Source organism: Chiloscyllium punctatum, chromosome 7 (genome assembly GCF_047496795.1).
Source record: "Chiloscyllium punctatum isolate Juve2018m chromosome 7, sChiPun1.3, whole genome shotgun sequence".
NCBI classification, from domain to species: domain Eukaryota; kingdom Metazoa; phylum Chordata; class Chondrichthyes; order Orectolobiformes; family Hemiscylliidae; genus Chiloscyllium; species Chiloscyllium punctatum.
Genome location: NC_092745.1, coordinates 88087226 through 89240658, shown reverse-complemented (window position 1 = coordinate 89240658; position 1153433 = coordinate 88087226). Strand labels below are relative to the sequence as shown.

The window sequence follows — 1153433 nt, the reverse complement described above, 5'->3', positions numbered from 1 at the left end:
TTACTTATTATGATTTAAAAGCAGTCCAGTGATAAGACACCGACCAACTTTAAATACATAAATGAATCTGACATAATTTTCCAGTGCTACGCATAATTTACATCATATCCAGGCAAAACTCATTACCTTTCTCTATGCTACACAGACACTATTTCCTCTATCTATCCATCTACATCTCAGTTTGGAGTCCCTCTGTTTCGAGTTTAACATTTATTTGATCAGTAATAGAAAATAAATAACTAACCCACTTCATAATTCTGTGCCCCTATGATGCTAATCAGAATCATCTTAAAGCTATTGTAACGTGTAAAAATAAATCTTCTGATATCTCCCCAATCTGGGAACAATTCTAGTCAACGGTGCAAGTGTTTTTCAATAGTAAGTAAATGTTAATGTTACATCAAAGCGAAAGTTCCAAAATGCTACAGCTGCAATAACTAAAAAGTAACTAAATTTTAAAATGTGATTTCTCGACACTTCATCTTAGAATTTGCAGATGCTTTGTGTGATGGCTGTGATTGCGTCGGAGTGAAAAGTTACCATCTGTAGATCACCTATTTGGGTCTCTTATCTCCTAGGAGACAGCACCTTGTTAGGGAAGTAGAAAAATAGCTTTGAGATTAAAACACACGCATTCCAATGATAGGTGCACATTTGTTCTGTAGCAGGATACATGATTCAGACCCAAACAGAAGAAAAGCCCTGAATTTCCTTTTTACTGATGATGACACCTACTATGTATTTCCAGCATTTTTTTTTGTTTTGTTTGAGATTTTGTAGGATTTTAATTTGAATTACACTTGAAATGTACCAGGGTTAGGGTTATTCTCCTAATCTTACAACTTTTACCTCTGTATTTCCTGAAGGGCTAAATTAACCTGAATGCGGCGCTCATCTTATGTTAGTGCATGTTGAAAACGTAGCTTATTCCTTGATGTGAACCAGACCTCCTCATGGTTGCCGAAAGACTGGAGGTTGGCTAACATTGTGCCAGTATTTAAGAAAGGTGGTAAGAAAAAGCCAGGAAGCTATATAGACCGGTGAACCGGTAGTAGGAAAGTTTTTGGAGGGAATCCTGAGGGACAGGATTTACATGTATTTGGAAAGGCAAGTATTGATTAGGGATAGTCAACATGGTTTTGTGGATGGGAGATTGTGTCTCATGAACTTGATTAAGTTTTTTGAAGAAGTAATGAAGAGGATTAATGAGGGCAGAGCAGTGGATGTGATCTCTATGGACTTCAGTAAGGTGTTTGACAAGATTCCTCATGGTAGATGAGTTAGCAAGGTTAGATCACATGGAATACAGGGATAACTTGTTGTTTGGATACAGAACTGGCTTGAAGGTAGAAGACAGAGGGTGGTGGTGGAGGATTACTTTTCAGACTGGAAGCTGGTGACTAGAGGTGTGCCTCCAAGGATGGGTGCTGGGTCCACTGCCTTTTGTCTTTTACATAAATGATTTAGATGTGAGTATGGGAGGTATGGTTAGTAAATTTGCAGATTACACCAAAATTAGAAGTGGAGTGGACAGTGAAGAAGGTTATCTCAGAGTACAATGGGACTTTGTTCAGATGGGCAAGTGGGCCAAGTTTAATTTAGATAAATGTGAGGTGCTGCATTTGGTAGGGCAATTCAAGGCAGGATTTATATACTTAATGGCAAGGTTCTGGGATGCATTGCCAAGCAAAGTAACCTAAGGGTGCAGGTTCATAGTTCCTTGAAAGCAGAGTCGCAGGTAAATAGGGTAGTGAAGAAGGCATTAGGTATGCTTGCTTTTATTGGTCAGTGAATTGAGTATAGGAATTGGAGGTTATGTTGTGACTATACAGGATTTTGGTTAGGCCACTTTTGGAATACTGTGTTCAATTCTGGACTTCCTGCTATAGGAAGGATGTTATGAAACCTGAAAGATTTCAGAAAAGACTTACAAGGATGTTGCCAGGTTTAGAAGGTTTGAGCTATAGGGAGAGGCTTAATAGGCTGGGGCTGTTTTACCTAGAGTATCAGAAGCTAAGAGTTGACCTTATAGATGTTTATAAAATCATGAAGGGCATGGATGGGGACTAGCCAAGGTCTTTTTCCCAGTGAAGGGGAGCCCAAAACTAGAGAGCATAGATTTAAAGTGAGAGGGAAAAGATTTTAAAGGGATGTAACGGTCACCTTTTTCATGCAGATGGTAGTCAATGTATAGAATGAGCTGCCAAAGGAGGTGGAGGAGGCTGGTACAATTACAGCATTTAAAAGGCATCTGGATGGGTGTATGAATTGGAAGGGTTTAGAGGGATATGGGCCAAATGCTGGCAAATGGAACTTGATTTATTTAGAATATCTGGTTAGCAAGGACAATTAGATCAAAGGGTCTGTTTCTGTGGCGTACATCTCTATTACCCGAAGCACATGCTGCCTTGATCAAAAAGTAGGGAAAGGTGAAAGACACCAATGGTCAGCAGGAGGGTAATAAATTTCTTAATCTGAACATCGGACAAAAAAACTTGAGAAAACCCAGTAACCCAAGAGATGAAAGCTGGAGCACAGCAGAAATTATTAGTTTATTCTACTAACCAAGGTCATACCACGTATGACCAATAAGCGACATGGCAGTGTGATATAACAAGCACCAAATCAGAACAACATCACAACTACAAACATCAAATAAATTTATTGCACAAAGAACATTTATCTAAGGCTCAACACAAAAGCAAAGCATCTGTGACTAGCATTCTATAAATGTGTAGCAGTCTCCAGCAATTATCAATAATTCTAGACAAATACGCAAACTTCTGATACATTTCAGAGACTTGCAATTTTTTTGATTTGTGCAATGGTTTCTTGCAAGTGGAATTGCAGGTAGATAGGATAGTGAAGAAGGCATTTGGTATGCTTGCCTTTATTGATCCTTGTTTTGATATAGGATTTGGGAGGTCATGCTGCAGCTGTACAGGACTTTGGTTCAGCCACCTTTGGAGTTTTGTATGCAATTCTGGTCTCCCTCCCATAGGAAGGATACTATGAAACTACAAATGGTTCAGAAAAGATTTGGGATGTTGCCAGGACTTGGAGGGTTTGAGCTATAGGGAGAGGCTGAATAGGCTGAGGCTACTTTACCTGGAGTGTCAGAGGCTGAGGGGTGACCTTATAGCGGTTTACAAAAGTAGGTAGAGGTACAATCCGATAAAACCCAATTCCTAGGTTTTAAAATGGGTAATATCTCTCTGTGCACCTATTAGTAAGAATCTGGAACTTGCTCCCATAGGAATGAAATCCATTTCAAAACAAAATTGGACGAGGACATGAAAGAAAGTATACAGAAAGATAGGCTGAAAGATTGAAGTGAATTTGAACACCAGCAGGAGCCAAGTGGGCTCAATGTCTTGTTCCTGTGCTGTTATGTCCTTTGTGACTCTAATATTCAAAACTACACAAATATGAATTTATCTGAAATGTATTTTAGATGTTTTTAGAATCATTATTGTTGGGAGAAGTCACAATTGAAGGAAATCTCCAATCTTGTTGCTAAAATTGTCTCGTGGCAAACAAACTATAATTTCATATGCACTTCCAAGAAGATGTGAATATTTGGTGCAGATGCAGACACCAGGTGAATGTAAGGCGCCCAAAGAACTGATCGTGCAGAATGATGAACTATAAACTGAAGGTTTGTTAATTTTTGTAGAATGATAATATTGACACAAGATAGCATGCTTGATCAGGCATTGTATATTGACTAGCATTAAATTTTGCAGACTATAATCCAGTACTCCCACAACTGCAAGAGGAAAAACAAGCAAGCTTTGAGGAAAAAAAATCCATCACAAACGTACTGAAAATTTTGCAAATCTGACAAAAGGTATGAAATACAAGGATAACAACAATCCTGGAGCAACAAGCTCCAATGATGACCATTAATTTCACTTTAAAATTTATTTTAAAAGAAAATGATACACTTTCCTAGCCACCCCTTTTAAAATTTACTTGGTTTCTATCACAGAAGATTGAATTTTAATGTGCAGGAATTCTGTGGGCTGGGAGCAAGTAAAATCTGAAATTGACAGCACAGCAGGAAGCTGACTCCAATGTGCTGACTGCCACATTTAACTGCAGTACTTTAGGCTGCATGAAAGCAAGCCCTTTGGGAGAGCCAGGGTTGTCGATTTCAACATGATAATGGATAAATTAACGATGTTAACCTAGCTTTTACAATTTAAATGTGCGCCACGTACTTGCTGGCTCCCTGAAACTTGTCAGTAAAAGCAAAGCAAAAACATAGTGGTAGTTTTGGAGGAATGAAGATCTGACAGGTAAATATGCCACTAAATACTGACACCTAACTGCTGCTTTCTTGCTTGTTTATTTGAAAACTTTTTACTGGATTAGTAGTGCTGGAAGAGCACAGCAGTTCAGGCAGCATCCAACAAGCAGCAAAATCGACGTTTCGGGCAAAAGCCCTTCATCAGGAATAAAGGCAGTGAGCCTGAAGCATGGAGAGATAAGCTAGAGGAGGGTGGGGGTGGGGAGAGAGTTGAAAACTTTTATTGAGAGGGCACTTTCAACAACATTGGAGATCAGCATTGACACAGCTTGTGTTGAGCTACTCTGGACCTTTACAGCTCTGCAGGAGTCGAGTAATTAGCAGAAATTCTTAATTTGTAATTCCTGCCACACAGAATTTACAGCAGCCTTTTTTTGTGGGGGGTCTATAGATTTTGATATTGCTTAACTGTTTTTTGTTTTACATTTTCAGAGTATTTGCAGCTCTGGATTAGAAATTGATGCTGTAGTGTCCAAAAGGGCTGTTCTGTTTTGACAGGTGTCTTCATGGTATCAGGAGACATTGGTGGACAGATGGCTTTCCTCCTCAAAGAATCATCCAATCAGTGTTTTCTCTTCAAAAGCAATGTGAGGACTATGAGTGAAGATACCATGGTGACAGCCTGGATAATAGCATTGATGTGAACAGTGGTTTTTGTGATACTAGTTATCACCAGGAATGAATTATTATGCAACATTGGCCAAGTGAGCAAAATGAAGAGTATGGAAAACAATGCTGTTTTTGTAAACTGCAATCTCTGATGGGGTGTGGAAGTTTTGATTCATTGATTACACCACAGAGCAATGTCATCCTGGTGCTCTGTAGAACAATGCAATGAATCCCATATTCCCACTGTATTCCAATATCACTGCATGTTTATTTCCTGAAGTACCCTCAGAAATTTCCTTTTTCCTTCTTCAACACCCCACATGCTGCAAGTTCCAGATCATTAGCACTTACTGACTTAAAGTCATCACATTCTGACTGCACCTCTTACACAAACCTTAAATTTGTTTCCCTTAGTACTTATACCATCTGCTAAAGGTCAGTGAGCTACAAGCCAAAACAGCAATGTAGGAATATGATAACAATATTGAGACTTGTGAAATAAGAAAGTCATCAGTAAGCTTTGCTTGGTCAGGAAGGAGAGATCACATCTGGAGTGAGACACAGTGAGTATATATTTCAGGGAATTCAGAGGCAGTGTGGGAATTAGGTGCAGAGGGATGCTTTTTGCTTGCTTTTTTTGGCTCATAGTTTGTAAGGCTTTTTTTAACAGGATACATTGAACCCCAGGATCGGGGGCCCAGCACAAAAAATGGAACATAATAGTTAAACTGTAAGTTCATTCATTGGTGATAGCTACTGACTTGATTATTTATTAGATTGAAGGCTTTTGGATTGAAGGTAAATAGGGGAAATATTTATAGGCTAAAAGTTAAAAGACCAGCAGATGTTTTTTAAAAAATCAAATAATATCTGAATAATTAAAATAAAGAAATACCAGGCCAGGTAAATGCATGGCGTGGAAAGTAATGGACCCCATTATGGTTCACGATGACTAGGTTTATAACAAGTATTGGTTGCTTGAGAAACTCCAGCTGAGAGTTGATGAGTTTGACCCTGAGCTTTGAACACAATGACACATCAAGGAAGGGGAAGAGTTTCAGCAGGTAGTTGTATCCCTTAGATTAACTACTTTGAATTTGGTCAGCGGTTAGGAACAGGAAGGTGTGACTATGAGTGAGGGTTCAGAGATAATGCTGAAGGAAATTCAGCCCTTTAGCTTGTCTGACAGGTTTGAGATTCTTGCTCCCTGTGTGGATGAGAATGGGGACTGTAGGGAAGATAAGCAAACTGATAGCACCATGGTACAGGTAGCCATTCATGAGGGGAGAGAAATGGAGCTATAGTTAGGTGAATAGATACTGTTCCCTGTGGCCAGGATTGAGAGGGCTGAAGTCTGTTGGGTTCAGGATATCTCAGAACTGAGGAAGGGTCACAAGAACCAAAACATTAACACTGATTTCTCTCCACAGATGCTGCCAGACCTGCTGACCTTTTCCATCCTTCTTTTTGTTTATGACTCAGGTGGAGTCCATGCCATCAGAACAGCTCCTTTCTTCCCCAGTATTGGTGCCAATGGTGCATGAATTCAAACCCATTTTTCTTACACCTTCTTCAGAACTGAGGAAGGGTTGTTTGACCCGAAGCATTAACTCTGATTTCTCTCCACAGATGCTGCCAGACCTGAGTTTTTCATAAATTTCTGTTTTTGTTTCTTATTTACAGCATCCACAGTTCTTTGGTTTTCACTTGAATCATGTTGGGACCAGAGTCCTGGTGACTTGCATAATTAGGGCTGTGGATAAGGCTTTCAACTGAATAGTGGGGAAAGCGGTTTCACATACATGGAAAATTATGGAAAAGGTTGAAGGGGAGGATGGTTCAGCAGAACTGAAGGTGCATGTATTTTAGTGCACTTAAATACATGCACTACATGAAACCAGGTTAATGAGCTTGCCATGCAGATTAAAATTGGCAGGTACGATGTTTTGGGTATCACAGATGTGACTACAAACTGATCAGGGCTAGGAACGAAATATCCAAGGAAAAATGTCCTATTGAAAGGATGGGTAGCTGGGCAGAGGGGCAAGGGTTGCCTTGTTAGTAAGAAGTTAAGTTAAATCGACAGCAAGAAATGACATAGAGTCAGAATGAGTAGAATCTGTATGGGTTGAGTTGAGGAATTGCGAAGGAAAAATGATGGGAGTTGTTCACAGGCCATCAAGCAGTAATCAGGATGTGATGGAAAAGGGATGTGATGGAAAAGGCATATATAGGAAAGGCATTATTACAACAATCATGAGGAACTTCAATATGCAGGTGAACTGGGAAAACCAGATTGGTAATGGATCTCAAAGAAAGGAATTCATGGACTCACTACAAGATTGTTTATTTGGAGCAGTTTGTGTTACAGCCCACTAAGGAACAGGTAGTTCTGGATTTAGTGATGTGTAATGAGGCAGATTTAATCATGGAGCTTAAGGTGAATGAACCCCTAGGGTAGGTGATCATAATATGATAGAATTCACCCTGCAGATTGAGAGGGAGAAACTTGAATCAGATGTAACAGTATTACAATCGAGTAAAGGTAGCTACAAAGACCTGAGGGAGGAGTTGTCTAGAGTTGATTGGACGGGAAGCCTAGCAGGGAAGACAGTGAAGGAGCAGCAATGGCAGAGAGATTGGAACCTACAGGCCGGTTGCCTGACCTTGGTCATTCCTAATATTTAAGAGTCCATTATTCAGGATGTGTTTGCAGAGGACTTGGACCGCTTGGTAAAATAGATCTGGATCAGATGGCTTTAACAAGGAGAGGTTATGCCTGACAAATGTGTTAGAATCCTTTGAGGAGGTAACAAGTAAGTTAGACAAAGGAGAACCAGTGGACACGATCTTTTGGGATTTCTAGAAGGCCTTTGACAAGGTGCCACAAAAGTGGCAGCTAAGTAAGACAAGAGCCCATGTTGTTAGGGGCATGGTGCTGGCATTGATGGAGGATTGGCTGACTGGCAGAAGGCAGAAAATGGGGTTAAAGGGATCTTTGCCAGGATGGCTGTCAGTGACTACTGGCCTTCAGCAAGGCTCTGGATTACAACTATTCATGTTATATATTAATAACCTAGAGGAAGTAACTGAGGGCATTGTTGATAAGTTTGCAGAGGACACAAAAATATAGCATTAAGTTAATGTTGAGGGAGCGGACAAGCTGAGAGGGGGCAAAGAAGTGGCAGATGGAACACAATGTGGAAAAATGTGAGACTATGCAGCTTGGTAGGCAGAATAGAAGTGTAGACTACTTTCGAAATTGGAAAAGGCTTCGGGGATCTGAAGCACAGGGGTCTTCAGAGTCCTAGTTTCGGATTTCCTAAGGTTAACATACAGGCTCAGTTGGCAGTTAGAAGGAAAATACAATGTTTACATTCATTTCAAGAGAGCTGAAATACAAGAGCAGAAATGTACTACTGAGGTTGTATAAGGCTCTGGTCAAACCACATTTGGAATATTATGAGCAGATTTGGGCCCATATCTAAGGAACGATTTACTGGCATTGGGGAGGTTCTAAAGGAAGTTTACAAGAATGATCCTGGGATGAAAGGCTTGTTATATGAGGAGCAGTTAAGGACTCTGGAGTTTAGAAGGATGAGGTGGGTTCTTATTGAAACTTTGAGAATACTGAGCTCTGGATAGAGTGGATGTGGAGATGATGTTTCCACCAGTTGAAAAGACTAGGATCTGATGGCACAGCCTCAGGAGTGGAGAGATGACCCTTTAAAACTGAAGATGAGGAATTTCTTCAGCTAGACTGTGATTAATCTATGGAATTAATTTCCACAGAAGCCAAGTCATTGAGGGCATTTAAGACAGATATAGATAGGTTCTTGATTGGTAAGAAGATCAAGGATTACGAGGTGAAAACTGGAGAATGGGATTGAGAAATGTATCAGCCATGATTGAATGGTGGAACAGACTCTATGGGCTGAATGGCCTAAATTTGCTCCTGTTTCTTATGATTTTATGGTCTTGTGTCTCATTGTCAGCTTCAATTTAAACAAAAAAGATGGAAAGCAATGCATTGTGTAAATGTTTGTTTACAGACTGGAAATTTGTTTCCTAATGGTCAATTTTAGGACCACTGGTTATTTTTGGATAAATATAAATGTCTTGGGTATTGGAATACAGAGTAAAAATCAATATTTGCAAATGACTTGCAAGTGTGGCAAATGATGAGAATGCCACCAATCAATTGTAACCGGATATAGTTAGCTGAGTGGCAGATGGATTTTTAAATTCACTCGTGTGATGTGGGAATCATTGGCTGGCCAGCATTTATTGCCCATCCCTAACTGCCCTTAAGAAGATGCTGGTGAGCTACCTTCTTGAACCATTGCAGTCCATTAATACAGAGAAATGAGATGTAGTGCTTTTTGGCAGAAGAGATTGGAAAGGCACAGTTCTAAAGGCAGTCTGTGTGAAAAAATTGTTGAAGGTGACAGAATATATTGGAAACGTGGTTACCAATGCATATGGTAATCATTGACTCCTTAAATAAAATTATTGATTACAAAAAGCTATTGCTGAGAACAAAATGTGAACTATCCATGTTCGTGTAGGTAGTCACCTGTTTGAAATATATCAAAAAAAAATTGGCAATGCAAATTAAATGAATGTGATATTTATTTCAAGATATCTTTAACCATAATCAAAATATCTGGATAGCTGATGCAAAGAGATCATTGCACTTATTTTGACTTACTTTGGCTATAGCACCAGCATAAGGATCAGAGAGTAATGAAGTGCAGCACTGTTACTTGATGAGTTAATAAATATTCTGACTTACAGCTTGAAATCACCTTTGTAACTCCTTGTTTTGTCAGAGGACCGGTTTCTGTTTGTTGCTCCCCATGTGCAGTATAGTCTGTGTGGGCACGTCTTAAATTCCTGTAAATTTTATTGGTAACAGGGCCTCTATTACCTGTTGATGAGAAAAATGTGCATTCCTGAAGTGAAAATTGAAGCCAACTGACTTCTAATGTCAATACAGTAATTACTAAGAAACAAGGGGAAAAGTGGGATCATCTTATATGCTAGGTCAACTTACATGTCATGGCCTTTGGTTTATGCAGTAATCTAGTAACCTCATAACTGCTTAGTTCTGGTTAATTTTTTTTCTTGATCTGACTGCTGACATAGAAATAGTCATCCAATAGTTCAGAACTTGAGTATTGCTGAAAAAGGCACATTTGGCCAAAGCTTTAATCTTGCACTCACTGGGGCATCTGCAAGAATAGCAATGAAAAAGGGTACCAACATTTACTCGAGTACAAAATTTATTTGCATACAGTATGCTAACATGAATCGGTACCATGTGTTGGTTTGTGAATGTCATTTTGAATAACTTACTTTGCTGTGTAGCCTCCCAGATGGCAGTTGTTTTGAGAGAATGAGTGTTTTTGTTGGCCTGGTCTTTGGCAGAGCTGCTCTGTGACTAGCCTTTGGAAATACTTTGGAGAATGTTGCAAACTGAATGCTCTGCCATTTTTTTTCATTTTTTTGGATAGGCACAACCCTTTGCAAGGTCTCATCTCCCAACAACCTAAATTAGATCAGCAATTTGACATTTAGGAGAGGCATGAGTGCAAATGACAGCTGCATCTGAGTTGCTCCATTTATGGTGGAGTGCTATATTACATTATACCATCTGGCTACCGTCTGTTGACAGGTTTTTAAAGCTTTAAGCTTAATAATCACTTTTAGTAACATTATTTGATGCCTAGAAACTCAAACTGTTTTGAATTTAGGCAAAAGGATTATTGTTAATAAATGTTTAGAAAATACTAATACTATATGCTTGCTTGCAGGTTTGTTCCAACCCACAACATATACTATAAAGGGTCATATTCAGGCTTTTTGTTCATTAGCATCACCCACTGTGGAAAATTAAGGGAACAAAACCAATGCAAAAATGACAAATTTCCTCAGTTTTGCAGTACAGAACTTCATTATTGCTGAAAAACAGATACATTTTGTTGAAGTTTTAGGTCTTACACTCACCAGGACAATTTCAAGAAGTGTCATGATTTGGAAATGCTGGTGTTGGACTGGGGTGTACAAAGTTAAAAATCACACAACACCAGGTTATAATCCAACAGGTTTAATTGGAAGCACAATCAATAATCAACAGACTGGAGTGTTCCCTCCCAGTTGGGGAACACTTCAGTGGTCCAGGACATTCGACCTCTGACCTTCGGGCGACCATCCTCCAAGGCGGACTTCGGGACAGGCAGCAGCGGAAAGTGGCTGAGCAGAGGCTGATAGCTAAGTTCGGTACCCATAGGGAGGGCCTCAACCGGGACCTTGGGTTCATTCACATTACAGGTGACCGTCATTGCACTATACACTCACATACACACACAGACATGCACACAGACACTCTCACACACCCTTACAGATACGCACACTCACACATGCATCGTCTCAGAGACTTAGACCACTCTACACTCATGCACACACATATACACTCTCTCTCACAGACACTCACAACTCCCCACCCCAGACATGCGCACACACTCCTACACTCTTACATGCACCCCCTCACAGACTTAAGACACTCTACACTCACTACACACACATATACACTCCCTCTCACACTCAATCCCCAACCCAGACAGACAGACAAAGGCCCACATGCACACTTATATTTTGTGGGGTGAATTTGTACTTGCAGAGTTACATTGTCTTTGCTCAAAAACTGCATGAATTCATGTAAAACTCTGTTATCTCACTTTTTAGTTTAGAATCTATCTAAACAACATGGCATAGACAGAGAACACAGGGGGCTAACACCTTCAACATATTAGGTAAAAACAATGACTGCAGATGCTGAAAACCAAATACTGGATTAGTGGTGCTGGAAGAGCACAGCAGTTCAGGCAGCATCCAACGAGCAGCAAAATCAACGTTTCGGGCAAAAGCCTGATGAAGGGCTTTGGCCCGAAACGTTGATTTTGCTGCTCGTTGGATGCTGCCTGAACTGCTGTGCTCTTCCAGCACCACTAATCCACCTTCAACATATTGTCTAGCTAACACACATTGTTACAGCTGAGATGAGAATGCAACTTCTTAAAAAAAGGTTTTGTGATTTACACATGAAAGAAGTGAAACTATCATGGTATTTGAACAGATGAAAGACTCAACAGACAATCAAGGTATTTTTCAATGTATAATTTCAGTTACATCACATTGTAAATTTTTGCTATAAATTCTGTGCCTTAGATTTGTGTCCTCCACAACCACCTGATGAAGGAGCTTCGCTCCAAAAGCTAGTGTGCTTCCAATTAAACCTGTTGGACTATAACCTGGTGTTGTGTGATTTTTTAACAAGAAGTGTCAATATACATGGAAGACAACATTGGCAAGAGGTGACAGTTAGGTTGAAGCATTATCAAAGAGAACTCATCAGTTCATGATGGTTAACTGCCAAGGTTTGTTTAAATATTAAACCAGGCAGTTTGACTCTGGTCCAGAAATTGCCCTGAGAAATTAATCATGAATAGCTGTTACCCATTTTGATGAGTTGAGACAGACACTTTGTGTGAGCAGTTTCTTACTAACTGCAAAGAACAGAGCCGAGTGTTTTAATATGTACCTTCCACTACTCACAAGTGCACCATAATGCTCGACCATCTGACTACCTGAATTGATTGTCAGCATAATGCTCCATACGTTCAGGCTCATTTAGCAAAGGTTGCCCAATCATAGAATCATAATGTTGAACCCTGTGATATGAGTTTTCCAGGAGAAAGTGAGGACTGCAGATGCTGGAGATCAGAGTTGAGAGTTGATGGTGGAAAAATGGAGCAGGAGAATCAATGTTTTGGGCACAAGCCCTTCATCAAGAATGATTCCTGATGAAGGGCTTATGCCCAAAACGTCGAGCTTCCTGCTCCTCAGATGCTGCCTGACCTGCTATGCTTTTCTAGCAGAACACTCTCTTGACAAACAAGTTTTCCAAGTTTGGCCACAATGGAAGGTGGTTGTGGTTGTAGGAAGTCAGTCATCTCAGTTCCATTGTGCGTCTGCAGGAGATCCTCAGCTACTTCATCAATGACCTTCATTCCATTATAAGGTCAGAAGTGGGGATGTCTGCTGCTGAATGTTTCAATGTTCAGCACAATTTGCATCTCCTCAGACACTGAAGCAATCCATGTACAAATGCAGCAAGACCTACATAAAAATATCCAGGTTTGTACAAGTAAGTGACAAATGGCATTTGTGCCACACAAATTGCAGTTAATGACCATCTGCACCAACAGAGAATCTAACCATTGCTCCCTGATGTTCAATAGCATTTCCATCCAAGGAGGAGGGCAGCAGATATATGGGAACACCACTACATGCAAATTCCCCTCCAAGGCACTCACCATCTATTGCTATTCTTTCAGTGTCATTAGATTAAAAGCCTGGAATTCCCTCCCTAACAGAATTGTGGATTTACCTACACCAAATAGATTATATAGTTCAAAAAGGCAGCTCGCCACCACCACCTCAAGGGCAACTAATGATGGGCAAAAAATGCTGCCCTAGCCAATGATACTATATCTCAAGAATGAATAAAAATAGGGCCCAAATCATTACTGGACTGTACAAGCTTGATAAGGTAAAAACAATAACTGCAGATGCTGAAAACCAAATACTGGATTAGTGGTGCTGGAAGAGCACAGCAGTTCAGGCAGCATCCAACGAGCAGCGAAATCAACGTTTAGGGCTTTTGCCCGAAACGTTGATTTCGCTGCTCGTTGGATGCTGCCTGAACTGCTGTGCTCTTCCAGCACCACTAATCCTGTACAAGCTTGATGCTGAAATTCAGTGCAGTAAAGCCATCCTATGTCGATCCTGAGGACTGCAGATGCTGGACAGTCAGAGTTGTGTGGTGCTGGAAAAACACAGCAGGTCATGCAGTATCTGAGGAGCAGAATAATCTATGTTATGGGCATAATCCCTTCATCCAGAACGTGCTTATGCCCGAAATGTCTACTCTCCTGCTCCTCAGATGCTGCCTGACCTGCTGTGCTTTTCCAGCACCACACGTTTTGACTGCACAAGATTGATGCTGAAATTCGGTGCAATAAAGCCATTCTATGTTGATCTTGATCAGATGATTTTTTTTGCTGCATATCATGCAAATTTATATCAGACACAAGGCTATCACTTTTGACAGTGAAAAGTGCCCAGGGTGCCTCCTTGGAGGACAGGGTATCTATGCAGGAGCAACATGAAAAATGTTCAATACTAACAGGATGCTGTTAAACTAAAAATCCTGCCTACCACACAAATGGGTAACATAGTGTATGAATTTTATTGTTGTGAGATGCTAGACATTTGGGCTGTAAATATGTTTCTCCCATTTGCTGTAACCAAAAGGAATCACCAGTGTTGGCATTCCCTAACATTTACTGCCAACCTTTGTGCCAGCCCAATCTTTGAACTCTTGCTGGGAATCCAGTGAAATGTTGGCAGTTCAGACTAGTCCATCATTGGCAATGTAGTGGCACAGCAGCTGCAAACCGGTGTTGCTTATGTGATTGATACTTCCTTGCACATCCAACTGCACACTCCCACACCTATGGCTATTTAAGTAACAGGCCAAACAACTTACTAGTCCTTAACCACTCCCCACATAACAGACCTCTCTAAGTCATTGCTATGCATTTTTGAATGACCACCATAGCCCAGCATCTCATCAGGGCTGAATGTGGGGCCATCATGTACAGGAAAGCTTTTAATGCTTCAAAAGATTAACTTTTATTTTCAAGCTGTAAAAGTGAACAGGAATCAAACAGAAGCTACTCCTGTCTCTTGGAACACGAATGAACTGCTTGCATTACATGTTGAGTGCCAACACTTTCACAGTCAATAATTGATCACTGCACTCAGCTCTTATCTATTAAAACGTTCTGTCTGACTTGCATCAGTCAGTGTAGCTGGGCTGTGTAATGCAGAAGTCAATATTCTTCCTGCTTGATGTCCTAATCTTCTTCTGAAGGCTGCTGTTACTGTCCCATTTCCTCAGTAGCCATCACATCCCACTTTGCCTGCTTCAATTATGCAGAAAACAGCAAGTTACAAATATGTGGCACACCCTGTCCAGAAAGACTGTATGGCCCCCTAACCGGTCAAAGCATCTGAAGTTCATCTTCAGCAGGCCTTTGTCTACAACACCATGGTCCAGGTTGAAGAATGGGCTGCATTTTTTATGTGCTAAACCTTAGTTGGGGATTCTGTAATGGAGTCATCAGCCATGGTTGTAGAGGGTAGCTCTTGGTCTCCCAGCAACCATCTTTCTAAGGCATTGGACCCTCAGATATAGCAGGAATACAAGAGTTCTCAACATGAAATACATGCAGTTCTTTTCAATTCCAAGAGGCAAAAGTGGCTTCTGTTTGACTCCTGTTCACTTTTGCCACTTGTAAATGGCAAGTCCCAGGATACTGTGTGTTCGCCTCTGAGAAGTGGAACTAGTGATCACAGATTTCTTGCAGATTGATGGAATAGAATCCTTTCTGATTGATGAACACAGCTGCACTATAAAATGTCTCCCTCAGTGAGACTTAAGTGTAACTGGTTGCACTTCAACAAGGATGGCCATTTGTTGACTCATCTTTGTACTTTGACTTCGCACCTTGTTCTGATTAATCTACCACAAGTCATGTGTCAGATAGTAGCAGAGTTTAAATGCTGTGTGAGCACTGAACCTTTCACCTCCCAGCTCCACACCACCCAACACACCATTTGGAGGCAAGAAGCAATATTCTCCTCCTGTCCTTGGCTGCTGTTTTCTCCTTAACACCGCTAAAACAACCATTACTGTTGTGTGAACTTGCTGTGTTCAAATGGGCAGACTCACCTCAGTGCATTCAACAGTCATCAATTACTTAGTTTCAGAAAGTACTTAATTGGATTGAAATTTTTTTGAACATCCCAACTGGCAAAAAAATGGATTAATACACTTCTAGCTAAAAACACGTAAAACTTGCAGTTCTGCCTCTATCAACTTAACTTCTTTCACAATTTCAGTGTGTTGAAACATTGACATTAGCCATAAGTAAGTCAAGTTGCTGATTTGTGACACTATGGTATGAAAAATCATTTGGTTGTTGTAACCTACCTTGACCAGAGCCATTCTGTCTTCTGTGTTATGAATTTTAAACAGTATGCTTTTCAGAAATTAAAGATACATAGTTAATAAATTTGATTTGTTAACCGTTTCCTATATGACACTAGAGACACATAACTTACATCAGCTGGAGTGCTATATTTTTATTAGTAGTGAATTGCATGTTATAACTACAACAGATATGATTTTGTTCAGTTGGTGCACTGCAGTTAATATTCAATCAGTTCCTGTACTCCAGGTTAATAGTTTATTAAAAATGCAATAAACATATGTATTATTGCTACTATTTAGGACTTTGAATTTTTAAAAGTAGGGACAGATAGATTTATTTTCAAGTTCTGTGAATGTATTGTTTTTAAAGAAGTTAAAATGTCATTTGGTACAGTGACCTAATTACACTAATTCTAAGAAAGCATTTGATTCAATTAAATATCTAGCAAGATACCTGTGGTGTTAAATTGATGATGTGATAATACTGCTGAGTTTATAATAAACAAAGTGAACAGATGAGAAGTCATTAGGTTTGTTTAACTTCAGTTCAGAAGAATCAGGAGTTCAGTTCAGAAGTTTCCTAACAGCCAAAAAATTAAGTTGAAGTTTGGGGGTACAGGTTTCACTTTAGCAGAAGAGCTTATGAATTCTCCAAACTGTGGGAGTTTGTACAGAAGGTCAACTTGTCAAAAATGAGTTTCAGATCAGCAGAACTGAGAAGAGGTTTGTGCTATTGAAACTGGAAAGCAATCATCAAACTGTCTCAGCAGTCAAAGGAGGAGTCAAGTAAGAAAGAAATTAAAGGGTTGAGATGTAAGGGTTATTTCTCTGGCATTGAGTATCTAAAATTGATAACACTAGGAAACAGTTTGAAACTTTGTTTTGTTGCTTATGTGAACAGCTTTCTAAATTGTCATATGTTTACATCTTTGTTTTCCCTTAGTGTAATAAAATTGTGTTCTTTCATTAAGTAATATTTGCAATCTTGTGTAACTAACAACTAAGGCAGCATCCGAGGAGCAGGAGAATCGACGTTTCGGTCGTAAGCCCTGAAGCAGGGTTTATGCCCGAAACGTCGATTCTCCTGCTCCTCGGATGCTGCCTAGCCTGCTGCGCTTTTCCAGCACCACACTTTTGAACTCTGGTCTCCAGCATCTGCAGTCCTCACTTCCTCCTAACTAACAACTAAGTTAACCAACTGCAATAAATAAACAAATCTTTCAAGCCAGTTTTCACTCGAGGTTTGACTTCCCTAATGTTACCAACAACTGGAATCATAACAATAATGTATTTGTTTTGAAGTGGATATCTAAACGTAAATCCAACAGTGTTTGATTATTTGCTAGAATGAAGGAGCTTTAATAACCATTGATAGCTATTGAAATGAGCTCCTCTATGGAGGCAGAAGGTTAAGGTAAAGATTATAATGCATTTTAAATTTCCTACTATCAGGAAATTTGTTCCTTGCGCTTTTCAAGGTGCTAAACTTGAGTGAATTTATTTGTTTATAATGAACTGTCATTGCTGTATTACACTCAGTAATATGGCTGTGTATCAAAAACTATAACTCTGTTAATATAGTTCAATACTGATCCTGGCTCACATGTTTAGTTTCTATTATCTCAAGAGACAAAGTTTATCAACGAAACTCAATCATGGCAAACTGTTTCAAAGATTTCTTCATGCCATTACACTGGATTTTAAATGGTGAAGATGCGCATTTCACAATAAACTGCTCCGTCCACCATTCAAATATATTATCAAATACACAGCTATATTAGTTCAGTATTTCTATAATCCTATGAATTGCTCAATTTTAACCACAACTGTGATTTATAGGTGCATTTCCAATTACATGTTAGTAGCTATAACATAAGCACACATGAACCACCAAACTGTGAAAGCATGTTTTTCATTGCATAGTTTTGTTATAGCCGTGTGTCTGGTTTCTTATCTGAAGTTATTGAATTGAATTGAATTGAATTTATTGTCATGTGTACTGAGGCACAGTGAAAAGCTTTGTCTTGTAAGCAATACAGGCAGATCACAGAATTAAGTAGCATAGATAAGTAAATAATAGGTAAACAGCAGCAAAAACAAAAACATGGGTACAGGCAAATGTTAAGAGTTTGCGAGTCCATTCAGTATTCTAACAACACTGAATGGACTCGCAAACTCTTAACATTCGCCTGTACCTGTGTTTTTGTTTTTGCCGCTGTTCATAATTTTCCCTTCTATCAAGTCCCACATTCACATTTCATATCAAATCAGTGTTTCGTGGGTAACACCTGAAACATATGGATAAGATTTGGAATGGAAAACCTTTACTCCCTTTGTACTATTTCAATTCACGTTGCTATGCCCTAAAGGCAATAGGGAAGGTTTTAATTCTTCAAGCTGTGGTCACTGCTAATGTTGATGGTCTACTTTAGAACATAATGGCGAATGTGCTAGCAACACTAATACTAGTTCTTTCTCAATCTCAAACTACACAAAATGTTCATTCTCTCAGGAGGTTGTTCTCTTTCATTTATCCTGTAACATCAGCCTTAGAGAGATGTTACTGTGCTAGCGGAAGCCTCAAAGTCACCAGTATCATTTTGTGTATTTTCTTTGGATACTAGCTAGGAAATTGAGTCCTTTGCTGACAGAGCAGTATCTTTGAGAGTGGAATGAAATGCTAGAAATTTGAAATGAAAAGAGAATGTTCTGGAAATATTCAGCAGAGCTGGCAGCGTGTGTGGAGGAAGAAACAGAAGCAAAGTGTTAAGTCTGTTTCTGTCTCTGCAGATGCTGTCCGACTTGCCGAGTACTTCCAGCATTTTCTGTTTTTATCTACAGGACTTAAAATGGCTGAAGACAAGAAGGTCTGAAAATTTTTGTGACAAAACATCTTTTAATGTCTTTTTATGATCTGTAGTGAATGCAAATGTTTCTAAGCCATTTCAGATGGGTGGAATCAGTAGAGTTCATGTGGGTAGAGACCTTATTTTCCCTTAGTTTACTTTATAATACTGACCAGACCATGATCCAACATACTTGTGCCAAATTGCCAGATGCCTGATGGTGGGAAGACAGGGTCTAAGGGGAGGTGGAGTGTGAAGGGGGTAAAAGCAGCAAGCAGAGAATGCTGGCTCTCAACAGACGCTCCCTTCCTCATACCTGGTCCTTTGACCAAGATGGAGCAACTTTGGGGGATTCTGCTGGGAGTATGCAAACAACCAGGGGAGTAGAGACAACCCTGGTAATTATAGGCCAGTGAGCCATACTTCAGTTGTGGGTAAAGTATTGGAAAAGGTTATAAGAAATAGGATTTATGATAATCTCAAAAGGAATAAGTTGATTAGGGATAGTCAACACTGTTTTGTGAAGGGTAAGTTGTGCCTCTCAAACCTTAATGAGTTCTTTGAGAAGGTGACCAAACAGGTGGATGAGGGTAAAGCAGTTGATGTGTTGTATATGGATTTCAGCAAGGCGTTTGAAAAAGGTTCCCCATGGTAGGTTACTGTGCAAAATATGGAGGCATGGGATTGAGAGCAATTTAGCAGTTTAGATCAGAAATTAGCTAGCTGATAGAAAACAGAGGATGGTGGTTGATGGGAAATGTTCATCTTGGAGTTCAGTTACTAGTAGAGTACTGCAAGGATTTGTTTTGGGTCCACTGCTTTGTCATTTTTATAAATGACCTGGATGAGGGTATAGAAGGATGGGTCAATAAATTTGCAGATGACACTAAGTTTGGTAGAGTTGTGGATAGTGCTGAAGGATGTTAGGTTGTAGAGGGACATAGATAAGCTGCAGAGCTGGGCTGAGAGGTGAAAATGGAGTTTAATGCAGAAAAGTGTGAGGTGATTCACTTTGGAAGGAGCAACAGGAATGCAGAGTACTGAGCTAATGGTAAGATTCTTGGTAGTGTAGGTGAGCAGAGAGATCTCTGTGTCTATGCACATAGATCTCCCAGAGTTGCCACCCAGTTTGATAGGGCTGTTAAGAAGGCATACGGTGTGTTAGCTTTTATTAGTAGAGGGACCAAGTTTTGGAACCATGAGGCCATGCTGCAGCTGTACAAATCTCCGGTGCAGCCGCAGTTGGAGTATTGCGTACAGGCCTGGTCACTGCATTATAGGAAGGATGTGGAAGCTTTGGAAAGAGTTTAGAGGACATTTACTAGGATGTTGCCTGGCATTGAGGGAAGGTCTTATGAGGAAAGATTAAGGGACTTGAGGCTGTTTTTGTTAGACACAAGAAAGTTGAGAGGTGACTTAATTGAGACATATAAGATAATCAGAGAGTTAGATTGGGTGGACAGTGAGAGCCTTTTTCCTTGGATGGTGACGGCTAGCATGAGGCAGCATAGCTTCAGATTGAGGGGTGATAGATATAGGACAGATGGCAGAGGCAGTTTCTTTACTCAGAGTAGTAAAGGTGTGGAATGCACTGCCTGCAACAGTTGTAGACTCGCCAACTTTACAGGCATTTAAATGGTCATTGGATAGGCATATGGATGAGAATGGAATAGCATAGGTTAAATGGGCTACAAATTGGTTTCACAGGGTGATCCAAATGGCTTGTACTGCGCTGAAATGTTCAATGTTCTATGTAACCCCACGTGTTTACGTTTTGTGGTTCCCTTATGGTGAGAACTCACTTGTTGCCTGTTACAGGGTTGATACCAGTGGTGATGGAGTGAAGTCACTAAGTGGACATTAATCAAACACTTAAGGATTTCAATTGGTAGCAAGGTAAGAAGACCATTCATGTGCCTTCCCTCATGAACTCAATCTGATTGAACAGGAATTGTCTCTATCTGCCACTCTCCCACCTGATTAAATATTTCCCAGCTATTAAACTTTCCACAGGAAGGGGCATTAGATTTTGCCCATTATGTGAATTTTGTTCTATCCTTGGATTCCAATTGTTTAAATTGATTCATATTTATTTTGTATTTTGGTATTTTCTGATAACATTGGTAAGATATGGGGAGTAACTTGACATCAGTAAAATGGGAAACATCAATGGAAGCTTTTTTGGATCTAAATCCCCAATCATGTCCACAGTGGGAACTCCAGCTTCCAATCTGACACTGAATTTATTTTGTAGCTCAATTTAGATGACAGATGTTCCAAAGTGTTTCAAATAAACCTGTTGGACTGTAACCTAGAGCATGGAAACTGATCCTTCAGTCCAACCAATCCATGCTGATTAAATTCCCAAACTAACCTGACTGTCTGCTCTTGGCAGATATCCCTCCAAACATTTCTTATTATGTGATTGATTGATTTATTGTTATGTGTATTGAAGTACAGTGAAAATCTTTGTTTATGAGCAGTACAGGCAGATCAAAGTAAGCAAAGATATACAGATCAATAAGACTTAGACACAGGTATGCAGGTTACATTACACAAGGCGTGCACTAGGTGAGATCAATGTTAGCAAGATCAGCATTATTTGAGCCTACAGAGTCCATTCATCAATCTAATGGTGGTCTAATAAAGTACCTTATTCATGTATTTATCCAAATACCTTTTAAACATTGTAACTGCATCTGCATCCACCATTTTCTCTGTAAGTTCATTTCACACACAAAAGACTCTCTGTGTTAAAAAAACTGCCCCTCATAACTTTTTAGAACCTTTCTCCTCTCACTTTGAAAATATGCCCCCTTTCTTGAAATCTTTCACCCAAGGGAAAAGACACCTACCATTCACCTTATCTATACCAGTCATAATTTTATAAACATCTCTAAGTTCACCCTTCAACCTCATACACTTCAGTGAAAAAAAAGTCCTAGCCTATCTAGCCTCTTCTTATAACTCAAACCCTCCAACCCCGGCAACATCCTGGTAAGTCTCTACTGAATGCTCTCCAGCTTAATAATATACCCCCTATAATAGGGTGACTAGAACTGGACACAATGCTCCAGAAGAGGCCTCAATGTCTTATATAACCTCAACATATTTCCCCAACGCATACAAATCCTATCTGTCAAATCATCTCCAACAACTTACCCAAGAGGTTCAAAAGGTCAGCTGACCAATACTTTCTTGAAGGCAACTAAGGAGGGTCAATAAATACTGGCCTAGCCAGCGATGTATTCATATCCTGTAAATGAATTGAAACGCAAGTTGCCAAATTCAAAAAGCTCTGAAATTCCTTTTATAAATCTCTGTCTCTACTTCACTTTCGTCCTTCAAGGCATACCTTAAAAACATAAGCTTTTGGTCATCTGAGCTATTATCTCCTATGGCTCTGCATCACACTTTGTTTTATAAAGCTCCTGTGAAATATCTTGGGCTGTTTTATTGCATTAAAGTACTTTTAAATACAATGCAAACTGTTGTTAAGTACACACAGACGAAATCACTGTAACTAATTGCACTAAGCCATAATTTCCAAAGTAATTTGAACAATATTCCAAAATTCACATTGAATGCTCTATGTACTTGACAATGTAGTCGTATATCCTAATTTTCAATAATACAGCCATTATGATGTCATGGTCCGGTATAATATCAAATCATATAATTAAAACCATGTTACGACACAGGATAAACACTCCTGCTTAATTTAAAGCAACAACACTGGCAAGATTTATCCCGTGCAGTAATCTGTGAAAATTCGAGAGGCCAAGAACTAGTTACAGTAAGATTAACAACTTTATTTCTTAAAGTATAACAGAGAATAACTAACTAACAACTATTTACAACTCCTTCCTCGAGCCTATCTTTTACCTTCCCCTTCCATAATACTAGTCCGATAAAACTCCCAATTAAGATTTACATAACAAAACTTCTTATTTCAAAATGAGGCAGTTTTCAGTTTTCTCTGTATTCCTGTCTTCTTTTCTTCTTCTTGGGGATTCTGATTCATACGTTATTGATTGACAAAGGTACCTTTAAGAGAGCTATTTTCCGGGCATTCTTTTTACATGCTGGTAGTTTGGAAGTTGTCCTCTCAACTGTACAATCTTTCACAGTCTTATACCCCAAAGCATCGGATTGTGTCATTGGTTTTTAGGATTGTCATTTTACTAAATTCAAACTGGATTTGAGTTTGATGCTTTTCAGGGTATAATTTAAACTGATTGGCCTAATTCGAATGTGTTTTGTCATTTCCAGGCAATCAGCTACTGAGCTACCCCAGTAGCTGCAGCACATGTTACATTGTATCTTATTGATAACACTTGGTGATGTCACTGTTAGCTTTTAACTCTCTTAAAGGTACAGTACACCCACATCTTTGTTACAATTGTTAAGAATGCTTTAAACTAAATAGTTAGAGCAAAGGATCATGTGAGGGAAGACCTGGTAAATTAAAAAAGACAAGGCAATAGAACAGAATAGCAATACTCTCGCAATAATTAAAATGTGACAAGAAGAGACAGAGTGCACAAGCTCAAGTATGCACAAGCAGATAAGGTTGGAGTGTGGTCGAATGCTGACCAATTGGAATTTAAGACATTGCATCTGAATGAATGCATGTGTCATATTTTGTGAAAGCATTCTCGCTGTGATGCCGTGAGTGTTTTCTTGCCCTATCTTACCACACTCCTAAAGCATCACTCACATGGGATAGGAGCACTGGTCTTTCAAAAGCAACAAGATCAGTGTCAAAAACTGGTGTATTACACATCCAGAGCATTGTCAAATACATAGACATGCTATACAGTTATGTATAAAATCTCTCGGTCATATGGGTATGTAAGAGATCTGGAAGTTTACATAGAGATGGGCCATAAATCATGACCTCCCTTTTCAATGATAAAGATCTGGCAAAGATGACTCCATGAATACAAATCTGCCATGTGAGGTTTGCTTATGAGACCACATATGTGCAAGGGAGGCTGAAAATGGCAGTAGATGTCCTCTCCAAAGCAATTGTGGACTGCCTTATAATGTTTTATAAGAAATTTGTTGGTCAACTTGAATTGCAAACTCAGGCCACAAGGATACAGTGGCCAGTAACCCAAAGCAGATTATTAAATCTGACAGGAACAAAAACAATGACATGTGTCAGCATTTGGGTATTGGAGACTGTCCAGACCAAAAGCCCACTGGATTGGCTATAAAAGCCTATTTTAAGCTCGAACAGCATTTCATCATTATTGATGGACTTGTTAATATTTAATGACAAAACGGTCATTCCAGCTCCCTCAGATATCATGTCCTTGATAAATTACACCAGAACATTTGGGCATTATTGAGCACAGAACCAGGGTTCAGGCATAAGTGTAGACCAGGGATTGCAAAACAGAGTGAATACCAATAACTGACTGTGCAACCTGTGCTATTGGCAGGCTTGAAAGTAAAGAGCCATTGATCTGCACAATTTTCCCTACCATGCCATGGAAGCGAGTGGGAACCAATTTATTAATGTTGGATGAATGGTCGTACCCGATTGCTATTGACTTTTTGGATTGAAGTAAAAAAAAAGTTACAAATGATCACAAATGCAGTTGTCAAGGTTTTACATGAAATGTCTTCTATACATGGGAACCCTGATGTAGTTATATCTGATAATTGACCACAATTTTCATAGAGTCAGAGTCAAACAGCAAGGAAACAAGCCTTCTGGCCAAACTTGTCCATGCCAACCAGGTTTCCGAAACTGAACTAGTCCCATTTGCCTGCATTTGGCCCATATTCCTCGAAACATTTCCTATCCATGTATCTGTTTTTTGTCTTTTGAATGTTGTAATTGTATTCTCCTCGACTACTTCCTCTGGCAGCTTGTTCCATAAACACACTATTCTCTGTGCGAAAAAGTTGCCCCTCAGATCCCTTTTAAATCTTTTCCCTCTTACCTTAAATCTATGCCCTCTAATCTTGGACTCCCCTATCCTGAGGAAAAGACCTTAGCTATTCACCTTATCTATGCCCGTCATGATTTTTTAACCAATATGAGGACACCCCTAAGCTTCCTATACTCCAGGGAAAAAAGTCCCAAGTTATTCAGTCTCTCCCTATAACTCCAACCCTTCAGACCTGGTAACATCCTTGTAAATCTTTTTTGCACCCTTTCCAATTTATTACCATTCGTCCCATATCAGAGTAACCAGACTCTAAATATGGCCGAGTCTTTCAGTCAGTTTACGGTCACTTCTGATTTCAATGTGTAACCAGCTCACCAAGGTATCCACGGTCAAATAGGTAAGTTGTGCATGAGGTACAGATGGCCAAAATGCCTTTTGAAAATAAAATGACATTTATAAAGTTCTGTTAAATTACTGGTCCATTCCACTCTTATGCTACTTATTGTCATTAGAACAACTGATGGGGAGAAAACTGAAAACTTAACTCCAATTCATTCCAAAGAGGCCGATTCCACAGTTGAGTCCAAAGGACTTTAAAAATGCTCTAACAATGAGGTGACTTATCAACAGCAGCAGGCTACTCACTATAGGTGTTACCATACGTGTGGATTCAAGAGCAATGGATGTGCATAAGTGACTTTGACAGAAATGGTATTGAGGTCCAAGGATTGTCAGACCAGCAACAAACATATGTTGTTCATATATGGAATAACCACAGGAAGTTTGTCTCACTGCACAACCATCTTCCATTAATGCTTCATTGGGGCTAACCATTGAGAAACATCATAATGGTAATCGCTCACAAACCAGTCCAGCTAAAGATCACCATCTTAAAGCCAAGGATCTGCAGATTTTTTTAAAGTCCAAAACAAATGGATTCTGGAAGAAATGTCAAATCACCAGTTTGCTTAAATTTCTGAAGCTAGAGACTTGAGGGAGAAGGAGTATTTGCAATTGTAATATTATTACTTGTACCATTTCATAATGGGTTAACTAAGGGGCAAAAGCTTGGGGTGGATTATATAAGCTAATGGGTATGCAAGAGTTAATTTCTGAAGCTCTGTCCACTCTGATACATAACATAAGCACCGGGTGGAGCATAGGCAGAAAACAGCTGGGCACAGTCCCCTGATGGATACACATGACTTAACTACTTCTTGTCCATTATATTTAATATGCCTAGATGTTAATATAACCTGAACATAGTTACTCATATTAATAAACTGAATCCTGTTATCTATAAAATTCCTTTTTTGCTGCAACTTATTTATGGTCCATCCTCCACCACAGAACATCCCTTTAGACCAACACAGGATGGAGGATTAGTGGCACAAATCTACACAAATCACTAATGATTGGTACACAGGCATCAATATCATATTATAACATGGTAACAATGCTGGCCTTCATATCAGTGTTATAATAGGATCCTAACTTGATGTCAATTTCAGGGGGGCCTTCACTTCCTCTTGGCATACAAACCTATTTACCCCTCCCTGTAAAAGTTCCCCTTATGGTATTTGTGTCATATCAAACATCAGTTTCCATTGGTGCTTCCAAATCTAGTACTTTTAATGTCAATTCTGGAATGTTTGTAAATGAAAACAATGTTTCTGAAGGGAGTTTAAACACCATAGACAAATTTACTTGACGTTGATAGATAATGACGGTAAAATATCTTCATTGTTGCTTTGGCTAAATATTACCTGAGGCCTGAACAACTTTTTTCTGAACTCCTCTCATTTTCTTCAGTTCAGATGGGTGGTCATGGGTTATGCATTGGCCTGAGTTATGTCTGTCTCTTTGTGGGGTACATGGAACATTCCTGTTCTGGCCCACACTCACAAATCTTCCTCTGGTATATTGATGATATCATTGGTGCGGCTTCCCTCTCTCATCCAGGCTTGGAATATTTTATCGATTTGGGTTCCAATTTCCACCCCGCTCCTACTTTCATCTAGTCCACCTCTGACTCCTCCCTTCCCTTCCTTGACATCTCTGTTTCCATTTGTGGGGATAGGCTGGCCACAAGTATCCACTATAAACCCACCAACTCCCAGTTACCTTGACCATACATCCTCACATTCTGCTTCCTGTAAAGACTCTATTCCATTCTCCCAGTTCCCCTCTCTCAATTGCACTTGTTCCGATGATGCCAACATTGTCAAAGGAGCCCCTGAAATGTCCACCTTTTTCCTTACTTACCATCCCACCAGCATCCACATTCAGAAAATCATTAACCATCATATCTGCCACCGCCAGTGAGATGCCACCATCAGACACATATTCCCCACTCCTTCCTTGTTAGTCTTTCACACAGGCTGTTCCCTCTGAGACACCCTGGTCCACTCTTCCTTCACTCAAAACAAGCCCCCTCCATAAGTCCCATGGCACTTTCCCCTGCAACTGCAGAAAGAGTAATGCCTGTTCATTTATTTCCTCTGTCCTCAGTATCCAATGGCCCAAACAGTGCTTTACCTGCATTTCACACAATCTCGTCTACTGCATTCACAGCTCACAATGTGGTGTCCTCTAAATTGGAGAACACCTATGTTCTGTCCACAAAAAAAGACCTTGAGCTTCCAGTTTCCTGCTACTTCAACACACCACTCTGTTCCCTGGATAACATTTCTGTCTCAGGCTTTCTTCAGTGCTCCAGTGAAGCTCAAAGCAAGCTGGAAGAACATCTTATTTTCCGCTTGGGGACCCTGCAGCCCTTTGAACTCAAATCAAGTTCAACAACTTTACGGCTTGAGCTCTCCCATGTCATTACTCCAACCCCCACACGCCAGGCCCTGTCATCACATAGTCTGCTATTACACATAATTACCAAGGATTCCCCCTTAATAGCTCTCCAGCCTCCTTGCTGGATCATTATCCACTTCTTTGTCTGTCCAACTGTTCTTATCTCTCTTGGGGTTCTATCCCAACCTATTATTCACTCTTTACCCTCTTCCCCCCACCCTATCTTCTGCATATAAACTGACATTTTCCTAGCTACCATCAGTTCTGAGTAAGGGTCTCTTGACCCAAAACGTTAACTCTGATTTCTCTCCACAGATGCTGCCAGACCTGCTGAGCCTTTCAAGCGATTTGCTTTTGTTTGTTATTAACTGAAGCAAGGTCTTCAACTATGTTTTAGAAAGGTTATTGATCCTAACCTTAATGAGATATTCCAAAAATTGTTGTCATTTCCATTTCCATTTCAGTTTTAGATACTCTGGTGCAAACAATCTGGCACTTAGATCTCAGTATCATCTAGATAGATCACAAAATATTTATTGTCCAATTGACATCAGATTTAACCCATGCTTCCTTGCTTAGATGTGGATCATATTCACTGCTAGTTCTACCTCTCGATTCAGACTAAAAGTACTCTTACTGTCCTATCCTGTAATTAACAAATAATTTGCATTAAAAGGGCCTGCTTTAATGCATATTAGTTCTGACCTGATGGGACAAACTTGATTCAAAAGGCTCATTTACTTCTGCTGGGAAGATTCCTTCATTATAGAATTTCTATTATAAACTATAATTGATGCTATGTATCCTGACTTTCAAAAGGAATTTGTTGAAGGCCCACATAGATTTGTCAGCAGAAATCAATTCCATGGGGTGTAAAGGAGTAAATGCAGCTGGAATATTGCATTCAATTCTAGGTACCATATAATAGAAAAGAACTTGAATAGGCTGTAGAGGACATTTATCAGGAGACCAGTGATAAGAACTTTAGTTATACAGTCATAGTGTCATAGTGATGTACAGTATGGAAACAGACCCTTTGGTCCATGCCAACCAGATATCCCAACCCAATCTAGACCCACCTCCCAGCACCTGGCCCATATCCTTCCAAACCCTTCCTATTCATATACCCATCCAAATGCCTTTTAAATGTTGCAATTGTACCAGCCTCCACCATTTACTCTGGCAGCTCATTCCATACATGTATCACCCTCTGTGTGAAAAAGTTTGCCTCGTAGGTCTCTTTTATATCTTTCTCCTCTCACCCTAAACCTATGCCCTCTAGTTCTGGACTCCCTGACCCCAGGGAAAAGACTTTGCCTATTTATCCTATCCATGCCCCTCATAATTTTGTAAACCTCTATAAGGTCACCCCTCAGCCTCCGATGCTCCAGGGAAAACAGCCCCAGCCTGTTCAGCCTCTCCCTATAGCTCAAATCCTCCAACCCTGGCAACATCCTTGTAAATCTTTTCTGAACCCTTTCAAGTTTCACAACATCTTTCCGATAGGAAGGAGATGAGAATTGCACTCAACAGTGGCCTAACCAATGACCTGTACAACTGCAACATGACCTCCTGACTCCTGCACTCAATACTCTGGCCAATAAAGGGAAGCATACCAAACAACTTCTTCACTATCCATGGGCAACCTTTTCACGCAGAGGGTGGTACGTGTATGTAATGAGCTGCCAGAGGATGTGGTACAGGCTGGTACAATTGCAACATTTAAGAGGCATTTGGATGGGTACATGAATAGGAAGGGTTTGGAGGGATATGGGCCGGGTGCTGGCAGGTGGGACTAGATTGGGTTGGGATATCTGGTCGGCATGGACAGGTTGGACCGAAGGATCTGTTTCCACCTCTATGACTCTATCCTATCTACCTGCGACTCCACTTTCAAGGAGCTATGAACCTGCACCCCAAGGTGTCTTTGTTCAACAACACTCCCTAGGACCTTACCATTACGTGTATAAGTCCTGCTAAGATTTCCTTTCCCAAAATGCAGCACCTTGCATTTATCTGAATTAAACTCCATCTGCCACTTCTTAGCCCATTGGCCCATCTGGTCAAGATCCTGTCATAATCTGAGGTAACCCTCTTCACTGTCCACTATACCTCCAATTTTGGTGCCATCTACAAACTTATTAACTGTACCTCTTATGCTTGCATCCAAATCACTTATGTAAATGACAAAAAGTAGAGGACCCAGCACCGATCCTTGTGGCACTCCACTGGTCACAAGCCTCCAGTCTGAAAAAACAACCCTCCTCCACCACCCTCTATCTTCTACCTTTCAGCCAGTTCTGTATCCAAATTGCTAGTTCTCCCTGTATTCCATGAGATTTAACCTTGCTAATCAGTCTCCCATGGGGAATTTTGTCGAACGCCTTACTGAAGTCCATATAGATCACATCTACTGTTCTGCCCTCATTGATCCTCTTTGTTACTTCTTCAAAAAACTCAACCAAGTTTGTGAGATATGATTTCCCATGCACAGAGCAATGTTGACTATCCCTAATCCGTCCTTGCCTTTCCAAATACATGTACATCCTGTCCCTCAGGATTCTCTCCAACAACTTACCCACCACTGACATCAGGCTCACTGGTCTATAGTTCCTTGGCTTGTCCTTGCCGCCCTTCTTAAACAGTGGCACCATGTTTGCCAACCTCCAGTCTTCCGGCACCTCACCTGTGACTGTCGATGATACAAATATCTCAGCAAGAGGGCCAACAATCACTTCTCTAGCTTCCCATAGAATTCTCTGGTACACCTGATCAGGTCCTGGGGATTCATCCACCTTTACCCATTTCAAGACATCCAGCGCTTCCTCCTCTGTAATCTGGACATTTTGCAAGATGTCACCATCTATTTCCCTACATTCTATATCTTCCATGTCCTTTTCCACAGTAAATACTGATGCAAAATACTCATTTAGTATCTCCCCAATTTTCTGTGGCTCCACACAAAGGCTGCCTTGCTGATCTTTGAGGGGCCCTATTCCCTCCCTAGTTACCCTTTTGTCCTTAATGTATTTGTAAAAACCCTTTGGATTCTCCTTGATTCTATTTGCCAAAGCTACCTCAAGTCCCCGTTTTGCCCTCCTGATATCCCTCTTAAGTATACTCCTACTGCCTTTATACTTTTCTAAGTTATGCTGAGACTAGAGCAACTGGGATTGTTCTCTGAAGAAGAGGAGACAGGGGGATGCCCTTGAGCCAGTTATATTGATCATCCTTTTAACAGAATGAAAAATAATTAAATGACGTCCAAATCATCTCATTCATCCTGGAGGCAGATTTCAATGGGGTTGCCTCTATCCTTTCAAGGTCAATGATGCATTGCTCTGTCATGCTATGTTGGACCATCCTCCTCCTGGTCAATGTCCTGACCCTGAGGATGAAGATTATTGTCATTCCCATATTTTGTTTGCATCCAGGATATCCCACTTTCGCTAGCATGCCTCAAAGACTCAGGACACCCTTTTTGGGCTACACAACAAAGTTCCACCAGAGCGGTCCAGATATGAAAACCTCATCTTAAGGAAACTATAGTATAACATAGACCACGTTGAAGCTTGAACAGTGTCGTCTCTTTGATCTGCATCATTCTGACAGTTTTGTAAAGGTGCCGGAAGACATGTTTGGAGCAGGTACCTCTTGAATGCCAACAGCCAATCCTGCAAAGCCCGAGGACCTTGATGACTGTAGCGAAGGTCCTATAATTTAATGTGAACAACAATGAGATTATATAGAATGTACCAGAAATGTGTGAAGACCTGGCTTGCTAATTCTATAATATGTAAGTCATAGGGGCTCTCAGGATATGTGGCCAGACTTCCACAATTTGGTATCGATGGTCACAATAATTTGTCACAATGTGAACTGGGGTGAAAAAGGTCACATGACACTAGGCTACAGTCCAATAGGTTTATTTGAAATCACAAGCTTTTGGAGTACTGTCCCTTCATCGGACGAAGTCTTCACCTGATGAAGGGGCAGCACTCCGAAAGCTTGTGATTTCAAATAAACCTGGTGTCTTGTGACTTTTGACATATGAATTGAACACTGTTGGAATGGAGGCTTTAAAAATTGTTGATGAACTCTGCAGATTGCCAGTATGACTCTCAAAGCAGCGTGTGTGTGGTTGAGGTTTGAGATGAAGAATCCCATTGTTGAGTTGCTTGACTCTCACAGTCAAGGAGGAATGATATGAAATATGTTCTGGAGATGGGATTTAGACAGTCAATGCACAGCAGACTCACAGGGAATGTCCATGTCATACAGTCATAGAAATGTAAAGCACGGAAACAGGCCATTTGGTCCAACTTGTCCATGCCAACCAGATATCCCAACCCAATCTAGTCCCATCTGCCAGCACCCGGCCCATATTCCTTCAAACCCGTCCTATTCATATACCCATCCAAATGCCTTTTAAATGTTGTAATTGTACTAGCCTCCACCACTTCCTCGGGCAGCTCATTCCAAACACAAATCACCCTCTATGAGAAAGGTTGCCCCTTGGGGCGGCACGGTGGCACAGTGGTTAGCACTGCTGCCTCACAGCGCCAGAGACTCGGGTTCAATTCCCACCTCCGGCGACTCTCTGTGTGGAGTTTGCACGTTCTCCCCGTGTCTGCGTGGATTTCCTCCGGGTGCTGCGGTTTCCTCCCACAGTCCAAAAATGTCCAGGTTAGGTGAATTGGCCAAGTTAAATTGCCTGTAGTGTTAGGTGTAGGGGAATGGGTCTGAGTGGGTCGCGCTTCAGCGGGTCGGTGTGGACTTGTTGGGCCGAAGGGTCTGTTTCCACACTGTAAGTAATCTAATCTAAAGTGTAGGTCTCTTTTATATCTTTCCCCTCTCACCCTAAACCTATGCCCTCTAGTTCTGGTCTGCCCCCACCCCAGGGAAAAGACTTTGTCTATTTATCCTATCCATACCCCTCATGATTTTATAAACCTCTGACACTCAAGGAAAACATTCCTAGCATATTCAACCTTTCCCAATAGCTCAAATCCTCCAACCCTGGCAACATGCTTGTAAGTCTTTTCTGAACCCTTTCAAGTTTCACAATATCAACTCCCAACTCCTGTACTCAATGCTCTGACCAATAAAGGAAAGCATACCAAACAACTTCTTCACTATCCTATCTACCTACGACTCCACTTTCAAGGAGCTATGAATCTGCACTCCAAGGTGTCTTTGTACAGCAACACTCCCTAGGACCTTAACATTAAGTGTATAAGTCCTGCTAAGATTTGATTTCCAAAAATGCAGCACCTCACATTTATCTAAATTAAACTCCATCTGCCACGTCTCAGCCCATTGGCCCATCTGGTCCAGATCCTGTTGTAATCTGAGGTAACCCTCTTCGCTGTCCACTACACCTCCAATTTTGGTGTCATCTGCAAACTTACTAACTGTACCTCTTATGCTCACATCCAAATCATTTATGTAAATGACAAAAAGTAGAGGACCCAGCTACAGTGAAACAAGTGCATTTTGGATCCTTATTGTAATTTTAAGCATACACGGATGGGATCTGAACTATGCACTATCTACCCATGTGTTCTTATATTCCAATCAGAAAACCACCAGAAATGAGGCCCCAAAATTAGAGCAATTTCTTTATTGCTGTAAGTACCAGCAATCCTATGTGTCATTCTGCCAACTAAAATTTTAATTTGACTTCACTCCCAACATATCTGCAATATGGAAGGGAGGGGAATGAGGCAAAGTAGTAATTAACACTATATTATATGCTAAAATCTTCTTAGAAAAGAGTTTACAGAAGTCCATTAAATTATCAGTAGTATGTCAATAAGGTTCAGTTAAGGCATGATTATCCACACATCTAGCGCTGAAACAATGTGAGAACACAAAAAAAGGCACCTAGATCATAATGTTTTTGACACTTCAGTTTATTGTTTGACATTAAAATTACAAATAATTCAACACAACAGTTTTATGAAAAAACATTTACAGCTGGTTTCAGAAATAATCTAAATTAGCTATGCTAACATTAAGTCATTCATAATTATTGAAGTGTATATTTTACTGTCTGGTCCTAGAAATATCCCAATGAAACAAACACATTGTAGAGAAAATTTTACATGCCTTCCCCACTAATGCTCAGTAAATGCAGCAAACTCTCCCAGCAATTCAGCTCATTCACAGCAGATGGTAATATAGTATAATCCCTGAACATTGCATGAGGGTTCTAGTCTAGCATTTTTAGTGATAAGTTATATGATGCATTCTTACACACTTGCTCACTATTAGTCCACCTTCACTGTCAAATTATTCCTTTACATGCAGTTAGTGGGTTTAGCATGAAAACTGCACAAAATAAGCACATTAACCATAACAACAATACTATTAAGACAACGTTATTGAAAAGGTTAACAAGACAAAAGCAATAGCAAATTTAACTATCAACTATATTATGCATAGCGAGTAACTTTTCTAGTACCCAAGGAAGAGCATGACCTTTTTACTCTTACAAAGCACAACATACTAAAGTTATCAGTGCACTGGACTAAGGAGAGCCCTCCCTCAGCCATTTTGTTCCCGTAGCTCAATTTTCCTCTCTGCATAATGGAAAATAAAAGCAACCTGCCCATCCCTAATATGAAGAAAAAATATTCACAACCAACATGACAATATATTAAACAATATTTGTTATTTCTGCACAAGCAAATACTTAGATACTTAAGTCTCACTTAGTATCACCTGGAACCATTTTGCCATCGAAACAAAACAACCAAGTTCTTACAATTTATAAATAAAAACAAATCAATTTTTATATACATGACACAAACTTAAGAAACATTGTTCAATAGATAAAATAAACAAATAACTAACTAGCTAAATTTAATTTGGCAAATGCATCAGATTGGCAATAAAATAAATAAATGATTGGATGAAACAATACCAATAGTGTCCTGTTTGTTAAAATGGAATATCAAGGACTAAAATGGAATCAAAGTTGGCAACAAATTCAACACAAACAAGTAACAACAGTTCAGATAAACAAGTGATGTGTATGTTCATATTTAGAGTTTAAAGATATGCAATTTCATTAGCACCTACCTACTACTTCGACTAAGGAAGTTTTGACATTTATTTCAGGAAAACTTTTTAATTTTAATGATATGCCCGGCTGTTACTGATGACTTAAAAAAAACTTTCTAGCAACTAATCTCCTTGCTTTTGGGTTCTGACTGTGGGGAACTGTGTGCCTGGGGAGATCGCTCCCTATTATTACTTTATGAAAGATATGATCATCTGTTTTTTCCCATCGTTCAAAAAAGCAACCTACATTCCAATTTAAAACATATATCTTGATCCTAAAAAGTACCAGTACAGTATGAACGTGACAAAGTTGTCCTTTATCCCCCATATTTGCCAGTCAAAATATTTTTTTCAAATCCAGATCCTGTAAAAATTCTCCTTTTTTATTATAAAAATAGATCTTTTGAAACCCATTTTCAGCAAAGAGACCATCTCTTTGGCAACATTGTTTAAGTTAAGTCATGTCATCAGGTCCCCCTATTCCCCTTCCCAACCAGGAAATACTTCATGTTTACATGATTCAAAGGAAAGGGAATAACTAAAACATCTGCAGAAGTGCTTCAGCAGATCTGTTTATTGAACAGGGTGGTTGGGGGGTGGGGGAGTGGAGGTCGGGGTGGTGGCTGTTTATTAAATCAATTCAACTGTGTTCTTTTTGAGAAGGTTTTCTTCAAAAATGTCAAATGTATTTTCATCTTTTAAACGTGAATGGGTGACTTAAAAAGGTCCACCTTCAAAGAAGGTAGAAAAAGTAGCAGGCTGGGTAAAAACTCCTGCACATTTTATCTATGTATATTTTGAACAACAACAGCTATGAAAGAACATTCAATGCATCAAAGTCTTCTAGCATTATAAAATCATTTCCTGCTCGGTTGCAGGATATCCTATGTTAATACTTAGGCAACACTGGCTTATGAAGTCCATTTTTAGTATAAGCCTTTTAAGTTCCATTTGTTTGTAAATGTAACATTATATCTGCACTTCAGGATTTGTGGGTTTTGTTGGTCTTGAATGATACTTGTAGAACTCTATCACCCAAGCGGTATCCATTTAGGCTTGCAATTGCCATGGCGGCTTCATCATAGTTTGTCATAGTGACAAACCCAAAACCCTTGCATTTGTTTGTGCTAAAATCGCGAATGACCTTGACATTGTTTACGGCTCCAAATGGTCCAAAGAGCTGCCAGAGAACACTTTCATCTGAGTCAGGGGAAAGGTTGTAGACGAAGATACACCAGCCTGTTCCAGTGTGTCCAGGAATATTCATTCCAACAAGGCTGGTCATGCCATCAATTGTGATTGGGGAGAATCTGTTAAACAAAGAAAGCTGACACTTTGGATATTTGTGAGATTAATGAAGATGACATTTTGGATATACCTCTAATATGAGATCAGATTAGTCTTTAACAAATTAAGGTCAACATTGAACATAATAATTATTTCAATTCTTTATTTTTGTATTGTATATTGTATTGTATTATATATTGTATTAAGCTGTTCATTATGGTATATGTGTGTATTCTCATATTGATCTAAACAGTTCATAATTTCATTTACATACTTTTCAATTTGAAATATTTTTCAAGAAAGTCTTTGAAAAGCAGCAGTCATTCTGAGAAAAGTTATGTTACTTTGTTGAGGCTTCAAATTTCAGCTTTTCCATGCACAGATATTTAACCTTGAGGTTTGCATGTAATAAAAACAATTTAAACCAAATTTCAAATAAACAATAGCTGATTATATTTGTTCTAACACCCTTTCCCATGACCTAATTATTTTTAAAAATAGGTCTTAAAAAGAAAATCAAGCTGCATTTGAAGTTCTAATGAATTACAAAATAACCTGACCTTAATAATAAAGCAGAAAACACTGGGAAAAGAAAACATAACAGTACAAATTCCAAACATTATGATAAAGGTGCACACAGTTTCTTTATTCAACTGAAAAGTTTATGAAAAGTTCTCTAATATTCCCAATAAGTAATGTATAAGAGATGTATTGAAGGTGTACAGATGGTAGTTTGCTGCATGTTTACTTCTCATTGATTATAATACATGGGAATTATTGCAGTCATCTTTTTCTTTAAACTCAATCAGTACCAGTAGCCAATGTACTTGCTCTCCAGCATTTTTGAACCATATCATTTGCAGCTGTTGCACCTGAATCAAGTAAATGGAACAACCTGCAAATTAAAGAAGTGTGTAAACAAAAGAGATATGGGTTTCTTTTTTACAGAACCAAAAGAACTGAAGTTCGAAAAAAAAGTCTGACATGCTGGTAAAAGAAATGAAAGAAAGTTAGTCAAAACAAATTAATAATCTGTGCCAACATGGACATCTGGCATTCTATGGAGTTTTAATTACCTCTTTACGCCATAGGCCATATTAAGCAAATTGTCCAGCCTGAAAAGAGAAGGAGGTCCTTGGGTTAATGTTTCACAGATGGCAACTCATTCAGTGGAACTCCTGCTAAATGGTCCATTTTGAGCAAGAGAGCTGGAACTTCCAAGGGATATAATCTAGTAACGAACACTCCCCCAGTGAAGACTTTCATCTTGATCTGGCATTTTTACTTTTATAGACGGCATAAATGCCGTGAGTATTAGATACATTTGATTAATAAACAATAAAACATCTTTTTTCCATTGAATGTAGATCTGTATTTAATTGATCCATGGCTTGCATAAAAAAAGCATGTACAAAAAGAACTGATTTAATCCTGTCTGCCAGGTGACACCATTAGGTGGACAATTCAGTTGTGGCAATGGGATTACCATTCCATTTCCTTCAGCTGACATTTTAAAGGCACAGCTGATGGTTGAGGTGCTTGCCTGACGTGGACAATCTTTTTATGAATAAATGTAAATATCTTGAGATCTTGTGATGAAATTAGGGTCCCAATGCTTTTAAAATGTTAAATTATGGAAGTTTCATTAAAATTACCACTAAAACTTGAAGTATAGATATTTCAGAGTAATAAAGCAGAATTTGGAGGAGCATTTAGCTCCAGCTAACTGAATCAGATGACCTGTGTGCCATTGCTTTGTTTCCAGCTTACAGATTGCATCTCATTTTCACTTTGCTTTATGTACCTCAGAAATTCTATCCCCTTTTCATGGATGCTCTTATTACAGTTTTGTGTAAATAAACAGTTGGAAGAGGAGCTCAGCTGCCCCAACCTCTGCATCCAGCAGACAGTAGTTACTGTGCTACTGCTTGCAGGAGGCCATTTTTCAGGGCAAAGGATACAGACAACAGTTTAATGCATTTATCTGGAGCAGTTTATCAGAAAACTGTACTTTATACGCAGGCCCCTGGGAGCTTGGATTAGGGGCCTGCCGGAAGCGGTGAGTCACTGATTTGATTCTTTAAATACTTACCAGGACCACGGGAGTCCTCCATTTCTGTTCTTCAGCGGCAGCAGCAACTCGAAGGGCGGGAGCTTGGACCAGGGGCCTGACAGGAGCGGTGAGTCACTGATTTGAGCTTTTACATTTGAAATCAGAGAACAGAGGTTTCTGGGAAAGGAGGGACTTCTTTTTATTTCCGTCCAGCTATACAAGTCAGTGTTTTCTAACCCAAGACCTTACCTTTGTTGGGCCTCCCACTCAACCACCTCCTCTAACCTTTAAGACCAGGGATATATCAGGTAAGTGTCTCTTCTTTTTTACTGTGATAAGGGGACTAGCAGGGATGGCAGTGCAAGGAGAGCAATGGTCCTCCTGCATGATGTTTGAGGTGAGGGATGCCATTAGTATCCCATCCAAGTACATCTGCAGGAAGTGCACCCAACTCTTGCTCCTCCAAGACCATGTTAGGGAACTGGAATGGAAGCTGAAAGAACTTCGGATCATTCGGGAGGCAGAGGCTGTGATAGATAAGAGTTACAGGGAAGTAGTTACTCCTAGGCATGAAGAAAGCTGGGTGACTGTTCGAAGGGGGAATAAACAGTCAGTGGAGGGATCCCCTGTGGTCGTTCCCCTGAAAAACATGTATACCATTTTGGATACTGTTGAGGGGGACGACTTACCAGGGGCAAGCAGTGGGGCCCAGGCCTCTGGCACACAGCCTGCCCCTGTTGCACAGAAGGGAAGGAGGGAAAGGAAGACAGTGTTAGTCATTGGGGACTCAATAGTTAGAGGATCAGATAAAGGGTTTGTTGGGAATGAACGAGACTCGCGGTTGGTGTGTTGCCTCCCAGGTGCCAGGGTCCGTTATGTCTTGGATCGTATCTTTGGGGTCCTGAAGGGAGAGAGTGACCAGCCTCAAGTTGTTGTCCATGTAGGTACTAATGACATAGGTAGAAAGAGGGATAAGGATGTAAGGCAGGATTTCAGGGAGCTAGTGTGGAAGCTGAGAGCTAGAACAAACAGAGTTGTTATCTCTGGTTTGTTACCCGTGCCACATGATAACGAGGCAAGGAATAGGGAGAGATATCAGCTGAACACGTGGCTGCTAGGATGGTGCAGGAGGGAGGGTTTCAGGTTTTTGGATAATTGGGGCTCATTCTGGGTAAGGTGGGACTTGTACAAACAGGACGGTCTTCACTTGAACCACCCCTGGGTGGGAAATTTGCTGGTGCTATTCGGGTGGGTTTAAACTAGCTCAGCAGGGGAATGGGAACCAGAGGTGTAGTTGCAGTGCACAGGAGGATGAGAGTAGGAAGGACAGGGACAGGATTTCAGGGTCACAGGAATGTGCTGGCAGACAGCAAGCTGGTTTGAAGTGTGTCTACTTCAACGCCAGAAGTATCCGAAATAAGGTAGGTGAGCTTGCAGCATGGATAGGTACCTGGGACTTTGATGTTGTGGCCATTTCTGAGACATGGATAGAGCAGGGTGAGGAATGGATGTTGCAGGTTCCAGTGTTTAGATCTTTCATTAAGAACAGGCAAGGTGGCAAAAGAGGGGGAGGTGTGGCCTTGTTAGTCAAGGATATGTATAACGGTGGCTGAAAGAACTTTTGACAAGGACTCGTCTACTGAGGTAGTATGAGTAGAGATTAGAAACAGGTGAGGAGAGGTCACACTGCTTGGAGATTTTATAGGCCTCCGCAGAGTTCCAGCGAGGTGGAAAAGCGGATTGGTAAAATTAGTCTGGGTAGGAGTGAAAGGAACAGGGCGGTCATTATGGGGAATTTTAACTTCCCCAACATTGACTGGAAATGCTATAACTCTGGTACGTTGGTTGGATCAGTTTTTGTCCAATGTGTACAGGAGAGTTTCCTGACACAGCATGTTGAAGGTGGGACAAGATGGGAAGCCACACTGGATCTGGTGCTTGGTAATGAACCAGGCCAGGCGTTTGATTTAGTTGTAGGTGAACATTTTGGACAGAGTGACTATAATTCAGTTATGTTTAGTTTAGCGGTGGAAAGGGATAGGTACATGCCACAGGTCAAGAGTTATCAATGGGGCAAGGGCAATTATAATGCGATTAGGCAAGAATTAGGATGCATAGAATGGGGTAGCAAAGTGCAGGGGATGCAGACAATGGAAATGTGGAGCTGGTTCAAAGAACACATATTGTGTGTCCTTGATAGGTATATCCCTGTCAGGCAGGGAGGAAGTGATAAGGTAAGGGAACTGTGGTTTATTACAGAAGTTGAATCTCTTGTTAAACAGAAGAAGGAGGCTTAAGTGTTGATGAGGCGATGGAGAGTTACAGATCAGCTATGAAGCATTTAAAGAGAGAGTTAAGAAGAGCAAAAAGAGGACATGAGCAGTCTTTAGCAAATAGAATAAAGGAGAACCCAAAAGCTTTCTATCGGTATGTGAGGAATAAAAGGATGACTAGGGTAGGAATAGGGCCAGTACACAGATCCCTGAAAGGTGCCACCCTGGTTGAAGGTGCTGTTAAGAAGGCATACAGTGTGTTAGGTTTCGTTGGTAGAGGGATTGAGTTACGGAACCACAATATCATGCTGCAACTATACAAAACGCTAGTGCGGCCACACTTGGAATATTGTGTATGGTTCTGGTCGGCATATTTTGGGAAGAATGTGGAAGCATTGGAAAAAGTGCAGATTTACCAGGATGTTGCCTGGTCTCGAGGGAAGGTCTTATGAGGAAAGGCTGAGAGATTTGGGTCTGTTCTCATTGGAAAGAAGAAGGCTAAGAGGGGATTTGATAGAGACATACAAGATGATCAGAGGATTAGATAGGGTAGACAGTGAAGGTCTTTTTCCTAGGATGATGATGTCAGCTTGTATGAGGGGGCATAACTACAAATTGAGGGGTGATAGATTTAAGACAGATGTCAGAGGCAGGTTCTTTACTCAGAGAGTGGTATGGGCATGGAATGCTCTACCTGCCAATGTAGTTAACTCAACCACATTAGGGAGATTTAAACAAAACTTGGATAAGCAGGGCAGTTAGTCTTACTTTGGTGGTAGGCAAAGTAATGGAAAGGGTACTGAGTGATAAGATTTATGAGTATCTTGAAAGACACTGCTTGATTAGGGACAGCCAGCACGGCTTTGTGAAGGGTAGGTCTTGCCTTACAAGTCTTATTGAATTCTTTGAGGAGGTGACCAAGCATGTGGATGAGGGTAGAACAGTGGATGTAGTATACATGGATTTTAGTAAGGCATTTGATAAGGTTCCCCATGGTAGGCTTATGCGGAAAGTCAGGAGGCATGGGATTGAGGGAAATTTGGCCAGTTGGATAGAAAACTGGCTAACTGGTTGAAGTCAGAGAGTGGTGGTAGATGGTAAATATTCAGCCTGGAGCCCAGTTACAAGTGGAGTTCCGCAGGGATCAGTTCTGGGTTCCTCTGCTGTTTGTAACTTTTATTAATAACTTGGAAGAGGGAGTCGGAGGGTGGGTCAGTAAATTTGCAGATGATACGAAGATTGGTGGAGTTGTGGATAGTGAGGAGGGCTGTTGTCGGCTGCAAAGGGACTTAGATATGATGCAGAGCTGGGCTGAGGAGTGGCAGATGGAGTTCAACCCTGTCAAGTGTGAGGTTGTCCATTTTGGAAGGACAAATAAGAATGCGGAATACAGGGTTAACGGTAGGGTTCTTAGTAAGGTGGAGGAGCAGAGGGATCTTGAGGTCTATGTTCATAGATCTTTGAAAGTTGCCACTCAGGTGGATAGAGCTTGTAAGAAGGTCTATGGTGTATTAGCGTTCATTAGCAGAGGGATTGAATTCAAGAGTCGTGAAGTGATGTTGCAGCTGAACAGGACTTTGGTTAGGCCACATTTGGAGTACTGTGTGCAGTTCTGGTCGCCTCACTTTAGGAAAGATGTGGAAGCTTTGGAGAGGGTGCAGAGAAGATTTACCAGGATGTTGCCTGGAATGGAGTATAGGTCGTACGAGGATAGGTTGAGAGTGCTAGGTCTTTTCTCATTGGAACGGAGAAGGATGAGGGGTGACTTGATAGAGGTTTATAAGATGATCAGAGGAATAGATAGAGTAGACAGTCAGAAACTTTTTCCCCGGGTACAACAGAGTGTCACAAGGGGACTAAAATAGACTGGAAGCAGAGGCTAACCGGGAAGACACTAGAGCAAAAATGGCAGGAGTTTGTAGGTATAATTGAGGACACTGTACAGAGGTTCATTCCCAAGAAAAGAAAGATTAACCGGGGAGGGATTAGACAACCTTGGCTGACAAAGGAAGTCAGGAAATGTATTAAAGAAAAAGAGAGATCCTATAAAGTGGCTAAGAACAGTGGGAAATCAGAAGATTGGGAAGGATACAAAAGCAAACAGAGGATAACAAAGAGTGTAATAAGAAATGAGAGGATCAAATATGAAGGTAGGCTAGCCAGTAATATTAGAAATAATAGTAAAAGTTTCTTTCAGTACATAAGAAACAAACGACAGGCAAAAGTAGACATTGGGCCACTTCAAACTGATGCAGGGAGCCTAGTGATGGGAGATAAGGAAATAGTAGGAGAACTTAACAAGTACTTTGCGTCAGTTTTCACAGTGGAAGACAGGAGTAATATCCCAAAAATTAAAGGGTGTCACGGGGCTGAGTTGAGTATGGTTGCCATTACGAAAGAGATAGTGCTAGAAAAGTTAAAAAGTCTTAAAATTGATAAATCTCCTGGCCCTGATGGGATACACCCTAGAGTTCTGAGAGAGGTTGCTGAGGAAATAGCAGAGGCATTGGTTGAGATCTTTCAAGAGTCACTGGAGTCAGGAAAGGTCCCGGACGATTGGAAGATGGCTGTAGTAACCCCCTTGTTCAAGAAAGGATCAAGGCAAAAGATGGAAAATTATAGGCCAATCAGCTTAACCTCGGTTGTTGGTAAAATTCTAGAATCCATCATTAAGGATGAAGTTTCTAAATTCTTGGAAGAGCAGAGTCTGATTAGAACAAGTCAACATGGATTTAGTAAAGGGAGGTCATGCCTGACAAACCTGTTGGAATTTTTTGAAGAGGTAACAAGTAGGTTAGACCAGGGGAACCCAGTGGATGTGGTCTATCTGGACTTTCAAAAGGCCTTTGATAAGGTGCCACACGGGAGACTGCTGAGCAAGGTGAGGGCCCATGGTGTTCGAGGTGAGCTGCTGGGATGGATTGAGGATTGGCTATCTAACAGAAGGCAGAGAGTTGGGATAAAAGGTTCTTTTTCAGAATGGCAGCCGGTGACGAGCGGTGTCCCGCAGGGTTCGGTGCTGGGGCCACAGCTGTTCGCATTATATATTAATGATTTGGATGAGGGAACCGGGGGCATTCTAGCGAAGTTTGCCGATGATACAAAGTTAGGTAGACAGGCAGGTAGTACTGAGGAAGTGGGGAGGCTATAGAAGGATCTAGACAGGTTGGGAGAGTGGTCCAGGAAATGGCTGATGGAATTTAACGTGAGCAAGTGCGAGGTCTTGCACTTTGGCAAAAAGAATATAGGAATGGACTACTTTCTAAATGGTGAGAAACTTAATAAAGCCAAAGCACAAAGGGATCTGGGAGTGCTAGTCGAGGATTCTCTAAAGGTAAACATGCAGGTTGAGTCTGTGATTAAGAAAGCGAATGCAATGTTGTCTCTTATCTCAAGAGGGTTGGAATATAAAAGCAGAGATGTACTACTAAGACTTTATAAAGCTCTGGTTAGGCCCCATTTGGAGTACTGTGTCCAGTTTTGGTCCCCACACCTCAGGAAGGACATACTGGCACTGGAACGTGTCCAGCGGAGATTCACACGGATGATCCCTGGAATGACAGGTCTAGCATATGAGGAACGGCTGAGGATACTGGGGTTGTATTCGTTGGAGTTTAGAAGATTAAGGGGAGATCTAATAGAGACGTACAAAATAATACATGGCTTTGAAAAGGTGGATGCTAGAAAATTGTTTCTGTTAGGCGAGGAGACTAGGACCCGTGGACACAGCCTTAGAATTAGAGGGGGTCATTTCAGAACGGAAATGCGGAGACATTTCTTCAGCCAGAGAGTGGTGGGCCTGTGGAATTCATTGCCACGGAGTGCAGTGGAAGCCGGGACGCTAAATGTCTTCAAGGCCGAGATTGATAGGTTCTTGTTGTCTAGAGGAATTAAGGGCTACGGGGAGAACGCTGGCAAGTGGAGCTGAAATGCGCATCAGCCATGATTGAATGGCGGAGTGGACTCGATGGGCCGAATGGCTTTACTTCCACTCCTATGTCTTATGGTCTTATGGTCTTATGGACATAAATTTAAGGTGAAGGGTGGAAGGTATAGGAGAGATGTCAGGGGTAGGTTCTTTACCCAGAGAGTGGTGGGGGCATGGAATGCGCTGCCTGTGGGAGTGGCAGAGTCAGAATCATTGGCAACCTTTAAGCGGCAATTGGATGGGTACATGGATAGGTGCTTAAGCTAGGACAAATGTTCGGCACAACATCGTGGGCCGAAGGGCCTGTTCTGTGCTGTATTGTTCTATGTTCTATATTCTAAGCACATGGATGATGATGGGATAGTGTGGGGGGACAAGCTGAGAATAATTCACAGATCAGCGCAACATCGAGGGCCGAAGGGCCTGTTCTGCACTGTGCTGTTCTATGTTCTAAACTGTTTGGTGGACCAAGATGATGCTTTGCCAACACTGTTCAAAGTAATTGTGGCCATTAACTTATTTGTCATTAGTTCTTTCTGATTGTGAAGGGGATATCTAACAATCTTCAACATCCAATAAGCTCATTGAGAAAGTCACTAATGCCTCAATAGATAACACAAGTCACCTCAAAGATTTTCAGCAGTTTCTTTTGTCTTTCCTTTTCCCAGTGCATTATTGACCACAAACATTTGCAATCATTGCACCATTCAGCATCATAAGATTATATATTTCTCAAAGAAAAACCAGATGGTATAACATTTTTATCTTTTCTTACTCAACTGTCCTAATATTTCAGCCTTGTACCAATGCAACATCATCGTTGCAGAAGGAAATGGGACACACACTATAAATAAAAGGTGGCACGGTGGCTCAGTGGTTAGCACTGCTGCCTCACAGCACTGCTGCCTCACAGCACCAGGGTCCCAGGTTCAAATCCAGCCTTGGGTGACTGTCTGTGTGGAGTTTGCACATTCTCCCTGTGTCTGCGTGGGTTTACTCTGGGTGCTCCGGTTTCCTCCCACAGTCCAAAGATGTGCAGGTCAGGCGAATTGGCCATGCTAAATTGTCCATAGTGTTAGGTGCATCAGTCAGAGGAAAATGGGTCTGGGTGAGTTACTCTTTGGAGGGTCGGTGTGGGCTTGTTGGGCCGAAGGGCCTGTTTCCGCATTGTAGGGAATCTAATCTAATAAAAAAATGACAACCTTATAAAGACTAAGCAACAAGCATTTCAAAGTTTGGGGGGGGGGGGAGGTGGAGAAGAAGGGCACCAGAATGATTGCTGAGCACACAACAATGCTACTGAAACAGAGATTTAAGGGACTAAACAGGTCTGAGCTCACCAATATGTCCCACAAGAAGTTTCCCAAATCACAGTGGTATACTGTATCCTGTTTGACTACGCAATTGCATTTGGGGGATGGACAGCAACAGCAGCATTCCTCTTTGGATAGAGGATTAGGGTGAAAGCAATGAATCTTCAGAAGAAGGGAACACCATGTGGCAAGAGACTTGAAGGATCAGTGTTTGGGCCATTATCTTGATAAAATTCTCAACAGATCAATTATTTTTAACTTACTTATTGTGCTGTAAATAGAATAAATAAGAAACAGCTGTTGGATATGAACTGTATTTCATGAGGTACTCAGCATAGCTCATTGCTGAATTTGTGGCTCTTGGGGATTGTCAGATCAATCACTTGTGTACGTAAAACATAAGCTAAGATCTTCAACAACAACTGAATGCATGTTTACATTCCCTTTAACACAGTTACACATGGCAAGGTGTTCTATGAAGTGGTAAAATAAGACAAAAATCAATGCTAAGCCACAGAAGAAATTATTAGGAGGAGAGTTATAATGTTGGCCAAAGGGATGAGTTTAATGAAAGGCTTTTATTTAAGGAGGAGAGGGATAGTCCTGAAAGACTTCAAGACTGTGGACCCAAGAGCTTGTTAACATGGATGCAATTGGAAATTCCTGAGAAATACCAGGACTTGTATCCAAAGGGTGACACAGTTCTGCAAGGTGATGCGAGCAAGTCTATATTCTTACTGAGGGATACTGGGGCCAGTCAAACTCCATTGCTGAGAAAAATCTTCCTCATCAGCTAGTGACAAGATGCTGTAAAAGGATTTGAAGGTGGATATCCGCTCATCTTATTTTTCCAGGTGCACCTGGAGAATGTTCTTGTATCAGGAATCGTACCTAGTTTGCACAGGATTGACCTACTTCTCAGCAATGACCTGTGGGATACAAGGTAATAGAAAGTCTCTGAGAATCCAGTTGAGGTCAGGAAGATTAAACAACTGTAAGCAAATGTGCCAGATATTTCTCTGACTGTATGGTCTCGTGGGGCAAAATTCTATGAGGCTCTGAACAAAGTGGGCTATGGCAAGACTTGTGGTAAAATCATATAATAAATCTGGTGAGGCCTACCTCCGCATTGCAAATACCTCACTCCATCGTTTATGCTTTTTGACAAGCATGGCAATTTTCTTGTTAGGCAATGGTGAGTTGCCAATTTACAGGGGATTATTGGTTGTTAAACACCTCAATAATATTCAACTTTCTAACTCACCAAACTTGTCAAACAAACTATATGTCAAGAAAACAAGGTGCGGAAAGCAGAGATGGTACCTGAGAAATTCAGCTCATTGCTTGCTCTGGAGGATCTCCGTGCTGCGATTAACTGAAGTCCAACACAGGGCACAATCCATGGGTACCAGCCAGAGGCATACATTGTCCATGAATATTGGCAACATGCATTCACCAAATACTCACAAACATTATGGCACCTCACCAATACACTGGCAAGGTACTTTAGAAGCACAGATGTGTATTAGAAGTTTGCTACGAGGACGCTTTCCACAGATATGCATCTTTGTGAAGGATTGGTCCGGATTGCATTGCATAGCTGGTCACTTGCTTTCTTAGTACTCACTCACTTAGTGCCTACTTGCAGAGCACATCAACCATGCTTTGCTTTGCCTTGCCATACCAGTTAGCACAGTCAAGCAATCAGGCAGATTGTCTTGTTGGTCAGCAGTTCTCAGTCAAAGATGTATATATTCCTGTATGTCAATCTCACACATGCACCATGTGCCAGCAGGTTTAGTGGCAAACACACTGCATACACAGCAAGCAAACAGTCATGACTCAAAGGTTGTAGGCAGTGGCTCTCACTGAAGTTCATTAAGGCACCTGTCAGTCAAAAGGTCCTGGCACAGTAAGTTAAGGGCAACTTCCCATACCAGTCCAAGAATTGGCCACACACTGCTCGGTGTGATCTTGGTCAGGGATCTGTACCTCTATGATCCGGGGAGTACGTCACAATCAGTCCAAAAATAAGGGGTGGAGGGTGGGGTTAAGGGTGGCTGAATGCTGCAAGTTATTTTTTGGAATTGGAGTTGCATGCTGGGAGGATAGTGGTCGACAACTGTGAAAGTGGCTGCAATATTTGCAAGGAATGTATGCAGAAAAACATAGATGATAAGGAGGTTTAATACAGAGGTAAGTTGACCCACCTTGACTTCAGCTTTGAAGGATCAGACATGGAGTTTTCTCAGTGGGAACTTCTGAGGGAGCTGTGAGGGTCCTCTTCTATGGGTGCCTTATGACATCATCTGTTTCCTTGGAAGGATGGTGCATATGGTGTGACCTGGCTGTCCACGGCAATCACCAACTTATTCATGGAGGCTTCCAGACAGTTGCATGATTTGCTGTACTGCTGCAACTTGTGGCCAATGAGCACCACTGCATTCCACATACCTATCTGCTGTTTCTGCTCCACTATGAAGTGGAGCAAATCCCTGATTGCTGACATGACTGGGTTCTCTCCTGCCTGGGGCAGAGCAGGTCCCTGGTCTCTGGAAATCATCTGAGTGCCTGTGGCCTGAGTCAGTGGCCAGTTGTAGAACTGTTGTAGTGAGGTGTTCACCAAACTATACTCACACATGTCCTAAACCCTAACCTTCCTATTGAAATGTCAGTATCTGGCAGAGTGGAGGAGGGGTACTGGAGGTAGCCTTGCTGATGCTTCCTTTGAGGCCTTGATACACCTGTCCTCAGAGGTCAAGCATCTTGGAGATTTTCACCATGGAAGGGATGGACATGCTGGCTGTACTCGCAAGACATAAGAGACAGAAGGCATCACAGCTAATGTTTAGAAATGGTGAGCAATGGATGACAGCAGAGTTAATGTGACAGTTGCAGCAAAAGGAAGACTGGTATTTACTCAGCTGATTGAACATGGATCTTGGCATCCCAACAGAAGTAATCCCAGTTTTCTTCTGTGAAGGCCAGGACTGTTTCTTCATAGGGGCTGAGGAGCCTAATTCCCCGCACTCCTACACCTGTATGGATTCTCTCTACCAAGTTATGTGCTACCTTCTGCTGTTTGAGAGAAATTGAAGTATTGAGTGAGATGAATGTGGGTCACATAGTTGTTAGTGCTGATGCAGGTAGGCAAAAGGCAGTGAATTGTTCCAAGGTTGTGAGAAGGCAGCACAAAGGCAATGCAGAGTTAGTAGTGTGGGAGGTTGTGAGGGGTGAGTGCAAGTGAGAGAAGATGTTGCAATCAATAATATAAGTACCAAAGCATGATCCTTGGTGAGAGGTGGGTGCAATGGCAGAGATACAGTGAATGTTAGGTGGCAGAAAGAAGAGTTTGGCACTTAACCTGGCATAGCAGAGATGGTCATTGATCTTCATATGACACTGCTGGCTGTATCTCTAGACTCTGGATACAGCATTGACTGGGTGGAGATCTCAGACAAGGTTGCCAGGGTCTTGTGTGGTCTCTTCTGTTGGTCCTCCAGGAAGACAACAACCTTCCTTTGCATCAGGCCCTGGGGGTCCCTGTCAGAGAATCATTGTGCCACCTTCCCTTTCTTAACCAAGTTCAGAATCAGTCTGCAACTGAGCAGGGCAGCTTTGAAATGCTGGCACTACAACAAATATACTGAGTGATGAATTGTTCTGGGAATGATACATGCTAAGCTGGGGTCTTAATTGGATGTGAGGGATGTCATAGAGATGGTGTACATGGTTAACGAAGCAAGCTTGGCAGAATACTGGAAGAAATATTGCAAGGCCTCAAAGTAGAAAGCCCTTGAAGAACTCAATGCAACTCAGACTTAGCCAAAAGAAGCATAAGACTTTGCCCTGGTCCAAGGCTCAGCCAGTGAACGCTGAGATAAGTACTGCAAGCACAAGACCTTTTGTTTTTGTAATCTAAAATCTTTTTCGGGACTGTTGAACACTCCAAGAAGGGAATAAATAGAATCTTTAAGTTAGCAGCCTCATAAGCTGACCACTGTTAAAAATACTAGCTCAGACTGCTCAGATTGAAGCTGAGGCAGAAGCAGTCATTGAATGCTACTGCATTAAAAATGAGGTGCTGATGAGGAACTGGAGACACCTCTGTAAACAAGGCGTGAACAGTGATCCCCCAGGTTATGGTGCTGCTGAGGAACTGTTGGAAAATATTACAGCTCGTGGATGAAATGCGATGACTGAATCCGGATCAGCTGTCATGCTCACATAGTTGGTCTGAATAGGTTTTAGATTCTAGTATTGGTTCCAAATTTCTCCCTTTCAAACTGTAAAATTTAACCATATTGTAGCTATTGCTACCAAGGTGGGCTTTTACTCTGAGGTCATTACTTAATCCTGTCATATTACACATTAGGAAATCTAATCTAACCTGCACAATTACATAATATGCTGCTCTCAGAAACAATTTTGAAAGCATTCTATAACCTGCTGGTCTAGATTACTACTGTCAATCTGACTTTCCAGTTCATATGGAGATTGAAGTCACCTATCATTATTTCTACCCCTTTATCAAAAGCACCAAATATTTCTTCTCTTATTTGTCCCATAATGTTATTACTATTAAGGACCTGTAGACTATTTCCACGAGTGACTTATTTTCTTACTATTCGTCACCTTCCCTACATTCTGTTTTCCTAAACCAAGGTCATCCATAACTATTCCACAAATTCCATCCATGATTAACAGCGCTACTCCTCCACCTTTCCCAGGTCCTTATTCTTCTTGAATGTCATATCCCCATCAATATGCCTGACTAAATCGTCTTCATTCTGCAGTTAGATTATTCTGTGATCAAATCATATTTGTTTATTTCAGTATCTGCTTTCAACTTGTTTATTTTATTATTTATTTAGAATACAGAGCCTTTAGTTTTGTCTGTTTGTTATCTTAGCAACATCTAGTTCTGAATGTTTGTTTATCTCGTAGGTTTCTTTTTCTCAATGTTCTTTCCTCTGACCCCCATTTCCTGTATTACTATTTTCCTGTTACACTTTATCTCTATCCTTTGAAATGCCACATATTTTCACATTTGATCTCTTGTTGATTGGTTTAAAATCCTCTTTATTTCCCTAGTTATGCAGTTCACCAAAATATTGGTTCTAGCACATTACAGGTGTAGGGGCCCTCAGTATTGGCCCATGAATCGGAACCCACTTCTCCCACAACATTCACTGAGCCACATATTCTTCTCTCTAATTTTATGTATCCTAAGCCAATTTGCGCATGGCTCAGAGAATAATCCAAACTTTATAACCTTTAAGGCTCTGCCTTTTAATTTAGAGCTATGCAGATCCACTTTCCTAGTTCTATCAATGTCACTGGTACCTACATGGACCATGACCACTGGATCCTGTCTCTTATCCTGCAAGATCCTTTCCAGCTCTGAGCAGATATCCCAAAACCTGACACCAGACAGGCAACACAACTGTCTGGACTCATACTCTTTGCTGTAGGGAACAACATAATTCCCCTCAGTATATTGTACTCTACTAGTACATTCCCTGGAGTTCCCTTTACTGAGGCAACTACTGCACCACAATGCTGTGGTCAGTTTGCTCATCTATCCCATAGCACCTGCTCTCTTCTAAAGAGGCTGAGAGAACCTCAAACCTACTGGCCAACTGCAGAGGATGGCACACCTGCATTCTGGGTCCTCTTATTTGCCTCACTCACAGTCAGACCGTAGTGTCCTTGACCAGTGACTAAATCAGAAGACCCTATCCTAAGTGATGTGACAGCCTTCTGATATAAGGAAGCCAGGTATGTTTCCTTCTCTCCCTTACATCAGTGTCTGTAGCTCAGCCTCCAGCTTGTAAACTCTCGAGCTGAAGCAGCTTAAACTTCAAACTCGTATTGCACATGTGTTTGCTCTGGATTACAATTATTTCTAGGGGCTCCTGTATACTACAGCCTTGATACATCATCTTAGTGGGCGGCACGGTGGCACAGTGGTTAGCACTGCTGCCTCACAGCGCCAGAGACCCGGGTTCAATTCCCGCCTCAAGCGACTGACTGTGTGGAGTTTGCACGTTCTCCCCGTGTCTGCGTGGGTTTTCTCCGGGTGCTCCGGTTTCCTCCCACAGTCCAAAAATGTGCAGGTCAGGTAAATTGGCCAAGCTAAATTGCCTGTAGTGTTAGGTAAGGAGTAAATGTAGGTGTATGGGTGGGTTGTGCTTTGGCGGGGCGGTGTGGACTTGTTGGGCCGAAGGGCCTGTTTCCACACTGTAAGTAATCTAATCTAATCTGCTAACATGATGAAATATAATTCATGACTCATTTATTTATGTTGCTTTATATATATATTTGTTAACTTTACCGCCAATTTATATACCATGTTAAAATTTAAGAATAGAAAAGATCTTAACAACTAACCAGAGACTCACCAAAGAGTGTAGAACAAAAACCAATTCCAGTCAGCTCCAATGAATCTAGATTTGTACCTCGTAAATGGTGGGCAGGTTTTGAGGAATTGGGAGATGTGTCACTCACTCCAGAATTCCAAGCTTTTGGCCTCCTCTTGTTGCCATAGTATTTATATGGCCGGTCCAGTTCAGTCTCTGGTCAGTGGCAATCTCCAGGATGTTGATAGTGGGAGAATTCATAGACACACAGAAAATAGGTGCAGGAGTTGGCCATTTGAACCTGCACCACTTTTCAATACGATCACGGCTGATCATCCAATTTCAATATTCCACTTCCGCTTTCTCTCCATACCTCTTGATCCTTTTAGCTGTAAGATCCATGTCCAGCTCCCTCTTGAGTATATCTAACAAACTGGCCCCAATAGCTTTCAGTGGGAGTGAGTTCCACAGGTTCATAACTTTATGAGTGAAGGAATTCTTCTTCATCTCAGTCCTGAATGACTTACCCTTTATTCTTAGAATGTGACCCCTAGTTTTGGATTTCCCTAACATCAGGAACTTTCTTCCTGCATCAAATCTGTCCAGTCCAATCAGGATTTTATATGTTTCTATGAGATTCCCCCCTCATTCTTCTAAATTCCAATGAATACAAGCCCAGTTGATCCAGTATTTCTTCATATGTCAGTCCTTCCATTCTGGGAATCAGTCTGGTGAACCTTCGCTGGACTTCCTTAATAGCAAGATTGTCCTTCCTCAGACTAGAAGACCAGATCTGCACACAATATTCAAGATGTGGCTTCACCAAGGCCCTGCATAACTGCAGCAAAACATCCCTACTCTTATACTTAAATCCTCTCACTACGAAGGCCAGCATGCCATTTGCTTTCCTCACTACCTGCTGCACTTGCATGTCAACCTTCAGCGACTGTTCCACCATGACACTCAGGTCTCATTGCACCTCACCTTTTCCTAAACTGCCCCCATTGAGATAAAAAGCTGCCTTCCTATTTTTGCCACCAAAGTGGATAACTTCACATTTATCCACATTATATTGCATACGTCAAGCATTTGCCCACTCAGTCAACTTGTCCAAATCACCCTGCAGCCTCTTACCATCCTCCTCACAGGACACACTGCCACCCAGCTTAGTGACAACTGTAAATTTGGAGATATTGTGTTCAAGTCCTTCCTCCAAATCATTAATGATTTATGTGAACAGCTGGGGTCCTGGCACCGAACCCTGCGGTATCCTACTTATCACTGCTTGCCACTCTGAAAAGGACCTGTTTATTCCAATTCTCTGCTCTTCCTGTCTGCCAACAAGTTTTCTATTTAGCAATGGTAATCCTACTGAATACCAAAGTGAGTTGGATATGGACAAGTTTGGATATTGTCCAGGTCTTGCAGTATATGGGCAGGCACTGCTTCAGTATTAGAAGAGTTGCAAATGGTGCTTAACACTGTGCAATTTTCAGTGAACAATCCCACTTTGTACTTTATGATGGAAGTAAAGTCATCGATCAGGAGGTAAAATGGTTGGGTCTAAGACGCTATCATGAGGCACTCCTGCAGTGATGTCCTGGGACTGAGGTGAATGACCGCAAACAAGTACAACCATCTTCCTTTGTACCAGCTCTGATTCCACCAAATAGACCATTTTTCCTCCACTTCTTTTGACTCCAGTTTTGCTAGGTCTCTTTGATACCACATTAGATGAAATGTAGCCTTGATGTCAAGGGCTCAATTCACTTCTGAAGTTCAGCTCTTTTGTCCATCTTTGGACTAAAGCTGTAATGAGGTGAGGTGCTGAGTGGCCCTGGTAGAACCCAAACTCAGCATCAATGAACAAGTGCCACTTGACAGCATAATCACTGCTACTTCCATCATTTTGATAATACTGAATGTAGGCTGACCCAGTGGTATTTGGCCAGGTTAGATGCCAGTATTGCAGCTGCACTGGAAAGCTGGGTTAGGCCTACAGATAATTCTGAAGTTTCACAAGTCTTCAGCACTGTTGCCAGAATCTTGCCAGTGCCCATAACCTTTGCAGTATCTGATCGCCACCTGCTGTTTCTTGATGTCACATGGAGTGAATCAAAGTGGTTAAACACTGGCATCTGTGATGCTGGGGACCTAACTTATCCAACTGATTGCTAATTTTAATTTGAGTTACTGTTTCTAAAACTTATCCCAAAACATAGGTTAAACTTGCCAGTAGGTTAAACTTGCCAGCAGGCACAGTGCTGATCTTGCATCCTTGTTCACAAGATGGTGTAAGATCCGCAATTCTCTAGGCCTCTAACAGTACCCAAGTCTTGGGGAGATTCAAAGATTATGATCTGTATCTCCACAATTTCTACCCTTCTATCCTTATTCAGGTATACATTGATCCGGTCCTGATACTTTTAAATGCAGCCAATCTACCTAATACACTTTTGTTATCAAGTTTTGGCCCATCAATGTATCAATTACCTCCTCTTCCATTACAATTTGGAAAGCATCTTCCTCCTTGGTAAAAATTGATGCAAAGCATGGATTACTTCTATCTCTGTCTTCATGTCCAATTCCCTTCTTTTGATCCTGAATCAGCATCCGTTTTCCTTTTATGTTCGGATTTCCTTTTATGGTAGCTCTCAGACTCTTTTCCTATTTTGCCTTCGCTTCTCATGTTTCCTTTTTACTTTTAGCACTTCCCTCTAAGGTTCCCATATTCAGTCCAGTTCTCATTTTTATTATCTATTTCCCCACTATAATATGCATACTTTCTTGTGACATCTTACTTTGTTTCGTTTGCTATCCAGAGAGCTCTACTGTTCAGCCTTCTGGGAATGTACCTCGACCATGCCCTAATTCCTTATAGTCTAAGTCTTATGCTGGGTTGTCTTCTAAATGTCTCCAATAAAGTAATAGCAGATGACTCCATTTTTGGATTTCTGTTTGAGTGAGTCTTTAATGTTACGTGGTCCAAGTTGACCTGCAATTCATGGACATCAGTACAGAGTGAGATGTTAAAATATGTGGTGCCACCCCCATTCATGCTGTTGTCTTTATAAGAATTGTTTGTACTGAATATAATTGACCAGGAAAAGGAAAACTTATTTTTACTGTCAGTAAAACTTACTGTCAGTAACCAGCTTTTGGCTTTTGAAGTCTTAGCTCCTCTGCCTTTATTATTGTAAAACCCAAAATATATCCTCTTTAATGGCATCCCATTGTTCCATTACAGTCATCCGCAATTCTTTAATCCAGGTCAAATTTGTTCCCAACCCACTAACGTTCCGTCCCCCATTTAATTATTTTTACTTTGGACTGCTCCTTGTCCTTTTTTAAAAGCAACCTAAACCTTGTGATTCTGTAATCACTGTCCTTAAACGTTCCCTTACGAACACATGATTTATTTGCTCCATCTGATTTCTCAGACCAGAGCAATAGCTCCTTTTCAGGTTGGAAACATTGGATCTACAAAATTTTCCTGAACATGGATCAGAATTCCTCGCTGCACTTTACACTATAACTTCCCTTACTCTCTTAGGATAATTAAACTGCCTAATTATAACTACCTGATAATTCTTGTGCCCTTGTAATTTTTCTATGAACTTTTTTCTCTGCATCTTTCCCAATAGTTGGAAGTTAAGAGAACAGATACAATAGTGCAATGGAAACTGCAGTTGATGTGGTTTACATGGACTTCAGTAAGGCCTTTGACAAAGTCCCACATGGAAATAGCAGCCCATAGGATCGAAGGCAGGTTGGCAAACTGATTGAAAATTGGCTTACATACAGAAGGCAAAGTGTGATGGTGAAATGTTGTTTTTGTAATTGGAAGCCAGTGACCATCAGTGTAACATAGGATTTGGTGATGGGACTGTTGCTGTTTGTTGTTTACATTATTTCCTATCTATAAAATCATAGAGACATATACATTAGAAACAGGTCCTTTGGACTACCATGTCTCTGCCAACTAGCAAACACCAAACTACACAAATCCCATTAACCTGTTCTTGGTTAATGTTGGATGTGAATGGTTAATTAGAAGGTTTAATTAGTAAGTTTGCAGATAACACAAAAATTGGTGATATTGGTGACACTGAGCAGATGACCTCGGGCTACCAACTAATATTGATCAGCTGGTAAAGTGGGCAGAGCCATGGTAAGTGCAAGATGATGCATAATCCTGCTTAGTGCAAGATGATGCATTTTCGGATGTCCAATAAGGGAAGGATACACAAAATGAATGAAAGGTCTCTAGCAAGTATTGAGGAACAAAGGAACATTGGTGTACAATTACATAGTTCCTTGGAGGTGTCAGCATGGGTAGACATAGTGGTGAAGAAGGCATATGGAATGTTTATCCTCATTTGCTGGGCTGTAGAATATAGGAGCAAGGAAGTCTTGTTACAACTTTATAAAACATTGGTTAGGTCATAAATGGAATATTGTGTGCAGTTATGCTTGCCACACTATTGGAAGGATGTGATCACACTGTAGAGGGTACAGGCAAGATTCACCAGTATTTTGCCTGGGATGAAAAGTCTCCCTTATGAGGAGAGACTGGATAGGCTGGGTTTATTTTCCTTGGAGCAGAGGAGGCTGAGGAGGATTCTGAAGTACTTAAAATTATGAGTGGTATAGACAGACTGGATTGTGAGAATCTCTTCATCAAGGCAGATGTATCTAAGACCTGAGGGCATATGTTTAAAGGTGAGGAATATGTGGTTTAGAGGTGATTATGAGAAGAATTTTTTCACCCAGAGGATGGTAGATATATAGAACATATACTGCCTGAGAGAGTGGTGGAAGCAGATATTCTCGCAACATTTTAAAAGCATCTGGATAAGTACTTAAAATGCCAGGATATAGTATGATATAACCAAGTACAGGTTAATGGGATTTGTGTAGTTTGGTGTTTGCTAGTTGGCAGAGATATGGTAGTCCAAAGGGCCTGTTTCTAATGTATATGACTCTATGATTTTATAAATAGGAAGTCAACAGTCTTTGTCACGTAGAGAATATGGAGTCTGAAGCTCAGTTTATGGTTGAACAAGAATCCTAGTCTAGTTCAGTCTGAGATAATTGAACATGAATGTAATTCTTGATAGGGAAATTGATTTTGTAGTACGTCCAAAAATCAATGGTTTCAATTTTGCTACTAATTGGGAGAAATTATATCCATGACTGGAAATCAGGTAAATGGCTTGAAAACCCTGAGGCAGGGAAACTGTACAGAGAACTACTGTCAGGATATATGTCAAACCTGACCCTATGTCTACAGATGATAAACATAATATTTCCAGATCTGCCGGGATTGTTTTAAAGGTCAGGCTGGGAAGAATTTTGGTCAATTATGTGTTGGGGCTTAATAGTCAGATATGTTCCCACATCTTGATGCTTCTTCCAGAGCTCGCCAGCACTGGCTGATTCAGAGCCAGCAGCGAAGGGTAGACATTCTGATAATTGAATGCATATTGTGAAAGGCTTGGGCACCCTGATGGGAACTCTGAAGTAGCAAATGGGTCCTCCCACAAAGGAATAAGCCCAGCAAGTGCCCAGAGGTGGCTTGCTTGCGACTGACCTAGGGGATACAGGTGGCTTTCTATTTTAACCCCACTGGAGCTGCAGTCTTCAGTAGGCATTATCTGTAGCCATTAGTTATCCTGTAGCTGGGTTTCCTGCATAGATATGACCTTCAATCTATGATCAAAATTTATTTAAATGACATTTAAATTTTTTAGAGAGTGCTTCAAGGTGGAGTTGCCTTAGTGTACCTCTGGCAACCCACACCTCTTACAATGGCTTCAGTCAGACCAGGGTTGGAACACAGAAATGGTCCCAGCCCCATACTTCTATTCTAAACGAAGATTCAGCCCAGTGATGTCTCAGAGGAGGGGCTGAAGGACAGATCCTGCCAGGATTTCATAGGGGAAGCCACTGCTGAAGATTATCTGGTTGTATCAGGTAACTACACGTGAAAACAAAAAAAGCAATATCGCAGTGTTGGACTAAAAGAGACAAGGCATTGGACGTTGTACCAAAGGTTATAAAAAGCTTGAGGATGACAAGGAGGGTCACCATAACAGATGATATCATTTGTGAATTGAGCTGGAGCCATGTTAGTGCTCTGCCAGGTGTGTAAACCTAATTAGTCAGTTTCAAACCTGGAGTTGCAGGAGAAACGTGCACACATTTAGGAGGTGATTAGAACTTTGCAACAAAGAGAGATGAACTGATAAATTAGAAAGGTACAGAGTTTAGGGTTTTTTTGAGGAAGGGTGATAATCCATATTTTGAAAGGATGGGGGTCATTGACTGAGGAGAAGGAACCATTCATAATGCTAGTTGGCATGGGGGTTAAAAATGTTGAATGTTTACAGATTTGCAGAAAAGTGGGCTTGGGAAATAACAGGCAACTCTAATGGATAAAGTAAACTGACGGTGGGCAAGAAGTGCTCAGGAGAGATACTGGAGAGAAGCTGAATTGAGGGTAAAGGCATAGAAAGAAAGGAATCAGCCTATTGTAAATGCAAAGCAGTCCAAAGACTTCCTGCTAGAAGGGGAAGGGAGAGAGAGAAATTAAAGATTAAAAATTAAAGGATAGTGCAGAAACATAGCCAGGACCTATTTTCATCCTCCAGGAATATGTTAGACTAGTGTGTGGTTTTGGCAGTTCATATGAGGACTGACGTAGTCGAGCAGATAGGTGATGGATAGTCCAAAAAAATTGGACTTCAGGGATCAGCTGTGGGATCTATACTGAGGCATTGACAAGGATGGAAGCACGTACACATTTTGCTCTGAATGTGGACGTGGAGGTTAAAAAATTAATGAGCAGATGAGTGGCTAGATTGAAGTATTGGGGCAATGGAAGTCCAAAGACTGGGCAACTGAGATGTTTGATTTGATTTATTATTGTCACATGTACCTAGGTACTGCGAAAAGTTTTGTTTTGCATGCAGTACGGGCAGATCATACCATACGAAGATCATAGGGTGATAGAACAGAGCGAGGAATACAAAGTTACAGCTACAAAGAAGTTGCACAAAAAACAAGATCAATATTAGATTTGAAATTTGAGAGGTCCATTCAGAAGTCTAAAAACAGCGGGGAAGAAGCTGTTCTTAAATCTGTTGGTACATATGTTTTAGCTTTTGTATTTTCTGCCTGACAGAAGAGGTTGGAAGAGATTATAGCTGGGGTGGGACTGCTCTTTGATGATATTAGCTGCCTTGCGTGATGGACTGGGCTATCTTCACAACTTTATAGTTTCTTACAGTCCTACGCAGAGCAGTTGCTGTACCAAACCATGGTGCATCCAGATTGAATACTTTCAATAGTGCATCTGCAAAGTTTGTTGACAGCCTTTGAAATTGGGTTGAATGAAGATAAGCTGACATAGGTGATGAAAATAAAGGTAACAGTTACAATTGGCTTTTTCTGTAATAGAGGCAACGGGAGTACTAAACGAAAACTTCACTTCAGTATTTACTGTGGAGAAAGACATGGAAACTAGGGAACGCAGGGAAATAAATATTGATGTCTTGAAATCAGTCCACATTACAGAAGAGAAGGTGTTGGAGCTGTTAAAAAGCATAAAGGTGGTTAAATTGCCTGGACCTGATCAAATGTATCACAGGATTTTGTGGGAAACTAGGGAAGAAGTCGCGGGGCCCCTTGCAGAGATACTTGTATCATCTACAGCCATGGGCGATATGCCCGAAGACTGGAGGGTGACTAATGCTGTGCCTTTATTTAAGAAAGGCTGCAAAGGAAAAGCTAGGAAACCATAGACATCAGCAGTGGATAAGCTGTTGGAAGGGATTCTGTGAGACATGACGTACATGCATTTGGAAAGGCAAGGACTGATTCGGGATAGTCAGCATGGTTTTGTGCATGGAAAATCACGTTTCACAAACTTGGTTGAGTTGTTTGAGGATGCGACCAAGAAGATATGAGGACAGAGAGGTTGACATTGTCTACATGACTTTAATAATAATTTTTGACGGCTTTTGCATGGTAGACTGGCCAGTAAGGTTAGATCACATGGGATTCAGGGTGAACTTGCCAATTGGATACAAAATTGGCTTGACGGCAAGAGACAGAGGGTGGTGGTGTATGGTTTTTTTGGACTGGAGGTCTGTTCTGCAGGGATCAGAGCTGGGTCCATTGTAATTTGTCATTTTTCTAAATAATTTGAATGAGAATACAGCAAGCGTGGTCAGTAATTTGTGGGATGAGACCAAAATTGGTGGTATACTAGACAATGAGGAAGGTTATCTAAGATTACAAAAGCATCTTGATCAATTGGGCCAATGGGCTGAGGAATGGCAGATAGAGTTTAATTTAGATCATTGCGAGGTGTTGCATTTTGATAAGCCAGATAAGGGCAGGACTTGCACAGTTAATGGTAGGGTCCTGGGAAGAGATTGAAAGCTTCAGGAACATAGCTCATTGAAAGTTGCATCACAGTAGACAGGATGGTAAAGAAGGTGTTTGGCATGCTTGCCTTCATTGCTCAGGCCATTGAGTATAGGAGGTGGGACATCATATTGCGGTTGTACAGGACGTTGGTCAGGCCACTTTCGAAATACTGCATACAATTCTGGTTGCTGTGCTACAGGAGGGACATTATTAATTTGGGGAGGGTGAAGAAAAGATTTAAACGTTGGTTGCCAGGACTGGAGGGTTTGAGTTTTAAGGAGAGGCTGGATAGGCTGGGACTTTTTTCATTGGACATAGGAGGTTAAAGGGTGTCTTGATAGATTTTATAAAATCATGAATAGCATAGATAAGGTGAATATCAAAGGTTGTTTCCCTAGTGCAGGGGGGCTCAAAACTAGAGGCATAATTTTAATGTGAAAGGACAAAGATTTAAAAGACTCCTGAGAGTCAACATTTTTAAAGAGGATGATGCATATGTGGAATGAATTGCCAGAAGAAGTGGTAGATGCAGGTACGGTTACATTTAAAAGACATTTGGATAGGTTCATGAATAGGAAAGATATGGAGGGATTTGGACCAAATGCAAGCAAGTGGGATTAGCTTAATTCAGGAAACTTGGTTGGCATAGATGAGTTGGACTGAAGGGTCTGTTTCCATTCTACATGACTCTATAACTCTTTTTAGTCTAATGCAGTCTTTGGTGATCCAGGCCACATTCCCTGGTCTGAATCTCCATGGCCTTTGCAGTTGGAATCATGAAGTAATGAGTCCCTGTAAGAATCAGGAGGGAGGAACATCCAGTGCAGGTTCTGTTGTACTGGGCTGCTGGACCCACAAGTGAGCACTGCTATAACTGAAATGCTAGATCTTGGCCAATGGAAGCTTGAAGTCTGTGTATATAACTTTAGGAGAGAAGCTTGATTCCAAGAAAATATCACACTTACTTGACCCAAAAACCAGTATAACTGAAAATCTGATCATGACTTAATTGCAATACTGAATCCTTGCCTTAAAATATTAAGACAGTAAGCCCAATCAGTGAGTTAGGTCTCCAAATTTGATGGGTTGGGTCATGAACACGTCCTGTTTTATATTCTTAGAACAGGTATGTCCCAGAGGACTTCCTCTTGAGAACCGAAAACAAAAAGTGTTGCTGTATGGAAAATCTGCAAGTTTCACACTGACATTTTAGCTGTTGCTACAGCAAAGCATGTAGTCCAATGGTCAAAATATATATCTTAATTAAACTTCTTTGAGAATTATGAAATAGGATGTAATAAATTATAAAACTTTACTTAAATGGATGCTATTTTGCTGGTAAGAAGTTCAAATTTAAATCATAAACATTTCAGTTTTTTATTTTACACAAAATAAATTTTATTTGGAAGTAATGACCAAAATTAATATAAATATCATTAATATAATTAAGACGTTAGTTTTATCCTAAAATAAATCTGTATAAAATAGAAGCCAACTAAAATGTATGTTTGTTATTACCTGAACCTCTGAGCCTGATGATGCAGGGGCCCAGGATAACGTCTGCTTGGTGATTGATACAACTGTGAGAGTAGTGCTTGGCTTGTTTTCTGGCTGGGATTATTGGCAAATTTCACAGTTATTGGTTCTGTAGCACCGGAAGGTTTCTGCCCATTCAGTCCCTTGATTGCTTCCTCTGCTTCTATTCGTTTATCAAAACGGATGAACCCAACTCCTCTAGAAACACCTGAAAGACATTTGAGATGAACAGTTTTTTTTGCATATTTATCATACTGCCACAAATGTGTGTCATTTGTAATTTGTTGTCGATGCAAAAAAGAAGAACCGTTTCAGTTAGGGTTCTTCAGATCAAAAATCATAAAGTAGCAGCAACAATTGCTCTCTAAATCATCAGAGCTTAGTAGATACCACATCTGCCTCTAAATGACCATTTACCTGAGGGCCTCACCCTCAGGTAACATTAAAAGGTGCAGTACAGTTAAAATACAGTCTCATTATTAAAATATGGATTTTTGAGGTCAGTTGGACTCTGGTAGGATATGAGAGCTGCAGACATTAAATTGGAAAACAAAAAGAAAATATTGCAGGGATACTGGATATCTGAAATAAAAACAGAATTTATTGGAGAAACCCAGTAGTCTGGTAGCTAATGTCTTAAACTGAGTTAATTATGTTAATGATATTTATATCATCAGAGCTTAGTAGAGAGAGAAACAGAGTTAACATTTTGATTTTAATATGACTCTTCTTTTAGACTCATTGTGACTGGGCAATGCAAATAGGCCTGTGTTAAGGGGTGGTGATGGCATAGTAGTATTATTGCCAGACTATTAATCCAGAAACCCAGGTAATGTTCTGTGGACCTGGGTTAAATTCCTGCCATGGTGGAATTTGAAATTGACAGAGGTCTAATGATGACCACGAAACAACTGTCAGGAAAAAAATCCCCACTTAGTTCACTACTATCCTTTAGGGAAGGAAACGGCAATCATTACACATGACTCCAGACCCACCGCAATGTGGTTGACTCTCAACTGTCCTCTGGGCAATTAGGGATGAGCAACAAATGCTGGCCTAGCCAGCGGTGCCCACATCCCATGAGTTTAAAAAGAACACTTGTAGTGGTGCTGGTGACTGAATGATCCCCTTCAAATCTTTGACAAATTGTACATCATACCTCTTCATCACTGAGTTTATGTCTTCTTCATTAGCTCAACATTCAAAAGACTCATTTATCTCAAACGGCCATGGGTGAAAATTTCCATAGTACAAGCTCAGGAAGTGACTTACGCTGTTTTACCTAGTTGAGATGAACATGAAAGTTGACTTTTTGCATTCTTGTGCTGGTAGGTTTGGAGACAGGCAACCAATTGCAGGAGGAATTATGTGTCCCAGCTGGCATTTTTCCTGCTGTGTGTGGGGGCCTTCAACTCAAGAGTTAAAGGGTTCATGCATCAATGCCAGAGCAGTGTGCAAAAAAAGAGTCTGAACAACTTTGGCCGTGATATATTTTCATCAAATATCCATCTTTATGAGAATGGCTCATTACAACCCACTCAGCTGTGCCTGTCTCTCACAGATTGCCAATGTTCCAGATCTCATCTCTGATCAGTTACAGTAGCCAATTTTCTGTCTTTAATAGGATAGCAAGCACAAAGGCATCCAACTGGCAAGTTGCCACCCAGACAACTGACTTGCCACTGCCAGCATGTGGCATCATAAGGCATTTGAAGGGGTGGGCACTTACTCCTCCATGAGAAATACGGAGAAAGTGATACAACTGGAGCTATCTGTTTCTAGGAGTACCTTTGAGCAGGCCGTCTAGTTTCTGAAGATGCGATTCAGGGTCAGGATTAGTCAGATGAAACACTGCAATACACACCTGCAAGGGTCTCCTTCATTGTGGTGGTCTGCTGAGCATTTCACAACGTGGCCCTCCAGAGATGTGTGAATATTGAGGGTGAGGCCCTGGAGGGATACAACTCATCAATGGAAGTGAAGCAGCAGGTAATAGAAGTGAAGAATGAAGAGGAGGAGGAGATGCAGAACATCAAAGCTGCTCCAACTATTCAGGGAGATGACCAGGTTTGGCGCAGGGTTCAAAGATTTCATCAATATCAAGTTTCAACTGAACACTTCTAACCCAAGGTGAATGGGATTGTACAGAACCCAGTTTGATCTGTCAGTGCTAAAACGTCTATTGAAGATGCAGCTTGCAAAACTAAAAACTTACTGCCACAGGATGCACATCTGATCAGAGGTTTTACTGTCACATGGATGAACCATCGATTTCTTTCACAACTTTATACATCTTTGTTTGTCTCACTATTTAGAAAAGGAGGCTCACATATCTAGCTTATGGTGCAATTACAGGAAGAAGACACATCAGTATCCCCTCAATGCGCTCTGTGATGTAATGCCTGCATACTCAGACACTTCTACACAATGCTACCCCCTGAGCTCAGATGAAGTAGAGAAAAGTTGGTCATGGCTGGCCTGCCGGCAGCTGTGATTGTAATATGGTTGTCTGTGTTGTGAAGGTGTCATTGAGCGCATCTCCTGAGGCTGTTACATCTGAATCACTGTAGGGACAGACTCTTTCTTCAAATTCTGCTTCACACAAGCTCCCTCCATCAGTGGGGGTAAGGAGGTTGATGATGACAATGAGAGCAGGCTTCCTCATTCTTCTCTGTGACATCGTCAGCTCTTGTCTGGGGATTTGGATAACTGGAGGGAACACCAGCTGGAATGAAAAACATAAAGTGCTGCAAAAACTCAGCAGATCTGGCAGTATCTGTAGAGAGAGAAATTAGTGTTTTGAGTCAACTTCAGTCACTGGATATTAACTCTGTTTCTCTTTTTACAGATGCTGCCAGATCTGCTGAGTTTCTTGAGCATTTTCTGTTTTTGTTTCAGATTTCCAGCACCTGCAGTTCTATACCAGATGTATTGCAACTGATATCCCCTTCAGACATCCCCAAGCCATTAGCGACACTGACTGGTCCAGCTTCAAAGTTTGGCATGCATTCTTGGCCATCAATGCACAGTTGGGAAGGCAATGGCCTGGTGGTATTATTGCTGGACTATTAATCCAGAAACTTAGCTAATGTCCTGGAGATCTGGGTTTGAATCCTGCCACAACAGATGGTGGAGACTGAATTCAGTAAAATGAATCTGGAATTAAGAATCTACCGATGACCATGAAATCATTGTCGATTGCTGGAGAAAAAAACCCATCTGGTTCATTAATGTCCTTCACAGAAGGAAATCTGCCCTCCTCACCTGATCTGGCCTCTATGTTACTCCAGACCCACAGAAATGTCATTGACTCTCAACTGACCTCTGAAGTAGCCTAGCAAGTTGTACCAATCATGACGAAGTCTCAAAGAAACGAAACTGGGCAGATCACCTGGTATCGGTCTTGGCACTGGAATGGACAGAAACAGCGCTATTGACCCTGAAAAATCCTCCTTACTAACATCTGGGACCTTGTGCCAAAATTGAGAGAGCTGTCTCACAGACTAGTCAAGAAAGAGCCTGACATAGTCATACTCACGGAATCATACATGACAGACAATGTCCCAGACACTACTAACACCATTTTTGGATACATCCTATCCTACCTGCGGGACAGATCCAGTTGAGGTGGTGGCACAGTAGTATATAGTCGGAGTTGCTGTGGGATTCCTCAACATTGACTCCAGACCCCATGAAGTTTCATGGCTTCAGGTTAAACACGGGCCAGGAAAGCTCCTGCTGATTACCATACACCCTCCTCCCTCAGCTGATGAATTGGCACTCTTCCATGTGGAACAACACTTAGAGGAAGCACTGAGGTTGGCAAAGGCAGAAAATTGTACTCTGGGTGGGAGATTTCAATGTCCACCACCAAGAGTGGCTTGGCAACAGTACTCTGATCGAGCTGGTCGGGTCCTAAATGTCATAGACGCTAGACTGGGTCTGTGGCAGATGGTGAGGGAACAACAAGAGGGAAAAACATTCTTGACCTCAATCTTACCAGTATGCCAGCTGCAGATGCACCTGTCCATGATAATATTGTAAGAGCGACCACCAAGAAGCCCTTGTGGAGACGAAGTCCTGCCTTCACATTGAGAATAATCTACATCGTGATGTGTGGCACTACCACCGTGCCCAACGGGACAGATTTCAAACAGATTTAGCAACTCAAGACTGGGCATCCATGAGGTGTTATGGGGCCATCAACAGCAGAACTGTACTCCAACATAATCTGTAATCTCATGAACTGGCATATCCCCCACTTAACCATTACCATCAAGCCAGAGGATCAACCCTAGTTGAATGGAGAATGCAGGAGGGCAAGCCAGGAACAGCACCAGGCATACCTGACAATGAGGTGTCAATATGGTGAAGCTACCAAACGGGACCACTTTTATGTCAAATAGCATAAGCAGCAAGTGATAGACAGAGCTAAGCAATCTCATGACCAACAGATCACAACTAAACCATGCAGTCCTGCCACATCCAATCGTGATTGGTGGTGGATGATTGAACATTTTGGAAGAGGAGGGGGCACAGTGGCTTAGTGGTTAGCACTGCTGCCTCACAGCACCAGGGTCCCAGGTTCAATTCCAGCCTCGGGTGACTGTCTGTGAGGAGTTTGCACATTCTCTCCATGTCTGCGTGGGTTTCCTCCGGGTGCTCTGGTTTCCTCCCACAGTCCAAAGATGTGCAGGTCAGGTAAATTGGCAATGCCAAATTGCCCATAGTGTTAGGTGCATTAGTCAGAGTGAAATGGGTCTGGGTGGGTTGTCCTTCAGAGGATCGGTGTGGACTGATTCGGCCAAAGGGCCTGTTTCCACACTGTAGGGAATCTAATCTAATCATTCAAATATCTCCATTCTCAATAACGCAAGAATCCAGCACATCAGTGCAAAAGGCAAGGCTGTAGCTTTCAGCCAGAAGTGCCAAGTGGATGATCCATTTCAGCCTACTCCAGTGGTCCCCAGATACCAGTCTTCAGCCAATTCAATTCACTCCACATGACATCAAGAAGTGGTTGGATACACTGGATACTGCAAAGGCTACGGGCCTTGACAATATTCTGGCAACAGTACTGAAGACTTGCCACTCCCCTAGCCACGCAGTACAGTTTCAACACTGGTATCTACCTGACAACGTGGAAAATTGCCCAAGTATGCCCTGTACATAAAAAGTAGGACAAATCCAACCCGTCAAATTATTGCCCCATCCATCAACTCTCAATCATCAGCAAAATGTTGGAACATTGTCATCAGCAGTGCTATCAAGCAACACCTGCTCAGCAATAATTTGCTCAGTGATACCCAGTTTGGGTTCTGCCGGGGCCACTCAGCTCCTGACCTCATTACAGCATTGGTTCAAACATGGACAGAGGTGAGGTGAGAGTGACAACCCTTGACATCAAGGCTGCATTCAATCAAGTGTGGCATTAAGGAGCCCAAGCAAAACTGGAATCAATAAGTATTGGGGGCGAACTCTCCGGCGTTTAGACACATAGAAAGATGGTCATGGTTGTAGGAGGTCAGTCATCTCATCTCCAGGACATCTCTTCAAGAGTTCCTCAGGGTAGTGTCCGAGTCCAAACCATCTTCAACTGTTTCATTAATGACTTTGTCTCCATCAGAAGGTCAGAAGTGGAGATGTTTGACGATGATTGCACAGTGTTCAACATCGTTTGTGACTCCTCAGATACTGAAACAGTCCATGTTTAATGCAACAAGATCTGGACAGTATCAAGGCTGGGGTTTACAAGTGTTAGTGACATTTGCATCACATAAATGCCAGGCTGTGACCATCATTAATAAGAGACAATCTAACCACCACCCCTTGACATTCAATGGTATTACCATCACCAAATCCTCCACAATCAATATCCTGGTGATTATCATTGACCAGAAACTCAACTGGATTTACCACATAAATACAGTGGCTACAAGACAAGGTCAGAGGCTCGGAATACTGCAGTGGGTAGCACATCCCTGACTCCCCAGAGCCTGAGAAAACCATCTATAAGGCCCAAGTCAGGAGTGTGGTAGAATACTCTCCACTTGCTTGGATGAGTGCAGCCCCAACAACACTCAAGAAGCTTGACACTGTCCTGGAAAAAGCAGTCTGCTGGATTGGTATCACTTCCACAAGCATCCATCCCTTCACTACCGATGCTCAACAGCAGTGGTGTGTATTATCTATGAGACGTTCTGCAGAAATTCACCAAAGATTCTGAGACTGCACCTTCCAAACCTACAAACATTTCCATCTAAATGGACAAGGGTATCAGATAAACGGGAACACTACTACCTTCAAGTACCCCTCCAAACCATTCACTGTCCTGACTTGGAAATATATTGCTGTTCCTTCACTGTCACTTGGTCAAAATTCCAGAATTCCCTCCCTAATGATATTGTGGGTCAACCCACAGCAGGTAAACTGCAGCGGGTCAAGAAGGCAGCTCACCACCACCTTCTCAAGGGCAACTAGGGATAGGCAATAACTGCTGGTTAGTCAGTGATGCCCATATTCCACAAATGAATTTTTTAAAAAGTGCATGGATTCCAAGAACTGCGTCATGGCCTTCTGTGATCTTGAGCACTCTGTCACTGGAAGAGCTCATGTGCTCAAAACTTGAGCCATGGTGGCACAAATGAAGTGAATAAACTCCTTAATTTTTTTGTTCATGACCCCACACTTCCCAAGGGAATTCTGACGTATGCCAGCACATCTGCTGCTGCTGTTGATCTAGATACAGCCTTCTTTCCAATGGACCGTGCATTGGTGCCCAATTTGAACAAGGATGTGGCTGTCCTCCATCATCCAAGTGTCCCTCTTATAACTGCAACTGCCTCTGACACATCCTGTTGTGCATTTGCAATATGGTCCTCACCCACTGCCTGCACATAATGACCAACAAAGGTGATTGTATCTGCACTGAAGGATCATGTAATTGTAGTGATATGACAGTGCTTCTTTTGTGCTTGACTGCTATGGCTCTTAACCTAGTGGTGGTTAGGGCAATATTTGTTATTAATACCTAATTAGTTAATTATGAATCACTATTGTATCTGTGGGAGACATGTTGTGACCATGAAAGTTAAACTTAGTGAGCAGAAGCCTCTGCAGTACTTAAGCTTCTCATTGCAACTCATTGCTTGGTATGCCGTCCACCATGAATGTCCATGGTGCCGAGGTCATTGCTGACCTCTTATGGCCTGAATTTCACCGGGGTGCAATCAGGTTAAGATTGGGATCCAACAGTATTTGACCTTCTTCCAGGCATAATGGGCCTGTTTCTTCAAGGACAAAAAGAGAAAAGGCACAGCTGGTCCATTTGGACACTATCAGCTGTTCTTTTTCATTAGAAGCTGAATATGACTCAATGTCAATTCAAAACTACCAAGGTTCTGAGCCAAGGTTCTGAGAAGTAAGCAAATAAGATATTTTTATAAAGGTGTGGGTGTAGTATACCTTTAAGAGAGTAAAAGCTAGCAGTGATAGCACCAAGTGTTCTCAATAAGACACAATGCAACATGTGCTCCAGCTACTGGGGTAGTTGGCTGCCTGGAAATGCCAAAACAGATTCAAATTAGGCCAATCAGTTTAAATGATACCATGAAAAATACTAAATTACAACCAAGTTTGAATTGAGTATATCGACAATTTTAAAAGGCAATGACATAATCTGATGCTTTGGGGTATAAGACCAGGAAAATTGAACAGCTGGGAGGAGAACTGTCACCAGGCCAACAGCTGTAGACTGCTAGTCAGAACTCTGAGAGGTACCTGTCTAGAGAAGGAGTTTGCACAGAGAAAAGCCTCAACACTGACCTGGGTAGCCAATCTATGGACAAAGATAAAGAGAAGATTCGACCACTGGTTGGTTTTAAAATTTGAGTTTTTCTGTAAACCTTAATTGGGAGTTTAATCGGACTAGTATTATAGAAGGGAAAGTCAAAGATAGGTTAGAGGAAGGAGTTGTAAATAGTTGTGAGTTGATTATTCTCTGATATACTTTAAGAAATAAAGTTGTTAATTTTTACTTTAAATAGTCCTTGGCCACTTTAATTTTTACAGATTACTGCATGGGATAAATCTTTTCTGTGTTGCTGGCTTTTAATTAAGCAGGAGGGTTTACCCTGTGTCATAACAGTTTCGGGGCTTGGGTCCATGATTTGAACTGGTTTAGATAGATTTGAATAGATCTGGGGGTATGAAATTTCCCAGCAGATTTAAACACTTGCAGGTTAGTGTCCTAGATCTTTAAATAAAATATAGGGGAGGCAATTTCTTTATGTTCAGTGACTTGTGGTTGATTAAATTAAAAGTGAGAGAAATGGCTCTTAAAATTGCTAAAGAGGTTCTGGAATTTTGGCTCTTAAAATTGCTAAAGAGGTTCTGGAATTTAAAGATGTTTCTCAAATTTGCCAAGAAAGTTTAGAAGAAAAGAAAAAGGCCATACTTCTAGTTTTAACAAATATGTTAGATTTGAGTATAACCAAGGACAAAAGTAAAGATGAAATTGTAAGGGAGTTAGTCAAATACTTAGGTGTGTCAGTGAAACAGACAGGTGCAGTAGAGGTAGAAAAACTTAAATTACAATTAAGGAAAATTGAGTTAGAAAATGAGCAAAGGGAGAGAGAGGAAAAAGAGAGAGAGAAAAGGTTCTTAGTTGAGCAAAGAGAGAGAGAGAAAAGGGAGAAAGAAAGTTCTTAGCAGAGCAAAAAGAGAGAATTTGAACTTGAGAAGTTGCGACTTAGTCAGCAAAGTCAAATAAACAGATGGAGATTAAAAGGGAAAATAGTGATATATACAAATATGCCAAGATTCTGCTAGATTTTGATGAGAAAGATGTTGAAGCCTTATTAATTTCATTTGAAAAATTGGCTAGGCAGATGGAGTGGTCTGAGGATTTATGGGTAATGCTAGTTCAGACTAAACTAATGAGGTATTTGCCGCACTGTCCGATGAGGTGTCAATGGATTATGAAGAGGTTAAACAGGCTATTTTAAGTGCTTATGAATTGGTACCAGAAGCATATAGACAGCAGTTTAGAAACACAAAGAAGGAACCAGGTCAGACTAATGTTGAGTTGGAAAGAATTAAACATAGTCATTCTAATCGATGGATACGTGCTTTGAAAATAGATAAGAATTTTGAGGCTCTAAGACAGATTATTTTGCTGGAGGAGTTTAAAAACTCACTTCCAGAGATGGTAAGAATTCACGTGGAGGAACAGAAAGTTCAGGAAGTGACAAGAGTAGCAGAATTAGCAGATTGGTGCATAAGACAAGCTTCCGGCCAGAACTTCATCCTGTGAAGATAGAAAAGCTGGGAGAAGGAGAGATCCTACTCTACGAAACCAAGAGTAGAGAGTACTGGTAAGAATTTACCACATGTTAAAGAAGCACAAGAGGGTGGACAGGAGGTGAAAGGCCTCAGGTGTCTTCACTGTATGGAGCTGGCCACAGAAAATTACAGTGTTGGTAGTTTCAGAAGGACACAAGGAAAAGGTGTTTTCACTGCCACGGGTCCTTAAAGAAAGGCGCCGTGGGAAAAGATGTGGCAAAAGAAGCTAAGTGAGTGGCATTAGTGAAGGTAGTAAAGGTAACCCCAAGAACAGCTGAGGAGCTGCAGGGGAGCGCACAGCCTAGGCAAGGGGCTGGGTATGGAGTTAGTACCTGATCTCTACAAAGAATTCGCCTTTGTGGGTAATGTTTATTCAGAAAGAACAGGGTAGAAGGACAAGAGGTTATAATTTTGAGGGATACAGGATCTAACCAGTTGCTGATAGTAAGGGATGAGCAAATGTGCCCTCTTTCTGATCTGTTACCCAAGAGTGTGATAATATGTGGGATAGATGGGCAGAAATTTAGCGTTCCCTTCTGTAACATCAGGTTGGAGTGCCAACTTAAGACTGGGGAAGCTACAGTGGGAATGATTGACAGAGTGTCAGTTCCAGGAATTCAGGTTGTTGTTGGGAATAATTTGGCAGGATCCAAGGTGGAAATGACACCCCATGTTGTGGAGAAGCCCAAGGAAGACCAAGAAACTGAGGAGTTAAAACAGAAATATTCTGGTCTTTTCCCAGACTGTGTGGTAACCAGATCCCACTATCTTAAGTCACAGCACGAAGCAAAAAGTAAAGAGAAAGATGAAGAAACTGAGGTTCAATTAGCGGATAACCTGTTTGACATAGTGGTGCAGGAAAAACCTGAACAGGCAGAGTCAGACAGAAGTGTTTCATCCTGAAAGGCTCAGAGACTTGCAAGAGCAAGATAAGACAATAAAAGAGATATATGAGGATGCGTACTCTGAAAAGGAGGCAGAGAATATTCTGGTGGGTTATAAAATCCTAACGCAGAAATGGAGATCACGGCAGGTTAGTGCAGGGGAGAAATGGCCAAGGTGCAGCAGATTGTGTTGCTGGTAGCATACAGACAGGTAGCACATGAGCTACCTGTAGGAGGTCACCTAGAGGTACGAAAGACTCAGGCTAAGGTACAAAAACATTTTTATTTGCCTGAAATGCACAAGGATGTGGTTAACTTTTGCCATATGTGTCATGCATGCCAAATAATAGGTAAGCCACAGGCGGTAATAAAACCAGCACCTTTGTAGCCAATTCCTGCATTAGAAGAACCTTTCATGTGGGTTATAATTGATTGTGTAGGTCCCCTACCGAGAACTAAACGTGGGAACCAGTGCTTGTTAACCATAATGGATGTGTCTACCAAATTTCTGGAGGTAATTCCATTATGGAGCATCACGGCAAAAAAGGTGGTAGAGGAGTTAGGAGCTTTCTTCATGCAGTATGGCTACCCAGAGAGATTCAGTTGGATCAAGGGTCAAATTTAACTGCTAGTCTGTTTAAGGAGGTTATGGATAGCTTAGGTATACAGTACTTTAAATCCAGTGCATATCATCCTGAATCCCAGAGACCTTTAGAAATGTGGCATCAGACCTTGAATTGGAGAAGCCGGTGTTGGACTGGGGTGTACAAAGTTAAAAATCACACAATACCAGGTTAGAGTCCAATAGGTTTATTTGGAAGCACTAGCTTTTGGAGTGCTGCTGCTTCATCAGGTGGTTGAGGAGAATAAGACGCAAAATTTATAGCAAAAGTTTACAGTGTGATGTAATTGAAATTATATATTGAAAAAGATCTGGATTGTTTGTAAGTCTCTCATCTTTTAGAATGACCATTTGGTTTCAGTTCTTTCATATGTAAATCGCAAAACTTTTTTTAAAAGTTACATTCTCAAGTGAACTTTAACAATTGGTGCCATGTCAGTCCAAATAATGTATTGAAGGTGTGAGGCTATCTGTGCCCACAATGGTCAGACTGATTCTAATCCAAAAAACAGATTTACAGAATCTTACATGGATTCATGCAGTTTTTGAGCAAAGTAAAATGTAATTCTGCAAGTACAAATTCACCCCACAAACTTATATGTGCATGTGTGTGTGTGTGTGTGTGTGTGTGTGTGTGTGTGGTGGGAGGGGGTGGTTATAAGTGTGGGTGAAAGGGTGTGTATGGAGTGTATGTGTGAGTGTACAGTCACACATACTGCAAGTGTGTGTGTGTGTGTGTAGGAGTGTCAGTGTGTGTGTCCGTGTGTCCGTGTCCGTGTGTGTGTGTGTGTGTGTGTGTGACATGAACCCAAGGTCCCGGTTGAGGACAAAGTACAGCCTCAGTACTCAACACCAACAACTGCCAATCTCCGAGCACCATTCTATGACTTATCTGCTTTATCCTCAATCACAATGTCTTCACCTTTGAGAACCAGTTCTTCATCAAGACACATGGAACAGCTATGGGGACCAAATTTGCACCCCAATGTGCCAACATTATCGTACACAAGTTCGAACAAGACTTCTTCTCTTTACAGGATCTCTAACCAACACTATACATCAGGTATATTGACGACAATTTCGTCCTCTGGACCAATGGCAAAAAATCACTGAAACAACTTCGCAGTGATATCAATGAGTTTCATCCCACCATCAAACTCACCTTGGACTACTCTCTATTATCTGTCTCATTCTTGGACACATGCATCTCCATTAAGGATGGGCACCTCAGTACCTCACTCAACCACAAACCCACAGATAACCTCATGATGCTACACTTCTCTAGCTTCCACCCGAAACATATTAAAACGGCCATCTCCTTTGGACAAGCCCTACGCATACACAGGATCTGTTCAGATGAGGAGGAACGTGATGGGCACTTGGAAGTACTCAGGGATGCCCTCATAAGAATGGGGTACGATGCTGAACTCATCGACCGCCAGTCCCGACGTGCCACAGCGAGAAACCATTATGACCTCCTCAGGAGACAGACACGAGCTGCAACCAACAGGGTACCCTTTGTTGTCCAGTACTTCACAGGAGCCAAAAAAACTATGCCATGTTCTTTGCAGCCTGCAAAACATTGTCAATGAGAATGAGCACCTTACCAAGACCTTCCCCACACCTCCACTTCTCACCTTTAAACAGCCACCAAACCTCAAAGAGATCATTGTTCGTAGCAAATTGCCTGGGTTTCAGGACAATACCACGCAATGTTGTCATGGTAGGCCCTGCAAGACGTGTCAGAATGTCGACACGGGTACTGTCATTACACATGGGGATACCTCCCACCATGTACGTGTCAGGTACTCATGCGACTTAGCCAATGTTGTCTATCTCATATGCTGCAGGCAAGGATGCCCTGAGGCAAGGTACATTGGTGAGACCAAACAGAGGCTACAGCAACAGATGAACGGACATAGCAAAACAATCAAAAGACAGGAGCATTCCCATCAGTCGGACAGCACTTCAGCAGTCAGGAACAATCGACCTTGGACCTTCGGGTGACTGTCCTTCAAGGTGGACTTCGGTACTGACAACAACAAAACGTGTCCAGGCAGAAGTTGATAGCAAAGTTCGGTACCCATGGGGGATGGCCTCAACTGGGACCTTGGGTTCATGTCACACTACAGGTGACCCCATTGTACTATACACACACACAGACACACACACACTTACGCAGACCTTCTCTCATACGCGCACACAACCTCTCACAGACTTAAAGCCCTTTACACTCACACTCACACACACACCCTCTCACAGACCCTCATAACCACTCCCCCCAACACATATGTACACCTACACATATAAGTTTGTGGGGTGAATTTGAACTTGCAGAATTAGATTTTACTTTGCTTAAAAACTGGATGAATCCATGTAAGATTCTGTAAATCGTTTTTGAGATTAGAATCAGTCTGACCATTGTGGCACAGACAGCCTCACATAGGGAGGCTCACACCTTCAATACATTATTTGGGCCAACATGACACTAATTGTTAAAGTTCACTTGAGAAGGTAACTTTTAAAGAAAGTTTTGTGATTTACATATGAAATAACTGAAACCAACATGGTCATTCTAAAAAATGAGAGATTTAACAAACAATCCAGGTCTTTTGCTATAAATTCTGAGTCTTACAACATTATTCTCCACAACCACCTGATGAAGGAGCAGCATTCCAAAATCTAGTGCTTCCGAAAAATCTGTTGGACTATAACCTGGTGTTGTGTGATTTTTAACTCAGTCCTTGAAGACCATTTGAGAGCATACTGTAAGGATTACCAGAGTGATTGGGATAAAGGTATCCCATTTGTATTGTTTGCCATTAGAGATGCCCCAAACAAATCTACTCAGTTCACTTCCTTTGAGTTAATATTTGGTCATGAAGTGAGAGGTCCTTTGAAATTAATTAAATAAAAATTGACAGGACCAAAGTCGGAGATCTCACACTTAGATCATGTATTGGAGGTGAAGGAGAGATTAAATAGAGTAGGTGAGTTAGCTAAACAGCACCTAAAGAGGGCACAGTATAGAATGAAATAGGTGGCAGATAAAAGCTCTGAGACTCATGTTTTCCTGAGGGATGACATCTTAGTACTGTTACTAGTGATAAGACATTCCTTCAAAGCCAGGTTTAGTGGTCCCTATCAAATTGAAAAGAAGTTGAGTCAGGTGAACTATTTAGTAAAGATGCCAGATAGAAAAAAGGCATTGAGTATGTCAAGTGAACATGTTGAAACCATATTATATTAGAGAGAAAGAACTGGAGAAACAGGTGTTAGTTAGTGCTCTGCAGAGTGAAGAATCAAATCCAGGAATCAAATTTGGATTTTAGGGTGCCTCAAATTAGATTTTCAAAATGAAGAAATCCTTGAGGAGTGGGATAGGTTAGTAAGCTATCTGTCTCAGGAACATAGAACGCAGTTTAAAGATTTGTTACTGCAATACAAGGACATATGTAAGAATCAGATGGGGAGGACTAATGCTATTGTACATGGAACACAGGAAATACTGCTCTGATAAAACAACATCATGATCAGCTTAATCCTTTCAAAGCCAGACAGGTCCAGAAGGAGGTGGAGGCCATGCTTGATGAGGACATCATCGAACCAAGCTAGAGCGAGTGGAGTTCACCAATTGTCTTAGTTCCCAAACTGGATGGGACTCAACGATTCTGCGTGGATCATCAGAAGATCAACACCATTACAAAATCAGACTCATATCCAATTCCTAGATTGGAGGACTATATTGACAAAGTTGGACAAGAGAGTTACATCACCAAGTTGGACTTAATGCGTGGTTACTGGCAGGTGCCTTTATCAGAGTCAGCAAAAGAAATTTCCGCGTTTGTAACCCCAAATGAGCTGTATCAGTTTAAAGTGATGCCCTTTGGAATGAAGAACGCACCTGCCACATTCCAAAGACTGATGAACAGAGTTATGGCTGGGTTAACAAACTGTGCAGTCTATTTGGACAATGTAGTGATCTTTAGTAACTCCTGAAAAGATCGCATGGTACAGTTGGCAAAGCTCTTTGAATGACTACAAGAAGCAAAACTAGTGATAAACTTAAATAAAACGGAATTTGCGAAAGCAGAGGTGATGTTCTTGGACCATAACATTGGTAATGGAAGGTTGAATCCACGGAACGCAAAGACGAAAGCCATTGAGGAATTTCCATGACCAACCTTGAAGGAAGAGGTGCTTCAATTCTAAGGACTCAACGAATTCTATCGGAAGTTTGTTCCAAACTTCAACAATGTAGTGGCGCTGTTAACTGATTTGCTGAAGAACAACACAAAGTTTCGGTAGAATGAACCTTGCCAGGAGGCATTTGACAATTTGAAATCAATATTAACCACCAAACCAGTTTTAGCAACACCAAATTATTCAAAAACCTTTTGAAGTTGCCATCGATGTTAGTGACATTGGCGTTGGAGCTGTACTCCTACAGGAAGATGAGGATGGGATTGAACTGCCAGTTGGTTACGTTTCAAAGAAGATCAACATACACCAAAGGAAATATTCCACGATCGAAAAAGAACTATTGAGTTTGGTACTGACCTTACAACATTTTAATGTGTATCTAACAAACAATGTATTGGAGACAGTTGTGTACAGTGACCACAATCCACTTACATTCTTAGAACACTTTAAAGACAAGAATATGAGACTATTTCATTGAAGTCTTATGTTACAAACTTTTAATTTACAAATCACACATGTTGCGGGTCGGAAGAATGTAATTACAATTGTGTTATCACGGATTTAATGGATGGAGTTTAGATGAGATTTGTCTTTATTTAATTTTTTTATATATATGCCATTAAAAACACACATACAGGCATATTGGAAGAAAGTAATAGCTGTATGTTAGGGCAATGTGTTTAAAAAGTAGAGAAAAAAATGAAGCTATCTTTTCATTATGATGGTTCATTTTTTGTTATGAAGGTGTGGGTGTACTATACTTTTGAGTGAGTAAATGTTAGCAGTGACAGCATCAAGTGTTCTCAATAAGACACATGTTACATGTGCTCCAGTTACTGCGGTAGCTCGTTGCCTGGAAATGACAAAACAGATTCAAATTAGGCTAATCAGTTTAAATGATACCCCGAAAAATACCAAATTTCAATCAAGTTTGAATTTAGTATATTGACGATCTTAAAAGCTGATGCTTTGGGGTATAAGACTGGGGAAAATTAAACAGCTGGGAGGAGAACTGCCCCCAAACCAACAAATGTAGACTGTTAGTCAGAATTCTCTGAGAGGTACCTGTCTAGAGAAGGAGTTTGCATGGAGAAAAACCTGAATGCTGACCTTGGGAGCAAATCTACTGGCGAAGATAAAGAGAAGATTCGACCACTGGCTGGTTTTTAAATTTGAATTTTTCTGCTACTCTTAAATGGGAGTTTTATCAGACTAGTATTATTGAAGGAAAGATAAAAGATAGATTAAAGGAAGGAACTGTAAATGGTTGTTAGTTAATTGTTCTCTATTATATTTTATGAAATAAAGTTGTTCATTTTTATTTCAAATAGTTCTTGTCCACATGAAGTTTTACAGATTGCTGTATGGGATAAACTTTTTCTGTGTTGCTGATTTTAAATTAAGCAGGATGGTTTACCCCGTGTTGTAACAATATGGCAACTCCTCTTTTGTTCAAAAGAAGCATGCAACCTGATGCTCCTCTCCAGGGTAAGGTGTCAGAGGAAAAATACTTAAGGGCCCATTGGCTCACCTTGCTAAAGCTTATTAGATCATTTATTTTCCGACACTGGGTTTAATTTTTTTTCGAATCTCATTTCTGCTTCTGCATTATTGGTTGGGTGGCCTTTCATTCTCCAGGAAGAGGATCTCCCTCCCCTTCCACTGTATGGCCTGCAGGAGGACCCCAGGGTCCCAAGAACCCAAGAGCTAACCCTGGGTTTTAGGCCTCTGGTTCTCATGATATATTCTTGCACTCAAATCTTCTACATGACTCCAGATAGAAGTAACAACAGTGAAACCCAGATTAGACTGAGGCCCCTGTCTATAGTCCCACTTGCATTCCATTCTTCAGACCAATAATTGACTGCCACCCCACCTCTCTGTCAATTGTTAGGGAGGTCCAATGAAACTTGGGTTTGATACTTGCATCTGCCAGGTGTATTTTTAGTGCGGTGGCATGTAATATAGGTCAGGTGTCTAGTTTATAACCTTCCTACTCATACTCTGCTCATCTCATAGAGGTTGGATGTGCACCATTCCCCAGACCATAAAACAGGTGTTGTGAGTATGGGTGTGTTAAATGGTAGACATAAGGAGTGTACTTTCTCCTCAGGGCAATGTGCATTTTGCTCATTGAGGAATGACCTGTTTGCCTTCCCTAACTCTGTCCCAAGGTGTGTTTGGGACCTGGAAATGACCTCAACTTATGTTTCTTCAGAATGAAAATCCTGCCTATGGGTGAGGAAATATTTCCTCACACCGCCTCTAAACTGCTTGCTCTTTACCTTAAATCTATGCTCCCAGACATTCATCTGTCCAACAAAGAGAAAAGTTCCTTCATGTCTACCATGTCTATGCCCCTCATAACTTTGTACACCTCAATCATGTTCCTCATACCCCCTCCTCAGTCTCCTCTGCCCCAAGAAAAACAATCACAGTCCATCCAAACTCTCTTCATAACTAAAACTCACCAGCCCAGATAAATCTCCTCTGCACTCCTCTGATACAATACATCCCTCCTATAATGTGGGTTCCAGAACTGCACAGAATACTCTTGCTGTGGCCTAACTGTTGTTTTATACAGTTCCAACATAACCTGCTGCTCTTAAACTCCATGCATTGTCGAATAGAGTTAAGAATCCTATATGTCTTAACCATTTTATCTATCTGCCCTAATACTTTAAAGGACCAGTGGACAAGCACACCAAGATTCCTCTGATCTTTGGTGCTTCCCAGGGTCCTACTGTTCATCATGTATTCCCTTGCCTTGTCTGTCTGCTTGAGTGCAACACTTTACATAGATTGAATTCCATTTGTCACTGATCAGCCCATCTGAGGAGCACGTCTATCTGCTCCTATAATCTACCCACCTCACTTTTACCACACCACTAACTTTTCATTTACTTCGTCTAGCCCTGGACGTTTATCTACTTTTAAGCCTGCCAAACTACTTGGAGCCTCCTTTCTGTGTATGCTAATTTCTTTAATTATATCACAGTTCTGCTCCCTGATTTTATATCCACATTGTTCTTGTCACTAGTGAAAGCTGATACAAAGTATCCATTTTGGATAATCCATATCTTAACATATTCATCCATCGTTTAATTGTTTATGATTTCTCTTGTCTGTATCATTTTAAACACTTTGTGTAGCAAATCTAGAATTTAAATCTGATTATACCCTAGATGCTATAATGTACTAACAAAAAATTACTCAATAGATCCTTCACCACTTTCTTATTATGAATATCTCTCCTTTCCAATCTCTCCACTCAACTGAGATGTGGTGGCCTCCAAAGTCATGTTTGTCTAATAAGAGAGCAGCCCTATGGTTTGTTAAGGTTATTGTTATGAAGATGTGGATGTACCTTTAAGAGAGTTAAAAGCAGCAGTACTACCGAACACAGCACCAAGTGTTCTCAATAAGGCAACAATATATGTAACACTGGATTAAACAACTCGAGTAGTTCGTTACCTGGAGACAAAAACAAAATTGAATTTGGCCAATCAGTTTAAATTATACCCCAATACAAAAACACCAATTTCCAATCAAGTTTGAGTTGAGGAGATTGACAATTATAAAAGCCAATGACACAATCCCATGCTCTAGGGTATAAGACAGGGGGAAATTGAACAGTTGAAAGGAGAACTGACAAGCCCAGAATGTAAACAGACTGCCTGAAAAATAATTCTCTTAAAAAGGTATTTTTTGATTAGTAACCTGTGACGCAGAAATTCCTAACAAGGAGAAAGGAAGACACAGGAAGATCCAAAAACAAGAACATACAGCTGTCTCATTTTGAGATAAGAAGTGCTGTTTTGTAAATCTTAATTGGGAGTTTTATTGGACTAGTATTATAGAAGGGAAGGTAAAAGATAGGTTAGAGGAAGAAATTGTAAATAGCGGTTAGTTTATTCTCAGTTATACTTTAAAAAATAAAATTGTTAATTTTTACCTTAAATACTTCTTGGTCACTCAATTTTTACAGATTACTGCATGAGATAAATCTTTTCAGTGTAGCTGGTTTTAAACTAAGCAGGAGAGTTTACCCAGTGTCAGAACACTATAACAACTTAAATTTTTACATTATTATTGTTTTTTGCGATCTATCATTCTGAATGTAATGCTCCTTTGGGTATGAACCCTGAGTTTTGGAATTGCAAAGTTTATATCCCATTTCATTCTAAGTTCAATGGTTTTGATAAGTATCAACACATATAACTGTACTGCTGTTCATATCTTAAATCGCATCAAGTCTCACTCACTGATCACAGGTACTTGCTGACCTGCACTGGCTCCTGGCTTGGCAAAATCTCAACTATAAGATTCTCCTTGTTTGTTTTAGAAACCCCTCACTCTGTGTAACCTCCCTAGGCCTAGAATCCTTCAAAGTCTCTACACTTCTCCAATTCGAATCTCTTTTGTATTACAGATTTTCACAAGCATTGTTTCATTACTTTGCATGCAATAGGTCAATTTATCTATTGTGAATATGTTAGAGTCTTATGCAAACAGTTTAAATTTGTAATGATACAGTTTATGTTCTCACATGATGTTATTGTGTGACTAAGTGTGAAAAAATCTATTCTCATATTGCATTTGCTATACTTGTACATCACTTTAAATTTGTACTCTCTTGTTCATGCCCACATCACTCTAAGAAGGTTGGTTATCCTGTCACCAAGTCAACTTTTATTTACATGTGCATGGTACATAACACTGACCCAGCTAGCACAGAGCCAGCTCCTAAAGTGAGCAGAATGCCTGAAAACTACTGTTTATAGCTGTCAGCCAGGGCTTCTGATTGGACCAGATTAACAGCCCCAATCGGGAAACTCACATTCTAGGAGATCCATTTGGCTGACATCATTCCAATCACTACATTGCACCCCCCCCCCCCCACCCCTCCCCCGTCCAAGTCCTGGGATGTAGCTCTGTTCGTTTTCCTATAGCTTCTCCTGGGGCATTTTTGCACCAGATCTGGATCCTCTGGCTCTGCCTTGTATATGGACGGTGTGTGCTGCTCTATGACCTGCCTTGTGCACCCACAGTGTCTAGGCCGAAATTCATCATCTTTTTAAGGTGGCAACTCAATTGAAGCTGCAACATTTGCTGTGTCCTCAGAGGTTTCTTCAATGCTAACTCATGGGTTCTGACCGCCAGAGTGAATTTTGTTAAAGACTGGTTCCGCAATCACTGATACAGCCGCATCTGTAACAGTCTCCATTAGGACTGTGTGACCATTTAACCAGATGTTTATTTTGATTGGCTCTCACTTGGATGTTGCTAGGCAATTTAACTGTTCCAAACCAGCTGTATGAGGACTTTCCAGGGTTTGTGCTCTCCTGGATACTGGACTATGGGTTCACTTACTCAATTCAAGCCTCTTTTGCTGTTGTGAGTCTGCATACTGGCAGCAACTACAATGGCTTCCCAGCCCAAATCCTCAAGAAAATTTTAACTGTTTGGCTGAGGCTTGGCTTTGTTTTGAGGTTTTGTTGTGGGCTAACCTAGGGTCTCTCTGTGCAGGATATGTCCTGAATGAAGCAATTCAACCACTTTCACTTAAGTTGTGTTCCCCAAGCCCATGATAGGAGTGTCCACTTGCCACATTTTCTAATGACAAATCCATTTGTAATGTCTATTTGAAGTCCAGTTGGGCTTCGACCAGTAGGTGCATTTGCATGGTTACATCATTAATCTCACATACTAAGCGGTCTCTCAACACCTTACTTAGGGTTAAACCAAAATCAGAGGCCTCTGCCAGTCAAAATTCTGATACGGATTTGTCTGGTTGTCAAACTGTCAAGTAAAACCAGTAGCATCTCAGACTTAGAAGAGATTGGGATTGTAATATTCCTTAGCTAAATCCATCAACTCTTGAAAGGTTTTAGCATTTGGTGCCTCTGAGGAAAGTTAGGCTTCTAATAACTGAAAAAGCTGCGCGTCCACATACTGTCAGGAGAATTGCTTGTTTCTTTTTGTCTGCCCCAATGTCATTTGCCTGGAAAATTAATGCATTCTTTCCGCATACTGAGCCCATTTTTCGATGGCAGAATCAAACAAGTCAAGTTTTCCAATTAGCAGCATGCTGCCAGAAATGCTTACTCCAATTTAAAGACGACTGTTATAAGTGCATTTCTGTAGTGACATATTTTTCTCTTATCTCCATCGAAATAACTCCATGAAGGCAAGTATCCCATCATCAAGGCACCCCTAATTTACGTATACATAGTACATGACACTGACCCAACAATCATAGAGCCAGCTCCTAGAGTGAGCAGAACTAAAAATGCTCCTGTTTATATCTGTCAGCTAGGGTTCCCTGATTAGGGCTATCGATGTGGTCCAATCAGATAACTTACGTTCAATGAGAATCACCTTGTTGACATTACTACACTTCCACCAAAATACATAACCTCTCAGCTTTCTAAATTGAACTAAATCTGCCAACTATCTGTCAACTCTACCAACCGTTTGGACTTCCACACTGTTCTTCTCATAGTTTATAATGCTGCCAAGTTTCATATCAGCCTCAAACTTTGAAATTGTCCCCTGTGTCCCAAGATCTAGATCACTGATATGCATCAGGAAAAGCAAGGAACCCAATGTAACTTCTGGGGAAGTTAAATTCAAACATTACTTCAGCCCAAAAAGATATCAATTGACCATTACTCTCTTGTTTTTATTAATCCATTAATTTTGTATTCAACTTGCTACTCGCCCCTTTACTCCATGAGCTATAATTTTGCTCACAGGTCTGTGGTGTGGCACTGTACTAAACGACTTTTCAAAGTCCACGCACACCACATCAACCATATCTCTTCTAAAAACGTCAAGTTTGTTAAACACAATTTCCTGTTTAGAAATCTGTGTTGGGCCAACATAATCAGACCATCTTTTTCCATGTTACCACTATTTCTATCACAAATAATTATTTCTATAAGTCTCCCCATTACTGAAGCTATACTGACTGACTTGTAATAGCTCATTCTTGCAAACTTTTGTGAACAAGCTTTTAATCTCCACAGTTCGCAAATCCTATGTTGTCTCCCGAGACTAAGGAAGATTGAAAGATTATGGCCAGTGACCCTGCAATTTCCATTCTCACCTTTTACCATATCTTAGGATGCATCTCATCTGGTCCCGGTGTTTTTTTAAACTTTAAGTATTGAAAGTTCATCTAATACTTCTTCCCTATTAATTTTGAACCTTTCAGTGACAAAGTGTTCTCCTCTGTCACCATGGCCTAGGTAGATTGACCTCCTTGGTAAAAACTGATGAAAAGTATTCACTTAATACCTCTGCCATGCTCCATGACTCCATGTATAAATTCACTATTAGGGTCCTAATTATTCCAAATCCTCATTTTACCAACTTTTAACTATTTATGTATCCTAACCCTGTAGAAAACTTTGGGATTCCTCTTTATGCTGGCCATTTGTCTTTGCTCATACCCCCTCTTCACTTCTCTCTTATGCTTTCGTATTGTACTATCAATCTCGATTGTATCTTTACCTGTCATAAGCATACTTTGTTCTCTCTATCTCAATTTCTATTCTTTATTTCATCTGAGGAACTCTTAATTTATTTGCCCTACCTTTCTGTTTTGACTAGGGCCAAACCATTTCTTTTTAAATCTCTAGTAATCACTGGCTAAGGTCTGATTGTATCTGTTTCAATGTCCTTCATAAGTTTATTTTTACTAAGGTTTTAAAACTATCAAATGGTTTGTAAGCATAACACCATAAACATGCAACCACAGAAGCTATAAAGGTAGTCTCTTTTTATTTTTGTGCTTTTTAAAATTGTAGACTTTAATGAGAAAGAACAGTTTTGGAACCAGGATTTTACAAGGATTGCTGCATGTTTTGAAAAGCTAGTAACCTGACATTTATGGCAAGCATAATTTAAACACCTGCTTGAACAAGCAGTAACTGAAGTTTTGATTGCAGACAACTAGAACTGAGGGATTCTGTATTCAGATGAAGCTTTGGTTGGGAATAAGAAGTTGATTGGTTTATGGACCAATAACCAATTATCTATGAAAAAGTCTTTTTCCCGGCCAGCAACAATGTAATTGATTCTCAGGTAATTAAAATTGGTTTGGGAAAAAGATACAGAGAGAAGTAATAAAATCTCCACCAGCTCAAAAGCTGTTTCTCTGCTTTCTGTGGCCTAAACCCACTTTAAAACTGAACAAAACCAGTGTATCTTTCCTTAAGTAGTTGTTGTAAGCAACTTTTAATTGATAAGACTCTGTCCCTCTTGCAAACCAGTGAAAGCATTCAGAAAAGGAAAAGCCAAAAAAAATCTTCTGATCAGCAAGAATTAACTCAATGGATTTTGCAAACAAAGACTAGTGCATTGCGTTTCCAGTTTTCTCTCTGTCTACATGTTTTTTTTTCCTAAGTTTATCTTGTCTGTGCATATGTGTAAGGAAGGCTTTAGCATTTTAGCATTTTACATAGAATGTTATATGCTGCTGGTTTATAACTGGTTACTAGTAGCTGGGGTCTAATAATTTGAAACAAATAGTAATTCTTGTTAAGTACAGAAAACTGATCCATGCTTTCTATCAATGTGGGTCTGAAAGTCAGGTAAATTGGGGAATTTTGTGTGCTTATTTTAAAAACTTTTACGTTTGTGACAATTCTGGGAATAGCAGGGCTCAATTTCCAGTATACCAGTGCGTTGTGACAAAACTTATAATGCTCCAGAAGATTAGCTGATCCAATTTAGTTCAAACCAATAATAAACATCACAGAAAGCAGGGCATTAAACATCTCTACTGGTGGTGGAGAGGCCCATAAGCATTGTTGACGTGTCTTTATGTATTTTACCATCCTGTAAATAGTAATACTGAGGTCAGTCTATCTTTTGATTATATGGATAGAAAGACATAATGGCATTATAGCTGTGAATAAAAGTGAGATGAAAATTGGAGATGACCGGAAAGCTAATCATTCTACGACTAAGTGTAGTGACAGTAACATGTGGTTTTCTGCAGCCTTCCCTTTGATGCCTAGGTTGTCAGGGAGTATTATTTCTTTCAATAAGTTTCCAACTACATACTCTGCATCTAGAATTCACATTCCTGGCACCGAGACAAAAGTTCTAAATAGAATGAATTGCATTACTAGTGCTATAAATTCTTCACAATGTGTATTATCAGTAAAGTGAATAACTGTTCATTATCCTCACTATCCCACACAACATATTCTGTGAATGAACTATCTAAAAATGACATATTGCAATTCTTACTTTTTAAAAAATATCCTATTTTTATCACATTAGGTTTTGTCAGATATCACAACTTTATGTAATTTATTACACTGCAGTTCTTCTGAACCCATTGAAACTTACACAAAAAAAATAAGAATCAGGAACAGGAGCAGATAATTCAGTCCCTTAAGCCTGCTCCGTTATTTGATATGATCACAGCTCATCCCAGCCTCAAATCCACTTTCCTGCCCACTGTCCATAACACTTCAACCCTTTAGTAGTTGATCATTTGTCTGTCTCTTCCTTAAATTTACTCAATGCTCCAGCAACCACTACCACAAGAGGAAGAAGAAGGCTTATGTTAGGATGAGATCTGATAGCTCACTTAGGGCGCTTGAGTTTACAAGTTAGCCAGGGAAGAACTAAAGAGACAGCCAGGAGGGGACGTGAGCAGTCATTGGAGGATAGGATCAAGGAAAACCCTCAGGATTTCTACAGGGATATCAGGAATAAAAGAATGACTAAAGTAAGATTAGGGCCAATCAAGGATAGTAGTGGGAAGTTGTGCGTGGAGTCAGAGGAGATAGGAGAAGCGCTAAATGAATACTTTTCGCCAGTATTCACACTGGAAAAAGACAATATTGTCGAGGAGAATACTGAGATACAGGCTACTAGACTAGATGGGATTGACGTTCACAAGGAGGAGGTGTTAGCAATTCTGGAAAGTGTAAAAGTAGATAATTCCCTGGGCTTTATGGGATTTATCCTAGGTTTCTCTGGGAAGCCAGGGAAGAGATTGCGAGCCTTTGGCTTTGATCTTTATTGTTGTCATTGTCTACAGGAATAGTACCAGAAGACTGGAGTTTAGTAAATATTGTTCCCTTGTTCAAGAAGGGGAGTAGAGATAACCCTCGTAACTATAGACCAGTGAGCTTTACTTCAGTTGTGGGTAAAGTGTTGGAAAGGGTTATAAGAGATAGGATTTATAATATTCTGGAAAGGAATAAATTGATTAGGATAGTCCACATGGTTTTATGAAGGGAAGGTCGTGCCTGAGAAATCTTACTGAGTTCTTTGAGAAGGTGACCCAACAGGTGGAAGAGCGTAAAGTGGTTGATGTGGTGTATATGGATTTCAGTAAGGCATTTGATAAGGTTCCCCACAGTAAAAGATTGCACAAAATACAGAGGTATAGGATTGAGAGTGATTTAGCGATTTGGATCAGAAATTGGCGAGCTGAAAGAAGGTGGTGGTTAATGGGAAATATTCATCCTGGAGTTCAGTTACTAGTGGTGTACTGCAAGGATCTGTTTTGGGTCCAATGCTGTTTGTCACTTTTATAAATGAGGGCATAGAAGGATGGGTTAGTAAATTTGCGGATGACACTAAGGTCAGTAGAGTTGTGGATAGTGAAAAAGGATGTTGTAGGTTACAGAAGAACAAAGATAAGCTGCAGAGCTGGGCTGAGAGGTGGCAAATGGAGTTTAATGTGGAAAAGTGGATATTCCCGGAAATACATCCAGGGAAGTTATTTGGGTGGAACTGAGAAATAAGAAAGGGATGATAACCTTATTGGGATTGTATTTTAGACCCCCTAATAGTCAGAGGAAAATTGAGAAACAAACTTGTAAGGAGATCTCAGTTATCTGTAGGAATAATAGGGTGGTTATGGTAGGGGATTTTAAATTTCCAAACATAGACTGGGACTGCCACAGTGTTAAAGGTTTAGATGGAGAGGAATTTGTTAAGTGTGTACAAGACAATTTTCTGATTCAGTATGTTATGTACCTACTGGAAAAGGTGCAAAGCTTGACCTACTCTTGGGAAATAAGGCAGGACAGGTGATTGAGGTGTCAGTAGGGGAGCACTTTGGGGCCAGCGACCATAATTCTATTAGATTTAAAATAATGATGGAAAAGGATAGACCAGATCTAAAAGTTGAAGTTCTAAATTGGAGAAAGGTCGATTTTGATGGTATTAGGCAAGAAGTTTCAAAAGCTGATTGGGGACAGATGTTCGCAGAAAAAGGGATGGCTAGAAAATGGGAAGTCTTCAGAAATGAGATTACGAGAATCCAGAGAAAATATATTCCTGTTAGGGTGACAGGAAAGGCTGGTAGGTATAGGGAATGCTGGATGACTAAAAAAATTGAGGGTTTGGTTAAAAAGAAGGAAGCATATGTAAGTTATGGACAGGATAGATTGAGTGAATCCTTAGAAGAGTAAAAAGGAAGTAGGAGTATACTTCAGAGGGAAATCAGGAGGGCAAAAATGGGACCTGAGATAGTGTTGGCAAATAGAGTTAAGGAGAATCCAAAGAGATTTTACAAATATATTAAGGACAAAAGGGTAACTAGGGAGAGAATAGGGCCCGTCAAAGATCAGCAAGGTGGCCTTTGTGTGGAGCTGCAGAAAAAGGGGGAGATACTAAATGAGTATCTTGCATCAGTATTTACTGTGGAAAAGGATATGGAAGATATAGACCGTAGGGAAACAGATGGGACATCTTGCAAAATGTCCATGTTACAGAGGAGGAAGTGCTGGATGTCTTGAAATGGGTAAAGGTGGATAAATCCCCAGGACCTGATCAGGCGTACCCTAGAACTCTGTGGGAAACTAGAGAAGTGATTGCTGGGATATTTGTATCATCGATAGTCAGGGGTGAGGTGCCGGAAGACTGGAGCTTGGCAAACGTGGTGCCACTGTTTAAGAAGAGTGGTAAGGACAAGCCAGGGAACTATAGACCAGTGAGCCTGACGTCGCTAGTGGGCAAGTTATAGAGTCATAGAGATGTACAGCATGGAAACAGACCTTTCGGTCCAACCCGTCCATGCCGACCAGATAGCCAACCTAATCTAGTCCCACCTGCCAGCACCTGGCCCATATCCCTCCAAACCCTTCCTATTCATATACCCATCCAAATGCCTCTTAAATGTTGCAATTGTACCAGCCTCCACCACATCCTCTGGCAGCTTATTCCATACACGTACCACCCTGAGTGAAAAGGTTGCCCCTTAGGTCTCTTTTATATCTTTCCCCTCTCACCCTAAACCTATGCCCTCTTGTTCTGGACTCCCCCACCCCAGGGAAAAGACTTTGTCTATTTATCCTATTCATGCCCCTCATAATTTTGTAAACCTCTACAAGGTCACCCCTCAGCCTCCGACACTTCAGGGAAAACAGCCCCAGCCTGTTCAACCTCTCCCTCTAGCTCAGATCCTCCAACCCTGGCAACATCCTTGTAAATCTTTTCTGAACCTTTTCAAGTTTCACAACATCTTTCCGATAGGAAGGAGACCAGAATTACATGCAATATTCCAACAGTGGCCTAACCAATGTCCTGTACAGCCGCAACATGACCTCCCAACTCCTGTACTCAATACTCTGACCAATAAAAGAAAGCATACCAAATGTCTTTAAGGGCATTTAAATGGTCATTTGATAGGCATATGGATGAGTTTGGAATAGAGTAGGTTAGATGGGCTTCAGATTGGTTTCACATTTCAGTGCAACATCGAGGGCCAAAGGGCTTGTACTGCGCTGTAATGTTCTAGTTCTACTGAGGTTGTGAATTCCACCCTTTTAAGTAATTTCTACTCATGAGATAAAGTCTGCTACCCTTTATCCAAAACTATGACCTCTTGTTCTAAATTGCCTCATGAGGAAACATTCTTTCTACATTTACTTTGTCAAGCCCTTTAGCATCTTATATACATCAATTAAATCTCCTCTCATTCTTCTAAACTCCAGAGTATAGGCCTAAACTGCTCAATCTCTCTGGAATCAATCACACAAACCTTGCAAACTGCCTTCAATGCAAGTACATTCCTCCTCAAATACGGAATCAAAATTGTACACAATGCCCCAGATTCAGTCTCACTAATGCCTTATTCAGTCTCCTACTTTTATGCTCTATTCCTTTAGCAATAAATGCCAAAATTCCACTTGCCTTCCCTGTTACCTGCTATATTTCCTTACTAGTTTTCTGAGATTTATGCACAAGGACACCTGAATCCCACTGCACCAAAGCACTCTAAGGCTTCTCTTCATTTAGATAATAAGTTGCCTTTCTGTACTTCTGACCAAAATGGTCACACTTATCCCCATTAAACTTTTTCATTATCAAAGTTTGCCTCATTGACCTAACCCATCCATATCCATCTGTAAATTTCTTATATTTTAGTTGCGATTACTTTGTCACCTATTTTGTGTCTTCCGCAAATTTGGCGATAGTATTTTCTGTCCCTACATCCAAGTTATTAATATAGATTTAAATTATTAGGGCCAAGGAGCAAACCTGCTGGCACCCCACTACTTGTACTGTGCCAACCAGTAAAGACCCATTTATCCTGAGTCTCTGATTTCTGTTGTTTTGCCAATCCTCTATTCAAGCTAATAAATTACCCCTATCCCATGTGATCTTACTTAGTGTATTAGCCTGTTCTGAGGCACCTCATTAAATGCCTTCTGGAAGTCCAGATATACTAAATATACAGGATTCCCATTATCTAAATTTCAAAATTCTATTTTACTTAATGAGAACATAAATGTGATTTGCAAACGATATGGTCCAGAAATTCCTTACATTTCATTCTTAGGTAGATTTAATTGTGCTCAACTGATGATCCATAAATTGGAGCCAGGGCAGGTACTAACTTACCTTCTTTCTTTTTGTGTAGTCAATGATCATTTAATATTCTGTACGCAATCCAAGCATGGTAAGTTAAAGAGTCAATTTTTGCACAAATTTTGTGGGAAGTTTTGAATTGCTGCACAGAATACAAACCACACTGGCTAATGCTACTTACAGTCTCTCAATGCATTTCTCTCAGATCAGGTGAGGCAGGTTGTGGATGTTATTGTAATACCTTGATGCAATGTAATCTCATCTTTAGGTCCTGTCCAAAAATATTTTTTAAAAGAGTCCATTGCTAAATTTCCTAGAAGAATTGATTGCAATTACTTTTGGAAAACTACTGCAGGATTTTGAGCCCCATCAAGGGACAAGAAAGTTAAAATAATCACACTGGCTATCTCAGAAGGGGAAACTGGTGAAACTTGTAAATTATGTATACTGACCTGACTTACTTTGTATACATCAGATTAGTGCTCCAAACATTTTATTTAAAGTTTTTTTCCCGGTTCTATACTTTGTTTTGATGAATCCTTGGATTAGTTTTGGCTCCAGGCACAAGTTTTGGAGGCAGGTTGAAAATTGTGTGTGTGTTCATTCAGAACCAAAAATAGGCTGATTGGGATTTTCCAATTGGTCTCCAGGTTCCCACAAGCAAGGCTGAGCGGATTTTAACGGTATGTAGTAGTGGCCTTCCAGGTGGCATTCCTATCATTCGTGAGATGAAGAGACTATTCCTGACTTTCTGAGTGCAGGAGCAGACTGTCTTGTAGTGAGAGTTCTCATACCTACCCCTATGTAGTGGCCTGATTGCAGTGTCATTTCTGAAAATTTGATAGAAAATGTTGAATACCAAGAGTTTCATTTCAACGTACCAATTCCCTTTCTTATCCTCAAGTAAGCCCGAATGGCCCTTCAGCTTTAAAAATTCATCCACTCTCATTATTTAGACAAGTCAGGTAAGGGGACTCACTGTGAGTCACTATTTTCCCAAAGGGCAAATTTGGGATTTAGAAACAGTGACCTGCTTCCCTTTGCCCTTAATCGTGTCCATTGCAAGGTACAATGAACCTAATATTTCTGGGAAGTAAGTGATAGGTCAAATCTCTAATGGTGAATTTTCCTTATTTACATTTTGACTCAACATGCTTTCCTGTGTGTATTGTGTGCCCAGTTTAACCATCTGCAAGTTTTGTTTTGTCGATGACAAGGGGGAAGAGATCTGCACATCCAGGTGTTGCATAAAACTCTCCCCCGTCCTTTCAGTTGATGTTTAAGTCACAAATAGAATCACATGAATCTTTAAGAAATAGCCACATTCAACTTATACCTGTGACAACAAATTATATTTACATTGTGCGCTTGACATAAAGAAATGTTCCAAGGCGCTTCACAAGAGCATTTCAAAACAAGGTGTGCTATTGAATGATCTTAGGAAATACTAGATTTGACAAGCAAAAGCTTGTTCAAAGAAGGAGGCTTTAAGGCATTTCAAAGGAGTTAAGTGGGGTGGAAAGGCAGAGAGGTATAGGGAGGATATACCAAAGCTTCAGATTTAGGCTACTCAAAGGGTTGCCAAGGGAAAGTGATTAAAGTTGTAAAGTGGCACCTAAAATCAGAGCTCCACAAAAGACCAGAGTTTGAGCAGCATATTTCTCAGAGAATTGCAGGGCTTTAAGTAATGAAAAAGACAGGGAAGGGTGAGGCTACTGTAGGACTTGAAAGCAAAGATGAAAATTTTAAAATCATTGGGTTGAAAATCAAAGTAGGTCTGTGAATGAAGTGGTGCTAGGGGTACCAAACTTGGTGCAAGTTAAGACACAGACAACAGCTTTAAATGACATTAGGTTTGCAGGGTGGAGAAAGTGGGAGATTATGATCATAGAAACAAAGAGTATGGGCGGCACGGTGGCACAGTGGTTAGCACTGCTGCCTCGCAGCGCCGGAGACCCGGGTTCAATTCCCGCCTCAGGCGACCGACTGTGTGGAGTTTGCACGTTCTCCCCGTGTCTGCGTGGGTTTCCTCCGGGTGCTCCGGTTTCCTCCCACAGTCCAGGTCAGGTGAATTGGCCACGCTAAATTGCCCGTAGTGTTAGGTAAGGGGTAGATGTAGATGTAGATGTAGATGTAGATGTAGATGTAGGGGTATGGGTGGGTTACGCTTCGGCGGGGCGGTGTGGACTTGTTGGGCCGGAGGGCCTGTTTCCACACTGTAAGTAATCTAATCTGAAAAAAAGTATGCCATTCAACCCATTAAGCCTGCGCCGACATTCAACAAGATCATGACTAATCTGTGGCTTTAACTCCATGTACCTGCCTTTGGCCCATATACCTTTATATCTTTGCTTAACAAATAAATATCTATTTCAGATTTAGATTAGATTCCCTACAGTGTGGAAATAGGCCCTTCGGCCCGACCAGTCCACACCGACCCTCCGAAGAGTAACCCACCCAGACCCATTTCCCTCTGACTAATGCACCTAACACTATGGGCAATTTAGCAATTTGGCCAATCCACCTGACCTGCACATCTTTGGACTGTGGGAGGAAACTGAAGCAACCCACGCAGACACGGGGAGAATGTGCAAACTCCACACAGACTGGAATCCAAGGCTGGAATCGAACCTGGGACCCTGGTGCTGTGAGGCAGCAGTGCTAACCACTGAGCCACCGTGTTGCCCCATTGCTCCACTGCTATTTGTTGAAGATAGTTTCAAATTTCTACCACTCTTGATGCATAGAAGTACTTCATAACATCTTTCCTGAATGGTCTGGTCCTAATTTCCAGATATACCCCTTAGTTTTATAATTCCCAACCAGTGGAAATAGTTTATTTTCACCTACCCTGGTCTTTTCCTGTTAATTTCTTGAAAACTGTTAATGAGATCACCCCTTAACCTTCCAAATTCCTGAGAAAACAGGTCCAATCAATTTTTATAATCGCTCTTCATAACTTAACCTATGAAGTCCAGGTATCATACAGCATAGGAACAAGCCCTTCACCCTGCCATGTCTGTGTTGACCATATGTTATTCTAAACTAATGCCATCTGCCTGCACATGGTCTGTAGTATTCCTCTATTCTCTGCCCACTCATGTGTCTGTCCAAATACCTCATAAGTGTTGTTAGCTTCGATCATGTCCCCTGGCAATGCCTTCTAGGCAAGAACCACCCTCCACATTAAAAAAAACTCCTTCACATATTGCCTTCAAACCTTCGCTGTCTCACCTTAAACCTATGCCCCCTAGTATTTTACATTTCCACCCTGGGAAAGAGACTCCGACTATCAATTCTATCCTTGTCTCTCATAATTTTATCCAATTCTATCAGGTCGCCTCTCAGCCTCCAATGTTCTGGTAAAACCAATCCAGGTTCGACCAACCACCCCTTATAGCTAATACACCTCAAACCAAGCGACATCCTAGTAAATCTTTTCTTCACCCTCTCCAAAGCCACCACATCCTTCCTATAGTGTGGCAACCAGAACAGTGCACAGTACTCCAAATGTGGCCTGACCAAATTCATATACTGTTACAACATAAGTGGCCAACTTTTATATTCAGTGCCCTGAATGAAGGCAAACATAACCTTTGTCTTCTTTAACACCTTATCCACTTGTGTTGCACACTTTCAGTGAGCTATGGACTTGGACCCCAAGATTCCTCTGTATCCCAATGCTCCCCAGCGTCTTGCCATTTAGAGAATACTTTCCTTTTGCCTTTGACTCCATCAAAATACATCTCCTTATACTTGTAAATTGTACCATTGTTATGAATTCACCAGGCCAGGAACACATTGGAATAGTCAAGTCTAGAGGCAATGGAGGCATGAGTAAGAATTTCAGATGAAAATTGACAGATAATCTTTGTGATGGCATGAATACAAGGTCAAGAATGATATCAATAGTGTGAACAGACTGACTTATACTTTAGGCTGATGCTGGGAAGATAGATGGAATCAATAATTAGGAATGGTTTGGAGTGAGAATTGAGAATAATTCCTTGACTGTTCCCACTATTTAATTGGAAGAAATTTCTGCTTATCCAGGAGTGGATGCTGGACAAGCAGTCTGACAATTCAGCCACTGTGGTTGTAGAGAGAGAGGTGGTGGTGAGATAGAGCAGGTTTTACCACAAATTAACACTGTTCTTTTGGTTGGTGTTACGGACAGACAGAAAGTGAATAAGAAATAGGAAGGGACCAAGGATATAGCCTTCTGGAACAAAAGAGGTAATAATCTAGGAGTAGGACGAAAAGGCATCACAAGTAATTCTCTGACTATGATTAGATAGATAAAAATGGAACCAGGTGAGAGTAGTCCCATGCAGAAGACAACAGTAAATTAGTGTTGGAGGACGGTCGGGTAGTCGAGTGTATCAAAAGTTACAGACAGGTGGTGGAGGAGGAGGAGGAGGAGGGCAATTCCACCTTTGTTATTGTTGAATAGTTCTTTGTACCAAAATAAATAATGCTGACATCGTGTTCTTGTATGACTAGTCCTGAACTTAAGATAAAAGTTTACATTTTCAGTGCTTACTGACTGAACCTTAATAGAAATTAGAGTTGGTAGTGCTGCACAGAGATACTCAAGCTCACAACCACTATGACCTTGCATTGCATTGAAGCATACTGCACCCAGGTATGGTTGGGCAAGATATGTTAACTAGTTGTAAATAAGAGAAACTGTCTCTCCTTTGTTTCCCATTTATTGATTGCTGAATACAGGTATCTAATGGCCAACTGCAAATGTGCCAAGAAATCAGGATGCAAACTGTGCACAGAGCTGAGAAAGGTATTGATTTAAACATACAGTTTGCATTCAGCCCTTGACAATATCGTGCACGTATATCAATCAGCTTATAGTGCTTTGCGTGATCTGATAAAATGCAGCTCTCAGAACAGAATGAATCTGAAAAAACTTGCAAAACCTAATGAGTGAAAATCCATGACAGTTCATGCTGCCATTTACAAAAGAAAGCACAATAAAATCAAAGATTTCAATTCAAAACATTTATTGGAGATAGTCCTGTTCCTTGAAAGAATGAATATTGTCACAACATTGTACGTGGTCACCAGGAATAGTGGGTCCATATGTCCAGAAAATTATGGAAAAAGTTAAAGGAGGGGAGGGTTCAGCAAAGGTTATTAATTTTTGAGAACAACTAATAGGACAGAAAGTATGGAAAGGGTCTGGAATATAACTTCAGGCAAAACAGAAACGGGGATAATTATGAAGAGGGGACAGTCAATGTAGGATTGACAGTGTTGTACTTAAATTTTGCAGGACATGAAACAAGGTAAATGAGCTTATGGAACAAATTTAAATTAGCCAGTATGATATTGTGAGTATCACAAAGAGGTGCCTGCAAGGGAATCAGGGCTAGCTGCTAAATATCCGAGGACACACATCCTATCGAAAGGATAGGCAGATGGGCAGAAAGGGCAAGGTTGCCTTGTTAGTAAGAAATGAAATTAAATCTATATACAGTCAGAAGGCATAGAATCTATGTGGGCAAAGTTGAAGAACCACAGATGAGAAAAGTGTGTGATGGGACTGGTACAGACCTCTTCACAGTAGTTAGGATGTGGGGAAGAAAATAAATCAGCAGATAGAAACGACATGTAAAAAAGGCACTATTATAACAATCATCTGGGACTTCAATATGCAGGTGGACTGGGAAAAACAGGTTGCCAATGGACCTCAAGAAAAGGAATTTGTGGAATCTCTACAAGATGGTTTATTGGACCAACTTGTGGCAGAGCCCACTAGAGAACAGGCAACTATGTATTGTGTAATGAGGCAGACTTGATTAGGGAACTTAAGGTGAACGATCCCAAGGGGTAGTGACCATAATATGATAGAATTCACTTCATAGTTTGAGAGGGAGAAGATGGGATCAGATGTAATGATATTACAATTGGCTAAAGGTAACTGTAAAGACATGAGGGAGGAGCTGGCCAGAGTTGATTGAAAGTGCAGCCTATCAGGGAAGTCAGTAGCTCAGCAATGGCAGTAGTTTCTGGAGGCAAACCAGAAATCCTAAGGAAGAAGGAAGATATTAAGGGGAGTATAATGCAACCATGGCTGACAAGGGAAATCAGGGACAACATAAAAGCAAAAGAAAAAGCATATAGCGTGGTGAAGATGAGTGGGAAGCCAGAAGATTGGGAAGCCTTTAAACACCAGCGGAGGTTAACTGATAAAGCATTAAGATGAAATATGAGAGTAAGTTAGCAAGTAATATGAAAGAAGACTGCAAAACTGTTTTTTATACATCTGAAATGCAAGAGAGAGGCAAGAGTAGACCTTGGACCACTGGAAAATGAGGTTGGAGAAGTAGTGATGGGGAATAAATAAATGGTGGAGGAACTGAATAGATACTTTGCATCAGTTTTCCCATTGGAAGACACCAGCAGCACACCAGAATTTCAAGACAGTCATGGGGCAGAGGTGAGGACATTGGCCAACACTTAAGAGAAAGTGCTGAGGAAGCTGAAAGGTTTCAAGGTGGATAAATCACCTATGTGAGATGGACAACATCTGAGAGTTCTGAAAGAGATGGCTGAGGAGAGCACAGAGGCATTGGTGGTGATCTTTCAGTAATCACTGGAGTCAGGGAGGGTCCCAGGAGATTGGAAAATGGCTAATGTAATACCCTCTGTTTAAGAAGTGGGGGGAGGCAGAAGACAGAAAACTATAGGTCAGTTAGCCTGACTTTGGTTGTTGGTAATATATTAAGAATCCATTATTGAGGATAAGGTTGTGGAGCACTTGGAAGTGCATGGTGAAATAGGGCCGAGTCAGCATGACTTCATTAAGTGGAGGTCATGCCTGACAAATCTGTTAGAATTCTTTGAGAAGGAAACAAGCAAGTTAGACAGAGAGCCAGTGTACATGATCCATTTGGAAGCCTTTGGCAAAGTGCCTAATTGGAAGCTCCTAAATAAGATAAGAACCAATGGTGTTAGGGTTCAAATACTGGCATGAATAGAGGATTGGCTGACTGGCATAAGGTAGAAAGTAGGGTTAAAGGGGTTTTTGTGAGGATGCCAGTTGGTCACTAGTAGAGTTCCACAGGGGCCAATGTTAGGACCACAACTACTCATTTTATATATTAACAATCTGTATGAAGGAACTGAGGGTATCGTTGCTAAGTTTTCAGATGACACAAAGATAGGTGGAGGGAAAGGTAGTTTTGAGGAAGTGGGGAGGCTGCAGAAGGACTTGGACAGGCAAGGAGAGTGGACAAAAAAGTGGTAGATGGAAGACAATGTGGGAAAGTATTATACACTTTGGTGGGAAGAATAGAAGTAAAGATTATTTTCCAAGTGGGAATCTGAAGCACAAAGAGATTTGGTAGTCCTAGTTCAGGATTCTCTACAGGTTAACATGCAGACTCATTTGGCAGTTAGGAAGGTAAATGCAATGTTAGCTTTCATTTCAAGAGACTAGAATACAAGAGCAGAAGTGTATTGCTGAGGCTGTATAATGATCTGGTTAGACCAAACTGAAATTTTTGGCCTCGGCAAAGATGAGTTGGAGTGTTGGGTCTGTTTCATACTGTATGACTTCATGTCTCTTTGAAGTATGTGCTAGTTTTGGAGGGGTCCAGAGGAGATGTACAAGAGGAGATCTTAGAGAAGGAGGGCTTTTCACATGAGGAGCAGTTGAGGACTCCAGCTCTGTGTTTGATGGAGTTTAGAAAGATGACAGGGCTGATTGAAACTTACAGAATACTGAGAGGCCTGGATACAATGGACATGGAGAAAATGTTTCCATTAGGAGGGGAGACTAGGATTCGAGGGCACAGCCTCAGAGTGAAGGGACAACTCTTTAGAACAGGAATAAGGAGGAATTTCTTCAGCTGGAGGGTGGTGATTCTGAGAAACTCATTGCTGTCGAAGGCTGTGGAGGCTAAGTATATTTTAGACAGAACTAGATAAGTTTCTGATTGGTAAGGGGATCAAGGGTTATGAGGAGAAGGTGGGAAAATTTGGTTGAGAAACATGTTAGCCATGATCAAATGACAGAGCAGACCTGATGGGCCGAATCTCCTAATTATGCTCTTTATATCTTATGATCTCATGGAAAAAGTAGCAGCATCAATGACACCTACCAGTGACTTGGTCAACTAAAATTCTGGAAGTGATGATTCGGCCATATTGTGAAAACATCTGCTCCAATTCTTTCTGAGTCATAGATTTAGGAAGGCCACTAACATACAAATTAGCATCACGAATTGATGCAGAGCTTGGACGAGCATAAGAAACCTAGAGAAATGATAAAAGCAAGAAATTCTGCTAAATAAGCTTTTATAAAATAAGGAAGTATTGAATAGTAGCTTTGGAACAATTTGTACAATTCCTCTCTTGCTAAAATATCTTCTGCCTATCCATTTATGATGAAAAAGGATAAATTTATGCTAAAGATATTTTCAACACAATCCACTTACTTGCCTTGTGTAATTGTATAGACAAGAAAAAAATTGCGAACTTAATTTTTACATTGTGAAACATAATCTACTTTTAAAGCTTATTGAGGTTATCGCATTAAGCTTATTCATACAGACACAAATTATAATAAAGGTAATAAACTGAGAATATGTGCTACAAAGAGTTAGAGCTTCTGGTAAATAAAAATCATTGAGAAAATCTAAAGCTCTAATTTTAACCAGGAATGAGAATGGAAAGATGGCAAATCCAACAACCCTCAGGTGTGTTGCAGAAGCAACAAGGGCAATTGTACTCATCCCTTCCACATGTAGGAGAAAAAAAATGCAAAAGACTTTTATTAGTAGCTTTGTTAGGCTGATCTTTAGTGATATGGGCTCAGCAAATTCTGCTCTGTAGCAAAGTATTTTCAGGGGTCATCAAACAGGAGTAAAGCCTCTTATGTATATATAGAAAATAATTTGCCATAGTCCTAGAGGACCAAAAGGCTCTCTCATTAGTCAGAGACAACCAGTGATGAGTTTAACCCGAGGGTCACTGCACCTCAAGAGAGAGGTGGGGTTGAGAAGGCAAGTCTTCGTGGTAACCTCAGCTGATGCGGGAAATTGACCTATACTGTTGGCATCACTCTGCATCAATAGACCAGCCATCCTACCAACAGAGCTAACTGCTTACTGGCCTGCCTTATTTACATATATGTGTTATGTATAAATTGGCACCAGCATTCAAAACAGTATCAGGTATAATTTAGTGTGTCCCAAAATTGCACATTTATGCCTGTGTATGGACCTAACAAGGAATAGTTTCTAAAGTTACCTATAAGATCATGAGGGGCATGGATAGGGTAAATAGACAAAGTCTTTTACCTGGGTTGGGAGAGTCTTGAATTAGAGGGCATTGGTTTAGCATGAGAAGGGAAAGATTTAAAAGGGACCTAAGGGGCAACTTTTTCAGGCAAAGGGTGGTGCATGTATGGAATGAGCTGCCAGAGGAAGCGGTGGAGGCTGGTATAATTATAACATTTAAAAGGCATCTGGATGGGTACATGAAATGGAAAGGTTTAGGGAGATATGGGCCAAGTGCTGGCAAATAGGACTAGATTAATTTAGGATGTCTGGTTGTCATGGATGAATTGGATTGAAGGGTCTTTTCCATGCTGTACATTTCTATGACTATAATAACTTTAACTGGCAATACATTACAGAAATTCAGGACACGAAATTCAACTTTCTAGTATGAAATTAAGAAGTAAAAACTCAGGTGAAGATTATATTAAGGAAAATCACTAATCATGTCACCTAGGAGAAAGTGAGGACTGCAGATTCTGGAGATCAGAGTAGAGAGTGTGGTGCTGGAAAAGCACAGCAGGTCAGGAGCAGGAGAATTGACGCTTAAGGCATAAGCCCTTCATCAGGAATGAGGCTTGTGGACCGGGGGGGCTGAGAGATGGATGGGAGGGGAAGTAGCTAAGAATGCAATAGGTAGATGAAGGTGGGGGAGAAGCTGATAGGTCAGAGAGGAGGGTGGAGTGGATAGATGAGAAAGACAATGGACAGGTCAAGAGGGCGGTGCCGAGTTGGAGGCTTGGGACTGGGATAGGTGGGGGCAGGGATAATGAGGAAACTGGTGAAATCCACATTAATCCTATGTGGTTGCAGGCAGAAGATGAGTTCTTCTTCCAGGCATCGGGTGGTTAGGGTTAAGCGATGGAGGAGGCCCAGAATCTGCATGTCCTTGGTGGAGTTGGAGGGGGCGTTGAAGTGTTCAGCCACGGGTTGGTTGGTGAGGGTGTCCCAGAGATGATCCGCAAGTTGGCATCCTGTCTCCCAATGTAGAGGAGACCACATCGGGTGCAATGGATACAGTAGATGATCTTTGTGGAGGTACAAGTTAACTTGCGGATCGTTTCAGAGAACATCTCTGGGGCACCCACACCAACCAACCCCACTGCCCTGTGGCTGAACACTTCAACTCCTGCTCCCATTCCACCAAGGACATGCAAGTCCCTGGTCCTCCTCCATCGCCAAACCCTTACCACCCGATGCCCAGAGGAAGAACGCCTCTTCGTCCACCTTGGGACCCTGCACCCACACGGGATTAATGTGGACTTCACCAGTTACCTCATTTCCCCCCCTCCCCTACATTTACCCCTTCACCTAACACTACAGGTAATTTAGCCTGGCCAATTCACCTAACCTGCACATTTTTGAAATGTGGGAGGAAACGGAGAACCCGGAGGAAACCCACGCAGACAGGGGAGAATGTGCAAACTCCACACAGAGAGTCGCCTGAGGTGGGAATTGAACCCAGGTCTCTGGCGCTGTGAGGCAGCAGTACTAACCACTGTGCCACCCGTAAATCCCAATCCCAAGCCTCCAACTCGGCACCACCCTCTCAACCTGTTCATCGTCTTTCCCGTTTATCCGCTCCACCCTCCTCTCCGACCTATCACCTTTTCCCCCATCTTCATCTACCTATCGCATTCTCAGCTACCTTCCCCCCCCCCAGCCACACCCCCCTCCCATTTATGTATCAATTCCCTTCCCCCCCTCCCCGGTTCACAAGTCTCATTAATGATGAAGGGCTTATGCCTGAAATGTCGATTCTCCTGCTCCTCGGATGTTGCCTGACTTGCTGTGCTTTTCCAGCACCACACTCTCAACACCAATCATGTCACCTCAAACTTAAATGCAAATAGCGAAACAGGATGAAAAAGTAAACAAAAATTTTAATATTTGACTATATTAAATTCAAAATTTTTTTTTTCTGTTTACCCTCTGAAGGTTGGATGTCTCAAATGTGTTGATGGAGGTATCAGAAAGTTTATTTTGAGATGAAAGGTTGTAGTCAACTGTTCAGAGTGTGAACTGCCTGCCGGATGGGTAATTTTGACAGTATTAAGGTTAAAAAAAAGTAATATTGATTCAGCTGCTTGTTTTACATTTTTTCAAATTTTCACTCACACTGAAAGTGTAATAGGCAGTTCAATTAATATCAGCCATTTTACAAAATAACTTAAGTCCAAATGGCATGATGGCTCAGCGGTTAGCATTACTATCTCACAGTGCTAGGGACCCGGGTTCAATTCCACCCTTGGGTCTGTGTGGAGTTTGCATGTTCTCCCCTTATCTGCGTGGCTTCCTGCCGGGTGCTCTGGTTTCCTCTCACAATTCAAAGATGTGCAAGTTAGGTGGATTAGCCTTGATAAATTCCCCATAGTGTTAATGGATGTGTAGGTTAGGTGTATTAGCCATAGGAAATGCAGGGATATAGGGCAGGGGGATTGGTCTGGTTGGGATGCTCTTCAGAGGGTTGGTGTGGACATGTTGGGCGTTATGGCCTGTTTCCGTATTGTGGGAATTCTACGATATGTGATTTAACAATTGCACAAGGCATATATTTTATTTCATGAAAAGACTTTAATATGTATCTTAAAAAACAATGCTCAAAAGCAAATAGGATGCACATACCTTTATGGTCTTGGTCTGAAGTCTAAGCCCATTTAAAGTATTAATTGCTTTCTCTGCATCCTTTGGATCAACATAGTTCACAAAACCGTATCCCAAACTTTGCCCTGTTTAAGAGGAATTATAGATAGCCAAATATTAGTTTCTGAAAAGTAGTGTCTCACTACAATGCAACTCACAATGAACAACTGATGCTCCCTGAAAAGAGTAATGTAATTTTCAGGTTCTTTTCAAAGAAAATGAAGCCTTTCCTCCTCCCACTCTCCATTCCACTTCCTCCTAATTCATGTAATCAAATCATGTCTAACCCTATATTGTCAGATAATATTAATAGAGAATACAAATGTCTAAGCTTTGTTTGGTAACAGAATATTTCAGTAAATCAAATGAAACTGAATGTGATTTTCTGAAATTTTTCAATGCAACTCAAAATTAATTAATATTAAAATTAAAATATTATCAATCTTTTAAAATTTCAAAACATTAAGCATACCTACATTTAAATTTCATATTTATTTATTCTGTATAATTTTAAAAAAGTGCTTGCATAAATGACAACTTCACTAGAGGAAAGTGGAATAGAATAGGTCCAAATCTTAGTCCCTTAGTAGGAATGGAACGATACAAAATTAAAATTGTTGTGTTGCACTATTTGTTCTGCTCCGACTCAAATCTTGATCATCACATTTCCTAAGGCTTTCTGCTGGCTGTTTAATTACTACATGCAAATGAGGTTCCTTTGATGTACGTAGGACAACTGATTGCTGCATGTGCATTCCCCAATTACTGTATACCAGATGGTGAAGCATAAAAGGCCAAAAGATAATTAAGTACAGAACCACTTTTACGAACATTGAAATAAGAACAAGAGTGGGCCATACGGCCCTTGAGCCTTCTTGGTTTCTTACTAAGATCATAGCTTGAGTTCTACATAATTTTTTCATCCTATTCTTATGTCCTTTCATGAACAAAAAATTATTATTCTCAGTCACGAAACACTTATCAATCAAGTATCCATATCCCCTTGGGGCAGAAAATTAATGACACCCCGAGTAAAGAAATTTCTCATTTCAGTCCTAAATGGCTAACATGAAACTAAATCCTGAGACTAATAGCTGTAGTCTAAACTTCCCAGCCCACAAAAAACTCATCGGTAACATGGTAATATATAAAAGGAAAAACAACTTTATTAAATCTGCTGGTATATCTCACATCAAACTAATACATGAAATCTAACTTATATTTGTGAAGACTGCAAGTTAGACTTCACCTCAAATACTGTGTACGGTTTTGGTTCCCTTGTAGTCTGAGAAGGTTCACTCAGTTGATCCTGGGCATTGAGAGATTTTCTTATGAGGACAGGTTGAGTAGATTGGGCTTTTACTCTTTGTAGTTCAGAAGGTTGAGAGGAGATTTTATTGAAACAAATAAGATTTTTAGGGGGCTTGACAGGGTAGATGCTAAGAGATTGTTTCCCTCTGTTGGAGACTTAAGGACCAAATGGCATTGTACCACAGTAAGGTTCACCAATTTAAGGCAGAGATGAAGAGGAATTTCTTCCCTCAGAAGACAGTGAATCTGTGGAATTCTTTAATGCAGAGGGGCCTGGAAGCTGGGTCATTAATGTATATTCAATACTGAAATAGGCAGATTTTAAAACAGTCAAGGAATCAAGGATTATGAGCAAAGGCAAGGAAGTGGAGTTGAGGATTATCAGGTCAACTTTGATCTCATGGTTGAGCAGACTCGATGAGTCAATAGCCTACTCTACTCCTATGTCCAATGATACAATATTAATTCATTTTAACCTTTAGTTTTATTAGGATTACACATGGTAAATTTCTTGCCTTTATTTACTTTACAAAATTAATGTAATTTACAAAATTACCTTATTTGGTTAAAATATTTTTATCTGTGACATATTATTCCCTTTTTGCAATTTTTTTCCATGCAATCTAGTGCTGAACTGCAATACCTTTTTATTCGATGTTAATAAAGTGATAGAATGTTCCAGCTCAAAAGGAGGCCCTTAGGCTCAATCTGTCAATGTTGCCTGGTTCTTTCTAAAAGCTCCTCATTTAACTCCTTTTTCATGCCATTTCCTCAGAGCTCTGCAAATTATTCCTGATCAACTATATATACAGTTCCCATGTGATAATTTAAATTTTGTCTGCTACCAATATGTTTTGAGACAGTGCATTCTACATCTTACCAAAATTTCTATTATCTCCCCATACCCTCCTTCTCCACTTAAAGGGAAAAAAAAAGTGTAAAAACATATGAGTGAATTCATTAATTGTCACATCAAACTCATGCTGTAGAAAAATCTTATTTAACAATACTATGTCTACTAGATATTTCTATTACGGTTCTGATTGTGTGAACAACTTGTGACAGTCTTTCATGGCGTGATGGTTTCAGAGGGTAAAAACACTAATATAATTGCATGAATTAACAATATAAACATTTTATGTTACATTAATCAGTTTTCTCATCATGTTACTTTAAATACAACACCATCTATTTATCAAATGTTTTGGATATCTGTGAAATAGAAGCCGAAATTGAAAGGAGTTTTGAAAATTCGATAGTTTTCTTTTAAATTGTTGCCTATCATTTAATACATGAAGTTCTAGGTTTGTGTGACTTGAAAAATAAATCTGATATAATGTGTAACTGAAATAACATATATATAAATTTCAAATGTAATTATTAGGCTTGTTCCAATACATTTTTAAGTAGTGCTTCATCTACATTATGTTAAGGTCTTTCACTGTTTAACAGAAGGTTGATGAGTCACAGTTTGAGCACTATAAAGAAGTGTTCAAACGAGAAAAAAATAGCAAAGGTTGACACACACTGTTGTGCTGTTGGGTTTATTAATGGAATGCTGTTTATTGAAGTTAGTTGTATGGATTTTTAACAAACCAATTTTCGCTATTTGTGTAATAGATTATATTCCTCTTATTTGAGGAAAGATATAGTGGCATTGCAGGCAGTTCAGAGATTAATCCCAGAGATGAGGGGTTTGTCAGATAAAGAAAGATCAAACAGTTTAGGCCTATACACTCTGGAATTTAGAAGGATAAGGGGGAATGGGGTGGCACAGTGGCCCAGTGGCCCAGTGGTTAGCACTGCTGCCTCACAGCACCAGGGTCTCAGGTTCAATTCCAGCCTCGGGTGACTGTCTGTGTGCTCTAGTTTCCTCCCACAGTCCAAAAATATGCATGCTAAATTGCCCACAGTGTTAGGTGCATTAGTCAGAGGGAAATGGGTCTGGGTGAGTTCCCTCTTTGAAGGGTTGGTGTGGACTTGTTGGGTCGAAGGGCCTGTTTCCACACTGTAGGGAATCTAATCTAAAAAAAATCAAATTGAGGTATTCAAGATAATAAAAGGTGTGGATAAAATAGACGTGGATTGGATGCTTCCTCTTGTGAGGCATTCTAGGATGAGAAGTCATAATCTTAGGATAAAGGATAGCAAATTTAAAACAGAATTGAGAAGAAACTATTTCTCCAAAGGGTTGTGAATCTGTGGAATTCACTACCCCAAAGTGTGGATGGATGGACAGTGAGTAAATTTAAGGAGTTAGATATATTTTTAATTGGTAATGGGTTGAAGAGATAAGGCAGGAAAATGGGGTTGAGGAGGCAATCAGGCATGATCAAATGGCAGAGCAGACTTCATGGGCCAAATTCCTAATCCTGCTCCTATATCTTATGAACTTCTGAAGAAACACACAGCTTGTTATTATGCACATATATTTATTATGTGGGAACTCATTTTGAAAACTCAAAAGCAATCATTGTTACTCTCAGACTGTAAATAGTTTTGATCTTTAAAATACATTTTTTCCATACCTACCAGTATTTTTTATATCAGCTGTAGTCAGTACCATTGAAATGCATGGAGACAGGAAACAGGAAGTAAAACAGGGCAAATTTACAGGTTCTTATATAAACTATCTCTAAACTTTAAAAAAATTAAAGTATCATTTTATGTTGACCTTTTAGACTGGAATTGGCAGTGTTCAGTCACTATTCTATATTTTAAAAAAAAGAGATATTAAACTTTAAATAGCAGCCATAAAAATACAGATACAAAAGTCGAATTTTATTTCTTTCAAATCAAAGAACTCCAACTCTATGATATTATGCTGAGTATCATTTATTCAGCAGCCAATTTACAAAGTAAGCCAATGCCACAGAACCCATACCTGGGGAACTTGTAAAAAAAAGTCAAAATGAAAATGCCACTATTTTGATGAGTGGATATTTATAAATAAAGGATATGCCATTGAATATTCAAAATTAAGATAAATTAATATTAAAATGCATTATTCCATGGTGGAATTTAGGTTTATAATAATTTCAATAATAGTTTTTTTAAAAATTCAATACAAGCACACATATCTAGATTTCACAACCTAATTTCAAAATAATTGCAAGAGTTTTACAAATAGCTTCACTTCTCTTCAGTCGCCTAAGTCAAACTTTCTTCAAAATCAACTTGTTATCTGCAGGAAGAATTTGAGATTGAGATGGCTGATGCACATTCACTTTCTGATTTCTATTGTAATCGCTTAGGATCCAAGATTTAGTTTGGGAAATCAACAGACTGAGAATTTAAAAAAACAAGTCTTGTAATATACTGATACTAACACTGCTACATTATTCGCCTTTCCAGAATTGTCTTGCAACAATTTAGCTATTTTCAAAATCATTTTATCCTGATTCTAACCTATAAATTAACTGATTTATTTAGTTCAATTTTAAAATTTGCCGTTGCTGGATTCAGGACTTTGGATCAGTACCAAAAGGTGTAACCAATCAGAGTTGCAAATGATTGCTTTACTATTTCTAAATAGTTTTTTTTAACCTTCGATGTCATAATTAAATGTAGCATTCCTTTCTAAGAATGATACAAATGCATGTTATACCCCATCAGAAACTCAATGAGCTTTGATTACCTCAAGAATTTCCTATAGATGTATGCCTTATGTTAAGACATTCCAACTATCATTAGGATTGAGAATTTCATTCATTGAGTGCAAAAATAGTCCACATGTGGGAAAGGACTGTTTCCTTAATTCAAAGGACAAAAAGAATACAGTGCAGTTCTTCAGTACCCAGACATTTTGATCATTTACCTAATGCATGTACTTGCATGTGAAATTAGAAATTTATGCCCATGTTGAATGAGTTAAAAAAATATATATGTGGCAAGAGTTGTTTCAGATTATTGATGTTTCCTTTTACATTTGGCTAATTCTTCAGAAAACAGTCAGGATTTTCCCAAGGTGTTTAGGGCCCCATTGTTGGGATTAGTTGGAGGTCTTAAGACTGCACTTGCTGGAAGCAAGTACAGTGGATGTAATTTCCTGGAGGTGGACTAATTAGCTGCCTCCAGAATTGCTCATCTATTAAGGAAAATAGGCTTCCAGTCTAATTAAAGGGTTGGTGGTTTAGAACCTTGGCAAATTAAAGAATGTGGATGCACATCAACATCAAGGTGGATAAAAATAATTATTTTAGAGGGTTGGTGGATCAAAGGAAAACTAGGAGATGTAGTGTTTGAGTGGTAATGTTATGAGACTAGTAATCCACAACTCCAGGCTAATGTTCTGGGGACATAGGTTTAAATACCACCATGGAGGATGTTGAAATCTGAATTCAATATGAAAAAATACTGGAATCGTAAGATAGCCTAATGGCAAGCATATAACCACCAATATGGGAAGTTGTCCGAGTTGAGACCTAAGTTATGGAAAATGGCTGACTTCCTCCATTGTGCAGCTTGCCAATCTACATTCCTGCCTTCCCTGGGAAACATCCTTGGCAATAGTATGCCATCATGATGGTGCTTTTCCCTTAGTTTATCGGTATCCTTGTCAGCCTTCAAAGGTTTGGCAATATTGTGCGCAGTGAAGCAATCCACACTCACATGCAGTAAGACCTGGGTAGATAAATGGCAAGTAACATTCACTCCACATCAGTACTAAATAATGACCATCATGGGGCGGCACGGTGGCTCAGTGGTTAGCACTGCTGCCTCACAGTGCCAGGATCCTAGGCTCAATTCCCACCTCGGGCAACTGTCTGTGTGGAATTTGCACATTCTCCCTGTGTCTGCGTGGGTTTTCTCCCACAGTCCAAAGGTGTGCAGCTTAGGTGAATTGGCTATGCTAAATTGCCCATAGAGTGAGGTACATTAGTTGGGGCAAATTTAGGGGAATGGGTCTGGGTGGGTTGCTCTTCGGAGGGTCAGTGTGGACTTGATGGGCCGAAGGGCCTGTTTCCACATTGTAAGGAATCTAATCTAAATTCCAAATTAACTACATGTGGGCATGACCAGAATCTCAACAGCAACAGTCACATTATTGTTTGGCAACAGGAACAGATCAGAGATTAGGTATCCTGCAGTGAATAGTCCGGCATGGGTTACTAAAGCTTCCAGTAACAAGGTATAAGTCAGTATGATAAAATGTTCACCCTTGCCGGTGGGCAGTTGCAACCACATTGCAGAGGCTCAAGAACATCAAAGACACAGCAGTCTCCTTGATTTTACATTTATCCATCAATGTAAACAGCAATTCCCTACACCAAAGAACTCAAGATGAGAACTTTACACACTGTTCTTGTGATCTGAAATGCATTTTTTTAAAAGGGATATGGAAGCAGATTCAACAAAAATTTGCAATAGGAACTTGAAAAGGGAAAAATTGCAAGGCTGTAGAGTGATTGAGAAACAGAACTAATTGGTATACTCTTTCAAAGTCTCAGTACTAGCACAATGGGCTTAAGGGTATGCAATGACTGCAGTGTTAACTAGCTGCAAAATACATTGCATTAACTAAGGCTTCTTTAGCAGCACCCTCCAAACCTTTTACCTTATGTAGGTGAAATTACAGAAGTATGAATTTGTTATGTACAAGCACTGTCTTCAAGCAAGTGCATGCAGTATTTCAGGAGAATAAGTGTACACAATAGAAAACACACTGGCTTTAACCATACAATTCTATATAATTAAGTACGCAGTCCAATGAAACAGAAAACCTAGATCACTTAATAGCACAAAAGCCATGATTTCAAATATATTATAACTGAGTAGGATGCAAAATCTGCATAATGCTTTATGTAACAGAACATTGTCAAGATTTGGAAGATTATTAAATAATGGTAAGATGAATAGTTTAGATGTAATGAGCTAGGGATTCTTTCTCAACCTTTATCCCTGATGAGTGTAACCAATAATTAATGATAGCAAATCTTAATGGCCTGGATATTCTGAAGATGACAATCACAACTGGATTAGTAATTTGCACCTGTATTTTTATATTAGTACGAAGTTTCACATTTCCAGCTGGAACTTCCAATCTGGTTTATGTTGGTGATGATTATTATAAGGCAGGTGTGAGACATGAAATGTTGTTGGCCACTTATCAGCACAATCCTGGGTGTTGTCTCAGTTTTCCTGTATATGTGCGTGAAGTAGTTTAGTATCAGTCAAGATAAGAGTAGTAGTTAACATTTCCTCTTCAGAACTTATGATGCTCATTGTTGGTAAAGCTGAAGATGGTTGGGCCTTGGACACTATCATGCTAAGGAATTTGTGCAATAATGTCCTTTAATTGAGGTAAGCAACCTTCAACAATCACAACAATATTTCTTTGTGCTGGGTAGGGCTCCAATCAGTGCAGCATCTTGCCAAGACTCCTTTATGCCACATTGGCAAATACTACTTTGACATCAAGGCCAGTTACTCTCTGGAATTCAGCAATTCTGTTCGTGTTTGGCCAAGGCTGTGATGATGTTCAGAGCTGGGTGATTATGAAAGAATTCAAGACACTAAGATGTCGGAGCAGAAGTATGCCATCAGCCCACAATTTGCTCCACCACTTGTTGTGATTATAGTTGATCTGATAATCCTCAACTTCACCTTCTTACATTTGTCCATAACCCTTGATTCCGTACTTGCTAAAAGCCTAATCTATCTCAACCTTGAATATACTTAATAACCCAGTCTATAGAGTACTCTGTATTAAAGATTTGGATTCACTACCTCTGAAAAAAGAAATTCCTCCTCATCTATTTAAATCCCCACTTCCTCGAATGAGTGCAGCTTCAACAACACTCAAGAAGCCAGACACCATCCAGGATAAAGCAGCTTGCTTGACTGGCATTATATCCACAAACATTGAGTCACTCTACCATTGACACTCAGTAGCAGTGTGTACTATCTACAAAATGCAATGAAATAATTCACCAAACATCCTTAGACAACCATCTTCTAAACATCTAGAAGGACAAGGGAAATAGGTACATGGGAATACCACCATCTACAAGTTCTCTTCCCAGCCACTCACCATCCCTATTTAGGAATATACCTTTGTTCCCCTTCATTGTCACTGGGTCAAAATCCTGGAATTCCTTCCTTAATGGCATGGTAGGTCTACCTACAGCACATGTACTGCAGCCGTTCAAAGCAACAACTCACCACCACCTTCTTAAAGGCAACTAAGAATGGCCAATAAATGCTGGCCAACAAGTAATGCCCACAACTCACAAATGATAAACATAACAGTTGGCCCCTTAATCTGTGATTATGCCCTCTAGTCCAAGACTCTTCTACAAAGGGAAACAACCTTTCCGCATCTACCTTGTCAAGCCCCCTAAGAATCTTAGATGTTTCATTAGGTCATCTCTTACTTTCCCAAACTCCAATGAACACAGGTCCAACCTACTTAAACTTCCCTCATAAGATAATTGTTCCAGACCTGGGATCAATCTAGTTAACCTTTTTAGGACTGCCTCCAATGCCAGTATATCATTCCTTGGATAAGGCCTGCAAGTGTTTCACAGTAATCCAGGTTTAGTCTAACTCGTACTAGACTTCCCTATTATCATACTTGTTCTGGACCAGACCAAACTGCCCTCAAAATATATTAAGAAGATAGCCTAGACTCAAAACGTTTTCCTATTTTAAAGGCAAGCATCAGATGTTGCAATCCAGATGCAATTCCATTAGTCAAATACCAAATTTGAAGCAAAACACACTTTATTCATAAACCATAGTTAAAATACAAGAAAAGAAAGAAGAAATTGGAATAACTTCTCTACTGGAAAACTTAACAGAATAATAGGTTATTTTATTACTAAACAGTAACTATTCCAATATCATAACATCCTATAAGCACACCCTTGGCAAAAGACAAGTTCAGAAAAATAGATTGTCTCACAGGCAATTCTCCACTCCAGGAGGAAAAACATCAAGAGAAAACTCAGAGAGGGAGTAGCAGGAAGAGATGCACTGCAAGCTTCCACCTAGCTTCAAGATTGAGCAACAGCTACAACTGAAAACCTAAAACTAAAAACCCTGGTTCTGTGGGAGCTCACCCTACCCATTCAGATTGCTTCTATTGTTCCAACTTAAAAAACAAACAAGGCCTCAGAAGCTGTTTACCTCTGTCTTAAAACCACTCTTGAAAAAGGTTTAGTTAAATTACACGTCTTAAAGCCATAGTATTGTCACATACTTCACTTTATTTGAAATAAAGGCCAACATTCCATTTGCCTTCCTTATTACCTGAAGTTGTATTGTTACCTTTTAGTGATATATGCAGGAACATCCAAATCCCTCTGTATTGTAGTTTTCTGCAGTCTTTCTCCATTTAAATAATATTCAGTTTTTTCTATTCTTTCTGCCAAAGTTTCCACACTGTATTCCAGCTGCTAAATCTTTGTCTACACTCATAATCTGTCTATATTTCTTTATGTCACCCTCACTACATGCCTTGCACCTATTTTTGTGCCATTCTCAAACTTGGCTATAGTACTTTCTTAGAAGTTTACCAGTGCATCTACTACATCTGTAATTACTTCTTTTAACATCCATGATGCATCTCATCAGGTGCAGGGTACTGTCAGTCTTCAGTTCCATTAGTTTCCCAAGTACATTTACTGAACATTGGTGAGCATGGTATTGTTGAGTAAGATAGCACTTCCCATCACTTTACTGATGATTGGAAAAAGATTGATGGGGTGGAAAATGGCCTGCTTTTTGTTGTCAGAACACAAATTCATTATATTCCACATTGTCAAGGTGACAACAGTGTTATACTAGAAGAGGTTAGAAAGGTATGTTGCCAGTACTGGAGCACAATCTTCAAATATGACAGCTGGATTGAGGTCAGGGCCCTTCATTTTCAATATATTCATTGCCTTCAACCATTCCTTGCTATCACATGGAGTGAAGCGAATTGGCTGAAGACTGCTATCTGGGATGAGGACCTCAGGAGGAGACCTAGATGAACTCATATTTTGCACTTCTGACTGAAGATGGTTGCAAACAATTTTAGTCTTGATTTTTATTACCGATTTGTTAGCTGAAGGAGTCCAGTAGCAGGCAAAGTTTACACACATTTGATAGGGATACAGTTCTAAGGAGATGAAGCCCCAACAGTGATACAGAGGATTAGCTCTCAATATATGAGTACATTAACCAGGACCAAGAGTGGGCCACTTGGTCCTTCAATCTTGCTCTGCCATTCAAGAAGGTTATGGCTGATTGGATTTTAATCTCAACTCTACAATCCTGCATGCCCTTAATAATCTTTCACCCCCTTGGTAATCAAGAATCTGTCTACTTCTGCTTAAAAATATTAAAGGATTCTGTATCTACTGCCTTTTGAGGAAGGGAATTCATAAGATTAACAAGCCTTTGTGAGAAAAGTATTTTCTTCATCTGTCATCATTAGTAACCTTTTATTTTTAAACTATGAGCCACTGCCAGAGGAAGTGGTGGAGACTGGTACAATTGCAGCATTTAAAAGGCATTTGGATGGGTATATGAATAGGAAGGGTTGGAGGGATATGGGTCGGGTGCTGGCAGGTGGGACTAGGTTGGGTTGGGATATCTGGTCGGCATGGACGGATTGGACCGAAGGGTCTGTTTCCATGCTGGACATCTCTATGACTCTAGTTCTAGATTTTCCTAGAAGAAGGAACATCATTTCCACATCCAATTGATCAATGTCCCTCAGGATCTTATGCTTCAATTGTCACTTCTGACTCATTTAAAATTCAGATGTTAGAGGTTTAGCCTCTCCAGCCTTTCCTCATAAGGCAATCTGCTCATTCCAGGTATTAGTCAACTAAACCTCTTCAGAAGTGCTTCCAGTACATTAACAAACTTCAAGTATGCTGACCAGTACTATGCACAGTACTCTGAAATTAGTCTCACCAGTGCCCTGTGTAACAGAAGCATAGTGTCCATCTTCTTGCATTGACTTCATCTCACAATATAACATAACATTTCATTAGCTTTCCTGATTACTTGCTGTACCTGCGTACGAACTGTCCATGATTTACATTCCAGGATACCCTAATCTTTCTGCATTTCAGAGCTCTCCAACCTCTCGACATTTAAATAATGAGCTTCCTTTTAATTCTTTTCACAAAAAAGTATAACTTAGCGAAGATAAGCGGGAAAACGGAGGACTGGGAAGCTTTTAAAGAACAACAGAGGATTAGTAAGAAGGAAATACGCAGAGAAAAAATGAGGTACGAAGGTAAACTGGCCAAGAATATAAAGGAAGATAGTAAAAGCTTTTTTAGGTATGTCCAAGGCAAAAAAATGGTTAGGACAAAAATTGGGCCCTTGAAGACAGAAGCAGGGGAATATATTACTGGGAACGAAGAAATGGCAGAGGAATTAAATGGGTACTTCAGATCTGTGTTCACTGGGGAAGACACAAGCAATCTCCCTGAGGTAACAGTGGCTGAAGGACCTGAACTTAAGGGAATTTCTATTTGCCAGGATTTGGTGTTGGAGAGACTGTTAGGTCTGAAGGTTGATAAGTCTCCGGGACCTGATGGCCTGCATCCCAGGGTACTGAAGGAGGTGGCTCGGGAAATCGTGGATGCGCTGGTGATTATTTTCCAGAGTTCAATAGAATCAGGGTCGGTTCCTGAGGATTGGAGGGCGGCTAATGTTGTGCCACTTTTTAAAAAGGGTGGGCGGGAGAAAGCAGGAAATTATAGACCAGTTAGTCTGACCTCAGTGGTGGGAAAGATGCTGGAGTCTATTATAAAGGATGAAATTACGGCACATCTGGATAATAGTAACAGGATAGGACAGAGTCAGCATGGATTTATGAAGGGGAAATCATGCTTGACTAATCTTCTTGAATTTTTTGAGGATGTAACTCGGAAGATGTACGAGGGAGATCCAGTGGATGTAGTGTACCTGGACTTTCAGAAAGCTTTTGATAAAGTCCCACACAAGAGGTTAGTGAGTAAAATTAGGGCGCATGGGTTTGGGGGCAAAGTACTAGATTGGATAGAGAATTGGTTGGCTAATAGGAAACAAAGGGTAGTGATTAACGGCTCCATTTCGAAATGGCAGGCAGTGACCAGTGGGGTACCGCAGGGATCCGTGCTGGGACCGCAGCTTTTTACAATATATGTAAATGATATAGAAGATGGTATCAGCAATAACATTAGCAAATTTGCTGATGATACAAAGCTAGGTGGTAGGGTCAAATGTGATGAGGATGTTAGGGGATTACAGGGTGACCAGGACAAGTTAGGTGAGTGGGCAGATGCATGGCAGGTGCAGTTTAATGTGGATAAATGTCTGGTTATCCACTTTGGTGGCAAGAACAGGAAGGCAGATTACTACCTCAATGGTATCAAATTAGGTAAAGGGGCTGTTCAGAGAGATCTGGGTGTTCTTGTCCACCAGTCAATGAAGGCTAGCATGCAGGTACAGCAGGTCGTGAAGAAGGCTAATAGCATGCTGGCCTTCATAACAAGAGGGATTGAGTATAGAAGCAAAGAGGTGCTTCTGCAGCTGTACAGGGCCCTGGTGAGACCACACCTGGAGTACTGTGTACAGTTCTGGTCTCCAAATTTGAGGAAAGACATTCTGGCTATTGAGGGAGTGCAGCGTAGGTTCACGAGGTCAATTCCTGGAATGGCAGGATTGCCTTACACGGAAAGACTGAAGCGACTGGGCTTGTATACCCTTGAGTTTAGAAGACTGAGAGGGGATCTGATTGAAACGTATAGGATTATGAAAGGACTGGACACTCTGGCAGGAGGGAACATATTTCCGTTGATGGGGGAGTGCCGAACCAGAGGACACAACTTAAAAATACGGGGTAGACCATTTAGGACAGAGATGAGGAGAAACTACTTCACCCAGAGAGTGGTGGCTGTGTGGAATGCTCTGCCCCAGAGGGCAGTGGAGGCCCAGTCTCTGGATTCTTTTAAGAAAGAATTGGATAGAGCTCTTAAAGATAGTGGAATCAAGGGGTATGGAGATAAGGCTGGAACAGGATACTGATTAGGAATGATCAGCCATGATCATATTGAATGGCGGTGCAGGCTCGAAGGGCAGAATGGCCTACTCCTGCATCTATTGTCTATTGTCTATTGGACAATTTTATATTTTCCCATATTGTATTCCATTTGCCAGATTTTCATCTACTCACTTAATCTATATCCCTTTGTAGGCTTCCATGTCCTCTTCAAGGCTCACTTTCTTCCCTATCTTTGTGCTACCAACAAATTTAGTATCCAAACGTTTGGTCCCTTCAACCAAGTCGCTTGTTTAAATTTTGGAAAAGTTGAGGTCCCAGCACCATACGATTGTTACGTGAGATAAAGGAGGATGTGAATAAGTGGTTGTGCAACACTATTATTTAAGGAGTCAATTATTGCATAAAGAGAGATGATATCTTGCAAGGGTCCTCAAACTGTGGGTTGAACTTAAGAATGTTAAGGGAGCAACTTTACTAGGAGCTTTATAGGCCCCCAAAAGAGTCAGGAAATAAAGGAGTAAGAATGTAGACAGTTCACAGTGGTGTGTAAGGGTAATAATCTGGTCATTATATTAGGGGATTTCAACTTTCCCAACATATATTGGGATTGTCATTGTATTAAGAGTTTAGAAAGGGTGGAAATGTATTTCTTGAAATGCATTCATGGCAGTTTTTTTTACATCAATACGTAGAAGGTCCAACAAGAGTCAGTGCAGTGATGGATCTGGTTCTGGAGAAAGAAGCCAGACAAATGTTCGATGTGGCAGTGGGGAAACAATTAAGCAATAATGACAACAAAACTATATGATTCAAATTTATTCTGGACAAGGGAAAAGATGCCTTTGGATAGGGGGAAGGTGGAGTTTATTAAAATAAAGCAGGATCTGGCCACAGCAGACTGGGAATTTTTCCTTGGCCCTTGGGGGCCAATCAAAAAGGAGCAAGCGAGAGTACAGACCCAACGTGTACCCTTTAGAGGGAAATGTAGAACCTTGGATATATCGGACAATTGAAGATTGGATAAAGAAGAGTAGGGCTTTTAGCAAGACCAAAGGGAGCAATTCAGCTGTAGCCCAAGAACAATACAGGAAGTGCTGGAGGGAACTAAAGAAAGCGAATTAGAAGAGCAAAAAAAGGGCATGACAAAGGATTTGCAAACATGATTAGGGAGAATCTGAAGATATTTTATAAATACACTAAAGGGAAGAGATTAAATAGGGAAAGAGTAGAACCCATTAGGGACCAAGGTGGCACCTGTGTGTGAAGCTGCAACATATTGGAAAGATGTTGAATAAATACTTCTCTTTGGCTTTCACTCTGAAAATGGAGAACACAGGTATGGAATTCAGGAAAATGGACTGTGAGGACCTTTCATAGTTTGACATAGGAAATGAGGAGGTATTGGAAGCTCTGTCAGGCAGAAAAAGAGAGAGTTTCTACACAGCTCCCTGTTGAACTTCTCACCAGCTCAAGATTGATCTAAAACTGCTCAGCTCTAAAACATGACCACTTTGTCCTGAAGTCTTATCTGTTTACATGTAAACAAAAGGCCTCTCAAAATCCTTTTCATCTCTGTACCAAACCAGACTGATCAGAGCCCGGCCCGGTTTATTGACCCTCTGAAAAAAAATCAAGGACAGTGTCTCCTTGAGCCAAGGAACAGCTTTTAGAAAGAAAGGGACTAGCTTTGTGACACCTGCCAGCCTGAAAAATATCCATTTACTAGTTTATGTCTGAGCACTAGTACCTTTGGCCTTTCTAGCAGCAAGAGGAAGGACAATATTTGTGGACAGTGACTCTGAGAAATTATGATGAATGTGAGTATTAGTTGCCTAAAGGTGACTAATGAAAGAAGGGTGACAATTTGAGTAAAGAAGTAAAAATGAATGGAGGTGCAACATTGCTTTGAGGGCTGTACAGGGAATACTGAAGAAGTTAAAATATGGAACTTGGCATTGTGCTAACCATCTTTTCTGTCCTCTGATGTTCTTGATCCCTTTGGGGCACTGTCTCCAGATTGGAGAGACCACACTCCTGCAAGTGAACTCCTGAGCTCTTCCATGCATGCCTGCTTGGTATGAGAAGCTGTTCTCTTTCTCCTGTCTTTGGCAGAGATCATTTCAATGCAGTCATCTAGTAGGATCTCCAGGTAAGAATGAAAGACATTTAGCAGAGATGGGGAACAGCCTTATCAAACCTCTTGCTATTTCTCTCGTTGCTGTAGCTTCAGGAATCCACGTCCAGTTGAATCTTTCTGATCTACTCTGGATCCCCTTGATAAGGGATTTTTTTTTCACAGATGCAATGCATTCTCCCACCTACCATTCTGGCTAAAAAAACTTGGAAGCAGATGTAAATGCCAAAGCTTAGTCAAAGACCTCCTCCAGCAAGAATTGGATTTCCAAACTGTTATATGTCCAACTATTTTACCAGTTACTGAACCACAATTTTCCATTTTGGAGTTAAAGTATGGTGGTCAGTGAATTAAAGGTTGCCATTACCATCATTGCCTGTTGCAAATTATCATGCAATTATGTGTTTCACACCTCATCCTCTATTTATTGAGATGTTGTGCATGAAACTCAGTGAGTCATATGGGGCAAACAAGCTGGAAGCTCTTGCTACTGGCACATTTTATAAGATTATAGATTGACATCATATTTAAAATGTCAGCTGGAGGCCACTTCATTCGCTGCAAGCCAGGAACTTCTACTCAGCTTGTGCTGGTTGCCCAATCCCACTGAAGGTGCAACCCAAGGAGCATAAGCTCACCCTGCATTTTAGTGATGCCATCTGCCAGGTCTTGCTGAATGGAGTGAGGCAGAGAAGGGAGGTCTTCTTCCCTGAAGATGGTATCAGGAGGGTCATCCATTAAACTTATCCAACCTAGAGCAAGGTAGTTGTGAAGGTTAGTGCCAATGTACTGGGTCAGGTGTAGCACTGTAAGAACACAAATGGCATGTTTTGTTCTGCCAGGGTAAATGGCACCATCTTCTCTCATCTAGTTCACATTCATGGGGCAACACTCTGTCCAATTCTTCCTTTGCACCGGCATCTCACAAAAGGTCATAGCCTGCAAACTTCAGGATCACATGCCTAGTGTGTACTGAAGGGCTTACATCCATCTGATACTCCCAAACAACTAACTCTTCCTACGTGCTGTGCTTCCTACTAAAGATGGCTCACTGCCTGGTTATGCATGCTCAAAGTGCTCTTGCAATATTGTCACCACACTGAATCTGTTTCTTTATCTCACTGATGGATGAGCCCTTCCACGATTGTGTGAATAGGGTTAAGACAGGTGGAGAGATACTGGCTTTAAGATTTTCACCCCAATGAAGAGCGGGCAATAAAGCTGCCAGCAAAGATTGGAAGCATTCCTATGGTGACAGTGGGGCATGAATGGCCCAGGAAGGCAGTAAACAACACTGGCCTTTGCTCTTTGGGTACAGGCACTAAGGCAAATACAATGGTCTGCATAAATGTTTGTGCATCTTCATCTAATCTTCTCTCATCTATTGGCATTAGTGGCATGCAACACACAGCACAGCATAAAAGACTGCAGCCTAAATCCATTAGCACCACCTCGGATGATGAAATCGGTGAATCTTTAGAGGATGTACCAGCATAAAGCATTCACTTGTATCCTCCACCAGCACTGAGGATGATTTGATGAGATTTAAGAATACAATCAGGTGACAGTGGTGCTCAGCCAATGAAGAAAAGCCTGAAGCTGCTGACACTCACAGCACTGCTGGAATCCAGGCATTTGCTGAGCCTCTTCGTAGAAATAGTGTCTCTATACTCAAGTCATAACTGACAAGTCAATCTGCAAAGAGACACAGGGAAATATTAGACAGGTGTACCAGAGGCTCTCAGCAGGCTGAAGCAACAAATAGAGTCCTCACTGGAGTAATGCTACGAAACTCAAGCAACTGGCTGTCTCCTTGGAAACGATGATTGTCACCTTGAAGATCCAGATTCAGAAGAATGTTCCATTCTGTTTAATATGTGCTTGAACTTGCTTTCCATCACTCTGGCCATGGGTACTCAGCATAAAGTGCAAAGCTGAGAGGGTTGATGCACCTCAACCTCACTCCGGGTACCCCTTCTTGTCAAGGCAGGGTGACGTCAGCAGGCACCCACATGGATGAGCAACCAACATATACCCTATTAGATTCTTTCCTACATACTTCAGAGTTGTCTTGCCTCTCCAATTCTCCTCTGGCAGTGACCCCATTGCATTCAGTACTTCAAGTTGTTGAACACACCCAGCAGATCAGTGCTCTGTATGCCTAAATATGCTAGATTCTTCAGAGTCACAATGGCATATCATCCTTCAACCACAGCTGCTGATGTCAGACTACACTTAGATTTAGTGGGAGACAGGAAAGGTCACATTAGTAGTCTAGGTGTTTAACCAATGCATACGTTACACAATCTTGCAAGTATATACTCATTGCACTTGCACTGTTGTGGTCTGACTGTACCAACAGGAGCTGAGAAAGTTAAAGATTTGGAATATTTTGCATGATCTAAAGATTGTGGTGTGTTCATCAACACATCTTGGTACCTCTCTCATACTTAGTGAAATTGGTGACGAGAGATTGCCTCATCCATTAGGGAATCTCATACTGGTGATGCCAGTGATAGTGCTTCAGATTACTCTCAAGGACTCCGATGTTGATGACAAGGTTTAGGGGAGAAACCAAGATCTAGGATGTCCAATGGCTACACCTGGCACATGTTCCTTATAGAAGTGATGGTGGAATCTGTCATACATTTATAGGCTCCAGGCGGGTAAGGTCACATATTTGTGATTTTCAAAGCCATACTAGAAAGTCCAACTGTGAAGGTTGCAATGGTCACATGTAGCTCAAAACTTCATTGACGTATGGTAACTGAAGCATTGTCAGTGAGGATGTTCAGGAATTGCATGGATACAGTGAAATAACATTACAATTGCAGCATCACACGAATAGTGAGGATGTAAGACACATAAGATGTTTCAGAACGCAGGAGAATTTGGCAGCATCCACCAAGCAGTGGATTGTCTAAAGTGACTCATAAACCTTTGACACAAAGATCATTTTAGTACAACCATCCAGGAGGTGCTCAAAGTATCAAGGCTGCTTCAGTGGTAATGTTGATCCAGGACAAGGTTTGCACATGCACTTTAGCCTTTACAAAGCAGTCGGCTCTGAACCAGAGTTACAATCAAAAGCTCCTTATTTTATTTCCTTTATAAAGAAAATGAAAATGCACATCAAATCATGAGGAATGTTAAATATAGCAAGCCTAAGACTCTCAGAAAACATTCTGCCTAGTACAGAGCAGGGCAGATCAATGTAAATGTCTTTTTTATTTTAACTTATTTTTAATTGTGGACTGAGCAATTTTAAAACCAAGGAATGCTGAAGGATTACTTAAGTTTTTAAAAGTATGTAACCTGACTCCCATTGGAAGGACCATTTACACAGTTGCTGTTCTTGCAGTAGGTAATGTGTACTTTGCAGATGAGCTAGAGAAGAGGTGTTTTTTAAAAAAAAACTTTTGTGATGACTCGGAACATTGATTTACAGTGTGCTACCCCAGTGACGTGCTTAACATCAAGGTGAATCACCGAACCCAACACCAGTTTACAGCACAAATGAAGATAATAAACATTTACTGCATTTTGCAAGAGGCAGAAGAGGCAAGGAACTCACCTAGACTGGAGGCCGAAGTTCAAGTGACCAGGTACATATTTGTTATATGCGATCAAATATCTGAAGCATTGAGTTTCTTGATTGGGCAGATGTTGATTGGGAAGGTGAAGTTAATTCCAGCAAGTTGTGCAATTAATCATTGCAAATCTATGTACATACAATAGTAAGAGGGATGACTCTCCTTTTACAGAGGGGGTACTTAATTGCTAAAGTTTATCTTGATGACACAAATCTGCTTTTGAACTTGCACCCAATTAAGTCACAGCACTCTGTTATTTCTGCTTATACTGGGAGCAGAAAATATCAAAACAGATTCAAAAGTTTCGAAAGCTATTTTAAAAAAGAAATGAGCATTGGTTTCATGGAAAGTGATTCTTGGTGAATATAGATTAGATCAGATTATATATAGATTAGATTACTTACAGTGTGGAAATAGGCCCTTTGGCCCAACAAGTCCACATTGACCCGCAGAAGCAGCGCAACCCACCCAGACCCATTCCCCTACATTTACCCCTTCACCTAACACTATGGGCAATTTAGCATGGCCAATTCACCTAACGTGCACATTTTTGGACTGTGGAAGGAAACTGGAGCAATGTAAAGTAAGTAGATGGCAAATGAATATACCAGATATTTTGCATCTGTCTTAACTTTGAGGGTACAAGTAACCTCCAATAAATAACTGTAAGTCAGAAAATGGAAGGGAGAGAGAACTCAAGAAAATTAAAATAATTGGGAAACTGGTTGTGCAAATTGTTGGAGATGCAAGCTGTCAAGTCCCTGAGTCCCAAAGGACTTCAGGCAATGGTCTTCTAACAAATAGCCAATAAGACAGTTGATGCAATGATTTTAATTTTCTAAGACTCCCTAATCAGAATTAACATGGTTTTGTAAAATAGAAATCAGATTTAACCAAGTTATTGATAAAATAATGTTGCGGATAAATGGAAATCAGTGGAGGTATTTGTACTCGGATTTCCTAAAGGCCACCTGATAAGGTGCCTGTGGAAAATAAAAATTCATGGTGTAGTGGATAGCATATTGGCATTAAGAGAAAATAGGCTTGATAACATGAGACAGAAAGTAAGCATAAATGGGTCATTTTCTGGTTAGAAAGATATAGCAAAAAGTGTGCCATGTGGATTTTACAATGCATATAAATTACTTGGAAAGAGAGACTGGAGGTATAACTGCTAAGTTTGCTGATGACACAAAGATAGGTAGGAAAGTAATGTGAGAGCGCATAAGGAATCTACAAAGGGATATAGAAAGGTCAAGTGAGTCATAGAGGTCTATAGCACAGAAAAAGGCCCTTGAACCCATCAAGTTTGCGCAGGTCAAAAACAACCACCTAATTATTCTAATCCAACGTTCCAGCACTTGGCTTATAGCTTTGTGTGCTTTGGCATCACAAATATATGATGTCCATACAGATTTTCACCAGCCTTTGAGGTGAAAAGATGTTTCCTCACATCCCCTCTAAACCTTCTGAACCTTACCTTAAATTTATGTTGTCAGGTCATTGATCCCATCACCAAAGGGAAAAGTTTCTTCTTCTCCACTCTGTCTGTGCCTCTCACAATTTCAGACATTTCATTCATACATTCTCACCTCATTCTCCTCTGCTTCAAGAAAACAACCCCACTTTATCCAATTTCCCTTCATAACTAAAACTTTCCAGCCTAGACGACACGCTTGTAAATCTCCACTGCACCCTTTAAAGTGCAATCATGTCCCTCCTATAATGTGGATTCCAGAATTGCACACAATAATCTTGTTGAGATCCAACCAACCTTTTATACAGTTTCAGCATAACCTCCCTTCTCTTAAACTCTATGTCTTGGTTACTAAAGATGAGTCTCTTCGGGTGAGTGAGCAAAGACATGACAAATAGAGCAAAACGTGGAAGATTTAAATCATCCATATTAGCAGAACAAATAAACAAGATGCATATTATCTAAATAGAACATGCCCTTTGGCCACGACATGCCGAGGTTTAATCCTAATGTAAAATATAATAACTTAAGTACCCCTCAACTCACTGCTATCCATGTGCATGTCCAGCAGTCGCTTAAATGTCCCCAATGACTCTGCTTCCACCACCACAATTGGCAACACATTCCATGCATTCTCTACGTAAAGAACCTACCTCTGATGTCTCCTTTATACCTTCCTCCTAATATCTCCAATTATGACTCCTCGTACCAGTCAATCCTGCCCTGGGGAAAAGTCTCTGGCTATTGACTCTATCTATTCCACTCATTATCCTGTATATCTCGATCAGGTCTCCTCTCTTCTCCTTCTCTCCAGAGAGAAAAGTCCGAGCTTATTCAACCTTTCTTCATAAGGCAAACCCTCCAGTCCAGGCAGCATCCTGGTAAACCTTCTTTGTACCCTCTCCAAAGCCTCTGTATCTTTCCTATACTAGGGCAACCAGAACTGGACACAATATTCCAAGTGTGGTCTCACCAGGGAGTTGTACAGCTGTAGCAAAATCTCGCAGCTCTTAAACTCGATCCCCCTGTTAATGAAAGCCAAACACCATATGCTTTCTTAACAACCTTATCCATTTGGGTGGCAACTTTGAGGGATCTATGTACTTGAACACCAAGATCCCTCTGTTCCTCCACACTGCCAAGAATCCTATCTTTAATCCTATATTCAGCATTCAAGTTCGACATTCCAAAATGCATTTATCCAGGTTGAATTCCATCTGTCATTTCTCAGCCCAGCTCTGCATCCTGTCCATGTCATGCTGCAGCCTGCAATAGCCCTCTATACTATCAATGACACCTCCAACCTTTGTGTCATCTGGAAATTTACTAACCCACCTCTCAACCTCTTCATTCAAGTCATTTATAAAAACTACAAAGAGCAGAGGCCCAAGAACAGAGCCCTGCGGGACCCCACTCAACACTGACCTCCAGGCAGAATACTTTCCATCTACAACCACTCTTTGCCTTCTGTCAGCCAGCTAATTCTGAATCCAGATAGCCAAATCTCCCTGTATCCCATATTTCCTTACTTTATGAATGAGCCTACCAGGGGAATCTTATCAAATTCCTTGCTGAAGTCAATATACACAACATCCACTACTCAACCTTCGTCGACCTGTCTTGACACCTCCTCAAAGAACTCAATAAGATTTGTGAGGCATGATCTGCCCCTCACAAAGCCACGCTGACTGCCTTTAATCACACTATGCTTTGCCAAATAATCATAAATCCTATCCCTCCGAATTCTTTCCAAAACTTTGCTGACCACAGATGTAAGACTGACTGGTCTATAATTGCCAGGGATTTCCCTATTACCCTTCCTGAAAAGAGGAACATTTGGCTCCTTCCAATCCTCTGGTACGACTCCTATGGAGAGTGAGGAAGCAAATATCCTCGCCAGCAGCTTAGCAACCTCCTTTCTCGCTTCCTGGAGCAGCTTAGGATAAGTCTGGTCTGGCCCTGGGGACTTATCAATCTTAATGTTTTCCAAACTTTCCAGCACATCAACATCATCAATCTTGATCTGGTCAAGACTGTATCCCAGCTCCTCAAAGTTTTCATTCACAACAAGGTCCCGTTCCTTGGTGAAAACCAAAGCAAAAAACTCATTTAGGGCTTCACCTATCTGCTTAGACTCTATGCACAAGTTGTCTCCTCTATCCCTGATCGGCCCTACATTTTCCCTGAGCATTCTCTTATTCCTCACGTATGAATAAAATGCCTTTGGGTTCTCCCTAATCCTTCTTGCCAAACCTTTTTCATGCCTCCTCCTGGCTCTCGTCAGTCCATTTCTGAGTTCCTTTCTAGCAAGCCTGCAATCTTCTAAAAGCTGTGCGATATCCTTGCTTCCTCTACCTTACGTAAGCTGCCTTCTTCTTTTTGACGAGAAGCTTCTCTGTTCTCATCATCCAAGGTTCCTTAATCGTACCCCTTCTTACCTGTCTCAGAGGAACAAATTCGTGCATCACTCGCAACAACTGCTCCTTAAATAGTCTCCACATATCTGCTGTGCCCTTTCTGTGGATCAATTGCTCCCAGTCTGTACTTCCCAACTCCTGTCTGATAGCATCATAATTTCCTTTTCCCCAATTAAATATCTTCCCTCAGTAATTGCTCCTTTCACTCTTCAAGGCTATATTAAATGTGAGGCAGTTGTGATCACTGTTACCAAAGTGCTCTCCCACCGCGCGATCTGACACCTGTCCTGGCTTGTTGCCGAGCACCAAATCCAAAATGGCCTCTCCCCTTGTCGGTCTGTCTACATACTGAGTAAGGAAACCCTCCTGAACACACCTGACAAAAACTGCTCCATCCAAACCATCTGCACTTAGGAAGTTCCAGTCATTATTGGGAAAGTTGAATGGTGAGAGATTGGAGTGTTCTCAGATGTAGAGGGATCTGGGTGCCTTCATGTAATTGGAAACAACTAACAGGTTTTCTAATTTCTTGCTGTACCTACATAACAGGATGTTTTCATTTATTATGAAGAGAACTGAATAAAAAAATGTAGCAAGGATTATGCTTCAGTTATACAGGGCATTGGTAAGGCTACATCTGGAATACTGTGTACAGTATTGGACTCCTTATTTAAGGAAGGTGTAAATGCACTGGAAAAGTTCAGAGAAGATTTACTTGACTAACAAATGCATTTGACTTACAAAGGAAGGTTGGACAGGCTAGGTTTGTATCTGTTGGCATGAAGAGTAGGAAACAAGAAAGAGATGATATTATTTGAAACATAAGATTCTGAGGAGTGTTCACAGCATTCTTGTGGAAAGGATATTTCCGCTTATAAGAGAACTTAGAACAAGGGATCGCCCATTAAGAAAAAGAAGGGAGTTTTTTTTCTCACAGAGTCCTCATACAACAAGTCTTTCACGCCCGTGATTATTCTAGTAAACGTCTTCTGGACCCCCTCCAATGCTAGCATATCAACTGAGATTAGCTATTTATTTCAGATGTATCTTATTAATTGCATCAGTCTTTATGGTGGAAGATACTTTGAACATCCCATTAATACTAAAGAATACATGGAACCAATTAAAAGCCATCACCATCATTAAAGAAGCAGCATTACACAAGTTAAGGGGGCTAAAGGAGATCAGTCCACAGGCCCTGCTGGCTTGCATCCAGGAATCCTAAGAGAGATAGCTGATTGATTGATTGATTTGATTTATTGTCATTAGTACCGAAGTACAGTTAAAAGCTTTGTTTGCGAGCTATACAAGCAGATCATAGTAATCAAGGGGAGGTGATGGCCTAGTGGTATTATCGCTGAACTATTAATCCAGAAACCCAGGTATTGTTCTGGGAACCCTGGTTTGGATCCTGCCATGGCAGATGGTGAAATTTGAATTCAACATTAAAAAATTCTGAAATTAAGGGTCAAATGATAACCATGAATCCATTGTTGATTGTTGGAAAAACTCATCTGGTGCACTAATGTCCGTCAGGCAAGGAAACTGCCATGCTTACCTGGTCTAGCCTCCATGTAACTCCAGACCCACAACCATGTGGTTAATCAAGTGGTTCCCTGATTGGGACGATTAATCTGGTCCAGTCAGGGAGCTCTGGCTGACAGATAAAGTAGTGTCAGACATTCTGTTCACTTTGAGAGATGGATTAGTGTAAGGGCCAACCATATGTAAATAAAAGGTGACTTGATGATCAGAGACTGGCCTCTGTGGAGTTATTTCAGTGGTGACGAGAGAAAAGCACTCTCCTGAAGAAATTATCAGTTGTCTTTGAGTTGAGGTAAGCATTTCTGGTGTCATGCTGTTATTTGGGAAGCTTGATTAATTCCATCCTGCCATCTAAGACTGGGTCCAGGATGTGGAAAGAATGTGTGTTTCCCACCCCCCACCCTCCCAGGAAAATTACAGTGGGGCAGATAGAGTCATAGTCATAGAGCTGTACTGCAAGGAAACAGACCCTACAGTCCAATTTGTCCATGCCGACCAGATATCACAACCTAATCTAGTCCCACTTGCCTGCACCTGGCCCATATCCCTCCAAACTCCTTCTATTCATATACCCATCTAGATGCCTTTTAAATGTTGTAATTGTACTAGCCTCCACCAATTCGTCTGGCAGTTCATTCCATACATGCACCACTCTGTGTAAAAATGTTGCCCGTTAGGTCTCTTATATCTTTCCCATCTCACCCTAAACCTATGCCCTCTAGATCTGGACTCCCTCACTCCAAGAAAAGACCTTGTGTATTTACCCAATCCATGCTCTTCATGACTTTATAAACCTCTATAAGGTCACTCCTCAGCCTCTGACGCACCAGGGAAAACAGCCCTAGCCTATTCAACCTCTCCCTACAGCTCAAATCCTCCTGAAAAGCAATGAGTAGTTCTTCTGGCAGCTTGTGCACCTGCACCTTTTTCCAGTTATTAGGAGCCTAGCTTTTCCTGAGGCACCAGATACTAAATCCTTTCAAAAGATGACAGATTTAGTTAAGGAATATTACAACCCCAAGCCTCCTCAAATTTTGAGATGCTCTCAATTTTACTTGACAGTTCGAAAACCAGGGAAATTTGTGTTGGATGTTAAGATGACTGGCAGAAGCATGTGATTTCGGTTTAACCCTTAATGAGACGCTGAGGGACTCTTTGGTATGTGGGATTAATGATTTAACCATGCAAAGGTGCCTAGTAGCTGAAGCCCAACTGGATTTCAAACAAGCATTACAACTGCCTTTAAGATTGGAAAATGCTGAAAGTGGAGCATATGAGTTGCAGGGTATTCCAATGGAAGTGCACACTCTCACAAGTCTGAATGAGTTTGAGGAACGAAAGTTTAGATCAGAGTGGTGCTGGAAAAGCACAGCAGGTCAGGCAGCATCCGAGGAGCAGGAAAATTGACCTTTCGGGCAAAAGCCCTACATCAGGAATCAGACCTTTTGCCTGAAACGTCAATTTTCCTGCTCCTCAGATGCTGCCTAATCTGCTGTGCTTTTCCAGCACCACTCTGATCTAAACTCTGGTTTCCAGCATCTACAGTCCTCACTTTAGCCTGCCTGAGTTTAAGGAACACCATCTGAGTGCAGGCAATTGTATAGCCTAACTCAGGAAATATCCTGACCAGAGGGTCTCTAGGTGACCCCACAGCAAAACCCCAAAGCAAAGACCAGCTTTGTCAAAACAGTTAAAATTTTCTTCAGGATCTGCACCAGCAAGCCATTGTAGTTGCTGCCAGTATGTGGACTTGAGACAGCAAAGGAATCCTACTAGACCTAAATTCAGTAACATAAGTCATAGGTTGGTATCCAGGAGAGTGTACACCCTAGAAAGTCCACCTACATGTGCTTTGGAACAGCTAAATTGCTTAGCAAAATCCATTGGTTTCATAGCCAATTCATAGCTTTCTAGAAGTGAAGAAGCAGGGATCATCCTCTAAGCTGTTGGCACACTATGATCCAAGTGAGATCTGGTATTGACATGTGATGCCTCCCCGTATGCTATCGGGGTAATATTAGCTCATAAGGTGGCCCAATGGAGATGAACATCCAATAGCATATGCATCCAGGAGTTTGGCTAATGCAGGGGGTAAATATGCCTGGATGTAGAAGGAAGCTTTGGCAGTCATATTTGGAGTCAGGACTTTCTACCACTACATTTATGGACGTAAATTTGTAATAAAAACAGATCACAAGCCCCTGCTAGGTCTACTTAAAAAGGAAAAGGCAGTGCCGTCCATAGCTTCAGGCTGAATTCAGCAGTAGGCTCTAATACTAAATGTGTCTAATTATAAGTTAGAAAACCATCTGGGAAACCAAATAGCAAATACAAATGCATTGAGCTGCCTCCCATTAGCAGATACACTATCAGTGGTACCGCCACTGGAAGAGTCCGTAACGGTTTTAAATTTTCTGGACACACTTCCAGGCACAGCTGACAATATCAGACTCAAGATGCAGAAAGATTTGGTCCTGGCAAAATTCAAATAGCTGATGGTGATAAGGGAAACCAAAGGGGCATCAAAATCAAGAATGAAACCTTCTTCAGACCCAGAGAGATCAGATCACAGTAGAGGATGGCATATTATTATGGGCAGCAAGAGTGATTATCTCCAGCAAAGGTCACTAACAGATACTGGCTGCACTCCATCAAGATCATCTGGGGTTTCCAAAATGAAGATGTTGGCGAGAATTTTTGTCTTACAGCCAGGATTGGATGCAGAAAAAGCTGTGTTGGTGGGACAGTGCCAACAAGGACAAAATTTACTGCCAGCAGCTCCCCACATTTGTGGGAATGGCCGGGTAAACCCTGGACTTGGTTACCCGTTGACATCACAGGTCCTTTCATGGGCTCAATATTCTTAGTCATTGTGGACACCCATTCAAGGTGGCTGGACATCCATGGAGTTCATTCATCAAACATGGGGATGACAAGAGAAAACTGCACATCTTTTGTAATAATGGACACCCAGAATTGTTTGTCACAGATAATGGACCATTGTTTACCAGCAGGGAATTTAAGTATTTCCTAAATGGAATGGTATTTGACATATGGACCATATGCTCCATATCATCCATCATCCAATTTTCTGGCAGAAAGGGAGTCCAAACTTTGAAGGCAGGTTTAAAAGAACAGCCTATAACTTCACTAGATACCAAACGGTTCCAGCTCCTATTTGATTTTGGACCACTACTTATGCAACTATAGTGATATTTCCACTAGAGTTGCTAATGGGGTGGAAACTCTGCATCAGGTTAAATCTGATCTTCTAGGACTTGGGGGGGGTGTGAAAGGCGAAATGGACTGCCAGTGCCGGTCACAAGACTCTGCTGAGCGAGATCAACAGTTTACTTTCGGGGGCAAAGTTTGGTGTAGGAACCAAAGGAATGGCCCTGCATGGATAAGAGGCACTGTCGACGTGAGGTGAAGTCCAGTGACATATAAAGTTTGAATAGGTGCAACAATCCTGAACAAATACATGGACCAAATGAAAGCTGCAAACTTGCAAATGGTGTGGGAGCAAAATGTGCCTGGGTCTCGACAGCCTTTCCAACTGTTCCAAATTTTGTGGATTCTCCCTCTCCATCAAGCGTTGACGGACCTCAGACTCTGAGAGGGACACAGCAGATGTTGTCACCTTCACGCATTTGCCAACTGAAGAGAATACATTTCTTCTGAGATGCTCCGAGCGCAAGAGGTGAGCTACTGGTGTGTTACACACTGCCTGCATCAGAGGCAGAATTGAACGAACCTAACCTAGTGCTAAAACTCCAAAGGAGCAGCTACAGAAAAAAGAAGAACCAGCCTATGTCCTCTGACTTAGAGGGGGAGGGATGTAATGATTGTAATAAGGTCAGCCAGATGGACCTCATAGAATATGAGTTCCCTGATTGGGGCTGTTAATCTGGTTCGGTCAGGGAGCCCTAGCTGACAGATAAGAACTGGAGTGTCAGACATCATCTCTATTCTGAGAGTTGGCTCTGAGGGAGCTGGATCAGTGTCAAGGACTCTCCATCTATAAATAAACTGTGACTTGGTGACGGGATACAAGCCTCTGGAGTAACAGTCAGTTCTGACATAACACGATAGTCCTGTTCTCCTGCAATTTTGTGTTCTAAGAAAATTGAGCAATAGCCACTCCATTTAAACTAATGGGGCCAGAATCACGTTATAGCCAATATAGGTAAAGAAAGTTCGCATTCTACAAATAATGGTCTAAATTCTTCAACTGCATTAAAGCCAATTCACATGGAAAAAACACACGTTATAGCAGAATCAACTGTATTTCAATCTTTTGCTGAAAAAATTTGGGATTATTAAGAAAGTAACAGCAGCATATTTAAAATCATAGTTTAACTGAGCAGAGTCAGCAATGCACTATGAAAGGAAAATTGTGTCTAATCTATTAGTTTTTCAAGGAAGTTTCAACTGGAGTGGACAGAGAGAAACCTGCAGATGTTGTATTTGGACGTCCAGAGGCATTTGACAAGGTACTTCACAAAAGGTTAAGTCAATATATAACAGCCACTGTATTGAAAGTAGTCTACTGGCATGAATAGAAAATTGGTTAATGGGTGAGTGGGGATAAGAGATTCTTTATCAGGTTGGCGACCTTTGATCAAGGGAGTTCCACAGGAATTGGTGCTGGGACCACAACTGTTTACAATATATATTTATGACTTAGAAGAAGAAAGTGAATATACTGTCGCCAAGTTTGCAAACAAAACAAAAATATCTGAAAAGGCAGTTTGTGGGAAGGATACAAACAGTATATTGAAAGGTTCAGTAAGTGGACAAAATGTTGGTATGTGGGAAATGTGGAATTATTTATTTTGGAAGGGAGAACCAAAGAATAGTTTTATTTAAATGTAGAAAGACAGCAGACAGTTGTAACACATAGGGACTTTGGGGTACTTCTACATGAAGTACAGAAAACTAGAGAACAGCTGCAGCAGATAACCAGAGAGGCTAATAGAATGTTCGCCCTTATTTCAAGGAGGTTGGAGTATAGAGTAGGGAAGTCTTAATGCAACTCTAGTAGGCGCTGATGAGACCACATCTGGACTACTGTGAGTAGGTTTGAATCCTTTATTTAAGGAAAGATATAATTTCATTGGAGGCAGCTCACGGCAGGTTAATTTGGATGATCCCTGGTATGGAGGAATTCTCTTTTGAGCAAAGGCTAAACATGTCGAGATTCCACTCACTGGTGTTTAGAAGAATGAAAAGCGGTTGCTTTGAAACATAGAAGATTCTTAAAAAAGCTTGACAAGGTAAATGCTGGGTGGATATGACCCCTCATAGGAGAGTCTAAGTTCAGAGGGCATAGTCTCAGAATAAAGGGATGCTAATTTAAGGCTAAGATGTGGAGGAATTTCTTCTTTTAGGAGTTGGGAGTCCTTGCCACAGAGCTGTGGTGGTAAAGTTCTTGTATACATTTAAGACTGAAATAGATAGACTTTTGATCAGTAGGGAAATCAAGGGATATGGGGAAAATGCAGGTAAGTGGATGTGAGAATGTCCAATCAGCCATGATCTTATTGAATTGTGGAGGTGGCTCAAGGGACATAATTGGCTAGTTCTTATGGCCTAACTGAATTTAAGTTCCACAAGCGCACTCTAATGGGATGTAAATCAAGCATCGAATCCAGATGTCAGGATTACTAGCCTTATAACATATTCTGCAATATAACTATAGTCATGAGTGTGCAGTTATTATATATAAATTGTAAGGAAAGCTAGTCTGGCTTTAAAATAGACATAAGGCATCTCAAAAAATGGCTTCGAGAGGTCATATGTCTCCCCTTGTGACTTCTGCTGGTATTGGAACCAACTGTAGTAGTCTGAAGAAGAACCATGACAGACCTTTTGAAATTTAATGAACAATTTTAAAAGTAAACAGAAAATCATTGACAATGGTGTCAATGGTTTCCCTGCAGATGGGAATAGCTTTCTCTAACTCACCAAAAGCTGACAGAAAGAAATCCATTCAAACGAATAGCTGAGACAGTTAAAAAGTTAATTACCTCAATTAAAGGAAAATGGATGGGTCTGCGCTCCAGACCTGGGGTAACCTAATAATTAACATGGAAACATGATTCAATAGTTTGGGATAGCTGCCATTTTTAAGTTTTAAATTGTGTAAAAGTCTGGCTATAAGGAACCAGTCTGTACAGAGATCTCAGGAGAATCATCTGAACACCAACAGGGAGACAGAGGGAGGTATTAAACCATGTTACCAAGAGCTACGACCCACAGTATTGTAAATGTGAATCATTTTTTAATGAAATAGTTATGTAATAAACTGACCACTTATCTTGTTTAAAGCTTCAACCTGTGAGCTGGTTCTTTTAAAATTGAAAGGCTTGAAAGCAAAAACTCATACAAATTCTTAGATCATAAACCATTCCAAGGACATGCCCGATGTGTGGTCATAGCTAAATCATGTCATTGTTTCTGTTTAATAAATAAAGTAAGTAAATCACTCACCCTGATTGTATCCAGCATGATGAGCAGGTTGCAGGTGTAACTATAGATTTCTTGACTTTCAACCCATTAAGCTTTTCCTTAACTGCAACCTTTCACTTTTTGCTTCCTGCTTTCAGATATGGAGGGCTGAATCTTACATTTTTTTGGTTGTTCAAGTTGCATCAGAATTTTTTGCCATGAGGCTAAGAGATTCTGCCGCCTCTTATCAAACTATTAATTACTCAGCCCATCCCTTTATCATCTCTTAAGTCTAGTTGGCACCCAAACTTATCATGCGCTGTACTCAGAACAACTTTCACTCTGTGGATACTTGCCCAAAGACCAGAACTGCTTGCAGCCACAATATCTTTAATCTAGTACAGTGTACCTGGAAAAGCTCTACCATTCCAAAAACAAAAACAAAAACAAAACAAATTGCTGGAAAAATTCAGTATGTCTGGCAACATCTGGGGAGAGAAATGAGAGTTAATGTTTTGGGTCCAGTGACCCTTCTTCAGAACAAAAGAGTCACTGGACCCAAAACATTATCTCTGATTTCTCTCCATAGATGTTGCTGGACCAGCTGAGGTTTTCCAGCATTGTACGCTTTTGATTTCATTTCTGATTTCCAGCATCTGTAGTTCTTCTGGTTTTTTGACTAGAATTCTAAAGCTGCCCTGCGCATTGATGGTCAGAATTGGAATATATGAGCAAGTGAGGACAGCAGATCTGCAGAATCAGAGTCAAAAGGTGTGGTGCTAGAAAAGCACAGCAGGTCAGGCAGTATCCGAAGAGCAAGAGAGTTGACATTTCAAGCATAAGCTCTTCATTCTTGATGAAGAGCTTATGTTTGAAATGTCAATTGTCCTGCTCCTCGGATGCTGCCTGACCCACAGAATTGGAATTTGGCAGAGAGGGAAGATGGCTCTGCATTTCTCTATCAGAGACCTGGAGGCCCAAGATGACAGAATGGTGCAAAGAAGAACAGTCTTCTTCCCAGAGGACTGGTAGAAGAGGTTGCATCACCAGACCCTGCCAGCCTGATCTGAGATCACCACCAAGTACAGTGCCTTCTCCAGGGTGTGGAGGAATGGCTAGAAATGCAGAAAGAAGGTTAATGACATTCTCTGCTATGTTAGGGTAAGCAGACAGGCAGGAGGCTGGAAGAACACAGCAAGCCAGGCAGCATCAGGAGTTGCAGAAGTCGACGTTTCGAGTATAACCCTTCTTCCTCAGACTTCTCTCTGCACCCACCCCCCACCAAGGCTCATGCCCACCATACTTACTGTCGCTAGCAACACCTTCCCTCACCTGCTTTCACCTTATGTCTCCCACAGCACTAACTCTGCACGCCCTCCGCACTGTCTCCTCAGTCCTTCAGAATACCTCACCTCCTATCCCCGATATGCATCAGGAGAAATAGCTGTGCTTTCATCTTACTCATTTCCCTCCTTTTCCTTATTAGAGAAGACAGCCCATAGCATGGTGAAGAGAGCCTGTGTGAGTTTTTATTTGGGGTTGGGGGAAGATGGCAGTGGTTGCCTAACATCCTTGTCCTCAACTCCACCAGGAGAGAATCATACTCCGCACAGGAGAACGCCTAGAATGTAGTAGCAACTGCAGGCATAGAAAGTGTGGGCTCATTATCTGTTGAGGACCTCATCATGACAGCTCTGCAGCTGGCTGAGGAAATGGCCTAGACAGCTACCACACAGAGGACTGCTGCGGACTGCCACCTACTCAGCCCCAGATTGGAAGTGACCTTTGGAAATGGCAATTAGGGATTGAACCCTAATACATACGGAGAAGCAGCAGTGGCAAACAGACATATGGGGTGCAATGATCCTCATTGCTCAGAAACAACAGAATTGCAGCAAGTCATGCATCCATCTGTTTGTCTTGATGGAGAAGTTGGTGGCTGCCAAGGTGACTCATATCCAGCACCCTCATGAGTTGACAGACAGACATGCACACACCTGCACTCCAATTGCTCCAGCCAATGGTTCCTAGGACTGAAGACATGGTGACAGTGGACAGGGAACTTTGAACTCAGATCAAGTGTTGTGTCCTACAAAGTGCTTGCCCCTGTGTGTAAAATGTTCCTGGGGCAGCCTCTAAATGTAAGTGGTTGGTGTGCCCTGCAATGCAAGTCTGTGCTTCCAGAGCACACAGTGAACAGAAGAAGTGCAAAATGTTTGTGATAGGTTGGCAGGTAACAGATGTATGGACAGATTAGTGGAGATGGAATTCGTTCGGCTGGTCACCAAGGGTCTAACAGAAAAAAATTGACAAGGTAATTTGGCGAGTTTAGTAAAATGGGAATCTGAATATTAAATGAGTTGAGTTGTGACATCAGCAAGGTATTTAACAATCAAATTGACCATTGATTGACATCTCAGTGATACCTAGCGAGAATCTTGCCATGTTACTTTTGTGAAATGCATAAAAGCGAGGGCGGGATGAATTTGAAGTCATGATGAGTTTTGCCATACTTTTCACCCAATTCTGCAAGACATCTTCCCCCAGGTCATGTCATTCAGACCCCTATTACATTCTGCTCTGAAAAACCGCTGTCTGCTTGGTCATCGCACAATCAGGAGTTCAAATTACAGCACAGTAATTGTTAAGAAAGCCCGATCATTTGATCTGGTACTCAGAACCACCAGTTCAGATTCTGTTCCAGCATGTACTTTAGGGGCTATAACAAAGTTAGAATCTTTGCAGTTGGTGAGTCACCAGAAATGAGCAGGCTGCAGTTGTCAGGGGTTAAAGCATACTGGTATGCAGATTCAGCAGAAGAGGAGGTCACATACAGATTCAATTATAGGGATTCAGATGAAGTCATCCATGAGTTAGCCTGCAGAGACGATGAGGATGCATCCAGAGACATTGGCTGCAAGGTCTAGTCTGTCAACTAGCCTCCTGATTCTGTCAAGGAGCATCGAGGTATCAGATTCCAACTTGGCATTAAGTATTGTACAGGATCTGTCTTCTCCACGGCCTGTGGCCACCTTTATACTGTGTTGCAGACTTAGAGGCATTACAACTGCAGCCTTTGTGTACATAGATCACAAAATTCCCCACTTTCCCTGTGATGCTGGGAAAATCCAGGAACATACCACAAAACCTCCAAAAACATTTCCTTGTACTTCCAAATACTGTAGCAGAAATTATTCTACCTTTTCTTACCTGCATGCATCGAGCCCTTTAGGTGATGCTAATGCTGGGCCCCTCTTTCAGTTGAACACAAGTTTTTGAGAGTGACAAGCGAGCACATTAAATAGACCTGTGTGGTCCAACATTGTAAATAGTGACTCAGTGATACAGCTGATGTCACATTAGTACCAGTTGGTGGTTTCTGCCACAAGCAGAGTGAATTCATATTCATTTATGAATGTCCTCTCTAGTATGGGACACCACATAGGTCAAGGCAGAAGGAATGAGGCACTGTATGCCCTACTTCAATAGTGTCACCTCTAGCTGTGTTTTTGATCCAAATTTGTCTGCAGAAAGTTTTAGAATTTTGGAAAAAAATACTATAGCACATAAAAGTACAGAATCAAAAAAATGTGCTGAGAATGAGGAAGAGCTGCTGAAAAGTCTAATGTTTCCTGGTTGTCCTGTCAGGATGAAGAAAGAAATGATAAACAATTGGCAAGAGGACTGTACATGAAAGGGTGATCTTACTTAATTTCCTTTGGAGATCAGGAACATTTACACAGAATGATTATTCAGCAGATTAAATGCATAATGAAGAGGAATAAAAATGATTTATGGCTTGATGGGACAATAATTATATTCCTTGTTGGATCTGGCTGCATCACATCCAAAACTTCTTCCTCAAAATATGCAAAACTCCTAAAATCTAATGCCAGAACTAATTGGGGCAAACTCCACCTTTTGCGAAAATTAGCGTAGTGAATCAGTCATCTGGTTATATTTAGCATGTGACTTTGTGGAAAGGAACATGAGAAAAGCACATGGTGGGCAATTGATCAATACTGCTGCTTCTTTGTTGGCATTGAGAATGAAAATGATATTATGTTTGAAATTTTATCATTGCAGTAGTCACAGTACATATTGAGATTACAGTACCTGTGTCTGTAATTTTGACATGGGTTTTCTTGTGGGTAACCTATGGTATCTTCTGATATGTAAATAGCTGAAAATGGCTAGTAATACCATTAATTTAACTCCTACCATACACAGCTGGAGACTGGAAGTCCCTAAGGAAATACAAGGCTTTCTAATTTAAATGTTAAAACAGGAATAATATTAAAGCTTCATAATCTCACCATACAAGACTTCAAAAGTTTAACAAATTGAACATTTTGCTTGGATCTGCCTGAACAGAATTGCTATATGCTTACAGTTTATTTCCTACTTCAGGCCCAAACTAACCTGTTATTTTATCTCGAACAAGTTTGCATGATTCTATTTCACCGATGCTCCCAAACAAACTTCTGAATTCTTCTTGTGTCATGTTTTGGGGAAGATAGTTGACTATGAGGTTAGTTTTACTGTCATCTGTAGGAGCACCTGTCTGCATAGGTGATGGACAGTTTCTATTGTTGCTTGATGGGCCATTCGGAGTGTTTGATGAAGGGCCATTTGACACCTGAGGTTCCATGGTGCTGATTATCTAAGAAAATGCAAAGTCAGCATTAGAATTCCATGCATGGTTACAAGACAATAAACACATTTCCAAAGTCCAACACAGAAAATCCAACTTTACTTCATCCCATTTAAAAATCACAAAGATACTGCAACAGAAACAGAAAAAATGCAGCAGGTCTGACAGCAGGGGTGGACAGAAAGCAGAGTCAACGTTTAGGGTCCAGTGACCTTTCTTCAGAACTGATGGTAGGTGGGAAAATAAATGTTTTTTTTATACAGAAGATGGGTAAGGAATGGAGGGACAGTAAATAATAGGTGGAGATAGACTCCAAAGAGGGAGAAAAACAGTTGGACAGACAAAGAAGTGGTTAAAGATCAGTCTGAGGGAATAAATGGCTGCTAATGGGAACTATTAATCACTGTTAATGGGTAGTGTGTGGTAGCAGTCCAAGTGATGAAAAGGCCTGGTGTGCGGGAGTGGGGGAAAGCATGGATAAAAGTGCTCAAGCCCTAACATTGTTGAATAGGATATTGAGTCCGGAAGACTGAAGGTCCCCAAGTAGAAAATGAGGTGCTATCCTTTCAGCTTGCACTGAGATTTGCTGGAGCACTGTAGCAAGCCTGAGACAGAGATGTTGGTCAGAGAACATGGTAGTGTGTTGAAGTGGCAAGCAACTGGAAGGGTCTTTTTTTGTGTTTTGTGAATCAAACAGTCACCCAGTCTGAGCTTTGTTTCCCCAATTTAAAGAAAACCACACTGAGCAGCAAATACAGTAGACTAGATTGAGTGAAGTGCCGGTAAAATGCTGCTTCACCTGGAAGGTGTGTTTGGGGCCTTGGATAGTGGGAAGGGAGGAAGTAAATAGGCAGATGTTACACATTCTGCAATTGTAGGGGAACGTGCCATGAGTCTGTTGGGAATGAAGGAGGAATGGCTCAGGGTATCCAAGAGGGAACGTTCCCTGTTGAAGGCTGACAGGGGAGGGGAATATGTATCAGATGGTGGCATTTTGCTGCAAGTGCTGGAAATGGTGGCTAATGATCTTCTGGACGTGGATGCTTGGAGGAAAAGGATCGAGGGCCAAAGTGCAGGATTTCGGTCTGACCTGGCTGAAGGCCCTGTCAACTATGGTGCTGGAAAATTCTTGGTTGAGGAAGAAGGTGGACATTTTAGAGGCCCCTTGTCATAGTTGGCATCATCATAACAGATGCAACGGAGACACAGGAACTGGGAGAGTGGAATAGAGTCTTTACAAGAAGCAAGAGGTGAGGGTGTGTAGCCAAGGTAACTACGGGTTTTGTCGTGGATACTAGCGGCCAGCCTATCCCTAGAAATAGAAACAGAGAAGTCAAGGAAGGGAAGGGAGGAGTCGGAGATGGACAAAGTAAAGGTGAGAGCAGAGTGGAAATTGAAAGCGAAATAAATAAACGTTTCCAATTCTGGGTGAGAGAGGGAAGCAGCACTGATGATGTCATCGATACACCAGAGAAAGAGTTGTGGGAGTGGACCAGAGCAGGACTGGAACAAGGAATGTTCCACATACCCCACAATTAGATATGCAAAACTGGGGCCAAAGTGGGTACACATGACCACCCCTTCGATATGAAGAAAGTGAGAGGAGTTCAAAGGGAAGTTGTTCAGGGTGAGGATGAGCTTGAGCAGGAAGAGGAGAATGTGTTGATGACAAAAGTACTAACTTGAGTAATACATCTGAGAACATTACATATAGAAATTAAATGAAAGTAAACAGCACTTGAATCAGTAAATTATACATTATGTTAGATTAAAATCTATAATTTAAGATAAACATGGTGTCTCTGTGAAATGCTTTGGTAAATCAAAGACCAGCAAGAATGTATTAAATGTAAGTTATGTTGGACACATTTAAGAATTTGTTTTTGAGATAGGGAATAAGCAGATAAAGCAAATGTGTTATATATAGACTCTGATTTCAACAGACTTCATTATTAAAACGTTTTTTTGCCGCAACATAGAAAGAAAGTTAGTCAATGGTCCAGAATCGAATGATTACAGTAAATAGGTATTGCTCAGATCAGAGATGTACAGTATAATCAAAGCCTCAGTTGATTACTCTCAGCACCTGGATTAGTGGTGCTGGAAGAGCACAGCAGTTCAGGCAGCATCCAAGGAGTAGCGAAATTGACTTTTCGGGCAAAAGCCCTTCATCAGGCTTTTGCCCGAAACGTCAATTTCGCTGCTCCTTGAATGCTGCCTGAACTGCTGTGCTCTTCCAGCATCACTAATCCAGAATCTGGTTTCCAGCATCTGCAGTCATTGTTTTCACTCTCAGCACCTATTGAATGTACATGTTGGCATAAAGAGCAGAATTTTAAAATTTATTGCTGGTACAAAAATAAAGAATTACACATATAGTGAGGAGGATTGTAAAAGATTTAAGGAAGAGATAAGTTAATTAAATGAATAGGTGGAGGGACAATTTAATATGGATAAGTGATGATCATACATTTTGTGGAAAAAGGAGTAAATTCTTAATTCAAAGACATTGAAAATGAAGAGAGAAGGATCATTATACAATATATTTAGGAAATGTTCTTGTTGTTTTTCTTACTGGCTGCAATAATTTTAGTGGAAATTCTAGACACATACGAAAAACGATTTCTGTTGATCATGTGTTGAAATTATGATAACTATTTTGGAACTTCTGAATCAGTTCCCAGTAATAATTCCTGAGAAGAGTGAGAATGCAGAAAGATGAAGTATTATAAAGTCAACAGCATTGTTGGTTTTACAAATAAAGATAAAATTTTGCAGCCAAAAATTGCTACATTGCAGAAAAAATTGGTTAAGTCAAAGTTGGAGTACTGTATGCAGTTTTTAATGTCCCATTAGGAAAGTAAATCAGGAGAATAAAAAGACTGTAACTGAATCTTACTATTTTTGCCTAATTGCAAGTTGCATTGGGTTTTGGAAGATTTATTGCTGTATAGCATCCCAAGCTTTTTCATTGTACCTTATCAACTTGCCGCATTAACTACCTATTCTGCCCTACAAAATCCAATTCTTATCCCATCCGTTCCTAGAACAACTTGTTACTGCCAAGATATCCTTGAACTGCTGACACCTTCTACAAAAGCCATGTGTTCTCAGAAAAGCACTGTCAGTCTTGAGCTGCCCTATACAGTTCCTGACATTTGTCCCATGCATGATAACCAAAAGAAATTTGGTGTCCTATTTTGTGGGTGGGAACCTGAAGATCCTGCTGGATGAGGTAGCATTCAGACAAGATGTCCACCAGGATCAGTAGAAGAGGCAATACACCAGACCATGCCAGCCTGGCCCAAGGCTTCCAGCTAAGTCAGTATAGTTTCAGCCATCTGGAGAAATGCACAGCAATGTAGAAAAACTGAATAAAAGCAATTCTGGAAATCTGAAACAAGTACAGAGAATGATGGAGAAACTCAATAGGACTGTCAGCATCTGTGGAATGAGAAACAGAGTTAAAATTTTGAATCTGGTATGACTCTTCTTCGGAAGAGTTCTATACTCTGCTGGCATAGTTACCACCATTTTCTCTCTGTTACTTTATGCTCACCCTTTTTCTGCTACTGTATGGACCTCCCAAAAAGGCACATTTTCTACCACTCTCAGTACTGTCTGAAAAATCTTCCTTCACTTGCTGTCACCGACCCTAACTGCCAACATGAACCCTGCATGCCATCTGTGCTGCTTACTCATTTGCTTTGGACATCATCACCTACACCACATTCAGTGCCCTCAATATCTGTCTCTCTCTTTCAATCCAGGATGAAAAAAGCCACAATAGGGCAGAAAGAGTTAAGGTGGGCTGCCTGACAATATGCCTCCTCATCACTTATTTGGAGAGCATTCTGTCTTTAACTGTGCCAAACTGCTGCCTGACTGTATTCATTACCTTGGACTGGTAATATTGGCTGCCCTTGATTTGCTCTGCTGGGAACTCCTGACTGAAGATTATCCCCTTTGACTTGACTGAAGACACAGTAAGCTTCCCTGGTTTTTGTGTCTGCATTAAATGGCATGGTAATATTGCAGAACTGTGAGCTTGGTATCTCTGGCTGAGAGGACAAATTGCACAAAGGCAAGGCAAGGCAAGGCAATAGAGGGCTTAAAGTGAGTGAGTGTATTGATAGCAAGCAAAGAGGCTGAAGATTTAGCCTGCTTCAATCTGAGGTGAGTTCATGTCCCTGTGCACAAAGTGTCTTTTCAGCTGCATTACAATGATGCTTGACAATGTAGCCTAAGGCATAGTTTTGAAATGCAAGTGTCCTGTAAGTGGATTAGAATGTGCCATGTGTGTTCTTATAGACTGGCACATCAGATGATAATGTCAATAGACATCAGTGCATGTGGATGGTGCCCACAGAGCATGTCTTCAGATGTCAGTACTTGGTGTCCAACACAGAGGTCCTGTGCAAGTAGTGAGATGAAATTGCTTGATACCATCTCTGACTTATCTGTCAAGAATTTTTGAATTTGAGCTTGTTCGGCATACTTGGTAAAATAGGAAAATGAATATTAATGAGGTGAGTTGTGCCATTAATAAGATGTTCCACAAGCTACAATTAATTGGCAACTTGTCACATAGGGGAGAAACTCACTTTTCCACTTAGCAAATGCACAAAAGACGCAATGAGTTGCTCCCAACATTGAAACAGGCTTAGTTGGAATTCTCACACGATGCCATGAATTTCACCATAGCCCATGTTGGTCAGGTCCTCATAAGATTCTGCCCTAGATTCACTTAGATAGATATAGGATTCACCAGACAAATGTATCAGATGGGAAACTACAGCTATGAGAAGAGACTTGAGGAATAGGTTGAAGATGAAGTCAATAGTTTAAAAGCAAATTATATTAAAGTCTTGATCAGTTTATCAAGGACAGTGTATCTCCTCTAGTTAGGAAGCTACTGACTAATGACTTTCAGGAAATGAACCCACTTAATCCCATATTACGTGGGCCACATGTGTATCGGGTTCTAGAATAGAGGTTGAATCTAGGTGTTTTAAAACTATGCCCCCTAGTCTAGTTCCTAAGGTAAGAGGAAAAAGCTTTAAAAGGGACAGCTTTTTCAAGAAGGCAACGTAGAGGGTGCTGCGTACTTGGAAAGAGTTGGACGAGGAGGTCATGGAGGCGGGTACAATTACATTTAAAAAGGCATCTGGATGGGGACATGAATAGGAGACGTTTGAGGGATTTGGGCCAAATGGGATGAGAGGAGTTTGGGATATCTGGTCAACACAGACGAATTGGGCCAAAGATTCTGTTTCTGTGCTCAATAACTCAATTGAGGGTTGGGAATTAAATACTGACAAGTGAGCAGCGCTGGCAAGGCAAAAGCATACATATATTGATCCTTAGTCAGCAATTATAAAACAGTCTCTTGGAAAGTTAGGAGAGAGTCAGGAAAAATTTCATCACTCAGAGAATCATCACTCAGAGGGTTGTTAGAACAACGACTGTTTTGCCACAGAGAGTAGTTAAGGTTTGGCTGTGTTGCATCTTTTGTCAAAGGATTTTAAAAAAATTTAAACTAAGTAAGCAATAAAATTATGAAAAGAAGGCAATAAAGTTAAGATCTAACTTGTTCTAGCAAGGAGTAAATATGGACATGGTAGACTGAATGTGCCTTATTATGAGCTGTAGACCTTCACAGTTCCATATAAGATTGTCAGTTTTTCTGATAGATCACTGGGAATAAACATAACTTTAGGAAATGGTGTATAACGGGTGGTACGGGTAATACAGAGTCATACAGCACGAAAACAGATCCTTTGGTCCAACTTGTCCGTGCCGACTAGACATCATAATCTGTTCTAGTCCCATTTGCTAACATTTGGCCCATATCCCTCTTAAACCTTCCTATTCATATACCTATTCAGATGTCTTTTCAATGTTGTAATTGCATCTACCTCCATCACTTCTGCTGACCACATAGCTTTACTATGGATGGGTAATCTAGAATTCAACTTGCCTCCTTTGAGTATCCTGCTCTGAAATCTTTTATAGTATTACCATCTTGTAAACTTCTAGGAATGAAAAACTGATTTGCACTCCTGGCTAATGTTGCACCTTGGCTCTTTATTAGAGATTGGAGTTTTAGATTATTACATGGTGGTACATGAATGTACTAATATAACAAAGACGTATTACCAAATAAACAAGTAAAATAAACAAGTAAAACCTCGTGTCCCATTAAGGTCAAAATAAAAAGTCACTTTAAACCTCAGTGTTGTTAATTAATCTCAGCTCATATGAAATATTTTCATTATAGTTTTCTACATATTATTTTGCTTGTTGTGTTTTCGTTAGCTCTACAAAGTAAATGAAATTTTGCAACATGTGTACATTGATCATCATGGGCAAATCTTTTAAGTTCAGTGCAGTCTTCCATTTAGTTCATAACTAATATTTTACATTTGGACAAGCAGATTACAAATGTCATACAACACGTTATAGCAGTAATCCAAACTTGCCGAATTTGTCAAAAAACCCTGCAGTTTCCTTTTTAGGCTACATGCTAAAATCTCATCCAAAATTACGATGCTCATTTAGACTCACTTTTGAATATCTGTTCTCGCAAATCACAAATCAATTCAACATTTTCACCATGAAACAAGGACCAAGATGCAATTGACATTGTGCAGCTGCAGACTGTGTCATCAGAATCACATATTGCAAAACTATCACAATTTAGTTGATCACAACCTCTGCAATGTTTTTTAATCTGATCATTGATGAAGCAGGTATGGTTCACTGAACTGCCAGAGTCTACAGCTTTCTCCTCATTTTGTCTGCATTTTATGAAAGAAATAATTTTCAATTATCAAAAAGTGTGTACTTTGAGGGTGTACAACTGAAAATAGGATTTTCCTGAGTGTTCCATATACTCTATATACATTTCCTCCCTACCTTTTGAAAAATATATTCCAAGCTGTTACAATAATAAACCAGCACATTAATGTTGTTTTATGCAATCTGCTGTTATCTCCCGTTTTCAAATGGTTCATCCATTCACGTAACATATACTATTGTACACAGCAGTCACAACAAAGATTTCTTGAAAACAAACTAAAAAAATCACACTAGATCTTTGATAGCTTTAATTATTATTTGTAGTATGTCATATTTTGAGTTTCTGAAAACTTGTATAAAATTTAAATACTCAAATTAGTTTAATTAGGCACCGTTAATGCATGATGAAACAACAATTTTTCTTTTTAAAAGAAAATTTCTATTTAAATGTGTAATGACAAAAAACATAATTACATTATATTGCACAGACAATGAGAGTTTTGCAGAGGATAAAAGATGGGGGCGGGGGGGAAGAGAAAATTAATTAACAAATCAGTTGCTATGGATGATTTGGTTAAAAATACAGTGGTTAAAATTGCTCCTTTTCCAGCAGAGGTACAGATTAGATGAGAAAGAAATGTCACAGTATGCATTTTATGAAGAATATCTTAGATTTGATTAAACTATAAATATAAAAATAGAATCAACAATTCAGAAAACAATTTGCAGAATAGTGTGGCATTTCAATACTGTTGTGCAGAACTTTGAGAAATATACTTTCTACCACACCAGTTAGTTCAAAAGGGATGTTATTTGGTGCACAAAAATCATCTTTTGTCAATAAGAAGAAATGTCAGATATTTAATGTAGTCAAAAACCATATTTGCAATGTCAGAAATCTGTATTTCTAATTTACTTTTTTCTCTAGAGTTACTTGCATGGTGTGATTTGTCACAGTAATTGTCACAGCAAAAATTGCATCAGTTGGTTCAAGTTCCATCAGGGGAAACGGAAATGAAGTAAATGAAACCAAACATCTTTGGATTATGCACAGGTATAGTTAAATAAAATTCAAACACGATTACAATTTATTATTCCAAAAATAATCAGAATTCACGATGGTATTGTAATACTTAATAATTAGTCTCCATTGTTTGTTCCAAAATTATCACATCAATTTGCAAAATTTGTCTTTACGTTACTGCATAAAGCAACTGATTTAAAGAAAAGCAATAATTTGTACAAAAATTCAGTTGAATTTACTTGTTCTGCTTGGTTAATAAATGGTAACACTCAGCAAAACCTAGAACTGCAAAAAGAAGGCTGGTCTGTGTTGATGAGAAAGGGGCTGCAATTGTTTATTTGTTATTGAATGTCTTGCAGATTGCACCACAGAGATTATAAAATGATTATTAGATTACTATTTTTTCCTACAAGTGACAATAAACAAGTACATTGGAAATAAATTATCCCTTTTTATATCATTTTAATATTAATTACAGTTTCTTTCAGCGACAAAATCCATTTCCTCTAATTTGCTTTCACAACAGTATTAATACTGTCATACAATTGCAAATATCCTAGTTATATTTTGACAAAATCACATTAAATTTGCCAGCAAATGTATAAATCTGGAAAATTTCCTTCGCTAATGCTGATTAAGTTTAAGTTATCAATGTAATAAAATTAACTAATGGTAAAACATTAAACTAAAACATAACATACTTTGAACAGTATCTTTAAAACAAGATCATCATTAAATTTTTTATGAATACTAAAGTCGGTAATTTAAAAAAATAATATTAATACCAATTCCAAGCATTTAAAAATTATTTTAAAACATCTTCAAGCTTTAAATATTTCACCTGATTTAGGGCTTATTTATTTAGGATGATTTAACTAGAAATGATTGAGCCTCAAATCATTTTTAAACTAAAGTTGCCTTCACTATGAAATGGACAGTATTCAGAGTTTAAGAGCATTTTATACAAATAAATATTCATTATGTTATTATAGGACCATACAGATAATCTTCATATATGTGTCAAAGCAGGAACAAAGACATGAACAAAATAAATTTGTACTTGTCCATTTTGGGGTGGTGTCCTGCACAAATAAAATCTGCTGTTTATTATGATTTCTAATCAGTAGGCCTTCTAAAATTCAGAGTCTGGTAATAACACTATAATGTACAACCCATCTTCCTTTAGAACATTGAGATAATTTTAAAAACATACATATATACTAATTTAACAAGTATTAATAAAAGCAACACATTTGACAAGCAATAAAGAGTTAGCACTTTCATCCTGTTTTAGCAGTAGTTGAATATCTTTGTTTTCTCCAATTCCTCACATCGAACACATCATATTTTTAGTCTCAATTGAACAATTCATGAATTCCTCTTTACTAAAGTACTACAATGTTAAAAATTGGGCGAAGCAATAATCATCATCAGATTCAAATAACAGGGTAGCCTCATGAAAAAATTTTAGTAATCTCTGTAAGAAACACCAGCAGTGCAGTACTCACAATTTACTCTTACGGGTTTTGTTTGACAAATTTTCTCTTTACTTATTGACTAACAATATCGTCCCCTTTGACAGGTTCAGCAACATAGAAAGAAAATCCAATGAAATGCCATTCACATTTAAAGCACAGATGTCTAATAATAGCTTCAAATGAGCTAGCCTCTAGTCTGGAATATAATTAACACCTTTTGAAACAATTAAAGTTGTGACTCTCACAGAATGGAAGAGACAATCACAGTGCCTGTTCTACCGTTTGCTTCATGGTATTCCCATATGACTGCCACCTGCTCTCTGTTCAGCTTCCTTTAGCTTGTTTCCCTGGCAACCTTTCACAGGCTTTTCTTTCTAGCTATCACTTTCATTTCAGCTGTTCAGTCTAATCTTATTTATATTGCACCCATCAAAACAAGTAGCTGATGAAAAAGCTCACAGATCATAGTGAATGGAGGGGAAAAAAAGAATAATTCTATTCTACTGAACTCTCCCTAAATGCTCATGAACACTACAGGCTTGATGAATATGTATCTTAAATAAAATATGCTTAAAAACCAAAAGGGATTCCTTTACTCACAAAGATCAAATGTTTTCAAATACTGTATTAAAACCAAAAAACATGTTACTGGTGCTGAGGCAAATATCATATCTTTTAAACACCTACCAGTTTTAGACCACCCCATTCCATTTTTGATTAGCAAAAAAAATTGTAGTCTTCAGTGAATCAAAACCGAAAGGGTGTTATGTAAAAAGCAGGCATGCCTCCTCTACAACACTGATGTTTCGAGTTACAAGAAATCAACATATACCACATAGTACAGCATACAAGCCTCCTCCTCTCTGATGAGGTCACAATTGCAAACTCTTTGAAATACAATATGTGTTTGTACGGGTACTTACACAAATCACATCCTTTAAGTCATTGTAAATGCTGAACACTATTTTGGAGTCTTCACCGAAGCTTGAGTATAGGTTTTAATTTTGTTTGTTTCTTCACAGATAGACTTTCATTATTACACTAATAAAAACATTAAAATGAATCATTTTGGTACACTTCCCAAGTAGATTAAAATATACCAAGTCCTAGTACATACCATAACCATTCTTATTGCACAGGATTAGATCTTATCGTACTTGAAATCTCCAGGAGAAGACCTATAATATTTCAGTTCCTCTGTTAAAGATCCAAAAGCACAGTGCAAGTGTTTGTGCAAAACAAAAGAAGAAAGCCGTACTGAATCTATGTAACAGGAAGCAACAAATCAGCTCACAGAATTGGTTGGCTGCTTCACCCTTTTACACCCATTTATGGGACCATCTGTCACTACCGCTTGTGTCTGATTGGCTAGAAAAATAAAAGGCTGTCATGACATCAACTGCTATTGAAATTAGCTTTTACCAGATTGACGATGTTAATGATGCGGTGACCTCTATGCACAACATAGAAGAGCTTTTGAACTGCACAATGCCCCTAGTAATTAGGCCGAAATTAAGAAACCAACACACATACACACACAAATTTTCCCTGAATATTGTGTACTCTGGATTTGCAATCTTCAACATGAAATGTAGAGAAGACAAGATGTCATTTCTCAGTCATGCTTCAATGTTTGCATCACATAACCATTGTCAAGCAAACTCGGCTTTAAAATTTAAGTGTTTCACCTACCTTATCTATTCTGACAGTTGCTTTCTCAAAACGTGCATAATTAATGCAAAGCCTTGGGGCTCAGTGTGCACTTTGTGTATAAAGAGAATTATGTAAAGATACTGAATTTAGTTCAATGTTCACCTTCAATGTTTTTCCCCTTAAACTATTACTTTGAATTCTTTATTCTACCAAACTGAAAAATGTTTGTTATGCTATTCAAAATGGTCCCAACAACGATGGTTGAGCTTCAATTTAACTTGAAATAAATTTCTGTAACATCTCTAAATCTATTATGTCAGCTTGCATTGTCCATTAACCACACATGCAAAACAGCATGTTAATTGAACAGTTAACAAATCTCAATAAAAGCCTACAAAAAATGTTAGCGTTAACATAAGTACAGCTATTGCTTATAAGAAAACAAATAAATTTGCGGTACCAAAATTATGGAACATATATTTAACAATTCTTAATAGTTGAACGGACGCTACTTAAAGGTACGTTGGAAAAAATTTCTGGGTAGAAATCAATATTTGGCATATCTTCAAGACAGCAAAATTATATATTTTCAACCTATTAAAGTAAGGAATCAAATCTGTAACAATGCTTTGATATTGAGAGAGATTGGCTCTACAAAAAAACACCAGCATGCTCGAATTCAAGAAATCAACAGTTCCAGTTTACAAGCCAAGTGTTTTGCAACAATACAGGGATGTAAAGAACAATTTTAGTTTGTGTTGAGCGCATTTCTTTCAGTATTCTCCTGGTAATTTACAACAGTTAATGGAACATAGATTTTCCATTATAAGCTTTTCTCTACCTTCACGAGCAATCACTTACATGATCTGCCAGACTACAACTCCACATATAAAGTTGTCCATTTTCTACAAAAAGAGATCAGTTATTTGAAAACTATACACAGAGACCCCTCACTTCCATTATCTGTTATCAATGTTATCTTTTAGCTGTTCTTGCAACACAAAATTTGTCCTAACATTTGCATCAGTTGCCATTGATCTCATAAAAACCACACCAGCTAATTCAGCATTAATAATCACCTATTCCATAGCAGTTTGAAGATTTAAACATAATTTTCAGGCAATAGTCCACAATATATGACAAACATTCTGAATCTATTGGACAAAAATGTAACATAATAATTAAGTACCACATCATCAGCAGAATTCTTAAATATAGTATCGGAACACAATTACAAGTTAATTGGAAGGAATGATGTACAAAACTGTTTGCCCATAAAATAAAATACCTTACCTCATTATGCAATAAAGCAGCATTTAGTGTTCTGCCAATTTCAAACATTTTACTGACAGTTCAAATTTACACAATCAAAAGACTTCTGACATTTGGCCAAATGTATTTGCAAAAAGGGGCTTGTTTTCCATAGATTTTACCATGCAACAAATTGGTCAATTTTGCCTTGTCTTAGCCAGTACTAGCCCAAAAAACAGCAATGCAAATTTTCTTCTATCAAATTCATATTAAGACTGTGTTAGACGTATTGCTGAGGCAGCTTATGTTACTCCAACATGGCTGTTGAGCAAGTGTTCCTCCAGTTACAGTTCTCTGCGTTACCACAAGGTGAGCAGTGTGTACAAACTTAAATTTGTTTCTTTTCTCTAAATCTTTTAACCAAACTCCTTCCAAATAAATATACCTTGATTCAAACTACAGAAAAAAAGCATATTTGCACCTACATTAATTAAAAATTTGTAAATCTCTCTAATCATTGGCATACCTTAAACTAGTTCCAGATACTTGAGAAATAAAGGTATCAAGAAATGTAGATACTGATTGAAGGCTCTGTGATAATTCCATGGAAAACACACGACCAAAATTATAATAACAGTTAACACTAAAAACAAAAAGCCTGCAGTTCTAGTTCAAATTTATTTTTCACAATGAGGAAATAATGTCTACAAGAGTAGGCCTGAAAAGACATCACTGTCACAGTTATTTTTGTTTTTTTGCACACACAGTAGGTATTTCAAATAAAGTCTGTATTGCTTAGGATATTGTTTTGGTTTGTATAGAGGGAGACAATGTACAAGGTGCAATCATGGAAGAAAAACGTCATTGAATTGGAATCTGCCTGGCTTGAGATCAAAATATCAAATATTTGTCATAGTCTTATTACAGAGAATAGAACTTAATTCAGTGACTAGAAATGACTAAAATACCTTTTAAAAAGAATTAATCCAAAATGAGGTTAAAATAAAAAGCTGTTATCTGGAACACCGACATTTGAGGCTCACAAATTCATTCAGTAACAGTTTCAATTTGTTTTTGCGAAATTAATAGAATAAATTGATTATTTTGTAGCATAAACTGCAATTCTGCTTGCATTCCAAATTGCTGTACAAAATTTATGTTCTGTCTGTCCTATAGAGACTGAGCATCTGAGGGTAATAAATCCTTGGAATAGGACCCTAATTCGAATCTACAGCACACATTACGATTTTAGCATTTCTCCCTGAGAAATGTACAATTCTAAACAATTTAAGCTTTGGTTAAACAATATCTAACAAAAAAGACAATTCTTTTATTTGTGCACTATCTATTTTCAACTGAATTGGGAAAGTAAAAGTACAGTACATGATAGAATTAATACAGAGAATAGATGATGATTGTGAGAGTAAAAAGAAAATCTGTAATTTTTTTTAGATTTAACAAACATTAGAATTCAGAGATTTTTATTTTTAAATAAAGTATTTTGTTTTTGAGGAAATTGGAATCAGAAATAAAATCTTGTTATAAGCATTTACCTAATATGGTGCTGCCCTGAGGCACATTTATTCAATCAATACTGACCTATTGATGCACCACCATCTGTTGTACCACTGAAGAGTGCTTAGCACAGTATAGCAAACAGCAGTGGTAGTGTCACTTTCAGTCTATTAGAGAGCCAACAGAGCTTTCGAATGCTAGAGTGTATTATGAGATCCTTCTAAAATGGTCTTCATATTAGTTGAGAAGGTCAGTACTTATCTTGAGTTCCCATTGGATGTTGGGCCTTCTTATTGTCTTGTTGCAGCTGAAATGACAAACTTGATCGAAACAATATGTTCAGTATTAAGTTTCAGGATTTTAACCTAGCTACAATAAAGGAATGGTGAAATATGTCCAAATCAAGTGGTGTACCACTTAGAGGTGATGGTGTCTCATGCATTTGCTGTCCTTGTTCTTCAAAGTGGTGGAGTTTGCAGAATTGAAGGAGTTGCTGAAGAAGCCTACATATAGTATATACTACAAAGCCAGGATATCAATGATAGATATTTAATATGGGTATCGGAGATGAGCTGGCAGGATGGATACAGAACTGGCTTAGTCATAGGAGACAGAGGGTAGTGGTGGAAGGATGCTTTTTAGAATGGAGGGTTATGACTAGTGTTGTTCCAAAGGGATCAGTGCAGGGACCTCTGCTGTTCGTGATGCACATCGATAATTTGGAGGAAAATGTAGCTGGTCTAATTAATAAATTTGGAGAACATACCAAGTTCGGATGGAGTTGTGGATAGTGAGGAGGAATGTCAGAGGATACAGCAGGATATGGATTAGTTGGAGGCATGGGCAGAAAAATGACAGATGGAGTTTCATCCGGACAAATGTGAGGTGATGTATTTTGGAAGGTCAAGTACAGGTGGAAATTATACATTGAATGGCTTAAGAACCCTTAAGAGTATTGATATGCAGGGGGATCTGGATGTACAGGTACACAGATCATTGAAGGTAGCAGTTTAGGTAGATTTGGTCGTAAAAAAGGCTTATGGAATTCTTACCTTCATTGGAAGGGTATTGAGTTTAAAGATAGTCAAATTATGCTCTAGATTAGATTAGATTACAGTGTGGAAACAGGCCTTTCGGCCCAACAAGTCCACACCGACCCGCCGAAGCGCAACCCACCCATACCCCTACATTTACCTCTTACCTAACACTACGGGCAATTTAGCATGGCCAATTCACCTGACCTGCACATCTTTGGACTGTGGGAGGAAACCGGAGCACCCGGAGGAAACCCACGCAATAGCTTTATAGAACTTTAGTAAGGCCACGTATTGCATACAGTTCTGGTCATCACACGATCAGAAGGATTTGGATGCTTTGGACAGGGTACAGAAAAGATTTACCAGGATGTTGCCTGGTATGAAAAAAAGTTGGTTAGGCTGGATTTGTTTTCACTGGAATGCAGGAGGTTGAGGGGTGACCTAATAGAAGTTTATAAGGTGGATAGAGCGGAAAGTATGTGGTTTCTTCTCAGGGTGGAGGGGTCAATTACTAGTGGACATAGGTTCGAGGTGCAAAGAGGGAAGTTTAAAAGAGGTATGTGAATCATATTTTTCACACAAACAGTGGTGAGTGCCTGGAACTCATTGCCAGCGGAGGTGGTGGAAGCAGAGACAATAGTAGTATTCAAGAAGCACCAGGACGAATACATGAATAATAAGGGAATAGAGGGATAGGGATCATGTAAGTGAAGACGATTTTAGAATGGAAGGGCAAAATGTGTCGGCGCAGGCTTGGAGGGCCTAAAGGCCTGTTCCTGTGCTGTAATGTCCTTTGATGCGGTGCCAATCAAGCAGCTATCTTAGTACCATTTAGGACAAAACAAGGTTTTGTTAGAGCTGCACCCAACCAGGCAAGGAATGAGTATTCTGTCATTCTCCTGACTTCTCTCTTTTGCAGGTGACAGAAAAGCTTTGGAGAGTCAGGAAGTGAGGGACTCACCACAGAAGACTGAAGATTCTAGGAATCACAGCAGTTCCAATAATCTCAGCATCTGTCTCACTGGCCTGGTTCAGCTCCTAATTAATGTTGATGCTGAGGCAATGCCATTGAACATTAAGGGGAATAGTTATGTTCTCTCATGTTCTCTCAATTGTACAGATGCTTGGAATTTGAATAAAACCAGGAGAGCTAAAAGAAAAGTTTTAGAAGGACTAGCAGTATCTGTGGAGGAAGAAACGTTTTTTGCTAAATGACTCATCTTTACAATTGAAGGGAGGTAGAAAGACTGCGTTTGCTGACATCAAGGAGCATGCACAATGTGCTAAAAGGAGATGCCTGCATCTACATTCTATGCATGCGCAGTTTCATTTGAAATCAGGACTCAGGTGATATTATGACCCAGGAGACAAGTTGAGAAGGGGGAAAGGAGAACAAAAGGGGAGATTAAGGATAGGGTAATGGGTGGCAGAGATTAAACAACAAAAGATGTCATGGAATGAAAGACAAAGGAAGTAGTTGTTGTAAAGAAATAAAGCTTTGGGCGAAAAGGTATTAATGGCAAAAATATAGAATATATTAGTTTGGAAGCTAAAACATGAAAACAACATGGAAGGCTGTAAAGTGTATAACTGAAAGGTGACATGTTGTTCCTCAAGTTTGTGCTGAGCTCCTCTAGAACAGTGAAGCAGACAAATGACAGATATATGAGCAGTAAAGCAAAGTGGTCAATTAAAATGGCAAGCAACCTGAATAACAGGTCATGATTGTGGACTCATCAGGGGTGTTTAGCAAAATGGTTGTCTATTCTGTGTTCGGTCTCTCCAATATAGAGGAGACCACATTGTCAACATTGAATACAGTAAACAAAGGAATACAAGTAAATCAGTGCTTCATCTGGAAGGAGTGTTTTGGATCTTGGACAAGAAGAGGAAAAGGCACTGTGTTAAACTCCCTGTGACTGCATGGGAAGATGGCATGGAAAGATGAAGAAAGATTGGGGCTGATAGAGAGTGGACCATGGTGTCGGGGAAGGAATTGTCCCTTTGGAGTGTTTACAGGGGAGGAGAAGATAAGTCTAGTGGTGTCATTGAGCTGCAGGTGGCAGAAATGGCAGAATTTGAATGTGGATTTTGGCGAGTACAAAGTGAAGATATGGCAAGTTGTCTTCTGCTTCAGTAATCTCAGCAGCACAGACTAACAGTCATATTCCTACAACTACTTTTTAAAATTAACAATGTGTTAAGGTCGAGATAGTTTGTTTTTGTGATGTTGATTGAGGAGTAAATATCAACCAGGACAGAGAGATATTTCAATATTCAGTATGGTTTTATATGCTCAAGGCCTCAAGTGGGACTTGAACCCAGATCCTTGTAGTTCAGAGACCAGAGTGTTATTGAGTCACAGGTGACACTTTTTGTTGTCCAGGATTTGCTGCAAATAGGCATGGATTTCTTCATTATCTGAGGAACAATGCATGGATCTGAACACATCATCTGACAGCTCCATTTTTGAACATATGAGGCAAGGTAATTGAATAAGCAGCTGAAGACAGTCAAGCATAGGCTGCTGAGGGATTTCTACAATGATGTCTTGGTATTGAGATGTTGGGTTTCCAATGACTTCAAATAACAACTTTGGACTATGGGAAGAAACTGGAGTTACCTGGCCGAATTCCATGCAGACAGGGGGAGAATGTACAAATACCACACTATCGCCCAAGGCTGGAATTGAACTTCATAACATCTGCAACAGTATTAGAAAGTCTAACTGACCTGTAATTATTTATTTAAATGTATCAAGTAGGTAGTCAATTTCTGTGTCTACATGCCTAGTGTATTTCTGCTCCAAGATGGTGGTTGAGCAGGATGCTCCAGCCGTAACTCTTCCACATGGCCTGTTCTACCTCTTCTTTCTTCTCTTTTTTTCTCCTTTTCTTAGCGGTTTTTCTCCTTCTTCTCTCCTGGCCTCCAATGACCCTCGGCTTCCGGCAACACCTTCTGGCTTCTGACGATGATTCTTGGTCTATGGTGACTCCCAGCCTGGCACAGTGGCCTTACTTGGCAACCTGCTCATGTGCCAACCTACCAGTCTGGCATTGCGGCCTCCTGGGATGACCTACCGACCTGGGCATCCCCATGTGGCCTTCCAGCATGGGTTCCTCCTGGCCTAGTGAGGTGTCTTTGGACACTGTGGTTCTGAACTTTATTTCTGAAATGTTGGACATTTTATTTCTTTTTTTTTATAAGATCTTGTAACTGAAGAAGGTATACCTAGGTACCTTTGTACCTAAGATGGTGCTGTATGTGGTGACATATAAAGTTTTAACTATACTCATTGAGTATATGTGACAATAAAGGGTCATTCTAATTCTATTATGTGGGTGAACTCATGTTGGATGGGAAGATGGTGGGCTAGCCACCTGACCTATTTTCCTCCATGTACTCTGAAAAAACACACCCATTGGGGTTATGTAAGATACAAACTGAAGTATATTTTATAAAAATCTGATTTTGAATTGGAAACAGTTCGAACAAAGATACAGGAAAATGCAAGCAAGTCTGGTTATTGATTTGGCAAATCAGAGAAATGCAGTATGGGAACATCAAGGTACAACTGGTGGTAGAATACAGAAAGCAGGAACAGGACTAGATGTATCAATCTGTTATTGACTGCCATTTGAATTGTACTTAGAGCAAATAATAAAAGAAACATAATTAAATTAATAAAACATAATGAGCTGAATTTTTCCAAAAATTGGCTGTATTTTCGCGAGTTTCATAGAGGGTTTTCCTTTGAACTCTTGCAAGTTTTCTGATGAAATTCTCTGTGGCTCAGCTTATTAAGTATGCAAACCACTTCCATTGCACTCATGCTATCTTGCACTCAGCAGCAACAAAATGCACACCTGTGCTGGAAACTTCTAGATTTTGTGTCACAGGCGCTGCTTTTAAACTGTGCCTGTGTACTGTGTAGAACACTGTCAACCTGGTCTGAAACAGGCATCTGGGTTAGCATGGTGTCCATGGTCTAGAGGAACACACAGCAATGTCACAAGAAGATCAATGATCTTTGGTAAGGGTCAATTCCACCAATGTCCTTTCCTCTGTTAGCTTGCACACAGTCTAACGCTGCCAATCCACCGACCTCTCACCAAGACTCATGGTCTACCATTCTCAATATTTAAAATAACATTTTCTCTAAATGATTCTCACCTAACTACTAACTCTCCTGACCTCTGCACCTTCTACTCATTTACTCACGATAGCTCACCATCTTTCTTACATAGAACATAGAAGAATACAGCGCAGAACAGGCCCTTCGGCCCTCGATGTTGCGCCGATCAAAGCCCACCTAACCTACACTAACCCACTATCCTCCATATACCTATCCAATGCCCGCTTAAATACCCATAAAGAGGGAGAGTCCACTACTGCTACTGGCAGGGCATTCCATGAACTTACGACTCGCTGAGTGAAGAACCTACCCCTAACATCAGTCCTATATCTACCCCCCCTTAATTTAAAGCTATGCCCCCTTGTAATAGCTGACTCCATACGTGGAAAAAGGTTCTCACTGTCAACCCTATCTAACCCCCTAATCATCTTGTACACCTCTATCAAGTCACCCCTAAACCTTCTTTTCTCCAATGAAAACAACCCCAAGTGCATCAGCCTTTCCTCATAGGATCTTCCTACCATACCAGGCAACATCCTGGTAAACTTCCTCTGCACCCGTTCCAGTGCCTCCACATCCTTCCTATAGTATGGCGACCAAAACTGCACACAATATTCCAGATGCGGCCGCACCAGAGTCTTATACAACTGCAGCATGACCTCAGGACTCCGGAACTCAATTCCTCTACCAATAAAAGCCAGTACGCCATATGCCTTCTTGATTGATGAATGACTAGCCTCCTTACTGACCATTGTCCCCCTTTATTGTTCATCATTGTGAAACATGCCAAGCTGCTTGGTTATCTGTCTGCACTAAAAGGTAAGTCAAAGCAAGACTGTAAGCATCCAAATATGTGCAAAGTGTGAGTGCTAAGAAATCAAGCTAACAGCCCTGTGATGCACTCTATTCTGACATATGAGATGGATACCTATACCTCCGTGTAAAGCTGCATTTCAATGTAAGAGGTATTGGTGAGTTCTAAAGTTCAGTATTAAAGAGCTGAACTGTATCAAAATTGTGCGTTTTGATGTGCCTCTGGCAAAGCTGGTGCTTTGCAGATGCCGGTGTGCAGTCAGTTGCCAGTGATGGAGTGTACCCTGAGATGCTGGGAAATGCTGGTCAAAGATAAATATATCAAGAAGACAACAGAAAATTGCAACTGGTAGCTACCTGCTCAGGCTTTCATGTTGGTTATTCTTGCCATCTAGTTTTTCTTTTCCCTTGGGAAAATAGCAAACTGTACATAAATGAGGTAAGATTAGGTAATAATGAGATGTTATTGCAAGCAAGATTCTCATGTTGCAGTTTAAACCTTGGGTAGAAAATGTGATTTTTATTTCCTCAATGCTAAGCAGCTCATTTTTTCCTTCTCGCCACATTTTACCAACTGTCTTGCCATTGCCCACATTGCTGTGACGATTCCATGAAGTGTCACTGTATGGATAAAATATGAACTATCAATTTAATATCTGTGACCTTCGTGGACTAAGTTAATTTTAAAAAAAGAAAAAGCATTTCTTTAAAATGGCAATAGGCATTAGCTAACCTTGCAGGTTTCATGCAAGTTTCAAACATGGAATAAACAAAATTGTCTGAACTGAAATTAACATATTTATCAAAAGACATTGAGCTAAGGTAGACACAAAGAAACTATCATATTTGTATTTTGATGTACATCTGCATGATAAGTTTCAAATATGAAAGACATGAAAAATATGGCCAACAATTTATCAAACATAGAAACAAGACAGTTAGAAATTGGAATACACTGTCCAACTATATTTCAGGGAACTACTTTTGGTGGAGTAGAAAAGGTTACTTTGTTAATGGAACAAATTGAAAAACGTGCTTTCTCAGCCTCTCAAGAAAGAAACAGCTCAGTGACAAATCTGAATAAAAACAGACATCAGGATACTGATAACTTAAAAGGACAAATTGAAAATTTGCTTCCACTGAGGATACAAGAAATCAGCTTAACAACCATGGTCTTAGAACAATACTATTTTCTGAAGGACATCTGAAGTGAACTTTATTTCCTTCATTTTCCTTTGGTACTGAACATGATCTCTTTTTAAATTTGTATCTGTGTATGTCATAATGTATGTTTGACATTATGGCTTCATTACTTTTCATGGGGTTAGAGGATAATAAAATTGCTCTGTCTTTAAATGAAAGAAAACATCATTATTGGTTCCTTCAGGTGAACTGATTATCTCTCAACAACGAAATGTAGTTAAAGCCTCGAACCAGAAAGATCACAAAGAAATGGAAAAGAGAGCAACTGATTCACCAATAGCCACCTGGTTGTTTCAAAATGTATGCCGAAGTATGAGGTGTATGGATTAAGCAGAAAGAGGTAAACTCAGCCAGAATAGTAAAAGTTGCACTAAATGTTCTCACAATAAATCAATTGAGTCAGTACGAGTGACAATTACTGCTTCAAGAAAGGTAGCAATCCTTTCTTAGCTGAATTCAGTGTAAGGAATAACCTTGTTATCTTCCTAGCCCCTGATGAATTTCCCGTGATAGCTGTATAAATGTACATCTTGTTTATATTAATCAGTTGCAATGTGTAATAAAATCTTTCTTAGGTTGCTCTGACTTCTAAGTCTCAGGCCATTAGTCATGGAGTATGAATCACTCTGATAACATAAATTTGGAAAAAGAAATTCAATAACTTTACTGCCCTTCATTTTATTTTACTTACTGAGCAAACACGAGGGTATGAGCTTAAAAAATCTAATCTTTGACCATTATAATTAACTACAAACTATTTATAAGTGTAGGCCCACCCATGTCTCCATTTCCTCCCATATCTTCATTTCTGCTGGTACCTGTATTAGCTATTTTACATCTCGAGTGCTTTGAATCCTGACAGCTCAAAAATAGCTACCACGGATGCTCAAACAAGTGATACCTTTTCTTCTTTAGGCATTGTACATTATTAGTTGTTAAGTAAAAAGGGCTAAAATAAGACATTTGTTAAAGCTATTTTCGTTAATAGGCAAGTTGGAGGGCTAAAACCCTCGCAGTCCCAGAATATGGACACAAGGATCATGATACACAATAAACCTGCATCCTATTCAAAGTAATGCAGGTGGCACACCCCCAGTGGAGGTCCTGAGTTTAAGTGGGTGAAGGATCTTACAGCTTGCCTATAACTCTGGAGTGCATTCTGGAGGGAACAGACTCCAGAAGCTGATGAAATGTCTGATCGACAGGAGAGGTGTCGTAATATTGCAGAGAATAGGCTGTCAGACTTTCTGATGCAGCAGTTAAAATCTTGGTGGACGAGGTGGGTAGTTGGGAGATATATTCTGCCTTCAAAGGGTGCCAGGAGGTTTTTCACATAAGCTGGAAGGGAATGAATGCAGTTGGTTTTGGAAGTCAGTGTAAACAGTGTCTTCCCAAAGTCTTGGATGTAGCAGTTAAAGACGTTTATGACCTCATGAGTGGTCAACCTCAGCAAATTCATCTTCTAATACCATATCTTTTAAATGGACCATTCAACTCACCCTCCCTATTCACTTAACAATAATTTCAGTCAAGCACCACATGCTCATAGCTTCATCTCAGCACTTTGCACTATGGAAAGATTTATACCTACAGTTTTGAGATTCCACATACTACTCATTCATAACCAGAAAATCACCCAAATCTATTCCATATAATTCACTGTTGCAGAACAAAGTAGCAAAGAGTTGCAGGGAAAAACACCGAGCCACCAAGGTTTGGATAACCTGTTCTGATGGAGATAGTGGTCACCATAATTGGTGTGGCTGTCACTGAGATTGTTGAAGATTATGAATGTCCTTATCTAATCCACTTTGACAAATGACAAAGATTGTTCTGTCAAAATGGCCAAGTTTTGGAGGATATAGCAGATCACCAAGAATCAGGAAACCTGCTCCTGACCTCTGTGAGCTTCTCCAGAGTGATAGTGCAAATGTTCTCTTTAAAGGGCCAGTGTTACTTTGTGGAGAACAAACAGGCTGCACATAAACACCTTTCCCCTTAAGATGTGCACATGCATGACAATTTTAAAGGAAACACAGAATGCCAGAAGCAAAGTTCATACAAAAAATAATAAAAGGCCACTGGTTTAGACAGCCTAATGGTTGCTTAAGCATTCCAATGATGTGCATTAATGATTTTTAATCATGGACACGTGACTTCATTGTACACATTCCCGACTTGTGTGGATAGGTTGCAGAGTCGAGTTTAAATCTACAGTAAAGCGTAGATGTTTGCCCTTCTGATGTCTCAGATAATGAGGAAGCAATGGACTGGTGAAGCTTGTTGACATTCATCAGCAATGATGGGCCAAGTATGATTACATATCAACTGCACATTTACTGAGAGTAACATTTGTGATAGTACCTTAGCATTGAGATTTCTGCACTGTAGGGATTCAATAATTCTATGTGGCACATAATATGTATTAAAAATTGCATTGTGCGTTTTGTCCACCATACACACATGTCCTAGCAGAGGAAGGATCACAGGAAGAGAAAACAAAAGATCTATATTTAATAATTTGTCAGTTCTAATGATCAATGTTTTGGATGAATATATAAATGCTTCTGCCCCAAGAGTCTGATAGTGTAAACAACACATGCAGTTATGTCAACCTGCAAGGTAGTGAATCTGCTATCAAGAGAAACCATATATACTTTCTGAATACAGAGGTACAACTAACTTCCCTCGCTGGCATAAACAATGTCTATCACTCAATGGTGAACTTGAAGACTTTAGATATATGATCTGGGTCAGCTTTGAGGCAAATAAATTCAGGGCCCCAATCACTTTCACAATGACTGCATGTGCTGTTTTTGTTCTGTTCAGAGGCTACAGGTTTGAATGTAAGGAACAGAGTTCTCTGAGCACCTCTTTTGCAGAGTGCAGGTAATACAAAAGGCTGGTAGACAGCAGGTGCTTAAGGCCTTCTGGTGAGACCCCATCTCTCCCTCTTCCCTTCATCTGCACGCAACTTGTCCTCTTGCTGATCTGCTCCATCTTCCTCTCATATTGCAGCCCAAGGGAAATTGCAGCTGTAGCAGAGTATCAAGTTGTGCTCAAATTCTTGCAGTTGCATCAAACTTTTTTCCTCATGCAGTTTCTTCTCTGTAGACATCAATGTAAATCAATTCCTCAATATACTTCCATAAATTCAAGCACAGCCAGTAGAAACTGATTAGCAACTTACCTGCACACGGTCGATGTTTCCTTTAAATAATTTTGGTTTGCAGTTCTTTCCACTTTGCAGAACACATAGGCAGTTGCTGGGTTGCAAACAGGTTCATAGTCTGTTCACAAGTCAATTTGGAACACAATGCAAGACAATAAAGAAGTAGCCATTATTAAGTACAGGATATGTTTTGTTTATTGAATCTCTACATGTATGGAGTCATGTTCGTAAGTATGAATGTAAGTCAGACGTTAGCAAATTGGGGACTCCCTATATTCAGCTTTGTGAAGTTGAAAGAGTCCAAATGCAGGGTCCTAATCCGAAAAGTTGACTCTCCTGCTCCTCCGATGCTGCCTGACCTGCTGCGTCTTTCCAGCTCCATTTTTAAAAAATCGACTCTGGCTTCCAGCATCTGTAGGCCTTACTATCTCCAAGAGACGGTATTAGTTAGTAAGGTAAAAAATGGAATCAGATTAATATGCTGACTGATGTTTTGATTTGGTAAAAACAATGACTGCAGATGCTGGAAACCAGATTCTGGATTAGTGGTGCTGGAAGAGCACAGCAGTTCAGGCAGCATCCAAGGAGCTTCGAAATCGAAGTTTCGGGCAAAAGCCCTTCATATGTTTTGATTTGCCTATTCTGCATTCTTCCAACTCATACCTCTAAACCCGCACTACACCCTCACCAAGACTTCAGACCTTTGTCCATGTGGTGAAGACATCCTTTTGATGCTAAAGCAGCACCTGCACTACTGAAACTAAAGGAATTAGGATACCCAATTTTGCAACCAAATAAAGATTTGGATGAGGTTTAATTTTTATATTTTTATTCATTGTTTCTGTAGCTTTAATTAAAAATAGGATTCTCGTTAAGGCTGAGGCCATGATTTTTGTCATTGATTCAGGTGTGCAGAGTCAGAAGAAATCCCAGCTGGCACAAACCCTACCTTCAGATTTTGGATTTTTCGTTCAGGTTGGTTGTCTATATTGACACTTGGGCTGGGCAACCTTGGAACCTAAGCTGAAGAATCTTCCTGGTCTTTTAGGTAGGTTAAGCAGTTGGAACTAGGAGACAGTGAGGACTACAGATGCTGGAGTTGTTGTGGTTCTGTTCACCGAGCTGGGAATTTGTCTTGCAAACGTTTCGTCCCCTGTCTAGGATGTCACCTAGACAGGGGACGAAATGTTTGCAAGACAAATTCCCAGCTCGGCGAACAGAACCACAACAACAAGCACCTGAGCTACAAATCTTCTCCCAAACTTTGAAGATGCTAGAGAGTCAGACTTGATAGAATTTGGTGCTGGAAAAAGTGCAGGTCAGGCAGCATCTGAGGAACTGGAAAATCTATGTTTCGGGCAGGACTCTTCATCAGGACCTGACCTGCCATGCTTTTTCCAGCGCCATACTCTATCTACGCAGGCAGTTGGAGCTGTCCATCAAAGACAACCCACTTTGAAAATTATAATTTGGGAAATCAGCCATGCAACATGAAGTTGACAATGATTTTATGTCAACAGGTATTCTGAAATAGCAAACAATTTTTTTGTTAACTCCACATATTTTTGACAAGTTCTTAACAGCTTTATCAGCCCAAATGAGTTTATACACTCTTTACGTAAAAGTGTGCCTTTCTACAATCCTAAAATGTGCCTCACCTCCACAAAATGGTGTATTGGCTCCACAAAAGGGTCGAGAGTGTGGTGCTGGAAAAGCAGGTCAGCAGCATCCGAGGAGCAGGAGAACTGATGTTTTGGGCAAAAGCCTTTATCAGGATGCTGTGCTTTTCCAGCACCACACTCTCGACTCTAATCTCCAGCATCTGCAGTCCTCACTTCCACAAAAGAATGTCTTACCTCCACCAAAACATAACTTTCCACAAACAAAGGTATGTGGGACCAGACCCAATGATCCTAACTCTCTAAGGATGGAGGGAATATGAAATATTCCTCTAGCCCTCATCTTTCACAACTCCTCTCACCCCCAACAATTCCTGTACCTACTGATACCAATCAATACCTAAGAGAATTAATACTCTCTTTGCTCCCCCATGGTCCCTCATTCCTCTATGCCAACTCCTATCCATCTTTCTCCCTTCACCAACTCTGCCAAATCATTGAATATCCAATATACCCATGCATATAGTTCTGTTCGTTGACCACACTCTATTGATAAAAGCACTCTCCTTTTGAAACTTATTGATACTTCTTCACAGATCAACCTGCTTTGACACTTCTCGATTCTTCTTGACAGATGCTGACACTTGTTGATATTCTTGACAGTTGAGCCATGTTGACACCTCTTGACACTTGAACACATCTTGCAGGTCACAATAAGTTGGACAGTTCCATGGGGGATATGAACAATCTCCTTCACAGTTATGTTCCCCAATAGGCACATGACACTGCACCCCAAATAATCCCTGACTCACCCTCAAAAGAATACCTAATGTCATCTGACAAATGAATCCCTGACCAAACCCCTTCCCTTCTAGGCTGTCCTGGGACCATTCACATAGACGACCTCAACCCTCTAATAGCCTGCCTGAGCTATCCAAAAGAAATGTAGTGAGAAAAAAAAGTTAACTTGTCTAACCCCTGACTCTGGGTTCCAGATAGTATGTTCTTCAAAGATTCTCTGTTGTGGTGAAATTCAAGGTCTGAATATTTTAAAGAGGCACCAAATGTCATGTGATAATTGACAACAGAAGAGACAATAACCACTGTATGGGCATCTCTACCTAGCATCATGGAATGGTTTTTATTGGAGTCATATTTAAAAGAACTCCATCTACTTTCAGACTTGGTGTACCATCCAGCAAATCTACTGTGGAATAATCTTCTCCATATGATAGCTACAAGAAAAATGAATGATTTAGGATATGCTCAATTACCATACTTTTGTAGATCTTAGTAATTCATTCAAAACTGTCAGCAGTCGGCAAGATTTCTGCAAAAATGTTTATGCACCAAAGCTTCTCAGTCAGTCTACTTCTTGTATGCAAACATGCACTGCACAATTTGATGGCTCCACTTCCTACAGTTTCAGAAAGAAGAATGGGGTAAACGAGGGTATGGCTTAGCCCCAACTCTGTTTGGTATCTTCTCCATTCTCCTGATCTTTGCCTTTCCCATTGAAATGGAAGGAGTCTACTTATACCCAATTTGAACAAAGAATTAATGGTTTTATGAATTTACTCCACATATGAACTGATTTGAAAAATTGTTAATGGTGAGAAGGGAATGGTAGAGATACAATTGAAAACAATGAATGCCCATTTATTACAACAAATGTAAAATTATCAGATTGAAGTACCATTACTCAAAAATGCAGTTAGTGCCGGCCCATTTGTTTTACATATTCTGAGTTTGCACTTTCTATAACAGTATAAATGCTGTCCCCTCCACATTTCATCCAGCTCTGATAAAGAGTCATCTAGACTCGAAACATTAGCTTGCTCTCTCTCATGGATGTTGTCTGAGCTGCTGTGATCTTCAGCATTTATTGTTTTCAGCTGAATTTTCAGCTGAGTTTACAATCCATTGAGTGGATTGTTCAGGTCAGAATAAATATCTAAAAATCAAAAATAAGAAGTAGAATCATCTTTGTTAATCCAACATGGTTTGCCTCAACTGACAACAAGTAACAATGATATAAGCAACATTTTAAAAATATGCAATACCAACTAGTATTACTTCCATCCATACAATCTGTGAAAAGATGAATAAAGCAGCAACTGTTTCATGTCAAAAACAAATTAAAATTAAACATGGTTCCCAATACTATGGCCCTGAATTTCTTTGGAAACTGTAATGCCTTTGTTCGGATGATGTTGCCTTGGAAATATTACATGTTAACCAGGAGTTAGGCATTAACTTACCCAAGGAAATTAAGCTTTCAGCTTTATTCAACTGAATCAGCTGAATAGTGGATGCTGATTTGATATCCTATTCCATCCTTCAAGCCATAGTCTTATAAATTTTGGTCCACGCTGGAAACCAAAGCCATGTGGGGGCAATGGAAGAACATTAGCAGCACTCCAGATCTTACAATAGCCACTAAGAGAAAATTAGGGAGTACTTGGAGCTCTTTTATTCATGTCCACTGATGGTTTTAGATGGTTAGTCTCCTTGAGATTCAAGAATACTAGGATATTTGGAGGTCACTGATGCTGCCTCTGAACAACTATGGAGGTTCCCAACAGCTGTGAAACAATTTTGTGATAAAAGAGATTAAGGATAGCTGTTACTTTTATAGTTACTGGGAAGGGATTATCAGCCAGTCCAGACAGTGACAGGTTCTCATCCAGCACCTGGCATACTTATGACAAGTGTACAAGAAGAACTGCATGGTTAACCTATGCAATGGGTCCTTTCACTTTCAGATCAGTGAGAAAAGTAAGTGAAAGCACACGATCTTAGTAAAGGGAGAAAGTGAGGACTGCAGATACTGGAGATCAGTGTCGAAGAGTGGAAAAGCACAGTCAGTCAGGCAGATTCTGAGGGGCAGGAGAGTCGATATTTCAGGCATAAACCTTTCAACAGGAAAGAGGGCTTATGCCTGAAATCTGGACTCTCCTGCTCCTCAGATGCTGCCTGGCCAGCTGTGCTTTTCCAGCACCACAGTCTTCGAAACTTAGTAAAGGGACCCTTTATCCTTGACATCCCTCTCCATGAGGATCCAGGGTATGCAATCAGAGATAAAAACTGAAATTGTTACAGAAACTCAGCAAGTCTGGTAGCATCTGAAAGGACTCCATTCCATTCTTCCTATTTCTCCATCTCCACAATACCTGTCCTGATGATGCCATCTTTCACAGGGTGCTTCTTTCATATCTTTCTTTTTCGTCAACTGAGAATTTCCCTACTGTGATTGGCAGGGTCATCAACCGTGTCTGACCCATTTCCCATATTTCTGCCTTTACCCCTTCCATTCCATTCAAGAACAATGACGGGGTTCCCCTTGTCCTCACTTTCTTTCCCACTAGCCTCCGCATTCTGTTTCCATACTGTACATCTCTATGATTCCTCTGCCACATCCTAAACTTCGCCATCACCACTCACTTCTTCCCTCCCATGTCAGCATTCAACAGGGACTGTACCCTCTGTGGCACCCTAGTCTACTCCTCTGTCATGCCGAACATCTCTTCAACTCACCATGGACCATACCCATGCAGTTGCAGAAGGTCTAACACTTGCCACTTTGCCAACTTCATGCCCGTGAACAGACTTTTAAGAGTCTAGTAACCTATGTTTTTCCTCTTTATAAGGCATGCAAATAGTATGGGCTGCAGCACCCTCCCTCATAGGTTAGGTTACTTACTCCTTCCCCTGTTACAATATGGGTAAATCCCCCTACTTAATGTAAACCAGCAACACAGATTTATCCCGTGCAGTAATCTGTGAAAATTCGAGAGGCCAAGAACTATTTAAAATAAAAATTAACAACTTTAATTCTTAAAGTATAACAGAGAGTAATTAACTAACAACTATTTATAACTCCTTTCTCTAACCTATCCTTTACTTTCCCTTCTATAATACTAGTCCGATAAAACCCCCAAGTAAGATTTACCGAAAATTCAAATTTCAACACCAAGCAGCTGTCGAGTTTCCCTTTGTGTCTTCTTCTGTAGATTTTCTTCTTCGAGTCAGAGAGTCATGAGATATACAGCATGGAAACAGACCTTTCGGTCCAACTTGATTAGATTAGATTCCCTACCGTGTGTAAACAGGCCCTTTGGCCCAACAAGTCCATACCGACCCTCCGAAGAGTAACCCACCCAGACCCATTTTCCGCTGACTAATGCACCTAACACTATGGGCAATTTAGCATGGCCAATCCACCAGACCTGCACACCTTTGGACTGTGGGAGGAAACCGGGACACTCGGCGGAAACCAACGCAGACACAGGGAGAATGTGTAAACTCCACACAGACAGTCACCTGAGGCTGGAATCAAACCTGGGTCCCCGGTGCTGTGAGGCTGCAGTGCTAACCACTGAGCCACCGTGCCACCCACTTGTCCATGTCGACCAGATATCCCACCCCAATCTAGTCCCACCTGCCAGCACTTGGCCCATTTCCATCCAACCCTTTCTATTCATACACCCATCCAGCTCCTTTTAAAATTTGCAATTATACTAGCCTCCACCACTTCCTCTGGAAGCCCATTCCACACACACACCACCCTCTGTGTGAAAGTGCTGCCCCTTAAGTATTTTTTATATCTTTCCCCTCTTACCTGAAAACTATGCCCAAGTTCTGGACTCTCCCACCCCAGGGAAAAGACTTTGTCTATTTACCCTATCCATGTTCCGCATGGTTTTATAAACCACCCTAAGGTCACCGCTCAGCCTCCGACGCTCCAGGGAAAAGAACCCCAGTCTACTCAACCTCTCCCTATGGCTCAAATCCTCCAACCCTGGCAACATCCTTGTAAATCTTTTCTGAATCCAGTTTCACAACATCTTTCCAATAGAAAGGAGACCAGGATTGCATGCAATATTCCAAAAGTGGCCTAACCAATGCCCTGTACAACCACAACATGACCTTCCAATTCCTGTTCTCAATACTTTGACCAATAAAGGAAAGCATACCAAACGGTTTCTTCACTATCCTATCTACCTGCAACTCTACTTTCAAGGAGCTATGAATCTGCACTCCAAGGTTTCTTTGTTCAGCAACACTCCCCAGGACCTTACCATTAAGTGTATAAGTCCTGCTAAGATTTGCCCACCACTAACGTCAGGCTCACTGGTCTACAGTTCCCTGGCTTGTCCTTATCACCTTTCCTAAATAGAGGCACCATGTTAGCCGACCTCCAATCTTCTGGCATCTCACTTGTTGTTGCAGATTAACAAATAGTGCATTGCTTCAGAATTTGAGGAGTTGCAAATGGTAGTGAACTTGAGTAATTGTCAACAAACATTCATAGCTTTGGCTTTAAAATGAAAGGAAGGTAATAGATAATGCATATGAGGATGGTTGGGCCTAGGACTCCACCTTGACGATTGAGATGGTTGACCTCCAGTAACAACAACTATGTTCTTTTGTGCTGGGAAAGACTCTAACCAGCAGACAGGTTTCATTGTTATTGCTTTTAGTTTTGTTAAGCTCCTTGATGTCACACTTGGTCAAACACTGTCATGATTCTATGGCTGTCCATCTCATCTCCCTTCTGGAGTTTAGCTCTTCTGTCCATTTTGGACCAAGTTTTTAATGAGCTCAGGAGCTAAATGGCCTTAGCAGGACCCAAACTGAGGAAGTTATTCCTGCATATGAACCACTTAATGGCACCTTTGATGACCCCTTCCATTACTTTGTTGATGATCAAGAGGAAGCTGATGGGGCAGTAATTGGCTGGATTGAATTGATTCTACTTTTGTACATGTATTGGAACAACTTAGCTGGGGTGCAGCCAGATATGGAGTGTGTGTCTTCTATAGTATTGCTGGGATCTTGTCACAGTCCATTGCCTTTCCTGTACTCAGTATCTTCAATCATTTCATCATATATTATGTTGAGTGAAGCAAATTTGATGAAGACTGAAATTCATAATACTGTGGATCTCAGGAGGAAGCAGAGATAATAACCCATTCAGCTCTTCTGGCTGAAGATGGATGCAAATCCTTCAACCTTGTCTTTTGCACTGATGTGTTGGATTCCCACATCTTTGAGGATGGGAATATTTTTGGAGCTTCCACCTCCTGTCAATTGTTTAATCGTCCACCATTCCTCGTGACTGGATGTGGCAGAACAGTGGACCTTTTATCCGAGCCATTGATTGTGGGATCTTAGACCAATGTGTCACTTGCTGCTTATGATATTTAGCATGCAGGCAGTATTGGGTTGACACTTCATTTTTGAATTTAATTCAATTGAATTTACTGTCACATCTACTGAGACACAGTGAAAAGCTTTGTCTTGCCAGCAGTACAGGCAGATCACATAGTTAAGTAGCGTAGATAGTAAATAATAGGTGATCAGTGGCAAAAAAAAAGGTACTGGTGAATGTTAAGAGTTTGTAAATCCATTCAGTATTCTAACAACAGTAGAGTAGAAACTGTTACAAAAACGGCTGGTTTGTGTGTTCAGGCTTCTGTACCTTCTCCCCGATGGTAGAAGTTGTTGAAAAACATTGCCAGGGTGGGATGGATCTTTAAGAATGCTGGCGGCCTTTCCTTGACAGCGGGCCTGGTTGATGGATTTTATAGATGAGAGGTTGGCCTTTGTGATTGTCTGGTCCGAGTTCACCACTCTCTGTAACCATCTCCGATCTTGAATGGTACAGTTACCATACCAGTTAGTGATACGTCCAGACAGAATGCTCTCGATGACCTATAAAAATTGGCAATGGCATTCACCGTCATGCCAAATTTCCTCAGCTGCCAGAGGAAGAAGAGAGGTTGTTAGTTCTTTGTAATCAGTGTGTCCACAGGAAGAGTCCAAGAAAGCTTGTTGTGGATAACCACTCCCAGGAGCTTGACACTCTCCACTTGTTCCACCTCTGTGCTATTAATGTGAAGGGGAAATGAGTGACATCTTTTTGAAAGTCAGTAACGAGTTTCTTGGTTTTGCTGGCATGGAGAGCTCGATTGTTCTCAGTACACCATTTTTCCAGATCTTCCACCTCCCATCTGTAGTTTGTTTCATCGCCATCTGAGATTCAAATGACTATGTTGGTGTCATCAGCGAACGGAAGATGAAAGACCATAAGAAAGAGGAGTGGAAGTACAGTCATTTGGCCCATTGAGTCCACTCTGCCATTCAACGCCACTTATCCACACTCTCCCTGCATCCTTTAATCCCTTGCAAGATTAAGAATTTATCAATCTCTGCCTTGAAGACATTTAACATCCCGGCCTCCACTGTGCTCCGTGGCAGTGAATTCCACAGGCCCACCACTCTCTGGCTGAAGAAACGTCTCATTTCCATTCTAAATTGACCCCCTCTAATTCTAACACTGTGCCCATGAATCCCAGTATCCCTGCCGGATGAAAAGAATTTCCCAGGGTTCACCCTTTCTAAGCCATGCCTTATCTTATAAATTTCTATTAGATCTCCCCTCAACCTTCTGAACTCTAACGAATACAATCCCAGGATCCTCAGCCAGGACCCTCATTGTATGTTAGGCCTACCATTCCAGGGATCAATGTAAATGGAACTTGTAAATGGCATTAGTCTGGTATTTGGCGACACAATCATGGGTATACAATGAGTAGGGGGCTGAGTACGAATCCCTAGTGGGCTCCAGTGTTGAGTGTTAATGATGATGAAATATTGTCCCCAATCTTCACTGATTGTGGCCTGTGGGTCAGGAAACTGAGGATCCAGTTGCAGAGAATGGGGCTTAGTCTGAGATCACTAAGTTTAGTAATCAGTCTCGAGGGGATAATAGTGTTGAAGGTTGAACTGTCATCAATGAGGGGGATTCTTATGTAGCTGTTCTTGGTGTCAAAATATTCTAGGGACAAGTGAAGGGCAAGTGATATGGCATCTGATGTGGATCTGTTGGTCCGATAGGCAAATTGGAGTGGGTCAAGAATTAGGGCCACTGGGCAGTAGTCATTGAGACATGCTGCATGAGCCTTCTTAGGCACAGGGATGATGTTGGCCCTCTTGAAACAGGCAGGGACAGTGGCCTGCTGCAGGGAGAGGTTGAAGATGTCCGAGACCTCTGCCAGTTGATCTGCACATGCTCTGAGTGCACGGCCTGGTACTCCATCTGGTCCCATCGCTTTCCTTGGATTCACACGAAGGAAAACTGATCTGACCTCTGATGCAGTCACTGTTGGGATAGGTTCATCAGGATTTGTCAGAATAAGTGTTACCTCTCCACCAAAATTCTGCTCAAAGCAGGCGTAGAAGGCTTTGAGATGATCTGGGAGGGCTATGTCATTGTCTGCTATCTTGCACTGCCTCGTTTTAGAACCTGTGATGTCATTCAGTCCTTGTCATAGTCGCCAGGTGTCTGTTTGGGTCTCTAGATCGGTATTGATCCTTGGCTGTCTTAATGACTCTACAAAGGGCATACTTGGATTCCTTAGATTTGAGTGGATCTCCGAATCGAAAGGCCTCACGTCTGGTTTTTAGAATGTCCTGATTCATCCAGGGTTTCCTGTTGGGGAACACCCGGATTGACTTCCACAGTATGCAGTCCTCCATACACTTGCTGATAAAGTCTGTGACGGTGGTGGTGTACTTGTCCAAGGTACCTGCGGACTGTTTGAACATGGCCCAATCAGCTGATTCCAGATAGCACCGGAGTTGATTCCCTGCCTCCTCCGACCAGCATTGGACCTGTATCCAATGACCTTTTGCCTGTAAGCCGGGAGAAGAAGCACGGCTTTGTGGTTGGAGTTCCCAAATGAGGGTGGGGGACGGAGCGGTAGGCATCCTTCACAGTGGTATAGTAATGGTCTAAAAATGTTCGGGCCCTTGGTGGGGCAGGTAATTTTCTGGTGATACTTGAGCAACACCTTCCTTAGATTGACTTGATTGAAGTTGTTAGTCACAATAAAGAGGGTCTCGGAGTGTTCCATCTCCAGGGTGTTAATGGTGGAGTACAGCACATCAAGAGCTTCCTCAACCTTTGCTTGTGGCGATATGTACACAGCAGTTAGTACAGCAGCGGTAAACTCCCGTGGTAGATAGAAGGGGCGGCATTTGATGGTGAGGAGCTCAAGGTTTGGTGAGCAATGGCTGCCAGAGTTGCACTGTCCATGCACCACAAGTTGTTGATTAAAAAGCAAACTCCTCCTCCTTTTGTCCTTTCCGAGGATGCTGTATGGTCCATATGATGGATAGAAAAACCATCAGCCTGAAATGTGCAGTCGGGAACGGATGGGTTGAGCCATGTTTCTGAGAAGTAGAGTGTGCAGCAGTCCTGCAGTTTGCGCTGAGGGCTGAGCCGTGATTTGAGTTCGTCCATCTTGTTCTCCAGAGACTGTACATTTGCCAGGAGTAAGTTAAGAAGGGGGGTGGCTTGAAACCGTGTAGTCTCAGTCTTACTAGCAGGTTGGCATGCTTACCCCGCTTCCTCACAGGTTTCTTACATCTGAGTGGTCCGGTGCTCTGGTGAAGTGGATTCTGACTGCTTCCAGTTAGGTGATCCTTCCTAGGACCCTGTGAAGCAGGTAGGTTGCAGTTTGGTGTATTTTTGCAGAGGACCTGCTTAGGACCCAGTGTAGCAGGTAATTTACTGTGGGTTTTTTTTACTGGATTGAATGTGCATAGGACCCAGTGGAGAAGGTAAGTTTCTCCTTGTGTTCCGATTTGTCCAGTAAGTTCCTGCTTTCAGTTGCCGCCAATTTGCTGTTCCAGCTTCAGCCACATTTTATGCAGAGGTGCTTGGGATGGTCTCCAGGTAAGTACCTCCAGGTGGATTTCATGTCAGGCAGGCGTCTTATGGGGCCGGGAGCATTTGTGTTGGTTCTCCTTCCTGGGGCAGGTCCCTCCATTTTCCGACAGGCCCCAAATCTAGGGCTCGCATGAGCTGCCTCCAGCTGGCCTGTTCTTCTTCTGGAGTGGTTGGATGGGCCGTGGGCACCATGTAGTTTGCTTCTCCTTTGGTCCTCCTGGCATGCCCTCCTGTAATCTTGACTGAACCAGAGTTGATGCTGATGAATGATGGCAAACTTTGAGCTTCGCCAATTTCTCTACATAAGTGAAATCTCTTATGCCTGGAAAACCATTTCTGTACCTCCTCCAAAACCTTGACATCCTTTCTAAAGTTGAGATGTAACCAACTGATTCACTACTGATGGAAATCAACTTCTACAGAGTTATATTGCATGTTCAGTTCAGAAATAGGCCATTTGTATTAAGTGTCCCAAGCTGGTGTCTATGCTCCTCATGATTCTCCACTCAACTGACTTCATTTACATAAAATGTGCTCCATTCAGAATTCTAATGTTATGCCTCATTGGCACATTATAATTCACTCCACAATTTGAGTGACTCTTGTTGAAAAACGAACTGTGGGAATTCTTTGAATACTGCCAAATAGAGGCAGATGAGGGTCTCAGTTTAATGACTTGTCCAAAAGTGCAGTATTCCTGCAAAATTGTATGAAAGTGTCAGTTCATATTACTGCCCAGATTTTGTGAGGGTTTCTGACAGAAAATTCATAGAATCCCTACAACGCAGAAAGAGGCTATTCGACTCATTTGAGTCTACGCTGATCCTCTGAAGAGCATCCCACTAAGACTAGCCCTCTTTCCTATCCCTGTAACCCCGCATTTACCATAGCTAATCTACCTAATCTGCACATACAGGGTAATTTAGTATGGTCAATCCACCTGACCTGCACGTCCTTAGATTGTGGGAGGAAACCCATGCAGACGCAGGGGGAATGTGCAAACTCCATACAGGCAATCATGCAAGCCTGGAATCGAATCAGGTCCCTGGTGCTGTGAAACAGCATGTCGAACCACTGAGCCATCATACCAGTCAAACTGTTAGCATTGTCTATAATTACCCTCTAAAACTGATCACAACTTCCTGATGTTAAGCATATGTAAGCATGTAGACACCTGATTTGTAAGACCTCTGAAACACTATGCCCACACCTACTCCACCACCCCCACCCCTAAACATTCCCAGTCTAACCCGCAGAACCAATAATCAAAGTTTTCAATGGTAATTTGAATATTCCTGTGCGCCTCCCCCCGCCCATCTTCTTGGAAACCACATCAATAGTTACAATTTGTTCAGTCAGATGCAATTGAACCTTTATTAGGAAAGTGATCAATAGTGTTATGAAGATGTGGGTATACTGTACTTTTAAGAGAGTTAAACACTAGCAGAACTACCAGACACAGCACCAAGTGTTCTGAACAAGATATAATATAACATTTACTTAAACAACTCGATTAGCTGTTTGCCTGGAGACGACAAAACAATTTCGAATTAGGCCAATCGTTTAAATTATACCCCGAAAAATACCAAACTCCAATCAAGTTTGAATTTAGTATACTGACAATCTTAGAAGCCAATGACACAATCTGAGGCTTTGGGGATATAAGACCAAGGAAAACTGAACAGTTGGGAGGAGAAGTGCCAGCATGTACAGACTGCCCAAGAAAACCGCCCTCTTAAAGGTACCTTTATTGATCAGTAACCTTAGAAATCCCTAAGAAGAAGAAAAAAAGACAGAGGAAGATATAACAAGAAAATTCGACATCTGGCTGGTTTTGAAAATTCAAATTTTTGGTAAATCTTAATCAGGGATTTTATTGGACTAGTATTATAGAAGGGAAGGTAAAAGACAGGTTAGAGGAAGGAGTTGTAAAGAGTTGTTAGTTAATTATTCTCTGTTATACTTTAAGGAATAATTTTTACTTTAAATAGTTTTTGGCCTCTCGAATTTTCACAGAATACTGCACGGGATAAATCTTTTTTGTGTTGCTGGTTTAAATTAAGCAGGAGGGTTTACCCCGTGTCGTAACAATTTGGGGGCTCATCTGGGACTTGAACTGGTTTGGACAGATTTAAATAGATTTGGGGGTACAAAAAAATCCTAGCAGATTTAAACACTTGCAGGTTAGTGTCCTAGATCTTTAAATAAAATATAGGTGAGACAATTTGTTTACTTTTGGTGATGTGTGGTTGATTAAATTAAAAAAGTGAGAGAAATGGCTCTTAAAATTGCTAAAGAGGTTTTAGGTTTTGAAGATGATTCTCAAATTTGCCAAGAAAGTTTAGAAGGAAAGCAAGAGGCCATACTTTTAGAAATAGCAAAGAAGTTAGATTTGGGTTTAACCAAGGACAAAAATAAAGCTGAAATTGTAAGGGAGTTACTCAAATAGTTAGGTGTGTCAGAGAAACAGATAAGTGCAGTCGAGTTAGAAAAATTTAAATTACAATTGAGGAAAATAAATTTAGAAGATAAACAGAGAGAGGAAAAACAGAGAGATAGAAGGTTCTTAGCTGAGCAAAGAGAGAGAGAAGAAAGGGAGAGAGAAAGAGAGAGGAAAAAGAGAGAGAAGGTTCTTAGTTGAGCAAAAAGAGAGAAAATTTGAACTTGAGAAGTTGCAACTTAGTCAGCAAAGCCAAGTTAACAGGATGGAGATTAAAAGACAAAGTAGTGATATATACAAATATGTCAAAACTCTGCCACATTTTGTTGAGAAAGATGTTGAAGTCTTCTTTATTTCATTTGAAAATTGGTTCGGCAGATGGAGTGTTCCGAGGATTTATGGGAATGCTAGTTCAGACTAAATTGGTAGGCAGACCCAATGAGGTATTTGCCGCGCTGTCAGATGAGGTGTCAATGGATTATGAAGAGGTGAGACAGGCTATTTTAAGTGCTTATGAATTGGTACCAGAAGCATTTGGATAGGAGTTCAGAAACACAAAGAAGGAACCAGGTCAGACTTATATTGAGTTTGAAAGAATTAAACATAGTCATTTTGATAAATGGGTGCTTGCTTTAAAAATAGATAAGACCTTTGAGGCTTTGAGAGATTATTCTGCTGGAGGAGTTTAAAAACTCACTTCCAGAGATGGGTAAGAATTCACATGGAGGGACAGAAAGTTAAGTAAGTGAGAAGGACGGCAGAATGATGAGTACATTGGCACATAAGACAAGTTTCTGACCAGAATTTCATCCTGTGAGAGATAGAAGTTGGGACAAGGGGAGATCCTACACTACGAAACCAAGAGTAGAGAGCACTGATAAGAATTTACCAAAGGTTAAAGAAGCCCAAGAGGGTGGACAGGAGGTGAAAGGCCTCAGGAGTCTTCATTGTAATGGAGTGGGACACAGAAAATTACAGTGCTGGTGGTTTCAGAAGGACTGGGAAAAGATGTTTTCACTGCCAGAAGGTGGGACATGTAAAGGCACAGTGCTGGTGGTTAAAGAAAGGCACTGATGGAAAAGATGTGGTAAAATAAGCTAAGTGAGTGGCATTAGTGAAGGTAGTAAAGGAAACCCCAAGAACAGCCGAGGAACTGCAGGGGAGTGCACAGCCTAGCAGGGGCTGGGTATGGAGTTAGTACCTGATCTCTACAAAAACATTTGCCTCTGTGGGTAAAGTTTACTCAGAAAGAATGAGGGAGAAGGACAAGAAGTTATAATTTTGAGAGATAAGGGATCTAACCAATCGCTGATAGTAAGGGATGAGTGAATAAGTACAAAAGTAAAGCTGAAATTGTAAGGGAGTTACTCAAATACTTAGGTGTGTCAGAGAAACAGATAAGTGCAGTCGAGTTAGAAAAACTTAAATTACAATTGAGGAAAATAAATTTAGAAGATAAACAGAGAGAGAGGAAAAACAGAGAGATAGAGTGTGATAATTTGTGGGATAGATGGACAGAAATTTAGCGTTCCCCTAAGTAAGATCAGGTTGGAGTGCTAACTCAAGACTGGGGAAGTTACAGTGGGAGTGATTGACAGAGTGTCAGTTCCAGGAATTCAGTTTGTTCTTGGGAATGATTTGGCAGGATCCAAGGTGGGAATGACACCCCTTGTGGAGAAGCCCAAGGAAGACCAAGAAATTGAGAAGTTAAAACAGAAATACTCTGGTCTTTTCCCAGACTGTGTGGTAACCAGATCCCACTATTATAACTCACAGCACGAAGCAAAAAGTAAAGAGAAAGATTAAGGAGCTTCAGTTAGTGGACACCCTGTTTGATGTAATGGTGTAGGAAAAACCGGATCAGGCAGAGAGTCAGACAGAAGTGTTTAGTCCTGAAAAGCCAAGAGACCTGCAACAGCAAGACAAGACGACAAAAGATATATCTGTGGATGCTTACTTCGAAAACGAGGTAGAGAATATTCATGAGGGTTATTACCTGAAAGATAGAATCCTAAGGTGGAACTGGAAACCACGTGTAGAGGAGAAATGGGCTGAAGTGCACCAGATTGTCTTGCCATTTCACAGGTCATTGATTGATAAGGTACATTTAAGAGAGCTGTGAGTGTGTAAATGCTGGTGGCTTGGCAGTTTTCCCCCAACTGTTCAAGTTTTTTCCCGGTCTTATACCCCAAAAGCATCGGATTGGGCCATTGGGTTTTAATATTGTCAATATACTAAATTCAAACTTTATTAGAGTTTGGTCATTTCTTTTGGGTATAATTTAAACTGGCCGAATTTGAATTTGTTTTGTCATCTCCAGGCAACGCAGCTAATCTAGCTGTTTGACCGAATGTTACATTGTTACCTGATTCAGAACACTTGGTGCTGCATCAGGTAGTGCTGCTAGCTTTTAACTCTCTTAAAGGTACAGTACCCCTTACACCTTCATAACATCCCACTCCAAGTATGGTCACAGCCATTTTCGTCCCGGTTTACATTTCAATTTCCAGAATTGTACAATGAGCACTCCTCTTCCAGTGATCTCCAGTCTTAGCTTGACCATGCCAGTGAACTCCCAAATATCTCCATCCCCTTCCTATAGACAATTTAAAATTTGCCTGCGCCCGCCTACTGTTCCCATCCAGACCTTGGCAAAAGAGGTGAATATGCCTGGTATGGTTATTCATTGCACACCCTTTTGAAACCAGGATTCTGACGACTGTGGATCAGCCACTCTCCCACATAACACCCTTCCCAGGCATGTTTTACAGTATTGATCCCATTGAAATCCTGCTGCCCCTTTCACAAGTGCACTGTGCCCTTGTCCAGAGACTGCAGTCACCAGTCCCGAAGACTAAAGAACAAAACTCAATGTAATGACTGTGGCCACTCTTGCATCCGATGCCCCCAATCCCCATCCCACTTAGTTTCAATGGACAGACCAGATGATATGATTGTGTCTTCCCCCTCAACTGACATGATCAGACAGTGCATCAAGATACATCAAGACCCTGACTGATAGATATCTCTGAGGAGAGAGTGAGGACTGCAGATGCTGGAGATCGGAGCTGAAAATGTGTTGCTGGAAAAGCGCAGCTCCTAGACCTTTCCACTTCTATCTCGGGCGACCTAATCAACACCGACATTTACTATAAACCAATCGACTCCCACAGCTACCTAGACTACACCTCCTCCCACCCTGCCCCCTGTAAAAATGCCATCCCATATTCCCGATTCCTTCGTCTCCGCCGCATCTGCTCCCAGGACCAGTTCCAAAACCATACAACCCAGATGGCCTCCTTCTTCAAGGATCGCAATTTCCCCCCAGACGTGGTCGACGATGCCCTCCACCGCATCTCTTCCACTTCCCGCTCCTCCGCCCTTGAGCCCCGCCCCTCCAACCGCCACCAGTACAGAACCCCACTGGTCCTCACCTACCACCCCACCAACCTCCATGTACAGCGTATCATCCTCCGTCATTTCCGCCACCTCCAAACGGACCCCACCACCAGGGATATATTTCCCTTCCCTCCCCTATCAGCATTCTGAAAAGACCACTCCCTCCGTGACTCCCTCGTCAGGTCCACACCCCCCACCAACCCAACCTCCACTCCCGGCACCTTCCCATGCAACCGCAAGAAATGCAAAACTTGCGCCCACACCTCCTCCCTTACTTCCCTCCAAGGCCCCAAGGGATACTTCCATATCCACCACAAATTCACCTGCACCTCCACACACATCATCTATTGCATCCGCTGCACCCGATGTGGCCTCCTCTATATTGGGGAGACAGGCCGCCTATTTACAAAACGTTTCAGAGAACATCTCTGGGACACCCGGACCAACCAACCCAACCATCCCATAGCTCACCACTTCAACTCCCTCTCCCACTCCACCAAGGACATGCAGGTCCTCGGACTCCTCCATCGCCAGACCATAGCAACATGATGGTTGGAGGAAGAGTGCCTCATCTTCCACCTAGGAACCTCCAATCACAAGGGATGAACTCAGATTTCTCCAGTTTCCTCATTTCCCCTCCCCCCACCTTGTCTCAGTCCCAACCCTCGAATTCAGCACCACCTTCTTAACATGCAATCTTCTTCCTGACCTCTCCGCCCCCCACCCCCACTCCGGCCTATCACCCTCACCTTAACCTCCTTCCACCTATTGCATTTCCAACGCCCCTCCCCCAAGTCCCTCCTCCCTACCTTTTATCTTAGCCTGCTGGACACACTTTCCTCATTCTTGAAGAAGGGCTTATGCCCGAAACATCGATTCTCCTGTTCCTTGGATGCTGCCTGACCTGCTGCGCTTTTCCAGCAACACATTTTCAGCTCTGATAGATATCTCTCTCCAACTGCATTAACCTTACCCTCTGGATTTGCCACTATGGAGCCAATGGACTGAGCAAAGTCCACTCCCTGGACTGCACAGACACAGACTCCCTGTTGAGGGCCCCTAGGGCAACTCCTTCCTGACTGTAAACCATTGTGCTGCCACCTGCTGGGTCTGACCTGTGGGTGGGATGGAACACATCTAGAGATAGTCAGGGTGTTTTTTGCGAATGTGCGACTAAGATAATGACTCTGTGAGTGTGATTATGTCAGGATTGACTAGTCTGTGAGACAGCTCTGCCAAGTTTTGCATGAGCCTCCAGATGTTACAAGGGAGGATTGTGCAGGATCAACTTTGTCATTGCTACAAATATAGAAACAAGGAACAACAATACATAGAATACAGAACATTACAGCACAGTTGCGCCGACTTGTCATACCAATCTGAAGCCCATCTAACCTACACTGTGCCATGTATGTCCATATGCTTGTCCAATGACGACTTAAATGTACTTAAAGTTGGCGAATCTACTACCGTTGCAGGCAAAGCATTCCATACCCTTACTACTCTCTGAGTAAAGAAACTACCTCTGACATCTGTCCTATATCTATCACCAATCAATTTAAAGCTATGCCCCCTCATGCTCGCCATCACCATACTTGGAAAAAGGCTCTCCCTGTCCACCCTAACTAACCCTCTGATTATTTTATATGTCTCTATTAAGTCACCTCTCAACCTTCTCTCTAACGAAAACAGCGTCAAGTCATAGAGTCATAGAGATGTACAGCATGGAAACAGACCCTTCGGTCCAACCCGTCCATGCCGACCAGAAATCCCAACTCAATCTAGTCCCACCTGCCAGCACCCGGCCCATATCTCTAAGGATTGCAGGATGAACATTTCCCATCAACCACCACCCTCTGTCTTCTTTCAGCAAGCCAATTACTGATCCAAACTGCTATATCTCCCATAATCCCATTCTTCTGTATTTTGTACAATAGCCTACTGTGGGGAACCTTATCGAATGCCTTGCTGAAATCCATATACACCACATCAACCGGTTTACTCTCATCTACCTGTTTGGTCACCTTCTCAAAGAACTCAATAAGGTTTGTGAGGCACGACCTACCCTTCACAAAACTGTGCTGACTATCCCTAATCAAATTATTATGTTCTAGATTATTATAAATCCTATCTCTTATAACCTTTTCCAACACTTTACCAACAACTGAAGTAAGGCTCACTGGTCTATAATTACCAGGATTGTCTCTACTCCCTTTCTTGAACAGGGGAACCACATTTGCTATCTTCCAGTCTTCTGGCACTATTTCTGCAGACAATGATGATTTAAAGATCAATGCCAAAGGCTCGACAATCTCCTCCCTGGCTTCCCAGAGGATCCTAGGATAAATCCCATCCGGTCCAGGGGACTTATCCATTTTCACACTCTGCAGGATTTCTAATACCTCCTCCTTGTGAATCTCAATCACACCTAGTCTAGTAGCCTGTATCTCAGTAATCTCCTCGACAACACTGTTGTACCTGTCAGGCAGGGAGGAAGCTGTAGAGCACGGGAGCCGTGGTTACGAAGGAAGTAGAATCTCTGGTCAAGAGGAAGAAGAAGGCTTATGTTAGGATGAGATGTGAAGGCTCAGTTAGGGCGCTTGAGGGTTACAAGGTAGCCAGGAAAGACCTAAAGAGAGAGCTCAGAAGAGCCAGGAGGAGACATGAGAAGTTGTTGGCTCTTATTCCTATTCCTGAAAAAGGCAAATGATAATCTTTCACACATTTTAATTTTCACCAGTTTGTCGCCAAATCTCAAGTTTTGGTTGTTTATTTACCTCACGAAGGGGATAAGATCAAATAATAAAAATATGCAAAATAGGAACAGGAATAGGTCTGTTGACCCACACAGTTTGCTCTTCCACTCTACATGAGCAGAGCTGATCCTCCATTCAGTGCCATACTCCCACACTTCTTGATGCTTTTTGTATCTTGAAATTTCTTTCTTTCTTAAAGGTGTTCATTGACATGGCCTCCATAGCCTCCTGTCATAAAGATTTCGACAGGTTCACTGCATTCAGTGAAGAAATTTCTCCCTATCTTGGTATGACATGGCCTACCACATACCCTGAGAATGTGATTCCATGGTCTGATACTGCAACTGGGGAAAGTCATCCCTGCATAAAATCTATTCAATGTCAGAATTCTATACATTTCAATTAAATCCCCTCTGATTCTTCCGAATTCCAGTGAATACAGGTCTAGTTGACTCAATCTCTCCTCAATTGATAAAACTACACTGCAACACTCTCTGGCAAGTATATCCTTTCCAAGGTAAATACACCGCCCTGCATAGCTGCAGTGAGACATCCATGCTTTTGTACTCAAACCCTCTTGTCATGAAGGTCCACATACCATTTGCCCTGACTGCTTACTTCACCTGTACACTTGCTTTCAGTGACTAGTATACAAGGCCACCCAGGTCACTTTGTATATCAATGTCTCCCAATCTAACATTTAAATGACAGTCCACCATTCTGCTTTCCTTAACAAAGTGGATAACATAATGTATTATACTGCATCTGCCATGCATACTCACTAAAATTGTCTTGAATGCTCACAATCCCACTTAGATTTGTATTGTCACCAGTGTCCAAGCACTGATTTTTGGAGGCCCCCATTTGTCATCACCTTCATTTCATTTATTCCTTTTCCTTGTCTGCTAACATTTTCACAGTTAATGCTAGTATATTACCCCTATTTCCATGTGCTTTGATTTCACACAATAACCTCTTATATGGAACTTTATCAAACGCTTTCTGAAAATCTGAATACATTACACCCATTGGTTCTCCTTTATCTATTCTATTTCCATCCTGAAAAAAAAACTTTTAGGTTTGTCAATGTGTTTTCTCTTTCATAAATTCATGTTGATTTTGGTTCTGTCATCACATCCTTTATCAGTCTCCAGCATTTTCCTGGTTACTGACATAAGGCTAACTGGTCTGTAATTCTATTTTCTCCCTCCTGCTTTTTTAAAAATGGTGAGTTACATTTGCTATTGTCCAATCAGCTGGGGCCATTCCAGAATTTTGGAAGATGACGACCAATGCATTCATTATCTTTATGTCCACCTCCTTTAGTACCCTGGGATGCAGATTATTGATTTATCAGCACCTTTAAAAAAAATGAATACAGCCCGGGGCCTGAATGGCTCAGCCAGGATCAAAAATGGGCAACCTTTAAGCAGTCAGGTCTGATGGGACTTCTAGAACAGGTCAAGCACAAAGTATCTGCACAAGATAAAGACAAGCAAGGACAAGTCTGGACTTGCCCTGGAAAATAAGGCTGGTTTATAGTTTGGAGCATCGTGAGCACATTTATTGGTGCCCCGGTTCCTGTCATGACCATGTACTAGAGGAGTTGTGCCTTTAAGACATCGGAGGATGGCTGCCAAGGGTAGCTCTAGTGTCTCCTGTACATGACATTAGTGATCCTAATTGGATGCCATGACCTTGCCCTAGAAGATCGATTGGCTGAGTGACTCAGAATCATACAGTACAAAAGAGGCCCTTCAGCCTGTCACGTCTGTACCACCAAAGCTACACTAAATCTACACTAGCCCCACTTTCCAGTAGAGGGCACATAGCCTTGAATATTATGCCATTTCAAGTGCTCATTCAAGTATTGTTTGAAAGGTTGTGAAGTAACCCTCCTCAATTAAGCTCCCAGGCGGTGTATTCTAGGTGCCCTGCACCCTCTAGATGAAAACAAAATTCTCAAATTCCTCCTAAACCTTTTGCATTTTACCTTAAAAATGGTGCCTCCATTGTTATTGATTCTTCAACTCTGCTGTAGTTGCAATTGTGAGCATTTTGCAAGCACTGGTTGTACTTGCAAATCCTCACAAAGTTCTTTGTCTCAAACTGTAAACAAAAAAATCACAGGGCCTAGGTCCTTCGCCTTCAAAGTGAACTAGTAAGAGGTGGAAACATGAGGGAAATTCAAAATGACTTGTGTTCCTGGGAGATAATTTTACTTGAAACTATCGCTGTTAATAAGCTAAATAAATCCAATCTATGATGTCGAACCTAGGTCTCAAATGTTTTTGGTTTAATTGCTCCTTTTCAAATGGATAGGTACCATCAACCCCAATCTAAAGCATGGAGATTTGAGGATAATGTAGCAAGGGCCAGGGAAATCCTGGAAGGATGCAGCAGGGAGGGATAAGAAGGGACACTTGTCAGCCATTCCTTCAGTGAAGACTTGTTCCGGTCCAGTAGCAGAAATTAGACCACCTGGAGAGACAGAGAGGATCACCGTGTGTAAGACTAACCTTCACCAAGTTCATCAGAACTTGCAGAGCTGTCTGGGCAATTTTAACTGCACAGGTAGTATCTGGTCCTCGTCTGGTTGCCAGTAATAATTTAGATAAGGATTGCAACAGACTTAATGTTGTGATTGGTAGAGTAATAATGTAGGAATCAGAAGCTTTAATTTGAAAGAACAGGGTTTTATAAATATTAAGCCTTATAGCCTCTTGTGTCTTTAGTGCATTTTGTGAATAAAATTGAATTACAAATTGACGCTGATCCTTTAGTTAGTCTCACAAGTATAATACCAATTTACATAGAAACTGGTCAAAATGCCCAAAACACAGACAACACTAATCTCCCTCAATTCCTCCTGCTCATCAGACTCCTTGCTTCTTGTGCACTTCTGGCAAGTTATTTAGGTTTTCTTCTGGAAAGATTTAACTGAAGTATTTGGTTAATTGCTCTGCCAGTTCCTTGTTCTCAGTTATCTACTCTTCCCCCTTCAGTGTTAAGGGGCCTACAGTTGTCTTGACTAATCTTTTTCTTGTTACATACATACAAAAGCTCCTACAGTCCACTTTTATACTTCTTGCAATTTTATTCTCATACTGTATTTTTCTCATCAATTTTTCAGCTCTCCTTAGTTGAATTCTAAATTGCTCCCAATCCCCATGTTTGCAACTTTGCTTTTCCTAGCAACATTATACGACTTCTCTTTAATTCTAACACAATCCTTAATTTCTTATGTTAATGATGACTGGGCCACTTTCCCAGTTATATTTTTTCATCAAAGGAATGTATAAACTCCTGCAATGTAAGCATTCATTTCTTAAACATTTGCCATTGTCTATTCAATGTCATGCCTTTCAGTGAAGCTAGACAATCTATTGCAGCCAACTCACCCATTGTACCTTCTTAAGTTTCCTTTGTTTAGATTTAGAACCCTAGTTTTGGTTTGGTCTACTCCATTTTCAACTGCAGTGAAAGACTGCTATCATGCTGTGGTCACTGTTTCCAAAAAGATTTGCACAAGACTATTAATTAACTTTTGATATTGCACAAAATAAAATCTAGAAAAGTTCACTTGCTCAATAGGTTGGTCTAAAAAAATCTTGCACACACTCTGGGAAAGTCTGTACTTTCATGTTACTGTGTGGAAAGCTTTTTAAAAGAAATATTCATTATGTAAAAATAAATTCTATAATAACCCTGGGTGCAAATGTGTTTGAAACAATTTCATAAACAAAGTTGTGTGATAATAGGAACTAGCAGAATTCAATACAACATTCATTCTGAAAAGTATTTATTTTCCAAATTATCTTGCTCATTCGAACATTCAAGATATTTAACAAACATAAAATTAAGGCCTTCGTGCCATCTCAAAAGCTGTAGATTTGACTTGTAAATTACTTTAGATTGTAATCTATTAAAAATTGAAACTAAATACTGCAAACGACTTGTTTACAGGTGTACTCCAATGAGTAGTTGAGTTAAATAGAGCAAAAGGTCAATTTCAAAGTGTTTGCTTACAAAGTCTCAATCACTTCTTTAATACTAAATACTGATCCATCTTTCCACAAATATACCAATTTTTGCACCCGCCCCCGAAGCCCACCGTTTCAAATGATCTAGATATCCATAGCGCTTTGATTTTGGATCTTTGAGGCTTAAACAACTTTGCTTCAAATTTGGAATTGGCACAGATAATCTCAAAAGCCAGATCCATCTTGTTTTAACATGAAATTTGAAACGATCAACATCTAAAGATACGTAGCTGTAAAATACCTGAGTTTTTAAACGCATCCTCCCCTATCCTGGTATACATGCATGCGAAACTACTCAAGCGTTAACGATTGTAACAAAAACCCGCCACGAGACCCCCATCTCAGCTGTCAATCACTCAAGCGGCAATGCCATTTGCAACAGTGTCGCAGTGGGAAATGCACGAAACTTCCCCAGGACCACTCACTTTTGTTTCTACTTTATGATCCTTACATACAGCTACGTGAAAAAAAAGTTACAGTTGAAATATACCATCATTTTTTTTCCCCCCTTCAGAGTACTGATTCTCAATAACCAGTGTTTAAAAGTCGCAGGAGCTGCTGCCGACTTGACAAAGCATTGAGGCGAGCTCGCACCTGAACAAGTCGCTGAGATCGAGAGCGACCGTAATTAGGGGTACAGGCACGAGAAGGAGTCGCAGGTGTTTTTATTTAACGGCCACCTATTCTATGTGCTTTGGGGCACGCGGCCACCAAATCGTCTCTTCCCCCACACCCACCTCACTGTCTGTCAGTAACCACGGTAACCAATGCAGCGTCGGGGCTGGATAAATCTAGGAATTCTGGGATTAAAATGGCGGACAAGAGAAATGATTCTGGTGTGTAATGTTGCTTGTTTCGATTTGGTAATTGTGGGCGCTGTAATGTTTTGTATTAGTAAAATGATCTGTAATAGCTTTTCGTAGCCCTTTTGGAAAAGAGTTTGGCAATCAGTCCGTTGTTAAATCGTTTAACTCAGAGTGCGACGGGTACTCTGTGCTGCAATGCTTTAATTCTTGCTCTGTTGCCCAGTTTCAGTATATAAATTGGCTTAATTTGTGATAAATTCAGAATATCTCCAAATGTTACGCCAGAATGTTAATATTATTTAATAAAATGAATAGCACTACATAAAGAGAAATTATATTTATTTAAAAATTATCCGCTTTTGTTCTGACGTTGAAAAATGCACGTTTCGCAATTTAATCCCTTATTTACCGATATTTCAATATACATATATAACATACATACACAGCCTTGATTAATTGCCCCCATTGTATTCTAACTATAATGAAATTAGTCTGGGACTAAGTTCAGTTTCAGAACAGATGATTATAACAGTTAAAAAAATAATTGTTCAAATACTACGGTAAACCTGTTTGTAACAGCACTGAAATAATCAAACTATTTTAAAAATACAAGGTCATTGAGTCGTTCAGCTGTGTATCAATAAGCTGTTGATTTTTAACATCGTAAGTGGCGTTGTGTTTTACATTGTTAAAATAAACTTCAGCTGGAGAACTGACTTTGGAACAGTCGTGTCTCAGCATCAATGCAGTGGAACAGATAGTTTGCTCCATTTTGTGTGTACAAGAATGCTCATGTTAAAAACGTTTGGATCTCCCAATTTATTTTACTTAGATTATAATGTAGAGTCCAATACTTTGATTACCTATTTAAACTGAATAATTAACAAATAACTAAGTAATTTGGTAGTGTTCTTTAAAGTTTGAATTTCTTAATGACAAAGCTAGGTTCTGATTATGTATGTGGCTCCTTATTTGAATAATAGCATTTCATTTATCATTCACATTTGATTCTCTGTATAGCTTAGAGTCAAATCGCTGGAGAAGTCAGAGTAGTTAATATGGAAACTTCTGAAATTGTAATGAAGTACAGGTATGTGGAGAATGTTAGCTGCCCTACCTGGTTGAATGTGACTCCTGAGCCTGCAACACAACTATTTAGCACTCTCATGTGGATAGTGCTGGGATGACTAGTGTTGGAAGTGGAAACACGTACAGCTTCAGTCAAATGGATTCTCCTGATAATGCAGCAGAGTTGAAGGAGCTTCATTTGATATGGACATTTGACACTAAGATTAAATGGTCTTCAGTTCCAACACTATTTGATCAATGTAACATTTTACTAAACATTGCAATTAAAAATAAACACAGCTTTATAAATTCTTGGATAAGGAAAATGAGTATTAATAGATTGAAATTTAAAAAGTCAATGTTGAATACAATTATACTGGATTAAAAAGTTGTTTTTTCCCTACTGTGGCTAGTGCCTCATACTGCCAGGAGATCTGTAGTATGGTGTGCCATGGTCCTCTTGTGCCATTATTGCACATCTGATATAGATTGCATTCAAGTACATTGTGATACCTGTAATCCCATTACATATAGGTCAACCCCTCTTTCCATTGCCTCCAATTTGATCTATAGAAAAGATCTTTGTAGCCTTTCCATTTATTTGGATGTCACTTTTCATAATTTTTTCTTTGCTTTGCAATTTCAAATACATGTTTATCCCATGTTGGAATTTTTATCATAAATCTTAGCATTCGCATTTCTAATTTTTTCCATTGATCTTTACTTATGGTCCACATTTCTGAAGCATATAGGAAAGTAAGATCTTATGAAGTTTTACTTTTGTTACGATCTTGATTTTTCTTGTTAACATATCCTTCATTTTCACAAGACTACTTGTGGCTTTCTGTATTCTCCTTCCAAATTTGGCATCATAGTTGCCGTCTTCTGTTTTCATTTAACCTAAATAGACATATATTTTGAAATACATGAACTTATTAGCGATAGGCAGCATGATTTTGTTTGCGAGGTGTTCTGTCTCCCAAACTTGATTCAGGTTTTTTGAGAAAGTGACAAAGGTGATTGAGGGCAGGGTGGTGGACATATTCCCTATCTTTGACAAGATCTCATGGCAGGCTGATATAGAAGGTACAGTCACATGGGATCCACCAGTGAGCTTGTGAGATGGATGCAGAACTGGCTTGGTCAGAGTGTAGTGGTGGAAGGGATTTTTTTCCAACTGGAAATTGTGACTAGTGGTGTTCCACAAGCATCCGTACTGGGAGCCCTGTTATTTGTAATATACATATAACTGGGGGACTTTAACTTTCCAAATATTGACTGGAAATACTATAGTTGGAGTACTTTAGATTGGTCAGTTTTTGTCCAATGTGTGCAGGAGAGTTTCCTGACTCAGTATGTAGACAGGCCAACAAGGAGCGAGGCCACATTGGATTTGGTACTGGGTAATGAACCAGCCAGGTGTTAGATTTGGAGGTAGGTGAGCACTTTGGTGATAGTGACCACAATTTGGTTATGTTTATTTAGCGATGGAAGGGGATAGGTATATACCGCAGGGCAAGAGTTATAACTGGGGGAAAGGCAGTTACGATGCGATTAGGCAAAATTTAGGGCGGGGAAGGAAACTGTAGGGAACGGACACAATTGAAATGTGGAACTTATTCAAGAAATATCTACTGCGTGTCCTTGATAAGTCTGTACCTGTCAGGCAGGGATGAAGTGGTCGAGTGAGGGAGCCATGGTTTACAAAGGAAGTTGAATCTTACGTCAAGCAGAAGAAGAAGGCTTATATTAGGATGACGTGTGAAGGCTTAGTCAGGGTGCTTGAGAGTTACAAGTTAGCCAGGAAAGACCTAACGAGAAAACGAAGAAGAGCCAGGAGGCATGACAAGTCGTTGGCAGATGGGATCAAAGAAAACCCTAAGGCTTTCCATAGGTATATCAGGAATAGAGGGCTAGACTAAGATTAGGTCCAATCAAGGACAGTGGTGGGAAGTTGTGCGTGGAGTTTGAGGTGATTGGAGAAGTGCTAAATGAATATTTTTCATCGCTATTCACACTGGAAAAAGACAATGTTGCCGAGGTGAATACTGAAAGACAGATGGGATTGAGGTTTATAAGGAGAAGAAGTTAGCAATTCTGGAAAGTGTGAAAATAGATAAGTCCCCTTGGCCAGTTGGGATTTATCCTAGGATTCTCTGAGAAGTCAGGGAGGAGATTGCAGAGACCTTTGCTTTGATCTTTATGTTGTCAATGTCTACAGGAATAGTACCAGAAAACTGGAGATTAGCAAATGTTCAAGAACGGGAGTAGAGACAACCCTGATAACTATAGATCAATGAACCTTACTTCAGTTGTGGGTAAATGTTGGAAAAGGTTATAAGTGATAGGATTTATAATCGCCTGGAAAAGAATAAATTGATTTGGGATAATCAATATATAATTTTGTGAAAGGTAGGTCATACCTCACAAGCCTTTATTGAGTTCTTTGAGAAGGTGACCAAACCGGTGGATGAGGGTAAAGCAGTTGATGTGGTGTATATGGATTTCAGTAAGGCATTTAATAAGGCTCCCCATGATAGGCTATTGCACAAAATAGGGAGGCATGGGATTGACAGTGATTTAACAGTTTGGATCAGAAATTAGCTAGCTGAAAGAAGACAGAGGGTGGTGGTGGAAAGGAAATGTTCATCCTGGAGTTCAGTTATCAGTGGTGGACCACAAGGATCTGTTTTGGGGCCACTGCAGTTTGTCATTTTCATAAATGACTTAGGTGAGGGCATAGAAGAATGGGTTAGTAAATATGTGGATGACACTAAAGTCAGTGGAGTTGTGGACTGTGCCGAAGGATGCTGCAGGTTACAGAGGGACATAGATAAGCTGCAGAGCTAGGCTGAGAGGTAGCAAATTGAGTTTAATGCAGAAAAGTGTGAGGTGATTCACTTTGGAAGGAGCAACAGGAATAAAGAGGACTGGGCTAATGGTAAAATTCTTGGCAGTGTAGATGAGCAGAGAGACCTCTATGTCCATGAAAATAGATCCCTGAAAGTTGCCACCTAGGTTGATGGGGTTGTTAAGAAGGCATATGGTGTGTTAGCTTTTATTGGTGGAGGGATTGAGTTTCGGAGCTATGAGGTCATGTGGCAGTTGTACAAAACTCTGATGTGGTTGCACTTGGAGTATTGCGTGCAGTTCTGGTCACCACATTATAGGAAGGATGTAGAAGCTCTGAAAGGGTGTTGTGAGACAATACAAGCATGATATGGATAGGCTGGAGACTTGGGAGAAGTAATGTTAGATAGAATTTATTCTGTACAAATGTGAGGTGATGCATTTTGGAAGATCTAATGCAAGAGGCGAATATATATTAAGTAGCAGAACCCTCTGAAACATTACATACAAAGAGATTTAGGCGTGCAGTTCTGCAGTTTCCTGAAAATGACAACAGAAGTGGATAATGTGATCAAAATGGCTTATAGCATGCTTGCCGTTGTCAGTCAGGGTGAAGAATATGAAAATTGGCAAGCCATGTTATAGCTATGTAGAACTTTACTTAGACCACATTTGGAACATACAGTTCTGGTTGCCACACAATTAGAAGGATATGGAGACAGTAGAGAGAAGGTTTACTAGGGTATTGGATAAGCCTGGTTTGTTTTCATTTGAGCATTGAAGCCTGAGGTGCGACCCGATAGAAGTTTATAAAATTGAGTGGCATGGATGAAACAAGTTGTCGGAATCTTTTTTTTTCTCAGGGTAAAAATTTCAATTCCTAAAGGACATTGGTTTAAGGTGAAAGGGGGTAAAGTTTAAAGGAAATGTGAGAGGTAAGTTTTTTGACAGAGTGGTGACTGCATGGAATGCACTGATAGAGGTGGTGATGCAATAGCAATGTTTAAGAGGTATCTTAACAGATAAATGAATAAGCAGGGAATAGAGGGATTTAGACTACGTAGAGGCAAAAAGTTTTTCTTTAGAAAGGCATCATGTCAGCACAGGCTTGGTGGGCTGAAGGGCTGGTTTCTGCGCTGTACTATTCTTAGTTCATTGTATCTATTTGTTCCAGTATAAAACCACTCACTTCAATATTCACACTCGTTTCTTCTAATTGCTTGTATCATTGCATATAACTTTTTGCTGTTTATGCTCTGAACTTCTAGATCTTACTTAAATGACAAAGGTCCTGGAATAGTGGTGCTGGAAAAGCACAGCAGTTCGGGCAGCTTCCGAGGAGCAGGAAAATAGACGTTTCGGGCAAAAGTCCTTCATCAGGAATACAGGCAGAGTGCCTGAAGGGTGGAGAGATAAATGAGGATGGTGGGGGTGGGGAGAAAGTAGCATAGAGTACAATAGGTGAGTGGAGGTGGGGATGAAGGTGATAAGTCAGAGGGGAGGGTGGGGGAAGGTAGCAAAGAGTATAATGGGTGGATGGGGGTGGGATGAAGGTGATAGTTCAGAGAGGAGGGTGGAGTGGATAGGTGGAAAAGAAGATAGGCAGGTAGGACAAGTCCTCATGGGGACAGTGCTGAGCTGGAAGTTTGGAACTGGGGTGAGGTGGGGGAAGGGGAAATGCGGAAAGTGTTGAAATCCACATTGATGCCCTGGGGTTGAAGTGTTCCAAGGCGGAAGATGAGGCGTTCTTCCTCCAGGCATCGGGTGGTGAGGGAGTGGCGGTGAAGGAGGCCAGGACATCCATGTCCAAATCTGGGACACCCGCACCAATCAACCACACTGTCCTGTGGCCCAACATTTCAACTCCCCCTCCCACTCTGCTGAGGACATGGAGGTCCTGGGCCTCCTTCACCGCTGCTCTCACAACCCGACGCCTGGAGGAAGAACGCCTCATCTTCCGCCTCGGAACACTTCAACCCCAGGGCATCAATGTGGACTTCAACAGTTTCCTCATTTCCCCTTCCTCTACCTCACCCCAGTTCCAAACTTCCAGCTCAGCATTGTCCCCATGAGGACTTGTCCTACCCACCTATCTTCTTTACCCTCCTCTCTGACCTATCACCTTCATCCCACCCCCATCCACCCATTGTACTCTTTGCTACCTTCCCCCACCCCCACCCTCCTCTCATTTATCTCTCCACCCTTCAGGCACTCTGCCTGTATTCCTGATGAAGATCTTTTGCCCGAAACGTTGATTTTCCTGCTCTTCGGATGCTGCCTGAACTGCTGTGCTTTTCCAGCACCACTAATCCAGAATCTCGTTTCCAGTGTCAGCAGTCATTGTTTTTACCTTAAATGACAAAGGGTCGCACCTGATCCTGCAAGTGGAACTGTATCCTCAGCATTTTGAAAATTGCATCTTGCCTCCAATCTTTGTCCCTGTAAATGCATTCAGTTTTCTCAATATTTGTTGTGTACTGATTAAATACTTTTGCCAACAATATACAGCTACGTCTTAGAGTCATAGAGGCCTACACTATGGAAAAAAAGGCCCTTTGGCTAATTGAGTCTTCAGTCGTCAAAAATAACCTTTTAACTATTCTAATCTCATTTTCCAGCATGTTTTGACATCACAAGCGCACACCTGAATACTACTTCAATATTATGAGGGTTTCTGACTCAGCCATCCTTGTCGGCAGTGAATTCTGGATTCCTACCATTCTCTGGGTGAAAAACAATTTCCTCACAGCCCCTGTAAACTACTTGCCCTTAACTTTAAACCTGTGCCCTTCACGAAGGGAAAAAATGTATTCCTGTGTACCCTGTCAATGTCTCTCATTTTATTCATCTGAATCATGTTTCCTTTCAGTCTCCTGTGCTCCAAGGAAAGCAGTCACAGAGTATCTGAACTCTCTTCTTAAATGAACTTATTCAGCTCAGGCAACAGTCCGGTATATATCCTGTGCACAGTCTCCTTGCATTATATCTGCTTCTATATGTGCAGTTCTGGAATCCAAATAATACTCCAGCTGTGGCTGAACCAATATCTTATTTTATGCAATTTCAAAATCATCTCCTTCCTCTATGCCTCAACAAATAAAGGCAACTTTCCATGTGTCATCTTAACCACTTTACCTCCCTGTCCTGATACCTATATAGGACTGGTGCACATGCACACAATGGTCCCTCTAATTCTCAGTGTTTGCCAAGGTCCTACCATGTATTACCTTATCCTAATCCTCTTTCCGCTTGAAACTTATCTTCTTGTCTGATACTCACTAATTGGTCCCAATATAGGTTCCAGTAACATGTTTCTTAATTTCTGGTGATAAACATGATGGAAAACTTTGTAAAGTTTGTGAAGCAGATATGTAAGTTCTTTTCACCTCTTTTATTAACCAAAGGCTATTCTTGTGTTAAATATTGCCTCATTTATTTCTGCTCCGGGTATAAATCCAGATTGAATGACACCAACAAAAGCAGAAGTTGCTGGAAAAGCTCAGCCGGTCTGGCAGCATCTGTGAAGAGAAATCAAAAATAATCGATCCTTCTTCAGAACTTTGATTTCTCTTTACAGATCCTGCCAGACCTGCTGAGCTTTTCCAGCAACTTCTGTTTTTGTTTCTGATTTACAGCATCCGCTGTTCTTGCGATTTTTATTTTGCATGACACCAAGTTAGAACATTAGAACAGTGCAGGCCCTTTGACCCTTGATGTTGCACTGACCTGTGGAACCAATTTGAAGCCCATCTATTCTGCACTATTCCGTTTTCATCCATATGTTTATCCAATGACCATTTGAATGCCCTTAAAGTTGGCAAGTCTACTACTGTTGCAGGCAGTGCGTTCCATGCCCCTACTACTCTCTCTCAGTATGGAAACTACCTCTGACAACTGTCCTATATCTATCACCCCTAAAATTAAAGCTATATCCTCTTGTGCTAGCCATTACCATCTGAGGAAAAAGGCTCTCACTGTCCACCCTATCTAAATTTCTGATTATCTTATATGTCTCAATTAAGTCACCTCTCAATCTTCTTCTCTCGAATGAAAACAGCCTCAGGTCCCTCAACCTTCCCTCTCTGTCAGGCAGCATCCCAGTACATCGCCTTTCCAAAGCTTTTACATTCTTCCCATAATGTGGTGACCAAAACTGTATGCAATCCCAAGTGCGACCACGCCAGAGTTTTGTACAGCTGCAACGTGACCTCATGGCTCCGAAACTCAGTCGCTCTACCAATAAAAGCAAACACACCGTGTGCCTTCTTAACAACCCTATCAACCTGGGTGGCAACTTTCAGGGATCTATTTTCATGGACACCGAGCTCTCTCTGCTCATCTACACTATCAAGAATCTTACTGTCAGCCCAGTACTCTTTCTTCCTGTTGTTTATTCCAAAGTGAATCACCTCACACTTTTCTGCATTAAACTTCATTTGCCCAGCTCTGCATCTTATTGGTGTCTGTCTGAAACCTGCAATATCCTTCAGCACAGTCCACAACTTCACTGACCTTAGTGTCATCTGCAAATGTACTGACCCATCCATCTGTGCCCTCCTCTAGTTCATTTATAAAAATGACAAACCGCAGTGGCCCCAAAACAGATCCTTGCAGTACTCCACGAATAACTGATGAACATTTCCCATCAACCACAACCCTCTGTCTTCTTTCAGTTAGCTAATTTCTGATCCAAACTGTTAAATCATCCTCAATTCCATGCCTTTGTATTTTGCGTAGTAGCCGACCATGGGGAACCTTATCAAATGCCTTACTGAAATCCATATACACCTCATCAACAGCTTTACCCTCATCTACCCGTTTGGTCATTATCTCAAAGAACTCAATAAGGTTTGTGAGGTATGACCTACCCTTCACAAAACTGTGTTGACTGTCCCTAATCAACCTATTCTCTCTGGATAATTATAAATCCTATCTCTTATAACCTTTTTTAACACTTTACCCACAACCTAAGTAAGGTTCACTGGTCTATAATTATCAGGGTTGTCTCTACTCCCGTTCTTGAATAAGGGGACAACATTTGCTATCCTACGGTCTTTAGACATTCTTTCTGTAGACAATGATGACAGAAAGATCAAAGCCAAAGGCTCTTCAATCTCTTCCCTCGCTTCCCAGAGAATCCTAGGATAAATCCCATCCAGCCCAGGGGTCTTATCTGTTTTCACACTTTCCAGAATTGCTCATACCTCCTACTTGTGAACCCAATCCTGCATAGTTTAGTAGCCTGTATCTCCGTCTTTTCTCCGACAACATTATCTTTTTCCAGTTTGAATACTACCGAAAAATATTCATTTCTGTAACTCAGACTCCATGCACAACTTCCCACTACTATCCTTGATTGGCCCTAATATTTCTCTCGTCATTCTTTTATTCTTGATATACTTATAGAAAACTTCGCAGTTTTCCTTGATCCTACTTGCCAACAACTTCCAGTGTCACCTCCTGGCTCTTCTTAGCTCTCTCTTTAGGTCTTTCCTGGCTAACTTGTAATTCTCAAGTGCCCTAACTGAGCCTTCACATATCATCCTAACATAAGCCTTCTTCCTCTTGACAAGAGATCCAACTTATTTAGTAAACCACAGCTCCCATTCTCAACCCCTTCCTCCCTGTCTGACAGGTACATACCTATCAAGGATATGCAGTAGATGTTTCATGAATAAGCTCCACATCTCAATTTTGCCTATCCCTGCAGTTTTCTTCCCCATCCTCTGCACCCTAAATCTTGTCTAATTGCATCATAATTGCCTTTTCCCCCAGCAATAACTCTTGCCCTGCGTTATATACCTATCCCTTTCCATCGCTAAAATAAGCATAACTAAATTATGGTCACTACCTCCAAAATGCTCACCTACCTCCAAATCTAACACCTGGTCAGGTTCATTACCCAGTACCAAATCCAATGTCCCTTGTTGGCTTGTGTACATATTGTGTCAGAAAACCATCCTGCACACATTTGACAAAAACTAACCTATGTAAAGTACTTGAACTATAGTATTTCCAGCCAATATTTGGAAAGTTAAAGTCCCCCACAACAACTACCCTGTTACTTTCACTTCTATCCAGAATTATCTTCGCTATCCCTTCCTCTACATCTCTGGAACTAATTGGAGGCTTTTAGAAAGCTCCCAACAGGGTGCCCTCTCCTTTCCTGTTTCTAACCTCAGCCTCTACTACCTCAGTAGATGAGTCCTCAAACGTCCTTTCTGCTACTGTAACATTGTCCTTAACTAACAATGCCACACCTCTCCCTATTTTACCACCTTCTCTGTTCTTACTGAAACATCTAAATCCTGGAACCTGCAAGAACCATTCCTGTCCCTGCTTTATCCATGTCCCCTAAATGGCCATGACATCGAAGTCCCAGGTACCAACCCAAGCTGCAAGTTCACCCACCTTATTCCGGATGCTTCTGGTGTTGAAGTAGATGCGCTTCAAAATACCTTCATGCTTGCCGGTGAACTCTTGTGACCTTGAAACCATATTTCTTACCTCACTACTCTCAACCTCTTGGACACTGGAACTACAAATTAGGTTCCTATCCCCCAGCTAAATTAGTTTAAAACTTCCAGAATAACCGTGTTCTGTTTCATATGTGTTATTAGTATTTTCTGTTATGATTTTGGTTCCTCCAAACGTTCAAGGTACATTAAATCTTTATTTGTTGATTATGATGCGTGTTGTTTGCATGGCATTTAGAGTACATGAACTCAAAGAGAAAATCTCCTGTTTATAGTTTTGCTGGAAGCTGCTTGTATGATGATAGGGCAGATAGACATGGCATTGGCTGGCAAGCAGTTGATGGGCCACCAGCAGTTGAGAAAAATTAACCAGGTAAGTGATATTGTCATTTCATAATCCTTTCTTAACTGTTTTAGCAGATTAAAAGTAATTCTAGCCTCTACAGTCTAGAATGCTTGGGACCAGGTCTTTTCTGGATTTTGGAATGTTAAACCAGAAAACATGGTAGACGTAAGTATATACCTGAAACACAAAGCAATGAAATGCACCAAGAATAGTGAGATGTCTTGAAAAGAGTTCGTATTACAGAAGAGGAGGTGCAGAAGGTCTTAAAATGCATTAAGGTCTACAAATGCCTGGGACCTGCTAAGTATTTCCCAGAACTTTGTGGGATGCGAGGGAGGAGATTTCTGGACCCCTTGCTGAGATATTTGTATCATTGGTTGTCACAGTTGATGTGCCAGCAGGTTGTCTAATGTGGTGCCATTATTTAAGAGACTGTGAGGAAAAGCCCGGGAACTATAGACGACTTAGCTGTGCATCAATGGTGGCTAAGTTGTTGGAAGGGATTCTGAAGGACAGATTTACATGCATTTGAAACTTCCTCCAGCATCATCCTCCGCACTTCCGCCACCATCATCTTCCGCACATCCTCATATCATCCTCTGCCACTTCTGCCATCATACATCACATAATCCTCCACTACTTATGTCACCTGCAAATGGACCCCATCATCAGAGATATATTTCCCTCTCCACCCCTGTCAGCATTCAGGAGAGACCATTCCCTCCGCGACTCCCTCGTCAGGTCCATGCCCCCCCCTCCACCTGCCCACACCTCACTCCGGGCACCCTCGCCTGCTACTGCAGGAAGTGCAAAACCTGCACGCGCACCACTCCCTTCACCTCCGTCCAAGGCCCTTAAGGATCCTTCCACATCTGTCAGAAATTTACTTGGAGCTCCACCAATGTCATCTATTGTATCCATTGCACCCGATGAGATCTCCTCTATGTCGGGGAGACAGGACGCCTACTTGTGGATCATTTCAGAGAACATCTCTAGGCCACCCGCACCAACCAACCCCACCGCCCCATGGTTGAACACTTCAACTCCCCTTCTACTCCATCAGGGACATGTAAGTCATGGGACTCCTCCATCGCCAAACCTTTACCACCCGATGCCTGGAGGAAGAACGCCTCCTATTCCGCCTTGGGACACTGCAACCACAGAGATCAATGTGGATTTCAACAGTCTCCTCATTTCCGCTCCCCCCACATTGTCCCAGTCCCAAGCCTCACCCACCACTGCCCTTCTGACCTGTCCATCACCTTTCCTATCTATCTGCTCCACCTTCCTCCCTGGACTATCACCTTCTCCCTCAACTCGTCCACCTATTGCATTCTCAGCTACCTTACCCCCAACCTCATCCCCCTCTCATTTATCTCTCAGACCTCCAGTCTATAAGCCTCATTCCTGATGAAGGGCTTATGCCCGAAACATCAATTTTCCTGTTCCTCGGATGCTGTCTGACCTGCTGTGCTTTTCCAGCATGACACTCTTGACTCTGATCTCCAGTATCTGCAGTCCTCACTTTCTCCACAGATTAGGGATAGCCAGCATGGCTTTGTGTGTGGGAAATCATGTCTCACAAACTTGACTTGACTTGAGTTTTTCGAAGAAGTGACAAAGGAGATTATTGTAGGCAAAGCTGTATGTTTGGACTTCAACAAAGCATTCATCAAGGTTCTGTATAGTAGACTGATTAGTAAGTTTAGATCCCGTGGATCCGGGGGAGCTAGGCAATTGGATACCAAATGGACTTGAAGGTAGGAAACAGAGGGTGGAAGTGGATGTTGTTTTTTTTTGGACTGGAGGCCTGTGACCAGTGATGTGCCAGAAGGATCAGAGCTGGTCCACTGGTCCAATGTGAATAAAGGATATATGGTTATTAAGTTTGCAGATGACTCCAAAGTAGGTACTGTAGTGGACAGTGAAGAAGATTATCTTAGAATACGGTGGAACTTTGATCAGCTGGGCCAGTAGGCCAAGAAAAGACAGATGGAATTTAATTTGGGTAAATGTGAAGTGCTGTGTTTTGACAAGGCAAGCAGGGCATGACCTATACTGTTAATGTTAGGGTCCTTGGGAGGTTTGTTGAGACCTAAGGGTACATGTGCACAGTTTTTTGAAAGTGGAGTTGCAGGTAGATAGGGTGGCGAAGAAGGCATTTGGCAGGCTTGCGTTGAGTACAGGAATTGGGATGTCATGTTCTGGCTCTACAGGACATTGGTGCGGCCACTTATGGAGTACTGCATACACTTCTGATGGCCTTTCTATCGGTAGGAGAGGGTGGAGAAAACATTTACAAGTGTATTGTCCGGTCTGGAGATATTGAGTTATAGGCAAAGGCTGAATAAACTGGAGCTTTTTTCTCTGGATTATTGGAGACTGAGAGGTCACCTTCTAGAGGTTTATAAAATCATGAGTGCCATGGATAGGGTGAATAGCCAAGGTCTTTTTTGAAGGTGAGGGTGTCTAAAACTAGAGGGCATAGCTTTTAAGGTGAGAGAAGAAAGATTTTAAAAAGAACCTGAGTGGTAACATTTCCATGCAGAGGATGGTGCATGTATAGAACAAACTGCCAGAGAAGGTAGTGGAGGAAGATACAATTATAACATTTAAAAGGCATTTAGATGGGTATATGAATAGGAAGGGTTGACAAGGATATGGGCTAAATGATGGCAGATGTGACTAGGTCAGATTGGGATATCGCTTGGCGCGAATGAGTTGGACCAAAGAGTCTGTTCTGTGCTGTACAGTTCTAATTGTTTTGCTTCTCCAAGTATTGTGTCTTCTGTGTTTCTACTCCTAAAATATTGTAATAAAATGATGCTGATGCCAACAGACCATGCAAATTGGCTAAGGCTTAAATTACTGGCAATGCTAGTAAGAGTAATTGGTACTTTGGATGATAGCAGTTTTACCAAAGTTACTTCGAGGTAGTGGAGTCACAATCTGTTACTGGGCTTTCTGGAGTTATACATTTGAAAGAATCTGGATGTCCTGTGCCTGTGGTATTTGCCAGTCTATCTGCCCAGATGGTACTGAGTTTGTACCCTCATGATCACCTTAGTTGGCTTTTGCATTGTTGATAATTGAACATTCTGTAAGGCCTATTGCGAAACAATTTGTGCAGTTTGATTAGATGTGGAATTGTCTGAATGATTAACTAATTAATTGGAATTGACAGCTGTTGTCCTCCTCTTGAGAGCCTTCTCTTGAGAGTTTTGCAAGCCATTGTTCTGAGTGTATTTGTATTTCCTACTTTAGAGACAAGCACAACATAGGTGGACTCCTACTTAATGTTTTCTGGGCTGGATATTTTGGTGAAGACAGACTGAGCAAAATCTGAAGAATTAACCAGGGGTATGCTACAGAAGACTGCTGAGAAGGTGATGGTATTGCAACTAGATGTGAAAACATTAGCAAAGGAGAACATGGAAATTGGGGTGCCTTGTTCAAAGAGATGCTGCATATAGGTAGCCAAGTGACTTGACTCCTATTTGACACTCAACATTATGTATGCTGGAAAATTGAATGGATCCTTCTCTGCTGCTGATCACCTGGCTGTTTATGAGAATGATTGAAGTCATGTCACCCCTTATATTGATAGGCAATGTGGCAACCCTCTGAGTCTGAGTGCTGAAAGTATGAACTTATTGTAGCTGCAACAGGATGGAGAGAGTAGATCTGATCTGAATTGGAGATAGCAAGACTTATTTGCTTGGGTCTACTCAACACATTTCTGACCAATTGGTGTTTCTGAGCAATAGATTTCAGGACTGAAGAAGTTGGAATGGAGAACCAACAACAAGACTCTAAACAGTACACTGCTGAGTACACATGCCCTTGAGTGTCATAATATTATGTATATGTTAGAATGTCATAGTTGTTTAAAGTTAAAAATCACACAACTCTAGGTTATAGTCCAACAGGTTTATTTGGAAGCACACTAGCTTTCGGAGCGTCGCTCCTTCATCAGGTGGTAGTGGAGGGCTCAATCTAAACATCGTGGCATAGACAGAGAACACAGGGGGCGAACACCTTCAACATATTGTCTAGCTATTACCATTGTTAACAGCTAACCTGAAAATGCAACTTTGTAAGAAAAAGGTTTTGTGATTTATACATGAAAGAAGTGAAACTGTCATGGTATTCTAACCGATGAAAGGCTTAACATACAATCAATTTTTCAATGTATAATTTCAGTTACATCACACTGTAAATTTTTGCTATAAATTCTGTGTGTTAGGATTGAGCCCTCCACTGCCACCTGATGAAGGAGCGACGCTCTGAAAGCTAGTGTGCTTCCAATTAAACCTGTTGGACTATAACCTGATACGGTGTGATTTTTAACTTTGTACACCCCAGTCCAACACCGGCATCTCCAAATCATGGTTGTTTAACATCTCTAAATGCATCTGAAAAATCTTAACAAAAACAGCAGGTACAAAAATATGGCAAAAAAGTTTGTTTTTGGAAAACTTCTTGTTGATTAGTAATTAACATCGTGATATGATGTTGCCAATCATGTTATTCATTGTTCATTACTATGGCATGCATTTACATAACATACTGGTAGATATTTTTCCAGGAAATCAAAAGCCAAGAATTATGGGTAGAATCTTATAGGGATCAGAGTGAAATGGGCCATGGCTATGTCTGGCAGAATTGGGCTCCAAGTGGGACAAGGCCCAACTTGATGTCGGGTGCAACTTGCGCTATGATTTATGCTTTTCATAATGGCATGGTGAGATTCATGCTAGGCAGTGGTGAGGTGTTAGTTTGAGAGGGATTAATGCTCATTAAACATCTTGTTAATGGTACAGCTTGCCTCATTGATAATCATCCTACCATCCTACCATCCTACCAAACTCAATGAATAAATTAGATGTCGGGAATCCTTGCCAAGAAAACCAGAATGAACACCTATTTGATTCAGCTCACTGCTTGCTCTGAACAACCTCAGTGTTGGAATTCGGGAGCAGCATCTCACAGAATGCTCCACTGTACAAGTCCCACACACCCCATGTTCACAGATAGTGGTATCTGATGTGTGCCAGCCTTGAAGAACCGTTATGATACATCTCCAGTCCACTATTAGAATTCTTCTGCATTTGAGTGCTCACTTTGATCTGCAACAGCTGTGTAATGCTGTTGCAAGGACTTCCAGCTTGTGGGCTGTATCAGGATGCGTTTCTGGGCTGTTTTTCTTTATGACTTCGTGTTCACTCACTTTTGACCGTTGCCTTTGCACTACCATGTTCAGCAGGGCTTCCAGAAATCTATAGGAAAGAGGGGTGCTGACTCCTTTATCTGCTGTGCCTGGGTCAAATTTTAACAACTGTGCAGGGTAGCTTCAGGCCCACAATGCTTGTACTGATGCGCAATGAGCTTTCACGGCCACAAAGAAGCTGGTCAATTCGGGATTTCTCTTGAGTGGTGAGTTGATCCGGAAATGGTATGTGGCAGGATGAAGTGGACATATGGCTTGACAGAAACCACAGGTACAGATAGGCAGTTAATTAGGAGAATTTGGTAAGAAAAGTTGAAATGTGTCACTAGACCTAGTGGTGTCAAGCCGTCCAAAGCATTTGACACAACTTGGACTTAACTGGTAATTTTGCAGTAGATTTGACCTATAATTCTTCTGTGATTATTCTTTCAAATATTTTCATTTATCACTGTTTATTTCCACATAACTTGCAAAAAAACTAGGAATGAAAATTAAATGTTGACTTCACAGTTCAGCCACCTGTTTTTGCAGTAGCTCAACCCAAGGTGTGATTCAAAACTATAGTGCATATTTTAGTTTATGATGATGATAAACTTTTTCTGCCTCATTCATTAGCGTTCTATGAAGTCAATTAACATAGATGTACAAGCTTTCCAGCACATCTTCCTTCTTAACATAGATGTACAATGCACATGATTTCTGTTTAATGTCTTTTTTTTCAAGGTCAGAAGTCTCAGGACACCGGGTTATAGTCCAATATGTTTGTTTTAAATCACAAGCTTTCAGAGTGCTGCCCGTTTGTTATGTGAAGTAGAGGGAAGCACTCAGGCACAGAATTTATAATTAGAAAGATCAAAACATCATACAAATGGTATAAGTGGAGTGTTGACAGGCCAAATAATAGGTCTCTGCAGGCGATCAAGAGTGTCAGACAGTAAGTGAAGTATCCACAACTGAATAGCAGGTGAAGGAATGACCTATAATCCGATTAATAAGGCAGAGAGATAATAACAAAACATTAAAAATAAGGTGGTGCTGGAGACAAAACAAATGACTGGAATTATATGATAGGTATAAGGGTCCCTGGAGCAGAGAAACAATGCCATGTTCTTCGCAGTCTTCAACATGTCATCGATGACGGCGAACATCTCGCCAGGGATATCTTGACACCTACAGTTCTCCCTTTTAAACAACCGCTGAACCTTAAACGGTCTATTTCTTGCAGCAAAGTACCCAGCCTTTAGGACAACAGCGACCACAACACCACACAACCCTGCCACAGCAACCTCTGCAAGACGTGCCAGATAATCAACATGGATGCTATCATCACACTTTGACAACACCAAACACCATGTACATGGCAATTACTCATTTGACTCGGCCGATGTTGTCTATCTCATATGCTACAGGCATGGATGCCCTGAGGCATAGTATATAAGATCAGGCAGACACTACGGCAACAGATGAATAGACACCATGCATCATATCTATCGTGCACCACTTCAGTGGTCAAGGATATTCAGCCTCCAATCTTCAGGTAGGTGTCCTCCAAGGCCGACTTCAAGATACACAACAATGCAGAATTGTCAAACATAAACTTACAGCTAAGTTCTGTACCCATAAAGATGGCCTCAACCATGATCTTGGGTTCATATTGCGCTCCATTTGATCCCACCATGCTGTTCTGTATCTGTAAAATCTTCCTCACTGTCCTGTTTTGACACCATCACCTTGATAACTTGTAATGATCGCTCTGCCTTAATTAGTTTGCACAGTTTTGGATTACTTGTTACTTTGGTTAGACCCTCAGCATGCGACTCTTGTACCTATCATATTATTCCAGTCATTTGGTTTGTCTCCAGTACCACCTTTATTTTTAATGTTTTGTAGTTATCACTCTGCCTTAACTAATTGGATTATAAGTCATCCCTTCAGCTGTTGACAGTTTACTCACAATGTCTGACACTCTTGATCACCTGCAGGTGATCAATTATTCAGCCTGTTGACACTCCACTTACACCATTTATTGGATATTTTGATCTCTCTGATTACAAATTCTGTGCCTGAGTGCTTCTCTTCACTTTACCTGATGAAGGGGCAGTGCTCCAAGAGCTTGTGATTTCAAATAAACTTGTTGGACTATAACCTGGTGTCATGGGACTTCTGACCTTTTCCACCCCAGTCCAACACCAGAACCTCTACATTATAAGTTTTTCAGACTTTTTAACAGAAATTTAGAATGCTTGGGTTTCTGTCATGACCAACATTTTTGCTCTGAGAGTCTGTGCATGGTAATCAGTATACTGATACCATTTGCAGCATTGTCTTGCAGCTCCAGAAGCCATTGCCTCCCCACATGAATCTCTGAGGTCTGTGCAGAAGAAAAATAATACTAAGTGGCAACGCTGGCCACAATCCACTAGGAAAGTACACTGATACTTCAGCTCTGCCTCTCCCCTGGATTGTCACAGAAGTTAAAGATACAATTTAAATTATTGAAAGTTCACAATTTAACTAACTGGTAAACTCAAGTTAACAGAATACACTGGCCAGTTTCTGTATGTAAAGATTATTTATTGTAAGTTGGTTCTAACCACAGGCAAACTAAATATTGATTAACTTAACTCTACTAATGTAAACACAAACCACTACACACATGCAGGCAGTCACAGACAAACATATATATATATATAAAATTATGAGTGGAGAAAAAAAATTAGTGAAGCACATTGAATAGCAACAATCCACAGGATTCATTACTATCGTCCTTTCTTCCATATCTTTTTGAGCTTCAGTCTTTGCATTTCCAAGTCCTTCCAGATATTTACTGAGGATGCAGGGCCATTGGTACTCTAATTGTTTAGTATCAGTTAGAGGTAACCATTCATAGCGAATGATGGGAGAGAATAGCTAGCAATGTTCAGTTCTTTTACTTACCTATAAGGAAGAAGAGATGCTGTCTGTGTGTGGTCTCTATGCCTTTTACCCCTATATTGGTCACACATAAGCTGTCCACCTGTCTAGGAGCCGATCAGGGTTGTCATTGCTGATAACATCTAGCCCCTGAACACACACCCATGATGTTGTTAAGTCTCAAACATCTTTTCCCTCTGCTTGAACAAAGCATGGCACAAATACAACTTTCAATAAGTTTCAGTAACTAAATTGGATTTAAAAGTTCAATGTGTTCTTCCATATTCCTTGCTTAAAATGCAAAAAGGACTGTTTTAATGTTTACAATTCAAAATAAAGAAAACTAAAATAATGTGGTCTTTACAGGATATTCTTGGTGTCACTCTGCAAAAATGATATTGTTAATATCATTAAACTAAACCTGTTGTATCTATTTTTCCGGAGAAAATGAGGACTGCAGATGCTGGAGATCAGCTTCAAAAAGTGTGGCGTTGGAAAAACACAGCAGGTCAGGCAGCATCTGAGGAACAGGAGAATCGACAATTTGGGCATAAGCCCTTCATCAAGAATGTGGGTGGGATGGGGGTGGGGAAAAGGCGGCTGAGAGATAAATAGGAGGGAGGGATGGGAGTGAGGTAGCCAGGAAGATGATAGGTAGATGCACGTGCAGGGTGATGATGATAGGTTGGAGGGGGGGGGGGTGCAGTAGATAGGTGGGAAGGAAGATGAACAGGTAGAACAGTTTAAGAGGGCAGTGCCAAGTGGGAGGGTTGGATCTGGAATGAGGTGGGGGTAGGGGAGATGAGGAAACTGGTGAAGTTGTTGTTGATGCTGTGTGGTTGGAGAGTCCCAAAGCAGAAGTTGAGGCGTTCTTTCTCCAGTTGTCAGGTGGCTTGGATTTGGCGGTGGAGGAGACCCAGGACTTGCATGCCCTTAATGAAGTGGAGGGTTAGTTGAAATGGTCAGTCACAGGACGGTGGAGTTGTTTGGTGCGTGTGTCCTAGAGATCTTCCCTGAAATGTTCTGTGAGTTGGTGTCCTGTCTCCCCAGTATAGAGTGAACGTTGCTGAAATGTATCGACCTTGGACTCCGTTCAGTTTTGTTATTTTTTCTGTTCATGTAAGATTTTGATCATTGATCATCCAGATTTTCATTTCATGGAGAGTAGAAATATCAATGGAGAGAACTTGCTAATATTGCTGTGTAATATGGCAAGATTTTGATATTCTCTTTTTATGAATGCTGTGATAGCAATCATTTGATGTAATCTCGAAGTACATACTATTTATGTATATTTATGAATATTTTTGGTGGAGAGTAGAGCTTAGTTCAAATCTTTTGAATGGAGATCATTGACCATGTTTGGAATTCAAGTGCCTGTTAGCATGTGATGATGTTACCTCCCTTTGAGGCTCAAAGGGTGAAATAGCCTACTCCTGTTCCCAAATCCTAAAGTTTCAGCCTTCATTTACAGGCTGAGATTTATAAGTCATATGAATTGCCCTGGAACTGCACATCTTTCCAATAACTGATATCCAATGTAAGTGGTGGTTAGTTACTCAAATTTTGAACTGGGATAATCATATTTAAATTAGGATTCATTGGAATTACAATATTAATACCAACAATCTAACAACAAACTTCCAATGGATTTCTCATGGAAAAAATATTGTAAAACAGAATCAACAATGGAAAATTTCAGCACATCTCACTCTGAACTTGAGGGTACATCCTTTGTGCTTCCATGCTATTTATTTTCTTCTGTTTTTTTTTGTGGTGTATCTGAGCTTACTTGCCAATATGTTTCAAAATTATGGGATGGCATTCACAAAGATTGAGCTTGATTTATGTGATACTTTGACTAAGAAGAAGACTTTTACTGAAACAGTCTTATTCTGAGGCTTAATCTCCATGGTGACAAGAAAGTGTATGATGTGAAACATCTTATTTTATTTGCAACTGTAGGAAATAGCAGTAGTAACCTGGTGTAAACAAAGAAGTGAAAAACTTTTATTGTTCCATTCCTTGCATTAATAGAGTGAAGCAATAAATTTCACCTGTAAATTTGAAATATGAAAACTTACAGTATATTTAGTGCGCAATGTTTTGAAAAATAATCTAGTTATGGATAATGCGAATGAAATTATACCATTGTGTTCCTAATGTCTGTTTCACCATTCTGTTAAATCATTATTAGTCTAATTTTCATTTACCTGTTTTTGATCTCGATATCGCTGTCTTGATTTGAACAAATTTCTGCTAATTTACTTTGATCCATCCTCCATAACGTTTTGGTGGAGATATTTCAGATATCCTCTACCTATGTGGAAAGTGCTTCTTGATTTTGCTCCTAAATGTTTTTAAGGTTGTGCCCTCTGTTACAGATTCATAGGGCACCTGAGGAAATAGCTTTACTGTAGTTACCATTTTCAAAATTGTTTTAAACCATTAATCAAGAAAGGATCTCTCAACCTTCTAAACTCAAGAGAAGGCAAGCTTCATTTCTGGAACGACATCAATGGTTTAACATCATGATGAATCAGCACTGCACCTTTTTTGAGGCTATGTTAGCTTTCCTGAGCGACAGTGTAACACTGAATACTTCTGAAAAAGGCTGACCTAGACTCTATACAATTAAGATTCAACTGTTTCCTAATTAAACTCCAGCCATCATAGATAATGGTCAATATTCATCAGTCATTCACCTACTTTTTCAACATGAGGATTAGTTTATACTTATTAAGTAATTATTTATATTAGCATCAATTTGTTCCTCTACTGTTCCAGATAAGGAGCATTAAGGAAACTTTGATTTGGACCATCTGATTGACATTCTGTGTCCATTTCTCTTGCAAAGCTCAAAGAAAACAAGGTAGGGGGCCTTTGGTCTTCTACGGCCATTGGTAGCAGCTTCAATTCATTAAAGGATCAGGAATCGACTCTACAAGATTCTTAAAGGAGAGGGTGAGCAGCCAGAAGTCGTGGTACACATTGGTGCCAATGATATAGCTAGGAAAAGGGATGAGGACTTGAAAAGAGAATATAGGGAGTTTTTTGGTTGGAAGCTAATAGGCAGGATAAGCAGAGTAGTAATCTCAGGATTGCTACCGGTGCCACGGGCTAGTGAGGCTAGAAACAGAGAGTGAGTGCAGATGAACACGTGGCTGCTGGGCTGGTATAGGAGGGAGGGCTTCGGGTATGCGGATCATTGGGATACCTTCTGGGGAAGGTGGGACCTATCCAAGAAGGACAGGTTGCACCTGAATTGGAGGTTCCAATATCTTGGGTGGAAGGTTTGCTAGTGCTCTTCAGGAGGATTTAAACTAGTTTGGCGGATGGGGGGACATGGAGCTACGGATCAGAGGATAGAGTAGCTAGCGTACACCAGATACAGCATGCAGAGAGCCTGTGAAGAGGGATAGACAGTTGATAGGGCAAATTTGTAGTCAGTGTCATGGTTTGAAGTGTGTCTATTTTTAACGCAAGAAGTGTCAGGAATAAGGGCGATGAACTTAGAGAATGGATCAGTAATTGGAACTATGATGTGTGACCATTACGGAAACTTGGATATCATAGGGGTAGGAATGGTTGTAGGATGTTCCAGGGTTTAGATGGTTCAAAAGGAATAGGTGGGCAGGTAAAAGAGATGGGGGAATGGCATTGCTAATCGTTGATAGTATCATAGCTACAGAAAGGGAGGTCGTCGAGTAAGGTTATGTCTACACAGTCAGTATGGGTCAAAGTCAGAAACAGGAAGGGAGCAGTCACTTTTATGGGAGTTCTCTACAGATGGCCCAATAGCAACAGAGACACGGAGGAGCAGATTGGAAGGCAGATTTTGGAAAGGTGCAGAAGTAACAGGGTTGTTATTATGGGTGATATTAACTTCTCTAATATTTATCGAAACCTTACTTCAATTAGTTTGGACGGAGCAGTTTTTGTCAAGTGTATCCAGGAAGGATTCTTGATTCAACATGTAGATAGGCCGATTAGAGGGGAGGCCAAACTGGATTTGGTGCTTGGCAACGAACCAGGCCAGGTGTTAGGTCTCTCCGTGGGAGAACATTTCAGTGATGTGATCACAACTCCCTGACCTTTTAATATAGCCATGGAGAGAGATAGGAGCAGACGGTATGAGAAAGTATTTAATTGGGGGAGGGGGAATTACAATGCCATTAGGCAGGAACTGGGGCATCTAATTGGGAACAAATTTTCTCAGGAAAATGCACAACAGAAATGTGGAAGTTGTTTATGGAGCACTTGCTGATAGTGCTGGATAGGTTTGTCCCACTGAGGCAGGGAAGGGATGGAAGGGTGAAGGAACCTTGGGTGACAAGGGATGTGGAACTTCTAGTCAAGAGAAAGAAAGAAGCTTACTTAAGGCTGAGGAGGTAAGGATCAGGCATGGCTCTAGAGGGTTACAAAGAGGCCAGGAAGGAACTGAAGAATGGACTTAGGAGAGCTAGAAGGAGGCATGAAAAAGCTTTAGCGGGTAGATTTAAGGAAAACACTAAGGCATTCTACACTTATGTGAGGAGCAAGAGGATGGCCAGAGCGAGGGTAGGGCCAATCAAGGAGAGTGCAGGAAAGTTGTTCCTGGAGTCTCAGGAGGTAGGGAATACTGTGCTTCAGTATTCACTAGTGAGAAGGACTTTGTTTGTGAGAATGACGTGAAGCAGGCTGATATGCTCAAACATGTTGATGTTAAGAAGGAAGATGTGCTGGAAAGCTTGAAAAACATAAGGGTAGATATGTCCTCTGGGCAAGACGGGATATACCCAAGGTTACTACAGGAAGTGAGGTGAGAGATTGCCAAAGGCACAGCAATGATCTTTGTGCCCTCCATGTCCATTGGATTAGTGCCAGATGATTGGAGGGTTGCAAATGCTACTCCCCAGTTCAAGAAAGGGAATAGGGATAATCCTGGGAATTACAGACCAGTCAGTCTTACGTTTGTGGTGGGCAAATTATTGGAAAGAATTCTGAGAGACAGGATTTATGCTTTCTTGGAAAACCATAGTTTGATTAGATATTGTCAGCATGGCTTTGTGAGGGACAGGTCATGCCTCACAAGCCTTATTGAATTCTTGGTCGATGTGACAAAACATTGATGAAGGTAGAGCTTTACATGGATTTTAGTAAAGCTTTTGATAAGGTTCCCAATAGTAGGTTCATTCAGATACAGGGAAATCTGGCTGTCTGGATACAGAATTGTCTGGCCCATAGAAGACAGAGGGTGGTAATAGATGGACAGTATTCAGCCTGGAGCTTGGTAACCTGTGGTGTTCTGCAGGGATCTGTTCTAGGACCTCTGCTGTTTGTGATTTGTTTCAATGATTTGGATGAAGAAGGGTGGGTTAGTAAGTTTGCTGATGGCACGAAGGTTGGTGGATTGTGTGGAGGGCTGTTGTAGTTTGCAACGGGACACTGACAGAATGCAGAACTGAGCTGATAAGTGGCGTATGGAGTTCAACATGGAAAAATGTGAAGTGATTCATTTTGGAAAGTTGAATTTAAATGCAGAATACAGGGTTAAAGGCAGGATTCTTGGCAGTGTGGAGGAACAGAGGCATCTGTGGACTATGTCCATAAATTCCTCAAAGTTGCCACCCAAGTTGACAGGGTTTTTAAGAAAGTATATGGTGTATTGGCTTTCATTAGCAGGGGGATTGAGTTTAAGAGCCATTTAAGATAATGCCTCAGCTCTATAGAGCCCTGGTTAGTTCACACTTGGAATTTTGTGTTCAGTTCAGGTTGCCTCTTAATGGGAAGGATTTGGAAGCTTTAGAGAGGGTGCAGAGGAGATTTACCAGGATTCTGCCTGGACTGGAGGGCATGTCTTATGGAGAAGGGTTGAGATAGCTTGGGCTTTTCTAATTGGAGTGAAGAAGGGTGAGAGGGGACTTGATACAAGTGTTCCAGATGATGAGGGGCATAGATAGAGTGAATGGTCAGAGATGTTTTCCACTGGGGGTATAATTTTAAGGTGATTGGAGGAAGGTTTAGGGGAGATGTCAGAGGTTGGTTATTTATACACACACAGTGGTGGAGGTGTGAAATGCACTGCCAGCGGTGGTGGTAGAGTCGATACTTTAGGGATATTTAAGTGACTCTTGAACAGGCACTTGGAAGATAGTAAATTGAAGGGCATGTAGGTTAATTTGTTCTTACAGCAGGACAAAAGGTTGCCACAACATTGAGGGACGAAGGGCCTGTACTGTTCAATATTCATAAAACATACGTGTTTCAGTAATGACAGGTCCAGAGCAGCACTGTTGCTCTTTAGTTATTCTGATATGTCAGTGAGCAGCATGGTGCACACCCCTCCCACGTTCATCAGCAAAATGCGTTTTTTGGAGGGTAAATACTCCAATGACTATCCTGATGTTTGGGAGTAACACACGATTTGTTAGCGTTTGAGGTCATTGATCTCTTCCATAGATTCAGGGTCTTCCCATGATTTATCTTCCATTCACAATGACAGTGATTTCTATCCATATCTATCGTGGTACTCCTCACATACTCCAGAAATAAAGCCTGCTTTCATTCCATTTCTTTACTGCTCCCAGTTCAATATCCAAAAAAAAACTGACTACCAAGACCTAGTTTCCACTTCAGCTGTGTTGGCACATCATGGAAATGGAAAATGCAGCTTAGAGTTTGCTGAGTCTTCAATATCCACTTTGTTTAGGCAACCACAGTCTTGCTCCTTTAGCCACTAATTGGCTGCCAAACCCATTTCTACAGCAGTAATGAGTGGCCCCTAATGTTTCATTAGTCACATGGGTGTTTTCCTAATATTGGAAAATACAGAATAAACTTTCTTCACAATGGTGCCTTTTTACTGTGTACATACACACACACACAGCCATGGGTGATTTTAGGGAAAATATAAGCACTACTGCTGAGACTCCTTTGGGTAAAAAAAAGTTTAAAAAGAAAAGTGTCCCCTATGGAACTGAAGACTCATTTCTATTTCCCTGGGAGCGACTTCAAGACCCATCAACTCTCCTAATTTCTGTTTCTGGCCTCTACTATAAGAATCCAGAATTCTGTCTTTGAAAGATTCTCAAAGATTTTGCACAATTAGTGTTGAACTAATAGTTGTGCGATTACCTGTTTTCACCCTCCTTTCCCTTCTTAAATTGAATTAGGTTGACAATATTGCATTCCAAAGACAGAAATTTCCAGAATCAGGAATTATGTAAAATTGCTTGCAAAGATCATAATATAGTATTCAGCATTAGCTGTGATTGGACATTACTTGCTAAGAATCCCAATTGTGCTAAGCATTGCATTAGAAACCAATTTAATATAATCAGACGGGCTCATTTATGTGTGTCAGAAAGCATATAGTCATACAGCATGAAAACAGACCCTTAAGTCCAGCCAGTCCATGCTGAACTTAATACCAAACTAAATAGTCCCACCTGCTTGTTCTTGGCCCATATGCCTCCAAACCTTTCCGAGTCATGTTCTTATCTGAGTGTCTTTTAAATGTTATAACTCTGCCCGCATTCACCACTTCCTCAGAAAGTTCACCATCTCTTCATTTGCAGGATCCTGTCCCTTGCAATGGAAAGAGCATATCCATTTTTTCCACCTGATTCAATAGCACAAAGGCTTGGTGAAACAGCTATTCTCCAAATATGTTCCTCTGCCAATATTTTGACCACTAAGAGTTGACTTTCTTAGTTTGAACTTAAACAAAAGCTTGGCATCAACTGTTCTCTGGTGCATTCTTCAATGCTTTTGCCAATCAGAATCCACTTACCAACCAGTAAGCACCTTTTGAAATTTTGTATTCTTGCATCTGTCCTGAGTGGAAGCTGAGAAGCTTTAACAGCATGACTTTTTTTTCAGCATCAGAAAAGGATTACAGAAACATGTTTTGAATTTTAACTGAATTGATTTGACCTTTACAGGTAGTGAAAATGGAGGTGAAGATACGGTAGTTGGGAATGTCAGTAAGTTTCTCGTTATTCCCACTGGTTACACTGGACATCCTAAGAAGGGACATTTAATATTTGATGCCTGCTTTGAAAGTGGTAAGTCCAAAATTCTGGGAAGTAATTTTTATTCAAATCAAAAAAAATAGTTTGTACCACTTTTATAATCAGTTTTTGGGTCAGACAGTTGTGTTTAATAGGTTTTTGTGATAGTGTGGAAAATTAACTAAGTCTCATGTTAGACTAATTGAAAAACATATGAATTTAAATCAAAGCATGATTTTAAAAATATCTTGCTTTAAAGAAAGCCTGAAGCTAGTTCTAATGTTAAAGTTCACAAGAAAATCTTGTTTTGGTAGTAACTTGTGTGAAGCTCATATGACTCAGCATTGCATTTAAAGGCTATCTTCAGGTATCCAGATTGTTGAATATATTTGAAGGTTTCTGTAGTGGAAGAATCACGTTGTGGAAGTTATTGTCAAAAGTCTGTGTACATTTTTATTATACATTGTATTGCATTCTTTTCTCAGTGTATAGTATTGAATATCAGTTTAGGATTTGTTTGAACTTGACGTCTCTAAAGTGCTGTTGCTTTTAACATACACTAGAATTGATTTAGCCTACCGTGCCAAGGTCAATAAAGGGAAACCTCAGCCAATCTGGTCTTAATTTTATAATGTTTGACTAGTTCACTAATGGAAAAGAAAGCAGCAATAGACTTGTCAGCCAGTTCTTCTCAATTGACTTCTTATGACTCATCAGGCAAGTAACCTAAAAGATGGGTTGTACTGGCAAAAGAAGGTACTTTATGTTTGGTAGCTTGGTAAATTCTAAATGACTGTTTTTAAAACTCAATCCTGAGTCTTTATTTTTGCAAACTTGCGACAATATGTTTAGCCTATTTTGTGCATGGACTGAGGATTCCTTATTGGTCTATAGTATTTAATGAATTGAAGAGATATTTCAGCATAGTTTTGAAGTGATGTTGTGTCCATTGATTTTTCTGGGCTTCCTGGAAGCCAAGCAAAAATGCAATAGTAATTGAGAAGGCAGTTTAGAAATGGAAATACTGTTGTATTTGCAGTGCAAAATGCTCAGTATTCACAGTGGCTTTCTTATCGAATTGACTAAAAGGTTTGTTCATAGTACTTTTGGCTTAAAGCTTGCTATCTATATTTTGAAGGTTTTCTGAATCGTATTAGGATGTCTGACAAATGATCTGCCTTAGATTCAACCTTGGCTGAGGTGCAAGATGAACAGCAGCAGTAGCAGTCTCTTCTTTTCTTTGAAAAAAGACTGCAATTGGTCATCAGAGAGAGGACTAGCAGTAGCCCACTATTGAGAGTCCTGTAGTTGAATAGTAGGGGTGGGACAGCAGCAAAGGGACACAGCTTGCAGCAGGCATTACCTATGTGTATAGCAGAGGGCAGATTTTTTTTTTCTGAGCATTCGCTGTGATTTCATCAAAGTCTACTTTTTGATTTTTGTAGGCTACTGTTTAATATTTCGAGGCTCATTCTTATTTTCATTGTCTTTTTTTTGTTAAATGGTCCATGTCAATGACCTTTTTCTAATTGTGTTGAGTCTTTTAAGGGTTTTCTTCTATAAACAGATAGCAAATTACCAATGGTTATATGTATATTTTAAAATTTGGAATTTATAAATAAGATGTTTTGGTTGGCTTGTTATAAATAAAACTGCATACTCTTATTTCCAAAATGTAAATTCTAACTACTTGCTACAAAACATTTTATTGTTCAGGATTAAGGTCATCTGATTTTAAGTTGCAGCCCGAGGGTATATGGGAGGATGAAATTTGTTGTTGATGTAAAATAGAGTAGATGGAAAGCTATATGCAGTAATATTATAACCAGGTTCTACATTTTAAATACAGAATCTTCAAGCTCGCACATGCTACCAGCCCCAAGACTCCCATAACTACCTGGACTACATCTCCTCCTACCCAGTATCCGGCAAGAACTCCATCCCATTCTCCCAGTTCCTCTGCCTCTGCCGCATCTGCTTGGATGAGGAGACATTCCACTCCCAAGTATCCCAAATGTCCCCCTATTTTGAATACATGCTTTGGTTCCCTCTGTCATCCAGACAGTCCTCCACTGCACCTCCTCCATTCCTTGTCCACTGATCTAACCCCCCCCCCCCACTTTAAATGCAGTAAGGATAGGGATGCCTTGTCCTCACTTACCAACCCACCAGTTTCTGCATCCAATGTATCATCCTTAAACACTACTGCCAACTCCAATTAGACCCCACCACCAAGAACATCTTCCCCTCCCCACCACTCTCTGCCATCCGCAAAGACCATTTCCTTTGCCAAACCTTGGTTCATGCCACTCTCCCAACCAACCCTCTGAACCCCCAGGTATCTTTCCCTGCAACCGCAAAAGATGCAAAACCTGCCAGCAGCCACCCCCTTCACATCCATCCATGGCCCCAAACAGTACTTTCAGATGAGACAGAGGTTCATCTGCCTCTCCTCCAACCAACTGTATTTGGTGATCCTGATGTGGTCTTCTCTACGTTGGGGATACCAAATGTAAACTCAGGGCATGTTTCGCTGAGCATCTCAGCCAGGCACACATGGGCTAACCTGACCTCCCAGTCACCGCTCATTGTAATTCCCCTTCCCACTCCCTTTCCAACATGACCATCCTTGGTTTCCTTCATTGCCACAGCGATTCATACCGCAAATTGGAGGAACACCTCATCTTCCGTCTGCACAGTGTACAGCCTGGAGGACTCAACATTAAGTTCTCCAATTTCAAACAATGTCCCTTCCCATCCCCTGACTCCCTTCCTAGCCCCCTCCCTCCCTTCCATTCCTCTGATTGACCCTGCCCCCACCCCCCTCCAATTGCAGCTCCGCTTACACCCACCTCCAGGCCTAAAGAATGGTTATACCTGAAACATTGACTTCTCCATCTCCTAATGCTGCCTGGCTTGCTGTGTTCTTCCAGCCTCCTGCTTGTCTACCTTGGGTTCCAGCATCTGCAGTTTTTTTTGGCTCTATGCTACTAATGCCCAGCTGTCCTGCAAGTAACCAATTGACTTGTGCACATCCCCACTGGTCTCTAGAAATCTAAGTCTTTACATTCATTGTCAAGTAAAGTACACGTTTGCGATCCTGAAAGGGAAAGTGTCGCAAACTAATAATACGTTCCTATAACACAATGGAAACGTCACATTTTTCTCTCCATCTTTCTCCAGAATGTAATTTTACTTGCAAACACAGCTCTTCTCATCCATTAACTTACTGTTATTAATACCTTGGCTTTGGTGGAACTCTGAATTGAGTCACCTTCCCCCAACTGAAGGGTATGTTTGGGTATATTTCACCACTTGTTCTGCAAGACTATTGTAGAGGAGGTTTAGCTGTTGTTACCAAAGTAATAACTAATTACCAAAGTTAGTAGGTTTGTGACTGGCACCAAGATAGGTGGTGTAGTTGACAGTGAAAAAGATTATCTCAGAGTACAATGGGACCTTGATCAGATTGGCCAAAAGGCTGAGGAGTAGCAGGTGGAGTTTAATTTAGATAAATGTGAGGTGCTGTGTTTTTGTAAGGCAAACCAGGGCAGGACTTACACAGTTAATGGTAGGGCCCTGGAGAGTGTTGCTGAACAAAGAGACAGGTGCATAGTTTCTTGAAAGGTGGAGTTGCAGATAGGTGGTGAAGAAGGCATTTGGCATGCTTGTCTTCATTGGTCAGAGCATTGAGTATAGCAGTTGGAATGAAATGTTGCAGCTGTATAGGACATTGGTGAGGTCACTTTTAGAATACTGCACATAATTCTGGTCACACCTCTATGGGAAGGATGTTGTTAAACTTGAGAGGGTGCAGAAAAGATTTACAAGAAGTTTGCTGGGTTTGGAGGGTTTGTATTATATGGAGAGGCTGAATAGGCTGGGGACTTTTTTCCCTGGAATGTCAGAGACTGAGGGGCGATCTTCTAGCTGTTTATAAAATCATGAGGGGTATTGATAGGGTGAATAGCCAAGATCTTTTTCCTAGGGTGTGCGGAGTCTAAAACAACAGGACATAGGTTTAAGGTGAGAGGAAAAGATTTTGGAAAGGACCTGAGGGGTAATTTTTAAATGCATTGGCTGATGTGTGTATGGAAAGAGCTACCAGAGGAAATGGTGGAAATGAGTACAATTACAACATTTAAAAGGCATCTGGGAGAGTATATGAACAACAAGGGTTTTGAGGGATATGGACTAAATGCTAACAAATGGGGTTAGATTAGACTGAGATGTCTGGTTTGTGCAGACGAGTTGGACCGAAAGGTCTGTTTCTGTGGTTTGCATCTTTTTGAAAGGATTCTGGGTAATCCAAGATGGAGTGCAGGAAAAATTTCTGGCTCTAACAGCTGCTCCTTTTTTTTGAGGTATTCTATTTGTTGGAGGTGATTTGCTCGAATTCCAGGAGCAGCAATTACTGTTTTATATGCTGTTGCATTGTTTTGGAACCTTGGAGAAAAAAATAGTCAAAACAACAGCACTTTTAAAAGGGAGAAGAACAGACACTGGAAGCACATGGTGAGGGCAGAGAGAGAGAGAGAGAAAGAAACCCACGTTGCTAACTGAGAGAGTTAGCGGTTACTGCCGTTGCTGTTGAATTCATGTATCGCTGGACATCAGAACGCATCTGGGAAAATTTTTTTAAAAACTTCACAACGGATCTTGGAGGAACCTGTCTGGGAACGGTCACAGCACAGAAGCAGATAAGTGGATTTTAAGCACAGCCTTAAAATAAGTCTTAAAATAAGTCTGCAGTAGTGAATAGAGTGGGTTCTTTCTTGATTATATATTTTATTGAACTATGTCTCTTGCTTAATCTTAATATATAAGCCATAAGTATTAATTTATGCAGTGTTTTGTAGAGGAATAAGACAGTGCTATTTTCTGGGTCTGTAGATTGAAAGAAGCAAAAATGGCCCTTAGTAGAGTGATCTGCTCTTCTTGTCGGATGTGGGAGTTTAGGGAGAGTTTATGGGTTACGGGGGATTATATCTGCAATAAATGCTGTTGGTTGCGAATCATTAGGAAAGGCAGTTAGAGGCTATGAGGAATTTACAAGAGCGAGGGGATGTGATGGATGGCAGTTATAGGAAGGTGGAAAAGTTGCAGATACAGTCACATAGATGTGTTAACTCCAGAAAAGGTAAGAGACTTAGGCAGGTAGTGCAGGAGTCTTCTGTGGCTATCCCCATTTCAAACAAGTATGCTGTTTTGGAAGATGTAGGGGGTGATGGGTTCTCAGGGGAATGTAGCAAAAACAGCCAAGTTTCTGGTATTGAGACAAACGATTGATTGTGTTAGGGGACTCTCTAGACCGAGGTACAGACAGACGTTTCTGTGGTCAGCAGTGAAAAATCAGAATGGTGTGTTGCTTCCCTGGTGTCAGGATCAAAGATGTCTCAGACAGAGTGCAGAATGTTCTCAAGGGGGAGAGGGGTCAGCAGGAGGTCATTGTTCACATTAGAACCAATGACATAGGAAGGGAAAAGGTTGAGATTCTGAAGGGAGATGGGTTCTCAGGGGAATGGGTTCTCAGGAGAGAGTTAGGCAGAAGTTAAAAAAGGAGGGTCTTGGAGAGAAGTATTATCTGGATTACTCCAGGTGCTATGAGCTAGTGAGGGCAGGAATAGGAGGATAGAGTAGATGAATGCATTGCTGAGGGGCTGGTGTACAGGAGAAGGATTCACATTTTTGGACCATTGGAAGCTATTTTGGGGTAGAAGTGACCTATCCAAGAAAGACGGATCACACCTAATTGGGAGGGGACTAATGTACTGTCAGGGAAAGTTGCTAGAGCTGCTCAGGAAATTGTAGTAAACTAGTAAGTTGATGGGGGGTTGGGGATGTGGGGTGGGGGGGGGGGGGGAAGGGGGGTGGACCAGGGAGATAGTGAGGAAAGATTTCAATCTGGTACAATTGAGAACAAAGGCAAGTCAGTCAGGGCAGGCAGGGACAAAGCAGAGAACAAGGTAGGACTGATAAACTACATTTATTTCAATGCAAGAGGTCTAACAGGGAAGCCAGATGAACTCAGGGCATGGTGTTTTTGATAAGGGGTAGCATTACAGCTGTACTGAGGGAGGATATTCCCGGACATACATCCAGGGAAGTTACTTGGGTAGAACTGAGAAATAAGAAAGGGATGATCACTTTATTGGGATTGTATTATAGACCCCCTAATAGTCAGACGGAAATTGAGAAACAAATTTGTAAGGAGATCTCCGTTATCTGTAAAAATAATGGGGTGGTTATGGTCGGGGATTTTAACTTGCCAAACGTAGACTGGGATTGCCATAGTGTTAAGGGTTTAGATGGAAAGGAATTTAAGTGTGCACAAGAAAATTTTCTGATTCACTATATGGATGGACCTACTAGAGAAGGTGCAAAACCTGACCTACTCTTGGGAAATAAGGCAGGGCAGGTGACTGAGGTGTCAGTGGGGGAGCACTTTGGCCATAATTCTATTAGTTTTAAAATAGTGATGGAAAAGGATAGATCTAAAATTTGAAGTTCTAAATTGGGGGAAGGCCAATTTTGACGGTATTAGGCAAGAACTTTCAAAAGCTGATTGGGGGCAGATGTTCGCAGGTAAAGGGATGGCTGTAAAATGGGAAGTCTTCAGAAATAAGGTAATGAGAGTCCAGAGAAAGTATATTCCTGTTAGGGTGAAAGGAGAGGCTGGTAGGCATAGGGAATGCTGAATGACCAAGAAAATTGAGGGTTTGGTTCAGAAAAAGAAGGAAGCATATGTCAAGTGAATCCTTAGAGTATAAAGGCAGTAGGAGTATATTTAAGAGAGAAATCAGGAGGGGACATGATATAGTTTTGGCAAATAGAGTTAAGGAGAATGAAAAGGATTTTTACTAATGCATTAAGGACAAAAGGGTAACTAGGCAGAGAATAGGGCCCCTCAAAGATCAGCAAGGAGGCCTTTGTGTGGCACCGCAGAAAATGGGAGGGATACTAAACAAGTATTTTGCGTCAGTATTTAATGTGGAAAAGGATATGGAAGATATAGAATGTAGGGAAATAGATGGTGACATCTTGAAAAATGTCCACACTACAGAGGAGTAAGTGCTGGATGTCTTGAAACGCATAAAGGTAGATAAAATCCCAGGACCTGATCAGGTGTACCTTAGGACTCTGTGGATAGCCAACATGGCTTTGTGGTTGGGAAATCATTTCTCACAAACTTGATTGAGTTTTTTGAAGAAGTAACAAAGAGGATTGATGAGGGTAGAGCAGTAGATGTTGTCTGTATGGACTTCAGTAAGGTGTTCGACAAGGTTCCCCATAGGACAGTGATGAGCAAGTTTAGATCCCATGGAATACAGGGAGAACTAGCCATTTGGATACAGAACTGGCTGAAAGGTAGAAGACAGAGGGTGGTGGTGGAGGATTGTTTTTCAGACTGGAGGTTTGTGACCACTGGAGTGCCACAAGGAACAGTGCTGGGTCCTCTACTTTTTGTCATTTACATAAATGATTTGGATGCGAGCATAAGAGGTACAGTTAGTAAGTTTGCAGATGACACCAAAATTGGAGGTGTAGTGGACAGCGAAGAGGGTTACTTCAGATTACAACAGGATCTGGACCAGATGGGCCAATGGGCTGAGAAGTGGCAGATGGAGTTTAATTCAGATAAATGTGAGGTGCTGCATTTTGGGAAAGCAAATCTTAGCAGGACTTATACACTTAATGGTAAGGTCCTAGGGAGTGTTGCTGAACAAAGAGACCTTGGAGTGCAGGTTCATAGTTCCTTGAAAGTGGAGTCGCAGGTAGATAGGATAGTGAAGAAGACGTTTGGTATGCTCTCTCCTATTGGTCAGAGTATTGAGTACAGGAGTTGGGAGGTCATGTTGCAACTGTACAGAACATTGGTTAGGACCACTGCTGGAATATTGCGTGCAGTTCTGGTCTCTTTCTTATCGGAAAGCTGTTGTGAAACTTGAAAGGGTTCAGAAAAGATTTACAAGGATGTTGCTAGCGTTGGAGGGTTTGAGCTGTGGGGAGAGGCTGAATAGGCTAGAGCTGTTTTTCGTGGAGTGTCGGAGGCTGAGGGGTGACCTTTATAGAGCTTTACAAAATCATACGGGGCATGGATAGGGTAAATAGACAAAGTCTTTTCCCTGGAGTGGGGGAATCCAGAACTAGAGGGCATAGGTTTAGGGTGAGAGGGGAAAGATATAAAAGAGACCTAAGGGGCAACTTTTTCACACAGAGGGTGGTACGGGTATGAAATGAGCTGCCAGAAGAAGTGGTGGAGGCTAGTACAATTGTAACATTTAAGAAGCATCTGGATGGGTATATGAATAGGAAGGGTTTGGAGGGATATGGGCCAGGTGCTGGCAGGTGGGACTAGATTGGCTTGGGATATCTGGTCGGCATGGACAGGTTGGACCGAAGGGTCTGTTTCCATGCTGAACATCTCTCTGACTGTATGACTATAAATCACACCTTTTAGCCTGTTCACTCAATACTCTGACACCTCCCTTTCCCTTGAGCATTTGCACAGTTTAATCCCTCTCACCTCTCATTTAAAATCCTTATCCCCACTGCCTAACCATTCACATAATATTTTTCTTTTCTCGATGGCTCCACTGCTTTTCCCCCTCTCCAATTTCTGAAATAAGTAACTTTTCATTCTCCACAACTTCATTCTCAATTTCAATTCATCATGCTTCTTCCCCTCTGGGTTCACCACCATATATCTCTTTTCTTGTCATTTCCAAAACTACGTGCATGATCATTTTCTTGACTTTGCTTTCTCATGTGGCCTCACTACTCCCATACTATCAATCACATATGTTGCCAAACACAATCATTTTTTTGCACCACTATCCATGCACACGTTCTTTCCCTGTCCCTTCTCTACTTCATTCTGTGTCTGCCTGATCAATTTTAATCCCAAATCACTTACAACTATACTTTAAAAGTTCCAACAATCTCAACTCTGTTCACAGCAACATTTCTGTAGCTACTAATTTCATTAACCTTGCTCTCACTTCCACCTTTCATGCCATAGTCCTTATGTAATTCTCCCACCCTGACCATTCCCCTGGGTTCTTGTTCCTGCTGCAGTCAAGTCCAAGAGGCCTGGGTTGGTTCAGTCAATCTTTGCAATGTCTGGCTGGACCTCAAAGCACTATCTGATATAACAAAAATATTTTAAAAACTCAGCAGATCTTGCAGCATCAGTGGGGAAGGGAACAAAATTAATGCTTCAAAACATCTTTGCTGGTCCCCATATTAAAGCTCATATTTTTAATGTATTTTCTCAGGTACTATTCTTCCTTCAAGTCTGCTGCAATTGTTCGTCGCAAGAAGCCAATCCTTGACCCCCTCCCCAGTGTAATTGCAAAATGTTGCTTCGTATCAAGCCTTCTTTCTCTGTCCAAAATCTTTTAAACATGTTGTCATCCAAACCATATCAATCTTTACTAGAACTTCATATTTGAATCACTTCAATCAGGCTTCAATATCCAAACAGATCCTATGTAACTGTGACAAAAGTAAATTTTCTCTCCTTGCCCTTCTTGACCTGTCTGCAGCCTTAGACATTGTTAATGCTGGATGGATTTCACTCATCTGGTTTCATTCTTATCTATCAAGTTATAGTCAGAGTATTAGCTACAGTGAATTGGGTAGAATCTTAGCAGGTTCTGAATGAGAGTTACAGCATAATAGGTTTGGTGAGATACATCTTGATATCAATATTGTCTCATCACATCTTGTTTGCTCTTCTTAAGAGGTGTGGTGAGATTCTTAATTGATGATCATTGCATGTTAAACACATTGTTAACTGTCAAATTCCTGAAGAAGGGTTATACCCGAAACACTGACTTCTCCAACTTATGATGCTGCCTGGCTTGCTGTGTTCTTCCAGCCTCCTGTTTGTCTACTTTGACTATTTAAATTAGACATCAGGAAACTTGACATGGAAGCCTAGTGCTTGCTTCATATTGGACACTGGGCACCAACATCTTGGCCATGTTTCATTGGTACTGGTCACACTCGCCACATATTCACAAACATTGTTATCCCACATGTGGAAGCCTCTATGAGCCTTCATGGTATATGTCAAATCCACTTCCAGAATGCTTCTATACTTCAGTGATGCATCTTGGACTGCACTAGCAACTGTAATATGACAGCAAGGACACTTGGCGCTCAGGGATCCATACCCAACTCATGGGATGAGGCCACCTCTCCAGGCTCTTTGCTTGCTGTCTTAGGGCTCACTCATTCTGAGCTACCTGGATGTTCATGCATCCCTGCCTTGTATTGCCTTTTTACACTTTGCTCCCTTTAACCAGAGACACCAGGCTCATATTACTACTGTCTTGTTGTATCATTTAGCACAGACAAAAAATCAGGAAGCTTGCTGCAGTTGGCAGCAGGCCTCAGTCCAGTCAAGGGCCGTAGGTTTTGCTCAGGGGATCCTGGCACAGTAAGTAAAGAGAAGCCTCTGAAACCAGTCCGGGCTCTACTTGAGGTGGACACAGTTAGGATCCTCCACAAATAGAGGCGAGAGCCGAATGACTGGCAGGATACCAACTGTCCTGACTCTTTTTGCTCTATTATGTGCTGATTTGCTTCTAGAATGAGAGAGAGGCTGGTGAAAGTGGGTGGCACATTTATTACTGTTAGTATAGATGGATAGGTTCCCCAAGTGAGTGAGTAGGCCATGCAGAGGGTGTACAACATGAGTAGTGTCACGGTTTGCTTGAGTGACGGTGAATCGGGAAAATGTTGCAGTTGGCTGGAGTGGTGGAGCATGAGCTTTGGTGGGAGGTGGGTACAATAGCAGAGATGGAATGGGTGTGAGGTATCACAGAAGATCTTGGCTGTTGTATTGGCAGAATGGAGAAGGATATGCTTCCACATGGTTGTTTTATCCTAGGTAGAAACCTCTGAGTATTCAGGCATGGTCTGGTGTCATGGCCTCTACTGCTCATCCTTTGAGAAGAAGTCCTTATTGTGAGCCACCCCATCTGCTCTCGGACCATGCCTGCAAAGTGAGACACTGATTTTACCTGTCAGCCATGTCCTAGGCCAATGTCCAGAACTGTGTAGGGCATCTCTGGACCAAACGTGCTTATCTGGATGCATGGCAACCTTTTAATATGGTGCCAGAGGTAGGAATGTCTTAAGTTCCGATGATTGGTGAGTTGCTGCAGGACTAGATAAAGGTTTAAAAAAAAGGGCAAAAATTATTCTCATCCTGAGAGCACAAATGCTAATTAATGTGCAAATTTGGTAAGCAATTACAAGACATTTGGAAAGTGGGAGTCTTTTAAAAGGAGTATAATGAGAATTCAGGGTCAGCGTGATCCTCTAAAGGGTGAAGGGCAAGAGTAGAAGTCCAGGGAACCCATATTATCAAAGGATATTGAGAGTTTAATAAAGAAAAAGAAGGGAGTATATAAGTTTTTTAAGTTAGTTCGCTGAGCTGGAAGGTTTATTTTCAGATGTTTCATCATCATGACTGTCGGCAGCATGGTGACTCAAGTGGTTAGTACTGCTGCCTCAGTGCCAGAGACTCTGGTTCGATTCCAGCCTTGGGCGACTGTCTGTGTGGAATTTGCACATTCTCCCCCTGTCTGCATGGGTTTCCTCCAGATGCTCCGGTTTCCTTCCACAGTCCAAATTTGTGCATGTTAGGTGAATTGGCCCTGCCAAATTGCCCATAATATTCAGGGATGTGTAGGTTAAATGCATTAGTCAGGGGCAAATATAGGGTAGGGGAATGGGTTTGGGTGAGTTACTTTTCGCAGGGTCAGTGTGGACATGTTGAACCAAAGGGCCTGTTTCCACACTGCAGATTCTGTGATCTATGACTAGGTAACATCATCAGTGAGAGTCCCCAGTGAAGTGCTGGTGGTATGTCCTGCCTATCTATTTATAGGTCTTAGTTTCTTAAGGTGGGTGATGACATCATGGTAATGAAATATCTAACAGCAAATCTTCCAGCTCAGTGAGCTAACTTACATGATTATCATCAACCTGAGCTATAAATCTCAAAAATTACTAAAGGGAGCATATGTCCGGTACATCGTATTAAAAACGGAAGGCCTTTCAAAAATATAGAAAGTGTAGGAGGTTGCTAAAAAAGGAAATTAGGAGGAAAAGGAGGGGTCATTAAAGATCTTTGGCAGATGAGATCAAGGAAAACCCCAAGGCTTTTTATAAGGATTTTACGAGTAAGAAGAGTACGAGGGAAAGAGGGGACATATTGGAGACCAAAAGGCAATCTGTGCGTGGAACCAGTCAACATGGGTGATTTCTTAAAGGAATACTTCTCATCTGTGTTCACAGAGGAGAAAGATATTGTAGCTGGGGATATCATTTGGGATGGTGAGATTCTAGAACACGTTAAGATAAATAAGGTGGATGTATTAGATATTTTAGTGGGCATGCAGGTGCATAAATCCCCAGGAGAAAGTGAGGACTGCAGATGCTGGAGATCAGAGCTGAAAAATGTGTTGCTGGAAAAGCGCAGCAGGTCACGCAGCATCCAAGGAGCAGGAGAATCAACGTTTCGGGCATAAGCCCTTCTTCAGGCCGGAATGTCGATTCTCCTGCTCCTTGGATGCTGCCTGACCTGCTGCGCTTTTCCAGCAACACATTTTTCAGCATAAATCCCCAGGGCCTGATGAGATATATCCCAGGCTACTAAGGAGGCAAGGGAGGAGATTGCTAGGGCTCTGGTGGATATATTTAATACTAGTTGACCACAGGTGATATGCCAGATGACTGGAGGACAGCTATTGTGGTTCCTTTGTTCAAGAAGAGCAGCAGGGATAGCCCAGGTAATTTAAGGCTAGTTAGTGTAAGATCCTTGAATTGCATTTTTTTTGAAAAGATTACTAATTGTATTGATAAGAGTAGTGCTGTCGATGTGGTTTACATGGTCTTCAGTAAGGTCTCTGACTGGTCGGCTGGTTCAAAAGTTAAGAGCTCATGGGATCCAAGGCAAGTTAGCAAACTGGATCCAAAATTGGCTTACAAATAAGATGGAAAGGGGGATGGGGGAGGATTATTTTAGTAATTGGAAGCCTGAGACTCGTGGTGTATCACAGGGTTCAGAACCCGGACCCTTGCTGTTTGTTATTTGTATCAGCGACATCGATATGAATGCAGAAAGTGCAATTAGTAAGTTTGCAGATGACACAAAAATTGGTGATGTTGTTGATAGTGAGGAGGATGGTCTCAAGATGCAGTCTGATACCGATAAGCTAATAAATTGAGCACAGCAATGGCAGGTGGAGTTTAATCCTGATAAGTGCAAGCTAATTGATATACACAATAAATGGTCGGTCCCTAGTGATTACTGAGGAACAGAGGGACCTTGAAGTACGGGTCCATACATCTCTGAAGCTGTCAACACGCGTGGAATGAGCTGCCTGACAGGGTGGTGAAGACAAGTACTCACACAACACTTAAGGAGCATCTGAGTGAGTTTTTAAAATGCCAGGAATAGTACGCTACAGACTAAGTGCAGGTAAATAGGATTAGTGTTGTTGGAAGTTTGTTGGTCGGTATAAACATGGTGTGCCGAAGGGCCTGCTTCTGTGTTGTATGACTCTATGACAACCTGCTTAGTCTAACAGTGTGAATCAATCCCCCAAAACACAACACAATTTGCACTTTGCCAACAAACCGTTCTATTCAGCTTTTTATCTCTACTGCATGGATTGCAATTCTTTTAACCCTGCCATGTCTGCTGAATTGCTGTTCACCAGTGACTTATGTATTTTGGAGCCTTGAAAACCCGTTGAAGACTGCTGCACTTAAACCTGTGCAGGAACAGGCTCAACTGTTAGGACATGAAGCATCATTTCAGATAGTGCCCAGAAGAGTTATAGCAACAACAGGTAGGAATTGCGGTCACAGGTGATCCAATTTGATTTATTTGATTTAATTGATTTATTGTCACGTGTACCTAAGTACAGTGAAAAGTTTGTTTACGAGCAGTATAGGCAGACCACAGTAAGCAAGGACATATAGAACATAGGATGGAAAAAACACTAGACAGAGGCATACAAGTTGCATCACACAGGGTGTGCCCTAAGGCAAGATCAGCATTATTTGAAGTTAAAGAGTCAAATCATCAGTCTAATAATGGCAGGGAAGTAGCTGTTCTTGAACCTGCTCGTGTGTGTTTGTGTGTGTGAGAGTGATCAAGCTTCTGTATCTTCTCCCTGATGGAAAAGGTTGGGATGCGATGGGTCTTTGATGAAGTTTTCATGGCAACAGGCCGTATAAATGAAGTCCATGGATGGAAACTTGGCTTCCTTGAAGGCCTTGGCTGTTCCCACAATCTTATGTTATTTCTTATGGTCTGGGCAGAGTAGTTAGCACACCAGGCCTTTAAGTACCCAGACAGTATGCTTTCAGTGATGCATCTGTAAAAGTTGGTGAGGAAACTTATAGACATGTCAAATTTCATGAGCCACTGAAAAAGAAGAGTCGTTGTTATGCCTTCTTGACCGGCACATCCATGTGGGAGGGCCAGGACAGAATGTCTGTTATTATTACACCTAGGAACTTGATGCTCTCTACTCTCTCCACCTCAGCTCTGTTGATGTAGGTGGGGATGTGTTTCTCCTCCCTTCTTTCTGAAGTCAGCGATCAATTCTTTACTTTTATCGATGTTGAAAGAGCATGAAGTTGATCCTCTGGAGATATAGTCAATTCTGTATGTATTGTCTCCTGTCTCCTGCACCTGGATGAGTACCTCTGCTTGCCTCTGCTCCAAAGTGCCATCTGTACTGCTGTGCAGCTGTTTCTCTCCATTTCTTAGTTCTGAGTTGGTGGTCTACATCTTCTGATACAGCCACAATCCAAAACCTCCTGAGATGCAGAAATAACCTCACACCTTATGATAGGAGAAAGTGAGACTGCAGATGCTGGAGATCAGAGTCAAGAGTGTAGTGCTGGAAAAACACAGCAAGTCAGGGAGCATCTGAGGAGCAGAGAATTGACGTTTTGGGCATAAGCCCTTCATTAGGAACCATGGTACCATAAGGTTTACAGTTTTCACCCTGTCAACAGCAATAAACTGACATACCTCCATAAGTTTCACTCTTGGTTGGGCCAATCTCAAAATGAAATATTTTTGAGGCACTTTTGTATTTTTTATGATGTAGAGCTGCAAGCCTACATCACAGATCAATCTGATGGAATACTTAGTGAGTGCCCAAAGACATATGTGATATGACAATGTGCTGAGAATATGAACATAAAAAGTAGCAATAGAAGTAATCTGCATAGCTCCTGCAGCCTGTTGTATCATTGATTATGATTATAGATAATCTTTGGCCTCCACTCCAAATTTTATCATCTGCTTACAATTTTCTGTGACCTGAGAGACCACAAATCTGTCTATTTTGGCCTTGTATATTTATATCTGCCTATTCGGAGATATCACTACATACCTCTGGACCAGGTGAGACATGAACTTGTGTCAACGAGGTAAAAACAATAACTGCAGATGCTGGAAACCAAATTCTGGATTAGTGGTTCTACTATGCAATAGTTCTAAAAGCAGTGGGTACTGTAAATCTGTAGGTAAAAACAATGACTGCAGATGCTGGAAACCAGGTTCTGGATTAGTGGTGCTGGAAGAGCACAGCAGTTCAGGCAGCATCCAAGTAGCTTCGAAATTGACGTTTCGGGCAAAAGCCCTTCAAGCTTATCTCTCCACGCTTCAGGCTCTCTGCCTTTATTCCTGATGAAGGGCTTTTGCCCGAAACGTTGATTTCGCTGCTCTTTGGATGCTGCCTGACCTGCTGTGCTCTTCCAGCACCACTAATCCAGAATGAACTTGTGTCATCCAGCCCAAAGATAGGAAGACTATCACTGTGCAACAAGATTCATTCTGCCCTTTAATATATTCAGCCATGAAGCATTAATAATCCCAGGGAAGGCAATTACAAAGATTCACAACCCTTTGAATTAATAAATTCTCCTCACTGCAATTCTAAATTTTCTTTATGCTTTCATGATATGTGGGTGTGCCTGGTATCATAAAATCCCTACAGCGTGGAAACAAGCCCTTCAAGTCCACACCAAACCTCCAAAGAGTATCCCACCCAAACCCATTCCCTATTACTCTACATTTACCCCTAGCCTACATATCCCGGGACACTATGGGAAATTTAGTATGGCCAGTTCACCTGACCTGCACATCTTTGACTGTGGAAGGAAACCGGAGCACCCAGAGGAAACCTGTGCAGACACTGGGCGAATGTGCAAACTCCACACAGACGATCACCTGAGGCTGGAATCGAACCCAGGTCCCTGGCGCTGTGAGGCCATGGTGTTAACCACTGAGCCACCATGCTGCCTGTGGTACGGCCAACATTTGTTTCCCATGTGTCACTCCACCATTTCAGAGTGCCGTTAAAAGTCAGTCACATTGTTGTGGGTATGGAGTCACATGTAGGCTGGACCAGGTAAGAATGACAGATTTATTTTCCCTAAGGGGCATTAGTGAACCCAGATTTTGATTTTATGACAACTGTTTCATAGTTACCACCAGACTAGCTTTTTAATTGCAAATTTATTGATTTTAATTAATTTTCATCAGTTAGTTATTCCACACGTGAATCACCCTCTGTGTAAAGAATTTGACCCTCATGTCTTTTTTAAATATCTCTCCTCTAACCTTAAAAATATGCCCTCTAGTCTTGAAATCTCCAATCCTAGGGAAAAGATACCTATCATTAATCCTATCCATACCCCTCACGATCTTAAAAACTTCTATATGGTCACCTCTCAACCTCCTACGCTTCAGCGAAAAAAAAGTCCCACTTTATGACTCAAACCTTCCATACCCAGCAACTTGGTAAATCTCTTCTGAACCCTGCCTAGCTTAATAATATCCTTGCTATAACAGAGTGACCAGAATTGGACAATACTGTAGAAATGGTCTCACTAATATCCTGTACAACCTCATCATGACTTCCCAGCTCTTATACTCAATTGTCTATACCCTTTTGAATTTCTATACTGTCCTTCTCACTTCGCAATGTTTTCAAGTTTTGTATTATCCACTAGCATTGAAGTTGTCAACTGCACTTCAAGATCTCAATCATTCCTATTAATAAGGAAAAGCAAGGGTCCCAATATCAACTCTGGGGAAGTGCACTATGCACCTTGCTCCAGCCTAACATATATCTAGTAGCATTGCTGTGTTTTCTGATACTCAGCCAATTTTGTGTCCACATTGATACTGGCCTTTAAATCCATGGGCTATAACTTTTCTCGTAACTCTTTTATGTGTCACTATATTCAATGCCTTTTGTATGTCCATGTACATTGCAGCAGCAATATTACTCGAATCCATGCAATTTCCTCTTTACAATCTACAAAAATGTATATCTTCCCTTTTCAAATGGTAGAAGGTGTTAAACAAGTTACAAGGTGGAATTCTACCTGGTTTTGAATGACATGGACTGTGGCAAGATGAGTGCTAGAATCAGGGGAGTTAGCCATCTCGAGGATGACATCATCTCGCTGCAACTTCCCTGCTTTTCCCATTCTCGTCAGGGAGCAGCCAGTTTCCAAGTGATGCTCTTCATTGTTAGTAAAATGATTTCTTCACAATCCAACTTTCCATGGGTTGCGACCTTACCAAACTCATCATTCAAACTAGCCATTTGGAAAACTCAATGTTGAGAGCAGAGTGGGATTTTGCTGAGTTCACCTTGCTACTTCCTCAGATCTCCATATTGGACAGTAGGCACCAGCATCTCAGGCATGCTCTAGGATTACCAGCTACATGTACCCCATATCCATGGACACTGACATCCAACAAGTGCCAGTCTCTAAAAAGCCTCATGGCCCACATCTCCAATCCATCTGCCAAACCTGTGACCTCTATTATCTATAGAAACAAGTGCAGCAGTTGTAAACTGCTGTTCCATCACTTTCACAATGTCAGAATCCTGGTGCTCCATTCCTAACAGCATTTCCCTACACTTCTAGGATTCCCACAATTCAAGAAAGTAGCTCAGCACCACCACCTTCTCAAAGGCAGTTCGGAATGGGCAATAAGTGCTGGCCTATCCAGCCATGTCCAAAGCCCATGCATAACTTAAAAAAAGATTTACTCATTAAAGCTCTTATCAATTATGCAGGAATAGCCCTGTTATGAGAACTGAAGGAATATATCAGGCTGAATTGTCCTTGCTGCTGAATCATAGCTTCATTTATAAGGAAAATAACTTTTTTGCTTAGGACCAGAATGTATGGATATGAATCTTGCTTATTAAGTAAGTAGGATTGTTTCTGTGCAGTTTTCTCAGAGAATGTTTTGACTACTGCATGACAAGTTTTTGTTATGGTTTCTGAATTGACTGGTGTTTAGAATTTGATTTATGACTTTGGTGCCTGAGTTGTTGATCAGTCTTTGCTCCTCTTGAGAAAGAGAGAGTCTAATTATAGAAGTGTCACTGTAGGTTGTAGCCTTGCATTTTATACGTTTGTTGAGAGAACAAAAAGGCGCCTTAACCGAAAATGACTTAAACAAGGCTTTTTTACATGCCCATAATATACCTCCACCACCAATGATAGATCTTGCTGAAAATGAATAATTCTGATCTTCTAAACACATTTCTTGATAAGGTCTGCAATTTTTCATCACTTATACTCTGACAGATATGTCACAAGCTATTGAAAATGATGACATTTTCTATCTTTAGCCATCTCATTTTGAAGGTTTATCCATCTTTTTTTTTTCTCCTGAAGAAAAGCATGGGTTCTTTTGTTATTTCTTACAATGCCAAATCATTTACAAATATGCTGCTATCTTATATATATTCTATATATGTTGTTCAAGACTAGTTTCACAGAACTGGACCAGAAAAGTATTAGAATATTCTTGTTGCACCAGGGTATGATATGTAGTTCTGTGTCAATTTGCATATATATTGACATTGTAGCAAACCTATTTTTATAATTGTAAAACTAAAATATTGCAGATGCTGAAAATTTGAAATGAAAACTGGAACTGTTGGAAATATTTAGCAGTTCAGGTAATATCTATGGAGAGAAAAAACAGGTAATATTTTAGATTGATAAAACTTCAAATCAAAATTTTGATGCATTGTCATAGAATCCCTACAGTATGGAAACAGGCCTTTCAGCCCATTGAGTCCATACCAACTCTCTAAAGAGCATCCCATCAGACCCACCAACCCTTTCTTTGTAACCCTGCATTTCCATAACTGGCCGGCACATCCCTGCACACTATGGGCAATTTAGCATGGCCAGTCCTGTTTACCTATACATCTTTGGACTGTGGGAGGAAACTGGACTACCCAGGGGAAACCCACACAGACTGGAAGAATGTGGAAACTCCACACAGATAGTCACTCGAGTGGAATCGAATCCGGGTCTCTAGTGCAGTGAGGCAGCAGTGCTAACCACTTAGCCACCTTGCCACTTTGACCGAAATATTGGCAAAAACATTCCAATCATTCCAGTCAATAATTTATGCCTCTGATCAGAATTAATACATACCCACTTATCTTTAGATGTCTTCTGTGCTGGCGATTCCACGACAAGGGCCTCTAGTTATAAATCTGTCCAGGAATCTACGAATCTAGCAGTGAAGAGAATCTGCATTGGAACCTGCGCCAACTTTTGCAATATTGTGGCGTGTTCTCTGATTTATTTGTCCAGTAGTATAGCCAGCCAATTTGATGGCTGCTGCAAACTGTTCCAGTATGGGAACATCCCCGAAACACAGCACATCCCTTGACAAAAAGGCAAATTCAGACACCGATTCTCTCTCAGTTCTTCAATCCAGGAGGGACCAGGCATCGTGAGAAAATTCAGGGAAGGATGTAGTGAGGAGATATTCACTGAAACTTCCAACTCTTCTGAGATCCCAAAGGCTTCTGATTAAAACAAAAGTGTGGCAGAGTTGCTCAGCATTTAGCACTATTGCCTCTCAGCACTAGGGACCTAGGTTTGATTCTGGCCTTGGGCGACTGTATGTGTGGAGTTTGCACATTCTCCCCATGTCTGTGTGGGTTTCCTCCAGATTCTCCGGTTTCCTCCCACAGTCTAAAGATGTGCAGGTTTGGTGAATTAGCCATGATAAATTGTCCAAAACTTTTTTAAAAATGTAATAGTTGGTTAAATGGGTAAGGTGCCAGATAGCAGGTCAGGCAGCATCAAAGAAACAGGAGAGTCGGCGTTTCGGGCATAAGCCCTTCTTCAGAGCCAGGAAGGGCTTATGCCCTGAAGAAGGGTTTATGCCCGAAACTTCGACTCTCCTGTTCCTTTGATGCTGCCTGACCTGCTGCGCTTTTCCAGCAACACATTTTTAAGCTCTGATCTCCAGCATCTGCAGTCCTCACTTTCTCCAAGGTGCCAGATAGGTAAGGTGTCAGGCTGCCTCATTGAGTTATGTTGGGTCTTGGCTTGGTTGCCAGGTCTGGGAGTGTTAGGCTGTTGGCAGAAGCTGTTTGATTCATGGGGTCAGACTGTGGAAAGGGCATTGGGGTTAACCATTAGTGGAGAGCAGAGGACATCCTGGAGTGGTCATGCTCGTAGCTGAAGTATCAGGTCTGAGTTTTGCCAGTGCTGTTGGATCTGTGGAGGGGTGTAAGTTCATTGGAGAAGAAGTGTTGGGTCCAGGGAGCGTTGGGGGAGGATGGACACTGTTGGAATCAGGGGTATCTGGTGCAGCAGGTTCAAGGTGGGGTGTGATCTGGTCAGGGTGTCGTCATAAGTTCAGGGAGATATAGTTTGGGGCTTCCTTGGTGTGATCTGGGTCATTTTAATAGTTATTCACAGGTTGGACTAGATTTTTAATTCTTGAATGTTTCCTGGATAACTGTTAAGCAAAAGTGAGTTGGAATCTTCTGAATTGTTTGACTTCTTTTGGGGGATTCTGGATATAGGAGAATTGTGATCAGAAAATTCAGTTGCTTAGGGAATTCCCACAGCATCAACAATGTCTGTGATTCTGGCTGGTTTTGATGTGCATATCTCTCTCTGTTCTAATGGCTCTCTGGCCATTGAAATATCTCTGTTGCTTATCACAGAGGCTGCCTAACCTGTTGAGAATTTCCAGTATTTTTTTGTGTTTTATTATAATATAACCTTGCTAAAAAGTAAGAACGTGACCTTGTAAATAATGTTTTATGGGATAGTGAATTTGTAAAATGATGGCTGAGTATGTGGTTTTAATTGAAATGTCTGTATTCTATTATTTGACAGGTTCCAATTATTTTCTCTAAATTGTGTTAATTAATTTACCAGCTAATAAAAAAAAATCTAGGAGCTCTGTAGTCACTATAGGGTTAGCTATTTGCCAGTAATGAACAAACAAGCTGAATAATCATGGATGTTTCAGTACATTAGTATTTTCCTTTTCTTTCCCCTTTTATAGATCAACAAATTAATTTAGAAAGCCACTGTGCAAAGAACAGGATATTGTGCAAAAGATCTTTTTTTTTTCCTTTTCTCACAAAATAGTGTCAACTGATTATTTAGTAGTATCATTTCTCTTTGGCCGGTAATTGTAAACGAGCATGTCTGTGGGCTTACAAGTTGGCTTTCTGATAAAGGTTTTTTTTAAAAAGAGTTTTGACCTATTATTTTGCTTTAAGTTTTCCAGTACTTCTTGAAATATTTATTTTATTATTGAAAATATCTTCAAATAAATCCTTACTTTTGAAGCATTTTAAAATTGTTGTCAATTAAAATGGACAGTTGTCCTAAAATGCTTTCATGTGAAATTAGTACCTCAATAATGGCAAATCATCTCTTTTTCCTAAGAACATTATCACATACAATGTCATTGTTTTTCATGAATTAATATAGTGCACAGCATTCACAAGATCATAACAAATAATTTTACCTCTCTGTAAAATGCATATGGAATTGGGAACAATCAAGATTGAGTGGGAAAGGTGGCTGGAATATTATACTGCTATGGGCAACAGGAGACAAGGCAAGTGAGTACACATTGTTATGTGGGAGGCAAAATGTCAACTTTCCAGCGGCATGATGGTAGTATGGAACTAATGTTTGGTGGGTTGAGGGCAAATGGAGCTACTCAATGGACAAGTAACAAGAACCTACTTTTAATATATTAGCATATCATACGAGTTCATTTTAACAACATTTTGCTAATTTAAGTGGCACCTTTGCAGTAAATCAGAAAATGACAAATATGTACCTTCAGAGTCAAGATTGGTTAGCTAAAGTGCAGCTAAAGTAGTCTTCTTGGTGGATTTGGATGAAATAAGAAGTACTTCTGTTTTATAGGAGCCTTATAGAAACACGAGAGTAGATACTGATACACTGGGGTTTAGTGGTGGGCAAGGATAATGAAATGATGAGGCTGTTAAAAAAAAGGACAAGGATGATTTACAAGATGCATGGTAATTGTTTTAAAGCTTCAGGGTCCATAAGGACATAGCTGCATACAAAGACATCTCTGGACTACTGTTCAAGAATGGAAATGTCCATAGTGGGGTGGGTACAGACATATGTGTAGCTGATGCACAATACAGAGTTTACAATTGGTCACGAGAGACCATTTCCTGATTTCATTTCTGGCCTTTGCCTGAATTACCAGACGAGAACTTGCAGAGAGATGTAGCTAATTCATGGAGTCATATGTCGTCCGCTGTGAGACAACACTGAATAGCACATGATGGCAATTATTATTGGGGGAACGTCGAGTAGATGGTAGTTCATCTGATTTGGCAGCTGGGTATGAGTACTGTTCGAAAGATTCTTCAGAAAATGAGCTCTTAAGGCATCTACTACACACTAATGCTGATGCTGTTAGATTGCAAGAAATTAAATGGACTTGGACATTCAAACCTGTGTGTTTCATGGTGGGTTTGTCAGCTTTCCATCTGGTTCTGTCATTTGGGGAAGGGAAAGTGAAAGCGTAAGGGAGTATGGACTTTAATGGAAAGATAAGCAGCAGGATAGCATATGTGCAGGCGGATTTAAACTTGAGGCAGACTGGGAATACAGCAAAATGGAAGAATAACTTAGGACATCTTATGACTTCCAATATCTCTAATGATAAGAAAGTTAGCATTAAGGCACTTTACGAATGCTACGAGCATTCAGGTAACCAAGCAGATGAACTAATGGCACAGATCATCGTGAATGCTTATGATGTGGTAGGCATCACAGAGACGTGGTTACAGGGGGGTCAAGACTGGCACTTAAACATCTAAGGATTTTCAATTTATCAAAAAGACAGGGAGGTGGGCAGAGGGGGCGGGGTTGCATTGTTAGTTAAGAACAAAATTAAATCTATGGCACTAAATGACATAGCATCAGATGATGTGGAGTCTGTGTGAGTGGAATTGAGAAACCACAAAGGCAAAAAAACCATAATGGGAGTTATGTGCAGACCTCCTAACAATGGTCAGGACCAGGGGCGCAAATAGAGAAGGCATGTCAGAAAGGCAAGGTCACGGTGATCATGGGAGACTTCAATATGCAGGTGGACTGGGTAAATAATGTTGCCAGTGGATCCAAAGAAAGGGAATTCATGGAATGCTTACAGGATGGTTTTTTGGAACAGCTTGTCATGGAGCCCACAAGGGAGCATGCTATTCTGGAACTAGTGCTATGTAATGAACCAGACTTTATAAAAAAATCTTAGAGTAAGGGAACACTTAGGAAGCAGCGATCATAATATGGTAGAGTTCAGTCTGGAGTTTGAAAGAGAGAAGGCAAAATCAGATGTTATGGTGTTACAGTTAAATAAAGGTAATTATGAGGGCATGAACGAGGAACTGACAAAAATAGACTGGAAGCAGAGCCTAGCGGGGAAGACAGTAGAGCAAAAATGGCAGGAGTTTGTGGGTATAATTGAGGACACTGTACAGAGGTTCATCCCCAAGAAAAGAAAGATGATCCGGGAAGGAATTAGACAGCCATGGCTGACAAAGGAATTCAGGAAAGGTATTAAAGAAAAAGAGAGATCCTATAAAGTGGCCAAGAGCACTGAGAAATCGGAAGATTGGGAAGGCTACAAAAACAAACAGAGGATAACAAAGAGAGTAATAAGGAAGGAGAGGATCAAATATGAAGGTAGGCTAGCCAGTAATATTAGAAATGATAGTAAAAGTTTCTTTCAATACATAAGAAACAAACGACAGGCAAAAGTAGACATTGGCTTCCAGCATCAGTTTGAAGTGGCCCAATGATGGGAGATAAGGAAATAGCAGAACTTAATAAGTACCTTGCGTCAGTCTTCACAGTGGAAGACATGAGTAATATCCCAACAATTAAAGGGAGTCAGGGGCTGTGTTGAGTATGGTTGCCATACTGGGCGGCACGGTGGCACAGTGGTTAGCACTGCTGCCTCACAGCGCCTGAGACCCGGGTTCAATTCCCGCCACACAGTCAGTCGCCTGAGGAGTTTGCACATTCTCCCCGTGTCTGCGTGGGTTTCCTCCGGGTGCTCCGGTTTCCTCCCACAGTCCAAAGATGTGCAGGCCAGGTGAATTGGCTATGCTAAATTGCCCATAGTGTTAGGTAAGGTGTAGATATCGATGTAGGGGTATGGGTGGGTTACGCTTCGGCGGGGCGGTGTGGACTTGTTGGGCCGAAGGGCCTGTTTCCACACTGAAAGTAATCTAAAAGCTAAAAGGTCTTAAAATTGATAAATCTCCTGGCCCCGATGGCCTACATCCTAGAGTTCTAAGGGAGGTGGCTGAGGAAATAGCGGAGGCGTTGGTTGAGATCGTTCAAAAGTCACTGGAGTCAGTGAAAGTCCTGGATGATTGGAAGATCGCTGTTGTAACCCCCTTGTTCAAGAAAGGATCAAGACAAAAGATGGAAAATTATAGGCCAATTAGCTTAACCTCGGTTGTTGGTAAAATTCTAGAATCCATCATTAAGGATGAGGTTTCTAAATTCTTGGAAGAGCAGGGTCGGATTAGAACAAGTCAACGTGGATTTAGTAAGGGGAGGTCGTGCCGGACAAACCTGTTGGAATTCTTTGAAGAGGTTACAAGTAGGTTAGACCAGGGAAACCCAGTGGATGTGGTCTATCTAGACTTTCAAAAGGCCTTTGATAAGGTGCCACACGGGAGGCTGCTGAGCAAGGTGAGGGCCCATGGTGTTCGAGGTGAGCTACTGGTATGGATTGAGAATTGGCTGTCTAACAGAAGGCAAAGAGTTGGGATAAAAGGTTCTTTTTCAGAATGGCAGCCGGTGACGAGCGGTGTCCCGCAGGGTTCAGTGTTGGGGCCGCAGCTGTTCACGTTCTATATTAATGATCTGGATGAAGGGACTGGGGGCATTCTAGCAAAGTTTGCCGATGATACAAAGTTAGGTGGGCAGGCAGGTAGTACTGAGGAAGTGGGGAGGCTGCAGAAGGATCTAGACAGTTTGGGAGAGTGGTCCAGGAAATGGCTGATGGAATTCAATGTGAGCAAATGCGAGGTCTTGCACTTTGGAAAAAAGAATACAAGCATGGACTACTTTCTAAACGGTGAGAAAATTCGTAAAGCCAAAGTACAGAGGGACCTGGGAGTGTTAGTCGAGGATTCTTGAAAGGTAAACATGCAGGTTGAGTCCGTGATTAAGAAAGCGAATGTAATGTTGTCATTTATCTCCAGAGGGTTGGAATATAAAAGCAGAGATGTACTACTAAGACTTTATAAAGCTCTGGTTAGGCCCCATTTGGAGTACTGTGTCCAGTTTTGGTCCCCACACCTCAGGAAGGACATACTGGCACTGGAGCGTGTCCAGCGGGGATTCCCACGGATGATCCCTGGAATGGTAGGTCTAACATATGAGGAATGGCTGAGGATCCTGGGATTGTATTCATTGGAGTTCAGAAGATTAAGGGGAGATCTAATAGAAACTTACAGGGTAATACATGACTTGGAAAGGGTGGATGCTAGGAAATTGTTTCTGTTAGGCGAGGAGACTAGGACTCGTGGACACAGCCTTAGAATTAGAGGGGGTAAATTCGGAACAGAAATGCGGAGACGTTTCTTCAGCCAGAGAGTGGTGGGCCTGTGGAATTCATTGCTGCAGAGTACAGTGGAGGCCGGGATGCAAAATGTCTTCAAGGCAGAGATTGATAAATTCTTGATGTCACAAGGAATTAAGGGCTACGGGGAGAATGCGGGTAAGTGGAGTCGAAATGCCCATCAGCCATGATTGAATGGCTGAGTGGATTCGATGGGCCGAATGGCCTTACTTCCACTCCTATGTCTTATGGTCTTATTTGATCAGCACTTCTTCCATGAATATCTAATTGGCAGGTCATCAGCCGAATCATGTAATCACCCATCCTATCTATAAATGGAGGTTTGTGTATCTCATATCCTATCATCTCATCCCATCCCACTTAACATCAGGACAATATTCAGGCTAGCACGCGTCCATAGTTTTGGTCTTTAGGCCTCAGAGTGCACAATATTATGGCACTCAGGTTGTTTATGCATGTTGGGGGAAGTTTGGATCAATTGAACTTTTCAGGACTGAAAATGTCAAATTTTGCTGTTGTTAATCTGGATTCCAGAATACCATTTAATGTTTTGGAGATTACTTGAATTGTTTGAATCCAATGAGATAGACATATTTGTTTAAAATTTAATTATGGGGAGCAGGCAGTAAAGTGGAATTGAGGTTGAGGTGATTTCTGCCATGGTTGTATTAAGTGGCTGAGTGGGCTCGAGGGGCTGGATTGCTTACTCTGACTCCTAGGTTTTATGTTTTTAACTCTGCTCATTATTCTGTGAAAATATACATCTATATATTTTAATTCCTTTTCTGAAAATACACATCCAGATGGTATGTGTGACACGTTGGCTGATGTTACATATCTGTGTCTGTATTTAGCTGTTCTTTAGTCATAATTTCTAATAATGTGTTGATATGAACCCTGTACAATTTTGAGAATTCAGTTCTGGGGTATATCCAATGTGGAATGCTGGTATTTAGGGAGCAACATACACTTGTTATTCCATTTCATTCATAAATTAACAGCATGGTGAACTTATTCTACCTTTCCTACTTCCAAGGTACTTAGTTAAAGACCTTTTGGAAGTTGATCTGTAGGTGCTCATGTGTAGTGCTTGGTATTCTCTCATAAGTAACCTTTGTGGGCCCACTGAATAAGTAAGTCTCATTCTAGGGTTGTTTAAGCTCCCAGTTCTAAGTGGTCTAATGACTAGTTACTGTTTTGAATTGTCTTCTGCAGAACAATTACAAAATTTCTGCTTTTCTTTTGTCTTTGACCTGATTTAGTCTTCTTACTCAGAGATTTTAATATTGTTTTAAGCTTTGCTGCCTCCATATCTAGGTGTCACTTCCTGCGGTTCAAAATGATAAGATGGCATAGACAACATCAGAAACTGATGTCTGTTTCGTTAATTTGCTTTTAGACCGTCAACCTTCAGTAGTTCTGCGCAAAGAGACTCACTTTCCCTGCTTCTAAACTTTCTGGGTTTGGATAAACGGTGTGTATCCCACTGAGGAGTGAGTGCACATTACATAACATGCAAACTGATATTTTACGATTATAGATTTCTCAATGACTTGATTCAAAGTTTCTTTAACGCGGTGATAGATTCTGTATATGGCTGGCAGTCAATAATAAACTCCCTGGTAGGATCAGTTTTTTTAAAAGATGCATTTCAGGTTTTGTTTTTATTAGTTCATTTGATATGAGTGTTGCTGATTAGGCCAGCATTTGTTATTTGTAATTATTTGCCCTTGAGAAGTTGGTGATAAGGAACTTTCTTGAGCCATTGGAGTCCATAGGGTACAGATACATGTACAGTGTTGTTTGGAAGGAAGTTCCACTTTTGACCTAGCTACAGTGAAGTGATTGAAATATTTCCTGTCAAGATGGTATATGGCTTTGAGGGGAACTTGCAAGTGGTGATTCTCCCAGGCATCTTTTGCTTCTGTTCTTCTGGATAGTAGAGGTCGCTTGGTTTGGTAGGTGTGTCAAAGAAGGCTTTGCAAGTTGCTTTAGTGCATCTCACAGATGCTACACACTATTGCCACTGTATGCCAATGGTGGAAAGAGTGAACTTTTACACTGAGGCACTGAAGTCTGATTTGATATCTGAAAATCTTGGTGAACTTAATAAAACTGTTAGATCCACCACCTATTACTAATTATCTTTCTTTTAATCAATTATGAATTATGAGCTAGAAATGACTGGAAGAGAACAGACCAATCAGTAAAGCCATGCCTGGAGGCTAATTGCAGACTGAATTTTGATTGGAAAGGTTCTAAAAGACACAGCGAACCCTGGGAAGAGCAGGGTTGAGTACTTGTGAGTACTTGTGAGTTGGTCTGGCAAGTCTGGGGGTGACCCTGCGTTCAAGCAGGTGGCTGTTGTTGAAAGGTAAGTGAGGCTTTGGATGAGTTGATCAGTCTTTCAAGATGGAACCAGAATTAAAAGTTTTATTCTAAACTGTATTCTCTGAGAGATGGTTCGGGAATGCGGCAGAGGCAGCAAGAACATTTGAAAAGCTCCCTGCCTAATCTGATAAACAGCTTTCAGAAGCCCAAAGAATAGAAAATTGAGTTAGAAGTAGTGCTGACTTTGCCTGGGTGAACTCATCAACATTTCTGGAAAAAAGCCAGGTAGTCTGCATTTATCCCTATGAAGGACATTTAAGTAATCTAGCCAGTTTCGTTATTTTCTATTCTTTTAATTTGTCCCCTATGTTATGAAGTTGAAAGCGCGTACTGTACCTTTTGAGAGAGTGAAAATCAAAAAGCTGGCAAGCACCTGTCATGTGACTGACTGCAGGCACAAACTATATTGGACAATTTGAAGATGTAACCTTTGAGCTGTAACTTAGATACTGAGTTGTTTTCTCAACAATTCAGTTTTAGCCAATCAATTTAAACTATGTCACAAGAAACTAAAACCCAATTGAATTTGAAGTTTTCTATATTGATAGCATCAAACCAATGAGACAATCCAATGTTTTGGGGTATAAAAGCAGACATTTTCTACAGTTAGCCAGAGAAAGAGCACCATCTTCCATTTAAATGACTGCCTGCAACTCTTCTCTCTGAAAGGTACCTTTTTCATATGAAGCATCTTTATAGCAGAGGACCGAGGATGACGCAGGCGAAGTTGGGTAGAGTAATTGTAGATTAGGAGGCACAAAGTCCAAATTCGGTGTTCGTAAAATTGTAGAATGCTTGGGAAGAAAGCGTTGTGTGGTCCCTTCAAACAATGCTTTTTCAGTGTTTAGAGATTTGAAATGGATTTGAAAAGGTTGAAAATTTGCAAGTACTCAGAGAGCCCGAACGGAAACATTTCTATTGAAAGACTGTACAGTTAGCAGGCTAAGCAGCAATTTCTACCAAGACAACAGACTTTGCAATTTTGCTAATCAATTTGAACCAGTCACTTAGATACCAAAAAACCTATTAAGTTTAAATCTGATGATTTTGACAACATTGGACCAATCCTATTGTAAGAAATATTGATATGTCCTCACGGGTTTAAAATAAAGGGACAGTTGGGCAAAGACCCCAGATCTCGCTGTCATCCACCAGAGCTAACGGCCCTCAGCTCTTGAGAGAGTCACTGGCTCTCACAGCCTCATCTATGTCTTGGAGAAAGCATCATCTAAACAATAACTGTACCAATGATGGAGAAGGCAATCCTGTCATAAGAAATGAAAGCGAAGGCATTCCTGACAGAAGACTTGATGGAGAAGGCATAGAACATTCCAGAAGAAACGTAATTTTGGCTGTAATTTTGAGAGACTAAACTCAGTTTTTTTAACATGAGTGAGACGTGCATTTATTGGAACAGCATACCATTAGAATCTTGCTTTATTCAGGAATAGTTAGTAGATAGAAGGGATTTATTTAGTTTGTTAGTAGTTTAGTTAATTTGTTCACTGTTAGAGTTAGATAAATAAAGTGTTACTTGTTGATTTTAAAGTGACTGTCAGGGACTTATTTTATTTAACCACGAGAAGTTGCTGAAACACAGATAACCCCACTTTTTACACTCCTTTTACAAATTATAGGGCGAGGTGATCCTGTTTGGGTGTTTTGGTTTTAGTTCCCACAGGTGGAGTCAACCTTTTGTTTTATAACAAAATACAGAGATAGGAGGGCTGGAAGGCTGATTTGGTTTAGCTGTCAGTCTCTGTGTCGTAATAGAGATCATAGCCAAAATTCATCTTGTAGATCTGCAACGTTTGCTGCCATCAAAAAATTGGCAGACTGAAACTGTTAAATACAAAATTGATTCTGTTTCCTAATTGTGAATTAATTGTGCTGGCTCATTTACCAGCACTTTACAACACAGAAGTGTAAGCCTATTGCTAAGTACATTTGGCTTGTTTTACTAGTAAGCCAGCATCAGAATTACATCCTGTGGGTAAAAGTTACCATAACTAGTTCCATAATCTCACTTTTTTCTTGATTATGGATCAGCTTTAACACAGCTTGTTAGATTTATTGACTAGGCTAGTGGGATATAGAACATAGAACATAGAACAATACAGCACAGAACAGGCCCTTTGGCCCACGATGTTGTGCCGAACTTCTATCCTAGATTAAGCACCCATCCATGTACCTATACAAATGCCGCTTAAAGGTCGCCAATGAATCTGACTCTACCACTCCCACGGGCAGCGCATTCCATGCCCCCACCACTCTCTGGGTAAAGAACCCACCCCTGACATCTCCCCTATACCTTCCACCCTTCACCTTAAATTTATGTCCCCTTGTAACACTCTGTTGTACCCGGGGAAAAAGTTTCTGACTGTCTACTCTATCTATTCCTCTGATCATCTTATAAACCTCTATCAAGTCACCCCTCATCCTTCGCCGTATGTAATTTTGAATCCTGTGTCACCACCTTTTACAATCAAACTAATGAGAAAAGTATTTTTGCAAGCATGTGAACTAACAGAAGTTTTAAAATTGCAAATGTTTTGGACACAAAAACTAAATATTCTTATGGGAAATATCAGTTTTGTCTATATACTCAAACCAAATCAAATCCTTAAGCGCTTTTATGGTAGACATTTTGGTTCAAAGCTGTTCTACTTCTCCAACATCATTCATTCCTTTCACATGCAACATTTCACCATATTTGGAGAGAAAGTTACTTCTGATGACTAATTCCAGGAAATGATCAACTGGGGCTGAATTTTTAAATATTGTCATTTGGGCGCTTAAGTAGGGACACCGCTTTCCCCAACCTGTTATAAGGACAATGGCATAGGGCAAGGCCATGAGCTTAGAGTTCCAGTGCTACGAGTTACCCAACTCCATCTCTGAAAAGGATGCAGTATAACACTGTTGAGAAGAATTTCCACATGGCCCTTTCAGTTTTCACTTGACACCTTAAGTCTGGATCTATTCAAGGAAAAATTGTTATATTTACTTTTCATTTCTTGATCTATCCAAATATAATTAATTGAAAGGGCTGGAATTTAAATTTGCAAAACAGTAAGAACAGGGGTCATGAGGATAAGGCCATGGAGAGAGTGGTCTGGAATGTAAAGACTAAAATCCACTCTAGAAATCTAGAAGTGAATGCAGCACTTTGATCAGTGACTTTTTTCTTTAACTATTCACATTATGTAAATATTGCTGGCCAGTCCAGCAATTTATTGTCAATTTCTAATTGCCTTTGTGAAAGTGGTGTGAACCGCCTTTATTGAAATTGTTGGGAATCCATAGAATTCCTTAAAATTCATGGAGGTAGATACAAACACAATGCCATTAGGGAAGGAAGGAAAATTAGATAACTGAGAGGAAATTAGATTACTTTAGTGTGGAAACAGGTCCTTTGGCCCAACAAGTGCACACCGACCCTCCGAAGAGCAACCCACCCAGACACATTTACCCCTCCACCTAACACTGCGGGCAATTTAGCATGGCCAATTCACCTAACCTGCAACATTTTTGGACTGTGGGAGGAAACCGGAGCACCCAGAGGAAACCCACGCAGACACTGGGAGAATGTGCAAACTCCACACAGACAGTTGCCTGAGGCGGGAATTGAACCCAGGTCTCTGGCGCTGTGAGGCAGCAGTGCTAACCATTGTGCCACCATGCTGCCCCCACTGTGCCACCGTGCCACCCCATGCAAATGTTTTGCATTAACCATTGTATTCGTAAATTATTTCTGTAGTTCTTGACTATTCAGGATAATTGAGATGATGATGACTTGCATGATGCAATTTCAATGACATTATTTAAAAGTACACCATAAGTAGACAAACCAACGCAATTGTACCATAAGCACACTAAAATAGGATCAAGAGTAGACTTTATAGCCTGTTGTGCTTCTATTCACCATGATCATGGCAGATCATAAGCCTTAATTCTACTTATCAATTCACTCCCCATATCTTAATTTCTTGAGAGGCCAAACATCTGTCTATCTCAGTCTTAAATACATTCAATAATGGTATAGTCTCAACTTCTTTGGGTAGAGAATTCCAAAGATTCACAAACCTTTTGAGAGAAGGAATTTCTCCTCATTTCCTAAATAATCAGCCTCTTATTATCCGACCCTGAACCTGTGTTCTCAATTCCCTATTCAGGAAACCTTTCAGTGTTTACCCTATCAAGTCACTTCAGATTCTTACTTTCAATCAGATTTGTGCTCATTCTTTTAAATTCCAGAGAGTGTAGGTCCAACCTATCATCACTGAAGAACCTTCTCATTCAGGAACCCATCTGGTAAACATTTACTGTATTGTTTCCAATATAAGTATATGATTGTTAAACAATGGAGTACTGCATGCTAGAAATTGAAGCAAACACAAACTCAGCACATCTGGCAGCATATGGGGAGAGAGAAACAGAGTTAGTGTTTTGAGTGCAGTATGAGTCTTCAAACTTTTTCTGGCAGACCATGTATTTGTGTGGTAAGATTTTTGGTTCCTTTTACAAATGTATCCAACTCCCTCTAAACATCAACATTACTGTAGTACCATAGGAAAGGATTAAATCAGAAATACCAAAAATAAGTGAAAGAATGTGAAAGTAATATGAGCCAAATTAGGATAAGGGAAGGAGAATAGCAGAAGAGAAGCATATTTTGTATTGACTGACTAGAAATGGTAGTGGAGTTCAAATTCCATGTTTTGCATGGCCTGTAGTATGTGGGAAATCTTAGCTGCAGCTGGCAGTTTAAATGACTGCATCTGCAGAAAATGGTACCAGTTTGATTTAGTTTGAGTGTTGGCTTTCGGAGATTGAGCACTGACTGGATGCACTGCATGTGTTCACGAGAATGATAGTTACATTTTTGGGTATGGTCACCCTGCAGCTTCTAGAAGAACAGTCAAGCAGAAAATAAGACTGGAGGTAAACAATTAGTTGGAATATCCCGATGTGCATTTCACTTGAACTGTTTGTAAATGGTGAAAGCAATGGTTCCTGTGGTGAGTGTAGCCAAAGCCTAGTTGCACAAGCAGGGACCAGAAAGAGAGGGAGAATGATACTGATAGGAGACTCCATGGGGGAGGGGAGAGGGGGGTGGTATAAGTGGGCGACCACAGACATAACTGCAGGATGGTGTTGCCTCCCCAGGCTAAGCTAAAGGAAGTCTTTGAATAGAAACCCAAACATATAAATAGAAAGCAGGAATTATCAGCAGTGCTTCACCTGAGGCCCACTGAAGATGTTACCTAGTAGAGTGACGAAACGTCTGGAAATGAACCTTTCAGCTCGCGAGCAAACCTACATCCATATACGCTGTTCCTTCATATTTATTGGGGTTCCCTCCCTAGCAGCATAGTGTGTCTACTTATATCACATGGAATACAGTGGTCCAAGAAGGTAGCTCACCACAATCTTCTCAAGGACAACCAGGGAAAGACAATAAATGCTGGTCAGCCAGCAATAGCCACGTCCCATGAGACAATTGAAAAAAAAAATCAGTGAGGGGACCTGTGAAATACATGAACAAATTAGCATTAAGAGGGAGAAGGTATTACTGATTTTTGTAGGCCTGGAAGGGAATAAATACTCAGGCCACGATGCGATGCATCCTAGGCTGCTGTAGCAGACAAGGCTGGAGCTTGCTTGGGATCTGACATTAATTTTGAAATCCTCTGGCTGTGGGAGAGGTGCCAGAGGGCTGGAGGACCACTAATGTGGTGCCATTATTCAAGAAGGATGGTAGGTATGAGCCAGGAATCTACAGGTCAATGAGCCTAACATCCATGTAGGGAAACTATTGGAAGGAATTCTGAGGACGGAATTGATCCAGCACAGTCAACATGGCTTTGTCAAGGGCAGATCATGCCGAACAAATTTGATTTAATTTTTTGGGGAGATGACTCGGTGTGTAGGTGAGCGTAGTGCAGTTCATGTCGTTTATGTAGACTTCAGTAAGTCTTTTGACAGGGTCTTACATGGCAGATTGGTTCAGCGTTTAAGGGCCATAGTATCCAGGGTAATTTGGAGGCAAAATTAGTTTTGTGTCTTGATGCAGAGTGTGCTGTTTGAAGGGTATATCCTATGACTGAAAGACTGTATCCAGTACATGTCACAGGGTTTGATATTAGGTCCCTGACTGCTTGTAGCATACGTTAATATTTTAGACATAAATGTGGTGGTCAGTAAACTTCCAGATGATATAAAAATTGCTGGTGTTGTAAATAATGAGAAAGAAATCTTTAGGCTACAGATGGGTTGAATAGTGGCAAATGGAATTTAATCCTGAGTTGATGCATTTTGAGAAGACTATCAAGGCAATATAGTACATGTTGAAAGGTAACACTCTAAGAAGTACAGAGGAACAGAAGGACCTTGCAATAAATAGTAATTTTTGTTAAGTGCAGTCACTTGGTCCATGCTTTCTGTCAACCTGGACATGATATGGTAAATTGGGGAATTTTTGTCTTTTTTTAAAAAATCTTTTAACTTTTGTGACAGCTCCAGGAATAGAAGAGCTTGACTTCCAGCACACTACCCCAGTGAGGCATGAAAATATTGCTTTGCAGCATCTGTATACTCTCCTCACAGCTTATGTTTTCAGTAAAATTTGAATCATCAGCAAACTTAGGTACATTACTCAGTCTCTTTGTCGAAGTCATTTACATAGATTTTTGAATGGGTGTGATGTCAGCGTAGATTCTTTAAGCAATTTATCAATTACAACTTGCCAGCTTGAAACTGCCCTATTAATCCCCATCTTTTCTTGTTGTCTATTGACCAATCTTCTATTTATGACACCATGTACACTTATTAATTAAGCTTTTGTGTAGGACCTCATCAAATACCTTTTTGGAGTCCAAATATAATGCATCTACTGGTTCCCCTATATCTACCTTGCTAGTTACATCCCAAAAAACTGATATGCCCTATGGCGAATAATAGTACCCATGACCCTGTGATTACAACTCTTGCACTGTACAGAATGTGCTCGCCAGGAAGGCCAATTTTGCAGATAACAAACATAGATGGTAAGGCCAGTGGTGAGAATAGCCTAAAGAGTCTGTACAGGGATGTAGAAAGGTTAAGTGAATGGGTAACAACTTGGCAGATGGAATATAATGTGCTAAAATGTGAGATTATGCACTTGGAGGAAGAATAGAGAAGCTGGATATTATTTAAATAGGGAAAACTACAGAACTGAGAATTTAGGGATCCTCATCCATGAATCATAGAAAGTTAGCATCCAAGCTCAGGGAGTGATAGAAAGCCAAAGGAATATTGACTTTTATTTAAAAGGGAATGCAATTCCACAATGGTAATAGCTTTCAATGTCAAAAGGAGATGGTTAGATCATCCCTGGTGTGAGTGATATTAGTGTGACACAAAAGCTGGGGCTAATTGTCAGCTCAAGCCTGAATGTTGTCCATGTATTACTGCAGATAGACACTGACTGAGGAGTTGAGAATGAAACTGAACATGTGCAATCATCAGTGAATGTCTCCAGTTCTGACCTTACGTTGGAGGGAAAGTCACTCAAGCAGCTGAAGATGGCTATGTTGAGGACATTACCCTGAAGAAAAGATTTACAAGGATGTTGCCAGGGTTGGAGAGTTTGAGCTAAAGAGGCTGGGGCCGTTTTCCCTGGAGCGACGGAGGCTGAGTGGTGACCTTATAGAGGTTTATAAAATCATGAGGTGCATGGATAGGGTAAATAGACAAGATCTTTTCCCTAGGTTGGAGGAGTCCGGAACTAAAGGTTTAAGATGAGTGGTTTCTTTTAAATCTTTTCCGTAAGGGCAATATTTTCATGCAGAGGGTGGTGTGTGTATCGATGAGCTGCCAGAGGAGGTGATAGAGGCTGGTACAATTACAACATTTTAAAAGGCTTCTGGATGGGTATATGAATAGGAGGGGTTTAAAGGGACATGGGCCACATGCTGGCAAATAGATTAATTTAGGATATCTGGTCGCCATGGATGAGTTGTACTAAAGAATCGGTTTCTGTGCTGTATATCACTCTGACTCTGAGTATAAAGTCGGGAGGTTTTGCTAAACTTGTATGAGGTGCTAGTCAGACCACAGCTGTAATACTATGAACAGCTTTCAGCCCTTACAAAAGGAAAGATATACTGGATTTGGAGACAGTCCAGACAAGGTTCATTAGATTGATACAAAGTATGGAGGGACTATCGTATGAAGAGAGGTTGAGTAAATTGGGGCTTTACTTATTGGAATTTAGAAGAATGCATGGCACCTTTATTGAAACATACAAGATTATTAGGGGATTTAACAGGATGAGATTTTTCCACTTTGTAGGAGATTCTAAGATCAGAGGACATAAATTCGGAATAAATGATTGTATAGTTAAGTTCGAGATGAGGTGGAGTTCCTTCTTTCAAAGGGCAATCGATCTATGTAATTCTTTTCACATCAGAGAGAGGCGGGAGCTGGGCGGAAGTGAAGACAGAACGCAAAGCCGGCTGGGAAGGTAAATGATTGTTATTTGAGTGGGTGTGTTCTAGATCCCAGGTCCTACAAAGTAGGGCCTCCCTCCCTTCCTCCTCCTCTAACCTAAATTAAAAGTCCACAGACTTGCCCCAAAAAGAGGGTCCAAGGAAGTTCCTGTGGATTGAAGAGTGAGGCTTTAGCTCAGGAGTCTTTTACAAGGAAGTTGAGTGAAGGGATTACGCTACAGTTGAAGAGGGTGAAGACATGACTGCCAAGCTGGTTCAGTGTGCTACGTGCTTGATGTGGGAGGTCAACGACTCTGGTGTGTCTGGCTCATATAAGTGTGGAAAGTGTGTGCACATTCAGCTACTGACAGAACATATTGCAGCACTGATGAAAGAACTCAAGGACCTTAGGCTCATCCGAGAGAATGAGATCTTTCTGGACAAGACCTTCAGCGAGGTTATTACACCAATCGTACCAGAAGAGAGCAGACGATGAGGAAGGCAGAGAGGAGACAGGTACAAGAGACCCCGGGGGAAGTACCTGTCAGGAACAAGTTGAATCTTTTGGAAACAGTAGAGACAGATAACACTGCCAGTCTGCGAGGCAGCCAGGTCTATCAATCAAAAGTTGGTGCAGAGGCAGAGCGGAAGAGTCGGACATCGCACAGAGCCGTGGTAATAGGGGACTCCATAGTGAGAGGAACTGACCGGGGTTTTTGTGGCAGCAGATGGGATTTAAGGATGGTGTGTTGCCTTCCTGGTGCCAGGGTTAAAGACATCATAGACAGAGTGCAGGAAATCCTCAAGGACGAAGGTGAAGAGCCAGAGGTGGTGGTACATGTTGGCACAAATGATGTCAGGAAGAAGAGGAGGAACATACTACAGTGGGATTTCAGAGAACTAGGAAGAAGGCTGAAAAGCAGGATGTCCAAGGTGGTTATCTCCGGTGTGCTTCCAGTTCCACAGGCTGGTGAGACCAGAAACAGGGAGATAATGGACTTGATTGTGTGGCTGGGGAACTGGTGCAGGAAGCAAGGATTTAAATTCTTAGATCACTGGGGTATGTTTTGTGGTAAGCACAAATTCTGCAAGAGAGACGGTTTGCACCTTAATAGGTTAGGGACCAGCATTCTGGCAGGCAGGTTTGCTACTGCAACACAGCTACGTTTAAACTAAGTAGTGGGGGGGAGGGGACAAACTGGATGTTTAAGAAGGAAATTGAAGGGAAAATTAGAACAAGGGAAGTCAAGAAAGACAACTGTATCAATGAGGCAGAAAACTTGGAAAGGGATCATGCTGTAAGGTTGAGTGAAATAGGAGTTGATGGGAAGGGTGAGGGCAGTAACAAATTAAAAATACTATACATGAATGCACGAAGCATTAGAAATAAGATAGATGAACTTGAAGATCTTTTGGAAATTGGCAGATACGATATTGTGGGGATAACTGAGACGTGGCTTCAAGTGAACAGGGCCTGGGAAATGAATATTCAAGGCCACACTTGCTATCGTAAGGACAGACTGATGGGCAGAGGGGGTGGGGTTGCCTTGTTGGTAAGGGAGGATATTCAGTCCCTTGTGCGGGGGGGGGGGCCTAGAATCATGGGATGTGTAGTCAGTGTGGGATAGAGCTGAGAAATAGTAAGGGTAAAAAGACCCTCTTGGGGAGTTATCTACAAGCCCCCAAACAGTAGTCTGGATGTCGGATGTAAGTTAAATAAGGGGCTGAAATTGGCCTGTCGCAAAGATGTTACGACAGTTGTTATAGGGGATTTCAACATGCAGGTAGACTGGGAGAATCAGGATGGTATTGGACCTCAACAAAGAGACTTTTTGGAGTGCCTCCGAGATGGATTCTTAGAACAGCTGGTGCTGGAGCTGACCAGGGAGAAAGCAATTCCGGATCTGGTATTGCGCACGAACCAGAATTGGTCAGGGACCTCGAAGTGAAGGAGCCATTTGGAAGTAGTGACCATAATACAATAAGCTTCAATCTGCAATTTGAGAGGGAGAGGGTACAATCGGAAGTGACAATATTTCTGTTGAATAAAGGGAACTATGGAGCTATGAGGAAGGAGCTGGCCAAAGTTCAATGGTGTAGTACCTTAGCAGGGATGACAGTGGAGGAACAATGGCAGATATTTCTGTGTATAATGCAGAAGTTGCAGGATCCGTTCATTCCAAAAAGGAAGAAAGATCCTAGGAGGAGGCATGGGATGCCGTGGCTGAGGAGGGAAGTTAAGAAACATATAAAGTAAAAGAGAAAAAGTATAACATAGCAAAGATAAGTGGGAAAACAGAGGACTGGGAAGCTTTTAAAGAACAACAGAGGATTTCTAAGAAGGAAATACGCAGAGGAAAAATGAGGTACGAAGGTAAACTGGCCAATAATATAAAGGAGGATAGTAAAAGCTTTTTTAGGTATATGAAAGGCAAAGAAATGGTTAAGACTAAAATTGGGCCCTTGAAGACAGAAACAGGGGAATATATTACGGGGAACAAAGAAATGGCAGAAGAATTGAAGTGGTACTTCAGATCTGTGTTCACTGGGGAAGACACAAGCAATCTCCCTGAGGTAACAGTGGCTGAAGGATCTGAACTGAAGGGAATTTATATTTGCAAGGAATTGGTGTTGGAGAGACTATTAGGTCTGAAGGTTGATAAGTCCCTGGGGCCTGATGGTCTACATCCCAGGGTACTGAAGGAGGTGTCTTGAGAAATCGTGGATGTGTTGGTGATTATTTTCCAGAGTTCGATAGATTCGGGATCCGTTCCTGCGGATTGGAGGGTGGCTAATGTACCACTTTTTAAGAAAGGTGGGAGAGAGAAAACAGGTAATTATAGACCAGTTAGTCTGACCTCTGTGGTGGGAAAGATGCTGGAGTCTATTATAAAGGATGAAATTATGACACTTCTGGATAGTAGTAACAGGATAGGTCAGAGTCAGCATGGATTTATGAAGGGGAAATCATGCTTGACTAATCTTCTGGAATTTTTTGAGGATGTAACTCTGATGGACAAGGGAGATCCAGTGGATGTAGTATACCTGGACTTTCAGAAAGCTTTTGATAAAGTCCTACATAGGAGGTTAGTGAACAAAATTAGGTCGCATGGTATTGGGGCAAAGTACTAACTTGGATTGAAAGTTGGTTGGCTGATAGGAAACAAAGAGTAGTGATAAACGGCTCCATTTCGGAATGGCAGGCAGTGACTAGTGGGGTACCGCAGGGATCAGTATTGGGACTGCAGCTTTTTACAATATATATTAATGATATAGAAGATGGTATTAGCAATACCATTAGCAAATTTGCTGATGATACTAAGCTGAGTGGCAGGGTGAAATTTGATGAGGATGTTAGGAGATTACAGGGTGACCTGGACAAGTTAGGTGAGTGGTCAGATGCATGACAGATGCAGTTTAATGTTGGTAAATGTATGGTTATCCACTTTGGTGGCAAGAACAGGAATGCAGATTACTACCTAAATGGAATTAATTTATGTAAAGGGGCAGTACAGAGAGATCTGGGTGTTCTTGTACACCAGTCAATGTAGGTAAGCATGCAGGTACAGCAGGTAGTGAAGAAGGCTAATAGCATGCTGGCCTTCATCACAAGAGGGATTGAGTATAGAAACAAAGAGGTTCTTCTGCAACTGTACAAGGCCCTGATGAGACCACACCTGGAGTACTGTGTGCAGTTCTGGTCTCCAAATATGAGGAAAGACATTCTGGCTATTGAGGGAGTGCAGCGTAGGTTCACGAGGTCAATTCCTGGAATGGTGGGATTACCTTACACTGAAAGAGTGGAGCGACTGGGCTTGTTTACCCTTGAGCTTAGAAGACTGAGAGGGGATCTGATTGAGACATATAAGATTATTAAAGGATTGGACACTCTGGAGGCAGGAAACATGTTTCCGCTGATGGGTGAGTGCCGAACCAGAGGACACAGCTTAAAAATATGGGGTAGACCATTTAGGACAGAGATGAGGAGAAACTTCTTCACCCAGAGAGTGGTGGTTGTGTGGAATGCACTGCCCCAGAGGGCAGTGGAGGCCCAGTCTCTGGATTCATTTAAGAAAGAGTTGGATAGAGTTCTCGAGGATTGTGGAATCAAGGGTTATGGAGATAAGGCAGGAACAGAATACTGATTGATCATGGCTGATCATTCTTAATCATATTGAATGGTGGTGCAGGCTCGAAGGGCAGAATGGCCTACTCCTGCACCTATTGTCTTTGCTGCAGGGGCCATTGAGCTGGGGTATTAAGCATATTCAAGGCTAATATGATAGATGTTTAACTAGTAGGGGATTCAAGGGTTTATAGGCAAGTGACCAGAAAGTGGAGTTGAGGGTTATCAAAGCCATGAACTCATTGATTGGCAGAGCAGACTCGATGGCTACTGCTCCTCTGTCTTCAGATCTTACAAATTTGTAACATAATATCCTTTCTTGTATTACTTTGAATTGACCCAAATTGACTTTGTATGATTATAACCACAATTTTCTAAATCTTCAAGCTTTTCCTGATGGCTGACAGATGTCAGACTAATTGACTTGTAGTTTCATTTACTGGACTTACTTTTATTTTTCAAAACTTTCAAACTTTCCATTTGGACTGTTTAGACTCGAGAGAAGTTTGAAAACCTAGAACCAGCACACTCAAAGTTGGAGCTGGGAAAGAGAGAGAGAGAAAGGTGTCATCACAGCAGATAGAAGGTCAAAAGCTGCGTCATTTTCATTCTTCTGCACTATGTTCCTGAAAATGTTGCTGGGACCGAAGAGGCCTTGAAAGGAATTACTGCGCTGGAGATATCTAAGAAATAAATAAGCTGGAGATTCTAAGAAGACATGGTTGGAGATACTATCAGAACTGCGTTCCTGATTGAACTACTTACTACATTCAATGTCCTAACCAGAACAGAAAAGCTGAGAGCAAGGGCACAATCACCTACATTCCGGCATGTATCACCCCAAAACCACTCACTCTGCTGTTACAAGCCAACTCTAGTATAATACATCTCACTTCAACTTGCAATTACACCCATCACTCTCTGTCCATACAATTTCTGACATCCTATGTATCTTATCCTCTTTCTCTTGCACTTCGTAAGTGAGCAGGAATGGCCATTAGGGTCAGAGACAGTTGGGGGAGGGCATAGGCTTCTCCAAGCTCTGGATTAGATACAGATCGCTCTGTTGTAACACATATTTTGTCAACACAACTTTGCTTTAACGCGATTGATGAACTGGGGACACTGTTCCTACAATGCGAACTTTTAAAATGCGTATATACTTTAATGCGATTACAGTGCCAACACTTTAAGCACTGTTTCTAAAGCATGATTTTTCTATAATATAGGGCTGCACAAGAATGCAACATCATGTCATAGAACTGACTGTATTTTATCACTGCAACCACTGACAAACTGGATGCTTGTTTAGCAACAGCAGAGAATTTGCAAGTTCTGGCTGTTATTTCAGCCACCCTGCACATTTGCAGAGAGCCCTCTCAAGCGTGAGTGACACTGGACCTTTGTGGTGATTCTTTCATCCCTGATAAAATGTCCAGATTTATGGGTCATAGATTAATCAAACAAGTGCAGGCTGACCTTCAGCAATATGGCCTTGGCATGTCATTGTCCAATCAATTTGCAGCAAATCGTCCCCAGCACAGTAATAACAGGTGTAAAGACCACAGCTTTTTATTTTTCTTTATTTTGGATTCTGGATCAAAATGGTGAAAGGACTGTTTTAAATCAAGGACACGGGAAGAAGTTGCTACTCTTTTAAAAACAAGCTATTAGAAATCCTACCAGAATTTGTTTTCTAGCTCCTTTCAGTTCTGATGAAGAATCTTATTGGACTTGTAACATTAATTTTGTTTCTCTCTCTACAAATGCTGACAGATCTGCTGAGTTCTTCCAGCATTTTCTGTTTTTATCTCTGGAACTCATTGTGAATTTTGTCTACACCATTGCTTTGTTCAAGCAGTAGGAGAAAATACCCAATACCACTGTGGGTATGTTCAGAACAAGCTTTGTTCAGAGGCACATTGTTTGGTGGATAGCATCCACCATGTCTAAATGGTAAAATTGTAACCAGCAATCCAAATACTGTTTTATTAATAACTTTTTATAATGTCAGAATAGTGACCTATTAATAAAACAAATCACCTTCTTTGCTTTTGGTTCTCTGCATTGGTTGTGAATCTTCAGTGATTTATGCATAATAACAAAATAAACACTTCTCAAATAGCTCAAATTGTCTAACCTTGGCCACAGGAAGTAGCCTTTCTGGACAGCAGATGCTGGATGTTTAGTAACATATAGATATATAAAATATCTTATATTGGATGAAAAGTGTTAAAAAGGAATAAGTGTTCCAACGGGGATCCATAATATCAAAGACTGAATATTGACCTGGCCAAAGGCAAACCTATACACTGAGAAGAAACATATTTGTATATGTTGACATTTTTGTAGCTGCCTCCCATAATCTCTGATATCTAATGATGGTAAACTTACTGTTTCGCATCATAAGATTAGTCTGCTTTTTGACGTGTTTTTGCTCCAGTATATTGAGACGTCTAGATTAAATGTTCCATCCTTATCTAAGGGTAAAAAGAGACAGTGTATTCACAGATTTCAACAGCATTTCTTATAAATAAAATTCCAGGCCATATGCAAGGTTTCATCTAATCACGGTAATGCTCCAATTACTCCTCTTCGTTTTTGTAGGAATACTTTAACTTCATGCATTGCTTGTAAATGCTAGGTACAATAGAATCTCAGCAGTTAGGAGATGTGGGAATCAATTTGAATCCTAACATGTGGTGTGCAACATGTTTGAGATTTTAAAAAGACAAAAAAAAACTGCGTATGCTAGAAATCAGAAACAAAAACAGAAATGGCTGGAAAACTTCAGGTCTGGCAGCATCCGTAGAGAGAAATCCAAGTTAACATTTCAGATCCAGTGACCCTTTTTCAGAACAGACTGTGTTTGAAGGGTCACTGGATCTGCAACGTTAACTGTGATTTCTTTCCACAGATGCTGCCGGACTTGCTGACTTTTTTCAGCAATTTCTGTTTTGTTTATGTTTGACATTTTACAATTTTATTTTTCTCCTGTCCATTGCTCTCATATGTTGGCTGTTGAATAGTAATTCGTGTAAATATTGCGAACTCTCATTGGAATTTGTACCATAAGGATCCTAACCTGTCTTTGCACTTGTTATTTGTTTTATTGTTCACCCTGTTGACATCTGATCGAGTAGGGACACATTCTATCGTTTTCAGGTGTAAAACATGATCAACTGTTCATGTGTCATTACTGATTTGCTTCCATCTCTAAATTGCAAAACTCTCCCTCTTTTCATTAAGCTGTAGGAGACTTAAGACTGATATTTGAGTACATTTCAGTGCACTTTGTACAAATGAGCACGAAAAGTTCCATTTATAGTGTACTCTTTTTGTATATATGATACAAAACAGTTGTAGTCACCATTTTGATGAAAACACACGTGCAGTGATTGTAGTACTGGAGCAGCAATACATATAACATGAGTTTAAATCACACCTTTTAATTTGACAGTTTGAAATCTTTTTAAAAAGAATTGGAAATAATAAAAGCTGTCATCAATATAGATGAACAAGGACCCATTAACGTGTGATGAAAACGACTTGTTTACAGTTTAGCGTGGAAACTTATCTTGCTGACTCAGGTTGACCTGTGGTAACACCAATCTTCCAACAGTGTTATTATTTCTTAACTGCCATCCGAAGTTCCCTGACAGGACATTCTGTTGACTTAAATGGCCAAAAATAATAATTATGAAGAGTCTCTGTGCAACTTGGCATGATCAGCAAAACAACTAGCAAAGCGTGCATGTAAGATTTGTTTTTGAAAACTTTTCAATATACTTGATGTGCTTGAGCCATTTGAAGTGAAGATGGCTTTCATTACTGCATTTATGCTCTTCTAATTGGAGAGCATTTCAGGAATATACTCAGTTGAGGCAGATCATATTTTGTAGAACCTATTTTTCTTACTGGGTTGGGAATGTTTTTCAGCTAAAAAAGATTTTTTTAACTCTGAAAAGTTGTTAATTTTTTCAGTTTTGATTGTTATGAGGAAATTTTTTTTTGTCAAGTACTCATCACAACACATAAATGGTAAAATACTTTCATTTTAAGTAATCTTTTTATATTAGGATTATTATATTCTAATTTCTGTGCTGCTATATTTGTTTCCACTACCTCTCTCAAGGAACTATCCACAACTTACTGTTTCTTATCCACATGCTGTCCCTTAATGACATAGTGATGAAAATAGTTTCAGTTTCCAAATGTAACATGAAACATCACATCAGGATCTGATGGAATCGCCCAATTGATCGTAAGCAGAATATTATTAGATTTTGACTGTGAAAGGAGAAAGCACCTTTTAGAGTGGAATTGAACTGCACACATATTCTTTGTGTGGTCGAGGGTAAATTTTTAAGTATTAAAATAAATGCTGATGGCACTCAACTCTACCACCAATTCTCATGACCTTTTCACTGTCAAAAGTGTCAGACTGCTTATCTGACAATAAGGTCTGGTGGTGTAGAAATGACTTTCAACTAAATATTGAGAAAACTGAGCCATTGCTTTTGCAACCCACGATAAACTTCATTATCCTGAAAATCAACTGAAATAGAATCAGACTTTTCAAAAGCATCTGTCATATTTTCCCATGAAATGAACTTCTGATCATTTTTCTGCACTTTCATTATGATCACCTTTTCCCACTTCTGTAATGTTGCATGATTCTGCCCCTGCTTCAGCATATTCGCTGTTGAAATCTTCATCCGTGTCTTTGTTATCATTAGACTTTGATTACTCCTGGTTGGCCACCCAGGTTCCGTCCTCCATAAACTTAAGATCAGCTAAAACTCCGTTATCCTAATGTACACCGAGTCCTTCCACCCATCATCACCTCAATCGTAAAGTTCTTCTTGTTTCTACAAACTTTTATGAATTCATCCCTGTTTATTTATGTAATCTCCTTGAGCACCAGAATCTTCCAAGACACAGGAACTTTGTTAAGGTTGGTCTTTTGAGAGATCTCTTATTTTAATAGGTCCACACTTGGAGAACATGCCTTCAGCCGTCAAGGCCCAAATTCTAACATTCACTCCTGAAACTTCTCCAGCTCAGTATATCTTTTTCCTGCATAATGACATTCCCATGTGACTGCTTGAAGTTGGTGTACTGGTTCATATTCAAGAACTCCCCGGCCAACCTAAATGAGTATGTCACTATCGTCACAGACTTCATCAGTAAGTGTGTAGAGGACCACGTGCCAAAGAAGCTAATCCAAGTGTTCTCCAACCTGAAACTATGGATGAACTGGGAGGTCCACTTTGTATTGAAGTCCAGGTCTGATGCGTTCAAGTTGGCTGACCCTGATCCATACAGGAAATCTGGGTACGATTTTTGCAAAGCCATCAGGACACCCAGAGACCATACCAGATTAAACTACAGTCCCGGGCTAACCTTGCCAACTGTGGCAAGGCTGTGAAGTTGAATAGAATCACTGATGACCTCCCTTTGAGCTCAATGTATTCTGTGCTCATTTTGAACAGGAGGTCAGTGATATAATGTCACCTGTCCCAACTGCTTCAGATGCACCCATACCCACAGTCTCAGCCACAGACTTCAGATCGGTCTTCTTGAGAGTGAACCCACAGAAGGTGACTGACCTGGATGGAGTACCTGGCTGTGCACTCAGTTTCTGCACAGATCAGCTGGCGGGAGTATTCACAGACATCTTTAATTTCTCCTTACTCTGAGTTCCACGCCTGCTTCAAGAAGATCACTATCATCCCCAGTGCCAAAGAAAAATCAGGCAACATGCCTTAATGTCTATTGCCCGGTTGCTCTGAAATCAGTTATTATAAAGCACTTAGAGGTTAGTGATGACACACATCAATTCCAGCCTCCCAGATTGCCTTGATCCTCTACAATTCTCCTACCATCACAATAGGTCCATGGCAGACACCATCTCCCTGGTCCTACGTTAATCCCTGGAACATATAGATAACAAGGCTGCCTACGTCAGAGTCCTATTTATGGACTTTAACTTCGCCTTTGACACCATAATTCCAATTAAACGCATCTCTAAACTCTGACACCTCGGACCCTGCTCCCCACTCTGCAGTTGGATCCTCGACTTCCTGACCACAGACTGCAATCAGTAGGATAGGTGACAACACCACTCCACAATAATCCTCAAAACTACTCCTTATACACTCTCGGCTGTGTGGTCAAATTCAGCTCTAACTCCATTTACGCATTTGCTAATGATACCATTGTGGGTCGAATCTCAATCGATGATGAAATAGATTACAGGAAAGAGATAAAGAGCTTTCCCTCAATGTCAGTAAAGCAAAGGAGTTGGTCATCAACTTCAGGAAGCGGAATGGAGGACACGTCTCTGTCTGTATCGATGGTGCTGAGGTGGAGATAGCTGAGACCTTCAGGTTCGGTAAATATCAACAAAAATGTGTCCTGGTGCATCCATGACATGCTACAGTCAAGAAAGTACACCAACTCCTCTACTTTTTCAAAGCTAAGGAAATTTGGCATGTCCACTATGAGTCTTAGGAATTTTTACAGATACATCATAAAAAGTATCCCAACCGGATGCACCACAACTCGGTATAGCAACTGCTGTGCCCAAGATCGCAAGAAATTAACCAACCTTCCTTCCAGTGACTCCATCATGGTGGCTCAGTGGTTAGCACTGCTGCTTCACAGCAACATGGACCGGCTTTGATTCCAGCCTCTGAACAACTGTTGGTGTAGAGTTTGCACATTCTCGTTGTGTCTGCGTGGGTTTCCTCTGGGTGCTCTGGTTTCCTCCCACAGTCCAAAGATATGCAGGTTAGGTTTATCATGACCAAAGTGCTCAGGGATATAGAATATAGAACATAGATCAATACGTTGCAGAACAGGCCCTTTTGCCCTTGATATTGCGCCGACCTGTGAACTAATCTAAGCTTGTCACCCTACGCTATCCCATCATTATCCATGTGCTTATCCAAGGATTGTTTAAATCTCTCTAATGTGGCTGAGTTAACTACATTGGCAGGCAGGGCATTCCACGCCCTTACCACCCTGAGTAAAGAATCTGCCTCTGGCATCTGTCTTAAATCCATCGCCCTTCAATTTATAGTTATGATCCCTCGTACAAGCTGACCTCATCATCCTAGGAAAAAGACTTTCACTGTCTACCTTGTCTAATCCTCTGATCATCTTGTATGTCTCTTATCAAATCCTCTCTTAGCCGCCTTCTTTCTAATGAGAACAGACCAAGTCTCTCAGCCTTTCCTCATAAGACCTTCCCTCCAGACCAGGCAACATCCTGGTAAATCTCCTCTGCACCTTTTTCCAAAGCTTCCACATCCTTCCTGTAATGGGGCGGTCAGAACTGTACACAATATTCCAATTGCAGCCGCACTAGTGTTTTGTATAGTTGCAGCATGACATCACTGCTCTGGAACTCAATCCCTCTACCAATAAAATCTAACACACTGTATGCCTTCTTAACAGCACTATCAACCTGGGTGGCAACTTTCAGGGATCTAGGTACATGGACTTCAAGATCCCTCTGCACATCCACACTACCAAGAATCTTTCTGTTGACCCAGTATTCTGCCTTCCTGTTATTCTTCCCATAGCGAATCACCTCACATTTATCTGCATTGACCTTCATTTGCCACCTCTCAGCCCAATTCTGCAGTTTATCCAAGTCCCCCTGCAACCTGTTACATCCTTCCACACTGTCCACTACTCCATCGACTTTAGCGTCATCTGCAAACTTACTAACCATCCACCTATGCCTGCATCTAAGTCATTCTCACATAAATAACAAACAGTGGTGGTCCCAAAACAGATCCTTGTGGCACACCACTAGTAACAGGACTCCAGGCTAAATATTTTCCATCAACCACCACTCACTGCCTTCTTACAGAAAGCCAGTTTCTAATCCAAACTGCTAAATTACCCTCAATCCCATGCCTCTGCATTTCTCCAACAGCCTACCATGTGGAATGTTATCAAAGGCTTTATTGAAGTCCATGTACACCATGTCAACTGCCGTATCCTCATCCACATGCTTGGTCACCTTCTCAAAAAAGTCAATGAGGTTTGTGAGACACGGCCTACCCTTGATGAAATCATGTTGACTATCTGAAATTAAATTGTTGCTTGCTAGATGATTATAAATCCAATCTCTTATAATCCTTTCCAAAACCTTCCCTACAACAGATGTAAGGCTGACTGGTCTATAATTACCTGGGTCATCTCTACTGCCCTTTTTGAACAAGGGCACAACATTTGAAATCCTCCAGTCCTCTAGTACTAAACCTGTAGACAATGACGAATCAAAGATCAAAGCCAAAAGCTCCGCCATCTCCTCCCTAGTTTCCCAGAGTATCCTCGGATAAATCCCATCCTGTCTTCTTTCACTCCTTCTGGAATTGATAACACCTCTTCCTTACTAACCTCGATCCTTTCTAGTCTAATATCTCGTATCTCCTTCTTCTCCTCTACAATATTCTCTTTTTCCTGAGTGAAAACTGATGAGAAGTATTCGTTTAGCACCTCTCTGATCTCCACAGGGTCCACACACAGCTTCCCACTTCTGTCTTTGACTGGCCCTATTCCTACCCTAGTCATCCTTTTATTCCTTACATACCTGTAGAAAGCTTTCTCCTCCTTTATCCTACCTGCTAAAGGCTGTTCATGTTGTCTCTTTGCTCTTCTTTTTTTTTGTAAATATATTTATTAGCAAAATTTTTTCACTTTACAAACATATAAAATTTATTGAACTGTACAATCAATAACAAATATCAGTATAATAAAAAGAAATAACCCACAAATTACAATACAACTACTGTCTGCTAACTACTTACCTACCCTATAATACAAAACAAACTCTAACACTGTGCAAAAAAGCAGCACCAATAAATAAGTAAATAACTAATAGATCAAAAAAAAGAAAAACACAATACAGAACAGCTATGTTCAGCGCAGAGCTCCCAAACAAAGGATTGGGAGCATTGTATATATGCCTGTCTTAATTCAGGAGACCCCCTCCAGGGCCCAGGGCTTGACAAATGCCCGAGTTAAGATAACTGACAAATCTATATCCAAATAACTCAAGTAGGGCTGCCATGTCTTATAAAAATGGTCTGCTGTGTGGTGCACCATGTTTGTAAAAAAACAAAGTCCAAGGGAATGTGCTCTATAATCCCAGCAAGCCTGGCGGGTTGTCTGACACCAAGTTCATCAGAATATTCTTCCGTGCAGAGTATACAAGAATATTAAATAATTTCTTCCCATGCCTGTCTAAAGATAGTAAATTTAGTAGACCTAAGAGGAGAGATATCGGGCCTACTTTGACTTCAATCCTCCCTATCTTTCCCGCCACAGCGCTCCAATAAACACGGAGCCTGTGGCATGTCCAGAAGCAATGTGTAAGAGTACCTACACTTATTTTACATTTGGGGCACACTGAAGATGTCCCTTTTTTAAACTTCGTCAGATGGTTTGGTGCCAGATGAGCCCTGTGCAGGACTTTTAACTGGTTAGTGCATGTCCTGTTTCAGATTGAGATCTTTCGAGCATTCTCCCATATGTTCTCCCATCATTCAGAAGAGATCACCACTCCTAGCTCTTGCTCCCAGATCTCTCATAACTGGCTAATATCCTGCCACCCAGCAGGCAATAGAGGGTGCGAACTGAAAGAGTGCTTGTGGAATGTAGCAACAGCCTCTCTGTATTGGGCTTATAGGGCTTAGTGAGAAGCGTAGTCGTCTTCTGGATGAAATCCCTAACCTGAAAAAAACAGAAAAGATCTCTGCTGGGCAACCGTATTTGCGGCTCAGTTGCTCAAAAGACATCATAACCTCCCCCTAAAACAAGTCTCCCAAACTAGAAACTCCTCTCGCTGCCCATAGTTTGAACCCTGAGTCCATCATCCCTGGTCAGAACCCTGGCATGCCAACTATAGGCGTAAGTGGTGAAGTCTTGGATAAGCAACCCTCACTCTGATGCATCGCCCTCCATGCCTTGACTGTACTGACAATGGGGTTTCGGCAGTGGTCCATAACTGTCCTCATCTTATCCATGAACAACGGGTTAATAAGAGGGCACTTTGCCTGGGACGCCTCAATATCCAGCCATATTGAGTTTGGATTGTTGCCTACCCAATCACAGACAAAGGACAGCAGGGAACTCAATTGATACCTCCTGATGTCTGGGAAATCAACTCCTCCCCCTCCTTGAGGCAACTGCAATTTAGTAAGTTTGATGAGTGACCGTCCACGATGCCAGACAAAGGAACCAAACTATCCCATAAGCTTCCATAGCGTTGACCTGGGAAACATTATAGGGAGCATATGCATGGGATAAAGCAAATGAGGAAGAACATTCATCTTAATGAGAGATATTCGGCCCAGCCCTGAAATTGGAAGAGCCTCCCATCTCTGAAGATCTCGCCTAATATTGGTGAGCAAGTGAGCAAAGTTGGTCCGAAATAACAGATCAAACTCAGAGGTAATAAAAATGCCTAGGTATTGGAACCCTGCCCGTGACCACTTAAAAGGGAACATAGGGCCACCTTCAACTTCTGGCATATCCTTAAGGTTCCCCAAAGGCATAGCCTCCGATTTTGCAAAGTTAATCTTATATCCTGAAATAGCTCCAAATGTATCATTGTATCAAATGGGGTACGGAGGTCATCAGGTTCGATTAAAAACAGAAGAACATCATCAGCATACAGTGTAATCTTGTGTGCCCTCAATCCCACTTCCAGAGTTGTTATGTAGACGCTCTGACGAGTGGTCTCTGTCAGCGGCTGTATCACCAACGTAAACAACAACGGTGAGAAAGGACAGCCTTGCCGACTACCCCTACCAATCCTAAAAATCCCAGACTTCACCCCATTGGTGATGACCGCAGCCAAAGGGTGGCGATATAAAACCTCCACCCACCTAGCAAAGATCCCACCCAACACAAACTGTTCTAAGACATAAAAAAGATATGGCCATTCTACATAGTCAAATGCTTTCTCTGCATCTAAGGAAATCACCAACCCCTGAATCGATTATTGCTGACAAACTTGGACCATATTCAGCAACTTTCTAATATTAGAGGACCTATGGCTCCTTATAAAGCCTGTCTGGCCCTCTTTAACAATGTGGGGCAACACCTTTTCCAATCTCAGTGCCAGGATCTTGGACAGAATCTTGAAATCTGAATTTAATAGAGAGATGGGCCTGTATGAGGCACAATCCTCAGAAAACTTCCTATTCTTAAGAATTAAGGAAATATTAGCTTCTCTCAAAGATGGTGGTAGGCTTTCATGCATATAGGAGTGATTGTACATCTCCAACATCGGCCCTGACAGAATCCCTATAAACTCCTTATAAAACTCATCCAGGAGACCATCAAGGCCAGGCGCTTTCCCACTCTGAAGTTGCCTAACTGCCTCCTGTGTTTCCTGAACTGTCAAGGGGGCATTAAGGAGAGAGGCCTGTTCTAAGGTTACCCCTGAGAGGTCCAGGTTCTTAAAGGTCTCCATTTTAGCCCTCCTGACCTCGCAACCTTCAGACCGATACAATTCAGAGTAAAAGCTCCGAAAAGCCTCAATAATGTTTTTAGATTCATATGTAAGGACCCCAGCACTGCCCCTGATTGTAGTACTGGATTGAGGAGTACGCTTTTTCCTAGTCAGGTGTGCTAAATACTTCCCTGGCCTGTCCCCATATTCGGACAGTCTTTGTCTAGCAAAAGCAAGTTCTTTCTTTGCGTTTTGTGTCAGTAAATTCAATGCAGCCTGGAGGGCCGTGATCCGCTGTAGCTTAGTCACCGAAGACCGCGCAGAATGTGCTGTCTCGGCGGCTTTCAAGTAGACGCTGCTGTTCCTCCTCCTGTTGTTTCCAGCTAGCCGAATAGAAAATAGCTAATCTCCTAGCAAAGGCCTTAGCAGTCTCCCATAGCATAGACTGACTACTAGCTGTGCCTGAGTTGATAGTCAAGAATTCCTGAAACTCCTTCAAAAAGTATTCCACAAATTTGGAATCCTTAAGGAGAAAAGGGTCCAAACGCCAGTGCCACAAACCTAGCCCTTCATTCTTGGCCTTAACCTCCAAATATACCGCCGTGTGATCGGAGATAGCTATATTCCCAATTTTACAACTCACAATCGCATCCAGAAGAGCCGAGGGAGCCAGAAAGAGGTCAATTCTCGAGTGACGTTTATGTGGGTTTGAAGAAAAGGTGAAGTCCCTGCCAGTAAGGTGAAGACATCGCCAATTATCCACCAGCCCCAACTCCTCACGTAAGTCAACCACCTGCTTGGCCTGTGAAGAAATAGTTGGGGGTCCACAAGACAATTAAAATCCACCCCCCCAAATAATGTGCCATGTTCGAAAAGCACTCAACTTAGAGAAAGTACGAATCAAAAATTTGAGGGGATGCGCCAGAGGACAGTAGATATTTAGACAGTAGAATGCTATATTCCTCCCCACGTATCAGGGCTTTAAGTATCACAAACCTGCCCATCTTTTACCTGCTCTAATAATGTGAACGGAAGATTTTTCTGGATAAGTACCGCCACTCCCCTACTTTTAGTAGTAAAAGATGAAAAGAATACCCGGTCATAACCCCCTTGTAGTAATCTAAGGTGTTCCCCATCATCAAGATGGATTTCCTGCAACAAAGCGATATCAACCAGAGACTTTGATAGCCAGAGACTTTTTCCCAGGGCAGAAATTGTTAACATGAGGGGTGATAGTTTTAAGCTGTTTGGTGGAAATGTAGAGGGGTTGTCAGAGGCGGGTTCTTTACACAGAGAGTTGTGAGAGCGTGGAATGCATTGGCAGCAGCAGTTGTGGAAGCGAGGTCACTGGGGATATTTGAGAGACTGCTGGACATGCATATGGTCACAGAAATTTGAGGGTTCATACATTAGGTTTACTTCACATGAGGATCAATGGTCGGCACAACATTGTGGGCTGAAGGGCCTGTTCTGTGCTGTACTGTTCTATGTTCTATGTTCAACCCTTTCCCTCTTAAGGCTAGAAAGCACTTTGTTCCTTTTTAACAGGCGAATGGTTTCCCTTAATATTCCAAGTGCACCATTTAATAAGACACTTCGCCATATCCCCTTTCAGAGACCCTTGAACCCCTCGGGGGAGAACCCTGCTTACAAAGCGCCGAGCACAAGTAAATAAAGATTTATAGAGTCGAAGAACTATATCTACAAAAACTACTCTCTCATAACTGTAAACAATTATTATTACCAAAAAACTATAAAGAAAACCAACTATAAAACCTTGAATGGAAGACTCTTCCCCCTGCCCATAGGGGGCAGTCACCCTACCCATCCTCTCCTTCATAGCTCCTTCAAACCCGGACTGTGCCCCAGCCTTAGACCAGAAAAAAAACAAGGAGATAATCCTTAAATCAACGGAAAAAAGACAAAGTCATGATGAGCACTCCACCCATCCCAGGCTTCATGTCACCCCTACTTGTGACTAAAAGAGAAACAGAACAAACAAAAAACAAAAGGGGAGAGACAACAAAGAACATCCACAAAATTTCCCATCAGAAAATCCAGTTATTTAAAAAAAAGGAACAACTTATTACAAGGATTTTCCCCCCTTTGCAAAATAAGAAATTATAAGGGAGAAAGAAAGGAATACAAAAAAGGGAAAGAAGGAAAAGAAAGCAAACATTAACCATATTCTTCAGGCCAATCCATCTATTTTAAAATGCCTACAAAGTTTTCAGCTTTATCCGATGAGTCAAATGTATAAACTGAGTCCTCGTGGCTGCGGGGTATCTCCATGGAGTACTGGATGCCCAGGTTCCTTGGCCTCTTTTTAACTTCATCGAAGGACTTCCTCTTTTGAATTAAAGCTGCAGAGAATCCTGGAAAAGCATGATTTTTGACCCCTTGTACAGCAGTGCCTGTGGATCTTTTCCCAGGGATCTGGAAGCTTCTGTGATTTTTTACTTGTCTTTATATGAGTGAAAGTACACTAGGACTGGGCAGGGGCACTGTACTGGCACTGTAACTCGATAAGCCCTTTCAATCTGCAGCCTGCTGGATTCGATGTGAAGGCCCTAAAACTTCGGCAGCCAGCTTTCAAAGAAGCTGACTGGCTGCTCACCTTCCTCACCTTCAGGGAGCCCGATAATTTGGAGATTTATCCTCCGACTTCGACTTTGATTTTCAAGGTCGTCAATATGGTTTTGCAAGGCCCGCACCTGTCGGTCCAGCACCTGGATCCGACTGGATGAGGACTCCATCGCAGCTTCTGAGGCCTTAGTTCAACCCTCCATCTCCTCCAGGGCCTCCTCCTGAGGCCCTAGATCTCCTGCTCATGCTTTTGCAGCATGGATGCGATAGGTTGGACCTGGGCATGAATCTCCCCACTGTTCTCCTCAATTGCAGCCCCAACTTTCAAGGTAAATGAGTCTGTCAGGTTCCCGGGGGGTTCAGGAAAGGCCGCTGCTGCAGTCTCTGGTGTGGTGGGTGCTGCAGGGGAGTGTCTTCCCTGTTGCTGTTGGCTTGCTCCTTTTCCCTTTGGCATCCTTCCCACTCCCAAATATTAACAAATATGTGTTCTGTAAGGTTTTAAACTAATAATTCCACCACATAAGTTGGCCAGGGATGGCAAAAAACACCAGTAAGCCTTGGCTGTTAGGCAAAGCTGTCCACAGCAGTCCTACAGAATCGTCGCCATCTTGCGGAGTCCCTCTTTGCTCTTCTTAGCTCTCTCTTTAAATCCTTCCTAGCTAATCTGTAACACTCCATCGCTTCATCTGAGCCATCTTGTCTCACTGTCACATATACCTTCTACTTGCGCTTAACAAGAGGGGTTCCCATACCTTATCGCTTCCTCCCTGCCTGACAGGGTCATACGTATCAAGGACACACAATATGTGTTCCTTAAACCAGCTCCACATTTCCAATGTCCCCATCCCCTGCGTTTTGCTACCCCGTTCTGTGCATCCTTAGTCTTGCTTAATCGCATTATAATTGCCTTTGCCCCATAGGTACATTGCCACAAGTCAAAAGTTATCAATTCCTTTCCATTGCTAAACTAAATGTAACTGAATTATGGTCACTATCTTCAAAGAGCTCACCTGCAACTAAATTAAACCCTGGCCTGGTTCATTGCCAAGCATCAAATCCAGTGTGGCCTCCCTTCTTGTCAGCCCTTCGACATACTGTATCAGGAAACCCTCCTGCGCATATTGGACAAAAACTGATCCATCCGACGTACTAGAGTTATAGCATTTCCAGTCAATGTTGAGGAAGTTAAAGCTCCCCATAATGACTACCCTGTACCTTTCGCTTCTACCCAGAATCATTTTGCCAATTCTATCCTCCACCTCCCTGGAACTCTGCGGAGGCCTATTTAAAAAAAACTCCCAGCAGTGTGACCTCTCCTGTCCTGTTTCTAACCTCAGCCCATACTACCTCAGTAGACGAGTCCTCGTCAAAAGTTCTTTCAGCCACCATTAAATATCCTTGACCAACAAGGCCACACCGCCCCTCTTTTACCACCTTGCCTGATCTTAATGAAAGGTCTAAACCCTGGAACCTGCAACATGCATTCCTGACCCTGCTCCTGACCATGTCTCTGAAATGGCCACAACATCGAAGTCACTGGTACCTATCCATGCTGCAAGCTCACCTTCCTTATTTCGGATACTTCTGGCATTGAAGTAGACACACTTCAATCCAGTTTGCTGTCTGCCAGCATATTCCTGTGACTGTGAAATCCTGTCCATGCCCTCCCTATTCTCAGCCTCTTGCACACTGGAACTACACTTCTGGTTCCCATTCCCCTGCTGAGCTAGTTTAAACCCACCCGAATAGCACCAGCAAATTTCCCACCCAGGATATTAGTACCCCTCTGGTTCAAGTGAAGACCGTCCTGTTTGTAGATACCCTACCTTCCCCAGAATGAGCCCCAATTATCTAAGTACCTGAAACTCTCCCTCCTGCACCATCCCTTCAGCCACGTGTTCAGCTGATATCGCTTCCTATTCCTTGCCTCGCTATCACGTGGCACGGGTAACAAACCAGAGATAACAACTCTGTCCGTAGGTCAGGGTGGGTTATTCTTCGGAGGGCAGTGTGAACTTGTTGGGATTGTTTGATTCTAAACTTCCTGCTGACTTGTGAAAACAGTCAAAATAATCAACGACCCTGTTATGCTCTCTTCCACCCTCCTCCGTAGAGCAGAAGCTACAAAAGTTTGAAAACAAGTCCAACAGATTCAAGAACCGCTTCTACCCTGATTTTATCAGAATGATCAACAAATCTCTCCTATTACAGTTGATCTTTCTCTGCCTCTTCTCTATAACTGTAATACTCTTCTTCATTCTGCTTGATGACCCTGATATACTTACGTAAGGTATCATTCATCTAGATAGCACACAGAACAATACTGTGTCTGGTACATGTCACAAATCAAAATCACTCTAAAACTTACCTTCTTAACCAAGGTGACCAATGTGATGAAATGAAATGACCACATTTGAAATTGATGCAGCAGCTAAGTGTGGAATCAAGGAACCTTAGTAAAATAGAAGTCAATAGAAATTGAGGGAAACTGTTACACTGGCTGGAATACTAAATGCCAGGGAAGGTGGTTTACCTCACTGCAGGAGGTCTTCGTAATAATGTCCTAGGTCCAACCATGTTCAGTTACTACATTAAAAGCCTTCCATCCACCATAAGGTCAAAATTGGGAATGCTGTCTGATGATTAAATAGTGCTTTAGCCATGGTTGCCAACCATCTAGATTGGCCTGAAACCTGTATGAATTAAATCTCCACAACCACTGCTATATGCATTTCTCAAGGAAAGCTATAGGGACATTGAAAAAGATTATGCATTTCTTTTATCATTTAATTTAGATCTTCCTTTATGCAAGATATTAAAATGTTGAAAAATGGACAAAACAAAGCTGTTGGGCTGATGATTAAACAACATTCAATTGGATAATGAGTCCTTTGGAAAGATAGCATACTACAAGAATGGATCGATTAGCTGACTGCTGGAGCCCGGGGCAAGTCATATGATGAAACCTTCAAAAATACATTTAATATAAATTGGCGATCCTTGTTACAACCACAGGGCAAGAGTTATAGCTGGGGAAAGGCAGCTATGATATGATTACCCAAGATTTAGGATGCGTAGGATGTGGAAGGAAACTATAGGGGATGGGCACAATTGAAATGTGGAGCTTGTTCAAGGAACAGCTACTGCTTGTCCTTGATAAGTATATTCCAGGCAGGGAGGAAGTGGTCGAGTGAAGTAACCGTGGTTTACTATAGAAGTTGAATTTCTTGTCAAGAGGAAGAAGGAGGCTTACGTAAAGATGAGACATAAAGGTCAGTTTGGGTGCTTGAGAATTACAAGTTAACCAGGAAGGACCTGAAGAGACAGCTAAGAAAAGCCAGGAGGGGACATGAGAAGTCATTGAGAGGTAGGATCAAGGAAAACCCTCAAGCTTTCTGTAGGTATGTCAGAAATAGACAATGACTAGAGTAAGATTAGGGCCAATTAAGGACAGTAGTGGGAAGTAGTGTGTGGAGTCAGAGGAGATAGCAGCAATGCTAAATGAAAATTTTTCGTCTGTCTTTTTCCAGTATGAATACTATGTTGGTGAGGAGAATACTGAGATACAGGCTATTAGACTAGACTGGATTGAGGCTCATAATAAGGAGATGTTAGCAATTCTGAAGTGTGAAAATAGATAGGTCCCCTGGGCCAGATAGGATTTATCCTAAGATTCTCAGGGAAGGTAGGGAGGAGGATGCAGAGCCTTTTGGCTTTGATCTTTTATGTTGTCATTGTCTACAGGAATAGTGCCAGCACACTGGAGGATAGCAAATATTGTCCCCTTGTTCAAGATTGGAAGTAGAGATAACCTGAGTAATTCTAGACCAGTGAGCCTTACTTAGGTTGTGGCTAAAGTGTTGGAAAAGGTTATAAGAGAAAAGTTTTATGATCCTCCAGAAAGGAATAAGTTGATCAAGGATAGTCAACATGGTTTTGTGAAGGGTCGGTAGTGCCTCACAAACCTTATTGAGTTTTTTGAGAAGGTGACCAAACAGGTGGATGAGAGTAAAGCAATTGATGTGATGTATATGGATTTAAGTAAGGCTTTTGATGAGGTTCCCCATGGTAGGCTATTGCACAAAATACGGAGGCATGGGATTGAGGGTGGTTTAGCAGTTTGGATCAGAAATTAGCTAGCTGAAAGAAGATGGAGGGTGATGGTTCATGGGAAATGTTCATCTTGGAGTAAAGTTATTAGTGGCGGACTGCAGATCTGTTTTGGGTCCACTGCTGTTTTGTCATTTTTACAAATGACCTAAATGAGGACATGAAAGTATAGATCAGTAAATTTGCAGATGACGCTAAGGTCAGTGGATTTGTGGACAGTGTGGAAAAGTGTTGCAGGTTACAGAGGGACATAGATAAGTTGCAGAGTTGGGCTGAGAGGTGGAAAATGGAGTTTAATGCGGAAAGGTGTGAGGTGATTCACTTTGGAAGGAGCAACAGGAGTACTGGGCGAATGATAAGACTCTTGGTAGTGTGGATGAGCAGAGAGATTTCTGTGTCCATGGACATAGATCCCTGAAAGTTGCCACCCAGGTTGATGGGGTTGTTAAGAAGTTTTATGGTGTGTTAGCTTTTATTGGTAGAGGGATTGAGTTTTGGAGCCATGAGGACATGTTGCAGTTGTACAAAACTCTGGTGTGACTGCATTTGGAGTGTTGTGTACAGTTCTGGTCACTGCATTATAGGAAGGATGTGGAAGCATTGGAAAGGGGATTGTAGAGGAGATTTACCAGGATGTTGCCTGGTATGGAGGGAAGGTTTTACGAGGAAAGGCTGAGGTGCTTGAGGCTGTTTTCGTTAGAGAGAAGGTTGAGAGGTGACTTAATGGAGACATACAAGATGATCAGAGGATTAAGTAAGGTAGACAGTACGAGCCTTTTTCCTCAGCTGGTGATGGCTAGCATGAGGGGACATAGCTTTAAATTGAGGGGTGTCAATTGAGGACAGATGTCAGAGGTAGGTTCTTTGATCAGAGAGTAGTAAGGGCATGGAATGCCCTGCCTGCAACAGTAGTAGACCTGAAGGGCTTTTGCCCGAAACATCGATTTTCCTGCTCCTCAGACGCTGCCTGACCTGCTGTGCTTATCCAGCACCACTCTAATCTTGACTGCTGACTTTAAGGGCATTTAAATGGTCATTGGATAAACATGGATGATAATGTGGCTTAGATAGGCTTCAAATTGGTATCATAGGACAATGCGACATCGAAGGTCAAAGGGCCTGTACTGTGCTGTAATGTTCTCTAACTCCTCATAATGAGGCTGTCCATACTTGCATGCAGCATTATCTGGATAGCATTCAGACTTGGACTGATAATTGACAAATGCTACACAAGTGCTCGGCAATGACAGTTTCCAACAGGAAGGAACCTGAGCATCTCCCCTTGATGTATACCAGCATTCCCATACCTAAAGTCCCCACCATCAACATCTTAGGAGTTACCAGAAACTTAACTGGACAAGCCATATTAATATTATGGTTACTACAGCAGATCAGAGGTTGGCATTCTGCGTTTAAAAAAAAAAATTATTGACTCCTCAAATCCTGTCCACTTATCTACCGAAATAGCCATTTCATAGTACAGACTTGAGAATTGCAGAAAACGTACCTATGTCAAAGCTTTTCATTGCACCCATTAGGACAAGTTGCAACAAATATCTATGTAACATGCAAAGCAGTATTTTATACCTTGTACGGAAAGAGTGCTGACTGGCAAGTCAACTCTGATCCGTAGAGGCATGCCTTGATGAATGCACCAGTTAGATGATGACTAGCAGTTAACTGACAAGCCTTGTTTTTGCCTTTTTATGTTGGTATTTTTTGAGAATTGTCGAATGAGTGCAAGATAAAAGACACAATTTGTCAAAGTATTTTATCAGCATAACTCAGTTATCTACAAAATAACTGAGTAATGCTGAGGGGTGGCATGGTGGCTCAGTGGTTGGCACTGCTGCCTCACAGCGCCAAGGACCCGGGTTCGATTCCAGCCTTGGGTGACTGTCTGTGTGGAGTTTGCACGTTCTCCCCATCTCTGCATGGGTTTCCTCTGGATGCTCCGGTTTCCTCCTACAATCCAAAGATGTGCAGGTTAGGTGATTGGCCATGTTAAATTGTCCAAGGTGTTAGGTGCATTCGTCAGGGGTAAATGTAGGGGAATGGGTCTGGGTGGGTTATTCTTCGGGGGGTTGGTGTGGACTTGTTGGGCCGACGGGCCTGTTTCCATACTGTAGGGAATCTAATCTAATCTAATCTAACACTCAGCAGTTTGATTCACTTGCTGGTATTAATGGAAACTCATGTGATTTAGCCTTATCCAGAACAAATGAATTCACTTGATCAGTACTCAATCCTCCACTTTAAACATTCATCCCCTCCACCACTGACATACAGTGGTAGCAGTATGCGCTATCTACAAGATACACTGCATTAACTCAACAATACTCATTTGACAGGACAAATCCTTGACCTCCACCACCTGTAAGATCGAGGGTAGCAGACACATTCAAGAACACCACCAACCTGTTAGTTCCCTTCCACATCATATGCTGTCCTGACTTGCAACAAATCGCTGGTCTTACAACTAGAGTTGAATGAAATTCAGGAACTCCATCTCAACAGCATTGTTGGTGCACCTACACCAGATGGACTACAAAAAGGTGATTTAAACCACCTTCCAGCATGCAATAAATACTGATCTTGTCAGCTGTCCCATATTTATGAATGAATTGAAGAAAAACATTCAGGCAATTGCCCTAATATTTCAGTTTTGTGGCTGAATGTCAGAGTTACATTGTGCCTATTTGATGTGCTTGAGGGTGCATTACAATGTTAAGTGCGTTACAAATAAATTTTTGTTATATTAACAAAGTCAGAACAATAAGTGTTCTTTTTTTACAGGAAACCTAGGTCGTGTTGACTACATCTCAGAATTTGAATATGATCTGTTTATCAGACCAGATACATGCAATCCTCGTTTTAGAGTCTGGTTTGACTTTACTGTGGAAAATATGAAGGAATATCAGGTAAGTATGTAATTGTTAAATCCTCATTCAGTATTACTGTTCTGTTCTTGGTTCAAAACATTCAATCAATGCTACAGTAAATCTGTTTTAGAAGATAAGCAGCAGTTGAAATTATTAAGATTTTCAGAATGTTTTTCTTGAGTTTTTCAGAGGTGAATAATCTGTACAGTTGATTTGAGTTTTAGTGTACTGTTATGTTGCTCACTATTATTGAACAGTGACAGATCTGATCTCTCTCACAGTTCCCAGAAGTTAAAATAATTGCGCTTTTAGACACAAACTGCTTCTGATGTATTTCACAAATCACATCGTGTGGGCTGATATATTGTTGCATGATGCCTGACTATGATGCATTATTAAGTGGTGTGGCATTCTAGATATGCATGATCATAGAAACACAGTTCATAACTTTATAATAGAACAATCTAACAAAAGTTTTGTCTAAAGAGTTGTAATGTCCATTTATGCTAATTCTTTTTGTGTTTGGTTGAGTTCACACTGTAGCATTGAGACAGTAATAATAATGAAAATTAATAGCTCATGATTTGTTGGAGAATCTTCTACTTTTTTAAAATATTGTGCTCTAATCAAATCTGCATGAGTCAAACCACTAATGATAAGAGGGCACATCTGCGTGGTGCCAACAGCTAAGGCTACATCAATCCCTGACTTGGTGCTTGACTGTATTTTGCAGGCAGCTGTTTGTCCACCTATTGAAAAATTAACTCAATTTCCACCACCACCCCCCCCAATACATTAAGTGGTCACATACCTTTAGCTGCATTGTACAAAACCAGCCTACCTGTCCCGAGCTCATGTGAAAAGGGAGCCAGCAACATGACCAGGTAGTTGTTTGAAAATGTTGCAAATGATTCTCATTCAACATGGAGTTTTTTTTTGTTGTTATGTAACTTATTTTTCTAATCTCACTGTTCAGGAGTATTATTACACATCTTTGGAGCAGGTGGGACTTGAACCCGGACCTTTAGGTCCAAGGATAGGGACGCTACCATTGTGCCACAAGAGGGCCCCATTAAGAATGGATAAGAGCATGATCCACAATTATGAGCAGCTGATAGCAATTGGAATGTGCCTTTAAGTTCCTCATTTGTATAAAAAAATGAAAATGAATATTCACATTTGGTGAATTTATATAAAAATAATTTCCCACCACTGTGATTAAGTTATCACCTTCTCCAACCCAACTTGATTTAGCTTCCTCGCTTATCGTCCCTGTCTTTTTCACTACTTGTTTTTATTGTTACGCCCTGGTACTCACTGCTTGTAATTTGTTGTTTGTTAATTAGTTAATTGGGTGATTTGGTAGTGGGTCTTTCAGAATAAAAATAGTTTCTCTATGAGCTGTGTACATGTCATTATTCTGCTTGCCTCTCTTCCACAGTTACATTTATACCCAGGTGTCCTCAGTGATGGTGCAAGCAATGTTCACTAGCACCCTTGAAGACTTGAGAGCTGGAAACTGTGGGGGCGGGAGTGCATTCTCTCTGCCTCCAATACCATCTTGATTTATTTGCATCTCCTGTATACCCCACCTCTTTCTTATTTCTTATTTTTGTGACTTGCTCTTTGTTTAATTAGTAGACTAGGTGATTTGGTGGTAGCCTTTCAAAATAAAATTAGTTTCTGAGTGATTTTGTAACCCAGTGGTGTGTCCCTAGCTCTGGGCCAGAAGGAATGATTCATGTCCCATCCCACCATGTCTGAACTGGTGATTAAAAGAAAAAAAATTCCCAGGAAAGGAGGACGTGGTCTTTAGAAGAATAGAATATTCTACATTTTGTACTTGGTTGTAGAATATTAATAAAGAATTGAGGCAGACAAACTGGCTCCTCTTCCTACTTTACAGGATGGATATTTACTAGTTTAACACAGTGGCGGAGGACTTGGAGTCATAGAGATGTACAGCATGGAAACAGACTCTTCGGTCCAACCCGTCCATGTTGACCAGATATCCAAACCCAATCTAGTCCCAACTGCCAGCACCCGAACCATATCCCACCAAACCCTTCCTATTCATATACCCATCCAAATGCTTCTTAAATGTTACAATTGTACCAGCCTCCACCACTTCCTCTGGCAGCTCATTCCATACACGTACCACCCTCTGTGTGAAAAGGTTCCCCGAGAGGTCTCTTTTATATCTTTCCCCTCTCACCCTAAACCTATGCCCTCTAGTTCTGGAGTCCCCAACCCCAGGGAAAAGACTGTCTATTTACCCTATCTATGCCCCTCATAATTTTGTAAACCTCTGTAAGGTCACCCCTCAGCTCCCGACGCTCCAGCGAAAACAGCCCCAGCCTGTTCAGCCTCTCCCTATAGCTCAAATCCTCCAACCCTGGCAACATCCTTGTAAATCTTTTCTGAACCCTTTCAAGTTTCATAACATCTTTCTGATAGGAAGGAGACCAGAATTGCATGCAATATTCAAACAGTCGCCTAACCAATGTCCTGTACCGCAGCAACATGACCTCCCAACTCCTGTACTCAATACTCTGACCAATAAAGGAAAGTATACCAAACGTCTTCTTCACTATCCTATCTACCTGTGACTCCACTTTCAAGGAGCTATGTACCTGCACGCCAAGGTCTCTTTGTTCAGCAACACTCCCTAGGACCTTACCATTAAGTGTATAAGTCCTGCTAAGATTTGCTTTGCCAAAATGCAGCACCTCACATTTATCCGAATTAAACTCCATCTGCCACTTCTCAGCCCATTGGTCCATCTGGTCCAGATCCTGTTGTAATCTGAGGTAACCCTCTTCTCTGTCCACTACACCTCCAATTTTGGTGTCATCTGCACACGTACTAACTGTACCTCTTATGCTCGCATCCAAATGATTTATGTAAATGACAAAAAGTAGAGGACCCAGCACCGATCCTTGTGGCACTCCACTGGTCACAGGCCTCCAGTCTGAAAAACAACCCTCCACCACCACCCTCTGTCTTCTACCTTTGAGCCAGTTCTGTATCCAAATGGCTAGTTCTCCCTGTATTCCGTGAGATATAACCTTGCTAATCGGTCTCCCATGGGGAACCTTGTCGAACGCCTTACTGAAGTTCATATAGATCACATCTACCACTCTGCCCTCATCAATCCTCTTTGCTACCTCATCAAAAAACTCAGTCAAGTTTGTGAGAGCTTATTTTCCACACACAAAATCATGTTGACTTTCCCTAATCAGTCCTTGCCTTTCCAAATACATGTACATCCTGTCCCTCAGGATTCCCCCCCAACTACCGAGGTCAGGCTCACTGGTCTGTAGTTCCCTGGCTTGTCCTTACCACTCTTCTTAAACAGTGACACCACGTTAGCCAACCTCCAGTCTTCTGGTACCTCATCTGTGACTATCGATGATACAAATATCTCAGCAAGAGGCCCTGTAATCACTTCTCTAGCTTCCCACAGAGTTCTAGGGTACACCTGATCAGGTCCTGGGGATTTATCCACTTTTGTGTGTGTCAAGACGGCCAGCACTTCCTCCTCTGTAATATGGACATTTTGCAAGATGTCGCCATCTATTTCCCTACAGTCTATTTCTTCCATATCCTTTTCCACAGTAAATATGGATGCAAAATGCTCATTTAGTATCTCCCCCATTTTCTGCAGCTCCACACAAAGGCCGCCTTGCTGATCTTTGCGGGGCCCTATTCTTTCCCTAGTTGCCCTTTTGTCCTTAATGTATTTATAAAAACTCTTTGGATTCTCCTTAATTCTATTTGCCAAAGCTATCTCATGTCCCCATTTTGCCCTCCTGATTTCCCTCTTAAGTATACTCTTACTTCCTTTATACTAATCAAAGGATTCACTTGACCTATTCTGTCTATACCTTACATATGCTTCCTTCTTTTTCTTAACCAAACCCTTAATTTTTTTAGTCATCCAGCATTCCCTATACCTACCAGCCTTTCCTTTCACCCCAACAGGAATATATTTTCTCTGAATTCTCGTTATCTCATTTCTGAAGGCTTCCCATTTTCCAGCCGTCCCTTTTACCTGTGAACATCTGCCCCCAATCAGCTTTTGAAAGTTTTTGCCTAATACCAGAATTGGCCTTTCTCCAATTTAGAACTTCATCTTTTAGATCTGGGTCTATCCTTTTCCATCACTGTTTTAAATCTAATAGAATTATGGTCGCTGGCCCCAAAGTGCTCCCCCACTGACACTTCAGTCACGTGCCCTGCCTTATTTCCCAAGAGTAGGTCAAGTTTTGCACCTTCTCTAGTAGGTACATCCACATACTGAATCAGAAAATTGTCTTGTACACACTTAACAACTTCCTCTCCATCTAACCTGTTAACACGATGGCAGTCGCAGTCTATGTTTGGAAAGTTAAAATCCCCTACCATAACCACACTATTATTCTTTCAGATAGCTGAGATCTCCTTCCAAGTTTGTTTCTCAATTTCTCTCTGACTATTCGGCAGTCTTTAATACAATCGCATTAAGGTGATCATCCCTTTCTTATTTCTCAGTCCACCCAAATAACTTCCCTGGATGTATTTCCGGAAATATCCTCCCTCAGCACAGCTGTAATGCTATCTCTTACCAAAAATGCCACCCCCCTCCTCTCTTGCCTCCCTTTCTATCCTTCCTGTAGCATTTGTATCCTGGAACATAAAGCTGCCAGTCCTGCTCATCCCTGAGCCATGTTTCTGTAATTGCTATGATATGCCAGTCCCATCTTCCTAACCATGCCCTGAGTTCATCTGCCTTCCTTGTGATTCCCCTTGCATTGAAATAAATGCAGTTTAATTTATTAGTCTTACCTTGTCCCTGACTGTTTGACTCGCTTCTATTCTCAACTGCACCAGTTTTGGATTGATCTCTTTCCTCACTATCTCCCTGGGTCCCAACACCCCCACCTTACTAGTTTAAATCCTCCCAAGCAGCTCTACCAAACCTCACTGCCAATATATTAATCCCCTTCTTGTACAGGTCACTTCTACGCCAAAAGAGATTCCAATAATCCAAAAACATGAACCCTTACCCCATACACCAGCTCCTCAGCCATGCATTCATCTGCTCTGTTCTCCTATTCCTGCTCGTAGAACCCGATAGCAGGAATAGGAGTAATCCAGATATTGCTACTCTCGAGGGCCTCCTTTTTAAATTTCTGCCTAATTCTCTGTAATCTCCCTTCAGAATCTCAACCTTTTCCCTTCCTATGTCGTTGGTTCCATTGTGGACATTGACCTTTTGCTGGCCCCTTTCCCCTGTGAGAACATTCTGCACCCTCTCTGAGATATCCTTGATCCTGGCACCAGGGAAGCAACACATCATTCTGCTTTTTCATTGCTGGCCACAGAAACGTCTGTCTGTACCTCGGACTAGAGAATCCCCTACACAATTGATTTCTTGGAACCCGACGTACCCCACGTTGCGTTAGCGCCAGTCTCCCTACCAGAAACTTGGCTGTTCGTGCTACATTCCCCTGAGAATCCACCCCGCCTACATTTTCCAAAACCGCATACCTGTTTGAAATGGGTATATCCACAAAAGACTCCTGCATTTGCTGCCTACCTCTCTTACCTTTCCTGGAGTTTAACCCATCTATGTGATTGTGTCTGAGACTTTCCCCCCTTCCTATAACTGCCACCTATCACCTACTGTTGCCGATGCAAATTCCTCGTTGCTTCTAACTGTCTCTCCAACCGATCCATTTTGGTCTGATAAGAATTGCAGCTTGCAGCATTTATGGCAGGTATAATCCGCAGTAACCCTTAAACTCTCTTTAAACTCCCACATCTGACAAGAAGTACATATCACCGTAAAGGCCATTTTTGCTCCTCCACAATCTACAGACCCAGAAAATAACACTGTCTTATTCCTCTACAAACACTGCCCCAGGTTAAATTAATAGTTATAGCTTACATTTTAAGTTTAATCAAGAGTCATATCTCCAAAAACATATAATCAAGAAAGAACCTACTCTACCCACTACTGGAGATTCTCTGTAGGCCACACTTAAAACAACGATTCATTTGTCTGATTCTGTGCTGTGAACTTCGCCCAACAGATAATATCCCCAGATGCACTCCGATGTCCAGCATGAATTCAAAATCAAAGGCAGTAACTGTGCAGGTTCTCTCTCGCGCTCTCACTCTCTTGCAAATGACCTCACCATGTGCTTCCTTTGTCTGTTCTTCTCCCTTTTAAAACTGGTGTTGTTTTGACTTTTTTTTTCCTGAAGTTCCAAAACAATGCAACAGCATATGAACAGTAATTGCTGCTCCTGCAATTCGAGGAAATCACCTCCAGCACTTAAAATACCTCAAAAAGGAGCAGCTGTTACAGCCAGAAATTTTCCCCATCCTCCAGCTTGGATTATTACCATGTACCGTTGTAAGTTTTCTGCTGGCCGAAATTTTTAATTATTTGATATCAATGGACCTAAAAGTATTGGACGAAGTTTGAGGTACTTTTCTGTGACATCTTGTAGGTATAGCAATTAGATACCATTTTACCTTGTCCCTACAGTGATAAATAGCAAGGATTAATAGACCATAGTAGACCAGCTCATGGAAAAATTGAATAGGCATGAGACTTGGAATTCCAACAAAACTTCTAATCAACAAAAGAGAATTCGTGAATGATGAATTTTGGAATATGTGAAAATTTGTGTATTATAGTTCTGGAAAACTGCTACAGTCAGCCCCTTCAGCAATGATATATGTGAGAGAAATCATGCAATATTTGATGAGAGATTGACTAAGGCGCTGACTGATCAATCAAACTGCAAGCTGTAAAAAGCTCTGAAATGTATAGCACTACAAATTATTTGCAGTGTTTAGGGGAAATAATTTGTATCAGAATTACCGTCTGTATTTTGTGATGATCCTCGAAGTAAGTCTTAGTTGCTCAATTTTTTTTTTGCCCACTTTAATGTATTACATACAAGCAGCAAAGGTTTTATCAAGGCTGATGTTTTGGCAAGAATTCGGAGACTGTCATGAAAGAGTTGGCTTTTATTTCTGGCAAAAGTGAAGACCGCAGATGTTGGAAATCAAAGTCAAGAGTGTAGTGCTGGCAAAGCACAGCAGATCAGGTAGCATCCAAGTAGGAGGAGATTTGATGTTTTGGGCAAGGGCTTTTGCCCAAAACATAGATTATCCTGCTCCTTGGATGCTGCCTGACCTGCTGTACTTTCCCAGCACCACATTCTCTTGACTTTTATTTCTGGTGATCTAGTTGATTACATTTGTAAGGGGTATAAGAAGTAGAAAGGGCAGGGAAAGTGATAGGAAACTGTGAAAACAGTGGCCATTCAACATAGAAATCATGTTGTAAAAGCCCATGGTTGTTAAGGATGAATTACAATTGCAGTGTGCAGTACAAGACAATGAACAAAAACAGAATTTGCTGGAGAAACTCAGCAGGTCTGGCAGCTTCTGTAGAGAGAATGAGGCATGAGGAGCAGTGCACATGCATGTAATTTTGTGATTCAGAGCTAGACAGGATAAGAGTTTCTGATGAAGGGCTTTTGCCCAAAATGTTGATTTTCCTGCTCCTTGGATGCCATCTGATCTTGCTGTACTTTTCCAGCACCACACTCTTCACTCTAATCTTCAGCATCTGCAGTCCTCACTTGTGCCTAGGATATGTTAATTCAAGAGCATGATGCCAGCAGATATACTGAGTATGATAAACAAGAAAAGACTATCTTTATCCAGAGACAAGCCACTGTATGGGAATGCAAATAAGAAAGCATAGCTTAGGTTCCAGAAATGACTCGTGTGTTAAGATTCCCAGCTAAGGAAAAAGTCATGTAATGTGAAAAGGACCTCTGACTGATTGAGCAGGAAATCTAACAATGGTAATCCAGAAACACCTTAATGGGTGAGTAAAGTTTGCATGCTGATGAGATGATACAACACAATGGGATTTAGAGTATAGAACCTTCTTGATGCAGTAATAAAAGCAGAAGGCTCCACAACCAATAGTTTTTGTGGCTGTTGCCAGATTAGGAGATTATATTATGTGGTAAAACCAAATTAATTAAAAAGTTGCAGAGATTTGGGGTATGTTCAGATGTTCTGGATAGGAGTCACTTAACATTAGCATATGATGGATCAGAAAAGGTTCAAACAGATACTCGTCGTAAGGCCAAAGCTTGATAATGGCCATGGATTTTGAGAAGTGCTTAAAAGATCAAGATCAAGATCAGAGTAGACCCACAGGATAGGAAAGGTAATATACAATTTGTTTTTAATCGAGATTTTAGTCACCTTTTCATGGAAGTGTAAATCAAAAGATATGAAAACAGAATGCCAGCAGGGTGACCAGCTTCAGAAAGAAGTGTTTCTTCAACCTCCAATGGAAGCATCAGCCATAAGGGGAAGACTTTGGAAATTGAATATGTGTTGATGGTTTGAACAGTACTTCCAGGATTTGGTTCATATTTCTCAATGAAGGCAATTTGTTAAAGTTAAGCAGTGTCCAACTGAAAGCAGACCCTGTCATTTTCTATTGGTAGCATGTTGGAAAACATTTGATGCATTCTCATGATGTATGTGGATAATTATTATGGGGTGGCATTTATGAGTTTGGAATAACTGTTATTGATAGGATTAGAACAGTATTTAACATTGGGAGTCAGGCTTGTGGACCCTTCAAATATATTGGAATGGAGGTAAAGCAATCTAAGTTGAATATTACTTTATGTCAACAATCCTATTTGGAAAATATTAAGCTAGTTAATTGTGCTGGGTCCAAGCAAAAAAGGTGCAACTGCCTCCAAAGGTGAAATGCAACAACTATGGAGTCTCACGGGACAGTTGAATTGACTGAAAACACAAACGAGACCAAATGCAAGTCTTCACATATTCTAACTTAACTTTTCAATTTTTCATTGAGGGTGATCAAAATATTAAAAATAATTTAAAATTAAAGTTAAAATTGGACTGAAGGGTCTGGTTCCATGCTGTATGGCTCTATCATTCTTTCAGTGTGCACTGTAATTTCAATCCAATTATTGCTCATTTCCAGTTGCTCTTGGATTCAACTGAGTAGCTTGTTCGGCAATCTTTCAGGGTAGTTCAGAATCCAACTCAATTTTGTGAATTTGAAGTCATATCTAGGTCAAACAAGGTAAAGGCTTGTTTCCTTCCCTCGAGGTCATTAGTGAATCAGATGGGTCTTTTCAAGAATTGGTTCATGATTTCATTAAACTTTTGAATTCAGGTTTTTTTAATTGAATTCAACTTTCATCACTGCTGAGGTGGGATTCAAACCTTGGTCGACCAAACTTTACCTGGCCTCAAGATTACTAATCCAGTGACAATGCCACAAAGCCATTAACACCCCTTTTTTATATAAATAAGGAATGCTTCTAGTGAAAAAGGATGCTTTATGTAGTAGATCTTGGGATTACAATACTTATTTCCTTTGTCTTTAAATACGAGCTTTTCTTTGAGAAAGGAAATCTGATAATGATGAGCTCTTTAAGTTAGTTATGGCGTGATTAAGGTATAATAAAGAGTAGTAAATGTAAGTTGGAGCTCAAATTTAGGAACCAGTTTTCCTTCACTATTTTAATTTAGTCCCTGTCTTGGCTTCCACCTTTCTTTTGTTTTTATTACATTGCCCCAGGTTATTGGTTTATTTAAAAGAAAGTTTTCCTCAGAGTGGAGGAGCTCATTTACAGAAGATTAAAAAGGCCTACATTTTGCATTAGGTTGTTTTCTATGAATAGAGAGATATGGCAAACAGACATCCTCCTGCTTCCTGCTTTTGTCAGTTTGTCATTTTGCATGATGAGTATTCACCAGATTAACGCATGAAAGCTGGAACTTTATAAGACTCTACGACTCCATAACTGAGAATGGAGTAAGGAAAAATAAGGTTTCTGCTGAGTCAGTTATGCTAAAGGACCTGATTTACCAGTAACATGTCCAGGAGTATTATTGAGGGTTTCAAATTAACATGGTAGTTTCACACCATTAAGACTACCATAAGCAGAGTTGAGGACATTCTGCATTAATGCACTTTTTTGGTGACAACCGTGCACATGGAACTCGGGTTAAAGAAGAATGGCTGTCAGATGAGAATCAGTGGCTAAACCCTTGAAGAAAATCAGCTTGAATTCTTCTCATGGAATTGTTACCTGAGGAAGTATTTGGAAGGACTTTATGGCTGATATCAGTGCTATATTTGTATGGTGAGCTTTTCAGTGCATCTGTAAAATCTGTCTTTTTTACGTGCTTTTTCATCTGTGACTTAGTTTATTTCACTACAATTTGGCTATTCATGTTTAATTTGTGTCGATTTTGAATTATTTGTTGAAGTAAAAGTTAAAAAATTGAATGTTGTCCATTGTTTTTCTCAAGATCATTCAATAAATTTTGTTCATTTAATTATTGATCATTGTGGGGATCATGTAGCTGCCATGGCTGAATGGGGGGGCACGTGGCTCAGTGGTTAGCACTGCTGCCTCACAGCACCGAGGACCTGGGTTTGATTCCCCTGTGGGGTGACTCTATGTATGGAGTTTGTGCATTCTCCCTGTGTCTGCATGGGTTTCCTCTGGGTGCTCTGGTTTCCTCCCACAGTACAAAGATGTGCAGGTCAGGGGAATTCGCCATCCTAAATTGCCCATAGTGTTAGGTGCATTAGTCAGAGATAAATGGGTCTGGGTGTGTTACTTTTTGGAGGGTCGATGTGGACTTGTTGGGCAGAAGGGCCTGTTTGTACACTGTAGGGAATCTAATCGAATCAATGTGACAAAATGGCTGCTTGGGTTTATTTTAGTTGACCCAAGATGGTTGAAGAGCATTGTAGCTCAAATCATGGCTGTCACAGGCAGTTAACAAAATGCCTCTGAGAATCACAACCGAGTAAAATGGGGCTAGAATGCTGACAGTCAGACTCTTCTTTTCAGAGTAGCTTACCTGGAAACTGTCTGGGTTGAAATTTCCTATTTGACCCACCTTAGATGAGGCTTTTTAAATAGTTGTAATTACATGTTAGATTAGACATATATATTCATACAACGAAAGTCGTTTTAGTGTATTACACCTAGGGAAATTTAATTAGATTTCTACAGACAGTCAGCCTTGAGTGCAGAGACTTGTTTCGATAATCACCTTTGGAAAACTTTGTAAGAGGCCTTGGTGCCAGCTAGTTCAAAGTTTGTTACTTAGTATGGATTAGAAGAAATGTCTGATCCCACAATAATCAAGACTTTTTAGTTAATTGTCATTACATATTAAAAAGACCTATCATGTATGTCGAAATTATAAATGCAATTGACAAATTAACGTTAAGGGATTCAACTAAATTTCCTTTAAATAAATGGCTGCAGGCAGTAGAGAGAAGCTTTCACTCCATCAGCAGGGAGATTAGATCAACAAAAATGATAATCTGATCAAAGAGTACCAACAGACAAACAAAGCAAGGGGGGCAGAAACAATTGTAAACCACGGTCATTATGATCTCAAGAAAATAAACGATTGCTTCAAAGCCTAATGAAAGCTGTAAAGAATAAGAGGAAATTATAAGAGAAGGGTGTGAAAGAGGTCATGTCTTGTAGAACCTTTGAGAATCCAAATAAGCTTATTTTAATGACTTGATAAAGCTGTAAAAATGATTGAATTTCATTCCTATCAATAGAATTTGAATAGTTGCTATCTTTACTAAAGAGAATTAGTATAAAGGTATTTAAAGTAATGCCAAAAATTTCATCCGAGAATCAAACTTCTATTTTAAACCACCTTACAGTATGCAAATAGAAGAACACGTAAATGGCAGCTGCGCAACAGAGAGGTTGTGTTTGACCTTTCAAAGTCGAGTAAGAAGGAAGCTGCTCCTGAAATTATCAGCTTTGTCATAGAATTGTAGTATTAGGATCACTATATATAACTTTATTAGCAACTCTATATTTGAGCTGATAATACAAACTTTATAACAATTAGTAGAAATTGACATCCTTCTTAATCTTCTGTTATGGTTAGCAAGGAATATAAATTGCAAAACAGAATTTGAAAAGTTAATAGTAATAAGCAGATGTACAATGCAGCTGTCAAATGTCTGGGAATAGCCAGTATTGGAATGTGATCAATAAGATGTATTGTAAGAGTCCAAGGATAAGTGACATGGGGTCTGGTAAACATCATGAGATGATGGGAGGACCTAGGGTTGACCATCATTGATTGTGTGTTTGCAGGATTGGATGTGTAGGACAGAGGAGATGTGGCAAGCATGTATATCAATGTTGCATGTAACCACTATAATGCGGTATGCATAAATATCCTGTACTTTATTGGGAAAGGAGGCTTCCTAGAGACCTCTCCCATGCTGCATTGGCAAGGAGCTTCAAATAAAAACCAGTTTGTGCTGCTGAACACTGGAGTCAAGACTCCTTTTCAAAATCCCCCTCCAACAGGATCTGTGCCTGGGCCTCAGCACTTTGCAGTTATATAAATGATTTTGTTTGGAGTAAAGCCTTGATAGCTAAACTTACAGATGACACAAAATTAGGTATAAAGAGGACATAGGCAGGTTGCAGATGGATGCAAAGAGGCTGAGCACGTGAACAAAAATCTGGTAGGCTGAGAATGTGAATTGTTCACTTTCACAGGAAGAATAAAAAAGCAGAGTGGTACTTCAATGGAGAATGATTGCAGAATTCCAAGGTCTGGAGGGATCTAGGTGATTTCATGCATGAGTCACAAAACATTAGTATACAGGTATAATAAGTAAATAAGGAGGCTAATGAAATGCTGTTCGTTACTATAAGAAGAATTGAACATAAAAGTAAGGAGGTTTACCTTTTGCTACTACTACACAACACATCTGTGAGATCACGTGTCAAATAGTGTGTGCAGTTATGTTCTCATTGAAGGAAGAATGTTTACTTTTGTGTGAGTCCAGAAATAGGGGCAAGTTGTAAAAAAAATTGCAATCATCCTTTGAGGACAGTGGTGAGGAAAGTTTTTAATCTTTTTAGAAAATTGTGTAACTTTAGAATTCTGTGTTCAGAATGTGGTGGAGATGGGGTCATTGACCACCTTTAAGGTGGAGGTGGATAGATTCTTGCAAGGCAAGGGAATCAAGGATTATTTGAGGTAGGTGGGAGTGTAGAATTCAAAGCACAAGCCAATCAGTCATGATCTTACTGAGTAGTGGAACAAACTCACAAGGCCGAATGATGTATGACTCCTAATTCATATGTTTGAATGTTTCATTACTCAGGATGTTTCTTATGAAACATATATGTATTGGTGTAATTTACGTGGTTGGAGTCTTGTGTGGCCTTTAAAGGGCTGCTTTTGACTTTGAAGATTAAAGCAAGAAAGACTGTAAAGCAGCAGCAGCTATGGAAAAGAAAAGAAGTAGCTGAACAGTAGAAAACATCCAATGAGCACGTGAGCTTGTCGAGGATCAAACCAAAACTAAATGATCAGCCCATTCTTCTCAATTTCCAGTCATAGATCCTGAGCTAGCTAACTATTGCTCTGAGCTTTCTTGTACCCTTTCTCCATACAAACAAGCTGTGTATTTGAAATTACACTGAGTAGTCTCCGGCAATTTGATCAGTTTGACACTTGACAGATGTCACACGTGTCATGTTTTCCATTGCCAGTTTAATCAATTACTCAATAATGAGGGGCACAGTGGCTTAGTGGTTAGCACTGCTGCCTCGCAGTGCTAGGGACCCGGGTTCGATTCTAGCCTTGGGCGACCGTCTGTGTGGAGTTTGCATGTTCTCCCCGTGTCTGTGTGGGTTTCCTCCTGGTGATCTGGTTTTAGAACGTAAATAGTTTATAAATGTATTCACTCAAATTGGTAATTAAACACATCAGTATTTATTTAAGAGGGAGAAAACGGATATGTTTTGAACTAAGGGGCAACTATTTGACAACAGATTGGGACTTTACTCATTGAAATTTAGAAGAATGAGAGGTGATATCATTGAAACGAATCAGATTCTTTAAGGCCTTGACAGGGTAAATGCTGAGAGGATATTTCTCCTCATGGGAGAGTCTAGGACCAGAGGGCATAGTCTTGAGAATTAAGGGCAGCTAATTTAAGACTGAAATGAGAAGGAATTTCATTTCTCAGAGAACTGCGAATCTTTGAAGCTTTTTGCCACAAAGAGTTGCGGGTGCAGAGTTCTTGTGTATATTTAAGGCTGAGATTAAAGGTTCTTGATCTGTAGGATAATTGAGTTATGGTGAAAGGGCAAGAACGCGGATGTGGCAAATGTTGTCTGCTCCGGTTTCCTCCCACAGTCCAAAAATGTGCAGGTTAGGTGATTGGCCATGCTAAATTGCCCGTAGTGTTAGGTGAAGGGATAAATGTAGGGGAATGGGTTGCTCTTCGGAGGGTCGGTTGGGCCGAAGGGCCTGTTTCCACACTAAGTAATCTAATCTAATCTAATCTAATCTAATCTAAATTAGATTTAAAAGACATATAGAATACTTGTCTTTATTAGCCGAGGCATAGAGTTAAAGAGCAGGGAGATCATGCTAAAACTATATAAAATGTTGGTTAGGCCATAGCTAGAGTGTGTATAGTTCTGGAATCCACGTTGTGGAAGGGATTGTACGAGGAAGGTGCAGAGGAGATTTACCAGGATGCAGTCTGGGCTGGAGAATTTTAGTTATGAAGATAAGTTGGATAGACCTGGGATTGTTTTCTTGGAGCAGAGGAAATTCAGGGTAGATATGATTGGGATATATAAAATTATAAGAGCATAGAGAGGATAGACAGGAAGGAATGTTTTTCCTTGGTGGAGAGATCAATGACAAGGGGAATAGATTTAGGGAAAGGCCCAAGCCATTTAGAGAGGATGTGAGGAAACATGTTTTCACACAGAAGGTGGTGGGAATCGAGAACTCACTATCTGTAAAGTTGGTAAAGGAAGAATCCTCATACATTTAACATACAATTAGATGTGCGTTTGTGATGCCGAGGCATAGAAGGTTATGAACCAAATGCTGGAAAATGAGATTAGAATAATTAGTTGCTTGTTTGAGACCTGCACAGACTTGGTGTGCTGAAGGGCCTTTTTCTGTGCTGTGGACTTCTCTGACTCTATGACCATCTCCAAGATTCAACTCATTCTCCCACGACATTCAATGATATTACCATTGCTGAATTTTTTGTAATCAACATCTGGAGGCCCATCATCAACCAGAAATTCAACTAAACCAATTTTCTATACATATAGGCACACACCAGGAGTATGATGGAATGCTTTGTACTTGACTGAAGGAGTGCATTCCTAGCAACTCAAGAAACTTGACACCTTTTTGGACAAAGCACTCTGTGATTGATACCCTATGCATGGCCTACAACATTCACTCTTTCCAACACTGACTCTCAATATCGCAGTGTATGTCATCTCTAAGATGCACGGCAGAAAATGCTGCATGGTTCTTTCTATAGAGCCTCCCTGTAGTGCAGCCTGTGCCATCTACAAGGTCAAGGAAAGCAAATATATGTTAAATAGCAGTGATGCATTTATCAATTGATCCATCAGTTCTTGCAGATATACTTCATATGCTGAGAACATCATTTTGTTAGCACAGTATGTAAGGTGATAACTATAAGACCATAAGACATAGGAGTGGAAGTAAGGCCATTCGGCCCATCGAGTCCACTCCGCCATTCAATCATGGCTGCTGGGCACTTCAACTCCACTTACCCACATTCTCCCCATAGCCCTTAATTCCCCGAGACATCAAGAATCTATCAATCTCTGCCTTGAAGACATTTAGCATCTCGGCCTCCACTGCACTCTGCGGCAATGAATTCCACAGGCCCACCACTCTCTGGCTAAAGAAATGTCTCCGCATTTCTGTTCTGAATTAACCCCCTCTAATTCTAAGGCTGTGTCCACGGGTCCTAGTCTCCTCACCTAACGGAAACAATTTCCTAGCATCCACCCTTTCCAAGCCATGTATTATCTTGTACGTCTCTATTAAGTCTCCCCTTAATCTTCTAAACTCCAATGAATACAATCCCAGGATCCTCAGCAGTTCCTCATATGTTAGACCTACCATTCCAGGGATCATCCTTGTGAATCTCAGCTGGACACGTTCCAGTGCCAGTATGTCCTTCCTGAGGTGTGGGGACTAAAACTGGACACAGTACTCCAAATGGGGCCTAACCAGAGCTTTATAAAGTCTCAGTAGCACAATGGTGCTTTTATATTCCAACCCTCTTGAGATAAGTGACAACATTGCATTCTCTTTCTTAATCACAGACTCAACCTGCATGTTGACCTTTAGAGAATCCTCGACTAGCACTCCCAGATCCCTTTGTACTTTGGCTTTACGAATTTTCTCACCATTTAGAAAGTAGTCTGTGCTTTTATTCTTTTTTCCAAAGTGCAAGACCTCGCATTTGTTCACGTTGAATTCCATCAGCCATTTCCTGGACCACTCTCCCAAACTGTCTAGATCCTTCTGCAGCCTCCCCACTTCCTCAGTATTACCTGCCTGTCCACCTAACTTCGTATCCTCTGCAAACTTTGCTAGAATGCCCCCAGTCCATTCATCCGGATCATTAATATATAATGCGAACAGCTGTGGCCCCAACACTGAACCCTGCGGGACACCGCTCGTCACCGGCTGCCATTCTGAAAAAGAACCTTTTATCCCAACTCTCTGCCTTCTGTCAGACAGCCAATCCTCAATCCATCCCAGTAGCTCACCTCGAACACCATGGGCACTCACCTTGCTCAGCAACCTCCCGTGTGGCACCTTATCAAAGGCCTTTGGAAGTCTAGATAGACCACATCCACTGGGTTACCCTGGTCTAACCTACTTGTCACCTCTTCAAAGAATACCAACAAGTTTGTCAGGTATGACCTCCCCTTAGTAAATCCATGTTGACTTGTTCTAATCAGACTCTGCTCTTCCAAGAATTTAGAAACCTCATCCTTAATGATGGATTCTAGAATTTTACCAACGACCGAGGTTAGGCTAATTGGCCTATAATTTTCCATCTTTTGTCTTGATCCTTTCTTGAACAATGGGGTTACAGCCGCGATCTTCCAATCATCCGGGACTTTCCGTGACTCCAGTGACTCTTGAAAGATCTCAACCAATGCCTCCGCTATTTCCTCAGCCACCTCTCTCAGAACTCTAGGATGTATCCTATCGGGGCCAGGAGATTTATCAATTTTAAGACTTTTTAGCTTTTCTAGCACTATCTCTTTTGTAATGACAACCATACTCAACTCAGCCTCCTGACTCCCTTTAATTGTTGGGATATTACTCCTGTCTTCCACTGTGAAAACTGACGCAAAGTACTTGTTAAGTTCTCCTGCTATTTCCTGATCTCCCATCACTAGGCTTCCAGCATCAGTTTGAAGTGACCCAATGTCTACTTTTGTCTGTTGTTTGTTTCTTATGTATTGAAAGAAACTTTTACTATCGTTTCTAATATTACTGGCTAGCCTACCTTCATATTTGATCCTCTCCTTTCTTATTACTCTCTTTGTTATCCTCTGTTTGTTTTTGTAGCCTTCCCAATCTTCTGGTTTCCCACTGCTCTTGGCCACTTTATAGGATCTCTCTTTTTCTTTAATACATTTCCTGACTTCCTTTGTCAGCCATTGCTGTCTAATCCCTCCCTGGATAATCTTTCTTTTCTTGGGGATGAACCTCTGTACAGTGTCCTCAATTATAACCACAAACTCCTGCCATTTTTGCTCTACTGTCTTCCCCGCTAGGCGCTGCTTCCAGTCTATTTTTGTCAGTTCCTCGTTCATGCTCTCATAATTACCTTTATTTAACTGTAACACCATTACATCCGATTTTTCCTTCTCTCTTTCAAACTCCTGACTGAACTCTACCATATTATGATTGCTGCTTCCTAAGGGTTCCCTTACTCTAAGATCTTTTATAAAGTCTGGTTCATCGCAAAGCACTAGGTCCAGAATAGCCTGCTCCCTTGTGGGCTCCATGACAAGCTGTTCCAAAAAGCCATCCTGTAAGCATTCCATGAATTCCCTTTCTTTGGATCCACTGGCAACATTATTTACCCAGTCCACCTGCATATTGAAGTCTCCCATGATCACCGTGACCTTGCCTTTCTGACATGCCTTCTCTATTTCCCGGTACATGTTGCATCCCTGGTCCTGACCACTGTTAGGAGGTCTGTACACAACTCCAATTATGGTTTTTTTTGCCTTTGTGGTTCCTCAATTCTACCCACACAGACTCCACATCATCTGATGCTATGTCATTCAGTGTCATGCAGTAACTAATTCAGTGCAGACATTTCATTTCTTTATCCAAAAATTAATACTAATAAGGCAGAAGCATATTCGTTATGGTGTTTCACCATAGTCCATAGAATATAAAATTCAAATTCCATCGTGTCAATTTTATAATTTTAATCCTATTTTAAATAAACTAAAAATTAGAAAACTGATGCAAACAAATGTGACCATGACATTCAGCTGGTTCACTCATGTCTGGAAGGGAACCTGCCCTTCATTGAAAGGGAAAATTGTTCATCCTTTGATCCCTCAAAGATGAAGCGAGACTTGGGTTTCCTTGTCTAAGCAATTTGATTCCGTACTTGGTAGTTTAAATATTGTTTTTTCTTGTGCACCTTTCAGTATTCCCCAAACCTTGATAATTCAATTTTTATTTTCCCAAATCTTTTTTTCAGCGTTCATTTTCTTTCCTGGTCTCAATTTTTAAAAGGTAATTTTAACACACTTTATCCCCTATGAATCTCTTTTAAAAGCCTATTTCACACTGGATAATATTCAGTCTTTTTTAAACAAAATTCCTTTTTCTCCCTATCTTGATTTAATTTTTAAAATTAAATTTCCTTGTTTCAAGTTATCAAGTCAAATTCCTGTTAGCCATTCTCTGCACTCAACATTCCTTCAATTCTGTTAAATATGAATCACTTCATTATTTCCTTCATCCTGGATATGAACAGTACCATTTTCTCCCCTTTCTCTGTTACAGTTGAGTATCAGCTTAAGACCGTAGACCATGGATCATAAGACAATTAGGAGTGGAATTAGGCCATTCGGTCCACTGAGTCTACTTGATTCATTCATTGCTGACTTGTTGCTCACCTCCATTCTCCTTCTTCTCCCATAACCCTTGATTCTGTTACAAATCAAAAACCTATCTATTTCTGACTTAAATACACTCAGTGACTTGGCCTCCGCAGCCTGCTGCAGTAAATGCTCTATGGTTCTGGAGAAACACATTTGGAATATTATGAGTAGTTTTCGGCCCCATATCTAAAGAAGAATGTGCTGGCTTTGGAGGAAGTCGAGAGGAGGTGTACAAGCATGCTGTCAGGGATGAAGGGCTTATCATATGAGGAGCACTTGAGAACTGTAGTTGGAATTTAGAAGGCTGAAGGGGAATCACTTTGAAACTTACATAATAATGAGAAAGCTGGATTGAAAGGATGTGGAGAAGATGTTTCTATTAGTAGGAGAGACTAGGACCCTAGGGAAAAAACTCAGAGCAAAGGGATGACAGGGATGAGGAGAAATTCTTCAACTTGAGGGTGGTGAATTTGTGGAACTCTTTACTGCATCAAGAGGGCTAGAATGCAAGAGCAGCGGTGTACTACTGAACTCTTGAAATGAATGCTAACATTGCATTTGCCTTCCTAACTGCGAACTGAAGCTGCATATTAACCTTAAGAGAATCCTGAACTGGAACTCCTAAGTCCCTTTTGATCTTCAGATTTCTAAAGATTTTCCCCATTTAGAAAATAGTCTGTGCCTCTCTTCTTCCTACTAAGTGTATAACCTCACGTTTTCTCACATTGTGTTCCTCACACCAATTCTTTGCCCACTCTCCTAGCCTGTCAAAGTCCTTCTGCAGCTGTCCTACTTCCACAACACTAACTGTCCTTCCCCGTCCCGTTGTGTCATCTGCAAACCTAGCAACAATGCCCTCAGTTCCTTCATCAGATTATTAATGTATGACTTGACTAGTCATTTGCTGTCATCTTGAAAAAGACCCGTTTATTCCCCCCCGGCTTTCTGCCAATCAGCTAATCCCCTATCCGTGCCAGTATCTTACCTCTGACACCATTAGCTATTATTTTGTAGCCTCCTGTGTGGCACCTTGTCAAAGGCAGAGTTTGATGGAATGGATTTGGAAAGGGGTTTAGCAGCAAACATGGTTGAGGAACAATAGAGAAATTTAAGAAGATAGTTTATGACTTACAGCAAAGATATTTTCCAGTGAGAAAGAAGGATTCTAGAAAGGGAATAAGTCTATCATGATTTACCAGGAAAGATAAGCATTATATCGAAATAAAAAAAATCATACAATTTGGCAAAGACTGGTAGTAATCAGAGGTTTGGGATAGTTTTAAAAACCAACAAGGTACAAACAAAAAAAAACCAAAGAAAGCAAACTTTGAGGGTGAATTTCGAAGACAGTTGACAAGTGCTTCTTTAAATATATAAACAGGAGCAAAGAGACTAACATTACATAGGATCCTGAGGGAATGAGGCTGGGGAAGTAATAATGGCAAACCAGGTTGAAGACACTGTCATTCCAAAATTACTAATTGATCAAAGAAAGAAAGGAGAGGAAATAAATGCAATAACAATCAGTAAATTAAAAGGTGCTAGGGAAAGTAATGAGTCTAAAAGCTAAAAGATACCCTGGACTTGATGTGAAGTAGCATTAGGTGATAAATAGATAATGGCTGGACTAGTTGTAATCTTCCAAGAATCCTTAGATTCTGAAAAAGTGCCGGAGAATTAGAAAACTGCGTATATGACACCATTATTTAAATTGGGAAGGAGACAAAAACAGGAAACTATTAAGATAACCCATTTATCTTAATATCTGTTTTGGAAAAATGTTAACATATTATAAAGGATATAGCAAAGAATTTACAAGTACATGTAATTGTCAAGGAATTTCAGCATATCCTCATTAAGGGAAAATCATGCCTGTCAAATTTATTAGAATTCTTTTGAAGAGATGCTAATCAGGTTAGATAAAAGGGAAAAAAGTACACCTATTTTGATTGCCAAAGGTGTTTGATACCATATCACACATTGGGCCACTAACAACCCATGATGTTAGAGTACTATGTCAGTATGATAGAGAATTAGCTAACCAGTAGAAGACAGAGAATTTGAATATCAATATGGAAACCTGTAACTCATGGAGTACCACAGGGCTTATTGCTGGGGTTGCAATTATTCACTATATATTAATGTCCTGGATGAGAGAAGTGTATGTACAATCACCAAGTTTGCAGACAACACAAAACTAGGTGGGATAGCAAGTAGTGAGGATAACACAAATAGTCTAGGGAGGGACATAGACAACTTAACTGAGTAGTCAAAAACTTGGAAGATAAAATGTAATTAGAAGCACGTGAGATTTTGTATGAGAGAGTGTGTGTATGTGAGTGTAAAGGGGTATACGTCTGAGAGGCTGTGTGTGTGCATGTATGTGAGAGAGGGTCTGCATGATTGTATGGGTCTGTAGGAGTGTGTGTGTGTGTGTGTGTGTGTGTGTGTGTGTGTGGGTGGTCACCTGTAGTGTGACATGAACCCAAGGTCCCGGTTGATGGAATGGCCATCCCCATGGGTACCGAACTTGAGCATTCAGGTAGGCTCAGAGTGAGTGTCTGCTTTGACAATGAGCAGAAAGCTGGAGGTACAGTCTCATCCAGTGCATGAGCTGGGTGCATATCCTTGATTGCACCGTGTCCTTGCAGCTACCATTATAATGGTAGTTCGTGGTGCAAACTGAGGTGCAGAAGTTGACATGTCATGAGGGTTCTTAGAGGCTGGCATATAGCAAATGGCAATGTCTGTGGGTGTGGGGTGCAAGTGGCCGGTGCCTGTGGAGCATACCATGAGATATTGATGTCCCATATTCAAAATGGAGGCTATTTGGGGAGCTGAATTTGCTAGTACCAGCTATGATTTCCATATTGTGTGTTCTAGACTTCTCTCTTGTTGGTACATTTGGTAAGATGGGAGCCTGAATATTAATGAGATGAGTTGGGCTGTCAATAAGGTGCTTAAAAAGCAAGAGTCCACCTTAATTATCAACTTGCCACGCTCTCATGAGAAACATTGTGTTGCTTGTTAAAAGAACAAAAGATGAAGGGAGTTGCTTCAGACATCTACTGCAAGGCAACCTCAGACTCATCCAAACATTAGAACCTCATTTACTGCAGGCCTATTGTTTGCCCTAGTGGAGAAATGGGCTGCTTTGAATTATTAGCCACAGAGCAAAGGGTAGTTCCTGTTTCTCAGCAGCCATCTTTGTAAGGCTTCCAGCCCTAGAAATAAAGTCATAGAGATGGGCGGCATGGTGGCTTAGTGGTTAGCACTGCTGCCTCTACAGCGCTAGGGACCTGGGTTCAATTCCCACTTCAGGCCACTGTCTGTGTGGCGTTTGCACATTCTCCCTGTGTCTGTGTGGGTTTCCTCAGAGTCCTCCGGTTTCTTCCCACAGTCTAAAAGATGTGCAGATCAGGTGAATTGGCCATGCTAAATTGCCCATAGTGTTAGGTTCGTTAGTCAGGGGAATGGGTCTGAGTGGGTTACTCTTCAGAGGGTCGGTGTGGACTGGTTGGACCAAATGGCCTGTTTCCACACTTGTAGGGATGCTAATTCTAAAATAAACCCTTCGGTCCATGTCGACCAGATATCTTAAACCTAATGTACTTGGCCCATTTCCCTCTCAACCCTTCCTATTTATATACTCATCCAGAAGACTTTTAAATGCTGTAATTGTACCAGCCTCTGCTACTTCTTCTGTATGCTCATTCCATTCATGCACCACCCTCTGTGTGAAAAAAATGCCCCTTAGGTGCCTTTTATATCTTTTTTCCCCCCTCCTTCACCCGAAACCTATGCCCTCTCATTCTGGTCTCCCCTACTCCAGGGAAAAGACCTTGTCTATTCACCCTATCCATGCCCCTCATGATGTTATAAACTTCTATAAGGTCACCCCTCAGCCTCTGACTCTTCAGGGAAAACAGCTCTAGCCTATTCAGCTTCTCCCTATAGCTTAAATTCTCCAATCCTGGCAATAATCCTTGTAAATCTGTTCTGAATCCTTTTATGTTTCACAACATCCTTCTGATGGAAGAAGACCAGAATTGTACGCAATAAAGCAGGGATTTGAGAGATCCCAGACCTTTCATCACTGCTTCAGGATTTTCTTCTGCAATGTGGTATGAGTGATCAGAAGGGACGTATATTGGCCAAATGGAGCACTTTTCGATTGGTGAAGTCAACCCTTTTATAATATGATGTTCTCAATGTGAGGTGTGTGCAATCTATGGTGCCTGCATCTGGGCAAAGGCAGCTTTGTTAGTAAAGCCTACTGTCTGGGGTTGCAGTACTGACCTCATTCTGGGGAAATGAGATAAAGCAGTGTTTCTTGCACAAAGTTTAATTGATAACGGCCTTGAAACATTTATTGGTTGAGGATTGAGAAATTACAAGCAAATCGCCAGTGGATGCTTCGAAGCAGCTAGTTGCATAAGACTTTAGCCCTGCTACCACCTTGATAACCACTGGAAAAGAATGGCTGCTCATCCCTTCAGTTCAGAAGCTCTGGTCTAGCAGATGACACAGTTCTGTACAATGTCTGGTCTATCCTCGTTCAATGATGGACATGCCCCTGTTCACCTGGATGAAAGGACATCAATGATAATAGACTCTGTGCCTCATGTACTTTTTTTGAAAGAAAATCATTTACATTTAAAATAATCTTCCCCTGCTAAAAATGGAGGCGTTATCATTGAATATATTCAAGGCTGAGTTAGATAGATCTTTGGCGATCAAGGAACTTAAGGGTTATCAGGGACAGGCACGAAAGTGGACTTTAGGCTACAATCTGTTCATTAAGTTCAAGAGGCTGAATGAAGACTCCTCCTATTCCTTATATTCTTATTTTTATGGAAGTCTCACCCAATCAATATATGCTAGGTGTGCACTGATCTCTCATATTTACACATCTTTCTGTGCATTTTGCACCACCAAAGGGGGAATAACTAATCTGAACATTCATCCAAAGGACTCACTGATTTTTAGATTAACTGCATTTTATGCTGTTGATGGTGTCTTAAAGTCACTGAATTGTGGCAAAACTAAAAGCAATGAATAAGCGTATCACTTGGATATTTGATTTCTGTGTGTCATTTAAAGTATTATTTGTGTTTAATTGGTTTGTTCTCCTGTCATTTGCCTTAATGATTTTTATATTAAAAATTCTATGGTGAAAAAGCAAGCAGTCCAGTGCCCCCAAGTAAGCATACACTGTAAATGTATTGTTTGATTAATAATTTAGAACGTTGTGTGAGAGTATTTCCCAAATAATGATACATTGAGTAATGGATGCCAAAATTTGAAGAGCCTCTAGATGCACATGATTAGTAGAACAAAAATATTTTCATTTATAGAAAACTTAAAAGAAATTATGTGTGTTTGCTTCCACACTCCATGCCACACAGATGGAATGTCTGTCCTGGGATTTTAATGTGGGAGAATAATTGCATTGTATTTACAATGCTTTTGGCTTTCGTTTCCTTCCCAGATGGACTGTCTTTAAAGTAGATCCAAATCAGTGGAAGTCTGCTTATTTTCATTTTCTACAGTTGCATAGAATAAAATCACTAGTTTAAAGCAGTTATGTCTTTTTTTTTGTCTTGTTGATTTTGTTTTGGCTTTGTACCCTGTGTCTTTTGCATAAAGCCAATAACTCTCAGAAAAACAAATTTTAACTACAGATTCTGACATATTTCATGTGTGAGAAAATAAGTTATTTAATTGGTTGGTTACTTCAAGTATTGGATGTATGGTTACAGAATTTTGAAAGTGTTTGATACAATGCAGTAAATATGTTCAGTCCTGTAAGATCAATATTTCCCTTCCTTTATTGTCTTCCCTTCCTTTAATCTCCTTATGGAAAGCATAATTTGTTGGAAATATAATATATTTGGGCTAATACTTTTAGCTACAAAGAAAATCTTATTTTATATTCCACAATTTGTAATTCATAAAAATAGTTTTTTAGTTTTTAAATGAGTTTAACATTCATTTCTATATGAAATGTGTTATGTTATGGAATGGGAGGAGAATGGGACGAGAAAGTGAGGACTGCACATGCTGGAGATCAGAGCTGAAAATGTGTTGCTCCACCAAGGACATGCTGGTCCTTGGACTCCTCCATCGCCAGACCATAGCAACACGACGGTTAGAGGAAGAGCGCCTCACCTTCCGCCTAGGAACCCTCCAACCACAAGGGATGAACTCAGATTTCTCCAGTTTCCTCATTTCCCCTCCCCCCACCTTGTCTCAGTCAAATCCCTCGAACTCAGCACCGCCTTCTTAACCTGCAATCTTCTTCCTGACCTCTCCGCCCCCACCCCCACTCTGGCCTATCACCCTCACCTTGACCTCCTTCCACCTATCGCATTTCCAATGCCCCTCCCCCAAGTCAATCCTCCCTACCTTTTATCTTAGCATGCTGGACACACTTTCCTCATTCCTGAAGAAGGGCTTATGCCCGAAACGTCGATTCTCCTGTTCCTTGGATGCTGCCTGACCTGCTGCGCTTTTCCAGCAACACATTTTCAGCTATGTTATGGAATGCCTCAGTTTATTTCCAAGAATAAGACTTGTTTCTTTAAGCTTCTGTAATCTATAATGTTGATTTTAGAGAGTTCATGATTACAGTTATCTATTATAGGCAGTCAATGTTTTATCACAATTTTCTGATAGTTTACAGAGTAGCTGAAGTTTGGATGCAGTCTATTAGTTAATTAGAAAAGAAAGGAAATATTCAACTTGTGACAGGAGAATGCTTTACCGATCGCAGAATCATTCTGTAGAATGGGGGAGTAGAGGCAGTGCACTCCCATATTCTAGTTGTCCTATTGTGTTTTGTGGAGGTCTCTGATAGTCTTTATTGGCTTCTGGTAGTCTTGGTATCAACAATTTTTGTTCTCCCGTGGACTGATGTGTGGTGATCTCCTGGTCTTCCCCAGGGAGATGATGTGACTTGTCTCCCTGGATCTTCCTGCACTTCACCCTTTTTCTGTGCCTATTAATAAACCTTAACTTTGACATAGCATTGATAGACAGCTCCAATCATGTGTTTAATCACTCATGACAGCTACTCATTAGATGACCATTGTCCCCTTGGTGTTTGTCGAAGATCATCTTGAGCAGCTCTGTGATGCGGGACTCCGTGCTCTTCGGTCTGTTACCCGGGACGCACACCGAAACGATCATCAACTCAGTGGAAACAGTTCTTTGGTCTGCCTGAAACCTGTTGGTCTTCCAACTGAAGGAGTTGACCCCGACTGAGTGTTGCAGACTGGCACATTCCAAGGTCCAGGACTACGTGTTGTGGGACGCACTGAAGCTCGGGCCAGCTGCCGCCAAGGGGTGGTGGGGAAAGACCACTGTGTAAAGTCTGCCTGCTGAAGTAGAACTGGGGGGCTTACTCAGTAATTGGGTTCCGCTGACGTCTCAGCTAAACACCTGGAATGGTTTACATGGAGACTTGTATATACAAATCATTCAGTCTGATCTCTGTATGTAAAGACACGCAATGTATACCTATGAATGGCATCACCAACTGTACAGATATCAAAATATTTTTATGAATAAAGTATTTTTTGAAATAAAAAAGTTTCCTATACTAAAAGGATTTCTACAGAGTTGTCATTCACTATGCAAACACATTTTTCACAAAATACTAACAACATGCTTGGCAAACCTTCAGTCAAATACTTTGTTGTTGATTATCTTCATCAATATAACATTGTAAATGAGGGGTCATTAAGTTTGGTGTTCTTTCTTTAATTGAGTAGCCAATTTTCTCTCCTAGTTTGTCTGTATCATCCAGGCATTGTTCCTTTCAGCATAGATGTTCCTTTTAAAAATCCTGAAACTGTCCCATGTCTGCAACCCTTCAGTATTATATTCAATATTTCCATTTGCCAATCATTCAGGGCACACTTGATGCCTTAATTTATGCTTCTTAAAATCTTTTCCACGGATTTCATTTTCAATCTAAATATCTTCCAACTTTTAAATGCTCTTTTGCACAATTTACAGCAGAATCTAGAGGCGGAATTTTCCCAGCCTCTGAGCAATGAGGGAAATTACAAGAAAGTTGGAAAAATATGGTAAGAATGAGAAAATGCGATTTACGATGTCAACAATACAAAGTCAATTTTGTATTTGAGGTTTTAATGGCTAGATGCAAACCTTACTAGTGAGTGGTAAGGGACTAATTGCGTGCATTGACATCTCATTATTACCTAATCTCACCTCATTTATATGCAGGTTAATATTTTCCCAGGTGTGAAACTGTACATCGCCATTTGCCAACTTCAGAGTCAGAGTGGAAACCTGGTAACTGCAGCTGGCTGGTCCAGGCATCCATCTTTGGTAAAAACAATGACTGCAGATGCTGAAAACCAAATATTGGATTAGTGGTGCTGGAAGAGCACAGCAGTTCAGGCAGCATCCAACGAGCAGCGAAATCAACGTTTCGGGCAAAAGCCCTCCATCTTTGTCAGCTTTCTCAAACACGTCTTTGTGCAGTGATCACATGAACACTTGTAATACAACTCAGCACTTTAACACTATACTTTGTAGCTCACTGACATGTTATATTGCCAGCCTTTTGCCAGGCCAGCACACAGGGACAGGCAGCCATCATATGCATCAGAATTGAGTGCTTCATTATCTTAGCACTCACACACTTTGAAACTATTTGATGCTCACAGTTTATGGCAAACACATTGCATGTGCTTCAATCAAATAGCTATGTCTGAAAGTCCGAGTGGAGTAGTCAAAGGTGATAGGAACAGTCAGGATGCAGATTCATCCCCAGTTAGAAAAGGTGAGATAAAAAGAAACACTGACACACACATGCACACAGAGAGAGAGAAATGAGAAAAAAAGCTCCTTTACAAATGAAAATTACTTGGGGCACAATTCAAAGCACTAATCTATAGGATTGAGGAGTTGTTCCTTTTGCTTCTGCTCACCATTCTTTTTCTTCAGATTCTTTGCAGGAGGCTCAGGCTAGTTAGTACATTAATTATAAAATCTCTTAGTTAGTGGTCAAGGGCAACAGCTTACACAAACTGGTGGGTGAAAATAATTGGCTTTCTTCATAGAATTCAGTTATTTTACTGCAGAGGAGTAAACACACAGGACCTGCTCTATCAGAAGTCCCGAAGGTTCTTACCCTCTATCATAACTGTTCACTTATCCACAAGTCAATCAGAGAGCACCGATCAGCCTGATGACTGCTCATAGTTGCACAAAGCAATTAGAACTGTGTTGCTAGATGTATCTCACTCTGCACACATACACACCTTGCTTGCAAAGGGACAGTGGAAATACAATTCAGAATGAGCTCCAGTTGCTTGTTTTTCAAAGTATTGCAGTTCCTTCAACAGTTTTTAATCTTCAACACTCCTTTTTCCCATTTTAGTCTACAATGACACAAGAAAAAATAAAAGGAAATCGTCTTTACAGTTGCATCTTCCCCATTTTTAGATAAGCCTGGTAATGTTCCTAACCTGCTCTCCGACATTGTTCATTAGGTCACACTTAAACATTTATGAAGCCAGAATATTTTGATGGCCCCAACATGTGCTAGGGTTCAGCTGCAGTATTCTCCAGTTTGAATTCAGTTCTGATTTGGAACACACTTTTGACCAGATGTTGGAGGAGTGCACTGTCCTCTACTCCATAAAATAAAACATAAAATATAAATATTTCTGTTAGATAACAAAATAACCAATTAAATATATCATCTAAATTAGCTTTCAAACAACAAAATTCTTCAACTAGATTTGTTATCAAAACAAAATCTTTTTCAGTAAAGATAAAATAAATGGTTAACATACAGTCAGTAATATAAAAACATAAATGCTGGTCCCTCTAAATATCCCTAAGCACATATGCAAACAAAAACACACAGAAAAGGAGTTTATAAAGAAGACTTCTCTGCAGAAATTGACCTTCTTATGGGAAAAAAAGCAAAAGGATTAAGTATTGAATGTGTCAAAATCTGCTGCTCTGATAGTTTTGAATATGTGATGAATGTAGAGTTATTGTGATGCCTTCCAGACACTGCTTGCTCAGGATATTCTTTCCCTCAATCTTCCAAAAGAGCAAACAGATTTCACTGTCAACTCAACAAGAGGGTTTTACTTTCAAAAAAGAACAATCAGCTGTACGGCTTATTCTTAGCAAGATTTCTTCTAGTCTAGTTTGTTCTTAGCAGATTTCCCTCCAACTGATAAAACAAGCGCATCTCTAACCAATTACTGTTCAAATCAGTGCCAGCAGTGTTTTATCACAAAGTAAGCAGTTATCACCAGTCCTAAGAGTTATGGGAAACCTTGTTTTAAAAAAACTATAAATGAGCCTTTTAAAGAAACAATAAAACTTGACTTCAGTCTTCAAAGCAACATTAACATAATGAAGATGCAACTTCATTCTCATGACAGTCACTTGCAGGTAATGAAGTTTGGATGAAACTTTAAAGTTTGGATGATCACTTGTCTTAAATTCTTTTACTTTCCATCAGTAAATATGTGGCATGAACTAAAGGGTTCCTGAACTTGGTAAACCTTCATCTTCATTCTGTAAAATTGGAAAGTAATATATTTAAAATAAATACTGACCTCGTATCTGATGGTAATTTAATGGACTTTTCACGTTGCATGACCTAGACAAAAGCCAAATACTGCAGATACTGGGGAAATGAAAATTAGGCTTCAGAATACCCATTATTTGAGCACCCAGTGTATCATTTTCATTTCTAAAATTTTGAAAATGGTTTGGATCCACAATGCTGCAGTGAGCCAGACTAGATGTTATCTTGAAATGAGCTGTGTAGCCAGAGTGGGTGCCAGAGATACGCGTATTTTGGCATCAATCAGCACTGCCAGAGCTGCCTATCAGATCACAATGCTCTACCAAACCCTCTCTCTTAAATATGCATCTTTCAATATGTGCGGCAAAAGAAAGGAATCCCACTAATGCTATTTAAAGGGATCATCAGCTATTCTCAGTTTATTGCAGCTTGATTAGGAACATAAGAAATAGGAATAGGCCACTTGGACACTGAAACCTCTTTGGCCAATGGGGAGTTGGAAGGAATTGGGTTGGGGGCATAAAAAACTAAAAGTTAGCTATTGGGTCAATAAATGGTGTCTGCTGACCACATGGCTCATTACTTAAGTGCATAGACCATATACACATGGGCAGTGTACATACAATGGAAGCTCTACTATCACACAAAACTTGGTGAGACAGACACTTAGCATGCTTAAGCAGTGCTTCTGCTACTTCGACTGCCCTTAAGAAACCTTGCAATACTCAGCAGAATGACTGTCAAAATTCATTGTTGTCTTTTTAATTCTGAGGAAACTGCCTTTGCCATGATTGACATGGTGACCAGATGGGGAAGGACAGCAAGAGGGACACGAGGAACATTGCCCTTTCTATCTGAGGTGACCATGATCAACTTGCACAATAAAGTGCCTATAAATGCAAGCTTAATTTCTCATTTACCAACAGTCCAACATCTTATGTTCCCTTTGTTACTATCATAGTGCCCTTTAGACCTTTATGCTATTATAAAACCACTCAAAATAAAGATTCATATCAAATTTATAAGAACTATCTAATACTGCGTACAAAAATCAAATAATCACCCTTGTGGTTTCTCTTCATGACAGTCTTTACACCTCTGCCTGTCTCATTGCTCCTATGTAGTGTTACCCCAGTGGTTGTGGTGTGGCTATTAGAGATTGAATGAGCTTGAGCAGCTCCTATGCCAGAAGCCTAGTTTCAGACTGGTGACAGCATTCTGGACTGGCTGCCTGGCAAGCAGCAAAAGGGGAACTGATGGAGTGGCAAAGGAAGGAAAACGAATGACCTCATCCTAAGAGTGATCAAGAGGCTCCTCCTCCCTGGAATTACTGTCATTCTCACAGAATGCGTCTCAGTATTCCTTGTTATTGTTTGAAGAGTGGATTGTTGGACATTTGGAACACCTGCAAGCTGTTTGGTGTCTGCAGTCATTACAGCAGCCTGTGCTTGCATGGTTGGCTGGATTGCATGATGTGTTCCCCATGACCACACACCAATTAGCATTGACAAAGTAAATTTGCTTTTTACAAAGGGAGAGTTTACATGCATGCGCATAAAGCAATGTACAGTCAGTGGCACCCTGCACCTTGGGACAGGCAGCAGTTGTAGCAAGTCCATATAGTCACTTCCCCTGCTTACCTCTGACAAAAAGGAATCAAATGAAGCTAGTTGTCTTTGAATAATGTGCCTCACTGACCTCTCTTACACAATAGTCAATGGCAAACTGCAAGCTGTTATCATATCTTCAGACTGGAAGAATACAGAAGAATACATTTATTGCCACCATCACCTTCACAACCGTGGCAATGTGACGCACATGCTTCTCTGAGATTAAATTTATGGCTGCAGCACTTGCAAGTTCTCAATAAATTTTCCCTCTTGACAGAGACAAGAAAGCACCCTTTCTTGACGTAGTTGCTTGCTGAGAATCTTCTGCCCATGCTCTTCTTTCCCATTTTCTCTCATAGCATTTTGTTCTGTTTCACTTATCTCTATGGATTGTCTCAGTCATGCTCAATTTCAAGGTAAAGATTGAATAGTATATTCATAAGTTGGAGAAACTAATTTAATGCAGAAATCTTGAAGTTAGCAATAAAAATGTAAGCACCCATTAAATTACCCCAGTTGACTTTTGAAATATATTCTTATCTAATAGAAATGCAAAGCACCAAAAATGTGGGAAGGAAGATTTATTTACCTCTTGATGGACATGATATCATTGAAGAAGCTGCAGGAATTTTGCAAATTATAGCTCATGCCACCGTCTGCCCCAGAGAATTTTTGTGGTTTGGCCAGCAGCACTCTGAGAATGGATTCTTCCTTCAAAGAGTTGTAATACAAACTAGAAAAAATAAAAACTAACCTTAAGTAGTTTATACAAGACAAAAAAACCCTGGAAAGCAGAAATGGAAACAGAAATTGCTGGAAAAATGCATCTGTGGAGAGAAAACATAGTTAATATTTTAAACTCAGCAGGTTTGGCAACATCTGTGAATATTCAGAATTGTTCTTAAGAAGGGTCACTAGACTGAAACTTCAACTCTGCTTTCTGTCTACTGATGAGGTTTTCCATTAATTTTTGTTTTGTCAATAATTTATGATGCTTTTAAAGTAGTACTGTTCATGCTCCTTAACACATGTTTAGCTGTGAGCTTAAGTTGGTGTATTGAGCTGCAAAATACCAATGCTGTCAGATCTGTATCTCCACCAATTGACATCAAGGTTGCCTGATCTACGTGATTTGATGTGGAGTTTGGTTGCATGAATACCAACATGAGTACCAACATTGTTCATGTCATAAGTGTGCATATGCTGTGGATATCATTTTATAATACTGAGGATGTTCTGTCTGTCTAGCAATAAAGTCTATTGAATGCTTTTTTTATGGCCTTACTAACTTGTAGTGCAACTTATAGTGATTGGTGCATTTGTACTCTGAGATCCCCTTGTTCCTCTACCTAACTAAGCCTAGACTTGCACCATTGAAGTAATCAGTGACTTCCCTATTTTTCCAGTCAAAGTGTACCACAGTGTCTCACTTGATCCATCTTGAATTTCATTTGCCAATTTGCTTATTTCCTAAATTTCTTAATGTCCTCCTGTAATTTTTTGTCATCCTCCATTATTTTGACAATCCCTCTCAATATTGTATATTCTGCAAATTTAAAAATACTGGCCCAGGTATTCTAAAAGTTAGATGGTTATTTGAGCAGCACAAATTGAAGTTATGCATCAAGACCAGGCAGAATCCCAACAAAACTGAGTCTGAGAATTGCTTGGGAAATTGAATTATTTTGCTCGTAAATTCATCTGCATCTGAAACACCCAGAGAAAGTCAGAGAACTCGGAGAGTCCTGAATTACATGGTTAAATAGTTACTCAGCAAAAGTTAGAAGATTGATGACTTGCCCTAGTCCTGGGAAACTATTAAACTGGCCCCCAGCATATCACTGATCTCACTCAATTATGCCACCATTTATCCTAGAAACCTGATCTGATTCATTGCCGATTGTGAAAAACTTCTCTGGTGTTTGGATTATGTTGTGGAGCCATCTCAGCAAAAGTCTTGCCCCTTTTTCCTGTTCCTTTACATCCTACTTGCCTTCACAGAGTTAGGAAATTCAGCATATAGACTTGGTTTTTTTCACCAGATGTAATCTTGAATATTGAATATGCCCTTTTAAGTATTGGTGTCCTTATGCAAAAGTGGGTGGTATAATAGAGTGACATTACACATAATGTTTTCCTTCATTGTCACTGTGCTGAATGCAAGTAATTAACATACCACTGGCATTGGATGTTACAAAGCTGACTGAGTAATATTTTAAAATGTGAGTGCCCTTTCCAGGGAGTGGTTTTAATTCCAGGATGATCAATGTTTGCCTCCTGATGGCAAAACTTAAATTTCAGCTTCATGATTTCCCTGTCCTTTTGTACTGATATTTAAGGCACCGTAATAACCAATTTGTTTTCAATCTCACCTCCTTAAAGAACGTTTCAGAGTGCAGACAGGGCTACTTCATGCAAAAAATGGTAATGATGCTAAGTCTGAGAAATTTGTCAATGCCAACTCCAGGTCAATTAGGCAAGCAGAAAAGCTGGCTCATGGTAGTTCTTGCAGCAAAGTGCTTTAGGGGAAAATCAGTTTGCGTCTAGTTTGGTTTTTTGTATGTAGAAATTAGCTTAAGGTTTTGCCAATATTAGAAAAATAGTTCTTTATGTTTTATTTTCTTTTTTTTCCTCTTTTTCTTGTGAAGAACAACAAATGTGTAAATATTTATTTATATTCCACCATCAGGAAGACAGGAAACATCAGAGTGGCCAGTGACAAGCAGTGCCCTTCTCAATAAATGACAATGCTACATGATCAAAAAAGTGAAGGGGAGGGCAGGGATTAAATCAAACACCCCATTCCCTGCGGTTCCCACCTCTCCATAAACAGCTCAGATGTATTGGTGGACACAGCGTACTCTTTCTCCAGGGACACCCAGGCTAGGAACAAAGGAAGACGGGCAGGCAATCGGCCCTAATGATCCCCTTTATGGTCCGCTGCCTGGACCTGTTTATGGCCAGTTTGGCCAGGCCCGGAGCAGACTTACAAGGGTCTTCTGACCTACCCTCCCCATCTACACTGGGTGCCCAAAGATCAGGAGCATGGGACTGAAGTGCAACCAAAAACAGAGGAGAAGGTTTTTGAGAAAATCAAAAAGGGAGTGCAAGTGCCCACACCCAATATATACATTGTCCACGGACTCCACAGTATCACAGAACAAGCAGTTGGGCTGGGAGTCAGTGAACTACCGCAATCTGCGGTTTCAGGGGGCTGCCGTGTGCAGCACCCTCCACCCAGATCCCCAAGAGAAAGGGAGGACTCTCGCATAGAGTGCCCTCCACTGGAGATAGTGTCCGGGCAATAGATGAGGGAGAAGAGGTGGATAGTGTGCAGCAGCAGTCGATATAGGGCCCGCCGTTTTATGTCCCGAAAAGGGGCAAAACTAAAACTCTGGAGGCAGCTCAGGTTGTGGGGCACAGGCTTCTGCAGCAAGTGTGGGACTTTGGGACCAATGTGAAGTTCTGTCCGGGCAGGGGTAGGCGCAGACGGGATTCTACCGCACACCTAAGCATCTTCCAACTGGTGCACTATGTTGGGTCTGAGCACTGCAGTTTTAAGACGTCGAATGGCAGTGGCCACAAACTGGACATCTACTGCTGCCCTGCTTGCTATATCCTGTGGCAGCGTCCAGCCCAGGCCCCTGCCACCCAGCATGTCCTCAACCCTGGTCACCCTCACTGCCATGGCCCTTTCCTCTGACAACCACTTGAACCCGCGAATACGGAGGTGCAGATTCCTGAGCAACGGCTCCCTGATGACAGCTGCTACTCCTGCTGGAGGGTAGTCGCAATGCAATTCAACCATGTTCCAGACAGTGATCAGGTCCTGGAAAAGACAGGCAGCGTCCTGAGAGCAACCTCCAAACCATCATGGTTGATGAACAGGAGCTGCATGTTGTAGTTGAGGTTACACACCTGGCGGAAAAAAAAACATCTCAGGGCACACCACCTAGTAGGATGCTCAATGTAAAGGTATCGCTGCAAGGTCTGAAAGCAGAAAGTCCCCACCTGGGTGCGGACTCACACCAACGACTGACCGCCGTACTCAATAGGGAGACTCAGGGCCTGTGCTGCAAATAGTTCTTTATATGCTGTGCATAGTATGGTTATTGTAGTAATTGGAACTGGGTGGACCTCGTAGACTATGAGGTTCCTGATTGAGGTTGTTAACTTGGGTCAATAAGGAAAGCCTTGGCTGAGCAATATAACAAGACTAGAATATCCTCAGTGGAGGACTGACTCCAAGCTGGCTGGCCACAGCCAGTACACTGTGTACTAGTAAATAAAGAGTGACTTGGTTGATGGGAACCAGCTTCTGTGCAGTTATTTCAGTTATAAACATGTTTGCATGTTCTTTCCTCACCTTTCATTTGAAAACCAAATAATGGAAACCAAAGCAGTAATGATTTGCCTATTAGTAATTTTTCAGTTACTTTTTTGAATGATGCAACCCTGATTTCAATACTGAAGGGATATCTTTTTTAATAGGGGAAATAGTGATATAGTAGTAATGTAATTGAGTTAGCAATCTAGAAACTCAAGCTAATGTCCTGGAGACATTGGCTCAATCATTAGGGATAGTCTGAAAGGGACAAAACTGGATGGATCATCTGGTAACAGCTTAAATACCTGAAGTAACAATGGCATCATAAGCTCTATTGAGTCTGCAAAAAACTCCTTAAGAGCTGTCCCATAGACTGGGCTATTGTCAGGCTGAAAGTGCCTAATGGGTTCTTTAAGGTATGATCAAAATGAATACAAGAAGACATGTTCGCTTTGATGCAAAGTACATTTATTAGCTTACGCTAATTTAGATAAATAAAACTAATGAGAGAATCTATTAACTCAAACGTCTTTAGACATATTCATCAAGCTATTCTCGCTGCTCTGCCCATTGGGGACTCCTGGCTGATGGCTGGCACATGGAGCTCTCTCTCAGATTCCGTGGCACTGGTCCCATGAACCAGTCCGATGTTGAAGGTCCATGGCTGCGAACTCACAATCCCAGTACAATGGGAAAAATCCCTGTCGCACGAAGCTCAACCCAATGGTGAAAGTTCCACAAGTGGGATATTAATACTATTCTGGTTACATGCTACATCACCATTTCAGAATAATTTCAGTACTTTTCCAACCCTCAAAAATAAATGGAATAGTCTGGGTGGCCTCAAGCATACCACATAAAAAGTAGTTCCCACAGATAATCAAGATTATATAGTTACCGCCCAACCAAAACAGGTAAATGTAAGGGCAGAGAAGATGGGTAATATGGGGTGATGGGTAGGTGGTATATCGGGGATATTCAGGGTCTGAAAGAAATAAGGGTATGGAGTAGTTGGAGAATAAGGCTAATGTGGTGTTTTTTTCCTATGGGATACGCAGGAGCTATGGAGTACAGTTGTGCCTGAGGGGGTGTGCATAGGGTATCTATGGACTAAGTGTGGCAAGAAGGGTTGAGTGCAGATATAAGGGAATGAAGGTATGAAGAGGATGGGTGGTGGAGGGAATGTTGAGGATTTTGAACTTCAGATTCATTGACCAAACTGGAATAGTGTCCGAGTGAATACAGCTAGGCCTTCTAACCTGCCTCCCTCAATATCTGGCCACCCCTTTTTCATATTGATTCTGCTTCTAAGGGTTGTAGTTCAGATTTCAGCATGTGCCAACCACTACCTCGCCATGAAGATTTCCAGTGTTTGCAATACTTGTTTTCATGCAACCACGAAGATCAAAGGATCTGTTTGAGTTATAAGAACATGCTGGATAGGCTGAGGTTTTTTTATTGGAGTGTAGGAGGTTATAGAAGTTTATAAAATCTTGATCGGTACAGTTAGGGTTAATGGTAATTGTCTTTTCCCTAGGATAAGGGATGTCAAGATGAGGGATCACATTTTTGAGGTGAGAGGAGAGTGCTTTAAAAAAGACATGAGGGGCAAATTTTTACACAGGGTGCTTTGAATGTGGAATGTACATCTTGAAGAAGTGATGGACATGGGTACAATTACAGCATTTAAAAGACAATTGGATAAGTACATAAATAGGAAAGATTTGGAGGGCGATATGGGCCAGGAGCTGGCAGGTACGACCAGTTTAGTTTGGGATTGTGTTCGGCATGGACTGGTTAGACCATGCTGTCTGACTCTATGACTCCATCACAATATTGGGAAATGGCTAGACTCCTTATTTCCACTTGAAGGTGGAAATCTGATCACTGGAAATCTGGGGTGGCATGGCGGCTCAGTGGTTAGCACTGCTGTCTCATAGCGCTAGGGACCTGGGTTCAATTTCGCCCTTGGCTGACCGTCTCTGTGTAGTTTGCTCCTGTTCCTCCAGATTCTCTGGTTTTCTCCAACAGTCCAAAGATGTTAGGTGAAGTGACTATGATAAAGTGCATGGACGAGTTGGACCGAGGGGTCTGATTCTGTGCTGTACATCTCTATGACCCTATAACTCTAAGTAACAAAGAGGATTGATGAGGGCAGGGCATTCGATGTATCTATATGGACTTCAGTAAGACGTTCGACAAGGGTCCTCATGGGAGACTGGTTAGCAAGGTTAGATCTTATGCAATACAGGGAGAACTAGTCTCGAAGGCTTGAAGGTAGAAGACAGAGAGTGGTGGTGGAGGGTTGTTTTTCAGACTGGAGGCCTGTGACCAGTGGAGTGCCACAAGGATCGGTGCTTGGTCCACTACTTTTGTCATTTATATAAATGATTTGGATATGAACATAAGAGGTATAGTTAGCAAGTTTGAAGATGACACCAAAATTGGAGGTGTAGTAGACAGCGAGGAAGGTTACCTCAGATTACAACAGGATCTTGATCAGGTGGGCCAATGGGCTGAGAAGTGGCAGATGGAGTTTAATTTAGATAAATGTGAGGTGCTGCATTTTGGCAAAGCAAATCTTAGCAGGACTTATATACTTAATGTTAAGGTCTTGGGGAGTGTTGCTGAACAAAGAGATCTTGGAATGCAGGTTCATAGTTCCTTGAAAGTAGAGTTGCAGGTAGATAGGATAATGAAGAAAGCATTTGGTATGCTTTCCTCTATTGGTCAGAGCATCAGGTTTCAGAGTTGGGAGGTCATGTAGGGGCTGTACAGAACATTGGTTAGGCCACTTTTGGAATATTGCATGCAATTCTAGTCTCCTTCCTATCAGAAGGATGTTGGGAAACTTGAAAGGGTTCAGAAAAGATTTACAAGGATGTTGCCAGGGTTGGAGGGTTTGTACTATATGGAGAGACTGAATAGGCTGAGGTTGTTTTCCCTGGAGTGTTGGAGGCTGAGGGGTGACCTTATAGAGGTTTATAAAATCATGAGGGGCATGGATAGGATAAACAGACAAGGTCTTTTCTCTAGTGTGGGGGAGTCCACAACTAGAGGGCATTGGTTTAGTGTGAGAGAGGAAAGATATAAAAGAGACTTAAGGGACAACGTTTTCACACAGAGGGTGGTGTGTGTATGGAATGAGCTGCCAGAGGAAGTGGTGGAGGCTGGTACAATTATAGCATTTAAAAGGCATCTGGATGAGTATATGAATAGGAAGGGTTTGGAGGGATATGGGCCAAGTGCTGACAAATGGGACTAGATTGGGTTAGGATGTCTGGTCGGCATGAACGAGTTGGGTCTGTTTCCATGCTGTATATCTCTATGGCTTTGTGTCAGATGGGTTTTTTTGACAATCCACCAATGTATTCATGTGAATTTGCTCATCATTAGACTCGTAACTTCAGAATATTTTTAATTGAATTCAAATCCCATCATCTGCCATGTCAAAATTCGAACCCAGGTCCGCAGAACATTATCTCAGTCTCTGGATTAACAGTCCAGCATTAATATCACTTGGCCATCACCTCTCCCAGTGTTACTGCAATCATGACATGACTAAATTCTATCAGGAAGAGGTTCATCTCAAAGAGCACAAATTGTTTATTTGAGGAAATGTTTGATGTATTTTCTGTGCACTGTCATTTTAAAATTCCTTTCAATGTTCCTTCATTTATTTATTACCCATGTGGATACTGGTATTTTACTCACTGGCTGAACCAGAGTATGAAGGACAGGATGCAATATATAAGCATGCACAAGCAAATAAGGTCAGAGTTGGAAAAATATTAAGAAGATGAAATTAAGGGCTCTTTTTCTGACAGCAGCAGCACTCATAATTGATGACATATATAGAAATAAATGGACATGGTCTTCATATAATTGCAGAAGCATGGTCGCATTGTAACCAAAACTACAAACTACAATATTCAGGAGTATTCTTCATTTTGAAAGCTATGATGTGGAGATGCTGGTGTTGATCTGGGGTGGACACGACACCAGGTTATAGTCCAACAGGTGTATTTGAAATCACAAGCTTTCGGATTGCTGCTCCTTTGTCAGGTGAAGTGGGGCCACTTCATTTTGGAAGGATAGACAAAACGGAAAATAAATTGGAGTAGCTGTATTAATTAAAAAATAAGATCTTCAGAATAGTGAGAAATGATCTTATCTCAGAAGATAAAAATGTAGTATCGGCTTGGTTGGAGGTAAGAAATGGCAAGTAGGAATCGCTGGTAGCAGTATCCCATAGGACAAGACTGTACAACTAAGAAATAATGGGAACTGGTAAGAAGGCACTGCAGTTCACCCCCACCTTCTCAAGGACAATAAAGGATGTGACAGTAAATGCTGGCCCAACGAGTGATGCCCGTGTTCTGTGAATGAAAATTCAAACATATTGGTGGTTTCATAACTTTTAGATTGATCCAAGACCAACTCTGAAGCAAGCACACATATCACCTGACCTTAGGATAATTGAGGCAATCAAAAAGCTGGTACAGTCATTCCTTGTATCCATGAACTCGAACTCACAAATTATAAATTCACCGATTCATGCCAAAAATAAGGAACCAATCATTCAAAATCCACCATCAAAACTCACATATTTGTGACCACTTTTACTTGCAGCAACCTCACTCTTGCTCTCCGACCTGTTCTGGTATGCAGCTCTTCCCCTCAACCCTAGATGAGTAAGGGCATAGGTGCTCGGAAGGATGAAGAGGTTGAAGACACCTGCCAGATGGAGGTAGAGGAGGTGGATCATCAGGGGAGAATGGCTGGGAGGGAGGCATGTCTGCAACGTCCTTCCCCTCCCACACTCAGTAACCACCCATATACTCCCCTACAATGCCTGGCCCTGGTACACAGAACTTCTCACCTTTATTAGTAAGTCACAATACACAAGAATTGTTTTTAATATTTTTTCTATTCATATTAACTTTTATTTCAGATGTTTTAGTATTTATTATTTTAACCCAAAAATAATAGGTGAAAAGTCATAAACTCAGTGTCTGTGAACCTAATCCCATTTTTACCAAAAGTTATTAAGCTCCAGACTCGGAAATTCATTATGTGTGGGTATTTTCAGGAATGGAACCTTTGCAGATACGGAGGAATGACTGTACTCAGAACCCATGCCTTAGAGTCCATTTGGGATTAACCCATCTCACCTTAATAAAAGTTGTAGTATAAACTTGATTTGCTAATAATGTAATAATGGTATTTGACTTGAATCTTTCTGTGAATACATGATTTCTCACTCTGAGACAATGGAATGTTTCGTAATATGCAGCTTATCTTAAAGTGAATAAATTGTTATTCATGAACTTTATTGCCAAGGACAGTGCTATTGATAAGACTCCTGGAGGTACCTCTCTCATTTATTTCCCCCACAGTTTGTTGTTATGTTACTTTTAAAATACGGCAGTTCATTAATTCAGACATAAATAAACATACAGACTTTATTCATTGCTATTAATGATTTATTCTTCACTTAGTACAGGTGAGGTTCTTCTTCTAATCAACGATATGCAGCTGGCTGTTACTCATAATTGGGCGGCACGGTGGCACAGTGGTTAGCACTGCTGCCTCACAGCGCCAGAGACCCGGGTTCAATTCCCGCCTCGGGTGACTGACTGTGTGGAGTTTGCACATTCTCCCCGTGTCTGCGTGGGTTTCCTCCGGGTGCTCCGGTTTCCTCCCACAGTCCAAAGATGTGCAGATTAGGTGAATTGGCCATGTAAATTGCCCGTAGTGTTAGGTGAGGGGTACATGTATGGGTGGGTTGCGCTTCGGCGGGGTGGTGTGGACTTGTTGGGTCGAAAGGCCTGTTTCCACACTGTAAGTAATCTATAATTTAGTATGTCGGTGTTCTGGGATTGTTAAGTGTGACTGTATATATAAAGTTAAAAGAGTAAAATAAATATGATGCTCTTCAGAGGGATGGCGCAGACTCGATGGGCTGAATGGTCTGCTTCTAAACTGTAGGGATTCTATGATTCTATATGTATACAATGGAGCACAGCTGTGCCTGACTAACTCAACATTGGGACACAGACGGACCTCACACCTTAATGCATTGTCTGAGCTGAGATGGCACCAATTGTTAGAAAAGCTAGACCTTTCTTGAGAATGTAATTTAAAAGAAGTTCTGGGATTTACATATTAAAGAACAGAAGCCAACACATCCCATTCTAAAAGATGAAAGACTTGATCAAAAATTGTTTAACGTACCATTACATCTCCACGACACTGTACTCATTTGGGTATAAATTCTGTGTCTTATGATCTTATTCTCCACAACCATCTGAGGAAGAAGCAGCACTTCAAAAGCTAGTGTTTCCAAATAAACCCGCTGGACTGTAACCTGATGTTGTGTGATTTTTAACTTTGTCCATTTCAGTCCAAAACTGGCACCTCCAATTCAAGTTTTGCATGCACCACCTAAGTAAAATACTTGCAGTTTTCAAAGCTCCAACTCTTCTATACTGATTCTATTAAATAACAATGCCTAATTTTCTGAACTGCTATTTGTTTTCACAACCAGGAAATTTCAGCATTTTAATTAATCTTCCTGGTTGTTAGCCTGACAAGGCAATATGACCATAACCTTTGTAGTGTATGAACTTTAGTGTGCTTCAATCGAATTGATACATTTTCTACTGTTTAATTTTAATTTCTGAAACTGAAAATGACATACTAAAACACGAACTGTAAACTAAATATTCACAACAGTATTAGACCCGGATCCTTCTGCTACTGCACTCATTTTAGAATTGTGCTCTTTATTTTAACATTGCTCCACACACGAAGGTCGAGATCATTATCATATATAGTCATAGAGTTGTAAAGCACAAAAACAACTTGTCCATGTCAATCAGATATCCTAACTTAATCAATTCCCATTTGCCAGCATTTGGCTCTTATCCCTCTAATCCCATCCTATTTATGAAAAGGCATCCAGATGCCTTTTAAATGTTGTAATTGTACCAACATCCACCACTTTCTTTGGCAGCTCTTTCAATACACACACTACCCTCTATGAGAAAAGAATTGCATGTTAGGTCCCGTTTATATGTTTTCCCTGCCATCTTAAACCTATGCCCTCCACTTTTGGATTTCCCTGCCCTGGGAAAAAGATCTTATCTATTTACCCTATCCATGCCCCTCATGATTTTATAAACCTCTATAAGGTCACCCCTCAGCTTTCCACGCTCCATGGAAAATAGTCACAGCCTATTCAGCCTCTCTAAAGCTCAAAACCTCCAACCTTACCAACATTGTTGTAAATCTTTTCTGAACATTTTCAAGTTTAACAACATTGCCTATAGCATGGAGACCAGAATTGAATGTAGTCTTCCGAAAGTGGCCTAACTAATGTAGTGTAAAGCTGCAACATGACATTCCAACTCCTATATTCAATGTACTGACCAATAAAAGCAAATGTACAAAATACCATGTCGACCTGTGTCATCTGCAAACTTACCAACCATTCCTCCTATATTTACATCCAAATCATTCATACAAATGATAAAAAGCTGTGGACCCTGCACTGATCCTTGTGGCACTCTGCTGATCACAGGCTTCCAGTCCGAAAAACAACATTCCAACCCACCTACCTTCAAGACACTTTTGTATTCAAATTGCTGGCTCTCCCTGGATTCCATGGCATCTAACTTTGTAAACCAGTCTACCATGTGGAACCTTTTTGAGTGCCTTGTTTTGCTTTCCTCAGGAAGAGTAAGTTTCCTAACTCTGACCCCCTGGGAAATTTCACAATAAACTTTCCCCTAGTCAAAAATCATTAATAACCATGGCTCTCTGTTTCTTGTCATTCAACCAACTTCATTTCCATGCCATTTCTGTCCATTTTATTTTATGAGTTATAACTTTGCTCACACGTCTGCTCACTTTTGGGAAGTCAGTGTGCACTACACCAATAGTATTACCTTCATCAACCCTCTCTGTTAGTTTGTCAAACAACTGTGGCAGTGTTGTTCAATGCAATTTATCCTTAATTTGTTTCTTTATTAACCTGCATTTTCCCAAGGTAACAATTAACTTTGTCATTTCTAGAAGCTTCCCCATCACAGTTTACACTGCATGGCCTGCAGTTGCTGAGTTTATCTTTACAGATTTTTATTCAACAAGGGTGTAAAATTTACAATTCTCAAATTTGCTGGCAACATCCCTGAGTTTAAGGAAGACATATTTGCCGGTGCACCTACAATTTCCTCTCACATTCCTCTTCTTTGATGCAGCTCATTCAGTCCTGCTACATTATCAGTTTTAATTAATGGACACCCAATCCAATGCATTCTCCTTAGTAATTTTAAACCTTCCAAGTGTCTGAATTACCTCTCTCTAGCACTGCAACATTCTCCTTCATCCATGCTGTCAGTCTCACTACACTCTTTCGTTCCTAACTTTCCTGAATACCTTGTATTCAGGGACATTTTATACTAAGTCCTATCCAACTTTGAGCCAGTTCTTCAGTAAAGGCAAAATATCATATTTTTAGCTGGCAATGTGCATGGGAGTGTCAGCCATGTGCAGTTGGGTAGCATAGCTTGGTAACTGTTATGCCATTACATCGTATTTGTCCCACCCTGTGCATTCACATATTCGCAGAGTAACCCCAATTTAGTGTTTCTTTGGGCTTCTCATCCATACTCTGAACCCATCTGATACCATCCTATTTCCTAGTTAATGAAATATGTCTCTCCCAGTATTCTGTGCACCTTGGTATTCTTCACTGATATAATCTGTTGATTCTCAACATCCTGCCAAATTAGTTTAAATCCTCCCCAATAACACTAGCAGGTCACCCTGCAAAGAAATCAATTTCAGCTTATTAATATGCAAATTGTCTGACCTACTCTGGCTCCATTTAGCTCGAGTTGGCCCCAATTTCTCAGGAAGGTAAAGTCTTCCCTTCTGCAGCATCTTTCCAGCCATGTATTTATCTGCTTTATCCTCTTATGTCTATACCCACTGGCAGTAGATTCAGGAGTGCATCAATGTATATCCTCACTTAAAGATGTGGCTTTTCCAGAAAATGAAGACTTTAAGTAAAACCTCGGGCTGAATTTTATTATTTTTTTGAGTATGTATCAGTTTCATCGAGTTTCACAGCATTTCTCTGCATGAGGCATATTGAGATCTCTTGGTATAACTTACCAAACCAGCTCATTAATTGCCTACTCCACCCCCATGGCACTCCTCTTGCTTGATTCTGGGCCCATCTTATCAATTGGTATTCTCAGATCAACCCATCACTCAGGAGATGTCCACCAAAAAAAAACCCTGCTGCCTGTGCCACTGTTAAAAGGCTGCTGTGCACCCAGACAAACATTGACAATCCAGCGTTACCCTCACTGGTAATGTAATGGCATAACAGTTACCAAGCTATGCTACCCAACTGCACATGGCTGACACTCCCATGCACATACATCCCATTCTTCCAGCCTGGATAAAGTTTTACCACCGTGCAACACCGTTTACCTGTCCATAGCTACATCTCACCTAAATACCCTCTTTTAAGTTATCACTACTGTTTCTTTAATGCTTTCTGTACATTCGCATCTTAGTGTTGTCCGGTAGGGGAATTCACATTCTGACCAGTAATCAGATAATTCTAAAGACAACCATTTATTTACAGCCAGCAAAAGCAAATACAAATAAAGCAAAATAATGCTGCAGCTGGCCCCACAATGCAAATCAATTGCCAACTGTGATGACCAATGACTATTTTACATTCCATGATTGTCTGCTACACCCTGCTCTTATTCACTGGAACTTGGTGTCAGTCAGGTCCTGTCTGGCTTATAGTGCCTGATGCAGCTAAACTCTGTCATGGACAAGGAGAGCATCCTCTTTCCTTGAGAAAACTGGTCGAGTTTCTCAGCATCCAGCCCATCACTTCATTGCCTGCTCCAATTATGTTTAGCATAACTCACAAGGATAATATGGCACAGTTTGTCCAATCTAACTGTCACTTTCACAGCCTCCTATTGAGGATGAGACAGGATAGCTTCCCTTTATTGCAGCCCTCAAGCTCCACTCTAGCGTCTATTACTGTATCACAGCATATAGTACATGTGTTGACATTGTGCCTTGTTCATCCCGAGGAAATGAAGTTGGGGTCAAAGAGCTTTGATACTCCTGTAGATCCAGTATATCTTGAGGGGTCCTGCAGCTGCACCCTTTGCCTGATCTAGGTGATCCTTGACTTCCATAGGCCTTGGTCCTCCTGCATCTGCCTTCCTCTTCTTCGCAAGGTAGCCAGAGCAAGCAATAACCCTGTAGTAGTTGGGCACATAACTATTGCTGGAACTAATCTCTATTGGAAAAATAAAGAGTCAAGCAGGTTCTTAGCGTTCAGAACAGTCAGTAGTAGCATGTCCTGCAGGTGTGAGCTGCACATATTCCTCCATTCAGCAGGACATGCTGCACTTAGATGAGGGCTATGTCTCCATCTTCATTCAGCTACAGCGTTAGCAACTTGGTGCACCAACTTGGTGAAGGTGCTAACGGATGAAACCAACATATTGCATGAAAACATTAATCCCGGCTGTACTCTGACTTGTTTCCCATTCCCTAACCCACATCAACCATGAAACTGATCATTGCATTCAGCAGAGTCCATTGCAAACCTTATATGACAAGTGATCATCTAGATCACCTTCAGCACTTGCAAGTTTCACATGTTATGGCTGTTTTTGGCCAGCATTCACCTTTTTTTTACGTCATTTCTACTAACCTCTGTATAATTAAGGTGCCAGTGTTCAATTTGCATGGTCTGGACCTTAGCATGGTGCAAATCACCTTTGATCATCAGCATTTTAACTCTTTACATATTTACTTTCCATGCATTGCAAATGAATGATGAAATGATTGCAAATTAAATGTAGTTGCAGTTTGTAAGTGCATGCTTCATCTATTTATTGAGCCCTGATACTGTGTGCTGACTGTGCCCATGACTGATGGTACCAGCATCCCCAACCAACAGCAGTATCGCTTTGACTGGACTGAAGACTAGCCACACTCACTTGCTGGCATGGCTATTTGGAATAGATGGGCAGTGTGTTTGCCGTGAAGGCAGCTAGCATATGTCGATAATAAAACAAAGAACTTTGGATGCTGGAGATATGAAATAAAGAAAAACAGAAACTGCTGGAGAAACACAGCAGGTCTGGCAGCATCTATGGAGAGAAAGCAGAATTAACGTTTTGAGTCTAGTGATCCTTCTTCATATTGTAAATGTTAGATTGACGTCTTGGTATACAGGACAGCAACACGTCTTTCCTCTCCACTAGACAGGTCCCTATTAGTACAAGTATGTCAAGCAGCCTTCCAGTGTGTCTGTGTAAAAGCGCATGTCAATAGATGTTATATTTTGGCTGAGGAGCCAGGCTTGCTGGGCATAGCAAAGCAAGGCAGGTCTTAGCATGAATGCATACATGCAGGTAGGAGCTGAGTGAGTGATCATTATAAAGACAAGTGAGCAGGGCTGAGGTGCAACCTGGTTCATTGCCTGTGTGTGCCTGTCTCTGCCCACAAAGTGTCCTTGTAGCAGCCTTTAAATGCTAGTAGATGATGTCCCATACTTTGCAGGTCTATACTTCCTAAGTATTGTGCAAATGGATCAGAAGGGTACTATGCGGACACTGAGGGGCTGAAAAATATTGGGTGCTAATGTTCATAGACATGTAGTGCATGTTGCTGATGCCCATGGATCGTGCCCTGATATGCTGTTATGTGGTGAGCAACGCGAAGGTTCCTCACAGCAAGTGGCAAACTGAAGTTGTGAAGTGCATGTTCTGACTTCCATGTTATTTTTGATGTTACTTTTGATGTTATAGATCCTGCTGGACTTCTCATGCGATCTTGCCACATTTCTTGCCATAGTCCATGTCACTCAGGCCCGCAGGATTCTGCTCTCGGAAGTGATGTTAAAATTGTAGTTAAGTTCTATAAGGCCTTCCTTATCAGCAAAAAGGCCAGTGTTAAAACATTATGCTTTCTAAGATGAAATGTTTACATTTCTAAATTTCTACATTGATAAAAGAAATAACTTCAAAAAAAAGTGCAATAATATGCACAAAGAAAATGTTGATTGCCACTGACAATAGCTCCTTCTCACTGGTTCCTATACCTCCTGCTCCCCAAGCCACCTGGTTGGTGCAGAACCTGCCAGTTTATTGAAACCGAAAGAACTGCAGGTGCTATAAATCAGACACAAAAACAGAAATTACTGGAAAACCTCAAGCAGGTGTCGCAGCATCTGTGGAGAGAAATCAAAATTAATGGTTCGGGTTCAGTGGCCCTTCCTCAGAACTCTGATCTCTCTCCACAGATTCTGCCAGACCTGCTGAGGTTTTGCAGCAATTTCTGATTTTGTTTCTGTCAGTTTTTTGATACTTGAGTTGTGGCATCAAGTTCTGTACTGACCAACTTTCTTGCTGCTGCCCTCTCCTGGAATTAACTTTCCATTCAAGTTTATAATTTAGTCTGATGCTGGAGCTCTGATTTTGTGAAAGTACAAATCTTGATGATACAGAAGTGCTTCAGGGCTTCGAACATAGAACATAGAACAATACAGCGCAGAACAGGCCCTTCGGCCTACGATGTTGCGCTGAACTGTGAATTATTCTCAGCTCGTCCCCCTACACTATCCCAAAATTATCCATGTGCTTATCTAAGGATTGTTTAAATCTCCCTAATGTGGCAGAGTTGACTACATTAGCAGGTAGGGCATTCCACGCCCTTACCACTCTCTGAGTAAAGAACTTTCCTCTGACATCTGTCTTAAATCTATCACCATTCAATTTGTAGTTATGCCCTCTCGTACAAGCTGACATCATCATCCTAGGAAAAAATATTTCACCGTCTACCCTGTCTAATCCTCTGATCATCTTGTATGTCTCTATCAAATCTCCCCTTAGCCTTCTTCTTTCCAATGAGAACAGACCCAAGTCCCTCAGCCTTTCCTCCTAAGACCTTCCCTCCAGACCAGGCAACATCCTGGTACATTTCCTCTGCACCTTTTCCAATGACAATAGACAATAGGTGCAGGAGTAGGCCATTCTGCCCTTCGAGCCTGCACCACCATTCAATATGGTCATGGCTTATCATTCCTAATCAGTATCCTCTTCCTGCCTTATCTCCATAACCCTTGATTCCATTATCTTTGAGAGCTCTATCCAACTCTTTCTTAAACGAATCCAGAGACTGGGCCTCCACTGCCCTCTGGGGCAGAGCATTCCACACAGCCACCACTCTCTGGGTGAAGAAGTTTCTCCTCATCTCTGTCTTAAATGGTCTACCTCGTATTTTTAAGCTGTGTCCTCTGGTTCGGCACTCACTCATCAGCGGAAACATGTTTCCTGCTGCCAGAGTGTCCAATCCTTTCATAATCTTATATGTCTCAATCAGATCCCCTCTCAGTCTTATGCTTCAACATCCTTCCTGTAATGGGCGACCAGAACTGTACACAGTATTCCAAGTGTGGCCGCACAGCATTTTGTATAGTTGCAGAATGATATTATGTTTCAGGAACTCAATCTCTCTACCAATGAAACCTAACACACTGTATGTCTTCTTCACAGCACTATCCACCTGGGTGGCAACTTTCAGGGATCTATAGACATGGATACCAAGATCCCTCTGCACATCCACACTACCAAGAATCTTTCCATTGACCCAGTACCCTGCCTTCCTGTTATTCTTCCCAAAGTGCATCACCTCACATTTAGCTGCATTGAACTCCATTTGCCACCTCTCAGCCCAATTCTGCAGTTTATCCAAGTCCCCCTGCAATCTGTAACATTCTTCCAAAGCTTTTAGAATACATTTTGTTTTAAATGCTTCAAGTAGCCCCTTTTCTTTCATAAATCTGTGCTGTGCTTGGGGACTTGAGAGACATGCATCAAGGCAGGAGCATTTTTGAAAGGTATTAAAAGAAAATATATCATTTTTAAACACTTCTCAACCATTAGAATTCACATTTCCATCTGAACATACCAATTATGAACTGAAGTAGACCATTTGCACTCTTGAGCCTGCTCTGCTATTTAAAAAGGTCGTTATTGATCTAATTGTAAGCAGAAATCCACATTCCCACCTAGCTCCAGTAACCTTTCACTCCTTGCTTACCAAGATGTAAACACCTCTGTCTTAAAAGTATTCAAAAACCCTGCTTCCACCCCTTTTGAGGTAGAGATTTCTAAAAACATATTTATTACAGTTCCACATTAGTATGATGCAAACAAGGGAAAAGTAGGTCTGTGTGAAATGGTTTACAGGCATTACTAATGTTAAGTAATAAACTTTATCGTTAGTTTAATGATTTGATTCATTGGTTATGGCAGGAAATCATCAGATTCCGCTGAGGAATGTCAAGGCAGCCATCAACATGATTCTGCAAAAGTCAGAGATTAAAGAAATACAAAATGCCTTTTGAGAAATATTTGGTTTCTTTCCAACCTGTTCTAACTGATCAGCCATTTCTCCATGTCTTTAAATCAAATGTGGAAGCCTGCTTGCATGAACACCGTATGCGGTTATGTAGGACCTGTAGTTTTCTGTAGTTCAGAAGCAGACTTGCAGATTCAATCACTATGTGGTTAATTTGAATACATTTAACACTGGGTTTTGATACCACTAACAGTGTTAAGATCATATTTATTGCAATTTAATCAAACTCAGAAGTAATATTTTAGTCCATAATGTACATCCAGCTGATGTGTTTATTTCCTAGTTGTCAGGGTGAAATATTAATGGTGGATTCCTAGCAATTGTGACGTTGCCTCTTTTGCATGTCCAAGGTCATTTTGTTTAAATCCAAGTCATTTATTTCTTCAGATTTAGTATTTTCAGGGAGGTGCATGCAAAGGCTCTGTTGCTTAAAAAAACTTTCCTAAAGCGATAAATAAAAGTCTTGGTTTCTAATTACTTGGCCAAATGTGCTGGGAAATTACTGATTGTGAAACATTTTTACCTTGTATATTTGTATCCAGCCAAGGACTGTAAAGCGCCTATGTTGAAAATTCCATTTTCATGCCTCAGTTCTTGTGCAAATAGTCTAACTTGATGTGAGGGAGTTAAAAACGCCAATCTGTTTGTTTTTGTCTTGACATTGACCAAATTTTGTTTTTGTATTCTAAATTCTTTAAGCATTAAAAATCATGACATAAAGTACAATGTTGATAAAAAGATGATTTGACACATCTTTTAAATATAAAAGCCTAATTTGTTCAGATATTGCAAATAAATACATTATGAATTGAGACAAAAATGGTCAAATAATTAATAACTAGCAATGAATGTATAAACATTAAAAAAATTAACGATAGAAAAGAAAATGTATGCACTGATTTTCTATTATCCTAATATTATTTATTAAAATATGGCATCGGCAGAGAGCATACTGACAGCATAATATAAAGATATTAATGGGTTAACTCACTTCATAATTAGAAAGGTTTTTTTGTATAGTTTTGGTTTTCAATTTTTTGGGAGTAGAAGACATAACAGTGGATTCTGTTATTGAAATGTTTGACTAAGGTTAAACTAAGAGAGCGAAACATTGAATGCAAAAACAAAAGACAGACTACCTTAATGTTGAGATACTCAAAGTGATTACCAAACAAATAAAAATAGATGGAACGAAACCTGAAATTGAGATGTCTTAGTTAAAGTTCTGTTAGAAACGAAAAGATTTGAATTGGAAGAAAAAAAGAAAAGAAGAATAGAAAGGGAAGCAAAAGATAAACAAAGAGCAATGGGAAGGGAAAAGAAAAAGAAGTAAAGAATTATGAAAAGGAACAAATTTAAAAAGATTTAAAATGGAAAGAGTGGAGAAAACAAAGGAAAGGGAAATAGAATTTAAAAGGCATAAGTTCTAAAGAGATGAGGGCATCAGACAACATGACTTGGCCAGAGAGAAAAAAAGAAAGAAGTTTAGTAGCTCAGAGGATGATTCTGATTCATGTGAGAAGTTTGATTTAATTAAAAATCTACGATTCATGCTTAAATTTACTAATGATGGAGTCAAAAGGTATTTGAAAAGGTAGCTGGCCAGGCAAAATAGCCAAAAGATATTTGGACATTAATGTTACAGAGTGTTTTAACTGGTACAGCAATGGAAGTTTGAATAACAAACTTGAAACTGTTAAAAAAGTGAAACTGAATATTTATAAGCTTATCTCTGAAGCTAGTCAGTTAAAATTTAGGATTACAAGAAAGAAACCTAATTAGACGATTGTAGAATTTGCAAGCAAGAAAGAAATGCTACAGAGTTAGTGGTTTCAATCACTGAAGTTAGACAAAACTTTTTGAGAACATGAGGAAAATCTAGATTATGGAAGAATTCCAAAATATCATTCCTGTGAACCGTAAAACTTATCTAGATAAGCTTCAACTATCAAAGATGTGAGAAGCAGAAGTTCTGATAGATACCTATGATATTTTGCACCAATTGTAATAAGTTGGGAGGTTATGATATGGGAATGCCAATGTATAAACATATCAAATAGAAGCATGAGTAGGGATTGTCCTCTCGAACCTACTTCAACACTCAGTAAGATCATGGCTGATCTGTTGGTTTTGAATTCCTTAATCCCATCAAACCCGATAACCTCTTAAAAACTTGACCTATCATTTTAAAACAATGGCCCTTAGATCTAGATTTTTGCAGAAGTTGAGGCATTCTTTCCATATCTACTTTGCCAATATCATGTAGAAGCTTCAGTCAAATCATCCCTCACTCCTCTGAAATCCACTGGAAACAAGCTCAGTTTGTCCAACCTCTCCTCATAAGACATCCCATTCATTCTCGGTATCGATTTAGTTAATCTCCTCTGAACTGCCTTAAATGCTCATATATATACTTAACTAAGGGACAAAAACTGTGCATTGTTCAAGATGTGGTCTCACCAATACCTTGTGTAACTGAAGCATGACATCCTTTTGTGTCCAATTCCACTCATAATAAAGAATAGCATCCCATTAGTCCTTTTGATTTTTTTTTTGTGATTCATGCATTAGAAATCCTTTTGCAAATCAGATTTCAATTATAATCCTCTGTTTAAGTAATTATTTGCTGGTTCTTTCTTGCTGCAAAGTGAACAACTTCATATTTTCCTACATCAAGTGCCATCTGCCTGATTTTTGTCCACTCTCTCAACCTAATTATATCCTTGCAACCTTCTTATGTCTTCTTCACAAAATACTTACTTCCAGAAATTTAGCTACCATGCCTTCACTTCCCTCAGCTAAGTTATTGATGAAAAAGTTGAGGCCCCAGCACAGATCTCTGCAGCATTCTACTTGTTGAATACAGCAAATCAGGAAATACTCATTTATGCCCTGTTTTCTCCAAGCTAGCCAATTTTCTATCCATGCCACTATATTACCTTCTGTACCATAAACCTTTACTTTCACTAATAACCTTTGTGCCACCTTAACAAGTGAATGGTGGAAATCAAATTACAGTATGACATAATTGTATATTAATGGAGAGATGACGGTCTAGTGGTATTATCGCTGGACTGTTTATCCCAAGACCCAGGTGATTCTGTTCTGGTTTGACTTCCGCCATGGTAGATGGTGAAATTTGAATTCAATAAAAATCTGAAATTAGGAGTCTAATGATGAACATGGATCCATTATCACTTGTCAGAAAAACCTGTTTGATTCACTAATGTCCTTTAGAAGAGGAAGCTGCCATCCTTACCTGATTTGCCTACTTGTGACTCCAGACCCACAGCAGTGTGGTTGAATCTTAACTATCCTTTAGGTAATTAGGTAATAAATGCTGGTCTAGCTGATGGCACCCTCTTCCTGGAATGAATTAAAAAAAGTCTACCACCTCCACTTTATCCACAGCATGTTACTGCTTCAAAGAAGTCTAATAAGTTGATTAAATATGATTTTCCTTAACTAAACCATGCTGATTCTTCCTGCTTGTCCTGAGGCTTTCTAGGTGTGCAGGTAGAACCACTTGAACGCGCAAACCTTCCCTACAACTAAATCAAGCTTTTGTTTCCTATTTTCTGCCTCCCTCCTTCTTGAATTGGGATGTTATGTTTGCAGCTTACCAGTTTAGTGGAATCTCTTCTGGATCTGAGAAACTTTGGAAGATTAGCGTCAAAGCTTCTTCTACACCATTAGCCATCTCTTTTAAGTCCTTAGGATAGAATACATCTGGAGTAGAGAATTGATAATCTGCAGCTCCATTTGTTAACATATTAATGGTGGTTGTAATTTTGTAATTTTACCAGGTTCCTCTCTGTCTTCCATGTTCTGATTTACAGCAATTACTGAAGTTTTCTTGATGCTGTAAAGACCACATCTTTTCAGTTTATTTCTTTATTTGCAGTTATGGAAAGAATGGGAAAAGAAATGTTTTAAAACCAGGGATTACTGGAGGATAACTGTGTTTTTGAAAGCAGCTAACCTGACATTCAGTGTAAACACACTTTACACAGTTGCTGGTTCCAGCAGTCGTAGAATAGTAGAATCCCTACAGTGAATGTTGGGGCCCTTTGGCCCATCGAGTCTGCATTAACCCTCTGAACAGCATCCCACCCAGACTCACCTTAGCCCTGAAACACAGTTCTGAGGAAGGGTCACTCGACCCAAAATGTTAAGTCTGATTTCTCTCCACAGATACTGCCAGACCTGAGCTTTTCCAGCAATTGCTGTTTGTGTTTCCGATTTTCAGCATCCACCGTTCTTTCAGATGTTAACACATTTACCATGCCTAATCCACCGAGCCTACACATCTCTGGACACTACAGGGCAATTTAGCATGGCCATTCCACCTAACCTGCACATCTTTGAATTGTGGGAGGAAACCATAGTACCCGGAGGAAACCCATGCAGCCACTTGGAGAACATTGAAATTCCACATTGACAATCACCCAAGAGTGCAATCAAACTTTAGTTCTAAAAGAACTGGAGTGGAAGGCTTGTATGAAAGTGGGGCTTTGCTTGGCAAAAAATAACTGATTTATTTGTGGAGTAGTGACCAATTATCAATGACAAAGGTCTTCTGTCTGCCAGCTCAGGAGCTCTACCTGTCCTCAGTAGTGAAAGTCACTTTAACCCTGAGAAAATCCATTTGTCTTACCTTCAGTAGTAGTTGTAAGCTGTGGCATTTAATTAATAGGGTAAAGCTGTTTTATAAGTGTGAACTAGTCACCCTGTGTCTCCTGCAACTTAGTGAAGGCATCTGGAGAAGAAAGACTGAGAAGTTCTGATCAGCATAAGAGCCATCTCAGCATATCCTGTTAACAGACAGTCCCTGAATTGCCCTCCCAGTTTCCCTTCATCTGTAATGCCCATGTTTGCTTTATTCTGTCTGTATCTCTGTTAATTTTGTCCATGATTTCCTTATTATCTACCAGAAACTGTCCATTGTCATTCTCTGGAAGACGAACACTCACTTATTCTTTTCCTATTTGGATACCCATAGATACTCTTGCTATCTGTTTTCACATTACCAGATAGCTTCCTCTCATACTTGAATTTCTTTCTCTAACAGTCTTTAAACCACCTATTCATCATTGTAATTTCATGTATCCTAAGCCAGTTTGCATGCAACTCAAGTAATGAGACAGCAATTATAACCTCTGAGGTTCTGCTGTTTAATTTAGTCCCTAGCTCGTCATACTCTCCGAGGTGAATCTCTTTCCTTAATTATACCTAAATCGTTGGTAACACAACAACTGGACCTTCTGTCTCCTACTGCAAGTGCCTTCCTAGTCCTGTGTAGATGTCCTCAGTTCTATTACTGGGCAAGCAACATGGCAAGCTGAACTCTTGTTTCTTGCTATCCAGGATGGTATCAGTCCCACTCACTATTATTGCCTTACATTCTTTGTTGTTCCCTTCCAACTTGAATGGCTTCCTGTACCACAGTACCATCATCAATTTGCTTGGTCATACAATAACCCTGATCTCATTTGAACAAGCTGAGGAGTCTCAAACCTATTGGACAATTACAGTTGCTGATTTCTTGCACTAGTGCTGTCTGGGTCCCTGATCTGCATCACTCACAAAAACACCCTTCTGTCCTTCACCATGGACAAAATCAGAAGACCACCTTTGCGGTAATATAAGTGTCTCCTGATACAAAGAATCCAGATAATTTTCCCTCCCTAATGCATTGTAATCAGCTCATAATCTTTGAATCAAAGCTACTCAAACATCTAACATGTACTGTTAACATGTTTGCTATGGGAAACCAAACTTTAAAAAGCCAGGCCAATGAATGGAAAGAATCAGGAAAATTTTCTTTGACCACTTAGGTGAGTACTCCTATCTTGATTCATGTTTTGCAGTTCCTACCTCATGTATGAAATTTCTATCCCAGCCAGAAACAGCTCTAGTTCCTGCTTGAGGGAAATCGTGTGTTCCATAACTCTTCTATTCTTTGGGAAGGTCTTCCTAACATTTAATCTTGTTCTGCCATTGTGTAACTTAGAAGTCTGACTGCTGATCCTCCTCGTGATTTTTAGTTAAAACAATGAGCAAGATTGTACCAGTCCTGTCTTGGTGGGAATGGAATAGTTTGGGAGGGGGTAGGGCATTATGGCAGAACTGTGTTGTGGGTGCATGTCAGGCTGGCTCCCCAAGTTCATTCTACAGCTGACCAAATTACCAGATGTGAGCAAAGGGATGTATCAGTCGCAGGTACATTGACAGTGGGCAAATACTTAAGGCTGTCAACAGCTGATAGTCATATATTTTTCTAACTTTTGGTTTATTTACAAATACTGAAAGGATTTACGAAGGCATTTTCAAGGCTAAATCTAAGTGGCAGTTGAGCTGTGAAGGTAACGAGCACCTACACTGTAAAACTGTGCAAGCTGTGTTATGAAGAATCAGTGCTGCTAAGTTTATGTTGTTTGTTTCTCTTCCTTCTGCATGCGTTGGTCCTCAATCTTCAGTGTCCAAAAGTAGAAAATCAGAAAGGAAGAGACAGGGTGGAAAGCAAGAATGGTCGCATCAGGATGAATTCAGAGATAAGAAAGGATTAAGGCAGGAAATACCAACATATTCAAAATTCTTCGGCATTCAGGTTGCCACTGACCCAATAATGCATAAAATCAAATCCTGTAAAGGGCTCAGGAGATATGAGTGTCTTTGTCTCCAAGTGCATCTGCTCTGTTCCCTTGTAATTTATGCAAAATTGTCCTGCAACAGTGAGGAAGGAACATGAGTGAGTGATACAATATGTTTGGGTGATGTGCTTACCATAGTTGAATAGCTTGATGCATGTGAAAGCATTGGGAGTTGGGCTTTTCTTCAAAGCTGTGAGAGTGAGATGGAATATAGCCATGAGCCCTGAATGCCAGAAACTGCTAATACCTGTGTGATCGATGCATTAAGCAGAATAGAATATAGGTTATATGGTGGGTAGGAGATGTCATGTGAAGTTAGTCTAGTGGTGACCATGAAACCATTGTCAGTTTCCATAAAAACTCATGCTATACACTAATGTCATTCAAGGAAGGAATCTACCATCCTCACTTGGTCTGGCTTACATCTGATTCTAGATCTTCATCAATGCAGTTGACTCTTAAATGCCCTCTGAAATTATCTTGGAAGGCACCCAGTTGAATCTAAGCACTACAAAGTTTGAAAAAAGGAATGAAACTTGATGGAATACCTGACGTCAATCAAGGAAATGACAATGGCATATACAGCCCTTTTGACCCTGAAGGGTTTTTATTTGTATCATCTGAGGGCTTGTGCCAAACTTGGAAGAACTATGCTGCAGATTAATTCAGCAACAGGTCCCAGACAGCATCATCAGCATCTCTGTGTATACAGTTCTGAGGAAGGCTAACCAGCTCCGAAATGTTAACTTTGATTTTTCTTCATAGATGCTGCCAGACCTGTTGAGCTTTTCTTGTTTCTGTGCATACTGTGTCTCACTGAGAGGACATAACCACCAAAAGTAGAGGCACAATGGTATACAATTGAAAAGAAGCTGCCTTAAGTGTCCTCAACATTGACTTCAATGCCCACAAAGTCTCATAGCACCCGGTCAAACATAGGAAATAAAGTTCCTCCTTCTTACCACCAACTGCTCGCCCTCAGTTGATGCATCATTTGTCCTCCTCCTGCGCATCATTTGGAGGATGCACTGAAAATAGAAAGGACATAGAATTTAGTTTGGGTGAGTGGACTTCAATTTCCATCACCAAGAATGGCTTGGCAGCCCTACTGGCCATAATTGCTAGACCAGCCTACAGTAGATGGTGATGGTATCACCTATTTCCTCTTGTTAACAAGAGAGAAAAAATGTACTTTATCCCTTTTTTTATCATCTATGTGCAGCAGATGTATCTGTCTGTGGCTGTATCAGCAGTCAAGCCCACTGTACATTCCTTGTGGAGATGAAGTTTCAGCTGTGCTGAATGGGATGGATTTTGGAGCAAACTCAAAACTGGACATTCATGAGATGATGGGGCCAGCATCTCCTGTATTGTATTCAATCACAATCTATAACTTTATGGCCCCCAGCATATCCCCCACCCCATTCTTACAATCATTAAAGTGATCAACTTTCTTTCAATAAAGAATGTAGGAAAGCATGCTAGGAGCAGTACTAGGCTTACCGAAAGTGAGGTTTCATCTTGGTGAAGCCACAGCAATGAACTACTTTTGCCAAGCAAGTAAGCTAAGTCATCTCATAAAAACTGAATCAGATCTGAGCTTAGTGCTGCCACATGTAGTCGCAAATGATGATGAATAATTAAACAACTCACTGGAGGAGGAGAATCCACAAATATCCCCATTTTCATTGATGGGGGTATCCAGCACATCAGTGCAGAAAGCAGGCTGACTCATTTGCATGCATCTTCACAGAGAAATGAGGAGTGGATGATCCATCCTGGTGTCCTCCTGAAGTTCCCAGCATTATAGGTGCCAGTGTTCAGCCAATTTATTCCACATGATATCAACAAACAGGTGAAGGCACTGGATACTGCAAAGACAAATGACATTGATAACATTCCGACAATAGCACTGAAGGTGTGTGCTGTAGAACTAGCCATGCCACGAGATAAGTTTTTCCAGCAGAGTTACAATGTAAGCATCTACCAGTAATTTGGAAAATTGCACAGATATGTCTTATCTTCAAAAGCAGGACATATCTAACCCAAACAACTATCACCTCATCAGTCTACATACAGTTATCAACAAAGTTATTGAATGTGTAATCATAATGTGATCTCATAACAGTCTTAGTTCAAATATGAATAAAAGAGCTGACTTGAGAGGAAGTGAGCGCGATTGCATTTGGAAACAAAGAAATAATGACTGAGTGTGGCATCAAACACCCCTGGCAGAGATTGAGTCACTAAAAAGAAAGCTCTCTGCTGATTGAAGTCATACCAAGCACAAAATAAAATGTTTGCACATTGTTGAAGGTCAGTCTTCTCAGTCACAAGATATGACTTGAGGATAATATCCTGGGCCCAACTATCTTCTTGATCAATGGTCTTTCATGAGATCATAAGTATAGATGTTTGCTGATATTCGTACAATGTTTCACACCATTTGTGATTCCTGAGATATTGGTGCAATCTGTGTCCAAATGCAGCAAGACCTGTATAACAATCAAGCTTGGCTGAGATGAGGTGAGTAATATTTTGACCACACAAGTGTTAAGCAATGAACAGTTTGAATAAGAGAAAATGCAATCATTGCCTCTTGACATTCAATTACTTTAGCATAGCTAAATACCTCCATTATCAACACCATGCATGTTGCTATTGACCAGAAACAACCATATAAAAACTGTGGCTACAAGAGGAGGTCAGACGTGAAGAATTCTGCAGCAGCTATTCACCTCCTGACTTTACAATGCACAAATCAGGAGTGTTATGAAATATCCCCCATTGACCGGATGAGTACAGCTCCAACAAGAGTCATAGAGTCATAGAGATGTACAGCATGGAAACAGACCCTTTGGTCCAACCCGTCCATGCCAACCAGATATCCCAACCCAATCTCGTCCCACCTGCCAGCACCCAGCCCATATCCCTTCAAACCCTTCCTATTCATATACCCATCCAAATGCCTCTTAAATGTTGCAATTGTACCAACCTCCACCACTTCCTCTGGCAGCTCATTCCATACACATACCACCTCTGTGTGAAAAAGTTGCCCTGTAAGTCTCTTTTCTATCTTTCCCCTCTCACCCTAAACCTATGCCCTCTAGTTCTGGACACCCCGACCCCAGGAAAAAGACTTTGCCGATTTATCCTATCCATGCCCCTCATAATTTTGTAAACCTCTATAAGGTCACCCCCTCAGCCTCCGATGCTCCAGGGAAAACACCCCCAGCCGTTCAGCCTTTCCCTATAGCTCAAATCCTCCAACCCTGGCAACATCCTTGTAAATCTTTTCTGAACCCTTTCAAGTTTCACAACATCTTTCCGATAGGAAGGAAACCAGAATTGCACGCAATATTCCAACAGTGGCCTAACCAATGCTCTGTACAGCCGCAACATGACCTCCCAACTCCTGTACTCAATACTCTGACCAATAAAGGAAAGCATATCAAATGCCTTCTTCACTATCCTATCTACCTGCGACTCCACTTTCAAGGAGCTATGAACCTGCACTCCAAGGTCTCTTTGTTCAGCAACACTCCCTAGGACCTGACCATTAAGTGTATAAGTCCTGCTAAGATTTGCTTTGCCAAAATGCAGCACCTCACATTTATCTGAATTAAACTCCATCTGCCACTTCTCAGCCCATTGGTCCATCTAGTCCAGATCCTGTTGTAATCTGAGGTAACCCTCTTCGCTGTCCACTACACCTCCAATCTACTCGGAGGAGCAGTAAAATATTCCTGATGAAGGGCTTTTGCCCGAAACGTCGATTTTACTGCTCCTTGGATGCTGCCTGAACTGCTGTGCTCTTCCAGCACCACTAATCCAGAATCTGGTTTCCAGCATCTGCAGTCATTGTTTTTACTCAGTCCTAAATCTGCCCACCCTCCTTATTTTGAGGCAATGCCCCCTAGTTCTAGTTTCACCTGACAGTAGAAACAACCTCCCTGCTTCTATCTTATTTATATTCACTATAATTTTATATCTTTCTATAAGACCCCCCTCATTTTTCTGTATTCCAATGACTGTAGTCCCAGTCTATTCATTTTCTCCTCATAAGCCAATCCTCTCATCTCTGAAATCAACCCAATGAACCGCCTCTGCAACTCATCTGGCGCCAGTACATTCTTTTTCAAGTAAGGGGACCAGAGAATGAGAAAAGTTGCATTTCCTATCTTTGATCCCTTATGTGAGATCATTAAACCTGTTGTGACACTACTGCAAGGCCCTTAAATCAAACTCCTTGCATTAGCTTTCTAATCATCAGCTCGTATTCTCTTTGATCCTCATCCTCCACAGAAACCTTAGCTCTCTCCTCCTACCCACCTCTACTTTGATCTCCAGCATGTAAACTAAGAGACTTCTCTCTTTTCTGATGCTTTATTTGTGCAACTCCAACTTGCAACTGCAAACAACTTGTGGCATCTTCCTTCCATTGAGTGCAGCTCTCCTTTCAGAGGGAAAGGCAACCTTTAAGAGAAGCAGGCTGACTGTACCTTGCTTTCAGCTTAAGCTGCTTGACCAGAGGTGAATGTTCACACAATTGGCATCGAGGGCCCTGCTTGAAACAACAGTACAATTGGGTAAATGAAGCAGCACCTGCTGCCTGCTTGAATTGGGGAGTGGGGATCATAGCACACTATAAATCCAGCCCATTTTTATGTCTTCTAATTGATTGTTTCAACTTGGCTGAACTGTACTCATTTGATCTCTCATGAACTCTATGATAAGCTGAAGAATATGGTGAGAATCGCAACCAGCACACCAGGTTAACAACTGCCACCCTGCACTCAAAAATTAACCAATATTTAAGCCTATCTATAAATTGGCTATGATCCATGGTTCCTCACATTGTTATCCAAATGAGGTAGCACCATTTCCTTTCTCCATACATTTAATAACATCATTGCAGGCAAATATAGCTATCATTTGGGGTGGCACGGTGGCTCAGTAGTTAGCACTGCTGCCTCACAGCATCAAGGACCAAGTTTGATTCCAGCCTCAGGCGACTGTCTGTGTGGAGTTTGCACATTCTCCCCATGTCTGTGCGGGTTTCCTCTGGGTGCTCTGGTTTCCTCTCACAGTCCAAAGATGTGCAGGTCAGGGGAATTCACCATGCTAAATTGCCCATAGTGTTAGGTGTATTCGTCAGAGGGAAATGGGTCTCTCGATTACTCTTCGAAGGGTCAATGTGTACTTTTTGGGCCAAAAGGGCCTGTTTTCATACTGTAAGGAATCTAATCTAATTTGCTGCCCTTGAAAATTTAGAAATAATTTCTTTTCAGAGTTATAATGAGTTTGCGCAACAATATGAAGGGGATGAATTCAGTCTTTTAACAAGTTTTTGTGGTCTAGAAATTTCCCTTCACTCACACTTGCCTTGCTATAATATTCAAAGACATTCCATTCTTATTGGTATGGAAAAAGTCCCTCCACCATTGAGGAAAGCAATGAGTGGAGTGGAAAAAAATGCAGATTTAACAACTGTCTATGCCGTAGCATACACATATTTCATTTGTTTAATGACTGGCAACATTGTAAACATGTGCTCGCTTTGCGGTTATTTGTGCATTGTAAATATTTACACAAGTGTTTAGTTTTACTACTCCCTTCCCCATGCACTTTTGTTGCCTTATCTCCAAACACATTTATTTCCAAATTAGCTTCTTGTTGGGAATGTAGGGTCAATGCTGTTCTGCAAAAACTGAATATGCTGAACATTAAGCTGTAATTTTCCCAAGATTTTTAAAATCTCTGCTTCCATTATTTTTCAGTACATAATACTTTGCACTTCGATTTCTACTGATAAAATTATTCTCATATGCATATATTAACAAAGTTCTTCTCTGCGTCCTTCACTGTCTCGTCAGAATCAATTGCTGAGCAACCAAAATGGTCCTTATTACGTATTTGTAAGAGCATTCCATTAATGGCAATGTGTCAGATATGCTTCATATGGATATGGCATGAAAGCAGATTTGAGCGTGTGTTGCTGGCAAAGCACAGCAGGTCGGGCAGCATCCGTGGAGCAGGAAAATCGATGTTTTGGGCTGGAGCCCTTCATCAGGAATAGATAGCAGATATGCCAATTGTGACAAGATGTACATGGTACCATGGCTTGCAGTTTTGTGCTGGTGCGTCCTTTGTTCTTCTTTTATACAAATCATTTGAACAGAGAAACAAAATTTGATGATTTTACCAAAGTACATGGCAAACTGAGGATGAATGCATTATAACCTAGATAATTTGGGGGACTATATATATATATATATATATATATATATTGACAAGGTTATTGAGAATTGCAAATGTAAATGATACATTTTGGGAAATTAAAAATCAAAATATACAGTAAAAAGTAAAATATTCAATTGAGTCAAATGGGCAGAGGAAACTGTGGATGGTGATAGACACAAAGTTTGAAAACAAAATTGCAGATGGATGAGATATAAAAAGAGAAATGATTTAGCATTATCAGATGAATGATGGATGACTTGTCCTGAGCCAGTTATTGTCCATCACATGTAAAATAATTGTGTGGCCGCCTTGATTTTATGGACAGGTTCCCGAACAGTGTTTTATTTGGGGAGTGGGATCACGGCACACTGTATCTCCAGCCCATTGTTATGTTTTCTAATTGATTGTTTCAATTTGATCTGATTGTACTCATTTGATTTCTCATGGACTACATGATAAGCTGAAGAATATGGGGAGAATTACAACTTTTCAGTATCTTTATTAAATCCAAACTATAGCTTGGAAGCTGTTTTTAAAATGTTAATAGCAATAAAATAGTAATGAATTATATGATCTGAAATTATCTACTAATAATTTGCAAGTTGTAAAATTTGCACTTCCAACACCTTAAATCACATATTTGATCAAACTTGAAAATGTATTTATTATGTTGTAAGTTTGCTCAATGAGCTGGTAGATTTGCTCTCAGTCATTTCATCGCCATGATAGGTAACATCATCAGTGAGCCTCCGATGAAGCGCTGGTGTTCTGTCCCGCTTGCTGATTATGTATTTATTGTTCTATTAGGTATAACTTAGAAAGCAAATGGTTCCCAAATAGATTTAATATAGCGTACCATCTGAGAAATGTTAACTTTGATTTCTCTTCACAGATGCTGCCAGACCTGCTGAGCTTTTCCAGCAGCTTCTATTTTTATTTCTTTTGGTTTTTAACGTACAATCTAATGTCCATATCTTATTTACACTAACTTACCAAATAGAAGTGCATGTTTTGGCAATTGGTTGCACTAATTATTTTCTATCAATGATAACACTTTGATTTAAAATCAGTCTTTAAGTTGAAAAGGAAAAAAATATTGAGTTGTAAGGGATAACATCAAAAATTATACTTAGTAGATTTTATTTGCATTTAGAAATTTTTGCCAACTAATTTAGAAAATAAATTGAATAAATTTAAAACTAGGCGTAATGAGTAACAAGGATTAGCTATAATTTCACATTTGTTCATTATAAATTATATATTCCTATAATGCAAATAAACAGAAAAATATATTTGCATATTTTGGATAAGAAACACTTGATGAGACTTGGAGGATGTATTTATTTTGGGATTATAAATAGCATAGTAAGTATGTCTATTAGATCCATTTACAAATGTAATTTAGACTATTTCCACAATAGCATAACATCTATAATTTATTAGTTGTTAATGCCCATCACAAAGATCAACCAGTGTGACTTTGTTATGTTTATTAAGTTTAATTTTGGTTCACTTAGGGCAAAAGTTTAAAGAAAGCATTGTCATTTTATTTCTTTTATTGAGGAGTCCAGTTTATTTTTCTGCCTCCAGTTGTGTTACATAATATTGTGCAGAAACCCCCAGTATTAAAACATATGGGTAGAATCCTAGTGCTAAGCCTGCAAGGAGTGAACAAAACTACTAGCAGACCTGGGAACATTGTTCAGCTGGTATTTCTAATTCACATGGGCTGAAGAATGGCAGATGCAGTTTAATTTAGATAAGTGTCAGGTACTGCATTTTGGAAAGGCAAATCAGGGTGGGACTTATACACTTAGCGGTAAGGTCCTGGGGAGTATTGCTTAACAAAGAGATGTTGGACTGCAGGTTCATAGTTCCTTGAAAGTTTGGTTTGCTTTCCTTTGTTGATCAGAGCATTGAGTATAGGAGTTGGGAAGTCATGTTGTGGCTATACAGGACATTGGTAAGGCCACTTTTGGAATATTGTGTGCACTTCTGGTCTTCGTCCTATCGGGACTGAAGTTCTGAAACTTGAAAAGGTTCAGATAGGATTTTCAAGCATGTTGCCAGGGTTGGAGGGTTTGAGCTATTGGGAGAGGTTGGATAGGCTGCGGCTGTTTTCCCTGGAGTGTTGGAGGCTGAAGGATGAGCTTATTGAGGTTTATAAAGTCATAAGGGGCATGGATAGGGTAATAGACAAGCTCTTTTCCCTGAATTGGGCAAGTCCAGAACTAGAGTGCATATGTTTAGGGTGAGAAGGGAAAGATTTAAAAGGGACCTGAGGGGCAACTTTTTCACACCGAGGGTGGATGTGTGTATGGAATAAGCTGCCAAAGGAAGTGGTGGAGACTGGTACAGTTACAACGTTTAAAAGGTATCTGGATGGGTATATGAATAGGAAGGATTTAGAGGGATATGGGCTAAGTGCTGGCAAATGGGTCTAGAATTATTTAAGCTATCTAGTCAACATGGATGAGTTGGACTAATGGGTCTGTTTCCATGCTGTACATCACTATGATGCTATGCTTCTGAAACAATCAACCCAAAACCAACAGACTCTAGCCCTGAGAAGGCTTTTACACCTTGACTACACAGCTCAGGCAGTGCGGAGCCTAGAGAGATGATGTGAAAGGCTTTGTCACTCAACATCAATTAAAGACCATCACACTCTACCTAACAATCAGAGTTAACATCAAAGAGAACATCAAGCTAACAATGAGACAACAGATTTGGCTCCCACAGTCAGTATAACTGTTAGCCCCAATCTCACCTGGGGAGCTTCCTAACCAAGATCTGTGAGAAGCTGGATCAGGAGGCTGAACAGGGAAGCCAAATTAAGAGCATCATTGGAACAAAGGACGTCCGAGAGGGGCAAACCAATAAAGAGGTCCACAACAGAACAGGCTTAACCAACTTCTAAACAAAGAGCTTATGAACACGGGCCTTTCCAAACTGAGAACACCGATGGCAAGAACCTCAACAACCGACCATGGCCATCAGAATTAATGACCAACAACTTGAAGCAATAACTGACTCAACTGATACCACAAGTTCTCAGACACAACCTGCAGTGAAAACCGGGCTCGCCAACCAGCAATAAATAAAGAAATGACAAAACTAGAAACAGCTGGAAGAGCTCAGCAGGTCTAACAGCATCTGTGGAGAGAAGTCAGTTAATGTTTTGCGTCAAGTGACTTTTGGTTTTTAAATAGTAAAAAAAAGTAGATACTTACTCGATAGATCCAATTTGCACCTACCACATCGGCAGACACAACACAAACTGAAAGGGTTGCGCAGTTCGAAGTCCTCAATCACGCTCTGGGTACAGCAAGCCAGAACAGCCAGGTGAATTTCAAAACCGTGTTCTAAGTGGTGAGCACAAACCCTGATGCAGCTCCTTTATCAAGATTATGTTGTCCTCATTTATTTTTCAAGAGGGGCTGTAAAGGGAGAGGTTGTGATATGTCTGGAAATATCTACTTGCAAAGGCTTTTAATTTTTGTTAGAAAACACTTGTATAATGAAAGGGGAGTGGCCAGTTCTCCCAGTTCTGGCTTTTTTTCTGGTTTGGTTTCAGCAATCAATCTGTTTAAAGCTGCTAGTGAAAGAAAGCTGCGGGGGGGGGGAGAAAGTTCTCTGATTCAACAAAAGTTTTCTGGCTGACTCTCTCTCTCTCTCTCTCTCTCCTGTAAGAACCTGTGTTTGAATTTGACAAGGGGGTGTTATGGGATGTTGCAGGAAATCGGAACAGCTCCTTATTAAGTTGCGTTTTTGTGTTCGGTAGGATTTTTAAATAGTTATGTTATTCTAAATTTGGTTTTCTTTCGATCGTGTGTAAATAAATTCTGTTTTGTTTAAAACCGATTGGTTTGCCTAGCTGTGTCACTCCTGGAATATTCACCTTACATCTGCTTAAACAGCAAAAAAGTATGTACGCTAGTTCGCTGAGCTTGAAGGTTTGTTTTCAGATGTTTCATCACCATACTAGGTAACATCGTTAGTGAGAGTCTCTGGTGGTATGTCCCACCTCTCTACTTATAGATCTTGGTTTCTTAAGGTGGGTGATATTATTTCTGGTTCGTTTTGTCAAGGGAAAGTAGGTAGGATCTGAACTGATGTGTTTATTGATGGAGCTCTGGTTTGAATGCCATGCCTCTAAGAATCCTCGTGCGTGTCTTTGTTTTGCCGGTCCTAAGATGTGCGTGTTGTCCCAATCAAAGTGGTGTCCTTCTTTGTCTATATGTATAGAAACTAGTGATAGTGGGTTGTGTCTTTTGGTGGCTAGTTGGTGTTCATGTATCCTGGTGGCAAGTTTCCAAGGACAGATGAAACGTCCAAAAACAAACCTTCAAGCTCAGCGATTTTTTACATTCTTAACATCAACGTGAGCTACAAATCTTCTCAAAAATCACTAACAGCTAGAAAAGTTAAGTTCTGGGCAACCTTCTTAAAATGTTCTGAGGGGTCTGGCCTGGTCCATAACAGATATCAGTGCATTTTGGACGCTACTGGTAAGAATTCTGATTAATAGTGGCTTCAAACTATTAAATATTAACATGCCCCCACTATTTAAGAAAGGTGGTAAGGAAAAGCCAGGGACTATAGACCATTGAGCCTGACATTGATGGTGGGCAAGTTGTTGGAGGGAATCCTGCAGGACAGGATTTACGTGTATTTGGAAAGGCAAGGGCTGATTTGAGATAGTCACCATGGCTTTGAGCATGGGAAATCATGTCTCACAAACTTGATTGAGTTTTTTGAAGAAGTAACAAAGAGGATTGATGAGGTCGGAGCAGTGGATGTGATTTATATGGACTTCAGTCAGGCATTCGACAAGGTTCTCCACGGGAGACTGGTTAGCAAGGTTAGATCTCATGGAATACAGGGACAACTAGCAGTTTGGATAAGAATTGGCTCAAAGGTGGAAGACAAAGGGTGGTGCTGGAGGTTGCTTTTCAGACTGGAGGCCTGTGACCAGTGGTGTGCCACAATGATAGGTGCTGGGTCTGCTGCTTTTTGTCATTTTCATAAGTGATTTGGATATGAATATAGGAGGTATATTTAGTAAATTTGTGGGCGGCATGGTGGCACAGTGGTTAGCACTGCTGCCTCACAGCGCCGGAGACCCGGGTTCAATTCCTGCCTCAGGCAAATGACTGTGTGGAGTTTGCATGTTCTCCATGTGTCTGCGTGGGTTTCCTCCAGGTGCTCCGGTTTCCTCTCACAGTCCAAAGATGTGCAAGTCAGGTGAATTGGCCATGCTAAATTGCCCATAGTGTTAGGTAAGGGGTAAATGTAGGGGTATGGGTGGGTTGCACTTTGGCAGGTCGGTGTGGACTTGTTGGACTGAAGGGCCTGTTTCCACACTGTAATGTAATCTAATCTAATGACACCAAACTTGGAGGTGTAGTGGACAGTGAAGAAGGTTACCTCAGAGCACAACAAGATCTTGATCAGATGTGCCAATGGGCTGAAGAGTGGCAGATAGAGTTTAATTTAGATAAATGTCAGGTGCTACATTTTGAAAGAGCAAATCAGAACAGGACTTATATACTTAATGGTCAGGGAGTGTTGCTGAACAAAGAGACCTTGGAGTGTAGAATCATAGTTCTTTAAAAGTAGATTGCAGGTAGATAGTATATTGAAGAAGGCGTTTCGTATGCTTTCCTTTGTTGGTCAGAGCATTGAGTATAGGAGTTGGGTGGTCATATTGTGGCTGTACAGGATCTTGGTTAGGTCACTTTTGGGATATTGCATGTGTTCTGATCTCCTTCCTAGCGGAAGGATGTTGTGAAACTTGCAAGGGTTCAGAAAAGATTTACAAGCATGTTGCCAGGGTTGGAGGGTTTGAGCTATAGGGGGAGGCTGAATAGGCTAGGGCTGTTTTCCCTGGAGCGCCAGAAGCTGAGGGTGAGCTTGTAGAGGTTTATAAAGTCATGAAGGGCATGGGCAGGATAAATAGAAGTCCGGAACTAGAGGGCATAAGTTTAGGGTGAGAGGGGAAAGATATAAAAGGGACCTAAGGGGCAACTTTTTCACACAGATGGTAGTGCATGTATGGAATGAGCTGCTAGAGGAAGTGGTGGACACTGGTACAATTACAACATTGACTCAGATTGTAACTTTGCTCGCTGAGCTGGTAGATTTGTTCTCAGATGTTTCGTCACCATGGTTGGTAACATCATCAGTGAGCCTCCGATGAAGCGCTGGTGTTCCGTCCCGCTTGCTACTTATGTGTTTTGGTCTATTGTGGAGGGTGATATCACTTCCAGTTCTTTTTTTTCTGAGAGTTTGGTAAATATGGTGCAAATCAATGTGTTTGTTAATGGAGTTCTGGTTTGAATGTCAGGCCTCTTGGAATTCCCACACATGCCTTTGTTTAGCCTCTCCCAGAATGAATGTATTACCCTAGGTGAACTGGTGTCCCTCTTCATCTGTGCGTATGGATACTAGTGATAGTCATGTCTTTTGCTGGCTAGTTGGTGCTCATGCATCCTGGTAGCTACTTTCCTGCTGGTTTGTCCAATGTAATGTTTGTTGCAGTCCTTGCAGAGTATTTTGTACAGCACATTTGTTCTGCTGTTTGTTGGTATGGCGTCCTTTCAATTCATCTGGAGCTGTTTCAGTGATGTAGTAGTTTTATGGGCTAACATGATGCCTAGGGGTTGGAGTAGTCTGGTTGTCAACTCCAAGATGTCTTTAATGTATGGCAGGGTGGCTAGAGACTCTGGGTAAGTTGTGTCTTCTTGTTTAGGTCTGTTGTGTAGGGATTAGCAGACTGCGCTTATTGGGTTACCGATATCTCTATGACAATGACTCAGTGGTGTATTTTCTGTGTAATACTAAATAGTTGTGACTCCAGTAGTGATAATCTAATTAATAGTGTATTTTAAGTTCTACTGTTTCCTGTACATTAATTGTGTTAATTTTCCACTTATTATTGAATTACATATTTCTTGTATTGTTATTATCTTTTTGTACATAAATAAATACAGATTCTTTCGTACTTAAACACCTGTCCACTATTCTTTATTACATCCTGAGTAATGAGTTCAGTGTTCAGAGCCAAGGTAAGGAGTGATTCAAACTGTTTGAAGGTCAGAAAGGTAATTAATTGGAAACCAAATCCCTACAGTTAATTGGTGATAACTGAGCAAAAACATTCTTGAACACATATGATGGAGGTACATTTTTCTGACCTGATGGAAATAGGCAAAGTATACCTGTAAAACTGATGAGGAAATGAAAATCCAGCTTTCCTTCCTTTACCCTGGCTTAATTGGTAACACTTATTTGGCATTAGGAGATACTGTAATGGGTTCAAGTTCAACTCTAGATTTGGGTGTATAAGAGGTGAATTTTAATACAGGTACACAATCCTTTATCCGAAAGCCTTGGGGCCAGTTGTTCTCAGGAATTTGGAATTTTTCAGGTTTCGGAATAAATGACATTTTCACAGCAAAATAAAACAAAACCTAACAGCAGATGCATGTGTGAATAGTACGAGCGCTGATACACAATTGACGCCTGCCAACACTGGGCCACGTCTCCACGTCACATCTGAGTGATGTGGTTCGAGTGGGTGTGGAGTTGGGCCACTTGTTCGCATGCCAAAGTGATGCTCTGCACTCCACGAAAACATTTCGGAGCTTTTTGGATTTCAGAATTTCAGATGAAGGATTGTGTACCTCTAGTAAGCTTGATCATTCATTAAACCATTGATGGAAACCTCAGAAGTATAACATTTACACACTTCTGGATAAGAAATTCAAATCAAATTTCAAAGATTTGAGTACAAAAGCCACTTCAGGGCATTACTGAGGGGGTGTTTCCCTGTCAAAGGTACCATTTTCAGTTGTAAAACTAAACAAAGTTCTTTTCTGGTTTTTCAGGTGCACTGTTGAAAGCAGAGAGAGTAAATTCTCTTTAAATACTGACCAATACGTCCTTCAACCAATGGATTATTGGTTTTATTTCTGTGCTATTAGTTGGGTTTTGCTGTCGGCAAATTAATTGCTGTATTACCCCACATTACCACAGTTACTACACCTCGTAAATTAATTAATTGATTGCAAAGTACTTTGGGATACCCCCATGTTATGGGATACACAATATAAATGAAATTATCTTCTTTCTTTATTCCACCTATTTTTCAAATTGACCTATTCAGAGACATCATTATACACCTCTGGAGCAGGTAGAACTTGAACCTGGGCCTTCTGATCTTTGGATAGGGATACTACATCTGTACCACAAAATGGTCCATCTTTCTTTTATACTCTCAATTTTGTTGAATGTTTGAACTCATCAACTAATATTTACTGCTGTATACTTTTTTATGACCTTGGTGCTGAAAAAATGCAGTAAGAAATACTGATTACTCAAATTAAGGAAATATGCTATCAGTTATTGGTTTACTCAATAAGTTGATTGCATTCTTCCCATATATTGGACAGTAATTTCACAACCAAAAGACAGTTGTTTAGAATAATTTGATGAATACTGTTAAATAAGCAAGTAACTTAGAATATGTAACAGTACAGCACAGGAATGGGCCCTTTGGCCCACAATGTTGTGCTGAACGTTATGCCAATCTGCTTGCCCTTGTGACATATCCCTCCATTACTTGCATGTTTATGTGCTTATCTAAAAGTCTCTTAACTGACTCTATCGTATCTGTTTCCACCACTATCCCTAGCAGCACATTCCACACTCCTACCACACTTTGTAAAAAACTTGCCCCTCACATCTCCTTTGAACTTTTCCCCCTCTCATCTTAAGTGCATGTCCCCTAGTTTTAGGCATTTCAACTCTGGGGAAAAAGATTCTGACCGTCAGCCCTATCTAAGGATCTCATAATTTTATAGACTTCCATCAAATCTCACCTTGGCCTCCACTGCTCCAAAGGAAACAACCCAAGTTTTTTTAGACTGACCTTATAGTTCATACCTTCTAAACCAAACAGCATCTTGGTAAACCTCTCCAAAGCCTCCACATCCTTCCTGTTATGTGGTGACCAGAATTGAATGCAGTATTCTAAGTGTGGCCTACCAAAGTCCTATAAAGCTGCACCATGACATCCTAACTCTTGTATTGAATTCTCCGACCAATAAAGGTAACCATGTCATATGTCTTCTTCACCACTCCATCTACTTGTGTGGCCGCTTTCAGTGAGCTATGGAGTTCAACCTCAAGATTCCTGTGTATATCAACGCTGTCCTGCCATTAAATGCTTACTTTTCCTTAGCATTTGATCTCCCAAAGTGCAGCACCTCATAGTTACACAGATTAAATTACATATGCCATTTCTCTGCCCATAGCTGCAACAGATCTATATCCTGCTGTATTCTTTGACAACCTTCTACGCTGTCCACAACTCCATTGATCTTTGTATTGTCTGTAAACTTACTCATCTACCCATCTACATTTTCATCCAAGTAATTTATGTATATCACAAACAGCAGAGGTCCCAGTTCAAATCCCTGTGGAACACTTCTAGTCAAGATCTCTAGCCTGAAAAACAGCCTTCCGCCACCATCCTCTGCCTTCTATGGGCAAACTAATTCTGAATCCACACAGCCAAATCACCATGGATCCCATGCATCTTAACCTTCTGGATGAGCTTACCATGAGGGACCTTGTTGAAAGTCTGACTAAAATCCATGTAGGCAATATCTTCTGCTTTGCCCTCATCGATTACCTCCATCATCTCCTTGAAAAATTGAATCAAGTTAGGAAATGATGGTGGCTGGTACAATTACAACGTATAAAAGGTATCGGGAAGGTTATATAAATAGGAAGGGTTTAGGGGAATATGGGCCAAGTGCTGTCAACTGGGACTAGATTAGGTTAGGATATCTGATCGGCATGGACAAGTTGGACTGAAGGGTCTATTTCCATGCTGTACATCTCTATGACTCTTAAGAATTGAATTGAATTGAATTGAATTTATTGTCACGTGTACCGAGGCACAGTGAAAAGCTTTGTCTTGCTGGCAATACAGGCAGATCACAGAGTTAAGTAGTATAGATAAGTAAATGATAGGAAACAGCGGCAAAAAAAAAACACAGATGCAGGCAAATTTTAAGAGTTTGTGAGTCCATTCAGTATTCTAACAACAGTAGGGTAGAAACTGTTACAAAACCAGCTGGTGCGTGTGTTTAGGCTTCTGTACCTTCTCCCCGATGGTAGAGGTTGTAGAAAAACATTGCCAGGATGGGATGGATCTTTGAAAATGCTGGCGGCCTTTCCTTGACAGCGAGCCTGGTCGATGGATTCTGTAGATGGGAGGTTGGCCTTTGTGATTGTCTGGCCCGAGTTCACCGCTCTTTGTAACCATCTCCGACCTTGAATGGGACAGTTGCCATACCAAGTAGTGATACATTCAGACAGAATGCTCTTGATGGCACACCTATAAACGTTCGCAAGGATATTCACCATCATGCCAAATTTCCTCAGCTGCCTTTGTACCCAGTGCATCCACATGAAGAGTCCAAGAAAGCTTGTTGTGGATGACCACTCCCAGGAGCTTGACACTCTCCACTCTCCACTCGTTTTACCTCTGTGTTGTTAATGTGTAGGGGGGCGCATGAGTAACATGCCGCTGAAAGTCAATAATGTGTTCCTTGGTTTTGTTGGCATTGAGGGCTAGGTTATTTTCAGTGCACCATTTTTCCAGGTCATCCACCTCCCATCTGTAGTTTGTTTTGTCACCATCTGAGATTCGACGGACTGGTGGCGTCATCAGCGAACTTGTAAATGGCATTAGTATGGTATTTGATGACGCAATCATGGGTATACAGTGAGTACAGTAGGGGGCTGAGTATGCACCCCTGGGGGGGTTCCGGTGTTGAGTGTTAGTGAGGGTGAAATATTGTCCCCAATCTTCACTGATTGTGGCCTGTGGGTCAAGAAACTGAGGATCCGGTTACAGAGAGTGGGGCTTATTCCGAGATCACTAAGTTTGGTAATCAGTCTCGAGGGGATAATAGTGTTGAAGGCTGAACTATAGTCACAAAGTAGCTTCTTTCGTAGCTGTTCTTGGTGTCAAGATGTTCTAGGGAGGAGTGAAGGGCAAGTGATATGGTATCTGACGTGGATCTGTTGGTCTGATAGGCAAATTGAAATGGGTCAAGAGTAGTGGGGAGGCTGGAGTTGATTAATGCCATGACCAGCCTTTCAAAGCACTTCATGACCAAATGAAGTTCGGACCACTGGACCATTGGGCATTAGTCATTGAGACATGCTTGAACCTTGTTAGGCACAGGGATGATGTTGGCCCTCTTGAAACAGGCAGGGACTGTGTCCTGCTGCAGGGAGAGGTTGAAGATATCTGAGAACACCACTGCCAGTTGATCTGCACATCTGTGCATGGCCTGGTACTCTGTCTGGTCCCGTTGCTTTCCTAGGCTTCACACGAAGGAAAACTGATCTGACCTCTGATGCAGTGACTGTTGGGATAGGTTCGTCAGAACTTGTCTGAATAGGTGTTACCTGTCCACCGAAATTCTGCTCAAAATGAGCATTGAAGGCATTGAGACGATTTGGGAGGGATGTGTCATTGTCTGCTATCTTGCACTGTCTCTTTTTAGAACCTGTGATGTCATTCAGTCTTTGCCATAGTTGCCAGGTGTCTGTCTGGGTCTCTAGTTTGGATTGGCATTGATCCTTGGCTGTCTTAATGGATCTGCGAAGGTCATACCTGGATTCCTTATATTTGAGTGGGTCTCCTGATCTGAAGGCATGACGCCTAGTTTTTAGCAGGATCTGTATGTCCTGATTCATCCAGAGTTTCCTGTTGGAGAACACCCGGATTGACTTAGTTGCACATAGTTGACTTAGTTAGTAAGACATAACCTGCCCTATGAAAAGCCATGCTAACTGTCCCTAATTAGGCCATTCTTTTCCAATGTACATTCATCCCCTATCGCTAAGAATTCTTTCCAACCACCAATGTAAGACTCACTGGTCTATAACTTCCTGGATTATTCCTATTTTCCTTCTTAAATAAGGGAATAACATTAGCTCCTCGCCAATCCCCCAGGACCTCTCCTGTGGCTAATGAGGATACAAAGATCTTGGCCAAGGCCACAGCAGTCTCCTGTGTCATCTCTCTTATAAACCTATGGTAGATACCATTGGGCCTGGGGACTTATCCACCTAAATGCTCTTCAAGAGAGCCAACACCACTTCTTTCTTGATCTCAAAATGCCGTAGCATATTAGCATGCTCCACACAAATCTCACAGTCCTCCATGTCCTTCTTCTCAGTGAGTACTGATCATTTAGGATTTCACCCATATCCTCTGCTTCCAATCACAAGTTCCCTCCTTTATCCTTGAATGATCCTACCTTCTCCCCAGTTATCCATTTGTTTTTACTATATGTATAGAATGCCTTGGGATTGTCTTTAACCCTACTTGTCAAGGTAATTTCATGGCCCCTTCTTGCTCTTCTAATTCCCTGCATGAGTTCTTTTCTGCTTTCTTTCTATTCGTTATGGGCCATGTCCAATTTTAGCTTCCTAAACTTAAATATGCTTCTTTTTACCTTTTGACTACATTTGTAACCTCTTTCATTATCAAAGGGTCCCTTACTTTGCCATCCTTGCTCTTCTTCCTTACTGGAACATGCTGGTCCTGAACTGTCATCAGCAGGTCTTTATACAACTCCCACATGTCAAACGTGGACTTGCCTGATAACAGCTCCTCCCAACTAACACTCCCTATCTCCTGCCTAATACTGACATAATTTGCCCTCCCCCAATTTAGTACCTTGCCACTAGGTTATGACTTATCCTTATTCATTGCCGTCTTAAAACTTAAGGAGTTATGATCACTGTTTCCAAAATGTTCTCCCTTTGAAAGGTCAATTACCTGGCCGGGCCCATTAGCCAGTACAAGGTCCAGTATGGCGCCTCCTCTAGTTGGACTATCCACATACTTTTTCAAGAAACCTTCTTGGATGCACTTAACAAATTCTGCCCCATCTCAACCCCTTGCTCTAAGGGAGGCCAGTCAATATTGGGAAAATTAAAGTCAACCACTCTAACAACTCTATTTTTATTACATCTTTCCATAATCTGCCTACATATTTGTTCCTCAGTCTTGGTGCTTGTTGAAGGGCCTATAGTGTAATCCTATTAGAGTGATTGCACCCATCTTACCTTTGAGGTCTGCCCATATTGCCTCAGTGGATGAAGTTAATGATAGTTTGGGACAAGATTTCACTTTGTAATTATGTTAGAGGGAAATGTTGCTCAAAGGATGTTACTACATCTGTGGCACTGAGTAACCTCCCGCTGCTTTGCCTCTCCAGTGGAAAGTTTGCGCCTTATTGCTGCATACAAATAAGGTGCATTCCCATTGACTCCGCAAATTCCATTTGGGTCAGACTGGGGGATACTGATGGATCATTGTGGCTATTATATATGCTTTGTGTTAGGAAAAGGTATTTTAACTTCATTTGCCAGTTTCTCCTGTTTTCACTTTATAAATAAATATTACATGGGAAAGCAAACATATTTGCACTTTACCTTTAAAACGAGAGGTTACAGAAATGAAATTTTTAAATTGAAAGAGGTGTCAGCAGTAGTTATCAGATTTCTTTAAATCTTCTGAAAGCTGTGAAGAAAAATACAGCAAGTAAGCAAAAGCTTGGCTGTGAAATGCCACATTGCTCAGTGCATTTCGCTTTTCTGATGAAGTCCCAGTTGCCTTATAATATCCCATAAGATGGAAGAATAAAATGAACAGAATGCAGAGATCACTACCCTGTGAATTATAATCATCCTTTTCTCATTGTTTGAAGATAACTTGAAAGAGTTGATAGCCTATTAATGTAAAATAAACTGAAGGTGCAATACTGCTTTTATTCAGGTGTAAATGCTGTCAGAAGCTTTCTATCAACTAGAAGGTATAGCAATGGAACACCTTCCCAGTAGCTATGGTAACAAAAGCTCAGCTCAACCTCAGGCTCTTCAGTACATTTCTGCTCTTTTTATTTTGTGACAAACAGTTTAATGTTGTTTTCAAACAACATTTTGATGAAATGAAATTGTTTTGATTCGTCAGAATTTTGGGATAGAGAAAAAGGGCTTGGATGTTTAAAAAAAAGCACTGTCAGTTTAAGCAATTTAATTAACTTACAATTACTTAAGTTTCCATTGTTGAATTTGGTTTAAATTATCAATGAAATAAAATCAGTACTTCAGTGAATTATTGTCCTACATTCCCAAACAGTTATTGGAACTGGTTTTTATCTGCTGTGTAAGTCAGATCAAAACGCTTAACAACTGTTACCAATCCCTCCAGAACATCAAATATGAATTGTACTCAAATGTTAGAGGTCAATTTAAATTCTGAAAAGACTTGGAAAGCTTCAAAAGGTATCTGAACCTTGAGCAGGTTTGATGGAGCAAAAGATAAAGAAGTGATACAATGAAAGAAAGAAAACTAAGGATAATTTTTATCTCCTTCATGTGAATGATATTCTTGCTGACTGCATTGTCTGTCCCTTAATGAATCTGTTTGATTTTCATCCAGTTCATTTCATAGGTGCAGTCTTAAGTCTATAGGCAAGAATTTAAGCAATTGAGCCCTGTTTGATGAGTGCTCGAAGAGGTGATACGTTTAAGTGTTACTACATCGCACATATCTTTGAATGTCTACATTGCACCACATACTGATTTGACGCTACAGCTGATTGGTACTCTCATTGATTGCGCTGTCTGTTTAAGATGCGAGCATTTGGCTGTCATCCAGCTGACAACACAGCTTTGGACAGCTTTTTGCTGACCCAATCATTCCCTGTGGTTATTAGAGAATGTGCACGGAACACCTTTCATTCAGTCTGGCCTGTCTGCTATTTGCTTAAATCTACTTTTTCTCCAAATGTGCTACAGAGAAGCCTATTGATGCCAGTGATGGTGTTGAGAGAAAAAGTATGAACATTTTGCTGATATAGTTTACTGGTCTCTGCAACAAAGTATCAAATGATTCTTCTTACCAGTTCTTAAAACTTCCTGGGAGTTTTAATCAACATTGTACGTAGAAATCATATATATGCACAGACTGGAGGCCTGTGACCAGTGGAGTGCCACAAGGATCGGTGCTGGGCCCTCTACTTTTTGTCATTTACATAAATTATTTGGATGCGAGCATAAGAGGTACAGTTAGTAAGTTTGCAGATGACACCAAAATTGGAGGTGTAGTGGACAGAGAAGAGGGTTACCTCAGATTACACCAGGATCTGGACCAGATGGGCCAATGGGCTGAGAAGTGGCAGATGGAGTTTAATTCAGATAAATGCGAGCTGCTGCATTTTGGGAAAGCAAATCTTAGCAGCACTTATACACTTAATGGTAAGGTCCTAAGGAGTGTTGCTGAACAAAGAGACCTTGGAGTGCAGGTTCATAGCTCCTTGAAAGTGGAGTTGCAGGTAGATAGGATAGTGAAGAAGGCGTTTGGTATGCTTTCCTTTATTGGTCAGAGTATTGAGTACAGGAGTTGGGAGGTCATGTTGCGGCTGTGCAGGACATTGGTTAGGCCACTGTTGGAATACTACGTGCAATTCTGGTCTCCTTCCTATCGGAAAGATGTTGTGAAACTTGAAAGGGTTCAGAAAAGATCTACAGGGATGTTGCCAGGGTTGGAGGATCTGTGCTACAGAGAGAGGCTGAATAGGCTGGGGGTGTTTTCCCTGGAGCATCGGGAGCTGAGGGGTGACCTTATAGAGGTTTACAAAATTATGAGGGGCATAGATAGGATAAATAGACAAAGTCATTTCCCTGGGGTCAGGGTGTCCAGAACTAGAGGGCATAAGTTTAGGGTGAGAGGGGAAAGATATAAAAGAGACCTAAGGGGCAAGTTTTCACACAGAGGGTGGTACGTGTATGGAATGAGCTGCCAGAGGAAGTGGTGGAGGCTGGTACAATTGCAACATTTAAGAGGCATTTGGATGGGTATATGAATAGGAAGGGTTTGAAGGGATATGGACCGGGTGCTGGCAGGTGGGACTAGATTGGGTTGGGATATCTGGTCGGCATGGACGGGTTGGACCGAAGGGTCTGTTTCCATGCTCTACATCTCTATGATTCTATTACTCTGTAAGTTCTATAAGTCAGAGGGAGTGGTGCAGAATATTTTAAAGGCATTTTACATGATGATACCACACAAGAGAGAGGGGTGTAGTTCCAGCCACCATTGAAATGCAGCATCACAGGATTATGGAGAAGACATGCTATCTTTCTTGCTGAAAGAGGAAATCTCTGAGCAATAGACCATATCCACCCAAGTCCTTCAAAGAACACATCTTCTACCTGTAGAATATGCAAGATACTTCAAAAAGTGAACGTCATTGGAATTCAGCATGCTGTTGAAAAATAATGCACTACAGTGGACTTTGTATGATCTGTCTTCAAATGCATTTAAGTTAACTAGATTTTACCAGACAAATTCTGGAGGAGTCATTGCACTATTGTGGTTCTCATTCATGTAAGTTTAATACCTACATTTTTTGAATATTAAATGAACAGATTTTGATCAGAAGCTTTTTAAATTGGTTAGTGCCCTAATTCTACGCTAAATTAGTTCTTCCTTCCTTTATGTAGGAATAAAAATACAACTGGTTAGTTCACTTCCAATAGAAATTGTTAAATGTATCGACTATCACAAACTTGTCTTAAATAGTGTACATTTGATATTAATGTGCAAACTCATCTTTATGATCAAAGGTCACTAAGAGGGAAAAGTGTAAACTGTAAGATTTGTGTTTTGGTGATGAACTGTTTGTGTCACAAATGTTTACTTCTGCCAATGCTTCTGTTCCCTTTTTTGGTTTGTTCAGTATTACATTCTGCACAATTCCTTTTGCTGTTGTATGGGGTATCCTGTAATGACACGCTTTGCATTAAAAGTAATATATCAATTGTATTGCAAACATTTCTCAACAGACATTTGGCAAATCCTAGGGAATCTAGAAACCATTTGATTTTGTGTTAATGGTTTTATTAACATGGCAATATATAATTTCTGTTCACTACTTCTGGAAAGTGTCAAATTAGTAATTGTCTAGGCAACAATGACATAAGGCTTACAGGAGTTTTCATTTTCTATGACTATTTGTTTGCAGATTTCCTGAAATTCACTTTTGTGAACATAAATATTCAATCCAGAAATACTCCTTTAGACCAATAGTGTATTAAAAATTGTTATTGGCCTTTATCCCCTAAAATGCAACTCTTGAGAATGAATTACCAATCACATGCTGACAATGTCACTCTTTTTGTACCACTGTATAAACCAGTTATTTTGCATGCTGTAGTTCCTAGGCTTGATACCAGTTTAGGAATTTGGCAAAACTTGAATTGGGTTTTTCTTTATTGAAAAGAAATCTGAATTCTCAGGTAAATTAAGTAAGTTTTTATTGCCTTTTATTTTGTAACTTTTGAGCAATGTCTATTTGTATTTTGAAATCCTTTAATTTTGTGTTGTAATTACGATCTTAGTGAATTGTTTCCAATGTTTAAATTTCCTCCATCCTTGCACTGTCAGTGAGCATAGGATTGCCTTTCAGGTCTTTTACGAAATGACATTCTGTAATTTTGAGGCTGGTTGCAAGCAAATTCTCCAGTAACAATATTTATGCTTTGTGTCCAGAAATCTCCAGACTATAATTTGTGTGGAAATAGTGACATTGGGGAAATATTGCATAATGCACAGTTTGATCAGCTGTAAAACTTTCTGCAATTTGCTAGTTAATAACTGAGTGTTCTGAATAATTAAACATTTTTATGGTAGCTTTAAAGTTGATTTTGGAAATGGAAATTCATATTCCAAATTATGAATCCAATTGGTTTTGAATGCACATTTGAAATGATTACCTGTTTTTGGATGAGACTATGTACCAAATGTTAATTGACAAACTAGAATAACAGGAAGAAGTGATCATATCACTATTTTATAAACTCACTTACAATGGTACTTAATGCATGGATTACACAATACCTGTACTTTCCTCACAGCATGCAATTTTAATTGTTGTTGGCACACTAAAAGGAAACATCATGCATGTAATGATTGCAAAGCTCCTTTTTTTTGAATAGTAAGTTCCCAACACTTGTTTATGTCACCTGAGTGCATTGACCATAAATAGAAAGCCCCTTTCTCTGGTTCTGGCAAACTAGATACAATTTAAATTGAGCTGCTTGCTCTCTCAACTCTATGCTATACCTATGTATGTCTTGTGAAAGAATTGTGACCTGTGATTCTAATATAGGACTATAACTCTGACTTCAGTGAAGTGTTTCAACCTTGCAATGTGTGCTGTCATCTTTAACCTCAAACTGCATGCTTGTATTGGTGACTAAGAATGCAATCCTATGACTACCTCATTCTGGTGCCATAAAAAAACTTACCAAGTGAATTTCAGGTAGTCATGCACTTGTGGTTCTTGAATTTTTTTATGTGAAATGTAATATATGCAATAAAAACAATTTTATTAAAAAAAAAAAGGGGTCTATGTACATAGATCTTTGAAGGTTGCCACTCAGGTGGATAGAGTTTGTAAGAAGGCCTATGGAGTATTATCGTTCATTAGCAGAGGGATTGAATTCAAGAGTCGTGAGGTGATGTTGCAGCTGTACAGGACTTTGGTTAGGCCACATTTGGAGTACTGTGTGCAGTTCTGGTCGCCTCACTTTAGGAAAGATGTGGAAGCTTTGGAGAGGGTGCAGAGAAGATTTACCAGGATGTTGCCTGGAATGGAGAGTAGGTCGTACGAGGATAGGTTGAGAGTTCTCGGCCTTTTCTCGTTGGAACGGCGAAGGATGAGGGGTGACTTGATAGAGGTTTATAAGATGATCAGAGGAATAGATAGAGTAGACAGTCAGAAACTTTTTCCCCGGGTACAACAGAGTGTTACAAGGGGACATAAATTTAAGGTGAAGGGTGGATGGTATAGGGGAGATGTCAGGGGTGGGTTCTTCACCCAGAGAGTGGTGGGGGCATGGAATGCGCTGCCCGTGGGAGTGGTAGAGTCAGATTCATTGGCGACCTTTAAGCGGCATTTGGATAGGTACATGGATGGGTGCTTAATCTAGGATAGAAGTTCGGCACAACATCGTGGGCCGAAGGGCCTGTTCTGTGCTGTATTGTTCTATGTTCTATGTTCTATGTTCTAACGGTAGTCTGATAGCTTGCTCAAAGACATCTGGGGACAGATGTAACTGCAGAGTAGAGGCAGGCAATTAATTTAAATGATTCCCTTGACTGTCCACTGCCAAATCTGTTAACAACCCTTTTGGCTAGGTCCAGGAGTAGCCCAGTGAAGGAACCTCTAATCTGCCCTGCCCCATACTGCTCAGTTGTCAAAGATGAAGGATGAAACTGTTTGATAGGGCACAAGTGGTTCTTATGTTAATACCTACAATTCAACACATCAATTAACAGAATCCCTGCTCTTTATGTACAAATAAGATTTGAAAACAAATTAAATCAAAGCCTCCATATTCTGTGCAATGCATTAGATTGCAAAATACCCTTGCTGGGATCCAATTCCAATGAGCAGTTCTCTCTTCTCCCAGTACTGATGCAATTCCTTTTATTTTCTTCAAAAATAATGAAAGAAATTGAGCATTAGAGCACACAAACAAGAAATGTAAAACAGTGTACAAGCAACTACAACTACATTGAATGGAAGCAAGGAGCTAAAGTGAACATTGGCCTACAGAGTGTGGGGAATTAACAATACGAACCAAAGAAATGACAGAGATTTGAAATGTACTTTGTATTTATATTCACAGTAGAAAACATAAAAATCAAGGATAGCAGAAAATCAAGAGACAAAAGAGTGGGAAGAACTTAAAAGAATCAGTATCACGAGAGAAAAATTGTTGGAACTAAAAGCTGGTAAATCTGAATCTAATGTCTGCATTCTACGTTCTTTAAAGAAGTGGCTGCAGAGATAGTAGATACATTGGTTACAATCTTCCAAAATCCCCCAGATTCTGGAAAAGTTGTGGCAGATTTGAAATCTGCATGTTTAGCACTTCTATTCCAGAAAGGAAGCAGTAGGAAAATAGGGCAGTTAGTCTAACATCAGTAAAGGGCAAAATTCTAGAATGCATTTTTAAAGAGTTCGTAGCTGGATATTTGAAAAATCAAAGTACAATCTGACAGAACCAATATGAGTTTACAAAATGGAAATAATGTTTGACAAATACTTTCAGCTTCTTGAGTATGGAATAAGCAGAGTGGATAAAGGAGAACCAGTAGATTTTATGTATTTGGTTTTCCAAAAGTCATTTGAATAGGCACTACATAAGAGGTTCCTGGACAAGATAACAGTTACTGATTTGGGGTGATACATTAGTATAGATACAGCACTGGCTAGCTTATAGGAAACAGAGAGTTTGGAAAAACAAGTCATTTGCAGAATGGTAACCTATCAGTAAGGTAAAAACAATGACTGCAGATGCTGAAAATCAAATACTGGATTAGTGGTGCTGGAAGAGCACAGCAGTTCAGGCAGCAAATCAGTAGTGGAGTGCCATTGGAATCATTGTTGGAGTATCAACAATTAACCATCGAACTTAATGCTATGGATTAAGGGACCAACTATATTGTTACCATATCAGCATCACATTTGCTGATGCTACAAAGATAGATAGGAAAGGATGCTGTGGGGATACGAAGAGCCTGAAACAGGATCTGGATAGGTTCAGTGATTAGATAAAAATTTAGTAGATGGAGCATAATATTAGAAAATGTATAGTTGTCCAATTTGACAGGAAAAGTAGAAATGCAGTTTATTATTTGAATGGAAAGAGATTAGATGCTGCATTATGGAAGGATCCAGATGTCCTTGTTAAAAAAATGTCAGAATGCAGGTCTGGAAATTAATTAGGAAGTGGAATAGAATGCTGCCCTTCATTGCAAGCAGGATAGAAGATAAAAGTCAGGAAGTCATGCTACAACTGTATGGGACATCAATGAGATCACACACCTATAGTACTGTGTGCCATTTGTTCACCTTATTTATCAGTAATTGTACTGGAATCCAATTCAGAGAGGTTGTATAAGGCTGATTCCTGCGATGACGAATTGCCCTATGAGGAATGTTTGAAAAGGTAGGGTCTGTGTCAACTGGAGCTGAGAAAAATGAGGTGACCTTATGAAAGATGAGATTCTGAAGGATTTGGGCGGGTGGATGCTGAGAAGATGCTTCTCTTGAGGGGGAATTTCGAAATAGGCGACAGTTTAAAACCAAATGATCTCTCATTAAAATCAGAGACATGAAGGAATTTATTCTGTCAGAGGGTTATTGGTGTTTGGAATTTTCTTCTCCAGCGAGCAGTGAAGATTGGATCATTTAATATATACAAAATTGAATTGACATATTTTTGATTGACAAAACAGAATTCAAACTTATGGCAGTGAGGCAGGAAAGTGAATTAATTAAGGTTGCAATTGGATGAGCCATGATCTTATTGAATAGCAGAGCAGGCTAGAGGAGCACCAGTGTCCTGGGCAGAAGATTTACGAGACACTTTGAGATGGTTTAAACTAGTTTGGTAGGGGGATGGGCATCAGAGCTACAGATTAGAGGAGATAGTAGTTGTTGAACAGGCAGAAATAGAATGCAGAGAGTCTCTCAGGAAGAATACACAGTCTATAGGGCAAGGATGGGTTGAAATGTATCTGCTTCAATGCAAGGAGTGTCAGGAATAGGAGTGATGAACTCAGAGCATGGATCAGTACTTGGAACTATGATGTTGTGGCCATAAGGGAGATATTGTTTTGACAGGGGCAGGAATGGTTGCTGGATGTTCCAGAGTTTAGATCTTTTAAAAAGAACAGGGAGGGGCATAAAAGAGGAGGGAGAGTAGCATTGTTAATTAGAGAGTGCATCACAGCTGCAGAAACGGAGGTTGTTGAGGAGGATTTGTCTATTTCGTTATGGGCGGAAGTCAGTGACAGTAAAGGATCAGTCACTATTTTCTATAGAACCCCCAATAGCAGCAGAGGGATGGAAGAACACATTGGACAGCAGATCTTGAAAAGGTGTAGATGTAACAGAGTTATTGTTATGGGTGACTTCAACTTCCCCAATATTGATTGGAACCCCCTTAGTGCAGGTGGTCTGGTTGGAGCTGATTTTGTCAGATGTGTCCAGGAAGGATTCCTGTCTCAATATATAGATAGGCCGACTAGGGGCAGGCTATATAGGATTTGGTGCTTGGCAACGAACCAGGTCATGTGTCAGAACTCTTGGTGGGAGAGCATTTTAGTGACAGTGACCACAACTGCCTCACCTTTACTAGAGCCATGGAGAGGGAGAGGAACAGGCAGTAAGGGAAGGTATTTAATTGGAGGGGTGGAAATTATACTACTATTAGACAGAAGCTGTGGAGTATAAATTGCAGACAATTGTTCTACAGGAAATGCGTAGCAGAAATGTGGACGCTTTTTAAGGAGCACCTGTTGAGTGTTGGGTAACTGTCCCACTGAGACATGCAAGGAATGGTAAGGTGAAAGAACCTTGGATGACAAGAGAAGAGGAGCTTCCCATCAAGAGGAAGAATGAAACTTACTTAAGGTTGTGGAAGCAAGGATCTGGCACAGCTTTAGAGGATTACAGGGTAGCTAGGAAAGAACTCCAAAATGGACTGAGGAGAGCTAGGAGGGGACACGACAAAACCTTGGCGGGAAGGACTAGGGAAAACCTAAATGCATTCTACACTTATGTGAGGAATAGGAGAATGATTAGAGAGAGGATAGGGCAAATCAGGGAGAGTGGAGGGAACTTGCGCCTAGAGCCTGAAGAGGTAGGGGAGGTCCTAAATGGTTTTTTTTGCTTCAGTTTTTACTGGAGAAAAGGGACCTTGTTGATAGTGAGAACACCGTGGACCAGGTTAATAGGCTTGAACAGATTGATATTAAGAAAGTGGATATGCTGGGAATTCTGGGAAGCATCAAGGTAGATAAGTTCGCTGGGCCGGACCAAATATATCCAGGGTTACTATGGAAGCGAAGGATGAGATTGCTGTGCCTCTGGCAATGATCTTTGCATCCTCACTCTCCATGGGAGTCGTACTGGGTGATCGGAGGGAGGCGAATGTTGTTCCTTAGTTCATGAAAAGGAATCGGGAAACCTCTGGGAATTACAGATGAGTCAGTCTTACATCGTGGTAAGCAAGGTACATAGAACAATACAGCACAGAACAGACCCTTCGGCCCATGATGTTGTGCCGAACATTTGTCCTAGCTTAAGCACCTATCCATGTACCGATCCAATTGCTGCTTAAAGGTCACCAATGATTCTGCCTCTGCCACTCTCACAGGCAGCGCATTCCATGCCCTCACCACTCTCTGGGTAAAGGACCTACCCCTGACATCCCCCCATACCTTCCGCCCTTCACCTTAAATTTATGTCCCCTTGTAACACTCTGTTGTACCCGGGGAAAAAGTCTCTGACTGTCTACTCTATCTATTCCTCTGATCATCTTATAAACCTCTATCAAGTCACCCCTCATCCTTCGCCATTCCAATGAGAAAAGGCCTAGCACTCTCAACCTATCCTCGTACGACCTATTCTCCATTCCAGGCAACATCCTGGTAAGTCTTCTCTGCATCTTCTCCAAAGCTTCCACATCTTTCCTAAAGTGAGGCAACCAGAACTGCACACAGTACTCCAAATGTGGCCTTACCAAGGTCCTGTACAGCTGCAACATCACCTCATGACTCTTGAATTCAATCCCTCTGCTAATGAACGCTAATACACCATAGGCCTCCTTACAAGCTCTATCCACCTGAGTGGCAACTTTCAAAGAGCTATGAACATAGACCCCAAGATCCCTGTGCTCCTCCACCTTACTAAGAACCCTCCCGTTAACCCTGTATTCCGCATTCTTATTTGGCCTTCCAAAATGGACAACCTCACACTTGACAGGGTTGAACTCCATCTGCCAGTCCTCAGCCCAGCTCTGCATCATATCTAAGTCCCTTTGCAGCCGACAACAGCCCTCCTCACTATCCACAACTCCACCAATCTTTGTATCGTCTACAAATTTACTGACCCACCCTTCGACTCCCCCTTCCAAGTCATTAATAAAAATTACAAACAGCAGAGGACCCAGAACTGATCCCTGTGGAACTCCACTTGTAACTGGGCTCCAGGCTGAATATTTACCATCTACCACCACTCTCTGACTTCGACCGGTTAGCCAGTTCTCTATCCAACTGGCCAAATTTCCCACTATCCCATGCCTCCTGACTTTCCGCATAAGCCTACCATGGGGAACCTTATCAAATGCCTTACTAAAATCCATGTACACTACATCCACTGCTCTACCCTCATCCACATGCTTGGTCACCTCCTCAAAGAGTTCAATAAGACTTGTAAGGCAAGACCTACCTCTCACAAATCCATGCTGGCTGTCCCTAATCAAGCAGTGTATTTCCAGATACTCATAAATCCTATCCCTCAGTACCCTTTCCATTACTTTGCCTACCACTGAAGTAAGACTGACTGGCCTGTAATTCCCAGGGTTATCCCTATTCCCTTTTTTGAACAGGGGCACAACATTTGTCACTCTCCAGTCCCCTGTTACCACCCCCGTTGAGAGTGAAGACGAAAAGATCATTGCCAATGGCTCTGCAATTTCCTCTCTTGCTTCCCAGGATATATCCCGTCAGGCCCGGGGGACTTGCCTATCCTCAAGTTTTTCAAAATGCTGAACACATCTTCCTTCCTAACAAATATCTCCTCTAGCTTACCAGCCTGTTTCATACTCTCCTCTTCAACAATACGGTCCCTCTCATTTGTAAATACTGAAGAAAAGTACTCATTCAAGACCTCTCCTATCTCTTTCTACTCAATACACAGTCTCCCACCACTGTCCTTGATTGGACCTACCCTCGTTCTCGTCATTCTCATACTGGAAAGGATTCTGAGAGAGAGGATTTATAACAATTTGGAAAAACATAGTTTGATTAAAGATAGTCAGCATGGCTTTGTGAGGGGCAGATCATTCCTCACAAGCCTGATTGAGTTCTTTGAAGATGTAACGAGACAAGTTGATGAAGGTTGAGCAGTGGATGTGGTGTATGTAGATTTCAGTAAGGCATTTCTTAAGGTTCCCCACGGTAGGTTCATTCAGAAAGTTAGGAGGTATGGGAAACAGGGAAATTTGGTGGTCTGGATACAGAATTGGCAGGCTGAAAGAAGACAGCGAGTGGTAGTGGATTGAAAGTATTCCGCCTGGAGGTCGGTGACCAGTGGTGTCCCATAGGCGTCTGTTCTTGGGCCTCTGCTCTTTGTAATTTTTATAAATGACTTGGATGAAGAAGTGGAAGGGTGGGTTAGTAAGTTTGCCAATGACACAAAGGTCGGTGATGTGGTAGGTAGTATTGATGGCTGTTGCAGGCTACAACAGGACATTGACAGGATGCAGAGCTGGGTTAAGAAGTGGCAGATGGAGTTCAATGGATAAATGCGAAGTGATTCATTTTGGAAGGTCAAATTTGTATGCCGGCTACAGGGTTAAAGACAGCATTCTTGGCGGGGTGGAGGAACAGCGGGATCTTGGAGTCCAGGTCCATAGATCCCTCAAAGTTGCCACCCATGTTGATAGGATTGTCGAGAAGGCATATTGTTTTGGCTTTCATTTAACAGGGGGACTGAATTTAAGAGCAGTGAAGTTTTGCTGCAGCTCTGCGAAACCCTGGTTCGACCACACTTGGAATATTGTGCCCAGTTTTGTTCGCCTCATTATAGGAAGGATGTAGATGCTTTAGAGAGGATGCAGAAGAGATTTACCAGGATGCTGCCTGGATTGGAGGGCTTGTCTTATGAAGAGAGGTTGGGTGAACTAGGGCTTTTTACACTGGAGAGAAGGAGGAAAAGAGGTGACTTCATAGAGATGTACAAGTAATGAGAGGCATAGATAGAGTAGATAGCCAGAGATGTTTCCCCAGGGCAGAAATTGCTGTCATGAAGGGTCATAATTTTAAGGTACTTGGAGGAAGGTATAAGGGAGATGTCAGAGGTAGGTTCATTACGCAGAGAGTGGTGGGTGTGTGGAATGCACTGCCAGTGGTGGTAGGAGAGTCAGAGACATCAAGGATATTTAAGCGACTGCTAAACAAGCACATGGATGACAGTAAATTGAGGGGTGCGTAGGTTTGGTTGATCTTAGATTAAGATAAATGCTTAGCACAACATGGTGGGCCGAAAGGCCTGTACTGTGCTGTACTGTTCTATGTTCGATGTTCTATTTCTTATATTTTTATTTGCATAGCTTCCCAAGCTTAGGGACATAATATCTTATTTCCCAATCCCCAAAGAAATATTTAAAATCCAACTGCAAGAAGATTAGTATGTATAGTATCACTAAAAACCAAAATATTGTTAGCTGACTCTGGTTTCATGCTTCTAAGGTTATCTAACAAAGGGAATGTGTGTGTGCCTTTCTGTAGATTTATATTTTTATGTTCTTGATTTCATATTTTTCATTGCTGCTCTTCACTCCGATAGATCAAAATTTAGAGCTAGACTTGCCTGCATTCAAAGAGTTCAGCTGACCAATGAAGCTTCACAATTGCAGTATATTCTTTAGTTACGACATCATCCTTCTGTGAAGATCTTGTATAATTAACCAGATGGGAATAACTCTATATCGTATTGTTTTCTAAAGCTGATCCAAACCTACTAGTGTTAATATGTAAACCAATGAATGCAAGTAATAATCTTACATTTGTATCTTGCAATTATATAGTTTCTTTCTTTGTGGTTGTTCCATTACCAGTTTGTTTGTTTTGACATGATTATAAAATGTTAAGAGAATTAATGCTTTAATTATTGATACAATTCATCTCTTGTCTGCCCAACTCACTTCTGTGAGATTGTACCATGTGCAGTGTTTATTTCAAAGGCTGTTTTCTTATTGTGTCAGACTCAGCAACATGTCGAAGACTTGTCAGACTTTCCAATAGCTCAGCAGGTCTGTACATGTGCATGCTGGGTGAATAGATATGGAGGATTCATGTGGGACGTGGAGTAATGAAGGGGATATAATTAGGCACGAAAGAGTCATAGGTAATGTGAGTGAATAGGAGAGATGCGAGAGGGCATGGAAGATATGGGGGGTTCATGATATTGGAGATACAAGAGGTAATTGACAATAGCTTAATGTTCATTGTCAAAAGATTCCTGACTCCGAAGCAGCTTTCTCCCACAAGATGACGTACCTGGTGGGGTTCCCACAGATTTTCAAATCCTTCCTGTTGTGACAAGAGGTTGTCACCACCCTTGTACTCAAATCTTGATATGAAAAAGCCTAACATTTCATTTGCCCACCTAATAGCTTGCTAAGCCTGCATATTAGACTTCAGTGACTTATTGACAAGGACACCTAGGTTGCTTTCTATGTGTTCAGTTTTCATCCTCTTATAACTTGAGAAATACAATGCACATATGTCCTCCTACTGAAATGATATCTCTCATTTTTCCACATTACATATCATCTGCCATGTTCTTCACACTCACGAAGCTGCCCAAATGCTCCAGAAGCCACTTTACAGAAGCCACTTTACATCTTCCTCACAATATATATTCCTGCCTAGCTTTGTATTATTCACATACTTTGCATGTTCTTGTTGGATTGCATTACTGTCCTATTTCCACCTCATGTTTTCATAATTTCCCAAATTCAGTTTAAACATCCTTACTTCAGATTCATTTTTAAACATTCTGTGAAATTCTAAAATATTGAGGTTACTCATCCCTAAAAGGCCTTTTTACAAAAACATTATGAATTAGCCCTTTTCCATTCCATGATACAGAATCTATAAATATCCTGTCCTGTAGGCAATATACTGCTCAGAAAACTAATCCGAACACACTCCAGTAGGTCCTCATTCACTGTTTTAGTGCTCATTTATATTCTATGTGCAGATTGATCACCCATGATTACTATGTTGACCATACTTCAAGCTTCTTTCATTGCCTGATGAATACATGCCTCACGCTACCAATTGTTTGTGAAGTCTCTCATCTTTTAGAATGGACATGTTGGTTTCAGTTCTTTCATTATGTAAATCCAGAACTTTCTTAAAGTTACATTGTCAAGTGAACTTTAACAATACGTGACATGTTGGCCCAGTTAATGCATTGAAGGTGCCCTGTGTGAGGCTGCCTGTGCACCAAAGTTCAGACTGATTCTAATCTAAAAGAGGGATTTACAGAATCTTACACTGATTCATGCAGTTTTTGAGCAAAATAAAATATAAGTCTGCAAGTACAAATTCATCCCACAAACTTATATGTGCTTGTGTGCATCCTAGGAGGTATGGGCGTCTGTGAGAGAGTGTGTATGTGTGTGAGTGTGAGTGTAAGGGGATAAAAGTCCGTGAGAGGGTGCATGTGAGAGTGTGGGGGTAGGTGGTAAGTGTCTCTGGGTCTCCCATGATTCTGATTTATATTTTTTGATCAGCAGACTAGCTTAATATTTAATTAAACAGAATAGTCTGTTCTTACTTTGTGACAGTATACTGTAAAATTAGTTAAAATTTGTCACTTAATTTATATCAATATTGAAGAACCAAAATTCCAACTCTAATTTTATTAAACACACTCAAAAACATAGACTGTGCTTTTAGTACTTTTTCCAAACAGTATTTTAATTTCTTACTCTTATCTCATTTTAAGTCATATTTTCTGTTTCCATCAGATATCCCACTGCTTTATCTTCTTTTTGTTCATACATATTACAAGTTTAATTAAGATCCGGGAGCTATTAAATACTATCTCATTTCCGACAATTAAGTGCTACAACTGAAAGTTGTAGTTCAATTATACATAGTACCTCTAAGTCATAAATCCATTGTGGCTTTTGTTTATAATTATTTTCCAAAATTGCTAGGCTTGAAGCCATATTTCAACACAAATCATATTTTAAAAATATTAAATTAAATGACACTCTTTCTAATAAAGTTATGTTAAAAGAAGCATTTTTACCACTTCATTGCATTGTCTCAATGCCTACTGCGCAGTTTCACTGATCAACTTTTGTTGATTATGTAAGTCAGTTTAGCAGAATTGTGGTGTTAAAGGCCAGTACAGTAACTGAATAAAATCATATTTTTTCTAATTTTAATTTATAATGGCTGTCTGACACTCAAAGTCATCACATTGCAAAATCATGATAAAGTAAATTTTCAAATTTTGTTTCATTATTTCTCGAGATAGTTCCAGAATAATGTTACGTGTTACCTTAACAGTAATTTCTTATAAACATAGCAAAGTTAATGTTCAGAAAATATTATAATCAAAATAAATAATTCTAATGCACATATTGCAGGGCTGCTGTGATGTTTGAAATTGATCATCTTCATTTGGGAGAGCACTGTCTCACATGGAGCTGAAGTTAGCTTTCACTTTAAAGCACAGTTTGATAGAAGCAGGTATTTTTCTCTGTTTGTGAACCCCTAAAATATAAGAACTACGAGGAGTGGGCAATTCAGCCCCTTGTGCCTGCAATGCCATTTAATATGATCAAGGCTGATTGCATATCAGCCTCAACTCCACTCAACTCCAAAAGGTCTGTTTCCATGTTGTACATCTCTATGACTCTATGGTTGGCTTCAACAAGTTGGACCAAAGGGTCATTTCCGTTCTGTACACTTCTATGACTCTAAGATAGAGTTAATTAATTTTATCTTATTTTATCCAACAAATATTCTGGTTGGACATTGCAGGGAAATTGAGTGAACACAATGCCATTGAAGATCAAACAGAGATGGTTCGATTCTCTCTCATTGGAGATGGTCATTGTTTGGCACCTATGAAGAGAGGTTGAACAAACTGGGTCTATATTCTCTAGACCTTTAAAGAGTGACGAGTAATTTTATTGACACATGCAAAATACTTAAAATGTTGTTGTGGTTCTGTTTGCCGAGCTGGGAATTTGTGCTGCAGACGTTTCATCCCCTGTCTAGGTGACATCCTCAGTGTTTGGGAGCCTCCTGTGAAGCGCTTCTATGATGTTTCCTCCGGCATCTATAGTGATTCACTATAGATGCCGGAGGAAACATCACAGAAGTGCTTCACAGGAGGCTCCCAAGCACTGAGGATGTCACCTAGACAGGGGACAAAACGTCTGCAACACAAATTCCCAGCTCAGCGAACAGAACCACAACAACTCCCAACCAACAGCAATATAGTTGATTCAAATGAGCTTTGGGCAACTAGGGATGGGCATTAAATACTGCCTAACCAGTGACACCCTCATCCCATGAATTAACTTTTAAAAATTGCCCGTAGTGTCCAGGGATATGGAGGCTAGGTGGGTTAGCCATTGGAAATGCAGGGTTACAGAGATGGGGTGGGTCAGGGTGGGATGCTGTCCAGAGTGTTGGTGTGTACTTGATGGGCTGAATGGCCTGCTTCCCCACTGTAGGGATTCTCTGACTGTATGATCTTATACTCCTCAATTAGATCTCCTCTCATTCTTCTAAACTCGAGTGAGTACAGGCCTAAACTGCTCAAACTCTGCTCATAAGACAAGCCTTGCATCAGTGGAATTAATCAAGTGAACATTCTCAGATCTGCTTCCAATGCAATTTTGTCCTTTCTCAAGTTAGGGAATCAAAACTGCATACAGTACTCTAGATATAGTCTCACCAATGCATTGGACAGTTGCAACAATATTTTCCTACTTGTGTACTCTGTTCCTTTCACAGTAAATGCCAAAATTCCATTTTCCTTCAAATACTTGCCGTATTTGCACACTAGTTTTCTGCAATTCATGCATGAGGACGCTCAGATCCCTCTGCACTGAGATACTTTTAAGTTTATCTCCATTTAGATAATAAGTTGCCTTTTTATTCTCCAACTAAAATGGAAAACCTCACTTTTAGCAATACAGAAATCACTGTCCCTTTATTGGACTATCAGATCAGAATCATTTTGCATGATAATTATCTCCAAATCAACTCCACTGCTTTGTAAATCAAATACCTGATAGACTTTGATAACCAACCCACCAATGTCGACATGAAGGAACGGATTGAGGCAAACATGATGATTTGTTTTATTACATCTCATTCCTGAAATCTGAATTTTGCAGAAATGATTCTTATTTCCCCTTTTTCATCAATTACCACCAGCAAGCATTAGCGAATAAGTTATGGACTGTTGAATTCCTCTGCTAACTTACTAAGGTGTACTCAGTGGCTTTCTAGCTGGAACTAATTTTCTTTTGTCTTTTTTTTGGTATTTTCTGCAGACTTGAGATGTGTTGCATCATCTTAATTTTTAATTGGGAAAACCACAGATTCAGTTTCAATTTTAATGCATTCAAAGCACTGATCCTATGTGCTAAGTCTCTGTTGTATTTCTGCAGTTCAGCTTCTTCGGTTTTGACATTATATCCATACAGAACCTGAAGTTAAGCAAAAACACACTGACGGCTCAATATACAGTTCATCCCTTGATTTCAGAAAATGATGATCTCAAGCACCAGATTTTTAAATCTTTGCAGGCCCTTGTCTTAACTTAAACACCTCACACCAGCATGGAAAATTAGTTCACTGTGGATAGCATCAAGTTCATCGAGTAAGGATTTAAACAAGTGGTGCTTGAATCATATTTACAATTTGAACAACAACTTTTATTATATTAGAAAGTCCATAATTTTACTCACTAATGCCTGCTGGTGTAATTTACTGTGGTAATTGATAAAAAGAGGGGAAATCATTTCAGCAAAGTGTAACAAAACCTGCATTTTCGGCAAGCATAAGTGGTGCACCATCAGTTATAATGGAATCTCGCTCCTTGATTGGAATGTTTTCCCAAGCATCCACTGTTTGAATTTTGTTGCAGCTATCCTTACCCATTGTTCTTTCTTTAAGGAAGAAAAAGGTGGGGAATTTCTGCTTTAGTTGTTATGTCCTTAAAGCTGTAGACAAAAAAGCAGTCAGCTGGGCTGTGTTGGTCATGTTGATGGATTCATTGCACTGCAGTAAGGAACATCACTAACCTTTAGGTGCTGTTTTGTTGCTAAAAGATATCTTCAGAGAAAGATTATATCCTTGTTTTGTTACTGGAAAAACCAGTTGACATGCGCAAGATTGATATTATTATTTCTTCTTTGTTCTTATTGTCTTTGAATAAAGAGTCAACAGTCGCAGTTATTGTTTCTTCCATTTATTCACCATTTGTGAATGATTTTTTATGCTTTGCCTGATGCAAAATGACGCTTCAGTGTAAGTTTACCTTTTGCTGCTCGATTAGAATAAAATGGCTATTGAGCCTTCAGCTTATCAGCTTCATTTGTCTGAAGCATGCTGTTCATAGGAAAACTGTTTGCAAATTCACATCATTGTGTGGTGTAATTCTAAATTCTGCTTTTCACTTATTGTTATACTTTGGCAACATATAAGGCAAATGCTCTTATCTTTTACAGTTGTGAACAGAAATTCATTTTCCCATTCCATGTGTGAGTTGTACATTTTTGGTTTATTTTTCGATGGTTCAAGTTCATCACTTATCATTATTCCTTCACCTGTAGTTCATGATGTCACTCTGCTGTTGTTCACACTGCAGGTACACCTGTTGTTATGGACCAGACTAAACCCCTTGTAAACACATCAAGGAGATAGCCTAGGCCCTAACCTTTTAGTATTTTACAGGCAAGTGATGGGCATTGTGCTTTGGATGCAATTCGATTGGTCAAACTATGAAGCTTGAAGCAAAACGCACTTCTTTGATACATTATAGTTAAAATACAACAAAAGAAAGGCTATTGGAATAACGCTATTGGAAAACTTAACAAAATAATAGATTTTTTAACGACTAAACAGCAACTGTTCCAATACAGTATCATCCCATAAGCATATGCTTCGCAAAGGCAAAGTTCGTAAAATTGATTGTCTCATATACAAGTCTAGCAGCAGGAAGAGAACTCAAACTCTTAGTTGTAGAAAAAGAAAGAAGGATTTATCAGCTTTCACAAGCCCAACAGCTACTGAAAACTAAAAACTAAAATCCTTTTATGTGGGAGCTTGACTCTACATATTCAGGCTGTTTTTGTTGTTCCAACTTGAAAAAAAACCTAAAGCCTCAAATTATTTTATTGGCTTGAAGCAGACCACTTCACACCTCTGTCTCAACCCCAATTTATAAAAAAAAAGGACAAACTGCTCCTTTTATAGCAATAGTTTCATCACATGTGGGTTTGCACGTCTGGAACATCTGGCATGTTGCTGGCTGTTTTCAAGTATGCGAAAGTGAGGACTACAGATGCTGGAGATTAGAGTCGATAGTGTGGTGCTGGAAAAGCACAGCAGGTCAGGCAGCGTCAAAGAAGCAGGAAATTTGACGTTTCGGGCAAAAGCCCTTCATCAGGAATTCCTGAAACGTTGCTTTTCTTGCTCCTCGGATGCTTTAATGTATGGAGGACTGGGGTCACTTTGGCTGTGATTTGTTTCTGGGACCCTTGGTCAGCTTGAGCTGCTCGGATATTCAAGTATTCTGCATAATTTTTCTTGGTCTTGTAAGGATTGGTTAGATAAGCAGCTGAAGAATTGAAAACCATGAGTCTATAGAGAATGGGCAGAGGCCATGAGTTGCTTTTGTTGAGAGCCCTCATGGACAAATGGGTTGAATAGTCACCTATGTTTTTAATACTGTAACATCTCAAACATCAGTTCTGACTATATTTCTCATCCAATTGTTTGCATTGTCACTCTAATACTTTCTTTACCCTGCAATGATAGTCCATATGGACCAAACTGAAGCATGATGCAACAAGCGGGTAAAGTTTATTCGGAATAAGCACTTTTCTCTAGCTGTGCAGCTTCCAGAAGTGCACATGATGAAGGAATGAGGGTAGGTGGTCAGATCAGTTGTCAGAGATTTGCTTGGCGAGGGTACACAGGTAGGCAGTGAGATCTATTGCCTAAAATGTGCATAGTGAGGAAACAGGCTGGCAGTGAGATCAAGGTAAAAACAATGACAGCAGATGCTGAAAACCAAATACTGGATTAGTGGTGGTGGAAGAGCACAGCAGTTCAGGCAGCATCCAACGAGCAGCGAAATCGACGTTTCAGACAAATGCCCTTCATCATGAATAAAGGCAGTGAGCCTGAAGTGTGGAGAATAAGCTAGAGGAGGGTGGGGGTGGGGAGAGAGTAGCATAGAGTACAATGGGTGAGTGGGGGAGGAGATGAAGGTGATAGGTCAAGGAGGAGAGGGTGGAGTGGATAGGTGGAAAAGAAGATAGGCAGGTCGGACAAGTCCGGACAAGTCAAGGCGACAGTGCTGAGCTGGAAGTTTGAAACTGGGATGAGGTGGGGGAAGGGGAAATGAGGAAGCTGTTGAAGTCCACATTGATGCCCTGGGGTTGAAGTGTTCCGAGGCGGAAGATGAGGTGTTCTTCCTCCAGGCGTCTGGTGGTGAGGGAGCGGCGGTGAAGGAGGCCCAGGACCTCCATGACCTCGGCAGAGTGGGAGGGGGAGTTGAAATGTTGGGCCACGGGGCGGTTTGGTTGATTGGTGCGTGTGTCTCGGAGATGTTCCCTAAAGCGCTCTGCTAGGAGGCGCCCAGTCTCCCCAATGTAGAGGAGACCACATCGGGAGCAACGGATACAATAAATGATATTAGTGGATGTGCAGGTAAAACTTTGATGGATGTGGAAGGCTCCTTTAGGGCCTTGGATAGAGGTGAGGGAGGAGGTGTGGGCACAGGTTTTACAGTTCCTGCGGTGGCAGGGGAAAGTGCCAGAATGGGAGGGTGGGTCGTAGGGGGGTGTGGACTTGACCAGGTAGTCACGGAGGGAACGGTCTTTGCAGAAGGCGGAAAGGGGTGGGGAGGGAAATATATCCCTTGTGGTGGGGTCTTTTTGGAGGTGGCGGAAATGTCGGTGGATGATTTGGTTTATGCAAAGGTTTATAGGGTGGAAGGTGAGCACCAGGGGCGTTCTGTCCTTGTTACGGTTGGAGGGGTGGGGTCTGAGGGCGGAGGTGCGGGATGTGGACGAGATGCGTTGGAGGGCATCTTTAACCACATGGGAAGGGAAATTGCGGTCTCTAAAGAAGGAGGCCATCTGGTGTGTTCTGTGGTGGAACTGGTCCTCCTGGGAGCAGATACGGCGGAGGCGGAGAAATTGGGAATACGGGATGGCATTTTTGCAAGAGATAGGGTGGGAAGAGGTGTAATCCAGGTAGCTATGGGAGTCGGTGGGTTTGTAAAAAATGTCAGTATCAAGTCGGTCGTCACTAATGGAGATGGAGAGGTCCAGGAAGGGGAGGGAGGTGTCAGAGATGGTCCAGGTAAATTTAAGGTCAGGGTGGAATGTGTTGGTGAAGTTGATGAATTGCTCAACCTCCTCGCTGGAGCACGAGGTGGCGCCAATGCAGTCACCAATGTAGCGGAGGAAGAGGTGGGGAGTGGTGCCGGTGTAATTACGGAAGATCAACTGTTCTACATAGCCAACAAAGAGACCAGCATAGCTGGGGCCCATAAGTGTGCCCATGGCTACGCCTTTGGTCTGGAGGAAGTGGGAGCTTTCAAAGGAGAAATTATTAAGGGTGAGGACGAGTTCAGCCAAACGAATGAGAGTGTCAGTGGAAGGGTACTGTTGGGGACGTCTGGAGAGGAAAAATGGAGGGCTTGGAGGCCCTGGTCATGGCGGATGGAGGTGTAGAGGGATTGGGTATCCATGGTGAAGATGAGGCGCTGGGGGCCGGGGAAACGGAAGTCTTGGAGGAGGTGGAGGGCGTGGGTGGTGTCTCGAACGTATGTGGGGAGTTCCTGGACTAGGGGGGATAGGACAGTGTCAAGGTAGGTAGAGATGAGTTCAGTGGGGCAGGAGCATGCTGAGACAATGGGTTGGCCAGGGTGGTCAGGCTTGTGGATCTTGGGAAGGAGGTAGAACCGGGCAGTGCGGGGTTCCCGCACAATGAGGTTGGAAGCTGTGGGTGGGAGATCTCCTGAGGTAATGAGGTTCTGTATGGTCTGGGAGATGATGGTTTGGTGATGGGGGGTGGGGTCATGGTCGAGGGAGCAGTAGGAAGAGGTGTCCTCGAGTTGGCTTTTAGCTTCAGCGGTGTAGAGGTCAGTGCGCCAGACTACCACTGCGCCCCCTTTATCCACTGGCTTAATGGTGAGGTTGGGATTAGAGCAGAGGGATTGGAGGGCTGCGCGTTGTGAGGGTGAGAGGTTGGAGTGGGGGAGGGGGGTCGACAGGTTGAGGCAGTGAGATCGACTAGCAAGGTTAGATCTCACGGAATACAGGGAGAACTAGCCATTTGGATACAGAACTGGCTCAAAGGTAGAAGACAGAGGGTGGTGGTGGAAGGTTATTTTTCAGACTGGAGGCCTGTGACCAGTGGAGTGCCACAAGGATCGGTGCTGAGTCTTCTACTTTTTGTCATTTACATAAATGATTTGGATGTGAGCATAAGAGGTACAGTTAGTAAGTTTGCAGATGACACCAAATTTGGAGGTGTAGTGGACAGCGAAGAGGGTTACCTCAGGTTACAACAGGATCTTGACCAGATAGGCCAATGGGCTGAGAAGTGGCAGATGGAGTTTAATTCGGATAAATGCGATGTGGTGCACTTTGGGAAAGCAAATCTTAGCAGGACTTATACACTTAATGGTAAGGTCCGAGGGAGTGTTGCTGAACAAAGAGGCCTTGGAGTGCAGGTTCATAGCTCCTTGAAAGTGGAGTTGCAGGTAGATAGGATAGTGAAGAAGGCGTTTGGTATGCTTTCTTTTATTGGTCAGAGTATTGAGTACAGGAGTTGGGAGGTCATGTTGTGGCTGTACAGGACATTGGTTAGGCCACTGTTGGAATATTGCGTGCAATTCTGGTCTCCTTCCTATTGGAAAGATGTTGTGAAACTTGAAAGGGTTCAGAAAAGATTTAGAAGGCTGTTGCCAGGGTTGGAGGATTTGAGCTATAGGGAGAGGCTGAATAGGCTGGGGCTGTTTTCCCTGGAGCGTCGGAAGTTGAGGGGTGACCTTATAGAGGTTTACAAAACTATGGGGGGCATGGATAGGATAAATAGATAAAGTCTTTTTCCTGGGGTTGGGGAGTCCAGGTTTAGGGTGAGAGGGGAAAGATATAAAAGAGACCTAAGGGGCAACTTTTTCACGCAGAGTATGGTGTATGGAATGAGCTGCCAGAGGAAGTGATGGAGGCTGGTACAATTGCAACATTTAAAAGGCATCTGGATGGGTATATGAATAGGAAGGGTTTGGGGGTATATGGGCCAGGTGCTGGCAGGTGGGACTAGATTGCTTTGGGATATCTGGTCGGTATGGACGGGTTGGACCAAAGGGTCTGTTTTCATGCTGTCCATCTCTGTGACTCTATGACTGTCAGAGACTGTGCCCACAATCTCTTTTGGAGCCAATGGCTCCAGTCCCATTACTCCACAGCTCACAACATCAAATAAAAATATTTTTCAGTTACTGAGATAACCTGATATAGAAATGGTATTTACTTGGCTTTAAATGAAAGATCTATCAACTAGATCTCATTATAACCAGAATTATTGGTTTATTATCAAAGCAGTACTCAATGAAAATTCAATAGTTGATTAACATACAGTTGATCTTATCGCATTATTAATGCTTATCCGTCCAAATATCCCCCGTTTCCTCATTATCTCTCTCTCACAAACACACACACAACTTTCAAAAAAAAACAATTGCCAATAGGTTATTCTTGCAAGCAAAAGAGTAAAGTTTTTGACATCTGTCATTCTGATATCCTAGCATGTGTGGTCAGGTCACTAATTGACAATGTTGTCTCTGGAGTCTTTGCAGACAGAACTTACTCAGAAAATATAACAGAGATGCTCCTTCAATCACTACTTCAGAAGAACACATAGGTTTCAACCTGAATTCAACCTAAGAGGGATGTTTTTCACAAAAGTGGGAAAAATTGGCTTGCCAGTCCTTCCTCACTGACCATTCAGCCCTCAACTGAAGTCCATATAAAATATAAAAACAAACTTTCCAAGCCAGTTACTATTCAAACAGCCACAGCAAAATATAACAAAGTAGGCTGATGTCCTAGTCATGTGATTTCTTAAAAAATGTTCCAGTGTCCATAATGACCTATCAATAACCTCATTTAATGAACTCACTCCAGGTGTTTTCACAATACTTGGAATTAATCCACTTTGCCATGTATCTTCAAAACTTAAGTCACCCAGAAAATATTAAATATGAAGCATGTCCATAATTCCTGCACTTCTTGAAAATTGAAATATTTTAAAATTTATTTCATTACAAGATGTGAACAAAGGAAAATATACAAAAAAATTCAGATAATTTTTGCATATTCATTCTCATTTGCTCTTTACCTATAGCATATATAATTATCTCTAATATCTTCTTTGTACTTAGACAATTCAAAGTTGCATTCTTGACAAAGCATTGCCAATTACATTATACTCTGCAACAAGGACAATTTTTAAGATATAAAACAGAAATAGAAAACTCCATTAAAATTGTCTGGCATTTTGGTTTTTGAATTTTTTGTCAAAGGCTAGAGGGTTATGAAATGATTTACCAATACAGGTAGTAGCAATTCCATTCATTGCCTTTGCCCCTGTAGAGTAACTCTTTAGGTATCAATGTAGCTTTTCAGAAAAGTGACCTCCAGGCTCCTCTGTCCTTGGCCTATCTGCTTGTAGCAAAAGTGTACCCACACCCTCATCATAAACATAGATTGTTACCTTGAGGGACTTTGTGCAATTTGGTGCAGTCAACTCTGCTTAATTGATCAAAATAGCTTTCAACTTCTCAAAAGATGCCTGACACTTGCCTGACCACATTGTCGTGACTTCCTTTTGGAGAAAATCCATCAGTGGATCAACTGTGGTCGTGAAATTTGATTTGAAGTACAACATTAGGGTAAAATATATACTGGCTACCATTTGGTTCATCAGTATTTGAAAAGTTGGTGGGGCATTTATAACCCAATACCCATCACTCAGCATTCAAAAACCTCAGGTGTGGCAAAGACTGATATTTCTTTGAGGTGTTGTGGGTGTTTAAGGAGCATGTCAGTACTCCATTAACAAATCTATTTTGGTAAGAAAACTGACACTGCCACTCTATCAATACTGTCTTCTACATGTGGGATTAGGTCGGAATCTGCCTTTGTTGTAGCATTGATTTTTCTGCAATCCATGAAGAATTTGTTTTAAGCATCAGGTTTAGGCACGAACACAATGAGGGAATTCCAGCTGATTTGACAGTGTTTGATTTAGGTACTTTTCCAATAATATTTTTGCTTTATATCTTCAGCTCTGATGAAAAGTCATCTAGACTCAATGTTAGCTTGCTCTCTCAGCTCTGATGAAGAATCATGTAGACTGGAAACATTAGCTGTCTCTCTGTCCATGGATGCTGTCTGACCTGCTAAGATCTGCAGCATCTGGGCGGCACAGTGTGGCAGTGGTTGGGCGGCATGATGGTTCTGCTGTCTCACAGCGCCAAGGACCCAGGTTCGATTCCAACCTTGAGCGACTATCTGTGTGGAGCTTGCACGTTCTCCCCATGTCTACATGGGTTTCTTCCAGGTGCTCCAGTTTCCCCCACAATCCAAACCTATGCAGGTTAGGTGAATTGGTCATACTAAATTGCCCATACTGTTCAGGGATGTGTAGGTTAGGTATATTAGTCAGGGGTAAATACAGAGTAATGGGTTTGGGTGGGACACTCTTTGTAAGGCCTGTGTGGACTTGTTGGGCTGAAGGGCCTGTTTCCACACTGTAGGGATTCTAAGATTTGTTATTTTCAGTACAGATTCCAGCATCCACGGTAATTTGCTCCTATATTTCTGCTTTTACCTGAGTTGGACCTAAGTAATAAAAATGCTATTTCATGGTACTTTCCTAAAACTCCTGTGTGTGGGTGGTATACTGAAGATTTTAACTGCGTTACTTTATATATAGACTGTTATAAATACTTGAAAAATTTTTTAAATGATATAGGAACCATAATTTTTTTAAATTTACTTGTGGGAAATGGATGTTGCTGGCCGGCCACCATTCATTGCCTATCCCTATTTGCCCTTGAGAAGGTGGTGGTGAGCTGCCTTCGTGAACCATTGTTGTCCGTATGCTGTAGATTGACCCACAATGCCCTTAGAAAAGGAATTCCAGGGTTTTGACCCAGCAACATTGAAGGAACGGTGATATATTTCCAAGTCAGGATGATGTGTGGCTTGAAGGGGAATTTGAAAGTGGTGGTTTTCCAATCTATGTGTTGCCTTTTCCTTCCAGATGGAAATTGTCTCATGGGTTTGGAAGGTGCTGTCTAGGTATAGAATCTTGGAGTCATAGAATCCTATAGTACAGACACAGGCCCTTTGGCCCAAATTGGTCCATGCCGACAAAATGTCTATCCACACTAACCCCATTTCCCTGCACTTGGCTCATAACCTTCTAAACCCTTTCTATCCATGTATTTGTCTAAATGCCTTTTAAATGTTCTTAATATATCCACTTCAACTATTTCCAGTGACAGGTCATTCCATTTGCATAACACTCTCTGTGTAAAAAGTTGCCACCCAGGTTCCCTTTTATTCTTTCCCCTCTAAACTTAAACTGATGCCCTCTAGTCTGCGATTCCCTAACCATGGGGAAAAAAAAACGAGTGCACTCACCCTATCCATACCTCTCATGATCTTATACACTGATATAAGACTCTTCCCCCACCACCTTCAGTCTCCTACGCTCTAAAGAAATATGTCATGGCTTGTCCAACCTCTCCCTATGACTCAGACCGTTGAGCCCTGGCAAATTCCTTGTAAATTTCTCCTGCACTCTTTCTAGTTTAATAACATCCTTCCTATAGCAAGATGACCAAAACTGAATGCAGTACTCCAATTGCAGCCTCACCTATGTCCTATATAACTGCAACATAACTTGCCAACTTCTAGACTCAGTACCCTAAAAGATGAAAGCCAGTGTGCCAAAAGCCTTCTTCACTGCCCTGTCTATGCTATTTAACTATGTGATTTGCCTGTATTGCTCACAAGACAAAGCTTTTCACTGTGCCTCGGTACATGTGACAGTAAATTCAATTCAATTTAATACTTACGATTCCATTTTCAATGAGCCGTGCACCTGAACCCCAAGGTCCCACTACACTCCTTAAGGCCCTACCATTCACCATGAAACTCCTACCTTGATTTGACTTTCGAAAATGCAAGACCTCACAATTATCTATATTAAACTTCATTTGCCATTTCTTGACCCACTTCCCCAGCTGATCAAGGTCCTGCTGTAATTTCTGATAACTTTCCACAATACTGCCTATTTTAGTGTTATCTGTAAATTTACTAATCATGCCTTGTACTGGATGTACTTGTATGTTGTCATTCCAAACCATTGATATAGATAACAAACAGCAATGGGCCCAGCACCAACCCCTGAAGCACTCGACTAGTCACAGACCTCCAGTCCGACAAGCATCCTTCCACTATTACTCTTTGCTTCCTACTATCAAGCCAATTGTTTATTCAATTTGCCAGCTCCCCCTGCATTCAATGCGATCTAATCTTCCAGAGCAGCCTACCATGTAGAACCTTATCAAAGGCCTTACTGAAGTGCATGTAGATTGCATCTATTGCCCTGCCCTTGTCAATCTTCCTGGTCACTTTATCAAAGAATTCTAACAAATTTGTGAAGCATGAACTCTCACACACAAAGCCACACTGACTATTCCGAGACAAACCCTCTCTTTCCAAATACATGTACATCTTATCTCTCAGAATTATCTCGAGTACCTTATTGACATGGATGTTAGGCTTTAGAGAATTTTTGCAGTGCATTTTGTAGATAGTACACGCTGCTGCTGCTGAGCGTCAGTGGTGGCGGGAGTGGATGCTTATGGATACCAGTCTCATGTGTTGCTTTATCCTGAGTGGTGTCAAGTTTCTTGACTGTTGTTAGTGCTCTATGCATCCATGCAAGTGAGGCATAATCTATCACACTCCTGATATGTTCCCTGTAGATGAAGGGCAGGCTTTGGTGAGTCCAAAGGCAAGTTACTCACCACAGCACTCCTAGCCTCTGACTTGCTCTTGCAGCTACTGTGGTGAATCCATTTGAATTTCTGGTCAGTGGTAACCCTAAAGATGTTGATAGAGGGGGATTCCGCAACAGTAACACCATTGAATATCAAGAGGTGGTGGTTAGGTGGTCTCTTATTGAAGATGGTCATTGACTGGCATTTGTGTGGTGTGAATGTTTCTTGCCATTTATCAGCACAATTCTGGATTAGTGGTGCTGGAAGAGCACAGCAGTTCAGGCAGCATCCAACGAGCAGCGAAATCGACATTTCATCAGGAATAAAGACAGTGAGCCTGAAGCGTGGAGAGATAAGCTAGAGGAGGGTGGGGATGGGGAGAGAGTAGCATAGAGTACAATGGGTGAGTGGGGGAGGAGATGAAGGTGATAGGTCAGGGAGGGGAGGGTGGAGTGGATAGGTGGAAAAGGAGCTAAGCAGGTCGGACAAGTCCGGACAAGCCGTTGCTCCTGATGTGGTCTCCTCTACATTGGGGAGACTGGGTGCCTCCTAGCAGAGCGCTTTAGGGAACATCTCCGAGACACCCACGTCAATCAACCAAACCGCCCTGTGGCCCAACATTTCAACTCCCCCTCCTACTCTGCCGAGGACATGGAGGTCCTGGGCCTCCTTCACCGCCGCTCCCTCACCACCAGATGTCTGGAGGAAGAACACCTCATCTTCCGCCTCTGAACACTTCAACCCCAGGGCATCAATGTGGACTTCAACAGCTTCCTCATTTCCCCTTCCCCCACCTTATCCTAGTTTCAAACTTCCAGTTCAGCACTGTCCCCTTGACTTGTCCGACCTGCCTAGCTCCTTTTCCACCTATCCACTCCACCCTCCCCTCCTTGACCTATCACCTTCATCTCCTCCCCCACTCACCCATTGTACTCTATGCTACTCTCTCCCCACCCCCACCCTCCTCTTGCTTATCTCTCCACGCTTCAGGCCTTTATTCCTGATGAAGGGCTTTTGCCCGACACGTCAATTTCGCTGCTCGTTGGATGCTGCCTGAACTGCTGTGCTCTTCCAGTACCACTAATCCAGAATTTGGTTTCCAGCATCTGCAGTTATTGTTTTTACCTCAGTTATCAGCACAAGCCTGGATATTGTCTAGATTTTGTTGCATTTGAAGTTGGACTGCTTCAGTACCTGAGGAGTTGCAAATGGTGGTGAACATTATGCAATCATTAGTGAATATCCCCACTTCTGACCTTGTGATGAGTCTAGCAGCTATGTCTTTTTGGCCCTGATCAGCTCAATCAATGGTACTGCTCCCAAGTCACTCTTGGTGAAGGATATTGAAATCGCCCTCTCAGCCTGTTTTGTGCACTTGCCACTCTCAGTCCCTCCTCCAAATTTCGTTCAACATGGAGGAGTACTGATGCATCAGCTGAGGAGGACAGTGTGTGGTAATCTGCAGGAGGCTTCTTTGTCTATGTTTAACTTGAAGCCATGAAACATCATGATGTTCAGAGCCAATGTTGATAACCTCCATGGCAACTCCTCCAGACTGTATACCACTGTGCTGCCACCTTTACATGGTCTGTCCACTGGTAAGGCAGGACATGTCCAGGGATGGTGATAGTAGTGTCTAGGACATTGCCTGTAAGGTATGATTCTGTGAATCTGACTTTGTCAGGCCACAGCAGACTTGAAAACCATCGTAAATTGTGTTCAATGAAGAACCGGGTTACCCTCTCTCCCATTATTGAATTGAATTCAATTAGCTTATTCAAATGAGTACAGTGAAAAGTTTACAAGTTGCCACTTACAGCGCCATCTTAGGAGGTGAAACTAGCTATCTTAGTATGTTACTCAGTGAACATTTAAGTATTTTTCTCCACTAAGGATGTTGCCATCAGACCAAAGAGCCTTTCTGCCTACACTAATGAATAATGTTGTTTATGTATGTCCGTGCCAGTATGATACCTGGTATATTGGCCATACATTCCACTGTCTGTCGACTCATATGAAGCAACATGATCCTTTGATCAACTGCCGTAGTAGCATTTGCAAATCATGCTAAACCAGTCCATGCTTGCAAACCACAGAACACAAGTTCCCAATATTAGATGTGATTCTGCTATTGTACAGCCTTGACTGTTAAGATTTACAGTGGAAATCAATTAAAAATTATCTGTTGTGGTTGCAGAATATTGCGCATACTGGAAGCTGCATTGATGAACAAGCAGAGTTAAGTGGGCAAATGTTGATACAGTGAATCAGGAAATGGAAGACATTCTGTGATTTACAACAGTTTTATTGTTGAATGTTTGCCTTCCTTAATCAGGGGACTCAGAATGTTAACAGAGAATTGAAGCATCTTTTTGAACCAAGGTTGCTATCAGCATCTTTGCATTCTCGACGAAGCCAGGGGTGGGTTCAGAAGAAACTTCCAATACGAGTCAAGCAACTAGTTTATAACTAACCCTCAAACTATGTAGAATATCAATCAGAAGAGTCTTATCCAATGCCTTATGTGAACAGGGACTCTGGCTTCCAACTCTTAACGGTTTGTTAGCCAGAATTCCTCACCTGAGTTATGGTAGATTCCAGATAGATTGGATGAGTGGTGCTTCAGGCAAATACTGTGAACCCCTCTGGCAGGGAGTCTACCTGCCACTGATTGACTAGGTTGCTAGAATATTTTGTCCAGTTGATTCTGGCAGAGAACATTTCCTGGTACTGGTACTTCCTGTACAGATTAGGCAATTTGGTGAACATGGATATGCCATTGGCGTAAGCCAATGATTCTCAAACCCAGCCCACACAGAGCCTTTCCTGTTGATCTCCTCTCCAAAAAGTCACAGGATAGGGTCCATGCAAAGGGAATACAATTAGCCAGACAAGGTAGGACCATTCGCATTCCTCTCCCGGAGCGAGCGAGCACCATCAGGAACCCTTTAATCTTAATTAGACATTCTGCAGTGGACTACATAAATTCAATCTCACTGATAAACTATATCCTGAACCCGAGTACTTGCAGAATCCCAAGTAGATAATTACAGTCCACTTTCAGAGAATGCCTCCTCCTGACTGATTGACAGATGGTGATTGACAGACTTGTCCTCTGGGAAAAATGGATCAGGTCCCAGATCAAATGAATGTTTTCATGGATTCTCCAGCCCATAATCAAGTAGATCTGGTTGGGATTGATTATGTGATCTAGAATGAGCCAACATGAGATGATTGGAACTGAAAATTCCGTTTTTTTTAAGAAAAATAGAAACTGCCTATTCCAGATATCGTAACAAGAAGCAAAAACTAAAGAATAACTAAGAGATGTACTTCAAAGTAGTGTGAGGGGGACAAATAATGCACCTTAGTTTGAAAAGCTTCAGTGCATGCTCCCTCTCTGAGGACACCTGGACACAGATGTAACCATGGAAGAGAAACATCCAATCAGGAATTATAACCTCCTCCATGGCATGCTGCATGTGCCTGTTGATAACTACTGTAGCCAACTCTGGGAGCAGACCAATGCTTCCCTGCTGGGTGGTCAAACATCAGGAGCATGGGCTGAACCACAACAAGAAAAGCCAGTTAGTTTTTTAAAAATCATAAAACGGGGGTGCAACTGCCCACAAACTCTGGAAACATGGACCACAGATTTCATAATACCTGCAAAAAAATACAACAGCCTGGGAAAAGGCAAGTTTTTAAAAAAATATAGATCCTCCACCAAATTAACCAAAACACCCAACTAAGAAGTCACCAACACCACCCACCAGGGGCAATGTAACAATAACAGTATTTGTGGGGACAAACAATGGAGGGGACTCATGAAAACATGTTATTGGGGATATGGAGGAGAGGCAGGCAGTTGGGAATTATGACCCCCCTCCACAGCCTAAAGTTTGGACCTGCTAATGCCTACTTTAGCCAAGCCCAGAAGAACATCCTTGTGGAGTACTTCTGACCTGCCTGCACCCCCTCTGTGCTGGGTGCCAAAAGATCAGGACTGTGGGACTGAAATGCAACCAAAAGAATAATAATCAAACAGGGGTTGCACAACCTCACAACTTTTGTAAATGTATACAGACTCCACAGCACCACAGAATAAACAAGACAGTTTGTGAGAAAATATAGCATTTTAAAAATAAAATAAACCCACCACTGAATTGACAAAGATATCCAATAACAAATTACAAACTCTGCTCACGAAAGATAATTTAACAACAATGAAAACAAAAAGGACATGGGGGTGTGTGGAAGGGATGACGAAGGACCAAGGACACTAAATCAATGTGGTGTTTGTTGGGGAAATAATGTTCCCCACCCCGTCAGTGCTCACACATTTCTGAAAACTTCAAGGCTGCTAGTGGACATCATGTATTCCCTCTCAAGGTACACTCAGGCATTTAAGTAGCTGTAGAAGAGAAGCAGACAATCAGGGATTACCCCTCCCCACTGTCTTGACCTGTTGATGGCTGCTTTTTCCAGGCCCAGAAGCAGATGCACAAAGAGGACCTCTGAGCTACCCGCTCACTCCTCTGCACCCGATGCCCAAAGATGAGGAGCGTGGAGCCAATGTGCAACCAAAAAAAATGTTTTTAAGAAAATGAACCGGAGTGCAACTACCCACAACTTATTTAATGTGGTTCATAGACACCACAGAATAAACCTGTGGCCTTGAATAAAAACAGCTTCCTTTTTATATTTTCCATTTATCCAAAGGGATTGTATAAATGCATTGAAGACAAAAGGATAATGAGGGAGGGAAGAAGACCCCTCAAAGAGCAGCAAGGCAGCCTATGTGTGGAACCGCAGGGCTTGGGGAAGATTTTAAATGAGTATTTTGCATCAGTGTTTACTGTGGAGAAGGACGTGGAAGATATAGAATGTGGGGAAATAGATGGTGGTATCCTGAAAATTGTCTGCATTACAGAGGAGGAGGTGCTGGATGTCTTGAAACACATAAAAGTGGAAAAAAACTTTTCCTAACTGGCACCTTTTTTAAGCAAATTCTGATGCGTGCATGGAATGAGCTGCCAGAGGAAGTGGTGGAGGCTAGTACAATTATAACATTTAAAAGGCGTGTGGATGGGTACGTGAATAGGAAGGGTTGAGAGGGATATGGGCCATGTGCTAACAAATAAAACTAGCTTTATTTAGGATATCTAGTCTGCATGGATGAGTTGAACCAAAGGTACATCTATGAGGAAAAAAGAACAGAGGGGCTATTGGGTGATTTTGTCGTGGGTTTAGGAAAAAAAAAGTTCTTGTTTGTGGTACCATTGGAGTTGGAATACATTATCTCACCCTCCAACACTGTTTTCATGTAATTCCTCCCTTGATTCCTCCCATTTTTAATGTTTTATTATTGCTACCCTGTCCCACTGAGCAGTGTTTACTGTAATTAATGATTGGAAGGTTTGTTAACTGGGCAGTGGAGAGGATAAAGCTCCACCGTTTTGCATATGCACCACCCTTTACATGGAAAGATTAGTTCTTAGGTGCCTTGTAAATCTTTCCCTTCTCACCTTACATCTATGCCCTCTAACTTTGGTCTCCCCTGCCCTGAAGAAAAGACACGGAATATTCACCCGATCCATGCCCCTCATAATTTTATAAATATCTATAGGGTCACCCCTCAGCCTCTGACAGTCCAGGGAAGATGGCTGCAGCCTATTAAGCCTCTCCTTATAGTTCAAAGCCTCCAACACTGGCAACATCTTTGTTAATCTTTTCTGAATCCTTTCAAGTTTCACAACATCTTTCATCCAGCAGGGAGACCAAACCAAATCACCAATCAAACAAATCTCAGGCACATCCCCAGAATCGAGGGATGGAATAAAAGGAGAAAGAGAGGACTGCAGATGCTGGACATTCTTGATGAAGAGTTTATGCTCGAAGTATCAACTCTTGCTCCTTGGATGCTGCTTAATGGAATAACAGTGTGGGTTTAATCCCTGCTCTGCTGTTCCTGGAGGTTGATGTTATGGTTCAATACGAGAAGTGAGGACTGCAGATGCTTGAGAGTCAGAGTCGAAAAGAGTGGCACTGCAAAAGCACATAAGGTCATGCAGCATCCAAGGAGCAGGAGAGTCGATGTTTCAGGCATACGCCTGATGAAGGGATTATGCCCAAAATGTCGACTATTCTGTTATTTGGATGTTATTTGGAGCAACAATAACAAAAATAAAGGGAAGGGGGAGAACCTCCATATGCTTTTGTATATACCTCCCATTTGAATAATTTAAGAATTAACAAGCACGATCCAAAAGGGGCAGACTTCCCCAGCTGTTGATCTTTTTTATCAACCTAGTCAGGTATTTGGTAACACACGTCTAAGCAGGTGGAATTTGATTCAGGTCTTCTGGTCAAAAACCTCAGCTGTTCTTTCCTTTTTTATTTTTATTAATACCTGAAAGTATTATCACACAGAGTTGAGTTGCTTTTTCCTCACTATGAAATCATCCATGGTAGTTTTCATCTGTTAACTACAACTAATAAATCACCCATGTTTAAACAGATTAATTAACAGGCAAAGCCCGTTAAGGACATTGCAATCACCCCAAATAAGAGAGAAGTGGGAAAAAGGAAAGGATCTCCCAGCTGTTCTTATTCTCCCATTTTGATATCTAGAAGTGCTTTTACACACAGATGCAACCCTAGCTATTAAGCACAAACTCCAATGAGTATCCACTGTTGTTGATTAACTCTGAAGCTATCCTGGTTTATCTTCAGTAAAAAAAATTCAAACAACAGGTTCTTGTGGCACATGGAAGTGTCCCTGTTCCTCGGCCAGGACACTTGGGTTTAAGTGTCACATGCTTTGAGGTGTATCACAACATGCCTGAACAAGTTGATTAAAAAAACTTCCTGATTTACCTTTAAGGGACTTGCATTTGTAATATTGTCAAACAGTAAGTTATAGTACACTGCAGATTTGCCTGGGGAAAAAAGTTATGGATAATGCTAATCCCTGCTGCATTTCTCACAGCAATACTCTGAATCTGCCTATTTGATCTGATATTCTTTAGCTAAGTCACATTGACAGTTAACTGGCCCTACTGTATATCCTTGCAAGCCATGGTCCAATCAATCAACATCCTCTTCCTGTGCTATCTGATTTCAGGTAGTTGTGATGGGTGCAAAATAAGAAGCTTTAACCTTATATATCTGTTTAGGAATGTTTAATTTTAGTGTTGCCTACAATTGTTGACTTTACCTATTTCCTAATAGCAGACGGTGCTCAATTTAAGACTTTACATACTATCTTTTCCCTGAGAAAACGTTTTATTTGTGATATACTTTGGTTTTTCTGCAATTCACTTAAATCATCGAGTCTAGTGCTGGATCCTTCTGCCAAGTGGAACAATTTTTCAACAGATATTCTGTTCAGAACTCTCATTATTTTCAACATCTTTACCAAAACTCCTTTCAACCTTAAGGTCAGAAACCACATGACACCAGGCTATAGTCCAACAGGTTTATCTGAAATTTCAAACATTTCGAGCACTGCCCCTTCATCAGGTAAAGTGAAGAGAGGCACTCAAGCACAGAATTTGTAATCAGAGAGAACACCTGTCCAAGATCATCGCTACATCTTCACTTCTTGCCTTTAAACAACTGCCAAACCTTAAACAGACTATCGTTCACAACAGACTATCCAGCCTTCAGGACCATATCGATCACAACATCATACAACCCTGTCACAGCAATCTCTGCCAGATATGCCAGATCTTTGACATGGATACTACCATCACACGAAGGAGCACCATCCACCATGTACATGGCAGATACTCATGTGACTCGGCCAATGTTGTCTTCCTCATCTGCTGCAGGCATGGTATATTGGCAAGACCATGCAGACACTACAACAGCGGATGAATAGACACCATGCAAGAATCACCAGACAGGAATGTTCCCTCTCAGTTGGGGCACACTTCAGCGGTCAAGGCTATTCAGTCTCCGATCTTCAGGTAAGTGGCCTCCGAGGTGGCCTTCGAGATAACAACACAGAATTGCCAAACAGAAACAGATAGCCAAGTTCCATATCCATGAAAATGGCCTCAACCGTGATCTTGGGTTCATGTCATGCTACATGTGACCTCACCATACTGTTCTGTATCTGTAAAACTTTCCTATTGTCCTGTTTTGATACCATCTCCTTGACAACCCATTATGATCTTTCTACCTTAATTATTTTGTATAGTTTTAGATAACTTGTTACTTTGGGGTTCTTTCTGGGGAAGGTGGGACCTCTATAAACAGGATGGTCTACACCTGAACCTGAGGGGCACCAGTATCCTTGGGGGGAGGTTTGCTAGTGCTCTTTGGGAGGGTTTAAACTAACTCTGCAGGGGCATGGGAACCTGGACTGTAGCTTTAGGGTACAGGACCTTGAGTGTAGGGAGGTTAGGAACATGGCATCGATCTCGCAGGAGGGTGCCTGTAAACAGGAAGGTGGCTTGAAGTGTGTATACTTCAATGCCAGAAGTATAAGAAATAAGGTAGGTGAGCTTGCAGCATGGGTTGGTACCTGGGACTTCGATGTTGTGGCCATTACAGAGACGTGGGTAGAACAGGGACAGGAATGGCTGTTGCAGGTTCCAGGGTTTAAATGTTTTAGTAGGGTCAGAGATGGGGGTAAAAGAGGGGGAGGTGTGGCATTGCTTGTCAAGGATAGTATTACAGCAGTAGAAAGGGTGATGGAGGAAGACTTGCCATCTGAGGTAGTGTGGGCGGAGGTTAGAAATAGGAAAGGTGAGGTCACCCTGTTAGGAGTTTTCTACAGGCCTCCTAATAGTCCGAGAGAATTAGAGGAAAGTATTGCGAGGATGATTCAGGAGAAGAGTGAAAGTAGCAGGGTGGTTGTTGTGGGGGGGGGACTTTAACTTCCCAGATATTGACTGGGAAAGCTATAGCTCGAGTTCGTTAGATGGGTCGGTGTTTGTCCAATGTGTGCAGGAGGGTTTCCTGACACAATATGTAGACAGGCCAACAAGAGGTGAGGCTATACTGGATTTGGTTCTAGGTAATGAACCAGGCCAGGTGTTAGACTTGGAGGTAGGTGAGCACTTCGGGGGCAGTGACCACAACTCGGTGACTTTTACTCTAGTGATGGAGAGGGATAAGTGTGCACTGCAGGGCAAGAGTTATAGCTGGGGGCAGGGAAATTATGATGCGGTGAGGCATGACTTAGGATGCATGGATTGGAAAAATAGGCTTCAAGAGAAGAACACAAATGATATGTGGAGATTGTTCAAGGAACAGCTAATGGGTGTCCTTGATAAGTATGTACCAGTCAGGCAGGGAGTAAAGGGTCTTGTGAGGGAGCCGTGGTTTAATAAGGAATTGGAATCTCTTGTGAAAGGGAAGAGGGCGGCCTATGTAAAGATGAGGCGTGAAGGTTCAGTTGGGGCGATTGAGAGTTATAAGGTAGCCAGGAAGGATCTAAAGAGAGAGCTAAGAGCAGCGAGAAGGGGACATGAAACGTCCTTAGTTGGTAGGATTAAGGAAAACCCAAAGGCTTTCTATAGGTATGTCAGGAATAAAAGGATGACTAGGGTAGGTATCGGTCCAGTCAAGGATAGTAGTGGGAAGTTGTGTGTGGAGGCGGAGGAGATTGGTGAGACACTAAATCAATACTTTTCGTCAGTCTTCACTCAGGAACAGGACACTGTTGCTGATGTGAATATTGAGTCACAAGTGATTAGAATGGATGGCCTTGAGGTACATAGGGAAGAGGTCTGGGGAATACTGGAAAGGATGAAAATAGATAAGTCCCCTGGGCCTGATGGCATTTATCCTAGGATCCTCTGGGAAGCTAGGGAGGAGATAGCGGAGCCATTGGCCTTGATTTTTATGTTGTCGCTGTCTACGGGAATAGTGCCAGAAGACTGGAGGATAGCAAATGTGGTCCCCTTGTTCAAGAAGGGGAGCAGGGATAGCCCGATTAACTATAGGCCAGTGAGTATCACTTCTGTTGTGGGCAAAGTCTTAGAGAGAATTGTAAGGGATAGGATTTATGAACATCTGGATAGGAATAATGTGATCAAGGATAGTCAGCATGGTTTTGTGAAGGGCAGGTTGTGCCTCACAAACCTTATTCAATTCTTTGAGAAGGTGACCAAGGAAGTGGACGAGGGTAAAGCAGTAGATGTGGTGTATATGGATTTTAGCAAGGCGTTCGATAAGGTAGCCCATGGCAGGTTAATGCAAAAACTACGGAGGTATGGCATTGAGGGTGCATTAGAGGTTTGGATTAGGAATTGGCTGGCTGGAAGAAGACAGAGGGTAGTAGTTGATGGTATAGGTTCATCTTGGAGCGCAGTTACTAGCGGTGTTCCACAAGGATCTGTTTTGGGACCATTGCTGTTTGTCATTTGTATAAATGACCTGGAGGAGGGGCTTGAAGGCTGGGTGAGCAAGTTTGCGGATGACACGAAAGTCGGTGGAGTTGTGGACAGCGAAGAAGGATTTGGCAGGTTACAGCGCGATATAGATAAGTTGCAGAGCTGGGCAGTAAGGTGGCAAATGGAATTCAATGTAGCTAAGTGTGAAGTCATTCACTTTGGTAGGAGTAACAAGAAGATGGATTACTGGGCTAATGGTAGACTACTTGGTAGTGTGGATGATCAGAGGGATCTTGGTGTCCATGTACACAGATCTTTGAAAGTTGCCACCCAGGTAAATAGTGCTGTGAAGAAAGCATATGGTGTATTGGGCTTTATTGGTAGAGGAATTGAGTTCCGGAGTCCTGAGGTCATGTTGCAGTTGTATAAGACTCTGGTGCGTCCTCATCTGGAGTATTGTGTGCAGTTTTGGTTGCCATACTATAGAAAGGATGTGGAGGCATTGGAACGAGTGCAGAGAAGGTTTACCAGGATGTTGCCTGGCATGGTAGGAAGATCGTATGAGAAAAGGCTGAGGCACTTGGGACTTTTCTCATTGGAGAAAAGAGGGTTTAGGGGAGATTTGATAGAGGTGTACAAGATGATTAGGGGTTTAGATAGGATTGACAGTGAGAACCTTTTTCCGCGTATGGAGTCAGCTGTTACTAGGGGACACAGCTTTAAATTAAGGGGTGGTAGATATAGGACAGATGTTAGGGGTAGATTTTTTACTCAACGGGTTGTGAGTTCATGGAATGCCCTGCCAGTAGCAGTGGTGGACTCTCCCTCTTTATGGTCATTTAAGCGGGCATTGGACAAGCATATGGAGGTTATTGGGCTAGAGTAGGTTAGGTAGGCTTCGGTCGGCGCAACATCGAGGGCCGAAGGGCCTGTACTGCGCTGTATTTTTCTATGTTCTATGTTCTATGTTTAGATAGACCCTCAGCAAGCAACTCTTATACCTCTCATATTATTCCAGTTATTTGGTTTGTCTCCAGCACACATTATTTTTAATATTTTGTCATTATCTCTCTGCCTTAATTAATTGGATTATAGGTCATTCCTTCACTTGCTATTCAGCTGTTAACACTTCGCTCACACTGTCTGACACTCTTGATCACCTGCAGAGATTTATTATTCAGCCTGTCAACACTCCACTCACACCATTTGTATGGTCTTTTAATCTGTCTGATTGTAAATTCTGTGCCTGAGTGCCTATCACTCCACCTGATAAGTGACAGAGCTCCAAAAACTTGTGATTTCAAATAAATCTGTTGGACTACAACCTGGTGCTGTGTGACTTCTGACTTTGTTCATCCCAGTTCATCAGTGGTGCTGCCATGTCATGGCCTTTTAACCTTGACATCTTTAAGAAGAACAACCAACATCTCCAGTTTATCTGGATGTAGGTTTGCTTGCTGAGCTGGAAGGTTCGTTTTCAGACGTTTCGTCACCAGACTAGGTAACGTCTTCAGTGAGCCTCAGGACAAAGCAGTGCTGGTGTTTTCTGCTTTCTGTTTATATGTTTTGGTTTCCTTGGGTTGGTGATGTCATTTCCTGCGGTGATGTCCTTTCCTATGGTGATGTCATTTCCTGTTCTTTTTCTCAGGGGGTAGTAAATGGGGTCCAAGTCAATGTGTATGTTGATAGAGTTCCAGCTGAAATGCCATGCTTCTAGGAATTCTTGTGCGTGTCACTCTTTGGCTCGTCCGAGGATGGATGTGTTGTCCCAGTCGAAGCGGTGTCCTTCCTTATCCATAGGTAAGGATACTAGTGAGAGAGGGCCATGTCGTTTTGTGGCTAATTGATATTCATGTATCCATGTGGCTAGTTTTCTGCCTGTTTGTCCAATGTAGTGCTTGTTACAGTTATAGAGTCATAGGGATGTACAGCACAACAATTGCAACATTTAAAAGGCATTTGGATGGATATATGAATAGGAAAGGTTTGGAGGGATATAGGCCGGGTGCTGGCAGGTGGGACTAGATTGGGTTGGGATATCTGGTCAGCATGGATGGGTTCTTGCACGGTATTTTGTAAATAACATTAGTTTTGCTTGTTGTCTGCATAGGGTCTTTCAAGTTCATTAGCTACTGTTTTAGTGTGTTGGTAGGTTTGTGGTTACCATGATGCCAAGGGATCTGAGTAGTCCTGCAGTCCTTTCTGAAATGTCTTAGATGTAGGGGAGAGTGGCTAGGGTTTCTGGACGCAATTTGTCTGCTTGTTTGGGTTTGTTGCTGAGAAATCAGCGAACTGTGTTCATTGGGTACCCATTCTTTTTGAATACACTGTATAGGTGATTTTCCTCTGCTCTGCATAGTTCTTCTGTGTCATCCACATAATGGACCCGAAGTTTGGGTTGGATGGTTGGCAGAGCTGTTCGTTCGAGTCTCTGCATTACTGTCTCTGCTAAGAACCCTGATATCAGAGATCCCATGGGTGTCCTGTTGGTTTGTCTGTAGGATTTGTTGCTGAAGGTGAAGTGAGTGGTAACGCATAGGTCCACTAGTTTGCCGATATGGTCCTTGCTGATGAAGTTGGTGGTGCTTGGTGTATGTGCCTTTAGGTCTTCTAATAGTGTAGTCAGTGTTTTTTTGGCTATGTTGATGATTGATATGAACACCGCTTTTACATCAAAGGAGACCATTATTTCATCCTCTTCTCTGTTAGTGTCTTTAATGGTCTTCAGGAATTCTTGGGTGGAGAGAATGGAGTGGTGTGAGTCTTCTACTAAGTGTTTCAGTCCTTGGTGTAGCTCCTTGGCCAATCTGTAAGTTGGTGTTCCAGGTAGCGAGACTGTGGGTCTGAGGGGGGCTTCTAGTTTGTGAATTGTGCATAGTCCGAAGAAGCATGGTGTGTTGGATCTGTCTGGTTTCATTTTTTGGAATTCGGTCTTATTTGTTTCTCCAGATTTCTTAAGTTTTTTTGAGTAGGGCTGTGATTCGGTTCTCTATTTGTGGGGTTGGGTCTACTGCCACTTGTTGGTAAGTGTTGGTATCTGCAAGTAGTGCGTTTGCTTTTTCAATGTAGTCTCTTTGATTTAAATGACTGTCAAACATCCTTTGTCTGCAGGTAGGATAACAATGTTTTTAGCTTTTTTTAGTGTTTTCCTTTCTTGTGTATTGAGTGTGTTTCCTTTCTTTTTCCTGCTTAATGTTGGTGCAACCACCTGTCTGATAGTTTGCTGGGTTTCTTCAGTGAGTTGGTTGTTTTTCAGTGTTGTTTCTAATGCTGCTAAGAAATCGTTCTTATCCGCATCCTGGAAGCTATAATTTAATCCTCTTACTAAGACGGCTTTTTCATTGTCTGTTAAGGGTCGGTCAGATAAGTTTTTTATCCACACTTCTGTGTTGTCAGTGTTGTTATTTTGTGTGAGTTTGTCTAGTTTTTTCTGCAGGTCTAGTGTTTTCATTTTCCATGTTTGTTGTGTCTAATATCTATGGCTTGTTGTACCGTATCTGTCTATTCATGGTCTGTTGCATGAGTGGGTAAAGATTTTTGGTGCAAAGTTTCCTGGTGGTATTTACGGAGTCTGTTGTGGGCATCATTAATCATTTCTCTAAGCATTCTGCAGGCCATTTTGCTTTGTTATTCTTTTGGCTAGTGGGGTGTTAGGGGGAGGCTTGTATTTAAGATGTTTAGGTAATACCTGTTTTCTTAGGCATTCGTGCAGGATGTACAGCAGTTCGCGGGTGGCGCTCTGTCAGATGGTATTCATTTCCAATTTTCAGACCAGTTTTAGCGTATTGCGGCCCGAGGTGTTAGCAAGCTTTGAGAAGACTTGCAGCTCAGGTTGAGGTTCTGGATGTAGGTTTGCTCGCTGAGCTGAAAGATTCATTTTCAGATGTTTCATCACCACATTAGGTTATATATTCAGTGAGCCTCCGGACGAAGATGGTCTTTTGAAGACCATCAAAGACACTAAGAAAGAAGAGGATGAAATAATGGTGTCCTTTGATGTAACAGCAGTGTTCACATCAATCAACATCAACCTAACGAAGGAAACACTGGCTACACTACAAGAAGACCCAAAGACACACACACCAAACACCAGCTTCATCAGCAAGGACAGTATCATCAAGCTAATGGAATCTATGCCTTACCACCCACTTCACCATCAACAACAAAACCTACAGACAAACCAACAGAACACCCATGAGATCTCCGCTGTCAGGATTCTTAGCAGAGACAGTAATGCAGAGACTCGAACAAATAACTCTGCCAACCATCCAACCCAAACTCTGGGTCCACTATGTGGATGACACCTTTGTCATCATTAAACAAAACAAATTAGAGGAAACCTTTAAGACCATCAATAATACCCTTACTGGCATAAAGTTCACTAAAGAGGAGGAAAACAACAACAAACTGCCATTCCTAGATGTCACAGTAGAGCGAACAGCAAATGGGGAACTTCAAACAGGAAAACAACACATATGGACCACATATTGAACTACAAAAGCAATCATCCTAACACCCACAAACGAAGCTACATCAGAATATTATTTCAATGAGCAAACACACACTGCAGCACAGAGGAACTACGCAGAGCAGAGGAAGATCACCTATACAGTGTATTCAAAAAGTATGCGTACCCAATGAACACAGTCCTCCGATTTCTCAGCAACAAACCCAAACAAGCAGACAAAATGCATCCAGAAACCCTAGCCACTCTCCACTCCATCAAAGACATCTCAGAAATGACTGCCAGACTACTCAGACCCCTTGGCATCATGGTAGCCCACAAACCCACCAACACACTAAAAGAGGAGCTAATGAACTTGAAAGACCCTATACAGACAACAAGCAAAACTAATGTCATTTACAAAATGCTGTGCAAGAACTGTAACAAACACTACATTGGACAAACAGGCAGAAAACTAGCCACATGAATACATGAACATAAATTGGCCACAAAACGACATAACCCTCTCTCACTAGTACCCTTACATACAGATAAGGAAGGACACCACTTCAACTGGGACAACACATCCATCCTAGGACAAGCCAGAGGCACGCACAAGAATTCCTGGAAGCATGGCATTTCAACTGGAACTCTATCAACAAACACATTGACTTGTACCCCATCTACTACCCCTGAGAAAAAGAACAGGAAATGGCATCGCCATAGGAAAGGATGTCACCATAGGAAATGACATCACCAACTCAAGGAAACCCAAACATATAAATAGAAAGCAGGAAACACGAGCAATGCTTCGTCGGCTCACTAAAGATGTTACCTAGTATGGTAACGAAACATCTGAAAATGAACCTTCCAGCTCAGCAACTAAACCTACATCCAGAACCTCAACCAGTTACAAATCTTCTCAAAACTTGCTATCTCCAGTTTATCTCTGATCCCTAGAACCAGTCTTTAATATTTTTTCTGCACCCTTGAAAATGCCTTCATATTCTCATTAAATGTGATGTTCGGAGTTGTACACCAGATTTGAATATTCTGTGGCACAGATTGGGGATATATTGAGACTCTTTGATCCAGTTGAAACCGTTCAGTGACAGTATCATACTGCTGGTGGAATTAAGCAGACTTGTACCTCTCAGTGGAAGGAAATTGCAGCCTTGAGATTGCTGACCAATCTGGTTGGCCATCATGTTTTTCAAGACAAGCACCATTTAATTTAGCAGTGGGCACCACAAGAACTGCAAGTAATCCCCAGGAAAAAGACAACATGGATCTGGAAAAATGTTCGTCAGGGATGTTGGGCATGGGGATGTTGTGGGGTAGGGCTGAAGCTACCAACATAAATTTTCTAAGCATACCTCTTCCCCCTCCTTCCGCCCCAGTACTGAAAGCATACCCACAGGGGCCCTATAGATCAATCCATAATGAGCGTTCATCGATCTCCTCACTTTTGTAATGTAAGCCTCAAGTCCTAAAGCCCAGGATCCAATATATCTTGTTTAGCAAGTTCTGAGTCAACTCTGCCAAATTTAATGATATGTACATAATGCACTGCACTCCAGATCATTTTCCTACTGTACCTGTTTAGAATTGCATGTTGTCACTAACAAGAAGAAGAGGCAAATTAAATTATTTTTATTGACCCCCATCCTGTCTATTGCATTTCCAATTTTTATTCGTTATCTTCTTTTCCATTTAAATAACAGGTGGTGATGCGTTTTGCCCAGCTCCTGTTAATTGGAGTCACAGAATCATTGAGATGTACAGCATGGAAACCGTCCAACTCAAACATGCTGACCAGATATTGTAACCTGATCTAGTCCCAGTTGCCAGCACTTGGCTCATATCCCTCTAAACCCTTCCAATTTATATAGCCATCCCAATGCATTCTAAATGTTGCAGTTGTATCAGCCTCCACAACTTCCTCTGGCAGCTCATTCCACATATGCACCACCCTCTGTGTGAAAAAGATAAATCTTTCCCCTACACCATAAACCTATGCCCTCAAGTCCTAGACTCCTGCACCCCAGGGGAAACACCTTGTCTATTTGCCCTATCCATGCCCCTCATGATCTCATAAATCTCCATAAGGTCACCCCTCAGCCTCGACACTCCAGGGAAAAAAGCCCCAGGCTATTCAGCCTCTCCCTGCAGCTCAAACCATCCAACCCTGGCAACATCCTTGTAGATTTTTTTCTGAACCCTTTCAAATTTCACATTATCCTTCCGATAGGAGGGAGACCAGAATTGCAAACAGTATTCCAAAAGTGGCCTAACTAATATCCTGTGGCACTGCAACTTCACCTCCCAACTCCTATACTCAGTGCTCTGACCAATAAAGGAAAGCGTCCCAAATTCCTTCATTATCCTTTCTCCCAACGACTCCACTTTCAAGGAACTATAAACATATACTCCAAGGTCTCTTTGGTCAGCAACACTCCTAGGACCTTACCATTAAGTGTATAAGTCCTGTTCTGATTTGCCTTCCCAAAATGCATTACCTCACATTTATCTAAATTAAACTCCATCAGCCACTCTTCGGCCCATTTTATCAAGATCCCATTGTACTCTGAGGTACTCTTCTTTGCTGTCCACTACACCTCCAATTGGTGTTATCTGCAAACTTACAAACTTTATATAAATGACAAAAAGCAGTGGACCCAGCACCGATTCTTGTGGCACTCCACTAGTCACATGCCTCCAGTTTGAAAAGCAATCCTCCACCACCACCCTCTGTCTTCTACCTTTGAGCCAGTTCTGTATCCAACTTCACTGTATTCTATGAGATCTAACCTTGCTAACCAGTATACCATGGGGAACCTTGTCGAATGCCTTGCTGAAGTCCATATAGATCATGTCCATCACTCCGCCCTCGTCAATCCTCTTCATTACTTCTTCAAAAAATTCAATCAAGTTCATGAGACATGATTTCCCAAGCACAAAGTCATGTTGACTATCCCTAATCAGTCCTTGCCTTTCTGAATAACATATAAATCCTGCCCCTCAGGAATCCCTCCAACAATTTTCCCACCACCGATGTCAGGCTCACCAGTCTATAGCTGCTGGCTTTTCGTTACCACCTTTCTTAAATAGTGGTACCATGGTAGCCAACCTCCAGTCTTCCGCACCTCACCTGTGACTATTGATGGTCCAAATGTCTTAGCAAGGGGCCCAGCAATCACTTCCCTAGATTCCCACAGAGTTTTAGAGTACTCCTGATCAGATCCTGGTTTTCTTTTCACCTTTGTACATTTTAAGATGCCCAGCACCACCTCCTCTGCAATATAGACGTTTTTTAGGATGTCACCATCTATTTCCTCACATTCTTTATCTTCCAAGTCTTTCTCCATAGTAAACACTGATGCAAAATATTCATTTAGTATCTCCCTCATCTCTCCAATTCCACACATAGGCTGCCTTGCTGATCTTTGAGGGGCCCTATTTTCTTGGAGAATGTGAAGAATGCAGATGCTGGAGATCAGAGTCAAAAAGTGTGGTGCTGGAAAAGCACAGCCGCTCAGGCAGCATCTGAGGAACAGGAGAGTCGACCACTGGGTGACACGGTAGCTCAGTAGGGCGGCACGGTGTTTCAGTGGTTTGCACTACTGCCTCACAGTGCCAGGGACCCGGGTTCGATTCCTTCCTCAGGCAACTGTCTGTGTGGAGTTTGCACATTCTCCCTGTGTCTGCGTGGGTTTCCTCCGGATGCTCCGGTTTCCTCACACAATCCAAAGACATGCAGGTCAGGTGAATTGGCAATGCTAAAATTGCCCATAGTGTTAAGTGCATTAGTCAGGGGTAAATATGGGGTAGGAGGATGGATCTGGGTGGGTTACTCATCGGAGGGTCAGTGTGGACTTGTTGGGCCAAAGGGCCTGTTTCCTTACTGTAGGGAATCATTTCTAATCTAATCATAATTTTTTTTATTCTTCATGCCAATATAGATATTTTAAAATTTTTCTACATTATAATCCATTTGTAACTTAAATTCCTTCCCTTCATTTAAATTCTCAGCAGTTTAGCATCAATCACTGTGGCACACCACGTGTCACATCTTGTCAACCTGGAAAGATCTACTTACACCTGCTTACTGCTTCCTGTTAGCCAGCCAATCTGCAATCCATGCCAATATGCTACCTGCTACATTATTGGTTTTTATTTTCCAGTATTACCTTTGATGTGGTACCTTATAAAATGTCTTCTGGAAATCAAAGTACATACATTGTCTGGTTCTATTTCATCCACCAAGACTCTTGTGCTCCTGCCAGCTGGGTCCTTGCCTGCCTCCCTCGCAGTCATAATCTCCACTCCCTGAAGACTGACCAAATCTGACGATCCCACCCCAAGAGATCTGACTGTCTCTGGTTCAAAAGTTAGCTTTCCCCTTCACTGATGCAACGCCATGTCTGTAGTCCAGCCTCCGACCCATAAAATCTGCCCCAAGCCTACTCAAACTTCAAATGTGTGTCACAAATGTGTTTGCTCTGGACCAAACTAATATCCAGGAACTCTTGCATGCTGCAACTGTGAAACATCTTGCTATCCTTGATGTTTTTTTTAAGAAACTACTGATTATTGTATTCAACTTTATATTTAATTATGTTTTTTTTATACATTTTATTAGCGTTACCACCATCTGATATGCAATTTTAAATGTTAGGAATAGAATAAACCTTAATCATTAATCAAATACTTACTAATTAACCACTCCTTTTCCTGTATAAGAGTAAGTATCAATTTCTGGAGATTGGAAAAGTTTAGACAAAGGCAATGGCATCAAAATGTCCTTTTCCCTTTCTCCACTTAATTTCCTGAGTCAGTTAACTCTAACAGTCTGATAGATGTGGCACATAAGTGCTGAGTCACACTAATTTGGTTAATTTATATGCTCCTAACATAAAATATCAACCTGATACAGTTAATTCATGTTTAATTTGATTCTTAATTAAGTCACTCTCCTTGAAAGGCAAAAAAAAAGTGCTTAAGGTTGGCCACTACATAATTTAAACCATAGTTTTGAGTTTAGTGCCAATTACAAACTAGATTAAATTTGCACAAAATAAAAATTTAGACATTCTTACCCAAAAACAGCACATACTAATATTATAGATATGTATCTACTCCCTATATTCACATCCCCATCAGATTGCACTGTGTAATTTCAACAATAGTTTTCAGTTTAATGCCAATTACAAACTAAATTAAATTTGTACTAAATAAAAATTTAGACATTCTCACCCAAAAGCAGCTCACACAAATTTTATAAATATCTACGCCTATTATTCACATCACCATAAACTTGGCATTTGGGTTCAATACTGGCAAATGCAAGTGGATTCTTCCTTTCCTGCTGTATTCCTGATGCCCCAGGACAATATTATTAGATAGTAGAAATGTGTGCCACTATATAACAGACTTGGGGAATTCAGAATTTTCAGATATATGAGGGACAGCAGGGATAAGGGAAAGTTAGGGCCAATACAGTAAAGTACTATAAGTAATCCAGGTAAGAATAAAGTTAATGTAAGGGAAGTATAGTTAAGATGTGCCAGTGCAACTGATTCAACTTGAAAACATGGCCTGTGAAGTGTAGAAATCATGGAGCCTACAAGTGTCATAAATGACCTTGTGTGCAGAAAGTGATGCCAGTTCAGAAACTTGAAATCCGAATTTCAGAGCACAGGCATCTGAAAGAGTCTCTATAGTGCATCCATGAGGTTGAGAGTTATTTGATAACACATTCTGAGAGATGGTCACACTGCAGCTCATGGGTCTGGAGGCAGAAAAGGAATTGAGAAATCACCAGACAGGCCAAGAGAACCTGCAAAGTAGTGCAGGAGTCTTCTGGGGTACCATCAAAAATCAATTTTCCATTTTGGAAGTTAATGGTGCCATGATCAAGGACATCACAGAGCAGCTGCAGAACTCTCTTCTGAGAGAGTGTGAACAGACCGAGATCATGGCCTACGTTGATACTAACCTACTTCAGCAGGAAGGAAGGTATGGTCCTGCAATCAGAATTTAGATAGAAAATTAGCAAGCAGGACCTTTGGATTACTGCCAGCCTCATATGCAAATGAGTCCAGAAATAGTAGGATTAGGCAGATGAATGTGGGGCCCTGAAAGATGGTGCACAGGGAGGTCTTTAAATTTCTGTGACATTGGAAATTGCTGTAGGGAAGATAGGACTTGTACAAGCCAGATGGATTGCCCCTGATCAAAACTGGGATCGAGTTCCTTATGAGTTGTTTTGCTAATGCTATTGGAAGGACTTTAAACTACTTAGCTAGATATAACCAGGTAGAGAATAGTAAGTTAAACTGTGAAATCAGAGTAAGAGAGAAAACAATGAAATTGAAGTCAGTGAATGCACAGAATATAGTAAACTATACTGGGGAGTTAAAGGCACACACTGCCGTGTAGAAATATGATATTTTAGTGATAACTGAGACCAGGCTTAAGGAAGGGCAGAGCTGAATGTTAAATATTCCTGGATAAAAGGTGTTACAAAGATAGAAAAGGAAGGAAAGGAGGGGTAGCAGTATTAATTCTGCTGCTATATCTTATCATCTTATGGTTTCAGGTTATCCCACCTTTCTCCATTCTTGCCACGTTTTAAATCAGTTCTTGCCAATTGACCTTTCTTATTCTGGTTTGACTATTGTCTTTGTTCTCTATTATCGCACATCTTTGTGTATAATGAACACTATGCAGGACAGCATTTTAGTGTTGGAGAGAGGCTTTCCCAGAGGGCGCTGGAATGGAATTTATTTGGCTAGAGCTGTCCAAGAAAAAGAGTAAAATTAGTCTATTCAGTGTAGTCTGTAGGTCACCAATGATTGAAGATGCACAGGAAGAGATCTGCGGGAAAATTACAGACAGATAGTACCATCATACAATGCTTTAATCACCTAAATATAGACTATGGTAGTGCCAGGGAAAATAAGACAAATGTTCCTTGATTGTGTTCAGGAGAATTTCCTACAACAGTATGTGCCCGATTCAACAAGAAAGGTTGCACAGTTGGACCTGATTCTTGGAACTGAGATGGGTGAAGTAGCTCAAGTGCCAGTGGGAGAGTATTGAGGGCATAGTGTTCATTATACACAAAGGTGTATCATAATAGAGGACAAAGACAATAGTCAAACCAGAATAAGAAAGGTCAATTGGCAGAGAACTGATTTAAAATGTGGCAAGAATGGAGATGGGTGGGATAAACTGAAACCATAAGATGATAAGATATAGCAGCAGAATTAAGACATTTGCCACCCCCTGCCCCAACTTGAGCATGGCTGATATGTTTCTCAACCCCATTCTCCTGTAAGCTTTGATCCCCTTACTAATAAAGAATCTGTCTTAAATACACTCAATAACTTGGCCTCCATAGCCTGTGGAATTTGCCTGCACAGAAAGTCAAGGCCAAAACATTGTCTGATTTCAAGAAGAAGTTGGACATTGCAGTTGGGGTTAAAGGGATCAAAGGACATAAGGAAAAGGTGAGAACAGGTTCTTGAGATTAATGATCAGCCATGATCATAATGAATAGTGTGCAGACTCGAAAGGCTGAATGACCTACTTCAGCTCTTATTTTCTCTTTCTTTGTGTTTGAAATACAATTCAAAACCAAGAGGAATATGGGGAGGGGAGAAAGCATATTAGAGAAGCAATGAGGAATTATGAGTAAAGACTGCAATCAACTTAAAGGGGAATGCCAAATTTTTCTGTAGGCATAAATATAGTAAAATAATAGTGATAAGAAGATTAGCTTTTCAAAAAGCAGATTAACAAATGGAAACAGTGAGCATGGCTGAGGTAGTAAACACTTTTCATCTGTCTTTAACAAGGAGGTAGATAATACACAGACTATGGCTTATACTGCAGTTGATGCTGTGGCATAGCCAGTAGCCTTGATTGTTCTGTGTTTGCTGACACAAATTTACCAATTTCACACCAGGGCTAGTTAACTGGCCATATGTTCTCTTTATTTGAAGATATATCGCAGAATTGTACAGCAGGCAGATTCAGCAACTATTGTAACAGGGGCAAAAACAGTTACATTCCATCACATTACATGCCTCAAGTTCAACTGTGCAATGTCTACAAGTCATATGGAACAAAACAAAAACCAGTTATAGGCCTTTTGGCCCTTCGAGCCTGTTCTGCTATTAAATATGGCAATAATTGATCCTCTAACTCAATGCCATACTGAAATTCATTCCCCATCTCCTTTTATGCCTTTAGTCTGTAGAAATCTGTTTCTTTTGTAAATATATTCAGTGACTTGCCCTCTATCACCTTATATGGTAGAGAATTCCACACGGTTATCATCCTCCGTGAGGGAAGAAATTTCTCCTCGTCTCAGTCCTGAATGGTCTGCTCTGTATCCTGAGACTGTGATCCCTTGCTCTGGACTCCCAAACCATAGACAGCATCATCCCTCATCAATTCTTTTCAGCCCAGTCAAACTTTTATAAGTTTCAATGAGATTCCCCTCTTATCTCTACTCCAGTAAATACAGACATGGTAAATCCAATCACTCCCCAAAAGACATTTCTGTCATCCAGGGATCAGCCTGATGAACTTTCACTGAACTCCCTCTATGGCTAGTATATCTTAGGTAAAGAGACCAAAACTGCATACAGTACTCCTGGTATGGTCTTAGCCAGGTCCTGCAAAGCTTCAGCAAAACTCCATTCTCTTGTTCTCAAATCCCCTTCCAGTTAAAGTCAACACACCATTTGCTTTCCTAACTGTTTGCTTTCTTTCAGGGACTTGAATACAAAGACATTTTTATGCCCCCTCGTACATGTTGCACTCTGGGTCAGTGGTTAGCACTGCTGCCTCACAGCACCAGGGACCTGGGTTTGATTTGATTCCATTCCATTCCATTCCATTCTCCCTGTGGGTTTTTTTCTGGGTGCTCCGGTTTCCTCCCACAATTCAAAGATGTGCAGGTCAGGTGAATTGGCCATGCTAAATTGCCCATAGTGTTAGGTGCATTAGTCAGGGGTAAAGTATACAGGGTAAGGGAATGGGTCAGTATGGACTTGTTGGGCCAAAGGGCCTGTTTCCATACTGTAAGGAATCTAATCTACATCAATCTAACACTGTTTAAGTAATACTCTATTATTCTCACCATTGTCAGCAAATTTGGAAATATTACATTTGATTCCCTCAAAATGTCTTTGATATATGTTATGAGTAACTAGCAGCCAAGCATAGATTCCTGAGATGGCCTGCTAGTCTTTGCCTTCCAGCCTGAAAAACATCCATTTATTCCCACACCGTTTCCTGTTTGCTAACCAATTTTCAATTTATGCCTGCAATTACCACCACCTTCATTGATTTTCCATCATCCATTTTAATCTGAACACTGCTACTTTTTAAAATCTTGGCTGTGAGGTCATACAATATTGAAGAGAAAAGTAATTTGCAATGCAATTTCCAGTTGTTGAACTTTCTGTAGAAGGCATGTTGAAAAGGGAATATTTTTAACAAGGTATGTTTTTACACAGACAATAAATGTATCTTAAGAAAATATTTTAGATTATAATTGTTTGGATTTTAATCAACTTATTTTTATTTAATTATTTGCAGAGAGTAATTTTTAATATTGTCAACTTCAGCAAAACGAAGAGCCTCTACAGAGATGGAATGACACCAGTTGTGAAATCTACAAGCAGACCAAAATGGTAAAACAACTGAAAGCTTGATATAAACTTTTGTGGAATGAAAAGCTGGTGGATTTCCTTTTGTTACTGGATAAATTTAAACATGAATCTGCAATTGCTACAGCAAAAGTATATTTTAATTAAAAACATCAAAAATGTAGAGCTGTGGTATTGCTACAAAATGATTGGGAGTAGAAACTGGTTTGTATTACACCCAAATTTGCAGTATAAAATTAGTACAAGCATAATATTCAGCAGTGTGATGTCCTGCACAGAACTTGCATTGACGTTGGCCAACTGCTGAATTTGTAAGTACTTTTAAATTAATCTTTTTGGATATATTATGACACACCTCTGGATACAGGGGTGGAACTTGAACCCAGATCTATTAGCCCAGGTGTGAACATTACCACTCCACCACAAGAACCCTCAAATAGACTTTGATGCACGACTCTGAGATTGCAAATCTCATGCACTGAGCGAAGAAAACATTGAGATTAAGTACTGGTCTTCTTCTCGAAAGAGTCTTGCTTCTGCAGCAATCAAGAAAAGGGAGAGCCTCTCAAATGTTCCTGTGGAACCATGAACAAGTATAGTTCCCTGACTGCAATTACTGTGCTTTGTTGACTCCAATTCTTACCCATCACTGATTCTAGTTATTACACATTCCTAATTCCACTTGACAGCGACTCTTGTGGTGCACTAGTAATGTCTCTAACTCTGAGCTAGGACACCCTGGTGTGAGTCTAACCTGTTCAGAGGCCTGTAATAACATCTCCGAACAGGATGATTAGAAAATATCTAAAAGCATAAAGTAGATGATGAAATTTAAATTAAAAAGAAGGAAGTGCAACAGTAACACTGCAGGTCTGCCAGCAAATGTGGAGAGAGAAACAAAGTTATACCTAACTTATTGTGCAGTGGTAGTGTCCCTACGTTTGAGCCAGGAGCCAAGACCCATCTGCTTCAGAGGTGTGTAATAATATCTCTAAACAGGCTGATTAGAAACTAACAACCTCAATTGACTTCCTTGCTCTATCACTGTCCTCCCATCAGAATACATTGGAGTGCCATAGCAAATGAGGCAACTGACTTATTTTTTTTCCCCTAAAATCATCCCTCCTGATTTTGTGACAAGCCTCAACTGTCTGACTTCACACAGACAGTTGCCCAAGGGTGGAATCGTACCCAGGTACTGGCACTGTGAGGCTGCAGTGTTAATCACCTTGCCAACCGTGCTGCCCTTATCCGAAACAACCAACAGGTACATATACATAACATCCCCTTTTCAAAACTGTTGTTTCCAAAACCAGGCACTACTTTGAAAACCAGGAATTTATGCTATTCTGCTGCTATATTCAAAAATGATGGGCTAGTACTATGCAGCTTGTAGCCTGCCCAGATTATTGCCCTCAGTCCCAAACTGTTTCTCACTTTGCTACTGCTGACTTCCATGGACAGGGAGTGAGGGTGGTTGCTATCCATGGAGCTTGCCCTGAGAAGTTGGGGAATGCTGCCAACCATGGAAGCCCAGAGGAGTTGCTTGTGGGCTACAGCCACCAGGTAACTGCTCTGACTTTCAAGTCAGGAATTGTACATCTAGTTTCTCGCCAGTACCAGGGGAATAGCACCCTACATTAAAAATGAGGTGAGGTTAAGTAATAATACGATGCATTCAAATAGACTTCTCATTACTCACCAGCATGTTTGTCACCTAGCTGTTCAACCCTTAAGACATTAAGGGTTGACTAGTAACAGGTTATATCGATATGATAGATATTGTTACAGAGACATTGAGGCAGACCAGATGTTAAGTCTTACTTCTCTGAGATCCTAGGCTGTTCGACCCTCAAGTCCATATGTCAACCATCATAGTGAGTGGCATAGTGTTTATGCCACTCCTCAGTTTTAACACTTTCAGACCTATATTAAAAATCTCCACATTTTTTTCTTTCTTAATATTATCAATATTATACACATATTATTACACAATATAATTGCACTTGCTGTTAGCCATCTCCCTGAATCTTGGACTTTAGAAATTCACGTAATCTGCATGTTTTACTATTCTTTCAGAATGTATTTTCTTCAGCCTTCGAAGGCTTGTAATTTACTGGGTTAAAGATGGTTGACTGATTCTCTTCCTGACATCTAAGCACTATTGGGCTCTTGCATAGTGAAATTCCTCATTGGGTTTGACCCAATCAAGCAGTGGTGGTGGTTAACCCCGCATGTGATAAGGTTCCTATAGTTTCTTGATACAGCAATACCAATGACATATGATCTCAGCTGGTCTGTAACTCCTTGGATGACTGTATCTTATTAGTTCAGATCCCTGTTCCATATCTGTCCTAAATGGGACAACCATCTTGCATACTGATGCCTATTGTAATATATGCCAAAAAAACTGCGGATGCTGTAAATCAGAAACAAAAGCAGAAATTGCTGGAAAAGCTCAGCAGGTCTGGCAGCATCTGTGGAGAGAAATCAGAGTTAATGTTTTGGGTCGAGTGACTGTTCCTCAGAACTGAGCAATTTTTGTTTTTGTTATTGTAGCATGTAGCCTGTTGAACATTATGAAAATGCTCCTGATTAGATATGGCTTGATGGTTCTGTACAGGTAATTGAGAAGTCAACTTCTTTGGTGGGATGGGGAGCTTAAACTTCAGCTTCCTGCTCACCAGCAACTTTGATAGTGTTAGACCACTAACACTATAATTAGCAGTGATGTATAAAAGTTGGTATTCTTCAAGAGTAACTTAACTGCTCTGACCCCTATTCCTTGACTTCCCCATTCAGTGGGTATCTTGACAAACTAGAATTGTTCAAATCCAGAACTAGCTGCAAATTTTGACTCATCCAAAAGTGAAAGTTGTGAAGGCTTTCACAACTTTCACATCATATTTCAATTCTCCCTGGCTACAGATGTGGTGCAGAGGAATTGGCGAACTGCCAATTTTTTGCCACTGTTTAAAAAGGGAAGAAGGGATAATCTAAATAATCATAAGAATCTGAGTAATTAGAAGTCAGTTTACTTAATGCATTAATATTGACTAATCTTCAAGTAATTGTTTCTAGTCCACTTTTGCTGAATTGCTTCTCATCCCGATAAAATTAGCCTTTTCCAAATTTAGAACATTTACTCATTTTTATTGTTTTCCTTTTGTACAACTATGTTAAATCTAACTGAATTATGATCGCTACCACAGAAGGTCTTTCCATCCACTTGCCCAGCTTCACTCCCTAAAACTAAATCTGAAAATGGAACCCCTCCGCCTTCTATTTGACACATTTTACCAAAAAAGTGCTCCTGAATATAATTTAGGAATTATGTGGCCTCTGTAAATTTTGCACTACGCATATCTCAGTTGATTTTAGGATAATTGAAATACATCACAGCTATTGTCTTATTATTTTGTCTGGAATTTGACTACATATTTGATCTTCTAGCTTGCTCTGACAACTTGGAGGTGTTTCATATACTCACCACGATGTGATTCCTCCTTTCCTGATCCTTAGTTCAAACCATGTAGCTTGATTTGATCCCTCTGGCATAACACCCCTTTTCACAGCTGTGATTGTTTCCTTAATTGCAATTGCCATCCACTTGTTTTATTAATCCCCCTTTCTATCTCATCTGAAAACCTCATAAGCATAGGTGTTAGGAAATCATTCTACCCCTCTCTAAGCCACTTTGATTAAATCCAAATTTCTTTCAATGTCTGCCTGACAGTCATGGATCTTTATGTCTTTAATTTATATTTTTTCTCCATTACTTTGGAGAAAAATCAATCATATTAAATATGTTCATTTAAGTTATAACATATAGAAAATTTAGGGCACAGAAACAAGTAATTCAGCTCACTTGGCATATACTGCATATGCTTGTGTTTATGCACAATTTGTGTTTTTCAGTGAGTCTTTCTATCCCATCTATACTTTCCCAGCTTCCCTTTAATTATTTCTATGCTATTATACCTATATGATAACAAATTTAACATTCTAATTGCTGTATAGTGAAAGAGGTTTATTCTAAATTCCTCTTCAGATTTACTGGTGACTGTAATTTTCTTCTCTTTATTTGCTCACTAGATGTGGGCAATGATGGCTGGGCTAGCATTTATTGCCTTGCCCTAATTGTCCTTGAGACCATGATGATAAGCTACTTTCTTGAATCACTGCAGTCCATGTAGTGTAAGTACACCCACAGTGCTGCTAGGAAGAGAATGGGAAGGTTGTGACCTTGCAACAATGAAGGAATTGCAATGACGTTCAAAGCTGGGATGATGTGAGCTTGGAGGGAGGTTCAGGTTCTAGTGTACCCATGAATCCACTGATCTTGTTCTTCAAGGTGGCTGAGGTTGCAGTTTTGGAAGGTACTGTCAAAGGAGCCATGTTGACTTGCTGCATGGCATCTTACAGCTGGTACACACTGTCGCCACTGTGAGACATTGGTGGAGAGAATGAATTTCGAAGGTAGGTGGCCATTCAAACGGAATGCTTTGTCCTGGATGGTATCAAGCCTGTTGAGTGTTGTTGGACATGCACTCATCTATTTGTAAAGTGATAAAGGCTGAAACCCTCATAACATTTAAGGAGTCTGATTGCAGTGTCAAGCCATACAAGGCTATGGGCCAAGAGCTAAAAAAGTGAATTTATAATAGTTAGGTGGTTGTTTTTCACCAGCACGGATACAATTTGCTGAAGGACCTTTTTTGTGCTGTAGATCTCTATGACTCTGTGACTGAGTAGAAAATCTTCCATTACACTCCTGACTTATCCCTAATAGATGGTGGAAAGGCTTTGGGACATTACCACGTTAATTATAAAGATGGTGCCATTTAGTTTCTGGTCAATTGTAACCCCAGGATGTCAATATTTCAAGATTCAGTCATCTGTCTGTAGGTATCTTGTATTTATTAACAGTAGTTTCAGATTTGATCATAAATTGATTCTTCTTTATATTTACCATATCAGACTGCCTTATAATTTTAAGTACTTATATTAAGTCACCCTTTTCTAAAGAAGTTAAAAATCACACAACACCAGGTTATAGTCCAACAGGTTTAGTTGGAAACACACTCTGAAGCGTTGCTCCGAAAGCTAGTGTGCTTCCAATTAAACCTGTTGGACTATAACCTGGTGTTGTGTGATTTTTAACTTTGTACAACAACGGCATCTCCAAATCATGTTTTCTAAAGAAAAGAGTCTTAAGTCTGTATAGAATATTTATTCCAATATGATTCTTACAAAAGCTACTCTCTGTTTTATTTGTAGTTTCTTCTGAACCACTGATACCTTGTACTTTTGTTGCATAGTGGAGTGAATACAAAATATTCATCTAACAAGTTTCTTATTTCCTTATTATCCATTACATTTATTTCTGCATCTGCCTTTCATGGACTCATATCCTCCTTTATCACTTTCCTGTTCATATTCTGAACAATTATATCCTCCACTTATTCATAACTGATGACTTGAACAATATGAGAAAGGATTTTTGAGAGCAGATTTTTGAGGAATTGCCAATTATGATGGGTGAGTCACTGTGCCTTGTGAAGGGGCAATAGTTTAGAAGCAATCTAATCTTGCAATAAAGGCAATAAATCAACTTAAAGTAACAAGAAATCCACAGAAGAAATGTTGAGCAGATTGGGCACATACTCACTGAAGGTAAAAAGAATGTGACGTGATCTTATTGAAACATGTAAGACCCTGTGGGGGTTTGAAAGGTGGATGCTAAAAAAACTTTCTTCTGGGTGGAGTATATAATTAGGGGACATGGCTTGAAAAATAAGGGTCTGCCATTTAACATTGAGGTAGAGAGATACTTATTTCTCAAAAGGGTCATTATTCTGTGGAATTATATTCCCTGGAGAAATGTGGAAACTGGTCAATTAAATGTATTCGAAGCTGAGTTAGATAAACTTGATCCATAAGGGGTTTGAGGGTTATGAGTGCAAACAGATAAGCTAGGTTGTAGCCATAATCAGATAAATCATGATCTTATCAAATGGTGGAACAGACTCAGGGAGCTGAATACCTCATTCCTGCTCTTCATTCTTCTGTGTTCTTTGATTTAATCTAATTCAGTATTACAAAAATAAACAAAGAACTGTGGATGCTGGAAATCTAAACAAAACCCAGCAGGTTTGACTCAGCATCTGTGAATACAATATATATGTACTATATATAAACTGAAGACAGCAGTTGTGAGGTGTTAAAGGAGTAAGTGATAGGTGGAAACAGAGTGCAGAGGGAAATAAAGATCGACAAAGACATGGATCATAGTGAGCCAGGGAGAAAGAAAAGTGCTAATGGGGGCCATAAGAAGGTGAAAATGGGTAGGCTATGCTGAAAGCAACCCATGTGATGACAGGACCTGGCATGTGCAGGTAGTTAAAGGACATGGAAGAAAGTGTTCATATCTTTAAATTATTGAACTCGATATTGAGTTCTAAGGGCTGCAGAGTCCCAACGCAGAAAATGAGGTGCTGTTCTTCCAGCTTGCGTTGAGTCTTGCAGGTGCGTGCAGCAGATCCGAGACAGAGATATTAGCCAGGAAACATTATGGTTTGTTGATGTGGCAGGCAAATGGAAGCTTCGTGCAATTTTGTGGACAGAACGTAGGTGTTTGGCGACGTGGTCACTTGACTACATTGGGGAAGCAAAACACAGACTTGGCACCTGCTTTGTGGAATACCTACATTCTCTCCACAAATATGAGAGGCTTTAACCCTATCACTTATTCCATTATCCCCTCCCATCAGCATAAATACTACCTTTTCCTATCAATACTAGTTCTGAATAAGGTTTGTTGGATCCAAATGTTTTTTAAAAAAATTAGATTAGATTCCCTACAATGTGGAAACAGGCCTTTTGGCCCAACAAGTCTACACTGACCCTCCGAAGAGTAACCCACCCATACTTATTTCCCTCTGACTAATGCACCTAACACTATGGACAATCTAGCATGGCCAATTCACCTGACTTGCACATCTTTGGACATCCAGACAGATGTGAGGTGATGCATTTAGGCAAGACTAATTCTAGAGCGAATTATACAATGGACGGAAGAGCCTTGGGAAAAGTTGATGGGCAGAGAGATCTGGGAGTGCAGGTCCATTGTACCCTGAAGGTTGCTGCACAGGTGGATAGAGTGGTCAAGAAGGCATATAGTATGCTTGCCTTCATTGGGCGGGGTATTGCGTATAAGAGCTGGCAAGTCATGTTAAAATTGTACAAGACATTGGTTTGGCCGCAATTAGAACACTGTGTACAGTTCTAGTCGCCACATTACCAAAAGGATATGGACGCTTTGGAGAGGTTGCAGAGAAGGTTTAGGAGGATGTTGCCTGGTATGGAAGGTGCTAGCTATGAGGAAAGGTTGAGTAGGTTAGGTTTATTTTCATTAGAAAAAAGGAGATTGAGGGTGGACCTGACTGAGGTTTACAAAATTATGAAGGGTATAGACAGGGTGGATAGAGATAAGCTTTTTCCCAGGGTGAAGGATTCAATAACAAGAGGTCACACTTTCAAGGTGAGAGGTGGACAGTTTAAGGGGGATACACGCGGCAAGTACTTCACACAGAGGGTGGTGGGCGTTTGGAATGCGTTGCCAGCAGAGGTGGTAGAGGCAGGCACGGTAAATTCATTTAAGATGCATCTGGATAAATGCATGAGTAGGTGGGAAGCAGAGGGATACAGATGTTTAGGAATTGACCGACAGGTTTAGACATTACATTTGGATCGGCTCATGCTTGGAGGGCCGAAGGGCCTGTTCCTGGGCTGTAAATTTTCTTTGTTCTTCTGTGGGAGGAAACCAGAGTACCAGAAGGAAACCCATGCAGATACGGGGAGAATGTGCAAACTCCACACAGACAGTCACCCAAGGCTGGAATTGAACCTGGGACCCTAGTGCTGTGCGGCAGCAGTGCTAACCACTGAGCCACTATGCCGCCCCAATTCTATTAATTTTGTTAATTCCATAGATGCTCCCAAACCTGTTGAGTTTCTCTAGCAATTTCTGATTTTGGTTCAATTTATTTCAATTCTGGCACCAGTTTAGAGGTGAGACTGTAGCTGTCATTCCTTGGTGAGTTACTTATACGAGGGTGTAAAACTTAGGACAGCAGGATTGAATACTAACAAGAAAGGTTCTATACTAACTGCACTTGTAAATAGTATGTAAATAGAATCCCTAAAGTGTGGAAATGGGCCATTTGGCCCAACAAGTCCACACTGACCCTCCAAAGAGTATCCTGTACCTACCCTATTACTCGACATTTTACCCCTGACTAGTGCACCTACACATTGCTGGACACAATGGACAATTTAGCATGGCCAATCCACCTAGCCTGCACATCTTTGTACTGTGGGAGGAAACTGGAACCCCCAGAGGAAAGCCACGCAGACACGGGAGTATGTGCAAACTTCTGGGTACTTATTTCAATGAGCTGATCTTGCAAAATCTGTACTGTTTAATCTGTGTATGCAATGTGTTCAGACTTAATAGTGACATATTCAGATGATGATCCCTGTTCTCTAACACCTAATTGGTTGAAATTGTAAGAAAATATTCTCGTAATTTGAATGACATCTTTACCTGGTATTCCTTACCAGTAAAAACACTTACACGGGTGGAATTTGTGTGAATGGTTCAACAATCATGAGTTCTTCAACACAGATGTTCATTTAGTACTGCACATAAAATTCAAACATTTTTCCCCTGCTAGTAGTAATTGGACAACCATAATTTTCCCTCACATGCTTTTCTCAAATAAATATTTTTGCTGTCCAGGTTTTCACATTTTAGGACTTAATTCTTTAAGGTTGTGAGTTCCTGCCCCATTCAGGGATTTATTAATTTGATCTAAATTGTTACTTCAGGACAATACTGAAGGATGATGTTATTCTGATAATATACAAACATCATCTTTTTCAAGTTGGATGTAAAACAGGTTGTAGATAGTTATTTTTTTATTGGATTAGATTAGATTAGATTATTTACAGTGTGGAAACAGGCCCTTCGGCCCAACAAGTCCACACCGCCCCGCCAAAGCGCAACCCACCCATACCCCTACCTTTACCCCTTACCTAACACTACGGGCAATTTAGCATGGCCAATTCACCTGACCTGCACATCTTTGGACTGTGGGAGGAAACCGGAGCACCCGGAGGAAACCCACGCAGACACGGGGAGAACGTGCAAACTCCACACAGTTAGTCACCTGAGGCGGGAATTGAACCCGGATCTCTGGCGCTGTGAGGCAGCAGTGCTAACCACTGTGCCACCGTGCCGCCCATGTATAGGAACACTGAATTCAAAAATCGGGGTAATGATAACTGCACAAAACATTGAGAGTCAGACAGCATGAAAACAGACCATTTTGTTCAGATTAGATTACTGACAGTGTGGAAACAGGCCCTTTGGGCCAACAAATCCACACCGACCCTCTGAAGAGTAACCCACCCAGCCCCATTCCCCAACCGTATATTTACCCCTGACAAATGCACCTAACACGATGGGCAATTTAGCATTGCCAATTCACCCGACCTGCACATCTTTGGATTGTGGGAGGAAACCCACACAGACACAGCAAGATTACGCAAACTCCACACAGACTGTCACCTGAGGTGGGAATTCCCTGGTGCTGTGAAGCAGCAGTGCTAGCCACTGAGCCACCATACCGTCTAACTCAGCTGTGATAACCAAGTTTCTCAAACTAAACTAGTCTTGCGTTTGGCCCATATCCTTCCAAACCTTTCCTATTCATGTACCTATCCAAATGTCGTTTAAATGTTGTAACTGTATTTGCATCTATTACTTTCTCTGTCAGCTCATTATACATACAAATCACCCTCTGTGAAAAGGTTGCCCCTTTTAAATCTTCCTCCTCTCACCTTAAAAATGCCCTCCAGTTTTGAACTCTCCTACTCATGGAAAAGTCCTTTGCTATTCATAGAATCCCTACATTGTAGAAACAGGCCATTTGGCCCATCGAGTCCACGCCAACCCTCTGAAGAACATCCCACCTACACCCACCCCGCAACCTTTAGCCCTGCACTCCCCGTGGCTAACCCAGCTAGTCTGCACATCCTGGATACTCTGGGTAATTTAACAGGCCAATCTTTGGAACATCTTTGGACTGTGGGAGAGGAAACCAGAGCATCCGGAGAAATTCCACATAGACATGGTGGAAAATGTGCACATTTCACACAGACAGTTGCCTCAGGTTGCAATCAAACCTAGGTCCCTGGCACTGTGAAGCAGAAGTGCTAACCACTGAGCCATCACCTTGTCTATACCTCTTATGATTTTATAGATGTCTATAGGGTCACCCATGAACCTCATCCAGTGAAAAAAGTCCCAGTCTATCCAGCCTCTCTTTATAAATCAAACCCTCCAGTGTCCTAGACCCAACCATCTTCAGCTCTTTCGTCAATGATCTTCCCTTCATCATACAATCAGAGGTGAGGGCTTCTCTGATGGGTGCACACGGATCAGCACCATTTACAAATTCTGAGATATTGAAGCAATCCATGTCCAAATGCAGCAAGACCTGGTCAATATCCAAGTTTGGGCTGACAAGTATCATATCCCACCTGTTTTCTTGAAATGGAACAATATCCAGGGGTCAGCAATATTTCAAGGAGGCTTCCTCAAAATGGCAGTGATGTTTTCCCCTAATACCTACAATGAGTCCCAAATTATGTCCCCAAACCTCCATAAGCAATCTCACTGGATCAGTGTTTACCTTTCACTAAGTTTTTTTTGTCTTGGTGCATGGATCCTGGCACATTCCTAATGGCAACAGGGAGAGGGAAAGATTAAGATCCAGGTTGAGCCAATTACATATGGCTTCAACGAATAAAAGGTGCTTCTTTAGCATATTCAGAAACTAAATTGAATTTATCCCAAGATAGTTCTGCAGCAGGATCCCAGTATATACTACTGGAATCAGAAATTGCTTGCCCCACAAATGTATAATTGAGTTTTACAATTTGCTTTGATTACTTTGGAATTAGGTCATCTTCCTTCTAAGGAAACTTTCTGAGCAATATTTAAAGAAACTGCTGATCATTGAGAATCATTAAGTAAACAAGATCTTCAAAGATAACTTTGTAAATCAAGCATTATGTTCCTTTTAAAAGGTGTATTCTTTGTGCAACTATGTAATGTGAGGCTTTTTCTGTCATAGACTGATTTGTTTTCTTATTTCTGGAAGGCACATTGCTGCAGTTATGTTATTTGGAAAAGTCTTCTTGTCTACTAAAGTTTTTGTAACTTACAATTTGGTCAACCTTTAAGCTTTAGTCAATTTGCAATAGAAATAATTGTTATTACAAAGGATGTTTTTATGATATTTGGCTTGAATTCACTAACCTAGCAATCTTAACTATTTGCTGGTTTCATCACACCTAAAGATCATTGTTGTATGAGAGGCTCACTGTGCACATGCACAAAAACTTGTTTACTAATGTTCTATCTTACAAAAGTCTTGAAGTGTGCCATCTTTTTCCAGCTATAGAGATCTAATTTGTAACACATAGCCCTGTTCAGCCTGATTATATTTTTGCCAGCAATTCAAAATAACAAAGTAAATGTGTTAATTCAGCAAGTTTTAAAGAGGTTTTCCTAGTAGTATGACTCTCAGCTTCTCAAAGAGTGCTGGAAAATTTGAAAAGCTTCAGCAGTTGTTTATTTAGTTCAAAATACCGCAAACTATTGCTTAATTTCACAACATTTCATTATCTCACTTTCAGTTGCAGAGTTTAGATATTTCTACTTATTCATCTGACATATTTATTTTGTAAGATTAGTATCATGAATCATTTTATGTTCTCCCTCAGTGGAATCCATCAATTTGAATTCAAGGTAGTTAATTCTACATTTTATCTAAATGGCATTTTAGTACCTTAGAATTCAAGGGCATAGAACCAGTTCTCTCTCACATCTACTAATCAGTTTAAGGAAAGTCAGCATATATTTGAATTGATAACACCATCGTAGTTCAGTACTAATTAGTGCAGTATCAGTCCTAAACTTTGCTTAATTCGTTGAAGTTTCCACGAGAAATAAGCATCCTATTGCTCCAGATTTGACAGGGGTACATAACAAACTGTAGTTGCACTCAGTCACTAGAATGTTCATCCTTGTGTAGAAAATTCACTCCGTGATCCTTAGGCAAATATTTTATATTTGGAAGCATCCAGGAATAGACCATTTAACTTTCACAAGCAGCAATTGACTTCCAATTTTTTTTGCCAGAACCATGAAGAAACATGGAAGTTTTAAATATAAATGTGTTTGCTTCCTTGGACAAACACATTTCTATGTTTTTTTTCTGTTCCTCCTGATCCCTTCAATTGTCATCAACCTGAATAGCAAATCATTGGTTGGACAAATTATTCTGTATTGGACACATGTGATATATGTAGATCTGGGATGTTTTTCTACTGGTTGAGAAATTTTCTTACTGCATGACAGAAAGGACCTATTTTCCTTGTCATCAGTTTAAATTCTATACAACAACCCAGAAAACATTTATTTTAAGAAATTGCTTCATACAGTAAGTCCTGTCATCCACAGTATTAAGATCCTTTAATTTTTAACTTTTTCTAGTTTCTCTCCTTGGCTAATCTTGTCTGTAGGACTCTTGCTGTTTTGATGCTATGTCCACTAAACACTAACCACCCAACCTTTCTTACTTGTCCCCATGCCTGCTGATATTGTAAGTAGAAAGTATTTCCTTTCAGATCTGCCATTATCACCTTCTGAAGAGACCCAACTTTGGCTTCTTCATTGCTGACTACCAAACTATCGTTGACCTTTCTTTCTTGTACATGAATGTCCATGAACATTTTCTAGCAGTTCTATGTTTAAACCTCTCAATCAGCTCTCTGTGCCTGTCATTGTACTAAAGTGTCCCTAATTAAAGTTACAAATTACTGATTGCTGCTACAATGGTACACTATTCCTCTTTACCTTTATTGACTTATCTGGCGTCTTTGTCAAGATCAACAATATATGCAGCCCCAGATTCCATTCGCAAGTCAATTTGTACTCAAGTCAGAACACAATACAGGACAATATAATGCTGCCATTCTTAAGTACAGATAAGGTTTGTATGTTGGATGTTTAAAATTATGCTCCTCTATGGGGTTGCATTATAAGTGCAAGATTTTGTAAATCATTGGTAAATCCAAGACCCTGTGTGCCATATTTCTTCAAAACTTTTTATTGCTTGTATACATGAATGGGATTGCCTTCACCTGGTTCTAGGCAAAAGTGTGGACTGTAGTTGCTGGAAACCAGAGTTTAGATCAGAGTGGTGCTGGAAAAGCACAGCAGGTCAGACAGCATCCGAGGAGCAGGAAAATAGACGTTTCGGGCAAAAGCCCTTCACCTGGTTCTACTCTTACCTATCTAGTCATAAATGGAGAAACTTCTGTAATGGCTCATCTTCCCATTGCTGATCCAAAAATCTAAACCGTACACCTGTGTCATCCCCTCTTCGATCGTTCCCCTCCACGTCCCAACGACGTGCTGATTGTTGGTAACATGAAGTAAAGACAAAGAGCAGATTCCAGGTGTACAGCACCAACTTCTCTCTCAATCAAATCTCACTATGCCAACACCTCCACTCTCTCTGAGTTGACAGTCTGTTTGTCTGACATAGAGTCGTGAATTAACTGTTACTTCCTTCAGTCAAACATTAAGAAGACCGGAACCATTGTCATTAGTGTCAACACAAATTCTGTTAGACAGTTCTTCTATGCTTCAGAAAAATCTGAAATAGATTTTTTTGCAAGTAAAACAAAGAACTGCAGATGCTGAAGATCCAAAACAAAAACAGATTCTTATCTGCATACTCCCTCTCCACCCCCAACCCCTGTCATCAGCATGAATACCATTTTTTCGAAACCACGATCAGTTTTAAAGAGGGGTCACTGGAATCAAAATGTTAACTCTGTTTTCTCTCCAAAGATGCTGCAAGACTTACTGAATTCCTCCTATTGCTGTTTTAATTTCAGTTTATTTGCACCTCTGTGTGCTAATTAACTTTGAAATTTATCTTCTACTAAAACTTCCTCCTTATTGGTCTTCCATCTTTGACTTACATTAACTGACCTGCTTCAACGCTCTGCAATTCAAACTTAATGTAGTAAAAATTCTATTGACCTATCAATCATGTACTCACTAATTACATTTCAGTCTACAAATATTTTGATTTTAAAATTTTTATCCAAGTGTTCAAATCCTTTAACAGTCTCCATGACTTAGGGGTTTTCTCCAGACCTTCAAGGCACCAGATATCCTGTGCTGGCATTGCCAGCCAAGTCTTCAGTCACCTGAATCTGAATGTCTGAAAGTCTTTCCATAAACTACATCACTTCTCCACTTCTACTTCTATAAATATTCATTATAATATATCCCTTTTAACCCAGCTTGTAGTTACCAATTCTATCAACTCGGTTTTGAGACCGGAGTCAGTTTTGTCCATTGTCTTGGAAAGTGTTACTATACTAATGCCAGATTAATGTAAGTTGTTGTAATTGGATTTTTGAAAAAAACGTAGGCTGTCAAGATTTATCAAAGAAATGGGAAGCGTTTTTCTTTGTCGTTATAAGCACCCAGTTTCATATTACTTCACCTTTATTGTAAATGTTGAATTGAAGCTCAGTTTTGTTTAAATTTATGTTGCCACTATTTTGGCCTTTCACAGACATTTGTACTCTGCATTATTTAGCTGTGTCAAATTTTCCAAAAACTATCCAGAAATTAAACCTTAAGTTACAAATTCAGATCTTAAATTTATTTCACAAAATTTACAAATACTCTAACTGAAATAAGCATGTGATTTTAAATACATTCCTCAAGAGATTGTCTCCCTGCTAGATATTGGTTTCAACATTCAGAATCAGTGAGTCATGGATTTGTAAAGCACAGAAACATTACCTTCAGTCCAACCACTCCATGCCAACAATAATCCCAAACTAAACTAGTCTCATCTGTTATGCTTGCCTTATACCCCTTCAAACATTTCTTACTCATGTACTTATCTAAATGTCTTCTAAACATTATAACTGTACCTGCATCTACCACTTACTTCTGAAGTTCATTCTACACGTGAAGCACTCACGTATCAAATATATGACCGTCATGTCTTTTTGAAATCTTTCTCTTCTCACTTTAAAAATATGCCCCCCGAGTCTTGAAATCCTTCATTCTAGGCAAAAGACATCTGCCATTCACCTTATCTATAACCCTCATAACCCTCAACGCCAATACTTAAAGGTCTGAGCAAAGAAGGCAAGCATGCTAAATGCCTTCTTAACCACTCTATCTAAATGTGATGCAAACTTCAAAGAATTATGCACCTGAACCCTTAGGTCTCTCTAAATAAAAGTTGAAAGAAGTGCAGATGCTGTAAATTAGGAACAAAAACAGAAGCTGCTGGAAAAGTTCAGCAAGTCTGCCAGCGCCTATGAAGAGAAATCAGAGTTAACGTTTCTGATGCCGTTGCTCAAAATTCTAGGTATTTCTGTTCTACAACATACACAAGGTCCTACTTTTAATTGTATAGACTCTGCATTTGTTTCTTGCACCAAAATGCAATACCTCGCATTTATCCAAATTAAACTCCATCTGCCACGCTTCAGCCCACTTTAAACACCACCAGACTCATATTCCCCTCATCTCTCTTGTCCTCCTTCCACTGGGACCTTTCCTCTGGACACTCTGGTCCACTCTTCCTTCACTCCCAACACCCCATGGACCCATTGTACCTTCCCCTGCAATCGCTGAAGGTGTAGTACCTCCTCACCTCACTAACCAGGGACCCAAAGATACCTTCCAGGTGAAGTGGCAGTTTACCTGCACTTTTCACAATCTAGTCTACTGCATTTGCTGCTCACAATGTAGTCTCTTCTACAATGGGGAAATGAATTGTAGACTGGGTGACTGCTTCGTAGAACATCTATGTTCTGACTGCAAAAAAGACCCTGACCTTCGAGGTGCCTGCCACTTTAACACACCACCATGTTTCCTGGCCAACATCTCTGTCTCAAGCTTGTTGCAGTGCTCCAGCTAAGCTCAGTGCAAGCTGGAAGAGTAATACTTCATTTTCCACTTGGGGACCCTGCAGCCCTCTGGACTCCGTATTGAGATCACTAATTTTAGGGCCTGAACTCCCCTATGTCTGAGCTCCCTACCGCACACACCAGGCTTTGTTATCACATAATTTGCCATTACACACTACCTATTATTAGCTACGAACCGTCTCCATTAACAGCCATTCATCCTCCCAGCCAGATCATTATCGACTGCTTTCTCTGCCCAACTGTTCTTCTCTGTCCTTGGGTTCTATCCTTATTTATCATTTACTCCTTATACACACACCCCACCTTCCCGCCCCACCCCGACACCATGCACCCCCCATCTTTTGCATATAACCGACATTTTCCTAGCTACCATCAATTCTGAGGGTCACTGGACCTGAAACATTAACTCTGATTTCTCTTCATAAATACTGCCAGATCTGCAGTGCTGTTCCAGCAATGTTTGTTTTTGTTTCTGATTTATAGCGCTCATGGTTCTTTCAGTTTTTAAAAAGTTATTATGTCTTTCTTGAATATATTAAGTGACTTGGCCTCCATAGCCTTCTATATTAGAGAATTCACAGGTCACGACTGTTTGAGTCTCAGTTCTAAATGGCATACCCGATATACTGAGACTCTGACACCTAGTTTGAGACTCATCAACCAAGGAAAACATCCTCCCTGCATCGAGAAACTCATCAGGTCTGGCAGCATCTTTGCAGAGAGAAACACAGTTCATGTTTCTGAAGAAGACTCACATCAGTCTCTTTCCCCACAAATTCTGCCAGACCTGCTGAACATTTCCAGCATCCTCCGTTTTTGTTTCAGATTTTCAGAATCTGAAGTATCAAAATTTTACTCCCTGCATTTAGTCTGTTCATCTCTGTTCAAATTTTATGTGTTTCAATCAGAATCTCTCTCATCCTTCTAAACTCTGGTGAATACAGGCCCAGTTGAGCCAGTCTCTCCTCATAGGACAAACCTGCCATCCGTGTATCAGCCTAGTGAGACTCCACTGCACTCCCTCCAGGGCAAGTATGTCATTTATTAGGTCAGGAGATCAAGACTGTATCTAACACTTCAGCTGTGGTCTTACCAAAGCCCTGTATAACTACAGTAAGGCATGGATGTAGGTTTGCTTGCTGAGCTGGAAGGTTCATTTCCAGACGTTTTGTCACCCTACTAGGTAAATCTTCAGTGGACCTCAGGCGAAGCAATGTACATGATTCTTGCTTTCTATTTATATGTTTGGATTTCTTTGGGTAGGTGATGTTGTTTCCTGTGGTGATGTCATTTCCTGTTCTTTTTTAGCAGGGGGTGGTAGATGGGGTCTAACTCGATGTGTTTGCTGAATGCCATGCTTTTAGGAATTCTCGTGCATGTCACTGCTTGGCTGGTCCTAAAACAGATATGTTTTCCCAGTCGAAGTGGTGTTCTTCCTTATCTGTATGTAAGGATCCTAGTGAGAGAGGGTCATGTCATTTTGCGGTTAGTTGGTGTTCATGTATCCATGTGGCTAGTTTTCTGCCTGTTTGTCCAATGTAGTGTTTGTTACAGTTCTTGCATGATATTTTTTAAATGACATTAGTTTTGCTTGTTGTCTGTATAGGGTCTTTCAAGTTCTAGTGTGTTGGTGGGTTTGTGGGATACCGTGATGCCAAGGGGTCTGAGTAGTCTGGCAGTCATTTCTGAGATGTCTTTGATGAAGGGGAGAGTGGTTTCTGGATGCGTTTCGTCTGCTTATTTGGGTTTGTTGCTGAGAAATCAACGGACTGTGTTCTTTGGGTACTCATTCTTTTTGAATACACAGTATAGATGATTTTCCTCTGCTCTGCATAGTTCCTCTGTGCTGCAGTGTGTGTTTGCTCATTGAAATAATGTTCTGATGCAGCTTCATTTGTGGATGTTAGGATGATTGCTTCTGTAGTTCAATATTTGGTCCATATGTGTTGTTTTCCTGTAGACGCTGGTTTGAAGTTGCCCATTGGCTGTTCACTCTACTGTGACATCTAGGAATGGCAGTTTGTTACTTTCCTCCACTTTAGTGAATTTTATGCCAGTAAGGGTATTATTGATGGTCTTGAAGGTTTCCTCTAATTTGTTTTGTTTAGTGATGACAAAGGTGTCATCCATGTGGCAGACCCAAAGCTTGGGTTGGATGGTTGGCAGAGCTGTTTGTTCAAGTCTCTGCATTACTGCCTCTGCTAAGAACCCTGATATCAGAGACCCATGGGTGTTCCATTAGTTTGTCTGTAGGTTTTGTTGCTGAAGGTGAAGTGTGTGGTAAGGCATAGATTCAGTAGCTTGACGATACTGTCCTTGCTGATGAAGTTAGTGGTGTTAGGTGTATGTATCTTTGGGTCTTCTAATAGGGTAGTCAGTGTTTCCTTGGCCAGGTTAATGTTGATTGATGTAAACAGTGCTGTTACATTAATGGAGACCATTATTTCATCCTCTTCTATCTTAGTGCCTGATGGTCTTCAGGAATTCTTGGGTGGAGTGGATGGAATGGCGTGAGTATTCTACTAACTGTTTTAGTGTAGCTCCTTGGCCAATCTGTAAGTGGGTGTTCCAGGTAGTGAGACTGTGGGTCTGAGGGGGGCTCCTGGTTTGTGAATTTTGGGTAATCCTTAGAAGCATAGTGTGTTGGATCCGTCTGGTTTCAATTTTTTGGAAGTCGGTCTTATTTGTTCCTCCAGATTTCTGAAGTTATTTGAGTAAGGCTGTCACAGTAGAGCAAACAGCCAATGGGCAACTTCAAACCAGCGTCTACAGGAAAACAACGCATACGGACCAAATATTGAACTACAGAAGCAATTATCGCAATATCCACAAACGAAGCTGCATCAGAACATTACTTCAATGAGCCAACACACACTGCAGCACAGAAGAACTATGCAGCGCAGAGGAAAATCACCTATACAGCGTATTCAAAAAGAATGCATACCAAATGAACACAGTTCGCTGATTTCTCAGCAACAAACCCAAATAAGCAGACGAAACACGTCCAGAAACCCCAGCCACTCTCCCCTACATCAAAGACATTTCAGAAATGACTGCCAGACTATTCAGACCCCTTGGCATCATGGTAGCCCCCAAATCCACCATCATGTTCAAACAGCAGCTAATGAACTTGAAAGACTCTATATCGACAACCAACAAAACTAATTTCATTTACAAAATATCATGCAAGAACTGTAACAAACACTACATTGGACAAACAGGCAGAAAACTAGCCACATGGATACATGAACATCAATTAGCCACAAAACAACATGACCTTCTCTCACTCGTATCTTTAACATACAGATAAGGAAGGACACCACATTGATTGGGACAACACATCCATCTTAGGACAAGATAAGCAGAGACACGCACGAGAATTCCTAGAAGCATGGCATTCCAACCAGAACTCTATCAACAAACATATCGAGTTAGATCCCATCCACCACCCCGTGCGAAAAAGAACACGAAATGACACCACCATAGGAAATGACAGCACAACAGGAAATAACATCATCACTGGGAATAACATCGCCAACCCAAAGAAACCCAAACATATAAATAGAAAGCCGGAATCATGTACACTGCTTCGACAGAGGCCCACTGAAGGTGTTACCTCATCGAGTGATAAAATGTCTGGAAATGATCCTCCCAGCTGAATGAGCAAACCTAACTCCAGAACCTCATCCTGAGCTACAAACTTTCTCAAAACTCACTAATAGTAAAGCATTCCAACTTCTGAACTCAGATTATCATGCTATGAAGCCAACACAGCAATTGCCTTCTGAACTTCTTGCTGTATCTGCCTGTCCACCTTCATTGACTGATGTACACCAAATCATGATGTACACCTAGATTTCCATCTACATCCCCATTTCCTATCACGTTACTATTTAAATAATATTCTACAATTCTGTTTTTCACTCTGAAGTGTATGATTTATTTAGCCACACTGTATTGCATATGCCATGTCTTTGCCCACTTAATGTGTCAAAAGCGTCTTGAAGCATGCTTATGGGCTGCTCACAATTCTGCTCAGTTTTCTGTTGTCAGCAAACATGGAATTTTGGTTTCCTCATCCAAGCCATTTATATACATGGTGACTAGCTGGGGCTTAAACATTGATCCTTGAGGGTCATATTACTCACTGCCTGTCACTTGGAAAAGTATCTATTTATTGACACTCTTTGTTTCCTGTCTGTCCACCAACTTTCAATTATGCCAAAATATTGTCTGTCCAATGTGCCTTAATTTTGCCCAAAAACCTTTTATGTAGGACCTTATCAAAAGCATTCTGAAAGTCCAAATATTCCAATAAACCCAAAGGACTTGTGATTCCTGATTTCTTCCAGTATTTTCACCAATCACTTGTTAAGTTTTGTGCCAGTTATTCAGTGTCCTTACAGCAGGTATCCCTGAACTGTCTGTTAATATAACTTATTTCAAAGCTCCGTGAAAGAATACCTTCACACTATGAAACAATAATCACTGTACTGGACGGTTCCAAAAATCCAACAGTCAGCATACCTTCCTCCTACGAAAGTTTTATTATTTTGTCATTATTCAATTGTTTATGGAGAATGCCAAATTACCAATATAACCAATTTGCATAGGACTGTTTTCATTTTTTTGAGTGAAGTGTTGTCCACACTGTTTCATTCCCAGCCTCTTCCAGGCTGTGAAATTATAATTATGATGTTGAAAAAGTTTTGCCTTTTGTAAATGGTGTGAACAGCCTATCAACTAAGGACTAACGACAATATCGTGTGGTGTGGAATGTAATTTACTATTAAAAAGAACACTGCCAAGGTGGTTAATCCATCTTTTTGTATTGCCAGTTTAGGAAAAATGGTGAGAGGTTCTTCACTATAGCATCAGTTATTAAAACTTTCTGACTCTCTTTTCTCTTGATGAAACTTATTGTTTGTGCGTTGGAAGTTGTATATTGTCAAAGTGCAGTTCTTGTAAATGGTGATGTCTAATGATCTACAAAAGTACTTACAGACTAGGAAACCAGTAATGCACTTGATATTTATAATGGCATTTGCTGATTAATTAAAAGAACATTGCTGCATTGTTCATGACCTGTATTGAAATAGTAATACAGTTTAGACTTGAAATTGTATAAATTACCTGCTGAAAGTCAACAAATATGTGCTTTGGAATACTGCATACAATTATGGTCGCACTGCTAATGGGAAGGATGTTATGACAAATAAAGTCAACCATACAGCTGTAATGCACAAAGTTTATCGTGGAATTTTTTTTTAAGTTCAGCCTACTCTTTATGCATTTTATAATGAACCATTGTGATACAAAGACCTTAATGACGATCTCCCTCCATGACGGGCAGGAGAGGTTCGCTCAGGTAAATGATAGTTTAAGATGGCAGCTTGATTTTCATCATGACAGACAGCATCTCTACCTTGGTGAAAATACTGGAAGAAATCAGGAATCACAAATCCCATCCCTGATATCTGTGACTTCTTAATTTATTGGGGATGAAGCAGAGGCAGTTGTCGGATGTAGCTGATGGTTTAAGTGATCAGCTGTGACCACTGAAATAAGATTTGGAGTCTCTCAGAGAGCAGAGATTAGACCAGGTAACAGCAGATCTGATCTCAATGCATTTCTTTTAACCAGCTGTGGTATCCCTTGGAAGAGCAGAGGCACCCTCAAAGCACTAGTCCTAGGATACCTTGAGTTTAGAGGTCAAGATATCCATGGCAGGGGAGTGAGTGCCCTTGTCTCATATCCTTTGGGAGTAAGAGTTAGGAATCCTTTGTGGGATTGTTGGTGTCAAGTGCCCTTTGGAATTGTTAACTATGGAAATGATTGTGAATAAATTGTGCATAACCCCTTAGAACTATTCATTTTGTAAGAGCCGTCAAGAGTGTTTGTAAATGTCAAAATGGGTATTGATGAATGAGGGTGCTTTTCTTAACTGAATATAATCTACAATGTACATATAAGTAATAGAACTTTAGGGCTAAAGCTTAAGGTTTTTGTTGGCTAAGTGCAAATTGCTTGGGTTGTTTGGAGTGATTCTCACCACATGGCCCAATGAGATTTCTCATTGGATATTACCAAATGTGGCTCGTTGATTCTACTCCGCCTTTTATGCGTCCATCATGGCCTATTCTATCGCCAATCCACCTAGCCTGTCTGTGCCTACACAATATGGGCAATTTAGCATGGCCAATCCACCTGCACATCTTTGGACTGTGGGAGGAAACTGGAGTTCCTGGAGGAAACCCATGCAGACATGGGGAGAATGTGCAAGCTCCACGCAGACAGTTGTCCAAAGCTGGAATCGAATCCAGATGCCTGGTGCTGTGAGGCAGCCGGGCTAATCACTGTGCCTTCCCATAACATCCTTCCCATTAGCAATGTGACCATTCAGTACTCCAAATGTGGCTTTATCAATGTCTTGTACAGCTGCAACATGACATCCCAACTCCTGTATTCAATGCTCTGACAGATGAAGGCAAGCATGCCAAACACCTTCTTCACCACTTTGTCAATCCGTGATGCCACTTTCAAGAACTATGTACCTGCACTCCTAGATCTCTCTATTCGCCAACATTCCCCAAGGACCTACCATTAATTGAGTAAGTCATGCCTTCAGATTCCTGAAGAAGGGCTTATGCCCGAAATGTCGATTCCCCTGCTCCTTGGATACTGCCTGACCTGCTGTGCCTTTCCAGCAACACGTTTTTCAGCTCTGATCTCCAGCATCTGCAGTCCTCACTTTCTCTTAAGTCATGCCTTCGTTTGTCTTAAAAAAATGCAACAGCTCTGATTTATCTAAGTTAAGCACTATCTGCCATTCCCTGGCCCAACAAGATCCTGTTGTACTCTTAGATAACCTTATTCACTGTCCATTATACCATTAATTTTGGTGTCATCTGCAAACTTACTAACCATGCCTCCAATATTCTAATCCAAATTGCTTATTTAAATGATGAACAACTGTGGACCCTTGCAGCACACTGCTGGTCACAGGCCTCCAGTTTGAACAAGAAGCCTCTACCACCACACTCTGTCTCCTTCCGTCATGCCAATATTATATCCAATAGGCTAGCCGACCCTGGGTCCCATATGATCTAACCTTACTGACCAGTCTATTATGTGGAACCTTGTCAAAGGCCTTGTTAAATTTAGCTCAGGAGGCAATGCCACCAAACCCTGACAGCCTGGTCCAAGGCCACCACACAGGTCATTGCCATCTCGATGGTAAGGAGGAACAACCAGTCATATCACAAGGAGGTCAATGACCTTCTCTGCTCCTCCAGGCTAAGTGCTACCTCACATTCACTCTATCTCTGTTACTGACTCCATTCTCACTATTAACCTGCAAGATCTTCCTTCACCTGTTTCTATCTTTTCTATGTTTCACTCCCTTGTAAACATCTTTCCACAACCTGCAGCAGCACTAACAGCCTTGTTACCCAATCCAACCTCATTCCCTTTCTCTCATTACAGAGAAGTCAATGCACAGTAGCAAAAAAAGAGCTCAGATGAGTGAATGGGTGCCACAAGGAAGAAATTGTAGCCCTTGCAGACATTCTTGTCCTCTGAGTGACTAAATGTCACTCTTCATTCCATTGTAACTCTCATAGTAACCATGTTTTCAGTCTTGTTCATTGCTCCTCTAAATGCTGGTTACAACACCTTATATCTCTTTTGTCTTGCAAGTATAGTTAGCATGTCCAACATGACTATGATGAAATGGCCAGTTGCTTAACATTTGAGGACGAGACTACCTAGGCCTTAGAGGAAGCATCAACAAGGTTGCCTCCTGCACCTCACCAGCTGAGATACTGATACCTCAAAGGGAACATTTGCCTTAGAAGGTTTGAGAGCAAACTTTGATGAGTACCTCACTGTGACAGCATTGCAGCTGGCCAGGGAAGAAACACCTCAGGCTACTGGCACTCAAAGGCACTCCAGCTGACCGTTCTTCATAAGGAGACAGGGCAGCATCAGGAGGTACCCAACCAGAGAGGTTCCCTCAGAAGTCACGTCTCAGGACACTCCAGGGGTGGCTGGTCTAACCACTTCTGTGCTGCCTGTCCCCCTCCAATCTTTGGAAGCTAAAGCCAAGGACGGTCAACTTGCCTCTGAGAAGAGGCTGTTTCCCCTTGTAAGAGAGTCTAGGACCAGAGGACATATTCCCAAGTAAAGACAAAGTAAGGATCATCCATTTGAGACAGAAATGAGGCAGTATTTCTTTTCTTGGCGGGTTGTGAATCCGTGGAATTCTTTATGGCAGAGTGCTAAACAAAGAACAAAGAAAATTACAGCACAAGAACAGGTGCTTCGGCCCTCCAAGCCTGCGCAGATCCAGATCCTCTATCTAAACCTGTTGCCTATTTTCTAAGGGTCTATGTTTCTGCACATTTATATATCTGTGTGGATACATCTTAAATGATGCTATTGCGCCAGCCTCTACCACCTCAGCTGTCAATACATTCCAGGCACCCATCACCCTCTGTGTAAAGACCTTTCCTCACATATCTCCCCTAAACTTTCCCCCTCTCACTTTGTACTCATGACCCCTAGTAATTGAGATTCCCACTCTGGGAAGAAACTTCTTGCTATCCAGCCTGTCTATACCTTTCATGATTTTGTAGACCTCAATCAGGTCCCTCCTTAACCTCCGTCTTTCGAATGAAAATAATCCTAATCTACTCAATCTGCCTTCATAGCTAGCACTCTCCATAATAGGCAACATCCTGGTGAACCTCCTCTGCACCCTCTCCAAAGCATCCACATCCTTTTGGTAATATGGTGACCAGAACTGTACACAATATTCCAAATGTGGGAGAAACAAAGCCTTACACAACTGTAACATGACCTGCCAACTCTTGTATTTAGTACCCTGTCCATTGAAGGAAAGCATGCCTCATGCCTTCTTGACCACTCTATTGACCTGCATTGCCACCTCAGGGAACAATAGACCTGAACACCCAGATCTCTGTGCCTTCATTTTCCCCAGGGCTTTTCCATTTACTGTATAGTGCTGCAGAGGCTGGGTCATTAAGTATATTCCAAGCTGAGAAAAGTAGATTTTTAACCATTGAAGGGATCAGGGATTACGGGGAAAAGGCAAGATAGTGGAGTTGAAAATTATCAGATCAACTGTGATCTCATTGAATGGTGGAGCAGTTTCCAGGGTTTGAAAGGCCTACTTTTGATCCTATGTCTTATGGTAAGCAGCAATTGTCACCCATGTAATTTCTAGGAAATCTTGTTGAAAAAAATCTTCAATGTTCACAATGAACTTTCAACTCTCTCTTTTAAAGGTAAAACTCCAATTATTTTGACAAAAGTTAAAATTAATCCAGTTTTCCATAATGCTTCAAACTTAAATCCTCTAAGAACATTTCCCACAGCAAATTAGTGCAACTAAGGAAATTGGGTGTAAACTGGGGAGTTCAATGAGGGGTGAAGGAGGTGTTTGTTTCTTTTTGCATCCTCTCACTATGTCAGAATAGGTTGAAGCTGTTTACTCAGTTTGTGTGAAGTAGTTAAGCTATATTCTATTAAGTTTTAACATAGCATCCAAATTGGTAATAAAGTTAATAAAAGTTAAAAAGCATCATATTTATAATACTATTAAATAGTTAACTAAAACTAATTAAGGATGGCAGGGCAGGTGATGTGTGAAATCTGTAGCATTAGGGAGATCCTGGATACCATTCTGTTCCAGGTCAAACACATCTTCAGTAAGTATTTAAATTTGAACGGCTTTATCTCAGAGTATATGCACTGTAGCCTGAACTATAGACTGCAACCCATTATAGAAAGGGATGGTTCCTGGATTCTGTGTGTTAGGAGTCAGTCACAGCACTAAGGAGAGGGTCTTTTGTGTTTGTCATGAGTGAGGCAACGAAGTGGACCCAGAAGGCAGGAGTGCAGTAGTGTAAGCCACTGCAATTGTCCAAATATTTTGATGTACTCTCAGCTTGTTTGGATAAGAGAGCAGGAGTGATGAATGATAGTCCATGGCTCAGGAAGCAATTCAAATCCCCATGGGTAGCAACAGGAATATAAATGGTAGTAGGAGTTAATGGTAGTGCGCAGGATTAATACAATCCTGTGCAGAAAAGAGCAAGATTCTAGTGATTGTATTTCCTGTCCCATGCCAGGATTAAGGGCATCTATTCATTATTAGAAATGAACTTGCAGCAGAACAGGTTGGATCTAAGTATCGTGGTTCGCGTAGATATCAACGACATAGTTAGTTCTTTGAAAGAGGTTTTGTATAGAGAGAATGAGGAGTGAGGCACTGAATTGGAAAATAGAACCTCAAAGGTTATAATCTCTAGATTATTAAATGAGCCATATGCAAATGAGAATAGGATACATAAAATTAGAGAGCTAAATATGCGGCTTAAAGACTGGTATAGGAGAAGTGGGTTTTGAATCTCCAACATTAGCATTAGGTGATACAGTTGAGTCAATCTAAACCTGAATTGTGGCATGACCAGTGTTCTTGTGAACTGCATAACTAGAAAAGTAAAGAGAGTTTCAAACTAAATTGTGGAAGCAAGAAATCAAATGTGGCAAGATGTATACCAAAGAGTTGAAATATGATAGAAAAATAAAAATATAGGAAATTTAAATCAAAGAATAACAGAAAGGGACAGAGCAAAATAAATTTAGCAGTACATTGTCAATCAAGACTAGATATTACAACGACAACTGAAGGACGAAACTAAAGTCTCTGAATCTGTGTAGCATTCATAACAAAGTAAACAAATTAAGACTCTTGCTGAGATATTTGTATCATCAATAGTCAAAGGTAAGGTGCCGGAAGACTGGAGGTTGGCTGGTGCCCACTGTTTAAGAAGGGTGGTAAAGACAAGCCAGGGAACTATAGACCAGTGAGCCTGAAGTCGCTGGTGGGCACATTGTTGGAGGAATCCTGAGAGACAGGATGTACATGTATTTGGAAAGGCAAGGCCTGATTAGGGATAGTCAACATAGTTTTGTGCATGGGGAATCATGTCTCACAAACATGATAGAGTTTTTTGAGGAAGTAACAAAGAGGATTGATGAGGCAGAGCGGTAGATGTGATCTAAATGGACTTCAGTAAGGCGTTCGACAAGGTTCCCCATGGGAGACTGATTAGCAAGGTTACATCTCATGGAATACAAGGAGAACTAGCCATTTGGATACAGAACTGGCTCAAAGGTAGAAGACAGAGGGTGGTGATGGAGGGTTGTTTTTCAGACTCGAGGCCTGTGACCAGTGGAGTGCCACAAGGATTGGTGCTGGGTCCTCTACTTTTTGTCATTTACATAAATGATTTGGATGTGAGCATAAGAGGTACAATTCGTAAGTTTGCAGATGACACCAAAATTGGAGGTGTAGTGGACAGCGAAGAGGGTGACCTCAGATTACAACAGGATCTTGACCAGATGCGCCAATGGGCTGAGAAGTGGCAGATGGAGTTTAATTCAGATAAATCGAGGTGCTGCATTTTGGGAAAGCAAATCTTAGCAGGACTTATTCACTTAATGGTAAGGTCCTAGGGAGTGTTGCTGAACAAAGAGACCTTGGAGTGCAGGTTCATAGCTCCTTGAAAGTGGAGTTGCAGGTAGATAGGATAGTGAAGAAGGCGTTTGGCATGCTTTCCTTTATTGGTCAGAGTATTGAGTACAGGAGTTGGGAGGTCATGTTGCGGCTGTGCAGGACATTGGATAGGCCACTGTTGGAATATTGCGTGCAATCCTGGTTTCCTTCCTATTGGAAAGATGTTGTGAAACTTGAAAGGGTTCAGAAAAGATTTACAAGGATGTTGCCAGGGTTGGAGGATTTGAGCTATAGGGAGAGGCTGAACAGGCTGGGGCTGTTTTCCCTGGAGCGTCGGAGGCTGAGGGGGTGACCTTATAGAGGTTTACAAAATTATGAGGGGCATAGATAGTGTAAATAGACAAAGTCTTTTTCCTGGGGTGGGGGAGTCCTGAACTAGAGGGCAAAGGTTTAGGGTGAGAGGGGAAAGATATAAAAGAGACCTAAGGGTCAACGTTTTCACGCAGAGGGTGGAACGTATATGGAATGAGCTGCCAGAGGATGTGGTGGAGGTTGGTACAACTGCAACATTTAAGAGGCATTTGAATGGGTATATGAATAGGAAGGGTTTGGAGGGATATGGGCTGGATGCTGGCAAGTGGGACCACATTGAGTTGGGATATCTGGTCGGCATGGACGGGTTGGACCGAAGGGTCTGTTTCCATGCTGTAGTTCTCTATGACTCTATAAGAGCACATTTCAGGAAGTGAATAACCCATGCATCTGCGTGGGTTTCCTCTGGGTGCTCCGGTTTCCTCCCACAATCCAAAAATGTGCAGGTCAGGTGAATTGGCCATGCTGAATTGCCCATAGTGTTAGGTGCATTAGTCAGAGGGAAATGGGTATGGGTGGGTTACTCTTCGGGGGGGTTGGTGTGGACTTGTTGGGCTGAAGGGCCTGTTTCCACACTGTAGTGAATATAATCTAATAAAATATGAATGTTAAAACTATGACAGAGGCATATTTGCAGAATGGCAAGAATTGGGAGCTGAATATTGAGTGATATCTGCCATTCAAGAAAAATAGGAGTCCAGGTGAAGGTGAAGGGATTACTCTGATAATCAAGGATGGCATTGATGCCATGGCTGGAGATGAACTTAGTAATGTAGATCATAATGTTGTATCATTTTAGGTGATGATGTGAAATATTAGTGAAAATAAATCAGTGAAAGTTGTCTACAAGGCCTTCAATACAATATGGGAAAATATATACAAGAAGAAATACTGTGTACTTGTGACTTTAATCTACGTATGAACAGGAAAACTCAGATTTGCAATCGTAGCCTGGATGAGGAATTTGTAGAAAGCCTTTGAGACAGTTTTTTCTTCAGAGCAACCTGTTCTGGAACCAGGCAAAGAGCAGGTTAGATTAGATTAGCCCTGATATTGTCAAATTTGACGAGTTGAATTAATAGCCTCAAAGTAAAAGCCTCTCAGGCAGAAGAAATTAAAATACAATTTAATTTTACATCAAGCTTGAACAGGAGAGGTTTGGATCTAAACTAATCTTTTCAACTTACATAAGGGAACCTTGTGTGCATGAAAGCTGAGCTCATTGAAGTGAGCTGCTAGGCTAGGAATAAATCAATAGAGACACAATGACAGACATTTAATTGGATATTTAAAAATAGTCAGAATAGATACCTTCCTATTATCAAGAAAGAGATCCACTGTCCATAGTTAATGAAAGAACTTGGGTAAAGTATCAAATTTAAGGAAAAAATATAATTGTAAAGGTGAGTGGCAAATCAGATCATGATTGATCAGAATATAAAGTATAGAATAGAGTGCTTAACAAATTGGTCACGAAGATGAAAGTAAATAAGAGTAGAAGCTAGCTCGAAATATACAACAGATAGCAAGAGTTTCTATGGGTGCTTAAAAAGAAAAGAGTAAATAAAATGAGATATGTTCTTTTGGATTGAGAATGGAGGGTTAATAGTTTTTGTTTTATTATTCATTCGTGGAATGTGGGCATCACTGACTGGCCAGCATTTATTGCTGGTTCCTAGTTGTGCTTGAGAATTCAAACTCAATTGGGTTTTAGGATCCTGGGCATAATTTAAATTAATTAGTTAAATGTGAGTGGTTGTCAAAACAGTAACCAAAACAGCTACCTTCTTGAACTGCAGTAGTCCAACTGCTATGGGTTGACCCACAATGGCATTAGGAAGAGAATTTCAGGGTTTTGACCCAGCAACAGTGAGGGAATCATGTATCAGCTACCTTTATCCTTCTAGCTGGAAGTGATCATGTGTTTGGAGGGTGCTGTCTGAGGATCTTTAGTGTATTTTTGCAGTGCATCTGATAGATTGTATACACTGTGTTACTGAGCGTCAGTGATGGAGGGAGTGTATGTTTGTTGATGTGGTACCAGTTAAGTGAGCTATTGACAGTAGATAATACATAAATGGCAGTTGAAATGAACAAATATTTTGCTTCTCTCTCTTCATTATAGAGAATATTTTTTAAAATCCTCTTATAATTTTATATACTTATGTCAAGTTTTCCCTCAGCTTCCAATGCTCTCATGAAAACAACACAAATTTGTTCAACTTCTCCTCAACTCCTCAGCTTCCAATGCTCTCATGAAAACAACACAAGTTTGTTCAACTTCTCCTTATTGCAACTGCACTCCAATCCAAGCAGCATCCTGGTAAGCTTCTTATGCAACCTCTCCAAAGCCTCCACATCTCTTCAAAAAGGTGACAACCAGAACTGCACACAGTATTTTGTCTGACCAAATTCTTATGCAATTGCAACCTGACCTGCCAACTTTTATAATAAATGCCCAGATTGATGGTGGCAAGCATGCCATATGCTGTCCTTACCACCTTGTGTTTCCAATTTCAGTGAGCTATGGACTTGGACCCAAAGATCCCTCTGTGTGTCAATGCTCACACAGAGTATTTACAGTACACTTTCCTTAACCTCCCAAAATGCATCATCTCACACTTGTCCAGATTAAACTGCATTTCACATTTCTCCACCCAATTTTCCAATTGATCAATATCCCATTGCATCTTTTGATATCCTACCTCACTCCCCAATTCCACCAATGTTTGTGTCATCTGCAAATTTACCAATCAGACCACTGAAATCATATAAATGTAGGTCTATATATGGTTGTGATGCAGAGGTCGAAACCCTCTGGTACTTAAAACCAAACACGCAGGAAAGCTTGCCTTGCCATATAACCTGCTAAAAGTGTGAGTAGGGTAAAGAGAACTCCTAATTTCCACTATTTAAAGAAAAATAACAATTTATTATCTGAACTCCAACAGTGAACACTAAACAAAAAAAACTATTAATAAATCTGAGCCCCCTTTTCTTAACTAATTACTATCTGTTAGCTGACCACAATTTTATTAATATGCTGTTCCAATAACACAATTAATAATCATCACATTATCTCAAGTCCACATAGTCTCTTTTGCTGGTTTCCTTCTGGTCTTACGATTCTACTGCCTTCTCCCTGGGAGATCTTCTTTCTTTTTACTGCAGGTACTTTTACAGGAAAAGGTACCTTTTGATAGATAGTGCCTTATGAAATTTCTTTGAGAACAAGATATTTATTTCATTGGATGGCCTTTGCACTCTTGCTCTATGGCAGTTGTTCTCACTAATTTTCAAAATGCCTGCATTTTTATACCCCCAGCATCCTTCCCTATCATTGGTCTGATGTTGTCAATATAATAAATTCAAACTCAATTGGGTTTTAGGATCCTGGGCATAATTTAAATTAATTGGTTAAATTTGAGTGGTTGTCAAAACAGTAACCAAAACTCAGGTATCTATTTAACAGATGATTGTTTTATGTATCCACTTTGGAACAGCTGTTCTCTTAGCTGTTCTTTTTTGGCAGCTGTGGCTGTATTTTAAATTTAAAATTCAGAAACACTTTCTATCTTAAAGTGAACATAGACTCCTTCAACTTGGTAATATGACTTGATAACGCCTTGTGAAAGGCCTTGCTAAAGTCCACTGCCTCAAAAAACTCAATCAAGTTTGTGAGACAAGACCTCCCCTGCCTAAGGCCATTCTGACTATTCCTAATAAGCCCATTCTTCTCCAATAATTCCCCTTCCACTGATAAAACTGGCCTATAATTTCCTGGATTATACCTGTTGCCCTTGCATTAAAATAAATACACTTCAGACTACAGGTCCTGCATTGTTCATTAAACTAGCATTGCATGTTCTTAGTCTTCTCCATAGTTATCCAAGGTTTCCTACGCTTACAAGTGGCATAGACTCAGAGCATCCTGCAGAGATACTTAAAGTAAAATGACCAAGCACTGGTGCAGTTTTGTTTGCCAGTACTGTGTCTTCTCTTTTTAAGACTAAATAATGATTTGGATGAGAATGTTGAGGGCCTGGTTAGTAGGTTTATGGACAAATTGGTGATACAATTTAGACAATGCAGAAGGTTTTCAAAGATTACAAATGGATCTTGATCAAATGAGTCAATGGGTTGAAAAATGGCAAATGATTTTGGTTTGGATAAATGTGTGGTATTGCATTTTGGTACAACAAACAGGGTCAGGACCTCTACAATTAATGGTCAGGCCTTGGGTAGTGTTGTAGAACAGAAGAACCTATGGATTCAGGTACATAATTCTTTGAAGTTTGTGTCACATATAATCAGGGTGGTTAAAAAGGTGTTTAGCACACTTGCCTTCATTGCTCAGTCCTTTGAGTGTGGGAGTTGGGAAGTCGTGTTATGGCACGGTGGCTCAGTGGTTAGCACTGCTGCCTCACAGCGCCAGGGACCTGGCTTCAATTCCAGCCTCGGGCAACTGTCTTAGTGGAGTTTGCACATTCTCCCCAATTCTGTGTTGGTTTCTTCCGGGTGCTTCGGTTTCCTCCCACAGTCCAACGATGTGCAGGTCAGGTGAATTGGCCATGCTAAATTGCTATAGTGTTAGGTACATTAGACAGAGGGAAATGGGTCTGGGTGGGTTACTACCTGGAAGATCAATGTGGACTTCTTGGGTCAAATTACCTGTTTCCACACTGTAGGGAATCTAATCTAATGTACATTTTTGATGTTCTTTGCGGGAGGCCTCCTCTGGAGTGCTGTAATAAGTTCTGGTCAACCAGTTTAGGAAAGATATATTTAGCTAGAGAAGGTTCAGAACAGTTTTACTCAGATGTTGCTGGGGATGGAAGGTTTGAGCTATAAAGAAAGGCTGGGGCTTCTTTCACTGAAGTGTAAGAGGTTGAGAGATGACATTGTAGACTAGATTATATACAGTGTGGAAACAGGCCCTTCGGCCCAACAAGTCCACACCGACCCGCCGAAGCGCAACCCACCCAGACCCATTCCTACATTTACCCCTTCACCTAACACTACGGGCAATTTAGCATGGCCAATTCACCTAAACTGCACATTTTTGGACTGTGGGAGGAAACCAGAGCACCCGGAGGAAACCCACGCAGACACGGGGAGAAGTGCAAACTTCACACAGTCAGTCGCCTGAGGCGGGAATTGAACCCAGGTCTCTGGCGCTGTGAGGCAGCAGTGCTAACCACATTGCCCCACCGTGCCGCCCACATGACATGTATAGATACATGTATAGGGTTAATGGTAGGTGTCTTTTCCCTAAGATGGGGGATTTCAAGACTAGGGGACATATTTTTTAGGTGAGAGGAGAAAGACATGAGAGTCAAACTTTTTACACAAAGGAATGTTCGCGTGTGGAATGAACTTCCTGAGGAAGTGGTGGATGCAGACACAGTTACAGTGCTTGAAAGGCACTTTGATAAGTACATGAATAAGAACAGTTTGGAGTGATACGGGTCATGAACAGGCAGGTAGGACTCGTTTAGTTTGGGATTATGATTGGCATGCACTAAAGATTCTATTTCCATGCTGCATGACCTATGACTACAGGTTTCAGTTTGCGTAGCCACTTAGTTTGGCTTTACCGAAATAAGGGATTAACTTGAGAAGATTTCACTGAAAGGTTTCACATTCTTTAAAGCTAGTTAAGGACCTGCACCTTCACAAGTGCTTTTCTGTCTCTATGAAACAGCTCAAACCTTGACATACATGCTAGGAGGAGAAATGGCTAAGCCAGCCAATCCTCCCCAATCAATCTTCTTGAAGGAATGCTGAAAAACCAGGCAGCTGATTACTGCAGGTACTGATGTACTTATTGTAGAAGAAAGATTAACTGATACTGTAGCAAAAATGTTGCGTTTACCAAAGAGAAGAAGGATTTTGAACGATAACAACATGATACCATATTTAATCATTCACTGAAATGGAACTAAGAAAGAATAGGAAATTAGGAATTATCCAATAGAAACCCACTACCTCTTCAGCTTTCTTGGTTTAATTAGGGAAAAGAAAAAAAAATACAATGTGCCAAAGATTAGTGGTAAGCCAGAAAATTGGAAAAGTTTTAAAAATCAACAAAAGACTAAAAAACACAGAAGAGTAAACTTTGGGATAAAGTAGTAATTAATATCAAAATGAAAAATGCAAGCTTTCTTAAGTATCTAAGAAGAAAGACCAAAATGAACATAGACCCCTTCGAGAATGAGTCCAGGGAAATAATAAAGTGGTACCAAAAAATGGGAAAGGAATTGAATGAATACTTTGCAATGATCTTCATGGTAGATTACACTAATAGCAGTCTAACAATATTAAATAATCAAGGGGTTAAAAAGAGGGGATGAGAACAAGAGGAAATAAATGCAATAATGATCACTAGAGAAACTAATGGGGCTAAAGATAGGATTACCCCAGTGTTTGGTTTAGCTCTGTTGAATGGACAGCTGGCCTGCAACTCAGAATGATGCCAACAGCATGCATTCAATTCACGCACCAGCTGAGGCTACCATGAAGGATTCTCTTTCTCAAGCTCTCCTCTCACTTGATGTGCAGTGACCCACAGGATAAACCTCTATCAGTCATCAGTCTCTGACCAGAGAACAGCTGTATGATCTGTTAAGACGTAGGAAGTAGCTACAGAAATAGTGGATCCACTGGTTGCAATTTTCCAAGAATCCTTATAATCTGGAAAAGTAGAAAGGATTGGAAAACCGTCAATGTAACACCCTTGTTCAAAAAGAGAAGAAGACAGCAAATGTCTACCGTTGGGTAAGTGCTAGATTCTATAATAAAAGAAGTAACAGCAGAACATTTGAACTACGTACTTGTTAGTAATATATGACTCTATAAGCAAAAAGCTTATGAAAGCTTTCTGGAACATTCTGAAAGTTACACAGTTTGCTCACCCTTCTGAAGATTAGTCTCACTAAAATATGCAGGTGTAGTTGATGAATATACGAAGATAATAGAAGCAATTAGTTAATCTGTGAAATCTGCAAAAAAATTACATCACATCCTATTGTAAGCCTTACCTTAACAATAAGTCTTCCATTTCCAAAGAAAACCCTCGGGGTTAATGCTGGGTCAGCTATATTGCATTTTCATACAAACTCAGCCTGCTGCATCAGGACCTGAGTGTGTTTATCCAGTATAAATGACTTCTTTTAACCTGAGTACTTTCTTGAATAAGAATAAATGAAAACAAACCTTAAATGATTTACATGATTATTGCTTATGAAGCTAACTAAAACTCCTTACCTCATTATAATTCCAGTTAGAACTTTGTGTGAATTTACAGGTACACTCATGTTTTATCCAAGTTGTCCCCTAACAGTTATTATGATAAATTTTGAAGAAGTAGATAGGATCAGACTTTGGATACCAGTAAAATTACTGACTAATAGTAGAGGAAAAATTGTCAATTACAAACAATAACTTAATTGAAGTGTATAGTGTTATGAGAGACAATAGGGGTAAAGTGTTTAATTTAGCAAAGAGCTGAAAAACTAGGGAATCTTGGTTTAAAGTAGTGGTAAATGGCTTAAAGGGGACACACGGACATGTTTTTATTTTTACACAGCAAGGTTGGGACTTGGAATTCACTGCCGGAGATGATTGTACAAGCAGAAACTCTCACCATTTTTAAAAACATGTATGTTTACATGAGGACCTGCAGGGCTGAAAAACTAATCATAGAATGTGCACTTAGGCTCTTTGCTGACTGGCACAGACTGACTGGCCTGCTTCTGTGTTGAAAGTTTTCTACATCTTTGATGACAAATTCAAGGATCATGGAAACCATAGCTAAAAGTCCTTTCATAGCTAAAAGACTTTGTAAAAGGAATGTTGCAATGATCAATAAAATGCTGCATAAAATTTTGGAAAATCAACAGGAATGAAATTTAACAACTGTCCTGCTATGGTCAATTCGTACAAATATTTCATGCCAGATAGTTGGTGTATAATTAATACCTGTCAATTAGTCTGTGGGTGAAGGGGTGAAGTTCCAAGTACACTGTGTGATAGAACTCCTACTTGAGAATGTACTATGTTTAGTCCTCTTTTTTGCACATTTAAATGCTTTACATGCAGGAAGACAGAAAATTCAGAGAGCATTGAGGCACCACACAAGACCATATTAGATTAGATTACTTACAGCCCAACAAGACCACACTGACCCGCTGAAGCACAACCCACCCATACCCCTACATTTACCTAACACTAGGGGCAATTTAGCATGGCCAATTCACCTGGCCTGCAGGAGGAAATCCACGCAGACACAGGGAGAATGTGCAAACTCCACACAGAGAGTCACCTGAGTCGGGAATTGAACTCAGGTCTCTGGCGCTGTGAGGCAGCAGTGCTAACCACTGTGCCACCGTGCCGCCCATATGAGACAGGTTTCAGAAAAGACAGTCATAAGTAATAAAAGGCATTGGCAAGGTCAAGTTGTGAAAGACAGTACTTGCCAGACATAGCAGTCAAAATTGTTGCAGTTTATTCCTCATGATTACTTAGAATTCATCACAGTATCTTAGGTTATGAACAACTGATTAAAGCAAACAAAGCAGTTTGTATTTCAAATGCTGACTTGTTTTGTGAATATGGTCTTGAGACATCAAATATGGGAGATCAATGTGGTAATGTGAGTAACCATAATGCACGTTACAGAGCTACAGCATTTACAGTCCAGTTGCCTAGACTGAATACTTGGGGCTTATTCTCAGGAATTATATTCTAAGGGGTCTAATGAATGGAGCAATGTGATTATTGTGCAGCGTTCAGAAAGGTTATTGACAAATTTAAACATCGATTGAATGTTCAGGATAAAGGTAAAAAAAAATAGCTCTATGGACTGGCAAAATAGGTAACAAGTAAGAAAGTACAGTGTAGTTCATGAAAGCAAGTTTGTGTTTCTTGTGCCAAGGAAAATCACAAACTGGAGAAGGAACCTCTAATAGTTCGAGAGAGAGAGTATTCGTGTCACCAGACATAAACATGATAGTAGCTTGCATACATTAACTACAAAATGAAATAAAGGCCATAGATCAGTCTCTGAATAAAACTAGGAAAAAAAGAACTCAAGATCATGGCATTTTGGTGGCTAACAATAAAGTTGAGGCTAAATTAATAAGAAAGGCACGTTTGTGGTTTCAGTATGAAATCTGACTCGAATAACTTTAAAGCAACTTCCTATTTAGAGAATGTTACTGCCATCAGAGTTAGTCATGCTGCATTATACAGAAAGAAGATCCTGTATCAAAAGAAGGATAGTAATTGGGAAGTTTGCTTGGTCAGTTGAAGTGGTTGTACATCCACACTAGATCAGATGCTAATTTTGATGTCTCAGTTCAGTATTACAACCAAACTACTTAAGTATAGACTATTTTCAGAGAAAATAAAACATTAAGGAAAAGCATCCCAATAAATGTGCACAGAAACTCCCATTCGTAGAAGACCAAAAAGCATAAAACTTGTCATTTTTAGTGATTCTTCTCGTGTTACTTTTTCTGATAAATACTTTGATGACAGATTTATGATAGGTGAAAATAGAAAATGTTGTGTTTCAGCTTGGAAAGCTAACAAAGCATAGTTAAACGTACTCTCCTTGCAGAAAAACTGACTCATGCAGATAGTTGATACAGGGTTCAGTTTGTCATATGTTTTAAACAAAAATGTACTTAAGGCAGGATAACCACTAAATGTTATCTAAGTGATCATTCACTCTCCAGAAAATGTCAGTGAAAAGAGGTTACAAATTGGCCTTGGTAACTTGCAACAAATACTGGTAAGGAAGAAAATCTCTCAAATTTAATAAGTGTTGCAAATCATGAATTGTAATATTGTTTTACATGGGGAAAAAAATGTGCAAAGATTTTCTTGGGTGTCCTACATGAGGATGCAGTATTGTATTTTGTAGACAATGTGGGGGTCTTTGGTTAAATTTATTTTGAACTAATGATTGTAAATCTGAGGAATAATGCATAAAACACATTTACTTTTTTGGGTAGAGTGTTGGAATAGTGCCATATTACCTTCAACATCATAATCCCCTCCAGATTAATCTCAAAGCTCCATGACCTTGATCTCAACTTTGCCCTTTGCACTGGATCCTCAGCTTCCTTCACTCAGTGAAGGTAGACAACGGCACCTCCTCTACAATAATCCTCAACACTGTAGCCCCCCGAAGGGTGTGTTCCACAGCCCCCTACTGTACTCCCTGTACACCCACAACTGTGTAGCCAAATACCGAATGAACACCAATTACAAGTTTGCTGATGACACCACCATGGTAGGACAGATATCAAACAACACCGAATCAGAATGCACAAAGGAGGTAGAGGGCTTGGTATCGTGATGTAATGATAACAACCTCTCTCCCAATGTCGGCAAAACAGAAGAACTGATCATTAACTTCAGAAAGAAAGGAGGAGAACCCCATCTATATCAATGGAGTTGAGCTGGAGAGGGTCGAGAGCGTCAAGTTCCGAGAAGTGATGATAACCAACAACCTGTCCTGAACTTCCCACATAGATGCGATGGTTAAAAAGGCACAACAATGCTTCTTCTTCCTCAGGCACCTTAGGAAATTTGGCATGTCCATAAAGACCCTCACCAACTTTTACAGATGCACCATTGAAAACATACTATGTGGCTGCATAACAGCCTGATAAGGAAACTGATCTGCCCAGGATCATTAGAAGCCATAGAAGGTTGCATGCACAGCCCAGACCATCATGGAAGCCAATCTCCCATCCATGGACTCCGTTTGCATTTCTCGTTACTGTGGAAAGGCTGCCAACAAAGCCCCTTCCCACCCTGGTAATGCTCTCTGACAAACTCTTCATTAGACAGAAGATACAGAAGCTTGAAAGCATGCACCAAAACATTCCAAAATAGCTTCTTTCCTGCCACTATTAGACTGATGAATAGATTCTCTAACTTCAAATAATATTGATCTTGCTTTACGCACCTCCTGTGCAGTTGGAACCTGTGTACCTCACTCTGTCTAAGCACCCTATGATCTGTACGCAATTGTTTGCAATGATCTGCCTGTAATGCTTGCAAAATAAAGCTTTTCACTGTACTTACGTACATGTGACTGCAATAAATCAAATCAAATCAAATCAAAGAAGACCTGTGGCTCACTGCCTCACTTAATATAACACTGCAAGTTGTAAAGCCGTTGCATCACTGAATTTCTTTTCCTGTTGTCTTTCCAGGCTGGGAAAGGGGAAATCAATAGTATCAGTCTGTCAGCAGCATATTCTTGCATTATAAAGGTGACTGATGTTTCATCTGTGAAAACAAACACTTTTGTTTCTTTTCCCATGACATCCCATGAATGGGTCTGGGTGGGTTACTCTTCGAGGGTTGGTGTGAACATGTTGGGCCAAATTACCTTTTTCCACAATGTAGGGATTCTGTGATCCTATGATCTGGAATGACCAGAAAAGTGCTATGGAGCTTATATAGATTATAGGCATTTTGGGACTAGTAAGGCTTCAATAACAGCACTCACACAATCCTGCAGGAACCTTCAGATGATTCAATGCCTTCATGAATTGAAAAGTCTTCCACTCCATTAACGCTTAACTGGATTGCAATCGACAGCAAACCATCTCACAGGTCTCTGCCTGTTTTCTTGGAAGATGTCAAACTTTTATGTTATAACAATTCTGTATTGACTCCTTCTTTGCCTCTAACCACAAGTTGCTGAAGATACTAGTTATCAAATCTTACTGTGGTTTTCAGCCTTATTGTTTTATTTGACCTAACAATGATGTCACTAACACTGTCTTTTCCAGATCTATAACATCACCCACTTGGAGATCGTAAGGTCTGCAGATAATGGAAGTCAGATTTGATAAAAGGTGGAGCTGGAAAGGCACAGCAGGTCAGGCAGCACTGGAAGAGCAGGAATGTTGACAATTCGGGTTGGGACTCTTCAACAGGACTAACAATTCCTGATGAAGGATCCCAACCCGAAACATCAACTTTCTTGCTCCTCCGATGCTGCCTGACCTGCTGTGCCTTTCCAGCTCCACTTTCTATATTAGCTCAATTCATCTGCTGCTGGAATCCTCATTTATGTCTTTGTTACCTCTGAACTTGACAATTTCCACAGAATCCTGGTGATTCAAATAAATTCTATGCTCCATAAACTTACGTTCATAAACAAATGTGCTACTGGTATCCTTAATTTGTATTACATCCCATTCCCCTTTCACCCCTGTATTTGCATGGGATTGCAGACATCCCTCCATGCCTTGACCCTCCCTATCTCTGTCATCCTTTCCAACCCCACAATCCTTTGATACCTGCGTCATCAAATTCTGGGTCTTCAGCATCTCAGATCTGTACAACTGCAGCATTGGTGCCCATGCTTGTGTTGCTTTTAAAACAAAAGTCTGGAATTACCGCCTAGCATTGTTACACCTCTGTAACTGGCCACAAGACAGTCCTAAAATCTAGCTTTTGGTCATTAAACCCCATATCTCTTTTATGTGGATCAGTGTTATATTTTGTTTTAAAATGCTCTAGTGGAATGCCATCGAACACGTTATTGTGAAGTTGCTGATTTGACTGGCACCCTGTTGACCATCATATACTTTCAAGCCCTCCACCATTGGCACATGATGCCAGTAAGCTGTAACAACTCACTGAAGTTACTTCATTTAACAGCATCTTCTAAACTCATGACCTTTACCACCTAGGATAGAGGCAAGAGATGCTTGGGAATACCACTATCTGCAAGACCTCCTTTAAGCCACAACAAAACATGTTTTGTAACTAAATGGCCACTCCTTCATTGTCTGTGTGACAGAATCCTTGAACTTCCTAACAGTACTGAGGATATACTCATTTCTGATAGACTGCAGAAATTTAAGAAGGCAGCTCACCACCACCATCTCAAGAGGCATCAGGGATGGACAAGCAATGTCCACTTTGCTAATGACACTCACATCCCATGATGAAAGAAAAAAAACAACTCTATAGGCTTTGACCATATTTTTCTTTAGCAAAATATTTTATTGAGGTTTTTACAGGGTTTCTGTTCATGAGGTTTAATGAGACCTTTTGCCATTATCTTATCAATCTCCCCTCATTAACTACCAGCTTTGTTCATATGGTGCCCTCTTGCCTGATACTAGCCCCACCTTACAATGCACCATTCCCAGAAGAGTTTGACATATTGGATATCTGCCAACAGTCCAGCATCACTGGTAGCCATGCCATCTTTAAAAAGGTGCTATCCATACATTCAAGCTTTAGTAATCTGATGCTGCTCCACACTGGCAATGGTCAAAAATCAAATGACACCACGTTATAGTCCAACAGGTTTATTTGAACTTGCAAGCTTTTGGAGCTCTGCTCCTTCCTCAGTTGTGATATGATAGGGAGGTGTAAGACACAGTATTTATAAGCAAAACGTTAACACCTAGAAAACTAGCTGCTCTTGTTGAATTCTTTAATCAGTTAGGAGGTAGACTGCTGATTAAAATGCAAAATCCAGATTCCTTTCAAGTCTTTATCCCTAGATAGTTAGAGTTTTTATCAATGTACAAGGAATGATATCTCAGGTTAGACAAATGTACTTTAGGTGTGAGGTCCCACTTTGAATCTATATTTTAAACTGAGATCCGGTTTTATGTTTTTGTGTTTGTCCATGTGTGGGAGTATATATTGTGGTATGGTACAGCAGCCCACAAAGCCAAACTGTCCATTCCATATAGCCAGCATGGCCGACTGTCCCTCATGGACATAACCTCATGCTCTCACACTAGTCACTGTTCAGTCACTAGGTCACATAGCTACATGTCCTTAGCTACATCCTGTGTAAACACCCTCTGTAGGTCACTGTTATTCTGTCCCCACTGTCTAACGTAAATCTGTGCCATGTCATTGTCCAGTAGGGCAAAATCACATTTAGGCAAACAATTGAAAAATTCCAAAAATGAGCTTTTGTTTGCAGCCACCAAAAGTGAACACAAATAAAATGAATAGAGTCTGCAGCTTGACCCATAATGCAAACCAAATGTCGGCATGATGACCAACAACTATTTTACATTCCATTACTTTTTCTGTACCTGGGTCTCACCTGTTGGAGCTGTGTATTAGTCAGATTCTGTCTGGCTTCTAGCGCCTGACACAGCTGAAGTCTGTAATGTATAGGGACAGCTTTCTCCTCTCTAGTGTCTTCATCCTGTTCCTCAGAAGACTGTTCCCATTTCTCCAGTTCCCCGACGTCTATAACATCGCCTTCTCCAATCCTACAGAGCACATCATTCTAGGGTGATTCGCACATTCTGTGAAGACTATACTAACAGTCCCCCAAGGCTGGTGCAAACAATGGAACTGCAACTGCAGCAGCCTTATACTTTGCTCCTCCGTGACCCTGGTCAAAGCATGGTCAGCATTATATTTGCACTCCACATTAATGTGGGGGCTGTGAGCCATGGTCACAGTGGGTGGCATTGACCCTCAGTATCCAGCCTTGTATGGCACCTGGACCATCATATACACATGGTACACGAGGGTACTCCCATAATGTGCATAAAACTTCAGGAAGTTGAAATGGCGATCATAGGTCGTCTGGTATTAATCAAATGGAACACCTTTATGCAGTCATATAATAATGGTCCTCTCAGTGTCCCATGTATATGGTCTATGGCAACCATCTTTGAGGAAGCCAGCCATGTTTCCAAATCCTCAAGCCCAGATTACAGCTTTGAACTCACCTTTGGGAAATGAAATGGTACCATTGCTTATGCTGTTCCACAGAGAGAAAATCTGTAGTGTGCTGGCTAATGCTTATATACTATCCTAAAAAACTTATTAAGGAAATTTATTGATTACACCTACATCCTCTGATGATCTCATTGAAACATACAAGACTCTAACAGGGCTTGATAGGGTTGACGCCTGTTGTTTGGGGAATCTAAAACACAAGGCGACAGTCTCAGGCTAGGGGATCAATCATTTAAGAGATGAGGTGAAATTCCTTCAATCAAATCTTTGTGAATCTTTGGAATTGTCTGCTTCAGAGAGATATGAATGCTATTTCATTGAATACATTTAAGGGTGGGATTAGAAGATTTTTTTGGTCTGTCAGGGAATAAAGGGATCTGAGGACTGGATGGAATGGTGGAATTGAAATCCAGGACAAGACACAATCATATTGAATGGCAAAGCCAGCTCGGAAGGGCAGACTGCTCTCTCATGCTCCTATTTCTTGTGTTATTGTAGATTACAGAGCTTATTTGTTAGAACTCTTACATTCATCCAAGCGCAGCTCCAGTGCTTTTTAGCTTTTTTAAAAACTTTATTAACATTTTCACTTTGCATTTATCCAACTATTAGAATAATATGCAATACTATTGTTAGGAGAAAGTGAGGACTGCAGATGCTGGAGATCAGAGCTGAAAATGTGTTGCTGGAAAAGCGCAGCAGGTCAGGCAGCATCCAAGGAGCAGGAGAATCGACGTTTCGGGCATGAGCCCTTCTTCAGGAATGAGGAGAGTGTGCCAAGCAGGCTATGATAAAAGGTAGGGAGGAGGGACTTGGGGGGAGGGGCGTTGGAAATGCGATAGGTGGAAGGAGGTTAAGGTGAGGGTGATAGGCCGGAGTGGTGGTGGGGGCGGAGAGGTCAGGAAGAAGATTGCAGGTTAGGAAGGTGGTGCTGAGTTCGAGGGTTGGGATTGAGTCAAGGTGGGGGGAGGGGAAATGACGAAACTGGAGAAATCTGAGTTCATCCCTTGTGGTTAGAGGGTTGTTAAGCTTTCTTTCGTATTTTTGCTGTTATGCTCCAACTGTTATGAGCTTTCAAACCTCTGCATCTAATTTACATTCTCCCCAACCATTCTATAATGCCTGCTAATACCTATTTAGATGTAATTAATCCTAATATGGATAAATTCTGCAGTATTTCACTAGTTGGGCATTTAATGAGATTCTACCAGTTATCTTATAGTAGTGAACCATAATGTCACATGGCTTAAAGCTTATGGTTGATGAATATATAAACAAAACATTATTACATTGGACTCATAAAACATATTAATATGCCTTTGAAAATGCAAGAATGTAAAGCTGTCTAATTTGATGATTTATTATTTCACATGTATCATGTTACTTTATAAATTCAATTCAAGTCAGTGGTTAAGCCAGACCTACATGGTCTGTCAGTTTCGTAGCTTCATATCAAGTTGGAGAAACTAGTCTTAGACAGTGCTCTATTCTAGTTGAATATAATGCAATGCTATTAGGATTCAACATGATTGATATTTCAATGTATTATACCTCCTTAAATATTTCACACAAAAGTTTAGGTTTCAGTTAAATGTGTGTTTGCTTAGGAAGTTGACTTTTGTAAATAACATGACTAAAGAAATTTGCATTCTGGATTAGTGGTGCTGGAAGAGCACAGCAGTTCAGGCAGCATCTGAGGAGCAGTAAAATCGACATTTTGGGCAAAAGCCCTTCATCAGGAATAAAGGCAGAGAGCCTGAAGCGTGGAGAGATAAGCTTATCTCTCCATGCTTCAGGCTCTCTGTCTTTATTCCTGATGAAGGGCTTTTGCCCGAAACGTCGATTTTACGGCTCCTCGGATGCTACCTGAACTGCTGTGCTCTTCCAGCACCACTAATCCAGAATCTGGTTTCCAGCATCTGCAGTCATTGTTTTTATCTTAAGAAATTTGCAACCTAAATGGTAGCCCAATTGGAACAATTTATACTATGAATAATTTCTTTAAGAAAGTATTATTTTGATCTTTTTACATTAAAATGTTTTTGGTTTGCTAAATAATACAATGGTATCTTGATATGGGTAATATAATAAACATGAAAGTTAATTACATAGTTAAGATGATATTAAGTAAAGACCTTTGACAAACATTGATATGCCCTTTAATTCCTTTGCAGCTTGTTCATCTAAACGTTTTTACGTTATTAAAGTTGCTGGAGCAGAGATGTAAAAAAGTATCTTATGCTGTTATAGTTGAACTGTTTTGACATTTAGAAATGTCGATATGTGATTAGAAGTGTTGTAGTCAACTATTCTAATCCATCAAGCTAACCATACTGGAGTGGAAATGAATAGTAGTATTTACAGCATTGTGAATGGAAACAATGAAATTTAGAATTGAACTTGGTGCATGGCATGAATAGTGAAGTTCAAGTACTCAGCTGTGCAACTGAAATATCAGTCCTATTGCCTTACCAATGCCATCTGATGTTTTTTTGAATGGTTAATTTAGAAGAGCACTGGACATGACTGCAGTTGAGTTTGGACCTGTAGAGATAAGTAAGATAAAATAGGACAAAAAAATTACATTGCCACATACAGTCAGTGTTTGGAATTCTTTGGTTTTCTTTGCTTTAAAGCAGAAGTTATCCCTTTGGAAGGGTGGGGAATTCCAGCTATATGTTCTAAGACCTAATACATTTTGGATTGAAGTTTTCCATAGGGTGGCAATCCTGCTAGCAGATGCATTCAGGCTGGGAACTGAGAAAATTGAGCGTATGTTCAAGAGCACAATCTTCCAAGAAATGGCCAATTAAGAAACAGCCTCCAGAAATTCAGTCCAATTCAGAAAGAAGGGTGGGCACCAGTTATGGGAGGGTAAATCACAGCAGCAGAAAGGAAACACAACCAATAGCCCCACTAAGAATGACATGGTGAATGGAGAAAAGTGGGCACATCAAGATGGAGGCATATTACTAATTCTCAAATAAAGCATTAAATTGTAATGCCCAGAATGATGAGATAGATCTGTTTGCAAGGATTCACTTATAAATTGAAAATGCAGTGAAGAAGGCAAATTTGATGGTGGTTATGTTGAATATCTGAATCATCTGCAGTTTTTAAAGGACTGGGAGAGAAAACAGGAAAGCAGCTTCTGAAGCAGCACCAGAGAGAGCAGGGATTCAGCTTCATAAAGAGAAGGGACTTGCATGAGAATGTCAGCAGTGATGGCAGATGCAAGCAGTCGAGGCTAAATGTGACATTGTAGGAAAACAGAGAGGTGATTGGAGGGTCATTTCCATGCCTCCTTTGGTAGGCTAATTAAGTCAGGACACATTATTGCAGCTGGAGAGTTTGGAAAGTCACCTTTAAAATATTTCAGAGGTTAAAGTATTTGATAAACTGATAAAACTAAAGGCAGAAAAGTTCCAAGAACTTGATGGCCCGCATTCAAGTGTTTAGAAGGAAGTGGAGGCATTAGTCCAAAACTTTAACAACTAGAACTGAAAACTGCTGAGTTTTTCCAGTATTTGTTTTTGTTACTCATGTCCAGCAGCCACAGTTCTTTGGTTTTACTTTTGTTGTTCTCTCTTTCTGGGCTCCATCTCCACCTATCTTTATTCCTCGCCCCTCCCCCCCCCCCACCCCATCTTCACCATATACCTTCGCTACATTTAGTTCTGAAGAAGGGTCACTGGATCTGAAATATTAACTCTACTCTCTCTCCACAGATGCTACCAGACCTGCTGAGTTTTCCTAGCAGTTTCTGATTTTGTATGTGTATTATAGACTGATTAGCCTGACATTGGTTGTGAGGAAAATGCTGGAGTTATAAAAGAGTTAAGAGTAGACCATTTTGAAAGCATTGACAGAAATGGTCAGAGTCAGCATGGATTTATAAAAAGGAAATGATTCTTCACAAATCTACTGGCAGCTATTTGAGAATATAATTAAAGATATTGGGGAACTAGTGATTATAGATTATTTGGACTTTCAGCAGGATTTTGATAAGGTCTTGCTTAAGAGATTAGCATGTAAAACTGAAAGTTGAGTGGTGCTGGTAAAGCACAGCAGGTCAGGCAGCATCCAAGGAGCAGGGGAATCAACTTTTCGGGCATAAGCTGATGAAGGGCTTATGCCCGAAATGTCGATTCTCCTGCTCCTCGAATGCCGCCTGACCTGCTGTGCTTTTCCAGCACCACATTCTCAACTCTGATCTCCAGCATCCGCAGTCCTAACTTTCTCCATGTAAAATTAAAAACCATGATGTGGAGATGCCGGTGTTGGACTGAGGTGGAAGTCACACAACACCAGGTTGTCAGACAAGTCCAAACTCAGCACCCACAGATCAATTGAAGACTTTGCAGGGCAGAAGTAGGTACTGCAGATGCTGGAGATTAGAATCAAGATTAGAGTGGTGCTGGAAAGGCACAGCAGGTCAGGCAGCATCCTGATGAAGGGATCTTGCTCGAAACATAGATTTTCCTGCTCCTCAGATGCTGCCTGACCTGCTGTGCTTTTCCAGCACCCCTCCATTCGAAAACTTCACCTAATGAAGGAGCAGCACTATGAAAGCTTATGATTTCAAATAAACTTGTTTGACTATAACCTGTTGTCGTGTGACTTCTGACCTTGTAAAATTAAAACACACAGGATTGGGGTAGTCTACTGACAAGGATAGAAAATGGGTTGGCAGACAAGTAGCAAAGGATAGGAAGAACCGGATCTTTTTTTCTGAGAGTCAGGCAGTGACTGATGAGGTATCGCAGGGATCGATGCTTGGATCCCAGTAATTCACAGAAAGGATATTCCCAATGACAGGGGAGTCGAGAATGAGAGGTCACAGTTTAAAGACTCAGGGTAGGCCATTTAGGACTGAGATGAGAAAAAATTTCTTCCCTTGGAAAGTAGTGAGCCTGTGGAATTCTCTATAACAGAAGGTGTTCAGGCCAATACGCTGAATGGCTGTCATGAAGGAGTTAAATATAGTTCTTGGAGCTAGAGGGATCGAGGTGTAGACAGAGAAAGTGGGAACAGGGTACTGAGTTGGATAATCAGCCATGATCATACTGAATGGTGGAGCAGCCTCAAAGGCCTGAATGGCCTATGCTTATGTTTTTATTACATTGTGGTGGGATCAATATATTGGCTATAACGATACAAAAGAGACCAAAGGGGCAACCTTTTCATGCAGAGGGTGATATGTGTATGAAATGAATTGCCAGAGGAAGTGGTGGAGGCTAGTACGATTGCAACATTTAAAAGGCCTCTGGATGGGTATATGAATAGGAAGGGTTTGGAGGGATATGGGCCGGGTGCTGGCAGGTAGGACTAGATTGGATTGGGATATATGACTCTATGACTATAACTCTCTCCTCTTAAAATAACAAACTCCGATGGGTTAAACATGGGACACTGTAACAGAGACAAAAAATAATAAATGGAAATTTATAGAGAAACTTGTCAAATTAAAAGAAGTGATGATACTCCCTAGTATTATTGGTGGTATTACTGTAACAAATTATGGGCCTACCTGTTTATCTAATATGACTTCCTTTTGCATTGTTTAACAACATTTTTTCCTAAGTTATCGTCTTGGATGAAAATTTCAGCAGAGAATTGCATACATGCTCTGCACTTTTCTTCCATGACTGTAACTCAGTTTTGTGGGTCAGATTTTCTGCTTGAGGCAGATTGCAGGAGTCTGGAAAATTCTGGCTTCATCTGCCTGTGTCAAATAATACTGGGTACGGGGGCATGATCTTCGTTGCCCTAGGTGAGGTTAAGTCAATCCCGGAAACATTTCGGACACAACAGAGCCTGCTGGCTAGAGAGGCTGAATGTTTAAAAGACATAAATCAGAGCAGACTTATGCAAGCTACAAAAAAAGAACAGAGCAGATGCTTGGTAGACCTGGTCCTCTGCCAAGAGCTTAAGACGACGAAAACAACTGAAGCCAGCTTGTTAAAGAATAAAGCATTATCCCCACACCGAGTCTACCAGCAGAGGATGAATTTCCACAGGCCAGTGTCTGCACAGTCTTCATCTCCAATGAAACAATGACATTCCTACTAGGTAGTGATTTTAGTTCTAATTGCATAGGTGGGTGCTCAATCTTTCTGGTTTGAAAGGTAATGGTGGCTTGGAAATTGTATACTTCAGAGTCTTTTCAGGCATAAGCCTTTACAGGATTTCACAAACTTCTGCACACCATTACATAAAGGTGGTGACGAGTGCAATGTTTAGGCATGTAAAGTAATTGATCATCTTCACCAAGGATAAGGTTTGCCAGGCAGAGAGAGCCAGAATGAGCATTGCTGGATTCCCAAAAATGCAAGCTGTCATAGGTTGCATGCTTTTGCCTATTATGACTTCCGTCAGCCTACTCATGACATTTGTAATTAGAAAGGGGTTAGACTCACTAAATATCCAGCAGGTACATAATTAATGACAAAGTATTATGAGATTTATGCATTTTATTTATGAAGTAACTTGGAGATAGTGAGGACTGCAGATGCTGGAAAGTCAACAGTTGATAAAATGTGGCATAAGTGGCTTGTCCTACTTTTTCAACATAATTCTCCAACCTTGGAATTGGGTATGAGTCAGATTTGGTCACAGCGTTGACCTTCTGATAATCTACATAGAATCGTTGAGTACCATCAGGTTTGGGAACCAATACGATCAGCAAACACCATTCACTGTGACTCATCTCTATGATGGGTTTATTCCTGATGAAGGGCTTTTGCCCGAAACGTCGATTTCGAAGCTACTTGGATGCTGCCTGAACTGCTGTGCTCTTCCAGCACCACTAATCCTCATCTCTATGATGCCTTCTTGGACATCACTTCCACTTGCTCCTGAACCTGCGCTGCTTTGAGAAGATTAAGCCTGAAGGGGTGTTTTATCAAAACAGTCAACCTCATCTACCAAGGCATTCTATTTCTACACAGGTCCTCATAGCATTATACTAAGTGTTTCAATTCAGTTCTCTGTTCCTACCCTATCCCATTCCTTAGGGACTTTCTCATTATTCAATTTATTCCGAGGCGCATCAAAATCCAAATCATCTGGATTTGATTCTGAGTGGCAGTAACTAATACCTGTTTCTCTGAATCCTTTTTCCTGTCATAGTAATGTTTCAGCATTTTCACATGACATACCCAATAAATGTTTTTCCTATTTGGCAACTTTACCAGATAATTCACTGTATTCCTGATGAAGGGCTTTTGCCTGAAACGTCGATTTTACTGCTCCTCGGATGCTGCCTGAACTGCTGTGCATTTCCAGCACCACTCTAATCTGAACGCTGGTTTCCAGCATCTGCAGTCATTGTTTTTACATACCAGATAATTCACCTGACTCAACTTCTTCTCGATCTGATAGCGACCACTAAACCTTACTTTGAGGTGATCTCATACCTCTGATAATAGCACCAATACTTTAGCCCCATGGGGAAACGTATGAATTTTAGATACCTTATCTGCTTCTTGCTTCATTCGATGCTGTGCCTCCTTCAAATGATGACCAGCTAATTCACCTACTCTATTTATTCTTCCTTTTAGCTCAGATACATAATCCAACTGTAAGGTCTCTGACTCCAGACCTATCAACTTTTCCTTAATTAATTTTAAAGGCCCTCTTACTTCGTGTCAGAATATCAACTGAAATGGAGTAAACTGAGTCAATTCATTTGGAGCATTTCTAATGGACGCACCAACTTCTACCTTGCTGAGGACAGACGCCAACTTGCTGACATCTTCTTCTACTGTCTCCTCGATCATGATCAACCTCTCATCACCAAACCATCATCTCCAAGACCATCCACAATCTCATCTCCTCGGGAGATCTCTCATCCATACTCTCCAACCTTATAGTTCTCCAACACTGCACGGCCAATTTCTATATCCTACCCAAAATTTATAAACCTGACTGCCCTGGTTGATGGATTGTCTCTGCCTGCTCCTGCCCCAAAGAACTCATCTCCTCTTATCTTGACTCCATCCTGTACCCTTTGGTCCAGGAACCCCATACCTATATTTGGGACACCACCCACGCCCTGCACCTCCTCCATGGCTTTCAATTCCTTGGCTCCCACCACCTCATCTTATCCAGTATCCCTACACTTGCATAACCCATGAGGACAGCCTAAAAGCCCTCCATTTTTTCCTCTCCCGCAGACCCAACCAGTTCCTCTCCAATGACACTCTCATTCACTTGGTGGAACTGGTCCTCACCCTTAACAACTTTTCCTTTGAATTTTTCCACTTCCTACAAACCAGAGGGATGGGTATGGGTACCCACATGGGTCTGAGCTATGTCTGCCCCTTTGTAGGATAAGTGGAATAGACCTTCGTCCATAGCTACTGGCACCATCCCACACCTTTCCCTCTGCTATCTTGATGACTGTAGCAGTGCTGCCTTGTGCTTCCATGAGGAGCTTGAACAGTTCATCAACTTCACCCACATCTTCCACCCTGACCTCAAATTCATCTGGACAATCTCTGACGCCAGTTCTCTCTCTCTAATGAGAGAACAGTCCTAAGTCTGGCAGGGCTTTGGCAAATTCATTTACTTATAAAAGCAGGTGGAACTATAGAGTTGTGCAATGCCAGGGTATGTAAATGAGGATGAGGAAGAACCAGAGATCAATCCTTGAATGTTTCCTCAGGTTGGAACAAAATTGTTGCTGAAGATATTCTAATTACAGTTTGATAGTCAAGAGTGGAACTCAACAAGGTAGTGCCGCAGCAATGAATGGAGGAGGATGGTGTGGTCAATAACTTCAAAAGCTGTAGATGTTGAGTGCAAAGATGGATAGTTCCCCACAGTCGCCAAGGATATTATTTAATTAGATCATTTCAGTGCTTTGGAATGGATGGAGGCCCAATTGGGGAGATTCAAAAAAGATTTATGGGAAAAAATAGGTTTGGGTTTGAGAGGTAACAGGCTTAATTAATGGATAGTTGGAAATGGAATACCAATTTGCAAGGACAGAAGGGTTGAGGAGAAGTGAAGAGTAATGCAGGTAGTTGCAGTTTTGAAAGGATTGTGAGCCATTTTGAAATAAGAGCTGGAAAGAGAATTCAGATAATCAACAACTTAATGGGAATGAGGTCAAAGGAACAAGAGACAGACCTCTTCTTCAAGGTGAACTTCAGAAGGGAATACCGAGAGATAAAAAATGTATGAAAGATGTGGATTCATGCTTAGGGCGGGGTGAACTTTGGAAAAGATTCAGTTTGGTGCATTGGTACAAAGTAGATGACAATGGGAGACATGCAGATCAATGGATAATTTCAATCTTAATAGTGAAGAATTGAATAAGATGATCAGCACAGACCAGAACCCAATGAACCTGAACCTACTTCTCCCACATCAGTCTTTGAGCCCTGGTATTCATATCACTAATTTATTTTAACTTTTGCCAATTTGCTCCCAGCTCAGGTATTAATCCAGAGATAATAACCTTTGAAATTCTCCTTTTCAGTTTGGCGCCTTACTGCTCATAATTTCTGCAGAACGTCTTGCCCAGTTCTATCCATGATGTTGGTACGTACCGGATTCAACACCACCTCCCCCTGCCCCTAACCCACAACTACTGCAATTTCCTGCTGAGCAGATGATCCTAACCCTGACACTAAGCATGCAGTGCACTATATAGACCCTTGCTATTTGCAGCAGAGAACTGTGTCAATCCCCTTATGGTTCTATCACATACTATTACAACATTCATCGTTGCTTGAATTGACTCCTGTATCATGATGCCTGCAGCCCCCATTCAAATTCAAACAAGCTGGGAGAATCTCAAAACAATTGGACAGGCTGACACCCTGCCCTCTGAGCCGCCTTACCTGCCTTCCCACAGACGTACCATCCAGTCCCTGACCACTCACCAAATCAATTTCAAAAGCAAGTTGATTTTGTTTCAGACCCCATCCTAAACATTGTGACTGCATCCTGGTATAAAGAATCCAGATTTCTTGTCCTGTCCCTGATGTACCACAGTGTTTTCAGTTTAATCTGCAGCTCATAACCTCTAACCTGATGCTGCTCATGCTTCAAGTACTTATTGCAAACATGTTTGCTCTGGAACATAATTATATCTGTGAGCTTCCACAGCCTGATGCATCACTTATCCTCCCATCATGAATGAGTTTTAATTATGTTATTCACTGACTTGTATTGTCTTTTATTTTTACCATTGCAACAAATTTGTATACCATGCCAAAATTTAGGAAAATCCTTTCTTGTTGGAAGCTCCCATGTCTTATTGTTTAGAGGACAATAATAAACTGTCATTTTTGTGTGATACAACTGATGACTGCTGACATTACCATGTACCTGACTTGTTTCTGACATTCCTCACATAAGTCCATTGGAATGGTTGCCAATGGACCTCATCATAGCAGGTGCTATCATTGCTGTGACTGCTGTGCAGCAAAGACAGAGAGAAATTCAGGAGGAAGAAATGTATAAGTAAGCTCAGGGCACACAATGTACTGAAAATCCTCCATAATCTCAGGAGAAGTTCCCCTCAGGATGTGAAGGGATACAGGAGTCCCAGACTCTATCATCCTTGATGCTATTTCCTCCAAGTGAGTAAGATGCAGTGACACGCCTGAATGAGGATGGCCTATGCCACCATCAGAAAGCTGTGTCTTCTGCTAGAGGAGGACGTATGATGTGATGGGTAGGTGCCCAACCTATCCCGGTGTCCTTCAAGATAGCAGCAGTACTTAATTTTTATGCAAATTGCTGTCCAAGAATCCACTGGGAACCTGTATGGTTTCTCTCAGTCCTCAACACACAAGTATATTAGAGCTATTACCAGTGCAATTTGTGGAAGACCGCATTCCTCATTTCATTTCCCATAGTGAGATCGATGCTGTAGTCTGTATAGTAGATGTCAATATAGCTGCCTTCCCCAGGTCAGAGCCCTATAGATTGTACATATATTGCATTAAGAGTGCATTAGACTTCACCAGTGGAAAGAGGTTCCATTTGTCAAGGTGCAAGTCATCTATGATCATCATTACCACAATGTAGAAATCTGTGTCAGATACCCTGGAAGCTGCCATGTTGCCTATATCTTTTATAAATCCAAGGTTCCTGCTTCACTCCAAGGGCCAGATGCCTTACAAGATCGCTGCTGATAGACAAGTGGTGCCTGTTGCAACCACCGATTGAGGCTGAGTATAGTCCATTTTTTTCATCAGGGCTATCAGGGAGCAAATGTTTGCCTCTTGAAGGTGAAGTTTGGTTGCTTGAATTGGTTGGCCTTATAGTACATTGTGGACAGAGTGTGCCAGGCAATACTTGCATACTGTGCCCTGCACAATTGAACTGGCAAAGAGGAGATTGATGGACACTGAAGAGTTTGGAGCATGGCCGCAGTGTTCTGAGGAGAAAGATATGGACTTTGAAGAACAGAATATAATCTTCACTATGGTAGTGTGATGCAACATTGGGCAGAACAAGCTAAACAGGACTTAATGGTCCTATTACTAATAAATCAAATTGACTGTAAATATACTGCTACTCAAAAAGCAAGCAGCCTGTTCAGTCCCAGAAGCAAGTGCAAAATTTTTGTGATTTTTATTTGTTTTTCCTGTTGTTAATACAAGTTGATGTCAATAAGTATTTGTTGGAATTTCAAAATATAATGCTCCCATAATCAACAATGACATGATGTTATTCTACAATGGGCAGTAAGAGAAGCATAGTGTCATAAAGTCAATGAGTCAGAGAGCTATACAGCATGGAAATAGACTCTTTGGTCCAACTAATCCATACTGACCAGATATCCTAAACTGATCTAGTCCCATTTGCTAGCATTTGACCCATATCCCTTTAGGCCCGTCCAATTCATGTACCCATCCAGATGCCTTTTAAATGTTATAAATGTACCCATATCCAGCACCTCCTCTAGCAGCTCATTCCACACACACACAACCCTTTGTGTAAAAGAAGTTGCTGCTCAGGTCCCTTTTAAATCTTTCCCCTATCACCTTAAACCAATGCCCTGGGATAAAGACCCTGGCTATTCACCCTATCAATGCCCCTCATGATTTTGTAAACCTCTACAGATTGGAGGAGAGCCAACATAACCCAACTATTTATAAAACAAAAAGGTAAAGAGAAAAAATGTGTGTGTCAGAGTGAGTGAATGATGCTATTCTGTAGGTTTCATTGTAGCTGTAGCTACAATGACAGTCAATCAGGCAGTTGGTGATTTAAAGTGCAAGCATACTTATGAATATGAGATTCTCTTTACAATGAAGTGCTACCCATGCACCTCAAAAGCCTTCATTTTTTGTTTTCCTCCTCCTACATTTACTGAAAAGACCAATCCTAGCAGGCATTGTTTGAACTAGAGCATAGCTTGACTTTAAATACAGCATCGGCAGCAGGAAACCCTAAGAGTCCTAGTATGGCGTGTCTCTGGTGTTGGGATCGCAAGCTAGGGCAAGAGTGGCACCATAGATTCATGATGCGTACTGAATGAGGTAAACTATGGAGAAACCCTCCATGAAAATCCCTGAAATTCACACTTCACCCATTTTTGGGAAAATTCAGCACATTTATTAGAATGAATAAATTGAGTAGATATCTACACAATGTATGTCATGAGATAGATACATTGTTTTTGCATTTCAGTGATTGGAAATGAAATGCTTCAGAAATGAAGCTTCAGTTAATCAAACTTAATGAAGGGAGGCTTGTTGCATTAAGTAATTTGATGCATTGAAATACATTGATACAGAACATATTACTTTATAAGTTCAAAATAGCAGAAGACGTATTAGAATACAAAACATGCAAATGATTAATGAGTGTTAAGACCTAAAAGTACATTAAATTAAAAGCAGGCTAGAAAATAAAATGAGCATCAAATGTGGAAGTCCTATGTAAAACAGCGTATTCCATATGATAATCAATCAATAGTCTGCAAGCAAACCACGGAAAGCTACTTGTACAATCACATTTAATGATGTAAAAATTCTTTTTGATAGCTTTACTGAGTTGACAGGCATGTTATCAGGGACAAAAATGGAAACGATATAAATGTTGTAGAAGCCAACTTACAATCATTGGATAGTTGTTTCCCTGAATTGCTAAACTAAGAGCCTTGACATAGTGATCTGGAGATGAACTAAAGAAATACGGAGGACTATGATGCCAATAAAGACCATAACATGAGAAAAGATTGGAAAACTAGTGCCACATTGAAATCTGACAATATGGAAGGAATAAAGAAGATGCTGATCTTTTCAAGGATGGACAAAATGACATGGACGAATAATTAGACCTGGTTTATACAGCCATCTGATTAATTAGATGTTTCCTGAAAACTGAAGATATAATATTATTACTTTGATTAACCAAAATTAAAAATTGCAGATAGTTTATTCTTCATGCAAGGACAGATTTTGCTTGCTGTAAATTTGCAGTAACATTTGATAAGCTGCTAAGAGAAGTATAATGTGGATTCCAAGTTAATGCATTTTGATAAGTTATTTAGTTTGCTTCAGTAACTTTTTCTCTTATCAAGCTCTTAGCATTATGTCAGTGAAAATTGTCTTTTGCAAATTTTAAACTGAGTTATCAAGAAAGGTAATAGAAATTATATTCCATCAGATTTTATTGCGTCATTATCACTTCAAGCAAACAATATGAATAGAATTGTAGTACTTGATTTTTTCAGTTTAATTTGAATGAAAAATGATTATCACTGGCTTTTTAATCCCCCGAAGTGGAAAATGTAATAGTCTTACTACATTACTTCTCACCATTCTCAGTCACTACCATTTACTGTTTGATTTGATTTGTTACTCACATGTACCAAGATACAGTGTAAGATATTGTTTTGTGTGCTAACCAGACAAATTATACCTTACACAAGTATATCAGGTTAATAGAACAGAATGCAGAATATAGTGTTAGAGCTACAGAATAGTGCAGTGAAAGATCAACTCTAATGTATGAGAGGACCGTTCATATGTCTGATAACAGTCGGGAAAAAGCTGCTATTTTCTTATATATTTTAATTTCATATACTATATTTTAATTTTTGAAATTGCCAATTTGACAGGTATGTATTCTTTTGGTCACATTGCAGGATTCTATGTACCATAATTAAGACATTTTTGATAATTGTCAGGTTGATTGGGACAATTAGATGTTAATGAAAAGCAGCTTCCAGATTTATATCTAGGGATGTTCATCCTCTGCATAATACAGCATAATATCACAAAGGTTTTCTTGGTCACTGTTTCAATTGCTGTTAATTGGCTGCATCTTTTGCTTGGAACTGAGAGGAGTAAGATTCCCTTGGTACCTAAGCTGTTTATCCTGGATTAACCATTGTCACAGCAGCTGATATCTGAATATTTCTGGGTACTTATGTTATTACTGCTGCCAAACCAATGCATGCATATCTCAACATGAAAAATCTATAATGGTCTATTCCAGAATCCTTTGCTTAGCTAATAGTTCCCCATCAACAACTTAGGCAGTGCCAATAAGTATTATGCTGATGACTTTCCCTAAAAGGCATTTGCCTCAACGAAGGGACAGAGAATCCATTTCTCAGGTGTCAGTGAGTCCAGGCAGAATCTAGATTTGTATCTGTGTCTGGAGGAAAGAAAAGTGATTAATATGTTTTATACTTACGCTGGCTTCTCACTCATCATAGTCCTGTCAGCAACTCTGCTCCCCTGTGGATCCACCTTGATCAGAGATAATGAAAGCTGATTAAAAGTTTGAAGCCTGAAGCTTCTCCTCAGAATTGACGTTACTCACAGACCAAATGAGCTACTCAAACACTTGCATATATGCAGTGATTGGGATGTATATGAAAAGGGATTACTGTGAACTTACAATAATAGTAACATTACAAAACCAAAAAAAACTTTGTGACTAATTATTGCACTGACTTATTGCACGGTTTGTATGTACATTTGCCAAGCGAATAAATTAAATAAAAAACAGATGATGTGAATTGTAAGACTTTCACTCTGATGTCTAAATGAAAGAATGGCTGTTGCAGTCTGATTATTAAAAAGTAAAGAAAGACTTGTATTAATATTGTGCTTTTTGCAATAACTACAGTGCCTTACAGTCAATTAAATACTTTTGACGTATAGTCACTGTTGTAAGGTGGGAAACTTAGAGATTAGATTGCAAACACAATAACCAAGTGATGGCTCAATCGTGATGATACCATAGCTTTAAGAGATGCATTCTGTACTTTTTTTTAATGAAGAAAGGTTGAGACAGAGGTACCAATTGGTCTACTCAGAGCCAATAAAGTCAGAAATTTGTGAAGACCTTGGGGTTTTTTAAATTTAAAGTTGGAACAATCAAAGTAGCCTAAATGGATGGAGAAAGTGAGGACTGCTGATGCTGGAGATGAGAGCTGAAAAATGTGTTGCTGGAAAAGTGCAGCAGGTCAGGCAGCATCCAAGGAGCAGGAGAATCGACGTTTCGGGCATAAGCCCTTCTTCAGGAAATTTCCTGAAGAAGGGCTTATGCCCGAAACATCGATTCTCCTGCTCCTTGGATGTTGCCTGACCTGCTGCGCTTTTCCAGCAACACATTTTTCAGCCTAAATTGATGGAGTCACGCTCCCACAGAATCAGGATTTTTAGTTTTAGGTTTTCAGTAGCCATTATTGCTGGAGTCTTGAAGCTGGGTTCAGAAGCTTTAGTACATCACTCTCTACTACTGTCCCTTAGAATTTTCTGTTGATGGTTTTCCTCATGGATTGGAGAATTGTCCATGAGATGATCTATTTTATTGAATTTGACTTTATCAAAGGTGTATTTATGGGAAGTTACTATATTGGAACATTTACTGTTTCATAGTTAAATACTCTATGATTCTGTTAAATTTTCTAATAGAGTTAAATTTTTCTAATTTATTATTTCTTTTGTTGTATCTTAACTATAACGTAAGAATAAAGTGTGTGTTGCTTCAAGACTGGTAGTTTGACCAATTAAATTGCATCTGGAACACATGCCTGGCACTTGCCTTTAAAATCAGAAATGTTAGGGTCTCGGCCAGCTTCTTAATATATTTTGAGAGGGTTTTGTCTGGTCCGTAACACAGTGTTCTATGTTATTTCCCCTTAAAATTAAAGTGTTTCTGTGGGAGATGTCAAATGGACATATATATGCACAGAAGCATAGGCTAGAATTTTCTGGGCTGTTTGAGGAGGATAATCAAAGGTGGGTTAGGCCTGGGGTGTTGTACTACACAAAGTGTTTTAGTACCATTTTCAGTTGTGAATCCCCTACAGTGCAGATAGAGGCCATTCAGGCCAGTAAGTCTGCATCCATCTTCCGAAGGCATCCCACTTAATCCAAAACCTATGTAACCCAAAATTTACCACCTAGCCTGCTCATTTAGGGGACAATTTACCTTGACCAATCTACCCACCCTGCACATCTTTAGTCTGTGGGAGGAACTGGAATACCCAGCGGTAACCCATGCAGACACATGGAGAACATGCAAACTCCACAGAGAGAGGCACCCATGGCTGGATATGAACCTGGTTCCTTGGCATTGTGAGACAGCAGTGCTAACCACTGTGCTACCATGCCACTGCAAAACCACCACCTGTACTCCTGTTGGATGATCTCAAAAAAAGTGTAATTTTACGAGTATTAGTTGACATTTTAATCCAGTTTTAAAGTGATCAAATGAATATAGAGCATTAAACTCACAAAATCGATCTTTCTTAAAATGATTCATGGAGTTTGGCTTCATGAGCATTGTAGTAATTAAGTCTAAATAAAAAGAAAACATTCACATGGTGATGGTGTGTTTTGCAGATCATCAAAATTTGAATTGCTGTGGCAACATGTGCTTTCTCATGCATATTGTAGGCTTGAGGTTTGGTGTGGTGATGCCTGAAGTTCTCACTTTCATTCCACCACATGGCTGACCAGACATCTTTATCACTGTTACCATTTGTCATTTGTGTATGTTGAAAGGATTTGCAAGTTGATTATTGACTCGTCAGACTGCATTATGGACACGCTTGACTTCGCCAGAAAGTACTCAGATGGGATTCAAGTCCAGAACTTCTAGGTCAGAGGCAGTGGCACTAGATCTCTTCATTCAAGACAATACAAGAGAGGTAATGAGAAGTGACTGAGGAGGATTCTGGAATACGCCAGCTCACTCACAATAACTGAGATGGGGATCACAGAGGTTCTTTGATGCTGGATCCTTCACAATCCCCTTCTCAGTTGTAGTGAGTGAGCTGTTGGATGCATTGCCTCCTGTTGAGTCCTGGCTCATTGGCAGCATGGATTAGACATCGGCTGAAAGATAAAAAATAGACAGTAGGTATAGATGAACATTTGAAAAATGTGTTGCTGGAAAAGCGCAGCAGGTCAGGCAGCATCAAAGGAGCAGGAAAATCAACGTTTTGGGCATAAGCCCTTCTTCATGCTCATAGATGAGCATTTCCCAGCCTGGAGATGATTTGAAACTGGTCCCAAAACCCAGGGAAAGGTGTTGGGACCTTTACCCTTTCTGATTTTTATAAATGATTTGGAGATGAGTGTTGAGGTTAAAATCTCTAAATTTGCAGATGATACTAAACTAGAACAGATAGTTTCAGAAAGATATTGACAAGTTGTCCAAATGGCCAGACACCTGGCAGATGAATTTCAATGCAGAGAAATGTGAGGTGATGCATTGTGATAGAAGAAACATGAATAAAAAATACAGGCCCAATGGCACAACTTTGAGGGGAATACAGGGCAGTGAGACCTTGGGGTTCAAGTGCATTAATTGTCTGAAGGTTGCCAGACAAATTGAAACAGTTATTAAGAAGGCTTATAGGGGCTTTATAAATATAGGGAATATAAAAGCAAGAAAGTGATGCTACACCTCTACAACTCGGTAATGAGATCACATTTGGAGTATTGTGTTCAGTTCTGGGAATCTTATTTAAAGGAAGGATGTTAAAGCCCTGGAGAGAGTGCAAAGGAAATTTAGTAGCGTAATACCAGAAACGGGATTTTAGATACAAATTAAGTCTAGAGGAATTGGGCTTATTCTCCTTGGTGCAGGGATGATACAGCTGTGACCTTATTGAGATATTCAAAATTATGAAAACGTTTGACAGGGTAAATGGGGGGTGGTGGGGGGGGTGTCACACTTTCAAGATTATCAGCAAGTGGGCTCGGAATAGATGAGGAGAAACTTACTTGCTCAGAAAGTTGTTAGGATTTGGAATGTGCTGCCTTGGAGAGTGGTAAATTTGGATGTCATCGGAAGTTTCAAAAGATAGCTGAATATATATTTGAAAGGGACTACATGGGTAGCTCTTTTGGGAATTGGTACAAACACCAAAGTGTTGAATGGCCTCCTTGTGTAATGTCAAATTCTATGGTTCTATGATTCTACACCATTATACTGCTATATTAAACAACAGGTTCACATCAAATATTTGTTTTTGTTGATTAGCTGGAATTGGAATTTTGCTGAGAGGTGGTCTAAGAATCTGTAATTAATTCTGTGATGATCTCTTAATTGGCAATAGCCCAATTAAGGATGGCAGGCTGGCTTCCCATACTGCCACCTGAGAGGCTGCTCTGAAGCTACAGAACAAGAGGGTGACATCCTCAGTGCTTGGGAGCCTCCTGTGAAGTGCTTCTGTGATGTTTCCTCCGGCATTTATTGTGATTTGTATCTGCCGCTTCCGGTTGTCAGTTCCAGCTGTCCGCTGCAGTGGCCGGTATATTGGGTCCAGGTCGATGTGCTTGTTGATTGAATCAGTGGATGAGTGCCATGCCTCTAGGAATTCCCTGGCTGTTCTCTGTTTGGCTTGTCCAATAATAGTAGTGTTGTCCCAGTCGAACTCATGTTGCTTGTCATCTGAGTGTGTGGCTACTAAGGATAGCTGGTTGTGTCGTTTCGTGGCTAGTTGGTGTTCATGGATGCGAATTGTTAGCTGTCTTCCTGTTTATCCTATGTAGTGTTATGTCCAGCCCTTGCATGGGATTTTGTACACTACAATGGTTTTGCTCATGCTGGGTGTCGGGTCCTTCATCCTGGTGAGTTGTTGTCTGAGAGTGGCTGTTGGTTTGTGTGCTGTTATGAGTCCTAGTGGTCGCAGTAGTCTGGCTGTCAATTCAGAAATGTTCTTGATATATGGTAGTGTGGCTAGTCCTTTGGGTTGTGGCATGTCCTCATTCCGTTGTCTTTCCCTTAGGCATCTTTTGATGAAATTGCGAGGGTATCTGTTTTTGGCGAATACATTGTATAGGTGTTCTTCTTCCTCTTTTTGCAGTTCTGGTGTACTGCAGTGTGTTGTGGCCCTTTTGAACATGTCTTGATGCAACTTCTTTTGTGAGCAACGAAAGCAACCACCCCAACACACACAAAAGAAGTTGCATCAAGACACTGTTCAAAAGGGCCACAACACACTGCAGTCCACCAGAACTGCAAAAAGAGGAAGAAGAACACCTATACAATGTATTCGCCAAAAACGGATACCCTCGCAATTTCATCAACAAATGCCTAAGGGAAAGACAACGGAATGAGGACATGCCACAACCCAAAGGACTAGCCACACGACCATACATCAAAAACATTTCTGAACTGACAGCCAGACTACTGCGACCACTAGGACTCATAACAGCACACAAACCAACAGCCACTCTCAGACAACAACTCACCAGGACGAAGGACCCGATACACAGCATGAGCAAACCCAATGTAGTGTACAAAATCCCATGCAAGGACTACACAAAACAGTACATTGGACAAACAGGAAGACAGCTAACAATCCGCATCCATGAACACCAACTAGCCACGAAACGACACGACCAGCTATTCTTAGTAGCCACACACTCAGATGACAAGCAACATGAGTTCGACTGGGACAACACTACTATTATTGGACAAGCCAAACAGAGAACAGCCAGGGAATTCCTAGAGGCATGGCACTCATCCACTGATTCAATCAACAAGCACATCGACCTGGACCCAATATACCGGCCACTGCAGCAGACAGCTGGAACTGACAACCGGAAGCGGCAGATACAAATCACAATGAATGCCGGAGGAAACATCACAGAAGCACTTCACAGGAGGCTCCCAAGCACTGAGGATGTCACCTAGACAGGGGATGAAACGTCTGCAACACAAATTCTCAGCTCGGCAAACAGAACCACAACAACGGGCACCCAAGCTACAAATGTTCTCCCAAATTTTGAACAAGAGGGTGCATTTATCTTGAGGTTCCTTTCAGAGGAAGAGCAAAATACTTGAACTGGATATGACCTCTGACAACACGCTTGAAGGCAAAGGGAATCATAAAATTCATCATTTTTACACAGTGTGAAATGAACTTCCTGAGGAAGCGGTAGATGTGAATACAATTACAATATTTAAAAAACATTGGGATAAGTACTTGAATAGGAAATGTTTGGAGGGATATGGGCCTGGAGGAGGCAGGTGAGACTAGTTTAGTTTGAGATTATGTTCGGCATGGACTAGTTGGACCAAAGTGTCTATTTCTGTGCTGTATGACTCTATGTGGCCAATATGTAACATTCTGCCATTCCCCTGACCTGACCTTTGTCCAATTTTACAGGGATTGATTGAGGTATTGCTAACCCATTCACATGGTCACATGTGCCTGATTCCCATGTCACCAGTACTTTATCCATGGCAGATAGAGGCCTATGACAAGTGGTCAGCTCAGCAGCTTTAACTGGGTGAGCAGGTGTCCCCATTGGAGGTATCATCCCTTTTTCTTCACAAGGTAATATGATCACTTTAACTCTCCCCATCTGAACTTTCTAACTAGTCCTCCCCTACTAGTAGCTCTCCTCCTCCCCTGGGCCCGTCAGCCAAGCCCCACCAAAAAGCCAGACTTCACTTCAGTTTCTGTAATCTCCTTTGGGGTTCTGAATTTAGTCCCTGCAGTAGCCATTCCTCAAACCTGATGCTGCAGGGAGTTCAGAGTTCCTGGCCAACCAACTGGCCAGCAACTACCTAAGGTGGGACTTTCACTTCTGCTGGGGGTGATAGTTTTGCCTTGAGTCAATTAACATCCTGCCAAGTGTAAAATAGCTGCAGGGCAAACTGACTTCATAAGTAGCAAACCAATGAATCTTTGGGTTGTGGAAACATGGCACCCTGTGAGATCCAACCTACTTTTCTACTGGCTCAGACATACGAGACTAAATGATCAGGGGCTGGCAGAGTTGGTACAGTGGGGGCAGCCATTATTGATGAGGGCTGCTTGCTTGAACCAAATAAACTTTCAGATTACTAGGCTTGATGCTGCTGGGAGGCTATTTTCATGCAGCTGGTGACCTCCCCAACAAAATGCTGGTGACCCTGGAAAAAATCCCTCTGTTGTGCATTTAATTATTCAAATTAGACACTCACTTCTGGTTGAGTTTACCCATTCCTGTCAGTAGTATAATGCCAAATGATTTTCCAATGTGTGTATATTTAATTTGGGCATGTACAACTTGCTTGATTAGAAATAATTGAACCTTATAAAATGACATTTTATATTGTTAGTATCAAGATTTAATCATCACAGGTATCAAGATACAGTGAAAAGCTTTATTTATGGGCAGTACAAGCAGATCATTGTAGGCAGGGATGTACAGATCAAAAAGACTAAAGACAGAGGCATACAGATTGCATTGCATAGATGTGCACTAGGCAAAATCAGCATTAACAAGATCAGCATTATTTGAAGCTTGAGAGTCCATTCATCAATCTAATGAATGCTATGAATACATTATAAGCAAGGTGGACAACGGGGACCTTGTGGATGTGGTCTACCTAGATTTCCAAAAGGCCTTCGACAAGATGCCACACAAGAAGCTGCTGCATAAGATAAAGATACATGGCATTACGGATTAGCATGGATAGAGGATTGGTTGACTAACAGGAAACAAAGAGTGTGGATAAATAAGTACTATTCTGGTTGGCAATCAGTAACCAGTGGTGTGCCTCAGGGATCAGTGTTGGGAGTGCAATTATTCACAATTTATATAGATGATTTGGAGTTGGGGACCATGTGTAGTGCATCAAAGTTTGCAGATGACACCAAAGATGAGTGGCAGAGTGAAGTGTGCAGAAGACTGTGAAACTTTGCAGAGGAACATAGATACTTTAAGTAAGTGTGCAAAGGTCTGGCAGATGGAGTACAATGTTAATAAATGTGAAGTCATCCATTTTGGTAGGAGTCACAGGAAAAAGGATTATAACTGAATGGTAAAAAGTTGCAGCATGCTGCTGTGCAGAGGGACCTGGATATCCTTATGCATGAATCACAGAGGGTTGGTCTGCAGGTACAATAAGTAATCAGGAAGACAAATGGAATTTTGTCCTTCCTTGCTGAAGGGATTGAGTTTAAAAGCAGGGAGGTTATGTTGCAGCTGGACAGGGTGCTGGTGAGGCCACACCTGTAGTGCTGCGTGTAGTTTTGGTCTCCTTACTTGAGAAAGGATGTACTGGCACTAGAGGGGGTGCAGAGGAGGTTCATTAGGTTGATTCTGAAGTTGACGGGTTGGCTTATGAGGAGAGACTGAGTATACAGGGATTATATTCATTGGAATTTAGAAGAATGAGAGGGGATCTTATAGAAACCTAAATTTATTAAGGGAATCACTAAAGTAGTAGTAGAGAGGACTAGGACAAGAGGGCATTGCCTCAAAATTAGGGGGAGCAGATTTAGGACTGAATTGAGAAGGAACTTCTTCACCCAGAGGGTTGTAGGTGTATGGAATTGCCCAGTGAACTAGTTGATGCTACTTCAGTAAACATTTTTAAAGCTAAGATAAATTTGGTTTTTAACAATAAAGGAGTTAAGGGATAAGGTGAGAGCATGGCTAAGTGGAGCTGAGTCGACAAAAAGATCAGTCATGATCTTATTGAATGGTGGAGCAGGCTTGAAGGGCCAAATGGCCTACTCCTGCTCCTAGTTTTATGCTCTTATGTTGTAATAATGGCCAGGAAGAAGCTGTTCCTGAACCTGCTGGTGCATGTGTTCAGGTTTCTATATCTTCTGCCTGAAGGAGCATGTAAATGTAATCCATGGATGGAAGGTTGGCTTCCGTGATGTGCACACACCACCTTCTGTGGTTTCTTGGACCCTGGGCCATATTAGACTGTTGTACACCCGGACAGTATGCTCTCAATGGTGCATCTGTACAAGTTGGTGAGGCTCCTTACAGACATGCCAAATTTCCTAAACCGCTTCAGGAAGAGGAGGCATTGTTGTGCCTTCTTCATTGTCTTATCTACGTGGGAAGTCTAGGACAAGTTGCTGGTTATAATCACTCCAAGGAAATTTACCTCTCCACCCTCTCCACCCTCAGCTCTGTTGATGTAGATGGGGGCATGTTCTCCTCCTTTCTTTATGAAGTCAATGATCAGTTCTTTAGTTTTGCTAATGTTGAGAGAGAGGTTGTTCTCATTGCACCGTGTTACTAAGTCCTCTGTGTCCCTTCTGTTTTTTGACTTGTCATTGTTAGATATCTATCCCACTAAGGGATGGCGGTAGTGTTTTCAGCAAACTTATAGATGGCGTTCATTTGGAATTTGGCAACACAGTTGTGGATGAACAGGGAGTTCCGCAGGTGGATGAGGACGCATCTCTGGGAGGTTCCGGTGTTGAGTATTATTGTGGAGGAAGTGCAGTTATCTTCATTGATTGCAGTCAATGAAGTCAATTAGCTGAGGATGTAGTTGCAGAGGGTGGAGCGGAGACCAAGGTCAGAGTTTTGAGATCAGTCTGGGGGGGATAATGGCGTTGAAGGCAGAGCTGTAGTCAATGAGCAGGACTTGACATAGGTATCCTTGTTGGCCAGATGTTCCAGGAATGAGTGTAGGGCTAGGGATATGGCATCCGCTGTGGACCTGTTACATCAGTAGGCAAATTGTAGGGGATCGAGGCAGGCTGGGAGAGTAGAGTCAGTCGTAAGGATTTTGAAGTGTAAAATGTTGACTTGCTGACTGGATATCAGTAGTTAATGAATAATGATACATTAAACTCAACCATTAAGTGAAAAATTAGCAGATTAGTATTTAAAAAAGGAGAAATAGAATAATTTATCTGCTGTTCAGTTGTGCCTAATATGCTGCTTTCTTTCAGGGCTGTCAAAATCTGACCCTCCTTGGGGTTGCTATTTCTCTGGGTAGTAGCACATGCCAGACTTTCTTCATCACAGCACCATTCCATTGGCTGCTTGGATATGACACCAGGGTACCTAAGCAAATGTCGCAGAGATATAATGAATAGTGGCTTCTTCCTATAAACTAAAATATCATGAAAGGAGGACTGCCTCATGACCCTTTCACCACCTCTCATAATAATAGCCTTTGAGCAAAGCAAAGTGCAAAGAAAGGCATATTTGTTATCCAGGGAAGCATGGTGGAAAGAATTATTAAATTGCATCATATTTACTTTATTATTAAGTAATGAAGTTAATAATGAAGTTCATTATTATTTCTGAAGATTCTAGTCATCTATGAAAGGGTGCAGTTATTTTGTGATGACATTTCAATCAGAAAAGTAATAAGCAGCTTGAAGCTATATCACTGTAAAAGGCAAAAACATCCACCCATGTTCAAGGTTAGAACAACCTTTTTACAAGATGGGCCACATTTAAATTTTTCTCTCACATGGGTGTTGTGGGTGGTGAGGCAGTAAACAAATTTACAATAAGATTTAGGTGTCAATTAGGTGTCGACCTGATGAAACTGCAACTTAGGACCATTGCATGCCCAACAACATAAGCACTATACGATAGATATAGAATCTCTCAATTAACGCATCAGATCTAACTTGTGTCCTTTTGCCACATCCAGTAATGAATGGTGGTAGACATTAAACAACCAACAGCAAAGGAGGCTGCATCCTCATTGCTGGAGGAGCCCAGCACATCAGTGCAAAAAAAAGTTTGAAACACTAACAACCATCTTCAGGTAGAAATGCCAAATACCCCTCTAAGTTTTCCAACGTTACAGATGTTAATTTTCAAGTAATTCAATTCACTCAACTTGATACCAAGGAATAACTGACAACAGAATTAGAATGAGCTTTATTGTCACATATACTCACATGAGTACAGTGCAAAGTTTATGTCGCCACTTATAGCGCCATCTTAGATACAAGGTACCGAGGTACAGATTCTTAAGTACAAATTCTTAGGAAAAAAAATAGAAAAATAAGGAAATACAAAGTCCAGCATTGCTGATCTTCCCACCATCTTAGGCACAAAAGTACAAAAACATAGGAATACATTTTTAAATAGTAATAAGTTCAGAATAACAGTCCTTTCAACCCAGTCTGTGCCAGGCTTCGCATCTCGTCAATGCCGACCCTCGTCTCCAGACTGTGCTGGGCTTTACCTAAAGAGTCTTGAGGCCATGAGCACCAGGAGTCTGCTCTGGATTTACTTCAAGACTGGGAGGCCGTGCTGAGACCAGGAGGCTACTCTGAAGCTATGAGTCCGTAATGACTTCACTCGATGCTCAAGGATAGAAGGGAAAAAGAAAGAAAGAGAAAAAGACACGAAAAACGAAAGAAAAGAGAAGAAATGGATGGAGCTAACGAGCTCTGGCTGAGAAGTCCCACTCTGCCACATTCTTGGAAAGCAATTCACAATGAAAAGCAACACTAGACAGTACAAAGGCTTCAACTCTGACAACACTCCAGCAATTGTACTAAGATACTCCAGAACCAGCTGCAGCCCAAGCCAGCAGTTCCAATATAGCTATATCAGCAACATGGAAAATTACACAGGTATGCCTTTGCACAAAGCTTGGACAAATCCAACTTGGCTAAATACTGACCATGGGCGTATTCTTGATCATCAGCAAAGTAATGGAAGGGGTTGTTGACAGTATGTCATTTACTCAGCAATAATGTGTTAACTGACACACAGCTTTGGATCCACTCCAGATCTTATTACAACCTTGGTTGCAATATGGAGAAAGAGTTGATGTCAAAGTCAGGTGAGAGTGATTACCCTTGACAACAAAATAATTTTTAAACAAATGTGACATCAAGGAGCCCTACGAAAACTGGAGTCAGTGGGAATTAAAGGGGAAATTATCCGTGGTTTAAGTTAGACTAACCAAAAAGAAATATTGGTGCAGTTAGGAGTTCATTCATCACAATTCTGGGACACCACTGCAGAAGATCCGTTGAATCTGCTGTTGGCCCAACATTCTCTGCTACTTGATCCATTTAATGTCAAAAGTAAGGATGTTTGCTGATAATGATATATTGTTTAGTACCATTCCCAACTCCACTGAAGCTGAGGTAGTCCATGTTAATGTGTAGAAGGATCTGGCAGCATTCAAGTTTGCATTGATTAGTGCCAAGTAACATTGATTATTTGCAATGACCATCTCTAACAAGAGTGAATCTAACCATCTTGCCTTGGTATTCAATGGCTGTGCCATCACTGTCAACATCCTGGAGGGTTACCATTGATAACAAACTGAAGTGGATCATTCATTTAAATACTATGTCTGCAACAGCAGATCTTGAAATTCCCTCAAGCAATTTGCCTTCTGTTTCTTTACTGTCAGCCTGCCCTCTACAAGGCTCAAGTCAGGAGTGTGAAGAATACACTCCATTTACCTGAATGGGTGCAGCTCCCACACCACTCAGGGAACTTAAGACCAACCAGAACAAAACAGTCTGCTCGACAGGCCCCCTATCCATCCATCAAACACATTCACTTACTTCGGCACAGCTGCTCCTCTGAAGGCACTACAACTCTAACAGTTAAAAGGACAAGAGCAGTAAATACATGGAACCTGCGAGTTCCTCTCCAAACCACACAAAAGTCTGAGTTGAAACTGTGTTCCTGTACTTTCATTGTCTCTTGGTCAATATCTTGGAACTCGCTTTCTAACAGCACCGTGAGTGCACCTGCACCCAAATAACTGTGATGGTTCAAGATGGTAGTTCAACACCATCTTCTCAAGGGATGGGCAATAAGTGCGATCTTAGCCAGCAACACCACATCCCTTTCACAAATGTTTTAAAAATTGTAAACAGCCATGACAGTTTCTTTTCCATTAATCATTGTCCATTAATCACTGACCCTTGTAGCGATTTTTGTGTGCGTGGTAGCATCTCTACCTCTGGCTCAAGTTTCACCTGCATCAGAAATATGTTGCAACATGACCAAATAAATTGATTCAAAATGCTTATAATGAATGTTGCTTGACTGTATCTCCCATCTTCACGTTAATCATGCTACACTGTTGTCAGGGTGCCAATGAAATTTCCAGCAGTACTATTAGCTGGACCCTGGTAGCTTTTTGGTGCTTTCAAATCAGATTTTTTTTTTGTAGTAGATATTTTTCATACATTAATCATCAGCCACTTAAAGTCTTGTCAATTCTGTCTGCAGTGAGGGTATCAGTTGGTAGAGAAAAGAGCATTCATTTTGCAGCCTGATGTCTTTTCATCAGCTTTCCTCTTCTTCCAATAGCTTAGGGAATTCTTGTTGAAAACTGATTGGTGCCAGCAATGGAACTGGTTGCAACAAAAGCAAATTAGGACTGATGGCCCATGCACATGAAATCTATGTGCCAATAGAGAAAAATCAAAATAGCTGAAATATTACACAGCCATCAGTTACCTCTGCCCTGAAAATGAACTTTTTTCACAGTTGATTTTATAAATGTTTTCAAGTATTTTGGCATTATTAGTTTTCAAATGCAAGGGAATATGCTGAATTCCTTGATATTCCTGGACATCACATTTTTGTGGCTGCATATATTGGAAAAAAGGTGTACTTAACATTTGCCAATTCAGCTGATTTCCTGAAAACCATGTTTCCAGAATTCTGTCTGTAATTGTATATTTGTTATAAGTATAACTTCATTTGTATCTAGCTCTGATTGTTTTCATATTATGATGCCGTTTGACTTGGTATCAAAATTCCCTGCTCTGATGATGAGATTTCTGATGATGACCTACAAGGCTATAGAGCTGAAACACAAGATATTTCATTTTTATGGACTGTATTATATCTGTGTGCAGACTTTTTTATTGTCATGCACCATAGTTCATTAGTATTCTCGTTCAAGCTGCCTGTGAGTTGGAATATTGTCTTTGTTCATAACCAGGAGGCATAATCAGCTACATTTCCTTGCTATAAAAGAGATAAAGTAATGAATTTCATTTTAATTTTTGTGATGGTTTGAAGTTAACAGTAGCAGCTGCTTTCACAGTTTGTGGGAGTGTTCTTCTCCAGAAGGCAGAGGATAAAAAAAATTGTGAACAATGGAACATCTAGAACAAAAAGGTTAATATGAAAATCAAGTGATGTATATTCTTATCAAAGAATCATTTGGGGATTTCCTGTCCTGTACTTTAACACCTGAAAATGTCCGAATCTTATTATTTATTCATATGTAGGATTTCCTGTATCTGACAGGCATATAAAAGCAAATAGGTCCATGGGGCTATTGGAGATAAGAGAAAATTAGCTGACGATATACTACAAATAATACTTTTACATATAGTCTGTACTGGATATACCTTTAAGTAGACTTTAATTGCCAAAAAAAGCCGAGCAGATAATGCAGTGTGTGGTGCTGGAAAAGCACAGCTGGTCAGGCAGCATTTGAGGAGCAGGAGATTCGACATTTCAAACATAAGCCCTTCATTCCTGATAAAGGGTGTATGCCTGAAACGTTGATTCTCCTGCTCCTCAGATGCTGCCTGACCGGCTGTGCTTTTCTAGCACCACACTCTTCAATTCTGATCTCCAGCATCTGCAGTCCTCACTTTCTCCAAGCAGATAATGCAATAAGGCTTTGATCTCAGGTTGCGATTTGAACAAGAGACCTAAGAATCAAAGGAAATTAATCCTCTGATCTTATCAGAACGTTCAATATAAACGGCCAACTCTCGTCGGCTTATCTTATCCAAATGAAGTCTTCAATTTTGGACCACCTACTTTGCAGGCAATGTCTCTCAGATGAACAAATTGGAGATCTAATGGTGGAAGCCATTTTGAAGTAAAAACAGAAAAATGCTGGAAACCCTCACTGAGGTCTGGAAGCACCTGTTAAAGAAAAAAAACAATGTTTCACTTAGATAACTTTATATCAGATCTTGTGAAGCAAGAAAAATGGGGAAGATGGGGAAAAGAACAATAGGTAGATGGGATAAATTAAAGCCAGGAGAGTATAAGAGGTAACAGAGACAGTGGATAAGGGATTGCGATTGGTGTCTATATGAATTTTCAATAGCGATTTGATAAAGTACCAAATGTTAAGCTTAGCAACAAAATTTGAGACAGCATGGATATTAAATGGCTAATGGATGTTAAGACATTGAAGAGACATATGAAGCATGCATTTGCAAACTCCACCTACATTTAATTTGCAAACATGAGGGGGAGATGATGGCCTAGTGGTATTACTGCTGGACTGTTGACTCAGAGAATGTTCTGGGGATATGGGTTCAAATCCTGCCATCATTGATGCTGGAATTAGAATTCCATGAAAGAAAATCTGGAACTAAGAATCTAATGATGACCATGAATCCATTGTCAATTGTCGGAAAAACCCATCTGGTTCACGAACAACCTTTAGGGAAAGAAACTACCATCCTTACCTGGTCTGGCCTACATGGGACCCTGGACCCACAGTAATGTGGTTGACTTTTAACTGCCTGGTGGGTAATTAGGGATGGGAATTAAATGCTGCCTCATCCACAACACCCCTATCCCATGAATGAATAAAGAACATTCACAGCACATTGTGATACACGGAAAGTGAGTATGTTTAGTTTTCTCATGTTGGTCAAAGGCAGATTGTACCATGCCATTGGTACTAGCCATACTAACATTCTGTTCTCAGTGGTGCAGAGTTAGTGGCAAGGCAAATGCTGAGGAAAGGAACTACTTATTTGTGGAACTTCCAAGAATGCTGTGGACCAAGGACCATTGCTGCATCACAAGTCATATAAGTGTGAATATGGACTCAAGTGAATGTAATGGAAATTGGAGTGGTTTATGGGTGGGTCTGAAATGAAAAGTGGGTTAGACCATATCAGGCACTCCCTTTTGATGTAATATGTTCGTCACAAATTTGGTGCACATCACAAATTGGTATACATACTGCAATCAAGGCCAGGATGGAACAGACAACAGGGCTGCTCAAGATGTGGTTTCACTGCTTGGAATGGTCTGACTCCTAGCATGGTATACTTTCCACCATTGGTGCAGGCTAGAAGGCAATATGGTAGATGTTGTGGAACCAGGGGAACAAGAGTAAGCATTTGAGGAGAAGAATGAAGACATTGTGCTGGAGGAAGCTCTCCCTATGGATACAGAACTGAGCTGCATTGTGTACCAAAAGCACCTGATTGACATCTTTTTACGGTGGATGCTATCTGGCCACAGGAACGCATCTCAGACTGTCAATGTCAAGTTGGTTCACATTGTGAGTGTGAGCTGCAGCCTGTTTTTGCTTCCTTTGTGTTCCCTTTTACTGGTTGTCAATAAAAGTTCATGTTTGGATCCGTCCTAATGACAGGAGTATGTGATGTTTGCCTACTGGACAATGGCAAGTTATGAGTGACCCTTAGATATTAGAATAAGAGTATTAGGGATTCACGGTGTGTTCGGACAGGATGTATCGAATAACAGGTAAACTCTGTGGTGTGGTAATTAAATGTGCCTCTCAAACATGCCTGGCACTGACACAAGAAATCTTCGTGGATGTCTGATGAATGGTGAGTTGTTCTGCGAATGATTTTATGGTAAATTGGAGATAGAATTGATATGAGAGATATCATTGGTGTAGGGTAACTAGTTATTGAGGTTCATTTTGTAAAATATGGCAAGAAATGTTTTTACGCCTCAAAGTAGGATTCCGTGCAAAGAAATTTGATGTAACTTGCATTTGGTTGAAAAAATGCGAGATTCAGCCTGATATCTTGGTATAATGATTTGGATATTAGGACTACAAAATACCAAATTTGTCTATGTCTGGTCAAATCTCAGATATGTCTTCAACACCGTCTGGCCATCCTTGGACAATGATCATTTGCACCTCTTGCCCAGCTTTGGTAGTTGTCAATTGCAGCTGTTTACATTGGCTCCAAACAAAGTGTAACCAGATCAACCTTCAAAATCAGAATCATAATCAAGAGCAATAATGTCTAGATCAAAAGGAAAACCTTTATCTTTGTGCAGGTTGGGCAATCTGCATAGCATATCAAACACAATGATCCTTGTACCTGGCCTAAAACTCACTTCAAATTAATATCCTTGGAGACTGTTGACTGAATTGGTTGAGTGATGTCTGCTTTTTTTCTGCCACAGTGTGTGAGGTTTGAATCTCATGAATTGTGTCTATACCAGATCTGTGAATGCTGGTAGTCCTGCCACTACTGGCCTGTTGTTATCTCAAAATTGAAAGATTTTGAGAATCCAAAATGAACTTGTATATAGGTCCTGCAATGTAATTCTGTGAGTAAATAGAATTGGTGATATATTTTACATTTTATAGAGTCATAGAGATGTACAGCATGGAAACAGACCCTTCGGTCCAACCCGTCCATGCCGACCAGATATCCCAACCCAATCTCGTCCCACCTACCAGCACCCGGCCCATATCCCTCCAAACCCTTCCTATTCATATACTCATCCAAATTCCTCTTAAATGTTGCAATTGTACAAGCCTCCACCACTTCCTCTGGCAGCTCATTCCATACACGTACCACCCTCTCTGTGAAAAGGTTGCCCCATAGGTCTCTTTTATATCTTTCCCCTCTCAACCTAAACCCATGCCCTCTAGTTTTGGATTCCCCCACCCTAGGGAAAAGACTTTGTCTATTTATCCGATCCATGCCCCTCATAATTTTGTAAACCTCTATAAGGTCACCCCTCAGCCTCCGACGCTCCAGGGAAAACAGCCCCAGCCTGTTCAGCCTCTCCCTATAGCTCAAATCCTCCAACCCTGGCAACATCCTTGTAAATCTTTTCTGAACCCTTTCAAGTTTCACAACATCTTTCCGATAGGAAGGAGACCAGAATTGCATGCAATATACCAACAGTGGCCTAACCAATGTCCTGTACAGCTGCAACATGACCTCCCAACCCCTGTACTCAATACTTTGACCAATAAAAGAAAACATACCAAACGACTTCTTCACTATCCTATCTACCTGCGACTCCACTTTCAAGGTGCTATGAACTTGCACTCCAAGGTCTCTTTGTTCAGCAACACTCCCTAGGACCTTACCATTAAGTGTATAAGTCCTGCTAAGATTTGCTTTCCCAAGATGCAGCACCTCTCATGTGTCTGAATTAAACTCCATCTGCCACTTCTCAGCTCATTGGCCCATCTGGCCAAGATCCTGTTGTAATCTGAGGTAACCCTCTTCACTGTCCACTACACCTCCAATTTTGGTGTCATCTGCAAACTTACTAATTGAGGTGCTATTTTGTGCATGGTACATGGAGTGTCACTTTGTTGGCAAACATGACTTTTAGGATGTGTGTTGGTAATGCATTGGTACTGCCTCCCATGTTAATTTTAACTTATTGTGTATGGTAACCTGCCTTTTCAGGAAATATGAACACACAAATAAGGTGTAGGAATAGGCAATTCCGGCCATCAAGTCTGCTCTGACATTTAATGATATGGATGATATGATTGTACTTTCACATTTGTACTCCTGCCTATCCCTAATAACTATTCGCCCCCTTGCTTAACAAAACTCTATCTACCTCTGCCTTCAAAATATTCAAAGATTCTGTTTCCACAACCTTTTCAGGGAAAGAGTTTCAAAGGCTTACAACAAATAATATAAGAAATTGATGGTTATAAAAGTTTTGATTGCCTTATAATATGAGGCATGTGAGATTAACAATATAGAAAGCTTAGTCATCTTCTGAAATTTACTTTCCACTTAATTGACTCCAAATTTCATTGACATTTTTGTATTTGTGTTTCAGCTTAATTCCTTCTTTCTTTCTTCATTTTCTGACTGGCTATATCAGTAGTGAAATGGATGTAAACGACATAATCTAGAGGTGTACTTGTGCACAGCAGATGATGAAGTTCTCTAGAGATCGCAAGCAGATCTGAAGGTGAAGAAATTCAGGGCTGTGATGAATTTGTTCCTCACTGGTTATGCATGCCAACCTGGTCCACCTGACTTGAGGTCTTTTTCCAGGAACTGCAAATTTCAGCAACGTGGATATCCTCCAGAGGGACTGGTGTTCAGTTATTTTCAGAAAGCTCTTTGATACTTTTATAGTCATGCTGTAGTTCAAATCCATGTTTAAAGATGTAGTTGATTTTGGTATATATTTATAATAGAATCAGCTGTTCTACAGGAGTTTCTGCTAATGACCACGTCCAGTTAAATGCAGAAATAAATGTGTTCCTGTTGGCTTCTTGATGTCCCAGCACATTTTTAAATATTTTAACCTTTTGTAGACACCAATATCCATGACCCCATCTTTTCTGGCTAAGCATAATACTTTCTTCATCTAGCTTGTTGTTTAGTTCTGTATTTGCTTTGGACAAACTATATTACATCAGTATCTTATGATTTGTTCCATTTTTGATGTGAAGTTTAGGTGGCAGGGGAAGTGGTGAAGGTGGATACAATTATGACATTTATAAGTTAAAAATCACACAACACCAGGTTATGGTCCAACAGGACCATTTGGAAGCATTGGCTTTCGGAGCACCTCTCCTTCATCAGGACAACCACCTGATGAAGGAGCTTTGCTCCGAAAGCTAGTGCTTTCAAATAAACCTGTTAGACTATAATCTGGTGTTGTGTGATTTTTTTTTTAACTCTCCCACCCCAGTCCAACACCATCACCTCCAAATCATGACATTTAAAAGGATGGGATACATGAACAGGAAGGATTTAGAGGGGTATGGGCCAAATGTTGGCAAATGGGTCTAGATCAGTTTAAGATAGCTGGTTGGCACGGACAAATTGCACCAAAAGATCTCTATCTTGTCTGTGTATGACTTTAAGTAAATGTGCCAGCAAACATCTATAGGAATGTTTGTTTAAAAATATTACAGCGATGTGACACCTTGAGAATTTTATGTTGCTCAATAAAATAGGTTTTACATGTGACAAGCAAGAGTGCTGTGGAATGACTTGACAATCCTTAAGAGGTAGCAGTTAAGTTTTGTCCAATGCTATGGTTCTTAACAAAGCAGCTTTTTGATTTTGACTGTGAACAGTGCAAAATCCTGGGAAAGTCAAAACTGATATTATTAAAGTTTATTTTTATTATTAATGGTATCTTTAAATTATAAATGCTCATCTAAGAATAGTGAAAAGAATATTTTACCCCAAGGTTTACAGAAATGTTTTTGTTAGAAAAAGATTACATGGTAATCTACATTTATAATTCAACAAATAAGGTACTGTCTTGCTGAAATACAAAAGTAAATTCTCCAATTCTGAAAACTACAATAAAAAAACAGAAATTGTACGAAAACCAAAACAGTTCTGCCAGCATTTAAAGTGTAATAAGTGGTTGGTTTACTTTTAGGCATATATCTTCATAAGCCTTTATTGCAAGGATTTGGAAGAGTAAGGACATTCTGCTGGAATTAAGTGAGGCTTTGGTGATACCATGCCTGGTGTTCTTTTCATCCTATTTCCAATAAATGAAGGATGGGCATTTCTTATGAGAAAGGCTTGGCAGGCTGAGCTTGTATCCACTGAAAAAGATGACTTGATTGAAACATATAACATCTTGAGAGGTCTTGACAATGTTGTTTTTTAGGAGAATCTAGAACTAAGGGTAACTTTTTAAAAATCAGAGTTGACCATTTAAAACAAAGGTGAGGCAATTATTTTTCTTTCTGAGTGTCATAACTTTGGAACTGACTTCCTGAAGCGGTCATGAAAGCAGAGTCCTGGAATACTTTTAAGGCAGAGGTGAATAGATTTTTGTTAAGTAAAATAGTGAAAGGTTATCAGGGTAGATGGGAATGCAGTTTTAATGTTACAATCAGGTCCTATTTAATGGTAGAAAGGTGTGGAGAGCCTGATTGACCTACTCCTGCTCCTAATTCATATATTTGTATGTTAGTATGTCCACCAAGAAACTAGATGGTGCCAGTTATCGACATGTAAATCAGAACAGATAGCTGCAATTTGCTGAATACTTATCCCTGTCATTGTGCGCCTGTTTCTTATCTGCAGCCTCCATGGCCACCACCTTTTGTCTGTGCAAGTTGGTATTAGCAAGCCACTAGTCTTACCAGATCATCATGCTTTCTCTGAGACCAACTCAGATACTACTTCAGCCCTTCAACACTGTACTTGGAACATAAGGATACATACGACTTTTATGCTTCTGTCAGGTTGTTTGCATGCAGGGACATAAATGCATCTACACAGAATGATTTTGAGCTCACAAGGAACCATGTATCTTACGGATCTTACTTTTTTTCTTAATACTCACTTACTTTGCACTTATGTGGATGTTGCCAACTTCTATGTATATTACATTCCACACTGCCTCACAGTTACTGACTTCAACACCGACTTACTGGTTGCCAGCTCACAGTGTGGCTCATATTGCTTTCCTAGCACACTGTATTTTCAGTGCTCAGCTATAGGCTGCCAGCCTTTTTAGAGCAGAAGGAAAGGCAGGCAACTTGTTATGGTGGGAAGAACTGAACTGTCGAAGGGGAGAAGCATCCCCTTGCGGCACCATGCTACGTCAAAGTAACACTTGCAGCATCTTCTGGCAGTTCACGTAGCAAGCATACTTCATGTGCTTAAAGCAAATGACCACGAGTGAATGTCAGAGGGGAGCAGTCACAGTGGGATCAAGAGGAAAGATGCTCAGTCAGGGGTTACTGCCATAATCAGTAAAGAGGCTCATCACATTCCAATCCATAGTCAGTTCAGTGCTTGATCCTTCCAGGGTCTGGGAATCTATGACCTTGGAGTCCAGGTAATCGAGCCATGGTCAGTCCTGTAAGTCAAGTGCAAGCAGTTTCATGATGACAGATGTACTGTTCAGTGTACTGTTAAGACATCAGTTAAGGGGTGAGCCATGATTGTCAGGGCTACCCTACCAAGTCAGCATAGGGAGCCGTCGTCCTTGGGATTTGGTTAGTAATGTATAGCAGTCTTGGGAAGACGAGTTGACTTTGTTGTACTGGGTACCTGAGGGAATGGTGAAAGTGATAGGGAAATTGTAGATGATTAGGTGGGACCTCATAGTGCATGGAAGGGGATTGGGAACTCTGAAAAGGGGAGTTCCAACAGGTCATGATAAATCTGGACTCTCCATAGGAAAGGTAGGACCAACAAGAGTATGAGAATTTCCAAAGTCATGGGCTTGAAGGATAAAGTGAACATATTAATAGTTATGTAAAGCAGCTAAATGGAAATAGTTGCCGGAGGCTGAAAAGAATCAGAAGTTAAATATACTTTGTTGTCACATGGTTATAGGTACAACAAAAGCACTAACATAAAACAAAACATGAAGGATTGGGGAAAATCAACCCAGACCCTGCAAGTCACTCAGTGAACAAAAGTTGCATCCTTGCATCTCAGATCAAAACTGAATTGCTTAATTAAGAGACAAAATGGTTGCTAATAGATGTAGAATATACGTAACCTATTTTTTGGGGGAGGGAAAGGCGTGGGAGGTGTAAAATTCTTGGAATTTGAGACCTTGTTATGAACATTTACATGATTATGCCTCCACTGAATGTCGCCCTTCTGGCTTCAATTTGAACTGCATTGGCAGGTCATTCATTGCCTGAAGTAATCAGGACTATTACATTGTGCCAACTAATTGCCTCCTTTTCATGTCAGCTAAACTACAATAAGAGAAAGCCACTTAATATCAACACCTGACGTCTAATTACACAACATATTCCATAACAAACACTGGAGGACAACACACTGAATTGTAAGCATATAATATGTCTGTGATATTGAAGAGGCGCTTTGTTGGGCATTGAGGAACATAATCATGGTTGCTTATTAGCATAATTCTTCTCCTAGTGGAGTGTTAAATCTTTGGTTGTGCAATGTACAATTGGATAAGTTGAAATACCTCAGAGCTCCTCATGAACATATGATAGTGACCTCCTTAGAAAGCCTGCATGTCACATGGATGGCATAATGTGCTGGGCGTGAGGGCTCAGGAGTGCTGAGTGTTACCTTTCTCATATTCCCCATAGCTTGTATATTTGTGAATCTTACATGGGGATTGCAATGGTTGCAGTGATTACAGCATAATGCAACTTTGAAGACAGCATAGAAAGAGATTTCTACTCTATGAGCAATCAAGAACAGGAAACTCCAATGCCTCTTGCACAGATTCTAGATGGAGAAGCAGAAAGTCAAGATTCAAAAACTGAGGCAGAGGTGTACATTGAGACCCCACATCTACATGCCTTCCTGTCTTTTTCTTCAACCTTTTGAAGCATATGCAGGTGTGGATTAAGGAAGTTGCAGACAATCATTACTGACCTGAATTGCTGGAGCAAGACTTGTGTGTAGAAAGATCGGGCGACAATCCAATCCCATGAAGGTCACAGCTGCCCTGATGTTTCATGCCAGTGTTTTGTTTCAAGGAGGAACTGGGCATCTATGTGGCATTTTCCAATCCTTGACCCATAAATGCATCCAGAATGTAGTGAATGCCATTTTCTGCAGATCACAGCTTATGTTTTCCTGGTGATGAAGAGAGTCAAACAGCTTGGGCAGTGTGATTATACACCATTGCTGGCTTCCCCAGGTACAAGGTGTTTTGACTGCACACATGTTGATTTAAGAATGCCATATCAAAAGCCTCTATAGTTCATCAATAGGAAACACTTGTGCGACATTGATGTTTATCAATGGCAAATTCTGGAGGTCTGTACAAAATATTATAGTAGAAAACTCATAGGTTCCTTTCTCCTTCGAAGGTCCCCAGGATATACAGGGGTACCTGCTGGGAGACAGGGTGTACCCCTTCCAAATGTGACTTTTATGACATCATTGTGAAAACCTGAGACTTACTTAGAACAAAGATATACTGCTGTTCTTCACATGAACCAGGGATATAGGGCAACAGACCATAAGCATACTTAAGATGAGTTTTGACACCTGAACTGCTTTGACAGTGCCTTGTAATATAACTCCAAAAAATATATATTTCGAATTTATTGTCATAAGTATTTTTACAATAAAAATACAACGAAAGGTATTCCAAATTGCCCTAACATAGTGCCTATAATGACAGAAGCCATGGTCAAATCATTAGTTACAGAATGAAGTAAATATAAGAAAAAGCTCATCAGAGTCCATTTAAACGCTCCTGGTCTCAAAGAAAACCGATTCACAATGAGAACGACATGACAGGACAAAAACTGAAATGCTGGGACACCACTCCATTGGGTCGAAAGCCTCTGAAGAAAAACTGCCACCAAGAATGTCACTTAAAAAAATACTGGGCTTTCGGATTGCTGGGCCACTACACATGGATAAAACAGAACACCGCAATGGAAGCACTCACCGAAGATTAAAATTTGAGCTGGACCACTGTCAAGATCACAATCTGGTACAACTGCTCTAACAGAGACTGCTCCCCAGGCCATGACCAATGCGTTGAGAAAGACCTCCATTTCGGACCGCGGGAAGCAACCGCCGCTTGGGAGAATCTTACGACTGAGATTTCCAAAATGAAGGTAAATGAATTTAAAGTTATTTATTGTTTATACACTAATTGAAAAACCTTAAAAGCAGAAAAAAAAAGGAAATAGTAAAAGGGAATGTTGATAAGCGTCGGGTCCTGGGCTGAGGAGCCAGCACTATAAGCTGCTGCTGCCATTTCATGATAATTATATCAACAATGTGTCATGCTGTGCCCACCGTATTTGGAGCCAACAGAGGGATCCAATGATTTCCAATGAAATAGAGGAACAGCAACAATCTTCTGAGGAAGAAGATGAGGCTAAGGATCAGGATATTGACCAGGAAGATCAAGAAAGCATAACAGAGCAATGTGTCATCGATTCTGAAAGATCAGATTCATAATAGCAAGCAGGTTGAGAGGAATAGTGAGTAACCTCCTTTTGATCCTTCCATCATTGATAATGCTTCAATGTTTCACAGTGTACGTAAACGGCTAGGTTTCCCTGAAATGCTTGAGCATCCAGTGGGACATCATTGAACCTGAAAAAGATAATGCTCTGCACACCTTTTCTCAGCAGACCAATGTGCTTTGAGACAAAGTATTGTAAATCTTCCAGTCTGGAATAGTAATGCACTTCATTGAAAAGCTAATGATTAGAATAAACCTTTCCCCCGTGAGCTATATAGAATCATCACTGATTCGTTCTTGAACACTTTGAAAATTCTGGACTTCTAGCCCTAGAAACCTTTTTTGGGGTTGGATGGGAAGCTATCTTCAGAGCTTTCTGGTCATCAACAGTTCTGATAATGCCAACTCACATTGCAGAGAAGTAGACCTGTCACCTGAGAGTATAGTTTAAAACCCTAATTTCTCTTCAACAGTGGTTGGCACTGCTGCCTCATGGCGCCAGGGACCCAGGTTTGATTCCAGCTTCGGGTGACCATCTGTGTGGAGTTTGCACATACTCCCCGTGTCTGCATGGGTTTCCTCCGCGTGCCCTGGTTTCCTCCCACAGTCCAAAGATGTACAGGTCAGGTAATTTGGCCATTCTAAATTGCCCATAGTGTTAGGTGCACTAGTCAGAGGAAAATGGGTTTGAACGGGTTGCTCTTCAAAGGGTTGGTATGGACTTGTTGGGCTGAAGGGCCTGTTTCCACACTGTAGGTAATTAGCCTTTGTAATCAGTATTTTGATCATTAGGGTGCCACGTTGGCCTCATTGTTGGATTAGGAATGTACTGGGGAGCTTTTACAAGATACTTAGGTTTTTGTTTCCTTGAAATGTGTGAAGTAGTTATTGGTATTTTGTGGATTTTTTCAAAGCAACCTGGTCAGGAATGCCACATGTCGCAAAGATTTCCTTTGAAATCCAAATGATTGTGTCAATAGCATAGAGAAGTTTGCCCTCAATCCACCTCCACGATTATGTCTTACATTGTTGAAGCTATGATATTTCTTTCCTTAAATAAGACAAAGAACTGCAGATATGATAGATCTGAATTAAAAACAGAAATTGCTGGTGAAATTCAGCAGGGCTGGCAGCATGTGTGGAAGAAATTAGAGTTAATATTTTGAGCCCATCAGAACGGTTAGTAGCTAGGAAAATGTACTGGAAAAGGTATGTATGCCGAAGCTGAAGCCGGGGGAGGTAGTGGGGGGAAGGGGAGAGGTGAGTGGATAGGTGGAGATGGAGCCCGGAGAGAGAGTAAGAGATATGAAAAAGATAGGTAAACAAGGAGATTATAGATATGAGGCTAGGACAGAAGAAAAAACTGAGTAAGTGATATTAAGGACTACAATTGGGTAAGAATAGGTAACTGTGCTAATATGAACCCAGCAGGTGTGGGATGGGTAAAAAACACAGAAAAGTGGCACCAAGCTCTAAAATTATTGAACGTAATGTTGAATGCTTTAAGCTGCAGGGTCTTGAGCATGTGCTGAGGCTTGCTGGAATACTGTAGCCGGGCCTCTGACAGAAATGATGGCCAGGGCTTATGGTGGTGTGTTGAAGTGGCAGGAAACTGGAAACTTGGAGTCATTTTTGTGGGTAGACTGTAGGTGTTCTGCAAAGCAGTCGCCCTGTCTAGATTTTGTCTTTCCAGTGTAGAGACTTTACTGTAAACAGTGAATATATTAGACTTGATTGAATGAAGTACAGGTAAATCACTGCTTCACTGGAAGGTATGTCTGGGGCCTTGGATGGTGAGAAGGGAGGAGAGAATCTCCCTCTGTGATTGCATGGGAATGTACCTTGGGGGTACTGGGGGAGTTGTTGAAAGTAGAGGAGGAGTGTATTAGGTTGTCCAGGTTGTCACTTTATTAAATGTCTTATGGAAATTATTTGGGTCATCTACTGCCTCTGTTTTCCCTACCCTACTTATATTTTATTCTCAAAAACCCCTAATCAATTTGCCAAGATGTATTTTCTTTTGTAACACCCTATTGGTTCTGCATGACAATGCTGTAGTATTCAAGTGCATTGTTAAGACTTTACTAATAATAGATTCCATCATTTTTTTGTGACAACTGACATCATTCATACTAATCTGTAGTTCCCTGATTTCTCTCCCTTTTCCATTTCTTGGTTAGTAGCAATATGTATAAAAAAGACTGAATTAGAAGTCTAATAATGACTATGAATCTACTGTAAATTGTTGAAAAAGCCCATCTGATTTACCAATGTCCTTCAAGGAAGAAAACTACCATCCTTACCTGGTTTGGCCTACATGTGACTCCAGACCCACAGCAGTGGTTGACTCTTAACTGCATTCTGAACAATTTGGATGGACAATAAATGCTAGCCTAGCCAGTGACACTCTCATCTCATGAATGAATAAAATAAAATTGTTAACTTCCAACCTTTTGGAATTGCCAGAACCTGGGGAATTTTGGAAAATCATGACCACTGCGTTCACTATCCCTGTTGTTATTTCTTTTAGAACACAAGGACAGAGGTCTTCATAGTCTTATAACTTGCTGGCTTTTAATCCCTTAATGTTCTTTGATATGTTTTGTCTACTAACCTTCCTTAGAGTCGTAATGGTCTACAGCACAGGAAGAGATCGTTTAGCCAATCAAGTCAGCGCTCATCAAAAAAGCAAGCACCTAACTTTTCTAATCCTATTTTCCAGTTCTTAGTTCATAGTCTTGTATGCCTTGTCATTTGCAAGTACACATTTAAATGTTTCTTAAATGTTAATTTTTCTGCCACTACTACCCTTATAGGCAATGAGTTTCAGATTTACACCACCTTCTGGGTGAAAACATTTTTCCTTACATTCCCTTTAAACGTATTGCCCCTTATCTTAAATGTATGTCTGCTGATCATTGAACTCTCCACATGGGAAAAAGTTCCTTCCTGTCTACGCTACTTTTGCCCCCATGTTTTATACATCTCAATTAATAACCTCTCAATCTCTTCTGCTCCAAGAGAAACAATCCCCTAGGGGCAGCATAATGGCTCAGTGGTATGATTCCAGCTTCAGGTGATTGTCTGTGTGGCGGTTGCACATTCTTACCGTGTCTGCGTGGGTTTCTGCTAGGTGATCCAATTTTCTCCCACAGTCCAAAGACGTGCAGATTAGATGGATTGGCGGTGCTAAATTGCCCATTGTGTCCAGGGATGTGCAGGCTAGGTAGATTAGCCATAGGAAATGCAGAATTATAAGGTAGGGGACTTGGTCTGGGTTGGCTGCTCTTCAGAGGGTTGGTGTAGACTCAATGGGCTGAATGGCCTGCTTCCACACTGTAATGATCCTGTGATTATGTGCAACCTCTCTTCATAACTAAAACTCTCCAGCTTCTTGGTAAATCTCCTCTGCACTTCTCCTGAATCCATTCTATCGTGTGGATTCCAGAACTGCATACCATACTCTAGCTTCTCTTAAATTACTCATTCTTTTCAGCATCTTGCTTAGCCTCCGTGTCTAGTATGTAATTTATATTATACTGTATAGAGAAATTCAAAATCAACGACTCTACCATTTCTTCATCACCAATATAATTTCCGCTGTCTTCACCTTTAAGGAACCATGTTTAATTCAGCTATTCTCCTGGTATACCTGTAAAAGATCTTCCTGGTTGGTTTACTTTCTGTTTCTGGATTAGTGGTGCTGGAAGAGCACAGCAGTTCAGGCAGCATCCAAGTAGCTTCAAAATCGACGTTTCGGGCAAAAGCCCTTCATCAGGAATAAAGGCAGTGAGCCTGAAGTGCTCCTCTAGCTTATCTCTCCACACTTCAGGCTCACTGCCTTTATTCCTGATGAAGGGTTTTTGCCCGAAACGTCGATTTTGAAGCTACTTGGATGCTGCCTGAACTGCTGTGCTCTTCCAGCACCACTAATCCAGAATCTGGTTTCCAGCATCTGCAGTCATTGTTTTTACTTTCTGTTTGTTTGATTTTCCAAATCCTTCCAGTTCTTAATCATGCTTGTATTATCTTCACCATTATAAGCTTTTTCTTCTAAACTAACACATTCTTAATTTCTCCAGTAAGCCATGGTTAGATCTTTCTTGCAGAAATTTTGTTTTTTAGGTGAATGTATTTTTATGGAACTTTTTGAACTCTTTCTTTCAATATTTCTCAGTTTTTGTTTACCATCACCCCTTTTAACCTATTTACCTAATCACCCTTAGAGAGCTCTTCCCTCATATCTATGTAATTGCTTTTTATATATAGAATACCTAGAACCATTTGGCCCAACAAGTCCACACCAAGTCTCCGACGAGTATCCCACCCAGGCTCATTCCCCTACCTTATCTCTGCAACCCCACGTTTCGTATGGCTAACACATCTAACCTACACATCCCTGGACACTAAAGGGTAATTTAGCATGGCCAATCCACTTAACTTACACGAGTTTGGAATGTAGGAGGCAACCGGAACACCTGGACGGTGGAGGAGACCCATGCAGACACAGGGAGAATATGCAAACCCCACACAGTTGCCTGAGGGTGGAATTGACTCTGGGTCCCTGGTGCTGTGAGGCAGCAATGCTAACCACTGAGCCACTGTTTTGGTTTATAGATTCTTGTCTGACAATAGAATATGTCACGATCAAATGTAATAAGCAATTCAATTATATTATGATTTCACTGGATGTACGAATGATCTACCCAAACCCAGCCATGTTTTGCACCAGAAGTGTGCATATCATTGCAGTTGCCACTTTGTCGCAAGATTGACACCATTAATACCAACAATATTGTTATTACATAACAGCATTTTGTGGCACCCTTGTTTTGTAGATGTTATCCACGTGTTAAATGTCACAAAACTTGTCCCTTTTTTTCTAAAAGCAGTTCTTTGGCTAATGGAGACTCTGTCCTTAATATTTTTCAGAAGGGCAATAAACCGGGCTGGACTCTGATCAGTCTGGTTTGGTACAGAGGTGAATAGGATTTTGAGTGGCCTTTTATTGATATGTAAACAAATGAGACTTCAGCCCAAAGTGATCATGCTTTCGAAGATGCTGTGTAAAGAGAGAGGAGTGGTCAGCTCTCTAGCTAGCTGAGCTGAACAGTTTTAGTTGAGTCCTGAACTGGGAAGTTCAACAGGGAGCTGTGTGGAAACTCTCTCTCTTTTCTGCCCTTCAGTTTTAACCTGTAAGCATGCGTGCCACTTATATTGGTTTTAAAGGGAGTTTGCTTATTTGGAATGTTGGAAATATTTGGAACAGTATAATTAATTCTAGTTGGATAGGCTGAGTTCTTGTATGGGTTCTTTATTCTGTTCTTTGTGTTTCATTGTGTAATTTTGTGAATAAATTTTATGTCTGTTCTCAAATCTAGTCGCCAGCCTAGCTACTTACTCCAGGTAATTTTCAGTGTAGACTTACTGAAACAAATTGCAAAGTTAGGTCTGGGGCTGCCTGCTTAAGAATGTTTTGAGTGGTCTGGCCTAGTCCATAACATAAGTAATTGATATGTTAATCTTGTTCACCACAACTAAGAAAATAATCTTGATTTTGAGGCCGTATGTAGGGTCATCAGCTGGTGTTGGTAAGGTACTTATACATTTCAGAATTTTACTTTGTAAATAGGTTTGAACTATTATATTAAAAACATTTAATTTTTGTCATACTTGTGGATTTGGTAAAGTAAAACTCCAACCTGCTCACCTTCAAGTTTGTTAAGCAAAACGTACAATTATTCAGTTTCTTGACTGAACACAAAACTTGATTTGAAGCAAGTTAAAATTAGACATATTCTATTAGTATCACCTGTTCTGTAATGTCAGTTTTATGCCTGAGTGGATATTGGAAATCCTGTGTTTTCTCTCATTAATAGATGTTAAAGGTCACATGAAACATAACTTTACAACCTGGCTATTATGTAGCAAATCCATTTAACAAACCACAGAATTGTCATACCAATAACTCGTTAACTTGTGTGTTGTTAAATTTGCACCGTATTACAAAATTAATCAGTGTTCCTTCCAAAAAAAGACTTACTGCAAAACATTTATGATCCCACTTGAATCTATATTTTCTCAAATGTAGACAAAGCTCGACCCAAACATCAGTATTCTACCATTTCACCTTAACTTCTATTTATTGCCAGAGCAATTAATCTGTAAGTAACATAGCAGCCTCAATAACAGACGTTCTGACAGTTATCTGACCTTTTATATTTGAACAATGGAATACGGAAGGTTAGATCGATAGAGAGCAATCCTGCCCTTTAATTGAGTAGTACTGCAGCTTTGAAAGTGATCTGCAGAGTTAATGTAATTGGTCAGAAATCTCCAGCTACATTCATAAATGTAAGTAATATCACTCATTCCATATCTGGGAAAGCATGTTAAGATCAAGTATGCATTTACCTGTTAGAGAATGAAGAGAAGCAGTGGCATAGTGATAACATCATTGGACTAGTAATCCAGAACTCCAGGTTAATATTCTGGGGACATGTGTTTGAATCACATGGTGAAATTTGAAATCAGTTAAAACTCTGGAATGAAGTGCTAGCATAATTAGATAATATTACTTACAGTGTGGAAACAGGCCCTTCAGCCCAACAAGTCCACACCGCCCTGCCGAAGCGCAACCCACCCATACCCCTACATCTACCCCTTACCTAACACTACTGGCAATTTAGCATGGCCAATTCACCTGACCTGCACATCTTTGGAGTGTGGGAGGAAACCGGAGCACCTGGAGGAAACCCACGCAGACACGGGGGGAATGTGCAAACTCCACACAGAGAGTCGCCTGAGGTGGGAATTGAACCCGGGTCTCTGGCGCTGTGAGGCAGCAGTGCTAACCACTGTGCCACCGCCTGTGCCACATGACCATTGTTGATTGTCAGAAGGAAAACATCAAATTCACCAATGTCCTTTATGAAAGGAAATCTGCCTCATTACTTGGTCTGGCCTACATGTGACTCCAGACCCTCAGGAATCCTATGTTTCACTCTGAACAGTCCTCTGGGCAATTAGGGATGTACAATAAATGCAGGCCTAACCAGTGATGCTCACATCGCATGAATGCATGAAAAAAGCAACATTGGATACACTCATATTAATTACTAAATGATGCTTAAAATGTAAGAAGTGTCAATTACAACAGGAAAAAAAATCTGGCTGTTTGAATAAGTATGATTAGTCAGTCAACATGAAGTTAGAGAAGTGAGTGATGTTTAGTAACTCGTGGCTTTTTCTGTAAAGATTAGTAAAATTAGTAAAATTAGCACTGGATGGAGTTAGAAATTCTTGAAGAGTAAATCATACCATTATACCAGACTAGAACTTTTGAGTCTTTCGAGTATATAGACATGGACAAACAAAGGAGATGGATAAACATTCACTTAATGTAACTATAGGATCAGAGCCTGGTATATCTTATAAGTACCAAGTAGAACAAAGTTTAGTATTAATTTGTAATAAATAATGTTTGATGCCAAAGCCTTGGAAAGTTCTTGACTTTGCCTTCTCTGCTTGTTTGGTTATTGTGTAAAGGTGAAGGTAAAGTTTAGAGACAGATGGCTGGTGGTGATTTTCAGCCTGAGGCTCACCACGAGATGGAGAGTCTTGTATGGTAACTTCAGCTGGTGCAGGAATTGAAGCCATGCTGGTGGTATTATTCTGCATTGCAAACCAACCACCCAACCAACTGAGCTAACTAATCCTTAAAAAATTAAAACAGGCGAGAATGGATGACTAAAAACTTGGTCAAAGAATTAGGTTTTAAGGAAGTGTTAGACAAGCAAAGGAACCTAGAAACGTTGAATAGTTTAGGGAGGGAATAACAGAGCTTAGAGTCTAGATAATTAAATCTGTAGTTTTCTGTTTTACACTTGTCTATTCATTTTGCCACATTTTTGTGATATTTTCTTTCCAAGTCGTAGGCATCTTTGGACCCAGTCAGAAATTCTGTAACCTTTGCCACTAAATCTCTCCTCCCCTTGTTTCAGGTTGAAAATTGACTTCTGATTTGACCTCAACCTGACCTTTAAACTCCATATTCTCTTCCTTAAAAAGATCACCAACTCTCAATAATTTTAACAGCATCCATTTTTAAACCTGCCTCAGCTAATCTTGGTGCTGAAAACTCTCATTCATTCCTTTCTTACCTCCAGACTCCAGTATTGCAGTGCACTTACTGGCAAGCTTTCTATCCTGCACTGTCAATTAAGTTTAATTAGTTTAAAACTGCAACTTGATCACTCTTGTTTGCTAACTTCTCTAAGCTCTGTTCCTCAATGTCTCAAATTTCAAATCCCCATCCTCATGCTTAAATCGTACTGCACCCTCATCCTTTTGTTTCCAAAGTCAGGAGTCACACGACACCAGGTTATAGTCTAACAGGTTTATTAGAAATTACTAGCTTTCAGAGAGCTGCTCCTTCACCTGACAAAGGAGCAGCATTCTGAAAGCTTATGATTTCAGTTAAACCTGTGAGACTATAACCTGGTGTCATGCAACTTTGACTTCGTCCGCCCTTTGAGGATACTATCACTTTAACAAGGTTATTTTGTCCTTGGGGTTTTTTTAAGTGAGGTTGTAAAGGCAGAGATGCCAAGGAGTCGTGAAAGAGCCTAGTTTAACAGTGGCAGGGGACTGGCCAGTTCAGGTTTTTTTTATGTTTAGTTTAGCTGTGGCAGTCACAAGATGAAGGGCTTTTGCCCGAAACGTCGATTTCGCTGCTCCTTGGATACTACCTGAACTGCTGTGCTCTTCCAGCACCACTAATCCCGTCACAAGATGCTGCAGTCCAGGAAGATTGCAGCTTCAGCAAATGTTTCCTGACTGACTTTCTCTCTGAAACCTCTTTGGATGTTGATCTCTCCTGACTATAAGAATCTGTGTTTCAATTTACCTTTTTGCCAAAGGGTGTTGCTGCTTTGGAACAGTCTTTATGTTATGAAGAACACTCGTAAGATTTTACCACAGGATAAAAAAGAAGCCCAAGAGGGTGGAAAGGAGGTGAATGTGTTTCACTGTGCTAAAATGGGGCACGTAAAGACACAGTGCTGGTCGTTAAAGGAAGTTGCTGTGGGTAAAGATGTGGTAAAACAAGCTAAGTCAATGGTATTAGTGAAGGGAGTAATGGAGACCCCAAGAAGAGTTGAGGAGCTACAGGAGAGTGTGCATCCTAGGAAGGAGTTAGTACCTGATCTCTACAAAGAATTCGCTCTGTGGGTAAAGTTTATTCAGAAAGAACAAGGGGAAAAGGACAAGAAGTTATAATTTTGAGAGATACAGGATCTAACCAGATGCTGAATAATAAGGGATGCGTGCATATGCACTCTTTTCTGATCTCTTATCCGAGACTGTGGTAATTTGTGGGATACATAGACATAAATTTAGTGTTCCCCAGTGTAAGATCAGGTTGGAGTGCCAATGTAAGACTGGGAAAGTTACAGTGGGAGTGATTGACAGAGTATCAGTTCCAGGAATTCAGTTTGTTCTTGGGAATGATTTGGCAGGATCCAAGGTGGGAATGACACCCCTTGTTGTTGAGAAGGTAAAAACAATGACTGCAGATGCTGGAAACCAGATTCTGGATTAGAGTGGTGCTGGAAAAGCACAGCAGTTCAGGCAGCTTCCAAGGAGCAGGAAAATCAATGTTTCGGGCAAAAGCCCTTCATCCAAGGAAGACCAAGAAACCAAGGATTAAAACAGAAATATCCTGGTATTTTCACAGACTGTGTGGTAACCAGATCCCACTATCATAAGTCACAGCATGAAGTGAAAAGTAAAGAGAAAGATGAAGGAGTTGAGGTTCAGTTAGCGGATACCCTGTTTGATGTAATGGTGCAGGAAAAACCTGAACAGGCAGGGGATCAGGTCAGGCAGCATCCAAGGAACAGGAGAATCGACATTTTGGGCATAAGCCCTTCTTCAAGAAAGCCAAGTTATCCAGAAGGAGATTAAAAGACAAGGTAGTGATACATATGATGATCTATAGGTCACTCAGTTCTACGATGGGTCAATAAACGCAACTATAAATGATTCTTGACTAACATCCAAACAATCGTTTATTGTATCATGCAGTGCTGGGTTGGCAGACTCCGATTCGCCCAGAAGTTTGAAAACTTCTTGGCAATCAAAAGAATCCAACAACCTTACAGAGTTTGCACAAGGTTTATATATATTAATCATCAACAGACATGGACCATGATCGCATAGTAACAGCCAATCAATATACAGTATAACTTCATGGGTAGTTGCTTGAACCAATGATATTGATTAAGTTATAATGGTGTATGTCACCTTTACAAAGATTCTCAGCTTGCAAAATGCGGTTTAGTATTTCCTCTACGAGGACTCGCACATTCCAAATGTGGTTAGTATTTTCTAATCTCGCAGCTTGCAAATGTGGTTAGTATTTCCTCATCTTATCCATCTACTTCTTCATATTGATGGCTTTAGTGGTTAGTTATTTAGTTTTACAGACTAACTGCAGGTAGTCACATAGGCATAGGAAACCATTTTGTCTCTAGCTGCAATTTAGAATTAATTGTTGCTTTGCAATTTAGTTTAGCAATACAGGAGCCATTTTGTGCAGCTCCTTTATCCATTTTGTCTTACCTCCCAGAGGCCCATATCCTATCATATAACTATATCAAAACTCTGCCACATTTTAATGAGAAAGATGTTAAAGCTTTATTTATTTCATTTAAAAATTTGGCTAGGCAGATGGAGTGGACTGATGGTTTATGGGTAATGCTAGTTCAGACTAAACTGGTAAGCAGAGCAAGTGAGGTATTTGCCGCACTGTCCGATGAGGTGTCAATGGATTATGAAGAAGTTAATCAGGCTATTTTAAGTGCTTATGAATTGGTACCAGAAGCATATAGACAACAGTTCAGAAACACAAAGAAGAAACCAGGTCAGACTAACGTTGAGTTGGAAAGAATTAAACATAGTAATTCTGATTGATGGGTACGTGCTTTGAAAATAGATAAGAATTTTGAGGCTCTAAAACAGATTATTCTGATGGAGGAGTTTAAAAACTCACTTCCAGAGATGGTAAGAATTCACGTGGAGGAACAGAAAGTTCAGGAAGTGAGAAGGGCAGCAGAATTAGAAGATTGGTGCATAAGACAAGCTTCCAGCTTGTGACTGGGAGGTCTAGTCGACCTCTGTGGGCCCAGGTGAAATGCTTGGCGAACCGTTCCCTCAGTTTACATTTGGTCTTCACGAACGTCTCATGACCATCTCAGCTGGGGCTGCAACAACCAACCAGACCTTCCAGTCACCGCCCATTTCAATTAACTGCCTTTCCAACATGACCATCTTTGGCCTTTCCATTGCCACAGCAAACCAAACTGCAAATTGGAGGAACAATACTTCATCTTCTGCCTGGACAGCCTACAGCCTGGAGGACTCAACATTGAGTTCTCCAATTTCAAATAACCTCCTTTCCCAGTCCCCAACTCCCTTTCCAACCCTCCCAGCCATTTACCAGATTCATTCCTCCCATTGACCAACCAGGTTGTACCCTTTGCCTGTCTTCATCTATCCCCACTTCACTACCTTGTCCCTGCCACCCCCTTTATCTGTAGGTCCCCCTATACCCACCCCCAGTCCTGAAGAAGGGTTACACACAAAATGTTGACTTCTCCACCTCCTGATGCTGCCTGGTTTGCTGTGTTCTTCCAGCCTCCTGATTGTCTACTTTGGATTCCAGCATCTGCAGACTTTTTATCTCTTTTCATTGCCATTGGCAGTCACCCATCTCTAATGCTCTCGGATTCTTACCCAAAACCTTTCCACCTTTTCATCTTTCTGTACTTGTGTTCCTCCCAAAATCCACATTTCTAACCAAAGGTTTGTCCTATCTCCTAATATTTATTCTTTGTTTAATGTTCATTTCTCATCTTCTACTTCTATGTAGTGCCTTAGATGCTTTTCTACATGAAGATCAATTTAATAGACAAGCACAAATTTCCTGTTATAGCTATGTTGCAGTTTTGTCATCAGTATTAAATAAACTTGAGTGCTCACCTGTCTGATTTTACTGAATGTATTTACTTTAATCATTATTACTTGGCAGGCAACGACTTCCTTCAAAAAATGTCTATTACTACCGCTGTCCAGATCATCGGAAAAACTACGTTATGTCATTTGCCTTTTGCTTCGATCGGGATAATGAGGTGTACCAGTTTGCTTACTGTTATCCTTACACCTATACTCGCCTGCAACATTACCTAGATAACCTGGAGAGAAGGAATATGGATTACTTCAAAAGAGATTTGCTTGGTCTAAGTGTGGTAAGCATGTTACGAATATATATATACATGAGAATGTATAAACAAACAAAGGTGGGGCTCTTTAATGCTTAGCTTCAGCCTTAAATATTTCTTGTAACATAATGATGCATCTAAAGAAATAGGATAGTTAGCATTTTTTTTCTTTTATTTGTGTTTTAACTTTTATTTTTAATTCAACATTTGAAATACCTGATTGAAAAAAAGTTATATTCTTCATATTTTTATACTTTAAACTTTCTCACAACATTACTGTGATATTGTTGATAATGATAAAGAAATTATTTCCTTAATTGGATACAAACAAAGACCTACATATGATGCTGACAATGTTTTGTAACATTCCATGCATGTACTTTAATTGAAAACAGTAGGAGAGCAGGGAAACCAGTAACATGCACTTCTCAGTATATATGTGCATACCCATTAAGATACATATGGAAATAAAGTACAAACATCAGTACTCTTTTCTGTCATTTTGGATTGCTGACCAGTTATTTGTTAATATTTTGATGTGCACATTGGGGCTGATTTTTAATCTATATTTCTCAGCATGAATGGGAAAGTAATGAGTTTAGAAAAAGGAATACAGGGCAGATGAATATGTGTAAGAGGAGTGGTGTTGAAAGGAAAGTTTTATATTCTTGGAAAACGGAGGCAAGTTTTGGGAGAGATTAAACCTATACAGGCTGGAGAAGTCAAATGTGGGGCAATTTGCCATTTCTGTTGGAGAAGATTTAAGCTACTGTTGCAGATAACATTGGTTAGAGTTAAGAAACAGTAGATATGCCATTGCAACTGTGAATAGATATAGAGAAGCAATTTGCAAGGGGATTGCAGAGACGGGCGAGATTTACCGCCGAATGAAAATGGAGTATTTTAATTCTCCTAATGCTACTGTAAAGAATAGAGAGAGAAAAGACTTTTTGAAGTATGTTCAGGGTAGGTTTCTTGGAACAGGATGTTTCCAGTTCACTGAACAAAGAGGAATTTCTGGATCTAAATCTGTAGACTGAGGTGGGTCAGGTGAATCAAGTAAGGTTGGAAAAAATTCACAAACAGGAATTTTGTATCAGAAGGCTTAGATTAGCTATGAATGGGATGAAGAAAATATCTAAAATAAATCATTTAATTGGAGGAGGGCCAATTTTAGTGTGTTGAGACCAAATCTGTCAGCGGTAAATTGGAAGTAAATATTGGCAGACAAAACAGTAACTGGACAATGGGCTGCTTATAAAGAAGAACTGGTATGGGCAATGTTGAGGTACATCCCTAAGGGAGAAATGCATTGATCCCTGTGGCATTCTACAAGTATTCGTCTACCAAGTTGAGAATGACTATTTTCTGAACTCTGCTATTAAGTAGCCAATCATTTATCTCTGCTCATGTATTATCCCCCACATCATCAACTCTGAACAGGTAATGCTGGAGAAACTCAGTGGGTTTGGTTTGACTTTTTGGTCTCAAAACATTAATTCTATTTCTGTCCTCACATATGCTGTCATGGCTGCTGAGTTTCTCCAGCATTTCCTGTTTTTATTTCAGAATTCCAGCTTTTGCAGTGTTTTGCTTTTTTGTGCACTCTTATCATCTGCTGTAGTCTTTTATGACATCATTTGGAAACTCAATACATGCAGCAATTGTACAACATTCCTTGATTTTAAAACAGTTCTTTTCTCCTTTAAGTCCACCATTAAAAATACAGGAAAACTAAAATTGAATGATTTATTGTTGTCACCTATACCAAGATAAAGTGTTGTTTTGCATGCTATATAGGCAGATCATACCATACAAAGTACATCAAGGTAGCAGAACAGAGTGCAGAATGTAGTGTTGTAGCTGCAGAACAGTGTATAGAAAGCGAGAGAGAGTGTGCGAGGGAGAGAAATTTGAATTAATATTTGAGAGGGTTCTTAAAAAGTCTGGTAACAGCAGGGAAGAAGCTGTTCTTGAAATGATTTGTACATGTATTAAAACTTTTATATCTTGTGCCCAATGGAAGAAAGTGGAAAAGAGTAAAACCAGGGTGGGAGGGATCTTTGATTGTGTTGGTTGCTTTCCCAAGGCATTGAGAAATATAGGTAGAAGCACTGGGAAAAAGACTGGTTTGTGTAATGGACTGAATTGTGTCCATGACTCTTTGTAGTTTCTTAGGAAAAGCAGTTGCCAAACCATGCTGTGATGCATCCAGTTAGGATGCTTTCTGTGGTGCATTTATAAACATTGGTAAAAGTCCTTATGGAAATGCCGAATTTCCTGAGCCTCCTGAGGAGGTAGACGTTGTTGTGCTTTATTGACCGTTGTGTTGATGTCGGTGGACCAGGACAGATTGTTCAGGATCATCACTCCCAAGGACTTGATGTTCTCCACCATGTCCACCTCAGCACCATTGATGCAGACGGGGGAATGCCCTCCTCTCCGCTTCTTGAAGGAAATGACCAACTACTTTGTTTTGCTAATGTTGATGGAGATTACACCAGGCCGCTAAGCACTCAATCTCTTTCCTGTATTTTGTCTCATCGTTGTTGGAAATCCAACCTTCAACAGTAGTATCATCAGAAAACTTGAAAATAGTGTTGGGGCAGAATGTAGCCACATACCCTTGAGTGTATAACGAGTATAGTCAGGGACTGTGTAGGCAGCCTGGTAGGGCCCCAGTGTTGAGGCTTATGGTGGAAGAGGTGATGTTGCCTGTTCTTAAAGATTGTGGTCTATGGGTCAGGAAGTTGAGGAACCAGTTACAGAGAGGGGAAGTGAGAACCAGGTCTTGGAGCTTAGAGATGGGTTTGTCTGGCTTTATGGTGTTGAAGACGGAGGTGAGCCATGACTAACTTCTCAAAGTACTTCATGATGATGGAGGTCAGTGTCACCAGATAGTAGTGAGGTACACTGTATGATTTTTCTTTGGCACTGGGATGATGGTGGTGGCCTTCTTGAAGCAGGTGGTGACTTCAAATTATAGTAAGAAAGGGTTAAAGATGTCTGTGAGTACACTTGCCAACTGGTCTGTGCAAGATCTGAGAGCATGGTAGAGGGCCTTCATCCAAGCCAGTTGCTTTACGTGGGTTCATTCTCAAGAAGGCCAGTTTTTAAAAAATTCATTTGTGGGATGTAGATTGCCCATACCTAGTTGTGCTTGAGAAGGTAATGGTGAACTGCCTTTTTGAACTGCTGCAAACCATCTGCACTGGGGAGGGAATTCCAGGATTTCAACTTTTGCTTTATTATTTATTGTCACGTGTATTCGAGTACAGGATTACAGTGGAAAGTTTACAATGTCACCCCATATGGTGCCATCTTTGACCCAGCAACAGTGAAGGAAGAGCAATATATTTCGAAGTCAATATAGTGAGTGGCTTGGAGGGGAACTTGAAGGTGGTTCATGGGTGCAGGTGCATCTAAAGCTGTTGGGATAGGTGACATTGTTTCACTGATCCCTTCTGTTTAAAACAAGTGTAGAATGCATTGAGCTCGTCATGATTCTATTCACCTTTGTAGCTCGTTATACTGTGTAAGCTTTGCCACAAATGAAGTGGTGTTCTTGTGGTTGGCCTTAGTTTGATACTGCCTCTTGCCATTGTGATGGCATTATGAAGGTTGTACCTCAATTTCCTGTATAGGTCAGAGTTGCCTGACTTGTATGCAAACATGGACTCTGCAAAAGTCATGGTAAAACGAATCCATAGTGGGAGCCTTGACTAACTATCTACCTGGCATTGAGGGTGAGTTTTTCAAAGACAGGTGAACACTACAGCTGAAAGACCTCCCAGCACTAAACTCTGTGAAGTAAAGCTGCCAGTGATCAAAGAGAGGTCTGTCAGATCTTAGTTGATGAATGAAAACTATAGGCTTTCATTGACCCTGGCATGGGCAATCTGTGCAAAACAAAATTGTTTCAAATAGTTGGAGGCCACGTTGCATATCACTTGCTCTATGTGAAGAATCTCTAATTATCTTCTCAACTGTGTGATATTCACCTATCCTGTGTAGGCCTGATATTTAATTCCATGTCTTACGTGCAGGGAGAATGTAATTTATCAAAGTTAAAGTCTCTGGGAAATGTTGGAGGGTTTTATAGCAACACAAATCTGACTGAGATATACCTTAGTCCTGGAAATTTAGTATTCTGTAACAGAGCATCAGAAAAAATGGAAAATCTGGATAAGGTATTAAGGTATAATGTGAATACTATGGTTCTCCAACATGGCAGTTAAACTATTAAATTCCATTCATATTGATTAATTTGCACTGTTTCCAAACTTCCATAATTTGAAGAATAAATAAGAAGTGAAAAGATGCTTTGTATCTCACATACTTATATGATTGATAGTTATGATGAACAGAATATGGCAGATAAAGTGCCATTTGGGCACAGAACAGGCTATCATATCCAAAGGTCAGAGATTGTATGAGATAGACATTCTCGTGGATCCAATGAATGGATGAATGCAACTTTTGTAAGGAGAGCAGTGAAAGCTGCCAGAATATTAACGCATTAGCTGAATGTCCAAGATGATGGATAAGAGGCAAAATCTATCAAAATGAGGAGAAGCAGAACTTCAAAGCAGTAGTCAATGTACCAGATACAGAACTTTTTAATTTTAGAAAATGTTCAGTAGTGGAAGCATACGCAACCAATTGTTGAGGTAACTAACTGATTGCATGTGCATACTCTAAATCAAACAACATTGTTATAGAAATATAATAATATGCTCTGTTTGAAATAGCTGTCTTTATTTTAATCTTAATTATCTAATGTTTACAGTTTCTGCTCTGATTTGTGTATTACATTAGATGGTGCTTATTTACTAGACATTTGAAACAATTATAGCACTGCCTTAACTATGTCATTTGTCAATCTTTTAAGCTTATTGCTGACAATTGTGACTCTAGAAAGCACTTCTTGGGAAGTGGAAGAGAAATTAATTCAGAATGCATAAAATGTGACAGTTTTAGAAGGCATATTTTTACTTTAAATGAAGATTCAAATGCAATTGTAAGTTTTCAAAGACTGCTCAAATACAAAAAAAACTCACTTGCTGGCTTTTTGACTGCTTGAAGAAAGTTTGTTGATTGATCTTGGACTGGTAAATGTTTGGCTGTCAGTTATTGCCAACTTGAATTTAAAAAAGGAAGGCTTGAATTTATATGGCACCTCATTTATATAATTATCATGCAAAGAGACCGGCAGCTAACATAACAGAGAATCCCAAAGTTTCCAACAGCTACATAAATGTAAAAGGGTGGTAAAAAAGGACAAATGGGGGACAACTGGGGATGAAAAAGGAGATTTACTCATAAAAGGAGAAAGCTATGTTCCATAGCCGGAACATCCTTTTTCAGATAAGGAGACCAGGAATTCGTGCAATACAGTATGTGTGGTCTCGTCAATGCCATGAGCAATTGCAGAAAGACTCCTGTACTTGAATACTCTCATTATGGAGGCCAAAATACCATTTGTTTTCTTCACTGGCTTCTGCGCCTCCTGCACCTGCATGGCTGAACTATCAAATAAATATTCTGCATTTATCTTTACAAGAAAGAGGTGATTCCAATGAAGTGAAGGCTGTCTGTACTTAAAAGTGATAGGACACCAGGATTAGATGAGATGTATGCAGCGATACTTAAGTAGGTGAGAATAATACATTATGAAGCACTGTCCATAGTTTCCTAGTCTGCCTTAAACTTAAGATGGTATCAGAGGTCTGGAGGATTGCAAATATTCCACCATTGTTCTCAAGTGACTTCAAAAAGTAAGGCCAGGAATTTCAGCACACTCAGTTTAACTTTGGTGTTGCGGAAGCTTCTTGAAACAATAATTTTGGACACATATAATTAGTCACATGAACCAATGTAGGTTAATTAAGGAAAGTCAGCATGGATGGATAAACGGAAATAATGTTTTTCTTTCTTCATTCAGTATTTATTGCCATCTCTGTACTGGAGAAGAGGCAGTGAACTACCTTCTTTGACTGCTGCAGTTCTTGGGATGAATTGACACACACACACACACACACACACACACACACACAGTGGAAATCAAGGATTTTGAATCACTGACTCTGAAGGAATGGTGATATAGTACTAAATCATGAAGGTGTATGCTTTAGAGGGGAACTTGGAGGTGTTGTACTTCTTCCAAGCATCCGTTGCCACCTTTCTTCCAGGTGGTAGAGTTCACTATTTCGAAGGTGCTGTCAAAGAAACCTTGATGAGTTACTGTATTGCATCTTGTAGATGGCACACCCTGCTACCATTCTGCGTTAGGTGTGAAGAGTAAGTGTGGGGGATGGTGGGCTACTTTGTCCTGGATGGTGTCAAGTCTCTTGAGTGTTGATTTGCAATCATCCAGACAAGAGGGGAGTATTTTATCACATTCTATCACATAGGAATGTAGAGTAGGATTGAAGGCTAGCACAACATCGAGGGCTGAAGGCCTGTAATGTGTTGTATTGTTTTATGTTCGAGGTTCATTCTTTACTTGTGTCTTGTAAATGGTGATTGGGCATTGGGGAGACATGAGGTGAATTTTCCACCACAGAATTATTAACTTTTGACCTATTCTTGTATCCACAATATTTGTATTGGCTGGTGCAGTTCAGTTTCTGGTTAATGGTAACACCAAGATTTTTGATAGTGGAGGATTCAATGATATCCTTTTACTGTGACCCCTGATTCCGGACTTCACTGTGGTTGGGAATATTTTTCCTACATTTATCTTGTCTAGTCCTATTAGAATTTTATAGGTTTCTGTGAGATTCACCCCCCCGCCCATAATTCTTCTATCTCCCCCAGTGAATATTGTCTTAACTAATCCAGATTCTTTTCATATATCCATCCTACCATCCCAGGAATCAGTCTGGTGAACCTTTGTTGCACTCTCTCCATAGCCGGAACATTCTTCCTCAGATAAGGAGACCAGGAATTCGCGCAATACTGTATGTGTGGTCTCGTCAATGCCATGAGCAATTGCAGAAAGACTCCTGTACTTGAATACTCTCATTATGGAGGCCAAAATGCCATTTGTTTTCTTCACTGGCTTCTGCGCCTACTGCACCTGCATTGTTAATTTCAGTAAGTGGTGTACATGTCTTGTTGCACCTCCTCCTTTCCCAGTCGAAAACCATTTAGATAATTGTCTTCCTCCTTTTGCTACCAAAGTGGATAACATCACATCTGTCCACTTTGTAATTCATATTGTGGACTTCAGAGTTCAGGGAAGGTCTAAAGTTCCCAAAGTTGTTTGGCTAAGTGGAGAGCAGAATATCCTTTCAACTGTAGTCCTGGATAGCTTTGGGTAACATCAGATGCATCTGGGGAGATATCATTTCCTTCAGGAAATGTCAAGTGTCTTTTCGGATTGTTAAAAGTAGTTATGAATATGTTAAAAGCTCATTGAAACTATTGGCTCATTTGAATGGTCTTAGGGAACTGTGAAACTGTCAAGGCCTTTAAATCTCCTGTATATTAAATATTTCACAAAATTGACTGCAGACTGAGGAAGGATCATTTGACCTGAAATGTTAACTCTGATTTCTTTGTACAGATGCTGCTAGACCTGCTGAGCATTTCCAGCAGCAGCTTTTCTATTTTTGTGCAGTTTCAAAATTTGTGGAAGATTCAAACTTTAGAAGCATTGTTAGCTGTGAGAAGGATACACACTGCAGAATCTAAAAAGGACTTAGGAGTGGATTGGCAAGTTACAGGTGAAATTCAAGGCAGAGAAGTGTGAAGTAATTAATTTGTGAAGAATCAAATTGTGTATTAAAGTGTGAAGAATGCACAGAAGACAATGTAAAATAAGGCAACAATGTAAAATAATGGACATAATTTAATTATGTATTACAACAGAGGGACTGGGGTATATATAGAATCATAGAGTTGTACAACACGGAAATAGACCCTTCGGTCCAACTAGTCCGTGCTAACCATGTTCCCAAACCAAACTAGTCCCATTTGCCGGCTTTTGGCCCATATTCCTCCAAACCTTTCCTATTTGTTTCCTTTCCTTATCCAAATGTCTTTTAAATGTTGTGCTGTACCAGCATCCACAACTTTTTCTGGCAGTTCATTCCACATTCAGACCACTCTCTGTGTAAAAAAGTTGGCCCTCTTGTCCTTTTTAAATCTTTCTCCTCTCACCTTAAAAATATGCCCCCTACGTTTGAACTCTCCCACCTTGGGGAAAGACCTTTGCTATTCACCTTGACTGTGTCCCTCATGATTTTATAAACCTCTATAAGGTCATCCTTCAACCTCTTATGCTCCCAGTGGAAAAAGTCCCAGCCTATCTTTATAACTCAAACCCTCCATTTCCCACAACATTCTGGTAAATCTTTTCTGAACCCGCTCTAATTTAATACTATCCTTCCTATTGCAGGGCAAGCAGAATTGTACACAATACTTCAAAAACAGTCCTTAACATGATGTCCCAACTCCTATACTCAAAGGACTGAGCAATGAAGGAAGTGTGCTAAACACCTTCTTAACCACCCATGTGATGCAAGTTTCGAAGAATTATGTTCCTGAACCCCTCAGTCTCTATTCTACAACACTACCCAGGGTCCTACCATTAAATGGATAAGTCCTGCTTTTGTTTTACTAAAATGCAATACCTCCCATTTATCCAAATTAAACTTCATCTGCCACTCCTCAGCCCAATGACCCAGTTGATCTAGATGTCTTTGTAATTTTAGATGATCTTCTTCACTGTTGATTATAACACCAATTTTGGTGACATCCACAAACGTACTAACCATGCCTTCTAAATTCTCATCCAAATCATTTATATAAATGACACACCAATCCATGTGGAACACCACTGATCACAGTCCTCTAGTCTGAAAAACATCCTTCCACCTCCAACCTCTTTCTCCTAGCATCAAGCAAAGGTTAGGAAGTTTGCACTTGTACCCATTGGAGTTCAGAAGAGTGAGAGGTGATTTTATTCAAGCTGGCAAGATCCTGAAGGAACTTAACACTGCAGATGGTGAAAGGATATTTCCCCTTGTGGGAGATACCAACAACATAGCTAAAACTAAGGCAGATGTTCTGCTAAGGGAGTTTGAACAGTTAGGAGCTAGGAGCAGAGCTAGGAACAGCTAGGAGCAGGACCAAAAAGGTAATAATCTCTGGATTACTACCTTAACCATGAGCTAACTGGCACAGGGTTAATAAGACTAAGCAGGTAAGTGAGTGGCTTAAAGATTGGTGTGGGAGAAATGGGTTTGAATTCATACTGGGGAAGAAGGGACATGTTCTGATGGGACAGTCTTCATCTGAACCGTGCTAAGTCCTAGCAAATCGCATAACCAGTGCTTTAGACAGGTCTTTACACTAAATGGTGGGGGGAGGGTTCAGTTATAGGGGAAATTAGAAAGCCCAAATTAAAGGAGGAGGTAAGAGTGCAGAACTCAGGAAAATTTATTAAAATCTCCAGCATAGACACAAATAGGACAGAGTGTATGGAAAGGGTTAGCAATCAAACTTTAAGGACACTGGACAAATTAATGACAGTGAGAAGGACAGTTAATGCAGGATTGAAGATGTTATCTGAATGCACACAGTATAAGGAATAAGGTAAGTGAGCTTGTGGCATAAACCAAAATTGGCAGGTATGACATGGTGGGCATCACGGGAATGTGGCTGCAATGGGATCAGGATTGGGAGCTGAATATTCAAGGATATATATCCTGTCGAAAAAATAGGCAGATGGGCAGAGGGGGTGGGGTTGCCTTATTAATAAGAAATTAAATTAAATCATAGTAAGAAACAAAGTAGGTCACATGGTGTAGAATTTGTGTGGGTAGAATTGAAGAACCGCAAAGTTAAAAAAATCAGCGTTGGAATTATGCACAGGCCTCCAAATAGTAGTCAGGAGCTGGCGCATGGGATACACTAAGAGATAGAAAAGATGTGTATGAAAAGTAAAGTTACAGTGATCATGGGGGATTTCAGTATGCATGTGGACTGGATAAATCAGCTTGTGAGTGGATTGCAAGAAAAGGAATTTGTGGAATGTCTACAAGATGGCTTTTTGGAGCAGCTTGTGATGGAGCCCACTAGGGAACAGGCAAAACTGGATTTAGTATTGTGCAATGAGGCAGACTTGATAAGGGAGCATAAGGGGAAGGAACCCGAAGGAGGCAGTGATCATAATATTGAATTTACTCTATAAATTGAGAGGGAGAAGATAGAAGATAACGGTATAACAGCTGAATAAAGGCAACTATAGAGGCATGAGGAAGGAGCTGGGTAGAATTAACTGGGAGAGGACCCAGCAGTTAGGTCAGTAGAATGGCAATGGCAGGGATTTTAGGAAGTAAGTCAGGAGACACAGCAGAGATTCATCCTGAGGAAAATGAAGCATGGTACAGGGAGGATGAGGCAACGATGGCTGACAAGGGAAGTTAGGATTGAAAAATGTCGTGCTGGAAAAACACAGCAGGCCAGGCAGCATTCGAGGAGCAGGAGAATCGACGTTTCGGGCATATGCCCTTCTTCAGGAGTGAGGCTGGTGTGCCAAGCAGGCTAAGATGAAGGGTAGGGGGGAGGGAATTTGGGGGAGGGGCGCTGGGAATACGATAGGTAGAAGGAGGTGAGGGTGAGGGTGATAGGCCGGAGAGGGGGTGGGGGCAGAGAGGTCGGGAAGAAGATTGCAGGTCAAGAGGGCGGTGCTGAATCCGGGGGTTGGGGACTGAGATAAGGTGGGGGGAGGGGAAATGAGGAAGCTGGAGAAATGTACATTCATCCGGTGTGGTTGGAGGGTTCCTAGGTGGAAGATGAGGCGCTTTTCCTCCAGGTGTCGTGTGATCAGGATCTGGCGATGGAGGAGGCCAAGGACCTGCATGTCCTTGGCGGAGTTGAACAGCTTTACTACAAACTGACCGACTCCCACAGCTACCTAGATTACACCTCCTCCCACCCTGCCTCACGTAAAGATGCCATCCCATATTCCCAATTCCTTCGCCTCCGCCGCATCTGCTCCCAGGAGGACCAATTCCACTACCGAACAACCCAAATGGCCTCCTTCTTCAAAGACCGCAATTTCCCCTCCGACGTGGTCGACGATGCCCTCCACCGCATCTCCTCCACTTCCCGAACCTCTGCCCTTGAACCCTGCCCCTCCAAACGCCACCAGGACAGAGCCCCACTGGTCCTCACCTTCCACCCCACCGACCTCCGGATATATCGTATCATCCTCTGTCATTTCCGCCACCTCCAAACAGACCCCACCACCAGGGATATATTTTCCTCCCTACCCTTATCAGTGTTTCGGAGAGACCACTCCCTCCGCGACTCCCTCGTCAGGTCCACACCCCCCCACCCACCCAACCCCCACTCCCGGCACCTTCCCCTGCAACCGCAAGAAGTGCAAAACTTGCGCCCACACCTCCCCCCTCACCTCCCTCTAAGGCCCCAATGGATCCTTCCGTATCCGTCGCAAATTCACCTGCACCTCCACACTCGTCATTTACTGTATCCGTTGCACCCGATGTGGTCTCCTCTGCATTGGGGAGACAGGCTGCCTACTTGCAGAACATCTGGGGAACACCTCTGGGACAACCGGACCAACCAACCCAACTGCCCCGTGGCTGAACACTTTAACTCCCCCTCCCACTCCGCCAAGGACATGCAGGCCCTTGGCCTCCTCCATCACCAGACCTGACCACACAACGCCTGGAGGAAGAGCATCTCATCTTCTGCCTAGGAACCCTCCAACCACACGGGATGAATGTAGATTTCTCCAGCTTCCTCATTTCCCCTTCCCCCACCTTATCTCAGTCCCAACCCCCGGATTCAGCACTGCCCTCTTGACCTGCAATCTTCCTCCCGACCTCTCTGCTCCCACCCCCTCTCCGGCCTATCACCCTCACCCTTACCTCCTTCCACCTATCGTATTCCCAGCGCCCCTCCCCCAAATTCCCTCCCCCCTATCTTTTATCTCAGTCCGCTTGACACACCAGCCTCATTCCTGAAGAAGGGCTTATGCCAGAAACGTCGATTCTCCTGCTCCTCTCGATGCCTGCTGTGTTTTTCCAGCACGACATTTTTCAACTCCAGCATCTGCAGTCCTCACTTTCTCCTAAGGGAAGTTAGGGACAGCATTAAAGCAAAAGAGAAAGCATATAATGTGGCAAAGGGTTGTGGGAAATAGAGGATTAATAAGTTTAAACAGAGGGCAACAAAAAAAGGAGGGAGATGAAATATGAGAGTAAGCTATTCAGTAATATAAAGGAAGACTATATATCTGAAGAAACTCTTATAAAGGGCAAAAGAGAGGCAAAAGTGGACATTGGGCCACTGGAAAATGATACTGGAGAGACAGTAGTAGGGAACAAGGAAATGGCTGAGGAACTGAATAATTACCTCGAGTCAGTCTTCATGATGAAAGACACAAGTAATATCTCAAAATTTCAAGAGAATGAGGAGGCAGAGCTGAGTATGGTGGCCATCACCAAGGAGAAAGGGCAAGAAAAACTGAATGGCCTGAAGGTGATATACCATCTGTACCAGATGGACTACACCCCAGAGTTCTAAGGGAGATAGCTAGAGAGATAGTGGAGGAGATAGTGGTGATCTTTCAGAAATGGCTAGAATTGGGGAGGGCTCCAGAGAAGTGGAAAATCACTAATGTGACACCCTGTTTAAAAAGGGAGGAAGGTACAAGATAGAAATTTACAGACCGATTAGCCTAACCTCGGTCGTGGATAAGATCCTGGAATCCATTATGAAGGATGAGATTTCTGAATACTTGGAAGTGTATGGTAAAATAGAGCAAAGCCAGCATGGTTTCATCAAGGGAGGTCATGCCTGACAAATCTGCTAGAATTCTTTGAGGAAGTAATGAGCAGGTTAGACCAAGGAGAGCCAATGGATGTTATCTATCTGGACTTCAAGAAGGCCTTTGACAAGGTGCTGCACAGGATACTACTTAGTAAGATAATGGCCCATGGTGTCAGAGGCAAGGTGCTATCATGGATAGAAATTTGGCTGCCTGGCAGAAAGCAGAGAATGGGGATAAAAGGCTCCTTCTCAGGATGGTCGTGACAAGTGGTGTTCCACAAGGATCAGTGTTGGGACCACATCTTTTCAACTTTATACTTTTATGATCTAGATGAAGGAACTGAGGGCATTCTGGCTAGCTTTGCTGACGATCCAAAGATAAGTAGAGGAACAGGTAACATTGAGAAGGCGGGGAGGTTGCAGAAGGATTTGGATAGATTAGGAGAGTGTGTGAAGAAGTGACAGATGGAGTACAATATGGGAAAGTGTGAGGTCATGCACTTTGGTAGGAAGAATAGAGACATGGACTGTTTCTAAATGGGCAGTGCAAAAGACTTGGGAGTACCAGTTTCAGAATTCTCTCTAGGTCAGCTTGCAGGTTGAATCAGTAGATAGGAAGACAAATGCAATGATGGCATTTATTTTGAGAGGACCTGAATATAAAAGCAGGACTGTAGTTCTGAGGCTCTATAAGGCTGTGGTCAGACTATATTTGGAGTATTGTGCACAGTTTTAGGCCCCATATCTCAGGAATGATATACTGGCCCTGGAGTGTGTTTAGAGGAGGTTCACGAGAATAGTCCCAAGAATGAAAAGCTTAACATATGAGGAACGTTTGAGGACTCTAGGTTTATACTCGATAGCGTTTAGAAGGATGAGAGGGGATCTAATTGAAACATACAGAATACTAAATGGCCTGGATAGAGTAGATGGTTCCATTGGTAGGAAAGACTAGTACCTGAGGGCATAGCCTTATTGTAAAGGGAAGACCTTTTAGAACAGAGATAAGGAGGAACCTCTTCAGCCAGAGAGTGGTGAATTTATGGAATTCATTGCCACAGAAGGCTGTGAAGGCCAGTTCATTGAATATATTTAAGACTGAGAATAGTTAGGTTCTTGAATATAAAGGGAATCAAGGGTTACGGGGCAAAAGTGGGCGAATGGTGATGAGAAACCTATCAGCCATGATTAAATGGTGGACCAGACCCGATGGGCTGAATGGCCTAATTTCTGCCCCTATGTCTTAGCATTAAAGCTAGGAAACACTAGTTCAAAACAGAGTATCTTCCACTTAAGACAGAGATAAAGGAGACACTTTCTTTTCTGGAGGTTGTGAATTCATGTAATTCTTCCTCGCAGACTGGTAGAGGTAAGATCATCGAGGTAGTGGTAGGTTGACCTCCTGGTTACTCAAGAATGTAAGACTACTGGGTCAGCAGGAAATTGGAATGGAGGCAATAATTACATCAACCACGTTCTCAACAAATGATGGACGAGGCTCAAGAAGCCAAATGGGTCACTTCAGTTCCTAATTTACATTTGTATAGATAAAATCACTAAATGGCAGCATGTAGATGAGAAAAAGGAAAAGGCCAAGGATAGCTCCTTGTGAGAAGCAGAGAAAGAGGCCATTGCAAATGATTCTCTTTGATAAGATAAAAATGGAACCAGTTGAGAGTGGTCTCACCCAGGTGAAGGACAATAGAGAGGCATTGGAGGAGGATACTGTGGTTAAGGTTATCAAAGATTGCAAATTGGTGGAGAAGGACACAAATGGAACGATCACTTCTGAGACAATCATAGAAAATGCCATCTGCAACTTTGACCAGAGTTGATTGGAGAGAGTCAAACATGGAATTCTGGAAAGATGGATTTGGGAGGTAATAATATGTTCAAGGAAGCTTCCACATTCTTTTTGGGAAGATAATTTAAACTTCTTTATGGAATACAGCAAATGGTGGGAAATGGGTTTCACAAGAATTGGTGCCTTTGCTGTTGATGACTTACATAAAGGATTTGGTCTCAGGCATACCATTTCAAATTGGGAGATGTAATTAATACAAAAGATGGTCCTGACAAAATGTGTGAAGATATTACTAAGCTTGTAGAATGGACATATAATGAATGTCAGTATAGCTAAGTGTGAGGTAGCTTTGGTAGGAAAAATAACGAGGCCATGTATTGCTTAGAAATTAAGTGATTGAGTTGGTATAGGAATAGAGTAATCTAGGGGTATGGCTACAAAAATATCAAGCAATTTACTGAAGTTCATTTCAATAGGGAAAGAGTGGAAAAAAAAAGTTATGTTAAATTCATAAAGAACTATTGTCATACCACAATTGAAACACTGTATTTAATTCTCATTTCCATACTATAAGAATTTAGTAGCATTGTAGGCAGTGCATAAAAGAGGTAAGAGAATGATATGAGAATGAAGATGTTGGACTTATCAGGACAGACTGAACGGTTTGGAACTCTTTGTAGAAATGAGAAGCTTGAGGAGTGGTCTGATAGAAGTCTTCATGGTCATGAAAAGGTCTGATTGGATAGAGAAAGAAAAAGCTGAAACAAGGCATGAACAGAACTAGAAGTCACATATGAGACAGTCACTAATATAACCAAGATCATGTTCAGGACAAGCATCTATATAGAGGGTAGTCAGAATATGAATTGTCCTATTGCAAGCAAAAGCTGAGGCAAACAGCATATAGATGCATTTAACTAAGCATATGAGGAACATAGTATACATTGGTGGGGTTTAAGATGAAGAGGGACGGGAGGAAGGATGGTCTGGAATATTAAGAACAGGATACACCAATTCGGTAGAATAGCTAGTCTATTAAGTAAGTATCTTGCAACTGTGCAACAATCCAATATTGCTATCAATTAACTTCTGAATCTTCTAACAGTGGAATACATGGGATTGTTAGCTCAGTTGGTTGATTTCTGATGCAGAGTGATGTCAACAGTGCAGATTCAATTGACTCATCAGCTTAGGTTATGATGAATGTCCGACCTTCTCAACAATGTCCCTTGCCTGACCCTCAGGTTGCACCACCACCAGTTGTCTCTCTCAAATGAGAGTAGTCCTATGGTGCTCTGGAACTATGGTAACTTTACCTTATTACATAACTAGGTACCAATATATAAATCAACCATTTATTCTGCTTTAAATAGTGCTTGAGTGGATTGTTAGTAGCTTCTTGATGTGTTAGTGTGTAGAATTTTGATTCCAAGATCTTTTTACAAATAGCTTGCTTTGAAGTTTACGTGAATCCTCACTCAGGATCGGCAAGAGGTGGAGTACAGCTCATCTGTTTATAATGCCCCGTGACTGCAGTTTATGTACATAAGAAATTGAAGGTGACAAAGCCAATATTAAAGCATGAAGTATTTAATGCTTTTTTTAAAATTGAGGATAGAGTACAAGAGCAAAGAGTTTATGTTGTATAAAACTTTGATTTGGCCTCAACTAGAGTCTTGCATACAGTTCTGAGCACCAAACTTCCAGAAAGATATGAGTGCATTGGAGAGTGAGCAGTAAAGATTAATCAAGATTGTTCCAAGGATGAGGAATTTCAGTTCTGTAAATCGATCAGAAAAATTGTGGCTGATTTGCTTGAGAAAAGGATATTGATGGGATATTTGTTCAAGGTATTCAAAATCATGAAGCATCTGGACAGAATGGTTAGGAAAATAACATTCCCCACTCGTGCAAGACTCAAGAATGAGAGGACATCGATTTGAAGTAATTGGCAAAAGAGACAGTGAAGACATTAAAGCTTTTTCAGATTGCACTGTGAGTGTAGGAAAGCCAGGTCCAAGAAGGAGATGGACCATTTTTTAACTGAAAGAGAAATGGAGAAGGCAGAGGAATGGCAGTAAATGAATTGTCATTTTGAGTTTCAGTGCAGATATGACAGACCAAATAGCTTCTTTTTGTGCTGTAATAAGTCTGTGATTCTGCAATATTTCAAAAGATTCTACAAACATAGTAGTCACTTTGTGGATACCAGGAGTAGTCAACAGCAAGTGTTAATTGAGAAAAATGGTCAGGTATCCCTTTGCTTTTTGTCCAGTTGTGATGTGAAGTCTTTCATATCCTTATGAAAGAGTGGAACAGACAGTTTTATCATCTAAAATTCAAAATCTGTAATGATGTAACCCTTTTTCTATGTTGTTGTCTTTAATTATATGCCAAAATGGTGGAATATGTTTTTACTGGTGATCATTTGGAAGGAAATTTCCAGCAGTTTGATAGATTGGCGATTTGAAGAAGGGATTTCTGCTTCATTTTTATTTATTACCACAAATTGATAGAAATTCAGACAAAGGACCTCTCAAGGAATCAATTAAATACTAAATTGAGGAATGTTTCCAGTGGTGACTTCCTCAAATTTCTATCATGTCCTCAGGCAGGTTCTCTAGTTTATATCACTCCCAAAGGACACAAGCTCAATATTGGAATGAAAAATATGCATTGGTCATAAAACTAATGCCATAAATGCCTTCAAGCTTTTACTATTTATATCTCAAACAGGTACATTCAATGACATATCCAATGTTGAAGATAAATGATCAGGTCAAAGTTCATTACCTGCGACCATTGTTTTAGCTTTATAAGCTTTATGACTGAAACAGAAAACCTTGTCTTTATGTAATGTTTTAACAACCACTGGACATCTCAAACTACTTTCCACCCAATGAAGTCCTTTTGAAGTGTCAACGTTGTTGTAATGCAGGAAACATAGCAGCTGAATAAATGGTAATATGATAATGACCAGATAGTATGTTTTCTTTGTGATGTTGATTAAGGAATAATATTGGCAAGGATACCAAGGAAAACTCCTCTACTTTTCTTTGAAACAGTGCCACAGGATTGTTTACACCCAACAAGGCAGATGGGGTCTTACTTTAATATTACATCCAAAAAGTAGCATCTTACCAGTGCAACATCAAAATATCATCAGTAGTCCCTGTGTTGAAACCCTGGTTTTGGATTTGGACTTAAAACTTTATGCTTCATAGGGAAGTATATTGCTAGCTAAGACTAGTAACTTGCTTTATCATTAGGAATAACCTTCAACAGTTTGTTTGGTTTTACAAAAACATTGTTTTAAGTTTTTCTACCTCAAACTCAACTTTCTGCACTTCCTCACATGTCTTGCTTCCCTTAGCATCCAAAAGTTCAGAAATCCTTTCTGTTACTATTTTTGTTGAAGTGTATTACCAAATAAAATTGTTTTTACTGTTACTGAAGGAACTTGTTGCGTTTGATTTTGTCCATGTAGCAGTCAGTCAAGCAAATTGAACTTTTTGGGAGTTTAATTAAGCTTTCACTCTAAAATCAATATCAGTGCACTCACCCAACTGACTCAAGGCAAAATCTGATTTGGATATACTCAACAATTGAACACCTGAGCATTTAAAATCTCTGAGATACAAGATCACAAAGATTCTCAAAAGAGATTTCTCCACATCTTTGTCCTCAATGGATAATCCTTTATTCTGAGTCTGTGATCTCTTGTTCTAGACTCCTATCTTTTCAGCATTTACCTTGTCAACTCCCATAAGAAATGCATATATTTCTTTGAGATTTTCAGCCATTCATATAAATTCTGGGGAATATAGGTCTGGTCTACTCAATCTATCATCATTGGACAACCCTTCAACCCTTGTTCCACTTCCTCTAAAGCATGCATGCATTTCATCAAGTAGACCAGAACTGAACAGAGTAGTCGAGACTTGGTTTTTCAAAGAGCCTAAACAATTGCAATCAGACTTTTTTATTCTAATGCTTCATCTCCCTTTGTAATAAAGGGAAACATAGAATTTACCATCTAAACTACTTTCTCTGCTTGTATGTTCACTTCCTTATTCAAGTGATAAAATCATGTTCTCTCCCTACTTCTTATGTGCAGTAGCTATCAAGGTATATATTCAGTAGCCTAGATTTTCTTTTCAACTAGAACACACAGGAATCTGTCAGCCTATCAAATGGGGCAGTCTCTGTTTCCCAGGTCAGCTTAATTAACATTCTGTGAACACAGTGGGCAGAAACAAAGACATCACCATCTCAATGTTGAGAAAGATTTCTGACTTTCCTCTTAAGGTTTAAATGGCAAGTTTAGAATCTCACTAATGAGCGCCAAATATCTTATCTTCATGTATTTATATGTCATTAATAGCCCAACTTTTCTAATTTTTTAGCAGCTTCCAAGTCTTGTCTCCTTCCCCAAGAAACTAGATGCCGTCAATTCCTGGCATGAAAGTCAAAATGATATCTGGTGCCATCTGCATGATATTTGCTGCTCTGGGCATTCATGCAATTCTGTCTTCACAACGACATCCCTTGATGGTCCTTGACACTGTTCTCCTCCACCCTTTGTGCATACAAACCATCATCTTCACCACATCTTCCTTCCTGCTTTTGAAGAAACCCACACACCACTTGATTCCTTTTGGACTTTACTTGGTTTTCAGGGACACCAATGATTTGCATGCTCCTGCCAGATCATTTTGTGGGACAAAAATGCATCTCAAGCATCTACACAGGATGCATAATATGGGTCTTAGTTTCATATCTTAGTGCTTGTACTCCTTGTGAAAACTGCCAGCTTCTGTGGCTTGCTTTGCTTTCAATTGAATGGGCCCTTCAGTGATAAGTTGCATGTTGTCAGCCTTTGTGGCTTATATTGCTTGTTGATGCAGTGGGAGAGGTAGGCAACTTGTCACATTCAGAGCACTGAACATTCAAGGGGGCAGATATGTTGCTTATGGCACCATACTTTGTCAGACTGTCCTGAAAGCACGTACCAACAGCTTATGGGCAGACATAATGCACATGTTTCAACCAAATGGCCATGTCAGAAAGACGAAGAGGGCTAAGTCTTAGTGCGGTCAAGAGAACTAAGATTAATGAGGGGGTGACACCACTGTCAGTCAAGGGGCTTGTCTCATTCCAGCCCGTGAGTGTCAGTTCGATGTATAGTCCAAGCAGAGTCTGGGAAGCCATGTTATTGCAATCTGGAGTTTGGGCCACGGTTAATCTTGCAGGTCAAGCCTAACCTGTCCAGGGAATACAGTTAGGTCGGTCAGTGTGCTGTGGAGTTACATTGGTGACATTGATGTTGATGTTAAAAGCTAATCAGAAACAAAGGGAAGCTGAAATTTCAGTGGAGACTCAGAGACAGCAACACAAAATAAAACATAAAGGATGAGGTGATCGTGCTTCTCAGGTGGAGTTCATGTCAGTTAAAAGGTCACAAAATTGATGAAATTACAATTAATGTTTCAAGTCCAGTGACTCTTCCCACAAATGCTGCCAGATCTACTGAGTTTCGTCAGCAATTTCTGTTCCTATTTCAGATCTCCAGCATCTGCTGTTCTTTGTTTTATTTTAGTAGGCCATTCAGCTCGCAGGACCTGTTCCGCCATTTACTGCATTCATGGCTCATTGAATATTTCAAAACCTTTATCCCACATTATTATCTTCATAGTTCTGAGGAAGTGCCACTAGACCCGAAACGTTAACTCTGATATCACTCCATGGATGCTGCCAGACTTGCTGAGATTTTCCAGCGATTTCTGTTTTTGTTATCCTCAAAACTGTATACCCTATTAATAATCAAAAATATATCAACCTCTACTTCAATTTAAATTAAGTCATATTCAAAACCAAGATAACAGCAGAGTAGGACTCCTCAGCCAGAATTAATCTACTCTGTCCGTTTCCTATTTTTTTCCCTTTTTTTTTTCTTCTTTCTTCTTACCTACATGCTGTCCTTGAGCCTTCCTGGCCTCAAGAGTCTTGAGGTGGGAGGGGGGTCCAGCACGGACTTCTGGCCTGAGCGTGGACTTCCAGTCCTAAGGTGAAGCCTGGTGCCATCTGGAGGCAAGGCCCAGCGTGGTCTGGAGCATAGGTGCTGGCACAGTCTGGGTTGCAAGAACTGTAATTCTGAACTTTTTATTGCTGTATTTTTCTAATATTTTCCTAAGAATTTGTGCTTGAGAATCTGCAATTGGGGACCATTATCCTAAGATGGCGCTGTAAATGGCGACTTGTAACCTTTCACTATACTCATGTGAGTACATGTAACAATAAAGCTAACTCTAACTCTAGTTCTAAATATACTCAAAAGACTGAGCTTCCACAGGCTCCTGAGTCAGAGAATTTTAAAGATTCACAACTTTGTGAGTAAAAAGTTTTTCTCATCTCAGTCCCAAATGTCATCATTCCACACCCCACCCCACTCCCTCCCTGCCCTTATATTTAGATTTTGCCTCTTGGTTCTAGACTCCCCCAAGCAAGGGAAATATCTTATCTGAATCTATCCTGTCTATCCCTGTAAGAATTTCGAATGTTTCAATGAAATAGCCACTCATTCTTAAAAAGTCTGGAGAATACAGGTCGAGTTTACCCAGTCTCTTCATAAGATAGTTCCACCATCCAGAACAAGTCTGGTGATTCTTTGTTATACTCCCTCTAAGGCAATAATACCTTTCCTGAGATACGGTGACTAAAACTGCACATAGTGCTCGAGGTGCAATCTAACCAAGTTTCTAATAATTGAAGCAAGACTTCATTATTTCAAAGTTGAGAGTGTGTTGATAGAAAAGCACAGCAGTTCAGGCAGCATCCGAGGAGCAGTGGAATCCACGTCTCGGGCATAAGCTCTTCATCAGAAACTCAATTCCTCTTGCAATAATGGCGAATATTCCAACTGTCTTTTTAATATTTTGTCGCACCCACATGTTAGCTTGCAGTTATTTATTAGACAAAAGTGAGGACTGCAGATGCTGGGAATCAGAGTCTAGATTAGAGTGGTGCTGGAAAAGCATAGCAGGTCAGGCAGCATCCGAGGAGCAGGAAAATCAATGTTTCGGGCAAAAGCCCTTCATCAGGAATGACAGTTATTTATTGACAATGATACCGAAATCCATTTGCACATCTATACTTTCCTACCTCTCTTCTTTTAAGAAACGCACTACACATGTTATCTTCCTAACAAATTGGACAATATCTCGTTTTTTCACATGATATTTCATCTGCCATGTCCTTGTCCAATCACTAAGTCTGTCCAAATTTTCCTGAAAACATTTTCCGTATTCCTCACAACATGAATTCCTGTTTAGTTTTGTATCATCTGCATAATTGGAAATATTACATTTGGTCTGCACATCCAAATTATTGATGTATATTGTGAACTTGTGCAAAAGTACTTATCCCTGTGGTACCTCAGTAGCCATAGTCTGCCAACGTGAGAATCACCTATTTATTCCTACTCTGTTTTCTCTTTATTAGCCAATCCTTAATTCATGCAATTACAATCCCTACCATGTGCTTAATTTTGCTAACGAAACTCCTATGGGATACATTCTCAAAAACCTTCTGAAAACCCAAAAATACCATATGCATTGACTTCTCTTCATCAATTTTGTTAGTATCTTCCTCAAAAAAATCTTCAAAATGTTTGTCAAACACAATTTTCCATTTGCAAATATGTGCTGAAAATGCCCAATCATTTAATTTTAATCCAAATTATTTATCCTGTCTTTTATGATCGATTGCAGCAGTTGCTCTAACACTAATGTAAGGCGCCCTTGTACTTTTCCTAAAGACTGGAGTCATACAGCATGGAAATAGACCCTTCGGTCTAATCAGTCCATGCCAAACATAATCCCAAACTAAACTAGTCCCACATAATTGCTCCTGGTCCACATCCACCACTTGCTCAGGAGGTTCATTCCACATAAGAGTCACCATCTGTGTAAAGAATTTGCCCCTCATTTGCCCCTCATGTCTTTTTTTAAAATCTTCCTCCTCTTAACTTAAAAATGTGCCCCCTAGTCTTAAAATCCCACATCCGAGAGAAAAGACAATTATCATTAACTCTGTCTATGCCCCTCATTATTTTAAAAGCTTCTATCAGGTCACCTGCTTCGAATCTGTCGGAATAATTCCAAATTCTATGAAACTTTGGAAGATGATTTCCAATACTCTGACACTTTCTGCAGCCACTTTTTCAACACTGTGGGATATAGACTTTTAGATTCTAGTGACTTAACAACTTTGAACTCCATTAATTTCTCCAGTACAACCTTCCTACTAATATTAATTTTCTTCTACTCATCATGATTCCTAGTCACTTGGATCTCTAATTTTTTGAATATTTCTACAAATCCTCAGTAAAGATTTAGTTTCTCTGCCATTTCTCTATTCCCTATCATAAATTATCCTGACTCTATGTTTAATAGATCCATATTTATTTTAGCCAAACATTTCCATTTTCTGCTCCTGTAGAAGCTTTTACAGTCCATTTGTTTGTTTTTGCTCATTTGCATTTGTTTTCTGCTCTACCGTTCCTTTTCAGTTTCTTCATCTTCCTTTGCTGTGCTCTAAAATTTTTCTAATACTCAGATTGATTACTATTTCTGGTCATTTTATGAATCTTTCCTTTATGTTTTATACAGACCTTAACCTTCTTTGTCAACCATAGCTGATAGAATATGTTTGAGTTTTATTCCTTCAAGGCATGTATAGTTGCATCAAGCCATGTAATAATTCTTTAAAGACTGTACATTGCCTATGCAAGTTCTTGCCTTTTAATGTATCGTCCTAACCCAACTTGGCTAACTGTACCTCTTGCATTCATAATTTCCCTTTTTCAAATTCAGCAGTTTTGCTTCTTGGGGTCAGTTTAGTTCAGTTGGCTAGAAGGCTGGTTTGTGATTCAGAATAATGCCTGCAGTGTGGGTTCAATTCCTGCATCAGCTGAGGTTACCATGAGAATTCACCTTCTAAACCTCTTGCCTTATGTGAGGCATGGTGAACCTCAGATTAAACGACCACCAGTAATTTCTCTGTAATGAGACAGCAGCCCTATGGCAACCTTTTGTAAACCTCACTTTCAAACATCATCTAAAATTCTATTATTTTGTGGTCATTCATCCCTAAATGTTCTTTTACAATTACTTTATTAGTTTAACCCTTCCTCACTGCACTATACTAGATCCAAAATGCCTTGTTATCTAGTTGGATCTTCAACATGTTGCTTGAGAAAAATCATCTCTAAAATACTCCAGGAACTCATTCTTCACTTTAGTGTTCAATTGGTTTACACAATACAAATGCAGATTAAAGTCACGTATGATAACTGTGTGGCACATACTGCAAGATTCTCTCATTTTCTGATTTACATCATACCTCACATTACCACTACTATTTGGTGCCAAAGAATAACTATATGAATAAAATAAATAAAATGAATAATGCCAGGTTTTGCTGTTTCTTGGTTTCACTTAAACAGATTCCACACTATGTTTTCTGATTGGAGATCATCTCTAATTTACTGATGCCATCTCATGTTACCAACAGCACTCCATGATCTTTTCTTTCCTATCTGCCCTTTCCAAATATTTAATATTCACATCTCTATGGTTACCATTCAGCTGTTTTGCTAATGGCAATTATACCATAACCACTTACATCCATTTATGCCTTTAGATTATCTGAGTTGTTGCAAATGCTGCATGCATCAGGTATAGTACCCTTAATGTTGCATTTTTGATATAATCCTGCATTTGAAGCTTACTACATGTTTAGCTTTGTTTCTTCTGTCTTTTCATCTCTTTCGCAGCTTTTCCACTTCCTGTCACCCACTTAAGCCTCTTCCAATTTGGCTTATTCCTCAGGTTTTTATCCCACTGACAAGGTGGCTTGAACCTATTAGACTAAATCCCTTGCATAGATATCAGTCCCAATCCTGTTAAACTGTAACCCATCCACATTGGACAGGTTCCATCTGCTCTCGAACCTATCCCAATGCCTCAGAAAACTGATGTTTTCCCTTCCTATTCCAGTTCTCTTGCCATGTATTCAATCAGTTGACCCTTCTGCTTACAAGCATATGGGAAGCCTTTAGAATCATGGTCTTGTGTCTAGTTGCAGACCCTGGAGGAACTACCACCTTCTCTAGTTTCCAAAATAGAATAGTAATTGCTAAGCACGATAAGCTCAGGGGAATGTCGTACTACTTGGTTATTTTTTGTAGACTGCTTTGTAGATACTCATTCCCTCTTTGCTAGTACACCCCTGATCTGTGGAATGAGCCGCTCTCTTTATATGTTGTCCACACGGTCCTCACCCTCACAAATGTATAACAGACACACCAGCTGCTGCTTAATTCCGAAATTTGGAGCTCAATGTTGTGCAGCTGGTGAAAAAACCTGTACAACTATTTGTTTGGGACATATCATTTCACACATATTAAAGTCTGTTCACTAGCTTACCATCCTGTAATTCTGAAAACTATTTCTAACTCTTAGAATAAATACAAACCTACTAAATAAAAACATTTATAACTTGACTTTACTTCACTTGTATTAACTTTACATTATTATTTTATTTTATTTTACTTTGACTTTATTTAATTTTACCTCCCCTTTGCTAGTGTTTCTTCTTGAAATCCAAATGGCTGCGACTTCCTTATAAATAGCTTTTTTTTAGTTTTGAGCTATTAAGACTCACAATTTTGCTAGATCATTCAGCATCTCACCAACCAATACACTTACATATGTCCTGTCAGGTTGCTTTGAATTACTGCCAGAATTTCACTCCCCAATGAAGTGTTGAGCCCTTGAGTGTTGAATATACATCTGGATAAGGTTACATACAATGGAGCTTTTTTAATTGATGTGAGGACTCAGGAGTACTGTTAATGAAATGGTAAACTTTTTCTGACATTTCCAACAGATTAGTGGCTCACATATCTGACATGGACATTGTCATGGCTGGAAATCATATGGTTTTGGTACATATGCAATGACAGCATAGAAGAAGACAGCAATTATAACTTTGTCAGCAAGCCCTTTCAAATCAGCAATCCCCAGAGGCTGTCAAACAACCTCCAGAATGACGAGCACCTAGGAGACAGAGGAGACTGACTTTAGCCGGCCTCTACAGGCCATGGTGTACTTTTCAACAGTTCTTGGAAACAGAGTCCAGATGCAGACAAAGGATGTCCTAGCTCATTATCAAATAACTGTATCATCTGCTGGTTCAGCACTTGGGCTCATAAGGCCTAGATGACCATCCTATCCTGGTGGCTATCTAAGTTGCAACTGCTCTGAATTTTTATACTAAGCAGCAAGGAACAACTAGTGATCTGTGCAGCATCTCCCAATCTTTAACCAACAAATGCATCTTGGATGTCATTGGCACCATTTTTTCTAGATCACACCTGTTTATATCCTGCATGCAATGACAAAGGGAGTGAAATAGCCTGGGCAGCAGGATTCTCCGCCATTCCAAGCTTCCCGCAGGTGCAAGGTGCTATAGATTGCACCCACATTGCTTTGAGTGTGCCTTTTTAACTAACTTGCAGACTTTGTCATCAGAAAATGCTACCACTTCAACATACCTGTGACCATCATTGCCAGATTTTGCCAGAAACCTTTGGAGCTGCTATGATAATCTGACAAGGAGTTTGATATCGTTCTCAAGACTGAAGGGATAAAAGGGTATGGGGAGAAAGTGGGAACAGGGTACTGGGTTGGATGATTAACCATGATGATGTTAACTGGTGGGGTAGGCTTCCCAACTCCATTTTCCTGCTTTTTCTCCTTAACTCTTGATTACCTCACTGAATAAAAATCTGTCTATTTCAGCCTTGAATATGCTTAACCACCCAGCCAGTCTGGCCCTTTGTGGTAAAGAAAATTTCCACAAATTAACTATCCACTTAATTTCCTCACCTCAATCTTAAAAGATTGACCCCTTATTCTGAAATTATGTCCTCTGCTCCCAGACTCTCCAATAAGGGGAAACGATATTTCTGCATTTACTTCATCAAGTCCCCTAAGAGTCTTGCATGTTTCAATAAGATTGTCTTAATTCTTCTAAACTCCATTGAGTTCTGGTTCAATCTCTCAACCCCTCTTCAAAAGATAGTCCCTCCACACCTGAGATTACTTAATGATTCTATCCTGATGAGTACAAAATGGAAAGCTTCAATAGCATGTCTCTCTTTTGAGCACTACTCAGGTTCTGTTCTAACAAGTAACTGTTCACTACATGATTATTAAATAATAATTTCAAAATACATAATAGTAGATTTGAAAGATATTGTTCCCAAGTTGGTTCTTGGACAAGCTGATCTAGAACACTATATGTTATATTTTTCATGAACGTTTGCTCACTGATATTATTGCAGATTTGGTTTGTTCAGTCTGTATAAAAATGAAAACCCCAGATTATAACTGTATCACAGAAAAGGTCAATTTTGATCTTTTGTACTACTACCCAGAATAAAAGAGCTATCTGTAATTAACTCAAAAATAATTTGTTTGTCAGAAGCAAACTTAAAGTTAACAACTAAGCTCCTATATGAAACTAAACTAAACTATACTTAATCCAAAGCACACATTTTCACACAATAGAAAGACAACACAGTTTTGCAATAATGAAATGGGGTTAAGAATAAAATGCAAAGGGAAAATCACCACTGTGGGCAAAGAGACTGAACTCAGAGTACAAGTTCAGTCAATTACCGTTGACGAGATAGAAATACTGACAGCAGTGGAATCAATGAGATCTGCAAATCAGACTTGAATCAATTTAAAAAGCCTGATATTTGACCTTATCAGGTACCCAAAATATCTCATCTAAGAGAGAGAGAGGAATCCTTGCAACTGATTGTGCTTTAGAGTATTCACATTACTTTTCATGTTCGACATGGTTTTGCTTTCCAGCATGGAAGTTTGGCTTCAACTGACACATGCGCACATTCATCCCACAATTTATCATTCTTAAAAGTCTTGCTTGCCTTCTCTCCATAATGTGATCTGGCATTTTGTAAGCAATACATGACAATAACACGCTTTACTCGTTTTAATTTTTCAACTTTCAAATGTCACATGATAAACCATTATCAGTTCAAAAGTTGCTCAGTTCTTCATGATCCTTAAATAATAATATGTACTCCCAACATGTCTTTGCCACTGGGAAATGAAGTGGCATTTCTAAATGTTGATAGTGGAAGATGTAGCTAGGGTAATGCCATGGAATGGCAAAGAGGAATGTTTGGATTCTCACTTGTTGGAGATAGTCATTTCCTAGAATGTGTGTGACATGAATGTTACTTGCCACTAACCAGCCCAAGCCTGAATGTTGTCCAGGTCTTCCTGCATTCAACATTAACTGTTTCAGTATCTGAAAAGTTACAAATGGTGCTGAATATTACACAACCGTTGGCATACATCTAAATCTCTTCCTTTATGATAGAGGGAACATCATTGATGAAACAGATAAAGATGTTTGGGGTAAGGCACTAGCCTGAGGAAGTCCTACAGTGATGCCCAAGAGCTGATATGATGCCTTAACCATCTTCCATTCTGCTAGATATAATTTCAAACAATGGAGAATTTTCTCCCTCATTGTCATCAACTTAATTTTTACTCATGCTACTTGGATGCCACACTCCGTCAAAAGCTGCCCTTATATAAAGGGCAGTCACCCTTATTTACCCTCTTGAGTTCAGCTGTGATGTAGAAAAAGAGTAACTCTCAGCAGGGTCCATATTGTTCATGAAACTGGGTCACTTTTTGAATCATTTGATTGCCTTTTAATGAGACTGTGCTTCTCACCTCCCTCATTTCTGGGAGACCGCATGCAGATCATAAAGGTTTAGTTGTTAGGCTTCCCATATAGCAACAGACCAGCGCACAGCTGAATTAGTATGGATGAAAGCAGAATAAGGCTATTATGTGATTGCTAATTGGCCACTAAATGCTATTAATTTGAGGCCAAGCGATAAGCCCGCCCACAGATTTCAGTTTTGGTGGAGGCAGAAATGCAGTGTTGCCCTCACTTGCTACCCGCCCATCTGATTAAATTCCCTTCCTGCCTTCAAACAGGACCTGAAAAGGGCATAAAATTTCTCCTATTACGTGGGTTTTTAGTTTCTTTAAAAGTTAAAGGAGAATTTGTTTCTGTAATTTTAAGCAAAGTTTGTCAATAAAAATAATAACTAACCAACGGTATGTTTAGTCTTTTTGTTACAGTTTCATCTTAAAACATGAAATCTTATCATGTCATCCTTTCCAATATCGATGAATTTCTTCTTTTAAAGTTATTGGCTTCTACGGAGATCATAATATCAAGAGCCAACATAATATATTGTATATTTGTGTAGCAAACATCTGCTACCATTACAGTCATTCTTTTTCATGTTTCATGTATCTAAAAGTCATTTTGCATTACAGTGCCAAATCTTTTTTTGTGCAGCACTTATGATTGATACTTTGGCTTCACTATTAATTACTGTACTTAGGATGTCGGTTCAGATCAGTTGGCTGGAAGGTTTGTTTGTGAAGTCAGCGCCATGTGTTCAATTCCCACACTGGCTGCTGTTAGCATGAAGGACTCTTCTTTTCAACCTCTCCCTTTGCCAGAGGTGTGATGGTTCTTAGGGTAAATCACCACCAGTTGTCTCTCTGAAATGAGAGAGCAGCCCTACGGTCCGGTAAGACCACAGCGACTTGACTTGACTTAGAATATTGAACTGTGTAATCAGAGATGCCAGGTAGTTCAACTAGCTTTGATGACTGCTTCCCTCTTTCTGGTGTATCTCTGGTTCTGAAACCTGGTATCTTCACCCGTTTCACACGCTATTTTAAAATTAAACCACACACTGCAATCAGTAAATATTTGCATACTCTACTTTCCACAGTATCATACAAAAATATTAATGTCTGTATGCGACTGACAGTAGTTATTTTAATCAGCTGTTTGGACATGTTATGACACAATTCTAAGGTGAAACTTGAACTTGGATCATACGACCATAAGTCATTAGATATAGGAACAGAAGTAGTCCATCACCTCATTGAATCTGTGCCACCATTCAACGTGATCATGCCTGATCTAATAATCCTCAACTTCACTTTCCTACCTTTTACAGATATTCCATGATTCACTTTATTATTAAAAAAAGATCTGTTTCTCAGCTTTGAATAAGCTTAATAACCCAGCCTCAACAAACCTGTGTGATAAAGAATTCCATAGATTCACCATCCTCTGAGAGAAGAAATTCCTCTTCATCAATGTCTTAAATGTATGATCCCATCCATTCCCCCAGCTCCATTTCCAGCTCCATATCTTCCCTTTCATTCCACCTACCGATCCTTCCATCCAGCTACCAACCAGAATCATCCCTCCCATCGTACCAACAAGGTCGTACCCACTACTTGTGTTCACCTGTCACTATCTCACCATTCTGCTGCTCTCCCCACCCCACCTCACTCCCTCTCTTTATATGTCCCCCTACCCTATTTAGTCTTGAAGATGGGTTATACCCAAAACATTGACTTCTGCACCTCCTGAAGCTGCCTCGCTTACTATGTTCTTCCAGCCTCCTGTTTGTCTACGTTGGATTCCAGCATCTGCAATTGTTTTGTCTCTGTCCACCTTCTAGACCTTCCTGATCTCTTCAATACTAACTGGGATGCTGGGGCTGGGTTAGACAGTGCAAGACAGTGCAAGTACTGTTAGACAGTAGTGATACTTCCCCTACTTAGCCCACCTCACAAAGTTCAGCTGTCTGACCAAATATTACAATGCAAAATATATTTCTTCCATCAAAAAAAGTTAAACAAATTTAAGAAATAAAACTTCTGTCTCAATATTTTAAATATGTCTGTCATTCCTTGTCAGCATTCTGGGTTGAAGTAGACTGTATTGTCTGATTGGGTTATTTTATTTCTGCATCAGAAAATACAAATGAGCATTTCTTTCTTGAAACAGTTCAATTAGTCATAGAGTCATAGAGGTGTGCAGTACGGAAGCAGACCCTTCAGTCCAACCTGTCCATGCTGACCAGATATCCCAACCCAATCTAGTCCCGCCTGACAGCACCTGACCCAAATCCCTCCAAACCCTTCCTATTCATATACCCATCCAGATGCCTTTTAAATGTTGCAATTGTACCAGCCTCCACCACTTCTGACAGCTCATTCCATACACGTACCATACTCTGAGTGAAAATGTTGCCCCTTAGATCTCTTTTACATTTTTCCCCTCTCACCCTAAACCTATGCTCTCTAGTTCTGGGCTCCCCCACTCCAGGGAAAAGACTTTGTCCTATCGATGCCCCTCATGATTGCATTAACCTCTATAAGATCATCCCTCAGCATCCGACGCTCCAGGGAAAACAGCCCTAGCCTATTCGACCTCTCCCTAGAGCTCAAATCCTCCAACCCTGGCAACATCCTTGTAAATCTTTTCTGAATGCTTTCAGGTTTCACAGCATCTTTTCAATAGGAAGGGCATCAGAATTGTTAAAAGGATTACTTTTTAAGTTGAAAGACCTTAAAAAAGCATGTAAATCATCCCTTCTTTGTAATGTTGACCCAATCTATCACATTCAAGCCTATATTGCAAATATTACAACACCTGATATCAACATGAGAGTTACAACCAACTTCTCTTCTCAATTACCAATGCTTCCTATTTTCACCTTAAAACTGTCAATACATGCCCTGTGCTTTACTTGTATCTATTAAACCAACAGGTTTCAATTCTTCAGAGCGCTACTGAACTTCACATTATCTAGTCTGCAGCTTTTACAAAACTGTCTAGTTGTCATTCTTTCTTGAACTAAGTCCTGCATATTCTCAGCGTATGGACTTTAAATCTTGTCAGAATACTTCTACAGACTTTATATATCCCAATTCTGCAGATTTCTACAGTTGTATATTTCAACTTGATCCTTCTTGCTCCAAATCTGGCCTCTGATGCAACCTTTCCCCTCCTTGCTCACCATTTGTTCACCAAGTATTTCCGTGTTGCACTTTTGAGATTATTGCTTCTCCTGTTTTCTTTTCAAAAACCTACTCCTCCAAAACAATCTCCTGTCCAAGCCACTTGCCCTGTCCTCTATTTTTTCTGCTATTGCTCAGCATCTGTCTTTGCTATATGAATCTGTTCAGAATATTTGTTATGTTGATGGACCGATGTAGATCCAGATTGTTGAAATTTGTCTGTTTAATTGTGTTCTGTCATAAAAATAAGCTTTACTACACTTAAAATGCATTTAGTGGAACATGTGAAACATTATGAAACTAGATTGCAATTTTAAAAATCACACAACACCAGATTATAGTCCAACAGGTTTATTTGAAAGCACATTAGCTTTCGGAGCGCTGCTCCTTCATCAGACACAATCACCTGATGAAGGAGCAGTGCTCCGAAAACTAGTGTGCTTCCAATTAAACCTGTTGGACTATAACCTAGTGTTGTGTGATTTTTAACTTTGTACACCCCAGTCCAACACAGGCAACTCCCAATCTTGATTACAATTTGATAGTGTTATTTGAAGCCATGCAATGACCATCTTGTTTCTCACCAAAAAAGAGACAACCTAATGACTACCCCTTGACATTTAATAACATTACTATAAATGAATCACCATTATCAACATCCTGGGGGTTACCAATGACTAGAATCTCAATTGGATGTGTCATGTAAACACAGTGCCTACAGAGCTAGGAATCCTGCAGTAAGAAACTCACCTTCATCATTGACATCATCCAGGACAAATCAGCTTGCATTTACAAACATTCACTCCCTTCACCACCATTGCTGAGCAGCAACAGTGTCTTCCATCTACAAGATATTTAGCAAAAGGTCACAAAGCTCCTTAGATAGCACCTTCAAATTCAGAACCACTCCCAAAATAGAAGGATAAAGGCAGCAAATACATCTTCCCTTGAAGGGGAACATCCCCCCTTTCAAGGTCCTCTCCAAGTGACTCATTATCCTGATTGAGAAATATATTTCCATTTCTTCACTGTTGCTGGGTTAAAATCCTGGAATTCCTTCTCTATTACATGGACTGCAGCAGTTCAAGAAAGCAGCTTACCACCACTTTCTCAAGAGCAGCGAGGGATGGGCAATTAATGCTGGCCAGACAGCAATATCCATGTCCATGTCCTGTGACTGAATTTTAAAAAACAATTGGTTGATATTATGAAGAATTTTATACTGTCATTCATTCACGTGTTTTTATTTGCACAGATCTCTATTTTAATCGGTACATTGAGCTACTATCAAATTTATGTTACACTGAACTGAAACATTCTGATAAGACATAGGAGCAGAAATTAGCCCATCAAGTCCACTCCACCATTCAATCATGGCTGTTATGTTTCTCAACCCATTCTCCTCCTTTCTCCCCATAATCCTTGATCCCCTCCATACTCAAGAAGCTATCTATCTCAGTCTTAGATATACTCAATGACCTGACCTCCACAGCCTTCTGTGGCAATGAATTCCATAGATTCACCATTCTTTGCTGAAGACATTTCTCTTTATCTCCGTTTTAAAAGGTCTAACCTTTAAGGCTATGCCCTTGGGTCCTAGTCTCTACCACCAATGCAGATATCTTCCGAACATCTACTCTGTCCAGCTTATTCAATATTCTGAGTGTTTCAATTAGATGCCCCCTCATCCTACTAAACTCCATTGAGTATAAACCCTCATATGTTAAACTTTTCATTTCTGGGACCATTCTTGTGAACCTCCTATGAACACGCTCCAGGGATAGTACATGCTTCCTGACATATGGGGCTGAAAACTGCACACAATGCTCCAAATGTGATCTGACCAGAGATTCAGAAGTACACCCCTGTTGCAGAACATAGATCTGACACTAAAATCCCCAAGTACTTTCTCACACTGAAGAAGTGCATGCAATTGGAGTCTGATCCCCTCCATCTTGTACCCAATCAGCATCCTTTAATTGATCATACCAGAATTTGTAGGGGCAATTTTGTACTGAGTTAATGTCATATTTGATTTCAAAAATTTTCCCTGTTTCTTAATCTTAAATTCATAGAGGTTAATCTCCTTTATGAATTTGCAGTTTCTATCAAATTTGATTCCAAGTCAGTAAAATAATCCATGCCCTGTAAGTAATCTTAGGCTTTTATTGCAGCTAGTTTATCAGCAAGAAGACTTACAAAGTTTGTGGTAAACATATTCTCGGAAATAAATTATAGGTATACTTCCACGGAAATGGTATGAGGTGATAATGGTTATTAATATTTACTTCTTATCTCATGAATCACTGATCTCTAAATAAAAAATGACAAATCATTGTTGAATTACACTTCGCTGCTCTTTTCTCACAGTTCTCTCCAGTGTTTGAAATTTCCGTGTTGCACTTTGAAAATTCCAAGGCATAATCTTTTAAAAATATATTTTTATTGAAAAAATAGATTTTTTAATATTATAACAAGTACAAAACACTACAAAAAAAAGCCAATGTAAAAAAAATCCAACTCAAATGTAACTCAAATGTATAAACATATATAGAAAAGTATAGAATAAAAAAAACAAACTGGCTATTTAACTAAATAAATAAATAACCAACAACAAACTAATAAATAGTAATAACTCAGCCCAGCCAAACAAAATGCTCATACATTCACAGTTCCTCCTCCCTAGATATTGGACTCGTAAAACACAATCGTTACAGCTATATAAAAGCCCTTGTTAGTGTGGCAGATAAATCTGTGTCAAGGTATTCCAAAACGGGCTGCCATGTCTTGTGAAAATTCTCAGTTTTGTGGTGTACTATATTTGTGAGAATATCCAAGGGAATATGCTCCATAACAAACTTCCGCCAACCTGACAGGCCCGGGGGTTTTTCGGATATACAACCTAGCAGGATATTCTTTCTTACACAGAACCCGAGAATATTGAAAGGTTTTTTTCTTACGCGTGTCTGCAGGAAATACAGTGGGCAGGCCCAGAAGGAGAGAGATAGGGTCCTTCTTCACCCTAACACCCAAAATCCTCTCCATTGCGCCTACCACAGCACTCCAATATGTTTGAAGTCTATCGCAAGACCAGAGACAATAGGTAAGAGTGCCCGTACAGACCTTGCACTTGGGACATGCTGAAGATACCCCAGTTTAAATTTTGACAAATGGTCTGGAGCCAAGTGGACCCTATGGAGAATCTTTAACTGTAAAGCGTGCTCCTGTTGCAAATTGGTATCTTCCTTGCATTCTCCCAAATATCCTCCCATGCTTCTGAGGAGACTTCAACACCCAGCTTTCTCTCCCACATCCTGCAGAGACGTTCAGACTCATCTGAGGGGCACCCCCCCAATTGATGATATAAAGTACTGACAGAAAATATACTCTTAGCATTTAGCACTGAGCACACCCCTCTCTATCTCGGAGTTGTAGGGATCAGTCAAAAATGTGGGTTTTTTCAAAATAAAATCCCTAACTTGAAAAAACAAAATAGGTCTCTATTAGATAACTCGTACTTCCATACTAACAGATCAAAAGACATCATTATGTCTCTCTCAAATAAATCGTCCATGCAAGACCGTATAGCTGCCCAACGTTTGAATCCTGAATCTATCGTCCCCGGTTGAAAACCTGGCACACCCACTAAGGTTTTTGCCAATATTGCCTTCCCTCTGCCGAATTGCTCTCCATGCTTTAACAGTATTGATGACTACTGAGTTATGGCAATTTTCCCTAACTGTCCTCATTTTTTCCAAAAACAGCAAACTGGTAAGGGGCACCTTGCCTGGGAGGTTTCGATATCTAGCCTATTGAAAGAGGATCTCCACAAACCCAATCACTCATGTAGGACAAAAGCGAGCTTAATTGCTAATTTTTAATGTCTGGAAGGTCCACTCCCCCCAATCTGTGAGGCAACTGCAGTTTGGCTAATTTAATGAGGGGCTGCTTACAATACCAAATAAAGGAGCTGAACCAGCTGTTCACCCTCCTGAGAGTTTGCTCATTGAAAGTCAGGGGGAGCATCCGTATAGGGTATAACAAACTGGGGAGAATATTCATCCTAATAAGCGCTATCCGACCCAGCCACAAGACTGGATGTGCCTCCCAACTTTGAAGATCTTGTTTAATTTTTTCAAATAATTGGATAAAATTGGCTTTGAACAGCCGAACCAGAACTGAAGTAACGAATATGCCCAAATACACAAAACCCCCCTGTCACCACCTAAAAGGGAATCTATAGTCGCCCTCAAGACCTAGCTCCTTTGCAATACCACTCATAGGCATAGCCTCTGATTTCGCAAAGTTAGTCTTGTACCGTGAAAAAGCACCAAACGCACAAATGCATTGTATCAGGCGAGGCACTGAAACTGCTGGATTTGTCAAAAAAATTAGGACATCATCTGCATACAACAGAATCTTATGTCATTTTTAACCCCACTTCTGGAGCTGATATATTGGGATCCCCACAAATGACCTCCGCCAATAGTTCAGTCACCAAGGAGCCGGCTGCCCCTAAAAGTATTAAAGTTGCTTGAACGTACTCCATTGGTGATGACCAGCATGAGAGGGCCACTGTAGAGAACCTTTACCCATCTTATAAAGAACTTCGCCCAAACCAAACTGCTCCAGAGTATAGAAAAAGTATGACCACTCAACTCGGTCAAATGCCTTCTCTGCATCTAGAGAAATCAGCAATGCCTGTGTTGACTGAATTTTATTAAGCTTGCTTGAATTACATTAAGCAGCTTCCTGACATTATTGGAGGATCTGCAACCCATTATGAAGCCCATCTGATCCTCTTTAATAATAGAAGGTAACACCTTAACGCGAGAGTCTTAGAGAGGATTTAAGAGTGAGATGGGCCTGTTCGAAGCACAGTCTTCTGGGTCCTTCCCTTTTTTAAGGATAAATGAAATATTGGCCTCGCTCAAAGATGGTGGGAGACAATCATGACTGTATGAATCATTAAACATATTGACCATTGGACCTGACAGTATACTTATAAATTCCTTATAGAATTCACTGGAAAGTCCAACAGGACCAGGCGCCTTTCCACTCTGAAGCTGCCTCACAGCTTCCTGCACTTCTTGCTCTGATAATGGGGCACTGAGTAAGGAGTCTTGTTCGGGAGTCACACCTGGGACCTTCAGATCCTTCAAAAAGATATTCAATTTTGGCCTGCCCCTCCTTACAATCCTCTGACTGGTATAACTTAGAGTAAAATCTCTGGAATGCCACATTAATCTTTTTAGAATCATATGTTAGGTTCCCAGACCCTTCCCTAATTGCCGTAATAGTTTGTAGGGCACTCCTTTTTCTGGCAAGATATGCTAAGTATTTGCCTGGCTTGTCACCATGCTCATGTAACATATGCTTTGCAAAAGCCAGCTCCTTCTTTGTCATCTGCGTAAACACGGAATTTAGTGCAGACTGCAGTGCCGTAATCCTCTGTAGTTTGACCAACGAGGATCTGTCAAAGTAGGCCTTCTCGGCTGCCTTCAACCGTGCTTCAAGGAGATATTGCTGCTCATCCTTCTGCTGCTTCCTACTGGCAGAATATGAAATAACTAACCTCCTAGCATAGGCTTTGGCAGTTTCCCAGAGGACGGATGAGCTACTAACTGAGCCTAAGCTGATGTCTAGGGATGCCCGGAATTCCCGAGAGAAATACTCCACAAACTTATTATCCTTGAGAATAAAGGGATCCATTCGACAGTACCTCAAACCTACTGTAACGTCCTTAATCTTTGCCATACGATACACTGGAGCATGATTAAAGATGGTAATATTAACAATTATACAAGATGCCACCAAATCCAGAGTTATCACAGGGGTCAGAAAAAAATCAATCCTAGTGTGACATCAGTGCGGACTGGAGAAAAACATAAAATTCCTATCTGTAGGGTGGAGACACCTCCAGATGTCCCCCAACCCTAACTCCCCACCCAGACCCATTAACTGTTTAGTTTGTACAGAAGGTATCAAGGGACTTTTGGGCAACCTTCTATTGTGGGATCCATGAGACAGTTAAAATCTCGAGACTTATCAGTTTAGAAAAAGTGTCAACCAAAAACTTAAGGGGATGAGCTGGAAGGCAATAAACATTTAAAGCACCATATCCTTCCTCATGTATCAAGGCTTTAAGAATTACAAACCTCCCATGTGTGTCTTTAACACATTCTAAGGAGATTCTTCCGAACTGATCTAGCCACTCCCCTACTTCTGGTATTAAATGATGAAAAATAAACTTGGTCAAAGCCATTCTGCTGTAACTTCAGATACTCCTTGTCATTCAAGTGTGTCTCCTGTAACAAAGCAATATCCACCTTCTCATTAGACAATAGACAATAGACAATTCTGCCCTTCTGCCCTTTGAGCCTGCACCACCATTCAATATGATCATGGCTGATCATCCTCAATTAGTATCCTGTTCCTGCCTTATCTCCATAACCCTTGATTCCACTATTCTTGAGAGCTCTATCCAACTCTTTCTTAAATGAATCCAGAGACTGAGCTTCCACTGCCCTCTGGGGCAGAGCATTCCACACAGCCACCACTCTCTGGGTGAAGAAGTTTCTCCTCATCTCTGTCCTAAATAGTCTACCCCATATTTTTAAGCTGTGTCCTCTGGTTCAACACTCACCCATCAGCGGAAACATGTTTGCTGCCTCCAGAGTGTCTTATCCTTTAATAATCATATATGTCTCAATCAGATCCCCTCTCAGTCTTCTAAACTCAAGGGTATACAAGCCCAGTTGCTCCAGTCTTTCAGCGTAAGGTAGTCCCGCCATTCCAGGAATTGACCTTGTGAACCTACGCTGCACTCCCACAATAGCCAGACTGTCTTTCCTCAAATTTGGAGACCAGAACTGCACACAGTACTCCAGGTGTGGTCTCACCAGGGCCCTGTACAGCTCAGAAGAACCTCTTTGCTTCTATACTCAGTCGCTCTTGTTATGAGGGCCAGCATGCTATTAGCCTTCTTCACTACCTGCTGTACCTGCATGTGACCTTCATTGACTGGTGGAGAAAGTGAGGACTGCAGATGCTGGAGATCAGAGCTGAAAATGTGTTGCTGGAAAAGCGCAGCAGGTCAGGCAGCATCCAAGGAACAGGAGAATCGACGTTTCGGGCATAAGCCTTTCTTCAGGAATTCCTGAAGAAGGGCTTATGCCCGAAATGTCGATTCTCCTGTTCCTTGGATGCTGCCTGACCTGTTGCGCTTCATTGACTGGTGTACAAGACCACCCAGATCTCTTTGTACTACCCCTTTACCTAAATTGATTCAATTTAGGTAGTAATCTGCCTTCCTGTTCTTGCCACCAAAGTGGATAACCATACATTTATCCACATTAAACTGCATCTGCCATGCATCTGACCACTCACCTAATCTCAACGAGGTAAAAACAATAACTGCAGATGCTGGAAACCAAATACTGGATTAGTGGTGCTGGAAGAGCACAGCAGTTCAGGCAGCATCCACGTTGGATGCTGCCTGAACTGCTGTGCTCTTCCAGCACCACTAATCCACTCACCTAATCCGTCCAGGTCACCCTGTAATCTCCTAACATCCTCCTCACATTTCATCCTGCCACCCAGCTTAGTATCATCAGCAAATTTGCTAATGTCATTACTAATGCCATCTTGTATATCATTAACATATATTGTAAAAAGCTGCGGTCCCAGCACTGATCCCTGCGATACCCCACTGGTCACTGCCTGCCATTCCGAAATTGAGCCGTTTATCACTACTCTTTGTTTCCTATCAGCCAACCAACTTTCAATCCAAGTTAGTACTTTGTCCCCAATACCATGCACCCTAATTTTGTTCACTAACCTCCTATGTGGGATTTTATCAAAAGCTTTCTGAAAGTCCAGGTACACTACATCTACTGGATCTCCCTCGTCCATCTTCAGAGTTAAATCCTCAAATAAATTCCAGAAGATTAGTCAAGCATGATTTCCCCTTCATAAATCCATGCTGACTCTGACCTATCCTGTTACTACTATCCAGATGTGTGGTAATTTCATCCTTTATAATAGACTCCAGCATCTTTCCCACCACTGAGGTCAGACTAACTGGTGTATAATTTCTTGCTTTCTCTCTCCCACCTTTCTTAAAAAGTGGTACAACATTAGCCACCCTCCAATCCGCAGGAACTGATCCCGAATCTATCGAACGCTGGAAAATAATCACCAACGCATCCACGATTTCTCGAGCCACCTCCTTCAGTACCCTGGGATGTAGACCATCACGCCACGGGGACTTATGAACCTTCAGACCTAACAGTCTCTCCAACACCAATTCCTGGCAAATATAAATTCCCATAAGTTCAGGTCCTTCAGCCACTGTTACCTCAGGGAGATTGCTTGTGTCTTCCCCAGTGAACACAGATCTGAAGTACCAATTCAATTCTTCTGCCATTTCTTTGTTCCTGTAATATATTCCCCTGTTCTGTCTTCAAGGGCCCAATTTTAGTCTTAACCATTTTTTTGCCTTTCACATACCTAAAAAAGCATTTACTATCCTCCTTTATATTATTGGCCAGTTTACCTTCGTACCTCATTTTTTCTCTGCGTATTTCCTTCTTAGAAATCCTCTGTTGTTCTTTAAAAGCTTCCCAGTCCTCCGTTTTCCCACTTATCTTTGTTATGTTGTACTTTTTCTCTTTTAACTTTATATGTTTCTTAACTTCCCTCATCAGCCATGGCCACCCATAGGATCTTTCTTCCTTTTTGAAATGAACTGATCCTGCATCTTCTGCATTATACACAGAAATATCTGCCTTGTTCCTCCACTGTCATCCCTGCTAAGATATTGCACCATTGAACTTTGGCCAGCTCCTCCCTCATAGCTCCATAGTTCTCTTTATTCAACAGCAATATTGTCACTTCCGATTGTACCCTCTCCCTCTCAAATTGCAGATTGAAGATTATTGTATTACGGTCACTACTTCCCAATGGCTCCTTCATTTCGAGGTCCCTGATCAATTCTGGATCCTTGCACAATATCAGATCCAGAATTGCCTTCTCCCTGGTAGGCTGCAGCACCAGCCATTCTAAGAATCCATCTCGGAGGCACTGCACAAAGTCTCTTACTTGAGGTCCAATACCATCCTGATTCTCCCAGTCTACATGCATGTTGAAATCCCCCATAACAACTGTCGTAACATCTTTGCGACAGGCCAATTTCAGCTCCTGATTCAACTTACATCCGATATCCAGACTACTGTTTGGGGGCCTGTAGATAACTCCCAAGAGGGTCTTTTTACCCTTAGAATTTCTCAGCTCTATCCACACTGACTCTACATCCCCTGATTCTAGGTTCCCCCGCGCAAGGGACTGAATATCCTCCCTTACCAACAAGGCAACCCCACCCCCTCTGCCCATCAGTCTGTCCTTACGATAGCAAGTGTGGCCTTGAATATTCATTTCCCAGGCCCTGTTCACTTGAAGCCACGTCTCAGTTATCCCCACAATATCGTATCTGCCAATTTCCAAAAGGGCCTCAAGCTCATCCATCTTATTTCTAATGCTTTGTGCATTCTTGTATAGTATTTTTAATTTGTTACTGCCCTCACCCTTCCCATCAACTCCTATTTCACTCAACCTTACAGCATGATCCCTTCTTGCGTTTCATTGATACAGTCTTGACTTCCCTTGTTCTAACATTCCCTTCAATTTCCTCCTTAAACATTCAGTTTATCCCCTCTCCCCCGCTACTTAGTTTAAACGAAGCTGTGTTGCAGTAGAAAACCTGCCTGCTGGTCCCTAACCTATTAAGGTGCAAACCATCTCTCTTTTATAATTTATGCTTACCACAAAACATACCCCAGTGATCCAAGAAATTAAATCCTTGCTTCCTGCACCAATTCCCCAGCCACACAATCAAGTCCATTATCTCCCTGTTTCTGGTCTCACCAGCCCGAGGAAGTGGAAGCACACCAGAGATAACCACCCTGGACGTCCTGCTTTTCAGCCTTCTTCCTGGTTCTCTGAGGTCCTGCTGTAGTATGTTCCTCCTCTTCTCCCTGACATCATTTGTGCCGACATGTACCACCACCTCTGGCTCTTCACCTTCATCCTTGAGGATTTCCTGCACTCTGTGATGTCTTTAACCCTGGCACCAGGAAGGCAACACACCATCCTTAAGTCCCATCTGCTGCCACAAAAACCCCAGTCAGTTCCTCTCACTATGGAGTCCCCTATTACCACGGCACCGTGCGATGTCCGACTCTTCCGCTCTGCCTCTGCACCATCTTTTGATTGACAGACCTGGCCGTCTCGCAGACTAGCAATGTCATCTATCTCTACTGCTTCCAAAAGATTCAACTTGTTCCTGACAAGTACTTCCCCCGGGGTCTCTTGTACCTGTCTCCTCTCGGCCTTCCTCATCGTCTGCTCTCTTCTGCTCTTTTCTGGTATGGTCAGTGTAATAACCTCGCAGAAGGTCTTGTCCAGAAAGATCTTGTTCTCTCAGATGAGCCTAAGGTCCTCGAGTTCTTTCATCAGTGCTGCAATGTGCTCTGTCAGTAGCTGAACGTGCACACACTTTCCACACTTATACAAGCCAGACACACCTCCCACATCAAGCACATAGCACACTGAACCAGCTTGGCAATCATGTCTCCACCCTCTTCAACTGTGGCGTAATCACTTCACTCAACCTCCTTGTCAAAGACTCGTGAGCTAAAGCCTCACTCTTCAATCCACAGGAACTTCTTTGGACCCTCTTTTTGGGGCAAGTCTGTGGACTTTTAATTTAGGTTAGAGGAGGCCCTGGGGTCTAGAACACACCCACCCACTCAAATAACAATCACTTACCTTCCCAACCGGCTTTGCGCTCCGACTTCACTTCCACCCAGCTCCTGCCGCTCTCTGCTGCAAAAAGACCGTTGGCGTCGAGGTAAGTGCTTAAATAACAATCACTTACTTTCCCGACCGGCTTTGCGCTCTGACTTCACTTCCGCCCAGCTCCCGCCACTCTCTGCTGCAAAAAGACCATTGGTGTCCTTTCTAAGACTCAAGACCTAATTGGTGAATGACTTGTCTTGATATTCCAGGTACATCATTTAATTAAGACATGATCCACCAAATATTAAACTACATAAATTAAAATCTCTACATTTAACAAACCTACAAAACTATTGAAAATTAAAACAACATAAATCAAAAAACAAACCAACATATAAAACGTCAAGTCGGGGAACTCCTCCCCCGCCCAGAAGGGGCAACTACCCACCCCAAGCTGCCCATAAGTAGGCATCTAACCATCCCAGCCACCTTTTTTTCTCCCAGCTAGAGCCGTACGGCAAACACAAACAGAAAAGAGTAAACACTCCATAGAATACCAATATGCATACAAAAAAAATTTTAACAATAGAAAGGGGGAATAAATACCCCAACCATCCTTTTGGTATATCCTAACTTAGAAATTGAAAATGTATATCTCACCTACCACCAAACATAGTTTAAACCAAATTATTATTAGAGGGAGAAAAAAGATAAAGTTCCAACCAGACTTTCTCTGTTTCTTTTACAAAATGATAAAGACATACCCAAACAACACTATTTATACATACTAAAATTATTCACATTAGGTTAATTTATCCACAAAGTCTCTTGCCTTCTCTGACGTGTCAAAGGGATGTATGTATCCAACTAAGGTGATCCGGAGCACTGCCGGATATCTCATGGAATACTGAATCCCAAGCTCCCTCAGTCTTCTCTTGGCACCGTCGTAAGATTTTCATTTCTGGATCACCACTGCTGAGACGTCCTGAAAGAACATGATCTTAGAGCACTCGTAAATTAGAGCCTTCGGATCCTTCTCCTGGACACTGGAAGCCTCCATGACTCTCTTCTTATACTGGTAATGATGGAACCACACCAGGAGAGGACAAGGACTTTGACCCACACCCAATCTCCACGCTGCGACCCAGTGAGCCCTCTCTATTTTCAATCCTCTCATGCCATCCTCCAAGTCAAGGAATTACGGAAGCCAGTCCTCAACAAATTCCGCAGGCCGATCACCTTCCTTACCCTCAGGCAGACCGATGATCCGAATGTTTTTTCTCCTGCCCCTGTTCTCAAAAACATCCACTTGGTCAAGCAAATTACGAACCTGGGTCTTCAGGGCTTGGATCTCAACCTTGAAAGAACTGGCATCAGCTTCCACCACTATGAACCTATGCTCCACCTCATCCGTCCTCTTCTCCAGGTCTCCCAGCTGCTGCTTATGCTTCTGCAGCATGAGAGAGATTGGAGCCAGCTTCTCTTCAATCTGTTTCCCCAGCCTTTCGCGAGCTCGTTCACCAGGGCCTGGAAAATAATCAACTCCGGGGCTGCTGCAGGCTGAACTGCAGACTTGGCCTCAGAAGCTCCTGCTCCCTTTCTCGGCATCTCTGGATGGCTGGGAACGCAGGTGAGTTCATTTTTAGAAGTTTCTTGGGACTCCACGATCTTTCCGGAGTTCCAAGATATCGTGATGGTCTGGTTGGGTGGGTTGAAGGCTCATCCTGCTTGTGCTGCGATGCAGAGCCCTGCGGTGCGATCTTCTTAGATTGCTGCCATCTTGGATCCCCTCTCCCCAAGGCATAATTTTATTACTGCAAAAGGTTGTGTGTTATATTGAATTATTTGCATGGCATGTAACATGACTGAATTTGTTGAAAAATGGATATTCTGTTATGCTTTGATTTAAGAATATATACGTAATCAATTATTAGTTTTCCGAGAATATTCTTCACAATAGGAAATATGTAAATTTTTTGATCGCCAAGAATATTTACCAAGACAGTTAACATTTTAAAACAGATAAGAGGAGAAAAAGAGATTGAAGTGCCTTAAAAATGTCAGTAAACATAATTATCAAAAGAAGTTAGGACTATATTGAAGTTTTCTTTGGTATTCTTTTATGGAATGTAAATGTTGCTACCAAGGCTAGTATTTATTGTCTGTCCTGAACTGATTTTGAATTGCTAGCCCATTTCAGAGAGAAATTATGAGTTAACCCTGTTGCTTATGGTTTTGCAGAAAAAAATTAGGCCAGATTGCTAAAAGTTGGCAGATTTCCTTCCCTAAAGGACTTGAGTGAATGAGATGGAGTTTTAAGTTTGCCACTGTGGCAACAAGTTTCCAATTCCAGAACTTCATTTGTTGAATACCAATTCTGTGGTGGGATTTGAACCCCATCCCGAGGCATTAGCCTCAGTCTCTGAGTTAGTGGCCCATTGACATTGATGTATTTACCTTTACTGATAGGAATGCACACTTTAAAATAATTATCCAGTTAGATATAGCGTGGAAAATGTGCTAAGTTTGTTAACTAAGATGATTAACCTTAGTGAAAAAATGTATAGGTCCAGAAAAAAAAACGGTATTTGTTTCTCAGTGTTTAGACATTCTTAACTACAGGTTAGAAATAAATGCAGCACATTAGAAATATAGACAGGATTGATATGATTGTACAGAATAATCAGTTAAAGAAAAAAAAGTTTAGGCTGGGACTTTTTTACCTCGAGGGTAGGAGGCTCGGGGCAATCTCATAGAGGTTTATAAAACGATGAAGGGCACAGATAAGATGAATAGCCAACGTCTTTTCCCCAGGGCAGGGGAGTCCAAACTGGAGGGCATCCTTTAAGATGAGAGGGGAAAGATTCAAAGGAACATGAGAGGCAACAGAGGGTGGTGCGTATGTGGAACAAGCAGCAGAGGAAATTGTAGCGGTGGGTAAAATTACAACATTTAAAAGATATTAGGACAAGAACATAGATAGGAAAGGTTTTGTTGGGATATGGGCCAAACACAGGCCAATGGGAATAGTTCAGTTTTGGAAACCTGGTTGGCATGGACAAGTTTAACCAAAGGCTTGTTTCCATGCAATATGCCACTGTGATTCTATCAGAAAAGAATTATCCAGAATTGATCCTTCTGCAGGCGTTAGAGAGTCCTGTCCCAAAAGGCAGTGTGCTTGTTAAAAGAGGAGGAAGATCAGCCAGTGTGAACTGGCTTAGGATCACACGCTGAAAGTCTAGTAGCGGCTAGCTGTAATAAGGGCAGCCTACTTGTTATTGTTAATATGGAGCAAGGGATGTCACAGGTACTGCAATTGTGTTCATGGACTACAACTTCTGCAGTTTCAGCACACTGCTGTTTTCTTGGCAGTGATAGCCTGATAACATTTTCCTAACTAGAGCTAATTGATTGGAATGACAGAACACACACATCAGTGTTCTCAGAAAGAGGGGAAGGAAAGGAGTAAAGTTGAGATGTATAAAATTATGTCTTTCAAGATGTAGCATTCATTCATTTAGCTGACATTGGTGAGCTAAGTGAGTGGCTCAGGACACCAGACATGTTTGCGATCCCTGCGTACTTGTATACTTCCAAATCAGATGCTCTATCTTGACAGGAGATGCTGAATATTCATCTGGGGCAGCAAAAGTGAAATAGCTTTTCTTGATTTTCATAACTTGTCCATGTTTTGCTGTTGTGTTAAGCACAAAGCCTGGTACAAATGAATTTTTGTATTTTCAGTTATGTTGCTGTTGGTGTACTTTTGATTTCTCAACTTTTAACGTGAATGCTGCAACATTGGCAGTCCTATTGATTTCAGTAGCAATGGGCATATTGGTGAACAACTGTTGATCCAACATATGTGAAGTTGTCAATAACCTGCTGAGCAAGGTTGTCAGTATTGTTGGAAAGTGGAACTTTTATGTCCTGGGAGAAAGTGACGACTGCAGATGCTGGAGATCAGAGTCGAAAAGTGTGATGCTGGAAAAGCACAGCAGGTCAGGCAGCATCCGAGGAGCAGGAAAATCGCGGTTTTCGGGCAAAAGCCCTTCATCCTGAAGCGTCAATTTTCCTGCTCCTCGGATGCTACCTGACCTGCTGTGTTTTTCCAGCACCACTCTAATCTTAGCAGTGAGACCTCAAGTTGACCCAAATCAGTGCATGGGAAATCCTTACAGCTGAATGGAGTTCTTGAAATGAACAATTTCATGGCCATGGGAAAAAAAATGCAGAAGACAATAGATAATAGAAAAGGGAGTCTTCAGGAAGGAAAAAGGTACCATCGACTTCAGGCTGTTTCTTGCCTCAGAGCTGGATCTCTGTGTCCACCTGCCTGTCCTGTGGAGGAGTATGTGACTAAGGAAAAGGAAGCTGGTATTGGGTTTGTTCCTGTTGCAGCTGTGGTTTTGGATGTTGTGTTACTGCTGGTTTTACTCTTTGACACATTAAGAATTGTATAAGATGCTCCTAATCTATGGTGAAGGCTAATACCAAGGAAGTGCAGCATAACGTGGCTGAAGTGCAAGACAGGTGAAATGATTTGCAGAGATGCTGGCAATCACTTGTCAAGCACTTGTCACTCTTGAAGAAAGAGTGCTCTATTAAAATTCTAATGACACAGTAGTTAAGTTCCTATCCCTGGATAAGGATGCCTGGGTTCAGGTCCCACCTGCTGTAGAGGTGTGCCACAACATCCCTGAACAGGTTGATTTTCAAAAAAAAAGATGCTGTGAATAGTGCCATTCCATCTGGAAAAAGCTGCAACTCTTTTTATTTCATTAGTCAAAGACTCTTCAGTGTGCCAGTTTCACTGTTAATTTCTTAGTTTGAGCAATGAAATATGAAACATTCAGAAAGGTAATTTTGTGAAGCATCTAAAAACAAGTACTAAAATCATCTTTAAAACAAATCTGTTCCAACTGTTCAAGCATTATAACAAACATTGGAAGTACAAGGGTAACACCTTCTTTTGAATGCCTGTCATTTGTTAAAAAATCTGTTCTTAGCCTGTCAGCCTCACTAGTTAAGACATTTGTGTTTTATCTCTATTTTCTCTTGGTAAGATGGTGATGAGCCCTGCTTTTTAATCACAACAATCCATGTGGTATTGGTGCACCTGGAGTGTTGTTAAGAAGAGAGATCCAAGATTTTGATCCAGCGCCAGTGAAGGAATGACCAAATAGTCATTATGTTTTCTTTTATTCATTTGTGGGTTATGGGCATTGCTGGGTGGCCAGCGTTTATTGCCTGTCCTTAGCTGCCCTTGAGAAAGTGGTGATGAGCTGCCTTCTTGAACCACTGCAGTCCACCTGCTGCTGGTTGACCCACCATACCTTTATGGAGGGAATTCCAGGATTTTGACCCATTGACAGTGAAGGAACAGTGATATATTTTCAAGTCAGGCTTGGAGGGCAACTTAAAGGTGGTGGTGTTCCCATGTATCTGCTGCCATCTCCTGATGGAAGTGGTCATGGGTTTAGAAGGTACTGTCTGAGGATCTTTGGTGAATTTCTGCAGTGCATCTTGTAGATAGTGCACACTGCTACTGAGTGTCGGTGGTAGAGGGTTGGATGCTTGTGGATGTAGTACCAATCAAGCAGACTGCTTTGTCCTGGATGGTGTCAAGCTTCTTGACTGTTGTTGGAGCTGCACTCATCCAGACAAGTGGGGAGTATTCTATCACATTTCTAACTTGTGCCTTGTAGATCATGGACAGATTTTGGGGGTCAAGAGGTGAACTATTCACTGCAGTATTCCTAACCTCTGACCTGCTCTGTAGCCACTCTGTTTATGTGGTGAGTCCAGTTGAATTTCTGGTCAAAGATGAGCCCCAGGATGTTGATTGTGGGGGATTCAGTGATGGTGACATAATTAACACCATTGAATGCCAAGGGGCAATGATTAGATTGTCTCTTATTGGAGATGGTCACTGCCTGCCATTTGTGTGGCATGCATGTTACTTAGCATATGTCAGCCCAAGCTGGATATTGAATAGATTGTGTTGCATTTTAACATGGACTGCTTCAGTATCTGACCAATCACAAATGGTGATGAACATTGTGCAATCATTGGCAAACATCTCTATTTCTGATCCCATGCAGTTGAATGTGGTTCAGCTTAGGACACGATCCTGAGGAATTCCTGTAGAGATGCACTGGAGTTAAGATGGCAAAACCTCCAATAACTATGTTGATTTCAGTTTTGCTAGGGCTCCTTGGTGCTGCACTTTTCAAATATGAGCTTGATATCAAGGCCTGTCACTCTTGCCTGACCTCTGGAATTCAGATGTTTCATCCATGTTTGAACCAAGACTGTAATGAGGTCAGGAGTTGAGTGACCCTTGCAGAACCCAAACTGGACGTCAACAAACAGATTGTTGTTCAGCAGTTGCTACTTGATAGCACTGTTGATTATCCCTTCTAACACTTTACTAATGTTTGAGAGTAGACTAATGAGGTGGTAATTGGCTGGCTTGGATTTGTCCTGCTTTTTGTGGCGAGAACATACCTCGGCAATTTTCCACATTATTGGGTAGATGCCAGCATTCTAGCTACACTAGAATAGCTTGGCTCGGGAACTGAAAAGTCTTCAATACTGTTGCGAGAGTGTTATCAGTGCCCATAGCCTTTTCAGTAGTCAGTGCCTCCAAGTATTTGTTGATATGTGTTTTTAATTGAATTGGCTGAAGACTGGCAACTATGATGCTGGGGACCACTGAGGAGGCCAAGATGGACAAGCCACTTGGCATTGCTGGCTGAAGACTGTTGCACTGATGTGCTGGGTTCTACCATCATTGGGGATGGAGATATCTGCAGAGCCTCCTTCTCCAGTGAATTGTTTAATTTTCCACTACCATTCATGACTGGATGTGGCAGTGTTGCAGAGTTAAGATCTGACTTGTTGGTTGTGCGATTGCTTAGTTCTGTCTATTACTTGCTTATTATCTGGATTGGACGCCTAGTTTTGAGTTGCGAGCTGTGTTTGAAGTCTGTCCTATTTAGCACTGTGATCTCAATGTGAAGGTGGGACTTCGTCTGCACAACGAATATGGTCACTCTTATTGATACTGATGTAGGCAGATGCCTTTGCCACCGGCAGATTTTGTGAGAATGAAACCGAGAATGTTAAACCTCACCACCTGCCTCAGTACTGACTATCCATTGCAAGTGGGTTACCATTGACCAGAAACGTATCTGAACTCGCTATATAAATAAATGGCTGCAAGAGCAGGTCAGAGACGAGAAAACAGGCAGCAAACTTACCTCCTCACTCCCCAAATATATAGGCTGCAAGTCAAGAGTGTGATGGAATACTCCCCACTTGCCTGGATGAGTGTAGCTCCAACAACACTCAAGAAGCTTGACACCGTACAGGCCAAGACAACCTGCAAGGACCACATTTGCAAGCATCCATTCCCTCCGCCATTGGTGCTCAGTAGCAGCAGTGTGTACAATCTACAAGATGCATTGCAGAAGTTCACAAAGATTGTTTGATAACACCTTCCAAACCCATACTCTCTTCCATCTAGAAGGACAAGGACAGCAGATACATGGGAATGCCACCACCTGCAAGGTCTCTTTTATATCTTTCCCCTCTCAACCTAAACCTGTAGTTCTGGACTCCCCCATCCCAGGAAAAGTACTTGGTCTATTTATCCTATCCATGCCCCTCATGATTTTATAAACTGCTATAAGGTCACCCCTCAGCCTCTGACGCTCCAGAGAAAACAGCCCCAGTCTATTCAGCCTCTCCCTGAGCTCAAATCCTCCAATCCTGGGAACATCCTTGTAAAGCTTTTCTGAACCCTTTCAAGTTTCACAATATCCTTCCGATAGGAAGGAGACCAGAATTGCGCTCAATATTCCAACAGTGGCCAAACCAATATCCTATACAGCCGCAACATGACCTCCCAATTCCTGTACTCAATACTCTGACCAATAAAGGAAAACCTTCTTCACTATCCTATCTACCTGCGACTCCATTTCAAGGAGCTATGAACCTGCACTCCAAGGTCTCTTTTTTCAGCAACACTCCCCAGGACCTTACCATTAAGTGTATAAGTCCTGTTAAGATTTGCTTTCCAAAACCTCACATTTATCTAAATTAAACTCCATCTGCCACTTCTCAGCCCATTGGCTCATCTGATCAAGATCCCGTTGTAATTTGTGGTAACCTTCTCCGCTGTCCCCTACACCTCCAATCTTAGTGTCATCTACAAGCTTACTAACTATACCTTTTATGCTCCCATCCAAATCGTTTATGTATATGATGAAAAGTAGTGGACCCAGCACTGATCCTTATGGCACTCCACTGGTCACAGGCCTCTAGTATAAAAAACAACCCTCCACCACCACTCTCTGTCTTCTACCTTTGAGCCAGTTCTGTATCCAAATGTCGAGTTCTCTCTGTATTCCATGAGATCTAACCTTGCTCACCAGTCTCCCAAGGGGAACCTTGTCAAATGCCTTACTGAATCTACCGCTCCGCCCTCATCAATCCTCTTTGTTTCTTCTTCAAAAAACTCAATCAAGTTTGTGAGAAATGATTTCCCACACATAAAGCCATGTTGACTATTTCTAATCAGTCCCAGTCTTTCCAAATACATGTACATCCTGTCCCTCAGGATACCCTCCAACAACTTGCCCACCATCGACGTCAGGCTCACAGGTCTATAGTTCCCTGGCTTGTCTTTACCATCTTTCTTAATCAGAGGCACCACGTTAGTCAACATCCAGTCTTCCGGCACCGCACCTGTGACTATTGATGATACAAATATCTCAGTAAGAGGCCCTGCAATCACTTCTCTATCTTCCCACAGAGTTCTAGGGTACACCTGATCAGGTGCTGGGGATTTATCTACTTTTATGCATTTCAAGACATCCAGATGTTCTTTTGTGGCTGTATTTGTGATTCTTATTAAGAAGATGTGGGTTTACTAATCATTTAAGAGAGTAAAAGCTAGCAGTGACAGCACCAAGTGTTCTTAATAAGACACAATGTAACATGTGCTCCAGCTACTGGAGTAGTTAGTTGCCTGGAAACGACAAAACAGATGCAAATTAGGCCAATCAGTTGAAATTATACCCCCCAAAATACCAAATTCCAATCAAGTTTGAATTGAGTATATTGACAATCTTAAAAGCCAATGTGAGAAACAAAGCTCACTCACTTCAATAATTTCAGTCCGAGACAAGATCTGAATCAGTAGTGTCATTTATTTTACACTTGCAAGTGGGTGTGATGTCCAGTGCCTATAAGGCAGAGGACATACACACACCAAATTCAATTCATACACAACATTTATATGATTTGATTTCTTTTGTTTTGCATTGCTCCTCCCTGCTTATATCTTCCACTTCCCTAAGACCGGCCCCCATTACCCCTGTTTATCTCTTGCCTTATTCGGCCTTGTCTGTGACAAAATGCTTATTTCTGGCCTCACGAGGCTGTTTGACCTCATCCTGCCGTAGGTCATTGTTAGGCATATTCTTTCTTCATCATTATCTACCCCCTTCATCTGTGCCTTTCCCGAGGCCGTTCTGATCCCTATGCCCCTTTTAATTGGGGTTTGTTCCTGTGTTTTCATAAAAGTGGGAAACAGATGTTTACACCTACTGTTTGTACAGGCGTATCTAGCTTAACTTCATCCCCTCACAACATCTTATCTATTTGCCCGTTATGTCTACCATTGTTTTGCTGTCACGTCTCATTCTGACATACAATTTTAGCTAATACAAAAACAATTATATAGTTCCTCCACATCGTTTCCATTCTTGTTGACTCAGCTCTTGGCTAAAACAATTACACACTGGTGTGAGTTCATTTTACTTTATAAAATGGAATTGCAGAATTGCAGAAGTAACATTAATTTACCTATATCCCACAATTTCCCCCTTTTCTTTTAATTACCATTTGTTATCTTCTGCATTTTTCTTTTAGGGGCACCTGTTTCATCAAGGCTGTTTCAATCAGTCTTTGGGTGAGCCCTCGTATACAGGGTATGATGCAACAGCCAATGGCCACCAATACCCTGAATACTACTATCAGGGAAGTAAGGATAGAAACCACCACCCCCTTCCATTTAAACCATGATTCAAGCCATCCCATGAGAGATGTATCTACTCCTGAACTCTCAGCCAGTTCCTCTGCTAAGGTTGTCAACCCCCTTAAGGCCCGAGTAATTGAACCATCAGGTGCAGCGTTATTAGGAATAAAGGTACAACAGCTTCCTCCTAACATCACACACACACACCCTTTTCTTTTAAAATCATATCAAGGGCGATTCTGTTTTCCCATGCCATCCTACTTGTCGCATTAAGCTGTTCTGATATTCCTTGAACCGCATCTCGTGTATAATTTATAAATCGCTGTTGATTATAGAAAATGTAATTTATCCAATCTACATTTTTATTAATTGTTACCCACCAGAAGAGAGCTGATTCAAAGCCTGCTGCAATCTGGTTACGAGCCTTGAATTCATCAGGTACTCCCCTAGGGATTCTTACCGAATCGAGATAAATCCTATCATCGAAAGAAGTGTCGAACAGTAATCTCTTACTCCTTCCCTTTTTCCCTACTATCTTTTCCTTCTCAAATGCCAGGGTAAATGGAATTGCCAATTGTACAATTGCACATATCCCTCTCCAATCTGGAGGTAGTGTGGGTCTCAATATTTTGCCTCCACAGTACCACCACAGATCCGCTCGGGGAACCTTTAGTGCTGAGTAGTTCCCTCCCTTCTCCGTTTCGGTAACATTCTTAATCTCTGTACATAATTTCAGCTTCCCCAAATCTTTCAACCGACTTGTACCTCGTCTACGCGCACACGATGTGTGATTTCCAACTGTGGCGGAAAATAGGGGGGAAACTTTTGCATCTTTCTTCTCCAAGGGAGGGAACATCAGAGATAGGGAGGTACAATTCCTATCATTCTATGCAGTCTCATCCTGATACAGGGCTATCATACATTTCATGCCCTTCCTGTCTCGCTTCCACCCGAGCGGAAAGGGAACCACCTGGGCCACTGACCTACCGGAGGCACATGCATAGCAATTGCTTTTGTTCAGACTTTTCACAGTATACTTTACCCATTCAACCCAGGCATTTGCATCCTCGTACCCAGTTTATATTTCAATGGTCTGTTTCAAGTCCTTTACCTCTATAAATTTTACTACTTTAGGATCATCGGGTAGAGTGAAAGATTGTATCTTATTACCCAGTAGTTCTACCCGTTTTCCCTGTCCTGCACTAATTCGGAAACAACAGCCCAAGAAATCCTTCCCATTTGCTTTCATTTCTATCCCAAATGTTTCATTTAATTGTATCTCATAGGTGTTCCCCCCCCCCCCCCCCCCCCCCCTCCCCAGGATTGTTTCGTGCCATGTGGTTTTCCTTATTGTCAGGTGTATTGGGTTTTATCAGGACAATCGCGAGCTGGTCGGAAGGGGGCCCGGTGTACTGTGACAAGACCGTTATACCAAGTACCGTCCCCAAGGCCATCCCCATAGGACTTAAGATGTATGTCAGAGCTGCGGTACTGTCTCTGATTATCTACATCCCCACAATTTACTAAGCTGCATACATCAGCATCTATTACTTGTGGTTTATCAGATTCGGGAACCGTTAATAATACATATGAAAATGATATTTGATGAAATCCCAATACTAAGAGGGCTAGCATCATAACTGTAGCAGCATTCCTAGTATTCTAAACATCATGCTGAAGCACAAAATGACTTAATATACAATCTTACGGAAATAATCCCACGCTCGCGCCGCCACTGTATAATTAGTTACTCAAAGTCTCTTTAGTCTGAGTTTCAGCGGATCTTGTGTTGATTCGGCTGTCCAGACTTCTTCCTACACGGGAGGGTCCACTGGCCCTTTGATCCGAGTGTAATGAGTCCAGCCTTTCTCCGCTGGCCTTATTGCCATTTCGGTAGTCAAAAGAGCCTGGTATGGCCCTTCCCAGTCCGGCTGCAATTTAGACTCTATCCATGATTTTACTAAGATCCAATCGCCCGGCTGGATGGGATGAACGGTGAATTCAAGGGGTGGAGTCTGTGCCAATAAACCCTGTTTCCTGAGAAAAGACAAAGAGGAGGACAAGCCCAGTATGTACTTCTTTAAAAACATATCTTTAGTTTCGGGAATTGGCAATTCTCCATTCGTTCCCAAGTAAGGTAATCCAAATAAGATTTCATAGGGGGATAGTCCCAAGTCTTTCCTTGGGGCTGTTCGTACTCGCAAGAGAGCTATAGGTAAACATTTGGTCCAAGGGAGTCTGGTTTCTGTTATCAATTTAGAGAGCTGTCGTTTGAGTGTTTGGTTCATTCTCCCAACCTTTCCCAATGATAGCGGGTGCCATGGAGGATGGAACTCCCAGGAAATTCCCAACCCTTTCATTACCCCCTGTAACACTTTAGAGGTGAAGTGAGTTCCTTGGTCGGAATCAATATGGTTCACGAGCCCATATCGGGGAATTATGTGCTCCAATATTGTTTTAGACACTCCACTCGCAGTGACAGTAGCTAGGGGGTATGCCTCAACCTAACCAGATAAATGATCTACTATGACCAACATATATTTTAGTCTTCCTACCCTGGGGAGTTCAGTATAATCTACTTGTATACTCTGGAAAGGTCTCAATCCTGGGTCTCTTCCTCCCGGGGTCTGTTTTCTCAAGACTTTCTTATTTACCTTTTTGCATATGATACATCCCTCACATATTTGTTTAGCAATTGTATATATTCCTTTACATCCATATTCCCTAAGAACCAAATCATACATTGCTTGTACTCCCCAGCGGCTGCCTTGATGTAGGACAGCCATAATCTCTCGCATTATCATTTTGTTTAACATTCTTCTTCCATCAGGTAACCTCCAACGCCCGTCTGCTGTTTTTACAGCCCCTAAATCTCTCAATTCATTTTCTTCGCTTGCAGTAAATATAGGAGCTTCCCTAGGACCTAGGACAGTGGGTATTAGGGAATGAATCACCACTTCTTGTGGGTTCAGGGCGGCTTCCCTAGCCACTTCATCGGCTAATCTATTTCCCCTAATGTCTGGTTCATTTCCTTTCTGATGACCATTTACATGCACTACCGCTATTTCTCGGGGGAGTAATAGGGATTCTAAGACCCGTTTAATCAATTCTTCATGTACTAATTCCTTCCCCCACCTCTGGGTTAATACTCCCAAAACCCGCCCCCTTATCCATGGTAGCAAAGAGGTGGAAAGGTTTATCTAGGGAAGGTAAGGCTAACACAGGGGCATGGATCAAATCTCTTTTGCCTCATCATCCCAACTTAGACATTTTGGTTCCCCCTCTAATAGTTTGAGATATAATTTCTTAGTCTTCTGTGCATAGGAATCAATCCACAATTTGCAATAATCCGTTAGACCCAAAATTTGCATAACTCCTGTTTAGTGCTGGCAGCGGCATCCCCACTATTCCCTCTATCCGTTCCGGGCTTATCTTTCGCTTTCCCTCACTAACTAAATGTCCCAAGTATTTCACTTCTTGCTCCACATATTGTAGTTTGTTTTTAGATACCCTCAGTCCCTGCTGGCCCAGGAAATTCAATAATTTGTTCGTGGCTTCTACTACTCTTTCTCTTCTTTTTCCTGTTACTAAGAGGTCGTCTACATACTGCAACAGAGTAATCCCCTTGGGGCTGCTACATTTCTCCAATATTTGTTCTAACATCCGTCCAAATAAATCCGGGGATTCCGTAAACCCCTGGGGGAGCACAGTCCACCGGTATTGCTGTTTCCGTCCTGTCTTAGGGTCTTCCCACTCAAAGGCAAACATATTCCTACCTTCCTCTGCCAAGGGGCAAGCTCAAAAGGCATCCTTTAAATCTATCACACTAAACCATTTGTGGTCATGAGGGATCTTACTTAATAACGTATAGGGGTTTGGCACCACTGGGTGCCTGATCTGCACTATTCGATTTAATGTTCTCAAATCCTGCCCCAATCGATAAGTTCCATCGGATTTCCAGACTGGTAGTATTGGGGTATTATAAGGAGACATACATGGCTCCAACAGTCCATCTCTAATCAATCCTTCAATTACTGACTGCAGTCCTCGTTTACCTTCTATGGAAATGGGATATTGTCGCTCACAGACAACGTCCCCTTTTCTTTTTTTAAAAATTTACTTCAAGGGGAGGGATCTGTAGTTTTCCACGATTCCCTTTCCTAGCTCATGCAATAGGGTCTATCTCTCTCTCCACATCCTCTGCCAACATTGCCATTTGTACAACTAATTCTTTTTCCTGAATTCCAATCTCCAGTCCTAAAAGGATAATTAAGTCTCTCCCTAGTAAGTTACTTCTATTATCAGGGATATACAACAATTCCCCTGTGACCCTATCCTTAGGACCTTCTATCATTATTGGTTCAAATACTGGAACAGTAAATCCTTCCCCTTTTACCCCCGAAACAGTAATTGACCGTGTCGACATTTCTACTTTCTTTGGTTTAAAATTCAGCGATGACCGTGCTGCCCCAGTATCTACTAGGAAGACTACCTCTTCCCTATAGGGTCCCACCTTCAGGTTTATCAAGGATTCCTGGTGGGCCCCCGAGAACAGGAACCCCTGACACCCCTATTCTTCATCAAAATTCATAAGCGGAATTGCCCTCTTATTCCTTCTAGAATCAGGTCTTTTAATTCCCTTATTTCTTCTCTATGCTCCGGGTTTTGATCTTCCCACAGGGGGTCTCTGAGGTGAAACTTCGTCTCTCCCTGTCCAGCATCCCCATCTCCAATCGGGTGCTCCCTGTCCCATATTTTAATGGCTGCTCCTCGTATAAGTCCCCTTTCTTCCCCAGTAAATAGTATATTCAAAATAGACATTAACTCAGCCCACGTACACAGACTGGGCCCCAAAAATTGATCAATTTGTTCAGACAACCCTACCGGATCCTCAACCAGGACCTTCATTTCTTTTTTAAATGTTCTGACCTCCCCACTGCTGAGGGGGGCACTTACAACTCAATCTCTTTGTTCCCTATTGGTACCTCCCGAAGGGGATAAGTCATTATGTTCTTCCCCTTTTTCTTTTTTAAAGAAATATTGCAATATTTCTAGCTCCCCATAACTTCAAACATCAATTCATCAATTCATGCTTGACTAACTTTAAAGCCTGTTCCAAACTTGTAAATATATTTATGTATTTACGTTCATTTATTCAGTATTTAATATTTATAATGCATACAGTTCCCAATTTTGAAATCCACTGTAATCACCCAGTTTTAGTCTCTTAATTTAAATCCAAAATTAGTTTTCTTAAGTAGTCCTGACCGATCATTGCTCAATTACAATACTATAGGTCGTGAAATAATCAGAGCTGCCTTAAAATAACTTGTCTATTCTAGTTAAAAAAAAAACTTCTAATGCATGAACAATGGCCGAATCCAAGGTCACAGATATTAACCACAGAAGTTTGTTTTTACTACAATCTAATGTTGAACTGAAACTTCAACTGTCCTCCATAAATCGCTTTTATGTAAAGATAAAAGAGATTAGTTAGAAACTGATAGTAAGGCAGTCTTGATCTATAAGAAGAACAGGAGTTATCATTCTTTTTTTTTCATAATCTCTATAGAATCCTTAACCTTAAAAGAAATCATGTTAAGTTTCCATAATAAAAATCAGATTCAAAACAGTCCTGGAACTCAAGCTCAAGGGAATAAAACGCAAACATTCAATCACCAACAAACAAATGTGCATTCAAACCAAATCACAAAGGGTTAAACTTTCTACCAGCTGTACAGCTCTTTTCATTCTCTCTCTCTCTCTCTCACTCATTGACAAATAAATTCAGATATTTACAAACCCAGTCTTTGTCCGACCTGTATTTTGGCCAGAAGAGGCGGGACGAAGAATGGATTCCTTAGTCTATACGAAGCAACAATATTTAATCATCTTTTTCCCTAGTACAAGTATTATTTTGCCAATTCCACAACATCCTGCCCAAAGGACTTTCTGGAGGGACCCAGAAAGGGACCCCACCTCCATTTCCATTGCCTTTTCCTTCTTTTGTTTTCCCGGAGGCTTTTTCCTTACCCACGGCACAACCCATATTGAGTTCCTTCGTTAGTCCCTTATTAACTACTAAAACTCAATCCCGGACACCAAGGCAATACTTAAAAGTCAATGTTCTTACCTTGGTCTGTGCACAGAGTTGCCTGGCCCCTTTGTGCCGTATTTTCTATCGAGCTCCTATCACTGTCTGATTCAGATGTCTCTCTTGTGGGATTCGTACCAGTCGCCCAAGGGAGCAGACCAAACCAGGACACGAGACCGCTCCTCAATGGGGAACGGGACGCGTCTTCCCAGTGTCCAAGGCCAGCCACTCCCCCCGGCGATGGAAGAAAATCCCGGACGAGCCCCCAATTGTGAGAAACAAAGCTCACTCACTTCAATAATTTCAGTCCGAGACAAGATCTGAATCAGTAGTGTCATTTATTTTACACTTGCAAGTGGGTGTGATGTCCAGTGCCTATAAGGCAGAGGACATACACACACCAAATTCAATTCATACACAACATTTATATGATTTGATTTCTTTTGTTTTGCATTGCTCCTCCCTGCTTATATCTTCCACTTCCCTAAGACCGGCCCCCATTACCCCTGTTTATCTCTTGCCTTATTCGGCCTTGTCTGTGAAAAAATGCTTATTTCTGGCCTCACGAGGCTGTTTGATCTCATCCTGCCGTAGGTCATTGTTAGGCATATTCTTTCTTCATCATTATCTACCCCCTTCATCTGTGCCTTTCCCGAGGCCGTTCTGATCCCTATGCCCCTTTTAATTGGGGTTTGTTCCTGTGTTTTCGTAAAAGTGGGAAACAGATGTTTATACCTACTGTTTGTACAGGCGTATCTAGCTTAACTTCATCCCCTCACAACATCTTATCTATTTGCCCGTTATGTCTACCAATGTTTTGCTGTCACGTCTCATTCTGACATACAATTTTAGCTAATACAAAAACAATTATATAGTTCCTCCACATCGTTTCCATTCTTGTTGACTCAGCTCTTGGCTAAAACAATTACACACTGGTGTGAGTTCATTTTACTTTATAAAATGGAATTGCAGAATTGCAGAAGTAACATTAATTTACCTCTATCCTACACCAATGACACGATCCGATGCTTTGGGGTATAAGACTGGGGAAAATTGAACAGTTGGGAGGAGAACTGCCACCAGACCAACAGCTGTAGACTGCTAGTCAGAACTCTCTGAGAGATACCTGTTGAGAGAATGAGTTTGCACAGGGAAGAGCCTCAACACTGACCTGGAGAGCCAATCTAGCGATGAAGATAAAGAGAAGATTCGACCACTGGTTGGTTTTAAAATTTGGATGTTTCTGTAAATCTTAATTTGGAGTTTTATTGGACTAGTATTATAGAAGGGAAGGTAAAAGATAGGTTAGAGGAAGTTGTTAATTTTTACTTTACATAGTTCTTGAATTTTTACAGGTTACTGCATGGGATAAATATTTTCTGTGTTGCTGGTTTTAAATTAAGCAGGAGGGTTTACCCCATGTCATAACATTCTGGCAAGCCTGACATGTCCTTGCTGGACTCTCAATGTCATTGTTGATCTTTGGTCAATACACAGTAACCCATGCCAGACATTGTGTTTACTCAATGCCTATATATCCTTGATGTGCTGATTGTATGTTCTGGTGAGGAGTTTTGGAAGTACAGAGGCGATTATCCGAACGAGGTGGGGGGGCACTATTTCGTTCGGATAATTGATTATTCAATTAATTGAATCAATGCCTTTTTTCTGAGGCTTGGAGTTTTCTGTTATTCCGCTCCCCATTCAGGAGTCTAGGCAGCAGCACACTGCATGCAAGCCCCTGCCCCCCCCCGTATGCCCCCACCCCGACCCCCCGGCCACGGCCTAGCTGCCCCACAACCCCGTCCAACCCTGCCCCACCAACCACATCCAACACCGCCCATCCATCCGCCCTCCTCACCCACGCCCTCATCACCCCCAACCCCGTCGAACACTGCCTCCCCGTCTGCCCCCAACCACCTTCCGCCCCCCCCTCCCCCCCCATCCACGCCCCCGCCCCAGTCTGACCCAGCCATCCTGGCCACCGGGGCAGCCAGACCGGACACCAACCAGTAAGACTGCTGCTGCCTTTGAAGGGGGTGGGGGGAGCGGTAGGTCTCCAAACACACACACACACACACACACACAGCTTTTTAATGCAACTTTTTGACAGGTTTCACCTTTGCCCTGTACAGGACAATGTTGGAAAGATTATCTGGGGAAGGGGGGGTTAAGGTTACACCCCGATGTAGAACTCCAGGGCAAGTGGGGGGAGAGAGAGAGAGAGGGTGGGAAGTCAGTCATTTGGAGACAGTGCCTGTGCTCACATTGATTTACAGGACTGTTCTCAGTAAGCCGAGTTCACTTTTAATCACTGTAAACAAAAGACGTGATCAGTGTTGGAAACACATCTTTGATGTAATGTTTCTGTCGGGACCTTGAGATCTTCTTCAGATAAACTGAAATTCGGATAATTGATATTCGGATAATCCAGGTTCCTCTGTGCTCGTTAATCCTTAAAAATTCCATTTCTTGTGGTGCCTAGATCATCATTCGACTGGGGTTGACAAAATTAAAAGTCACACAACACCAGGTTGTAGTCCAATAGTACTTCCAAATAAACCTGCTGGACTTTCACCTGGTGTTGTGTGATTTTTAACGAGATCATCATTGTTTAGCCAAAAGCATTTGAGAGAGTCTGACCCCACTTGTATCATGGCAGGCCATTCTGCTATGGAAATTGCATGGTGCCTTCACTCGTGGATCATTCACTATTTGATTCCTGAATTTGTTTGCAGTTTTACTGACCAAAATTCACTAAATTAACCTTAAGCACCTCTTCGACCTCAGTAGCCATACTGTCTACTTGAATGACGAACAGAATTTTCTGCATTCTAATTCATATTTTGTAATCTGCTCACTGTGCCCAGTGTTATGTCCAACCATCGAAGTACCAAGTAGCAGATGGTGACGTTTTCTCCCTGTGTTTTTACTGGAACATTGTTGGTGTTTTTGTCAGTGGTTTGTGCCAAATCATTTCCAATGGCTTGGTCTTGGTTTCCTCAGTGAATTACTTACTGAACAGGCAGAAATGTAATCATGTTCCTAGCCCTTTCAGAGGTGCACCCACGTTCATGATTGTATTTTACTCTTGGGACATAGTACTTGGGAATTAAGTTTCTGCTGACAATGCTTGTTTGAATGATTTAAACATGTATTGATATTCCTTTATCTTTCCCAAGTAACTCTTTTAACAAATTACTTTGTCAATAAAATTAGTTATGTCTGGTGCTCAAATGTTAAAAATACAAGACGTCTGTGCAGGTCTTCTTTATCCGAGGGAGTAGCCATAAGTCGTACATCTTCAACCATGCTTAGATCAGGATAGATCTCTTAACATGAATAGATAGTGCCAAAATGTTGATCAGACCTATATTCACCTGGTACTTCCTCCTATTGAGAATGAATCTTTCACAATAAGCTGTTTTCATTGATTTCAGCGGATTTCATTGGTGCTGCCCTTAGATTGAGTTCATTACCACAATATCATTAATATTACTTACTGCTCCAGAATAATTTCTGTAATTCTGTCCATGTGCTAATGCATTGGATCCTCACTGACAAAGAGGCTGAAAGGTATTCTCCGGAAGCAGTACAGTCAGTTCTTTTGTAATGTGGTGGTTATGTGCTTGTGCAATGTTGCGTTGTAGAAAGATGGCGCTTGAGAAATAACACTTAAAGTGTTGGTGATGTAATCATGTTACAGCCGATATACATTTTAAAAGTTTGTACTATAGAAACAGTGGCCCAATTTGTCAATCATGTTACAGCGGATACATGTTGACGAAATGTGCATTGTAACAGAACGACCTGTATATTCCAAATGGTGTTCTGAAAACATTATGTTCTTGAGATTCCTTTGTCTGGTGAACTGACCATTATCCATAGTTGGTAAAGAGTTTGAGATTCAGTTCCTTTAATTTTGTGTGGGCATAATTTAAGAGAAAATGGACTCAAATATCTACTAACTGTGCCATCGTCTTTCATCATGTACATAATTGAACTGTACCAGCTATGTTGATGTACATGACAGATGATACAACTATGTTCCAAACTGCCTATTTTAAATTCATTCACAGGATGTGGATGTTACTGTCTAGGCCAGCATTTATTGTCTATTTCTAATTGCCCTGAGGGCAGTTAAGAGTCAAGCACATTGCCATAGCCACATCAAGTAAAGGTGGAGATTTCTCTCCTCAAGGACATTAGTGAACCAGATGGATTTTTCCTTCCCTCAAGCAATCAAGATTGGTTACATGGGCACCATTAAGTCTGCTCTTTATTCCAGATGTTATTGGATTCAAATTTTGGGCATCTTCCTTTGTGGGATTTGAAACCAATGTCTCCAGAATATCAGTGAGGGATTCTGGATTGCTAGTCCAGTGACAGCACCATGACACCACCAGTTCCTTTTGTTGAATGTGCTCTTCCATTTCTGTTGTGTGTGAACATCGTGCTTTCTGGGAAGTTAAATCAATGCAAATACATCTTCTCAGAGGTGCAATCCAAATTAACCTTTGAAGTTTTCCATGACATCAAATCTGTCTGGGTATATTTGTTTTAAGTCTTGGACTAAATTAATGTGAGCATTCTTTTTGTTTATCTTTGTGTTTTTGAAAACTGTGGACTGCAAGGAAAAAAAGCTGTTTTCAGACACAGGGATTTACTGTGATGCTGCATAATTTCACAACAAGGACTTTGATACCTATTGTGGCATCATTTTTTTAGCTATGGGTTCCTGCAATGTGTAGATTACCAGAAGCCGAGGAGTTGTTTATAAGTGAAGCTGATTGATTCTCAGATAGCTGAGCAGATTGAAACTAGAAACCAACTCCTGAGGCATAGATGCACAGAGAGGGAAAGACTCAGAAGAGTGTGCTGTTGGTTCTCCGCAGCAGTAAATGCCTGTTTTCTGCAGTAGCAGAAAACATTGTAAACTTGAAGGAAGCCAGTTGCCATTCCTGCAGCAGTTGCTTTGTGCTTTGACTTTTGTACTATGCAGAGATATTTTCCATATACATACAAAACACTTCTGAACTTCTTACAAACCATTGGATGTTTCTAGAGAAAGACAACTGAATACCAAGGTTAAGGTTAGAGTGGTGCTGGAAAAGCACAACAGGTCAGGAAGCATCCGAGGAGCCGGAAAATCGATGTTTCGGGCAAAAGTCCTTCATCAGGAAGGGTGTGCTTTTCCAGCATCACTCTAATCTTGACTCTGATCTCCAGCATCTGCAGTCCTCACTTTCGCCTAACTGAATATCAAGGGCTGGCTACCCAAAGTAGGATCATTTCAACATAAGAATCAAGAAGCAAAGAGAACTGAACTGACTTTACAGTTTTTTTCTATCTCCACTAATAGTTTATTTTCCTATTTGTGAGTGTGTTTGTGTGTGTGTGTAAAGAGGGCATGTTTAAGGGGATTGGGATTTTACTTAGTAGTGTCATATGCTAATGGTTTATATCTGTTTGCTAGTAGCAATAATCTAATTACTGATAATAAATAATAATTCTTGTTTATTATGGCAAACTGGTCCCAACTTTCTATCAACCTTGGTCTGAAGTCCATTTAATTCAGGGTACTGTGCATGTGTTTAAAAATTTTTAACATTTTTTTATGTTTCTACGAATAGTGGAGCCCAATTTACAGCATGCTACCCCAATAGATCACAACAATTTGTTCGGCAGCAATTGGTAGTTTAGTGATTTTGTGATTGGCAGTCATGCTGAAATTCATACACACTGATAGTGCTGCTCATATTGGTCCATTTGTGTCCACCTTATAGCATACTTCTGGCTTGCAAAATTGCCATAGCTGCTTGTCATAATGAATGCATTAATGCAAGGGATGGTTAACTCATTGTATGCAATCAGTTTTGTCTTGTAGGCTTTATGATTGACTTCCACCTGACTAATGTCCGGAACAAGGATAGAGCTCTCTGGTCCTCACCTTCCACCGCACTAATCTCCGGATACAGCGCACTATCCTCCGCCATTTCTGTAACCTACAATCTGACCCCACCATCAAAGATACATTTCCCTCCCCACCCTGATCTGTGTTGCACAGAGAACATTCCCTTCATGACTCCCTTGTTAGGTCCACGTCCCTGCAACCCACCTTCCACACTCAGCACCTTCCCTTGCCTCCACAGGAGGTGTAAACTCTGCAACCATACTTCCCCATCACCTCCGTCTAAGGCCACAAAGGATCTTTTCACATCCAGCAGAGATTTTCCTGCACATACACCCACCTCATCTCCTGTGTCCATTGCTCTCGATGTGGTCTCCTCACATCGGGAGACAGAACACCAACTAGTGGAGCATTTCAGGGAACATCTCTAGTACACACACACAAAACAACTCCACTGCCATATGGGGACCACCTCAACTCCTCCTTCCACTCCCCCAAGAACATGCAAGTCCTGGGCCTCCTCCACCACCAAATTGAAGCCACCCGACAACTGGATGAAGAACGCCTCGTTTTCCGCCTTGGGACCCTTCAACCACGCGGTATCAACATCGACTTCACCAGTTTCCAAATCTCCCCTCCCTCATCCCAGAATCAATCCTCTAACTCGACACTGCCCTCTTCACCTGTCCTATCTGTTCATCTTTCTTCTCACCTATCTGCTCCACCCTCCCCATCGATCACTTTTACCCCCCACCTGCATCCACCTATCTCCCTGTCCGCTATCATCCCTCAGCCATACCCCCACCCCCATCCCCTATTTATCTCTCAGCCCACTACCACCTCCACAACTGTATAACTCCTCATTTCCATTGATTATTGTCACTTTCACTGCTTTCATATTCAGTTCTATGATGGCTATTTCTAAAAGAAAGCATAGCTTGATCCTTTGTTTAAAAAACCAACATTCAAATCAGAATCTATAACCATCAGTTCACGTGAGGGAATTTGGTAGCCATTTTTCTGAGGTTTCTTGATTTTTGAAAATGTTACTGATGAATAGGGATGATGTGTAGAGGATTTATAGTCGTAAGACTATAGTGCTACTTTGTCTGGAGATTCAGTGATATACCTTCTTTTCCTTTATTCTTCACTGCACTGATTTTGGTTGCAGCTTTAGCTCTTTCATTTACTGCACATTTTTATTTTTGCACGGGATTGGCACCTAAGGTTGTCATAATAGCTGTGCAGTTTCCATAGCCCCTATCAGAATCAGCTTGCCATTTGAACTGATCACTGACCTGGCCAACTCATAAATAAATGCTCACAGTTAAATTAGTAGCATTTGAGTAGAGGTTTTTCTTTCTATGCTCCCAGTGGAAATATAATTATGCGCTGCTTTGAAGCTTGTCTGAGGCTTTGTTTTGTGGTTTTCAGGTTTGCATGACTGTCTTTTCTTTAGAAAAAATTACCACTGATCACCATATCATATTCATGTGTTATATACTTAACATAGAATAACTACTCACAATACTTACAACCTAGTATGAAAGTTCAATTTATTTGACAATCTCAATCAGATTTATTTAATTAAAAATGTGATACCATTCAGTTACAATATAACTTAGGTAAACATCTTCTGTCCAGTATGAAATAACTCCACAGAAGCTGGTATCCCGTCACCAACTCACCCATTATTTATGCATGGAAAGTCCTTGATGTTGATCCAGCTCCCTCAGAACCAGCTGTCAGAGTGTCAGGATGCCTGACACTCCTGTTTATTTATTCTTTTTTACCCTTTTTCTTCTTTTTTAAGTAGCAGTGGTAGTAGCTGCCGGTGTAGCTAAGCACAGCTTCAAATTAACAGAAATAAGCAGAAAGCCAGAAAACAATCAATCACAACAAACAATAAAGAGAACCAAAAATTCAAAATAAACACCTCCTCAGCAGGTAGACACCAACAGCAGTAAATAAGTACAGTGACTGTTCTCCTCTCCTCTCCTCCACAGAAAAGTGTAGAGTCCTTCACTCACTGATCCAGTTCCCTCAGAGGCAGCACTCAGAGTGAGCAGGATGTCTGACACTCCTGTTTATTTTTTTTCACTTTTTTTTCTATTACCCCCACAGTCCCGCCTAACTGCGGTAGTGCTTATTTTTTTCCCCATACCAATGTTGTGTGTGTGCAGGTGACACTCCTGTTTATCTTTTTTTCCTTTTTTAAATTTTTTCCCTACACTCCTGTTGTTTTTTTCTTTTAACCCCCACACTACTGCCTAACTGCTGTTATACTTTTTCCAACACCCATGTTGTGTGTGTGCAGGTGTGAGACACAGTGAGAGACATAAGGTGTACGAATCTTTATTCAATTTCCACCACCAGGAAGAAAGGAAATACCCGAATGGCCAGTGACAAGCAGACACTCCCGTATATATCTGTCAGCCAGAGCTCCCTGGTTGGACCAGATAAACAGCCCCAATCGGTAAACTTATATTCTATGGCTGACCTCGTTACAATCAGTCAACAGCATGCAGCTGCTTGGACTCTTCATCATAGGCAATGATCAACCTGCTCCTTGGCTTAATAGAAAATTCACCTCTTAACACTATATTACAACACTGTACTGATCTTTCTCATCATTGAGGATGTGGATGAATTTGAGTCTTCTCCTCCAATTAGCTAGTTAATTGTCTACCATAATTCATGGTTCAACAATAGGACTTCTTAGTTTCCTTGTGAGACAAAGATGAACAACATTCCTCTTTTTGATATCTGTGTGACGTGTTTCTGGTTATTTCTCAGTATGTCAAAATGTACTTTTGTGACAACATAATTGCTTCTTTCTGATAATAACAAAAGAATAATGCAACAAAAGATCAGTTGTGAAAAAATAATGACTATCAAGTCAGTGAACCTCAAAATCAGTAGAGCCTGAAATATACTTTTAAAAGCTAATTTGATAAATAAATGAGAAATGCATTTAGGAATAATAAACGTTTTCACTTGCCCTATATATAACCCAGAGGCTGTCCTAATTAATGCTTTCATTGTGATACTACTAGTACTATAATTTAAAAATGTTGCTTTTTTGTGATGTTTCTGCTGTTATATTTTTAAGTAAAAGATTAATTTGCAATATTCCAGTATTGAGTAAGATTTTGCTCTGAAATTAAGCCAACATTCTCATGTTTGTTGTGAAAAAATAATTTCAGCTGAACACAATTTAATAATGTAACATGCAATAGCCATCTGTCAAATCAATATCTTCAATGTTCTCATACTTAAACCATTTGCAAGGAAGGAATTCAGTTGAATTTTTCAGGCTATCCTTATTTCTGTAATTCTTACTGCCATTACTGTTGATGGTATTAAATTATTGCACTATTGCACTAGGATAAAATTACCAATTTACCCAAAGAAACATTGTAATTCCATTTTATGCAAACGAAGTTTATGAAATGTCTTCTGCTGTTACTCCAAAAGTGTTTCTCATTTTTTAGTCATTCTGTGTAAAGATAAATCAATTATTTTCATTTTACATAGATTGTGTGCACATTTGTATGTTTGTTTTGAAGTAAGATATGGAGGTGCCAGTGTTGGACTGGGGTGGACAAAGTTAAAAGTCACACAATGCCAGGTGATAGTCCAACAATATTATTTGGAAGTACGAGGTTTCAGAGCGCTGCTCCTTTATCACCTACCTCCGAAAGCAAATACTTCCAAATAACCCTTTTGGACTATAACATTTTGTGGTGTGATTTTTTACCTTTGTTTGAAAAAGAGTATAAAAGTTTATCATTTGAAATTACAAATTTTGTATTAACCAATTTTAAATCTTCATTGAATGAGCTTTGTTTCATTATAATTTTTTATTTTGTGTTTTTTTAAAGCAAGCTGATTAATAGCTCTTTTCCGACTAAGCGTAATATAGAGAAAGCAGGCAGTTGGCCATATCCGGATTTGGATAAAACTATATTTTATGTTGCAAGTCATGGATTAGCAAGACTAGAGTGACAGTGCACTTCTCCTGTTACATCCCTTATTAGATTGGATTAGATTAGATTCCCTACAGTGTGGAAACAGGCCCTTCGGCCCAACAAGTCCACACCGACCCTCCGAAGAGCTACCCACTGCCCTCTGACTAATACACCTAACACTATGGGCACATCAAAATAGTTTTGGCAGAGTGCTAAGACTTGTCTGGAGGTGCAAGATTTATCCATGAGAAATTTGGTAAAAATAACTAAAGTTAAACAAATTGAATTAGTAAAACACTTAGTGTTAGAATTAATACCAGGGCTTGAAAAGCAAACATAATTAAGGAGATAGCACAGTGTTTGAAATTGAAGTGACAGCAACTGAAACCAGATAAGACATTAAGTTAACTAACATTCAATTGGTGTTAAAGCAGCTTGAAATAGAATAAGAAATAGAAATGAGAAAATTGGAACTTCAAACAGAGGAGAGAGAGAATCAAAGACAGAACATTTAAGAAGTTGGAAATAGATTTGCAAAGAGAAAAATACAGAAAGAAGAGAGGTAAATCAGAAAATGTCTTTGATGTCAGTATCTGATATTTCATTCTTTCTGTATTTTCCCATCTTTCCTCATTATTCACACCATACCAGGAAGGGGAGCATTCCACCCACTGCTGGCATCCCCCTTTCTAATGGATATATCGTCTTGGATAGTGTTGCGGGAGATCACAGTGCAGGAGCAAGCAGTGCCAGCCAACTTCGTGGCATGATGGATGGGTCTGCTGCACAAGACGTGAGGAAGAAGGATGGCAGGGCTATAGAGGTAGGGAACTTAATTCTAAGGAGAACAGACAGGATTGTCTGTAGCTGCAAACGAGAGTCCAGGAAGGCCTGTTGCCTTCTTGGTACCAAGATGAGGAATGTCACTGAACAGCTGCAGGGCATTCTGAAGTGGGAAGGCAAGCTCAAATCATGGTGCATTTTGATATGAAAGACGTAAATTGATAAAGGAGTGAGATCTTGCAAGCAGAATTTAGGAAGCTACGAAGTAGATTGCACAACAGGATCCAAATGGTAGGATTGTTTTCACTGGAAAGATGCTGGCTGAGAGGAGACCTGATTGACGCCTACAAAATTATGAGGCATGGATAGGGGTGGCTAGTCAGAGGCTATTTCCAAGGTTTTAAGTTTCATTACAATGGGGCACAGATTCAAGGTGACAGGGTGAAAATTTAAGAGGGATGTGTGAAGGAAATTTTTCACGCAGAGAATGGTAGGAGCCTGGAACACACTGCTAGAAGAGGTGATGGAAGCAGGCACATTGGCGACATTTAAGACACATTGGGATGGTAACATAAATAAGGAGGGAATGGAGGGATATGGACCGAATAAGAGCAGAAGGTTTGTTTTTTAGTTAAGGCAAGATGATTCGGCACAGGCTTGGATGGCCAAAGAGCCTGTTCCTGTGCTGTACTTTTTGTTCTTGTTCTTAATCTCTGGATTACTTCCAGTACCATCTGCAAATGATTATAATAACAGAAAGTTAGTCCAGATGAAAACGTGGCTGGAGGGATGGTGCAGGAGGGCGGGCTTTGCATCTTAGGGGCATTGGGACTGCTTTTGGAGGTGATGTGACCAGTGCAAAGCAGTTGGGTGCACCTGAACCATTTTCTTGCAGGGATATTTGCTCATGCTGTTGGGGAGAGATTAATTTAAACTGCAGTTTTCTGAGAGAAGCTTCAGTAGGAACAGATGAACACGCAAAACTAGAAAATGCAGCAAGGCATAGAAATATAGGCAAGTTAAGGCACAGGGTGTTTGGCAACATTGAATGGTATTTGTTCAATGCAAGCTCTCTGATGAAGAAGGGTGCAAAGTAAACATGAGGATATGATGTAATTGCTATCACTGAAATGGAGTTGAGAGACATGCAGCATTTGCAGCTCAATATTCCAGGTGAGTCAGAGAAGGAGATGAAAGAGAAGGGTTTGTTTCAATATTTGTCAGATAATCAATTACAACAATAAGGAGGGATGACATCTGAGAAGTTTTCTCGAACTATATTGGTAGAACATAAAAACCTAATAGGAGAAATCATATTACTGGGAGTGTACTACAGGTCCCCTAACAGTCTGAGAAAAAGAGATGAGCAGATGTGCAGGCAAATTTAGAATAGTATAAAAATAATAGAGTAGTGAAAGTAGAGGATTTCAAATTTCTCAATATTAATTGGAATAGTTACAGTGTGAAAGGTTTAGAGGGAACAAAATTCTTAAAACACAGCCAGCAGAGCTTTTTAAGCCAAAGGCCCTACCATGGGGAGGGGAGGAGGGGGAGCAGGTCTTAATTTTAGGTAATGAAGCTGGGCAAGTGATTGAAGTATCAGTGTGAACATTTGCAGACAGCAATCATAACTCTGTTAAATTCAGTATTGTTATGGAAAAGGACAAGGATGGGCCTGAAACCAAAGTTCTAAACTGGGAGAAGACCAGTTTTAATAAGATCAGGTATGATTTGGCCAGTGTGAACTGGGAGAAGATGCTTTTAACTGTATCTGTGTCAGAGCAGTGGGATGCATTCAAGAAGGAAATGGGGAGATTCCAATAAAGACAAATATTGTGACCAACAAATCCTATGAACCCTGGAATGCAAGGAATATACGGAGTTGATGAAGAGAAAAAGGCAGGTTTATGGCAGATACCAAGGGATCAAAACAGCAGGAGCACTTGAGGAGTACGGAATGTGCAAAAGGAAACTTAAAAAGGAAATTAGGAGAGTAAAATGGTGGTATGAAAGAATAATGGCAGGTGCATTAAGCATAAGAGGATAACTAGGGAAAGAATAGGCCACTTTAAGGACCACTGTGATTATTTACTTAGGGAACCAGAGGGCACAGGCAGAGTTTTAAATGAATACTTCGTGTTGGTGTTCACTAGTGAGAGGGATGATGAGGGTATAGATATCACAGATGATTGTGATATACTTGATACTAAATTAGCATAGTAGCCTGACAAGCTTTAAAATAGATAAAACCTCCAGGGTTGATGAAACTTGATTGAGTTTTTTGAAGAAGTAACAAAGAGGATTGATGAGGGCAGAGCGGTAGATGTGATCTATATGGACTTCAGTAAGGCATTTGACAAGGTTCACCATGGGAGACTGATTAGCAAGGTTAGATCTCACGGAATACAGGGAGAACTAGCCATTTGGATACAGAACCGGCTGAAAGGTAGAAGACAGAGGGTGGTGGTGGATGGTTGTTTTTCAGACTGGAGGCCTGTGACCAGTGGAGTGCCACAAGGATCGGTACTGGGCCCTCTATTTTTTGTCATTTACATAAATGATTTGGATGTGAGCATAAGAGGTACAGTTAGTAAGTTTGCAGATGACACTAAAATTGGAGATGTAGTGGACAGCGAAATTACCTCAGATTACAACAGGATCTTGACCAAATGGGCCAATGGGCTGAGAAGTGGCAGATGGAGTTTAATTCAGATAAATGCGAAGTGCTGCAATTTGGGAAAGCAAATCTTAGCAGGATTTATACTTAATGGTAAGGTCCTAGGGAGTGTTGCTGAACAAAGAGACCTTGGTGTGCAGGTTCATAGCTCGTTGAAAGTGGAGTCGAAGGTGTAAGGATAGTGAAGAAGGCATTTGGTATGCTTTGTTTTATTTGCCAGAGTATTGAGTACAGGAGTTGGGGGGTCATGTACAGGACATTGGTTAGGCCACTATTGGAATATTACGTGCAATTCTGGGGCTGTTTTCCCTGGAGCGTTGGAGGTTGAGGGGTGAACTTATAGAGGTTTACAAAATCATGAGGGGCGTGGATAGAATAAACAGACAAAGTATTTTCCCTGGGGTTGGGGAGTCCAGAACTGGAGGGCATAGGTTTAGAATGAGAGGGGAAAGATACAAAAGAGACCTAAGGGGCAACCTTTTCACACAGAGGGTGGTACATGTATGGAATGAGCTGCCAGAGGAAGTGGTGGAGGCTGGTACAATTGCAACATTTAAAAGGCATTTGGATGGGTATATGACTAGGAAGGGTTTGGATGGATATGGGCCGGGTGCTGGCAGGTGGGACTAGATTGGATTGGGATATCTGGTCGGCATGAACGGATTGGACCGAAGATGCAGTACATCTCTATGTCTCTATGACTCTAAGTGTATCCCAGCACTTTGAGCGAGGCAAGACAGGGAACTAGCTGGCAATAATTTTCTAATTCTTCTCTGGCCACAGGAAAGGTGACAGAGAAAAAGGTTTCAATTTTTGGACTAGTTTGTCATCATTATCCATCTCCATTGCTTATCTTATTGTTGTAACCTTTCCTTTATCTATGTAAATTCTTACAATGGAAGCAGTGAATTTTTAAATTTGTGCAAGAGATTTACTTTTCCAAGAATCTCATACACAGCCTCTACCTTTCGTCCCTGCATACAATGATCACAATTATTCTGCTTTCCCTTCTCAAATTCTATATGTCTACCCAGACTGCTTCTGTTAATTCTAAGATTTCTGCCTATAAGCCACATGGACAAACTCACATGCACCCAGAATAGCCTTTTTAGTCACCTTAAAATGTATGGAAGCTTAAAAAGCAAGTTATAAACCTTGTGGGCCTGCCTGATCAGTTGCTTCACATAGGTAGTGTCCAGTTTTTTTTTGCCTCCCTCATTGGTTTGGCTATCATTTTAAATGAAGTGAAAAATGTCTCAGTGTTCATTTCATGAAACTTTGGGAAGGCAAAAATACATCCTGAGGAAAAGGAAGCAAACTATAGGGAGGATGAGGCAACCATGGCTGACCAGGGAATTCGAGGACAGTGTAAAAGCAAAAGAAAAAGTATGTAATTTGGCGAAGGGCAGTGGGAAGCCAGAGGATTGGGAAGAATACAAAGACCAACAGAGGAAAACAAAAGAAGAAATAAGGAGGGAGAAGGTTAAATATGAGGGCAAGCTAGTCAGTAATGTAAGGAAAGATTGCAAGAGTTTCTTTAGATATATTGGATTTGGAAAGTCATGTTGCAGCTGTAGAGGACATTGCTTGGGCCACTTTTGGAATATTATGTGCAATTCTGGTCTCCCTCCAATCAGAACGATGTTGTGAACCTTGAAAAGGTTCAGAAAAGATTTATAAGGATGTTGCTAGAGTTGGAAAGTTTGAACTGTAGAGAGAGGCTGAATAGGTTGGGTCTGTAGCGTTGCTGGCTGAGTGGTGACCTTATCGAGGTTTATAAAATCATAAGGAGCATGGATATGGTAAATAGGCAAGGTATCTTCCCTTGGGTGGGGGAGTCCAGAACGAGAGGGCATAGGTTTAGGGTGAGAATGGAAAGATTTAAAAGGGACCTAAGGGGCAACATTTTCACGCAGTGGGTGATGCATGTATAGAATGAGCTGCCAGAGGAAGTGGTGGATGCTTAAACAATTACAACATTTAAAAGGCATCTGGATTATGAATAGGACAGGTTTAGAGGGACGTGGGCCAAGTGCTGGCAAATGGGATTAGATTAGTTTAAGATACCTAGTCAGAATGGATGAGTTCGACCAAAGGGTCTATTTCCGTGCTGTATATCTCTCTGACTCTATGACTGTATATATAAAGGACAAAAGAGAGGCAAGAGTGGGCATTGGGCTGCTGGAAAATGATGCTGGAAAAATAGTGATGGGGAACAAAGAAATGACTGAGGAACTGAAGAAGTACTTTGTGTCAGTTTTCGCAGTGGAAGACACGAAAAGTATCCCAAAAAATTCAAGAGTCGGGAGGCAGAGATAAGTGTGGTCGGCATCACCAAGGGGAAGGCGCTGGAAAAATTGAATGGTCTGGAAGTGGATGAATTACCTGGACCAGAGTTCTGAAAGAGGTAGCTGAACAGATAGTGGAGGCTTTAGCAATGATCTTTCAGGGGTTGCTGGAGTCAGTAAGGGTCCCAGACGACAAGAAAATTACGAATAAAATCCCCCATTTAAGAAGGGAGTAAGGCAAAAGAAGGGGAACTATAGGCCGATTAGTCTGACCTCAGTCGTTGGTAAGAGTTTGGAGTCCCTTATGAAGGATGGGATTTCTGAATACTTGGAAGCATATGGCAAAATAGGGCAAAGTCAGCAAGGTTTCATCAAGAGGAGGTCATGCCTGACAAATCTGTTCAAATTGTTTAAGGAGGTAACAAGCAGGTTAGACCAAGGAGAGCAAATGAATGTAGTCTGTTTTCCATCTTGATAAGGTGCCGCACAGGAAACTGTTGTGTAAGATAATACTTTTTTTATACATTCAAGGGATGAGGGGATTGCTGGCTAGGCAGCATTTACTGCCCATCCCGAATTTCCCAGTGGGCATTTAAGAGTCAGCCACATTGCTGTAGGTCTGGAGTCACATATGGACCAGGTAAGGATAGCAGCTTCCTTCCCTGAAGGACATCAGTAACCCAGATGGGTTTTTCCAACAATTGACAATAGATTCACGGTCTTCATTAGACCCTTAATTCCAGATTTTTACTGAATTCAAATTCCACTGTCTGCCATGGCGGGTTTCTGACCCAGGTCCCCAGAATGTTTTCTGGGTTTCTGGATTAACAGTCCAACGATAATACCACTGGGTCATTACCTCCCCATGTTAGAGGCAAGGTGCCAGTATGGATAGAAGATTGGCTGTCTGGCAGAAGGCAGAGAGTGGGGATAAAAAGATCCTTCTCAAGATGGAAAACAGTGACTAATGGTGTTCCACAAGGTCAGTGTTGAGACTACAGCCTTTTACTTTATACATTAATAATCTAGATGAAGGCACTGAGGGCATCCTGGCAAAGATAGGGGGAGGGGCAGATATTACTGAGGAGGTGGGAAGGCTGCAGAAAGTTATAGACAGATTAGGAGATTGGGCAAAGAAGTGGCAGATAAAATCCATTGTGGGAAAGTGTGAGGTCATACACTTTGGTCGGAAGAATAGAGGCATGGACAATTTTCTAAATGGGGAGAAAATTCAGAAATCTGAAATGTAAAGGGAGTTCTAGTCCAGATTTCTCTGAAGCTAAACTTGCAGGTTGGGTTGGTAGTTAGGAGAAAAAATACAATGTCACTCATGTCGAGAGGACTGGAATATCAAAGTAGGGATGTACTTCTAAGGCTTTATAAGGCTCTGGTCAGACCACATTTTGAGTATTGTAAGCAATTTTGGGCCCCATATCTCAGGAAGGATGTACTGACCCTGGAGCAGGTCCATAGGATGTTCACGAGAATGATCCCGGGATTGAAAGGCTTGACATATGAGGAACGTTTGAGGACTTTGGAACTATACTCAATGGAGTTCAGAAGGATGATGAGGAATCTGATTGAAACTTCAGAATACTGAATGGCCTGGACAGAGTAGACGTTGGGAAGATGTTTACATTGGCAGGAGAGATGAGGACCCAAGGACACAGCCTTAGAGTATGGGGAAAACCCTTTAGAATGGAGATAAGGAGAAACATCTTTAGCCAGAGAGTGGTGAATGCATTGCTACAGAAGGCTGTGGAGGCCAGGTTATTTGAGTATATTTAAAAGAGTGATGAATAAGTTCTTGATTGCCAAGGGGATCAAAGGTTATGTGGAGAAAGTGGGAAAATGGGATTTACAAACCTATCAGCCATGATCAGAGCAGACTTGGTGGGCCAAATGGCTGAATTTATGCTCCTATGTTTTATGGTCTTATGGTCTAAGGCTTGAACAACTTTAAACAGCTTCTCCCTGGGTCGTGTGTTGGACTTAGACCCTTTCTTGTCAGAATGCTCCACAAAGTCAGAAGCCTTTTTCTTGCAGTACCAGCCATGTAAGCAGGCACTCCTTTTCTCTCCTTTTCTTTCTTCGACAAGAAACATTTCGAGTCCGGTGATTCTTCATCAGAACTGTTTTGATGAACAGAGACTGGACTTAGAGTCATAGTCATAGAGTCACAGAGTCATAGAGATGGACAGCACGGAAGCAGACCATTCCTATCCATGCCCCTCATGATTTTGTAAACCTCTATAAGTTCACCCCTCAACCTCCGACACTCCAGGGAAAACAGCCTCAACCTGTTCAACCTCTCCCTCCGGACTCGAAATGTTTCTTGTCGAAGAAAGAAAAGGAGAGAAAAGGAGTGCCTGCGTGTAACCTTGCTAACCAGTCTCCCATGGGGAACCTTGTCGAATGCCTTACTGAAGTCCATATAGATCATATCTACCACTCGAGCCTCATCAATCCTCTTTGTTACTTTTTCAAAAAACTCAATCTAGTTTGTGAGACACGATTTCCCATGCAAAAAGCCATGTTGACTGTCTCTAATCAGTCTTTGCCTGTCCACCACCAGCCTCTACTTTCTACCTTTGAGCCAGTTCTGTATCCAAAAGGTGAGTTCTCCCTGTATTCCATGAGATCTAACCTTGCTCACCAGCCTGCCATGGGGAACTTGTCGACTGTCTTACTGAAGTCCATATAGATCACATGCAGATAACTCCTCTTTGTTACTTCTTCAAAAAACTCAAATTAAGTTTGTGAGACATGATTTCCCATGCATAAAGCCATGTTGACTATCCCTAATTAGTCCTTGCCTTTTCAAATACATGTACATCCTGTCTCTCAGGATTCTCTCCAACAACCTGCCCACCAACATCAGGCTCACTGGTCTATAGTTCCCTGGCTTGTCCTTACCACCTTTCTTAAACAGTGACACCACGTTAGCCAACCTCCAGTCTTCTGGCACCTCACCTATGACTATCGATGATACAAATATCTCAGTAAGAGGCCCAGCAACTACTTCCCTAGCTTCCCAGAGTTCTTGGGTACACCTGATCAGGTGCTGGGGATTTATCTACTTCTATGCATTTCAAGACATCCAGCACTTTCTCCTCTGTAATATGGACATTTTTCAAGATGTCACCATCTATTTCCCTACATTCTATATCTTCCATATCCTTTTCCACAGTAAATACTGATGCGAAATACTCGTTTAGTATCTCCCCCATTTTCTGCAGCTCCACACAAAGCTGATCTTTGAGGGGCCTTGCTGATCTTTGAGGGGCCCTAATCTCTCCCTAGTTACCCTTTTTGTCCTTGTGCACACTTAACAAATCCCTCTCCATCTGAACCCTTAACACTATGGCAGTCCCAGTCTATGTTTGGAAAGTTAAAATCCCCTACCATAACCACCCTATTATTCTTACAGCTAGCTGAAATCTCCTTACAAATTTGCTTTTCAGTTTCCCTCTGACTTGAAATGTTAACTCTGCTTTCTTCCCACAGATGTTGCCGGACTGCTGAGAGTCTCCCATCAAATTTTCTTTTTCTGTACTGATGTTTGAGGGGAGGTTGATTTGGTTAGGATTACATTTAGAGATTAGAAGAATGAGGGCAGATCTCATAAAAAGCTAACAAATTTCAGATAAAGGGCTATCAGAAAGGGGATCTGGATGTTTGGCACCTCACTTGCACATAGAGGCAGCCACTGGCTAAAGGGCATTCATTCTCACTTTTCATTACACTGGAAATTGAAATAGGCAAGATAATAGCTGTGACCACACTTGACCTTTGAGGGTGGGGGCTTCAAGCCACACCAAAACGAGGTCCTTTAAAGGTAATGAATATTATGTACAATCCCATTCACAATACAGAGCACAGACCTGCGTGTCCCTAATCTTGGTGATCATAATTCTGTTTCTCCCTGTATGCTGAAAACCTCCTTGACCTGGATATCACTGACCATCTGATTCATACCAATATTTTTGAACACATTATCCAGAGACAGAATAGGAATGTTTACTAAGTTAGGTTTGTGCAGCTGGGAAGTGTTCTGTCTTTGTGTTCCCAGGCTGGGACCTAATATTTTGGCCAGATTTGTCAGAGTTGGAAAATGTAAAGATGCAACAGGTTTTAAGCAAATACAGAGGCAGAGAAAGGATTGAGAAGGAAAGGAAAAGGCTCTAATTAGATGGAAGTCAGAATTATGCTGCAGGGCAAAGAGAGGCAGCAATGAGATAAGTATGGGTCAGTAGAGTGGAAATGAGAACTGCAATGTCCAAAAAAGGGAACAAACTAAAATATTAATAAAGGATGGGGTGAAAAGACAACTGTTATGTCCCCTGCCTCTGCACGGGATAGAGTCATGAGTAGGGAAGAATATTGGAGTTGATGGATGACTGGACCAGAGTGTCACAGAAAGAATAGGCCATTCAGAATGCCGAAACAAACAAGGTGGGGAAGGTGCATTTATTGGTGACATCAAGCTGAAAATAGTGGAGGTGGAGGATCCACTTATTATGGAAACTGGTCAGGTACAACATGATGATAAGGGAATCTTATTTTGCCTCCAGGAGGAAGACAAAAAGGTGAGGGTAGAAATGTGTGTAATTATGCTGTTGTTTTATTGTTTTCTGGCAATCTCATTGCCAATAATACACTCTATGGCTGTCACTTTACTACTGGTGATTAGATAACTGTTAGACCATAAGACCTTAAGAAATGGGAACGGGATTAGGCCATTCAGCCCATCAGGCTGTTCTTGATGTTCATTGTTAGGCTTGTTCGATTACATGGCTCTGGACTGAGAGTATAAAGTTAGCTTAATTGAAAGTAATTCCAGGATTTTGGTTTATATGGCTTCATTTAGATTCCAAAATCCAAAGTTCCAGTAACTTTTAGATTTCTTGACAAAGCAACAGCATAAAGACAGCCTTATTAATAGTGACATACCCTAAGTAGACAGGATGTAGAGCTCAGCACACAGAAAGAATTGCTGCAATGCACATCCAAAAACAGCGCACCCATTGTGTACATTCATTTCCATACTTTTTTCCTAATGCAATTGCTTTCACGATCTAATCCAATATGAGCAATGTTTCTCACGAGCTGTTTCGAAGATGATGTGAAAATTTTTTTCCCAATGTGGAGAACAGCAACATTCTCAGGAAGAGCTTACTCCAAGAAACTCGCAATTGACATTTTCAGATAGAATAAAAGAACAGTTGGAGGATTTCAGCTATAGAGAGAGGCTGAACAGGCTGGGGCTGTTTTTCGGAACATCGGAGGCTGAGGGGTGACCTTATAGAGGTTTACAAAATTATGAGGGGCATGGATAGGATAAATAGACAAAGTCTTTCCCCTGGGGTCGGGAATCCAGAACTAGAGGGCATAGGTTTAGGGTGAGAGGGGAAAGATATAAAAGAGACCTAAGGGGCAACGTTTTCTCGCAGAGGGTGGTACGTGTATGGAATGAGCTGCCAGAGGATGTGGTGGAGGCTGGTACAATTGCAACATTTAAAAGGCATCTGGATGGGTATATAAATAGGAAGGGTTTGGAGGGATATGGGCCTGGTGTTGGCAGGTGGGACTAGATTAGGTCGGGATATCTGGTTGGCATGGACAGGTTGGACTGAAGGGTCCGTTTCCATGCTGTACATCTCTATGACTCTATGACTATAACATTTACATTCTCCTCTTCCACTTTACTACTCCAAAGTAGATTGCAGTCTTGGATTATATTACATATATACTTGTGTGAATACAAAAATAACCATGTGAAGATTAAGTAGAAATGTTGAGCTCTTTTGTGTAAATTAATGCATAACATATGCATACCCTTTGGGCACCTACTGGCACAAAGGCAGAGGTAGTAGTCTCACGTAAAGGAACTAAGATGCTTAATGGGATTCTGACACTGAAATGAATATTGCGACAGGGAAACACTCTCCGGATGTTTGGGCATGAGCATGAATTATAACTCAGCTATGTTACTCCCATCCTCCATTATCCAACAGTCGAAACTCCTTGTGCAGGATTTATGACACTTTAATGACTGTACAAGTGAATGGAATGTCACTGTGAAATCTACTTTATGTGTTTAAAATAATGATATCTGTGGTTTATATTCATCAATTAATCCCCCCATGATTAACATAGATTTTTAGTCATCCATTGAAGTCTTAATAATATTTTGTATTAAACATGTTCGATTGCTTGGAAATTCAAGGAAGTCACCATAATTTCTAGTCAAAGTTCTATTTGATGCTTAACAATTTAAATCTGAATTGTAGAATTTTGATTAATTTTGGAAGAGTGAGGCTTCTGATGATAGAATACATCACAAACTAGACAATGAATGATTGAAAGTGGCCTATGACATGGAAAATAACTTTTAGCTGAGAGTAACCATTAAGGAACAATCACTTATCTTTCTAATATGATTTGTCTTGGTTTTGGTACTGAGAACTTTTGTCCCTCTATGCTTCAACTAATGCAATTTGCATCTAGTCAGTAACATTCAGCATTTCATTTTAGTGTTTTAATTAACAAATTCAATTTGTTCAAACTACTGTGAAAACAAATTAAAGCATGGAAATGAAAGCCCCAAGCCTTAAAGATATTGGTAAGGTGATTGCTTTTATGACTGCTTGTTTATACAGTAAAAACCACTGAAAACTGAATCACTGGCTTAGCTAACCTATATTGTAAATAATCTGTTGAAATGTACAACCTTCTAAGGTGTGTTTGTGGTTTTTAATACCCACAAAGCACTTCTTCAAACCTGAACAATCAACTTTTCTAATGCTCTTATGTTGAATATATACATGTCTGTACAGTGAAAACTTTTGTTTTTAATTCATTATGGTGTTTGGTCATTTTGTGCAGACTAGCTATTTAGGAAGTAGCATCTTTATAGCTCAGGCTCCAAAAAAAAATTGCTTCAGCATCGGATTAGCTAATCTCAGTAAGAGTTATGCTTGTTGCACCATTGTGTTAGGAAAATGAAAGTTAGTCAAGGTACCAACTCATGATTGTTGAATACTGATGGAGAATGTTTACATACAGATATCCAGTGAACTTTCTTTTGCTGTAAAAATAGCAATTTGATATTCAGTGTCTAGATTCACAAATGGAGAAAGGTCCTGTGGGCAAAGTGCAGGAGGGTTACTGTCACCCAATGTAGCATATGACAAGGGAGCAAGTGACAGCATTTCAGGAGTAAAGAAGCAATTTTAATAAGATATCTATAAACCTCCTCTTAAAGCAAAAGCTGAAAGAAAACAATGATCACCTGGATGTGCAATACTTCCAATTGTACGTTGTGAAACTGCCAATGTTTAATCAATCTCCTATGAGTTTATCCTTTCAGTGAAATGTGCCATTTTAAGACACTAATCAGTATCTCCAGACGTTATACATTATGAAGCTAAAAGCTAGTCCAGCACAGAATGGATTTGGCAGCTGCTTGTTGTTATAAGTGCTTTGCTATGTTAAACATCTGTCAAAAGTACTGCTCTAATAATGCACCTTTTCTCCCAAGTGTAACTATTGGATGGTCTTTGTATTTTGGCAACCATAAACAGAAAGATAAAAAACACTAAATATCTAGCTGTTTGTTTATTTGCTTTGTCAGAAAACTGAATGTTTCATTCTGTGTTCATCGGATATCATTATCTTTGATAAAGATTTGACTGGACATACAGCTTACAGAACAACACCAATGTTTTAAATATATAATGAATGCAGTGTCACAGTGTTTTAAAAATATATTTTAAAACAATCAAAATTTCTGTTAATGGAGTTAAACTCATTAACAATAACTACAACTTAAATTTATATATTGTCTTTAGTAAATTGGCCCAAAGCATTTCACGGGAAACTTATCAAACAAAATTTAACACCAAGTCACATAAGTAAATATTTTAATTGATTGATTAAAGAGATAATTTCTAAGGGCAATCTAAAAAAGGGAGAGCGAGAGTGGGATGAATCTCAGCTAATGACCTAGGCTGCTAAAAAAATTGCTGTCCATGAACCTGACAAAATTGGTTATAAGGCTGCAGAATGTTTCGGAAATAGGGAGGGGAGAGACTGAGGAGGGACTTTTAAACAATATATTCATGGGATGTGTTGCTGGCTGGGCCAGCCTTTGTTGCCCATCCCTAGTTGCCTTCAAGAAGGTAATACGAGCTGCTTTCTTAAACTGGTTTAGTCTATGTGCTGTAGGTAGACTCACAATGCTGTTAAGGAGGAGCTTCCAGGATTTTGACTCAGCAGCACTGAAGGAATGATGATATATTTCCAGTTAAGGATGTTGAGTGGCTTGCTGGGAAACTTGGAAGTTAGTAAGGTTCCCATGTATCTACTATCCTTGTACTTCTGAATGGTCGTGAATGTGAGCTTGGAGGATGCTGTCTGAGGACCTTGGTGAATTTCTGCAGTGAATCATAAAGATGGTACTGAGCATCGGTCATGGAGGGAGTGAAAGTTTGTGGATGCAGCGGCAGTCATGTGGGCTGTTTTGTCCTGGATGGACTCAAGCTTCTTGTATATTGTTGAAGCTGCACCCATCCAGGCAATTGGAGTCAATTCCATCATACTCCTGATTTATGCCTAATAGATGGTGGGCAATCTGTATGGAAAAAGGAGGTGATTTCCTCACTACAGAATTCTTAGACCCTAATCTAGACTCTGTCGTTTGTGGTGATAGCATTTATATCAATAGTAAAATTCATTTTCTGGTCAATGATAAGCCCCACAATGTGAAGAATTCACTGATGGTAATGCCATTGAATGTCAAGGACTGATGGTTAGATTCCCTCTTGTTCGATATAGTCATTGCCTGGCATTTGTTTAGCATGAATGTTGCTATCCACTTGACAGCTGAAGCTGAATATTGTTCGGATCTTGCTACATTTGGACATGAGCAGCTTTTAATGGAGGAGTCATGAGTGGTGTTAAACAATGTACAATCTTTAGCATAGATCCTCATTCCTGACCTTATGATAAAGGGTAAGTCATTTTACAGCAGTAGGGGATGGTTGGGTCTCAGACACTACCCGAGAAACTCTTGCAGAGATGTTCCAGAGCTGAAATGGCTGACCTCCAGCAACCACAGCTATTTTCATTTGTGCCAGGTATGAGTCCAGCAAATGGAAAGCTCCCCCCTCACTAAACCTCAATTCTTAGTGATTCCGGTTTTGCTGAAGCTGCTTGATACCACACTGTGGCTTTGACGTCAAGGGTAGTCACTCTCACCTCACATCCAAAATTCAGCTCTTTAGTCTATGTTTAAACCAAAATTGTAATGAGGTCAGGAACTGAGGGGTCTTGGCAGCACCAAATTAGTCATAGAGTCATAGAGATGTACAGCATGGAAACAGACCCTTCGGTCCAACCCATCCATGCCGACCAGATATCCCAACCCAGTCTAGTCCCACCTGCCAGCACCCGGCTCATATCCTTCCAAACCCTTCCTATTCATATACCCATCCAAATGCCTCTTAAATATTGCAATTGTACCAGCCTCCACCATTTCCTCTGGCAGCTCATTCCATACCCGTACCACCCTCTGTGTGAAAAGAATTCACCCGTAGGTCTCTTTTATATCTTTCCCCTCTCTCCCTAAACCTATGGCCTCTAGTTCTGGACTCCCTGACCCCAGGGAAAAGACTTTGCCTATTTACCCTATCCATGCCCCTCATAATTTTGTTAACCTCTGTAAGGTCACCCCTCAACCTCCGATGCTTCAGGGAAAACAGCCCCAGCCTGTTCAACCTCTCCCTATAGCTCAAATCCTCCAACCCTGGCAACATCTTGTAAATCTTTTCTGAACCCTTTCAAGTTTCACAACATCTTTCCGATAGGAAGGAGACCTGAATTGCACGTAGTATTCCAACAGTGGCCTAACCAATGTCCTGTGCAGCCACAACATGACCTCCCAACTCCTGTACTCGATACTCTGACCAATAAAGGAAAGCATACCAAACACCTTCTTCACTATCCTATCTACCTGCGACTCCACTTTCAAGGAGCTATGAACCTGCACTCCAAGGTCTCTTTGTTCAGCAACACTCCCTAGGACCTTACCATTAAGTGGATAAGTTGAGTTTCAATTGGCAGATGATTGCTGAACAATTGCTACTTGATAGCATTGACATTTCCATCTGTGGTAGACAGATTGGTGAGAATGAGGTCAGTATATTTTCACTCTTGTTGGATTCCTCACATCCTGTTGTAAAACCAATATAGCAGCTGTAATCTTTAGGACTTGACCACCTCAATCAGTAGTGACGCTTCTGAACTACTCTTGGTTATGGACTATGAAGCCCCCACCCTGAGTTCATGCTGTCCCCTTGTCACCCTCAGTTCTCCTTCATGGTGTTCAACATGAAAACATGTTGATTTATCACCTGAGGCTGTTAATATGGGATCATCTAAAGTGGGTTCTTTATGCATCTTTGATGTCATGAGATTTCCTCTGATCCAGAGTCAATATTGAGGAGTCCAAGAGCACCTCCCTCCTGACTATATACACTGAGCTGCCACCTTTTGCAGGGACAATGTTCTTTATGTCTGCGACATTGCAAGGTATAATTCCATGTGCATGACTGTATTAGGCTGTAGTTTGACTAATTTATGAGACAGATCTCACAATTTTGGTATATGTTGGAAAGGTGAATTTTGCAGGGCTGGTAGGGCTGTTTACTGTTTCTTCCCATGCTAAGGTCTATGCTAGGTGGTCAGTCCAATCTCTTTTTTTGTGGTTTTTTAGTGGTTTGATACAACTGACTGGCTTGTTAGTTTATTTCAGATGGCAGCTAATAGTCAACCACATTCTGCAGGGTCTGAAGTCACATGATGGTCAGATCAGATAAGTATATTAAAAAAAGGACATTAGTGAACCAGATGATTTTTGATGATAATCAATTCGCAGGCATTATTAGACTTTTAATCCCAGATTTTGTTGAATTCGAATCCTGCCATCTGCTGTGGTATGACTTGAGTCCAGGCCAAAAGAATGTTACTTAGGTCTCTGGTCGCTGGTCCCACAACAATGTGCCAATGCCATTCCCTCTCTTTGATACAAAGTTCTGTATTTTAACTTCAAGACTTTGATGACCAGATACCACCATAGGCCTGTAATCACAAGGGTAATAGCGCATATTAAGATACATGTAGAAGGTTGTTGGATAGACTCAAGCAACAATAGGATTTCACAATAAATGCTGATCTTGCCAGTGATGCCCACAGCCCATGAAAGAATAAAGTTAACTCTATTGGCAGATTTTCGTTCTCTCAGTCGAAGTGTTATGGCGGGCCCGGAAAATAGGAGGGACTTCCACTCAAGGTCAGGATGGGTTTACTTTCACATTGTGCTCTTTAAAGCTCATTAATAGTCTTTCTGCAAGGAAAGCACCAAATTTTGCTGGTAGGTGAGCAGAGGTACTATTCTCTGGTGGAACCTTCTGCACTTCAACTTCTGGACATACTTTGCTTTCTGAGCCCTCGAACTATCGAAGGAGTTTGTCACCAACTCAACTCTGAAGATGGCTCTGAAGCAGTGGAAGACAGCCTCAAATTGTAGTGACTGTTCCCTTGAGTTGCTCCTACAGGGCATTCATGAGAACAGGGTTTGCATACTCTCCAGTGATGGCAACAGGAGGTCTTCTAGGCTGATGAACATACCATGGATGGAGGACAGCATAGGCAGTCAGTGTGCAATCAACCTGGAGGCTTGACTAGATGTAATAGTGCATGAAGGTCATAGACTCATAGAGTGTTACAGAGCAGAAAAAGAGATCCTTCAGTCCATCATGTCCATATCAGTTGAGCTGTAACCTTGTATGCTATGACATCTAAATACTTCTTAAATGTTGTGATGGTTCCCTCCTCTACCACTCTTTCAGGGAATATTAGATGTTGGTTAGGCTACAGATGGAGTACAGTGTGCAGTTCTGGTCATTACACCAAAGGAAGGATATGATTGCACAAGAGAGGGTGCAGTGGAGATTAATCTGGATGTTGTGCAGGCTGTGACATTTCACCTATGTACAGAGACTGGAGAGACTGGGATTGTTTTCCTTGTAGCAGAGAAGTCTGAGGGAGGACCTGACTGAGATTTACAGAAATATGAGGAGCATTGATAGGGTAGATGTAAAGAGACTTTTCCCCTCACTGGTGGTGGCAATAACCAGGAGACATAAACTTAAGGTAAGAAATAGAAGGTTTAGAGGAGACTAAAAGAAAATTTACTTCCACCCAGAGGGTGTTGCATATCTCGAGTTCACTTAAAGTGAATGATCTCTTGTGATCTGGCAAAACAAGTTCCACCGCCTCTAACCCCATTATGACACTATGATTGTGTCCTACCAAAGTAAGCTTGGCACTGTACACGACTGTCATCTACTTCCTTGGTGATAGATATCTCCATCACATGCCATTATGTCTTATCAGTATCTTTCACTTCTCTGCACCTACCCATGCTGGATTGAGAGAAACACTGTAAACTGCAACTCATACCATGTGGTTCATCCTTCAAAGAAGGACCTGCAGCACTTAGCTGCCCAAACAGTACCAGCTCACTCATTTCATCACAATAAAGGGAACCTACATATCGCTTATTTTCTCATAAAAGGCTTGAATAGCACAAAGACACCAGTGAAACATTAGCCCCTCGTGAAAATTATGCACACATATCATATGAAGTTTAATTGAAATGCATCGATTCCAGTTCTTTCACCACATGCAGGCATGCTTCATTCAGAACCCTTTAAATCAAACATCCCTGAAACTGCTTTCTTCTGTACAGTTAAGTGGACAGATGCAGATCTTCAGATTCATTTCTGTATTTGGACTTAGCAATGTAAGCAAACTGTTCACATATGTATACCAGTGTCTCTCAGTACCTCTACCATTCATACAGAGGGTGGTTCATATGTGGAATGAACTGCCAGAGGAAGTGGTAGATGCAAGTACAGTTACAACATTTAAAAGATATTTGGGCAGATACATGAATAGGAAAGGTTCAGAGGAATATAGGCCAAATGCAGACAATGGGACTAGTTTAATTTGGGAAATCTGGTCAGCGTGGCCGAGTTAGACCAAAGGGGGGGGGGCACTTTGGCCCAGTGGTTAGCACTGCTGCCTCACAAAGCCAAGGACCCAGGTTCGATTCCAGCTGTGGGTGACTGCGTGGAGGTTGCACATTCTTCCCATGTATTATGTGGGTTTCCTCTGGGCGCTCTGGTTTCCTCCCACAGTACAAAAATGTGCAGGTCAGGCGAATTGGCCATGCTAAATTGCCCAGAGTGCTCGGCGCATTAGTCAGAGGGAAATGGGTTTGGGTGGGTTACTCTTCAGAGGGTCAGGAGGAGCAAACCCTCTGGGAGGCAGAAACTTAAGTTATGCAGTTGTGATGCAAGTGTCACTTGGTATATTGTTTCCTCTCTGCATCGCTGCAACAGAGGAATGTCTCTTGCAAACAAAGGTCACAGGAATGTTACAAGTGCATCCCCTATGTAAATCCACAGAACTTCATGTTAGTACTCCAGCCATCAAACTGAACAAACATTTATTGTAAGGAAACAAAGAAATAACAATGAAAGACGAGCTGAGCAGCACAGAGTTTCACCAAATGAAACAAGTTTTTACAGGAGAGCAGTAAGGTTTATGTATCACAACTGGCTATTCCTTCTATTCATGTTAAATCACAAATTATGAAATTTACCCACTATCAGATTATCTCAGGCCTGTCTTCCTCATCTTCCTACTGTCCTGATTCCTCTGCATCACCGTTGTCCAAGTCAGTATTTCCATTAGACTCTCTTTTTTTCCCTAATTTGAGGATTCAGATGGAGCTCCATTTTCCCATCCTTAAAGTTCTGACACCATTGTTGTGGTAGGTTGTGTAGTGCACAGTAAGCAATCAGTATTCTCAGACCTAATGAGTGTTGTAGTACTCTTCCTCACCAGTCCAGGCAATAAGAACGTCTTAAGAAAACCAATTGTTTACACACTGATGGCTCTAGCAGATGCAGTTTTATTCAGCATCATCTGAAAGTTTTGCACTGAGGTGTTTAGCCATGCTTTCCAGAGGTACCATTATCAATCATGAGCAGACCCTGGAGAAGTTGGGAGTGGGGGCGGGTGGTGCCAATATTTGAGGAGCTTGTGAGTTGTGTAGATTTTATGTTTGGTGGTACCTCTGTGGTTAACAGGTGCATGAGTTGGTACCTGTGGCCACAAACACATTGAACGTTGATGGAGTGAAATTCCTTCTTCTTCAGAAATCTGGCTGGATGATGCCAAACAGCTCTGAGCACGAGTTGATGGCCCCTTGCACCTAAGGGATAATAGGTGCAAATTGCACAGCGTAGGCAATTTAGCTATTCAGATCTATGATGAACTGCACAAACTGAATTGCTTTCCTGTAAAGTACAACGGTGAACTCCTGTAAACCCTTGTGGACTGTCGATTAGGAGATGTTACTTATGTCCCAAATTGAGTTTTGGAAAGAGCCAATGGTGATGTAGGTCACTGCTGTTATGTTCTTCAGGCTCAAAGGCATAGCTCTTCCTTCCAAGTCTAGTGGCTGCAGCCACTCTGGTCATGCAAAGATGTCTTCTGTACTGTTCTTCACTTATCTGGACATGGCTGCAATGCCTTCTGTGCACCGTTTCTCTAAGGCTGTTTGAAATGTTGTAAATAATATGTCTCTATTTCTCTGCATTTTAAATTGTGGATTGAAATAGGAAAGGAATTGTTTGCTGAAAGATTACTGCTTATTTTAAAACAAGTTATTTGACAATCATTGTAAGTATTGTTTACACTAATGTTGGTTCAAGCAATAGTTGTAAAAGGTGCAAAAGGTCTGGTGACATGGGTATATGCAAATGTAGATTCAGCCGACAACAAGTAACTGATTGACCTGTGGGCTAGTGACCAGTTTTTCAAGACAAAGATATGAGAGGTAACAAAAGCAATTAAGGCCCTGGTTCCTCTCTTCATGAGCTGTTTCCTTATCCACTGTCTCCTGCATCTTATATCTCGAATACTGCCATTGTGGCTCTTCTCTTCTTTCATCCTTTTCTTCTACTTAGTATTTTATTTCTTAATCTTATTTCAGCCTTTGTTCAAAAATGGACAATACAGCAGAATTCCAGAGGTGAGGTGAGAATGACTTTTATTGACATTAAGACCATATTTGATTGACTTAGCATCAAGGAGCCCTCGCAAAATTGGAGTCAATGAGAATTGGAGGAAAGTTCTCCACTGGTTAGAGTCATCCCAGGCACAAAGGAAGATGGTTGTGGTTGTTGTAGGTCAGTCATCCAATCCAGAATATCTCTGCAATGGTGCCTCAGGATAGTGCCTTAGGTCAAACTATCTTCTGATAACAACAGCACCCCTCCCCTCTCCCCCCTGCGTCCAGTCCTCTAACAGGTGCACATGCAATGCCTCATGCTGTGTAAGCATAGCTTTCCTTGAACTATGTGTTGAAAAGTGTGGTGCTGGAAAAACACAACAGGCCAGGCAGCATCCGAGGAGCAGGAGAATCGACGTTTCGAGCATAAGCTCTTCTTCAGGAATGAGGCTGGTGTGCCAGGTGGGCTGAGATAAAAGGTTGGGGGGAGGGAATTTGGGGGAGGGCTTCTGGGAATACGATAGGTGGAAGGAGGTGAGGGTGAGGGTGATAGGCTGGAGAGGGGGTGGGGGCGGAGAGGTTGGGAAGAAGATTGCAGGTCAAGAGGGCGGTGCTGAATCCGGGGGTTGGGACTGAGATAAGGTGGGATGAGGAGAAATGAGGAAACTGGAGAAATCTACTTTCATTCTGTGTGTTGGAGGGTTCCTAGGCGGAAGATGAGGCGCTCCTTGAACCATCACAGTTGACACACACATTGAGCAGCTTACTTTCACATGTGGGTCAGCCACAGGGGAAGACCAGTCAAAACATTGCTTTTGAGTTCATTTGAGTGCATCTCATTACACTTGTGTCAATTGCAAGTGTGGCAAAAGAATAAAATGGATAGTCATTTGACCCTTATATGGGTTATATACTTAATGTTTGGAAATAGCAATAGCAGCATGCGGTGCTATTTGTCAATTACAATTTTGAGCGGATGGGGCTACTGTGTGGCTAACTGAAATGTACTGCTTGATGATTACTAAGCACTAGATTATGTCAAATCATTGGACTATTGATTGTGAATGAAAATACTGACAGAGATGTCTGCATGGGTCAGGTCCACAGCAGGACATACTGTTCTCAGTGTGTCATTCCATATATTGATCTCCAGGTAGCCTTACTGTGCAGCCTGATGACCTCCCCTCTCTCTCCCCTCTCTATCTCACCCCCTCTCTCTCTCTCTCTCTCTCTCTCTCTCTCTCTCTCTCTCTCTCCCCCTCTCATCATCGTCCTCCTCCAGTAAGGCGAAGTACTATTCCATATGGTCATTCTCCAATTCCAGCCCTGTCTGCAGGGCCAAGTTATGCAGGTGTGAAGGCCACTACAATGCATTTTATTCTTGTAGCTGGAGCTCTGTTGTATCCATCTGAACCTCCACTTTAGAATTGTGTACAGGTGTCAGGAGCTCTTTTTTTAAAGGAATTCTCTTGTCAGACAGGTCCCATGTGCTGAGATTTTCTGGTGGTATGAACTGCTGTGACATCAAATTCCTGAAGATGAATGAATTTTAACATTTATTAGGAACCCTAGCACATACCTGCACTGTTTGTCCACTAGCTGTACATTGAAGAAGTGAGATCCCTTCCCTTAAAAACACCTGGATGCATTACCAGGGCTTGATGCCACATGGGTGCAGTCTATCATACTGTGCACTTGAGAATCTGTCACATATTAATAAAGCACAGCAAAGTTAAAGGATATAATCAATGGAATTATTAAAATCACAAAAGTATATCTATTTTATAATTTATCATATATATGTTTATAACAACTTCAATTTATAGAAATAATTAAATCTATAAAGGAAAATTAATGAGATAGAATATCTCTTACAAACCAAACTGAGTATATTGCCCTGAATTTAGTGTAGAATATGGGTACATTCACAGAAATGTATATGTATGTGCATGTATATATGTTTACTTATTTTGTGGTGCAATTCCTGAAGGGTTTGTCTGAAACAAAACTTGATTTTTAAATAGCAGTGTAATTTGCATAAAATGTATTATAAACATGTGAATATTGCTAATATAGTTAATCCTGTTTCCTTGCAAATTATCCACTATATTGGTAAACATGACACCATCTGGCAGGGGCAATTATTAGACCAGAAACTGGCTGTCTCTTGCTCTCTCATTAGTGCTCATTATTTCTTGCCACCAATGTCCTTCCTTTTAGCACTTAACGTGAATGATTTCTTCTATCATTTAAGCTAAATTGATTAATATCACCTCTAGACGAAAAGCAGCACATAGCTAATATATCAGTTAAATGGAAATTGCGAGGACCACCTGCTCCTTTAGGTGAATACAAATATGTTAGAAGGAATGTGTAATCAATAGCATTAAAAGTTTAGCTCAGGATTTATTCCGAAAACAAAACAATGCAAAAATAGGAAATATATTTTCTTTCAGTGAGAGTAATATTTTATAGATTAATATTTACGTTCTTGTTGGTCAGAAACTTAGGATGGATTTTCATTAAAACAAACAAGGAAAATTTATATAACCAATATTTTGAAAGTTACAGTGAATATCAACACTTTGTTTGCCTTGTTAAAATTATTTCCTTTTAGGAGGAAATTGATGGTGAGTTGCCAGACAAGCTGTCCACAATAAGTATTCTTGCAACAAAGAAAGACAAAGATCAGCAGTCATCCGTAGGACAGCTGAATGAGACAATCTGGCAGAGACTTAGTGTATCCTACTGATAGAAACAGGTGGGCAGCAGAAATAATAAAGGAATTGACAAGAAAGGGTAAACAGAAGAAAAAAAAATAAGGAACACAGCTTCTGAAAGAAAGAGATGTCTTTCTACCTAATGAAAAATATGGATTTTAAGATCTAATTAAAAAAGCGTAGTTGTTTCACTATATAAGCATATTTCATTGTGCTGTTTCACGTCACTAAGCACAAAGTCAAAATGCATCAGTACAACTACAAGAATGGCATTTTGTTCAACACGTATCTAAAATTTTATATTGTTTTATATGAATATTGCAGTTCTATCATGCTCAAGAATTTTATTAATGATTTTAATCATTACATGTAATAGCAAAAACCATTGAAATTCAAAATTCCACTATTCAGATAATCAATTAAACTGAAATGTGACAGAACTATGAAAGAGCTGATTGACAAAGATCAAGTAATAAATAAAGAAAAAATAATGAAGTGGATGCATTGAGATGGCTAATTGTTATTTTATAATTTTTGGGTGAAATTATTATCGCTTATTTATAAATTCTACAAAGATTCAATTCATTGTGATGAACCATTGTTTTACAAAAAACAAAAATTGTTTTTTACATAAGTGAAATTGATTTATTGATGAAAATCATTAAAATATAGTATTAGGAATCAAATTCAATATTCATAATTTATGATAAATAATATATAAACTGAAATATATGCAGTAGTTTTCAGTGGGTCAAGTAACAAAGTCTGATGGAGTCTGAATTTAAAGCAGTTATCTTTGTGTACCATCACTCATCACTGCTCATTTCTGAAGACTTGCATTCCATAAGTTGATTTAAGGATGTTTTTCTCTTTACACACAATAAGCATCTTTTGCTGAGAACTATTTGATTTTTCTCTGTCCACAAAAATGATATGCAAGGATTAAGCAGTAATGTCGAAAAAAAAAAGAATTGTGATTGAAAGCAGTAACTGAGTAGCCGGTATTAATACAAACAGGGCATTCTGATGGCCTGTCTTTGACAGAATGATGGAAGGGTGCCCTGTGGCCTACTTAGTTGCCCTTCTAATTGGCCTTTATGAATATTTAATGAAACTGGGATGAAATTCAATCAGGACTTTCAACTGCTGAATCTTTAAAAAAGGAAGGCATTATTAGATTTGCTTGTCTTTTACACAGTAAAGCAGTGGCACAAAAATCCGCATGTCGGTCGGGTGTCTAGGTTAGGCTTCCTGTCCATGGACGCGTTTTCCTCCAATGAAATTAACTTTCTTCCAGAAGAGAGCGGCACATTTTCTAGTTATATGCTCGACTGATTTTTTTATTAAATCAATAGTATGATTTCTTGATGAGTAACTCATAAGTTGGAATCTACTTGAAACTAAAAGTGGCAGAACCATAGACAGCGCCTTTCAAGCCCATGACCATTTCCATTAGAAGGAGAAGGGCAGTAGATACATGGGAACATCACCACCTGCAAGTTCCCCTTCAAACCACTCATTATCCTGACTTGGAAATCGAAATAACTCCATGAAGACTGGTATCCTGTCACCAAGTCACCCTTTATTTACATGGGCATAGTACATGATACTGAGTCAGCTAGCTCAGAGCCGGCTCCAAGAGTGAACAGAATCCCTGACACTACGTTTATTTTTTTCTTTCTTTTTTCTTTTTTACCCCCATACTACCGCCGAACTGTGGTAGTGCTTATTTATTCCCCCGCACCCATGTTGTGTATGTGCAGGTGTGAGACACAGTGAAAGACACAAGGTGCACGAATCTTTATTCAATTTCCACCACCAGTAAGAAAAAGAATCACCCGAGTGGCCAGTGACAAGCAGTGCCCTTCACATCAAAGGGCACTGTGTGATCAAACAGTGAAGGGGAAGGCAGGGACTAAATCAAAATAGAATTGGAGACACTCCTGTTTGTTTTTTTTTGAAGATAGCTGACACTTCTGTTTATACTTTTTTTAGAGTGTTGGTGAATCTCCTGTTTATTTATGTATTTTAGGGTGTTGTTTTTTCGTATTTTTTTTCACTTTTTTTTCTATTATCCCCACACTACCGCCTAACTGCGGTAGTGCTTACATTATCCCCAGCACCATGTTGTGTGTGTGCAGCTGTGAGACACAGTGAAAGACAGAAGGTGCATGAATCTTTATTCAGTTTCCACCACCAGGTAGCAAAGAAACACCCGAGTGGCCATTGACAAGCAGTGCCCTTCACATCAAAGGGCAATGCTGCGTGATCAAACAGTGAAGGGGAGGGCAGGGATTAAATCAAAATGGAGTCGGAGGGGGAAATAATGCACTCCACTCCCTGCAGTGCCGACCTCTCTCTGAACAACTCCAGGGTGTTGGTGGACACCGCGTGCTTCTTCTCCAGAGACACCTGGGCTCTAACGTAACCGCGGAAGAGGGTCAGGCAGTCGGCCCTAACGACCCCCTCCACGGCCCACTACCTGGATCTATTTATGGCCAGTTTGGCCAGGTCCAGGAGTAGATCCACGCTGCCCTCGCCCCTCCGTGCTGGGTGCCCGAAGATCAGGAGTGTGGGACTGAAGTGCAACCAAAAGCAGAGAAGGATGTTTTTGAGAAAATCGAAAAGGGAGTGCAAACGTCCACACCCAATATATACATGGTCCATGGACTCCACAGCGCACACTCCTGTTTGTTTTTCTTTTTTTCTTCTTTTTTTTTTCCTTAACCCCCACACTACCGCCTAACTGCGGTAGTGCTTATTTTTTCCCCAGCACCCATGGTGTGCGTGTGTGCAGATGTGAGATACAGTGAGAAACACAAGGTGCACAAATCTTTATTCAATTTCCACCACCAGGAAGATATGAAAAACACCCAAGTGGCCAGTGACAAGCACTGCCCTTCACATCAAAAGGCAATGTTGTGTGATCAAAACAGTGAAGGGGAGGGTAGGGACTAAATCAAGATAGAGTTCGATGGGGAAATAATGCACTCCACTCCCTGCGGCGCCCACCTCTCCCTGAACAACTCCACGGTGTTGGTGGACACCGCGTGCTCCTTCTCCAGAGACACCCGGGCTCTAACGTAACCGCGGAAGAGGGGCAGGCAGTCGGCCCTAACGACCCCCTCCACGGCCCGCTGCCTGGACCTGTTGATGGCCAGTTTGGCCAGGCCCAGGAGCAGACCCACGAGGAGGTCTTCGGACCTGCCCTCCCTCCTCCGTACCGGGTGCCCAAAGATCAGGAGCGTGGGACTGAAGTGCAACCAAAAGCAGAGGAGGAGGTTTTTCAGAAAATTGAAAAGGGAGTGCAAACGTCCACACCCAATATATACATGGTCCATGGACTCCACAACGCACACTCCTGTTTGTATCTGTCAGCCAGGCCTCCCTGATTGGACCAGGTTAACAGCCCGAATCAGGGAACTCCACCTGGCTGACCTTGTTCCAGTCACTATAATCCCTTCCCCTCTAAATCCTGAGATGTAGGCCCATTCTTTTTCCTGTAGCTTCTCCAGGGGTGTTTTCGCACCAGCTCGAGTACCTCCAACTCTGCCTCGGATACTGGTCACATGTACCGAATCATGGCCAGTCTCTCTTACCTGGCGTGTCAAGGTGGAAATTCCTCTTCTTTAGGCAGTTACGGCATTGCCTTTGTGATATCTCATCCTCAGTGGTTTCTTAGACACTAGGCTGAGGGGGAGAACCCATGGGTTCTGACAGCCTTGTCAGATGTTCTGAGGGACTGGGTATGCTTTGCTCCTGTCCCGTTTGTGAGATTTTAGCTTTCATATGGTCCACATGCATGTTAAGGACCGCCTTTCCAACCTGAACTTTGTGTGTCACAGGACCTGATCTTGTGTCGACCATGCCTCCTATCCATGCAAGGCCAGTCCCTTGGTTTCAACACCAAATGTTGTCCCTGAAGTAAACTGCTTGTCTAGCTTAGAGGAGTCTTCTGTCCTATGTTGGTGTTCCTGATACCATTTCACCCTCCCTACCCCAGGTCTGGGAAGGTCAGGTTTAACCTGGTGTGGTGTCTTCTCCCTATTAACAACTCTGCTGGAGCTGTCCCTGTAGTTAAGTGAGAGACGGTCCTGTAATAAAACAGGACTGTTTCGTATCGAGTGACGCTGTAGGCTGTTTCTTTAAGCTTGTCTTCAAAGTTTGGACTGCTATTTCTGCCAGGCCTTTGGACAATGGGATGGTATGGAGCTATGCTTACATTCTGAATGCTATTCAACCCGAGGAAATACTTGAATTCTCTGCTGGTAAATGATGGTCCATTGCCTGTGATCAGCACCTCCGAGAGTCTGTGTACTGCAAAAGATGCTTGCAACTTCACTGGTCATCTACATGTTTAACAAATGAACTCTATGTATGCCCAACCACTTTGAATGAGTGTCCACAATGATTAAAAATATATCCCATGAAAGGACCTGCATAGTTAATGTGTAACCAAGCCCAGGGTTTACCTGGCTATTCCGATGAATGAGGCAGTAATTTTAGTGCTTCTTGGCGCTCTGAGCACTGTCCCACTAATGCATTCAATCCTGATCACCAGACATAACTTCTTGCCTACATCTTCATTTTGGAAATTCCTGGATGACACTGGTAGAGTTCAACCAATATCTGTCAGCAACCTTTTCTCAGGAGAATCTCTCTTGCTGTCTTAATGATATGCATCCTCTGTGGTGATCTGGTCTCTCCGGGTCCAGAAAGATTTCACTTCTGGTTATGATGATCCTTTTCAGTCTCCCATTACCATCAGCTGTTTTAGTTTTTCCAGGACGGGTTGTTTTGTGTCCACAGTCTGATACTGTCAGTGGTGTCCAGAAAGCAGTTCATAAAGTTGAAAACTACTCTTCTAGTGGTGGCACAACCGGTGTGCATCAATCAATCGGAGGCGGCTCAAGGCGTCCGCATTTGCCACGTGGTCTTCTGGATGATATTACAACTGGTAATTGTATGCACTCCGAATAAGAAGCCTCTGCTAAATTTGACCTAAAGTTACGGGCGGAGTGACCCTGTTCTCTTTAGCAGGGGTTTGTGGTCCATTACTATTCCAAATTTATGTCCGTAAAGGACTTGGTGGAACTTTTCATACAAAAGATGACCTTCAAAGCTTCTTTCTGTATCTGGGCGCATCCGTTCAGCATCAGCCAAAGTCCAGGAACCATACGCCATTGAGCATTCCTCTCCACTGGGCTACTCGTGCGACAACACTACCACGATACCTAACAGGAAGGCATCACATGTCAGAACACATCTCACTTGGGATTGTATAGTGTGCCAACCACGTTAGATGACAATAGTGTTTCTTCACTTTTCTAAAGGCTTCATCATGGTTATGAGACCATTTCCTAGGCTGACCCGTTTTCAATAGCAGATGTGAGGGTGCCAGGGTAGAGGCCAGGTTATGTATGAATTTTCCATAATAATTCATCAGTGCAAGGAAAGGGCTAGGCTCTGGTATGGACTTGGGAGCTAGGGCTACTTTGATTGCCTCACTTTATCTCCTGGGCATGTTCACTCCATAGCTCAAGTAGGTCACTTGGGGTGCCTGAAACACATATTTTTCCCATCCTAAGGTGTACTTCTGCATTGGAGAAACATTTAAGGGCTACGTCCATGTTCTCTAAATGTTTTTTATTGGTCTTCTCAGTTATTAGCATGTCATCCAGCTAGATAGTGACCTGAGTAGACTTTGTGAAGTGTTCTTCATCATCTCATAGAAAAGACGGATGATACTCCAAAACGTAATCTTGTATATTGGTACAAACCTTATGGATATTAATTGTAGAATACTTATGGGAATCCTCATCGTATCACAATCGCAGGTCCTCATGGTTCATGTCCAGCTTCATGAAGGACAGCCCCCCCCAGGTGTCCAGTGCTAGCCATTCTGCAAACTGGACTGGTTTGATGATTCCTTCTCTTTCCAGCGTCCTGATTTCTGCCTCAACTTTGCATGTAAGGCAAATGGCAGTGGACGGCCTTGCAGAATCTTGGAATTACTTCTTGGGCATGTAACGTGGTCTTCGTCCCTTTGATAGTCCCTAGCCTTTTCTGAAAATCTTCCAGGTATTTTAGTTAGAACTTCACTCAGGCAGCCATTTTCTAATCAAAAAATATTGAGCCAATTTAGGTGAATCTTACTCAACCAATTTTATCTCATCAAGCTCCACCCAAGCCTTTTAGTACAACCAGGAGCAACTGAACCAGCTGCTTCTCAGAAGAGATTGGAATTGAAGTTGTCCCCTTAATCTGTAGGGATTCCCAATATAGGGATTAAGCCTGGCAAATTTAAGGATTAGAGGCCAGAGTAAATTTTGTTGATCACTGATTCTACAATTATGATACAGCCACGCCAATATCAACCTTCATTAGAACCAGGTGACCATTTAACCAAACATTTATTTTGATTGGATCTGATTTGGATGTTGCTGATCAATTTAACTGTTCACCAACCAGCTGTTGGTGAACCTTGAAGGAAATAGTCTCGCAGAATCTCACGTAGGGTTAAACAAAAACCACATGCCTCTGCCACTCGTCTTAATCTTGTCAGAAATCCCGGGACATATTTCCCTTGATTCTCAAACTGCTGAGTAAAACCGATAGCATTTCAGAATTAGGGGAAAACTGGGGTTGTAATTTTCCTTAGCTAAATCTGTCAACTCTTGGAAGGTTTTAATACCTGGTGCCTGAGGGAAAGTTAAGCTTCTAATAACCGAGAAAGCTGCAGGCCCATGCACTGTCAGGAGAATTACTAGGTGCTTTTTGTCTGCCCCAATGTCATTTGCCCAAAGAAAATGCATACTTTCCGCACACTGGACACAGTCTATGACATCAGTATCAAACAAGTCAAGCTTGCCAAAGAGCAGCATAGTGCCAGAAATATTGAACCCAACTCAAAGATGACTGTTGTGAGTGAATATGTTCAGGGGCATGTTTTTCTTTCATCGCTACTAAAATAATTCCACGAAGGCCGATATACATCACCAAGTTGCCCTTTATTTACTCGTGCATCCTACATGACCCTGACAAAAACTGACACTCCTGTTTATATCTGTCAGCCAGGACTCCCTGGATAGACTATATTAACAGCCCCAGTCAGAGAAATCATTCCAATCACTACAGAAGTACTTTATTGTTTGTTCACTGTCTCTGAGTCAAAATCTTGGAATTTCTTCCCTAAGTGCCTTGTCGGTCAATTTTCAGCATGTACCTGTAGTGGTTGAAGTAGGCAGCTCAACACCACCTTCTCAGAGGCAAGTAGGGACAGACAGTAAATGCCGACCAGCCAGCAATGTTCATGTCCCATGAATGAATAGAAAAAAAGTGAAATTAATCTTTACCAGTAGTACAAAATGAAGTTATGGTGAATAAGCAGCCAGTTCTATACCATGGCAAATTTCCTTTCCATTAATCCAAACAATTTCATTTAATATATTTTTGATTTGCAGTCTTTGCCATTTTGATGCTGAAATATATATTTAAGAATGTATCATTACCATTATGTGGCACTGAGTTATATAGAATCAAGTTTAAACTATTTTGCACAATTTCTGTTATAACTATGATAGTCACAAAGTTGAAAAGCTATAAGGAAATTAATTTCATGTTAAAGGATTAAACCACTTCACAAAACTCATCTTGAGATATCTGTCATAACTCTTATTAAACATATTGATACCGAATTGCTTCTATGACAGCTTTCTCAAGGCTATTTTCCAGGAAATGCCACGTTCTCCACACCTAATAAGGCATAAGATTAAAATAAATTTCCAATCATTGGCAATGCTAGTTAATTTATTTTGGTCATTGACTAATATTAGATAAATCGTTTTTATAGATTATGATGAGTTTTTAGATTTGATTTTTGTTCACTGGTGTAAAACACTTCTAAATGGTTATGACTTGGTGGTAACCTTGCCAGAATTATTCACAATCCAGAACTGAGCAGGCGAACATACAGTTGGGACTGATTTTTTTGACTTGTGGTACGCGATTCAGCATGTGACCCAAGCCATGTTAAGTTCCCTGTAATTAACAAAAAAAAATTACTTTCACCTGGCAATTGACTGATGGTCCTAATAGCTTAAGGGGCTGGATTTATCTATTGCTCTTTCTCTCAAGGAGACCAGATGAGCAACTGATCCCCAGTAGACTGTAACAGAAAATCAGACACCAGCGGTCTTCAAATAGATTAGTTTGAAAGTAAGTCCATGCCGAGGGCATCTGCAAGGTTGCACAATGTTTTTTTTAAATGAAATATGGAGATAGATATTTGATATCACTAGGAAAATTCCATTTGGTATATGCATTTACTGTAAAATAAGCCAGCCTGTTTCCTTATGGTTTCAGTAAATTACTTTTATGTCAAGTTTCATAAGCAGAGGAGGACATTCAAATATCTGATAGCTGCTCTGATATGACTTCTTGATCATGTTATGGTTTATCTGGATATTGAGCAGTAAAACAACATTTTGGATCATAGGGGATGATAGAGTATCTGTTTATGGGACGCAGTATGATGGTGAATCTAACAAAATCTTGTATATAATCCAAAAATAAGACAAAGCCCTTCAAATGTATTTGTGCTATCAGACGCACTATTGTAACATAGTGAATTAATTCTGCATTGTAATTTAGACCTTTTGCAATAGTGTAAGGTTGGTGATTTTGAATTGCAGCCTGTTTCACATCTGTTGTCCAATTTTTATTTCTATGATTTGGCACTTCCACTTTAAATAATTTACTTGCCAATTTGTACAATCCTGATCATTGTGAATTGCAGTAACATCAGTTTTTATTTTCCTCTAATTAATTATCAAGGCAGTGCCAGCAAGGAGAACAGTAACTGACATTGAATTGTGATTAATGAATATGTTTATAAATGAACAAAATGATTATTTGATAAATTTACACATTTTTTTGTTTTGCATTTGGATGACAGCACTTCAGAGTATCTGAATCTGTACACAGAAGCATGAAACATAGCATAACAATTGAGACTCTCCTGTTGATTTACAGAAACTTCAACAATATTTTACATTCTGCATCTATTTGTAATTTTACTGAATGTAGTTTAAGTATCCCTAGAGAAGAAATGGACCTGAGATAGTGGCACCATAATTCCACATGCAGGAATGCAAATTGCAATGGATGCTGTACCATGGAAAGTGTCAATGGCTTATCCTGTCATATATGCTTAAATGTTAGGTCCAGGATTAAAATAGGATCATTGCAGACTGTCTTTCCGATTGACTTCCAATTGGAGGCTCATCACTGGATGTCTATGACTACACCAATGAATAAATTAAGAACCAGTTTACTTCAATAAAATCATTAGGTCCTTGTATGCATTTAAATATGCATTTGCATTGCAGTTTTGAAAAAAAAATTCCTTTGACTGTTCCAGTGTTTTGATGAAGATTAATTTTGCATGTCTGATTTAATTATGTGGATTTAATTTACATGTTGAGCATGCACAGCTAGTTCCCTTCTCCTCTCATCCATGGCTCTATCTGTAGTGTCAGCTACATTGAGACAAATGCATTTTCAAATTCTTAGATAGCTTGTCAGCTTAGACTTCAGTTATGATGAATCTATTGCTTGCATGGAAAGTAGGCAACAAACAGAAGTCTGCTTGAATATGCAATGAGGGGACATAAGTGGGTGGAGCAATAACAGCAACCTGAACATCAGCAGAGGTTGCTGAAAGATTGCATCAGAATTTTTTATTCTTTTGCCCTCCATTCTCCCTACACTCTCCTCAGCATCCTACCAGTACCCAGAGTAAATTCTTGTACGTTCTAGTCCATTGCAAGTTGTTAGTTTACCTAACTCCCATTTGCAAAACTCAACCCTGCTGAAATTGATAAACCTCAGCCTAATACTGATTAATGTTTGCCACTGTATTATTCTAATGTGGTCTCAGAATGTCAGAGGTCACGTGGTGGCTTTTGCTTCCATTGCCCTAGACTTCTCAGACCATAAAGCTGCTCTCTCATTAGATAGAGACACAACTGGTGATGGCTTAACCTGGGGGTCACCACTCATCGAGAAAAGGGAGAGATTGAGAAGGAGAGTCCTTTATGGTAACCACAGCCATTGTACAAATTGAACCCATATTGTTGACATCATTCTGCACTACACATCATCCATCCAGCCAATTGAGTTAACCAACCACATACTTTGGATATCATCTGAATTATAAAGGCAATGCAGCAAGGAGGACCATAACTGACATTCAAATGTGATTAATCAATTTTGGATGAAGGAAATTTCACTGATGAAAGTTGCCAGAAATCATTTTCATTTTCATACCACCTTATTTTCAGTGAAATTGAGCAAATCATGAGCATTGCAAGCTCGGTCAGAGTTATTTCAACTGCATTTAAAGGTAATCTTTAACTGATTTGGTTAAGTGCTGTTGTGGAAGATTTTTGCCATGAATCTGAACTCCATAGCACTACTGATGTCAGCATTTCAGAAGCCCAAAAGCCAGAAATTGTACACACCACCATTCCAAAGCAAGCCCCGTGATACCCTGTGCTAGAGAAATCAAACGCATGGCAACACCGTGAGTACACATCAAACAACTGATTTGACAGCCACCTTTGGAACTTGTCCACTGAAAATTGTGTTAATCATTCACATGCATTGAACTGAATGGCGAAGACCTCCTCCTTACCCCACACCCATTAGTGAAAAGAGTCAGCCATCCGACTTGCACTTATTCCTGCAATTGCAAAGTTCATGGAAATTAGAAATGTTGTAATCAGTTGCTGGATTATTTCAAGAAATGCTGCATCTTGGGGAAGTTACTTCTCCCTTGTCAGCCCAAATTTGGGCATTGACCTAATCTTGATGCATTTGGACAGGGACTGCATTTTTATCAGAAGTTGCAAATAATGCATGAAATAACTACACAGAGGCCCGTATCCCATCACCAAGTAACCCGTTATTTACTTGTGGAATGTCTTTGACACTGATCCAGCTTCCATAGAGCCTGTCTCAGAGTGAATCGAATCTCTGACACTCCTGTTTATATCTCAGAGGTGCCTGTGTTGGACTCGGGTGGACAAGTTAAAAATCACACAACACCAGGTTATAGTCCAACAGGTTTGTTTGGAAGCACTAGCTTTCGCAGTGCCGCTTCCTCGGTGATTTTTAACTCTGTTTATTTTTTTTTACTGCCCTTCACATCAAATGGAGTTTGTTTTATTTTTTTTTGGTGTGTGTGTGCAGGTGTGAGACACAGTGAGAGACACAAAGTGCACAAATCTTTATTCAATTTCCACCACCAGGAAGATAGGAAAACTCCCGAGTGGCCAGTGACAAGCACTGCCCTTCACATCAAAGGGCAATGCTGTGTGATCAAAACAGTGAAGGGGAGGGTAGGGACTAAATCAAAATAGAGTTGGAGGGGGAAATAATACACTCCACTCCCTGCGGCGCCCACCTCTCCCTGAACAACTCCAGGGTGTTAGTGGACACCGCGTGCTCCTTCTCCAAGGACACCCGGGCTCTAACGTAACTGCGGAAGAGGGGCAGGCAGTCGGCCCTAACATAACTCTGTTTATATCTGTCAGCCAGGACTCCCTGATTGGACCAGATTAACAGCCCCAACGAAGGAACTCATATTCTATGCGGTCCATTGGCTGACCCAGTTACAATCACAACATCTGTCCCTTGTTGACTCCCAGGACATAGGCCAGTCTTTTATTTGAAGCTCTTCCTGGGGAATTTTAGCACTGGATCAGGTTCCTCCAACACTGTCCCTGATGCAGGCGGTGTGTAACAACAGTAGCTCAATTCTTGCACCCTAAGCATCCAGCAAAAAATTCATTCTCCTCTTCAGATAATAAAGATGTCGAGATGGCGACATCCACCGTGTCCATTTCAGATTGTGAGGGATCTTCAAGGCTTGACGGGGAGGTAGAACCCACAGGTTCCAGATTTTGGATTATTGGTGCTGGAAGAGCACAGCAGTTCAGGCAGCATCCGAGGAGCAGCAAAATTGTCGTTTCGGGCAAAAGCGACAGATTCCACAGGTTCCAGACCTATCGGAAGGTCAATCAAGGAGCCTGGCACACTTTGTTCCCACACGCATGGCCATTCCCAGGGTTTGTGCACCTAACTTCATTCCCTGAAGTAAACTCTTTTTCTCTCTCTCTCTCTCTCTCTCGCTTAATGGAATCTTGAGTCTGGCATTGGCGTTCCTGATGCTGTTTCACCCTCCCGCCCAGGTCCAGGAAGTTTAGATTTCACCTGGCGCAGAGTATTCTTCCCATGACCACCTTTACTGGAGCGATCCCTGTAGTTGCATGAGGGGTGGTCCTATAATCAAGTAAGAACTGGGACAGTTTGGTATCTCGTGAAGCTATAGGCTGTTTCTCTCAGCCTGCCTTTAAAGCCTGGACTACTCATTCTGCTGGATGATTGGATGGTGGGTAGTATGAAGCTGTCCTGATGTGATAAATACCATTCGACTTTAGGAATTACTCAAATTACATGCTGATAAATGATAACCTGTTATCTAGGAACAGCACTTCCGGGAGCCCATATATTGAAAAGGAATTGCAGTTCTTCTGTCATCATCCCGATGTTTGGCGAATGAACTCTATGCAGGTCCAGCCACTTTGAGTGAGCATCCACAAAACAGTTAGCCCATGAAAGGACCTGCATATTTGACATGTAACCAAATTCAGGGTTTACCCAGCCATTCTCCTGAAAGTTGGGGAGCTGCTGGCGATAATATTTGTTCTTGTTGGCATTCTAGTTGGTACTACTCAACCAAGGCAGCAATATCTGCATCCAATCCTGGCATCAGACAGAATTTCTTGCCAACATCTTCATTTTGGAAAACCCTAGATGACCCTGGTGGAGTTCAGCCAGTATCCGGTGACAACCTTTGCTTGGGACAATCATTCTTGATCCCCATAACAATATGCTGTACTCTAAAATGATCTGGTCTCTTCAGGTCCAAAAAGGTTTCAGTTCCGGTTATATCGGCCTTTTAGCTTCCTCCATCACCACCTGCTGTTTCAGTTTTGCCAGGATTGGATTTTTCTACACCCAAAGACTGATATTGTCAGCTGTGACTAGAAGTCCAGAAAATTTAAAACCATTGCAGACTCTTCCAGTGGTGGTACCACCGGCAGTGTGTCTGCCAGTGGGATGCTGCTTAAAGTATTTGATACTTGGTCCTCCGGGTGGTGTTCCAACCTGTAATTATATGCACTTAGTATTAAAGCCCACCACTGAATTTGGCCAGAAACTATGGGCAGCTCTGTCTTGTCCACTTTAAGTAGACCTGGCAGGGGTTTGTGATCTGTTATTATTCCAAATTTTTCTTCTTGACTCCAAAATGACTGCCAAACCTTGCTTCTCTATCTGGATGTGTATATGCTTTGCATTATCTGACATCCTGAGTACATGCACTATGAAGAGTTCTTCTGCATTGGGCTACCTATGACTTATACAACCCCGGTGCCATACGGGAATGCTTTGCAAGTCAACATCAGCTCTCACTTTCTTCACTTCCATGAAAGCTATGGCTTGGTTATTCAACCATTTCCAAGGCTGACCCTTTTTTAAGTGTTGATGCAAAGGTGCCATGATGGAGACCAGGTTATGTATGAACTTTACATTACAGCTCACCAGCCTAAGAAAAGACCTAAGCTCCAGCACAGACATAGAAGCCTTTGATCACCCTCACTTTATCTTCTATTAAGAATAACCGATCTTTTCAACTCTGTCGCCCAAGTAGGTCACTTGGGGTGCCCAGAACATGGATTTTTCCCTTTTAAGGCATGTGATGGTCTTGGGGAAACTTCTAAGAACTATGTACACATTCTCTAAGTGCTCCTTCCCTGTTATTAGCTTGTCATCTAGATAAATGATGATCTGGAGTTGACCTTGTCAAGTGTTCTCCATTGTCTGCTGAAACTTGCACAATCTTGTGTAATGGTACAAACTTTTATGGTCTTATTTGCAACATACTTTTCAAAAACCTCATCTAACCATAATGGCTCATGTCCAGCTTCATGTAGGGCAGTCCTCCGCCGCTGTTGCCCCCACCCCACCCCCTACACCCACTAGCTTTGAATATAAATCCTCAATGCTGGGATTGGGTATTTATCTAGCTACAAAAAGTTGTCTCCTATTTGTTAAAAATCCACACAAAAGCAAACTGACCCATTAGGCTTCACAATTAGCATGAGCGGTGCTGTCCATTCTGCAAACTGGAGTGATTGAATGATTACCTCATTTTCCAGCCTTCTGATATCTGCTTGTACTTTTGCCCATAAGGAAAGTGATACTGGGCAGGTCTTGCAGAATCGTGGAATTATTTCCTGGTCAACATGCAAGGTGGCCTACACTTTGATAGTCCCTTGACTTTCTGGGAAAACTTCTGTGTATTTACTCAGGCAGCCGTTTTCTAATCGAATGATATTGAGCCAATCAAGATGAATTTTCTCAACCAATTTTTCCCCATCAAGCTTGGGCCCGAGCCTTTTACTACAATTAGTGGTAACTGCACCAGTTGCTTCTTTTAAGAGACCAGAACCAAACTTGTACCCTGAATTTGTATAGGATCCCCAGTATAGGTTCTCAGTCTAGCCAAGGTCTTGCCCAAACTTAAGGGTTGGAATCCAGAGCGAATTTTGTTAAAGTCTGGTTCTACGATCACTGAAATGACCATGCCAGTATCGATCTCCATTAGAACCAGGTGACCATTTAACTAGATGTTTATTTATATTAGTTTTGATTTGGACGTTGCTGAGCAACGTAACTGTTCCAATCCATATGTTGGTGGCCTTTCCAGGGTGTGCACTCTCTTGGAAACAGGCCTATGGATTTCTGTTATTCAATTTAGGTCTAGTGGGACTCCTTTGCTGTCTTGAGTCTGCATACTGATAGCAACTACAATGGCTTGTCAGCCTGGATCCTGAAGAAAATTGTAATCATTTGGCTGAGGCTTGGCTTTGTTTTGGGGTTTTCCTTTGGGCTGACTTAGAGTCTCTGCGTTCGGGATATGTCTTGAGTGATTCTATGCAATTACCTTCATTTAAGTGATGTTCCCCAAGCTCAGTTAGACTGGCGAGGATATCCACTTCAATTGGAATACCCTCAAATTGTATGCTCCACTTGCTGCATTTTCCAATAATAAAGCCAGTATTGACTGTTTGAAGAACAGTTGGGCTTCAGTAAGTAGGTGCTTTTGCATGGTTTCATCATTAATCCTACTCTTATCGCCATTGAAATAACTCCATTCTGTCACCAAGTCACTCTTTATTTTTCAAGTCATTAAAACTGATCCAGCTACCTCAGAACCAACTCTCAGAGGAAACAGAAACTCTGACACTCCTGTTTATATCTGTCAGCCAAAACTCCCTGATTGTACCAAATTAATGGCCCTCATCAGGGAACTTAAATTCTGTGAGGTTCACCTAGCTGACCTTGTTACAATCACTACAGTGCAGAACATTGTGCAATCATTTGTGGACCTCTGTAGTTCTGACTTTACTTTGGAGAGAAGGTTATTAATGAAGCAGATGGTTTGGCTACAACATGACCCTGATGAACTCTGGGAGGGATATCCTGGAACTGAGATGACTGATTAGTCTGGGGGTGTGGCGGGTGGGGGAGGCAGTGGTGTTTAATAGAATCCAGATAAATTCTACCATAAAGTTAAACAGTTCTATGCTCTGCACAATTGAAGTGGGCAACGATAGGGCTGTGATGGATACTAAACAGCTGGGAAAGCAGCAGCAGACGTCTGAGGGGGGAGATGAGGATGTGGTGTGGGAGGAACTTCACCATGACAGAGCAATGCATTCAGGTGCAGGACAGGACTAAAGGGACATCTGCTTCCATTAGATGTGAGTTGGGTGATGTCATCAATTTCGGGCATTTCTTTCAATATAAATTTGTTGCTGGTCAAAAGGGAAGCAGCTCCTGTTTAATCACACAAGTGAATTTAACTTCTTTGTTTATTGTTTCTTTGCTTTTCCTATTACTCAGTAAAGGTTAATATGAACCATTTTTTGAAGGCTTTAGAAACTGTGATGTACCCACATTCAAGAATGATAAGGGACAGAGTGCACAGGGTGTCTTACATGCTATGGCACTAAAGATGGGTATCTTATACAGCCTGATGGCCAATCAGGCATGTGATAAGGTGAAAACTTTAAGAGATAGGTGTAGCCCATTTGACCCATCGAGAATGTTGTGCTATTCTTGAGATCATGGCTGATCTGATAACCTACAGGTCTGCTAGCTTATCCACATCGCTTTTGTTCCCTTTAATGACGATAAATGTCTATTTAATCTTCAATATACTTAATGACCCAGCCTTGATAGTTCTCTGCCAGAATACTTTCTACCAAACATTACCATCTGAGAGAAAAAATAAGTCTTTCTCATTTCTACCTTAAATGGGCAACCTCTTTCTCTGAGATTATGACCTCTGTCCTAGACTCTCCCACAAGGGAAAGCAACCTCTCTGCATCTATCCTGTCAAAGCCTTAAAGAATCTTATATATTACAATAAGATCTCCTCTTATTTTTCTAAATTTTAATTTGTACAAGCTGAACTTACTCAGCCTCTTCTGTGTGGAAATCCCCCATGCCTGGAATTAGCTTAATGAACCTTCTCTGGAATAACTCCAATGGCAGTATATCTTTTGTTATCTGAGGGATTCAAAACGGTTTACAGTATTCCATGTGTGGTCTAACTAGTTCTTCTCAGTTCTGAAGAGTCATACCAGACTTGAAATGTGAACTCTGCTTCTCTGACAACAGTTGCTGCCAGACCTGTCGAGTTTAGAACATAGAACAGTACAGCACAGAATAGGAACTTCAGTCCACAATGTTGTGGTGAGCATTTATCCTAATCTAAGATCAGCCTAACCGACACACCCCTCATATTACTGCCATCCATGTGCTTGTCCAGCAGTCGCTTAAATGTCCCTTTGACTCTACTACCACTGCTGGCAGTGCATTCCACGTACCTACCACTCTCTGCATAAAGAACCCACCTCTGACATCTCCCCTGTTCCTTCCTCCAATCACCTTAAAATTATGATCCCCCGTCTCAGCCATTTCTGCCCTAGGGAAATGTCTATCTATGCCTCTCATTGCCCCATACACCTCTATCAAGTCATGTCTCTTTCTTCCTTCTCTTCAGTGTGAAAAGCCCTAGCTCAGTCAACCTATCTTCATAAGACAATCTCCTCTGCATTCTCTCTAAAGCAGCTACATCCTTCCAAAATGAGGCAACCAGATTTGGATACAGCATTCCAAGTGTGGTCTAGTCAGGGTTTTATACAGCTGCAGCAAAACCCCTGTTAATTAAATCCAAAAAATCATATGCCTTCTTAACAACCCTAGCAACTTGGGTGGCAACTTTGAGGGATCTATGTACGTGGACTCCAAGATCCCACTGTTCCTCCACACTGCCAAGAATCCTGTCTTTAACCCTATATTCAGCATTCAAATTCAACCTCCCAAAATTAATCAGTTTGCATTTATCCAGATTGAACTTCATCTGCCACTTCTCAGCCTAGCTCTGCATCCTGTCAATACCTTGATGTTGCCTGCAACAACCCTCGACATTATCTACAATACCACCGACCTTTGTGTCATCAGCAAACTTACAAACCCACCCTTCCACTTCTTCATCCAAGTCATTTGTAAAAGCTGCAAAGAGCAGATGCACAACAACAGATACCTGTGGGACACCACTGGTCACCGCCCTCCAGGCAGAATACTTTCTATCCACTAACGCTCGCTGTCTTCTTTTGGCCAGCCAATTCTGTATCCAGACAGCCAAATTTCCCTGTATCCCATACCTCCTAACTTTCTGAATGGGCCTACTGTTGGGAACCTTATCACATAACTTGCTGCAAACCATGTACACCATATTCACTGCTCAACCTTCATCAACTTGTCTCATCACATCCTTAAAGTACCCAATAAGGCTTGTAAGGCATGACCTGCCCCTTACAAAGCCATGCTGACTATCTTTAATCAAACTATGTTTTTCCAAGTAGTCATAAATCCTATCTCTCAGAATTATTTCCAGTATCTTGCTTACCACAGACGTGAGACTGACTGGTCAGTAATTCCAAGGGATTTCCCTATTCCCATTCTTGAACAGAGGAACAACACTCACTTTCTTCCAATCAACCGGTACTACTCCCATGGAGAGTGAGGATGCAAAGATCATTGCCAGAAGCACAGCAAACTCATTCCTCGCTTCTCGTAGTAACCATGGATATATCTGGTGCCACCCTGAGGACTTATCTACCTTGATGCTTCCCAGAGTTTCCAGCATGTCCATTTCCTAAATATCAATCTGTTCAGGCCTAATAATCTGGACCACATTGTTCCCTTTATCAACCAGGTCCCTCTCTCTATTGAATACTGAAGCAAAAAACTCATTTAGGGCCTCCCTTACCTCTTTAAGCTCCAGTCACAAATTCCTTCCACTATCCCTGATCACCCTACCTTCTCTCTGATCAGTGTCTTATTCCTCACATAGTTTCTCCAGCATTGTCAGTGGTCTAACGAATGCGTTGTATAGTTTTAGCAAGACTTCTTTATTTCTGTACTCCATTCATTTTTCAATAAAGACCAACATTTCATTTGCTTTCTGTTTTATCTGCTACACGTGTATTCAACATTTTGTAGTTCATGCACAAGGACTTCCAAATAGTCTGTACTGCAGCTTTCTGCAGTCTTTCCACAATCAGTAATATTCAGTTTTCTATTATTCCAGCCAAAGTGGATAGCCTCATATGTCTGACTTTAAATTCCATCTGCTTTACTTTGCCCACTCACTGAATGTGTTTCTATCCCTCTGTAACAACCTGGTACCATCCTTACTACTTGCCTTCTAATCTCTTTTTTTTGTCATCCACAAATTTGGTAATAGTGCATTCACTTCTCTCATCCAAGTCATTAGCATATATTGTAAATAATTTTTGTCTCAACACTGATCCCCGTGGCATCCCAAAAATGTTCCCTTTATCCCAAATCCCAGCCTTCTACTTGTTGCCTTAGACAGCCCCTTTCAACTCCACAACCACTTCCATCTAGAAGGACAAGGCAACAGATACATTTGAGCAGCACCACCTGAAAGTTCCACTTTCTAGTCACTCAACTTCCTGACTTGGAAATATATATTTGTTCTCTCACCACCATATTATCAAGGGCAACTAGGGACAGGCTATAAATGCTATTCATGTCCCATGAGTGAACAAAACAAAAGTGAACACAAGCCCTTTAGAGAATAAGGATGGGGAAGAATGGAATGGGAAGCCAGGAAATTATAGAAGTAGTGAATAAATTCTTTGCATCAAGTCTTCACAGTAGAAGACTCTAATACCATTCCAAAAATACTTGATAATCAAGAGATGAAAGGGGAGGGATAAAATAAATACAATATCTGTCACTAGAAAAAAAATATGTTGGTGAATTTCTGCCTGTTATATATAGGACACACATTACTACTACTGAGCATTGGTGGTGGAGGGTGGAAGTGGATGTTTTTTGTAGATCTGGTGCCAATCTTGCTGGTTGCTTTGGCCTGGATGATATCAAGCTTCTTGAATGTTGTTGGAGCTGCATTCATCCAGCCAAGTGGGGAGTATTCACCACACACTTGTCTTGTTCCTTATAGAAGGTGGATAGATTTTGAGGGCCAGGGTGAACTCGCCACAGTGTCCCTAGCCTCTGACTGCTGTTGTGGTGGGTCCATTTGAGATTTTGGTCAATGGTAAGCCCAAAGAAGTTGATAGTAGGGGAATTCAGTGATGGTAACACCATTGAATGTTAAAGGGCACTGTTTAGATATCTCTTACTGGAGTTCACCATTGCCTGGCATATGTTGGGTGTGAGTGTTACTTGCCACTTGTCAGCTCAAGCCTGGATATTAGCCAGATTTTGTTGCACTTGAACGTAGGCTGTTCCAGTATCTGAGGAGTTGGATGGTGCTGAACTTGTTGTAATCATCGGTGTACATTCCCACTTATGACGGGGGGTGTAGGTCATTAATGAAGCAGCTGAAGATGATTGGGCCTAGGATAATCTCCTGAGGAAGTACTAGAGAACTGTCCTGGAGTGGATGACTGATCACCAATGACCACATCGTTTTCTAACCTGCCGCTAAAAGATTTGCCTCGATTCCCATTATGTCTAGCTTTGCTAGAGCTCCTTGATCCACTCTTAGTCAAATGCAGCCTTGATGTCACAGGCTGTCACTTTCACCTCATCTCTGGTTACCTGTTGCCACCTCTCTTCCTTTTTATTTATTTTAAGAAGTAGCAATATATTTATTTCTGCGATAGTCTATTTCCAATCAATTTTATTTAAAATTTCTCTCCCATTATAGCTACTTTGAAGGGCTGTTTCTGACTGCCAATGCTTGAGCTGATGTATAACTAAACTTGAAATATGGTGCTGCCTGCACAAAGCCTGGAGGGTCCTACAAGCAGAAAATACATTCACCACTGTTGAGCACATAATAATATGGGCATCATTGCCCGGAGGTGTGTTGGATACCTAATGAATTGAGCCATGGAGATTGCCATGAGATAATTTGCTCAAGCTCCTCGAGGGAAACTCTCCAAAAAACTCACTGAAATTGACATTTTGCCGCTTTTTGCTCAAGTTCAGCCCATTGTTTGTGTCTGGAAGCAGGGATGTGGCTTTGCAGGGATAGCAGGATTCCCAGTGATGTAGGAAGTCATCAACTGCATGTGAATAGCGTTGTAGATCTTTCATGACAATGGAGTGGGTTACAGAAATCCCTAAAGGCATCACTCCTTAGTGGTGTTGGTTTGCTAAAATCACCATGTTGGTGAAGGCTTGCAATCTTGTCAGTAATCATGGTGCCATCATCCTGATTGATCTTCCATCCCTGCTTTTTCAGGGCAGCATAAGGAACCAGTACACAGCTGTACATATGTCTGCAGGTGGTTTATGACTACCCTTCACAATACAGTCACATCAGGGCAATAGGCATGCAATGAGAGTCATGCTCATTGTGACTAAGATAGCCCCACAGCTATGTTCCACAGCATACAATGGTTTGACCAGATGCATCAAAATCAGAACTGACTGATCCAGCAATCCAGTCATGGAACTGAAATTGTTGAGTTTTGAATAACAGCTTTGAACTCTTTCCTCAGACTAGTATTAGACATCGAAACCGGCACTAGCAGCTTCAGGCTCAACCAGAGCCTACCTCTAGTCTCAACCTGTGTTGTATTCTGATTTCCAGGAAGTATCTTGTAACTTGCCTGAAAAGTGAACTAATTCCCAGTGTGCAAGAATCAGATTGCTATGCCTTGAAATGAATCTGAGCTCCTCTCGAAAAGAGTATTTCCCAGAGTAGTCAACTGCAGGAATGCACTGGACATTGAGTTATTGGACTTTAACCCATGCCATATCTTTGTTTAAATTATTTGTAACTGTAATTTATTTTCTTTCCTTTCACTTCTTTCCTCTTGATATGAATGTTAGTGTGTATGTGTTGTGAACTATTGCTCAGATTGAATGCTTGAATAAACTATGCTTTATGTTTTAACCCGAAAGAAAGTTCGTTGATAGTAAGTTAAGTTAGACTTCACAAACAATTGGTTTGGAGGCGGGGGGAGGGGGACGAGGGGGTAGGGGAAAGAGGGGGGAGATACACCAGCACTATTTTTAAAAAGTCACCTTTTGTTATGGACAGAAGTAGAAGACCATAAAATAATTCAGTTCACCACATCATTCTTGTCTTCATATTGGGACAAAGTGAGGACTGCAGATGCTGGAGACCAGAGTTGAAAAGTGTGGTGCTGGAAAAGCGCAGCAGGCCAGGCAGCATCCAAGGAGCAGGAGAATCGACGTTTCGGGCATAAGCCCTTCTTCAGGAATGAGGCTGGTGTGCCAAGCGGGCTGAGATAAAAGGTGGGGGGGGGAGGAAATTGGGGGAGGGGCGCTGGGAATACGATAGGTAGAAGGAGGTGAGGGTGATAGGCCGGAGAGGGGGTGGTGTGGAGAGGTCGGGAAGAAGATTGCAGGTCAAGAGGGCGGTGCTGAATCCGGGGCATGGGACTGAGATAAGGTGGGGGGAGGGGGGAAATGAGGAAGCTGGAGAAATCTACATTCATCCCGTGTGGTTGGAGAGTTCCTAGGCAGAAGATGAGGCGCTCTTCCTCCAGGCGTCGTGTGGACAGGGTCTGGTGATGGAGGAGGCCAAGGACCTGCATGTCCTTGGCGGAGTGGGGGGGAGCACAGACATATCAATACCAGCTGGAAAAGACCACCACCACCTTAATAAAGGCACACTGATGATGTCACCTAGCGAGACGACAAAACCTTTGCAGAAAATCACACCAGCTTGGAGAATAAATCCATAACCTCATCCACAACCCGAACTACAAATCCTCTCTAGAACTCTAATAGCAGTTTGATCAGAACAATATGTTACAGAAATTTTTGAACTGAATAAAGATTATTGACATATGATAACTAAATATCTGTGAAAATTCAATGCAGAGCAGAAAACTATTGTTAATTTTCCAAACATTCATTAATTCTTTTTCCAAATGAACAATCTGACCTTAACCAGTTCTCCCATAGAGTGTTACTTTAGATTACATTAATTACTTACAGCATGGAAATAGGCCTTTCGACCCAACAAGTCCACACCGACCCTCCGAACAGCAACCCACCCAGACCCATTCCCCTACATTTACCCCTTCACCTAACACTATGGGCAATTTAGTATGGCCAATTCACCTAACCTGCACATCTTTGGACCATGGGAGAAAACCGGAGCATCTCGAGGAAACCCATGCAGACACAGGGAGAATGTGCAAACTCCACACAAACAATTCCCTGAGGGAGGAATTGAACCCAGGTCTCTGGCGCTGTGTCTTAGCAGTGCTAACCACTGTGCCACTGTGCTGCCCACTTTTTTTATAGGAGATGGGTATACTGTACAAGTGTTGCTGTACTTTGTTCCTTACAAATTCCTGCTTCATCTAAGAATATTTTACAGCTGCACAGCTGACATCGAATATTGACAACATTCTTTCACTACCACTGTATGTTTATTTTTATTTTAGATGAAATCAGTGAGGCTGTAGAACTACCTTTCTAAGGTTGTTCTCTTACTTTCTGATGGATTCCATTAAACAAACATTGGGCCTTGAATGGGAATCCTAACGTCTGTTTTAGGAACCCTTCCTCAAATTGTTCTGACAAGATTGGGACAGATATCCTGGTTTTTCTGCCATGGATGTGACGAGAGAAGCAAGGGTGCTTCTTGAAGTTAAGACTACATGAATAAATGCCATTCCCTAAATACAGATCTCTAGCCCAACAATCTTACTCTAGCATTATACATAATGAGTTTTAGAATTCAAAACACTTCAATATAATTATATATGTGTGTGATATATATATATATATATTCAATATAAGGAAATACGGTGACACAGTGGCTAGCACTGCTGCCTTACAGCTCCAGGGACCCGGTTCAATTCCAACTTTGGGTGTCTGTGTGGAGTTAGCATGTTCTTCCTGTGTTTGCATGGGTTTCTTTGAGTACTCTGGCTTCCTTTCACAGTCCAAAGATGTTGGCTATGTTGGTTGAATGCGGCGTTATGGGAATAGGGTAGGAAGTTGTGTGGGATGCTCTGCGGAGGGTCAGTGTAGACTCAATTGGCCAAATGACGTCTTTCTGCACTGTAGAGATTCTTTTGATCTATAGTAACTGAGTCAAAAACTGTGATAGCAGAATTCTTATACAGAGCAAAATATGTTCAGTGTTAAGCCTGCACTGTCACTAATTCTAAGACCAGAAAACGGTTTGCAAGTGAGATGCACTTGGGGAATTCTCTGTCTACCCACCTGGTCCCCTATTTCAGTCTGGCAGTCATCTACTCCCTCTCCATCTGTATTTGCTTAAGCCGCAGGGTAACCACACCCTGAAACATACTATCCACTGCACTTGAGTGCTACCAATACAGTTGAAAACCTGGCGCTGGAGCTGCTCCAGCCAGAAGTACATCATGTACAAATGGTCATCCAGACTGCCAGGAGCATCAAGGATTTCCCATGAAGTGCAAATCACAGCCGGAGCTCCCTGCACGTGTCTAGTAAATAGAATATGGACCTTTGCTTTTGTATTACTCTTATGCCTGTTTAAGTTTAGACACAAAAAATCTTAATCTCCCTAAACCCACTCAGGTGCACTGCCAGCTTTCTGTTTCTCTGCAAGGGTCCTCACTTCACCTGCTCAATTTACTGATACTACTGTCACAGGGTCCTCACATCACTCACTCCTCTTTCCTTGTTAGTTCTGTACTAGGGGCCTCACCTCCTTCCAAACTGTAATCAGTGAATCTTTGTGAGAAAGACGTGTGTGTTTTTAAATTGGTGAGTTTGTGGATGATTTTGATAACTAAATGCAGACTTTTCATGTATTTAAACAAATAAAAAGGATTGTTTATTTCAGTTCTCGCACTGAAAACAGATGCTATTGTCACAAATGACAAAACAGTTTAAAATTAATATGGTTGTCTTGCTTTGGGTGATATATATTATAGGCCTGACCCTGATGGAACATTGTCTTCATACCTAAATTGCAGTTTAAGTGATTTAATAACCAATGTTGTCAAGGCTGTTTGAAGGATTTTCTCAAAGCCACAGACTTTCTGGCAAAGTCAGGTTCCCTGTAATTTTGTAACCACAGTGTCAATTTGCTGTTTCGGTGGACCCATAAAGGAACAAGCTTGGAGATCCTATAATACAGCTGTCAGATCTTTCTCAAAATAGATGCTGTTGCTTTTCTATGTCTCTTTCTGCAGACAGAATTTCTTATTGAAAGATTCAAAAGAAAAAGCATGACTACTCCATCATGTGAATGAGAATTACAGAATCACAGAATTATTATGATACAAGAGACCATTTAGCTCATTGTGTCCACACCCGCTCTGAGAACATTTCCTACCTTTTCCCAGTAACATTGCACATTGTTTCTATTTAATCATCCAATGGCGTCTTGAATGCCTCATATGAAATTTCATCCACCACACTTCCAGGCTACGCATTCCAGACACTAGCGTCACATGAGTGAAAAGAAATTTCTCACCCCACACTCTTTCTTTTGCAAAATTCTTCAAATCAGGTTCTGAATCCTGTTACTACCAGGAGTAGTCCCACCCTATCTACCCTGTCCAGATTGTGGAAAAGTCTATTAGATCTCCTCTTTCACCTTATCCTCTCCAAGATGAAAAGTCCAAACTTCTCCAATCTATCTACATAACTGAAGGTTTTTGTCTCTGGAGCCATTCTCATAAATCTCTTCTGCACTGTTTCCAACACATTCACTTACTCTCTAAAGTATCACATTTGCAACAATGCACAATACTCCAGTTAGTGTCCTATATAATTTTATCATAATCTTCCTGCTCTTATACTTTATTAATAAAGCCTAGAATGATGTATGCTTTATGATGAATTCTCTGTACTTGATTTGTCACCTTTAATGACTTATGCCCATATACACTCAGGTCTCAGTTGTTGTGCATCCTTTATTTCATACTGTCCCTCCATGTTCTTTATACCAATCTGTATTACCTCAAACTTCTCTGTTATGAATTTCATCTGCATCATGACCACCAACTCTATCAGCTTGGCAATGTTCTTTTGAAATTTGACAATATCCTCACAGTTTATAAGTCACCAAGTTTGTATTGTCTACAGTCTTTGATATTGTCCCTGTACACCAAGATTTGGATCATGTCTCTATGTATACCAGAGAAAGCCAGGCTTCTCACATTGACCGTCTTAATGAACCCCACAAGAAACCTGACTCCGTCCTGAAAAAAATCCATTTGCCATTATTCTTTTTTTCATATTCCCAGGTCAATTTTGTTTCCACTTTGCTACTGTCCCCTTTTATTTCATGAGCTATAACTCTTAATACACGTTTACTGTTTGGCAATGTATTGAGTATCTTTCGGGTATCCATTTTGTTTTCTGTGACAGTGCTCAGGGTTGAGGATGACTTACCTTCCCTCAGAGGAGAGGCATAGGTTCTATGGTGACTGAATATTCCAATCCTGGATCCACAGACTCTACCACAGCTAGGGCAAGTGGTGTTTGAGGAGATGGGTGGGTGGGACCCTCTGGATTCTTATGTGACCCTCTAGATTCTGCACACTCTTTCTGTTCCTTGTGTTTGGCCTCCAATACTCCACTCAGTGACATTCAAAATGATTAACTCCTTTGCGATTCTTCTTTTCCAGTTTGATCTAGGGCAAGCCTAGGGTCAATGGGGATGACACATTTATTTAGGAAGGATGTCAGGGTGTCATTGTAATGCTTCTTCTGCCTTCCTAGTGATCACTTAGCATTGCGGAGCTCAGAATAGAGCATTTATTTAGGGAGTCTTGTGTCTGGCATTCAGACAATGAGGCCCACCCATGCCAGCAGGTCATGAATGACCAGTGCCTCAATACTGGAGATGTTGGCCAGTGAATTTGCAGGATTTGGCAAAGGCAACATTGAGGGTAACTCTCCAAGGATTTGAGGTGCCTGCTGTACATGGTCCATGTTTTTGATGCATACAGGAGGTAGGGACCATGGCTGTTCTGTTCACCATGAGCTTAATGCTGGATTTGAAGTCTCAGAATTTGAACACTTTGTTCCTCAGGCATCTGAAGGCTTTACTGGTCCATTGGAGTTGATGTTGGATTTCATCATCAATGTCTGGTCACATTTTGAGGAAGCTCCCAAGGTATGGGAAATGATCTACATTGTCCAGTGGCTCGCCATGGATTTTGGTGATTGGGGCCAGTATTGGATGTTAGGAGCAGGCCAGTAGAGAGCTTTTATTTTCCAGATGTTTAGTCTGAGGGCCATTTTCTCATCTGCCTTGGTGAATGTGTTGACAATTGTTTGTACTTCAGCCTCTAAATATGTCATCACTTGATATCATCTACGTACTTCAGCTTAGTTATAGAAGTTGGGGTAGTCTTAGTTTTGGTCTGGAGGCCAGTTTCCCCTCATCCTGTAGGATTAGTTCCACTTTCGTAGGGAGCTTCATGGAAATAGGTTGGGATGTTGCAAGAAGGAAGTTGGAAATAAGTGTTGATGCTTGACCCTAGTTTGCACGTAGTGGGTATGTGGTGGATCTGTTGGTGAGGATCATGGTTCGCATGTCTTCGTGAAGCAGGTGGAGGAGAATGGTTATGAGTTTCTGTGGACAGCTGAATTGGAGCAAATATTCCACAATTCCTCACTGTTGACAGAGTAGAAGACCTTTTGAGAGATTGAAGAAGACCAGACTGTTCCATGCACTTATCTTGATTTTGTTGCACAGTAAAAAATATGTCTATTATGCCTCGATGGGTGGAAGCTGTACTTGGAGTCAGGAAGGGGCTCTGTAGTCATTAGGAGGAGGTGATTGAGGAAAGTTCCTGCAGTGACATTTCCTGTGACAGACTGTAGAGGAATCCGTCTGTAATTTTGACATTGGTCTTCTTTCTTGAGATTGATCACAATTACAGTGTCTCTGAAATCTCCCAGCATGCTATCTTCCTTCCAGACAAGGGGGACGGGTCATGAATTCATATCAAGGGTGCATGTCCATCGTACTCTAGAACTTCAGTGAGTACCCCAATCTGCTGTCAATTTTCAGCTGTTGGATGGCTGTTTCAACCTTATGGCAGGTTGGCGGTGCACTCAGATGATGACAGGTGGTGTATAGTGATATGGTGGTGAGAGTGCTTGCATCAAAGGCTGCATCTTGGTTGAAGAAATCCTCAAAGTACTCTTTCTTGCTGAAGTTGACTATGTCTTGATCTTTGATGAAGAATGCTCCATTTTTAGCTCTCAGTGGAGTAGGTCCCTGGATACACGTACCTTAGATGACATTGATTGTATTAAAATTTTGTATTAAGGTGGAGAGGGGTGTAGTCGATTTTGAAACTAGAATCCTGAATCTAAATAAAGGAAGCTGTAATGGTATGAGGCACAAGCTGGGTATGATAAACTGAGGAACATCACATTAAGTGATAATGGTGGATAGGGCAATGGCAAAAATTAAAATGGAGTGTGAAGAAACTGCACCAATTGTTGATTCCTGTCTGGCATAAAAATAAACAGGAAAGGTTGCCCAACAATGGTTGACAAGTGAAATTAGGGGTAGTATTAGATTCAAGGAACAGGCATACAAATCGGCCAAAAAGATGAGCAGAGCTATGGATTGGAGGAGATTTAGATTTCAGTAGAAGACAAAGGTATTGGTTAAGAGGAGGGAAAATAGAGTATAAGAGTAAGCTTGCAGGGAACATACCAACTGATTGTAAAACTCTGTATAGGTATGTAAAGAGAAAGCGATTAGTGAAGATAAATGTAGGTCCTTTACAGTCAGAATCAGGGGAGATTATAATGGGGAACAAAGAGATGGCAGACCAATGAAATATATATTTGGTTCTGTATTCACAAAGAGAGCACAAATAATATCCCAAAAATGTTAGGGATCCCAGGGTCTAGTGAAGGGGAGGAACTGGTGGAAATTGATATTAGTGGGGATTTGGAGTTAATATATCATTAAAGCCCAATAATCTAGATCCTAAAGTACTTAAGGAAGTGAAATAGTGGATGCGTTGGTGATCATCTTTCAAGATTGTATGGACTCTGGAACAGCTCCTAAGGATTGGAGGTTAACTAATGTAACCCCACAATTTAGAAAAGGAGGTGGGGAGAAAACCGGGAACTCATACACCAGTTAGGCAGGGTGCGGAAATGTTCATTATAAAAAATTAAATAGCAGAGCACTTGAAAAACAGGCAGAATTGGACAGAGTCAGCATGGATTTATGAAAGGGAAATCATGTTTACACATTTACTGAATTATTTGAAGAGGTGAACTAGTAGAGTTAATAAGGGAAAGCCAGTGATTGTAATTTACTTGGACTTTCAGAGCCTTTTGATAAGGGCCCACATAAATGATTAGCATGTAAAATAAAAACACATGGGTTGGGGATAGTCTTTAGACTATGATCTCTGGTTCAGGACTCCCTGATCATCAGGACCATCATGCCACAGAAAATGGTTGAGGCTAAGACTTTTAATGTTTCTATGTCTTACTTTGCTGGGTAATACACTCCCCTATTCTGCCTGCAAGAACCACATTCATTGCAAAGTTACAATGATCCAGATTTTTTTTTGTCAGTGAAGATATTCACCAAATAAACTAGCACACAGAAATACAATTTAAAATAAAATATCACTTCAAAGGTATTTTTCCAAGGAGGAACAAGAAATAAAAGCTGCCAACTTGTGCACTGCTCTTGATATATGTACCAACAGCTAGAAAATAAAAGTGTAGCTCAGCAAAAGTTTTGAACAAATTTGTTTTTGACTTATTTTCTGTAATTTTTTTTAAAGAAAGTATTATTGGGCATGTGGGAGTTGAGCCACTGTTGATTGCCTTTGAGGCTGCCTTTTTGAACCGTATCAGACCACATAGTGTAGGTACTTCCACAATGCGGTTCTGAGATTTCCAGGATTTTGACCCCAAAATGGTGAAGGAATGATGATGTAGCTCCAAGTCAAGGTGATGTATGGCTTGGGGGGGGGGGGGGGGGGGGGGTCTTGCAGGTTGTGGTGTTCTCCTGCATCTGCTAACCTTGTCCTTCAGGGTGGTAGGGACTACAGGTTTGGAAACTGTTGTCAAAGGAGTCTTGGTGAGTTGTATCACCAAGTTGTATCTTATGTCTGAGTGATGCAAACTGCTGCTTTTGCACATCAATGTTGAAGGGAATGCATGCTATGGAGGTGGATGTGATACAATCTTTGTCCTGGAAAGTATCAAGTGTCTTGAATGTTTTGGAGTTGCACTCATTTAGACAAGTGGAGAGTATTCCATCACACTCCAACTTCTGCCTAGTCGTAACCAACTGGCTTTGAGGAATTAGGACGTTAGTCGCTTGCTGCAGAATTTCCGATCTCTGACCTACTACAACATTTTTATGGTTGTCCAGTTTGATTTTCTGATCAATGATAGCCCTATCCCCTAAATCTTGTTAATATGGGATTTGGCAATGGCAATGCCATTGAATGTCATGGGAAGGGGTTTGATTCTCTCATGCTGAAGTACATCATTGCCTTATATTTGTGTGCTGTGCCCTTTAACAAAAAATAAAATTATTGAAGAAATTATCGAGCTCTACCGAAGTAGCTATGTTTACTTTTGGCTTTGCAATTTATATTAAAAAGTATTACTTTTAACAGATGTTTTTTAAAAAAAGCCTTAATTGGCCTAATTTCTATCTAACAGTACTGAGATCTTCTGTCTTCAAATTAGAACTACACACCAATTTGCCTTATTGTTTAGTTGCGGGAGTATCACCCTGTGTTCGTATTTTATTAATTAAATAATGATGACAATGAGAAATAGAACTTGCTATTTAAACATAAGAAGGGTAAGCATTTTGATGAGTGTGCCTGTTTTAAAAAAGGCTCAGGTCGGATTTATAGCATTCATCTTTGTTCGAGATAATTTTTTATCCAGTTACTAAATATTAAAAATTATGTTATAATGAACCTGTAACAAATCTGGACACATTATTATTGGAAATGTTTCTAAGGATTCTCTATGTCAAATATGACAACTTATACACATGCAATGTTTGCAAATGTAGTTCAACATATTGGAGTAGATGTTTTGGATGCAAGGTGACAGATGCTGAGGAGCAACAAATAGATTAACTACACTATAGGTGAGGCTACAAATCTTAGTGAGGTAAACTAATTATGCATACACATTAGGTAAATGAAAGAAGACAAGTTAAATTCTATTTCAGGAAATGGAATTGAGGAACATTAATTTTAATTATTTCAATAGACTATTTCTTTCATTAGAATGGTTTGCCAGTATCTTTGTAGTATTATGTGTCTTTTTTTTATGTTCGTGTCCACCAATGTCTTGTAGTGATTACCTGTTGGATATTTTTATGTGATCCATCTAAATTGTACACCTCATTATTTATTTATTTTTATTCATTCATGGGATGTGGACGTCATTGGTTAGGGTAGTATAATGCCCTTCATTAATTGGACTGGAGCTGAAAGTGGTGGATTGCCATCTTAAACAACTGCGCACTTAATGTGTAGGGGCACCTAGAGTGTGGTTAGGAAAGAAGTTCCAGCATTTTAACTCAGCAATAGAGAATGAATGGTAATATAGTTCCAAGTCTGGATAGTGTATGTCTCAGAAGGGAACTTGCTCCACTTGGGGAAGATAGTGTTCCCATGCATCTGCTGTCCTTAAAGAAAATCAGAAAGTGCCAGAGAAACTTAGCAAGTCTGGAAGCATTTATGGAAAAGAAACAGTGTTATCATTTCAAGTCCAATGTGACTCTTCTTCTCCAGCATAAATTGTGTAGTGATTGGAATGAGGTCAGCCCAGAGAGGCCTCATAGAATATGGATTACCTGACTGGGGCTGTTAATCTGGTCCAATCAGGGAGCCTTGAATGACAGATAAAAACAGAAATGTCGCCACTCTGGTGTTTTCCTATCTTCCTGGTGGTGGAAATTGAATAAAGATTTGTATACCTTGTGTCTCTCACTGTGTCTCACACCTGCACACACACACCATGGGTGCTGGGGAAAAAAATAAGCACTACTGCAGTGTGGGGGTTATATAATAAAAAAAAACCAGGGAGGAGAAAAAAGAAAAAAAAACGAAAAAAAATCAGCAATGTTAAGGGCACTGCTTATCACTGGCCACTTGGGTGTTTTCCTTTCGAAAGCTGGATCAGTGTGAGTGTGTGCATGTGCAAGGACTCTCCTTGAGGAAAAAAGAAAAAAAAACAGAAATGTCAGGCGTTCTGTTAACACTGAGAGTTGGCTTGGAGAGAGCTGGATTAGTGTCCAGGACTTTGCATGTGTAAATAAAAGGTGATATGGTGATGGGACTCCGGCCTCTGTGGATTTATTTCACTGGCGATGAGGATAAAGAATGCTCTTGAAGAAATTTGCTCATGACTGTTGTCTTTGAATTGGGGTAAGCATTTCTGGAATCATACTATTATTTGGGAAGCTTAACTCATTTGACCCTGCCATCAAGACTGGGCCCAGTGTGTAGAAAGAATGTATTACTTTTTCTGGTGGCATGACATTTCGGCAGGTGAAAAGCAACAAGTAATTCTCCTGACAGCTAGGGGACCCACAGCCTTTTTTGGTTATTAGGTGTCTAACTTTCCCTGAGACACCAGACACTAAAACCTTTCAAGAGTTGATGGATCAATTAAGGAATATTGTCAATGCAAGAATCAGGGGAACCTGTATTGGGATTTTTGACTAGGTTAAGATGGCTGGCAGAAGCATGTGATTTTGGTTTAACCCTTAATGAGGATGCTGTGGGACTCTTCGGCATGTGGGATTAATGATAATAGACAATAGACAATAGACAATAGATGCAGGAGTAGGCCATTCTGCCCTTCGAGCCTGCACCGCCATTCAATATGATCATGGCTGATCATTCCTAATTAGTATCCTGTTCCAGCCTTATCTCCGTACCCCTTGACTCCACTATCTTTAAGAGCTCTATCCAATTCTTTCTTAAAAGAATCCAGAGACTGGGCCTCCACTGCCCTCTGGGGCAGAGCATTCCACACAGCCACCACTCTCTGGGTGAAGTAGTTTCTCCTCATCTCTGTCCTAAATGGTCTACCCCGTATTTTTAAGTTGTGTCCTCTGGTTCGGCACTCCCCCATCAACGGAAATATGTTCCCTCCTGCCAGAGTGTCCAATCCTTTCATAAGCCTATACGTTTCAATCAGATCCCCTCTCAGTCTTCTAAACTCAAGGGTATACAAGCCCAGTCGCTTCAGTCTTTCCGTGTAAGGCAATCCTGCCATTCCAGGAATTGACCTCGTGAACCTACGCTGCACTCCCTCAATAGCCAGAATGTCTTTCCTCAAATTTGGAGACCAGAACTGTACACAGTACTCCAGGTGTGGTCTCACCAGGGCCCTGTACAGCTGCAGAAGCACCTCTTTGCTTCTATACTCAATCCCTCTTGTTATGAAGGCCAGCATGCTATTAGCCTTCTTCACGACCTGCTGTACCTGCATGCTTGCCTTCATTGACTGGTGGACAAGAACACCCAGATCTCTCTGAACAGCCCCTTTACCTAATTTGATACCATTGAGGTAGTAATCTGCCTTCCTGTTCTTGCCACCAAAGTGGATAACCAGACATTTATCCACATTAAACTGCATCTGCCATGCATCTGCCCACTCACCTAACTTGTCCAGGTCACCCTGTAATCCCCTAACATCCTCATCACAATTTACCCTACCACCTAGCTTTGTGTCATCAGCAAATTTGCTAATGTTATTGCTGATACCATCTTCTATATCATTTACATATATTGTAAAAAGCTGCGGTCCCAGCACGGATCCCTGCGGTACCCCACTGGTCACTGCCTGCCATTTCGAAATGGAGCCGTTAATCACTACCCTTTGTTTCCTATTAGCCAACCAATTCTCTATCCAATCTAGTACTTTGCCCCCAATCCCGTGCGCCCTAATTTTACTCACTAACCTCTTGTGTGGGACTTTATCAAAAGCTTTCTGAAAGTCCAGGTACACTACATCCACTGGATCTCCCTCGACCATCTTCCGAGTTACATCCTCAAAAAATTCAAGAAGATTAGTCAAGCATGATTTCCCCTTCATAAATCCATGCTGACTCTGTCCTATCCTGTTACTATTATCCAGATGTGCCGTAATTTCATCCTTTATAATAGACTCCAGCATCTTTCCCACCACTGAGGTCAGACTAACTGGTCTATAATTTCCTGCTTTCTCCCGCCCACCCTTCTTAAAAAGTGGCACAACATTAGTCGCCCTCCAATCCTCAGGAATCAACCCCGATTCTATTGAACTCTGGAAAATAATCACCAGCGCATCCACGATTTCCTGAGCCACCTCCTTCAGTACCCTGGGATGCAGGCCATCAGGTCCCGGAGACTTATCAACCTTCAGACCTAACAGTCTCTCCAACACCAAATCCTGGCAAATAGAAATTCCCTTAAGTTCAGGTCCTTCAGCCACTGTTACCTCAGGGAGATTGCTTGTGTCTTCCCCAGTGAACACAGATCTGAAGTACTCATTTAATTCCTCTGCCATTTCTTCGTTCCCAGTAATATATTCCCCTGCTTCTGTCTTCAAGGGCCCAATTTTTGTCCTAACCATTTTTTTGCCTTGGACATACCTAAAAAAGCTTTTACTATCCTCCTTTATATTCTTGGCCAGTTTACCTTCGTACCTCATTTTTTCTCTGCGTATTTCCTTCTTACTAATCCTCTGTTGTTCTTTAAAAGCTTCCCAGTCCTCCGTTTTCCCGCTTATCTTCGCTAAGTTATACTTTTTCTCTTTTAACCTTATATGCTTCTTTACTTCCCTTGTCAGCCACGGCCGCCCATGTCTCCTCCTGGGATCTTTCTTCCTTTTAGGAATGAACTGATCCTGCATCTTCTGCATTATACACAGAAATATCTGCCATTGTTCCTCCACGGTCTTCCCTGTTAAGGTATTATACCATTGAACTTTGGCCAGTTGCTCCCTCATAGCTCCATATTTCCCTTTATTCAACTGAAATATTGTCACTTCAGATTGTACCCACTCCCTCTCAAATTGCAGATTGAAGCTTATTGTATTATGGTCACTACTTCCCAACGGCTCCTTCACTTCGAGGTCACTGACCAATTCTGGTTCGTTACACAATACCAGATCCAGAATCGCCTTATCCCTGGTCGGCTCCAGCACCAGCTGCACTAAAAATCCATCTCTGAGGCACTCCACAAAGTCTCTTTCTTGAGGCCCGATACCATCCTGATTCTCCCAGTCTACCTGCATGTTAAAATCCCCCATAACAACTGTAGTAACATCTTTGCGACAAGCCAATTTCAGCTCCTGATTCAACTTACCTCCAACATCCAGACTACTGTTTGGGGGCCTGTAGATGACTCCCATGAGGGTCTTTTTACCCTTAGTGTTTCGAAGCTCTATCCACACTGACTCTACATCCCCTGACTCTAGGTCCGCCCGCGCAAGGGACTGAATATCCTCCCTTACCAACAAGGCCACCCCACCCCCTCTGCCCGTCAGTCTATCCTTACGATAACACATGTAGCCTTGAATATTCATTTCCCAGGCCCTGTCCCCATGAAGCCACGTCTCAGTTATCCCCACAATATCGTATCTGCCAATTTCCAAAAGAGCCTCAAGCTCATCCACCTTGTGTCTAATGCTTCGTGCATTCATATATAGAATTTTTAATTTGTTACTGCTCTCACCCTTCCCCTCAACCCTTATTTCACTCAACTTTACAGCATGATGCCTTTTCCAGTTTTCTGCCTCCTTGATACAGTTGTCTTTCTTGACTTCTCTTGTTCTAACTACCCCTTCAATTTCCTTTTTAAACATCCAGCTTGTCCCCTCCCCCCCGCTACTTAGTTTAAATGTAGCGGTGTTGCAGCAGAAAACCTGCCTGCCAGAATGCCGATCCCTGTTCTATTAAGGTGCAAGCCATCTCTCTTGTAGAATTTATGGTTACCATAAAATATACCCCAGTGATCCAAGAACTTGAAACCTTGCTTCCTGCACCAGTTCCCCAACCACACGTTCAAGTCCATTATCTCCTGGTTTCTGGCCACACTAGCCCGAGGAACTGGAAGCAAACTGGAGATAACCACCTTGGACGTCCTGCTTTTTAGCCTTCTTCCTAGTTCTGCGAAGTCTCGCTGTAGTATGTTCCTCCTCTTCTTCCCGACATCATTTGTGCCGACGTGTACCACCACCTCGGGCTCTTCACCCTCGTCCTTGAGGATGTCCTGCACTCTGTCCGCGATGTCTTTCACTCTAGCACCAGGAAAGCAACACACCATCCTTAAATCCCGTCTGCTGCCACAAAAACCCCGGTCAGTTCCTCTCACGATGGAGTCCCCTATTACCACGGCTCTATGTGATGTCCGACTCTTCCGCTCTGCTTCTGCGGCAACTTTTGATGGACAAACATGGCCGCCTTGCGAACTGGTAGTGTCATCAGACTCTACTGTTTCCAAAAGCTTCAACTTGTTCCTGACAGGTACTTCTCCCGGCGTCTCTTGCACCTGTCTCCTCTCTGCCTTCCTCATCGTCTGCACTCTTCTGCTCTCTTCTGGCATGATTGGTGTAATAACATCACTGAAGGTCTTGTCCAGAAAGATCTCTGATTCAACCATCTAAAACTGCCTACTAGCTGAAGCCCAACTGGACTTCAAACAGACACGATAAATGGCTTCATCTTTGGAAAATGAAGCAAGTGGAGCATATGAGTTGCAGGGTATTCTGATGGAAGTCAACACTCTCACCAGTCCAATTGAGCTTGAAAAACACCACTTGTGTGAAGTCAATTGCATAGCTTTGCTGAGGACATATCTTGAACAGATAGACTCTCGATTAGCCCACAGCAAAATCCCAAAATAAAGTCAAGCCTCATCCAAATACTTAAAATATTCTTTAGGATCCAGTCCAGCAAGCATTTTGTAGTTGCTGCTGGTATGTACACTTGAGACAGGAAAAGTACCCCACTAGAACTAAATTGAGTAAGAGAACTCATAGGCTGGTATCCAGGGGAGTGTACACCATAGAAAGTCCACCTACGTCTGGTTTGGAACAGATAAGTTGCTCAGCAATATCCAAATCAAACCCAATCAAAGTAAACGACAGGTTAAATAGTCATACAGTTCTAATAGAGATCAATACTAGTGCAGCTGTTTCAGTGACCGCAGAATCTGCCTTTAACAAAATTCGGAGAAAGTGAGGACTGCAGATGCTGGAGACCAGAGTTGAAAAATGTGGTGCTGGAAAAACACAGCAGGCCAGGCAGCATCCGAAGAGCAGGAGAATCGATGTTTCGGGCATAAGCCCTTTTTCAAAATTCGCTCTGGACTCCGATCTTTAAGCATGTGCAAGACCTTGGCTAGACTGAGAACCTGTACTGGAGAACCTTTACAGATTAAGGGTACAACTTGGTTCCGGTCTCTTATGAGAAGCAGCTAGTTCAGTTACAACTAATTGTAGTAAAAGGCTCCGGCCCAAGCTTGATGGGGCGAAATTGGTTGAGAGAGATTCACCTAAATTGGCTTAATATTATTTTGATGAGAAAATGGCTGCCCAAAATGAAGTCCTTATTAAATGCACAGAAGATTTTCAGGAAAGTCTAGGGATTATCAAAGGATCCGAGGCCACCTTGCATGTTGAACAGGAAACCATTTCACAATAACGCAAGGCCCACTCACCCTTTTGGCTAAAAGTAGAAGGAGAAATCAGACAGTTGCAAAATGAAGGAATCATTAAACCAGTCCTGTTTGCAGAATGGTCAGCACTGGTCTACTGATTGTGAAGCCCGACGGGTCAACTCACCATTGTGGGGATTTTAACTAAATGGTAAATCACTTTTTGCAGCTGGATAAATACTTACATTGACCATTAATGTGCAAAACTGGAAAGATGGGGTGGCTGTCCTTCATGAAACTGGATATAAGCAATGTGTACTTGCAATTGCAGTTAGGTGAGGATTTCCAGAAGTGTATTACAATTGATACCCATAAGGGTTTGTACCAATACATGAGATTGCCATTTGGGGTAACATCAGCCTGTGCATGTTTGTAATGGATGAGGGAGAACATTTTACAAGGTCTACCCCAGGTCACCATTTATCTAGATGACCTGCTAATAACAAGGAAGACCAATAAGGAGCTCTTTGAGAACTTGGACATAAACATGTCTTTCATTGGGCGCACACCTTAAAAGGGAAAAATGTGTGTTCCAGGTATATCAAATTACACACTTGGGCTACACCAGTTGGAAGATAAAGTAAGGGTGGTTAAAGGTGCCCCAAGCCCTGACAGCAGTAGCAAAGGTTAGGTCTTTCCTTGGGCTTATGAACTATTACAGAAATTTTGAACATAACCTGCTCTCCATTCTGGCACCTTTGCATTAACACAATGATAGCAAGTAAGATCTGGCATTGATATGTGATACTTTCCCATATGGCATTAGGGTAGTATTAGCTCATAGGTGGCCCAATGGAGAGGAATGTCCATTAAAATATGCATCCCGGACTTTGGCTAATGCAGAGTGTAAATAAGCCAGCTAGAGAAGGAAGATTTGGCAGTCTTATTTGGAGTCAGAAAGTTCCACCAATGCCTTTACAGATGTAAGTTTGTAATAATAATGGACTACAAGTCCCTGCTAAGTCTACTTAAAGAGGGCGAGGCAGTGCTGCCCATAGCTCAGGCTGAATTTAGCAGTGGATTCTCATACTAAGTGTGTGTAATTACAAGTTGGAACACCGTCTGGGAGGCCAAATAGCAAATGTGGATGCATTGAGTCACCTCCTACTGGCAGATGCACCACTAGTGGTACTGCCACTGGAAGGGCACATAATGGTTTTAAATTTTCCGGACACTTCCAGTCACAGCTGTTATGGACCAGCCAGGCTCCCTAAAAACATTTCAAGAAAGTAGCCCAGACCCTAACTTTGTCAGTTGTTTTAAGCAGGTGTAACACAGTTATCCCAGAAGTGATGTAGCTGGTCAAACCACCTAGTTTTAAACAAAACAGAATTTATTTACAAAGATTACTGAATGAAACACAAACAAAAGAGAACAGAATAGTGAATAACTTAACCTATCTAAAAACCCAACAGATCATCCCAACTTATTAATGCTGTTCCGAATACTTGTAACAATCCCCATAAACACCTTGGCATGAAAGGTAAAATCAAACACAGGAGAAATGCCAGACAGAGAGTATCAGCCTGGACCTGCTTCTTTCAGGGAATAGCCAGACTAAACCAAAAACCAAATCAAACCAGAGAAAATCTGAGCTGGGAGAACTGGCCACTCCCCTTTCATTGTACAAGTGTTTTTTTTTAACTTGAAAGCCTTCTGCCTGAAGCAGGATCTGTTAACTATAATCAAATTGGCCCTAAACTGCTTCAACCCCAGACTGTTCGGAGTATGTGTCTTTTACGACCTCTCTGAAAAAAATGCCAAGGACAATATAACCTTGTTAAAGGAGCAGTATCGTCACACAGTTGACAATATTAGACTTTGGACTCAGAAAGATCTGGTCCTGGTGACACTGAAATGGCTGGTGATGACACAGAAAGGTCATCATTGGCAGACTTGAAACCTTTCTTGACCAGATTATAGTAGAGGATGGCATATTATTATGGGGAGCAAGAGTAATTGTCCTGAGCAAGGGTTGCAGCCAGATACTGGTTACATTCCACTAGTTTCCAAAATGAAGATGTTGGGAGAAATTATGTCTGGTGGCCAGGTTTGGATGCAGACATAGCTGCATTCATGGGGCAGTGATCAGAGTGCCAAAAAGGACAAAGATTACCACCAGCAGCTCCCCCATATTTGTGGGAATGGCTGGGTAAACACAGGACTCGGTTACACGTCAACAATATAGGTTATTTTGATGGTCTCAATGTTCTTAGTCTTTGTGGATGCCCACTCACAGTGACTGGACGTGCATAGAGTTAATTCATCAAACATTGGGACAATGATAGAAACATTATGTGGATCTTTTTCAATACACAGACTCCCAGAAGTTTTGGTCACAGATAACGGACCATTGTTTACCAGCAGGGAATTTGATAATTACTAAAGTCAAATGATATTCAACATATAAGCTCAACTCAAGACCATCTATCATCCAATCGTCTGACAGAAAGGGCAGTCCAAACTTTGAAGCAGGATTAAAGAAACAGCCTACAGCTTCACTAGATATAAAACTGTCCTGGCTCCTACTTGATTATAGGACTACCCCTCATGCAACTATAGCAATAGCTCAAGCAGAGTTGCTAATGGGGAGAGCACTCCACACCAGGTTACATCTGATCTTCTCAGACCTGGGGGGGAGAGTGAAACAGCATCAGAAATGCCAATGCTGGACAGAAGATGGTGCTAAGCGAGAGAGGCAGTTTACTTCAGAGGCAAAGTTTGATGTAGGAAATATCTGTGCATTGGTAAGAGACATGGTTGATGTGAGGAAAGGTCCAGTGATGTATAAAGTTCAGATTGGTGCAATGGTTCTTAACAGATGTGGACCATGTGAAAACTGCAAAGCCACAAATAGTGCAGGAGCAAAATGTGCCATGCTCCTCAATAACCATTCCAACTGTTGTGGAACCGGTGGGGTGTGTCTCTCCATCAAGTGTTGAATTTATCTCAGAATCTGAGATGACAGATATTGCAGTCTTGACATCGTGCTGCCTCAAGAAAAGAATTCATTTCTTCCAAGATGCTCTGGGTGCAAGAGGTGACCTACTGTGCATTCCATACTGCCCATATCTGAAGCAGAGTTGGATCAGTGTCAAGGACTTTCCACGCGTAAATAAAATGTGACTTGATGAGGGATGCCAGCCTCTGTGGAGTTACCACAGAATTCTGAGCTCTGACCTGCTCCTGTAGTCACAGTATTTATATGCTGGTTCAGGTCAGTTTCTGGTCAATAGTGATCAGTGGAATGCTAATAGTGGAGGGTTCCTTGAATATCAAGGGGTAATGGCCATTGCCTGATACTTGTGCAGTGTGAATGTTATCGTTTATCAGTCCATGCCTGGATGTTGTCCATGTCTTGTTTCATATAGTTAAACATCACACAATACCACGTTATAGTCCAACAGATTTATTTGGAGGCACTAACTTTCGAAGTGCTGCTTCTTCAGGTGGTTGTGGAGCACGAGCATAAGACACAGAATTTATCTCAAAAGTTTACAGTGTCATGCAGCTGAAATATATTAAACAAACTTAGATTAAGTTTTTCATCTTTTGGAATGGATTTGCTGGTTTCAGTTCATTGATATATAAATCCCAGAATTCCTTTTGAGTCAAATTCTCAAGATAACTTCAGGCTTTCTAACAAAATGTGTCATCTCAGCTCAGACAATACATTAAAGGTCTGAGGTTAAAGTCTATCTGTGTAGCCATCTTGAGTCAGACTGATTCTATTTCTAAAGTGGAATTTATAATATTTCTTATGGATTGACTGTAGGTTATGCATTTTTTGAGCAAAATGAAGTATACTTCTGCAAATACAGATTCACCCCATAAACTTATATGTGTGGGCATCCAGGAGAGAGAGAGTGGGATGCTGGCGTAGAGTGCTGACATGTCCATTATGACAAGGTATGTTACCGGTTCGACTGGTCCATGGTTGCTGAAAGGAATATTCTTAGAACAAGTTTCAGAACTGTTCATTTTGCTTGTTTTTCATTTATTTCCAAGACAAGGACAAATAGTCTTTGATTGTATGACGCAAGTCGGGAAGATGTGTTAGGTAGGCTAGAGGTTATTACGGTGGACAGTTCCCCAGGACTGGATAGGATCTATCCCAGGTTGCTGAGGGACGTGAGAGAGGATATCTTTGTAGCATCCTTAAACACAGGTGAGATGCCGGAGGGTTGCTCATGTTGTCCACTTGTCCGGGTAACTACAGACCAGTGAGCTTGACGTCAGTGATGGGAAAGTTGCTCGAGAAGGTGCTGAGGGATAGGATCTGTTTATATTTGGAAAAGAATGGACTTATCAGTGATAGGCAATATAGTTTTGTGCAAGGGAGATCGTGCCTTACCAACTTAATAGAGTTCTTTGAGGAAGTGACCAAGTTGATAGACGAAGGAAGGGTTGTAGATATCTTATACGTGGACTTTAGTAAGGCGTTTGGTAAAGTTCCCCATGGTAAACTAATGGAGAAAGTGAAGTCACATGGTGTGCAGAGTGTTCTAGCTAGGTGGATAAAGAACTGGCTGAGCAACAGGAGACCGAGAGTAGTAGTTGAAGGGAATTTCTCGAAATGGAGAAAGGTGACCAGTGGTGTCCCACAGGGATCAGTGCTGGGGCCACTGTTGTTTGTGATATACATAAATGATCTGGAAGAGGGCACTATTGGTATGACCAGCAAGTTTGCAGATGACACAAAGATTGGTAGAGTAGCAGAAAGCATAGGGGACTGTCAAAGAACACAGGAGAATATAGATAGACTGGAGAGTTGGACGGAGAAGTGGCAGATGGAGTTCAATACAGGCAAATGTGAGGTGATGCATTTTGGGAACTCTAACTCTGGAGTGAATTATTCAGTAAATGGAAGAGCCTTGAGAAAAGTTGATGAGCAGAGAGATCTGGGAGTTCAGGTCCATTGTACCCTGAAGGTTGCTGCACAGATGGATAGAGTGGTCAAGAAGGCATATGGTATGCTTGTCTTCATCGGACGGGGTATTGAGTATAAGAGCTGGCAGATCATGTTAAAATTGTACAAGACATTGGTTCGGCTGCATTTAGAATACTGTGAACAGTTCTGGTTGCCACATTACCAAAAGGATGTGGATGCTCTGGAGAGGGTGCAGAGAAGGTTGCCTGGTATGGAATGTTCTAGCTATGAAGAGAGGTTAAGTAGGTTAGGATTGTTTTCATTAGAAGAAAAGGAGATTGAGGAGGGACCTGATTGAGGTCTACAAATTCATGAAGTGTATAGTTAGGGTAGATAGAGATAAGCATTTTCCTCGGGTGAAGGATTCAGTAACGAGAGGTCACTCTTTCAGGGTGAGGGGTGAAAAGTTTAAGGGGGACACACACAGCAAGTAATTTACAGAGGGTGGTGGGTGTTTGGAATGTGTTGCTAGCAGAGGTAGTAGTGACAGGCACGGTAGATTCATTTAAGATGCATCTGGACAGAGTAGGTGGGGAGCAGAGAGATACAGATGCTTAGGAATTGGGCGACAGGTTTAGACAGCATATTTGGATCAGCTCAAGTTTGGAGGGCTGAAGTACCTGCTCCCGGGCTTTAAATTTTCTTTGTTCTTTGTTCTTGATAAGGAAATATCCTGAGCCCTCAACTCAAAATTATTTTAAGTTATACACTATCATCAACAACACAATTCATTTAAAGCTAAAGATCTATTTTAATTAGGTGTATGAAAGTTTTGCCTAAGGACAGACAGTTGAACAGTTTTTTAAAAACTGCCAGTAAATGAATGCATCTTCTTTGAAGAAATATTCATTGTATATTAATTTTCACTTGTGTTAAAAGTACATGACGTTTGGATGGTTATCCTGGAGCAAAAGATGTTGAAGGAAAGCTATTAGAGGTGTACAAGATTATAACACATTCTGATAAGGTGGCTGAAATAAACTTGTTCCTATTAGATGCAGGTGCAAAGTCCAGAGGACTTAGATTTAAGGATTTGCCAAGTAGTTTGTAGGGGATGTTTTGATAAAAATTCTTAAGCAGTAAGTGGTGATGATCTGGAACTCATTGCCTGCAAGTGTGAGGAAAGCAGAGATAATCAATAATTTCAACAAGATATTGGACAGGTTTTTGAATGAAACAAACCTGCAGGGCTGAGAATACAGCTAAGAAATGGAACTGATTGGATTTCTCTATCAAGGAGACTGTCACAGACTCAATCAGCTAAATGGCCTCATTTTGTGCCAAAATAAATTACTGATTTGAAGTATTGTGATGGTTTTTGTTATATAAAGAGTTTTTTTCACAGTAAAAAAATGCTTAGAACTGTTTGAACTTTGGATAATTTCAAAGTGGTCACTGACTGTGTTACCAATGGATATTTTGTCCTGTAGGACTCCTATAGAATCTAATTACATGATATCTAAGAATGCATGTTCAGATAGAAAGGTGATATGTGTAATATTTTCATCCAGACATTAGATGGGAAACCAAGAGCTTTACATTGAATAAATGCCATGCTGAGTTTTAGCTTGTATCAAACACACTGTAATATAATGACAAATGTGCAAAGAATAGTTCCTAACAGTAATGAGAGATACAGGAAAATATATTTGGAATTAAGGGTGAGATACATTAACCCACAAATGGAAAACAAGTTCTAGTAAGCTGTATTTCTGGAACCATTTGATTAGATCAAGTTTACCTCGTCTATGGTGTTAGGATCTCAACAGACACTGGTAACATTTACAAAGAAATCTGAACTTTCAGTGAATAGCTGAGAGAAGATTTCACATTTTAAGATGTTCAAGGTGTATTTTGTCATTGCTTACTGCAAGCATTCTCTTAGTAGGTTACTTATACTTTAAATGACAGATCAGAATATCTCATTTCTTACCTGTCTAACTGAAAAAATACATTTCTCCATTCTACATTCTGCCAGTGTAAATGCCAACATTTCTCTCCAATAATTCATGTTCACTCTCACTCTGTTATTGTATCCACCACTCACCCTGATCCACCCAAAACTGCAACAGCACTAACCCAGCAGACACTTTGTATTGCCTACTCACATGCTCCAACAGTGAGTTAGAAACTTCCACATTTGCAACAAAAGTAATGATTGTGCCACTCACTTTCATCTCTTGTAAAGGTGCCTATCATCCCAGGAAAAAAATCAACCATAACAGGAACCCGGTTTCAATTCCTGCTTTGGTCGACTGTCTGTGTGGAGTTTGCACATTGCCCCCATGTCTCCGTGGGTTTCCTCTGGGTGCTCCAGTTTCCTCCCACAATCCAAAGATGTGCAGGCCAGGTGAATTGGCCATGCTAAGTTGCCCATAGTGTCAGGGGTAAATGTAAGATAGCGGAATGGATCTGGGTGGGTTACTCTTCGGAGGGTTGGTGTTTCCATACTGTAGGGAATCTAATTTAATCTGATTATAACAGCGCAGATAGAGTCATAATGGGTGAAGCCTGTTATTCAGCTCCTCACTGGAGAGGGAGGGCAAAATTATGGTATTGAAATTGAAGATCAAGCATGATCATACTGAATGGCAGAGCATGCTCAAGATGTCAAATGGCTTACCCCTGCTGCTGTCTTCTACGTTTTCTATATAGTGAATTTTGTTTCACCAAGAGGGTGATTGATATCTGGAATGCATTACGTGAAAGGATGGTGGAGATAGAAACCTGAAGAGGTATTAAGACGTTCTTGAAGCTACAGGTCAAGAAGTAGAAAGTAGGATTAAATTTCTCAAATAGTCATTCTGTGCTGTTATTTTCAATGATTCTATTTCGCATTTGAACTTAGAAACTATTTGTGGTGAATTCTCAGTATTCCATATTGTAGTGCAGCTTGATTCACATATCGACAGATCTATACGGGCAACAAACAAGATGGATGAAGTTTTAAGGCTTCTCTTGTGACGTATTTGGGGGGGGGGGGGGGCAGGGAAGATTTTAATAAGGTGAGAATGTGAAGTGTGAGAAGCTACCACCTTCTGAGGATGTCTTCCTTATCAAAATTAGGTCTGGGTCAGGAAGGTCCGTGGTTAGACTTCTCAACTAGCTGCAAATTTGAGACACTTTGGCCAATTGATGACTACTTAAAAGTCCTCATTATGCCACTTCTGGCATCAACTCAGTTGCAGGTGGACTTTGAGTCATGCAGTGTGTATGGCAAGTAATTCACAGAAATTTACTTACTGTTCCTCTGGGATTGGGGGGGTTTCCTCATTTGAAGGTGTTTAGTGTCTGGTTGCGGAACCCAGTACTGGGATTGGGAAGTTCACTGAGTACACCTCATGTCCTTAGTGCAAATCCTCCTCCACTGCAGCCATTGCACTCAACAAGACCCCATCCATGATGATATCTTCTGGCTAGTGAGATGGCCAGATTCTTGAATCTGAGATGGCTCACCAATGGCCACTAAAACACCTGAAGGGCATACAATGGGCCTTCCCATTGGAGATAACAGGCGTCTCTTGCAGGCTCTGGAATGAATGACGATGAATGTATGAATAATGATATATTGTTATTTGCACTTTACAATGAACAACAGAGTAAAATATAGTGAAAAGCTTCAACTGTCACCACAATCTGGTGCCATTTTGAATACTTTAAGAATAAAAAGATAAAGTTAAAAGAGAGTCCATCTTCGTTTCACTGTCTTCACCATGAGTCCTGAGCCCTGAGTGAGCTGAACAAGGACACTTGCGTTGTCACCCCTCTGCTGCCTGCGCCAGACCCACCCACATTGGAGTCGCCACTCTTCAAGCACCATCTCTTTGTTGCTGGGCTTAGCTTGCCAATAGGCCACTGATGCAGCACTCACTCTGCAACCAGGACCCCCCAGCTTCGCTGCTGTCACTGCCGAGCTGATAACCAGGAGATCCCGGTTCCAGGCCAACCACAACCAGGATCTGCCACCACCATGCTGATAACCAGGAATCCCTGCTGCGGGCCTACTGCAACCAGGCTGCTTCCTCAATAATGCTGGAATCCCCACTCTGAGCATACCACAAGTAGGAGCCCTTGGTTCCTTTGAAGGCATAGTCGCGCTGATACCTGGAGTTCCTGCTCCAAGCAGACCACAACCAGGAGTTCCTGGTTCCACTGCCAGGCCACGCTGCTGCCTCACCAAGAGTCTCACTCTTGCCACCCTCCTCTGCACTGTCACCTTCTTGCCTGTCATTGATGAGTAGCAGATAAAGTAAAAGAGAAAGAAGAACAAAGAAGAACAAAGAAGACAAAAAGTGTTAGGAAAGAAGGGAGGAAGCGGTCAGTCTGGAACGGTCGGGCCCAGAAGCCCAAACACTGTCTACCTTGCTGGTGTCACCATCTTGTCAGAGATGTTAGGAAAGACCTTTGTGCCTTACATTATCCTCCAAAATGAATTGTGACCGGGGTAAATCAATTTTGTTTTCAAAGCTGGGTCTGAAATTTAGCTATCATTACCTATGGGTTGATGAAAACAAATGCTGCATTAGATTTGTAATAAAGTTTACACTTTGCACGATCTAAAAATGTAAGCTTATTTGACATTCTACTGCCCTTATCCTAACTTGCAGCTATCATTTACCTGTCATTTCTATACTCACTAACTATGTTAGCTCCTAATCTGGTATTGTCTCATTTTTAAAAATCATCCACTTGTTTTTCAATCCTTCCTTTGCTCTCCTTATCTTTGTCAGCACTTTTAATCGTACAGACCTTCGCTGTGTTCCTCTAATTGTGGTCTGATCTTCATTACCAATGTTAATTGCTTCATCATCGGTGGTCATGTCTCCAGCTGTCTCAGTCCTAAATTCTGGAATTTCCTTACTAAATCTCTCCATCCCTCTAACTTTCTTTCCTTTTTTAAGGCACTCCTTAAAACCTAATTCTTGAAGCAAGATTTTGGTTCCTTATCCCAATCAATGACTTGATGGCAGTATACTCCTATCAAGTGTTAAAGACTCTTTAAAAATCCACATTGTTGTCGAAATACATGTTGGTTTAAGGCAAATCAAACAGCTAATTTTCAACACAACTCAAACACAAAGACAAAGAAAATTTACAGCTCAGGAACAGGCCCTTCGGTCCTCCAAGCTTGAGCGGATCCTAATCCATTGTCTAAACCTATCGCCCAATTCCTAAGGATCTGTATCCCTCTGCTCCCCACCATCTCATGCATCTATCCAGATGCAACTTAAATGAATCTACTGTGCCTGCCTCTACTACCTATGCTGGCAATGCGTTCCAGGCACCTACCACCCACTGTATAAAGTACTTCTGTGTGTATCCCCCGTAAACTTTTCTCCTCGTACCTTGAACACATGACTTCTTGTTATCGAATCCCTCACATTGGGGAAAAAAAAGCTTATCCACCCTCTCTATATCCTTTATGATTTTGTACAAAGAACAAAGAAAATTTAAAGCCCAGGAACAAGCCTTTTGGCCCTCCAAGCCTGTGCCAATCCAAATCCACTGTTGAAACCTATTGCCCAATTCCTAAGCATCTGTATCCCTCTGCTCCCCACCTACTCATGCATCTGTCCAGATGCATCCTAAGTGAATCTAATGTGCCAACCTGTACCACATCTGCTGGCAATGCGTTCCAGGCACCGACAACCCTCTGTATAAAGTACTTGCCATGTATATCCCCCTTAAACCTTTCACCTCTCACCTTGAACACACGACCTCTCATTATTGAATCCCTCACCCTGGGAAAAAGCTTATCTCTATCTACCCTGTCTATACACTTCATGATTTTGTAGACCTCAATCAGGTCCCTCCTCAATCTCCTTTTTTCTAATGAAAACAATCCTAACCTACTCAACCTCTGTTAAGAGCTAGCACCTTCCATACCAGGCAACATCCTCGTAAACCTTCTCTGCACCCCCCTCCAAAGCATCCACATCCTTTTGGTAATGTGGTGACCAGAACTGTACACAGTATTCTAAATGCGACATTCAAAGTAATACCATAAGCAGAGGTTAGTCTAACTGAAACTTTATTTAAGGTTGGAGGTGATTACAGAGAATGATTTAACATGCTTTTGTTAATTGAGGCTAGGAAAACATTTCCCGAGTTAAGTAAGGTAATTTAACAACTCAAACCGAAGTAGAGACTGAAGGAGTTCTGGATTGTTAAATACAAAGTTCTGATAATGAAGAAATCCTCAGATATCTGCAGATGAAGGATCTACATTTGTTCATCAGATAGTAGTACTGCCCAACTATTGTCAGGAGATGTTAAGCATAGCACAGAAAATTCTTTTCAATGTAGTTTTGTAAAACATGCCATATATATTAGGTGGTTGAAAAACCTCAACGTGCAGTCGAGAACATCCATACCAGTTTTGAAGAACCATTCAGTTAAATGTTAGTAGGTTGTGAAGAAAATGCAGCAGGACAGAAATATATCCTTAGGGACATGACAGCCCAATTTCCAAAATGTATTCTTTGAAGGACAATTACAGCTAAGGTATTAGTAGAAAAATTAATTTACAGAGTGCAAATTGTTATACAATCTGATCAAAGTTCTAAATTTATGTTCAATTTTTTTCAGGACATAAATCAGCAATTTGGGTATAAAATAGTTGTAGTTTACTGCCCTATATCTTCAAACGCAAGTAGTTTTGGAGAGTTACCTTCAGATTCTCCAAACAATGATTAAGGCTTATTATTCAAACGTCCACAAGATTGGGGCAAAGAATAGATTTTGTACTCTTTGTTACCAAAGATTGCCCAGATGAATCTAATGCATTTACTCCATTCAACTTGATTTATGGTCATGAGATTAAAAGGTTAATCATAATTAAGGAAGTAAAAGCTTTGAAGGCAAAAAGATGAATCCTCACTATTAGATTACATGGTCATGGAAAATAGTGCTTAACATTAGCACAATAGCTATACCTTTAACAGATGCTGGTGTTGGGCTGGGTGGACAAAGTTAAAAATCACATAACATCAGATTTTAGTCCAACTGGTTTATTTGGAAGTACTAGCTTTCAGAGCGCTGCTCCTTTGTCAGCTGGCTACCTGATGAAGGAGCAGTGCTCCAAAAGCTAGTAATTCCAATTAAGCCTGTTGAACTATAATCTGATGTTGTGTGATTTTTAACTTTAACACATTTGTTCTGGAAGCAGTCAAAGGTTATCTAGTCAGCAGAGTGCCAAGCAGCCATTAGGATGTTGAGGGTAATCCTAATAAATCAGTGTTGGCCACCCCCAACTTCATGAAATCTTTTAAAATGTCATTTGATACTTAAAAGTTGATAGTAGGTGCAGACTTATTGCAAGATGCTGAATCAGGAATACAGAATCCATTGGGGTATTTTTTTTAAGAAATTCAACCAATATCAGAAGAAACACTCTACATTGGAAAATTAGACTTTCAGATTTCATTGGTTCTTCAAATGCCTTGGTTGTATTGAAATACTAATATGCTCACTGTGACCTGCCAGCTTTATAGAGAAATTTTAGAGTCAAAATACAAGATTGTTTCAATGGACCTTATTGATTCAATCATCCAATGTAAAGAATGTTCATATTATTGGAAACACGAATGTAATTGTTGATGCATTATCTAGGGCATGATTATATGGAAATAGATTAAGAGTTTGAGAACAGTAGGCTATGGATGCCAGGTCATTGAGTATATTTAAGATCGAGATAGGTAGGTTCTTGATTGCAAAGGGGATTGAGGGCTACTGGGAGAAAGCGGGAGAATGGGGTTGAGAAACTTATCAGCCATGATTGAATGGTGGGACAGACTCGATGGGCTGAATGGCCTAATTTCTGTTCCTATGTCTTATGGTCTAAATAAGTGTTAAGAAAATATTGAAATCCTATTTAAGGAATGAATGTGTGAGAATGTAAGTAATTTGTTTTCATGTTGTACGTGTGTAATGTTTTCCTGGTAATGTAATGCATTTAAAACCAGCAATTCCGTTTCTTTAAGGGTGGAAGAATAAGAGGTCAGAATATCAGGGGGACTTTTGCAACTAGAAAATTAAGTGTTGCCTACTTTCGAACTTTTAAATTAAGGTAATTTTGCCTCATATCAGCCCTCATTCTGGTTGATCAGAGTAGTTAAAAGGTGTAAGTGCCAAGAGAAGCAGTGTGAAAAAAAACATACAAAGCCTGCAGGCAGAAATATCCGTCTCTCCCTTTCTGTATCTATGTGGGGAAAAGATAGGAAAAAACAATAATTCTTGCGAGAAAGAATTCATGCATGAAACATCTAAGTATACCTGATAATCCATTGAATTTAAGAATGACAGTTCACTGCACAGATGACAGTGTGTCATAATTGCAAAACTCAAAGATCATGAGAAAAATAACTTTGCACCTCGTGGTCTGGACTTTTAGTCTTCAGAATTTTATTTACTCAGTCTATATTCTTCTTTTCACTCATCTAAACCATAAGTCTCTTGTGTAGGGTTATGGTTTAAGTTGCATAAATTCAAAATCCTTTTATTTTACTCCGCTTGTTAAAATTAAGCATGTTACAATAAAAGGGGAATTTTTAAACCATTACTGAGGAAACCTGGAGTGAATTGCTTTTCTCCCAGATTAGCAGTTAGACAGATAATTTGGTCATTTTAGTGGTTTCATTGACATCTTGTACATTTATACATTATGTGATGGGCTTGTGGAACAGTGGGGTATAATTATTGGTGCAGTCTTCCCATTTAAGTCACGACACTACATAGATTTTGCAATGAATACAGAACACAATACAATTTGTATACATATAACAACGAGGATGAATAATTAGATTGCAGAACACCAGAAGGCTTTTTGGTTACGTGAATGCTTTTACTGTGATCTCCAGTTATTTCTTTGAAGCAGTCAGGCAGCCAAGATGCTAACAGTCTCTTTATCTAGGCAGATAATAGTTTAATGGTCTGCAACAATTTTACTTCCTTATTGTACTTTCAATTCAGCTATTTTCATACATGACCACAGCTAGAAATCATATATTTGCCTGACAACAGTTTCACTATTAATATTTTTAATATACCACCCTGCTATCAAAATGAAATCTTTGTCATCTGATTCATGGATAGTAATCCTTTGTTCTTCAGGCAGGTGAAATGTCTATGCAACATTATGTGCTATGCAAAAAAAACCCTCCATTTTAAAACCCTGAATTGTTGGAAGCTCCCATTTTGTCACATAATTGCCATAAAAAGACCATTATGCAGAACAACAATAACATCTTCATCTGTGCCACACTTCAACCTATTTTTGAGCAGCATTTCATAATTGCCTCATGCATAAATGATATTTTTGCTGCTGACTTGGCAATGATCAATATTGAAATTGTGTCATGTTTGTTTCCCATTCTTTCAGCTTGGCTATCAAAAAAGTGATGTTTAAGTTTATTTTAGAAATCAGGTACTGTTATTTATAGTAAAAACACATTCTGATGAAATATTAGCTACGTATAAAATGGAGTTGCATGTCTAGATCAACCAAATTGTACAATATGTACAGGTCATTCTGCAAAAGCACACGTTTCATTAATGCAGATTTGCTGCAACACAATTGATGAATTGGGGACACTGTTTCTAAAGCATGAACTTTTAAAATGTGTGTTATCATAATTACAGCACCAACACTTTAAGCACTGTTTCCAAAGCACAATTTTTCTATAATGTGGGGTTGCACATGAACGCAACTATCACATCATAGAAGAACTACCTGACATCTATTGCTAATACTGGGTCCTCGTATGATTAGGAGAACAAACCACCCACCTGTGGAAGCTGGTAAACCAGTAAAACCTGGCAGCATTTGCTGAGCAACCTTCTGAGGGCATGGGAAAGCTATATTACTTACAGTTTTTCCCATGAAGTTCTATAAATTGTGGTGTACCCATGGATAGTAATCTCCTATTCTGAAGAGGCTCCCAGGACCTGAAATGTTAACTGTTCTCACCACAGATGCTGCCAGACCTGCTGAGATTTTCCAGCAATTTCTATTTCTGCTTCAGGGATAATAGGTTCATGAATGAGCCCGATTGACATGCTGCTTCAGGTGGCTGGGAACACTGCATCAGCCTGATCTGTCCCCTGATTTAATTGAGTATGTTTTTTCTACTGTCTGGAGATTGATGCTGAGCTTTTCCCTGATTAAATGACCCTGGCTGCCATGTTTTCCACTGTAGTGGGCTGCATTAATTCCAGCCTGCCGTTTTCTACTCCAGCATGAGAGACAATTATTTGTATCTCCTTTTAAACAGGTTGGACAGATATATTTTTTGTAAAATAATAGTGACTTTGAATGCTGCAAATTTGAAGGCAGGTGCAATGAATAGAATAAGAGGCTGCTGGGTGTTGAACCCATGACCTTCCTGTCTCTGTCTGAATTGAGGCCAGGGAAAACAGTCATGGATGGCCTTCTCACCACACCACCAACTGAAGTCCTTAAGTGAGCAATTAATGCCTACTTAAGAGCCCTCTTCCCGTAGACAATATATTTGTGCTCTTGGCACAATGGCAGTGTCCCTGCCTCTGAGCTATGATGCCATTATTCAAGTCCCATGTGCTCCAAAGGTGTGTAATGACAAATCTGAACAGGTTGATTAGAAAATACAAAAAGACTAGACACTAGTATTCACCCAGAGGCAGGCAGTGAAGCACAGTGTGGAGACCTTGAAAACAATCTCTGTTGGCTTTGCTTACAGGGTCCCAGGAGACATTCTTTATTTAAAGGCATTCGGTAACTGATCAAGGAATCAGGCATTAGGAAGTGGGGCTTACTGACCTCTAACCACTGTCTTTGTTGTTGATACTCTGTCTCTCCCTCACATATCCTCCACCTTGTGACTCTGATCCCACCCTTACTTGTACCTGTGGCCTGAGTCTCTCAACAATCCTATGTCTTTGAAGTGCTCATTGCAAGTAGTGTGCCACTGCTCACATTGGTGCCTTCTGAAATATAACAACTGCTGATCTCGGATTGTATAGCATCTGTTGGAAGCAAGATTTCCACCACAGGATCCTGAATAGAATCCACTGCTAGCTACTTAGGTTCTTGAGCAGCACTTAACACTGGTGGATCTTCCATATAAGCAGCAGTGTGGGATCTCAGCATCTGTTCACTCAGCAGGTGAACATTAAGTATAGTCTTTCCTGTCTGTAAACCAGCCTACATTTTACTTTAAAAAGCACTATCCATGTATTGCAATATAGACAGTGCTTTAAAGATTTGACCATCAGCAAAACCACACACTCTCTAGAAAATATGTTCTAACAAACTGTTTATTTGTCTTTTAGCAACAACGGCGTCTTGACCTCTTGACAATAACAAACCCTGGTGAGTAGAAATGCTGGTTCATAATCTTCTGTTTTATATAAAAGCTGTCTAGATGTGGGATTTTCCCTGACACTAAATGAAACAAACTGTTCCCCTGACAAATTTTACACTGCAGTGGGTGACAGTTATATTAGAAGTAACTTAGCCCTGAGCAGTTCCATGTCTTTGGAGCTGCCTATCTGGACCTGCAGTCCTAGCATTGTTGGGTTGATTTTATTCTGTCTGAAGTTATGCCCTGGAGGAGAAGGAGCTTTTTTTTAACTGCCTATTCTTGAGGAATCACAAGCAATGTGTTTTAAAACTCCATGTTTTTACATGCTTTATTAATATGATAATAGTGGCATTCCCAGTAAGGTGATAAATTTCAGTTAAGCAAATATCTGTTGTCAATATATGTGCTGAATGAATTGAAGTTGAAACTGTAAAACTATTCTCTCCATACTCAATATACTAATTTAAATAATTTTGGCTGTTATTTTCTGTTCAATTAATTGATTTTGAATTCTTTGAATCAATGTTCTTGTTTATGATACAGATTTTATGTAAATATTAGAACTAAAAACAAAACTGAAAAGACATAAATTGGCTGAATTGAGAATGTGTTGCTGAAGTTGCTCAGAGTTGAGGATATGTTACTGGAAAAGCACAGCAGGTCAGGCAGTATCCGAGGAGCAGGAAAATCGGCGTTTCGGGCCAGACCCCATCTTCAGGATGCTGCCTGACCTGCTGAGCTTTTCCAGCAACACATTCTCAACTCTGATCTCCGGCATCTGCAGACCTCACTGTCTCCGTAAATTGGCTGAATTTGAGTTATTTTGTAAAATGTCTGAATTTAATTTTTTGGATTCAGTTAGCTGTTACTTCAAAAAAATTTCAGTTCAGCTAATTTACTGTAGAATGTCAAATTCTCACAACATGTTCACAGTCAATTTGCTGGAATTTGTACAATTTTGTCCTTCTTTTGCTGCCCACAACACGTGCTAAAAGAATGATATATGCGATTATTTACTGTGCTGACATTAATGAATTAAAAATGCTAGTTTACATCTATAGCAAAGTAGCAAATATTTTCTTATTTTTCTTTAGTTGTTAATGAGTTAATTTTCTTGAAATTTTAAGTTGTAAAATATTGCAGTAAATATTACAAATTATGTTTTGTTGTGGAGGAAGCTATTTTGTACAGCGAAGCCACACAATATTGTGTTGTGTAAGGTTGAACTTTTGCATATTTGGATAGCAATGAAATGCAGTTGGGCTGTTGCATCATTGGAAAAAAGGAGAGGCAGGAGTTCCACCTTCTATGATATTGAGTTCCAACTATGCTGTAAATTACATGGTTATGGAGGAACATGTTTGGAGCCATGAAGGTGGTCTGTTGTAGGAACAAGCGTTAATTTGCTGTTGTGTAAAACGGCAGTGGCAATGTTAGAGAAAACAAGTAAACTGACCATTGGACACCTATTCTAGTAACAGTGCTGAATGAGTACTACATCTGTGTGAAGACACCTGAACCATCTTAGAGGATCTTGGATAGATGGTAGAGACAGATTCCAATGCATTACACACTGCCAAAATCTGTGAAACATTCAGCAATATCTGTAAGCAGCAGAAATATCTGCATTCATCCATTCTGAGCAGGGAAACTTCTGAATGAGTCATTACATCAAATTTTAATAATTTGGACATTGAATCTTAGAGTTTGGGATTATTTGGAGAGAACTGTGGCCACAGGACTTCAGCCAACTTTAGGGTAACTGTCATTCAGTCTCAAAAGTTTGCTCTGGAGTCTGGTGCACAGAATCTGGAAATGTTTTGACACTGTACCTCATTCAGGAAAAACTGTGCTGATGTACATAATGCTAATTTTTAGGGGGGATGGTATAGAGAGGCACGCACTGGAGTTGGGATCACCAGCCCTGGAAACAGTGCATTTTCAAAGCCTATTGTTCTAAGGTGGACTAATTAGCCTCACCTCGATTTTCCAGTTAGAATAAGGACTTTGAGAACTCTCAACCCTTACATGCCTCATCCCCCCCATGCAGAGTACCTTTTCACCATGGCCTTTCATACCCTCCCTCTCATTCTATGCCCCTCTATCCACCCTCATGGCACTCCATAGCCCCATATCAACTCATGATGCTCCACTTCTCCCAAAGGTTTTCTTGACAGCTACTTTTGGAATCAGAAGCATTCTCTGAGCTGCTACCTCACCTTTATTCTAAGCTTTTGTGTGGTCAGGTCATGGGTGATTTCCATATTCAGAAATCTTTAAAATTTCATTAAGCTTTCATTTTTTTCCCCCCACCTTCCCATTCAAACTTTGTAATGGCCAGTTCTCTTTCGCTTTCCTTTCAATTACTGTCTCCATTGCTCTTTCATTCTGCTTTGATTCCAATGCATGTTTTCTGTTATGTCTGAGTCTTGTTTTTCATATCTAACTGAATGTTAGTTAATTCGAGCAGTGACACATCAACTTCAGGCTTCCGCCTTGTAATTTTAGTACAGGGAAATTGCTCAAAGCATCTTATCCTTTTCAGGTCCTGCTTTTATTTCTTCCTTCAATGATCTGCTAACTGTCTTGGTGTAACCATCACAAAGATTCGATGCTATGATGCACTGTCATGTCTCCTACTCCCAGAAAAATGTTAGCAATAGTCAATGCAATTTTGAAATTCTGATCCATATAACTTCCCAACAGCTCTCCCACTTTATGTCCAGTAAATCCATGTACATATTTCTTTAAGGATTCAGAGATTCTTCTTAAATTCAATGGATTTTTTTCCAGCCAAAGGCCTGATTTTAATATGATCTCAGCTGATGGTAACACTAGAAGTGAAACTTGGCTCGATAGACCATAAACTTTATTTTTGGAATTTGGTTACTGTGGTGGCAAACAACTTAAACTCATTAACAGTTTTGTATGAATGTTATTATACAAAATAAAAGAAATACAGGTAGTTCTCCTATAACACCGTAGTTGTGTTCCAGCGAAACATCGCTTAATAGAAAATTGTTCAATATATATAATGGGTTCAATGGGAAAAGTGGAGTTATGGGCAGACCAGCAAAAAGTATCGCTCACAATCTCTCAAAAGTTACTTAAAAGTCTAACATAAAGAATTGTACAGCCTGAATGAAAATTGAAATCATATTTATTAACAAAACAGAAGTAAATTTAACACAGTACATTTAAAAAATGTCAAATAGCTGCTCTACAGTACCTCTCATAGAAAGCTGCTCTGTTGGCAGCTGACATTGGCACATGTGCAGAATGGCACAAAGATTGGTGCTGACATTGCGCATGCACAGAATGGTGTGGAGACTTTGGCGCGGAAATAAGCGCATGCGCGGAACAAAGCACACGAACCGATCCCCCGCTGGAATTACGCTAATGCGAAAACATGTAAGCGTTCTCAAAAATACCGTTCCCTAATGGGGCGGCACAGTGCCTCACAGCACCAGGGTCCCAGGTTCGATTCCAGCCTCGCGTAACTGTCTGTGTGGAGTTTGCACATTCTCCCCGTGTCTGCGTGGGTTTCCTCTGGGTGCTCCAGTTTCCTCCCACAGTCACAAAGATGTGCAGGTCAGGTGAATTGGCCATGCCAAATTGACCATAGGTGTATTAGTCAGCGGGAAATGGGTCTGGGTGGGTTACTCTTCGGAGGGTCAGTGTGGACTTGTTGGGCCAAAGGGCCTGTTTCCACACTGTAGGGAATCTAATCTAATTCTTCAGCAGCATTATAGCCAAATCACATTGCCAGAACACACATTATCCAAGAACTACCTGTACAAATAAAACTATGCATATATGAGACAATTTGGTAAGATCTTATATAAAAAAACTAAAAGGAGGATTCAACTCTTTTCTCAGCAACATCTTTCAACTCCAGTAAAACTGCTTTTTCTTTAAACCAATATTGGAAGGATGTTGTGAAACTTGAAAGGGTTCAGAAAAGATTTACAAGAATGTTGTCAGGATTGAAGGATTTGAGCTATAGGGAGAGGCTGAACAGGCTGGGGCTGTTTTCTATGGAGCGTCGGAGACTGAGGGGTGACCTTATAGAAGTTTATAAAATCATGAGGGGCATGGATAGGATAAGTAGACAAGGTCTTTCCCCTGGAGTGGGGGAGTCCAGAACTAGAGGGCATAGGTTTAGGGTGAGAGGGGAAAGATATAAAAGGGACCTAAGGGGCAACTGTTTCATGCAGAGGATGGTACGTGTATGGAATGAACTGCCAGAGGAAGTGGTGGAGGCTCATACAATTGCAACATTTAAAAGGCATCTGGATGAGTATATGAATAGGAAAGGTTTGGAGGGATATGGGTGAAGTTCTGGCACATGGGACTAGATAAGGTTGGAATATCTGTTTGGCATGAACGAGTTAGACCGAAGGGTCTGTGCTGTACATCTCTATGAGATTGTGAGCATTTCCTTTCACAAAGTAATTCTTTGTATTTGTCCCTAAAGATGTATTGACAGAAGCTAATGCCTTTTCTTACTGAGCTCTAAGAATAAAACTAATGTGTGCTAAAACAATTTAAAACTTCTTTCCAGTCTGATAGCTTGAAACTGATAAAGCTAAACTATCCTTCCATTGTTCAGGATCTTTTCTTTAGAACTCAATCTACTTTTGACTGCTGGGGGAATCCTATGGGGACGGAACTGGTTAGCACTGCTGCCTCACAAGTTTGATTCCAGCATTGGATGACTGTCTGGGTGGAGTTTGCACATTCTCCCCATGTCTGCATGGGTTTCCTCTAGGCTAGGTGGAGTGGCTATGATAAATGCGGGATTATGGTGATGGGCTGGGTCTGGGTGGAATGCTGTTTGCAGGGTCGGTTTGGACTCGGTAGCCTGAATGGCCTCTTTCTGCACAACAGGGATTCTGTGATTCCTGGTCTTCTCTTCTGGTGGTAAAAATGTAGTCAAAGAAAAGCAGCAATTATCTCACCAAGTAGTTTGTTGAGTCATTTGGCTTAATCACGACTTGTTGGGAAGGCTGTCTTTGGCTCGTTGTTCTAAGTCACTTTCTGACTCGCCCTTTATAGTACAGATTAGATGTTTATATCACTAAAACATGACATGTACTTTAAAATCCAAGTTCCTAAGTGATATTGATAATATATATATTAAAACTTTTATTACGCAAATATATCTTCCATTAAGTAGGAAGACCCAAACTGCACACTATATTCCAATTACTGGCTATAATGAGCACGTTAACGTTCAGTTACTCATTGACAAGGCCAGTCCCTTTCCCTCCACTGTGCAGATCTTCAAAGTAAGTGTGTGGCATTGACTTCTGCAAATGAAAGAGTCAATCAATCTGCACTGGATTCAATGTGCATGGACTTTCCACTTAGAGAGAACATTATTCCTAATCTCTCACCACTGTTGATTTTTGGTGGTTCCGTTACCTAATGTAGCAATTTTTGGATAGTTCATTTAGTTAGGGAACTAGAATTGGCATGAGTTTTATTGTCACATCTACTCAAATGAGTACAGCGAAAAGTTTATAAGTCACCACTTGTATTGCTGTCTTACATACAAAATACCTAGGTACAGACTCTTCAATACAGGTTTTTAGGAGAACTCCAGCATTACAGATTGTAGAAATAAATTGGAAACTACAGAAATAAAATGTTCAAAACATTTAAAACATGTCCACGCCGGCACCTAGCCCTCCCAGTTCACATCAGGCCTTGATTCCAGACCACTGGGCTTCACCTCAAGATTCTTGAGGCTGGGAGACCACTCTAGAGTCATGTCAGAGGTCCGTACTGAGGCTATGCCAGCCAAAAGGCCACTGTAGGCTGCCATGCTGAGCCAGGAGACTGCTATGATGGACTGGGGAACTGCCACACCGGGGCAAGAGGCCACCACACCAGGCAGGGAGATTGCCACAACGGGCTAGAGGACTGCCAGGTCAGGCCGAGAGTTTGTTAAGAAGCAACAGTTTAAATGTGATACGTTAGTTAATTAGACAAAGCAAAGTATACAACCATGACAATGGAGTATGTTTCACTAATAGAATGTATTCATAGAATGTATTCATCTCATTAAAGTTGTGAAGGCAGTATCCTGCTCTCCAGCCGAGACGTTAGGGAATTCCTCCCTGCGTGTTTCTTTTCCTCTAGTCCATCTTTCTTCTGGAAAAGACAGCTTTCTGAGAGCCACGTGATGAAGATTGCCCAATGAGGACTATTACCTACTGGGATTGCCTGATGAAGACTATTTCTGAACACTATTTCTAGAGGCAGGTAACTTGCACTGTGTCAATCAATTGTCTGAATCCTTTTGGCCAATGATCATGGCATTGGATGACTATTGTCCCCTTGGCCACCTCCATTTGAAAGTTAGTTTCATTCCTTCTAAGAACAAATCTTATTTTTGAAAAGATTGCACATACAGAAGGATGCCATATTGTCCAATGAGTCCTTTGTTTATACTTATGATAGGTGAGTTACTACTCTAACTCTAACTCTAAATGAGGTCTTATGATGCATAGGAAATATGGAATACTAAAGGCCCACAGTTTTAAAGGGACCCCAATCATCTGTAACAAAAGTAAGAACTATGCCCTGCACCTTCCCACCACCATTAATCTCCCTTAATACCTGTCCTTGTCTCATTCCAGGAGGAAATCAGTCCACAATAATCCTGAAAGATTTATGATGGATGGGGTGGGCTGGTTTGTATTTAGATCCTCACCTCTTGTGAGAGATAGATACTGAATGCCTGGCTGACAGTATCCAAGCCCCTGGACTGTCATAGATGGTTGCCTTCATTTTATTGTGCCATCTCCCTTGATTTGGGGCTGCTGACAACCGTGGCAGATTTTCTAGCTTCGTGACTGCTTTAAATGGCAAAGCATGATGGAAGTATTGTGAGCTGCATATCACTGCCTGAAGGCTAAGGTGCAAAAAGAAAAGGCAATGCAAGGCAGGAATGCCATAAGTATGCAGATAGGCTCAAAGTGAGTGAATGCGAGGATAGATGGAGATGCAGCCTGGTCCAGTTGATGAGCTGGGTGTGTCTCCCTAAGCAGTAAGTACCTGCTGAAACATTACAATGAAAGTTGCCAGTGCCTCCTGAGGTGCGGCATTGAAGTGCAGAACTATACCATAAATGGATCAGAGATGTGCCATGAGTGCTGATAGAGGCTGGCACATGTTCACTGTCAATGCCCATGTACATAAGATGCATGTGGCCATCAAGAGTGCCTTGAAGTGCTGTTGGATAGTAACCAAAATGGAAGCTCTTCACAGTTTACAGCGACCTGAAGTGGCCAGATTCCTGCTCTGACTACCATGTTGAGAATTCTCGGCATCTAGTTTTCTCCCAGCAGGTAGTACAATAGAAAGCTGTATTCATGAGGTGATTTTTTTCTGTCCGAAAATTTTTTTTCCTGTCCGGGAGCAGCGGGAGACACAATGAAGGTGACGTGGAAACCAGAAGGGTGCCAAGAAGGTAAGGAAACTGCTTAAATACTTACCACAGCCTTCAGCCTTTCTCCTGTCCAGGAGCAGCGGAAGACACAGCAGAGGTGACATGGAGACCAGGAGGGTTCTGGTAAAGTAAGGACTTAGTATATATTTGGGCAGCGGCTTACCAGAAGAAAACAAAGCAAAGTTTTTATTTTATATTTTTCTTTCTTTTTCATATATTTAAGTGCATTGTTTGGTTTTAGTTAGTTGATATAAAGCAAAGCTTACAATGACAGGGGACCTCAGACCCGTGACTTGTGCCTCTTGCTTGATGTGGGAGCTCAGGAACATGGCTGACATTCCTGACTCTTACACTTGCAAGAAGTGTATCCAGCTGCATCTCTTGTTTGACGGCATGATGGCCCTGGAGCTGCGATGGACTCACTGTGGAGTATCCCTGATGCTGAGGAGGTTGTGGATAGCATATTTAGTGAACTAGTCACACTGCAGGTTAGAATTGCTGAGGGAGACAGTGAATGGGTGACCAAAAGGCAGAAAAAGAATAGGAAGGCAGTGCAGGTGTCCCTTGCGGTCATCTCCCTCCAAAACAGGTATACTGTTTTGAATACTGTTGGGGGAGATGGCTCGCTAGGGGAAGGCAGCAGTTGCCAAGATCATGGCACTGTGGCGGGCACTGCTGTTTGGAAGGGCGGGAAAAAGACTCATAGGGCCATAGTCACGGGGGATTCTCTTGTAAGGGGAGTAGGTAGGGAGTTCTGTGGCCGAAAACGGGACTCCCGGATGGTACGTTTCCTCCCAGATGCTCAGGTCAGGGATGTCACCGATCGGCTGCAGACCATTCTAAAAGGGGAGTGTGAACAGCCAGTTGTCTTGGTGCATATAGGCACCAACGATATGAATAAAAAATGAGATGAGGTCCTGAAAGAAGAATTCATGGAGCTAGGAGAGAAGTTAAAAAGGAGGACCTCAAAAGTAGTGATCTCAGGATTATTACCAAATCCACGTGCTAGCCAGCAGAGAAGTGAAAAAATAGGCAGGATGAACACGTGGCTTGAAAGATGGTGTAGGAGGGAGTTCAGATTTGTTGGACATTGTGACCGGTTCTGGGGAAGGTGGGACTATTTCAAAATGGACGGTCTACATCTGAATCAGACTGGAACCAATCAATGTCCTTGGGGGAGTTTTTGCTACTGCTGTTGGGAAGGTTTTAAATTAATGCGGCAGGGGGCTGGGAACCACAAGAGAAGACAAGTAGACAGTGAGGTGGAAACTGGAGACTGTAAGAATCATAAAGATAGCATTAATAAGGGAAAGAGTAGGCAGAGAGCAGATGAACACAAAAGAATTGGTGGCCTGACTTTAATGCAAGGAGTATAGTGTGTAAGGCAGATGAACTTAGGGCTTGAATTGGTGCCTGGAAGTATGATGTCATTGCAATCACAGAGACTTGGTTGAAGGAAGGGCATGATTGGCAACTAAATGTTTCAGGATATAGACGCTTCAGACAGGACAGGGAGGGAAATAAAAGGGGGGGGATGGAATTGCATTGCTGGTCAGGGATGATATCACGGCTGTGCTAAAGGAGGGCACTATGGAGGGCTTGGGTAGTGAGGCATTATGGGTGGAGCTGAGAAATAAGAAAAGTGCAGTTACATTGTTGGGGCTGTATTACAGGCCTCCCAACAGTGAGCGTGAGGTAGAAGAACAAATAGGTAAACAGATTATGGAAAGATGTAGAGGCATAGAGTAGTAGTGATGGGAGATTTTAATTTTCCCAACATTGACTGGGATACACTTAGCGTCAGAGGTCTGGATGGGGTCGAATTTGTAAGAAGCGTCCAGGAGAGTTTTCTAGAGCAGTATGTTAATAGCCCGACGAGGGAAGGGGCCACAATGGACCTGATATTGGGGAATGAGCCAGGACAGGTGGTAGAAGTTGCGCTGGGGGATTTCTTTGGGAACAGTGACCACAATTCTGTAAGTTTTAGAATACTCGTAGGTAAAGAAGAGAGTGGTCCTAAGGGAAGAGTACTAAACTGGGCAAAGGCCAATTATATCAAAAGTAGGCAGGAGCTGGGAAATATGGATTGGATATAGCTATTTGAAGGGAAGTCCACATTTGATATGTGGGAGGCTTTCAAAGATAGGTTAAAGATAGTACAGAATAGACATGTCCCGTTGAAGGCAAAGGATAGGAAAGTCAAGATTCGTGAACCGTGGATGACAGGAAAAATTGTACAACTAGCCAAGAGGAAAAGGGAAGCATACCTAAGGTCCGGGCAGCTAAGAAAATAATGGGCCCTGAAGGAAATCAGAACAGTAGGAATCAAGCGGGCTAAAAGGGGTCGTGAAATAACTTTAGCGAGCAGAATTAAGGAGAAGCCCAAAGCCTTTTATTCTTATATAAGAAGCAAGCAGGTAACTAGAGAAAGGATTGGTCCACTAAAGGATAATGAAGGAAGGCTGTGTGTCGAACCTGAGAGAATGGGTGAGATTCTGAATGATTACTTTGCGTCAGTGTTCACTGAGGAGAGGGACATGATGAATCTTGAGACGAGAGATAGAAGTTTGAATAGTCTGGATCATGTTGACATAAGTAGGGAAGATGTGTTGGGTAGGCTAGAGGTTATTAAGGTGGAAAAATCCCCAGGACTGGATGGGATCCATCCCAAGAGGGAGGCAAGAGAGGTAATAGCTGAGGCCCTGACAGATATCTTTGCGGTATCCTTAAATACAGGTAAGGTGCTGGAGGACTGACATGTTGTCCCCCTCTACAAAAAGGGTAGTAGTGATATTCCGGTTCACTACAGACTAGTGAGCCTGACATCAGTGGTGGGAAAGTTGCTGGAGAAGGTACTGAGGGATAGGATCTGTTTATATTTAGAAAAGAATGGGCTTATCAGTGATAGGCAACATGGTTTTTGTGTGGGGGAGATCGTGCCTTACCAACCTAATACAGTTTTTTGAGGAAGTGACCAAGTTGATGGATAAAGGAAGAACAGTTGATGTCAAATACATGGACTTTAGCAAGGCATTTGTTAAGGATCCCTATGGTAAACTAATAGAGAAAGTGAAGTCACTTGGTGTGCAGGGTGTTCTGGCTAGGTGGATAAAGAACTGGTTGAGCAGCAGGAGACAGAGAGTAGTAGTTGAAGGGAGTTTCTTGAAATGGAGAAAGGTGACCAGTGGTGTTCCACAGGGGTCAGTGCTAGGGCCACTGTTGTTTGTGATATACATAAATGATTTGGATGATCATACACTGTTGGTATGATCAGCAAGTTTGCAGATGACACAAAGATTGGTGGAGTAGCAGAAAGCATAAGGGACTGTCAAAGAATACAGGAGAATATAGATAAACTGGGAGAGGTGGCAGATGGAGTTCAATCCAGGCAAATGTGAGGTGATGCATTTTGGCAAGTCTAATTTGAGAGCGAATTATACAGTGAGTGGAAGAGCCTTGGGAAGCCTTGATGAGCATAGAAATCTAGGAGTGCAGGTCCATTGTACCCTGCACAAGTGGATAGAGTGGTCAAGAAAGCATATTGTATGCTTGCCTTCATTGGACGGGGCATTGAGTATAAGACCAGGCAGGTCATGTTAAAATTGTACAAGACATTGGTTCGGCTGCATTTAAAATACTGTGTACAGTTCTGGTCACCACATTACCAAAAGGATGTGGATGCTTTGGGGAAGGTACAGAGAAGGTTTACGAGGATGTTGCCTGGTATGGAAGGTGCTAGCTATGAAGAGAGGTTGAGTAGGTTAGGTTTGTTTTCATTAGAAAAAAAGGAGATTGAGGGCGGAACTGATTGAGGTTGATAAAATCATGAAGGGTATAGACAGGATAGATAGCGATAAGCTTTTCCCCAGGGTGAAGGATTCAATAATGAGAGGTCACGCTTTCAAGGTGAAAGGTGAAAAGTTTAAAGGGGATACACACGGCAAGTACTTTATACAGAGGGTGGTGGGTGTCTGGAATGCGTTGCCAACAGAGTGATGGAGGCAGGCACGGTAGATTCATTTAAGATGCGTCAGGACAGATCATGAATAGATGGGAAGCAGAGGGATACAGATGCTTAGGAATTGGGTGACAGGTTTAGGCAGTAGATTTGGATCGGCTCATGCTAGGAGGGCTGACGGGCCTGTTCCTGGGCTGTAAATTTTCTTTGTTCTTGTTCTTTGTATATCTGCGTGACTAAGGCCATTACCAAGCAACAATCTCTCTTAATGATCAGCCTAACACTGTCGAGTGAGAACCTCTCCTTCACTCTGGCAACTCCTGAAAAGATTCAATGAGTTTTACCCAACATCGAGATAGGCCACATTTCCTGCCAAAATCCATATCGTTTAGGCCGCTATAAATTCTGATGTTTTTACTTTGATACAGGAGTTAAATATAATGATATCGATTGTGAATAGCTAAAATCCAAACACTGATCCTTGCATCACTCCACTGGTCACAGCCTGTCAACCTGGAAATGATCCATTTATTCCACTCTCTTTTATGCCCATTAAATAGTTCACAATCCATGTTCATAACTCCTTGTGCTCTAATTTTGTTTACCAAGAACATCCACTGACTTTCCCTTTACCAATTCAAGTAGATTCATCCTTAAAAAAACTCCCAAAATTTTGTCAAACATAATTTCTCTTATATAAATCCATGATGACCCTGACCATTATTTTCTGAGTCCTATTACCACATCCTTTGTTTTCAATTCTGGCATTTTCCTTATGGTTGGTGTTGGGGTAAAATGTCTTTTACTTGTCTACTTTCTCTCTCTCTTACGTACACATTTAAAGTTATTTTTACCACCTTCCAATCTTCTGGGACCATTCTTGAGTCTAAAGAATTTTGTAAGATGACCACCTAATTACTTACTGTCTCTTCAATAATCTGGCCTTAGGGCTACAGGTCCAGAGGATTTATCTACTTCAAGTCCTCTTAATTTCTCTAATGCTGCTTTATTTTACTAATATTGATATGTTTCAGTCCTTCATTTACACTGGTCTCTAGTCTCTATTCTTTCTGGTGGGATTTTAACAATTTCTTTCTGTGAAGACACACATTGCCTGTCTACTGTCTTACCTTTTTAATGTAGTTTCCCAATCCACCGTTGCCAATTTCCCCTTTATAGCTTCAGAGTTTCTTTGTTTAGATGCTACTTTCTAATTGTACTACATCACTTTCAACTTAAAGTAAATGCTCTCATATTGCAGTCATGCTTTCCTAAATATTTCTTCACAATGCAATTATTAATTAGTCTTTTTACATTGCACAATCCAGGATCTAAAATAATGCATTCCTACTTGATTCCTTAACATACTGTGTAGAAAATGACCTTGCATGCATTCTAAGAATTCATCCTTCACAACATAGGTTTACTTACGTTTCCTTGGTCTATATGTATATTGAAGCTCCCTACAAACACTATTATCCTTTTCATACGTGCTGTAATTCCCTGAAGTATACTGCATCTTGTGGTTGGCACATGCTGCTGCTACTATGCACCACTGATGGAGCAGGAAAAGTTTATAATAATTCAAGAAGACCAACTGGAAAGGAACATCATTTGTTGTTTAACATCAAAATAAAGCCACTTCTCATGGAATGCATGTCCCAGCCCGGGACAAATTGTTCTGCAGACCCATCCCTGGGTCTGCATTTTTTCTCTAATCAACATGTTCAGTGATGTTATTGTATACCTCTAGAGCAGATGTGATTTGAACCTAGACCTCCTGGCTCATAAGCAGAGATACTACCACTGCGGCACTATCAGAGCACCATGAGAACTATCCTGGGTCTGCTTCATTCTTTTTTAAATTAGCCTATTCAGGGATGCATTACACATCTCTGGAGCAGGTGGGACTTGAATCCAGGGATACAAACACTGTGCCACAAGATCCCTACCTAGAAGTGGGCAAACGTGCAGCCGTTAAACATTTAGCAGTGAGGGCAGGATTCAAACTCACACACATAGAACACAATGGATTAGCAGTCCACCGCCTTAACCTACTACTGTGCCACAAGAGCTCTTTCCCTGGGTCTGCTATGTTTTGTAATATCCAGAAGTGTTACCACACACAACTGAATGACTTTCCCACCACCAAATCACTGTGTGTATTTTTTATCTTTAACTATTAAACACCTGGGTCCAGTTTTTAACCCAGAAGTGTCATCACTCACAACTGAATGAGTGTCCCACCTCCAAATCATTGTGATTTTTTAAAAACTATTAACTGCCTAGGTCTGCTTTACTTTTAGATATTTTCTAACTGGATCTGCTTTTTTTTATTTTCTATACCCAGAAGAGCTATCATGCACGACTTAGTGATTTCCCCACCACCAAAATACTCAACAAGCTCCAGAGCAAGATTAATTAGTGATTCCCCATGGGCCTTGAAGGGTTTATTATAGTGGTTACTGCACTGAGCAACTGAGTTACTTGAGCCTGGCAAGTATCAAGCTTCTTGACTGTTGTTGGAGCTCATTTAAATCCTCATTAATTTATTTTCTTTCCAATGTGTCTCTCTCTATTGCTGTCAGATTCTTTCAGACTGACTTTGAATCAGTGAGATTCAGTGATATCCTTGGAAAACCTTATGATGTACGATGCATTTCTTTGACCTTCTCCCCTTTCAAATCCCATCTTTATAGTAATACTAATTATATGGACCTTGTATCTTCTAAACCTCCAACACTTTTTGGTGTTGGAATTAAAGGGCCAGTTTAAACTAACTCTTTTTAAAGTGTGGTATTCCTCACATCTTTCTGTAGGACTTGAAGGCTAAATGTTTATCCCATGATGCTCTGCTCATTGTTTACAGCTATGAACATCCTGCATTTTCTTCTTAGATCAGCTTGTGTCTTGCTCTTCCAATTCTAACCAAGCCACTAGCTAGGCATCTCACATTAACCTCTTTATATCTTCATATCACTTTAAATCATGGTGTTCCAAAATCAAAAACTTATGTATTTCATATGTGTAACACTTCCCTGTGGCATTACCATAACAAATCCAGTTACTCACCACATCATCTCTAAAAATTCAGTCCCTTTGCAATGCCAAAAGTTCTTAAATTACTTTAATTGCAAGTTGGGTATCAAGCATTTTACATGATACATATAAGATGTGTCTATGTAGTACTAAGTTCCTTGTAGCACTTCAGTACTTGGTTGTTTTAGAGTGGAACACATACTAATTGTCCTCACTTTGCACAGTCCAGTTTGGGATTCTGGCAGCCATAGGGATTTTACCTGTACATCCACCAATATCATTAATTGTATCCATAGCTCCCGATGCTGCCTCCTCTACATTGGGGAGACTAGACGCCTCCTAGCAGAGCGCTTTAGGGAACATCTCCAGAACACCCGCACCAATCAACCCCACCACCCTGTGGCCCAACATTTCAACTCCCCCTCCCACTCTGCCGAGGATATGCAGGTCCTGGGCCTCCTCCACCGCCGCTCCCTCACCACCTGACGCCTGGAGAAAGAATGCGTCATCTTCCGCCTCAGAACACTTCAACCCCATGGCATCAATGTGGATTTCACCAGTTTTCTCATTTCCCCTTCCCCCACCTCACCCCAGCTTCAACCTTCCAGCTCAGCACTGCCCTCATGACCTATCCTACCTGCCTATCTTCCTTTCTACCTATCCACTCCACCCTCCTCTCTGACCTATCAAATCCATCCCCACCCCCATTCACCCATTGTACGCTATGCTACTTCTCCCCACCCCCACCCCCCCTCTCATTTATCTCTCCACTCTGCAGACGGCTTGCCTCTATTCCTGATGAAGGGCTTTTGCCCGAAATGTCGATTTTCCTGCTCCTCGGATGCTGCCTGACCTGCTGTGCTTTTCCAGCACCACTCTAATCTAGGCTCTGCTTTACAGCAGCTGCAGTCCTTGTTTTTACCTAGTTGATTATAACCACACAGTTACCTTTCTAAAGAGGGCAAGCTTTATGTGTTGTACTGAAAGCAGCTGGTGCCAAGGTGCACCCCAGTGAAAGGCTGCTAGGTTTCTGAACTTCATGATTGACAAATCTATGTCCTACAAACTTAGACAGTGGAGTCAGTTACTGCTCTGTTGTTAATCGATTAATAGCTGACAAGCTATTGTAGAACCTCATACTTCTTTATAATATGATACTACATTCCTCAGAGTAATAAGTAAGGAACTGAGCATTGTCAAATTGCCCACTATGGAATGTTAATGACTAGCTCTGTTCAGAGCAAGGACTTTTATCCTGCTGTAGGAATCTGACAATTAACTGTAAATTAGAATCAATTGAGTGATTCCCAAGAATACTGAAATTGTTTATAGTAAAATAATGTATTGTGATAGTTGTTGTTTAGTTCCATCTTTACCAATGTATTAGTTCATTTTCTTGTGCCTGCTGATTAAAGAAGTACAAACAAAAAGATTTAAACACATCACACTTCATATCACTGCTTCTCTGGAGACCAAAAGGTGAAGCAAAAACATGAAACAATTTATTCTTAATGTAGCTCTTTTCATATCCTGAATGTTTTATATTCATGAAAATATGTTTAGCAATATCAAAATAATGAAAATGGAAAAGCTCTTAGCCTCAGAGGAGATTATTTATGTACTAATGGGTAGACACCTGATTTGAAAGTAATAATTTAAATGTGGTGATTGTGATAGCATTTGTCTGATTTCCATGTAGCAAATTTATGTGTATTTGCATGATGCTATGCATTAAGTACCATCATTTCATGGAAATAACCTACTCAAAAGTATGAAGTTCCTTCCTAGATTTGTTTCTTTGTACTGAATAGAACTTTGATATAATCATGTATTATATAATTTAGCTAATATCAGGAATGATTATATGATGAATTGACCAGATATTTCATTGGATTACAGGGTTTGTTTGGGTTGTGGTATAGTGACGTGGAGAGACAGAGATGTAGGAGATCTTGGGGAAACAATGTGCGGAATGGTCAGACGCTGAGCAGAAATTAGGAAAACAGTAGGGGAACTGATTCATGGCAAAGTGGAAAAATTACTTTCATGTGAGGAAAGTTGGAGCAAGACATTGGAATTTTGGAAGAGAATTTCAAAAGCAGCTTCTGCTACTGATGATGCAGCAGAATAATTGAATGTTACAGCCCAAAAACAAGCCGTTTACTCCATTAAGTTTGTGCAGCACTTTTCTTCAAACAACTCTTCTATCTCCTGATGATCCCTTATATCTTGTAATAGTCATGTTTTTGGAGTATGCATTTTTAAAAGTACAATTGCCTTTGCTTCAATAACAGATTTTTGTTTTTCTCTAACATTTTCTCTTTTATTCTTCTGGTAATTATCTTAATTGTGTACCCCCTTATCGATTCAGCAATCATTAGAGGGAACATATCATGTATCCTAACCCTTCATTATCATCAGAATCTCTATTGGGTCAATCTTTAACCTTCTTGGCTGTAATTAAGAAAGGTCTTACCTTATTGCCAGCTATCTGGTGTCAGGTATCTCAGTTGGCTTAATGGCTAGCTTGTGATTCAGACTGATGCCTGCAATGTAGAGTTGATTCCTGGACCAGCTGAGGTCACCATGAAAGCCCTGACTTCTCAAATACACTCTTTACCTGAGTCGTTAAGACCCTCAGGTTAAACTCGGCACCGGTCATCTCTTTGTAATGTTGGAACACAGTAGTGTGTTGAAATGGCAGGCAACTGGAAGTTCAAGATCATTTTGTGGACCGAACACAGGTGTTTTGCAAAGTGGTTGACCATTCCGCACATTGTTTCCCCAAGGTCTCCTACATCTCTGTCTTGGCCTTGCTACAGTGCTTCAATGAAACACAATTCAAGCTGGGAGAATAACACCTCATTTTCCTCTTGGGAACGCTACAGCCTTCTGGACTCTATATTGAGTTCAACAGTTTTAGACTTTGAGCACCTTCTTCCATGTCCTTAGCCCAAACCCCACACACCAGGCTTTGTCTTCACATGAGCTGCTGCCACAACCATCCCATTATCAGCTCCCAATAATCCCCTTTAGCAGCTATTCATTTTCCCAGGCTGACCTTTACCCATTCCTTTGTCTGCCCAACCGGTTTTCTCTCTCTCTGGGCTCCCTCTCCACCTATGGTTTACTCCTTCTCCCTCCCCCACCCCTGCTTTAGCATATATGCCAACCTTTGCCCAGCTGCAATTAGTTCTGAAGAAAGGTCACTTGATCTGAAATGTTAATTCTGCTTTCTCTCCACAGATGCTGCCAGACCTGAGTTTTTCCACCAATTTCTGGTTTTGTTTCTGATTTTCAGTATCCCCAGTTATTTGGGTTTTTTTCAAAATTACAAGGTGTTGGTTTTACACTGTTCTTACAATTCCCCTTCAATACACAGTCTTTAAACTCTTCTTTCTTGACTTCCTTTTCTCTTTCCTTACTGATTTCCTCTGTTTCTAATTTCTCCCATTCTACTGCAAATTTAATTTTTCACATTGCAATTTAGCTTTCCTTTCTCCTCCTGATTCAAGTTTTTATATTTCTCTTTGTCATTCAAATTCAAGTTTCTGTAGTTCTCTTTCTATTGGATTCTATTCTATATTGCTTGTATGTTCAGTTTGAATGAGCAAAAGTTTCCCATTTTCTTCTTGAAGCTCTGGTACTGAGTCACTACTTCAACAATCTCTGCTGTTGATTTCAAATTTGATCTGAATTTGATATGATCACTTAGAATCACTAAACTTTTAAAATTACTTTTAAAGGACAGGAATAGCCAAAAAGAAAGAAAACTGATGAACAATATTTTGTTTAAATCACATTAGAACATTTGCTGTAGCAAGTCAGCTAAGATCAATATCATTCAAGAAGTAAAGTGAAGGATATTTTAAACAAAGACTTCATTTTAAGTAGCCAATATAACAAAGACATGCTACATGTAGTTAAGTTATAAGCACTTGCATTACTTCCCAAAAAGTAAGGAACAGCAAATAACCTCAGTTTTTTTTAACTTGCCCTCTGCAACATAGAAACACTCTGAGCTGTCATCTCCGTGACAACCTCAAGACACACAGATATGTTTCATCATCTGATTTTATCATATTTAGGATATAACTAACCCTCTTTCAGGATACTCCTCAGGCCACTCTGATCTTAGAATGATATCACATGCACCTTTTCTCATAACATAATTAACTTTAATTATCCTGGGTTGACTAAGTACCTTTTCTCGGCAGGAAGCAGATCCACCTTGAGTCTCCATTCATTCAAAAGGTACCTACCTTCCTCTGATCCAGATCACAAATCCTGGTTCAGCTCTCCACAAAATTAAGAAACCGTGTTCTGATAAACACATTTTATTTTGAAGAATGTCAACATGGAAAGTCGCACCATTTTATGGTTCTGTAATCTTCAATTGTGTATATGCCAGTTGTAGTGAAAAAAAAGTTGTATTTGTGATATTTCAATGAGGATGAATAGGCAAGGTGATAAACCTGAATGAGTGAAATATATCCTGAAGGCAGTGCAAATAAATCAGAATCAGAAATTAATCTAATCTTAATTTCACATCAAACCCAATCCGGAAACCAGTTACCATTTTTATTCAAAAATGTAATTGATCATTTTGCTTTGATGGGGAGTCTGTATTCCTGTCTGTCCCTCCAATATCTGCTCCTACTCACTTTTGATATAGACCTAACCAGGCAAAACTTGCTGTCTTTGATGGAGTATATTTGCACTGGTGGATACTACATGTGAGCCACATGATAATGCTCCTCACAGTGCTCAACCTATTTGAGAACTCCTTTTGCTGCAGCTCATGTCATGCTTGAAATACCTGTGAGCAATGAATGGTTTGAATTAAAAGTAACATAGGAAAAGGATTCATCATTGTCCATATTCCATTTTGTGGTGGCAGCAAATCAGCATGATTGATTATTATGTAATATGTGGCTCTGTGGTTTCTGTTTCTGTTGTGAGGCATTTAGGAGGCACCCATCTCTCTGTCCCTGATGGTAATGCATGCTGCTATGATGGTGTCCTGTGCCTCAATCAAGATGACTATCACAGAAGGAGGATTTTTTTTCTCCCTGTCCTTAGAGATGTGTGTTGTTTTCTGCAGCAAGGAGAGAAAACAGTCATGACTGTGGGAATGTATTGTGTGGAATGGATGAAGTGACAACATTTCTGGAGAGTAACTGTGAGTGAAAGGTGTGAGATGGCATGAAGATAAAGGTCAGTGATGTCAGATGGAAAGCTTTGAGACTGAGCAATGAGTGGAGCTGTGAGTTGTATAGGCTGAAGAATGTCGTATAGAAGAAAGCTGGGGAATGCAGCATGAGGGGCCTGGCATCTGAAAATGGGATGCCACCAACTATTCCTGCCCTCATGATATCTGTAAATCTCTTTTTGCATGGAATCCCTGTTTGAGGCATGACACCCCTGCTCCTGATTTTTGTTCACCACTTCAGCTACATCAAAAGGCTTTGAGAAGCTGGTCTGTTCCTCCCAGTCATAGCAAAAACACATCTCTGTGGCCACTTCCACAGCAGGACCTCCAGGGGAGTCAGGGAATTGAAGTAGGGGGCAAAGGTGTGTGGATATGTGGATAGCCTTCCATCTTCTCATAACCATTCTTTTGTTTTCTGCAGCTTCTGGGACCTATGTAGAATGCAGCCAGTCTGTGATCCCTTTAATTAGAATCATTTCATTAATATTACTATATCATCTTTGCACTCACACTGTGTAACTGACCAAGACACACAGATTTGGAGCACTAATGGTGTGAATGTGTTGATTAGCCATGATAAAGCTTGCTTCTCTGAAATATATGCTCACAACCTAATAATAGTGTTTTGAGAAGATTTGTAGCTCAGGTTGAGCTTCTGGATGTAGGTTTGCTCGCTGAGCTGGAAGGTTTGTTTTCAGACGTTTTGTCACCGTACTATGTAACTTCTTCAGTGAGCCTCCGAATGAAGCACCAGTGGTGTAGCCCACTTTCTATTTATATGTTTGAGTTTCCTAGGGTTGGTGATGTCATTTCCTGTGGTGACATCATTTCCTATGCTGATATCATTTCTTGTTCTTTTTCTCAGGGGGTGATAAATGGGGTGGTAAATGGTATCCAAGTCAATGTATTTGTTGATAAGAGTTCCAGCTGGAATGCCATGCTTCCAAATGATGCCCTTACAAAATGCCCACATTAAAAGTGCTAAATCTGGGATTTCCAGGTGTAAAGTTTTTCTTGAAGCTTGATTCCAAGTATTGTTACTGTTCTAGACAAAAATTATGGAGGAGTCCCAAAAGTTCATTATATTCCTTACCCCATTCAGATGATACATTTAATTTCAATGACTCCCCTTTAGCAAATTTATAGCCAGGAATTCTTTCAAGCTCACATGGACCGCATTACATCCACTGCATCACAATGCATCTTTAACGCTGATAACATTGCTGTGGTAGAGAAGACAAAGCAAGAACATGAACAGTCAAGGATCTGGCTAGCTGAAGCAGATCATAATAACATCCGAATTTGGCAGCAAAGATCACTGAACTGACATTCCAGTTATCTCTATTTGTTTGTGTGTGCATGTGTTCAAAGGGAGAGTTTATAAAGGGATTATAAAGGAAGCATTTGAGCAAGTGGCATCCAAGAGCCCTATAAAATTGAAAGAAGTGGAAATCTCTTCACTATTCAAAATGGTATTGAACACAAAGAAGATAGTGTGGTTATTGGAGCCTGAATATCTCAGCCTGAGGGCATTATTGCAGAAATTCCTCAGGCTAATGATTTAGACTCCACTATCTTCAGCTCCTTTATCAATGACTTACTCTCCATTGTAAGGTCGGAAATGGGAATATTTACTGGTGATTTATACAGTGTAGAGTTCACTTTTCCACATCTCTGGTATGAAGTGGTCCAAGATTTGGACAGTATTCAAGCTTGGGCTGATAAATGGCAATTAATATACATACCATAGCATGGCAGGCAATGACCACCTCAAGAGACAGCCTAATCATTTCCCCTTGATATCCAATGGCAATACTGTTATGGTCCCGACTGATGATATTATTGGAAAAGTTAGATCCCAGAATGAAATTTGGCTTGATCATTTTTTCAATTGCAAGGTGGTTTTTCATTGAAATACAAGCAAGCAATATTGCACATTGTTTTAACAATAAAACAGAAGTTTATAACATGAAAGAAATGAATATATGATAGAAGATACAAACCATTTGCATATAACATAATCTGAAAGATTTTGAAACACAAGATAAAACTACAATGTCAACTATCCCACCATCATCACTTTATAATACTCAGACACTCAAAGAGATGTATCGTGTTTATAAGCCTGACTTATCTGTTTCTTTTAATTCCCATTCTTGGGAGTATGATAGCCTTTTCCTTGATTATTCGCATAACCATGCTTAGATTTTCTCAACTTCTAATAAATCTTTCCGCGTTCTAAGCAAACATTTCTGGTTTGGAATTACAAAATGAAAATCCTTACACCAAAGTAACCTATTTCCTAGCCATTCTGAATTAACTCCTTTCTCAAGGTAAACTTCAACTGTTAAGTCTTTTACAAACTGAAACGAACAACTGAAACCTGTTCCTGATGAAGGGCTTATGCTGGAAACATGATTCTCCTGCTCCTCGGATGCTGTCTGACCTGCTGTTTTCTTCCAGCACCACACTCTCAACTCTCATCTCCAGCATCTGCAGTCCTCACTTTCTCATCTCTGAAACCAAAATCTTTCCAAGCTATGAGTTTTTCCTCTCAACAGGAAAAAAAAGCAATTCCTGATTCATCTGATCTGAAAGCATGCAAATACTTTTCGATATTTACTCTGTCTGATTGGACAAGTCTCACATTGCAAACAAATTCCCATTTTCACTCCAGGAACTCTCTTTGTCTGATACTGACCTAAAGAAAATTATGGCTCCAAAATACTAACAAGTTAATCATTAAACCCTCTCATGCACATATACCAGAGTACCACTAGTTCAAACTCCAAACTCTAAAATAAATGATATTAATATACATTTATATATCTCAGTGCTATCACCAAATCACCCATCATGAACATTTTGAAGATTACCATTGAGAAGAAATATAACTGGACAAGTCATAAAAATAATGTGGTTACAAGAGCAGGATAGAGATTGGATATTTTGTGCACATGACTTACTTTCTAACACCTCAACTCCTTTTAGCATACACAAGGCAGAAGGCCAAAGTACAATATGTTCCACTAGCATGGATGAGTGCAACTGCAATAATATTCAAGAACTTGATATGACCAGAGTGAAACAATCCACTAGATTGTCACTCTATTCACTGCCTCAACCTTCACTTCTTTCACCACTGATGCACCAAGGTTACACCAGTGGTAGATATCATTCACAAAATGCAACATGGCAACTTACCAATGGCACTTTCCAAACCAGCAACCTCTTTCAACTTGAAGAACATGGAAACCTGTGCAGGTGAGTACCACCACCTGTGCTTTCCCCTATAGGTTACATTCTTTCTGACTTAGAAATAGATTAACATTCTTTCATTGTTTTTGAGGCAAAATTCTGGGAGTACTTCAGGAGCAGATCGTGATGTTTTATCATATCTTCTGAATGATGATTGGTGATGAGAAATGAATACTGGCATTGGCACCAAAGCCTAAATCATAGACAGTGAATCACAAAATATGTGAGAACAGATGATTGAAAACTTGGTCAACAAGATGGACAACAAGAGTGCCTTAAAGGAGAAGGGAGAGGTAACAGTGTGAAGCAGTATAGAAAGGAAATTCCAGAACATAGTGCCAAGTCAACTTAAGACATGGCTGATGTAATGAAAACTGGGGACATGTGACAAGCTAGTTTTAGGGTGTAACAGAGGGTTATTAGGCTGGAAAAGATTTAAGGATTAAGAACTGATAAAGCCAGGAAGGAATAATTTTGTCTGAGTTTGGATGTAGCAACAATATTTTAGTTATGTAAAATTTATTGAGTGCATTGTATGAGGAGGGCATTGAAATGGTGAATCTGGAGGTAACATTTGCATGGTGACATTTTCAGTAGAATTTGAGAAGTAGCCATGGAGAAGAGTCATGCTATGTATAGAAGTGAAAGTATATGATCTTAATGCCTTAGTGTTAGAAAGGTATGGGGTCAGTGACACAGGTAAATGTTAAATAGGATGGTATATTTGTAAACAGTTTGGTTAAACCTGTGACCAAAGAGAAGAATTACATTTGTAGTGGAGTCTAAGGACTGTGGTTTTCATCTTCAAAGTGTTTATTTGGAGGAACTGAGGAAATAGGCGCACAGTTCTTTAATGTGGCGCTGGAGATGAAGGGGGTGCAAGCAAGAGGACTATCCTGTTCTTGCAGGAGAGGAGGGTATCACCTTGCCTCTGCATTCTCCTGTCCCTCTCTTTTGCAGGAACTGGTGGTACTCTGTCTGCTCTACCTTGTGTCCATCTTCCATTCATTGTCCGATCCCAAAAAGACTCTTGGGAAGATGTTTAGGTGTCAGTCAGACCCTGTCTGCATTGTCAGGCCCAATGCAGCTGAGTTCTGTCATTCATAAGGAGAGTTTCCTCCAAGCCAATGTCCTCATTCTTCCCTCAGATAACTGTTTCCATTCCCCAGCTCCGCAGTATCAACCACATTTCCTCAGTACCTTCTAAAATTGTACAGAACAAAGCATTCCAGGATGAGGATAACACGCATATCATGTTCATAACATTCATAAAAAGTAAATGAATGATGCTGCACATTAAAATAAAAAGCCATCGCAGAGATGTGGCTTCTGGATGATAAGGAATGGCTGCTGATTACATATTTATGCAAGTATAGTGGATTGTCACTTTGAGTCTGATCACCTGATCTAATGATGGCATCATCAGCCGTTTTGGGTGGACAAACAAGTCTGTCCAATCTTGCTGTCTGTAGAGTAAATGGTTCCATCATAAAGCTCCTGCTGTTTAATGCTTCAGCTTCCTGGTCCTTTTTAGAACTTCAGAACCCTGAAAATTGAGGGGTATGTAACAAGAAAGATAGGAGTGTAAATGAAGTTGAAGGGGTCACAATGTTAATCAAGATGTCATTTATGCAATAGTTAGACCTTGGTTCAGGAGATCAGAATATAGAGTCAGTTTTGGTGGAGCTAAGCAATAGTAGAGGACAGAAGTTACTAGTGGAGTGGCTTACAGGCCCCCTAATGGTAACCATAATGAGTGGCAAATTATACGACAAGAAATACTATGATAAAGGAATAGGCATAATCATGGGTGACTTTATGTATAAACTGGAAAGCTTAGTTGGTAGTGTACCTGGATGCCTGGATGAGGAGTTCATAGAATGTATTTCAGATATAGAACAGCACATTTTAGAAACAACCAAGCAGCAGTTTATTTTAGATATTGTAGAGTGTAATGTGGAGAAAGTGAGGACTGCAGATGCTGGAGATCAGAGCTGAAAAATGTGTTGCTGGAAAAGCGCAGCAGGTCAGGCAGCATCCAAGGAGCAGGAGAATCGACGTTTCGGGCATAAGCCCTTCTTCAGGAAGATCATATACTTCCTGAAGAAGGGCTTATGCCCGAAATGTCGATTCTCCTGCTCCTTGGATGCTGCCTGACCTGCTGCGCTTTTCCAGCAACATATCTTTCGGCTCTACAGTGTAATGTGACAGGATTAATTAATTAAATCAGAGCTAAAACACCCCCACGTATCAGCAACATGTGATTGACATCAATTTATAATAACTTAAATAAATGAAATAATGGCATTGTATCTAGATCCATAGATAACACCAAGATAGGTAGGAAGATTGTTGTGAAGAAGATGTAAAGAAGCATGCATATAGATATAAGCAGGTTGAGTGGTGGGCAAAAATCTGAAAATATAATATTACATGGGAAAATGTGAAGTTGTTCAGAGAAGAGTGCAAAGAATACACAAAAACAGAACATTTACTTAAATGGAGAACAACTGCAAGATTTCAAGGTGCGGAGGGATTTAAATGTTCTGGTGTGTGACAAAATGTTAGTATATGTGTACAGCACATAATGGTGAAAGCTAATGGAATGCTATCTGTTATAATGAGAAGAACTGAAGAAAAAGATAGAAGTGTTATCCTTCAACTATACAAGCCACTGATGAGACCACGTCTTGAATACTATTTGCATTTTTATTGTGCTTATTTAAAAAAAGGATATAAATACATTGAAAGTGATTCATAGGAGACTTACTGAAATGATATCTGGAATGAGCTGGTTGCTTTATGAGGGTTGGACAGGCTGTGTTTCCATTGGGGTCTAGAGTGAACAGTGACTTTTGAGAGCAGGAGCAAGCAGCCTGAGGCGGCCGGTGTTGAGAGTGGAAGTAGGCAGCCTGGGGCGGTGGCAAGTGGATGAACAGGCTGCAAAGTGGCAAGAGGAGACAATAGGTAGTGGAGAGGCAGGCCCAGAGCCGGGGGATGTTGAGTCCTTGTGAGGAGTATGAGCCCAGCATGGCTAGTCACTTGTGGACTGTGGTATTGAACTGGTAACTGTGTTTGTTTTTTTAACTTTTCAGTAAGAAGGACTGTAATGTTTAAATTTCTAACTTTGATTTCTTTATTTTTCTACTTTTACAAGATTCTGTACCTAGGTACCTTTGTACTTAAAATGGAGCCATAAGTGGCAACTTGTAAACTTTTCACTGTATTCATGACAATAAACCTAATTCAGTTCAATTGGCTGAAGTGTTTAAGACCCTCAGTGGTCTCAACAAGGTAGACGTGGAAAGTGTATTTCCACTTGGGTCAGTTCAGAGCCAAGATGTACTGTTATAAGATGAGAGTCGCCTTCCAAGACAGAGATAAGGAGAACAATTTTTTCTCCCAGAGGATTGTAATTCTCTGCCTCAGAAGACTGTAAAGATGAGGACATTGAATACTTCTACAACAAAAGTAGGTTGTTCCTTTTCAGACAAGGGATGGCAATGTGGAACTCAAAGCACAAAGCAGGTTCAAAGGATTGAATGTTCTACTTCTACTTCAATTTGGCTTGCTCTTGTGTTTGTAATGTGAAATCTTGTGGTATTGTGGGGAGCTCAGATTGCTTTTCCAATGGTCCCTAACAGAATTGTAACAATAATAATCAAATACAGAGAATGTAAAAAGTCAATGTGAGGTAAATGATGATTTTTTTGATGGTAAAGTTGTTTATCAACATTGACGGTTTAATGGAATATCAGAAATATAGAATATACATTTCAACCCTGACATAACAAAGACACAGTTAGTCATTTGCAGTTGACTGATTAGAAAACCTTCCACATTGCATTAAATCCTGTGTCCTTCAATAAGATATTGGTACTCATTTGGGAGTTAAGTCAATTTTGTTAATAGGCCATTAGTGTAATCAATACAATTATGTATCATTTTACTGCTGTTTCATTTGTGGGGATTAAGTGCTGAAGCACAAAATGTTTCCATCTAAATTAACAATGAATCCTGGTGTTTGCAAAAGAGTATTTAAAAGGCTTAGTTCCAATTTATGATTTTAGTGAAGCAGATTATTTTAACAAAGGAAGATTCAACTTTGCTGTTTCTGAAAAGTGCATTTAATACAAAACACTTCTTCCATTCATGGAATATCAGCATTGTAGGCTAGGGCAGCATATGCTATCAATCCCTTATTACCCTTAAGAAAGGGGTGGTGAATTTTGTTCTTGAAATGCAGAAGTCCATGTGGTTAGATATGTCTGTGAAATTTACAAGATTTTGACCCAGCAAATGTGAAGGAACAGTGATATAATTCAAAATCAGGATGTTGTGTGTGCTTAGAAGGGAACTTGAAGGTGGTATTGGTCCCAGTTATCTGCTGTCCTTGTCCTTCTAGATGGTACAGGCCATGTGCTTAGATGGTGCTATCAAAGGAGGCTTAGTGATTTCTGTCAGTACATCTTGTGTATAGATGGTACAGTAGGTGATGGAAGGATTAAATGTTGAATATATTAGGTGGGGAGACAAGTAAACAGATTGCTTTATCCTGGATGGTCCTGAACCTCTTGGTGTTGGAGCTACACCCAGGGGCTCTGACTTGTGCCTTGTAGGTGAAAGACAGGCTTTGAGGAGTCAAGAGGTGAGGAGTCTGCTTCAAAATTCCCAGCCTGCTCTTGTAGCCATAGTGTTTATATAACTGGTCAAGTTTAGTTTCTGGTCAATGATAATCTGCAAGATGCTGTTAGTGGGGGATTCCGACACATTAATGCCATTGAATGTCAATGGGTGATAGAGTCCAAATGATGCTGAAACATTGTGCAATCACCGATGAACATCTCTATATTTGATATTATGATGGAGGGAAGGTAATTGATGAAACTGCTAAAGATGGTAGGGTCTAGGACACTACCCTGAGGAACTCCTGCAGTGATGTACAGGAACTGAGATGATTCATCTCATCAACCACAAGTATCTAAATACAACTCCATCCTCAAGATTTAACAAGTTCTAGCAAATATTTCAAATGCCTCATTTGTATTTTGGCTTCCTCCCACTGCTGGTTTTTACTTCAAAACTTGACTTTGAAGTAGTCTCCTTGAATGTGACCTAAGAATCATCCTATTATAACAACACTCGTCTAGAGCTTTTCCTGTATTAGCTCCAGCAGAATTATCACCACTAACCATTGACATCTTATTCTCCCAGACTATCAAGTTCAACATTCTCAATTTTGATCCTGCCAGCCTTACTCCAGATTATCTCTGTAATTTTCTCCATCCCTAAATCCTCAATTACTTCCTTTATCCTTTTGATTCAGCCTACTCTGCAACCCATTTCTCAGCAATGGCACAACTCTTAATTATTCGTATACTGTGAAATTTGCATCCTAAATCTCTCTGCTTTGATGCCCCACCTCCCCCCCCCCCCCCCCCCCCCCCCCCCACTCCCTCTTCTTATACCACCTTCTTTCACTGCACTTTTAATTATATTCTATAACCTTTCCCCACCTGATTCTCGATGCCCTCCAACCTCTTGGACCTATCATATACACTAAGAAGTTAAATATATGCCATTATAATACATCTTCATGATCATAAAAAGCTTACTTGTTTGTCACATTTTGGTCAAGTGATTATCCATACGATAAGTGGTAATTTATACTGATGCAAATCTATTCCTGATTTAAGAGCTCATGCTGAAGAACTTAAGGAGACTCATTTGAAATCCCATTGTATTGGATTTTAAAGCAAAGGATAATCAGCAGTAGCGATTTGAGCAAAACAAAATCACTGCATTCTCACTAACAACAAGCAAATGTCAGTAAACTGTAAAGAGACATTTTAATTTTTCTCATGTATTCATTTGATTCACCACGTTAGTAACTTCATATTTGCAGTCTTGACATCGAAAATGATAAATATCACAAGTGACTGACTAATGTGTATCTTTTGTGAGTTTACAGGAAGATTTATCATAATGACACAATGGTCTGTCGAACAATCAAAGCTCTGGCATGATATTTAAGAATTTGATTGAAGGTTCACATCTGAAAATGGTCTAACTGATGGGTTGTGCTACCTTTTGCCCTATTAAGATATTCATAGTCTCTATTGTTCCTGATGGCAGCTTGGAATTTGATCTTTAAGATTGACTAAGTTTAGGGTGATCCATTAATTACTTTGTAGCTTCTGTAGCATGATTAACAGGAAGAAACACAAAAGAATCTGTCTATAATTAGTGCTGCAATTTGTTCATTGCTCTGGCCAGAAACTGCAAGAAAACATTTTTTGGGGGGAGTTTCAGCATTGGTACCATGCATTTATGCAGACAAGATGTGTAAATTCAGCAGTACCTTCTTTACATTGATGTACCAAATACAAAGGGAGATGTTAGTCATTTCTGAATTAATTTATGTGCAGTGTACCACAGTCAGAATTGCAAATATTTTGTGTTTTAATCTATGAAATAATAAGTGATAAAATATAATGAAAGCTTATTTGAGATACATTCTTGTTGATATTTTTAAGCTATCATTTTAAAGAAGTAAAATTAAAAGCCAAAAAATAATTTGTTTTACATGCTTTAGAATGGGAAACCAAGGATTCTTATTGTAATTTATGTTTGAAGGTAATATTGCCTCAAATAATAACATCCCAATTGCATGCTCAGAACAATCACTATTAACCATTGCTGATTGCTTTCTAAGAGTGACCTTGTCACTAAAAGAATAGTAATGTTTATATAATAGGCAGATTCAACATATACAGTATAGGGAAAGTATATTTGTAATCAACCTAATGTGCAAATAGAACTCAGATTTAGTAGCATCTTTTCTGTTAATTTGCTATTCACATTAACATAATTGTAGTACACTTCAAGATTTAAAAATATGTGACTTGCAATTTTTGAATTATAAGGGAGGTTAATTCTTGAATTAAGCAGCTAACATCTTTTAAGTAATTTTAGTTAAACAAATATTTGATGTTTTCTGATTTTAACTATGCCAAATTTAGTTGTGCAGATTTTAGTGTGCATGGATTTTAAATAGGTTCAGTTCTCTATTAATGTATTGCACCAGGGATAGGATAATCACTTGCATGCTAAATAAGCTGTTTCTTATGCTAGGAATGTGTACTTTCTGAGCTATGGATTACATCTTAGGTTTCAATATGAAGGATAAGCATACTCAGGTGAGTGACTTCTGGAAGTAATTTTACTTTTACACGTGTGGTGTGTGAGGGTGACATTTCAGTGAAGTTTTAAGATGAGCAGGAACCTAGGATGTGTTCTCTACCATGGACGGTCCTGTTGACCTTGACAGGACCCATCTTCGTGAGCTGAATGATTTGCTTCTCAAGTAGGGAAGAGCACCAGAATGAATATGCTGCCAGCTCCAATTCTCACCTTATGATCTTTATTTACAGGAAAGAGGAAGAATGTCTGTGGTCACTTTGTGAGATATATAGTTTGAGGATGTGCACATAAGTGTCATAGATATAGGGTTAAGTCATTTCATACAAAGTAAAAAAAAATTGTAAGTTAAAAACATATTGAAGGCAGTGCCAATTATGTCTCATGGAATGGTGAATATACAAGTTGATGATTGCTGGGGGTTATAAAGTACTCAGTTTTGCAGAGAATGTTGCATCATTGAAGTTATCCGTCTTCTCTTATAATTTCCAGTGCAACTTCACAGAAGTGAGGATTTCTTGAGGCTGATGTTTCAGTTGTCAACTGCAGCAAATAATGAGTCATAGAGTCATAGAGATGTACAGCATGGAAACAGACCCTTCGGTCCAACCCGTCCATGCCGACCAGATATCCCAACCCAATCTAGTCCCACCTGCCAGCACCCGGCCCATATCCCTCCAAACCCTTCCTATTCATATACCCATCCAAATGCCTCTTAAATGTTGCAATTGTACCAGCCTCCACCACATCCTCTGGCAGCTCATTCCATACACGTACCACCCTCTGTGTGAAAAGGTTGCCCCTTCGATCTCTTTTATATCTTTCCCCTCTAACCCTAAACCTATGCCCTCTAGTTCTGGACTCCCCAACCCCAGGGAAAAGAATTTTCCTATTTATCCTATCCATGACCCTCATAAGTTTGTAAACCTTTATAAGGTCACCCCTCAGCCTCCGACGCTCCAGGGAAAACAGCCCCAGCCTGTTCAGCCTCCCCCTGTAGCTCAGATCCTCCAACCCTGGCAACATCCTTGTAAATCTTTTCTAACCCCTTTCAAGTTTCACAACATCTTTCCGATAGGAAGGAGACCAGAATTGCACGCAATATTCCAACAGTGGCCTAACCAATGTCCTGTACAGCCACAACATGACCTCCCAACTCCTGTACTCAATACTCTGACCAATAAAGGAAAGCATACCAAATGCCTTCTTCACTATCCTATCTACCTGCGACTCCACTTTCAAGGAGCTATGAACCTGCACTCCAAGGTCTCTTTGTTCAGCAACACTCCCTAGGACCTTACCATTAAGTATATAAGTCCTGCTAAGATTTGCTTTCCCAAAATGCAGCACCTCGCACTTTTCTGAATTAAACTCCATCTGCCACTTCTCAGCCCACTGGCCCATCTGGTCCAGATCCTGTTGTAATCTGAGGTAACCCTCTTCGCTGTCCACTACACCTCCAATTTTGGTGTCATCTGCAAACTTACTAACTGTACCTCTTATGCTCGCATCCAAATAATTTATGTAAATGACAAAAAGTAGAGGGCCCAGTACCGATCCTTGTGGCACTCCACTGGTCACAGGCCTCCAGTCTGAAAAACAACCATCCACCATCACCGTCTGTCTTCTACCTTTGAGCCAGTTCTGTATCCAAATGGCAAGTTCTCCCTGTATTCCATGAGATCTAACCTTGCTAATCAGTCTCCCATGGGGAACCTTGTCGTCTGCCTCTGTAATTGCAATGAGGACCACAGACAGATTTAACAATCTTGTCTAGCACACGGTTAGATGGTTATCTTTCAACCCAAAAGTTGCCTATATCAATTTTTAACATATATTTAAATGGTCAAAATTCACATATATTAAATTTGTGACACTAATAATGTTATTTTTCTATTTTCTCCATTCTTATTTATTAAATACATGTTTGCTGACTTGTTTATATTTCACGTTTTTAAAGCAATAGAAGGTATAATTGATACAGCATTTTGACATCATTTTCATTTTAAGGTTTGTGGGTAATTTTAACTTAACCAGCCATCAACAGAAATCAAAATTGGTGAGATGTAAAATAAGTGGATTCAGTCCCATCAATTTCCCATTTATCAGGTTAAGTTAAAACTACTGTATTGTTCATTTAGTGGAATGTGTATAACTGTAATGAGTGAGAACTCTTGTGGTGTTGTAATATCTCTACCTTTTGAACCAGAAAGCTCCAGAAATGTGTAATAACCTATCTGACAGGTTGGTTAGAAAATATCTATAAATGTGTAATGGGTATTACAAGATCAGATTAATGAGAATAACTGTTTCTAACCACTGTTGCAGTTATTAGAATGTTTTTGCATTTATAATAATTATTACCATTATTGATTTATTTATACCTGCATTCTCTTATTTGTTTATCCATGTGTGTCCAAAATTGCTAGCTTTTGCAACAAATTAGAAAATATAACACTTCGTAATTGATTGGCATGTTATTTTGAAGGTAAAACTGGAATAATTGCAGAACTGCTATTAATGAAATGTAGAGATTAAAAATGCAAATTCTGTGAGAAGAATACAATTAGAATAATGATAGGAAGGAGTTTTTTTAACATCTGTTCAGATGCTAATTCTTGATGGTATTTTATCAATAGTGTTCCAAGAACTCACTGTTCAACTTTGAACCACATCAAAATAACCTTTGCATGGCCATTTATTTAAAATTGTTTCCAAGTAATTACTTGTGGCAGGAATATCAACATCATAGAGACCAACACTACGTGTGCTAATGTTCAGTTTGAAAAGATTTAAACAACTTGCATGCATAATAAAACTACACAAAAGTAAGATATGCAATGGGCCCAGAGTTTACCTTTGTAATGGTAGTAAAACTGTCAAAGTTCACCATTATTACTCTACAGAAACTGACAGCAACATCTGGAGTCCAGATATGTACAGAATAATGCAATTTAGAAGTTGCTGTCAGTTACTGTAAACGTTTCCACAAGGTGTGCAGTTAAGGCTTCGCCTCCTGAATGTCTCCCTCCTCAATGGAAATCAACTAAATTAACAAGAACTTTTATCCTGTGATGATCTCCACAGTTTTGTACAAGTATGTGTACTGCCATGCTGCTTTTATATTGTGTGAACCATCCATATTACCATTATAATTCCTCTTCGCAACACATTAAGGATTACTTGTGTGAAAACAAGATTTGTTACCTGCTTACTTGACCAAAATATTAATTACCCACACCCAAAAACCAATGTTAACCTCAGCTGCAGAGCTCCGAAAAATTAGATCCAAGTGGCAGGTAGAAGCATCATTACATAGACTGTTGAAATCCTCGTTGTAATTTACCCATCAGGAATGGTTTGATTCCCTGTGATTTAGACCAGAATGTTCCTTTCTGCATGGTGCAGATCTTTACTCAGCAATGTGGACAACGTATGAAGTCCTCATTGGAGGAGGGCTTTATAAAAATGAGACATAAAATACTGATGTCATTGACAATGGTGAGGAAACAGGATGGGGTCATCAATTGCCTGAGATCAGAGATACTTGCCAATAACTCATTGAGAAAATGTCAGCTGAAAAGATAAGTTCTACTTTGTCAACACATCCAATAAGGATCCTAATCCATACATCTGATGGTTAACAGCATCTGCCAAAATATCAAAATTAATATTCATGTCACCTAACGCAGCAAGATCATCGGCTACGATGAAACTACTCTACACATAAAGATGTCTGCGGTTTTACTGGATTATAGAAAGTCTTACAAATACTGAAGTGCTTTTTAACAAACTTGAAGACTTCACTGAGGTCTTCCTATAATAGTTGTAACATGGGAACAGGGAGACTGTTATGACTCATTATGTGCTTGTGAGATCCTTTTGGTTGTCATATTCCAGGAGTTTGGGCATTTAGTGCATGTTGTTACTCAGTGTGATAAAGGTACTATGTCTTTCAGACTCATCATTTTCAACATCTATGTTTGAAAGCTAATTTCTATCTGAATTTATCACTGTTGTTCTGCTTACCCAGCCTGCTTGCCTAAACTCAAGGTAAAAGTTAAGCTACAGCCACCTGAATTGCTAAAATACTGAGAATTAAATCTATGTCCAATAAAAATTTGGAAGGTAGCATGCTTCCTTCAAGAATTTGGAAAAAGCATATGTGCAAGTTTCTTTGTATTCAAATCTAGCTTGATCTTGTTCTGATATATTTGAAAAGGCAATATAGCGAAATAGAAATGGAATTCTGACTTTTTGCCAGCATTGGGGAATACCTATTGATGCTTACTTTCTTTATAGGTAGTTAAACAGTGAAACATAATGGCCTTGAACTTGTGATGTGAATAATCTTGAGGCTATCAATACTCATCGTTGTAATGGAGGAAGTCTAACAACAGTGTCCTGAGTATACAGGGAAAATGGTGTCAGTGACACCCTGCTCCTTGACTAAGTACACCGTTTAATAGTAAAAAGAGCATTGAAATGTTTGCAAAGCATGGACATAATACACATATTCAACAGTTTGGTACCAAAAATAGTTAGGGTTATTGCATTCAGAATAAATTAGTTTTAACCAGCATAAAAATAATTATTATTTCTGAACAGTTGAATTTCATTTTTTCAAGGATTTTTTTTTAGTTTTAACATCTTATTGCAATCTTTATTTTGATTTCTGTACAGAATTGATATCTGGTTTAGGTCTCCTCTTTTATGTTCCTGGTTTAGACTCTGCAAATCAAATTCTCGTAGTGCAGGAGAAACAGGAACAGAGGCAGCTGCAATTGAGATTCTTGATGCAGTTTTGACATGCTGCGAATTTTGAAAAGGAGTTGAGCAGCAGCAAGCAAGCAGAAAATGGTTGGTTTCTAATTGAGGATTCAAATTAGCTTATTGTCAGCTTGAGAGTACTTTGTCATTTTTGAGAGGAGTCATAGTAGACAATGCAGAGTATAAGACATCTATGATAAGGAGACAGTGTTGCAGCAGGCAGCCGGTCATGAATGTGGCAGCTACACAGAACACATTATAAAAGGTGCAATTTCACTTTATGGTCCACTTGGGTGACATGTATTTTGTTTGTGTTAAATAACTGGGATTCATTGTAACAGAAATTAAGCTATTTGAACTCAGATTGTGAGTTTTCAATCCTTGATATTAAAGAAAAATAAGTTTGATATGGGGGAGTGACACTAAGTTATGGTCAGTGAAGAGCTCTGCATCATTCAATATGGGAAACAATATAGGTGTTCTGCTCTGAATTCATAATGGACATTGGGACAAATATAAATTTATGGAATTTGGCACTATTTAGACATTTCTAGATTGAAGAGGCTTTATGATGTAATTTCTTGGATTCTGTCAGCCCTTTAATGAAATCCTTGATCATCAGAAGTACCCCAATGTGTTCAATCCATGCATTGTTAGACATCTGTAACACTGACTGGTCAATGCTCCAGCATATGTCATGTATCCTGTACATGCCACTGCACTGTAAATATGCCACATATGCTGCCCATTAGGTTGGCGAATCCCTCAAATAGAGGAGCCAATGCACTCAAAAGCTCGAGATATAATTTCATGTTAAGCGTGAAGCCACTGTGGTTTTTTTGTGACTGTACGAAAGATGTGCCCACATGACCTGCAAGGATATATAAAAGAAAAATATAAGTTAGATTTAAACAGATAATTTCTTTGAGGAATGTGACTCAACATAAATTTTTTTAAGATCCAGAGGGATGTAAGCAGAAGTAATTATCATTTATTGCGTTCTTAAACATCACTCATTCTGGAAAGTAATAGTCTTAGCTTTTTCTATCTCTGTTGAGTGTAGAATTAATATATAAGCAAGTTTGTGCCTTGCAACCATTTTAGTGCTGTGATTATCAGTACTGTAGTAGTGTATCTCACTGACAGCAATGCAAAGGCTTGTTACTGTCAGATTTCCTCTGTTATAAGAATAAATGCTAATAGCCTTATAATTATGCACATGTGTTAAAACTCCTCCAATCCTTTATGCTTCACTATTTCAGGAACATCAACTTGTGCTTGCACATTTCAGTTTTGGTACGAGATTATTCATCATGTGTGGCTCCTGAGACTGTGCATCTTCATTCATTTCCCATGCCTGGGTCTGTCCTTCATCCTTTGGGGCTGACTACAGCCTACCTGCCTTCCTCACCTCCTCCTGGCCATGCATGAAGAGATAGTCATCCTGTACTACTCATTCTTAAATTGCAAGACACCCCATTTATTGAGTATAAATGCATTAGTGGAGGGTGTACTTGACTGATTTGAAGGTGGGACTAGCTCACATCTTTTCCTCTTGAGACATTGCCTACAATGTCACTGACTTCCTTTTGCATCCACTTCATAACTAAAATTGTGGAAGGAATAAGAAGATAGTATTGCAAAATCACCTGTGTGCAGCTGCTTCTGCAAAATGAAATACATTATAAAAATGTATGTACTGGCATAAAGGAACCAGGAAGAGGGTGCTCCATTCCCTTCCTGTCAAAATGTGCAGATCATTTCACCCTGTCTTAGAAGACTCTGATCCCATTATTGCCTGATGCACTTCAATTTTTGGCCAAAGGGCCATCTTTCGGAGCAGAATAAAATTGCCAGATGCATACTTCATCACCAGACAAGCTTTTCCTCTGGCATTGTGTGCTGTTTTTTCCTGATACGCCAAGAACATGAGCTTTAGGACCACAGAGCCCTCCCACGCTCCTTTCAATGGTACTAACATATATGATGTAACACTCTCCATTGATGTCTCCTCTACATTGATAACATTGACCGTTTCATCTAGAGCTTCGTTCAATGTCTAAAAAGACTATGTTCCCATGAACTTATGGGCATGCCTGTGACACGGACTCGGGGACCCGAGATCTGGATGCAGTGCTGCATTTACTTTGCAGAATCTTAGAAAGTCAATGAAATATTTTGGGCACTGTTCCTGCTCCTTCCATGGTGCTGCAGGTGCTAACTTTCTTTCCACATTCATGTTTGCTTCCTCTGGCACAGCCTTCTCCTGTCACTCTCTGGAACTAGGTCTCTCTGCCACAATGCTGTCACCCCTGAAAGAAACTCAAGGTGGGCTGTCCATATGTTTGTGCCTATCCTGCTTCTAGAACAGTGATCTCCTCATTCTTCCATTGGAAATTAAATCAGTAACCCACCAGTTTCCCCTTAAAATTAGGCCTGCTACATTTATCTCCTTCCTGCTACCCATCAATGAGATGGTGAACATAACACCTGGCCACTATTCTTTGAAAATCATGTCAAGTGTCAAACAGGCATGATGCAGGATTTTATTCATTCATAGGATAAGGGCATCACTTGTTAGGCCAGCATTTACTACCTGTCCCTAAGTGACCACAGGGCACTTGAGATTTGGACTGGTTCTGTTTCCAAAATAGGAATTTATAAAGTGTTACATGGATTGCAGATTGTGCGCTTTTTTGAGCAAAGTAGAATGTATCTGCAAATGCAATTCTGCAAAGAACTTCGGAAAGTTTAGGATTCGACTTGCTCAAATTGAAAAAGAAAATATTGATAATTATCAGTGATTACTGACTCAAGATTGGGATACAGACAGACTCTAGCCTCACACCCTTAATGCGTTGTCTGAGCTGAGATGTCACCTTTTTTTATAAAACCTGAAGTTATTTGAGAATATGACTTAAAAGAAGTTCTGGGATTTACATATTAATGAACTGAAACCAGCAACCCATTCTAAATGATAGAAGACTTAACAGCAATCCAGGTTTGTTCAATATATCATTTCAGTTGCTTGACACTGTAATCTTTTGCTATAAATTCTGTTCTTATGGTCCTGCTCCACAGCTACCTGATAAAGGAGCAATGCTCTGAAAGCTAGTGCTTCAGACTATAACCTGGACTATAGTAACCTATTGGACTATAACCTGGTGTTGTGTGATTTTTAATTTTGTCCATTCTAGTCCATTACTGGCACTTCCACATCATTTTCTGTTAGAGATGTTAAAAGATAATATACTAGCCTATGCTTTTCTTCTTCCTGGACTTGTTGCAACACTACCCTCAGATCTTTGAATGAACTTGAAGTCATAATATGCTCATACTTCAGAACTTATGAATAATTTGTTAACCCTTCTAAAAGTATTTATATGGTTGACATCCCAACACCACTGTTAGCCTTGCTACAACAACCCTTTCAATGGTTAATTAATTGCATATATGTTAGTATAGAACCATAGAAAACTACAGTTCAGAAAGAAACCATTAAGCCCATCATGTCTGCACTAGCTGAAGAAGAAGAGAAAAACTGAAAGTAGCCACTCATTTAAATCACCCTTTGAGCACTTGGTCCATAGCCCTGCAGGTTACAGAACCAGGTGCTGAACCAGGTTTTTGGAACAAGCTTAGGGTTTCTGTATCAACTACTAAACCGAACACTGAATTTCAGATGTACTCCGCCCTTCGGGTGAGTGCTAATCCTTCTACCAATTACCCTAGATCTATGCTGCCTGGTATAGACCTCTCAGGAGAAACAGGTATTTTATGTCTACCCTATTGAAGTCACTCATAATTTTGTACACCTCAATTAAGGAAAACAACATTAACTTAGGAAGAGATATGTAGTCAGATTCAGTAAAGATGTAAAATAATAGGACAGTTGTGGTGGGTGTTTTAACTTGTCCATTTGTCTGGGATTCCCTAAGTAACAGGGGTTTATATGGGGAGCAATTTGTTAGGTGTGTGCAGGAGGGACTTTTGAAAAAGTATTTGCATAGTTCAATGATGGAGGGGACATAGTGGTCCTGGTATCGGGAAATGAGCCCAGCCAGGTGATCAAAGTAGGAATGGTGGATTATTTTCAGAATAGTGACTATAATTCTGTATTTTTTCAGATACTTATGGACAAGGACAAAAGTGGACCTCAGATGAAGGTGTTAAATTGGGGGAACACTGACTATATCTGAATTAGGCAAGAAGTGGAGAATGTGGATTGGAAGCGGCTGCTTGAGGGTAAATCTACATCTAACATGGAAGCTTCTGAGGACGAGTTGATTAGAGTGCAAGACAGCCATTTTCCTATGAAAATGAAGGACTGGAATGGCAGGGTTCTGGAACCTTGGATGACAAGGGAAATTATCAGCTTAGTCAAAAAAAGGAGGCATTCCCAAGGTCTAGGCAACTGATAATAGATTAAGTCCTTGAAGAATATAGAGAAAGTAGGAAGAAGCTCGATGGGATGTTTGTCGGGCTAGAAGTGATTACGAAATATCCTTGGACAGCAGGATTAAGGAGAAACCCAAGGCATTTTATATGTATATTAGGAGCAAGAGAGTAGCTAGGGAAAGAGTAGGCCCACTCAAGGATAAAAGAAGGAGGTTATGTGTGTAGAGCCAGAGGAAATAGGTGAGATCCTCAATGAGTACTTCACATCAATATTCTCCAAAGAAAGGTGCGGGAGGGATGTTGAGGTTTGGAAAAGGTGGATGAATACTCTCAGCCAGGTCAATATCATGGAGGGGGAAGTGTTGGGTGTCTTGAAATGCATTATGGTAGGCAAGTCCCTAGGGCCAGATGGATCTATCCAAGGATACTGTGGGAGGCAAGGGAGGAAATAACTGGGACCTTTAACAGGTAATTTTATATCCTCTTTAGCCTCAGGTGATGTTCGAGAGGACTGGAGAATGGTCAATATTGTTCCTTTGTTTAAGAAGGGAAACGGAGATAATCCAGGTAATACAGGCCTTTGAGCCTAATGTCAGTGGTGGGGAAGCTGTTGGAAAAGATACTGAGAGACAGGATTTATTCACATTTTGAAGTAAATGGACTTGTTAGTGATAAGCAGAATGGGTTTGTGCAAGGAAGACAGTCGAGATCAGAGTGATGCTGGAAAAGCACAGCAGGTCAGGCAACATACAAGGAGCAGGAGAATCGATGCTTTGGGCAAAACCCTTCATCAGGAATAGAGGCAGAAAGCCTCTAGGAATCTCTCCACCCTGGAGGCTTGCTGCCTCTATTCCTGATGAAGGGCTTTTGCCCGCAACATCGATTTTCCCGCTCCTCGGCTGCTGCCTGACCTGCTGTGCTTTTCCAGCACCACTCTGATCTAAATTCTGGTTTCCAGCATCTGCAGTCCTCACTTTTGCCTTGTGTAGGGAAGGCCAAGTCTCACCAACTTGATTGAGTTTTTTGAAGATGTGACAAAAGTGATTGAGGGAAGGGCAGTGGATGTCTACATTGACTTCAGTATGGTATCTGATAAGGTACCTCATGGCACTCTGGTACAGAAGATAGAGTCTAATGCAATCCGGGGATAAGCTGGCTAGATGGATACAAAACTGGCTTTGTCATAGAAGACAGAGTAGCAGAGGAAGGGTGCTTTTCGGAATGAGGAACAGTAACTAGTGATGTTCTGCAGGGATCAGAGCTGGGACCTTTGTTTGTCACACAGAATAACCTCGACTATATGAATGAGATGGGCAGAGAGTATTTTGTTCAGATAACTGATTGTTCGGTTAACTGATCTGATCATACACAAAGGAAACCATGCTGAACATAATTACATAAAAAAAGCATATTTACAGAGTTTTAGTTATAACTTAGTAAATATGGATAATTGATGTTCGGATAACCGAGGTTGTTCTGTATATATACAAATGATATGGAGGAAAATGTAGGTGGTCTGATTAGTAAGATTGCGGATGACACCAAAATTGGCGGAGTTGCAGTTAGTCAGGGGGATTGTCAAAGGATACAGCTGGATATATAGATAAATTGCAGATTTGGGCAGAGAAATGCTAGATGGAATTTAATCCGGACAAATGTAAGGTGATGCATTTCGGAAGATTAAATTCAGATGCAAACTATACAAAAAGTAGCAGAAACCTTAGAAGTATTGCCATATAGAGGGATGTGGGTGAACAGGTCTACAGATCCTGAAAGTGGCAACACAGGTGGAAAAAGTGGTCAGGAAGACAAACAGCACACTTGCCTTCATTAGCTGGGGCATCGAATATGAAAGTTGGCATGTTACAGCTGCCACATTTGGAATATTACCTGAAGTTCTGGTCGCCACACTACCAGAAGGACATGGATAATTTGGAGAGAGTACAGAGAAGATTTACCAGGTTGTTGCCTGGTCTGGAGGGATTTAGTTAAGAGGAAAGAGTGATAGAGTCATAGAGATATACAGCATGGAAACAGACCCTTCAGTCCAAATAGTCCACGCCAACCAGATATCCCAGCCCAATCTAGTCCCGCCTGCCAGCACGCGGCCCATATCCCTCCAAACCCTTCGTATTCATATACCTATCCAAATGCCTCTTAAATGTTGCAATTGTACCAGTCTCCACCACTTCCTCTGGTAGCTCATTCCAGACATGTACCACATTCTTGCGTGAAAAAGCTGCCATGTAGGTCTCTTTTATATCTTTCCCCTCTCACCTAAACCTATGCCCTCTAGTTCTGGACTCACCAACCCCAGGGAAAAGACTTTGTCTATTTACCCTATCCATGCCCCTCATAATTTTATAAACCTTTTATAAAGTCACCCCTCAGCCTCCAACGCTCCAGGGAAAACAGCCCCAGCCTGTTCAGCCTCTCCCTATAGCTCAAATCCTCCAACCCTGGCAACATCCTTGTAAATCTTTTCTGAACCCTTTCAAGTTTCACAACATCTTTCCGATAGGAAGGAGACCAGAATTGCATGCAATATTCCAACAGTAGCCTAACCAATATCCTGTACAGCCACAACATGACCTCCCAACTCCTGTACTCAATACTCTGACCAATAAAGGAAGGCATACCAAACGCCTTCTTCATTATCCTATCTACCTGCAACTCCATTTGGCCAGTTTTCACTGGAAAGACGAAGGCTGAGGGGCAACCTGATACAGGTTTACAAAATTGTGAGTTAGGGTGGAGTGTCAGAGACCTTTTCCTAGGATGGAAAGGTGAACTACAAAAGGGCGCAGGTACAAGGTGAGAGGGTAAAGTTTAGGAGAAAAATGCAGGGGAAACTTTTCACACAGTGGGTGGTGGGTGCCTGGAGTGCATTGCCAGTGGAAGTGGTGGCAGTAGGCACATTAGCAATGTTTTAAGGAGCATCTTGATTTTTCTTTTCAAGATAGTGGCAGAGTGGCAGTGTAGCATGTGGGCTCCTCGGCCCAAGAACCCAGAGCTTGTCTTATACCATCTGCTTTCCTTTTCATTATTTTTTTTCTAATGTTTCAATTTATTATTGTACCTTGCCTTCCACTGAAGTCATTAAAAGAAGGTGCCTTTTTCTGACCCAGCCCCAGAGATGACGTGGCTTCTGACGGCCTGGAATGGCAGTTATAGACCTGGTGGGGAGGTCTTCCAGTATGGTGGTCTTGTCCAGGAGGGTGGATACAGCCTGGAGTGGTATTCTTGTCCTGGCGTGGAGGTCTCATCCCATCATGGAGGTCTATTTTGGCATTTTCCAGGTGTTCCAGCAGCCTGGCGCAGAGGTCTGATCCTTGCTTCTGAGGTGACTTCGGGCTTCCAATAGTTCAGTCTGGAGGTCTGGTCCCGGCGTGGAGGTCTCATCTCAGTGAAGTGAAGCGGGGTAGTCTCAGCCTGGTGTGGTAGTTTTGGCCTGGCCTTGCATGATGGTTTTGATTCAGCTTTCCAATGTACACCAAACCCAGAGGTCATTGATTTAACTGTGATGAACTTTTAATTTCTTTTCTTCTTATTTATGACTTCTGTCATTGATTTCGGTGCTATGATATGGTGACTTATAAACTTCTTGTAAAAATACACTTGACAATAAATTGTTATTCTATTCCATTCTGATGAACCCATGAGCTTGAGGCGAACACAGGGATAGATGCTGCGCTTGGGCAATACGTAGAGGTCTAAATATGGATTAGGAATCAGTGTAGGCTTCATGGGTAGGAGGGGATTAGTGGTGTTGGAAGAGCACAGCAGTTCAGGCAGCATCCAAGTAGCTTCGAAATCGACGTTTCGGGCAAAAGCCCTTCATCAGGAATAAAGGCAGTGAGCCTGAAGCGTGGAGAGATAAGCTAGAGGAGGGTGGGGGTGGGGAGAAAGTAGCATAGAGTACAATGGGTGAGTGGGGGAGGGGATGAAGGTGATAGGTCAGGGAGGAGAGGGTGGGGTGGATGGGTGGAAAAGAAGATAGGCAGGTAGGACAAGTCCGGACAAGTTATGGGGACAGTTACTGAGCTGGAAGTTTAGAACTAGGGTGAGGTGGGGGAAGGGGAAATGAGGAAACTGTTGAAGTCCACATTGATGCCCTGGGGTTGAAGTGTTCTGAGGCGGAAGATGAGGCGTTCTTCCTCCAGGCGTCTGGTGGTGAGGGAGTGGCGGTGAAGGAGGCCCACGACCTCCATGTCCTCGGCAGCGTGGAGGGGGAGTTGAAATGTTGGGCCACGGGGCGGTGTGGTTGATTGGTGCGGGTGTCCTGGAGATGTTCCCTAAAGCGCTCTGCTAGGAAGCGCCCAGTCTCCCCAATGTAGAGGAGACCGCATCGGGAGCAACGGATACAATAAATTACATTAGTGGATGTGCAAGTAAAACTTTGATGGATGTGGAAGGCTCCTTTAGGGCCTTGGATAGAGGTGAGGGAGGAGGTGTGGGCGCATGTTTTACAGTTCCTGCGGTGGCAGGGGAAAGTGCCAGGATTGGAGGGTGGGTTGTTTGGGGGCGTGGACCTGACCAGGTAGTCGCGGAGGGAACGGTCTTTGTGGAAGGCAGAAAAGGGTGGGGAGGGAAATATATCCCTGGTAGTGGGGTCTGTTTGGAGGTGGCGGAAATGTCGGCGGATGATTTGGTTTATGCGAAGGTTGGTAGGGTGGAAGGTGAGCACCAGGGGCGTTCTGTCCTTGTTATGCTTGGAGGGGTGGGGTCTGAGGGCGGAGGTGCGGGATGTAGACGAGATGCGTTGGAGAGCATCTTTAACCACGTGGGAAGGGAAATTGCGGCCTCTAAAGAAGGAGGCTATCTGGTGTGTTCTGTGGTGGAACTGGTCCTCCTGGGAGCAGATACGACGGAGGCTGAGGAATTGGGAATATGGGATGGCATTTTTGCAAGAGGTAGGGTGGGAAGAGGTGTAATCCAGGTAGCTGTGGGAGTCGGTAAGTTTGTAAAAAATGTCAGTGTCAAGTCGGTCGTCATTAATGGAGATGGAGAGGTCCAGGAAGGGGAGGGAGGTGTCAGAGATGGTCCAGGTAAATTTAAGGTCAGGGTGGAATGTGTTGGTGAAGTTGATGAATTGCTCAACCTCCTTGCGGGAGCACGAGGTGGCGCCAATGCAGTCATCAATGTAGCAGAGGAAGAGGTGGGGAGTGGTGCCAATGTAATTACGGAAGATCAACTGCTCTACGTAGCCAACAAAGAGACAGGCATAGCTGGGGCCCATACGTGTGCCCATGACTAGCCCTTTGGTCTGGAGGAAGTGGGACGATTCAAAGGAGAAATTGTTAAGGGTGAGGACCAGTTCGGCCAAACGAATGAGAGTGTTGGTGGAAGGGTACTGTTGGGGATGTCTGGAGAGGAAAAAACGGAGGGCTTGGAGGCCCTGGTCTTGACGGATGGAGGTGTAGAGGGATTGGATATCCATGGTGAAGATGTGGCGTTGGGGGCCAGGGAAACGGAAGTCTTGGAGGAGGTGGAGGGCGTGGGTGGTGTCTCGAATGTATGTGGGGAGTTCCTGGACTAGGGGGAATAGGACAGTGTCGAGGTAGGTAGAGATGAGTTCAGTGGGGCAGGAGCATGCTGAGACAATGGGTCGGCCAGGGTGGTCAGGCTTGTGGATCTTGGGAAGGAGGTAGATCCGGGCAGTGCGGGGTTCCCGAACTATGAGGTTGGAAGCTGCCTGCTCCTGTTCTGTACTCTCTTGCATTGTACTCTTTCCTCAACTACAATTTTCAAGCCCTTGCAACATTATTTCCACTATATTCTCTGTAGCAAAAGTATGTCCTTGGTAAAGTGTGGTGACCAGAACTGCACACAGAATTCTTAATGACCTGATCAACATTTCATAAAGTTTCCAACATTACATCCTTGCACTTTTATTCTTCACCTCATCCAATAAAGGAAAGCATTCTGCATGCTTTCTTTGTACTTATCTGCCTATCCTGGCATTTTCAGGGACCTTTCACTTTCCCTACTGCTTTCATTAGTTTCCTATCTATTCTGTATTCATTAGATTTATTTGCCCTCCCCAAATGCATTACTTCACTTCTCTGGATTGAATTTCAATTCCCACTTTTTCTCTGAACCAAACAGTTGATACCAATCTAGAAAAATGAATTTTTCTGCTTGGTTAATCGTCCCCAGGAATCTTTGTACCTCTGTTATGTTTGTGAGTTACAGAAATTATCTGATAAATTTCTACTTCTTTGGTATATGTGATATGACCCAAGAATTTGAAGATGAGAGTTTGTTTTCCATTGAGAGATGGCAGAATGGACTACTTCTGCTTCTATATCTTAAGAATCTTATTGTAATTGACATAAAAATCTTATCAACTATTTCCGAGAGATTCAAATCAAAATATTGCAATCATAGAAACTCACAAATGCAGAAACAAATTCTGCAGCGTGAAGATATTTTTCAAAAGGTTTACATTGAACATTTTTGGTTGGATGAGGAGAAATAATTCTGAAACAAAAGGAAACTGCTATGGCAGCAATATTTATACTCAACCTGTTCAGATGTGTTATGGCACATCCTTGAAACAGGTGGGTCTTAAACCCAAGCTTTTTATCTCAAGAATAAGAACATCATTCATGTGCCACAGGAATCCTACATGAGTATGGTATATAATTAAGTACAATCCACAAAGTAAGCTTATATCCTGCTGTTGTCCTTTGTCAACTATAAGTACTACTTTTAGTTTCAGTGTGGTATCTACATTGATGGATATTTAAGACAAGTGCTTTAGAAGTATTTATTGTATAACATTTTTGATGTGGTTTCAAGTCAAACTGTTGCAATTGGTCATTTCAGCCCGAAATCCAAATGAATGATGGCTGTTAATAGTTTGAATAAATAGACAACTGAGGTAATTCAGCCCTACATGCTTCTTATTAACTGAATGTTCATAGACTCATAGATTCTCACAGTGCAGAAAAGGCCCTTCAGCCCATCGAGTCTGCACCAACATAACTACCACTAAAAGTGCGCTGATCCCAGTTTCCTGAACTTGTCCCAGATCCTTGAACGTTGGAATATTGGAATACTCATCCAAATATTTTTAGAGGTTGTAAGGTTTCCAGGCAGTGAATGTTTTTTTCCAAATCCCCCCTGAACCTCCTAAAACTATGTTGGAGATCTCTCCACCATGGAGGCTTCCTGCCTCTATTCCTGATGAAGGGCTTTTGCCTGAAACATCGATTTTCGGGCAGTGAATTTTTTTTTCCAAATCCCCCTGAACCTCCTCAAACTATGGGGAGAGATTTATCTCTCTACCCTGGAGGCTTCCTGCCTCTATTCCTGATGAAGGGCTTTTGCCCGAAACATCGATTTTCCTGCTCCTCGGATGCTGCCTGACCTGCTGTGCTTTTCCAGCACCACTCTGATCTAAACTCTGGTTTCCAGCATCTGCAGTCCTCACTTTTGTCTAGTGATTGACCCCTCAACCAAGGGGAACAGCTGCTCTCTATTCACCCTGTCCATATCCCTCATAACCTTATGCACTTCGATCATATCCCCCCCTCAATCTTCTCTGTGCTAAAGAAAACAATGCAAGTCAGTTTAGTCTGTCCTTATAGCACAATTTCGCCATCCTAGTCAATATCTTGGTGAACCTCCTCTGTACCCCCTCTAGTGCAATCACATCCTTCCTATGGTGAACTGCAGGCAGTACTCAAGTTGTGGCCTCACTAACTCTGTGTAACTCCAACATTACCTCTTTGCTCTTATATTCCATGTCACTTCAGGGATCTGTGAATAATTATCCAAAGATCCCTCTGTTCAGTGTCCTACCATTCATTAAACACTCCCTCATCTTGTTCCTTCTTCCAAAGTGCATCACTTCACACTTAGCATGGTTCAATAACATCTGCCATTGTCTGCCCATCTGACCAGCTTATCTCCATCTTCCTGTAACCTACAACTATCTTCTTTGCTAGTAATCACACTACCAATCTTGGTGTCGCCTGCAGCCACACTCATAACATGAGGCCAGTCGTGATAGAGAATCATGTGATTTGCTCACAAGAACAAGGGTGAATCATGATATGTAGATAAGAAAGAAAAATATTGCTTCTTTGCTCTTAGTGGCATTGGTTACAAGAATTGCACAAAAGAATTGGTAACATTTTATTTTCTTAACATACACACTATCTGTTGCTAAATATGATTTAGTAATGTTAATTACAATTTGAACAAAGGTCACATTGCCTAAATCTGTTCGAAAAAAACTGTAATTTAATGCCTGCTAAAATTTGGTACTTTTCTGATTCGTTTTCAAACAATCTCAAATACCTCTGAAGAAGGATCATTGGATCCAAAACGTCAGTTCTGCTTTTTCTCCACGGATGCCAGACCTACTGAGTTTTCCAGCTATTTCTGTCTTTGCCTCAAATGCCTTGTGTTAATTTAACTTTGAAGGTGAAAAGAGCCAAAAAATTTATTTAAATTTGTCCAAAGATTTAAAGGAATATTCTCATCATTTAGATGCAGACTACAAAAATCTGAATAATGATTTCCTGTATGTCTTTTTTTTATCCTTGGACTGTAGATCAGCTTTTGATCTAAAGACTGTTGTCTTTGTTTGCTTCCAAAATCTGATTATTGTGGAAATAAACCATGGTAAAGAATTATTATTTTATTATTTTGAAGTCACCCAACCCTGAAAAAATCAGCAGATATAAATGCCAGTATTGAAATGTCTAGATTACCTGAGCCCTAACTAAATGGACATATTGAGTTTTGTAGAATGATTGCTAAATATCTAAGAAAATAATTTACCATAATACTGGAAAGAGTATTGCCTATAATATCTCATTATGTATAAGTTGTATTTATACCATAAATATTAACAATTTTGGTCTTTGAAATATTAGATAAGAGCTTTTATTATGTTTTAGTACTTCGATTATGACCATCGGTGTCAACACATTCTTATGCAGAGTAATACTCATTTTTCATTGTACTAATATGTACCTAAAATGACCAAGTTCCATATTTTAGCAATAGAATGTTCTTGATAGGTTTAATTTATTGCAGACATGCTTTCCAGTAATTTCAAAGCAGTGAGGATGAAGGATTGAAAGAATGTATTTTTAAACATTGAATTACTATTGCTGAATACATTGGAGCTGTTGATTATGCGCTGATGGAGGTTCTGAAAAAAGGACCTGTACTTCCTGAATTTTCTACATTCTGATACCTAGATAGCTACTAGATCTTTTTCCGGATCTCAAAGTTCTTTTCCAAATAGCTGCAGGTTATAACCAAACCATAAGGATGAAAGAAAAAAAATTATTCCTGGCATGAAAGAATATACCTAGTCAGGTGCTGCTTGGGCAATTCTGAAAATGCATAATAAATTACAAGGATGCAATAACACTACCTGAATTTATTTGGAGTTGCCGGTGTTGGACTGGGGTGTACAAAGTTAAAATTCACACAACACCAGGTTATAGTCCAACAGGTTTAATTGGAAGCACACTAGCTTTCGAAGCGATGAAGGAGTGTCACTCCGAAAGCTAGTGTGCTTCCAATTAAAGCTGTTGGACTATAACCTGGTGTTGTGTGAATTTATTTGCTGTTCAACAGTAGAAGTCTACATTGTTATTCACAATTAATATTTGTCACTAGTGAATATGTATTTATATAGTTGCCATGACTTGGAGGTGCCAATGTTGAACTGGGATGGACAAAGTTAAAAATCATATAAAACCAGGTTATAGTCTAACAGGATTATTTGGAGGCACTTGTTTTTAGAACACTGCTTTGAAAGCTAGTGCTTCCAAATGAACCTGTTGGGCTATAACCTGGTGTTGTGTGATTTATATATATTAACAGTAAAATGTGGCAAATCTTTTTTTTTAAATCCTTGATTATGTGAATTGCAGTTAATTTTAAATGGTACCTTGTGCGATTCTCTGTTTGAAAGTAAAATGTATGGTGTGTTTAACTAGATTAAAAGAATGTTTAGAGGTCTAAAATGTAACAAGATATTGAATAAAAACAGGTGAATCACCAGTCTCTCACACTGCTCAAGTCTTCATTCCATGCCTAACAATAATATTTAACAATTACTACTCATTTCTCACATTCATGGTTTCACCTCACCTTCACACACTTAGCACTGCTGCATGTGTCATAATCATATCTCACAGCCAACACACAACCATTTTCCCAACTATGACAGCATCACTAACCAAACAGATTGCACCATTCTTCCTGACACATTTCTGCCTCTCTTGCAGGACAGGATGACATATAACCTTGACCAAAACATCTAACCAGAAGACAAGGATATATTGTAGAGATCCTCACTATTTACCTTTTGCTTATATTGGTTTTTCTGATGGAATTAATAATTGACTTTTGAACAACTGTATATTTTAAAATAGAACAGACACAGATGTTTGCTGTTGGTGACTGGCCTAGAAGATACTGTAACCTAAGTATTGACATAAGGAACACTGCAGACTATTCTACACCATTGTTGCCATACCAGTCTGGCAAATGGTTGGATATTGAATTAGTCAATCATGGGAAGACTGATACTAACCAACCAACCACAGAGAATATTGATTAAAAAGAAAAGAGAAACCTGTTCTGACTGGTTTTTGACAGGTGTGGCATGATGTTTGAAGCTTCCAGAGAAGGGCTGCTGTTTTGTTTTAACTTTGTTTACCCCTCTGCCCAATTAAAGAATTGTTGAATGTTCTGAGAAAAGAATCCCAGAATGTAATTAATTAGTAAATAATTCTGGAGTTGTATCGAAATTAATTGTTCACATTCTACAGTAATGGACATGCTGGAAGTGATAGAGGAACAGTAGACTGTTGATGAAGAAATACTGTCTCCACACTCAGATATCAAGTCAAAGACTAACTACTGTGATACTTCAAACTGAAGCTTAGAGGTAGGATTGACACATGAGTAGCATGTAGTCAGATAGGGGAAAAGGGTACTGAAGATGCCAGGTCCACAGCATTGGTGTTTTACACAGCTTCTGCTGCAGAGGATTGGGGGAAGTATTGATCAAGTTCGCCAAACATAGAAGAATGTGAGGCGATCTCATTGAAACGTAAGATTCTAAAGATTCTTGACAGAATACATAATGAGAGAACATGTAGTTTTACAGGGGAACCTAGAATGATAGGGCATATTTTCAAAATAGGACAGTTTGGCACAGAAAAAGTTCCTTCGCCTACCTGACCATAATGCCATTCTAAATTAATCCCATCTGCCTCTTTATCTCTCTATTCCTATTCATGAGTCTGTCAAAATGTCTCTTAATCTTTGCTATCTTATCTGTTTCTATAGCCTCACTTGACAGTATGTTCCAGGCACCTACTCCGCTCTGTGCAAAAAGAAACTTGTCTCACACACCTCCTTTGAACTTTCTCCCTCTCACCTATGCCCCTCCCCAACTAGTACTTGACATTTCCACAGTGGAAAAAGGCCTCAACAGCCACCTTATCCATACCCCTCATAACTTAGTATTCTTTATCAAGTTGCCCCTCAGCCTCCCACACTCTTGTGAAAATAATCCAAGTTTGACCTGTCTCACCTTACAGCTAATATCTGCCAATCCTGGCAACATCCTGGTAAACTCTTTTCACCCACTCCAAATGTGGCCTAACTAAAGTTTTAAATAGCTGCAACATGACTTGCCAACTTTTATACTCAACGTCCCAGCTGATGAAACAAGCATGCCATATGCTTTCTTTACCACACTATCCAGTTCTATTGTCAGTTTCAAGGAGCTGTGCAGTTGGAGCCCAAGATCTCTCTATATATCAGTGCACCTAGGAGTCCTCCATTAATAGTATACAGTCCTCTTGACTTCCCAAAATGCTTTACCTGAATATGTCTGGATTAAACTGCACCTGCTATTTCTCCACCCAAATTTCCAACTGACCTATGTCCAGCTGTACACTTCGAGAACCCCTTTCATGATCCATAACTCGTATCATCTACAAACTTACTAATCAACCACATACATTTTCAATCATAACATGTATTTTTATTACAAACAACAGAGGTCCTGGCATTGATTGTTGTGGAACACCACTAGTCACAGACCTCCAGTCAGAATAACACCACTCCACAACTACCCTCTGTCTTCTATGGCGAAGCCAATTTTGTATCCAACTTGCCAACTCACCATGGATCCCATATGACTTAATCTTTTGGACCAGCCTACCTTGTCAAATGCTTTACTAAATGTCCATGTGGACAACATCCACTGCCCTACCCTCATTGATCATTTTCATCACTTACTCAAAAATCTCAATCAAATATGTAGAATAAAACCTCCCTTGCTCAAAGTCATGCTGACTATCCAAAACAAGTCCATTATTTTCCAAATATGAGTAAATCCTATCCCTTAGCATCTTCTCCAATAATTTCCCTACCACTGATGTAAAGCTCAACTGCCTATACTTTCATGGATTATACTTGTTGTCCTTCTTAAACAAAAGAACAACATTGACCATTATGCAGTGTTTTGACCTCACCTAAGTCTAAAAAGTATACAAAGGTCTCTGTCAAAACCCCAACAATCTCCTCCTTTGCCTCTCTTAGCATTCTCAGATAGATCCCATTCGGACCTGGGAACTTAACTTCTTCAGTGTTTTTCAAGATACCCAACACATGGAGGATTTGAGCTATAGGGAGAGGCTGAACAGGCTGGGGCTGTTTTCCCTGGAGTGTCAGAGGCTGAGCGGTGACCTTATAGAGGTTTACAAAATTTTGAGGGGCATGGATAGGATAAATAGGCAAAGTCTTTTCCCTGGGGTCGGGGAGTCCAGAACTAGAGGGCACAGGTTTAGGTTGAGAGTGGAAAGATATAAAAGAGATCGAAGGGGCAACTTTTTCATGCAGAGGGTGGTACGTGTATGGAATGAGCTGCCAGAGGAAGTGGTGGAAGCTGATACAATTGCAACATTTAAGAGGCATTTGGATGGGTATATGAATAGGAAGGGTTTGGAGAGATATGGGCCGGGTGCTGGCAGGTGGGACTAGATTGGGTTGGGATATCTGGTTGGCATGGACGGGTTGGACCGAAGGGTCTGTTTCCATGCTGTACATCTCTATGACTCTAAATGCATCCTTTTTTTTTATGTCAATATTCCATAGAATATCATGATATTGCTGCCTAACCTTACCATCATCCATGTCTTTTTCCTTGGTGAATACTGATGCAAAGTACTCATTAAGGATCTCACCCACTTCTTCTGGCTCCATACATAAATTCCCTTCTCTAACCTTGAGTAGATTTATCCTTTCCCTGGTTACCCTCCAGCTCCTAATATATGTATAAAATGCCTTGGGATTCTCCCTAACTCTACTTGCCACGACCTTTTAATCCTCCTAATTCCATGTTTAAGTTATGACGTACTTCCTTTATATTCCTGAAGGACCTTATGTGATTTCAGTTTCCTAAACATTAAATATGTATCCTTTTCCTTTTTTACTAAACTTTCAATACCTCTTGTCATTCAGGGTTCCCGAATCTTGCCATTCTTATCTTTCATTCTCACAGGAATGTGTTGGTCCTGAAACCTGAACAACTGGCCTTTAAAATGATTCCCATATGTCAGATGTGAATTTATCCACAAACAGCCACTCCTAATTTCTCCAGTTCATGTCTAATACTGTTACATTGCCCCAATTTAGTACTTTCATCCAAAGAACAGTCTTATCCTTATCTATAAATACCTTAAAACTTACAGAATTATGATCACTGTTCCCCAACTGAAATTTCAGTTACCTGGCCAAGTTCATTCCCCAACACAGGGTCTAATATGACCCCTTTGCTGGTTGGACTATCTACATGTTGTTTCTAGGATCCCACCTGGATACACCTAACAAATTCTGCCCCATCTAAGCTTCTGGTACTAGGAGAATCCTAGTCTGTGTTGGGAAAGTTAAAATCACATACTACAACACCCTGCTGTTTTTACATCTTTACAGGATCTGCCTCCATATATGTTCCTCTAACTCCTGCTGACTATTGAGAAGCCTATAGGTAACCCCATCTGAGTGATGTCACCTTTCCTATTCCTGAGTTCTAACTCAGGAATAAGAAAGGAGCCCTTTAAGATGTCCTTTCCTATTCCAGCTGTGACATTATCCTTAATCAACAAAGAAATTCCCCCCACTCCTTTCTGAAACATCTAAACTCTTGAATGATGAGCTACCTGTCCTGCACTTCTCGCAACCAAGTTTATGTAATGGCTCCTACATCATGGTCTTATGTTCTAATCCAGGCTCTATATTCATCTCTCTTACCTATTTTACTCTTTGCAATAAAATAAATACACTTCAGATTGCCAGTCCTACCATGTTCATTAGCCTGACCTTGCCCGTTCTTCCTATTAGACTAATTTGACTTAACTTCTCCCTTTACCTCAATCACTCCACATGCTGACCTACTGTTCTGATTCCCACCCCACTGTTCTACTAGTTTAAATCTTCCTGAGTGCCTCTAGCAAACTTCCCTGCAGTTTTGGTGCAACCCATCCTTTTTGTACCTGTCCCACCTGCCCTGGAAGAAATCCCAATGACCCAGATATTTGAAACCCTCCCTCCAACACCAACTCTTAAACCACATGTTCAACTGTAATATCTCCTTATTTCTGGCTTAATTAGCATATGGCACTGAGAGTAATCCTGGAGATTACAATCCAAGAGTCCTGCTTTCAACTTTCTACCAAACACCCTGAACTCCCTTTCCAGGATCTCCACTCTCTTCCCTTTCAGAATATCCTGTGTCCACTCAGACATCCTTGACCCTGGCACCAGGGAGGCAACACACCATCCTGGAGCCCCTTGTTTGTAGCCACAGAAATGCCTATTTGCCGCTATCATTACTGCTCACCTACACTTTGACCTTCCTTCCTGAACAACAGACCCAATCGTGGTGCCATTGACCTGGCTGCTGCTGTTACTTTCCCCCAAGAAGTTATTCCCACCCCTACATTATCCAAAACGGTATTCTTATTTTAGAGGGCAATAGCCACAGCAGACTCCTGCACTGCCTGTCTGGACCTCCTAGCAATCATCATCTATCGGACTGAACCTTTGATGTGATCACATCCATGAAATGCATCAGCACGTCAGAGCACCTCTCCAAAATGGCCACTCCACCTTGAGCTTTCCTTTGCTTTATATGCTGTTGGTAGGAAAGAAAAGCCTCTCTCAGAATCTTCTTCAATCACTTCTCAATATCACCCTGTGTTGAATTCTCTTCCTCCTGTTTAGCAATGGGTCCTCCACTGTCCCCTTCTCAGTTGTGGTGAGTGAGCCAACTTGTCTCAGAATCCTATGTAGTTACATCTCACTATCATTCTCTGAATAAGGGTCTCCAATTTAAGATGGAGTTGAGCAGGAAGTTATTCTGAGGGTTGTGAATCTTTGAAAATCTGTACCTCACAAAACTATTGAGGTGAAAAAGGTTATGTGGTGCAGGTGCAAATTTGGATTGAGACCATGATTAGATCAGCAATGATCTTATTAAATATTGGAGTAGACTTGAGAGGACAAATAGTCAACAGCTATTCGTGTTTCTTGCGTTCTTATATGCATACTGCATCATAAGAACTTAATAACTTAAAATCTAGCAGCAGAAGTAGGCCATCTGGCCCCTTGAGCCTGCTCTGCCATTCAATAGGATCATGGCTGATCTTTTTGTGGCAACAGATCAACTGACCTGCCTTCTCACCATAACCTTTAATTCCTTCACTGTTCAAAGATTTATTTATCTTCACTTTAAAAACATTTGCTGAGAAAGCCTCAACCACTTCACAAGCTCCTGGATGAAGAAGTACCTTCTCAATTCAGTCCTAAACCTGCTCTCCCTAATTTTGAGGCTGTGCCCTCTTGTCCTAGTTTCACTCACCAGTGGAAACATCACCTCTATTTTATCTAATTTATACTTTTCAAAATTTTATATGGTTCTATAAGATTCCCACCTCATTCTTCTAAATTCTAATGAATATAATGCCAGTCTACTCAGTCTCTTCTCGTAAGCCAGCCCCCTCAACTCTGGAGCTGAAAATGTGTTGCTGAAAAGCACAGCAGGTCAGGCAGCATCCAAGGAGCAGGAGAATCGATGTTTCAGGCATGAGCCCTTCTTCAGGAATGAGGAAAGTGTGCCAAGCAGGCTAAGATAAAAGGTAGGGAGGAGGGACTTGGGGGAGGGGCGTTGGAAATGTGATAGGTGGAAGGAGGTTAAGGTGAGGGTGATAGGACGGAGTGGGGGTGGCGAGGTCAGGAAGAAGATTGCACGTTAAGAAGGTGGTGCTGAGTTTGAGGGTTGGGACTGAGACAAGGTGGGGGGAGGGGAAATGAGGAAACTGGAGAAATCTGAGTTCATCCCTTGTGGTTGGAGGGTTCCTAGGCGGAAGATGAGGCGCTCTTCCTCCAGCTGTCGTGTTGCTATGGTCTGGTGATGGAGGTGTCCAAGGACCTGCATGTCCTTGGTCGAGTGGGAGGGGGAGTTGAAGTGTTGAGTCACGGGGTGGTTGGGTTGGTTGGTCCAGGTGTCCCAGAGGTGTTCTCTGAAACGTTCCGCAAGTAGGCGGCCTATCTCCCCAATATAGAGGAGGCCACATCGGGTGCAGCGGATGCTTCTTCCTGACCTCTCCACCCCCACCCCCACTCCGGCCTATCACCCTCACCTTAACCTCCTTCCACCTATCGCATTTCCAACGCCCCTCCCCCAAGTCCCTCCTCCCTACCTTTTATCTTAGCCTGCTTGGCACACTCTCCTCATTCCTGAAGAAGGGCTCATGCCCGAAACATCGATTCTCCTGCTCCTTGGATGCTGCCTGACCTGCTGCGCTTTTCCAGCAACACATTTTCAGCTCTGATCTCCAGCACCTGCAGTTCTCACTTTCTCCCTCAACTCTGCAATCAACCTAGTCAATGTCCTTTGCACCCTCTCCAGTGTCAATACATCCTTTCTCAAGTAAGGAAACCAAAACTGCACACAATACTCCAGGTGTGGCCTCACCAACACCCTATACAGTTGGTACATAATCTCTCTGCTTTTAAACTCAATTCCTTTAGCAATGAAGGAGAAAATTCCATTTGCCTTCCTAATTACCTATTGTACCTGCAGACCATGTCTCTGTTACTCATGCACAAGGACACCCAGGTCCCTCTGCACACAGCATGCTTCAATTTCTTACCATTCAAGTGATAGTCCTTTTTACTATTATTCTTATTGAAATGAATGACTTCACATTTATTCATATTGTATTCCATCTGCTTGATCTTTGCCCACTAACGAAGGACATGTTATTGTATTTATATACCTAAAGCAAAATTAAGATCATATAAACACAACTTGGCTCTGGACAATGCCTTATATATTTGTTAGCCCATGGTTCAGATTTAATTAAGATCTTTTTGACACGCATTACTGTGAGCACATTGGTAAACACAGCATTCAGTTTTTCAAGAGACAGCAGACATGTATAGTTAATGTTTTTGGTTTTGTCGAATGACTCATCTGAATAGGACTTCTTTTACACATTCAACTGAACCTCAAAAGAGGCAGATGTCAGTATAATATCTCAAGTAAGTTCAACATCTTTGACAATGTATAATTTCTTTAGTGGTCAACCTAGATTATGTGATTATGTCCAGGTATGAGACTTCATATTTTGCAAGAGAGCAATGACGGAATTAATGTAGCTTCAAACTAAGAACCCAGGGCACTATTCGAAGAAAAACAATGGACTTCTTCCAGTGATGTTGCCATTGTACATTACTCAACCATCAAACTGATACCAAAGCAAAAATTATGGATGCTGAAAATCTGAGACAACAGTACAGTGTGCTGAAATAGCAAGTTTGGCAGCATTTGTTGAGGAATAGAAAGTATTAGTATTTCAGATCTATGCCTATCTGTCAAAATTGATTAACCAGTTATTTGTCTCCTCTGTTAATTATATGTTACTGCTTAAATGATCTGTAATTGATTGCCTTTGTTTACATAGCATTTAAAAATGGAAGATATCTGCTATAAAATTCAATGTTCTGAACTCATGACAGGTGCTAAGTAAATGCAGTTTCATTCTTTTACATTGATGAATATGTGAAATGGTGTCCCATTAACATCACTGAAAGCTCTGCTGTTTAATTTAAGAAGAGCTGAATAATTATTAATTTAAAGTGAGAATGAAAGTTGTAAGAATAAGGATTTAGGCCTATACTGTCTGGAATTTAGAAGAATGAGAGGAGATCAAATTGAGGCATTCAAGATGATAAAAGGTGTGGAGCAGATGCTGCCTGTTATAGGATGTTCTAGGGCGAGAGGATAACAGCTCACAAATTTAAAACAGAGTTGAGGAGAAACTACTTCCTCCAAAGGGTTGTGAATCTGTGGAATTCACTACCCCAAAGTGCAGTAGATGCTGGGACAGTGGGCAAATTTAAAGAGGAGTTAGACAGATTTTTAATTGGAAATGGGTTGAAGGGAAATGGAGAGAAGGCAACAAAATGAGGGTGAGGAGCATATTAGCCATGACTGAATGGTGGAGCAGGCTCGATGGGCCGAATGGCCTAATTCTGCTCCTATATCTTATGAACCTATGAACTGATTAAAAACATGATCTAAAGACTCCACAGAAAATGATTGTTCATGTGCTGTTGCAACTCTGGAAGAGTTACTTTTAGGAAAACAGTTCATGATAGTTTTATGTGTAGGTTCTAATTCAAGATTGAAATTATGGAAATTTTGCTTAATTCATTTTTCACCAACGATGTAATTTCATATGTCTATACCTATGTGGAAGGTTTATGCATGGTTATTCAATATCCTCAGGAGATTAAATAAATTGAAAAGAATTCATAGCATTGCAAGTATAGAGAATCTATGAGATTACAAATTATATGTGGTCTGTTCAGAAGAAATTGTAATGGACTAAATCATGTTATGTTTTTCCATTCTTTTTATTTTTTTTGAAATATCAGCCTGGAAAGTAACTAACAAGGTTTCAAAAATGTCAATTAAGCATCAGAATGATAGCTTCAAGATTTTACTTGCTGACCTTCAGATAACAGAAAGAAATTTTATTGAGCTTCATCTTTGAGGCTTAACTTGTGTCTTTGCATTTCCTTGTGCAACTGCATAATTTGTGATGAATCCATAACCACAAAGAATGTGTATAATAGTTTTGAGTAATCCAAATTAATAAACTAAATGGTCTTTTGCTAATCTGCAATATTTAAATTAGGGAAATGACATTTAACAAGCAGGAGATCCGCTGTCTGGAATTGTTTTTCAAAGGGATTATAAAACTTCTAGTTGTAATTTAAAGGCAAAGGTTTGTGGTCCCTACTCTTGAATTTGAAGGTGGGAGTTGTTAATCAAAATGCAGTGCTTAGTCTGCACCCCACCTACCCACCTGTTACTCAGTTTCCATGGGATTGAGGAGTGTGATTGGTGAGCAGTGGAGGTATCAGGCAGCTAACTAACCCATGAGTCCTTTGAAGCCCTTTTGGCCAAGTAATAGACAAAGCTGTTTCTTTGATCTTGGATACTGCTGGTGGCTCAGGAGTATCCAGGTAGTAACAATGCCACAATAGCATAGCTGGTTGTAAGTAGGAGAGGAAAGCAAGGAAAGGAGTAGTTCTCAGGAATGTTTTCATTGTGGGGAAGGTCTCTTCTCTAGTTTTGAACATGAGCCGTGGGCGGCACGGTGGTTAGCACTGCTGTCTCGCAGCGCCAGAGACCCGGGTTCAATTCCCGCCTCAGGCGACTGACTGTGTGGAGTTTGCACATTCCCCCATGTCTGCGTGGGTTTCCTCTGGGTGCTCCGGTTACCTCCCACAGTCCAAAGATGTGCAGGTCAGGTGAATTGGCCATGCTAAATTGCCCGTAGTGTTAGGTAAGGGGTAAATGTAGGGGTATGGGTGGGTTACGCTTCTGCGGGTCGGTATGGACTTGTTGGGCTGAAGGGCATGTTTCCACACTGTAATGTAATGTAATCTCATGAGCCCTATAATATTGCTTCCCAAATGTGAGTGCAGGACATAATGTAATAGGTGACAAACTGATTGGGAAAGGAAGATGAACAACCAAAGACAATTGGATAAAATGGCAATGGAAAAAATAGCTTTTTTAGATTACTTATAATGTGGAAACAGGCCTTACGTCCCAAAAAGTCCACAACAACCTGCCGAAGCGCAACCTACATTTACCCCTACACCTAACACTACAGGCAATTTAGCATGGCCAAAATTCACCTGACCTGTGGGAGGAAACCCACACAGACATGAGGAGAATGTGCCAACTCCACACAGTCAGTCATCTGAGGCAGGAATTGAACCCCGGTCTCTGGCACTGTGAGGCAGCAGCGCTAACCACTTTACCACTGTTCTGTTTTTGGGACCAAGGAGCAAATTGCAGAAAATATCTTCTAGAATAGTATTCTTTACTCATTCATGGAATGTACATGGCACTGTGTAGGCCAACATTTAATTTCTATCCCTAATTCCCCTTGAGAAGGTGATGCTGAGCTGCCTTCAAGAACTGCTACACCGATAGGGTTAAATACAATGTCAGTAATGTTAAGGAGGGAAGTCCAGGATTTTGTCTCAATGATAACATGTAAAGTCAACATGATTCCAAGTCAGGATGCCATGTGACCTTTCAGGTCATAGAAGTCATTGGTTTGGAAGATGCTATCACAGGAACCTGAGTGAAGCACTGCAGTGCTCCTTGTAGATGGTACACACTGTTGTCCTGTGTATCAGTGGTGAAGAAAATGAATGGTAAAGATGGTGGATGATATGCCAATCAAATGGACTGTTCCCTAAGTGTTGTCAAGATTCTTCTCTGTGAAGAAGAGTCATATTGGGCTCAAAACATAACTCTGTTTCTCTGTCCAGAGATGCTGCTAGACCTGTTGAGTTTCTTCAGCATTCTCTGTTTGTTAGGAGAAAGTGAGGGCTGCAGATGCTAGAGACCAGAGTCAAAAAGTATGGTGCTGCAATCATTCCTGATGAAAAGCGTATGCTCGAAACGTCAACTGTCCTGCTCCTCAGATGCTGTCTGACTGGCTGTACGTTTCCAGCACCACAATCTTTTTGAATCTCAGTTTGTTTCAGATTTCCAGCATCCACAGTATTTTGCTATTATTCTTGAGTGTAGTTGGTGCTGGAGAGTGTACCTTCACACTCCTAATTCATGCCTTGTAAGATGGTAGACAGTCACTGCGGCGAGAGGAGGTGAGTTACCCACTGCAGAATCCCTAGTCTCGACTTGCCCTTCTAAGACTTGAAGTAATCTGTTTGGATTTCCAGAAGACCTTTAACAAAGTGCTGCAAATAAGGTAAGAGCCCATATTGCAGGGGAAAGATACTGGCATTGAGAGGTGATTGGCTGACTGGCAGAAGGCTAACAGTGAGGATAAAAGGATGTTTTTCAGAATGCCAGTTCTGCAGAACTGAGGGCATTGTGGCTAAGTTTGCAGATGACACAAAGGTAGATGGAGGGGCAGGTAATGTTGAGAATGCAGGGATGCTGCAGAAGTATTTGTTGACGCTAAGGGAATTGTCAAGGAAGTGACAGATAGAATAGAATGTGGATAAGTGTGATGTTATTTTTTTAAGAAGAATAGAGGCATGGGCTATTTTCTAAATAGGGAAAGGCTTCAGAAATGTAAGGCGCAAATGGACTTGGGAGTTCTAGTTCAGGATGCTGTTAATGTTAACATGCAGGTTCAGTTGGCAGTTAGGAAGGCAAACACATTGTTAGCATTCATTTCATGACAGCAGAGATGTACTGCTAAGGCTGTATAATGCTCTGGTCAGACTGCATTTGGAGTACTGTGAGCAGTTTTGGGTCCCATATCAAAGGAAGGTTGTGCTGGCATTTGAGGGTGTTCAGAAGAGGTTTGCAAGAATGATCCCAGGGAGGAAGAGCTTGTCAAATGTGGAATGGTTGAGGACTGTCGGTCTTTACTCAATGGAGTTCAGAAAGGTGAGAAGGGATTTCATGGAAATGTACAGAATATCGAGGGGCCTGGATAGAGTGGATGTGGAGAAGATGTTTCCAATAGTAAGAAAGACTAAGACCCAAGGGCATAGCCTTAGAGTGAAGGGACAACCCTTTAGAACTGAAATGAAGAGGAATTTCTTCAGGAGAGCGTGGCGAATCTATGGAACTCATTGGCGCTGAGGTTGTGGAGCCAGGTCATTGAGCATATTTAAGACAGAGATAGATTTTGATTGGTGAGGGGATCAAGGATTATGGGGAGAAGGCAGGAGAATAGACTTGAGAAAAATATCAAATGGTAGAACAGACCTGATGAACCAAATGGCCTATTCTGCTCCTATATCTTGTGATCTTGTAGATATTATATATATTTGACCAGGTTCGCTCTGGTCAATAATAATCAGGTTGCTGATAGTGGAGATTCAGAGATGACAATGCGTTTGAATGTCAAGGAGAGATAGTTAGATTTCTGAAACAAAAACAGAAAACAGAAACAGTTCTAAAAAAGAGTCATTGGACTCTAGTTTCTCTCCACAGATGCTGCCAGACCTGCTGAAGTTCTCCAGCAATCTCTGTTTTTGTTTCAGATTTCCAACATCTGCAGTTCTTTCTTTTTTAAAGCTTTTGTTTGTAACTTTGGGAACACTGACATAAGAGTAGATTTTGCCAGGTGATGAATTCCTTATTCTAATTGGACTGAAAAGTCAGACATCACCTGAAGGCCATCTACACCACAAATTGATTCGAATGGATCTGCCACCAGCTGGAACAAAGTCCTACTCTGTAATGTTTCTGGTGAATATGATTCACTAGTGACTCTGTAGTTCAATCTGGAATCAATTATTGGCCACCGCAAGGATTCCAGCTAGTTCCCATGGAGCCTGGACTCAGAGATAAATTTGGTGTTTTGGATGAGCCTTGGTGGGACCCCCAGCCTTGAGGGATGGTGGGCTGTTGATGAAGAGATGGAGTGTAGATTTGACTTGGGGAGAGTTGGGTGTAATATATAAGGCAGGGTGGAGTGTTTGACCTGAGGGAGTTGGTAACTCTGATGGGAGTTCCTAAAAGAGGTGCCTCTCCTGGTTGCATGGCTGTAGAGTAGGAAGTGAAAGCTGCTGCTCAACTCACCGCACTTTGGCCTTGCTCTTTTGCATGTGAAATAGTAGTAGAAGCAGTATGAGACCTTGAAATGGCCATTCATATACCAATTATAGGCCATCTTTGTTAATGAGATGAGGGCATCACTGGCTGGGCAAGCATTTATTGCCCATTTCTAATTGTTCTTGGGAATGTGGTAATGAACTGCCTTCTTTACCCACTGTAATCCATGAGATATAGGAACTCCCACCATCCTGTTAGAAAGGGAGTTCCAGGATCTTGACTCTACGAGTGAAGGATCAGCGATATAAGTCCAAGTTAGGATATTCTGTGACTTTGAGGGGAACTTGTAGGTTGGCTGATGTTTCCATGTATCTGCTGCTCCTGATTTTTCTAGTGATTGTGGGTTTGGGAGGTGCTGTCGAAGGAACCTTGTTGAATGCTTACTGTGCATTTGCAGCTGGTACGCTACTTACACTGTATGATGGACGGAGTGGATGCGGAAGGTGGTCAAGCTTGCTGCTTTGTTCTGGATGTTGTCCAGCTTCTTGAGTGGGGCTGCACCCATCTAAGCAAATAAAGTACACGTATTCTGACTTGTGCCTTGTAAGACGGCAGACAGGCATTTGTAAGAGAGGATATGAGTTACTCATCACAGAATCTGATGTTAACTCTATTTACATGGCTGGTCCAATACAGTTTTTAGTCAGGATATTGATAACGGGAGATTCAAAACTGGTAATGCCACGGAAAGTCAAGGGGGGGATGTTAGATTCTCTCTGGTTGAGTTGATCCTTGCCTGGCAATTGTACAGTAGAAATGTTACTTGAGACTTATCAGCCCAAACCTACATCTTGTCCAGATTGTACTGCATTTGGACATGAACTGCATTATCTGAGGTGCACACTGAGCTGAACATAGATCAATCATCTGCTCTTCTGATATTCTCATGGAAGAAGCATTGGTGAAGCAATTAAATGATTGTTGGGTCTAGGACCCGTTATAACCCGTTTTAATGATGAGGGTAGTTTTGAATGCATGTTAGAAGCAGCCTAAAAATGTATTGCTAATTAGTGAAGATGCAACACAGAACCATGTATAGGCTAAACAATAGGAGCAGCATGCTAAAATTGAACTAACACATCAGATTAAAGCTCTGCAGTCCTGCTACAGAAGGAGAGTTTTAATAAGCATTCCTGCCTTCAGTGATGACAGAATCAAGCATGTCAGTAAGTATTTGCAATTATTTTCAGTCAGAAGTGCCAAGTGGATATTCAGTCATGGCCTCTTTCTGGCATTCTCAAAATCACAGATGCTAAGCTTCAGCCAGCTCATTTCCCTCCATGTGATACTAATAGCTGAGTGCACTAAACCAAAGGCAATGGACTCTGATAACATTAGAGTTGTAGGGCTGAAGACCTATGTTTTGGACTAGACTACCCCTAGTCAAGCTGTTCCTGCACAACTACCACATAGTTGGCATCTAAGTGACAAAATGGAAAATAAATGTTCAACTATGTGCTGTGTGCACAAAGAAATACAATTCAATTAATTACTACTGTCTCAACTGATAGAAAATCATCAGCAGAATGATTTAGGGTGTCATTGACAATGTTATCAAGTGGCACTTTCTAACCAATTACGTACTTTCCATTGTTCAGTTTGGTTACTGCTAGCACCACAAGATTCCTGACATTATTACATACTTTATCCATAGAGGACAAAAGAGAGGAACTCCAGAGGAAAGGTGAGAGTGACTGCATTGACATCAAACTGCCATTTGAGCAGATGTTGCATCATGAAGCTCTAGTAAAATGGAAGTTAGTGGACATCATGGGAAAACCCTCACTAGTTAGAGTCATACCTACCACAAAAAAGATGCCTGCAGTTGTTGCAGATCAATTATTTCAACTGCCGGAATTTTGCAGCTAAGTGTTCTAGGCCCAAACATCTTCAGCTGCATCATCAATGACCTCCCTCCATCACAAGGGCAGAGGTTGGAATGTTAGGATTGGTTGCACATAACGTTGAGTTTCTTTCAATTGTCTTCAAATAATGAAACAATCCCAACCACATCAAATTAGGATAATGTTCAGGCTTGAGCTGGTAATGACAAATAATATTTGTGTCACACAATAACAATCATCAACATGAAACAGTCAAACATACTCACTTGACATTAATGGCAGTACCAATATTGACTCGTAAGAATATGATCAAGAATAGGCAGATCAGTCACTGGAGTCTGGTCCACCATTTATAGAATCCCTACAGTGTGGAACCAGGCTATTCAGCACATTGACTTCACAACAACCCTCTGAAAAGCATTCTACCCAAACCCAAGTTAACTCTATCCCTGTAACCCTGCACTTCCCATGGTTAATCCACTAGCCTGCACATCCCTGGACACTATGGGCAATTTAGCATGGCCAGTCAAGCTAACCTGCACATCTTTGAACTGTGGGAGGAAACCAGAGCACCTGGAGGGAACCCACACAGAGAATGTGCAAACTCCAAACAGACAGTCACCCGAGGAATCAAACCTGGGTCCTTGGCACTGTAAGGAGGTAGTGCTAACCACTTAGACACCATTCTGCCCTATTTATAGCTCATTTCATTGCAGCCTCAACTCTACTTTTCTGCTTGCTCTCTATAATCCATCAACCAGTTGCTAATGAAAAATCTATCTCCTCCTTAAATTTGTTCAATGTCCCGACATTCACTACACTTTGGGATAGTGAATTCCCACAGATCCATGACCCTTTGAGAGAAGTGTTTTCTCCTCGACTGTTTTACCTGTGCTTCTTCTTATCCTAAAACTACGATCTCTCTGAATTGTTCCACAAGAGGAAACATCCTCTCCATGTCTACTTTATCAGGCTGCTTTAGCCTCTTAGTCCTCAATTAGATCTCTCATTTGTCTCAACTCTAGAGAATACAGGCGTAAACTGCTCAACTTCACTTTAAAAGGCAAACTTCATAACTTTGGAATTAGTCTAATAATTCCACTGAACAACTACCCCTCTCCTTAAGTAAAGGGAATAAAACTGTATGCATGACTCCAGATGCAATCTCACTGTTTCCTTGTCGAATTGCAGCAACACATCCCTACTTTATACTTTATTTCTTTAAGTGTAAATGTCAAAATTCCACTTGTCTTCCTTATTACCTGTTGTACCTTCATACTAAACCTTGCCAATTCATGCACAACGATACCCAGATCCCTCCGCACCAAAGTACTCTGAAGTTTCTCTCCATTTAGATAATAAGTAGCCTTTCTATTCTTCTGACCAAAATGGATAACCATGTACTTATCCACATTAAACTCATTACCAAATTTTGGCCCTAACCAATCCATATCCACTTGTAAATTTCTTATTTCTTTATTGCAACTTACTTTCTCATCTATTTTAATGCCCTCTGCAAGCTTGGCTCTCATACCATCTACCCCTCCTTCCAAGTTATTAATATAGATTGTAGATAGTTGGGACCCCGAGGACCGAATGCTGTGGCATCCTGCCAACCAGAATAAGACCCATTTATCCCAACTCTTTGCTTTCTGTTGGTTCGCCAATCCTCTATCCAAGCTAATAAGTTATCCCTCATCCCATGTGTTCTTACTTTGTGTATTAATTGTTTGTGAGATACCTTATAGATGCCTTCTGGAAATCCAGATATACTATGTCTATAGAATTCTCATTATTCACTTTGCTTATTATACCTTTAAAGAACTCTAGCAAATTATTCAAACATGATTCACTCTTCATAAAATTAAGCTGTCTCTGTTGGATTGTGTTTTGACTTTGTAAATGTCCTGTTATGCTTCCGTAATAATGGATTCTAACAACTTCCCAATGTCAGATGTTAAAGTAACTGGCCAATAATTTCCTACTTTCTGCCTCCATCCCTTTTTGAATAAGGCAATCTTATTAGCGTACATAAGCATATACTTATTAGCGTATATTAAAGCATGACAAAAGTACAACCTATTAATGAATTAAAAAAGAAGGTAGCACAGTGGAAGTCTTACCTCAGGTTGTGGTGCTCCTTGTTACCAGGGTTCGTTGCAAACTGAATTTCTATTCAGGCATGCATTTATAAGACGTTTCCATGAACAAATAGAACCAGGCAAGTCCTGCAAATACTTGCCATGTATCATAAGTTGTTACGAAAATGTGATTGCAACATTTATACCTCACTTGTTGCTGAGTTTATGCCACGGCAAGCTAAGTCAGCAGGCAATGAAGTCAAGCATTGAGAATATTGATTATTAAATCTAATTCTAAGTTATGGATGCTAATAGGAGAGGAGGAGATAGTTAAGAGTCAGCTTACACTACACAGATCTGAATTGGGCCCCAGGTTTTCAAAGAAGAAAGGTCTCTGAGCATAGAAAGATTGAGAACATTATTGGAGAAATACAGTTTTTTCCATATGGTGATAGTTTGGGTGAGTCCATAACCTGCACATATGCTAATTTGCTGGACAGATAAAACTCTAAACACTATTTTGTTACCATGGGTTATCTCGGCGTGGTATAGTGGCTCAGTAGTTAGCACTGCTGCCTCACAGCACCAGGGACCCAGATTCAATTCCAGTCTCGGGCAACTGTCTGTGTGGAGTTTGCATATTCTCCCTGTGTCTACATGGGTTTCCTCCGGGTGCTCTAGTTTCCTCCCGCAGGTCAGGTGAGTTGACCATGCTAAGTTGCCCATGGTGCATTAGTCAGAGGGAATTGGGTCTGGGTGGGTTACTCTTCGGAGGGTTGGTGTGGACTGGCTGGGCCAAAGGGCCTGTTTTCACACTGTAGGGAATCTAATCTATCATAGAATGCATGACACCGATAGAAATCTTTCATTTCCAATCTTATTTGAGTTTAGTATGTTTATCTTGAACCCTACTAGCATCTCTTTCTCAAATGTTTTCTGATCAAATCTGACAATTGGTTTGTGACTTTAGCTTTGTCATTTGTTACCATGGGTTATCTAGTAATATGGAGCAATGACTGGTGTATGCTACATAATTCTGCTATTCCTATGGAAGATAACCTGACAAAGAAATGACTTAGATTGTGAGTAAAAAATGTACATATTTTAATTAGCTCTGATTCATTGCTGTAAGGAACTATTATACTAACTGTTCACTGAACTCCACATAAGGAGTATGTAAGGATAACATGCACATTTGGGTTTGTTAACAAAAAGCATTGAAATTTACTGACAAAAAGATGCCAATGTATAATATTATTTGGCAAATGTATAAGGTTAGTCAGTACCATGTCCTGAATGTTAAGTGTGTGCATATATTAATGGTAGATGCTTTAGTTCTCATGATAGCAGTCATTTCTCAAGGTCATGACAATACCATCGACACTTATCTACTTAGCTCCCAATACACTACCTGCCTTGCACACATGGCTGAGTCATAAAAAGTCATGTGCAGGTTGGAAAAGACATTACTTAAGAAATTCAAATTTACAGAACAATACTGCTCTTTTAGAATGAAATATTAATGTAGTTACAAAAATATTTTATCAACTTTCAAGATGCAGGAAAATGTCACAATGAGTAGGGAAAAACCATGGACAATAAAAACACAAAGTGAAAATTGAGGATGTTCGGATGGGATGGGGCGATGAAGCAGCAAGTCGAGCTTCCATTATTTTGATTAAAATGCTCATGTAGTGGAGAAGCAGGTGCTTGTCCCTGTTTGTAGAGGAAGTGACAGTCAACATACAACAAACAGCAATCATACGGAACACACTTACCAGACTGCATCACAGAAAGAAATCAGGCCTATCCTGAAAGTGTAATTGCTGTTCCAGGACTTCAGTGGTTTGTTTAATTAAAAGCTCAATTTAAGACAATGTTCTAACTGTAGTGGAAATTGGTTCTTGAACATAGTGTTTTGAAAGGTTTTTGTGTTTTGCAAGCTTCTCACTTCCTATGCAGATATAAAAATTAAAGTGATTGAGAACTGCTGCAATATAAAAGAAACATTGCAGCTGTCAGGCACAGACCCACACAATGTGCTACTGGGGAATGCACACCATTTGAACATTTAATGGAGTGGAATCCCTTCCACTCATGAATGAATTGGGATCTTCTTAAGGAGCCCTTAAAGTGATGTGAGTACAGTCATTGAATCCCTGGACATAAAATGATAAGTTGTAAGAGTAGGCCTTTTGGTCCATCAAGTATACCCCAGCATTCAATAAAATTATTGCATTTTCTCCCTAACCCTCATTCCCTTACTGATTAAAAGTATATACTTAAATGTATTTAATGACCCAGTTTTGATAGCCCCCTGTGGTAAGAAATTGCACAGATTCACTACCTTCAGAGAGAAGAATTTCCCCTTCACTTCTGTGTTACCTTGAGATTATGTATCTGATTTACTTGCACCCTTTCATGGTGGGTCATCCATCTCTGAGAACCTTAATCTCAAGAAGATCGATCAGTGACCATTCCCCAGCTAGTAGACAAGTCTCTAGTTGCTTTGATTAAATTACACCAAATGTGATCCTTCTCAGATTATTAAGTCAGTTCAGTTTGATTTGAAATCCACCTTTTCACTAGATCTCCAAAACTACTATACTGAAACCATTGCTATTTTTAGGTTTTATTTTCCCTGTCCAATTGCATATGGACAGCAATTCATGATTTATGTTATTGGAGAATCACATTTCCCACAGATTTCATTTTTGGTTAGACTTGGGAAAACTTGCCAATGCTCCAAATGAGAAGAAACCTCATCCTTGAAATTCACTATATTTGGGCAAGGACACTGGCACTGATTTTAATTGCTTGCCAATTTACAAGATAGAAGCCTGGCTATATTAATTCCTGGGATTCATTAAAATCCTATTGGCTAACTTCCATCCATTTCAGTTAGTAGAGCTGAAGAGTTTATGCTCGAATTGTCGACTCTGCTGTTCCTCGGATGCTGCCTGACTGGTTGTGCTTTTCTAGCACCACACTTTTTGACGTGGATAATGTCACAACCTGGGGATTGCCTGTCCAGAAGTGACAGAGCCAGCTGCTTAGCTATCCTGAGAAAATTCCTATAATCAAGGCGAATGGCTTTGCGAGGTAGATAGTTTTGAAAATACTTTGGTTTTCTTCAGATAAAAATTCAAATGATTGAATTCATTGGCAGGGAGGTATGATATTCCTCTCTTTACATAGGTCTAGAAAGCTTCAGAAATTTGAATTCCTACTGGAGGAGGTTATTCAGTTGAGTTTGGAAGGCCAAGAATTCAAACATTAGATGTGGTGGAGTCATTGTGCAAAGCTAACACTCATGGACAACAGGGTATAGATGGGGAATTTACTTCTTCATTCTTATCACAATTTCTTGCAAATCACTGTAGTTCTGATTTTCTACATATTTCTGACATTAAGCTATGTTTTCCAACACAGCTAGTTGATTCAAGACCGAAGTGTCAAAAGCACCAGAAATCTTAATTTATGGATGGAGAAATGTATACAAGTTAAAATTGTAACAGTTGAACCAATGACTGGTAATATTATTTTGGCATAATTTGGCACTATATGGGTATTATTTTTGAAGCATACAAAAAAAGCTAAGAAAGGTAAGATGAAAACCTGCAAGCCCAGAGCTTTCCCGCGCGTGCTTGTATCATGCAATGTTCTTTGCCACATCTGAGAATTACGAAAAATTTATCTTTTTAACATATTTGTCTCTAACCTAACCACAAAACACACACTGAATTCATGATATAACAAAGTAATTTCCAAGTTTCATGCTCACAAGGAAGGAAGAGAAATCATAAGCTGTTTAAAACTTCTACAGAGGTACTTCCTCTTGTTTATTTTAAAATGGATTCTTGCTTGACCAAAGTAAGTGCTATTGACTGTGAAACTCAGAATTGACCTCACCACCAGGAAATGAGATGAGGTGTGACCTGGCATAAATTGCTTTAGTAACAGCCCTTATGTGAATTGAAAATTTAGAGATCCCACATGGGACCAAATGGATCCTTGGAAGCAGCCATTTGCAGAAAAAATTAGTGCTGCAGTTATCTGGATGGACCTGCACCTTTTCAGATTGCAATTCCTACTTCAGCAGATGATACAGTACTGTGACAGTATCCGAGAACATCCTTAATTAGCAGTAATGCCATATTCTGCTCATCAGAAGGAAATTAAATTGAGGTCGATAGACTTTGTGTCTCCTGTACCCCAAACATATCCTTATGGGACTTTTTATTGCTTCGTCATGTGAAGGCAGCTGCTGGAGATTGTTGTGTGTTCTGGTCTTAATGCTGTATTTAGTCGTCCTCAGTTGCTTTTATCTCCTGCTATAGCTGGATACATTGGTCACTGGATATAGGGTTGCTTGCTGAGCTGGAAGGATTGTTTTCAGACGTTTCATCCATACTAGGTAACATCTTCAGTGAGCCTCTTTCTATTTATATGTTTGGGTTTCCTTGGGTTGGTGAGGCCATTTCCTGTTGTGATGTCATTTCCAATGTGATGTCATTTCCTGTTCTTTTTCTCAGGGGCTGGTAAATGGGATCCAAGTCAATGTGTTTGTTGATAGAGTTCTGGTTGGAATGCCATGCTTCTAGGAATTTGCGTGCGTGTCTCCGTTTGGCTTTCCTAAGCTATGCCTTTTTGTGGCTAGTTGATGTTCATATATCCTGGTAGCTAATTTTCTGCCTGTTTGTCCAATGTAGTGTTTGTTATAGTTCTTGCAATGTATTTGTAAATGACATGACCCACTGTCACTAGTATCCTTACATACGGATGAGAAAGGACACCACTGTGACTGGGACAACGTATCCATCCTAGGACAAGCCAAACAGGGACACGCGCACAAATTCTTAGAAGGATGGCATTCCAACTGTAACTCTACCAATAAATACATTGACTTGAATCCCATTTACACACCCTGAGAAAAAGAACAGAAATGACATCACCACAGGAAATGACATCACCGACCCAAGGAAACCCAAACTTATAAATGGAAAGCAGGCTGCACCATCAGTGCTTTATCCGGAGGCTTACTGATGTTACCTGGTATGGTGGTGAAACATCTGAAAATGAACCTTCCAGCTCAGTGAGCAAACCTACATCCAGAAGCTGAACTTGAGCTACAGATCATCTCAAAACTCACTAACATTGGTCACTATACCAATGAACATATGTGAGGAATTTCAGAAACAATATGGGGCCTTAGTAATATGAGCAGTCATTTTTCACATCACATACAAATGAGTGCAATATGACGGACATCGAATCCCTTGTATGCACCATTGACTTTAATCTGATGTATGTAGCATTAGCCATGTTGCACAAATGTAGTAGGATTACTCATACTTCACCAAGGAGCCCTTGCAAAATTGGAATCAATGGGTATCAGGAGGCAAACACGCCACTGATTTGAGTCATGTATGGCACATAGGAAGATGGTCATGGCTGTTGAAAGTCAGTCATCTTAGCTCCAGGATATCTTTGTAGGAGTTCATCAGAGTAATGCCCTAGGCTGAACCATTTTCAGCTGCTTCATAAAATACCTTTCCTCCATCATAAGTTCAGAAGTGAGGATGTTCTCTGATGATTGCTCAATATTTAAACTATTCGTGACTCCTCAGATACTGAAGCAGTCCATGTTCAATTGCAACAAGATTTAGACAATTTTCAAGCTTGGGCTGTCAAGTGGCAAGTAACATTTACAACACACAAATTCTGGGCAATAGCCATCTCCAATAAGAGACAGTCTCACCAAGGCCCCTCAACATTCAATGGTGTCACCATCACTGATCCTCCACTATCAATATGCTGTGGGTTACCATTGACTAAAAACACAACTGGACTCACCACATAAACACAGTGGCTACAGGAGCAGGTCAGAGGCTAGAAATACACTGGCAAGTAACTCTCCTTGTGACTTCCCAAAGCCTGTCTACCATAAGAGGTACAGTTAGTAAGTTTGTAGATGACACCAAAATTGGAGGTGTAGTGGACAACGAAGAGGGTTACCTCAGATTACAACAAGATTTTGACCAGATGGGCCAAAGGGCTGAGAAGTAGCAGATGGAGTTTAATTCAGATAAATGCGAGGTGCTGCATTTTGGAAAAGCAAATCTTAACAGGACTTATACACTTAATGGTAAGGTCCCAGGGAGTGTTGCTGAACAAAGAGACCTTGGAATGCAGGTTCATAGCTCCTTGAAAGTGGAGTCACAGATAGATAGGATAATGAAGAAGGCGTTCGGTATGCTTTCCTTTATTGGTCAGAATATTGAGTACAGGAATTGGGAGGTCATGTTGCGGCTGTACAGAGCATTGGTTAGGCCACTGTTGGAATATTGTGTGCAATTCTGGTCTCCTTCCTATCGGAAAGATGTTGTGAAACTTGAAAGGGTTCAGAAAAGATTTACAAGGATATTGCCAGGGTTGGAGGATTTGAGCTATAGGGAGAGGCTGAACAGGCTGGGGCTGTTTTCCCTGGAGCGTTGGAGGCTGAGGGGTGACCTTACAGCGGTTTACAAAATTATGGGGGACATGGATAGGATAAATAGACAAAGTCTTTTCCCTGGGGTTGGTGACTCCCGAACTAGAGGGAATAGATTTAGGGTGAGAAGGGAAAGATATAAAAGAGACCAAGCAGAGGGTGGTACGTGTATGGAATGAGCTGCTAGAGGATGTGGTGGAGGCTGGTACAATTGCAAGATTTAAGAGGCATTTGGATGGGTATATGAATAGGAAGGATTTGGAGGGATATGAGCCGGGTGCTGGCAGGTGGGACTAGACTGTGTTGTGATATCTGGTCAGTATGGACGGGTTGGACTGAAGGGTCTGTTTCCATCCTGTACATCTCTATGACTCTATCTACAAAACACAAGTCAGGAGTATGATGGAATACTCCCCTCTTGCCTGGATCAGTGCAGTTCCAACAACACTTGTGAAACTTGACACCATCCAAGCCAAAGCAGCCCAAATGATTGCCACCACCTCCACAAATATCCATTCCATCTATCACCAATGCTCAGTAGCAGCAGTGTGAATTATCTAAGAGGTACACCGCAGAAATTCACCAAAAATCCTCAGACAATACCTTCCAAATCCATGACAATATCATCAAGAAGGAAAAGGGCAGCAGGTTCATGGGAATGCCACCACCTGCAAATTTCCCTCCAAGCCACTCACTATCCTGACTTGGAAATATATTTCATTGTCATTGGTTCAGAATCCTGGAATTCCCTCTCAACAGGCATTGTGGGTCAACCTAGAGTATGTGGGCTGCAGCGGTTTGCCACCTTCTCAAGAACAGTTAGGGATAGGGCAGTAAATGCTGGCCAGTCAGAGATGCCCATGTCCCATGGATGAATAATTTAAAAAAATTAGTCTTCCCTCCACATCATAAGTGTGAAAGACAGCATGTTGTCAAATACTTAAAGTCCAATGTAAGAGAAAAGCAGCTGTTCACCCTCATGCAGTCAATGAGACTTTGACCTGTCATTCTGAATTGTGGCCGATAGGTGACAGTTTTAAAGTTGACTGTGATTACTTCTGCTTCACAGAAATGAGTAAAATCAATTTGTAATGATCAATGATATGACCAAGATTACTTGTGACCAGGATTTGAGTTTGACCTAGTTTGTCACTGTGTACAGTTCAGCAGCAGGTTCTGTGATTACGGATGTCATTAGCCTATACTATGTACATACCTAATTAAATCAATTTCCCTTTGAAGGACTTCAGATTACTCATAAGTAGAGCCCATCCCTCAGACAGCAAAAAAAAGTACTCTTCCCACTCTAGTTGTGCTGGTAAGAATTTTTAATTCTGTGTGCATTTGTGATTGGAATGAAGATGGCAAACAACAAAGGGAAGCAGTACAGAGTGATTCACAGGCTCAGCCTGTGAACCTAGGACACCCCCAAAACCTCATGTTCCTTTCTTCCTTGCCCTTCCTATCAATCCCATTGGGCCGGAGTTTCCACACATTCCCGCCCAATTCTTTTATTTAAGTACTCATCTCACCATTTATCCTCTGAATCCCAGGTCTACAGTTTAGTTATGTCAATTATTGCAGTGCTCATTGAAGCCAGGATGCTCTTCAGTGACCCCTTTCCTAGAGTACCTGTTACCCTCCAATTCTGTAATGACTCCCAGCCTGATGGACCGCACCACCTCCCCCACCCCAACCTTTCAGAATTACATGCCCCACTGCATCCCAGCATTCTACCTTCAATTCCAATTAGAGTCAAAGAGTCTTTAAGATATACAGCCCGGAAACAGACCCTTTGGTCCAACTTGTCCATGCCGCCCAGATATTCTAACTTGATCTAGTCCCATTTGCCAGCACATGGCCCATATCCCTCTAAACCCTTCCTATTCATATACCCAGCTAGATGCCTTTTAAATACAGTAATTGTATCAGCCTCCTCCACTTCCTCTGGTAGCTCATTCCATACATGCACCATCCCCTGCGTGGAAAAGTTGCTCCTTAGGTTCCTTTTATATCTTTCTCCTCATACCCTGAGTCTATGCACTTTAGTTCTGGAATCTCCCGCCCCAGGGAAAATACCTTGTCTCTTTACCCTAAACATGACCCTCATAATCTTATAAGCCTCTAGAAGGTTGCCTCTCAGCCTCCGATGCTCCAGGGAAAATAGCTCCCACCTATTCAGTCTCTCCCTATAACTCAAATCCTCCAACCCTGGCAACATTCTTCTAAATCTTTTCTGAACTCTTTCAAGTTTCACAACATGCTTCCAATAGGAAGGTGACCAGAATTGCACGCAATATTCCAAAAGCAGCCTAACCAATGCACTGTACAGCTGCAACATGACTTCCCAACTCTGATACTCAACGCTCTGACCAACAAAGGGAAGCGTACCAAATGCCTTCTTCACTCTCCTATCTACCTGCAATTCTACTTTCAAGGAGCTATGAACCTGCACTCTAAGGTCTGTTTGTTCAGCAACACTCCGTAGGATTTCACCATTAAGTGTATAAGTCCTGCTCTGATTTGTTTTTCCAAAATGCAGCACCTCACATTTATCTAAATTAAACTCCATCTGCCACTTCCCAGCCCATTGGCCCATCTGATCAATATCCTGTTGTAATCTGAGGTAACCTCCTTCGCTGTCCACTGTATCTCCAATGTTGGTGTCATCTGCAAACTTACTCACAATACTGCCTATGTTCACATCCAAATCATTTATATAAATGATGAAAAGCAGTGGACCCAGCACCGATCCTGATGGTACACCACTAGTCACAGACCTCCAGTCTGAGAAGCAGTTGCCCTTGTTAACCCTCCAACTTTCATTGGAAAGGCCCCCATCACTGAACAAGCGCCCCCCCCCCTCCTGTTAACTGACTTAGAAGGATAGTTGATGACTGACAATGTTCCAATGTTTGACATGATTGCCAGTCTCTGCACATAGATCAATGTGGCAGCAGCCTTGCTATGTAAGGTGTTAGTGAGCTCTTAAGTGTAGTACAAGTGAGTCAAGATTGCCACAATGATGTGGTGAAGGTGGTGATTGTCCAATGCCAATCTCCACGAATGGTGGAGGTCAGGGCAGGCACTCACTGCCCATGGAGTGGATATTGAACTACGGGTGAATGCTAGTCAACATGGAGCCTTCGAGAAAATGCCAGAGATTTGAAACATCAGGATCCCACTCCTATTTTCATAATAAGATTGTTGCCATCTAGTTTCTCTCAATTGACTGGGAAAATATTAATTTGCATTTATATCAAGTGACATTAGGTTACAATGATATGTTAATGTATGCAAATAGGCCCCTCACAGCAAGGTTTCCATTTCACCATTAAAACTATGGGTGGAACATAAGACTTTTTCTCAATAGCAATAATCTCATTTTTCCAATCTTGCCATATTTTGCAAACTTACTTGCCGTAGCCTGGATCATTGAGGGCTGGGAAAATACTGCCCACTCTCTTCCCAGTTGAGTCTGGTTTGAAACAAAAATGTTGAAACTCATTATGCCTGAAAAGGTGATAATGAATTCAACCTCCTGGCTCACACGAGGAACAATAGTTTGATCAGCAGCATAGAAATGATCTAATCAGAAAAAAATCCAGACATATGATTGAAAGTCCTGGGCTTTGGAAAACAGTTTAATTGTAAGTTTTGATCTGCTTTAATCAGGAAAGACCTAGTCTCTGTCAAATCACTGCCTGAAAGATTCTCTCAACAGAAGACCAGATTCAGCTGAGTCTGCCTTTAGCCTCAACCTCTCCAAAATCTGATTTCTGGAAGAAGTCCCATATTTGCATTAAATATGGACCAACCACACCTCTGATACCAGTACTACAAGAACAGATTCCACAAGATCAGCCTATGGAAAGAACCAGTCATGTAACTTTTGGATTAAGTAAAAAAAAATTGTGTGATTAAATGTTCATTACTTTGTGTTTTAAATTCATCCCCTAATTGTAACCTCATAACTATCCTTTTCTTATCTTTCTTTCTTTATATGTGTGGAATAATCATCCCTTGGCTTTTAGTGTCTGAATAAACCATACTTCTAAACCTGAAGAGCGTATGTTGCAGGTCATTTAAAAATTGGACTTCACAAACAAAAGGGTTTGTCAGGATGAAGTGAGGGACATACTGCAGCTTATTTCAAAATGATAAAGAAAAATAAGCAAAACACATCTGCTTAACGATAGAGGAGGAGTGAAATAAAAAGAATTCAATTAACATTTCTTTCTTATGCAAGATTGAATGTTTGTGGATATGGTACCAATCAAATAGGCTGTTTTGTCCTGGAGTGCCAAGTTTCTTGCATGTTGTTGGAGCTGCACTCATGTAGACAATTAGAGAATATTCTATCATACTCCTGATTTGTGCCTTGCAGGTGGTGGACAGGCTTTGGGGAATCAAGAGATGAGTTACTTACTGAAGGTCCCTAGCCTCTGGCCTGCTCTTGAAGCCACAGTATTTTATGGCTAATCCAATTCAGTTCCTGGTCAGTCGTAACTGTAAGAATGTTGATAGTGGAGGATTCAGTGATGGTAATGGAGTGATGAGGGGATTCTTGTTAGAGATGCTCATTGCCTAGCCACTGTTTACCACTTGTCAGCCTAAGTCTGGATTTTGTCTAGATCTTTCTGTATTTGGACATTGACTGTTCAGTATCTAAGGGGTTTGTATGGTGCTGAACATCATGAAATCTCAAGTGAACATCCTCACTTATACCCTTATGACGCAGGAAGCTCGTTGATAAAGCTGCTGAAGATAGTTATGCTTAGGAGACTACCTTGAGGAACTCAGCAGAAAAGTCCTGAAGGTGAGATAACTGACCACCAATAACCATAACCATCTTCCTTTGTGCTAGGTAAGACTCCAAACTCCAGAGATTTCCCCTGGACTCCCATTGACCCTAATTTTAATAGGACTCCTTAATGCCACAATCAGTCAAATGTAGCCTTTATGTCAAAGGCAGTTATCTCACCTCACCACTTGAATTAAGCTGTTTTGTCTATGTTTGAATCAAGGCTTTAAGGAGGTTAGGGAGCTGAATGAACCTGGTGGAACCGAAACTGAGCATCAGTTTTGAACTTGTGTTAGTAGAGCAATAGTTTGGATTACTGTGTAGTCTAGTAATAGTACTACGATACCACCATCTCCTGTATTTTCAGTGCAATTCAACATGTAAAGTTGTATGATGGGTTTTGTAGGAAAACTGGTTATATAGCAGAGCTAAGGAAGACCTAATTCTGTAAAAATAAGCAAGAAGAGTAGTTTGAAAATAATAGGGATGAAATTGATTGCACAAGACCATCTGATAGTCAATTGGCAGCCAGTTTTAGACTGCCTGATTCTCTTCTCTGTCACATTCAATTGGAAGGAATCTCAGGTGCAGTGCAAAATCAGATAGCAATTCATGTGCAACCTGGCTTCCATCACGCCCTTGGAAGAATTTCACCTTGTACATCTATACGATATATGATTTAGCAACGTCAAGCACTCTAAACAATATATTCATTGTTATTTTTCTTAAATTATTTTTATGGCTGTTTGAAAGATCAGCCAACTTCAGCAAAATTGACAAGGTACATGAAGTAAAAAGAAGCATTTGGAACAATTTTAGAAACACACTGATGCAGAAGCTAAACATGATATTTGAAAGCAATGCAGAAAACAGGAAATTTAGAAACCATCTTTAAGGCAGAGAGATGAAATAGAATAACAGGTTAGAACAATCAGTGAAAAGAACAGATGAAATGGAAAAATGATTGATGTAACCTTCAAAACGGGCAGTAAACCATTTTCAAAACAAAAATTACAGTGAACTTTGCAAGAGATAAAAAAAGATAAACATTGACAATGGACTGTGAAAGTGGTAGACATAAAATATAATTAGATAGACTGTGATAAACAAAATAGAATATATATTACAAGAGAAAATATCCCTTCAGATTGGGCACTGCCCAATCATTTTTGAGACAAGAATGAAGCAGTTTCAGCAGGATTGAAATGCAGCATAGAAGAAATGCAACAAAAAATGGTACATCAAATATGCACAAAGAAAGAAGTCCAAATGCATCTAAAAATTGCTTCCACTGCTGCCATATTATTAGTAAGTATTCCTTGTGGAAACATTTTCTCAACATTTACCTTGATTTGCCCATAACAATCTTTCATGTTTCAATAAGATTACCCCTCATTCTTCTAATCTGTATTGAATAAACGCATAAACTTTTAGCTGTTCTTGGTGAGTCAATCCCTCATTTCAAGAATCAGCATCAAGTCATAGAATCATAGAATCTCAACAGTGTGGAAACAAGCTATTCGGCCAAACTGGTTAACATCGACCCTCCAAAGAGCATCCTACCCAGATCTGTCCCTCTATCCTGTATTTCCTATGGCTAATCCACCTAGCCTGCATATCCCTGAACACTGTGGGCAACTTAGCATGATCAATCCCCCTAATCCACACATCTTGGGACTGTGGGAGGAAACCAGAGCATCTGGCAGAAACCCACATATATTTAATCATTTCTGATCTGCCCTCAATGCCAGTTTTCCTTCCTTTAATATGGGAATCAAAAATGTACACAGTACACCAAGTGTGACCCTACCAAAACCCTGTAACAAGACTTACCCTATTTTTAAACTTCAACACTCCCAACCCCACCAGAAATAAAGGCCAAGGAGACTGTAAAGAGAGAGACCATTGAGAGGGATGGAAGAGAGAAACCAGCAAGGAGATATTGTAGAGTGAGACCAGTCAGGAAAATGTAAAAAGAGGGACCAGCAAAGAGAGTGTGAAGAGTGAGATCAGCACAGACGCTATAAGGAGAGAGACCAGTGAGGGGAGTGTAAAGGGTGACAACATTCAGACGATTGTAAAAAACAAGATTAGTGAAGAGGGGCTAAAGAGTGAGGGCAGGGAGCAGAGTGTGAAGAGCTGTCAATTAAACAGTCTGTGGGTTTAGATTATTTGTTTTGGGGGAAAAATATCAAGGGACATCACAGGGAAGGAGGTAGAAAATTGGCTTACAAATATTTTCTATTTATGTTATCTAAATGAGGGAACTTCAATTGGAGTAAGTTGCACATCAGTTGAAATAATATCAACACAGGTAGACAGAATTAAAACTTAGTTAGTAATATAATTAACTAATTAATCCCACAAAAACACATTTAGAGTAAGTTTTTGCAGCTCAAGGAACTTTGGTTCAGAATTAATGTGCTAGAGGCCATTCCTCAGACAATATGATGCTTCAGGGAAGGGGAAAGTTATCTGGACACTTGTTCCAGAAGGCACTCACACTCCTTTGCTACAATCTTCTAATTTGGTCCATGGTCAGAGACAGGAACGTATGACTGAGAATGAGACAAATAAGAAAAATGAAAAGGTAAAAATGATCAAGCCTCTGCACTTGCAATTGTTCAACAGCTTCAGAGTTCTTGCATTTTATATGGCAAAATCTGGGATTGTTGGTGAATTAGCAAACTGATCATGACACATCACACAGGAAGCTATTCACGCTGCAGGAGTAAATAGAAATGGTATAATCAGGTTGTTAGACATAACAACCTGAGAGTGAGGGTCTAGCAGGCTGAGTTGCCTGGCCTTTGTGGTAATGTTCAGAGCATTTGCTTGGAACTGGACAGGAACCTGTAGTGGGAGGGATATCATGGTTCACATAGGTACCAAGACAAAAGTAGAACCAGGAAAGAAATTTTGCTGAGGAAGCATGAATAGCTAAGGGTTAAATTGAAAATAAAATCTCAAAGACAATATTCCGCAGCAACTTGAAATTGGCTTAAGGAAAATAATATTGGATACTTGAGAGAATGGCTCAAATATTTTGTGGGTGAAATGGATTTTAATTCATGAGACACTGTCAGTAGAACTGGATTAGTTGAAATTATACCAGTGGGATGGTGTTCACCTGAACTACACAGGGACCAGTATTCTGGCAAGTCATATAACTAGACAGTAGAGAGGGTTTAAAACTTCCTAGTACAGACAAGGGATTAAGTGAGGGAAGATGTGATATGTTAAAGTGAATAGACAAGACAAGAAAGCAAAGTAGCCTTAAGTGTTATGTTAATCAGAGTGCAGTGAAGAGGGATATAACAAACTTAAGAGTTTGACCAGATGATGAAAACTAGTAAAAATACAGAACTAAAGGCTCTGTCTCTGAATGTGCACAACATTCATTACAAAATGAATGATGTCTCAAACAGAAACAAGTATATATGGCCTGATGTATATTACAGAAACATAGCTGGAAGATGGCAAAGGCTGCACCATGAATTTTCAGGGTATATGATATTTCAGAAGAAAATGAAGCTGGGAAGAATTGATAGGGTAGCTCTGTTAGTTAAGGATGACATTGGTAAAATTGTGAGAAATGATCAAACTGTAGGATCCGTCTGGTTTGAGAAACAAAATAATGAAGATAACCAGTCGCATGTGGGAGTAATTTATAGATCTTCTAACAGTAACCATGTCACATATGAGATTAAATAATGGAAGCTTGTGAGAAAGAATGGTAATTGGCAAGAATAATTTTCAACTACTTACAATTGGATAAATCAGATTATCAAAATTAGTCTAGCAGATGAGTGCATCAAGTGTTTTCAGGACAATTTGTTGGAGCTGCATGTATTAGAGTAAACCAAAGAGCAGGCTGTTCTAGACATAGCAGCATGCAAGGATAATTAATGATCTCAGAGAAAAGAAGCCCCTGGAAAGCTATGATCATATTACAATTGATTTTGACATTTAGTTTGGGGGAAGAAGAGTAAGTTTAAGACTAATTATTTTTTAAACTTAAATGAAAGTAATTACAGGACAATTGGCTAAAGTGAAGTAGAAGACTAAAGATGTAAACCAGTAGACATGCACATTTTAAGGAGATATTACATAACACTGAGCAAAGATTCATTGCGGTGAGAAAAATTGCTGGGGAAAAAAAAATAAAACCAGGAGGTCACAGTGTAAAGATTATATTTTAAATTACAAACATTGTGTCTACATTTGCTAATAAATTACTGTTAAATAATTTTGAATTTTGGAGATTAAAAAGAAACCAGAAGGTTTGACTCTGGAGAAGGAGCACGCAGTGTCCACCGACACCCTGGAGTTGTTCAGGAAGAGGTGTGCATTATTTCCCCCTCCAACTCTATTTTAACTTAATCCCTGCCCTCCCCTTCACTGTTTGATCACACAGCATTGCCCTTTGATGTGAAGGGCACTGCTTGTCACAGGCCACTCGGGTGTTTCCTTTCTTCCTGGTGGTGGAAATTTGAATAAAGATTCGTGCACCTTGTGTCTTTCACTGTGTCTCACAAAAAAAAATAAACAGGAGTGTCAGAGGTCCTGTTTCCCCTGAGAACAGGCTCTGAGGAAGCTGGGTCAGTGTCATGTAAAAAGAAAAAAAAATAAACAGGAGATTCAGAAAGCCTCCTCTGTCTAGGGACTGGTTTTGAGCTGGCTGGTCACAGTCCATGTACAGTACACATATAAATGAAGGGTGACTTGGTGACGGGAAAAAAAAATAAACAGGAGTCTTCAAAAAAAAACGAGTGTCACAGGTTCTGTTCACTCTGAGACCTGGCTCTGAGGGAGCTGAATCAGTGTTAATGACTCTCAACATGTAAATAAAGGGTGACTTAGTGACAAAGAAAAAAAATATAAAACCAGGAGGTTTGACTCTGGAGAAGGAGCACGGTAGTGTGGGAGTAAGAAAAATAAAATAAACAGGATCGTGGGATTTGGGGTTTGTCCTCATTTCCTTGTAAACTGGTAAGAAATAAAAACCAGGAGGTTTGACTCTGGAGAAGAAGCACGTGGTGTCCACCAACATCCTCGAGCTGTTCAGGGAGAGGTGGGCGCCGCAGGGAGTGGTGTGCATTATTTCTCCCTCCAACTCTATTTTAACTTAATCCCTGCCCTCCCCCTCACTGTTTGATCACACAGCATTGCCCTTTGATGTGAAGGGCATTACTTGTCACAGGCCACTCGGGTGTTTCTTCCTTGAAATTGAATAAAAATTTGTGCACCTTGTGTCTTTGACTGTGCCTTACACCTGCACACACACAACATGGGTGCGGGGGAATAAATAAGCACTACTGCAGTTAGGCAGTAGTGTGTGTGTAATAAAAAGAAAAAAAAACCAGGAGGTTAAAATCTTCTTTGTTGAGGACTGACTCTGAGCTGGCTGCTTACAGCCAGTGTGGTGGGATTTTGTAAATAAAGGGTGACTTGGTGAGGGGAACTGGCTTCAGTAGAAAGAAAATATAACCAGGAGATTTAGAATGTCCTCAGTTCAGGAGGCTGACTCTGAGCTGGCTAGCCACAGCCAGTGTATTGTGTACAAGCAAATAAAGGGTGACGAGATATCGGCCTCTGTGAAGGTATTTCACCCACAAAGAAAGATAAGGATAATAGCGAATAAAAAGAAAAAGGCGTACAATTCCTGGAAGATTGGTGACAAGTTAGAAAATTGGAGAGAACATAGAAGCCAAGAAGGGTAAAGAGGGTAAGGAGAACTTAGAGCTTTAGAGGAAACTAGTCGGGAATATGAAACAGATAATAATTTCTATGGATATTTGAAAAGAAAGAATGTAAAGAAAGAGAGAGTTGGTCCTTGAGGAAGTGATTTGTGGAGTTAATAATGAAAAATAAGATGCACTGAATAGATTTTCTGTGTGTTTTCACTGTAGGAAACACTAATAACATCTTGTAAATATATGTAAATCAAGAAATGAAAGGATGAGAGAGACTGTTAAATATAATGTACAACAATCACCTGAGAAAGGATACTGAAAAGCTATTAGAACTAAAGGCTGACAAGTCTAGGATCTTAAACGAAGTAGCTACTGAAGTAGTAACTGCATTGGTTTTTAACTTTCCAAAGTTCCCTAAATTCTGGCAGGATCTCATTAGACTAGAAAATATCAAATGTTATTACTCAGTTTAAGAAAGAAGATAAATGGAAAATTGAAAACTACAGGTCAGTTAAGCTAATGCCTGTCACAGGGAAAATATTAGAATCTATTATTAAGGAATATTTGGTAAGTCTCTTTGAAAATCTTAATGCAATCAGGCAAGGGCAACATGGGCTTGTGAAAGGGAATTCATGTTTGACTAATCTATTAAAGTTCTTTTAAAAAGTAAGAAGCACAGTGGATAAAATGTCAAAATGTATTTTTAAAAAGCAGTTGATAAGGTGCCGCATCAAAGGTTACCACACAAAGATCAAATTCATCATGTGGTGAGATATTATTGATTTTAATTATTGATAAGATATATTATTTCCATATAGAATGTGCTAGCTATTAGTGTTGATAAGCTACTCCCACACGTGACTGATATTACTCAGAAGATTAGTTAACTAACATGGAGTGGACAATTGAGGAAAAGTTGGTCATTTGGGGGCTCTTAAGATGTAACCAATAGAATGCTAAAAGGTTCAGTGCTGGGCCACAATTAATAACAATTTATACCAGTGACCTGAATTTGTTAAATTTGCTGTTGATTGCAAAGATAGATCTGATGTTAAGTTGGGAAGAGGATGTAATATGTCTGCAAAGGACAGGAATAGCTAAAGAGACTGGGCAGAAATTTGGCAGATTTTTTGTAATAAGGGAACATGTGAACGTGTCCACCACGGCAGTAAGGTCAGCAGATTATATGGCAGAATTCTGCAATCTTGCCCCATTCAAATAGAGGGATCAGGATGCTTTGGTGCATTAGTCCACATCTGGCCTCCCAAAAGCAATCGCAGGTACTTACTGTAAATAATTAATCTGGCAAGTAGAATGTTTTTATTATTGTGAAGGAAATGAAAAATATAAGTTGGGAAGTTTTGTTATCGTTAGTTGCACAGGGCACCGGTGAGATCAGACATGGAATACTGTGCACAGCTTTGGTTTCTTTTCTTAAACATTGCTGAAAGGAGGCAAGAATCTGAGATTTTTAATCTTGTACTCATCAGAACTAGGATTCAAGTAACAGATTTGAACAAAGGAGCACCATTTTATACAGCATGAAAAGAAGGTTAGGGTCCTAGTTGCATGGAGATACAGCAAAAACAGTTACCTGTCAAAATTAATTCTGGATCAAGCAGGTACATTTTAATTATTCAGGGTCTTGCCATGGTATTAAAGCAAAGATTGGCTGTTTCCATACACTTGTTTTTTTTTCAAAAATAGGTGCAATGAATGCACAAATTCCTTTTACCAACACAAAACAGAGTTCTTATTAGTTAAATGTAGCTTCTAGCTCATGCAATTGCACCCACAGTGAGCCCAACCACTGGTCTATTAGCATAGTCAGATTATTTAATAAGTGGTTTCCAAAAGCAAAATCACTTCAAATGGTGGATATACTTTTTTGAGGCTTCCAAGCATGGGCTGGGATGTACGACCTACATATCTGCTATCAAACTGGCATTGCAACTTATATCACATTACACATTCATGTGGTAAGCAAAACTTTTTTTGGCTCGACCTTATTAGTGGGAAAACCACTTCTGCATTTCCTGTGTAAGGCAGCTAGCTCCACCTATTGTTCAGATTTTTGAGACACCTTTCCTTTCCAGAGTAATCTGAGGCGGACTGGCCTCTACTTGGGTCAAAAGTGGCTGATGTGGACCCTTTCTTGAGTTTTCACAATGTATATCAAATAATTGCAGGATATCCGTTATCATGCAGGAGAGTTTTGATATGCCCGATCTCACCATCAAGCTTGCATGATTAGCAGATGGCTGGGGAGTTATGCATGATTTTGCAATAAGATTAACATTGTAGTGCATGAAACTATAGGAATCCCAACATATATCTCGATCAGTGAACTTAGACTTTTGATTGATAGTATTTAAAAACCAATTGTTAGACTTCTCAACTACTATACTGAGAGAAGAGAGTTCATTTGATTGCTCCATTTCAGTTGTCAATTCGAGCTCAGGATGGAGTTTATTAGCTGTGTAAAGAAATTTTTTAATGCAGTTGCAAATTCAAATATTGCAAAGATGTCATCTACATTTCAGAAATATGCAAGTGCTAGGTCGTTGCTGGTCTTTACATTGTAGATGGTGTTGTCATGGTAACCAAAAATATGTTAGTAAGGGCTAGGCCGAGAGGGGGTCCTTCAGCACTACTGCCTGTTTGAATAATGTGGCTTCTTTGAAGCTGAACTCAAATGAACAAAAGAGAAAATGCTGGAAAATCTCGGCAAGTGTGGCAGCATCTGTAAGGAGAGAAAAGAACTGGCGTTTCGAGTCTAACTGACCCTTTGTCAAAGCTCTTTTTTTTAATTGTCAGTGGGCTTGTAATGAATATTAATGGATAGACTATTGCCAGAAATGGAGGCAGAAAGGTCAAGGAAAGGAAGGCAAGTGTCGGAGATGGACCAGGTGAAGGTGATGGAGGGATGGAAACTGGAAGCGAAGTTTATGAATTTTTCCAGGTCAGGACAAGAGCATGAAGCCGACCCGAAATAGTCATCGATATACCGATAAAGCAGTTGTGGGAGGAGACCCGGGTAGGCCTGGAACAAGAAATGTTCCACATACCCTATGAAAAGGCAGGCATAGCTAGGACCCATGTGGGTACCCATTGCACCACCTTTGATTTGGAGAAAATGGGATGAGTTGAAGGAGAAGTTGTTGAGAGAGAGAACAAGTTCAGCCAGGCGGAGAGAGCAGTAGTGGATGGAGATTGTTCAGGCCTCTTTTCATGAAAGAAGCGAAGAGCTTTCAAGCCGTCTTGGTGTGGGGTGGAGGTGTAAAGAGATTGCACATCCATGGTGAATAGAAGGTGGTTAGGGTCAGTGATGTAGGTGGGGAGGGAGTGAATCAGAGGAGTAAGGATGGAGTCAAGGTAGGAGGAAATAAGTTCAGTGGGGCAGGAGCATGCTGACACAGTGGGCCTCCCAGGACAGTCCTTCTTGTGGATTTTGGGGAGTAGGTAGAAACGGGCTCTCCGGGGTTGGGAGACTGAGGTTGGAAGCTGTGGGCCGGACGCATCCGGAGGAAATGAGGTCAGTCACAGTGTTGGAGACAATGGCTTGGTGCTCAGTGGTGTGGTCATGCTCCAGGGGGAGGTAGGAGGAGGAATCTGAGAGTTGGCGCTCAGTCTCTGCGAGGTAGAGGTCAGTACGCCAGATGACAACAGCACCACCTTTGTCAGCAGGTTTGGTGACAAGGTTGGGGTTGGACCTAAGGGAGCGAAGGGCAGAAAGTTCGGACGGAGAGAGGTTGGAATGGGTAAGAGAGGCAGAGAAATTAAGGCGGCCAATGCCCTCGACAATTGTCAATGAAAAGATCGAGGGCAGGAAATTGTCCTGGCGGGGTGTCCAATTAGAGGATGGAATGTTGGAGGGATGTGAAAGGATCTGTGGAGCGGGGGGAGGACTCTTGCCGAAAGAAGTGAGCACGAAGGCGAAGGCGACGGAAGAAGAGCTTAGCACCATGTCGAGCCTGGAATTCATTGAGGTGGGAACGTAAGGGTACAAAGCTGAGTCCTTTGCTGAGAACAGCACGCTCAGCCTCAGAGAGGGGAAGGTCAGAGGGTATGGTGAACACACAGCAAGGGCTGGGATTGGAAGAGATGGGGTTCGAGGGATTGGGACTGTTGGAAGGTGGAGGGTGGGCAGGGGTGTGGAGAAGTCGAAGCTTGCGTTCCTTACCATCTGCAAGAAACAGAAAAAGTTTGGAGTTAAGGTGTTGAATAATACGAAGGATGAAATGAAACTATGGACCAGGATAGCTTTGAGAGAGTAAGTCGGTGCTACTGGAGAGAGATGTGTCGAGTGCTTTCATGTGGCGACGTGTGGCCCTGAGTGTGGCTTTTAGGATGCGGCGAGAACAGCAGTTGGAAAAATGTTGTATATCATGCAAGTACCTGTAATCCTGGAGGCTGCATGCAGGGTGGAATTTGAGTTGAAATCCACTTGGAGTAAGTCGGAGGTGAAGACAGTCACTGAGGAAGGAAATATGACTGTGGAAGCGAGTCTTTGTAAACACCTTGTCTAACACTGAGAGAGAAAAGGAAAACAGTGAAGGTGGACAGGGGAGAGAGACAAACGAAAATCTTGTCGGAGAGAAGAGCAGTACGTCAGGGTAGGCATTCCTGGGAGAGAAGTGGCAATGGGTTAAACACTGGATAAAAGCAAATTACTGCAGATGCTGGAATCTGAAACCAAAAGAGAAAACACTGGAAAATCTCAGCAGGTCTGGCAACATCTGTAAGGAGAGAAAAGAGCTGATGGTTTGACCCTGCTGCCAGACCTGCTGAGATTTTCCAGCATTTTCTCTTTTGGTTTCAGATTCCAGCATCCGCAGTAATTTGCTTTTATCAAATGAACAAGTTGCTAAGTTCATGATTTTGATAAACACACATTCAGACATGGTTGGTACATCTAGATTGCCATGACATAATGCAGAAATCAATGGCTTTTTTGAGTGGTACATGGGGAAATAAACCAATGTCAAAAGAGTGTATGGACATGCTATTGTTCTCAATATGTAGATCTTGTATTGTTTTAGCAAATATGAAGGGATTTTTCATAGTGTATCTTTAAAAGTCATTTGTAACTGGTTGCAACATCTCACACAACCATTTGTCTAATTCATGTTGTGAAGTGCCAGTGATTTGTGTCTTGGGCAGACATTGCATTTGTGTGTCTTCGGCAGGCCATACATGAGTGGATGTCATGAGTACTATCATATTCCACACTAGGAAAGTTATTGTTCTTCCACAAGTCCAACAAGCAGTTGCTAGTCATGAGTAGTGGCAAGCTGTACAGGTATAAACCTGGAACTGCCATTGAGCACAGCATGCATTTTGTCGATGTAATCATGTTTGTTAAGAATGACTTTAGCCTATTTTTAGATAAATATATTTGTCTCAGTGTTTGCCTTGAAATTTTGTAATGCTATCTTATTTGCATAGCAAATGAAAATCTGTCAGGTCATTTGGTGTTCCACCATAGGCATATGTCATGTCTACTAGGCATGCTTTCAGGGCTGCAGCGTCTTTGTTGGGTGCTGTTTTTTGATGAGAGATCTGGTAATGAAAGAGTTCAAATTTGGTAAAAACCTCTTCCCATTTAAAGCAGGATGAGGGTGCACCAAATTTGAAACCATGTGTGAGAGCAAACATCTCATTTTCAGAGAGACTGTGCTCAGAGAAATTTATCACATGTTTAGAAGCATTCTTACCTGTGGTACCAAGTCACTTCTGTTTGAATAGGTTTATAGTGTGTATAATTTTTGAGCAATTGCTGTTTCTGGTGCAGTTGTCTACAGAGGCAATTGGGTTAAATCAAACAATGTAAACACCTTTCATCTTCAGCTTCTTCGTCAATGACTATCCTTTCATCATAACATCTCATGTTTGCTGATAATTGCATGATGTTCAGCGCTATATGCAAATTCTTAGAAGATGAAGCTGCCCATGTTCATATGCAGGAAGAACATCCAGTCTTAGCTAAAAAGTGGGAAGTAGCACTTGTGCCTCATAAGTAGCAGGCAATGACCACATCCAAAAGGAGAAAAGCTAACTATGTTCCATTGAGTTTGATGGGGACATACCATCCCTGAATATCCCAATATCAACATTCTGGGGATTACCATTGACTAGAAACTGAACTGGATAAGTCATATAAATATTTTGGCTTTGACAGCAGGTCAGAGGCTGGGAAATTTGGAGTGAATAACACATCTTATGTCTCCCCAATTCTTGTCCACCATCGACAAGGCACAAATCAGGAATGTAATAGAATACTCTCCACTTGCCTTGATGGGTGCAGCTCCAGTAATGCTTGCGAAACTTGATACCAGCCAGTATATTGCAAATTATTTGCACCCTGTACACCACCATTCACTCTCTTCAACAATGATACACAGTGGCAGAGTGTGTCTAAAAGATGCACAGCTCATTTAGGATCATTCAACAGTATCTTCCAAAACTTTGGTCTATATTCCATAAAAGGACAAGAGCAGTAAATTCATGGACACACTGACCATCTTCACTTGGAAGTTTATCGTTATGATAAGGTGTTTATTAATGCCAAATATTAATAAATGCCTTTTAATCATTTCTTTTTCCAAGTGATTAGCCTTCCTCAAAGTGGTTAGCACTGCTGCCTCACAGCGCCAGGGACCCGGGTTCAATTCCTGTCTCGGGCAACTGTCTGTGTGGAGTTTACACATTCTCCCCGTGTCTGCATGGGTTTCCTCCAGGTGCTCCGGTTTCCTCCCACAGTCCAAAAAAGATGTGCAGGTTAGGTGAATTGGCCATGCTAAATTGCCCGTAATGTTAGGTGCATTAGTCAGGGGTAAATGTAGGGGAGTGGGTCTGGGCGGGTTGCTCTTCGGAGGGTCGGTGTGGACTTGTTGGGCCGAAGGGCCTGTTTCCACATTATAGGGAATCTAATCTAATTTAAAAATTCAGTTATTTCTTACCCATGCTTCCCTGTTGATGTCTGCAAAACCAGTGGGAGATTGTTGTTGGTCATTTTGGAAATCCTTCAGCCAGACTTCAAACTTTTTGCATGAGGAGTCAGATTTCAATTCTTTTCTTACTGAGTTGAACTGAACCGAGACACAGTGAAAAGTATTGTCTTGCGAGCAATACAGGATGATCACAGAGTTAAATAGCATAGGTAAGTAAATAATAGGTAAACAGCAGCAAAAACAAAAACACAGGTACAGGCGAATGCTAAGAGTTTGAGTTCATTCAGTATTCTAACAACAGCAGGGTAGTAACTGTTTTGAAACCGGCCGGTGCGTTCTGGCTTCTGTACCTTCTCCCCGATGGTAGAGGTTGTAGAAAAACATTGCCAGGGTAGGATGGATCTTTGAGAATGCTGGTAGCCATTCCTTGACAGCGGCCTGGTAGATGGATTCTCTGGATGGGAGGTTGGCCTTTGTGATTGTCTGGGCTGAGTTCAACTCTGTAACCGTCTCCGATCTTGAATGGTACAGTTGCCATACCAGGTAATGATGTATCCAGACAGAATGCTCTCGATGGCGCACCTATAAAAGTTGGCAAGGGTATTCGCTGGCCATGCCAAATTTCCTCAGCTGCCTGAGGAAGAAGAGACGTTGTTGGGCCTTTGTAACCAGTGCGTCCACATGAAGAACCCAAGAAAGCTTGTTGTGGTTGACCACTCCCAGGAGCTTGACACTCTCCACTTGTTCCACCTCTGTGCTGTTAATGTTTAGGGGGGCATGAGTGACATCCTGCTGAAAGACAATAATAAGTTCCTTGGTTTTACCGGCATTGAGAGCTCGATTGTTCTCAGTGCACAATTTTTCCAAGTCTTCCACCTCCCACCTGTAGCCTGTTTCGTCGCCATCTGAGATTCGACCAACTATTGTGATGTCATTAGCGAACTTGTAAATGGCATTACTCTGGTATTTGGCGACAAAGTCATGGGCATACAGTGAGTATAGTAGGGGGCTGAATACGCACCCCTGGGGGAGTCCATTGTCGAGTGTTTGTGAAGATGAAATATTGTCCCCAATCTTGTGTGGCCTGTGTCAGGACACTGAGGATCCAGTTGCAGAGAGTGAGGCTTAGTCTGAATTTAGTAATCGGTCTCGCGGGGATAATAGTGTTGAAAGCTAAACTGTAGTCAATGAGTAGGCTTCTTACGTAGCTGTTCTTGGTGTCAAGATGTTCTTGGGAAGAGTGAAGGGCAAGTGATATGGAATTTGACGTGATCTGTTGGTCCGGATAGGCAAATTGGATTGGATCAAGAGTAGTGGGGAGGTTGGAGTTGATTAATGCCATGACCACCGAAGTTAGGGCCATTGGATGGTAGTCATTGAGACATGCTGCAGGAGCCTTCTTAGGCACAGGGACAGGGATGATGTTGGCCGTCTTGAAAGAGGCAGGGACAGTGGCCTGCTGCAGGGAGAGGTTGAAGATATCCGAGTAGATCTCTGCCAGTTGATCTGCGCATGCTTGAGTGCACGGCCTGGCACTCCATCTGGTCCAATCGCTTTCCTTGGATTCACACAAAGGAAAACTGACCTGACCTCTGATGCAGTGACTGTTAGGTTAGGTCCATCAAAAATTGTCGGAATAGGTGTTACCTCTCCACCGAAATTCTGCTCAAAGTGAGCATAGAAGGCATTGAGACGACCTGGGAGGGATGTGTCATCGTCTGCTATCTTGCACTTTCTCTTTTTAGAACCTGCAATGTCATTCAGTCCTTGCCGTAGTCACTCAGTATCTGTCTGGGTCTCTAGTTTAGATTGGTAGTGGTCCTTGGCTGTCTTAATGACTCTGTGAAGGTCATACTTGGATTCCTTATATTTGAGTGGGCCTCCTGATCTGAAGGCCTCACGCCTGGTTTTTAGCAGGTTCTGTATGTCCTGATTCATCCAGGGTTTCCTTTTGGGGAACATCCGGATTGACTTCCTTGGTATGCAGTCCTCCATACACTTGCTGATAAAGTCTGTGACGGTGGTGGTGTACTTGTCCAAGGTACCTGCGGACTGTTATAGCTTGGCCCAATCAGCCAATTCCAGACAGCACCGGAGTTGATCCTCTGCCTCCTCCGATTAGCACTGGACCTGTATCTGCGAGGGGGTCTCCTGCTTGAGCTTTGGCCTGTAATCCGAGAGAAGAAACACGGCATTATGGTCTGAGTTCCCGGTAGGAGGGTGAGGGATGGATTGGTAGGCATCTTTCACAGGGGTGTAGCAGTGATCTAAAATGTTCGAGCCCCTGGTGGGGCAGGTAGTGAAGGGACCAATGAATGATTTTTGAAAAGATAAAGTTTGATTCACGTGGGGCAGTTTTTCTTTCATGGCTATGCATCAAAGACCTTATTTGTTCCATTTAGCAGAACTAGAAAAAAAACTCTCTGGTGAACTGTCCTTTGACAGCAGGATGTTGCTGTCCAATGTGTTGGGTGCTTCGCCATGCACAGACCCCTCGAGCTCACGAACATAATCAGATTGCTAATTGCTGAACTAGTGCCTGGGAAGGACAGTGCACCAGACAATGATTTTGCATGAGTGTTATTCATAAAATGGAAGTATATTCCACAGCAGCACGCTGCTGAGAAGGATCAAGAGTTCTGATCGTACAAAGGATGTAGCCATGGAGACAGCAAATGCATTGACTGTCTGCTTCCAAACTTATGTCCATTCTGGAACAGTCCAGCAGATTGCAGTGTGGCAACTGTAACCCCAATATTTCAAGAGAGAGGGAGGATATAGGGAATCATAGACTGGTTAATCTTGCATTAGTAGTTGGTAAACTGCTCAAGTCTATAATAAATGATGCAGTGGTAGAATACTTCAAAAATATGAAATGGATTAGAAAAAATGAATATGGATTTATGAAAGTGATATCTACTGGAGCTTTTTGAGAACATAAGTAATCAAATTAATAAGAGCATGGCTGTGGTGTAGCTTGGATCAGAAAACTTTTGATAAAGTCCCATGTAAGTGAAATAAGATTAAATGGGTATTTTTCAGTGTGGAATTTAATCTTGAGTGGGATCACAGAAATCAATGCTTGGGTCCCTTTACTCCCATTATCTATCAATGATTTGGATGAGGGAATTAAACATAATATTTTTGAGTTCATACTCAACCTCAATTAATCATTTTTGACAGTTAAAATTATAAAAGTTATCCAGCTCAGATATTTTCAAACTTTTTTTGTCGGGGTACCACCAAAACCTCTGAGCCTTTTATATCCCTTTAGCTTAGGTTACTAATAATAGTCTATTTGCAACAATATTTCACTCATTTTTTGGAAAAATGTATGTAACATGCCTCAGTTTTGTTGAAAATGGTTGTCATTTTTATTAGTATTGTATATCTCTCACCTTAGAGCTCAACCTTTCTCTTAAATGCTCAGGACAGAAGTTGAGTTAGGTCATTGGCATTACTAGAATCTACTTGGGGACCATTAAAATAGCAGTTGAAACTTTACTTAGAGCAATGAAAATGTCTTACAATGACCTGCACAGTGCAGGCAAGCTATGACCTTTTTCAACTGAGATGCAGCCAACATTGGATACCAATTTATGTATTTGAAAATATGTACATTTCAGTCATCTTTTGAGCACCTAGTTGAATAAAAGTCAAGCATGGTGCAGAATATCTCTTTGTAAGATTCAAGATTCATTGATTAATTGTTTAGCAGCAGGAAGAACAGGAGTGACGACCATGGGATGCCAGGAAGGTTAATGACTGCTTTAAAAACTTACCTCATGAATAGGCAGAGCGCACACTGAGCAGGAGCAGACACGGAACTGCTGAGTAAGTGAAGTAATATCTTTGGGTGGTTGCATTACCCGAAACACTACTAAGGTAGTGTCTCCCTCCAATCATCCTCCTCTAACCAAAAAAAAAGATTCTGTGCACCAGGTTGGTAAGGTAACTAGATTTAATTTTTTTTTTAAATTTTTAAATAGTTTCTTTGGGAATTTAGAATAGTGGAAATGGAGGTTAGAGCAGTTAGATAGTCCTCCAGCAGAATTGGAAGGCAAGGATCACCACTAGTGTCCCTGCTGACTTCATCTTGGGAATTACACCCAACTCCAGGTCCTTGAAAACGGCATTAGGGAACTGGAGCTGGATGAACTTTGGATCATTCGGGAGGAGAGGGGGTTATTGAGAGGAGTTACAGGGAGATAGTCACATCTCAGGTACAGGAAAAAGGCAGATGGGTTACAGTCAGTGGATGGAAAGGCAATCAGCAGACTGTGCAGGGATCCCTTGTGGCTGTTCCTCTCAATATCAAGTACACCGTTTTGGATACAGTTCTGGGGAACGACTTACTGGGGTACGCCATGGGGTCCAGGTCTCTGGCACAGAGTCTGTCCCTGTTGCTAGAAGGGAAAGGGCAAGAGGAGCAGAACAATAGTCATTGGGGACTTCATAGTTAAGGGGACAGATAGGAGGTTCTGCAGGAACAAGAGGGACTCACGGTTGGTGTGTTGCCAAGTTTCGTGATGTCTCGGACTGCGTTTTCGATGCCCTTGGTGGGGAGGGGGAGCAGCCCCAAGTCGTGGTCCACAAAGGCACTAATGACACAGGTCGGAAGAGGGATGGGGATTTAAGGCAGAAACTCAGGGAGCTAGGGTGGAAGCTTAGTGCTAGAACAGAGTTGTTATCTCTGATTTGTTATCCGTGCCAATTGCTAGTGAAGAATAGGGAGAGAGAGGAGTTGAACACATGGCTGCAGGGATGGTACAGGAGGGAGGGTTTTGGATACCTGGATAATTAGGGCTCATTCTGGGGTAGGTGGTCTACAAACAAGATGGTCTACACCTGAACCAGAGGGGTACCAATATCCTGGGGGAAAACTTGCGCACGCTCTTCAGGAGGGTTTAAACTAATTCAGCAGGGGGAGGGGAACCTAAATTGTGGTTTCAGTGTCCAGGAGGGTGAGAGTAATAAGGTCAGAAATAAGGTTTCAAGATCGCAAGAGTGCACCGGCAAGCAGGAAGGTGGTTTGAAGTGTGTCTACTTCAATGCCAGGAGCATTTGGAATATGATGGGTGAACATGCAGTATCGGTTGATACCTAGGACTTCGATGTTGTTGGAGAAAGTGAGGACTGCAGATCCTGGAGACCAGAATTGAAAAGTGTGGTGCTGGAAAAGCGCAGCAGGCCAGGCAGCATCCGAGGAGCAGGAGAATCCACGTTTTGGGCATAAGCCCTTCTTCAGGAAGAAGGGCTTATGCCCGAAACATCGATTCTCCTGCTCCTCGGATGCTGCCTGGCCTGCTGCGCTTTTCCAGCACCGCACTTTTCAACTTCGATGTGGCCATTTCGGAGACATGGATAGAGCAGGGACAGGAACGGTTGTTGCAGGTACCCGGTTTTAGGTGTTTCAGTAAGAACAAAGAAGATAGTAAAAGAGGATGAGGTGTGGCATTGTTAGTCAAGGACAGTATTACAGTCACAGAAAGGATGTTTGAGGACTGAGGTAGTATAGGCTAAGGTTAGAAACAGGAGAGGAGAGATCACCCTGTTGGGAGTTTTCTATAGGTTTTTGAATAGTTTGAGAGATTCAGAGAAAAGGACAGCAAAGATGATTCTGGATAGGAACGAGAGTAACAGGGTTGTTGTTATGGCAGGCTTTAACTTTCCAAATATTGACTGGAAATACTATAGTTCGAGTACTTTTGTACAGTGTATGCAGGATGATTTCCTGACACAGTATGTAGACAGGCCAACAAGGGACGAGGCTACATTGGATTTGGTACTGGGTAATGAACCCAGCCAGGTGTTAGATTTGGAGGTAGGTGAGCACTTTGGTGATAGTGGCCATGGTTCTGTTATGTTTACTTTAGCGATGGAAAAGGATAGGTATATGCTGCATGGCAAGACTTATAGCTGGGGGAAAGGCAATTATGATGTGATTAGACAAGATTTAGGATGCGTAGGATGGGGAAGGAAACTCCAGGGGATGGCACAATTTGAAATGTGGAGCTTATTCAAGAAACATCTTCATGTCCTTGATAAGTATGTACCTGTCAGGCAGGGAGGAAGTGGTCAAGCGCAGGAGCCATGGTTTACTAAAAACGTTGAATCTCTTGTCAAAAGGGAGAAAAAAGCTGATGTAAGGATGAGACGTGAAGGCTCAGTTAGGGTGCTTGAGAGTACACATTAGTCAGGACGAACCTAAAGAGAGAGCTAAGAAGAACCAGGAGGGGACCTGAGAAGTTATTGGCAGATAGAATCAAGGAAAACCCGATAGCTTTCTCTAGGTATATAAGGAATAAAAGAATGACTAGAATAAGATTAGGGCCAATCAAGGACAGTAGTGGGAAGTTGTGCGTGGAGTCCGAGGAGATAAGAGAAGCGCTAAATGAATATTTTTTGTCAGTATTCACAGTAGAAAATGATAATGTCGTGGAGAATACTGAGATACAGGCTACTCGACTGGACAGGATTGAGGTTCACAAGGAGGAGGTGTTAGCAATTCTGGAAAGTGTGAAAATAGATAAGTCCCCTGGGCCGGATGGGATTTATCCTAGGGTTCTCTGAGAAGCCACGGAGGAGCCTTTGGCTTTGATCTTTATGTCGTCATTGTCTCCATGAGTAATGCCAGAAGACTGGAGGGGAGTAGAGACATCCCTGGTAATTATAGACCAGTGAGCCTTACTTTGGTTGCGGATGAAGTGTTGGAGAAAGGTTATAAGAGATAGGATTTATAATCATCTAGAAAGGAGTAATTTGATGAGGGAGAGTCAACACGGTTTTGTGAAGGGTAGGTTGTGCCTCGCAAATCTTATTAAGTTCTTTGAGAAGGCGACCAAATGCACCCCTGAGGGTAAAGTGGTTGATGTAGTGTATTTGGATTTCAGCAAGGCATTTGATAAGGTTCCCCACAATAGGCTATTGCACAAAATACAGAGGCATGGGATTGAGGGTGATTTAATAGTTTTAATCAGAAATTGGCTCACTGAAAGAAGACAAAGGGTGGTGGTTGATGAAGAATGTTCATCCTGAAGTTCAGTTATTTGTGTTGTACTGCAAAGATCTGTTTTGGGGGCAATGCTATTTGTCATTTTTATAAATGACCTGGATGAGGACGTAGAACGATGGATTAGTAAATTTGCGGATGACATTAATGCCGTTGGAGTTGTGGATAGTGCCGAAGGATGTTGCAGGTTACTGAGTGAGAGATAAGCCTCAGATCTGGGCTGAGAGGTGGCAATTGGAGTTTAATCCAGAAAAGTGTGAGGTGATTCACTTTGGATGGAGCAACAGGAATAAAGAGTATTGGGCTAATGGGAAGATTCTTGGTCATTTAGATGAGCGGAGAGATCTCTGTGTCCATGTACATAGATCCCTGAAAGTTGCTATCCAGGTTGATAAGGTTGTTAAGAAGGCATACACTGTTTAGCTTTTATTGATAGAGGGATTGAGTTCAGAGTTATGAGGTCATGTTGCAGCTGTACAAAACTCTGGTGTGGCGTACTTGGAGTATTGCATACAGTCTGGTCACTGCATTATAGGAAGCTTTGGAAAGGGCTCAGAGGAGATTTACTAGGATATTGCCTGGTATGGAGGGAAGGTCTTATGAGGAAAGGCTGAGAGACTTGAGGCTGTTTTTGTTAGAAGGTTAATAGGTGACTTAATTGAGACATATAAGGTAATCAGAGGTAGATAAGGTAGATAGTGAGAGTCTTTTTCCTCATATGGTGATGGCTAGTACGAGGGGACATAGCTTTAAATTGAGGGGTGATAGATATAGGATAGCTGTCAGGGGTAGTTTCTTTACTCAGAGAATAGTAGGGGTGTGGAACACCCTGCATGCAACAGTAATAGACTCGCCAACTTTTAGTGCATTTAAATGGTCATTGGATAAACATATGGATGAAAATGGAATAGTGTAGGTTAGCAAGGGCTTCAGATTGGTTCCACAGGTCGGCGCAACATCGAGGGCCAAAGGGCCTCTACTGCGTTGTCGTGTTCTATGTTCTTTGTTCAGGGTCAATATATTTTATGTAGGTTAAACATCCATTGAACAGCTTCCCTTTACTCTGCTCAGTTGTGAATGGTCTTGGCTGATTACATATATCTCTCAATTGAAAGGGATTAACTTGAAATATATCAAAATTTCAATAACATCCAACATACTTGGATTTTCAATGTTTTTTTCCCCATGCATTAACTACATGCTCAACTGTGATGCATTATGTAAACAAAAAGTGCTTGAAGCATTTGTGCATTGAGTAAGATTTTAACATTTTATATTAACAGTTGAATTAGAATATAATGAATGAAATCTTTGAAACATAACAATCCGTGAGAAACACTGTCAATCCTGAAAGAAAAATCTGAGTGAGACTTTGTAAAATCATTAATATTTTGCTGGCTGGCTGGCTACACTTGAGCAATTGCTTGCTGCATATTCTATTGGCAACCTGTCATCAAGCGAAGGGAAACTTATCAAGAGCTAGCAGATTGTAATTTTAGAATATTTAATAAAATTTTATACATTGAAAAGTTTATTTTGCCAAATGCATTTCTGATTTACAAGCAGCAGAGTTGGTGATGCTTATCTCCATTATGCAGCTTGCAACTTCTCTGCTCTAGAATTGCATGGCAGGGTGGCTTGGAAAGACACTATTGAGCCCAAGGGAAATAGATTAATCTGCATTCAGTCAATTTATGACATGATTCTATATATAACATTTCATTAAATGAAAAAGTTAAAGCTGTATTTCTTTGGGCTAATGACCTTTAGATCTGTAATAATTAAACATGGTGGAGAAAAGCTGAAGCCACCCTTCTTTAGCAAAACTCTGTTGTATGAGCAGTTGAAATCAGGAGGGTATACTTACCACCCCAGCGATGCTGCAGTCTTGCCTGGTGCTATTTTAACTATGTGGGCATTTCAGATACTAATGAAACAGAAGAACTGCTCATTGCTCAACTTAATTCAAAGTTAGGACAATGTAGCTTTTAAAGAGTTCTAGTGCCGCAGGCACTTAGATCAATGATACTTGTTACTGAGAGGTTGGAGGTAAAGACTTTGGAAATTGTTTATTTGTGATTCTTATTTTAGTTAGTTCATACTGCAGAAGGACAGCACCAGACATTGAGCATTGAGCCCTCAACATGCAAGAGTAAGCTACACTTAGACTTTGAGAAGGTAGCAGATTAGGTATATCTTCACAGAAGACTTTACCCATTCAACTGGGTCTACAGGCCAGTGCTGACCTTCCTAAACCTGTGGAGCAGTACCTGAAAAGCTGTTCTTCACAAGGTTGCTTCTTTTTCACTTTCCACTTCTAAGATTTGTTGCCTACAGTGCCAGAGTGCTTTGCAAAACCAGTGACAATTTGGGTAGAGGTCTCATGAATAGTTTTGTTTCAATTTTATACTCTCTCAGTTGTCAATCCATTAGGTTATCAAAATACAAACCAATGCATTTTGTTTTCAATTGATGGCAACAGACAAAATGAGAACGTCTTTATATTTGTTCCAATTAGAGATTTCCCTGCATGCTGAGACCTTAAACGCATACAGAAGACTTTGTTAATAGCGTAGGGTTCCTTTGATCAATCTAGCCATGGAATTCATGTTTGCAGGACAATGAAGCAGTTCACAGGCACCAGGCAGGTTGCATTTATTTTGCACAGTCAGAGGACACCCTAACTTTCCAACAGCTCAAAAATAGCTGTTTGGAGACATAGGTTACCCTTTGTGCTCATAACACCTTTCACATGAATAGATCCTGAAAGCACAAGCTTTCAAACCCCAGGTTCCATAAGTAATGTTTTCGCAGCCCTGCAATAGGTTTTGAAAGCATTTCACACATAATGGTGAGCTACTCTTTTTTTCGTTGCACAATTCTAAAATTTAGAGAGGATTATAGATGGAGGAAGCAGACATGCTAGTAGATTCTTATCTGATCAGGAAATGTTTGGCTTCTGCTTCGTGTAATTGGAAATGCAAGGGCAGTTCAGCTGAGCTTCTTGATCCTCATAGGAGTAATTGAATCAATCCCCTCAGCTTTCCCTCTTTTAATCCTGAATTGTATAAGATTCAAACCATTCGACCAATGTTTACATCACTGAGTTTAATATAAGCCAGTTTCTCTGCAAACTTTCTATGGAGCAAAATAATTAAAGTGTTGAAAGTTGCTACACAATCATTTTGCATCGAAGTGTGCAAGTGTCATCTGAAACTGCCTTTTTGAAAACAGGTTTCAGTCACTCATTTTACTACTGCTATGAGTGTTTTTACAGTGGCTTCAGCAAGTTGAAGGTAGCTGTTAATGTTGGAAGTTTAGGAATCCTTGTGGCCAATGATTATTAGACTGGCTGGTGGTATTTGTAGTTTCTTGATTAATGCTGAAAGTGGTTTAGCCAGCTTCATTTACCATCCCCAGCATTGGCTCAACAGCAGGCAAAGGAGCAAACATGCTGCCATTCTGGGAGAGGACAGCAGTTCATTATTCATACTGTCAGAGGGATAAAGAGTGCAAATAGTAAGTGACATTTTGAAAGTCACTTCCATGGAGTTATCAGTTTGTTCATGTGGTACCAAGGTCTGATCAATATAAAGCAAGTATTAGAACCTGAACAGTAATTGTCTGAGCTTCCAGTAAATTTACAAGGGCTGGTGAAGCAAAGTGCGGGTGTATTGACAGTGCTTTGGTGCTGATGATACATTCGTGTTGATTAAAAAATAAAAACGTCATGTGTGCAATGCATGTAGACTCTTCATATTTTCATATATTATGCTCAAAACTCCTGTGCATCAAAAGTTCAAATTCATCATATAACTGTTTGCCTTATATATTTTTCTTCTTGTGGTCCAACCCTGGAGGTGAGGATCTCTTAGGAAAGGACATTATCCAGGAATGATTCTTCTTCTGCTTGGTCACTGCAAGCAAAACCTGTCTTTGTTTAATCGTACATTGCCGTTCAGCTGATATAGTCCTCTCCAGCTTACGATTTATTTCATCTGAAGTCAAAAACTCTGTGCAGATGCCTGGCAGGGATGAAATTCATGATATTCATTTGCTCTCATTGGAGACAAATAACTTCTGAGAAATAAACTTGAACTCCCAGTTACAACCTAAAAGAATTATGGCACAAAATATCATGTTTAGAACAAAATACCTTTTCCGTACAAAAGATAATTATGCAAGTACTCCTAAAATAACATTATACTTTTTAAACACTTCTTTTAATTTAAAAGCAAAATTTCACCAAGGTACTCCCTCTTTGTTGTGTATTTGGTAAATATGGAGGACTGTCTATTAAAGAATCCAATCAAATTATGTCATAATGTCAATTTCAATTGATGACATCAATGATGACATCATTGTTCATTTTGGAGGTAAACGGATTACTCTAACCTTGCTGCCTTCAAGTCAACACCTCCTAAATAAAGCTCCTGCTAATGTTAAAAGGTTTGGCATCCTGGTCCTCCTTGAAATTAATACAAATAGTAAACTGCCAATGAGGATAAAAACTGCTTTGAGATCCATTGGGTTAATCCATTGATTCATAGAATTATAGAGTAATCCAGCATGAAAACAGGCTCTTTGGCCCAAATTGGTCCATGCTGACCGTGGTTCCCGTTCAGCTAGTTCCAATTGCTGGCATTTGGTCCATATCCCTCAAAACCCTTCCCATCTGTGTACCTATCCAAATGTCTTTAAATGTTGCTATTGTACCTGCCTCAACTACTTTCTTTGGCAGCCCTATCCATGTACGATCACTCTCTGCATGAAGATGTTGCCCCTAAGGGCACCTTAAGTCTTTCCCTTCTTGCCTGAAACTATGCCCTCTAGTTTTCAATTCCCCATCCCTCGGAAAAAAGACTATATGTGTTCATTCTATCTATGCCCGTCATGATTTTATACACTGCAATATGGTTACCCCCCATTCTCCTACATTCCAAGAAATAATGTGCTATCCTGGCCAACCTCTCCCTATAACTCAGGCCTACTACTCCTGGTAACATCCTCATAAATCTTCCTTGCACTGTTTCCAGTTTAGCTGTTTTTCCAATAACAGGGTGGCCAAAACTGCACACAATATTCCAAGTACAGCCTCACCAACAGCTTATACAACTGTAACCAATGTCCCCAAGTTCTCTTCTCAATATCTTGACTGATGAATGCCAGCACACCTCCTTCACCACCCTGTCTACATCTGACACTGCTTTCAAAGAACTATGTACTTGTATTCTTAGGTCCCTCTGCTCCCCAACACTCCTCAGGACCTTATAGTTTATTGTATAGGTGCTACATTGGTTTGATTTTCTACAGTGCAACACCTCACATTTAACTGTATTGAATTGCAGTTGCCAATCCTCAGCCCACTTCTCCATCTGATCAAGATCCCTCTATAATTTTTGATAGCCTCCCTAGAAAAGAAGAAAACAAATTTAAGCATGTACAGTCAGCAAGGAACTGAAGAGGTGAACAGGGAATAGGTGAACAGTGCAGGAGAAGCTGTGAGGACACTGAGTAATGAATACTCTATGGAGGGAAATACTTTAAGATTAATGTGGAATCTCGGGAAAGAAAGGGCAGCTTCAGGAATACATTGATTTAACCCAAAAAAATGTGTTAGTGCTAAAATTTGCATGGCATGCTATGTTATGCCAACCCGTCCCATTTTCTTTTAAAAAAGCTGGAAATCATGACTCAGTCGAACTGTATGATGAGAGTACTGAGAGATGGATCTCCTATGCAGAGAAATTCCATTAAATTGTTCAAGCTAAAAAAAATTGAAGCAGCTGTACTTGTCCTGCATTTCAGAGTATTATGTTAGAAGGGGAATAAACTATTAACCTCCTGAGGAGTCAGGTACAATTGGAGAAGCTGGGTTCCAGAAAGAAATAGTAGGAATCTTACAGAACCATTTTTCACCAAAACCATTGGTGATTGCTGAAAGGTTTGGATTCTACAAACACAACCAGAATGATGATGAATCTATCTCATAGTTTTTGGCAATTTTAAAGAAGTTAGCAGAATGCTGCAAATTCAGGGACAACTTAAATGAACCTATCAGAGTCAGACTAATGTGTGGTTTAAGATGTGAAGCAATCCAGAAGATATTACTGATAGAAAGGAACCTAGGCTTAAAGAAAGTGTTGGAAATAGCAATCTCGATGGGAACTGGCTGCCAAGGAAGCTCATTGCTGAGAGAATTCACAAAATTATAGCTAAGAGACAAGAACCAAGACAGACTCAAAACTGCCATTGGTGTGAAAATCAGATCATGCAGCAGCAAAGAAGCTGTATGCAGAAATTGGAGTCAAAGAAAAAGAGCACGTTGAATAGGCGTGTTTGAGGAAGAAAGTGAAGAATAGGAAGAAAATCTACACAGTACAAAAAGGGCATGTGAAAAGCTCAGCCTCATAGTCCAAAAAGGAATTGTTATTAAACAAATGATTCAGGGTCACTTCCTTACTGAATGGCAAATGGTAAGAATGGAGGTGGCAGTGAAGCTTTGGTCTCATTTATACCTGGAAGTGTGTGTCAGGAGCATCTAAGGGACCTAAGGGGAAACTTTTTCACGCAGAGGGTGGTACGTGTATGGAATGAGCTGCCAGAGGAAGTGGTGGAGGCTAGTACAGTTGCAACATTTAAAAGGATTCTGGATGGGTATATGTATAGGGAGGGTTTGGAGGGATATGGGCCAGGTGCTGGCAGGTGGGACTAGATTGGGTTGGGATATCTGGTCGGCATGGACACATTGGACGGAAGGGTCTTTCTCTGCTGTACATCTCTATGACTCTAAAAGTAGTAAAGTGGTCAAAGTAGATGAGCTCTGGGCTCTTGGGCTGAGGAGCCCACATGTTGCGCTGCTACTTCACCACCATAGTAGTTTATGTGTTACAGTTGGTAAGCATTTCTGTAACTCAGGATCTCATTCATCTGCAGACAGGCTTGACTTAGGTCAATTTTACTGAAAAGCTGACCTAGAACTTATCCAGCAAATAGGTCACTAAGTAAAGGCAAACGTTACTGTTCAGAATGCCAGATGAAAAGTGACTTTGAAATCATTGCAGATACTGACTTTGCTGTTTGAGTTCAAGTATCTGGGTCTTCCCAGCATGGAGGTCTCGGCCTGGCCCTGCACGGTGGTTTCGGTCTGGTTTTCCGGTATACCCCAAACCCAGGAGCCATTAATTTAGCTGTAATGAACTTTTACATTTATGTCTTCTTATTTCATTACTTGAAGAATAAGAGAATGATCAGGGAGAAGGTAAGGCTGATCAGAGATCAAAAGTATAGGGAACTTTTGCGAGTCTGAGCTGATAGAGGAAGCACTAAATGAGTTTTTTGCCTCAGTTTTCACTAAGGAAAGGGGCCTTGTGTGAATGAGAACTTTGAAGAGCTGGGATATGGGCTTGAACAGATCAAGATTGATTAAGTTGATGTGTTGGAAATTTTGGGGAACATTAAGATTGATAAGTCCCCAGGGTCAGACCAGATTTATCCTACGTTGCTCCAGGAAGCAAGAAGGGAGGTTGCTAAGCCGCTAGTGAAGATCTTTGCTTTCTCACTCTCCATAGGAGTCATATTGGAAGATTGGAAGGAGGTGAATTTTGTTCCTTTTTTCAAGAAAGGTAATAGGGAAATCCCTGGCAATTACAGACCTGTCAGTATTACATCTGTGGTCAGCAAGGTTTTGGAAATAATTCTGAGGGATAGGATTTATGACTATTTGGAAAAGCATAGCATGATTAAAGGCAGTCAGCATGTCTTTGTGAAGGGCAGATCGTGGCTAACTAATCTTATTGAGTTCTTTGAGGAGGTGACAAGACATGTTGACGAAGGTTGAGCAGTAGATGTGGTGTATGTGGACTTCAGCAAGGCATTTGATAAGGTTCCCATGGTAGGCTCATTCATAAAGTCAGGAGGTATCGGATATGGGGAGATTTGGCAATCTGGATTCAGAATTGGTTGGCTGACAGAAAATAAAAAGTGGTTGTAGATGGAAAGTATTCTGCCTGGAGGTCAGTGTTGGATGGTGTCCCGCAGGGCTCTGTTCTTGAGCCTCTGCTCTTTGTAGTTTTTATAAATGGCTTGGATGAGGAGATTGAGGGGGTGGGTTAGTAAATTTGCAGACAACACAAAGGTTGGAGGTGTCGTCAATTGTATCTAGGGCTACTGCAGGCTGCAGCACGACATAGACAGGATGCAGAGCTGGGCTGAGAAATGGCAGATGGAGTTCAACCTAGATAAATATGAAGTGGTGCACTTTGGAAGGTCGAACTTGAATGCTGAATATAGGATTAAAGACAGGATTCTTGGCCGTGTGGAGGAACAGCGGGATCTTAGTGTTCAAGTATATTGATCCCTCAAAGTTGCCACCCAAGTGGATAAAGTTGTTAAGAAAGCATATGGTGTTTGGCTTTCATTAACAGGAGGAAAGAGTTTAAGAGTTGCGAGGTTTTGCTACAGCTCTACAACTCCCTGGTGAGACTACATTTGGAATATTGTGTCCAGTTCTAGTTGCCCTACTATAGGAAAGATAAAAAGGCTTTGGAGAGGGTACAAAGAAGGTTTACCAGGATGCTGCCTGGACGGGAGGGTTTGTCTTATGAAGAGAGGTTGACTAAGCTTGAACTTTTCTCTCTGGAGAGAAGGAGGGAGAGGTGACCTGATCGAGGTGTACAAGATCATGAGAGGCATGGATAGAGCCAATAGCCAGAGACTTTTCCCCAGAGCAGGATTGACTGGGATGAGGGGTCATAGTTTTAAGATATTAGGAGGAAGTTATTAGAAGAGACATCAGAGGTAGGTTCTTAATGCAGAGAGTTGTGAATGCATGGAATGTTTTGCCAGTGCTGGTGGTGGAAGCAGAATCATTAGAGACATTTAAGCACCTGCTGGACATGCACATGGATTGCAACGAATTGATGGGTGTGCAGGTAAGGTTCTTTTATTTTACATTAGGATTAATCCTCGCCACAACGTTGCAGGCTGAAGGGCCTGTTCTGTGCTGTATTTTTCTATGTTCTATGTTCTATATTATTTGTGAATTCTATCATTAATTTAGGTGCTGTGGTATAGCAACTTCTAAAACTTTTCGCTGTATTTTTTGTGAAAATACAAATGATAATAAATTGCTATTCTATTCAAATATATGAAACTTCCATTTGGGATAGCATCTGAGACTGTGATATTCAAACATGCCATGGATCAGAACTTAAGGAGTCCAGTGTTACCTGGACAATATTTCAACCATGAAGTGAAAGGAAAAAGAGCATATCAATATTTTAGATGCTACTCTGCAGAGATTTAAAGATTTGGGCCTAAAAATGAGGAAAGACAAATGTGAATTTTTTAACTGTTCCATTGCATAATTAGGCCATGTCATTGATGCTGAGGAACTACCTTCAGAAGTAAAAGCCATAACTCAGGCACCAGCACCTAAAAACATAAACCGATTGCAATCATTTTGTGCTTATAGAATTACCATGGTGGTGGGTTTGTTCTAAATTTTGCAACCATTCCGAAGCTATTGCATAATTTATTATGCCAAAACAAAAATTGGAAAGGAAGATCAACATGAAAGAGCCTTTACACAAGCCAAGGAGGCTTCAGTAAATCAGAAGGTCTGATCCATTTTGGCCTAAAGTTACTGTTGCAAATAGCACTGGTGAAGAGAAACCAATATATTTTTTATGATGATTGTTAAACAAAACAGAAATGGACTATGCACAGATAAAGAAAGAAGCTCTGTGCATCATTTTTAACATTAGATTATTCCACCAATACCTATATGGCCAGCAATTTACACTGTTAACAGATCACAGACCATTGACCATAAGCCATATGCATAAATTGGAGTTTTTGCTATCAGCTAACACTCATTATTGGCAATTCATTGGAATGCTGATGTACACGGACTGGGTGGGTTGCTCTTCGGAAGGTAGGTGTGGATTTCTTGGGCTGAATGACCTGCTTCCACAATTTAGGGATTCTATTTTCATGAAATTAGACATTATTGGTCAACAAAATAGCTTCCTCATGAAGGATATCTTTGTCTGTGTTACTCTTCTCAGAAGTTTCTTCACAGCATTGTTGTTACTGGGAAGGCCTAGAGGAGCAGAAGAACAAGATTTAGTGTACAATTAGAAAATAGTATTTCATATATGTAAGCTTTGCTTATAGTGATTGAAGTTTTGGAGTTGTTTGATACTGGAATTCTTTGTGGCTTTTGGAGGGATGCAAGTAATAACAGTGATACACTAATGAGTTGCATGTTGTTCTATCTCCAGAGCTCCTTGTCCTGGATATCCATTCTGGATACACTCAATGCAGTTCTATAATGACAAATGCTCCTAGCAGAATGAGGTGTTTCAGCTCCATATGTGCGAGGACCATTATGTAGTCCTCCGATAATCCTAAATTCCATTATGGTCTTTGGCTGCTGCCAGCACCACTGACAAGAAATTATCAAGAACCTGAGGGAAACCTTCCCGCTTGTCCCAGCATTGTTTACTGACCAAGAGGAAATAGAAATGCCAAGAATAATTAAGAATAATTAACTTTGGTGAATACAAATTCCCTTTAAGAGTTGCATTCTTCAACTAAATATGTAACTCACAAGTGACATATAGTTACAGCTTTTTGACTTATACTGCCACTCATGCAATTGATTAGCCAACTCAGCAATCATATTAGAATGAGGGTGGCATGGTGGCAAGGGCGGCACGGTGGCACAATGGTTAAAACTGCTGCCACACAGTGCCAGAGACCCAGGTTCAATTCCCGCCTCAGGCAACTATCTGTGTGGAGTTTGCACATTCCTCCCCGCCTGCCATGTCTGCGTGGGTTTCCTCTGGGTGCTCCGGTTTCCTCCCACAGTCCAAAAATATGCTGGTTAGGTGAATTGGCCATGCTAAATTGCCTGTAGTGTTAGGTGAAGGGATAAATGTAGGGGAATGGGTCTGGGTGGGTTGCTCTTCGGAGGGTCGGTGTGGACTTGTTGGGCTGAAGGGCCTGTTTCCACATTGTAAGTAATCTAATATAAAAAATGAGGCTTGGCAGTTTAAGTAGCCTGGTTCTCCTTGTTATTTTCTTTTCCAGGTTATCCAGTGACTAAAACTCTGTCCTCTTTCAATCTGATCTCACTCCATTGTAAAATTGCCAGATATATCAGATTTATAATGTCCTGGCTGCTGGAAGTTATTTTTCAATCAGCTTGCACTTATGATGTCACAATCATCAATCTACTCATGAATGTCAATATGCAACAAGGGCATGGGGAGCAATAACATCTGCTCAAACAGCTGCTTGCACCAAAAATATTGGCCTGGAAACAAATATAAAACAAAGACAGCAAATTTAATTATAATGGACACCAGAGAATATGCTTACAGCTGTAATCTATTTTCAAAGTTCAGACTGGCTAGTATAATTTTGATCATTTTACTTGTGATTTATGATTTTACCTGAATTTCTTCACATACATCACTTGTTTCTATCATTAATAAAATATTTCCATAGCCGAATCAATAATAGCTAAGTAGCTGAATTCAGAGGGGAGTCCAAGTCTGCACTCTTATCATTGTCAAGGATGTTGCAGCAAGGTTAGAGAGAATCATGGGGCATGTTCACTTGCAGAATCTACATAATGAGATCTTACTTACTGTATGCCAGGTATTGGGTCATATAGGGCTGAAGTCCTCAAGTCCTGAACTTACTAAAAGACACAATTAATATTTTTAACATGAAACTGAATATACCATTGCATCTCAGGAGGTACATTTTGCTAATCAGGAAAACAGATTGGATAGAACGAATTCGGGTCTCTTTCATCTGTTTTACTCTGTTCTTGCCTCTGCTGTTTTTAGCTTATGCCCGAAACGTCAATTCTCCTGTTCCTTGGATGCTGCCTGACCTACTGCGCTTTTCCAGTAACACATTTTCAGCTCTGATCTCCAGCATCTGCAGTCCTCACTTTCTCCTCTGCTGTTTTCTATCTAGCTTTTACATATATTTTGCACCTTTAAAAATGTGAGTTGAGATTTGAAATGAATGTTTCACATCATAAATTAGGTATTCAAAGGCAAACTATTGTAAATGATGGAAATTTGTTATAAAGACAAAAAACGCAAGAAATATTTAGTGGGTGTAACACTTATAATAAAACAGATGAATTGACAGTGCAAATGGAAACAAATATTTATGATGTAATAGTTATTACAGAGATACTTTTGCAAGATAAGGCAATATGGGACGGTGATGAACTAGTCGCCTATTGCTAGACTATTAATCTAGAAACGCAACTAATTTTCTGGGGTGAAAAATGTGTTGCTGGAAAAATGCAGCAGGCCAGGCAGCATCAAAGGAGCAGGAGAATCGACATTTCAGGCATAAGCCCTTCTTCAGGAATGAGGAGGGTGTGCCAAGCAGGCTAAGATAAAAGTTGGGAGGAGGGACTTGAGGGAGGGGTGTTGGGAATGCGATAGGTGGAAGGAGGTTAAGGTGAGGGTGATAGGCCGGAGAGGGGTTGGGGGAGGAGAGGTCGGGAAGAAGATTGCCGATCAAGAAGGTGGTGCTGAGTCTGAGGGTTGGGACTGAGAAAAGGTGGGGGGAGAGGAAATGAGGAAGGTGGAGAAATCTGCATTCATCCCTTGTGGTTGGAGGGTTCCTAAGCGGAAGATGAGGCGCTCTTCCTACAGGCGTTGTGTTGCCATTGTCTAGCAATGGAGGAGGCCAAGGACATGCATGTCCTTGGCGGAGTGGGAGGGGGGAGTTAATTTTCTGGGGACCAGATTCACGTCCCTCCATGATAGATGGTGGAATTTGAATTAAATTAGAAAAATCTGGTGTTAAGAATTACAAATGACCACCAATGGAAACTATTGCCAATTGTCCAAAAAACCTATCTGGTTCACTAATGTTCTTCAGGGAAGGAAATGTACCATTCTCACCTGGTCTAGCCTACATATGACTCCAGACCTACAGCAATGTAGTTGACTCTCAGCTGTGCTGGGACAGCTAGGGACAGACAATAAATGCTAACCAGCCTGGGACACCCACATCCCATGATTGAATAAAAAGGAAAATGGCAAAGACTGGGACATGAATAATTAAGGCATATGACATTTAGCAAGGATAGATAATTAGGAAAACGTTGGAGAGGTAGCTCTGTCAGTTAAAGATGCTTGGTACAATAGGGAGAGATTACCTTAATTCTGAGATGAAGTTGTAGAATCAATTTGAAAGAGATGAAATATAGTGAAGGAAAAAAGTTATTTATGGGAATGGTATGTAGACTTCTTACAGTATCCTCACTGAAGGATAGTATACGCAGAAAGAAATAATGCAGTTTTGCGAGAAAAGTAAAGAAAGATAAAATTGCCCAAGATGATTTTAATCTGCAGATAGACTGGACAAATCATATTGGTAAATGTAGCTTGGACGAAGAATTCATGGAATGATTTCAAGGACAGTTTCTTGCAGCAGCATGTTCCAGGGCCAACGATAGAGCAATCTGTACTAGATTTAATAATGCTCAATGACATAATTAATTAGCAAAGGCACCCCAAGGCAGTTGTACTCATAATATGATTGAATATCATATATAGCTTGAGCAGAGAAATGTTGACCTAAGACTAGTGTTTTAGACTTAAATAAGGACAATTATGAGGGCAGAAAAACAGAGCAGGCAAGAGTAATCTGGAAAATTAGGTTATGGAAGAGGTCGTAAAGATACATTGGCAGACATTTAAGGAGATACTTTTGAATATTCAATAAATGTACATTCCTGTGAGAATGAAACACAACCAGGGAAAGGCTGTAACATTAGTGACTAACCAATAAAGTTAATGATCATATTAAATTGAAAGGAAAATCATTGATTTACTAGTATGAATGGCAGGTGAAAATGTTGGACAGAATGAAAAGAACAGCAAATAACGAAAAGGTCAAAAGGTGGGAGAAATTAGAGTACAAGCAAAAGCTAGTTACAAATATAGTAAAGGTTTCTGGAGGTATTTGAAAAGGAAGAAAGTAAATAAAGTGAGTGTTTTTCCATCAGACAGTGAGTCTTAAAATTAATAATGAACGTTAAGGAATGGCAGATAAATTGAATGGATATTTTGCATCTGCTTTCACTGTAGAGGATACAAGTAACATCGCAGCAACAATTGTGAATTAGACAGTGAATGGAATTATATTAAGGGGGTATTGTGTATCTCTTAGAAAATCTCAGTAGACTCAGGAAGAGTCAACATGTTTTTGTGAATGAAAAATCATGTTTAGTTAACTTATTAGAGTTTTTTGAGAAAGTGTCAAGCCATGTAGATAAAGGGGGACCTATGATGTACAGTACTTAAATTTCCAGAGGCATCTGACAAGGTTTTACAAAACAATGTTACTATGTAAAGTAAGAGACCATGGTGTAGGTGGTAACATAATAGCTTGGATAATGTCTTGGTTAGCTAACAGAAAACAGAGAGTTGTCATAAATGGATCATTATACAAAAGAACTCTGAGCGCTGGAAATCAGAAACAAAAACACAAATTGCAGGAAAGTCTCAGCAGGTCTGGCAACATTGTGGAGAGAAAGCAAAGTTAATATTTCAGATTCAATTCACTTCAGTTCTGAAAAAGAGTTGGGAATGGGGGTGGAAAGGGAGAAGGTTTTTTTTGTTTATTCATTTGTGGGGCTTGGACATCACTGGCTGGCCAGCATTGATAGCCCATTTCTATTTGCCCTTGAGAAGGTGGTGGTGAGCTGCCTTCTTGAATCGCTACAGTCCACTTGCTTTGTGCTGATCCACAATGCCGTTACAGAGGGAATTCCAGGATTTTCACCCAACGACTGTGAAGGAACAGCAATATATTTCCCAGTCTGGATGGTGAGTGGCTTGGAGGGGAACTTTCAAGTGGTGCTGTTCCTAGGTACCTGCTGCCCTTGTCCTTCTAGATGGAAACGGTCGTGGGTTTGGGAGGGGCAGTTTAAGGATTTTTGGTGAATTTCTGCAGTGCATCTTGTAGATTGAACACACTGCTGCTACTGAGTGGTGGTGGAGGGATTTAATGTTTGTAGATGTGGTGCCAATCAACCAGGTTGCTTTGTCCTGGATGGTGTCAAGCTTCTTGAGTGTTGTTGGAGCTGCACCCATCCAGGCAAGTGGGAGTATTCCATCACATTCCTGACTTGTTCCTTGTAAGTAGTGGATAGACTTTGGGGTGTCAGGAAGTGAGTTACTCACCGCAGTATCCCTAGTCTCTGACCTGCTCTTGTAGGCACTGTGTTTATATGGTGAGTCCAGTTGAGTTTCTGGTCAATGGCAACCCCAAGGATGTTGACAGTGGGGGATTCAGTGATGGTAATATCCTTGAATGTCAAGAGGCGGTGGTTAAAGTGTCTCTATTTGGTAATGGTCATTGTCTGGCACTTGTGTGGCGCGAATGTTATTTGCCACTTGTTGGCCCAAGTCTGGATATTGTCTGGATCTTGTTGCATTTGAGCACGGACTGTTTCAGTATCTGAGGAGGCATGAATTATGCTGAACACTATGCAATCATCGGTGAACATCCCCATTTCTGACCTTTATGACAGCGGGAAGGTCATTGATGAAGCAGGTGAAGATTGTTGAGCCGAGGACACTACCCTGAGGGAATCCTGTAGAGATGTCCTGGAGCTGAGATGACTGACCCTCCACAACCACAACCATCTTCCTTTGTACCAGGTGTGACTTGAACCAACAGAGCGTTTGCCCCCTGAGACCCTTGATTCCAGTTTTGCCAGGGCTCCTTGATGCCATACTCCGTCAAATGCAGCCTTGATGTCAAGGGCTGTCAATTAAGCTCTTTTGTCCATGTTTGAACCAAGACTGTAATGAGATCAGGAGCTGAGTGACCCTGGCGAAACCTAAACTGAGCAGGTGCTACTTGATAGTGCTGTTGGTGACCCCTTTTTTTACTGATATTGGAGAGTAGACTGATTGGGTGGTAATTGGCCGGGTTGGATTTTATTAGATTCCCTACAGTGTGGAAACAGGCCCTTCAGCCCAACTAGTCCACACCCACCCACTAATGCACCTACCTCTACGGGTAATTTAGCATGACAAATTCACCTAACCTGCACATCTTTGGGCTGTGGGAGGAAATCGGAGCACCTGGAGGAAACCCACGCAGACACGGACAGAATGTGCAAACTCCACACAGACAGTGGCCCAAGGCTGGAATCGAACCCAGGTCCCTGGCGCTGTGAGGCAGCAGTGCTAACCACTGAGCCACCGTGCCTCTGTTATTTGTCCTACTTTTTGTGTACAAGACATATCTGGGCAATTTTCAACGTTGTTGGGTCGATGCCAGTATTGTAACTGTACTGGAAGAGCTTGACTAGGGGAGCAGCAAGTTCTGGAACACACGTCTTCAGTACCATGCCAGAGTGTTATCAGGACCTATTGCCTTTGCAGTATCTCGTGCCTCCAGCCATTTCTTGATATCACGTGGAGTGAATCGAATTGGCCGGAGACTGATATCTGTGATGCTGGGGACCACTGGAGGAGCCTGAGATGGATCACCCACTCAGCACTTCTAACTGAAGATTATTGCAAATGCATTAGCGTTACCTTTTGCAGTGATGTGCTGGGCTCTTCCGTCATCGAGGATGGGGATATTTGTGGAGCCTCCCCTCCAGTGAGTTGTTTAATTGTCTACACCATTCACGACTGGATGTGGAAGGACTGCAGAGCTTAGATCTGACCCATTGGTTGTGGGATCACTTAGCTCTGTCTATCACATGCTGTTTATGCCATTTGGCATGCAAATAGTCCTGTTTGGTAGCTTGGTGCAGCATCTGGCTGATGCTGCACTTGGCATGCCCTGCTGCACTTTCCATTGAACCAGGGTTGGTCCCCTGGCTTGATGGTAATGGTTGAGTGGGGGATATGCCAGGCCATGATGTTGCAGATTGTGCTGGAGGACAGTTCTGCTGGTATTGATGGCCCACAGTGCCTCTTGGATGCCCAGTCTTGAGCTGCTAGATCGGTTTGAAGTTTGTCCCATTGAGCATGGTGATAGTGCCACACAACACGATGGAGATTATTCTCAATGTGAAGGCGGGACTTCGTCTCCACAAGGACAGTGCAGTGGTCACTTTTATCTATACTGTCATAGACAGATGTTTCTGCAACCAGCAGATTAGTAAGGATGAGGTCACGTACGTTTTTTCCTCTTGTTGGTTCCTTCACTCTCTACCGTAGACCCAGCCTAGCAGTTTAGGACCTGACAAGCTCGATCAGTAATGCTGCTGCCTAGCCACACTTGGTAGTAGACATTGAAACCCCCCACCCACAGGCCATGCAAATAAGGCTGAGCTCACCAGAATCCAAAGCGGTGACAGTCTGCTTTACAGAATATTACTAGGAAATAATTCTTAGATATTTTAAATACTTTGTTATTGTTTGTTTACAGAATTATATTGGATTATTTTTGTAATTGAATACTTAATTGCTAAAGAATATAGTTAAAGTATATTCTAATTGTAAATAATTTCACATCAGAATCAGTAAATTTCATTCAAATCTTGTTTTTAAAAAAAAGTACTTTCAAGCCTATTTTGAAACCAAGTTATTCCTGAATGACCTTGAGCTTATATAAATTAAAAGACAATGTTGGTGCATTGCAGGTGGTAATGTTTAGTCACATGCAAATGAAAAATGAACAAATTGGTTTTGCATTGATTAAACAGTTCAGATTTGCTTTACTGGAAGTGCTTTTATGTTAGATACTGGAACACTTGGATATCACTTACAAGAATGTACTGAAGTATTGAATTAAAAGTTTGGGAGCAGCAAAGCTTATTTTAAATTGTTGTGTTACATGTCAGTTAGCATTTTATTTCATTAGCATTCTTGCAAGCACTAACCATGTTAGAAACTATAGCAGCATCAGAAATGTACCACATTTGGTTACCCATCCCTTGGTAATGCAGCAGATTTCTTTTGAGATAGAATGTAATTTATTGTATATGATATCCAAAGGTACATGACATAAACGTACATTATAAATTCTAGCTAACATTAGATAAATACAGAAATTAAGTGACAATATCGTGATTAGCAATCATTTCTATGCTGATTTATCATGAAAAATGCAGTTTTGTAGGTATCAAGACCCTGCTTGGTACTATTATTGTCATTTCAACAACTTTGATATTGGTTTAATAAAACCACAAATGGTTTAACTTGTTGGACTAAAAGCACCAAAAGAGACAATTAAGAATGGAAAAAACAAAGTGATGATTTCCACTATGTAGTTAGATTATGGATCAATTCCAATAATCATAGATCAGCTCCATTTACTACCTTTGTTCTAAATACTTCTCATACTCTTACCAAACAAGCGTTAGTTGATCTCAGTCTTTAAAATTTCAACTTAGCCAACACCCACAGCTTTTCAATGGTGAGATTTCTACCATGCTGAGTGTGAAGAAGTATTTCTTGATTTCATTCCTGAATGGCCTAGCTCAAATTTTAACATTTGCTCCCTTGATCTGGATTCCCTCATTAGAAGGATTTCTTTTTGTATTTATTTACCTTTTCAAATCCTATTTATCATTTTAAACTCCTTGCCTACAGATTGGTTCTGCAATATGCTACCCTATGCCTAAAAGCCAAATGCAATTTTGCTCATTTGAGGTACAGCCCAAGGTGAGCAACATTTTGGTGAGGGTGTGAGCACAAACACTGTGAGTGTGTAGCACAATTATGCAAAGTGAACAGATTATGACACCAATTAGTGTTAGATATTAATATGACACTGCTGCTGTCACTTTGCACCTTGCTACTCAAGTTAATGCCCCTTCTGAAATACACACAAACCCTCCAGGGAAATCATTAACTATGACTGTAAAGACTCTCTATGTTGGTTATCACCCTTGGAGTTATGCTTCTTGAAGAACTCAGCATGCAAATTGCCCAAGTATCAGGATGTTAATTATTGACCACAGTGTCTGGATTGGAACACTCAAGGAATAGGATGTGTCTGAAGATTACCCTAGTCCTATATGTTAGGTTTAGATAACTCCAAGAATATTATAAAATGGTACACAACTGAGATTTATTATGAGCAAAGAAGAACAGCAAATAAGAAGCCAACCTTGCAAACTTGCAAGGTAAGGGGAGCAGCAGCAAACAAAATACAACTGAAATCCAGAAGTTTCCATGGTAGAGAAAGCAAAAGAAGATACGATTCCTTTACAAACTGAGTACGTCCAAGTTGTTTAAATCCATGAAGGCAGTCAGTTGATTCAAAACCATCCTATCTAAAGGTTATTTCATATCTGTATAGCTTTTGGGAGTCAGCCCCGCACTGAACTAAGAAAAAGTGATCCTAAATTAAGTAACAGATAAATGTGGGCTGATTTCAGAAACTGCATGGAGCCAACAGAATAAGTCCTAAAACAAATTTGAAGCACACAATTATATACACATAAGTTATACATACGTTAAGTATAAAGTGAAAAGATAAAAAAAATGCATAAGGATTGATATCAAGCACCCCATCATGAATAGGAAAGCCACAGATCTACAATCTGAGTTCAATCTCATTTAAACTAAGGATTCAGATATACTTCATCGACCAAGCCGTCGAGATGTGATGAAGCAAGCTGTGAACATATTCATAGCAGTTGGTAACAAGGGATTATACCGAAGAAGATGGTAGCTCTGTGGTTAGCATTGCTGCCTCATAGTACCAGGGACCCGGCTTCGATTTCCACCTCAGGAGACTGTCTGTATTGGAGTTTGCACATTCTCCCTGTGTTTGCGTCGGTTCCCTCCGGGTGCTCCAGTTTCCTCACACAGTCGAAAGATGTGCAGGTTAGGTGAATTGGCTATGCTAAATTGCCCATAGTATTCAGGGATGTGTAGGTTAAGTGCATTAGTCAGGGGTAAATATAAAGTTATAGGGTAGGGGAATGGGTCTGTGTAGGTTACTCTTTGGAGGGTTGGTGTGAACTTGTTGGGCCAGATGGCCTGTTTCCACACTGTCGGGGTTCTATAATGAAGACCAGAAAGATCTCACGAAGGTTTTGGAAGCTGTAGAAGATCAGCTGTATATAAAGTCAGCTTTAGAATTCATCACTTAGCATTGATGTTCTATCGGCAAAAAATAATGGGAATCAATAGATTAATTTGTCAGTAGATGCTGTAACAAGGGCAATGAATGTGAATTTTCATAGGCTGTATTACCAGAGAAGATAATGGAGTCATTGATTGCTCCAATATCTATCAAAGCATTCTAAAAAGACCTCTTGAAAAACAAAGGCAAGTCAAAACATCGATGTTCTGCTAACATGGTGGAAACTTTGAATTCATTGTAACTGCACAACAACATCCTGAAACTTTTCAGTGCTACAAACTGTATTGGCACTGTAGTCAGGACATGACACACAAAAATGCTTTGTTGCAAATGTGATCTATCGCACCCATTGTCAATGTGTCCTGCATTCTAAGATCTGTGAAAAGCATGTGATACAAAAGGACACTGGGTCTGCCTATGCAAGAAATCTGGCTCCTAAACTACAGCCAGAGGCTAGAACAGGGAACAATTAAACAGACATTAAGCCAACATAGGAATATTATTACATGGACACACAACTTGTTTATTGGCCCGGGTGTCATAGTAGCACATGTCATTGGGCGTTCCTCTCTATTGGGTCACCTACGAGCCAATACAAACCCCATGCTGTATGGGAAGGGATTGTATGTCAACATCGGATGTCATTTGGGATCATAGTGTGCCAACACCTTAGAGGATGATAGCTGTTTCTTCACTTCCCTGAAAGCTATGGCTTGGCTACACAACCATTTGCAAAGCTGACCCATTTTTTTAAGAATTGATGCAAAGGTGCCAGGGTGGAGGCCAGGTTATGTATGAACTTTCCATACTAATTCACCAGCGCAGGGAAGGAGCTAAACTCGAGTACAGACACAGGAGCTGGGGCACCTTTGATTGCCCTCACTTTATCTTCCAATGGGTGTGACCCAGTTTTGTTATCTCTGTACCCCAAGTACGTAACTTAGGTGCCTGGAACATATGTTTTTCCCTTCTAAAGCATATACTTGCTTGGGATAAACATCTAAGGACTATGCTCAAGTTCTCTAAGTGCTCCTTATTTGTCTTCCCTGCTATTAGCATGGCGTCTAGATAAATGGCAACCTAGGATAGACCTTGTAAAATGTTCTCCATGGTCTGCTGGAAAAGGGCACAAGTAGATTATACCCCAAATGGCAGTCTCACAAACCCTCATGGTTATTTATTGTAGCATACTTCTTGGAATCCTCACCTAACCGCAATTGTAAGTACACATAGCTCATGTCCAACTTTGTGAAGGACAGCCACCCTGCCAGCTTTGCATATAGATCCTCTATGCAAGCGATTGGGTATTCATCTAGCTGTGAAAGGTTGCTTACCGTTTGTTTAAAATCCACACAGCCAAACTGATCCGTCGATCTTTACAGTCAGTATAACTGGTGCTGTCTGTTCTGCAACTGGATTGATTTGATGATTGCTTTCCAGCCTTCTGATTTGTGCCCATAACATAAATGGTGCTTAGCGGGCCTTGCAAAATCGTGGAATTGCTTTCTGGTCAACATGCAAGATGGCCTCGGATTCTTCCATAATTCCTAGACCTATTTGAAAAACTTCTGGGTATTTAATTGTGACTTCACTCAGGCAGTCATTTTCTAATCGTAAAATGTTGATCCAATTCAGGTGAATCTTTCTCAACTGATTATGCCCCACCAAGTTTGGGCCCGAACATTTTACTACAATTACTGGTAACTGAACCAGCTGCTTCTTATAAGAGATGGAAACTGAAGATGTACCCTTAATTTGTAAAGGTTCCCCGGTATAGGTTCTCAGTCTAGCCAAGCTCTTGCTCAGACTTAAGAGTTGGAGTCCAGGGTGAGTTTTGTTAAAGACTGGTTCTGCAATCACTGAAACAGCCATGCTGATATTGACGTCCATTAGAACCAGGTGACCATTTAAGTAGATGTTTATTTTGATTGATTATTATTTGGATGTTGCTAAGCAATTTAACTATTCCAAGCCAGATGTTGTGGACTTACCAGGGCATGCACTCTCTTGGATACCAGCCTCAGAGTACTTTTACTCCATTTAGTTCCAGTGGAATTCTTTTGCTGTTTTGAGTCCCCATATCTGCAGCAATTACAATGGCTTGCTGACCTGGATCCTGAAGAAAATTTTCATCGTTTGGCTGAGGCTTGGTTTTTAAAGGGTTTTGCTAGTGGGTTGACGTAGAGTCCCTGTGTTCTGGATACCTCTTGAGTGAGGCTATGCAATTGTCTTCTCTCAAGTGGTATTCTCCAAACTCAATCGGACTGTCGAGGGTGTCCACTTCCATCATAATACCGTAACTCATTCTCCACTTGCCACATTTTCCAATGAGAAAGCCAGTTCTTGTGCCTGTTTGAAGTCCAGTTGGGATTCACCTAGTGGGCGCTTTTGCGTAGTAACATAATTAATGCACATTCCGAAAGTTCTCTCATTAAAGGTTAAACCAAAGTCACTTGCCTCTGCCAATCATCTTAACCTAGTCAAAAATCTTGATATGGATTCCCATATTTCTCGAATTGCCAAGTAAACCGATAGCATCTCAAAATTAGAGGAGACTTGGGGTTCATAATATTTCTTAACTAAATCCGTCAACTCTTGAAAGATTTTAGTATCTGGTGCCTCTGGAAAAGTTAGGTTTCTAATAACAGAAATAACTGGGTTCACAAGCTGTCAAGAGAGTTACTCATTTCTTTTCATCTGCCCCAATGCCATTTGCCTGTAAAGGTAATGCATTCTTTCCACATATTGGGCCCAATCTTTGATGGCAGGATTGAACAAGTCAAGCTTACTAAATAATGGCATGTTGCCAGAAATGCTTACTCCAACTCAAAGATTACTGTTACAAATGAATTTCAAGAGTGTACTTTTTTTCCTCATCAACAATGAAATAACTGCACAGAGGCCGGTATCATGTTACTAAGTCATCTTTTATTTACATGTGGAGAGTGCTTGAGTCTGATCCAGCTCTCTGAGTGAACAGAGCTCCTGACACTCCTGTTTATATCTGTCAGCTAGGGCTCCCTGATTGGGGCTGTTAATCTAGTTCAATCAGGAAACCCATATTCTGTGAGGTCAACCTGACTGACCTTGTTAAAATCACTACAGAGACATAGTGATCATATCATTGTACTAATAATCCAGAACCTGAGTCTCATGCTTTGGAGACATAGGTACAAATCATGGTAGATGAGGGAATTTTGAAAGTTACTCTCAGTAATTGTGGCAGTGAAATCATTACTGATTAGAAGGAAAGCTGCCATCCTTACCTGGTCTGGCCAGGATGCGGCTTCAGACTCAGCAAAGAGTCTGAACCACATTTTGAAAAGGCCTAAGAAGCCAAACAATTCATGGGCAATTCGGAATGGGCAATAAAAACTGACCTTGACAGCAAGGCCCATATTCATGAAAGATTAGAAAAATGTGTGAAGTGATTCAATTTGATGAACTAACGATGAATGCAAAGAGCAACATAAAATAATGTGTACATTTCAAATGGGGCTGCAGAAGCTGATGGACCTGGCTGTATAGAAATCTTGGAGGTGTCACTGCAGCATGTAAGAAGGCATAATAAAGCATTGGGTGCTATAGGTTTTACAAATAGGGACATAGCGTTAGAAAGGAAGAAAATCTTGATAAATTTGTACAAAACTGACTTGGCCTCAACTTGAGTGTTCAATTTTGGGCACTACACTTTGAAGGATATTAAGACATTAGAGAGGATGTAGTAAAGATAGTTCCAGGAATGAGGAAATTCATTTAATGTATACATTGGCGATATTGGAGTTTGTTTTCTTTGAGAAGAGCAACGATCTTGAGGTCATGATCATGTAGGTACCACTAACATTGTTAGGACCAGAAAAGAAGTTTTGTTCAAGCTGGAGCTAAATTACAAGACAGAACTTCAAATGTAATAATAATTGAATTATAAACTGAGTAATAAGCAAATTGGAATAGGGTAAGTAAGATTAGAAAACAAGGTGTATAACTGAAAGCTTCATGTTATTTACCTCGATGGGGCACTGGCATTTGGACTAGGAAAAATGACAGATGTACCTTTGAGACAATCCTTCGCTAAACCAGGCTGTAAACAGTGTTCTGGTGAGCCATGTAACTAGGGTGGTAAAATGGGCATGAAAGTATCTAGTTGGGAACAGGGAAGATGTGATAAAATAAAGAAATAGGACCTACCAAAAGAGAAGGGCAGCAACTAAGGGAATTGATAACACGAATGTCACAAGAAGGGACAGAGTGTACAAACTGAAAAGTACTCCAGCACATCAGACAGATTGTGAAAATAATAAAATTGTAGAATTGAAGGCACATAATCAAAATGCACACAGTATTTGCAACAAAAATGATGAATTGACAGCATAAATTGAATTAAGTAGATATAATCTAATTACCACCACAGAGACAATGCTGCAGGGTAACCACAACTGGAAACTGAATGTTCAAGAACGTTTTACATTGTTAACGTTTTACATTGGCAAAAATGAAAAGGAGGAAGGGCAGCACTGTTATAAAGGATCATACATTAATCCATGCATTAATCAGACAGCATCTTATGTCAGATGATCAAGAATCAATTTGGGACTGGACTGTATACAAAATGGTTTTCTGTGTCAGCCAAATGGCAATTGAGCTATTTTAGATCAAGTATTAGAGACTTTGCGACATGGCTGGCTATTTGCAGTGTATTTGCCATGTAAGCTGCTATCTCATGATGTAGGTGTGTGATCAACATAGCACATTATTGTGCAACCAGCTGTAACTCCCCTTTACTGAGGAATGCTGGCCAGCAAGAAAAGCTGTCTGGTTGGCACAGCAAGGCAATGCAGAAATGCTGTCAGATGCAGGTAAGGACAAAGTGAACAAGCAATAAGAAAGAAAACAAGCAGCCCGAAATGTAGCATGTTCCAAACCATGGGCTGCATGCCTATCCAACACTATGCAAAGTGTTCTTGCAGCAACCTTTCAATGTTAATTTCCAGCGTGCCCTCTGATGCCAGTCTGTGCTTCCAGAGCACCTTGCAAATGGAATAAAGGAGTACTAGGATGGTCATGAGAGATTGGCAGATGCTAGATGCTGCTGTCCGTGGATGAAGGGTGTGCGTGACTAGTGTGTATGAATCATTCCCTGAGATCCTGTTTGGTGCTGAGCAACATGGAGGTGGATCACAGTCAGTGGCAAGCTGAAGCTCTGACTTCCATGTGGCGAATTCTCAGTGTCTGGCTTACTCAGCATGTTTTGTGTGATAATAATGTGGTGAGTGCAGCATTAACAAGGGGTTTAACAAGCTATAATTCTCCATAATTGGCAACTTGCCACAACCTAGCGAGAAACTCTCCTCGCACTCAGCAAAGGAATAGAAGGTACAGCAAATCCCGCCCCTAATCACTCCCTTCTGTCACAAATCTCACCATAACTCATGTTGCTCAGACCCCCATAAAGCAGACATCCTGTATTTCTGTATTCATGGAGGAAAATACAAAACTGTCTTGCAAAGGACTCATCTGAATGAGGGACTGAAAGAAATCAATATTTGTTAAAAAGTAATTCTGAAGAAATTAGGGGACTGCAAGTTGATAAATTCCCTGAACTAATGATCCATTTCTCAGAGTGTTGGAAAAGGTGGCTGTAGAAGTAGTGGACATGCAGAGTATCATTTTCCAAAATTCTACAATTTCTGGAATGATTTATTACAAGCCAATATCACCCCACTATTTAAGAAAGCAGGGAGAGTGAAAATAGAGAACTGCAGACTGGGTTGTTTAATATCTGTAGTCAAGAAAATGCTAGAATATATTGTAATGGATATGACAACTGCAGACTTAGATATTGGAAAATTGGACAGAATCAGTGTGGAAATCATGCTTGACAAATCCATTTGAAATTTTTGAGGAGGTAACTAGCAGTGTAGATGAGATAGAAGCCAGTGAATGTCGTGCATTTAAATTTTCAAATGACTTTTGTTAAGGTCCTACATAGGAGGGTAGTAAGGAAGATCAGAGCACTAGGATTGGGCTCTGTATATTAGGATGGATTAAGATTTGATTAATGCACAGAAACTATAGAATAGAAATAAATGTGTCATCCTCAGTTGACAGGCTGTAACTAGTGGAGTATAGCAAAGATCAAAGGTTTGGATGTGGGTGCCACAAAGGTTAGTTCAAAATTTGCTGATGAAATATAACTAGGTGGAATATGATTTGTGAGGCAGAAGCTAACAGGCCTTAAGGGGATTTAGACAGGTTAAGAGAATGAGCAAGAATATGGCAGATGGAAATATGCACATTGATCCACTTTGGCACTTTGGAGCGGCACGGTGGCTCAGTAGTTAGCACTGCCTCCCAGCACCAGGATCCCAGGTTTGATTCCAGCCTTGGGCTGTGTGGAGTTTGCACATTCTCCCTGTGTCTGTGTGGGTTTCCTCCGGGTCTCTGGTTTCTTCCCACAGTCCAAAGATGTGCAGGTCAGGTGAAGTGGCCATGCTAAATTGTCCATAGTGTTAGGTGCATTGGTCAGAGGGAAATGTGTCTGGGTGGGTTACTCTTCGGAGGGTTGGTGTGGACATTTTGGGCCGAAGGGCCTGTTTCCACACTGTAAGGAATCTAATCTAAAAACAGAAATGCAGATTATTTCTTAAATGATGAGAGATTGGGAAATGTTAATGTCAAAAGGGGCTGGTTTTTAAGTCTCTGAAAGATAAAATACACGAGTAGTGAACAATTAGGAAGGCAAAAGGTATAAGGCTTCATGTTTTTGGTCATTTTGCCAATGACTAGGTGGCTACCACTGTACAAGAGATAAAATCTGGTAGCCTTCCAATAGGTTTTTCATACAACTCATTTTTGGGCACTTCTTGGCATTTGGAAGGACTATCCTATTGCTTTGGAACAATGGTGCTACCTGTTCACCCAAAAACCCACAGCACTAACTGTCCACAACTCCACTTACACCTTTTCAACAGTACTAGCTATTAATGCATCTTCATCCTCCAGGTACAACTCTAAAAATGGCTATCACTAGCACTGCAACTGGCAAAGTGTGGCCCCAGATCCCACCAACCCACAGGGGAGGCAATAGCTTAGTGAACTATTAATCCAAAGACCCAAGTAATGTTCTGGGTACCTAGGTTTGAATCCCACCTTTGGCAGGCAGATGGAGGAATTTGAATTCAGGGAAAAAAAGAAATCAGGAATTAAGATCCTGATTGTTGGAAAAGAAGCCATTTGATTCACTGATGAGCTTTAGGTAAGGAAACTGCCATCCTTACCCAATCTGGCCTACATGTGACTCCAGGTCCACAACATTGTGTTTGACTCTTAACTGACCTCTGGGTCATTAGGGATGGGCAAAAAATGCTGGCTTAGCCAGCGATGCCCACATTCCATGAACAAATAAGTTTTTTAAGAAGTTCTGACCAATGGGTATCATAATTATACTGAGAATTTTCAAATGGATTAATTTCCCAGAATAAAATTGTGGTTGATGCTTAAATAAAATGTATATCAACACTAATTAGCAGGAAGCAAGCTATTTCAGAGCATTCAGTTGGATTATATTAGATTCCTACAGTGTGGGAACAGGCCCTTTGGCCCAACCAGTCCCCACTGACTCTCTGAAGAGTAATCCACCCAGACCCATTTCCCTCTGACTAATTGACCTAACACTATGGGCAATTTAGCATGGCCAATTCACCTGATATGCACATCTTTGGACTGTGGAAGGAAACCCACGCAGACACAGGGAGAACGCGCAAAGTCCACACAGGCAGTCACCCGAGGCTGGAATTAAACCTGAGACCCTAGTGCTGTGAGGCAGCAGTGCTAACCACTGAGCCACCATGCCACATTTATGCAGTAAAATAGTCTCTGCCTATACCACAGAGTAAAGAGATATAGCTGCACTTTGTTTTCAATATGTCAGTTGCAATTTTTGGCAATTCAATTCTTTCAGATAGAAATCTATCTACTAAGTTCATTATTGACAGCTTTTGAATGAACTGTTATATCATGTAGAATTTATTCATTGTTGTACATGGTCTTTGCATACAAATTATCATTCTGTTAAAGAATTTTTGATTCCATTTCACCAAATAGATCAAATTTCAAATAAAATCATTTCAGTCAGTGCAGTAACAGGCTAATATGGCAACAACACTTCTGGAAGCAATGCTGATTAAATATTCATTGACTTGGATTATATTGAAATTAAGACTAAAGCCTTAACTTAAATAGAGTGGAATACTGGCAGTGTAAATAATGCATTGCTTCTAAATTGAAAGCATCAGAATATTGGATTGACTGAATACTGGCATTTGTGAAATACTGGCATCTGCAGTTCTGCCTGAAGGTTTCATTGATGTGCTAGGTTTCTTCACAGTTGAAAATGGTTATGTTGACAAAGCCTCCTCTTATCAGTTCTTTAGTTGATGATGGATGACTATTTTTTTGATTCATTGGTTTTGGAATTGCTTAGCTCTGTATTTAGAACATTTTTAGAAATGTCTCCTGTAGGGACTTCCCAGGAAATCCACAATATAATGAGTGGAATTTTCCCCTCTCTGGTTTGGTGTGAATGCTGGCAAGGAAGGTAAGAAAATACCATGAGAATGAAAAAGTCAGATTCTCAACTTTTAGAAATTTATTTTATTGCTTTTTGCCTCTGGGAGGATATAGTAGTTTGGGAGAATGAAATGTGTGAGAGCTGTTCAGTGGAAATAATGCATGCAGTGGTGAGAGTTGCTGCCCATTGGACTTGGTGCATTGAATGTGCGACAGCAGCATTGTACTAAGTACTGGCCATCTAACTAAGGTATCAGAAAGAAGGTAGTGCAACCTAAGCTGACAGGGTGCAGAGGATCATTGACCTTCTTGCGCCATTACTGGCTGTACCTTTTCATGTGAAACACAGCACGGACCTGTGCTGCAATTTCTATCTGCCTACCAGCACTTCCAGACTTTTGGGGTGTTTGGTATGGAAGGGGTAGGGAGTCAGGTACAAAGTGGGGAAAGGGGAAGGATCAAGTACTGGAAACTGTCAGTTTAAAGAGTACTTTGTTTAATAGGTACTTAAATCCTTGGCTAGCTGAGTCAGTAGTGCTGCTACTGGGTGACTTATGATAAGGTAATAGAATACCTTAATAGCACTTGCCACTCTCAGTGCTTCTATCAAGTGGCGTTCAGCTCTAAGAAGCACTAATTCATCAGCTGAAATAAGATGACAGATGGTAATCAATAAGAGTTTCTTTGCACATATTTGACCTGACACCATGAAATGTCATGGGGTCCAGATTCCATATTGATGATTCCTAGGACAACTGAATCATGCCTGTATAGTTTTGTACTGTCACATATGGAGGTGGGTTCATAGTGAAACAGGACACACCCTCAGCACTCATTAATCATAAATGTCTAGCAGGACTCATGCAAGCATTCATGTGCTCCACTTCAGCCTGACAACTTTCCACTAGTGAAAGCCTCACACTTGTATCTGTCCACTTCCAAATACTTCCAGCTATTCAGCCAAGATAGCATACTTATTGCAACATGCTGACTGATGCAAGCACACTTTTCATTCTTGTAAGGTGAACATACATGACAGGAGGTAATCACATCAAACCAGTGTGTAATAAATCCAGTTCAAGTTAACAAGCACAAATATTTGCTCTTTCTATACGTCATGGGTTTATGGAGGGGGCTTTCTGCAAATTGTGAGTCAGAAGGCATGGCAAGACTGATATCAAATCAGATTGATTGGTTTGTACAACAAAATGCAAGTCAGCAAGAGAAACTTATGTCACTAGCAAAGAGCTTTAGAAGAAGAGCATGAGGAGTTAAGCTCCAACTTGGCACAGTGCCTTGCACAGATCTTGGAGCTTATCCTTTTCAGTGCATAAGTGGTAGTTAATGCCATGAAATACTTACAGACCCAGCTTCTTTTAGTGTCTGATGGCCAATGTCTCAACTTACATTGCAGTGCTAGCAAAAACCTAGCTTCTGAATACTGCACAGAAAGCTGATACTGAAATTGTGAGATGTACTTTAGTCACTTTTGAGGCTAAAACAGCTACCATTAATGGTTGTGGATATCAGACCTCAAAGGAGTTTGGGCCTTAAAGCAGTTCAGCAGTCTGTGCTCCAGTAGATCACCACACATGCTGATGTGCCTAATTAGTGGAGTAGCGGTGGGGCTGTGCAACAACATGTTGTATAATTTCAGGATGACAGCAGTAAAACTCTTTCAGTGCCAATAACCTTGACCCTTCATGTGAGATGATTGAACTTTTTCCAGCACTGCATCATGGTCCTCAGGAGCTGATTCCTATCCTGTCTAATTTTGTCTGTGTGTGTCTAGATGGTTTCCTGGAACTTTGTGTAAAGGTGATCTCTCTCTCTCTCTCCTCCTACACAAGGACTTCCAACATTGTCATTGCATGTGCATAGTCTGCGCAGGCTGTTGTCCTAATCCCAAGGTAGTGCAGATCGATTCTGGGAGAAACTGAGGACTGCAGATGCTGGAGATCAGAGTCAAAAGGTGAGGTGCTGGAAAAGCACAGCAGGTGAGGCAGCATCAAAGGAGCAGGAAAATCGAGGTTTTGGATATAAACCCTTCATCAGGTCATTCCTGATGACGGGCTTACGCCTGAAATATTGATTCTCCTGCTCCTCAGATGCTGCCTCACCTGCTGTGCTTTTCCAGCAGCATGCAGATTGATTTTGGGGCCCAAGGTCTAGAGCTGTTTGAGGATATCTTGCTAGGATATCTACATTGTCCCCATTGAGAGTCAACAATCTTCAGCTAGCTATGCTGCATCCATCGGAGTGGCGTTGCATTGGTGTGGTTGAAGAAAGTGAGGACAGCAGATTCTGGAGATCAGAGTCAAACGTGTCATGCCGGAAAATCACAGCAGGTCAGACAGCATCCAAGGAGCAGGAGAATTGACATTTCGGGCATAAGCCTTCATCAGGAATGAGGCTCAGAGTAATAGAGTCATAGAGATGTACAGCACTGAAACAGACCCTTCAGTCCAACTTGTCAATGCTGACCAGATATCCCAACCCAATCAAGTCCCACCTGCCAGCACCTGGCCCATATCCCTCCAAACCCTTCCTATTCATATACCCATCCAGATGCCTTTTAAATGTTGCAATTGTACCAGCCTCCAACACTTCCTCTGGCAATTCATTCCATACATGTACCACCCTCTGAGTGAAAGATTTGCCCCTTAGGTCTCTCTTATCTTTCCCCTCTTACCCTAAACCTATGCCCTCTAGTTCTGGACTCCCCTACCCCACGGAAAAGACTTTGTCTATTTTTCTTATCCATGCCCCTCATGATTTTATAAACCTCTTTAAGGTCACACCTCAGCCTCCAACGCTCCAGGGAAAACAGCCCTAGCCTTTTCATTGTCTCCCTATAGCTCAAATCCTTCAATGCTGGCAACATCCTTGTAGATCTTTTCTGAATCCTTTCAAGTTTCACAACATCTTTCCGATAGGAAGGAGACCAGAATTGCACGCAATGTTCCAACAGTGGCCTAACCAATGTCCTGTATAGCCGCAATATTACCTCCCAACTCCTGTACTCAATACTCTGACCAATAAAGGAAAGCATACCAAACGCCTTCTTCACTATCCTACCTGCGACTCCACTTTCAACAATCCTCCATCAACACCCTCTGTCTTCTACCTTTGAGCCAGTTCTGTATCCAAATGGTGAATTCTCCTTGTATTCCATGAGATCTAACCTTGCTCACCAGTCTCCCCTGGAGAACCTTGTCAAATGCTTTACTGAAGTCCGTATAGATCACATCTACCACTCTGCCCTCATCAATCCTCTTTGTTACTTCTTCAAAAAACTCAATTAAGTTTGTGAAACATGATTTCCCATGCATAAAGGTATTTTAGACGTTGAGGTTGAGGCTTGTGGGCCAGGGGTTACTGAGGAGGGTGGGGCTTCAGAGAAGGAAGATGAAAGTGGGGGAGAAGGTGATAGGTCAGAGAGCGGGGGTGGGGTGGAGCGAACAGATGCGAAAGGTCAAGAGGGCGGTGCCGAGTTGGAGGCTTAGGACTGGGATAACGTGGGGGAAATGAGGAAAATGGTTAAATCCACATTAATCCCATGTGGTTGCAGGGTCCCAAGACAGAAGATGAGGCGTTCTTTCTCTATGGTAATAGAGGAGGCCTAGGACCTGTATATCCTTGGTGGAGTGGGAGGGGGAGTTGTAGTGTTCAGTCAAGGGGCAGTGGGGTTGGTTGGTACAGGTATCCCAGAGATGTTATTTGAAATGATCTGCAAGTTGGCATTCTGTCTCCCTGATGTAGAGGAGACCATTAGGTGCAATGGATACGTTAGATGACATTATTGGAAGTACAGGTAAATTTCTGTTGGATGTGGAAGGATCCTTTGGGGCCTTGGACGGAGGTGAGGGAGGAGATGTGGGTGCAGGTTTAGCATTTCCTGCAGTGGCAGGGCAAGGTGCCAGGAGTGGGGTGAGGGCTGGTGGGGAGGTGTGTGAATCTGATAAGGGAGTCATGATCTCTCCAAAACGCAGATAGGGGTGGGGAAGGAAATATATCCCTAGTGGTAGGGTCTGTTTGTCAGTGGCGGAAGTGGCAGGGATGATGCGATGTATACAGAGATTGGTGGGGTGGAAGCTGAGGACTGGAGGTGGGGGGTGGGGGGGTTCAGTGGCAGATGAGTGGAGGATATGCACTGGAGGGTATCATTGAACATGTGGGAAGGGAAATTGCAGTCTTTGAAGAAGGAGGCCATCTGGGATTTTCTATGATGGAATTGGTTATCCTGGGAACAGATGTGGCGGAGGTAGAGGAATAGGGAATTAGGGATGGCGTTTTTACAGGAGGCATGGTGGAAAGAGGTGTAGTCCATGTAGCTGTGGGAGTTGGTGGGTTTGTAGTGGATGTCCATGGTTAGTCGGTCACCGGAAATGGAAATGAAGAGGTTCGGGAAGGAGAGGGAGGTGTCTGAGATGGTCCAAGTAAATTTGAGGTCAGGGTGAAAGGTGTTAGTGAAGATGATGAACTGTTCAATTTCCTTTTGGGAGCACGAGGTAGCACCAATTCAGACATTGATGTAGTGGAGGTAAAGGTCGGGGCTGATGCTGGTGTAACTGCGGAAGATGGACTGTTGCACATACCCAACAAAGAGGCAGGCATAGCTGCGGCCTATGCCAGTGCCCATGGCTACCCCTTTGGTTTGGAGAAAGTGGGAGGATTGGAAGGAGAAGTTTTTGAGGGTGAGGACCAGTTCAGCTAGGCGGATGAGGGTGTCAGAGGACGGGTACTGGTTGGGAAGGCATGAAAGGAAGAAATGGAAGGCTTGGAGACCATTGTTGTGGCTGATATATATTTACAGGGACTGGATATCCATGGTGAAGATAAGGCATGGGGGCCAGGGAAACAAAAGTCTTGGAGGATGTCCCGAATGTAGGTGGGGAGTTCCTGAACAGAATGGTGTCATGGTATGCAGAGTTGAGTTCAGTTGGACAAGAGCAGGCTGAGACAATGTGTCGACAAGGGAAGTCAGGTTTATGAATCAGTTTTGAGATGTACTTGACCACCTTTAGGAAGGAAACAATGTTGGTTTTACTGTGTTTCAGCCCTGATAGTGCAATGTGAAAACCTATGACTTCATACTTCTTATTAGCAATGTTTAAGAAATGTGAACATTTAGGATTAAGACAGCATTACAATCTTTTTATTGTTCATGTACAGAATGTGGATCTCACTGGCTGGGTCCACACTTTATTACTCATCGCTAGGGTCTCAGACGTGACTATCAAATTATGTTACAAACCCAGTCTAGACCACCACAATAATGTTACAATCTGCTTAATGGACAGTAACTTCTTTTGTGTGTGGGAAATCATTCCTCACTAACTTGATTGAGTTTTTTCAAGAAGTAACAAAGACGATTTATGAGGGCAGAGTGGTGGACGTGATCTATATGAACTTCAGTGAGGCCTTTGACAAGGTTCCTCATGTTAGACTATTTAGCAAGGTTAGATTACATGGAATACAGGATCTACAGAACTAGCCATTTGGATGCAGAACTAGCTCGAAGGTAGAAAACAGAGAGCGATGGTTGAGGGTTACTTTTCAGACTGGAGGCCTGAGACCAGTGGTGTGCCACAAGATTTGGTGCTGGGTCCACTGCTTTTTGCCATCTATATAAATGATTTGGTTGTGAACTTAGGAGTATAGTTAGTAAGTTTGCAGATGATACCAAGATAGAGGTGTAGTGGACAATGAAGAAGGTTACCTCAGAGTACAACGGGATCTTGATCAGATGGGCCAAAGGGCCGAGAAGTTGCAGATGAAGTTTAATTTAGATAAATGCGAGGTGCTACATTTTTGAAAGGCAAATCAGGGCAGGATTTATATATTTAATGGTAAGATCCTGGGGAGCATTGCTGAACCTTGGGAGTGCAGGTTCATAGTTCCCTGAAAGTGGAGTCGCAGGTAAATAGGATAGTGAAGAAGGCGTTTGGGACTCTTTCATTTATTGGTCAGAGTAATGGGTCTTGGAGTTGGGAGGTCATGTCGTGGTTGTACAGGACATTGGTTAGGCCACCTTTGGAACATTGCAATTCTGGTCTCCCTCCTATCCCTTGAAAGGGTTCAGAAAAGATTTACAAGGATGTTGCCAGGGTTGGAGGGTTTGAGCTATGGGGAGCGGTTGAATAGCCTGGGGCTGTTTTCCCTGGAATGTTGCAGGCATGTTGCAACCTTGTAGAGGTTTATAACATCATGCGGGGCATGGATAGGGTAAATAGACAAGGTCTTTAGGTTGGGGGAATCCAGAACGAGAGGGTTTAAGGTAAGAGGGAAAAGATTTAAAAGAGACCTAAGGGGCAACATTTTCATGCAGAGGGTGGTCCATGTATTGAATGAGCTGCCAGAGGAAGTGGTGGAGGTCAGTACAATTACAACATTTAAAAGGCTTCTGGAAGGATACATTAATAGGAAGGGTTTAGAAGAATGTGTGCTATGTGCTGGCAAATTGGATTAGATTAATTTAGGATGTCTGGTCAGCATGGATGAGTTGGAACAAAGAGTCTGTTTCCATGCTGTATATCTCTATGACTCAATGACTTACTAAGAGAATAAAGCCACAAGATTCCACAGTTTTGAACAAATCACAATAAATGTTTTCATCTAATTTTAGAATTTTAATAAAATCTATAATTCATGTAACACTTATTTCTAGCCTTCAGATGTCAACATGTGACACAAATGGGCATTAGACTGTGATCAGATAACCCATACTGCACATCAACTTGCAAAAGCGATGTATTTCTCAGCAATCTCCCTCCTGGACATTAATGTCATGGTCAGTCATCAAATATCATTAATCTTCACAAGGAATTTCAATTCTTCACTTTTGCTAATCTGGCCTTGAAACTGTCAAGAGCTGTTCTATTATGGACTGGATGCCCTGTTCTGGTCAATCACTCTCCCTTCCTGGGGCTAAATTCCTTGGACTCTGAAACTGAACAATACTACTTCACAAATGTGCCTTCAGATCTTCTCTGAAAGTGAGCTTCACCAAGCTAAAACTTCCTGCAGTTTGTATTCCCTGAGCTATTATTTTGTTCAGTTGCATCCTGCAAATATTGTTTGTGGGATTTCAACCCAAATCTTTCAGTTGCAGTGAAGTATTAATGCGTGCAGTCATCTTTTGAGCCCATCACATCTTTCTCCAAAACAGAGCTAGTGACCTTTCCACTGCCTCAGAACCTCTAGGACTTCTTATGTGTCTTGTATGTAACTATTTCATCGAACTTATTGCTGAGTTCTAACAGCACAGAGCCATCAAACTGCTCTTGACTCATCACTGAATCCCATGTGTAACATTTACGTAGTTCAGCTACTTCCCTGGCCATACAGCTAACTGTAGAACTCCTAATAAAGTGTCTACTTCTCCCTCTCTTTCCAACCTCACTGTCTCAATGTTTCTAATTTTGATGTCCTCTTCTCCAAACAGTCTCAAAGAACATATTGAAAACCTTGTAATAAGCCCTGCCCCTGAGGCTGGACAATATTGTCATCTAGTAACTCTTGAAACTATCTGTTCTATAAATGTTACCAATCATAGATTGCTTGCTTGCACAGTATGCAAAATGGATACAAATAGAGGATTTTATCCAATCAGCTATAAAATATGTTTGTTCAGCAGAGACAGTGTATTCTTCAAGTTTTTACAGAAACACAGCATCGTATAGCATGGATGATGTTTGCAACTAGTTCCGTTTTATTTCTTTGCTAGTCATATATGTGCACAACAGTCAAAGTAGCAATATGTGGTTGTTTGCATAGGACGCAAAATGGTTGTTTAAACCAAATTGTTGCATCTAGGTTATAGATGTGGATGTTTTATATCCTAATTCTAAGCATGAAGAGTAGTTTGTAGTTATCACAGTTGTTTGCTCCAGGTGCAGCTTTTATTTGCTTGTACTGTATTGCTAGTTGTCAGTGGGCAGAATGATGTCTAATCTAAATGGATATGATTTATTAAATTAGAAACATCTTTGTTCTAACAAAAAATGTGCTGGAATAGACAGATGGCTGTTTTGTCAAGGTGACCAGAAGATCAAATTTCAGTCCATTCACTGCATATTTTATCCCATGAGGGGCATGGGTTATCTCTTCTAATTAAGGTTGATAAAATAGCTGATAATGCCAGAAGCTTAGTAAATGTCACCTTCCTTGGGATGGCATATTTATTCCCTCTTATTTATTTTCAGGTTCCTATTACATTCATACAAACCACAGCCTATATTAACCTCTATGTTGAAAAAAGAACTGTAGTCCTCCATTGTAATTTATTTCAAATCAATAATATAAGACAGGCCTGTTTTAGTACGCTGGGAGCATATTATCTGGAGAGCATAAATTTATTATTGCTTGTTTTAATTAATTTGTTTGCCAGTGTCTAAAGCAGTGTTGCTGGAATATGGGAGTAAAATCTTTCAGCTGTAAATGAGTTATTTGAAATATTGTGGTTGGAAATATTAAAATTTTAAGGACTGAGTAAAAAGGTTAAATAATGTGATTTCAATTTGAACCCTCAATCTCCCATATTTCCCCCTCAACAACTGATGGGCAAGGGAGATTCAAGCAACCCAATCCCAAATTCCTCCTTAAATTCTTACAAATTAAAATTAGGCCATAAATGAGGCTCCCAGCAAAGGTATATGGAACCCTATTTGACATTTAAAAGTCACAGTTGACACCTTTGTGACAACAGCTTAAACTTAATAGGAAATTGAACAGAGGTTTGTACTGTCAGCTGTATCTATAAGATGGGAGGTCCCAACAGGCCAAGATAAGGACAAAAGAACAGTTTCTTTTAGCACTGTTTGTGGATCATGAGCACCTTCTCCACATCTCATAATTAAACTTTTAACTTGCTGCAGCCCAACATTTCTGATATCCTGATTTCCCCGCTACCACACCCCCATCTCCTCCCCTCAACTTCACCCCTGCAATCCCAGCTTCATTGTATTGATTTAATTCAGAAAACCTTTCTCTCCACTCTGTGGCTTAGAGCTTTCAGCCTCTGTATTTTACTGCATTAATTAATAGAATGTGGGTTTCACTGTTTAACCCAGCATTCATTGTCCATCTCTGATTAACTTTAGAAGGTGAAAGTGAGCTACTGTCTTGACTTACTGCTGTCCATGTAATGTGATGTTATGCATCTTTTATGCTGATCCAGTTTCATTTCTGATCAATGGTAACCTCCAGGATGTCTGAAAAAGTTAATCTGCAAGAGTTAAAAATTGATTGAATGCTAAAAGCACCACACACTGTGATGACATCATGAGGACTTGATGGGAAAATAAGGAAGGATCTTGTGGTAAACAGACCTAAAGCTAGGTCCTCCCAGCAGTCTTTGTAGTAAAGCAGAGCATATTTTATAATCTGCAGAAATACAATAAACTACATCTGTTTTACTCTAGGAAACTCCTGTCATTAGACTAGAAAGCTCCCCTCGTACTAAGCGTACCACATTAGCCCCTGAAGATTGCACAGAGGTTAGGGATAGCACACCCACATACACAATGTGATTAGCACAGGAACTGACAATTTACTTGGGCAAAGTGAATCCCAATAAGGAAACAGTGCTGGTGACCTGGGGAGGATTTCAGAATTAGCACTGATTGCTGGGGATGATGAGTCCTGAGAAAACCTCATGGCAGCTTTCAGCACTGAAGAGAGTTTCAGGGAGTGATAGAAAGCATTTCAGATCCAATGTGGAGGAGATCTGCAGGTTCAAAGCAGAAGTACAGGCTGCATGGTGATGTAGTAATCTGTGCGAGCCTGAGTTCAGCTGGTAAATGAACAGACATTGGGGACTCCATGAGTTAAAATGAAAATTCCCTGGGACAAAACAGCAACTTTAAATTGCACAGTCATTCAGGCTGAAAGGGCGAGAATTTAACAAATAACTAACACCTGATATTTGACATCACAAACATGGGACACTAGAAAATAAAGCTGATCTAATAAAGCCAAGAGAGAAACTCACATGATCTGGAAGCAGAGAGCTGGACAGACTGCAAAACCAGCCACTTGAAGCAGAGATGTGTTATGCAATTTAAAGAAGTGAACATTCTGGCCTGACATTTTTTCTCTGCAGATTAGATTAGATTCCCTACAGTGTGGAAACAGGCCCTTCAGCCCAACAAGTTTACACCAACCCTTCAAAGAGTAACCCACCCAGTCCCATTTCCCTCTGACTAATACACCTAATACTGCAGGCAATTTAGCATGGCCAATTCACCTGACCTGCACGTCTTTGGACTATGGGAGGAAACTGGAGTACCTGGAGGAAACCCATGCAGAGGATGTGCAAACTCCACATAAACAGTCGCCCAAGGCCAGAATCAAATCTGGGACCCTGCTGCTACGAGGCAGCCGTGCTAACCACTGAGCCACCGTGCCACCCCACCACCCAAGGCTTTCAATACAGCTAGACAAGGTGGGAATACCTCAAACGCATCTGCAAAGGATGGCAAAATCTTAATAGAAGCCACAGAAATTCAGAAATCCTCCATAAAGGTCATTAAAAAATCCATCTAGAACAGCAGCAAAGCATGGAAGAACTGTTATTGCTGGGAACTAAAACTCTTTAAAGAATACAAAATATGTAGTCATATTCAGAAAGTCGGGTATCGGAAATAATGCTACCAGGCAGATTTAATTTCAGCAATGAGCCAGATAGAGTGTGAAACTGTATATACTAATGAAACCAATTTTTCTTAACTGGATGCTAAGTCAGAAGCTGAACAAGGAAATACACCTCCACACACAATTGAGGGTATGTCAGATGACATTATTGATCACTAAGGCATAAAAGTAGCAACAGACGTTTGAAGAGATTTTAAAAGTCTCCAGCAATATTTAGAACGTAGAACATAGAGAATTACAGCACAGTACAGGCCCTTCAACCCCCGATGTTACACCAACCTGTGGAACCAATCTGAAAGCCATCTAACCAATACTATTCCATTCTCGTCCTTATGCCTATCCAATGACTATTTAAATGTCCTTAAAGTTGGTGGGTCTACTCCTATTGCAGGCAGTGTAATCCACGCCCCTCCTACTCTCTGAGTAAAGAAACTACCTCTGACATTTGTCCTATATCTATCACTCCTCAATTTGAAGCTATGTCCCCTTGTGTTAGCCATCACCAGCCGAGGAAAAAGACTCTCACTGTCCAACCTATCTAACCCTCTGATTATTTAATCTGTCTCAACTAAGTCACCTTTTTTTTGGGACTTATGTATTTTTACACTTTCCAGAATTGCTAACACCTCCTCCTTGTGCATCTCAATCCCATCTAGTCTAGTAGCCTTTAACTCAGTACACTGTATTCTCCTCAACCACGTTGTCTTTTTCTGGTGTGAGTACTGATGAAAAGTATTCATTTAGCACTTCCCCTATCTCCTCTGACTCCATGCACAACTTCCCACTACTATGCTTGATTGGCCCTAATCTTAGTCTAGTCATTCTTTTATTCCTGATATATCGATAGAAAGTCTTCGGGATTTCCTTGATCCTATCCGCCAATGATTTCTGGCTCTTCTTAGCTCTCTCTGTATAGGTCTTTCCTGGCTAACTTGTAACTCACAAGTGCCCTAACTGAGCCATCATATCTCATCCTAACACAAGCCTCCTTCTTCCTCTTGACAAGAGATTTAACTTCCTTAGCAAACCACGGCTCCTACATTCGACAACTTCCACCCTGCCTGACTAGTACATACTTATCAAGGACACACAGTAGCTGGTCCTTGAATAAGTTCCACATTTAAACTGTGCCCATCCCCTGCAGTTTCCTTCCCCATCCTATGCATCCTAAATCTTGTCTAATTGCATCATTATAGCCTTTCCCCCAGCTATAACTTTTGCCCTGTGGTATATACCTATCCCTTTCCATCACTAAAGTAAACATAACCGAATTGTGGTCACTATCACCAAAATGCTCATCTCCCTCCAAGTCTAACACCTGGCCGGGTTCATTACCCAGTACCAAATCTAATGTGGCCTCGCCCCTTGTTGGCCTATCTACATACTGTGTCAGGAAGCCCTCCTGCACACATTGGGCAAAAACTGACCCATCTAAAATACTTGAACTATAGTATTCCCAGTCTATATTTGGAAAGTTAAAGTTCCCCACAACAACTACCCTGTCACTCCTGCTCCTATCGAGGATCATCTTTGCTATCCTATCCTCTACATTCTGGAACTATTTGGAGGCCTATAGAAAACTCCCAGCAAGGTAACCTTTCCTTTCCTGTTTGTAATCTCAGCCCATACTACCTCAGTAGATGAGTCGTCAAATGTCCTTTCTGCAACCGTAAAACTGTCCTTGACTAACAGTGTCACACCACCCCCTCTTTTACCATTTTCTCTGTTCTTACAGAAGAACAGAGAAATATATTTTCAACCATATAACTAGTAAAATTCATAAAGGAGCTAGATTTAATAGAAGAATACATCAGTTAGAAGAATCCTTGGATTTCCTCATGAATAATCTCTAAAACTGATAGAGAGTTGCAACAATGGGGAACTGATTCCAGAGAATGTCATTCAAATGGTCAGTGAGGCAGAAATCTGGAAGCAACATCGATCAATCATAGAGTCATCGAGTCTTAAAGCACAGAGACAGGCTGTTTGGCCCAAACCAGTCCATGCCGACCAAAATGTCCGTCCAAGCTAACCCCATTTCCCCGCACTTGGCCTATATTCTTCTAATCCTTTCCTATCCATGTATTTGTCCAAATGCCTTTTAAATGTTGTTAACATACCCACCTCAACCACCTCTGCTGGCAGTCCATTCCATATATGTACCACCCTCTGTGTAAAAATGTTGCCCCGCAGGTTCCCTTTTATTCTTTCCCCTCTAACCTTAAACTGATGCCCTCTAGTTTTTTATACCCAGCCCTGGGAAAAAGACTGACTGCATTCACCCAACCATGCCGCTCACAATCTTATACACTTCTACAAGATCCCTCCTCAGTCTCCTACACTTTAAAGAAAAAAGTCCTAGCTTATCCAACCTCTCCCTATAACTCAGACCATTGAGTTCAGGCACCATCCTTGTAAATTTCTTCTGCACTCTTTCCAGTTTAATAACATCCTTCCTAAAACACAGTGACCAAAACTGAACAAAATACTCCAAGTGCGGCCTCACCAACATCCTATATTACTACACATAACTTCCCAACTCCTATACTCAATGCCCTGATGAAGGTCAGCATGTTAAAAGCCCCCTTCACTGCCCTGTCTACCTGTGACTCCACTTTCAGGGAACCATGAACCTGAACTCCAAGGTCCTTCTGTTTCACTACACACCTGAAGGCCCTACCATTCACCATGAAACTCCTGCTTTGGTTTGTCTTTCCAAAATGTAAGACCTCACACTTATCTATATTAAGATACATTTGCCATTTCTTGGCCCACTTCTCCAGCTGATCAAGGTCCTGCTGCAATTTCTGATAACTTTCCTAAGTATCCATTATACCACCGATTTTAGTGTCATCAACAAACTTATTAATTTTGTCTTGTACATTCTCATCCAAATCATTGATACAGATAGCAAACAGTAATGGGCCCAGCACCTACCTCTGAGGCACTCCACTAGATGCAAGTCTTTAGTCTGACAAACATCCTTCTACTATTACCTTTTGCTTCCTACCATCAAGCCAGTTGTGTATCCAGTTTGCCAGCTTGCCCTAGATTCCATGCAATCTAACTTTCCAGAACAGCCTAGCATGTGGAACCTTATCAAAGGCCTTAGTGAAATCCATACAAACTCTGTCTACTGCCCTGCTGTCATCAACCTTCCTGGTCACTTCATCAGAGAACTCTAATAAATTTGTGAGACATGATCTTCTACTTATAAAGCCATGCTAACTACTCCTAATAAAACTCCTGATGACTCCTGAAGAAGGGCTTATGCCCGAAACGTCAATTCTCCTGCTCCTCGAATGCTGCCTGGCCTGCTGTGTTTTTCCAGCACCACATTTTCCTACTCCTAATCAAACCCTGTCTTTCGAAATGCATGTATGTCTTATCCCTCAGAATCTGCTCAAGTAACTTACCCACCACAGATGTTAAGCTGAATGGTCTATAGTTCCCTGGTTTTTCTTTGCAGCCCTCCTTGAATAATGGCACACATTCACTACCCTCCAGTTTTTTGGGACCTCACCCATGGTTAACGATGATGAAAAAATATCAGCCAGGGCACCTGCAATTTCTTTTCTAGCCTCTTGCAATGTTCTTGGATATTTCTGGTAAGGACCAGGAGATTTATCCACCTTCATGCATTCTGAAACATCCAACACCTTCTCTACTGTGATATGGACTGTCCTCAAGATATGGTGACTAACTTCTCCAAGTTCCCATGTCTTCATGTCTTTCTCCACGGTAAATACAGAGGAGAAATATTAGTTGAGAACCTCACCCATCTCCTTGGGTTCTACACATACATGTCCACTTTGTGGGGCCCTATTCTCTCTCTAGTTAGTCTTTTGCCTTTAGTGTACTTAAAGAACCTCTTTGGAGTCACCCTTACCTTCTCAGCCAAGGCTATCTCATTCCCCCTTTTCATCCTCCTGATTTCCTTCTTTGGTAAACTCCTGTATTCCCTGTATATCTCCAGGGATTCCCCTTGATTCCAGCTGCCTGTACCTGAACAACACTTCCTACTTTCTGGTGAAAGCCTCCATATCGTCTGTCATCCAGGGTTCCCTATTCCTGCCAACCTTTACTTGCAAATAACTAACTCCAATCAACCCTTGAAAGTTCCAGCCTAATTCCAGCAAAATTCACCTTGGACCGATTTCAAAATTAATAGAATTATGGTCACTGGTCCCAAAATGCACCCCCACAGTCACCTCCATCACCTGCCCTGCCCTATTTCCCAAGAGTAGATCAAGTTTTGCCCCTTTCCAAGTTGTACCCTCTATATACTGCTTGAGGAAACTTCCCTGAACACATTTAACAAATTCCACCCCATCTAAGCCATTAACGCTATGGCAGTCCCAGTCTGTTAGGAAAATTAAAATCCCTTACTGTGACAACTCGATTGCTCCTGCAGGTCTCCCCAGTTTCCCTGCATATGTGTTCCTCTAATTCCCATCGACTATTTGGGGGCTGATAGTACGACCCCAATAATGTCACTATTCCCTTCTTATTTCTTGCTCCACCCACAAAGTCTCACTGGACAATCCTTCAGTTATTTGATCTCTGACTACTGCAGTGATACTTGTCTTATTCAAAAATACAACTCCCTGTCCCCTCCTTCCATACGTCTGTCCTGCCCAAAGCATCTGTACCTGGCACACTACGCTGCCAGTCCTGTCCCTCCCTTGGCCATGTTTCTGTAAAGGCTATAATATCCCAGTCTCACATACCTATCCAGTTTATTGGCCTTACCCGTCAGCCCTCTTTTATTGAAATAGATGCAATTTAATCCAACAGGCATTCCTTGCTCCCTTTCATTTTCCAGCCTGATCTGTCTCTTTAACTTACTTTCCCTGTTTACTATATCTCCTTTGAGCCTTGCACTTGCCTCCCTGCTGTTGAGGATCCCACCCTCCTGCCAATCTAGTTTAAACCCTCCCTTGCAGCCTCTCAAACCTGGCCCCAAGGTATTGGTTACCCTCCAGTTCAGGTGCAATCCATCCCTCTTGAACAGGTCATCTCTGTCCCGGAAAAGATCCCAGTGATATAAAAATCTGAATCCCTGCCCCCTGCACCAGTTCTTTAATCACCCATTCACTTGCCATATCGTCCTGTTCTTACCCTCACTAGCATGTGGCACTGGAAGTACTCTGGAGATTATCACTAGTGAGGTCCTGGTTTTTACCTTTTTTTCATAGTTCTCTATAATCACTCTGCAAGACCTCATCCCTATTTCTACCTGTGTCATTTGTGCCAACATACACAATGACTTCTGGCTGCTCACCCTCCCACTTGAGAATATTCTGCAGCCACTCTGAGACATCCTGGACCCTGGCACCTGGGAGGCAACACGCCATCCTGGATTCCTGTTTGCGGCCACAGAGTCTCCTGTCTGTCCCATTAACTATTGAATCTCTTATCACTGAGCTCTTATATACCTTTACCCTTTCTTGCTGTGCCCCAGAATCTGACAAAGGGCTTATGCTCGAAACATTGACTGTCCTCCTCCTTGGATGCTGCCTGAACTGCTGTGCTTTTTCCAGCACCACATTTTTTGTCACTGATTGTCCAATACCTGCAGTACTCACTTTCTCCTACAAACAGTTTTTGCCAATGATGTAAATCAAGGAAACCTTACTGGCGCAAACAGCATCCAGCTCTTAAAACGGGACTATTTTATTGTAAAAGGGGAAGTCACTTTTTAGGAAAAAAACACTAAAGCAGGCCACAGCCATAACAAAGCAAAAAAAAACTAGCAGAAATCAATGGTCTAGACCAAACTTTATCACGAGTTGACATTTATTTCAATGGGCATCTCATAATTTCAAATTAAACATGAGAACAAACATCACACTACTCTCAGATGGTGAAACTTAGTTGACAAAACACTGTTTGCAGCCAACAGATATTCAACTATATCATCCAGAGGACTTTGCAATTAACATTAAAGGGATGCCGCTAGCAGCCCTTCAAAATATGGAACACTGAATTTTAGAAAACCTACAAGTACTTCACAACTAGTAATTCTCACCTCTAAGTAGTAAGCTGTGTATTGACCTCAATCTTATTTAAAAGAAGGAAAGGATTAAACAATAAAGCATCAAAGAACAGCAGTCAAGGAACAACCAGGTGCGACACAGCTGGTAAAGGAATGGCCAATGGAAGATTTTATAGGACTCTATACACTCATGGTGGAACCTAAACAAAAAGCAGCCCTGAGCTGGCTTACATTTGAATAAAAGTAAGCTTTGTACCATCAATGAGATCAAAAGCTGTGGCTGTACTTATTTGGCAGAAATATTTTCTACTGCTATCAAAACTAAAGAGAATTCAGATTCGAATAACCACAAACTTCAAGAAGGTATGCAAACAGTGAGGCAGCAACTGAATAGCATACTCCACTCAAGACACTTGAGGCATCTGCAATCTAATTATGTCAGACTATAACACAGTACTATGATCTAATCACGAGAAATTCAAGCTGCACATTAGGTATGAGATGATTGGGAAGGGACAAGTTCAAGAAGAATGTCTAACCTCCCTACCTTCCTAAGGAGAACCCTAAACAACCTTAACATATATCACATCAAGCAAGAAGGGATCTTCAGGTAGCATAATTTCAGAACTGAACAGGTTGTTTCACCAATAACTGAGTATGACTGAGAATATCCAAGCTAATTAAAAAGTTGAGGTAAAATGTCTATATACTGCAGCATGGATCTACAAGTCGATTGAGACTCTTAATTGATATTATGCTACAAACAACTCCATGGAAGTCACCACTAAGAAATGAGAAACAACATCAAAATAATCATGACCTGTAAAGAAACAAACACTGCAAAGGTTTTGTCCTGTGTGAAAGAAATGTAAGAAGGTCAAGGTCTTCCAGTTCAGAAGAGAACCTCAGGGCAACAAGAAGATAGTCCAAGACAATTACCTTGTCCCCGTCAAACAATCATTTTTCCAAGTCTGAGAAAACACGTTCATGTAGAATGTTGAAACCTTCAGTGATCTAAATTTGTAAAGTGAAATACATGGTGGGTGATAGCATAGTGATAAATATAATTAATTACTTAATAATAATTAAAGATAAAAAGCTTCATGAAAGATATTGTACTTGGTTGTGGAAAGATAAACACCACTGATTTTTGTTATGTCATGAGAGCCTGATGGCAGCGTGGATCTCATAAGAGAAAGAGATAAGGCTATGTCCTCAACAGTCTTTGAATTAATGTGGCCACTTCTTAGAAGTCTTAAATAGTTGCAGATGACAACAGATCAATTGAGAACCCACACACTTAGAAGATATGGATGGCAGCATATAGAACACTATTGACTGCTATCCCAATAAACTCACAGTCGGAGTGTCCTGGTGCTTCTTTGCAGTTCCATTCCTTGGCCGGATGTCAGATGGAAGTCTTTTGTAGTTTATTTTATTGAGTCTCTGCTCGTTCAGATTGGCTGGACCTATGTGCCTCTGGTATTGCTGAACTCTGAACAGTTAAATTATTGGACTTTAAACGTTTGACATAATTAATCGTAAAATCATAATTTGCATTCAAAAAATTAAAGCTTTTTTCAAGATAACATTATTGCAGTAATTGGACACTGAGATATGTTGATTACAAAGGTGATTTTAGAGGATAGGTTTTTTTAGGCAAAAACCTTGATGTTTCAAAGTTAACTAATGAGAAATAAATTAACTTCTGTTGCTGTGGTTTGGAGTAATGTGAGACTAGATAGCTTATTTGTCAGGCTCTATATCTTTCTGAACATATTAAATTTGGCTTTTAATTATAGATTACAGAAATGGTTTTATTTATTAATTTTGTGGCAAATTCTGTGCCTTAGGTTGTCACATTTTTAATCAAAAAGTAGATTTTAAAAATTTCAGAGCATTTATTCCATCAGCTTTTATCTAAATGGTAATGCAGTGAATGCTAACTAAGCGTGGGGAAATGCGTTAACTGAAGAACCAGCAGTGGCAGCCTTTAAATAACCAATGCTGCTTTGAATTCAAATGAGGCATATGCATTTTAAAATAATACTCATGTTTGCAAATTCCTTGCTGTGATATTCTTTTCAGCTACATCTGAATATTATAGTCCTGCTTTACCTTGAATAATTTATCAAAATTTAGAAATAATACAATCTTCAGCAATCAAAATGTTATTAAAATTGCAAAAGCTGTAATGCATCCTGACTATGTAATATCAGCGCTTATAAGCTAACTGAACCTAATTTGTAACCATTTTGATTGCCAGATAGAGTTTAAAGCTGACCACTGTGTGTTATGTGTGCAGAACATATGTGAAAATTAATATGTAGGTAGATAAATTGATTGATTCCAATCTGCAGCGACACCTCAGTAATTTGATGGAATAGTGTCAGTCGCAAAATGACTTCAAGGTAATATCAGAGAAAAAATGTTGCCATTTAGTTTCTGATAAACATTCTTTTCATATTAGCTAGCAACGTCACAGTGAATCTATAAAGTGGTGTCATTATCTGTGCAATGAACAAAATGGTATTATCAATCAGCTGGTAAGTAATGGTGCATTGATTTTGTTCCATCTCGCTGAAAATACTCACTCTTCTCCTTTGAGGTGACTGGAGGAATCTGTGATGTGTTTCCAAACATCAACTTGCTGTTCTACTTTTTTTTTGCTAATTGCCATATGATGATGATGATGCCATCATGTGAACTGTCATCTGTTAAAAGTTACATGACAGATGTGAATTCACACAATGCATCACAGCTGTCAGAGAATGACTTTCTCTGGTCTCTTGCAATCCCTCTTTGCAGTCCCTCAACTGTCACTCCCTGAAGATTTGTCACTGCAGAACTTGTTTAAGAAACAGGTACATTCTTAGTTGTTTATATGCTGTTTTAGTACCAAGGTCAATATGTTTTAACAATAATACCCACGGTAGCTGCTATCTCACAATATATTTAACACTTCCTTACATATTAAAAAGAAATTGAGTACTTTATATCACTACATGTTTGATAATGATATCTAATGATATAACCACATTTATCACTATGTCTTGAAAAGATAGAAAACATTAACTATTGCATTCTGTAATGTTAATATAATTCAAATTAAGCTAACACTAAATGTAATGGAACAAACACCACATGCAAGTATATTAGTAACCAATATGTGCCAGTCTCTGAGAACCCTCATGTTACATCTCTGATCCACATGCAGGATGCTTCTGCACTTCAATACTGTACCTCAGGCTGCACCACAACTATCATTGAAAAATTGCAGCAAGGACAATATGTGTTCAGGGACAAACACAGGGTTCATTGACTGGGCCAGGCTGCATTTTTGAGCTTGCTGCTATAATGTACTTTCGCACTGATCCTTTCTGAATGCTCCTAGCATCCTTGTCTTGCGTAGCCTTCCATTGCCTTGCCTTTGTGCAGCTTATGTCCTGAGTCAAAGCTACCAATCTCATATAATTTCTGTCTTGCCTTGTCATTTAGAGCAGACGCAAAGGAAGTTACTATGGTTATCACATGCCACAATCAAGTCAAGGGGGAATAGCCTTCTTTCAGGGAGGTGGGACACAGTAATTCAAAGGGCAGCCTCTGATATCAGCCCAGGGGCTTGCAGACGGTCATTGACTCATTGGAGATGGTCAGAGTCAGAATGCTGTCCATATAAAGTTGAGGAGCAGAATATCAGACAGCACACCACACCTCTTGACTCTTTTGCCCTATTTTAGGCCAGTTTACCTCCTGGAATGAGAGAGGTGCAAGTATTAAGGGAGATGAAAGTGGATGGCACAGATGTTACTTTCCATGCAGTTGGTCTAAGTGAATGGATAAGTAACACAGAGGGCATGCATCATAAGTCAGAAAATAGAAGCAGATTAGGCCTTTTGGCCCTTTGAACCTCTTTTGCTATTGATCACAGCTAAGTATACAACTCAGTGCCCAGTTCCTGCTTTCTCCCCATATTCTTTGCTCCCTTTAGCCCAAGAACTATATCCTACTTCTTCTTTAAAACAGTCAGCGCTTTTGCCTCTACTGCCTTCTATGGCAGAGAATTCGACAGAATTACTATTCTCTGGATAAAGAAATTCTTCCTCATCTCAGTCCTAAATGGCCTGCCCCTTGTTCTTAGATAGCCCAGTCATTACAGATATACTTCCTGCATTTACCCTGTCTAGTCTTGTCAGAATTCTGTAGATGTCAATGCAATTCCCACCCACCCCCTTCCCCCCACCCCTACCGTTTGTCTAAACTCTATTGAATATAGTCCTGATCAGTCATTTTTATACATCAGTCCTGTCATTACTGAAAACAGTCTGGTGAATCTTAGTTGCACTCCCTCTATAATCAGACCATCCTTCCTTAAATAAAGAGACCAAAACTGCACACATCCTCCTTCCCAATCTATGTCCATTCAGTTAATAATCTGCATTTCTGTTAATCCTACCTCCCATTAATCTACATTATACTCCAGCTGCTACTTATTTGCCCACTCGCTCAACTTGTCCAAATCAAATTGAAACATCTCTCACCCAGCTACTCACAGTTCACCCTCTCACCCAGCTTTCTGTCACCTACAGACTTGGAGATATTGTACTACATTTAGTTTGCTCATCTAAATCTTTGATATCGATTGTGAATTGCTGGGATCCAAGCTCTGATCCCAGTGGTTGCCCACTGGTCATTTCTGCCATTTGAAAAATACTCAATTCTTCCTTTCATTTGTTTCCTGATGGGTGAGATACTAAACTAATATTTTGCAACAGTATTTACTGTGGAGAAGGACATGGGTCTGCCAACCAGTTCACTACCGATGTCAAAATGTGTGGTGCTGGAAAAGTGCAGCAGGTCAGGCAGCATCCGAGGAGCAAGCAAGTCGACTTTTCGGGCATAAACCCTTTATCAGGAATCATATTCCTGATGAAGGGCTTGTGCCCGAAACGTTGTCTCTCCTGTTCCTTGGATGCTGCCTGACCTACTGTACTCTTCCAAAACCACACATTTTGACTCTGATCTCCAGCATATGCAGTCCTCACTTTCACCCAGTTCTCTGCCTATGTCAGTACACTACCCCAATCCCATGCGCTTTAATTTTACATGTGAACCTTTTATATGGGATATTTTTGAAAGCCTTCTGAAAGTAAACCACATCCACTAGCTCTCTTTTATCAACACTACTGGTTACATTCTCACATGGTTCACAGGTCTTGGTGCCAGGTTTTGGGTGGGTGACAGCAAGGGAAGGAAGATGGTACAGGTAATAGTGAGAGTTGTAGATATGAGTCTTGGTGGAAGATGGATAGAGTAGCAGTGACAGAGTGAGTGCGAGGATTCAGAAAGAATGGTGGCACTACAGATGGCAGTGTAGAGAAGAATGTTGACTTTCTTCCTGCAGCACTGAGCATTCCTCCAAGCAGCTGTGAGAGTTGTAACCCAGGTGGAAACCTCAGAGCAGACTGTAATGTTCTGTAATGTTCTGTAACCTTCACTGCTAGGCCTGGGGATGAGGAACTCCTATCTTTGCATCAAACTTGTCTACTAGTTGCACCAGATCCCTACACAAAAACGGAGCAGCTATTTCCCCTGACCTGCCATGTCAGGGGAAATGTCAGGAAGTGTGCAGGGCAGTGCAGAACCTCCTGAGCAAGTGTCACTTGACCTAAAATGTTAACTCTGATTTCTCTGCACAATTGCTGCCATACCTACCTAGCTTTTCCAGTAATTTCTATTTTTATTTCTGATTTACAGCATCCGCAGTTCTTTCATTTTTTAAAAAATAGAATGTCATAGCCTCTGCCTGGCAGTTAGTCTGCTGTGCTTGTACATATAGAAATCAGTTGGTTAGCTGTAATGTCTGCGTCACATCTATTAATGTGTTTTGGTGTTTTAAATAAACTAATCCATGTAGTTAATCAATCCCTGATGAACAATTGATTATTGGACCATTATCACAAACACTGGTGGAAAACATTGTGCTGATGAGGCCTAACAGACTTGAAGAGTCAGCAAGCAAGTTAATCTATAGGGCAAACACATGGTTAACAATCTTAAACTGTGCTAAGGTGCATGAGAGAACCCTCATTTTCTTTGTTCATTACAGAGAATGTTCAAACAAAGTTTGCTGGTAAGCAGACAAATCCTTTGGAAGGGGTAGTTTAACTCATGTGAGAAAGGCAAGTAATCAGAGTATGTGCCGGATCAATAGCAAGCAAGGGAAGGTCAAATGGATATTGTCAGAATGCCAACAAAATTCTACAGTTAAATTGCACAACAACAGACCTCCTAGCAGAATTTTAAATGTGTAACTGTGTTCAAAGTTATGGATTCTAGAAGCTGGTGTATTCAATGCAGAAAAGGAATCTAGTAAGAACTTCTTTAGTAATTGGGAACACGGGCTTGATATGTCAGGATTAACAGCAGAAGAGCTAAAGAATTCCAAAAGATATTAACTATGTTAACCATGAAAGGATTGACATTTCATTGACTATTCTATGAGCCCCTTTAGCACAAGAGCAGCCAACCAATTTTCATGATACCAGCCCTCTGATTGCATCTAGTGAAATGAGAAATTAAAGCGTATTTGGTCACTCAAAAGAACTCCATTTTCCACAGTATTAGGAACGAATAGAATGGCTTCAGTTTTTTTTTTGGATTATAGTATCTAGAAGGGAAAGTGCACTTATCCCTTCCAAAGGATTTGTCTGCTTACCAGCAAACTTTGTTTGAACATTCTTTGTAATGAACAAAGAAAATGAGGGTTCTCTCATGCACCTTAGCACTGTTTAAGATTGTTCTTCATTATTATTAGAAATTAGAATATATAGGAAACAATTGCACTTGTGCTTACTATTGAATTTCAAGTTAACAAAAGAATAGGCATGTAGGGCTCATGAAGTTTGGTTAGAAGTTTTAGAATGAGAGCTAGATTAAAAGATTTATCGTTCATTTTAAATCATTTTTGGGAGATATGACAAAGATATCGTGTTAAACAGATGAGAGTATTACATTGGTTAAATGTACTGTGATGCTCTTTGCATCAATTGCTGAGGATCTTTGGTTCCATGATCATCCAGATGCTCTCCAAAGCCAAATCAGCTACATGTTCTTCCTCAGTAAATACCTTATTCAGGGTTTATTTGGTTTGAAAGACATAAATGACTGAATTATATGGTCATGATGTGTAAACTTATTTTACTGTTTGGTATGATTTTGTTATGTGCATGCTACTCCACTACCTTTCTCAAATGTGGAATACACAGCATTTAACAAAAGAAATATGTTTAGACTACACAAATGGAATATGGAACCAGTTATAATTTTGTATGCTGATGAATGACACATAAGAGCACAAAATAAATTCAACTTGCAGACAATAACCATTTCGAGCTGGCATACTTTATCAGATTAAAATCTAAAGACTGTATGCACCCTGGAGCAAACAAGGTAAGCAAATAACAAGTTCAGCAACAAAAGTTTAGTCATAGCATTGACATGCATTTTGTGTTGTGTGAATTGTTTTGTATTCTGAAAAATTGCTCCTTAATAGATATTTTGGCACTCATTTCACATGGGATATTTGTTTGAATCATAGAATCCCGACAGTGTGGAAAGAGATCTTATGACCCATAGAGTCTGCATGCGCCTCTGAAGAGCATCCCACCCAGACCTAGCCCCCACCTTATCCCCATAACCCTGCATTTACCATGGCTAATCCACCTAACCTGTACATCCGTGGACATTGTGGGGCAATTTAGCATGGCCAATCCACCAAACCTGCATTTATTTGGACTGTAAGTGAAAACTGGAGCACCCAGAGGAAACCCACACAGATACAGGGAGAACGTGCAAGCTCCACATGGTCACCCTAGAATGGTATTGAACTCAGGTCCCTGGTGCTGTGAGGCACACCATTTGTTTTGTTCCAAGTCATGTTGTGGCTGTACAGGACATTGGTTAGGCCACTGCTGGAATATTGCATGCAATTCTGGTCTCTTTCCAATCAGAAAGATGTTGTGAAACTTGAAAGGATTCAGAAAAGGCTTACAAGGATGTTGCCAGGGTTAGGGGATTTGAGCTATGAGAGGCTGAACAGGCTAGGGCTGTTTTCCCTGGAGCGTCGGAGGATGAGGGGTGACCTTACAGAGGTTTACAAAATTATGAGGGGCATGGATAGGATAAATAGACAAAGTCTTTTCCCTGGGATCGGGGAATCCAGAACTAGAGGGCATAGGTTTAGGGTGAGAGGGTAAAGATATAAAAGAGACCTAAGGGGCAACTTTTTCACGCAGAGGATGGTACATGTATGGAATGAGCTGCCAGAGGAAGTGGTGGAGGCTGGTACAATTGCAGCATTTAAGAGGCATTTGAATGGGTATATGAATAGGAAGGGTTTGGAGGGATATAGGCTGGGTGCTGGCAGGTGGGAGTAGATTGGGATGGGATACCTGATCGGCATGGACGGGTTGGACCGAAGGGTCTGTTTTCATGCTGTACATCTCTATGACTCTATGACTCTATGTATTTTATAGTGAGAACAGTAAAACACAGTGAGAAGCATTTCCACTATTGCCATGATCCATTGCCATTTTGAATAGTTTACGAATAAGAAAGTAATAGTTTAACGTCCATCAGTCCTGAGCCAGCTCATCATCAACAATGCCTGCGCTGTGACCCCTCCTTCACTGTCACGCCGCTGCCTACACCAGATACATTGATGTTGAAGTCGCCACTCTTCAGGCGACGGCTTTTGCTGGTGGGCTGATTCACCTCTGCCACTGCCTCACCACCATCTGCGCTGGATCCACCAATGTCAGAATTATATCTCTTGCTGCTGGCCCCACCTCATTCAATGCCCTTCGTCACCACTTTGCTGCTGCCAGCACCAGACCCAACCAGTGACGAAGTTGCTGATCCTCAGGTGCCACCTTTTGCTGCTCGGGCCTCCTTTGCTCACATCACCTCTGCCATTTTAGTAGCTACAGATTCCGATGCCAGGTCCCATGCTCACCCAGGAAAAGTAAATAAGAGTCTGCACTGGGCTAGCTTACTGCTGCTACGAGATCGGCAGTGGGCCCATGAGTCCGTGCTGGGCCCACTCATCACCACCACATGGTCCATGCTCGGCCCACTCACCACCACCGCATGGTCCATGCTGGGCCCACTCACCACCACCACATGGTCCATGCAGGGCCCACTCACCACCTCCATATGGTCCATGCAGGGCCCACTCACCACCTCCATATCGTCCATGTTGGGCTCATTCACCACCACCACATGGTCCATGCTGGATACACTCACCGCCACACAAGGTCCATGCTGGGCCCACTGACCACCACCACATGATTCATGCTGGGCCCACTCACCACCACTATATGATCCATGCTGGGCTCACTCTAGAATGTGCTGACATCACTCACCACTGCCACTTGATGTGCAGTTAGGCTTTTGGACAATGGTTACTCCAAAGATGTTGATGGTGAAGGACTTCAGTGTTATTTTCAGGGAGAGATGACTACACACTTTCACACTGGAGATACTTAGTGCTTATAATAGAATCATTGAATGACTACAATGCAGAAGGTGGCCATTTGCAACATCCATGTCTGAATTGGCTGTCTATGAAAATAACCTAGCTAGTCCCACTCCTGTGTCTTTTTCTAGTAGTCTTAGAATTTTTTTTCTCCTGAGATGATTTTCCAAATCATCTGCCTCCACCATGCCCAGGCAGTGCATTATTTCTAACCCACTTACTGCATGTAAAAGGTTTCTTTCCCCTACACTTTTTCTTGTTATAGAGTCGTAGTTATAGAATCATAGTCATACATCATGGAAACAGACTCTTTGGTTCAACTGGTCCACGCCGACCATGTTTCCAAATCAAACTAGTCCCACTTACCTGTGTTTGGTCCATGTCCCTCACACCTTTCCTATTCATACGACCAGTATGCCTCTATTAAAAAGTCCAAAATCCTTTTCACCTGATCAAATGTTTTCTCAAGCCGCCTTACAACTCTCAATGATTCATACACAAATACCCTTGATCCTTGTGTGATGTAATGTTATCCACCCTATGCCAGTCTAAGCCTTGATGTTGACCAAGTTCTGCTGAATACTGATATTGACTGCTGCATCATCCTACAAGTTATGAATGGAGATAAACACCATGGGATTAACAGCGAACAGCCCAGTCCTGACCTTCTGACAGAGAGAAGATCATTAACAAAGCATTTGAAATGCTGATGATATATCTTTATTGAACTGGCTGAGAAGAATAGCTACGATCAAGTGCAGTCAGGGAACCAATTTTGAGCAAAGACTAATGTTTGGGAACTGGGCAATTGTTTTGGTTGCCATTTCCAATGTGGAAAGTGACACACTTTTGGCTATCAATGTGCTTACACATTATGCCTGCCAGTTTTGGATAGTTTCATGCTTATTTTCTGTCTGTAAGAACTGGTTGGTGTTGTTTCGTCAAATTTATTGGCTTGTCAGTCAATTTAGATTCCAACAAATAATACATCTGGCACTGAAACAGACCTCTTAATTAGAAGCAACTACAGGAAATGAGACTTTGCATTCTCCAAAACTGTGCTACCTCGACTCGTGCTTCCTCCTCCACTCATAGAAGACAGAACAGCAAGTAATTCACAAATCACACAGGGGAGTTCATGGCATCCAAAGGAGAAATGTGAGAGGCAACCATTGCACACTTGGACACCAATTGAGTCACTGGATAAAACCTATAAATTTTAATGTGTCTTGAAATCTGTCATTCTTTTATCATTTAGAAAATGAAATGTTAAGGGGGTATAACTTCTGTGGAAATTTTCCTGAGCTCTTGGCAAACATAGACATGGAGCAGTTACTTGCAGGAAAGTGAGAATTTAAAAAAAAAAGTGTAGTGAGAATTCAGGGCCAGCATGTTCCTCTGTGAATGAAGTGAAGGGCAGCAAGTCCAGGGAAACCTGGATGTCAAGGGATATTGGGAACTTGATAAAGAAAAAGAAGGAAGCAAATGCTAAGTATAGCCTGAGAGGCCTTTCAAAAATGTGGAGAGTCTAGGAGGTTGCTTAAAAAGGAAATTATGAGAGAAAATGGGGGTCATGAAGTGTTTTTAGCAGATGGGATCAAGGAAAACCCCAAGGCTTTTTACAAGTATATTAACAGGGGGACCTATTGGAGACTAACGGGACAACTAGGGCGTGGAGCCCATGGATGTGGGTGAGGCCTTACTTGAATACTTGTCATCTGTATTCACAGAGGAGAAAAACATTGTAGCTGGGGGTATCAGTTGAGATAGTGAAATTTTAGAATATGCTAAGATTAATAAGAAGGAGGTTGTTTTATTGGATATGCAAGTGCATAAATGCCCAGGGCCTGATGATTTGTATCCCAGGCTGCTATAGGAGGTAAGGGAAGAGAGTAGTGGGTCCCTGGTGGATATATTTAATACTGGCCATAGGCAAAATGCCAACCGACTGGAGAATGTAGACAGGTAGGAGGCTGGAAGAATACAGCAAGCCAGGCAGCATCATGAGGTGGAGAAGTCGATGTTTCGGGTGTAACCTTGAAGAGTCTGTTGACTTCTCCACCTCCTGATGCTGCCTGGCTTGCTGTATTCTTCCAGCCTCCTGCCTGTCTACTTTGGATTCCAGCATCTGCAGATTTTTTGTCTCTAGCTGACTGGTGAAGGGCTAATGTGGTTCTTTTGTTCAAGAAGGGTAGCAAGTATCGGCCAGGTAACTACAGCCCAGTTAGTCTGATGTCAGTCGTAGGATAATTACTGGAAAAAATTCTGAAGGTTAGGATTAATCAATACTTGGAAAGACAGGAATTGATCAGATATACTGTTCCAGCACCACTAATCCAGAATCTGGTTTCCAGCATCTGCAGTCATTGATCAGAGATAGTCAGCATAGGTTTATTAGAGGGAGATGCTGTCTGACTAATTTAATTAAGTTTTTTGAAAAGGTGATTAAATATTTTGATGAGGCTCGTGCAGTTGATGTGGTCTACACAGACTTCAGTAACGTCTTTGACAAGGTCCCACATGGAAAGCTGGTCCTAAGGTAAAAGTCCATGGGATTCAAGGCAAATTGGAAAACTGGATTCAAAATTGGCTTACACAGAGGAGGCAAAAGATGATGGTAGAGGGTTGTTTTTATAATTGGAATCTTGTGATCAGCAGCGTACTGCAAGATTGATGCTGAGATCTTTGCTGTTTGTTGTGAACAATGAATGACTTAGGTGTGAATGTAGAAAGTTTGATTAGTGAGTTTGCAGATGACATTAGAATCGGTGGTGTTGTTGATAGTGAGGAGGATAGTCTCAGGCTACAGTCTGATACTGATCAGCTGGTAAAATGGGCAGAGAAATGGCAAATGGAATTTTATAAAATTCCTATACTGGGGAAGCAGACCATTTGGTCCACACTGACTCCCCAAAGAGCATCCCACCAAGAATTTCGGTTCAACTTTGAACAAAAGTTATGAATCTAAATCAGGATCCGCTCACTCTCCAATGTGTAGAAAAGCCAAACAAATAAACTGACACAAGCCCTTGTGATACACATGTATCGTAGTAACTGAGTAGTCACAATTGTTTTTGCAACTGGTAAGGTGTTGCATCTGATTGACTTTATAGAGCAATTATAATTTTCAGTTTCTGTTGAACTTGACCATTCCATGCACAGTATCTTATCTATACGTGGATAGCCGAATATTACGTTGTATATTCACAACCTGAGGTTAAGTAGCTATCGCAGGCTGTCTGCTTCTACTGTCTACAGTCTATCTAAGCTACCCTCTTCTCTTGCACAAATGTAACCAATTGACCCATGGTGGCTTTACTAATGCCTATGGACAAAAATGCATCTGCATTTCAATAATCTGCACCATCAGCAAAACTAAAGTCAGAATGTGAAGATGCTCAAAACACTAACCAGGACAAATCACCCTGCATCTATCTACTACCTGAAGTCATCATTCTCCATAGCACCGGTGCATAGTGGCTGAACTATGTACCATCTGCAAAGTACACTGCATAAACTCATCAAGATGTGGAGGTGCCAGTGTTGGACTGTGGTGGACAAAGTCAAAAATCACACGATACCAGGGTATAGTCCAACAGGTTTATTTGAAACCAAAAACTTGCGGTTTTAAATAAATCTGTTGGACTATAACCCGGTGTCATGCGATTTTTGACTTTGAACTCACAAAGCCTTCTTTGTCAGCACCTTCCCAATACTTAACCTCTACCACCTAGAAGAAAAAAGGCATCTGATTGATGGGAATGTCATCACCTCCACATTCTTCTTCATGCCACACTCAACCTTGAATTTAAACTATATCGCCATTCTTTCACTGTTAATGGGTTAAAATTTTGGAACTCCCTCCCAACAACAGGGTGTACATATAACTCATGGACAGCAATGGTTCAAAAGGTGATGCATTACCAGCTTCCTAAAGGATCAAAAACAAATGTTGGCCTTATCAGAGGCAGCCACATTCCATGAATACATTTCTTTAAAAGTGTATTTTTTTCTTTTTTTATTAAATTCAACAAAGTTGTGAATGTAATTACATTGTTTATGAGGAACAATATAATAAGCAATACTTAGATGTTATTCAAACAGTATTTTTTTAAGATTTGAATGACCAATTAAATTGCATTATATTTTTACTACTTTTATTGACTGATTGATTGATTGAAGAGTTTATGTGATACCAGCTGAAGCATTTAAAGTACTCAAATGATCCTGTATTCATTCAAGGTCATACTTAATGACAGCTGACATCACAAGGAAAGAAAAATCTTGTGTATGTGTCCCAGCTCTCTACCATTCCATGACATTGTGCACTCTTTAGCTCAAATTTATCATAAATATGGACAGTTGCTCATGTGGCACATTCAACTAAACTTATCCTCCTTAATTAAAAGGATGCTCTGTCTTTAGGCAGACGGTCTCTGGATATATGTCTAGTTTAAATGAGGCCAATAGTATGTCTATTCTGCTGTATTCATTTTAAGCACTGCGTGTCCCACTCGAGAAATAGGTTTAATGAACAGATCAGTCATGCTGAGAGAAAGAAGCACTCAAATGTGATTTTTTAAAAGTTAAATGGAATCCGTATTTTTGTTTACTATTCTAATAATAATAAATGTAGATGCCTGAGTATAGAGATTAAATTGATGTTGCAAACAAAGGCATCATAATTCTTAGAAATAACATTGATAACTTAAAATATTATGAGCCACAGCAAAAAAAATGCATTCCTTTTAATGTTTTTGTTAAAATCTGAAGTGTACTGTAATTGCATTGAAAGGAAAATAAGCTCATTTCTTTGTAGGCAACTACCTGTGTACAGAGTCAATTTGAATAGCTTCTAAATAGGTGCATAGATAATCTATTATGATGGAGTGAGCATCATTTAAAATTCGAACATCATATTTCAAATTAGGCATGAATCTTGCCATTTTTGGCTGTGTCACTTTCAGGGAATTTCTCGTCATGCACACTGTCAGCATTTCTCGCATAATTCTCCACTGCTTGTTTTGTTAATTATGCATCTATCCTCCTCTGTGCCAGTTTCACACAATCCGATGGTTAGCAGAGGCAGGTGCTTCCTGATGTGAAACCCCTTTTGACATTCACACCGGAAGTGCCATATTTAAATGCCATCTATGCACCAATTTAAATGTTGCAAACCTGGAACTGCCCTTACTGTGTATCTGTACAATTCTAAAGGACATGAATGAAAGGAAGAAGTTGGCACCCTTGTGTGCTGACACAAACCTGGGTGGCTTGGTAGACAGGGTATCTGGAGAGAAGGGCTGTCTTCTTTGCCAGGACAGACAAAGGAGACCACAGTACAAATGCTGCCAGCCTGGTCCAAAGTAGTCACCCAGTTCATTACAGTATCCACAATTTGGACCAAAAGTTCAGCAAAGCCACAAGAGCTTAATGGTTGTATGCATTCTGTGAAGGTAAGTGACACTATTTTTTTCTCTGCTACTTCACATACCCCCTCATCTTGCCACTGCAGCCTCTTCCCACCAAGACTCATGATCTATCACTATCGCTATTACATGCAGCATCTTCATTCAATGGTTCTCCCCACTCAATCCCCCCAAAATACTGAGCTTTTTTGCCCTCTGTGAATCCTGCTCACTCACTTGAGACACCTCATCACCTTTGCTCCACTTGTACCAATACTAATGACTCTGCCAGCCATTTTCATCTCACTCAATCCCTTCTTTGTCATATTGTAGGAGAGAAAGTCCACTAGAGGACTAAAACGCAATTGACATTCATTTCCAATGCTGTATGATGAGAAAATCTTGGGCCTGTAGACGTTGACCATGACTACTCATGTGGTGATGCACCATTGTCACCCACACAGTCTCCATCCACAAGACACCAGACCCTTCAGACACAGTTACCCAACAGATCCCTCAGAGGGGGCACAAGACTTTCACTTGTACCCTCCACCAGCTCAGAGATTTTTGCCTTGGTATCTATTTTATTTGGGTTAGACTCTGGAGCACATTCTCGTGAATACATCATTGCCATGTCTTTACAGCTGACCAAGGGAGAAATGCCTCAGCATGTTGGCCTGGAGACCAGGCACTTAGTTAACTGTGAACAAGTGAGGGCCTCATGGTGCCAACCAGTAATACTGTCACAGGAACACCAGGTAGGTTTGTTGGAGATGCTCAGTAAATTGAATTGAAGGTTGGAGAAGTCTACCAACATTTAATTATTACTGTGCTGGCACCAGCATAAGTGCATCTGCCTGTCTCCCTAGACAGATGGTGGCTGCCAGAACCAGCAGAACACACAGTGGCTACTAGAATTGCAGATCTGTACTCCATTCCCCTAGTCATTGGTGCTCAGCATCAATTGCCAGGCAACAAGAGGATGAGGGAACTTGACCTGACTTCAGGTACCGTTTCCTCTCAAGAAGGCAGGGTGTTGCAAGCATTTGGACAAGTCCAAGCATGAGCTTTTATTGACACACAGCAAAAGGGAATACAAGGAAAGTAAATACAAGCTATAATTTGAACTCAAAATCTGAACCAAATGCTCGCATCTTGACCTTGTTAATTCGCAATGCTCATCTGCACCAACTCATATCTGCTTGAAACCAATGCAATCATGTCCTTTCTCACTTGTAGCACCTGATGCAGCTGCTGTCTGTCATCTACTAGGAGATTTTCCTCCAGCTCAATTATTTGTTCATTCACTCACTGGCTGGGCATGTCCTCACCTTTCTCCTCAGTGAATTGTATCTATACCTCCACTCATCAGCATTTATCACATCGCCTCATTACCTGCTGCAATTGTGCAGAACACAGCATGCCAGGATGGTACAGCACACTCTGTCTGTATGGTACTGGAGGATCACTCCATACTGCTACAAGCTACAGAACCAGACCTTGATCAGCCCCAGTTGTCTTCCCCACCATGGGCCTCATTGCAGCATGTGCTGCACCAGCTGAGTGACCAAAACATTATAAAAAAGGAATTGACTGCTGTATTCTGACTTCCTTCACCTTCTGGACCCATGTCAACCATTCCATTATATTCATTAGAATCCATCATCATACTTATGTAGCTTATGGTGCAGCAATATTCCCCCTGCCCCATAGCACCCTTGAATGTTCTACAAATGTTGGAGCACTTTTGATCAATGGTTGGCTCTAATTAAATTATTGCAGTAGGTTTTTGCATTACTAAGATGACAGTGTTAGTTTGGAAAGCATGAATAGCATGGTGCAATGCGTCTTTGACTAACATATGATGCATGAGTATGTCCTCTCTGCATGCATTGTATATGTGTAAAGAAATGTTTGCAAATGTAGCTGGAGCTTGCAAATTCTTGCTTCATGTATTTGTTCCTTCAGTATCATACTGTCCAGCAGACATGGATCCTGTGCCTTTGCCTACCCTGCTCCTGTACACTGTCCATACGGAGACCACAGTGATGGTCACTGCCAATAACCTGCTCCTCTCATGGTCTATCATGCCCTCTGATGTTGTTTTGCATACTCACCCCCCCCCCCCCCCCCCCACCTTGAGTTTTCCTCCCACAACACCCTTGTTCCCACCTTCAGAATGTCTTTGCTGTCCCCCGCAGCCTTGACTGCCCCACTCCTTTTGACAGTCTCCATCCCAACTGTCACCACAGGCGTCCATTGCATCCTCCATAACGATTAATGGATGGACAGCCAGGACTGTATTTGGCCCAGATTTCTAACTAACTTTGACAAGCAGCCCTGAGACATGACTAACCAGTCTCCAAGTGACTCCAGACTCATCTTGACTGACGATACAGTCCTCTGATACTGCTGCTAGTTCCATAAGGTGAACCATTGCTTACTACCCAGACTGCAGTCAGACAGATCCCCTAATAGTATGCATCCCAAGCTGACAGCTGCCCATGGTCAAGTCCCAGGATGTTGTGCATATTTTATCCCAGATTGACAGTACTGGATTCCCTTGATTTGTCTGAGGGCTAACCCTCACCCACTTTCCAATACGGCCATTTGATTAAATACATGCACAGGGTGTTTGCCATGCAGGCACCTGGTACATGTTGTTAAGCTTACTCTCAGCATGGAGTACAGCAAGATGTTGCCATCATCTCCCTTCTACCCCAGCACAGATTCCTACTGATAAGCATGCAACATCAATTCAGCAGTGCTGATAGCTTTTGGTTCTGGCTGAAATGCCAACATACTAATTGACATGGCATAACAGTCTAGGTATGGATACAGCAAGCATGTATGAGTTGCAGCCTGGTCCAATCAGTGAGCTGGGTGCCTGATTCTGTGCAGAAAGTTTCTCTGCTGCAGCCTTTCAATATTATTTGCTAGTGCATCCTACAGTGCAAGTCAGTGTTTCCTAAGTGACCTGCAAATAAATTGGAGAGGTGCCATGATGGACTTGAGGGTTTGACAAGTGTCAGATGCCAGTGTCCATTGACACTGGTGTGTGTGTGCAACTGTACCCCACTGTTCATGTCCTGAGAAGTTACTTGGTGCTAAGCAACATGGAAGATTTAGTTCACCACCTGTTCTGTGAGGTTGCCAGGTGGGGTAGTGTACTGGCAGGTTTTGCATCTTTTCTGGTTGCAGAGGAAGGTACCTTGGAGTTCTGGGGAGTTGCTGGGGAGAGTGACGCAAACCAAGGCCTGTCGAAGGGAAGAGTCCTTGTGGAAGGGGTGGGGATGTGAAGATGTTCTTGGTGGTGGGGTCTAGTTGGAGTTGGTGGAAGTGTTTAAGGATGATGCATTAGATGAGGAGACTGGTAGGGTGGTAGGTGAGGACAAGGAGGACCCTGTCTGTATTGTGTTTGGCCAGCTGAACTGATAACAAGGTGTGTTGAAATGAATAATCACCATTGTGGGCAATTCACCAAAACCAACTTAACACTCACCACTTGTGAAAAGCATAAAAATGACACAAGGTGCTCCCAACATTGAAATAGGTCTTGCTGAACTTTGTCACTTTCTGCACTCCACATCCCACATGGTTCATACCCTGTGGGATTTTGCCCAAAGTTTCCCTTTTTTTAAAATCTGAACTGCAATGGTTTCTTTGAGAACCACTGGTTAGGCTGTTTGATATCTGGTGAAAAGGGTGGAGTGAGCACAGGACATTTTCCACTCACTTGTGTGTAAAAATTAAATTAAGCATTAGTAAGGCTGCCGAGGTGCTCTCCCAATTTCCAACTGATAATCACGCATTTTCCACATCATGGAATAGCTGGGAATTGCCAATATATCTATAGTTTAGTAAAGTGATAGTCCCAAAGCCACCATTGTTGATTTAGATATTTTATGTTTCTTTTTAACTTCTTTTAAGTTACAAGATCGTGACTGAAAATGTATATTGCGAATAACATAATTTGTATGTTGCAGATTTCTCTTCCACAAATATCAAATACTGTGGGTTATTTTTAGTGGTTGTATTTGCTGAATGTTATTAGTTTTGCAAGACATCAGACCATGAGCCAGTTTTGTGTGAATGAGTGCTGGCAGGCAGGAAGTAGATTTTCTGAATATGTATCCTACACTCTTCAGAGAGGAAGACTTGACCAATTTTTTCCAGCAATGTGCTGTCAATTTTGGCATTATTCATGGATGATTTCTTTCTGCAAGACCTAGTGAGTTTCCTTATGCTGTCTTCCCAACTCGCCTCGTTACCTCTGCAGTACATCCCTATGATGCCACATTTTATATTCACACTACCTATAGGTGCAAGTACTGCTGCTGGGATATACCTAGATCTTGGCACCACCACCAGTGGAGTACTAGTGAAGTACTGGCAATCTGGAGTTGTCCTTCGTCGTGCATGTAATGGTAGAGCAAAACCACAAATTAATAATTCTCAGGGCACATAGTTGGCATCGTTGATACTTCATTGCACATACAAGTGTACATTCTTACAATTATTGCTGTTTAAGAATCAAGTGATACAGCTTATCCATCCTTCTTCTCATTCCATTTTACAAATCCAATTACTCAGTCATGGGTAAGATCCTGGAATCCATTGGGGAGGATGAGATTTCTGAATACTTGGAAGTGTATGGTAAATTAGTGCAAAGCCAGCATGGTTTCATCAAGGGGAGGTCATGCCCGATAAATCTGCTAGAATTCTTTGAAGAAGTAACTAGTAGGTTAGACCAAGGAGAGCCAATGGATGTTATCTACCTGGGCTTCAAGAAGGCCTTTGACAAGGTGCTGCACAGAAGGCTATTAAGTAAGATAAGGGACCTTGGTGTCAGATGATCTCTTTCTTGATGAAGAGCTCTTGCCCGAAACATTGATTTTCCTGCTCCTCGGATGCTGCCTGATCTGCTGTGCTTTTCCAGCACCACACTCTCGACCTTGGTGTAAGAGGCAAGGTGCTAGCATAGATAGAAGCTTGGCTGTCTGGCAGAAAGCAGAGAGTGGGGATAAAAAGGGTTCTTCTCTGGATAGCAAACAGTGACAAGTGATATTCCACAAGGCTCAGTGTTGGGATCACAACATTTTACTTTATATATTAATTATCTGGATAAAGGAACTGTGGGCATTCTGGCTAAGTTTGCAGATGATGCAAAATAGGTAGAGGGACAGATAACATTGAGGAGGCGCAGAGGCTGCAGAAGGATTTGGACAGATTAGGAGAGTGGTCAAACAAGTGACAGATGGAGTACAATGTGGGAAAGTGTGAAGTTATGCACTTTGGTAGGACTATTTTCTAGTGGGAAGAAAATTCAGAAGGCTGAAGTGCAAAGAGACTTGGGAGTTCTAGTCCAGTATTCTCTCAAGGTAAACTTGCAGGTTGAGTCAGTAGTTAGGAAGGCAAAGGCAACGATGGCATTTATTTTGAGAGGACTTGAATATGAAAGTAGGGTTGTACTTCTGAGGCTCTATAAAGCTCTGGTCAGACCACATTTGGAGTATTGTGTGCAGTTTTGGGCCCCATATCTCAGGAACAATGTACTGGCCTTGACTGTGTTCAGAGGAGGTTCACAATGGTCCCAGGAATGAAAGGCTTTTCATATAAGGAATGTTTGAAGACTCTGGGTTTATACTCAATGGAGTTTAAAAGGATAAAGGAAGATCTAATTGAAACATACTGAATACTGAATGGCCTGGACAGAGTAAATGTTGGGAAGATGTTTCCATTGGTAGGAGAGACTAGGACCCAAGGGCATAGCCTTGGAGTAAAGGGAGACCTTTTAGAATGGAGATAAGGAGAAACTTCTTCAACCAGAGAGTGGTGAATCTATGGTATTCATTGCCACAGAAAGCTGTTGAGGCAAGGTCATTGAGTATATTTAAGACTGAGATAGATAGGTTCTTGAGTATCAAGAGGATCAAGGATTACGCAGAGAAAGCGGGAGAATGAGGTTGATAAACCTATATGCCATGATTGAATGGCGGAGCAGACTCAATGGGTTGAATGACTTAATTTCTGCTCCTACATCTTATGGTCTTATGGTCTACTATTCTTTCCCAGTTTTCAGTGCAGCTCAAAATCATCTCAGTGTTCAATTGGGGCCATCATAAGGAAAGACTTCAAATGGTTCCAAGCATTTGCATTTATTCAGCAACAGCAAAAATTAGCAAAAAACAAATAAAAGCTGCATTTGCCTCTGGGGACAGAAATAGACTACTTGCCTTTGAGCACCAACAAATTTATAATCAATGAGTGATCATTGCACCCAGTCCACAGATACTAAACCTGATATCAATTAAGCCCTTTCTGACTTGTTGCATTGATCTTCTGTGCTCTATCTTTCAGAAGGTAATGGTCCTCCTGCTCAATGTCCTCATCTTCCTCCTCAAAAGACTTCTGCCACTCTCCCAGCTGTTCAGAGTCCATCACACCCCACTCTTTGCCCGCTGTAGTTGTGCACAGAACAGCATACTTGGATTATGTGTCACTCTGTTTAGAGTGTATTGCAAGGCAGCCCCCACCTGTGCCTCCCACAAGACCAATCTGAATTGAAACCTCATCTTCAGTAGACCTGTCCTACCATAATCCTGGAGGTTGCAAAAACCATGGTCGCAGAAAGTGACCCTTGTCTCCCAATAGACATCCAGCCCTTGAAATGAAGTATGAGAGGATTAGGCATCATTGCAACTGCCTGGGTACCTGGCATAAATTTCTAAGATATGGTGCAAGTGATCACAGATGATTTGCTGTTGGTGGGATTGAACCCTTTTTTATTGATGAAGTTAGCTGTGTTACTATATCGGCACACTCAATGTGACATGTGTACGGAATATAGCAGTTTGCACCTGACAGACGCCAACCGTCTTGGAAAAGCCCACTGTCCAGGCTGCAGTACTGACCTCAGTACAAGAGAAACGAGATGGGATGGTGTTACCTGGTTCAAATTGCACTGGTGACAGCCTTGATACATTTGTGGATTGTGATCACACACTGCTCCCCAAGTAGCTCCTTTGAAACATGCAATTCCATAAAAACTTCGCACAGCGGTCACCTTCATGGCCTCTGGAATAGGGTGGTCTCTCCACCTTCCCCTTCATATCACAGGTGCCACTCAGCAGCTAGTATTGTTCTGTGACAATGTCCTAGGACATCCTCAGTCTGCTGCATCTTGCTCATGTGGAGAAAATAACATTGAGGATGATAGCCCCGGGTCTCCTGTACTTCCTGTGTATCCAAAGGAAACCTTCAGCTGCATTCTGTTCATGTGGAGGCTGTTTGGGGCTATTGAAGGTTGCTGCCTCTTCTGAGCTTGCTGAAACTTCTGTTCCTTCTTCATTTTTCTGTGCCTTGTTGCACTGTAACAATTGCAAGGATAACCTGTGGAGTACTTGGATCCATTGCTCATGCTTCCAATGAATGTGTATGAGAAATCTAAGAAACAGAATAGCTCCATGGTTTTGTATGCCTACTGCTCAATACTTTGAGGTGTGGAGGATTCTGACAAGGGGTGGCTGTAGAATGCCTCTCCATGGAACTTTGGCATAGGGAATTTATACTGATGAATGCAGTACGACTCATGTTGAATGAGACAATAAGTGATTGTAAGTGCTGTACAAGTATGCAAAGTGGCAAGTCAACAGCATCGCAATGAAAAGCTGCCTATGTTCTCCAAATTGAAGTGCAGAACTATTTGCAAGTGTGCCATGAGGGTGCAATGAAGCTGGTATGCGCTGAATTCCAACATTTGTGGATGGGGGATGTGTCTAGTTGCTGCCACAAGGAGCATGAGATGTTGGTGACTGGGGAGTTGGAGGAGCAAGCGGCGAACTGGAGTCACTAGTACCTGCTTTGACTTCCATATCAGGTATTGTGATTGTTTATATTCGGCAGATGGGAAAATGCAAAACTGCATATAAATGAAGTGAGATTACACATTAACGAGATGTTAATGTATGTTAATGCATACAAATAGACCTCTGAATACCCAGTAGCAAGAATCTCATCTCACCATTCAACTTTCTCACCATTGCTCACATTGTTTGGTAACCAGGACGATTCTGCCCAGTGACTCTAGTAGGAACAAATGGTGGTGTACAGCACACCATTTAAATACAGATTGGTAAGTCTACAAACATGTGTAGCTTAACAGCAAAATACCAATGGCCATGCAGTGCTTGAGAAAACTAGTTTCAATTTTAGAAGTAACTTTACAATGTATATGTGTGTGTATGTATATCATAATTAAATTGCCATCTGGAACTTCGAGAGAAATTATCATTTCTGCTGCATGTATTCAGTAGCCTATTAAAATAATCTGAACTTAACTTCCGCAAGCACCAATTTTAGCAAATGTCAAAACAATATTAAAGGACTTGGATTATGGTGTGTTTATGAACAAAGTGCCATGGTTGCTTTTCTGCAGAAATGTGTAAGTTTCTTGTTATGAATAACTTATTTAAAGTAATATAATTGTCCCTTTTTTACATTAACTGATCTCTTACATAAAATGTAATGAATTAATATCAGTATTAATATTTCCACCCACAGTATGCCCATTGACAGAATTTTAATTTATTTTGTATTCATGACTTTTCAAAAAAAAAGTAGTGCTCCATGAAATAGTCATTAAGATTCCCAACTTTGTAAGGCTTATCCAGAAGCTGTGTCATATCCTGGAAGGTCTGAAATGTCACTGTTGAATTAATCTGAGCAGTGCAAAACACTCTGGTTCTATGATTACAACATAAAATCTGCAGAGAGCTGCAATTTGTTTCAGTGCATAATCAATGCATGCTGGAAAAATACTGCCTTTCAATTTACTGTTAGGAAGCTTAAAATGAACCCATGGAAGATGATAGAATGCAAAATTTAAGGATGTAGATTGGAGTGCCTGAAGGTTTAGCTGTTGAGATTGGCATGCTGGAAAATACACAGGAAGAAGGATAGATTATCTGAAATGGTTGCAAAATTAGAGAATTGGAGAGTGACATTTTCTTGTCAATTTGGTTATTCATTTTGTACTTGGCTTGACACAAAAGGAAGAATTAAATCACACAAATGCATACTTAATTTTGAATTTATTTCACAGCACTATCTTTCATGTCCGTAAACTGTTTAGCTTTTCCATATTATAAAGTATAGAATATCTTATCAAAGACAAATATCTGCCATTCACTTTAATCCCGTTGTGATACCAGTTTTCAAAGCCAAGGATTTTATACAATTTAGTGACATTTACAATGTAGCTGACATTTCACAAACTAGAATCAAACAGGTGAAAAATGATAAGAGTTCTGGTATTTGTAAATTACAATGTAGAAGAAAAATATTTCCACCTAGTCGCAGCAATCTCAGTGAGTCTCTTAAGTTGTTTTATAAGGAACAGAACAATGTCCTGCACTTAGCAAAGTGAATGTTAGAGGTGTGAGTGGAGCCAAAGATATGGTATCAGATATCAGTGCAGACAGTTCCTGCTCCAGTGGCTCATTCACAAATTGAACTAAGTCTAGAGATGTATATACCTAGCTGGGAGAGGTATGGAGCCCACTGATGTATGATTATATGTCTCGTCAAAGGGACTCAAGCCCTTGAATAAATGAACAATTTTATGAGAAGACCATAGGGAAAAATATCCGGCAAAACCCTAATACAGCAGTTTTGAATCTCATTGAAGAGATGATACCAAAGATGTGCTTGTGCTGGTATTTATATTTCCCCACCTTGATGGTATTTGGCGGACAGCTTAATGACCCATAAACTGGTGGTTTTGTAAGGGGACAATGCCCACAGGAACTTTGGCATGTTTGGCTCTCACTTCAACAATACTTTTCATACCAGAGAATATTTATCCAACTGTGAAAAATCAGTAAGTGTTTTGTAACAACTAACATTGCTAAGTATACTAGAAATTAGATTTTAACCTACTGCGAATCCTCTTGCAAGGATGCCTTCCTTGAAGAAGCTCTCTTCCTCCCTCTACAAGGTTCTCCAGTTTCCTCATTTCCCCTCCCCCCACCTTGTCTCAGTCCCAACCCTCGAACTCAGCACCACCTTCCTAACCTGCAATCTTCTTCCTGACCTCTCCGCCCCACCCCCACTCCAGCCTATCACCCTCACCTTAACCTCCTTCAACCTATCGCATTTCTAATGCCCCTCCCCCAAGTCCCTCCTCCCTACCTTTTATCTTAGCCTGCTGGACACACTTTCCTCATTCCTGAAGAAGGGCTCATACCTGAAATGTCGATTCTCCTGCTCCTTGGATGCTGCCTGACCTGCTGCACTTTTCCAGCAACACATTTTCAGCTCTGATCTCCAGTATCTGCAGTCCTCCCTTTCTCCTAGAAATTAGTATAGCCAATTGCAAATTAAGCAACACTATTGCCTATCATGGCTGCCAGCAACAAGCTCTGACATAACCATGGAGTACTTTGAAAGGTTGGACATGGTCCATGTCAACCCTAGCCTCCCAGCCTGACTTAATCCCCTGCAATTTGACCTACACTCATCACTGGAACATCTGGATGACAAGGGCAAGTACGTCAGGCTCCTACTTATCGAATACAGCTCTGCCTTCAAAACCATAATACCTACCAGACTAATCTCAAAACTCTGAGACCTAGGTCTTGTTTCTGCCCTCTGCAACTGGGTCCTCGCTTCCTGACTCATTCACCGTAATCAGTGAAGATAGACAACAACAAATCCTCCATGATAATCCTCAGCACTAGCGCCCTGCAAGGTTGCGTACTCAGCCCCGTATTGTATTCGATGTATGCCCACGACTGCATAGCCAAATTCCATACGAACGCCATCGCCAGGCCAAATTCCGCACGAACGCCATCTCCAAGTTTGTTGACGACACCACCATTGTAGACCGCTATCAAACAATGATGAGCCAGAATGCAGGAAGGAGATAGAGTGCTTGGTGTCATGGTGCAATAATAACAATATTGGCAAAACAAAAGAACAGATCGTTGACTTCAGGAAGAAAGGAAGGGGACACACCCCAATTTACATCAATGGAGCTGAGGTTGAGAGTGTCAAGTTCCTAGGATTGACGATAAACAACAATCTGTCCTGGATCTCCCACGTGGTTGCAATGGTCAAGATGGCATAATAACATCTCTTCTTTCTCAGGCAGCTTGGGAAATTCAGCATGTTCACAGGGACTCTCACCAACTTCTACAAATGCATCATAGAAAACATTCTATCTGGGTACATCATGGTTTGGTACGGAAAGTGCTGTGCTCAGGACCAAAACTACAGAGGGTTGTGTACACAGTCCAGACCACCCATCTATGGACTCCATTTACACTTCATGTTGCAGTGGAAAGGCTGCCAACATCATCAAAGACCCCACTCATCCCACTAATACTCTCTTCCAACCTCTTCCATTGGGGAAAAGATACAGAAGCTTGAACACGTGCCCCAACAGATTCAAGAACAGTTTCTTCCCTGCTGTTATTAGACTGCTGAATGGGACCTCAATAGTTTCAAATTTAACGTTGATTTTGCTTTGTGCACCTCTTGTACTGTTTATAACCTTGTATACCTCACACAATCTAAACACCCTATGATCTGTATGTCCTTGTTTGCTATGATCTGCCTCTTCTACTCACAAAACAAAAAAAATTCACGACACTTAGGTACATTTCTTAACAATAAATCAAATAAAAAATTACTGCATTGTTAGTATTACTAATACTGGATCAAACAGAAAAGGGTGAACAACTGGTAGCTGAGTAAAGTGAAATAGTGCAGATGTTGGAAATCTAAAATGGAAATAAAGAATGCTGAAAGCATTCAAGAGAGCCCAGAAGCATTCGTGGAGAGAGAAATAGAGTTATCAAACTGAAATTTTAATTCTTGTCGAACTTCAGAATCTCCTTCCTCATCTGGCCTAACCTTATGACAAATATTTTCTGACACTTGGATTATACATTGTATTTTCCCTAACTAACCATTATTGGCAAAATCAGGCTACAAGTGCAGTGAGACCCATCTCAATGTCTGGAACAACTTTGCCATCCCTTACACTTTTCACAAGTGTCTTTCTCCACCCAAGTCTGCAAAATTTACTTTGCAAATGGCAGGATGTTGTTCTGCTCCTTATGAAGCAAATCAAAATTCCATATTAACATTATGTAATTACCATATCCTCCTTACATTATTGATTATGTAATTATCAGGTTTTCCCTCATTGATTGTATCATTTGTTATCTCACTAACAGGAAATTTAATCTGTGAAGCAGGGTTTCTGCAATATATTGCATTCACTAAATAATTAGGATATATGGCACAGAAATATGCAATTCGGCCCAAACAGTTTATGGAAAGTTCTCATGCTGCACAGGCACCACATAGTATCACAAACAACCAAAGGATTTTGGAGGAATTCCTGATTTTGCATCTCTAAAAGTTAAAGTAGTCTAAATATTATGGCATCAGATGATGTGACCTAAAGAGTTTTAGATGGTATACTTTGGAGGTAATGTTTGAGCTCTTTGCTGTTGCTAAAGCTACTGCTCCTACTCTAGTTCTACGCCTTGTAGCATCTATTATTTACAGTTTTAATACGAGAAGTAACAAATTAAACAGCAAGGCTAGAATCTTCCCAGCATGTGAATGATGTGGAGCGTGATGAGAGAATTGAGAAAATCAGGGAGCATGTTCAGGAAGGACCTTCTTGACATCAAGAGCAAAAAGTCCCATTTTCCAACCAAATGTTGAACAGTGAAAGGGGATTCTTGCGAGTGAGTAGCATGGATTATCCCTCACCAACAGCCTCATTATTACTTAATTTCACTTCATTAATTTGGAGCCTCCCATCCTACCATCCACTATAGGAAAACTAGATTGTGAGAACACCGGGTGGATACCATTCACTGCTTGCTCCTCTGGAGTGCTATCATGGATATCCAGCATTAATGTCCCAGGGAATGCTCCCAAGCAGCAGAAATATGCACCCCACTTTCATGGACACTGATATCTAACGAGTGTCAGCCTTCATGGCACATCTCCAATTCACTGCACAACACTGCTGCATTTCAGTGCTGCACTTTGGAATGCGCTAGCAGCTCTCATTAAGCTGCTGTTGCATGGATTGGCTGCATCTCAGGGCTGCACACTTGCTTTCTTAATGATCACTCACCTAGTGCCTACTCAGGTACTTGCAACATTCCTGCCTTGCCTTGCCTTGCCATTTTGTATTTTATCCCCTCAAATCGAGCTTAAAAGCAGCTTGTCATGGTTGTTAGCACCAGCAATCATTCAATGTGTCAATGCATTGCTATGTCAATCTCACACCTATGTAATGTGCCAGTTGCTTATATACCAAAAACAGATTACATTTACTTCAAGTAAACAGCAGTGTAGCAATAAGTACAAGGGTTTGAGCAAGGAAGATGTGTGTATCTGCACAATCTGGGGAGTCAGTCATATTCAGCCTTGTAGATCCAGTGCAACCAGCCTAGAGAATTCTAGTTGGAGAGCTGTATAAGTATCAATCAGGGACCTGGTCATTGAATGTTTGGGGCATTCTGGCTAGCTACGTAGTCCAAGGGTGTGGACCATGATCAGTCCAAGGTTCTGTCCACTAAATGTCTAGGGCGAGGGGTGTAATCAGGGACTTTTGTTACCAGAGGAGGCCAGGAATTTTATTGGTCAGGATGCACAATGGATCACTACAGTGAAAGGGGCAGGGTGTCAAGTCAATATATAAATGGGAAAATGATCAAGCATTGGTTGGTAATGTGTCATGGGGATGGGGGGAGCGTGCAATGGTGGGCAGCACCCTGCTCTGTAATGAGAGAAAGGGAAGGTTGTCAAAGAAGATGACGTGTCTACCAGCTTTAGTGTTGGTGCAGGTGCGGGAAAAGTGGTGAAATGTGCCAAGCAAGTGAATAGGCAGCACAGAGGACATGCAGAATTTTGCAGTCTGTGGTTGTTGGGATGGGTGAGCGTTACTGAAGAAAGATAATGTGTGTGAAAGTGATAGCATTGGTAGTTTTGATGGGTGGTGTGTATAGTAGCCGATACAGAATGAGTATGAAGTAGCAGAAGGAAGTTGGTGGTACTTACCCTGAAGCAACAGAGATGATCATTAACCTTTTTCCTCCCATGCTGAGTGGTCCTCCGAACTTTGGAGACCACACTGAACGAGGTTGTACTAGAAACTAGGCTGGCAAGGTTTGGTGGTGTGGTCTTCTCTTACGGTTCTGGAGGAAGAGCAAATTGCTCCTCTGCATTACCTCATCTATTAGAACGCTGAAAGCCCTGTCTGCAAAGTGGGGCATGAATTTCTCTTTGTCTGCCATGAGATCCCAAACTGTGATTAGCCATGCAGAGCTGGTCCAGAATGCCAACTATTTTCTGGGTGTACAACGTTTAAAAGATGGCTCCAGTGCAGAGATGCTCTTCTATTCCGGGGTAGCTGGCCAATGGTGACTTCTTTTAACTACAACAAGCGAGAGAATTGGGCCAGCATTGGACTAAATTACACCTTAGAAGTGGAGTAGATGGTTAATAAGGTGATAGGACAAGAAAACCTACTAGATGCCATGGAGCGAAATCCTCAATGTAACTTGGAAAAATTAGACAGACAAAATGTTGTTAACTTCAGCCACGAATTTTTATTTTTCAAAACATCTTTTTTGTTTAAATGCAAACTTTCTAGGTGATAACAAACACAGAATGGAAAAGTTGGCTGCTTCTAGATATTACCAGTATAAAAGTGAACTTTGCATCTCCCCTGAATATGACACCTTCCAATTATATTAACTTTCTTGTCAGTCAACACAAAAGAACCTCACATGTCTCTTCCCGAATGGTGTGGGGTTTGAAAGAACACTACCAAAATTGCTTAAACTTGATGTAATGCAAGCAACAACCCAGTTATCTACTACAAAACACAACGGTTTTTGATGAAGAGAAATCAACTCATTAGCTGCATATATCAAACCAAAACTCAAATCACATGATTGAAACTGGATTTTGAACAGCTATACAGACTTCTTTAATCAGTCTGTGTGTACCTCCAAGAGAACTCATAATAAGTGCCTCTGATCTCAATCTTTTTCAAAATCTGGAGTATGACAGGCAGTTGCTGTTGTCTGCAGTATTGAAATGTCTCCCAGGGTCTATTTAGGGTGAGCCTTGAGCCTCCAGCTTCTGATATGTGCTGTAAGCATCTGGCCATTTATAGCCCTTTGAGATTAGAGATCCATATCTACACCTTCACAAAATACTGCACTCCATGTTAAAAAAAAGCTTGTTTCATATCTGTGCCTCTAAAAGAAAGATTGCTACTGACAACTATTTCTTTTACTCCCTATCCTGTGTTGTGTGGCATTTATTTTTTGAACTAAGTTCTGTGGTTTATTTTGAATACTTTCAAACAATACTTCGCCATCTGTCAAAGTGGAATCAAATAAGCAGAGAACATAGAACATTACAGCGCAGTACAAGCCCTTCAGCCTTCAATGTTGCGCCGACCTGTCATACCAATCTGAAGCCCATCTAACCTACACTATTCCATGCACGTCCATATGCTTGTCCAATGACAACTTAGGAGAAAGTGAGGACTGCAGATGCTGGAGATCAGAGCTGAAAATGTGTTGCTGGAAAAGCGCAGCAGGTCAGGCAGCATTCAAGGAGCAGGAGAATCGACGTTTCGGGCATGAGCCCTTCTTCAGGAATGAGGAAAGTCCTCATTCCTGAAGAAGGGCTCATGCCCGAAATGTTGATTCTCCTGCTCCTTGGGTGCTGCCTGACCTGCTGCGCTTTTCCAGCAACACATTTTCAGCAATGACGACTTAAATGTACTTAAAGTTGGCAAATCTACTACCATTGCAGGCAAAGCATTCCATACCCTTACTACTCTCTGAGTAAAGAAACTACCTCTGACATCTGTCCTATATCTATCACCACTCAATTTAAAGCTATGCACCCTCGTGCTCACCGTCACCATACTTGGAAAAAGTCTCTCCCTGTCCACCCTATCTAACCCTCTGATTATCTTATATGTCTCTATTAAGTAACCTCTCAACCTACATCTCTCTAACGAAAACAACCTCAAGTCCCTCAGCCTTTCCTCGTAAGACCTTCCCTCCATACCAGGTAACATCCTAGTAAATCTCCTCTGCACCCTTTCCAAGGCTTCCACATCCTTCTTATAATGCGGTGACCAGAACTGTACACAATACTCCAAGTGCGGCTGCACCAGAGTTTTGTACAGCTGTAGCGTAACCTCATGGTTCCAGAACTCAATCCCTCTATTAATAAAAGCTAAAACACTGTATACCTTCTTAACAACCCTGTCAACCTAGGTGGCAACTTTCAAGGATCTGTGTACCTGGACACCGAGATCTCTCTGCTCATCTACACTACCAAGAGTCTTACCATTAATCCAGTACTTTGCATTCCGGTTACTTCAACCAAATTGAATCACCTCACACTTGTCCACATTAAACTCCATTTGCCACCTCTCAGCCTAGCTCTGCAGCTTATCTATGACTCTCTGTAACCTACAACATCCTTCGCCACTATCCACGACTCCACCGACCTTAGTGTCATCTGCAAATTTACTAACCCACCCTTCCACGCCCTCATCCAGGTCGTTTATAAAAATGACGAACAGCAGTGGACCCAACACCGACCCTTGCGGTACACCACTGGTAACTGGACTCCAGGATGAACATTTCCCATCAACCACCACCCTCTGTCTTCTTTCAGCAAGCCAATTACTGATCCAAACTGCTATATCTCCCACAATCTCATTCTTCCACATTTTGTACAATAGCCTACTGTGGGGAACCTTATCGAATGCCTTGCTGAAATCCATGTTCACCACATCAACCGGTTTACTTTCATCTACCTGTTTGGTCACCTTCTCAAAGAACTCAATGAGGTTTGTGAGGCACGACCTACCCTTTACAAAACCGTGCTGACTATCCCTAATCAAATTATTCTTTTCTAGATGAATATAAATCCTATCTCTTATAACCTTTTCTAACACTTTACCAACAACTGAAGTAAGGCTCACTGGTCTATAATTACCTGGATTGTTTCTACTCCCCTTCTTGAACAGGGGAACCACATTTGCTATCCTCCAGTCTTCTGGCACTATTCCTGTAGATAATGATGATTTAAAGATCAATGCCAAAGGCTCGGCAATCTCCTCCCTGGCTTCCCAGAGGTTTCTAGGATAAATCCCATCTGGCCCAGGGGACTTATCCATTTTCACACTCTGCAGGATTTCTAATACCTCTTCCTTGTGAACCTCAATCCCACCTAGTCTAGTAGCCTGTATTTCAGTATTCTCCTCGACAACATTGTCATTTTCTAGAGTGAATACTGTCGAAAAATATTCATTAAGTGCTTCCCCATCTCCTCTGACTCCACACAGATGTTCCCACTACTATCCTTGATTGGCCCTAATGTCACGCTCTCATTCTTTTATTCCTTAAATACCTATAGAAAGCCTTAGGGTTTACCCTGATCCTATCCGCCAACAACTTCTCATGTCTCCTCCTGGCTCTTCTGAGCTCTCTCTTTAGGTCTTTCCTGGCTACCTTGTAGCCCTCAAGCACCCTAACTGAGTCTTCACATCTCATCCTAACATAAGCCTTCTTCTTCCTCTTGACCAGAGATTCCACTTCCTTCGTAAACCACGGCTCCCACACTCTACAGCTTCCTCCCTGCCTGACAGGTACATACTTATCTCAGACACACAGGAGCATTTCCTTGAATAAGCTCCACATTTCTAATGTGCCCATCGCCTTCCCCGTCCTGTGCTTCCTAAATCTTGCCCAATCGCATCGTAATTGCCTTTCCCCCAGCATATAGGAGAAAGAGAGAGACTGCAGATGCTGGAGATCAGAGTTGAGCGTGTAGTGCTGGAAAAGCACAGCAGGTCAGGCAGCATATGAAGAGCAGGAAAATCGACGTTTCGGGCATAAGCCCTTCATCAGGAGTCATAATGAAGGGTTTATGCCCGAAACATCGATTCTCCTGCTCCTCGGATGTTGCCTGACCTGCTGTGCTTTTCCAGCACAACACTCTCAAGTCAGATAAGCATATGTTCATTCACAAGTGTTAAGGGTGGATTTCATTTTCTAAAATTGCAGTGGTATTTACAACTAAGCTTGTTTTTATATAGATTGGAGAATAGGCAAACTGGATAGAATTTTAGCACAAATAATTCATTTTCAACATTTAAGCTAGTCACTTCAAAGCTAAACTTGAAATTATAGCTCAGTTTGAAGGCGATGTGAGAAATAGATTTTTATATGTGAACTGAGGTTATTAAACTAGATAATTACCTTCAAAGACTTTGCATCAATAATTTGAATGGTTTGCATCCCACTTGTGCGATTTAGACTTTTTTTTTAAAAGATTGTAAATGCCAAGCTTTCATAATAAACAAGAGCAATGATATGTAAAAATATTAACACCACTAAATGGTCGGTTGCAGTTGAATAGATAATAAATAAGTCAGAAAAACTTGAAGCATGATGCAATCTGATTCCACTGCACCTATTTTTGAATTTAACGGAGGTGTGTTTGGCTTCATACAAGTAATCTGTTTGATGGAATCAGTGTAGAACAGCAGGGAAAAGACCAATAAATAGACTGCGGTCACAGGAGGCAAACCAAGCTTCTACCTCCTCATCCTCTCTGAAAAACAGTGTCATGTCATTCAGTCACAGATATCTGCAAGTTTTCGAGAAGTATATGTGTTCTGTGCTGTTTCAGATTTTGCCATTTGTTGCGCAAATCATGATGTCCCTAATTTTTTTGTTAGCTCTGATCCTTCCAAAGTGCTATGAAAAACAAGTCAACACACCAACTGTCTCCAAAATATAAGGCATTAGGCAGGTGGTTGTTTGTATGGGTTGTGAGTTTCATAAATTTATCTAAATGTCAATAGCTAAAATGAGTGGGCCACAAAGGGAGACAAGCTCTCTGCATCTCCCAATGCACATCTGCCTCTCTAGCTGACTTCTTATAGGTACCTGCTCTCTCTAATTACAGCTGCTTAGATTGGTCTGAGGGTGACATTTGTTACTGTTGTGTTGTATTCTACAATTTAACCAGAATTATAGTTGAAGGAGTAGAAAGGCATTCAGGAGGAAAGTTTGGATCAGGAGAATTTTGAAAAGGAGGAGGAGTATGAAAATGTGACTCCTACCTCCAAAGTCTTTCGTCATGTTGTTGTGGTTCTGTTTGCCGCGCTGGGAATTTGTTTTGCAGACATTTCGTCCCCTGTCTAGGTGACATCCTCAGTGCTTGGGAGCCTCCTGTGAAGCGCTTCTGTGGTCTTTCCTCCAGCATTTGTAGTGGTTTGAAACTGCCGCTTCCGGTTGTCAGTCCCAGCTGTCCGCTGGCTTGTCTGAGAGTGGCTGTTGGTTTGTGTTGTGTATGCATAACAGCACACAAACCAACAGCCACTCTCAGACAACAACTCACCAGAACGAAGGACCCGATACCCAGCATGAGCAAAACCAATGTAGTGTACAAAGTCCCATGCAAGGACTGCACAAAACACTACGTAGGACAAACAGGAAGACAGCTAACGATCCGCATCCATGAACACCAACTAGCCACGAAACGACACAACTAGCTATCCTTAGTAGCCACACATGCAGATGACAAGCAACATGAATTCGACTGGGACAACACTACTATTATAGGACAAGCCAAACAGAGAACAGCCAGGGAATTCCCAGAGGCATGGCACTCATCCACAGATTCAATCAATAAGGACATCGACTTGGACCCAATATACTGGCCACTGCAGCAGACAGCTGGAACTGACAACCAGAAGCGGCAGATTTAAACCACTACAAATGCCGGAGGGAAGATCACAGAAGCGCTTCACAGGAGGCTCCCAAGCACTGAGGATGTCACCTAGACAGGGGACGAAACGTCTGCAACACAAATTCCCAGTGCGGCGAACAGAACCACAACAACGAGCACCCGAGCTACAAATCTTCTCACAATCTTTCATCATGTGGTTTGATACAATAATATGGGCTGAATATTCCTAGATTCAAAGTGGACAAAATGGCAAGTTCAGAAAAATGAGATTACAATGCTCAGGAAAAAAGACTGTTTTTGCAACCACATTCTGAATGGCTGGATGAATAGGAAAGGTTTGGAGGGATATGGGCCAGGAGCAGGCAGATGGTACTAGTAGAGTTTGGGATTATGGTTGGTATGGATTGGTTGGACCAAAGAGTCAAAGTGTGGTGCTGGACGTGCACAGCCAGTCAGGCAGCATCTGAGGAGCAGGAGAATTGGCGTTTCGAGCATAAGCTCTTCATCAGGAATGTTGAAGAGCTTATACCCAAAACATCGACTCTCCTGTTCCTCGGCTGCTGTCTGACTGGCTGTGCTTTTCCAGCACCAAACGTTTTGACTCTGATCTCCAGCATCTGCAGTCCTCACTTTCTCCTGGTTGGACCGAAGAGTCTATTTCCATGCTGTATGATTCTATCAGGATTATTGAAACATATAACATTATTAGGAGGCTTGGCAGAGTAGATGCAGAGAGCTTGTTACCCTTTGTAGGTCAGTCTTGGACCAAAGGGGATTATCTCAGTGTAAGAAGTTGCCCATTTGAGACAACAATGAGAAGGATTTTTTTCTCCATAGTCTCCATTATTACAGAGTACATATGAAACATCTGTCAATCCCTCATGACGTTCCTGATATACTTGCAGCATTCTCATTCTCAACTGTGGTCTTTCAGTGTTTTGCCTTTGTGTCCAGCGGAGCACTGCGGCCCACACACCTCTGACCCCCACTGCTCCAGCTGGGAACCATCCATATATGTTCCTGTCGCCAAGGAAAGAGTTGGTGGTGTAGTGCAATGTCACTGCAAATCTTAATCTTCTAGGGAAATGGATTCAAATCCCATCATTGTAGCTGGTACAATTTAAAATCAATTCATAAAAAATCTGCAGTTGAAAAGTAGTCACGGTCACAACATTTTCATCAATTGTTATAAAATCCTATCTAATTCAGTAATGTCCTATGGGGAAGGAAGACTGCCATCCTTACCTGGTCGAGTCTTACATGTAATCCAGACCATGGAAATATGCGTACTTTTAAATGCTGATATAGCCTAGAAAATCACTCAGTTCAGGAGTAATTATAGATGAGCAACAAATGTTGATCTTGTCAATGATGTCCACCTCCATGAAAGAAGTAATTTTAAAACATCATCTCTATCTCACTTACAAATTGTAAACAATAAAACAGATGTATCACATTGCAAATGGCTTGTGTATAGCAATGGTGGCTGAATATTTGGGGAGGTAGGGAAGCGAATAGAGAGCAAAGGATGGTGTCTGCTGCAATCTAATAAAGTGTGAAGAGAGATGGATATGCTTATAAAGACAGAATGAAAGAGTTCTCAGCACAAATGTGTGTACTAGTTAATGATATACTTACTTTCATTAACCTGGTTTTATCATGAAATTGCTTTCTGTACTGCATCCAAGACCAGGACAAGAGGTATCTGTTGGTCACTTCAGCAGCAACTCCAACTATGCCTATTGCTAATAGCTACAGATTTCTTCATCCATTGCAGAGGAAAAGTATATCTCTCCTCTAAGTGACTGCATCCAGCAGTAATTCTTGGAAAATATCACTGAATCTTCAATTCTTTTAAGCATGCATTTCCGCTCTGGCCCTTGAGATAGTGGACTTGAGATTGCATCAGGTGAGTCAGCAGCACATTTGTTGCAAAATTGAAGACACAAAATATGGAAATCAAAATATATTGCCTGAATTGTTTGAAATAGAGAATCTGACTCGCTGACTTAACCACAGGTTTCACTCAACCGTCATCTCTCAACCTCCCCTCTTGCTTGTAACCTTTTCTTTTGTATTAACATGAAGAATATATTGTAACCTTCCACATGTATTGCCTTTAACTTATTTCCTTGGTCACTTGTTTTATTGTTAATGTACCAAAGATATTTACTGTGGTTTAAATTTAATGTAATGCTTACAAAGGATTCAATCAATAATCCATTCATGTGGCTTTCATAGCTGAATGTTTCTTTCCGTTTTTGTTCAAGAGGATCAATTTCAATTCGCAGGGGCCATAACGTAATTATATTTTGCTTCTTGCACAAAAGAAATTCACATTTTGTGTGATTCTTGCTGATTCCAGCAGTGTTTATATGCAATGGGAGTGTTTCCTTTAAAGGAAACAGTGATTGAATTTAGTATTCCAGAAGCCTGAAATGGGTAGAATAGAGTGGAATAGAAAATTATTGTCATGTGTACTTTTATGTGAAAAATAGAGCAAAATGTTTTATAAGTCGCCCCACCATGTTGTGTATGCAAATGACAGAAGTCACACATAATAATAAACTTAAGACAAAGTTCATCACAGTTCAGTTAACTAGGGAAAGCTTACTTAGGAACGATGGAATACCCTGAACTGGGACAAGACCACCATGCCAGGCCACAGGAACACCTGTATGCCAAAGATGAAGAAGACCTCCACGCTGGGATGAAACCTCTATGTTGGGTCAAGACCGCCACAAGGGAGCCTGTCATGTTGGGCCAAAGCCGCATTTCTCCTCCTTCAGGTACTGCATCGAGCTATAGACCTGGAGTCTCAGCCTAGCCTGCAAGCCTGGGCTGGGCAAACAGCCCAGAACTTGTTCCTCAGTTACTGGGAGACTAGGGTGGAGTAGTGTCTGGCTCATCCTGGTGTTACTGCAATTGCCATTGTTGTCACCACTGGAGGCCTCCTGCTTCACTCACAATTTTCCAGGTTTAAAAGAAAAACAAAGAGAAAAGAAAATAAAAGACAAAGAGCAAAAGTAAAAAGGAAAAAGAGTAAGAAAGCCCACAGGAGTGGATGAGCCCTGTACTCAGCCCTCTACTTTGCTGCCATTTTGCAGAAAATGCATCTTGATGCACAAGACCTTTTTTTTGTTGTATGAACAAAATGTAAAGCCTATAGAAATGGTGATTATATATTGCTAATTGTAATCACAGTATATAGTGGAATATATTTGTTCCTTGTATTCTGACAGACTCGTTCCTAAGACTTTTTTTATTCTTGAATAAAATCTGTGGTTTCCGTTATTGCAAAATATTTAACTGATTCTGTTCTTTCTTATTTTGCAGTCTATGATGTATGTTATAAGAATACAGTATATTCTTAAACAATAGAAAATGCTAGAAATACCTAAGTGTCTGGTAAGAGAAAAAGAGTTAATGAGCACAGTTTTCCAGATCCCAGGATGGTGGTAATGGAAGAAGGATCATGCAAAGCAGTGGACAGCCAAACTATACGTTTAGGCCCCCAATATAATATCATTGCAATTTTTTGCAGACATTGGTCAAATGCCAAAATATAAGGACTGAACCAAAGATGCAAACAGTTAACTTGAAACTTTAAGTTCACCAGTCTCGGGTAGTTCGACAGAGTTAGCTGAAATAGACTACTAAAGGAGTTTAGTTACAAAGATGGTAAAGGGACAATGGTAAAAGTTTGGAAAGTATTTCATGGCTTAATCCAATAAAAAAGAACTCCCACAAGGTGATAAACCAACTATGCTTAACCAGGGAAGTTAGGGATAGCATCAATTTGAAAAAAGATACCATTTCAAAAAGATTAGCAGCAAGCCAGAAAATTGTGAAAGTTTAAAAATGAACAAAAGACTAAAAAAAAACAACATAAAGGCAGAAAATAAACTTTTATGGAAAATATGCAAGTAATATCTAAATGGATAACATTATGATACAATCATTGTATCATAGCATATGCTGTGAAGGTATAGAAGCTTCAGATTCCACCTTAACTGGGGCCAGTATAGCTGTCTTGCAAGAGTGCCACAGCATTTTGGGTTGTAAGCCGACCTTCCCCCTTTTCTGACCCCATCTTCCCAACAATGACAATAAAGCTGAGATCTTTGTTGTCTCTTTTGAGGGGAATCAGTTTTATATTTAAGGAAGGAACAAATAAGTGAATTTGTTAGTTCACTCTACTGAACATGTAATCATATTAAGCATGAATAACTTAATATGAGCCCAGACACTGAAGTACCTGTGATTGTAATGTATTATCAAGAGGTCTAATAGATGCTTGTTGATAAATGATTTAATGCAAATGAAAAAGGAACCCCTGAAAACCAAAGTAACCGACAAAAGTCAAAACTCAGCTCACAATAAAAATCTCAAGAAGAACCCTGGGAAAATAATATTTTAGCCCCTGTTAGAAAGCTTCCTGTCCATCTGTAAGTTCTCCGAATAAATTTTGACCTTTAGCATTCACTATTTCCTCAACAGTTGGAGACTGAAGTGGTCTGTTTCCAAGTTGCTGCCCTGCAAATGGCAATGCTCCATATCTAGCTTTGTTGCTGGAAATTATATATCTGATGATGGCTGTGACCCCCCTGTTGTCTATAATTCTGCTGCCATTCACTGGCCACTTGCTGCTTCCTGCTGATTGCTGGCCAGTGGCATGTAGTCAAAACCTGTGAGTCAGATCATCCAATCCTCTTTTTCTTTAGGCTTAAGGCTTTGGTCTGCAATCAGTTCCTGACTTCATCAAACCAGATTTCACAAATTTTAGTCAGCATCCACAAAGCACAAGTAATGAGTGTGATAGAATACTGCATGTTTGCCTGGATGAGTGCAGCTCACCAACACTCAAGAGACACCATGCCTGTTTGATTGGCAACACATCCACAAACATTCATTCCCTCCACCACTGAAATACATTGGCAACAGTAAGTGCCATCCACGAGATGGATTTAAGAAATTCACCAACGTTCCCTAGATAGCACCATCAAAATCCATAGCTACTACCATCTAGAAAGACAAGGGCAGCAGATACATTCAAACAACACCACCTGCAAGCCTTCCATCTTTCTGACTTGAAAACATAATTGCCATTCCCTCATCGTTAAACTCTTAGAATTTCCTCCTCAGCAGCTTTGTTGTTGTATCAACACTAAGTAGCTTGCAGTGGATCAAAAAGTCAGCTTACCACCATCTTTTAAAGGGTAACTATTGATAGGTAATAAATGTCCCAGCCAGTAATGCTGATATTCCATGAATGAATGAAAATAATCTTTCTGATTCTTGATGAAGGTCAAAATTTGAGATTTGATGTTTATAGTTTTAAATTCTTTACTACTATTATATGAATTAGTAAGAACTGAATAAAGCTAGTTCTAAAATGTGGTAAGTGATTTTGTATTACTTCTTCAAAAAAGTGGATTTTATGCTATTGTCATTCAGCTGTACGTGAAAGGATTGGGAATTGGAGTTAGGGATAAACAGTGTAAATCAATTTTTTGAACTGTGCTGTTTTTCATTGGAGGTCCCCAATAGTAACATAAGATCAGAGAATGAAATTACTTTTTGGAATAGTCAAAGATGAAAGGCTAACTTAATTTGATCCAACAGTTTCAATACTTTATATGAATTTATTTGAAAGATATACCAAAGGTAGGTTGAAAGCTTGATGATATAATCTACAATGCAATGTAACACTTTACAGTGTAAGGAAATCCAACTGTTTATGAATTTTCCATGAGGATCATTTATGTAGACATATATTAAAACCGTCATTGCTCTGAATAACTATTACAATGATGTTAACAAAAAACTTTGTTAGACCATTTATACCGTGCCATTTATATTTATCTTTCTTGGAGCACAAATGTTCAGACTTGATGCAATCGCATACATTAGATTAAAAGGAATAAATTAATGTAAATGTATATGATTCATTCCTCCTCTGCGAAATTAAGAAATTTTAGAAACAAGGACATTGCTTTCATATCTGGCAAACATGCCTTGATCTCAAATAATAGCTATACGACTGTTTAAGAAACAAAACAAATAACAATATAAAATAAATCATTTTAGTACTGAAGTTTTTCTTTCCTTTACATAATCTGAAATATTTTTCCAGAATACAGAATTTAGCTGCACAGGTTTAAAGTGGAATCTAATGGGCCTTAAATTTATGTCTTCAGAAACTGATTTGATTGTGACCTTCTGAGATACCTTAGGAAAAGGGTTAACAATATAATTGGCAATCTGGGATGTCTAAATGCAGGGTTTCAATACCTTCATTCAGTAAAATATACATTCACTGCCTGATATAATGTTGTCAGCAATGTAGTATAAAATCAACATGCAAATATTTGTTAATATTTGCTATCAACACAGTTTTCAAATACTCTGCTAATGTTCAAATAGAATATCCATAAAGTTCAGTTTCTCATGATAATTTTATTTTATTGATCCTACTTAATTTTCAATTGTAACATTTTGACAATGATATATTAACTCTTCTACAAAATCACTTGATAACTAAGATTGTTAATGGGGTTGTTTATTGTAATAATTGGACGGGTACCTTTGCAATTTGCTTGACTGCTTATTTTTGTTTATTTCCATCTTTCTCTAGTAAATCTCAATCAAGGAGTAGAACAAAAGATTGTTTTCATCACAGCCCGTGTACACCCTGGGGAATCACCTGCATCGTTCGTGTGCCAGGGTTAGTATTGTATTCTACCCTCAAAATAGTCCCTGATTAAACAAAACATCATAGCAGTTGTTTAGCATGACTGAAAGTAAATTTTATTTTCAATTTTAAAACGATATTCTGAATTTTGGATTGCGGAAGCACACACGCAATAAAGAAAATAAATTTAGAAAGGATTCCTCATCATTTATATAATACTGAAATTGCATTTGCAATTAGGGTGCTTGCTCATGAGCAGACAATACGTCAGAGGTTTTGGTGGACATGGTGGGGACACCTCGAGGTGTCCTACTCCTACAAAACTTATGAATGAAGTGTGCGTGGCACACGATATCTAACCAGTAGGACCTCAGTTATAATATTGTAAGTAAGCTTTTATTTAATATAGATAGGTCTTCTGGCCACTCATGTCAGCATGTTTTCTAAAGTAATGGAAAATAGTTTGCCAGCTTAAGTAGGTTGGTTAGTCACACAATGTCATTATCAAACTAGCAATAACCCCATCATTAATGAAAACACTGAAAATCAAATCTGGTTTATGTTTGCCCTGTTGTTGCAGACATTGACCTGGATGTTTGTATTAATTGTTGTGTGTCTTCCAATGTTGTGCTAATGGATGAGCTAATTGTTGAAGAATGAGGCAAAATTTGTCTAAGGAAGTAGTTGAAGTCAAGTAATAAAAAATAGATAAATTTAGTTGCATTTTCCTTTTCTAACTGAATCAGAACATTTTCTTGTACATACTGAACAAATTCCTCTCCATCTAAACCCTTAACACTATGGCAGTCCCAGTCTATGTTTGGAAAGTTAAAATCCCCTACCATAACCACCCAATTATTCTTACAGATAACTGAGATTTTGTTACAAATATGTTTCTCAATTTCCCTTTGACTATTAGGGGGTCTTAATATAATCCCAATAAAGTGATCATCCCTTTCCTATTTCTCAGTTCCACCCAAATAACTTTCCTGGATGTATTTCCAGGAATGTCCTCCCTAAGTACAACTGTAATGCTATCCCTTATCAAAAACGCCACGACCCCTCCTCTCTTGCCTCCCTTTCTATCCTTCCTGTAGCATTTGTATCCTGGAACATTAAGCTGCCAATCCTGTCCTTCCCTGAGCCACGTTTCTGTAATTGCCATGATATCCCAGTCCCATTGTACCTAACCATGCCCTTTTCCTCTTGCATTGAAATAAATGCAGTTTAATTTATCAGTCCTACCTTGTTCTCTGCTTTGTCCCAGCCTGCCCTGACTGTTTGACTCGCCTTTGTTCTCAACTGTACCAGTCTTAGATTGAGATCTTTCCTCACTATCTCCCTGGGTAATTGCTGCCCCTGGAATTCGAGGAAATCACCTCCAATACCAAAAACACCTCAAAAAAGGAGCAGCTGTAACAGCCAGAAACTTTTTCCTGTCTGCCATCTTGGATTACCCAGAATCCAGTCCCCATACAGAACTGGCTCAAAGGTAGAAGGCAGAGTGTGCTGGTGGAGGGTTGTTTTTCAGACTGGAGGCCTGTGACCAGTGGAGTACCACAAGGATCAGTGCTGGGTCCACTACTTTTCATCATTTATATAGATGATTTGAATGTGAGCACAAGAGGTATAGTTAGTAAGTTTGCAGATGACATCAAAATTGGAGGTGTAGTGGACAGCAAAGAAGGTTACCACAGATTACAACGGGATCTTGATCAGATGAACCAATGGGCTGAGAAGTGGCAGATGGAGCTTAATTTAGATAAATGTGAGGTATTGCATTTTCGGAAAGCAAATCTTAGCAGGACTTATACATTTGATGGTAAGGTCCTAGGGAGTGTTGCTGAACAAAGAGACCTTGGAGTGCAGGTTCATAGCTCCTTGAAAGTGGAGTCGCAGGTAGATAGGATAGTGAAGAAGGTGTTTGATATACTTTCCTTTATTGTTCAGAGTATTGACTACAGGAGTTGGGAGGTCATTTTGTAGCTGTACAGGATATTGGTTAAGCCACTGTTGGAATATTGCGTGCAATTCTGGTCTCCTTCCTATTGGAAAAATGTTGTGAAACTTGAAAGGGTTCAGAAAAAATTTACAAGGATGTTGCCAGGGTTGGAGGATTTGAGCTATAAGGAGAGATTGAGTAGGCTGGGGCTGTTTTCCTTGGAGTGTCGAAGACTGAAGGGTGTCCTTATAGAGGCAAAGTCTTTTCTCTGGGGTGGGGGAGTCCAGAACTAGAGGGCATAAGTTTAGAATGAGGGGGGAAAGATATAAGAGACACCTAAGGAGCAACATTTTTACTCAGAGGGTGGTATGTGTATGGAATAAGCTGCCAAAGGAAGTGGTGGAGGCTAGTACAATTGCAACATTTAAAAGGCATCTGGATGGGTATATGAATAGGAAGGGTTTGGAGGGATATGGGCCGGGTGCTGGCAGGTTGGACTAGATTGGGTTGAGATATTTGGTCGGCATGGACAGTTGGACCGAAGGGTCTGTTTCCGTGCTGTACATCTCTGTGACTCTATAACTGACTTCGAAAAAAATCAAGCAGATGTTAAAGGGGCTCTGATTTCTTAATGCCAATTCTGTTGCTGTTGTACTATGAGTGAGAACACAAAAACAAAGGAAAATGTGAATAAGAATAATTCCTCATGATTTATATAACTTTGCAATTGAATTTCCAGTTAAGGTTATTGCCCATGAACAGGCAACAGGTTGCAAATTTTTTTGTGCAACTCATAGAGTCACAGAGATATACAGCTTGGAAATAGACCCTTTGGTCCAAATCATCCACGCCAACCAAATATCCTAAATAAATCTAGTCCCGTTTGCCAGCATTGTCCCAGGTCCCTCTAAACCCTTCCTAGTCATGTACCCATCCAAATTCCTTTTAAATTTGTAATTGTACCAGCCTCTATCACTTCATCTGGCAGCTCATTGCATACACGCAATACCCTCTGCATGAAAAGGTTGCCCTTTTGGCCTCTTTTAAATCTTTCACCGCTCACCCTAAACTTATCCCGTCCAGTTTTGCACTCTCCACCCTGGGGAAAAGACGTTGTCTACTTACCCTATCCATGCCCCTCATGATTTTATAAACCTCTATAACGTCACCCCTCAGCCTCCAACACTCAGGGAAAATAGCCCCAGTGAATGCAGCTTTTTTCAATAGTTCAAAACCTCCAACCCGGGCAACATCCTCTTAATTCTTTTCTGAATCCTTTCAAGTTTCACAATATCTTTCCTGTAGCAGGGAGACTATTGAATGCAGTATTCCAATATTGGCCTAACTAATATCCTGTACTGCTGCAACATGACCTCCCAACTCCTATACTTAATGCACTAACCAATAAAGCACGCATACCAAATTCTTCATTATTCTATTTACTTGGAACTTCAATTTCAAGGAACAATGAACCTGCACTCCAAGGTCTCTTGGTTCAGCAACAATCCCCAGGACTTTGCCAATAAGCATATAAGTCTTGCTTTGATGTGCCTTTCCAAAATACAGTACCTCATATTTATCTTAATTAAACTGCATCTGCCACTCCTCAGCCCATTGGCTCATCTGATCAAGATCCCATTGTATTCTGAGATATCTTCTTCGCTGTCCACTACACCTCCAATTTTGGTGTTGTTTGCAAACTTACTGATCATACCTCTTATGTTCACATCCACATCATTTATACAGATGATAAAAAGCAGTGGACTCAGCACCAATTTTTGTGCTGGTCACAGGTTTCCATTATGAAAAGCAATCCTCAACCAGCACCCTCTGTCTTCTTCCTTTGAGCCAGTTCTGCATCCAAATATTCTGGTTTTCTTAGTCCAGCTAAATTCATTTTTGGTTATTTGTTGTGCAGCCATGATTAGTTCACTGTTCAATTCTTTGATTGTCTATCATCATTTTAGATATCCATTTCTGATATGTATTTTGATTGTTTTTGAGATAACTCTACTGAATAAGATGTTGACACTTCTTTTGAAGTGCGGTCAATGTTAAGTGACTTCAAATAACCAACTTACATGTGTGAAACTAAATACATAAATTCACCCTGTGTATGTGGATATAGAGAGAGAGGTAAAGAAAATATCTGCCTATCATAACGGCTATAATGTGTGCAACATTGCACTGATATTGAGTAACTGAATAAACTTAATTTTTGTTAGCTCTAATTTCAACACACATCAGAAGGTTGATTTTTGTTTGCTAGTGTGATTATTTATTATGCATTTTTTTTAAGTGTAGACATGATATTAAATAGAATAATCGCAGAAGATTCAAAAAAGTTGTTGTGGTTCTGTTCGCCGAGCTGGGAATTTGTGTTGCAAACGTTTCGTCCCCTGTCTAGGTGACATCCTCAGTGCTTAGGAACCTCCTGTGAAGCGCTTCTGTGCTGTTTCCTCCAGCATTTATAGTGGCCTGTCTCTGCCGCTTCCGGTTGTCAGTTCCAGCTGTCCGCTGTAGTGGCCGGTATATTGGGTCCAGGTCAATGTGTTTGTTGATAGAGTCTGACAGACTCTATCAACAAACACATTGACCTGGACCCAATATACCGGCCACTACAGCGGACAGCTCGAACTGACAACCGGAAGCGGCAGAGACAGGCCACTATAAATGCTGGAGGAAACAGCACAGAAGCGCTTCACAGGAGGCTCCCAAGCACTGAGGATGTCACCTAGACAGGGGACGAAACGTTTGCAACACAAATTCCCAGCTCGGCGAACAGAACCACAACAACGAGCACCGGAGCTACAAATCTTCTCCCAAACTTTGAATTCAAAAAAGTAAATGTACACAGCTGCTGCATCTTAATTTATTGATGGGCACATTTGCATTTATAACTATGTCAAAACTCAGCATCTTTTTCCAGAATTTTTCCACCTTGTTTAATAAAGAGAAGGCATGAGCGATAGAAAAACTAGTATGCTACTTGTAACTTCTTTCCCTTACAGGGCTAATAATGAGGAGTGGCAGTAAATGCACAGACAAAAGATTGTGACAGAATCTCTTTAGTGTAATAATTTTCCTTCAGAACTAATTAAGTGCTCATCTAGCATGGTTTTCTCAATTGATTTAATTGAAATTACCCTTTAGTCTCATAAGGCAAATTGATGGAAATTGCAATTGCTTTGTGGCCTTTTCAAGGGCAGACATTTATTATATCACATTCTCTGTACAACAACAAGGTTAAATTATTGCACATAGATTAAAACCTTAATGAGTTTATTAGACTTTGGTAACAAATGTTAGAACATGAGGAAAGTCAAGAAAATGCCATTTCGTCCATCAAAGCTCAGCCTTTAAGTGTTTTAATATCTGTTTTAGTACATATGCCAGTTTTTTTTCACAAAACTTGAATTACTGAGAAACGTCATTAATTTTAGATCAAGATTCCATGAGATGAATATTACAAATGGTGCTCCTGATACATAGCCATATTGTAGATTTACCTATTGGGAGTTAAAGTCGGGTCCAATAATTTTTCACATTGTTCTGTACCCATTTGAATTCTTGATATTTATCAATCATATATCTTAGAGTTATAAAGGTATACAGCACAGAAACAGACTCTTTGATCCAACTTGTCCACACCGACTAGATATCCTGTGTAAGTCTAGTCCCGTTTGCCAGTATTTGGCCTATATTCCTCTAAACCCTTCCTATTCATATACCCATTCAGATGCCTTTCAAATGTTGTAATCGTAGCAGGGTCCACAACTTCCTCTGGCAGCTCATTCCATACATGCAGCACCCTCTGCACAAAAATGTTGCCTCTTAGGTTCCTTTTATATCTTTCCCCTCTCACGTTAAAACTGTGCCTTCTAGTTTTGGACTGCCTCCACCCCAGGGAAAATACCTTGCCTATTTACCCTATCCATGCTCCTCATGATTTTATAAATCTCTTTAAGGTCACCCCTTAGCCTCCAACACTCCAGGGAAAATCACCCCAGCCTACTCAGCCTTTCCCTATAGTTGAAACCCTCCAAACGTGGCAACATCCTCATAAAACGTTTCTGAAATGGTTCCAGTTTTCCAACATCCTTCCTATAGGAGCGAGACCAGAATTGCGTGCAATAGTACAAAGTGGCTGAATCAATGTCCTGCACAGCCACAACATGACCTCACAATTCCTATTCTAAATGCACTGACCAATAAAGGCAAACTTACCAAACATCTCCTTCACTGTCCTATTTACCTGCGACACCACTTTCAAGGAACTATCTTAAAGGAGAAATAAATTGCCCAATCTCCATCTTTATGCCCAAAGGACACAACTTCTGATTGTAAATTAATTGGAATGAGACAGACATCTTTGATATTTCAACTAAAGTCTTTTTGCAATAGAAGAGGATTTCCTTAAATTCTCAAGAATGAGAATAAGTAAGGGAGAGTTGCAGGTAATAGAGCCTTGTGCTAAGTTTTCTTGTGCCAGTGGCAAATTATTGTGTGCAAGTTTTGTAAACAAAAGTCAACTTTGTCTTTAGACTTTGCATCAAGCCCCACTGAGGCCAGAGGATCTAAGAGATGGTAGTATCTAGGACATGGAGAGTCTTAAAAACGAGAGCAACTCAAGCTGTGCAATAATCCATTTCTTATGTTCGTGTGCAAGAACCACAGAAAGGATGACAGATCGTTGTCTGTTTGTGCCAAGTTCTAGCTAGTTTTATGTAATGGGCCTTCAAAAGTTGAATTCAAGTTAGTTTGAATATTTTGATTCATACTTCCAAAGGCAAAAGATTTTCATCCATTATTCAGGGCAGTGGCTGAAAGTAATTTTGGAATAGAAGTCTGTTGTTTAAAACTCATACCTGATGACCGTGACCACTATATTGTGAATCAATTTTTGCCTCCTACCATGTATAATATAATACATGCATACATAAGCATTCAGTGAATAAGTTAAGTGTTATCAAAGGTATGTTTGCTGGTATTAAGTTCATGCTATCTGATCAACTTCATGCTCTTAGTTTTATAATCTTGGAGGAACCTGCACTTACTGTTCTAAACATGATCGTCATTTCTCTGTAATACTCCTTACCCACATTTGAGATACAGGTGTCCCCCGCTATCCGAAAGTAGAGCGTTCCTATGAAACCATTCGTAAGCCAAAATAGTGTAAAACGAAGAAGCAATTACCATTAATTTATATGGGAAAAATTTTTGAGTGTTCCGAGACCCAAAAAATAACGAGGTAAAAACAATGACTGCAGATGCTGGAAACCAGATTCTGGATTAGTGGCGCTGGAAGAGCATAGCAGTTCAGGCAGCATCCAAGGAGCTTCGAAATCGACATTTCGGGCAAAAGCCCTTCATCAAGAATAAAGGCAGTGAGCCTGAAGCGTGGAGAGATAAGCTAGAGGAGAGTGGGGGTGGGGAGAAAGTAGCATAGAGTACAATGGTGAGTGGGGGAGGGGAGGAAGGTGATAGGTCAGGGAGGAGAGGGTGGAGTGGATAGGTAGAAAAGGAGATAGGCAGGTAGGACAAGTCCGGACAAGTCATGGGGACAGTGCTGAGCTGGAAGTTTGGAACTAGGGTGAGGTGGGGGAAGGGGAAATGAGGAAACTATTGAAGTCCACATTGATGCCCTGGGGTTGAAGTGTTCCAAGGCGGAAGATGAGGCATTCTTCCTCCAGGCGTCTGGTGGTGACGGAGCAGCGGTGAAGGAGGCCCAGGACCTCCATGTCCTCGGCAGAGTGGGAGGGGGAGTTGAAATGTTGGGCCACGGGGCGGTGTGGTTGATTGGTGCGGGTGTCCCGGAGATGTTCCCTAAAGCGCTCTGCAAGGAGGCGCCCAGTCTCCCCAATGTAGAGGAGACCACATCGGGAGCAACGGATCAATAAATGATATTAGTGGATGTGCAAGTAAAACTTTGATGGATGTGGAAAGCTCCTTTATGGCCTTGGATAGAGGTGAGGGAGGAGGTGTGGGCGCAGGTTTTACAATTCCTGCGGTGAAAGGGGGCACAGAGGTAGTCTGGCGTACTGACCTCTATACCGCTGAAGCCAAATGTCAACTCGAGGACACCTCTTCCTACTGCCCCCTCGACCATGACCCCACCTCCCCATCACCAAACCATCATCTCCCAGACCATACAGAACCTCATCTCCTTAGGAGATCTCCCACCCACAGCTTCCAACCTCATAGTCCGGGAACCCCACACTGCCCAGTTCTACCTCCTTCCCAAGATCCACAAGCCTGACCACCCTGGCCGACCCATTGTCTCAGCATGCTCCTGCCCCACTGAACTCATCTCTACCTACCTCGACACTGTCCTATCCCCCCTAGTCCAGTAACTCCCCACATACGTTCAAGACACCACCCACGCCCTCCACCTCCTCCAAGACTTCTGTTTCCCCGGCCCCCAACGCCTCATCTTCACTATGGATATCCAATCCCTCTATACCTCCATCCGCCATAACCAGGGCCTCCAAGCCCTCCATTTTTCCTCTCCAGACGTCCCCAACAGTACCCTTCCACCGACACTCTCATTCGTTTGGCCGAACTGGTCCTCACGCTTAACAATTTCTCCTTTGAATCCTCCCACTTCCTCCAGACCAAAGGGGTAGCCATGGGCACACGTATGGGCCCCAGCTATGCCTGTCTCTTTGTTGGCTATGTAGAGCAGTTGATCTTCTGTAATTACACCGGCACCACTCCCCACCTCTTTCTCCGCTACATTGATGACTGCATTGGCGCCACCTCGTGCTCCCGCGAGGAGGTTGAGCAATTCATCAACTTCACCAACACATTCCACCCTGACCTTAAATTTACCTGGACCATCTCTGACACCTCCCTCCCCTTCCTGGACCTCTCCATCTCCATTGATGACAACCGACTTGATACTGACATTTTTTACAAACCCACCAACTCCCACAGCTACCTGGATTACACCTCTTCCCACCCTACCTCTTGCAAAAATGCCATCCCATATTCCCAATTCCTCCGCCTCTGCCGGATCTGCTCCCAGGAGGACCAGTTCCACCACAGAACACACCAGATGTCTTCCTTCTTTAGAGACCGCAATTTCCCTTCCCACGTGGTTAAAGATGCCCTCCAACGCATCTCGTCTACATCCTGCACCTCCGCCCTCAGACCCCACCCCTCCACCCGTAACAAGGACAGAACGCCCCTGGTACTCACCTTCCACCCTACCAACCTTCGCATAAACCAAATCATCCGCCGACATTTCCGCCACCTCCAAACAGACCCCACCACCAGGGATATATTTCCCTCCCCACCCCTTTCCGCCTTCCGCAAAGACCGTTCCCTCCGTGACTACCTGGTCAGGTCCACGCCCCCAAACAACCCACCCTCCAATCCTGGCACTTTCTCCTGCCACTGCAAGAAATGTAAAACCTGCGCCCACACCTCCTTCCTCACCTCTATCCAAGGACCTAAAGAAGCCTTCCACATCCATCAAAATTTTACTTGCACATCCACTAATATCATTTATTGTATCCGTTGCTCCCGATGCGGTCTCCTCTACATTGGGGAGACTGGGCGCCTCCTTGCAGAGCGCTTTAGGGAACATCTCCGGGACACCCGCACCAATCAACCACACCGCCCCGTGGCCCAACATTTCAACTCCCCCTTCCACTCTGCCGAGGACATGGAGGTCCTGGGCCTCCTTCACCGCCGCTCCCTCACCACCAGACGCCTGGAAGAAGATCGCCTCATCTTCCGCCTTGGAACACTTCAACCCCAGGGCATCAATGTGGACTTCAACAGTTTCCTCATTTCCCCTTCCCCCACCTCACCCATGTTCTAAACTTCCAGCTCAGCACTGTCCCCATGACCTGTCCGGACTTGTCCTACCTGCCTATCCACTCCACCCTCTCCTCCCTGACCTATCACCTTCATCCCCTCCCCCACTCACCATTGTACTCTATGCTACTTTCTCCCCACCCCCACCCTCCTCTAGCTTATCTCTCCACGCTTCAGGCTCACTGCCTTTATTCCTGATGAAGTGCTTTTGCCCGAAATGTTGATTTCAAAGCTCCTTGGATGCTGTCTGAACTGCTGTGCTCTTCCAGCACCACTAATCCAGAACCAAAAAATAACCAGCCAATTCACGTCAACTAGCACATAAATCTTAATCTAACACAAAAGTAAAGACCATTGGAGTTTGGGGTGGTGGGAGGTATAGGAGACTGGGGTGTAGGAGAGAGATGAAGAGGGTCACCTATTAACACCTCATCGTTGTCTGAATCCATCAAGGCAGGCAGGTCACGAATATCTGCACTTTCTTCTATGTGCCTGCCACGATGTCATCGTGCACAGATGCTCACAGACACATTTCAAAGCTATGATGCCTTAATGATGCAATGCTGAGTATAATTCCCAGGGAAGATGCTTGGCAGCACCACTCTCACTGTGTGCACTTTTTAGTAAAAGCAAAAATCCTTTCAGTTAGCAAAAACAGGTACTAAAGTAGGTCTTTCGTGAAAGCAATTTGGTGAAAAGCCAACGTACAAAAAGCAGGAGATACGAGTACATAACTAGGATTCTGATGAACCTCTTTATTACTTGGATCATTAATGTTCCTGCAACAAAGTAAAAGGTGATATGAACATAACAGTTTCAATTTTGTTCAGAGAATTTTAATTCACATTCCTCCTTAGCACCACTCAACATTCTTCCAGAAGTTCTGAAAAGTTTTAACATACCCTTTATCCATTTTGTGAATATGTAACATTGTATATTGTTGATGTCTAAACAAATTCTCTTTAGCTGCTGGCTCAAATACGTATATCTGCTTTTTACATCAGTGATGTCTTAGTTCAATGATGCAGGGAAGTATTTTGGCATTTTTAGAATTTCAGCATGTGTGCGAGAAAGTGAAAAAAATCTGTTCTCACACACACAGATCCAGTACAGCAAAACAAATGTCAAATTGAAGATATTTGACTCTGTAATGTTCTCTGCTTAAAGTCAAAATGACATTCAAACTCTATCATTGTGAATTTTCCATGTTTTTCACCACTTATCATATAATCTCTGAGAGATCAGGAATTATAGCATAGGCAAAGCTACTGGATCAGTAATTCAGAAACCCAAGGAAGGCATTCAAATCCCACCATGGCAACTAATTATTTAAATGCAAGAAATTACTTTTAAAAATTCCATCATAAAAAAAATTAATCTCACGCACAATGATGCTGAAATATCAGATTGCTGTAAAAATTGGTGCAGTTAATGGATGACCAAGGAAAAATGATTTTGCCTTAAGTACTGTTTCAAATGCCAGAGGAAGTGGTGGCTGGTACAATTGTAACATTTAAAAGGCATTTGGATGGGTATATGAATAGGAAGGATTTGGAGAGATATGGGCCGGCTGCTGGCAGGTGGGACTAGATTGGATTGGGATATGTAGTCGGCATGGACAGGTTGGACCGAAGGGTCTGTTTCTATGCTGTATATCTCTTTGACTCTGACTCCATAACAGAAACTGAAAGAACTCTTCCACAGACTGGTCAAGCACTAGCCTGACATAGAACATAGAACATAGAAAAATACAGCGCAGTACAGGCCCTTTGGCCCTCGATGTTGCGCCGATCCAAGCACACCTAACCTACACTAGCCCACTATCTTCCATATGCCTATCCAATGCCTGTTTAAATGCCCATAAAGAGGGAGAATCCACCACTGCTACTGGCAGGGCATTCCATGAACTCATGACTCGCTGAGTAAAGAATCTACCCCTAACATCTGTCCTATACCTACCACCCCTTAATTTAAAGCTCTACCCCCTCGTAATAGCTGACTCCATACGTGGAAAAAGGTTCTCATGGTCAACCCTATCTAAACCCCTAATCATCTTGTACACCTCTATCAAGTCACCCCTAAACCTTCTTTTCTCCAATGAAAACAGCCCCAAGTGCCTCAGCCTTTCCTCATAAGATCTTCCTACCATACTAGGCAACATCCTGGTAAACCTCCTCTGCACCCTTTCCAGTGCCTCCACATCCTTCCTATAGTATGGCGACCAAAACTACACACAATACTCCAGATGCGGCCGCACCAGAGTCTTATACAACTGCAACATGACCTCAGGACTCCGGAACTCAATTCCTCTACCAATAAAAGCCAGTACGCCATATGGCTTCTTCACAGCACTATTTACCTGGGTGGCAACTTTCAGAGATCTGTGTACATGGACACCAAGATCTCTCTGCTCATCCACACTACCAAGTATCCGACCATTAGCCCAGTACCCCATCTTCTTGTTACTCTTACCAAAGTGAATCACTTCACACTTACCTACATTGAACTCCATTTGCCACCTTTCTGCCCAGCTCTGCAGCTTATCTATATCCCGCTGTAACCTGCCACATCCTTCCTCACTGTCAACAACTCCACCGACTTTCGTATCATCCGCAAACTTGCTCACCTAACCTTCTAGCCCCTCCTCCAGATCATTTATAAAAATGACAAGCAGCAATGGTCCCAAAACAGATCCTTGCAGAACACTGTTCGTAACTGCACTCCAAGATGAACATTTACCATCAACTACTACCCTCTGTCTTCTTCCAGCCAGCCAATTCCTAATCCAAACCTCCAACTCACCCTCAATGCCATACCTCCATATTTTTTGCAGTAGCCTACCAGGGGGAACTTTATCAAATGCCTTACTAAAATCCATATACACCACATCTACCGCTTTACCCTCGTCCAACTCCTTAGTCACCTTCTCAAAGAATTCAATAAGGTTTGTGAGGCATGACCTGCCCTTCACAAAACCATGCTGACTATCCTTGATCACATTATTCCTATCCAGATGTTCATAAATCCTATCCCTTAGAATTCTCTCTAAGACTTTGCCCACAACAGAAGTGAGACTCACCGGCCTATAGTTACTAGGGTTATCCCTACTCCCCTTCTTGAACAAGGGAACCACATTTGCTATCCTCCAGTCTTCTGGCACTATTCCTGTAGACAACGAGGACATAAAAATCAAGGCCAATGGCTCTGCAATCTCCTCCCTTGCTTCCCAGAGAATCCTAGGATAAATGCCATCAGGCCCAGGGGACTTATCTATTTTCACCCTTTCCAGAATTTCCAACACCTCTTCCCTACATACCTCAAAGCCATCCATTCTAATTAATTGTGACTCAATATTCACATCGGCAACAATGTCCTGTTCCTAAGTGAATACTGACGAACAGTATTCATTCAGTGTCTCCCCAATCTTTTCAGCCTCCACATGCAACTTCCCACTACTATCCTTGACTGGACCTATTCCTACCCTAGTCATTCTTTTATTCCTGACATACCTATAGAAAGCCTTTGGGTTTTCTCTAATCCTACCAACTAAGAACTTTTCATGTCCCCTCCTTGCTGCTCTTAGCTCTCTCTTTAGATCCTTCCTGGCTACCTTAGAACTCTCAATCGCCCCAATTGCACCTTCACGCCTCAACTTTACATAGGCTGCCCTCTTCCCTTTAACAAGGGATTCCAATTCCTTATTAAACCATGGCTCCCTCACACGACCCTTTCCTTCCTGCCTGACAGGTACATACTTATCAAGGACACTCAATAGTTGCTCCTCGAACAAGCTCCACATATCGATTGCACCCTTCCCTTGAAGCCTACTTTTCCAAGCCACGCATCCTAAGTCATGCCTCACCCCATCATAATTTCCCTGCCCCCAGCTATAACTCTTGCCCTGCAGTACACACTTATCCCCCTCCATCACTAGAGTAAAAGTCACCAAATTGTGCTCACTGTCCCCAAAGTGCTCACCTACCTCCAATTCTAACACCTGGCCTGGTTCGTTACCCAGAACCAAATCCAGTATGGCCTCACCTCTTGTTGGCCTGTCTACATATTGTGTCAGGAAACCCTCCTGCACACATTGGACAAACACCGACCCATCTAATGAACTTGAGCTATAGCTTTCCCAGTCAATATCTGGAAAGTTGAAGTCCCCCATAACAACCATCCTATTACTTTCACTCTTCCCCTGAATCATCCTCGCAATCCTTTCTTCTACGTCTCTTGGACTATTAGGAGGCCTCTAGAAAACTCCTAACAGGGTGACCTCACCTTTCCTATTCCTAACCTCAGCCCAAACTACCTCAGATGGCGATGGACCCATCGTCCTTTCCACCACTGTAATACTATCTTTGATAAGCAATGCCACACCTCCCTCTCTTTTACCCCCACCCCTGACCCTACTAAAACATTTAAACCCTGGAACCTGCAACAGCCAATCCTGTCCCTGTTCTACCTATGTCTCCGTAATAGCCACAACATCGAAATCCAAGGTACCAACCCACGCTGCAAGTTCACCTACCTTATTTCGTATACTTCTTGCATTGAAGTATACACACTTCAAGCCACTTTCCTGTTTACAGGCACCCTCCTTTGAGATTGATGCCATGTTCCTAACCTCCCTACACTCCAGATCCTGCACCTTAAAGCTACAGTCTAGGTTCCCATGCCCCTGCAGAGTTCGTTTAAACCCCCCCAAAGAGCACTAGCAAACCTCCCCCCAAGGATACTGGTGCCCCTCAGGTTCAGGTGTAGACCATCTTGTTTATAGAGGTCCCACCCTCCCCAGAAAGAACCCCAGTTATCCAGATACCGGAATCCCTCTCTCCTGCACCATCCCTGTAGCCACGTATTTAACTGTTCTCTCTCCCTATTCATAATCAACCTAATTGAATAAAATCTGAAAGCCAACGTCTCAGATCCTTCCAACACTCTTCGGGCATATGTTTTGTCTGAACGGTAGGACAAGGCAACAGATGGTGGCAGTGGCACAGTGGTGTACAGCCAGGAGGAAGTGGCCACAGGAATCCCAAGCTTTGGTTCCCAGCCTCATGGTGTCTAGTGTCATCACGGCAAAGAAATCTCCTGTTGATTTCCATCTACTGCCATCCCTCAACTGATGAATTAGAGCTCCATGTTGAATGCAATTTAGAAGAAGACCTGCAGTTAACAAAGAATGGAATGTCAACATTCAAGAAGGTTGACATCATATAGGGCCAAGCAGTCATGTGATTGGCACCACATCTAACAATGTACTCTGATAAGGAACTTCATTATTTAACACTGAGTGTCTGTAGCATTACATTTGAATTAGCTGGCTAGAATCTGAAGCTCAAATCTACCAGATTAGATCTGCAGCAGAAGGTGTGATAAATCATAACAGGAAAAAAATCTAGTTGACTTCAGCCTCACTAATCTGCATTTCACAGGTGCAGTTGTCTTTGACTGTATTGATTGGAATGACACCATGTTGCAAATGGGACCAGATCAGTTTAGGATATTGGGTTCACATTGACGAGTTGTACCGAAAGGTCTGTTTCCATCTATTTAATTCTATGACTCTATGTTGTCCTTGTGGAGGTGAAGTTCCATTTTCACATTGAAGATATGATCTTTTACGCTATGTGGCAACACCACATTGTCTAATAGGACAGATTCAGATATACAGACCAAACAGAAGAAGCACCATGTGTTTGACAGAGTTAAGCCATTCCGCAATCAACTTGTTGAATCAAAGCTGTGCAGTCCTGCCACATCCAGTGATGAATGATGGTGAACAATTCAATAATTAAGTGGAAGAGGAGGTTCCACAAATATGCCCGTCTCCAACAGTGACACAGCCCAGCACTTCAGAGCAAAGACTTGGAGAAACAATTGTCACCACCTTCAAGTTGAAGTGCCAAGTGGATAACATCTCTTAGTCGACTCAGGAACGTAAGGAGGTGAGTCACTTGCCACAGAAAATTCAGCCTCTGACCCATTGTTGTCGCCACAGTAGCTGCTCTCGTTAAGCTTCTGATCAGGATACTGATGGTTGGGGATTTGGTAATGGTAATGCTTTTGAATGTGATGGGAAGATGGTTAGATTTTTTTTTAAATGGTCATCACCTGAAATATGTGGAGCTTGCCACTTGATTAGCTCAGACTTGAATTTGTCCAGGTTACGCTGCATGTGGAATTGAACTACATGACCTAAGGAGTTGTGAATAGAATCTAACATTGGTGCAACATCAGTGAACATACCTACTTCTGACATTATCATTGAGGGAAAGACTTTGATGTAATAGAACATAGAACATAGAACATAGAACAATACAGCACAGAACAGGCCCTTCGGCCCACGATGTTGTGCCGAACTTCTATCCTAGATTAAGCACCCATCCATGTACCTATCCAAATGCCACTTAAAGGTCGCCAATGAATCTGACTCTACCACTCCCTCGGGCAGCGCATTCCATGCCCCCACCACTCTCTGGGTAAAGAACCCACCCCTGACATCTCCCCTATACCTTCCACCCTTCACCTTAAATTTATGTCCCCTTGTAACACTCTGTTGTACCCGGGGAAAAAGTTTCTGACTGTCTACTCTATCTATTCCTCTGATCATCTTATAAACCTCTATCAAGTCACCCCTCATCCTTCGCCGTTCCAACGAGAAAAGGCCGAGAACTCTCAACCTATCCTCGTACGACCTACTCTCCATTCCAGGCAACATCCTGGTAAATCATCTCTGCACCCTCTCCAAAGCTTCCACATCTTTCCTAAAGTGAGGCGACCAGAACTGCACACAGTACTCCAAATGTGGCCTAACCAAAGTCCTGTACAGCTGCAACATCACCTCACGACTCTTGAATTCAATCCCTCTGCTAATGAACGATAATACTCCATAGGCCTTCTTACAAACTCTATCCACCTGAGTGGCAACCTTCAAAGATCTATGTACATAGACCCCAAGATCCCTCTGCTCCTCCACCTGACCAAGAACCCTACCATTAACCCTGTATTCCGCATTCTTATTTGTTCTTCCAAAATGGACAACCTCACACTTGGCAGGGTTGAACTCCATCTGCCACTCCTCAGCCCAGCTCTGCATCATATCTAAGTCCCTCTGCAGCCGACAACAGCCCTCCTCACTGTCCACAACTCCACCTATCTTTGTATCATCTGCAAATTTACTGACCCACCCTTCGACTCCCTCATCCAAGTCATTAATAAAAATTACAAACAGCAGAGGACCCAGAACTGATCCCTGCGGAACTCCACTTGTAACTGGACTCCATGCTGAATATTTACCATCTACCACCACTCTCTGACTTCGACCGGTTAGCCAGTTTTCTATCCAATTGGCCAAATTTCCCTCTATCCCATGCCTCCTGCCTTTCCGCATAAGCCTACCATGGGGAACCTTATCAAATGCCTTACTAAAATCCATGTACACTACATCCACTGCTCTACCCTCATCCACATGCTTGGTCACCTCCTCGAAGAATTCAATAAGACTTGTAAGGCAAGACCTACCCTTCATAAATCCGTGCTGGCTGTCCCTAATCAAGCAGTGTCTTTCCAGATACTCGTAAATCCTATCCCTCAGTACCCTTTCCATTACTTTGCCTACCACAGAAGTAAGACTAACTGGCCTGTAATTCCCGGGGTTATCCCTATTCCCTTTTTTGAACAGGGGCACAACATTCGCTACTCTCCAGTCCCCTGGTACCACCCCAGTTGCCAGTGAAGACGAGAAGATCATTGCCAACGGTACTGCAATTTCCTCTCTTGCTTCCCACATAATCCTAGGATATATCCCGTCAGGCCCGGGGGACTTGTCTATCCTCAAGTTGTTCAAAGTGTCCAACACATCTTCCTTCCTAACAGGTATCTCTTCTAGCTTATCAGTCCGTTTCACACTCTCCTCTTCAACAATACGGTCCCTCTCGCTCGTAAATACTGAAGAGAAGTACTTGTTCAAGACCTCTCCTATCTCTTCCGACTCAATACACAGTCTCCCACCACTGTCCTTGATCGGACCTACCCTCGTTCTCGTCATTCTCAGGTTTCTCACATACGCATAGAATGCCTTGGGGTTATCCTTGATCCTATCCACCAGGGATTTTTCATGCCCTCTCTTAGCTCTCCTAATCCCTTTCTTCAGGTCCCTTCTGGCTATCCTGTATCCCTCCACTGCTCTGTCTGAACCTTGTTTCCTCAACCTTATGTAAGCCTCCTTCTTCCTCTTTACTAGACATTCAACCTCCCTCGTCAACCAAGGCTCCCTCACACGACCATTTCTTTCCTGCCTGATCGGTACATACATATCAAGGACACGTCGTATCTGCTCCTTGAAAAAGTCCCACATTTCCACCACATCCTTCCCTGACAGCCTATGCTCCCAACGTATGCTCCTCAAATCCTGTCTTACAGCATCGTAATTTCCCTTCCCCCAATAGCTGACGATAGTTCAACTTAGAGCACTTGAATTGAATATTCAATAGATGTGCATTTGAAGAGGTTAACCATTGAGAAGCATAATGTTTTCCCTCATAAATTTGTTTGACTTGTCATCTGGAAGACCAAGACTAATGGCAATAATGGCAACAAGTTCAAATTTCACTGGAGCAGTAGATGGAATTTGAATTTGATTTACTAAGATTCTTTAGAGAAGGAAATCTTACCTAAGCTGGTCTATATGTGACTCCAGACTCACATCACTATGAGTCTTAACTGCTCTCTGAAATGGCCTCGGAAGTCACTCAGTTCTGCAAAACCACTACAGAAAGGTCAAACAAGAATAAAAGCCAATGGATCACCTGGACAACAAAAAGGCACATTCAATATTGTGAAGTCCTGCTTATTGACAACTGGGGGATTGTATCAAAATTGAGAAAGAGAGAGAAATGGGTGAGATTGTTACATAGGGAAAAGGATATGTGTGTGGGAGAGAAAAAGGAAGCTGAGAGAAGAAGAAACCCCAACCTGAAAGTCAACTCCTTTTCAAACACTACTTTCATCTGAATTCCACTGATGCCAGCTCAAAGTTTGCCCCACCAGAGGTGATCCAAAATCAGTTTTTCCACAATGATCACAAAGATCCACAAAAATTCTGGAAAGCTCTTGAAAGCCAGCCAAAAGTAAGAATTAACTTCCAGATTAACAGACTCCAACTCATGCCATACAGACAGTGATCCAATAGTCTATTCGCTGGTTTGGATGAAGATGTTGCAGCAAAGTTCATGGTTATGACTTTTCCAAAGAGAAACAGTGAGAGATGTGCATTGAGTTAGTCTCCATTGCGCACACCAATTAGAAAATATCTTGGATACACTTGAAGATAGATGGACAAATGAAACCATTATGATAGGTCAACAATCACATGTTTTAAATATATCCAACATTATTCCTGTGGTCGGCAAAGTGCACAAAACCAACAAAATGTGTAACAGATATGGTTTATTGAAGCTATTCAGAAGCTGTCCAGATTTTCTGGGTGTCTGCAGAACATATAGCACCAAAGGACAGTGGAAAGATATTTCCTGCACAGGCCTATCCCAAGGCCTAGCCAGACCCAAAACAAAACACATATGATCAACAAGTTAGTACAACATCTTAACATTGGCAGCAAGGGAAACGTCGCAAACACAAACAAAACAAATACATCAATGTAATTCGGAGTCAACCAAGAAACAGACAAATTTCAGAAGATGACAAAACTTTACAAAATATTAATTTCACACTCCACATTACTGTTTTATAGAAATTAGTAACTTTACAGTCATTAATATCTTATATCCTAAAATAGGCAGAATGGCATACATTAAAGCTGAAATTGACACAAGAGCAATTGCAAATATATTACCACTATGCATTCTAAAAGACATAACTCAACAAGTTACATCCAATGGTACAGCCCACGAGAGGCCATCTGACAACATATGATATATCATCAATACCATACGCTGACAGAATCATGCTGCAGTTCCAATACAAAAAAAACCCAACTTGCATTCCTGAAATCTTCAACTTGGTAAACGCCAATGATTCCACAATGCCAGGGCTGTCAGTATGTAGAGTCCTGATAACCACACCCACTATGGTGAACAAACCAAGTGTGACACAATTAAATCATTTAATGATCTTAAGCATTTGCACCCAGACTAGTTCAATACAGTAGATGATTTTAAGAATGCTGCAGTATTGTGTTTTAAGGATGGGCGAATGTTATAACCAGTCCCTGAGTGAGGTGCCCCAAATTGTTATGGTTCCTGACTGGGTACATCCAGATCATTAAGCCGGGTAAAGAGGGATGAGCTTGCTGCCCTTCTTGCCCCTCAGTTGGTAACAACAAATTTAATTTAAAAGGATCCCTTCCCTTTGTGGATACCTTTCTCCCAGACAAAACTAATTTAGGTTTTAAAAGGAGCTAATTTAACCAGAGTTTACAAAAAATGTGTTTATTCATAACCAACTATGAGAAGAAATAATAATGTTACACACACACTCAGATTAGGAATAAGTGATCCCAAAATGAAAGAAGTTTTGAGAAAGATATGCATTTCAGTCTCACAGTTGTCCATCAAGAGTACTTAGTAGAACACTATGGCCACTACAGTGGACATCGCCTATGGCATTAATATTGGTACAGGTTTATTGAAATTTTCCTTTCCCTGCTGTGACTCTATGGAAACATTAAGTGAGAATTTTTTTACCTTTCTTTACCTACAGTGTGGGGATGTTTAATAGCTGTTCTCAAAGCTGTGATCTTCACAGCATAACAATCCATACACGAGGACTTCATGCTAAAAACAGACAGATCAAATTAGTAAGCTTGCTTTTAACCCCATCCCTGGAAGAGTAAAATGCAAGCAAGTCAGCAAAAAATGGCCTCCTGCAGAGAGGGTTTTGAGTAGTCAATTTCCTGATATATTTTCCTTTTTAGCCTTTTCATTTGAAGCTTCCCTGACTCTACTGCTGTGACATTTCAAAGTTCCTCTCCAGACTGACTTCACATCCACATTCATTTTTGACTGTGTTTCCTTTTAAAAAAGCACCCAGACATATTTAAAATTAAAAGGTTATATGTTTGTTGTGATCCCACGTGGTCATGACATCATTCCATTTATAGATCCTTCAAGGAGATGCATTCAGCAGGAGTTCAGTAACTGAACAAGATGCAATGGAATGGTTTAATTTGTAAGGTCAAACGCCACACAAATTAGTGTAATTCCATCACATTTGTTTTAAAGAAAGATGGCATGTTAAGAATATATCTGCATCCAAGGTGCCTCAACTTTTCACTTAAAAATACCAATGCTAGAAGCATTAAATCCTAAATTTTCCAGGATACGATTCTTTTGGAGAGCTAGATGTGAAGCTTGTTGGAAGAATCTCAATGGTTTATGATATTTAAAATGCCATTTGGATGGTACTCTTTCTGATGATTACTGTTTGAACTATCAGTTAACCAAAATCTATTCAAGCAGGACATGAATAGGATTACTGAGAATGTGCCTGGTTGTGTTTGCACAGCTGACAATATTGTGCTTATGGGTAAGAGAAAAGCAGAGCATGGCGTCATAGAGATATGCAGCACAGAAACAGACCTTTCGGTCCAACTCGTCCATGTCAACCAGATATCCGATAGAAGTCTATTTCCATTTGCCAGCATTTGGCCCATACTCTCTACACCCTTCCAATTCATATACCCATCAAGATGCCTTTTAAATGCTGTATTGGACCAACGTCCACCACTTCTTCTGGCAGCTTATCCCACACAGGCACCACCCTCAGCATGATAAGGTTGCCCCTTAGGTCCCTCGCACCTTAAACCCATGCTCTCTAGTTTTGGAGTCACCCACCCTGGAGAAAAGACCTCACCTATTTACCCTATCCATGCTCCTCATGATTTTATAAACCTCCATAAGGTCACCCGTCAGCCTCTGATGCTCCAGGGAAAATAGCCCCAGCCTATTCAGCCTCTGCTGATAGTTCAAACCCTCTAACCATGGCAATAATCTCGTAAGTCCTTTCAAGTTTCAAAACAGTCTTCCCATAGGAGGGAGACCAGAACTGCACATAATACTCCAAAAGTGGCCTAACAAATGTCATGTACAGCCGCAACATGACCTCCCAGCTCCTTTACTCAATACCCTGACCAATAAAGGAAAGCATACCAAATACCTTCTTCACTATCCTATCTACCTGCGACTCTACTTTCAAGGAAAAGTGAACCTGTACTCCAAAGTCTCTTTGTTCAGCAATACTCCCTAGGACCTTACTATTAAGTGTATAAGTCCTGCCCTGATTTGCCTTTCCAAAATGCAGCACCTCAAATTTATCTAAATTAAACTCCTTCTGTCACTCCACAGTCCTTTGGCCTATCTGATCAAGATCCCATTGTATTGTGAGGTAACCTTCTTCGCTGTTCACTAAATCTCCAATTTTGGTGTTGTCTGCAAACTTACTGACCATACCTCCTATGCTCACATCCAAATCATTTATATAAAATACAAAAAGCAGTGGACTCAGCACCGATCCTTGTGGCACACCGCTGGTCACAGGCCTCCAGCCTGAAAAGCAACCCTCCACCACCACCCTCTGTCTTCGAGCCAGCGCACGACTATAATTCTCCCCATTGAAGACAACAAGGATTGTTGTGTAACAACGCAAGTTGCCAAGTCATCATCAGTGATATAAACTTACTTGGGTCCATCTGCACCTCTCATGGAGTCAATCCTGATCTAAACGTAGGATCTGTAATGTTGCCTCAGATTTACAATATTCCTCATATACAGTATTCCTCATTTTTTGGACAAATTAATTCCACTGGCAGATTTACTCAAGAAGATATCCCCTATGTGTGACAAGATGAAAATTTTCAATGTTCTCACAAAGGTTCTACCAGCAAACTCATGTCTATTGAAACACCCCACAAAAAACACAATTCTCAAAGTGGATACACTGCAATGGGACCTGCAATTTTACAAGACAATTGTCTTTGATTCAAAAACCATGTCATCTGCCAACGCCAACTATTGCAATACAGAACATATGATTTGGTACAATGCAATTTTACATTTATTTATTTGGCACAAAATTTGTTGTTAAACCAGATCATGAGCTGCTGGAAATGATCTGTCACTAACCGCTAATAAGTGCACTGCCTACTTAGCAGCATCTGCTGATCAAGGTGCAAGGATATAAGGTTCAAAGTGAAAAGTAAACCAGGATGATTACATGTGACATACTGAACTGATTACCCAACCCACGCAAATAACAAGATGTTCCTCTTGATGCACAATCTTGATCTTTAGCCAAAAAAAGATGTGTTATATCTCCTAGTCAGTATATCTGAGAAATCCATGTTATCTCCATTGTATCAGAGCATTCAACCCAATGATATAAAGGTCTCAAACTCCATCTTACCCCATATCACTTGAAGCATGACAGATTACTGGAAGGGTGCAGCTGAGTTGTAATCTTATCGCTTATTATTAACTTAAATATTGCTGCATCAGGTAACATGCCCTGTTGAAGGCAAATCTACAATGCCTAAAGCTTCTGTTCCCTTGGTAGCTTCTGTCTCCTCCATAGCCTAACCCCGTCCAGCTCTTGCTCTCCCCCCAGCTGCCTCTCACCCGTCAGCAGTCTCTTCATTCCCACTCTAACAGTTTCTCTCCACCTCTTTATCAGCAACGCCTCTTCCTCCAGCTGTTTCTTTTGCTGGCACCATCTCTTACTGAAACAGTTGAAATGCTTGCTAATGTGCTGCCATTCACCTTCCCACTCCTTTCTGACTCTCATGGATTCTGGCACTGCCACTCATTGCTTATTTTTGAGACTGAACTTTTACAGGATATTTGAGCTTTTGAGGCTGAATTTCTCCTTCGCCCTTGTGTATATTGAACCCTGCAAATCAGGAACAGGCATACTTAAATATAAGAAGCTAGCCTGGTAAGGCTACTTGCAAGCCAAACAGTGGAAGCAATATGCAGTGGACAATGTTCAGTAATCCTACAATCAAAGCACCTATCAATGCTGTGCAATCCTGCCACATTTTAATTATCAATAGTGGTAGAAAATTAACCATGTAACAGGAGGAGAAAGCTCACCAAATAGCCCCATCATCAATGATAAGGGAGCTTGATGCACTAGAGTAATTTTCTAATCTTGTACCTAGTGCAAAAACAATGTACATAGTCATGCATTGGTATGTGCTAGTACATAGCCATTCAGTGCCTGAATGAGGAATGGATGAAAGGGAAGGTATGGTTCAAGAAAACACTAAGGTTAATCACTGGAGATTGTTTAGTTCAAATCTGCAGCAAACTCCCTAACTAAGAAACAACCAAGATTGATTGATATCTGCACCCGGGACTGAAATTGTTGAAGCGAGTGTCTGGGTCCTGCACTGTACCTGAATACAATGGCCCTACCCCCGGTCTGAACAGATTGGGTCCTGCAACCCCCCACCGCCACCTGAGCAAAGCAGGCCCCAGTCCCAAGTTGAGCATAGTGGCTCCACTCCTCTATCCGAACACAAGGGCTCCTTTTTTTTCCAACCAATTGTTCTTTAGGTGTATTTTCTCTGTGTGACTGATTTAAGTTAGCAGAGTTTAAATTTGCCCCATGTCGTAACACCTTACTAAAGTTTTGGACAACTCCAATGTAACTTTCCTGTTTTTATGATTCATGCCCCAATTGATGACAGCAAGTGTCCTGGCATGCCTTCTTAAATACACTATTAACCTGTCCTTCCACCTTCAAGAATCTGTGGACAAGCACCCAAGGTCCCTCTGTTTTACTGTGCTTCTTAGTGTCCTGCTGTTTATTGAGCACTCCCTTATCTTGTTACTTCTTCCAAAGTGCACCACCTCACAATTATCAGAGTTAAATTTCATCTGACCATCTGACCAAACTGTCTATATCCTCTTGTAGCCTAAGACCTTCTTCCTCACCATTAAGCACTGGCAAAATTACTTATTATCTCCCACCATATTCTCATCTATATTGTTTATGTCATGAACACAGCACTGACCCCTGTAGTAGACCACTAGATACCAGCCTCGAGTTATACAAATAGCCTTCTACTGAAAAGCTCTCCTGAATATGCTTCAAGAAATCTGCCCTTCTCTAAGCCCTTTGCACTCTAGATAATCCAATTGATTTTGGGGAATTTGAAATCCCCTAATATAATTACCCCACTATTGTTTTTGTACACCTCAATGAATTGTCTATGTATCTGCTTCTCCAAAGCCCATTGACTGTTTCAGAGTCCACAATACACTCTCAGCAATGTGTCTGCCCCCTTTTTATTCTTAAGCTTAGCCCTGACAGCTTCATTTGAAGACCTTTCCAAGAAATTATCCCCCATTATTGCAGCTACTCTTTAATAGTGCAATGCCACCTCTTTTATTTCCCCTGTCCTGTCTGAAAACCCTATTCTCTCGAATATGGAGTTGCCAATCCTACCCCCTTCCTGTCTCTGTGATGAGCTGGTTGTGGTGACACCATCGGTGAGGGCAAGTGGCAGTCAGTGAATGGACCCAGCACAGATTCATGGCAATGGCATTGGAGAGTGTTTGAGTACCTGGCAGCTTTTGCACCAAAATGATATTCCTAGTGCTGACTCATGGCTGCTGCGATGGAGGCAAGTTTGGGCTTCCAGCGGTGTCTACATCTAGTGCGGATGCATGGAAATGGTGGCAGAGGAGGGTTTGGGCCCAGCACAAGACCGTGCGGCATTGGCAGTGGCTACATCAGTGAGGTGAACCTGAAGCAGACACATGGCAACGGCAGAGTCAAGTTTGGGTCGGTGCAATACTCAGCGATATCTATGGTGTGTGTATTGGCAAGGCCCAACATTGACTCATAGTGGTGAGGGTGTCAGTGGAAGCAAGACAGTGCCGAAGACTGGTGACTTTTGTTCCAGCAGCAGCAGGTCAGTGAAGGGGACTTGTGCCTGGCCACAAGGCCTATGGCCATGACAAAGCACTTAACAAGGACTGTAAAGTTGAACACTTTTTCTACATTTTTTTATTCTTCTACTTTTATATTCTGTTTTTGTTTATTTTTCTGTGTTTTAAGATGGCGTTGGAGAGCAGCAACATGATACAACATTTTTCACTGTACTTTGTTACAAATTACACATGACACTAAATAAGTCAAATAATCCAGAGATTACAATCTTTGAAGTCCAGCTCTTTAATCTGCTACCTAGCTCCCTAAATTCTTGATGCAAGATCTCATCCCTCATTCTACCAACATTGTTGGTCCCAGTGTATACCTCAACCTCCATTTTATCACCCTTTCCCTTCAGAATTCCATGCAACCACTTATTGACATTCCTGACCCTGGTACCAAGGTGGCAACACACCATCTGATGTCATGCCTGTGGCTGGAGAAATGCCTCTCTGTTCCCTAAACTGAAGAATCCCCTATCACTATCACTCCTGCTTTCTTCTTCTTCCCTCTGTTGTAGTACTTGTAGTGCCAGAAACCTGACTCTTAACTGCACTGCCTGGAGGAAGCAGAGTCCTCATCAGCTCCCAAATGGTAAACGGAGTGGTGATTAGGACCTCAGGGGTCTATTTGATTCTATCTGATTCTATTTGACTGCTGGGTGATCATCCATTCCCTTCCTTCCTCTAGTCTTTTGAGATGTAGTGTGACCACCTCTCTAAATGTCTAACAAATTTAATTCTCAGCTTCACAGATGTGCTACAGTGTTTCCAGCCACCACTTAAGCTCCAAAGTAAAGAGCTGAAGTTTCTGCAGTTGGGAGTACCTGTACATACGGCCATCCAGAATGCCTAAAGTGATTTTCCACACACATTCTACTCGGCTGACCTCACCTCCATTAAACTTGAACTTGCTTTGCCTTATTTATGAACTTTTCTATACACCCAATCTTAAAGATAGTTCCATTATCTTATATTTAATCTCCTTCCCTTATTCTCTCACTTTTATTTCTCCCTGGTGCTCCTCAGGTTTTCCCTCAATAATCTCTCAACTCTTCTGGCTTAATCAGTCCTGACTGCATTGATTTTTGAAAGTAGTTAGGAAAACAAAACAGCAGCAAAAAAACCTCTCCCCCACTTCACCTAAGGCCCACACTCACCAAACTGACACACTCCACTCTCTGAAGATTGCAGTCTGTACTGATTGCCTTTCTTTTGTAAACAAAAACAGAAATTGCTAGAAAAGCTCAGCAGGCCTGGCAACATCTGTGCAAAGAAATCAGAGTTAATGTTTTGGATCTGATGACCCTTCCTCAGAACTCTGCAGTCTATACCATATATAAGATTCACTGCAATAACTCACTATGGCTTCTGTGATCACATATTCCAAACTACTATCTCGAAGAACATATGTAGCAGATACATGGGAACACCTTCACCTACAAGCTTACTTCCAAGTCACACACAATCCTGACTTAAGCTATATTGCCATTCGTTCATTGACACTGGGTCACAATCCTGGAAGTCCTCATGCTAACACCACTGTGGATTAACATCTTACCACCACCTTTTTAAGAATAATTAAGGGTGAGCAATAACTGTTGGCTTACATAAATGAATTTAAAAGCTCCTTAAATTACATTCAAGACTTCTTGTGAGTGAAGTTCTGCTAGTAATCTTACCCTCCAAGGTATAATCAGAATTAAGTTCCAGTCTATACAGAATAGCAAAAGAATAATAGCAAAAGTGGTATTCTTGCTGTAGAATGTTTAGACTTAGATGTTCTTCACTTCTACTGTCTCAACTGAGGGCAATCATACCATATAATTATCCTAAGTAATTCTAGGTTTAGCTGCAAAAATACTTGTAGTTTGACATTTGCATGTAGATGCCAGTCTCTGTGTATCAATGGAGGTAACCAGGGAATTTTATAGTGGCAAACTGGTGTAAACTGCATGATTTTCCACCAAATGAGAAATTTCTTGCTCCAACTGTACATTGGAAATATGCCAAAAAGACTGAATTAATTTGTGCCCATAAACTTTAAGATTGAATTTTCATCAAATTGAGAACAAAATGGATGACAGAGGGTGTCCATTAGACATTCCGTCAAGCCAATTTTGTTGGCAACAACCCAGATTGCTCCTGCTTGTTGTTGTAGTAACTTCAAAGTTATTTTCTGGGCTACTATTTTTCTTGATTGTGCATTCTGTACAAATATAGTCATCAATGTACCATGGTAAAATGATAATCAAATTTGAATGTTTATCATAGGACCCTAATGTACGCACTAAAAGGGCTTACCAGCTAATGTAGTTGGATGCCTAGATAGTCAGTGAATCTTTCTCCAGTATTTTGAGGTATTAGAAAGTAATTTCTGCTAAACAGGCATCTTAAAAATATTCAAGTCTAGTCTTCAGTTTTGAAGAAGTACATGCTCAAACTATCATTTATTTCTTCTTGTTCCAGAAGTGTTGGTTGATCTCCTGTACATTTCAAGCACTATCCAGTTTTTTTCAGATTTGCAGTTTTTGACAAAAAAGTTTCTTGGAGGTCTCATTGCAAAGAGCTTCTCAAGCAAAAATCTTGCACAAGCCTCAATTTACACTATACTGTAGTAAAGGCATCATGTCTGTGGATTACTATGGTGCTTAGTGACCTTTGATGATCAGTGATAATGAAAACTATTACCTCAGGAGGAGACATTGAGAATTTTCTTAGCCATGCCTTTAATGCATGACATTGAAATGTTTCATAAATATTTGCATATTGATGATGGGAATGTGCATGAAACTTCTTCAGTCCCCTTGTTTATATAATAGTTGGTTTATTTGTGGATTTGTAGGTGTAATGTGTGGTTTAACTTTCGGTATTTCTGTATCTTGTTATTTTTATGTGTTATGATCAGATTTTTAAAAATGTTATTCACACTGATCAAACTAGGTTTCTACCTGCTCTCTTGTTCCTTTGCTCCGTTTATCATTTTGTTCCTAATTCTTGAGCTTTTATGTTTTTCCATCTTTATAATAACAGGCAGCAAGGTGGCACAGTGGTTAGCACTGCTGCCTCACAACGCCAGAGACCTGGGTTCATTTCCCGCCTCAGGCAACTGTCGGTGTGGAGTTTGTACATTCTCCCCGTGTCTGCGTGGGTTTCCTCTGGGTGCCCCGGTTTCCTCCCACAGTATAAAAATGTGCAGGTTAGGTGAATTGGTTGTGCTAAATTGCCGGTAGTGTTAGGTGTAGGGGAATGGGTCTGGGTGGGTTGCTCTTCAGAAGGTTGGTGTGGACTAGTTGGGCCAAAGGGCCTGTTTCCACACTGTAAGTAATCTAAGTAAGGTGTTACAAAATACCTTGTGAAATGATTATACTATTCCCACTGTCGGTCACTATCTCTGCAGTTCTCAATATCAAAGCACCATGAAGAAAATATATTCATGCAATAAGCACAGAAAATCTGAAAGTACACGGCAGATCTGGCAGCATTTGTTGTGCACGAAACAACTTTAACTTTTCAGGTTGATCAACTTTCATTAGAAATGTCAAGTCAGACAAATTTGAGAAGTACAGAGACAGAAACAAGGGGAAGAGAGGCTAGAGCAACAGGGCAAATCCATGATACATTAATGATGGGGAGAGCACTAAAAGAAATGTTAATATCTGAAAGCACAGCAGAAAGCAGAAGAGTAGGCAGTCCGACAGCACATTTGAAATAAAATAGCAGCACAAATAGAGAGTGCTGCAAGAACAGTGGGTTGTCCAGGTGGAATGCATGACCTGAACATTTTGTGCTGTGCGCAGACTAGGCATGAGCAAAGGCATGTCAATCATGTGCATGTCTTAATTTTTTTTTAAAGAAGTTTCCCTGTATTCTTGAGAATTTGGACAAATAATGGTTTAACTTAATTGACAAAAATGGAATTATTAGGAAGACTGGCTGTAATTAAAGTTAAAAAGCCAATAGGACTGCATCATATGCATCAGAAGATACTTAGTAAGGGTGAAAGTGATTAAGGTACTCCATAATTTTCCAATCCTCGTGACATTGAGAGATTGTGCCAGAGACCTGGAGAACTGCAAATGTTACAATGATTCTACACAAAGGAATGTAGGGATATATTCAGCAGTTACAGACCAGTCAGTCTAACCTCATGCATGAAAAAACATTTTGAAACAATATCCTGAATAAAATTAAGTCATTTGGACAAATGTTGATTGATTAAGGAAAGCCAGCACAGATTATTTTCGGACAAATTATGCTTAATTATTTTGGTGCCGTTTTCAATGATATTACAGAACAGATTGGTAGAATAATGTGGTTTATATATATATATGGACTTCTAAAGGACATTTCATGAAATACCAGCCAAGCTGAAGGCAATTTAACAAAACAGTCCATGGTTGCATGAAACCTAAGTTTGTGAGTGACATACATAGAGAGTAGTGATAACCAGGTGCTTTTCAGAGTGGCAGAACATTTCCTAGCGCTCAGGACTAGAACCACATGATCTATATTCGTAACTTCAATCTTGGTGAGCAAGGCACAATTGAAAAATTTGCAGTGAACACAAAACTTGTAATATTGTGAATCGTGAAGAGGTTGTCGAGAGCACATAGACAGCTTTGTTGACTGGGACAGACATGAGGCAATTCTAACACAGTGAAGTGTATTGAGGACTGACTTGCTCACAGTTCTTATGTTCTTACATGCTTTAGTAGGAAGAACAAGAAAAGACAATATGAAACAAATTCTAAAGGGTATGCATGAGCACCAGAATTTGAGTGTGTAAGTGGCCCAATCATTAACAGTGGCAGAACAGGTTTGATAGCAGTTAATAATACATATATGATGTCGGGCTTTCTAAGTAAGGACATAGAATACAAAAGCAAGAATGTGATGCTGAACCTTTATAAAATGCCCATTCAATCTCAATTGTGCCCAGTTTTCGCCACCACACTTTGGGCTTGCTGTAGTACACATTTACAAATGAGGTTCTGAGAATGATCAGCTTCAGTGATGAGAGTAGATCGGCAAAATTGAGGTTGCTCTTTTTAAAGTAGAAATGACTGAAAGAAAATTTGGTAGAGAACCAGTGGACACAGATTTCAAGTCATTAGCAAAACCAAAGCAGTGTGACAGGCTGAAAAGCCATTTACAATGAGCACATAAGATCTCATATGCATAGTCTGTGAGACTCATGGAAAGAGATTCAATTGTGGTTTTGAAAGGGAATTGGATATTTATATGGAGAAAATAATTGTAGGCTATGAGGAAAAGGCAGGAAGTGATTCCAGCTAATTTGTTCTTACAGATCGCCAGCATGAAAATGAAGCATTAAATGGCTCTTTCTGTTCTGTAACCATTCTATGTTTCTCTGATTAAGTTAGAAAAAGATATTGAACTGAATAAACCAACACAAGAAGTGCTTAGAGGATTGAATATGGGGAAACAGAATCATTACCAATAGCTGTCATCGATAAACAAACCAAAAACTTCAAAACAAAATGGGGACAAAGGCCATAATCTGAGACTTTTGTACTTAAGTTGCCTCCAAACTGCTGTTGAATATCTAAATGAAAGAAATAATACTCCACGAGCTTTTGTTGAGCTTCATTGAAACACTGTAGGATGCCGAGGCCAGAGTGCAAATAATTAAAGTCGAGGTAATTGAAGCTCAGCAGATGCCTGTTTTGTAACCAAATCTGCACGATCCATAGAATATTTGATAGATATCCCACAAAACTATCAAGCTGCAAATGCATCCTTTTTCAGTGAAAGATCCAGGGGATATTCATGACCTACTATTATGTATTAAATTTTAGAATGAAAATTGAAATTAATGCAAGAAATGGGTTTGACACAATTGAGGATCCTGTTAACATTGTTAACAACAGTGAGGAGAATCTCTGGTTAACAAAATAGGATGTAAGTTGTGACTATACATTGAAATGTCCAGAACATTAAAATACCAATGCATATAATTTCATTTTGCATGTTGCACAGTGCCTACTTTAGGCAGCAGATGGTCAATTATTTCAGGCAACTAATAATTCCAAGGTAGTGTTTCAACTGTGTATGTTCATACAGCTCTCTGACTCTGTCCAGATCAGTAAGTATCATTACAGTCATTTGGCATTTTGTCACTGTATACTCAAAAACATAATTATCTTCTGATGAAGACTTTATGTATTTAGTTCTTCCTGTCTAGGTCTTTGAGAATTAAAAAAAACTGATCTGGCTGTCATTAATTGGAAGATATGTTTGTTCTCACCTTCCTGACCCATGGCACATTTTGAAATGGCCTTTGTGTACAACACTTCTCATTATATTAGTTTAATTGGTATGGCAATTAATCTGCTCAGCTGTGAAAGAAATTCACAGCATGCTGAGAGTGCTTTGTTTCCATCAGGGTGATATTATGATAGCTATGTTTATGTGGCATTCTGATAAACAGTAAAACTGCCACCAATAACTGTGTTCAATGATTAAAAATTTAAGGACATGTTACTAGTAATGAAAGTGAATAACATCAACTTTTGTTTAATGTGGATCTTTTTTGCAACTGCTGCAAAATAAAGCCGATCTTCTTTCTTCATTTTTGTTGTGAAGAAATTGCATTATGTTCCTGACTGTGTCTTTACATTTGCAGAATACTAATAATATATTCTAAGTTGTTCCTTATTGATAGTGCGGGCTTCAGAATTTGGTCTGTATTGACTTATCAGAAGAACATGTCGTAGCAGTTTTTGAATAGTTTTAATAATCTTACATATATCATAAATGTGATAAAGATAATTGACTTAGGTCAGTATATTGTTCCAAACTAGTGCTTAGCATAATTTGTTTCCCTCATGTTCCTGAAATAATGTTGTTTGGTTACAGCAAATATATTTTATTTTTATCCACAAGCGCAGCTCCAAGCTCTCTATTACTTGGTACATCTGGCTGGATTCTTCTGATGAGCTGGAAGTTGTGCTGCCAGGGACAAAAGTGGGAGCCAGCTCTTTTCGGTCAGGTGCCAGGACCTCGAGTAGCATTTTGCTGTTGACAGCTAATTTAACCGGCAGCTGCTGGGGCCACCATTGAAATAAGGATGACTAAAGATCAGCCAACTCAATCAGATCGTTGGCAGATTTGTAGACTTAGCAGTGATACCTCTAGCAACGACTGGTGCTGATGGTGCATTAGCGCCTGAATATCAGTTTTGGGGAACTGGGGTGTTGTAAACGTAGGGCTGTCTTAGGTGCAGAGGCACACATTGCCATCGGGGGATTTCTTCATGGGCCATGGAGTGTTTTTTAAGACTGGCTACCCCAATGCTGCCTGAATTTACCTGGTGATTTACCCACTTGGCACTTGGCCATCCTAATGCAGCCAAAATATCCATGAGGTGGAAGTTGGCCTTAATTGGTCATTGTGCCCAATTACCCATCAGAGAGGTGCTCCACTAAGATTCCTACAACTGGCAATATACCAAAATGACAGGACAATGTCAGGTTCCCATCCTACAACAGATTGTCAATCTCTGTGCCTTCCAGCCTATTACCAATGAACTGGGAAAATTCTGTCAAAGTTAAAAATCACATAACAGTAGATTGTATTCCAACAGGTTTATTTGGAAGCACTATCTTTTGGAGTGCTGCTCCTTCATCAGGTAGTTGTTAAACAGGACCATAAGACACATAATTATAGCAAAAGATTACAGTGTCATGGAACTAACATGATATATTGAACAAACCTAGATACTTGTTAAGTCTTTCATCTTTTAGAATGGGTTGCAGGTTTCAGTTCATTCATTATAATTATTTTTGCAGATACATTCTATTTTGCTCAAAATCTATGTTCGTAATATTTTATAAATTCCACTTTGGAAATAGAACCAGTCTGACTCAAAATTGGGATACAGACAGACTCTAACCTCACACCTTTAATGCATTGTCTGAGCTGAGATGTCATCTTTTTTATAAAACCTTAAGTTATCTTGAGAATGTGTCTTAAAAGAAGTTCTGGGATTTACATATTAATGAACCAAAACCTATTCTAAAAGATGAAAGACTTAACAACAACTTAGGTTTGTTCAATATATCAATTCAGTTGCATGACAGTGTAATCTTTTGTTATAAATTCTATGTCTTATGGTCCTGCTCCACAACTACCTGTTGAAGGAGCAGTACTCGGAAAGCGAGTGTTTCAAAATAAACCTGTTGGACTATAGCTTGGTATTATGTGATTTTTAACTTTGTCCACCCCCGTCCAACACCAGCTCCTCCATATCATTATTTTGTCATTCCACTCTCACTTTCACCTTTGTGCTAATGGCCTTCTACATTGTTTCATCAAAGCTCAGTGCAGCTTTGAGAAGCAGCAGTCTGTTAGGCACCCTGTAATCTTTTTATTTCCATATTAGCTTAAATAACTGTAATCCCCACTTTGTTTTGGCAAGGTAATTCACTACAAGTTAATTTATGGCTGAGGATAGCCTTATGGCCCAAACCTAATCCACCCAACCACTAAGGAGGATGTTTTAGCCACCCATTGTTGGATGTGATGTTTTTTTAAACTTAAGAATTGTCTGTGGTTTTCTTCCTAGACGATAAAGTTAAACTCTTTACCTCCTTTGAATTTAAAGTTTTTATACTGAGGTTCAGTCTTGTAGTAATCTCTGTACTGTCTCCAGTATTTTTTTTCTTGACAACCAAAATTGGGTGAAGTATTTCAGTTATGGTTTGACTAGAAAACATATAGTTTCATTAATAGCTAATCTGAGATATTCCATTGCTTTGCTTATGTCTTTCAACATTCTGTTACCTCATTGCATAATATTGGGAAGACAATGGAAATTCCATGAATAGTAGACCTCACCTATTACAATCTTATTTATTGAAAATACGTGGTGCAGTGAATCTTTGACTGTTTTGCCTAAGTGTAAATTGCATTGAGTTTTCTAGAGAGATTCTTGCTATTAGGCCCAGCAAGATTTTACACCATCCTGATAGGCTCTGAATGAATGAAGAATCCAGAGATGCAGCCTGGTCCAGTCCATAAGCTGATTGTATGTCGCTGAGAGCGCAGAGTCCTTGCAGCAGCATTACATTGACAGTTGCAGCGGTAGCCCGAGGTACAGCTTTGAAGCACAGAAGTATAATGTAAGTGGACCAGAGATGTACCTTGAGGGTTCTTCAAGATTAGCAAGTCAGCTACCAGTGTCCTTGGAAGCTGGTTGCTTTTGGCTGATGCTAATGAAGCATGCCCATTGTGTTCAATGTGGAGTTCCTTAAGAGCAAATAAGCTGAAGTTACCACTCCAATTTCAATGCTGCATTTTCTTGACATTGAGCTGTTGGTGAGTTTGGTGCAACAGGGTTTGGGTGATTAGCTGCTCGTAAAAAGATGTTACATCTAGAAAGTCGGTAGATAATGAATAAAACTGGTGTCAATCCTTATATACTTTATTTTTTAAATGTTACGTTACAACCATAGTGAACATAGTTTAGTGAATCAAAGGATTTGCTGTGATACGGCCTATGGCATCCAGTTTTACTCAGGATGAACATGTGTCATCATGACAAAGATTTCAATTCTTGGCACAAATGCAGTCTATATCTATTTACAGTTATTCAAGTATATCACCGGTTAATGCACATCATTTGTCATGGAAAGAACTGGAGTCCATACTTACACAATTCTATATTTATTTAAAATGTATAGATTGAAAGCACTGGAGATGGGTACCTGTAGTATGGGATTCGCATAATAGAAGGGGAAGCAGAATGTAACTGATGAAGCAGGATTCTTGCATTTGCTGACTCTTACAGAGGGGATTATTCCCTATGTCAAGGAACCAGATGTGACACAGCATCTGGGGTTAGAGCATAGAACAGTACTGCACAGAACAGGCCCCGATGTTGTGCTGACCACTGATCCTCATGTATGCACCCTTAAATTTCTGTGACCATATGCATATCCAGGAGTCTCTTAACTGTCCCCAATGACCCTGCTTCCACAACTGCTGCTGGCAACGCATTCCATGCTCTCACAACTCTGTGTGTAAAGAACCCGTCTCTGACATCCCCTCTATACTTTCCTCCAACCAGCTTAAAACTATGACCCTTCGTGTTAGTCATTTCTGCCCTGGGAAATAGACTCTGGCTATTGACTCTATCTATGCCTCTCATTATCTTGTATACCTCAAATAGGTCCCCTCTTCTCCTCCTTTTCTCCAATGAAATAGGTCCGAGCTCAGTCAACCTCTCCTCATAAGATAAGCCCTCCAGTCCAGGCAGCATCCTGGTAAACCTCCTCTGAGGGAGATGATTTTGCTTCACTGCCTTACAATTAACATACAACTAACAGTGGAAGCAGTGAAAGTGGGGTTGGCATTATTGGAATATTTATGAGCGTGAGGAGATGTATTTGGATATTAAGTGTGAACTGCTGATGCTAATTAATAAGATATGTCAGAGAGCAAAATATTTTAATTTGAGGGATTTCTTTGAGATTTTCTCAAGGGCTACCTTTTGAATTTTGGGGATTAATATTGGTTTACAGGAACTTCTTTCTCATTCTCCATAATTAATGTATTAAGAGATGCAGTCATGCAGTAATAATGCCTTCTATATCTGTGTTGACTATCGGTAATTTACATGGAAGTAGAAAAAGTAATCAGCAACCTCAAAACCTAAATTAACCTCAAAGCCACAACTCGCAAGTAACACATTAATTTCCTAGACATCACACAATTTAAGTTGGTGCTAGACAAGAGTCATAAATTAACAACAAAAGACTTTTCATGATTACTGACACAGTTCCACACATAAAAAGCCATCATCTGAAATACACATTTTGCAGTCTATTGAGGACCCAGCTGTGTTTTTCCATTACAAATATAAAACATTTTAACCAGACAGCTACAATCTTCCTTACTGCATCCCTAATCACAACTCCAGATTTAACTTTAATAATTGACACACCACAAATGGCAGAATTCTCCCAGCCCTGAGTGGTGTGGACCATGGCAAATCAATTGGGAAAACGTGGCTTGAATGGAAAATAAGATGCCCAGTTTTGAGAAAAAAAGTTTAATTTCCACTCAAGGTTTTAACATCAAATGGGAATATTGCTAAGTGGGTAGTGAGGGGCTTACTTGCATGCATTAACATTTCATGATAACCTAATCTTTCTCATGTATATGCAATTTACTATTTTCACAAGCAGTGGAGTGAAACTAGACAGTAACAATTCCTAACGTGAGAGTCAGGTGGGGTACCAGGCAGCTCTAACTGACTGGTGTCTTCTCTGGGCCGCCATCTTGGCCAGCATTTCCCAACAGTTAATGGCACACTCTGTGGTGAGTGCCTGTCTGCCCTGTACATCACAGAGGTTGGACAAGCACCAGCCTCACCATATTACTACTGCAGGAGAGACACCATGATCATGAAGGTGGTTCTCCCGGGATAAGCTTGAGCAGAGAACCTTCATCATCATCAAAAGATCTCGAGATTCATCGCTGGACCGTGATTGCAAGCAGAACTTGGAGGATCGTCAGTTCAGCTGAGTTGCAATTGGAGGATCTTTATGCTGGCTTCAGCCTAATGCCAGTACAGTGACCAGCCAACCAGAGCTATGACCTCTGCTAGTGCCCGTGCTCCAGGCCAGGGAGTCCGTAATGCAGTCAGGGTGACTGTGAAGAAGCTAGAAGAAGGATCACCAGTCGATCAGACTAACATGTGGACCCCTTTGGTATCTGGACCAGCAAATGGCAGGTCAGGGTGGCCCTGAAGATGGGCACTAGTGGGAGCACCCTCAAGCTGCTCTTCAACTTCGCAATCAGAGGGAGCCAAAGCTACCTGACATACGTGAGGCAGCCCAGAGTGTGCTGAACCTGCAGGGCACACGTGGCAGCAGACTACAAAGCGACCCTCTGCAAGAACTGCAAATAGGAGGGTCACCTGACTAAAGACTGCAGAGAATCCAAGAGCTGCAATTTGGATATGGAAGCAGGCCACCTGTACAAAACCTGCCAAAGGTGGGTGCCATATATGCTCAGACTGAAAGTGGCAACACGAGCTGTGGACCCCCAAAACACAGTAACATGCCAGCCTCCAGCAAGGAAACAGAAACGAGAGGCACCCAGAAGGAGGGACAGGTCAAAGAGGAGGAAAAAGTAACCAACAATTGACCCAACCTCAAACTGAACAGACTGAGTCAATGGAGGAGAAGGAAACAAAGGTGGTGGGAGCGTGGATATCAGTGAGAAACAACTGGAAAAGGAAAACACATTAGGCTCCCCGAATCCAAAACAGCAAAACAGAAAGAGGCAGCTGCAGAATGGACACATCAGCAACTTCTCTAATGATAAAGGTATGTAGTGGGATGGCCACCAACAAAAAAGAGGCACAGTACCACAGGGGAGAAGGAGCAGAGCACCCCCAACCTGGAAACACCAATGTCACAAGAGGTGGGTGAAGCCCAACCTCTAGGCTGTTGGAAACCAAAAGGGGCCCATCGCACCACAGCTCCAGGCAACCAGGAGCAGTGACAATCTGAATCAGGAGAAGAACATGATAGTCCCTGTGACTGACTCAGAACCGAACTTTGCTGGCTTCGTTCTCAACCCAACGACACCTGGACCAGGGCAAACCCTGTAGTTCTTGGGCCATGGTGAATTTTGATGGAATTAGACAGGAGCTTTCAAGGGTTAATTGGAGTAGTTTGTTTGCAAGTAAAGGGATCTCTGGCAAATGGAAGGCCTTTAAAAGTGAGATAGCTAGAGTTCAAGGTCTATATGTTCCTGTGAAGGTGAATGGCAAGGTTGGCAGGAGTAGGGAACCCTGGATGACAGAAGATATTGAGGCTTTGACCAGAAAAAAGAAGGAGGTACAGCTCGGGTTTAGGCAGCTGGGATCAGGGGAATCCCTGGAAGTATATAGGGGATACAGGAGTTTACTGAAGAAGGAAATCAGGAGGGCGTAAAGGGAGTATGAGATTATCTTGGCTGAGAAGATTACAGTGAATCCGAAAGATTCACTGTAAAGAATAACTAGAGAGAGAATAGGGACCTTCAAAGTGGACATGTATGTGTAGAACCGCAGGAAGTGGGTGAGGTCCTCAATGAATATTTCTCCGCTGTGTTTATTGTGGAGGAAGGCATGAAGACTTGGGAACTTGGAGAAGTTAGTGGTTATATCTTGGGGACAGTACATATCACAGTAGAGGAAGTGTTGGATGTATTAGAATATATGAAGTTGGATAAATCTCTTGGTTAGAACCTAGAACAATACAGCGCAGCACAGGCCCTTCGGCCCTCAATATTGCGCCGACCTGTAATTATTCTCAGCTCGTCTCCCTACACCATCCCAAAATCATTCATGTGTTTATCTAAGGATTGTTTAAATCTCCCTAATATGGCTGAGTTGACTACATTAGCAGGTAGGGCATTCCACGCCCTTACCACTCTCTGCATAAAGAACCTGTCTCTGACATCTGTCTTAAGTCTATTACCATGAACACCAACTAGCCACAAAACGACACGACCAGCTATCCTTAGCAGCCACACACACAGATGACAAGCAACATGAATTCGACTGGGACAACACTACCATTATAGGGCAAGCAAACAGAGAACAGCCAGGGAATTCCTAGAGGCATGGCGCTCATCCACAGACTCTATCAACAAACACATCAACCTGGACCCAACATACCAGCCACTACAGCGGTCAGCTGGAACTGACAACCGGAAGCGGCAGAGACAGGCCACTATAAATGCCGGAGGAAACAGCACAGAAGCGCTTCAAAGGAGGCTCCCAAGCACTGAGGATGTCACCTAGACAGGGGACGAAACGTTTGCAAGACAAATTCCCAGCTCAGCGAACAGAACCACAACAATGAGCACCCGAGCTACAAATCTTCTCCCAAACTTTAAGTCTATTACCCCTCAATATGTAGTTGAGCCCTCTCGTACAAGTTAACGTCATCATCCTAGGAGAAAGTCTTTCACTGTCTACCCTATCTAATCCTCTGATTATCTTGTATGTCTCTATCAAATCCTACCTTAACCTTCTTCTTTCTAATGAGAACAGACCCAAGTCTCTCAGCCTTTCCTCATAAGACCTTCCCTCCAGACCAGGCAACATCCTGGTAAATCTCCTCTGCACCTTTTCCAATGCTTCCACATCCTTCCTGTAATGGGGCAACCAGAACTATATACAATATTCCAAGTGTGGCTGCACCAACGTTTTGTATAGTTGCAGCATGATATTGCGGTTCCGGAACTCAATCCCTCTACCAATGAAACCTAATACACCGTATGCCTTCTTAACAGCACTATCCACCTGGGTGGCAACTTTCAGGGATCTATGCACATGAACTCCAAGATCCCTCTGCACATCTACACTACCAAGAATCTTTCCATTGACCCAGTACTCTGCCTTCCTGTTATTCTTCCCAAAGTGCATCACCTCACATTTAGCTGCATTGAACTCCATTTGCCACATTTCAGCCCAATTCTGCAGTTTATCCAAGTCCCCCTGCAACCTGTAACATTCTTCCAAACAGTCCACTACTCCACCAACTTTAGTGTCAACTGCAAATTTACTAATCCATCCACCTATGCCTGCGTCTAAGTCATTTATAAAAATGACAAACAGCAGTGGTCCCAAAACAGGTCCTTGTGGCACACCATTAGTAACTGGACTCCGGACTGAATATTTTCCAGCAACCACCACTTGCTGCCTTCTTTCAGAAAGACAGTTTCTAATCCAAACTGCTAAATCACCCTCAATTCCATGTCTCTGCACTTTTTCCATCAACCTACCATGTGGAACCTTATCAAAGGCTTTACTGAAGACCATGTATACCACGTCAACTGCCCTACCCTCATCTACATGCTTGGTTACCTTCTCAAAAAACTCAATGAGGTTTGTGAGAATGGCCTACCCTTGACAAAACCATGTTGACTATCTGAAATCAAATTGTTGCTTGCTAGGTGATTATAAATCTTATCTCTTATAATCCTTTCCAACTCTTTCCTACAACAGAAGTAAGGCTCACTAGTCTATAATTACCTGGGTCATCTCTGCTGCCCTTCTTGAACAAGGGCACAACATTTTCAATCCTCCAGCCCTGAGGTACTAAACTTGTAGACAATGACGACTCAAATATCAAAGCCAAAGGCTCTGCTATCTTCTCCCTAGCTTCCCAGCGAATCCTTGGATAAATCCCATCTGGCCTAGGGGATTTGACTACTTTCACTCCTTCTAGAATTGATAACACCTGTGCATAACTAACCTCGATCCTTTCTAGTCTAATATCTCGTACCTCATTCTTCTCCTCCACAATGTTCTCCTTTTCCTGAGTGAACACCGATGAGAAATGTTCATTTAGCATCTCTCCGATCTCCACAGGGTCCGCACTCAACTTCCCACTTCTGTCTTTGACTGGCCCTATTCCTACCCTAATCATCCTTTTATTCCTCACATACCTATAGGAAGCTTTAGGGGTTTCCTTTCTTCTATTTGCTAAAGACTGCTCATGTCCTCTCTTTGCTCTTCTTAACTCTCTCTTTAAATCCTTCCTAGCTGATCTGTAACTCTCCATCGCCTCATCTGTACCATCTTGCCTCATCAATACATAAGCCTCCTTCTTCTTCTTAACAAGAGATGCAATTTCTGTAGTAAACCACGGTCCCCTTACCTTATCACTTCCTCCCTGCCTGACAGAGACATACCTATCAAGGACAAGCAATATCTGTTCCTTAAACCAACTCCACATTTCGATTGTCTGCATCCCCTGCATTTTGCTATCCCACTCTATGCATCCTAAATCTCGCCTAATCGCATTATAATTGCCCTTGCCCCATCGATAACTCTTGACCTGTGGCATGTACCTATCCCTTTCCACCGCTAAACTAAACATAACTGAATTATAGTCACTCTGTCCAAAATGTTCACCTACAACTAAATCAAACGTTGTGGCCATTTCTGAGACACGGATAGAGCAGGGTGAGGAATGGATGTTGCAGGTTCCAGGGTTTAGATCTTACATTAAGAACAGGCAAGGCGGTAAAAGAGGTGGAGGCATGGCCTTGTTAGTCAAAGATAGTATAATGGTGGCTGAGATAATATTTGATGAGGACTCGCCTACTGAGGTAGTGTAGGCTGAGATTAGAAACAGGAGAGGAGAGGTCACATTGCTTGGAGTTTTTTATAGGCCTCCACAGAGTTCCAGGGAGGTGGAAGAGAGGATTAGCAAAATTATTCTGAGTAGGAGTGAAAGGAACAGGGTGGTCATTATAGGGGACTTTAACTTTCCTAACATTGACTATAAACGTTATAGCTCGAATACGTCGGATGGATCAGTTTTTGTCCAATGTGTACAGGAGAGTTTCCTGACACAGCATGTTGAACGTGGGACAAGATGGGAGGCCACACTGGATCTGGTGCTTGGACAAATAGATGGATGGGAGAAGATTAGCAGGATATGGGCCAAGTGCAAGGAAATGGTGTTAGCCTGGATTGACATTTTGGTCAGTGTGGAACAGTTTTGGCCAAAGAGCCTGGTCTCTGTGCTTCAGGACTCTGTGACTATGTGGCATCATCACCAGAACCTTCCAACAACCTCTAAGATATCACTTGACTGGTGGTGAGATCCCTCATGTACACCCAGATTGTCTGCCACATGCTGCTCTCAAAGCCACTGCGGGGATGAGGTGGAGATTTTGCAAAGAAAGTCTGGAGAAAGATGCAATGGGTTTTGTCTCAGGCAGCTCCATGATGCAGGACTGTGTGCTGTACATGCTGTTGCATGGTACACAGACCGAGACAAGCATCAACTACACCTGGAGGGCCATCAACTCGGTGAAAGACGCTCTTTGGTCTGCCCAAAATTTCTTGGTGTTCCAGAGTGAGGAGTTGACCCCAACCAAGTGTTACAGACTGGCACATTCCAAGGTCCAGGACTACATGATGAGGAACCACTAACTGTTGGGGCAACTGCTGCCAAAACACAGTGGGGAAAGTCTAAAATCTTTCTGTCGAAGTTAAATGGGGTCTGTTCAGTTATCAGATCAATTGTACTCAAGTGTCTTGAACAATTAAGAAATGCTTTTCCCCAACAGTTATGAGCTTTGAGAGAAGTGTCAGAATAGAAACATAGCTCCATATTTCTGAAGGAGCCCTGATTGGAATCTCCTGTCCGAACAGTGAAGCTCTCTTCCTTTCTAAGAAAAAAGAGGTACAAGATTGCCACTCCTCAGAATAACAGGCCCAGGTGTTTTAGTAATTTGCGTAATATGATGGAGAGTTTTTCTTATATCATCCCCAAATTACATTAAGTTAATTTTATACAAAGCACTCGATCTCAAAATTTAAAAGTGTATCCAGAGTCCATCAGTTATTGTAGCTAAATTTTTCTTTACATTTTATGTAACATTTAATCTTAAATGAACACAAATTGCTTCATTTGTAAGATACAAAAGTAGTTCTTTTAATGCCTGAGAAGGGGTGAGAAGTTTTTTTTTAATTTGCAACATGCAAAAAAAGGGCCATTCAAAATAGCAAATGCTTCTCATTTTAAATGTATTTGTTTGATCTCTCGTGGGACTTGGGCATTGCTGGCTGGCCAGCTGTTGTTGCCTGTCTCTGGTTGCCCTTGAAAATTTTGTTTATTTAATTTTAGCTAGAGTATAATTCTGTAGAATTATGTCCATTTTCAGTACTATTAATTAACAGAGAGGATGCAAGCTATAAACATAGATATCTGTTGCAACAGAGAAGTGAAGAAAGAAGCTAAGTGTTAAAGATAGAGCAATAAATGCAAATATCATGTGCAAACTAGAAAGTTGACTTGTTTCTCAGCTGAAAAGTCATTGATTATTGGTTCAATGATGAGTGGAGTTTTCCAGCACTGTTCTACATTTGATAGATTTCAGTTGCAAGGAAGATTAAGTTTTTAGTCAGTGTACCATGGCACCTTGCCACAGCAAAAATATTTTAAATCTCTTGCTATATGATTTTTCTTTCAAGGACAGAATTGCTATGGGTCTGTTAGTTTAAAAATTATGCAACTTGATGTGGATGACCAACTTTTAGTGAATTTCAGTCCGCAGCAAGGTCAATACTTGGAAGAAAAGCAATAACTTTCTAGATTGGTTAATAATCTCAGAAGAGATCTGATTTCATAAATCTGTGTACAGTGATAAGACCCCATTTTAACAATATTTTGTAAATTTCACATATTTCTGTTCCTTCTAGGTTTTATTGATTTTCTTGTCAGCCAGCACTCAGTTGCCAAGGCTCTGCGGGATGTTCTGGTCTTTAAAATAGTACCAATGCTCAATCCTGATGGAGTATTTTTGGGTAACTATAGGTGAGTAAAATCATTAAATTTTGTATTTTAAACATGGCACTTCTCATTTAACATATTATTGACATGTTGCTGTATTTAAAATTGACAAAACTGTATGTTTTAGGGGATATTCACACTCAGCAAGTTTAATATTGTTGCAAATCTGAAACAATTCTTCCACTAGCCCTAACTTTGGAATATGAGCCAACTACCAAGATTCAATCTGAATCCAAAGGAGAGTGATGTCTTATTTAGCCTGTTTCATGTGTCACATTGAGCTTAAGTGCAATGCTTCCGTTTACTTTGTGACTATAAAATTAGTATAAAGGCATACTGTTTTACTGTGGCACTGTAGTTATATTGTGAATGAACTTTCAGACATATTGCTTTCGCTTTTAGCTTTCAGATATTTACCTTTCAAATGATAGGCAGAATTTAATGGAGTAGTTGGGTGCCGTATAGGACCAGTAAAATAAAGGGTTCTGAGCCCGTTATCTTCCTAACCTCCCACAGTGAAGCCTGGGCTGGTACAGTTGAGGTCAGCCTTTTGTTTCAGAAGTCAGCTCAGGTGCCTATTAATGGCCACTTAAAGATGGCAGCAAAACCAGTAGTTTTTCTAACAGTGACAGATAGACTATGTGCCATATGGGGTTGGCCACCAGGTAAATTTTTACAAAGCCTTTTTTCACCTATATTTGGTTGTAGGAGTTAAGGGTGAAACGGATTCAGACCTGCCGGTTCTAGAGGCAGGCCTGAAATGACAATGAAGGCAGATAATAAGGCTGGCAACCTTAGAAGAACCACTGTCATTTACTGAGGCATTAGCCTTGTTTCTACTGGTGAATAGAAGGTACCCAAGCCTTCACACCTCACAACTCCTTATCCCTCAATGCCCCAAATGTACCCTAATACCTCAGTCCTCCATGTCCCCTTCTCATGCGTTTGCTCATTGCTTATTTTGAGGTACCATTGCCTGTTCTAATGTTCTCCTTCAGTGCTGCATAAGCAGTTGTGACAGGTGGATGATACCTTCTGACTTTCAGTTAAGGAGACTGCAAATAGCTCTGGGCCTGGTCTACATCAACTTGACATGAAGCGACAGATAACAGCAAGTGCCCTGGCACAGGAGCAATGGTGAAAGCATGAATGATGTTTTCCTCAGAAAGAGCAGCAGTTACATACTCTAATATCACCAACTTTGGAGCATATTTTGCAGGATTATTGGCAGAGTAGTCATCCTTGAGCACTGAAATCCATGACATTGATAGCAAAAGTTGGAACTTGCATGGCAGCAACACTGGACTCCATAACCTCTGTCTTGGCTTCCACTGAGGCACTGGGTGACATCTACGTACATTGTAATAGAAGCTGACATAGCATCTATCAGATGTGGCATCACTGCTTGAACCAATAGTGTTATCATAGAGATGGAACTACTTCCACACTTGAAAGAGTGAACTGTAAGCTCAGCTCATGCACTTGCCATGTTGGAGCATTCTGTTTTTATATTTAAACTTATGTGCAAATGCAAAGCATTACTGATTATTGTAACCTAAAGGGATATATGTCTGCTTTCAATTTCCCAATGTGTATGACTATCATACAAGGCTTCCTTTTATAACATCATCCCAAAAGTCTCAAGCTAATGGCAAGCTGTTAGGGTTGATGACTAATGTGTCAGTTAAAAAAACGGAATACATTTTGGTCTCTGAAAGATGGCCAAGATAAATGTGGTCACATTTTGGTGAATTTTATAATGTTGTGTCCTAATGAATCTCAGAAGTATTTCATTGCTTCCAAAGTTGGAAAAGCACAGCACTCTTGCAACTATTCAGCTTCTAACCAAATGAACAGGAATGTCAGTGTGTGATTACTACATTCTAATGGTGCAACATTAAGGCATCTAATTCAGGGCAAGTAACAAGCACCAAGCATACAAAAGATATGAAATGCTAATTACAAGCTCACATTATCAATTGTTGGATAGGATCTTTATGATTTCTGCTGCAGTCAACAGATAAATATTTCAGCTAACTATATTGTGAATAAAAACAACATCCTTAATTAGAGATTAATTTTGCTTTAGATATAATTGATAATGTTATTAAGTGGTGTTTAATTCTACAAATTAAAAGTTGAAATTCCAGCAGAAATGAATTATTGGACTGAGTTCTTTACAATCTATCTACCTAATGTGATCTATAGGCTGCAGAGTTCAAAATCTACTCTTACCTTCAAATGCATCCTAACTATTTTTCTATAACTTCTGTAGTGGAAGGTCAGAGAAATTAAGAGACCACTGTTTAGGGATTTACAATGCGCTGTCTGAGAATGTGGTGAAAGCAGAATCAATTGGGTCTTTTAAAAAGGAATTTGATCACTATCTGAGAAAGGAAAATGTTTGCAAGGACTACAGAAAGAAGATATGGAATGGCACTAAATGAAGTTATTCCATCAGAGTACCAGCAATAAACATTGTGGACCAAGTGACTTCCTTCTCTGCTGTAATCATTCTATGATTTATTCTATGAACCTATAATGTTAATTGTTATTACAGCAATTTCTGAGCTGTTTATCCAGAACATTTATTTAAAAATGCCCTTTTCATTTCCATAATCAATATATTTGATTATAGATTACAAGAAAGAATCTTAACACTTTTTATGTGATTTACTGCTATCTAATGAGATTTATTCCATAAAACTCTCATTGTCTTACAGATCTCCAAACTAGTATGATTTTCCAAGCAAACAAATAGTTTGAAATAATTGGGCATTCTGCACATTACAATGCAAAATGGATTGTAAAAAGCAGCAGAACAGTTGTAGGCAATATGTAAGATTTATGATTCGATATTCAAAGTGCACGAGAAAACCGTTTTCAGATATCTTGCATTCATAGTGTGCAAATTAGTTCAAGTTCTGCACCTAAGAGCAAAAAAGGGTTCTTGTAGGCAAAATATCTTTTCAACAGACATATAATTGAAATAACAATGAGATATTGCCAATTTGATCAAATGATATTTTGCCTAAGATTTGAAATGCGCCAAGCATTTTACAAAACTGTTGTTATGGCAGAGGTTGGATAATACACTGTCACTCTCTAGTCCAATCAGTCCATTGGTTGCAACATAAGTTTAAATGCTTTACCCAGTCACCGTTATGGCCAATTATACTTTATCAATATTCACATTAGAATTTTTAAAAAAGTTTCTTTAATAATTTGTAAAATTTGTGATTTATTATGCAAACAAACCCTATTTTCAAAAATGTAATGATGATTATTGCACTGTATCACAAATGAAGGCATAATTATCTGCCCTGTGACATTGCACACACATTTGAAAGTAAAACATTTGGTTCAAAATTGTTTGTTCATGAAGGAGAAAAAGTTAAGGTCTGAAATGTTCAAGATGACTTTAATTTTGTATTTGGTGTCCTTACTCACATAGATGGGTGTAATTTGTTTTGAAATAGATTCATATTCAATAACTCTTTACAGGCTTGAGTTTTGAAGGATTGTGGATAATTAATCATTTCATGATCTGGGCTGGTTTGAAAAAGTTGTCACTGTAAAGTCTTTAGATGTTGGTTTAAATGAGGCTCCTTGGAAATCATGTGACTTGTGATAATTGCTTGTTTTGTTGAGGATCATCCTGAGGCTGCTTCAATACTGCTTTGGGCTTTGAAAGGTTTTGATTATTTGTAACTAGTGGAAAGAAGGCAGGTGAAGAGGAACCAGCATCCCAGTTTAGCTTCTCTATTTCTGAAACAGAGAGCAGGATGGAACCTGATTGCTGTAAGCTCAAGATGAAACCTGATTTTTATTCTGGAAAAGTGATTGAAAGGTGCATCTGCCAAGATCCCAGACACAACTATACAGCATTAGTTTCTTAACCACACAAGAATGTCAGTATAACAGACTTCAGAATATTCTACGCCTTATCCTTTGTACCTTCAAGAATAATCACCATTGGATATTTTGTGTTGCAGCCCATGGAGTAGTGATACTACAATGGCAGTACACTCCTCCCCATCTTTCATAACACACGAAACACAGCAAGGTGTCACTAACGTCTTCATAGTTCCAATTCATTGTGAATTCAGAGACTTTTCTGGAAGAGCAGCTTTGTCAGTGTTTGTGCTCTCACACTGGTTTATTCAAAAGGGTTTTCTCAGAAAAGCACAGGATGAACTGAGTAGCAATTCTCTCTCAGCAGACTTTACCCCAACTGAACTCCAAATAATATTCAAACAAAGCTTAATGACTGACAGCCATAAAGCCAAGAATGTGATTTTGAGTAATTAAGTCCAAGCAATTAACTTGAACCATGAATTGTGTCCCAAAGTTTTTTGTTAGCGATCTCTTTTTAAAAAATCAAGTATCTCTTCAGTCTTTTCCAATGAGCAACTCACTAAAATCCTTCAAACATGAATCCTCAATAAGATATAAATTATGAATAATGCAACAAGTTCCTGTTCAGTATGTCTTAATGGAGATTGACAAAGGGAAATGAATATACCCTTTTCACCACAAGATATTGAACCAACTCAGTAGCACTCTTCAACAAAGTATGGAAGCTGCTGATTAACATTATAATTGGTAAGTTTTCTCATATGATGCCACATTATGTAAAATGGGGATATTAAAATTTAAGAGAAGCATACTGTCACATGACAGGAGTATCTATATGAAAAACATCCTGCTACTACCCCAGTGTTGACTGATAATATTGTCAGAAAATATCTATGCTATTCAAGTTGAGAGTTGGGGATGGTTGACAGGCAAACGACTAAGCAGTTAGTTCGGTCTAATTATTCATACATTCAATGCAAAAATGAAGATTCTATCTTATAAATGTCTGCTCCCTTATTAAGTATCTTACATCACAAGTTTTTAATATATAAGCAAATGAAAATATGAACTAAGCACTTCAATTTTAGTGAGTCCTCAGTTGTGATGCCACCTGTGCTGTGAAGCAGTGTTTCCTTAGAATGCTGTTTTATGGTTGAGTGGCATATAGTTAAGCACTTAGACTCATTTATTGAGAGTAAGCATAGTGACATACAATACATATGAAAATGCATTCATATGAATAAGTAGAAGTTGTCATTGATAATGCAGATTATAAAAAGGATTAACAAAACTTGATTTAGCCAAGAGTCTAAGGAGCTACTGTAATGCAGAAACAGGAAAGTCAGTACATCCACAGGCGGGGAGTATTTTGTTCAGTTACTCTAATGCCAGATAACATAGTTAGCTAAGCATCGGGACCTTGTGATCTTGTTCAGATAATCCGAAATTTGATTAATCAAATGCCGGATAATCGAGGTTCCTCTATGTATGGTTGTCTTACATATCAAGAAATTACCAGCTTTGTTCACATTATTTCATACATACAGAAGCTGAGAAAATCCTGAACAAGTACATGGAGCAACAGAGGCAGAAGAGTTGTTTTGTAATGCAGAGATTAGGACAGTGGGATACTGAAATTTGAATATTTAGAGGGGAATTCTGATGTAATATCATGGATTTGTAAGATTAATCTTTTGGCCTCTTCATCAATGCTGAGTATTTCCAAGAGTTTCAATTATATTATATCAAAGAAGAGAATTAGTTGGTTCTGGGGAAGCAACCAATACATGTCTGCATTGGTGTAGAAATAAAGCCTGCTTAGCTGCAGAAGGAAGGTGATAGGATTTAAAGAATTCTGGGGAGCGAACAAAAGCAGGATTTTGAGAGAGTGGAGGAGAATTACTCGAATGGGTCAAGGAATGAGGGACTTTAGTTATGTGGTGTATATAAAGAGGCTGGAATTTTCTTTCTCCTTAGAGCAAGTCGAGAAGAGATTTGATAGATGTGTTCTGAATCATTAATGCAGCAGTAAAAAGGATCAGTAACTAGAGGACACATTTAAGGTGATTGGCAAAAGAATCAAGCAAAGTCAGTTTTTAAACAACAAGTTGCTGTGATCTGAAATTCACTGCATGAAGGGTTGTATTTCTTTATAGTTGGGGGGAGGGGGTGTGCTCCCCTTTAAAAGAATGGCTCAGGTGACCTGGGGGGGAAGCTTTGGATCAGTCTAGGTCCAACTGTGTAGCTGTAAAGAAATGTAATAAACTCCTCCGGGTGCATGTTCCACAGGCCTACCTTGAGGTATTTTTATAATTTATGAATTGACCTAAACAGTATAGGTTGGTGAAGGCAGATTCAATAGTAGCACATAAAAAGATAACAATTGCTTCAAGCAAAATACAGTTAAATCTTGAAGTAGAAAAATGATGTTGTACTACAAAGAATAATTTGTCATAATAAATTCAGTGAAAGGACCAGCACAGGAATAGTGGGTTGAATGGTTTCTTTTGAGCCGTACCATTCTATGACTTTGCAATTTCTACAGCCAGCATGACAGCTAAAACCAATATACTTGGACAGCTTATACACTGGCAATGTTACTTTGTCAGAAGAAAATTCATCACAGAGGTCTCAGGGCCTTGATCAGGATAAAGAAGGAGTAGTGGGAGACATACATGAGGCTAGCGTGTTCCTAACAGTCTATCTAATAATGTAGATCATATTCATGCAATCTATAAATAGTGTAATAATGCAATCAATTTCATTTTGTTTACTCAATAAGACTCTTCCAATTAGAGCAGAAAGATGGCAATCCTGTTCAATATCAGAGTACCCCAGGCTTGAAGAAGCTTATAAGCAACAGGATTAAAAGAGTGAAGTAACCAAACAAAAAGAACAAGTAAAATAAATTCATTAAACCTCCAATTATAATTAAATTTGAAGAAACAAGTATCTGCACTTTTTTTAAAACTTCAATGCTGAAATGGGTGCATCACATTAAGACTTGTCACATTGTCAATAATTAATTTAAACTTGAATGGACAAACCCTTACCTTTTCTGGTGCTTTTTTTTGTTATCCATTGAGTAAATATCTCAAAGTTACGCCCTTCAATTTATATGAATGCCATTCCCTCCTTCAAAACAAATCTTTGATAGAAAGAGGGCAACACAGACAGCAACTTCTGATTTCTGTGTTTAAGTGAGCATATGTAAGTACCTTCAGTTACTGACCAAGTTACTCCTGAATAAGGGTCAACAGGGATAGTTTCATTGCGTCTGTTTAGTTGAGAGGTTAGTCTCATCAAGTTCAATGGTTTGTTAAGTAGCTGTCTGATAGACTAGACAAGCAACTGCCTGACATAATCATACTCATGGTATCATACCTTACAGACAATATCCCAGACAACACCAAGCAGAAGGGCTGGCAGTCATAGACAGCAGGAGGAAGTTGTTCAGGGATTCCTCAATATTGATTCAGACCCCATGAAGTCTCATGGCATCTGTCAAACATGGCACAGAAACCTCTTACTGATTACCACACACTGCCCAGCTCCCACACCTTCCCCTCAGCTGAAGGATCAGTACACCACTTGGAAGAGGCCCTCAGGTTGCTCTGGGTACTGAATGTACATTGTATGAAAGACTTCAGTGTCCATCACCAAGAGTGCCTTGACAGCAGAACTACTGATCAAGATGGTTGGGTCCACAGGATACATGTGCCAGACTGGGTCTGCAGGCAGTTGATGAAGGAACAAGCAAGAGGGAAAACATACTCAACCTCATCCAAGGGTTCGGCAGTACTCTAGTGGTATTATCGCTAGGTTATTAATCCAGAAACTCAGGTAATGTTCGGGGGACCTGGGTTCGAATCACACCATAACAGGTGATGGAATTTGAATTTAATAAAATTAAATTCTGGAATTACAAGTCTACTAATCACCATAAAGTAATTGTCGATTGTCAGGAAAAACCCATCTGGTTCACTACTGCCCTTCAGGGAAGGAAATCTGTCATCCTCACCTGGTCTGGCCTACATGTAACTTTAGAACCACAGTCATATGGTTGGCTCTCAGTTGTCCTTTGAAATGGCTGAGCAAACCATTCAGTTGTACCAATTGCTACACAGTCTCAAAGAATTTAAACTGGAAAGATCAGCAACGCAGCCCAGGGAACTGGTGGGGTTACTAAACGAGTATTTTGCATCAGTTTTTAACTGTGGAGAAGGACATGAAAAATATAGAATGTTGGGAAATAGATAGTGACATCTTGAAAAATGTCCATATTACAGGGGGGAGGTGCAAGATAATTTAAAATACATAAAGGTGGATAAATCCCCAGGACCCAATCAGGCATAACCGATAACTCTGTGGGAAACTAGGGCAGTGATTGCTGGGCCCCTTGTTGAGATATTAGTATTATCAATAGTCACAGGTGAGATGACGGAAAACTGAAGGTTGGCTGATGTGGTGCCACTATTTTAAAAAGATTGTAAGGACAAGCCAGGGAACTATAGATCAGTTAGCCTGACATTGCTGGTAGACAAGTTGTTGGAGGGAATCCTGAGGTTCAGGATTTACTGTAATTGAAAAGGCAAGGACTGATTAGGGGTAGTCAACATGACTGTGCGTGGGAAATCAAGTCTCACTAACTTGATTGAGTTTTTTGAAGAAGTACGAAGAGGAATGATAAGGACAGAGTGGTGGATGTGATCTATATGGACTTCAGTAAGGTGTTCGACAAGATTCCTCATAGTAGATTGGTTAGCAAGATTAGACTCCTCTGCCACTGAGCTGTTTAATTGTCCATGACTGGATGTGGCAGGACTACAGAGCCTAGATCTGATCCATTGGTTGTAGGATCGCTTAGCTCTGTCTATCACTTGCTGCTTCTGCTGCTTGGCATGCAGGTTGTCCTGCTTGTGGCTTCACCAGGTTGACACCTCATCTTCAGGTATGCCTGCTGCTGCTCCTGGCATGCCCTCCTGCACTACCATTGAATCAGGATTGATCCCTTGCTTGATTGTAATGGTTGAGTGAGGGATATGCTGGGCTATGAGGTTACAGATTGTGCTGGAGTACAATTCTGCTGCTGTTGATGGCCCATACCACCTCATGGATACTCAGTCTTCTGTTACTAGATCTGTTCGAAGTCTGTCCCATTTAGCACGGTGATAATGCCACAGAACACAATGGATGTTAATCTCAATGTGAAGGTGGGACTTCATCTTTGCAATGATTGTGTGGTGGTCCCTCTTACCAGTATGGTCATGGACAGATGCATCTGAAGCTGGCAGATTGGTAAGGATGAGGTCAAGTATGTTTTTCCCTCTTGTTATTTCCTCACCACATGCTGCAGACCCAGTCTAGCAGCTATGTCCTTTAGGACCTACCAGCTCAATCTGTAGTACTGCTACCAAGCCAGTCTCAGTAGTGGCAAGAGTACATTTTGTGCCCTTGCCAGTCACAGTGCTTTCTCTAAGTGTTATTTAACATGGAGGTGTACCGATTCATCAGCTGAGGGAGGACATTGATCAGCAGGAAATTTCCTTGCCCATTGGTGGCCTAACCAATGTCCTGTACAGCTGCAACATGACCCCCCAACTCCTATACTCGAGGCACTGACCAATAAAGGAAAGCATACCAAACACCTTCTTCATTATCCTACCTACCTATAACTCCACTTTTACGGAGCTATGAACCTGCACTCCAAGGTCTCTTTGTTTAGCAACAATCCCCAGGAACTTACCACTAAGTGTATAAGTCCTGCCCTGATTTGCCTTTCCCAAATACAGCACCTCACAGTTATCTAAATTAAACTCCAACTGCCACTCCTCGGCCCATTAGCCCAGCTGATCAAGATCCCGTTGTCCTCTGTGGTAATCTTCTTTGCTGTCCACTACACCTCCAATTTTGCTGTCATTCTGTAAACTTACTAATTATACCTCCAATGTTCACATCCTAATCATTTATATACATGACAAAAAGTAGTGAACCCAGCAATGATCCTTATGGTACATCATTAGTCACCAGTCTGAAAGGCAGCCCTCCACCGCCACCCTCTCTCTTCCACCTTCAAATCAGTTCTGTATCCAAATGGCTCATTCTCCCCGTATTCCATGTGCAAAAGATAAAGCTGAAGCTTTCACAGCAATCTTCAGCCAGAAGTGCCGAGTGGATGATCTAGCTTGGCTTTCTCCAGTGGTCTCCAGCATTACAGACACCAGTTTCCACCAATTTGATTCACTCCACCTGATAGCAAGGAAAGGTTGAAGGCACTGGATGCTGCTATGAGTCTTGACAGCATTCTGGCAATAGTACTGAACACTTGTGGTCCAGAATGTGTCAATCCCCTAACCAAGCTATTCCAGTACATTTATAACACTGGTATCTCTGCAACAATGTACAAGATTGCCCAGTATGCCCTGTACACAAAAAGCAGGACAAATCTAATCCAGCCAATTCCTGCCCCATCAGCCTACTATTGATCATCAGTAAAGTGATGGAAGATGTTATCAGTGGTGCTATCATGTAGTATTTGCTGTGCAATAACCTGCTCAATGACGCCCAGTTTGGGTTCAGCAATGGCCAATAAGCTCCGAACCTCATTACAGCCTTGGTTCAAACATGGACAAAAGAACTGAATTCCGGAGGTGAGGTGGGAGTGACAGCCCTTGACATCAAGTCTGCATTCAACTGAGTGTGGCAGCAAGGAGCCCTAGCAAAACTGGAATAATTAGGTATGGGGCAAAGCCTCTGGTGGTTGTTAAGTCCTCTCAGCTCCAGGAATTTCTCAGGGTACTGTCCTCAGCCAACTATCTTCAGCTGCTTCATCAATGACCGTCAGTCCATCATAAGGTTCGAAATGGGAATGTTTGCCAATGATTACACAATGTTCAGCACTGTTCGCTACTCCTCAGTCACTGAAGTAGTCTGTGTTCAGATGCAACAAGATTTGTACAATATCCAGGCTTGGGCTGACAAGTGGCAAGTAACGCTCGCACTACACGATTGCCAGGTTATGATCATCATGAATAAGAGAAAATCTAACCACTGCCCCTTGACTTTCAATGCTGTTACCATCACTGAATTCACCCACTATCAACATCATGGAAGTTATCATCGACCAAAAACTCAGTTGGACTCACCACAAAAACACAGCAGCTTACAAGAGCAGGTCAGAAGCTAGGAATACTGCAGCAAGTAACCACCTCCTGACTCTTCCAAGATAGTCTACTATCTACAAGGCTGAAGTTAGGAGTGTGATGGAATACTCCCCATTTGCCTGGATGAGTACCTCCCCAACAACACTCAAGAAGCTTGACATCATCCAGGACAAAGCAGACTGCTTGATTGGCACCACATCCGCAAGTATCCACTTCCTCCATCACTGACGCTCAGTAGCACAGTATGTACTATCTACAAGGTGCACTGCAGAAATTCATCAAAAGTCCTCAGATAGCACCTTCCAAACCCATAACCATTTCCATTTAGAAGGACAAGAGCAGCAGATAAATGGGAACACCACCATCTTCAAGTTCCCCTCCAAACTACTCATTATCCTGACTTGGAAATATATATCCGTTCCCTCACTGTCACTTGGTCAAAGTCCTGGAATTAACTCTCTTATGGCAGTATGGGTCAATCCACAGCTGGTAGACTGCAGTGGTTCAGGATGGCAGCTCACCACCACATTCTGAAGGGCAACTAGGGATGTACAATAAATCCTGGCCAGCCAGTGACACCCATATACCACGAATGAATATTTTAAAAAATCTTCATCAATTTGCCTGCCACAAGTACATCTTTCCATGACAGTATCAATCAAATTGACCACCACACAATCCTTGGGGAGACAAAATCCCTTCTTCACATTGAGGCTATCTCAACTATTTATGTTGTCTGACACTCTCACTGTGCGAAATGGGACAGACTTCAAACAGGTATAGCAGCTGAAAACTGGGCATGGATGAGATGCCATTGGCATACAGCAGCTCAATTGTCTTCAAACGCAACACATAACCTCATGGTCAGTATATCCCCCATTCTACCATTGCCATTAAGCAAAGGGAACAAACCTGGTACAATGAAGAGTGCAGGATGGCAAATGAGGTGCATCTTGTGAAGTTACAAAATAGAGCTACTTGCATACTTGTGACATCCTCAGCAGCTTCTCAATCAATAGATGACAACTAAGCACTTCTGTCATATTTAGTTAATAATTAAACATCTCTAGAGGAGAAGGCTCGACAAGTATCCCCATTATCAATGATGAAAGAGTCGAGCACATCAGTACAAAAGGTGAAGCTGAAGTATTTGCAACAACCTTCAGGCAGAATATTGAGTGGCTGACCCATCTTGGCCTCTTCCAAAGATTTCCATAATCATTATGATAGTCTTCAACAAATTTGATTCACTCCACATGATATTAAGAAACTGCTGGAGACAGTTAATCATGCAAAGGCTATGTATCCTAACAATATTCTGGCAATAGTGCTGAAGACGTGGGTTCCAGAACTTGCTGCACCCTTAGCCAAGCTGTTCCAGTGCAACTACAGTGTTAGCATCTACCCAGCAATGTGTAAAATTGCCCAGATATGTCCTGTACACAAAATAAAAGGACAAATTCAACCATCCAATACCACTCTATAATCTTCTAGTAGTCATTCTATCAGTTAAGTGAAGGAAAAGATTATTATCAAGAGCATCATCAATCAGCATTTGCTTAGCAATAATCTTCTCCCTGACAGCTATTATGGATTCTGCTCAAGTCCTCATCCCATTGCAATCTTAGTTCAAACTTAGACAACAGAATTGAATTCTAGAAATGAGATAAGATTGACTGCGCTTAAGATTAAGGCTGCCCTTGCTGAAACATGCCATCCAGCAAAACTGGAGTCAATGAGAATCAGGAGTATTCTCTTCACTGGTTGGAGTAATAACTGACATGAGGCAAGATGGTTATGTTTGTTGGAGATCAGTTATCTCAGCTCAAGGACATCTTTGCAGGAATTCCGTAGGGTAGTGCCAAGGGCCCAGTCATCTTCAGCTGCTCCATGGATAACCTTCCCGCCTTTATAAAATCAGAACTGAGGTTGTTCACTGGTAACTGCACAATAATCAGTACCATTCACAGTTCCTTAGACACTAATACAGTCCACTTCCAAATACAGCAAAGCCTGAGTAGTATCCACGTTTGAGCTTGCAAGTGACAAATAAGTCAGCAGCTAGTAATACAACAAAGAACTGCAGATGCTTAAAATTGCTGAAGAAACTCAGCAGGTCTGATAACAGCTGTGAACAGGGGTGGCACGGTGGCTCAGTGGTTAGCACTGCTGCCTCACAGCACCAGGGTCCCAGGTTCAATTCCAGCCTCGGGTGACTGTGTGGAGTTTGCACGTTCTCCCTGTGTCTGCGTGGGTTTCCTCTGGGTGCCCACAGTCCAACGATGTGCCGGTCAGGTGAATTGGCCACAGTGTTACATGTATTAGTCAGAGGGAAATGGGTCTGGGTGGGTTACTCTTCAGAGGGTCAGTATGGACTGGTTGGGCCAAAGGGCCTGTTTCCACACTGTAAGGAATCTAATCTAAACAGAAAACTGAGTGATTGTTTTGAGTCTAGTGAAAAAGGATCACTGCATTTGAAATGTTAACTCAGGCAAGGAATCCAGTAGCAAGTAACTCACCACCATAATCCATAAAACACAAGTCAAGCTCTGGCAAGATTCAAGAAGCTTGACATCAACCAGGACAAAGTAGCCCATTTGATTGGCACCATTTCCTAAAATAAACACTCCATCCACTACTGTCACTGAGTAGCAGCAATATGTACCATCTACAAGATACAGTGCAAAACTTCACTGAAGTTCCTCAGACAGCACCTACCAACAGATGACCATGATCAACGAGAGGACAAAGGCAGCAGATGCATATGAACACCACCTTCTGCAAATTCCCTTCCAAACACTTACAGTGCAGACTTGGAAATATTGTCATTTCTTAAGTGTTGCCAGACCAAACTTGTGGACATTCCTCCCTAATTGTTGGTCTATCTCGACTAAATTAACTACAGCGGTTTTAAAAGACATCACCAACTTCTAAAGGGCAACTAGAGATGGGCAATCAAAGCTGGTTCAGCTAGTCACGCCCACATTCCATGAATGAATTTTAAAAAGTACTGTTGTACTAAAGCTTTTCCTCAACTCACAATTTGAAGACATGAATTCCTCTTCATTCATAGTTTTTTTTCTGAATAGGATCTACTTAAACTAGGTTTTTAGTGGTGGCGTCTTATAAATGTCAATAAGCAAATGGTTAATGCTGCCCAAATAGCCATGATACTTGGCATAGGAACCATATATTGAAATAAGGAGACTTACACAAATAAAATACTTGTCTGAAGTTCCGATCTCTGCTATGTTAATGACAGTATCATCTACTTATTTGAAACATGGGTATGCAAGTGCACCACCCTGGGGAAAAGACATTGCCTATTTACCCTATCCATGCCCCTTATGATTTTGTAAACCTCTATAAGGTTACCCATCAGCCTCGGACGCTCCAGAGAAAATAGCCCCAGCCTCTTCAGCCTCTCCGTATAGTTCAAACCCTCTAACCCTGGCAACATCCTCGTAAGTCTTTTCTGAACCCTTTCAAGTTTCACAACATCCTTCTTAAAAGAGGGAAGGAGATCAAAATTGCACACAGTAATCCAAAAGTGACTGAACTAATGTCCTGTACAGCTGCAACATGACCTCCCAACTCCTATACTGAATGCTTTCTGCACAAACATAGAAATATAAAATGGGATGAAAATGGAAAATAAGTAACTGTTGAAATAAGACTTCCACACTTTTATGCTAAAGCCGATGTTTCTGATTAAAACAGATACAGAGACATTATGGACTTTAACTGCATTACCATAATACAGCAGTAGGTCAAAGATGGTTAAAAGACTAAACTTAAAGGGTTTCAAATGTTTTCTATGTATCAGTCTATTAAATTAGGTGAGGTGTGAGCATGATTAGTAAGGCACTACATAACATCAGTCAAAAGAGTGTTAAAAAGCAGAGATAGTACAAGTAATTTGCTGGAAATTAGTGTCGATAAGAGCAGCAAAGTAATTACTCATGACTTATCGATCAATAGCTCAAGGTGAACAGGTAGATATAAACTGTTCAGACAAGCAGGAGTAGATGAAGGGAATTACAATGTGATGATCATGAAGGATTTAAATATCTTATTAGTGATGTGGATGGATCAGGGAAAGGGAAGATGAAAAATTTTTGAGTCACATATAGCAGTCAACCAAAATGATTAAAAATCTAAAAATAGATGAACTCTTGGGCTCTAGTGATTATTGTATAATAAATTTTGACACTGTAATAAAGACTAAAGAACAATGATAACAATTTATGCATGACTTTATAGGGCAGATTTTCTGCATTTGCTACTCTGTCAGTAAAATCAGGTATGTATCCACTTGATATTTCTGCTGCTACTTTTAAATTCTGCCTCAGCTTTGATATTTTGTTTGTAAGCTTCAGGACTACAGGTGCCACTTTGCCTCCAAAATATCATCAATATTGTGGATGCATAGACTTCTGCCTCAGCCCCATCAAATACCATTTAGTAAGGTCAGTAGTTCTGGCCCTAAAAACATGCAGCAGAAATAAACAGAATAGGTAGATAGCATAATGCTGATGTGATGCAAACACTGCAATCTTTGACCTCACCACTCTAGCTGATGTCCTCATGCAAATATGCACTGCAGCAGGAAGGATTCCCCATTAATACTATTTCAATGAGTCATCAATCATTAATTTCTGGTGGTTCTGCCTGAGTTTTTGGAAATGGTTGACAGTTTGCAGGTTGTTTCCAGAGGTTACAATGGTGATTGTGTTCTTGAAATCCTTTGCATGGGATGCTTCCAGGAAGAAGCAGGAGACATCTCTAATATATCTCAGTTGGCCATCAGTAATGTTGTTGATTTTCATGGGAAGACTGTAGTTGACCTGGCAAGATTTAGCAGCTCTGGGATACCTTGATTTGGATGGGCACCACCTCAGCTTAGGTGGTAACAGTCTGGGCTGATGAGCTGATGGGAAAATGCTTAAGCATTGATGGAATGACAACGATGGAGGGAGTGTGAAGTTGGTATCCTGTGAAGTTTGTGTTCCAAGGACATTCCATAGACCCATGTCAGAAATCCTAGAATTTTGCTGGAGGATAGAATGCTGGACTGTGTGTGATTCTGCAGCTTCCTTTCTTCCTGTCTTCAGTCATGCTGGCAGTGGCCAATGAGTTATCATTTCCTCCGTACTCTTTGATAATGTCAGAAACCTTTCTGTAACACATGTACCTGTGAACTAAGGGCAGGAATGGGCTATTTGGCCACTGAATCCTGCTCTGTCATTTGATAAGGTTGTGGCCAATTTACTTGTTGCCTTAATTATATTTTTCTACCTACTTTATTGCCATTGTTAATCATGATCTTATTACAAGCAGCCTTGTAAATATTCAATGACCGTAACTCTGCTGCTCTCTAGAGAAGAGAATTTCAGAGACTAACAACTTTTTGAAACAAAGAAACCTCATTATCTCCATCTAAAATGGGAGACCCTTCATTTAAAACTGAATCCCTGTAGTTTTTGTCTCTTCCACAGGGGAAATATCCACCATGTCAGTTCCCCTCAGGATCTTATGGGTTTTAGTAAGATCCATTCTTAGAACAATAGAACAATACAGCACAGAACAGGCCCTTTGGCCCACGATGTTGTGCCGAACATTTGTCCTAGCTTAAGCACCTATCCATGTACCTATCCAATTGCCACTTAAAGGTCACCAATGATTCTGACTCTGCCACTCCCACAGGCAGCACATTCCATGCCCCCACCACTCTCTGAGTAAAGAACCTATCCCTGACATCTCCCCTATACCTTCCACCCTTCACCTTAAATTTATGTCCCCTTGTAACACTCTGTTGTACCTGGGGAAAAAGTTTCTGACTGTCTACTCTATCTATTCCTCTGATCATCTTATAAACCTCTATCAAGTCACCCCTCATCCTTCGCCGTTCCAATGAGAAAAGGCCTAGCACTCTCAACCTATCCTCGTCCGACCTATTCTCCATTCCAGGCAACATCCTGGTAAATCTTCTCTGCACCCTCTCCAAAGCTTCCACATCTTTCCTAAAGTGAGGCGACCAGAACTGCACACAGTACTCCAAATGTGGCCTAACCAAGGTCCTGTACAGCTGCAACATCACTTCACGACTCTTGAATTCAATCCCTCTGCTAATGAATGCTAATACACCATAGGCCTTCTTATAAGCTCTATCCGCCTGAGTGGCAACTTTCAAAGATCTATGAACATAGACCCCAAGATCCCTCTGCTCCTCCACCTTACTAAGAACCCTACCATTAACCCTGTATTCCGCATTCTTATTTGTCCTTCCAAAATGGACAACCTTACATTTGACAGGGTTGAACTCCATCTGCCACTCCTCAGCCCAGCTCTGCATCATATCTAAGTCCCTTTGCAGCCGATAACAGCCCCCCTCACTATCCACAGCTCCACCAATCTTCGTATCATCTGCAAATTTACTGACCCACCCTTCGACTCCCTCTTCCAAGTCATTAATAAAAATTACAAACAGCAGAGGACCCAGAACTGATCCCTGCGGAACTCCACTTGTAACTGGGCTCCAAGCTGAATATTTACATCTACCACCACTCTCTGACTTCGACCAGTTAGCCAGTTTTCTATCCAACTGGCCAAATTTCTCTCTATCCCATGCCTCCTGACTTTCCGCATGAGCCTTCCATGGGGAACCTTATCAAATGCCTTACTAAAATCCATGTACACAACATCCACTGCTCTACCCTCATCCACATGCTTGGTCACCTCCTCAAAGAATTCAATAAGACTTGTAAGGCAAGACCTCCCCCTCACAAATCCATGCTGGCAGTCCCTAATCAAGCAGTGTCTTTCCAGATACTCATAAATCCTACCCCTCAGTACCCTTTCCATTACTTTGCCAACCACCGATGTAAGACTAACTGGCCTGTAATTCCTGGGGTTATCCCTATTCCCTTTTTTGAACAGGGGCACAACATTTGCCACTCTCCAGTCTCCTGGTACCACCCCTTATTCTCCTCACTTCCAAAGTGAGAAAAGTTACAGGTCGTGGAATAAAAGGATTAGCAGTGACATGGAGAGGAAATTGCTGAGTGATAAGCAACAGAGTGTAATGGTCAATGGATATTTTTCAGGTTGGAGGAAGATTTTTTACTGGAGTTCCCAATGGTTGGTATTGGAACCGTTGCTTTTCTTGATATTAATGTTGATGATCTAGATCTTGGTGTACAGGAGACAATTTCAAAGTTTGCAGATGATACAAAACTTGGAAGATTTATAAACAATGAAGAAGGACAGTGCGGAACTCAGGAACGATAGACAAGTTGGACAGATAGGTAGCAGATGAGTTTCAATGCAGAGAAGTGTGTGGTGATACACTTTTTAGGAAGAACATTGCACAACAATACAAAATAAGGGGGATAATTCTAAGGGGAGTGCAGGAGAAGAAGGATCTGAGTTTATATATGTACAGATAGTTGAATGTGGCAGGACAGGTAGCAAGAGCAATAAGAAAAGCATACAGTATCCTTAGCTTTATTAATAAGAACAGGAGTAAGGAGGTGATGTTGAACTTACATACGGCATTTGTTAGACTTCAACTGGAAAATTGTGTACAGCTCTGGGTGGCACACAGGAAAGATGTGAATGCAGTGGAAAGAGTGCAGAAGCAGTTTACAAGAATGGTCCAGGGTGGAGAAACTTCATTTATCAGGATAGATTGAAGAACATTCAATCAGCAGCTTGCTCAATTTATCAGCAAGTAGTCGTGCACTGGGAACTGAAAAGTAGAATAATGCGAGAACGTATCACATATTCTGAAATTGGATGCTTCAGGCTCTATTGCAGCTGACACCATGATGCAAGCAATCATCTGCTCTATAAGGTTCAACTGATGCAGGCATTGTAATATCCCATTGTTTAATTTTTGTTCATTTCTCATCTTGTTTGAATTATGAGTCAGAGGACAAATTGCCAGCTATATCATTGCAACATGTTTGGGTTATACGAACATCTCACCTGAACAGCTCGAGATGCTTGGAGGTAGCAAGAAGAGGGTGTGAAGCTGGCATCATTGGTTGGATGAGACAGTGTATCTATATACGTCGTATTAGATATGAGTCCTAAGTGTCAGGGACTGATACCAGTGGGTAATGGAGATGTAGTTTGCTGAGCAGCACATGCCGTGGATGTTGTGGTAAGTAGAAAATGTCTTGTGAAAATGTGTTCACAGATATTGAGACCTCCACGGACATTAGACTTCCTTTGACACTGCTGCCAATATTTCCAGTTCAGCCTTCAACACTTGACCTCTGCTCCCTTCTGAAGACAGTCATTGAGATCAGCCTTGATTTCTTGATGGAACCATTCAATCTCTTCTCATCTGCATGTCACGTCTATCACTAATGCCTCCAGCATCTGTCACCCTTGGGCTTTCTCACTGCCATGGGGTTAACTTCACCATAATTTGAATTGCATCAACATTCTCACATGCAATTTCCCTTTAAGAGGGGCAGTGAAGAGCAGGCTGATTCTAACATGCTGTTTCTGAGGAATATTATTTGCTTTCCTGTTGAATGCAAATATAGTATGTTGCATTAAAAAGAAGCAGCAGCATGGGCTGGTTTGGCCAGGCGCTATAATCATGCAGATTGATGCGCTAAGTTAATGTGCAGCTCATTTTCATCTGAATAGTTAAGGAGCAGGCTGTGAATCATAGCCCCCAAGCTCCGAAAACAGGGGATATGAATTTCAAGGTTTAGTGTTGAAGAAATCTGATAAAATAAATATTAAAGTTTGTTTTAGGAAATAAATTTGAACAACTAATTTTGTGTAAGTTATGGAGATATTGCTCACCCTATCTCTCACTGATGTCTGTCAGATGCTTAGTGTTACTCTATTATTTAAATGCCTTCATCAAATGTACAATAAATGTACAAGCTTTTCTTTGATAAATCATGCTTTACTCTTTCTTTAGGTGCTCTTTAATGGGGTTTGATCTAAATCGACACTGGCAGGATCCCTCTGCTTGGGCTCATCCTACACTTTATGGTGTAAAGCAGCTAATTGTGCAAATGTATGATAATCCGGTGAGTAATAATGATGAAAAGGCTGAAGCTCATCTGAGCAGAAAAGGGACTGTCATTTTGTAGGTTGAATGTAACAATTTGTAAATGTCTTACCAAGAACTGCTGCCAAAACTGGAATCAATTCTGTTTAGGATGGTTTGCACAATAGCCACACTCGTGTTCTTTGAAAAACAATTCTGATTCTTCTTCTGGTTGAAGGTAGGTTTAACGTACAGTGTAATGTTCCATTTCTTTTTCCATTGTCAGGCTCTAGATAATTTATATTGAGCATATATTGACTATTTGAATAATTGATAAATTCTGGAGCTGACTGAAATTTTGGCAACAGCATAATTGCTCTCCCATTTCCTGCAATTTACTAGAGACAGCTGCACTTTTCAATGGCCTTTCTGTTCTTTTGAACTTCCTCTTAACCTGATGTTGTATTCTTTTTTCAGATTTTATTTCAACTCTTTATCTTTCACTTCCTCCAGTTCAGCCTTCTGATCGATTAAAACACCAGGGATCAGTCTTTTGACAATATTGAATATTTTAAGCTGTAATTTACAACTATAGCATATGGATATAACTGATAAAACTTAATCAATTTTCTCCAAGATCTAAAGTTTCTCATAATTACTGAAACTCCCTGGTGATATTTTAATTTTCTAGTTTGTGATAGAATGCAGCACACAGGAACCAAGCTGCAACAACATTTTCTTATTTTAAATTTAAATTTTCTTCTTTAAATTACAGCAAGTAACCTTCTCAATGCAACATGTATAATAGTTATTTTCATAAAACTTATTATGCTAGATTTTACATTGTCATGTAACTCTCAGTAGCTGTCCTTTGAATTTTAACTACTCTAGGTTCCAGGTTCCAATTGCATAAGCCCTCCATGTTCATTATCAGAGCTCAAGGAATAGATATTTTCAGCATAGTTAATGTTAATATTTTTCATTCAGAGGATGTGGGCATCATTGGCAAGACCAACATTTATTGCCCTTGAGATGGTGGCAGATAGCCATATTCTCAGATTTCTGTGGTCTTTCTGGTGAAGGTGGTATTTTTATTTATTCATTTTGTGGGATGTGGGCATCGCTGGCTGGCCAGCACTTATTGTCCGTCCCTAATTGCGCTTGAGAAGGCGGTGGTAAGCTGTCTTCTTGAACCGCTGCATCCACCTGCTGAAGGTTGACTCGCACTGCCATTAGGGAGAGAATTCCAGGATTTTAACCCAGTGACAGTGAAGGATCAGTGATACATTTCCAAGTCAGGATGGTGAGTGACTTGGAGGGGAACTTGAAGACGGTGGTGTTCCCCATATATCTGCTGCCCTTGTCCTTCTAAATGGAAACGGTATTGTCTGAGGATCTTTAGTGAAATTTTGCAGTGCATCTTATGGATAGTACATACTGCTGCTACTGAGCATTGGTAGTGGAGTGAGTGGATGCTTGTGGATATGGTGCCAATCAAGCAGACTGCCTTGTCCAATGGTGTCAAGCTTCTTGAGCGTTGCTGGGGTTGAGTCATTCAGACAAGTGGGGAATATTCCATCACATTGCTGACTTGTACCTTGAAGGTGGTGGACAGGCTTTGAGGAGTCAGGAGTTGACTTACTCGCTGCAGTATTGCTGGCCTCTGACCTACTGTTGTAGCCACAGTGTTTTTGTGGTGAGTCCAGTTGAGTTTTTGGTCAATGATAACTCCTAGGATGTTGATAGTGGGGGGATTCAATGATGGTAACACCATTAAAAGTCAAGGGGCAGTGGTTAGATTGTCTTTTATTGGTGACAGTCATTGCCTAGCATTTGTGTGACGTGAGTGTTACTTGCCACTTGTCAGTACAAGCCTGAATATTGTCCAGATCTTGTTGTATTTGGACATGGACTGCTTCAGTATCTGAGGAGTCATGAATGGTGCTGAAGATTGTGCAATCATCGGTGAACATCCACACTTCTGACCTAATGACGGAGGGACAGTGATTGATGAGGCGGCTGCAGATGGTTGAGCCAAGGACAGTACCCTGAGGAACTCCTGCAGAGATGTCCTGGACCTGAGAGGACTGATCTCCAACAACCACAACAATCTTCATATGTATCAGATGTGTTTCTAACCATCAGAGATTTTGCCCATGATACCTATTGATTCCAGTTTTGCAAGAGCTCCTTGATGCCACACTTGGTCGAATTTAGCTTTGATGTCAAGGACTATCATTCTCACCTCACCTCTGAAATTCAGCTCTTTTGTTCATGTTTGAACCAAGGCTGTAATGAGGCTAGGAGCAGAATGGCCCTGGTGGAACCCAAACTGAACGTCACTGAACGGATTATTGCTGAGCAGGTGCTGCATGATAGCATTGTTGATGGCACTTTACTGATGATCGACATTCTCCTGTGCTCCAAGATGGATGATGAGAAAAAAATGGTGGCTGTAAGAGCTGGTCCTTCTTTCAGGTATTTTAGGTGTTGGAGTTGATTTCCTTGAATTCCAGGAGCAGTAATACAGTTTTATAAGCAGTCGTATTGTTTTAGAACTTTGGGGGAAAAAAATCAAAACAATAGCCCCTTTAAAAGGAAGAAGAGAGACAAAGTCAGAGACCACATGGTCAGTGTGAGAGATTGAGAGAGAGAGAGAGAGAGACCTAACCTGCTGTCTGACACGGCACTGAATCTGCGCAGCTACTGCCTTCGCTGTTTGAGTTCAAGTATTTATGGACACCGGAGTGCATCTAAGAAAAATTAACAAGCACCAAAAGTCACATCTGACCTTGGAGGAACCTGCGTGGGAGAGCTCACAGCATAGGAACAGCTAAGTCAATAGTTTTTAAGTGTAACCTTGCTGCTCTTTTGTTTTGTAAGTCTACAATAGTGAGTAGAGGAGGTTCTTTTTGATTATATGTTTTATTGAGATCTGAATCTTGATTAGAATTTTAAAATATCAAACAGAGGTACTAAGTTAGCTTGGAGCAGTGTAAAAGAGTAGTAAGATGGTGCTAATTTCTGGGTTTGTAGATTGTTGAGGTGCAAAGAAGGGCTTTCGTAGAGTGATATACTCTTCCTGTCAGATGTGGGAGATTATGGAGAGTTTCCATGTTACTGATGATTATGTCTGCAGTAAGCGTGTTTGGTTGTGAATCCTATCAGATCGCATGGATTGGTTGGAGCGACAGTTTTAGGTAATGAGGAATTTAGAGAATTTAGGGGATGTGAAGGATGACAATTATAGGAAGGGAGAAAAACCACAGATACAGTCAGGTAGATGGGTTACCTCCAGGAAAAGTAGGAGAGGGAGGCAGGTAATGCAGGAGTCTCCTGTAATATCCCTACCTCAAAACAGGATGCTGTTTTGGAAAGTGAAGGGAGTGATAGATTCTCAGGGGAATGTAGCATGAACAGCAAAGTTTCTGGTACTGAGACTGGCACTAATATTACAAGGGATGCATCAGGTTCCAAGCGATCAATTGTAAGAGGAGACTCACTAGTCTGAGGCACAAGCAAACATTTCTGCAGCTGACAGCGAAAAATCAGAATAGTGTGTTGCCTCCCTGGTGTCAGGATGAAAGATGTCTCAGAGAAAGTGCAGGATATTCTCAAAGGGGAGTGGGAGCAGAAGGAGGTTGTTGTACGGATTAGAACTAATGACATAGGAAGGAAAAAGGATGAGATTCTGAAGGGAGAATATAGAGCATTAGACAGGAATTTAAAAAGTAGGTCTTTGAGAGGAGTAATTTCAGGATTACTCCCAAAGCCAAGAGCAAGCGAGGGTAGGAATAAGCCGATAGAGTAGATGAATGAATGGCTGAGGAGCTGGTGCAGGGGAAAAAAGATTCACATTTTTGGATCATTGGAATCTCCTCTGCGGTAGAAGTGACCTGTACAGAAGGATGGATTGCATCTGAATTGGAAGGGGACTAATATACCGGCAGAGAGATTTGCTAGAGCTGTTAGGAGGATTTAAACCGGTAAGGTGAGGGTGTGGGACCCAGGGAGATAGTGAGGAAAGAGACCAATCTGAGATTGGTACAGTTGGGAAAAGGAGCAAGTCAAACAGTCAGGACAGCAAGAACAAAGCGGAGAACAAGGTAGAACTGATAAATTAAACTGCATTTATTTCAATGCAAGAGGCCTAATAGGGAAGGCAGATGAACTCAGTGCATGATTAGGAACATGGGACTGGGATATCATAGAATACAAATGCTATAAGAAGGACAGAAAGGGGGTCAAGAGAGGAGGGGGAGTGGTATTTTTGATAAGGGATAATATTACAGTTGTACTTAGAGAGGATACTCATGGGAATGCATCCGGGGAAGTTATTTGTGTGAAATTGAGTAATAATAAAGGGATAATGACCTTATTAGGATTGTACTGTAGACCCCACCCCCACCCCACCCCACCCCAGTAATGAGCAGGAAATTGAGAAACAAATTTGCAAGGAGATCTCAGTTATCTATAAGAATAATAGTGTGGTAATGGTAGGGAATTTTAACTTTCCAAACATAGACTGGGACTGACAGAGTGTTCAGGGTTTAGATGAAGAGGAACTTGATAAGTGTGTGTGAGAAAATTTTCTGATTCAGTATGTGGATGTCTCAACTACAGAAGGTGCAAGACTTGACCTACTCTTGAGAAATAAGGCAGAGCACATGACTAAGATGTCTGTTGGGAAGCACTTTGGGGCCAATGACCATAATTCTATTAGTTTTAAAATAGTGATGGAAAAGGATAGACTGGATCTAAAAATTAAAGTTCTAAATTGGAGGAAGGCCAATTTTGACAGTATTAGGCAAAAGCTTTCAAAAGTTGATTGGGGGCAGATGTTCACAGATAAAGAGACTGTTAGAAAATGGGAAATGTTCAAAAGTGAGATAACGAGAGTCCACAGAAATTATGTTCCTGTTGGGATAAAAGGCAAGGCTAGTAGGTGTAAGGAATGCTTGATGATTAAAGAAATTGAGGTTTTGGTTAAGAGAAAGAAGGAAGGGTATATCAGGACAACAGAGATGGAATAAATCCTTAGAAGAGTATAAAGTCAGTAGGAGTATACTGAAGATGGAAATCAGAAGGGCAAAATGGGGACATGAGGTGGCTTTGGTAAATAGGATTAAAGAGAATTCAAAGGAATTTTATAAATACATTAAGGACAAAAGGGTAACTAAGGAGAGAATAGGGGCCCTCACCAATCAGCAAGACAGCCTATGTATGGAACAGCAGGAGATAGGGGAGATATTAAATGAGTATTTTGCATCAGCGTTTAATGTGGAGAAGCATGTGGAAGATATAGAATGTGGGGAAATAGATGGTGACATCTTGAAAAATGTCCATATTACAGAGAAGGAGATGCTGTATGTCTTAAAATTCATCAAGGTGAATCAGGACCTGATCAGGTGTGCTCTAGTACTCTGTGGGAAGCTAGGGAAGTGATTGCTGGTCACTTTGCTGAGATAGCAATCGACTTTGCTAATCGATTGTCATAGATTAGATTAGATTACTTACAGTGTGGAAAAAGGCCCTTCGGCCCAACAAGTCCACACCGACCCTCCAAAGAGCAACCCACCCAGACCCATTCCCCTACATTTACCCCTTCACCTAACACTACGGGCAATTTAGCATGGCCAGTTCACCTAACCTGTGGCTGTTGCTCTGTATACAGCTGTTAGTGTTAATTGTTTTGTAAACTATGAATTGTTTAATAAAATAAAAAAATAAGGTGAGATGCTAGATGGTAAGGAAAAGCCAGGGAACTATAGCTGATATCAGTGGTGGCCAAGTGGTGAAGGGAATCTTGAGGGACAGTATTTACATGTATTTGAATAGGCAAGGATTGATTAGGGATAGTCGATGTGGCTTTGTGAGTGAGAAATCGTGTCTCACTAACTTAATTGAGCTTTTTGAAAAAGTAAAAAGAGGATTGATGAGGGCAGAGCAATGGATATGATCTGTATGGACTTCAGTAAGGTGTTCGACAAAGTTCCGCATAGTAGACTGGTTAGCAAGGTTAAATCGCACGGATTACAGAGAGAACTAGCCATTTGGATACAGAACTGGCTTGAAGACAGAAACAAAGGGTGATGGTGAGGGGTTGTTTTTCAGACTGGAGGCCTGTGACCAGTTGTGTGCCAGAAGGATCGGTGCTGGGTTCACTACATTTTGTCCTTTATATAAATGATTTGGATGTGAGCTTAATGTTAGTACGTTTGCAGATGACACCAAAATTAGAGGTGTACTGGACAGCAAGGAAGGTTACCTCCGAAAACAATGGGACTTGATCAGGTGGGCAGATAGGCTGAGGAGTGGCAGATGGAGTTTAATTTAGATAAATGTGAGGTGCTACATTTTGTAAAGGCAAATCAGGATAGGACTTATATTCTTAATGGTAAGGTCCTGGGGAGTGTTGCTGACCAAGGAGACCTTGGAGTGTAGGTTCATAGTTCCTTGAAAATGGAGTCATCCAGCATTCCTTACACCTACCAGCCTTGCCTTTCACCCAAACAGGAACATACTGTCTCTGGACTCTAAAATATCTCATTTTTGAAGGCTTCCAATTTTCCAACCATCCCTTTACCTATGATTATCCAGCCCAAATTAACTTCTGAAAGTTCTTTCTGAATACCATCAGAATTGGCCTTCCTCCAATTGGATAGTGAAGGCGTTTGATATGCTTTCTTTTATTGATTAGAGCATTGAGTATAGGAGTTGTTAGGTCATGTAGCGGCTGTACAGGAAATTGGATAGGCCACTTTTGGAATATTGGTGTGTGCAATTCTGGTCATATAGGGGATAGGTTTAGGGTGAGAGGGGAAAGATTTAAAAGGAACCTAAGAGGCAACAATTTCACACAAAAGTTGGTTCATGTATGGAATGAACTGCCAGAGGAAGTGGTGGAGGTTGGTACAATTATAGCATTTAAATGGTATTTTGGCTGGGTATATGAATCAGAAGGGTTCAGAGGGATATAGGTCAACTGCTGACAAATGGGACTAGCTTAATTTAGCATATCTGGTTGGCATGGACAGGTTGGTCCGAATGGTCTGTTTCCATGCTGTACATCTCTATGACTCTATGACGTATGGGGCTGTAATTGGTCGGGTTAGATTTGTCCTGCTTTTTATTTACAGGACGTACTTGAGCAACTTTCCACATTGTTGAGTAGATGCCAGTGTTATAACTGTACTAGAACAGCTTGGCAATGTTAGCATTCATTTCAAGAAAGCAAGAATACAAGAACAACGATGTACCTCTGAGGCTGTATAAGGCGATGGTCAGATGCAATATGCATCTCGATCAAGTCCCTGATGCCTTGCACCACACAGTCATCTACTGCCTGGGCTGGTGACTCATCTCTATCAGTCCTCTGAGTGCCAGCTGCATGAGCCATTTCTTCCATGGTCAGCTGAGGAGCTGTCATTGTGAAGCGCTCACCAGATTGTGACCCTGTGGAGATGTTAGTATCCAGGTTGGTGGGGAGTAAAGGAGGCATCTTGCCAATGCTTCTTCTGAATCTTTTGGTACTCTCAGCTTCAGAAGTCCAGAAGGGCAGTTCTTCCACAATTGGCTGCTTCTCCACAGACATCGTGGGTGGGCTTGCAGAGCTTGCAATGCAAAGAGAGAGAAGGCATTATGTCTAGTGGTGTCCCATGATTGAGAGTAATAGCGGGATTAATGGAAGAATGATACTTACTTATTTGACAATGTCCCCCATAGGAGCAGTCCTGGTACTTTTCTGCAAAGGGCAGGATTCTCTCCTTGTAGACACTGAGGATAAAAATGTGGACACCATTCACCCTACCTATATGAACTCTTTGTGCCCTGTTATGGGCTGTCCTGTGATAAAAAGAAAAAAGGAGAAAAGAGTGACTTGACAGTGGGTGTAAGCCTTTAGCACTGATGCATTTAAGTGAAAGGTAGTGAGATGTACCAATAAACTGAGGAGGCATTACAAAGGACATGCAGGGCTGATGATGTGAGAGGCTGAGGATGCAGAGTGAGGGAATGAGTTGCTAACAACTGTCAGAGTGGTGGACCATGAACCTTGTGAAGAGGTATGTGCAGTGGCAGATAGATGCAGTATAATACGGCAGAGAAAAGAGCATGGCACTTACCGTAGCAGAGACTTTTGCTGACCATTCCTCTACTCTAGAATAACATTGATCCTGGCGGCAACCTCAAACCAAGCCTCTCAGGGCTGATGGCGTAGACTCCTTTAATGGTCATCTAGGAAGAGGAACCTCATTATTGCACCATCCCATTTGCCCGAACCTCAAGGTTACTGTCGGAGAAACTCAATACCATCTTCTCCTGCTGCGACATCTTGTGCATACCTACCTGATCAAGTAGGGCAGCCTCAGAATGGTAGTGATGATTCATCTGGGCTCACAGTGGTGTTTTAAAGATAATGCATGCATAATGGATGCCAATCTTTCAACAGATATCAATAGGTAATTGTTGAGATCGGTTTGGTAAGATATGGTGAGAAAATCTGGTAGCCCTCGTGATAAGAAACTCTCCAGAAAACTTGACCCAACTTGGACTTAGCCAAAAAAATACATGAATGAGCCCTATGTTTCTATATTCAGCTGTGTTCCACTCTCGTCCCAGCAGCAGAATGAATGCCAAAAAGTGCAAAACTTTGGGAAAACACGAGATAATTTTAGATTGCTTTAGTAATAACCAACATGAACACAATGGGCAAAAGCCTGGTTGTTTAGTAATGGGTGGATTTTGCAGTGATTCTACTTAGATGAAAAAGATTTGGAATAATTTCGGTGTTAATCTGGGTCAGGCCTACGTTAGTTCAATCTGCAAAATATTAAATGATTGCATATGCAGTTTGCTGAGCTAACACAAGGTTTTGATACTCTAAATTTATGTAGATGAAAGTGAATGTATCTAAATTGGGGTTGTATGCAGATTCTTTCCAAAAACTGTCATCAGATCAGCTCTAGACTTGCTTAAAGTAGTAAGTGACAAAGGTATGGCTCAGTGGTTTAGAGAATGAATTAAATGGGATTTGATTTATTCTCATCACACGTACCTAAGTACAGTGAAAAAATTTGTTTTGCGTGCAGTACCGACAGATCATAACATACAGACCATAGGGTGAACAGAGTGAGGCATACAAAGTTACGGCTGCAAGGAGATGTTCAAAAGTAATATCAGCATTTGATTTGAAATTTGAGAGGTCCATTCAACAGTCTAATGACAGTGGGAAACAAGCTGTTCTTACACCTGTTGGACTGCATATAATGAAATACTTAGCTCCAGTGAGCAGCAATAGACAGTGGTGGGATTATCCAAGTTGGACCAGCTGTATATATTGTGGCTGCAACAGCACATCAAAAACTGGGAATAATTTGACAGGCAACTCATCTCCTGACTCCCAAAGGCCTCTCCCTACCATCTCCAAGGCATGAATTTGAAGTTTGAAAGAATACCCTTCTCTTGTCTGGATCAATGCAGCTCAAGCAACTTGAAAGTAACTTGACCCAATCCGGAACAAAGCAACTTAATTGACTGGTACTGGATTAGTGGTGCTGGAAGAGTACAGCAGTTCAGGCAGCATCCAACGAGCAGCGAAATCGACGTTTCGGGCAAAAGCCCTTCATCAGGAATATGATGAAGGGCTTTTGCCCGAAACGTCGATTTCGCAGCTCGTTGGATGCTGCCTGAACTGCTGTACTCTTCCAGCACCACTAATCCAGTATTTGGTTTTCAGCATCTGCAGTCATTGTTTTTACCTTAATTGACTGGTAACCCACCCAACCATCTTTAACATTTTACCGCTTCACCACTGGTGCACAGTGCCTGTAGTGCTATTAATCTACAGTATGCACTGCAGCAACTCACCAAGCATCCTTTGGAAGCACCTTCCAAACACATGATCTCTCTGATTTAGAAGGGCCAGGCATATGCATGCAATTCTATCATGTGCAATTTCACCTTCAAGCCATACACGACCCTGCTTTCAAACTTCACCATGGTTTCTTCATTATTTCTGGGTAAAAGTCCTGAAACTACATTCATAACAGCAGAATGGTTGTACTTGCTGTGGTTCAGGAACTTGACTAACCACTCCTTCTCTAGGACAAGTAGAGATGGGAAGCAAACCACAGCCTTGCCAGTAAAATTCACATCCTTGGAATTCATTTGTAAAAATGACAAAACAATGAGTCTGACAGAAGGGTACAAAAGATCAGAATCAGTGTGAAGTAGACTGGGAGGAGTTTGAAGCAAGTCATTGTCACTGTGAACTGAACTGGGAAACTGGATGAGAGTGGGACTTGGGACATAAATAAGGATAAGACCTTTCTAGTCTGTAGTCTACTCTGACTTGAATCAGAGTCAGACGGTGCAGTAGCAGAGTGAACCTGAAGTTGAACAGTAGGAACTGAGCTTCCTGATAAAAGCCTGAGGGGAAAGGCCCAGATCAAGCTCAGTCAGAGCATCAGGTAAACCCCAACAGGAGCCCTGTCAAAATTCAAAATAGTTGACAAAAAGCTGACATCAGGGAAAAATAGTGAGCTCATTGGTATGTAGTGGGTAAGTTGGTTTTGTCCACTTTAAGGCTTTACAAAGGACAGGTAAAGAGTTCTAGATTTTTCTTTTTAAAAGAAAGCTTACTTAATTTTCTACATCTTATACTTAGGGTAAAAGTTTATTTAAAATAAAAGTTAGCAGAGGTCAATACCTGCAATTTATTGGGAAATTAGATCCTGGCCACAGGTTTGATCAAATTAAGCCCAAGCGTTGGAGCTGGTGAATCAGTTGGGGGTATTGTAGTGCATTAATTTAGAAGAGAGTTATAAAGATGGTACATTTTCAGATGTGCTTATCTGACAAATTGAGGAAATTTAGTTAAGGAAGAAATCAGTGACCCTCAGTCAGAAGAATTGAAGTAGTCGGGAAAGCCCTATTTCACACACAGTTTTTCTATTCTGGAAAACGGTGAGAGTGCCAATGAATGTGGAGGGTGCAATCAGAACCCAACTGCAAAAGGAAGGAGCAGATAGAGAGGAAGAGCAATAATAGTAGGGTTCTCAAAAGTGAGAGTTACAGGCAGGTGTAGCTGCAACTGCAGATGTCACTGCAGGATGAAGTGTTGCCACACTGGGGACAGGGTCAAGGATATCACTGAATGGCCTCAGGACAGTCAGAAGTTGTATTTCATATTGATATCAACACCATAGGTAGAAAGGGAGATGCAACAAGAATTTAGGGAACTAGGTCACAAATTGAAAAATAGGACCTCAAAGGTTGTAATCTCTAGAATAGTCCACGTGCTACATGCTAATGAGTATAGAAATTGGTGAAGAGATTGTGTGGCTGAAGAGTTGGTTCAGGTGGAAGGGTTTTCAATTCCTGGATCTGCTTCTGAGGAAGGTGTACAAATCCAGCGGGAAGCATCTGAGCTTCAGCGGGACCAACATCCTTGTGAGGAGTGGGAGGGTAGGCCTGTAACTGTTGGAGGGGATTTAAACTAATTTCGCAGGGGAATGAGATCACCGTGGAGCAACAGTAGTAGGTGATGCACGAAAAGTGTGGGAAAAAGTCAAGTCAGGTAGAACATAATTAGTCAAGACAAAAGAGAGCTTTACAATGTTCTGTTGGTATTTATTTTAAAACAAAGAGTGCTGCAAGTAAGACAGATGAATTTGAGGGTGCTGATTATCACGTGAATATGACATCAATACTTGAGGCGCAGGATGAGCTGCTCAATATTCTGGGGTGTAGAAACTTCAGGTGAGAGAAGCCAGGGTATAAAAGAAGAGGTAATGTTCCAATATTGATCAAAGAGTTTATTATTGAAATTAAAAGGATGATATGTTAGAAGGGTCAACAGTGGAGACATTATGGTAGAATGTAAAACAAAAAGGGAGCAATCACTTTGTTGGCAGTGTACTATAGATCCCTAAACAGTCAGGGAGAAATAGAAGGGCAGATATGTCAGCAAATTTCAAAGATGTTTAGTTACAATAGTCAAAAAATAGTAATATTAACTGAGATAGCTAAAGTGATGGTGGAATTTTTTAAATGTATCCAAAATAGCTTTTTAGCCAACATTGAGAAATTCCTATATGGTCCAGGGTAAGACTTAATTTTAGGAACAAGGCTGGGAAAGCAGTAGAAGTGTCAGTGAAAGAGCATTTTGGTAAGGTTGAATGAAGTAATGGAAAGGACAAAAATGAACCATTTTTTAATGAATTAGAGGAAGGCCAATTTTAATACAGTAAGACAGAATCTGACCAAGGTGGATTGAGAGAAGCTGTTTGTAAAAAAATCTGCATCAGAGTAGTGGGAGTCTTTCAAAATATAAGTACTGAAAATGTAGGGCGAACATGTTCCCATAAAGCTGGAGTGGGACCAGAAATGTCAGGGACCTCATGAACAACCCTGGAGACTTATAGAAAATGCAGGGGATTACTTGAAAAAAATTATGCAAGTGAAAATGAAAAGAAAACACTGGTGTGTAAAATAAAGGATAATCCAAAGGTGTTTTAGCAAAAGGATATCCAGAGAAAGAGTTGGACCTGTTAGGGACAAAACATAAGTGCCAAATCGTTGATCAAACTGGGGGATCTGGATGAGGTTTTAAAGAAGTATTTTATGTCTGTATCAAGAATAGAGAAGAATGATATAGATATTGAAATCAGGGAGGAGGACAGGGGTTTAATTGAACAAGTTACAGTTGAGAGGGAGGGCTTTTGGAAGCTTAAAACTGGATAAGCCTCGGGCCCATATGAACTGTATCTCAAGCTGCTGTGGAAAACAAGGGAAGAGGATTTCAGGTACCCTGACATTAATTTTCAAATCCTCTCTGGCCACAGGAAGGATGCCAGAGGGTGCTAGAGGACTGGAGGACAGCTAATTTGATACCATTATTGGAAAGAAGTGGTACGGATAAATCAGTGAATCTAACATCAGTGGTAGAGCTCCTGTTATAAAGATGTTTAATGGACAGATTAATCTGCACTTGGGCTGGCAAGGATTAATCAAGGATAGTCAACATGGCATTATCAGGGGAAGATTGTGTCTGATGGGTTTGATTAGATATTTTTGAGAAATTGATAAAATGTGTAGATAAGGGTAGTGCAGTGAATGTAGTCTGCATGGACTTTAGTAAACCTTTCAATAAGGTCTCACATGGGAGAGTGGTCAAGCTAGTAATAAATCAAAATTAAAATCAGCTAAGTGACTGGAATCATAGATTCCTTACACTGTGGAAGCAGGTCATTCAGCCCATCAAGTCGATACTGCCCCTCTAGCCCCCAGCGCATTTGGTGAGCCCCACTCCCAACATTTAGGTACACCTCCTGGCTTCCAAGTCTTCTCCTGACTCTCAACAGTTACAACACCGCTGCCTATTTGGCATATCGCCTCTTATCCCTGCTCCTAAGTTGCTGGCTAACTCGCAACCTGAAGGTAACAATGCTTTCCTCTGATTCCTCCACCCAACTGCGTAAATTGATTATTGAGTAACCTTTGACCTGTTCTGTCTATTGAAAATCCTGAAGCAAGTTCTGTACTTGTTCCAAAATGGTATTGAATGTAATTTTAATAATTTGAGCAATGAAATGTAACAACTCCTTGAAACTACCCATTCCCTTAATGTTGCAGTATTCGCAGATTCCTAGCATGTACAATACAAAATGAATACAATACAAAATTAATACAATAAGTGGATTTCGTTAGAAGTACCTAATTGTATGATATCTGGTCAAAGGCTCTCATTATGTCTGAGTGCACCACATGTACTTAGTTTCTCTAATTTACCAAATCTTCTCAAAGAATTCCCTGAATGGCATGGTGGCTCAGCAGGTGGTTAGCACCAGGGACCTGATTCCAGCCTCAGTTGACTGTCTGTGTGGGTTTCCTCTGGGTGCTCCAGTTTCATCCCACAGTCCAAAGACATGCTTGTCGGGTCTGTTCAACATACTAAATCGCCCATAATGTCCAGAGATATGCAGGATAGGTGGATTAGCCATAGAAAATATAGGATTACAGGGATAGGGAAAGAGGGGTTGAATCTGGGTGGGATGCTGTTCTGAGAGTCGGTGTGGACATGATGAGCCAAATCATCTGCTGCCATACTGAAGGGATCTTATGATTCTATGAGTTGATATCCATGTTGGCGAAGGAAAGTTGTGTGGCATCTGTAACTTACTGAGTTTGCCACCCTCTGGTGAAAGTTAAAATCTACCCCTTTTTATCTCACCTAAATATATTCTCAGTTGCATCCACATACATGCAGTATATCATGCTCTCATAATGACACATATATGCACTTTTTCACACATATAGAATAAAGCTCACTATTACTCCTCTATGTTAAAGGTATAAAGTAACAGAAAGCTTTGTTAACTTTAGAAAGTAAAAGGTAAAGTGTAGGTAAAAAGTACCAACAGATATTTTGTCAGCTTAGACATTTATTGCACCATCAAAAATGAATTAATGAAAACTAAGAAACAGTGAGAAAAAATGCCAAGATAAGCAGTTTTATCAAATAATAAGATAATGTGGCGCAGTTGAGAGTGTCAGTCAAGTCAAAAAGTGTGATTATTCAAAATTGGACCTTCTGTTAATGAGGTCAGGAAATGGGTATATTTTCAAGTATCAGCACATCAAGAGACAACTAATTCCTATGTTTAGTCAAAGTTTGTGACATCTACTGATTTTCATATAACAGTCACAGTAAGAAGAGAAACTCATAATCAGGAGTCACAGAGGTTGTGGGATATGCCTGACTCACATCTAAGTGCTCTGAAGGCAACAACTCTACCATAGCAGAGTGAGCTACATGACCATGCTGGAAAAGAAGTGCATGGGAGAGCTCATACTTACCAGAATGAATGTGTGGTTGAATGAATATATTCTCTGCAGGCACAATTAACCATCAATATTAAGGTAGTATGTCTGTGAAGGTCACTGCTGATCTCAATTATGACCAAAAGACCCACAGGAAACATTTGAGCAGCAAGTGTCTTTGACCTTTGGTTAATTGATACTTTCTTTCTTGCATGATAAAAGGATGACTAACCAGGATATACTGAATATATATGAATTGCATTATGTTGTGTAGTGTTGCATGTATCTAATATGCCTTAGTGTTATCTTTCTGTACTTTGAAACTATTTTGGTTGTACAATTAACTTACTACATTGTTCTCTCATAGTTAGATGAATGCTTGCATCTTGAATACTTGAATAAAATTCAGCCTTCTGCACTGAATATTAAGGTGACCAAAACCAGCTGCCACCTTTGCCCTAGTCCGCCTTCTACTGAAGCCCTTATCCATGCCTTTTTTACTACCAGATTCAAACATTGTAAAGCACTCCTGGTGTTCCATTCTCTATCCTCTGTAAGCTTCAGTTCATCTGCTTCTGGTGCTATATCTTGTATCACTTGACTGTTTCCCTGTCTCAGCAAGCCTACTTTAACTTATGGTTCTCACAACACCACAAATGTAATATTGTAAGTTTCTGTTAGAATTCCTTTTGTGGTCTTACTCCTCCCTTGTTCTGTAATCTCCTTCAGAACTCCAGCTGCAGATCCCGTCTATTACCTGCCAAACTGTATCTTGTCTGATTTTTTTGCAATCCATTCCTTTTACTACTTCTATAGGCAGCTGTCACTTTAACCTTGTAGGCCTCACGTTAGTATTCCTTCCCAAATCTTCCATTTCTCCACTTCTTGCTCCTCCTGTAGTCCTGCCTTAATGCTAAACTCTTCAACAATTTTGTCACCATTCCTAAAATTATTTTCTGTAACTCAATGCCAAGAATTAGCATTTATATATTGCTATTAACATGGAAAAATATCCCACGGCTCTCTACAAAAAACATAATCTAACAACATTTTTGACTGAAACATTAAATGGGGGCTCCATGTTCTTGGATGTAAAAGATCCTATGGCATATTTGAAAGAAGAACAGGAGAGATATCATAGTGCCCTCGCAACATGCATTCCTCAGTACTCTTCCATGTTGAATGCCACTTGGAGGAAGCACCGAGAGATGCATGGCCACAGGATGGGTGGAGGTCTTTAGTGTTCATCATATTCAGTACCACCACTGCTGATTCAGTTGCTAGACCAGTCTGTGGTGGTGGTGAGAGAATTCACAATAGAATGAATTATACCTGACCTCATCCTCAACAAGCTACTTGACATTCATACTGTAGAATTATGATTCGCCACTACACATCCCTGTGGAGATGAAGCCCCATCCTCACATTGAGGATTACCCTGTATTGTGTTGTGTGGCACTACCTCTTTGCAGAGGGTTAGAGTTTGTCTGGTTGGAGATAGGGATTGCCTGGCACTCTTCTGGAGCAAATGTTACTTCAGCCCAACCCTGAATAATGTCCCGGTCATGGTGTGCATAGACACAAGGTACTTTAATAATCAAGAATAAAGCAAATAACTGTGGCTGTTGGAAATCTGTAACAAAAACAGAAATTTCTGAAGAAACTCAACAAGTATGGCAGCATCTGTGGAGAGAAAACAGTGTTGACACTTTGAGTGTGATGTCCCTTCTTCAGAACCAGCAGCTCCAGCAATTTCTGATTTTTGTTTAATATGTTTGTTGGAAGTTGTGAATGGTATTAGTTAGTAGCATTAGCACTGTACAAATATCCTAACTTCTGAACTTAAGATCAAGGGAACATTATTGTTAACACAGTGAAGGTGGTTAGACCCAGGGCACTACCCTGAAGAAAACCTATGGTAAAATCCTAGAACTGAGATGATTGGTCGACAACTATTTGTATTCAGCATGACCCTAACCAGTGCTGAATTTTCATATTGATCACCATTGACTTCAATTTTCTTATGATCCCTTGCTGCCACAATTGGTGGAATGGTACCTTGAAATCAAAAGTAATAATTCTCACCTCACGCCTAGGATGCAGCATTTTTGTTCATGTTTGTACCAGCAGATGTTAGTGAAATTTATTGGGTCACAAAATTTCATGAAAAATCCACTTCCTTTGGAAGGCATTTTAGTTCTTCACTTACAAAGATCCAACCTTGAAACAAATTGTTTCAATGATTGCTCATTTCTTTGTAGTTCAATTTTTCCTTTGAAACTGAATTCTTCTCAATTCCTGAGACTGCTCCTCAGGCATGTTATTTAGCTTCACTAAGCGACCCATTGGGTTTTTCTGAGCTCCAATATTTCTTAACTACATCAAACAAATACTTCCTGTGGCTTTCTTCATCCCCATTTTCCACTATGCTGAGTTATCAATGGCTTTCTAACTTTCTGGAACCTACTGACAGCACTTATGATGTCTGATATCATTTTGCTTCAGTAACTGTTTTAGTTTCAAATTGCAACTCACTTCTCCCACTTTCAAGTTGATAAATTGAAACCAGAGGTAAAAGGGCTTTTGCCCGAAACGTCGATTTCGCTGCTCCTTGGATGCTGCCTGAACTGCTGTGCTCTTCCAGCACCACTAATCCAGAAATTGAAACCAGAGCCTTGTTGAGTTCCATCCATCTGGACTATCCTTCACTTAGTTTTTGATTTAGTATCCCTTTTTGACATATTACAGCCTTTTAAAATTCAGTGAATGTTTTTAATATAATGTAGCTCCAGCTCCCAAACAAAGCAACTACCTATCATAAAAAGCAGTGGAGTCTGCATCATCAAATGCTGACAGATTTTCGATCTACAAAGGAATCAAGGGTTATGCAAAGCAAGTGGAAGAGTGGAGTTCAGGCTTATTCAGTTTGGCTGCAATCTTACTTAATGGCAGAGCAGACTCAATGGGCCAAATGAATCACTCCTCTTATTTATGTTCATATATTCTTATGTTCAGGATGCATAAGTTGGGATAAATGGGGAAGTTTTTCAAGTTGGCAGGCATTATTTAATGGGGTGCCGCCAGAACAGTGTTGCTGTGTTAACTATTTACAATCTATATTCCTGGCTTAGTTGAAGAGACTGGGGGTAATGTACCTAAGTTTGTTGGTGATGTAAAGTTATTTGGCAATATCAGCTATGAGCAAGACACTAACAGGCTACAAAGAGATATTAACTTATTAATATGGGTGGAATAGTGGCTCAGTGGTTCACGCTGCTGCCTCACAGCGCCAGCAACCTGGGTTTGATTCCAGCCTTGTGACTCTGTCTGTGTGTAGTTTTCACATTCTCCCCATGTCTGCATGGGTTTCCTCTGGGCGCTCCGGTTTCCTCCCACAATCCAAAGATGTCCATGTCAGGTGAATTGGCCATGCTAAATTGCCCATAGCATTAGGTACATTAGTCTGGAGTAAATATATGGTCGGGTAATGGGTCTGTGTGGGTTACTCTTCGGAGGGTCGGTGTGGACTTGTTGGGCCCGTTTCTATACTGTAGAGAATGTAATCATGTTAAGATAGTAGCTAATAAGGAGTAGATAGATCCTAATGTGAAAAATACAATCGGAAAGTAAAGATAATAACACAGATCTTTGAAATCTGAACAAGTACTTCTAATACAACTCACAGTTCTAGCTTTTCATTTGGAACATGTACTCCTTTTTAAAAATAATAGAAAAGCAGAATATTTTTTAAAAGGTTTGAATGTTTTAAATGTTGATTTCAAGCAGGCTTGGTGTACTTGTTCAAGAAACACAAGATGTTAGCATGCAGGAGCAGCAAGCAATTAGAAAGGCAAATAGCATATTGCCCTCTATTGTCAGGGATTAGAGTATAAGATTGAAACAGTTGCGTTAAAATTGTCAAAAGATAATTGTGCTGGCATTTTTCAAGAAGTTTAGCAGAGTTTAAAGGCACCTGAGTTGAATGCTTGCTATTGATCACCTGACTGATTGTTGCTAGTCCCTCTTATGTAATCATGTGCTACCTCTTCCATCTAGACCTGTGCCTACAAAACAGAGTGAGAACTGCACTGCCAGTGGTCATTAAGATTGCTGTCATGTTAAGATTTCATGCCTCATCATCCATCCAATCTGGATTAAGCAACATCATGCATTACTGCATTAGGGATATCAAGGAGACATTGTGCTTAAGGAGAGGGAACTTCATTAGTCTACTCCTTCAGTATTGAGATGCAGGAAGAACAGGCACATGACTTTGTAAGAGTAGTGGAAATCACAAAGGTGCTGCATACTCCAATACAACCTGACTACCACTCTTACAACCTGTCTTCATTGCTAGTGCTCTCCATACTGGGCAACATCCCAGGTGAACCTCCTCTGCACCTTCTCCAAAGCATCCACATCCTTTTGCCAATGTGTCAACCAGAACTGTATGCAGTATTCCAAATGTGGCTGAATAAAAGTCCTACACAATTCCTGTAACATGACCTGCCAACTCTTGTACTCAATGCACCGTCCAATGAAGGACAGCATGCCATATGTCTTCTTGACCACTCTATCGACCTGCATTGCCACTTTCAGGGTACAATGGACCTGAACACCCAGATCTCTGTGTACTTCAGTTTTCCCCAGTATGTTTCCATTTACCATATAGTTCGCTCTTGAATCTTCCAAAATGCATCACTTCGCATTTGCCTGGATTGAACTCCATCTGCCATTTTTCTGCCCAACTCTCCAATCTATCTATATTCTGCTATATTCTCCAATAGTTCCCTTCACTGTCTGCTACTCCACCAGTCTTAGTGTCATCTGCAAACTTGCTAATCAGACCACCTATACCTTCCTCCAGATCATTTATGTATGTCACAAAGGTCAGTGGTCCCAACATGGATCCCTGTGGAACACCACTGATCACAATTCTCTATTTTGAGAAATTCCCTTCCACTACTACTCTTTGTTTCCTGCTGCCAAGCCAGTTCGTTATATATCTAGCTTGTACACTGGATGCCATGCGACTTAACTTTCTCTATCAGCCTACCATGGAGAACCTTATCAAATGTCTTACTGAAGTCCAAGGATATGACATCTACATTTCCTCTCTCGCTTCCCTTAGTTACCTGGGATAGATCCCATCTGGACCTGAGAACTTGTCCATTTTAATGCTTTTTAGAATACCCAACACTTCTTCCCTCCTTATGCCAACTTGACCTAGAGTAATCAAACATCTATCCCTTACCCCAACATCTGTCATTCCCTCTCCTCGGTGAATACAGATGCAAAGTACTCATTAAGAATCTCACCCCTTTTCTCTGACTCCACGCATAACTTCCCTCCTTTGTCCTTGAGCAGGCCAACTTTTTTTCTAGTTACCTTCTTGCATCTTATATACAAATCAAAGGCTTTGGGATTTTCCTTAATACTGTTTGCGAAAGATATTTCATGAACCACCACCCCCAGCCCTCTTAATTCCACATTTCATTTTGGTCCTACTTTCCCAATATTCTTCCAAAGCTTCATCTGTTTTCAGTCACTTAGACCTTTTGTATACTTCCTTGTTCCTTTTAGCTAGTCTCACAATTTCATCTGTCATCCAATGTTCCCAAACCTTGCCATTTCTATCCCTCATTTTCACAGGAACATGTCTGTCCTGTACTTTAATCAACCTGTCTTTAAAAACCTACCAATGTGGATTTATCTTCAAACAGCTGCTCCCAAACTGTACTCCCCAGCTCCTGCCGAATTTTGCTATAGTTGACTTCCCCCCAATTTAACACTTTTCCTTTAGGACCACTATCGCCTTTGTCCAGGAATATTCTAAAATTTAGGGAATTGTGATCTCTATTCCCAAAGTAATCCCCTACTGAAACTTCAACAACTTAGTTGGGCTGTAAATGCTTAAATGTGTCAAATCAAACCTCGAGTCCAACAAATATTTCAAACCAACTGCTAGTTGGTGGAAATAATTTAGTATTGCAAGATTGCTCAGAAACTTCTTTAAAAAAGCCTTGGTGGTAAAATTATCAATTTCAATTATTCATCTTCTGACAGTCACCAAAACACTAATACTCATTATATGATGTCAGCAACATGGATAACACACCCATGAAATTTGGTATGCTCAACCACCAATCTGTGTGAGTGGAAAGTTCTAAAACATTTCAAGTAAAAATAATAAGCATGACACATCAAGATGCATGATGGCACAATTGATGGAAGGAAATTAAATTCTATGGCAATTTTCAAATGTAAGTACATGCTGAACCTCATGTTTCCTGCAGAAGGTTAAATGCATGCTGAATTGATGAAGAAGGAGTGACTTCATGGATGAATAGATGATGGAATAGGCACCACAGTGGCCTACGTAAGGAACACAGCTAATGAATATTGAGGTCCCATATAATAAATTAGATCGAGAGGTGCCTGTGAATAAGTAACAGATTCATTACAGTTATGTCAAGGGGACCTAGTCTGTAGTCCAATATCTGAACATGTGTCTCAACAATCAGTCAAATATCATGTTCACGCCACATGGAACAGGTGCATGGAATTAGAATGGAAGTATGCATGCTACTCCTTTGAAATTTGGTTTCATTTTCAAATCGCGGGATACTATTAGTGCACACAGTGTTCATGTCATTCAGAATATATGAAAAGACCAGTTCAATTCTTGGTGTGGAAGATGAATTGATCTGGAGGAATGATTCTGAAAGTGTGTCACATCTGACCGACAGTGGAATCCTTATGATGATGGTGCCATAACCACAGTGATTCAGAATGAATTTGATCAGATCTCTGTATCAGATGCAAAGATCATGAATTTGATCGTTCTGAATCACGTTAATTGAGGTCAGAAGTATCTTCGTGCAATTCATTCAGTCAATAATCTGTGCCATATTAATTTAATGTGAATTAGCAATGTTTGTTTTTTGCATTTCCTCTGCACAGAACTCGACCACCATTTATGGAAGGATTCTTGGAGAATTCATAGATCTAATAATGCACCACATTCTACACTAAGATCCCTTTTGTCTTCTGAGCTCCACAGTTCCAACAACTTTTCAAACTGTTTCTCCGAAATGACTTGGAAGTAGCTCATTTATATCTAGGACCATGGATTAGATTTTCTGATCTACCATCAGTTCCATCTTTTAGAACATCTTACATGATCATCTGTCTTAAATGTCAATCATCTGCAAGTTTTGTTGCTGTGAGCAGTAAGAACTGACAGGTATTAATTTAAGACATGAATATTTCTTTCTATTTACATTTTCTCTCCCATAATTATATATATAAAATATATATTGCATAACTTCTTATTTTCACTTTTAGTCTTTTTCTTTTACATTTTTGTTGACACACTTTGCTTAAATTTCTTTGGCTACGACTTTTCAATATGTTCTCGGCTTCTAATTTATCACATTATTCGTGACATATCTTTGAACTCCTAAGGTTTATGAAATTATATACTCCCATCTATCCTTCCATTGACAGAATTCACTGTGCAATAACATATTTGCATACTTACTTTCTTTGCATACTTAAGGAGCAATTCTCCCAGTCAGTAATATTCTTATAACACTATTGCAGGATTTACAAAGACTTGAAATTGATGCCATTACCAAGTTGCATTCTGATAGCATCGATTTGTTGTCTACAATTATTCCACAGTTGGATTAATAAACATTCTGATACTTACATCACTGAAGTCACTTGTTAGCTGCTTCATAAATAATAGATGACATCACTATTTCAGGAGTATTGTGATTATCTTTTTTTTAATTGAAGTTAATTGTTCCCTTTTCAAAAAATACATATTTCACTGTTTACAGCTAACAAATATTCTATTTTTCTACAAAAAAATATAAATTTGGCTGTTGAATCTGAACTGCACAATGTGAAAAATTTTTGGAGTTATTTAAAATTATGGTACCAATTTGGGACGATATTATCTGGAAGTTCAGTTTCTAATGATCATTCAGCCAAAATCAACATTTTAATAAGTCTATTAAATATTTATGTATATTGAACTCCCCTGAAATAGAATATAGAGCCATTTCTTGTTCAACAGTGTCTAATCTATCTATTGAACTTGAAAGGAATTCATTTTGATCAGTTGATTCCCACTAACACATATCATCCAAATCTTATCAAGTTATATCTGACAAAGACATTTGAGATAATTTGTTGAAGATGAAAAAATGTCTGGGACTTCTACATAGTTTATTTTGACCTTTTCTAATATTAGAAAATTAATTTCTGAGCAGAAACGAATGTATTGGGTCTGTCATAAAGATGAATACAATCCCTTAAAGCTATTTTTTTCTTTAATTCATCAGTGTGCATGCTTGCAGTTTGACATATACAAGTCTGCTGTCAGAGCTTCAAATATTTTTAAGAAATTGTGTTGCATATGAAATATAAATAAGCTCTGATATGTGCAAATTTAAGTTATTCTGAACATACCATAAATTAGCTGAGCTTATGAACATACCCATTATATTTTATGTCTGTCTGCCTGTGCTGTCTGTACCATACTATACCAGAAATGGAAATTGTACTTTATATTTCAAATTTGTCCTTTTCCCATTATCTGAAGAAATTTGCTGATTATAAGAGTTTTACCTCTATTAAGGCTAAATCTCCTTCAAACCTCTGATAGACTGGCCCTAACAGCAACCGCTTTACTTCTTTACAGGCACCATCCATCAGCCTGACATGGCTGCCGATGGGCCAGTCATATTGTCTATATTTCATACACAAACATCAGAGCTGCTGACAGCACTTTGCACACTAGGAAATTGCTTCTGCTGTGAACAGAATTTAAAACAGAGTTGCTTGTGCTCCACTATGTGTTTATGACCTTAGGAATAGAAGCGTTATCCTGAATAAATAATGTTGTGATGTTTCTGTATATTATTTATCACTTGTTTTTTGAGTTACAATTTTCAGTACAGTTCTTATTGATTAGAAATTTAAGTCTTCCCATTGCTTCCAACCAGAGAAGTTTTATACTGATACATTTTCAGGTTCTCAAAATTTGGATTTTACTTTATTTATGTGAAGTGACAGGAACCACTGAAGAGAGAAAGTTCATTATTTATTGCTCAAAAGTTCAAAACAAACATATTTAAAAAGGTATTATATGAAATCCTGCATTGCAGAGCTCAGTTCAGTCATGTAGAAAGCTCAATATTGCTGTGGATACAGATAAAACCTGAATGCAGCTGCATGACTTTCCAAGATATCTATTGAAAGAACATTGAAAAATCTGTTACAAAAAAAACTACTTAAAAAATCAAAGTATTACGAAAAGAGAATCTTTTGTGTGTACTTTATGTAAAATTTCTTTATGTTTTCATAATATATGCCAATATGGCAAAATAATATTCCTGTCTGGTTCATTGAATAAAAATGAGCACATTATCCAATGTATTTGGAGTCCTATTATTTTGCAGGTAATTACAGTTTCAGTAACTTCTCTCCAGAACAGATGTACAAGCGATTCATCTGGGAATTAATCATCAAGACAGTATCTTTTGCATCATTTCATACTTTATCCCAAACCACAAAATTATAAATTTAAGATGACTGTAAGTTGCAATTCCTTTAAAATTCGTCCACCAGGCCACTTTCAAATTTCACAGCCAGCCACTTAGCACAATATACTTTTATTCACTTTAGAATTAATCTCCTAAAGGTTTGACCTTTACTTATTCAGGAGAAGGCAAAGTTAAATTGTTTTAGTAAAACATTTCAACCTTAAAGCTAGTTTATGTATTTTCAAGTTACATTTTATGTTGACTTTTATCCTCCCTAACAGAAAGCAAGCATGGAATTCTACATTGACATCCACGCTCATTCAACTATGATGAATGGATTTATGTATGGAAACATCTTTGAGGATGAAGAGAGATTCCAGAGGCAAGCAGTCTTTCCTCGGCTTCTCTGCCAAAATGCTGAGGATTTTTCATTTGTAAGCAGATTTTCCTTAATTACTTTAGTAACTTTGTTATTTCAAGGCTTTACCAGGTTTTTACACATTTGTTTTCACCTCAGTAGCATTTTTTTTGTCTATTTCTTCAGAAAATATTTCATTCATACATAAGAACCATGTTTTTGATATAGTGTCAATTTACAAAAATTATGAAGTAACCGTGGGGACTAACTTACTGAAATCCCATATTAGAGAATAATAGAGTCTCAGAGATATACAGCATGGAAACAGACCCATTCGGTCCAACTCATCCATGCTGACCAGATACCCCAACCTAATCTAGTTCCACTTGCCAGCACCCGACCCATATCCCTCCAAACCCTTCCTATTCATATACCCTTCCAGATGCCTTTTAAGTGGCGGCACAGTGGCTCAGTGGTTAGCACTGCTGCCTCACAGCGCCAGGGACCTGGGTTTGATTCCCACCTCAGATGACTGTCTGTGTGGGATTTGCACATTCTCCCCGTATCTGAATGGGTTTCCTCCGGGTGCTCCAGTTTCCTCCCACAATCCAAAGATGTGCAAGGCAGGTAAATTGGCCATACTACATTGCCCATAGTGGTAGGTGCATTAGTCAGGGTAAATACAGGGTTGGGGAATGGGTCTGTGTGGGTTACTGTTTCGATGGTCAGTGTGGACTTGCTGGGCCAAATGGCCTGTTTCCATACTGTAGGGAATCTAATCTAATTTCAAAAATAAAGTGTTGTAATTGTACCAGCCTCCACCATTTCCTCTGGCAGCTCATTCCATACACGCATCACCCTGTGTGAAAAGTTTGCTCCTTGTGTCCCTTTTATATCTTTCCCCTCTCAACCTAAACCTATGCTCTCCAGTTCTGGACTCCCCAACCCCAGGGAAAAGACTTTGTCTGCTTACCCTATCCATACCCCTCATGATTTTATAAACCTCTACAAAGTAACCCCTCAGCCTCTGACGGTACAGGGAAAACAGCTCCAGCCTATTCAGCCTCTCCCTGTAGCTCAAATCCTCCAACCCTGGCAACATTCTTGTACAAAGTTGAAAATCACACAACACCAGGTTATAGTCCAACAGGTTTAATTGGAAGCACTAGCTTTCGGAGCGTCGCTCCTTCATCAGGTGGTTGTGGAGTACACAATTGTAAGACACAGAATTTATTGCAAAAGTTTACAGTGTGATGTAAACTTTTGCTATAAATTCTGTGTCTTACAAATGTGTACTCCACAACCAAATGATGAAGGGGCGGCGTACCGAAAGCTAGTGCTTCCAATTAAACCTGTTGGACTATAACCTGGTGCTGTGTGATTTTTAATTTTGTACACCCCAGTCCAATACCGGCGTCCCCAAATCATAACATCCTTGTAAACCTTTTCTTATTCAAGTTTCACAACATCCTTCCAATAGAAATTTCAATCTGTTTTATGTTTTCTTTGGTTGATATTTTGGAAATTGATAAACATTCTCTCAAAGATGATATTAATAGTAGTTTATTTCAGTTAGACAAATTTTGGATATTTAAAATATTCATTGTTAATGAAATGTTTCATTTGCATTGTTGTTTCACAAAGATTAGATTTTCTTACATTAAAGTAAATAATTTTGAAATTTCTAAGTCCATGACTTCATTGGTACAAATACTAATGAAGCAGAGCAAACAGAACAAACAGGCTAAAGCTGAGGAATTTTGGGTATTGAGTCATTTGCATGATTGCAACAGATACATTATACCTACTTATCTTTCATAAATTTATTCCCCACCAGTCACATTAAGTGGGATGGAAGATTGTTCTTATACTGCTGACAATGCCACTCATGTTAGTTATCAGAAAGTACATGAACTGAATTAGCAGTGAAATCTTCATCAATATAGACTGGTACATTACTTATACAGTACTTTAAGACATAGACACCATTCTAACACAAACTATACTTATTTAAATAGGAAAGCATATGTGTTCAGGAATCCAATGTCTGCCTGTTTTACTGGAGTACCATGTTGGTCTAGTTTCCATAAAGGGTGCGTGGGATTTTGTCTGAGTGCTTCATTGTTACCCAAAAACATAATGGACTGGAGTTGTTCAGACTCTGCAGACACTTAAACATGGCAGGCAAGACTCAGATTCTGAAGTCCAACAATTTCCAATTTATCCCATTTTAGATCCCACCTGGCTGCCTCCAATCTGCAGGCGCAAAACTGTCCTGCATCTCTCCTATTCCAGTCAGAGAACTTTTTCTGAAGACAGATGCCCCAAGGTAGAAATCTCCTCAATCTCCCCATCATTACAGGGAAGGTTCAGCACATGGGGATCAAATTTCTTCAGTCTTGTTAACTTAATAATATTCAGTTTAGGCAGGATTGGAAAGTAGTACGTAACAAAATTATGGGTTTTTTTGTCTTTTCTGACTGTCAACCTTCAGGTGCACAATACACCCACTCAAATGGATGAGCATAAAAAATCATATCATGTGAAGTAATTCTCCTCTTGGCAAGTTTGGAATGGAAGAAGTGTCCATGCTTTCAGGGTTTGGTTGTAATGCAAAAATAAGCCCCTTCTGCTTTGAATTTCTCAGGGGAGACATCTCTTTCACTATGGCCAAGCAATGGGTTTTATGAGGCTAGACATCGAAAGTTAAGAGTTTAAGTACCAATCCTAGTCCTGATGAAAGGATTCAACCTGAATCATCGGCTCCCCTCCTCCTCTGATGCTGCTTGACCTTCTGTGCTTTCTCCAGCTCCACTCTTTCTCCACTCTGATCTCCAGTGTCTGCAGTTCTCAGTATCTACCAATACCATCCATGCAACTATCCCAGCCCTCAGAACTTGATTCAGTTCGATGGAACTAATGGGCAATGGATGGACCTTCACTGTCAAATTTTTTTCTCATTTACTCATGGTACATCGCTGGCTGGCCAGATTTTCTCACCAGTCTCCCATTGCCCTTGAAAAGGTGGGTGAGCTGCCTTTCTGAACCGCCCTGTAGTCCGTGTGCTGTAGGTTGACCCACAATGTCATTAGGAAGGGATTTCCAGGATTTTGACCTCGCAACGGTGAAAGATATATATTTCCAAGGCAGGATGGTGAGTGGCACAGAGGGGAACTTGCAAGTAGTGTTCTTCCCATGTATCTGCTGCCCTAGTCCTGCTTTGTTCTTTGTCAAAGATGGACAGGCTTTGGGGAGTCAGGAGGTGAGTTACTCACTGCAATATTCCTAGTCTTTGACCTGCTCTTGTAGCCATTGTTTGGATGTAGAGAGTCCAGATAAGTTTCTGGTCAATGGTAACCCCCAAGAATATTGATAGTAAAGGATGATAACGCCATTGAATGTCACGGGATGGTGGAGGCCTTTTATAGAGATGGTCATTGTCTGACATTTGTATTGTGCAAGTGTTACTTGCCACTTGTCAACTTAAGCCTGGGTATGTCCAGATTTTGTTGCATTTGTACATGTATTGCTTCATTATCTGAGGAATCACGATTGGTGTTGAACATTGTGCAATCAGCAGTGAACATCATTGCTTCTTACCTTATGATGGAAGGAAGGTCATTGATGAAGCAGTTGAAGATGGTTCGGCCCAGGAAACTACACTAAGGAACTCCTTCAGGAATGTCTTGAAGCTGAAATAACTAATCTTCAACAACAACAACCATCTTCCAAAGTGCCAGGCATAACTCCAAACAGCAGAAAGTTTGCCCTTAATACCCAATGATGCCGGTTTTGCTGGGGCTTCTTGATGCCACGTTCTGTTAAATCTGGCCTTGATGTCAATGGTTGTCACTCTCACCTCACCTCTGGAATCCAGTTCTTTCGTCCACGTATGATCCAAGACTGCAATAAGATCAGGAGTTGAGTGGTGGAACCCAAACCGATTATTGTTGAGCAGACATTGCTTGCTAGCACTGTTATTTTCAAGAGTAGTGTGACAGGCTGGATTGGATTTGTCCTGCTTTCCAAGAACAGCACACACCTGGGCAATTTTCCACATTGTGGAGTAGATGCTTGTGTTGCAACTGTACTGAAACAGTTTGGCTTGGACGGGGACATAGAGTCACAGAGTCATAAAGATGTACAGTATGGAAACAAACCCTTCTGTCCAACTCGTCCATGCTGACCAGGTATCCTAAATTAATCTAGTCCTATTTGCCAGTCCTATTTACCATATCCCTTTAAATCCTCCCTATTCATATACCCATCCAGATGCCTTTTAAATGTTGTAATTGTACCAGCCTCCACCACATCCTCTGGCAGCTCATTCCATACATACACTAACCCCTGCATAAAAACATTGCCCCTTAGGGTCCCTTTTAAATTTTTCTCATTTTACCCTAAACCTATTGTCTCTAGTTCTGGACTCCCCACTCCAGGAAAATATCTTGTCTATTTACCTATCCATGCCCCTCATGATTTTATAAACCTCTATAAGGTCACCCCTCAGCCTCTGAAGCTCCAGGAAAAACAGCCCCAGCCTGTTCAGCCTCTCCCTATAGCTCAAACCTTCCAACCCTGACAAACATCCTCGTACATCTTTTCTGAACCTTCTCAAGTTTCACAACATCCTTCCGATAGGAGGGAGACCAGAATTGCACACAATATTCCAAAGGTGGCCGAACCAATGTCCTGTACAGCCGCAACTCTTATACTTGGTGCTCTGACCAATAAAGGAAAACATACCAAATCCCTTCTTCCTGATGCTATCTACCTGTGAGTCCACTTTCAAGGAACTATGAACTTGCACTCAAAAATCTCTGTGTTCAGTAACATTCCTTAGGACTTGCACTTCAAGGCCTTCTTGGTCAGCAACACTCCCCAGGACCTTACCATTATGTGTATAAGTCCTACTCTGTTTTGTCTTTCCAAAATGCAACACCTCACATTTATCTAAATTAAACTCCATTTTCCACTCCTCAGCCCTTTGGCCCATCTGATCAAGATCCCATTGTACTCTGAGATGAGCTTCATTGCTGTCCACTACACCTCCAATTTTGGTGTCATCTGCAAACTCATAAACCATACCACCTATGTTCACATCCAAATAATTTATATAAATGAAGAAAGGCAGTGGACCCAGCGCCAATCCTGTGGCATACCATTGGTGACAGGCCTCCAGTCTGAAAGGCAAATCTCCACCACCACCCTCTCTGTCTTCTAACATCAAGCCAGTTCAATATCCAAATGGCTAATTTTCCCTGTAATCCATGTGATCTAACCTTGCTAACCAATGTCCCATGGGAAACTTTGTTGAACGCCCTACTGAAATCCAGATAGATCATGTCCACAGCTCTGCCCTCATCAATCCCCTTTGTTACTTGTTTAAAAAACTCAATCAAGTTAGTGAGACATGATTTCCCACGCAGAAAACCATGTTGACTTTCCCTTATCAGTCCTTGCCTTTCTAAATACATGTAAATCCTGTCCCTCAAGATTTCCTCCAACAACTTGCCCATCACCGATGTCAGGCACAGTGGTCTCTTGTTCTCTGGCTTTTCCTTACCATTTTCTTAAATACTGACACCACGATAGGCAATCTCCAGTCTTCTGGCACCTCACCTGTGACTATCAATGATATAAATTTCTCAGCAACAGGCCCAGCAATCACTTCCCTTGCTTTCCATTGGCTTTTAGAGTACACCTGATCAGGTCCTGGGGATTTATCTACCTTTATGCATTTTAAGACATCCAGCATCTCCTCCTCTGTAATATGGACATGTTTCAAGGTGTCACCATCTATTTCCCTACATTCTATATCTACCATGTCCTTCTCCTCAGTAAACACTGATGCAAAATACTCGTTTAGTATCTCCCCCATCTCCTATGTGGCTCTACACATACGCTGCCTTGCTGATCTTTCAGGGGCCCTATTTTCTCCTTAATTACCCTTTTGTCCTTAATGTATTTATAAAATCCCTTTGGATTCTTATGAACCCTATTTGCTAAAGCTATCTCATGTCCCCTTTGCCGTCCTGATTTCCCTCTTAAGTGTACTCCTACTGCCATTATACTCTTCTAAGGATTCACTCAATTTCTGCTGTCTGTCCTGACATATGCTTCCTTCTTTTTCTTGACCAAAACCTCAATTTACGTCATCCAGCATTCCCTACACCTACCAGCCTTGTCTGTCATCCAAACAGGAATATACCACCTGTGGACTCTCGTTATTTCATTTTTGAACACTTCCCATTTTCCAGCTGACCCTTTACTTGCAAGCATCTGCCCCCAATCGACTTTTGAAATTTTTTGCCTAATACCATCAAAATTGGCCTTTCTCCAATTTAGAACTTTAACTTTTAAGTCCAGTCTAACCTTTCCCATCACTATTTTAAAACTAATAGAATTATGGCGCTGGCCCCAAAGTGCTCCCCCACTGATACCTCAGTCACCTGCCCCGCCTTATTTCCCAAAAGTAGGTCAAGTTTTGCACCTTCTCTAGTAGGTACGTCCACACACTGAATCAGAAAATTGTCTTGTACACACTTAACAAATTCCTCTCCGTCTAAACCCTTAACACTATGGCAGTCCCAGTCAATATTTAGAAAGTTAAAATTCCCTACCCTATGATTCTTACAGATAACTGAAATCTCCTTACAAATTTGTTTCTCTGCTGACTACTGCAGGGATCTGCCATACAATTCTAATAAGGTGATCATCCCTTTATTATTTCACAGTTCCACCCAAATAACTTCCCTGGATGTTTTCCCAGGAGTATCCTCCCTAAGTACAGCTGTAATGCTATCCCTTATCAAAAATGCCACTTCCCCCTTTTCTCTTGTCCCCCTTTCTATCCTTTCGATAGTATTTGTATCCTGGAACAGTAAGCTGCCAGTCCTGTTCATCCCGAAGCCCACGCCTCTGTAATTGCTATGATATCCGAGTCCCATGTTCCTAATCATGCCCTGAGTTAATCTGCCTTCCCTGTTAGGCCTCTTGCATTGAAATAAATGCAGTTTAATTTATCAGTCCTTCCTCGTTCTCTGCTTTGTTCCTGCCTGCCCTGACTGTTTGACTTGCTCCTTTTCCCAACTGTACCAGTCTCAGACTGATCTCTTTCCTCACTATTTCCCTGGGCCCACGCCCTCACATTACCAGTTTAAATCCTCCTGAGCAGCGCTAGCAAATCTCTCTGCCAGTATATTAGTCCCTTTCCAATTCAGGTGCAAACCATTCTTCTTATACAGATCACTTCTCTCCCAGAAGAGATTCCAATGATCCAAAAACGTGAATCCTTCTCCCCTGCACCAGCTGTTCAGCCACGTATTCATTGCTCTATCCTCCTATTCCAAATTTAATAGCATGTAGCACTGGGAGGAATCCAGACATTACTGTCCTCAAGGACCTCCTTTTTAAATTCCTGCCTAAGTTTCTATATTCTTCCTTCAGAACCTCATCCTTTTCCCATACGATGTCATTTGTTCCAATGTGCACCCACTCCCCTCTGAGAATACTCTGCATTCTCTCCAAGGTATCTTTGATCCTGGCACCAGGGAGGCAACACAGTATTCTGATTTATCACTGCTAGCCGCAGGAATGCCTTTCTGTCCTCTGACTACAGAGTCCCATATCACTATCGATCTCTTGGAACCTGACGGGTTTGGAGCATAAGTCTTCAGTACTGTTGCCAGAATGTTGTCAGGACCTATAGCCTTTGCAGTATCCAGGGCCTCCAGTCATTTCTTAATAGCATGTGCAGTGAATCAAATTGGCTGAAGACTGGCATCTGTAATGCTGGAGATCACTGAAGGAGGATGAGATAGATCATCCATTTGCCTTTGGCTGAAGATTGCTGCAAATGCTGCAGCGTTATCTTTTTCACTGATGTGTTGGGCTTTTCCATCGACGATACGGATATTTGTTGAGACACCTCCAGTGACATGTTTAATCGTCCACCACCATCCACAACTGGATGTGGCGGGATTGCAGAGCTTAGATCTGACCCCTTAATTGTTGGAATGTTTAGCTCTGTCATTCACATGCTGCTTCTGTTTTTTTTGGCTTGCAAGTAGCCCTGTTTGGTAGCTTCACAAGGTTAAAGCATTATTTTTAGGCGTGGTGCTGCTTCTGGCATGCCCTCCTGCACTTCCCATTAAATCAGGGTTGTTTCCTGGCTTGATAATAATAGTTAAGTGGGGGAACACTGAGTTGTGAGATTGCAGAATGTGCTGGAATATAATTCTGTGGCTGCTAATGGCCCATAGCTCCTCATGGATGCCCAGTCTTGAGTTGTTGGATCCGTTCGAAGTCTGTCCCATTTAGCACAGTGATAGCGCCACACAGCATGATTCAGGTTATTCTCAATGTGAAGGTGGGACTTGTCTCTGCAAAGACTATGCAGCAGTTACTCTTATTGATACTCTCATGGACGGATCGTCTTCAGCCGGCAGATTAGTGAGGATGAGTTCTAGTATATTTTCCTTCTTGTTGTGTCCTTCACTACCTGGGGTAAACCGAGTTTAGCAGTTCTACCCTTTAGGACCTGACGAGCTCACTTAGTCGTGCTGCTGCCGAGCCAGTCTTGGTGGTGGACACTGAAAGCTCCACTTGGAGTATATTTTGCGCCGTTGCCGCACTCAGTGCTTCCTCCAAGTGTTGTTCAACCTGGAGGAGTAGTGATTCTCAGCTGAGGGAGGGTAGAACGTGGAAATCAGAGGTTTCCTTGCCCTTGGTTTACCTGAAACCATGAGTTTTTAGAGTCCAGAGTCAATGTTGAGAACTCTGAGGACAAACCCCTATGAAAGGGTTCTTGTGCAAATTCAGCCTCATGCATACTTGACGTAAGTCCTGATCTTTAAAAGCAGAAAGTGGAAACAAGATTAATAAAGCAAATCCCCGTTACTGCAAATCCATCTCCTGTGGATCAGAATTCTTTTTACTTCAAGCAACAAAAGCATCTCTTTACTGCAACAACTCAAAAGAAACTATTAGTTGGCCTACTGGTTATTTTATTTCTGGTAATATGTGACTACTTGAGAAAGGAGAAAGGCATGTAAATTTCCACAGCCTGCATACTGGCTCCAGTCCACCCTCAAGTTATTTTTTCAAAAGGCAGCATGGAAATATGGCAAAACCACGTAGTGGCTGGGCACTTAGTGAAAGGCCAAATAAGATCTTTTGTCAGAGGTTGAAAAGAATTTTCCAGTCGGTGTCCAAATCACCAGAGACATCAGGAGACAGTGTGACTGCTGGGAGGCAGTCTCCCAGAGACAGGTGAGACAGACGCTGCTCCCAGTGGGTTTGAAGACCTTCCTTTCTGCAGACTCCATAAGCACCTACAGGCAGATTGCCCTCCCCCACCAACTACTGTAACAACTTTTTTGACCATTTGTATTTTTCATATTTAATTTCAGCTGTTTCCAAAATAGACCAATTTGTTGAGTGTTTGCGTTTCCATGTGGTGTGCTGTCATTAGTTTGTCCTGCAAAAATATTACAGTTGTCAATGAAGTGAGATTGGAAATGTGACTGTTTGATTTGCAGAAACTTCCAGCAAATAAGTAGAGGGATTGTGAGTCTTTTGTTTTCTCTGAGAATTAACTTTAAAAATCTGTTGTCGATTGTTTGTTGACATGGATGAACTGACATTTAAAATGGCTGCATCAATAAGTATTATTGGGTGACTGGAAGGATGCAGTTTTGTCTGAGAATCTATCGGTGTGTGTATGGAGATGATTTCATTGCTGATAATACCCTTGATGTTCATGATCATCCAGTTGTTGACCAGAAATTGTGGGAAAGGAAAAGACAGATATTTCTCTCTGAAACAACCCTAGAACTGTATGACACACTGGCAGAGTTTTTTGAAAGATTGAGCAGTAGGTTACTGTTCACAATCCCTAGCCATTGAATATTGCAGAAAGCTATTCATTTGGGGCAAGGAATCATTTTCTCGGTGAGGAAATTGGAGATTTTATCTGATTTTGAAAAAGCTGTCTGTCTATTGTAATTTTGAAAAATTTCAAAAGAGCATCATGGAACAGATTTGTGTGCAGCTCAAAAGTAGTCTGGAAGGTGGTTCAGTGCTTGAACAGTATGTTGTGTCCAAAAAGATTAAGGTAACACATCATGCCTGTCTATATCGCATATATTCTATGATCTCTCAGGTATTGGATACTGGCGAGGAGAGACTGATTGCCATTTGCCTCATGCACCCTCAGTCCCAATGAATGACATTCTGCTTAGATAGAGTGAAAAGTATTGTTTTTGATTTCTGAAGGAAGAAAGTTCCATAAATACTTGTCTCAGTTTCACAATCAAACTGATTATAAGCCTCTAAAGCCTACATTGAATCCAATGCACCCACCACTCACTTTAGCTGCAGGCAAAATGCTGAGATGTGCTATGGCTTTGAATGCTTCCAAGTATGACATTAAGACCACACAATTGGCTTTCAATGGTTTAATGTTCTGGCGGGGTTCTGATGAATCAAACAACAACAAGCAAAATTTTAGAATTTTGCTGACTTTATTTTGCCTCCTGTAGGTTCCCAGAGGAAATTGTGTATGGCAATGGACTTGGGCTTTGTTCATTGGCTTCCAAATTTGCTGACTATGAATGGAGTAAAACAGTCTGGAGTTCCACTATATCATTTTGTTTTGAAGGGAGCAGCAGAACACACAGGACAAATTATTAAGCAGCCTCTTGTGAAACAAATGTTCAATGCAAATTGAAACAAACATCAGATGTCAGTAATTCGCAAACTTGTGAATGTTTGTTTATTGATCCTAACAAGACTCACTGGCAGAGCACCAGCTGAATTACTTCCTAGAAGACAGCCTCAGATTAAGTTTTTCTTACTGAAGCCACAAATTGCAGTCCTAGAAGGAAAACAATCCAAGCAGGACACATTGAGGACTCAAGGGTTAAACATTCCACTACCAAAGGACTTATCACAGTATCAACTGAAAGCCTGTCCTCTTATAGTACAGACAGAACACCTCAGTAGGGGGAAGGCTGACTGTATCTCAGAAATGGAGCCTAGCGGAACCACACATCTGATTCCTCCTGTAGCCTGAGACAGAGGGATTTGCCCTTTTCAGACAAGACTGAAAGCCTTGTCCCCAACCCTGTTAAACTGCCTCCTGCTCCCATTGTCTTATTTCCCCTCCATATTAGCATAGGTATGTGAATCCCCCATTTACAGCAGGCAAAACCCTCTGCTTTAATCTCTTCCCAGCAACACATAATCATGAAGAATATGATAATCAGTTTCTGTAATACATTCATACGTTATCACAGGATATCGACATTCATCAAGCTTTGTAAATTCATAATTACCTACTTTAAACTATGTGATGACAATCGCCCATGTGACTGATAAACCATTTGTTTAATTCCTATAAGGTATACTGTCTCTGTGTGTAGGACAGAGATTCGTGGAGAAGTGTCACCACAAGTAGACACACGGCTACTTTGGGGACATTTTGAAATCTCTCGCCGGCTGTCCAGTAGTAAAGCATCTACCATTGTACTGAAACTTGTGCCATCCAGGTCAGGTTCCTCCAACTCTGCCTCTGATACAGAAAGCGTGTAACATATAGTATCTCGCCTCTTGCACCCAGAGCATCTTGGAGAAATTCATTCTCTTCTTCAGGTGGCAAAGACTTCAAGGTGGAAACATCGGCTCTGTCCATCTCAGATTCCAAGGTCTCTTCAGTACTTGATGGGGAAGACGAACCCACGGATTCCAGAATAGTTGGAAAGGCTGTTGAGCAACTGGGCACATTTTGGTCACACACACCACTGCGAGTTTGCAGCTTTCATATGATCTATGTGTTTATTCACACCAACCTGAATCAAAACGTGTGGTGCTGGAAAAGCACAGCCGGTCAGGCAGCATTTGAGGACAGGAGAGTCAATGTTTTGAGCATAAGCTCTTCCTGATGAAGGTTCCTGATGAAGAGCTTGCGCTCGAAACATCGACTCTCCTGTCCTCAGATGCTGCCTGACAGCTGTGCTTTTCCAGCACCACACATTTTGACTCTGATCTCCAGCATCTGCAGTCCGAACTTTCTCAGGGCCATTCCTGTGGTTCCTGCATCAAGATTTGTTTCAACTGTCTCTCTCGCTGACCAGAATCTTGAGTCCGGCATTGGTATTCCTGATGCTGATCCCCTCACCTGGCTCCCCCAGGTCTGGAAAGATCACATTTAAGGTGCTGCAGTGTCTTCTCCCCACTAGCAACTGTGCTGGAGCTATCCCTGTAGTTGTGTGAGGGGTGGTCCTAGAATTAAATAGGAACTGGAACAGTTTAGTATCTAGTGAAGCTGTAGTTTCTTTAAGCCTTCCTTCAAAGTTGGACTGCACTTTCTGCCAGATCATTGGATGATGGATGGTATGGAGATGTCCTTAAATGTTAAATACTATTCAACTTCAGAAGTACTTAAATTCCCTGCTGGTAAACGGTGGCTGTTATCTGTGACCAATACTTCCAGGAATCCGTGTATTGCAAAAGATGTACACAGTTTTTATGTTGTCATGCCAGATTTGGCGAGTGAACTCTGCATATCCAGCCACTTTAAATGACACAATGACTTAGAAGAATGAGCTTGTGAAAGCACCATAGTTGATGTGTGACCGAGTCCCAGCGTTTACTGGCCATTCTCTCAAATGTGGGGGAACTGTTGGCAGTAACTCTTGTCCTTATTCATACTCTGGGCATTGTCCTAAAAATGTGGCAATATCTGCATCCAATCCTGACTGCCAGACATAATTTCCCACACCAATATCTTCATTTTGGAAATCCCTGGATGATACTAGTACAGTTCAGCCAATATCTGATGGCAACCTTTGCTTGGGCCAATCACTCTTGCTCCCCATAATAATATGCCATCCACTACTGTGATCTGGTCTCTCCAAGTCCAAAAAGGTTTCAATTCTGATTGTGACACCCCTTTGGTTTCACTCAAGACCACCAGCTGTTTCAGTTCTGGCAGAACCGAATCTTTCTGTGTCCAAAGTCTGATATTGTCAGCTGTAACTGGATGTGTGTCCAGAAAATTTAAAGCCATTAGTGGCTTCTCCAGTGGTGGTATCACCAGTGGTGTATCTGTCAGCGGGAGGCAGCTCAATGCATCCACATTTGCTACTTGGCCTCCCGGATGGTGCACCAACTTGTAATTATATTCACTTCATATTAGCACTCACGACTGAAATCAGCCTGAACCTAAGGGTGGCACTACCTTGTCCTCTTTAAGTTGACCTAGCAGTGGTTTGTGGTCCATTATTATAGTCTGTTCTGCCATAACACTTATTTCTTCAATGCAAGTAGGCTGTAAGGCAGTTGAAGAATTTAGACCATTATTTGTATGATGTGAACTTTCCTTTCCTGTATTGGCTATAACGCAATTCTGGCCCCACTGATTTAAATGGTGCTGCCATTACGCGATTTTCTTATAACGGTGATCGCACAGGTACGGAACTATTGTTTTATATCAGAACAGACTGCATTACAAACTTACGTCCATAAAGATATTGGTGGAACTTCCTGACTCCAAATATGACTGCTAAATCTTCCTTTTCTATCTGGACATATTTACGCTCAGCATTAGCCAAAGTCCTGGAAGCATATGTTTTGAGCGTTGCTCTCCATTGGGGCACCTATGAGCTGGTACTATATTAATGCCATATGGGGAGGCATCACATGTCAATACCAGATCTTGCTTGGGAGCGTAGTGTGCCAACACGTCAGAGGATGATAGCTGTTTCTTCACTTCCCTGAAACCTATGGCTTTGCTACACAACTGTTTCCAAGGCTGACCCTTTTTTAAGAGTTGATGCAAAGATGCCAGGATGGAAGCCAGGTTATGTGTGAACTTTCCATAATAATTCACAAGCCCAAGGAAAGGACTAAACTCTAGTACAGACATGGGAGTTGGGGCACTTTTGGTTGTCCTTACTTCAATCTTTCAATGGGAGTCACACAGTCTTGTTGACCTTGTAGCCCAAGTAGGTTGAGGTGCCTAGAACACAAAATTTTCCTTTTGAAGGCATTCATCCACTTGGGAGAAACATTTAAGGACTATGCCCAAGTTCTTTAAGTGCTCCTTATTGGTCTTACCTGTTATTAGTACATCATCTAGATAAATGGTGACCTGAGATAGACCTTGTAAAATGTTCTCTATCGTCCGCTGAAAAATTGCACAGACTGACGATACTCCAAATGGCAGTCTCATATATTGGTACAAACCCTTATGAGGTATTAATTGTAGACTGCTTCTGGGAATCTTCATCGAACTGCAGTTGCAAGTACGGATGGTTCCTATCCAGCTTCATGACAAAAAGCCCCTCTTGCAGCTTTGTGTGTAAATCCTCTATGGGAGGGATTGGGTATTTATTGAGCTGCAAAAAGCAGTTTACTCTTTATTTAAAATCCACACAAAGGACAACCAACCTTTGGGCTTCACAATTGGTATGGCCGGTGCTAGCCATTCTGCAAACTGGACTGATTTGATGATTCCATCACTTTCCACTCTACTGAATTCTGCATCCAGTTTTGCCCATAAGATAAATGGCACTGGATGGGCCTTACAGAATCATGGAATTGCTTCCTGGTCAACATGCAAGTGGCTTTGACTCCTTTGATGGTCTCTAGACCTTCCTGAAAAACACCCGGATTTTAAACAGGACTTCACTCAGGCAGCCATTTTCTAATCAAAACATGTTGAGCCAATGGTCAATTTACCACATTTAAGCACTTTGTATATTGTTGTTGATATTGCCTGAAAGATCCAATGTTTAGTGTGTTAAGGAGAATGATCAGCAAGGGCAAGTTGGTGTCTCTCAGTAGACCCAGCCCTTCCTGATTTCAGGGCCCTTGATCAGGCACTGAGTGCCACCAAGAGCTCATTGTAACCACGACTGCAAAATCCTGAATCTGAAAAGGAAATTCCTTCTCATACCCTGGTCTCATGTTCCTTTATCCTAACATCTTGCAAATGGGATCAGGGTTGGAAGGCAGGGCAGAGAGTTCCGGTGCTATTAGATACAGAATTAGCTTCATATTCAAGAATATCATCTTCTTAAAAATTGTGCTGTACTCAAAGTAATGAACTATATTGTGTCCAAAAGTAAAATATCTTTCCTGCAACAAAGTTAGAGTAAAATGCATTACTAAAAGACCAGAGGAACATTTATATTTCACCTTTATCTCTTGAATTAATATTTGCAAAATTCTGTATATCTTACTAGAATATTTTGACAGCTTTCATTAATAATGGCCGGTACCAAGACTTTAACAAATGGATTTTTGCGGGTGCTATTGATTGTTTAATATGCAAATTGAAGCTCTTGCAAAAGCCCCATGCAGATAGATTTGAAGTTCACTGTTACATTGAACAAATCACTGAAGTGTAGTATTTTGCCTTGAGGCAAGGGAAACTTCATCTATATATTACACTAAATAGCCAGCTACTTCCTGTTGACTGAACACAAGGTTGACAGTGACATTAAAAGCCCTGTACAGAGATGCTGGACCATAGGAAAAGGCATGTTGATACCAGCCTGTATTTATTTTTAGATAAAGAAGTTAGATGTCAAGAAAATAGTAATCGAGTAATTTGAAATTTGTAGAAATTAAAGTTGTCTGATTCACCCTCCACATATGAAATAGTCCTGATTTCAGCCTAACACATCCAATGAAGATCCATTCACTGAATATTGAGCCTCCCTATTCTGGTGTGAACTCGCTGTGCAGACCCAGGCTAATTTCCAAGGCAGAGTGATAAGAGCTGAGCCTTACATAGTTCTACCAGGACCTCATGCAATAATGACCATTGGATCTTTCAGTCAATATCATCAACAATTTACAAAGTGCTTCAATGTGATAAAATCTCCTAATGTGCTTCACAAATAGCTTAATAAACAAAATTTTATATCAATCCATGAAAGGAGATAATAGGATAAATGACCAAAAACTCAATTGAAAAAATATATCTTAAAGTGTGCTTTAAAGAGGGCAGCCATGTGGTAAAAATGCAGAAACATTTTGGGAAAGAATTCCAGATTTTTTTGTGCAGAATTTTATGTGTAGGTAGTTGGTATAAATCATTTCTATCTGCTGTGCCAGCACACAGCAAATAGTATTAGTGTGCCAACAAGTAGATTGCTAATATTCTGCAGGGATTAAGTTATTTCTAAGACCTATATATTAACATGATGCAAATTGAATATTGGATATTTTAAAAGTGAAAAGTTCCTCATTTGCATTTAAATACTCATACTTGAACATACAAAAATTGCTGCTGAGGTATTGCCTCCTACCATTTCCCAAATGTGCTTGCTGCCTTTGGTGGCAAGCCATTGTGTATAACTGTAATAAATCAAAGAACTGTGAAAGCTGGAGATTGGAAATAAACAAATATTGCTGGAGAAACTCAGCATATCTGGCAGCACTTGTGGTGAGAAAGCAGAGTTACCATTTTGAGTCCAGTAACTGGGCTGGAGGAGTGTAGTGTGCAATCAAAGTACTGGAGGAATACAGTGTGCAGCCGCAGTACTCAAGGATTGCAGTATGCAGTCACAATACTGGAAGATTGCGGTGTGCTTCCACCAGGCTGGGAATTCAGCATTCAGTCTCATGGCTGGAGTAGTTCAAGGTGCAGACACAGGGTTAGAGAAGTGCTCTGTGCAGCCACCTAGTTGGAGGCATGCACAACATAGCTATTTGACTAATAACAATCAGGTGAAAAGCACCTAGGTGTCATACTGAGAACACCAGTTTAAAACATGATATATCATCAGTTAGTTTACTGTGGATCACAGAATAGACATATTGAAGACTGCTTTACATTGTAAATTGTTACTAACACTGTATCCAAATTAATATTACCTTATCTTGTTTGAAATTATTTAGAGAATTCTTTTTCAAAATAAGCATGTTGGCTTTCATATCATTTTGCATTGTCCAGTTCAATGTTGTAATAACTTAAAAAGAATAAGGATGTCATGGAGATTAGATTAATCATAATGCAACCACGACAAGCATTGAGCTGCTCAAGTATTTGACTTGTATGAGTTCAGAATATTCTAACTCTTATTGTGATCCCTATGTATCTGGATTTCACTCTAATATGCTTGAAGAGGCATTAAAGCAGTTCTCCATCATATCATTCAATCAACTGGAATTTTCTGTTTTAATTGCTGCCCAATAATTATTGGTCTATGTGTTTAAATGTTCACAGGTTAATTTTCATAGAAATCATAGAATCCTGACAATATGGAAGCAGGCCATTCAGCCCACACCAACCATCCAAAGAGCGTCCCACCCAGACCCACCCCCTCCCTACTTTTCTCATGGTTAATCCACCCACCCTGGACACAATGGGCAATCTACCTAACGTATACATCTTTGAACTAAAAGAGGAAACCAAAGCACCGGAGGAATCCCACATAGACACAGGGAGAATTGCAAACTCCACACCGTCAACCAAGGGTGGAATCAAACCCAGGTCCCTGGCACTGTGAGGCAGCAGTGGTAACCACTAAGCTACTGTGCCGCCACAGTCATTGTTATAGCTAGCATGACTTTGACGCCTACTATGAATATATTTTGAAAATGTTGTTTTCTGACATAAATAACATATCACTTGTAGTCTAATAAACCACATTGAGTAATGTTATAAAATTCATGATACCCCTTTTACTTAAAATGAATTTCAACAGTTGCTGGATAACAAATGTATTTACTTTTTGTGTTATTATCCCCTTGGGTTAGGTTTACTTTCTGAGAAAGCTCCAGCATAATTTAACAAACCAAATGTGTGGTCAGGCTTAAAATCTAAGAGGGCAATATTTTTTGAGAAAATGCCTTCTAGTATAACTTACTCAAAACTGTGGCTGTCAGGAGATAATTTTGGCAACAACTGTGAAAGTGGTTTGTCACATGATGGTAATCAGTTATAGCACAGGTATATAATTTGAAGATGTTTTACTTTCATTTTGTGTAACTAAGAAATAAACAGTTTAAAGGTTTTCCTCCAGAAATTATATATAGAAACAAAATTGAATATTCAGATTATAAGAGTATGATTTAAGACATGTTTGGTATTTCATATTCAAAATCTTTTGAGATGAAAATTCATTTAACGTCTTGCATAAAATAGGCCACTAAAATGTAACATGTTCTGTTCTGTGGATTACATTGAAACTGAATATCTATGTAACTAATGTAATCACCACTCAATCTGATATCATAACTTTGTGCCATCATTTGAATTTCTATCTCATGGTTTCTAAATAGCTATTATTTAAGTAACAAACTAAATATTGTTTTTTTGATTAATACAATTAATACAATTTTTCACTCTAATAGAAATGTCTTATCACATTAAAGAAACTGAGTTGATCTGCATAATTTCTTTTGATGTCTTCTGATAATCCGATTATTGATAGGATTTACATGTTGCTTTTAGGTTAGAGTAGAGGTGGGGAATCTTTTCATGTTGGAAGGACGCATTATGTTAGTTGTAATCTAATAAGGCTGCATCCAAGAAACTTCAATTATATATTCTTTGAAATTCACATTATTTTGTAAAAATCTAACTACTTTGTACTAACTAAAAAAAAGAAAAGAAAAAGTTAATTCTAAAGTTAACTAACCTTGTAATGACTTTGTTGTGACTGCTTTTTGTAGGAAAGCATTTGAATATTTGGTTGCAGCATGGGTGTCTGCAGTTTTAGCTGATCCTCTAGATGGGTATCAGTCATTTGTGACCTTAAGGGCGTCTTGATTTTGGTTAAGTATGAGAATGTAGAATCGCAGCAATAAGTGGTTGAAAAGCAAGAAAGCATTTTTCGTGCATGTTGCCAAAGGCTTTGGTCTTCTATTGTATTTTTCCATGTTTCAATCGGATCTTTCTTAACGTCAAATAAGGACTTTAAAATGTCATCTTCTGAGAGCTCTATCAATTCCATCTGTAGTTCTTTAGGAGCCTTGGAGACATCAACTAGGTGAGATTGAAATGCTAATTTGAGTGTGATGTCATGATTCTCAAAGTCAGAGAACCTTTCATTGTATTTCTTTTACTCTCTGGTATTTTAAATTCATTCATTTTAAGATTAAAATAAAAATAATAAAGGACGAAAAAGCATATTAATAAAAAATAAAAGATTTGTTCTGCAAAATTTGGATTCATTCAAAAGTCTACACACAATGGCCTAGAAGGCCTCATGCAGCCTTAAGGCCGTAGGTTCCCCACCCCTGGGTTAGAGCATAAAAATTTCTTGTAATTGAATATGTCACAATATTACCAAAAAACTAGCAATTATTGAGAAAAGATGGATAGAATGAATATAAAATGTTAATCAAAATAGTTGCTCGGATCATAATAATTATAACTGCATAATATCATAACTCTGCTCTAGTTCAGTTCACTAAAATGTCAACCTTAATTTATATTGGTACAGGAGAATTGTTTACTTAGCATTTTTTTATTCATTGATGGGATGAAGTGAAACTGGTTAGGCTAACATTTATTGCCCATCAGGCAGCCAAGAGTCAACTGCATTGCTGTGGGTCTGAAGTCATATGTAGACCAGACGAGGTAAAGATGGCAGTTTCCTTCTGTAACAGGCATTAGTGAATCAGATGGGGTTTTCCTGATAATTGGCAAAGGGTTCATGCTTATCATTTGACTTGTTATTTCAATTTTCCTTTATTGAATTCAAATTCCACCATCTGCTGTGGGATTTGAACCTGTGTCCCCAGAACATTAACTGAGGCCTTGAATTAACAGTCCAGTGATAATACCACTAGGTGAACTCCTCCCTCTCCTGCTTTATTTCAAACAATTGTTGATGTTAATAATTATCAAACTTTTTGGATCTTCTATTGGTAACTAGAAAAGGCTATATATATAAACAATCAAAGCACAACAAAAGACACAGTTATAGATTAAATACCCGTATGACTTTTGTCATCTATTATTTGTATCTGGAAGTTTCACTGGAGCAAATATTACACAATAGCACAGTAATATTTCATCTTCATGTCTAGGACTGTCCTGTTTCAATGAAAATTGACACAGATGAGATGTGAAACACCTATTTTGAGTCTATGGAAGTTAAATCAATGTGTAATACAGATCACACACATAACAAGCAATGTTGGTGAAAGTGAGTTGAGCTATCCAGCATACAGATTTGTTGTGTCAGCTGACAAAGCACAAACTTTTATGTCTTTTGCTTGTTTAGTAAATATAACATTTTCATGAATCTTGTCAACTCCAAGAAATATATATTTTGAACAATATTTTCAAGCAGATACAAAATATATAGACGCTGTAAAATTCGGATCTGGAGTACCTATCATTTGGATATGCCCACCAATCAGCATTAAATATGTGTTCACCAACTGTGAGGACTCCAAGTTCTGCCCAACTGCTCCCAAGTTCTACTTTAAGGAATCAACTACTGTATATAAATAGGTTGAATATTAATTTCAATGAGGAGCAAAGTAAGGAGGATCTGTGCTTCAAGAAGCATGTTCTCGTGGAATCTGTCATCTATTGCTGGCAGAATTGAACAGCATCATCTCAGCATGGCTGAGATGGGCTGGCCGGCTGAATGGAAGGTGTGGGAGAATAAATGGAGGACAGCTCCACAGAAACCTGACTTGCCCCCAGGACATGCCTCAACAATCTTGAAGTATGTTATGGGACAGTTTGTTGGACTGCTGTGAGACTCTCTGATTCCCTTCACATTCTGTAATTCACAACCATTTTGTTTGAAGTCTGATATTGTGTGGATGCAAGCTGACTTCTCATAACCTTAGTCTGACATTCTACTGCAGTACCCAGACATGTGTATTCTTCGACTCGTGTTGCAATAGACGCTGAGATATCGTTGATCAGATGCTACATTATTATAGGAGGGATGTGATTGCTCTGGAGGGATGCAGAGGAAATTTTCCAAGATGTTGCCTGGGCTGGAGCATTTACTTATAAAGAGAGACTGGGACTGTTTCCCTAGGAGTAGGGATGTTGGTGGGGGAGATGTTCGAAACTATGACAGGCATAGAGGTGTTAGGAATAAACTTTAGTAAGGGGCGGTGTTAGGAAAGGGGATTTAGAAAGGGGAGGTCATGCCTGACAAACCTGTTGGAGTTCTTTGAGGAAGTGACAAGTAGGTTAGACCAGGGAAACCCAGTGGATGTTATCTACCTAGACTTCCAAAAGGCCTTTGATAAGGTGCCACACGAGAGGCTGCTGAGCAAGGTGAGGGCCCATGGTGTTCGAGGTGAGCTACTGGTATGGATTGAGGATTGGCTGTCTGACAAAAGGCAGAGAGTTGGGATAAAAGGTTCTTTTTCGGAATGGCAGCCAGTGACAAGTGGTGTCCCGCAGGGTTCAGTGTTGGGGCCGCAGCTGTTAACATTATATATTAATGATCTGGATGAAGGGACTGGGAGCATTCCAGTGAAGTTTGCCAATGATTCAAAGTTAGGTGGACAGGCAGGTAGTACTGAGGAAGTGGGGAGGCTGCAGAAGGATCTAAACAGTTTGGAAGAGTGGTCCAGGAAATGGCTGATGGAATTCAATTTGAGCAAATGCGAGGTCTTGCACTTTGGAAAAAAAAATACAAGCATGGACTACTTTCTAAACGGTGAGAAAATTCGTAAAGCCAAAGTACAGAGGGATCTGGGAGTACTAGTTGAGGATTCTCTAAAGGTAAACATGCAGGTTGAGTCCGTGATTAACATGTTGTTGTACTGAGACTTTATAAAGCTCTGGTTAGGCCCCATTTGGAGTACTGTGTCCAGTTTTGGTCCCCACACCTCAGGAAGGACATACTGGCACTGGAGCGTGTCCAGCAGAGATTCACACGGATGATCCCTGGAATGGTAGGTCTAACATATGAGGAACAGCTGAGGATCCTGGGATTGTATTCATTGGAGTTTAGAAGATTAAGGGGAGATCTAATAGAAACTTACAAGATAATACATGGCTTGGAGAGGGTGGACGCTAGGAAATTGTTTCCGTTAGGCGAGGAGACTAACGTAGACACAGCCTTAGAATTAGGGTAAATTCAGAACAGAAATGCGGAGACATTTCTTCAGCCAGAGAGTGGTGGGCCTGTGGAATTCATTGCCACAGAGTGCAGTGGAGGCTGGGACGCTAAATGTCTTCAAGGCAGAAATTGATAAATTCTTGATGTCACAAGGAATTAAGGGCTACGGGGAGAATGCGGGTAAGTGGAGTTGAAATGCCCATCAGCCATGATTGAATGGCAGAGTGGACTCGATGGGCCAATTGGCCTTACTTCCGCTCCTATGTCTTATGGTCTTATGGTCTTTACCCCTAGTAGAGGGTTCAATGAGCGGGCTCTAGATTGACTTTAAGATGCAGCAAGTTTAGATGGAATGTGAGGAATAATTTTCACCCAGAGGGTGGTGGGAATCTGGAACTCACTGCCTGCAAATATGGTAGAGGCAAAAACCTTCATAACATTTAAGAAGTATTTATGTGTAGTCTTGTATTGTGAAGGCATAAAAGGCTATAAATCAAGTCTGGAAAATGGGATTAGAATAGGTAGGTGGATGCTTTTGACCAGCACAAACTCAATGGGCTGAACCTTTTCATGTGTTGTAGACCTCTAAGGCTCTATGCCTCTATGGATTGGACTGCAAGGGTACTCATGATTGGCCACCACTTCCAGGTGAGAATATTAGTTCCAGGTTCTGCACAAAGACTTTTGCCAAGATATTACTAGGCTCTTCTTGTTTCTTCATTGACTGCAAGCTTTTTAGCAGGTTTCCCATTGGATTAAGCATCTTTTCATACATATCCATCACTGTTTCTCTGGAGTCTGCCCCATTGAAGTGTTCATCCAAGTTCTCTACAGCAGAATTCATGTGGAACCTCAAGTAAAAACAGAAAATGCTGGGGAACTTTAGCAAGTCTGGCAGCATCTGTGGAGAGAGAAACAGAGCTAATGTTTCAAGTCTGATATGATTCTTCTTCAGAACTCAAACAGTTCTGTTAACTGTTAAGAGTGTTAACTTATTAACTCTTGTTAAGACATGGCACAGCAAGCCAAATCAAATCAGCATCCCTATCCCTGTATTCATAACACAGTAAAATTAAAATATTCAATGATCCTCAAAATTGCCCCAATAATTCCTAAATAAACTTTTAGAATAACAATATCAGATAACAAGGTTTATAGCTCAGACAAAAATTAACAATGTATTATTAATATTGTAACTTTAGCTTAGCAAAACCAAACAACAATGTAATCTAATGTTTATGATTTAAATCCAATCTTCTTTGAACACAGCCCCCGAAGGGCCTGTTTCCAAACTACAGGGAATCTAATCTTATCCTGAAATTATGAAAAAGGTTTGTCATTTATTTGGTCCGATCTGTTTTCACCTCTGCTAAAGTTGAATATTTACCTGTCATTGTTGAGCAGTTATAAGCTGTAAAACGTGGGTGTAAGACTTATAGCAGTATTCAATGTGTGAGGAAACAGTGCAGCATATGAATAACGAGTCCTGATTGTCAGAGATTGTTAGTAAGTAAGTTTTAAATGGGTGGCGAATTGAGCAGTGCGTGAGGCCAGCATACAATTGGAGGGATACCGCATTTGAAGATACATTCAATGATCTTGACTACTCGTGAGGTCACTGAATGTCTTGCAGGAAGCCCTCAGGACTTCACACCTGATAATGCCAGAAGCTTCTCAGTGTTACTCAACATCTCTATTACTTACCAACTTTTCCACCAAGGCTCCCCCCTCTTGAATTCTGTGTGTTCTTACTTTGTTCCATTATCTAATGGTTCCCAGATCAGCTTAATTTTCAAAATGACTGCCAGCACCTGCTCCAACCCAATGCACCTCTCTTTAACAGATGTAAGGAAGCTATTAGCATTCACAATATTTCCCCCCACCCCTGCTCAGGATCCTTCAATGAACAACACAGGCAGTACTGACTGGACACTGAAATAGTTTAAAAAGCAGAAAGTATAGAGCTGACATGCTGCCTGCATTGCAGTCAACGGGGATACTTTAATCACAGACTGCAATCCCTGCAGCTTGTTTGAGGGGCTGTCAAATTTAGGCACCTACAGTGTCTTCATATTCTATCATTTAAAAGTAATAGTAAAGGAATCCTGCAACAGGGATATTTTTGTTACAAGAGAATATGATTCAATTGCCGTTGATTTCACAACAATGTGAATGTTTCTGGCAGTGTAGTGCTGCACAAAACAACTGTTGTGGCGATAAAATTATTTTTATTGTCTTGTTTTTAAGTTTCTAATTTTCACATGTTTCATTTTTAGTCCAGTACTTGCTTTAACCGAGATGCAGTGAAGGCAGGCACAGGACGTCGCTTCCTTGGCGGTCTTCTGGATGACACCTCCTACTGCTACACACTGGAAGTTTCCTTTTACAGTTATGTGGTAGGAGGAACTACCAGCACAGTTCCTTATACAGAAGAAGCCTGTATCCTTTTAATGTAAAGACCTTATTTAGATGTTATCTTATTGGTGAACAGTGTTATTATTAGGAGAATGTGATCATAAGATTGTCCAAGTGCAAAAGGTAAGAGTTATCAATGAATCATCATCAGTTCATAGACACTTGATTCCTAAAGTTGCTGTGTGAAATATCTTCATGAAATGAATTGGTCAAGCATTAAACAGACTTCTAAACCAGACTTTAAAACAAATTAATGATTCATCACAAAACACTGCTTGACGCAACTTATCAACTTGAGTGGAGGGTTAGAAAACCTGTCTGTCTTAACATTATTCTTACATTGGTATTTCATTGCATTGGCTCCAGTGCCTCCATGTGTAAAAATATTTTCCTTATGTTTAGATCACTTCATAGCCCTTCCCCTCATTCTCTTAACTTTGTCCATTTCTACAATCACTTCTGAACTCTCCTTTCAACTGAATCTGGTCTGTTGTGCAATTCAAACATGGCAGCACACTTTCGTTGGTAAACACTTTTTCCTCATTGAAGTTTGTGGTTTCACTTCACAGACGTGACTACAAAATTGTAAGTTTATTCTTCAGTACAGTCACTGAGGGAGACTTTCAATTGACATATTAATCTGAGGCCCCATTTGGTCTCTTCAGTAGGCATAAAATATCTCATGGCACTATTTCAAAAGATAGAGAGTTATTCCTGATGTTCTGGCAAATACATGTCCAAAAATCAAGATAAACAAGAAGATTAATTCGTTATTATCCAATCGTTGTTTGTAGGAGATTGTTATGTACAATTAATTATTACATTATCTACATTATACCAGAGACTCCACTTCAAAAATACTGTATTTTAAAATACTGGTTCTAAGGTTGAGAACCAGTATTTAGGGAGTTTAAGGAGGAAATGTAATAGTTTAGGGAGGAAATTTTAGATTTCTTCCCTAAACTCTTCATATCTCTGTTTTTTCAAACCTTGCTTAAAATTCACATCTTTAACCAAGCTTTTGCACCTCCTTCCCAAAGGTTCACATCCAATTCGGTCTGATTATACATTTGTTTCAATGTATTGTTTGCTACACAAATTATAGTTTTAAAAATCTTATCAATGAATGACAGCTGATTCACTAGGTGATATTGGCAAATGAATTCCTTTCTATGCTATTTTTGCCTGTAATTTTAACAGAGAAATTAATCGTTTTAAATTTAAATAAATCAATTGATGAACAGCTGAATTACACATCAAAGTAAATCTCATGATTTAATGTTCCATACTCAATGCTTCATGCTCAATTCAAATTCATATGAATTTCCATCCATTAAATCCTAATACATGTTTTTCCAATAAGCCTTTGTATTTATCTCCCATTAGTCTGCCATGCTTCTCAAGGCTTTGTCAGGTAGAATTAAACAATAAAACATGTTAAATTCAGAATTCCAAGTCTCATTACAACATTTAAATTACATTGACAGCCTTTTTGAACAGTTAGGCTGCCCAGCCTACCTCCATTGAGTGGATGGATTGAGGCACAGTATGAGATTTTAGAATTGTAACATCTCAATGTAAGAATGTGGGTTCTCAGACCACGGCTATCTAAGAAAAACAGTTGACTATTCATAATTTTAGAATGGTTGTTAAGTATATTAAATTTAAGTACATTAGTTAAATAAACAGGAAAAGTGCAATGACCATGACGGCCAAGAACAGTTCACTGATCGTAGTAAGTGTTGACACGGAGTGTGTTGATCTCAGTAGCTATCAATAGCATCATCATGCTATTTGAAGTGTGAGGGAACTTTCCCCTGGTCTTCCTCAATCCATCCTGGTTCATTTTCCATCTGAAGAAGACACCTACCTGATGAGAACTGCCACCTGATGAGGACAACCCCCTGTCTCCAAGCACATGTTAATATGTTTTATTTCTAGAGCTTGATACTTTCCCATATGTTATTAAGATGTTTAAACATTTCTAAACAATGAATATAGAAAAGGCACCCAAGATGTAAGAGTGGTGACCTCCTCCTTGTCCATCACCTTGCTTGAGGTAGGTTTTTGGTTTACTCTTGTTTTGGAGGTTATTTAGCAGCCTTTAAGCACAAACATGGATCAAAGGGTAAACAGCTGACTCCCTGCTATCAATTCAGGAATGTCCTAGTGTTGAATGACCTCAGAGTGTAAAGGAATGTAATCTTTTATCTTAGCCTTGATTTAGTCCTTGACAGTTTATACTTTTCCAGAGAAAGAGAACATTTGTGGTATCCCCATTAAATCCATAGCAGTTTCGTGTTATCCTAATGAATATTAGGTACTTATTTCTTAGACTAACCTAACTCTAAACTAATCATTTGTGAGAGTTAAAATTATTCCCAAATTTCATGAAGTCACAGCTATATGAAAAATGGTTTAAATAACAAAAAAGTCTTAAATATTAGACATCCTCACAATTTTCTCCCAGAGGATACCCTTATACCAGTGGCATTTGCGGCATCTACCTGCAAGTTAATAATACATAACACAATTTTTGGTATATCAAAATAAAGAGAAATATTATTGTAAGCTATGTTGTAATTTTTGATGGCGTTCAAAGTTGTCAGAAAAGTATACTCATTTGATAAAGGCCTTTCAACTTCAATGTTTTTACAGATTAAAGACATATCTAGCCAACTCCAGAATAGATATTGGCAGTGAAAAGATAAAATAGATTGGAAAAAGTGAAATGAAATTTTTTTAAAAATTATTTAAAAAAAATAGAACAGAAAGACATTGTGAAGAAAGTAAAAGGGACCAGAAAATTCTATTAACAAACAGCTTTTTTTTGTTATCCACTGCTTATTGGAAATTCTTAAGATTTTGTCTTCCTTACCAGCACTCCATGGAATTACTGACCATTTCTTTAAAGATATTTATTTATCAGCCAAACCTGCTGGGAAAGTTTCATGACACAACTTTATAGTACAAATTAGCTGCAATTGTGTACTCATTGTGAAAGAGCAACAACTAAATACGAGGGGTGATGAAAAACTATAATGTTATAAGTTTGATTCTCTCACACGATAGTATTGTACAACTTGCAAGCCAGAAGACTTTGTGTTTATACAACTTGTAAACTTGTAACTTTTGTACATTTTCATAAAATGGCATAGAGCCCATTTAAAATTTGGATAATGTGGATCATAACTGCTGTTTTCAATAATTGGGTCTTTTAATAGAATTGCCAGTTCTGGTTGGACATGTTCTGGGAAATGTCATATCATTATCATTGACATTTAAATGGCCCACCTCAGACTCTACTATCATTTGCCCAACATGTGCATCATTTTGAAACCCCACCTTCACAAAGAACTCAAGGACTGCCAAAATGCTTTGGAACTGTCGTAATCTGTAATCACGGTTGTAACATAGAAAAGGAGTAACAAATTAGCACACAGCAATGGTCCACAAAATACAGATGTGATAATGAGCTAATAATCTATTGTAGTGATATTAGTTGAGGGATAAATATTGAACAGGTCACCTGGAAAAACTCCACTGCTCACCTTTACACAGTGTGATCTGATTCTTTTACTTCTCCCCGCAAAGGTAGATGTGCCCCATTTTTAGGTCTCCAAACTGAAAAATAACATCTTTCACAGCGCAGTAAGCCACGATGTTGAGTCAAGTTTTCAACTTAGATTCGAGCAGTGCAGCGCCAGTGAGCTGGGTTTGATTCCATCCTTGAGCGACTGTCTGGGTGGAGTTTGCATGTTCTCCCTGTGTCTGCATGGGTTTCCACTGGATACTCCAGTTTCCACTGGATGCTCAGAATGTTTACTCTTTCGCAGTAGAATATTAATATTAATGAAAACTGATGATAACTTTGAGCATCCTAACAAGACTTTAGTGATAAATATGTATAACATTTCTGACTGTGTGACGAAATTGAGAAATGAGTATTTTAGTCCAGTAAACCTGACAATAGCAGTGGAAACTTGGTGTTGAACGATTTAGAAGTGGCAGAAGAGGCCAAGATGGGGCCTTAAGCTAAAAGGTTAGTTAACCAAGAATACCAAAGATAACTGAAATATTTGCCAATGCTGATGTTTCAGGACACTAATTAAACATCTGAAGTCTCAGGTTAAAACTTTATCCCTCCCAACATCCCAAGTTCTGTAAACTACATATTCTTTCATCTTCCTTTTGTACTGATACTATCCCTTTTTAACTGGTACCTGTGTGCTTAACATTGCATTGTTATTATTTTTTTCTCAGAGTCAGCACATGATAAAATTGCTCTGTCTTTCATTCAAGACGACCTTGTAATTGGCCTCTTACTGCTACAGTGGGTAAACTATATTTTTATGAGTGAGAGAGATAGCCACATGTTGGAAAACAATTATAAATATTTGTTATGGCTAACCATGAATGGAGGGGAGCCAAATCACTCCCCTTCACCCACTCCTAATACCAGTTCCATAACTAGTGACATGGATAGGCTACTGCCTTTAGTGTTGGAGACATTTCAGATACCAAAAGACATGAGAAGAATAAACTAGCTTGTTTATTTGGCTTTTGAATATCAGATAACAGTGAAAGAGTGACAGTTCACAAAATATCTGGTCAGTTATTTATTTATTAAACATTTTAGCACTCGTGTTTTCACACGTAAATGTACTAACAGCACTAATGGAAAAATATAATGGCCTGTCTAATCCCAATGGAATCACAAAGGTATCAACTGTATCTTTGCTGCAGGGCTTATCCTTTCACAGCCGACATTGACAGAGTGTTGGTGAAGTATTGCCATTGATATGAATAAAGATATGTATACCATAAGACCACAAGACCATAAGAAATAGGAGTGGAAGTAAGGCTATTCAGCCCATCGAGTCCATTCTGCCATTCAATCATGGCTAATGGGCATTGCAATGCCACTTACCTGCACTCTCCCTGTATCCCTTAATTCCTTGCGAGATTAAGAATTTATCAATCTCTGCCTTGAAGACATTTAACGTCCCGGTCTCCACTGCACTCTGCGGCAATGAATTCCACAGGCCCACCACTCTCTGGCTGAAGAAATGTCTCCTTATTTCCGTTCTAAATTGACCCCATCTAAATCTAAGGCTGTGTCCACGAGTCCTAGTATCCCAGCTTGACGGAAACAATTTGCTAGCGTCCACCCTTTCTAAGCCATGCATTATCTTGTAAGTTCCTGTTAGATCTCCCCTCAACCTTCTAAACTCTAATGAATACAATCCCAGGATCCTCAGCCATTCATCGTATGTTAGACCTACCATTCCAGGGATTATCCGTGTGAATCTCCGCTGGACACTCTCCAGTGCCAGTATGTCCTTCCTGAGGTATGGGGCCGAAAACTGGACACAGTATTTTAAAAAGGGCCTAACCAGAGCTTTATAAAGTCTCAGTAGCACATCACTGCTTTTACATTCCAACTCTCTTGAGGTAAATGACAATTTTACATTTGGTTTCTTAACCATGGACTCAACCTGCAAGTCAACCCTTAGAGAATCCTGTACTGGCACTCCCAGATCCCTTTGTACTTTGGCTTTATGAATTTTCTCACTGTTTATAAAATAGTCCATGCCTGTGTTCTTTTTCCCAAAGTTCAAGACCTCAGATTCGCTCACATTGAATTTCATCAGCCATTTCTTGGACCATTCTCCTAAACTGCCTAAGTCTTTCTGTTGCCTCCCCACCTCCTCAGAACCACCTGCCTGTCTGGCTAACTTAGTATCATCAGTGAACTTTGCCAGAATGCCCCAGTCTCTTCGTCCAGATCATTTATATATAAAGTGAACAGCTGCGGTCCCAACACTGAACCCAGTGGGACACCACTTGTCACCAGCTGCCATTCCAAAAAAGAACCTTTTATCCCACCTCTCTGCCTTCTGTCAGGCAGCTAGTCCTCAATCCATGCCAGTAGCTCACCTTGAACACCATGGGCCTTCACCTTACTCAGCAGCCTCCCATGAAGCACCTTATCAAAGGCCTTTTGGAAGTCTAGGTAGATAACATCCACTGGGTTTCCCTAGTCTAACCTACTGTTACCTCTTCAAAGAATTCTAACAGGTTTGTCAGGCACGACCTCCCCTTACTAAATCCATGCTGACTTGTTCCATTTCAACCCTGCACTTCCAAGCATTTAGAAATCTCATCCGTAACAATGGATTCTAGAAGTCTTACCGACAAGTGAGGTTAGGCGAATTGGCTTATAATTTTTCATCTTCTGTCTTGATCCTTTCTTGAACTGGGGGTTACAACAGCAATTTTCCAATCATAGAACATAGGACATTACAGCGCTGTACAGGCCCTTTGGGCCTCGATGTTGTGCCGCCCTGTCATACTAATCTGAAGCCCATCCCACCTACACTATTCCATGTATGCCCATTTGCCTGTCCAATGACGACTTAAATGCATTTAAACTTGGCGAATCTACTACCGATGCAGGCAAAGCATTCCATACCCTTACTACTCTCTGAGTAAAGAAACTACCTCAGACATCTGTCTTGTACTTATCTCCCCTCACTTTAAAGTTATGTCCCCTCGTGTTTGCTGTCCCCATACTTGGAAAAAGGCTCTCCCTGTCCATCCTATCTAACCCTCTGATTATCTTGTATGTCTCTGTTAAGTCACCTCTCAACCTTCTTCTCTCTAACGAGAACAGCCTTAAGGCCCTCAGCCTTTCCTTGTAAGACATTCCTTCCATACCAGGCAACATCCTAGTAAATCTCCTCTGCACCCTTTCCAAAGCTTCCACATCCTTCTTATAATGCGGTGACCAGAACTGTAAACAATACTCCAAGTGTGGCCGTACCAAAGCTTTGTACAGCTGCAACATAACCTCCTGGTTCTGGAACTCAATCCCTTTATTAATAAAGGCCAAAACACTGTATGCCTTCTTAACAACCCTGTCAATCTGGGTGACAAATTTCAGGGATCTGTGTACATGGACACCAAGATCTCTCTGCTCATCTGCACTCCCAAGAATCCTACTATTAGCCTTGTACTTTGTATTCTGATTACTCCGGCCAAAGTGTATCACCTCACACTTGTCCACATTAAACTCCATTTGCCACCTCTCAGTCCAGCTCTGCATCCTATCTATGTCTCTCTGCAACCTACTACATCCTTCGTCACTATCCACAACTCCACCGACCTTAGTGTCGTCCGCAAATTTACTAACCCACCCTTCTAAGCCCTCATCCAGGTCATTTATAAAAATGACGAACAGCAGTGGACCCAACACTGACCCTTGGTGTAACTGGACACCAAGATGAATGTGTTCCATCAACTACAACCCTCTGTTTTCTTTCAGCAGGCCAATTACTGATCCAAACTGCTATGTCTCCCTTAATCCCATTCCTCTGCATTTTGTATAATAGCCTACTGTGGGGAACCTTATCGCCTTGCTGAAATCCATATACACCACATTAACCGGTTTACTCTCATCTACCTGTTTGGCCACTTTGTCAAAAGGCACTACCAACCCTTCACAAAACCGTGCTGACTGTCCCTGATCAGATTATTCTTTTCTAGATGGTTATAAATCCTATCTCTTATAACCTTCTCCAATACTTTACCAACAACTGAAGTGAGACTCACTGGTCTGTAATTACCAGGGTTGTCTCTACAACCCTTTTTGAACAAGGGAACCACATTTGCTATCCTCCAGTCCTCAGGCACTATTTCTGTAGACAACGATGATTTGACGATCAATGCCAAATGCTCGGCAATCTCTTACCTTGCTTCCCAGAGGATCCTAGGTTAGATCCCATCTGGCCCAGGGGACTTGTCTGTTTTCACACTCTGCAGTATTTCTAATACCTCTTCCTTGTGAACCTCAATCTCTTCTAGTCTAGATGCAAGTATCTCTGTATCTTCCTCGCCAACATTTTCATTTTCTATTATGAACACTGTCGAAAAATATTTATTTAGTGCTTCCCCTATCTCCTCTGACTCCACACACAACTTTCCACTATTATCCTTGATTGGCCCTAATTTAAGTCTCATCATTCTTTTATTCCTGACTTAGCTATGGAAAGCCTTGGGGTTAACCCTGATCCTAGCCACCAACAACTTCTCATGTCCCCTCCTGGCTCTTTTGAGCTCTCTTTTTAGGTCTCTCCTGACTTCCTTGTAACCCTCAAGCGCCCTGAGTTTTCACATTTTGTCCTAACATAAGCCTTCCTTATGACCAGGGATTCCACTTCCTTAGTAAACCACGGCTCACGCGTTCTATATCTTCCTCCCTGCCTGACAGGTACATACTTATCTAGGAGACATATCTGGGACTTTCCCTGATTCCAGTGAATTTTGAAAGATTACAACCAACGCCTCCGCTATTTCTTCAGCCACCTCCCTCAGAACTCTAGGATGTAGCCCATTTGGGCAAGGAGATTTATCAATTTTTAAACCTTTTAGCTTTTCAAGTACTTTCTCCTTTATAATGGCCACCAAATTCAACTCTACCCCTTGACTCTTCTTAATTGTTGGGATATTACTCATGTCTTCCACTATGAAGACTGACACAAAGTATTTATTAAATTCTTCAGCTATTTCCTTATCTCCCATCACTAGCCTTGCTGTATCAATTTGGAGCTGCCCAATCTCTACTTTTGCTTCTCGTTTGTTTCTTATGTATTGAAAGAAACTTTTACTATCATTGCTAATATTACTGGCCAGCTTACCTTCATATTTGATCCTCTCTTTCCTTATTTATCTCTTTGTTACCATCTGTTTGTTTTTGTTGTCTTCCCAATCTTCTGATTTCCCACTACTGCTGGCCACTGTGATAAATTTCCTGAGTTCCTTTGTTAACCATGGTTGTCTTGGTTTCTTAAGGTGAGTGATGTCATTTTTTCTTTTCAAGGGAAGGTAGATAGGATCTAAATCGATCTGTTTATCCTGATGGCAAGTTTCCTGCTAGCTTGTCTGATGTAGTGTTTTTTACAGTTCTTGCATGGTATCTTGTAAATGACGTTAGTTTTGCTGGTAGTATCTAATGGTTCATTAGTTGCTGTTTAAGTGCATTCAGCCTGTTCAGAGATGTTATTACACATTTCTGGAGCAAGTGGAACTTGAACCTGGCCATCTTGTCCCAACAATAGGGACACTACTACTGAACCACAAGGTCACTTATATTTTTAATCAGCCTGTCCAGATATGTCATGACACAACTCTAAAGCAGGTAGGACTTGAACCTCAGCTGTTGGTCTCAGATGCAGGGACACTATCACTGTGCCACAGAAGCCCTGAAATAATATTGTATACTGTTTGAAGTTTGCTAAATTATTGGACTTCATCTTGATTCTCTGCAAATTTCATCACCAAGATGGACAAGAGTGATAATGTACAAAATTAAAATACTGTAGATGCTCGATATCTGAAAGAAAAAAGAAAGTGCTGGAAATACTCAGCATGTCTGTATCTGTTGGCACCAGAAGAAAATTAACTTACCAGGTGAATAATCAGAAGTGGAGAAAGTTGGATATGGAACAGGTTTAAACAAAAAGAATGGAGAATATGCTCCATGGTGGTTGTGGTTGGGTGAGAGTGTTGGGAACAGAGAGGAGGGAACCAAAGGGAAGATCTGCAACAGGCTGGAAGGCAGGCAAGATTTCATCATCGGGGACAGGATAGAAGAGAAGTAAGTAGAAATAATGGAATTGTTACCAACAACTGATTTGAAATTGTTGAGCTCAATGTTGATTCCTGAAGCTGCAATATGTCTATTGAAAGGTGGGAAGGTGAGGACAGAGTGTAGGAATGGGATGGACAATTGAAATGACAAGTAATCATAAACTTGTGTTACACTTATAGGCAGAATGGAAGTGTTCCACAACATAATTATTCAAGCTGGATTTTGTTTTCCCATCATATGAGTGACCCCACTGTGAACAGTAAATACTAAATTGTAATAAATATAAACAGATCATTGTTTAACCTGGAAGGTTTATTTTAGATTTTAAATAATAAGAATGGAGGAGCTACTTGAATATGCAAGAGCTTCTGTCCTTGGATGGGAATATGACTTGGGAAGGTGAAAGGATATAGTAAGCAATTGAAGAGGACATCACGTTTCCTGGACAGACTTACTCTTTAGAATGTTGAAAGGGGAGAGGAAGGCGTACTTCATGGTGGCATTTTGCCGAGGAATGGAAATGACAGATGATTGTACATTGAAGCTGGATACTGTGGACTAGATGATGAGGACAAGGAGAACATTATTGTTGTTCTAGGAGGTGGAGAAAAGGTTGAGAGCAGAAGCTTGGCATATCGAATACACATAGTCAAGGGAGATCATGCTAGAGGAAAATGCATCATAAGAACAGATATGACAGAGAAGCCAGGAAAACATGCAATTATGGAATGAGGAATTATTATAATGAAAGTACAGCATATCATGGCTGCAAAGAGCGTATCAACTTATATACCGAGTAGGTGCAAGAGTTTGATTTTTGCGAAATGGAAAATTGGAGTTGTCAATTGCTGAATTGAATTATACAGCTCTATTAATGAAAAATGTTTTTAAAAAAGCATATCCAGGACATGTATCAATTCCTGAAGCAGTGCCTTTTAATTTGATAGGGATTACAATGTGGAGGAATTAGATGTCCATAGTGAGAAGGAGATGGCTAGGGCCTGAACAACGGCAACTGTATAAGTGGTTGATATAGAATAGCAGGTAAATCCTTTATTATGAATGGTAAACATCAAGTGATAATTGTTGAGATAATGACATACTTGGAACTAGGACTGAACCAGTAAGCTTCAAAGAATAAACTGAATACATAATAAAAGATTGTTGTTCAGCAGTGTAAGGACAGATTTACCACTCCTTACAATCTCAGTGTGATCACACATTAGTGTGGGAATTCAGACACACTCCCACACGCACACATGCGCCCCCTCACAGACTTAAGACACTCTACACTCACTACACACACATATACACTCTCTCCCACACTCACAACCCCCAACCCAGACAGACACAAAGACCCACATGAACACATATATTTTGTGGGGTGAATTTGTACTTGCAGAGTTCCATTGTACTTTGCTGAAAAACTGCATGGATTCATGTAAAACTCTGAGCTCAAAAACTGCATGAATTCATGTGAAACTCTGTTATCTCACTTTTTAGATTAGAATCAATCTAAACATCATGGCATAGACAGAGAAAACAGGGGGCTAACACCTTCAACATGTTGTCGAGCTAACATCAATTGTTACAGTTAACCTGAGAATGCAACCTTTAAAAAAGGTTTTGTGATTTACACATGAAAGAAGTGAAACTATCATGGTGTTCGAACAGATGAAAGACTCAACAGACAATCAAGGTATTTTTCAACGTATAATTTCAGTTACATCACACTGTAAATTTTTGCTATAAATTCTGTGCCTTACAATTGTGTCCTCCACAATCACTTGGTAATGGAGCAGTGCTCCGAAAGCTAGTGTGCTTCCAATTAAACCTGTTGGACTATAACCTGATGTTGTGTGATTTTTAATGGAATTCAGAAGAGTTGCATTTTTTAAATCGGAAGAGACCAGATAAGTTTAGAACAAACAGAGTTGAGATGGGAAGAAATCAATTTAGTGGGGCAAGTCTAGGTGAAATGATTAATTGATCAGAGCAGCCTGTTACGATCTGCTTAATTTAAAGCAGCAACATAGAAAAGAATTATCCCATGCAGTAATCTGTGAAAATTTGAGAGGCCAAGAACTATTTAAAGTAAAAATCAACAACTTTATTTCTTAAAGTATAACAGGGAATAATTAACTAACAACTATTTACAACTCCTTCCTCTAACCTATCTTTTACCTTCTTTTCTATAACACTAGTCCGATAAAACTATCAATTAAGATTTACAAAACCAAATGTCTTATCTCAAAACCAGACAGCTTTTGGTTCTTCTCTGTATTCCTGTCTTCTTTTCTTTTCGTTGAGGATTCTGCTTCACAGGTTACTGATCGATAAAGTTACCTTTAAGAGAGCTATTCTCTAGGCAGTTTGTAGATGTCATAGACTTGTCAGTTCTCCCCCCAAATGTTCAATTTTCCCTGGTCTTATACCCCCAAAGCATCGGACTGTGCCATTGGATTTTAAGATTGTCAGTATACTAAATTCAAACTTGGTTGGAGTTTGGAATATTTCGGGGTATAATTTAAACTGATTGGCCTAATTCGAATCTGCTTTTTGACTCCAGGCAACCAGCTATACTAACTGCTGGACCAGAAGGTTACGTTGTATCTTTTTTCAGAACACTTGGTACTGTCAGGTAGTTCTGTTGGTTTTAACTCTCTTAAAGGTACAGTACACTTCTCCACCTTCATAACAAGCCCTGTTTGTGGAGATCACCAACGTTGTAGCATTAATCCCTCAAATTCTCCTCCTTACCTAACTATATTTTATATGGTTAAGGTCAAGGAATTCTTCAGCTAACACCGTTGCAGAAGTATCCTGAACATTTGGACTTTATTACTGCAGATATGAAATGTACTGCTGCCTTCATGAGGCAATGAGGAATAAATAATAAATGCAGCCTTACTAGTATCATACATATCCCAAAAGCAAATCTTTAAAAATCTGCTTACAATGTTGACCAGTCTTGTGAGCCCAAAAGTGTTTTTTTACGAGGTTGTTATATTCACATTTTGGAATTTGAACCCTATGCGCATGTAGTAGTAGTAGCATATTTAAGAATCGCTGTTTCTTTGGAATGAAGGTCACTTGTGGTTGGACCATGCTCAATGGTAGCTATTCATATACACTACTGAAATATTACCAGACTATTTTCTGTTTGAAAGCAGATAATTGTTTTCATGACAATTATTGAATAATAGGATGTATATTACTTAATAATTTAGAAGAGGAATGCAGCCTGATAGGGATCTATTCTGATTGCTTCACGATTACCAACCTTTTATTCTTAGTGCTTAGTGCTCATCCTATATTTGCTCTTTTATGTTCTCTTGAAATATGTGAATATTTGCTAGGACCAGCTTAAAGTGGATAGTGGCAATTGATGTCAAGTGAGTAATGTGATTTGAGAACGACTAAAAGAGGAAATAGAACATTATGAGTAAGTAAATTTTATTCATATGAGTACCATGCTTTTAGATATAATCTGTTATGCTTTTGCTAATACTAATGATTGAGAGAAAGTGAGGACTGTAGATGCTAGAGATCAGCGTCAAAATGTGTGGCACCGGGAAAGCACAGCCGGTTAGGCAGCATCCGAGGAGTAGGAGAGTTGACGTAGAGGAGACCACATCGAGAGCAATGAACACAGTAGATGAGGTGTTTGTATGTGCAGGATAATCTCTGCTGGATGTGAAAGGAACCTTTGGGGCCTTGGAAGAAGATGAAGGGGGAGGTGTGGATAAGGTGGCAAAGGAAGGTGCCGGGAGTGGAGGGTGGATTAGTTGGGGGTGTGGACCTAATCAGGGAGTCACAGAAGGAATCGTCTCTGCGGAATGCAGATAGGGGTGAGGAGGGAAATATATCCCTGGTGGTGGGATCTGATTGAAGGTGATGAAAATGGCAGAGGATAATGTGCTATATCCGGAGATAACTTTGGTGTAAGATGAAGACAAGGGGTCCTATTCTTGTTGCAGTTGAAGGGTTGGGGTTCAAGGGTGGAGGTGTGGAATGTGGATGAGATGTGTTGGAGGGCATTTATGATCATGTAGGAGGGGAAATTGCAGTCCTTAAAATAGGAGGATATCTGTGATGTCCTGGAGTGGAATTGCGTAGTGATGTCAGACTAATGTTGTATCCAATTGCATGTTTTAAAGGGATAAATCTTGTAGGGGACTGAATGACATGGGTTATTGCAAGAACCGTAGCAGAATCACGTGAGAAGTCCAGCGAGGCCTACCTTGGGGCCAGGAACAACTCACTGTCTCTTTTAACTAAGTTCAAGGCAAGATTCTTGCTAGGCAGCAGTGAGATGCTATAAGGGGGATTATTGCTTGTTAAGGAGCTTATTAATTCCACATCTCACCCTTTAAATGTGCTATTTCCGATCCTACCACACCCCACAAATAAAACAAGACGCCTAGACTTCATGACATGGAAGTCAGAGTGGGTTCCTAATGATTTAATTCGCCACTTACTCCAAAGGATCTTCATGTTGGACGCCAGCTACAAATAAGACCATAACACATAGGAGTGGAAGTAAGGCCATTCGGCCCATCAAGTCCAATCTGCCATTTAATCATGGCTGATGGGCATTTCAACTCTACTCACCCACATTCTCCCCGTAGCACTTAATTCCTTGTGACATCTAGAATTTATCCATCTCTGCCTTGAAGACATTTAGCGTCTCGGCCTCCACTGCACTCCGTGGCAATGAATTCCACAGGCCCACCACTCTCTGGCTGAAGAAATGTCTCCGCATTTCTGTTCTGAATTGACCATCTCTAATTCTAAGGCTGTGCCCAAGGGTCCTAGTCTCCTTGCCTAATGGAAACAATTTCTTAGCGTCCACCCTTTCCAAGCCATGTATTATCTTGTAAGTTTCTAAAAGATCTCCCCTTAACCTTCTAAACTCCAACGAGTACAATCCCAGGATCCCCAACTGTTTCTCGTATGTTAGACCTACCATTCCAGGGATCATCCGTGTGAATCTCTGCTGGACATGCTCCAGTGCCAGTATGTCCTTCCTGAGGTGTGGGGCCCAAAACTGGGCACAGTACTCCAAATGGGGCCTAACGAGAGCTTTATAAAGTCTCAGTAGCACATCGCTGCTTTTATATTCCAACCCTCTTGAGATAATTGACAACATTGCATTCGCTTTCTTAATCACGGACTCAACCTGCATGTTTACCTTTAGAGAATCCTCAACTAGCACTCCCAGATCCCTTTGTACTTTGGCTTTATGAATTTTCTCACCGTTTAGAAAGTAGTCCATGCTTGTATTTTTTTTTCCAAAGTGCAAGACCTCGCATTTGCTCACATTGAATTCCATCAGCCATTTCCTGGACCACTCTTCCAAACTATCTAGATCCTTCTGCAGCCTCCCCACTTCCTCAGTACTACCTGCCTGTTCACCTATCTTCATATCATTGGCAAACTTCGCTAGAATGCCCCCAGTCCCTTCATCCAGACCATTAATATATAACGTGAACAGCTGCGGCCCCAACGCTGAACCCTGTGGGACACCACTTGTCACTGGCTGCCATTCCGAAAAAGAACCTCTTATCCCAACTCTCTGCCTTCTGTCAGACAGCCAATCCTCAATCCATATCAGTAACTCACCTCGAACACCATGGGCCCTCACCTTGCTCAGCAGCCTCCCTTGTGGCACCTTATCAAAGGCCTTTTGGAAGTCTAGACAGACCACATCCACTGGGTTTCCCTGGTCTAACCTACTTGTCACCTCTTCAAAGAATTCTAACAGGTTTGTCAGGCACGACCTCCCCTTACTAAATCCATGTTGACTTGTTCTAATCCGACCCTGCTCTTCCAAGAATTTAGAAACCTCATCCTTAACGATGGATTCTAGAATTTTACCAACAACCGAGGTTAGGCTAATTGGCCTATAACTTTCCATCTTTTGTCTTGATTCTTTCTTGAACAATGGGGTTACAACAGCGATCTTCCAATCATCCGGGACTTTCCATGATTCCAGTGACTTTTGAAAGATCTCAACCAACGTCTCCACTATTTCCTCAGCCACCTCCCTCAGAACTCTAGGATGTAGCCCATCGGGGCCAGGAGATTTGTCAATTTTAAGACCTTTTAGCTTTTCTAGCACTATCTCTTTTGTAATGGCAACCATACTCAACTCAGCCCCCTGACTCCCTTTAATTGTTGGGATATTACTCATGTCTTCCACTGTGAAGACTGAGGCAAAGTACTTATTAAGTTTGCCAACTATTTCCTTATCTCCCATCACTAGCCTTCCAGCATCAGTTTGAAGTGGCCCAATGTCTACTTTTGCCTGTTGTTTGTTTCTTATGTATTGAAAGAAAGTTTTACTATCATTTCTAATATTACTGGCTAGCCTACCTTCATATTTGAACCTTTCCTTCCTTATTCCTCTTTTTGTTATCCTCTGTTTGTTTTTTTAGCCTTCCCAATCTTCTGATTTCCCAGTGCTCTTGGCCACTTTGTAGGATCTCTCTTTTTCTTTGATACATTTCCTGACTTCCTTTGTCAGCCATGGCTGTCTAATCCCTCCCCGGATAATCTTTCTTTTCTTGGGGATGAACGTCTGTACTGTGTCCTCAATTATATCCACAAACTCCTGCCATTTTTGCTCTACTGTCTTCCCTGTTAGGGTCTGCTTCCAGTTGATTTCCATCAGTTCCTGTCTCATGCCCTCATAATTACCTTTGTTTAACTGTAACACCATTACATCCGATTTTGCCTTCTCTCTTTCAAACTGCAGACTGAACTCTACCATATTATGATCGCTGCTTCCTAAGTGTTCCCTCACTTTAAGACCTTTTATAAAGTCTGGTTCATTACATAGCACTTGGTCCAAAATAGCCTGCTCCCTTGTGGGCTCCATGACAAGCTGTTCCAAAAAGCCATCCTGTAAGCATTCCAAGAATTCAGTTTCTTTGGATTCACTGGCAACATTATTTACCCAGTCCACCTGCATATTGAAGTCTCCCATGATCACCGTGACCTTGCCTTTCTGACATGCCTTCTCTATTTCCCAGTATATGTTGCGTCTCTGGTCCTGACACTGTTAAGAGGTCTGTACATAACTCCCATTATGGTTTTTTTGCCTTTGTGGTTTCTCAATTCCACCCACACAGACTCCACATCATCCGACGCTATGTCATTCAGTGCCATAGATTTAATTTTGTTCATAACTAACCTCCCTGACTTTTTGATAAGTTGTAAATCCTTGGATGTTTAATTGCCAGTCATGAACCCCCTGCAAACATGTCTCTGTGATGCCTACCACATCATAATCATTCACGATGATCTGTGCCGTTAGTTCATCTACTTTGTTACGAATGCTACGAGCATTCAAGTAAAATGCCTTAATGTTAACATTCTTATCATTAGAGATATTGAAAGTCATAAGATGTCCTAAGTTATCCTTCCTTTTTGTTGCATTCCTAATTTGCCTCAAGGTTAAATCCACCTGCATACATGCTATCCTGCTGCTTACCTTTCCATTTAATTCCATACTCCCTGCCGCTTTCACTTTCCCTTCCCCCTAACTCAGAAGTTTAAAGTCCTACTGACCACCCTATTTATCCTCTTCGCTAGAACATTGGTACCAGATCAGTTCAGGTGGAGACCGTCCCAACGGTACAGATCCCCCAGGTTCCAAAACTGATGCCAATGCCCCATGAAATGGAATCCCTCTTTCCCACACCAATCCCTTAGCCACGTGTTTACTTCCCTAATTTTCTTAGTTCTATGCCAATTGGCACATGGCTCGGGCAGTAATCTGGAGATTATGACCCTTGAGGACCTGTACTTCAATTTCCTTCCTGTGCTTGATAATCCCCAAACAGGTCCTCCATCCTCACTTTGCCTATGTTGTTAGTCCCAATGTGGACCACAACAACTGGATCCTCCCGCTCCGCTTTCAAGGCGGCCGGAGATGTCCCGCACCCTGGCACTGGGCAGGCAACACACCATGCGAGACTCCCGATCCAGCTTGCATAGGATACTGTCTGTCCCCCTAATTATAGAATCCCCAATAACAACTACTTGTCTTGTTGCTCCCCCCTCTTGATTGGCCTTCTGCACCATGATGCCGTGGTCAGCTGGCTCATCCTGTCCAGAGCCCTTTTCCTCTTCCGTATAGGGAGCAAGAATCTCATACCTGTTGGACAAGGTCAAGGGCTGAGGCTCCTGCACTCCTGAACTCAGGTTCCCCCTGCCTGCCTCACTTACAGTCACACTCTGATGTCCCTGATCACTAACTGAATGTGAATTACTTAATCTCCCAGGTGTGACTGCCTCCTGAAACAAAGCGTCCAGGTAACTCTCCCCCTCCCGGATGTGCCACAGTGTTTGAAGCTCAGATTCCAGATCGTCAACTCTCAGCCGGAGGTCTTCCAGCAACCAACACTTGCTGCAGATGTGGTCACTGCCATTCACAATGGGATCAGCCAGCTCCCACATCATACAGCTACAGCACATCACCTGCCCAGCCATCTCTGCTTAGTTAATTACTTTATTACTTTGTATAGGTTTGAGTTAAAATACTTTCTGATACCTCTCTGCTATAGTCTTTTTCTAAAAACCAATTAATAGATAAACCATAAAAAGTAAATTTTTAACCATTCACCAATAAAGAAATAGAAAATCCTTACCTTAACAAACCAGAGTCCTATTTTTGGTTAGAGGAGGGGAGGGGGGGGGAGGTGGTGGGAGACACAACACGTGTAGTGTCTCGGGTTCAGCCACTGCCCAGATATATTACCGGCAGTCCCCTGGTTGTTGCTCCCGCTCCTCTACTTATTAACTAGGTTAGAGGAGGAGGGCAGGTGGGAGACACTACAGTAGTAGAGTCTCGGGTTTAGCCGCCTTGCTGATATATATCACTGCTTTCCTTCCTGGCTGCCCTTCCGGTCCACGTCACTTCCTCCGCTGCTCCTGCTCATTCTTCGCTGCTGCTCGCACTTAAAATGGCCGTTGGCATCGAAGGATGAGTATTTATACTCACTGCTTACCTTCCCGGCTACCCCTCTGGTCCCTGTCACTTCCTCCGCTCCTTTTGTGAAAGAGAAAAATACCGCTGCCCACTACCGGTAAGTAATTTTAATAAAAACTGCCTTACCTTATCTGCAGTCTTCCGAGTTCATCCTACCTCCGCTGCTGCCCGCATTTAAAATATCTTAGGAGATGTTGCATGAGCACCAGCCAAATGCACTCCATATCGTACACATGTTCATCTGACATGTTCAAGCCTCAAAGAACTCTAAAAGCACATCTCTGCCCCATTTACTGTACAGTTCTGCACTTCAGTGCTGAACCTTGTGACACAATGGCAACAATTATTGTGATGCTGCAGCAAGGACACTTTGCACTCTGACATGCAACCCAACTCAACCTAGACCACCCTGCATCTCCAGCCTTTTCCCTGGTTGTCTAGCACTCACTCACTTTAAGCCTACTTTATGCTGACATTACCCCTGTCTTGCATTTCCTTGCTTATTTGCACCTCACCCTTAAGCCAGAGATAACAATCTCAAAGGACAGCTGTACTGCCATGCTGTATCGCAAAACCAGGAGGTTTGACATGGTTGTCAGCAGCCCTCAGTCAAGTCAAGGGTGATTGCCTTTGGTCAGGGATTCCTTATGAAGAGCAGCCCCTGAAACCAGTCCAGGGGTTTTGACACATCAGTCAGCTCCTTGAGGTAGTCAGGGTCAAGTTCCTGTCCTTAGAGGGATGAAGAGCTGAATATTGGGGATTTTTCTTGTCTCTTTCTGCCCTACTGTGAGCTGGTTTTCTCCTGGAGAGACATATTAAGGGATTTAAAAGTGCATGACACAGCTGTAACTTTTGGTGCAAGTGGGGAGGTGCCCCAGGCAACCGCATAGGTAGCACAGAAGGCACACGGGGTCAGTGATGTCAAAGATTGGGGTGAGTGATAATGAATAAGGCAATAATGCAGGCAATAGTGCCAGTGGCAGAGAATGATGGTGGGAGGCAGAGATAGAGTGATGATGTGGTGATGCCGGATTTGGAGTGGTCAAAAATCAGATGACACCTCACACCTAAAGCGCATTGTCTAACCTGAGTATACACCTTGTGTACACTCATAAAACCTTCAATTAACTTGAAAGGAATCTGGAGTTTGCTTTTTAATCAACAGTCTACCTCCAAACTGATTAAAGGATTCAATAAGGGCAGTTAGTTCTAGGTTGTTAATGTTTTGCTTATAAATACTGTGTCTTATATCTTTCTATCATACCATTCATGAGGAAGGATCTGAGCTCCGAGAGATAGGGTGAATGTGAGGTATTGGAGAGCTCTTACACTAATGGAGTGGAGAAAGTTAAAAAATCACACAATATCAGGTTATAGTCCAACAGGTTTAATTAGAAGCACTAGCTTTCGGAGCACTGCTCCTTCATCAGGTGGTTTTCAGAGCAGCGGTCCAAAAGCTAGTGCTTCCAATTAAACCTGTAGGACTATAACCTGGTGTTGTGTGATTTTTAACTTTGTACACACCAGTTCAACACCGGCATCTCCAAATCAGGAGTGGAGAAAGCCAAATAATCTTCTTAGAATAATAGAGTTGTACAGCACGGAAACAGACCATTCGGTCTAACTCATCCACGCTGGCCAGTATCCTAACCTAATCTAGTCCCATTTGCCAGTGCTTTGCCAATATCCCTCCAATAGCCCTTTCTATTCATATACCCATCCAAATGCCTTTTAAGTACTGTAATTGTACCAGCCTCCACCACTTCCTCTGGCAGCTCATTCCATAGATGCACCACCTTCTGTGTGAGACATTTGCCCCTTCGGAACCTTTTAAATCTTTCCCCTTTCACTCTAACCCTATGCCCTGTAGTTCTGGACTCTCCCACCCCAGGGAAAATACCTTGTCTACTTATCCTATCCATGCCCTTCATGACTTTATAAACCTGTGTAAGGTCACTCCTTAGCCTCCAACACTCCAGGAAAAATATCCCCAGCCTACTTAGCCTCTCCCTATAGCTCAAATCCTCCAACCCTGGCAACATACTTGTAAATCTTTTCTGAACCTTTTCAAGTTTCACAACATCCTACCAATAAGAAGGAGACCAGAATTGCACACAATATTCCAAAAGTGACCTAAACAATGTCCTGTACAACCACTGCATGACCTCCCAACTCCAATACTAAATGCTCTGATCAACAAAGGAAAGCAAACCAAACCCCTTCTTTACTATCTAATCTACCTGTGACTCTACTTTCAACGAGCAATGAACCTGCACTCCAAGGTTGCCATTCAGTGTATAAGTCCTGCTCAGATTTGCTTTTCCAAAATGCAGCACCTTGCATTTATCTAAATTAAACTCCATCTGCCACTCCTCACCCCATTGGCCCATCAGTTCAAGATCCTGTTGTACTCTGAGGCAACATTCTCTACTATAGCTCCAGTTTTGGTGTCATCTATAAATTTACTAACTATACCTCCAATGTTCACATCCAAATCATTTTCTCATTCTGCTGGGCATCTCTTCACACAGTGGAACCCGCACTGACATTGGTGACAACCTTGAACCATGTTGGCATTGTCTGGTGTCATGGCCTCCTCTACTCGTTCTGGAGAAAGAGGCTATCCCACCCATGCGCCACTCCTGACAGGACCTCAAGGTCAAAGTGGGGTGCCCATTTTCACTTCTTTGCCTTGAACATGCCAAATTTCAGGAACCATGCAGGGCAGTTCTGGACTAACAATGCTTGCCCAAGTACACAATGGCCTTTTAAAGAGGGAACTGGTGCAAGAGATAGCAGTCCATTCCTGGGTATCTTAGCATTGGCAAGTGGTTTCGGGCATGGCCGGTGCTATAATGGTGCTAGAATTGGGTGGGTGGGCGGTATCATAGGGGCAGGGTAGACAGTTAATGAAGTGAGTTTGGTAAGATAGCGAGAGAGCTCACTTGGCCTTGCAGGGAGAAACCTTTTATGAAACACAGCAAAAATTGACATTTTGGCAAAAAATATTCAGTCTGAAGCTTTTTAGATTACTTACAGTGTGGAAACAGGCCCTTTGGCCCAACAAGTCCACACCAACCCACCCCCTGACATACAACACGAGGGGCAATTTAGCTTGGCCAATTTACATGACCTACACATTTTTGGACTGTGGGAGGAAACCAGATAACGCAGAGGAAACCCACGCAGTCACTGGGAGAATGTGCAAACTCCACACAGACAGTTGCCTGAGGCAAGAATTGAACCCAGATCTCTGGCACTGTGAGGCAGCAGTGCTAACCATTGTGCCACTGTGCTGCCCCACTGTTTGAGTAATTTTGTTAGTGACTCATGGTTGAAATGAAAACAGTCTATTCTCACAATTCTTTAGAAATAAAATAACTTTTAATATCTGGTCTACAGCCTGTAGCACTCAGACTTAGTAAGGACTGCAACATGTAAACTATAATTGAATGGTAAGGAACAAAACATTTTACATGCAGCCAGTAACAATCCATAATTGGAACATGTTTATGTGCTATTTGATAGTACAGAGCTTGAATATTGCTGGTAATTACAGGCTTGTATTCATATAGCTCCATGCACTTTAAAATTGGCCTCACAAACAATTTCATAAATAGGGTTCCAGCCATATGCTTACTGTGCAGTTTGATGCAGAAATGGAACACATTTAAGCTATCCTCTAGGACAATGGCTATCCTGATAAGGTTATTGTTTAGTGTATATCATGAAAACTTACACATGAGCCAAAGTTCACCAACTTCAGATCTGAAAAGTATCCGGTGTACTTCAAAATATCCTGGAAAGGCAAATTATCTCAAATTGTTTCCAGTTGCTGTTTCATGCTGCAGCTGTGCAGTGTTGATGCTGTGGTATTTTCTGCTTCTCGGATGTTGCCATGATTTCAACAAGATATTCTGCCTCTCACACAATTGAGCAACACATTGTATGAATTTCAGTGCCAGTACAATTCTATCACATAAATTATATGGCCCAATGATTGGATGATGAAACCAAGCAACATATTCCTGTAATAGTTTGCAATAGGCCATATTCAACCCGCAAATGCAAAATCCAAAACAAAACATCTGCTATTAGCAGTGATTTTGCAATTGAGCAGTAGATGCTGAACAAAGCTGTATGTACTAAAAACTAGACTAAAAAACAATTTAAGATCATCAGTAAGGCTTATATTGTTCCCTAACACTCCAATTCTGACAACCTCCACCATGACTCTCTGATTTCCTTCTGATCCTCCAACTCCCCTCACTCTCTGACTTCGCCCTGGCCCTCCAATACCCCTGCTAGTCCTCAGAGCATACCTGTCTCTCCAAACCCCCCTGAACCTCTGACCTCCATGACCCTCTGATTCTCCCAATCTTCTGGCTGCTATGACCCAATGACCCTCAGATCCTCTGACTCCGGTTGACCCTTCAAGTCCTGCAATCCTCCCATCCCTAACCTTTCAAAAACTCGATCCTCTAACTTCATCAGATTCTCTGATGTCCCACTGAGTCACCAATACTCAGAGCCCCCCTCAACTCCCTGACACTCTGATCCCCCAAAAGCCCCTACTCGTTCTGAACTTTCAACTTCCTTCCCAACCCTTCCACACTCCCCAACGCTTCAATACCTCTCCAGTGCTCCAACAACCTGACCCATGACTCCTTCCCAACCTGAATACATTACCTGATCACCCTACTTAGCGACCACCCTGCCCAATATCACATGACCTACCTTGCCACCAGAGCCACCTATCCACTTACCTCACACATTTATTTACTAATGTACTTGAAAGATGTTTAGATGTCCCAAATAATTTTGTGAATGAATACTTGCCAGAATACAGCAGGTAGTGCCATAAAATGTGGACATGGCTTGAATACCTTAGCCACCCTGTGTTTTGAAGAAGGAATATGATATCAATTGTGATCTGCATTTCTGATGACAATACGTGTAGAAATTTCAGTCAGAAATACAGACCTCTGATGGGGCACAAAGAAATAGGAGAAGAAATTGCAATTCAAAGGTAATGGTCACTCCAGGTCAATATTGCACAGATCCCCTCTTATGGTGGCATTGATTTTATCTAACACTTGCCATACCCACATAGTGCAACTACACTGGTACCAAGGGGCAGCATCTCAAGAAGCACTCATAGGTTTTCCCTAATAACTAATAGATCTCACAACAAATTTGTCAGTTGGTTTACAATGCACTAAAATAATCATAAATTTTCTACTTTAAGTAGAATTACATGTTTTTCTATCTTGGTATATGCAATGTGTCTGTTACAACCTTGAAATGCTTGCTAAAGTGCTATCAGCTTCCAAATGGAGCTAGTAGATCTCCCATAGTTTTGCTTACTGTAGTCAGAGATTACATTGCCTTACAATATTACAGATGTTATCAACAAAGTGTGACATAAAAATGCCAGAGGAAGTAGTTTACTATAATTGTGCACTATGTGCAAAGCTTTAGATGTATTATTTTGACATAGAAATAACCATTGGACATATATAATATTGGTGAAGATCTTTTTTGATTCCATGTTATTTGTTATAATTGTGTCTACATAACAGGCTGTTTACCTCAGGCAGAATAAATTCAAGCATATATAAAAGAATGTCATTTATTTGCTTTAGAAATATCTGCCACATAGCTGGAGAGACCAAATAACATTTAGATTACAATGCTGCAATGTCATTACTCAATCACTTCCTTTTGGGCTTGTAATAATTATAGGGGACCATTTTTATTAGAATTGGATCATAATGGAGTTAAGTCAGCTAAAGTAAATACCAAATGCTCAGATGTTGGAGATTTGAAATAAAATCTCAAAGTGCTGCATTTTGAATTCAAAATCAATCATCTCCACAGATGCTGCCAGACCTGCTGAGTTTGTCTAGCACTTTTTGTTTTTAACCAGACTAAAATTATTTGGAATTTCTACAAATTACAAATGTATATTGCAAGATCTAACACATAATTACACATGCATTTATGTTTTGCGTAGTATAAGCTGGTAAGAGAATGAGTTTACATTTGTAATAACTATTGATTCCTGATGAAGGGCTTTTGCCTGAAATGTCGATTTTCCTGCTCCTCGGATGGTGCCTGACCTGCTGTGCTTTTCCAGCACCACACTCTCAGCTCTAATCTCCAGCAGCTGCAGTCCTCACTTTCGCCTAATTCTGATGTCCATCACTGCCTCACTCTTCAGGTGAAGCCTCAGACCTAGAAAACTTTTACATGAGAAGGAATAGAACTGAACGTATTTGGCACAGTGCATATTAGGAACACCGTAAGACCATAAGATAAAGGAGAAGAATTAGGCCATTCAACCACTGAGTCTGCTCTGCCAATTTGATCATAGCTGAAATGTTTCTCAGTTCCACTGTCTTGCCTTCTCCCCGTCAACTTTGCTTCCCTTAATCAAGAACTTATCTATCTTTGTCCTAAATATATTTAATGAATGGGCCTCCACAGCATTCTGTGGAAATGAATTCCACAGAGTCACCACTTTCTGACAGTAGAAATTCCTCATCTCAGTTCAAAAGGCTCATCCCTTCTCTGTGAGACTGTATCCTTGAGTCCTACTGGGGGCAATATCTCCAGGTCCACTCTATCCAGGCTCCTCAGTATTCTGTAAGTTTCAATGAGATTCCCTCTCATCCTTGTAGACAGCATCAAGTACATACACAGAGTCCTCAGCCACTCCTCATATGACAAATCTTTCATCCCCAGCATCATTCTTGTAAATCTCCTCTGGATTCCCTCCAAGGCCAGCACACTTCCTTAGATACAAGGCCCAAAGTGCTCACAATAGTCCAAGTACAGTCTGACCAGAGCCTTATGCAGCCTCAGCAATACATCCCTGCTCTTGTATTCTAGCCAGTTTTGTAGAATAGTTAAATAAAAATAAAAGCTGCAGCCAGATAACCTGGAATTCAGCACAAAAACAAGCCCATGTGACCAGGATTGAGTGAAGAATGTGGTGGTGCAACTAGAAAAGGAGAGCAAAATAGCTGGATGCATGAGAAGAGCTGTAAGGAATCTGAAAGATATGTCTTTTGGTGAAAATTGTACTGGTGGAACTTGGTGGAGTAAATTACTATCAGTGGGAATTAGAGATAAAGCCTCAAAGAAAGGGAGCTAGAATTCTACCGAAGGATGTTCAGAGCTTTGAAGGACTTTATGGATGGAATTGACGTGGTAAGTGTCCTGCCTAGTAGGTCAGTAAGGGTTACCTTTGTTCTGTTATTTAAAATAGAATTTGTAGTTCATCTGCCTGATAATTTGGTTTGATTGAAGTAAAATCTATAAAAGTGGAATCTTTTCAATTTTTTACCTTAGGGACGTTTAATACTTTCTGTTCATTTAGTTTATTGGCTTCCGCTAGGGACCTAACAGTATTAGGTCCTTAGACAGATTCCTACAGATATTTTTTTTCATTTAAGTGAGAGAATTGTCATATTTTATTTGCTTCTGGAAGTTTATTTGTTTTTTCTGGAAACTGAGCCCACAGATACAGAACAGAATAGGCTCCATGTTATTATTATGATTGATGTAGGATTTTATGTTTGTATTTCTTCTGTCAATAGTTTGAGTATTACAGGAAGAAAAGTCCTGAAGACTCTAGCTATTTTTGCTGAGTGTCCTCGTCATTGTTTTGAAATGTGTTTAATTATAATATACAACTAAACAATATAGCATGAATGCACATTAGGGGAAGGATGATTATTTTAATGTTTCATGGTGAAGTACAAATGATAGTTCCTTTAGTTTTAATAAATTTGTACAGAAAGATTTGAAAAACTTGCTTTCTGCACCTAAACTTTTAAATTATGGCTTTAGTGACCAGTTTAGAAATTGGATTTTCATAAATATAAAGTTAATTTGCCAAGAAACTTTACAAATAATAAAATAAATCATGAAGCATACACAAGAACATTATAATTGTATCGAATAATTATGTCATGATTGACATCAATATAGACAAGATAGTGTTGTTTAAATTTCTTACTATTAATTACACTTCAGTTCAGCAAGGAATAAAGACAATGACACAGTGAGTTATGGATCTATGTATTAATTTGTGTATTACTCTTTTTGAGTTATTTTGAGTTATGCATGCTGTATAAACTTGATTGACTGTATACTTTAAAGAGGTTGAGTCAAAGAAGATAGCAAGATAAGCTGTGGGAAACTCATAATTCTAAGCTGGATACAAATCATTTTTTTAAATAAAGTGTTCCTTAATATGTATTATAATAAGAATTATGTTGTCTACCATTCATAATCTAGTTCTAATCTTTCTCTGTATTAAAATAATGAAAAGTTTAGGGTCATTATAAAATGTACATAGGATATTAAAGCTAAGTAGTAAGAAGTTTGATAACCTTCATGGTAAGACTTTAAATTATGTTTGAACTGTTAATGCAAGGCAAATCTCTAAAGATGGATGTTGAGCGTGGAATTGCATTAGACAAATGGAACTAACATTTTAATAGCTATTACTTTCAAGCCTGAGGGATCCAAGGTTGAAAGGAGACCACCTTCATAAGTTTCTTTTTTAAATTAGATGAATTTTATTGAAGGTCACCAAACAATTCCTGAGGCTATGGCTACATTTAAAATTAGTGTGTAATATGAGCTTTAATTCAAGTCCAAAATGTCAAGCCTTACGCAGTGAGTAAAGAAATCCTTGTAGCAAAAATTGGGGTCAGGATGGGAGCCTGTGGTATGATGAAGTGCCATGGTTCAGTTGCTTGATCTGCAGACCATGCAAATTGTAGACAAACCAACTTCTTGTATTTTTGTTCTTCAGAAGCCTTCAATCAAGCATTTCTTTGGGTTTCTGTTTAAAATGGTACTAGAATAATAACCTTTCTCTTGCTTCTCATTTTCAATGTAGTGTTGACAACTGATTCCTATAGTTGAAAAGTATGTTAGCAATTTAAAGTTGATGCAGAACACATGACCTCTTCAATATTACATGAGTTATTTGGTAGAACGTCTCAGCAATTTCATTTATCACCGAGTACTATCAGCTGTTTCATAAGGTAGAATAAAACTACAAAGCATTTCCAGTATCAATACTCAAACACATGGCCATTTCTGGTGTTACCTTAATTCTTGAAAGCATTTCAAATCCATGCTAATTTTTACTGATCTGTGCCAACTATTCCATTTGTCTATGAAAGTTTTCAATATTGGTGACAGCTTTCTGTTTAAAAGAAACACTGGTTTGCACTATGGTAATTAACTCTATGTTAAGTATCACCTCATGTTGCTCATAAGCTCCATTCTGGCATATCAGTCTCTGCCATCTTTTTTGCAGAAGCAGACAGAGGGCTGAGAGGTGCAGGTTTGATAGTGTCTGTTTTCTCTATGTCCTTTTCTCAGCCAGCTAAGTTTTTCATTTTCTGTTGTCTCTTCCAATGCCCCTCCAAACAGTCAACCTCCAGAAGACACAGCTGAAGGCAACTATCTCCCAGTTGGCAGTGTCAATGTCCATTATCTTCATATTTCACTTGAAACAAAGAACGTATGCCTAGGGAGTCAAGACCTAGTGGCCAATTCACTGTAAAGAAAGATTTTGCATAAAGAGCCATAGATTATACAATGAACATGGCTAAACCAGTGCAGGCATTGTTGACTTAGTAATGAATTTATACTAATGGAATAAGCAACAAAGGCCTCTGTGTTGGTGATCTTGTCCTGTCAAGTGATGCCAAACAAAAGTCTGTGACAGCAAGGATGAAGATTGTTCTTAATTTTCCTGACTAGTTCATGTTTTCCAATTCTCAAAATTGTGTGCTAACAATGCAGACTGGTAGACTCACAGTTTAATCAATTTGTTGTTCCACAATTTCTAATTCAGCTTGGACAAAACAACTGCAGATTTTGTGATTTGAGTGTGTGTTGATTCCAGTAACAAAAGTATGCAAAGTAAGAATTCCCTACTAATAAACCCATACAGTTCACAAATAAGCTCAATACACTAAAATTGTCTGGGAAGGTTAATCTTTTGGCTGACAGTTATCCAGCAACTGGAACTCTCCACAAACATATATCTGAGTCAGAGTCAGAGATTGTAGAGGATACCTTAATTAAGCAGGGGAAACAGCTAGCAGGATTATTGTTTACTAGATTACTGTGGATTATAGATAACTATAAAGCTGCAATTTCTTCTGTGACTCTTCACTGAACACTTCTTAAATACTCCACTGTTTTCGATCGCCAACACTCTCACTCTGCTTCCTCATATCTGGAACTAATCCCACACACACACCTCCTCCTCCTCCACTATCAAATTTTTTACTTACTGAAACACAGCATGATTTGGAGATGCCGGTGTTAGACTGGGGTGTACAAAGTTAAAAATCACACAACACCAGGTTATAGTCCAACAGGTTTAATTGGAAGCACACTAGCTTTCGGAGTGACGCTCCTTCATCAGGTAAGATTTTGCTCCTGTGAAGTTACCCTGGTGCTGTTTATGTGGTTTGTGGGACTGCATTTGTTAGATACAACATTGGAAGGTGAACCTGAATAGTAAGCTAAGTGGTGATGTTTTGTCTGATTTCAGTTGTAAATGGGGATTCGAACACAGATCAGAAGATATATGCCATTATTTGGTGCATCTCTACAACTCTATTAGTACTCTATTCATCTGTGGGATACGTTCAATGCTGCATTCTTAACAGCCATTAAGATTTTACATTGCCAGTTAACTACACATCCTGACCTCATTACAGCCTTGGTTTAAACATGGGCAAAACTATCAAATTCCAAAGGTGAGAGTGACTGCCCTTGACACCAAGGTCGTCTTCAGCAGTGTTGCTTCAAGGAGGCCTTGCAAAAACAGGGTTAATGGGGATTGGAGGGAAAATGCTTCACTAGTTGGAGCCAAGCTTAGCAGAAGGGAAGATGGTTATAGTTTTGGACGTCAGTCACCTCACCTGCAGGACATCATTGCAGGAGTTCCTCAGCTTAGTGTCATAAGGCCAGAAGCAAGGTTGTTTGCTAATGAATACACAATGTTCATCATCAGTTTTGACTTCTGAAATACTGAAGCAGTCGACTTTTTTCAAGTCTAGCAGATCTGGATGATACCCAGGCTTGGGCTGACAAGGGACAAATAATATTTACACCACACAGATCTCAGACTGAAGCCAATCAGATCACAACCTTTCTGCAAACCATGCTTTTGTGCAATTTATTTATAAAATGACTTACATGTGAGAAGGCTTTTATTTCCAGGATAAGGTTAGTTGAAGGAGTGAAGAAATCTGTTACCACCAATAATAATTTAAAGCCCAATACATTAGAAAACATTTGAAGTATACAGAAGTTTAATCAGCATCGAAAAGAGGAAAAGTAAATTAATATTTGGCATGATCGTTCATCAGAATTTTCTTTTCTGAATTTTGTGTTATTTCAATGAAAATTATTAGTAATTACCCCTGTTGAAGATAGCTAGAAAAAGGTGCTTGTTTTAAAAAATTAAATCCGAGAAGTGGCAATTCATGAAATCTCAAATCTGAATAAGGAATAGTAATGGATAAATTGTGAGCCAGTTTTAGTGTATGCAGAGTGCACTGTTGTTTAGAATTATTGTTGGTCTGTTTTGTAAAAGACTCTTGTGGATAATTTAATATGCTATAGCAGGACTTCAGACAGGATTTGATATTAGTTTAACTTGTCTCTTCACTCTTTGCCCGCAAAGTTTCTGAAAGTAAAAGTTGATAATGGCATAGTGAGGGAAACAGGAAATCTAAGACCTGAATTACTAGGGAAACCTAAAAGTTATTGTCTTAATCGGTTTAATGAATCATGAAATAAATAGTTAAGGACTGATGAGAATGAAGAATTAAACGTGACACAAGGTACAGCAAGAGAAATAGAGACAAAGAAATATTTGATTAAGGGAGAGAGTTTAACATGTAACAGAAAGAAAAATAAGAAAATATTTAAAGGTTAAAATTTGTCAGTTTAAAAATTTTCTTTAAAAATTCAAAACCTGAATGAGTGCGATTTCCAATAGCTAATTTTCAGTATTAGAAAAATTAATTGCTGGCAATTGACGATTATCACATTGTTAAAAAGGTAATTGTGTTCTCAGTTTCTAGCCCTGAATATCTGTAGCAGATTTTGTTTTTTTATCAACCATGTAAATCTGGCAACTTCATAGCTTTTAAGTCGTGTTGATAATGAAGTGAACAATACAGTTATTGCTGAGCTAAAAGTGAAGTGCTGCAACTTAGAAAGCAATGTTTGGGTACTTGCATTGAACCACCTTCTCATTGCCTATAGCTGCTATGCCAAACAAGTGAAAGTAACAGTGAACACTATTACCTCTTTTAGCAGAAGGGAAGATGGTTATTGTTTTGAATGTCAGTCACCTCACCTGCAGGACGTCATTGCAGGAGTTCCTCAGCTTAGTGTCATAAGGCTAGAAGCAAGGTTGTTTGCTAATGTACATTCAATGTTCATCATCAGTTTTGACTTCTGAAATACTGAAGCAGTCGACTTTCAAGTCTAGCAGATCTGGATGATAGCCAGGCTTGGGCTGACAAGGGACAAATAATATTTACACCACACAGATCTCAGACTGAAGCCAATCAGATCACAACCTTTCTGCAAACCATGCTTTTGTGCAATTTATTTCTAAAATTACTTACATGTGAGAAGGCTTTTATTTCCAGGGTAAGGTTGAAGGAGCGAAGAAACTGTTACCACCAATAGTAATTTAATTCTCTGCTATGTTTAAATTCTAACCCATGATATTCTGAGGCCAGATTTACTAAGGCTTCTAAAGTTGTATCCAGACCATCTTTGTGTTTATATTTTCATGCTTAAAATGTGATGTAATCATTCCAGTAAAATTAGATTCAAAGGCCAATAGCCTTCAAAATATCAGAAAATTTATTTAATAAAGTATCAAGATTGACATTCTATGACGATCAGCCTAGAAAATAAATCTCATGCCTTCCACACTTGCATTTCCTTTCTGTATGTTCTAAATCAATCACTGCAGGAGTATTGTGTATAGCACTGAATGCCACATTATGGAAAAGATGCAAATACATTGAAGAGAGTGCAGAAGCGATTTACTAGAATGGTTCCAACAATAAGAAACTTCTGTTATAAGGATAGATTAATGAAGTTTAGGACTGTTCTCCCTAGAGGGAAGGTTGAGAGGAGATTTGAATGAGGCTTTAAAAATCATGAGCTGGCTGACAAAGTAGATACAGAGAAACTGTTTATGAATGTAAAAGGAACAAGAATGAGAGGGCATAGATTTAAAGTGATGTGCAAACAAAGCAAGGGTGATGTGATTAAAAAAAATGTTTTTATATCGCGAGTTGTCCAGCTATGGAATGCACTGCTAGTATCCAACCCTGGCCACCAGACATAGCATCTTGCCAGCATCTTCATCATGAAAACCCTCAGATGACCTTGGTGAAGTTCGGCCAGTGACCTTTACTCAGGACAGTCACTCTTGCTACCCACAGTAATATGCCATCCTGTATGGTAATCTTTTCGTGTCCACCATCAGATATTTTCAGTGGTGACCGGAAGAATGTCCAGGAAGTTTAAAACTAGGACACATTCTTCCAAAGGAGGCACCACTGGGAGAGTATCTGCCAGTGGAAGATGGTTCAGAGCATCCACATCAGTCTCTTGGCTTCCTGTTTAGTGTTCTAACTTGTATTTGTACGTGCTGATTATAAGGGCCCACTGCTGAACTATACTGGGAACCATGGGAGATACCACCTTATCTTCTTTTAGTAGCCCAGCAGGGATTTATGATCAGTTGCTTTGACAAATTCCCTTTCATAAAAGAATTGGTGGAACTTACACCGAGTATGACCGCCAAACCTTCCTTCTCTGTCTGGGCATATTTGCGTTCAGCATCAGCCAAAGTCCAGAAAGCATACACAGTTGGGTATTCCTCTCCGTTGGGCCACTGGTGAGCCAACACTACTCCAATACTGTACGGGGAGGCATCGGATGTTAGCACTTTGTCTCACGTCGGATCATAGTGGGCCAACACCTCAGATAATGATAGATGCTTTGTCACTTCCCTAAAGGCTACTTCTTGGCTATGCGACCACTTCCAAGGCTGACCTTTTTCCAATAACTAGGAGAAAGTGAGAACTGCAGATGCTGTAAGGGTGCCAAGATGAAAGTCAGGTTCTGTATGAATTTTCCACAATAATTCACTATCCCAAGGAAAGACCTATGCTCCAGTACAAACATGAGAGCCAGGACTCCTTTGATCACCCTTACTTTATCTTCCAATGAGTGTAACCCGATTTTGTCAACTCTGTAACCCAAGTAGGTCACTTGGGGTGCCTGGCACATAAATTGTTCCCTTCTTAAGCATATGCCTGCCTGGGAGAAACGTTTAAGCTGTATGTGCAAATTCTCCAAGTGCTCTTTACTGGACTTCCCAGTCATTGGCACATCATCCAGATAAATGGTAACCAGAGGTAGCCTTTATAAAATTTTTGTCATACTTTGCTGATAAAGGGTGCAGGCTGATGATACCCTAAGTGGCAGTCTTGTATATTGGTATAAACTATTATGGGTGTTAATTGTGCTATACTTCTGGGACTCCTCATCCAGTCGCAATTGCAGGTAGGCATGGCTCATGTCCAGCTTTGTAAAAGACAGCCAACTTTGCACACAAGTCCTCTATGCAAGGAATCGGATATTTATCCAGCTAAGAGAAGAGGTTTACCCTTTGTTTGAAATCCCCCCATCAGGCTTCACAATCGGTATGACTGGTGCTGCCTGATTTGCAAAGTTTGATGATTCCTTCACTTTCCAGTCTCCTGATTTCTGCCTCTGAAAGGGCCTTAAATGGCACAGGGCAGGCCTGGCAAAATCGTGAAATTGATTCCCGGCCAACATATAAAGTGGCTTTGGCCCTTTTGATGGTCCCGATCCTGATCCATTCCTGAAAAACTCTTAGGTATTTCACTAGGACTTCATGGAGGCTACCATTTTCTAATCAAAAAATGTTGAGCCAATCTAGAGTGAATCTTTCTCAACCAATTCCACCCCAATAGGCTTGGGCCCAAGTCTTTTACTACAATCAATGGTAACTGCACCAACTGATTCTCATAGGAGGCCGGAACCAACGCTGTACCCTTAATTTGCAATGGTTCCCCAGTGTACGTTCTCAGCCTGACTGAGGTCTTGTACAAACATAAGGGTTAGAGACCTGAGCAAATCTTGTTCAAGGTGGTTCTGCAACCACAGATACAGCTGCACTGGTATTGACCTCCATGGAAGCATTCATTTTAATCGGTTCCGATTTGGATGTCGCTAAGCAATTTAATTATTCCAACCCACGTGTAGGGGGGCTACTTTCTGGGGTGTGCACTCTTCTGGGTCTGGATGTAGGTTTGCTCATTGAGCTGGAAGGTTCATTTTCAGACATTTTGTCACCATACTAGGTCACATCATCAGTGAGCCTCCGAATGAAGCTTTGGTGGCATGGCCTGCTTTCTATTTATGTGTGTAGGTTTTCTTGGGTTGGTGATGTCATTTCCTGTTCTTTTTCTCAGGGGGGTGGTAAATTGGATCGAAGTCAATGTGTTTGTTGATAGAGTTCCAGTTGGAATACCATGCTTCGAGGAATTCTCATGCGTGTCTCTGTTTGGTTTGTCTTTGGATGGATATGTTGTCCCAGTCGAAGTGGTATCCTTCCTCATCTGTATGTAAGGATACTAGTGAGAGTGGGTCATGTCGTTTTGTGGCTAGTTGATGTTCATGTATCCTGGTGGCTAATTTTCTGCCTGTTTGTCCAATATAGTGTTTGTTACAGTTCTTGCACGGTATTTTGTAAGTGATATTGGTTTTGTTTGTTGTCTGTATAGAGTCTTTCAAGTTCATTAGCTGCTGTTTTAGTGTGTTGGTGGGTTTGTGGGCTACCATGATGCCGAGAGATCTAAGTAGTCTGACAGTCATTTCTGAGATGTCTTTGATGCAGGGGAGAGTGGCTAGGGTTTCTAGACATGTTTTGTCTGCTTATTGGGGTTTGTTGCTGAGATATCGGCGGACTGTGATCATTGGGTACCTGTTCCTTTTGAATACACTGTATAGGTGATTTTCCTCTGCTCTGCGTAATTCCTCTGTGCTGCAGTGTGCGGTGGCTCGTTGAAATAATGTTTTAATGCAGCTTCATTTGTAGACGTTGGGATGATTGTTTCTGTAGTTCAGTATTTGGTTAGTATGTGTTGTTTTCCGGTCGATGCTGGTTTGTAATTCCCCATTGGCTGTTCGCTCTACTGCAACATCTAGGAATGTGAACAGGGCTGTTACGTCAAAGGAGACCATCATTTCATCCTCTTCTATCTCGGTGTCTTTAATAGTCTTCAGCAATTCTTGGGTGGAGTGGATGGAGTGGTGTGAGTTTTCTACTAAGTGTTTCAGTCTTTGGTGTAGCTCCTTGGCCAATCTGTAAGTGGGTGTTCCAGGTAGCGAAACTAAGAGTCTGAGGGGGGCTCCTGGTTTGTGAATTTTGGGTAATCAGTAGAAGAGTGGTGTAGTGGATCCATCTGGTTTCATGTTTTGGAAGGCGATCTTCTTTATTTCTCTAGATTTCTGAAATTTTTTGAACTGAGGAGATTCTAATTCCCCTGTTTACATTGGTCAGTTTAGTGTATTTTTGCAGAGGCGAAAGTGAGGACTGCAGACGCTGGAGATTAGAGTGGTGCTGGAAATGCACAGCAGGTCAAGCAGCATCCGAGGAGCAGGTAAATCGACATTTTGGGCAGTGTAGCAGGTAATTTACTATGATTTTTTTACCGGAGGGAATTTGCTTAGGACCCAGTGGAGAAGTTCCTGGTTTCAGTTGCTGCCAATTTGCTGCTCCACGTTCAGCAGCGTTTATTTTTGCAGAAATGTATGTCCTACTGACTTTGAAGACTTTGGTGTTCATCCTTTGGGAGCTCTGAATCTATTGAGTCTTGGCCTGCTGAGATGCTTAGACAGATACAGGCAATCCTCCTGGGCCTGACCTGCTGGAGTTGATCGTGTTACTGGTGGAAGGGAATTGTAGGAGCCAAACAACTCTGAACTAAAAGAAACTGTCAGGGTACCTATCTGTCACTGTTACTCCATACTGATGACTGTTGGCGTTACCTTCCTTGAAAAGAGAGGGAACCTGGAGTGAAGTTGTGGTGGCTCATCCCCTTCAACATGCCATTGATGCTGAGAATCCACAGCTGGAACAATGGACTGCAGGTCAGAGCACATAACTGGCAGTCGCTGAGCACTGTGCTGGCCACAGTTCTCTAATGCAGCCAAGTGCTCACAAGCCAAAGTAATGAAAACATGGTCAGACCCCTCCATCTTCACTCCCATTGATTGAGGGCTTTTGGCTTAACTGCCTGATGTTCCCCTGATTCCCTTTGCAGGATGAGCCATGGTTGGTGTGTCTGATGCCAAAAGAATGTCATTAGGATTTACATAGCTTTTGGAAACTAAGGCCAATGTACATATAATATGTTAGGATTTACAGCAAAGAGCTAAACGAACTCCAAAACATGTTGTCTATATTTGAAAACCAATTCAGAGTCAGATAAACTTTTATATTCATTAACTAGAATTCATATCAGTTAGACAAAAGCCTACAGAAACCATCGACCCCTTTGTGAGCAGATACAAGGAAAAGGCCTTATGGGATTTTTTTGGATGAGAACAAGCAAATACAAGTTTTGAACTGATAAATGCAACCATTCCCATTGAAGCTTTCCAGAGAACTTTGGCCAGACAAACCAAAGATTTATCAAGAGCAGCACGGTGGCTCAGTGGTTAGCACTGTTGCCTCACAGCACCAGGGTCCCAGGTTTGATTCCAGCCTCGGGCGGCTGTCTGTGTGGAGTTTGCACATTCTCCACGTGTCTGCGTGGGTTTCCTATAGGTGCTCCGGTTTCCTCCCACAGTCCAAAGATGTGTAGGTCAGGTGAATTGGCCATGCTAAATTGCCCATCGTGTTAGGTGCATTGGTCAGAGGGAAATGGGTCTGGGTCGGTGTGGACGAAGGGCCTGTTTCTACACTGTAAGGAATCTAATCTAAGTTGAAGAGCTGCTGTAGAACGGATGTGGATATTAAGTGATCCTCTCAGGTTGACGAAGTTTTTAAGTCCTCGGTACAAACTTGATGGTTGACACAGTCACTTGAACACTCAAACATAGCCGGATTAGTGGAAAGTGTGGAGTTCTCAGTCCACCAAGGAAATGTCCAACTTTCAAACAATTTAGCAAGGCATGTGGCAGAAAAGAACATTGGCAATCAGAGCACTAGAGCAAAGGGTTATAGAGCGACAAAGAGCCATGTACTGAATCAGAAATACTTTAAAGCAATAATAAAGGTAGTCTGGTATATTGCCAGAAGTGATACTTGACATCATCAACAAATCAGAATCTGACAATGTGTACGACGAGACAAAAAATGGTGAACACATTCTTGTGGGAAACTGCAACATGCTCACATCATCCAAAGTGTTTGCAAAATTGCAATAATCCATCCTCAAAGTACTGGAGATTGTTATTGGTTAAGATTGGAGGTTAAATGCCACTGTACTAATACTGCAAATTTAAAAAACATCCATCCACAGACTTGGGAGGCAACGATAAAATCTCTAAATGTAATACTTTAAGCATGTAATTGTTTACCAATTCCATGTCCAGGATAAATAGTGCTGCAATGTATGTACAGTCAATCTGCTTGGATGTCACAATTCATGGAATCAGTCCAACATGAGAAGACAATAGAAACTGCAACAGCCTCTTCAAGAAACACCTGCAGAACTGAACATGGAAGGAGAATAGAACACTTCACTTTCTTCTTAGTTAAAATCTCAGTTTTGTGGAAAGAAAAATGAAAATTCAAGAGGAAAAGCTGAACTACTAACTCAGGATTACTCCAAACTAAGAATACCATCTCAGAGTGAAGTTGTCGTTAGGGGATACTTCTGCTTAGCTCACAAAGATGAATGAAATTCTGAAAGAGAAGAAACAGAAGTAGGATGAACTGCACCATCTGTATCATTAATCCAATGAAAAGGTTGCTAGTTTGCAGGAAGATCTGGAGCAACTTGAACATAAAACAGAACAGGTTCAGCTGGGCAGCTGCAGGAATATTGGCTTGAGCTCAAAGCAATTTTGAAGAAAATGATAGACCTGCAAAAACAGGTAGGGATGAACAGGAAATGTAGATCACTCATGGGATATTCCCTTCAGAAGTAATACCAACAATGAATTTCGAGTGAAAGAATTTAAACAGGACATTGAGGAAACCAAGTGACAATTGTATCAACATGTAAAAGAGGTCCAGTTTTAAACAATAAGAAAAAAGAAGAAAAAAGTGAAGAAGTTAAATAAAAAATTGAGCACATTATAAATGAGGTAAAATACTGGACTAACAGAAGGCTAAAACTTTGCCTGAATTACAAGAAGCCAACGTGTTAAACTGTAGCTTCTAAATGATTTGCAAGATCTTAAGGAACAAAACAATAATTGCCAAGAAGTTTTGCACCACCTGAAACAGCTTAAGGAACAAGTCAGTGACTAATCTGGACCAAATCTTGGCTGTGTCGTGTTGGATAAAGGAAATTCTGGAAAAGCACTAGCAACATATGAATGCAAATAGGAATGATAGACAATGTTACTGTTGACTTTGGAAATGGGTACCTTGAGGCAAAGTCACCACCATGAGATCTGGACATACCATCAAATTACCTGTATGTTATAAGGACCTATAGGCTTGCTTGGTATTGTAAAGTGTTAAACTTATAAAAGAGGAGGAGAACAACAACAGACTCCCATTCCTAGACGTGACAGTTGAATGTACAGTTAACAGAGAGCTTCAAACCAGCGTCTATAGATAAACAACAAACACAGACCAAATACTTAACTTCAGAAGCAATCATCCCAACACCCACAAATGGAACTGCATCAAGACATTATTTCAATGAGCTCCATCACACTGCAGCACCTAAGGACTACAAAACTCAGAAGAAACATATCTATGCAATGTTTTCAAGAAAAACGGGTACCCAATGAACAAAATCTGCCAATTCCTCACAAACAAACCCAAACAAGCTGACACAATGCAACCAAAAACTATAGCCACATTACCTTACAGCAAAGACAAAGCAGAAATGACTTCCAGACTACTCAGATCCCTTGGCATCATGGTAGCCCACAAATCTACCAACACACTTAACCAGTGACTAATGAATCTAAAGGATCCATTAGATACTACCAGTCAAACTAACGACATTTTAAAGATACCATGCAAGAACTGTAAAAAAGACCACATCAGACAAACTAGCAGGAAACTTGCCACCAGGATACATGAACACCACCTGGCCACCAAAAGACATGACCCACTATCACTAGTTTCTATACATACAGACAAAGAAGGACACCGCTTGACTGGGACAACACACACATCCTAGGACAGGTGAAACAAGGACACACACGGGAATTCTTAAAGGCATGGCATTATAACCAGAACTCCATAAAAAAACATGATTTAGATCCTATTTACCTTGCCTTAAAAAAAATGAGAATGACATCACCTACTTAAGAAACCAAGACCTATAAATAGAGAGGCGGGACATACCACCAGCGCTTCACCGGAGACTCTCACTGATGATGTTGCCTAGTCATGGTGACAAAACATCTGAAAAAAAACCTTCAAGCTCAGCAAGCTAACTTACATAGTTAAACTTTCTTTTGGAAAAGAGATACCACAATGCCACAAGAGTCTCCATTTAAATATTGTCTAATTAACCTGTTCAGAGATGATATTACCTCTGGGGCAGGTGGGTCTTGAACCCAGGCCTAGTTGCTCAGAAGTACAGACATTACCTGTCATTGTCATTTGTGATTCCTTGTAGATGAGGATGACTCTCTTCCACCCTCAGGGTGAGTCTGTAGGTGGTTGTGCAGATTGGTGTGGCCACTGCAAGCTCTGTATTTGAGGAACATAGGTCATGGGAAGGGGTGTTGGTGTGGCAGCACGCTTCATTTGCTGTTTTCACCCGGCTTCCACTTTTTCCTAGTGGTAAATCACAAAGTGCTTGACACCTTCCTGGATACTCCTCCACTTTGGATGGTCTTGGGCCAGTGGTTCCCAGGTGTCTGTGGGAATGCTGCCCTTTGCCAGTGAGGCCTTGAGGATATCACTGTTCACCTAGAGCTTGCTTGTCATTTTTAAACACCTGCTTGGGGAGTCTCATTGTCAGTCATGTGGACAATGTGCCCAGCCTATAGTAGCCAATCAAGAGTGGTTTGAAGTCAATAACATCAGATCCAATCCCTAGATCATGGCTTACAGAGCTGTAGTGATTCCTGTCCTCCTATTTAGCTCTGAGAAATGGACTGTCAACAGCAAACGGCTAAAATTGCTGGAGCAGTACCACCAATCCTGCAAATCCACTGGGAAGAAAGATGCACCAACACCAGCGCCCTCAACCAGGCCAACATCCCCAGTATCAAGACCTTACCACTGCAATACAAAATCCCTAGAGATTTAAGTAGGCACTTTAAATTAACCTTATCAGAGATTTCATGATACACCTGTGGAGCGTAAACCCTAGCAAAGCTCGTTACATCTTGCCACACCGAGAAAGAGCCATCTATGCCTTCTCTCTTCCTCCTGTGAGATAGCCAATCTTCAATCTGTGCCATTATGCTGTCTGTCCATAGTTGCTGCCTGACTCACTGCATTTATCCAGCAAATTCTGTTTTTCTTTCAGATTCCCAGCATCCACAGTTCTTTGATGTTTAGATTAGATTACTTACAGTGTGGAAACAGGCCCTTTGGCCCAACAAGTCCACACCGACCCTCCGAAGAGCAACCCACCCAGACCCATTCCCCTACATTTACCCCTTCACCTAACACTACGGGCAATTTAGCATGGTCAATTCACCTAACCTGCACATTTTTGGACTGTGGGAGGAAACCGGAGCAAACCCACGCAGACACGGGGAGAATGTGCAAACTCCACACAGACCAGTTGCCTGAGGTGGGAATTGAACCCAGGTCTCTGGCACTGTGAGGCAGCAGTGCTAACCACTGTGCCACCGTGCCGCCACCATGTTTTATGACACTATCTAAGTTGTTCAACACCATTGTGTAGTTTCAAAATGAAATATTTCAGCTTTCCAATGAAATTAAAATTCATCATGTGGATATTCAAATGGTAAAGATTCACAAGGTTTGCAATTTTCCTGTAAATGACCATTGAGCAAGGTGTTGGTCAGAACTGAGGCATTTGACAGGAAAAATTAGTACTGCTAATAAAGCTATGACATCTACCATCAACAGAAAAACCTATTCAGAATACTTTCATTTGTCTCCATGAATTCCAAGGCAAATTGCAAAGAAAAACTGATTCTTGGGAATAATTTCCGTGGTGAAATTTTATCTTATACTTTTGTGATGTCATTTGATCCAAACCTAACTCGGAGGTAGGGACATGACCACTGTGCCACAACAGCCTCCATCTCTTTAACATTTTTTTTCTTTATATCCAGAAGTACGCTTGCATGCAACTGATTTTTTTTTCTATCACCACATCACTCACAATACTTTTCACTCATTGTGTGCCACCATTAAATCACCCAATTAATGAAACTATGTATAATGTCCTTCATCTAAATCATTGATATAAATCCCAGTGGCACACCATTCATAGCATCTTGCTACACTGAAAAAGACCCATTTATGCATTCTCTCTTCCTTCTGTTAGATAGCCAATCTTCTGACCATGCAAATATGCAACCCCCATACCTTGAGCATTTATTTTCCACAATAACCTTTGATGTCATTTTTATCAAATGCCTTTTGAAAATCTAAGTATAGTACATCATCCATTCCTGTTTATCCACAGTGCAGGTCATTTCCTCAAAAGAACTCCAATAGATTGATTGAATATGATTTCCCTTTAAAAAACCATGTTGGTTCTGCTTGATTACTTGGAAATTATCTAACTTATCTGCTATTTCTTATTACATAAAAGGTTTTAATAATTTCCCTATGATAGATGTTAAGCTAACTTGCCTGCAGTTTTCTATTCTGTCTCCTTTTTTGAATAAAGAAGGTACAGTTTGCTATTTTTTACTTCAGTGGGACCTTCTTTAAATCAAGAGTGTTTTGGAAAATTAAAATCAAACACATCAACTATTTCTGGCCACTTTTTTTAAGATCTTAGGAAGAAATCTATAATGACCTGTGCAGCCTACAGTACCAACAGTTTATTCAAGCCATTATTGAATAGATTGTAATTTTTCTGAATCCCTCCCTGGATGTTACTTATATCCTGTACAATGATAGAAGTCGCGTAACACCATGTTATAGTCCAACATGTTTATTTGAAATCACAAGCTTTTGAAATGCTGCCCCTTTGTCAGATGAAGTGAAGGAGAGTACACAGACACAGAATTTACAGGCAGAGAGATCAACAGGCAGAGTGATCAAAAGATCATTCAAATCATGTGAGTGAAGTGTCGAATAATAAGTTTCTGCAGGTGATCGAAAGTGTCAGATGGTGTGAGTAAATTGTCAACAGGTGAACAGTAAGTGAATGGGATGACTTCTAATCCAATTAAATGCGGCAGAGAGATAATTACAAAAAATTAAAAATAAGGTGGTGTTGGAGACAAGCCAAATGGCTGGAATAGCATGATAGAGTTGAATGGCAAGGGTCTAAGGAAAGTAACAAGTAATCCAAAACTGTACAAACTAATTAAGGTAGAGAGATCACAATGAATTATCAAGGTAATGGAATCAAAACAAGACAGTAAGGAAGATTTTACAGAACATTATGATGGAGTTATGTGTAGCACAATATGAACCCATGATCATGGTTAAGGCCATACCCATGAGGATGGCCTTCCAGTAGAACATTAAAGATTCCAGTATTAATAGTTCTTTACATTTTATTTATGAATCAAGAAATCTGTGTGATGAGAATGGTTGTGAAGTTGTGCTCTTTTGTTGCAATTCCATGCTTAGATTACAATTATGATCATGTATTAGCTTATCTGACATAGACTAAACCAATTATGCATCTTATTGATGGTTCTATGGTTGTCAAATCTAGATGACTGAAATAATGATGCAAATTAAGGATCAATTTGCAATTAGATGACTATGTAAGTGATCATTAAAACTAATGATTATAATTGTGCTGCTGGGACTTAGCTGAGAAGTGCGTGAATAAGGCTGTTGGTATTTATAAAATGTAAAGTAGGAATCAGTACATTTCTTTGAAATGAACAGTGTATGATCTTTGTCTTACCTGTGCTGCAAGATGTTGGTCCGTACTAATTTAAAAATGCTTTAATTAGTATATCTCAATAACATCAGTATTTCCCAATAACAAAAGGTAACGTTGACTGATAAATGGTGGATTACTTCATAACTTCATGACAGAAACATAGATAATTTATTTTTGTTTAGAGTGTAATTATGGTTCTAAATGGAAGTCAAAAAAACATTTCTGGGTGGTTCTTCCTGTAGAAGTAACATTTTAGATATTTTCCAATCAATATGATCAGAGACATTATTACAGACTAATGGATCAGGCCTCCTGGTTCAGAGGTAGGAACACCACCGTTGCACCATAGGTAAAGCTTATTTTTCTTTTAATTATTCAGACATGCTATGACACAACCAAACAGCTCTTCCCATCACTAAATTACCTTTTTTTAAAATCAACCTGTTTAGAGATGTTATTACACATTAACTGAAGATACAGTCAGGTAGATGGGTGGCTCCAAGAAAGGTAGGAGAGGAAGGCAGGTAGTGCAGGAGCCTCCTGTGGCTATCCCCATCTCAAACAAGTATGCTGTTTTGGAAAATGTATGGAGTGATAATGGACTCTCAGGGGAATGTAGCACTGACAGCTAGGATTCTGGTACCATGACTGGCTTGAATGTAATGAGGGGTACACTAGGTTCCAGGCGATCGATTGTGATAGGGGACTCTCTAGTCAGAGCCACAGGCAAATGTTTCTGTGGCTGATAGCAAGACGTCAGAATGGTGTGTTGCCTCCCTGGAACAATGCTGAAGGGTGTCTCAGCGAGAGTGCAAAATATACTCCAAGGTGAGAGGGAACAGCACAAGATTGTTGTTCATGTTGGAAGTAACGATATTGGAAGAGAAAAGAAGGAAATTCTGAGGAGAGAATATAGGAAGTCAGGCAGGAATGTAAGAAGAAGGTCTTCGAGGGTAGTAATATCTGGATTATTCCCAGTGCCACAAGCTAGTGAGGGTAGAAACAGGAGGATAGAACAGATGAATGCTTGGCTCATTGAAATCTCTTCTGGGGTAAAAGTGACCTGCATAAGAAGGACAGATTGCACCTGAATTGGAAAGGGATTAATATACTGTCAGGGAGACTTGCTAGAATTCTCAGGGCATGGTTGGGAACATGGGACTGGGATATCAAAGCAATTACAAAGACATGGCTCAGGGAAAGACAGGACCAGCAGCTTAATGTTCCAAGGTATAGATGCTATAGGAAGGATCGAAAGAGATCCAAGAGAGGAGGGGGAGTGGTGTTTTTGATTAAGGATAACATTATGGCAGTACTTAGGAAGGATATTCCTGGGAATATATCGAGGGAAGTTATTTGGGTGAAACTAAGAAATAAGTAATGGATGATCACCTTATTGGGATGGTACTACAGATCAATCATCAGCGGGAAATTGAGAAACAAATTTGTAAGGAGATCTCAGTTATCTGTAAGGATAATAGGGTTATTATGGTAGCACATTTTAACTTTCCAAATATAGACTAGGACTGCTGTGGTGTTCAGGACTTGGATGGAAAGGAATTTGTTAAGTGTGTACAAGAGAACTTTCTGATTCAGTATGTGGATGTATTCTACCAGACAAAGTGCAAAATCTGACTTACCCTTGGGAAATAAGGCAGGACAGGTGACTGAGATGTACATGGAGGAGCACTTTGTGGCCAGTGATCATAATTCTATTAGTTTTGAAAAGGATAGACAAGATCTAAAAGTTAAAGTTCTAAATTGGAGGAAGGCCAACTCTGACAGTGTTAGGCAAGAACTTTCAAAAGTTGATTGGAGTGGATGTTCGCAGGTAAAAGGACGGCTGGAAAATGGGAAGTGTTCAAAAATGAGGTAACTAGAGTCCAGAGAAAGTATGGTCCTGTTTGGGTGAAGGGCAAGGCTGATAGGTGTAGAGAATGCTGAATGACTAGAGAAATTCAGACTTTGGTTAGGAATAAGAAGGAAACAAATATTAAGTATAGACAGCAGAGATCAAGTGAATCCTTAGAAGAGTATAAAGGTGGTAGGAGTATACTTAAGGAAATCAAGAGGGCAAAAAGGGGGGCATGACATAGCTTTAGCAAATAAGGTTAAGGAGAATCCAAAGGGATTCTACAAATACATTAAGGACAAAAAGGTAACTAGGGAGAGAATAGAGCCCCTTAAAGATTAGCAAGGATGCCAATGTGAAGAACCGCAGGAGATGGGAAATATACCAAGCGAATATTTTGTGTCGGTGTTTACTGTAGACAAAGATGTGGCAAATAGAGAATGTGAGGAAATAAATAGCAACATCTTGAAAAATGTCCATATTACCGGGGAGGAGGTGCTGGACATCTTAAAATGAGTAAAGGTGGATAAATCCCCGGGATCTTAACTCTGTGGGAAGCTAGGGAAGGGATTACTGGGCCCTTTGCTGAGACAATTATATCATCAATAATCAGAGGTGAGATGTCAGAAGTACGGAGGTTGGCTTAGAAAGGTGGTAAGGAAAAACAAGGAACTATAGACTGGTGAGCCCAACATCAGTGGTCAGCGTGTTGTTGGAGGGAATCCTGAGGGACAGGATTTACACGTATTTGGGAAGGCAAGGACTGATTAGGGATAGTCAACATGGCTTCGTGTGTAGGAAATCGTCTCTCACTAATTTGATTAATTTTTTTAGAAGTAATGAAGAGGATTGATGAGGGCAAAGAGGTGTATATGATCAGTATGGACTTCAGTAAGGCGTTCAACAAGGTTCCTCCTAGACTGGTTAGCAAGGTTGCATCACATGGAATAGAGGGAGAACTAGCTATTTGGATGTAGAACTGGCTCAAAGGTAGAAGACTGAGGTTGGTGTTGGAGGGTTGCCTTAAGGACTGGAGGCCTGTGCCCAGTGGTGTGCCACAATGATTGGTGCTGGGTCCACTACGTCTTGTCATTTATATAAATGATTTGGGTGTGAACATAGGAGGTAAGGTTAGTAACTTTGCAGATGACACCAAAATTGGAGGTGTATTGGACAACGAAGAAGGTTACCTCAGAGTACAACAGAATCTTGATCAGATGGGCCAATGGACTGAGGAGTGGCAGACGGAGTTTAATTTAGTAAAATGTAAGGTACTGCATTTTTGAAACACAAATCAGGATAGGACTTATACACTTAATGGTAAGTTCCTGGGGCATGTTGCTGAACAAAGACACCTTGGAGTGCAGGTTCATAGTTACTTGAAACTGGAGTCGCAGACAGGATAGTGAAAAAGGCATTTGGTTTGCTTTCCTTGGTTGGTCAATGCATTGAGTATCGGAGTTGGGAGGTCATGTTGCAGCTGTACAGGACATTAATTAGACCACAATTGGAATACTTCATACAATTCTGGTCTTCCCGCTATAGGAAGGATGTTGTGAAACTTGAAAGGGTTCAGAAAGGATTGACGAGAATGTTTCCAGGGTTGGAGGGTTTGAGCTATAGGGAGAGGCTGAATAGACTGGGGCTATTTTCCCTGGAGCGCCAGAAGCTAAGGAGTGACTTTATAGAAGTTTATAATATCATGAGGGGCATGGATAGGGTAAACAGACAAGGGGTGGGAAGGGGGACCAAAACGAGGGCATAGGTTTAAGGTGGGAGGGGAAAGCTTTAAGAGGGACCTAAGGGCCAACCTTTTCATGCAGAGTGCAATGCATGTATGGAATGAGCTGCCAGAGGAAGTGGTGGAGGATGGTACAATTACAACATTTAAAAGGCATCTGGATGGGTATATGAGTAGGAAGGGTTTAGATGGATATGGGCCAAATGCGGCTAGGTTTACTTAGGATATCCGGTCAGCCTGAACAAGTTGCACGGAAGGGTCTGTTTCTGTGCTGTATATCTCTATGATCCTGTATCTGGAGGAAGTGGGACTTGAACTTGGGCCTCCTGACCCAGAGGCAGGGACATTCAAATTAATTTAAAAATTAATCAACTTTTAAATTTATTTATATCCAGATGTGTTTTTACACATAACTAAATGTTTGTTTTTCAATCACCAAATCACCCTTGGTTTTTGTTTGATCTGTTAACTGCCACCTGTAAATCATTCACATTTTCCAATCAATTACATGCAAACCGCCATTGAGGACAATGTTGACCAGTAAGGGTGAGTGAGAAGTAAGAAGAGGGGTACGTGAATAGATCCAAATGGACTTGGATAACATTTGCTTTATTTTTTATCTATTTCAAAAAGTGCTATCGCACTCAACCAAATCATTTTTCCACCACCCAGTCACTGTCACCTTTTTTTAAAAACGTCCAACCACCACCTGTAAATCACCCATATGACCAATTGAATATACACAGGCAAAACCCATTACGAGCAATGCAAATCACCAAAAGGTGTGGGTAAGCAGGAAAAGGCTAAATCAAACTAGAGTTGGATGGGGAGATAAAGCGTTCTATCCCTTGCAGTGGCCTCCTCTTTGAGGATACCCAGACACAAATATAATCACAAAAAAGGGGCAAACAGCGGAAATGACCCCCTCCAGAGACTGCTGCATGAACCTTTTTAATAGCCAAATTGGTCAGGCCCAGGAGTAGACGCACAGAAAAATCCACTGACTTGCTCACACCCCTCTACACCAGGAGTATGGGCTGAAATGTAAGCAAAAGCTTAACAAAATATTTTCCTAACAACTAAAAAGTGGGCCACATCAGTTTGTGATATTTCAATCAACTTGTTCAGAGATATTATTAACACCTCTGGAGCAGGTGGGATTTGAACTCAGGTCTCCTGGCTCAAAGGTAGGGACACAATCACTGTGCTATAAAAGGGGCCCCATAACATCTGCTTTAAATGTTTTTTTTAACCTAAGCTATTTTTCTAATCAAACTGTTGAAAGATGCTATATCACCAGGATAAGAAGTCTGGAATGCCAAGGAGCACAAAATCTACTTATCTGCTCCTCCAGGCTCCACCAAAACTGTAAGCGTGAGCCTTTGTCCTCAGCTCACTCCCTGCCATCCCAAAACTTGAATCATTAACCATCTTGGAACTGTATGCAGACTCTGCACTAACCTTGAGCCCTTAGTGATTTTTGAACCACCCAATATTAATGAACCTGCAGCATCATGATACTGTCTTATCTCCCTTTTGGTCAGGAAATTGATAAGTAATGTGTTAATGAGGTTTCACTGTTTTAAAATCTGCTGAGCCTCCTGCATGTGTAGCCCTTTTTCCACTCTGGAATTAAAATTCCGTGTCATATCTTTGTTCCAATTGCTTCAATGACCAGAATTTGCCAACTGAAGTTGTGAAATGTGCTGGATAGCCACTTTTTAATCTAAGAACACTACTATACTCCAGGAGTGATCGTTAACCTTCAGCTTGTTGTCTATTAACTGAAGCCTTCCATTTAAAACCTTAAACCACTAATATTTAGCAGAGTCAAAATTGTTTGTTAAACACCAAATGCCAGCACTTTCAGTTTCATAAATCATAGTTGACCTCTAAATGTTTTAATGAGAAGAAAGGAATTCAGGGTTTTCATATTTTTTTAAAGTCAGCAAACAAATTGAGCTTCATTAGGCTTTTCCAGTTTCCTTTTAATAGTAATGTCATGCTACCTAATGAGTTCTGAGTGTCAACCATGTGTGACAAATGGCTCACAACCTGTTTAGTGGAGCAATGTGAGTAGAATTTTGATAAGTGCAGCTCTGCAGTTACAGGTTTCTGTTTTGCTCCTGCATTCAGAGAGCTCTAAAGTGGTCTAATGGTGGTTTAGGACTAGATTAGTTTAACAATGATTCAAGAAGTCACTGAAAGATAAGTGGAGATTTGGGGCTTGTTAACACAGATCTACAGCTTTGCTGATAATCCTCTGAATGCAAATGATACACAGATAATATGATGTCACGTCATGCATGTATAGATGCTTTGTTTCATAAAACTCCGCAATGCAGCAATTCTGTTCTTCACTCACAGCTTTTTCTCCCATTGTCATACTGCAGAACTAGACATTTTCAACCTAATCTTAAAATAAGGTGATCTTAACTGATGTGATTACTGTATAGTTTTACAAAACATGAACATAGCTTACAAAGACACAGAATTATTTATTCTTAAGTCTGATTCTTCAAAAGGGTATTCAGGTGTGAATAATATTTAGTCAGAGAAAACTTAAACCGTTTTCGCAGTAAGAATGTATAGAACTGGGACAGGGGAAGAAATTCTATATTTTGTTAATTTAAACAAAACTCATGGTAATGTTTGAAATAAATAATATTTTACGGGTCAGTTGAATCTTGAGTTCTCTAAGCTGCCATACAAATTAAGTCCCGCAATATATTCTAGAAGCTACCATGTGACATACTCTACATACTAATCATATAGAGTGCGAAATTGGTTTATACCAACAGCATGATATGGGTTTGTCGTAAGTCAGCAGTCACATTTTCCAGTGCCAGCTTTTTTTTCATTGATTTGTAAAGTATTGCCAAGATTTTAGTTGATTTTAGCCAAGATTATTTACGAGGTGTAGTCTGCAAGGATTGGATCTTGACATTTGTTTTTCAAGTGTGTATGCAATTTTGAAAGAGAGAAGGTCACTAGATAAGAAGAGAGAATTGCTTACAATGTCAGTTAGGCATAAAACCTGTCTAGGAAGTTGACTGGTCAATAGTTTGATGGAAATGATTTGAAATGAGCTCAGAGGTGTACAGGTATAAATAGTGAGATAAGAGATCCCGTAATAGTTGGAAACTTTAGAGAACCTCAGCCTGGTGGGAAAGAGTAACAGCAGAGACAACTGAGTGTAAGGGTCTATCATAAAGCAAAAAAATTCCATTAATTTGATGCACTTATTCTTCAAGATGTGGGTAAAGCGGAAGGAAAAGAGTTGCAAAAATGGTTGGTCAGTGCAAAAAATGTCTACCAATTAAGCTTGCTGTCCACAATAATTTTACATTATTTTGTGCTTCTGGGATTGGGGAATTACACCTTGTAGAACGCGACTTTGGAGAAGATTTGTAGTTCAGATTGAGGTTCTGGATATGTTTGCTCGCTGAGCTGGAAGGTTCATTTTCAGACGTTTCATTACCATACTAGATAACATCATCAGTGAGCCTCTAGAGAAGCACTGGTGTTATGACCTGCATTCTATTTATATGTTTAGGTTTCCTTGGGTTGGTGATGTCACTTCCTGTGGTGATGTGATGTCCTGTTCTTTTTCTCAGAGGATGGTAAATTGGCTCCAAGTTGATGTGCTTGTTAATAGAGTTCCGGTTAGAATGCCATGCTTCTTGGAATTCTCACGTGTGTCTCTGTTTGGCTTGTCCCAGGACAGATAGTTGGGACAGGCAGAAAACTAGCCACCAGGATACATGAACATCAACTAGCCACAAAAGGGCATCACCCATTCTCACTAGTATCCTTACATACAGATGAGGAAGGACACCATTGTACTGGATCAACCCATCCAGCCTTGGTCAAGCCAAACAGGGACACACATGAGAATTCCTAGAAGCATGCCATTACAACTGGATCTCTATCAACAAACACATCGACTTGGACTTGGACCCTACTTACCCCCCCCCCCCCCGAGAAAAAGAACAGGAAATGACATCACAACATGAAATGACATCATCACAGGAATGACATCACCAACCAAAGGAAACCTAAACACATAAATAGAAAGCGGGTCATAACACCAATGCTTCACCAGAGGCTCACTGATGATGTTACCTAATATGAAACGTATGAAAATTGACCTTCTAGCTCAGTGAACAAACTTGCGTCCAGAACCTTGTAGAAAGTTTTTTTTCATCCAGCCTAATCTAGAAATTGATAGATAAGCCAGTTTTTTCCAACATATATTCAAGTCTGCATGTAGACTTGGAAAATTGGATTTGATTTTATTTGCTTTAATTTGATTTATTGTCACGTATTTATTACAAATACAGTGAAAACTGTTGTTCAGTGTTGCCACCCTCCAGCACCATCTTAACCTTGAAAATAAACCAAAACACAGAGTATAAAGCCAGAAAAATAAAACAATACAGTTCATCTTATAGTGTTATTTCAACATAATTAGGTGGTCTTTGGAAGTAGCTCAACCATGGCTCTGCATCCCAGCTCCTCCACCCTGATATCTCAAATCCCTGTGACTGAACCGACAACACTGCTGCAACCATGTTTGCCATGCCCCTGTCACCGCTGGAAGAAAGACTCGCCACTCTCCGGCACCATCTCACTTCCATGAACATTGCTACAGACATGAGTTGGTGCTGTGCCAATCTCACTGATGCAGCCACTGTAAGTGCCACAGGATCCTGCACTGGGACCAAACTTGCCACTGTTTCCGACTCCATCAGGTCCCTGGGCCTGGCTGTGCATCTGGAGCCTCAGCTCAGTCTCCGAGTCCAGATTAGTAGCAGATTTCAAGAAAAGAAATTTGTGGAACATCTACAAGATTCTTTTTTGGAGCAGCTTGTGGTAGAGCACACTAGAGAACAGGCAACTCATGTGTAATAAAATAAACTTGATTAGACAGCTTGAGGTGAAGGAACCCTTAAAGTAGATGATCATAATCTGATAGAATTCACCCTGCAGTTTGAGAGGGAGAAGCTGGAATCAGATTTAACAGTGTTAGTTACTACAAAGACATGTGGGAGGAGCTGGCCAGAGTTGATTGGAAAGGGAAGACCGTGGAGCATCAACAGCAGGAGTTTCTGGGGGCAATTCTGGAGGCACAGAAGAAATTTATTCCAAGGACGATGAGGCAACCATGGCTGATGAGGAAAGTCAGGGACAGCACAAAAGCAAATACAAAAGCGTACAAGTGAAGATTAGTGGGAAGCCAGATGATTGGGAAGCCTTTAAGACCAGCAGAGTATAACCAAAAAAATGATAAGGGGGGAGAAGATGAAATATCAGGGTAAACTAGTTAGTAATATAAAAGAAGATTGCAAAAGTTATTTTAGATATATTAAAAATAAGTAAGAAAGAGGCAACAGTGGACATTGTACTGCTGGAAAATGGGCTGGAAAAGAAGTTATGGGAAACAAAGGAATGGCAGACGAACTTAATAGGTACTTCGCATCAGACTTCGTGAAGGAAGACAACAGTAGCATAACAGAACTTCACGATAGTCAGGGCCCAGAGGTAAGTGTAGTGACTGTCACAAAGGAGAAGGTGCTGGGGAAGTATACAGGTTAGTTAGCAGTAAGAGAGGCAAATGTAATGTTAAAAATCACACAACACCAAGTTACAGTCAAATAGGTTTAATTGGAAGCACTAGCTTTCAGAGCGCCACTCCTTCATCAGGTCTGATGAAGGAGCAGTGCTCCGAAAGCTAGTGCTTCCAATTAAACCTGTTGGACTATAACCTGGTGTTGTGAGATTTTTAACTTTGTACACCCCGGTCCAACACCAGCATATCCTAATGTAATGTTAGCATTCATTTCAAGAGGGCTAGAATTCAAGATTAGGGATGTACTGCTGAGGCTGTTCAGAGGAACCTCAGTTATCCAAAGGACATGGGTGGGCAGTATTTCATTCAGTTAATCAAATTCCGGATAATTGAATGCCGGACAACATAGTTCAGCTGAGCATCAGGACCTTGCGATCTTGCCAGAAAATCTGATATTTGGATCATTGAATGCCAGATAATGGAGGTTCCACTGTATGAGGTTCTGATCAGACTATAATTAGAATATTGAGAGCAGGTATAGGCCCGTAGCTAAGGCAAAATGTGCTGGCCTTGGAGGGGGTTCATAAATGATCGAGGATGAAGGGCTTGTAATCTGAGGAGTAGTTGAGGACTCTTGGTCTGTACTCAACAAGGGTTTAAAACTTGGGGGCGGGGGGGTGCGGATCTCATTGACACTTACAGAACAATAGTGAGCCTAGATAGAGTGGACATGAGGAAGATGTTTCCACAAGTAGGAGAGACTAGGACCCAAGGGCACAGTCTCACAGTGAAGGGATGAGCCTTTTGAATTGAGATGAGGAATTTCTTCTGCCAGAAAATGGTGACTCTGTGGAACTCATTGCCATAGAAGGCTATGGAGGCCCAGTCATTGAGTGTACTTAAAACAAAGACAGGTAGGTTCTTGTTTGATAAGAGGATCAAAGGTGACAGGCGATGGCAGGAAAATGGGATTAATGACAGAGCAGACTCCATGGATTGAATGACCTAATTCTGCTCCTATATCATATGCTCTTATGGAAATTTCTTTTTCTTTATCCCATATCTTTAAATCCATAGCTACTATATGTCAAAATCCCTTGGTAAATGCATGCTTACTATACAGTGTAACAGTAGTACTTCTTGCCATTGTCTGTGAAATATTCTATACAAACAGGTCAATTAATATATTGCTCATAAAACCCATTTACCTAGGTGCCCTTAGTGTATGAGACAAAGGACTGCAGTTGAAACTTAGGTTTATTAAAATATTCATAAGTTAAAGAAATAGTTCTTACAAAATAAATTAACTTTTCCCCAGTTTTGGCTGACTGCCTGAAAAATGCATGTACTACCCATTATGGTGAATTTGATTGAACTGTGGGATTAAATTCACTGAGCTCCATTGACGGTGTACTCAGGGTCTTCTTGAACAATGTGGGCCTCACACAAAGTCTTTACCAACTAAATCTTCATTGACGGAATGGCTCCCAGGTGTCCCTTCTTATAACCCCTATCTGAGTCCTTCTGGAATGTCCTGGCTTTAGCCAATGGGATCACAGGACAGGGGTCACAGCACCCAAAGAGGTTAGGCCAGATTATTCTGGGCGTACCCAGCCCTTTTTTAAGATACTCTTATTCCACAGTATCAAAGAGTCTGGCCGAAGCTGGGAATACACAAACATAATGTCTCTCCCTATTGTTCTGGATGACTATGTCTTAATGGGTTTCAGGTCATAATAACTCTCCCATTGTTAAGTCGATCCAAGGCAGGTATGGGCAGGTCCGGGTTGGCTATTGACCTGTGGTGCCCAGGCCTGTTTGCACTCCATTAGCCATTGCTTGCAGAAACTCTTTAGCCAACTTTATGTTGGCCGAGTTGCTTAGTTGGCTACTTGGCCACAGTGCAAACCTCATATCTCTTACTTACCTTTTCTTATGCATTATTGTTGTATCCTTTATTATTTTTTGAACTTATTGGAAGATGAACGAGCAAAATGCAACTATAATTTTAACATAATTGGCTTTTTGTGTTCCACATTTTTATATTTTTCAAATCTAGTTTAGTTTGTTCTTGGCATGAGATCAGAATCCTCAGTTTTAATGTCAGAGTCACCGACCATAAGCAAGGCTTTTTCAAGGATTCCAGTTGAAGAACAGTTTAATTAAGATTCAGCTTAAAATGTATACTCATTAATGAGTAACATAGACATTTTGTGTTCGAAACACAAAAAATGCCAACTTAGTGTAACTTAGCATTTAAGTGCAATGTACAATAGAATGCCAGAGTTCAGTGATTCAGGGAATGGAGCAAAGGAAAAAGAAAGAGGTGTCCTGTTGCTTTTGCCTAAATGCTTTGAGTCTCAAGGATTTGATTTTTGCTCAGCTAAGGGGAAAGTGATTAGGGTTTAATTTTTTTCTACATTTCGGCACCGTGGCTCAATGGTTAACAGTACTGCCTCACAGCGCCAGGGACCCAGGTTTGATTCCAGTCTCGGGTGACTGTCTGTGTGGAGTTTGCACATTCTCCCTGTGTTTTAATAAGCCTAAGTTTCAGCTGCAGTCCTTTGTGTCATACATAAGAGCACCTAGGTAGATGGGTTTCCTCTGGGTGCTCCGGTTTCCTCCCACATGTCCAAAGACGTGCAGGTTAAACAAATTGTCCATGTTAAATTGCCCACATTGTTTACTGATATGTAGGTTAGGTGCATTAGTAAGGAGTAAATATAGAGTAATAGGGTAGGAGAATAGGTCTGGGTGGGTTACTCTTCGGAGAGTGGGTGAGGACTTGTTGAGCCAAATGACCTGTTCCCGCACTGTAGAGATTTTATGATTTCAATATAGTATTGCAGCTGATAGTAAGGATATTAAAATTTAAAAACTTAAATATAACTGAGTATAAACTTGATTGCAATAATTAAGTAGATTCTTAGAATACGTTGAGGAAGGCAGGGACAATTGATGTGACATAATTGCAGCATGTGGAAGGTCCTGGGTACCAGTTTGGTCCAGAGCAAGCATATCTGTAAAAGAATCTGAAGTTTAATCAGCTTCAGCTCAGATTTTATGAACTGGAGGCTGAAATACAGACAGGTCAATGCATCAGGGAAGGGGAATGTTTCCTCAGGGTTAGATCAATTGATTTAGCCAGCGATCAGGTGCAGGGGTGTGTGACTGTGAATGAAGCAGGTCAGGAGACCCAGAGGACAGCAGGACAGGAGCTTCAGTGTTTGCAGTTGTCCAATGCATTTGAAATTTATTTCAACTTGTCTAGAAAAGAGTGAGAGCCGAAGAGGATGAACTAACTGACCATGACACCAGAAGCCATTTAACAGGGTGAAGAAGAAGGAATGATGTATAAATAGATTCAATCTCCTCAGATTCAATCTCCTCAGTTTCTTTCTGATGCATATAAATATTTCTTTTGGTGGTTGGGAGAAACAGTGAATTTGAAAACATTGTTGGAAATGAGTTTAAAGTGGAATTCAAATTTGGAGGATAGGCTTTCGCCGCTTTGAAGTACATTGAATTGGCAATTAGATAGAATGGATCACATCAGCAAGCTAATCTAAACTAGTCAGTTTCAGGCCTCACAAAAAAATGTAGCAGCTTCCAAAACTGAAATTAAGAAATTGTGAAACTTGACTGAACAGCTGAATTGGCTGGGCACCCAAATGAGGACTCTTGAGATCGTGTAATTGGGCACAATATGAAAAATCCTAAGGTGGTATATCTAAGCAGCATATTAACTTCTGGTACTTGACAATGATGTGTTTTGGTGGTTATCACCCATTCCAGCATGGTAGTCATTTGTTACAGAGGAAGGCAGGGTGCGAAGAAGGTACAACTTTGATTGGTCTCTGTTTTCTTATGAGCAATCTTCTCAGCCAGTTAAACCTTTCTCATTCTGCTTGTCTTTTTCAGAGCCTCACCATCATGCAATCTCCAGTGGTCATGCTTGCAGGTAACTGTCTCCAGTTGTCAGTCTACAGAACGCCCTGGTGCTCACCTTCCACCCTACTAACCTTTGTATAAACCAAATCATCCGCCGACATTTCCGCCACCTCCAAAAAGACCCCACCACCAGGGATATATTTCCCTCCCCACCCCTTTCCGCCTTCAGCAAAGACCGTTCCCTCCGTGACTACCTGGTCAGGTCCACGCCCCCTACAACCCACCCTCCCATCCTGACACCTTCCCCTGCCACCGCAGGAACTGCAAAACCTGCGCCCACACCTCCTCCATCCAAGGCCCTAAAGGAGCCTTCCACATCCATCAAAGTTTTACCTGCACATCCACCAATATCATTTATTTTATCCGTTGCTCCCGATGCGGTCTCCTCTACATTGGGGAGACTGGATGCCTCCTAGCAGAGCACTTTAGGGAACATCTCGGGACACCCGCACAAATCAACCACACCGCCCCGTGGCCCAACATTTCAACACCACCTCCAACTCTGCCGAGGACATGGAGGTCCTGGGCCTCCTTCACCGCTGCTCCCTCACCACCAGATGCCTGGAGGAAGAACGCCTCATCTTCTGCCTTGGAACACTTCAACCCCAGGACATCAATGTGGACTTCAACAGTTTCTTCATTTCCCTTTCCCTCACCTCAGTCTAGTTCCAAACTTCCAGCTCAGCACTGTCCCCATGACTTGTCCTACCTGCCTATCTTCTTTTTCACCTATCCCCTCCACCATCCTCCCTGACCTATCACCTTCATCCCCTGCCCCACTCACCTATTGTACTCTATGCTACTTTCTCCCCACCCCCACCCTCCTCTAGCTTATCTTTCCACCCTTCAGGCTCTCTGCCTTTATTCCTGATGAAGGGCTTTTGCCCAAAACGTCAATTTTACTGCTCCTCGGATGCTGCCTGAACTGCTAAGCTCTTCCAGCACCACTAATCCAGTCTCAATATCTGTAAGCTTCATAACTTGCTTGCAAATATTCTTATAGCAGACTTATGGACAGCCAGGATGGTATGAACTTCACTTTCTTGTCTCAACCCTGATAATTTTTGACTCCCATGTTAGTCAAGAATCTATCTCCCTACTGCAAAAATATTTCATGAGTCTGCCTCCACTATTGTCAGGTAAAAGGAGTTCCCAAGACTCATTTGTGATGTTGTTTTGTCCACTGCTGTGAAGACAGATGCAAAATATCTGTTTAATTCATCTGTCCGATGCAAAGTATTAATTTAACCGCTTAGCCATGCCCACTGGCTCATGCCTCATATATCCCTTTTCTGGTCTCGAATCAGCCCTACTCCTCATTTTATCACTCTTATGCTATTTATGTCTGAAGAAACCTTTGAGATACCACTCATGTTGGTTGCCAGTCGTTTCTCATTATTCCTCTTTGCTTCTCTTACTTTCTTTTTCACCTCCCCTCTCAATGTTCTGTATTCCTCTTGGTTTTGATTGTATTTTCAATCCTACACTTGTCATTACACGTAAGCATTCTTGTCATCCAGGGAGTTTATTCATCCTCTCTTTCCCATTTGTGACAGTATGCCTCAACCATGCCCTAACCATCTTCTCTTTGAAGATAACCCTGTTCCGTTACATTGTTTTCCATCAGCCAATCTTGCTCCTTACCCCATTGAAGTCAGCTCTTCGCCAATTGAGCTTTATTACTCTGAATTGATATTCGTCACAATACACTGATTGTTGTATCTTAAGTATTCCCTCACTGACCCTCGAACCACTTGGATCACCTAATTTTCAAGAACCTGGCCTAACCTTCCATCTTTTCTTAATGGGCCAGATACATACTGCTGCAACAAACTCCTGTGCATAGTCCAACAATTTGCCTCCCCCAGCCCCTTAGTGTACCAATTTTCCAGTTTACTTTTGGATAATTGAAGTTGAAATTATAGCTACTCTATAATGTCAACATCTATCTGTACTTTTCCTGTAGATTTGTTCCACTACCTTCTTTATACTAGCTGGTGGTCTATTGACTATACATACCATAGAGACATAGAGTCATAGAGTCTTAGAAGTGTACAACGTGGAAACAGATCCTTCGTTCCATATCACCCACACCAACCAGACATCCAAAATTAATCTAGTCCAATTTGCCAGCATTTGGCAAATATCCTTCCAAACTCTTCCTATTTATATATTCATCCAGATGCCTTTTAAATGTTGTAATTATACCAGCCTCCACCACTTCCACTGGTACCAAATTCCATACACACGTCACCCACTGTGTGAAAATGTTATCCTTTCGATCCCTTAAACCTGTGCCCTCTAGTTTTGGACTCTCTGACCCTGGGGTGAAGACCTTGTCTATTTACCCTATTCCTGCCCCTCATGACCTTATAAACTTTTATAAGGTCAACCTTCAGCCTCCAATGCTTCAGGAAAAATAACTCCATCCTATTCAGCCTCTCCTTATAGCTCAAACCCTCCAACCCTAACCTTTTCTGAACCCTTTCAGGTTTCACAACGTCCTTCCGATAGAGACTAGAATTTAACGCAGCATTTCAAAAGTGGCTTAACCAATGTCCAGTGCAGCCGCAACATGACCTCCCATCTCCTGTACTCAGTGCACTGACCAATAGCAGTATATTTGTACACTTTTTGTTCCTTAGCTCTAGCCAAGTTGATTCTGTCCTAAAACACTGAGAAAGCCTCTTTCTTCTGCAATTTACTCCTTAACCAATATTGTCACCTTTCTCCATTTATTTCCTTTTCTATCTTTTCTGAAAGAACTCAAAAGGGTTCTGCTGTTGCCCAGTATAGTTGACTTTACCCATAATGTTGTCTCGGCAAAAGGAAATTACATTGAGCAGCTTTAGCTAGCAATCGATTTTCTCCAGCAGTTTAAGTAGACCACCTGATGAAATGTCATGGTGAGATCAATAAAGGTAATATATATAACGGTCTCTTTTATTTGCAGCACATCTCTTACAGCTGTCAGTCTGAGAATATCTAGTCAACTGCAGATATTCCAGTTCTGAAACTATGTTGCCTTTCAAGTTGATACATTTAGCTAGGATCTGCAGTTTAACAAGGTCAACATGGGCAAATACATTTCCTACAGTGCTCAGCACAGGGACGCCTCAATGGTTGTTACAGTCACTGTGGTCACTCTGGTTCTTGTACAGGTTCACAATCTTTATATCCAATATAACCTGAGTCACTGCCCCACCCTCCAGCAAACACAGAGAGGTCCATACAGATGCATCAAGAGACCCTGATTCCTGTGCACGCTGAGTTCAGGTGGTTTGCAAGTGACAACTAAGCCAATTGCTTGGTAAGCTTTTCACTGTCGGTTCAATATCCAGCTCTGCCTCCTACGTGTCCAAGCTTTCTTCATGTCTGTGCTATCCCTAGAGTACAACTCAAGTAAATGTGCTATCCATTACCCAACTGCTTGTTACAGTTGGAGAGGACCTTTCCTGCTCTTTTTTTCAATTGAGCTGTTTTCTATGTTGATGGACCTCTGCCTTTTTGCTCATTTCACATATTTTGGCAAATGGATATTTTGGCAATGTTATAACTAGCAGTCACTCGACCACCAATTATCCATCAATCCAACTTTGAGTTGCCCTTAGTACTTTCAGAGTCCATTTGCTTATGTTTCTCTTGGGAAAGTATGACCTGTATCATAGTAAATATAATTTATTATTAAATACCTTTTATTATCTGATGTGTAATTATATAACTGACAAAGGAAGCATTTGAAAGTAAGGATATATATGCCTTTTTGTGCATTGATTATTTCTATTAATTAGTGTTTTGACAACTAAGAAACCATGTAATATAATGTTAAAGATTATATTATTAATGAGTGCAACAGCAAGCTGTGCAGATTGCCTGACTGTTTATTGTATTCAGTGACACAGTATGACTAATCTGTGTAGTAGTCAATTGCAAATGTTTGAATGTGCTTTCCAGCAGAGTTATCCAATGCATTATCTTTCTTAAATTACCAAGCTGCTGGATATAAAATGCTTTGAGTCAACATCATTTATATTGCGCAAAAGATTATTTGAAAGATCTAGCAACCATACTGTCAAAAAACACTTTTACCACTTACTGTGTGATACAGTATAAAAAGCGGGTTATTGCTTTAATATAGGCTCTTTACATAAGCAAGAGTCAAACTTGTGTTTCAGAGTAGCTCAGATTGATTTCACTATTTCCAATCTAATGAGAGGAAATGATTCAACAATTATTTGACATTCGCTAGCTTTCTTAGTTTAAGTAAATTTTAGATTTATAATCATGTATTCTTTATGCAGCAAAAATTTTGAGATATTACAACAAAATTAACAAAATCAAAAATCACACGACACCAGGTTATAGTCCAACAGGTTTATTTGAAATCACAAGCCTTCAGAGCGATTCTCCTTCATCAGGTGCAGTGAGAGAGAGCACACCGACACAGAGTTTATAAGCAGAGAGATCAAGGGATCATACAATTTGTGTAAGTGGAGTGAATAGACCCAAAATGGCTGATGCAGAACTCTGGATTAGTGGTGCGGGAAGAGCACAGCAGTTCAGGCAGCATCCAAGTAGCTTCGAAATCGACATTTTGGGCAAAAGCCCTTCATCAGGAATCCTGATGAAGGGCTTTTGCCCGAAACATCGATTTCGAAGCTCCTTGGATGCTGGCTGAACTGCTGTGCTCTTCCAGCACCACTAACCCAGAATCTGGTTTCCAGCATCTGCAGTCATTGTTTTTACCACCTTGATACAGAACTCTGTTAGAAAGGTGATGGAAATTTTCATTGATTAAGATGCAAGTTCAGAGTCTGTTTCAAGTCACTGTCCCGAGATAATCTGAAGTTTAATCAATAGGAGAAAGTGAGAACTGCAGCTGCTGGAGATCACAGTCAAAATGTGTGGTGCTGCAAAAGCACAACCGGACAGGCAGCATCCAAGGAGCAGGATAGTCGATGTTTTGAGCATATCAGGAAGGTTGTTGTGGGGGGGGGGGGGGGGTGGTTGGGGGTTGGGGGGTGTGGGCGTGGTTGGGGATTGGGGGGGTATGGGCGTGGTTGGGGATTGGGGGGGTGTGGGCGTGGTTGAGGGTTGGGGGAGGGAGGCAAGGGGGCTGAGAGATAAATGGGGGTGGGGCTTGGGAGAAGGTAGCTGGGAATGCGATATTTAGTTGGAGGTGGGGGGGAGATGGTGATAGATTGGAGCGGATGGTGGGAAGGAAAATGGACAGGTAGGACAGTTCACCTGACCTTCATTTACCTATTGCATTCCCAGCTACCTTCCCCCCAGCCCCACCCCCTCCCATTTATCTCTTCAAAGGGAGTACCAGGATTTTGACCCAGCAACAGTGAAGGAACAGTGATGTAGTTCCAAGTCAGGATAGTATTGTGGCTTGAAGAGAAATTTGCAGGTGGGACTGCTCCCATGTATCTGCTTCCCTTTTCTATCTCAATGGTAGAAATGGGTGTTTGGAAGATGTTTTCTAAGGAGCCTTGGTGAATTGTTGCAATGCATCTTGTAGATGGTACACACTGTTTTTGCTGTGCGTCAGTGGTGGAGGGAGTGAATGTTGAAGGTGTTAGATGGAATGCCAGTCAAATGGGCTGCTTTATCCAGGATGGTACCAAACTTCTTGTATGTTGTTAAAACTGCATTCAGGCACGTGAAAATAATCCATCACACTCTTGAATTGAGCCTTGTAGACCATGGATGGACACAAGTGAATGAGGAGTTGAGTTGCTCCTTGCAGGAGGGGGATCTGGATGGTTAGGACCTCACCAATACCTAAAAACGGACGCTGAAAACTACTGCCCAAAAAACATATGCTGTCACTTCCCAGTGTGCACCAATGACACCAAAGTGCCCTCAAAAGGTTTTTTTTCCCCCTTCTTTCCCTCCCATCATATCACAGTGTTGTCCCATATTTCACGGCTGGGGTGGAGGGAGCTTGTGTGGCCGTGGAGGCCATTGGCCTCAGATATTTGGTCGGGTGATCCAAGCACGTTTCTGTCTGGATGGCCCAGGCATTCTGAGGGTCTTTTTGCCATAGGCAAGTGGACCCTCCTTGGCTTGAACCTCCAGGTTTCAGATGGGCAAACAGGGTGGAGGTGTAGGGGCTGGCTGCCTCTGGAACATCCTGAAGGGAGTCATCTAAGGAGTCTGTGTGTGATTCCTCCTCCATCTTGAAAACATTCTATTAACTCCTCATATTGCCAATCTCATTTTCCAGTTTATAGGTAGACTAAAGTCACCCACGATTATTGCTGTCCCTTTACCATAAGCACCCAACAATGCTCTTGTTTATTGTCCTTTACTGTGGTTACAGTTAAGAGGCCAGTATACCAGCCCCACTAATGACTTACTTTCTCTGTTATTCCTTATCTCCCTAAACCAATTCTGCATCCTGACCTCTTAAGGTCATCTCAAATCATTGCAATGCCATCCTTGATTAACAATGCTAACTCCCCCCCACCTTTACCTCGCTTTCTATTTTTCTTGCATGTCATATAACCACTGATACTTAGGACCCAATTCTTGTCAAATAAAACTAAAAGAATTGTGGATGCTGTAAATCCGAAATTGCTGGAAAGCTCAGCAGGTCTGGCAGCAGCCGTGGAGAGAAATCAGTGTTAATGTTTCAGGTTGAGTGATCCTTCCTCAGAATCAATTCTTCGTCATCCTGCATTTGCATAATGACTACCAGATTGTATGCAATTACTTCAATGTGCACTATCAATTTGTTTACTTTTTTATATGCATTCAGATACAGTTTAATTCTTCTATAGTACGATGGTTGTGTTCTTGGCGATGTAATCGTGTTACAGCCAACACACGTTTTAAAAGTCCACGTTTTAGAAACCACATCCCAATTCATCAATCACTTTACAGCGGATCAATGTTGATGAAACACACATTATAGCAGAATGACTTGTACAAAGCATTTAGTTTTGTCTTTTTGTGTTCTTTGTGGCATCTAGTCTGGATTGTTGGTGTATTCCTAGTTTTTTTTTCCTCCCTATCCCTTCTTGCCATTTTCTGACCTTCACTTCTCATATTACTAGGTCTTCATGTCATTGAGAATGAGAGTACTTGTAGAGTTTCTCCCCCAGTGAATTGTTTAATTGTCCACTACCATTCACAACTGATTGTGGCTGACCATGCAGCTTAGATCTGATCCATTGATGATTTTTTTTTTATTTCAAAAATATACTTTATTCATAGAATGATTTTATGGTCTGTACATTTGATCATGCCATACATATGTCCATATTTACAAACACAGATTCGCATTTATCCTTGTCATTCGCATTTACAATCCTGTGCATTTTTCAATCTTGTACATATACATCTATTTGGCTGAGGCATCAGCAGAGCCCAAAAAAACGTCCGCATGGGCCCCCTGTTCTTCTTTAGGCAGGCCGATCTTACACGGTGGTCTTTCCCCACCGCGCCTTGGCGGCAGCTGCCCCAAGCTTCAGCGCGTCCCTCAGCACGTAGTCTTGGACCTTGGAATGTGCCAGTCTGCAACACTCGGTCGGGGTCAACTCCTTCAGCTGGAAGATCAACAGGTTTCGGACCGCCCAGAGAGCGTCCTTCACCGAGTTGATGATCCTCCAGGCGCAGTTAATGTTCGTCTCGGTGTGAGTCCCGGGGAACAGGCCGTAGAGCACGGAGTCCCGCGTCACGGCGCTGCTCGGGACGAACCTCGACAAGCACCACTGCATTCCTCTCCAGACTTCCTCTGCATAGGCACATTCCAGAAGGAGGTGTGTGACAGTCTCGTCCCCCCCGCAGCCACTTCGAGGGCAGCGTGCGGTGCGGCAGAGAGTCCGGGCGTGCATAAAGGATCTCACAGGCAGAGCCCTTCTCACCACCAGCCAAGCCACATCTTGGTGCTTGTTGGAAAGTTCTGGCGATGAGGCATTCTGCCAAATGGCTTTGACAGTCTGCTCAGGGAACCACTCGACAGGATCCGCCCTCTCCTTTTCCCGAAGGGTCTCAAGGACGCTACGTGCTGACCACTTCCTGATGGACTTGTGGTCAAAGGTGTTTTTCCTCATAAATTTCTCCACGATGGACAGGTGATACGGAACGGTCCAACTACTCGGAGCGTTCCGCGGCAGCGAGGCCAGGCCCATCCTTCGCAACACCGGGGACAGGTAGAACCTCAGTACGTAGTGACACTTGGTGTTTGCGTACCGGGGATCCACGCACAGCTTGATGCAGCCACACACAAAGGTGGCCATCAGGGTGAGGGTGGCATTGGGCGTGTTTTTTCCCCCATTGCACCGGTCTTTGTACATAGAGTCTCTTCGGACCCGGTCCATCTTTGATCTCCAAATGAATTGGAAGATGGCCTGGGTGACTGCGGCGGCACAGGTCCTGGGGATAGGCCAGACCTGTGCCACATATAGCAATACTGAGAGTACCTCACACCTGATGACCAGGTTTTTTCCCGCGATGGAGAGCGACCGTTGCCCCCATCTGCCTAGTTTCTGTCTCATCTTCCTGATCCACTCCTCCCAGGTCTTGGCGCACGCCCCAGCCCCCCCGAACCAAATACTCAGCACCTTCAGGTGGTCAGTCCTGACGGTGAAGGGGATAGAGGATTGGTCGGCCCAGTTCCCGAAGAGCATGGCCTCGCTCTTGCCTCAGTTTACCTTGGCCCCCGAGGCCCGTTCGAACTGGTCGCAGATGCACACGAGTCTGTGCACGGACAGCGGATCCGAGCAGAAAACAGCGACGTCATCCATGTACAGGGAGGCCTTAACCTGCAGGCCCCCGCTGCCAGGAATAGTCACCCCTCTCAGGCTCGCATCCTTCCTGATGGATTCGGCAAATGGCTCTATGCAACACACAAACAAGGTCCATTGATGATGGGATAGCTTAGCTCTATTGCATGCTTCCTATGCTGCTCAGCAAACAAGTAGTCCAGTTGTAGTTTCACCAGGTTGACCTCACTTTTAGGTTAGCCTGGTGCTGCTCTCTGCATTCTCTCCTGCACTCTTTATTTAATCAGGCTGTGGCTGAGTAGAGAATATGCCAAGTCATGAGTGTACAGGTTATAATATTCTGCTGTTAATGGTGGCCCAGAGCACCCCGTGGATGCCCAGTGTTGAGTTGTTAGATGTATTTGAAATCTATTCTAATCAGCACTGTAGTAATTCCACACAGTACAATGAGTTTTTCCTCAATGTGGGAATGGAACCTTGTCTCCATATTGACATAGAATGCTCATTTAGTCCACTAAGAAGGAGGCTTTATTCCAGGAAAATGAGGACCACAATAGCAAATTACTGTGAGAACCTGAGGTATTATTATTTAGACAGGTTAAGGGAGCTGAACATCTATAAGTAGATTCCCTGTTGAGAGACTCATCTCTTTGCAACTGACTCTCAAGGTCCATCCTCTCTGTCCTGTTAAGGGGCCTAATATTTAAGGAGGCTGCTGATGCTGCTCCTGCTTCTGTTAGATTGATTAATAGTGGCAGGGAAGGTGAGTGATATGCTGGACAGGAGAGGTGCCTTTCTAGCAAACAGTTGTCAAGTGGTAAAAGCACTCTGAGGGGAACAATGCTCTGGACTGTAACCTCTCGATGATATCATTGGAGGCCTTCCATATAACTGATCAAAACCTTCACAGCTGCTTCTGGTGTGTGCTTGCCTTGTGCTGCTGAGTCAAGAAACAGGTTCCCCTACTGGGAAATCAGGATTCATGGCTAAAACAGTTTGTAATTGGACCATTTAAAAAATAATCTGTGCATCTGTTTTTCTTACTAAAGTGAATAACCTCACATTTTTCCACATATCTGATTTGTCATATTCTTGTTCAATAACTAATTCTATGCTCTGATATATATAAATATATATATATATTATATAGTGAACAGCTGGGGCCCAAGTACTGATCCTAAAGGCACCCCACTAGAAACTGATAACATGAAAATAACCCATTTATTCCTACTCTCTATTTTCTGTCTATTGGGCAATCCTTAATCCATGCCTATGCATTACCTCCTATGTGCATTACCATATGCTTTAATTTTGCGAACCATTCTCAGATGAGGGGAGCTTGAGAAAAGCCTTCTGAATATCTAAATTCTCCTTCATAAGTTTTCTTAGTAACATCCCCAAGTTCATCAAACACAGTTTTTCAATCACATATCCATTCTGAATTTGCCCAATCAAATCATTTCTATTCAACTGTCTGATTTAACATACCTTTTATGATAACTTCAAGCACTTTCTCTAAAACTGATACAAGGTTAATGATGTATAGTTCTGATTTTTCCCTTGCATCTTTCTTAAAAAGTTGGGTGACATTTGAATGCTTCGAATCTGCAAAAGTTGTTCCAAATGTTGTGATACTTTGCAAGATGATTAGCAATGCATCTTGGCTCATATCCCTCCAAATCCTTCTTATTCATATACCCATCCAGATGCCTTTTAAAAGTTGCAATTGTACTGGCCTCCACCACTTCCTCTGGTAGCTCATTCCATACACACACCACCCTCTATGTGAAAAAGTTGCCCCTTAGATCCGTTGTATATATTTCTCCTCTCACCCAAAATCTATGCCCTCTAGTTCTGGACTCCACCACTCTTGGGAAAAGACTTTGTCTAATTATCCTATCCATGCCCCTCATGATTTTATAAACCACTATGAGGTCACCCCTCAGCTTCTGATACTTCAGGGAAAACAGTGCATCAGTGAAATGAAGGAAAACTAAATACTAATGCTGGCTTGTTGGTCAAGTGCTTTTCCATTACTTCGTTGGGGGTCAACATCATTTTTTTCAATATTTGGTCTGCTATACTTTGCGAATATAGAAATATATAATAACATCAACCTTAAAAAGTAGACAGGGCCTTATTTTAATTCCTTATGCAAAATACATCATCACTGACAGCACATGCACCCTCAATATTACATTGGAGTGTTAGTCTAGATTTTTGTGCTTAAGTCTTTGGAGTTGCACTGACAACCTTCCATCCAAGAGGCAAGAATGCTACTAACTGAGCCATGACTAATACTGTACAGTTTTGACATAGTTTTAGTTAATAATCAGGGTTAAGTCACTTTCTTTGGCAGCATATGTGGTAGGGAACTGTTTCCATTCCAATATAAATCCCTTTAATGTTCTCATATTATTTGGACTTTCCCTACCCCTCCTTACTACTGAATCAAATAGGAGAATATTTACAAACACTGTAATATGACTTCATGTGTTGCAGCTCTGAATTTCTAGTTTTCTGCTCACAATGCACCAAGGATACATTACATTGAGGATTATATGGTAGATATGTCACCAGGGTCAACGGGGAAGCTAGGATTGAGAAGGTTCTGGCCTAAAAAATTTGAAATTTCAATCACTGTTTCTGGAACCGGAATGACTTTATGAATCTATTCTTGACTTCTATCAACAGGCTTCTGTTCTGGACTTGTTCCAATGAGTGTCAGAGTCCCACAGATTTTAACATTCCAACTTCCTCCCGAATTGTGAGAACGTCTTAGCACAGCTATGACATTCCCCCATGAGGTAAACTCATATGCAGAAAGAGGGGCCACATAGATGGAGTAAAGGCAAGTTGGGTATCACTGAATTATCGATTACCAAATGTATATTACATCACACCCCACAGTATAAATAGGAAACATTCCTCATACTTGTACTTTTTTGAGGCGATCAGTGGAACAGGCAATAGGAGAGCTCTACACCTCCTGCAGATGATCTTCAACCTTGGTTATCTTCCCACATAGCGTTTATGAGGATGATGACTGCACACAAGAGTAAAACATGATTTTATATGGTCACAGGGTTCTATGTATTCTTAGTATGGAATGGTCCAACCAGTGTTCATTAGAAGGCTATCACAATTTACAAGAGTGTTGGAGAATTTTGTCATTTTTGATGCCATGATAAGGCAATGGCTTGGTAAGATTCAAGCATTTTATAGTTTACAATTATAAACATTACTGAATTTTCCATGATTCAGATTACAATAAATAATATCCATGTTGCTTTTCAACAGCAGAAGTTAATATCTTTAAAATGTCTTCAAAGTAATGAAAAATCCCCAATTGCTTCACAGGAACATTCTATTGCAGAAGGTGATACTTAACAACAAAGGGCCATGTTCAATCAAATGAGCAATATCTTAATCAATGTGAAAAGTTTGAAGTATTTTAAAGAAGTAGAGAGGTGAAGAAGTGTTGAGAGAGAATTGCAGAGCAGCAAATCCAAAGAACTGAAGGCAAGGCTACCATTGGTGGAGCAATTAAAATTGAGTGTGTTCAAGATAATGCAGAATATCTTCGGGCTTGGAAGGGGTTAACATAGAAACATCGAAAATAGGCACAGGAGAAGGCAATTCAGCCCTAAGAGGGATGAGAAAACTACTCACCAATCACCAGCCACTCACTTACCTGCTGTCTGTGACTTCACAGTTCAACTTCCTTCTACTTCACCTTTACCCTTGTACCTTCAGCAGCTGGAGTAGTTCACTCCTCCTCTGAATACCTTACCTCACTGCTAATTTCCCTCCTCACCTTACTCCTTAAACATTCACTTAAGCCTACACTTCAATCTCCAGCAGCACTTCAATCATAGAACATCCCTTCTGAAAATGGCTACCCTGCTTTAGCTTGCCTTTGTTTTATTCACTCCTGGGCCATGACTGAGAAGACCCCTCCCAGAATCCCCCTCAGTCGCTTCTCAGCAGTGCCCTCTGTTGGATGCCCTTACATCATTCACTGACACCAGCCCTTAAAGTTCTCTCAGTGACTGAGATGACTCTTCCCAGAAGCCTCTTCAGTCACTTCTAAGCAGTGCCCTCTGTTAAGGAGCTAGGGAGAAGACATTGCCATGGAGGTATCAAGGACGAGAATCTTAAAACGAACATCCTGCTTCATTTTGAGCCAATCTCAGTCGTTGAGCACAGGCGTGACTCATGAATGGGATTTACTGCAAGTTAGAGCATTGGCAGCAGAATTGTAAATGGCCTCCAGTTTACAGAGGGTAGATGTATGAGGCTGACTGCAAGTGTATTGAAACAGTATGCCTAGAGGTAACAAAGGCATGTTTCAGTAACAGATAAACTGAGGCGGGAGTGAAAGGTGGGTGACAACGATGGAAATAGGTGGCTAACATGGCTAAATGATAGTGTAAACACTTACTTGGAAACTATCACTGGGGTCAAACGTGACAGCAAGTTTGTGAAAAGTTTAGTTACTGACATCTGCCCTGAGAAGAAATGGAGTCAGTTAAGAAACAGAGTTTTGAGTAAGGACTAAAAATAATGGCTTCCCAATATTAATTGGAAGAAATTTCTCCTCATCGAATATTGGAGGTAGGATAAACAGTGGAGGAGTCAAGAAAAGTGGTGATGAGGTAGAACTAGAATCATCAGTATAGAAATAAAATGTAATGGTCTGCTTTTGGCTGATGTTGCCAGACTTTTCCCTTGAGGCTCAGCTCTGAAGAAAAGCTCCTGATCGAAAATGTAAATTTCTCCGATATGGATGCGACCAAGCTTTCTGAGTATTTCAAGCATTCTCAGGTTTTTATTCCTCTTTGAAGACTTTGTTGAGTGCCCACCAAGGTTAATTGAGCAGGGTAACTTCAGAAAACCATGAAGTAGATGCTTAATTCCTGCATATATTTCTGAGGCGCCTTTCTGAGTCTTGTGCACAACTCAACCACACAAGAAAGCAGGAGCAATAAACGTGTTACAGAATGGGATACAAGCAAGAGGTGCACCACTTGGATTTTGATTCTGGTTTTGCCAAATAAAATGAGTTAAAATTCTTGTTTATAATGTCAAACTCTGGGGAAAACCTTTCCTCTGAATTACTGTTTTGTTTTTCATTTTCCTTTTTTCTGTGATTCCTATTAAAATATGAATGCAATTGGCTGTTTGTATTTAAATTGGTTTTATATGACAAATAATCCAATGCACAATAAACAGTTCTGATAATGTACTGGGAAGCATAGATGCACTTGATCATGTGTACCAAATAGATAGAAGCAGAATGCCAAATTGCAGTGTGAAATGTGATGCAGGGAGAGATTAATTTCCCTCTCAAGAGAGAACAGTGTTTATGTCAGACAGATTGGTTGTAAATACTGCTATCCAAGGGCATGAGCTGAGCCTGAGACAGAGAGTTGATTGAAGAATGACCATGATGGAGGTAGTACATTTACAGGCCAAGGTGACTGGTGTCATTAGAAGATTTCAAGATGATGATGTTACCCTTTATGTTTATTCACCATAGCACTGGATATTTGAGCTGATAAGTGGAATCCTGGTCCTGAAGGCATTTTTTTGTCGGATCAGATTCATGGTAATTTTTTATGAAGGGAGAACGTATGGAAAAAAGACACCATTGCTTTTGTTAGAAATATTGAATTCTCCCAAGTATATTAAATGCCTTCCAGGAGAAGAACTTTATCAAATTGCCCTGAATGTAACTGGTAATGAATTCAGCAATGAATTGTTGTTTGTCTGTTAAGGGTCTGCAACTATTTAATACTTAATTTGCATGCCCTGCCATTGAAGTACACGTTTGATTTCTTAAACTATGAGGATGTGATCCTGCTTGACAAGGTATAAACTCAATAATAGATATAGCAACCTGTCACACTCATGATTATTATCACCCGCATCACTACCTCGAACCATTGCCTTTTCCTTTCCCTTTAACTTTCCAAATCCCCCCTCACATGAAACCTCCCCTTCCAACTATTTAGTTCAAAGCCAGGTACAGCTCTAGTATTAAAACTTATGAGTATACTTGTGCTAGCACAGTTCAGATGAAGCTGTCCGAATGGAACAGCTCCTTTTACAGGTACTGATGCCAATGCCCACAAATCAATGCCCATTTTTTCTCTATCTGTCTGAGAGCTATGCATTCAATGCTCTGATCTTATTTACTCGATGCTAATTTGCTTGTGGTTTGGGTTATAACCAAGAGATTATGTGGAACAAGATTTTCATGCCACGGCATTAAAGTGTAGATTTTGTAAAGAATGTAAAAAAGAAAAATAAAATTGGAATTTAATAATCTGCATTTATGTACAAGAGAATTGACTGAAATCAGTCTGCATAGAAATGTTTAGGGAAGGATTTAGCTGATTTAACATTCATTTTTTCATTTATTTTTCCCTTTGACAAGTCTTATGCAGAGCAGGTGCACAACCACAATATCCTTTTAGGAAGCTGACTCTTAATTTTAATCAATTGAAATTTATTAAACAGAGATGTTTCCAAAAAGGAGTGTATTCCGTGGCTTCTGTGTAAAGAAGTAAATAATTTTGAAATTAACATATCACAGTTGATCAGTTGTTCTGAATCTACATTTTTTTGTACTTACCTCAGCCAAGATATGGGACACAACTGTGTATGACAGGTTATTCTCAACATAGCTCATGCCCTAAGAAAATGCCTGTTGGTGATTTTAAACCTAAATAATGAAAATGCTGCTTAAAATTTTCTTTTAACTTCCGTCATTTGAGATGTGGTTGAAATAACTTAAATTACTTTGATGCCAGGATATGCTTGGTTGTACTTGCAAAGCATCATCTGATGTCTGCTGAGTTGACAGCTGCAGTGGGCTGGCCAGCAAAACTAGTTTGAAGAATTGATTATCCTTGTACAAGGACAATAATTCTACATTTTCTTTGTTGTCATTTGCTTTATGGCTATAAATTTGGTCATACGGTTTTCACAAGATATCAACTCTAAGACCAGATTGAGTTAAGTCATGTCCTTGTCCCATTTCATCCTTGTAGGGACCTCCAATGTTAGCATCTGATGAGTAATTTACAAGCCACAGTAGCTTAACTCTGCTTCATAAATAAATTTATTGTCCATCCTTCTGCAGCTTAAACATTAAAGAATGCATTTTATCTCCCACGTGGGAGATGTGGATTGATTTTAGCAGCCGGGTCTCATTGACATCTTGATGTCCAGCTGCCCACTTAATAGAAAGAGTAAACTGGCCAACTTTAGGCATGTCAAAATTGTGGATCCTGTATGTCACTTGCTGAGTCCTAGAGAGGTCGAGAATAGTGGGAAATAGAAGCTGTTTTTCAGCCAGAACGTGAAAACGTTTGGTGCAACAGAGACCCCAGACTTTTCTTGTGAAGAGTACTTCTGTTCCTTCAAATCTCAATAGGGGAGTTATTTTACTTGCAATAAAAAAAGCTAAAATTGCAAAGGGCCCATTAGAAATTCATAGTATGCTAAACTTTGAGATAATCAATAAAGCTTTTATATAACCCAATTTCCCTACAAACGCACACTAAATCAATATTAAAAATAAGTGCATGAAAGATGTCATTCTTTTCCAGTTTATTCCTATCTTACAATAGTCAGACCTTGTACAGTAAAAGGCATTGAAAAACATTGGGAATTGGCTGTGGAAAATCTTTGTTTTTTTTTGTTTAGCTTTCTGTCTTTGGACAAGTATGATACAATCTGCTATGTCATCAATATGGTCAATGTTTTTTGTGCTGCAGTAAGAATTTCCAAAGCATCGCTGCCCTTTGCAACTTCAGCTGGGGAAACAGTTTGCTGAGTGGATGGGATTCATTGGATGCTTCAAGGTCATCAGGGTCATAATTCTCTTAATCTTCCATTGATACAGCTTTTGCACTAACACAATCTATGCCTCAAAATTACTAGAGGTCATCTAGGTGGTTTTGTTAGCCTCATACCATGTGGTCATTGGAAAGCACTGTGGCTTCTTGAACTTCCCAGTCACAAGAAGAGTCCACTTCTCGGTGCCATTCATGTTGGCTCAGACAACAGCAGTGATACATTCTTTGCATTGCTTTCCATTATTATCAGTTTAATCTTTAAATGTTAAAGAGTGATTTGATTTTTAAAAAGTGGTGGAACAATCTGGTTTCATCCATGTTACCAGTGTCTTTTGCTGCATATGCATTCACAACATGGGTTATACTATTGCTACAGACTTGCCAATGATTTCTCACTCCAGTGTGGCCTAATTCTGCTCTAATTGGGTTCAATGGATATATGCTGAAAATGTGTTGCTGGAAAAGTGCAGCAGGTCAGGCAGCATCCAAGGAACAGGAGAATCGATGTTTCGGGCATGAGCCCTTCTTCAGGAATGAGGAAAGTGTGCCAAGCAGGCTTAGATAAAAGGTAGGGAGGAGGAACTTGGGGGAGGGGCTTTGGAAATGCGATAGGTGGAAGGAGGTTAAGGTGAGGGTGATAGGCCGGAGTGGGGATGGGAGTGGGAGTGGAGAGGTCAGGAAGAAGATTGCAGGTTAGGAAGGTGGTGCTGAGTTCGAGGGTTGGGACTAAGACAAGGTGGGGGAGGGGAAATAAGGAAACTGGAGAAATCTGAGTTCATCCCTTGTGGTTGGAGGGTTCCTAGGCGGAAGATGAGGTGCTCTTCCTCCAGCCGTCGTGTTGCTATGGTCTGGCGATGGAGGAATCCAAGGACCTGCATGTCCTTGGTGGAGTGAGAGGGGGAGTTGAAGTGTTGAACCATGGGGTGGTTGGGTTGGTTGGTCCGGGTGTCCCAGAGGTGTTCTCTCAAACATTCCGCAAGTAGACGGCCTGTCTCCCCAATATAGAGGAGGCTACATCGGGTGCAGCGGATGCAATAAATGATGTGTGTGGAGGTGCAGGTGAATTTGTGGCGGATATGGAAGGATCCCTTGGGGCCTTGGAGGGAAGTAAGGGGGGAGGCGTGGGCGCAAGTTTTGCATTTCTTGCTAGAGGAGGCACCCAATGTGGCCTCCTCTATATTGGGGAGACAGGCCCAATATATATGGATATATGGTAAGCATGTACAAGGTCAGCTAATCCAGAGTTACCACTCTGGGGCTTTGGCCCATCATGGCTCTCCTACTCAATTTCCTATTCTACCGGTTGGAGTGGCTGATAACTTTACTACAGCCAGAATTTGAATTTTACCCAAAACTATTCCACTCTATTTGAAAGGGTCTGCCTTCTTCCCATCAGATTGCCTCGAGCATGCGCAAGTTGCCACTTTCATTGACCTATTATCAAGTCCTGTGGAGGCTCCAAGACTCAAACCAGGGTACGTGACTTGTTATGAATTGTATTTGGAATAGATTCCAACCACTACGCAGATAACGTTGAAAATCTTTACAGTGGTCAAAATACATTCTGTCATGTACTCAATAATGTAGAAAATTGCCCAGTTTTGTTCTGTTCACAAAGGGCAGGATAAATCTAATCTGGCTGATTACCCAATCAGTCTACTCTTGTCAGGAAAGTGATGGAAGCTGTTTTCAATGCTGATATCAACTCACTCAGCAATATTCTGCTCAGTGATGCTCAATTTAGGTTCTACCAGGCTTATTCACCTCCTAGACTCATTATAGCCAAATTCCAAATATAGACAAAAACTGTATTCTGGAGACTTTGAGACTGACTGTCCTTGATATCAAGGCAACATGTGACTGAGTGTGGCATCAAGGATCCCAATATGAGCTCAGAAGTGAGGATGTTTGTTGATGATTGCAGAGTTTAGTACAATTTACAGCTTCTCATATATTTGGGTCTATTTGGCACAAAACCTAGATAATATTCACTGCACTGATTGCATGGATAAATATCAAGAAACACACATGCCACGTAAGTTGCCAGGCAATGAGAATACACCAAGAGATAATTCATCTATCTTTGTATTATGATCAATAATGAATCTCCCGTCGTCAACATCATGGGGTTAGCATTGACCAGAAACAACAGTGGTGGCTAACTCAGCTAACAGGTTGGAAATTCAATAGTAAATGACTGCAATACTCCATATAAAAAAATGCCTTGTAATAACTTACCAAGGTTCTTTGACAACACTTTCCCTTGATTACACAAGGGGACACCACAACCTGCAAGTTCCTCTCCATACACATTATCCTGATCTGGACCTATATCACCATTTCTTCCTTGTTGCTTGGTCAAAATCATGCTACCTGCTTCTAATAATAACTCTGCATTCAACCAAGAGTAATTGTGATCTTGGTTAGGTGCACACAACAGCAATTGACCAAAACATATTACTGGTACCACATAAACATGGCTACTCAACATGAACCTGCATTTAAAAGCAGAGTTGCATTGTGGCTAACCCATTTGCTTAGAGTTGTGCAGGGTGAGTTTGATGTGAGAAATAGCATGGCAGTATGTTGGTTTTGCATGCTGAAATGGAGTCTTGATGGAGAGATTTAGAGGAGAAAAGATATCCTCTACTCACATTGGGGAGTGGGGAGCATGGTTGGATACATGACTTTCCATTCATACAGTCAAAAGTACATATCTGTGCGGCTTGATGCCAAAACTCTATTTCAAGGACTTGGGTGTTGTATAGCAAATATTCAATTACCTCAAAACAATGGTCAAGGTTAGTGGATTCCTTTACGAATGCCATATCCTACCAACTTCAGCAATGCATTAGACATTCCTCACCTACCACATCTCATCATTCACCTACCAACAACCTCTATGAATTTGAACACATCCTTAACATACATAATCTCACCTCATCCCTATGTACCCCCATCTCACTATCTATTTTGCAAATAATTCTGGATTTTCAAATACTTCCTCTTATTCTGACTTTAGGATATCCATTATGAATTGTGACACTAAAAGCTCACTGGCCATTGTTCTGAAATCCATTGATACTAGAACAGGAGTAGGCCATTCAGCCCCTTGAGTCTATTCCATCATTCAGTGAGATCATGGCTGATCTCTGGCTGAACTCTATATACCTGCCTTTGGTCCATACCCCTTATTACCTTTGCTTAAATAAAAATCTATCAATCTCATATTTGAAATTAACAACTAATCCTACATCCATTCCCATTTATGGAATATCGTTCCAAATATCTACCATCTTTTGTGTGTGGAAGTGCTTCCTAGTAATTCTCCTGAAACATCTGGTCCTAGTTCTCAGACATTCCCCCTAGTGTTAGAATCCCCAACAGTGAAAATAGCTTAATTATTTATCCTGTCTTTTTATATTAATATCTTGAAGACTGATCAAATCACTCCTTAATCTTCTAAATTCGAAGAAAACAGACCTAATTTGTGTAATCATTCATCAAAACATATTCCCTGAAGTCCAATAATTATCTTTTTATTCAATAGTCTCAAAAACCCAATAAAACATACAAAAAACAAAAGTTTTATGTACTTGCACAGCTTTTCTTTTAGATTTATATATTTATTTTGTGATGACAGGAATTGTAAATAACAAATATTCCATGGGTAAATGGGTAAACATTTTTCTGCTCTATTTATGCTTTTGTTGAAAATCTTGGACAAATGTTTAGGAATGCACATTAGGATTATATGTAAAGAAACATTTCTTTAAACTTGGATTATTTTTGCTTGCAGTAATATTTTTGTCATATTCAACCTGTATCTAATTTCAGATTTTAAAACTCAGTAGATACCAGTTAGTTGTCCATATTAAAAGTTCATTCAAGTTCTACTCATACCTTATGTTTAGTGCCAAGATTGATCTGGAGAGGAATGGGAAAATAATATACTTTGAAAAGGTTGTAGCTTCAATATCATTGCAATTATTTCTTTTTCCAGATAATTGTCTTAATTCTTTAACTACAAATCTACAGATATGAAACTTGGAAACAACTTGGCTCGAACATTCATGGATTACTATAAAACAAATAATGTGGCCAGTACAAAATCTTTAGCATCAGTTGCAAACTTCAGGTATGGAATCATAGTTACTGTTAAGAATGTGGTGGATGACATTCCTTAGACTCTTCTGACAACACATTTGTATCAGTTCCAGGTACCTGACTAATGTCAGCATTGAGAAGTCATTGTTATGATTATAAAGAGAGACTGCATAGATGTTGGTGATGAGGAAACCATTAAGAGGGAAAATGTTGACCTCACCCTCAACAATCTATCAGTAGTAGATGCTTCTGTTTATGGCAGTTTTGTTACAAGTGTCCACTGCCCGGAGTTTGTGGAGATAGCATCCTTAGGATACCTTCCATTGTGTTGTATGGCATTACCACCAGGCTAAACGAGAAAGATTTTGAGCATATCTAGCAACTGAAACCTGAATATCCAAGAGATATCGTGAACATCATCAGCAGGAAAGCTAATATTCAACCAGAACCTGTATCGTCAACACCTGGCATTTCCTCATTCTACAATTATCATTAAGCCAGAGGATAGACCTTAGTTTAAGGAAGACTGGAGGAGGGCATGCTAGATATAGCACCAAATTATCTAAAACTAAGCATCAGTCTGGTGAAGGTAAAATGCAGGACTGCTTGCATGCCAAACAATAGAAGCAGCGCACAAAAGACAAAGCTAAACACTTCCACAAGCAACATATGAGATCTTCAGTCCTGCTATATCAATCATGAATGGTGTTGTACAATTAAACAACTAACAAGAGGAGGAGGCTCCACAAATATCGCTATCTTCAATGATAAGGGAATCCAGCGTTTTAGTGTAAAAGACATGGCTGAGGCATTTGCAACCAGCTTCAGTCAGAACAACCAAATGAATGATCCATTTTGGCCTTCTTGTGAGGTCCCCAGCATCACACATGCTAGTCTTCAGCTAGACTCAATTCACTTGATATCAAGAAATGCTGAAGACACTGGATACTGCAAAGGCTATGGGCCCTTGCAAAGTGTTCCAGTGCAACTACTACACTGGCATTTACCCAACAATAAGGAAAATTGTCTAAATACGTCCTGTCCCAAAGGTCTAACTCAGAAAATTATCTCCCACCCCATCAGTTTACTATTGATCATCATCAAAACAATGGAAGAGGTCATCAACAGTGCTATAAAGTGACACTAAGTTAGTAATAACCTGTTCACTAATACTCAAATTGGTTCCACTAGGCCAACTCAGCCCCTGACTCACTACAGCTATGGTCCAAACATGGACAAAAGAATTGAATCCCACAAGTGAGGTGTGAGTGGCTGCCCTTGACATCAAGACAGCATGTGATCAAATATGTGATCATCAATGAGATCTGTCAAAACTGGAGTAATTGGGAATGGGGTTGTGGAAATAACTCTCAGCCAGTTGGAATGATACATAGTACACAGACAATGATGATGACTATTGAAGGTCAACCATTAGGTCACCTCACTATAAGAAAGATGTGGAAGCTTTAGAGAGGGTGCAGAGGAGATTTACAGGATTCTGTCTGGACTGGAGGGCATATCTTAAGAAAGGTTGAGGGAGCTAGGGCTTTTCTCACTGGAATGAAGAAGGATGAGAGGTGACTTGATAGAGATGTACAAGATATTGAGAGGCATAGTGGATATCCAGAGACTTTTTCCCATGGCAAAAATGTCTATTACAAGGGGGTATAATTTTAAGATAATTGGAGGAAGGTTTTGGGGAGGTGTCAAAGGTAGGTTCTTTTTTCAGAGAGTGGTGGGTGTGTGGGATGCATTGCCAGCAGTGGTAGCAGAGTCAGATACATTAAGGACATATAAGCAACTCTTGGGTAAGCACATGGAAGATAGTACAAGGAAGGGTATGTCGGTTAGTTTGATCCTAGAGTAGGATAAAAAGCTGGCACAACATCGAGGGCCGAAGGGCCTGTACTGTGCTGTACTATTCTATTCTATGTTCTATGTATCCCAAACCCAGGTCATGTCTATAGGAGCTCCCCAGGGTAGTGAGTAAGACCCAAACTTTATCACTGGCTTGCCTTCCATCATAAGGTCAGCAGTGGAGGTAATTGCTGATATTTGCACAATGTTCAGCACCATATGTTACTGCTGTGCTCTGAAGCACTCTGTATCCAAGTGCTGCAAGACTGGGACGACATTTAGATATGGGTTGGTATGTAGTAAATAATATTTATGTCACACAAGTGCTAGGTACTGACCAACTCCAACAAGAGAAATTGTAACTGCAAGGATGATGTCTTTTTATTTTGTGTTTTTTTTTCAAAAAAAGTGATTGAAATTAGAAACATCTATTTTAAACCAGTGTGTGAAAGGGTGGCTACAGTTTTGAAAAGAAGGTAACCTGGCATGCATAGCAAGCATTGTAAACAATTGTTTAAACAAGCAGCAATTGAAATTTAAGCTGTAGACAGTTTGGAGCTGAGGGGGTATCAGATGCAACTTTTGATGGCAACAAGAGGCTGAACTGCTGTATGGACTAATGATTAGTTATCAATGACAGAGACCTTTTTGCCAGCCAAAAACTGTCATTGGTTCTCAGGTAATTGAACAGCTTGGAGCTGGGAACAAGTTATATAGAGAGAGAGAGAAGTGAACAGTTCTTCCCCACCTTAGGAACAGCCTGTCTGTTCTCTGCAATCAGAACTCATTGTAAGCATGAAGAAAAGCAGTTTATCTTACTTGCAACCATTGTTTTAAGCTGAAATTTTTAACCAATAACTCAAACATATTTTATAAAGGAACCAATCAATTTGTATCTCTCAGCAGTGGAAGCATAAGGAGAAAGGCAATTGAAAGACAATTACTGGCCAGCAGTAATAAGGGATCATCTCAAAAACAGAACTTGGGAACAAAGACTACTGAACTGTCTTTTCCATTTTTCCCTCTGCACATAACCTATTTAACCTTGTCTATTTCTCTGTCAGTGTGCACAAGGGGGAGCTCAGAAGAGGTTTAGAGTTTTAATTAGTATTATATGCTGACAGTTTATAACTGTTTACCTATATTTGAAACTAATTACTTTTAATACATAGTGATTCTTGTTCAGTGTGGAAACCTGGTCTGTGCTTTCTATCAATCTGGGTGTGAGTCAGGTAAATTGGGGAACTTTTCATATTTTACAAAATGCACATAAACCTTTGTGACAACTCTTGGAAAAGAGAGGCTCAATTTCCAGTGTGTTAACCTGTGAGTTCAATCCCTACTTTTAACATCCTGAGGGCTACAATTAACCAGAAAATGATCTGGATGAGCCATTTAAGTGCTGTTGCTACAAGTGCAGGGTTGAGGCTGGTAATTATGTGGTAAGTAACTTATTGGCTGACTCAACAAAGCCTGTCCACCATTTACAAAATAAAGTCAAGGCCATGAAGGGCAGTGCTTGTCACTGGCCACTCAGGTGTTTTTCATATCTTCCTGGTGGTGGAAATTGAATCAAGATTCGTGCACTTTGTGTCTTTCACTGTGTCTCACACCTGCACACACACACACACCATGGGTGCTGGGGAAAAATAAGCACTACCGCAGTTAGGCAGTAGTGTGGGGGTAAAAGAAAAAAAAGAAAGAGAAACAAAAAGATAAAAAAAGGTTAAAAAATTTTTTTAAATGAACAGGGAAAAAAAAAATAAAGTCAAGGCCATGAAGGGCAGTGCTTGTCACTAGCCACTCGGGTGTTTTTCCTATCTTCCCGGTGGTGGAAATTGAATAAAGACTCGTGCACTTTGTGTCTTTCATTGTGTCTCACACCTGCACACACACAACATGGGTGCTGGGGAAAAATAAGCACTACCGCAGTTAGGCGGTAGTGTGGGGGTTAAGGACAAAAAGAAAGAAAAGAAAAAAAAAAAATAACCAGAAAAAAAGATAAACAGGAGATTGGGTGATAATAATAAAAAAAAAGAAAAAAAGATATAAACAGGAGATTACATGTGGCCATAAAAAGGAAAATAAAGTCAAGGCCACAACCTGACCCGCCTCAGGAATTTTAATTTTGTCCCCTTAAAGGATATAAAAAGGAAGGCCCTGTATCGACTGCTGCTGCACACCGTCCACCTCTTCTCCCTCATCCACCGTCCGGAAACGCCTTGGCGTGCCCATTTGCCACCGGGCGGTGGAGATCCCCAGTGGAGGGCTCTCTACGCGGGAGTGCTCCCCCTTTCTTTCGGGGATCTGGGGTGGAGGGTGCTGCACGCAGCAGTCCCCTGCAACCGCAGATTGCGGTGGTTCACGGACTCCCAGCCCAACTGCTTGTTCTGTGGCGCTGTGGAGTCCGTGGACCATGTATATATTGGGTGTGGGCATTTGCACTCTCTTTTTGATTTTCTGAAAAACCTCCTCCTCTGCTTTTGGTTGCACTTCAGTCCCACACTCCTGATCTTCGGGCGCCCGGTACGGAGGAGGGAGGGCAGGTCTGAAGACCTCCTCGTGGGTCTGCTCTTGGGCCTGGCCAAACTGGCCATCAACAGGTCCAGGCAGCGGGCCATGGAGGGTGTCGTTAGGGCCGACTGCCTGCCCCTCTTCCGCGGTTACGTTAGGGCCCGGGTGTCCTTGGAGAAGGAGCACGCGGTGTCCACCGACACCCTGGAGTTGTTCAGGGAGAGGTGGAGTGCATTATTTCCCCCTCCAACTCTATTTTGATTTAATCCCTGCCCTCCCCTTCACTGTTTTGATCATACAGCATTGCCCTTTAAGGGCAGTGCTTGTCACTGGCCACTCAGGTGTTTTCCTATCTTCCTGGTGGTGGAAATCGAATAAAGATTCGTGCACTTTGTGTTTTTCACTGTCTCACACCTGCACACACACACACCATGGGTGCTGGGGAAAAAATAAGCACTACCGCAGTTAGGCGGTAGTGTGGGGGTTAAGTAAAATGAAAAAAAAATGAAAAAAATAAATAAACAGAAGATTCCACTGCTTGTCACTGGCCACTCGGGTAAAAAAGAAAAAAAAAGAAAAAAAAATAAAGTCAAGGCCATGATGGTGCATTCCCCACTTACCTTGACATCAACACAGCATATGATCAAATATGTGATCATCAATGAGATCTGATAGATAACTGATAGATAAATAGATATAAAGAGATAAAGGCCAAATGCAAGCACATGGGACTAGTTTAGTTTGGGAAACTAGGTTGGCATGACCCAAGGGTCTGTTTCCATGCTGGATGACTCTATGACTCTAACTCACAGGGCCCTGTATTTTGCAGAAAGGATACGTACACACACTAAATCTGCTGCAACCCTTACAGACTTATACAATTAGGAGTAAGGCCTTGGGTGGTTTTGTAGAACAGAGACACCTAGGGATTCAGGTACATAAGTCTTTGAAGTTTGCATTATGGATAGATAGGTTGGTTAAGAAATCATTTAGCATGCTTGCCTTCATTACTCAGACCTTTGAGCGTAGGAGTTGGAAAGTTGTGTTGAGGTTGTATAGGACATTGGTGAGGCCTCTTCTGGAGCACGGTGTCAAGTTCTGTTCTCCTTGTTACAAGAATGATAAGCTGGGGGCTCAGAGGAGATTTATCAGGTTGTTGCTGGGAATGGAGTGTTTGGATGATAAGGATAGGCTGGGACTTTCTTCACTGGAGCATAGGAGTTTGAGAGGTGACTTTGTAAAAGTTTATAAAATCATGAGGGGTATAGGTATCTTTTTCCTCAGATAAAGGATTTCAAGACTCGGCATATTTTTAACGTGAGAAGGGAAAGACATGTGGGGCAATTTCTTTACACAGAGTGTGGTTCATATGTGGAATGAACTTCCAGTGGAAGTGGTGGGTGTGAGTACAATTTAAACAACGTTTAAAAAATATTTGGATAAATACATGGACAGGATAGGTTTGGAGGGATATGGGCCAAGCGCAGTCCAGTGGAACTAGTTTAGTTGGATTTATGGTCAGCCTGGACTGGTTGGACGAAACTGGTCTGATTCTGTGCTGTATGACTCTATGATTCCATGACTCTATGACTCAACAAAATAAGTAACAGCCAGTCACTAGTTCTTTCCTCTGCACTGACTAATAAAAGCAAGCATACCAAATGTCTTCTTCACTATCCTATCCACCTGCAGCTCCAGTTTAAAGGAACTATGAACCTGCACTCCAAGGAGTGGTTTAAAACCTGCCTTAAATTTTAACAAGGCTCAACTGTTAACTGTCAACCAGCATTAATAAGTACTGCCTGTATATGTTGTCCATTCCAACAGCTCCACCAATCAGAGTCCACATGTCAATCATGCCAATCAGTTAGCAATCCCCTTTCGTGCAGTATGATCATTGGTTTTCCCCTTGAGTTTGTATTCTTACGAAAATATCCTGGTGAATGCAAGACAAAAGGCTTGACAAAATGTGTGTTTTTTCAGTAGTACTTAAGTTCGGCACTACCAAACAACTACATTTCTTAGTTTGAGAAGAGTTGAATGAGGAAAATGATCAGAAGGTAAAATGTAATTGACACACTTCAAAAGACTTCAGCAGGACTGGAGCCATATAATAGAGAATATGACAAAGGGCTGTAACTGATGTACTGAGGGTGACAAGGAAGCTAAGTTCAAGCTGTTGATCCAATGGCAGTTGCCAAATCAATTAAAAATTAATAAAATGGCCCCATTTTACAACATCTGAGTGGGTTCTAAGGTAAAAGATGAAATAAGGTATCTTGAAGAGATTAACAGGCCCAAGAGCCAGACTTCCTTTAGCTATTATTATGCCACCAATCCTATGTGAGGCTTTGGTGTATTTACCGAGCAATGAACGGTTGACAGATGCCATCTTCTCAGAATAAATTAAGGAATGATAATAAATGTCAGCTTTTGCAAATCAAATCTTTGACAAAGAACAAGTGCTTAATTTCTTGCAGTTATTTCATATAACAATAGCTACAGTGGTAAGTCAGTAAACTATGACGATGTTTTGATACTAACTCAATGTCAAGAGCAACATTTAAATTGGTTTATAAAATATGAGCTCTTTCACATAACTACTTTAGAACAATACAATGAACTATTCTGTAAAGTGTTTTGATATTTCCTTTCATATAAGAATTATCTGAGCATTTTGACTCACTGATGAAATAGAGTATTATATTCACTTGAGATATCACTGTGAGCCAATGTATTCATTTCAACAGAAGTTTCATGATGGTGCCCATAGAACTGGTGTTGAGTGGCTATGATTATCAACCATAATAGGTTGAAATCTCTAGTCCTATTGCTGGAGCAATAGACAGAGGAAAGTAAGCTCATTGTGAGCTTAATACCTCAATGCAATTGCTAAAACCTCATCCTTTTAGATCTTACAAGAGCACTCAACATTTTCTATGGCAGCCAAAGTTCAAGCTTTAATTTCCCCTGGCATTGGGAGCTTACAAAAGGATGATGCAGAGTATCTGATGTGTCATCAGCTTTTAAAGGGCTTAATTACACAATTACAGGGAAGAAACCTCATAAAGATTTGTGGCTGCTTGAGAGAACTAATTTTTTTTTCAGGCTTTCTCAATACTTTAAGGTTGTGTGAGGAAAAGCAGTACCTAGAAAAAACAATACCTAGCAAAATAAAGATGGAAGCAGCAACCAGATTTGCCCCCAAAGCAAGGCACAGATCAACTCTAAAGCATTCTGTTAGAGAGCTAGTGAGAGAGCTAGTGGGATAGCTCCTGTTGAGAGATGCAAAGAAGATTGTCCCATTTGATAGTTAAGGGAACCCTCCACAAACAAGTGGGGAATGCACCAGAAACGGCAAGAGGTGATGAACAGGGTTTGATTGCCTACAAGACCAATGGCTACATCTTCTGCTTTCTCTGGTGGTTGAGCTTGGAGAAGGTGAGGTCATTTAATTGGGTAGTTGTAGCCCACATTTTACCCTTCTGGCAGATTAAGTTCAGTGTAAGAAGGCCCTGCTGGTCTTTAAGTTGTTAACAAATAATAACGTATGAGGGTCATTCCACCACAGCTGGAATTAATCCAGCTGTAACCAGGCTTGTTACCGTGCAGGATAGCTTGTAACCTCCAGGTGGGGAGAGGCATTTGATCAATGATGTTCAGTGCATGATTAAGGAACCAGACATCAAAAAGGGGGGTGGTGGGATGGTCCTGAGAGTGAGAGGCCCGTCCTTTCTGCCAAACACCTGGAGCAACACTGCAAAACCCCTCCTCCATCAAAGGCCTGGCCAGCCACATTATCCTGGGCTGCCATTGCCTGCCCCTCGAGCAGTTGCCATAGCCTCCCCAGTGGCACTGCTGAACACAAAACCTACTAACCTTTGATCGGCTGTAGCTCATACTAGGTGAGACACCGTCCTCTCTTGATAGAGTGACACTGTTTCATTAGTTCTTGGTTTAGCAGGCCTTCCTGAAATAAGGCAGTGTGGGTCTCTTGCCATCTCTCCAGCTGCTTCAATAAGATTTTACCTCAAGAGCAGATGTGGAAGAAAATGACATGCTAAAGACTGCTTAAGGTTTTTTTAATTAAATATTTTACAAAATAGTGTCACAACTCCGTCCAGACACATATTTAAAGGTACCTATAGGCAAAGGGGAGGTGTCAGCAGAGTGGTGAACTCATTGGACTGATAATCCAATGGCCCGGGCTAATGCTGTGAGATGTAGGCTCAACTCCCACGACAGCAGTGGTGTGATTTCATTAATAAATGTGGAATATTCAGTTAGTTTTGGTATTAGTTGCCATGAAACTATCATCAATTGTTATAAAAGTTCCTCTGGTTCAGTAATGTCATTTAGGGAAGGAAATCTGCATCTTCACCTGGTCTGGCCTTCATATGAATCCAGATTCAAAGCAATTTGGTTGACTCTTAACTGTCCTCTGCAACAGCATAGCAAGTTATTAAATATAAGGAAAATTAGGAATGGGCAACAAATGCAAGCTTCATCAGCAAGGCCCACATTCCATGGAAAAATCTTATAGAAGATATTGGCATGAATCTTCTGATCAGTTGAGATTCCTTATTTCTGACCCAGATCGGGCCTAAAGTTTCCCAGTTTCCTTTAGAGGACTTTCCAGCTGAATGCACAGGCAAGAGCTACCTTAGGCCATGCAGTCCAGTCCAGGAACCAGAGCAGTGAATTGTTGCTGAAGCCATGTCCCTTTATGAGCAATAACTGCCATACTCCATGTTCCAAAGGCTGCAAAGCCACCTTGACTGCTACTGTACGAAAGATAATTGAAAGACTAGGTGGCAGATGGATGGTAAGCTGCCTGGTTGGGAATCGGCTGATTGATGGTTGGGCAGGTGTAGATTGACAAGTAGGTAATGGGTTAGGATAGGTCAAGGAGTGCATTGTGGTAATTGGAAGGTGACTTTGGGGGCTGTTGGCAATTGTTCAGTCAAGAAAGAGGATTGTGGAGAGTCAAAGGAGGTGAAAGTTGGAGAGGGTCAGGTCTGTAGTTATCAGGAATCCAAGGAAGACAGGTTGGGGGCAGGTTGGGGGTGAATATCTAGACTGGAGTGATCCCAGGAGTGTCAGGTCTCTATATGGGACCAGAGGATGCCATGTATCTGAAGGAGTCATTGTGGATGTGATGGGATTAAACATGGGGTGTCAGGTCCAAAGGTGGATTGGGCACTCAGCAGGGTGATGGTTAGCCATGAGTTAGAACAGATTTTAATCCCTCTAACTTGTTCCTGGTTAACTCTTAAAGTAGGTGAGTCAGAACATCGTAAAGTCTCCAACTCTAAATCAGAGCTGGGCACTTGTTCGGAGGTTTCCAGATGTCAAGTAATTGTCCATTGGGAACTTCAACTTCCCAGTCAATTCTCTCTATCAGAAGATCTGGTCCACTATGATTTGTTCAATTAACAATGTTGATTGGCACCAATGTACTACAATCCAAACCAGCCTCATTCATTTGACATGAAGGAAAACTTGATAGTCAATAACTACCAGCTAAACAAATGAAAGCAAACAAATTAATTCCTTATATATTTAATTTAGAAATTCAATCTGATTTCATTCACCAAAACGATATTTGACCCAAAGGATATCATAGCAGCATGAATAAGATGTGTGGCAAGTCTTTTCTAAAATAAAATTATCTGAATGTCTACAACAATATTTCCTTGTAGCAACCAAGGGTTTGGATTCAAGTCTCAGTTATTTAATCAGAGATTAAGTTTAGTGATTTGGGCACTTTCTTTTTCTCTTAGAATTTGGTGAGAATCTTGTTTTGGTTTCTTTCCAATTATTAGTAGTTTCTGATAAAATTATACACTGTACTCCGTTGTATTCACTTGCCATTGAGAGTTATCTATCAATAACTAACTTTTCATAAATTAAGTCTAAAGTCAAAGCACTCAAAAATAAATAATGTGGTTGAGGCTACTAGGTCAGTAATCAAACTTTTCAGAGGTTGTTTGATATTATCGCTATTACCGAACATCACATTTTACTTTCCTATAAATTCTAGGTTATGTTATGTCAGTTATTTTGCACAATTTCCCAAGCAACTTGTTCATAGACAGCTTCTATGAGAGGCTGCTACAAAATTCCATTTCAATAATTATGCTGTCAATTGCAACAGAATCAATATGTCGACTGAATCACCACTTTGCAGTAGAGCACTTTGAATAATGATTTCAATGCTGCTGATGTTTGCTGTACATTCATATTAAAATAATGTGAGCCATTTTCTACATCGTTTTCATCTGACACTATAAAATTATGTTTATGTCTGTTGAATAAACCTTCCTACAAAAAGTAAAGGTCACTGGAAAATCTTTTTCCAGATAGTGAAACTCAAAAACAAAATTATGAACTGATTCAATTGAAATTATTATTTTAAAAGGAACCTGTGAACACATAATTGGCTTAATAATTTAAAGTAGATTTACATCTTAAAAATAATTTAACAGAAGGATTTCATAGGGTCAACACAGAAGATAATTCCAGTGGTTGGAAATCCAAAATAGTTACTAATAAATCCAACCAGGAATTCAGGAGAAACTTCTTTATCCAGAGAAAGATTAGAGTGCAAAATCATTACCACAAGAAGAGGAAGTTATATAAGGTTATTCTGATAGAGTTAGATGAAGGGGAGTCAAGCATAAAATCAGCACTGATCTATTGAGCTGAATGCTCTGCCTCTGTATTGTACATTTTAGGTAACCTTGTATGCTTCAATGTGAAAAAAGGCTAGACTTTAACTAATCACGGTGCCATTTCTTTAGAAAAGTTATGACATACAATTTGCTTTCTTGAAGTTGAACCCAAAATTGACTGTTAGAAAGATATCTGACAATGAGGAAATGTTCTTGAGATTCTTGTATTTCATTGAAAACGATATGAGAATTACTATTCTATTTCAAGGGAAAATAATTTCTTATTTGTGCTAACTGAATTATGGTTCCATGCCCAATAGTCTAAATTGTGCCTCTGGTTGGAAATGACATTGGAAGAAGTGATCACGCATAACTTCTTTGGTGAAGGACATTTAGCAGAAGGTCACTGAAGAATGGTGCTGGATATAGGTCAACCAACAAAGGAGGAGGGGAAAAACAAACAGATAAATTGTCCACTGACGTACAGATTAGACTTGCTTTATAGCAGTGTATCCTTAAAATCTAGCTCTTAATGAGAGTTTCTTGGGGCCAGGCATATCAATATCAAGACAATATCAATTGCACCATAAGAATTGTCCCAATAGATATTTTAGAAAAGTGTATGGTAACATATCTGCCTGTATCATATCATATCTAGCTAATTATCTGTGGTGCATGACAATCAAAAGGGAAATAAGAAAGTTTATAACACAACTTTGACAAAGGAAATCTAAATGAGAAAAATTGGCATTTTTAACAAGCAACAGTCACTTTGTTTTGTCCAACCCGTCCGTGCTGACTAGATATTCCAACCCAATCTAGTCCCACCTGCCAGCACCCAGCCCATATCCCTCCAAACCCTTCCTGTTCATATACCCATCCAAATGCCTCTTAAATGTTGCAATTGTACCAGCCTTCACCACTTCCTCTGGCAGCTCATTCCATACATGTGCCACCCTCTGTGTGAAAAAGTTGCCCCTTAGGTCTCTTTTATACCTTTCCCCTCTCACCCTAAATCTATGCCCTCTAGTTCTGGACTCCCCAAACCCAGGGAAAAAACTTTGTCTATTTATCCTATCCATGCCCCTCATAATTTTGTAAACTTCTATAAGATCACCCCTTAGCCTCTGACGCTCCAGGGAAAACAGCCCTAGCCTATTCAACGTCTTCTGATAGCTCAAAGCCTCCAACCCTGGCAACGTCCTTGTAAATTTTTTCTGAACCCTTTCAAGTTTCACAACATCTTTCCGATAGGAAGGAGACACCAGAATTGCAAGCAATATTCCAACAGTGGCCTAACCAATGTCCTGTACAGCTGCAGCATGACCTCCCAACTCAATACTCTGACCAATAAAGGAAAGCATACCAAACGCCTTCTTCACTGTCCTATCTACCTGCAACTCCACTTTCAAGGAGCTGTGAACCTGCACACCACGGTCTCTTTGTTTAGCTACACTCCCTAGAACCTTACCATTAAGTGTATAAGTCCTAAGATTTGCTTTCCCAAAATGCAGCAACTCGCTTTTATCTGAATTAAACTCCATCTGCCACTTCTCAGCCCATTGGCCCATCTGGTCAATATCTTGTAATCTGAGGTAAATCTCTTTGCTGTCCACTACACCTCCAATTTTGGTGTCATCTGCAAACTTACTAACTGTACCTCTTATACTTGCATCCAAATCATTTATGTAAATGACAAACAGTAGAGGACCCAGCACCAATCCTTGTGGCACTCCACTGGTCACAGGCCTCCAGTCTGAAAAACAGCCCTCCCATCACCACCCCCATCTGTCTTCTACCTTTGAGCCAGTTCTGTATCAAAATGGCTAGTTCTCTCTGTATTCCATGAGATTTAACCTTGCTAATCAGTCTCCCATGGGGGACCTTGTTGAATGCCTTACTGAAGTCCATATAGATCACATCTACTGCTCTGCCCTCATCAATCCTCTTTGTTACTTCCTCAAAAAGCTCAATCAAGTTTGTGAGACATAATGTCCCATGCACAAAGCCATGTTGACTATCCCGAATCAGTCCTTGCCTTTCCAAATACATGTACGTCCTGTCCCTCAAGATTCCCTCCAACAACTTGCCCACCACCGACATCAGCCTCACTGGTCGATAGTTCCCTGGCTTGTCCTTACCACCTTTCTTAAACAGTGGCACCATGTTAGCCAACCTCCAGTCTTCTGGCACCTCGCCTGTGACTATCGATGATACAAATATCTCAGCAAGAGGCCCCGCAATCAATTCTCTAGCTTCCCACAAAGTTCTAGGGTACACCTGATCAAGTCCTGGGGATTTATCCACCTTTATGCGTTTCAAGACATCCAGCATTTCCTCCTCTGTAATATAGACATTTTTCAAGATGTCATCATCTATTTCCCTAGAGTCTATATCTTCCATATCCTTTTTCACAGTAAATAATGCTGCCAAATACTCATTTAGTATCTCCCCCATTTTCTGCAGCTCCACACAAAGGCTGCCTTGCTGATCGTTGAGGGGCCCTATTGTCTCCCTAGTTACCCTTTTGTCCTTAATGTATTTGTAAAAACCCTTTGGATTCTCCTTAATTCTATTTGCCAAGGCTATCTCATGTTCCCTTTTTGCCCTCCTGATTTCCCTCTTAAATATACTCCTACTGCCTTTATACTCTAAGGATTCCCTCGATTTATCCTGTCTATACCTTACATATGTTTCCTTCTTTTTCTTCACCACAATTTCTTTAGTCATCCAGCATTCCCGATACCTACCAGCCTCTCCTTTCACCCGAACAGGAATATACTTTCTCTGGATTCTCGTTATCTCATTTCTGAAGGCTTCCCATTTTCCAGTCATCCCTTTACCTGCGAACATCTGCCCCCGATCAGCTTTTGAAACTACTTGCCTAATACTGTCAAAATTGGCCTTTCTCCAATTTTGAACTTCAACTTTTAGATCTGGTCTATCCTTTTTCATCACTATTTTAAATCTAATAAAATTATGGTCACTGGCCACAAAGTGCTCCCCCATTTACACCTCAGTCACCTGTCCTGCCTTATTTCCCAAGAGTAGGTCAAGTTTTGCACCTTCTCTAGTGGATACATCCACATACTGAATCAGAAAATTTTCTTATCCACACTTAACAAATTCCTCTCCATCTAAACCTTTAACACTATGGCAGTCCCAGTCGATGTTTGGAAAGTTAAAATCCCCGACCATATTCACCTTCTTATTCTTATAGATAGCTGAGATCTCCTTACAAGTTTGTTTCTCAATTTCACTCTGACTATTAGGAGGTATAGTCAATGTAATGTATGTGCGTGTTGCAAGGTACTAACAATTTAGAATTAAGAGGTTTCAAATGAAGCCATCTTTCGATATTGATGGTTCTTTCTTTTACGGAGGGAGGTGTGATGATGCTGCTCCTTTAACAAGGTTATGTTGGACTTAGTTTTTTTCCAGAGAGGTCATAAAAGCCACAGTCTCCAAAAAGTCTAGATTTGGATGGGTTTTAGGGCCAGTTTGAATAGACCTAACAAATGCTGCCTCATGCAACACGCATGAGGAGGGTGTGCCAAGCAGGCTAAGATAAAAGGTAGGGAGGAGGGACTTGGGGGAGGGGCATTGGGAATGCGATAGGTGGAAGGAGGTTAAGGTGAGGGTGATAGGCTGGAGAGGGGGTAGGGGCGGAGAGGTCGGGAAGAAGATTGCAGGTCAAGAAGGTGGTGCTGAGTCTGAGGTTTGGGACTGAGAAAAGGTGGGGGGAGGGGAAATGAGGAAGGTGGAGAAATCTGAGTTCATCCCTTGTGGTTGGAGGGTTCCTAAGCGGAAGACTACGCACTCTTCTTCCAGGTGTCGTGTTGCCATGGTCTGGCGATGGAGGAGGCCAAGGACCTGCATGTCCTTGGTGGAGTGGGAGGGGGAGTTAAAGTGTTCAGCCATGGGGTGGTTGGGTTGGTTGGTGCGGGTGTCCCAGAGGTGTTCTCTGAAATGTTCCGCAAGTAGGCAGCCTGTCTCCCCAATGTATAGGAGGCCACATCGGTGCAGCGGATGCAGTAAATCATGTGTGTGGAGGTGCAGGTGAATTTGTAACGGATATGGAAGGATCCCTTGGGGCCTTGGAGGGAAGTGAGGGGGGAGGTGTGGGTGCAAGTTTTGCATTTCTTGAGGTTGCAGGGGAAGGTGCCGGGAGTGAAGGTTGGGTTGGTGGGGGGTGTGGACCTGATGAGGGAGTAGCAGAGGGAGTGGTCTTTCCGAAACGCTGACAGGGGAGGGGAGGGAAATATATCCTTGGTGGTGGGGTCTGTTTGGAGGTGGTGGAAATGATGGAGGTGGCGGATGCGATGTACCTGGAGTTTGGTGGGGTGGTAGGTGAGGACCAGTGGGGTTCTGTCCTGGTGGCGATTGGAGGGGCGGGGTTCAAGGGTGGAGGAGCGGGAAGTGGAGGAGATGTGGTGGATAGCATCGTCAACCACGTCTGAGGGGAAATTGCGGTCTTTGAAGAAGGAGGCCTTCTGGGTTGTTCAGTATTGGAATTGGTCCTCCTGGGAGCAGATGCGGCAGAGGCTAAGGAATTGGGAATATGGGATGCCGTTTTTACAGGGGGCAGGATGGGAGGAGGTGTAATCTAGGTAGCTGTGGGAGTCGGTCGGTTTATAATAAAAGTCCGTGTTGAGTTGGTCTTCCAAGACAGAAATGGAGAGGTCTAGGAAGGGGAGGGAGGAGTCTGAGACGATCCAGGTAAATTTGAGGTCGGGGTGGAAGGTGTTAGTAAAGTGGATGACTTGTTCAACCTCCTTGTGGGAGCACGAGGCAGCGCCGATACAGTCATCAATGTAGCGGAGGAAAAGGTGGGGGGTGGTGCCAGTGTAGCTGCGGAAGATGGACTGTTCCACATATCCGACGAAGAGGCAGGCATAGCTGGGGCCCATGCAGGTGCCCATGGCTACTCCTTTGGTTTGGAGGAAGTGGGAAGATTGGAAAGAGAAGTTGTTCAGAGTGAGGACCAGTTCAGTCAGTCAAAGGAGGGTGTCAGTGGAAGGGTACTGGTTGGTATAGCGGGAATGAAGAAGCGATGGCTTTGAGGCCTTCGTGATGGGGGATGGAGGTGTATAGGGATTGGATGTCCATGGTGAAGATAAGGCGTTGGGGGCCAGGGAAGCGAAAATCATGGAGAAGGTGGAGGGCATGGGTGGTGTCCTGAACATAGGTGGGGAGTTCTTGGACTAAGGGAGACAGGACTGTGTCAAGGTATGCAGAGATGAGTTTGGTGGGGCAGGAGCAGGCTGAGACAATGCGTCGGTCAGGGCAGTCAGGTTTGTGGATTTTAGGCAGGAGGTAGAAACGGGCGGTGCGGGGTTGTGGGACTATGAGGTTGGAGGCGGTGTATGGGAGATCCCCTGAGGTGATGAGGTTATGGATGGTCTGGGAGATGATGGTTTGGTGGTGGGAGGTGGGGTCATGGTCAAGGGCGCAGTAGGAGGAGGTGTCCGCGAGCTGCCGTTTGGCCTCAGCAATGTTAAGGTCAGTGCGCCAAACTACCACCGTGCCTCCTTTGTCTGCCGGTTTAATACTGAGGTTAGGGTTGGAGCGGAGGGAGTGGAGGGCTGCACGTTGCAAGGGTGAGAGGTTGGAGTGGGTGAGAAGGGTGGACAGGTTGAGGCAGTTAATGTCACGGTGGCAGTTGGCTATGAAGAAATTGAGGGTGGGTAAGAGGCCAGCACGGGGTGTCCAGGTGGATGGGGTGTGTTCGAGGCGGGAGAAGGGGTCGTCAGAGGGTGGGCGAAAATCCTGGTTGGAGAAGTAGGCGCGGTGGCGAAGGCGGCAGAAGAATTGTTCGATGTCTCATCGTGTGTTGAACTCATTAATCCGGGAGTGTAGGGGGATGAAGGTGAGGCCTCTGCTGAGGACTGATCTTTCATCCTCAGAGAGGGGGAGGTCTGGACAGATGGTGAAAATATGGCAGGTCTGGAAGCTAGGACCTGTTGTGGGGCTGGAGCTGGGAGTGAGGGTGGGGTTAGGCGTGGGGGCGGAGATCGGCGTGGGGGGCAGGGTTAGGCGTGGGGGCAGAGATCGCATTGGGAGCGCAGTTAGGCGTGGGGGTCGAGATCGGCATGGAGGCAGAGATCTCCAGCATCTGCAGTGCTCACTTTCTCCCAATGAAAGAGGAGTGGCTAGTTCTCCTTGCTCAACTTTCCTCTGGTTTGGTTTGGGTTTTAGCAGTAGTGTTATAAAGGCTGCTGGACTCAAACAATCAGTCCATGCTTATCTCTCTCTGACTTTTCTCCTGCAACACCCTGGGTTTGATTTTAACTGCTGTGCCAAGGGCTGTTTATGGGGATTGTAAGTATTGGGAACAGAATCATTAAGTTGGGATAATCTGTTGGGTTTCAGATAGGAAAGGTTATTCTATATTACGTTCTCTTTTGTTTATGATTCATTCAGTAATCTTGTAAGTAAATTATTTTTTGTTTAAAACTAAGTGGTTTGACCAGTTGCATCGCTCCTGAAATATCCACTGTCCACCTGCTTAAAATAACTAGCAAAATTAAGGTCTAGACCAGTTCCACCACAGAACACACCAGATGGCCTCCTTCTTTAGAGACCGCAATTTCCCTTCCCACGTAGTTAAAGATGCCCTCCAACACAGCTCGTCCACATTCCGCACCATTGCCCTCAGACCCCACCCCTCCAACCGTAACAAAGACAGAACGCCCCTGGTGCTCACCTTCCACCCTACCAACCTTCGCATAAACCAAATCATCCACCAACATTTCCGCCACCTCCAAAAAGACCCCACCACCAGGGATATATTTCCCTCCTCACCCATTTCCGCCTTCAGCAAAGACCATTCCCTCCGTGACTACCTGGTCAGGTCCACACTCCCCTACAACCCACCCTCCCATCCTGGCACCTTCCCCTGCCACCGCAGGAATTGTAAAACCTGCGCCCACACCTCTTCCCTCACCTCCATCCAAGGTCCTAAAGGAGCCTTTCACATCCATCAAAGTTTTACCTGCACATCCATCAATATCATTTATTTTATCCGTTGCTCCCGATGCAGTCTCCTCTACATTGGGGAGACTGGACGCCTACTAGCAGAGCGCTTTAGGGAACATCTCCGGGACACCCGCACCCAATCAATCACACAGCCCTATGGCCCAACATTTCAACTCCCCCTCCCACTCTGCCGAGGACATGGAGGTCGTGGGCCTCCTTCACCGCCGCTCCCTCACCACCAGATGCCTGGAGGAAGAACGCCTCATCTTCCGCCTCGGAACATTTCAACCCCAGGGAATCAATGTGGACTTCAACAGTTTCCTCATTTCCCCTTCCTCCACCTCACCCTAATTCTAAACTTCCAGCTCAGCACTGTCCCCATGACTTGTCCTACCTGCCTATCTTCTTTTCCACCTATCCCCTCCACCATCCTCCTCCCTGACCTATCACCTTCATCCCCCTCCCCCACTCATCTATTGTACTCTATGCTCTTTTCTCCTCACTCCCACCCTCCTCTAGCTTATCTCTCCACCCTTCAGGCTCTCTGCCTTTATTCCTGATGAAGGGCTTTTGCCCGAAACGTCGATTTTACTGCTCCTCGGATGCTGCCTGAACTGCTAAGCTCTTCCAGCACCACTAATTCAGAATCTGGCTTTCAGCATCTGCAGTCATTGTTTTTACCTTTTACAAAGTTAAGGTCTGGGCTACTTTCTTGAAATGTTTTGAGTGGATCTGGCCTGGTCCATAACACTATTACATATGAACAGTTTCAATGAACCAATTTTGTAATGAATAGGACAAACTTTTGAGCCTAAGTATCTATTGTACCAATTATTTCAGTACACTGTAAAATGAGTTTCTCTGTGGTCTCGTTGAGGTTTTAGAAATATGATATGAAGCATCCTTTTAGTATATCTGTGCAATTGAATTCATTTATCTCGAGGGAAATATCATCAGACTTAAAAGTTTCTTTTGTGATTGATACAATTCTATCTCTTCTTCTTATTTGCTTCCTGCAGTCGAGAAAAATCACCTGGCCTCAGACACACAAACCATCAAAGTAACGAAAACAGCTCAGAAAACAGTAAGACAACAGTCAGTGGAGCCCGAGCGCAAGAAATAACTCGAAAAGATTTTCGGTCCCAGGCATCATAACAACCTTTTAAACAGCTTTAAGAAGAGTATAATGTGGTAAAGTGGGTCCAGATATATCATCAGAAGAGTAGAAATATTTATGTGATCATATTCACTTCCAACTTAAATCCTAATACTTGTGGTTATCAGCATCTTCTTGAAGCTCAAAGGTTTATGTATTGCAGATTTGAAGGTTTGGAGGTTAAATGCACTAAGTATTTAAAAGAGAGAATCTTATGGGTTGCAATGAATCTAAATCTGCACAAGTACCTCTCATCTCTGCATCTCTGTCAAAAGGGAAATTGAACGACAGTTAATGCGTGGAATTAACCTTCCCATGACATGGATTAATATGCAAGAGATGAAAGTGTTTGCCTAAATTACTATATTTAAATTGTTTCCATAGTTAAAATTTTAATTTTTAAAACATTTTTGAAAAAAATTTCTTCTGATACAAAGCTTCATAGAAGATTTTGTTAAACACTTCTGCACATTTTATGTTTCTTTTGACATAGAAGTTCTATAAAACATTTGAACATTTAAACATTTTGAAATAGAGTCTGGTGATGATTTCTTTCTTCTTTAATCCCTCTTTGTAGATTATTTTTTCTCAATAACAGCTCTAAGGCTGAAAATTGTTGACTGTTTTGGTAATGTATTCAAGTACTGGAGAAAGCAGGCAAATGCATTTTTTCAAACTTTACACCTATCACTCTCAGTTATGTGGCAAAAGAGTAGTATTCCTCTTTGGGTTCCTTTGTATTTCCTACCACATGAGAGACAGATCCTCTACTTTCAGACTTTGGAACTCAAAGTCCAGTGCCAACTGAATTAATTATTTTTTTCACTCAGAGGAAAAGCTTTGCCTGCACAAATAGTCCAAATGAACTTCCGAATGAAGCCTCCAGGAGATATGCGTGATGAACCTACCTTTTTTTATGCTCATTATTCATAATGAAATCCTTTGAGTGAATTAACATGTTTCAGAATAAATTAACCTCTAATGTGAAATTTAGAACTATTGGATTCAATATTCCTTCATGTTCTGTGAAACTTACTTGCACGCCTTTATTGAGTTAATTTTGTCAGATTGTGTATATCAAGCACCATATGATAGCAAGGGACTTCACAACAGAGATAGAAGATTTGTCCCATGCATCAATACCGTATTTCTTGAAAATCTGTTAGAGGAGTATTGCTATAAGTTCACATTGAACGTAAGCATCTCAACTTCACAGCAACTTAATAGCTGTGGAAGGTATTGGTAATTAATGCAATAGGTAAAATCCGCTAACTAAGAAAGTTGTAGATTAACTTTTAAAACGGTCATGAATTTGATTCTAAAGGTTACCATTCAAACCATGTTGTACCAATGTGGTTCAGCCCAGAGGAAAGATCTATTAACCACAACATATCTTGCTTGTTTGGAATCCATTACTTGTACAGCATTTAACGTGGGCATTGACAGGATGGCATTGAAATTCATAGACTCCTCAGGTAGCTTATTTTGCATAATCTAAAAAAAATTTGATTTTGTATCTTCAGTTTAATTCCATTTGCTAATGATTTGGTTCCTTAGCGTAAATCCTATGCTGTAAATGTAATAAGCTTTCTGATATAATAAGGCCAATTTTACCTTGGGGTTCCTGGTAGGAAATGGTAGTAATTGCCATTAATGCCCTTATTATCTGAGTCCTACTTTCACCTTGACCACCACCATTTTACCAAGAGCGTACACAATAGGGCAGAAAGTGCATTAAACTATGCAAATAAGTTGCCTGCTTCAATCATAGAACTTTAATTGCAGTTTCCATGTACCAAAGAACAGACATGTGCAATGTTTATTCTGCCCACTTGTATTCGGTGATAAATGGCCTAATCAACAGCTATCCTGGAGGTCACTGACAAAACAGTTCAGGAATTGTATTATTTTCCTTTTGGTGAGGCTAGAATAAGCAGGAATACATTTCCTTGGCCAACAAACAAAAGAATTATTGGTGCAACTACCAAATCATCCAAGGCCAGCCTGGAATACTTCTTCCTCACATGTTTGTCAATCAAATAATGTTGGATTTTCCCATCCACCTGACCTGGCAAGCTTCAGTGGGCCTACTATGTTTTGTGCCTGCAGCTCAATAACAGAATGTAATACCAAAATCACTAAATGATTCCACCTACTTCCATACTGTAGAGATTCTATGACTACAGGCAAGAATTGTTGAATTACAATCTTGACCCTTTGCCTACCTGCTTCTTACTGAAATTAAAATTGGTGCCATTTAATCAATTAATAGGATAGCTTACTTAAATATGTGTTCTGGATCTATTATGCTAAACAGAGCCTATGGGATTAAATTCTGGCACATTTATGGATACCTAGCAATAGAATGCTTGAACTTAGGTCTTATTTTAAACTTCTGATTCTGGAGACATCCACCCCAGACCATTTTTGTCACCTCAGTTTATTGAAAGCAACACAATCCAATGCTTTTGCAGTAGTTTATCTAATTCAAATAGTTGAGAACATTATGAACTTAAAACTCTCAGTAAATATGAATTTTGGACATACTTGAATCCATAGTTTGTCATGCTGAAATGATTAGAAATGTGGGAAAATAGGTATTGTAAACAGCTCTGTGGAATTCAACCTGAATTACAGTTGTTTCCTTTCTTTAATGCTTAATGAGTTTTGAGAAAACAACTTGTGCCAAAAATGGCAATAAAATGTATTTCCAGATCAATGTTAAACAAAACAATTAACATCCTTTTAGATAATTTCTAAGTCAGCTGCTATGAATGCAATCCTCTACTTTTTATTGCGTAAGGAAACAATAGAAAATAAATTGCCTGGATTCTGGAAGTTATTCCATTGCACTATGATTTAGTATATTGAAGTTGAGCTGACTCCTAAATATGACTGTCAAACTGTTTGTACATTAAAATGGTAAATTTGAATTTGTGTTTAATTGGAGGTTATGATTCTTGACAAAATACATGAATTCCCTTAGACCAGCCCAAACACTCTTAAGGTTACATAAAGGAGAGAAATATATTTTTAAAATCTCCGTATGGTATATATTTTAACATAGTAGTTTCCTCCAATCAGTCACCTATGATCTTATTTATATTTGAAGATTTAGGTATGGAAACATGATCCTTTTTAATAGATATAGACAGAAAATTTGTTTTATTTAAGTATTCATAGATTTAATCATTTGTCCAAACCAGGTTGTATCCTCAAACAATTCCAGCATTTGCAGGGTTTCACAGATGCATGCATGATAAATGCCTTTTGCTTCACAAGATTATAATTAATGTAACATTTATATTCAATAAATTGAACCCTTACACTATTGACTGCAAACAGATTGTTGTAGTTGAATGTAGGAGTTTTTTTTGGCCTCTTCATTGTATTTATAATTTTTTTGGAATGACAAAACAATTTTTTGTAAACAAGGAGGCAATACCATTGAAAACATTCATGGGGAACATCATTCACTGTTTAAATGTCATTGCTTTACAATTTGGACCTTTACATTTGCATGTATTTTATTCTAAATGCAGTAGGCTTTTGAAACAAAACTGCGATGTAAAATACTAACACAGAAATGTTGTTGAAAGATGTATGTTCTTTTTGTTGTTTGCAAGTAAAGTTATATATCTGAATGATTAATGTTACTATCTAGTTCACAATTTATCTGTCTTCTAATTTCCACAAATGAATAGAACCTTAATAAAAGCATGTTTGTTTGATAAGATTCTGTGCTGCTTACTTACTAAAGAATGCCTGGTACAAAGCCTGCTGATATATGAATTTTGGAACATCATTGTTTTTTTATATTAGATCTAAAGCCACAGGGACAAACACTGCAATTGCCATTTGACAGTCATTGTATCTTAAGTTTCCTTGGGGAATATTTAATTATATTGTGAACTAACTACTGAGATATATGAGTTAACATATCTTAAAGTGTAAATGATACAAAGCAAATTTTAGAGGTTCAATAATGTTGAAGTAATATAACTTCTCAGGTTGTTGTTTGAGTAAAATGTCTATTCAGCCTGTTTGCACAACAGATCATTATATTTAAATTCAGTTATGCTGTTCTGAATTAATTAATTTCCTAAGAGTTAATAGCTTATAGGTGCAACAGTTGCCATCAATGGGATTATTGCTTGTTCAGCAATATGGTCAAAGAGGAAAATGTACAATTTCTCAAACAATTAATATTGCAAAATTTTTAATTGCATAAATGGACTTAATGATCACCATGGCCCATGAACAAGATATTGCTCCCTTCTGGGTCTAATTATAAAGACTAAGTACCTCATTAAGCAAAATGGTTTTCAAGGCCGATATACCAGAGTAAAACATTATTCTGTTTTTGACTCATTAGCTTCAAAAAAAAGGCACAATCTATAAGTCTGTATATATTTGGTGGTTTATGCATGCATTTTTAAAATAAACAAAATGTTTTTAATGCATTAACGTGGTCAAGAAAAATATTTCAACGAAATAATTTTCACATTTTATTGCTATATTACTCTTGAAGTTTGGTTATTATTACTACAATTAAAAGCAACCATTTATAAGGTTGAAGTCAACTAAGAGACTGTGAGGTCTGCAGATGCTGGATATCAGAGTTGAGAGTGTGTTGCTGGAAAAGCGCAGCAGGTCAGGCAGCATCTGAGGAGCTGGAAAATCGACGTTTTGGGCCGGAGCATCAGGAATGTGACTGGGAGTCTGGGAGCATCAGGAATGTGATTGGGGGTGGAGAGATAAATAGGAGGGGGATGGGGCTGGGGAGAAGATGGCTGAGAATGCAATAGGTGGATGGAGGTGGGGGTAAAGGTGATAGGTTGGAGAGCAGCACTTTAGAAATATCTCCGGGATACCCACACCAACCAACCCAACCGCCCTATGGCTGAACATCTCAACTCCCCCTCCCACTCTGCCAAGGATATGCTGGTCCTGGGACTCCTCCATCGCCACTCCCTTACCACCCGACACCTCGACACCTGGAGGAAGAATGCCTTATCTTATGCCTCGGGACCCTTCAACTCCAGGGTATCAATGTGGACTTCACCAGTTTCCTCATTTCTCCTCCCCCCACCTTACCCCAGTTCCAACCTCCAAGCTCAGCACCGCCTTGATGACCTGTCCCACCTGTCAATCTTCCTTCCCTCCTATCCGCTCCACCCTCCTGTCCGACCTATCACCTTTACCCCCACCTCCATTCACCTATTGCACTGTCAGCTACCTTCTCCCTAGCCCCCCCACCCTCCCCCACCCCCATTTATCTCTCCACCTCCGAGGTTCCCAGCCTCATTCCTGATGAAGGGCTCTGGCCCGAAACATCAATTTACCTGCTCATTGGATGTGCCTGACCTGCTGTGCTTTTCCTGCTACACACTCTCAACACCATTTATAAAGTGTTCAATCTTAATATGATAAAAGATTAATTTTTTTTTAGAAATTCAGCTGCACACCAGCTTCAATAATCTACTCAACTTTTGATTGTGATCAGGTATTCCTGAAAAAGATAACACCACATTTTCTGTCATTAACTATATTTCCTGCAAATAATCTTAATATGTATTCATAAGGCAAATATTTCCCTTTGGTGCAATTTCATAAAGACAGCAAAGGGATTTTTGCCTAAGGCTGTTTTGAGTTGGTGTATTCATGAAAATTTTTATGAGTCATATTAAAACAACTAGCATTAATAAAATGTCAGTGTCGATGGGAGATTGGTGTCAGGACCAGTTGCACTAGAATTCATGATTTCTGTCCTGATGAAAAACGAGAATAGACAGACATAATTTAAAATGCATTGGGATAATTTTCCTTGATGAATCTGAGATCAAAATGTTATTAATATAAGTAAAATAAGTTTTAATTACCAATACAAAGCTATTCAGCCACTAGTTACTATCAAAACAGATGATCTCAAAACAGTGAACTTGCCAAAATCAAGCATTGGAGACCCTGAGAGTGCATGAAATTCTAAGTATAAGGAGTATTTTTATGGTGACAGTATTGAGGTTTATGTATGGTGGCTGGGGTGATGGGGGAAGCTAGCAGAAACTTTCTTCTTTGTTCATTTGCTTCTGTTGATGGTGGTTTAATCTCTAGAACAGAAGATTGAAGGTTTAAATTAAATAATCTAATCTCCAGTACATTGCTGAGAGACGACTGCATTGTTAGAAGTGCTACACTGTCTTTGAATGTGATGTTAAATCATATTATGTGACATCTGTCTGCGTGTTCTGGGGGCTTGGTTTAACATCACATCCAAAGGAATATGTTGTTAATTCAAACATAAATATCTCAACACCAACAAAAATAGATTAACCAGTCATTAATCTCATTACTGCTTTTGGCTCTTTTTGTGGACAAAATAGTTGCCATGTTTATTCATGTTAATCATTGAACTTCAAAATAATTATGTGAAATGTTTTGAGACATTTGTGAATTATGAAATAACCAAATAAATACATGTCCTGTTATATTTTACTAGGCCAAGCTTAACACTGAGTCAGTGAAAATTGAACAATGATACATTCACAAGAAGAGGCATCACTCTTCAAAGCAGAAAACAATAAAACCTCCTGTTGGTTTCTGGTGAAATGCAGGGCAAAATATAAATCAAACAAGACATAGCAGAATCTTGGGTCCAAAAACATAAAGCATCTTGCATCTATTTTTTTGATTAATTTTTTTATAAAGTGCTTACCTTTTCACATATCTTTAATATAGACCCATTTAACTATGATTGCCTTTGTAGGGCAATGATTCTATTGTGTGTGTGTTTTACCCCAACTAAGTTCATACAACATAGAGCATAGAACAGTACAGCACAGTACAGACCCTTGATGTTGTGCCGACCTTTTAACCTCCTCTAAGATCAAACTAACCTACTTACCCTTCATTGTACCATCTCCCATGTGCCTATTCAAGAGTTGCTTAAATGTTTGTAATGTATCTGACTCTCCTACCACCACTGGCAGTGCATTCCACACACCCACCACTCTCTGAGTATAGAACATAGAACATAGAAAAATACAGCGCACTACAGGCCCTTCAGCCCTCGATGTTGCGCCGACTGAAGCCTACCTAACCTACACTAGCCCAATAACCTCCATTTGCTTATCCAATGCCCGCTTGAATGACCATAAAGAGGGAGAGTCCACCACTAATACTGGCAGAGCATTCCATGAATTCACAACCTGCTGAGTAAAGAATCTACCCCTAACATCTGTCCTATACCAACCTCCCCTTAATTTAAAGCTGTGTCCCCTAGTAACAGCTGACTCCATACGTGGAAAAAGGTTCTCACTGTCAACCCTATCTAAACCCCTAATCATCTTGTACACCTCTATCAAAACTCCCCTAAACCTTCTTTTCTCCAATGAAAACAGCACCAAGTGCCTCAGCCTTTCCTCATACGATCTTCCTACCATGCCAGGCAACATCCTGGTAAACCTCCTCTGCACCCGTTCCAGTGCCTCCACATCCTTCCTATAGTATGGCGACCAAAACTGTATACAATACTCCAGATAAGGCCACACCAGAGTCTTATACAACTGCAACATGACCTCAGGACTCCGGAACTCAATTCCTCTACCAATAAAGCCCAGTACGCCATATGCCTTCTTCACAGCACTATTTACCTGGGTGGCAACTTTCAGAGATCTATGTACATGGACACCAAGATCCCTCTGCTCATCCACACTACCAAGTAGCCTACCATTAGCCCAGTAATCCATCTTCTTGTTACTCCTACCAAAGTGAATGACTTCACACTTAGCTACATTGAACTCCATTTGCCACCTTTCTGCCCAGCTCTGCAACTTATCTATATCCCGCTAAAGAACCTATCTCTGACATCTCCCTTATACCTTCCTCCAATTACCTTAAAATTATGCCCCACCTGATCGCCATTCCCACCCAGGAAAATGTCTCTGGTTATCATCTCTATCTATGCCTCTCATCATCTTGTAAACCTCTTATCAAGTCACCTCTCATCCTTCTGTACTCCAATGAGAAAAGCCCTAGCTCCCTCAACCTTTCTTCATTAGGTTAAAAATCACACAACACCAGGTTATCGTTCAACAGGTTTATTTGGAAGCACTAGCTTTTGGGGTGCTGCTCCTTCATCAGGTAGTTGTGGAACAGGACCATGAGACACAGAATTTACAGCAAAGGATTACAGTGTCATGCAACTGAATTGATATATTGAACAAACCGAGATTGTTGTTAAGTCTTTCATCTTTTAGAATGAATTGCAAGTTTCGGTTCATTAATATGTAAATCCCAGAACTTCTTTTAAGTCACATTCTCAAGATAACCCTAAAGGTTTTATAAAAAAAGGTGACATCTCAGCTCAAACGATGCATTAAAGGTGTGAGGTTAGAGTGAGTCTGCATCCCAATCTTGAGTCAGACTGGTTCTACTTCCAAAGTGGAATTTATAAAATATTACTTGGATTGACTGCCTGCATATTGTGCAATTTTTTGAGCAAAATAGAATGTATCTGCAAATATAATTCGACAAATACAAATTCACCTCATAGACTTATATGTGTGTGAGTGTGTGCATGTGAGTGTGTGGAGTGTGAGTGCACGTGAGACAGTGTTTGTTTGCATGTGTGCAAGCTTGGTAAAGTGAGTGTGATGGAGTATAAGCCTGTGTGAGGGTGTGAGTATGGGGGTATGCATGAGTGTGAGTATGTAAGAGTATTTATGCTTGTGTGTGTGTGAATGAGTATATAGTGTAGTGAGGTCACCTGTCGTGTGACATGAATTCAAGGTCCCAGTTGAGGCCATCCTCGTGGGTACTGAACTTGGCTATCAGCCTCTGCTTGGCTATTTTGCATTGTTACTTATCCTGAAGTCTGCCTTGGAGAATGGTCACCTTGAGGTTGAATGGCCCTGACCACTTGAAGTATTCCCCGACTGAGAGGGAACACCCCTGTCTGGTGATCATTGAGCAGTGTCTATTCATCTGTTGTAGTGTCTGCTTGGTCTCACCAATGTACCATACCTCGGGGCATCCTTGTCTGCAGCGTATGAGCTAGACAACATTGGCCAAGTCACATGAGTACCTGCCATGTATACAGTAGATGGTATCCCCATGTGTAATGGTGGCACTCTGACATGTCTTGCAGTGGTTGTCATGACAGGGTTGTATGGTGTTGCGGTCAATGTTGTCCTGAAGGCTGAGCAATTTGCTGCGAACAATGGTCTGTTTAAGGTTTGGCAGTTGTTTAAAGACGAGAAGTGTAAGCATGGGGAAGGTCTTAGCAAGGTGCTCATCCTCATCAATAATGTGTTGCAGGCTGTGAAGAATATGGCATAGTTTTTTGGCTCCCGTGAAGTACTGGTCAATGAAGGGTACCCTATCGGTTGCAACCAGTGTCCATCTCCTGAGGAGGTCATTACTGTTTTTCGCTGTGGCACCTCGGAACTGGTAATTGATGAGTTGAGCATCACACCGTGTTCTTATGGGTGCATTCCTGAGCGCATTCAGGTGTCCTTCACATTTCTCATCTGAACAGATCCTGAGTATGCAATGGGCTTGTCCGTAGGGGGTGGCTGTTTTAATATATTTAGGGCAGAAGCTAGAGAAGTGTATCGTTGTGAAATTGTCTATGGGTTTGTGTCAGAATGAGGTACTGAGGTGCCCATCCTTGATGGAGATGCATGTGTCCAAAAACGTGACAGATACCAAAGAGTAGTCCATGGTAAGTCTGATGGTGGGATGAAACTCATTGATATCACTGTGTAGTTGTTTCAGTGACTCCTCACCATGGATCCAGAGGAAGAAAATGTCATCAATATATCTGATGTATAGTGTTGGTTGGAGGTTCTGTTCAGCAAGGAAGTCTTGTTCAAACTTGTGCATGAAAGTTTTGCCATGTGCCAATTTGGTCCGCATGGCTGTTCTATGTGTCCAGATGAAGAACTAATTGTCAAAAGTGAAAACATTGTGGTTGAGGATGAAGTGAATGAGTTGTAGCATGGTGCTCAGAGATTAGCAACTGTTGGTGTTGGGTACTGAGGCTATTGCAGCAATGCCATCATCAAGGCGGATGCTGGTGTAGTAGAGTGCTGAAACATCCATTGTGATGAGGAATTTTCTTGGTTTGACTAGTCCGTGGGTGCTGAGTTTCTGTAAAAAATCTATGGTGTCGCAACAGAACTGGGGGTCCCCTGTACAGTGGATTTCAAGATGCCTTTGCGTAGGTGGAGAGGTTGTCATACAAGGTCCCGTTGCCTGATGGGATGGCACGTCCAGCTGTGTTGGCTTTGTGTATCTTTGGAATGTAGTACAAATCCCATACACGACACTACAGATTTCTTACTGAAACCCTGCACTTATGTACTGGTCAAACCGGGAACATTCCTTGTCAAGGGGCAGGAATGGTTGCTGGATGGTCTAAGGTTTAGATCTTTTAAAAAGAACAGGAGAGGGGTAAAAAAGGAGTGGAGTAGCATTGTTAATTAGAGAGTGCATCACAGCTACAGAAGAGAAGGTTGTTGAGGAGCGTTTGTCTACAGAGTCAGTATGTGTGGAGCTCAGTAATAGGAAAGGCGCAGTAACTTTATTGGGTGGTTAGCACTGCTGCCTCACAGCACCAGGACCCAGGTTCATTTCCAGCCTCGGGCGACTATCTGTGTGGAGTTTGCACATTCTCCCTGTGTCTGCATGGGTTTCCTCCTGGTGCTCCGGTTTCCTCCCACAGTCCAAAGATGTGCAGGTTAGATGAATTGGTCATGCTAAATTGCCCGTAGAGTTAGGTGCATTAGTTAGGGGGAATGGGTTACACTTCGGAGGGTTGGTGTGGACGAGTTGGGCCGAAGGGCCTGTTTCCACACTGGAGGTAATCTAATCTAACCCAATATCAGCAGAAAGATTGAAGAACAAATTGGACAGCAGATTTTAGAAAGGTCACCTTCCTATTGGAAAGATGTTGTGAAACTTGAAAGGCTTCAGAAAAGATTTACAAGGATGTTGCCAGGGTTGGAGGATTTGAGCCATATGGAGAGGCTGAACAAGCTAGGGCTGTTTTCCCTGGAACGTCGGAGCCGGAGGGGTGACCTTATAGAGGTTTATAAAATAATGAGGGGCATGGATAGGATAAACAGACAAAGTCTTTTCACTGGGGTGGGGGAGTCCAGAACTAGAGGGCATAGGTTTAGGGTGAGAGGGGAAAGATGTAAAAGAGACCGAAGAGGCAACTTTTTTCACTCTGAGTGTGGTACATGTATGGAATGAGCTGCCAGAGGAAGTGGTGGAGGCTGGTATAATTACAACATTTAAAAGGCATCTGGATGGGTATATGAATAGGAAGGGTTTGGAGGGATATGGGCTGGGTGCTGGCAGGTGGGACTAGATTGGGTTGGGATATCTGGTTGGCATACACAAGTTGGATCAAAGGGTCTATTTCCATGCTGTACATCTCTATGACAGTGGGCTACTTCAACTTCCCCAATATTGATTGGAACCTCCTTAGTGCAGATGGTCTGGGCGGAGCTGATTTTGTCAGGTGTGTCAGGAAGGATTCCTGACTCAATATGTAGATAGGGAGAATGGGGTGAAGCCATATTATATTTGATGCTTGACAACAAGCCAGGCCAGGTGTCCGATCTCTCGGTGGGATGACAGTGACCACATCTGCCTCACCATTACCATAGCCATGGAGAGGGATAGGAACAGACAGTATGGGAAGGTATTTAATTGGGGGAGGGGAAAGTATTTAATTGGGGGAAGGGAAATTATACTGCTATTAGATAAGGAGTTGTGGAACAATTGTTCCAAGGGAAAGGCACAACAGAAATGTGGAGGCTGTTTAAGGAGCACTTGTTGCAAGTGTTGGGTAACTTTGTCCCACTAAGACAGGCAAGGAATGGCAAGGTGAAGGAGACTTGGATGACAAGAGCAGAGGAGCTTCTCATCAAGGAGAATGAAGCTTACTTAAGGTTAGGGAAGCAAGGATCTGGCACAGCTTTAAAGGATTATGGGGTAGCTAGGAAATAACTCAAAAATGGACTGAGGAGAGCGAGGAGGGTCAAGAAGAAGCCTTGGTGGGACGAATTAAGGAAAACCTGAAGGCGTTATACACATACGTGAGGAATAAGACAATGATCAGTGAGGGTAGGACCAATCAGGAATACTGGAGGTAACTTGTGCCTGGAATCTGAACAGGTTGGGGAGGGCCCAAATGAGATTTTTGCTTCAATATTCACTGGAGAGAGGGACCTTGTTGATAATGAGAATACCGTGGACCAAGTTAATAGGCTCAAACAGATCGATAGTCAGGAAATAGATGTGCTTGAAATTCTGGGAAGCATCAAGTTAGATAAGCCCCAGGGCCGGACCAGATATATCCACACTTACTATGGGAAGCGAGGAATGAGATTGCTGTGCCTCTGATGATGATCTTTGCATCCTCACTCTCTGTGGGAGTAGTACCAGCTGACTGGAGGGAGGCTTACACTGTTCCTCTGTTCAAGAAAGGGAATAGGGAAATCCCTGAGAATTGCAGACCACTCAATCTTATATCTGTGGCAAACAAGGTTCTGGAAAGGATTCTGAGAGCAAGGATTTATGACTATTTGTTTGATTAAAGGAAGTCAGCATGGTTTTGTGCCTCACAAGCCTTACTGAGTTCTTTGAGAATGTGACAAGTTGATGAAGTGGATGCAGTGTTTCTGGTTTTCAGTAAGGCATTTGATAAGGTTCCCCATGGTAGGCTCATTCAGAAAGTTAGGAGGTATGGGATACAGGGAAATTTAGCTGTCTGGATACATATTTGGCTGGCCAAAAGCAGACAGCAAGTGATAGTGGATGGAAGTATTCCACCTGAAGGTCAGTGGCCAGTGATATCCAGCAGGAATCTGTTCTTTGGCCTCTGCTCTTTGAAGTTTTATAAAGGACTTTAATGAAGAAGTGGAATATTACATTGATACTAAGGAAGTGGATGTGCTGGAAATTCTGGGAAGCATCAAGATAGATAGGTCCCCAGGACTGGACCAGATATATTCAAGGTTATTATGGGAAGCAAAGAATGAGATTGCTGTGCCATTACATGGTCAGGATGCAGATCAGAGCTGACAAGTGGCAGATGGAGTTCAATCTGGATAAATGCAAAATGATTCATTTTGGAAGGTTGAATTTGAATGCGGGATACAGGGTTAAAGACAGGATTCTGGGTAGTGTGGAGGAAAAGTGGGATTTTGGTGGGATTCATCCCTCAAAGTTGCCACCCAAGTTGATAGGGTTGGTAAGAAGGTGTATGGTGTTTTGGCTTTCATTAGAAGGGGAATTGAGTTTAAGAGCCGTGAAGCTTTGCTGCAGCTTTATAAAACCCTGGTTAGACCATACCTGGAATACTGTATCCATTTCTGGTCACCTCATTATAGTAAGGATGTAGAAGCTTTAGAGAGGGTGCAGAGGAGATTTACCAGGATGCTGCCTGGATTGGAGGACTTGTCTTATGAAGAGAGGTTGAGTGAGTTCGGGCTTTTCACACTGGAGAGAAGGAAGAGAGGTGACTTGACAGAGGTGTTCAAGTTAATGAGAGGCATAGATAGAGTACATAGCCAGAGACTTTTCCTGAGGGCAGAAATGGCTGTCTTAAGAGGTCATAATTTTAAGGTGTTTGGAGGAAGATATGAGGAGATGCCAGAGGTAGGTTCTTTACGCAGAGTGGTGGATGTGTGGAATGCACTGCCAGTAGTAGTAGAATCAGAGACATTTAAGCGACTGCTGGACAAGCACATGGACTGTAGTAAATTGAAGGGTGTGTAGGTTTGGTTATCTTAGATTAAGATAAATACTTGGCACAACATCATGGACCGAAGGGCCTGTACTGTGCTATACTGTTTTATATTATCAGTTGTGTGACGCTATGAATTAAATATAAATTCTGTGTCTTATGATCCTGCCCCACGAGCTACCTGACAAAGGATCAGCGCTCTGAAAGCTTGTACTTCCAAACAGAACTGTTGAACTATGACATGGTGTTGTGTGATTTTTAACTTTTGATATCTTGTAATTATTTCCCACAAGGTTTGATTTAAAAGTTACTCTTTTTTCATGCACACCTGTTGCCTCAAATTTGAGGCTTTATCAATACTCAATCTTCACTTCCGTCACTGGACTCAAAATGTTAACGGGTTTCTCTCCACAGATGCTACTCGACCTGCTGAGTTTCTCCAGCAATTTCTGTTTGCGTGTGTGTGTGTTTCAGATCTCCACCCTCCGCGGTTATTTGATGTATTGCTGACCTTAATGCACGGCTTATTGTTGACTTGTGAGAATGGACAGGTCTGAAACTTGAACTCTTTGTTTTTTTCTCTCTCCATCGGCGCTGCCAGACCTGCTGCGTATTCCAAGCGATATAGGCACACACAATTTAAAACAAACTTCTGCATCCACCTGTGTGTCAGGACAATGAAGGGAATCTGGTCTTGACAACAGCCTTGGGGGTCAGCTCCTGGCTTCAAAGCTACAATTGTGCATCACTTCCTTTCTGTGGCGTCAGCCTGTGCTCTGCCGCCATGACAACGGCGTAACATCGGCATTCCACCGCGCGCTGTTTCCAAACCGTTTGAAGCGTTGGCTCGTGCCGCACCCGCAACGGACTTTAAACGTGGAGACGGCGTGAACCTCTTTTCTTTTTGTTTTCGCCTGGCCAAAATGCCGAAAAAGGTTCTGAGACTAACGGTGCACCTGAAAATCCAAGCGGTGGGTTCTTCGATAGTTGGCGGTCGGGTTTTTTTTTGCGCGACGAGTGGCGGTTGGGCCCGTACCCGCTGGCCAGCTTTGATTGACATACGGCTGGCCAATAGGCGACGGCGAAGCGGCCGTGCTTGACTGAGATTTGTAGGAATCCGTCCGCTTCCTTCAATGAGAATGGGGGCGGGGGCGGGGGAAAGCTGTCACCAAACAACAACAACTTCATCAGGAAACTCTCTCTTTCCCCCCCACCCCCTCCCCCACAACTTTGTTCTGTATTTGCATTAAGTGGTCTGATTTCACTCTTGCTCTCCCACAATGTATGCTTTCAGTTGTAACTTACTTTCTTTCATAGAATCTATCAACATTGTCTGAAGGTGTTTTAACTCTGAGGGCTAATGATTAAAAATTAAGTTAAGAATTATATTTTGACTAGAGGTGGGCTTGGCTGGGTGATAATGAAAATCAGAGGGCTATGGGGCCAGATCCCCAAACATTAAAGAGTACTCCTGTAAATATACTTTGGGACTGTGAAATGAGTTTCAAGGAAATGAGTTCTTTCTTAAGAACTGAAGTATCTCATCTCTAGAACCATTCCCGTAAACTTTTTTTGCATTTTCTCCAGCGCACTCACAGTCTTCTTACAGTGTGGCACAATTCCATGTACAATTCTGCAACTGAGGTATGACCAATGTTTTATAACAAGTTCATCGTTACCTCCATACTCATGTACTTTGTGTGTCCATACTGTACACTTTGTTAACAACTCCCTCTATATGTCCTGCCACCTTTATTGGCTTATGTACATATATTACAAGGTCTCTTTACGTCTGCACACCCTTTAGAATAGTGCCCTTTAGTTTGTTCTGTCTCTCCATGTTCTTTGTACCAAAGCACACTTCTCTGCCTTGAACTTATCTGTTACTTGTCTGTCTACTCCACTGTGTCAATGTCATTTTGAAGTTCTACAACATCTTCCTCATATTTGATAATTCTCCTGAGTCATGTGTTGTCTGCAAACTTTGAAATTGACTTCTGCACACAAAGATCTAGATCAGTTTTGTCTATCAGGAAAAGCAAAGGTCATAATACTCCCTCGGAAGAGTTGAAAAGAGTGGTGCTGGAAAAGCACAGCAGATCAGACAGCATCTGAGGAGCAGGAGAGTCGGCGGTTCGGGCCCAAAACACTGACTCTCCTACTCCTCGGATGCTGCCTGACCTGCTGTGCTTTTTCAGCGCCATTCTTTTTGACTCTGACTCTCCAGCATTTGTAGTCCTCACTTTCTTCTTTCTCGCTAGGAACTCCATTTCAAACCTTCTTGCCCAAAATATACCAATTCCTATTCCTCAGCTAGTTCTGTATCTGCATTGTTACTATGCCTTGTATTCCATGAAATCTAAGTTTTCTCACAAGTAGATTTGTGGCACTGTATCAAATGCCTGTTGGAAGTCCAAGCACACCATACCAACAGTCTTCCCTTCAACAACCCTACTCATCACTTCTTCAAAGCAATTCATGTTGAGTTTCTGAATGAATCTACATGTTTTCATGTGATTGTTAATTTTATCTTTAATGAGTATTTCTAGAGGTTTCTCCACCACTGAAGTTAACTGAATGGTCTGTAGTTGCTGAGTCAATCTTTGCAACCTCTTTTACAAAAGCTTTTTGGACACGATAAAATGAGTTTCATGGTAGCAGTGTAGAGAGACAGAGGGTCATGTGGAGAGAGAAAGTTGATGTAAGTGTAGAGGAATGTTTTTAAATTAAGGAGGCAATATGGCGTGATTAACATTGAATTAATTGTGGTATTACTTGTACTTTGTTGATATGCAATAGTAATCGCTTAAAATAAATATTCATCTTATTTTTGTTTAATTGCACAGAAAGTGTTTTCAAGTTGACAACCAAGAAACATGTCACAAAGTTTTAGCTGGCCGTACAGCATAGACTTGCTACATTCCAAAGTCAGTTAGAATTTAGTGCCCTCTGAAGGGGATCTTTGATATGCAGCAACAGGGGCAGGCCACTTAGCCAATCAGATTGAAGAATTCTCCGAGATGATAGAATAGAGAATTATATCACATTTAAATAATAGTCTATTTTTGAGAAACATGGGATTGTAAGAGAAAATTAAACCAAACCAATACAATTTGTTTTAAAAAATGAAACAGCTGAGTAAAGTAGTCTGTTCATGGCAGTTCGGGACACGCAACAAATGCTGTCTTTGCCATCAATGTCCACATCTCATGAAAGAATGCAGAAAGTTTCCAATCCGTGCTTGTATATGTAACCATTTATTTTTGCATAATTTCTCAGTGTCGACTTTGCATGTGTCATTTGAAGCAGTAGGTTTCTGAGTAAATGTAGAAGCTCTTTAGGGTAAATAGGCAAAGTCTTTTCCCTGGAGTTGGGGAGTCCAGAACTAGAGGGCATAGGTTTAGGGTGACAGGGGAAAGATATAAAAGAGACCTAAGGGGCAACTTTTTCACGCAGAGGGTGGTGCATGTATGGAATGAGCTGCCAGAGGATGTGGTGGAGGCTAGTACAATTGCAACATTTAAGAGGCATTTGGATGGAAATATGAATAGGAAGTGTTTGGAGGGATATGGGCCGGGTGCTAGCAGGTGGGACGAGATTGGGTTGGGATATCTGGTCGGCATGGACGGGTTGGACTGAAGGGTCTATTTCCATGCTGTACATCTCTTTGAGTCTATGACTCTATAATTGTGAGAAGCTTTCTTTCAGACAAACCTTGTGATAAGAATACAGTCAGTTTTTCTATAACGTGATGGTTGAATTCTTATGCAATCCCTCATTATAGAAAAATCACACTTTAGAAACAGCACTTAAGGTGTTGGCGCTGTAATCACATTATGGCCAACACACGTTTCAAAGGTTCGTGATGTAGAAACAACGTCTCCAATTTGTCAATCGCATTAACGACACGTGTGTTATAATAGAACTCCTATATTAATACGATGATTGCCCCCACCTTCTTCTTAGTAGTATCTGTAGACTCATTGCTATTGTAAACAACAAAAATAATTTATCGAGATTATAAAAAGTTTCTCAGTGGAGATTTTCAGAGCGTTTCGCCCCATCTTGTTTTCTTTTCATGTGAGTTTGAAACATTGTGCGTTCACACACATTTGAAAAATATCCTTGGCAGCAGTCCATTGTCAGTTGCTTCAACCAATACTTTTATTTTGACTGAAAATCTGGTTAAAATTGTTTTTTTTTTGGGAAACATCATTGACCTGAAGGAAATTTTATTTCCTAAGAAATAGGAAACCTGTAAGTGTGAATTTTTAACCATTTTATGTATTGCTATGTTTACTTATGGAACTTATATTTATCAAACACTATAAATTAACAAACTTCCTAATGATCAATGAGTACTTTCACATAGGCACATAATGGCAAAAGCTGTCTGACAGGAGGAAAAGCAGTGTGGGATAAAATGGATGTGCTGGACGTTGGTTGATGACACAAAATATCAAAATATATTATGGCAGGTTTGTGACAGAATTTATATATGAGAGGCCAAACATCGCATTATTGTCAAAAATGAGTGGTGTTATTTAATGTGGTAATAGTAAGACATTTTATGTTTCTATGCCAACATTGTAATTCTTCCAATTTGAAATAATTTTTCACAGGTAACATGTCCTGGAGTGTTCCTGCCTGAAAAGAATGATGTTTACGTCAGTGTATGTATGTTAGGAAGATTCCAGAAAACCAAGTTTGTCCCTTCTGTCTTTCCACTGACCTTCAATGAGAAAGTGAAGATTGAAAAGGTATAAACTGTCTTCTTGTTCAAGCAAGTTCTAAAGAGAAAAAAAAATGCTGAACAATTTAAGCCTAAATGTTGGAATTACACAAATTATTAAATGGCATTTGAAAGAGAAAAGACAGGTTCAGAAGTAATCATTTCTAATAATGGATCTCCAACTGAACCTAGCTTCTCTTTCCAATGCTAATTGACCTGCTGTGAAATTTCAGCATTCTCTACTTTTGTTTGGATATTTTTTACATGGAAAGGATTTAATTCCTCATGGCAGAGCAATCTTGTAGCTTTAAATTTTAATTTTCATACCGGTCACTACATTTGAAAGTAATTCAACCTTCACAAAGGACATTGGTACATTTCACAGAGATCTAAAAAGACACTATGAGTGCTACATTCACTTTGGATCAAACTCATTTGATATTCCAAAAATGGAATCTGGTATGGTCTTCAAGTTAAATAGAAATAGAGAGGAAGGATCATTAATCTTGGCCTTGTGTCAAATTAAACTCTGTCCCAAAACTGTTAAAATTTTCTCAAGCTGTTTTTTTCTTTCATGAGTAATTCTAAATTAAATTATCAGCTTTGAAATGTATTTATCAGCTTGTATTTATATATTTAGATACTCCTTCTCTCTTGGTTTCTTTGTTCTCTTGGCTCCTGAATTACCATAAGTACATAAGAAGATTCTCCTTTTTCAATGAGCTGAATGGCCTCCTAATACATCCTGTGGTCTGCCAAATTTGAAGGCCTTGCAGGCAAATCAGATGCAGCAGGCCCCTCTGTGAAAACTGCTGGCTGCAACCTTGCCTCTTGGCCCGGCTGTTCTGTTAAATATGGTGTCTTGTGGAAACTACTTCAAAATGCAATCATTATTTGTTTCGCTACATCTTAGATTGTTGCATTTAGCAACAGTCCAGTCACAGCTTCCAATTTATCTTTTAAGGGCGTAAGTTTAGGGTGACAGAGAGTCCTAAGGGGCAACTTTTTCATGGAGTGGATAGTGCGTGTATGGAATGAGCTTCTGGAGGAAATGGTGGAGGTTGGTACAATTACACCATCTAAAGGCATCTGGATGGATATATGAATAGGAAGGGTTTAGAGGGATATGGGCCAAGTGCTGGCAAATGGGACTGGATTAATTTAGGATATCTGGTTGACTGGGACGAGTTGGACTGAATGGTCTATTTCCGTGCTGTACATCTCTATTATTCTAAGTTGGGTGCAATTATACATAGTTTACATAGGTAGGTAGGTATAAATATATCAAAGAAGTTATAATGAGAAAAGTGAAATTAGGACACAACATGCAAGATTTAAGCATGTAGATTGAATTGCATCTGCATGCCTCAGAGCAATTGTCTTGTGCTTTCCAACTCCACATTGCGGATTTACTAATACTTTAATCATATTGCATCATCTTAAAATATCTCACACAATTAAATACTTTACAGTGTGATGACTAACTGTTAACTATGCAAACAATAAAGAAGCCTCATGACATTTCTTAGTGTAATTCAAATCAATGAGCAAAATGTTTGGATTTACTTAATTCATCCAGAACAGACTTTCAACCAATGTGTTAATGAAGCAGTGTTCAAGCTAATACTGAGATAAATTAATGGAGCCATATCTTCCCTGGACTATTAGAAATAGTCATATTTCCCTTAAGCAAAAATATTTCTCAGTAAAAAAATGTTTTTATGTCTGAGATGGCATTACTTCTGTAAAAAATGCTGTTCTGCTCAACCATGATGTCAACAGAACCGGTGCTGTTGGAAAATCAATGCTGAAGCACTCAAAGACCCCTGATAATAGTGCCCCATTCAGACAATACATCACTGCTGAACTGAAGATACTCACTGACCCAGAGACCTCAGAGTGTACACAGCATCAGATCTGGCATCTGCAGAGAGATTGCAAGACATAGGAGCAGGACTGGCCATTCAGCCTATCAAGTATACTCTACCATTTGTTATGGACCAGACTGGACCCCTCAAAACATTTCAAGAAGGTAGCCCAGACTCTTACTTTGCTAGTTGTTTTAAGCAGGTGTAAAGTGGATATTCCAGGAGAAAGGCTACTGGTCAAGCCACTTAGTTTTAAACAAAACAGAATTTATTTACAAGATTACTGAATGAAATACAACAACAGAAAACAGAATACCGAATAAATTAAACACTCTGAAAACCTAACAGATGATCCTAACTTAATAATGATGTTCCAAATACTTGCAACAATCTCCATAAACACTCCTTGGCACAAAAGGTAAAATCAAACACAGGTTCTTACAGGATAGAAGTACCAGCCTGGATCTGCTTCTTTGGGCCCAGCAGCTTTTTTTTCCACACTACTGCTAAAAACCAAGCCCCAAACCAGAGAAAAGCAGAGCTGGGAGAACTAGCCACACCCTTTTCATTGTACAGTGTTCCTTTATCAAATTTGAAAGCTTTCCACCTGAGGAAAGCTATGTTAGCTATTATCAAATTGGCTTGAAAATCCTTCAACCCCAGACTTTTCAGAGTCTGTGTCATTTGAGACCGCTCTGAAAAAAAAACTAGGAAAGAAAAACCTTGTTAAAGGAGCAGCTTCATTACACCTCCCACCACCCCCCCCCCCCCCCCCAATCAACCCCCTCCTTAAAGTGAACCATCATAATCCAAAGATGGCTTCGTTTTAAAACTCCTTAAACCTAAATTGTTCGCACTCAAAAACACACACATACATACCATTGGCTATAACCGCACGACCACGTTCTGTTTCAGTCAGTTGTACTCATGCCACCGAATACCTCCATTTCTCATTTGAGTCTCGACAATGCATCTGCAATCACGTTTTCTCGTCTTGCCACATGCGCAATTTTCAAATTGAATGATTGTAACACAAAGTTCCATCTAAATAGTCTGGTAGTCTGGCATTTTTGTCCTTAAATTACTCCACAAACTTCAATGGGTTATGATCAGTGTATGTGATTGTCTCAAATACGTTACTGGTAACATAAACATTGAAATGTTGTAATGCCAACACTAAGCTCAAAGTCTCCTTCTCAACCATCAAATATTAATGCTGTTGAATGTTCAACTTTCTGGAGAAGTACCCGATAGGTCTTTCTAACTTCTCATTGTCTTCTTGCAAGAGCACAGCATCGAGACCCACATCACTTGCAACAATAGCCACCTTGAATGGCTTTGCATAATTAGGTATGGCTAATACCGGTTAACATAGCTTTCTGGCTATCAAATGCCTTCTGACAGTCTGCAGTTCACTGAAATTTCTTGCCTTTCTTTAGCAGTTCAGCGAGTGGAGCAGCCACACTGCGAAAATTTGGTATGAATATTTGATAAAATCCACTCAATCACAGGAATTGTCGTACTGCTCCTTGTGTCGATGGTATGGGAAGCTCCCCAGTTACCTTTGTTTTTGCATCTCATGGGGCCATTTGTCCATGTCCAATGATATGGCCTAGGAAGGTGATTTGGGCTTTGGCAAATTCACTTTTAGCCAGGTTTATCAGTAAGCCTGCCATCCGAAGTTGATTGGACAATGTTGTAAATGTTCCTTCCATGTGTGACTAAAAATCATCAGGTCATTGATATATATGACACAGTTTGGTAGTCTGGCAGTGACCTTATTAGTTAGTCTCTGAAATATGGCATGACTTTAATCTTATACAGTCCATTGGCATTACGAATGCCGAAATTGCCTTTGCCCTTTGAGACAAAGGTACCTGCCAGTACCGTCTGAGCAAGTCCAACTTAGAAATATAAGTTGCTTGTCCTACCTTCTCAACACAGTCTTCCAAACGCAGAATCACATATGCATCAATTTCTGTAACTGCATTGATTTGCGGTATTCCACACATAAACCTTGGGTACCATTTGGTTTTGGCACCATTACTATGGGTAACCTCCAGTCACTGTAACTCACTTTGATTGTGTCATTTTGGAACATGTGTTCAACCTCCTTTTGAACCTGCGCCAAGTTTAGAGGGTTATGACTATAAGGATGTTGCTTAATCAATAGCATCTCCTATACCTGCATCATGCATAATTAGGTTAGTACTTTCCAGCTTATTTCCACTAAGCTTCCCATGTGATAGTAATAAGTCTTCCAGGTCATTTTGATTTTCCCCTGGAAAGTAACTCAATAATTTTCCCAATTTTTGACATCTTCCTCATTGTGCAATTTAGTTTGAGGAATGTCCAATTCAGAATCTTCTGAACTTTGTTCTTCCCTCTTTGTTGTAATCAATAACACATTCTCCTCTTGCTTTCCTTCCCTGCCAAAATACCTTTTGAGCATATTCATATGACACACTCTGAAATTTCTTTCTGTTTGGACTCCCTATCAAGTAGTTCACTTCACTCAATTTCCTTTCGACTTGATAATAGAACATAGAACAGAGAAAAATACAGCGCAGTACAGGCCCTTCGGCCCTCGATGTTGTGCCAACCGAAGCCTACCTAACCTACACTAGCCCAATAACCTCCATATGCTTGTCCAATGCCCGCTTAAATGACCATAAAGAGGGAGAGTCCACCACTGCTACTGGCAGGGCATTCCATAAGGTCCACCTATTATTGGAAGTAACACTAATACCTTATCCCCAATTGCAAATTTTTGATTTCTTGTCTGCTTCCTCTTTCATTGTTTGCTGTGATGCTTTTAAATGCTGTCTAATCAGCTCCCCTGCTCTATTTAATTGTTCCTTATCTTTGACACACATTCCTGAATTCTCTGAATTCTGACCTACCAATTTCTCCTCAATCAATTTCAATGGTCCTCTCACTTCAATCCTGAAAACTAATCCAAATGGACTGAATTTGGACGAATCATTTGGTGCATCTCTGATCGCAAAAAGCACAAGCTGAATTCCCTTACCCCAATCATATGGATAGTCTTGACTATAAGCCCTCAATATGGTCTTTAATATCTGATGCCACCTTTCTAGGGCTCCCTGTGACTCTGGATGGTAGGCAGGAATAAAACAATTCAAATTTACTAAGCTGTCCATAACTTCCTTGAATAATTTTGATGTGAATTTGACCCTTGATCTGATTGTATCTTTGTGGGTAGTCTGTATGTGGTGAAAAATTTGAGTAATTCCTCTACAATCCTCTTAGCTGTGATATTGCATAATGGAACGGCCTCTGGAAATCTAGTGGACACATCCATTATTGTTAACAGATACTGATTCCAACTTTTCATTTTAGGTAGGGACCTACGCAATCAATTAAGACTCTTGTAAAAGATTCCTCAAATGCATGAATTGGTATTAAAGGTGCAGGTTTTATTACTGCCTGTGGTTTTCCAATTCTTGATATGAATGACATGTCTGGCAAAATTCAGCTCTATCCTGTGCAGTCCAGGCCAGTAAAAATGTATTGGTATTTTAGCTTGAGTTTTTCTCACTTCTAAATGACATCCTAGTGGTAGCTTGTGCACCACTTGCAACACCTCCTTTCTATAACCCACTGGCAATGTGATTTGATGAACGTCTGCCCATTTCTCATCTGCCTGAATATGTGATGGTCTCTATTTCCACATTAAGACATCATTTTGATGATAATAACATTCAGAGATACATTTGGATTCTTTTTCTGTGAATGCCTTTGAAACAATTGCTTTAAGTTTTCATCTTTCATACAGGCTACTAGATTAGACGGGATTGAGGTTCTCAAGGAGGAGGTGTTAGCAATTCTGCAAAGTGTGAAAATAGATAAGTCCCATGGGCTGGAAGGGTTTATCCTAGGATTCTTTGGGAAGCCAGGGGGTAGATTGCAGAGCCTTTGATCTTTATGTTGTTATTGTCTACAGGAATTGTGCCAGAAGACGGGAGGATAGCAAATGTCCCCTTGTTCAAGAAGGAGAGTAGAGTCAAACCTGGTAGTTAGCCTTATCAATGAGCCTTACCTTATTTGTGGATTTAAGTGTTGGAAAAGGTTGTGAGAGATAGGATTTATAATCATCTAGAAAGGAATAGGTTAATTAGGTATAGTCAACACGGTTTTGTGAAGGTAGGTCATGCCGCACAAATCTTATTGAGTTCTTTGAGAAGGTGACCAAACAAGTGGATGAGGATAAATCAGTTGATATAGTGTAAAATATATGGATTTCAGTAAGGCATTTGATAAGGTTTCCCATGGTAGGCTATGCATAAAATACAGAGGTATTGGATTGAGGGTAATTTAGTGGTTTGGATCAGAAATTGCATAGCAGAAAGAAGACAGAGGGCGGTGGTTAATGGGGAATGTTCACCCTGGAGTTCAGTTACTAATGGTGGACCACAAGGATCTGTTTGGGGTCCACTGTTGTTTGTCATTTTTAGAAATGACCTGAATGAGGGTGTAGAAGGATGGGTTAGTAAATTTGCGGATGACACCAAGGTCGGTGAAGTTGTAGGTAGTGCCGAAGGATGTTGCAGTTTACAGTGGGACATAGATAAGCTGCAGAGCTGGGCTGAGAGGTAGCAAATAGAGTTTAATGTGGAAAAATGTGAGGTGATTCACTTTGGAAGAAGCAACAGGAATAAAGAGTACTGAGCTAATGGTAAGACTCTTGGTAGTGTAGATGAGTAGAGAGATCTTGGTGTCCATGTACATAGATCCCTGAAAGTTGCCACCCAGGTTGATAGGGTTGTTAAGAAGGCATATGGTGTGTTAGCTTTTATTGGTAGAGGGATTGTGTTTTGGAGCCATGAGGTCATGTTGCATCTATACAAAACTCTGGTGCGGCCGCACTTGGAGTATTGCGTATAGTCCTGGTCACCGCATTATAGGAAGGGTGTGGAGGCTTTGGAAAGGGTGCAGAGGAGATTTACTCGGATGTAGCATGGTTTGGAGGGAAAGTCTTATGAGGAAAGGCTGAGGGACTTGAGGCTGTTTTCATTAGAGAGAAGAAGTTGAGAGGTGATTTAATTAAGCCATATAAAATAACCAGGGGGTTAAATCGGGTGGACAGTGAGAGCCTTTTTCCTTAGATGGTGATGACTAGTACGAGGGGACATATCTTTAAATTGAGGGGTGATAGCTATAGGACAAAGATGTCAGAGGTGAGTTCTTTGCTCGGAGAGTAGTAGGGGTGTGGAATGGCCTGCTTGCAACAGTAGTAGACTGTCCGAGTTTCAGGGAATTTAAATGGTCATTGAATGAACATATGGATGAAAATGGAATAGTGTAGGATAGATGGGCTTCAGATTGGTTCCACAGGTCAGCGCAACATCGAGGGCTGAAGGGCCTGTACTGCACTATAATGTTCTATGTTCTGTGATTTTTGCTGTAACATAGTTAATTTATCTGAGCTAAAAATGTCTGCATTGTCATCTATCAGCTCTTGGCTTGTCTCAACCATCTGAGCAAACAGAGTCTCTGCTAATTCTACTTCAACTTCCTTATCTGTACTCTTTGGTCTGTCCTGTTCTGTTTCAGCTGGTGACTTTGTGACCTCGTTACCACACAGTCAGGAAAAATGCTACGATATGTGTCCTACAATAGTCCAGTAACCTGAGTTTCCACTGGCTTTGAATTGAATTTACTAATATCTGTACAGAGGCACAGTGAAAAGCTTTGTCATGCGAGCAATACAGGCAGATCACGGAGTTAAGTAGCATAGATAAGTAAACAATAGGTAACAGCGGCAAAAACACATTTACAGGCGAATTTTAAGAGTTTGTGAGTCCACTCAGTATTCTGACAACAGTAGGGTAGAAACTATTTTGCATCTGATTGGTGCGTGTTCAGGCTTCTGCACCTTCTCCCCGATGGTGGAGATTGTAGAAAAACATTGCCAGGGTGGGATGGATCTTTAAGAATGCTGGCGGCCTTTCCTTGACAGCAGGCCTGGTAGATGGATTCTATAGATGGTAGTTTGACTTTTGTGATTGTCCGGGGCGGGTTCACCACTCCCTGTAACTGTCTTCAATCTTGAATGGTTCATTTGCCATACCAGATAGTGATACATCTAGACAGAATGCTCTCGATGGCTCACCTATAAAAGTTGGCAAGGGTATTCGCCGTCTTGCCAAATTTCCTCAGTTGACTGAGGAAGAAGAGATGTTGTTGGGCCTTTGTAACCAGTGCATTCACATGAAGAGTTCAAGAAAGCTTGGTGTGGATGACCACCCCCAGGAGTGGTCTTTTCAACAACAGTAGGCAGCACTCTACTGGTGAATCAGCTATATCACTAGCAAAGACAAATTGTATTCCTGGAGTTGAGAGTTTGTCAAGTACCCCTACCACAGCTTCCTCACTCTTCTAACTCTAACCTCACTTTACGTAATTGAATGCTTCTTGTTTCACCATGAATTCCCTTTCTGGCAATAGTCCTTCAGAAGTACATATCTCCTCATCTTTCAGCATCACGGTTGGATAGGATCCTGTGGCTCTTAATATTGTAACCTCAATATTGTAATATTGAGTCTGTGTCGTGTATGAAGTCTCTGGAAAAAAAAGTCAAGGACGGCATAACTTTGTTAAAGGAGCAGCTTTGTCACACTTTCAATGAGATCATAGCTGATCTGATAATCCTCACTCAACTTTACTGCCTTCTTCCTATATCCGTTGAGTCCCTTATTGATTAAAAATTTGCCTTCTTTGCCTTGAGTATACTTAATGACTCAGCCTGGACAGCCCTCTGCAGTAAAGAATTCCACAAACTTACTCCCCTCTGAGAGAAGAAATTCTTCATTATCTCTGACATAAATATGCAACCTGTTTCTCTGAGATTATGCACTCTGGTCCGACACTCTCCCATATCTGCCTTTTCAAGTACCCTAAGAATGTTATATGTTTCAATATGACTGCCTACCATTTTTTAACTGAACCCCACCTCATAAGCCAGTCTCTTTATACTTGGTATCAGCATAGCGAACCTCCTGTCGACTGCTTCCAATGCCAACGTATCCTTTCTCAGATAAGGGGCCCGAGACTATTCACAGTATTCCATCTATGATTTGACTGGTGCCTTGTGTAGTTTTAGAAAACAAAAACCCTACTTTTTTACTCCATTCCCTTTGAAATAAAAGCCTTATTACCTGCTGAACTTGAATGCTAGCTTTTTGTCACTCATGGCTGAGAACTTCCAAATCCTTTTGTTTCATAGCTTTCATCAATCTTTCTCCATTTAAATAATTTTCAACTCCTCAGTTCTTCTAAGTGCATAATCTTAAACTTCTCCACATTATGTTCTGTCTGCCAAGATTTTGCCCACTCCTTTAACCTGTTTATATACCTGTGCATTTGATGGTCACCTGATTGAGAGACACCAGGACTTATTTGAGAGAATGACCAGGATATTCAGGAGCTGATAAGTTGCTGAAAAATGCAAGATTGAGTTCAATCTAGATAAATACAAGGTATTGTATTTTGGTACAACAAACGGAGGCCGGATGTATATGATTAATAGTAGGGCCTTGAGTAGTGTTGTAGAACAGACGGACTTAGGGATTCAAGTACATAATTCTTCGAAGTTAGATGGTTAAAAAGGCATTTAGCATGTTTGCCTTCAATGCCCAGTTCTTTGCGTATAGGAATTGGAAAGGTTGTACTGGACATTAGTGAGACACTTTCTGGAGTACAGTGTCCAGTTCTGGTCATCCATTTATAGAAATGATATTATTAAGCTGGAGAAGGTTCAGAAGAGATTTACCAGGATATTGCTAGGAATGGAAGGTTTGTATTATAAAGAACAGCTGGATAGGCTGGGACTTAGTTCACTGGAGCATAGGAGGTTGAGAGGCAACCTTACAGAGGTTTATAAAATCATGAGGGGTTTAGATAGAGTTAATGGTAGATATCTTTTTCCAAGAATCTTAACACTAGGGGGCATATTTTTAAGGTGAGAGGAGAGAGATTTAAAAAAGACGTGAAGGCTAAATTCTTTACACAGAGGGTGGTTTGCGTGTAGAATGAACTTCCTGAGGGAGTGATAGATGTGACCACAGTTACAATGTTTGAAAGACACTTAGTTAAGTACATGCATAGAAAAGATTCTGGAGGGATATGGGCCAGGAGCAGGCAGGTGGTACTAGTAATTTGGTATTATGTTCGGCATGGACTAATCGGACCAAAGGGTCAGTTTCTGTGAGTGTCACTCTGTGACTCTATAACACAAGGCAATTCTGAATTTGAAATAACAGATCTACTTGAGAACTAGAAACTAGTTCTACAGATAGCTGAAGGCTGAGGTGCAGGAATATGCATTAAGGTTAAAATCAGATCAGCATGATCTTATTGAATGGCAGAACAGGCTCAAAGGGCTGACTTTTGTTCATTGTTTATATGTCCTGCAAATTAAGGAGCAGAGGGTATGTGGAGGAAGTGCAGGAGATCCAGCAGTTAATCAACAACCACAATGTGCATGATTTTTTTAGCTCAGTTAAGGACTTTTGCCCGAAACTTTGTTTCTTCTGCTCCTCGGATGCTGCCTGACCTGCTGTGCTTTTCCAGTACCACATTCTTGACTCTAATCTCCAGCATCTGCTGTCCTCACTTTCGCCTAAGACTACATATGGTCCATGCATCCAAGGCTTCACTCCATTTCTGGCTAAGAGCGGAGAAATGCTCATCAAGGACAGGGAAACAGTTGGCATCCACAGGAAGGTACATTTTGAAGATATTCTTAACTGTTTTCAACGCACAGATCTTCGACTACATCCTGCTGCCGTCTCAGCACAACCCCAACCCTGCACAAGTTAGAAAAGGCTACACGGCAGCTAAACAGCAAGAAAGCCTGAGGAACACGTGGAATCCTTATTGAAGTACTAAACTATATTGGAAAAGCTGAAAACAACAAATGCTGGACATCACAGTGGGGGAGACAACATCCATGGAGAGAGAGCAAGCTAATGTTTTGTTAGCTAGACTCAAAATGTTAGCTTGCTTTCTCTCCATGGATGCTGTCTGACCTGCTGTGATCTTCGATATTTGTTGTTTTCGGTACTGATTCCAGCAGCTGCAATAATTTACACCTATACTGGAAAACATTGTTACATGAATACACAACCTCATTTCCCTTATCTGGAAGGAGGAGAGCATGCAAGGAAATCTTAGATGCTGTAAGCGTGACCTTCCTCAAGAAATATGATAGGGCCAAATTTGTTAACTTCAAAGAAGGTATTTTGCTGCCAGTAGCAAGGAAACTTATCTCAAGAAGCTTCATCCATCATCTCTTCCCTGTGGTGAAAGAGCTCCTTTCAGAGTACCTCAAAGGAACACAAAGAACATAGTCTTAATTGCATGGCAACAAAAGGAGAAATGCAGTGACCTGAACCAACTCTTGAACATGGCCACCTTTGACCTAAAGGCTTTCAAAACTGTCAACTGTGAACTCCTACTCCATTTCAGCTACCTTTAAATATATTTCTCCATCCTCTGTTTGCTTCACAATGATACGTAGCCCATGATTCCAAATAACAGATCCACCACAGACCCATTTTACATTTGTACAATGGTTAAGCAAGGCTGTGTCACTGCATTGGTACTCTCTTGATCCCCCTTGCTACAATGCTCCATCTCAGCTTCGGCAAGCTCCCACTGGAGTAAATCTACAGAGCAAATGATAACTGTTTAGTTGCTCATCCTCTGTCATTGAAAAGTATGCAGATGATGCTTACATCTGTGCACAGTCAGGGACTGAGTCTAAACTTTGTCATTGACACCTTCATTGATGCATACAAGAGCATGGACCATTAAATATTTGTAAGACAAAGTCTCTGTACAAGCACTCACCCGGCCACACAGCACTGTTCCATTACCCCACCTCAACCACCTTATCAGAAGTTACAATGGTGTCTTGGACAGTGTGGCCCACCTTCCATAACTTTGGAGTCTTTTGTCAACATGAGCACAAGGTTCAGATACTCTACAATCTTTCTTGCTGCATGTTCAATCTTGCTCTCATTTCTCTTCTGACTCAAGTCCACTTATGTATCCTCTCTACATTTGTCATCATGTTCTGGAATTCCCTTCCCAAACTCAAACTGAATTGCTTTGGCACATTTCTCAAATCCTACAATTTAGCTATGCTTTTTGCTTACAAGTTTTGACTTTATTCAAATTTGTTGTTCACCTTCCCCACTCTACCCATTCTTTTCCAGGTAATTGCTTGAGACACTTTGCTACATTAAAGCTGCTGTGTATTCTTTGGTGACTTTGACTTGCATTTCTGTTTGCTTTTCATTTTAACAACATCTCACAACAGTGCAACGCTTTACAAATTTAATGAATGGGAATCAATAAGAATGTTTGGAAATGAGAAAGATCAATGTTGTAAGTAACAGAGAAACATTTTCTTTGCAACAAACAAACATCACTAATAATCAAGATCAGCAGTAAAGTAAAGGGTTGATAAAGTGTTAGGCAAAATTATTCTAATCTAGAATATTTAATAAACATGTGTATAGTATGAGTTAAGTTAATCTCAATTTTCTTTTCCCAAATATAGCAGTTTGCTCCCCCAAAGTTGTTGATATTGATCATTTTAACAAGTTCCTTTCAGTTCAAAGCTTAATCCATTCGTACATAGTCATTGTTTTTCTCTAAATCATCATCATTAGAAGTTTGATTAAAAGTAATCTTTGAATTTTATGTTTTCTAACATTGAGCAATTATTTCCAAGTGATGGTTCTTTGTTTTTGATTTTTATTTCCTGTGTTATGTAAATGCAGAACTTTCCCGAAGCCATGAATCCTGGGGATGTCGCAGACATTCTGGAAAGTAAGACCAGTATATCAGTAATTTTGTTTTTGTATTTACACATTTGCATCTCCAATACTACTGTATTATAATATCAGTATTAATATTATCTTGTAATTCCTTTCTTCACAGCGGATACAACAAAATTTGAATTAATACAGCTGACTCCACCAGGTACCATCAAAATTTGTGAAAATATCATTGAGTTCACCTGTCTGTTTTGCTTAGTCAAAATATGTTTTCTAAAGATTGCTACCACCTGGTAAAGTGCCACTATTATTTAACATACATTATAATATACTGTTTAGTTTGATATCTGAAAGTACATTTCTCCCTCATAAATTCAGCACAAAATAATGAAGGGAATGTGGTAAGTAGAAACACAGGCACATCCCGGGTGTCGTGTTAACAATGTGTTATTTTGTGAATATGCATGAAGTTTCTTCATATTTAGGAGTGAAAAAAAGATAGAAAACACATGAAGAATCCTGAAATAGAAAAAGGAAAATTAAACTACTGTACCTTTATGCCTCAATGAGCTTATCATTTGAGTAGGTGAGTAGTAGACATCAGGAAGACAGCAGATAATTGCCCAGTCTGTGCTAAGATCTGAAATTGCAGTAAAATGTTATAATTGGCAACAGAATCACAAGATTAAAAGAAAATCAGTGTGTTCTCAGTTTTGGTTGTGTAAATGACTGCTTGACATATATTGCTAAATATAGATTGAAACTCCATTTAAAAAAAAATATTGTGAACCATACACTATCAAACCAGAGGTTAAAGGGGATATTAAATGACAGTAGCTATCTGTGCAACCAGATCCCTGAAAGTAGTTAGGGAAGAGAATTCAAGGAATAAAATTGACTTGAGACAAATCGGGGTGGTGGGGGAAGGCGATCTAATTAACTCTGTGCTTACTCTTAGGTATGAATTCTTGCAAAATGAATGGCACAACCCTCATCATTATGGTTGGTACTCAGCACAGGCAACAGAGATCTTGCCCATTTGCTGGAGAGCTGGATAGAGTCCCATGTCACCTCTTTTTGTGAAGTCCCACTGAATTAATTTACCATCAATCATTCAAGTGTCTGGCCTTCTGCAGGATCAAGGACCCCAGGGCCAGACATGAGCATTTCTAGCCAATTAGAGGCCAACAGCTGCCCGGGAGTGGTGCTGCACTTTGATTAAGCACTGTTCCTTTAAATGAGGGACCCCCCCACCCTAAGAGCTTGTATTGGGGTTTCCCATGTCGCAATTCTTGAGAATGACTTTAAATGGGAAAATGTGTTGGTGAGAAAACATGAGGAAAGGTTTGACACTTAACCTCAAGCATGAAGAGAGTCTCAAAAATTGAAATTGTTTAAAAAGCCACCTGCCTTCTCCATCTCCTTTCCCACTTGATGCTGATGTATAGTGTACAATTTTCAAGGCTGTTTCAAGGAATTTCATCTCCTACACTATGCTTAGGTGGCTAAGCTATGTGTAAATATCTTCAAGTTATTCAAGCTCAGAAACATGTGGCATCTTCCAGTATGAATCAGGGGACAGCAATTCTTTTAACAGTTTATATCTTTTGAGCTTTCACGCATAACAATTCCCAGGGCATATAGAAGAGTACAAACGCCCATTAATTCTTGAAACATTTGAATCGATTGCTGATGCAACTAAACCTAGGTGGTAAGGTAAATCCAAAGAAAGAACCATCAATTGGAGTTCCAAAAACTAGAGCTGAGCCAACAAATGGCTGAACCTTCCCACCTTCAGTCAGTGTTTTTTCAAGTGAGACTCCTGGAGCTTGATGTGTTATGGCTCAAGGCAACGTTTCTCATGCAATCTTCTGCTTTTCATCTCATTAATTATGCAGCTGGGCTTTGTACTACCCATTTTATGGAATTTCACAGCAGGAGAGTTGGAGATGCTTACCATTGCTGAGATCTTCTGGCATTCACTCTGTTGGACCATATTTAAAGTCCAGCTGCACACTACTTAAGACCAGAAACTGTCCCTTACACTGTGGTGCTGCAGTGTGTCTATTCCTAGCCTCTAGATCTCCATGACCCAGAAGGGAAGTTGGCTCTCTGGTTTGCTAACAATAACCTGGAGGTTCTAGTGGATTGGGTGGGGCAGAGTAGAGCAGTGATGTAAGCTTGCTGATCGGCCAACCAGCCAACCTGGACCATGAAAACAACCCAGGTCAATGTAGTGATCCAAATAAAACACAATTCGTAGCAGTGCAGAGAGAAGTTGAATGATCACCTGTGTTCTGCTAGATAAGTGCCAGCACCTTTGCTCTGCTACTTCACACTCACAGCGCCAATACTCGCTGTAACTCTGCGAATGCGCACATTTCTTACCAAGGTTCGCAGACTTCAACTTGCACTATTTGCATGCAGCACATCTACACATCAGCTCTCATTTCCTTCAGCCTTCCAAACTATAAGATGTGCATGGACCTCCTCCCTTGCTTTCCAGAGGAACCACGGGTAAATCCCATTTGGCCCAGGGGACTTATCTACTTTCACTCCTTCTAGAATTGATAACACCTCTTCCTTACCAACCTCGATCCTTTCTAGTCTAATATCCCATATCTCATTCTTCTTTTCTACAATATTCTCCATTTCCTGAGTGAAAGTAGATAAGAAATATTCATTTAGCACCACTCCAATCTCCACAGGGTCCACACACAACTCCCCACTTTTGTCTTTGACTGGCCCTATTCCTACCCTAGCCGTCAACTGTACAATTCCATAAAAAGTTGGTTAGGCCACGGCTAGAATATTGTGGTAGCTCTGGAATCTACATTATAGGAGGGATATGATTGCACGGGAGAGGATATAGAGGAGATTTACCAAGACTTTGCCAGGGCTGGACAGTTTTAGTTATGAGACGAGCATGGATAGACTGTGGTTATCTTCCTTGGAGCAGAAGAGACTTGAGGGGGACATGATTGACATGTATAAAATTACAGGAAGCATAGAACATTGCCTGGGTCTCTGTATTATTAATCCAGTAATAATACTGAGCCATTTGAAATGCATCTTCTTGTTGTCACAGTCGTATTTCCCACTTGATCCCTTGGCCTGACTCATTCGAAAAATTGAGGCTAATTCATAATGCAATTATGACTGTAAAGAAGCAGTTATTAGTTGAAAATAAGAGGGTGATTTCTGTGCCAAGTATGGGACTAAATATTTGTTTTGGTCCTGAATAAAATCATAAGTCTTCTGTATTAGGTTGAATATATGTCCACAATCCACAGTTCCCATCCCCTGATCATTTCAATCTTCCTTTATTTAGTCTGGCCAATGCATTTCTCTCCTCGGGCTCATTTATTTCTTTTATCTGCCATCCAGTTAGTTAAATCTTTCACTGAAACCAGTTTTGTTTAAGGTGTGGTGGAGCTGCTAAAATTGCAAAGATCAACTTGCTGCCTGGTAGTGAGTAGTGGGTCTGGCAGAAGCCAAACCGAGCATCAGTGAGCAGGATTATTGTTGAGTAAGTGCTGCTTGACAGCATTGTCAACGATATCTCTTTTATTATTTTGCTGATGGTTGAGAGTAGACTGATGGACTGATAATTGGCCAGATTAAATTTGTACTGCTTTATTGTTGAAGTGCAGCTAGTTCTACAGCTGCAGTCTTCAGTACTGTTACTGGAATGTTGTCAGGCTTGTAGCCTTTGCATTATCTGGTGCCTTCAGCTGTTTCTTGATATCACGTGGAGTGAATTGGCTGAAAACCGATGTCTGTAATGCTAATGATTGTCTGAATGGTGATATTTATCTATTTGTCTGTTTGCCTCATGATTCTGGATCATCTATTTCTACCACTTAACATGCAGTTTAGTGATTAAGGAACTTATGTGTTTTGCTTCTTATCCCTTCACCCTGACACCTACTGTAGCACCTAATTTAGACTAACCTTTTACAATAGCACCTAAGAAACGCAAGGTTCAGGTAGAACATTTTATAGTCATGTACTATAATTCAATTGTGTTAAAATGGATCCTTAAGTAATTTATCACAGTTAAGTCTATCACTTATCTCTGTTAGTAATGTTGCTTCTAAGACAGAGTTTTTGCTTTAAAGCCCACAATTGATGAATGCACAATCTAGACACTTGAAATTATTAAGAGTGCAAAGCAAGACATAACTTATCAGCGTAAGTTGAATGCTAAAAATACTTGGGGACAGTTTAACAGCCAGGACTACTTCCAGTGCAGTGGCTAATATTTCTGTTATGGTTGTGCAGCATCACAATAAAGCAGATTATCTGGTAATTCATTAATTTGCTGTGGGATCTTGCTATCTTAAACTACAACAGCTGGTTGTGTCCCGAAACACCTGTTTACCATTGAATGTCCCAGTTCCCCATCTAGTTGGAACCCTAACCATATCAATACTGCTTATGTCTTGAAAACAGTCGACATTGCAAAAGAGGGTGTGCTGGAGATTTAAAAAAAACATAAAGATAGGTAAATCTCCAGAACCTGATCAAGTGAATCCCAGGAATTTTAGGGAAGTTAGGGAAGAAATTGCTAGGCTCCTAGCATCTATAGGTATGGGTGAGGTGCCGAAGGACTGGAGATTAGCTAATTTCTAATTAAGAAAGGCTGTAAGGAGAAGCCTGGGTACTGTAGACTGGTGAGTCTAACATCTGTGGTGGGTAAGTTGTTGGAGGGAATTCTGAGAGATAGGATTTACATGCATTTGGAGAGGTAACGACTGATTAGGGATAATCAGCTTTGTATGGTTTTGTTTGTGGGCTTTGTACATTGTCTACATGAGCTTTAGTAAAGCCTTTGATAAGGTTCTGTATAGTAGACTGATTAGTAAAGTTAGATCACATGGGATTCAGGGAGAGCTTGTCAGTTGGATACAGAACTGGCTTGACAGTAGGAGACAGAGGTTGATGGTGGAGGATTGTTTTTCAGACTGGAGGCCTGTGACCAGTGGTGTTCCTCAGGGATTGATTCTGAGTCCACTGTTGTTTGTCATTTATACAAATGAGTTGGATGATAATTTAGAAAGAATGGTTAAAGGTTCAGGTCCATAGTTCTCTGGAAGTTGTGTCACAGATAGGATGGTTAAGAAGCTGTTTAGTACACTTGCCTTCATTGCACAGGTCATTGAGTATAGGAGTTGGGATTTCATGTTGAGGTTGTACAGAACATTTATGAGGCCACGTTTGGAGTACTGTGTACAGTTCTGGTCCCACTGTTATAGGAAGGATATTATTAAATTGGAGAGGATTCAGAAATGATTTACCATAATGTTGGCCAAGACTAGAGGGTTTAAGTTCTAAGGAGAGGCTGGATATACTGAGACATTTTCATTAGATTGAGGGGTGACCTAATAGAGGTTTATAAAATCATGAGGGGCATATAAGAGCTGAAATGCAAAGGTCTTTTCTGTAGGGGGGGTTTCAATGCTAGGTGGGGTGTATTTTTAAGGTGAGAGGAGAAAGATTTAAAAGGGATCTCTGGGCCAACATTTTCACAGAAGGTGGTTCATATGTGGAATAAACTGCCAGAGGAAGTGGTAGGTGCAAATACAACATTTAAAATACATTGGAACAGCTGCATGAATAGGAAAAGGTTACAGAGATATGGGCCAAGCTCAGGCAAATACAACTTGTTTAGTTTGGGAAATTTGATTGGCATGGACAAGTTGAACCGAAACATCTGTTTCTGTGCTAAATGACACTGTGACTCTATAAATTCTCACTGTGTCAGGTACTATGTATAAGTAGTCCCATTGTAGATTAGATTACTTACTTACAGTGTGGAAACAGGCCCTTCGGCCCAACAAGTCCACACTGACTCTCCGAAGAGCAACCCACCCAGACCCATTCCCCCTACATTTACCCCTTCACCTAACACTACGGGCAATTTAGCATGGCCAGTTCACCTGAGCACCCGGAGGAAACCTATGCAGACACGGGGAGAATGTGCAAACTCCACACAGACAGTTGCCTGAGGCAGGAACTGAACCTGGGTCTCTGGCGCTATGAGGCAGCAGTGCTAACCACTGTGCCACTGTAATTTTGTCTTTGGTATGGTGCTTAAATGGGAATTTGAGCTTCAAGACCTGATGTCTTCAAAATATTTCTTTGCAGTGGGTGAAACACTGGCTGTCTATGAGCAGAATACCAGGGAGTTTCTTTATCCTGGTCGCAAGCTGACGCCTAGCTATCCAGGGATGGATAGAGAGCTGTTGATGAAGAGATCAGTTGATTTCCCTGTAAGTGAGTATTGATGTGGAGTTAATTCCTAACATAAAATCTTAACATAGATTGCAAAATTCCATTCTATTGACTGAAATCTTTTCTCATAAATCCAATTTTAAGCGATTTAGGAATGAATATACAGTTCATCACGATTAACATTGACACTTGTGCAGAGAGAAAACATTTTGTAACTTTTGGAAATTGCTATACGGTGACAGCTGATCTCCTTATAAAAGTAGGTATATGTAGATGAAGAAAGGAAACAGCGTCAGCTTCAAGAATTCCTAAATCAAATCCATTATGTTAGATGCAAAGTAAAGCTTATTTTACTTTGACTGCAATATTGTCACCCACTGTGCAAATTTAATGTTTGCATCTTATACATTTGATCTTCTGAGTAGTCAAAATCAGCTTTTAGTCATATAACAGAGCAGGAACACCCAGAGGTCAACTGACAGCCTGAAATGACAAAGATGGTTAGAGACAAAAAAACTGCAGTTGCTTGAGTCCAGGGTAGATAAGTAGGAGACTGGAAGAACACAGCAAGCCAGGCAGCATCAGGAGGTGGAGAAGTCAACATTTCGGGTGGAACCCAGGACTTCTCCACCTCTTAATGCTGCTTGGCTTGCTGTGTTCTTTCATCTCCTGCTTGAAATGACAAAGCAGCAACTAAATACTGAATGGTCCCTTTATTTAATACAGATAAAGGACCTTTCCTGTGTGTTAACACAAGGTGTGGATTGAAGAGTTTATTTCTGTGGTAGGTCATGGTGGTGCAGTACCATAAAAAAGTTTTATAACATGTAAAATATTAATTTGCATATTGTGATCACGACTTTAAATAGTTCTCGTGTGTACCATTGATGCTTGCGGAACACCTTGATCAAATAAGTCAAGTGGCAAACTTCGAGCTTGTAAAAAGTTTCAAATCCTTCTTGAAAATACACATAGCAGGGCTAAAAGGATCAAAGGGAATGGGGAAGTGGGAACAGAATATTGATTTGGATGATCATAATAAAACCACAGAGAGGGCTCAAAGGGCCGAATGGCCTACTTGCCTCCTATTTCTATGTTTCTATCCTGCTTACCATATTAGAAGCTTATGTGTATGTTTCATGCCTGACAAACACCTGCAGTACAATCACATTTTTGGTACCACAGTGTCACTTGTTCCCAGACCTGGACAACATTCAGGTTTGCAGGCAGATGTGCCAAATAATATTTGCACCATACAAGAGCCAGCTTAACTTTGATCGTCAATGATGTTACTATTGTTGAATCCCCCACCATTAATATCCTGGAAAGTACCATCAATAATAACTCACCTGGATTAGCCATATAAATAAATCAGAGTTTGGGAATTCTGTGATTAGTAACTCACCTCCTGTACTGCCTGTCCACCATTACAAAACAAAAATCAGAAGTGCAATGAGTCCAGGTCTAGTAACATTCAAGATGTTTGACATCATCCAAGAGAAAACCTGGAGCTTGTGGCACAGAGTTAAGGACATTGCCACTGTACCACAAGACCTCCTTCTCAGTGACCTTCTCGCATAGAACAACAACAGTGCATACATCAAAACTCAACTGTCCAGATATTCCCTTCCAAATCATTCACCATCCTGTCTCTTAAATGCGCCACTATCTCTTCACTGTCACCATGGATGCACCAACACTATATGGTCAACCCCATCTTCTCAAGGCCAGTGGGAGTGAGAACAAATGTTGACCTTGCAGCATCTCTGACATCCCTGAATGATTTTTTTTTAAAATGGTATATTTGGTTTTACTGTTTATTTTCCAAAACAAAAGTAAATAGCCAACATCATGTAGCCCCTTCACTTCATAACTGTCTAATATTGCAGGCAGGGTTTATGTGCTTATTACAAACTGAATGTGTGCTAACTGACATTTAATCAAATTGCTCCATCCATGATCATTAAACATTTAGCCCTAAAATACAACTTGAGACATTCGGAGAAAATAAATGTTTTCTACATGCTCTGCTTTCAATAAAGCAGAAGATCTGTGTTGTGCTACCTTTTAAATACACACTGTTCAGTTATTTGGCTTGATGTTCGTTATTGCTTTGGACTGAATCTCACAACTTTGAGCACATGTTCCAGACATGTTGCCATTTGACGTTGTTAAAAAAGCTCGCCATCAGAAATCTATATTCCACTGTAAGCCAGAGTTTTTAACAATCTGTTCTGAACATCAAGTTACTAACAATTATTTTCACAGATTAGTTGATGCATTGGCATATTTTCCAGATTTCCCCACTCTTCCCTCGTATTCATTGCCCCTGTTTATTTTGCATTTTGTATGTGAAAGATTTACATGTGGGTGGTAAGGAGAGTCCGTTTCTCGGCCTCAATCTTCTGGAGGTGTGACAAATTGGTAGCGAAGTGATAATTGGCAGTTTGAGTCTTTCAAATATTTTTCTTCTTAAAACACCTATCAAGGCTTTTCATGATGTTAAGCTAGGGCCTGATTTAGCACCTGACTATCAAATGTGGCAGAAACTGAGCACAACACGTGTGCATTGTCTGGTGCTCTAGGTCTCCTTTGGTTGAAAGAGTTCACTGGAGATTGTTGAAGAACTGATGAATTTCTTTATTTTTCCTTAACTTATTGCAGAGCCAGACAAAATAGAAAATATCCTGACTGCAGACTACAATGTGGGTCTGTTTTCAAACCATTCCATGAACCAACCCCTCCTCAGCACTCCTGATCAACGCTTATATGAACTTAGCATTCGAACCAGATGATTTTATAAAAAAGGCATTCAAGGGATTTGTCGCTAGCTGGGCCTATATTTATTGTCCATCCTTATTTGCCCTTGAGAAGGTAGTGGTGAGCTGCCTACTTGACTGCTGTAATCCATATGCTATAGGTAAACCCACAATGCATTAGCACAAGAGTTCCAGTATACTAACCCAAGGACACTGAAGGAACGGCAATATATTTCCAAGTCAGGAAGGTGAGTGACTTGGAGGGGAACTTGCAGATGATGGCACTCCCATGTATTTGCTGCCCATAACTTTCTGGAGGGAAGTGATTGAGGGTTAGGAACGTGCCATCTAAAGAGCCTTGGTGAATTTCTGCAGTACATCTTTGAGAAGCTACATCAGCGTATTTGGTTGCTATTTGCATCCGATCTTGGAGTGAGCAACATGGCTGTTTTGGGTACATGTTGCAGATGTATTGTCTATTTTGTATACCTTGTATTGCAAACCATATTTTGCCTGCATTGCTTTTCTAACAAAAGATTTTTAATAATCACATTTGATCACCAAATTAATGACTTATTTTGACAGATTGTTCTGTGTGCATTGAAATATGTTGTTGAAGTGAGTCTAGGTTAAGTACAGGCTGCAGCTTTAAGTGTAAGAAAATTATCATTTTTGAAGATTGTGCCATTGAGATGATTGTGATTGTATCAGCACTGCCACAGTTCAGCAGCAATGCTTTGATGTCTGTGACCTAAGGTTAGCTGGTAGATTGGAAGCTGATATTGTGAAATACTAGGTGCTATGTTGTTTTGCTTTTGATAGACATTGAAAGAATCGATATGAGCCATTCATAGTCATATGATTGACACAATCCTGTACAAAACATGTTAACTATAGTGAGGCATTCATTTGAGACATGACAGAGTTGGCATTGCAGCTTCTTATTGCTGTTTGATCTAAATTTAGTTAAATGTTCATGTTTATAGTGCACTGATGATTAATTTACTATAAGTTGATATAAAATGTTAGACTGCATGTTACCAAATGTCAATTTCGAGGAGTTTCAAGAAGAGTTTCTTTCCATGAGCTCTAGTGAGATAGCTTGTGCAATTCTCCACTGCTCATTTATTATGTATGCACTATACCTCCATGGCACTACAGTCATACTATCATGCACTCTCTAGTGGTGGAAGTAGTCACTGCTCCAGGGTCCTTCTAGATTTGTTCCTCCCATGGTATATTTAGAGCCCAGCTGAGCACTAGGCCGCCAGCCAGGATTAATCCTTTACAGCCGGAATGGGAGGATAACAAGAAAGAAAAGCTGAGGAGGTATAGGTGGCACGGGTGATATTTCATTGGACACAAAGGATTCCATTCATAAATATGTTGCCAGTTTACATCATCACTGTCTAATTAACTAACATTATAACTGCAGCTACTACTTTGTAACTGCAAAGTGAAACTATTGACACTATCTTTAATGCCACCCCATGTTAGAACTCTTTCTGAAGGAATGCTAATCTTTCCCTAACACCCAGTGTAGTGACATCTTGTCATTGTTGAATATGGGAACATCACAGATTTTAAAATCTTCAAACAATTGTTAATCTTAACTTTTATAAAACAACGGGAAAAGTGAAGAAAGCAACAAGCAATAAAACCTGCATTTGCTTCTGAGTCTAAACAGGGGTTGCTTGCCTTCCTACTAACAACATATTTACACTCAATCAATGAAAACTTCACCCAACTCACATCCATTGGAAGTAAATGTCAATTAAATGCTGTCTGGTTTGTTACAGCTGACACTGCACCACTACATCACACTTTCAGTGACGTTCATACTGTTTAACGTCCTCATCTTGCTCCCGAGAAAACTTTTGCCACTTTCCGCAATCTTCAGCATTCCTCACATTCACTCTTTGCCTGTTTCTGTTGTGTAAAGATTATATGGCACACTATCTGGAGGGTACTGCAAGGACCCCTACACCTGTTCAAACATTGGAATCTAATTTTTAGGTGGCCTTTCATCGCCTCCATGATAGCCATTGTGGAAGAATGGGCTGTATTCTATCTCTGATTTTGTCTCAGTTGGAAGTGTAATGGAGCTATCATCCATGGTTGCAGAAGGTAGCCGTAGACTCCCTGCAGCCATCCTTGTAAGGCATCTGGCCTTTGAAATGAAGCAGGGATCCAAGAGTTATCAGTTTCTTGGCAGTTTTCATGCCATGGGTACCTGATATAGATCTCAAAGATGTCATACTGATGATAACAGATGACTTCTATGTTGACCAAATGGAACTCTTTTTTTTCTATTGAAATTGTCCGCCCGTTATGACTGCCTTCTGGGATTATAATGTTGTGGCAAAATGGAGATCTGTCTTAAGGAAGGGCAGATCTAGGTTTTAAATATTCCTGGTTACAAGGTTTTCAGGAAAGCTAGGAAATAAACAAACCGAGACGGGGTAGTGATTTTGGTTTCAGAGATCATTGCAAGGTAAAGAGAATGTTTCAGAAGGCTCAAAGACACTGTGCTTATGAGGTGATTCCAATGGTAACCCCAATAATATTGATAGTGGGGGATTCAGTGATGGTAACACTATTGATTGTCAAGGGACAGTTGTTCGATTGTCTCTTATAAGAGATGGTCATTGTCTGCATTTGTGTGACGCGAATGTTACTTGTCAGCCCAAGCCTGGATATTGTCCAAAGCTAATTGCATTAGAACACGGGGTGCTTTCGTATCTGAGGAGTCATGAATTGTGCTGAACATTGTGCAATATTCAGCCTACTTCTCCACTTCTGACCTTATAATGGAGGGAAGGTCATTGATGAAGCAGTTGAAGATGGTTGGTCCAAGGACACTACTCTGAAGAACTCCTGCAGAGATATCCTGGAGCTGAGAGAACTGACCTCCAACAGACACAATCATCTTCTCAAGTGTGGGAATGACTGCAACCAGCAGAGAATTTTCCCCGACACTCATTGCTTCCAGTGTTACTAGGGGCCCTTGATGCCACACTGAGTTGAATGCAGCCGTGATGTCAAGGGCTATTACTGCCATCTCACCTCTGGAATTCAGATCTTCTGTCCATGTCTGAACCAAGGCTATAATGAGGTTAGGAGCTGAGTGGCCCTGGTGAAACCCAAACTGGGCATTACAGAGCAGATACTGCTTGATAGCACTGTTGATGGCACCTTCCATTATTTTACTGATGATCAAGAGTATACTGGTGAGGGGGTAATTAGCCGGGTTGGATTTGTCCTGCTTTTTGTCTCCAGGATGCATCTGGGCAATTGTCAGGTAGTTGCCAATGTTGTAACTGTACTGGAAGAGCTTGGCTAGCGTCACAATTCTTCAGTTCTATTGACAGAATTTTGTCAGGGCCCATAGCCTTTGCACTATCCAATATTTCTGGGCGGCACGGTGGCACAGTGGTTAGCACTGCTGCCTCACAGCGCCAGAGACCCGGGTTCAGTTCCCGCCTCAGGCGACTGACTGTGTGGAGTTTGCACATTCTCCCTGTGTCTGCGTGGGTTTCCTCCGGGTGCTCCAGTTTCCTCCCACAGTCCAAAAATGTGCAGGTTAGGTGAATTGGCCACGCTAAAATTGCCCGTAGTGTTAGGTAAAGGGTAAATGTAGGGGAATTGGTATGGGTGGGTGCGCTTCGGCGGGTCGGTGTGGACTTGTTGGGCTGAAGCACCTGTTTCCACACTGTAAGTAATCTAATCTAATCTCCAAATGTTCCGTGACATCATGTGGAGTGAATCAAATTGCCTGAAGACTGGTATCTATGATGCTGGGGACTACTGGAAGGGGCCGAGATGGATCACCCATTCGGTAATTTTGGCTGATGCAAATGCCTTATCGTTTCCACTGATTGCTGAGCTGTTCCATTATTGAGGATGAGGATATTTGTGAAGCTTTTTCCTCCAGTGAGTTGTTCGTGACTGCGTGTGCCAGGACTGTAGAGCTTAGGTCTGATTCCTTGGTTGTGCGATCACTTAGTTCTATCTGTCACTTGCTGCTTATGCTCCTTGGCGTACAAGTAGTCCTGTTTGGTAGGTTCACCAGCTTGACACCTTACTTGTAGGGAGACCTGATGCTGCTCTTGGCATGCCCTTTTGCGTTCTCCATTGATCCAGGGTTGATCGACTGTCTTGGTGGTAATGGTTGAGTGGGGGATATGCTAGGCCATGATGCAGAATGTACTGGAATACAATTCTGGGGCAGCTGATGGCCCACAGCACCTCATGAACGCCTAGTCTTGAGTTGCTAGATCTATTCGAAGTCTGTCCCATTTAGCATGGCGATAGTGCCACACAACATGATAGAAGGTATTCTCAATGTGAAGATGGGACTTTATCTCCACAAGGACTGCAGTGATCACCCTTACCAATACTGTCATAAATAGATGTGTATAAAGTTGACAGATTAATGAGGATAGGGCCAAGTATGTTTTTCCCCTCTTGGTTCCCTCACCATTAGTTGTCAACGCAGTCTGTTAGTCTCAGTAATTTCCTGTTTCACTATTCTTTGCTGTTTACCTTTTTTCATTTTTATCTATAAACTTCCCATGTTTTTGCGCAACATAAAGTAACATAGATCCTCTCCTCCCCAGAGTTTTGCCATTCCTTTCAAGACCATTTTTTAAAAATCATAAGTCAAACTCAGTCTAAGGAAACCACTAAAGAAAAGAACTGCATGTGCTGGAAATCTGAAACAAAAACAGATATTGCTGGAGAAACTCAGCAACTGTGGAGAGAAAGCAGAGTTAAAGTTTCAGGTCTGATGACTCTTTTTCAGTTGAGAGTTTCTCCAGAATTTTCTGATTTTATTTAATTTAAAGGACCTTTCTGATCTGTGACACTTATGTCCTTGATTTGCAATGTTTATTTATTTAGTGAGTAAGTGCAATGTTTCCCACTTGTATTTTTTTTTGTTCTATACTTTTATTTTGATAATTTGTTTCATTAGTATTCACGTACCTGAGGTCTGCTGATTGACCTTGGGTCTTTGATTTTGCTTGTGCATGCGCACACATGCTGCCTGAGGTTGTCTACCAACCTTGGGAATTCGTTAACTTCCGAGTCCTTAACTTGGCCATCTTCAGGATGTCTTGCATCCCAGACGCCACATATAGCCTGATCTCAGTCCTATGTGTAGTTTGAATATCTGGGTCTCACCTGGGATTCACCAGCACACTCCAACTGGCTCCTGTTAGTGGCAGACCTGGGTCCCACCCAGGTTGTATACACCTGTTAAAATTATGTCTTTCACTCTGTTCATGCTAAAAGAACTCATAAAGGAACTTGAGTCCCAGGCCCAAGGTTCAGACCAGTCCTATTGGGCCTCTGTTCCAGCAAGATGACTAGTGAGTGAGTGTAAATAAGTACTTGCAAAATGATTGTCTGCTTTCATGGACAGATCTGAATCACAGCACCACTGAAAGGTGAGTATTAACTCCTTATTTCATTTTAAGCCAGATGATACTCAGGTTTCTTTGTTTACCCAGTCATGTTCACATTGTTCAGATTCCAAGTGAGTACACTTGTCTATATTATTCAATCATATTCAAGCTAATACTCATGAGTATATTATCCAATTTCACTATTATATGTCCACATCCCGTTCTGCTAACGTGAACTTGTTATAAGAAAGCTATACAGATCCCAACCCCTCTCCCCACAGTAGTCCCTCCTATTGCCTAAAAAACAAAAGAACTGCAGATGCTGGAATTCTGAAACAAAAACAGAAATTACTGGGAAGTCTCAGCAGGTCTGGCAGCATCAATGGAAAGAAATCAGAAATAACGTTTTGCATTCAGAGACCCTTCTTCAGAACCTCTACTGTCTATTTTCCCTTTCACACTGACAGGTCTGGTTCTTGGTATTGAGGCTAGCTGAGTAAATCAAGTGAAAGTGGGGGAGCATTTAGGGGTCAATGGTTATTGCACCGTGAAGTTTAGGATGATGATAGAAAATAACATGGTCAATCCAAAGTAAGAATAATCAATTGTTAGAAATTTGACTTCAATCGGGCAAGAAGAGAGCAGAGTCAGATCAACTGGAACCAAAAGTGTCAGGATAAAAGGGAATTAATAATTATCTGCCAAGAAGGGCAAGAAACAGGGACTAGCTGAATTACTCTTGCAGAGAGCTGGTATAAACACGTTGAGTTAGAATGACTTCCTAATGTACAGTAACCATTCTGTGATTCTTTGAAATGAGATTGAAATATGACTCTCTACAACAGAAACATAGCAGTAACTATGTATACAATTGGACTTCTAACAGAAATTTTCAATAAATGATATTTTACCATCAGCAAAAGAACATAAATGTGCATGTTTCATCCACCTCAGTCCATATTAGTGCTGCCTCCTCTGTTTCTCTTCAGTAATTGCTTAGAGTAGAAAAGAAATATATTTTTAATTTGATAACTAATATCTATCTAATCAGTTGGTGACCATTGTGCCAGTATCTTATGTAGGCGAAAGTGAAAACTGGAGATCAGAGACAAGATTAGAGTGGTGCAGGAAAAGCACAGCAGGTCAGGCAGCATCCGAGGAGCAGGAAAATTGACTTTTCGGGCAGGAGCCCTTCATCAGGAATGAGGCTTGGAGCTTCCAGGGTGGAGAGGTAAATGGGAGGGGGTGGGGCTGGGGCTGGGGCTGGGGCTGGGGAGAAGGTAGCTGAGAGTGCAATAGATTAGATTAGATTAGATTCCCTACTTACAGTGTGGAAACAGGCCCTTCAGCCCAACAAGTGCACACCGACCCTCTGAGACCATTCCCCTACATTTACCCCTGCACCTAACACTACTGGCAAAGGTGGATGGAGGTGCGGATAAAGGTGATAGGGCGGAGAGGAGAGTGGAGCGGATAGATGGGAAGGTAGATTGGAAGGTAGGACAGGTCATGAGGATGATGCTGAACTGAAAAATTGGAACTGGGATAAGGTCAGGGGAGGGGAAGTGAGGAAACAGGTGAAGTCTACATTGATGCCCAGGAGTTGAAGTGTTCCAAGGCAGAAGTTCTTCCTCCAGGTATCGGGTGGCGAGGGAGGAGGCCCAGTACCTGCATGTCCTCGGTAGAGTGGGATGGGGAGTTGAAATGTTCGGCCACAGGGTGGTGGGTTTGATTGGTGCGGGTGTCCCAGAGATGTTCCCTAAAGCGCTGTGTGAAAAGGCGTCCAGTCTTCCCAATGTAAAGGAGACCACATCAGGAGCAACGGATACAAAAGTGACATTTATGGAACTGCAGGTGAAACTTGGATGGATGTCAAAGGCTTTTTTGGGGCCTTGGATGGAAGTGAGGTGGATGGGGGGGTGGGTGGCGCAGGTTTCGCAATTCCTGCAGTGGCAGGGGAAGGTGCCAGGAGGGGAGGGTAGGTTATTGGGGGGTGTGGACCTAACCAGGGTGGGGGGGGGGGGGAGGGAGGGAAATATATCCCCGGGGTCCGTTTGTAGGTGGCAGAAATGTTGGCAGATGATACAGTTTATTTGGAGGTTGGTGGAGTGGAAGGTGAGAACCAGCGGGGTTCTGTCCTTGTTGCGGTTGGAGGGGTGGGGGATGCGGGTTTGAGGGCAGAGATATGGAACATGGATGAGATACCCCTCATAAATTTTAAGTTGCCACGTGAGGTTACATCTATGAGATTCCTCTTTTTATTTACAATAAAAATGTACGTTTCAATGTATTACTTAAAAAAGGGGGAATCTTGCTGTAGTTTCAGAGGAAACTGCTTCTTTTTACATTTAAAAATGTTAGAATGTTGCATTAGTAATTCTGCATTCTGCAGAAGTTTACCAAGTTTTATAGAGAGCATCTTATATATATATATATATATATTTATATATATATATATATATACACACACACAATAGTAATTTACTGTTGCATGTATTTATGAAAAAGACTGTAAAGTATGTATGTCACCATAATTAATCTGGCACCATTTTAATTACATAAATTATTTTTACAAAGAAATAATGCATACAAAGTTAAGACAAACTTCATTTTTTTGTTTCAACCACACTTCTTGATTTCATAAGTGGCTATAGGATGCCACCTTATTCAATAGCTACCAAAGCTTCCTGATGCCACAAACACCAAGGAAAAAGCTGAAGCAGCCCCGGATCAGACCCAGAATGTTACCTCTGCCAAAGACACTATTTTACCTCTCATACTCCACCTGCTGCCTTACCCCGGAGACTATCCCAATTCCCAAGGACAGGGCACACTCTCTACTTCCAAGGACTGATGGATTGTCTAAATTAAATCCCGAGGATCAAGGAATCATTCACTCTGCCATTGTTGCAGATCCTGCCAAAACGCAAAAGGGAAAGAACCAACTGCAATCCATCAATGCTGGAACAGTTGCTCAAGCCGCGACCACCATGGCCATGAGGAATGGACTGAACAGCTCCCTGCAACCTCTCTCCACCACCACAGCCACAAAAAGAAAAAATGAATTTTATTCAAAAATTAAATGAGGAAAATAAAATATAAAAAAATGAAGGAAGCAGTTAGTCATGTGAGAGGGAGTGGATGAGCTCAAGAACCCGAATACATCCAACTTTGCTGTCTCCACCATCTTGAAATGAGTGATTAATTAGGTATTGGCACCTTGATTTGATGTTTCATTTTAAAGATAACACACCTGACAATGTCACATTGCCTCAGCACTGCACTCAAGTGTGAATCTAATATTCAAGCCTTGGAGCGGCAATTCAAACTTTGACCTTATGATCTTCTGTATTGGAGAAATTTGAATAAAGGGGATAATTGCAATGAGAGTAATGACAGACACTCTGACAATCCAATGGTTTTGTTCTCCTGCATGAGCCAGTTTCAGAAAGAGAGATTCTTGTCTCTGATATCATCTGTGTTTTTTCTGTTTCAGGGTATAGCTCCCAGACTGGAGTTCTCAACAACTTCAATAATAAAGGAATGTCCATATGACCTTCGACAAATAGAAAGTGAGGTGAGCATCCACTAATTTTATTGCAGATAAAATTAAGCTGCTTCTTTGGTTCAATATCACCATGTGTGTTACTAGTTTGATTTGTTTTATAAAATATTGGCTGAGATTTTGTACCATCTGTGTTCAGAATGGAGTAATTTTGAAAAGATTTTATTTCAGTTTCAAAAAATATACATCTAATCTCACCTGTAATAAAGCGTGCTGCTAGAATCTGTATTTTATGTAAAATTACACATGTGGTTTACTATAAATAGCAGGATAGAATGATTTTTTAATAGGACACAATTTTGCAGAAAAATACGGGTGTGATTAAGAACACAAAAATTTACATGGAAATTCATAAACAGTTTGCACTGACCACACATATGTTCATTGTTGGAGATTTGAAATATTTTTATTTAAACCTTTTCTTTCTTAGCGAGTTTTGAGAAGATTTGTAGTTCAGGTTGAGGTTCTGGATGTAGGTTTGTTCACTGAGCTGGAAGGTTCACTTCCAGATGTTTCATCACCCTACTAGGTAACATCGTCAGTGGGCCTCAGGCGAAGCATTGCTGATAATTCCTGCTCTCAATTTGTATGTTTGGGTTTCTTTGGGTGGGTGATGTCATTTCCTGTGGTGGAGTCATTTCCTGTTCTTTTTCTCAGGGGGTGATAGATAGGGTCTAACTCGATGTGTTTGTTGATAGAGTTCAGGTTGGAATGCCATGCTTCTAGGAATTCTCATGCATGTCTTTGTTTGGCTTGTCCTAGGATGGATATGTTGTCCTAGTCAAAGTGGTGTCCTTCCTTATCTGTGTGTAAGGATACTAGTGAGAGAGGGTCATGTCGTTTTGTGGCTAGTTGGTGTTCATGTATCCTGATGGCTAGTTTTCTGCCTGTTTGTCTAATGTAGTGTTTGTTACAGTCCTTGCACAGTATTTTGTAAATGATATTAGTTTTACTTGTTGTCTGTCAAGAGTCTTTCAAGTTTATTAGCTGCTGTTTTAGTGTGTTGGTGGGTTTGTAGGCTATCGTGATGCCAAGGGGTCTGAGTAATCTGGCAGTCATTTCAGAGATGGCTTTGATGTAGTGGAGAGTGGCCAGGAACAGGAAGTGACTTTCCCACAGGAAATGACATCACCAACCTAAAGAAATCCAAACATACAAATAGAAAGCAGGAATTATCAGCAGTGTTTTTCTTTCTATTTCTTTTGTCATTCTTTGAAAATCTAGCGTTTCTTTTCTACTCTTTATTTTGCTTTCTGTACCTGATTTGAGATGGAGTTCAATCTTCCACGTTAGATACTACACTGCTCTTTCACAATTCAACTAATTGGTTAGGTTGTTTTCCCTGTTTACACATCTCCCAGATACTTTCTGGTTTGTACTTCTTGGATAGTAGACTGACAAGAACTTCTAGTCCAAAACTTCTCAAAATTTAGGTGCAAGTTAATTATATGAATAATTGATGGTTATTCCCTACTAACTCCAAAATCTGGCCCTATTGGTTTGATGAGCTGTGCAAAAGTTGACATCTCAATTAAGTATATGTTTCTTTCTACATGAAGGATTTTAGCAGCTGGGATCAAGCCTGCTCTATGCAGCAAGGGTATGCACTGTTCAGCAGTTGGGAATGGGTTGGAGAGGAAATACATCTGTACATTAGCAATGTTCTGTGTTAGGTGGCTGAACTAAGTACAGAGGCCAGTATCCTATCACCAAGTCATCTTTTGTTTACAGAAAAAGTACACTGGCTATAACCAGCAACTCTGAGTTAGTCCTCAACTGAGAAGATTCTAATCTCCTGGTTATATTGACCAGCCAGGGCTTTCCTGATTGGCCCAGGTTAAGAACCTCAATCAAGGATCTCGTAGTCAACAAGTTCCAACTGGTTCCAATCACTACATCCCTCCTCCACTAAGTCCAGGATATAGGCTTGGTCTTTCTCTTGGAGCTGTTTTTGTGACATTTTCATCCCAGGTCCGGTTTATCTGACACAGAATCTGTCACAGGCAGCATGTATCGGACCATAGTGCATCTCTTGCATCTGGAACATCTGGCTGGAGTTTCTTTCTCTTCTTGCGGTTGTAACAGTATCGAGGCTGCATCCTTCTTGGACTATGAGGATTCCTGAACACTAGCAGGGGGAAGAACCTATGGTTTCTGACAAGCCTTCTGGCTGTTCTGAGGGGCCAGGTATGCCCTGCTCCTGCCTGTTTGCAGGGTAATAGCTTTCAGCTGGCCCACATGTTTGTTCAGGGGACTGTATCACCTACCCAATCTTTTGTACATGACAGGACCTGACCCTCTCAACAACCTTGCCTGATACCCATACAGAGTTATTTCCATGGTTCTGGCACTAAACCTCATCCCCTGAATTAAATGGTCTCTCTTGCTGAGAGGAGGCATGTGGCCGGCGTTGGCGTTCCTGCTGCCGTTTCACCCTTCTCCCCCTTCACAATGACCAGGAAGGTTGAGATCATGAAAGGATTGGCATATTAGACATTCAACTGAATCCAGGGTTTCCCTGGCCATTCTCTGAATGTGGGGCCACCACTGGTGGCAATTTTTGTCCCTGTTGGCACTCTGGGCATTACCCCACCAAGGCAGTTGTGTCGGTATCCAACCCCGGCCACCAGACATGGCTTCTTGCTGGCATCTTCATCTTGGAAACCCCTGGATGGCCCTGGTGGAGTTTAGCCAGTATCTGACAGTGACCTTTACTCCGGACAATCATCCTTGCTCCCCATAGTAATATGCTGTCCTGTAGGTTGATCTGGTCTTGCTGGGTCCAGAAAGGTTTCAATCCTGGCTGCAATGGCCCAACTCTTTTCTCCATTACCACCCGCTGTTTTAGTATCACTAGGACAGGATATATTTGCATCCACAGGCGAATATTGTCAACAGGGTTTCCAAGAAGTTTAAAACCAGAACAGACTGTTCCAGGGAGGGCACCACCAGTGGAGTATCTGCCAGTGGAAGGTGGTTCAAGGCATCCACATTAGCCACTTGGCTTCCTGTTCAGTGTTCTAACTGTGCATGCTGAGAATAAGGGGCCAACGCTGAATTCCATCAGAAGCTATGGGTCACATTGCTTTCTTCAGTAGCCTAGCAGGTGTTTGTGCCTCTTACTATGATAAATTTCTGTCTGTAAAGGCACTGATGGGACTTCCTCACATCAAAGATGGCCACCAAACCTTTCTTCTTGATCTGGGCATATTTGCATTCAGCATCAGTCAGAGTCTAGGAAGCACATACTATTGGGCATTCCTCTCTGTTGGGCTACCAGTGGTCTAATACTACCCCGGTACCATATGGGAAGGCTTTGCATGTTAACACTACCTCTTGCTTCCGAGCATAGTGGGCCAACACCTTAGACAACAGTAGCTGCTCTTTCACTTCCCTAAAGGCTACTTCGTGGCTGTGTGACCATTTCCAAGGCTAACCCGGTTTCAATTTCAGGTGTAAGGGTAACAAGATGGAGGCTAGGTTACAAATGAATTTTCTGTAATAATTCACTAACCCAAGGGAAGACCTATGCTGCGGTGGAAGCAGGGGGTCTTTTAATTGCCTTCACTCTGTCTTCCAACGGGTATAACCCAGTTTTGTCAGCTCCGAACCCAAGTAGGTCACAAGGTGCCTGGGGGAAAACACACATTTTTCCCTTTGAAGGAGTATGCCTGCCTGGGAGAAAGGTTTAAGCTCTATGTCCAAGTTCCCCATATGCTCTTTATTGGCCTTCCCTGTTATTGGTATGTCTTCCAGATTAATGGCAACCTGGGCTAGCCCTTGTAAAATCTTCTCCATGGTCCACTGGAAAAGGACACAGGTTGATGATACCCCAAATGACAATCCTGTAAATTAATGTGAACCCTTATGGATACTAATTGTAGCATGCTTCTAGGACTGCTCATTCAGCCATAATTTCAGGTAAGCGTGACTCATGTCCCACTTTGTAAACTTTGTATCTAAGTCCCCTATGCGAGGGATCAGGTATTTATCCAGCTGCGAGAAGAGAGGTTTACTGTTTCTTTAAAATCCCCACAAGGTGAACTGAGCCGTCAGGCTTCATGACCAGTGTGACTGGTGTTGCCCATTCTGCAAACTGCACTGGTTTGATGATTCCTTCACTCTCCAGCCTTATCCATAAGGCAAATGCTACTGGGCAGGCCTTGCAAAATCGCAGAATTGCTTCCTGGTCTACACTTAAAGTGGCTTTGGTCCCTTTGATAGTCCCTAGCCCTTCCTGAAGTAATCCTGGGTATTTCACTCAGACTTCACTGAGGCAGCCATTTTCTGATCAAAAAAATGTTGAGTCGATTTAAGTGAATCTTTCTCAACTAATTCTGCCCAAATAAGCTTGGGTGCAAGCATTTTACTACCATCTGTTGTAACTGTACCAACTGCTTCTTATAGGAGATTAGAACCAAAGTCAAACCGTTAATCTGCAACAGTTTACCACTGTATGTTCTCAGTATGGCTTAAGTCTTGCACAAACTTAGGGGTTGGAGACCCAAGCAAATCTTGTTAAAGATAGATTCTACAATCACAAATACAGCTTGCTAGTATTGACCTCCATGGAAACTGGGTGACCATTTAACCAAATATTCATTTTAATCCGTTCCGATTTGGATGATGCTCAGCAATTTAATTATTCCAACCCACATGTCAGGTGACTTTCCAGGATTTGCACTCCTGGGTACTAGCCTACAAGTCTTCTTAGATCGGGAGCTGATGAAGATCTTTTGACCGAAACTTCAATTTTCCTGCTCCTTGGATGCTCCATGACCTGCTGTGCTTTTCCTGCACCACTCTGATTTCGAGCATCTGCAGTCCTAACTTTGCCCTACAAATCATCTTACTCGTAAGATAGCAAAGGAGTCCTATGTCTACTTACCAGCAGCAACTACAATGGCTTTGCTGGTCCAGATCCTGAAGAACTTTTTAGCCACTTTGTTTAGGGCTGTACAGTAGGGGGTTCTTAGGCCCCTCTGCTCAGGATATGGCTCACTTGAGGCTCTGCAATTGTCTACACTGAAGCAGTATTCCCGAAGCTCAGTCGGATAGGTGAAGAAGGCATAAAACCTGCAGATGCTGGAATCCAAATTTGACAACAGGATGCTAGCAGAACTCTGCAAGCCAGGCAGCATCAGGATGTGCAGAAGTCAACATTTCAAGTATAACCCTTCTTCAGGGCTGCAGTTATACGCAAAACATTGACTCCTCCACCTCCTGATGCTGCCTGCATAGGTGAAGAATTCCACTTCCATTGGGATGCCTTGTTGTTTGACTTGCTGCATTTTCTAATGACAAAGGCAGTTGTAATGCTGGCTTGAAGTCCAGTTAGGCTTTATCTAGTGGGTGCTTCTGCATAGCTACATCAACAATGCCACATATCAAATGGTCTCTCAGCATCTCATTCAGGGTTAACCCATAATGGCATGCCTCTACCGGTCATTTCAACCTCTTCAAAAATCAGATTCCTCCGCTTCCCTAACAGCCAAGTGAAACTGTGTCTCAGAAGTAGAGGAAGTTTTGGCTCTCTGCTGCTCTGACACACCTTTCGACCACCTCTAGGACAGCCTGTCCTGATTACCCCTTCTCGGGATGACAGTGCTCAGAACGGCCTACCCACCATCTCGCTCTCAGGGCAACTGGCACCAGGGTAGCCTACCACCCAACTTTCAGGACAGCCTACCAACCTTCAGGTTCACAGGATGGCCTACCCACCCTCTGGCTCTCGAGGTGACAGCTTTCAGGACGATCCATGAGCCTCTCAGCTCACAGCAAGGCCTGCCAGACCCAGGGACACACAAGACAGTACAGGTGATAGACCCAGGAAACACCACAATACAGTTAATTGCCAATAAACAAAGTCCTTTCTGGTACACAGTCCGAATCTATGCAGTCTTCAAAATATAGAATCTATTTCAAGGAAGAGTCCACTCCAGTATACAATGTGCATTGTCAGAAAAAGAGTCCACTCCAAACAACCAAGGGCAGAGTCCACTCCTGAAGGTAGCAAACACACACCCCACAGTACACAGGTGTTTAGTCTCCGTGGAGTCCTGGCCCAGCCTTGGAAAACCAGGCCCAGTCACAGGAACAGTACATTGTACAAGTGCAGTTAACTCACAGGAGTTTGGTCCACTACCAAAGGAAAGGTGTTCTCCCAAACTCCAGGATACAGCAAGTCCTCTCCTCCCAGCACACACATAGGTGTTCAATCTTCAGAGGCCCAGTCCCAGGGCTAGGCCTCCCCACTGGAACAACTCCTCTGGTAAAATGTATGTCTTCCACAAGGGCTCAGTCCAAATACCAATAAAAAGTGAAGACACATACAAAAAACAAAGAAAACTAGAGTCCAAGGGCTAAGCCCTACCTACAAAATTAACATTATCCTTTTCTCCAAAAAAAAGAGTAACATACAGGCTGTAACCAGCCAGTGAAACAACAATCCCCTAATGAGAACTGAGCTACACCTGAAACACATTATGTGCATCAGGAGTTTAACAATCAGTCCTCACTAAGAGAAATTCCAGTTAACAAACTGGCTAAATAGTTCAGCCAGTTCGGTAATCAGGTTTCCCCCTCCAAAAAAAGAGAAGCAGAAACCAATAGTAACATACTGACTATAGTACCAGCCAGCACAGAATCAGTCCCCTCAAATGAGGAGCTTCTAATCTTCTAGTTATTTTTTAAAATTTAATTTTATTAATAAATTTTTAAAAATTATTATATTTTATAGAAGATATAGCATCCCTACAGTGTGGAAACAGGCCCTTCAGCCCAACAAGTCCACACCGACCCGCCGAAGCGCAACCCACCCATACCCCTACATTTACCCCTTACCTAACACTACGGGCAATTTAGCATGGCCAATTCACCTGACCTGCACATCTTTGAACTGTGGGAGGAGACCGGAGCACCCAGAGGAAACCCACGCAGACACGGGGAGAACATGCAAACTCCACACAGTCAGTCGCCTGAGGCGGGAGTTGAACCCGGGTCTCAGGCGCTGTGAGGCAGCAGTGCTAACCACTGTGCCACCGTGCCGCCCATCTTCTAGTTATATATTTTTTTAATAGATTACTTACAGTGTGGAAACAGGCCCTTCGGCCCAACAAGTCCACACCGCCCCGCCGAAGCGCAACCCACCCATACCCCTACATTTACCCCTTACCTAACACTATGGGCAATTTAGCATGGCCAATTCACCTGACCTGCACATCTTTGGACTGTGGGAGGAAACCGGAGCAAACCCACGCAGACACGGGGAGAACATGCAAACTCCACACAGTCAGTCGCCTGAGGTGGGAATTGAACCCAGGTCTCTGGTGCTGTGAGGCAGCAATGCTAACCACTGTGCCACCGTGCCGCCCATCTTCTAGTTATATTGGTCAGCCAGTGCTTTCCTGATTGGCCCATATTAACAATTCTAATCAGGGATCTCATAGTCTACAAGGTCCAGCAAGTTTCAGTCACTACATGGTCAAATTTGCAACTGTGCATCAATCTTAAAGGAACCAAGGGAATGTAACTGAAAACAGCAAACAAATGTTAGAGGGAACATTGATGAGGTTCACTTACATTTTTTGTTTGACCAATTGTCTCCTGAATTATTTGGAGTGCCAATCTGAGTGAGTTGTACATTATTGATACACAAGAAATCATTGTCTTACACTGCTATACTCTCTGGGAAACTTAACAGAAGATTCCTGAAATAATTATATTGTGTTTTTTTTGTTGTCAGAAAATTCAATCTTCTGAAAAAGTTAACCCTTTCTACTATTTAGCAGTGGCCAGTTATATAATTAATAAACTGAACAGTGGATGATTGTGTGAGAATATCACCATGGAAGAATAGGAACCATGAATCACACTCAAAAGAAATCTACCAAAAAATTGGATAATTTAGCCCATGAAGTTCATTTGAAAAAATAGACAAATATTTTATGTCTGTCTTCACTGCAGAGCCCACAAAGAAGCCAGAAAGTGGGAAATCACAAATTTACTGAGAGTGAAATCCTTAACCTATATAATTATTTTTAAAAATTCATACACGTTAATCTAAATCAGTCATCAGGAAAACATTGGGATCCATTTTTATGGAAGTAGGAAGGATGGGGTGGTGAAAAGGAGAGCACTGCTTTTTCCAGATGACCAGCAGAGTGTGCCATCAGACCAGCAGTCTGGTTTGAGATAGCTTGGATCAGTATAGTGTCCTGCAATGTACTGCACAGACATACAGGAAGATGTCTCCTCCTGTGCTCAGCAAGGATAAGCACAATTATGTTCTTTCTGCTATCTCATGCTCATTGGGACACTACTCATTCTAGTCCTGCATTGTACACAACCTTTACTTAGATTCTTGGATTGCATCTTTCACTATTGTATGTGTCATGACCCCTCCACAGCTCTCATTCACTTCATTCTCCCAATCTTGCTGCCCTCTCCACTTCCTACTCACTCACAAGGAGCAACTTACTATCTAATCTGTTGGTAAGATCAGATCATGATTTACAGTTCTCCCATCACTTCCATCAGACTCAATCCCTCCTTTTATCTCATTGTAGGGTCAAGAAGACAAATACCAATAGTAGGAATTCGGCTCCTTTTGCCATATGATGAAAAGATTTTGGATTTGGATGAGAAACCTATGATTGCTAATTAGGAATGCTGTGATCTTCATGGACAACCAACATAGTAACCTCATGGTGCTATGGTGCATTGATCTCCCATTATCATCAAGGCTGACTCATTATTAAACTGCCCACAGTTTTATCCCTCTTTCACAGCTGATTCCCTTTCGTCTCTTATGCAGAACAGTAATGGCACCCAGTGAATCTTTGCCCTGAAGAGGCCAGTGTTGCAGACATCTTTTAAGGAAGAAGCCACTCAACTTAGAGAGTGCACCAGCAAGGCTTTCACCTACACCTCGGGCAGCACGGTGGCACAGTGGTTAGCATACTGCCTCACAGTGCCAGGGACCTGGGTTCAATTCCAGCTCCAGGTGATTTTGTGGAGTTTATACATTTTCCCAGTGTCTGCATGGGTTTCTTCCAGGTGCTCCGGTTTCCTCCCACAGTCCAAAGATCCAGGTTAGGTGAATTGGCCATACTACATTGCCCATAGTGTTCAGGGACGAGTAGGTTAGGTGCAATAATCAGGGGTAAATGTCAAGAAATAGGGTACGAGAATGGATCTGAGTGGGTTACTCTTCGGAGGATTGGTGTAGACCTGTTGGGCCAAAGGGCTGTTTCCACACTGTAGGAATTCAATGATTATATGATTCACCTCCATTAGCTCAGAGACTTTCACATCGATGGGTAGTCTGTCTAAATGAGACTCAGGAGCACAATCTGGTGAGCACCTCTCCTCAGCTGGGTGAAGGAGAATGGCCCAAGTCTCTAGCACTGAGAGGTCCACTATAGGCAATGAACGAACCTTCTCAGCCCCAGGCAAAAGACAATCCCATGGTCTCAGCTATTAATGACTTCATTAAAATACACAGACCAGTACAGGAACAGCTGGTTGATTTGTCAGAAGCAGTCAGTAAACTGGATGGAAGGGTGAAGGAGTGCACTAATGTTATAATTACTGTTCTGCCTTCAACATACATGCATCTGGCTGCCTCCACAGACAGGTTGGCTACAGCCTTAGAGATCCAGGTCCAGCACACTGTGCATCTGTCAGATGTGTGCATGGACGTGCACTCCATTGCTGTAGCTGGAGGTGCTCTGGATCAACGACAAGGCAAAACGGTTCGAGGAAACCAGACCTCATTCCAGGTACCCCAATCTCTCAGGGAGCCCGGTGCAGCCAGCAGGAATCTGTAGAGAGGATGGGCCACGTATAGTTCCCTTATCCCCACCAAGCGGTTTCCTCTCAAGACACTCCAGAAGTGCCCAGCTCCTCCACTACTGCTTCCCCCTGCCTGTGATGCTAAAGCCTGCAAGATCCAAGCCGAGGAGATTGATTTGGGATGGACACTGTCAGCAGCCTTGACCCTCTGGGCCCAAATGCCCTGACAATAACTGACAAATCTTCTAGGTTAACAACACCAACTATAGAGCATCCTCACACAGCTTCAGACTTCGGAATTGTGCTTAAATGTAATGGGAGGCAAAGGAAGAAATAAACTTACTGAGGGCACATTTATGATATGAGTTACAAATCATTATAAAGTTTATTGCACATTCATAAATATATATGCACTTGCATACTTAAGATCATTGGTCTTGTGTCTTGCTGTGGAATCTGGTGAATTCGCACCCATTTCAGAGAAGGGCAGCTTCTTCAGCCACGCGAAGGATGAAAGAAGCTGTAATAGCCAAACATTTCTGATCTCTCATAAGGAACTGAATTCTTGATTGTGAGTACAGTCAGGGATTACAGATTCTTGAATTGTGATCTCCATGACTGTAGCCCAAGACATTGCACTTTAATGTGAACAACACTGAGGTTAAAAGCAATATGTGGGGATTGCACCAGTGCTTGGCTTGCACACAGCATCCACACTTAAACCAGTTTTGTGAGTGGGAGTATGAAATCCATGATGATTCCACACATCTCTGAATACAAGGTTCATTCCATCTATCAGCTTTTAAAGAGAGGACACTACCTTTCAAGTTTGGGAAATATTCAATGTATTCACTCATCCTCATGTCCCATTGGCATACCAAGAGAAGCTGCATAAAGTGCTTCCTCTCTCAGGTTATATGCCGTCCAATAAAATGCTCACGTATTTCAGTTCAATGTAGAGGTTTGTGCAAACTCTGAAGTGCTGTAGGTTAGCCAATAGTAGAAGATTTAAAAAGAGTTGCCTCCGGATTCCTGTCAACCTGCTATGATCAGTAGAGACTGCTGCACAACATCTGATCACACCTGCTGAGTGAAGCTGTAAAACCTACATAACATTAGCATTGTGTTGTGCCTAAATTGCTGCTTTCTCCCTTTTGGTGAATAAGACCTGCAGAATGTATATACTTGGAAGTGTGATCATCTCAAGTTACCAAACATACAATTTTAAGGATAAGACAATGTTTATCCAGCAACATAGATGTTCATGGACTGCTAAAATAACTAAGACGACACCAACACTTTGCACTGACCAGAGTCTGCTTGCCATATAACAAATATGCACAATTAAAGGAAATCCAAAACCAGTTTATGCATCCTAATACTAGGTATAATTTAGGTTTCCTCTGGTTTCTTGTAATGTACAATGGATGCTGTATTAAACTGTCTTGGATTATCTTTCCAATCAGTGCCCTAATGTCATCCTCATCCTCATCCTCATTCTCAGAAGATTGCTGTCAATCCCACATGTCCTCCTCATCTCAGACATTGCACTTTGGCTCAAATTGCAAAGAGCACAGCATGCCACAATGATGTAGCATACATTTTCTGGGCTACACTGCACTGCAACGCAACTTGAGCGGTCCAGCTATTGAAATCTCATGTTAATGAGGCCTAGACTGCTGCACCATGGTCCTGTTCGAAACACGAGCTGCCTTGTATCTTTGTTGATCTCAGTCTGGGGTTTTGTAATGTTGTCATAAGGTATGTTTTGAAGTGGCAACACTTTATCTCCTTAGCCATACCCAATATCCTTGGAAGGAAGGAAGAACCTATGGGTTCCCTCGTATATATGCATCACGGCAGCTCCTTGGATATGTGCTGCTGACCTCCAAAATTCAAGCATTAATGGTCACATGTTATTTGAACATTGATGGAGTTGAAGCCTTTTCTATTAAAGAACTGTGTGGTTGGTGATAGGGCTCTTGCAAAGCAACATAAATATAGTCTTTTCACCCTGCATCTCGGGGAAGCCAGTGTTGATGGAGCCACTGCCTGGGCTGCTTGTCTGTGGGGAGGATATAAATTGAACAGTTTGGAGAACATAATCTAAGTAGCAATCAAAATACCTTTGTGATTGGAGGATTTAGAGAAGCTGCATAGGTCCCCATCGCTCCTTGAAGTGAACCATAAAAATTCATGGCACTTATAACCTTGATGCCCACAAAAATAGGATGGTCATCAATTCGGGGTAGGTCCTGCTGCAGTGGATGGCAGTTTGGTACAATGACCAGGACATCAGTAATCTGCACCTGTACTGTATTTCCATTAAGTGTAGAAAGTGACAACAAGATCTGTGGATTAGCCATAGAATCATCATAGGACCACAGAATCCCTATAATGAGGATGCAGGTCATTTGACCCATCAAGTCCTCCAACCCAGACAGACATCCTTTCCACCCCATTCCTGTAACCCTGCATTTCCCATGGTCAATCCATCTGACCTGCACATCTTTGGACTATGGTACGAAACCAGAATACCCAGATGAAACCCACGCAAACATGGGGAGAATGTGCAAATGCCACACAGTTGCCTGAGGCTGGAATCAAATTGAATCTGGGTCCCTGGCATAGTGAGGCAGCCGTGCTAACCACTGAGCCAGTGAGCAGCCACGAGTTCTGGACATCCTTCATGCCAGAGGAACAATACCACATTTTCTGTTTACAGACTCTAGTACACAGTAGAGTTCCACAACTTCAAAGTATGGCCTCTGTCCTCCAGTTTTCTTACATTTCCTCACCACCATGTCTTCTTCGTATTTTGTTGACTTTGCTGACAATAAAGCAGACACATTTTCTCCTTTTCTCACCTTAATTTATATCCACTTTACATCTCTTAATTCTCCTTTACCATGACTGGCACTGCCTTTGTTTTTTGCTCTGTGCACCTTCGCAATCGGTTTTGCTCACTACCTGAAAAATTAACTATGATTCTGTATCCACAGGTTGGTGCTGAGTTTCTCCAGTAGTTTCTTTCTTTATTATCAAAGTCAACTTCTGTTGATTTCCACCTCTGCCCCAACTTAACACGACTTAGGCAAAGCACTGAGCATCTAGGAGAAAGTGAGGACTGCAGGTGCTGGAGAGTCAGAGTCGAAAAGTGTGGTGCTGGAGAAACACAGCAGGTCAGGCAGCATCTGACAAGCAGGAGAGTCGACATTTTGTGAAGGGTTAACGCCCGACACGTCAACAGATGCCGCTTGACTTGTGCATTTCCAGCGCCATTCTTTTCAACAAAGCACATGAGCATTACAAGTGAATGTGAGCCAGGTGAGGGAATTCATCATTCATAACCAGGATTGGATCATTGGTACTCCCACCCACCAGATTAGATAGTTCTGAGGGGGAGATGCCATTTAGCTTTGTGGCATCTGGTGAGAAAATCAGCATGAGGGAATAGCTGAGTTAACAATGTCCTGGCTACCCATTTTGGTGCATCTGGCCTTGGCAATATTATTAGGACCGATAACCTGCTCTGTGGAGACTAAATCTAGTCTTCACAATGATTGGAATCCTCTGTTTTGTCACATAGTAATATCACCGTGCTACAAGGGATAGATTCAGAACAGATCTCTCAGCTTAAAGCTGTATGACCACAAGGTACTGTGATGAACTACCATCATTAGAATTGCAAACAGACAGAATCTGTATGCTTAGACAGAATTTTATAGTGGCTTGAGCGACGTGGGCCATGGAAAGAAATGAGACTGAATCTCAAAGTCTTGGCAAACTTTGCCAAGGCCTATCTCGATGTCAGAAACAGTTTGCTGCAATTCTGAGAATTCTCATCAGGGAATCCAAGACAACGTTGGCTCACAGCCAACTGCAAAGAGCTTCCATATTGCTCAGGATATGATTTTTGGTCACTTGCTGCATGCAGTGCTCATTCATAGACATTGAAATCCCACCAAACCATTCAAGATACTCATGACACCTCTCTGATCTACTTCCAAGATGCTTAAGGAGTACAGACCTGTGCTGGTAGTTGCGCTAGCCATTAGCATTGAAAGGATGTGGCCAGGACACTTTATGCTTCAATGCGAATAACTCTGTCCAATGAGTGACAGGTGTGATCTCTAAGTCATGTCGCCAGAAATGCACTGGTCCAGGTGAGATGCACCCAAGGATTTTGAAGGAGGTGAAGGTAGGAATTTCAGGGGCACTAACCATAATCTTTCAGTCTTCCCTGGAGTCGGTGTTGATGCCAGAAGACTGGAGAATTGTAAACATTATGGTGTTCTTCCAGAAAGGTTGTAAGAATAGTTGCAGCAGTTATAAACCAGTCAGTTTAACTTCAGTGATGGAGAAGCTTCCAGGAAGGAACAGAATAGATTTTTAACTCTGAGATCATGCAGATAGCATACCCGGCAATTGAGGACTGAACACATCAGATATGAGTGCCCAGGCTTTTGGAAGAGTGAATGGCAAGTTATTCTAGAGCATAGTAAAATGACGTTACAATCAAGCAGAATGTGCGCTACAGTGGGAGGGTAGATAATAAAAATGTGAATTTGGTTAGAAATGGTGAGAACTGTCACTAGGTCTTGCAGCAAGAAACCCTCCAAGAAACTAAATGAACTGACACTGACAATAAAACATAATGTTCAGCTTCTTGTCTCTCAACTTAACTCTTGTCTGCTAATGCCTTCATGCCAGATGACCAACCTCAATGGAGGGTGTTGTAATGGAAATTTAACATTTATTGTGAAATCTATGAAAGCTTAGGGAAACAAAGAAGTAAGAGCGTGACTGAAACTAGAGGTTGTATTGCAGAAAAAAATGTAAAGGCAAACCGACCTAACAGCAGATTTACAAGGCCAGTTAAAACTACCATATCAACAGTCAAGGAATGAGAAAAACAACTCCATATATGGAAAGGAACTCGAATGTTCCAGGCCCCTGACCTTGAGGTGTTGATAAGAAGAAGCGAATTATAGTATAAAGGGAATATGTGAAAGCTATCAGGTGCCCCTTATATGAAGTGTCTTGCCAGTGTATCGGGTCCCTTTGCAGATGTCAAAAATAAACGTTTTCTTTGCTCTTGCTAGCATTTGAGTCGAGTCAATTTAATTTCCAAGACAGGAGTAAAAGAGTATGCCAAAAATAATGTAGAAATAAGATGGCATGCTGATAGGCCTATAACGTAAGACTATAAACATGTGGAACAGGGCAAACAGCACACATGTCAACAGAGGTAAGTAATCCCAAAACCAACAGATCATGAAAAGGCTCCGTAACTATGAATGTTGATTGGCAGTTGAGCAACAGGTTAGCCTTCATGAATTTCAATATCCACAGTGACAGAACCTAGAAAGTGAATGCAAAACACCAGGCTGAATCATATTCAGCTTTCTTCAACCAATACCCTTGGGTGGTTGATCCTTTTCTGCCTTTTCCTGTATCCTGAAAAGTGGATTCAGTTTTAATCCAAATTGATTTATTCAGCATCACTTCCAGCTGAGTCAAGACCCAACAATGTTTATGTGAATCCCTGTGTTCAAGCATTAACTGCACCTCTAGCTGAACTGTTCCACTACAGTCACAATACTGGCAACTACCTGACAATGTAGAAATTGACCAGATCTGTCCTTCCAAAACAAAGAGTTATGGTATAAAGCTTTGAAGTTGTTAGACTCGAAGATGTCATGTTGCTTTGTGATGTAACAGAATGACTACTAAGGGATGCTATGGTAAATTGAAATCAATGAAGTTTGCAAAAAGTGGCTTCTAATACTGTAGACTGTTGTTTGATGTTCTCAAGTGTAGAGAGCTGTTCATAGCCATATCTACTACTCTGCAAACATAATGACTATTATCGACTTGTGCTTTCAATCTTGTAATCATCGTTGAAATAGCATGAACAAAATCTCTGGCGATGGTTTTGGAAGTACACTACTACTGGGGAGCCACCTCCATTTGACATCACGGATGTTTTATTGATTCTCTCTGTTAATCCCTCTCCTTTCCTATAGTTCCCTTGATTCTTTCTGTTTGGTTTTATTCCTCCTGTTCTGTCTTTCTTTACTTTATGTAAAGGAGAAGCATGCATATTTGAAGGAGCCAAATCATTTTGGTTTGGTTTGATTTGATTTGACTTATAATTGTCACATATACCTAGGTATAGTGAAAAGTATTGTGTGCAGTATAGGCAGATTATACTATTCAAGTACTATAGAGTACTTAATAAATACACCACAGGAAGATGTGGGAAATTAGTTGTTTCATCATAATATTTTTATTTTAATTATTGACTCTTCTTCCTAATCTCTCCTAATGCTACTTGCACATCATCTGTTTTGGCACCATGGGCAAGAGAAAATGAAAATTATCCACATTTTAAAAAAGTGAAACTTCTTGTTTGTGTTAACATATATTAAATAGATGTCACTAAGGCAGAGTGCTGAACAAAATATGAGTGACTGTGAGCACTGATTGAGCAATACTTTGTAACATATCCTGTTTAGTGTGATATTATTTTTGTTAAAATGGATTTCAATTAAGTTTCTAAAATGTGAAATACAAAAGTTTTTAATTTTTCCATGGCTGTACTGTTATTATCAAATTATGCAGCGATTCCTTTCAAATGCAATTAACAATTTTTCGTGCTTTGCTTAGTCTGAAGGATGAAAATAATTGCTATCTAAAATCAGATTTTCTTTGCTTCTATAATATGATTTGACGTTCATGTGAATGTCTAAAATGGATATGTTCTTAAATATTCCTCTCTTATCAAAGATGGTTACTTTTATAAGGATTGTTATGAGGTTTATTATACTTAATAGTATTTGTGAAGTTCTTTTTGATTGATTTATTAATGTCATTGTGAAAGCAAATGTTTTTATAACTTTTTTGTTTAGGAGGATAATGTGACATTGGAACTACAGTCCTCCCCATTGAGGAAATCCATGACACAATTATCAAAGAGAAAACCTTCCCCTTGCCCCAGGGAGTTCAGCAAAGATAACAGCTACAAGCAGCCCACAATAGCATCCCAGACAAGGTCTCTATCACCATATACCAAAAGACGGATGGCAGCACTCTCAGAGGATGCCAATCAGAGACTCGCACATCTGAACCTGGGACCTTATCAATTTAAAAAGGAAACAGATAGCAAACCTCCATTTGTAATTAGACATGTACGTGTTCAGAGGGTGTTCATTTCAGTGAACAGTAAGTCTGGTAAGAGGTCATTGGCCTGTAATATCAAAACTATATGGGGATGACATTGTATTTGTTACTCCTCAGAGAGTTTTAACTGCAGTGTAGGCATTTTTATTTTTGACAGCCTTCCTGACTTTCTTACCAGTTATAGAGTCTGAGAATTAGAGCTAGACCATTCAGGAGAGATGTTAGGAAGCACATCTATATATAAAGTGTAATAGAAGTTTGGAACTCTGTTCCACAAATGGCAGGTGGTGCCAGGTCAGTTGTTAGTTTTAAATCTGCAGTAGATAATTTTTTGATAAGCAACATTATTAAGGAATATGGGCCAAAGGCAGGTATATGGAAGTAGGCCACAGATCAGCCATGATCCTATTAAATGGCAAAACAGGCTCAATGGGCTAATGGCCTATTCCTATTCTTATGTTCCTAATAAAAACAATTAGGGCCTCAAGCTTTCACCTCCCACAGACTCCTTATATCAACTTTTCACCCCTCTTCATCATCCTTTGCCCTTATATTCTCCTTGCCAACTCACCCAGTATCCACTGAGGGAGATCAAAGGAACCATCTTGAGATGAAATTGAATAAAGTTTAAAGTATCTGTTATTGACTTCACTGTATTAAGAAAACTCTGACAAAAGACCGTTCAGTAAATGCGAGTCCCTGCAAGTACTCAATTACTTATAACAACAAATATTTGTATTCATGCTCCCATGTCAAAGCTTGATAACCTCTTTATATCCACTTGGAACTGTCAATCAAACTGAAATTACAGCTCCACACTGTGATAATGGAAGAAGTCAAACAATACTAATCCTATAATGATACACCTATTTCATGGAAAACATTAATAATGGAACTGGGCACAAAGAAAGATCCATTGGGTCAAGGAGGACAACATTCAGAATGAAGAGGGAAGGAGATGCCAGGCCAGTCCCAACATCTGACCCAAGCACCTAGCAACAGTGCTACAAGATATTGAATTCCTTCAAGATAATGAATAAAGTCTGCAAATGTGTTTTCACAAGACATTCCTTACCCAACCAACCACTGAGCTGTCTTATTGCTCAGTACATCACATCCCTATCACTCACTCAACAGCACTTACTAGAACTCAGGACACATGCTTAATATTTAGATTTGCCGCCTTACTCTCACATAGTTACTATTACTCCCAACCTTACACCTATTGCTTACTAAATTTGTACATCAATAAATATTCAGCGAAGGGAGTCACATCACCCAAACACAGTTCTGGACCATCAGTAACATTATAAGTTCTCTTGCAAGCGAAAATGGCATACAATAAAAGAGAGCAGAGCAGAACAAAGGAGGACAAGGAAACCTGCATCTCTGAATCCTATGGAGTAGATGAGTTTTAGTATCTTAGAGGCAGCAACCACTCAACTTCTGTAATTCAGTATCACTGAGGATGTATATATGATGGTATGATCCTGCCTTAAGCCCTTTTTCAACCTCATGCTCATCCTTACCCTGCTATCTGGCCTGATGTGCAGCAACATATGGTGTGAACCAAAATCTCTTGCTTCCTGCACCACCAGCGTTTCCTCAACCCAATCTTCCCCTTCTGATCTCCTGGTTTCAGACACCCAAAAATTACTGCCTGCCCAGCCAACGTTACACAAGCAGTAAGAGAGTGAGAGCAGCAACATAGCACCAGTGAAGGGATCCTGTCACTAAAGTGGCATTCATTTGCAGCCATCAGCTTAGATACTGGTACCATAGAAGCTGGTGGACAGTTAAGGTCAGCATGTGAGTTCAAAAGGACTGCAGCAAGGTCAGAGGTTCAGACAGATGGCGAGGTCACAAAGAAGTCAGAGAACTCAGATGAGGATCTCAATGAGCCAGCATACAGAAGAGTACCAATGTACATTAAAGTAATGGATGCAGAGGCTGTCCTGCTAGGCAGCCTCTCTGTCAAGGAATATGGAAGATTACTACTACATTTTGACAGAAAGCATGGTACAGAGCTTCTCCCTTCCATATTCTCCTCTGTTGCGCTGAAGACCCAATATGTATAAGGTAATGGTTCTGAAGTAGTTATTGTTGATATTATATTAGTCTTCACACATTCTGGTGATGTTTCACACACAATGTGTCAAGACATTGGATTCTACACAAACATTCTTCAGGAGCAGCTGTATTCTGTCCAACTTAACCCCAAGAGTCCTAGTAGTTATGTATGACTGACTATGTAATTGTACTTATTGCGATCAAGAAACAAATAAAATTGTCAAGTAAGAACAGTGTCTGTTATGCAAAGACCCTGTGGTTGTATATCTTCTGCTAATGATCATTAAACAGACCCTAATCAAAGTATAGGCAAAGAAAGATTAGTGATAGTGAACTATATCAAACAATCCTTAATCTAAACCACTGGCTTGTAGCAATTGAAAATACCAAAAGGTGCTAGTAGTGGAATCAATGTCATACCACATGATGAGCAGCTGCACAGAAATCCATGCAGCAGCCCTCCATCCCGTCCCCCAATTCAGCCGAAGAAGTCCGAGAAGAAAAGAAAATTTTGAATGCAAGTGCTTTACCACTTCAAGAGCTTTACTGTTTAAGAATATACCAAGTTAGGAGTTGAGACAATTACTTACAGAGAGATGCTGCAGCAGCAGTGGAAAAGCAACAAAGCAAGTCCACCACTCCAAAGAAAAATTTGCATCAAGCTATTGGTGACAGATTGAGGGAAAAGTGTATGGGTTAGAAAAACTGAGAAAATCAGCTATACTTCGAAAAATACAGAGGCCTTAGTGAAAGAGGATCTCTGACAGCAAAAGGAGGCTCCTGAAGCATTTATTTAAGGTGGAAGAGAGCAAATTTTTAAAAATCTGGTTAAAGACTCTGCAGAAGAAAAAGATCAGAAAACTAAAGATTTAAAAGGACCAATGCTAAGTAATTAAACTGTGCTTTTGAAGGCAGGTTTTATATAGTCCACAGCTAGATAACTATGTATTTAAAAATTTCTGTAGAAGGAAGACTGTAAGACCATAAGACATAGGAGTGGAAGTAAGGCCATTCGGCCCATCGGGTCCACTCCGCCATTCAATCATGGCTGCTGGGCACTTCAACTCCACTTACCCGCATTCTCCCCGTAGCCCTTAATTCTCCGAGACAACAAGAATCTATCAAGTGCTTGGTGCAGTGACCAGTGGGAAAACTCTGAAAATGGTGTGTAAGTAGTACAGAAATTATTAACTAAAAATAGCCAGTTAATTAAAATTCAAAGCTTTATTTGCCAATCTTTTTCAATACTCTGTATTGTATATAAATAAGGAAAATACTGTATTAGGTCTCGCAAACTATGCAATAATTAAATTTAAAACAATTGGTGAATGTAAGAATACAATCTTAAGGAACAGCAGATTACTACCAGTAATTATGATGGTGAAGATTTAAAATAGCTTCGCAGCAGTAAGAATTAAGAAAAGCATTGTCAAAAAGTGATTAAAAAATATAATTCTTTCACAAAAATTCAAGGTTACAGAAGGACTTTAGAGAAGAACAGAACATAACTTTGGATATTCTGGAGGAAACAACTCTTAAGATACTATATAAAATACATTACAGAATTACCTCAAAGTCAAACACTAAATTCACAAGACACAGTTACAGAGCTAGGAAAGGAAGGAGGTTACCCAAGCAAAAAGCTCATTATGGTCAAGCCATCTCTTTTGGAAAAGAGGCCTAAGGCATTCATAGAGGAATTTGTGATCATAACTATTTGGGGTTCACATAAATTGTTTCGCTGCTAAATGTAAACTTGATACAAGTGCCAAGTAACCAATCCTGTTCAGATTGGTTACCGTGACTGAACAAGCAGAAACTATAGCCTGCAGAGATGGAATGATGTTCGTAAGTAGAATAATGGTCAAGACCATAGATCTGATGCAGGTCATACTGCAAAACAAAGCATAGGATAATTGAAAATGCTTACATCGTTTGTAACATGCATGATTGTGTCTCAATATTCTTAAGAGGGGTAGAAGGGTCCCACTATTTCCAAGAGAACTGATCCAGAAGCAAGCTGTTGTCAACCAACCAATCAAGAGGTAACTAGTAAGTACCATGGCAGATCCCAAAAGAGAATAAAGAATCCATTGAGATTATTTATGATGGCACAAAATAAATGTTTCACATGACTGAGAAGAAATGGCCAGCAAATCAACAAAAGTCTCCATGAAATTCAAGACAGAACAGAACTATGCTATCATTCACCAGAATTGTGTTGAAGGATGCTAGAGCAAGAGTCCAGTGAGTTGGCTGAGAGCAACTACTTTGATCTCTGACTACATTTCACTATCAAAGATAACTTACTACTGTACGACAGAAGACTAATTATCCCAGCTTCCCTTTGAGAATATGTATTGGAAAGGACACACCGAAGAAACTGGTGTATAACCAAGACCCAGTCAGCAGTGTGGTGGCCAAAAATCTCAGAGATTGTATCTCATAATTCATTGTGAAGTGTGATTGCACACGATTTTCTAGTCTGGAATACACTACTGTCATTAAAGATAGGTCAAAAAATAAATTCAACTAAGACTGTAGTGAATAAGAGTGAGCAGCACAATCCATTTGATCTTTAACTAATGTTTAGCCAGCGGAACAGTCAATGATTGTGACAAAGTTAGTGCTATTGTGCAATAATTCATCTTGTTAACTAAGATAATTCCACTCCTGTGAAGTTTAATAGTGGTGTATCCTCTACAACTGATTATCAGATAGGTCCTAGAAAAAGTATAAGCAGTATAGACTGTCAGAGGTTGTAGATACCATGAGGCACAGCCCCATTAATATATGGACTGCTCATCCACTTTGTTGTGCTCCCTAGCTGGATATAACTACTTTCTTTGACAAATCCCAAAATGAACAATAAAACCTCCAAAACAATTCACAACATTTCCAGACACCTTTGCAATCAGAGGAGTTCATAAAAATTACCTGATGTGAAATTCGCATGCCTTGCCGTTAAGGATAGTGTGATATTAAAATATTGCTGCATTACAGGCTCCCTGCCCATGCTGGGGAAGTCCATATAGAGTTGCTTTGGGGAGGTCTCTCTGGGAAAAGTGCCTTCCAGCAAAACTATGCTAGGCTACTGTAGGGCTACTTCCAGTCATGCTGTAGAAATAAATTCCACACCTGTTGTATTTCAAATGAGATATGAGTGCTTATTTTCCTGGTTAGTTTGACTTGAATAGTCTCAGCACTGTTGAAGAAATGTTTATGGTATCATGACTAATAATCCACCTCTAGGCAATGCTGTTCATTTATAGTTGGCGTGTTTCTGTACTGTGTTCTGCTGCATCAAAACTTCATTGTTTATAGTTTAAGATGATCTGATGGTATAACAAATTGGAAGATTAGATATGGTATCTCCAATATATAAAATAAACATGAATAAATGTAATACATTACTTAATTTTTATCTAAGTTTTTTGTATTTTTCAGGTTGATCATAAGTTGTTGCCACCTGATGATTTGTACATTGCTTCATCTTCTCTTACTTCTAAACCCAGTTCCCAGAAGAACTCACCTCTGGGTTCATGGATTTATAATGGTAGGGGCAAATGTCTCATATGTTCTAATTTGCTAAATCTTTTACTTTGATCCATTTATTTTAAAATTAGATAATTTTATAATTTAGTTAAGTTTAAATATGGTTGATAGTTGAATCATGGAAACATCAAATGGTTACAGCACAGAAAGAAGCCATTCATTCCACTGTGCCTTTGTTGGCTTTCTGCACGACAATTCAGCAAGCTGCAGACATTGCCCTGTCCCTTTCTGTTCAGGTGCTTTTTTTTACTATACTTAGGAGATTTTACATATATGTGTATACACTGTCAATATATCATGACTAAATTGCAGGTTTGCAGCAAATTCAGGTCCTATTTATTGCAGCGACAACTAAAGTGAACATAATCAACCCAATGTATCTTAACAACATTATTCCCTTTGGTGCTTAGGCATGTCATTTGTTTGTACTTGATAGCAGACATCAAGAGGTGGTTGGCTTCTTATTTTCTACATGAATGACATGGCTCATGTTTCATGGTTCCTTACTTCTGGAATACAGCTAATATTGACTGTGTTTCACGCAAACTTGCTTCTCACATTGCCCTCATGTGGAATTTTGTTGAGGAAGACCATTGGCTTAGCACATGTGGCTGATCTGAGAGGCAGCAGTATTAAACAACACTCAAAAAGCCTGATACAATCCAACACAGCTGTAGAAATGCCTGCCATTCCTTCTAACCGAGCTACTTATGCTGGTAAGGGCATGACTATGGCTATACTCCCCTGAAGAACTATCACTTTACCACTTTATCACTTGTATTCATTAGAGAATGAGATGCACTACATTCTTGTATGTCTGGTGGTCACCTATTCATTCCCTTCATGCACAAACTTAAGCTTTGAGGTAACCACACAGACAAAGTTAAAAATCACACAACACCAGGTTACAGTCCAACAGGTTTATTTGGAAGCATTACCTTTCGAGTGTTCCGAAAGCTAGTGCTTCCAAATAAACCTGTTGGACTATAACCTGATGTTGTGTGATTTTTAACTTTGTACACCCAGTCCAACACCAGCAGCTCCAAATCATGACCACACAGATATGTTGCATTGCAGTGGTGTCAGCTACTGCTTAAGCTCTAAACATTGAGAGTCAAGCTGCAATTGTAATTGATCAAACACAAGAAATGTCCTGGGGTTTCCTCAAAGAACAGGAATATGCATGTCATGTAACTGAGTTATCCTGTTAACTGTATTTATTAGACTATTGACTAAATTAAAATAAATAAACTTAAGACTTAATAAACACTCACCAACTTCTCACCAATAACCTGCACTTTATATGTTCGTTAACTTAATTAATTTACTTAACTGCTTTAATCTATTTTTGTCAAATTTTATACTAATGAAAAATTAGGAAGCCTTTAACATTAACATTCCTCTTTATTTATTTTTAACTTTATTCTGATTAAACACTAAATGTAACTATGTGATAAAATATATAATATGTAAAAGGTGATAAGTCAAAGCTTATGTATTTTATCAAATTTGATTACTTTTTGTTTTATATTAGTTTGTCCAGATAAAATTGGCCATCTAACAAGTCAGTAGGGGAAGAGAGGTACTCAATTTTCTAACCGCCACCAATAAGGGATCAGCCTTCAAAACATAGAGTCATAGAGATGTACAGCATGGAAACAGACCCTTCGGTCCAACTCGTCCATGCCAACCAGATATTCAAACCCAATCTAGTCCCACCTGCCAGCACCTGGCCCATATCCCTCCAAACCCTTCCTATTCATTTACCCATCCAAATGCCTTTTAAATGTACCGCCCTCCACCACTTCCTCTGGCAGCTCATTCCATACACGTACCACCCTCTGCATGAAAAAGTTGCCCCTTAGGTTCCTTTTATATCTTTCCCCTCTCACCCTAAACCTATGCCCTCGTGTTCTAGACTCCCCGACCCCTGGAAAAAGACTTTGTCTGTTTATCCTATCCATGCCCCTCATGATTTTGTAAACCTCTGTAAGGTCACCCCTCAGCCTCCAATGCTCCAGGGAAAACAACCCCAGTCTGTTCAGCCTCTCTCCATAGCTCAAATCCTCCAATCCTGGCAACATCCTTGTAAATCTTTTCTGAACCCTTTCAAGTTTCACAACATCTTTCCGATAGGAAGGAGACCAAAATTGCTCGCAATATTCCAATAGTGGCCTAACCAATGTCCTACATAGCCGCAACATGACCTCCCGACTCCTGTACTCAATACTCTGACCAATAAAGGAAAGCATCCAAACGCCTTCTTCACTATTCTATCTACCTGTGACTCCACTTTCAAGGAGCTATGAACCTGCACTCCAAGGTCTCTTTGTTCAGCAACACTCTCTAGGACCTTACCATTAAATGTGTAAGTCCTGCTAAGATTTGCTTTCCCAAAATGCAGCACCTCGCATTTATCTGAAATAAATTCCATCTGCCACTTCTCGGTCCATTGGCCCATCTGATCATGATCCTGTTTTAATCTGAGGTAACCTTCTTCGCTGTCCACATATTGTATTATTTTAGTTTATTTTGCAATTTGCAATTTTGCTGGCATTTTGTACATTAGTGATAAACCTTTTGTCAGACGTCACTTAATTAACTGATAATGAGAAGATCTATATTGCTATGTTATTATCTAATAGATCAGTCATTATGCTTTGTGTGTCTTAATCTTTTCAGATCCATCACTTCGTGGCAGCTATGGACCAAGCAGGACTTCATTAAATGTATTTTGCTTTAAATATTGTTCCAAGTATCTCTTGAGAATTGTGAACCATATTGGTAATAGATGTTGCATTTCTTTGACTTCAAGGACAAGCGAATCAAAATAGTGAACAGTCCTTTTGTTACACTGTTTCCCTTTCACCAATTTCTAAAATTCTTATATTCTATACGTATTCTGATTTGGCAGTCTCATAGTAAATCAGAATATAGTGCAACACCATAGTTTTACTATAAATATTTCTCTGTTGAGACTGCTCTTAAAAAGCCAATATTGTCATAAGTATCAGCCATTGAATGGACATCAATGCACTCAGCTTTTGTTAGAATCCTCTGTTCACTTGTACACTACTGGAGCACATGGTTTCAGCTAATTATGCAAACAAAAAGTTACCAAACATGTCAGAAAGCTCTGACAAACTTTGCGGGGAATTATGTAATATCTGCTTTCTCTAACTTGGACCAGTAAAGAGGCAGGTTATCAGGTAGTGCAAACTGCTGCAAGATCACCTGAAGCTGTCAACAAAACTAACTTAGTTATAAAGTATCTTTCATGTAATAAAACATTTCAAGACACTTCACTGCAACAGCATAAAACAAAACATGGCACCAAACCATAATAGAAGCTGTTAGGTCAGTTGACCATGAAATTGATGAGATATGTTCTAAGGTATGTCTCAAGGGATAAAGACAAGGAAAAGAGGTTTAGGCAAGGAATTTTATAGCTTAGGGTGGAGGCAGCTGAAGACATGACCACCAATGGTACAGCAATTAAAATTGGAATGCTTAAGAAGCCACAATTAGGTAAACATAGACATCTGTAGGATTGTAAGACTGAGGGAAATTACAGAAATGGGCAGAGGCAAAGCCTTGGAGGATGTTGAAAACAAGAAAAAGAATTTTAACTTCAAGATATTGATTGATAGGTGCCAATGTAGAATGAGACAAGAGCAGAATTTGTTGTCATTTAATAAAAGGCGGAATGATCTCTTAACTCAACTACTCCTGAAATTCTGATTTTCCTTGCCAATAAGCTTTTCCCTAACTTTTCCCTCATTTACATTTGAAAATTTGGATATATATTATTTCTACGTAAACATTGACATGAGAAAAGTGGATTTGTCAACCACAAACCCATCTTCACTGGTCATAGAGTCATAGGGATGTACAGCACGGAAACAGACCCCCGGTCCAACTTTTCCATGCCAACCAGATATCCCAACACAATCTCGTCCCACCTGCTAGCACCTGGCCCATATCCCTCCAAACCCTTCCTATTCATATACCCATCCAGATGCCTTTAAATGTTGCAAACATACCAGCCTCTTCCACTTCCTATGGCAGCTCATTCCATACACGTACCACCCTCTATGTGAAACAATTGCCCTTTAGGTGTCTTTTATATCTTTCCCCTCTCACCCTAAACCTATGCCCTCTAGGTTCTGGACTCCCCCACTCCAGGGAAAAGACTTTATCTATTCATCCTATCTATGCCCCTCATGATTCTGTAAACATCTCTAAGGTCACCCCTCAGTCTCCAATGCTCCAGGGAAAACAGCCCCAGCCTGTTCAGCCTCTCCCTATAGCTCAAATCCTTTAACCTTCGCAACATCCTTTTAAATCTTTTCTGAACCCTTTCAAGTTTCACAACATCATTCCGATAGGAAGGAAACAGAATTGCTCGCAATATTTAAACAGTGTCCTAACCAATGCCCTTTACAGTTACAATATGACCTTCCGACTCCTGTACTCAATACTCTGACCAATAAAGGAAAGCATACGAAACACCTTCTTCACTATCCTATCTACCTACGACTAAAAACATTGGAATTCCTGCAGTTCCACACATGTAAGATTTGGTCTTATCACAACCTCATAAATAGAACCCGGACCATCTGTTCACCATGCAAGCCTAATGCCAAAATAGGGTGCACAAAAGCTATCCTAGGAGATAGTTACTTCAGACTGGAGACTGTGACCAGTGGAGTGCCACAAGGATCGTTGCTGGGTCCTCTACTTTTTATCATTTACATAAATGATTTGGATGCGAGCATAAGAGGTACAATTCGTAAGTTTGCAGATGACACCAAAATTGGAGGTTTAGTGGTCAGCGAAGATGGTTACCTCAGATTACAACAGGATCTTGACCAGGTGGGCCAATGGGCCGAGAAGTGGTAGATAGAGTTTCATTGATAAATGCGAAGTGCTGCATTTTGGGAAAGCAAATCTTAGCAGGGTTTATACACTTAATGATAAGGTCCTAGGGAGTGTTGCTGAACAAAGAGACCTTGGAGTGCAGGTTCATAGCTCCTTGAACGTGGAGTCACAGGTAGATAGGATAGTGAAGAAGACGTTTGGTATGCTTTCTTTTATTGGTCAGAGTATTGAGTACAGGAGTTGGGAGGTCATGTTGTGGCTGTACAGGGCATTGGTTAGACCACTGTTTAAATATTGCGAGCAATTCTGGTTTCCTTCCTATCGGAAAGATGTTGTGAAACTTGAAAGGGTTCAGAACAGATTTACGAGGATTGGAGGGTTAGAGGATTTGAGCTATAGGGAGAGGCTGAACAGGCTGGGGTTGTTTTCCCTGGAGCGTCGGAGGCTGAGGGGTGACCTTATAGAAGTTTACAAGATTATGAGGGGCATGGATAGGGTAAACTCTTTTCCCTGGAGTTGGGGAGTCCAGAACTAGAGGGCATAGGTTTAGGGTGAGAGGGGAAAGATATAAAAGAGACCTACGGGACAACTTTTTCACACAGAGGATGGTACGTGTATGGAATGAGCTGCCAGAGAAAGTGGTGGAGGCTGGTACAATTGCAACATTTAAAAGGCATCTGGATGGGTATATGAATAGAAAGGGTTTGGAGTGATATGGTCCGGGTGCTGGCAGGTGGGACTAGATTGGGTTGGGATATCTGGTCGGCATAAATGAGTTGGACCGAAGGGTCTGTACATCTCTAATACTGTATGACTCTGTCAGATTATTTTTTGTTATATATTGCACAAACTCATGAACAGGTGCAAGGATATAACCTTTGGTCCTAAAAAATGCTCAATCCATCCAGGACAAAGCAGCCCACTTGATTGACACCAAATCCACAAGCATCCACTCTCTCCACCACCAGACTCAGGAGCAGCAGTATGGTCTGTCTACACGAGGAATGCAGAAATTTCCAAATGATCTTTAGCATCTTTCAAACTCACAACCACTTCCACAAAGAAGGACAAAGTTACCAGATACATGGGAACATCACCATCTGCAATTTCCCCTCCAAGCCACTTACTATCCTGATTCACCATATCACTGTTCCTTCACTGTCACTGGGTCAAAAATCTTGAATTTCTTCGATAAGGGCATTGTGGGTCAACCTATCGCATGTAAATTGCAGCAGTTCGAGAAGGCAGCTCACTATCACCTTCTCAAAAGCAGCTAGGTACAGGCAGTAAGTGCTGGACAGCCTGCATTGCCCATGTGCCACAAGTAAATAGGAAAAATACTATGAAACTGACAGTTAAGAAAATGCAAGCTTTAGTGCTTGGTTCCTTTTCTTCATGATTGTTTTGTCCTTACCGATCAAAATTCTTAAATAGTTTGATCTTAGCATGTGATATGAGGTGTGTCTTTTGGGGTACCTTTGCCCTCACATTGTTTTTCTATTGACGGTCAAGAAAGTTTTTTATTTTTCAAGAATATGTAATTGAAAATAATTGGTTTGAAAGTGTGACGTTAACGTCGGCATTTTTATGCATGCATTGGATTGAAAGGAATGCATGATAGGTGCAAAACCTTCATTTATGTACCAATACATTTTCCATGACAATGCTCATGAGAGATTGAAAAATACGTGATTTATATCAGGAACGTAACAAAGGACAGTCAGAAAATACTGAACCAAATTTTTACCTTAACACTATTTAGACATTATCGTCTACTCAACCACGTTCGTTATTAGAAAGAAAAAGGCTGTATTTGATAATTATCAACTCAAATCATAGCATAAGCAATTTGCTCATTTAACAAAAGAGAGTTGCTGTTTTATGTAGTCTCTGCCAATTAAAAAGCATGAACAGACCTTAATTTTGAAGCATAAGGATACCACTGAATTTCTAAAGACTGGTATTTGCCAAGGACAAGGCTTCCTTTGTGTATTTTTAGTGATAATTACAGCTGTTTTATTATCTTCTAGATGATCAAGAAACCTCGTGAGAAAGATCTGCAAGATAATTCTTTTGAAGACACTGATGAGCTTGTTATGTCAGAACCAGCTGGCAGACAACTCTCCCCTACCACAACTTCAATGAACTATTTAACAACCTCATCCTTCCAGAAACAAAGCCCTGTGTTAAATCGATTATCTCTTCGAGAAAGGTATTTATTCATTCTTTTCTTTTAAATCCATGCACATTTAAGACCACTGATGTGTATATTTATGTCTGTTCATGTATTGTATATGTATGTAAATGCACCTTTTTAAGGTTGATGAATAATGTTTATACATTCTGGTGAGTTAATACTTCTGATCTGATCATTCCCTTTGATTGTGCAGGTTAGACATTTTCTTTTCATTCACAAGATGTGAGCATCGTGCTCAAGCCAGAACTCATTGCCATCCTTAATTATCCAGAGAGCAGTTAAGCCACCACATTGCTTTGGGTCTAGAGTCACATGTAGGCAAGACTGGGTAAGGATAATAGTTTCCTTCCCTAAAGAACATTAATGAATCAGATGGATTTTTACAATAATTAACAGAGGGTTCATGGTCGTCATTAAACCCTTAATTCCAGATGGTTTTAAAAGTGAATTCAAATTCAAATCTGCCATGGTGGGATTGAAATTTAGAGCACTACCTGGGTCTCTGGATTATTGGTCTTGTGACAATATGACCAGCCCATTATCTTCCATGAAACTAGTACCATCATACCTTATCTTCAGTAATTAATTGAATCAATTCTTGATTCTTTCATTCAAATTAAGGAAAACCTAGCTTTTGCATTGGAGCTATATTTTCACCACTGTGCTTAATGTTTCAGTTATAAAATGTTGTTACCGGTGAAACACTGCTATGATGCCACTGATGCTATTTTCAAACTCAACACTGTAGTCAATGTTTCCTCTTAAATTCGGACAAATTAGAATACGTTCACCAGCAGGAAGCAGTGCTATTTAAAGCAATAATGAAATATTTTCAGAAGCTGCTGAATGGTTTTTAATGAGAGTTAATAGAAGTATTTGGTCATCTATCCTGTTGTTTAAATTTAGGTGAAAGTGAGGACTGCAGATGCTAGAGAGTCAGAGTCAAAAAGGGTGGCGCTGGAAGCACACAGCAAATCAGGCAGCAGCTGAGGAATAGGAGAGTCAACATATGGGGCATAAGGCACAAGTGAGGACTGCAGATGCTAGAAATCAGAGTCTAGATTAGAATGGTGCTGGAAAAGCACAGCAGGTCAGGCAACATCCGAGGTGCAGGAAAATCGACATTTCGGGCAAAAGCCTTTCATCAGGAATTCAGGGCATAAGCCCTTTGTAAGGAATTCCTGATGAAGGCCTTATGCCTGAAATGTTGACTCTCCTGCTCCTCAGATGCTTCCTGACCTGCTTTGCTTTTCCAGTACCACCTTTTCTGACTCTACTATTTAAATTTGCTGAAGTATGCAATGAATCATGTGGCTTATGTTGAAGGCCATAGTTCTGCCTTCCAAGGTTCTGCTCAGATCACTTGCTCCTTGTCAATAATGCATTAGTTTCTATTCCACTTGGCCTGCAATTTGATACCATGGTTCCTATAACCTGTGTGTAACCTGCACACATATGAACACAGTGCAAATAACAAATCCATAGTTCCATACAAAATGACATTGAACAAATTATAGAAGTGCTTCAACAATGCACCCAATGCTAAACTACACAGAGGGAGTCCTCCATTACTCACCAGACTGTATGTTACGATTTGTTATGGTTGTATAAAATGTGCAGCAGACTTAGGTTAGCACAGACTTGGCCACCCAGTATATGCCAAGCTACTGAGGCAAAGGAGTAAAAAGAAGACTTGGGTGGTGAGGGGAGGGTAGATGGGGAACACAACTAACACATCTCCAAATCAGTTAAACAGTTCCTGATCAGCTCGTCTGATTGCAATATCAGTGAATGTAACCCCAATTCTCTCATCAACTACAATCTCAACCTTACCTTCCCTCGATTACTGACTATCCTCATGCTTAGTTGGCCACAGTCCTGAAATAAAAGCTACCATAAAACAAAAGTTCCAAACCTACTTTATCAATCAAACTATTCAATATTCCGTACAAAGTCTAATTTTAACCTGCACATTTGTTTAGTGCCTTTCTTCCAAGTGCTTTTACATATCCAGGTGCTCCTGCACCGTGACACCCCAATGGCTACAGCATGGCTGGTATAAAGCTGCGAATATTCCTCGGGATAGTGCCTCAACAGTCCTTCGAATCTCCTCAAGCACATTTTGTCATTTTGCTGAGAGATCATTCATGTCATCTTGGGGGCTGGTGTCATAGACATGATATTAGCAGTCTGAGCTTGTCTGACAATAGGCTTGACAATAAGCATTTCCTACAATCTCAGTCTGAAACTTCCCTTGCAACATTCAGATGTTACTTGGCTTCTGTTTGTGATGTAGTCGAAACTGAGAAATTGGCTTCCAGATGCTGCATTTTGAACAGCACTGGAAAGAATGGACACCTAGTTCTGCACAAATCTCCATACCATGTTGGCTACCAGATTCCTTCGCATTGCTTGACAATGACCAGAAATTCTGGTAGACTGGAGAATATATCAACTGTCTCTGTATTTATCCCTTCTCCTGTATGCTGCTTAATCAAAACTCCACTGAGTACAATTGACCAACCGTGCAGCTTAGCAGTAATATCTGTTGTTCTGCTTTTGTGCATTTGAAACTTTGGATAACCTTTTCCCACTCTTGCTGATACTAATTTGCTGCATGAGTGATACCAGAGCACTATATATTGTCTCCACAACAGACCAGATAGTTCAAAGAATTGTTATGACACATAGAGAAGCTTTTCAGCTCATATTTGACATTACAAATTCTAGCCTCTACAAAAGCTGATTTAACATGAAATGTTAAACATGTTGGTTTTGTCACAAGACTTGATTAGGTAGTTTGCTGGCATTAAGAAGCTGTCTTAGTGTAACATATGTCTGAAGTATCACAGTGTTTAAAATCTGACTAGCAATCCTAGAGTATCCTTCAATTAACTGTACCTGAATGCTAACTGATAGTCATTCAATTGCTATTTAGTAACAGTCCATTATCATTGATGTTAAGTTCATCAGTGACAGCAATTTTGAGATTGTGTATAAAAAAACTAAAAATGAAAATTTAGGCAGTAATTTGCTTCAGTCTTGCTGTGTCTGAAATGAAAAGCAAGGTTTTCAATACATATGTTTTCAGTAAGAAGTATATCAACATGAGATTCTAAACTCAGGGGTCATGAATGTCATTTTTTAAAAATTGATTTGTGACCTGTTTCACAGCTGCTATATTGATTGCAGACCATACATTTAGAAATTGCATTTCTTTTCCAAGAAATTGTTATTGATTCAGTTCTTTATGGGTCACTATGGCGAGGGTTTTAACCAAATGTTCCTCAGATGGATCCAGGAATCATTTAATTGACCTGTTTTTCTAGCTTGGTGTCCAATTTTCCAATGTTCATGAGCTGATATTCATCAATAACAAATAAAAATTTTTCCTAAGACCATACTGCAAAATCATCTGATATTTCTACTAATTCAAAATCTTTTACTCCAATGTAATCTGATCAACACAGAAAACTATAGCTTAGAAACAAACATCAATTTCCTAGGACAGTTTACAAATACACAATTACAGTTACGTGATTTTCACCCTCATGTTTTACAATATCAATAGTTCTGCATTGATTTGTAAATGTGGTCTTTGATAGTAGTGGTCACAACGTCTCAACTTTTAACCTGAGTTTTATACTTGAATATTATAGTTAGTTCCAATTTTTTTTTGATGGAAAGAATGTTATTTGGAGAAAATAATTGAACTAAATACATCGAACTATGAATGTTTACAGAAAATAAACAGCCTCAGTATGTGTGTGGTACCTTTTGTATGTAATATAAATATAATTACTGCCTAAATACAAAATAACTGTTGTTGAGTACTGCTGAAAGAAAATATATTTTGTCAAAGTCTGTACTCTTCCACTCAGGAGAACTCGCACGAAAACCAATATAAAGGGAAACCAATGCTGATTGTTTTGCAGTTTGATTCTGATTGGTTGAGGTATTGCTGTGGAGAATGTAGCAGAAAAAAGTGACTGATAGTTAATTGTTAAGCTTTGCTTAAATTTTAAGGCATTCCCTCAGAAATGAATCAGAGAATGGCTGTCACCCATTTTATTGAGTTGAAACAGGCAATGTGTGACTGTATTCTCCGTTGCTCTCAACATGGTCTCCTGTACATTGGGGAGATAGGATGCCAACTTGCAGAATGTTTCAGAGAACATCTCTAGGATACACACACCAAACAACCCCACTTCAACTCCACTTCCCAATCGGCCAAGGACATGTAAGTCCTGGGCCTCCTCCCCTGCCAAATCCTAGCCACCCGACACCTGGAGGAAGAATGCCTCATCTTCCGCCTTGCGACCCTCCAACCACAAGGCATCAATGCTGATTTCACCAGTTTCCTCATCTCCCCTCCGCCCACGTTATCCCAGATCCAACCCTCCAACTCAGCACCACCCTCTTGAACTGTCCCACCTGTCCATCTTCTTTCCCACTTATTCGTTCCACCTTGTGCTCTGTCCTATCAACATCAACCCCACTAGCATCTACCTATCACCTTCCAAGCTATCTACCCCCCTCTTATTTATCTCTGAGCAGCCCCCAACACAACCACCACATTCCTGATGAAGGGCTTATGCTCAAAATGTCAGCTCTCCTGCTCCTCGGATGCTGCCTGACCAGCTGTGCTTTTCCATCGCCTCACTTTTTGATTACTAAGTACAGCTCAAGCAAGAGAAGGGGTGTTTAAAAGAGAAAATTCAGAGGACAAGGAAGGCAAGCCTACTAAATGCCTTCATAGCCAACCTATCTATATTTGACACAAAATTCAAAGAATTATATCCCTGAACCCCTTAGTCTCTCTGTTCTACAACACTACCCAAGACCCTACTTTCAACTGTATAAGTCCTGCCTTTGTTTGTTTACCAAAATGCAATACCTCACCTTTATCTAAATTAAACTCTATTTGCCTCTCTTCACTCCATTGACCCAGTTGATCAAGATCTCTTTGTAACCATAGATAACCTTTTTCACTGTCCACTATACTACCAACTTTGGTGTCATCTACAAACTTATTAACCAGGCCTTCTATATTCTCATAAAAATAATTTATGTAAATCACAAACAAAAGTGAACCCAGTGCTAATTCCTGTGGAACACTGCTAATCACAGGCCTCCAGTCCAAAAAACAACTCCACCATCGCTCTCTGTCTCCTGCCGTTAAGCCAATTTTGTATCCAATTGAGAAGCTCACCGAGTCCCATATGATCGAACTTTATGAATTCGTTTACCACGCAGAATCTTATCAAATACTTTACCTCAGCCCAAGTAAACAATATCTACCGCTCTGCCCTCATTAATCTTCCTCATAAAAATTAATCAAGTTTGTAAGACATGATTTTCTTCACACAAAAGCATGTTGACTATCCATAATCATTCCTTGCCCCCCCAAATGCATATAAATCCTATCTTTCAGAATCACTTCCAACAACTTATCCACCACCAAAATCAGACTCATAGGTCTATTGTTCCCAGGCTTCTCCTCACATCCCTTCTTAAACAAAGCCACAACACTAGCCACTCTCCAGTCATCTGGCAACTTCACCTGTAGTTATAAATGATTCAAATATTTCTGCAAGAGCCCCCACAATTTCTTCCCTAACTTCCCACAATGTTCAGGGATGCACTGGATCAGGTCCCAGTGATTTATCCATCGTTATATTTTCTAAGACCTCCAGCACTTCCTCTTCTGTAATGTGAACATTAATATTTATTTTCCTGAGTTCTGTAGCCTTCTCTAGTTCTTCCCAACTTAGAGGATAAGGCCATAAAGATGGAATTGGATACAGGTGCAAACATGTCTCTGATTCCCGAATGAATATATAGGGCAAAGCTAAAGGCACTGCTATTGAAGCTTGCCAGGATTAAGGAAATACATGGAACAGGTGATGCCACTGAAAAGCTGTGTAGTGGTAAAAGTATAGCTAAATGACCAGTATGCTGAAACTGTCTCTGGATATAGTGAAAGAGACTATTATGCATAAGTCAGATTAAAGAAATCAAAGTTAAAGTTTGGCATGGTTAATAGGCTGGCAGACTCAAGGGTGTAAGGAAAAGGAACTCGAAAGGGTTTTTTCATGCAGAGAGTGGTGTGTGCTTGGAATAAGCTGCGAGGAAGTGATGGAGGTTAGTACGATTACAACATTTCAAAAGCATCTGGATGGCTATATGAATAGGAAGGGTTTAGAGGAATATCGGCCAAATGCTGGCAACTGGAACTAGATTAATTTAGGATATCTGGTCGGCATGGATGAGTTGGACTGAAGGGTTTGTTTCCATACTGTACGTCTCTATAACTCTATGTCTTTAAGAGAACCCTGGAGAAATGAACTGTTGAAGCATAAGGCTCATCCAAGAAGCCTGAAGGCACATCCAGCATCATACACCATGCATCCTAAGGTGGAGACTGAACTTGAATGGCTGGTGAACCTTAAAGCATTGACATCAGTAACCACCAGTGAATGGGCCACTCCAATCATCCCAGTCCTAAAAACAGAAGGCGTATTGAGGATTTGTAGTTACTTTAAGGTCACAGTCAATCCAGTCCTGTGTGCAGATCAATACCCACTCCCACACATTGAAGACTTGTTCACTGGAAGGCTGAGGGAAAGAAATGCTCAAAAATTGATATATTGCAGGCCTACTTGCAGATGGTGTCTGTGAAGTCCCAGCACCTCTGACAATAGTGATACTTGGGGACTGTTCTGCTACAAGTGATTGCCTTTTGGCCTCATGTCAGTGCCAGCTCTAATCCAGAGGGCCATAGATCAAAGTTTGAGTGGATTGCCAAGAATCTAGGGTTGTCTGGATGATATTTTGGTTGCTGGATCCTCTGAAGAGGAGTATTTGAAAAACCTGGAAGAAACCCTAAGCAGGTTGCAGGAACATGGCCTACAAGAAAAGGGGAGAAATGTGAGTTCTTAAAGACTCCATAGAGTTCCTGGGCCATGTAATTGATTGCAAGGAACTACACAAGGCACCCAAGGAGATTGAGGCTTTCATGAAGGCTCCCACACCAGAGAACGTGTCTCAACTGAGAATCTTCTTGGGATTTGTAAATTACTATAGCAAGGAAAACGGTGATATGGAAATGGACCCAGGAATATGAGGAAGCTTACCAGGAGGTGAAGTCAGAAGTATTGACACCTTTTGACTCGAAGTTGGCACAGCAGTTGGTATGCACCGCCTCACCTTAAGGGGTTTTGCACTGTACTGTCTCACATCTTGCTGAATGGAGAGCATGTCAGAGTGAAATTACTTAGTGCAGATCAGCCTCAGCATTGAATCAATGATATTACTCATCTATTAAAATTTGAACTGACTTTGCTGAAAGTTTGTTATTTAGGCGCAAAAGTGAAGACAACATCTTACAATTCATTGTATCAAAAAAACAGGTTAGATGTTATCCTACATTCCTTACAACTTCAGCAAGCACCTGGAAAAGTGTCCAGATAATATTTGCTGACATTTTAGAGCAGCTACTATATAGATAAGTTATGTTAGTGTACAGTTTGCCCATTCAACTAAGATAATACATAAAATGGAGAGTTTTTTCTTTTCTTCACTCAGATGAAAAACTAAAAGACAAAATCATATCAATTCATTGTTATGTGGATACTTATATCAGCAGGCAAATGAATAGCAGTACCACTGACTGCTGCTGCTTAAACCGACATTGCTGTCATGGTATGTCATGCTTCTCAGTCTTGTGCTATTGTCACACATTGACAGTAGCTCACCTGAAATATATCTCTGCCATCGGAGATCCAAATACATGTAGGTCGACTCTTCTTTCTGCTGCCCTCCACTTTGCCCTGTAGAAGAAATCACAATAGCTTTTCAGCTGATGAAATGGCCTAAATACTGACATTTTATTTATCAATGTAACGTTTCAGGGTTCCTTTTCACTCTTACAATTTCAAGCAGCTCTTCCTTTGCCCTATAGTTCATATGTGGATTTCGTAAGTGACAGCCATAGTTTTCAGCTTATGTTTTTGAAAGAAGTATGAGTTTCATCAGTCTAAAATCATTTTCTGAATTTGGTCGAGTTATGTAATAAATTTGACATAGATTCTTTCACAAAATAAAATAATTTTCTCAGGTTTATCCCTTATGCATTCTGATTCACTTTGGCACATACAATCATAGAGTCAGAGAGATGTCCAGCACGGAAACAACTCATCCGTGCCAACCAGCTGTCTGAAAATAATCTCATACATTTGCCAGCACTTAGCCCATCTCCCTCTAAACACTTCCTATTCATATGCCCATTGAGATTCCATTTAAATGTTGTAATTGAAACAGTCTCTACCACTTCCTCTGGCAGCTCATTCCATCCTTACGCCACCCTTTGCATGAAAACATTGCTCCTTAGGTCCCATTTAAATTTTTCCCCTCTTACCCTAAACCTTTGCCCTCTAGTTCTGGACTCCCCCACCCCAGGGAAAAGATCTCATCTATTTACCCTATCCATGCCTCTCATGATTTTATCAACCTCTATAAGGTCACCCCTCAGTCTCCAATGCTCCAGGAAAAACAGCCTCAGCCTCTCCCTGTAGCACAAACCGTCCAACTCTGCCAGCATCCTTGTCAATCTTTTCTGAAACCTTTCAAGTTTCACAACATCTTTCCAATAGAAGGGAGATCAGAATTACAGACAATATTTCAATAGTGGTCTAACCTGTACAGCTGAAAATATGTTGCTGGAAGAAGGGCTCCTGAAGAATGTGTCCTGAAGAAGGGCTCATGCCCGAAAAGTCAATTCTCCTGCTCCTTAGATGCTGCCGGACCTGCTACGCTTTTCCAGCAACACATTTTCAGCTCTGATCTCCAGCATCCGCAGTCCTCACTTTCTCCTCTAACCTGTACAGCGGCAACATGACCTCCCAACTCCTATACTTGATGCTCTGAGCCATAAAGAAAAGCATACCAAACGCCTTCTTCGCTATCCTATATACCAGCAACTCTACTTTCAAGGAGCTACAAACCTGCACACCAACGTCTCTATGTTCAGCAACACTCCCCCGGAACTTACCATTCAACGTATAAGCCCTGCCCTGATTTGCCTTTCTGAAGTGCAGCACCTCACATTTATCTAAACTAAACTTCATTTGCAACTCCTCGGCCCAGTGGCCCACCTGATCAAGATCTAGTTGCACTCTGAGGTAACCTTTTTCACTGTTCACTACACCTCCAATTTTGGTATCATCTGCAAACATTCTAACTATACTTCCTATGTTCACATCCAAATCATTTACACAAATGACAAAAAGCTGTGCATCCCTCATCAATCCTTGTGGCTCACCACTGGTGACAGGCCTCCAGGATGAAAGGCAACCCTCCACCACCGCCGTCTGTCTTCTGCCTTCGAGCCAGTTCTGGATCCAAATGGCTAGTTTTCCCTGCATTCCATGTGAGCTAAATTTGCTCACCCAGTCTCCCATGAGAAACCTTGTCGAACACCTTACTGAAGTCCATGTAGATCATGTTCAGTGCTCTGCCCTAATCAATCCTCTTCATTACTTCCTCAAAAAACTCAAGCAAGTTAGTGAGACATGATTTCCCATGCACAAAGCCATGTTGACTGTCCCTAATCAGTCCTTGCTTTTTCCAAATACATGTAAATCCTGTCCCTCAGGGCTCCCTCCAACAACTTGCCTACCACTGATGTCAGGCTCATTGGTCTACAATTCCCTGGCTTTTCCTTGCCACCTTTCTTATATATTGGCACCACGTTAGCCAACCTCCAGTCTTCCAGCACATCACCTGTGACTATTGATCCAAATATCTCAGCAAGTGTCCCAGCAATCACTTTCCTAGCTTCCCACAGATTTCTTGGGTATACCTGATCAGGTCCTGGGGACTTTATGCTTTTTAAGACATCCAGCATCTCCTCCTCTGTAATATGGATATTTTTCAAGATGTCACCATCTATTTCCTCACATTTAATGTCTTCCATGTCCTTTTCCACAGTAAACACTGATGCAAACTACTCATTTAATATCTCCCCCAACTCCTGGGGTTCCACGTACAGGCTGCCTTGCTAATCTTTGAGGGGCCCGATTCTCTCCCGAGTTACCCTTTTGTCCTTAATGTATTTGTAAAATCCCTTTGGATTCTCCTTAACCCTATTTGCCAAGGCTATTTCATATCCCCTTTCTGCCCTCCTGATTTCCCTCTTAAGTATACTCCTAATGCCTTTACACTCTTAAAAATATTCATGTTGACATTTGTACAGTTACTTAAATAAAATTATGTCATGTTGAGTGAACTTTATTTCAAATAAAATCAGAAATTGCTGGAAAAATCTTTTTCTCACTGCAATCAGTTCTGAAGAAGAGTCACCAGTCCTGAAATGTTGACTCTGCTTTCTCTCCACAGATGCTGCCAAACCTATGAGATTTTCCAGCAATTTCTGATTCTATTTTTGTTTCTGATTTCCATCATCCACAGTTCTTTGTTTTTTATTTCAAACAAAGCTTGTTTAAGATGAACAAATACCTATTGAAGATACTTAGTTTTATCAGGTGTAGCTATATAGTCCTGTGTTTTTGTGTTCATTGCATTCTATTTGGGGCAACACCTCTAATTAACTATAATTTCTGTAAATTCTCTTCGATAAATGTGTTTAAATTAATCTTTTATTGATGATTCAATATATTTTGTAAATCCATCTCATCTTCAGTCCAATTTTGTACTCAGTTGGGACTTATGCCACTTATGCCATCTGGCCAGTGTTTGCATCTCCTTAGAACATATGGGTTCTCTTTCATGACGGTGGACAGAAAGGACTTGAGGCCAGAGCTTAAATATAGAACACAAAAAGTGATGAACAGGCAACCGCAAACTCTCCTTTCACATTTTCTCATGCATCTCCAAGAGTAGAGCCCTGGAGATCAGTCATTGATTCTAGATTCCTAGAGAACAGCAGGTGCAGACAACCCTAGGACTAATCGAAATGTCGCAATGACTTTGAGGATCTCATTTTCATCAAATAAAGTGGCAATGCATTTGCTCTATACAATAGCGCAGACTAGTGGGTAAGAATGGCAAATGGCTGAATTCTCTATTTGTTGATTCGAAATCATTGTTACAATAATTTCTTATTCTGTGAAATACAGTGGATGGGTGGTGGATGAGTGAGACAAAAATATTGGATGCAAATGAATTAACTATATGCTATTTGAAATTTAACAGGAAATGAGCAATCGCACACCCATAATATAACTTGAACGTTCACAGAAAAAATTTGGCTGGATTTCAGACACATGTTTTCAACAAATGCCATTCACGTTTGCTTCCAAAAGAAAAATGGTTCCGTGTTTCTTGATCTAAAGGTTATTGGATGCAGGAAACATTTCATGCATTCAATCATTCATAGAAACAGAAAGTGCCAGAGAAACCCAGCAATTCTGGCACCATCAATGGATAGAGAAGCAGAGTAACATTTCAATTCCAGTGTAGCTGTTCTTCAGTACTCTGAATCCAATCATTCATGTTTGATTCTATATGGAACGTTTTGTTAGCAACAGTTAAGCTTCCACTGCAATAACTTGCCAATGAATCCTTTTATTTTCATTCATGGTATATGAACTTCGTTAACGTGGCCACCATTTGTTGTCATTTCTAATTACCCTCCTAAAGTGGATGATGATAACTTCAAACCCCTACGTTCTGTGTGGCGCAGTACTGTTGGAACAGGAGTTCCAGGAACTTGGTGCATCAAAGAGAAGGGACAATGATACATTTGATATTCAAGTTGATTTGAAACTTAAAGGGGAATTGCAAGCAGTAGCATTCCAATATGTTTGCTTATTTTTACTTCCAGATGGTTGGTGTTGAGAGTTAGAAGTGTTGTCAAATGAATTTTATCAAGTTACTGCAGTGTGTCTTTTAGAGGTAGATTAGCGGGTGGCACGGTGGCTTAGTGGTTAGCACTGCTGCCTCACAGTGCCTGGACACGGGTTCAATTCCCTGCCTCAGGTGACTGACTGTGTGGAGTTTGCACATTCTCCCTGTGTCTGCTTGGTTTTCTGCCAGGTGATCTGGTTTTCTCTCACAGGTGAATTGCCCATAGTGTTCGATGCATTAGTCAGGGGTAAATGTCAGGAAATGGGTCTGAGTGGGTTACTCATTGGAGGGTCGGTGTGGACTTGTTAGGCCAACCAAATGGCCTGTTTCCACGCTGTAGGGAATCTAATCTACAGTGCCTTGTGCATTGATGGTGGATGGATTAAATGTTTAAGGATATTGATGAGGTGCCAGTCAAGTGGATTGCTTTGTTCTGGATAGATACTTCTTGAGTGTTGTTGGAACTGTATTCTTCCAAGAAGCTGGATAACATTCCATTACACTCCTGAATTGTTGCTTGTAGCTGGTGGACAGGCTTTGGAGAGTCAGGAGGTGGGTTACCAGCCACAGTACCTTAGCCTCTGACCTGCTGTTGTAGCAAGAAGATTCAACAACCAGTTAACTTTCTGGTCATTGTTTATGTATATAGTGAGAATTCAGTTAAAAATCACACACCAGGTTATAGTCCAACAGGTTTAATTGGAAGCACACTAGCTTTCGGAGCGACACTCCTTCATCAGGTGATAGTGGAGGGCTCGATCGTAACACAGAATTTATAGCAAAAATTTGCAGTGTGATGTAACTGAAATTATACATTGAAAAATTGATTGTCTGTTAAGCCTTTCATCTGTTAGAATACAGTGATAGTTTCATTTCTTTCTTGAAATCAATTTTTCAATGTATAATTTCAGTTACATCACACTGCAAATTTTTGCTATAAATTCTGTGTTACGATCGAGCCCTCCACTATCACCTGATGAAGGAGCGTCGCTCCGAAAGCTAGTGTGCTTCCAATTAAACCTGTTGGACTATAACCTGGTGTTGTGTGATTTTTAACTTTGTGCACCCCAGTCCAACACCAGCATCTCCAATTCATGGGAATTCAGTGGTGGTGATGTTATTGATTGACAAATAACAGGATTGAATTCTCCCTTTTTTGAAGATGGTCATTACCTGGTACTGTTACTATTCAGTTATCAGCCTAAGTCAGAATGTTTTCTAGGTTTTGCTGTATATGGAAACCATAGAGTCACGAATGGTATGGAATGCTGAATATCAGCAAATATTTCAATTTCTGAACTCAAGCTGGGAGGATAGTCATTGATGAAGCATCTGAAGATGGTTGAACCTGAAACACTATCTCAGGAACTTTTGCAGTGACATTCTGGAGCTGAATTGGATAACCTCCAATAGCAACAACTGTCTTCTTTTATGCTAACCATGACTCCAACCAATGGAAGTTTTTCTCTCAATCTTTCTGGAGATCGTGGATGTCTCAGTCAAATGTCAGGAGTAGTCACTCCCACTTCATACTTCCTGAGAAATGTTCACAATCAACCAAGTGCATTCATGACTGAACAGAAAAATAACACTGTTTTCATTATCCCTTCACAAAGCCACAAATAATTCATATTTTGCCCAAATAAAGAACAAAATTAAACTGAAAATACTAATTTAATTATCCAAATGGTTATGCCATCCTGCAAGCAATTAACTAAGTCATCCATTAAAATATTTTTATATAATTTGATTTAGTCATTACATGTTGGTATTTTGAGGATTAAAATGGGATTTCCTGTATTGTTGCAGTTTTGAATCTGCCTATCAAACAGGTGTTAAAGACGAACATTATGATTGAGAACATTCTGTTACAAAGGCAATTACTAGTGTACCACTTAAACTGAGTTTGTATAATGAAGCTTATGTGGTCAACACTGGTACTGGTTTTGACTGTTAAAATATTTTTTCTCCTTTTCTAGTCCACCAAAGGTCTACTCACAGCTGCATATTGATCATTTATGATATTAGCAAGACCACACAATGACAACTTACCTTTTATCAGTACTTTAAGTAAAACTTGTGATAGGAAGTTACCCCTTTAGTTTATAAATGAGAAGAAAATTGTTTCATGAAATGTCAAGATGTAATGTAAGCCTTTTATCAGCGAAATTTATAAAGCTGAGCACAACGTGCTGTGAAAGTCATTTCTTGAGGATCTTAATTCACAAATTTAGTCAGCAGAAAAAATCAAAAATTGTAGTGTTATGAACCAGACCAGACCGTTTCAAAATATTTTAAGAAGGTAGCCGAGGCTCTAACTTTCTCTTATTTTAAAAGTAGATGTGAGTGGGTGTTCCAGATTTGACGCAACTGGTCAAACCACTCGACTTTATTTAAACATATAGTTAAAATATAAACAAACGAAAGAGGAATCTGAAATAACTAAACTGTTGGAAAAATTAACTGAATAATATATACAGAACCTAGTACTAATTAACTAATCCAATATAGCAACATGCCATAAACACACACCTTGGTGAAAAGGTTAATTCAGACACAGATTCTTAGGTGCAGTTTTCAAATCTAGGAGGGAACAACATCAAGAGAGGTTTCAGCGAAAGTCACAGTTGGGAATCATTTGCTGAAGCTTGCAACCCTTCTGGGACCCAAACAGCCTCTACTGCTCCAGCTAAAAAAAATTAGAACGCCTGATCTGGGGGACACTGGCTACTGTCCTTCCATTATTAAATCTGTTTTTAAAAAATGTAAAGGCCTCTTAAATTATTGTTTTAGGCTGGCTCCATTAGTCACTTCTGCACCTCTGCCTTTACAACCTCTCTTCAAAATCCCATGAGAAAATAATCTTTTAAAGTGACAGTATTGTCACGATTTTAAAATAAACATTGGTGTCTAGCCTTACTCAGGTTCTTTTTGAGCAAGTTTGAAACACATATCTCTAAAATTTCTCAATTTTGTGGAATGCTAGTTTAGCATAAAGTGACAGAACACAATTCCTCATAAAGCAGATGTAGCGCTATGCAACATAGACAGTATTTTAGCAGACATTTCAACTTCAGTAGCTTGAACATAGTCCTTGCTGAACTCATCATCCAAACACGCGTTCTGTAGACAAGTAGGTAGCTTCTAAAGAGAGAATTCTAGTTCTTTTTATTCTTAGAATTTGAGATTTAAAAGTTTCCAGTAATGTTTGCTACGTGTGTGTGTGTGTGTGTAAATAAGTTTGAAGGATAGATCTTTGAGAACTTTATGATGTCTTCCAACAGTTCAGTGACCTGTTGATACTCAAGGCTGAATTGCCGTCAGAAGACAGGTAGCTAATTCATAGGAATCAAAGGCCTTTTGTCCAAAGATGACAGAAAAATTCCAAAATTAGGGACTAGACCAGGTACCTGGAGTTGACCTCTTGCTGGAAAATCAGGAACTTGTCCTTCAGACATGCTTTGGGGTCCTCCCTGCTTGCTTGGCCAGAACTGCAGTGGTAGTTCTCTTTAGAAGGGGTTATATTTTTAAATTAAAAATGTAGAAAGTTTCATAGATGAATCCTCAAGGTGCTAGCATCCCCTCTATGTCTTGCCTAAACTGCAGGATGCTGTTTATTCAAGTTAAAAGGCTCTCAGCTTCAAGAGCCTATTCAGCACCCTACGTTGTGCTTTGAGTCAGTCCTCTGCCACTAAATGAACAATTTGGGAAAAATCACCATCAAATATCTGTTCTTGACTTAGTATGGATTGTCATCCCCAACTTGCAAACTCAAAATCCTGTCCTTTTTGCCTAATAAATTAGGTGAACATTTGGCACTTAGACAAGATGTGTGTAATTTCAGTATAATGGAAGTAGGGATGGAGGAGCTAATTCTGCATGAAGGAAACATAATTGCCTTAAGAGAATTATAAGGGGTCCACAAATTGTTACATCCAGGCAACAACTGATTCAAGAGATGGAATAGTTATGGCTGCAGAAATCCTGCATGGTGGCAATTTCACATAAAATGTAACAATTTTGCAAATTACACTGACTGTGGCACGTTGGTGTATTTAAACTGAATAATTATTTAAATCCTAGCATTTGCTATTTTTCCAATTTTGGACAAAGCTCCACCCAGAACACAGATTACCTGTATTAACTGGACACATTGAAACTCCTGGGGCTTGGATTATTCAAATTCCTACCCTTGATGGTATGATATTTTACAACTTTTATGAAGAGTATTTTGTGCTTTATGTTAAATTTTATTGAACATTATGGCCTTAATAAGTTTTTTTTTGCTGGGTAGTGTAGCATTTTTTGATATTTTATTCATGCCAGTACTTTCACATTTCTCGGTTGTTGCTGTTAAGTAAGAAACACTATTCCAAGTAGCGAGAATAAGAATTCCTTTGTGATCCCAATATTACTATATGGTCCAGATAGGGAAGTCATAAGAAATGCCTCATGAGACCAATTTCATCTCCTGTGTCACAAATCCAGAATCAGTATTTTTAGAATCGGATATACATATCAAACGAAACAGGAAGTTACCAATATGCATTGAGTGCACAAAGCCTCAAATGCCTAAATTATTTGACCAAGTTGAAAGACTAAGTCAATGCCTTTTAGGAGAAAGCAGGGTTTTTTTTTCAGGTATTAGCTGTTAGCACCACTGAGAAACTCCGTAACCACTGAAGAACACCTGTTTTCTGCCATCTATCTCTGTACTTTAGAAAGTATGCCATGCTATTTAGGGACAGTGAAGAAGTATGTGTAAAAAAATAATGATGCTTCAAGTGCAACCTCCATAAAAGTGTGACACTTCACAATTTAAATTTGTAATTGGTTGATGGACTGCAGAAAATATGAACAAAATTGTGTGCAGTTATTTGCACCTTCTCCCATATAACTGCCTCCTTGTGTATAACTTCTATCTTTTCCTATTGAAAGGTGATTTTCAGCTACAAATAAGGGTACCCATCTGTAGCCCCTGTGCTATAATCCAATCCAAGCCCATTTTTGCCACTATTTAAATATTAGAACCAAGTGCATAGCACAAGATCATGATCAAACCTTAAATGGAGATACAAGAATATTTTTCGGAAAGCATGCTTGTTTATTTAATTGTTCCTCTTTCCAAGGTATGAGCTTAAGTCTTATTATTTTTATGTGTCATTTACATATCAGTGCAAAGACAGTGCTGTGTTTGTGAAATAAAAAACTGACGCTTTTATCTTGACAGAAACAAGGCTTAAATTTAACATATTCCTTTCTCCTCATGGCATTTTGACATTTTGAAAGGGAGTCTGAGGTCACACACAAGTGCCTTTGGAAGAAGATGAAGTGCAGAAAAACATGTTAGTCAAACACTCTGTGCATCCTGTCTTTGGGCAATCTTGTCATGGGGTGGGTGAGGATTGGTTCAGCTACACACCCAATAACAGAAAGTAGCCAATTAGTGGAAGTAACTGGCACCTCGGGCTAAGACAGGGAGACTGCCAGGATCTCCCTTGCAGCAGACTATTTCCATGATGCAGATAAAGCCCAACAGAGGCCAGGCCTTAATTGGCACCTCCAGTAAGATTATGGAGGTGGCCAGGCATTAATCGTTAGTCCCAGTTTCAGAAAATCTCCAAAGGATAAAATTCCCCCTATCTCAACTCTGAACACCTTTTCACGAGTGCAAGATTTGCTCTTGTTACTAATGCTGCAAATAAATATGGATGCTTTATGTATAATTTAGATTTTATCCAGGATCCTTTGGGCCAACAAAATGGGAAGAAATTCATCAACGAGTTCTAAAAGTTTTGAAGTCAAACAGCGCAAGACAAAGACTGGATTTTGTAAGTACAATAAAAATTGATTTCTATTATCTTAAAAATCTCATGAATGAAAAAAATCCACCAGGAACTTGAACCTGAAGTCACATAAGAGTGTTCAGTATTGGTACAACAAAAATGAAGACAAAGCAAAATATTTAAATTTAAATTTCAACAATCAAAGTATTACCATTGTAGCTTCTATATCCTACTGTATTGCTCATTGCCATATACCATACAGAAGGTAGGAAGAAATTGACGTATTAACTCTCAGGGCCCACTGGGAGCTGGGCAGAGGCAGGTGTGGGGTGGGTGAAAATAATGTAGTCCTGGGCGCCAGTTGTTTCCACTGTCAGTAAATTTCATCAGGATCCATTTTGCTTCCTTTATACCACAGAGGAGCAGGAAAGTCTAAACAAGAAGATATAGGAAAGTGGAGCACAAGCAGCCCTGGTGAAACCCCTTAGAATAGAATCCCTACAGTGTTGAAACAAGCCATTGGCCCAATAATTCCCTTTGAAGAGTAACCTACCCAGAACCATTCCCCTACCCTATTACTGTACATTTACCCCTGACTAATGCACCTAACCCATACATCTGTGAACACTACTGGCAACTTAGCACGGCCAATTCACCTAATCTGCACATCTTTGTGTGTGGGAGGAAACCGGAGCACCTGGAGGAAACCCATACAGACAGGGGGAAAGTGTGTAAACTTAACACAGTCGCCTGAGGCTGGAATCAAACCTGGGTCTGTGGCACTGTGAGGCAGCAGTGCTAACCACTGAGCCACCATGCCCATGCATGGATGGAGAGAGGGCATCCCCAAAATCGTACTCAATCTATTAGAGTCATAGAGATGTACAGCATGGAAACAGACCCTTCGGTCCAACCCGTCCACGCCGATCAGATGTCCCAACCCAATCTAGTCCCACCTGCCATCACCTGGCCCATATCCCTCCAAACCCTTCCTATTCATATACCCATCCAAATGCCTCTTAAATGTTGCAATTGTACCAGCCTCCACCACATCCTCTGGCAGCTCATTCCATACACGTACCACCCTCTGCGTGAAAAAGTTGCCCCTTAGCTCTCTTTTATATCTTTCCCCTCTCACTCTAAACCTATGCCCTCTAGTTCTGGACTCCCTGACCCCAGGGAAACGACTTTGGCTATTTATCCTATCCATGCCCCTCATAATTTTGTAAACCTCTATAAGGTCACCCCTCAGCTTCTGTCGCTCCAGGGAAAACAGCCCCAGCCTGTTCAGCCACTCCCTGTAGCTCAGATCCTCCAACCCTGGCAACATCCTTGTAAATCTTTTCTGAACCCTTTCAAGTTTCACAACATCTTTCCGATAGGAAGGAGACCAGAATTGCACGCAATATTCCAACAGTGGCCTAACCAATGTCCTGTACAGCTGCAACATGACCTCCCATCTCCTGTACTCAATACTCTGACCAATAAAGGAAAGCATACCAAATGCCTTCTTCATTATCCTATCTACCTGCGACTCTACTTTCAAGGAGCTATGAACCTGCACTCCAAGGTCTCTGTTCAGCAACACTCTCTAGAACCTTACCATTAAGTATATAAGTCCTGCTAAGATTTGCTTTCCCAAAATGCAGCACCTCACATTTATCTGAATTAAACTCCATCTGCCACTTCTCAGCCCATTGGTCCATGATTTGTGGGACATGATTTCCCACGCACAAAGCCATGTTGACTATCCCGAATCAGTCCTTGCGTTTCCAAATACATGTACATCCTGTCCATCAGGATTCCCTCCAACAACTTGCCCACCACTGACATCAGGCTCACTGGTCTATAGTTCTCTGGCTTGACCTTACCACCCTTCTTAAACAGTGGCACCACGTTTGCTAACCTCCAGTCTTCCGGCACCTCACCTGTGACTATCGATGATACAAATATCTCAGCAAGAGGCCAGGCAATCACTTGTCTAGCATCCCACAGAGTTCTCGGGTACACCTGATCAGGTCCTGGGGATTTAAAAATCTTTATCCGTTTCAAGACATCCAGAACTTCCTCCTCTGTAATCTGGACATTTTGCAAGATGTCACCATCTATTTCCCTACTGCCTATATCTTCCATATCATTTTCCACAGTAAATACTGATGCAAAATATTCATTTAGTATCTCCCCCATTTTCTGTGGCTCCACACAAAGGCCACCTTGCTGATCTTTGAGGGGCCCTATTCTCTCCCTAGTTACCCTTTTGTCCTTAATATATTTGTAAAACCCTTTGGATTCTCCTTAATTCTATTTGCCAAGGCTATCTCATGTCCCTATTTTGCCCTCCTGATTTCCCTCTTAAGTATATTCCTACTTTCTTTATACTCTTCTAAGGATTCACTCAATCTATCCTGTCTGTACCTGACATATGCTTCCTTCTTTTTCTTAATCAAACCCTCAATTTCTTTAGTCATCCAGCATTCCCTATAGTTACGAGCCTTCCCTTTCACCCTGACAGGAATATACTTTCTCTGGATTCTTGTTATCTCATTTCTGAAGGCTTCCCATTTTCCAGCCCTTTACCTGCGAACATCTGCCTCCAATCAGCTTTTGAAAGTTCTTGCCTAATACCATCAAAATTGGCCTTTCTCCAATTTAGACCTTCAACTTTTAGATCTGGTCTATCCTTTTCCATCACTTTTTTAAAACAAATAGAATTATGGTCACTGGCCCAAAGTGCTCCCCCACTGACACCTCAGTCACCTGCCCTGCCTTATTTCCCAAGAGTAGGTCAAGTTTTGCACCTTCTCTAGTAGGTAGATCCACATACTGAATCAGAAAATTGTCTTGTACACACTTAAGAAATTCCTCGCCATCTAAACCTTTAACACTATGGCAGTCCCAGTTGATGTTTGGAAAGTTAAAAACCCCTACCATAACCACCCTATTATTCTTACATTAACCACAGCAATTAAGATTGGTAAAGGATTCAGGTGGTATGATGGCTCAGTGGTTAGCACTGCTGCCTCAGAGCACCAGAGACACGGGTTTGATTGCAGCCTCAGGTGACTGTATGTGTGGAGCTTACACATTCTCCCTGTGTCTGTGTGGGTTTTCAGTTTCCTCCATAGTATGAAGATGTGCAGGTTAGGTGGATTGGCCATGGGAAATGCAGGTTTGCAGGGATAGGGTAAGGGGGTGGGTCTGGGTGAGATGCTCTTCAGAGGGGCAGTGTGGACTCGTTGGGCTGAATGGCCTGCATCCACACTATAGGGATTCTGTAATTCTAAAAAAAACATTGAGAGCTCCTTAAGAAAAAAAATCTCAGATTCTAAAACGGGCGCAATGGCTGTGCACTAGATATGGGGCAAACCAGGAGCATGAGGTGGGCACTCATTGCAGAACCAGATGTGGTCAGCCTAGACAACTCATGTATCCAGTGCATAGTTTCCTCAGCCATCAGAATACAGCTGTTGGTAAAATGTACAGCAATGCAGGAAGAAAGTGCTCTCTGTGCTCAAGGATAAGTGCCAATATCTTGTCTCTGAGACCTCACAAGGGTCACTGCTCATTTGAATTCTGCCATTTGCTCATTGGCCACAACTCTCACAATTGCATGCATCATGTTTACGCAACAACTGTCACTTACTAACCCATCCCATTGTCTAAGATTCCTACTCACTCAGGGCCCGTGCATCGCTACTAACTACTCTTTCATCCTCTGTCATCATACTCAATCCCACCCTTTGTCATATTTTAAAAAAATGTTACCCCATGACCAGAATGAGAAGGATAAATCCAGTGGGGTCAGTGGGCATCATATTCCTTACTCCTTCTGAGGAGAAAGTACATGATTTAACCAGAGAACAGCAGAATACTTGTCTGGTGTCAGGGTGACATCAGTGACAAACCACCCCAATAAGCTTAATTGTGATGAGCTGGACAGTACTGCGCTGTTCCCTTGCTAACATCAGTGCTAACTCATTCATAATGTGCACAAGCTTTCACCACTTTTTGCACAGCTAACTCACTCTATTGTTACGACACGACAGTGAACTCCTCTACTAATTAAACCAAACACCTAGAAAAGCTCACCTCGATCTGCAACCTGTCAAAGTGTGAGTGACAGAGAACTCCCAAATTCTACTATTTAAAGAAAAAATATCAATGTATTCTTTAACTCTAAAAGTGAACAACAACTATTTACAACTTGAAGCCTTCTATCTCTTAAATGCTTGTGATCTGCCTCCCACTCTATAGAAATATACTGCTCCCATAAAAATCCGTATTAAAATTATATCAACTTAAGTTCAAAACCACACAGCAGCTGTCGTCGTTGGTGTCTGTCTTCCTCTGGCTGAAGATTTCTCTGGGTCATCTTCGGTCTTTTGCTGCAAAGATGTTTCATATGATAAAGGTACCTTTGATAGAGAGTGTTTTGAATGGCAGTCTCTCTCTAGATGGCAGTAACTCTCTGTCTAACTTTTAAAATTTTTGCTTCTTTATACCCCAACATCAGATCATCTCATTGGCTCGAGATTGGCAAAAACAATAAATTCAAAATCAATTGGGTTTTAGTATCCTGGGGCATAATTTAATCTGATTGGTTAAATTTAAATTGTTGTCAAAATAGCAACCAAACCTCAAGGTATGTGTTTCACAGCCACATTTTACATGTTTTCAATTTTCCAGTACACTCTGAGACTGCTAGTTGGTCATCTGAGAGATAGAATTAATCTGCACATGGAGAGGCAGGGATTAATGATGAACATGGTTCTGATGGGCTGATCAATAGCAAATGAAATTCAATCAGGATAAGTCTGATGCCCTTGGGCTTGACAAATAAGACAAAGCAATACATGGTGAATGATTAGACTCCATGGGAAGCACCACAGATCAGAGATATACAAGTCCACCAGTCCCTTAAAATAGCATAACACGAAGATAAAACGGTTAAGAACACACATGGAATATTTGCCTTTATTATTTATGGCACAGTGGAGTTTAAGAGCTGGAATTTATGCTGCAACTATGTAAAATGTTGGTTATGAGGGGCATTGATAGAGTAGACTGAGAAGAACTTTTACCGTTCAATGAGAAGCAATGACCAGTTGGCATTGTTTTAAGAAAAGAGACAGGGGTTTAGAGGAGGTATGAGGAATAATATTTTCACTCAGCAGGTGGTGAAAAGCTAGAAGTTACTGCATGTAAGAGTCATAGAGACAAAAATCTTCATAACATTTAATAAGTATTTAAATGTGCATGTGCAATGCCAAGGCATACAAGGCTATAGACGAAGTACAGAAAAATGAGATTAGAACAGTCAGGTGGTTGTTTTTCATTGGTGCAGACTTCAAGGGCTGAAGGGCCTTTTTATGTGTTGTAGACATAAATGACTCTATTTCCACATTTGCCATGTGCTTTAATATTGCCATCCAATCGCCTGTGGGGACTTTGTCAAAAGCGTTCTGAAAATTCAACTATATTACATCCCTTGATCCCTTTGTCAGTTTTGTAAGTAACATCCTTAAAAAATTCCAACAGCTTTGTTAAACAAGGATTTCCATTTGCAAATCTATGCTGACTATACCCAATCAGATAATTTTATCCAAGTGTCCATTTATCATTCCTTTATTATAGATTCTAGCATTTTCCCTGCTACTGATCTAAGGCTGATCGATCTGCAGTTCCCTATTATTCCCTTGACCCTTTCTTAAATTGTGAGGTGAATTGCAAGTTTCAAATCTGCCAGAATCATTTCAGAAACTAAGAAATTTTGGAAGGTAATTGCTAATGCACCAACTATCTCTACAGTCACCTCCTTCAACATTCTGTGATATAGACTATTAGGTCCTGGAATTTAACAACCTTCAAACCATTAATTTTTTTCAGTACAACCTTTTTACTAATAATAATTTCCTTCAACTCCTCATTCTCTCTGTAGTCATTTGGATTTCTAGTTCTGGGAGACTTCTGTTTCTTCCTCAATAAAAACAGACACAAATTATTCATTTAGCTTCTCTGCTATTTCTCTGTTCCCCATTATAAATTCTCCTGACTCTGCTTTTAATGGACCCCTATTTAACTTCGGCAAATGTTTCCTTTCTATGTATCTGGAAAATCTATTACAGAATGATTTAATGTATTTTGCTAAGTTGTATTCATGTTTTGTTCTTCCCTACTGGACTACACCTCCTCCCATCCTGCCTCCTGTAAAAAGACTATCCCTCGTTCTCAATTCTTCCTTCTTCACCGCATCTGCTCCCAGGAAGACCAGTTCCACCACAGAACACACCAGATGGCCTCCTTCTTCAAAGACTGCAATTTTCCTAGCACGTGGTCGATGATGTGTTCCAGTGCATCTCATCCACTTCTTGAACCTCTGCCCTCGAACCCCACCCCTCCAACCGCAACAAGGACAGAACCCCCGGTCCTCACCTCCCACCCCACCAATCTCTGTATACATCGCATTGTCCTCCATTTCCACTGCCTACAAACGAACCCCTCTACCAGGCATGTAATTTCCTTACCACCCCTATCTGCTTTCCGTAAAGACCATTCCCTCCGCAACACACTTGTCAGGTCCACCCACCCACCCCCCCAACCAACCCACCCTCCCCTCCCGGCACCTTCCCCTGCCACTACAGGAATTGCAAAACCTGCACCCACACAAATCCCCACACCTCCGTCCAAGGCTCCAAAGGAGCCTTCCACATCCATCAGAGCTTTATCTGCTCTTCCACATGTAATTTACTGTATCTATTGCTCCCGATGTGGTTTCCTCTACATCGGGAATACAGGGCGCCTACTTGCAGAGCGTTTCAGAGAACATCTCCGGGACACCACACAAACCAATCCCACCACCCTGTGGCTGAATACTTTAACTGCCCCTCCCACTCCACCAAGGACATGTAAGTACTGGGCCTCCTCCATTGCCACATCCTAACCATCCAACACCTGGAGGAAGAATGCCTCATCTTCCACTTTGGGAACCCTCCAACCACATGGGAGCAATGCGGATTTCACCAGTTTCCTCATTTCCCCTCCCTCCACCTTATCCCAGTTCCAACCTTCCAGCCGCCCTCCTGACCTATCCTACCTGTTCATCTTCCTTCACTATTATCAATTCCACCCTCAGTATCACCATTACCCCCACCTCCATCTCTGTATCACACTCTCAGCAATCTTCCCCCCATCCCCACCCTCCTCCCATTTATCTCTCCACCCCCTCGGCTCACAAGCCTCATTCCTGATGAAGGGCTCTTGCCCGAAACGGCTATTCTCCTGTTCCTCGGATGGTGTCTGAACTGCTGTGCATGTCCAACACCACACACTTGACTCTGATCTCCAGCATCTGCAGTCCTCACTTTCTCCCCCACCTTTTCAGTTTCCTTGTCCTCCTTTACTGTGTTCTAAAACTTCCCAATCTTCAGATCTTTTGCTATCTGTGGTCACTTTATAAACCTTTTCTTTTAATATTATGCAACTTGCTTTGTCAGCAACAGTTGATTGACCTTTTTTTGAATTTTTGCACCATAATTGAATGTATAGATGTTTTAAGCTGTAAATCATTAACTGTCCATTGCCAATGAATAGTCATACCTTATAATTTATTTTTTGAGTCTAACTGCCATCTTGTATCTCATGCTTTCATAATTTCCCTTATTGACATTTAACACCCTTGCTCAGATTGAACTACCTGACGTTTAAGCATAATGTAAATTATATAGTTAAAAATCACACAACACCAGGTTATAGTCCAACAGGTTTATTTGGAAGCACTAGCTTTCAGAACGCTGCTCCTTCATCAGGTGGTTGTAGAGTATAAGATTGTAAGACACAGTATTTATAGAAAAAGTTGACAATGTGATGTAACTGAAATTATATAATGACAAAGACCTGGATTGTTTGTTGAGTCTCACCTCTTAGAATGACCGTGTTGATTTCAGTTCTTTCATATGTAAACCGCAAAATTTTTTTAAAAAGTTACATTCTCAAGTGAACTTTAACAATTGGTGCCATGTCGGCCCAAGTAATGTATTGAAGGTGTTAGCTTCCTGTGTGAGGCTCTGTGCCACAATGGTCAGACTGATTCTAATCTAAAAAACAGATTTACAGAATCTTACATGGATTCATGCAGTTTTTGAGCGAAGTTAAATGTAATTCTGCAAGTACAAAATCACCCCAAAAACTTATATGGGTATGTGTGTGGGGACGGATGTTTATGAGTGTGTGTGTGTGTGTAAAAAGGTGTATAAATCAGTGAGAGGGTGTATGTGTGAGTGTATGAGAGGGTCTGCGTGATTCTGTGGGTCTGTAGGACAGTGTGTGTGTGTGCGTGCGTCTGCCTGTGTGTGTGTAGAGTGCAGTGGGGTCACTTGTAGTGTGACATGAACCCAAGGTCCCGGTTGAGGCCATCCCCATAGGTACCAAACTTGGCTTGAAGGATGCCCTTATAAGAACGGAGTGTGATGCTCAACTCAGCAAATGCCAGTTTTGACGTGCCACAGCAAGGAACCATATTGACCTCCTCAGGAGACAGACATGAGCTGCAACCGACAGGATACCTTTCATTGTCCAGTACTTCCCAGGAGCCAATAAACTACTCCATGTTCTTCGTAGCCTGCAATACATTATCAATGAGGATGAGCACCTCGCCAAGACCTTCCCCACACCTCCACTGCTCGCCTTTAAACACCCACCAAACCTCAAACAGATAATTTCTGGTCAGTACCATTCAATCTTGTTACCTCGCCTTTAAACAATCACCAAACCTCAAACAGATCATTTCTGGTCAATACCATTCAATCTTGTTACGGTAGACACTGCAAGGCATGGATACTACCATTGCACGTGGGGATATCTCCCACCATGTGCGTGGTAGGTACTCATGCAACTCAGCCAACATTGTCTATCTCATATGCTGCAGGCAAGGATGCCCTGAGGCATGGTACATTGGCAAGACCAAGCAGAGATTACGGGAACAGATGACTGGATACCGCACAACAATCAACAAACAGGAGTGTTCCCTCCCAATTGGAGAACACTTCAGCGGTCTGGGACATTCGACCTCAGACCTTCAGGTGACCATCCTTAGACCAGACTTCGGGACAGGCAACAACGTAAAGTGCCAAGCAGAGGCTGATAGTCAATTTCGGTACACATGAGGATGGCCTCAACCGGGACCTTGGGTTCATGTCACACTACAGATGACTCCATTGCACTATACACACACACAGACGCACACACATGAACAGATGCACAGACAGACACACACTCTCCTACAGACCCATACACTCACGCAGACCCTCACTCATATGCTCACACATACACTCCCACACGCACCCTCTCACAGGCTTATACCTCTTTACATTCACACTCGCACACACGTACATACACTTTCTCATAGACACTCATACCCCCCCCACCTCCCCAACACACCCCCACATGCACACATACACATATAATTTTGTGGGGTGAATTTGTACTTGCAGAATTACATTTTACCTTGCTCAAAAACTGCATGATTCCGTGTAAGTTTCTGTAAATCCGTTTTTTTAGATTATAGTCAGTCTGACCATTGTGGCACAGACAGTCTCACTCAAGGCAGCTCACACCTTCAGTGCATTATCTGGGTCGACATGGCACCTATTGTTAAAGTTCACTTGAGAATGTAACTTTTAAAAAAGCTTTGCGATTTACATATGAAATAACTGAAACCAACATGGTCATTCTAAAAGATGAGAGATTTAACAAACAATCCAGGTCTTTTTCAATAGATAATTTCAGTTACATCAAACTGTAAACTTTTGCTATAAATTCTGTGCCTTACAATCTTACATTCCACAACCACCTGATGAAGGAGCAGTGCTCCAAAAGCTAGTGCTTCCAAATAAACCTGTTGAACTATAACCTGGTGTTGTGTGATTTTTAACTTTGTATACCTCAAGTTTGCTCTTCAACATGCTACTCAAGAAAACCATCCATAAGATTCCAGAAACTTGTCCTCTACAATTTTAGTACACAAATGATTTACTCAGTGTATATGTAAAATGAAGTCACCCATGTGTTTTTTTTTAATACACTTGTAGGACGTGGATATCACTGCCTGGCCAGCATTTATTGCCCATCTCTAATTTCCCTTGAAAAGGTGGTGGTGAGCTGCCTTATTGAACCATATGCTACAGGTTGACCCACAATGCCCTTGGAGAGGAAATTTCAGGATTTTGACCCATCAACAGTGACAGAGTGGTGGTACATTCCCAAGTCAGAATGATGAATGGTTTGGAGGGAAACTTGCAGCCGGTGGCATTCCCATTTATCTGTTGTCCTTGTCCTTCTAGGTGGAAGTTGTTGGGGATTTGGTGGGTGCTGTCTTTCGATCTTTGACTAGGTTCTGTGCTGCATTTTGCAGATAGTACACATTGCTGCTATTAAGTGTTATTGGTGGAGGAAATGGATGTTTGTTGATGTGGTGCCAATCAAGTGGGCTGCTCTGTCCTCAATTGTATCCTGAATGGTTGTTCAAGCTTCTCTCTTTTCCCATTAACTCTTGTATCCTCCCATTCATTACAATGAAGCTTTATGTTATGCACTCACACAATGTGTTGTGGAGGCTTCCAAAGGAATTCGATATTATCCCTCCATAACCTTAGCCAAATGTATGTTTCACAACCAAAGTCTTCATGCTACTAAATTGGAAGAATTGAATTCTACCAGCCTACATGATAGCCACGAATACCCCTATCTGCCCAAAGATAAAGTATCAATCAAAAATATGTCTTTACATACTTCCAATTCAATCTGCAAGTATGACAGCTGCAAAGTGGTGTCTTTCAGCCCTATTTATGCAAGTGTTTCTGATATGCAAAGCTCAGGTAATGCATTTAAGTGTGTTTGTCTGATTACATTTGCTCAGTTGACGTGCACACAGGTAATGGTCAAGATTGCTTGAGACTATAATTTGTTAATGCGCATTTTTGTACAATGAAATGCAAATTGAAGCCAGATGGATGGCATTTCCAAATCACTGCACTCACGTTATTGCAATCTTCTGCCTCTAGCAGAGCCTGACATTCCAAACAACAGATAGTAACTTACTCTGCCCAGTTTGCACACGGTGTGCTGTAGTTGTGCAATTGAGTTTTGATCCAAGATGGCAAGGTTCCAGCTTCATGTTCTTGTGAGGAAGTATACTTCATATTCCCTTTTGCATTACTGTCCCTCTGCGTGAGCCCTTTATGTAACTATTAATGTCCACACTTTACCCCCAAGTCCTATGGCTTTGCAAATTGCCATGCAGTTGCCAGATACCTGCTTTGACTTGTATGTCAGGAATTGGTGCCACTTAGTTTCTCAGGAAAGGAGAGGAGAGTTGGAAATGGCACAGAAATAATATGAGTTCGACCAATAACAATGAAATGCAAATACCCTCGCCATTACCCATGCCACAGAAAGAGGAAAGTCCCGCTCCATATCTCAGTTTGCTAAGATCTTAGGAAGTAATTCCAAATTTTATAAATTTGATAATTACAGCTGAATCTCTGATGTTAATAGCATAATTCTATGACAATCTTGGTAATTCTAGTGTAACATAAAATTGCTTAGCATGTGTTATAATTTTTGATATGTTCACTTGGTGGTTTTGGCTCCTCACTGAGAAAGTGAAGTTAAGTAATTATGTAAAACTAAAGCAGGAAACTTTGATCCTCTAAGAGTGTTTTTGGTATGTCAGTCTAAAACAGTAAACTTGAATTGCTTTTGATTAATATGTTTTTTAACTTTTGCTTCATGCTCTAGAATTCTTCTGCTGAAGTAGATTATCCTTCAGGTGTAAGATCTGTCTCATCTGTAAATTCAGCCTGTGACAATACAGACCATCTCAGGTACAGATGGATTTAAATATTGTAAAACACTTTGGGGTCTCTTTAAAAACTCTGGGGGGGTTGAGAAATCTGAGACAATTTTGAATTAGAGTGTTTATTTTAGCTGCCTAGCCATTAACATGTTTCATAGCCTACCATCACCATTGAGTTAAGACAACATAGCAGATCTTAGTTAGAATTATTCATATCTGTTATTTTCTGGTCATCTAAAACAGATTGAACTCCTCGTGTCGGTATCTACAGTGTGCTTTATTATTGTTTCTTCATATACCCAATGTTAATATTAATTTTAGTTATCTTCAACTGTATGTCTTATTATTCACATTCTACACAGTACACAAATGCAAGGAATCAGAAGAGATCATTCTGGAATCCCTTCAGTACAGAAAATGGTGACTTGGCCCACCAAGTCCGCATCATTCCTCCAAAGAGCAACCCCCCCCCACCACCACCCCCACCCCTGACCCACTCCCCCTACCCTATCTGAATAAACCCACATTTGCCATGCCTAATTCACCTAGTCTGCACATCCCTTGACATTACAGACAATTTACCATAGCCATTCCACCTAACCTATACATCTTTGGATTGTGGGAGGAAACCGGAACACTTGGCGGAAACTTATGCAGACACGGGGAGAATCTGCAAACTGTACACAGAAAGTTATGCAAGGCTTTGGGTCCCTGATACTGTGAGGCAGTAGTACTAACTATTGTGCCACTGTGCTGCCATATTCAATGTCAGTGAAATATTATATCCTGTGATACCTCTTATATCTCTCCATCAAATTTTGCCTCTATTTCCTTGTTAAGAATATAGAACATAGAACATAGAACATAGAACAATACAGCACAGAACAGGCCCTTCGGCCCACGATGTTGTGCCGAACTTCTGTCCTAGATTAAGCACCCATCCATGTACCTATCCAAATGCCGCTTAAAGGTCGCCAATGAATCTGACTCTACCACTCCCACGGGCAGCGCATTCCATGCCCCCACCACTCTCTGGGTGAAGAACCCACCCCTGACATCTCCCCTATACCTTCCACCCTTCACCTTAAATTTATGTCCCCTTGTAACACTCTGTTGTACCCGGGGAAAAAGTTTCTGACTGTCTACTCTATCTATTCCTCTGATCATCTTATAAACCTCTATCAAGTCACCCCTCATCCTTCGCCGTTCCAACGAGAAAAGGCCGAGAACTCTCAACCTATCCTCGTACGACCTACTCTCCATTCCAGGCAACATCCTGGTAAATCTTCTCTGCACCCTCTCCAAAGCTTCCACATCTTTCCTAAAGTGAGGCGACCAGAACTGCACACAGTACTCCAAATGTGGCCTAACCAAAGTCCTGTACAGCTGCAACATCACCTCACGACTCTTGAATTCAATCCCTCTGCTAATGAACGATAATACTCCATAGGCCTTCTTACAAACTCTATCCACCTGAGTGGCAACCTTCAAAGATCTATGTACATAGACCCCAAGATCCCTCTGTTCCTCCACCTGACCAAGAACCCTACCATTAACCCTGTATTCCGTATTCTTATTTGTTCTTCCAAAATGGACAACTTCACACTTGGCAGGGTTGAACTCCATCTGCCACTCCTCAGCCCAGCTCTGCATCATATCTAAGTCCCTCTGCAGCCGACAACAGCCCTCCTCACTGTCCACAACTCCACCTATCTTTGTATCATCTGCAAATTTACTGACCCACCCTTCGACTCCCTCATCTAAGTCATTAATAAAAATTACAAACAGCAGAGGACCCAGAACTGATCCCTGCGGAACTCCACTTGTAACTGGACTCCATGCTGAATATTTACCATCTACTACCACTCTCTGACTTCGACCGGTTAGCCAGTTTTCTATCCAATTGGCCAAATTTCCCTCTATCCCATGCCTCCTGACTTTCCGCATAAGCCTACCATGGGGAACCTTATCAAATGCCTTACTAAAATCCATGTACACTACATCCACTGCTCTACCCTCATCCACATGCTTGGTCACCTCCTCGAAGAATTCAATAAGACTTGTAAGGCAAGACCTACCCTTCACAAATCCGTGCTGGCTGTCCCTAATCAAGCAGTGCCGTTCCAGATACTCGTAAATCCTATCCCTCAGTACCCTTTCCATTACTTTGCCTACCACAGAAGTAAGACTAACTGGCCTGTAATTCCCGGGGTTATCCCTATTCCCTTTTTTGAACAGGGGCACAACATTCGCTACTCTCCAGTCCCCTGGTACCACCCCCGTTGCCAGTGAAGACGAGAAGATCATTGCCAACTGTACTGCAATTTCCTCTCTTGCTTCCCACATAATCCTAGGATATATCCCGTCAGGCCCGGGGGACTTGTCTATCCTCAAGTTGTTCAAAATGTCCAACACATCTTCCTTCCTAACAGATATCTCTTCTAGCTTATCAGTCCGTTTCACACTCTCCTCTTCAACAATACAGTCCCTCTCGTTCGTAAATACTGAAGAGAAGTACTTGTTCAAGACCTCTCCTATCTCTTCCGACTCAATACACAGTCTCCCACCACTGTCCTTGATCGGACCTACCCTCGTTCTCGTCATCCTCAGGTTTCTCACATACGCATAGAATGCCTTGGGGTTATCCTTGATCCTATCCGCCAGGGATTTTTCATGCCCTCTCTTAGCTCTCCTAATCCCTTTCTTCAGGTCCCTTCTGGCTATCCTGTATCCCTCCACTGCTCTGTCTGAACCTTGTTTCCTCAACCTTATGTAAGCCTCCTTCTTCCTCTTTACTAGACATTCAACCTCCCTCGTCAACCAAGGCTCCCTCACACGACCATTTCTTTCCTGCCTGATCGGTACATACATATCAAGGACACGTCGTATCTGCTCCTTGAAAAAGTCCCACATTTCCACCACATCCTTCCCTGACAGCCTATGCTCCCAACGTATGCTCCTCAAATCCTGTCTTACAGCATCGTAATTTCCCTTCCCCCAATTGTAGAAACTTCCTTGTTGTGCGCACCTATCTCTCTCCATAACCAAGGTGAAAGTCACAGAATTGTGGTCGCCATCACCAAAATGTTCACCCACTAACAAGCCCACCACTTGTCCCGGTTCGTTACCGAGTACCAAATCCAATATGGCCTCCCCTCTGGTTGGACAATCTACATACTGCGTTAGAAAAGCTTCCTGGACACACTGCACAAACACCGCCCCATCCAATCTACTTGATCTAAAGAGCTTCCAATCAATATTTGGGAAGTTGAAGTCGCCCATGACTACGACCCTGTGGCTTCTGCACCTTTCCAAAATCTGTTTCCCGATCTGTTTCTCCACATCTCTGCTGCTATTGGGGGGCCTATAATAAACACCCAACAAGGTGACTGCACCTTTCCTATTTCTGACTTCAGCCCATACTACCTCCAGAGGCAGATCCCCCTCAAACTTCCTTTCTGCAGCCGTTATACCATTTCTAATTAGCAATGCCACCCCCCCCTCCTTTTTTACCACCCTCCCTAATCTTACTGAAACATCTGTACCCAGGAACCTCCAACAGCCATTCCTGTCCCTCATCTATCCATGTTTCCGTGATGGCTACAACATCGTAGTCCCAGGTACCGATCCATGCCTTAAGTTCACCCACCTTATTTCTGATACTCCTTGCATTGAAGTATACGCACTTGAGCCCATCTCTGTGTCTGTAAGTAGTCCCTGTCAGTGCTACCTTCTCCACAGCCTCCCTACAGTCTTGGACATCCTGACACACAGCTAGCTTACTTGCTGGACTACAAGTCCGGATCCCATCCCCCTGCCAAATTAGTTTAAACCCCCCCGAAGAGTGCTAGCAAACCTACCCCCCAGGATATTGGTGCCCTTCTGGTTCAGGTGCAACCCGTCCTGTTTATACAGGTCCCACCTTCCCCAGAATGCAGTCCAATTGTCCAAATATCTGAAGCCCTCCCTCCTACACCATCCTTGCAGCCACGTGTTCAACTGCACTCTCTCCCTATTCTTTGCCTCTCTGTCACGTGGCACCGGCAACAACCCAGAGATGACGACTCTGTCTGTCCTAGCTTTTAGCTTCCAGCCTAACTCCTTGAGCTCTTGAATGACCTCCCCGCCCCTCTTCCTACCTATGTCGTTGGTGCCAATGTGTACCACGACTTCTGGCTGCACACCCTCCCCCTTAAGGATTCTGAAGACACGGTCCGAGACGTCTCGGACCCTAGCACCCGGGAGGCAACAAACCATCCGAGAGTCTCGCCCATGTCCACAGAACCGCCTGTCCGTCCCTCTAAATATCCTCAGGTATTCTCCCTATCAGCTATCATTACATGCACGTGAAACCCAAATCACAGCAACCTACTGGAAGAGCCGCTGAAGAAATTCCTGGCAATTTATTTTGTGCTTTGCTGATAGTTTTCACCTCCCCATTTAGCCTTTTTGTAATCTATCCTGAGGGATATATACTTAATTTGTATTCAGTCTATTAGTGATAATGTTCTATCTTTTGAAATTAATGAGAAATCTGTGTGCAGATTTTATGCATTTTCCTCCTAAGGTATTTCACTTGCTTTGTAATCTGAAGTCGGTTTGTTGACTATTTAAAAATAAATAAATGTAAACTTCATAAAATGACTTGTACAACAGAACAATCTGGCCTTCTTTCTGTCTGTATAGCTCAGTGCTCCATCAAAATGCTTCTGTACATCTGGGGGATGGTGATTATTGGTCGAATCGTGCTGCTGCTTATAAAGGAAAGCCTCACAGGGCAATCTTTGAAGAAAGTCTAGAAAAGATCTACAGAAATATGTACAAGAAAGCTTCAGATAGCACATAAGGATTGCATAAACTAATGTATTTCTGTATGTCACTGTTGTATCAGGTTTGGACTTTTTTTCTCCAACCTGTTTGTTATTTTAGAATACATAAATAATGCTAAATAATTAATTGTATTGTTTATGCTTTTCACTTGTGGAAATAATTAATGTCCATAATAATCATGATTACTTGTGGTTTTTGATATTGTCAGGAAAATTTAAATTTTTAGTATTTTCACTATTTATTTTGAAAATAAAGTCTACAACTTGATTTGTGGTTAGATTTGGGAGGATACAATTAAACCATTTTTGTCAGAACAATTTATAAGTATTTCTTAAAATATTTTACATTTTGCAGTCAAAAGACTGTAGTGCAACTCTGTGAGTAATTTTCAAAATAGCTATAACAAAGCATCGGTGTGCTTAAGTTTTGTACCAAAGTATTTTGTAGTAGTAAAGTATGAAGGGTTAATACCTGGAAAATTTAAAGAATTAGTATTAGTTAGCTTAGCTTGCTTATATTTTGTACATCATGTTAAAAAGGACAGAAATTTAATTTACAGCAGTGTCTGTGAAATATGAAGTTTGTGCCACTAACTGAAGTCAAAATGATATCTATTTTTTTAAAAATGGACTCCCTATTAGACGGAAAGGCAAAATGTCAAATGCAATGACAATAAAGGTCAGCTGTATTCTTTTATGCAGTCATGTCTCACAAATAAGAATCAATATGAATCAGAAATTCCCAGTCTGTTATAGTACACTAAGTATTATGCATTCATATTTAAGTCATTGTAGAATTCCAAAAATGTGTTTATCCTTACTAATCTTTACAGTTTAGACAGTGCAATAAATTTTATGCTCATGCAGTTGTTAGGATTTCGACAGCTATATCACTAAATACTAGTTTCATGCTTCATGTACTCACGTCTTGTACATTGAATGCAACTGTATTTGTGTGAGAATGATTTGGAGTCTAACAAATTATTCCTAAACAAAGCAAATATTAAATGCAATTTTTCTTATATTTGAAAAAGTACATATTTTCTATTAATTCCTACATTTAGAGTTTCTGTCAGTTGTCTGTTGTAACTCTGGATAAACAGTTTAAACAACCCTTTATGCTGATTTTCTGAGGTTTGCCCTGATGTGCTATGATAACAATGTGATTATGTTAAAATGTGACTGATTTATGAACTATGTCACTATGAGCTCTTACTGAGAAGAGTTAAACGTTGCAACTTGTGAAAGTAAGAATGGATATAGGTAATTCAACATTACAGAAACTGTTGAATTACTTTGCAAGACTGTTAATTTTGCTAATACTTTTGAT

At 40.9% G+C, this 1153433-nt stretch overlaps 3 protein-coding genes across 12 annotated transcripts; 2 read left to right on the top strand and 1 right to left on the bottom strand.

Annotated features, from left to right (window-relative positions):
* Positions 1-33499: 33499 nt before the first annotated feature.
* elavl4 (ELAV like neuron-specific RNA binding protein 4) lies at positions 33500-150766 on the bottom strand. Of its 8 annotated transcripts, none has more exons than XM_072574260.1 (8): positions 150526-150764; positions 138045-138285; positions 106547-106564; positions 102686-102789; positions 98882-99035; positions 61839-62064; positions 37032-37070; positions 33500-35978 (listed from the first exon to the last, which is right to left on the bottom strand). In XM_072574260.1, exons 1-8 carry the CDS (start codon positions 150571-150573, stop codon positions 35651-35653), a joined length of 1158 nt encoding a protein of 385 aa, XP_072430361.1. In that variant the 5' UTR covers positions 150574-150764; the 3' UTR covers positions 33500-35650. The 8 variants fall into 8 exon arrangements, with proteins under 8 accessions (XP_072430361.1, XP_072430364.1, XP_072430367.1 ...); XM_072574263.1 differs by lacking the exon at positions 150526-150764 and adding an exon at positions 148697-148864; XM_072574266.1 differs by lacking the exon at positions 150526-150764 and adding an exon at positions 148503-148678.
* Positions 150767-186857: 36091 nt separating this feature from the next.
* Positions 186858-1042678, top strand: agbl4 (AGBL carboxypeptidase 4). The gene is made up of 13 exons (XM_072574259.1): positions 186858-187190; positions 213969-214091; positions 276002-276126; positions 405548-405642; positions 499577-499793; positions 645443-645482; positions 829590-829679; positions 873619-873733; positions 893678-893789; positions 918411-918563; positions 942831-942993; positions 1019697-1019796; positions 1038808-1042678. Exons 1-13 carry the CDS (start codon positions 187166-187168, stop codon positions 1038941-1038943), a joined length of 1494 nt encoding a protein of 497 aa, XP_072430360.1. The 5' UTR covers positions 186858-187165; the 3' UTR covers positions 1038944-1042678.
* Positions 1042679-1053454: 10776 nt separating this feature from the next.
* Positions 1053455-1153121, top strand: spata6 (spermatogenesis associated 6). 3 transcript variants are annotated; one of them, XM_072574257.1, is made up of 13 exons: positions 1053457-1053677; positions 1057329-1057466; positions 1070121-1070169; positions 1070281-1070322; positions 1076268-1076392; positions 1088018-1088098; positions 1104796-1105074; positions 1110584-1110692; positions 1113374-1113420; positions 1117603-1117784; positions 1135369-1135468; positions 1147217-1147302; positions 1151961-1153121. In XM_072574257.1, the coding sequence occupies exons 1-13, from the start codon at positions 1053630-1053632 to the stop codon at positions 1152118-1152120; spliced, it is 1446 nt and encodes a 481-aa protein (XP_072430358.1). In that variant the 5' UTR covers positions 1053457-1053629; the 3' UTR covers positions 1152121-1153121. The 3 variants fall into 3 exon arrangements, 2 of the variants coding, with proteins under 2 accessions (XP_072430358.1, XP_072430359.1); XR_011961156.1 differs by lacking the exons at positions 1147217-1147302; positions 1151961-1153121 and adding an exon at positions 1133721-1133835 and having other exon boundaries at positions 1053455-1053677; positions 1135369-1135458; XM_072574258.1 differs by lacking the exon at positions 1104796-1105074 and having other exon boundaries at positions 1053459-1053677.
* Positions 1153122-1153433: the final 312 nt, after the last annotated feature.

Coding starts and splice junctions, on each gene's coding strand:
- elavl4 (XM_072574260.1), bottom strand. CDS start 150,573: ATGTTTGAAATTGGCAGAACACTAAATGCTGCTTTATTGCATAATGAG. Junction 138,286..150,525: donor CTGCTTTATTGCATAATGAG/GTAAGGTATTTT, acceptor GCATTTTCTTAG/ATAATCAGCACCATGGAACC. Junction 35,979..37,031: donor ATGGCCTATGGCGTAAAGAG/GTAATTAAAACT, acceptor TTTGTTTAACAG/ATTCTCCCCAATCACAATTG.
- agbl4 (XM_072574259.1), top strand. CDS start 187,166: ATGGCGGACAAGAGAAATGATTCTG. Junction 499,794..645,442: donor ATTTGCTTGGTCTAAGTGTG/GTAAGCATGTTA, acceptor TTTGTCTTTTAG/CAACAACGGCGTCTTGACCT. Junction 645,483..829,589: donor CTTGACAATAACAAACCCTG/GTGAGTAGAAAT, acceptor ATCTTTCTCTAG/TAAATCTCAATCAAGGAGTA.
- spata6 (XM_072574257.1), top strand. CDS start 1,053,630: ATGCCGAAAAAGGTTCTGAGACTAACGGTGCACCTGAAAATCCAAGCG. Junction 1,070,323..1,076,267: donor AATACAGCTGACTCCACCAG/GTACCATCAAAA, acceptor ATTTCTTTGCAG/TGGGTGAAACACTGGCTGTC. Junction 1,088,099..1,104,795: donor TTCGACAAATAGAAAGTGAG/GTGAGCATCCAC, acceptor TTTTTTGTTTAG/GAGGATAATGTGACATTGGA.